The following is a 1,147,734-nucleotide window of genomic DNA, read 5'->3' as shown; positions in this document are numbered from 1 at the left end:
CAGGCTGTGCACACACTGCCAAATCTAACAGCAGGGGAAATGAAGTGTCAGGTTCTGACACACCTGATGGGCTGATTCCCATCTCACGCTGATAAACCCCAAGCCATTCCCAACCAGTCCCATGGCACGTTTAAGCAATCCATTTCTTTTAAGATGAGACTGAAGATTCTCCCTGGGTGCTGTTTGAAGCTTTAATAAATTGCTGGTGGCAGCAGTAGCTCTGACCTTTGGATGCTCAGGTGCCCCAGCACCAATGTGTTGAGTGAGGGGTCGGACAAAGCACTGTGCTAACCAAGGGATTATTAATTCCAGCAAAGAGCCACAGAGCAGGACCAAGACACCCATCAGAGCCATCCTGCCCTCTCACCAGCATCTCCAGCACCCTGCTCTTGTCCTGGCCAACAGGTGTCAGGGAGAGATGCTCCAGCCCCTGCCCCGAGCCTCTCCTGTCCCCCACAGCCGAGGTCAGAGTAGATAGTGCCACACAAGTGAGCAGAAGCAACAGCAGAGGGGGACCAGAAAGTGTTCTATGGGGTTAAACATCCCAGTCTGAAGTAAAGCAATTTCCTTCGGTCTCCTGCCATTTCCTTGTGGGGGCTTATCATCTCCAGCTGGGACAATATAAAGGCCCATTTAATCGAGATCCATTTAACACTGAATCACGCTAACAAGATTACTTAGCCAGGGCTAATTCTGCATTTGCTGAAGTGCAGTATCCAGGGTGAGTAATCTCCGTGTGCTGGTGGCAGGTTCAGAGACAGGTTAGCCACTGGCTTAGCACCCCAGACAAAACATGGAAAGCACATGGGGCACCATGACGATGAAACTGCAGCCCCTTTAGCCCATCGGGCTCTTTCCTTTCCCCTACTCAGTGTGGAGAGGGTTCACTCATTACCCCACAGGATCCTAAAAAGGGAATTATTTTCTTTGTCCTCACAAGCAGCAGAACAAGCAATACAGCAAAATCCTCTTCAATCATTATCTGTTAAGTGCATGGCATCCTTTTGTGAGTTAAATGACACAGTATTTCTTGCATGGGACTGAATTCAAAAGGTTTTGCCTTCCATCAGGAGATAACTCAAGATTTGAGTGCTAATTGAATACATTTATATGCACACAAGTGATAGACATTCATACAATTTTTTAAAGTAGATTCTCACCATTCAGTCATTTAAAAATATAGCACTAAGGGCTCTATTATTTATGATTATTAAATCACAAATCTGAGTAGCAAAATACTTCACTCGGGGAAAATGTGAAGAGGCTGTTTCAGAGGAAAAAAAATCTCCTTTCCAGAACTCCCAGAACATCATCGCAGGAGGATGCTGATAACCAATATTATTTTACAGCTAAGGCTCTCCAAGTGACTCACTCAGGTAAATGGATTAATCCTAATCACCCCTTCAAATGTTCCCAAGCCCTCCAGAGGGTCAGAGCTGAGGCTGACGTGTTCTGGGGAGCTATTCACTTTTTTGTACACACGGACTCGTTATGCCATCAGTGCAGGGTTTGGGACAGCCCCCATCCTTCCCTCCTTGCTTTCAGAAGATGGGTCTTGTCACTTCAGGGGGGATTCATCTCACCTGGTGTCACAGGTCCACAAGACAAGTGTCTGTACAGGAGTGAGTCTCTTAAATGTGTAAGTGGAGAGAAATTGCAGTGATTTGTCTGACCTATTTTAGGCAACTACCTCCAGATGAGAGCAATTGCCTGCTGGAGGTGCCCATTTTTCTCCATTGATGGTAAATGAGATCTGAGTGCTCAGTGCAGATGCCGAGACCTGGGTGCCATCAGGTGAGATGGATCCTATCCACAGTAATTGCAGCCTTTCAAAACGAGAGGCACTTTTTTCTTTCTTTTTTTTTTTTTTTTTTTTTTTTTTTTTTTTTTATACCCTAAGGAGTTTGTTTTAACTATTTGAGGAATTTTCCCAGTTTTCGTTTCTGCCCTTGGTGTCTCTTGGTCTTTCTCCCTCTTTGGGCAGGCAGTCCTCACAGGCTGTGGCAGCTGGGCTGTCAAAGGGGGTGGTGAGAGAGCCCTGGGTCTTTCCTTCCACAGAACAGAGCAGGGCTCAAGGTTTTATTTGGCAACCCAGCCCAGAACAACTTTTGTTCAGGGCTCAGCCTATCAGAAATGGTTCTCATAGGCTGGGTGCAAGCTCTTCTGTGGTGTGAAGGACAAAAACTCAGGCAGGGCAGAATGACAGGACCAGAGATGACAGAGATGACAAGATGACCTCCAGAGATCCCTTCCAACCTCATGAAACAACCTTGGTTGTTTCATGATTCTGTGAGAAAGGAAAAGCCCTCCAGGGCAGTATTTTCCCACCAGATATGGAGCTCTCCATGCTCAGGGTGCTGCTGGGGATGTGCTTTGCCCCTGGAAACATCCAGCCCCTCAGCACTGCTGGGCAGGCACCTCCAGGAAGTTTCAAGATAAAAAAAAAAAAAAGTTATCTACGGAGCTGGGGGCCTTTAGGGTACAGCAGGAGCTGGCAGGAGTCTTCAGTATCATCACTGATATTCAGACTGCTGGGTTCACTTGGATCCAGCCCACATCCTGTTCTCAAGAAGTGACTTGGACACTCAGGAGACTGAACACCCCCTGACAGGGCTCTCAGCCCCAGCTGTGCACAAACCTGCACGTGTGTGGTGCTACTTCACGTGCCCCCCATCCAGCAACTCCAGGAGGAGATGAAATCCTTACATCAGGGCTGGACTCTGGCCAGGTGCTGAGGTCACTGGTGAAACTGGGCTTCTGCTGAGACTTTTTATTCTGTTTTTTATTGCAGTCTAGAGCTCAGACCAGACATTTGCTCCCCTTCCTTCCTCCCTGCCATTGCACTCAGGTACTAAACCATGCCTGTGGCCTCTGCACATGGTAAGGGGTTTGCTGGTCAGCTCTACACAGGGAATTCACATATTTGACATCCACCGTGCCTGGGAAATGACCAAACAGATTTTGAAGTGTCATAAGTGAAACAGGCAGGCATGAGGAGAAACCTGAGTGTCTGAGATTTGTTTCCTTGAAAAACAAAGTGTTCATTCAAAACATTCAGCTGCCCTCATTACTTCATCCTCAACCATCTGAAAGCATCAAAATCTCAAAATCTACCTCAAAAATACGTTCAAGTCACACTGAAAATTCAAGGGACTCCCTCTAGCAAGTGCTCTGGTTTTCTCCAGCTGTAAAAGCCAAAACACATCCCACTCCTATTCCTTCAGAGTTCAAATCCACTAGCCAAGGGGTTGGACTGTGCAGACAGCCCTGTGCCTTGGGCACTTTGGAAGGAGCTGAGAGTCTTGAACTCAATTTCCAAGAAAGAATTTCCAAGCATTTTCCAATTTTAATGGTGCCTAAAATAATTACAAATGTGGTAAAAGCACAGACTGGCACACCCCAAGTTTGAACCTGAGGCTTTCTTTCCTCAAGTTACCTTTTCTGAACCACTCAGAAATAATCTGCTGGCTGTAGGCTGCTCCATTACTTGTCTTGTTTTGATACCATGCCATTATCTCTAATTGCTGGGGTTTGAAAGGCTTCAAGTCCTGCCTGTGTGAGTTCCAGGTGTGACAACCACCCCTCGATGTCACACCTGCTGCTTGGGCAGCAGTGCCTGACCACAGAGGCAAAGTGTCTTCCTCCCAGCAATAGAACCAAGCAGACTCCATGGGGATCGTTATTAACTTGCCTTTAATTACCAACTAATTTCCTCCTGCACAGCCAGTAATTTCAAGCCCTGTGGAAAGCACAAGGAAACAATAATAAGGCATTTCCCAGCAAAAGGAGCGTAAACAAACAGACAAAACTCAGTGATCCAAAGGAGAGCGGCGTATTTAAATACTGCAAATACAACAATCTGAGAAATCTTCCTCCAGAAAAAAAAGCAGAAACATTTTTTCCCCCCCTCTACTTCCCAGCTAAATATTTCATTTTTGAGGCCATCCAATTTTGCTAAGTTATAGGGAATACCTGATGGGTGTTTCTAATAGGAACTGCTTGCACCTAAAATATGCAGAGGTTACCACCTCTCCGTAATAAGCTGGTGCTGTAGGTTGTTCAGCAGCCCCAGCACTGCTCAAACCATCCTTAGCAGCTGACAGGCAGCAAGGAGAGCTGGAGGAGCGTGAAGCCTTGTTAGTGGCAAGGTTTTCCCAGCTGAGGCTCAGGCACGCACTGATTGGCAATTCCGAGCACGGGGTTTGTCCCGGTGGAGCCTCCATATGTTTTTTCCCCTGGAGGAGCGATGAATGTCAATTCACCCCTTGGGGTGTGTCAGGTGAAAACCCTCCTGAGGGTGAAATGAGAACTGACAGCAACCAGCCACAGGTGCCCCAACCAACTTCCACCCACTGGCTTGGCTGGCTTTGCCAAGGCTCAGGGAGAATCAAAAGTAAAAATTAAAAGTTACCCATATAGCATCAAAAATTAAAAGATAGCCATATAACATCAAACAACTTACTATAAGAACACCTGGTGTTAATTTTTTTTTTTTTAAGTTACCCATCATTATTAAAAAAATATTTTCAAACCCTAAAACCCTACAAAATAAGTTACATCAAGTTTGGGGAGAAAAGGGAGCTGTGTCTGCTGTGTTTCCATGCACAGCACTGGTGAGCACATCCCCCTCTCCAAGTCAGCTGTTTGGAAATGAGAATGGAAGTAACACTCTCACATCCCATAGAACTGGGACATGAATGTTTGTGCTGGAAGATCATCAGCTGGGATCTCCCCAGAGCTCACGGCCGTGCCCTGAGAGCGTGACAGTCGCAGGAATCGACAGCTCCATCCCATGCTGCTCACCCAAACACAGTGCAGCACATTTCCCTCCCTCATGTCCATTTCTCATCTCAACACTGCCTCAGAGCATTCTGCCAGCGGCTCTTGACGGGCTTTCCAGAACTTAATTAAGCTTCAAGACACCTCAGTGAAGTTGAGTAATGTAATTAAGCGAATCTCGCAGATGAGAAGGCTGAGGAGAGGTGAGATCAAACAGCAGAATGATGGAGGAACTGTTACCCGATGGCAAAGGTGGTCACAGGGCACAGAGACCTCATCCCTGCCATCCTACAAAAATCACTGCCTTTCCCTTCCACAGCTGTAGCTGATTATGCCATGATTTTCCCCTGGAAATGGTAGTTTGGACCATTGTCTTAACAAGACAAGCAATTTCTTCTGAGAGGAAAGAATCGTGGCAGAGCTGCTGTCTCTGTGTCATACAGGGGTGTTTCTTGCAAGTATCAAGTCCCCAGTTATTATTATTATATTAAACTGGGGTCCAAGCTTATATATAATATCCCTAAAAGTGCTCAAGGTCAGGGGCCCTGAGCCACCTGGTCTGGTGAAAGGTGTCCTTGCATGAGCTGAGCTTTAAGCTCCCTTCCAACCCAAACCACCCCATAAATCTGTGATAATTCTACATGTACATGAAACAATGTATTTTATTATTAATTAAGGTGACAGAAGCTGTAGTCCAGTGGATTCTATCAAATAAACTCTCTAAAATTACAGTAACTTATAGATTGTATTCAAATCATTCTCAGATTGTCTGGGTGTGAACTAAATACAATTTCTGATGAGATTTCTTTCTCTAATTTCAAGGTAACCTGGATAAATGAGTAAAAGGAAAAATCTTGCTACAACCTGAAGCATGACTTGTGCCATAAGTTTACAAGGGTTAAGATAGACTTGAAGATGAACATGCATCTGAATCTCTCAGTGACTGGAGCCTTACTAAGCTGGACCATTCACTTGGGGAATTTTTCCTGGAAGTTGAAGTCTGGAATGACATATTGGGGTGTACTTCATTAGAATGAAGTATTAGGGTGCAAAGAGGAATAAGATAGAAAATTTCCCAGCTTGGACTCCAGCTGGATCTGTGATGTATCACCTTCCTACAGGGACTGTCCTTCAAAAGAGCCTTTCCCAGGAAGTTCAGCATATTCCCAGTGACTCAAGAGCTCTTGCAAAGGGTTTTTTTCCTCTGTGCCTGTATCCAAATGAGATTATGCTGCAGTGTCCTAAGCGTGCTGGCCACTCATCACACAGGGAGCTCAGCCCTGAGAGGCAGCGGTTCCAACATTGTCAGGATCTTTGATATTTAAATGCCCCCGAGATTGTAAAGTCTCTGTCTTTCAGCCCCACTGCCAAAGAAGGAGTCACAATTTGTCTGTGCTGGTTTTCAAGGTTGTTTATTCTTTCTTATCTAAAATATTTTCTCTCTGACCTGCAGCAGGTCTGTCTGGCAGGACAGCGTGTGGGGCTCTGCCCCTCAGTGGGATGTTACAAACATTCTAGACTGGAAACTACGTGTGCTACATTTACAATAACGTGCCAATATCCATCACCCATGTTGAACAGTGTGTCCCCATCCTGAACCAACAGAAAAATGCCAACAGCACAGTGAAACATGGAGGGCATGAAGGAGAAGAAAAAGGACAAGGCACGACCAATTTTCCTCCATCTTGCCCCCTTTGAACCCCTTATCTAGAATCCTAAAATTCTACTTTTGCACTTGTGCCACACTAATAACTGCTTATATCAAACACTCAGAGCTTGTAATTCATCCTGTAAGATTGAAAACTCTTTTCCATGGACAGAGATCAGAGGCAGTGTCTCTCGGGGCTCTGTACAGGGGAGTTCCTGACCCCCTGCCAGGGTCCCAGACCTTCCAGGGCAGCCAGAGAGGGATGCCCTGGATTCCCACACAACATCATCTCCCATTCCAAAATGTGAAGAAGCTCTGGAGAAGAAATCACTGCTGTCACAGCTGCCAATGAGCTTTGAGCACCTGCAGGGCTCCTGCTTGGCTCTGTGCTTGGCTCCAGGCTCACCCTCCTGACCCAGGCTCTGGGACTGCCTGGGAGCAGCCCAGAGGCTGCTGGTTCTGCCACTTCACACCACTGACTTCTCTTCCCACCCCGTCACTGGTGACAGCATCACTTGACACTCTTCCTAAATCTGCCAGAGGGAAAAAGTCCACACAACTGTGGGAAAATTCAGGTGACAACACTTTCCTTTAAAACTCTTGTTTCCCAGTTCTGGGACTCCATGGAAAACTATGAAGTGATGGCAGCTCTTGGGACCTAAGCCACGCTGACTTTTTTCTGTTTTGCCTCATCTGTTTCTTTATACTTCTCCGTGTCCCGAGTGACTCTGACACAGGAATTCCAGCTTTTCATTTTTCTGCTCTACAAGATGTCAGCAGATAACAATCCATGCTTCACTGCTGCCATTCCATAATTGAAAGAGCCAGCCATACATCAGGCTTGGAGCCTGCAAACCCCATCAATAAGTACTTTATTACTTGGGCATAATTTTCCACCAAGCCCTGGATGAGACTTCACAGGCAGTAGGGTGATATCGCTGAACCCACACTTTGCTGCAAACTGGCTAAGATCATGTCTACTAAACCATATTGTCACAAATTAGTTTCTCAGACAACCAGTGTCTAGCAAAAAAATGTACTTAATATGCAAAGCTGTCTGCTCAGATCTATCTGTTTTCCAGGGAAGCCACCCCAGGGAAAAGAGACATGAAGTCCAAAATAACAGCACACGTTTCTTTCCAAGTCAACACATGCAGATCTACACCTTTCTCCAGGAACAATTTTTTCCTGTGTCACCAAGAGGGTGGGTTTTCTTTTTTGCTTGACTTATCCTGCATTTTCAGCATGTAAGAGAGACCTTCACAGCTTCTGCAGCCTTACAGATTGTGTGAGGGCACTGTGAAACTTGCTTGGCCTCTCTTTTTAGATTTAATTCTCCACTCTTTTCCGTGGCACGTTAAGAATCAGCTTCCTGGTCCATTTCAACAAAATCCTATCAAATCCCAAGAGTTTCCCTTTTAAATAAATACCAGGGGCTCGAGTTTTAATTACTTTCTGCAGAATCCCCTTATCAGCAGCAGCTTTGACAGGCACAGGCTATATGTTATCTGGAAATACAACTGAGATCTCTAACTCCTTCTATGTCTTTAGCCCTTGAAGCTCATCTCATACCTATTCCATGTCATGCCCAGAAGCATTGCCAGAGTGCAGGCTCTGATACCTGGATAGGCAGCTCTTCTCCTCCATAGCTTCTTATCCCACAGGCTCCTTACTCCCTTCCCTTGTTGCCAGCACAAATAAATTGCTGATAATGAAGCCGTGCTGGCTGTCTATCTGCACACCAGGCGCCTTCCAAGGGTGCTACTGCTGGCACAGGACCTCATTTTTGTTCCAGGTTGGTCCATAAGCTTTGGGGCTCTGCAAAATTCCCCGTCTAGAGCAAGGAGCTGCCTGTGCAGGTTGTGAGCTGCCTGTACCACCAAAGGAGCGTGGCAGCAGAAGCAGAGCAGCTGGGGAACTGGTGCCTTTTTGAGGTTCAGTGCAAGCACATCTCTTCATTTCCCAGTGTAATTGCAAGAATAATAAATTATAAAAACAGAAGAGCTAATCACAAGGCAATTTGAGTTCTGCATGGAAGTTCAGGTCCTTTAATACATTATCTCAGTGGGATCAACCATCCTGCAGTCCAGAAACTGCTTCATAAAACCCAGAGGGCATATGTCTCACCCCAAAATCTCCAAAATCTGTCTGCTGCAGTGCAGGCATGATGACTTATTGAAGGATCTTCATTATAGATCTATTTGAGTGCATTCTCATTTTTATCCTTGTAATCCCCAGCGAGAAGCATTGCACTGCCCAGTGAGAATTATGTTTGGCTCTTTCACCTCCTGCACCTTTCCCTTGTCCCCTCCATCCCTCACCTGCACAGCTGGAGTCTTGTCTGATTTTCAGCCTCCAGAAATGGCTGGAGAGAAGAGCTGTATCCTAAAGCACCTGTACTGGTAATCAGCTATTTTCAAAGGCTCAAAGGGCTCTGTTCCTGAGCAGGACAATGCCTGAACTCTGGCTGCTGTGCACACTTGCTGCTTTTATGCGTGGCAGAGCTGTCCCTGCCCCGGAGGGCACCCACCTCCTGCCTTTTTACCATACTAGTAGTCCTCCTTTCCTTCAGTTCACCTTCATGCCAGCAATGAAGTAGCCGAGCTTCAGGGCTCCGAGAACAAAAGCAGGCAGCAGAACATGCTCAAAGCAGAGGCAGACATAAAACCCCATTAAACCTCACGGTTCAACACAGAAACAGAGTGAAGAGGGGATCTCCCAGAGTCCTGTGCTTGATTCCAATAACCATCCATAACTACCCCTAAGGATAGTTTCTAAAGAGGGGAGAGCAATAAACAGCACTTCCCCTCTTCATTACACAACTCCAGCAATAACTATGATGAATGGCAACGAACAACTGGGTTTCATTGCTGGATTTCCAGGCTGTGGTGTCCAACAATGGGAGCATAATAAAGACAGATGGCAGTGGATTAACTCTTCTTGCAATGTGGCCAGAGCTGGCTGTTCAGCCGTGCTCATCCCAGCCCAACAACAGCCCCAGGCCTGTCCAGCAGCAGGAAAATGCTCCTTGTTTTTGTGCAGGGTTAGGGACCATGGGGATGGTGAAAAACAGAGGGTTTGCTCTGACCAGAGAGCAGAGCTGAGCAATGTACACCAGTTCTGGTGTTGTGCTCTAAACATGCAGAGAAATCAAAAGAAATCCAAGTGGGTTTTCCACTGAATATTTCTGCTCCTTTTTGACTGATGGAATTAATTCCTTGGCTTATTTTTAGTTTGGAAACCTCAAAAGAAAAAAAAAATCAAAATGAAACAAACCACCATGACATTTTTGCTGCTTTAATGCAAAAGGAATTGTTTTTTTAAAGTTGCTGAATTTTCCCCCTCCAGTTTTGCCCATTTAGAATTATAGAATTTTTTGGTTTGGAAAAGATTTCTTAGATCATCAAGTCCAATCCATAATTAGCATAAATAATGGATAGCTAGATAAATAAATAGATAAAAAATAAAATAATTCAACTATAATAGTATTATAAATAATGTTAAAATAGAGTATTTTGCACTCTTTTTCAGTAGGCTTCATACAGTGCTAATAAGTGTGCACTGGATATAATTTTAAGACTCCCATGAAGTTTTGTGTCAGTTCAAGTAACAGAGAGGAAATATGGTCTAGGAGGGCTGAGGAGTGAGGAGAGCTGGGCTTTGCCCACAACCCCAGCAGAGCTTTGCTGGATGCAAATGGATGAAATTCACTCTGATATTCAGCATTAAACACATGCATGCACTGCCAAAATTAACGGGGGAGGGGTCTCACCACAACCAATGAACTGAGTTTATAAAGCATTTGGAGACCTTCAGATGGAAGGTCCTAAACAAAGTGAAAGTTATCATAATTTCTGCTTAAGTGAAAGTGCCAAGCAATGCTGCTTCCATCACTCAGTGCAAACCCAGGTCCTGATGCTGTTTGCAAGTCCACTGAAAAATTCCTGCAGATATATTTGTTATTCAGGAGCATTCACAGGGCTGAATAATTTTCAGATGGAGTTTTTGGGAAGCTTGTTTGATTTGCCCATTCATTATCTGTTACTCTGGATGTGTGAGGGGCTACACAAAGCAGCGTGTTGCTGTTTCTGCCTGCTGCCTGAATGGCAGAAAGTTTATTAGATGGGGGAATAATGAATAATCAGTAATGAGTACTCATGTTTTTTTGTGTGAAAACAGATGAACATGTGAAAAGCAGCATCTCTCCTCACTTTCCTGCCAACAGATCCCCACTGATTATATTTTCCAACAGGGCAGAGCAAGCAGACTCTTGATACAGCCAAATATCTGGTCATTCACAAAATCTAGTTTGACTGTCTTACCAGAATCACTACACAACTGCCTGAAATGAGGAGGTGGCTGCTCTGGGGTTGACCCATTGTCTTTACAAAGATAAGATGATAAAAAGTTTAATGTGCCTGTCTTTGAGATGTGTGTTAACCAGTCATGTGGCACTCTGGGCTTTTCTTCCTACAGTACAGGATAACTCCTGCTCTGTGTACAACACCTCATCTTGACAAATCTGTTCAGAGTCCACAGCACTCCTGCAAACCCCACTGTGGAATCCTTTGAACCCCTCAGGGAAATCCCCAGGGCCTCGCCCTGGAAGAATACCCCACAGAGTCTCCACCTAGGCTGAACGACTGGGCTGACCACTAGGCTGACTTTCCCCATGGAGCCTTGCAAACACTGTGACCCTCCCCAGCTCCTTTCCCCGGATGTCCCAAATTCTCGTGGTTTCTCCTTTCCCTGTTTCTGTCACCCTGGTTATCAAGAGTTTTCTAAAGCCTTCTGAGTTTACATTCTTGTAGAGAACTTTCTCACACAACTTTCTGTAAACAACCTATTGTTTTGCATTCTTTCATAGAGGCGGAGAAATTTGATGTACAGGTAGTTTGTCCAGTGTCGTTGGAGAGGTGGCACGTTCACCCTCCAATCCACTGGCACCTTTTGAGAACTATAAAAGATTGGAGTCAGAAAAAATAAATTAGTCTCTTCATCGTGACCAAGGCTGTGGTGTGTCGTTTTTGCTTGTGTCATTTGGTGACATGTTTCCTCATTGGTTGTGGTACCCCTGGTGTCCTCCTGGTCTTCCCTGAAAGCCAGTTCCCTTTGCCCTGCCCTTTGTGCCACCCCCGTGCCCTCAGAGCTTTGGCCACCGACCCCACACGTAACCTTGTGCACACCACATGGTTTCATCTTTTGTCCCTGATTTCCCTTTGGTGTGTTGGAATAAACCTTCACTGGAATCTATCCTACAAAAGGCCCTTCTGCCTCTCTTGGCTGAGCTGGCCATGGTGAGTGTGGTGTGTGGACTTGACTGCTTAACCTGAATGCCTCCCCAAGTGGCTTTTCCACAGGAGAATCTTACTGGGCAATAGGAAGCAGCTCCCACCATCTAAACCCCATCTCTGCTCTGGTGCAAGCCTCAAACTCCTGCCAGCGAGCCAGGCCAAAATCCAACTGCACCAAGTACCCCAAACCCACGTCCCCCCGAGCTCTCCTGGCTGCTGAGAGATGGAGAGCTCAAATTTACACAGAACCACTTCCTCGTTTCACTTTTTGCTGACCGTGTGACTCCCGGTTGCATGTAATTATTTTGGTATGCTGGTGTTAATGATGTGTCCAGTTCACTTAGCCTGTTCATCAGTATTGCTGGTCATTTGCTGGTTTCTTTGTTTCTTGCCTCCCAAAAGGTCACTACATCATCAGCAAAACCTAGCACAATTCATCCATTATTTATCAAGCCAGGTTTACTGCTCACCTGTCCCTGATTTCAAGGCCATGCTCCATCCAGGCACCTCCCAGCCCCTGCCTGGGCCACGAGGCACCTGCTGGCATAAAGCAGCTATTAAACAGAAATTGTGAATTGTTGGAAGTGAAGCTTGCTGTGCTGCAGACAGGAATTTGGTATCATTTTAAGCCTTTCTCCACTTCAGGCCTCCAGCCCCACTCCTGCTTTGCCTTTTATTGACTGGAAAACGATTTATAAGTAAATCTGTGCAACAGAGGACCTGCCTTTTGCTATTTGGCCTGAGTTGTGACCTGCTTTAACCCTCCATCAGCGAGGGCTGCCTGCATCTGTTACTGCCCCAGCCTAACTGGCTGCTGAGTGCTCACCACGGCTTCCTGCACTGCGTTATTGACATCCTCCTCTGGAGCAATATCGTGGAATGGCACCCCTGAGGGGCCCTGGGGAAAACCAGAGATGCCCATCACAGCTCTGCCCTGGACCACCTGCACCTTCCCGAGGTGAGTGCCTCCCTGCAGGAGGACCTGCAGCCTCACAGCCTGTCCAGGTGATGCAGAATGTTATCAAAGCTCCATCTGCCTCCGGGGAGTCTTTTAAATCTCAGCCCCTGAGAAGAGCAATAACCTTCAAAAAAAAAAAAAAAAAAAAAAAAAAGAAGAAAAAGAAAAAAAAAAAAAAAAAAAAAATAGAAAACCCACACGGGACTTATTACAAAAGGGAAATTCTAACCTACAAATAAAGGCAATAAAGAGGCAGACCTCTGCATCCCGCTCGCACCTCGCAGGCTCAGAGGAGCTGCTGAGGGGTGAAGGCGGTGTCAGCGCTCCGTGCGCGGAGGAGAAGCGCGGCTGTGCCGGGGAGGAGCCCCGAGGTCACCCCGGGGCAGCGCGGCTCTCCTGTCCCCTGCCCCCGGTGGCATTTGTCACCCCTGCTGCTGACACCGAGAGAGGGCACGGGGAGGAGAGCAACGCCACTCTCTGCTCCCCCCTATTTGTCCTGGTTATCAGACTGGAAAAGATCACCAATTACCCTCTTCCCAACCACCACCGCTCCTGCCAACAAAAGATGAAAAGCACATTTATTTCTCTTAAGTGAGATCTTTTTGTGACACATAAGGACCCTTGTATACATGACAATTACTTGTAAAAAATGTCTCTCTGTCTACAGCACATCTGTAAATGGATTTAAGCCCATATAAAGGATGTAAAAATGGCAATAACCGCCCCAGTGCAGCTCCCTGGAAGCTCTCAATAGTGTTTTTTTCACATATATAAAAGCCAACACAGAACAAAAAGGCCTGTCAGCAAAGACAGGTAGGCTTGCCTTTCCACACCTAACTAGAGAAACTTAATTTTATTTATTTTTATTGACAATTTCAACAACTATTTCTCAATCATAAAAGTAAAAAGCACAGGCTCAGCTAGTCAGCCCATCATTTCTATTTAGCTTTTTATTTGTGTGAGGAACTCTTTGGAGATGCAATATCTTGTTTGCAGAGACACCCTAGTGGCAACACGACATTACTCAAACCACCAAATGGGGCTTGTGCACGCACTGCAGCCTCCTCCAGCACCTCTATGAATCTCCCCCTGCACCCTGGGGCTCCTCTGCTCCTCCTGCCTCCCCCATTACTGCCAACTCCTGGCTGTGACATTTGGGGAAGACAAGCAAAACTTGGTTTTAAAACAAATGCTGTCATTGCCTAGCAGGTGATTATTGACCATTTCATTTATTTATTTTCTATTTTTTTTTTTTACAGATGCCCCCTGGGGTTCTGCCTCGCTGACCATCACAAAGGGTGCTGGAGGATTTATCCGTGCCTGAATTACAGATCTGACACTCACCCTTCCCTGGCCAGGGGTTTCTAAATGCCAGGTTTCACAAGCAGTCAAACTGTGACAGATGAGTAATGGGATGGTTGACTCTCACAATTAAGGGGTAAATATCATGTATATATGTTAAGAGAATTTTTACAATTTATAGTTGTGTTTTACCCCCCTTGTGTTGTTATCATGGGGATGACCTGGGTATTTGGGATATTTGGGAGGGTCGATTTGTCACTATGGCAGCACCTGACCTCCAATCAAGATGTAAGGAAGTGATCTCCACCACTGGGCAGCAAAGGAGTCGATGGACAGAACTTTGGGAGGGGCCAAAGGGTTAAAAGGTGAAATCTCTGTTGTGTGGGTGAGCACATGGTGGGAAAAAAATCCTCTGCTCCTGGTGATAAGGTTTTAATAAACCTTCTAAATTTTTTGAAAGTGATTATCATTTCTCACAGAGTCAAACGATGCATGGAGGAATGAGAGGAATCCATTGGGATTTCCCAGTTGAGCTGATCCCAGCAGGGTGTCAGAATCCAGGACATCCCTCTGGCTGCCCTGGATGGCTCAAGCCCCTGGCAGGGGCTCAAAGATCTTGGCACAGTGTCAAAAACACCTGTGACTTTGATTTTAGCCCGTGGAAAAAGCTGCCAAGTCTGTGTGAGGAATTACAAATCACTAGGGCTTGAGTAGTGTCATAGTTGAATTAATACAGGGTGAAAAATTTTGGGAATTTGGAATTTTGGTGCTTTTTAGAATGGGGTTTAAGGGGACAAGATGGAGGGATTTGGGCGTGTCCTGACCTTCTTCTCCTTCTCCTTGTCCTCCATGTCTCGCTGTGCTGGTGACACTTTTCTGTTGGTGTAAGGCACAGACACACTGTCCAACATCAATGACAGATATTGGCACATTGTTGTAACCACGGCACACGGAGTTTTTGGTATAAAATGTGAACACTGCCCTGAGGGCAGACAGAATGCCATGGCCGAGCTGCTGGACAGAGCTCAGCAGGGCAGAGAGAGAATGTTCTAGAGAAGGGAAAATAAACAACCTTGAGGAGGCGACCCTGCACATTCAGACTCCTCCTTTGGCTGCACGGGCTGGGAAACAAAAGGACTTTTACATTCTTGGGGTCACCTCGACACCCAGACCACGAGAGCTGGGAGCTGGGCATCTAATGTGGGAAATCTATGGGATCACTCTGGCTTTGGGTGTAACAGTTCTCTGCAAGGCCAGGGATGTGCTTGGTCCCTGCTCCCTCTGCGTGGGCGGGTTCACAGTGACCCCAGTGCAGTGGCCAAGGGCCCAGGGAGCAGAGCAGGGGGATCCCTGTCCCATCACATCCAACCTTTCACTCCAAGGCGGCCGGGTTCCATCTCGAATTGCAAAGCAGGGACATGGAGGGTGGCAGGGACACACTGCCCATGGGCAAGGCTTGTGTTGCTTTCCCAGGTGAGCACGCTGGGCCACGGGGATAAATGAAACCCAGGCTGTGCCCCCTTGCTGGTTTTTGGCTTCTTTTTCTACCTCTGCCAAGGTCGGGATTGAAGTGCTCAGGATGGTATTTCACATTCAGGCTTAGATGTTTATAATTTCTTATTTATATTGCAAGTTGTGAGTTCTACAGCATTCTACTAACAAGCTACAAAATGGCTAACTGTCTTTCATTACAAGGTCTTTCAAGGATAAACTGTCCAATTAAGAAATGACGCCTGAATTATTTTCACTTTTAACTCAGTAACTAATCACTCAAAGCCCGCAATGCAAACTTTTCTGTCCAATTACAAAATACCACGCAAACCCATGAAAAAGAAGGTGAAGAAGAAGGACCAGCCTCTGCCCTAAAACCTCCATCTTAGCTCTATATATATTACTATATTATAAACCCCCAAACTCCCAGTTTTCCACCCTGTGATATCACACACTTCTAATCAAACTCCACACCCACAATCCCAGTTCTATCATTCCATTTTGGAAGCCTTCTCCACGGCCTCAGGTGAAATGCAGTGTTCTCTTGGGGGTCAGTGCCTTTCAGCACAAAAAGCCCAAAGCCCTCAGCATCCAGAACTCCAGCACCCCCTGTGCTGTCACACAGAATCCATCCAGCCCCGGCTCCTGTTTGCACTCCCACCCAACAACAGCTCTGGTGTCAGGTGTCTGCGAGCCCAAGGCTCCCCTCTCCGTGGTGAAAAGCATATGCAATGAGACTGCACCTTCTGTTCACACTCTGTCAGTAATCCCGGGCAGGCAGGTTTGCTGGTGACCTTCCTGATGGAAACTCTGCTCAGTGGCGTGCTGGCTTCGCCTCAGTTCAGTATTATCTGCAAAGATGCAGACTGTTGATTTGTGGGCATCTTCTAAAGTGAGCGCTGCAGAGGCTCAAAAGGGTTGGTGCAGCCTAGAGCTGTAGAAGGAAGGTGTTTCCTTGCCCAAACACAGGCCAAGGCAGTTAAATATCATTCCTACAGAAGAAATAACTCGCTTTAGCTGGTCTGGGGAGAGGGAAAAAAATAACTTGTCACAGCTTAATTACAAATTTACTTCTTTCTCTTTCCTCTCTTGCCATCCCTGCCCCTCACCCCCTGATACAATGAGGGTAAAAAGCCCTGCAAATGGCAATATCCAATATTCATTAGTGGCCTGTGAGAGAGACAGAGAGACACAACTCATTACTGGGTTCTTCACCTTTACCCTTGACAATGGTTATTTACATAATAACCTGACCCTTAGGTTACCCTTCATTAACAAACACATGTGCAAACATAGAAGCAGCTGGCTACAACTCATAAATATATATTGTTAACCTTGGCTTAGAAGACTTACTTTCACTTACTAAAGAAAAGAAAAAAGAGAAAAGGAGACATTATTTTGCATAGCCATTATGTTATAACCTCAGTAAATGGTACAATGAGCCAGAGGCTGCTGTGTTTGAGCTTGCAGGACACGGCACCAGGGCTCCTGCTGCTCCTCACATTCACTCTCCAGCAGATTTGCAAACCAGCTCGTGTCTTATCCCTGTCTGGAGCTTCTCTCCCTGCCCTGTGGGCACTGTCCCAGCTGGGGGATGAAGAAGAGATCACTGGCACTGGGAGGGGAGCTAATCCAACTCTTCCATTCCCCAAATCATCTCACGATGCCCCCTGATCCAGGCCATGGTGGGATGGAGTGCAGAGCTGGGATGAAGTAGGGCAGGACTCTCCAGAGCGAGTTCAGCCAAGATGAACGGTGCCATTTAAGCCTCTGAGCAAGAGTTTCAGGCTCCACATGGAAATATTCCTGTGCAAAATCTGCAGACCAGGATTTAGGACTTGCCTTCAGCTTTCTGAAGGCATCTAAAACAGCTTCTGAGCATTCTTTTCCATCACCTGGCTCTTGGAGCCAACCTCCATAACTTGGAGGTCCTGTACCATATTCTCAAAATGCACCTTGGTTCAGGCAGAGGTTTGTGATTTCCCAGGCAATACTTTAGTGGCCACACATCAGACAGTCACCCCCAGGATGCCAAAGCACCACCAGCACCACGCATGGAGAGCAGCTTCATTTTGGCCATGGCTTCACACACATCTGATCAGAAGGTGCCACACAGAGAACTCGTCCCTTTTCCAGGTGTCCTTGTCTGCAGGCTGGCAGGTGACAACAGGAGCCTGGTGCTCAGGCTGTACCAGCCAGCTAAGAATCAAACATAAAGGTTTGTGTTTGTGTTGCCTGATTTTTAAAAGTGTTTTCTTTTATAGTTCTTTTGAAAGTGTTACATTTCTCCTAAAACTTCTATAGCCTTCTGATAATGTTTGCATATTTAAGAGTCAGAGTTCCCACACAATTTCATGTATAAATAGAATAGTTTACATATTTCTCTGTGGGTAGAGAGAAATGATTAATTGATCTTTAGACCAGTGTAGTTGGAGAGGTGGTAATTCCATCCTCCAATCCACGGTCACCTTTAAAATTCTATAAATACCAGATGTTCAAATGAAACTTCCTCTTTTTCTCCTTTGAACTTACCAAGCCTCTGTGTGCCCATTTCGTGTCCAATAGCGACATGTTTGCTGCCAACAGCAGAAGTTCTCAGAGGACCACATCCCCATCACCCTGCACATGGAGATGTCACAGCAGATCTGGAGGACCAAGGGTGCTCACAGCAGGTGCCAGCTGGGATCTCACCACCAGCAGCTCCCTGCAGATGCAGGATGGGCTCCCTGGGCCCCACTGGGATCACCCTGAGCTTCAGCTCCTCTCAGCTGTGATGGTCACTGCCTCAAGCCTTGCCCCAGCTCAGGTGCCAGGACACATTTTAGAGGCTGTGAGTGGAGGGAGCAGCAGCCATGGGTCTGCCTCGAGTTTGGTGTTTGGGAAACAAAGGAATTGCTTCCTGAGAACTTAAATGAGGATAAGGTGCCGTTGGAACAGAAGTACATCTACTGTTTACAGAGCACAAATGTTAATTGTGTTTACGAATCCAAACCTGAAATTAACAACTCAACGTTTGCAAAATCTCCCAGGAAAGGCAAACCCTGCTGTTCCAGGCACTCTGTATTATCCAGCACAAATCATTCCGAAGGCTCTTTACCTATTCACTCAGTATTTCCAAACCAATTACTAGCTCAGTTTGCAAAGCAGGCTGACACTTGGGGTTTCAGACAGGGACTTCCTTCAGTCCCACTACCAATCCAACTATGTTTTAATTTAGTGAAGAGGGAAAGCATATAATTTTTTAGCTCCAGGGAAGCCAGAGGCAATCACAAATATCCCTTGAGCTGAGTCAAACTCTTCAGTTTAAAGAAGCAGCCCATTCTATTGCAATAATTGGACTTTAGTGTCCCTTTCGTTTAAAGGAACAATGGCTGATCTGGAGAGTGGATGGCTTGGGCAGCAGGGACACCTCACCTTTGGGACCTGAGCCACAGAGCTGACTGTAATTGGATGAACCCAGAATAGCAAGTGCCCCACTTGCATGGAAATAATAATAACAACAACAATAATAATCATAAAAATGATGATGATGATGATGATGATGATGCAGTGGATGAACACACCAGAGATGCCCCCACAGCTGGGTGTTTGTCTGTCAGCAACCCAGCATCTGGATGATGCTACACCAGGACAGAGCTTGGAGAAACAGAGCCTCAGGCTGATGAAGAAGAGGTGGATGGAGGTCAGAGTTTTTGGGAAGGCCGTGACACCAGCCAGGCCAGACACTTAACCCCACACAACACCTTCGGAGCCAAAAGGAAAACATCTCCAGCTGCAAGGAGTGGCCAAGAGAGATGTCCTTGGAGGGTGAACGAGCAGAGGGGAACTACTGCTCTGAGAAAAGGCTGAGAACTCTCATTAGGGTGGAAACTCAAGAAATTAAACCTCTTGCAACATCAGGCTGATCTCCAGAGTGAAGAACTCCCCTCAAGCACCCCCCACGCCACCCCCACAGCCCACCTCCCTCAGCAGAGGCGTTAATTGCCCCAAGAACCGTGATTAGAGAGGTCTGGTCCCATCCCTGCTGGCTCACCAGGGAGGGGATGGCAGCTCTCCCCAGCCTGCACCAACAAACCACACTTCCCCCTGCGCCCAGCAAATGTCAGCCCAATATTAGATGTGGCAGTGGCACTTATAAATCCAAGTTAGAAAATGCCATCATGTATTTTTAATCCAATCGCCTCGTCACTGCATAATAAAATGAAAGGATTGCCGAGTTTGACTGGCATTTGTAAGTAGCATGTGAAAGGGGCTAATAGAGGGAGAAAATTAGCTGCATTTATCATCTTAACTACATTCATATTACACTCACGATCCAATTGTTTAAAAATTGGGCTTTTAGAGCAGGTCCTTTTGAAAGTTTAAGCATTCCAAACAACCGCGATTTATTCTCAGAACAAACATTACCGTAGAAAAGATTTATTCTGTAGCTTTAGTGAATTGTAAAAGGGATGGACTTTGTTCAGTGGGTTTCTGGTAAGTGCAGTCAGCACCAAAGACAGTCAAAACATAGGATTTGTGTTCTTCACTGAGTGCTGATGTTTGGAGAAAAAAAGTGTAATTGGAACCCATTTAAATATTTGGAAAAATCCTACAAAATCTTCCCTCTGAAATAGCCCTGAGTTTAACAAAATTTCCAAAACATTCAAAACCTGAGGTGAGAGGTTTTTTTAAATTTTCTTCTTCTACCATTTTTCTATTTCAATTTTACGTTACTGCTTAACATTTAAGTAGTGGCAGCAAGTGGTTTTAATGACTTTACAATGTAAGGCTTGAAACCCGTGGTATTTTTGCTTTTTAAACCAGCCAGGTTATCTGTTACTCATCCCTGACTGAAATATATAATCTAATTCTTCAAGATTCCCATTTGTGATGTAATAAAAAGTCAAAATTGACAGAAAACAACATGAAAATCAGGAGAATGAAAACACTCCCCAAACTCACTGTCATACAACTGAGCAAACGTGACCTAGACATGGAGATATTTCAAATAGTACTACATATCTTTATCCCATAATTGAGTAAACAATTAAAAACATTAACAAAATATCTAGGTTTAGGTCATGTTGTGATAAGTCAGAGGTTGTTCAATGTGCTCTCATGACATAAATATATATAAAAAACAATTCTGTGGCTCTCTGTGAAGCTAACCACCACAACATGTCATGATTTTCTGAACTAATGCTTTGTTTCACAGAATTTTTGCACACTGAGAAAAAAATCCCAAAAAAGCAAAAACATTTTTAAACTCTCATTTTTGACTATACCAAAACAATGCAAACTGGAAATTAAGGAAACAAAAGTTTCCTCAAGATTTCTTGCAGGTGTTTGTGCAAAGCTCCTGCAGCCTGTGCTGGGCTCCATGTGCAGCTGCAGGACCTGGCTCCCACACCTGAGTTACCTGTGGCCCAGCAATAGCATGAACACACAGAAAATCTCCTGCTTCCACAGAAAATTTCCACTCCTGGAGTCCTGCCTGCTGTTGTCCCACCACAGTCCCCAGGGCAGTTTCCTCCCCAGCTGATTTTTATCAGCCCTTTTGATCCCAGGGTGACCTGAGAATTTATTCTGTTGCTGAGATGTCTCTGAACATCAGCAGCAGGAGCATCAGGAATCAAAGTTTCCCTGCCCACTCTGCTGATGTGAACTCTGGGGAGGTGAGGGTTGGTTTTGTCTAGGAATGGTCCTGGCAAATCTGGCATTTCAGTCAGCTGACATGGACGTGGCTCCTTGAGAACAGGTCACAGACTCTTCTGCAAAACTTGGGGTCTCATCAGTGTGATGGCACCTGGGGTCTGGAGACAAAATCCTCCAGCAGTTACAGCATGGCTGACACAGGGTAACCTTCCTGAGGTGCTGTGATGTCCATCTCCTTCCCTCTGATGTCCCTCTCTCCTCTGATGTCCACCTCCTTCCTTCTGACGTCCATTTCCTTCCCTCTGGTGTCCACCTTCTCTCTGGTGTCCACCTCCCCTGTGATGCTGTGTGTCACTCATTCCCTCTGTGACCAGCACCCCCTTTTCTCACAGAGATGTGGAGCAGAGGAATGCACTAAAGGTGTCAAGAGAGCTTAGAGGAGGGTAAATCCCAATAAAAATTCAGGAAATAAGCCAGGACTCAGGACTGGAGCTCTGCAGACACCGTGAAGTCTGCAGGGCCCTGGTCAGGCAGGAATGGCCCTTCCTGCTGGAGAAGGTGGCAAGCAAGGTGGCTTGAGTGCATCCAGATGAGGGCAACGAGGTTGGTGAGGGGCTTGGAGCACAAGCCCTGTGAGGAACGACTGAGGGAGCTGGGGGTGTTCAGCCTGGAGAAAAGGAGACTCAGGGGTGACCTCATCACTCTCTGCAGCTCCTGAAAGGTGGCTGTGCTCAGGTGGGGTTGGGCTCTTTCTCCAGGCAGCACTGACAGAACCAGAGCACACAGCCTCAAGCTGTGCCAAGGGAAATATAGGTTGGATATTAGGAAAAAGTTTTTCACAGAAAGGTGATAAAGTTCTGGAATGGCTGCCCGGGGAGGTGGTGCAGTCACCATCCCTGGGTGTGTTTAACACAGACTGGATGTGGCACTGGGTGCCAGGGTTTAGTTGAGATGTTGGGGCTGGGTTGGACTTGATGATCTTGAAGGTCTCTTCCAACCCAGTGATTCTGTGATTCTGTGAAAGAGCCCCTTCATCTCTCCTGCTCTCTGCTGGTGGAACGTGAATCCAAAGGCGAACTGCTGCCTCTTCTTCCAGCCTGACCACCTCCATCTCTGCCAAACCCCCCCTTGCTGCTGCAGCTCCCCTTCCCCCTGGGAAGGGGATCAAAAGGGCTGATAAAAATCAGCTGGGGAGGAAACTGCCCTGGGGACTGTGGTGGGACAACAGCAGGCAGGACTCCAGGAGTGGAAATTTTCTGTGGAAGCAGGAGATTTTCTGTGTGTTCATGCTATTGCTGGGCCACAGGTAACTCAGGTGTGGGAGCCAGGTCCTGCAGCTGCACATGGAGCCCAGCACAGGCTGCAGGAGCTTTGCACAAACACCTGCAAGAAATCTTGGGGAAACTTTTGTTTCCTTAATTTCCAGTTTTGCATAGTCAAAAATGAGAGTTTAAAAATGTTTTTGCCTTTTTGGGATTTTTTTCTCAGTGTGCAAAAATTCTGTGAAACAAAGCGTTAGTTCAGAAAATCGTGACATGTTGTGGTGGTTAGCTTCACAGAGAGCCACAGAATTGTTTTTTATATATATTTATGTCATGAGAGCACATTGAACAACCTCTGACTTACCACAACATGACCTAAACCTAGATATTTTGTTAATGTTTTTAATTGTTTACTCAGTTACGGGATAAAGATATGTAGTCCCAGGCGGGGTTCTCGCAGCCCTTCCCTCCCGCTGGATGCTCTCTGGGATGGAGCCTGGGATGGTGGCGGGGCACGATCAGCCCGGAGTCACCGCTCGCGTTCATCCCCGCCGCCGCCGCCGTCCTGCCGCGATGGAGATGTCGCTGGCAAGGCGCAGCATTTCAGAGCGGCTTGCTGGGAGGAGTCCCTGACCCACTCGGTAATTACTCATGCTAACAGCTTAACTAACATGCAAATTCCTGCGCTGACTGACAGGTAAACAGTGAGCTGGCCTGCCCGGCTTTGGGGGGGAGCGGAGGGGGCAGAGTGACATAGATGTAAAAGCTTGTGTCAAATTCCAGATCTAACGTGGCTTCAAAGTGCGACATGATTCATTAGCCTTGTTTCATGCCTAGGATAACCAAGTTGTGGTTGCTGTGTTAATTGAGGAGGGAGGAGCGGGAGGGACTCGCTGGCACAGCAGCTCCGGGGCCACCCCTGTCACAGGGATGCTGGGCACCGTGACTGGCACCTGGGTGGGCGTTTCTCTGGCTTTGAAGGAAAGGGACCTCTCTCATCTTCTGCCAGATCCAAGCAGCGTGCTGGAGGGGCTGGAAGATGCTCCAGGGGCTGTTTCTCCTCCAGCATCCTCCACCCCTCCCGGCAGCCTCGCTCACTGCAGCTCCCGGCAGCAGCCAACGCTGCTCTGCTGCTTGAAAGCAGCAAAAAGAGGAGACAGGTTTTGAGCAAAAAAACCTCAAACTCTTGTCATGCTGATCCTTGCAGCTCCCTTTATCCCTCCCTGTGTCCATCAGCTCTCCCCTCCCTCTCTCTTTTAACACTGTGGCCAGTCCCAGGTTCATAAAACGAGCCCAAGCTCTGGGTTAGATGCAGAGGCTGAGGCAGCATTGGGGCTTATGGCAGATGAGGTGAAAGGGAGGAAATTGCAATCCTGAATTTAAGTCATGCTTTAGAGTGATCTAACACAGCCACTAAGCCCAACATCTCCCTCATTTCCTGCTCCTTGCAGAGTTCCTGCCCTGAGGTTTGTTGACGCTGGCTCGTGTCCAAGAACCTGAAGAAATTGTACAAATCCTCCTGTGCCACGGTGCAGCACAGCCTCCAAAGGCTAACAGGGGTGGGAAAGAGTCAGACAGGCAAGAGCACTTCCATCAGCATCCTTAAAACGTGGGGGGAGCCCAGAGCAGGACAGAATCTCACACACAAATCCCAGCAGTGGTGCTTGGCTGCCCAGCACCAGCTCAGGTCTGTGGGGGAGGATGAGGATGATTTTATTCTTGCTGACATTGTGCAGGGGCTGGAGACAGCACAGGCTGGATGCTGTGATCTGAGTGACCACAGTGACAGAGCCAAAGGCTGCTGTCCCCCTCGAGCCTTCCCCAGCTCTCCCACCCACATGGTGAGCTCAGGCTTCAACAGAGGAGAGAAAATAAGGGGCTTGCTCAGGGCAGCACAGCTCAGTGCCCCATTTCCCAGCCCCGTGAGACCCCAAGCTAACAAACTGCAACTTAAAGATGACTAAAGGAGAAAATATCCAATATCAGGAGAACACTAAAGCAATCCCAAACTTCACCTGCTGCCTGCAGAGGAAAGGGGCACCCAAGCAGCAGCAGCAGCAGCCAGTGGGATGGAGCCAGGCAAGGGGCGAGCATTCCCACTCCATGGGGGCTGTGCAGGAGCTCTCCAGAGGGGCTAACAGGCTCGGGGGCTGCATGGCACTGTCACAACCACCAGCCTCATCTACCATCCCTGGAGGGATTTAAAAGATTTGTGATGTGGCACCTGGGGGCATGGGTCAGTGCAGGGCTTGGCAGTGCTGGGTTAGTGGTTGGACTCAATGATTTTATGGGGCTTTTCCAACCTGAATTATGATTCTGTGTTCTGCCAGCCCAGTGCCAGAAGTGCCGGCCACTGGGCTGGATCATCCCTCCCCACATCCCTCTCTCTGTGTATTTATTTCTTTCGAGTTGCTGTCAGAAACATCTGTCATATGTAGGGATTTGAGGGGAGCGAGCTGCCCCGCTCTGGAGGCTCCTTGCCACAGCCATCATCTTCATTTCCATTTTATTTATTTATTTATTTTGGTGCAAACCTCCGGTGTCAGCGCTCTGTGCAGAGCCTGCTTACAGCTCCAAAAAGCACCTCTATTATTCTCAGGCCATTTGGTAGCAGTTGCCATGGAGATCAAAAGCAAAATGGCATGCAAATCAACATGGCCCCGCGCTCAATAACAACGGGAAAAGGGCAGCCAGACAAAAAAAAAACCACTTGAAATGCTTCAACCTGCATTGCTGGCTGTGATTAGATCTAGAAGGCAAGAAAAATACCCTAATGGGTTACACCAAAGGACTCAAAAACACAACTCGGCCGTGGCCTGTGTGGTGGTGTCACTGTGAACACCCCCACGCACCCACAGGCCCCATGTCCACACACATTAAAGCCGAGCAAATACTTTATGGTGAGGAATTTATGCAGTGATTTGCCCCTCTGCCCTTTCCTTCTGTGCACGACCGCCAGGTTCCCGGTGTTTATCAGGAATCTGTGGCACCACTGGATTGTAACCGAGCCCCTCTCCGGGGATGGGTGATGCTGCAGTTCCCAGCCTTGCTCTGAGTGCTGGGGGAGGAGGAGTTGCTTTTGCCAGTCCACTTCTGCCCCGCTGAAAAGTTGACTCCTGCCAGCAATTCCCCACTGCTCGGGAGCCTGTGGAAAAAAAGCTCCAGGCAGGCCGGGCCAATGCACCAAATGTTAAAATCTAGCACCACCCTCCTGTTGGATTCACAACTTCTACCCCGAGGTGCTGCAAGAAGTAGGGGTGTGAATGCAAGCCTTCAGAAATGAGATTTTTGGGTACCCTGGGCCTGGGTATCTTCTGATTATGGGCTGTGCACCAGCAGCAGCCCCTCAGTCCGGGGGCACCGTGTGCAGGGGAAGGATGCTCATTTAACAATGAGCACCCCTCAGTATTCTCCTTATTGTTATGGGCAAACTCGTGCCTTCACACAAATCAACCCTGCTTTGAAGACAGAATTACTCATTTTTCACAGGCCTGCCCACAGCATTACAACTATGCTACTTAGTGCTTCAGAAATATGAATGAATTTATTATCTGCCACAACAGGCAGCATTCACACCACAGCCTTTATTTGTACAGGCACAGAACAAAGACTCAGGAGAGAAAAGCATCAGGGATTTGTGATGAGGATATTTGGTTTTTTTCCCAGGTAGGTAGCAGCTTTAGACAGCAGTGCACATGCCCAGGGGATATATCCTGCCAGCTTCAGCCCCAAGCCAAGAGCCCAGCAACCCAAGCCAAAAAAAAGGGAACACATAATTGAGTGCCCGTCAGTGGAGAGTTTGGCCAAGGGACTTCAAATGTGTCAGGTAAATTTTGATTTTCCAAAGGCTCAAACTTAGAGCAGCCAGTGCTTTTCCACAACGTGTCATGTAAATTTTGATTTTCCAAAGGCTCAAAATTAGAGCAGCCAGCGCTTTTCCACAAAAGTCAGCTCCTGCCATGTTCCAGGAAACTTTTCTAAAATATTTTGGGTGTGTTTATGCCCAAGGACCTCGAAGACTGCTGGATGTGACTGAGCTCCAGCAAAGCAGCTTGCAAAGGAAAGGCTGATTCCTCCTATTCAGCTGCAGGATTTGTTTTCTGGTGCAAAGGAGAGGGAAGGATTATGGACACATGAGATCCTAAGAGACTGGAACCAAAACAGGAGGAGAGGAGGTGCCCTTAGCTCTAGGAAGAATTCCCACCTACAAGGGGCCACGGGTGCTGGTTGTTCAAGGGGGACACACAGTCACCCATTTCCTGTGAGTTGCCTAAACTTTGCCAAGTGCCATAAATTCCTGCTCTGTTTTAGCAAGCTCTTTATCAAACCCACATGCTCCTCTGGCCTGTGGAAACTATCCTGGGACAAATCAAACATGCAAAAGTTGCTGCCTTGAAGGCTGGTTGTTTGATTGTTTTTTAATACTGTTTTTTTTATTTAAAGCCAGACTCACTCCTAGCAGGATTCAGGCTCAGACTGTTTCAAACTCTCCCTCCATCCTGCCTTTGGGCCATCAATTCTCAGGCTGCTAAAGCTTTCACAGCAAGGTGTGAGTTTGTTCCAAACAGCACATTTGGGGCAATTCAGAACTGCGTGTTTCTAATGCAAAAATCCCATCCCTCTACCTCACACGAGCCAGAGAACCTCTCTGTGCAGTGTTGGAAACAAATTATTTCATGGAATCACAGAAAGTTTTGGTGGGAAGGGCACTTCAGGATCATCTCGTTCCAACCTCCCTGCAGGGACACTTTCCTTGGACCAGGTTACTCCAAGCCCTGTCCAACCTGGCCTTGAACAATTCCAGGGAAAATATTTCTGGGAAAAATCTTTCACCATCAGTCATGCTTTCCTCCCCTCTGCAGCTCCCCAGTGCCACGAAGCTCTGCTGCTTCCCAGATCCATCTTGTGCCTCCTTGCACCACCCATCCCACCTCCTCAAGGGCATTCCAAAACCCAGGCCAAGCCCCCCCTTGCCACTGCCTTTGCATTACAGAAGGAGTTAATTTGGAACCGTCTCCTCAGCCTCTCCTGAAGCGAGGCGGTGTGAGGAACACGCACCTTCCTAATTACATTTATTCCCAGAAATCAAAAGGAGAGGGAAACAGTTGAGTAAAGGTCACATTAACAACACAGGCTGAAAGTCTGTGGGTGTATATTTTTCATTAGAGACACATTTGACTGAAGGGGACGGTTCATTTTTGGAGTGACAGAGTTTCTCTGGGAAGCCATCAATACCGTTGGACAATTTAGCTATTTTTCTTGTCACAGCTTGCTGCCTGCTGGAAATCTGCTTCCATACCAAGAAATGTCAATACCACTGCATGCACTCGAGCTTTTCCATGGCCAAGGTATCAGAGAAGAGGCATTTCTGCCTCCATCACAGCCTTGAAATTCCTGCCAGACTCTACCTCTCTATCCAGTGGGAACTCTCATAACATCCCACACCGGCATCCCAGGGCTGCTACAGCTCCAGGAAGAGCCTTCAGTGGATAAAACTACCACTTTTCTGGATTGCTGCCACCAGAATAATCACCTGAGCATCACCTCTCAAGGTGCCAGGCCCATCCCCAAACACTGGAATCTTCATCTTTGCTGTGACCTTTGGGACCACCCAGCCCTGTAAGCCAGAGAGCCTCAGGTGAGCTGAAGGGGCCTGGGCTATGAAAGGTCACTGCAGCTCCATTTTTCTAAGCACAAAACGACAATGAGATGAGGTTTAGGAGCCTGTTTATTGGATTTGGATGGCTGATAATGCCAATAGGAACACCAGGACCAGTTCTGCAACACCCCTACCAAACCCCCTGTGCCACACACTGAGTTTTCCCACACATGTCAAACTTGCATTTTATCTTATTTTTCCATTTATTCCCCCTTTTTCCCAAAGCACCTTTTCTTCAAGCCCTGAGTGCAGTACCCCTTAAGCCCAGTTCAAAGCTGGGTGACCCTGAAGTGGTGGGGAGGTGCCAAAACACAACAAGAGGTGCCAGAAACCTTCTGGGGGCTGCTTAACCCGGTGGCTACTGCAGGCAGGCAGCTCTGTCACAGCTGTCTGAGCAATCCATTTGCCAATTAAGTTAATATACTCAAATCCCTCCTATCCACCAGAAAGGGCAGAGCAAATCCAGGTGAGAGAGAGTGGAGTCTTACAAGTCTCCTATGTGTCACACAGCGGAAGAACAAAGGAATAGGAAAGAAATATATGGGAAAAAGCAGTGAAATCCACTACTAATTACCACGAGGTATCAGGGGGCTCGTTTATACCTTGGCCTGCTGCTCTGCAAGGAGGAAGGGGCAGGTACACACAGCAGTGGGTACAAAAGTTCTGCAAGGAACTTTTGGGAGCTGCTCTGCAGTTATTCTGGAGGAGGCACAGCTAAAATTCCACCAAGGACCCTCCTGGCCCTGCTGGGGCGTGGGTGTGCAAGGAACTGAGCTTGGGTGCTGTGGGTATACAGCAGTCTTTAGGATTTAAAGCTGTCCCTGGAGCCCCCCAGAAGGAGGATATTAGGGAGAAACTAGCCCCTGGAGTGAAATAGTTCAGAGTGGAGGAGCAGCTGATGTGACTAAACCCCATGCTCTTTCCAGCTAAGTCAGATAATCAAAAAACAATAACCAAAAAAAAAAAAAAAAAAAAAAAAAAAAAAAAAAAATCCCCCCAACTAAACAGCAACAACAAAAACAAACAAGCAAACAAAACATTTAAAAAATTTAAAAGGGAAATTTTTTTTCTCGCTCTTATGCATCCAGCCTCTGCCATGGGCTGAGCTTGCTGGAGCTCATTGCTCCTGACCCACACACAAACCACCAAGGCAGCTCCAAGAGCCGTGGGGGCTGCTTTGGGTCCCATCACACCTGGGTTTGGCACAGGCTGGTGTCACTGTCCCCCACTGAAGGAAGCATCATCCTCCTGGAGAAGCCACCAAGAGAGAGCAGCTGTCGCTGTCTGGGGACACCTTGTCCTGGGTTGTAAGAGATGTGTGTGTTCTATTGCCATCTGTCAGAGCTGGGGCAGTTCTGTTCTATTCCTTGGGCAGTTTGCTTTATCTCTCCCACACCCAACCCTCCCTCCAGGAGATCTCTTCTGTTCATGGCCACTGAGTGTCCCTGCATGGCTGAGAAAATTCCATCATCCCATGGGGAGATGCTGCGCCCAGGGAGGAGCCAAGCATTCCTACCTGGATACAATCTGACTTTGGAACAGCACAGCAGCCTTTGCCCACTGCATTCCCAGAGGAGCAGCTTTCTTCCCCCCTGCATTCCCAGAGGAGCAGCTTTCTGCCCCACTGCATTCCCAGAGGGAGCCCAGGCCCATCTCCAGCAGCCCTGGAGCTCCAGAGGAAAACTCCAGCCTTGTCCAGGATCCTGCTCCAGCAGAAGCACAGCTGGCACTGCAGGAGGGCTGAGCCCCCATGGAATGGCACTGCTGCCACCACCCTGACCCACAGGCTGCCACGGCCTGCTCTGACTCTGGCACTGGTTTGTTTTCTTTTTTGTACTATTGCATTTGTATTTTTAATTTTCCTAGTAAAGAACTGTTATTCCAATTCCCATATCTGTGCCTGAGATCCTTTTAATTTCAAAATTATAATAATTCAGAGGAAGGGGGGTTACATTTTCCATTTTAAGGGGGGTTCCTGCCTTCCTTAGCAGACACCTGTCTGTTCAAACCAAGACACACCTGGTGCCACTCATCCCTGGGGTGGACAAGTAAGAGCTGTACAAACGTGACCCACCTGCAGAGAAAGGCTGAATGAGCTGGGTTTGCTCTGCAAAGGGCTGAGAGGGGATGGGATAATCCAGGCTCTATAATGAAGCCAGCAGGCAATTGTTTCTCATGTCCTTAGGGGCATCACAAAGTCATCAGCTTCATTTGCAGGAAGGACTTAAAGGAATTAAAATATATATATAGTACAGATTTGCACCTATATGTTAAATATATATATATATATATATATATATATATATATTTTTACACTCAGTGCCTTTTCACCTGTATATATTAACTGTATAATTAATAAACATAAAGTACCTTAATACCTCAGGATGAATAATAAATACATTTAATAAATGTATAATTAATGCATCTTCACACACACACACACGTACACATAAAGGAAAGCCCTTTCTGTCTGGTGGCTCTGACGAAGTCCCAGAGCTACTGGGGAGGGAGAACTGTGGGACTGGCTGCTCTGAAGGATTTTAAGAGCAGGTGGGACAGAGCATCTCAGCAGTGCCCCCTCTGAGGGCTCAGAGCATCTCTGGAGAACAATTCTGCTTGTGCAAATTGCAGAGCTCTGCCTCATCCCAATTTGCTCCATCCCAGACCCTTTTTTTTCCATTTTAAAATGTTTTCTTATAAAGAAAAAAACTCAAGCCCCAACAAACTTCAGCAAAGTGTAGCAGTGCTAAATACCATCTGTAGCCAGGGCATCAGGGTTGGACTGGGCAGGGAAAAGCTGTGTATGGTGGACAGGACAAACACCTGCCTCGGGTAAAATGAGGAGAGAACTGACCCAGGGAGAGCTGAAATCACAGCACAGAGAAGGTTTTCCTGCAGAGGGCCTTTTGCCAAGGGCATGCAGTGATAGGACAAGGGGTGATGGTTCACACTGACAGAGGGAAGGTTTAGTTGGATATTGGGAAGGATTTGTTCCCTGGGAGGGTGGGGCGGGACTGGAATGGATTTCCCAGAGAAGCTGTGGCTGCCCCTGGATCCATGGAAGTGCTCAAGGCCAGGTTGGATGGGGCTTGGAGCACCTGGGATAGTGGAAAGGGGTGAAATCAGATGATCTGTAAGGTCCCTTCCAAGCCAAAGTATCTGTGATTCTTTCATTTATGGTTGTGGAGCAGCACTGGACATATTCCCTTCCCCAGGCTTCCCTGCAGGGTGCGGAGGAGGAGGAAAATGGGGATGCTGGGGAGAAACAGCATTGCATCCCTGCAAGGCAGGGCCAAATCCAGCCCTGGGCAGGGGAGCAGCTGGTGACCGAGGCACCAACAGGGAGGGGGTCACCAAACCACAAGCAGAGGGTGGTCTGTGGGCAGGAGTGGGACCAGGAATGGGCTGGAAAGTGAGGAAAGTGCTGCTCTGGACTGGGATGACCCTGAAATCCCAGTAAGGGCAGAGAGAATTGGGAGACAGCAGCTCTCTGGTTTAGGGAGTCATCCTCAGGGTGAAACCAGTCTGCTTCCTCTCCTGAGCCACGGGCAAAGGACCTAATAAAGACTGTCAGCAGCTGATGGGTGACTAAAATGGAGAACAAGATCCTGTAAATAATGGCAAAAAAACACTTCCACACAGGGCAGTGGGTGGGGAGGGGGGAGAAAATTTCAGTGAAATATCTCCAACCTATTGGCAAGCTGAACAGAAATGAATTAGGAGGATGTCTAAAGCATGGGGCTCATCTATAACAGCAGAAAGTCCCCTATTTATCAGGAGATGTGACCGATTTGCTGCATGAAGCAAGGACATCTGTCAACTCTATGAGCTGCAATTAGCTGCTACTCTGCTACCCAAAAGAGGTCACTGAAAACTACAGGTTATCCCCTCCTAAAGGAAAAACTCCTGGGCTCTGCATTTCCATTAAGAGCAATTGCAAGTTTGGGCTTCAACATGATTGAATGATCTGGAGGAGTGATGGCCTTTGTGGGTGCTGCAGTTTGTCTGGTGGAATACCAATTACAGTCATTTTAGAGACATGACACAGCCCTGGCAGCTCAAGGATGCCAGGCTCTGCTCGAGGGGGCCGTGCTGGGCTTCAGGGGGTGTGCAGGACTGGGGTGAGGTTTTTGAAATTTCACTAATTAGTTTCATGGCTTAAAGCACCACTGTGGGAGGCTTTGTGCACAGCTCCAGCCCATCCCCTGTGCTGGCCACAGGGCCTCCTGTCCCAGCCCATCCTTCATTCCTGGGGACATCCTGTCATGCCAAGTCCCATCCCTGCCAGCCCCGTCTGGGTTTTACAACCTAAACAGTATCTGCAGCTTGGTTTTCTGATCAGTTTTGTTTTCTGATCATACACTGAGGCCCCTTTTCCCCAACTGCACAGGCAGATTCTGCGCCACAACCGGCGAGCAAATCTCTGACAAATAATTCACACCACAGGTTTCACTTCTGCTCGGGAGGAGCCTGCGAGCTGCAGCTTTCTCAAGCTGAGCTAAATTTTCCCCCTAATAATTTATGCAAATATTTCACAGCCTGGCAGCAGCTCACAAACTACGTGTTGCAACATTCTGAGTGCAGGCAGGGGCCCTGGGACGTTTCCCTGCCTCACACTTGGGAGCTGGTTTCCTGTGCTGGTATTTGTGATCACACCTTAACCCTCACGTCCTGCAGGTGTTCTGGAGGAGCTGAGGACTTTCACTGCCTTCCTGCACAAAGTGGCTGCGGAGAATTCTCAGCAAACCCTCAGAGGGACCCAAAACCAGGCAAAGGGGATCCTTTCCTGTTCTGAACTGCTGATTTACAGAATCACAGAGCGGTTTGCTTTGGAAGAGACCTCAAAGACCACCTAGCTCCAACTTCCTGCCATGGGCAGGGACACCTTCCACTAGATCAGGTTGTTCCAACATGACCTCTAATGTTTCCAGGGATGGGGCAGACACAGCTGCTCTGAGCAACCCGTGCCAAGGCCTCAGCACCCTCACAGGGAAGAATTGTTGTTCTGTGCTCCTTCCCTTCTCACTCTGTTTCCCTGCCTTTTGCTCCTTGTGGCTGGACACTGTGTTCCTGCCCCTCCTGCAGATGTGGCTGCATCCTCTGCTTCTCTCCTCTCCTTTCAGGTTACCCAAAGAGCAGCTTTACTCTTTACCTGCTTTCAGCAGCAATCTCTGCAGTGTTAGGATGCTCCTAACTGCAGCAGGGGATGAAGTCATGAGCAGACCACAGAGGGAGGGGAAGGAGCTGAGGGATAAAAAGGTCTCTTGGCTCCTGTGCTGCATCAGGTGGTGCAAACAGATGTGCTGGGGTGCTGCAGAGCCTGTCCTCCCTCCCACTCCCATCAACCCAGCCCTCGTCTGAGACACCTTTTGAAAGCAGCTCTCGCCACAAATCTTCACTGCACACATCAGTTATATCAAATTAATTCAATTGAATTAATAACAGTAATTAATTCATGCATATTAGCATAACACCATGCATCATAGATGGAGGCTAATAAATGCAATACTGATTTTCTTAATCGACTTCTTCAGCTGCCATGTGTCTTAGTCAAAGGGATGCTGTGGGGTCTTCCCCTCTTTTCCATATGCAGACAAGAAAAAAAAAAGAGCAACCAACAAGCACCAAAGGTATTTCTGATTCAGACTGTACTTCTACAACAACAACAACAACAAGAAGCTTGGGGTTTGTGCTCTCAATTCCCTGCAGCCCAGCCAGCCATGGGCTGCACTCTGGGGCTATTTAAAGGTCACCCTGCAAGTGTAAGGCTCTGTAAGAGACACTGCCCCAAAAGCAGGGAGAGGAGCAACAGTGGCCAACCAGCACTGTAATAACCATATATCTGGATATTATTTTCTTCCCTCGCACATGGTTATTAAGAGACGATGTGGGTCTTAAAGCTAGAACCTTTTGCTCTGGGAAAATTATATGTGACACTTTACATACGGATTAGATAATTAATGTATGTCCTGATTTCTTTCACCGTAACATAAAAAGGGCGAGAGCCGTGCTATAATTCCAGATAATTAAGGAGAGATGGAGTTGCAGTGGCCTCCACGGCGGTGGGAGTGCTGCCCGCTGTCATTAGCGCTGGAAAATCCCTCTCTGTTCTCCACACCTCGCTGCTGGCTCTGTCCTCCTCCCCAGGGGCCACCCAGCTGTGGTCCCTGCTGTCCCTGACCGCTGCCACCAAACCCAGCTCCGTCCCTCTCCTGCCATCTGAAGGTGTGAGGAGGAGGAGGACCCCGAGCTCTCAGGAGCCAAACTGCAGGACAGCAGAGCAGGTTTGTGCTTCAGCTGATCAGCCCATCCCATGGAGTGGGGGCAGCTCCTCACAGCCGGGCACACAGGGTTTGGGGTGAGGGCAGCCACCGTGGCATTGCTTCCAAACCTCAGGTGGCCCCAGCCAAGAGCTCAACCAGCTCATCTCCCCCTACTATCGGAGGATAAGTGCAAACCTGGGCTGGCCCCAGCAGAGAAATGAGTGCTGAAGTGAGCTGCAAGCTCCCAACAATGGGCTAGCAGGCAGTCCTGATGGGACCCCAGTCTGGCAGAGGGCGGGTGTCACCCGTGTGCCTCGGTGGGGACTGCAGGGTGTTGTAGATGTCATGTGCTTACCACAGCTGGGCCCTGCACCTCTGCGCTGGCACTGGAGCTCTGGTGCCTCTGTAGCACGGGTGGACAGAGTCTTTGGGGACACAACAGAGCAGATCCCTCCCAGTGCAAAAATGCTCATACTGAGCCTAATTTGCATTAAGCCCAAGCTATTTTTTTCCAGCCAGGTAGGCGAGAGGCACTCGTTTAATGTAAAGAAAATGCATGTCGGTTCATGGGGACAGAGTATCTTTTCAGAGTATCCTGAAATCCCTGCAGGACCTCCCTGCCTGCTGTGATCAAACTTTAAAATCTAGAGCTGTCACTTAGCAAAACAAACACAAACTGTCTGTTCTTTCATCTGCACAGCATCCTGCATCCTGCCCCACCAGGGACCGTGCCAGGCTGGGGACAACAACAGCACCCGAGGCACACCACAGTGTGACGTTCACGTGCTCTGAGCAAGCAGGTGTTCCCCAGTTTGTTCTTGCAGCAGGAAGCTGCTGGCCTGGTTTGAGCTTGGTGCAGCCTCTGAGGGCTGTGGGTGCCTGCTGTCCCCAGGGAGGAGTGCTATAGATGTATATTATATGACTGGCTTTTTGCAGATATTAAAATGAATACTCTACATGTTAGGTTGGAAAGTTATGTTGTATTAATTTTTTTGTAGTGCTGTATTAATCCTTTTAAGTAGCGTGGTAAATATAGTTTTAAACTATAACATAATATTAAAATAGAAACTATGCGATGTAAAATACTTTTTCTGACTAACTCAAGGAACAGATAAGATAATCAAGAAATTCTTTGCATAGAGATAGCAACAACAAGACACCAACATTCCAAGAGAAGAATTATTGCCTCCTTATTGGGAAAACCCAAACTTCTCCCAAACTTCGAAGAGCCAAAACATTGATTTACAAGATGAAGGAAGAAGTCAACAATAACCAGAAAACACCCTTTGTTTAAAAAGAATATTTAAATCATGTATGAGATATATAAATATGCAACAGGCTATTGCTTTTAAGAGTTAATCCTTTGTTAGAGAGCCATGCTTTTGTGACTTAGTGCCCAAGACCATGCAGACATCCATAATTCTTTGCTTTTTATTGTCTTTTATTGTCCTAACTTTGATTGTCCAAATTCTTATTGTCCTAATTTTTATTACTATTTTTATTACTATTTTATTACTATTAAACTTCTAAAAATTTAACACAAGTGAATAGCGTTTCTCACAAGGAGCAAATAGAAACAACCAAGGGGGCAGCCCCAGGTGAGAGGTGAGAGGTGAGGGCTGTGTCCCCCTGCGCTGGTCACATCCGTGTGTGCCAAACCTCCCTTTTCCTCTGCTCCCAGAACGAAACAAAACAAACAAACAAACAAAAAAAAAACCCACCAAAAACCTACAGGCAAACCCAACTGCAGATCTCTCAGACAGGCTCCTCTCGTTTCCTGGGGCTTGAGCACAAACGGAGGAGTGGAGAGCTGGGGCCGCAGGTGAATGATTGTCCCTTTCGGGCTGCTCGCTCCATCTCCGCCCGCCGCCGCCTCCGCAGCCTTTGTTTACCCGCACGGCTGCTCCTCAGCACATCACTCAATCTCAAGTGCTCGCCGCTCTCCCTGCTCCCCAGCACCCTGACAATTTTGTATTTAGAACACTAATAATAATCAAGCTGTGTTATTTTTCCTCCTCCTGCAGGATCTCCTAAGGCTGTGAAGGTCTCAAACGTTTGACCGGGAGCCTGATAAATGCTTGCCTTCAGCGATGCACTTTCTTGTAGCACCTCTGAAATATGTATGCACATGTTATGTGGTGTGGATGCATATCAATGCCATATCTACCTTTGCATATTAAATCATCGCCACATCTTCTCTGGCAGTAAAATATGCAGAGCATATGCTAAAGACAGCATCTCCCCTGCCTAAGCTCAGCAGCCCTCCCCCTGCGTGCTCTCCCCCAGCACAGGCTGTGATCCCAGGTATTTCAGCCCCCCTCTTTTGTTCTTCTCCTAGGAGAGGTATTTATTTTTATTTCCTCCCTGCACGCTGCTTTCACTGCTTTTAGGACTCCTGTTACTTCCTGCTTACAAATATATTCCAGCTAGAGCTGTGCCCTAACTTCTCTCCCCCTTCAGAGGGAAGACAAATACGAGACACCGTGGAAAAGCTGCCTGAAATAACAAGCCTGCAGGAGCATGGGATTGCCTCCCCTGGATTCACCCTCTCCCACTGCACAGGCAAGCAGGAGGGGGGTAAGTGAAATCCTTCTCCCTGTGCAGGCAGTCAGGGATTTCAGACAAACCCCAAGCCCTGCCATCACTGCTGCCCCATCTCCTTCTTTTACACCCGAGCAGTCAAACCTGGCTGACATCAGATCTGAGTTACAAAAAAGGGAATGAGAGGTTTCTGATGGAGAGTGGGAATATTTGCTTTGATGATCACTGGGATAAGAGCCAGAAATAAGAATAATCTTTTGGGAGGCATAGACCCGCTGCTAGGTGCTGGGATTAGGCAGAATTCTCTTGTCAAGATCTGCTCCTTGGAAGGAGCCTTGGTCCTGCTCTTGGTAGCCATGGAATTGTGCTGCATAGTGACTCCAGAGCCTCTCCCATTCTGCTGGTTTAATAAAAATGCTAAAATTTACAGTAGGGTAATTCAAATTCACACACAGAACATGCTCACTTCCTCTTGAGAGTCACAGGAAGTGGTTTCCCCAAAATAATCCCATGGGCCCATACCTGTGTGCAGGGCTGCCAGACCTGGAAGCAGGAATGGTGCACCATAGGGCCTGACTGGCTGAAGCAAATCATTATTATTAATATCCCAGGCACCCAAACTGACAAATCCTGCAGCCCGGTCCCTGGGCCAGGCAGGGAGCTGTCACCTCTCTGTTCACACCAAAGCTCCTGGGGCAGTGGCAGAGCAGAGGGACAGGCTGCCCTGCCCTGCACAGAGCTCTGAAATCCTCCCCTACTTCCCTCTCTCTGCAAAACAGGCCAAGGATTCAGGTTCTCCTGTGCCACCCCACGGCTGAGCTGGCTGGAGATCAGCCCTCCTCCTTTCTCACCTGCTAATTCTCCTCTCCTACCTGGGGGCTTCTGTCAGGCATTCCTCTTCCACACTAATTTGGCTCTCTCCTCCTCCCCCCACCTTTCACTCACCCTAATTTTGCAGATTTCAGAGAAGAAGTGAGGAAAGCTGTCACTGGTAAAGGAGGCTCTAACAGAGCAGAACAGCACGAGCCCTTTTGTTTCTGTAGGAGATGTCAGAAGGAGCAGGATTGGTGAGAACTGTTTCCTCCTCAGCGCCCAGGTGGCTGCTTTCTCCTGCAGCTCCTGACCTGCTCACCTTTCCCAGCTCTGCAGGGACATCCCCAACCTGGTCCTTCACCAGGCAGAGAGCAGAGATGCTGTGCTCAGTAGTCCCACGTCTCATCCCCATCACACTGCACAGAGCTGGGGTCAGGAGCTGTGCAAGGCACCAGCCTCTCACCTCTCCCTCCTGGCTGTCACCACTGTCATTTTCCAGGAACAGAGAGACCAGGCTGGTTATGTCACCACGTCACCAGGCTCATTTCTACCCACAGCTGCCTGATTTTCAATTACCACCTGCCCCAGGTCAAAAAGAGCTTGACCTCGTTCACCCAGTGAGAACATGCTCAGCTCTGACCTGCGGCACAAGAACAAATCCTGCAGCACAGATTAACAGCACAGGGAGCACTTCCTCTCCTGCTCTTCTCTAGAAAGCAAAGCCCTGTTAAAGTCTTTCAAGAGATCAAGGAAAACCCAAAAGGGTTCAAGATTGAAGCCCCCAAGCTCTCCAATGACACTGTGTCCTACAGAAATCACAACATGAAATAGAATCTCCCTGAAATCCTTTTGGAGCCTTGATCCTCAGTTCTGGCACAAGTCAGGTCAGCCAGCACAGGACACGGAGCTGCTGGAGAGAGCCCAGAGGAGGCCACAAAGATGCTCCAAGGGCTGCAGCCCCTCTGCTCTGGAGCCAGGCTGGGAGAGCTGGGGGTGTTCACCTGGAGAGGAGAAGGCTCCAGGGAGAGCTCAGAGCCTCTTCCAGGGCCTAAAGGGGCTCCAGGAGAGCTGGAGAGGGACTGGGGACAAGGGATGGAGGGACAGGCCAAGGGAGAATGGTTTCAAACTCAAGGAAGGCTGAGTTAGATGGGCTATTGGGAAGTAATTCTTCCCTGTGAGGTTGGTGAAGCCCTGGCTCAGGGTGCCCAGAGCAGCTGTGGCTGCCCCATCTCTGGAAGTGTCCAAGGCCAGGTTGGATGGGGCTTGGAGCACCCTGGGCTAGTGGGAGGTGTCCCTGCCCATGGCAGGGGGTGGAATGAGCTGATCTTTAAGGTCCCTTCCAACCCAACCCATTCTGTGACTCCATGACCCTCAGTGCTGCCCACCCAGCCAGGTGTCCCTGAGCTGTGGGGTCAGCACCAGGCTCGTGGCAGACCGTGGGGATGTGAAGCTGAACCAAGGCCAGGAAAAATGCAATCGGGTACATTTAAAACCAAGGTGTGATCCACCTTTTCATTTGCTGGAACTGCAGCACACACAGCTAAAGTGGGGTGCCCAGGAGTGCTGAGGGCAGTGACAGCCACTGGCAGCCAGCTCTTGGCTCCAACAAGTGATGCCTTGAGAAAGCTGACTTAGAACAGAGGCTGGACAGAGCTAAAGAATAAAGCAGGTATTTATTCCAAGGATCTCCTCCATGGATCCACCTTGGGCAGCACCAGAGCCCAGCCAGGGCTGCACCCAAGATAAACCAAAATGGTCCCAAAATGGACACGAGGTCTCTCACTGTGATCAGCTCTGCTCCATTTGCACCTTGCAGTTCATTGTCCAATTCCAGCTCCAGCCCATGCAGTCCCATCCTGCTTGTTTTTCTCTCTCCAGCCCACGGTGTTTGTGCTCTTGGGCCTGAGATTTGGATCATTTGTCCTTGGTGCCCAGCTGGAGAAGGAATTGTTTTGTCTCCCTGCTCTGTGCAGAGAGCTCAGCATCCCCTAATATGAAGCCCAGACCCACACACTAAAGCAGCACAGAATCTGAAAAATATAAAAGCCAAAACCTGAGGCATCACAAGGGCAGGGCAACCATCAGCTAAATCCATGCTGCTGGCACAGAGCCGCAGAAAATCACCCAGGGACAAGGAGAGATGAGAAACAGACACTTCAGCACTGCTGCTACAAATTTTAGGAGGAGATGGGCCAACTTCATACATCTGTCTGTCTTTACAGGAGGCTAAATTAAGAATCACCATAGAAGAAAACACAAGTAGTCAAAAAGGCAAAATCTCTGCCAGTGTGGCCAGTGATCTTCATCTCCTGTGGCACCATGAGGATGGGCCTCACCCAGAGGGCTGGCCTTTCACACAGGCTCTGCCAAGAGAGCAGGAATTCACAGAATTCACAGAATCACTGGGTTAGAAGAGACCTTCAAGATCATCGAGTCCAACCCAGGCCCAGCACCTCAACTAAACCCTGGCACCCAGTGCCACATCCAGTCTGTGTTAAACACACCCAGGGATGGGGACTGCACCACCTCTCCAGGCAGCCATTCCAGAACTTTATCACCTTTCTGTAAAAAACTTCTTCCTGATATCCAGCCTGTATTTCCCTTGGTGCAGCTTGAGAATTCCCCCCGGGCATCACCTGCACAGCCAGGCCTGTCCCTGCTGGGGCAGCAGGTCACAGCCTGCAGGGTGTGAGGATGCAGTGCCCAATCCCACGGTGAGCTCCATCCCTGTCCTGCCTGTCCTGCAGCTCCTCACTGCCCTCCCTGCCTTCCCTCCCTCCCCAGCCACCCTCCGAGGTCTGAGCATCGGATTTGTGCCCGTTTCACCGGGAGAGAGATTTTTCTCTAGCGCTGGTGTTCCTCCCCATCTTTCAGGATGAATCATTGCTGGTTTAAGCACACAGCAAAGATTTATGCAGTAATAGATGTGGGGAATAGCTGTGGCTCCGGGGTCTCAGAACAATAATACATAATTCAGAAATTAATACAGGGTAGCAAAGACAATGGGATTTGAAATGAACATTATCGGCCAAAGCAAAAGGAAAACTCCACAGGCTCATCGTGTGCAGATGCTTCCACCATCCACACACCCAATTATAACTTTAGCTCTTACAAAGGGAACTGACTTAAACCATTAAATCTTTATTATTTTTTTCCCTGTGGTGGGAGGGGGAGTGGGAGTGCAGATTCCTTAAAGATAGAGAGTTTAAATTAAGCTTTAAAACTGTGACTGAGCAAGATTTAATACTGACAATTAGCCTGGACAAACAGTTAATCGTCCTGCAGGCATAATTTATATATTCTCTGTGCAACAGGGAGAGAATGTCAGCACATTGCACTGCAAATTAGTGCAATAAAAGAATCTCATAACCTCTAACAGCTCTGCTGTCTGACAAAGAGAGATCATTTCTCCTCTCCCCATGCTGTTGCCTAGCCACACTCCCATCACCCTGGGCTGCAGCTCTTGCATTTTAGACCCTATTTCCCAGCTATGTCCCACTGCCCAGATCTTCCTGCCAGCCACACCACTGGAGGAGAGCTTTGCCAGATCCCCTGGAACGAGCCAGCTCGGAGCTTTGGTGAGAAGAAGGTAAAAAAATAAAAAAGCCTCTTACAGGACGTGGTGATGATTCCTGCCCTGAATTAGCAAAGCAGTTAAACACGAGCCTAAGGGCAAGGACAGGCCTGGGCTGCAGCCTGGGGCTTGGCCGGGCAGAGCCAGACCCCAGTTCAGAAAATATCTTTCCAGAGTGGGCATTAGCCAGCGTGGATGGACAGCAGGGTGGTGGTGAGGGGCTTGTTTGCTTCCAGGCAAGGTGTTTCAGGTACAATTTGCAAGTAACACCAGCAAACAGCACTTTTTTTTTTTTTTTTTTTTTTTTCCCAAAGAACTTTGCCAGTGTTGGGCCACTGTGATATGTAAGAAAGATCCCCAATAAGGATCTCTCTGGATGTTTTCATTTGGTAAAGACGCATGGGCTGGAAGACCTTTTAGAAGACCATGGCTATATCTCATTCTTTATATTCTCATGTTAAATCCCCTTTAGAAAAAGTTAAATATTCTCTCAGTGTTCCACACAGGTCCAGTGGCTATCGCTGCCACCCATATGTCATATCACAACAGAAAGAAAGCAGGAACTCATAATGAAGGAGAAAAGGAAAAAAAAAAAACAACCTTTTAACAATATAGCCCACATCCAATATTATTATTTCAAGAGTATTATTTCAGTGGAGGCTTTCATAATGACTTACTGACCTAAACTATTAAAAACCATCCCCATGTCAGCAGTGGAACAGATGAAGTACTCCAGAAATAGCTACAATTCAGTGATACATATATTATACACTCTGCAAATTTGTGGAGGAACTTTTATAAGAGGGCTATAGAAAATTAAATTAATTATTAATACAGATCAGCAATATCTTTTCGCTTGTCTCCTCCTAATATCATACAGGTGGCCTGTGCTGTCCTTTTCTTCCATGCAGAATTTTCCCTGCTAAAATTCTTTTGCCTTTCTGTGCTAAAGGAGTCTGTGGGAGGCTGCTGTATGCAAAGGATTTGTTTTAAGAAAGGCAAAATGTTAGATCCCTCAAAATCAGCTCCTAACCAGTGGGAGACACAAAGATATTGGCCAAAAAAAAAAAATCTTGTCTTATTCAAGCATATCCTTATTTCCTGTGAAATTAAATTTGCATTTCTTTTGGGGTAGAAGAAAAAGGAAGTGAGGAATTAAAGTCCAGAGAGAAAGCTAGTGCAGGGATAAAACATAAAACTCTACTGGGACTTCCAGCTTTTAAGCACAGCAGGAAACTCAATGCAGATTTACTTAAAATAGGTTAACAAGGCAGTTTGCCATCATCTTCTTTTAGCACTAGAGGACTCTGCTTTCGAAGGACACAATTAAGGGAAAGAAGGAAGAATCAGGGCTCAGTGGTGCATTTCCAGCACTGCCTTCCACTGCAGCTGGAGCAAATAAAGTCTTTCTGCTTCATTTCAGTATCAGAAATGTGGAGAGAACAGGCAAGTAGGGCAAACCAGCACAGGCCAGTGCTCCACGCTTCCCAAAAACCTCGTGCAATATCTGCTCTGGAAGATCTGAGGGTGCTTAAATGGGAACCACAGGCAAACACAGACCACAGTCATCATCACAGGTTTCCAATCCAGGCCAATTTCACATCCCTGTGTTCCCTCTGAGAATATCCACCAGTGCTGAGCAGCTAAAAATCCAGCACCACCAGTAAATTACCAATGGCCTTCCCAAAAAAAGGGACACATTAGGAGCACAGCAACACCAACACTGGCTTCCTGTGGATTTACACGCTGTGACATCTGTGGAAGACAAGGTGTTTGCACAAATGCTGAAAACACAACAGGTTCTCAATGCCATTTCTCTAAAGACACCAACAGCTCACCCCAAGGAGCACACACACCCTCCTTAAATGCTCACATGCACCAGCTCAGCGGTGTGGCTGTATGGAAAACATGCCCAGACACATTTTTAATAGGCAGTTAAAAAAAAAAAACAAACAACCTTAACTGGAGGAAAAAAACCAAACACACAAAACACTTCTTGAGCAGTCATCACTATTTCTTAGTGCCACGGTGAACTGTTTTTTCAATGCAACTAAAATCTTATTATTGCTGTAAGCTTAACCCAAACACTGACTTTACATGTCTGTGCTGACAGTTGTTGATACCAACAGGAAAAAATGAATTTTGTTTGCATTTGTTTGAATTTTGACCTAAATAAAAACAGCAAATATGCTTCAGATATATCTATATGGCTTTGTCAGGTCATTTGTTTCCTGCCCCAGCTCAGTCACCATCCTCTCTGGGACCACAGGCAGGGCAGGCTCAGTCCTAGGGCTGCTCCTCATGGGCTGGCAGTGCCCTGCAGGGCAGCCTGGCCACTGCACTGCCTGGCCCTTGCCCAAATCAGGGCCTGCTGGGGAAGAAAAGTCCCCAGAACAGCTCTGATGTCTTGGGACAAGGGGAGGAGCTGGAGCCATTCAGTGCCTCAGCTGCTGAGGGAGCAGGTGAGTGTCTGTGCACTGAGAGCACACTCATCCAAGTGCTGCCATCCCATTTCATCCACGCAGGCCACCCCTGCCCCTGGGCAGCAGGGCTTGGGCAAACTGCAGGAGCAAACTGCAGGAGCTGATGAGGGGCTGGCACAGCTCATGTGAGGGCACAGCTCCTCTATCACCTGCCCAGTGGAGGTGTCCTCTCATTGCCAAAGCCAAATCAGTCCCTTTCACCTGGAGCTAGAGCTGTATAAACAAGCCCAGCACTTTACAGAAGAGTTTCCTCCCCTGTGTGCTTGGATTGTCCATAAACCCATGGCAATCATCCCAGCCAACAACGGATCAGGTGCCTGGGTGGGGCGTGGTGGGAATGCAGAGCCCCTGGGCACGGTGCCTTTCAGAGGTGCTTGCCCAAGGAAAGGGCAGGGAGAGGGGCTGACACGGTCACCTGCAGCTCTGAGTGGTCACCTGCAGCTCTGAGTGGTCACTTGGAGATCTCAGCGATCACCTGCACCTCTGAGTGGTCACCTGCAGATCTCAGTGGTCACCTACACCTCTGAGTGGTCACTTGGAGATCACCTGCAGTTCTGAGTGGTCACCTGGAGCTCTGAGTGGTCACCTGCAGATTTGAGTGGTCACTTGGAGCTCTGAGTGGTCACCTGCAGATCTCAGCGATCACCTGCACCTCTGAGTGGTCACCTGCAGATTTCAGTGGTCGCCTGCAGCTCTGAGTGGTCACCTGCAGATTTGAGTGGTCATCTGCACCACTGAGCGGTCACTTAGAGCTGTGAGTGGTCACTTGGAGCTCTGAGAAGTCACCTGCAGCTCTGAGTGGTCACCTGCACCTCTGAGTGGTCACCTGCAGATCTCAGTGGTCACCTGCAGCTCTGAGTGGTCACTTGGAGATCTCAGCAATCACCTGCAGTTCTGAGTGGTCACCTGCACCTCTGAGTGGTCACCTGCAGCTCTGAGTGGTCACCTGCACCTCTGAGCAGCTGGGCTGGGCTCAAGAACTGCTCAGCCCAACACAGCTGGGTTTGTAAGAGCCCCCAGCCTAACCTCAGCTATGGGATAGCAGCAAGGTTTTACCCAAAAGAAACTGTTCTGGTGTGCCACCAGCTCTGCAGCCCGACAGGAACAAAGAGCTCTCCGAGAGACACGGGCACCCGAGGGCAGCTCTGCAGCCACTGGCATCCCACACTGCCTCCAGGTTCATGGGAGAAGCAAACAGGGAGGAGTTCTTGTAAGGAAAACAGTCGCTGAAAATGATTACTGATTTATTTCCCCGTGAAAAGATGGCATTTTGTAAAGCCTTCTGTTCAAGAACGGCCCCAAATGTCAGTGAAACGCATTAAATCTCTTATTTATGGTAATTATGCATTAGTTTCTCTGTTGTGACTAGAGTGAACCTACCAAAATAGTAGGTGAGTAGTAGGTGAAACGCTGCTGTTTTTTGAAGTAATGGCATCTACCAAATACTGATCAAAACAACTTTTTGTCTTCTGAAAAGAATTGTACCTTTTGTAACAGACATCTGCCAGTTTGATGTCATGAAACAAAACACGGAGATATGGGAGATGGATAATAAAAGCATACGGAAGAGAAATGGAATATTCAGAATTCCAAAATTTCAGTTTCAATTTTGAAACGAATTTCTTAGAATTGAGTCATTCTGAGAAGCTCAAATCTAGAAAAAAAAAAAAAAAGCAAAAAAAAAAAGCAAAAGAAAAGCTTTTTCACTGAAGAAATGAATGGAATTATATCTGGAAAAATATAACATAATATATTGTTATATATTATATTATATTATATTATATTATATTATATTATATTATATTATATTATATTATATTATATTATATTATATTATATTATATTATATTATATTATATTATATTATATTATATTATATTATATTATATTATATTATATTATATTATATTATATTATATTATCTGGAGATACAAAGTCAAAGCTTCAACCACACTGAGGTGAAGTGTTGGATGTTAACTGGGGGAACCTCAGGGGAGAAAAGGAGGCTGAGGAGAGAATTTATTGCCCTCTACAGGAGGTTGTGGCCAGGTGGGGCCAGGCTCTTCTCCCAGGTAACAGGACAAGGGGAAATAACCTCCAGCAGCACCGGGGGAGGTTTAGGTTGGACCTCAGGAAAGATTTCTTCACCAAAGCACCGTCGAGCACCAGAAGAGGCTGCCAGGGGAAGAGGTGGAGTCCCCACCATTTAAAAACCATGCAAAAATGGGACATGGTTCATTGGTGGCCTCGGCAGTGGTTTGACTCATGGTGTTAAAGGTGTTTTCCAGCCGAAATGATTCTGTGATCAGAGAGTTAAAAGCACTCGATTATCACGTGTGAGCCTGGCCTGACAGCACCAGCTCCTCGGGATGGCTGCGGGTGCTGCTAATTAATCCAGGAGCTCGGGCTGGATGTGCAAAGCGCCTCGCACAGGAGAAGTGCCTTTCACACCTAGTCACTGTGCATTATAGATCTGTTCCAACAAAATTATCCCTTTAGCATCCGCTGTGTTGAACGTGATTTCACATTAGTCATCCCCGAAATAGAAGGCAGTGAATGGTCTTTATCCACTTAATGAGGGTGGTAATCACTTTATTCCAATGGGCGCAGTCTGTAGCCCACATGCACAGTTTATAGCACTAAAAGGATCCTTCTCACACTTCCAGCTTCCAGTGTTGGTTTCAGAAAATGCAAATAATTTTTAATAAAAATGGGGCTGTTTCGACCACAATTGCTTTTCTTATAGTTTACTTCAACTCTCTACAAGTTTAATAAAATTTAAATCTGTTGTGTAAACACTCTTCCTGTCCTCAGTACCTGCTGTCAGTTTATTGTGAAGTATTTTACTGCAAAATGCTCTTCAGTGGTCCCAGATTGTGACACCAGAGAGCAGACAGACCTCAGAAGAATGCTGAGCTCCCCTCTGTGTCCCTCTACCACCAGTTCCTTCATTAGTAAATGAAATATATTCCACAAGGTTCCAGTTTGGCTGTGACACAGCATTTGGACCCATTTGAGGGCAGGATTTTTATTTTGCTCAGGAGACTCCTGATCTTTCAGGAGGTGTGGAAGGATGAGAGTACACACAGATTAACGACGGGGAATTTGCAAGGAGCTGTAACACTAAGGGGGAAACGGGTCACATTTTTAGGCTTAGTAACATTAAAGGTGCCCCTTTAAGGAGTTAGTGCTAATGAGCCAGCAAATGATTGCGCTGAAGTCAAAACTGGCCTTCTGGTTCTGCAGATCCGGAGAGCCAATCTGGAGGTGCCCAAGTGGAAAATGATGTGGTTTGTGGAGGTCACCACTTCAGGTCACTGTTTGTGAGAGCTGCCTGCAACCACCGGGGCTGCCCACAAATATATCACAGCTGAAGTCACTCCTCGCCAGCGCTGCGACCTTTGCAGAGATTAGGGAGCAGCTGCAATTGCGGGGAAATAGGCTGGGAAATGGGCTGGCAACGACAGCAGGGTTTGTGCAGGGCTCTGTCAGCACAGCAGGGTCCTGCCAGCGAACATTGCCCTGCCCAGGTTCGAGGTGCAGTGGAAACCACCCCCCCATGAAAGGCTGGTGGCCCCACAGGTAAACCAGCAAATGGACAGGGAGAGGGAAAAATGGGATTTCACATGAAGATTTCTCTTCTCTGAGCATCTCTGAGGGCAGAGCTGGGAAAGGAGCCTCCTGCCAGAAGAAAGGCACTGGAGGCAGCGTTGCTTTGCAAGCTCCAGTCTGATTTGCTTCTCATTAGAGCACATACATCTCAGTGTTTTTACTCATTAGTGTTTTACATCCCTCAGAAAATCCATATTTTGCACTAGCTGTCTCAGTGTTTAGTCTCTTACATTTCCCTGCCTGAGTTTTCTGCCTGTTCCCCGTCTTGTTAATTCTCTTCTCTATTTTCCAATCTGCCCTGATTCATGAAGCACCTCTGAATGCAGCAAACCTGCCAGCAGGGAGGCAAGGCAGCCCTTAAGAGCAAGGTAAATCCATGAACAAATTGGAGTCACAGAATCACGGAGTGGTTGGGTTGGAAGGGATTTTTAAAGGTCACCTGAGCCCATCCCCCTCCCATGGGCAGGGACACCTTTCACGAAACCAGGCTGCTCAGAGCCCACCCAACCTGACCATGAATATTTCCAGGGATGGGGCAGCCACAGCTTCTCTGGACAACCTTTCCCAGGGCCTCACCACCCTCACTGTGAAACCTTCTTCCTGATATCTGTGGGATACGTGAGATGAACAACCCATTTCATCTCAGCTGCAGGATCATGCCTGCATGTCTGTGCCTTCTGCAATGGGGACAGGGACAGCTCTTCAGGCCCTCCACGAGCTCCTCAAACCCTTCAAAGGAACCTTAGAAAAAGAGGAGCGAGGAGAAGCTCCTCCCTCCCAAACACGGGAGGCCACTGAACATTTACATTATTTTTCATAACAAGGGACGGGGAGGAATTGCAATAGAAACTGAGATACAATTAATTACCTGTTAACTGGAATGAAGGACCTCCTGCTCCCAATATCTAACCCGGTTTAATTATAGGTGTCTGGAGCTGGGGAGCCTGTGTGTGCTCACAGGTGGGGTAGGAGGTGGTAATAGGGACCCCCACGCCGCAATCCTGCCTCCAACCTCTCACTCTACCTGTTTCTGATATGTGCAGTAAGCATGAAGAAGGGCTTTGGATTACAAAGAGAGACCTCCCCCTCACCTTGTAATTACCAAATTAACACATTCTAATGGGTGAAGTACTCCAGCAGCAGACTATGATTAATGCACAAGTCCAATTAGCCGCAGATTCTTTCCCTCTAATTTTAGCCCACTTAAATAGCATGAGACAATCTGTAATGTCTCTGGGGTGAGCCTCCCCTCTACACAAGCTCCCTCCTCTGCCATTTAATGAAATCTCTGGTGTTTAACGCGAGAGGCAGCTCAACTCTGCCACTCTGCTGGAAGCCTTGTTCTGGCACAGCCCGGGCTGAGGCACGGGCGGGGGAGGCTGTCTCCGTTAAAGACAAAAAGAATACCTCGCTTCAAAAACATCACCTGATGGCAGCTTATCTGCTGTCACACCAGGTGGAGAGGCGGGGACAGCTAAAGAGAGACTGAATTTAAGCTCCCTAAGAATGCTGCTGATGTCCCCAAACCTTACACCCACCAGGAGCCTTGCTGGCAGCGACCCAAATATTTCTGAAAATGACTACTTAGTCACATGGGTTTCCAATCTGGCCCCTATCTAAACACAAGTCCCTTACTCCAACAGCACCATAGATACACCAATTGTTAAAGCTCTCATTTCTTTAAGAAAACACTTGGATTCTTTTCACTTCAAAGAAAAACAGGACAAATTCCTCAGAAATGGCCTTTGCTGAGCCCCATTTTCAGCTCACAGGGTTTCCAGTTGGCCCCATAACCACTTCACTGGTTTAATAGAGAAGGAATCCAAGGACAGAGGGAGAGAAGGAAAATCGACAAGAAGCTCAAATGATTGTGGGTGGCCTGACTGAGCCCAGGAAGGAAAGAGAAAATCAGTTCTTTGTGCCAGAGCTGGAGGAAACTCAACCCAACAACAGTGGATGGCAAAATAACCATTTTTAGTAAGAGCCTTTGCCCAGCGAGGAAGCCTTAGGAAGGTGGGACAGTGGCACCTCTGGCATCTGAATGCAGCCTTTGAGGAGCAGCCACAGCAGCCTGGGCAGGAGGCAGGGGCTGCTCCTGGAGGAGCAGTCCAGTGGCTGCTTGGAGAGGATCCCGTGTCCCCCTGGTCCACTCAGGGAAGCACAAATGTCAGCTGCTGCTGGGAACTCATCAGGGGGAATGGCTTCAAACTGACAGAAAGCAGGGTTAGATGGGATATTGGGATGAAATTCTTCCCTGTGAGGGTGGTGGGTCCCTGGCACAGGGTGCCCAGAGAAGCTGTGGCTGCCCCATTCCTGGAGGTGTCCAGGCCACGTTGGATGGGATTGGAGCAGCCAGGGATCATGGAAGGTGGTGGAATGGCAGGGGGTGGAATGAGAGAATCCTAAAGGTCCTTTCCAACACAAGCCATTGTGGGATTCTCTGAACTCTGCTGCTCCTGAGCCATTACCCGACAAAGCAGATCTGCAGTGCCTGGGAAAGAGCAGCACCTGTGAAAGGGGCAATGGCACAAACTTTCTGAGCTATTTGCAATATCCCCCCATATGAAAAATACTAAAATAAGAGAAATACTCATTTTTTTCACTCTCCCAAATGGCAAAAAGAACAGGTTTCAGCCAGGCTGCTCAGTGCTGGTGCTCCCCAGTTTGGTTGGGGTTTTTCTGCACAATATTCTCCAACAACAAAATTTGAGTGGGAACCAACAACAAAAACCTTCCCACCAGCCCTGTGGACACTCAGAAACGTGCAGAGCCTCCAGGCTGGGGGGAAGCTGGTTTGTGGACTTCACCCCCTGTGACAGGGAGAGGAGCACACGGCTTCCGCAGAAGGAAAATGCAGGTGACACCTGGCAAGGTCACCCAGCAAGTCTATGTCAGATGGAATCGCTCCCCCAGCTGCACTCCTGATGCTCCTCTCTCCACCCAGCGTGAGACAAAGCTCTCTTGCCACCATGAACAGACACATCAGTGTCTCCTGCACCAACCTTTTTAATTTTATTAAAACACAGCCTTGTATTTTTATTAATAAAATCCACTACAGTAGCAGCAGCAGGTTCTAAACGAAGCCACTCCCAGCACTGCCCTTTTTTGCCATCTTTTTCTGAGACATAAAGAAATCTAGTAAAGCTTTCTAAGCAGATGATGTTGTGTACAAAATATTAATGCTGCTTATCCCTAAATTGATATTTCTTTGAAGACTTCTAATAAAGCCCAGTTCCTCCAGAGCCTTAACCATGACAAACGTCAATAAATGTTATGAGTCCCTGAGGCTGAATTTTAAAGGAGCATTAAAGATTAAAGAATGCACAGGTCAATTACTGAAACAAGCAAACGACTTTAGGAGTAATTACATATAATTTTGCCTTGTTTATTTTGCATTAGTTATAAGTGTCCATAATCCTATGCCCCCCCCCCCCCAGGGTCTCTTATGATTTGGGTTGAAAAATTCCTTCATCTCTTATTTGATTTTCAGCATAGTTGCTGGGGCCAAAAAGTGGTTTTAAAATGTTTTTTTGTTGCCATATATATATGTATATATACATTCACACACACACACATCCCCTCTGGTATCTCATCTATCCAGCACACATGTTCCTGCCTGTCCCAAGGCCCCTGGAGCCGTGTCCCCATGTCCCTGCTGGCACAGCCCATTTAGCTGTAATAGACCAAGCAGTTCTCCCTTCCAATACCTGCACAAATGGTTAAAGATACTAAGTGGTGTTTTACAATCTGGATTATTCATCCATGAAGCACTGGCACCTCCACGGAAAATGAGTTTGATGAGAGAGGGGCTCAGAGCCTGAGCTGCTGCCCCAGCCCTGGGTGTCCCAGCTGCTCCCTCCCCTCCCAGCTCTGTGCACACACACCACACTGAGTACTAACATTAACTGAAGTTTTAATGCACTGGGACCCCGTGGCTCCCACAGAACACCTTCACCTGCCCATGCTCTAGGGGTTGCCATCATCCCCATTAAACCTTGCCCAGGGAGCAGCTGTTGGCCATCCCAAGGCCCCCCCAAATCCCAGAGCAGGGCAGGATGGACAGCCCAGGGGTGCTGGGAGGGGACCAGCAGGAGATAAGAAGTGCTCAAGTAGGGCTTTCACCCATTTTCATTTCTTCTGTGCTCTCAGATGGCACCGGATTAGCAAAGTATTTACATAGCCCTTATGAAGTACATTTGATGTTCAGGGCAGAGTCAGCATCTCTCATGTGGCTGTTCTGCCTCTAATGTCATTTTATAGTGTGCCTGCCCATAACAAGGGTAATAAAATAAATTTGAGAGGGGAGGCAGGGGTTGAGGAACACATTATGGAGGAATCTGGCCCTCTCTGCAGCCAGCAGGAAGAGGAAGCTCAGTAATGGACATGTCATAATCTTTCTGTGCCAGTTAATATACGTCCAGCGTTACACTGATGTTTTATTGCACTCCACACATTCAGCAGAAGCCCATTTCTTTTAAGTGATTTTGATAAGCTGATTGATGCAGCCCCTGTTTTTCTCATATGTGTGTGTTTGTAAGAACCCGTCTGCCTGATGCCATGGGCTTCTATCTAATAAAGGACCTATAATGTACTTATTTTCCTCCACCATGACTTTCCTCCTCTTTCCCCTGCAATTTACTACTTTAGAGAAATTTAATCTGCTGCTGAAATTTACTGTAATATTAATGGAGAGTCAGTGCACAGCCTCACTGTAATTAAACTATGCACCCAAAAAAAAAAAAAAAAAAAAAAAAGGAAAAGAGCTAAAAAAATCCCACCCAGTGTTCAAATAGCATTGAGGGTTTCACTGGAACTACGTGCAGCCAAGAAATGCAAAGCCAGGCAGGATATCTTTGCTGGTTATGGAGCTCTCTGCTGGTTTTTGCAGAGCTGAGATGGGAGGCAGATTGCCAACCCTCCCAGCTTCCAGGGGAGTAGAGGAAACTCCTCTTTGCAGGTGTCAGCCATGCAAATTCTGGGCTGAAAGAAGGACAGGCTCCCTCCTTTTGGGTAACAAAACACCAGAAGAGCCCCAGAAGATCCCCAGGCCACTGTTTGAAGCTCTCTCACTTTAAAACACCCAGAGAAAACATGGTTCCACCGATTTTTTTTTTTCCTGGTGTCTCTTTTCATCTGTCAAACCTCCAGAGCAGGATTAAGCCATAAAGAGAATATTTGGCAGGAGACATGCAGAGGCAAAAGAGGCAGGGACAGCATTTCTTGGGAAGAATGGGAAGGGTGAGGAATGCAGAAGGAAAACAATGCAATGTTATCTCTGCTCCTTTCTGCTCCGTTTGTTCTCTCCTGGTTTGTTCCCTTGGACTCTGCACTCCAGCCCAACACACCTGTGAAAACACCAGCTGGGCAGCCCAGAGCTCACATCTGAGCTGGGAAGGGCTGGCCACGAGCTGAACAAAAGAAAGGAGAGGAAGGAATTTCGGTAATTGCTTTTATGCAGGAGCTCCAGAGTGCTGACAAAAAGTGCCAGTGCTGCAAACCTGCAGAACACTCGAAATTCCCAGGGGAAAAAAGTACCTCTGCTGCCTCATTTTATACAACTTGCTGAGCAATTCTCATGTGATGCAACCCAAAAGTTGGAAGGGTAAAAATTTAGGGGTTTTAACAAAACTAGACTCAACTCCTCAGCAAAAGAGCCCCTGATGCATCAATTTTTGGGTGTGTACACATCCACAAATACTCAGAGCATCCCAAAACTCAGTCAAAAACAAGACACAAAGCTCAAGCATGCTTGGCAAAGACAAAATCTCCACTGATTTCAGATGTCCAACGCTAATATTTCTCTGAGAAGATTGCAAAATGCATTATTTTGAAACCATAAAAAGCTGCAATTACAAGTGGTTTCCTCAGTGGAGAATCACAGTTGCATCCCGAGCAGCAGGATCACCCCTCCCTTGGCCAGGCTTGGGTTCTGCTGTGTGTTGTAGACAGACAGGAGATTTTCAGACACTGGACACCACAGTATTCTGCCTTTTCTTGTTTTCTTTGTTTTCTTTATTTCTCTTTTTTCCCCTCAATGTGTAGAGTAAAATTTTCCCCCCTCCCCTCTTGGAAGGTAACTGAACTATTTTTCCCAAGCTAAAGGAAACCCACACATCTGATAAGAGCTGAAGTAGAGCCTCTACAACAGCAGGCCAAGATTTTATACTCAAAATTGGAAACTGTTGGGCAATCTTAATTTTATCTTGTTCTGGACCAGTTCTGCCCACAAGCCACTGCTGCATGAGGTGTGCATGTACTAAGGTGTTTTTTTTTTTTTTTATCAGATAACTCATCAATGTGATGTCCTTGAAAACATGAAACTATGCAGTGGACACACAGAGAGGAGGAACACAAGAAATATCCCAAAAGCTGAAAGAGCCTTTGCATCCCTTCCAGAAAGATTTTTAATTCCCTGTCTGGAAGTAGGTGGAAGCTGAAAGGGCAAATTATATAAAATAATATAATTTATCATATATAATAATAATAATATATTTTAAAATCCTCATTTGTCTCCCTTAGGGTTGAAGAGAGAAGGAAATCTGATGACTGAAAGCAGCCTCTTGACTCGGTAGTTCAGCTTCTTATTGGTATTTATTTGCCAGGCTGCAGTCCCCACGTTTCCTTCACTCATTTGGGAAGGTTTTGTACAGCGTATTTGTGAAGGATGATTGACTACAGGGAGTCTTTGTTGTACTATCTGCTGTAATTATTTTAATTCAAACACATTCCCTTATAGGACTGACATCATAAACGCTGTTTTCTATAACAAATAGCTGTCAAGGCTGTCAAGCAGATCTGCTTACTGTTTTATATCATTACGATATTTAATTTCAACTCTGCGTTCTTTGTCAAATGTTCTCAAGATTTCCTTTCCCCAGGAGCAGATCAGACAGACGCCTTCGGTTTCCAGCAGATCATTCTTTAGGGTGAGGTCAGAGAAAGAGGGAGAGGGAATTTGCAGGGATATGCTCACATCCCAATGGGAACTCCTGGCCAGTTTTAACTTCCCACGTTGGTGAACACGGGGTGTTATCAACCACCAGATAACTTGGGGCTGCTTGGGGTTTTTATGGCATGCTCAGACTCAAACCTTCTTAGTAATAAGATCACAGAGAAGCCTTTCTATTATCAGGTTATGAACAGGCCCAGGAGCTGATAGGAGCAGGCAGCAATTCATTCCCAGCTTCTTCCTGCGTTTCTCATTGATCTGACTTCCAGCCTTCCTTGTTAAATGAAAAGCTGTGGCTCAGAAATCAACACTTCATAGCCCTCAAAGGGGAGAGACAGTGGTGTGGAGCACAGCCACCACCAGAGCCCGGTGTGTCTGGCTTAGCAAAGCCAGGTTTTTGTGTCTGTTGCTGCTGTAGCTCCTCTGCCCTGACCCCCAAACCAGCCTGGCCAGCACCTGCTCTGCCTGAGCCACCTCTGAGCTCATTCCTGCCACAGAACCCAATGAGGAGAGAAACCAAGAGCCCCAAACACTGCGGGAATCCAGGGCACAGGGAATATTGCTCTGTCTGCTCTGAGGGGTCCTGACCCCCAGAGAAACGCTGCCTTTAACCTTCATCCATGGAGAGGACTTCCAAGACTTCGAGATAGACTGGAGTCTACAAAAGTGTGAAATAGATAATAGAGAGTAGAATAGTATGTCACTTGGGTGAGAAATTTAGGTTTTGGGATTTTTAGGATGGTCTAGATAGGAAGCAAGATGGAGGAATTTGGGTGTAGTCCCTGTCTTCTTCTTCTTCCTCTTCCTCTACTCCATTTTCTGCAGAGTTGGTGGCACAGGGTGATTGGGTGAGGAAAGCCACAGTGCAGAGGTTACATGGACACTCAAGGGATGAGTTATTGGTAGATAAGGAGAAATTATGTCTGTTTTAAGAGTTAATTGGATAAAACCACTTTAAAATGCCTTGAAACTGTACATTTTGGGGCCATTTTGCGGTGCTTTTCCAGCGTGCTGAGCCTGGTGTCGACAGTGTGCAAAGTTTTAGATAAGATAACAATAAACAAGAAGCTGAGGACCGAAAAGTCCCTTGTGTCTCCTTCTTCCTGGCACAGAACTGTTACAGGAGATTTCCCCCCTATTTAAGGAGCCCCCAGAAGGTCCCAAGGTAAAACAAACATCGATAAACAAGTTTTTTTCGTGCTTCATTGAAATGCAAATCATTTTGCAAAATAACAAATCTGGGAGCTGCCCCGTTCCAGGAGAGGTTTGGAACAGCTGTGTCTGGAACAGAGGAACCTGTGGCCTCTCCCACAGGTTACTTTCCCCTTTTATTTGGAAGGCAAAGCACATGGGGGGACAGGAGGTGCCAAATGGAAATGCAAGGAGTGCAAAGCAAATCCAACCTCTCCACTGCTGCAGACAGACACCAAACCTGGGCTGGGCTGTGACATCTGACAGGGCTGTTCCATCCTGCCTGCTCTCCTGGAAAACACACCTGAAATGAGGCTTCCAGGGGCTGCCTCGGTGTCTCAGTGCTCTTTGCACCTGCAGGTCCATGCAGAGAGGGGCACAAATGCCCATCCACCTGCTCACAGCTGTCGGGATATTGGGACACAAGGCAGATGATGGACTTTGGGCCTGGTTAGCATAAGAGATCTGATAACAGGGTGCCTTGGCAAGAGCAAACAGGACTTAGAGAATTAAATCAAGACTGCAAGAAGATCAAATCAGAGGGCTTTACCAGGAGAAAGAAAATTACATCAGATTTCTGCAAACAAGAGATGTTTAAAATGTATAAATTTGTTTATGTGATGATTAACCCACTGTAGTATGTTTTCACTGTAGTAAAACATTACTACTCTTCCTAGAATGAGTATATAAAGCAGTTGTACTGCACAATAAATTCAGATTCTTTGACCACCTCAAAGTCTTCCCCATTTCTCTTCATACACAGCCTTTCAGGGCAAGAGGAGAATGAAGCAGAGAATTCCTGGGTGCAGGACCAGCCCAGAGGGAAGGAAGATGCTCTCCCTGCCCACAGCAGGCTGCAGACACCAGAGAACTCAAGACTGTCCCAGCTGCTCTCAGCTCTGCTGGGAAAGGTCCCTGTGTGTCCAGAGGGATCCCAGCTCTCCAGGACAGAAGCCAGCCTCATTCCAATTATTCCTACCAATGCAATCCTAATTCTAGGCTATTGGCAGAAATCAGAATTAACAAGAAGTGAGAGGCAGACATGGCTCAACCACTCTTTCCACGCAGAATTCGACTTCCCCACACCAACACCAGTGCACACAGAGCCACCAACACAAACCCTGCTCCCTCTGAAGGACTCAGCACCAGCACAGCAAACACATCATCTGCTCAGCTGCTGGGATGTGGGACTGCAGCCTGTAAGGAGCCCTGCACGTGCTCTACTACTTGGAGCTTATCATTTAATTAAAAATAGCACACAGCTTTGGGGGACCGAGCCAGTGATGTACACTGAGCTCTCTCCTCTCCCTCCTCTCCCTCCATCTCTCTCTGTCTGCCAAGTGCAGGTGTATAACACTGTAACCTTGCTTTCCAGCACACAAGTGCCATAAACCATCAATAAATTTTACTGACTTTCCTCTGACCTTCATGAGGACTGGACGAGCCACATCTCACACCAAAGATGGAGCTGTAAATATTTTATCTGTGCAGTAAACACAGCAGCAACTCACTCATGTCCCGGGGACTGCTCTGCGAGCGTTCCCGCTGTGCCGAGGTGGAGATTTATCTGCTGCTTCAGGGAGAACCTGGCCACAAAGGCAGAGCAGCTCACAGAAAGCCATCCTTATTCCCAGCAGCTTCATGTCACTGCAGTGGCTGCTGCCTCATTACAGAGCCATTCCCCATTCTGTGGGAAAGACAGGGAAGAGGAGCCAGGCTGGCAGGGAGGCAGAAGTGCTAAATGCTCCTTCAGCAAGGCCCTGAGCCAGAAAAACCCTAAAACATGCCAGGGTTTGACAACATGAGATGCTATGGGGTTTATTCTTTTGCAGACCCTGGTGTTAAGGATTGGGGGGGGGGGTGGTTTCTGAGATGAAAATTAATTCACATTTCCCCCAGCTATGGAGATCTCTCACAAGTTCAAGAGTATTCACACAGAGCCAGGTTTCTCACTGCTGCAGGCCAGCACGAGCTGACCCACTCCCAGCAGGAGAATGGGCTGTCCTCACCCTGCTTTGGGGGATAGCTGCATCCTGGAGGTGCAGCACCTGCAGCCTGCTCTGCTGCCATGCACAGCTGCTCCCAGCCTCGTGCTGCTGGGAATCACAGTGATGCTGCAGGACACAACCCCTGCCTCAAAACTGTCCCCCCTGGACAGCACCTGGGCTCTGGGATGCTGTTTGATGGGGATCCCCAGCACCTGCAATGGCAAAATGGGGTGCTGTGCTCCCAGTACACTCCGAGCTCCTGCAGCTGGTGGCTGCCCCCCAGTAAAAGGTGGCCAAGCCCTACTTAGCCCTGAGGATCCCAGCAGCTGGAGCCACCCCCCTGCAGTGAGCAGCCCTAGAGGAAACCCTGTCTTTCAAGGGATTTTTGTTAAGGAAACAAAACAAGCTCCTTTCCGCCAAGCCCAAGGGGTGTGGATGGTGAGGAAGAGGAGGGCAGTGAGCCTGTTACCAACCAGCTCCCCTGCCAGGGTGAAACGCAGCTCACACGGGATACAATCCATCTCCTTGCACCTTGCTCAGGGTTTAAGTCTGTCCCACAAAACAATGTTCTGCTCTGTCCAATTTTAAACACTCCCAAAGACACGCTCCTTTGAGGCATTCCCACTTCTCTGGATCCCCAAGCAGCAACTGAGCACCACGGTGCCCAGACTCCTGAGTGACCCCCCAAAAAGCCCAAATCCCCTCGAGATCTTTGTTCTCCCTCATCACCGTGTGCCCCCTGAGCCTCTAGCCCACCACCCAGCCTCAGCACGCTCACACCAGCCCGGCCTCTCTGTTACCCTGCAATATTTCTTAAGGCAAAACCGCGTCTACAAGGCAATCCCCAGGGATCCGCGCCTTTGTTTGGCAGCACGCGCTGCCAGGAGACACGCACGTGAAATGCCTGCTGCTATAATTGAGCAGGAACAAGCCAGCCTCAGAGGGCTTCACTGACAGCCTCCTCTCTGCCTTCCCCAGCTCCATCCCTCCTGCTGCTGGCACTGCTGAGAGCAGGGTGGGATGGGCTCCCATCTTACCCTGGCCTGGCTCCCATCTCTCCTGTCTGCCCTCAGATGTCCTTCCTGATCCCGCTGGCTGCATCTGGTGCTAAATCTTCAGTTTTCTCCCCAAGTGAAACAGCCCAGCTTGCCCTGGCATGGCCTGCTGCTTTGGATCATCCTCCTCCCCTCCCTGTGGGAAGGGAGAAGTAGAAGCCCTCCACTCAGTCCTGCTGAGTAGAATCTCACTGCAGGAGCTTCAGAGGTCAGGGACAGCCCAGCCTGTCCTGCAGCCGCCTCTTTTGGTTCGTTTGCCCCATGGAGACCCCTCTGTGAACACACACACAAAGGCACAGCGCTCACACCAAGGCAGGCTGCTCAGTTTGCAAAGGGTTACCTCGAGAGAGTAAAGGGTTCGTTTTGTCTGGCAGAGGCTCCCAAGCACCACCACCCCCCTCCCGATTTATTTCTGCAATTGTAATTAAGGCCCTGACAAAGTGGTTTAGCTGCCTGAGTCTTTTGTTCAATTTATTGATTAGCTATTTCTCAGAAGTTCATTACCATCCAGAGGCTGGGAATTGGGAATTGGGTCTATGTGGTTTTTCAAGGCTTCATCTCTGCTTCAGATGATTAAATGCAGCCACAACACATCCATCCTGCATTGAACAGCTCTGCCCAAGGTCAAACATTCATGCAAAACAGGAGTGCATATCTGCATGTCTAAATATCATCTGCATGAATTTCCAAGTGGATGTTTTTAAAGTCTTCCCAGCAAGTAGGGGGGGGAAAAGTATTTATGGAGGTAAGGCAGGTCATATCTTAATGCTCTTAATATAATATCCTTTAATTATAAACTAATGTATTAAAAAAATATCTCAAGATCCACTCCCTCAAAGGAGGAATGGGGGAGGAGGGAAATTGCTATTGGCACAAATTGGCAGCTCCTGCTCAGGAGCAAAGGGCTGAACGACAGGGTGGACAATCCTGCGAGGCAGAAACACCGAGGAAATGCTGCATCCCACCATCCATCTTATACTGGGGGAAACAAAAGGCTCCAGCACACAATGCTGTCCATCAGCAATCTTCATTAAGTTCACTATTTATCACAAGCACAACATTCCACACCCCCCCAACCTGCTGTCTTTCCCTGAAAGATTTTCTAGGCAAATGAGATGCAGCAGGTTTCATCCAGATTTCCATAGAGCATTTGTCATTAGCTAAGCTTGAGAAGACAGGATTTAGTAGAATCTGTGACATGGGTGAAAGTCTCAACAGCAACTGAAGGGCACAGCACAAGGAGGAAGCAAATTATTGATGGAGAAAGCAAATAACTCTTCTTATTCAATGTGTTTTAGTGTTTTTACCATATAATTAAAATAAACGCACACAAGGAAAGGTGCAGAGGGGCCCAGGGCAGCAGAGAGCTGGAAGGGACACAGGTCACAGCAGGACAGCTCAGGACCAGGGTCAGAGCTGGATAAGTGCCCAGGCAGGTGGCCAAGCAGGCCAATGGCATCTTGTAGCAGCACTCAGGTGGCCACAGGACCAGGGCAGTGACTGTCCCACCGTGCTGGGCGCTGGTGAGGCCACACCTCAGACCCTGGGTTGTTTTGGGCCCCAGCAAGAGGACATTGAGGGGCTGGAGTGTGCCCAGAGAAGAGAATGGAGCTGGAGAAGGGGCTGGAGCACAAATTTTGAGACTGTGCTGCCTTTCCTGAGGCTCCTGTCTCCAAGGGACACAACCTCCCTCCTCCTCCTCCTCCAGGACTTGCTCTCCATTTCCCAGGGTCACGACCAGACACAGAGAGGATGCACTGGGGATAAACAGGAACTTCTGCTTCTAACTGGGGATTTCACCACTTGGAAAACCAATATGATGCCTGGAGGCATCACTGAGCATTTCCAGTAGAGAAAGGTACATCTGTCCATGAAAGTCGCTAGAAGAGGCACAGTCTATGAAGGAAGGAGGGAGATTAAAGCAGTTTAAAGTGATGCAGCCATTTAAATGACAGAAGAAAGTGCCAATAAATGTACTGAGGGTGTAAATCTTTGGGTGAGGAGCTAGGCAGCAATGCTGAGTGCCATTAGATGGACGTGGAGATAATCCAGCTCCAGTGCAGAAAATAAATACACAGCTGGACCCTGCACATCTCTGCTCTGCAGTGAGAGGGAAGCCCAGCAGCCTCTGCCATTTGGACAGATTAACGAGCTATTTTTCTGGAACATTTAGAAGTTTGAGCTTGGCATACACCTGGGACAAAGTTTTAAACCATTTTGGGTCTGCAGCACCATCCAGCTCTTCAGCACCTGGCACAGGCTCCTTTTCCTGCGTGTTAACAAGGGAGGTTCCTGCTGTGGTGCTCCCTCGATATCTGCTCTGCCTTTCACAGCTCTGTAATGTGGTGGGAGGCACTGAAAATAAAACAAAACAGGCCAACTCCATCACTTGCACCAAGAGAGAAGGGGGAATAGTAGAAACTCTTTAAAAAGTTGCTAAAGAAACAATTTCTCATCTCAGCACTCTGCTCTTTGAAACTGTGCTCTCCCTTTTCCAAGCCTGTCCCAGTGCAAGAAACCTTTAAAAAAAAAATCATTTTCAGCTCAAGGACAGGAGATGAGTAGGTTGCTCAGTTCCTTAAAAGAAAAAAAAAAAAAAAAAGCAAAAAAAAAAGAGCTTTGTTTTCCTCCCTGACAATTGAATTCCTCTAAAATAAATACCATTTATATTCAGACAAAACCATTTCCTGCTCCACTTTTGAGTCAGCACCTGTGTGTGTGGCACTGCAATTATTTCCTCAGTGACACACTTGTCACCAGGGTTGCTCTGTCTTGGGTGCCAGCGGGAGCACCAGGGAGCTCAGCAAGGTTTTATGTAGGGACAAGGTGCTGGTTATGGGTAATGAGGATAAAATAGGGGATGATTCTCCCCTCTACCTCCTGCATCCTCCCTTCTGAAGATTTTTGTCTCCAATTTTCTCCCCTTGCCTTAGGGTCCCTTTCAAGGGATGTAATTGATATAGTCACTGAAAATAATGGAATTTATAGCCCAGGCTCAACACTATAAATTCAGCTATTACACTCCTGATGGGAAAATGAAGAACAAAATGAATTGAGACAGAATATTTGTCTTAATAATTGTCTCTTTTCTGTGCCGTATGTGTTTAATATGTCTGTGCCTATATATGTCTGAATATATACATGCACACACACAGAACTGTACTTAGAAAAAAGGTTTTTAATTTGATTTTTGAGGGGTTTTTGGTTTTTTTTTTTAATATTAAATGACCACATCAGCACATCCCATGGCCAGGCAAGCACATTAAGAAGCCATCTGTAGCAGAGCAACAAGGTGAATTTCCATCCTGGAGCTGTTTGATGGGGGAAGAGCTGAACTTTGCATAATCCAGACACCAGCCCATTGCTGTGCACTGCAAACCCTACACGGCCTCCTCTTGGGGCTTTTGGCTGTTTTTCAGATTTATTTCATTTTTAGCCAGGAAAGTCAGAGCTGAGCCAGCACTTCTCTGCTCAAGGCCATTGCCCTGAGCCTCTGAAAAGGCTTCCCAGTGAAACCTTCCCTCTTCTCCACTCCTCCCTTCCATCCTGCTCCAACTTAGGAAGTTTTGGGTTGGGTTATCCCAGCCTTATCCCATCCCATTGCAAATTCACCACTACCACCACCAAAAAAAAAAAAAAAAGTGCATGTCCAGGCTGTGATCATTTGTCATTTAGATAGAGTCTATGATATGAACCATGGCAAACACTGTAATGACTAATTTCAAACATTTATTACAACACTTGAGAGACTTGAAAGCTCTCCCTGCTCTTGATTTTAATAAATGCAGTCTTGAAGCAGCCGCTTATCAAAGTGACACAAATTGTGTGGTAAATAGATTATGGCACAGCTGAAATACTGGAAAATGAGATCAGAAATGCTACTATCTCCCATTTAAGGCTTTGTAAGATGCTCCGATCGAGCGGATTCCAGAAAAGTGGCACGGGCAGAGCTGGTGGAAGTGGGAAGGAGCCAAAATGCCAGGGGATCAATGCAGGGCCAGCCGGCTGCTTATCACCCCCTGATTTGCATATGTACAATTTCTTGCACATTAAGGAGTTTGTACACCAAAGGCAAGAGATACCAACAGGCCTTGAAGTCAGCATTTCAGTGCCAAGCCAAGATAGAAGCGCTGCTTCATCTGGGAAGGAGTTATCACAGCAGCAGCCAGACTTCCTCACACTGTTCCCTGCTCATTGTCTTCATGGAATAAACAGAACTCTCATCAGGACTTGCCACGGTACTAAAAAGGGAAATATTTTGACTTGTTGTCAAATTGCTGCAGATTTCTGCGTGCAGATAAACGAAAAGCTGAGTTGGTGTTTGTTTTCATAAAGTTCTGAGAAACTGAGATGAGAGCTTTGCTTTCGGAATATGCTTGGACCAAGAAAATTGGTGAAAGTCTGGAAAAGGGTTGTTTTGTTTTAAAAAAGCATTCCCAGAGGGCACAGAGAAGGGAAGTGTAACTAGACACATTCTTCAACCAGCCACACAGCGACTCTGCAAAGGCAGCTGGTAAAGGAACATAAACACAAGAGACAGGAAAATTACCTCAGAAATGTAAGAACTTTCTCACCAAAATAGGATTCATTTATAGAATCAGTTACTGTCAATTGTTTTTAGGGTTCAAAGAGGAAAAAAAAGCCACTGGGCATCTGGTATTATGGGATTTCTCATTCAAAAGCACACAATGGGTCAGATTATTTTTATATTTAGAGCTCTCTTCTACTAGAGCCACCAGGACAGATTGCTTGAGAGGGAAATGCGCCCAGTTTGAGTGAAATGGGAAGTACCAGAATTTGGGGGCTCAGCTCAACTCGAGTGGCAGAGTTACCCTCGAGGTTACCCCCAACAGCACAGACCCTTCATCCCAACCCAAGGCTGTTTGAAGCTGAATTCTGAAGATCCCTCTGGTCACTGGGCATTGAACTGGGAGCAGAGCTGAGCACAGGGGCACCACTGGCCACCAGCAGTGGCACCTGGGCTCCTAATCCAGTATCAAACTTGGACATTTTAAAGCTGATGGAGAGACACCCCCCCACTGTGCTAATTTTGGAGGCTCTTTTCCTAAATCCCTTGGGCAATGCATCTTTGCCTCTTTATGGCTCATTCCTTTGAAAAGATGCTGCCTAAGAATAAGGCTGCAAGTTTTGAATATGAAAAGCAGGAATATTCCCTATCAGATGTTCTTTTGCTTTATTCATATGATTGAAACTCCTGCTATGGTTCTTGCAAATCCAAGGAAATATGTTTACAGTCTCATCAACTGAAAAGAATTGGATTCCCACGTTGCGGTTCAGGGGATTTTCTGGGGTTTCTATCAAACACAGCAACTCTGGCAGCACAAGGGGACTTTAATAAGCGCCTGCATTGCAGTTTCTCATTAGAATACACAATTAAAACCAGAAGAGGAAGAAAACACACATCCTTCCTACCTTCCTTCTGGATTTCAGGAGAAACTCCAGAAATCTGGGGAGTGGGGGGAAACTGATTTATCCTAACTAGCCAAAGTGCTCACCTGTATTTCTTTTGTCCTTGATGCTGGGGAACTTCCATCCCCAGCCCTGAAACACTGGGGATGCGTTTGAGGGCTGGGCATGGAATTTGGTTGTGCACAGCAAGGTGGAGAAGATGCTGGCAGAGGAGATGGGAGCTCTGCAGCACCTCCACTGCCATCCCTGCACCATCACTGCCATCACTGCACTGTCAGTGCCATCCCTGCACTGTCACTGCCATCACTGCCATCCCTGCACTGTCACTGCCATCCCTGCTCTGTCACTGCCATCCCTGCTCTGTCACTGCCATCACTGCCATCCCTGCACTGTCACTGCCATCCCTGCTCTGTCACTGCCATCCCTGCTCTGTCACTGCCATCACTGCCATCCCTGCTCTGTCACTGCCATCCCTGCACTGTCACTGCCATCACTGCCATCCCTGCACTGTCACTGCTGTCACTGCACCATCACTGCCATCCCATCTCTGTCACTGCCATCCCTGCTCTGCCACTGCAGCCAGGGTTGTGGCTCCTACTGAGCCAAAAAAGGAGAGGAGCCACCTCTGGCTCTGCAGCCCCCTAGATCAGGGTTACAGACACCTTCCTGGGGGAGACTTATGCCCAAAGCAGCTTCTTGAAGATCAGATTGCTCGTGCAGAGACTTTCCCCCCCTGCTGCAGCACGAGCAGGACACAAATTAGAGACTTGGCTGGCATGGGGCACAAGCCATGAGCTTTCCCTAGAACTGAAAGAGGCTGCCTGGCAAAATAGGGGCAGCTGGTGGCACATCCAGCATGGATGTGTGCCACAGGACAGGGCAGTTTAAAATGCAGCTAGTAGGGTTTAACCAGGGGCAACCTGATTTCTCCTCCGTGCACAATTCTTTTGGCCAGCAAATGCACTCATTTCTCATTTCTAACCAATGCCCCAAATGAGATAACACATGTTCAGTGGAGAAAGCTTGGAAAAATACAAACCCTAGAACCAAATAGGGACCAATTTGGCACCATAAACATCCTATGGAGATGCTGAGTTTTGCTTCCAGCTGTCTTAAGCAGAGCAGTGGGAACCCCTCACCCTCCTCCCAGTACAGCACTGGGGGCTCTTGTTCTCCCCAGCCAGGAGCCACCCTGGGCTTTCCAGCCCTGACACCCTGGGTCCCACAGTCTTAGAGAAAGTTTTCATGCTCAGCCAAGGGGAACTCAGGCCCCCCAGCAGTGACATCCCCCAAACACACCCCATTACTCTGGCAGTGTTCCTCTATTTCTGCTTTACAGCCTGTAAACACATCCAGGGGTATTTTTGTGACAGAAACCCACAGCCATTGTTGCGTGACAGAGGAGCAGCTCTCAGACAAGTGTAAGAGCCCAAATGTATTTTCAGTGGCTTTCATCTCTAAATCTCCAGCTGCCTTTAGGTGGCAGGTAACTGTCACCCCTTTGGTGCAGGGGACTGCAGCAGGGCGAGGAAAACCAGGAAGGGCAGAGCTGGAGCTCAGGTTTCCCAGCTCCCCGTGCAGCCCCCTCCCTCCTGCTTTTCACTTTCTCTCTCCTCAAGTCATAAACAGAAGCAGCATTTTTGACAGGTCTTTCAAGCCCTCACTGTGTTGATTTTTTTTCCTATTTAAGGAGTCGCTGGCAACAATTCACCCACAGCAGATTCACACGTGGGGTGAGTTTGTGACCCACTCCCCGCTGCCCCTGTGCTGCTGTTGTGCCCAGCCCAGCACTGCCCATGGCAGGGTGGGCTTTGAGCATGGGCAGCAACCCTGGCAGAAGAAAAGGCGTTGGGATAAGGAGAGAAATGCTCACACTGAGATGTAGCCATGGCAACACAGTTCTGCAGAGCAGGAGGCATATCTGCCAAGGCTCAGAGATTTGCCATTTGATCGCATGGATTTCCATGCTCTGGATACGATCACATCACACAAAATCCAGGTCAGGCTTGATGCCTTGAATAATTCTTTACCCTGAGGGGCACAGAACTGATGTAGGAAGCTGCATCTCATGGAGGATATGGTAGGATTAAATAGATTATCTTTTTGGCCCCCCCCCAAAAAAAAAAAGGTGAGCTGTGCAAATGAAGAGACACCCAGTTCTGCTTTTATTGCCCAGGAGGCAGAGGGGAAGAGGCAGAACCTCAGAACTGGGCATGGAAACTGTGCTTCCTGGGGAGGAGACAAAGCAAAACTCTCTAGAAGCAGGCTAGAATCCTTCTGGCTAAAAATCCCATCCCCTCCTCCTCTTCACGTTCTCAGTGTTACCCAAAGACAGGAGTAACCACATTTCCAAACTCACAGCAGTCCCAGCACCAGCTGTCAGCTTTTCACCCAGGGCTGCCTCTGAACCATTTGTCACACCAGCGGTTCAGACCTTCCCCTGGCCCCAGGGATGTGATGGACACGGCCCATCCAGCAGCAATCCTGCTTGGGGGAGCCAGCTCCTCTCCCTGCACCCCTCTGCAAGCACAGGGACCAGCAAGGAGCAGAGCCACAAGGTGCCAGAGGAACCACCTGCATGTGCTGGGGGCAGGAAGAATGTGAAACCCTAAGGGGCAAAGGCAAAGGGAAAGAAAGAAACCACAGACCCTTCAGGGCTTCAGCAGATTTGTGGCACAGCCTGGATTGCAAATATTTTCCCTGGGGTTCTTCCACTGAAGCAGAGCTGCAAGACTGGCAAGCGCTGTGTGTGCTCTGATCTGTGCCTGTGTAAATCATGAAAGCCAGGTCTGAAGCCCAGAGAGAAGAGGCAGCTTGAGAGCAAACAGCACAGAGGAAGATGTGCCAAGCGTCCTGATCCGAGCAAGAGCAGCTGCAAACTCCACACTCCTCTCTGGGTCAGTGGGGAGGGGACTTGGGGAAGGAAGAGGCAGAGTTCCACATCCCACTGCTCACCCTCCTTTAGTTCATGTCCCACTGCTCACCCTCCTTTAGTTCATGTCCCACTGCTCACTCTGCTTTAGTTCATGTCCCACTGCTCACCCTCCTTTAGTTCATGTCCCACTGCTCACCCTGCTTTAGTTCATGTCACACTGCTCACCCTCTTTTAGTTCATGTCCCACTGCTCACCCTCTTTTAGTTCATGTCCCACTGCTCACCCTGCTTTAGTTCATGTCACACTGCTCACCCTCCTTTAGTTCATGTCCCACTGCTCACCCTCCTTTAGTTCATGTCCCACTGCTCACCCTCCTTTAGTTCATGTCATACTGCTCACCCTCCTTTGCTCTGATGCAGTCTCCATCACCTGACCTGGGACAGGACTGGGACAGCACAAGCCATGGCTCCCTGGAACTGCTTTACCTCATCTTAACCATTCAGATCTTCATATCTGGGAGGGAGGCAGGAGTCTCATTGGAGTCAGAACTCAGCTGTGTTTAAAAAATAAAGAGAAAAAAAAAAGAAAAATAAACAAAAAATAAAGGAAAAAAAAGAACCAAAGGTTTATTTCACATTTGGAATCTGGTTTTCCCTTTTGTACTAGCAAACCTGAAACCCCATGAAATCTAGATGTTCTTCACCTGGCATCTTTTAAAGAGTGTTCCCTTCCCTCACTAGCTCGAGGGCTTTAACCTTTTGAAAACAACAGGTTCTGAGACCTTGAAAAGAAGAGCCAGCAAGGCAGAGCTCATCCTCCATTAGAGCAGAAACAGGGAAGGAGGGGGATTTATGCCAATGATCCGAGTCTTTTGGAGAAGTTTAATTCACTCCCCTGTCAGGTCCTTTCTGCCTTGCCCTCCCCACTCCCAGCTCCCTCTGAAGCAGCCTTCCCATCCCTTGCTTTTCACCTCTGCAGGCTTGAGCATGAGATAAACATGCCCTAATTATTTTCCTCTTGCACAGCTGAGCCCTGCAGCCCTTCATTTCCTTACCTGAATGCTCTCGCTTCGAGTGGGTTATATACGACAAAGCCTCTCAGGTATATTTGCTGTGCAGCAGAACTCAGGTGTCACACAAGCAACTCAAACCCCTCTTTTCCCCAGCATGGACTAATAAAGGACATGAATTACTGGGGCCTTCTTACAGTCTGGGAGCCAAAAGACTGTGGGAGGGGAGAAATAAGGTCACAGATCCTCTTGCCTTCAGACAAATAGCAGAGGCACCGCTCTGGCTGACAGAGATTAAAAATTGCCGTCGTTTTTGGGCTCAGTTTTGCAGAGGGTCATGAAGAGCTTGGTGACATTGCAACTGCCAGAACACAAACATAATGTGCTCCATCCCAGCAGGGATCTCGTTGCGAGGTTCTGCAGAGGACGGGGAGCAGTGGGAAGGGGCACTGCACCTCCTGTCCCCAGGGGTGACCCTGGGAGAGGCTGCTCTGAGCACAGGCAGGCCAGCCCGGGGCTGGGCAGTGCAGGGGCTGTTGGTGCTTTTGCTGCTTCCACTGCACCTTTCTCAGCACACTTTTACACCTGCTGGGTTCCAAAGCCTCCCACCACGAGTGCTGCCTCCTTGCTCCAGGCACAGAGCTCCTCCCCACAGAGAGCAGCCCTGCTTCCACATGCAAAACCGAGTGCAGGATGGGGGTAGGAAGGGGCAGTGAGGGTCAGCAGACACCCAAACCTTGCTTTATGCAACTGAACTGTGGGAGGGAAAAGCTCAGAGCCCCATTCAATCTGGTTGTGGACACTTCCAGGGATCGGGCACCCACAGCTTCCTTGCACACCCAGTTCCAGTGCCTCACCACCCTGTGAGCAATGAGTTTCTTCCTTACATCCAATCTAAGTACCTCCTCCTAAAGTCACCCTCTTCTCTTATCACTATCTGCCAGTGTAAAAAGTCATTCTCCCTCTTTTTTTATAAGACTTGTTTAAGTACTGAAAGGCTGCAATGAGATCTCACTGGACCCTTCTCTTCATGATGAATTTCATAGGAGAGGTGCTCCACAACTCTGATCCATTTTGTGGCTCTCCTCTGTACCCACTCCAACAGGTCCAACGTGCCTTTCCTGTACTGAGGATTCCAGATGTAGACACAATACTCCAAATGGGATCTCAGAAGAGTGGAATTGAGGGACAGATCAGCCCCTCAACCTGCTGGCCATGGTTTTTTCACCATCACCATACCCACTTGGATGCAGGTCTTTGAAATGCTTCTAATGTCATGGAATCATGGAATGGTTTGGTGGGAAGGGGCTGTAAAGATAACCTCATTCCACATGGGCAGGGACACTTTCCACTCTCCCAGGGTGCTCCAAGCCCTGTCCAACCCAGCCTTGGACGCTTCCAGGGATGGGGCTGCACACCTGGATCAGCACCAGGTACAGAGCACAAAAGGACAGGAGACACTAGTCAGCACAAAGTATCCCTTTTCCAAATTTTTCTGACCCCCGGGAGCCCCCTGTGTGGCAGGGAGCTGCCTCACCTGTTTTACACCACGTAGGAGCACGGAAACCTCTCCCAGTGATGCCCCAAGTCCCCCCTTTCCCTGAGGAGTCCTGTGGCAAGGTGACTCCTCCATGAGGCCAAGGAAGATCCCCCCAAAACTCGTGGAAGCTGCCAAGTTGCTGCATTAGTGATGCCAATGAAAAGCCATCTCTCTCCAGAGATGCTGCCAACAGATGGGGTCTGTGACACAAACCAAGTGACAGAGGCCACCAGGACTTCTGGCCACCAGCTACCTCAACCATGTCCTGCAGCAGGGAGCACACTGGTGTAGAGCTGTGCTGGCTGGATGCCTGGGGGGCCATGAACTCCCCACTGCTGGAGGGAGCTGCTCAGAACAGTCTGTGGGAATTTTCTGGCAGCTGGTCCACAGCCCAGCCTGGCTTTTTGCACTCCCCATCCTGTAACACAACGAGTGGAAACCTGGCAGCCCCCAGTTCTGTTTCCAGAGCTCACTTTCCACGGCCTGTTTCTCCAAATTCCATGTGGATTTTGCAATGTGGCTTGTAAGATCAAAAAGGTTGGCTGGGCTTTGCCCCAGCCCCCCTCTCTGCTTTGAACTTCTAATTATTTTGCTAATTCTGAGCCTAGTGCTAAGATGCTCTGAGCACACCTAAAACCGTCCTCACAAAATCAAGCTGCAAAACATCTCCCAGGATCTAATCCCCAGTGAGAAATACTCTAACCTTTCCCAATAACCATGAGCAGAGCTTGTCTAGTCATTTGCAATTAAGCTCCTGAGCTAATGAAGCTGCTTTGAAAAAAAAAAAAAAAAAAAAAAAAAAAACAGAAAAAGGAAAAGAAAAAACCCAACAACCTCAGGTCAGTCTAATTAAGAAATGTTGTACCTTGCAGTCCCAGTGTATCTTGTGGCTCACAGCTGTGCATGCTTTCAGCTTTGACAGTAGAAAAGGTGTGATTATTTATTTATTACACAAATGCAGGGAAGCTTCAGGAGTAGGAGACGCCTGTGCTGTGAGGCAGCTGAAGCAGAGAGAAAAGAAATGACATTCAGCTGGAACCTGTAATTATAAGAGGGGATGTTGACCATAGAAAAATGCAATTGTGTAATGAATACTTATGCATTAGCTTTTCTTTGAGATTAAAAGTACACAATCGAATCAAGGCCAAAGTGGAGCTTGCCCTCAAGGAAAGGCAGTTTGGAAGACAAATGTAATTATGCCAGTCATTTGCAGTGCTACAGAAAGTGGTTGAGGAAACTTCATGAAAAAAAGTCTTAGGGGAAAAAAAAAAAAATTTGAAAGAATTCTGCTCCTGATTTGAGTCTCTCTCTTCTCTCAACAAGAGGATGGATCTTTTCTGCAGGCTGCACATACACAGGATCCCCCCAGCTGGCATCTGCTCCCAGCACACGTTACTGATCTTGGATCTGCAAACAACCATCTTCCCTCTGCTTTCCCTGTGACTGAGTAACATTTGCACAGCAAGAACCAGATCTGATCTGCAAGAGCAAAATTTTAATTAAGTGCCTCACCAGAAAAAAATTTAAAAAAAAACCAAACTAATTTTAGGAACTGGTCCAACATGCTATTATTTCCTCACATTCTCCTATCCCTCTGCACTGCATTAGCCCAGAGCCCTCCAGGACCTGCCTGCACTGCATGACAGGATCCCCAAAATTCCCGAGCCTCCATCAAGCCAGTGGAATGTGTCACTGGTGCCTGAAAAGCTGATTCTCTGAGCTTGGTTGCTCTCTGCTCAACAAGAAGGAATGACAAGGTGTTAAGCAGCAGAAGTTGCAGTTAAGCCTATCTTTCTTTTTTAGCCAATTAGATAATTTTTACTATCTGCAGAAGACGCCAGGGTTAGAGGGGAGCTGCCAGCACTGCTCGGGCACAGCTCATCTTGATTGGTTTCTAAAATTCTGCTTGTCAGCTGGCGAGAAGAGACACATCCAAAGTGACCCCACATTGCTGAGAAACCCACTGAATTATCCCCATGGCTGAATGGAGCCTGTGCACAGAGTCTCCCCACCCAAACGGCACCAAAAGAGCCCCCAAAACGCAAAAAACCAAAACACAGATCCAAAATCAAACCATCCCAGCAAAACCCTCCAATCTTTTCTGGATTGTGCCACAGATTATCCATGGCCATAGGGAACAGAGGGCCCTGTTGGGCTCACAGCTGCAGCTTTCCATGGGTAAACCCCAGGTCCTCAGCCCAAGGCTGAGTTTGCCGAGCCCCCACTGCCTGGCTGAGCAAGGGCTCCAGCACAGCTGCTGCAGTTCCAGTGATCCTGCCCCTAAAAAGGTGCCCTGGAGCAGCCCAGCCCTGGAACAACAGCCCCCAGAGCAGTCTGTGCCATGGACTGACCATCGAGATGCACTCACTCCAACAGTGAGGAAAAACCTCTTCTGATAATCACAGCCTTCATCTCTGAGCCATCCTGCAGCCCGAGAGCTCAGCAGAACCCCTAAATCAGTGGGGGTGCACAAAGGGACTCGAGGGGGAGGGAGGGGAGAAATGTCAGGGAGAAGACAGACTCCTCAAACCAGCACACGGGGATTGAGGGATGGAAGGGAAAGTGGAATTTAGACAGAAGAGATGCAGCCAAGTGTGGGAAAAAGGAGGGAAGAGTGGGGGAAATAAAAGATCTCAAGAGCATCCACTTAAGCTTTGAATTGCCTGGCTTTGTCTCCGCTTCACACAATGGAAACGTACAGTAGCAACAGACAGATTCTGAGAGCTGGTTTGCTTCTCATCTGCAATTCCAAACACCCTGTCAGGAACAAATATTTGAAAAGACATCTATCCAACCATTAATGTATCTAGTGGGGCAATTTTTTTTTTTTTTTCCTGAAAGAAAAATAATTCTGCATTCATCACAAAGATGATCACGCAGAGAGATGCCAACAGAAGCATTGGAGGGATAAGCAAAGTTTCAGGTCTTTCTTTAGGGCTGAAGACAGCTCACTATTGAGCTGAGAAGGTGCAGCTGGTTAAGTATTTGCAGTACAGGAAAAGGGAAAAAAAAATAATCAGACAGCTGTATTTTTAACTGATCATGTGCTTGCTTCTGTTTCATAAGATTTATTCCCTCATTAATCACTGCTCTCCCTTCATTCATGTTAAATATAAAAATGATTAGGAAAGATCCTCATCATGGTTAAAAAAATAATTAGCTGCTACATCATGTTGCACACATTCAGACAGAAAGGAGTGATTAAATTAGGAATATTAAAACCCCATTAATCTGTGTTCAACTTAAGCTCTGCTTGTTCATCTCACTGTGGCACTTATTATTTCTGACACTGAAAGATATTTGAATTACTAGCTGAAACAAGGTCACTATCAGAAAGATGTCAGGTCAGCAATTAGTCAAAGGTGGGAGAAGCTACCAGAACTGAGCTGTGCTTGACATGCCACAAACGTGTGGAGAGCCTCCCCTTGCCAGGGTCCCCTGGATGAGCAGGTCAGCACCGGGACCCCAAGGGCTGCCAAGATCAGCCCTGCCAAATCCTCCCTGCAGCTCCTGAGCCTCTAAGGCTGCCCCAGATCCCTGGGTCCCAGACTTTGGGAGGAGTTGGGCAAAGGGCACAGCCTGGAACCCCCACCCAGAGCTGTGCAGCTGCCCCGGGCTGGCCAGGTGTCCTGGGTTGTAAGAGATGTGTGTGTTCTATTCCCATCTGTCAGAGCTGGGGCAGTTCTCTGCTGTTCATGGGCAGTTTTTGCTTTATCTCTCCCACACCCAACCCTCCCTCCAGGAGATCTCTTCTGTTCATGGCCACTGAGTGTCCCTGCATGGCTGAGAAAATTCCATCATCCCTTGGGGAGATGCTGCGCCCAGGGGAGGAGCCAAGCATTCCTACCTGGATACAATCTGACTTTGGAACAGCACAGCAGCCTTTGCCCACTGCATTCCCAGAGGAGCAGCTTTCTTCCCCCCTGCATTCCCAGAGGAAGCCCAGGCCCATCTCCAGCAGCCCTGGAGCTTCAGAGGAAAACTCCAGCCTTGTCCAGGATCCTGCTCCAGCAGAAGCACAGCTGGCACTGCAGGAGGGCTGAGCCCCCATGGAATGGCACTGCTGCCACCACCCTGACCCACAGGCTGCCACGGCCTGCTCTGACTCTGGCAGTGGTTTGGTTTCTTTTCTGTATTATTTCATTTGTATTTTTAATTTTTTTAATAAAGAACTGTTATTCTTATTCCCATATCTTTGCCTGAGAGCCTCTTAATTTCAAAATTGTAATAATTCAGGGGAAGGGGGGTTACATTTTCCATTTCAAGGAAGGCTCCTGCCTTCCTTAACAGAGACCTATCTTTTCAAACCAAGGCACCAGGGCTCCCCACGGGCAAATGCCAACCTTACCACAAGGCTTAAGGACAGAGTCAGGGCAAGAGGCAATGCCAGCAGAACAGAGCTTTGGCTCTAACCCAGAGCTCTGACTTCAGCACCACAAGCAGCCTTATTCCCACCCGTGGGCAGCAGCATCTCTTGGTCACCCAACACACACTCTGAGGTGTTTTCTCCCTTTCAAGAAGCTAAAACCTCACTTCTGTTTTGGCCCACAAAGCAAAGCAGCAAGTCCAGCGTAAGAAAGATCGTGACAGGTGCAACAGAACATCATTGTTGCCTCTAGAAATGAAGGGATAGGACTATTTGTAAGCTAAGAATGATTTATTGCTCAGATAAACACCAGTCTCAGGCTGTGGGATTTTAGAGGAGCAAGCATTCGGCCATAGCTCAGGAGTAGTCACAAGTTTCTTCATTACAAGGCAATATGGAACTTTCTAAACCAATAGACACAGAGTTTATTTTGCTTTTTTAACCTATCACCTTTACTTACTTCTACTGCACTGCAGATACTTTTGTCCAATGGGCTTCTAACTCACAGGCACATATATGCTTCTGTTATAACTTCTAAACTCTTGGCTTATTCCATACAACCACACCCCTACATTATAAACCCTTCACCATCTTAGCCAATACAATTTCTCACTTACTTAAGGCATATCCTTACTTACAACTACAGGAACATAAGTTTATGCTTTTTCTACTTAATGTCTGTGTATTGTATTTTTACATCAATCTAAGCTTCTTCTAAGGCTGCAGATCAAATCCTTCAATGTCTGTGGAAGTTTCTGTTTTTCTGATTCCCACAATAGAAAAATACAGAAAAAATTCTTTTCTCTGGGGGAACGTGTGCAAGCACAGGAGCATTTGATGGCAACAAGAGAAGACAGCCAAGGATCCATGTGTTTCATGGACTTCAAGGTTTGGAGGGAAGGGTAAAGCACAGAACTGGCATTCACCACATTATGGTCACCGTTTGTCTGTGGCTGTGCAGTTGGGAGCATTGCCTGAGCAAAGTCCCCACAGGCAGCTGGCACTGGCCCCAGGGTGAGGGGCTCCAGTGCTTCCAGTTTCCCATTCCAAGAGCAAAGAACCATGTTCTGCCTAGGACAGGGCAGCCCACATCTAGCACACTACTATGACAGCAATAATTGCCAATTTTACCTTCAACTTCCAGAATTTTTCTTTTTCTTTAATAGAACTGCCAGCTAAACTTTCTGGAGACCCCCAGAATTGTTGTGTAGGAACCTTTAGGCTACAACAAGAGGTCTTTGTAGTTGCTGCAGGCCCTGTTCACCACTTCCATCATGCTGGGCAGAACCCCTTTGAGATTTGTCCCTGGGAGCCAGGCATTACCTGCCACCACACGGATTAGGGAGGATGCAAGCATAGGAGGACAAAAAGAAAGCTGACAAGGCAGTCACATCTTACTGATGAGTTCCTGGGCTGTTTTTCCCAGCCACAGGTGGACTCAGTGCTTGGTGGTTGATACCTTTGATACATTTTCTATGCTTGCCCTCATTAAGGGGGAAAAAAAAAGCAAAGCAGCACATGAGACATTTTCATCCCCAGATCTCCCAAAGTCTTTTCTAAGCCCAGTGTTGCAGTATACAAACTATTTACTCTGTATTTCATTCAGCACTGACAAAACCACCTCTGAGCCTCTTTAGAAAGGAAACAGATAATAAATCAGCTAACAAGCCTGCACTCTAATTGACAACACAGGAAGGAGGGAAAGATGCGGCATCTCCTCGTAACCGCAGGAAGAACTTGAGGGAAGCAGGATATAATTAATCGAGTTGGGATTTCACCAAGATCCCCTGGTCTTATGAAAAATGCCATAAGACATTTAATGACCACAGGTGAGGAGAATCTTTGGTTTACATCTCATTTGGAGCTGAGCACACAGAATATAATGCGAGTCAATGCCACCCCAAGTGCCAAGCCAAGTGGAATTATGCTCTCCACTTTTCCATTTGCCTTTGGACATCCCACAGAGCTCCATACACGAGCCATGGGACCTCTTTTTGAATGAGGTGAACAGGACTGCTCCTGGTGACAATTTTCAGGAGGAAAATTAGCTGAACATTCATCTCTCTGCCATTTTGCTGCTACTTCATTTCAGAAGAATGCAGTGGGGATGGGGGAAGAAAAAGACGTTAAAGCAGCAAAAACGCCTTTGCTAAAATATTCTTTTATTTTTTTATTATTTACTATCAATAGTTCAGGAGGTGTTTTGTTTAGGTAACGGCCACCACACAGCAGCAAGACACCCTGCCTTGACCCAGGAGGGGTGAGGTTTTCAGCTGGACAAAACATCAGATCATTGTTAGCCCTGAGGGCGAGCAGAGGTTTGCCATTGACTTCTCCAAGGAAAGAACTGAGCCAGCAAAACATATCCAAACCCCTCCCACAAATAATAGCACTGGCACCATGGGGTTCAACAGGCAAGATCTGCTCTCTTTAACTTTGTTTGAAATGACTTTGAGGCTCACCTACATGAAAAAAATTATTATACATGGCTGTTACACACCCACAGCAATTCTTAATCACCAACATGAGGGCGTTTTATTTAAGAAGTGAGGAAAACCATGAGGAAAGCCTGGGAACGCCCATGAAATCAGTGCCTGGTGGGCTGGGTGGCCAGCAGAAGTGACTTGGTGACTGAATTTACTGTGCCAGCCTGTCCCTTCCCTTTGACCAGTGAAATCTTGCTGACAGAGCCACAGCTATGCTTAAAAGCTGAAATTATACTGGTATTTTATCCTCAGTGCTGTTTGGAGGTGAGGGAACAGGACAGAGTGACTTTGCAGGGGTCTTCATTTTTATGAGATTTTGGGTTATTTGTGTGCAGTGTTGTGTGCACAACGTTGCTTCTTTTGCATGATTAATTAAAAAAAAAAACCATCCTGAAGACCAATAACTGAAAAAAAAACTAAGAACACATCCAAAACCAGAAGTCATTTTGGCCACCAAGAAACAGGCAAGCATTCCCCTGCCTCAAGTACTGTGGAATTAAGACACTCATAAATCCTTGCCCAGCAAGCCCTGGAGAAATAAAAGAGGCTTTAAATATAATCTATCCTACCACTTCACAGAGCAAGGGGAGCAGCAGAACGGAGGGTAAGCTGAGAGGAAAGGACAAACATAATTGCTGGAGTCAAACAGAGGAAATTGCAGGTAAATACCAGCTGGATGAAACTCCAAAAACTGCCCCAAAACCCAAGGTGGCTCCACGTGGAGGCACAGGGGTCAAGCAGGGCTGTAAAAGGCACTGCTAAATGCACGATGGCTCGTTAATCAGAGCTGTGCCACTGAGACTGCAGTGCTGGATGGGTTTTTATACAGCTTTGACGCTTAAAAATGGTGTGAGGAGATGCAGAGCTTGCCAGCTCTTCAGGCCTCCAGCCAGCACCATGAGTGGCGTCTGCAGGACCTCTTCCAACGTGCTGGCACCACATTTTACCACACGTTTGGCACGTGTGTCCCATGGCAGGGACCTGGAGCAGAGTGGGCTCACAATGACAGGTCTGGCTGGGAGGAATTGGGCAGAGCTGGACTCATACAAGGAAAAATAACTGTTGCTGTTGAGGATGGGTGAATCAAGTGATGCATAGACTCTAAGGTTTTCAGAAGGTAAATGCTGAATTTATTAGAGATTACACGTTCTTTTTTATAGGCAGTACAATAGAGGGGAGCTTGACTAGTCTCCAACTAACACTCCTTACACTATTGGTTAATTAGGAATAACACCTTTCTTGTAAACATCTTATAATTAACACGTTTAAAACACTAGCTGCAGGATTGCTTTAATTCTTTTTCTGAGTTTTCTCAAAACTTCCCAGAGGAATGTCTGGGAAAGTTTATCTGACTTTCTTCTCTGACCAGTTCTCAGTATCCACAACTAACTCTAAAAAAATTTTTAAAAATCCTCAAACAGCTCCACGAACAGCTCATCCTTTTGCTTCCCAGCCCAGGTCTGTACCAAGAGTGGTGTTTCTCATGGCCTCTGGGCAGCACTCACCCTCTCAGCAGCCCAGAGAGGGCATTTCAGGGCAGGGAAGGGCAATCCAAGAGCAGCCACCAAGAACTTTGTGTTGCTGGGGAAACAGCTCACTTGGTAATGGAAGCATCAGTCTGGGGCTGTTTTCTGCTTCTCATGGGCTTTGTGTCCCCACAGCCCCAGGTAACTGAATCAAGCCCCAGAGCACAAACCATGGGATGGAAAGCAAAATGCAGCAGAGCAAACGCAGAGCAAGCAGGAAGGTGAGGGTGCCCAGCAGTGCCAAGGCACCAGGCAGGGAAAGGCAAGGTTTTGTCTTTAACACCTGGAGAACTGCCCAGCATTGCTGTTAAATTAATCCTCATTAAGCAATAAATAAAACCAGGCTGTGAATGACCAAGCCACCGAGTCAGTCTCATGCTTTTCTTCTCTTGGTTTGATAATTGAAATGAAATAAAATACACTAATAATATTAACGATAGAAACAACAATAATAATAATAGTGATGAAAAGGAGGGGGAGAGGAATAAGACCCAAGAGAAACAAGTGATGCACAATACAGTTGCTCACCACCCCCTGAATGATGTCCAGCCCATCCCTGAGCAGCAGCTGGGAGCTCCCAGCCATCTCCCCCAGTCTGTGCACTGGGCTCCGTGGATTTTCCATGGCCTGGAATATCCCTTTGGCCAGTTTGGCTCAGTTGTCCTGGCCATGTCCCTCACAGCTTTTTGTGCAACTCCTCACTGGCACAGCACAGCACACTGAAAAGTTCTTGAATTAGGGCAAGCACTACTGGGCAAGAGCTAAAACATCCGTGTGTTATCAACACTATTCTCATGCTAAATTCAAAACACAGCACTGCACCAGCTAGGAAGAAAATAAACTTTATCCCAATTGAAACCAGGACACACATGATAACCCTCAGATAATAAAAATCAAACCAAATGATCTGAGAAGGCAAGAAACCAGGTAAAATTCACAAATGCTTTCTGATGTATTCCCTGGTGGAGAGCATCTCCCAGTTACCATGACACACACCAAGAGGAAAGCTAATCCTCCAGGAGATCCCTTGCAAAGCAACCTCCATGCTCTGTGCTGCTGGCCTCATTCCCAGCACAGGCACTGAGTGGGGAGAGCACTGCAGCCACAAACTTTCAATTTTAGTGATTCTGAAATTGTCATTCTGGGCATTGTTAAACTGCAGTGGCTTTTCATGTCGGTCAAGGTCTGGGGGATTTCCAGAGTGTTTCAGTTCAGGCTTCTCTAAGCCTAGAAGAGATGGAAAGTTTGACAAATTCATCTTGTCACACCTACACGTGTGGGTAAATGAGCCTGGAGAGATATTTGGCCCATTTTAGTCCCCAACCAGCCCCTGTCCCCTCTGACCCCGCAGGGGGAGCTGGCTGTGACCCCACACAGCAGCAGGGCTGCAGCTCCCTGCAGGCTGGCAGGGCTGGGGCTCTGCAAGCAGTGGCACAAGGCTGGGTCACCCACTGTCCCCAGCTGTTTCCAGGTCACCAAATAGCTCCAGTTTCCTTGGAAGGGAGGAGGAGAAGGCAGGCAGGGATGTAGGAGGAAATTTGGGGTTTTCTTATTACCTTTGAGTTATGTAAAATAATTTTTCGTTATTTCAGAGCCACCAGTGAAGTGGCTCTGACCACGAGGAGCTGCACCAGAGGGGTTATTACAGCCATCCTTTCAATTCTGGGGGCATCTCAGGATTACCAAAGCAGCAAAGCTTTGGTGTTTCCATCCCCCAGGCACAGCACAGAGAGCTCAGCTCGCTGGAGGAGGGTGACCACATCCTGGTGTGCAGAGCCTGGGTGCCACCAGCGTCACTCAGAGCTGTGACAACAGGAAAGGAACGTGGGCACGAGGCCAGGTCACCCCAGCACCATGGGGTGGGACGGGGCAGGGACAGAATGGAGAGTTAGAACCACAGAATGGGGGCTGGAAGGGACCTTTAGAGCTCCTCCAGTCCCACCCCCTGCCATGGGCACGCACACCTTCCACCTTCAAGAGCCCTGTCCAACCTGACCTCGAATGTTTCCAGGGATGGGGCATCCACAGCTCCTCTGGGCACCCTGTGCCGATGTTTTGAAGGGACCTTTCTGGCTCCTTTCAGCCCCAGCAGGGACAGGCTGAGGCCACTGCTCACCAGCTCTGGTTCTTCGTGCCACCACACAGGAAATTGGTGCTGCTGACGTGGCTCAGGTCCCTCCCTGGGCTCCCAGCAAAGCCCAAACAGTGCAAATCTGCCCTGCTACGACAGCAAAGTAATTTCTCCTCCCTGATGCACTTTATTACCCAACAGGTGGAAACCCATATTTTTTGGAAATTGAATTACAGTTTCTTGAATATTAAGAGAAAAAGTTATTCTCTTGGCTGAGCTGCATTAATAACACCCCTGGTTTACAACTGGCAGGGAGGGAACAGACTGAATTTTCTCCTGGTGGCTTTCAGCCCTGGATTTGACACCCAGAGGGCTGATCTGCTCCTTGAGCTGTTCCAGGAGCACCCAGAGAGGAGGCACCTGGCACTGGGAAAAGGTCTGGTTTTTGGGGGCAGGAGAGAATCTGGAGGACAACTTTTGAACCAGTGGCATCATCTCACTGGCACTCAAAAACCGACAGCAAAAGCAACTTTTTAAGAAACAAGCAAACAAAAAGAAAACCCCACTTTATGGTGCCAATATAACTTTGATTTCTGCCAAGGGAAAATGGCCTGCCTTTCCTTGTTTGCAGAAAATTCTATCACGCAAACGGGTGGTGTAAAAGGATATTCCTTGCAACAAGGACCAAAAAAATCCCCAAACATACAGATATTTGAACAGGACTTCCCAACCTGAATCACCTCCCAGAATTTCAACTTGATTTCAAGGATCTGTCATCTGGCAGAGGGGGACACTCACCATGTCTTGGCAATTTGGGCCTTTGGACAGAGGTATTTATCTCTTTTCCTCTTTTCTTTTTTAGCTCCTTTTTTTTTTTTTTTTTCCCCAAGGCCCAAATTTTTTAAATCATGACTTTTATTAAACCCCAGCATGGTGCAGATCACAGCCATAATTCTTTTTCCCCCACCTTCCCACCACAAATCCATTCCAAGTGAGTGACATTTGCAAAGTGTATTTTCACGGCCCTCCATAATCCCTTCAGAATATTAAGACTGCATTACTTTGTCTTTGGTTACATTAACTTCAATTTTCCTTATGAGTAAGTATTTGGCTAAAAATTAATATAGTGAAGTTGAAAAGAATCTTATGATAGGAAAAAGACTAATTTCATCTCTGGCTGCTCAGATACCAGAGTACACTGGGGTTAATGTAATTAACTTACAATTTTAGCCTAGGTTGTGTACATACACTGAATCTCCCTGCTGGAAACAAGATTAGATTTTATTACACTATATATCCTGGTTATCTTCACCATGCCTCCAATATTACTTCCCTCAATGACTTCAAGGCTCTGTGCTGCAATGAAAATGCAGAACCATCTGGTATTGAGCCCATGCAGTTTATTTAAGGATTTAATTAAATGCTCTAAATGGAGAGCTTCTTTGAATTAACATTTTAAATGTGACTTATTGCAGGTTTAATATTGTCTTAATGCCAACCTGGGAAACTCCATAGCCAAGTTGTTGACGTTTAAATTGAATTCATTTGGGTGGCTCCAGGGGGACTCATTAATTAATCTAAACAACTAATGGGGATTGGTTCTGACTTTTGATGAAGATTATTTACAGAGACAATTTGCAGTGAATAAAGAGTCACAGTAGGCAAATGTTTAATTGAATTAAAAAAAAAAAAAAAAAGGACATCTCATTGTGTTCAATATCAAGGATGCATCTTGTGAGTAAGCTTTGAAATACCAAGAAAGGGACGATTGCTTGAAGCTTCCAACTGCACACTAATAACAAAGAGAATGGGTAATTACATTTGCCTGTGTAATTTGCAGCTTGTAAGAGGACAACAGGTCTGTCTGGCTTACAGTACACAGAGAAAGACCCTAACAGGAAATATTCTGTTTTATGAAGACCAAGTTGCCCCACTCACTTTTACTCATATACCAGAAAATGGCATTTTCCAAGCAATCACTGCTGGAAAAACAGAGTCAACACTCCTCTCACTTACATTTGCAATAACCCAGAACAACTGCAATGAGCTCAGCAGAGCTGCTTTAATTTACAACAGCTTAACCTATAACACCCAATCTTCTTTTATTCTCTGATTATATCAACTTCGGAATCAGTTATTTGCGCCTCCGAGCCCCGCCAGCACCAACAGCTCCTTATGTGGTTCTTCAGTCAGCCACAAGACCAAAGCAGTACCTGCTTCCCTGGGCAGCTGCACTCATTAAAGCAAATTTCCCTTAGCGTTTTTCCCCTGTTGTCATCATTATCCCATCTCATCTGGAAGTTTCCAGCACTGACAGAGGTTTCCAGCAAAATGAAAAACCCACATTGGGCTGAATGCTGTCCCAGGGAAACACAGCTCCTGCCCCACCATCCCTGCTCCTGAGGGCACCAACACCTCTAAAACCTGTGCTACAGGTACATCTTGTAATACTGGCTTTTCACAAATATCAAAATGGATTTTATATGTGTGGAGTTGAGGTAACTTTGTTATAAAGATATAGTTTTTATTTCTGCTGTTGATTAAGCTTTGACATAGTAGTGAAATAGCTGGTATAAGTGTGCTTGTGTTAAAATGCTGCTTGGATGGGATAACACCCAATGAACACAGGACGAGGACACTGCTACAGATATGCCAACTATCAGCACTCACTGTCTGAAGACACTGTGGGCTGGGGCAAAAACTGAAGGTGATGATAAAAAAGGACTAAAACCACAGCCAAGGAATACACATGCTCTAAAAAGGTGGAGCTGAGGAGCAGCCATGCTAAACAGTTCTTGGAACATGTAAACTAGTTTGGGGAAAAGTTTACTATTTTATTTATATTTATAATTTTTAAAAAATTTACTATTATATTTCTATTGTTTATGAATATGTAACAGGCTGATACAATAGAAATGGTCTGTAAAGGGTCTTTCCAAAATAGCTGGTGTGCTCTTGGCTGAGTGCCAACATCTGAACATCTTTGCTCCATTGTCTCCTATTGTCCTTTATTAAACTTTGAATTTTTTAAAGGAGAGTGAACCGTGTTTTTCACACCTGTGATTGCAGGCATTTGGAATTTTGCAGCCGTGTTTAACACAAAGCTGGTGTGTTACTGGTGAGCATCACAGGTGAGCACAGCAGAACAAGGAGTGAGACCAGGGCAGATCACAGGGGAAGGTGTCAGCAGCAGGTTGGGGATCTCCTGCCCAGAACAGCCTCCCCTGTGTGATTTCTGCTCTTGCATCTTATGGATTATCTTTAACCAAAAGCCAGATTGATTTAAGACTTAAAAGCACAGCACTGAAAGGCAGGAGAGGTGAAGGACAGGAGAAAAAGGGATTGAGAAGAAGAAAACACAGCATCAAACGCCACAAATGCTGCTACAATTTTATATGTGGTCTTTAACCACACAGAGAAGTTTGATGGAGAAATTACCCGGCCCCTGAAAAGAATTATGTGAGCTTCAAATCACAGAGTTGAGTGTTGGAACCCTGGCTACTGAGAATTTTAAACTTTCTGTGCTGACAGGCACTGACCCCCAAGAGAACACTGCATTTCACCTGAGGCCATGGAGAAGGCTTCCAAAATGGAATGATAGAACTGGGATTGTGGGGGTGGAGTTTGAATAGAAGTGTGTGATATCACAGGGGGGAAAACTTAGAGTTTAAGGGTTTAGAATACAGTAATATACATAAAGCAAGATGGAGGTTTTAGGGCAGAGCCTGGTCCTTCTTCTTCACCTTCTTCTCCATGGGTTTGTGTGGTTTTGTGTAATTGGATAAAAAAGTCCACATTGCGGCCATGGGTGGTTGGTTATTGGGTAAAAAGTGAAAATAATTGAGGTGTCATTTCTTAATTGGACAGTTTATCCTTCAAAGGCCTTGTAGAGAGAGAGATGGGGCTCCATTTTTAGTTTGTTAGAGTGAAGTGCTGTAGAACTCAGGATTTGTGAGACTGTAACATAGATAAGAACTAATAAACATCTGAGTCCCAACAAGAAATTCTGTCTCATGCATTTAATCCCAACCTTGGCTGAAAAGAAGCAAAAGAATTGACACTGGGGACCAGAGCAACCACCAAAGGTGTGGAACAGGGCTTGGAGCAGCACTGACTCTGCCTCTCCCACACAACATCTCAGTAATTTGGGAGGCTCACGCACCTTGCTCTGCCTTAATCCATGAAGGATTAAAGGACATGAAGCCATGAAGGAGCTCAGCAGTGGTCAGGACTCTCAGGGAGCCTCATTCACACCCAACAGGCCACGTCTCACAGCGGGCAACTGGAAGATTTTAGCAGGTTGTGGGCACTGAACTCTACTGACTTTGTCTCCCCCAAGAGTCAATCCAAAGTTTTGAGTCTCCAGCTGCAACAACCAACTGAAAAATAGAATCATCTTGGTTGGAAAAGACCTCTAAGACCTTCAAGTCCAACTGTTGGCCCAAAACTGCTCAGTCCATCACTGAACTGTTTCCCCAGGCGCTCTCCCTTTCTCCACCATTTTGCCTGACAGGAAGGGTGGGGCAGTGCCCCACACTAGCACTGCCCAGTGGGTTGAACCACTCCTGAAGGCTCTTAATGGGGCTCAGACCAGATAAAACCATCGTGGACATGCTTCACCTCAGGAGAGGCAGAGCCCAGGCTGGGCTCACAGTGCCAAGAAGGGCTATCCAAGGCAAAACCATCATTTTCCCCACACGTCCTGGTCTGTGCTGACCATCCCCTGTCAGAGTTACATTTGATTTCCAAAAATACCCCAACCTATCTTGCCTGGATCCAGGAGCTTCCAAACTTCTTTGCTTTCCGAGGCTGGACACGTTTTGCATGCTAATTTGGGAGGCAATTGAGGGGGAGGGCACATTAAGGAACTGCACGTAGCCATTAAGCCAGGGAGACTAAAGCATCCTGCCTGGCTCAGCACGGCTGGAGACTGTCTAGAGCATCGCCAGCTGCTCTCAGATACCTACAGTGGAGCTCTTTTATGCAAACACCTCCAGTAACAGCTTTTGTGGATCTGACAGACAGAGTGGTTAAAAATTAGGCATTCGGTGGGTATCCAGTGGAGAGACATTGTACAGCACATCTGAGGAGGGGGAGTCACACTCGGAAAGGAAATTCTGAATTGTCTGAAGGGGAAAGGCTGCTCAGGCAGGCGGGATGGATCCCGATGGCAAATCAAGCTGTGCTGTGAGTATCACCCATGCCGGCCCTCCCCATCTTCCCAGGGATCCAGCGCCATAGATGTGCGTTCACGGAATGCAGTCACATCCTCCCAAAAAAAGGAGCCAAGGCAGATATTCACTGTAAATGGGAGCGTGGAGGGATATGGTATTTTCGCTATCAACTCTCAACATTTCCTACAGAACCTCTCCTGCATTTATATATATATATATATATATATATATTTTTTTTTTTTTTTTTAATCACAGACTCGCTCAGGGCTCTCTCAAGGTGGTGTAGCAGTTTAATGTATTTTATTTTCCCCAGGATTGCTTGCTCTCAGTGTGAAGAGTGTCAGTTATTTTGGGAAACCTGATATCAAGTGGGCGAGCGGTGGAATTATTCATGAGGGCACCATGAGGAGGGAGGTTACCTCCTTCACCCCCACGGGAGGCCAGAGCTCAGCCATTGTTTCAGGCTCAGAATGAAAAGGGAAAAGTTTGTGCCCCCTTGAACCTGGACAAGGCATTAGGAGCTGAAATTATAGGGAAAGGCACAGCTGGTCCATCACTGGAGGAGGGAGGGGAGCTCTGGCAATGCTTGAGGCTCCTTCCAGCCCTGTGCAGCTGAGGCTTGGGTAAAAATCAGGCACACACCACAATGTCCTTTGGGTTTGAGCATCCACAAGGGCATAAAGCTGGGCTTTGCTTGCTCTGCAGGGCTGTGTCCTGCTTTAAATGCCTTCCCTTCCTTCCCACAGCAGCCATCCTCCCATTTTACCCCGGGCATTGAGGTTTTTCCTCACGCTGGTGTGACCTAAAGTAATACCTGCCTTCTGAAGCTTCTCTCAGATGGGATGCCATTTCTCCACTTCTTCTACTTCCCTACTTTTCTACTTTCTCCAGCTCTGCACCTGCCTGTGCAAAAGACACACCCCGCTTGTATCCTTGCCAATAAACCACGTTTGACACACACAGGACAGGGGCCAAAGCTTCAGTGGACAAATTCTCTTTCCAAGGCCTTTGGGAAAACAGTCCTTAGGCAGCACTGACTCACCTCAACTCTTCCAAATTTCACTCAAGAGCCTTTAACCCCCATTTCTGCCCTGCAACAGAAGGACCATGAAGGCAGAACCACCTGCCCAGAGGAGACTGGTGGCTGCAGGCGGGGGGTCACTGCAGCAAAGGAAACATTCTCTGAGCAAGAATGGTGGGGGCAAGAATGTGTTTTTGTGTTTTGTTGTTTGTTCTGTTTTGTTTTTGAACCAAAACCCTGGAGCTGCCCCTTATTTGAGTAGTGATTTCTGATATTCACTGCATTTTCTTTTGAACCATCTTGTTGCTGTAGGGAACACCAGATGCTCTGGCTGTGCTGCTGTTGCCTAGGGACAGCCTTCAGATATCGTGTTTGATTTTTCTGCCTCGTTTATCATCAAATCAAAAATCTCTTATCCAAACTTCCAGGGACTCCTGTGGGCTTTGGTACCGACAATTAACAGCATTTGCTGAGGGGTAACCACACTGTTCCTGTCCAGGGTGGGAATGAAATAGATGGGATGGAGAACTGACAGATTGGGGACTGACATTTAGATTACTACCAAATACATATTGAAATAATATACATCTGTATTTTATATGTATAAATCCATCAAACATGTATATACACATAAAAACTCCTCAAAACCCCTAAAAGCTCCCCAAGTGACACTCTGAGATGCCTTGGGAGTGCAGTTTATTTTAATTGGAGGCTGGTCAGACACAAATGCATGGGTAGAGACAAACTTTGACAGAAGAGGTAAAGGGCCTGCTAGGGAAAAGGGACTGATTTAAAGCAGCAAACTAAATTTGGAAGTGAGGCGATAGAAACTGGCACAGGAAAATGCATTCTCTTTCTTACCCCCATTTACACTCCTCTGTTATAAATAAGGTTATTTTTAAGAAAAAGAAAAGTTCAAGTTGTCATGTTTGAGATGTTAGATGGCAAAACCATCTCCCTTTGTCCCTGTTTGGATTTAAATGTGTCTTTCCACATCCCACATGGAGTAGAAACAGTAAAAGCAGAACATTTAAACAAATATTTGCGAGAGGGGTGTGTTTGTTTTTAAATACTTGTCCTACTCCAGACAGGACCCACAGACCACACAGAATGTCATAAAACACCATTTCTTTTCTCTCTGTTCAAAAAACGGAGCAGGAATTTGTGTTACCAAGGGAGATTTGTGCGAGTCCAGGAGAGCAGGGAAGTTTTACCTTCCCAGATGTAAAAACCAGACCACGATACCTGCATCCACTTCCATATGTTGAACCAGAGCTGTCACAAGGTGAAAGATGCATTGTAGCAGGAACATGTGGGGTAAAAAATAGGTGATTGCAAGTAATTGCAGCACTGTGGGGCAAATGCCAATAGGCTGAAAAACATTTCTAAGGGATTGTAACTAGGAAATAGGTTGGCTTCTGATGGAATGGCATTGAGTTTTACATCTCTTATGTCTCAGCCTTTATCGAGACTGATAATGGAATAAAATCTTCTAAAACTCCTCTCAGTTGCCCCCTCACTGTAAAAAAAGCTGGGAATAATCCATCTTTGAAATAATAATAATTAATAAAATTTGTTAATAATATTATTTAAATTTTACTATTTTTTTATTTAATTGTTAATTTCAAATAAAGCTGAAACCTCTTGAGAGGATTGGCAGATTTGTCTGTACAAACAAGCTGTGGGTCTGCTGGTAGATAAAAGCAGCACTGAGAGATAAAAGAAACAATGGGGAGGATTCCACTGAGTGATGAATGGAAAAAAGATATTTGCTTTTACAAATAACCTTTAGGGTTTGCTGATAAATTAAACTGGACATTGAAAGATGCAAGAAAAAATGGGTAAAAACCTTAAATTCCGTAAGAATTAAAAATGAGAAGGGAGGGTTGTACATTAGAGGGAAATCTCTGTATCAGGCATTTCAGGAAGTCTGAACCTCTCAAGTACCTCAGGCAATGGGGAAAGAGAGAAGGGAAATGCAGCCGGGAAATTGGGATAAAAAGGAGGCTGTGTCCTCCAAAAATTTGGGATACCCCAGGGGAATGCCCCATGGCCTCTCCCTTTATTGGAATAAAGAAAAAGGACTCCTCTGTCTCCTTTTTGGACATAAACCTCTGATGTTTGTGGATTAATTTTCCTGACGCAGTTTTGGACACAAGACAAAACCATCACTGCCTCCAGATCATCCCAGTGATGGTAAAGTCGCATTTTTGTCAACCAGGGCACAAAGCTTGGAAAGCAGAAGGCATCAATGCAATCCTTAAGAGGCACGATTTAGACTTGGAATAAACAAAGCTAAAATTCTGGCCTTCTGTATCTCATCAAGATTTTGTCTTTGCTATTAAATCCACAGGCAGAATTTTGCATGTCCTGGAAAAAATACATTAAAAGAGCCTTTATTTGTGTTATTCCTAAATTTGATACCTGCTTGTGTGCCTGTGTAGTGTAAATATTGTTGGAACAAAGAGGGTTTCAGCTTTGTGCTCAGAGTTCCTGGTGACTCAAGTGAAGGTGAGACCAGAAATGAGGAAATAAAAGTTTTCAGTTTCTCAACACTGATTTGGGTATACAACAAAAGACAGCCTGTTCCTGGGGGACTAAGAGGTTGGGAACGCACAGAAAAAGCCTTAAAAACAGAATAAAATGAAAACATGTTCCTGTCTTAACTTCCTCTTAAAAAAAAGAAGACTGAAAAATATGATATATCTGCCACGTCCTGCAGCAAGAAGTGGGACAATTTTTCCAAAAACTTTTCAAGTCTAACATTTCATCAAAATTGGAGCAGCCATTAACAGCTGAGGATGCTCTGCAGCTCCGCAGCCTCTCTTCACCCCAAAAGCTTCATCCTCACCCCTGTTGTGCCAATATCTCTATTTTAGAGCTGCAGACACAGAGAGAAAGAGCTGATTTCTCCAAAAAAGCCCACAGCTGACAACCTTGTCTAGGTGAGTCAGTGGACTCAAGCAAAGAAAGAACTAAAAGCCCTCAAAAAATTAGTAAATGAACAAAGACGAAAAGGTCACATCAAGCCCACAAATAGCTCTTTGAATTCCCCAGTGTTTGTCATTCACAAGAAAACTTCTGATTCCTGGAGATTACTGCACGGCTTGAGAAATATCAACTAAGTGAACGAAGATGTGAGAAACAGATTTGTAAAGAATTCTCAAAATCTGACAGAAAGCTCACACAGTCTTGTACATCTGTGTGCAAACACTGAGATAAGGTGTGCTGACTTAGGAAGGCTATGGAATAGACATGACATTGTTGAGAGAGAGAATGTTCCAAAATATGGCTTTGCAAAAAAGACCAGATATTTTAGAGAATTAGAACTGTGAAAGATGCGTTGTAGCAGGAACACATGGGGAAAAATATAGGTGATTGGTGTTAGAAGTAACAGCAGCCTTGTGGGGCAAAAGCCAATAGGCTGAAAAACATTTCTAAGGGATTGTAACCAGGAAATAGGTTGGCTTCTGATGGAATGGTGTTGAATTTTACATCTCTTATGTCTCAGCCTTCATTGAGACTGATAATGGAGGAAAATCTTTTAAAATGCCTCTCAGTTGCCCCCTCTCTGTAAAAAAAGCTGGGAATAATCCAGCTTGAAAATAAAAACAATTAATAAAATTTACTAATCATATTATTTAATTGTTTTTATTTAAAAAATTTTATTGAATATTATTTTAAAGCTGGCAATAATCCGGCTTTAAAAATAATAAAATAATAATAATGAAAAATAACAATAAAAATAATAAAATCATAATAATTTAGCTGAACTGCTAAATTATTGAGGTGCTTTAGAAAGATCCCACTTTGCAGAAGTAATTCTTCAAGATATCAGTGCCCTCCCCGGCTCCGACAGAATAAACATCCTTAAAAAGCATCAGCTGGTAAATTGTTTTGTGATTGCCGGTGCCTGAGGATAAGTCAGGACTTTGGCCAGACTCTCCTCACTTAATTCTTCACTTTGCCTTGGAAAATATCAACAAGCTGCTACAGAGTGAGCCCAGCTCCCTCAGAACTTGTGTGATGCTGCTGTTATTGTTAGATGTGCTCCTCAGGCAGAGCAAGGGGAGCTGCTGAGAGAACATGAGATAGGTTTTAAAAAAAAAATTTAAATGCATCAAAAATATTGTTTCTACAGCGTTTTCTTCACTGTGGCTCTGTTTGGACATCCTGCCCTAGGCAGCTGTACATGTTGGGTTTGCACAGGGGTTTTCCCCTTGATCTCCTGGCAAATAAAGTTTAATACGATGGAAGATATCTGTCAGCTGTTTGCATTCGGAATACCCAACAGAGAGAGAATTACTGCGTGCCAAGCAAGACACCTTAAATCTCACATTATGACACCAGCAGTGCAAAGGGCACAGCCCACATGTTCATCAAGGAACACGGTGTGGTAAATGAGTAATGAAAGGGTTGACAATCACAATTAAAAGGCAAAGATCATGTATATATGTTAAGAGAAGTTTTATAGTGCTGTTTGTGAAAAACGCCAATCACTTGGTTTTTAAAATTTTAAAAGTTTAATAATAATAATGAAGTGGTTATAAAAATAGTAATACAATTAGAATAATAAAAATTTAGAGTTAGGACAATTACAAGACAATAAAAAGCAAAGAATTACAGATGTCCGGATGCTCTCGGACACTAAGTCACGAAAAGCATGTTTTGTGAACAAAGGAATAACCCTTAAAAGCCATACACTGTTGCATATTCATACATACTTCATGGCTTTGCATACATTCTGTTTAAAATAAGAAACTCTGTCTGGAATATGTCAACTCCTAATCCCCACGGCGTCTTCGAGTCTGAGCAAGGCCTGAAGAAATTTGCTTCTTCTGTTTAGAAAACCATAAATTCCTCTTCTCTGGAAGATGTAGGTGTTCTGTGACTGTTCTCAAAGTCTCAAAGCGACTATCTCATTCTTTTAAATAAACCCCACATACATAGTTTCTATTTTAACTACAAAACTATATTTACCACACTATTAAAATGTTAATACAGCCCTTCTAACCAATATAACATAATACATATAGTATTCAAATTAATATTTGCGAAAAGCCAATCATAAAATATGCATTTTTCACATGTTTTACCCCCTTGTGTTATTATCAGGGACTGCCTGGGTTTGGGACATTTGGGAGGGTCGGCTTGTCACTATGGCAACACCTGACCTCCGAAAAAGATGTAAGGAAGGGATCTCCACCACTGGGCAGTGAAGGAGGAGTCGATGGACAGAACTTTGGGAGGGGCCAAAGGGTTAAAAGGCGAAACCTTCATGTGGGGATGAGCACATGGTGGGAAAATCCTTTGCTCCCGGCGCTGTGTTTATTTTCTCTATTCAGTCTTCTGTTGTGTTTTTGATAAGGTTTAATAAACCTTTCTAAATCTTTGGAAGTGAGTACATCTCTCACAGCGGGACAGGGGCCAAAGCTTCAATGAACAAATTCTCTTTCCAAGTCCTTCAGCAGCACTGACTCACCTCAGCTCTTCCAAATTTAATTCAAGAGCCATTAACGCCCCATTTCTGAAAAACTCTGAATCAGATGCCGGGAGCGTAAGAGACGGGGCTGGCTTCGCTGTCCCTGGGCCCAAAGTTCAGAAATTGAGCTCACAAAGTCCTGCTTCATTCACACAAGAACTGCTCAGACAGGTCTGTGGGTGTATTCTTGAGAAACTCAATTATCACCCACTCCCTTTTCGTTCTTCTCTGCTGAACTAGCCGGGGAGGCGGATTAAGGGAAAAAGGAGATGCAGGGCGGAAAGTCATCAGCATTTGTTTCTGGAGAAGACAGCTGAAAGCTGGGAAGGCAGAATGAGAAAGAGACACAAAGCATTCCAAGACAAATGCCCATTACCCAGCACAATGTGCTGCTACTTTCTTAGCAACACGCGTCACTTGAATTAATTTTCCGAAAGAAAACAGACTGTCTCAACAGCAGCCTGATGGTCTCAGCAATTCGCTTTACAATTACTCACTAAACTACCTTGATTTAATTATTCAAGAAGAATCTCACTGCCACTGATAACTACTTAATTAAAAACACAACTTTAGAGCAATAAGAGAGTCACATTATATTGCATTTGAAATAGATTTCTTGCTGTAAACATGCGCAGTTCATTTTAACCGGCTTAATGTGCCAATATATTTGGAGTCCCAAGGATTTTAAGAATGGCTCGAGCAGCAGTCATCATCCGGGGGCTGCAAACAACGCTCATGAGCTTGTTCTTGCTTGGAGCAATTCCACTCAGATCAAATTAAGAAAAGCAGCGCTGCGACAGAGATGGTGTAGAACATAAAACCTGATGCTCGGAAAAGTCAGAAGCTGAGAAATGAGGACAAATTCTTGCCCCGCTCCACTGTTCCTGTTGGAAATTATACAACTTCTAATTTTTTTTTTTTTTTTTTAACTAATTTTGTTCACCTTCGCCCAGGGGGAAGGGAGTGGAAGTTTCTTTTCAAAAGATTCTGTTCCCTGGAGAAGGCCTGATGAGTTTAACATCTACAGACTGGGGGTGGCCGAGAAGATGCGCAGGACAAAAGCCATTAACGAACATCAACGCCCCAGGATCCCCCTGGTGGGTCTGAGCCACCTGCTCTGAGGGAAGATCGATAAGAGAACCAAGAACCAGGGCCTAATTAGCATCGAAGGCGAAGGGATCAATAACCAATAGGCAACCAAACACCAAGAATTGTGTAACTTGGGACCAATGAATATTGAACCAATGAATTTCTCTGGGTTTTGTCTGCACGAGTGTCTGGGAAATCTAGTAAAGAACCAGGAGCGATGGAATTATTTTCTCTGCACAACCCGGGCTATGTGTGGATAAAATTATTTCGGTTGCACGTCCTGGCCAGAATGAAGGAATGCCTTAATTCTTTAACACTAAAAAATGTTGCTGGAGAGTTTTTGTTTGCCCACGACGATTCGGTGGCATTCCCAAGCACCCTCAGTGTGCTCTCCTGTCCTCTTAGTGCTGTGAGAGCTCCACAGGTGAGGGTGCAAAACCGTGGCTGGGGTCACCCTCTCCATTCCCTGAAGGACCTGCCCTGGTCCTAGATGGGGCAAAGGAGGGTGATTTGACCCTGTCCCCCACTCTGTAACCTCACCCTGAGAGTCCCCAGGATCCTCTCCAACAGCCTGACTGCACGGAGGGGACATCCAGCCCTTCCCATGTCAGCTGGTGGGAGCAGCTCACATCCTCCAGATGGGAGATCTCTGGCTGAGGGCAACTGCCTGAGAGCAATTCCCATTTTTTATGAATGTAGCATTTTAATGGGTATCAAGTATGGGCATCGTTAGGTACTTGCAAGAGTCGAGAGCAGTCTTTGAAAATTTGGCGCTTTTTAACTTGTGACAGAAGGGGTTGTGAATGAATTGGCTCCATTTCCATTGGGATAGAGATGGATAACACTTTGGGGAAGGAGCTGTTGGCTGCCTGTGTCCAGAGGGACCAGGGGCAAGCAGGGGTGGCTGCAGACATCAGCCTGACTCATGAGGAACTTCCTGAAACCACCAGCTGGATTTAGGCTGTGCCAAGTGGTGTAGGAAAGCCTCCCAAATCACCAGCATTCCATCTCCTATTTAGTTATTTAAAACCTCTCTCCTTCCCCCTAACTGAGGCAGCGACTCCTTTGGTTTTAATGCATTTTCAGTGCAGCTGAAACTATAGATGTATTTATATATGAAAAAAATTAAATGACTGCCTTCTTGAATATTATCTTCCTGTTTATTGTGTGCCCTCTCTCCCCTTCTCTTCCCAGAGAGACCAACCATCACATGAAAATGCTTTTCATCATCTGCAAAATTTGATGCCCAAAATAGCCCCATGGTTGCCCTAGCAACAAGCATTTATTCCCCCTCCCCCCTGCATCCCCCCCTTTGCATATTGCTGCATATTTCTATCATCTCTTTCCAGGCACAGTTCATAAACACGGCTGCATAATAAAGAATGTTATCACCAATGACTTACAGCCCAGCTGCTGCAAATAAGATATGAAGTGGCAAGGAAATACAATTTCATGCAGCTAGGACAACAGATTGATTGGGTGCCCTTCAAATTTGATGCCACTTCTTTAAGTCTGTCCAAATTCAAAAAAAAAAAAAAAAAAAAAAAAAAAAAAAAAAGGAAAAAAAAAGTTAGTTTCCCCACCTCCCCATCTTTCCATGGTAGCAACAGACAATAAAAGTGGGAGATAATTCACTAGGACACTCATTATGTCTGCAGCAACCTTGCCCTGAGAGATTGACAGTTTAAAGAGACGTGCTTCTTTTCCCTGCCGCCTCCTCTACTTTTCCCCCAGCTGCCCTTCTTCATCAAAAGTCTCATTCCTCCAGTTTGGTTGCCTGTTTAATTCAATTATCTTCCCTTTTGAATTATTATTTCTGTTCAGATTATGAGCCAGAAGGTTGTTACTGATAGAGACAAGCAACCCCCTTAATTTCATTACCATCATCTCCAAAATTTTGTCCTTGTTTTTATTTAGTTTTGGTAGCACAAGAGGAAAACCCTCTGTCCCACAGCAATCCCATCAAAGAGCACCCCATCAAGGACAAAACGAGGTGGGATTGTAAATTCTTCCTCACTGCTGTCGGTTCTGATGGGTTCACTTTCAAGGCTGTGGAGATCTGCTTTGGAGGCTGATGTGGATGTGCAGGGAGCACTTTGTGATCTGCTGTGGCACAGCAGAGAGAGGACCTGAACGGTGCTGATGGACCTGGGTGCTGCTGCTCCCAGGGGAGAGAACACCTCTGGGTGCAGACAACTCCCCTTGCAGGCTTTGTCTCTCACATTCACCTCTCCTTTCTGTCCCCTGCCTCCCCTCTCCTTTAAAAACAGCGTTTTATGGAATTCTTCACCCCTGAGTGAAGATCCTTCCTTCCTTCCTTCCTTCCTTCCTTCCTTCCTTCCTTCCTTCCTTCCTTCCTTCCTTCCTTCCTTCCTTCCTTCCTTCCTTCCTTCCTTCCTTCCCTTCCTTCCTTCCTTCCTTCCTTCCTTCCTTCCTTCCTTCCTTCCTTCCTTCCTTCCTTCCTTCTTCCTTCCTTCCTTCCTTCCTTCCTTCCTTCCTTCCCTTCCTTCCTTCCTTCCTTCCTTCCTTCCTTCCTTCCTTCCTTCCTTCCTTCCTTCCTTCCCTTCCTTCCTTCCTTCCTTCCTTCCTTCCCTTCCTTCCTTCCTTCCTTCCTTCCTTCCTTCCTTCCTTCCTTCCTTCCTTCCCTTCCTTCCTTCCTTCCTTCCTTCCTTCCTTCCTTCCTTCCTTCCTTCCTTCCTTCCTTCCTTCCTTCCTTCCTTCCTTCCTTCCTTCCTTCCTTCCTTCCTTCCTTCCTTCCTTCCTTCCTTCCTTCCTTCCTTCCTTCCTTCCTTCCTTCCTTCCTTCCTTCCTTCCTTCCTTCCTTCCTTCCTTCCTTCCTTCCTTCCTTCCCTTCCTTCCTTCCTTCCTTCCTTCCTTCCTTCCTTCCTTCCCTTCCTTCCTTCCTTCCTTCCTTCCTTCCTTCCTTCCTTCCTTCCTTCCTTCCTTCCTTCCTTCCTTCCTTCCTTCCTTCCTTCCTTCCTTCCTTCCTTCCTTCCCTTCCTTCCTTCCTTCCTTCCTTCCTGGTTTTCTGGTTTGTTCCCATCTAGCAAAGCAAAGAGAGAGCCCCATCATATGTGCTGTGCAGCCTCTGGCTCCAAATTATCTCTAGGATTAGTTAACGCTAATCAGTCTCCATCAATCAAATAAACCACAGAGGAGGAAATTGCTCCTTGCAGAAGTCCTTCTCCTCGTGCTCAACAGCAGCTCCAACTGCTCCCAAATCCTCCCAGAGAGCCCTGGAGTAACTCGTGTGCATTTGGGAACAGCACAAGGGCTGAAGGGAGCATTTCTCACAGCCAGGCTGACCTGCAAACAGCTCTCCCTGCCCTGAGCACAGAGATATGGAGATGCTCCTTCATCTTTTCATGGATTTTCATTTTTTTCTTCTCCCACAGAAAGGGTGGTAACACATTTGAATGAGCTGTGCAGGGAAGCAGTGGAGTCACCTTCCTTGGAAGTGTTCAAAAGCCACATGGATGTGGGACTTGAGGCCATGGCTTAGTGGTGAACGTGGTGGTGGTACAGGGCTGGCAGCTGGACTTGATGATTTTAATTCATTGAATTAAATGTCCAGCTTTAATGATTCTGTGACTCTGCCTGTATCCAATGCGGGATCCCATTGCCTCTCAGTTCCCCACTCCCATCAGGACACGGCAATAATGAGTCTAGAACAAGGTTTCAAACACAAACAGCTCTGATTTGTGCAGTGAACTGGATCTGAATCCTGGCAGCTTGCACTCACTGGCCCTTAGGATGTTGTGATGCTTAAATGAGTAGGACATTTGCCAGCTCTTCAGATGGAAAACATGAAAGCAGCTCAGAACAGGATTATTGCTATTATTAAAATGAGAGATGAGGTTTTAAACCCAAAACTGCAGATCAGGAAAGTTAAAACCGTTTTCCATCTTGAAATGCGCTCATCGATGGAAGAGTGAAGTCAGCATCAAAGCAGCACTCATGGGTCACCCAGAGGAGTGTGCTCAGAAATGGCACTGGAGGAGAGCACAGCAAAGTTGGTGGATTTTTATATCTCTTAAAGCAGAGATGAAGAAAAGCAGAAAATGTGTAATATGGGAAGGAAAGATTTTTACAGACTAATTTCTACCACCTCCTTTGAGGCGTGAGCAGTCCTTTAATCTAAGAAGGGTCATTTCGGTGTCATTTCTCTGCCCTAAGTGGAGGCCAAGTTCAAGAGAACTGTATTTCTTTTAATTTCCTTTGGATACAAGTACTCGGATCCAGACGCCCATTTATCTTTCCTGACTCAAGTAAATAAATTGAAAAAAACCCAACTTAGCGTGTCCTATAAATACCCCATAATACAGCGAGATCCAACATCACTTTTTTTTCGCACCTAAAACCTTAAACCCTTCTGACACCATAAAACACCGGCGTCCCCCATCCCGTGATCGTTTCCCATAATTTAGGGGAACATTAAAGAGAGAAAAATCGCGCTGAAAAAATGACATCTTATCTATTTCCTGCCTTCCTGCCGCCACTCCGTGCTTTTGTCGTCGCAGGTCAGACACCTGCTCCCCACATTACGCTCTGAGGAGGTGATAAATGCTCCTCGGGTGATTACGAGCGGCGGTATTCACCGGGTGTCAATCTGGGACAGGCATCTCGGCTCCCTTGCCATTCTTTGTCCTGCCAACAAGCCTTAAAAGCAGAGGAGAAAGGGGAAAAAAAATTTAAAAAAGAAACGGACTGACAATTTTTCTCTCCCTGGAGGGGAGAGCCACTGCCGGGATGTTACAGAAACCCCGGGGTCGGAGTGGGATGCTGCAACCAGCACCACTCCTACGAACTTTTCTGAGAGCGGGGGGTAAGGAGAATAATTTGCACGAGGTTGCCAAATTGCAACCCGACCTGGCAGAGCCCGGCTTAATCATCGGTGCACCAGCGACAGGCAGGCAGGATTGCTGAGCTCTCCCACCTCGGGACTGCACCACATCCTCATTTAGGCAGACCCCAGCAGGATTGAACATGTCAGGAAAATCAATCCACAAACATCAGAGGTTTATGTCCAAAAAGGAGACAGAGGAGTCCTTTTTCTTTATTCCAATAAAGGGAGAGGCCATGGGGCATTCCCCTGGGCTCTCTCCAATTTTTTGGAGGATGCAGCCTCCTCTTTTATCCCAGTTTCCCGGCTATATTTCCCTTCTCTCTTTCTCCTTTGCCTGAGGTACTTGAGAGGTACAGACTTCCTGAAATGCCTGATACAGAGATTTCCCTCTAATGTACAACCCTCCCTTTTCATTTTTAATTCCTATAGAATTTAGGGTTTTCCCCCATTGTTTCTTTCATATTACAATGTCCAATTTCATTTATCAGCAAACTTAAAGGTTATTTGTAAAAGCAAATATATTTTTCCATTCATCAATCAGTGGAATCCTCCCCATTGTTTCTTTTATCTCTCAGTGCTGGTTTTATCTACCAGCAGACCCACAGCTTGTTTGCAAAGACAAATCCTCTATTCCTCTCAAACAGGTCAAGGGAGAAGAGCCTGGTTTGGTTTTTCCCTGCCCCATCACAGCAGGCTGTGCCCTGCTTCCAAATGGATTGGGCATTCCCCCCGGGACAGGCACAGCTCTGACATTCTGCACATTCCAGTCTTGCCAGCAGCCTTCATCCTTTCTTTTGGGACTCCTTTTGGTGCTTGGATCTGTCAGTGGCTGTTGAAACTTGTGCTACACCTCATGGGCACATCCCCGTGGGGATGTCTGGCCGAAAAACACACCTGGAGGTACCTGGATGTGAGAAATGATACTCACTTCCAAAAATTTAGAAAGGTTTATTAAAACCTTATCAAAAACACAACAGAAGACTGAATAGAGAAAATATTACAGCACCGGGAGCAAAGGATTTTCCCACCATGTGCTCACCCACAGAGTGGAGGTTTCACCTTTTAACCCTTTAGCCCCTCCCAGAGTTCTGTCCATCGACTCCTCCTTCACTGTCCTGTGGTGGAGATCACGTCCTTAAATCCTGATTGGAGGTCAGGTGCCGCCATAGTGACAAATCGACCCTCCCAAATGTCCCAAACCCAGGCCAGCCCATGATAACAACACAAGGGGGATAAAACAGAACTATAAATCTATAAAACTTCTCCTAACATAAATACATGATATTTGCCTTTTAATTGTGAGAGTCAACCATTTCATTACTCATTTATCACATGGAGAACCTCAACACTGAAAAGCACAGGAACTCAAGAGTGCTGATGGCCACCCCTGATCACAACCACCCCTCTGCCCTCCAAGCTGGGGATGGACACTGGCACCTGCACATGGATTTGCTTCAGCTGGGAGTGACATCACATCCCTGAGCGCAGGGCTCTGCTGGGCCAACAAGCCTCCAGCACATCCTTTTTGTATTTGAAGCACTGAGGTGGGAGTGATGCCCTCAGCAGGGTGCCCCAGGTCACTCCATCGCTTCCCAGGCTGGGAGAAAACATCCCAGGAACCAGCTCTCGAGTTGTCAATTATGCACTGGTTACACAGTGCAATTATTCATAAATATTTATACACACACACACCCTTTGTTCTGCTTTTGTGTGACACAGAGAGGAATTTTGGCTCTGTTCTCTCTCCCTCACCTGGATTTGCTCTGCCCTTTCTGTTGGATACAAGGGATTTGATTGAATTAACGTAATTGGCAAATGTATTGTTCAGACGGCTGTGACAGAAACCACTTCGTGCATTAGTCAGGAGGTTAAGTGGCTCATGGCAGCTCCCAACACCTTTTTTTTGCTTCCAGCCCCCCTGTACTGACTACAAGTCACATTTTGGGATTTGGAAGCAGTTTTAGGGGGCAGACAGATCTGCTGTGTTGTACATCATATTTGGGTGCTGAGGGGCCATGTGGTCAGAGCTGCCAAAACCTCTGGTTCCTCGCCCTGCTCCCAGCCCTTGGCCATGCCAGCTGCTTTGGAAATCGTGCCTAGTGGCATTTTTGTTGAAAAGAGGAAAACTACACGTCTGGAAAAGGCACCTGCATTTCTGCCTGGTCTTTATCTCACGTGCTGTGCTTGGACCTGGCCTGTCTTGCAGACCTCAAAGTCTGGCAGGAAGGCTGGGAGTGCCCATGTGCTGCTCTGCTGAGGCTCTGCAGGGCTGTACCTTCACCCCTCACCTCAGCCCTGCAGCCCAGGTTCCTCCCTTGAGGTGACTGTGACCCAGACCCCTCCCTGGGAAGCAGAGCAAGAACCATCTCCAGACACACATCTAGGTCTCCAGACAGGATGAGTGGCTCTTGGGCAATTTCCTCCCTCCCCTCTCACTCTCCAGTAGCTGACCTGGTGAGGTTCTCAAGTTCAGTACCTCAGCTAAGAGCCTCAAATGGACCAGTTTTCAGCAGCCCTCCCCCTTCTCCCGTCAACTGTTGCCTGTTATTTATTGCATTTTGCACAAACTCCATAATTTTACAGCTTGGAAGCTCATTGCTTGCAGGAGTTCTTCCATGAAAGTATTCACACTTTGGCATCCTTTGAACTCCTGCAACCAGAAGAAAAGCCAAGGAGAAGCAGGTCAGCAGCAGAGGGAAGCAGGAGAACCTGACTTCTGGGGGTGCTGTGGGACAAGTCAGGACACAAAATGTCCCTGTTGGATAAGAAATGACACAGGTTTACGAGAAGGCTGATTGGTATAATGCACTGTTTAATTTGGATTGCTGCCTTTTTATACACTGCTCTGATCTAGGTGTACTTGATTGGTCTTTTAGTTAATATATTTCACCTGACTGGCTAATTAACAAGATGTCCTTTTATAAACGATCTTTGAGAAAAACAAGAAAATAGAGAGGAGGAAAAACACCACCTGTAGGTTGTTTATAATAATAAGTTATCATTGTTTCTCTTCAATTCCCTAAAGTCTCTCAGGTTGATTCTGGGAAAACTTATCTCATACTCTGACCAGGTTGTCACATCCACACAAAACGGGAAAAGATGTTTCACCCTTGTTCTCATGGGCTGCACCACTCGAGGTGAGCCAGGCCCTGCAGCACCACCCTGCTGGGATTGCTCCAGCAGTGGCAGACAGGCTGTCACCTTGTGTCCCTGACAGCAGTGGTGGCCGTGCTGCAGAGGTGATGGATGCTGTCAGCACACGTGCAAGGCAAAGAGCCCTTTGGGATGTCACTGTGCCACTGCTCAGGATTACAGTGGCTCCTCTGCCCACAGCCCCCAGGGCTCCAGCACTCTCCAGAGCCCTGCACCTGATGTAAAACCAGGAGTCTGCAGCTGTGACCCACCACAAACCTGACAAATGCAATGATTGGAGCCCCACAGATGTGCAGTGACTTTGTGGGTGCAGAGAGAAACAGCAGCAATAATCCTGATGTCATCTGATGCCTTGTGAAGGCTGATCTAGAGCAGAGGCTGGACAGAGCTAATGAATAAAGTAGGGAGTTCTTAGGAGGCTTCAATAGATCAACTTTGGGTAGGAGAAGAGTCCAGCCAGGGTTATACTACAGGTGAAGCCAAAATGGTCCCAAAATGCACGAGCGCTCCCGGGGGCTCTCACTGTGATCAGCTCTGCTCCATTTGCACCTTGCAGTTCATTGTCCCATTCCAGCTTTAGCCCATGCAGTCCCAACCTTCTTGTTTTTCTCTCTTCAGCCCACGTTGTTTGTGCTCTTGGGCCTGAGGTTTGGATCATTTGTCCTTGGTCCCCAGCTGGAGAAGGAATTGTTTTGTCTCCCTGCTCTGTGAAGAAAGCTCAGCATCCCCTCATATGAAGCTCAGAATTACACGCTAAAGCAGCACAGAGTGTGAAAAATATAAAAGCCAAAACCTGAGGCATCAACCTGAGAAGTGGCTCTGCCCCAGTTGTCACTGTCACCGGGTGCTGCCAACACTCAGATGGGACCAAATTCCCTCTCCTGCATGGAGGAGGTCACCTCTGGATGATTGGCAAGGCAAGGTGTGGGAGAAGTTCCCATTTTCCACTTCTCTGCACCCTGATCATCCTCTGGCCAGGCACTGGTCCATCACCCAGAGGGGTAGGACAGCCCTTCCCCAGTACCACGGGCACTCGAAGAACACATTTAAAGCTTACAGGCAGAGAGAGAATGGCAAATTTTCATAACCATTTTGATTCCTGCTAACTGAAACCAATGTAAATCTCTGTTTTTTATGAATCTCACTTACATTTTGTGCCTGACTTGTGCATAAAACTTCCCCAGATTTATACAAGCCAACTCCATAAGTCATCCCTTTCCCAATCGGGCCCTATATCTTGATGACCTTTTAGAAACCAATGACTGCTTTCCTGTTGTTATCCATAATTGGAAAAGCACTAGAGATAAGAAAATTTATGGCAATGAGTGATCTACCTGCAAGAGACAATAAAGAACACTGGGCGGTGAAAGAAGGGGAAGGAAAAATCCCACACACTGAGCGGTGCAGGCGTGGGGAGCGCTCAGATGCACACACAGCTCTGGCTGAACTTCCCCTGTTTTTACTGAAAATCTCTCTCCTTGAGCCCACAATGCCCCTGACCTTGCAGCCTCCACCCTACAAGACAGATGCACCCCTGCACTTCTTGCAATTTACTTGCAAATCTTTTGGTTTAAGATGATTGAAGCATCACATAGGAGAGGGTTCACTCCCCAAGTGGATAATCTTATCCACACAATAATTTCTAAATTACACTTAAATTACTTTTATTTGTAACTTAAAAACTTAATAACCTGTGAGCCTCAATGCAGACTTTTTATCTAATTACACAATAGTACTTAAACTCATGGAGAAGAAGGTGAAGAAGAAGGACCAGGCTCTGCCCTAAAATCTCCATCTTGCTTTATATATATTACTGTATTCTAAACCCTTAAACTCTGAGTTTCCCCCCCTGTGATATCACACACTTCTATTCAAACTCCACACCCACAATCCCAGTTCTGTCATTCCATTTTGGAAGCTTCTCCACAGCCTCAGGTCAATGCAGTGTTCTCCTGGGGGTCAGAGCCTGGCAGCACAGAAAGTCTGAAATTCTCAGTGACCAGGGTTGCAACCCCATCCCTCTAGGAAAGCAACCCAGAAGTGCAGTGCTCACACTGCTGTGGGTGTAACACACAGGAGGGAGGGCAGGGCAGCCCTGCACATCACTTTGGGGTTGATCACAGAGACATTAATCCCCTCACCACCATCCTCAGCAATCCCTGCCTGCAGGAATCATTCCACACCAGCACCCCTGAACTGCTCCTGGCCATCACAAACCCCATTCCCAGAGTGAATTTTGGTTTGTTTTGAAACAAAGGCAGTTCAACTGCTGCCACATCCCTTCTATGGCCCTGCACAAACAGACTGGGGTGTAGCACTTGTAGGAAACAGGAGTGTCTGTGAGGCACAGGTCCTAATCTTGGTTGTTCCCAAGAAATCCAGAACACGCCAAGACTCAAGAAGGAAAACGCTTCCAGTCACATCCACTTTCCAGTCAGAGTAACCCAGGTGACCTTCTTGTCTCTAGAAACCAGAGGTGCTGAAATGAAAAGGAGATTTTCTAGTCCAAGGGGGGGAAAGCAGCCACCAGCAGTACTGAGAGGGCTGAGTGTGGAATGGAAGTCCAAGGTTTGCAAAGCAGAGGGATGAAAATCTGCAAACAGGCAAATAATTCACCCAGCCTTACTGTAATAGTTGCCTTCAACTCTCCTGCAAGAGCAGGAGACTCCTACGAGAGGCAGCCAGGATCCAGGGGCACTGCAGGGAAAAAATCCCCCTTATTCCTGGATCAGCTGTAGCACACATCCAGGCAGCTTCAGGAAATCATCCAGCCCTTTTTTCTGTTCTCCCCATCTTCTAGTGAAAAGTGGTGATGAAGGAGCAATGCTCAGTCCCTGTCACGACAGCATTTTCACCTGGCTGGATGAGAGTAGCTAAAGCAGTTTAAAATGTGGCTTTCCAAAGCTCTGCTGTCACTTGAGACACACAGATACAATGACCTGCACCCACTCTGATTGCCATACAAGTGTTTGTGCTGCCCCAGCTTAAAATGGATTCTGGCCACAGCTCAGCTTTCTTATTTGCAGTCAGGGGGATTACACAGAACTATCTGTAATAATTAACTCTCGGGAGAGACGTTAAAGTGAAAACAGTAAGAGCAAGCAGCTAAGAACCAGAAAAAAACCCAACAAAACAACAGATGACGAATTCCTGGCAGGGGCTGGGATGGGGAGAGGCAAACAGAAAGGAGGAGTGGTTGTCATTGAGGAAATCCTGGCAGGTGTCCCCTACCAGCCCCTGCAAATAAAGATCTCTGCAGCTCCAGTGAAGGTCACCAGGTCTGTGCAGCCCAAGGCTCCTCCAGTTTGCAGCTTTTGAACTGGCTCTCACTGAGCTCTGCCCTTTTTTTGGTTTTTTTTTTGTTTGTTTGTTTTTTTGTTTTTGTTTTTTTTCTTTTTCTTTTTTTTTTTTTTTGGGGTGGCAGCTCAGGGCTGAACATCCCTCCCTTGCTGGGGTCTCCTCCAGCTGCTCTCCTCCAGCTCTGCTGAATTCAGTCTGTGCCGAGGACATCTGTATTTTTGGATTATTCATTATGAATTGATTAGTTCATCCCACAGTCACCCTGATCATATTCTTCCTATGTACTAACATCTCAATGAATGAGCAGTCAAGTAGAAAATGAATGCATTAGTGCCTGATTGTATTACTAAGCTCTTGTATACGCTAACGAATGCAGCAGGGCTTAATTCAGCCCAGTAACAAACAGGTAGTTGCAGAGTTAAACAGCACAAGTGTCCAAATAAGAGTAAAACATCAAAAAAAAAAAAAAAAAAAACAAAAAACCCTCTTAATATCTTTTGTGTTTAACATTCAAATTAGCTTTGGACACGAGTGCTTGTTTGTGGAGAATTCTTTTGTCTGGGTATAGAGACATTTTCCTGCTAGGATTTTCACAATCATGACACTGAATCAGCCACTTTCGTCTCTGGCAGGGTAGAATTGATTACAAACCACCTAGTTAATTAAAAAAACAGCTTGCATTCAGACCTGCTTTTTAGCAGAAACTAAGCTCAGAAAATTATTTTTTGTAAGTCCACTGGAATTGCTATTTGCAGTAAAATATGCCAGATGAAGTTCTCTGCTGGGAACAGTGAAATGAAACTTTTTTTTTCCCTTCCTTTTATTTTTATTTTATATCATACTCTGTATGAGATAATTTCCTATTTCTACCCACAGCAGCTACAATTGTACATACAGAAAAGAAAAGCTCAGAGGAAGCACAAAAGGAACCAGGTACATTTTCTGAGCAGGTTGGCCAGGCAGGAACTTTGTCCTTGTCCATTGACTTGCTGTGTGATGCAGAGAACAGCAGCTCTCTGGATCACAATCTGTTCATCAAAACTTTATGAGTAATAGATGAAAAAGTCTGGAAAATTTTCCACACAGGCTCAGGTTTGGCTCCCTTGTTCAGAGCAAGCAGCACAGCTGCAGACATGCAGAGCCCTGCAGTCCAAGCACGCTCATTGCTGTGGCTTTTGTGGGGGCACAGAGCACACAGACCTATTTGAGCTCCCCAAATTTACTAGGATATTTACTCAGGGAGCTTCCCATAAGGATTTCTAGGCAGGCTCAGATGGTGCAAGCAACCAGCATCCTAACAGGTCCACATTATCCTTTCTACCAGCTGGTTGCCATTAAAATGTAAGAGAAAGTAGTAAAAAAAATTCTTCCTTCTTAGCAAGCAAACAATCACCTAAACCACAAAAGACTCTACAGCAGCTGTCAGAACAAGGTCTGGACAGCATCTCCCTCCACAAAAGGGTGGGCACTGACCCCTCCAGAGCCCATGGAGGTGAAATTCAGAAGAGCAGCAGCTGCGCCCAACATGACCTGAATGCAGCAGGGTGACTCAGCCGTGAGGCTGCATTTCTTAGGCAGCCTTGCTGGCTTAGGGGCTTGCACAAAAAGCCCTAAGAAATCCCTCCTGGACTGTAGTCCTCTTGACTTTGCTCCTGGAAGGGACAGCAGAAGGCAGCAGGCTTGCAGAGAGGCCCTGGCAGGGCTGGCTGCCCCATCAGGAGGTTCAGACCTGACACAAAGCAAAGCTGTCAGTGGTGCTGGGCAGCTGAGCCCTGGGACAGCAGCACTGACCCCGGGCATCCTCATCCCCTGCCCCTTGCCCCAGAACCAGGCATGGCAAGAGCCACACGGGCATGGCATGCCCCTGCCACTGACCCAGATCCCTCCCGAGGGACTGCCCCTAGCAGGGGAATTTGGCTGCTCCTTTTGATGCCTTGTGAAGGCTGCCCTAGAGCAGAGGCTGGACAGAGCTAAAGAGTAAAGCAGGGATTTATTCAAAGGATCTCCTCCATAGATCCACCTTGGGCAGCACCAGAGCCCAGCCAGGGCTGCACCCAAGAGGAACCAAAATGGTCCCAAAATGCACGAGCGCTCCCGGGGGCTCTCACTTTGATCAGTTCTGGTTCATTTGCATGTTGGAGTTCATTGTCCAATTCCAGCTTTAGGTTATGAAGTCCCATCCTTCTTGTTTTTCTCTCTTCAGCCCACGTTGTTTCTACTCTTGGGCCTGAGATTTGGATCATTTGTCCTTGGTCCCCAGCTGGAGCAGGAATTGTTTTGTCTCCCTGCTCTGTGCAGAGAGCTCACCATCCCGTAATATGAAGCTCAGAATTACACACTAAAGCAGCACAGAATGTAAAAAATATAAAAGCCAAAACCTGAGGCATCACTTTGACTCAGCAATGGGCAGTTCTTCCCAGCATCAGCTGAGGGAAATTTTCACTTCCCCTCTCTGATGAGCCTTGGCTGTGTGAAGGTGGCCAGACCCTGAGGCCAAAGACCTGTCCTCCCACGGGCAGTGGGAGACTGTGGAAATGAGCACTGAAATCCACTGAGCAGAGTCTAAATTAGAGCCTGCAAGAAGTGCTTGTAACAACCTGAGTGCAGAAAAGTGACTCATCCCTGTGTTTTCCCCAAGCACAGACTGTGGCTGTTTGGCAATAGACCAAATAAAATGACAGTATAAACTCCCAGATCCCAGCAAATCTCTTATTTTGCTGCCTCTCTTTTTCACTTCCAAGAGGCAGAGTTGGTTTTGTTGCTATCCCATAGAGAAGCCTCATTCTCAGGTCTAAATTTGGCTCTCCCATCTTCTCAGTAGGCAAAGTGACAGAGGGATTGGTCTCATAGATTAAAAAGACTCTCTCCAAGAATCAGTCAATCCCAGAGATGCATTTGGGGTCTCTTCAACCAGTAGGAAGACAAGTGGGCTTTGAATCCTGGCTGTGGGGAGCATGGTTAAGGGCTGCTGAGGTTTTGGTGGGAGGTTCCATCACCACCTCATGGGCTGCCCCCAGCTCCAAGGGAAGGTTTGCACTCCACAGGTGACAGTTCTAACCCAGGCACAAGGGAGCAAAGTCTGCCAGAAGTGCTGCATTCATCAGCCTTTCTCTGCGTGGGGAAGAGATGTGCAGGCTTAAAAAATACATGGTAATAGTCAGATTTAAGTGCAGATGAAAGCTGCTGGCCCCCAGCTCCCAGGAGAGCTCTGTGGCAGCAGCAGGAGTGGTCACGGTTCAGACTTCCCCGAGGATTCCCAGAAATAAAACTGAAAGGATTAACCCCAGAGACAGACTCCAGTGGTGCTGCCTTCTCAGGGCCTGGGGCAGAATTGGTCCTGGAACAGGGGTTTAGCTCAGGCCAGCAGCAGAGTCAGGCACACCCCTGGCTCCCTGCAGCATCTGCTAGTCCAGCAGAGATCCTGGGTTTGCAGTTCAGGCATGTTTGCACTAAGAACCACAGCGAGACCATTCACTCCTCTCATACAGCCCACCAAAGAGCCATTTGTGATAATGACCAAACTTGGTTTCATCTTGGAAATCTTTAATGGACTCCTGTATATTACTGAGGTTTTAATGGAGCTAGGAGGAAACCAGAAAAAATACCACAGACTAGATGAAGATGCTGGTTTTGTTGTCTGTATTCTGAATAAACCACTATTTAAAATTTTTGGACAATATTTTCTATATTCCCCTCAGAGAAATTTGTATTTATTACTTCAGATTTTTCACCTCATCTTTTCTTTCTTTCCTTCACTTTTTTCCCCCTTCTTTCTACAGCCACAGAATGAAAAGAATAAAATAAACAGGAAACAGAATCAGTGATGGCCCCATTGCCATTCTTCCAGGAGTAGCTGCTCCTCACAAATCAGACTTTTTGCTCTATCCCAAGGGCAAGGAGCTGGAGGAGGCAGCATGCACCAGCCCTGGGCAGGGAGCAGGATGTAGCTCATGAGCTGTGTGACAAGGAAGTGACAACTTTTGATGGGACATGATTGGGACAATCATCTGGTCTTTCCAAAGCTGGACACGTACTGGAAGAGGGTCACCAAACCCTGTTCATTTGCCTTCCCTGGAGAGATGCCATTCTCTCTTCCTGGTTGAGGGGGAATCTCCAGGCCTCTGTGAAGGAAAGAGACAAGGAAAAGGAGGATGGGACCCTCCAAGTGCCCCTCGACATAATCAGACAAGGGCAGCAATGGTTTGCCCATCTCAGAAGCATTTTGCTCACCCGGAGACAAACAGAACCTACCTGCTAACTCTGCAGCCCCAAGACTTGTCCTGTACAAACAGGATAAGCTTCTCCATAGAAATTATCTCCTTGACATTAGCTGGGTGTTCCCAAGCCACAGGAACAAACTCCCTGGAGAACAGTGATAAAACCTCTCCAACTGCCAGGTTATCAAATGTTTATGGTAATCAAAGGGAGATGGTGATTACGTTTGACCCGAGTGGGTGAGCACAAGGATCAGGCAACCTGGGCAGAAGTACTCATGATTATAAGCTCCTGGACTAATAAAGGCAATTAGATATAAACAGAGGCATCAGTAGCAGATGAAAGTAGGACCTCTGTTCCCAAACACAACTCTGGCAGAGGATTGTTTTAATCAATCCAAGCAAAACTGCTTTAGATAAACAAATTTGATGAGCACATGCTTTACTCAACATGTGCAACTGAGGAGCTCTCCAGGTTTACCTCATGTCTCCCAGAGAAAGGAGGAGTTTTGAGGTTTTACTCTTGGAAGTGTAACTGCCTCGGAGAAGACCCTCATAGAGGTTAGAAGTTTTATATTACACAAAATTGCAGTTTATAATGTAAGGAAAGTCTTGCCTTGCTTCACCAGGAAACGAGGCACACAAGCAGACTGTCCTGCAAAATCTGCAGGAATTGTCCAAGCAGTTCAGAAAAGGAACACAGGGCTGGGCAAAGTCAGACAAACAGGCCTGCAGACAGATGCTTTGTATTAACAGACAAAAAAAAAAAAAAAAAAAAAAAAAAAAAAAAAAAAAAAAAAAAAAAAAAAAGTAGGAACAAAACCCCAAGACATCATGGCCTAAGAAACAAAACAATCCCCAACACTGTTTTAACCTGAAAAAAGCATCTCTGCAAGTGTCCACACACACACAGCCCTGGAGGTGTTATTTGGAACAACAGACTGCACCACAGAGATCTCTATCCCACTTTCTAATATTTCCAATCCCTACATACTCAGTTGTACCCAGAAGTGGATCCAAAAAATACCCCTGCCTTACCTCTGCATGCTCAGAGTAGAAAGGCCATGCATGTTACTCAAGGGCTTACCTAATTACTGTTTAAAACAGGAAAACAGGTCTAAACAATTTAATTTTTTGTTATCAGCCATGTTTAGTTTTCAGAGCTATTTTTCGTGACCTCAGTAGGAGCTCAGGTCTTTGGAAGAGCTTTCACAAAGCTGGAAAGGAACACAGCATGGGAAATGCCTGCTCTGGATTTTGTACCGATGCTCTTGGAGCAAAACACTTTGCTGAGGCAAGAGCTGGAAAGGAGGAGAGAGGCAAAGTGAGAGGAAAATCTCATTTTCCCAACAAGATCAACTCATTTCATCCAAAAGAAAGAATTGGGACCTACTGTTCTGGGCAGCAAGCAGGGTTAAAGCCAAAATAACCACAGGTGGGTGTCCAACACATGGATCTACCTCACACACCTTCTAGGGGTGTTCCTGATGGTGCCACCACCACACAGACCATGTACCCCACAAAGCACACAGCCAGCTCACTGCTGAGTGAGCCTGTTCTGGTTTGAAAGCAAAACCAGTGGGAGACTCCAAGTCAGAAATACAATTTATTAGGAAAAGGGAAAAAAAACCCAAAATACATACAATAATACAAAAGGAAAACCACGAACAGAGTCAGAATACAACCTGACACCCTGCTGGTCAGGGTGTTGTTGGTAGCAGTCCAAATTGGAGTGGCTGCAGCCCTCCTGGAGTGGCAGATGTGGTTCTGTGGGAGCAGTGATCCTGTAGAAGGGTGTAGTCTTCCTCTGAAGGTCCAGTGGAAAACCCCAAGCTGTTCCTGTTAGAAACCTGTGGGAAGGCTGAGGCTAGTGTCCCCAAAACCCAGATTAGATCCAGGTAGGAATGCTTGGCTCCTCCCTCTGGGCAGAGCATCTCACAATGGGATGTTACAGTTCTTATCAGTCATGCAGTGACATTCAATAGCTCATTATCAGCAGATGTCTCCCCTGAGAGAGGATTGGTTGTGGAAGAGATAAAGAAAACTGCCCAATTAACAGAAAACAACTGCCACACAGATGGGAAATGGAATACATCTTGCCTTGAAATCTGGGGCAGAACCAAAGGCCAAGGGAGCCCTTTCTTCAGCTCTCACACCCACTGGAGGTAGCACAAAGGCCACACAAGGCTGGCCATGACTACAGGAGAGTGGGGAGCCCAGGAAGTGATGGACACACCATCTTTGTTGCTGCTGTTACCTGTGCCCAAAGCAGGATCTGAAGCAGCTCAGGTCCCTTCAAGCTCCTTTCCCCGTGGTGCTCCCAGAACTCACAGCCAAAGCACTCGGGTGGCCAGGGAATAAGCATGGAGGAACTTGTCCAAAATTCAACCAAGGCCTTTACCCCAGCTTACACAGGAGCCACTTCCCAGCCCTCCAGCATCTTCCTGAGCAGACTGAAATCCTTCAAAGTGCTTTCTGCTTCTCCCCAGACAAAGGAAAAACCAACAGAGGCTGGGAGCCAGGAAGGAGAGGCCAAAGCATGGGCTGTGGAAAAGAGGACACAGTTGTTGATGTTATTCTGGCTTGTTTTGTTGTTTTTTTTTTTTCTTCTTTTTGAGGAGCTGTAGTGTCATCTTGTTTTATTTCCTGGCACTGCAGGCTGCTGGCAGGATGACTTGGTTGCCAGGGAAACCACTGGGAAAGTGCAGAGGGCTGCTGCCCACATCTGGGCACCAAAACCACGGCTGCCAGCGAGGATCCCACTGCCTGCAGTCCTGCCAGGCCAGGGTGGAAAGAGCAGAAACAGCAGCCAGCCAAGCATCTGCTCCCACAGTGCCCAGATGAGGGGCTGAGCTAAGTCTCCAGAGACAGGGAGAGAGCCCTGCACAAGGGTCAGGATGCACAGCCAGTGCTCCCCACCAGCAAGGACAGGGTTAGCCCAGTGCCTAAGGCAGGCTCTATTTTTATTATTTTTTATTTTTAAATCACTGCCATTAGGAGGATTGTTATGGTTGGCAATTTGCAATAATCAATTTGAAACCACAGTTTGATTAGTTAATGCACTTTCTGCTGCTCTCTGCTCTTAATTTGATTGGGAGGAGAGAGGGGAGGGATGTTGTTTCCTGGTTTGTGACAGGGCTGGTTCGTGCATGTGGTGCCACGTCCCTGCTCCTGTGGGGCTGTGGCATGTCCCAGCCAGGGGCAGGACAGGCTGGGTGTCCCCTGCCTTCTCCAGGCAGGCAGGAGGACCATCCTTCCCCACACCCCCTCAGGCTCAGCCTCTTCTTTTCTGCCTCCCCAGATCCACACAAAGGGCTGCGGGCAGGTGGGTGGGCAAGGCAGCTCTGGAGCAAAAGGAAAGCTGAGCATCAGCTCCAGAAATATCTGTAATACATGATAATATCCAAAATAAACTCCAGGCAGGCACTGCTCTTCGCACTTGCCTGTAATATGTGATTATCCTGAAGGTTCTCACTTCAGTGCCCACACATTATTCCCACCAACAGCAGAGAGAGAGTAACAAAACTAGAGAAGCATTTACAGGAAGGAAGAGAAGGAAATGCATTTTCCTCTTCCTTTCATGATCTATCTAGACTCCAAATATCTTTCTATAATCCATATTTTTCTACAGAACCTGCCCAGCTCGTTAAAGCAATGCAGGAATCACCAACCAGCTCTTTTAGAAGCTGACACAGGTGTGTCCATGCCAATTCACATCTCCTGTCCAGGGTATCCCATGGCTTTGCTGGTATTCCACTCCAAGGCTGGCTCCTCCACAAGCCCCAAGCCCCAGCAGGATGATGCTAATGCTGAATATCCAGCAGGCAACACCCAGCCCCAGGAAATCCCCATCTGGAGCTGCAAAGCACCCAACAGCTCACCTGGGCAGCCATAACCCTCCCAGCTTCAGGAACAGCTGTGACAGCCACATTGGAAAGGCCTTTCCACCTTAAAAATGACACTACTGTGACACAAGAGATCTTTACCAACCCCTCCAAACCAAGTCACTTCAGAAAAAAGAGTGATTCCTGTTTTAGAAGAAAAATGAAGTACAGACCAAACTCCTTTGGACTTGCATGTCCCAAACTGGGGAGGGGAGGACCACAGAATGTGCAGGGGAATCTCCAGTGCTGTGAGGGTGTCACAGATGCTGAATCTGCGTTCAGCAGTCATAAACCCCTGAGCAGACTTGGTGAACAGAGTGGCCAGCAGAGAACCAGGGGGAATATTTCCATCAATTGCCTTTTACTACGTCCCCACCAAGGTGACTCAGGCATTGCCAGAGCCCAGAGAATCCCAAATTGCTCCTCTGTGTAACTTCCAGGGAGTCAGCTGGGGCCACCCAGCTCAGAGCTATTTTCTGCCTCTGTCACTCATGCTGTCTCTCAGAGCTCTTCACTGCTGCTCCTTCCTTTCCCTTCCTGCTCTCACTATTCCCAATCTAGGCAGCTTCCTCCACCCACCTCTCCCTGTCCCCAAGTCTGTGTTTGATGATCTGTTCCCATCTCCTCGGTTATTCTCAGCACCACGTACCAAAGATACACCAAGCAGAGAGGCTGTGACGCTCCACTCTGCTGCCCTAGGTGAGCAAGTTTAACTCTGTGCCATTAAAGGGAGAGGAAAAACCCAACAAATCCATTTTTTGAAAGCCTTTATACATCCCACATGCTCTCGGAGCATCCTTGGGAGAAATCTGGATTGTTGTGACTGACGTTACCTGGTGCAGTAATTAGAGGCTGTATTTACAGCCTTGCTACCATTTTAATGCTGGTTTGCATCTGCTGTGCTCTCACTTAGAGAGCAAATGTAGTGGGGAACATCTGCTTCCTTCTGCTGGCTCAGGCGACGTCCCCGGCCAGCGATTTCCCCTCTGCTGTCATTATTTCAATTACCATGGCAGGGACGTCTCCCTGCAGCAACAGGTGCCATCCTTGGCCAGATTTCCCAGCAGAGAGGAGGTTTGAGGTGACCCCACTGGCAGTTTGGCTCAAGGCACCCCCAGGACCCCTCTCAGCCCAGGGTCTGTGATCCCTTCCCCTCCAAACCCCAAGCATTGGTGTCTGGGCACCTCACAGAAAGGGATGAAGATAAAGCAGAGACATTTAACTCCTTCACCTCTCTCTTTATCCTCCCTGGGATGCCTGGAGCCCCAGGCTGGAGGATCCTGACTCAGGGAGTGATAAGACAGCAGTTAGCTTTGAAATTGTACAGGATTTGCTGCTGCCACTGAATGCATTTGAGACAATGGGGCTGATAAAATTCATCCCAGGGGACAGAAGGAGTTGGCTGCTGTTGTTGTGAGCTCTCTCACAGTTATCCATCCATGGTCCTGGGAACCCAGAGCAGTCCCAGTCAACTGGAAGCTGGCAAATGTCGTTCCAATTTTCAAAAAGGGCAAGAATGAAAACCCTGGTAATTATAGGCCTGTCAGTCTCACATCAGTGCCTGGTGAAATTATGGAGAAGATCATTCCAGGAGTTATTGAAAAACACTTGAGAGACAATTCAGTCCGTGGACAAAACCAAGGTTGATGAAGGGGCAGTCAGGCCTGACACTCCCTGAATATCCTTTTATTACAAAATTACCCTCCCAGTGGGCAGAGGCAGGCCGTGGGTGTGGGCTTTGGGGATTTTAGCAGAGCTCCTGATGCTGCCTCTGACAGTAACTCTGGGGACAAGGCATCCAGCAGGCAGCTAGACATGTACAAAACAGCTGGTGAAGGCTCAGGCTCCACCAGCAAATGGGGCTGGGGGCCATCAGGACCGTTCTCAGTTTTGGAGCCCATGCTCTTGTGTTTTATCAGTTCCCTGGGCAGAGGAGATGAACACAAACCAAGTACATTTGCCAACAGTGTTATATTAGGAGGTCCAGTTGATTCCCTTGAAGGCAGAGGAGAGACATTATGGCCTTATGGAGAGATCTTGCTACAGCAGAGCTCTGGGCAAGCAGGAATTGAATTAAATTTAACAATTTCCACATTCTGCACCTGGGACTGTGCAAACCCGGCACAGGGGTTTGAGGGACAAGAGGCTGGAAAAGCTGGCTCAAAGCTGCATCAGAGGAAGGTCATATTGGCTGTGATGAAAGAACTTTTCACTGAGAGGGTGATCAAGCACTGGAATTGCTCCCCAGGGAGGTGGCCATGGCCCCCAGCCTGCCAGAGCTCAAGCACATCCTGTACAACTCTCTTGGATACATGGTTCAACTTCCAGGTTGCCCTGTTTGGAGCCAGGGGTTGGACTCTGATCCTCACAGGGCCCTTTCAAATATTCAATATCAGGATATTCCAGAATTCTCTGCTCCCACCCAGCTTAGAAGTGCATTGGCAATTCCTCCATGACACCCTGGGTGAGCAGTGCCATCAGCTGTCATTGCACTGCACTGAAGGGGGGGCTTCAGACAGCAAATCACTCCTGAATTGGTTATTCCTGGACACATTTATCTCTGTTTTCAAGTCACTTAATCCATCCTGACCCTGCACCCAAGGCAATGCCACCAACACCTTGAGCACACAGCCTGTGCCACAGAGACTCCTCCACCAGCACCACAGGCTGTCCCTCCACCCCCCAGAGCCTGCAAACACCCACGGAGCAGAGGCTCTGCTGCAAAGCACAGTCCTGGAAAGCCAGACCCAGCCTTGTCAGCACTGTGGGTCTCAATCCATAATCTCATTTCCCCGCCTCATTCCCAGTGTTCCACCTGAGGAATGTGTGAAGCAGGGAAACCTCAGTCACGGAGCTGCCAGAGCTTTCACAAAGGAGCCAGGCTGTTGTCTGACCTGTCTTCCAAGAGGAAAACTGCAGCCCAGAGAAGGGAAGTGGCTGATTCCTGTCTTGACCAAGCTCACCCAGCAGGTTTCCAGCAGCCCCAGAGGTGGACACCAAGGTCTCCCATCCCTGGCCAAAGCCCAGAGCCCAGCTCCACAGTGCTCCAGGTAGCTGAGCTGGAGGCTAATGCTGTGCCCTTTATCTTCCCATCCTCTTCTCTGCACTTCCCCAGCCTAGTCCAAGAACTTGTCTGGATTAGAAAAATTATGTAAACGCAGCCAAAAAGCATTTTGGATCCCTGCACTGATCCAGGTGTGGACACAGTCCTCCTCCTTCTGGCTCCAGCTATTCCAGGCAGCCCTGAAGCAAGCTAAAGAGCTCCTGCTTGCTGAGGCTGGAGCTGTGTGCTCACCCTGGGACTGGTTTTCCCAAAGCTGAGCTCAGACAGACTGGTGAGGCACAGAGGGGCAGCTGTGGCCGGGGAGGGCAGAAGAGGAGGCAGCGTGGGCTTGCAGGCCCAGCAGGGAGGAGGTATCAGATCAGAAAGCTTATCCTGGATCTTAAAGGCCAGCCTTAGGTCCTGCTTGGAAAATCAGGTGCTTTTCCAGCAGCTGCCCCCTCTAGCAATGGGTCTGCTCCTCCCTCACTTCTGACAGCCCTGCAGCAACACATGGGGTGGGGAAATCTGCCTGCACAGGACTCTGTGGCCAGGTCAAGTATGGAAGCAGATGTGAGGAGATCCTCCTGCAGCTCTAGGATTTGCTTTCCACCAGCAGTTTGTAGCCAGACCCTTTCCTGATCTAGACCCCTTGCCCTGATCTGTCCTGCCCAGACAAATGGAGCTGGTCCAGGCTGGTGCTGCCTCCCCATCTCTGCACAGCAGCACTGAGCAGCACAGCTTCCCCAGGGCAGGGCTCTCCAGACACTTCCACACCACAAACCACTGCTAGCAAACAGCAGCAGCTGGAAAATGCACCAGGAAAACCACCCTGCTCCACAGTGGGTTTAAAGAGAGCCAGGGTTATGCAGGTTTTTTGTGCATTAAAGCCAACAGAAGGTTCTTAGCTTATTTAGGTCAATTAACTACAGCTTTCAAATTAAGTTCTCATCTCATTTTACAGACAAGCTGTAAGCAAAGCGCAAAAAAAAGGGTCAGCTGAGGAGAGCAGAGCCCAGGCTTTCCAGACAAGTAATTTAAACCCGAAGGGCAGAAACAAAACTGAGATCAAAGGAGAGCACAGAGACCACCTAAACAACGTCTGCTGCTTCGCCCACTTGCTCTTCCTTTGCTCTGTGCCCCAAACTCGAGCCAGAAGAAGGTGGAAGAGGCTGCAGGAAGAGCTGAGCAGGGAAGCCATTTGTGGCACCCTCCACCAGGTTTCATCGGCCTCCCGGAGCCGGCGGTGACGGTCCATATTCTGGAGTGCCATCTACTGGCATTTCTGTCTCTTCGCTGTAAATTAAAGCCGACCCCGGTGTTAGAAGGGCGCTGAGGTTGCAGTCAAGCTCCTGAAAAATGCCAGAATCCAGATAACCCCAGGCCAGTCCCCTTGTACAGGTGCATCACAACACACAGTGGAATAATTAGATCATGGAGCACTTTTTATCCTGCAGGAAAAAAACCCCTTTCGTACACCAGATGGATAGTGCTCCCTTAATGAGCAGCTATTCAATATTTTTCTTTATCCTCATCCTTCAATATGTAGTCCTGTGTCCTGGGCATGGCATGCTATTGAAGTCCTGGGCTAAATAATGAGCTATTAATTTTCTCCTGGGCTTTCACAGCATTTATTATCGCGGTATCTGAGTGGTTTGCAAACATTAGTTTGCCTGAGAGCAGCCCTGCAAGAGAGTGGAATTATTCTTGTGCAGATGGAGAACTGAGGCACGGCCAGTTTAAAACCAGAAGGGTGCCCTGGGCTTGGGTGCTCCAGCTGAGATGCAGAAAGGACCCATTTTTCAGAGCTGTGCAAGTCAAAGCTTTTTAGGACACCACATCCACAACCTCTGTCATGGGAAATCCAGGATTCCTGTACAACTGACCAATATGATCAAGCAGAAGTTGCCTGTTGTTTACATTACACACTTACTTATAAATTCTACAAACTACTAAGTGCACACTTGTTGACTGGTGCTTTTGTCTTGTTCACTCATTTTCTGCTTGCATTCCTCAGAGTGTGATTGGTTACAGTCCAGGTGATTCACAGTCCTCTCATTTAGTTCTTCAGTCTTGGTATTCAGTTTTTCAGCCTCTTCTTTCTTAATTTAGCACAATTTATGTTCTAATAGCCTTGATGAATTCCTGAGGCTTTGATAACAAATTTAGAAGCAGGATGGCTGGTGCACACTATGGTTTAACCCTTGCAAATACATTGCAACAAACCTCCACCTTTGGCTGTGAGTGCCCAGCTTTCCCCACCCCATCTGGCACCGCAGCTGGGAGCCCAGCAGCTCTGGGGTTCATCTGAGATGAAGCTTCTCCACATTTTGTCTGACACTGCTGCAGTCCTCCAGGCTGCCCCAGGAGCTCCAGAGAGACCCAGAACCTTCTGTTGGTTTTAATGTACAAAAAGCCTGCATAGCCCTGGCTCTTCTTAAACCCACTGTGGAGCAGAGTGGCTTTCCAGGAGCAGCACATCCCTCTGGGATGGTCATCTCTGACCACAGCCTAAAGAATCCCTTCAGCCTGGGGCAGCCAAATTTACACTGTGGATCTTCCCAGAGACCATCTCTTCCCCATAACACAGCCCACCTCAAAACATTTCCTCACACACCCCTGGCAAGCTGGAAATTTGGGTAAGAAGACCAGAAATCACATCAAAAATGTGCCAAAGGAGGAGAGGGCAGGAGCAACACGGACAGACTGGGGCCCTGCCACCAAAAATAACAGTCCCTGTTGATTAGGAGAACCCATAAATACAGCACTAGGGGAGATACAAAAAGCTCATCCATATTCCCTGTCCAGCAGGAAAAATGTGTTATCCCACCTCTAAATCCAGTGAGCAGCATGGCCCAGCCCATGTGAGCAGTTACAGCAACCCCACACGGAGAGAATGGTGCCAGGGCACGTGGTCAGACTGTCACAGCAGCTCTCCAGGCTTCAGGAGATGCTAAAGAGATCCAGAACAGAGTCAGCCCATCACAGGAGAGGGCAGGGGAAAGGATGAGTCCCTCCTTTGACACATCAGTCAGGCTGCAGCCACCACAGCCACCCAGGAAGGGAAGAGCTCAGGCTGAGGCTGCCCTCGAGTGTGGAGCTCAGCCCCAGCTGCTTCAGATCCCCACGTTTCTGGCAGAGGCAGAGCTTCAGTTCCCCTGCTCCAGGGCTGGTGAGTCTCATCATGGCAGAACCAGCCTTTCACTCTGTCCTGCCAGGGCATTTTCCAGCCCCTGGTCACTAGTTTCATTTCACCCAGAAGAATCACAAGACCATTTTGGGGACCAGAAGTCAATATTTTATATTGTTTTTTAAGGAAGAAAGAACTAATCACATCATGACTATTATATTTTCTTTTTACTTTTCATCCTTTCCAGTCCCTTAGCCCTCCTAACATCTTATTTGCATTTTTGATCAGACCCATACACCGAGAGAAAGCCCTCAGGGAGCTGGTTGTAACAGTGCCCAGGTCCTTTTCCTGGGCTGAATCAATTAATTTGCACCCCTGGGAATAAAATGGATTTTTCCTGGCAACGTGTACAATTACTCCCTGTTTTCATTGGTAAGAGAAGGGGAGACTGAGGCTTTGAAATGCAAAGTCGTTTGTGCAAATCATCGTCTCCAGCAGCAAAAGCTTGCCCCGGTGCTGTGATCCCAGGTGAGGCAGCATCTTACCTGTGAGGGAAGGAGCTCACAGGAGCCATCCAGGCTCGTCCTTGCCCCGGGCCATGGGGATCAGCAGTGGCTCTGCCACAGGAGATGAATGGAACCCTTCACCAAAGCCCCCTGTGCCTTCCCAAAAACACAGCAGCATCCCATAAAAACGGGCACGTGGCTCATGCTGCCCTTGCAGGGCTCTCCAATTTACCCCCCTTATCTCCACTATGCAGGTCATTTGTTATTTGAAACTTCTACCTCCGAGCTCAGGGCTCTTAACCACGTCCCCAGCACGAAGCACAGCAGGAGGAAAACCTTGCACAGAGGCTGTCTGGGGTTTTCAGCCCAATTTGCTGTTTTAAGATTCTTCAGCTCAATTTCCTCCTGCATTACTACATTTAGGTGCTTTTTTTGCTTGGTTTTTTTTTGTGGGTTTTTTTTGTGGGGTTTTTTTTTGAGTGCATAAACATAGATAAAACCCACTCTGAGCTGGCAGCTGGGAATAGGTTTTCTCTCACTTCACGGTGGGAATACTGTTCTTTGATAGGAGAAGAAAGTAAGAATAGCTTTGTGTGCTCTAATACCTCCTGCAAGTAGCAGCCAGTGCTTTATGCACCCCAACAAGGTTCTTGGGGGTGCCAGAGAGATAAAATGCTTTGCCAGGTCTTGCCTGGCATGAAAGCTGAGCCACCTCCTTGCCCCACAGCCCATGCAAAGGCAACAGCACTTTTAGAAATGTCCAAATTAGTTAAGGGTATTACACCCCAGCCTTGATAATCTCCAAGTGCAAATGCTGATTAACCACACATTGTGTCCCTTTCTCCCCTCATTCTGACTTTTTAGTTCCTCTCATTCCCTCCTCCCTGTTCTCTCTCATTTCCATCTCACACTGCTTTCCCCATTTTCCTGACTCTTCTCCAGCTATCGTGGAGGGTTTTTGAGTTTTTTCATGTTCCCTTCCAGCTGAACAGCTCCTCTCCCCATCCTGTCCTTTCCCAGAAACACCAACACCTTCCTCCCGTGCTTTCCTGGGCACTGGAAGCTTTTCCCAGCAGCAGCACATCCACCAAGCTGCAAGGAAGAGCTGCCAAAGGTAAGGGCCAGCAAGAACTCTTCACCTAAAACTCACCAGGCTGGACCCAGCAGAGTCCCACCACGGTTAGCTTTATCTCTGGTTACTGACACTCACAAGTGCCAGCTGGAGCTCCAGGAATCCTGTCCTGAAAAGCACTGCCCAGGGAGCTCAGATAACCCTGGCTGAGAAACTCTGGGGTTTTCTGGTGCACCCAACCCTGAGCAAACACCCCGAGCCTCCCTTCCCCTCCTGCTCCAGAGCTGGAAGAAGCTTCCCAGGATGTTTCAGGATTTCTGTGATTCACCACCGAGGCAGAAGAATTTTCTGCATTAAGGGATGGTCCCAAAGGGAAGGGAGAGCCACAAGTTGCAGCCCTGTGTGTGTGCCTCAGTTTCCCACTCCAGACCCAGGAATGATCCCAGCCACCCCCTTAAGGGTCTGCGATGTCTCTGGGTACAGAGAATCCTTCTCCACACCCAGCTCCAGCCTCAAGTGGAACAACTTAAAAATCAAGTTCTCCTCCTCAGACCAACTCCCTGCACAACCCCTAGGTTGAACTCTGTGGAAAATACTTAATTAATCTCTCTTGCTGCAGCCTAATTCTCTCTTCAACATGTGGCTGTCACTTCCCTGTCATCACAGCTGATTTACAATGGGGTTTAATTAAATCCTCCGTACATTATTCAGCATTCTCTGAAGACAACACCAAAGCAGCCAAGGGTATTTAAAATGTCACCTGCTGAGACGTATCATCTCCTCCTAAATAAATATGACAGTGATCAAACTTTGGCTAATTACAGTGACTTCGTTATTTGTTTGTATGTTTTAATATTTAATTGCTTTCGTGTTCATCCAATTACAAAGCAACAGCAAATAGAAATTAACTTTTTATCAGCGTGTTCCCAGCCCAGCTAATCAGCACTTCAAAGGCCAGACACAATAGGAGGCCATCCAACCTGAGAGTGCTTTACAATATATTCTCTGCTGAATGGACCGGTCTATTAAATTAAGGGAGAATTGTGTTTGTCAGGGCACTCCCGGCTCCCTCCCGGATTCCCTTTATGTGCCCATTTACGCCTTGCAGCATCCTTGCAGCAGGACTGTAAATTTTTTGTATTGCTTGTGGGGCTCTCCTCTGCTCTGCCGCTGCCCGAGGTGACAGTGGGTGGCTCCATGTCAGCAGAAAATCCTGGGAAATCGCTTCCCTTTGGAAGCACATGCACATCTCGCTCCCTGGCACGTGGGGAGCAGAGGCAGCATCACACAAAGTGTCCTGAATGAAGTTACAGACGAGCTGAATGTGGCAGGCACGTTCTTCTCTCTCTCAGGATTTTTCATAGACGAGCACAGAGAGAAAGAAAGAGAAAACAATTTCTATTTCTGCTCCTTGTTTTTCCCATGTGGAATATGTCTGGAGAATTGTTTACCTGGGGTGATTGCTTGGTTGGATTCTGGTGAGGATTGTTTGAGCCTGATGGCCAATCCAATCCACCTGTGGCTGCACTCTCAGAGAGGGTCACGAGTTGTGGGTTAGATATGGTACTTAGAAAAGTAGGTTTGTAGTTTTAGTATATCATTTAAATAGTATATTAATGTATGATAGCATAGTTATAATAAAGAAATCATTCAGCATTCTGAACTGATGTTGGACATCATCATTTCTTCCCACCGGGTTCACCTGCATTTACAATAGCTGAACCTCACTTTTTTCCCATAAATCTGAATTTTCCCCCAAATCTGAATTTCCCAGTGCAGCCGCCGCAGGTGCCTGAGCACTCCCAAGCCAGGGGGCTGCAATAACTTTAATTTCATCCCCATTCCCTTGTGCCTGTTGAAATTAAGCTCAGTTTAGCAATGAGAAGAGGTCCATGAACTCCCATCCTTGCTGAGTCTGGGACACCTCAACCCATTTTAGTGACGAGCAGCAGGAAGAGCCTGGGGATTCACACCCTTTAGAAACAAAATTATTTCTGCCAGTGCAACAATCTTGCTGGTGACCAGCAAACTATTTATATTGTCAGAAACCCGATGAAGAAAACAAAAGGTTAAGTGGAGCTGCTTTCCCCCTGCAAATCTGCCAGCAGAAGTGGAAGCTGAGTGCAGACAGAGTGATTTAGGGTCACAGAAAACAGATAAATAGCACATATGCCAAACAGCAGAGGAGAAACAGCACCAGACGAGCACATGCATAAATGAGAAGCATTAAAGGACTGCTCTGCATTGCCCCAGTCCTGAATTTCTTTGCTTTGGCCCATTATTAATGCTCCAAAAAGCCAGGATTTTTAGTCACCACAGTGAAATTCCAGACAAGAGACTAAGAATTGTTCCATCAATTAACATGATTTTAGGAAGCATAATGATAATAAATATAATGATAATCTACATAGTGATAATAAAGCACAACCTCCTTGTTTTAAATATTCAAATATTCAAGCAAAAAAAAAAAAAAAAAAAAAAAAAAAAAAAGAAAAATAATAACCCTAAACCTATGCATCCATTAACCTGGGCCAGGCAGAGATGTCTCCCTTGGAAGCACACACAGATTTTGATGTCACAGCCCAAACATGCCTTGTTGGGTTTTGGAGTTTATCAGAAGCCTTTCTGCCTTTGTGCACACAAAGAAAATAAAGAAAAACACTTGCACAGTTGAAAATGGGACAAACTGGGAGGTTTCTTGCCCCACATGCTGCTGTTTCTGAAAGGGTTGTAGCCAATTTTAATTTTGTAATTAAATTAATTACAAATTAATTTAATTAATTTGTACCCAAATTTAATTTTAAATTTATTTCTTTACATCATCAACAAAAAATTTAAAATATTCTAAAAAAATTATTTTCATTCTTACTACTTTTTTCTTTTAATTACTATTAATAAAATAATAACAAAATTCTTTATACCCTTTTAAAATTTTAAACCTACTTTACATTTCTCCTAATCCTATCTTCCTACCTCACAACAAAAAAATAAATACATAAATAACTAACCAACACTAAAACCCACCACACTCATCAACACATTGATTTAACAAATCTCAAAATTAAAAAAAAAAAAATCTTATATTAACAACTCCAAGCAATCAATGAAAACCTCCAAGAGCCCAGAACAGCCGCAGCCCCTTCACACAGATTTTGGGAGATGCCACAGCCTCTCTCACATCTTAATTCTTCCTGTTTACCCTATTGCAGCAGGACCTCGCATGTAAAGGGATAATTCTACAGAAAATCTATTTCTCCAAACTCCACTGCAGCACCAAGGCTCATCTCTGTCCCTGGAGCACCAGGAGACCTGGCAGCCACAGAGACACCAACTTTCTGCAAAGGATGCAGTGACAACCTCACATTGAAATCTTCACATTATTTAAAAAAAAAAAAAAAAAAAAAAAAAAAAAAAAAAAAAAAAAAGCAGCAGCATTCTCGGGGGGGGAACAGTACTTTTACTAGATGGATATATTTTTTCTTTAAAGCATACAAAAACAACCTCTGTTTTTTTCCCCAGAGAAACAACTCTGTGTTTAATTTTAGGCTTCTCTCATAAAATATTAACTGGACAAAGAAATCTGTTTGAAATACTTTGATTTTATTGAAATTAAATATTTAATTTGACTCAAAATATTGACTCAGTTTTTGTTTTTTTGTCTTTTTTTTAACTTCTGAGAGTGGTTTCATTTGAGAAATCAGACTTGCAGAGGTTTTCATGCAGACAGGAGATCTGCTTTCTGTTATCTCCAGTAAGGACTCATTCACTTAATTTCTCTCCACCACAGTTCCACGGCTCATTAAAAAAATACAGAAATGTTGGTCCCACACCAAGGATGAAGCTGAAATAAATTTAATGGGGTCCTTTGAAAGAGCTGAGCAATGGTGAGGGAGAGATTTGAGGTTGGGAGGAAGAAAACTGAGAAGAACTGCAGAAATATGCATGTGAAAAAAACCAGATATTTCCCACTTTGATGAAAAATTTGAGCATTTTGAAGTCTATGCACAAAGACTTCAGCAAAGCTGACTGGCATGAGACAGGGAAGCAAATAAAATCCCACCAAACTCCCAGGTAGGAAGAACTGTTTGACAGCACAGAAAAGTAACTTTTAAAGTTACTTTTAAGTTAAGAATCAAGAGAGTGGGAGGAACTGGTCTAAGGGATTAAAAATATTTAATTCCAGAGATATAGACCTTTCAATGAGGAAATTAGGAGAAAATATCCTGATTTTCCTGGCCAGTCCCAACACCACCCAAAGCATTGCTCTCATCCTGTAAATGGGGTGGAGGCTTCAAACTCTACTGGTACCAGTGTGGGGATTTCTACTGAAAGAAATCCATCAGCTCATTCCCAGCCAAGTCCTGGTTTGAATCATTTCAATATCCTTTGCCCCGAGGGGAAAAAAAAAAAGTTGGAGAAAGTCCTGAAATCATGTTTATATCGCTTCCAACATGCAATTTATTTTCCTCCCTCAGCTTGGAGGGAATTTGTATCCTGCAGCTTAAGCTGACTGCATCTGTCCAACTGCAGCCAAAGCACAAACCCCAGGCTCAGCTCCCAAACCCAGCCTGGACCAAATCAAAGGGTTCAGATGGCACAGCCTGTTCACTCTGGAACTTGCTGATATTTGGAATTATGATTTACCAGCCTCGCCTGGGCCAACAGTGATACTGATATTATTATTATTATTATTAATTATTATTATTTCTGTATCGACATCTTTAATGTTTTCCAGGATGGCAAATACATCTCCTGCTCAGTTTTACTGCTTAGTTTCTGCATCTTTCAGCTCTGTGATAAATGGGGCGGCTGAATACTGGGCATATCTCCAGATTTCTGAAGCTGTCATGTCATCAGAACTCAAGAAATAGCCCCATGCTGGGGACAGCACAAAGAATCCAGTCTCCCCACAGCTCCCCATTTCTCTGCTCCCAGGTTCTCATGACACAGCTGTTAAGTTTTCATTTGGTCATTTCATAGAAAAAAAAAAAAATCCCAGAGCCAGAAAATTACAAGAGAATTTGAACTTTCCTTCCCTAAAGCCAGGCTGGACAGGGCTTGGTAAACCTGGTTTAGTTCTGCCCGTAGCAGAAGTTTGGCACTGAATGACCTTCAAGGTTCCTCCCAGCCCAATCCTTTCTCTGATTCCATGGAGAATCAAGTTTATAACCATGAGGATTTTTTCAAAAGGCAACACTCCAAGCTGAAAATAGAGGAGAAAAAAAAAAAAAAAACAACAACAACAAAAAAACACAAACCCAGAACTATCATGGTGGGGGGCAAAGAAAAATCCAAAAGGACACTCCACAAACTAAATGGAAGGAGTTCTTTTGGTCAGCACCACTGAGGTGTTTGTATGTGTGCTCCTGAGGGATTATCCAGGACATTTGGGGTGGGCACTGGGGTTTGACAACTCCTGGCCACGCAGTGGGAAGGAACAGACCAAGGCAGGATGGCACTGGAGATACTGAAAATGGGGCAGTGTCCATCTCACACAGAGGGGGAGAAATGTATAAACTCATTTTTACTTGCTCCTCCCGTGTTTCCATCCCCCTTTTCAGCCTCTTCAGGTTTATTAGTCAGGCCAACAAAGTGTGAAAAGCAGCAAAAGCCCAGTGAAATTCCTGTCTTAGGCTGGAAATGGGGATGTGTATTCCATTCCCATCTGTCAGAGCTGGGGCAGCTCTCTGCTGTTCCTTGGGCAGTTTTTGCTTTATCTCTCCCACACCCAACCCTCCCTCCAGGAGATCTCTTCTGTTCATGGCCACTGAGTGTCCCTGCATGGCTGAGAAAATTCCATCATCCCATGGGGAGATGCTGTGCCCAGGGGAGGAGCCAAGCATTCCTACCTGGATACAATCTGACTTTGGAACAGCACAGCAGCCTTTGCCCACTGCATTCCCAGAGGAGCAGCTTTCTGCCCCACTGCATTCCCAGAGGAGCAGCTTTCTTCCCCCCTGCATTCCCAGAGGAGCAGCTTTCTTCCCCACTGCATTCCCAGAGGAGCAGCTTTCTGCCCCACTGCATTCCCAGAGGAAGCCCAGGCCCATCTCCAGCAGCCCTGGAGCTCCAGAGGAAAACTCCAGCCTTGTCCAGGATCCTGCTCCAGCAGAAGCACAGCTGGCACTGCAGGAGGGCTGAGCCCCCATGGAATGGCACTGCTGCCACCACCCTGACCCACAGGCTGCCACGGCCTGCTCTGACTCTGGCAGTGGTTTGTTTTCTTTTTTTGTACTATTGCATTTGTATTTTTAATTTTCCTAGTAAAGAGCTGTTATTCCTACTCCCATATCTTTGCCTGAGAGCCTTATAATTTCAAAATTATAATAATTCAGAGGGAGGGGGTTTACATTTTCCATTTCAAGGGAGGCTCCTGCCTTCCTTAGCAGACACCTGTCTGTTCAAACCAAGAGAATTCCTCAGGATCTTTCTGCCTCCCACATCCTCCTGAAGGATCCTCCTGCTGCACACAGCTCCAGAAACCACTGCCCCAGCCCATCCTTCACCTGCCCTGCTTCAGAAAAGGGAATCTCTGCTCCCTGCACCTCCTGGCAGGCTCAGAGCTGCCCCAGCGTCTCCATGGGGAGATCCATCAGGTGTTCTAGGATGAGCCAAGCTTCTGGATAAAGACAAGGATGTGGTGGATCACTGGGAAAAAATATTGAGACACAAGTTGTGGGCGAGACATGGCACATCCTGGGAGATGTGAATGACCACTGGAGGGATTCCAGAACCGTTTGGACACAATCCTGAGCCTGGGATGACCCTGCTTGAGCAGGGAGGTGGGACCAGATGATCCCACTTGGGGTCTCTTCCAACCTGACCCATCCTGGGATTTGGATCTCAGCAGCAACTGCACACAAGGAAAAGCTCAAAAGGGGATCCAAGGGCATTGGGCTGCACCCAGCCCCTCTAGCATCAGGCTCTGGTGGTGCCCTGTGACATTCCAAAGCTTTTGCAGAAGGAAATGCTCCCAGAAAACCCCAGACAGGAACATACTGACTTCCAACACACAAAAAATTATTAGAAAAAAAGGGAGAAAAAAAAAAAATATCAAAGCCAGCAGCTTGCACACAAGCCTTGCATTTGCAATTCTGATTCTCTAATATGAAACAGCTCCCAACTGGGGGAGGGGTAGACAGGAAATATTACAGCAACGTTATTTTGTTACACTAATTACCAATAATAGCACATACTAGACTACCAACCACAGTCAATTCATTTTGAAAGCTATATAATAATGTTTAGGATAAGGAATTAATTTTTATAGCCACTGAAGCAGATTTACTTGTACTGTAATGCTGATTTATTACAAATTAAATTTCTTAACTCCAGAAGTTTCCTTGGAGAGCCTCAGCACGACCTGGGAGGGGACATACCAGGCTGCAAGGGGGGAATTTTGGCAGCATTAATGTTCAGGTCAGAGTGCCCAGACCATTATTAACCCTTCAGCACACAAGGCTGTTTGGATGTACCCACCTTCATGGGCAAATTCAGCCCCACAGTGTGCACACAATGACCCACTGGATGATTTTTCTCAAGTCAAGTGATTGTGAAAGGGTGGGGTTTAAGTAATTTTTTTTGTTGTTGCATCATTTACAAAGGTAAAATTTCAGTACTACAAGAGTCTGTTGTTTTCTATTTTTTTTTCCCAGCATAGAGAATTCCATAAAAGATTCATAAAGTGAGTACTTTGAAGTACAGTCAGGAAGATCTACTCATTAATTTACGAAAACATCCCTGGTGTCAATTATTGACTGTGAAGAGGTTCAGATTATCTCTTCCACTTCCATGCAGGAGCTGCTGGCTCAGACTTTGTACAGAGCTGAGGGCAAGGCTGGGCCTGGGCACAAGACCAAAGAGGGAGAGTCCTTGGCAGGACTGAATGTGATCATTTCTGACTGAAATAATTTATGAAATGATTGGGATAACTTCAATTTCTTCACTCCAGCTCATCAGCATCCATTAATAGAGCCATGACTGTCCAGATAGGAAGTCTCCAGGGTCTTCTCCTGCAGGTACATTATCTGGGCTGGTCTTGAAAGAGTTTTCCTCCAGCTCGGGAGATGTGGCTGGCTGTGGGTGGGTGGATGAGGACAGGAACCCAAGGGATGGCTGGGCTGAGCTCTGCATCCTCCAGAGAGAGGCCATGCATCCATTGTGCCTCCAGGGAAGGAACCAACACTGTTCCCTGAGTGCTTGGGATGCTCAAAGCAAACACAAGGATGGTGAGAACAGAGGCTTGGGTTTTGGGATCTATCTCTGTGTGCAGGGGACTTTGTGGTGTCTCACAGGGAACATATATGGCCAGAGAAGGAGCTACACATCTGCATGAACCACACCAAGGGACTTCTGATGGGACCCAGCCCTGGGACCTTCACCACTAAGAAAACCCAATGGAAAATGTTCCTCCTATCCAGCCAGCCCTGAAAAATATTCAGGCAAACATGCACAGATGGGCACCCGCCAGGGAGCCTTTCAGGGCACCAGTCAAGGACTAAGCTGTGGGCAGCTCCTCCTCATCTGCATCTTGGAAAAGGGCCCCAGCCTGCCAATCCAGCTCTTGGCATTGCTACTCCTTTAAAAGGAGCCACTTATTCAGCCTAAGCCTTCCAAAGGCTCCAGTGACAACTGGCAGCCCAGCCCAGCAGCCAAGGCGGCCAGGGGGGCTTGCAGTGGTTTCTAAACATCGTCCCTGCACCATCTGATGTGTGCAGGCACCAAACAAAAACCCACTCGAATTCCTTAGGAGGAAGAACAACGAAGCTGGAGCTGCTCCAATTCCCGTCCTGGCTGGAAGCAGCTCTGGCGCGCAGACGCAAAATCGCTGAAAGAATTTGTCTGATGCAGTTTCCACGTTTGGTATTGCGGGGTTGTTTTTAGTTTGTTTTGTTTTTTAATGACGCTTCTAGAGATCCCACCACTTTAAGTTTCATCCTGGGAGGGAGATGCAGAGGGAGGAGAGTCATTAGCTCATCCCTAACGAGGACAAGGAGAAGGGAGGAGGGCTCTCCTATGCTAATCCTGCACAGGCTGATCTCCCACCGATGATGCTTTCCGGTGCTCCGGGATAAATGAGACTTCCCTAATTCTTTCCCCGCTGCAAATAAACAGACGGGGAGCCTGCACCATGCGGCTGGCACTGCCCTATCCATCACCGCGTCCCGACTGTAGGTAGCTGTGATTACAGCTCATTATCGGCAATTACCTCCGCGGAGCTAGTAGGTGTTTTCCCCCTAGAACTTTCAGCAGCTCCAAAGCTCTTTGAAGGTTTCTCTGTGAAGAACGGCTGTAGGAAATCCCTCCCCCTCTGCCCAGTAGTCAGACCTTCCTTCCAAAAGCCCTAGCCATCAGACACCACAGTGCAATCACGAAAAAGAACTGGGAAAAAATCGCCAAAGCCATGAGCCCGAAGGATGGGCGATGCACCAGGTCTGTCCTCTGGGCACAGCTGGGCGGTGGGGACATGTCTCAGAAGGACTCTTCTTTCTCTCTTTTGCTCCTCAGAAAGCTTCTCCCGTGAGCAAGCCGGCCTCCCCTCGCCCCTCCTCCAAACCCACAATGTAAATCCCACAGAAACCCCCACACCACAGAAAAGCACACGTACAGTGGGTGCTTTTCCCGCATACAAAGTACCACGGCAGCGGACTGAGGGATGGACCCTTTGAGAAATTCATATGCCAGCCTTCCCACTATAGCAATTTCATTCTGCCTTTGTAATTGTCTGATATTACATTGTTCCCTGCCAGAAGATTAATTAGCTAGTCTTACCCTCCAACATACCATCCCTCTGCAACCCTCAAGGAAGCTGGAGTGGTGCCAAGTCGCACGGATTTGCTATTCTGGCTGGCAGCTGCTACTGTCGCTGCAGAAAAAAAAAAAAAAAAAAAAAAAAAAGAAAAAATAAAGAAGAAAAAAAGCCTCCTTTTGTCCCCAAGTAGCAATTGCTGTGCCAACTGACCCCGGCCCTCCCAAAACCACCACCAACGAGGCAGCCAAGTTTCAATGCCGGCAGTGTGGAAAAATAAAAGAGTGGCAGGAAGCGGAAATTAAAGATTAAAAAAATCAAGCAGAAACCCCCCCCACAGCCAACGCCCCACACCCCAAGCCCCTGCCTGGTGTCAATACTCACACTGGCTGAGCATGGCTGTGCTGTGGCCATTGAGTCATGAGGGACACGCCGTGGGAAGGGCATGGGTGAGGTGACATCCCTGCATCGACATCGACACCAGCATCCCAACATCACCACCCCTCATCCCAGCCCAGAGCCACCTTCATGCCCCAGCCCACCCTCAGCCTGTGCCCCAGAGGAGAGGGCAGCAGGGACATCACCGTGTTGGCAGCAGGGAGCCACCACCCTGGCCAGGGCTGCTGCTGCAGCCGCTCTTGGCAAGGAGCCCCGCCCGGCACCGCGGTGGATCTGCTGCTTTTGTTCCCTCTCCATCTTCTGTCCTCACACACACACACTCTGGATCTCTGTCCTCACACACACACATGCTCTGGATTTCTGTCCTCACACACACACACTCTGGATCTCTGTCCTCACACACACACATGCTCTGGATCTCTCCATCTCACCCTAAACGTGGTGCCCAGGCAGGTGGGAGCTGCGTGGGTATGAGCACAGCACACCTGTGGTCACCATCCCTGCGAGCTGTGGGGGCACAAGGGTTTTTCCTCTTTGTGGAGGGGAGGAGAGCTCAAAGACCAGGAGGTAAAACCCTGAAAAATATAGTCACCCATCTAAACTGATGCACACCACAAAGCCAACTGGCAAGCACATTATCTTTCCATCCAGGCAGTCCTCAAAAAGTTCTGTTCTGCTAAAGTCACCCCAGCAGTTCATGTTTGCTGGTTGATTTGCTGGTTTGCCCCATCAGCGCCACAGGGCTCTCCAGCCATGTCCCACCAGGGCTGTAGCACAGTTTAGCAAGGTGTTTTCAGCAGAGGAGGCACCACAAGCACCAACAAGTTGTGTTTAAGGTAAAAAAATGAAGAAAATGAGAGCAGAACCCCTGCAACACCAACAGTCACAGCTACGAGCAGTGAGGGCTGTACTGCACCCTGTACAACCCAAAGGGATTGGGTCTCCAAAACCACCGAGACAGACCAAACCTGGCAGCTTTGCCTCCTGTCCTTCATCCAGCTCAAAAGGAGACCAAATCATGATTAATTTTTTTTAAATTTGGGTGGCTGTTGCAGGAGATCACCCTTCCTGCTCAGCCCAGCTGCCTGGGACTGGCACGGGGACAGGGAGCTGCATTTGCTGGGCACCAGGAGCCGTTTGAAGCCACCCATTCCTGGGCTGTGGCAAACGAGCCCATATTGTCACGGGGGCTAATTAAGCTCCTCCACTAAGGCAGCAGCTCCAGACTGCCTCAGCACCCGCCTCAGCTGGCAGCCCCCCTCCCCGGGTGCTACGGAAACGGGAATTAAGCGGTGATGAATGCAGTATTAATTAATTAAGAGAAGACGCACATGAAGGGGGTGGGAGGCAGGGGGTCTTTGCGCTGTGGAAATTACCCAAGGAGGGGCCGCCGTAAATTTGTTTTTTATTGTTTTTGCTCAGGAGAAGGCGCCATGGGGGGACCTGCATGCCCAGGCAGTGGGAGCGACCCGCTGGCACGAGACCTGCCCGTCCTCCATCGCCAAGGAAAGGAGGATATCCCAAAAAAATGACAAGGGAGGGAAAAGGCACCCGCGGCTCCACGCCGCCATCTTCTCCCACTGCGGAGGCCGAATGCAAAATCAATTTTGCACACTCCGAAATGGCTGTTTGGAAAGGGTTTTTTTGCTCTGGAGAGGTTAATGGGGAAGCTCAACCCAGCTGATGCTGGGGAATGGATGCTCCTTTTCAGTTTGCATACTGAGATTGTTTGCACACATGATTAGCTAATATATTAAGCTTCTTAAAGAAAAAAAAAAAAAAAAGATGGCAAAGCGCATGGTTTAGGTTTGATTTGCATTCCTCACCCACTCTCTCCTTCACAATATGCCACCCGGAGAAGAGCAAGGACTTGGCCATCACTGCCAACAGCTGGCTTTTGGAGAAAGGAAACAAATGGTTAAAATTCCATCCATGACTGCAGTGTCCAGCGTGATTTAGCACATCCAGCCTCATATCACAGCACCTCAGTAAATGCTGGTCCCCACCACGTGAACTGGGGCAGCTCAGCCTGCTCAGAGATGAGTTTTGGGTGGGTGCTCAGCAGCCCGGGGTGGCCAGACCCTGACCTCTGTGGGAAGGACAAGATCCCTTGGGAAGCGTGCTCTGCCAAGCCTTGGCCAGTGGCAGTGGGTGCCAGGGACAGGGGAGTGCAGGCTGCAGAGCCCACATGCAATGGGAGGAGCTCAGCACTGCAGCTTTTCCCCTGCATGGCTGCTCAGGGGGGCTGGGTGTGGTTTCAAGTCTCTTTTCTGTCTCAAGGCTGCAGACAAACACCCTGGAGATAACCAAGGCTTTGTTTCATCACCAGCAGGGCAGAGAGACTCAGCTGCAGACCCAGCTGGCACTTCCTTGGGCGAACAGGACAGAGACCATCATTCCCTGATGCAGAGACCTTCTGGGCATCTCCAGGACACCCCTGCCAGGTATTCAAATCCAGACCCGAGTGTTTCCTCACTCCTCACATCGCACACACTTCCTGGCACCACAAACCAAAGGTGTGGCTGTGCTTCCAGCAGCCCCACAGATCCATCCCTGTCTCCCAGGTCATGCCAGTGTTTAACTGGTTTCACTCAGCACTTCTCCCTGCTAACTTCTTCCTGAACCCTCTCAGCAGGATGACTGGCTGGGAAGTATTTTAGGGGACCACTTTTAAACACCAGGGTGCATAATACAACACCCTTGTGCAGTTCCAAAGCTCTTCCAACTCACCATCCTTCTCCTCTGATGTGGTTTTAAAACCACACTTCTCTTTTGCTCCTTTTTTCCCCCCACTACAGGAGTAATCCCTCCTTCCATAGCCAGGCATCACAGCAGCCACCACACCAGCAGCTCAGCTGCTCTTCTCTCCCCTCACGTTCCTCCCCAGCTCTCACCACCCAGGGTGTGTTATTTATACAACATCTCCAAGCACTGACTTCTTCAACACAATTTTTCCTTTAATTACTTGCATTAAAAATAAAAATGCCAACCTATGTGAGCAACTGCTCTCATTACAGTATCAGTCCTCCAGCTAATTAATATCTGTTAGCTTTGGCTTATGCACCAGGATGCCTAAATCCAAAATACACAAGGCTGCCAAGTTACTTTGCAAACAGGAGCACTTGCCTTGAAGAAAGAATTACGTTATCCAACTTCTCCTATGCAACCTCCCCATAAACTTTACTTTCAAGGTCTTAGAGAAGGAAAGCTCACCCAGCTCAGAAGAGATTGCAGTGAAACCAAAGAGAAGACCCAGAGAAAAGCAAAGAGAAGAGAAACAGACCTCCAGGAGAAAGAGAAAAACCATCTTTGTACCCACTCTGTTGTACTCACACAGGCCTCATGGGAAAGACTGAGTCTGAGGAAAAAAAACCTCCCAAGCCTCTCCCAGAGTGCACACACACATCTCCAGCCATGGAGAAGGAAAGGGAGCTGAGTACAACCGAGCTCAACCACAGCAGCAACCACGTCCCCTCACAGTGGCAGAGCCCTGTGCAGGTGACAGCAGAGCCTCAGGGGTGTCAAACAGCATGGTGACAAACAGAGGAGCCACCCAGGGGACAGAGAAGAGCTGGCAGGGCGGGGAGCTGGGTGCAGCCCTCCTGCAAGCCCCCGCTGCCAGCGCATCCAGCACAGCCCAAGGCGGCGGGGCTGGAACTGATTAAAAACGGAAAAGCCTTATGTAAACTTAATGCATAATTAACCTGGGCAACGCACTCGCAGGAGACATTATTGAGGTCAGGCAAGCATTAGAGCCACAAAAACAACTCTGCCAGCAGATGAGGGATGAGAACATCCACCATTAAATTAGTTGAATACTCCTCTAAAGCAAAGGATAAAACCTGCTGGATCCTAACTGGGACAAGCTTCTCCTCCAGGCAGATTGTAGCAGGTTTCTTAGCTCCTACTCCCAAACATTGGATGGGAAAGGCCAGAAAGGAGAGCCTGAGGTGGACAAGCCCTTTTGAGATTTTCTGTCCATGTCAGGTCTCCAGCAGAAATACCATCTCAAGCGCTTCCAATCCCGACCCTGACCAAGGAAGAAAAAAGCAGATAAAACTCAACATTCCACAGTTAAACCCTCAGCCCCATGAGGGGGGCAGGCACACCAACAAGGAGATGGACCACACATGGGAAGGCAGCTCAAAGGGGGAAATTGGTGACAGCCCAGGGAGCTCACGGAGCTGCAGTGACCGTGGCAGTCAGGGCAGGTCCTTAGCAGCCCCCAGGAAAGCCAGGTTTCCATCTGTTCCCGTTAATGTTTGGAGTCTGCACTTCCACTGCAGGAAATAAAAACCTGGAGCAACCTGATCCTTCAGACTGGCAAAAGTCCTGCAGAAGCAGGACACTCAGCACACATTTCATCCTTGTTTCCTTCATCCTCTTGCACAGGGCCTGCCATTACGTTTAAAGAGGGTTTGTGGTGTGGCTGTCATCCAGATATCCATTGTAAATTCCATGGAAGAGCCTTGAAAAGCACAGCATCCACAGCTCTGTTGCACTGAAAGGGAAAACTGGCTACAGGACTTCTGGGATGCAGCTCCCTCACCTATCAAGGTAAAGATAAAACAGCCCTTCTGTGGCAAGCACATTCTTCTCTCTCTCAGGATTTTTTCATAGAGGTGCACAGAGAGAAGAAAGAGAAAACAATTTCTATTTCTGCTCCTTGTTTTTCCCATGTGGAATGTGTTTGGAGAATTGTTTACCTGGGGTGATTGCTTGGTTGGATTCTGGTGAGGATTGTTTGAGCCTGATGGCCAATCCAACCCACCTGTGGCTGGACTCTCAGAGAGGGTCACAAGTTGTGAGTTAGTGAGATATGGTAGGTAGAACAAATAGGTTTGTAGTTTTAGTATCTCCTTTAAATAGTATATTAATGTATTATAGTGTAGTTATAATAAAGAAATCATTCAGCCTTCTGAACTGGAGTCAGACATCAGCATTTCTTCCCACCGGGTTCACCTGCATTTACAATACCCTTCCTCAGTTCACAGAGGTGCTACAATTCATACCTGACACCTGCACCGTTCCTTGGCAACCCCTGGAAAAGCCATTACCACCAGAGGGGAGGTGAGGCCACACTCTGCCACCTCTCTCTGTCCACGTGCAGCAGGTGACTGCCACCAGCCTGCCCAGCATGTGAGACTGAAAATGAAACAACTCTCATTTGCTTTCTGTTGCTTTCCAAATGACATCTTGCACACTTGCTGGAGGTGCCACTGTCACCAGGTCACCAAGAATATCTGATTGCCTGGAGGGACATGGACTCACTTAAAAAAAAAAAAAAAAAGGTAATAATGCAATGACACTTGGTGACACTTTCCCTTGTTCACATGGAGAAAAAACCTTGCAATCTCAGGTCTATTACATGACACAGAAATGTCATGAATCTGAGAATCTGGAAGCAAGCAAGGGAAAAGATGAAGAGCAGTATTTTATATTTTGAGTGTGGCTCAAGGTGGCCTCATACAGGAGGACTCATTTCCCAGAGCTCAGCTTTAGTAACTCCCCATGGAATGGTGCCACCCAGCCCTGCCAGGCCCCCACCAGCTTGCTCCAGAATGGTTTCAGCACATTTAACCATATTTAAGAGCTGAAATCCTCTTTGAATCTCCAGTCATTTCCCTGGTTTCAGCTCTGCTGGGGGATCCTTTGATCAGGATGTTTGCCTCTGTATTGGTTTGAACAGACAGGTGTCTGCTAAGGAAGGCAGGAGCCTCCCCTGAAATGGAAAATGGAAACCCCCTCTCTCTGAATTATTGTAATTTTGAAATTAAGGGGCTCTCAGGCAAAGATATGGGAATAGGAATAACAGTTCTTTACTAGGAAAATTAAAAATACAAATGCAATAGTACAAAAAAGAAAACAAACCAGTGCCAGAGTCAGAGCAGGCCGTGGCAGCCTGTGGGTCAGGGCAGTGGCAGCAGTGCCATTCCATGGGGGCTCAGCCCTCCTGCAGTGCCAGCTGTGCTTCTGCTGGAGCAGGATCCTGGACAAGGCTGGAGTTTTCCTCTGAAGCTCCAGGGCTGCTGGAGATGGGCCTGGGCTTCCTCTGGGAATGCAGTGGGGCAGAAAGCTGCTCCTCTGGGAATGCAGTGGGGCAGAAAGCTGCTCCTCTGGGAATGCAGTGGGCAAAGGCTGCTGTGCTGTTCCAAGGTCAGATTGTATCCAGGTAGGAATGCTTGGCTCCTCCCCTGGGCGCAGCATCTCCCCAAGGGATGATGGAATTTTCTCAGCCATGCAGGGACACTCAGTGGCCATGAACAGAAGAGATCTCCTGGAGGGAGGGTTGGGTGTGGCAGAGATAAAGAAAAAACTGCCCATGAACAGCAGAGAGCTGCCCCAGCTCTGACAGAACCACACCTGTCACTGCAGAGGGCTGCAGCCACCCTTCACTGGGATTGCCAAAGCCAGCTGGCAGCCCAGCTTTGGAGAGCTGCCAGAAATCAAGTGCTGCCGACCTGAACGAACACAAGGAGCGCAGGAATCTCGTCCAAATAACCAACACCCATTTTCCTCTCTCAGCTTCAGCACCCCAGGCTGCTCCTCAGGGTCAGACCAGCTCCCCTGAAACCCCTCTGACCTTCTCCCCTGCTTTATTTTTGAGCACATGGAGCTTGTCCCTCTTTTGCAGAGAATTTCCCTGGACATGTTGATTTCTCACCCATAAAATTTAAATTTCTCTTATCCAGGTTGCAGCCATGGCTCTGTGCCAGTGACTGCCCATGCTGGTGGCAGATAATTTATTCTAGTAACCCCCATGCTGCTGGCCCTACACTGAATCTCCTTCCAGTTCAGCACAGAAGAAAAAAAAAACCAACATTCTGCATCCCAAACAGATTTTGGTGGGTGACCCATGCACCTGGAAGTCCCCTGGGATGGCAGAGATTGGATATCAGCAGCTGGATTCAGGCCTTGGCAAAATTGAAGATGTTTTATACTCACCTGAGCCATTCTTATTTACACCCCCTAACACAGCCCTTGCTCTCCTGAAAACCTACAGCCTCTGAAAATTACGAGCCAGGTTACTCCAGCTCCCAGCCATGCTGCTGCTCCTCTTCCAGAGGAATTTTACACCCAGAGCTTTGGCAAATCCTGCTGCAGGGCCCATCCAGCCTGTCAGCCACCACACGGGAGGAGCTGGGCCAGGATCTCTCCTCTGTGGAAAACAAGATCACTGCTCAAGCAACCTCCCATCAAAAGGGGACCTGCCAATGCACTGGGTCCTTGTTCCCTCATCACAGGGTCTTAAACTCACCGAGATCAAGGGCTCTTTCTTTGAAAAGCGGGAGGAAGCTGCAGATACACTACGAGCACTTAGGAGGAAAAACATTGCAGCATCTAAAGGTACTTTAAATGATTTAGATACAAACTTGCCTGTAATAAGACATCTATTTTGGTTAATCTCTTAGTTGCAAATCTTGGAACTCTTGAGCCTGCCTCAGGATACTGTCAGCAGCACTTCATTTAACACTGCTTATTGGGAATAACTGCTATTTCCCACTGTAACCTCCAAACCTCTTAAAGTCTCTCTTACTGCTCTGCCCAAATATACTTGCCTTCAGGATACAGAGGGTTTTTTTCTTGCTAAGAACTGTTAAGATGATTTGAACAAGCTGAATCAGAGGAGACTGTTTCTCAGGCAAAGCAGCCAAGACTCAAAACACCATCCCTGCGATATTTTGGGAGTGAATTTTTTTTTTTTTTTTGAGCATTTACTCATGTTATGAAATCCAACAGCTGCACTTTGATCACTCTTCACAAGCAAAGGAGTGGAAGGGATGGAGGGATGTGTGTTCATCCTCCAGGAAAGTCACCTTGGAGGAGGAATCTCCATCCCTGCCCACACCTGTGGCTGTGGAGACCATCTCCAGCTCACCATGGCTGTGGTCAGAGCTCTCTGAGGAGGCTGCTGGGGGTTTTAGCAGCACCAGTGCAGCTCTTGTGCTCTAAACTCAAACCTTTTTTTTTATTTCAAGGGGATGCAGAGCTCTGGTGGTACCTGTGACTACAGTCCCACCCATCCCAGCTCAGCAGGTTTGATTTTCAACACAGCCACAGCTGGACCTTGGACACACCCAGCACTGACCTGATGGGTGTCACAGCTCCAGCCCCAACAGATCTGGGAATTGCAGCAGTCCTGGGCAGGGGTGAGCCCCTTGCTTTCCTGCAGAACAGCATGAAGCCTCTGCTTTTTGGTTGCCAAGCAGCAGCCACACGAGTCCCAGGCAAGAGCAGCTGCAGCAGAGCAAGCAGAGGGACAAGAGCCCTCCAAGTCCTTTAGATGTGGCACTTAACTTCAATACAGGACTTTCCAGCCCAGCCCTGTGACTGGGGCAGCCACTCACCAGTGCAGGTGTGCAGAGCCCAGAGTAACCTCCGTCACCAGCTTCCCTCTGCTCTCTGGGAAAAGCTTGGGTCACTAAAGAGGACACAGACATGGGGGACCAGGACTATTATTGTCACTGCTTTTAGTGAAGGAATGGGACTGTCGTCGGGTTAAGAATGATTCATTGTTCAGATAAACTTTAGTTTGAGAGGTTGTGAGATTTTAAGGGAGTAATCAGTCGGTAATAATGTAGTTATAAGATTTTTTGTTACAAGAACTTTCTAATTTAATAGATAATTGTTACAAGGTTTATTTTGTTTTTCTAACTTGTCACTTTTACTTGATTTTGTTGTGTTGTGGATACTTTTGCTCAGTGGGTTTCTGTCACATGATTACACATGTTTTTATTATAACTTCTAAACTCTCAGTTTACTCTATACAACCACACCCCTCCATTATAAACTCTTTGCTATCTTATCAATACAGTTTCTCTCTTACTTACAACTATAGAAACATAAGTTTATGAGTTTTCTACTTAATGTCTGTATACTTTATTTTTACAACAATCTAAGCTCCCTCCAAGGCAGCAGATCAAACCCTCCCATACCTGTAGAAGTTTCCATCTTTCCATTTCCCACAAGTGACCCCAAAGAAAAGGGACAGAGCTCACACCAGACACAGGCCTGACTTGGGATCAGTTTATATTCCCCACCAATATGCTTGAGAAAGTGCCCAGCATTAAGGGATTACAGCTCTGGGGGTTTAGAGACACACTCTCACATCCATCTGCACCAGGTTTCACCCAAAACCCTTGACAGAAACAAAACCCCAAACCAGTGTGGAATCTGTGTATATAAGCTGTGATAAATGACAGCCTGTCTGCTCTAACATTCACCCTGGTTTAGTAGGGATGAGGCCACCAGTTAATCCAGTCTCTGCCAAACCAGAACCAGCCTGCTGACTGCAGGGCCAAACTGGTGCCACACTCAGAGCACCCAGCTCTGGCACACCACAGCCCCTGGGAAGCTGCAGAGGCCAAAACTGTGACAAAGTTCTGGAATGGCTGCCCAGGGAGGTGGTGCAGTCACCATCCCTGGGTGTGTTTAACACAGACTGGATGTGGCACTGGGTGCCAGGGTTTAGTTGAGGTGTTGGGGCTGGGCTGGACTCAATGATCTCAAAGGTCTCTTCCAGCTCAGTGATTCTGTGAACTCTGTGAATTTTGTGAATTGTGCCTTTCCAGGCTCAGCTTCCTTCTGCAGCTCTGGAGCTAGCCCTTAGTCTGAGCTCAGGTTGCAGATAAATGTTCCACCAGATAGAAAACAATCTTTTCCCCTTCCCCACAAATATCCCCCTTTGCATAATCAAACCCCACCTTATCCCTGCTCCAGGCAAAGCACTTGTGGGAGTGAGCCTTGGGAGAAAGCTGGGCCACAGCACACAAAGCTGCACTTAGAGTTAAAGCAGGATAAAATCCCCTTGAACCTCCTTCTCCTCACGTTCCAGCTCCCACAGACATTGCAGCAGGACAGGGTCAGCCCAGCCCCACATCCTGACCCCAGACAATGCCTCCTCACGCCTAAGAGCCAACAGCTGCTGCTTTTTAGCCCTCGGGAGGGTTTAGGAGTGGAGCACCTGCTCCAGCAGCTGATGGCACTCACTGCTCTTCAATTAAGCTAATTTTGCACCAGAGGGGAGCAACTGTGTGACTGCTGGCCAGCACACCCCGGATGTTGCCCTGATTTTTAAAAGTGTTAAGTTTTAGAATTCTCATAAAACTTCTTCAGCCTTCTAATAATGGTTACATATTTCTACTGGAGTTCTCACGCACTGTTCATGTAAGTAATGATTGTTTTACATTCTTCTTTGTGGGAGGAGAGAATTGATGGACTGTTGGTTTGACCAGTGTGGCTGGAGAGGTGGTAATTCCATCCTCCAACCCACAGTCACCTTTGGAATTCTATAAATACCAGATGTTCTAATAAAACTTGCTCTTTTCCTCTTTGGAACCAAGCTTCTGTGTACCCATTTCGTGTCCAGTGGTGACACCCTGGCCCCTGCACTGTGACAATGACCTGCAGCAGGTCCCTGGGTGCCTCCGTGTCCCAGCAGGAGCAGGGAAGCACCAGAGTGGCTCTGTGAGTGCAGGAGGAGTTTCTGAGCCCCTTTTCGTGGCACAGCCACTCTCTCTGAGCTCTGGCTCCTGCAGACCTCACCCAGCCCACTGTTCCCACACCACACTTATTCCAGTTCTGGGGTTGATGATCAGCACAGTGGCAGCAGCAAAAAGGCCAGTTTTAAACAGATTTCTCCTGCAGCAGGAAGCACTGAGAGTGTGCTGTGCTCTGATAAACACCAGAGGTGCCAGACTGAGACAGGAGAGGTCCAAGCCCAGAGCTTCCAAACTGTAACATTTGTATTGTTTTAATTTTTGAATGACATTGAAAATGCAATAAAAGTTTTTGAAACATTTTTAGTTGTTTTATTTTTGGGTTAGAAAAGGGCTTAATTTAATAAATTGGTGATTTGTGTGAGGAAAAATGTTTTTTTTTAGAGCAAAGTGATGTGCTTCTCTTTTTTGAAGAGTTGTGGTTTTCTTTTATTGATGGTTGGAATTGAAAAGGTAAATTGAGGAGCATCCTCTGGATGCAGTGGAATGTTGAAAAAACAACCTTTAAAGTTGATGATAACAAGAGATTAGTAATTATTGGAAGAGAAGGAAGTTTAGGTTGTAGATGTTGCCCCATCTCTGGGTCAGAAAAGGGCTTAATCCAACACCAAGCCAGGTACAGCCACCAGCACAACCCCAAATCTGCCCCCTCCTCCTCCCTGAAGTGCTCAGAGAAGGAAACATCAAACATCCATGGCCTCTCACAGAATCACAGAATAATGGGTTGGAAGAGACCTCTAAGATCATCAAGTCCAACCCATGCCCCAACACCTCAACTAGACCATAGCACCAAGTGCCATGTCCAGTCTTTTTTTAAACACATCCAGAGATGGTGATTCCACCACCTCCCTGGGAAGACAATTCCAGTACTTTATTATTCTTTCAGTGGAAATTTGTTCCTAATATCCAACCTGTACCTCCCCTGACTCAGCCTGAGGCTGTGTCCTCTTGTTCTGTCAGCGCTGCCCGGTGGAAGAGACCGACCCCACCTGTCTGCACCTCCCTTCAGGGAGTTGTGGAGAGCAATGAGGTCACCCCTGAGCCTCCTCTTCTCCAGGCTGAACAACCCCAGCTCCTCCAAACGTTCCTCACAGGGTTTGTGTTCCCAGCCCCTCTCCAGCCTCGTTGCCTCCTCTGGACGCGCTCGAGTGTTTCAACGTCCTTCCCAAACTGAGGGGCTGTGGCAAGCACATTTCTCTCTCTCTCAAGATTTTTTATTGAGGTGCACAGAGAGAAATAAAAGAGAAAACAATTTCTATTTCTGCTCCTTGTTTTTCTCTTGTAGAATGTGTTTAGAGAATTGTTTACCCAGAGTGAGTGCTTGGTTGGATCATGGTGGATTGTTTGGGCCTGATGGCCAATCAGATCCACCTGTGTCTAGACTGGAGAACAGGGTCACAAGTTGTAAAGAGTTAGATATGATAGTTAGAGAAAGTAACATGTAATATTTAGTATCCTCTTTTATATAACATATTAATGTATTATAACATAATTATAATAAAACAATCATTCAACCTTCTGAAATAAAGTTAAACATCATCATTCTTCCCATTAGGTTCACCAACATCTACAACAAGGGGCCAGAGCTGGACACAGCACTCGAGGTGTGGCCACACCAGCGCCGAGGATAGAATGACCTCCCTGCTCCTGCTGGCCACACCATTCCTGATCCAGGCCAGGGTGCCATTGGCCTTCTTGGCCACCAAGGCACACTGCACACTCCACAGGGCTCAGACTGGGCTTGGTGCCAGTGGAACAAAGAAAACCACTGCAGCCAGCCCGGGGGGGCAGCACAGAGGGTGCCAGCAGGACAGGGGGCATTTTTAGGGCACCTCCAAAGTGTCATCCCTGGTCTCACCCTCAGAGATGGACCAGAGATGGGTCCCTCAGAGCTGTGCTGAACATCCATAAATCTTTTTTAGTGGGACATTAGAGATGCTCCTTCCAAATCCTTTGTATCTTCATCCATCAGTCAGCTCTCTCTGCTGGAGAAGGTCCCTTCCATCCTGGAGAGTTTCAGAAGTAATTTGGTGACATCTCATCTTGCCCAGTAATTTTGTTCTTTATTAAATATTGCTAATGACAGGGTTTTAGACTCTCAGCCATACATTCACTTTCTGTTCTAGTATAAATTTTAATCTGTCTTCCCTCTTCCTCCTAGACAAGTCTTTAAAAAAAAAAATTACTGGAATTAAAAGGAAAGCACCAAGTAATTGAAAAGAGCTGCTAAAAGCAGAAAGGAAGGAAAGCTAAGGAAAGTTATAATGATTGAAAAGTTCAATAAAATTGGAGGAAAGCAGGAAAAGTTCTGATTTTTAATGAAATGGATGGCGAGGTGTCACTGGTACATGGCAGCAGATCCCTGGAAGGTGAGCTCTGTTTTCCCAGCCCAGGTCAGGCTCCCAACTCCATGGGCCACTTCAAAACCATCCCTTGTTTAAACTAGAGCTGCATTTTCTCCTCTCCATTCACCCTCAGGCTAAACCTTTTCATCTGCTGCTTTCAAAGCCCAACCAATAAAATGTTGAAACCAATAAAATGTTGAAACCAATAAAACTGCTTGTGGGGGAAAAGTTTTCTGAAGAAAGCAAGCACAGAAGATGATGTTTTACCAAAAGCTACAGGCAGAAAATGGGAGGCCTGAGTTGAAAATCCCATGCAGATGAATCTTGAATAGTCTATTCTCACCATCATAATGAGCACATACATGATTAATGAAAATATTTATCCTCATAACTCACTGCAGAGAGTTAATATTTAATCCAAAGTCCACGTGAAAGCCCAGCCTCTCCTGGTTCCTCACCTACCTTCTTGTTTCCTTGGAAATCTCTGAGCTCTGCCAAGTGACCTGAGATTTGGCTCTTTGGGGCTGGCTTTTCCTGGCTTTCTGCATAAGTCCCACACCTTTTGATCCCGAAATCTCTGCCACCTGGGACCTACAAGGTTTCTCAGATAATCCCGTGGAGCTGCTGCTTTGTAACGTGCCTCACTTTGATATTCAAGGCAAAGCTGGACAGCCCACACATGAAAAGACATCCTTCCCTTTCTTCCCAGGCTTAATTCCATCTGCAAATTAAACATATCGAGGCAGATATTTATAGAGGAGTGCCCTGATCCTCCCGGGAGGGCCCTGGAGTCTCCAATGTGTAATTTTGCTTTAGGAATATGATTTTAATCTTGACTTTTTTCTTTCAGAGGTTGGTGGCAGGAGAGGAGAAGGGCAGGGAAGGGGGAATGCTGGAGGTGGGGCTCTCCTCTGCTGCCCCACAGTTTGAGCCCTGGGCTGATGCAGTCTGGGGTGGCTGGATGTACCCAGGGGCTCCAGGCTCTTTCTGCTTCCCTGTCCTTGTCCTCTTCAAAGCTGTTTCAGGACATGGGCCTTAAAAGGTGACAATTTTTACTTTTGAAAGAACAAGGTCTGTAAACTTTGCCAGCAAGAGCTTTCAGCTGTGACTGACAAAAAAAAAAACCAAACCAAACCGACCTCCTTAAAAAATGGTGCACAGATTGGAACAACTGCTCAGCCCTGGGTCCTGCTGGCTCTTTGTGACAAGGATCTCCCACAGAATCACCATCCCCCTGTATCCCAGTCCTCCACCCCACATTTTCACTGTGGGCAACCCCCAGCACTAAAAACAACCCACAAAAAGGGGATATTTTGGCCCACAAAAAGGGAATATTTTGGCTTATGTCATTTACAAACATGCCCTAGAGCAGAGGATAAAGGGCTTTTATTTTGTTTCCCAGTTAAATATTTTAATTTTATCTTCTTGTTAAAGAGTAACTCAGTGCTATTCTTTTGCCCAGCATCACTCACTTAAACATCCTCCTGATGGGAAGAGTTCAGGGGAGGGAAACTTGCAGGAAAGATGGTTTCAGTAGTATTAAGAAGGAGGACTTTGGCACATTTCTGTATACTATGAGGTATGTCTTTAAGGTTCAGAAAACTTTTGGAGTCCCTGGGAAGCTGGTAATGTGCCTTTGAAGGAAGTATGACTTATGAAATTGCAATTTTTAGCTTAGCTGGGTAATGTTAATGAGAAAATATCATGGGCTGCGGGTGGAAGTCTCCCGAATCCCATAAGTTAGGAGTAAATTATTCTGTTTTCCTAAACGAAGCAGCGCCGTGCAATGCTGCTCCTAAATCAGGCTGATGGTGAGAATTATTTATTAATTTGTGAAGGTCCAGAGAGAAGCTCAGGCAAATAAATACAAACTAAACTGCGTGAGAGAGTTACAAACTTGAGCCTGCTGTGAGCATGGAAGAAAAGGGTTTGTGAGAAGGAACTGGAGGGTTGGGACCAGCACCTTGTGTGAGTGAGGAGCTGGAGGTGGAGGGACAAATCCTCCTTTCTGCTGGAGCCACAGTGAAGATGATGAAAACCCCCCCAAGCTTTCAGCTGCAGTGCAGCAGCTTCCCTGTAATTAAAGCTTGAGCTCTGCAGCTCTGCCCTGTGCCTGCTGCAGCCCGGCAAGCACATCAAAGGGAGATGTTTCCCAGAGGACAGCTCCCACATCAGGGAATTCAGGGTTTGCTGCACGCCCCAGTGTGTAAGTGACGGCCCAGCAAAGCCCCTGAGCAGCAGCTCACACCGAGCAGGTGATGCCACATCCCCCTGGGGCTCCTGGGCTCGCTGCTGCCCTGGTTTTGGGCAGCAGCTTCACCCAGGGGAGCCCTTTGGGGCTCCCAGCTCCTCTGGGCTCTGCAGGTGCCACACAGCTCAGCTTCCCCTCCTGCCTCCTACCCAGAGAGGATTTACTCCTCCCTGAGCAGGTCTCCACTGACAGTGTTAATCAGGGAGATGGACGAGTACAAGCCCATTTATTGTGCACTGTGGGTGAGTGATAAGTCTGTGCCAGTGCCTGGGAAAGCAATCAGGAGAAGGGAGAGAAAGGAAGAGGAGGGAAGAGCAGCATTGTGGGTAAATATGTGCACTTCTGGTGGTGATTACCCTCCAAGTAATTAGTTTTTAAATCAGGCAGACGTTTCGGGAACTACTCGCTATGAGCTGCTTTAATTATTTATACTCCCTTTTATTCTTTTTATTTATAGTCCTCCTCTTTGGATGGAGATGCTCTTTGGAACCTGACCCATCTCCAGCCCTCCCTGGCCCAGCAGCCACCTCCTCCAGGGCTGCCAGGCACCCCCAGAGCCCGGCTGTGCTGGGGGGACCCCTCTCCCTCCCAGGGCCAGGCAAGGCAAGGAGAGCCCATCCTTGCTGTGGAAAGCTGCTCAGCTCGGTAATTAAACTCTCACTCATCTTCATTTCCCTCATTTGTTTAAGTGAGGCCACTTAATAAGCCATTAGTGCAAGGTCCTTTCTGCCAGCCAAGGCATCCTGAGGCACATTTCCCTTGGAGGGTGTGGGTAGGGGGAGCAGCTCCTTGCCTGCCCCCTCCTCTGCCCAAACCCTCCCCATCCAGCCCCTCCCAGTTCACTCCTGGGACACTCTGGGGAGTGAGGGGGAATTTTGCAATGGCCAGCCCTTCCCCCAGCTGGGATTTTTCCCACAGCACCACACAAGGCCCTGTTCCATCAGAGCATCTGGTGTTGCTTCTCTCCCTTCACCAGCCCCACCTCTCTGGAGCTTCCCAACATCTGGAAGCCATTCCCTGCACCATTCCCATGAAGGGACCTCCGACCCCTTGAGCTCCTCCTCTGGCCTAAACAAAAGCTGCCCTCACTGCTGAGCTGGGGAATTTTGCCTGCTTTCCCCTCTCTCCATCCACAAACCATTTCTCAACATGTCACCGGGACAGCATCTGCCTGGGAGGCTCTGGAGCATCCTCTGTCCCCTGTCCCTCCATGGACACACTCAGATTCCAGCCTCTGCCTGGAGAGCCCCAGAGCATCCTCTGTCCCTCTGTCCCATCTCCCTCTCATGTTCAGACACCAACAATGAGGAAAACTGCAAAAAAACCCTAAATCCCAGCATAAGAAAAACCACAACATGGGGAAAAACTGCTGTAGGCTCCTCTAGGAGCAAGGCCCATGGCAAATGTTTGTGGTTACTACACGTTGATTTTCTCTAGGAGCTCCCTAGGATTTCCTCCCTAGGAGCTTTTGTTCTGGGTCTTGCTCTGGTTACAGCAGTGAGAACAGCTTGACTTTGCTGCTTCTTACCCTGGAATCCTCTGTGAGCTGTGGGGGTGAGGGGGATTTGGGGTAGGGCAAGCACAGAACTGCTGTGCAGCTCAGAAAAGGGAAGGGTATTGATGGGGATGGGTTTGGCCCTGGGGCAAAGGGGGGCCTCACTGCACACCTCACTGGATGCCACGTGAGGTGAGACAATTCACTGCACCAAAACCCAGGTGCCAGCAGAAAAGCAGAGTTAAAATGTAGATAAGCCTGTCCTGTGCTCTAGAGCCCTACAGGAACCCGACCCAAGTGCTGCCCTGATGGGTTTGTTTTCATCCAGTCCCCCATATCCCAGAGGGGCTGAGGCTGGAAAGGACCTCTGGAAGTCACTTGATCCAGCCCCAGCTTAAGCAGGGTCACGTAGAGCTCCAGGTGGCTTCTGAGTTCAGCTACTCAGGGGAAAAAGACAATAAGCACATGAGACAGAGATTAAACCAGAGGGGACAGTGTCAGATCTGTGGCACCAGGGAGAAACGTGGTTTTAGGACGGCCAATCTCCCAAGGGAAGCCAACTTCCAAGGGCATCCCAAGGCCAACCCTGCAGCCATGAAGGGTTTAGAAGAACACCTGCCTGTGGAGCCAAAGGCACATTGGTGTGAAAGACAAGCTCCTGCCTGCCTTTGAACTAGGGGCAGCCAATTCTCCATAAAAGCACCAGGAAGCACAGTGGAAACAGCTCCACCGTGGAAGCAGAGGGACAGGATCCACCTGCCTCCCTCGGGATCGGGCTGGCTCCATCCCAAAGGTGCTCAGCAGAACCAGCTCCAGCAGTTTGTAGAGTACCTGGGGCAGGTGTCCAAGGTGGGACGAGTCAAGGGGTTAGGAATTATCTTTCACCCTCAACAGGGCAGTTCTGGGGCTGGACTCTCCTATCACCCCCATCCCTACAGGGTCCATGCAGCAACAATTACATCAAGGCTGGGAACAGACATTTCCAAACAAGCCTCCTTCTATTTGCATTCGAAACATTTATTTTGGGAAATACATATTAAACACTATTATTTATACAAAAATGGACTAAATTTTCGTAATGCTTATAACCCCCAAAAGGCCATTTTAATAGATCTGGATGAAGGGTTCTTTTATTGTATTATTTTCTTTTTTTTTTTTTTTTTCCTTCCAAAAAAAAAAAAAAAAAGTCAGGTTACAAAGGAGAAAGCGGCATGACTTGCTTGGCCCAGCTTGAGATACCAACTAGAGGAAAAAAAAAGTTTAAGATGGCATTTGCAGAAGTGCCTCACACAAGAGGTTTTTCTCCCCTTTCAGTCTTTTTTTAACACTTGAAATACATATATTTTTTTCAGTTAATTCATTTTTGCTTTTGCTAAAATATAGCAAGTCAGCAAGTAGAGAGTTGCTGTTCCCCAACAGCTCCGTGGGGCTGTCGTGGAGGGGGGATATGAGTGAAGGGGAGAAGGGATTCTCACAATGCACCCCCCTGCCCACACCCCTTTGGCTGCTGGGGGGGACCCCTGGGGAGCCCCTGAAAACCTGGGCATCCCCAGCAAGGGGAGAGCAACCTCCTCCCTCCTCCTGGTCACCTGTGCTGAGCCAGGCTGTCCCCCGTGGGCTCTGCAGGTGCCTTCCAGTGCTAGAGGATGGGACACGCTGCCACTTCAGTGTGTGCCCCCAAAAATGGGTGATTTGCAAAAGTTTTTTTTTCCCTTAGAGAGGATTGAGAGACTGGTAGACACCAGAAAGGCAAGGGGAGCTGGGGAGAGGAGCAGGACTGCAGAGCTTTGCTCCAGAACCCCCTGCTCCTGTGTCACAGTGCTACCTAATGCTTGCAGGGTCTGATTTACTGGAGACACACAGAAAGAGAAGGGTCTGGGGGCAGAGCAGGGGGAGCAGCACCCACAAACACCCCCCAGCCCACCCCCACAGCTGCAGGGCTCGGTCAGCACATGCAGAGACCCCCTGCACAAGGACCAGCAAAACAGGAGCATCTTCCCTGTACACACAGGGGACCCAGGAAATGAAAAGGAATTTACAGATACCCAAGAGCCTCCTCTGATGTGGGGAAAAGCCCAAGAATCACAAGGGTCAGACAGGACAACCCTCTGCCTCCCACCACTGCTTTGCAGAGACAAAGTTCCACGCTCAGCCCCCTCAGGACAAACACACTCGGAGCCTTCAGGGGACAAAGACCCACCCAACTGAGTGACAAATAAATACACAAGTGTTCCCAGGACATCAGCCACAGCTCTGGCCGAGGGAGAGGGAAGGAGAGTCTCTGTGGAGGTTCACAGCCTTCTGCAGGCTGCAAAGACAGGCAAGGCAGACCCTCCCTCCCCTCTCCCACGCTATTGCAAGGTCTCAGTCTGAAAAGGCACTTCTCCCAAAGCAGGTCGCTCTGCCTGGCCGGGGGTCGGTGACAGGCGAGGTGACACCTAAACACTCCCAGTTTATTGCATGTAGACAGGGTACAGGGGCTGGGTTGGGGGCTGGCGGGTCCCAGAGGGCTGCAGAGGGCTCGGAGGAGCGGCAGGAGACAAGGATGGCACTGGCTTGCTCTCTTCATCCCACCGTACCTTGCTTCCGAAGGCTGCATTCACCTGGAGGAACCCTCGCCTTCAGTGGACGGAGAGGAGCCTCTGCAGGGGCTGCAGGGGCTCCCAGGGCACCCCAACCCTGCTGGCCCCACAGATCTGCTGCCCTGGGTTCAGCTGTGGGGCCACAGCTGGGGGCAAGCGAGAGCACGACCTCCACAGAGGGACGGTCCCCGGGCCAGGGACGCCGCTCCGGGGGCTGAGCACAAATCTCAGGGCACAAAGCAGGGGCAGAGCGGCCACCCCGCTCCACGTCTGGTTATTTGGTCAGTTTACATGGCAGGGGGTCAGGGAGCAGGGCAAGAGGGACAGTGGCAGAGGATTTATATAAAAATAAAGGGGGAAGAGGGGAGAAATAGCGAGCGTGAGCGAGGGAGGTCCTGGCTGCGGCGAGGGACGGTTACATTTCGTTGGCCACCAGCTCCTTGTCAGCCACGCCGTTGGACAGAGAGCTCTGGCCCTCGTTCAGCCTCTTCACCCTGTAGGCTTCAAAGTGGATGTTGCTGGTAATATCCTTGATGTTCTGCATGTGTGTCCTGCAGGGAAAGGAGTTGGAGCGATCACACCAGCCCAGCCTCTGCTCCCCAACCCTCGTCACCCCAAACACCCTCCAGTCCCAATGTCCCTCCTGCCTTGCAGGTTAATGGGGCCTTTAGGGCACAGGAGGGAAGTAAAGGCAATAATTGGCAGCATTATTGGGCAGCAGGAGCTGAAGCCTTCACTTGTGCCTGGGGACACAGGACCTGTGGCTGCAGAACACCCACTCAGGGAGATCCCCACCCTGCCAGTCCTGGGGTGAGGTTTTGTAGCCCCACACAACTCTGCCAGCAACAGATCACGTGTCCAGAGTTTACTTTGCAGCCAAACTGGGGAGGAGCCCAATGCCCGCTCTCTAGCAAGCCCAGGGGGCTCAGCCTCCCTCTCCCCCACAGCAGGGACACTTCTTTCAAGAGGGACCAGCCATCACCCAGACCCACAAGGAAACCCCAGTGAAGAGTGATGTCTTTCAACTGGGGGTGAGATCTGGCACTGGTGAGGCACCACTAAGGCCAAAAGCTGCTTGTAGACGAGCTGGAGCCACACTGCCAGTAATCCTGGAGTATGTCCTGACCCCTCCACTGCTCCTCTCCCCCCTAAACTCAGCCCCAAAGAGTGGGGCCACCCTTGCAGAGGGGCTGCAGAGTGGCAGCAGGCCAGGAGGGAAGGCAGGGTTGGAGAGATGGAGCAGCAGAGCAAAGCAGCAGCTGCTTCAAGCTGTGCTGGGCTGTCCCCTTTCCCTGGATGCCACCTGGTGACCAAAGGCTCTGGGGACAGGGCACTGACCTGATGAGGAGGTCCCGCAGGTAGGCGAACTCACAGTGTGTTGTGTTCTCCACTGGCAAGAGAGACAGAAAGCCATCAGTGAGCCCCCATGGCCACCACCTGGGGCAAGCAGCACCTGGGGGCTTCCCCAGCGTGTGGAGGGCTCACATGGGCTCTGACACCCCGGGGTACAAGTGCAGGACTCAGGAGTCCTCTTTGCTGCTGTAAAGCTGGCACCAGGTCCCTGCCCCAGCTCAGCCCTGGTGAGGTCTGACTGAGCATCCACAGCCCCTTCCCAGTGTCCCACCAACGAGGGAGCTCCCAGCAGCAGCCCAGCACAACCCCCAGAACTCCAAACAAGACAGGGGAAGGGCTGTGGTGAGTGTGCAGTGAGCACCAGGCGTGTCTCCACAGAAGTTTCATCTGTAGCTCAGCCATGAGCATCCTGCAGTATCCCAGGCATGCTGCTGAGGGCTGCCAGGGCTGTGCAAGGACATGAACTCCTGCTGTCAAAGGCCTCTGCTGCCAGAGGGGCGAGTGCTTGCAATAGGGAAAAATCAATGGGGTGCTGCTCCACCACAATCAGTCTGACAGCTGCTATTTTACCTCGAATTTTACTCAGCTTAGAGGAAGAACTCCTCTTTAATTTTTTTTTCCTACCCAAACAATCCTGTACATAGAATAGTAGAATCCTTTGTGTTGGAGAAGACCTCTAAGATCATTGAGCCCAACCATTAAACATCATGCAGGAATGGCAAAACACAAACAACACTGCTGTGCAAAGGCTGCCTGTGGCCATGGCTGTGTCCTGGGGGGTCTCCCTGTGCTGAAGGCAGATGCCTTTACAAGTAGAAGGTGAGGGTTTAATGAATCCCATTGAACTCAGACTGTTCAGGGACACAGCACGAGAGGGCAGCAGAGCTTCAAAAGACACTGATTTTCCTGGCAGCTTTGTTAAACCATCCCTCAACACAGGATTCCTATTAAAAAGACTCGTAAATGAGAGGAACCTGTGAAGTGAAGGGGAGGAAGATGAGAGAGGTGGCACTGGAGATGAGCCAGCTGGCTGCCAGAAACCATCAACAGGGAAATGTGTAGATGTGCTGGAGCCAGGAGCTTTCATCTAGCCTTTAAACCATGATTGTAAAACGGGGGAGAAAAAAGGGAGATGCCGATGGGAAATGGAAGAGGGAAGAGATCCCACAAGGCACGAACCAAAGGCATGTTGGGGGGTACAGATCCCAGGGGAACGTTCCAACAGGGGCTTGAGACATGGGGATGTCACTGGTGTGCCCTCAAATCCTGCCATCAGGCAATTAAATGTGCAAGAAGAGCAAGGCAGGCCACGAGGCCCCCAGAAATGTCCCCTCCAGAACTCAGCAGCCCCCCAAGACACACAAAGGCCCAGGAACCCAGCACAGGAGCATTGGCCAAGGTGTTTCCAGTCCTCAAACATCAGGAAAATTATCTTTTTTTTGGAGGGGCAGGGAAGCACCACATCCAGGTCAAATTCTACTGCTGGTCTTGGACTTTATTGCCCTCTGCCAGGGCAGGGAGGTGGGCTCAGGTGGGGAGGCAAGGATGAGGTACCTTCAATGGTGCCCCACTTGGTCTTCCTCCCAAGGATTCTTCTTCCATTCACCTGGTACTCCTGGTCACTGCCCACCACTGCAAATGGGATCATTTCCTGTGGAAAGAGAAAAACAAGGGTTTGATTTCTTCTGAGAACTGGTCAGGAAACCAAACCAGTGAGCAAAGTCCTACATCCTCCTGTTTCCAGGGGGGTTTCATGGGATGATCTGGTTTGCCCCTGATGTTCCTGAGCAGTGCTGCCTTCCAGGGCCCACAGCCAGCCCAGGACTGGGTACCAGCATCTCCTGCACATGTGCCCAGCCTAAAACCAGCCCAAACCCAGCCTACTCCAGTCCCTCACTGGCAGGCACCAGGTACAGCTGGAGCAAAGGGATCCCAAAGCTTCCCTGGGAATTGCCCCCAGCATCTGGCAACCTGTGGCCAACTCATTCCCTGATCCAAGTTGGTGTCTTTGAACTTCAGAGTCCCTAAAAGACATTTTTCTTCCTTGAATTTGTCCAATCCACTTTACTGTGCCAAAAAAAAAATGCTGGCTGATTCCTGCAGCATGGAATTGCCAGCTGCAGGCAGCCTACAGGTGAAATTCCATCCCAGTGCTGGGAAGGCTGCTGCCCTAGCCAGGGATGGGCAGGCCCCTCTGTTCCCTGAGCCTGAGGCAGGGGAAGGGGCCGTGGACCCTCTGCTGAGGGCACCTGGCAGAGTGGAGATGGGGAAGGAATATGGAAAGGCTTCCCAAGGAGCCTTTCCCATCCTCTTTCCACCCCTGCCCTGAGCTCTGGCAGGGTCCCTGCTGCAGGGCAAACCCCATGGACAGGGCACAGCAGCTTTGGGAGGAAAACAGAGGCCTTTTGGAAGGGAACCCCCAGGACATGCCCAGCCCCTGGAGCTGCAGGGTCTGTCCAGCCACAGCTCCTGCACTGACCCGGAATTTCTCGTTCACCAGCCGATCTTCAGAGTCCTCATCAAACTCCTTCTGGGGGTACACGTCGATCCCGTTGGCCAGGAGATCAGCCATTATCTAGGAGGGAAGAGCACAGGGACAGGTGAAGGACAGGCAGGCACAGGAGATGCACTCCCACCACAGCAGCTGCTGCCAAAAGCGTCTCTGAGTGATGCCCACCAGTCACAGCAGCAGCATCCTCCCTCTCCATCCTAAACTCAGCCCGCCTGGGGGACAGAGACCTGTGCCACACATACCCACCAAGAGCTTGCCCTGGAACCTCTGCAAGGTCCTGGTGCCAAGACACAGCTCAGACAGAGAGTGAGATGAAGTTACATGAGCTGGATGTTTTCTGGGGATTGGAAAATACAACAAGACAACCCAAGCTGCCCAAGTGAAGGGGAACACAGCTGCCAGGCTTGTAACACAAAGGTGAAAAGCTGCTCTCTGGTGTTTGTTTACACTCCTTGGAAAAGGAGCGGGATCTGGGGGGACAAGGACACGGCTTGGAAGGGCAGACTTTAAGGACTTTGCCTCTGTGCAAGGCCAAGAGATGCTGAAAATCTGATTCCTGGGTGAAGACTCAGCTCAGAGGGAGCTTTGAAGGATCAGCCTTCTCCTACAATGCTGCAAACCCCAACCCAGGCTGGCAGCAGCTCCCACCACTTCCAATGGCAACAACTGCACACCAGTCCTACAGTGCAGGCTGACAAAGCAGTGAATCCAGCCCAGGACATGTCCCCAGCTGGGCCTCCCACCCCTCACCAAACCCCACACTGAGTTTAGGGGAACAACCCAACAAAGCCAACTCCAGGGAGCACATTCCACTCCCTCAACACAGCACTGGCACCAACCTGCAGCCAGGCTGGTGCTTCACATCCCCTGCCCACCACATCCAAACCCAAAACTTATCATCTTTCTGAACCAGCTACACCCCAGATGCAGACAGGGCTCTGCTTTTGGAAGCACACATGCAGGCACACTGGAATGAATGAGTGGAAAAGATCCCAGCCTGTGCCCAGTTGGCCTGATTTCCTGCCCTCTCATCTGCTGGGAGCAGACACACCATGTGGCTACGTGTTCTCCCTCCATCTGAAAGGATTTGGGAGGTCTGGTTATAATCAGGAAGCAATCAGAGATAGGGTGAGCTCGTCCTGTGCTGAGCCAGTGCAGAGCAGCAGAGCCAGGCACTGTCCCCATGGTCTTCCATGGTACCAGCAGCCAAGGGTGCCCAGGTGACATCTGAGGTCCCAGACTGACTTTGTAGCACCAGAGCCATCCAGTCACCTGCAGACACAGGGATGGGAGCACTGGTAACCTCTGAGTAGAGCCAGCAGCCTGCAGAAGCCACCACAGAGAGCAGATGTGGCACCATGGACTCACCCCTCCGTGTCCCCTCACCAGCTCCCTGCAGAGCTCTGTGCAAACAGCCTGACAAGCCAAGGGAGCCCAGCCTGGGTCACCCCTCAGCTCCATTCCCAGCCAGCCTCCAGCCAAGGAAATTGCTTGGAGAGTTTGGATCAGCCCCCAAAACCAGACTGGGCATTTCAGTGCTGATGCTGCTCGTTAAGAACTGGGAAGGAGGGGCTCCCACACTGGTGTGGGAAGGAGCAGCTCACCCTCTCCTGCAACGGGGCATGGAACCACCCCTGGCTAAGCTGTCTATAACCAAAGGAGTGGCCCCTAAAACTACCCTTTTGGCAAGACTCTCTTTCCCTTTACTTCTCCCAGGTCAGACTCATGGATCAAGGAGCTGGGTGGTTTTTACTTCTGCAGGGAATGCTGAGGCCATCACGCCTGCAGCCACATCCACCACCCACACAAACGGATTTACAGTCCCTTACCAAACCCCCAAACGGGCCACCTCCACCTCTCAGAGCACAGCCCATGCCTTGCTGTGGATTCAGACAGCCCCTCCTCAGCTCCCAACCACGGGAATTTCATACCTTGCTTCCCTCTTAAACCTCACCCAGCTGAGCTCAGCAAACCACACGTTTTTGACTGGTTCCTGTATCAGTTCATGATGCTGCAGAGGGAGGCTTTTCCAGCCCCTACATGCATCAACCTCCCAGAATAACAGAAACCAGCCTGAAAATAACAACAACAACAACAACGAAGGAGGCAGGGGAAGCAGGCCTGGAGCTTCAAACTTATCCTGCACTGACAAAGATCCAAGAGAAACACAAGAAGTGCTTGGAGAGCAGGCCTACCCTGCGGCCACGCGGGATCGCTCCGAGCTGCAGCCGGAGGAATGCACTGGGCTCCCGGCCAGGCCCTGCCTGCACAGCCCTGCCAGCAGAGCCACGAGGGGGACAGGGGCAGCAGGGGATGGGCTAGCACAGATGGGAGCCCGGGGAAGGGGCAGCAGCCCCTTACCCGTTGTTTGAAGTAGTCCCTCTCCTCCAGCGTTAGCGTGTCGGCTTTGGCGATCACCGGGACAATGTTGACCACTTTGCTCAGGCGCTTCATGAACTCGATGTCCAACGGCCGGAGCCTGGAAAACAGCAGGAGAAAGGAGATTTGAAAACAGCAGGGAAAAGGGAATTTGCACTCCTGGAAAACAGCAGGAAAAAGGGGATTTGAAAACAGCAGGAAAAAGGGGATTTGCACTCTGAGGCTGCTGCAATCCCCTGGCAGGGAGGGGCATTTGAAGAGCAGACAGAGAGGGAATCGCTTCCTTTCAGATAGGACAAGTAAAGACATTTTCTTAAAAGCACAACAGCAAAGAGAGGGATTGACAACACTTTAAACATTTCCCTTTCAAAGCTGCCGCTATCTCTGTGAACCCTCCCAAAGCCCTGTGAAGTGGCAGAGGGCTTTTATCTCTGCGGGGCCACCAAGGACTGCAGGAACTTGCCCAGAGCTACTGGCGTCCTTGGTGGAGCTGGGATGAGAGCAGGACGATGCTGGCTGCAGGGCCAGCCTGCTGCCATGCACAAATCAAAACCTGCTCCAGCTCTAGCCAAGCTGTCACCAGCCATCCAGGGACAGCACAGCGTGGAAATGGCCACAGCTGACTGTCCCTGCTCACATTCCCCCCTGTGTTGAGCACCAGTTGCTTGGAACAGTTTAATGAGAGTATTTCTGCATATCCCATTTAATATCTGCTTCATCATTTGCTCCCAGAGTATTTGGAAGCACCTGTTACACTGGTGGTACAAAAGTGATAAAATGTAAATCAATATTTATGCAAAATATTTATGTTGTTCAAAGTGATATAGATACTTTACCCAGAAAACTTCATGCTGAAGTTTTATCATATGTCTGCACAGGATTTTGATTTAGAGAGCCTTTAAGTTCTCCATCAATGTCACACAACAATCTGTGATTCATATTCGTCTCTAGATTTCTTTCAAAGGATCATACAAAAAGGTTGTAAGAAAGGGTTTACTTTAAGTAAACCCTAAAGTCTGTGGTTATGTACAAGCTGGGAGTGCCTCTCACATTCATCAGCTGGGATTAAAAAAAGCTCTGGACATCCTCCAGGGGCTCACAGAGAACAGAAGAGATGCTGCTGGTTCCAGAGGGCAAGAATGTCAGAAAATCTCTACAACAAAAGTCTCAGCAGAGGAAAACTGCAGGGATTGCATAACCCCAGTGATCAGCACCTCGGGAAATCCCTCCCTGCTGACAGCACTGACACAGCTCCACTTCCACACTGCTCCACGCCCAAGGCCTGCAGACAGAGATGAAGGCACCTGGCCATCATCCCCCCACTGCTCCTCAGTCCTTCCTGAAGGTGTTTTAACTGCTGGGGGTCCCAAACCAGGAGAAAACCCTCTTTGGGACTCCTCCAGGTGCTGCAGGTCCCCCTCGGTGGCTCAGAAGGTGAGGGGGAGGGACAAGCAGCACAGCTGAGTAGGTGTTGCCTTGAAAAGAAAACCTGGAGGCCCCCAGGGTCCAGGATCACCTTTGGGCAGGAGGTGTTTGAAATGAGCCCTCACTGAAGGGCCAGGAGATCACCCACTGCCAACACTCTCAAGCCAAACCCCACCAAGGTCTCCTCGGGCCCTACAAAGGGCTCAGAGACCTCTGCAGACCCGGGCACAGGAGTGCAAAGGGGAAGGGACTGATCCTGCCCCTCAGCAGCCACCAGGCAGTGTCCCCACCCCACGGGGACACCTCTGCATGGCTCCAGTGCTGAGGGAGGGACATTCAGCCCCAGAGAGACCCACTCAGCTCCAGCTGACCTGAAAACAGCAGCTCAAGGGTGCCCCAGAGCAGCCAGCACTGCTGACCCAGCTGAACCCTCCCCTGGTCATCCCCTCTCCCAGGGATGGAGCTGGACTGTGCCAGGTGGATCCTGTCCCCACACACCAACAACACACACAGCCCCGAGCACGTCATTAGCACAGGGACAAACGAGGTCCTAACACAAACACAGGGTCACAGATCACCCTGGGCCCCAGGAAAGAGAGATTTTGGCTATTAAAGGGAAAAAAGAATAGAAAAAACCACAAGGAACCCCCCATGGACACATCTAAGCTGACTTGCTGCTGGCAAACATTGTTTCGAGCTCTGCATAATGTATTTCCCAGACCTCCAAGGAAGTAATGCAGTAATGCTCCTTTCCCAGCAGAATTCTTTCCCCTCCTCTCTCTTTGCTATTTTCCAAACAATTTTTCTCCTCTAAAAGCTTCTTCCCTACTGAGCCTGTGTTCCTGTCTCTTTCATCAGCTTTTCCTTTAAAGACCAGGATGCATAGGGAGCCAATGCAGATGAATGCACAATCAGGCAGACATTAGAGTTTCAGCTCAATCTACATGTTAAAAGCTGAGTTCCATCCCTCAGATCCCTCACTCATCCCGAGGATGCCGAGGATGCCACAGTGAGCCAGGAGAGGAGGCAGAGCCAGGGCCTGCCCACACCCCTGCTGTGTCCACAGCATCCCCCAGGCACAGTGACTGTGTCCCATCTGCACCCAGGCACCTCTGACACAACTTTCTGCTCCCACAGGCTCCTGCAAGTGCCTCATCCCCGGAGGTCACCTCCCTGCACCACCCTGAGACTTCCCAGCAGATCAAACTGTATGTTTTTAGGGTTTTCTGCAGGTTTCTAGATATTCTGTCAACTCCTGCTAGGTAGGTAGCTCCCCCAAAACCTTAATTATGTAAAAGGAAGTGAACCTTTTCACTAAGAACAATGTCTGCCTGTAGCTACACATCACATTCATGTGAAGACACCATGGATTAAGGTGGTGACAAGTGCTATTTGCTCCAAGCACATCGCAGAAGAGAAAGGAAGGCTCAATAAAAACACCTGATCTATTTTCCTCCCCTTCTCCAAATGGTCCCTGATATTATTAACTTACAACATAAATATTTTGGGCTTTGCTGGGAGGGGTGGAGGAGCTCAAAGGGGAGTGGATGGGCTGGAGCAGGAGGTGCAGCATGGGCTCAGAACACTCCAGGTGCTGATTGTTCCCTCATCCCCTCCTGCCCTGGCCTTGGGGGCGGCTGTGCAGCTGGGCACACCTTGCCAGGGCTGGGCACACATTGTGGTGCCCAGGACACACATTATTTCTGCCACTGTGCACAGACAGGATCTAAGCACAGGCTCCTGGTTCCTGCTGGTTCCCCTGAAATGCTGCTACAGGAATCAAAATCCACAGTGAGCTGTGAAGTTATTTCCTTTTGGTCGTGCCCCAGACCAAACTAACAGCAGGAATTTGAGCTGTGTGTTAAGCAAACACCAGTGAGGACCCAGCTGCTGCCCAACCCCATCACCTGCTCCAGGGAGCTGCTGGGCACCTAGAGGGGGCAGCCAGAGGGCAAAGAGAGAGTAGGTGGCAGTTCCTGAGCCACCAGCCCTGGTAGAGGCAGGAGAGGTGCTGATGAGGCCAGGGAGAGTTCCAGAGCCATTCTTGAGCTGAACAGAGCTTTGCAGGGGTCAGAGCAGGGATATTTATTGGGTGGCAGAGCCCAGCCTGCGCAGCTGCAGCTGGAAGCCCCTGCCAGCACCATCCTCAGCCTTCACAGGCACAGTTACATGGGAGTGTTACAGGCTGTGTGTGAACTGGATGGGCTGCAAAGCCTGTCCTGAACTCCCTTGTGAACTCCCTCATGCAGCAGAAACTTCTCTGCTGATTAACCCTGGAGCTGCCTGGATGGGAGGGCCAGACTGAAACTGAGCCAAGCAATCCTCTGCTCCAGCCTCCAGATCTCTGCCCCAGCTTTGCTTTCTTTTTTTCCCCACTCCATTTCCCTAGGAAAAAGCAAGCTCTCACCCCAGGCTTAACCCAGCAGCCTGCAGCATGCACAGGGAGCCCTGTGCCATGCCCACCCACCCACATCACCAGCAGCATCTCCCCAGGCAACACAAACACTCCCTGCAGGCACACCCCAGGAGGGCAGCACCAAGCACCTGGGATGGCGAGTGCAGCACGTGGATGGCACCATGGGGGCGTGCTGGGGTTCTCTGAAGCTGGGTGACAACGTGCCCAGTGCAGGTCCCTACAGCTCTACCAGCCACTGCCATCCTCCCAGTCACCTCTGGAGAACACAGAGGCACCACAGCAAGGACCTCAATGCCCTTCTCATACCCTGCTGCAAGGGACCATGGACCTGCAGCCTCAGCCAGGGCACAAACCTGCAGCCAGCTGCGTGTGACAACCCTAGGACAAGGCTGCCCCACAGGATCCTCTGCTACAGCACTGTCACAGCAGCTCCCCCCTGAAGGAGAGGTGCCCACGTCACCCTTTGCTGGGGAAAGCCTGTCCACCATGACGGAAAACATCATTTGGACTTCACAAGAGGGCAGAAAGGAACTCCAACGCCTGCTTGAGCTCTCAGAGAAGCAAAATTTCCCATCAACTTACCCCTCTCAGTGGGGTTTGCCCCTCAGGTGGCAGGAGGGGATGGGTGAGCCAGTGACAGGGGGGACAGCCCCAGCCAGGCTCTCAGCCTGCAGGGAAAAAGGATCAGTGCAGGGCTCAGCAACAACAGCCCCCAGCTGCCGGGCTCGCTCGGATATTGGAAACACATGTTCACTGGAGAGAAGGAAAAAAGGCAGCTGAAAATCCACACAATTGCTGCTGGCCGGCGGGTGAGAGAAACCAGAGCGCGGCTGGAGAGGCTCCGCCGGGGGACATGGAACAGGGCTCCACATCCCTGCCTGCACTGCCAGGCACCCAGCACGCCCAGCCCTCTGAGCATCTGATGTGTTCTTTAAAGAGTTAAACAGCCAGAGGGGTGAGGAAAAGCTGGAGCACAGCTAAAGCTGCAAGTCAGACCTGCCGAGGCAGGGGCTGCAGATCTGGGCTGAGATTGGTGGGAGCAACATGTTAGACTGGCCTAAAAATGTCATTTCCCTTTGAAACCTTCTCTGTTTTATTGTATTCAACCATAAATGTTTCATCAGCCCCTCTGCTCCTGATCAGTTACACAAGACGGGCATTACTGGCCCATGCAGTCATTTTATTCCACTGAAGGATGCATTTTTGGTCTACCCACTGACAGAAGCAAAACAAAGTATTTTCTATTGGAATAAATCTCCACATGGGGAAGTGGAAAAGGCTGACATTAATACAGTGCTGGAGGCTTAAGTTTACTTTTGAAAACAGACCCAAAAACATCCCCAGTGCAGACAGAGCCAGAAGTGGAAGGAATTGACACAAATCAAAAGGAAACTTAGGTCTCATTTTCTGTTGTGATACTTTAAGTCACATTTTTCAAGACATTTTAAGTGCCCCAGATTTTCAGGGTGGGCTGTGTGCCTAGGAGGAAAAAAAAAAAAAAAAACAGAAAAGGAAAAAAAAATAGAGTGAGATCTGGGCCTTCTGATGTTGTCATTTGAGAAGTGCCAGAGCCAGGAGAACTCTGGGCTGAATAAACAGCATCCCACTTGCAGACTAGTCAAACAACCTACAATATACCCTTACAGGGTGAGGGTGCTTGCTGCCTTGGAAGCACATGGAAAACTGGCTCTTCCCCTTACAATGTCAGGGACAAAGAAAAAAAAAAAAGAATGTTCTGCTTGCAAAAGTAGCCTCTCCATCCAATTTGAGACCTGTGTCCATCCTTGGTCCAGCAAGCCAGGTGACCATAGCAAATGCAGCAGCTCCCAGGAGCTTAGAGAGGATTTCATGGCCCTTCAGAAGAGGAAACACCACATTTCTCTGGGGTACTGTTAGCACAGCAGCTCTGCTGTTTTATTGCAAGGCCTCCAGGTGATACAGCCGTGAGGATGGCTTCAAGCTGTCCTCGAGCTCCTCAAGCCCCAAAAACCATGGGAGGATCCCGGGCAGAAGTGCCCTGAGGGCTGAGCTGCTGGGCCATGGAGAGGGAAGGCCGAGGGGAGCAGGGACAGCGGGGTACGTACGAGTGGCCTGTGGCTGGGATGAAATAAATACAGCAGTGCACCCGCGTGTCGGGGATCTGCTTCTTCCTGTTTATGTTGATCTCCTCCTGCAGGTACTTCTCGTACTGGTCGTTGATGAACTTCATGATGGGCTGCCAGCTGCAGAGAGAGGGCAACACAGGATGGTGTGAGGGACCTGGACCACCCTGACCTTCTGCATGAAGCAGAGCCTGCAGAGCTCGGGATGCTCAGCATCTCCTAAATCACAAACCCCAGGTGTTCGCTGCTTAGCAGCTCCATGCACTGCTGCAGGAGGGGATTTACTGGCTGCTTTAGACAAGCAAGTGGCTAAAAATGCTCCCTTCTCTCCTCCTGGACCCAGCACAGTGCTGGGACCATGCCCTGGCTCCTTGCAGGGTGTCACAGCACAGGAGCATGAGCAGAATCAAAGCCCACAAGCCCAGGCCAGCTGGTGATGGGGACAAGGTCCGTGCCATGAGCCAGCCCTGCCCAGCCCAGGGGCCATCCCCAGAGCCAGACACTGTGCCAGGGATCCTGGGCAGAGCTCAGCCTCCAGAGCCACATGAGCAGGGTCTGGGGACTGGCCCTGCTGGCACACAGCTGCTCCCAGCCACAAACAAAGCTTGTCTCATGCCTGGAACAGCAGGATGTTTGTGGCTCTTACGGGGAGCATGGCACTGCTCTGCCACCACAACAACCTCCTTCCTGCTGCTAGCAGAGCAGGGGGGCACAGAGCCAGGCTCCAGCCCTGGGCATGGGGTCAGGGTGTGCTGGGGCTCTCCTGCCCTCCCCCTGCACCCAGGGCAGAGGGGCAGCTCACCAGTTCTCGTTGTTGATGTGGTCCCCAAAGCCCGGCGTGTCGATGACTGTCAGCTTCATGCGAACCCCCTTCTCCTCAATCTCTGGAAGAGAGGAAAGCTGGGGTGTGATGGGTGCTCTGGCCAAGCCCACCCTCCCAAAATCAGCTGCAGGGCTGGAGCTTGCTCCCAGGGGAGAAATGCACCTTCACAGCTCCTCAGAGGCACAAATCAGCCCTCCAAAGGGATCCAGCCCCATATCCACCCTGAAATGCCACCCCCACAGCCACCTCACTGGTCCCTTCCAACACAATTAACTCAATGCTGATGAATAAATAAAAACCAGATGTTTTCTCAGCCCTGCAAGCATCTCTGGATGCTAAAAGCCTACTCAGAGAGATAAGAGTGGAGGTTTATGGAGGTCCAAAACTCTGTGAGTCCCCAGAGACACAAGGCAGAGCAGGACCTAAAGCCAAAGCAGCAGGTGGGACCTGCAGAGCCTCACCGTGAGTGATGGATTTGATTTCAATGGTCTTGGGGATCCTCTCCTCAGCAGCTGGCTGTACAGATTTCCGGCTGATCTTGGATTTGAAGAGGGTGTTGATTAACGTGGATTTCCCCAAGCCACTCTGACCTGGAAGAGAGCAGGATAACCCAGAGTCAGCACTCCCTGTTCTGTCAGGGGGAGGGGATGGGGCTGCTGACAGGCTCAGCCTTCACTGGATCTGGCAGAGGGATGGAGGGAGGGACAAGGAGCAGCTGCTCCCCTGCAGCTCCCCCGAGCCAAGGAGCTCCAGTCCAGCCCAGCCAGGAGGATGCTGCAGGTAGCAAAGCCCCTCCCTGGCTCCAAAGCAGCAAATCAAAAGCTGGTGCCCTGCATCCAGGCAAAACCCCAGCAACCCCAAGGACAGGCAGACAGTGCTGGGGATGTTTGAAAGGCTGTGGTGATGCTCAGCAGGGCACGGGGACCAGGGAACCCCAGGAAAAAAGCATCCCAAATGTGCCTTTACTCTCCTGCAGTCTGCTCTATCCAGTTCCACAGGGAAGGCTTTGGAGCAGCTTGGCAAGCCTTTATCTGGACAGGACTAACAGCAGCAACAATCCTCCAAACCTCAGGCCTGCTGCATCTGCTGCTGCTTCCCTAACAAACTTGCTGCTGCAATCGGCCCAGCTGGCTCCACAGACACAGGTCCACGCCAGGAGCTTCTCTGAATCCCACAAACAACAGCCCAAGAAGCACATGAGATTCCACAACTTTAGAAAAAACAGCTTTTAGAAAAGCATTTTCATGCTTCATATCCCAGAGCTGATGCTGATCTATGTGGAAAGGACACCAGCAGCTCCTGACTCTCCAGGAACAGCTGTCCCATGAGCTTGGAGAACAATTTTTCCAGAGTACAGAAAACAGAATTAACTCCTCAAAACCCAGGGAGCAGAAAAATATTAACTACTGAAAACCCAGGACCCCCTGCAAACACTGCAGAGATCCTGCACACACCATGGGGACCCAATGGCCCCTTTCTGTCAAGACACATTATAGGCAACTGTCATGGCATTGCCACCAGCATGTCCCTTGTCCCACAGTGTGTCCCTAAGCAGAGTCAGCAAGGGTTTCACCCACATCCTTCAGGGTCCTGGCCCATTCAGGCTGCCAAAGCCAAAGGTAGGACCAACCAGCATCACCTCCTGGCATCACCCCAGTCCTTGATCAAACAGCAACTTTAGAGCTGAGTTTGCAACATCACCAATGGCTGCAATCCAGCACAGGAAAACTCTCTTTGAATGTCACCGTGGGGCTGTAAGAAACACAAGGACCAGGCTGGGGGGAAGTGTTCCTTCCCAGTCCTCTGCTGCCTAAACACACAGGGCCAAGCACTAACAGGCCTGGAGCTGGGCATGCAGAGCCGAAACAGAGCTCTCAGTGCATCACTGCTCACCATTAAATGGAGCACCTGCGGAGAGGGGAAGGCTGTGTGACACACTGGGGACAGGTGAAATCAGGGTGACACACTGGGGACAGGTGAAATCAGGGTGACACACTGGGGACAGGTGAAATCAGGGTGACACACTGGGGACAGGTGAAATCAGGGTGACACACTGGGGACAGGTGAAATCAGGGTGACACACTGCTGTGGGTCTCTTTGTGTCTGTCCAAGCTGCTGCAGCTGCACTGCCTGGAAAGGGACCAGAGGTGAGAGCCACCAGCAGCCAGGATGTGATGTCCCACTGCACCACAGCTACAGGCTGACCTTGCTGAGCCACATTGGGGTGCAGCTGGGCACCCTAAGGCTGTGACACAGGCAGCTGAGCACAGGGCAGAGCCCCCTTCCAGCAGCCCTGGTTTGCAGCCCACTGCCTTTCCCACAGCTGAAATCCAGTGGGAAAATCACAGCTGAGCTTGGCCACCTCTGCTCTCCTTCCAGCTGCTTTGCACAGAAAACTGAATGCAAAAGTTGTGCTTTGGGGTTGGGATTTTTAAAAGTTTAGACATTCCTCTTCATCTCTGCAACTTTAGAGGACAAGGGACTAAGCTGACCACAGCCTGCAGCCCCCTCTCAGCTCTGGCTGGGATTGTGAAACCCTTTTGAATGGGGACCTTGCTACAGAGGGGAAAGGGTTTTCACAAAGCCCCATTACAGGGACACAGTGAGGAGTGACCAGCGTGGCACGTGGCAGTGATGCTCAGTCACCTCCCTCCTGTAAGACAGAGATTGGAACAATTCCAACTCAAGGACTCGCAGCTTAGGCTGGATGGGAGTAATGGAGCTACACCCATCCCTAGGGAGGCACAGCAGGATGAGGGCTGGCTGCTGCCCCTTCCCCGAGGTGCTGCTCCTCCTGCATCTTCTGGGAGGGCCAGAGCTCGACTTGTTTATGCTGCCCTGGATTCCCAGCCTGTAAAGAGCCAGCCCAGCTCCTGCCAAGGGCAGAACAATGTTTTCCAGGCGCCGCAGCACGGGCCTCCCTACCACACACAGTGCTGCCAAGGCAGAGCTGTTCCTGAACATCCCTCCCCATCTGCACAGCACACTGCTGAGGTGCTGAGGCAGCACAGCCTGCTCCTGGAGGGATGGGAGCCTTCTCCTGGAGGGATGGGAGCCCCCTCCAGCAGGGAAATGGGAGCTCAGCACAGGTAATCTCTCTTTCAGGCTCCCAGGACCAGTGCAGTGATTCCTCTGTTTGCAGCAAAGAACTGGATTTGTTAAAACACCTCCCAAGAACTGGTTCTGGTTTTTTGGAAGCTTTCTCCATGGCCTCAGGTCAAATGTAGTGTTCTTTTGAGGGTCTGTGCCTTTTAACACAGGAAGTCTACAATTCTCAGCATCCAGGGCTCTAACAGCTCTGCACTGACCAGCCTTGCTGTGATCACCCAACCCAGGGAACCTTCCCCGTAGAGGGAATGGAAGTATCAGAATGGGAAAGGCTGAGCATCCACAGAGCTTGCTGGAAAGCTCCAGCACACTGAAATCTTTAACAGAATTAGCAAAAACTCTGGATCAGACCCTTCCACAACCCCAGGCAGACCTGCAGGATGCCCTGTGGGATATCCCACAGGCACCACACCTGTAGCCTTACACAGCTCCTCCCAGGAGGATAAGGGATGGTGAGGCCCCATCACCACACCACTGGTCACTGCCTGGATTTACTCCCCTCATCCCCCTGCAGCTCCCCTGGCAGACACAGGCAGGGAGAGCTGCTACCTGACCAGCCCGGCCCCAAGGAGCACAGCCCAGCTCACACAAGGGATCCACAGCATCAGGTCAGACATTAATAGGTGGAAAAGAGCAGAAAATCTTCATTTCTTTTCCTTTCCCCCCCTTGGCTGGTGTCCCACAGTGTCTGCCCAGCTCTCCAGCATTTTGCAGGTCAGTGGCTGTGCCATCCCTGGCTTTGGGGTCTGGGGGCTGCAGGAGCACAGATCCCCACAGCTGAAGCTGCAGCCAGAGCAGCAGTGATGCAGCCAGTGGTCATTAGCCCAGGAGTGCTAATGAGCAGGAGCTGGTGGGCAGCAGGATTTGGGCACACAACCCTCCAGCCCTCCCTCCTTGCATGTGGACACCCCCTGGGACACTCTCATCCCTGCTGTGCCACCCTGCAGGTCCCCAAAGGAGCCAAATGACAGAGCTATGCAAACCCCTCCTGCTGCTCTTTATTTCCATCAGTAAATCACTGCTTCTGGCATTAGTTCCCTGGTACTTGTAGCAGGGCTGCCTGAACACAAAAAAGACCCCACAAACAGGAATTTTACCCCAATTGTTGGAGGTATGGAGGTACCAGCAGGGATGAGGGTTCTGGAATACCAGCAGCAGTGCAGCCCCCTGAGCCCTTAAATGTGCCTGCTGACTGCTCAAACCAGGGCAGGACTCCCAGGAGAGCTGTCAAGGGAGCTCTTGTGAGCCCTGACAACCCTCAAGGTGCCTTCCTCCAGAATGTGCCTATGGATAATGCACCCCAATATGCAGGAGGATGAGGATCACATCACACAGACAGCTTTAACTCGAGCTGACCCCAGGCCAGCTCCTCAGGAGCAGGGTTTGCTGACTGCCAAGGCAGAGCCACCAGCGCTGCTCCCGAGGAGGCTCCAAAGAGGACAAACATTGTGGTGGCACAATGACAACACCCAGCTGAGCACTCTGCGGGCAGCTGGCATGGGGGGAACAACTCACCCACAACCATGATGTTGAACTCGAAGCCCTGTTTCATGGCTTTCCTCCTCAGCTGCTCCAGGATGGCGTCGATGCCCACGTAGCCGAAGTCCGCAGCCGGCTTGTCCGGCCGCGCCGGCGCCGCCTGCTTGGGGCCGGCATCCCGCGGAGCGTCCGTCATGGCGGGAGCGTGGCTGGGAACGGCCTCTGGACCTGGGGGGAAACACAGCCTGCTCAGAGGTGCTGCTCCTGATGCCTCAGGTTTTGGCTTTTATGTTTTTCACATTCTGTGCTGCTTTAGTGTGTGGGTCTGGGCTTCATATGAGGGGATGCTGAGCTCTCTGTGCAGAGCAGGGAGACAAAACAATTCCTTCTCCAGCTGGGCACCAAGGACAAATGATCCAAATCTCAGGCCCAAGAGCACAAACAATGTGGGCTGGAGAGAGAAAAACAAGCAGGATGGGACTGCATGGGCTGAACCTGGAATTGGACAATGAACTCCAAGGTGCAAATGGAGCAGAACTGATCACAGTGAGAGCCCCCGTGAGCGCTCGTGCATTTTGGGACCATTTTGGTTCATCTTGGGTGTAGCCCTGGCTGGGCTGTTGTGCCAAGGTGGATCCTTCTAATAAACACCTGTTTTACTCTTTAACTCCATCTAGCCTCTGTTCTAGGGCAGCTTTCCCAAGGCATCACTCCTGGCAAGGAATCACAGGAGCTGCCTGCTGCATCCAAAGCAGGAGTAAAGCACGTGCAGAGACTCACGGTACCAGCAGGCTGGGAAGGAAGAGGTGTGTGGGATCTTCCTCCACAATAATTACATTAAATTTGGGATTTTCTTTCTCTGTTTACTGTTTTTACTCGATCCCTGCCCACTCCACCAAAACCTGGCACAGCAAAGGGATGCTGCTGTGGGGGTGTGAGCACACCAGCTCCCCCAGCAGCTGATCTGCTGCCACAGAGCAGGACCCAGCACCCAGAAAGTCCTCAGCCCACGCCTGGGAGTGACAAAGGCTTTTACCCCACAGCCCCGTGCCCAGGCACTGCTGTTAAAGGCTGGCAGACCTACACATCCCACTCCTCCACACCACTGGAATCACAGCACTGTGCACACTGCTGGTGTGAACAGCTCAGCCACGTTCTGGGGGGGAGCTGGCTGGCTTTGCAGACACAGGGAGTCCTTGGCATCCACTGCCACGTGCCCTCCTCAAGCTCCAGCTGACGCAGATCAGAGGCTGCCGGCCCTGGCTTGTGGAAAACCCAAAATATTTGCATCAAGACGGGCTGTGCCAGACAACACCCACGCAGCCACGGAGCTTCTGTGGTCTCGCTCTCATTCTGTCCATATCTGCTCAGAAACCCAAACCCTTCAGCTTCCCTCTGAGACAGGCTGCCTGTCTCCCCGGCAAGATGCTCCAGCCCAACAAAGTTCTTCAGGAGGAGCAAATTTAAAACTACTGCCTCAGCCAACAGCTTTTAAAGAAAAAACAGGGAATTATCTACTCCCCCAGGCACCAGGCAGGAGCTGCCGGGAAGGACAAAGTGCCCCAAGTGCCCCGGGGTGACGTGGCCTTGTCCCCTGCCAGCCCCAGCTGCTCTGCATCACCCACAGCAGATTCAGCAAATATCCCAAAGGCAGAGTGAGCACAAGATCAGCACAGTCCCCTGCAAGCTCCTGGAGGCATCAGCCACATGCAGCACACTCCTCTGATGCAGGCACAGGGAGGGAGGTTTTAGGAAAACACACTTCTAAGAGCCCTCCCCACCCCAGGCTGCTGCTGCTCAGTGCCTGGGTCCCTGCAGCCACCAGCCTAAGTGAGCATTTTGTTGTTGCTCAGTGTTTTGCAATGATTATTTATTATTCTTTAATCATTTATTATTATGAATAAAAACATTATTATTTGCAAAGTCCTCACCCCTCCAGACAGCAACACAGCTTTCAGCTCATCTCACTCCACTTATTCCTGGCCTTTGATGATGTGCTGCCTGCTTTTCTCTCCCTCCCTCTCTCTGTAGGAGTGTGGCTGGGCCAAAGGGGCTCCTCCAAACACAAGCCCATCATCCCTCTTCCTCTGGCCATCTCAGACTGGACCCTGCTGGGGTCTGTGAGGTGGAACCACACTCTTCCTGCAAGCACAGCACACTTCCACATGCTTAATACAGGTCAAGCAGAAAAAAAAAAAAGAAAAAAAAAAAAAGAAAAAGAAAGAAAAACCAAGCCTAGAACTAATCCCAAAGACTTTTGGGTCACTTAGAACACTTTTTTCCAACCCTCAGTCCCAGCTGTGCAGCTGAGCATTACTCATAGAGCTTCTGGAGAGCAAACATGCTGTCCCTGAGAGACATGGGAGCATCCCACTCCTCCTGGGAATGCTGCACAGCTGGAACTGCACTGCCATGGGAGCATCCCACTCCTCCCAGGAACCCTGCACAGCTGGAACTGCATTACCACTTGGAGCAGGAACCCTGCACAGCTGGAACTGCACTGCCATGGGAGCATCCCACTCCTCCTGGGAATGCTGCACAGCTGGAATTGCACTGCCATGGTAAACAGGAACCCTGCACAGCTGGAACTGCATGGCCATGGGAGCATCCCACTCCTCCTGGGAATGCTGCACAGCTGGAATTGCACTGCCATGGTAAACAGGAACCCTGCACAGCTGGAACTGCATGGCCATGGGAGCATCCCACTCCTCCCAGGAACCCTGCACAGCTGGAACTGCACTGCCCTGGGAGCAGGAACCCTGCACAGCTGGAACTGCACTGCCATGCTACCCCTCACAAAGTCAACCAGCCCAGCATGCATGAGGCCTCACCACAAATCCCAAATTAGCCCCGTTCCAAAATGGCAAGGCCAAAAGTAGCAAAAAAAAATCCCTGCATAACATTAAAAATAACCCCAACAAAACGGCAACTAAATCATGTGGAAAATATGCTGCCACCATATGCAGCAATGGGTTATGCAATGGGTTTAACTCCTCCAGGCACCACTTGTGTGCATGGGACAGCCCCAAGGATGGGGCAGCAAACTGGGACACTGGGCAGCTAAGGTGCAGAGAAATTAAGAAATTAAATAGAGCAGAAAGCCATCATCCACTTAATAAAAGCCAGGAGCATCTCCAGCACCTCAAGAAGCAGCTGGCAGCGTGCAGCAGGGCTGACCTGTCCCTGGGCAGGAGGATGTGCAGGAAAACTGTCCCCAGCACAGGGAGCAGACACTCCTCACCAAACTGCCCTCAGGGGGAGGAGAAGGGCTCAGGGCTTGCCAGGCTCCAGCCAGACCAAAGCCATGTGAAGAGCAGCACGCCTGGCAGGGCAGCCCATGTGCTCCAGCTGGTCTGTGGGGAACTTGTGATTTAAAGCACCTGGGTCCTGACTGGGTTAAAATACAATAAAATCAGTATATTGCAGCTAGGAGTGTCTGCAGGACAGCAGGGATGCAAAGCCATCGATGCCCCAGCAGCACCAGCAAACTCCCAAGGGAAATGCCACAACTCAAACATGCAGTTTCTTTTTTTTTTTTTTTTTTTCCTAGCTTCCCAGCACTGAGATTGTCTTTTCTTAGCAAAAACTCCAGTGTCACACTTGGCTCCAAGGGGTTTGTGCCAGCAGAAGGAGGGTGTAGCCAAAGCACAGGACCACTCACTGGCACACAGGGATGCTGTGCCAGGTGGCAGGGACCACTCCCAGGATTCACTTGTCTAAAAAATAAAGATCTTAGAAATAAATTGCAGCAGAGCAGTGCCTGGGATGCGTCATAGGCACATCCTGGATTTGTGTGACTTGCTGTGCTCTGAAACCTGTGCTGTCAGAGCCAGTGTCACCAAGCTGACCCTTCTGGAGCACTGCAAGGAGGGATGGGTTAACAAACCCCATTACTGTCTGAAATCCCTGAGTGCCACTGAGTCCCTGGCAAGAACAGGACCAGACCTCACATGATTCCCCATTGTCACCTTAACCCAACTGCTGTCCCTCACACAAGGGGCCATCACTGCACTGATGGGGCAGAGAGCTCAGAGTATGCAGCTCTCTCACACTAAAGTGTTCCTGGATAAACATCAAGCACATGGGAACAAGTGCTTGTGCCATATTTAGACCTTCCCTGCCAGGAAAACCCTGTCCACGTGGGCACAGGAGATGTGGAGATGGCCAGGGCAGTGCTGCACCAAGCAGGGACAGAGCCAGAGCTCTGACTCGGGCACGGCTGACTCAGGACACAGCTGCTCCAAAGTTGATCTTGCCAAAGGCTCGGGGCTGTTGCTCTGTAATTGATGCATGTCAGACACGAGCCAAAGCCAACATCTGTGAAGCAGCAGATGAAAGCCACCCCGCGGGGAGGGAAGCCCCTGGGAGCCCCCCAGGGACCCTCCTGCTCCTTCGGCCAGCTGGACGCCGTGTGCTGTGGGATGGGCTTGGCCAGGGGCTGCTGGAGCTGCTGTGCTGGTGCCACGAGGCTGCCACAGCCCGGGACACTGTGGGCAGGGCGTGTGAGGACAGCCATGGGCCCCCCAAAACCCCGAAGCCAGGGGCTGGTAATCCTCCCTGAGGGTCTGGGACAGGGATCTGCAGCAGACTGGGCTGCACTGCAGACACACAAGGGTTAAAGCACCCTTGCAGAGGCTGAACTGGGAATGTCCCAGCCACCCCAGGTCCTGGCTAAATCCAGCAGCTCCAATGCTCTGCTGGTGATCTGGGAGAGCAGAGCTGGTTCTGGAGCAGGGTTGGTGACAGACCTGGTTCTCTGTGGCTGCACAGAGGAACCAGAGAGAGGCCAGGAGGCTGCACCTCTGCCATGGCCACCCATCAACAGATCCAAACCACCTCACACTCTAGGCATGCACACACAATCAGTGGCAAAATGGCAATGTTTGGGGAGTAAATCCAGGAAACACCCTTTGGATACCGGGAACACCAAGCACTGGCCACCTTTCAATGATGCTGCAGCCAGTTCTGCAGAGCTACAAGCACCCAGAAGAGCAGGACACTGGATAACTTGCCTTGCCTCCACACAACAGAGGATGGAAATACCATGGGCTTCCAGATTTGTGGGATGGGCTCGTGCAAACACAGAGAGCAGGTTCAGAGCAGTGAACAGTGGTGTATCAGGGTGTGAAAGCACAGCCTACCAAGCTGAGTATTCACAGATGTTTTCACAGGAGAAGTGTGAACCACCTTAACCCCCTTCAAGTTTTGGGAGCAGCTCTCTTGGAGAATCTTGCCAGTAGGATGTCACAGAGACATCTGTAGCTCCAAAGAGAAAATCTACAGCTCCTGGTTAAGAACAGCTGGCTGTGGGGACTGCAGCACGTGTGGCCTCCAGGGCCTCTCCCCTTGGCACGCTGAGCCAGTGACCACAGGCTGTGGAAATGGATCCGACCTGCAGAGGAGGTGGCAGAGGCACAGCTCTCCCCTCTGAGGGGACTGGGCGAGTCTCAGCAAAGAAAGGACTGGATGTAATCCCAGCATGGCCCAGGCACTGCTGGTTTTTTCAGCTGCCATGGGATCCCCTGGTGCTGAAGGCGGCAGGTCCCTGCTGGAAGTGTGGGTACCAGGGAATGTGAGCTCAAACCAAAGCTGGGGTGACTCAGCCTGGCACAAAGAGCCAGGGACATTCCTATTATTCAGCTGCAATCACCAGCACCTGGCTGGCATTGCCAGACCCACGCTGAGTCTGTCCCTTCCATCCCTGTGCATTGGGCTACAGTTTCAGGCTGGCCACCAGCCCAGGCCCACCTACCAACCAGTTATGTTTCCTTCTCACCTTGCATTCCCGCCTGGGTGCCAACAACACAACAAGTGTGCTTAACTCTGCTTCATTGGACCAAACCCACCCAAGAGCTGTCAGAGAGGAGGCCAGGTGCCTCCTGAGCATGCAGGATGCTCCAAGCTTGAAGCGTTTTACTCACGTGGGGAATAAACCCATTTTTAGAGTTTAAAAAAGGAGGCAATGATTCCTGCTGTGGTGTGAATGCTTCCACAGGCAACCAGTGCGAGCCACAGCCCCGAGGCACAAGTCACGGGCACACATCACATGCAGGTCGAGCTGTGTGCTTCCGTCCTCACTCACTGTGTGCTTCCCCTCCCGCTCCGGAAGCCCAGCAGTCCCCTGCCCTCTGCAGCTCAACCCTCCTGGCTCCTTTATTGACAAGGGATGGATGCTTCAGGGCTCCCCATCACTGCTTCCCTTCCCATCTTAAACCCCTCAGCTGCTGCACGCTCTGCTCACCAGCGTTTCTGGGCTGGGATGCAGGAGCCCATCCCAGGGCTCGAACCGTGGTGCCAGCTCCACAACCTCAAACTGCTGCCCGTGGCTCCTGGGTGTGGTGTGAGGCTGGCCACCAGGCTGACCACCACCCTGCCCCGGTCGAACACGTGTAGCCCTGGCAGCACAATTCACAGTGCCACATTCTCATTCCTCCAACCACGTGAGACAGCAGCTCTAAACCACTTATAAAAACCTGCAAAGAGTTGTTAGGCTGTTTTCCTCCATGTTTAAAAAGGAGGAGATTATCATGAACAACCCCAAGCCTCAGCTTGGACAAGCAGAGATCTCTGGCCATGCGGCCCCACTGATCACCCTCTGTAAAGGAGCTTCTTCCCGTGGAGCAAGGCTGACCCCAGAGCAGCCCTCCCTCACTGGGAACACCCCACTGAGAGGAGCCTTCCTGCACGCAGATCTCAGCAGAAGCTGCTCCATCAACAGGCCCCATGTAGCCCATGGCAGTGGCCAGCACAGCCCTTGCTCCCCGCAGACGGGCTCAGGGTGTCTGTGCCCAGGAGGGTCCAAAGACACACACAAAACTGATTCTATGGGGCTCTGAGGATGGGATCCACTCCCGCCCCTGTCCACCCAGCCTGGACAATGGTACTCAGCCCAGGAGGGACATGGGGACCCTCCCCAGCCCCCAGCCAAGGCACAGCACCCTTCACTCCTATCACCAGTGCTCTGCAGAGCTCTGTGCTGTGTAAACAAAGAGCCAGGCAGCGATCCCCAAACTCAGCTTGTCCAGACAACACTGCAGAAGGAACGAGTCGGGCCAAGCCCAGGAATGGGCACCGGGCACGGCTGAGTGTGCCCAGAGCCCCCGAGCTGCACTCTGGGACTGATGCCCCCGTCCCACGAGGCACTGGCTGCAGCTGGGGCAAAAAAAGGAGCAAGCCAGAGGGATTCACATCCTCGGGGTTGCAGCTCAGCTTTTTTTCCTATTTTTTTCTTCCCTTATTAATTTTTTTTTTCTTTTTGCTTGGTTTTGTCCTTTGACGGGCAGGGTGGTATGGATTTTTATTTAATTTCTTTGTTTGTTTCTGCTGTTTTCTTTCTTTACCAAAGGCAGCTGCGCCCCAGACGCCCCCCGAGCCCTTTAGCGGGGGCAGCAGCCAGAGCAGGGCAGAGGACAAGGGGGTCCCCACGGGGCCAGGGCAGGGAACCAGGGGGTGCCCTTCGGGCAGGGCAGGGCTTGATCTATTGATCTCCACGGATCCCGGACAATGCCGGCAGCGCGGCCAGGCGGTGCCGAGCCGCGGCCTCTCCTGTGGGGCACGGCGGCGGCGGAAGGGGCCGAGGCCCGAGCCCCCCTCAGCACCCGGTGCCCCTGCCCGGGGCACGGCCTGCCCCGGCCGGGAACCCCCACACTGCCCTCCGTGGGAACCGCGGCACTCACCCCCCGCTCTCTCAAGCCCTTCCCTGGGATAATTCACCCCCAAAAAAAAGCGTTTCCCCACCACCATAATCCCCCCTGCGGTGCCCCACGGAGCCCCCGCCCCCGGGCAGCGGAGACTCACCCGCGGCGGCGGCGGCGGCTCCGGCAGCCGGTGGCTCCCGCTTCCTCCCGCGCTGTCCTCCGCCTCCTCCCCCATCGCCCTTCCTCCTCCTCCTCCTCCTCCCCCATCACCCTGCCTCCTCCCCCTCCAGCCCGGCCCGGGGGGATGGAGCCTCTTCCCGGGAAGTTGCTTCGCCCCCGGGCGGTTTCCATCCCCCCGCCGCTCCGGGCCCGGCCCGGCCCAGGGGGGCCCGCAAAGGGTGAGAGCAAGAAGAGTTCGGGGGCACGTCCCACCCCGGCTCCACGCAGGAGGTGCGGGGAAACTTCCACGGCAAAGAGAGAGGCTGGGACAAGCGGGGCAGACCCGTCCCAAGAGGAGCCCAGTTCACCCACTGCTCCAGGGACGAGGGCCAGGGTCTCATCCACATCCACATCCCCATCCTGAGCGCAGGGAAGCCCGAAATTCTCTTCCCAGCATCCCGAAATTCTCCAGCAGAGCCCCAGGGCAGTCGCGGGTGGGTGTGAGTGCTGTGAGCGTGGGCTCACTTTGCTCTGCAGCTGCTTGAAGATGTCTGGGCTGCGTCTCACATCTGCCAGGACAAGATGTCAACCCACCCCCACGGGCACGGCTGCTCTCTAAAAACGATGTCAGTGAAGCTGAATGAAGAGAGTAGCTGCCTCCACAACTCCCTCCTGCCTTATACCTTGATCCCAGAATGTCCCACCCCTCTGCCAGCAGCGGAGGGAAGGGCCAGCCACAGGAGGGAAGCCGGGCTGCACCACCTGGCCCTGCTCCCTCCAACGCACACCCCGGTGTGGGGTGATGTCCCCTCTGTGATGTCCAGCAGTGCTGTTGGGACTCCTGTCACAGCCAAGGTGAAGCCAACCTCACTCTTCTGGGCTCCTGGTCTGACACCTTTCTTTGACCTACCCTATGACCTCAGGACTTTATCCCTGCAGTTCCCAGATTTGCATTCCCAGAGAAAGGCCTGCAAGTGATGAAAGGGTTAAGACAGATGTGCACATCTGCAATCTTCAACACCCAGAGGACTCCCTTTCCCACGAGCAGCCCCTGCACAGCCTGCAAGCCCAGGGCTAGTACTTGTACTCCCTTTTGGACCTGTTACCAGCCTCACCAGCCTCTGCCACACTCCTGCACTTGATGCAAGCCCTGCCACCTGTGCCAGTGGCACCACAGCCGCCCCTGCTCTGCGTCCCGCCTGTGGCTCTAGCCTGGCTGTCACCTTCCCTCTCTGCTTCCGGACCACCAGCAGTGGCAGATCTTCCTCCACCCAGCACAGCCACCCCACACCAGGCTGGCAGCAGCCCTCCCCACCACGCTGGGCTGGCAGCACTCCTCCTGTGATGCCCAGCAAGGCTGGCACAGGCTGCTCTGCAAACGATGGGTGCTGAGGGGGGCAGGGGTAAGACCCACATCCCCCCACTTCAGCAAGTACCAAAAATACCAATTTCTCAGAAACCTTCACCCAGCACCCAGGCAGGAAACCCAGCTTCAATCTGCTTATGCTGCAGCTGCGTGCAGATTTCTGCCAGATTACACCACTTTTTATGACTTATTAAAGCTCAAACCCCTATCAATGGGCATTAGTGTTTTAATCTCTCTAATCTCCAGGAAAATCCAATGCTAGATGCCAAACCAGGCTTGCCCCAGTGGCAGCAGGGTCTGTTTGCAAGTCACTCCAGCCTTGTTTAGCTGGAGAAAGGCAGGAAAAGGCTGTGCTGGGCTCCCTTAGGTGCTGTGCTTGCACAAAGAGTAAAGGGCAGATCTCAGGTGTGATGGCTTCCTGTCCCTGCCATTAAGTTGATCACAGCTGTGGCTGTGCAGGAGTTGAGCACCAGCACAGGGCTCATGTGCCCAAACTGAGACCAGCAAAGGGGTGAACACGGTGCTCAACCACGTGAACCAACTCCTCGCTCCTCCGGGTTAATTTTTTCAGATTGAAATCATGGCCATACTTTAGTCTTGCCTGTGAGGGAATAAAAATAACCATAGAAAAGTTTTCCCCATGGTCACTGAAGCTCTGCAAAGACATTTTACAGAAACACAGACTGGTTTGGTTGAAAGGGACCTTAAAGACCATCTAATACCAATCATGGGCACCTTCCCCTAGACCAGGTCCGTGGACATTTCCAGGGATGTGGCAGCCATAGCTTCTCTGCACACGCCCTGCCAGGACCTCATCACCCTCAGGGAAATAATTAGGACACATGGGAACTCAACACTGTGTGCAAGTTATTTCCCAGAGTAATTAATAGAAAATATTTTGTTTCAGCTCATATCTCCTCCTCCCCAGGAGCAACATGTGGCGAGTGAGGAGCTCAGAAGGACAACAGAGTGTCATCCTTGGCCGCACAGCAAGTGCAGCAGAGCTTTGGGAGCACTGCAGATCCCCAGGATGGCTCTTGGGGACTTCGGGGTGTTTGCACACAGGAGGCACTCACAGAGTGACAAACAAACTCTTACAGGAGCATCTCCATTCCTGTGAGGAGAACAGGAGATGCTCCTGTAAGATGCTCTGCCTGTGCCTCTCCCACTGCTCATTTCTGGCTCTGAGCACAGGCAGGACCGACAGGCAGAGGAAGGAAGCAGCTCCCAGTGCAGATGAACTGGAGAGGGATTAAGTGACTCGCCCAGGGTCACACAGAAATCTTACAGCAGAGCCAAGAATTGGATCCAAATCCCCTAATTAAGGGTTTTAAAATCACAAACTCATTGTTCTTCTCTTCGAAAAACCTCATAATCAGAGTTAGGAGCAATTCTAACAAGGCCTATTGCTGTTGTAAGTTGTATCAAGGGATTTGAACTAACTGCAGACCCAGCTTTTAGTCTTGCAACTAATCTGAAATGTTGAGGAAGATTCCTGCCTGGCTTACACAATCCAATCTGTCCTGCTTTGTGGGACATCCCTGATGGTGAAAGAGGGTCCCCATGTCACAGCCACACCGTGCAGGGCTGGTAGGGCTCACTGGAGAACGTGATGCTCAGGGGTGCACCAACGAGGGTTTCAACAGTCCCTGAGTTTTGGGGACAATCCCAACCACCGTCCTTTGCAGCAGAAAACTGCCCAGCAGTGGGGCTGTCCCCCAGCAGCACTCCTCTGTGCCAGGCAATTCTCTGCCCTCAGCCAGCTCCAACCACAAATCCCCAACTCTAAGGAATAACCAAGATCTGCAAATGAAGGCAGCTTCACCAGCACTACCCAGCCTGTGGGCAGACCTGCCAACAAACTCACTTCGTCCCAAGCTGCCCAGCTCTTAAGAAAACATCAAATCCCTTGGGCACAGGCAGCATGAGCAGGATGTGTTGTCTCGCAGGAATGCTGAAGGGACATTTCCAATTTTACTGCACCTCAGCAAGCCCCAGTTTAAAAGTGCACCGTTAGGGCTTAGGAAATAATTTTTATTCTTTCAATATTGCTGCAATGCTGACTACCTGCCAGTCCCCAGTGACTTTGACAGACAGATGGAAATTCTGCCAGCTATATTTATAATCTCAGATCAATAGCAGAATGAAAAGCACATCCAGAGACCTTGGTAGAGCACCAGCAAACTCAATGGAAAGTAGCATGACCGAGAAAAGGACACAAGCTTGCAGATCACAAGACCAAAATTTAATTCTTTTTAGCACTGAAAGAGACACCATCACCTCTAGCAGGAACAGAAAGGATCCCACAATGCCAGGAACAGCTAAAAACAACCCCAAAGCTTTTCTAAGAGCCTGACTGCAGGTCTGCAAGTGTTACCACCTGGGGAGGGCTCTGGCAGGCAGCCTCCATGGTCCCTTCAGCATGTGCAGGGTAACACCCAGAACACCTCTAAAACCCACAGATCAATGACATTTCCCCCCCTCTGGCTGTAGTGAACTCCCAAGTCCAGAGATGATGCAGTTTCTTTTTCTTTTAAGCTACCTGGCAGCTCCTCTGAGCAGCCCAAGTAAGGCACACCTCTGCAGGTATCCCACCAGTTCCTTCATGAAAGCAGCTCTTTGGTGGCTTAAATATCCCTGGAAAGACAGGGCAGTGGAGCAGCAGTAATAAAGGGTGCAGGCACTGCCAGGAACATCCCAGAGCCCTCCAGAGCTCAGGGACATCCGGAGGCAGCACAGGGAGCAGCCACCCATCCGTGCCTTGCCCAGGAGCAGCACCCAGGCCCTCCAGCATCACTGCACCGTGGCTGCTCTGCTGAACCCACACTACACCCAGGAGTGCCCCAGCTTCCACCACACCAGAGCCCAGAGTCTCCTCCAGCTGGACATCTCCAGGCCGCTCCCACTCTCCAGGAAGGAAGGAAGGAATTGTTTCACACGCTGTCACCAAGCATCACGCGCAGCTGGCACCGTGTCCTTGGCGTGAGTCACCCTCTCCCTGGGGAGGCCATGCCTGGGTTCCTGGTGTCACATCCCAGCAGTGTCCCTGCAGCAGCCTCCCTTCCTCTGGCACATTCCTCCTGCAAAGGATCTGCAGTGCCTTCTCCCTTGAGGCAGGAGGCTCCTCACCGTGCTTGAGCAATCCAGCATTTTCCAAAAGGGAACAGGCTCTGCTAGGAAGGCACTCCTCAGTCACAAACATTTGGAAAAAGCAAGAAAGGACCCCATTCCTCCCAAATTCCTCTTCCTTCACAGGGGGCACTGGTTGGGGCACTGCCATGCTGGTTTGGACAGACACAAAGCACACTCAGGCACTGCCAGGGCCTCAGCTCTGAGCACAGGTTTTGCTCAGCAGGGACAGATCTGCCTTGGCACCAAAACGCTGCTGCTCAAATCCCTGGGCCAGCTCTGCAGATGGCACAGCCCAGCCATGCCCAAGGAAACACACTTGGCTGCTTAGGAGCAATCCTCACCCCTCCTCCTCAAGGGCATGGTCTGCTCCCCCAGACACTCCCACAGATTATCACAAAGGACAAATTATCCCCAAAAGGGTCAAAGCAAAGCTCTGCACCTTACCCCACCAGCACCCCTGTGCCCCACTCCACCAAAGCCCTGTATCCTGCCCTGTGGAGAGAGGGGAGCAGATGGAGCCTACACAGAGCTCACACACCAAGGAGCACCTCAGAGAGCCCCACCAGCACCTCTGCTCCTCTCACCACCAGCAGCATGGTCAAAGCACACCCAGCAACAGGGGCAGGGGATGAGTTTGGTGAAAAATCACCTTTGCAAGGGAAAACAGCAGGGAGTGAAAAATTCGACTGCCTAAGTCACCCCGAACTTGTTCAAGTAGTTTAAACCGTTTCACCCCAAAGTGGCATCTCCTCTCTAGATGGGGAGATGCCCAGGCAGTGACATCCCTGGGAGTCACAGCAACCCCCCCTGGCACAAACCAAGCTGCAAAGAAGTTGCTGGGGTGCCCTAACAGTCCTTGCAGGCCACGTGCAGGGATACACGTCCCTGCAAACTGCACATAATGGGCCCTTCTCCATCCTTTGTCTCCTGCCCCTTTTTAAACCTATAAACGCCCGTTTGGAGGTAAAGAAGAAAGAATTTAGGGCATCCTAAGCCTGAAAAGAAGGAAAACTCCATTCAAGCTGCTGGGCTGTCTCCTGCAGCATAATTAATAACAACCCATCCCCAGCAAGCTGCTGCAGCGCCAGCTGTCTCCTCGCATGGAGGTGCCTTGCTCCAAAGAATAGTGCTTTGTGTTTTGATGGGAAAAGGTCAGGAGGATGGGGGGGAGGAGGAGCATGGCTGGGAGGGAAATGTGTTGCTTCCCCGCAGTTCCCGACGCCGTGAGCGAGTCCTGCTCGGTGCCCATCTGCTGCTGGGTCAGCTCTGGGAGATGGTGGCACCCCTTCATCAGCCCCGGGGTGATCACGTCCTAAAACTCAGCAGACAGAGGGACACGGGGAGAATTCTGTGGGCTGCACTCCCCCCCCCACACTGCTGGAAGGCCTGGGGAGCTCCTGATGCCACTTTGATACAGTCCAGGAGCCCCTCTGGGGAAATCCCTGCTCTGCTCTTATCAGGAGGCTCCCTGATAACAGCACAGGATCAGGCTGCAGGGAGCCAGCACTGTGTGCCCCTGGCAGCTTTTCCAGGCCACCAGAAAGGGACCTTTCCTGCTACCATTTGGCTTTTGCATAAACAAACCAGCCAAGCCAGGCTCACAGCAGCAGTGGATGGATCCAAGGTGACGCAACAATGCAGCAGTGGGGAAAAAAAGCAAAATGGACCCAAGCCCGGGGTGTGAGGTGCCCACAGCCACCAGACTGCAGGGCGTGGCCAGGAAATCACCTTCATTTCTGCTTGGCCACAGAGGCCAGGACTGAGTACCAAACCAAGACACCTCCTTGGATCCTGGGCACCACAGCCAAGGGCTCCTGGGATATCTGTGGATGCTCTCTGCCTGCCATCACCCTGCTCCTGGCTGGTTATCCAGCCCTCCAGCTCTCCTGGAAAAGTGATGCTCCTACCCCAGCCCAGTGCCACACCAGGCTGGGCACTGGTGCCCAGGGAGCACCACTGACATGGTCACTGCCCCCCGAGGAGCACACAGGCAGCTCTTGTGCTCTGCCAGCTGGCCTGGCCTCTGCTCTCACTGTCACTTTGGCCCCCTCCTTCTCCCACCCATGTCCCTCTGTGCCATGCAGGCAGCCTGGGGCTGCCCCAGCATGGAGACACCTCTGGTGCCAAGGCAGGACTGGGGTGCAAAGTCCCATCCATTTATCTTGGGGAATAGAGACTGAAAATGGCAAAGGAAGGCAGAGGGAAGCAGCGTTAGTGAAGGTCCCTGTCCCACAGACACGTCCCCTAGCCAGGCACCAAGGCTTTGCACTTCATCCCCCAGCTGGGCAGGGGGAGGACACAGCCCAGAGTGCCCCCACAGTGCTTCCACCCCAGGGAAAGGTCCCTGTTGCTCAGCAAAGGGCCATTCATCACCAGGACTGTGTGGGATGACAAAGGGTTAACCCACTGCAGCTGGGCCAGAAATACCATCCAGGACAAAGAGAGACTTCATGTCACCCACACTGCAGGAAGAAAAAGGGGCCTTAATCCGATTCACAAAGAAAATGTGGCTTTTACAGCCCCGCCTGACCAGGGCCCTCCAGCAAGTTTTGCATCTACAGCAAGAGTTAACCCAGTCTGAGTTTGAGAAGGGGCCAGAAAATAGGAGAGGAAATCACTTTTCCACAAGTTTGTGAGAAGGGAGAGCTGGGTGGAGGCGCCTGGACCCAGGCAGCATCCCTGCAGCAGGAGCACAGGGACGTGGATGTCTCAGCCTGGAAAATCTGATGGCCCCAAAGCATCCTTAGAGCAGCCAGACCTGAGCAGTGGTTTTCAGGGGATTTATCAGGGCTGGAGAAAGCACCACTGCTGATTTCCCACTAGCTGCTAGAGATCACAGTGAGGAACCTGTGAGCACCTCAGCACTGCCTGGCATTTTGGGGATGATAAGCACGAGCCAGCAGAGATTTTCAGAGCATTAATGGCAGAACTCTGCCTCGTCCCCATGAGGACAGGGACCCCAGGGAACAAAGCTGGGAGGCAGACAGTGCTCACACCCTCTAGATGTGCATGAAACTCTCTCTGCCTTCGCCTCCCAGCTGCCAGCCAGGCACACATCCCACAGTGCCACGTCCCTGCCCGAGTCACAGCTGTGTCCCTGTGGCAAGGGGGGTTTGCCAGCCTGGCCCCTCTACTCTGTTATCTTGAAATGCTACGTGCCCACTCCCCTCCTGATTTTTGGACAGTCATTTCCAGGATGCCACTGAGCTGTACTTGCAAGATTAACTCTTTCACTCCCGTTCTGGTGATTATTTTTTAACAAACGAGGTCGCTTTGCTGTACTCTACTCCACAAAGCCTGACAAATTTTGGGGATAAATGAAATAAAGTCCAGTTGAATTCAGCCATAAGATCACAGCAGGCTCAAGCCTAGGAGAGCCAGCCTTCCCTTTCCCAGCCCAGCCTTTCCCCTGTGCTGGAGCAAAGCTCCGACACGTTACCCAAGGAGCAGCAGCTCCAGCCCGTGTTTCACCCAGCCCCAGCACGGCTCTGACAGGGCTGCATGCGGCGTTGGGGCCATACGGAAATCACAGCATTTAAAACCACAGGCTATAAAAATTCCACCATGCTCAGGGAAGGGAAGTCTGGATTCCCCATGGAGAGGCGTCCAGGAACCGCTGCTGCCGGGTTATTGGCCACCAAGCCATTAGACCGTGCCACATGTGCATACCTTGAGCTATGGCCAGCACATCCCGGTGAGAGGGTACGTGCTGAGGGGCTCTGGGGTCAAACACATTCAAACCCCACCACGGAGCTACCCACGAGCCCCACAGGCATTTTGATCTCAACATGGGAAATCATGGATGGCAACTACAACAGCATGGGACAGGTCAGAGCTCCCAGGGCTAGCGCAGTCCTCCGTGTGGTCCAAATTTATTTTGTCTGTTGTGACATGTCCTTATCTGCACTCAGGATGCCCTTACAGCAGGGCACACACCCTGGACAGCTGTACTCCTCCTGGATGCTGTATCCTGCAATCTGGAATCACACCTGGACAAGGCAGCAGCACTTAGAGAGAGGTTCAAGCATAATCACAGTTCTTGCTGTTTTGCATTTTTACCTTGTCTCAAAATCAAAGCTCAGCCCAGTGTTGCGTGCGCACACAAATGCCCCATTGCCTGACTCACCTATGTCCCAGGGGTATTTAGTCCACCAACCAACAGTCATTAATTAGCATCAGGAAACCCAGGACTCTCAGCCAGCACATGTCCAACAGCAGTACAAAATCCCCTCCCACCCCAGAGCTGCTCCACCAGTCTGCTCCCTCCACCGCACCCACCATCCACAGCAGCAGGAATTCAATAAAATTCAGCAACTTTAACCCAAAACTTGCCTGGTGCTATGGGAGGCTGTTCCTGTACTCCTCTGCTCCGTGTGTTCCTGTAGGCTGACCCTGGGAAGCAGAAGCAGCAGCAAGCCCAGGGTGCTGTGCAGAGCACAAGGCTGCTCAGCTCATGGATGGCTGGATACCCGTGGTTCCAAAGCAGGGTTTAGGGGGGAGATGGAATGACCTGCTATTTACAGAAGGGCGGGCACAACACCGATGAAATCGCCAAGAACTCCGATATAAACAGCTCGGTGTGTGCTGGGAGTCACAGCACAGGGCAGCAGTACCGGCCCCGTTGGATCCCAGCTGCTCCCCTGGCCCAGATCTGCTCTGGCAGAGCCGAGATAGTCTCAGCCCTGAATACGTCAGCCCAGATCCATCCCGGATGCTCCTTCCCTAAATGAAGTGTGGTCACACTGGGATGGATATAAAAAGCCTAGCCTGAAATCCTCTGGCGTGAAGCCTTTCCTGCAGCCCCGGCTGCTTCCAAGGGCTGTTTGACAGGGAGACATTGGGATACAGAGGGGAGAAACTGGGATACAGAGGGAAAGAGCAATTCCTGGGGGATCACACTTACACAGCCCGGGCTGCTGTGCCCAGTGCCCCCATCTCTGCCAGAAAAAGGCAAGAGGAAAAACCCTCTTGCCTGGCAAGTCCAGGTGGTCCCACAGTGTCACCTAAACATCCGTGTCACAGCCACTGAGCAAACAGTCAGGAGCAGCGACACAAGGATGCAGAGGGGCCATTCAAATTATAAAAAAAAAAAAAGAAAAAGGAGAGAAAAAAAAAAAAGTGAGGCTCAGAGCTGAGCTGGGCTGGTTTGCAGAGCTCCAGGGCTGAGACACAGCACAGAACAAACAGCAGGGAGGCAGCGGAACCGGAGCGTGGCGTGACCCAGCTGCCACCCCCGGGACCCCAGGGACCACCGAGCCTCTGTGTCCCCCCTGCCCCGAACCCCACTGCGGGGACCCCCAGCTCCGTTCCCCTGCACTCACCGGGGCCGCAGCTCCCGCGGGGGCCGGGCTGGGGCCGGGAGGGGCTTGGCCGGGGCTGGTTCAAGGGAGCCGATTGAAGAGAAACCCGCGGGGGACGCTCCCGGGACGGGGGAGGCGAGCCCCGCTCTCGGGGCTGTCCCACGCAGCAGCGCGAACATTCCTCCCGGGAAGGGACCAGCTCTCCCCTGGCAGGCAGCCGGCCACCCCCCTGAGCCCTGTCCCCAACCCTGTGGTGTCCACATTCCAATGACACCCCCACGTGCCCCTGTCCTTGTGTTGTCCCTATCCCCATGGCATCCACATCCCTGGACTGTCACCATCCCTTCGGTGTCTCCAACCTTGAGGCATCCCCACCCTAAGAGTGTCCCCACCCATGTGGCATCTCCACACCCCTGCCCTTTTGTGGGGGCTGGGGTGTCCCCAGGGCTCTGGGTGATGCCAGTGAACCCCACAGTGCGTAGGGGATGTGTGACCTGGGCACAGGCTGCAGCTCAGGGGGCTGCTGCAAGTGATGGGGCAGGATGGGCAAGAGAAGGGGGGAGCAGGAGGCTGCTTTTGGGGAGCACTTCCCACACAGGCACTGAGAGGCACAGAAAAGGGCTGGGCACAGGAGCCCTGCACCCCCCAGAGCACACAGGAATGCTCAGGAGGTGGGCCTTCCCCACCGTTCATCAGGGCAAGGGCCATCAAACACCAGGAAGTTCCTTTTCCACATCAGTTCACAGCCAACTTCCGCAGCAGAAACCAAGGAGTGAGGCTGCCCTGGGCTGCCAGACCTCCCTTACGTCACCAGACCCGCTCCCCTCGATGTCACAGCAATGTGAGAGCAGCTCCAGCAGCCCGCAGAGCCCTGGCAGCCACACATCTGCCAGGCTGGGGAGGCTGTGGCAGCCCCTTCCCACCTGGGGAAGGCGGAGGCTCTGCTCTGTGACACTCGCTGCCACTGAAAGGTCACAGGCCACAAAGGGGTTTGAGGTTTTCAGCTCTGCAGGGTACAGCTCTCATGTCTGACACCCTCCTGAAGCTGAGAGCAGAGAGCGCTGCTGACTTCAGCCTATTCTTGGAGGCCCAGGTCCCCCCACAGCCCCACGAGAACACTTGGGAATCTATCAACCATTTTTTAACCTGAAGAAAAAACATTGAGGGCTTCAAGACCCCAGATCCAGAGTTTGGGACCATTCAAGCAAAGGCTGTGGTGGAAACTTATTTTCTAGAAACTTATTTCCTGTTACCTGCACAGATGCAAACCACACGTGGTCCCTCCAGCTGGGGCAGGGCCCCCAGACTCAACAGGGACCCTACAACAGGCAGCACCCTCCCCTTCCCTGGCACTGCCAGCAGCCAGGGCTGCTTCTCACCACAGGGCTGCAGGAGCTGGGTGAGGATGGCCCGTCTGCATCAGGGTCCCATTCTGCTGGCAGCTGGCACCCCAGGGAGCCCCCACCTCCTGGATCATGTCAGGGTTGCTGCCACTCCGTGTCACCCCCAGGACCTGATGCCGCCCTCTGTGACTCCCCTGTCCCACTCTCTGCCTGCTCAGGTGGTGCAGAGGCTCAGCCCAGCACATCCCAGAGCCACCTCCCTCAGCACAGGCCCTGACAGGCATCCCCCTGTGACAATGCCTGCATCACACCCCTGGTGTTTCCCCCCTGCTAAGCCCCTCCTTGCCCTTCAAACCCCCGGGCACTCATTGCACAGCCACGCTCAGCTTCTCCACCCCACAGATCCCCACTTCCCCACTATGGAGACCCCAGCACAGCTCTTGCCACAGGTTTTTCCTCCCTGAGGCAGGGCAGAGCTCAAGCAGAGACTTACTCAGCCAAGGATGATGATGAGGATGGTGCACGCTGCCCGGCGCCCGCGAGAGCCAAGGATGCTTCAGCACCAATTTCAGCTGCTGCCCCAGAGAGCCTGCGCCCAGCTTCTGGAAAGTTTTCCTCAATTCCCTTCGAAAAGGTCTCACAAAGCAGATCTCTCCTGGCTCTCTGCCTCCCTCACCACCAGACATGAAAAGCACTCGAGTTTCTCCCTGGGTAACGCGGGTAAAAGCCTCCAACATCAAAGGCACCACACAAGAGTTCTCGCCCCCCCCATTCCTCCCAGGCACCAGTGCTGGGGCTGTTTCCCTTGAAAGCACAGCAACCTCAGTGGCTGAGGTGCCAACTGTGCTGAAAACAGAGTTTTGATTTGTTTTTTCTGCATTTCTTTCTTTTTGTCCTTTTTTTTTTTTTTTAAATCAGCCACAAACTGGGGAATTCAGGGGCAAATCTGGGCCAGGCTCTCCTTTGGGGGCAAAACGACCAGCGTGGTCTGGTGGGGTTTTGCCCACTGTCTGCTGTGTGGTCACCCCAGGAAAAGGGGAGCAAAAATATCCCTTGTGCCAGTCCTGCCTGCTCATTGCCCAACACTAAAGGAAGCCACTAAGTGTCCTGAAGCAAAACCACAAGCACCCTCCAAGTGAGCAGATTCCCATGGGTTTCTCAGCAGCCTCTGCAACTCCCGGCCCCCATCTGCAAAAGAAAAACAACATCTACCCCTGCTTGGTGAAGCATTTTGGTATCTGCACGGCAAAGCAGGGCGAGGGAGGGGTGTTTACCTTCCTGGAAACAGGGAGCAGCATTTACACCCAAAACAACAAAATTCCGGGGCAGAGGGAGCAGTTGCAGATGCAGCAGGAACAGCCACGGATCCAGAAAATGAGGAGGACTAGAAAATAACTTAAAACACCGCAGGGATTTCAAAAAGTCTTAGGAGCACATGGTTTCTTGGCCCGTTTCAGAGCGTTCCTCATCCCTCCATCCCACACAGCAGTTGTTCCTGCCAGATCACCGCCTGCCCGGGAATGCTGGGTTCATTTTATTGCTGGAGCATGGAAACAACTCTCGTTCGCAGGGGGGAGGTGGGAGGGCTCTGCTGTTTAACACTTGGCCGTGTTCATGCTGTGATTAATATCACCCAGCACACAGATACCAGATGTGCTCGGGGCAGGCTGGAGCGTATCCTAAATTGCACCAAGATGGAATTTTTGGGCAATTTTCAGGGAGTGCTGAGGGAAGGCACTGATGGGAGAGCAGAGATTTACACAGATAGGCAAGAGAAGAGAATTCTGTGGGGTTATGGCACTGGTCATAACCCCTGGGCCAGCTGCAATGCCACGGGCTGTGCTTATAATCAGCACCCTGTCATTTTGGGGCAATTACTCCAATTCCCATCCATCTGTGGGTCTGATTTCCACATGCTCACAGCAAAGAACCACTTCAGTTTTACCCCTGCTTCTGCTGATCTCACAGAACTTTAGCTCCAGGAGGAATTGCTGGCTCAGGGACAGCAAATACTGGTAAGGTTGGACCTCTCCATGCTGCTTCCCAGGGTCCCACTGTAAGCCCACTCCTAAGCAGATCCATCAGCAGCTTCTCCCCACCCCTATGGGGAGGAGTGCCCTGGGGTCACCTACATGGGTGTCCCTTTAATTAGAACCAAATCCTGGAGCAGCACTGGAGATTCATTCCAGCTTTTTGGAGGCCACACACTGCCCTGATGGACAGCTGACCTCGACCAGGGCAGCTTCTGGCTCCTTGCTGGGTGCGGGGTGATGTGGGGCTTTGCCTCATGGCCTGTCCCTGTCCAGTGTGACACAACCCCACACTTCTCCAGGATGGGGAGCACCTGGCTGTGCCAAGCACCACGGAGCAGAAAAGTCCCTCTGGAGCTCCACCAAACACGGGGGCCCAAGTAAGGAGGGGATCTTCTGGAATACCTTCAGCATGTCAGAACTGTGTGATGCCCCAAACCCTCACCAGGGGATTTCAGAGACCTCTCTTCTCTGTGCAGGGCTGCCTCCTGCTGATCCCACCTGTGGGATGTAGCTGGTGTCCTCCCAAAATGAGTTCAGGCCGTGCCTGGACCTGCTGGTTTTCACTTTTCTTCTTTGCCCAGATTTGGGAGCTGAGCTTTGGGTCATTCTCCCCTCCCCCAGACCAGGTCAGCCCCACACAGAGGTGCCCAGCTGTGGTTCACACCCCATTTCAGCAGCTCTGGGTACTGCTGATGACATGACAGCACCAGTGTCACCAGGGCTGTCCCACAGGACACAAACCCAAGAACAAAAAGAGGGTCCAGGGCAGAGAAAACAGTGCTAGCTGTGTCTTCCTGCTGTAGGCATGAAAAGAAGCTACAAAACAGAGCATTCCTACTCCCTGAAGCACCATGGACATGCTTGCTGCCAGCAGGGAAAATGTGGGAGCCTGTCTGTCCAGGCAGGACCTGCAGCGACTCTGGGCATGAGAAATCCCAAATTCTGCTTTCCACAGGGCTGCCTTTGTGCTTTTGCTGAAATGGTGAGGTCTGGTTGGCACCTAAAGCCTGGTTTGGGGCTCATCAGGGCAGGAGGGAGGGGCAATTCTCTGCAGGCTCCCAGCTATGGCTATGGAGGACTTCAGCAAGTGAAGCATCTCTCTGTTCCTCCTCCGTTCTTTCCCACCATGGGTCCGTGCTCTGTATGCAAAACCAGTGCTGAGTTGTGAATTTACACCCAGAAACCAAAAGTAAAAGATCTCCATTATTCACTTCTGTGAGCAAAGGTTAAATCCTACCAAATACATCAGCTTTTGTGGACAGGACAAGCATTGGCAGCCAGCAGGAAGGAACAGGAACGTGGGAATTCCTCCTACGACTTGGCAACAGCCTCTTCCCCCAGCACGGGAGCTCTCTGGGGTCTGCTCAGCCTCTGCCAAGCTAAAAAGCCCCTCATTCAAGCACTCGGTAATCTCACAGGACATCCTGTAGCTCAAGGAGGAGTTCAAAATGAGGGGCTGGATGGATTCAAGCTGCCTAATTGTCGGAGAGAGCAATAGGGAAGGTGGGGTGACAGAGCTGGAGCTGCAGTGTCCTGAGCTGCTCTTTGGAGGAACACCTCATCCTACTGAGTACAGGAGTCTACAGCAAATCAGCTGTGCTGAGCTGTCACACGATGTCTGCCTGCAATGGGCTCCACCACAGCGTGAAAGAAGCTGTGTTAGCATTTCCTGGAGGTCTCAGAGGGGCATCCTGCCTCTTCCTGCCTCACCCCAGCTGCTCCCACCATCCCACTCCCCACGGCAGAGCACATCTTGGGGTTTGGTGCCCTTCCAGCAACAGGGGGAGGGGGCAGTGCTGGGTTCAGAGGCACAAGGAGAGCCACGACATACAAACTAGAAGGTATTTAGGCACCTAATTGCAATTAGGTTGTAATACTTCTCAAGAGATGGCAGAAAATAGATGGATGGATGGATGGATGGATGGATGGATGGATGGATGGATAGATAGATAGATAGATAGATAGATAGATAGATAGATAGATAGATAGATAGATATAAGAACCAATATTTGAGAGATGTTTTGGGGCAGACCTGCACCACAACCACACCAAGTGGGGGATGAAGCACTCAGCACTCAGGTCTCCATCGCCATCCACCCTACATGGACTGGGACCAGCACTCAGACCAAGGGCAGGTGTCCACACACACGTGACAGAAGCATTTGCTGGGGAAGGGAGAGATCTGAATTAGAAGCTGCTGCAGCGGCTCTCCAAGGAATATCAGGAACCATCACAGGAGTTGCTGGGGCAGCCAGCTCTAAGAAAGCTGAGCTCAGCTTCAGCTGTGACTGAAATAAACATTTCAGAGCTGCCATGCATGCTTGGTCCGTGTTTTTGGGGTTCATTTGTACCTGTTTGGCTCTGTTACACCTAATCCCCACCTTCACAGCACCCACAAACCTAACAGGGTTACAGCAGGTCATACTTCCTGGAGATCTTACACAGGGCAGCTCTTCTGGACACCAAGGCTCCTCCCAGCCTTGTCTCCATTACCTACAGGACTAGAGAAAGTGTCAGGGGGATGCTCCAGCTGCAAATCCCATGGGCCCCCCACGAGCACCCCAGGAGGGAACAGCACATGCTGCCCCACAGCAGTGGGTGCCACTGGGTGCTGGGTGGCACTGGTGCTCCCCACCAGCTCCCCAAACCCTCATCTCAGCCTGGCTGGCACCGAGTGACCCCCAGGCTGAGCCCCAGCACCCCAAGAAACCAGGGCAGCCCCACTGCCTCCCAAACACATCCCAGAGGAGCCAGGGCAGCCCCACTGCCTCCCAAACACATCCCAGAGGAGCCAGAGCAGCCCCACTGCCTCCCAAACACCAACCAGAGGAGCCAGAGCAGCCCCACTGCCTCCCAAACACATCCCAGAGGAGCCAGAGCAGCCCCACTGCCTCCCAAACACATCCCAGAGGAGCCAGAGCAGCCCCACTGCCTCCCAAACACCAACCAGAGGAGCCAGAGCAGCCCCACTGCCTCCCAAACACCAACCAGAGGAGCCAGAGCAGCCCCACTGCCTCCCAAACACCAACCAGAGGAGCCAGAGCAGTCCCACTGCCTCCCAAACACACCCCAGAGAGCCAGGGCAGCCCCACTGCCTCCCAAACACCAACCAGAGGAGCCAGGGCAGCCCCACTGCCTCCCAAACACCAACCAGAGGAGCCAGGGCAGCCCCACTGCTCCCCAGCTCTGCTCAGAGCCTCCTCCCCAGCTGTGATCTGAGATAAAGGCAGAGGCTCTGCTCTGTGACACTCGCTGCCACTGAAAGGTCACAGGCCACAAAGAGGTTTGAGGTTTTCAGCTCTGCAGGGTACAGCTCTCATGTCTGACACCCTCCTGAAGCTGAGAGCAGAGAGTGCTGCTGACTTCAGCCTACTCTTGGGGGCCCAGGTCCCCCACAGCCCCATGAGAACACTTGGGAATCTATCAACCATCAGTGACATTTTTTAACCTGAAGAAAAAACACTGAGGGCTTCAAGACACCAGATCCAGAGTTTGGGACCATTCAAGCAAAGGCTGTGGTGGAAACTTATTTTCTAGATTAAGAGCAACAGGGAAAATCACCTTTTGAGGCAAAGGCTGGGTGCTGGATCCATCCCTTAAGGGATGCAGGCATGTCCAGCACATCCCCCCTCTATGTCCCTGCCCTTCCCATCCCAATCCATGCTCCTCCAGAGCACATCAGAGCAAGGCAGACCCCCAGTCTCACAGAGACCGACTAAATCTCACTCCCTGGGCTCCAGATCACCCATTCATCTCAGATTTAAGACAAGCTTTAATAAAGATTTAAGCCAAACTTTGGCCTCCCCGCAGACCTGTGGTTCATCAAGATAAGCACTGCCCCCTGCCCTGGGCAGAGCCTTTCAAGGACCCCTTTCCAAACTTCTTCCCAAACCTTTCTGTGCCTCTCCCAGTGCTGCAGCCCCAGGGCTCCGTGTCCCCCTGTGGGAGCCGTGGGAAGGAGGGCACGTCCCACACAGGGACACCCTGACCCGCAGTGACACGCGGGGAAGGGCTGGCAGGGGCACACCGAGGGTCAGCCAGCCAGGAGACGAAAAAGAAATCCCCCATGCAGGGATTACACAGCAGCACTGCTCCCTCCTGCAGCCCCACAGCTCCACCACAGCTGCCTGGCACACTCTGGGGCTGCCTGGAGGGCACCAGGACACTCCTGGGGAAGGATGGTCCCTTTCCCCATAAATTCCCCCACCCCACTTGGAGCCCTGTGGATCCAAGGATGCTGCATGAGTATCTCCTTCACCAGCTGATGGGGCAGGGAGCATAAAAGCAGCCCTAAACCCAAACACCTTTTGGGGCAGCAAAGCCTCTGCACACATCCCCTGCCCCACACGGTGTCCAACCACCCTGCTGGTCCCTGCACAGGCCAGTGGGGATGACTCCAGGGCAAATAACTGCATTTCTGCCCCCAAACAGCCCCAGCACCTGCCCCTCCAGTCCTGCAGCCCCAGTGCTGCCTGGTGCAGCCCAGGCCCCCTCTCCTGCCCCCACACCCTGCAGTGGCGGCCCCAGGACTGGCTCCCACTCCCCCAGTGCTCCCCAAGAGCACTGGGCACCTCTGATGTACTGCAGGCTGCAGACACAGCTTTCAGCCAGCTGTGACTGCTTCTGGGATTTAAATCAGCCTCATCTTCCCCTCCCCCAGGTCTTCCAAAGCTTTCCCAGGAAATGCACCCCGTGGAAAAACCTGGTAAAACAAACGGGCTGTGCCTCACCAAATCCCGAGCCCCAAGGGCTGCGCTGCTCAGGGCTGAGGGGGTTCTGTGCCATGGGGAAAGGTGGGCATCAAAGCCTGACCTGCCCAGGCCCAGAGCTGCCTCTGGGGATGAGACTCACCCCTCTGGATCCGTGCTCTCGCAGAGCAGCCAGGGCTGCCACCATCCCACATGGAAGGGGTCAGGGCGGAAAGCCTGGGAGGAGGGCGCCTGGAGCACGGCAGAACGCTCCGTTCGTGCTGCACCCGCCCCAAAATGCACACACACACTTCACTGTGCTCCTGCAGCTGCAACACGCCTCCCAAAGGGACTCAGCTCCCAGCACGGCTGCAATTTTGCCTTCATTATGAGCAATTTTAGGATTCTCAGTGACTGCTGGAGGAAGTGACTGTGAGTGAGCTCAGACCATACTCCTCCTCTTGCTCTGCCCACAGCCTCCACCTCATTCCTCCTGCACCTGCAGACTCCCAGACACGGCTCAGATATTTTTTTTTTTAATCCAACCGACAACATTCTGAATAAAATTCCCTAAAACTCCACGCTCCAGCCAGCAAAGCAGGGTTTGGAGAAGCTTTCCATACCAGGGCAGTAACCCCCGGGGAGCTGCAGATGTGACAGCCACCAGGTCCCCCCTGCCCACGGGAGCCCATCTGTGCCTGCCCTTCCCCGGGCTCCTGCACGCTCACATTCCCACGTCTGTCGCAGCCCTGTCCGTCTGTCCTGGACACACAGCAGCTGCTATTCCCTGCCTGGCCAGGTAGATGGTGCTCAGCCGGCACCAAGCGCGAATTCCTCCGTGCTGGAAGGGTTCTGCTGCCTCCGATTGAGCCAGTAATTCAGCGGGGGTTTTCACTGAGGAAGGTCCTGCTCCAGCCCCAAACAAACTCAGACCCAGCTCTCCCAGAATTTCACCTTTCACTTCAGCCTGGGAGATGGTGGATAAACTGCTACAAACATTTCATCAGAGCCGCTGCTTCCCCAGCTCCCATCCTCTGCTGGAAACTCACTCTGATGCCATTTCACCCCACACATCTCTCACAAAACCAAAATGTGGCAAAGCCCCAAGGAGCAGGAAACAATTTGCCAGTTTTTCCCCCATAAAGTCAGGGGGATGGGTGTGGTAGATACTTTTTTTTTTATTAGGATTTTTTTATAGAGGAGTACAGAAGAAAAAAAGAGAAAACAAGTTTTATTTTTGTTCTTTGTTTTTCCCATGTAGAATGTGCTTAGAAAATTGTTTACCTGGGGTGATTGCTTGATTGGATTCTGGTGAGGATTGTTTGAGCCTGATGGCCAATCCAACCCACCTGTGGCTGGACTCTCGAGACAGGGTCACAAGTTGTGCATTAGATATGGTAGTTAGAAAAAGTAGGTTTCTAGTTTTAGTATCTCCTTTAAATAGTATATTAATGTATTATAGCATAGCTATAATAAAGAAATCAGTCAACCTTCTGAACTAAAGTCAAACATCATCATTTCTTCCCACCAAGTTCACCTGCATTTACAATAGCTGGGGGTCAGGGGGACCCTCGGGGCCCCTCGTCCTGCCGGAAGCTTCCAGGCACAAGCAGCAGGGGGAGGGGTGTCCAGGCTTTCCATCCCATCACCCCAGGGTCACCCTCCCCAGCCAGGCCGGATGTAGGATGTCTAATATTTCTCCAGTTCTGTTTTAACACTCACACCATCTTGGGAGCAGGAAGCTTAAGCCATTTCCTGCAAGGCATTGCTCTGCCCTTCAAATATTTTCAGCCTCGGTGCAAACTGTTTTAAAACCGAGCCTGGCAGCTGGGAGTGTGAAATCAGAGGAGGGGCTTGTCCAGGGAAGATTCAGTTTGTGAAACCTATCCAGTCCCTGCTGCTGCAGAGCAGCAAAATAAATATTGCTGCAGACAATAAAAGAGAGCAATTAATCTTGCATGTCTGAAAAATGAGAAGGAAAAGCAGAAACTCCAAACAATGTTCTCTGTGCGTCTCCCAAGGGACACAACACTGGTCCCCAGCAGAAAGCCACAGCCGTGTCTCCCCTTGTCTCTGCAGCCACGATTTGAAGCTTTCCCAGCTTTGCTCTTTCAGTGGAGCCCAAATGATGGCTTTGGTTTGTTTGCCCCATAAATAATCTGTCCCACACATGGGCTGAAATAACCCCAAAGAGACCCTTCCCCCTCCTCCAAGTGGAGGAGAAGACAAATGTTCATTCCCCGAAGCCCTGCAGAAGAATTTTGGGCAGTGCCAGGGCAGAGCTGGAAACCCCACAGACCCCACAGGTCAGCAGAGCTCAGCCCCACGGCCCTCGGCCCCGTCCCCACAGCACCCTCAGCCAAGGATGGGGACAGATGGATGGCAGCTCACCTCCTGCTGCTGGCCCTGGCTGCTCCAGCCCACGTGTCACCTGTGAGCACTCCTTATCTCCTCTCAGTTCTTCTCCAGGTGGCACGCAGGGACAGAACGGGAAACAAAGCCATGCCCCAAGGGCCAGCAAAGGGCTCTGCTCCCCTGAGCTCCCACTCGCAGGGCTGCTCCTTCCCAAGACTCTTCTGAACCGAAACCACGAAGCAGAAAGGAAACCCCAGAGCTCCTCCAGGGCCCTGCAGGAACCCTTCACCTCCCAACCTCAGGGCATGCACTCCTGGGCTGTAAATAAACTCTTATTTACTACACAAAGTAGGGCAAGGAGGACTGTTTCCCTGAGGAATGGTGGGAGGAACATCAGTGTTATGGCAGGATCTCAGATTTCATCTGACTCCACAAAGCAGTTCCTGGAGACCTCGGCAGGAGCCACAACACCTCTGCAGTGGCCACATCCCACCCAAATCCTGACTGCCCTACCACTGCCAGCCCAAACAGAAATCTCTCAGGGGCACAGATCTGCCCAGCCACCCTACACCCAGCACTGCCAGGCTTGGAGAGGACAGGGCTGGAGCAAATTCACCTCCTGCATCCCACAGAGCAACACCCAGCCGAGCTCCAGCCTCTGCAGCTGGACCATGATGGATTCCCTGCTGCCCCAGGACCACCCACACCCCTGCTGTGCTGCCTTATCAAGGTTCCCATCACATCTCAGGGCATTGAACTACCCAAAGCCAGGGCATCATCCTCAGCACTCAACTGCATCCTCTCTTCTTCTCCAAGGCCACCAAAGGGGTGGACAGGGGGTCTTGAGGCCGGCGTGACCCCAGGGAGGGCCCCAGCAGCCTGTGAACTTGGCCTCCCACTTCCACCCTGTTTATCTGCATGCTGGGATGCAGGAGGAAGCAAGTTCAGCCAGAGTTTGTCTAAACAATTGTGTTTTATCAGAAAAGGGGCTCAGATCTACTCCTTTTTCCCAGGACACATCTGGACAATTCCAAGGTACTCTCCATTCTCCATCCAGCCTGCACCAGATGGAAGCAGGGGAAGAGGACATGAGGCAGGGAGCATCCAAATCCCCCTGCTCCTCCCTCAGTGCCAGCAGTCTCCAACACTCATCAACCAGGAGGCACAATCCATCCTACATCTGCTCCCCACACTCCAAAATCTGCCTTCCAAATCCTTATTTCCTCTTCAAACTATGGGTTTCTCAAATTTAGAAGCCTGCAAGGTAGACCGGCAAGGTATTGATACAGAAAACCCCTGATACATCCCTTTCCTCCTGGACAGCTCAGGACCTTCCTTTGTAGGGCCACTCTAGTGACCTGGGTGGCTTCTCCCACCCTGCACAATCCCACAGCACCTCTGGAAGCAGGAGCAGCTAATTCCTAATCAGCAGCTGAACCTGCAAGGGATGTTTTAGCTTTTCTATTTTTCAGATTCTGTGCTGCTTTAGTGTGTGGGTCTGAGCTTCATATGAGGGGATGGTGAGCTCTCTGCACAGAGCAGGGAGACAAAACAATTCCTGCTCCAGCTGGGGACAAGGATAAATGATCCAAGTCTCAGGCCCAAGAGCACAAACAACGTGGGCTGGAGAGAGAAAAACAAGCAGGATGGGACTGCATGGGCTGGAGCTGGAATGGGACAATGAACTGCAAGGTGCAAATGGAGCAGAGCTGATCCCAGTGAGAGCCCCCGGGAGCGCTCGTGCATTTTGGGACCATTTTGGTTCATCTTGGGTGCAGCCCTGGCTGGGCTCTGGTGCTGCCCAAGGTGGATCCATGGAGGAGATCCTTTGAATAAATCCCTGCTTTATTCTTTAGCTCTGTCCAGCCTCTGCTCTAGGGCAGCCTGCACAAGGCATCAGAAGAAGAAAGAACCCAGTGCAAGGACTGAACCTCAGGCATTTTCCACGTTCACCAGCTCGCTGTTACGAAAGGAGAAGCTGGAGAGGGATTCCTCCAAGACAACAAAGGAGTGGACAGCAAAGGCAGGGTCCTGACCAGGCTCTTGTGCCACACAAACTTTTGCCATCTCCTCAGTGTTTTTCTGGCTCTTGGTCCATGAACTGATTTCTACTGCAGATGCAGGGAGAGGTGCCAGTGAGTGACCTGAGTGCATCCCATGTGAGATAAGAGCATCAGCCTGCACATTTCCAGCTTCAGAGACTGAAACCAGGGACTCATCCCATGCCTCCATGTGCCAGAGCTTGAGACAAGGGTCCAGAGCACACCAACTCCTCAGGGCATCAGCAGAGAACAGCACAAGCTCCCAGATCAGAGCAAATGCCCTGCAGAGTGAGCAAACTTCCCCATCCAGAGTCATAACATGCAGGGGAAGCAATCACAGGCAGGGGCTCCAGCCCCAGCTGGGCAGGGCAGCTCCTGTGATGTCCCTCCAGATCTACCGAGCCCACATGAAACACGCCCCAGGTGCATTTGAGCTGGAGTTGAAAGCAAAGCCCTACAATTCAAGAGTTGTGAGTTCCCACCCAGCTGGGGCTGAGGAAGCTCCTTTCAGGAGCTCACACATCATTAACTTTTACCACTGCCCTCCCCTCCTAGGTACCACATCCTTTTGGATTCCCATCTAATCTTCTTACTCTGAGATCTCCACCAGCTGAGCTTTTCTTTGAAAGAGGGGAGGAATGTCTGTCCCACTCCGTGTGCAGCAGGAGAGGAGGAAAGGGGGGAAGGCAGAGCCACCATGAAAAGTTCAAGTATTATGGATAAGCATCAAAGAAAAGCTTGACACACACATTTCAGCCAGTGATCATCCACAGCAACAGAACAACCAAGGTTGGCTGGGGGGCTGTCAGGCACTCATGATAACAAGGGATTAATGCACTACCCAGTTCTGTGCTGCTGAAAATCCCTTTTCACCTCCTTTCCTCTAGGAATAATACAGGAGAAGTCCTGGTAAAACCACCTGACACAAAACAACCCTGAACATCTTCTCAAGGCTTGAAAAGCTAAACATAAATCCAAGGTTATGTTCATATGTGCCAGAGCATCATCAACCTCTGAACTTCAAGGTGTTGAAAAATGCTTAATTTCAGCCATCCTTCATTCCTGCTGGACAAATGGCCTTTGCCATGCAAAAACCAGCCTACAGCTTCCCCACAGAACAAACTGCAGCTGCTACAAGTCCAGCAACCCCAAATGCCCACCCTGTCACTCCTGGGCTGGCACAGCAACCTTAGATGGTTTGTTAAAATTATTTGCTTTTTATAAATGCATAAACATCTGCAAAGTTTTGTTGTTTTATTATTTCTACTTATATTTTTATTTATTTATATATATATTTATTTATATTTATTTTAGAGCAGACCCTTGGGTCCAGCTTTGTCTCCCAGCATGCCTGGATAAACCAAAATGATTCAAGAGGGTGAAGTAGTGATGCATGTGACCCTACAGAAACCCTGGGAACTTCTGTGCAGAGACCAGTTCAGAAGATCAATGAGATGAGTGACCCAAATTTAACCAACTCAAAGCAAAGCAGCTCTCTCCCCACATCCCTCCTTTAAAACCTCTAACAGATGTAAGAAAAACTGGGCCCAAAGAAGTCTGAGCACAGGCTGTAATCCAAGACCAGCTGCTTTTTCCATTTATAGCCACATTCACTTCAGCTTCACCAAGGCATTTTGGACACTGTAGAAGGGTCTCTGTGTCTGTTTGTTTGCTGGAGGAGTGTAAAGAACACAAATGGCTTGCTGTCATCTTATCTTTTTTGCTCACAACAGATCGTTTGATCTTGTCAAAACAGAGTTGTCTCTCTATAATCTCAATTCAGTCCTCTGACAGAGTTTATGGAGCTGGCACTGCACCCAGCCTCTGGTGTCCCTTCAACCACTGGCCAACAGAAACATCTCAGGCAGGGACAGCAGTTTAGAAATAGGTTAAAATAGAACGATTCCTTAATTACAGAAGGTTCATCACCACTGCCATCGCTTCCCTCCCCCAGCAGACAGCAGAGAAGTCACAAAACAAGCAGCCAGGCCTTACTGCAGGAGATCAAAGCAAACTCCTTGTTTTATCTTGGTCAAGATAACGGATTTTATTTGCCTTATCAGCCTGGAGGATGATTAACCTAAATGTGAGAAAGCTGGAGGATCCAAAGGAGCTGATGGGTGGGGAGCATGTTCCCCAGCACGACTGCCATGGGCTCCAGACATGCAAATACCACAGGATAAACAGAGAAACTCTCGGTTCCTACATGCCCCCCTCAGCCAGGGCTGTGTCTCCTGGTGCCTTTCAGCACCACTTGGATGAACACAAATCCCACAGCAGGCAGGAGCACTCGCCCCTTTCTCAGCCAGCAAAGGCACCTCTGTCCAGGGGCTGCCCCAGTTTGATCACAGAGGGGAGTCAGAGGTTCCTGAGGGTTCCTGGGCTCACACCCAGCTGGAGCACAGAGCCCTGAGCCACAGCCAGGTGACCCTGCAGTCAGTCCCCCTGCAGCCTGCACCTCTGCCCTCCACAGACACACACTGAGCCCAGGATCCCTCCTGCAAGGTTCAGGAGCTGAGAAGACGACCTGGATGGATGCACAGCCTTGCCCAGACCCAAGGCAGCCATGGAAGAGACCTGCCAGGTATTAAGGCCAGGGCCAGGGTCACTCTGCAGCTCAGCATGGAATCTCAGACTGGTTTGGGTGGGAAGGGACCTTAGAGACCACCCAGTGCCACCCCTGCCATGGGCAGGGACACCTCCCACTATCCCAGGGTGCTCCAAACCCGATCCAGCCTGGCCTTGGACACTTCCAGGGATCCAGGGGTAGCCACAGCTTCTCTGGGCACCCTGTGCCAGGGCCTCACCACCCTCACAGGGAAGAATTTAATACCAAATCTCATCTAGCCCTGCCCTGTGTCAGTGGGAGCCATTCCTTGCGCCACTGCAGGCCCCTTGTCCAAATTCCCTCTCCAGTTCTCCTGGAGCTCTTTTAGCCCCTGGAAAGGGCTCTGAGCTCTCCCTGGAGCCTTTTCTTCTGTTAACACCCCCAGCACTCCCAGCCTGGCTCCAGCCCTCAGAGCATTTCTGTGGCCTCCTCTGGACTCGCTCCAGCAGCTCCACATCCTTCTGATGGATGCAGCATCCCCAGCTTCGCCCTCTCCTGGTCTCAGATACCAGGGAAAGGAAGTGGGAATGGTGCAAAGGGAAACTGGGAACAGTTTCCTATGGGAAACTGTCCCTGTGCATAATGTGGCTCCACTGGGGATGTCACTGCTTTTCCTACAGGCCCTCAGGGACTTCCAGCAAACAAATCCTCCTGGGTCTGGCTGGCCGCAGTGCACAGCCTCATTTCCTGGGGTGCATCCTGCCCAGCTGGAGCTTCCACGTGGGACAGCATCCACACAAAGTGTGCCCACGCAAAGAAGGGACACGAGTGTGCCAGCGTGACCAGGGATGAACACAACACAGCGAGCCTGGGGACAGCATTCCTGGGGACAGGGACGTGCAGCACCAGCACAGCCACATCACCCAGCCTCCTGCTGGCATCCCCAGTGCCCACGTTACAGTCCAAAGAAGAGCCCAAAGCACAGCCCCAAAACACACCCCAGAGCACAGCCCCAAATACACAGCTCCAAAACACAGCCCTAAAGCACAGCCCCAAATACACAGCCCCAAAACACAGCCCTAAAGCACAGCCCCAAATACACAGCCCCAAAGCACAGCCCTGAACACAGCCCCAAATACACAGCCCCAAAACACAGCCCTGAACACAGCCCCAAATACACAGCCCCAAAACACAGCCCTGAACACAGCCCCAAATACACAGCCCCAAAGCACAGCCCTGAACACAGCCCCAAATACACAGCCCCAAAACACAGCCCTGAACACAGCCCCAAATACACAGCCCCAAAACACAGCCCTGAACACAGCCCCAAATACACAGCCCCAAAACACAGCCCTGAACACAGCCCCAAATACACAGCCCCAAAACACAGCCCTGAACACAGCCCCAAATACACAGCCCCAAAACACAGCCCTGAACACAGCCCCAAATACACAGCCCCAAAACACAGCCCTGAACACAGCCCCAAATACACAGCCCCAAAGCACAGCCCTAAAGCACAGCCCTAAAACACAGCCCAAAACACTGACCCAAAACACAGCCCCAAAACACAGCCCAGAACACAGTCCCAAATACACAGCCCCAAAACACAGCCCAGAACACAGCTCCAAATACACAGCCCAAAACACAGCCCAAAGCACAGCCAAATACACAGCCCCAAACACAGCCCCAAACACAGCCCCAAAACACAGCCCCAAAACACAGCCCTAAATACACAGCCCTAAAGACAGCCTCAAATACACAGCCAAATACACAGCCCCAGAACACAGCCCCAAACACTGCCCCAAATACACAGCCCCAAACACAGCCCCAAACACAGCCCCAAAACACAGCCCCAAAGCACAGCCCCAAAGCACAGCCCCAAAACAGCCCGAGGGGCACTGGCTGCCCCCTGCACAGCCAGGGACAGGCACACGCAGGGAGGGGGAGCAGGCAGTGCCCTCCCCGTGCACGTGGTGTCCTGGATCAGGCAGTGTCTCCATGATGGGACACATTCCTCTCCCCCACACATGCTCCCACTCTTCCTTCCATGTCACTAGGCCTGCAGGTCTAGATTTTTCCAGATGATCTCATTTTTGGCACCTGCGTTCACAAACCGAGACTCAGCGTTTCCCACTCAGCCCCTCCATTTGGAATCCTGTGCTGTAGGAATTTTCCCATTAAAAATAATAATAATAATTAAAAAAAAGAAAAATATTGCCCATAACCTAGCCTGAATCTGTCAGCTGGTTTTGGAGGAAACATTTCCCTACAGCTTTAATCTCTTTGTACAGTTACAGAGCTGGAAACGGTGATTCACTGCATCTCCACTCAGCCCTGGGCTCTCCATCCCAGGGAGCCTCGCTGTGTTAACAGCTGTCCAAATCCCTATAACCCCTGCAGCCCCACACTTGGTGTCACCCCAGCAGCACAGGATAGAAGAAAAGTCACCCCAAGGCTTGTGTGGCCTCACTTCTCACTTCATGGGTGTCCATGGCAGTACAGGGGCTTGAAACTGCAGCCCCCAGCACACAGCAACAGGTCCTTGCTGTCACAAGGATTTCAGTGGATCTTAGGGTTTGCTTCTTTCTATTTTTAAGCATTGTTTAATTGTTTAAATTTTAAACCAACTATGTGGGAGTTCTAAAGAAAAGTCTTCCCATTAGGGTTCTAGCTGGAAAAAAAAAAAAGAATTGCTTTGCACTCCTGATGCTGCCCTGCTTGTTGTGCAGCAAAATAGATGGGGGGACCCTGCTGAGCTTTAAGAGACACCTGGCACCCTGTGTGGCTGTCACCAAAGGGGCCAGGGGACAAAGACTCTGACAGAGATGAAAGCTCAGAGATGGTCCAGACTGTTTTACATAGACCCACGTTGGGACACAGAGGGAGGTCACATCCCTGTTTTAGGTGTTTTTATCGGCCTTGGTTTATCTAAACATGCTCCAGAGCATCCTTGCCATGAAGGCCCATGGGGCAGGAGCAGTGGTGGGACAGAGCCTGCCTTGCTGGCTGAGTGCTGTCCCAGGGCCTGGGCAACCTCAGCAGCTTGTGAGGAGACAGACAGGAGCATCAGATCACACCAGCTTTCACCTCTCATCTGGGAGTGCTCCCAATCCTCCACCTGAGATCCCAGAGCTGAGCCTTCACCCAGCACTGGGCCATCAACACAAACAGCTTTAGACTGGGGGAAGTAGAAACAGACTATTAAACCAAAATGGAAAGCATTAATTTTTCTGCCTTCCCCCCTCTCCAAGCCCGACCACCACACGTTGCAAGGAACAAGAGAAGGCCAAGATGTTCCACCACACCAACACAATGCCAGAGATGGGAGGCACAGTGCAAGGGGATGCTGTGGCAGGACCACCCATGACAGATTTGATGTGGCTTTTCCTGAGGATTCGCTTGTCCCTCATCCAGCTGAGGATCCCATGAGATCTCTCTGTTGCACAGGGCAGGTGGATGTCTCTGGATGAAGCCCTGCTGCTCCCACAATGACTCCCTGCTCCTCTCCTCACAGGCATGAACCAGCTCCTGCCACACTGGCACCACACCACTGCTCAGACCTGCTCTGCCAGCACAGGGCAGGAACATCCTCCTCTGCCAGCTCCAGCCCAGTGCCCTGGGACTGGGAGTGAACAGCAGGAGTCTGGGAGAGGTCACCCCCTCCCACAGGAGCTCAGATTTGGATATTCACATTTGGTAAGTCCTGCACAGCAAGGACAGCCTCCCACAGCCCTTCCCATCACCTTGTTTTTATGGCTATTTTTAATTGCTTGTGCCTCTTTCTGCCCCCACTGCACAGCCCAGCTCACATTGCTCTGGCAGCTCCAACTACAGCAATCCCCACCACCTGCTCATCCTATCACATCTCCTTGTCCCAGCTGGGGAGCCCAGCCACACAAAACCTCCATTGACATCTCCACTGGAGATTTTGGAGACACAAAGCCCACCTTTGTAGTGGCCCATCCCACAGGGATGTCCCATCTCCCTGTCACTAATGGCCCAATTCAATGTTACACCAGCACAAACGAAGCAAATGCTCCCCAGGGAGTGCAGGAGAGCACAAAGACTCAGGAGGGAGAACATGGATGGGAAGGAATATTTCTTGCCCCATTAAACACCTCGTGCTCTTCTCCCACCTCGGGAAGCCCAGCTCTGGAGCGGGCTCATCCCACACCGCCAGCCACGCTGCCCTGGTGAAGCTCAGCACTGAAATTCCTCCTTTCCTCTGTGCTTTGCTCTGAGCTGCCAGGCTCCCTGTGACTGTTATTCTCCTCTGACCGGCCTCTTCCTGCACAGCACGCTCTCCTGCACACCTTCAGCAGCAGGGCAAGGCAGCTGAGCCTGACAGCTGGGGAAGGCAGGTCCCAGCACAGGAGTGAGGGCAGCTGCCTGCATCCCCTGCTCAGCTGTTTGTGCTGGAGAGCCACCAGCCACGGGATCCAGGGCTGTCCAGTGCTCCAGGAGCACCTCCTGGTGACCCAAACCCTGGAGCAGGAGCTGCCACGCGAGTCCCTGCTGCAGACATCAGAGGGGCAGCGTTTCCATTTGGGGGGTTGTGGTGGGGCCAAAGCTGCAGTGGAGCCGATGAGGATTGGTAACGTGCCTGCACCCATCTGTGGGACATCCTGAGGGTCCCTGTGCAGCCCCCCCAAATCTCTCTGTGTCCTTGCACCAGCAACAAGGAGAGAGGCCATGTACCTGCCCAGCATCACCTTAGGCTGGGTGTTGTGGACCAAGGGGAGGAGCACCCCAAAATGGGGTCCCAAAATAGTGTGAAAGTTAACCAGGGGCAACCTCAAGGCATGGCAATGGAGGAGGAGATGGTCAGGAAGGGGACGTGCTCTGGCAGTGACCCTGGGCTGTCCCCTTGTGTTGACACACAGGGAAAAGGAGACAGAGCTCTCATGACCCCTCCAACTCGTCTTTGTGGCAGTGGGATTGGACCTCGGTGATCTTTAGGGTCCCTTCCAAGCCAAACCATTCTGAGATGATTTTTGGAGACATTTGGACTGAAAGCCCCTTTTGTACCAGAGCCAGGCTGGCTCGTGCTGCAAGGCAGACTCCAGACAGCTGGGCTCAGGGTGACACTGGTCCCAGCAGCTGTCCCCCGTCTCTCCCCGCCCTGGGCAGCTGGAGCATTCAGCAGCTCAGCCAGCCTGCTGCTCTTAAAGTGCCAACCACCCGTGGGGTTCAGGGCTTGGGGCACTCAGAGCAGCCCAGACCCAGCAGGACGAGGCTGAGCACCCAACCCACGGGGCAGGATGGGCCTCCTGGGCACCACACACAGCAGCTGGGGACAGAGAGGGGGTCACAAAATCCCTGTCCTTGGGCCGGGGCTCGGAGATCAGCTGTGCCCAGCTGGAGATGGCCCAACCTGTAAAAAAAACCCAGCTCAGAAAAGCCATGCCTACACCACACACAGTAAGAAAAAAGAAAAGAAAAAAGAAAAAGAAAAAACCCCCTTGAGTCCTGCAGGTTTGACATCAGCTCCCCTGCTGACTCCTGACTTGGTTTTCCACCAGCACACACCACAGCCCGGCCTCTCTGCACGTCAGTGTGACCACAGGGCTGCACCCAGGAGAGGGGATGGAACCCCTGGTCCAGCTCCAGGGCCAGGCATGGACCTCCCAGGTCCTGGCTCAGCCACCCCAGCCCATCCCACAGCTTCCAGGGAGAGGCACAGGGTGGGGAGGGAGGATGTGCCCTCCCCCTGACCACGGGATCGCTCACAGGAGAGAGCTCATGGGCAATGGAGAATGGAAAAGTAATTAACAGGTCTGAAAGGAAAATCTCCAAAACCTTATGGAGAATAAATGACAGCTGGCAAGCTGGCTTTAATATGGAATTAATTGAAAACAAGATAGAGCTAATATAACCCAGGTCTCTAGTTTAATAGTGGCTCTGGTCCATGATGTTATTAGACTTTGTCTCCAAGGTCAAAAACCCGGACTTCTGCTAATGAAGAGGCGGTTCCTGCCCCACAGCCATAAACAACACCACCAAACAACAATATCCCAACACCACTTCCAGAGCCAGCACCGCTCCCACACCTCAGAGCCTTTCCAGGGCCCTGTGGGTCTGCACACAGGGCCTGAGCTGGCAGAGCTGGCATTTCCCAGAACTTTGGGAGGCACAGTGGAAAGGAGGATGTGGCAGGATCACCCATGACAGATTTGATGTGGCTTTTCCTGAGGATTCACCTGTCCCTCATCCAGCTGAGGATCCCATGAGATCTCTGTTGCACAGGGCAGGTGGATGTCTCTGGATGAAGCCCTGCTGCTCCCACAATGATTCCCTGCTCCTCTCCTCACAGGCATGAACCAGCTCCTGCCACACTGGCACCACACCACTGCTCAGACCTGCTCTGCCAGCACAGGCAGTTCCTTTTCTCTTTCCTTCTAGACTCGACAGAATTTCTTATTGAACTCGACAGAATTTCTTATTGAACTCGACAGCTTTCAGGCAGGATAAGCCCAAGGCTAACAGCTCTGTGTGCAGACACATCTGAGCACAGATCCCAGAGCAGCATCACCAGAGGAGCTGAAAGAGCAGCTCCTGGCACCTCCTGTGTGCCGCCTGCGGCAGCACCACCCCACCCAGGGCTGGACTCACCTTCCTCTCTCTTCGGCGGGCTCTCCGTGGGCACCGCCTGCACCTTTGGCTCTGCCAGGTGGGGCTGGGCGGGCAGGGCAGGCTCTGAGCTCTCTGCTGGCCGCGTGGCCGGGCTCTCGGCGGCTTTGGCCACCTGGATGTCCAGGCGGCGGGGCGCGGCGTCGGGCGCGGCGGTGCCGGCGGGCTCGGCGCGGCGCTGCGGCAGCTCGGGGATCTTGGAGGCCGGCGCCTCCGCCCGCCGCAGCCCCGGCTCCTGGGGCTTGCCCAGGGTGATCTCAGTCCTCCTGGCCGTGGGCTCGGGGGGTTTGTGCCCCACATCGGCTCGTTTGAGGCCGAACCGCGACAAGCCCGAGGTGGAGTTCTCCACCTGCTTGGATGAGATGTCAATGGAGATTTCTGTTCTTCTGGACACCGGCTCGGGCAGTTTGGGTCCAGAGAGCTCCACTCTCCTCAGAGGGGGCTTAGGGGATCTTTGGACTGTGGGCTCCGCATGGCGGGTGGATGGCTCCGAATTCCTGGCGCCGAGTTCCTGGAACTTCTGCGTGGAGCTGGACACGGTGGACCTGAGGAGGGTGTTGGGGGCCCGTCTTTGTGGGGTGGAGGAATTTGAAGACTGATCTACCTCCTCGACCTCAAAGGATCTTTTCAGAGCTGAAAAACATGAAAAGTAGTTCAGGATTTAGTTACCATCCACCTGAGTGTCTCCAGAGGTGCTTACAGACACTGCACGAGGCTCCTAACTCCATTTCTGCTCCTTCATCCCAGGACTCACAATCCATTTAAGCAGCCGGGGATTAAAGGCCCTGCCTCTTCAGACAAGTTAAAAACCCAGTAATAAAACAAATCAGGGCCAGGAAATTCAGCCTCAGAGCAGAAAGCATCCCCACACTGCCTCCATCCCACACTCAGAGGGGAGCAGAGGGTCCCACCATGGTATGGCAGAGCAGAGTGGGGCACTGGGTTTGGGGGGGGACAGAGATCCAGCTTCCAACACCTCGCTCTCCCTCTCACATCCAATGCACAGATAAACACAGGCTTTCCTGTGAGCACTGCCAGCAAAATCCAAGTTTGGAACAGGAAAACAATCCCAGGAGAGCACCAAATCCATACAAATGCAGCAAGAAACCAAAGGTGGCAGCCACAGAAGCTCATATCCTTAAAAACAAACCTAGAGACCACATGAACCAAAGACTGAAGTGTTTTGAGCACATGGACTTGAGACGCCCATACAAGGAAAGGGACAACTGATTCCTGCTCCTTACAGGACCCAGCCAGGTAGGAAAAAAAGGCTGAACAACTCCACAGGAAGGGAACCACTGCTGGATCCCATCAAAAGGCCACGGGCTGTAAAAACCCTCTGATCCCCCCATGAACCCCCAGGCAGGCACAGGGTCAGGGCAGGATAAGGCACAGCCTTGGGATCCCAAGGGAGCCTCCACAAGGCAAGGCTGAGCTGGTGTGGTGACAGCCACACTGCTAATGGCCAACACAAACATAGCAATGAGTCCACCCATCCTTTACATCAACAGAATAGTAGCAGGGAGATTTAGCCTTTAAAAACCTGAGCTTGACATCCCACAGGACATCAGGCTGGTGAGGGGCTTGGAGCACAAGCCCTGTGAGGAACAACTGAGGGAGCTGGGGGTGTTCAGCCTGGAGAAAAGGAGACTCAGGGGTGACCTTATCACTCTCTACAACTGTCTGAAAGGTGGCTGTGGCCAGGTGGGGTTGGGCTCTTTCTCCAGGAACTGACAGAACCAGAGCACACAGCCTCGAGCTGCACCAAGGGAAATACAGGTTGGATATTAGGAAAAAGTTTTTTACAGAAAGGTGATAAAGTTCTGGAATGGCTGCCCGGGGAGGTGGTGCAGTCACCATCCCTGGGTGTGTTTAACACAGACTGGATGTGGCACTGGGTGCCAGGGTTGAGTTGAGGTGCTGGGGCTGGGTTGGACTCGGTGATGTTGAAGGTCTCTTCCAAGCCAGTGATTCTGTGAATTCTGTGAATCAGGATCCCAGGGAGAGAACTGGAGCACAGCCTTGCCTCATCCCAGGATGTCCTCCCCGCCCTGGGGTGGAGCTGGAGAGGAGCTACCACGCAGGAAGCATCCATGTCCCAGGCTGCTCTGACCCCTCAGGGCAGGGCCTGGGGACGTGGGGACCCTCCATCCCTTGGACACATCCGTTGGGTGGCCAGGAGCCACCGGTCACTCTGGGTCTGGCTGGTGGCACAGGGAAGGGGGACTGTACCCATGGCAGCCACCCAGCTCTGCTCCAACAGCCAGCAGGACAGCAGCAGATGTCACCTCCTCTGTCCTGGCAGCAGGGGCTGGGACAGCCATGGTCTCAGGGAACCCAGAGGAGATGGTGAAGAAAGCAGGGCCCTCAGAGCTGGGGCTCACGTGTCAGACAAGCCACGGCAAGGGGAGACTGCCAGGGTTAAAATGTGAGGATACAGACTTTGGGCTGCTTTCCCTTTTGGGGGGAACGCCCCAGAACTCCTCAATATGAGCCCCAGGCTGCAAATCCAACCTGGCTGGGCACTGAGGAGCCTGAGAGCAGGAGCCTCGCCAGGATGTTCTGTAGTGGTGACCTGGCAGAAGCCCCTCTGTGCTCAGGGACAGACAGACATGAATGGACACACACCCATTCCCCCAGCTGTGGTTCAGACCCCAGCATGGGACCTGCTGGGAAGCAACAGGAGTCTGGGATGGGCTCCCAAGGGTGGGGTCCCAGCTGGTGTGGGCAGGGAGGGATGCACAGAGAAATCCAACCCCAAATCAGCCTGATGGGAACAGCACCACGGCTGCTCTGTGGCCGTGGGGAGGGGAAAGCACCAAAGCACAACACTCACCCCCCCTGTAAACCCAGGAAGGGTCCCACGAAGGGCACCTCGTGACAAAATGGTCTGTCTTGCATCTCAGAAATATTCAGACATTGGTAGAAGAAAGGAGGGAGGCAATAAAGAAAACAAAAAAATGCTTTTTCTCAAATTTATCTGGTTTCTGGCTTCCATGGAGCTCTCTCAGCCATGCCATCACCTGCTGACAGGGGTGACAGCTCCCTGCAGCAGTCCCTGCCCTGCAGTCTGCATTTGGCACAGCTCATGCACTGCAGGTCTGAGTCCAAGTCACAGCTCTCAGCATCCCAGAATAATTAATTCAAATAAAGCCCCACAATGGAAGGCTCTTTCAATGTGTTCAAACTCTCCAGGTCTCCAACCCCAAGCTGGAGCTCTGACCCTCCAGCACTGATTTTCTACATTTTCCCTTCTCCATCACACACTTTATCCAGAAACAAACATTTTAGCTGTTTTTTTTTTTTTTTTTTCCAAAACCCCCACATTTGAAACAATGCAGCAGCCAAGCCCAGCTTGCATTTTCCTAGAAACAAAGAGAGCGGAAGGGACAACCCAACAGGGAGCCCTTGCCTGGCCTTGAGCAAAGCTGGGTGGGCAAGAGCAGCAGAGGACACGGCACTGGCAGCTCCCTGAAGGATGGAATCACACTTCTGTCCACATCAGGCTCTTCAAACCTGCCTGTCACTCCTCCAGCCAGCTCAGTCTCCACCTCTTCCCTTCAACAAGCAGCTCTCTAACCTCCTGAGAGATGTGTCTTGAGGAACGGGGTAAATGCTCTCAAGGAACCCGGCAGCAAAGGAAATGCTGACGAGTGTCTTTCCTTAATGAGCGTTGCCCTGGAGATCCCTCAGTACCAAGTGGTCTGGGGATTTCTTTCTGACCTGCTAATGAGCTTTGGATGCAAACAGCCCTGCTGACCTCCAAGGGTTCCTCACATGAGCCACATCCATCATCTCCACTCCTCCGAGCCCTGCTGCCCCTTCCCAAAGAAATGGTGAGTAACCCGATTGCAATGCTGACCTACATGGCCCCTTTCTTCTGACTTTAAACCCCACAAAGTGCCCCAAGCCCAGGGTAAACCTGCCCCATGCCACTCATGTGGTCTTTCTGGAGCACAGCCAGCCCCTGTCCTTATCAAAGGGCTGGATTGAGTTACAACAACCAAAAATGGCTTTTTTCCAGGTCCTTCTGGGCCCTGTTGCAGAAAAGAGAAAAAGGTCAAAGCCCAGACACAAAGGGGTTTAAAAAGGCCCAGGCAGAGCTGCAGAACCACGATTACAGTCTCAGGACAACCAAGCCCTCCAGATAAATCCTCCCTCGTGCTGCGGTGCCAGCGGGCAGGAAGGGGGCACTGAGGGGCTGGGCAAGGAACCTTCACCCCACAGAGGGGCAGAAATGGCTCAGCACAGTTTGACAGCAAAATCATGGGGAGCCCCAGGTGCCAGTGGCATTCCCTCCCCAGCAGGGTCACTGACCTGCCTGGGGACAGCCCAGGAGCCTTCTCTGCCCTCTCTGCAGGATGGGGTGACCATCTCATGGCTTCGCAGGGATTTCAGTACCCAGCTTGTCCTGCTGGCACATTTGGCCACTGCCCTGAATTCAGCGTGGTCTGGAGAAGGTCAGGCATCCCAGGCAGGAGAGAGAAGAGCTGTGACCACGAGGGTTTGTGTTTCCACCTCTGAGACAGAGCCCCACTGCCATGAGCACGATGATCCTCGGGAATGTCACCTTCAGCAATGCTGGCCCTCAGAGGGACCGAGCACGGCTGGAGCTCCCTGCTCAGCACTGCCTCTCTCCTCCTTGCATGAGAAGAGAGAAGGACCTCAGGAAGCACAACAGCTCTCAAAAAAAAGATAAAAAACTTATAAATAGTGTGTCCTGCCCAGAGCCAGGAAAGGAAAGTAAACAGCCTCTGCTCCTCCTCCCAGCTTCCTGCAGGGAAGTGTCAGTACTCCTCACAAAAACAGCAGCTGAAGGCAAAGCAGGGCTCCAGGGCCCCACACCCCACTCCCACCCGCCGTGCCAGGGTCCCACATGGGCAGTTGTGGCTAATTCTCTGTGTCCCCAAGGGCTCCAGGTCCCCTCATATCCCTGAGAGCCCCAAACAAGGTGTCCCTGCCCTGAGCAGGGCCTGGGCTGCAAGGTTGTCCCCACTGTCGTGTTTTCCAGGGGGTTTTGGGCACAAGCAGGGCTTCCCCAGCCCCACCAGCAGCATCCATCCATTGTCTGGCTGGTGTTGGGGGCAGCTGGGCAGGGAACGTGGTGGAGGTGTTGAGCACCACCCTTCCTTCTTCCTCTGCAGGTGCACTGGGGCTGAACCTGCACTGCCTTTGGCACATCCTTCTTCCAGCCAGCTCCACACCCATTCAGACATCTCTGGCTCAACCCACCACTGCTGAAGGCAGCCACTTTTGGGCAGGGAAAGCCCAAAATGCCCTAAAATGAGATTTCCAAGCGCTTCCCATCGGATGCAACCTCTGCAACAGCCCAGCACCATCGTGTCTGGGCTGGGAGCTGCTCACTGCCATGTCCCTTTGGGGACCAGACCTTTGCAAAGCCCTCAAGGTTTGCTCAGCACCACCCAGCTCTGCATGGCTGGCTTCAAAACCAGCACTGCTAATCCTCCTGTTGGATGAGGGGGGCAGGGCTCTCCGAGGTGGCTCTGCTGGCTGTGCACAAGGACGTGCCCTCCCGAAAACCCAAACCTGCTCCACGCCACACAGGCACCCGGGGGCAAGAACGGTGTGCCTTCACCCTGCTCAAATGCTCCCCGGGCAGGCACGGGGGATGAAAAGGAGAAAACATTGATTTCACTTTCTATTTTACGCAGCAGTGCCGGGGATGGCTGCACAGTGAGGCCACTGTGTCCTCCTGGTCACCCCCCAGGAGTTAAAGCTGCTCTTTAGGGATCCTCTAGACTGGGGAGAGAGGGCAGAGCTCTGGTTCAAATCCCAGCAGCTCATGCAACAGCCCAGAGCCTTGCAGAGGTGTCACAAGTGAGTGGCACTGAGGACTCCCACATGCAGGAGGAGAGTCCCTCCTCAGGAGTCCCAGGCAAGCCAAGGGGGCCCAGATGCCATGGAGGGATCTGGCTCCTGCACAGGGACTCCACAACGTGGGAAATAGTAAAGGAAAGAAGACTTCCAGAAAGTTGGAAAGGCAGATCTTAGAAACAGAAAGAGTAGAGAAACTCAGAGTTAGCTGCAGTTGTAAAGCCTGAAGGTAGAAAAAGTTACAATAGTACAGTAAGTAAGGACATGAATAATAGTTTAAGTCTTAGGTTTGGTTAAGATAGACCTTAAGATTGGAGAAAGATATGTTTAGCAGGATAGTAGAAGGTTTAAGCCTAATAATGAAGTACTGAGTATTGTTAATAGAAAGCATACAAGTAAACATGGTGTGAAGTAAGTGTATGTGTACTTTGATGTGTAATTGGTTAGAACAACTGTCTGTAAGCTTTAGCAATATGTTATTGGCTAGAAAGTTTTTAAAATGCTCTGTAACAAAAACATCTTTGGCTGCTGCTGGCTTTGCGTGAGCTTTGCCATCTTCCCATTGTCTCAACCATGCAATGAGGCTGATGCCACAGTAAAGCTCAAGGAACATATCCCAGCAGTCCTGTCCTGTCCATGAAAAGGAAAAAGCACTCACACCAGCACACACCAGCACAGACACCTGTCACAGTGCGACACAAAATGACTCACACGCGGACACTTGGTGTAAAAGGGGAAAGAAAAGAACCCAAAGAGAGGATTTTATTTTCTGACTCCACTATATATAGAATAGTGAAAGTGGATTGGAGGGTGAAATTGCCACCTCTCCAACCACACTGGTCAAACCAACAGTCCATCAATTCTCTCCGCTTACAAAGAAGAATGCAAAACAACCATTATTTACATAAACAGTGTGAAAAAATTCAGTAGAAATACGTAAGCATCAAAAGATATAGAAAACTTCTAGAAGAACTTTAAAACTCTCAAAAAAACAAGGTAACACACACCAACACACCAGCACACGCCTCTCCCAGCTGGAAGCTCTGGAGCACACAGCACGCTGCCACCACAGCTCACCCCGCTCTGCAGCCTGGCCCCGGGCACCCCGGGGGGGTCAGCCAGGGAACATCTGCAACATCTGCTCCTCCTCCCTTCCCTTTTCAACCAGAATATCCCACCAGCAGGCCAGGGGAGGCTTTATACAAGGAAACATCTATGCACAGAGCTCAGGAGGAGACCAAAATAAACAGCAAGGGATGTTGGCTCCTCCGGGACCTGCTTCCCAGCCAGAGCCTCCAGCTCTGCCACAGCCCCGGCCCCCAACTGCTTCCCCTTAAACATCCTGTGCCCCTGGCGTGGTCTCTGTAACCCAGGGGTTACATTTGCTTGCTTGCTTAAGCACAGAGAGCTTTCCTTGGGTTTTTGGACACACTGGAGCCTGATGGGGCCGTTATTTCCCAGCGCACAATGGCACCGTTTGAGAGCCAGGGCTCGCTCTAAACTGCTACCAGATGGTCACCTCCTGTTCCCAGGCAGGAGAGGGGGAGGCTGCAGCTCTCATCTTTCAAGGAACCCTTGGAAACCCAACACAGCATGCACTGCTCACGGCCCTAAAGCTTCCCAGAGCGCTGTTGCAGGCAGCAGGGTGCTCCTGGTGCTTTTCTGGCCCAGGCTGAGAGCAAAGAGTGATTGCCCACGGGGCCACCTGGGTCTGGCTTATCCAAACCTCCCCTGAGTGATGCCACTGAAGAGCTGCCACCACCCAGAGCAGAGATGGGTGCATGGGAGTGAACTGCAGGCTCAGTTATGGGGGCAAGCAGGGTGTTCTGCACGTACCTGTAGGGTATTTCCACTGTGTATTAAACCTACAGGTCCCACAGCAGAAAGGGAAGGGAACTGCACCCCTGCTGCAGGGCCAGAGCAGGAGATCTCCACCCCATCCTCAACAACAAGGTGCTCCCAGCTCCCCTGAGCCCCTCAGTGGGGTCAAAATTGTGGGTCTGAGATGGAAAATCCCTGGCAGTGCAGGCAGCAACCAATGCTGCACAAGCTGGCAGGATTTTGTGAGTACACACAGCTTCAAAGCAGCCTGAGAAACTCAGATCCCCTCTTATACCCACAGAAACCAAGGTAGGAAATTTTAAAAGCACCTTTCCCAAAGCTCCTGGTGATCTAACCAAAGAAAGAAGAGAAGTAAGGGTTGCTGGGGCCCCTCCCTGTGCTTGTGCCAGGAGGCCTCACACCTTTCCTTTACCAATAAACCTGCACTACATATATAAAATATATCTATATCTATCTAGATATACCTCTAGATATATCTAGTGACAGTCTGCTGTTGTACCCTCTCACGCTATCCTGGGTCAGGTTATGAACAGTTTATGCCCAAATAAATCCTTTCTCTGATTTCACAGACAGTCCTCAAAGGAAGTTGCAGCAGATTAGTGCCTGGTCTGACACGAATCACATGGACAAGAAAAGGCTGGCAACGTGCTGTCACCATGCAGGGCCTTCCTCAATGGTGTAAACGGTACCAAGAGGTGAGTTCTGGTGGAAATTTGGGGATAAATGCAAGTTCAGGGCTCTGACATCAATCAAAGCAGCATTTCTCTCACTCACAGCAAGGTATAAAACAGCCTGAGGCTGATGCAGCAAACTGCTCCTTCCCCAGAAATGAACATGCAAAAGCAAAGTCAGGACTAAGAATAGAAAAAAAAAATAAAATCCACACTCAGATTAATACAAAATCCCAGCTTTCCAGTCCCCATAATGCAGTTCTCAAAAGATTTTAGCTTGATTCTCTATTACACTTGGGTTTATGTAACCATTAACTTGCAGCAAAATGCTTCCAGATCAGACCAGGATATTTTACATATATTCATTTCATACTTGTACAGAAAATTACATAAAACACAGGGTATCCAGCCCAGCAGATTGCATTACTGGCTCTGCCACGGGCTCACTCCAGCTCCTGTCTCTGCCCTGTGCTCCAGTTTCCTTTCATGGGGGGAGGAGGAAGGAGAGAAATAAATCCTTTCTGTGCCTCCCATGGGGCTGTAGATTTGGTTTGGTTCACTAATAATTCTAAAATGCCTCAAAATGATTACCCAGAGACAAAAGTATGATGCAGATGGTCTTGCAGAGCCCAGCCTGCCCCGTGCTGGTGCCACAGATGCCATCCCCAGGTGGCATCAATCCCAGTGCCCATGCAAGGGACACGGAGAGTGACTCAGGTGGGTGACCAGGGACTGGGTGATTAAATCAGTGAAGTCTCCATTTGGGAAGATGCTTTGATGGGTGGTGCTGCAACATGCTGGTTAAAAAGCTGCAGAAAAAGGGGGAATTGGTCAAAGGGGCAAAGGAGGGACCCAGGAGCCATTCACCCCCGCAGTGCTGATTGCTGCTGTCCCTGCAGCCAGCTCGGATGACTCTGTTGGAGGGGACACCCAGCACTGCAGAGCTGTTGTCCAAATGTCCTGAGGGCTGGCAGAGAGCAGAGCTCTCCTCCTCCCTAAGAAACGTGCTTTGGAAAATAAAATCAAAGCCATCCTTTGCACATTTCCCTGCTTTTTTACTTCCATTGGCCAAGATGAAAGAAAGACTGAGTCCCAACCCCAGTCCTCACCACACTCCCTGTCTCCCACAGCAGTGCAGTGACCAGTGGCACTGCCCTCACCACTAATCCTCAGGGCTGGGAGAGGCTGCAGAGCACCCACCTCACCCTAGCAAGGGGCTGCACAGTTTTGTGATGCTTGTGTCCCAAACTGCCACCTCTACTGCCAGGAGGATAGTGGCCCAGATGATGTCCTGCCCTGCAATGCACAGGAGGCTTGGCTGACACTGACTGTGCCTACACCTGGGCAGCAGGCTGGCACCCCACCCCAAAGTGCCCTGGCCTGGGTGCCAGCAGCACTGGGAGGATGCAGGGTCACACAGCACCCATGGCACCTCCCCTTTTGGCACACAAACCAACCAAGGGCCACCTTGGACAGACACTCCACCGCTCTGGAGGTGTCCCCAGGAGAGCCAAGGGCTTGAGCTGCATCCAGAGCCTCACAAAAGCAATCAGGGTAAAAGCCTGAGTCACAGGCAGCAGGAGATGAGAGCTGTTCAGAATGAGTTGAGCCAGCAACAAACCCCTTCCTGCCCACAGGCTACTCCTTACCTGCACTGTTTGTGGCAGGGAAGGAAGTGAGGAGGGGTCCCCCACACCCAGGAGGGCCCTCCCCACGATGGCACCAGCACAGCAGCTGGGTACAAACTGCTGGTGCCACCAGAGGGGTGCCAGGACCAAACAATACCCTGCAGGTGTGAAATGAGAGGTGGCCAGGACACAACCCCATCCCTGAGAAGGGCATGACAGCCCACAGAGAGCTCCCCTGATGGGCCCTGACCCCTACCAAGCAGGCACAGCCCCACCAGGAACTGCACTCAGACCCACTGACTCATTTTACAGGCTTCAAACAAGCTTAACCAGGATTTAGGGTCATTTGGCTTGTTGCTAAAGACCAAAGAGGTGCCAGAGGCCACTGCAGCAGGAGGGGACAGGGAGGCTGGGAGAGGGAAAGAGCCCACATGATATTCTTGCAGAAAGATGCTGCCTTAAATATCAAAGTCAGAAATGTGAATATCTGTCGTGATTATGGGCTCTGAAGTCTCCATTATTGTCTTTGGATTATGACACGTCCCCATCCAGGTTTTGGTGGCTGCTGTCCTGGCTCCTGGAAAAAGGGCTGAGCAGCTCCCTGCAAGGAAGGGCAGCAAACCTGAAATTAAACCAGCACCCCGTGAGGCCATGGGGCACCCAGAGGTGCCAGGTTAATGCCTGGCAGTAATTCAGCCCCAGCTTTGCTGGCATGTATTGGCCAAGAGCCAGAGCCGTGGTCACTTAGAGCTATCAGACCTGACCCAACGTGTCCCAGAGGTGCTTCCTGCTCACTCCACTGCCCCAGTCACCAAGGGGCAATGAGCAAAGAGTGCAGCATTTTAGGTGAGTCCCTTACTGAGGGAAAGGTGCTACCAAGAGCCCAGGGACTGGGAAGAGCCAGCACGGTGCTCCAGGCCCTGACTCACCTCCAGGCACCAGCACTGTGCTTGCAAAACCAAAGCAGCTGCCCTGGCTCTGGTGCAAAGAGCCACCCCCTCCCTGTCCCTTCCCACCCAGGCTCCTCTGCAAGGTCTCCTTATGGCTAGCACAGTCTGTGCTCACCTTGCCCAGGGCTGGTCCCACAGGAGCTCAGCCGTGCCAGCCCTGGGAGCTGTCCCTGCTGTCACAGAGCCAGGGACACTGCTCGGTGCCCGGCCCCAAGGACACACAGCCCAGCCCACCCTGCATGACAGGACTGTAGACAACAACCTCTGCATGATCCTACAGCCTAACCAGGGCCAGAGGCATCCCCAGAGCCCCGTTCACATGGACAGGGAGATCACCTGTTCTTCCCTTTCCCACTGCCTCACAACCTTTTTATTCCCAAAGAATTAGTTTTAGGAAAAACCCAGCCAGGGAAAAACCCAGCCCACAACAGCAGGCACCCACTGCTGTGACCAGGCAGGTGCAGGTTTTTGACTTTGTGGCTCGAAGGCCAGTTCTGCAGGGGAAGATACAACTTCTGCAGGGGAAGACACAAAACTTCCCTTCCCACAAGCACCTTCCTCTGGCTCCTTCCTCTCCCACCAGAGGAGGATTTGGCAGAAAACTCCTATCCAGCCCATCCTTTTGTCTCAGGTAGAGAAAGATAGATGTGGAATAAGAGAGAGATCACTGAAGTGGCTGTAAAGCCCAGCTTTGAGGGTATATCAGAGGTGACTTTGCTGTCTTGGAGCACCAGCTGCATCAGTGAGCAGCTCTGGCTGTGCCACAAAGAGCTCCAGCAGCAGTGAGACTTTTTGTGGACAGCCCAGGAAATCCAACAATTGAGGAGCTTTGCTTCACTCCCAGGACTGGGATGATCCAAGATGTAAATCGGAAAGATCTTTCTGCGTTTCCTTTTCCAGGCATTGAGCCCTGGCACACGAGGGACCGTTAGTCACACGCTCAGCTCCCAGCCTGCGAGCCAGGCTGGAGCTCATCCTGCAAACCCTTGGGCTGGCTTAGAGGACACACCTTGGACCTGAGCAGGACACTCACACAAAAACAAGGCACGTCCCACCTCCAGGGCTTTCCACCCTGCTGAATTCAAGGCACATCACCCACGCTGGCACGTTCCTGCTAATATTAGCCCGGGGTGAGTCCCAGCATGCGCAGCACGCGGCTGCAGCTGCTCCCCGGGGCAGCAGGAACGCTGGCCCTGCGCAGCCTGGGGATGCAGCACGGCCACGTGTCCCACAGACATCCCGGGCATTTGCTCAAGGGAGTTTTAAGGATGAGTCTGTGAGTTTTGAGCACGTAGAAAAGGCTATTTATAATGCAGCGCCCTCATGAAAACGAGCTGGGTGATGGTTTTTTGGTGGCACTGGGACTGGGACATAACTTAGCACAAGTTTGTACCTCACTGGGACGAAGTCTGCTGGTGAGATACTAAAAATACCCTGCACTGGGTGGCGAGAAAAGTGTCTGAAAAGTGTGCAATAGTAATGAAGAGTAAATAAATAAAATAGCCAGAGAAACCTTCTGATCAGCAGTGTCATGTCCTGGCAGGGCTGGAGGCTCTCCACCCAGCTCCACAGCACTGCCAAGGCTCACCCACAGCCAGCACACACTCCCCGAGGGAGCTGGGCTCTGAGCAATGAGAAAATCAGGGATTAGGAGCCATCAACAAATGCTGTCTCATGGTTTCTGCCAGAGCAAAGCTGCCAGCCTGTGCCCCCACCAAGCTGTACCCCCAGACACCACACAGAACCCCTGGGAACCCTCCTGCCTCTCCACACACTCACAGCCCTGCTCGGCATTTCCAGCAGGCACAGTTTACACCCACTGTGACAATTTGTGTTTCAAAATTACAGGGAAACAAATCTGGTGCTGACTGACAGCACTGGCAAAGGCAAGGAGTGCTTGGCATCAGTGCTCTCCACCAGAAACTGCCAGCAAAAACACACCTCAGTTACCCTGGGACTCTGCTCAGCAGCAGCCACATCCCCCTGGGATGAGGGACTGGAGCAGATCTCTCCTGTCTCACTACCAGGCAGCAGAAACCGAGTGCACAAAGCTCCACACCTCTGGCAGGAAGAGGAGTTCCACGCTGTGGGATTATCTCTGCGCAGCATCACAACCAACCAAAGCTTGAGCAGGAGCATCACCCCCTGCTCAGTGGGGCACCGTGGACACCAACACTCCCACATCACCCAGCCTGGGGTGCAGGGATTGTTACCACACTGCACAGGTGCCTCACCAGGCTGATTTAGCACTGCAGCCTCCCCTCCCTGCAGCTCAGGGTCTGTGCCTGAGCCCCCAGGGAGCTGAGGGACCCACAGCCCCCTGTGAGGCAGAGGTGAGCTTGGGAAGCACTGCTGCGACCACAGCTGAACCAGCCACACTCCTGAAAACCTGCCAGAATCTATAAACCCAGGGGCAGAGCTATTATGCTCTGTAAATCCTGGCAAACCACAGACCTAACGATGCTCTGCCTCATTAGAGACGGGGAAGCTTTTGTCAGTCAAATAAGGGGGATTAGAATCATAGAATGGGTTTGGTTGGCAGAGACCTTACAAATCATCTATTTCCAGCCCCACTGCCATGGGCAGAGAACACCTTCCACTAAACAAGGCTGCTCACAGTCCCATCCGACCTGACCTTGAACACTTCCAGGGATGGCACATCCACAGCTCCCCTGGGGCAGAAGCCCCTGGACTTTTCTAGTGCCCTCCTGCAGGACCTGCTGGCCAGTGCAAGATGGGCACTGTGAGCATCCCCATCACAGCATCAGGCACGAGGAAGAACACACTCTGCTGTGCTCCGTTTTCCTCTCAAATGTTGCTTTGACCTGGAAACTAAACTGGAATAAAGTACCTGGTGCTGCTTCCCTCTCCCCAGGGGCCCTTGCATCCTCCCCAGGAGCTGGCAGCTCCACAGCCAAGGCTGCAGCTCCCTGCCTGCTGCAACACAGCAGGGACAAGAAACCAGGCAGGGATGCTGGGAGGAGAACTGGCACGGATGCTGGGAGGAAAACAGGCAGGAACAGCCAGGGTGACTGGGGAGGGCAGGCAGTGTGTGACTGGAGGGAACAAAGAGAGCTCTGGATGATCTGGTCTTTCTGCTCCGTGGTATTTTTGGCAGATCTTTCCTGCTTGGCCAGGGGCTGCGTGGGGTTGAGGTACCCACCCAGCAGACGGGAACACTGCATCTCCTGCCCTACGGGCTGCAAATTAATTGCCTGCTTTTTGGGAAGCTGCTGTGCAACGCTGAGAGCTAATTAAATTGTGAAACAGTAGCCCAGATCCCTGCTCAAGGGCAAGGCCAGAGCTTTTGGCTTCAGATACAGGGAGCTCTCCCCAGCCTCTCCCTCTGCACAGACAGTGCTCCACAGACTGAAAATAAAGGCAGGACCGAGCTGCTCTGTGCCACACACAGCCCAAACAGGCAGCCCCGGGGCCCACAGCAGAGCCTTTATCGTATCCGAGTAGGGAATTACTCATTCTTCAGAGATTTACATGCAATTGGGGCGGCGAGAGGGAAGCGGTAATTACATCAGCTCGCAGCCCTACGGTGGGGGAGCTCAGGCATCCCCCAAGGACAGTCACAGAGGCGCCCTTGAACCCAAAGGGGTGGCAGATTCGGGTCACTCTCTGTGTCCCAACACTTGTTAGTCCCAATCTTCCCGAGGGATGTGACTTCCCTGAGCCTCCCGCTATGCCCTCCACTGCCAGCTGCACTGGAGAAAGCCCATGGGCTGCAAACAGGGGAGGTGGCCGTGCCTAAAGCCTACGGCGAGGACTGCTGAGACCCCAGCTCTGCCACCCGTTTCCTGCCTGACCTGGAAGAGGAACCCCTGCGCTCTGAGCTTCCTCGGCTCCCCAGCAGGAAAACCAGCAGAGCTCTGCTTCCCGAAGGTCAGGCTGGGTTCTCCAGGAGGCGGTGGAGGCTCAGCCTATAGCGGTGCACACGCAGCCCCTGGATAAGCTTTCACCGCGGCCCCAACATCTCCGCTATGTCTTGTGGGCTTTTTGTCGGTTTTTTTTTCTCTTTTTTTTTTTTTTTTTTCTAGAAACCGCTGCACAAAGCTCCGCTTGGGTCGCTGCCAGGACGTGCGAGTGCGTAGGGATGGAGCTGCTCTTCCAAAACCCTGCTCGGGAAGAAGATGAGCTCCCTCGAGCCGATCTCTCAACGCCTGCTTCAGGCACAACCCCCCAGCCCTCTTCTGCCTGTCTCTCGCTCCCAGACCCATCTGGCAGCAGCACGCTCCCCGCTAGCTTATCTTCTTGCCTGGAAAAGGCAGAATAGCAGGCAAGAAGAACGGCGAAGCCATCCCGGTCCGCTGCGTGCAGATCCTCCATCAGTCAGCGCCGCGGGCCGCTGGAGCTCTGCCACGGGACAACTGCAGAGCCCTCCAGGGCAGGCAGCTCCCGCTACGGGGATTCGGGAAACTTGGGGTCGTTATCCACATCCCAGCTACTCCAGGGCTGTGTGCGCACCCCAAAGTTGGGAATCAACAGAAGGGGCTGTGCCTGGCTTTTTCTTTATTTAGACTTTCAGTCTGGTCAGGCGAGTTTTTTCAGCTGAAAAAAACTACATTAATCAACTCGGGAAGGGCAGGAAAGGAGAAACATCCCGTAAGACCCTGCCTTGGCAGACACCACCGGGCGCAGCCGCTCCGGACAAAAGGCACCGACAGCCCTGGGGATGCCGCCCTGGGGCATCCCGCTCCTTCCTGCCCTCCCTACCCGCGGGGTGACACCCCAGCCTCGGCCAGGACCCCCCCGGGTACCACCGGGCCACCAGCGGCGCGGGGAGACTGCGGCAGCCGAGCCCGGGGGAAGCCGAGCCGAGCTCAACCCGCTCCGCCGCCGCTGCGGCTCCTCCCGGCTGAGCCCCAAGAGCGGCTGCTCCCACCCGGGCTCCCTCCGTGGGTGCCCCTTCCACCCCCCCCCCCGCGCTGCACCCGCGGGGCCACCCACCTTCGAAGTCGGAGATGATGCCCTCCAGGTGGGCGCTGACGGCCGGGTCGGCCATGGCGGGGCGCGGGGCGCTGCCCCCCGGCTCCGCGGTGCGCGCTGCGGCCGCGCGAATGGCGGAGGGCGAGCGGCTGCGGCCGCCCCCCGCCCCGCCGGGCAGCGAGCCATGCCCCCGGCCCGGCCCAGCGCGGCCCGGCCCGGCACGGCCCCTCGCCGCGCACTGGCTGCTCCCCACGCCCGTCACGCCGCCCCCTCCGCCGCGCCGGCCCCTCTGCGGGGCGGTGGCCGCGACCCCCGCCCCGCCCCGATGGGTGCGGGGGGTGCGAGGGGCACCCCCGGGCTGTGCCGGCAGCCAGCGCGTCCCGCATCCCCCCGCCCTGCTGCGCCCCTCGGCACGGAGCCCCGGTGACGGGAGCAGCCTGGGGAACGGGCCAGCGCTGCCCCACGGAGGGCGGAACCGGCCCCACACGGGTGGGTCGCTGCCCCGGTGTTCTCCGGCACCGATGAGCCTTTCACTTCTCGGTTTACCCTTGTTTGGAAAGGGACAACTCGGCCAAAACTCCTCAAAATGAAACCAGCACTGTGCTAACCCACCGCTGCCGAATCCAAGCAGCCCGCTGTGGAAAATCATCGCTGCAGGAGCAGCGGGGGATGCAAAACTTGCCCCGATGCTGAGCCCAGCGCTCGATGCTGCCACAGCTCCCTCCACTGCAGCCCGAGCCAGCGAATCAGGTACCTGGTGCTGCTCTGGCTTGGACACCGGCCCCTGCCGTGACACTGCTGCCCCTTCCCCACCTCTCACACCCTCTCAGGTTGAGCATCTCGCTATCTGATGCTTCTCCCTTTCCGGTGTTGATTCAAATCCTGCCCTCTTGACCCTCTTTTTATCCTCCCCGCCCTGTGTTTTAATAGCATCATTTTAAAGTGATGATACCCCCTGAAATGTGTCCAGGCATATCAACAGGAAAAGAAAAATGAATGGGTTGGGCTTTTAGTCCACGTTGGGTGAACCATAAAGGAAAATGATGTAAAGCAGTAGTACAGTTACTGCAGAAAGTATGAGCTTCACCACAGACATCACCCTTTTCATTTCACACATTTAAAGTCTGCAAACACCACGGACTCCCCCAGAGTGTACATGAACCAGAAAATTAAACCAACAGTACCAGTTTCCCAGACTCAACAAGCTCCAGGTTTTCCATGTTGTCTAAGGAAAGGTGTTACTTGAAAACATGAGAACTGTTTAAATAATCTTGAGAACACCTTTACAACAGAAGTACGATGTTTTAAGGTAGGTACAGTGGGTTTCCTCTCCTCTGGCAGGCAGCAGTGCTCAGCTCTTTCATTTTTTGCTCTCCTCGTGGTGTCAGAAACCACCACAGCAGTGAGGGGAGGGACAGCTCTGCATCTCTCTGCATCTCTCTGCATCACAACTGCAAACAAAAATGCCTTTCCACGCAATACACTGCCTGTAAAGCTCCTCGGTGCCATCCTGGCTGAACACCATCTGCCGTTCCCGATGGCCTGGAGGAGAACAGGAATGGCCATGGGCCTGTGGCTCTGTGACACCGAGCTCAGCACCCGGGTGCCAGGTCCCTGCTGTCCCCACCGTGGGGAGTGGTGGCTGCTGCCACACTGCACACTACCACAGAGGGCTGACCCCCGTCACTGGCATTGATTTTTGAAAGAAAGTGTCTTTATTTTTCTCCTCCCAAGCAGTTTTATGCAGGTCACATCAGCAATCCATTTCCAGCAGGTAAAAATGTAGCTGTCAATAATTAACTTTGTTACTGAGCGAGAAACAAGTCCCACTTTGTTAAAAACCATGGATGACTCGCTCACTGGAAGAACAGAACCTGGATTAGCCTTTTATAAAGTCTGTTAAACATCCTGACTACACCCTCATTACAAAGTTGTAGAATGGGTTTAAAGCAGGGAAAAAAAATGAACTAGGCAAGACAACCTAAAAATCCTTATTGTAAAGAAGATTTTAAAAGAGCAATACAAGCAATCTTAGAAAGGACCAAGCACATTTTTTGATGTTCAGAGTCTACCCCCTTGCAAATCCCATAAGATTCAATGTGACAGCCCCTGCTTGGGGTTTGGTGGTACTCCCTGAACTGTGGTCACAGAGGGATTATTGTGATGCTGTGAGGGGGACCCTTTTTTGAGGTCAACAGGAGGCAAGAAGAAGTAAACCACTAGAAAAAACTGCAAAACCTTCTTGAAGGACTGTGGCGGGAGCATCACAATGACGTCTGCTGGTCTGGTGGAGCTGGTGGAGAAGCTCAAAGCCCTTCAGCAGAAGAGGTTGAGGCAGTTTGGGTCAGTCCCAGCCCCCCGGGTCACTCTGTGTTTCCCAAGCAAAGGCAATGTTATCATCCTGGATCTAATAAAAGTTTAGCAAATCAAGCGGCCGAGAGGCGAGCCCCGAGAAGTGTGAAATAAAATATCCGGGCTAGAAGTAGGAGTTCCTTTTCATTAAAACCAGCTGGGTCATATTGCACCCATGTGCACCTAAGGCACTGAGAGGGGGAGAGAAAGAGGGAAAATTACAGCAACTGAAGAATAACAAGAATATCCAGAGCTCTAACAGTAAATATTTAAGGCAGCAAGGTATGTAAACAGCTCACCTCACAGCACATACCCCAAGCTCCTGCTAGTAGAAGAGGAGCAAGCTTTCCTCCAGGGAGATAAGTCCATCCTTCTCTCTCTTGGACTCTCTTACCCTTTTATCTCATTGAGCCATGTCAGCTTTACAAGAACATCAGCCCAGAAAAATCATCCCCTGACCAAGCTGCACATAACCAAGCTCCACTTCATCTGGTTTTCTACCTGCATCCTCAACCCAAAAGCTTATGTTTAGCCAAATCCTTCTTCTAGAAAGGCAGGCAACCCTGGGAAGCTGAGCCCCCATCCCAGGGGGTTGGAGAACCTGCCTTCTCCCCTGGAACTGGTTTTTGGGGCTCCCTGTCAGCATAGCACCAGTGTGGGTTGTACTGCTCAGCCAAATGCAGTTTTGACACAGCCCCTGCTTTGCCTTTTCCAGGTAGATCGAGGAGAGTGAGGACCCTGAGACTTCTCCTGATGAAAGACCTCCCACAGTGATCACATCACCTACACTGCCTTTGATAAAGCAATCAGGTTCTGCTCCTTCTGTCCTTGTGGCAGGGATTTTCTTCAGTCACTTATCTGGCCTCCCTGCTCCTTTCTCCAGACATATCACAGGTGTTTGTAATTACATTTTAATTTTTATCTGAGAAGAGAAAGAACTCCCTTTTCAAAAGGAAGAGAGCAGATCACATCTCTTCTACCACTTGCTGCTCCCCTTGCTCACACAACCATGGGTCTCTCTCACTGTTTTACTGTACCAGGAGCCTCCCCTCAAGCTCCTGCCTTGATAAGACCTTTGGGATCCTCTACACAGCAACTGCTGCCCAAGATAAAATTCCTGCTCTCCAAAGCACTGGCTGCAGGAGAATTTTAGGTCAATATTTTCCTTGCTGTGTTACGTTACAGTAGAAATATTTCTTGTTTCCTTACTATGCCAGGCCACCACTGACTTCCTAGCCCTTTCTCCTTCACCATCACTCTGCTCTTCAGATGAGCAAGAAACTTCCTGCAAAGTTGTTTTATTGGCCTAGAAGCGATTTCCTGCGCCCAGAAAGGCAGTCTGTAAAATCTGCTGATCACTCAGTTACAGGTACCAAGCTAAAAATGGACTGATGCCACAAGAGCTGGCAGATGCAAGAAACTTTAACCCTTTTTTCTCTGGGTGCTTCATCCCTGGGGTCTCCTGCATTGCAGCAGGGATGTGCCTCGAGGGCTTCTCCAGACCTCAGCTCAAACCCCTCCAGAAGCAGCCAGTGCTGGTCACAGCTTCTGTCCTGGCATAGGTATGGGGGACCACAAAGCAACCAGACTTAGAAAGGAGACTAAAAGGAGAAAAAAAGATCATAAGAGAAAAAACCCCAAACAAACAAGGAGATGGCAGGTATCAGCTTTAGAAGATCCTTTAACAGGCTAAGGCAGAAAAGGGACTTTCCTGTCCAAACCCATTTCAAACTGCACTCTGCACTTTCCTTGCAGGCTGCTAAGAATGCAGTTTTTCAGGCAGATTTTCTTCCTCCCACAAGTCGAGGTTTTTCTGAACCCAGCAGCCCTTATCAGCCTCACAATCTGCTGCAGTCATGAGCATCAGGCTGGGTTAGACCGGGGCCGTGAGTCATTGTGGCTGCCTGAGCCTTAAAGTAACTCCTACACAAAAGTGGGCAATTGTGAAGACAACTGTGAAGACCCACAGGATCTTCCCCTTCCTCCTCGTATGTTAATAAATTCTTGATTGATTATGGCCTCGTCCACCAAATGCTTTGAGGCTCACAGACCAAAATTACTGTGTAGGAGCAGCTAAATATCATTATTATTAACCACCCAATGTTTCTTTGAGAGGCCAAACACCTTTCCTTGCTGCTGGTCACAGGTGAAAGCTCCTCCCCAGCCTCTCTGGGAAGGTGCAGGAGGCACTTGCAGCGTGAGACACCAACCCCAGTGTGCTCAGGGCATCACTTCCAGCTCTGCTCCGGGCAGCTCTGGCTGCATTCCCTGGGCAGCAGCAAGGCAGGGTCACAGGGAGAGACAGATTTATGTCACCCAAAGGTGGAGGAATGGTGAGGCGCAGCTCTTCTCTCCAAGCTAAAAATAAAGGTTGTTGCCACCACCTTCCCCTCTGCTCCTCTCTCCTTGCAGCTGCTGAGTTCCTGCCTCTGCCCCAAACCCATCTCTGCATCCAAACCCACCTGGAAGAGCTGCAGTCATCTCCATATGACAGGTGGGGAAACTGAGGCACGGAACAGATGTCACTCAGCATCAGGGAGCTGGCAGGCCTTCAGAGCAGAGCTGGCTGTGGCAGGGAGCGGTGCTGGGAGCCCCCAGTCCCTGGCTGTCACTGCCTGGGGACGAGGGGACTCCGGAAGGAAAATCAGACCCGGTTCCCATCCCCTCCGCCCATGGTTTCGGGGATGACGGCGTCAGTCCTGCCCTGATTGCGCAGGAATTGTCACGAAAAGAGGCTCCAGGACCTTCCTGCTTCCCAAGGGTAGGAAACACAGGGAGCACGGACGCACTTCAGTGCTAGTCACACTTCCCTTCCTCTGCAAGGAAACCCAGAGCATGGGAAAAGCTAAAATAATTCCAAATAGGTTTGCTAATTTGAGATTTCTGGATAATGAACTGATTTTTTTTTTTTTTTAATAAAATGCTGCTGGATCTCATCCCTTAGTACCACCGAGCATAGAAAAGGTCAGGTAACTTTGAAGACTGGATAATAGGAAAAGGACAAAATCTGGAAGAATGGCAGAAGGGCAGCACTTAAAGGGCTTTTAATAAAGACTTTGCTCATGAAAAGAGCCCCAGCACAAAGGACCTCACTGCCCCAGTAGGTCCCAGTATGACCACAAGCCACCAATGTCATAAAATTAAAGTGAGTAACTCCTAAAATATATTAAATTAGGGACTTTTAGCAGCAAAGCAAAAGCCATTAGAGCTCTATCATGAGCCATCCTGGCTACCCAGCATCACTCACACCCCACAGGAAGGTGGAGAGGGGATGGGGCTGCCAGAAGCATCACCACAGATGCACTGCAGGGAAGAGCTGCTGTGGGCAAAGATCACCGTTGCCAAGGGAACAAAAAACCCCAATCCAACCCCAAATATGGTTGTGGCACAAACGGATCAATAAGAGCAGAACTGAGAAGTTTTTAAAGGGATAAGTTGTAAAGGGACTGATGTGAAATCCAGGGAGCAAAAGGCCAAAGAGGTTTCTGCTTGTAGGAAATTAAAGAAGACATGAGGAAGGAGAAGGTCCCTGAAGCTTCTCAGATATTCAGTGTACAAACAAGGCATGCAGCAAACTTGGTGTTCTGGGGCAGCCTGGAGCTGAGATGGGTGAGGAACAAGCTCAGACAACCACAGCCTCTTCTCCCCCCCCAGCAGATGATCAAGAAGATGAAGATCAAGGCTTGCCTTCCTGTCAGCTTTAACCCCATTAAATCAGCACACAGAGGAGGTGCCAGCCTGTTCTTCTCAGAACAAGAGATGCAGCACGTGTGGTTCCACTGAGCAGGGCAGGGGCAGCACCAAGAGCCCTCCCCTCACCCTCCTAACCTGGAAATGGAGCTGGGTCTGTCCTGGTCCCACTGTGCTCATCCCTGATGGTCCCAAACCATGGGGATTGATGGGGTCACCCAGAGCTCCTAACCTGGAAACAGAGCTGGGTCTGTCCTGGTCCCACTGTGCTCATCCTTGATGGTCCCAAACCCCTCCCTGGGGATTGATGGGGTCACCCAGACCCACCCCAGGGCTAAGGTGGCATTCCAGCCAGGCGCCTGATCCCACTGCTTGCCTGCAGGAGGGAGGCTGTGGGTCAGCACCCTCTGTGCTGGGCTCCAGGGGCACACAGCTGGGCTGGGGGCACAGCTCTGCCATGACCCTGAGCCTCATCCCCTCCAAGGAGCAACCAGCCAGCCCCTCACCTGGAGATGTGCACGCACAGCCTGAGCTCACTGCAGTCCCAGCAGTGCCGTGGCTGGAAGCATTTCATGCCAAGGCAGTGATTCCGGCTATTGTGAGTGCTGAGAGCCTGGAAAGGGAAATGCTGCCCCGAGCCCGGGCCAGGCACATCATCCCAGCCACCCTGGGCTCCTGGGGTGTCCCCATGCTGCTGCTGGAGTGGGATGGCAGCCCATGTGCCTGGGAGGGGAAAGGGGAGGGAAGGGAAGCACAGCTCCCTGGTGTGGATTAAACAGCAGGGCACACTTGCAGAGGAAGGAAATGGAAAGAGGATCAGGAACTGCATCTGCCTGAACCTCAGGCAGTTAAAACAAACTCAGCCTCAAGCTCTTGTTCTTCTCAGTTTCAGGTCAGACTTTTCTAAGCACCTGGGAGGTGCAATTTAGGATCCAAGCAGAAAACTGACTTAATTACTTTAATTGTTTAAAAAAATAATTATTAATTACTGCTTTTTAACGTTAAGGCCAAACAGGCTCAGAACTGTGTCTCATGACAGCACAGATGTTTTAATAGAAACAAGAGGCTTCAGAAACATTATTGCTCATCCTTAATGAGTTTAACACACACAGGGCTCAGCACGTTTCCTTTGGAAAACCTTCCTGCGTGGTTGACTCCAGAAGGAATTGCAGTGCCTGGGCCTAGAGGTAGGGAACACCTTTTCACTGCTAGTTACAGGAGGGGAAGAGAAGGTGAGGGTCAGTCAGAACATTGAACCCCTTGGAAAGAGGCCATTTACAGCAATGTCAACTTCCCAGCAGCCCCTAATTAGGGAGAATTTGCAAGAATAAATAAACTGGCAGTGCTACAAGCGTGCACTCCACTTCCAGATGTGCATGTCTCATTTTCACGTGGTGTCCGAGGCAGGGCTGGAAACTCCATCCAAGGGGAGGAGGCGGGCACAGCCCAGCCCCTCCGCAGCCCCATGGGCACAAATCCCACACATCCCAGCTGCCTTGGGCACTGTCCTTCACCCCTCCAGCGCTCCCCATCCCTCTCCCATCACACGTGGCCACCAGACCCCCGTGGGACCCTCCCAACCCCACTGCAGGGCAGGGCGTGAGCTGGGCAATTGCCTCTTGCGGCCCCTGCTGCTCTCTCAACCGCCTGCTCGTGACCTTTTCAACCCACAACTTTCCAGTCATAAATATACCAGCCTCATGGCAGGAAACTTGCTTTTCTTATGCTTCTCCCCTGCTTCTCAGAGAGCCATTTCCAGCAGCTCCTGCACCCTGCGCCAGCCCCCGGTTGTTTCCCCCGGCTCCTCCGAGATATTCCAGGCACACAGCAAAATCTGCTGCAGCACAGAACTCCCTGTAAAGGCTCACAAGCTGCAGGTCAGGCCTCAGGAGCAGTTGTACCTCCTGATCTCCCTGCTCACCATCAAAGGTTTTATTATTATTCCTTCTTGACATAAAGCAGTTTGATAAGAACAATTCCCAGATGGAGCCGCAGCCCCACACCCACTCAGCTTCCTCTGGGCAGCATGGACACAGTGTGGGAGCTCACTGCACAGCAGGAGGAGGACACAGGGGCAGGGGGAGAGGAAGGAGAGGAAGAATGAGCACAATTTTCCTTTCCTTTTAAAGGTTTTGGCAGACAGCAGTGAAAGCACCAGTGGGGATGCTGAGGTGTGATTGTCAGCATCCACGCAGCACCGAGCACCACTGGTGGCTTCCCTTTGCTCCAGCTCCACCACACAGGGATGGGAAAGGTGCACAAGAGGACAGGAATTGCTGTCGAAGTCCATGGGGTGTTCCCATGCAGATGGGAATGGATGCCTGGCCAGGGCAAACGTCCTCAGCTCCACCACTGCTGCTTGGGAGAGCCTGGCAAGCCGGACACGGGCAGATCACAACATAAAGTTAGGCAGGATTGGAGTTGTTAAACTGCTCAGCTCAAGGAGTGCAAATGGGAAGGAGATGAAGCACCCTGGGGAGCAGCTGCCCTCAGCACGGGCAGGCTCTGCCTTGGCTGTTACACCTCATTAAACCACCCTCTGGAAAAGTCTGTCACAGACTTGCACACAACACACCCAAGGGAACTCCCATGAGCCAGGTCCCAGGATAACCCCAGACACATCCAAGGTAAATTCCACTAACCAGGTCCCAGGATAATCCCAGACACTTCCAAGGTAAATTCCACTAACCAGATCCCAGGATAACCCCAGACACATCCAAGGTAAATTCCACTAACCAGACCCAGGATAACCCCAGACACATCCAAGGTAAATTCCACTAACCAGACCCAGGATAACCCCAGACACATCCAAGGTTAATTGTCATTAACCAGATCCCAGGATAATCCCAGATAATTCCAAGGTTAATTCTCACTAACCAGATCCCAAAATAATCCCAGATAATTCCAAGGTTAATTCTCACTAACCAGATCCCAGAATAATCCCAGACACTTCCAAGGTTAATTCTCACTAACCAGATCCCAGGATAACCCCAGCAGTATCCAGTGATGGATGGAGCCAGGCTGTGCTGGGCACTACTAAAGAAACAACCCTGAGCTGTGGGTGCAAGGGATCTACCCCAAACACAGGAGGCAGCCCAGGAGCTCAGACTCCAGTTGCTTCTCCTGCAGGAAAAGCATGGCAAGGGGAATGGCAGAGCCCCCTCCAAGCAGGTCTCCCACAGCAGCTTTTGTTCCCCAATCCATCTTGCAGACACCCAGCACTGCCTACTCAGCATCTTCTACAGATGCAGAAGTTTCACAGCTGATTTAAAAATATGGAGTAAAAAAATAAAAAGCAATGAGTCAATGTTTTTAGGGGAATTTCCTTCAGTCTCCTCTCCCTTTCCCCTGCTCAGCCCTGCTGCCTGGCCCAGACCCTGCCTGAGGCTTCCCTGCTGCAGGGCACTTGTTCCTGCTGAGATTAAATCATTGCTGCAGGAGAGGAGTGATGCTGTCACCAGCCCCTCAGGCTCAGCCTGTCTGCTGGAACAGACTGTCAAACCCCCAGCCTCTCCCTGAGCAGGACAACACCTGGGCTTCCCCCTCCAGCCTGCCCCAGCGCAGCCTTCCAAGAGCCACCACTGGCACATACAGCTGGCTGCTGGGGATTTCAGCCTCCAGAGACAAAAGAGGATTGAAAAACACAGGGAAAAAATCAGCTGGGAGATGTGCTGCAAGCAGGCCAAAAGCAGGGGCCATCCAGCGTTTCCCTAAATGGAAAGGGGCCCGTGAGCACTCTGGGGGCAGAGCAGCAGGCACGGAGAGAGGGCACCAAGCCAGGAGGGAGAGGGGGAGATTTCCAGCAAGCAATGCAAGGGGAGAGAAACTCCCACTGGCAACCCCCCAAGAAGCAGTAAAACCCTGGGGCTGGGCCGGGTTTGGGGGCTGGAAGAGGGCAAAGCTCAGCAGCTGAGCTGCCCCCAGCTGTGGGACACAGCCCTTCCTGGACAGGGGCACACAGCATCTCGCTGGGCAATCTGCTCTGACACTCGTGTTTCCAAAGGAGCAGAGCAGAGTTCAAATGTCCTCAAGGAGCAGAGCTGGCCCTGCTCCTCTGCCAGGGCTGGGCTCTGTCTCAGCCCAACTTTTTTGTGCCCATAAACCCCCGCGGCCAAGCCCAGCAGGGGAAGGGGAACAGGGCAAATTCTCCATTCCAAGGAGATGTGCTCGGTGCCATCACACCGAGCCACAAGGAGGTTGTGTGTTGTCTCTTCTGCCATCCCCAGACTGCAGGCACACTTGCCACCCCATTACCCACTCCCTCTTTGATGAACTCAGCATTACAGGGCTGACTTTTTTTATTACTTCGTTCTACCAAGTGCCCATAATAACCACACCAGCTCAGGGAGTATTGGACTTGATGTTCCACCAAAAGAATTAAACTGCTCTCTTTTACGAGAAGTTAAAATAAGGTAGAAACTAAATCTGAAATGTTTTTTCCTTATAAAGGAATGACAGGAGGAAAGAGCTGGATGCATTAAGCATCAGCAGGGACTGGCAGTGTCTGTAAACTCAGGGGATGCTGTTATTCCCACACAAGTAATCACAGACAGAGCAACACAGCCAGGTTTACCTTGACACAAGGGAATAAACTGCCAGCCCGGGGCTCTGTCCCTGAATAACTTCCTTCTCCCCACACCTCCAGAAAAATCCCCCACACCACAGAACCCCTGGGCTGGTTGGTCCAACAACCAGATGACATTCCTGAGAGACAAATAAAACGGCCCTGCTGCCTCCTTGCAGCTCTGGGGGCCCTGGGGAGCACTCTCCTGCAGAAACACGTGCCTTGCCTTGTCAGCAACACCCTCCTGCAAGAAGGACCTTCACCACGGCAGGGACACTGTGTCCATCAGCTCCAGCCACAGGTGGGCACATCCCTGCTGATTCTTTTCCTCCTTTTTCTGCCAGTGTTGGGATTAAATGTGCAAGATGGAATTTCTTGTTGGGACTCACAGATGTTTATTAGTTCTTATCTCTGTTACAGCCTCACAAACCCTGAGTTCTACAGCACTTCGCTCTAACAAGCCAAAAATGGAGCCCCATCTCTCTCTCTACAAGGCCTTTGAAGGATAAACTGTCCAATTAAGAAATGATACCTCAATTATTTTCACTTTTAACTCAATAACCAACCACCCGTGCCTGCAATGGGGACTTTTTTATCCAATTACACAAAACCACACAAACCCATGGAGAAGAAGGTGAAGAAGAAGGACCAGGCTCTGCCCTAAAACCTCCATCTTGCTTCATATATATGACAATACTCTAAACCCTTAAACTCTGAGTTTTCCACCCTGTGATATCACACACTTCTATTCAAACTCTACAGCCACAATCCCAGTTCTATCATTCAATTTTGGAACCTTTTCCATGGCCTCAGGTCAATGTAGTATTCTCCTGGGGGTCAGTGCCTGTCAGCACAGAAAGCCTGAAATTCTCAGTGACCAGGCTTCCAACACATCCCAACCAAGGCCACCTCCTCTGCTCCACTTTGGGAGGTGCTTTCCAAACAATCCTTCTCCACAGCGCCTGCTTGGAGCTTGGGAAAGCATCTCCTGCCAGCTGGAGGCCAGACAGCAATCCCTGCACTGCAGAGGAGTGCTAACAGCCCGGAGCAGCCCTGGGCACTCCCTCAGAGCCTGGTGACCCGAGGCAGGAGCAGGGCTGGGCTGTCCCCGTTGTCACCATCCAGGCACTCAGCGAGCTCTGGGAGAGGATGCTCTCGTGCAGCTCTGGTGAGCCAGGCCTCGTGGAAGCAGCCAGAGGCCAATTTGCACATAAACAGCCAATTAGCTGGAGAAAGAGATGCCCACTTGGTCGCTTGCCAGTCTGGAGACAGATTTAAGACATGCGGGAATTCAATCTCCGGTCCAGATATCACTGTGGCCAAACAGGCCACCTCCTTTGCTGGCCTCTGGGAGAGCCTCTGGCAGCACAATAAAAGGAGTATTTAGCTTGAAAAAACTGGAGGCCGACGAGGCAGTTTGCAGCCAAGCTTCGTATAAACACACTGATAATGCTGTTAGCATGGGGCTGGGAGCAGCGGGGCTGCACAGCAACAGCAGGCCTCTGTGTGCCTCGAGAAAGCCCCTTTCTTGCCATGCACACGTTTAATCCATGACCTGTGTCTGCTGCCAGCCACAGCCATGCCAAAACCTGCTCACCTCATCTGTCTTCTGCACATCCAGGGATCCGAGCGAGGCAGGCTCGCCCACAACCCCTCTCTGCTCTGTGCTGTCCTGCTCTGCGGTGAAACCTCCACCCCGTCCTCAGCAAACACCTTCCCCTGAGTTTAACCCACAGGTGGAGGCCAGTGGTGTGCAGCAGCCTCAGCACCCTCAGGTCAGGGGTGGGGAAAAGCTCCTGTGCAAGCAGCTTTGATGGGCTCATCTCAAACTGACTCTTAGGCCAAAAGACAAATTTCTGTGCCCTGCCATGGGATCATGGCGTGGTGGGGTTGGGAGGGACCTTTGGAGGCTATCTAGTCCAACTTGTGGGAAATGACTGCTCACTTTTAAAAATTTTACAGTTTTATTAAACCTTAACAAAGAAAAAAACCAACAAAAGGACTGAATAAGGAAAAATTACAGCAGTGGGAGCCCCTGTGACGAACAGCCACATGCTCATCTACAAAATGGATGTTCTGCCTTTTATATCTTTAGCCCCTCTTAAAGTTTTGTCAGTCAACTCTTTCTTTGCTACCCATTGGTGGTGATTACCTTCTTATATCTTGATTGGAGGTCAGGTGTTGTTACACTGCACATCTTGGCCTTCTCTAAATGCCCTGACTACTGAGGCTGTTACCAGGGGGAGGGGGACATATTACAATGACATTACTATAAAGCAACATAATATCCATCTCTTAACTGCCAGAGCCAACTATTATATTCCTCATCTATAACAAAATCTCTGCAACAAACAGGCTGGTCTTCAACCAGATAACATTGCTCAGAGACCTGTACTGCCCATCCAGGGGATGCACTGTGCCCTGCTGCCTCGCAGGCAGAGAGGCTGGGCTGTTTTAACCCTGGTCACTGAGAATTTCAGGCTTTCTGTGCTGACAGGCACTGACCCCCAAGAGAGCACTGCATTGACCTGAGGCCGTGGAAAAGGTTCCAAAATGGAATGATAGAACTGGGATTGTGGGTGTGGAGTTTGAATAGAAGTGTGTGATATCACAGGGTGGAAAACTCAGAGTTTAAGGGTTTAGAGTATAGTAATATATATAAAGCAAGGTGGAGGTTTTAGGGCAGAGCCTGGTCCTTCTTCTTCACCTTCTTCTCCATGGGTTTGGGTGGTTTTGTGTAATTGGATAAAAAAGACCACATTGCAGGCACGGGTGGTTGGTTATTGGGTTAAAAGTGAAAATAATTGAGGTGTCATTTCTTAATTGGACAGTTTATCTTTAAAAGGCCTTGTAGAGAGAGATGGGGCTCCATTTTTAGTTTGTTAGAGTGAAGTGCTGTAGAACTCAGGGTTTGTGAGACTGTAACATAGATAAGAATTAATAAACATCGGAGTCCAAACAACAAATACTGTCTTGTACATTTAATCCCAATCCTGGCAAAAAGAAATCAAGACTTCACACCGGGGGACAATCTAGCATCAAAACTCAATGTCGCCTCTTGCTCACAGAAACTTTTCTGCCTCTACGTCCCCTCTACACCTCTCAGAGAGGGGCTGTCCCAGCTCTGTGGGCAGGAGACAGCCTCACCAGCCACAGGATCAGAGCATCATAGAATTCACAGAATCTCTGGGTTGGAAGAGACCTTCAAGATCATCGAGTCCAACCCAGCCCCAGCACCTCAACTAAACCCTGGCACCCAGTGCCACATCCAGTCTGTGTTAAACACACCCAGGGATGGTGACTGCACCACCTCCCCGGGCAGCCATTCCAGAACTTTATCACCCTTTCTGTAAAAAACTTTTTCCTAATATCCAGCCTCTATTTCCTTTGATGCAAGTTGAGACTGTGTCCTCTGGTTCTGTCAGTGCTGCCTGGAGAAAGAGTCCAACCCCACTGAGCACAGCCACCTTTCAGGAGTTGTAGAGAGTGACGAGGTCACCCCTGAGTCTCCTTTTCTCCAGGCTGAACACCCCCAGCTCCCTCAGTTGTTCCAAGCCCCTCACCCCTCATCCTCGGTCTACTGAGGATTTGGGACACTTGCATTCACCTTTGGTCATGTTGGTGCAGTCCCAGAATAAAGCCTGGGTGCCCATCCCTGGCAGATCTGCCTTGATGTGGCTGTCACTCTGATTTGTGTCGCTCAGCAGCTTTGCTGACTGCTTGAGAAAACACAGGTTTGTGCAGCTCCTGCCCCTCCTGAGCTCAGCCAGCTGTGCACTGCTTGCAGCCACCTCCAGCTGCAGGGGACACAGACACGAAATGTCCTGGCACGGGGGAGACAATGGCAGCACGAGTCAAACTCCTGGAAATGCACTCGTGGAGACATTCCTGGAGCTAAAGAAACAGCCCTTCCCCCTCAGCTCCTGCTGCTACCCTGCATGCCTCACACCTGCTGGCCACCAGAGTCAACCCTGTGTCACCATAATCGTTTTATTAAAACTATGGAGCAAGCACTTCAGGCACAATGAATATTCATGCTGCCTTCCACAGCTGTGAACTGGGGTCCCAGCACAGCACAAGCTCTGCAAAGCCTTCCCTACCCTCTCACAAGGCACTCAAGTGTGGGAGTTGAACAAGGATCAGTATTATCCACTAAACCACAGGATGAGCTTTGCAGGAACTGGCAGGCTGGATTGTTTCCAGTTGCTAAAGAAGGCAAATAATCCAGCCCAGTTCTCTCCCAGTGCCAGATGTGTGGAGCATTAGCAGACTTGAGGATGTGAAGACACCCCATCCCCATCCTGAGAACCAGGCAGTATCCCTCACACACCCCCAGCAATGCCTGTTACTCAGAGGCAGAGTGACACTCTCAATTCTCTTCATTTTCTTATTTTATTCTTTTTAATTTCTTTTTTTCTTCTTTTTATTTTCTTATTTTCTTTATATATCTATTATTTATTTTCTTATTTTCTTATTTTCTTTGTTTTCTTATTTTCTCTTCTCAATTCTCAAACAATTCTCTTTATTTTCCTGAATTAGGCATTAAAAGAGCATTTTGAAGACAGTGGTTTCCTTCTAGGTCTTACAGGCTGATAGAGAGAAGAGCTGGCAAAACTCAGGGAAAGCTGTCAAAGGAATAAAGCAAAATAAACCTCTCACCTTAGAAGGAAACAGCCACAGCCTCTGACAAAGGAATAAAGTAAAATAAACCCCTCATCTTATAAGGAATCAGCCACAGGCTGTCCACAGTGCAGCACAGCCAGGGCTTTGCCTGGGAAGGGCTGATGGAGTTCACATTATGCAACACAAGGATGGTTACTGGGGATGAACTGGGCATCTTCCAGGGAGAAACATCCCAAGCCAGACACAATTCTAGGTGTTCCACACGGTCTGGAGCTTCCAGAAAAGTTTCCCACCCCAAAGACAAGGACCTCTTTGCATCTTATCACCACTCCTGATCTTCTACACGATGATAACTATGTCTTTCAACCACATCCAAAGACAGACTGGGTGTCTGTATTTTTATCACAAGGGCTCCCCCAGCCCATACCAGTCACACAGGGATGAATTTCCAGACCCAGCAGATTTTCAGCATGTACAGGATCTCCTTGGCCTGCATTTCCCTTTGGTGTGCAGCTCTCCTGGAGCAGCACTGGAAAACCCCACAGCCATCAAACTACCCAGACCTCAGTTTTGAGAACAACAAAATCTTCCAGCCTGCCACTGGAAGGGCCCCACTAAGTGTTAACCGTGCCTTTGCTTCCTTTGCCTCTGACCCTCACACTCAGAGCTGGGAGCTCCTCACAGCCAAGCCCACTCACAGTGAGCACTGCCTCAGCTCAAGAGCCAAGGAATCCCCTGTGGATTACAGCCGTGTGCTGTCAGAAAGGCACAGAGTGTCAGAAATCACCCAGAGGGCCAAGCCCTGTCACAAATGGTCCGGATTTATTGTTCCTCTCCTTCCCCGAGGGAGCTGGAAATCTCAGCGTGCCCTGGCCTCAGGGCAAGCCCATGAACTGCTGCTCCTCAAAGCCCACGTCCTGCTGCTCCACCCAGCCCCAGGAGCTCCCAGAGGTGTGGCATCCTCCTTTGCCTGCCAGCTCGGAGATAAACCTCCACTCCTACGCCTTCCTTGGGAGAAAAACCTGATTGTGGTGGAGCGGGAGTGCAGCATCCCGAGCTGCTGGAAAGTCACATCTGCAGCAGGGCACTGGGAAGGCACAGGGAGGTCAGACACTCAGGTGGAGCCACACAAGCAAATCCAAACTCCTGAAGACGGCCCTGCTGACCTCTCCCTGTGTGTGGGTCAGCTCCCAACATCTCCAGCAGCAGCGGGCACTGGGATGGCCCGAAGCCACCTCACACCCCACAGTGGGATCCCCGTGGCCTTGTGGCTCCCATCCCTTCCCGACGTGGCTCCCATCCCTTCCCAACCTCACAGAGCTGCCAAAGCTTCTGGGGCAGCTCTGCCTCTTGCAAGGGACTGTCAGCAGTTTGCAGATTGCACATCCCAGGCTCGTGTATGAAAGAAGGATGTTTATGTAACCCTCGGAAAACGCCAAGCGCAGCAGGATTGCCCGGGAAAACGCGTTCAGCTGCGGGAGCTGGTGGAGCCCTGACAGCCACGTCAGCCCAGATCTCTGCCCTTAACTCACAATAATAAAAGGGCAGCTTCCTATTTCATGGAAAATGGCAAAGTCCTTGCGATGCAAGATGTTCTTGTTCATGGCAGATGCAGCTGATGAGCACAGTATTAAATTCAAGTGGCCACTTCCAGCGCTTCCTGAGAGAGAGCAGCTCCCCACAGAGCCAATTCTGCATCTCTGCTGGAAAACACCAGGTTTGCTCATTGTTATTAGTTTTATTTTTTTTAAAGGCAGTTTCTTTTCCAAGCCAGTTACAGGACTGAAAACCAGCCTGGCTTTATTGCTTAAGTCCATGCAATACCAATGAGAGGGCTGTGAAAGGAATGTTTTTGATGGGTTGTTTTGATGATGGATCTGACATATCTGCTTGGAAAAACAAAATCTTATTTGTGAGCAGCAGTCTGCCTTGAAAAGCAGCTTTACAAATATTGGCAGCTCCTGATGTTAATTAACTTTCCTAACAATGAGAAAAGTACTAAAAGCATCCAAAAGGGAACGAAGAACAAGCCAGGCACCTGGGAGTCAACATGTAAAGAACCTGGAGTGAAACATGTGAGAGGCACTGGGAGCTGAGAACTCCGGGCAGGCAGAGGTGGGAACGGCAGGGTTTCAGATGGAGCTGATGCCTCCACACCTCATCTGCACCATCCTCACACAGATACCACACTCTGCATGTCCCCAGACACTGCTGACCTCCACAGATCAATGCAATTCCTATTTAATAGTTAAGTAGAGAAGGAAACGTGAGAGACAGTTCAATTAACTCAAACAGCTTCTCCCAGATGGCCAGAGGCAATCAGGGACCAGTCCTGCTTCTGCTGGTCCTTCCCAGCTGCAGGAAGATTGTGCATCACTACCTGAAGGGATGCAGAGAGAAGCAGCAACCTGAATTTCAACTCAAAACACAACATGAACTTCTGCCAAAGTTCAGGCAACCTCTGCCCCCTGAAGCTGTCCTTGGGTTCACACTGGATTTGAAGGCAGCACAGTAGAGTTTGACAGGAAAAGCTGACACTTCAGATGCACTCCTATGCCAACAGCTACAACATTTTACTTCATGGGGAAACCTGTCAGCAGATTGTCCAGTCGCAGCCAAGGTGCCTTTGAACAGAGTGTCCAACACAGAACGGATTTCCCACAATTTATGCTGGGCAATGCTCGCTGCTGCCAGGGCACAGAGGGCTCCCAGCAGAAAGAGGGCACTGACAGCCACCAAAACAACCTGCAGCCCTGAATGAGAGGGAGCTGGCTAAGAAAAGGAGTAGATGTTCAGGTTTGATGGATAATTAGTGCTGTAGGGTGAATCCTTCAATGCAGAAAAATGGGTGCCCTGCAGTCGGCCCCTTGTTTGGATTCACATCTCTCTGTGAGCAACAAGCAGCAAAATAAAACTTTTCTTGTTATTACAGAATCACAAAATGGTTTGGGTTGAAGGGACCTTTAAGATCATCTTGTTTCAGCCTCTCTGCCATGGGCAGGGACAACTTCCACTATCCCAAGCCCTGTCCAACCTGGCCTTGGACACTTCTAGGGATGGAGCACACACAGGGTCTGGCAGAGGAGCAAATCTTGGGTGAGCAGGCAAAGCTGAGCTTTACCAGAGACAGAGCAGGGTTCAGGTCTTTGCTGGCCTGCACCAGGAAACTGCACACAGAGAGAGGAGGGGGAGAAAGGCAAGGAGCCAAGAGAGGGAGAGCTCAGGCTGAGACCCCACCCTTGCTGCTCAAACACCCCTGATACCCCTCCTGCTGCTTCTGAGGCCCTTTTCTCCAAAATACCTTTTCTTCCTGCAGCCCTGCAGCACTTGTGTGATTCCCACAGCTCTCTGGCAGCCCTTCAGCCCCAATGACCAAACCAGCTGTGCATCACCCACTGTCAAATATCCCCTTCCTCCACCCCTTGTGCCTCTGGCTGTCACTTCTGCCCTTGTGCAGGGCAAGTTTCCTCTCCAGCTGCAGACAAAGGGCCACTCTGAGCAGTCTTGAGATGAAGAGGGAGCTGTGGAGCTGCGACAGAGGTGAGCAGAGGACACCAGAGGTGCGTCTTGCCCAATCTGGGGGTCAACCATGAGCTGAAGAGCAGTTTGAACACCCCAGCTGCTGCACAGCCCTGGTGCACAGGTGTGCCCACAGCAAGACAGCACCAGTGCCATGCCACAACCTCTTGCTGTATCATCTTGGAGCAAGGCCAGGAGCAGGATCCAAACCACACAGCTCCATCGGCCCTCAGGGCACCATGTGAGACTCAGCAACATCCCCCACAGCCTCAGAGCACAGCCAGCACAAGGCCCCAGCACGGAGCCCAGTACCACCAGTAACACCAGTAACTGGTGAGCAAAGGGGACACACAGCCTGCACTCCAACAGGCTCCTCCAGTGGGTGCCTCAAGGGCTGAAGAAGTACAAGAACAGGCTCCAGGAATGGCCCTTCTGGATGGAAACACCGCCCACAGCACTCGGCTCTGCTGCAGAGGGGAGTGGGGAGGGAAGGGTTTCCTGGTCCGTGGCCAGCACTGCTGTTTATGGAGGATATGCCTTCCCCAGGGTGTGTTTCAACAGAGCACGAGACTCACAATTTCATAGATCACTTTCCCTCTCCACCCACCGGGAACTTCTCATATATTCTGGAAAAAAAAACCTACCCCAAAACAACCAACAGCTCACCAACCTCAGTGGTTTCCAACCAGGCTCCCCTCCCTGAGGAGCAGCTGTCAATACAGAGATCAACCAGGGCTTTTCAGGCAGCTAAAGTCAGGTTTGACCGGTTCTCCACTTGAATGGATCAAAGAATGCAAGAAAGAGGAGAACTGGGAAATATTTTAGGTTCTGAAGCCCTCTTCATGGCCCAACAGCTTATCTGCTCTCAAGGTTGCCTGCTTTGCTTCTATCTTGTCAAATCTGTGAACAATTAAACACAAACCCTCTTGGTGAGTGGAATGGAATGGCAGCTCCAGCCTTGTCACTCTACAGAGCCAAGAAAAGCCACAGGGGGAAGGAAAACAATTAAGTAAAACTAAATGTTTCAGGGTTGGGTTGGGAGAACTGGGGGAAATGGTAGGGCCCTACAGGATCATCCTCATTTCCAGGGAAAGAGAGGGCAAAGTTTAAATACTTCAGCAGAAAACAGCAGGGAAGGGACGACCAGGTTTATGGGCTCTTCCATCTCCCCAGGGAACAGAGGAGATCAGATGGCTCTGGCTGATGAGAGGGGCAGGCCAGGGACACACCAGCCAGTGCTGAGTGGTGCTGTGGCTGTGAACACGGCCCTGGCAGCACCAGCATCTCTCCAGGGCAAGTTCTGCCTGTGCCAGCCTGAGGAATGGGCACTGCCAGCAGAGAAAAAATCCCTTTCTTTGGCCCACAGCCCCCAGCAGAGACAGATCCAGTGGGAACAACTCGTGTCTCCAGCCTGATGTCCACCTACAGCCCAGCCCCACATCCCAAGTCAGCAGCAGGCACTGCCCACAGCCCCGAGGGAGCCTCAGCCCAGCCCTGACACATCCCAGGGTCAAATTCCCGGCTTTATCACCACAAATCCCTCGCGGCTGCCTAGCAGCAGATCCTGAAGTGCCAAGGAAAAGCGGAAAGCATCCACCTCATTTTCCATCTAGGAAGTGAGAGCACACGTGTTAAGTGATTTACGCAAGGGCACGGAGCGATTCAGTGGAAGAACAGGAAGGGGACTCCAACAGCCCCGCTTTAAAGTGCCACGAGATCATTCCCTCCTGCTGCTGCTTGAGTCCTGACTCACTAGTAAATAAAAGTTGTGCCAAAAAGCAAATCTGTTCAGGAGAGGGGAACCCTGATGCTTTTGGAGAGGGGCACCCCTAAACTTTCAGCACTGTTGTGATAAACATTGTCCATTTTACTGAATAAAACCTCTCCCTATAAGGACATAAATCCGAATTTACTGTCCTCAGTTCTAAACCTCAGCAGTTATCTGCTTTTTACAGCCACACGCAGCCTTTCAGAGGCGAAATTCAAGTGGACACCTAGAGGGTGAAGGAACATCCCTGGGACAGGGGAGAAGTGATGCAGATGTGGGCAGGGGGAAGCTGGAAGGAGGCTGGAGCTGGGATTGCAGGCTACCCTCGCAGCTCCTGGGGGCTGGGCAGGGAATGTGGCAGTGCCCACCTCATCCCTCCACCCCTGGGGGTGAGCCAGGGGCATTTACAGCCCCCAGAGCACGGCAGCGCCGCTTCCCGCGGCCGCGCATCCCTGTCCCACACACGGACCGTGTCCCCCTGTGGAGTGCTCCCGTTCCAAAGAGGTGGGAATTTGATCTTACCCTTCTTGCATTGCTAATAACTCCTCCCTTGACTCAAACCCTAAACTCCATCCTTGTGATACCCTATAAAAACCCCATGACCCTTTTCTTTGCAGGTCCTTCGTCTTTGTCCCGCCCCTCCTCCCTGGGGGTAATAAATGAATTTTTGAGCTTTATGAAACTAAGACCTGTCTCATTTTGCTCCTATGCCCAGCTGCATCTCCCTGGACATGATGAACTCTGTTGCTTGACAACTCTCAGAGCAACTCTGTTGACACAACAAATGGTGGAGAATGTGGGCAGCCAGTGAGGACAGCACGACCGGCACCCCGTGATTCACCCGCTACACCTTGTGGGACCCCCATCTTAAAAGGAAGACTCAAGAGCACCACGGCAAGAGGCCAGGTTGAGAGTGACCTTAAAAACATGGGGGTAGAAGGTTTACAGGGCAGGGAATTCCCAGTAAGGGCCCCAGCTTACTGGGACCGGGTGATGGGACTGACATCTGCCATCACTCAGCGAAACCTTCATGAACGGCTTAAGTTTTTTTGTTTTTCATGTGCAACACAAGGCAACATCCCACCAGCTGTCACCCCCACCTGGCCCCTGGCACATCCCTGGGGATGGGGATGAGTCAGTGGGAGTCAGCCGGGATTGTGGGATCCAGCTGCTGCAGGGCAGGGTGACCCTGATGCCCTGGAATGGCTACAGAACAGAGGCTAGACAGAGCTGAGAGGATAAAACGGGTATTTATTAAAGGCCTCCAACACATACACATTGGGCTGCCATCTGCACCCAAGATGGACAATAGTCATGAGTTTTTCAGACAATTATAAGTTTGGTATATTTACATATCAGAGGTTAATTGCCCAATTACTGCTTCAGGTAATGAAGTCACATTCCCTCATTTTGCTCCCCCCCAATTCATTTTTGCTTATACTTTTTGGGGCCTGAGGTTGTGAGAGTGTCCTTGGTTCTCAGGCCTAGAGGGATTGTTTTGTCTGACCAAAATGTGAAGAGAGCTTAGTAACACTCTATATGGATCTCAGAGTTATTCATACTGCAGTATAGGATCTGAAAAATATAAAACTAAAAACTTAAGGCATCAGAGGGTCAGCCCAGGGATCTGTCACCTGACATGGGACAAATTTCCTAGGGGCATCCTGGTGGATAGTGAAGGCAACCAAGGTGTTTCTCATGCAGGGATCCCCCACCACGTGTGTGCTAAAAAAGCAGCCAGAAGTTTCAGGATGTTATTTACAGGGTATAGGTTTGAAAAGGTCAGCTGAAGCAGTGGGAAAAGCCTCTTTGCACTCCTTTACACATGGTGTAGTCAAGGAAACAGGTCTCTGCACTGGAAAATGGGAGATCTGAGGCTGATGCACAGCCCCGGGCTGTGCAAATCGACTCTTTGCAAGTCACCTTGTAAAGAGACATCACAATGTTTCTGTAAAAGTCCTCAGGACCTTGCCTCCAGCTACACTGACAGCAATCATCACCCAAACCCTCTGACCAAAGCTGGGGTCCCTGCAGCAGTGTCACAGCAGCAGCAGTGACAGAGACCCACCCAAAACACCCGTGGGCAGCACAGCACAGCACCACCGTGGGCTGGATGAGCCTCCCAAGCCTTGATTCCCCCCAGGTCAGGGCAGTACAATGCTTGGCATTTCCACTCAGATGAGAAGGTCTGGAAAGTTCTTTGCTTGCAGCCCGAGGAGAGCCAGGGATCAGCAGCTCCAGCAGCTCATGGGGCACGCAGCACCAGGAGCTCCTGAGGAAGGAGCAGAGAGACAGAGCCTCACACAGGACCCTGCTGCTCCCCCACCTCAAACAGGTTTGGGCTGCTCAAACCTAAAGCCCAAGCCAGAATCTCAGAAGCACCCAAACACAGGGAGTTCATGACTTGCTGTAGCTCACCCAAAATCAGCAGCACAGGAACAAAATCCCAGACCTAGGCACCAAAACCAGCCTTAGCCACACCAAGATGTGTCTGCCCAACACAGCTGTTACCTGCAGGGTTTTTTCCTTCCCTTTTTTTTTTCTCCCAGCTAAAGAAGAAACTGTCCCTGGACTCAAATCCTGGCTTCAAGTACTGGTCCTGCAGCTTCACAGCACTCAGCTCCCCAGGAGCTGCTTTTCAGCTTCATGGGTGTCCTTTGGAACAAGCCTTCCTGCCAGCTCAGGATTTTAACTCTCCATCTGCCCTCCTACACCACCCAGATGGATTCAAACACACAATTGCCCCTGACAGAGGCTCTGGCTTCATCAGAGCTGCTTCAGCCAGTGTGGGTCACTCCATGCTGCGTGTGCTGGGCAGGTTTGGTGCTCCCTGGCACTGCCAGGGATCAGGCACCCAGAAAACACCCAGAAAACACCAATCCAGCACACACCCCTGCCCCCCAAACCCCTCATGTCAGCTTCCCCTCTTATCAGGAAGGCCTGTGAAACCAAGGCTCCTCCATCCCCATGAGCAAGACATGGAAGCACAAAACCCTGGAAAGAAAAAAGCATCTGAAACGAATAAAGAACCCACATCCTGCAGCCTTGGGAAGGAGAGGAGAAAGTGCTCCAGGCAGGCAGGCAGTGCCAGCTGGCAGGGGCTGGGCTGCTGGCACCGACAGATGCTGGCCCAGGTTGGGAAGCTGTGGAGAGAGAACCCAGCTTTGGGGGAGTCAGGGGGAATAATTTCAGAATATATGGACCAATTCCTTCATTAGCAGCCGCACCAGAGTGTGCCCACACCTCTATGCCTTGACCCAATGGGATTCTGAAAAAAATCAGACAACAGAAACACCAAATTATGAGTATTTGTCTGCTCCAATGTGCCAGAGACCAAACTTGGGTTGTCTTGATAATAGGGTTTAATTTTCCAGGCCGAGCAGGCAGCAGTGAAATGCAAACCCAGCATTATTTCCACAGCCTTGAGTGACATCATGGCCAAAGCTGCAACCTGGAGATGCTGCAGAGCTGAGGGCAGGCTCCCCCTCAAAGCCTGCATCCAAGCACCCACACTGATCCCCTGCCAATCTGATCTGGCTTCCCTGGAAACCAGAATTTGCTTCAAGGACAGCTGCTTTACTTTATCAGGTACCTGGTCATGACCTGATCACAAAATTAATGCAGATCTGTTTATGCAGCACTGACTTCGCATGGGGAAAAAAAAAATCTTTGTTTTGAAACAAGAAAGACATTTTTTTTACAGGGAGAACAATCAGTCACTGGAACAAGCTCCCAGGGACACTGCTAGAGGTTTTCAGGATGTAATTGAGCACTGTGCTAGATAATCTCATTTAGGCTCCCTTTCCCACAAAAGGCTGGGCCAGGTGATCTTTTGGCATCCTTTCCAACCTGGGCTGTCATTCCACGGGGAAAACACACTCTCAGATTTATTGTGTGATTATTTGCTTGTAAAAGTAATGCATTTTATTCACCTGTAAACCCCTGCCCATTCTCCCCCACAAGCCACAATCCAGAGCTGTTTATAAGTCTCTAACAACACTCTTGGCATCAGCAACCCAAAACTCAGTTAAACCTTACACTGCAGGGCTATTTCACTTCACCTGCACTCAAACAGCAGCTCCATCCTGCAGCACGGGCTCACGTGGCAGGGAAGAAGCACCTGGGTTAATCAGGATAAATCAATTTAACCACAGCAGCCTGAAGTGCTGGAGGACAGGGAGGGCTGTGTCCTGCTCATTTTCAGGGGAAATTAAGTGTTCAGTGTTGGTGCTTAGGAAGGGAGAAGCTGCCCTTGCAAACAGACACTGTTGGGAAGGAGCAGTGGATAGAGCCCAAGAAATTTCTTTAAAATGGGTCAAGATCCATGGATATTGGTTGAGCACATGCATAAAGGATGCTGTCTCCATCAGCTGTCCAGAGCAGCCACCAAGCCCACGTGGAACAGCCCCAGATCCCACCCACAGCCCTGTGTTAGGGATTCTCCTCACTGCAGTGTCAGAACAGCTCAGAGCTCCCAGCTGCAATTCTGCCACCCCTTCACTGCCAGGGAGCTTCAGCAGAGACCCAGGCACCAGAACCTCACCCAAAATAAAGGGGAATGGCAGCACAAACCCATTTTCCTGAGGACTTCTGGAACACCAGGGGCAGAGCAAGGAATTTTCCCCACATTTACTGCTCCTAACATGGGGATACCACAGAGCCCTGAGCCCAGCACAGCACTCCTCTCTAACAAATCCCTCTGTCCACGAGTTACAGCTGCAAGTGCTGCATGGAAAAGGCAACAGGACACAGATATTGTGCTTCTGAGATCATTAAGGCAACACAAGACATGTGTTGACCCAGACATACTTCCCTAACTACGTACTTGCTTCTACTCAGCATTATGGTATGCTGGACCTTGGAAGAGCCCTGACTCGCATGAGAAATGTCCTCCCTCACCCCAGCAGCATGGGAATCGCCTTGCTGGGAGGCTCCAAGTCATCCAGCAAAGTAAAAAAATCTGCAGAGGAGCTCCAGCCCTGGGGCTGGCCAAGTCCAGCAGAGCGGTGCCGAGGAGCGTTACCTGAGCTGTCAGGCCAGAGATGAGTTGTGCCCCACAGCGGGACCATATTTAATGGAGATGAGCAGAATTTCCAGCAGATTTAAGAGCAGACATCAGGAAATGGATCATGCTTCATACCTTGACAACTGCGGGAATGCGTCCGCTGGCCAGGCAGCCAAAGGGGCTGGGAGCAGCACAGAGCTCTCCGTGGGCACAGCGCCTGCAGAGGCAGCTCCAGAGCCCCAGAAAACCCAGACCCTTCCCTGGGAGACCTTCTGCTCACTGAGACAGGACCTGCAGCCACCACAGGTTGCTACAGAACACGTAGGTGGTTTTTACAGGGCACTGCAGCAAGAGACGGGGTCAGCACCAGGCAGGGACACGAGCAGTGGGACACTGACAGCAGACAAAGGGTTAAGGACATATGGGAAGGTGTCCCTGAGTGCCAGGGCTGGGTGAGTGCAGTGGGATCTGACAGGAGGTGGAACCATGCACAGCCTGGTGTCCCATGTGTGGGGTGCTGCAAGCCAAGAGAAAAAGGAAAACCTCTGGCAAATAAGGTGTATGGCTATGAGAAGCCACTAAAAAGAGACATGTCAGGCTTTTATCGGCCATTTCCTAGGGACACCGAGAAACCCGAGACAGCAAAGATAGCTGAAGTCATCAGAAGCAACCTCTGCCCTGACACACACCTTTAGAAGATTACCTTTTATTAAAATAAATGAAGGAACAAGTACATCCCCTCACACCTCCAGCAATCACAAAGAGCACCCTGCTTTCCTTTGCTCTCTCTCAGTTCAGGCATGCAGTGCTTCCCAGGCAGCTCTGAGAATATCAAAGATGTTTTGTTGTGAGCACCCAGCCCCTGCCGCTCAGGATGGTGGATAAAACCATGCCAAACTAAGAATATTGACCATAAACATACCTGTAGTGGATGTAACTGAAAGGTTCAGAGTGATCACCAACGGGTTAATTAACCCTTTATCTTCTTTCTGTGCACCTCCAGCCCCCATGCCTGGCTCTGCCCAACACATGCCACTCACTGCAGTGAGTGATCACATATTCATCATCATCTGTTAACTCCTCAAATGAGCTTTCCCAGTGCAATTTCAAAGGTGGCATGAATGATTTCACCGGGAGATCACACATCAGTGCTGCACCCGTCCTCTCGCCCCACCACGGCAGAAGCCAAACCCCTCTGCTCAGGGAGCTGCAGACCCTTCCTTTTCTTCGAAGAAGAGGCAAGAGGCCCCGCGGCATTAACAGTTAAGGCTCCGTAGAGAGATCCGAGCTAGTCAAAGGGACCGGCCGCTAGGGAAAGACAGGAGAGCCATCTCCAGGCCACTGCCACCAGCGCAACCTGGCACGGAGGGACAGAGCCCAGAGCACAGCTCCCAGCCCCAAAACCAGACACAAATCCATTTAGAGCTAGCGCTTTTCATGCTTTCATAGCTTTCAGCAATGTGTGAGAGATGAGTTAACTGGATTAGAAGAGACAAACGGGTCCTGAGAGATTGTGTTTCTTCTGCCAGCAGCCACAGGCATCCCCTGGGACTGGCACCTTGTTACAAAGCAGGCAGCCCCTCGCTGCCCCACAGCTGGCACTGAACCTGGCACAGCCCTGCAGCCTCACCTCGCACCCCCCATGCCTTCCCCTGAAGCTCAAGGTGTTTGGGATGGGTCCCTGCGTCAGGGACACGGCTCTGGGAGGAAAGCCCGAGCTCTCCCTGGGCAGAGGATACCCCAGGGGACAAGCCCAGCCAGCAGCTGTGGGAAAACAGACCTCAAAGAAGAGGCCAGGCCCAGATCCCACCCGCCCTGGAGTGCCCTCATCCCATCCAGCAGCCCCACACTCGGCTCAGGAGTCAGCTTTTCCCACCCACAGGACTAATTAAAAGCATATTTAGGGCCAGAGCAGTGACTGGGACAGGGCCCCCAGCGTGGCACGGATCTGCTTTCATCCAAATCATCTCCCAGTTAGTCACCAAAGGCAGGGCCCACGTGCTGCTGGCTGTGACTGAGCTCTGCTCCCTGCTCCCCTCCTCCAGCAGTGCCCACGGCCCCTGGGACCCTCAGAGCACAACAGCAGGGCCAGGGTGAGCTGAGCTCTCCCTGTGCACCCACACTGGGCCATGGATCTGAGAGTCAGCAGCACAGCCTGGTGATATCAGAACCACAGAACCACTTAGGTTGGAAAAGACACCTAAAATCATCTATTCCAACCATTATTTGTCACTTCTGTGCCCAGAATATCTTCAAGAACAGTTCTGCCACACATGGTTTGTCATTCCCTCCACTGCCCCAGCTGAGCAGCTTTGCCTGCCTGTGCTGACCCCTTCAAGCAGGGACCTGTGGAGCAGGTCAGAGACCAGACCTTCTCCCCATCCCGTATTTCATGCCAAAGTCATGTCTCACAAACACCACCAGGATGGTCTGCACCTTTCCAAGGTCCCACCCAGCGTTTGAGTGAGGGCAGAGCAGTTGTGTTCATCATCCTGGCAGCCTCCTCAGGTGAAGGCACACACCACATTTATGTACACCTGGCCCAGGCCACCAGGCACAGCCACGTGCCCTTCCTGCATCCCTGCTCACAGCAGGGAAAACCAGTGGAAAAGCAGTTCCAGATGCACTTGGACATTGTTTTTTGCAAATATTACTTCAGGGCATTAGCAAGAGCTCCTGCACCTTTGCACAAAGATGCTCTGGGGTCTTCCTGCCCGCCCTGGGAGCAGTGACAGCCAGGCCGGGCACCAGGGCTCTGTGCTCCTTGCACGACGAACAGCCTGAGGGCTCAGAGATCACCACCTTTGGTGCTCCTCCAGAACAAAAAGCCCTGGATCACACCACCAGGCAGTCCCCTTTCTCCCCAGCCACCCTTTGCAGAGCTGCCCAGCACCTCTGTGAGGAGGAAGCGGCCCCAGCACTGCACCACGGATGGGTTCAACCCCGCTGTCACCCCCTCCCGTCCCTGCCCAGTGGCACAGGCTCTCCAGCCCGAAGCTGCTGAAACACCCGCCCGGCTCTGAGCTACAGGCGGCTCTCAGGAATGCTTTGAAGTGGCTCAGAGCAGAGGAGAAAGCACAAGCAGGAGAGATGGACAGAGGGACGAGAAGGTGCCACCCGCACTCTGAAGAGGGGGTGGGGAGAGCAGGATGCTCCCGCAGGTAAATCCGTATCCAGGGCCAGCGGGTGCTCTCAGCACATCCCTGCACGGGGCACGGTGGGTCTGGAAGGGGCCGGCCGTGGGAACAGCCTTCCCTGGCCACAGCTTCGCTCCACCCTGGCTTCAGCGCTTCCTCTGGCCGCTGTGGTTTCCCTCCCAGCGCCGATGCCCAGCAGGGAACGCCCAGGACGAGAGGCCCGGTGCCCAGGAGGGTGAGCAGGGCTGTGCCCTGGGGTGGCACGGAGGAGGGACACCCACCGGATCTGCCAGCCTGGCCACAGACACCCCTCCCTCAGCTTCCCTGGTTATCCTGGTCACCCTGCCCAGAGGGGAACACCACGCAGCCCGTCCCCTGTCCCTGCCACCAGAAACAAACATCCACAGCCACCCCCGAGCAGCTCACGGCAGCGCCAGCACCCCCCAGCAGCTCCCCGGAGCTGGGAGCAGTTCTTGGAACCGCTCAGACATGCACCACTGGGCGGGAATTGCGGGCAAAGCGGGGAATTAAATGGAGTTATTCACTGCTCTGCCTGCCCCCCTCCCGCCTCTCCCCCCACGCACGGCCAGCAAGGTGAAGCCCAGCAGAAAGCAGGGAGCAGCCCTGGGACACGCAGGCAGCTCCTGCCCAGCCAGGCAGGGCTGGGAGGGCAGAAACGCAGGGAAGATACTCTGGCAAGCAGGAAAAGCTCCGCCACAACACACACACACACACACAGACACAGCCAGGAGCCAACCTTCAGAGCAGAAGCGCGTCTCCATGCCAAGAGCTCGGCGATTTTCCTCCCTCTGCCCGGCTCGCAGCTCTGAGCTAACAGGCTCAGCATTCATCCCCCCGCGCCGAGCGGCACATGGGAGCGGAGGGGGGGAGAGAGGCACTCAAATGAAATCCAGACCTAGAAAGCAGTTTCTTCTTCCCCCCTGCTTCTTTTCCCCCCTTCGCCCCCCTCCCGGCTTCTGCTGGAATCACCGTCTGTCTCAGGGCTCAGGAGGATGGGAAAAAAAAAAAAAAAAAAAAAAAAAAAAAAAAAAAAAAAAGGGGGAAAAATGCAGAAGGGAAGCATTGCAGGAAAAAAAAAAAAAAAAAAAAAAAAAAAGGAAATAAATAAAGGAATCGGCTGAAATCCACCCAGAGCAGGGCTGTTCCTCTCCTCAAAGTACAGAAGCTGCTGGAAAGGTAGGAAGGCAGGGGCAGAATAGAACATATTAAAAGATCAATAGCCTACCTGAAATCCGGTCCCTGTCCATTACTACGGGATATATTTAGCATCCGCGTGTCACGGCCGTCCCTTTTTTCGGTGGCGTCCCCTTCTTCCCCCACTCTCCCTCCCTCCTTGCCTTGCCTCCTCCTCCTCCTCTTCCAAAAAAAGCTCTTTGTCTGGTCTAATTTCTTCAATCTGTTGCAATCATGAATGCATCCAAATTACCACATTTCCATGTGCTGATCATATGTTTGTGCTCCAAACTGAAGTAGCTTTGTCTCTTTGAAATGAAAAAGAAGAGTAAGAGAGAAAGGGAAAGGAGGAAGAAGAAAGGAAAAGAGGGTACATGACCCGAAAAATCCTGTAACTCCCTGAAATACTCCACCAGGCGCAGGAAGACTGGAAATCCCGAGTCCTCTGTAAAACAGTCTTAAAGCAACAGCATGCGAGTGTCCAGGGGAACGCTCCAGCCTCCACAGCTCCCTCTTAATATCCACCAGGAGATGCTTAAGGAGCTTGGCTCCTCACAATAACAGAGCGAGCAACTCATCCAGCTTCTCAAATCTCTCCCCACTTCCCCAGTCTTATTTTCCTGCTATTTCCTCTATCCCCTCCTCCTTCCTTGGCTCCAGCATTTTAAAAGAGCGCAGATCCCGCACGCTCCCCCCGCCTTTTGCCAGGTCTGAAGTTTCGATTCATGCATAAACTATTCGGCTGATGAAGGCTGACTTCATTCCAAGCTCAGCATCACGGGGCTGCTGCTGCTGCTGCCGCTGCTACCAGGCGGGACGCGAGTCCGGCACGCGTTCCCTGGTCCTGCGCACCCCTCGGGGGCTTCCCCCCGGCCCTGGCAGCTCTTCTCCCTCCTCCCCACGGCGAGGCAGCGAGCAGCAGGATTTCCGAGCCTGCCAGAAGCGGGAGTGAAAGTCTCTGCCCCGGGCAGGAGCTCTCGGTCCTCTCCCCGGTGTGGCGGCGGAGTTGAGGTGGGATTTGAGAGCGGATTTCGCTCCCGGAGATGCCCGGGCAGGGCGCGGGGGAGCAGAGGGAGCAGAGCAGCCCTGCAGAGCCTGGTGCCCGCTGCTCGTGTGCCCGGAGGGATGGAGGGATGTGCGGCTGCAGAGATGGGCTGGCCCACACGGAAACTTCCACTTGGCCGCCGGCCCGGGCAGGCAGCGGGGACACGGCGTTAGCACCTCCAGCGGGGGCTGCCCACTGCCGCAGCACCCTGCACCACCCTCCCGAGCCATCCGACACTGATTCCTGGTGAGAATCACAGAATTCACAGAATGACCGGCTTGGAAGAGACCTTCAAGATCATCGAGTCCAACCCAGCCCCAGCACCTCAACTAAACCCTGGCACCCAGTGCCACATCCAGTCTGTGTTAAACATACCCAGGGATGGTGACTGCACCACCTCCCCGGGCAGCCATTCCAGAACTTTATCACCTTTCTGTGAAAAACTTTTTCCTGATATCCAACCTATATTTCCCTTGGTGCAGCTTGATCACCCAGCCAGATGCAAGGGCACAGCCTCCATCCCCAGAGCTGGCAAAGAAATCACTCAACCGCCGTGCCAAGGCAATGCTGGGAGGGAAGGCACAGCTGTCCCACAGGCCAGGTGTGCTGACAGGACCCTTGTGTGATCTGCGTGGTCCGAGGGACAGTTTTTGCCCCAAAAAGCTCACAAGTTCACACGGAAAAACCCCAGTGTGACAGCTGTGACACAGCCTGGCACTGCTCCCATGCCATGGGCAGAAGGACAGATTACTGCCCAGCGGGATGAATAAACCTCCATGGAAATACTCCAGGCACTGCTGAAACCTTTGCACAGCCTGGCCTGACATTATATCACTTTCCAACACTGAGGATTTGTCCCATTCAGCAGCAGATGCAGTATCAGCATCCCCAAAGCAGAGGGAGGAGCACAGCCAGCACCCAGCGGTGGGGTCAGCCCAGCCCCCAGGCAGCACCAAGCCCTGCACATCCCCAGGGAGCCGGGGGGAGGCAGCCCCAAGACAGCCCAGTCCTTCGGGAAGGTTCTCTCCAATGTTTCTCTCCCCCAGCCTGTTATTCCCTGGGCACAGGAGTTCAGATTCCTTCCCAAATCCTGCTCATTCACGATTTGCTAGCAGAGCTCTGCGTGCTCCTGCTGCCAGAGCCCAAGGCTCTGGAGGGGACAATGAGCAATGTTTTCCCATTGACAGGCTCAAACCACGTTTCCTGCCTCAGATCTCAAAGGTGCTGAACACAAAGCAAGGACACGGGGGAGCTGCACAGCCCCGTGGAGCACAAACCCCACTGCACTGCCTCCACCAAGCAGCCCCACGGCCAAGCTCCTGAGGCTGCAGAGGAAGGGGAAAACCCCGGGGAAGGATGGAGAAAGGAAGAAGATGAATGGAAAGGAAGAAGGGATGGGGGCAGCGCTCATTTTAGCTTCCAGACTTTAACCCATCAAGACCCAGGTGGCTGGGAAGGAAAAAAGCACCATTCCTTGCAGGGCAGATCACCAGGGAAGTGAACCCAAACTATGCTTAATGCAATTGAACTTGAAATGCACAAAACCTCCAGGTAGCTGCTCTCATTCAGACCTGAAGCACTCATGCAATTTTTAATGGATTCACTTTAAAGGTGCAGTCGTGAGCTTTTGTGAGCTTTTTGTGTTTCTGAAGCAGTGCTCACAAAGCACAAAAAGGTAAATAATGGGGTGCCCCGTGCTGGTGATACCAACATGGGGGTTTGCTCCCTTCAGAGATGTTTCCAGTGACCCTCATGGTCCAGGGCTGGGAATTCCCCGTTTTTCCTAGTTTTTGAGAAGCTTCTCAAGTGTCTGTTCAAACGGGTGCTCAGTGGTCTGTGCACTGTACAAGTGTATACAGAGAAAGAAAATACACCTTTCCTTTTCCAGTAGTACTGCTGTAGTGGTTTTTGTTCTACAGATTGTCAGTTACAATCTCTCATGCAAAACCACCACAGCTGCTAAAGGCTGAGGGGAAGCCAAGCACACCCAGATTTTAGGAAGAGGACAGAGAACTCTGGCCAGCGCTGCCTTCTTGGGGTTCAAACCCCACAGGGCTAATTTTGGAAAAGCCACAAGGAGAGAGAGAGGAGGCAGGAGCAAGGAAACCACTTTTAGGGAAACCACTGCTATCTGCTGTAAAAACAACCCCAACTTCCACCTGCAAACAGTGAGCAGGCACGAAGCAGGAGTCCTGCTCTGCTGCCAGCCCGTGCTCACAGGGCTGGCACAGGGCGCACACATTTTCCCTCACAGGTTTGGACATTGCCACGGGTGGCAGCCAGCAGGAAGCACTGCCAGGTGCAGAGAAAGCAAGGAAGGAAATCACAAAAAAAAAAAAAAGTTGAGCAAGCCCTGTGCCAGGCTCAGCTGGAGCCTCCTCTCTCACACTTTGCCAGGCCTGGAGCTGCTCTCTGGGCATGAACACAGAGATAAGCAGGACTGTGGCCATGGCACAGAGCCCAGGGCAGCCAGGAGAGGGTGCAGGGCTATTGCCACATCACCAGCCCCAGCAGTGGCACAGACACCTGCAGGTGCTATTTGCTGCTCCTTGTCTGCCTCTCCAGTTTTATGCTGGGATTATGTTCCTGGGGCATTTCATTTGAGCTCTTTTCTTTCCCGCCTAGTTCAGTGCAGTCCCTCAGTCACGGCTGACCACTTCCACCTGTGGGAAATGGATTTATAGAGAGTTTGTAAAGTTTAATAGAAAGTTTATATAGTCTGTTATCTGCATTTAAATTTTAAGATAAGAAATGCTGGTTTAGAAATGTTATAAAATAGGATAGGTACTGTTGAGAGAGAAATTGTGTTAGAAAAAAGTTTTAAAGGATAGTCTGTAAATAAGATTAGATATTTTAGAGAAATAGAATTATGAAAGATGTATTGTAATAAGATTTATGAAGGGTAGTTTTAGATGATTAATGTTAAGGTATTTATAGTATATTGTGGCAAAAAGTTGATAGCTTAAGAAACGTTTACAGTGTTTTGTAAGTAGGAAATAGGTGGTTTTTAAGAACTCTCTACAAATCCATTTCCCACACCACCAGGGTTTTAGCACATCAGCCAGGCATCACCTCACAGCCCCAGCCCTGAGCTGGAGAGGATGAATGCTGCAAGTCCATTCAGGGATCAGAGGTTCAGGCTGCACTGGGAAAGGTACAGGAAGCAGCCAGAGCAGCCAAAGGCCTCCAGGGCCTGGAGAGGCAGAAGAAATGGGGATTCAGCTGGTTCTTTACAGGTTATCTCAGCTAACTGGATATCTGGGAGGAGAGCACAGGGAGAGGACAGTGTGGCAGAGCGCAGCATTCCTAAATCAGATTATGTTTAGTGAAGCATTTTCCCATGAGGAAATACAGGTCCAATCAGGTGCTCCAACTCAATCTAGTGTTACTCCATTATATTCACTCTATGCCTTTTACCCCCGGGCTGCACTGAGCCAGCAATGAGAGTACCTGAGCCTCCATGGACTGTTAGCTCTAAAAACCTTTCTTTTACATTGTTATGAGCCTTGATGATGGGGAAGAAAGAAAACGTTGGCTAAAACTGTCCTTTTCATTTGGGAAAAATTTAAAACCAAACCAAGGAGATGCTCCTCTTTCCAAGGGAGGTGCTCACACTCTCAGTGCTGCTGCCCTGCTCTTTGCCAGGTGTTTTTTGCCTCCTCACTCCACCCTCCTCTCCCAGCTGGGCACACAAGGAGCTGCCCTGCCCAGGGCTGCAGCCCTCAGCTGCTCCACATGTGCTGCCAAGCACTATTTTGCCACTCCCTGGCTATTTCTTACAAAAACCTCAATTTGCTCAACACAAATCACTCAGATCCTCCTGAGTTACTCCTTTCCTGAGCCAGGGACCCCGCCCAGGGCACAAAGCTCATCACCACGCAGAGCTGGGGTGGCAGTGGCAGCAAGGGATGGCTGTGACAGCAGCAGCACACGGCCCCTCCTGCCCCAGTCCCACACAGGCCCCTGAGATGCCCACAGAGTTTCCCGTGGAGGGACTTTAAGGACAGTCCCTCTCCTCTGTTCTGGCTCTCAGCCTCTCTGCCTGAAAGCCTCAAGCTGCTGGAAATCCCTCGCTCCTCCCCAGGCTCTCTGCTCACTCTTTAACACTCCTGTGCTGAAGAATTAACAGCAGCTGGCAGGGCAGAGCAAGAGGAGAGGCAGGACCGGGCACTCCTCACCCTCCTGGGAGAGCAGGAGGAGCTTCAGATAAATATTAACTCTTCCACAATCCTCGGCTGATGTTTTCCTTCCTGGACCCCTCCCTCCCATTAGTCTTGCCCTCTTGACCCTCCTTGACACCCCCAAACAGGGGGGGCACTCCACACCTGAAGCTCTGTGGTCATTCCCTGCTGGGGAAGGCAGAGCTCCAAGGGGCACTGCTGAATTTGCTCCTCTGCTCAGCTTTGGTGAGAGCCCAGCTGGGTCAGCTCAGCTCGGGGGTCCTCAGCATGGGAACGACAAGGACCTGCTGGACAGAGTCCAGAGGAAACCATGAAGAGACCACGAGGGCTGGAGCCCCTCTGCTCTGGAGCCAGGCTGGGAGAGCTGGGGGTGCTCACCTGGAGAGGAGAAGGCTCCAGGGAGAGCTCAGAGCCTAAAGGGGCTCCAGGAGAGCTGGAGAGGGACTTGGGACAAGGGATGGGGGGACAGGGCAAGGGGGAATGGCTTCACATGGACAGAGGGCAGGGATGGATGGGATATTGGGAAGGAATTGTTCCCTGGGTGGGTGGGGAGGGGCTGGGATGGAATTCCCAGAGAAGCTGTGGCTGCCCCTGGATCCCTGGAAGTGTCCAAGGCCAGGATGGACAGGGCTTGGAGCAACCCTGGGATAGTGGGAGGTGTCCCTGCCGTGGCAGGGGTGGGATGGGATTTCAGGTCCCTTCCCTCCCAACCCATTCTGTGATTCCATGATTCCCTGAAACCAGAGCTTTCCTGTGAACTCCACGAATAGTAAATAAACATCTAATACTAGATAAAAGTCTAACAACAGTAAATACCTAACAGTAAATATCTAATATTTAGATGGGGGCTGTGGGTTGAGGTCCCATCTGGGCCACCAGAACTGATGGCTGATCAAGGCTGGCCTAGAACAGGTCACCTCCTTCCATCCATTTCCCCCGTTCCCCAGAGAACAGGGAGCCTCCCCTGCCAGGTGCTGTGCACTTCCACAGCTGTGCCACTCCTCCAGTGCCCACTGCCACCTCGTCTGGAAGTGTGTCCTGTCCCTGTGACAAGCACATTTCTCTCTCTCTCAGGATTTTTTATTGAGGTGCACAGAGAGAAATGAAAGGGAAAACAATTTCTATTTCTGCTCCTTGTTTTTCTCTTGTGGAATGTGTTTGGAGAATTGTTTACCAGAGTGAGCACTTGTTTGGATCATGGTGGATTGTTTGGGCCTGATGGCCAATCCAACCCACCTGTGTCTGGACTCTGGAGAACAGGGTCACGAGTTGTTAGTGAGATATGACAGTTAGAGAAAGTAGCATGTAGTATGTAGTATCCCCTTTTATATAGCATATTAATGTATTATAACATAATTATAATAAAGAAATCATTCAGCCTTCTGAAATGGAGTTAGACATCAGCATTCTTCTCACTGGGTTCACCAACATCTACCACAGGTCCCCTCCCCTGCCCACCAGCTCCTGCACAGGCAGCTCGAGTGCCAGCACAGCTGTGCCCTCACAGGACACGGCTGGGGCTGGCAGAGGTGACAATGAACATATTTCTCTCTCTGGAGGACTCAGGATCCTTTCCTCCATCCTTCAAAAGGGGAGAAGAGAAACAGATGAGAGAAACCCACGCTCCCCTGCCATTGCTCTCCCCCCTCTCTGCTGCACTCTGTCAGGCTCTATTGAAAGGGCTCTCAAGGCTTCCTCAAGAGATGTCAGGTGCTGAGGTGAGAAATAACCTTGCTCAAGGACTTCTGCTCCTGTCCTGGAGGAGCCACACTGCACTCCTACATTTCCTTTCCTCGGGGGAACCCTGTGGACCTTGTCAGCACTCATCAACAAATCTGCATCACGCTCCAGCGCAGCAAATTGTTATCTTAAAACACAGTCAGCAGCTGAAGCCCCCAAACAGCACAGAGCATTAAGCCCTGATCATTCCTGAACCACTGATTTATATTTTCCTCACAGCGGAGCACACAGAGCCAGGTGCTGTGGGAAAAGCACAGAGATCTCCCTCCTCAGCCCCGGTGTTCAGCAGCCTTTGGGGACTCAGTGAGGCCATACACAGGCTGGAGATGGACCAGAGGTGTTCCCAGGGAGCAGGACTCTCGGGGTCTGGCTACATGCAGGTGATCCCAGCTGTGGGCAGCAAGAAGTTAAAGCAATCAGGCTGCTCCCAGCTCAGGTGCCTGATTCCTGCAGGGACACACACGCAGGGACTTGTGTAACGCTGGCACGTGGGCTCTGAGCTGCCTGCCAGGGTCCTGTGGGGCTCCCACGTGCTCCCAGCAGAGCTGGGTGTTGCTCACAGGAGCGCCTGAGTGCACAGCTGAGAGATTCCAGGCTGCTGCTCAGTGCCCTGGGCTGCTGAGGGGGTGTGCTGAGCCCTGGCTGCTCGTCCTGTGTGGGAGTCCAGCACATCCCTGTGGCTGCCCTGGCTGTCTCCAGACCCTGGCAGGGGGCTCGGAGACCTTGGCACGAAGTCAAAACCACCTGTGGCTTCCATTTTAGCCCGTGGAAAAAGCTGCCAACTCTGTGTGAGGAATTACAAGCCACAAGGGTTTGAGTAGTGTGGTGGTTGAATTAACACAGGGTGAAAAAGTAGAATTTTGAGGCTTTTTAGAATGGGGTTCAAGGGTACAAAATGGAGGGATTTGGGCGTGTCCTGACCTTCTTCCCCTTCTCCTTGCCCTCCATGTCTTGCTGTGCTGGTGACACTTTTCTGTTGGTTTAAGGTACAGACACACTGTCCAACATCAATGACAGACATTGGCACGTTATTGTAAACACAGCACACGGAGTTTTTGGTATAAAATGTGAACACCGCCCTGAGGGCAGACAGAATGCCATGGCCGAGCTGCTGGACAGAGCTCAGCAGGTCAGAGAGAGAATGTTCTAGAGAAGGGAAAATAAACAACCTTGAGAAGCCGACCCTGCACATTCCAGACTTCTTTGGCTGTGCGAGTTGGGAAGCAAGGACTTTTCCATTCTCGGGGTCACCTCGATCACCAGACCCTGAGGCCTGCAGAGCTGTGCCTGCAGAGGGGACTCCCCAGGCTGGCTGGAAGAGTCTGGTGGAAGTCCCCAGTCTGCTGGAAGCCTGGTCACTGAGAATTTTCGACCCCTTCCTGTACATTTGACCTGAGGCCCTGGAGAAGGCTTCCAAAATTGCATGACAGAACTAAGATTATAGGTGTGTAGTTTGAATAGAAGTGTGCAATATCACATGGTGAAAAACTTAAGAGTTTAAGGTTTTAGAATATAATAATATATATATAACAAAATAGAAGTTTTAGGGCAGAGGCTGGTCCCTCTTCTTCAGCATTTTGGGTAGTGTGTAACTGGATAAAAAAGTCCACATTGCGAGCCACAAGTAGTTAGTTGTTAAGTTAAAAGTAAAAATAATTTAAGTGTCATTTCTTAATTAGACAGTTGATCATTAAAAAACCTTGTAGAAAGAGAGATAGGGCTCCATTTTTTAGCATATTAAAGTACTGTAGAACTCACAGTTTATAAGACTGTAATATAGACAAAACCTAATAAACATCTGAGTCCGAACAAAAAATACCATGTCACACATTTAATCCTGACTTTAACAAAAAAGAAACAAAACCTCCACAACTGGCGACCAAGCTGCACCCTCTGCAGCTTTGCCCTGGTGAGGAGAAAGGCCATGTGTGATGAAGGGACACGTGTCAAGCCAGGGTTTGTCCCCGGGGAGCCCGAGGGGAGCGGGTGCTGCGTGGGGACACTCTGGCAGGAGGGCTGCACAGCTGGGGTGGCCGCTTTGGTGCCTCGCACAAAGGGGAATAGAGGCTGCCCGAAGAAATTCGTATGACCTCATCTAAGGACACATCCAGAGCCATGAGGCTGCAACCACAGGCTCCAGTTAACCCTTCAGCTGCTCCACCACAGCAAAAGGCACCTCGGTGCTACAAACACAGAATCACAGCAGAATGAGGGCTGGAAAAAAAACCCAGGGTTCATTGAGTCCAACCATTAGCTGTGTTCACCACCAAACCATGTCCTGAGTGCCACACCCACACGACTTCTGAACATTTCCAGGGGTGGTAATTCCACACTTCCTTGGGCAGCCTCTTCCAATGACAGACCACCCTCCCGGTGAAGAAAATATTCCTGATATCTAATCTAAACCACCCCTGGTGCAGTTTGAGGACGTTTCACCACACACCAAAGAGATGCTGACACAACAGAGCACGTCCCAGGGTGCTGCACTCCCACCTGGATCCCAGCAGGAAGCTCCAGACAGACGCAGGACAAGCTGAAGGGCTGGACCAAGGTTTACAGGAGGTTGCCAAGCTGAGTTTGCCACCCTGACACGTGGAGGGCTGTGCTGTGAGTGGCAGTGCCCACGTCTGAGCTGCAGCCGTGTGACAGTTGTGACAGCAGTCCCCTGAGGACAAGCCCCTCGCACACCTAATGGTTTTTACAGCACTCTGGATTTGCTTATGTAACAGCCATCATGCACGCTCCAGCGGGGAGCCCCGGGCTCCTGACGTTCCTTTTGTTTATCCCTGTTCTGGCTAACCCACAGCCTCACAGAAAGCAGTTTCTAGACTTGTCCTCTCACAGGCTGCAGGCACAAAGAGAGGAGATGGTCCTCAGGGCAAGGTACTAAGTCAAGGGATGGAAACAGCAAGATCTGTTGTCATATCTACCATGAACTTTGAGCAATCCAAACGAGTGAAGCCTGCTGAAATCCTGCTGTCCCTGTTAAAGCCATGATGCCAATTTAAACTCTGCCCACAGCTATGTGTGTTCAGCTTTTCCACTCACCTGGCCTCACATCTTTTTCATTTCAGGGCCCATGGGGAAGGACCCCTGCACTCACAGGCAGTGCTCAAGGCACAGCTGTCAGGTTCTCTGCTGCTCCATTTTCCCCAGCTATGAAACAGCAACATCAATAGCTATCAAAGGGAAAAAACAAATAAGACAAGAATTATCTGTGCCCATCTCGTTGAAATTTACAAGTAAGAGTATAATATTTTTATTTTTGTTAATCCCAGGTACCAGAGACCTCTGGGGTGCCCTGGGCAGTGTGGCAGTGCAGTGACAGTGGGGTCAGTGGGTTCCTAGAGCTCGTGCCCTGAGGAGAAGCTCACAGGCTCAAACCACAATCTGCACTTTTGAACCACCTCACTTCTCCTGCATCCCCAGCCCACACTGGTCCACCCACCGTGGCTTCTGGCCCAGCTACCTGGGCTACTATCAACATGATGGGTGAACGAGGGGCTTGAGCTGGTGCAAACAACATCTGGATGGGAGTCCCTCCCCCTTCTACCCAGGAGAAGCATTTAGGCAGTACAAAACAAGCTGTTCCAGCAAAGGTCCCAGTGAGTGCCCCTTTCAAACACAACCCAGAGAGCTGGCCTTGACTTCCTGCCTCTCCAAATTATGCCCTGCACTTCCAAAAAGCACCGGGACAAGTTGTGGCTGATCCTCATCCAGCTGCTGACGAGGCAGAAGCGGGGCTGTGCTCTCTCTTTTTGGGTGGAAAAACCCTGCCTGCCCTGGCCCTGGCAGGCTGCCCCTGCTCCAGGCAGTGTCACAGCCACACAAAGGCTGTGAAACAGGAAAGCTGAGGCACCTGCTCCCCTCCCACCCCTTTGGGACCTCTCGTGAACAAAGCACCTGAGGCACAAATAGCACTGGGCCAGAGCAGTGCTGCTGAAACACAGCTGGAAGGCATCGTCCCCCCTGCCTTCACCTACACGGGGAAAACACGCTGGTTTAGCTAAATCACTAACTCTGCCTTTTCATGGGCCCTCTCCTTGTGTTACCCTTGCCAGGGAAGTTTCTTCCTCTTTAGCAAAAACTGAGTTGTAGGCTGGAAACAAATCAAAGTAGAGCACAGCTGGCTGCCCGAGAGGAACACGATCTCTGTTCCTTCCACTCCAACTGCTCTGGGCTCTTTTCTGGCCGAGTTGTGAACACACCACTGCTCCACATGGCAAATGTCAGCAAATATTTCTCCGCTTCAAATTCATCAGGTACAGTTGTAGGAAGATGAGGTGGGAGTGACTTCCCTGACACGCCATTCCTAACTGGTGCACTCAACACCTGGAGGGGTGGGACAGCAGCCAGAGGGACCTGGGCAGGCTGGGCGGGCCCCTGGGACCCTCAGGATGTTCAGCAGGGCCAAGGGCAGTGTCCTGAACCTGGGTCAGGGCAATCCCAAGCACAGGCTGGGCAGAGCAGGGATCAAGACTATTCCTTGTGGGGTTGGGGTGTTGGCTGATGAGCCCATAAAACCCAGCGAGGAGCACTGCTGGCCCAGAAAGCCAAACCTGTCCTGGGCTGCAGTGCAAGGATTGGGAGCAGCAGGTCAAGGCAGGAGATTCTGCCCCCCTGTTCCTCTCTCCTGAGATCCCTTCCTGCAGAGCTGCCTCCAGCTCTGGGGCCATCAAGACAAGAAGGGTACGAAGTGCAGGAGAGAGTCCAGAGGAGACCACGGAGATGCTCCAAGGGCTGGAGCCCCTCTGCTCTGGAGAGAGCTGGGAGTTGCTGCCCTGATTTTTAAAAGTGTTAAGTTTTCTTTTATAGTTCTTTTGAAAGTTTTAAAGTTCTCATAAAACTTCTTCAGCCTTCTGATAATGGTTACATATTTCTACTGGAGTTCTCACGCACTGTTCATGTAATAATGATTGTTCTACATTCTTTTTTGTGGGAGAAGAGAATTGATGGACTGTTGGTTTGGCCAGTGTGGTTGGAGAGGTGGCAATTCCATCCTCCAATCCACTGTCACTTTTGGAATTCCATGTATTACGAGGTCAGAAATAAAATTGGCTCTTTTTTCTCTCTTGAACTCACCAAGCTTCTGTGTGCTCATTTTGTGTCCAATAGCAACAGGGGAGAAGGCTCCAGGGAGATCTCAGAGCTCTTTCCAGTGCCTGAAGGGGCTCCAGGAGAGCTGGAGAGGGACTTGAATGCCACCCCAGGGGCTTACCTGGGACTGCACTGCAGGTTTGAACCAAAGCAGCCCCACAGCCCCGGGGCTGAGCACTGTTGGATGCCAGCACCACACTTCCAGAGGGACAAGGGACTCTGAGTGGCAGAATGAAGCTTCCAAAAGAGGTCAGCATCAACTCTGCAGGTTCCTACCCTCACTGCACACCCCAAGGCAGCACGTGGAAGCCTGTGGAGCTCTCTGGAGCTGGTGGCCATGGAAATGCACGTCACCCCTTCCTTTGTTTAGGGTGGCAAAGAGCCCAAAGCAACCGAGCCCCTTCTGCAACGCTTCACTTGCAACCACTGCTCAGTCATCCCAACCCCAATTTATCTTTTACAGGAATAAAAGCTTCTGGGTGCAAGGCCAGATGTGCAGAGGGGAAAATTTGGACCTGAAACAAGGGGAAATTGAGCTGCAGTTATATGGAGTCATAAATATTTACTGCAAAGTAAACTGAAGGACTGAACTGCTCATTTGATTTTTTTTTTAACTTGAAAAAAGAAGAAAAATTTAAATTTACAAGGTCTCTCACCAGAAAAGTGGAAAAGTATATAATTAGAGTCTAAGGAAAACAAGCTTGAACAAATGTGCTGTGTCTGTCAATGTGGATTCCCTACACCCCAGCTCCCTTTGGAGCTGCACCAATTCCCCCTTCTGTCCTGTCTGCACATGAGAGCAGGCGGTGCCAGGGCTGAGGCAGCAGCTTTGTTTGTGCATATGCACAAGATAAACACACACTGCAGCTCCCAACTGCCAGCTCTGTGCTGGTGGCCGACTTTTGAAGCATCAGCTCCAAAATGCAGCTCAGTCCTCCTGGCCTCTTGCTGTCATGAGGCTTTAACACCCCCACAACACCAAGACTCCCCAATAATTATCACTCAATGCACTTTTGCTGCCACTTGACATCAGTTTGGGGTGCTCTGACCATAATTCCATCCTCCCACTGATGACGGTGATGGCGCAAGGAACTCCAGATGCCGGCAGCAGGGCAGTGTCACAGCGTGCCAGCCCCTGCCACCGTCTCCTGTGCCATAAATAGCTGTGCCAGCGCTGGCCAGCAGCGCTCAGGAGGGCCAGGCAGGCAGTGCCCCAGCTCCCAGGGTGTTCAAGTGCACGTTCAAGCAGCCATCCGTGACTAATCCCCATCCCACGTGTGCTGGTGGCTGCTCCAGGAAGGCACCCCCAGGGTGGCTTTCTGCTGCCACCCACGCCGAGGGAAAAGCTGGAAAGCACTGTTTTGATAAGTCCATCTGGGAGCTGAGGCAGGATGTGAGGGCTGAGAGGATGGATTGAAGCAGCAAGTCGAGCCTGGAGGGAGCAACTGAGTGGCAGAGAGACCACGGGGACAGGAGAGGGTGAAAGCTGAACTAAGTGTGGTCAGAGCAGGGTGCTGAGGAGGTGAGTGGGGTTGGGGGGGACAAGGAGCAGAGAAAATGAGGCAGCAATGGTGAGGGGAGGTCATCCAGGCTGGAATTAGATGGTCTTTAAGGTCCTTTCCAACCCAAAGCATTGTAGGATTCTCACAGGCAGTGCTCAAGGCACAGCTTTCAGGTTCTCTGCTGCTCCATTTTCCCCAGCTACGAGATAGGAACATCAATAGCTTTTAAAGGGAAAAAACAAATGTGACAAGAATTATCTGTGCCCATCTTGTGGAAATTTACAGGTAGGATTGTAATTACCACAGGATCCTGTGGTATCAGAGAAGGAAACACGAAGGAAGATTTCAGTGGCAACAAAGCACCTGCTAAGGAAGAATAATGTCTGGGATGTAGAAAGCACCTGGATATGGAGACACACTGCTTCCCACAGGGGTCTGAACCAGGGAGCAGCACAGGCTCACCAGAGGGGCTGATACAGCCAGCAAAAAGGGCTACCAGAAGGAAAAGCCCAGATCTGGGCTGCCTCAGCTTCCCTTGGAGTATTTCAGGCGAGAACGGTGACATTTTTCACCTGCAGACAACCAGCAGGGACAGTCCCTGGGCAGCCCCAGCACGTGGCACACACAGACAAACAGAGCACACAGCCTCGGGTACTCCCAAGCACTGGGAATTCTGCTACTGCTTTCCTGAGGCTGGGAAACACCTTCTGCAAGAAAAACAAACCCTCCCACCTGCTTCCTTCTGAATCAGAAGCAGCTTCCAAAAACATTAAGCTGCAATTAGGGCTGCAAATTTAGCCACAAGCACTTATAATCCATAAATCTGCACCTCCAATAAAAAATAATAGCTAAGGAGAGTCCAAAAGAGCTACTAATGACTAAAGTGGCTTTCAACCACAGGCCATTCCTGCTTTCTGTTGCCCTGTGTTGAATTGGGTTGGAGCTTGGTAATTATTGTCTCTGGACCCATTATACAGTAAGGAATATTTTATATTCTCTCTCTTTTCACAGTTTGTTGGGGCTTTAAAAAATATATCATATATACAACTCTCATTCTGTTTTTTCCACGTACTGCTTTCTTTCTCCAGCATAGAGAGCTCTGCATTTATCAGCAGCAAGCTTTGACTTTCAAACCATGGCAGAACATGTGATTTGTGAGTGTCATCTCCTGCATTCCCTCTGTTTTTCTCTTTTTTTTTTTAATTGGATGAGGAGGTTCCAAAGAGAGAAATTCACACACTTACTCGGGCTTGTCTGGTCGCTGAGCCTCCGAAGTCTCCCGCTGGAGGTCCGGGTGATTCCTAAAGCAAGAAGAAGGTTGGAATGAGGAGTCCATGAGGAGTGAATATGGGGTGTGGAGTCACCTCCCTGCTATCCCTCTACGTCTGGCAAGGCACAGTTCTGTCAGGAATCTGCTTTGTACAATCACCTCTCAGATCCAGGGGGAGTTACACGTCATTTTAACCAAAAAAAAACACCTCAGGAGAGACCTCCACCTTTCCCTGAAGATGTCAGAAATGATTATTCAAACACAGCAAACCCACAAATGTATTTAGGGTTTCCAGAAACACCAGAGGGGACTCTAGAAATCATCACGTGGGACATTCACGTTCACCTCTTGCTCCAGGCTATTTTATCCTAGACAGAAGTGCAGCACTTCCTGAGGCAGATTTCCTTGCTGGGAGAGGAGAGCACAGGAATTTAAGGATTTGCATGAGTGCTGCACTTACAGAGACTCCTCTCTGGATGGATTGCACCCACATGCTGGGGACACATCAGGTGTGAGCCCTGCTGTGGGGTCGGAGCAGTGGAATGGGGGATGCACCTCCCCTTCCACTCCCATTTCAGAGTCCTCAGGAATTCCCAGGTGCCTCCTGCCTCCCAGACTCCAGGCAAGCCACGGCACCTGCTGACTACAACAACATTTCTAATCCATCAGCAGCTTGTTTATTTCTCTGCCATCCCAGCTGCCTATCTGTAAAACAATGATTGCCACAGCAATCCCTTCCCACTCAGCAAGAACCTGAATTCTCCTTAAAACTCGCATTAGTTAAAGCACAGCCATGGATTTGTGCCTCAGTTTCTGGCTTTTTACCTCAATAAAAGTGGTAAATGCAATCAATGCAGTGAAGCACCTCAGGTGGGATGCTGTATCCTGGAATCCCCCCAAGTGTTCTGAAGTCCTGGGATGGACATTCCCAGAAGGTCTGGTAGCTCCAGATCATCATCAACTTGTTCAATTAATGAATCCATCAGCAGCTTGCTTAATTTCTCTGCCATCCCAGCTGCCTATTTGTAAAACAATGATTGCCACAGCAATCCCTTCCCACTCAGCAAGAACCCGAATTCTCCTTAAAATCCCCAGAATTCTCATTTAGTTAAAACACAGCCATATGAAACTGTACATGGATTTGTGCCTCAGTTTTTGGCTTTTTACCTCAATAAAAGTGGTAAATGCAATCAATGCAGTGAAGCACCTCAGGTGGGATGCTGTATCCTGGAATCCCCCCAGATGTTCTGAAGTCTTGGGATGGACATTCCCAGAAGGTCTGGTAGCTCCAGATCATCATCAACTTGTTCAATTAATGAATCCATCATCAACCTGTTTAATTAATTAATGCATCATCAACTTGCTTAATTTCTCTGCCATCCCAGCTGCCTACTTGTAAAACAATGATTGCCACAGCAATCCCTTCTCACTCAGCAAGAACCCGAATTCTCCTTAAAATCCCCAGAATTCCCATTTAGTTAAAGCACAGCCATGGATTTGTGCCTCAGTTTCTGGTTTCCTACCTCGATAAAAGTGGCCACAATAAACACAGTGAAGCACCTCAGGTGGGATGCTGTATCCTGGAATCCCCCCAGAGGTTCTGATGTCCTGGGAAGGACATTCCCAGAAGGTCTGGTGGCTCCCCAGCCTCTGGGGGTCCTGCTGGAGGAGCAGGATGTGTCCAGGATGGACAGCAGCTCCAGGACAGCATCCATCACCTCAGGCACCAGAAGCTGGAGCTGCCAAGCCACGGGAGCTCCTCAGCTCATTCCAAACCCTGCCTCAGCTCACAAAAACCTTGGGTCAGGGTTTCTACCTGCAAACAGGTAAGAAACTCCCAGGATTTGAGGGTGGTGATGTCATTCAATTATATTATTTAAATGAACTTCTCACCATCTACCAGATCTGTTGGACAAGAAGCAAAGGGATTAAAGCAGCATCAATTTAAGATGCAGAACAGCTCTAAACTGTGATTTGTAACAGAGTCACAACCTTGCAAACCTTGTCAGCTAGAAGAGTACATCACACAAGGAAAAAATATATTAAAAAATAAATAGATATATATAGAAAAAAGGCAGGAAAACTTTCACACCAGTAAGGCTTGGGATAGAGGGAGGGAAGGGAAAAGAGCTGCCTAGCAGCTGGACATGGAAAAAGCATTTCATGCTCAGAACCCTGTGCTTGTATATATATATTTATATATTTTAATATATATATATGCACGTGTGTGTTTGCTCTGTTCCTTTCCTTTTCTAACATAAAAAGCCTCTGTGCCCACAACGTGATGTGGTTGAACCACAGGGCTGGTCCTGGGAAAGGGAGACACAGGGAGAAGCCATGGGCAGCACCACCCAGAGCCATCCCTCTCCTCAGAAAGAGCCCTTCCCTGCCTCCAGAGAGCCAAAAATAGAGCCAGGACTGTCCACCCCCACACATGAACACCCAGCCTGTCTGCTCGAGAGCTTTACCTGCTCTGCAACAGGGCAGATTGGTGCTACACCCATCAGCCAGCCTCACTTTCCATCACTGACAGCAGGACAAGGGCTGAAGCTTCTGGGAACTTGTGCATTTTAAATTTTAAACATATTTTTGCTATTAAACACAGTCCCTGAATCTTTTCCTTAATTCTTTTCTCCTCTCTAAATGCCTACTGCTTTTTTGGATGCTAGCAAAGAATGAAAAGCCCCATTTCCTCTGCTGAGCAGATTTTTAAACAGCTCTTCTTGAGCCAGGCTGCAAGAGCAGTCACATCCCAGCTCTGCTCCGTGCAGAGACACCACCTCTGAGTTCCCCGTGTGCAGACAAGGTGCAGTGTTGAAATCCAGCTTTTAGAATTGCTCAAAAACCAGAGAAAAGCATCCCTGATGGGTGGCAGGCTGAGGAATGCAGATCTGCAGCCATGCTGAGCTGGTTAAAGCAGCCTTTCATGTTCAAAGCCTTCATTCAGTCTGCGGCGGGGCAGGACGGAAGCTGAACGAGGAGCTCACAAGCTTGGACAGGATCACATCTAGGAAATAAGCTTTATTCCCTTCAGCAGTGGAAAAACACACACAGGACTTGGAGCATCCAGCACAGCCACGGGAGCATCCATGCCCTGGCTGAGCCTGTGGCTTTTATCCTTTCTGAGGGTTTGTTTGTGTGCCCTGTCTCCCAGGTTTCCTCTGGGGAGCTGGAATCACCATTCTCACCCTTTCCTCAGCAAGCTGAGTTGGTTTGCTCTGTGTTGGAGGCAGCGTTAGGAGGAGGTTTTTCTGACAGCTGTTGCTTCACTGCCTGTTAACAACATTAATAATACATAATAATGCTGTTCATCCCTTCTCAGACAAAGGGAAAATGAGGAGCAAACACGAGATTCATCCAGGCAGCCGAATACCTTAACAGAAAAGCTAGAGAGAGGAGGGAGAGCTGCAGAGTCCGAGCCAAGCTTGCTATCTGTGATACCCCACTGCCCCTCCACAGAGGGAGGATCCAGACACAGTCCTGGAAAGCAGATAAACAGCAGGGAAAGCTGGCAGCCTGGCAAAAAAAAAAAAAAAAAAAAAAATGGAATAAATAACGAGAAAGCAACAGCTGAAAATATGCTGCTGTGAACACAGTGCCAAGAAGCCGGCGGAGGGGGCAGGAGCAGAGAGCATCAGCTGCTGAGCCTGTTCTGGGGTTACCTCTATTTATAGCCTGGGAGCAGCAGTTTGAGCCCCATGTTTGAAATGAAATGAAAACGAAACATTTCCACCGCAGACACGGTGTCTGTGAGCCTTCCCCCAGCGCCGTGCAAACACCCTCAAGCCACACTGGAAATGCACTGTAGCACACTGGACTAAGAACCAGAGTGCAATGTGCTTTATTTAGCTGAAATTGGGAATTCTGCCCCTCGTTCCCATCGGGGGGAATTCAGAACGGAAGAGCCCAACAGTTAAAAGTCAGTCAGGCCAAGAGCGGCTCGCTCAGCCCCGCGGATGTGCCTCAGCAGGACAAAGCCCAGCTCAGCCCCACCTTGGCTCACTCGCTGAGCAATTTTTTTTTCACATTTTATAATCAATGACTAACTCCCTCCAGATCCACGGGCTGGGGCTGTATGGCCCAGCAGAAAGGCAGCAGCACCCGAAACCCCTGGGCTTCTCTGGGGTCTCCTTCACAACTGACAAAGCCCAGAATGGACCCTGTGATGGTGTCAGTGCCAGGCTCACATTTAAATTGTTCCAACAGACAATGTTGGACCAGGTTTTCTTCTGCTTCATGCTCCTTGCAGCTGCTGATGTAACACAAGGGATGTAAAGCATCCCAGTATTGAAATGGAAGCACCTTCTGGGTGCTCACCCTGCTGCAGGGGATGGAATCCAGATTGTCTGGAGAAATCTCCAGTGGGACTTTTCTAGCTGAGTTGGCTGAATCTGAACCTAGAGCTAACCAGGGAACTGACAGAGATGTTCATCTCCAACAAAGTCAATGCATACATTCTCCAAAACACACCAGAGTTTTTGGATGATACACACCAAACTTTCTGGGTACATGTTCCAGTGAAGAGAGAGCCCACGTGAGGTTGATTTTCTCCTCACAGTAAGCCATCCATGCTGCTACACTCACATGGTGTAAAACTCAAAAGAAGGACAAGTGAGCAATTCCCATTTTCAATAGAAACCACGCCGTGAGGACAAACAACGGAGGATGCAACTCAGGAACTCGCTCTCTCTACGCAGTCCAGTAAAAGCCAAAACCAAACAAACAAAAGAACCCAAGCCAAACAAAGATGGTGATGGAAAGGGATGGGCCAAACCAGCAGGAGCTATCCCACACTGTGCTGGAGTCAGCAAAGCAGCACCAGCTCATCTGAGCAGCCAGCGTGACCCTTGCTTCTGTTACATGTATTGACTGCAGGGTCTGAGATCAGGTAATTCAGCTTCCTTCTCCACCAGCACAGCACTGCAGGGTATCCACACAGCTCTGGAGATCTCTCCATCCAAGAGCAGAACTGCTCCAGACATATCCACACTCCTCCTGCTTCCTGGGGCGTACAGCTCCAAGGAAAATCACGGAATCACCTCAGGATGGTTCTGGTGCTGGGGGCTCCTCAGCAGAACAGCCCTTCAGAGGGCTCACAGCTCCTACACACCAGCAGCAGCTTTTAAAGCACAGGCTGGCAGGGTTGACTCCCCCCAGGGCAGGACCTGCAGCCCCTGTGCACTGCACACCCCCAGCCCCATCTCCTCCACCCCATCTTGCCCTCTGCCATCTCCTCAGGTGTGACATTCACATTCTCCAGAGAGACACAATTCTGTCTCCCAGGATTGCACAGAGAGAAGAAAACAATCTTTATATCTGCTCCTTTGTTTTCCCCATGTGGAATGTGGTGTGGAGATTGTTCACCTGCAGGGATTGCTGGGCTGGATTCTGGTGAAGGTTGTTTGGGGTCAGTGCCCAGTGGGATCCAGCTGTGGCTCGGGCTCTCAGCAGAGTCACAGTTTGAGTTAGTTAGAGAGGTAAGAAGTGAGTATGTAGAATAGGATAGTATCTCTTTAAATAGTATATTAATGTAATACAGTATAGTTTTAATAAAGCTATCCTTCAGCCTTCTGATCTGGAGCAGACGTCATCATTTCTTCCCTGAGCCGGGGTGTTCCGCTTTTTTCCTGTACTCAGGCCCTTCTGCTGTCACCTAGCAGCACATAAAGACAACAAGGATGTCACTGCCCTGCCCAGGTACCAGTGCAGACTGCTGGGACAGGGTTCTCCACTCTTTGTCCATTGTGCAGGTCCATCTCAGCACTCGCAGGCCCGCTCAGGGTGTGCAATCTCTCTCGTTGTACCCATGTCACAGGTACCATCCAGAGAGCGGGCAGTGAATTACCTTCACCGACAGCTGCATTTCACTCTGCTTCACCCAGACAGGCTCTAAAAGCTCCAGGGATAAAAAAGAGTGACTGGAGAAGACCTGGAGCTGTTAACACCCATGGGTTGATCCACACTGCACAGTCACTGCCTCCACGGCTCCTTCAACGCTGCAGCTGCTGCAGGCTGAGCTGCAGAGCTCCAATGCTGACACAGGACATCACCTTTGGAGGCAGAGCCTGCACATGGAGGTGTCACTGGAGACAGCTGGGGACACAGGGACTCAGGGGACTGCAAGGGAGGGACATCTGTGTGCAGATTAGCAATGGAAGAAAAATCTCTATTGCTCCGAGTCCAGTGAACCACACAATTACAGCTTCTCTTCCATTAGTTTGAAATCCACTTGAAACATTAACCTCAAAAGGAATACAGTTTAAAAAGAAAAGGGGAAAAAATTCATGTTCATTTCCAATACTAATCAGAAACATGCACTGAAGAATAAAAGACACTTTTCCAGATTCTGTGTAACAGAAACTCTATACAAAGGAGCTGAGCACAGCTAGAAAAATAAAAAAACTTCAACCCTAGTGCATGGTTTCATTCTGGATCAAATATCTCTGGCAGCAAACTGAGCTTCCACCAGGATGGAGAGATGCTGGTGGGGTGGAGGGATGCTGCTGGGATGGAGGGAGGGTGCTGGAAGGATGGAGGGAGGGAAGTTGGAGGGATGGAGGAGGGATGCTGCTGGGATGGAGGAGGGATGGAGGGATGCTGTGGCCAAGGGGCACTGATTGCAGACTCAGGAGTGCTCCACGACCTTCTCCAACACAGCCTAGATGCACCAACAAGCTGTGTCCAGGTTAAAGGCTGAGCACAGACAGCCTAAAACACCACCAATTTCCCTCCCATGAGAGCTGGAGCCACACAACCCTGCTCATCAGCATGTGGAGCCATGAGTTCACACTTAAAAAGAACCCAGCCCGAGGCTGGAGCTCAATTCATCCTCAAGGAAACCACAGGAAAATTGGCATTAGCAAGATGCATCTATTCCTACCACAACACTCTACTTTAGCAGGTGCCAAAAGCATTCCAACACTAAAAAAAAAGTTCCAAAAGCTTGTGCTGATGATAAGAGGCAGCAAGACTCAAGCCTCAATTTTTGCAGTGTTAGAAAGGCTTCCCCAAGGCCAGCAGTGGTCTGCTGGTAGAAGGACCAGTCCTGCACATGGTGGTAGAGGGTGACAGGGCTTTATCTTTGGCTCAAATGTAGGATTTGATTCAAATTGTTAACTCAAATTAAACTGCAGTAATCCTCAGGAAATCAATTGCTGCATCCATAAAGCTTAGAGGCCAGAAAATTGCTTTGGCTGACCCACAAACCCCACAGTGCACACTTCTGTCTGGTCAGCGTGGATTCAAGCTCGTGCTTGAAATAAATCTTGGCTTTTTGGAGACGTTCAATTTCAGCGTGAAGACTAAAACATTGGAGTGACTTCAAGTGCTTTGGCAAGTTGTTCAAGAGCTAAAATGGCCTTCAAGCAATACAGAGACTCCCCCTCCTCCCCATGAGTTTATCCTGAGGTGAGTAAGCTCAGTCCTCAGATATTCACTTCATAGAAATAACAAGATCATTTCACCACCCCTCATGATCATCTGTTCTTTACTGACCACAAATTCCTCACAGCTGATACTCATTCAGAGATACGCTGGACAATCATGAAAGCACTAAAAAAAAAAATTAGCACAAGCAGTTTTTCATACAAAAAAAGTGTGTTAGTCATCATCTGTGATCCTTCTGGTTGGAGTGTTCCAGTAATCCGGGCAGCGGCGAAGGTGCCACGTCACCACAGCAGATGACTCGTGCAAAAGAATATTCACACCACCAATGTCCACACAAATTGGAAAGGAACTGCAAAAACCGGCCTTTTGTATGTGTTGTCAGCTCTGCTGGCTTAGGGGATTCTTTTACTTAGCAGCAGGAGGAAAGGTTTATGTGGGAATAAAAACTGCTCTTGCGAAGCTCTGCTGGTTGGGGATGGACCTGGTAACCACTGTCAAGTCTAAAATCCCTCCAAGTTCACTGTAGATCCTAACCAGATTTCCAGAGAGATCTTGTCCCTCTAAATTTTCTGTCTTCACCACACTCCTCACTTGCTCACAGTGCTTATCTGCCAAAATCCAAGAGATAGAAGCAGGACCCAAGAACTGGAACTCAATGAACAGGTGGGTGCCTCGTGGCATTTTCACTGAATGAGGGAGTTTTGAGCTTGTAAAGCCATGGCAAGAGCAGCTTGGACCTGGTCCCCATTTGCAGGACCTACAGCATCTCAGCAGAGGTGGAAGGAGGGAAGGCACCTGAACCCATCCAAGCTGCAGCCTTGCTCAAAGAAGGAAATAAGTCTCACTTTCATAATCAAACTCTTACATTAACCAGCTGCCACAAGAGCTCCAGCAAGCTAGAAATGTGTTAGTTAATTAACATTAATAACACAAGTGTCCCCAGGAGCCTGAGTGGACAAGGGATAAGACTCAGCACTCAGAGCACTATGGAAACAAAGGAAAAACAAATAATCAGTGCTCATCCTTCGCCCTCCAAAACCCCCCAGTATTCACAGCTTCCAGCCTCATGAGTGCACCTCACTCCCTCAGGCTCATCTGACAATGGCCATGGAGAAAACCACGGGCAGATTTGGAGGGGAAAAGGATTTTAAAACCCCAGTGTGGTATTTCCATATGGATCAAATACTCCTGAGGCACCCCTCAGTTCTGCTCCCCACTCCCCCAGGCCTGCAGTGCTCTGCCTGTGACCACACAGGAGAAGTCCTGGTGCAAACCTCCCAGCCCAGCATCTGCCCCCCTGCTCTGCTCTAGCACACGAAGCAGCAACGTGGTACTTCAGATTAAAAACAAAACAGAATTAAAAAGTCATCCTTACTTAGAGTTTAAATCAATTTCTCGCCATCTTCTTCTAACCTCAATGCAATTCTCAGCCCCAGTGACCGCTCACAGCTTCCCTGCTCGTTTCACACACACACAGAACTCCCAAACTTGTGTTTCAGAGGGTCCCCCTGGCAACAAACACCACTGGATTTATCCTGGGAGCCCTGCAAGCCTGGGGCTGCCATCGGGATGGAATACAGACCCCTTCTGTTGGCCAGGCTCTGCAAGGCAAATGTTGATTTTTCCCAGAGAGGGGTGGGGACGTACAAAGGAGAAAAGCCCAGAACAAAGAGGCAGCAGCGCAGCGGCTGAAGGGCAGCAGACGACAAAGGGCAGGGGTTAAGGGCTCTCCTGAGCCTGGGTCACCCACGGGGGGACCCACGGGGTCCTTGTCAGGACACCCAGAGCAGACCCAGACACTTTGGAACACCCAGCCCCAGTGAGCACCTCCCCATGAGAGCTGCAGGAGAAACAGGGCAGCCTTTGGGTCTGAGAGCAATGTCTGACTCTGCGGATGCTGCAAAGGGAAAAGCTCAGCCTGGGATTTGCCTTAGGTGCAAGTCCCAGTCTCACTCCAGACTTGGACAAACTCTCCTCTTCCTTCCTGCCCCACGAGAGATGCTCCACTGCAGCCAGGCAGCAGCTGGGTGAAGGAACCAGGCAAAGGAGCAGCCAAGGGCCCATGGTCACTAAATCCCTTCCTAGCCAGAAACTCAGATGAATATTCAGGGTCAAGATCCACAAACTGTCTGGCCACTCAATTAACAACAGGCTACCTTGGAAAAGTACCAAGATCAAGCAGACAATGGCCACTTTTCCCTCCACACAGATAAATACATTCTAAATATGCTTCAGGCTAAAAACACTGCCAGAGCCCTTCCACCTGAGCAGCCCCAGTGCAGCAGCAGCCTGAACACACACTCAGCACCACACAGCTCACACAGTGATGCCCCTGGGGTGCTCTGATACTGCACAGAATTGCCTGAAAGTCAGAAAGCCCAAGCTCTGAGCTGTGGTTCAGCAGCTCCCTGCACAGCCCTACACAAAAAAACTGAGCTCAGAATGGCAGTTTCTCTCCTTTGGGACATCATAAATGTACATTTATCTTTGACCCCAAGTCACGTCTCGATTCTCTGCTCCTATGAGCTGATGCTGCCCTGGGCAGATGCTGAGGTGGGAGGACCAGCTCAGCCATGGGGCAAAGCCAGCTGCAAGCAGAGGAGTCAGAACTGCTCAGCCACCATCAGGACTTCAACATGACTCTCTGCACGTAATTTTCCTCCTCCACATACTCTTCCCTGCCTGTAAAATGAGGTGTCAAACACTTCCCCTGGTCAGAGGAGCTGCAGGGATATATTATTTAATGTTTTTACATTTTAGCTGCACTTTAAAGAATGACTCAGACACTATCTATAGATTCCTGAGATAATGTCCGCTGTCCTTAAACCGGGGAGAAGGGAAATTACAACTTGAGACTACAATGAAGCCCTGGCCTCATACAATCGAGGGTTTTCTCCTATTAATTCTACCTCAGAAGTAGCCAAGGCAACCCAGTTTCATAAACTAATAACATTCTTTGGTGTTTTTCCTTGTATCTTACAATTATATTTAATAGTGGCCGCAGCAGGGAAGTTGGAAGAGAACTTCAGCCAAACTTAGGACATATTTGAGTGCCTAATGCTGCAGATCAGCTTTCACTGGAGTTTGCAGAAGTGCCTTTACAAACTTCAGTAAAATTCCATCTGGGTCTTACAAGATGACCCTCAAGCCACTCGTGTAGCTGGTTTTGGGATCATGGTTGGTCTTTCTGACTTGGAGATGGAAGAAAGAGCTCTGTCTGTGAGGGGCCAGTCAGCTCCAAGATTAAATTTCTTGTGTGCTCCCCTTCTGCCCCCAGAGTCTCTCTATAAACCATTTCAAGGCATTTAATGAAGGGCCAGGTTCTCACAGGTCCCCATGGCCCATGCTGTGCCCCAGAATCCATCAGAGATACCCAGCACAGAAGCAGTAAGCTCATTTAAAAACAAGATGTGGAATCAATATGTAAGTGCCAATATCCTGTTGAGTTGTCCTTTAAAATCTTTGTAAGGGACAAGGGGCAGGCACTGATCTTTTATCTCTGGTCACCAGTGAGAGGACTTAAGGAAACAGCAAAAAGTTGTGCCAGGGGAGGCTTAGATTGGCTATTAGGAAAAGATTTTTCATCCAGAGGGTGGTGGGGCACAAACAGGCTCCCCAGGGCAGTGATCATGGTCTCAACCCAGCCAGAGTTCAAGAAGAGTTTGGACAATGCTCTCAGGCACAGGGTGGGATTTTGGGGCTGTCCTGTGATGAACCTTGTGTGTCCCATCTCAGAATATTTTTTGATTCTATGAATAAAAATAATTCTAGACCCAGCACCTCCCTTTCTGCCAAGCCATGCTCTCCAACAGCCAGCTCTAGAGCAGAGCAGCAGGAAAATTAGGAATGGGTTCATTTAAATAAAGCCCAGATATAAAAACCACCTCTTGATGCTACTCCACGATTACACACGCCCCTCTCCAGGTACCAAGAGGTCCCAGTGGAACTCCTTCTTCTAATGGGTTTCTCCGGCTGCCAGCAAGGGAAAAGCAAAGCTCCTGGCACCACCAAACAGCCCAGCCCTGGCAAAAGGCAGAGTGAAATCACTCCTGGCACAGGTGAAAACCATTCCAAGTCATGGAGCAGTGCCTGCAGCCTCTGAGGAAGCCTTTCTAGAGAGAAAGAGGGCTCACACAGGAGGCACAAAGCCTATTCTGTGGGTCTGGTGAAAGGCAGCATTGTCCATGGAACATGGCGCGCTCGGTGTAACGGAGCTGTCACTGGAGCCCTGGGTCCCATCCAGAGCCCCCCCGAGTCGCTCACCCAACAATCCAGATGTTCAGCCTCCACTATGCAAATCCCTGCCACAAAAAAGGCACTTGCTGCTACTCCTGAGTGACCCAAACCCCGGTGCACTGACCCTGGCACTGCTGAGCCCCCGCGCTGTGCCAGGCGGGGATTCCAGCGGGATGTGATGCCTTGGGAAGGCTGGCCTAGAGCAGAGGCTGGGCAGAGCTAAAGAATAAAGCAGGGATTTATTCAAAGGATCTCCTCCATGGATCCACCTTGGGCAGCACCAGAGCCCAGCCAGGGCTGCACCCAAGAGGAACCAAAATGGTCCCAAAATGCACGAGCGCTCCCGGGGGCTCTCACTGTGATCAGCTCTGCTCCATTTGCACCTTGCAGTTCATTGTCCCATTCCAGCTTCAGCCCATGCAGTCCCATCCTGCTTGTTTTTCTCTCTTCAGCCCACGCTGTTTGTGCTCTTGGGCCTGAGATTTGGATCATTTGTCCTTGGTGCCCAGCTGGAGCAGGAATTGTTTTGTCTCCCTGCTCTGTGCACAGAGAGCTCAGCATCCCCTCATGTGAAGCTCAGACCCACACACTAAAGCAGCACAGAATCTGTAAAATACAAAAGCCAAAACCTGAGGCATCATGTGGAAGTCCTGAACAGGCACCTTGTGCCATAGGGAATGAACCACACAGTGAGAAACTTGCCCTGGGGCATGCACAGTCTGCTGCCAGCCACACCTGAGAGGTTTTTCCCTGTCTGGAGGCTCAGGTCACTTCTGATGACCCCAGCACCATGGTCAGAGTTCAGTACATGAGCTGACCTTTCACAAACAGCATCTTCTGCTGCCTGAGCACTCCAGCACCTCCTGACCAGAGGGCATCCATGGCACTGCCACATCCCTCCAGCCCAAACCACCTTTTGTGCCCCTGGCAGGAGCATCACCCAGGCAGGAACCTCCCTCCCCTGTCCCAGGCTGCAGGACTGACACAGGGCCAAGGCAGGCTGCTCTGGGGGGTGTCAAAATTCCAGCCTTATCTCCAGAGGCTGAGATCATGAACAGAAAATGTTTCTCTGTTGTCTCAGCCAGCTTCCTGTTGGCACCCCTCTTCCTCTCCACTGAAATACCTCTCTGTGAGCAGTTCCAGAGCCAGAGAAGAACATTTTTCACGTCCGAGACATCAGATTTGTGACAGTGCCTGTCCTTAGCATGCCCCAGCTGCCCCTCAACCAGCTGTGCCCTGAGCAGGTCAGGGGCAGCAGCCCCAGCTGCAGGGGGGATGCTGCTGCCACTGATTTTGGAACCTGCTGCCACACCAAGCAGCCACCACGCGCTTGTCGCTGGCTGAAAGGTGGCAGCCACCTGCCTCAGTGCCTGAAGGAAGGATAGGATCATAACCTGAGATCTCCAGAGGGTTTGACTCCTGTCTTGGTTTGGAAAGACAGGTGTCTGCTAAGGAAGGCAGGACCCTCCCCTGAAATGGAAAAATGTAAACCCCTTCCCTCCGAATTGCTATAAATTTGAAATTAAGGGGGGCTCTCAGGCAGAAATATAGGAGCAGGAATAACAGTTCTTTATTAGGGAAGAAAATAAAAAGATAAAATAAACAATGCAGTGAACCAAAACAACACTGACAGAGTCAGAATACAACCTGACACCCTGTTAGTCAGGGTGTTGGCAGCAGGTATTATTATCCCATAACTGGGAATTATGGCTGCAGTCCTCCTGGAGTGTCAGCTGTGGTTCTGTTGGAGCAGTGATCCTGTAGAAAAGGGGTGTAGTCTTCCTGCAGAGGAAGAGGCAGCTGCTCCTCTGGGAAATCCAGTGCAGGAAAAGCCGTGCTGGTGTTCCAGAAACTCAAGATTAGATCCAGGTAGGAATGCTTGGCTCCTCCCTCTGGGCAGAGCAGCTCACAATGGGATGTTACAGTTCTTATCAGTCACCAGAGACATTCAATAGCCCATTAACAGCAGATGTCTCCCCTGAGAGAGGATTGGTTGTGAAAGAGATAAAGAAAACTGCCCAATTAAGAGAAGACAACTGCCACACAGATGGCAAATGGATACATCTTGCTCTTCAATCCGGGACAACTCCTCACCCCAGCAGCACCTGGAAGCCACAGCCACAGGAGCTGGGCTCTGCAGCACTGAGTCACCTCCAGCCCCAGATGGAGGGGGAAGATGTGGAATCTTTGTTTCTTTTTTGCTAAGGTCGGGATTAAATGTGTGAGACAGAATTTCTTGTTGGGACTCACAGATGTTTATTAGTTCTTATCTCTGTTACAGTCTCACAAACCCTGAGTTCTACAGCACTTCACTCTAACAAACTAAAAATGGAGCCCCATCTCTCTCTACAAGGCCTTTTAAAGATAAACTGTCCAATTAAGAAATGACACCTCAATTATTTTCACTTTTAACCCAATAACCAACCACCCATGCCTGCAATGGGGACTTTTTTATCCAATTACACAAAACCACCCACACCCATGGAGAAGAAGGTGAAGAAGAAGGTGAAGAAGAAGGTGAAGAAGAAGGACCAGCCTCTGCCCTAAAACCTCAATCTTGCTTTATATATATTACTATATTCTAAAACCTTCAACTCTAAGTTTTCTCCCCCTGTGATATTACAGAGTTCTAATCAAATTCCAGCCCCACAATCCCAGTTCTATAATTCCATTTTGGAAGCCTTCTCCACGGCCTCAGGTGAAATGCAGTGTTCTCTTGGGGGTCAGTGCCTGTCAGCACAGAAAGTCTGAAATTCTCAGTGACCAGGGTTCCAGCAGGAAGAGGGGGTGAATCATCTGCTGGAGAGAGGCTGCAGGGACCAGCTCTGATTCAGAGATGCTTTGAGATGGCTCCATTCAGGCAAAATTAAATTCCACCTTGTATTTTTCCAGGCCTCAGTCCTCAGTAATACAGGAAATTAGCTCCCTTAGCTGTAAGATCAGTGTCTGAATGAGCTGCCAGAATGGGAAGCATTTGGGTTGTCTGCAGTCACCCGATGAGGAGCAGGGCTCAGGGCACCTGATGGTGCCCCAGGCTGGCCACACAAACCCAATGAGACAGAGTGCTCCTCTGTTTCCCAGGCAAAAGGCCACATTTATCCACTTCTATTTATCCATTTATATTTTTATATATAGAAATATTTACATATTTATCCAGATATGTATCCATTTATATTTAGTGGATGCTCTGGAGGAACCCAAAGCTCCTCTGTAGGCTCTGCCCAGGTTTACAGGCACAGAGGAGGTCACTACCACACAGACCTGTGCTCCATGAGAAGGTGACATCCATGTCCCTCTCCAGGGACAACTGTCACCCCCCACTCCCTAAGTTCCCTGTATATAAACAAAGCAGTGAACTCCGGGGCTCCTGGGCATCTGTCACCATCAGTTTATTCCATGAGAAAGTGAAAAAAAAAAAAAAAAAAAAAAAAAAAAAAAAAAAAAAAAAAAAAAAAAAAAAAAAAAAAACCAACCAAACAAAAAACCAAACCAAAAAAAAAAAAACCAAACACCAACCCTGCAGCTGAAACAGTGCTTAATCTTGCAAAGATTATGATGACATGATTTGAAAAGCACAGGAGGCTGTTAAGCCCCCAAAGCACAGGTCTCTACTTGGTTTATAGTCTTATTTTGCCAAAAATCTATAGGCAACAGGGCTTGGATGCTTCCAGGCTGTTCTTAGGGGCTGTGTCAAGGCAGCTTTTAATCCAAAGTCTGACCTCCCAGCTGTGTTTTGACCTAAGGATACACCATCCATATCCCACCAGAAATGGGAAGAGAGCTTAGCAAAGATGATGACAATCCCAAGTGAGGATGAATCGTTAGAGATTATCAGAATTCAAATTAATCCAAATACTCTGGAAAAGGACAACAACCAAACAAAAAGAGAGGGCTGAGGGGAGGCTGTGGTCATTAACATCCTCATGAGGGGGATCACAGGGGCAGGTACTGATGCCTCAGGTTTTGGCTTTTATATTTTTCACATTCTGTGCTGCTTTAGTGTGTGGGTCTGAGCTTCATATGAGGGGATGGTGAGCTCTCTGCACAGAGCAGGGAGACAAAACAATTCCTGCTCCAGCTGGGGACCAAGGACAAATGATCCAAATCTCAGGCCCAAGAGCACAAACAACGTGGGCTGAAGAGAGAAAAACAAGCAGGATGGGACTGCATGGGCTGGAGCTGGAATGGGACAATGAACTGCAAGGTGCAAATGGAGCAGAGCTGATCCCAGTGAGAGCCCCCGGGAGCGCTCGTGCATTTTGGGACCATTTTGGTTCCTCTTGGGTGCAGCCCTGGCTGGGCTCTTGTGCTGCCCAAGGTGGATCCATGGAGGAGATCCTTTGAATAAATCCCTGCTTTATTCTTTAGCTCTGTCCAGCCTCTGCTCTAGGGCAGCTTTCCCAAGGTATCAGCACTGATCTCTTCTCTCTGGTGACAAGTGACAGGACTCAAGGAAACGGCTGGAGCTGAGTCAGGGCAGGTTTAGGTTGGATGTGAGGAGCAGTTTTCACCCAGAGGGTGGCTGAGCACTGGGACAGGCTCCTCAGGGAGATGGTCACAGCACTGAGCCTGTCTGAGCTCAAGGAGCATTTGGACAATTTGGCTCTCAGGTACATGGTGGGACTCTTGGGGTATCCCAAAAGTTCCAGGAGCTGGACTCGATGACCCTGATGGGTTATTTCCAACTAAGCATGTTCTATGAGTCTGTGAAAAAACTCAAACAGGACACAGTAGGACCAGTCAAGGACAAGCACAAAGGTCTGATTTACACACCAGACTCCCACAGTGGTTGTGGGAGGTTCCTATAAAAGATCACATCCCACGTGGGCTGAATTGCCAGGCTGTGTCATCATCAGCTGGAGGAACAGCTGAGGGTGACAGGTACTCCAGGCAGGTGCCTGTAAACGTGGGATGGACCTGACTGCAGAGTGAGGGGTGGGAGGCAGGCTGTCAGAGCGGTGTAGCTGAGACCAGGAGATGCTTTCCATCAGAGCTGCTCCCTTTGCCAACCCCTGCTGCTCTGCCCTGGCTCCTCAGCAGGAACAGAGAGGCTCCAGGTGCCAGCAGAGCAGCCCCAGACTGAGCGTTTGTTTGCAGGTTGTTGTTGGAAATAACCCACCAGGACCATCGAGTCCAGCTCCTGGCCCTGCACAGGACACCCCAAGAATCTCACCATGTGAGAGCATTGTCCAAATGCTGCTTGAGCTCAGACAGGCTCAGTGCTGTGACCACCTCCCTGAGGAGCCTGTCCCAGTGCTCAGCCACCCTCTGGGTGAAAACTGTTCCTCACATCCAACCTAAACCTGCCCTGACTCAGCTCCAGCCGTTTCCTTGAGTCCTGTCACTTGTCACCAGAGTGAAGAGATCAGTGCCTGCCCCTGTGATGCCCCTCATGAGGATGTCAATGACCACGTCCTGCCCCGAGCAGGGCTGGAGCTCCTGCAGGCTGTGTGCACAAGGCAGGATCTGCCGTGGATCTCTGAGCCCCTTGCAAGGGGACAAGGTGCCACCTGTGCGTGTTTGCTCAGAGAGAAGCACAAACAAACCCACCCTGGCACCCTGTGCTGCCCCAGAAATTCAAACAAGGGCAGCTCCAGATGGGAAGCAGGAGAGCGTGAGCAGCCCTGGGGAAAGCAGGGCCTGTTTGGGCAGCCCCCAGGCAGCACAGAGGAGGGGGTGAGGAGGGAGGAGAGAAGCCACAGCTCCTGGATACCTGGGGACATCTCTGCCAGCACAGACCTGGCCAGGCTGAGGGCTCCCACCAGCCAGGGTGGGTGACACTTGCTCTTCCTCACCCTTTCCTGCAGGTAAAACAGCCTCCAGCCTTCCTAGCTCCCTGAAACAACCCCCTGCCACTTCCCTGGGCTGTCCTGTGCAAGTCCTCTGTCCTTTCCCACCCACTGACCCACACTGCTGTGTACACCTGACCTGTGGGAAGCACTTCTCAGCCCTGTGTGCCTCCCAGGAGCAGCCTGCCCATCACTTGGAGGGGTTCTGGACACAGAAATCCTGCCACAGGGCTAGGAACAAGGACACTGCTTATTTTTAGCCAGGACCAAGGTGAGGGTTTGCTCCTGGTCAGCAGGAGCTGTGTGACTATGCCCTGTACCAATCTTATAGATCCTCCTGTGTTGCAATCTCTGCCAACAGGAGCCCAAAAACCATCCACCGAGGAAGAGGTGCAGCCTATAAAAGGGTTCAGTGCAAAACCCTGCAATAATCAGCACCCAGCACATTGCCATGGGAGCCTTTTCTGCCTCATCTCCATTCCCATATTTGTATTCGGGGCCCAAAGGAGATGAAAGGCTCAGGAAGATCTGAACATTAATCCACACATGTTACGAAACATTTTTTTTTCTATTCCCTCTCCATCACAGCTCAAGCACTGGGCTCTTGCTTTTTCCATGATGAGCTCTAAAAACAAAGCCAAACACACAAAACACGGCCACAGACACCCTCCTCCCCTCTCCCCTCCACATGCACTTTAAAAGAGATATATTTAAAACCCTGCTGCATGATGATGATTTCCTGGAGAGTGGCTGGTCCATGAAGGACCATGCACAGCAGAGGAAGCTCTGAAACCTCCCCAGATGGATCAAGCTCTCAAGGGCTGAGCTCATCCTTCCCCAGATTAACTCACTGCTCCCAGCACTAACTGCAGGAATCAGCTGTCAGAGCATTGCCCATCACTGCTGAGAGGTTTATCTGACAAAAACCCACCACGGGAAATAACTCACAGCCTCTTGCTGCAGCTGCCAAGCAGGATGAGGAGACCACCCAAGCCACGACATCCCCGACAAGCCACAGCACCGAGAGCCTTCCCCAGCTCTCAGATGTGGGGCTCCACAACTGGGGCATCTCACTTGTCAGAACAGCAATTTGGGAAAGTGTTCACAGATGCAGATGGAGCTGAGTGGAAATTAATGTCAAAGGGTAATTAGCTGCAGTAATGGCAGTCCTTCAGCTTGGGTCTAAGCTGTTCAGTAGATACTCAACAGCTCGGAGAGTTATAGCTTACCTGCTAAAAAACCAAAATGATCAATAAATTAAAAAACAAGCACTTGAAACCCTGTGGTGTGGTGGTTCTGAGACAGTTTGGGCACAACTCAAACTCACATTTCTCAGCATGATCACCAGTTTTATAAAACATGCTCTAAAACACGTGCGGGCAGGACACCAGAGGGGGAAAAGCCCTGCATGAGGCAGAGTGGGCTGCAAGAACACATGACAAAGCTCTGGATTTAAGGATTTCACAGTGTTTCTAGCAAGTGACCTCAGATAAGGACACTGCAGCACATGTGACTTCTATCACCAGAGCACTGAAAATCAGTGAGCTTGAAAACCTTCCCCAAAGCAAAGAGGACGAGGAGAATTAGGCTTGGACTGGTGACATCATCAACTGCAATGCTTCAAATTAAATTCCATGCTGGCAAAGAATTATGTTCCATCCTCATTCCTACTGATGAAAATGTACCTAGATTTTGCTTTTAAGTTTGAAAGTTAATTGAAAGTTGTCTTGGGAGAATGATGGAAGCTGAAAATGCAGAGAGCAAAGGGTGACCTTTGCTCAAAGACCTTTCCAGGCTGCTGGTGGCTGAGTCCCCCATCCCAACCTGGCCAGGCTGAGGGCTCCCACCAGCCAGGGTGGGTGACACTTGCTCTTCCTCAGCCTTTCCTGCAGGCAAAACAGAGCCTCCAGCCTCCTTAGCTCCCTGCAACAGCCCCCTGCCACCTCCCTGGGCTGTCCTGTGCAAGTCCCTTGTCCTGACTTGTCCTGCTCCCAGATCTGTTCTCCTCAGCAGCTCTTCTCTGTACGTGCCCAGGCACTCACAGCTCAGCACTGAGTCACCCCACAGGGCTGAGGGCATCTCATCCCGCTTCCTTTGTTTATTCTCTCCATTACACAAAGCTGTAGGCAATCCCCATTTCCCTGGATAACATTAGGCTGAAGCAAACGTGTCCCCGGGGGCTGCTCCCGGGAGTGTTCTGAGATTCCCTGGCATGGCCACCATGGACGTGACTCTGGAGGAGCTGCGGGAACAAGGCAGTGTCAGGGACCCTCTGTCCCCAGCAGCTGCTCTGGGCTCAGCCCCACGAGGCCAAGCTCGTCCCAAAGGGAGTCATTTTGTCCCTCAGCACACTCTCCCCCAGGAGCTGCAGCCCAAGCTCCACTCTTCCCTCAGTCCCCAGAATAGCAATACTCCCACTCCAGGAAATTATGGATTTTCTTGAGAATTACTGTGACCTTTTTAATTTCCATTCTGCCTTTAGCTGTCTCCTCCCCTACACTCCTTCTCTAAACAAATCTTGAAGCTGTACAAAGTGTTTCCTGTAAATAATACTCATCTGGCATGGACAAAGGGAAGGAAAAAAAAACCCTTTTGCTGCTAGTTCCAACTTGCAATCATCCCTCCAGTTTAACTTCCATCTGTGTGACCAGGGAGCAACGAAGGCAGCACAGTGCTTGAGGGAAATGGAGGGGACAGTGACACGCTCTGGCCATCAGATTTCAACCTGAAATGAGAAGTTCAGGTCACGGCAATGACTGACATTGTGCTTCAGAGTGTGCAGGGCAGTGATCAATGTCGAAACTCAGGCAAGAACTTCCCAGCGAGCCCCTTCCTGCCCAGCACAGTCAGCTGTTCTCGCAAGTGTCACAGCACTGGACAAAACCTTTCCTTTCCCAGCCTCTGGTGCCATCCCCCATGGACACCAGCCCCATGAGAGGCTCACCTAAGCAGTGATACAGCAGGAAGCAGCTTCCCAGGCAGTGTGAGCACCCCTCTGGAACCCAACCCTTGAAAGGGTGCCTGGGGCTGTCCTTGTCACCAGCCAGTCACTGTGGGAACGGGCTGAGTCACCAGTGGCTCTGCTGCCTCTCCCACCACACCACTGCTTGTGTGATTCCACAGGGAGCCAGGGCTGCACAAGCACAGCTGCTTCTCCTGAGGATGCCAGGGGAACTCCCTGGTGTGCCTGTGTCACCCCTGCAGGTCACCTCTGCCTGCTTTTTGTCAGCTCCCTGGCCTCACCCATCTGTCCCACGGGTTAAATCCTCACAGATCACTGCAATACAAAGCCCTCTCCCCTTCCACAGACGTTTCCTTGGATTTGGATCACACCTGGTGCAGCCAACCCCAAGAGACCCCTGGTCTAAGAGGTACAGGCAAAGCGCCCCTCTCGCTGTCAGTGCTGCTTTTTGGGACGTGCCTGCAGCATCTCCCCATTGCCTGTGCCACCACCTCTCCCTGCTCAGCCCAGTGGTCACAGGAAGAGGATGGGTGTTTTGGGGAAGCACAAATCACCCCACTGGGCCCCACAGGACCTTTCATCGTGTTCTGCAAATGTCTGCGTGTTGTGGTTTGTTATTTGTCTTTCTCCACAGGCTGGATTTCCTTGCTTCTCCAAACTGTTTTCTAACAGATGGTGGGATGCTTTTCTTACCTGGAGCAAAGCTCTACCCCTGCCTACACACGCCACCAAGCCTGGAAAGAGCAGAACACCCAACCAAACCCATGACAGCCCTGATGTGGCCACCCCAGCTCAGCACAGCGCTGCCACAGGAGGGTTTTTCATAGCAAGGTTCCATCAATCATCACAAGCCATCAGAAACATGTGATGGCACATTGCATTTACATCTCTGGCAATCTATCCTGTCAGCAAGGGAGTAAAATAAAACAATTGTGCCTTTTGATGGGACTTCTCACGGCCCCACCTCGGGTTTTGCAGCAAGGAAAGTTTGCCAGGACTGATGCCAAGTGCCATCAACAGTTCTTGATATCTGCTAAGCCACAGAAACCCTCTGTGAGGCCCTGAAGAGCAGTCTGTCCAGGGATCAAGGTGCTTTCATCCAACAGAGGCTACAGCCATCTGTAACACTCAAGAAAATTACAGGCTTCACTACCACAAGAGAGGACAGGCGTATTAGAAATCAAAATCTCTGAAGAATATGACCTTTTCTTTTTAAAAGCAATCATTGTTTTAGGTGTTAACTACACAATGCAGACCTGGGCAGTGCTGCCTCTGGTCAGTGTTGGTTTGGGAGCAGCACTGCCCTATTCTTATAGGAATATAAGAAATATGGCCTCTGCCACCCAGCACATACCAGCCATGGAGAAATTCAGGGATGTGGGGTGGGAAGGACATGCCTGCTTTTCCCTGGATCCCCCAGCACTCTGGACAAAGGTAGCTGCTCTCTCTGAGCATCTCTGAATGTTGTTACAGCTCAAACAACAATCCCAGGGCAGCAGCCAGTGGGAACATCAAAATCACTGTCCTACACGTGTGCAGCAATGGGGAAGTGGCAGAGCAGGGAACAGCACGCTGTGATGGATCAAGTGGTTAAAAACAGTAAATAAATTAAGGGAGTTGGGAATAAAAACCCAGCAGAGAAATGTGTGACTGTTGAGAATGTCAGCAGGCACCATGGCTGCTCCTCACTGGTTCAAAAATGTGAGAGATGAGTATGGACAGGTTGGAGATGTGGTTGTTCAAAAAAGAGCAAGGGTTTGCCATGCAGGAACAGCTTTTTGTTTGTTATGGATGAGGAGCCATGGATGTTTGGTATCAACCATTTTTCACATGGATCTGAATGATGCAGATCATTGCTGGCAGCTGACCCAGCCAACCTGCAGAGCTTTCAGCATCCTGAAAATAATGCAAAGCCCTTGGTCTGTGCAGGAGCCTCCTGCTGTTCTGGGATTATCAAAGAACAAGTTCATTCTGCAGTCCTGGGGGTTTTCCTTCCTGCTGCTTCAGCAGCACCAGGTGACAGCACCACCCCAAACCCACACCAAGAGCACCCTGCACAGCCTCAGGTGCTCCTGGGGAATCACTCCACCATGGCATTGCCAGCACCACCATCCTTCCCCCTCCCTCTGCTGCTGGGCTCCAAAACCCCCTCCTCACCCTTTTTCCCCCTTTCACATCCCCCTTAATCTCACTGGCCCAGCAATGCAAGTTATGGGGAGTAAGAGCTAGCTGAGAGTTTGAGCTGAAAAACAATGGCTTTTTTTTTTAATGTATTTTCAAACAAATTATTTTGAATTTCTGTTCCAAATGACAATCTGAAATTAAATGAATGTTTTTGTTGGATCCAAGCAGTACTTTTTCCTTGATATTGCAGTTTGGCCAGCGAACTAGAGAAAAAAAAATACAAAAAATCAGGTCTAACAACTCTTTTCATTTTTCCCCAGCTCAGACACAGCCGGTGCCAGTTCAGTGACAGGAGATGGGGTCGGGCTCAGGAGCAAACAATGGGCTCTGCAGACACCGGGTCACACCTGCTCCACCCAGCAGCTTTTATGGCAGGGTGGTTAAAAGCCTTTGAGGGAATCACACCAGGTCTCTCTCTGCAGTATCAGCCTGAAAAAGACCCAATCTCAGTTTTTCCAGCCTGTTTCAGACCAGCTACAGCCAGATATGGACCGAGGCCCCCCCAGCAGACAGAGCTTGGCAGTGACAGCCCTTGAGGATTATTTTGGGGGGGCCAAGTCTGTGCAGTGCTGCTTTGATGAACTCCCTCACTGTGCTGGATGAGGACTCGCTGTGGCACGTGTCCCTGTGCTGCTACAGCTCTTGGCCAGCCCAGCAAGAGCTCCCGTGCTTCTCTTCCTTCCCTGGATGTCCTGGAGCACAAACCAGAGCCCTTTGGTGGGGCACAACCCCCCCCACCCCTTTACCTGCTGCTGCCTTGGCTCAGACCCACAGGTGCACAGCATCTGCAGGAGCCCCGTGGTGCCACTCCAGGGACACCCAGGAGGGGACCCTGGCACAAAGCAGCAATCAGAGGACAGAGCTGTTCCCCCAGAGCTTCCCTAATGCAAAATGCTGGCAAACCCAATGGGAAGAAATGTTGTCTGACTCCAGTTCAGAAGGCTGTATGATTTCTTTATTATAACTATGCTATAATACATTAATATACTATTTAAAGGAAGATACTAAACTACAAACCTACTTTTCTAACTCCCATATCTAACTCCCAACAACTCCTGACCCTCTCTGAGAGTGCAGCCACAGGTGGATTGGATTGGCCATCAGGCTCAAACAATCCTCACCAGAATCCAACCAAGCAATCACCCCAGGTAAACAATTCTCCAAACGCATTCCACATGGGAAAAACAAGCAGCAGAAATATAAATTGTTTTCTCTTTCTTCTCTCTGTGCACCTTTATAAAAAATCCTGAGAGAGAGAAGAATGTGCTGCCACACCTCCCAGCTGAGGTGGGATCACAGAACGGGTCGGGTTGAAAGGGACCTTAAGGATGATCTCATTGCAATCCCTGACCTGCGACACCTTCCCCAAGACCAGGTTGCTCAGAGCCCCATCCAACCTGGCTTGAGCACTTCCAGGGATGAGACAGCCACAAATTCTCTGGACAGCACCAGCAAATCCAATTTGATTTATAGTCTCTTTCCTGTGTTTTATAGGGAATCATTTTACAAGTCACACTATGGGAAAATCCTCCTTCACTGATGGAATCACAGCTCCTGCTGTTCTTCCTGTAATTTTTCCTATAGCTTTAGCTCATATATGAAGAGTTATTTCTCCCTAAGTGCCTAAGCAATAAATTAGGAGTCTGCAGTTCAGGTAAGGGTGGGTGACACATAACCACTACAAATAATTCTGGTGGTACTGCAATTCTGGTGATCCTTATTTTAGTGAGTGCCAGCATCTCACATAAACCTGAAACCATCCTTGGCCAAAACTATTCACACCATCCTTGAAAATACCTGAAAATTGTAGTGTCATTTATCACAAATCCTGTCTATTGCTTCTTTGGTGATGCAATTGGGCTTGAGTAATGGAAAGTGAGAATCAAAAAATCCTTAAAAAGTAGTACTCCAGGGCAAGTTTGCCTTCAGCAACTGAAATAACAGACATCCCCAAGGCACACATGTAAGAGCTGGCTTCAGTAGAAGTTATTGCTGTGTAAAATCCCTGTTCCATGCTCTCCCCTCCTCCTGCTGCTGCTGCCAGGAGTTGCAGGAACAAAAGCAGTGCCACGATGAGCCACACGTGCCCGTGGCTGCGGCACAAAGGTCTCACTGAGCCTCTCTGCTCCCAAGAGGTGAGGCACGCCAAGGTAAACTCTTCATCCCGACCCACCTATGTGGTGTGTGCTCAGAAGTCACAGCAGATGGGTTGGGATTGCCCTTGAGGTGCTTTGGGGAAGGTAAATCGTGCCTGGGGCAAGGGACAGCACTGCTGTGCCCATGGAGGAGGATGGAGCTGGAGGCTCAGCCCTGGGAAGTCAAACAAGTTCAGGGGGAGCCAGACCATAAAAGAGATTCAAAGTATGTCAGAGAGGGACAAACCAGGCCGGACATAACAAGTACCTAACCTCAAAAGGTGTTTAGATGTTCATTTTTTTTTCTTTGCCATCATTTTCAGGAGCATCTCAACCAAGCACTGCATTTCCAGCCTGCCAGAGGCTGTCAGCATCAGCTTTTGCAGCTGAGAAATCACTTTGTGACATCCCCAGCTCCCCTGGCAGACAGCAGAGAGCCCAGAGGCCCTGCAGCACCCTGCACATTTATATCTTAGAGAAGCAATCTGGATTCCCAGGGAGATTCCCCAAAGCAAGTAGCCATGGCTGTGCCCTGATCTGTGAACACACCAGCCATGGAGGGCTGGCTCCACCTCACAGAGGTGGCAGCTCTCCAAGGTGGCCTCCCCAGTGCCATGGGTGATTCCTCCACCTTCTGCCCAGTAAATCAGGGAGACTTATTGGGGGCAGCACCCAAAATGAAGCCTTTGCAACCCAGAGCAGCTCAGCAGCGCTGCCTGTGCTCTTTGCAAGGTGTGAGGTGTTTGTAAGGAGTGAAAACTGTCCTCTTGCTTCCCAGTAGTGTGTTCTGGGCATGGCAGTTCTTTTTGTTTCAACAGCTGCACCAGGGAAATCTCACAGCAGTGTTTCCAAAATACAACCACAGCCCCTTTGAAGCAAAGGTACTGCCCAGGTGTCAGCTCAGCTGTGCCACCGAGGGTTTGGGCACCAACCAGAGACACACCAGGGGCTTTGCAGTGCCCCAGCTCCACCCCAAACAAGCAAAGCACCCTTGGCCTCATCTGCAAGGAGTCACAACAGCAGGTCAGAGAGCTGGCAGCTTTTCTGTGCAGGCACACAGTTTGTGTCATTGGGGCTGTGTGTGGCACACAGTTGGTGTCACTGGCACTGGGGCTGTGTGTGGCACACAGTTGGTGTCACTGTCACTGGGGCTGTGGCCCAGCCTCATCCCCAGTGGTTCCAGCTGTGAAAAGCAGGTGAGCAGCACTGACAGCAATGAGCCATGGAGTGCCCAGGTGTGCTGAGCCACCACCCAAGGGCACAGAGGGCACACAGGTGCAGTGCATGGACATCAGGGGTGTAAAAGGTTGGGTGAAGAACAAGAAGGATGATGCTTGCAGCCTTCTGAAGTGGTTTGGTATCACTTTGTATGGGTTGAAGCCTCCTGGAATTGTATGGTGACACTCTGTGTATCGTGGCTGTCTCAGCTGTGACATTTCTGTATGACAGCCAGCTGTACCCAGACCTCTCCTTGCACTGCTCCTCCCTGCTCCAACCACCTCAGCAGGCCACAACAAATAACAGGTTTCCCTACACACAGCACACAACCATTAATGCCCAATTTAATCCATTACAACGTGCTAATCATCACACTCAGACTGCCTCAGGTTTCCAGCACACAAGCCCTAATAAACCCCGCCGGCAGCCCATTTAACAACACTAATGAGAGAAGAAAAATGTGCAAGAGAGAAAGGTTGCTAATTAATTTTAACCATAAACAGGCAGCAGCATCACAGAGTGAATTTTCTGAGTGAAGCCAAACCCCCAGCTCCTGCATCCCATGAGCTCGGGCAGAGTCCTGTGGCACTGATGTGGCTCAAGTGACTGGCAGCTGCCACCAGCACCCCTGAGGGGTGGCCAGACCCACGGCTTGGGGTGTTAGGAGGACGCTGGCATGACGACACCATGTCCCCACAGTGGCCAGGGTAAAGCCGGGGCAGAACTTGGCTTGCAGAGCACAGCCACAGGCTGGTGCCTGGAGCAGAACAGAAATCAGCTGCAGAGCAAAGTCCAGCAGCTGGAGGAGCTGCCAGAGGCACCTGAGCTTTACAAGGCGAGCAGGGCACCTCTTAGAGGAGACTTGTCCATCCGTGGTGCACCAGGCACTTCCTGGGACAGGATTTCACGGGGAATTAAGAGGAACGATTGCACACTCTGAGTTAGCCGAGGAGGGAGGAGCAGAGGGCACAATGCCCTCTCCTCATAGGGCAAGCCTGGCAAAGCCAGGAGGGGGAGAAGGGCGAATAGAGCCCTCCAGCATGAGGGGATCCCATCTCTTACAGCCCGTTTGGAATGCCCAGGGCAGCCAGTGTCACACACACACACACACCACAGTCCTGTTCCCGTGTCACGCTGCCACTCGGCGCTGGATGTCACCCCGTGCTGGCACAGGTGCCTTCCGATCACAGAGTCCGTGCCCCCAGTGCCGGGCTCTGCCTGGAACAAGCCGCCCCGCTGCTTTTGCTTTGCTTTTTATGCCTTTTTCACTTGTTTATACACAGCGAAACAGCTGCTCGCCCCTCCGCGGAGCGCTCACAGCCAGGACGGATTGTGCACGTCGCACCTGGGGGGCTTTTAACCTTTTTCTTTTCCCAGCACAGACACAAAGGGAGAGGCGAGAGGAGAGGGAGGCTCACCTGAATACGAGGATTTCTTCATGCCGTCGCTCGGGGCTGTGACATGGGAGCAGGGGCGAGGCCGGGTGGGGTGCGCGGTCCCGGGGGTGCCGCGGTCCTTTTGTAGGCAGCGCCGGGGAGGGGACGCGCGCGGTGCCACCGCATCCGTGCGTGGCTCCGGCCGAGGGGCAGCTCCCGCTGCTGAGCACACACCTTTGCCAGCAGCACACGCACACCGGTGAGGGCTGTTCCAAGTCTCCTGGCAGGGGAAGAGCGGGGCTCAGCCTCCCCCGCGGCTGCACCTTACCCCCGCGGCACGCAAAGCATCCCCGGGGCTCGGCCCTGCCGGCTCCCCGCCCTGCAAATCCCAGCGCATTCAGCCGCCGCAGCAAAGGGAAGGGATGGAATTTCACGCCCCCAGCCCGGCGCACCCCATGGGTTTGATTCAGCCCTTGGCTGCCGGAGCAGCTCAGGTCAGCGCTGCTCTCCGGCTCTAGTTCAAAGTGCATTAGTGACCCGTGAAAACGCCTCTTTCCTCTCCAAACCCGCTCGTCCTGGGCTCATTCAAGGCTGCGAACCGAGCAAAACGTTTGTGCAGGCTCACACTTCGCTTACTCGCTGCTGCGGGGGCGGGCAGAGAGCCACGGACCCCAGCAACAGCCCCCAGACACTGCCCCAGGTGTGGGGAAAAGGATTTTACTGTTCCTCGTGTGCCAGGAGGGAGAACGTGCTCCGGATCTCTCCCCTGCGAGACGCAGGTTGGGCAATTAATTACACAAATGCAATCAGCCGGGGGCATTGCAAACACAGACAGGAAGAAAGTCATAGCTGCTCTTAATTTGCTCTAAGGGCACAGGGAAGTGAGCACAGGGAGCCTGAACTGCTGGGGGAAGGGCCAGGCTGCTCCCTGGAAAGGTTTCCACGGCCCCTCTGGTGGGTCACCCACACACAGAGGTGCAGAGCACAAGCCCTGTTCACGTGAGAGAATTCCACCAGCTCTAAGGAAGGCATGGATTCCATAGGAAGGGTTTCTGCTTGGTTTCAGACTCTTACAGAGTAGGGAAAAGAAGTTTTTTGTCCCCAGCCCTAAAGCTGGCATTGCACGGGGACAGAGAAAGGCAGTAGATGAGCTGGATTAAGAGGATATGGTCCTATCAGGATTTCTTACCATTTCTCAGCCATAGATTATCTCCTCTGTAACAGATCTGAGCAAAAGGATTGTCTGAGTCTCTCTCCGGCTTTAGTGCAAAACTGGAAGAGCTGGCTGAAGTCACAGGGGGATTCAGTGCTAAGCAGCCAGACTTTGCACTGGAACAGCTCAGGAGCACTCCACATTCCCAGGATTGTAGCAACAACAGCTACCCAGGGCTGCAGGACACAACTGCATCGCTCCAGTGCTGGGGTCTGCAGGGGGAATTGTTTGCAAAAACTGTCATCCAAACAAAACTTCCATCAAAAGAAAACCTCTTGAAAACCACCGAAGGTTTGTTGCTTAATCAATCACACCTTTAAGGCAATAGTAATGATATATTACCCTTTCCACGGGTGCTTTTGAAATCATTAGTCACAAGTCATGGGGGAGAAACAATAGTGCAACGACTTGCCCCACCTTGTGCACCAAAGTAAGGGCAAAGCCAGGAGCAGAACCTACTCCTGGTCACTGATCCCACCGTTCTGCTCCTGCCTGCACCTCTCTGATGGGCACGGCTGTTTGACACTCAGCACTCACAGGGACACACCTTACCAGAGTTCAAAAGGCAGCTTTCCCTTCTTGAATATGGGCACGCGTGCAAGTGTGCCTGCTTTAGTGTGCAAATACATGTGTGCAATTCAATGTCCAGCCCTGTACTGGTGTGATTACACGTGCACAGGGTGTCTGTGCCATCGTCCCAGGGCTGCTGTGGTGGGAGCAGCTTGATCAGAGCCGTGGCTGTTTGATCAGCTCCACTGCACAAATATAAACAGCAAATTGTGGGGCAGGAGTCCTACTGCAGGGCCAAACAAACACCATGAGACAGAAAATGGCTGAAGGGATAATTTTCTGAAATACTCCCTGACAAAGAATCCTTTTCTTTGCCTGCCTGGCCTCAGACTTGCCCAGAGAATCAGTGGCTTGGCTCAGAAGGGCAGGTTAATGTTTAACACAATGCAGAGCCCACAGGCTTCAAATAGGTAAGTCATTTAGAGCTTTTTTTTCTCCCTTGCTCTTTCGTAAGTCACTGAGGGAATTTACTGTTCCTGAAAGCAGGGATTTGGAGTTCTGGCTCAGCCTGGCTGCAGCCCTGGCAGGCACTGTGTGAGCTTCACACACCCAGCCCTGGCACGCTCACCCGTCCTGCCCCAGCCCTGAACAACCCCCTGCCAAACACATCCCACCCTGGCACTGGGGTGCCAGCACAGCCCTGGCAGTGCCACAGAGCTGGCCACCCTTCAGGGAGGCTGTGTTAACCTTGTTTGTCCCCACCTGGGGGTGCCCAGCTCCACACACAGCAGTGACCTTTGGAGGGATGAGCCTTAGGCTGCTCTGAGCCCGGTGGCACCTGCAGCCACTGGGGCTGCAGATGTTGTACCTCCTGCAGCAGCAGCTGCTGAGCCTGGCCCAGCTGTGGTGCCCTCAGCAGCTGGTTCTTCCTGCAACACCTGTGTGAGAGTTGCTGCAGGCATGAAAAGCCTTGAGTGGCTCCTAGAACAGAGGCTAGACACAGTTACAAGAATAAAGTAGGGATTTATTAAAGGCCTGCAACAGATACACCTCGGGCACTCAAAAGCCTCCCAGAGGGGCTACACCCAAGATGGACAATGGTCACCAGTTTTTCAGACAGATGTAAGTTTGGTCCTTTTACATATCAGGGGTTAATTCTCCAATTACAGCTTCAGATAATGAAGTCATATTCTCCCAGTTTGCACCCCCCCAAAATTCACTTTTGTTTGTACTTTTTGGGGCCTGAGGCTGTAGGGTGTCCTTGAGTTTCAGGCCCAGAGGAATTGTTTTGTCTGACCAAAATGTGAAGGCAGTAGCTGACACTTCATGTGGAGTTTAGAGTCATGGAGTTCAGAGTTATGCATTAATGCAGTGCAGGATCTTAAAAATATAAAAGCTAAAATCTTAAGGCATCAGCTGCAAGGGGTCTGTGCTGTGTCTCCCCCAGCATCCTCCTCCAGGGAGCCACGTTCCCCAGCATGTGGGGGTCCTGCTTGCAGAAACACAATCTCCCAAACTAAACAGAGCAGGGATGAGAGGAGGGAGAGACAAGCACCACCAGCTCCACACCGTGGGCTGAGGCCGGCAGCCAGAGGCCCAGGAAAGGGCCAGAGGGAGAGAGAGAACAGCAGAGGCAGCAGCACCCACAAATGCACGTTGGAGTGAGGAAGAAAGGGTACAAGTAAGGAAAGGATGAGCCCCATGGGGAAAAAGCAAATTGCAAAGGACTCACACACGTCTTGAGACATTTGGGAATGCTGGGCTGTGTCACTGCCTCTCTGACTGACTCATTGCATCTCTCTGACCAAGCTTCTCTCACAAAAGAGGAGCAGGATGTTTTCCCAGGGAGACGTGTGGTGAGGCTCAGGGTTCCTGGGGTTCCAAGGCATTGCCTGGTGGGCAGAAGTGGCTGTCATAGAGAGAACAGAACTCCCTGGGTGTCCAAGAAGAAGGAGAAGCAGGAATTTACACTGCAAAGACCTGTCCATGTGCAGCAGAGCAGACCTGAGCCTGGGGAACAGCATCTCTGATACAGGGGCAGAAGCTCAGGTGTCAGGACTATAAATCCCCCCCATCTCCCTCTCCAGCTCTGTTTGTTTTACAAATGATCCTCCAAGCTCCTTTCCTGACCAACCACTCTTTTGTGGCTGTGATGCTGGAGAGGAGATGCAGAGGATTTCTCCACCCTGCTCTGCCCCAGGGCTGGCAGGCAGCTGCCAAACTGAGCAGGGGGGGAATGGTGACACTGCACTCTGGCCTGGGGATCCCTGCAAAACCCAGCGAGGAGAGCCCCTGGACTGAAGGGAAAGGAAGCAGGAGACCACCACAGAGGAGCTGAGACCTTGTGGGGTTTGGCTAAGACCTTGGCAGGTACCAAGGAGGGCTTTGGGCACTGCTGCTTGTGCAGTGGGACCTGACTCACCCCAGAATCCAAAAGCTGGGATCCACTAAGCCAGAAGAAAGGGTCAGGAGTTCAGTCATCCCACTGGATCTGCTGACTTCCACTGGAGGAGCTCCATGCCAGCAGCCTGGCTGCTGGGGTCCCAGCTCAGCCCTGCTCTGTGCCCTTTGCAGGGCACAATTCCCATTGTTGGTGCCCAGGACAGAGAGATGCTTGTGAGAAAGGACAAAGGCCTGGCAACCAGCACTGCACACTGGCAGAATCTGCCCTTCTCTCTGCCACCTTCTTGAGGAAATTAAACTCTTATGACACCTCTGATGCTCTCCCTTTCCCCTGCAGCCCTAGCAGAGCATTCACTCACACAATGCACCTCTTGTGCCAGTCAGTTAATCCATACAGTGCTTGCTTACATTCATTACCCTCATTTAGTTATTACAAAAAAAAAGCAAACACATATTTTCATTTTTTAACAGCTCTGAGAAAGGGTTATCCAAACTGGGATTAAAACTCTGGGCTGTCTAACTTGTTACTGCCTAAACTTCTCAGCTGCAGGAATGTTGGCTGCTCTGAGCTCAGTGGAGCCTTATAAAAACATACCTGCCCAGATCTTGGACAGGGAGATAGGAATCAGCTCCATGATCAAAGTCCCTGATAGCATTCCTGGATCATACAGGCTGCTCATGCAGAGCTCTGCAGGACTGATTGGCAGTGACCTGGAACTGCTTTCTGCAGCACTTGGGGATAATTCAGTGGAATTCACATCCAAAAACCCTCCAAGCCCTGACTTCATCTCTAGGCACATATGAATCACGTGGCTGCTGTGATGCAGCAGCCTGACTCTCAAGCTTGCAATTAGAAAACCAGGGGTAGGTTTATGGATGTATTTGGAGTATCCTGTTCTTCACGAGCACCAAACCCACTGAACCATGGAGATGGGGTGCTGGGGTGTGTGTGGGAGCAGCTCAGGTCCACATGGATGGGGAATAATCTCCTACTGGAAATCACAGCCGAGATCTCAGCTAAATCCCTGTAACTTAACACGTGAACAGGCCTGTTTCCCTGTCCTCAGTGTCACTGGGGACAGAGTGGCCACCTGTGAGTCCCTGTGTCCCCAAACCCAGGATGGCTAAACACAAACAACAGCAATGGCACAAGCCACCACCACTGCTAAAACTTGCCATAGCCCAGCCCTGAATCACATTCTCTTGCCCCTGGCCAGGATTTCATGCAGCTCCCTCCCCTTCTTGCTCCACAGTAGGAGAACACAGATGTTCAGCCTGTCAGCATCAATCCACAATGCTCAGATGCAGGAGGCCAGGCAGCTGTGGTGACCTAAAGCCTCATCTCTCTCTCTCTGCTTTTTCCAGAGGTTGATTCATTTGCTTAGGACACAGCCAGGCCCTCTGTGGTCTTAACTGCCTATGGTTAAGAAGTAAACTATTTAGCTATATGTTTCCTATCATTTTCCCCTGAGATTCCATCTGACAACAAAGCACCAAAACCCCACAGCACCAAAGGATCATCGCATATGATCTGATGGTCAGGCTGCTCTCGTTGGGATGATGGTCATGGTAAGGAAGCAAATAGCTTAATGAAGCAATTACTCATATCAAATCAGCAGATTTTGTTCTTTTCTTCTGCCTTAATTATGAGGAACCAGGAAGAATGTCCAATTACTCAGGGCAGAATTTCATTACCAAACAAGATAACATCTGCTCAACCACAAGGTACATCACATGGCCATTTTCATAGAATGGTCAGGGAAGAGAATACTTCAACCTGAAATTAAAGTTGAAAAGGGCATTAACAGACAACAAAATAAAAATTAAAGGCAGTAGTCAATACTCATTCAATGGAAGGAAAATCCCTGAATGTAAGGGAAGTCTGAATGAAAGGTCCTAAGTGTTTTTCATTTTCAATAGCTCCAGTTTCTGAAAACAAAACTATTCAAGGTGGCTCATGAGCTGACCCACATGAATACATCCCCCACCCCCCTCCAAGAATCATTGTAAAATCCCTGAGCTGCTTTCAGAACTGCCAGCTAAGCACTTCAGAATCTAACTGCAAGTTTGAAAAACAAAAGCAGGTCAAAGTCAAACTCTCAAACCCCTCACAGCTTAATCCATTTTTCACAAATAAAGAACCCTGCTTTATGGCTTTTATGGTCTGAGTTTGAGTTGAAACTACAGGAATTAAGCAACAACCTCAGCTTTGTGTCAGTCATGTCCTTCCAAAGTGGTGCAGAAGGGATCTGGATCTTACTTGCCACCAAGTGAGAGGATCCCTAATTCTCATCCAGCATCACACCTAACCCAGGGCAGGGCCTTCCCCCAGTGCCTGCATCCCCAGGTGCATTGTCACAAGTGCAATTTAGAGAGGTGAACATGCACTCCTAGGGAATGGGGAAAGGGGAGCAGAGGCACAGTGCTGGAGCCCAGAAAAGCCAGGCTTGCTGCTGCTGCAGTGGCAGGAGGCACAGAAGGTGTGGGGTAGAGGCACCACACAGTATCACTGCTAAAAATGAAGGGATGGGACTATTTTCAGGCTAAGAATGAATTCTTGCTCAGATAAACATCAGTCTCAGAGGCCTTGAGATTTTAGAGGAGCAAGCAGCTGGCCACAGCTCAAGAGTAGACACAAGTTCTTTGTTACAAGGCAATATAGAACTTTCTAGTCTAATGAACACTGGCCACAAGGTGTATTTTGCTTTTCTAACCTATCACCTTCACTTAATTTTGTTGCACTGTGGATATTTTTGCCCAGTGGGCTTCTGTCTCACATGTACACATATGATTCTATTATAACTTCTAAACTCTTACTCTATACAACAACACCCTTACATTACAAACCCCTCACCATCTTATCAGTACAGTGTTTCACTTATTTAAGGCATATCCTTACTTACAACTACAGGAACATTAGTTTATGATTTTTCTGCTTAATGTCTGTGTATTGTATTTTTACATCAATCCAAGCTTCTTCCAAGGCTGTAGATCAAATCCTTCAGTGTCTGAAGGTTTCTGTTTTTCTGATTCCCATAACGCAGCAGCTCTCCTGAGCTCCTCAGCAGCACCAGCCAGCCTGGCTGCAGGCTGAGCACGTGCCAACAAGCCAGGCACCACTGCTGGGCTGCTCCTGTGCCTGTGCAGGACATCCCTGGGTAGGCAGGGAATGGCACAGTCACGCTGCAAGCTCTGCTCAAGTGTGCCACGATTTCCAAATCCAGCCCTGAACGCAGCTCCCAGCCCTGTGAGAGTGATTCAGAGCATATTCCTACCTGCATGACCTTACATGTTTTCCTCCTGTCTGCAAGCCAGAGGCACGAGGTGCCCCTTCCCCTGACAGCTCTTGATGGAAAAGCAGCCCCAGATGGAGAGGGGGCTCTGCCTTGTCTCTCGCAGGGAAAACACTGGACTGGAGCCATGGGGCCTGCTAGAACTAGGAAAGGGGAGCAAGGAACTGGAAAATAAAATCAGCAATTAAAGAGCCCACTGAAAATGTGGATAAAGGAAAACCACTGAAGGATCAACCAGAGTCTGCCTATAATCACTAGCAAAGCAATTACAGAATTAGGGATGATTTGTAACAGACTGAAGATACTTGGCATGTGTTATGGAAAAGCTGTAAGGAGGGAATTCTGTGTGCTGGCACCAGGCTCAGAAGCCACAAGTGATGCAGCCTCAGCAGTTCTGTCCTTTACAGAGCAAACGGAGCAGCATTTGGATGTCTTTTCTTATAGCTCTCAGCTTCCAGCTATAATTTGGTCCAGCCATGGATTCCAAGTTTTAAAAATCAAAACAAACAAAATTTAGTTGTGCAGAAGGTTGAAAAAATATGAGGCATGATTAATAATAGCCACTGTTTCCTCAGTGCTGTAACACAGAGCAGCTTCCAGCCAGCGCTGGCAGCTCTTTTGGGAGGAAATTACTATTGTCCAACTTTACAGGTGGGGAAACTGAGACACAAAAGGGTTGCAGAAAGCAGCTGGTTTAGCCCAGCTCTAGAGTTTTAGTCCTAGACTTTTACTGTACATAAAACTCTGAATATTCCTGGAAACTGGGGCAGGTTGATCTGTGATACACTGTCACCCAGCATCAGCCCTCACTTGTGTCTCTGCCTTGCTTGCTAAGGACATAATCCCACTGTTATTTTCTCTTTTCTTGCACTGTCACAGCTTCATTTCTCATTGCTCTTTATCTTCCATCTATGTCATTTACTCCAGAATTTCAAAGGATCATTTTGCCATCAACCAGCAGCAGCTAAAATACCTGCCCAAGATTTAGGAGAGTGGAGAAACAAAACCCAAACTCATTTCCAATCATCTCACACATGAACAACAAGCCCCAAGCTGACAAGTCCAAGACTTCCAAATTAGTGGGGTACAAATTCCTTTGGAAAGCTCCAGAAAGCTCCTGGGGAAACTCCCACTGACAGTGAAAGGAGCAAATCTAAAAGACAGAGGAGTAGCAACAGGCAGTGGCTTTAAGGGTAAAAATCAGCTTCATCTGCAGCTCTGCTGTGCCAGTAAGGAAGCAGCCAGGGCTGCCTTTGCACCCAGCTCAGGGTGATCAATCACCATGAATCATCCCTTGAGAGAGCAGCAGGGAGGTGATTTAAACACTGAAACATGCCTGCTGCTGTTCAGCAGGTACCTGCATGACTGGGCTGACATACCCACCTCAGAGGGACTTCAAACAGCCTGGGGAGGCAGGAGGGAGGTGCAGGAGCACATCTCCAGTCCCTGTTCCTGCCCAGACCCTCTGAGCCCCCACAGCCTTGCTACTGGAGAAACACCTTAGAGCCTGAATATGTATTTTCATCGTCTGTGGCTTATTTAAATATCCTCAGCTTTACAAACTGTGGTTTTTTTTTTTGTGCTGACATGGTGCAGACAGGCCCTGTAAGGCAGCACCAGAGAGGAAGAGAGAAAATACAGGGCACAAAAAAGCCAAACTGCCTCTCTCCTCACTGAGGGCACAGCATTAAAAGCAAGTGAGCAAACAGAGCTGGGGTTTGAGTCCAGTTCTGTACAAACATCTCCAATCCATGTTCCTGCCCAGACCCTCTGAGCCCCCAGAGGGCACAATCCCAGCCTTGCTGCTGGAGAGACTTGGAGCCTGAATACGTATTTTCATTTTAATGTGTTTCTTTAAAATATCCTCAGTTTTACAAACTGTGGGTTTTTTTTTTTTTTTCCTGACATGGTGCAGACAGGCCCTGTAAAGCAGCACCAGAGATGAAGAGAGAAAACACAGGACATAGAAAAGCCAAGCTGCCTCTCTCCTCACTGAGGGCACAGCATTAAAGGCAAGTGAGCAAACAGAGCTGGGGTTTGAGTCCAGTTCTGTACAAACTGGCAGGGACTGCAAAAGGATGCAGGGAAACTACTGCCCAAGAGCAGCAGAGGGCCGTGGTGTCAGCCCAGCCCCTCAGCCCTGCCAAGACAAGCCAAGCAGCATCAGAGGCTGCTGCCAGGGTTTTGGGGGGCTTTGAGGAGTCAGCTGGGGCTCAGGCTGGGGCATGAATGGTTTCCCAACAGAAATGATTCAGAGCCTGGAGTGGTTTCAGGAGGAGCTGGCTGGTGCCAGGAGCTTTGTGAATGTAGCAGCAAGGAATGCTTCCTCCCTCCTCATCCCCCTCTGCTCCCGGGACCAGGCAAAGCAGAACCACTCGGAAAAAGTGGTTTGTGATCCAGAAACCCCAGGGGGATCTGGCCTCCATTTCCACACGGGCTGGGGAGGGAAGCTCCACGGAGTAGCTGCAGAAACTGTCACCTGCTGGGAGGGTCGAGGCTCCAAAAAAACCCTCACCTCACCCGTGGCCAAAGGCAAACAGCTCTGCTCCGAGGAACAGGAACTGTAAAAAGGGCATTACAAGCCCTAGTGCAAAAGCCTTCCTGCTGCTGCTGTGTTTAACAACTTGTATTCCCAAGGGGAGCAGGGACTGAGAGCAGTCAGACCCCAGGGAGGGCTCCATCCAGTGCCAGCCCCCAGCCTGGCACAGCTGCTGCCCTCACCCCCTGTGGCCCTGTCTGATGGATTCATTGTCACTCAGGTGGCTGTTCCTGCCCTGGCTCGGGTGCTGTCCCACTGACACAGCCCCTGCTCGCTGTTGTAGTGATTGTCCAAGGGCTTTAACCCATTTCACTCTGCATCCAGCAGCACAGGCAGCTCTTTTTCCAGTGAGGTCCTTGTGTGTGCTGAAATCAACTACAAACATCATCTTTTTACCTTTCCTTTTCTTTCCCTCTAAGATTGAAACTACAGACAGTAACTAGAGGTGCATCCACCTGCCCATGGCTTCTAGCCATCAACTCTGAACAGAGAATTCTGTTCTCTGAACATCAGAATTCTGAGGATAAACACTGCCTGTACATACTGTCTTGGAGAGAAGAAAAGCAGTGGAAAGTAACAGTTCAACTAAACTGCTCCGAGATGCAGCTTCAGGATAGTGTTATGGCAAAAACACCTCACATTTCAGTATTTGCTCACTGATCCGAGCACTGGTGGATTCAGTTCTCCTACTTCCCCCTTCAGGCTGCTCATGAGTAGGAAAAAAAAAATGGATGCATTAGGTAAATAATTCTTCCTGAAGCATCCAGCAGATTCTGATCTCCCCAGGACATCTCCACAGCCATCTGCAGGACCAAACCCTTCAAGTCTTTCTTGTACTGCTTGGTCTTCGTGGCCGTAGGAGTTTTCCCAGGGAGTCAGACCTAAGGTTGCTCATTTTGACACAGAATACAGGCTTTTGTGCAGAAATTTTAGCAGTCACCAGGTGGAGCTGTTCGCGATTGTATTTCCTTTTCTGTAGGCTTTTTTTATCACGAAGAGCTATGGGGAAGGCAGCCAGCAGCGTGGTGCCTGTCTTTGGAGAGGTCGAGCATAAATCAGACTGATCAGTGTCTGAACAGAGCCATTCTCCAGCCGCTGCTTCCATTCCAAGCCACGCACAAAGAGAAGAACACACAACTACAAACACATTTCTCCTTCCATTAAAGCCAAAACCACTTTTATAATAATTATTACTAGCAGCACACGACCGGTGCCTCACAGCCCACCATTCTGTGGGGTCAAGACTTAGAGGCTGTTGGTACCCACAGCCCCTCAGCAGCGTGGCTCCAAGCCCCAGGTTTTTGAGGAGCAAATCTGTCTTGCTGCTGAGCCATGCCCATTTCATTGGCACTTCAACTTATCTAACCGTAAGAGCAGCTTGGCCAATGACAAATCACACTGTTTATACAACTAACAGTCCTGGGTGAGCATATCTCTTCCAAGAAACCATGAGCACTTACAAAGCTGTCTTTTTACAGCGAGGAAGAAAGCCAATGCAAAAGCAGAGCATGTGGCTGCCAGTTATAATTGAAATCATTTTAATAATTCATGCCTCATTACCTTGCCACATGGCAGTTCAAAGACCATCTCCTAATCCTTTAACCCTTCTCTCCTGCGTCCTTTGGTTTGGTTTCTTAGTTTAATCAGTGAAGAAACAAAATGGGGAATGCTCATCAGCACTTGCCCATGGGGACAAAACCCAATGGGGGCTGGTGAGTCTAAGCTCTTAATCCCCTTCCTCCTGCCCTCCTTGGTTTCCTGATTTGATCTCTCACTGCCAGCTGAACCACTAAAGAAATTAATAAACTAACTATTAGATATGCCAAGCTGTTGGCTGAAGATGGAATTGCTTTATGGCGTGTCTTGGTACAGCACTAAGGACAAGGGGAGCTCAAATTTTTGTTCAGCAGCTTTCTGTGGCCTGGTGAGAATTGCTGGAAGCAATTTTATCCTCTGATATCTCCTAGGATTTTTCCAGCTTTGAGTTGTCCTCTGGGTAGTCAGTCCCACAGCCATGCCCTTTCTCCTTAGCAGAATTGCAATCTGAAAGTCAGGATAGCAGAACATAATATTTTTTAATGGTTTTGAAGCTTTCTTGTTGCCCTCTTGGCCATGGAGGGAGAGAACACCTGATATCTATTTACTCTTCCAGTCCTACGTGGGCAGATTGCAAAAAATAAAGTGAGATCTAATGTTATTTATGGCTGCAAGTATGGTCCTGTTCTCTCATGAAAAGGAAATAACCTTGTAAAAACACATTCATTTTAAGCACAGTGTGTATTTACACACAGGAAGGGTCCCTCCTTCACCAGTTTAACTCAACGTGCATGAGGGAAACCAAACCACACACGCAAACATGCACCAACACGAGCACAATAAGAGTGCTAGCAGGAGATTTCAACAGCAGCAGAGACTATCATTCTATCATTTATAATTATTACTCAATGTTCCAGCAGGCAGGTACACAGAGCTGGAGATAAACCCAGCCTAGTGAAAGCTGTAGCACAAGAACTGCACGAGCTCTGTGCTGTTTTCACCTCTCCTCCAGCACCCAGAGCTGAGCCCTGAGCCCCCAGCACAGCACAAACCCCATCTCCTCTGTGTGGGAATCCAGGGCATCCCTCTCTGGCTGCCCCGGAAGGTCTGGGACCCTGGCAGGGGGTCAGGAACTCCCCTGTACAGAGCCCTGAGAGACACTGCCTCTGATCTCTGTCCATGGAAAAGAGTTTTCAATCTTACAGGATGAATTACAAGCTCTGAGTGTTTGATATAAGCAGTTATTAGTGTGGCATGGGTGCAAAAGGAGAATTTTAGGATTCTAGATAAGGGGTTCAAAGGGGGCAAGATGGAGGAAAATTGGTCGTGCCTTGTCCTTTTTCTTCTCCTTCATGCCCTCCATGTCTCACTGTGGTGTTGGCATTTTTCTGTTGGTTCAGGCTGGGGACACACTGTTCAACATGGGTGATGGATATTGGCACGTTATTGTAAATATAGCACACGTAGTTTCCAGTCTAGAATGTTTGTAACATCCTACTGAGGGGCAGAGCCCCACACGCTGTCCTGCCAGACAGACCTGCTGCAGGTCAGAGAGAAAATATTTTAGATGAGAAGAAATAAACAACCTTGAAAACCAGCACAGACAAATTGTGACTCCTTCTTTGGCAGCGGGGCTGAAAGACAGAGACTTTACAATCTCGGGAGCATTTAAATATCACAGATCCCAACACCTCTGCAGCTGACAGCAAGCCCTTCCATGCTCCAGCTCCCACCTGCATCTCCACACAAAATATCACTATTCAATAATACTAATATCAATATTCATATGACATTAATATTCAATAACATTAAAATATTAATATGCACAAAATACAAAAGATTATTTTATAGAAAGAATATTTTTGATGGTTTTGTTACTTATTTTTATATGTACTGGAGTAGGTAAGGTATTGTTATAATTATGACTATGATGATAATTTATATATATACATTTATTTTTAATTTTTTTATTATGGTGTAAGGTTTAATTTATTGAGCAGATTATTCAGTTGTGTTTTGTTATTAATTTTGATTTTAGATATTTTTTTTACTTGTATGTTTTTATGAATAGATTTTGAATTATTAGACAGGTTTATGTAATATATTTTATTAAAATCTTTATATTTATGTTTATGTATTAGCAAAAGAAAATCTATTGTTGTTTTGTAGAGTTGTATGGTTTATATTTTTTATATTGGTTAATAAATTATTATTATTATTATTGGTTAAAATTAATATTATTTGATATTAACACATTATTATTGGTTAATAAATTATTATTATTTGATATTGATTAACAAATTATTATTATTGGTTAATAAATTATTATTTGATATTGGTTAACAAATTATTATTATTATTGGTTAATAAATGATTATTATTTGATATTGGTTAATAAATTATTTAATGTACGAGAAGTAGTTGCTGGCAGAGGAGAGCCCTCAGGCTGCAGCTGCAGGAACTTTCTGTGCACACAGCTTTTGAGTTGGTGCCTTGGGGAACAGCACGGGGTCACCTTGGGGAACCTTTCAAATGCCCACAGAAGGCAAGCCTGAGGGGCTGGAAACCTGCCCAGCTCCAGTGGCAATAGAAGAGGAGATTTGTCTTGGTTTTTTTTGGTCGATCACAAAGGTTTTTTCTGTTGAACCCAGAGCCTTTCCCACTTTCCCTGCACCGGGGAGAGGGGCTGACTCACCTGGATGCAGTGCTTATCAGAGGAGCTGCTGTGCCTGCGGATGGTCTGGATCAGAGCCCGTGCTCACACACAGGGAGTCCCCCGTGCCTTTTGCCAGGCTGGATGAACACCTAGCAAGAAAAAAGATCCTTGCAGGGGATTTATTAGGCAGCCCCAGCAGCACTCCAGAAGCTGCAGGTTACCTTTAAAGGCCTAAAATACAATCTATTGACAGATCACTCTAGCTGCAGGGAGAGGACACAGGTGATCAAACACGGGTTTCTTTCAGGGATAAGCTCTGAGCCAAAGCTCTCTCTTTAACAGGAAAAGGAGTACAATGAGTGTGACTCGTGGCAGAGCTCTGTGGGTGATGTGCTGCCCAAGGCAGGATGCTCAGCTGATGAGGCCATTTCAACCATTAGACCCCATCCAACATGTCATGCTGCTCTTAAATGTTGCAGAACCAAGGTGCCCATGTGGGCTTTTGCCCTCAGAATGCCGATAAAATTCATAATTCCCCTTTTCTATCACTACTTACATTAACAAGCACTGCCCAGTGACAAAAAATGTTAAGGTTTTCAAGTACCATCAAATTGGATTTTCCAGTTTGTAGGAGAGGAAAAGTAAAGGTCACAGTGATCATTACAGCTGTCTCCTTATTCAAAGCAGAGCACTTTAGAGAAGAGTTTGGCCTCACTTCTAATCAGTATTCAGTACTGAAGAGCTTGGGGCTCTTCTGGTCTGGGCAAAGGGCCAGAGAGTGACTGAACAGAAAAAGGAAAATCTTCTCTAATATCACTGAGCAAACCAGGTGAAATACAAAAAAAAAATAAGTCCATTAAAGCAAAGAGCTCTAATTCAGTTTTCTGAATTTCAGTTTATTTCCCTGTAACAAGGTTAGGAATTACAGTAAAACAGGAAAGACATTGATCTTGAGTTTGGTGTTTAAGGAAGATAAAAACGGTGCCTTGGAGAAAACGCTGCCAACGTGCAGCAGAACTCAAAGGATCAGAACAGAGCTGTGGATCATGGATGGAATCAGAGCAGAAGTCCAAGAATTTGCCACAGCCGTGTTCTGGACTGCTCTGAAAGATTACCTACTCCCAAATTCATCCTCTCTGAGAGCTGGCTGCTGATCCCTTCTCAATTCCCAGGCACACTGCACCCTTCAGTCTTCATCCAGCTTTTTACAGCTGAATCTCCTCCAGCTCTTCCCTTCCAAACCCATGTTAAAGTCTTTTAAGGGATCCCAAGCATTATCCAGTTGAACACAAAAGAAGAAAGCTGACCGTGTCTCTCCTCCCTCCCTGGCCATCCCTTCCAGCCACGCTGCCAACTTCCAGCACATCCTGACCATATATTTAGTCTGCAGTAATTTGCTTTGCATTGTCTTGTGCAGGGTCCAAGCACAGGAATTACGTATCCAGTGAGGCATCCAGCACTCTGGGAAACCCTGGAGTTTTGGAGACTCAGCTCCTCGTGCTGCTGCCAGAGGTTGAGAGATCTCGTGGTCCAGAGCAGCACAGCGACTCGGAGGAGCTGAATGGCAGCTCAGGGAGACAATCCCAAATCCCTGTCTATGTGTGGAGCAGGGTGAGAGTTGCCATTAAACCGATTCAGGGAAGTTCTGTGGGCACTGGGTGAGGCTCCTTGGCAATCCTACCTGCCAGGGCACAGTCACGGGCACTTCATGGCAGAGAGGCTGAGGCACAAGAGCCACCACAGCATTCTTAACATGGCAAAAAAACAAACAAACAAACAAACAAAACCTCCAACTGGCAAAAAAAAAAAAAAAAAACATTTCCAACTCAGGATCCTTCACTTTGTTTGTAAGGAAAGATTGAGTAGGGGAACTTGGTTGGATAGAAAACACTTGGAGGCCAATGGCTGTGAGACATCTTCTCCTGAGGAACCCAAAGCTTCTACCATTAAAGCTCATCTTTGTCACTTCAAGCAGTGTCACCAGTCTAAGCCTGGAGCTAAACCTGTCACACCAAAGCAGAGCAAGAGCCTTGAGGAAGCACCTCCAAGGTGCTGAGGCTCCAGGCCACTCCAGGGAGATGGGAGAATGTTGGAATCCAAAATTCATGGAATTCTCAGAACTTTGGGCCTGGAAGCCAAAGCTTAGAATTAAACACAGGATTTGATCTGAGACCTTGGAAAAGGCTTCCAAACTCAGGTGCTGGAAGCGAGAATGTGGATTTATAGTTTAAAGCAGAGACATGTTAAGTTGAGAAGAAGAAAGTTTGGAGTTTTAGAGTTTAAGATACAGAAAAAAAGTAGTTACAGAGGTGAACAAGGAGTTTAGAATGCAGTACTGTAGGTTTGTGTGTCATAACATGATTGGCTAAGAAAGCTTACACTGTAGCATGAGGCTATAAGATGAAACATTGAAGGATTGGGTCAAAACCACAAATATCCTTCTTGGCAGTGTTTTATTGGTCAATAACTCCTTAAAAGGTCTTGTAACTGAGGGTCTTGTCACCTTTCAAACCATGCCGTGAAGATGTGAGCCAAACTCACCCTTCCTGCCTACGTAGAAGATAAAAACAATAAATCACATAATCTACAAAACTCAGAGATCCCGTCTTTAACTCATTTAAACTTCCTTCCAAAACCCTCTAAGAGAGGCTGGCACAGCAGGGTGGAGCAGCAGTGATGGCATTCACCTCCTGGGTACCCCATGCAGCATCAGATTTAACCAACACCTCCCAAGCTGAGCATAAGTCACTTCCTAAAAAGTGATTTTGGGGCTGTTTAGACTGACCCGTGTCCTCATTCCAAGCTGGAGGTACAAATAGGGTGGAAGTGAGAAGCAGAGCCTGTTGAGTTAAAACTTTTTTTTGTTAGGTTGGGATTAAATGTGTGAGATGGTATTTTTTTGTTTATGTGTGAGATGGTATTTTTTTTTGTTTGGACTCAGATGTTCATTAGCTTTTATCTATATTACAGTTTCACAAACTGTGAGTTTTACAGTATTTTACTCTAACAAACTAAAAAATGGAGTTGTATTTCTTTTTTTTTTTAATAAGGATTTTTAAGGATAAACTGTTTAATTAAGAAATGACACTTAAATTATTTTTAACTCAATAAGTAACTACTTGTGGTTTGTAACATGGACTTTTTAATCTAATTATACAAAACCACCTAAACCCATGAAGAAGAAGGTGAAGAAGAAGGACCAGCCTCTGCCTTAAAACTTTTATCTTGTTTTATATATATATTACTATATTTTAAAACTTTAAACTGTAAGTTTTCTACTATGTGATATTACACACTTCTATTCAAACCACACACCTATAATCTTAGTTCTACCATTCCATTTTGGAAGCTTCTCCATGGCCTCAGGTCAAATGCAGTGTCCCCTTGGGGGTCAGTGTCTGTCAGCACAGAAAGTCTGAAATTCTCAGTGCCCAGGGTTCTGGCAGAGCCCTCACTGCCCCCAGCCCCTAATTTACACCCCTGAGGCAGCACCCTGCAGGTGAGCCCAGCTTGGGCAGAGCAAGATCTGGTGTGCAGGATCAGGATGTTCATTGTGGACAGAGCTCCTTCTCTGAGCGCTGCTCTGTGCACAATCCTAAATCCCTTTCTGGCGTGGAAACAGCTTCTTTTACTCTGTTTTCATCAACCATTTCCTGGTGGCACAATCAACAGCAGGACTCAGGGGTTTGTGCCCCACAGCTGGAAGGTGAGCTGTAATTATCAGGAATTATTAGAGCCCACCACAGACACGGCACCTGCTTGGATCCCTGAAACCACAGAAGCAAAGGGGCCTTCACGGGGATGTTGGGAAGTGCTCTAACAATTGCTGCTGGTCAGATGAAATGGTTTTGTGTCTACCCAGAGGCAACACGCCCTGGTGCCCACCTGACAGGGCTCACCCCCAGATTGGGGTGACCCCGGGAGGTGGTAAAGTCTCTCCTCCAACCCGGGCCATCAAAGAAAGACTCAGTAGTCTTCAGTTGTCTGGTCTCAAGGCAGTTTATTGTTTGTTATCTCAAGGCACACAGACTCCCTGACATTCTCTCTGACTCCTTCTCCCTCTGCGTCTCTCTCCGTCTCCCCTGCCCAAGGGGCTGGTGCCATCTTTTATATCACACATTACCTATTAAATGTTTATAGTTTTTCCCCAATGCCTATCACCTATATTGAACAGTGGCTTTCTACTCTAAACCAATCTGTGAGTGCCAACATCACCAAGAACATGGGAATAGGAAGGAGAAAGAAGGAGGACAGGGCACGCCCAAGTCCCTCCATCTTAGAACTTCTGACCCCCATGTACAAAACTCAGACCCCTCTGTACAAGGCCTAAAACCCCCTGTACAGCACTCAAAGATTCTTCCTTTCACTTTGTGACTACTTCTATTATAATATCTAAACTTTCGTGATTTCTTGTTCTTCCTGCAAGGTTGGTGAATTGTTCCATGGGTCAGATTCAAAGCCACAGGGGTTTCCAGCTGCCTGCCAGGGTCTCAGAGGCTTCTGCCCTGGGCCTGGAACATCCAAGAGTGTCTGAGGGACACCTTGGGTTCTGACACCCACCCAGCTCCAGTACCAGTCTGTGATGCCAAGCAGGAGCAAGGATAACATTGCCAGGGAAAGGAAAAGTAAACGTGGTGATTTTCTCTCTAGAGCACATTCCCCTGCGAGCCTGTTCACGCTTCAACACACAGAAATTCCCGAGGAAATATCACCCTCTTGTGTCCAAAGTGAAGCGAGCAAGAAACGCTGCAGAAGTGGAAAATAAAGGCTGGAAAATAAAATAAAAATAAAAGTGGGAAATAAAATCCACATCACCACGGTGCACGGTGGCCACTGGGCTCCCAATCCTCCAGTTTAGAGAAGTGGTCTCCAGACTGAGGGCAAGGATGGGGGAGCTGCCCTGTGGGAAATGGATTTATAGAGAACTCTCAAAGCTTGAGAGAAGGTTTACATAGTGTGCATCTCTATATAAATTTTGAGATAAGAAATACTGATTTAGTAATGCTCAGGAATAAGACATACATTGTTTAGAGAGAAAAGTAACTAGAAACAAGTCTTAAAGAATGGCTCTGTAAAAAAGACTAGATACTTTGGAGAAATAGAACAATGAAAAATGTATTGTAATAGGACTCGTGAGGGGTAATTTTAGATGATTGGCTTTAAGGCATTTACAGCATGGTGTGGCAAAAGCTGATAGGCCAAGAAATGCTTGTAATGTATTATAATTAAGAAATAAGTTGGCTTCTGATTGTGATGGTGTGAATTATAACATCTGTATTGTCTCACCCTTCAAATGAAACTGAAAATGGAATAAAAGTTTTTAAAACACCTCTCAGTTACCCCATCTCTGGGTCAGAAAAAGGCTTAATCCAACATGCTAGTGCCAGAGCTCCTGCAGAAAGGGTTGTGCTCTGCTGCTACTGGCTTGAATTCAATAATCCCTCAATCCCACTTCACTTAGGATTCTACAAGTTGTGAAAGCTGAAAAGCAGTGATTCCATGCACACACAAGTCAAATGACACAGATATTAATTAACCTTGCACATCCTGAGAGACTTTCATGGCTCTCACTTGCTCCTGGCATCAGCCTGGCCAGCTGGAACCACAAATCAGGGAGGGATCAGTGCAGAGCAGGTAAATATTCACACATCTGCTGTTGCCAGCGCTCTGCAACAAACAGTTCCATTTTTACCAAAATCAGCTTGGTGTGCTGATACTTTTCCAGAACTGGGACTTTTCCAAGAACCTGAGGCACTCTGTGCCCCAGAGCTGCGGGATGGGTGGGAGCTGCACCTGGTACAGGTGAGAAGGGGGATTTGCCAAGGTGCAGTCCTGTGAGCTAAACTGGGCTTTCACTTTAAACTGAGATGTTAAACTGCCACTCAGACCACACTTCAAACATGAGCTGTCACTACCAACCACAACTTCACACTCTTTCTCATGCTCACTTCATCCTTGGCAAAAAATTAGAAAATTTAAAAGACTCTGCAAACATGACTTGAGTGAGGCAAACCTGTTTTCCATAGAGAAAGTTTTTTCTGTTCTCCTTTCTCCTGAGCAGGCCCAGGGCAGTTTCTCCTGGGCTTTGCAGAGGTGGCATCTCTCCAGAAACACCTGGACACACTGTGAGCTGGTCCCTCAGTAACCCTGGCACTGCTCACCCCATCACTTCTGCAACTGGGTTTGATTTTGGTTTTTTTTTTGTTTGTTTGTTTGGGACTAGGGTGGGTTTTTCTGGGGGCTGGGGAGGTGTTTTACTGTCCCTTTTTTTGTTGTTGTTGGCTTTTTTGTTTGTTTGTTTGGGATTTTTTAAAAAAATTATTTTGGGGTTTGGTTTTGGCTTTTTTTGCTTTTGTCCATGGTTATTTTAGCATCTCTCACACAGCACTAATTATTACAGCAACCCTTCACAGAAGATTACCATATCTTCCAAAGATTTTGGTTATCCTCATTTGGTTTGGTCTGCTCACTTGCAGCCAGGGTAAAAATATTTCCCACTGTCCCATCCAGGCTCAGCTTGCTCATCCCAGAGTGCACAAGGTGCCAACTCCCATTTCACTCTCCCTGCACATTTCTGTCCATCTCCTACATCCCTTTAAAAAGCCACAAGCACAGAAGCAATTTAGCTTGGGGAAAAAAGTAAGTGATAAATAGCAATAAAATAGCCAGCTGCAGGCATGAGATCCACAATGTGTTTGTCATTTAGATTTAATCAAAATGTTAATAGGCATTCAGTGTTATTTGAGAATTTCAGATGTATTTAATATGAGAGGATTTGCATATCTACCACTGAGTTTTTAATCCTTGATAAATGTGTAGAATAATCAATTATTCAATGAACGTACAAGAGTCGGCTGATTAAATCTCAATTATAAAGGCAAGTCTTACCCACTCTATTTATTATGACTGTTCTCTCAGCATTGCCTAATTAAGCCATATTTGATTATGGGGTGAAAAACATTTATTGCAGCTATTGTGGCTCTGTAATTGATGCTTATCTGTGGCCTGGCTGTTAAGCCCTAATAAATACATTTTAAATAGCTAATTATTTAATTAACAACACTCTTCCAAGCTCAGTGCAAAGCATTCTGCAGCCCTGCCAGGAAAGCCATGACAGCAATGAAAGCTCTGGAATCTGCTGAAATGTTTTCACCCCTCTCTCCATCCCAGCTCTGCCTCCAGTGCTCTGAAAAGAGGCTCCACCACAAGGGTTGTGATCCACCAGTCCAAACTGGTCTCTGCAGTGTGGACATTGACACCTGAACTGGTGTTTATCTGTCCCAGCCTAGGGAGAGGATTAGGCACTAGCAGGGGATGCTGTGGTTCTGTTTGTAGGACACATGCAGCTCCTTTTATTCATCATTTTTTTCTTTAATCTTGTGCTGCCAACATCCTGCTCCTCCAGCAGCCTCACAGCACTCCCACCTTGAAGACAACTGAAGGTCAGCAAGATGAAAGTGCAGCTCAATGATATTACATGTTCAGTCACATCTTCTGAGCTTTATTTTCTCACCCATTTCTTGAAATGTTGACAAAACCTTTCAAGTCAAGCTATTTCCAGTCACTGCTTGGCCCAAGAGGCAGCTCTCTGCTAGTCCCCACTTCAATTAACTCCAATTAAGAGAGGCAAAAGCACAAGAGCTTTGTAACCCTTCCATGGCAGGAGTCCTTCTGCAGGAGATTTTGGACATCACCAGGTATCTACAGTTTAGTTTCAGCTCCCAGTTCAGCAACTGGAGACGTTCAAAAAAGAAGAGCATCACAGCGTGCCCAAGATTCATTTGCTTTCCCTCAGCTGTGAGGATTTAACTCCTGTTCCTTGCTGAGACTCTGGTACCAGAATTCACAGAATCACTAGGCTAGAAGAGACCTTCAAGATCACCGAGTCCAACCCAGCCCCAACACCTCAACCAAACCCTGGCACCCAGTGCCACATCCAGTCTGTGTTAAACACACCCAGGGATGGTGACTGCACCACCTCCCCGGGCAGCCATTCCAGAACTTTATCACTCTTTCTGTAATAAACATTTTCCTAATATCCAACCTATATTTCTGTATAAAATTAGGTCCTCCGGGGGTTCCCTGGGTTCCCAGCCAGTCCGGGGAGTGATCCTCGGCTGACCGGTCCGCAGGGAGGGGTAGATGTAACCCGGAAAGCTCCACCAAACAAAGACGAGACGTCTCCCGAGCAGCAGGATCCGAGAGGTTTATTGTAGGAGAGAAAAGGAGAAGGCAAGGAACAGCAACCTCTCGAAGGAAAGGCTGACTCGGGAGCCCAGTACAAGGGTGGGACCGAGAATATAAGGGCAGAGGGATAGGAGTGGCTAGGGCACAAACCAACCAATGGGTAAAGGGTAGAGGGGAGGAGACGGGATGGGGTGACATGTAATGAACCAATCGGGATACAGGAGAGGAGTGGCATTCTAACAGGGTCCAATGGGATTAACAGAACAGAAGAACTTTCTAGAACCGGGGAGTGTGTTAAGCTTTGACAGACAGCCTCAACTGGGGAGGGAAACAGCATGTGATTGACAACTTTTTGCTATATTGAAGTTGCCTCCCAAGGGAGGGCGGGGACCCCTCCCACATATTTCCCTTGGTGCAGAGTAAGATCTACCACAGAAACAGAGAAAATGGAAAGGAAAGGGTCTGTGTGAACCCTTCCTAAATGAACACACACATCCACAGCACCAGCTCCCACACACACACAGCAGGTAGCCTGGAAGGAGATGCAAGGGCACTGCTGAAGCTCAGCAGCTCTGTGACTCTCTGGTGCTTTTTTGCAGGGTTTGAAGATGTGCAGTTTAGGCTACTCAGCCACTGTCTTTTCCTGTGATTTAAATTGAGCATTGCTCTAAGTTTCCCTTTTCTTCTGATCAAATCATTCAACCTGCTCTAACTAGCCAGCATTACAAGCACTTGCCCAGCTCATATTTTTTTAAATGTGTTTGCTAATCCAAAGCAAGATTTGCTAATGCAAACCTGGTGGGACGTAATTGCAGCAGACACCAACATAAGTAGAAGAAGTGAGAAGGATTTTTGCTAAGAACTACAGAAACAACCCCAAAGCTCCTCAGAGAGCCAGCAAATCCTGCCTTTCCCAGGCAGGATTCCTCCTAGCAATGGAACTTGCAAAATACCATAATTGAATTATCCATCTGTTCATTATCGGGGAATTATCTGCTTCAGGGTTTTCTTCCTCTACAAGCCAGAAATGGTGAAAATTTGCCAAAAAAAAAAAAAAATCTGAAAAGCTGAATGCAAAGCACCAGTGTCAGCCCCAGCTAAAACCTGACTGGGACAGAGGAAGTTTAATTGCATTTGGTCTTTAGGAAACAAACACTGACAGCCCCAGTATCACACAGTGCTACCCACAGTCACTGTCCCAGCCACTCTGGTGCTTCTTGGTCTCCTTTGGGCCACCAAGGGAGCACAAGAGGCAACAACAATCTGAGCTCCTTGAACACAGGGATACTGTGACTTCAAGTCAAACATCCTGGTTTATCTGTTAGTGAGGGATCCTCCTCAGGACTTCTGCATGCTCCTTTATAAGGTAATTATAAGTAAATTATACTGATAAAGTAATTACAATTTGAATGTAATATTGACCCCAAACCATTTTTAATCCCACAGAATATTAAGTGCCAACTTCCATCTAACAGCCACTGGCATTCCCTTTTCCTCCAGCTATAATGAACCTCAAAATAACAATTCTGCTCTTGTCTCTCCTCTACCAGCCAGGATGGTAAACTGGACCCAGAAGTTTCACCCACAGCACCCCAAGTATTATCATGTTCTCAATAAATTTGGAACCATCTGTTACGTGCCTCTAACCCAGGTTTGGTGGCAGCAAACAGCACACTGGCCTTGCAGAGGATGGCAAACACCCACAGTCTCTTTAAGCAGCCAGTCAGGTGCCTCAAAGACTCTGAAAAACCAGGCAAATGTAACAAATCAAACCAGAACTGTGTGTGTAAAAACCAGCATTGAATACTGATGGTTTAAAACTCAGTCCAAACTGGCTCAATAATTTGGTTTTGTTTTTTTTTTTTTTTTTTTTTTTTTTTTTTACAGTGTCTCAGAAAGAATCACTTTAAGGAGAATACTCCCCTATTTTTATCTTGGAGGAGGGTGTGGAAGTTATTTCACACTGGGGCTAAATGCAGACCCTTTGGGGTAAGGCATATATTGAATAGAAATACAGCTACCTGCATCCTCCACCCACAGCTGAAGGGGAGATGGCAGGGATTCCTCTGGAGTGGGACCATCTGTTTGCAGCTCTGAGCTGCTTTTTCCTGGGAGGAAGAGTCAAAGCTGAAGATTTATCATTAGGACTTCTCTTCAAAAGAATTTTAATGATGCAGAAATCCTAAATGTAGGAAATTAAAGAGCCTCCTGTTTTATCCCTGGTATCTAAATCCTGTAGGCAACATGAAAGTCACTGAAATATTTCTAAGCCTGAATAATACAAAATGTACAGATGAGACTCTTCCTCTGATGAATATTTGATAGGAATAGCCTCAGCGTGGAATGTGGAGAGCACCTCCACTCCCACACACATCTCTGTACATGCAGAACCCAAGAGTCTAAAATGAGGAGATTTTGCCATGCAAAAGCACAACCATCATCTTCTGTGCTCCTTTGCCAGCCAGGGAGCACAAACTCCTCCTCACTGTGATGTCCATCTCCCTTCACCCTGTTCCCCTTTCACGCCCCTCCACATGCAGCATTTCCAGGTTCTAGCATAAAGCATCATTCCCAAAGCAGTTCATTCAGCACAAACTGACATTAAGAATATCCCTCTCACAACAGCTCTTTTGGGTGGCTGTATCAGCTCCACACCAGATTTACTGCCAGTCCCTCTCCTCAAGGTCCCTGACCTTGGCCAAACCCCAGTGCTGAGACGAGCCAAGGACAGGGAGCAGCTTTGTTTTCCTGGCACTCCTGGGGACAGGCTGAGGTGTGAGCACAGCTCAGTATCAGCTCAGACGAGTTACAAGGGAATTAAACTCGAGCACAGAGTGTGAATGACGCCACCAGCAGGAGACTTCAGGGACAGATCAGGCACACACACCTCTCCTGGGATGGGCCGGACCTAGACTCAATTATTTTATGAGCTGCGGTTGTGCAAGTCCTTTCTAGACCTTCCTGGCCATAGCTCAATGTTGATTTTTTGCTTCTTTTCTGCCGGGATTGGGATTAAATGCACAAGATGGAATTTCTTGTTTGGACTCGGATGTTTATTAATTCTTATCTATGTTACAGTCTCACAAACCCTGAGTTCTACAGCACTTCACTCTAACAAACTAAAAATGGAGCCCCATCTCTCTCTACAAGGCCTTTTAAAGATAAACTGTCCAACTAAGGAATGACACCTCAATTATTTTCACTTTTAACCCAATAACCAACCACCTGTGCCTGCAATGGGGACTTTTTTATCCAATTACACAAAACCACACAAACCCATGGAGAAGAAGGAGAAGAAGAAGATGAAGAAGGAGGAGAAGAAGAAGGACCAGCCTCTGCTCTAAAACCTCCATCTTGCTTTATATATATATATTACTATATTCTAAACCCTTAAACTCTAGGTTTTCCACCCTGTGATATCACACACTTCTATTCAAACTCCACACCCATAATCCCAGTTCTATAATTTAATTTTGGAAGCTTCTCCATGGCCTCAGGTCAATGCAGCGTTCTCCTGGGGTTCAGTGTCTGTCAGCACAGAAAGCCTGAAATTCTCAGTGACCAGGGTTAAAACATCCCATGACTCTGCTTTAGCATCCTTCCTGGTGCCTCTTCCCACCCTTTAGGAACAGTCTGTGACTTTTTCCATTCTCCTAAAATGGCCTGTGTTTAACAGCCCAGGGAGTTCCCTCCCTCATTAATGGAGGGAGGTGTGGCAGGTGGTGCCTAATCTAAGCATAGGAACAGATATTAATAAAAGCCTTAACACTATTAAACCATTAAACACCACTCTGTGATCACATGTTTTCCTGTTAAGCATTGATGCCAACTCCTGCTGCAGTATTCACCATTAAAAATCTTTTAAATGTGCTTTCACTGATGTAAAAAAAAGATATTTGAGGCCACAGAGCATTAAGTACGGATTTCCTTCTTTTAGACTGGTATTTCCTTTTTCTTTAGCTATAAAGAGTGTCAGACTCACAACCCTTCTCCTCCTTTCCCCTCAACTGGCCAGGCTGTTTGACTGAGCTCTGACAGATTTAACCACAATCTGATGGTAGTAAATTGAAGCACCTCAGACCTAACACGTGTTGTACTTGTGGTCTTTGAAGACACATCCTGTTTTTGATGTAAAGGAAACAAGAAAAGACACAAAAGCAGGGAGGAGGAGGCCAAAAATAAAAATGCAGCTTCTAGTTCTTACAAACTAAACTTGCTCCTGAGGAAATACACTGCCAGCACAAACATTAATGAAAACTTCACAATGAAGAATTGAGTTTGAGGCATTGCATGTGCCTGACTTTTTATTTAAAGACTTTCAACGTAGATGAAAAGGCCACAGTTAGCCTGGGGGCTTGATTTAGGCCCCTGTTAGACAAAGGGCAGCCACAGAGACAGAAAATGCTGCCTGGGGGTGGATGCCAGGTAATGTACAAGGTGCAACTAAACCACAGCAGAGCTGCAAAAGGTTGTGACATTCCCTCCTTCACTTGCTGGCCTGGCTGAGAGCACTTCCATGGTGCCTTGTGAAGGCTGATGTAGGACAGAGGCTGGGCAGAGCCAAAGAATAAAGCAGGGATTTATTCAAAGGATCTCCTCCATGGATCCACCTTGGGCAGCACCAGAGCCCAGCCAGGGCTGCACCCAAGATGAACCAAAATGGTCCCAAAATGCACGAGCACTCCCGGGGGCTCTCACTGGGATCAGCTCTGCTCCATTTGCACCTTGCAGTTCATTGTCCCATTCCAGCTCCAGCCCATGCAGTCCCATCCTGCTTGTTTTTCTCTCTTTAGTCCATGTTGTTTTGCTCTTAGGCCTGAGACCTGGATCATTTGTCCTTGGTGCCCAGCTAGAGAAGGAATTGTTTTGTCTCCCTGCTCTGTGAAGAGAGCTCACCATCCCCTCATATGAAGCCCAGACCCACACACTAAAGCAGCACAGATTCTGAAAAATATAAAAAATAAAACCTGAGGCATCATCCAGAGTGAGCACAAGGCCAGCTCAGGCTGCTGGGTGTCCTGGGGACACTGGGAACATCCAGCACCTCCTTCCCCAAAACCCTGCCCCTCGCTCAGAGCGGGGTAACGCCTGCACTCGCTGCCTTTTGCAGGCTGGGAACATCTCCCACTCTTTCCAGGACATCTGACAATTACAAGCAATTCAGCTTCACAGATTCACAGCGCCCCTGCCCACAGGGCTCGTGTTTCACACATTAACCACACAGGCCTGGGTTGTTTTCTGAGATCAAGCTTCTGCTGGGGGACAGCACTGGTGCTCTATGCACCCATACCAGCAGGGACTGCCCCAGGATCAGCTCTCTCAAAACCCCAGCTGCTTTCTCTAATCTAGAGAGTGTTGTATCTGTATTTCTGTATATCAGTATTTCTAACCTAGAGCTGTAGAACCTGCAGTTCCCAGAACACACAAAACCCAACCAATAATCAATTATTCAATGCACATACAAGAGTTGGCTGATTAAATCTCAGTTATAAAGGCAAGTCTTACCCACTCTATTTATTATGACTGTTCTCTCAGCATTGCCTAATTAAGCCATATTTGATTACAGGGTGAAAAACATTTATTGCAGCTATTGTGGCTCTGTAATTGATGCTTATCTGTGACCTGGCTGTAAAGCCCTAATAAATAGTACAGAACTAGGCAGTGACTTTGCACAGCTTTTCTAACACCTCCAACAAGACTAAAACAGCACTTACCTAAAAATCCTGGCAAATGGCTCAGCCAAACCAACCTCTTCTCTTCCTGCTCTTCTGTTTTACATCGTGGCTCCCTGAGTGCCTTGGGAAAGCTCAGCTGCACCTCACTACCTGGCCATCTAAGCTGCAGGGAACCTGAAGTGGGGAATTAATTTCCTGCCTCCTGCTGATGTGAAATGGCCTCCATACCCAGCTGGGTAATGTGAGAACATCAGAGTCACTTAAAGAGGATTATATGTACAGCTGAGCAGCCTTTAAATTTACTAGGGAAAACTTACTCCCAACAACAAGGAATCTTTCAAGCAGCAAAGGACATTTCAGAACTGATAAAATGTTGTCCAAGCAGATACAAATACTCTATGGGTTGGTTCATATGTGATTCAAAGTGAAGAGCATTTCAAGAATATATCAGCATTTTAGGAGGAACCTTGGTATGGACCAGCTGGGCCACCCAAAAGCTGACAGGGTTCAGTAGCTGCTCGTGTCACACCACATTTCAGGGGAACTGGGGGCAACAGATCAATGCTGCAGAAAAGTAATTACACAGCTCTTAGATGAGCTGAGTAGTGGGTAACATTTTCTATGTCCAGTTACTGATCTTTTGAGTCTTGGGTTTATGCCTGAAATGCCTAGTCCTGCAAGGAATGCCCCTACTTTCCCTATAACCCTTCAAGTATAACTGCTAAACATCTCAGAACCCAGCAGACAGATAGCTCAGTGTGTGTGAGCATGGCTTTTCCCAGCCAGCAAGCAGTTTTCAATAGCTAAAAGAGCAAATAAATCTCAAATAATAATTTAAGAAAATGCAAAGAAACAAAAACCAAAATACACCAAAATAAATGAAAACAAACCCCTCCCCCCAGCAGAAAAACCTAAAATCAGCAACCAACAACCCTCCAGCAGGTAATTTTTTGTTTACTCTGTCTCTTAGGCAGGTTCTTTGTTAATGCCAGAGACTGGTGGTCCCCTCTCCCCGTTTTGTCCCTGCCAGACAGGAGTTCCTGATTCCACAAGGTGCCAAGCACACCCACACAGCAGCTGAGGCTCGTGGCTGTACCCAGCAAGCTCAGGCACTGAGCACAGCTCTGAGCTGGAGCTCAGAACTTCCCAGGTGCCACTGGATTTATTCAGGACCTGTACAGATGCCAAGTTTTGTGGCAGGCAGCGCTGCTGCATCTGGAGTTGAGCATTGTTTACTGCATTTCTGCACAGCCTCCACACTGGGAGAGCTGAGACAGCCAGACAAGCTGTGACACGAGGTATCAGGAGTGATCCAATGTTGGAACCCAGGACATCCCTCTGGCTGCCCTGGCTGTCTGAGACCCTGGCAGGGGCTCAGAGACCTTGGCACGAAGTCAAAAACACCTGTGGCTTCCATTTTAGCCCGAGGGAAAAGCTGCCAACTCTGTGTGAGGAATTACAAGCCACAAGGGTTTGAGTAGTGTGGTAGTTGAATTAACACAGGGTGAAAAAGTAGAATTTTAAAATTCTTTAAAATAAGGTTCAGGCAGACAAGATGGAGGGATTTGGGCATGTCCTGACCTTCTTCTCCTTCTTGTCCTCCATGTCTCGCTGTGCTGGTGACACTTTTCTGTTGGTTTAAGGCACAGACACACTGTCCAACATCAATGACAGACATTGGCACGTTATTGTAAACACAGCACACGGAGTTTTTGGTATAAAATGTGAACACCGCCCTGAGGGCAGACAGAATGCCATGGCCGAGCTGCTGGACAGAGCTCAGCAGGGCAGAGAGAGAATGTTCTAGAGAAGGGAAAATAAACAACCTTGAGAAGCTGATCCTGCACATTCAGACTCCTTCTTTGGCTGCACAGGCTGGGAGAACAAGGACTTTTGCAATCTTGGGGTCATCCCGACACCCAGACCCTGAGAATCTAATTGAGGGCAGAGTTTCTGAGCCCAGAAGAAGTTGGGTCTGCAGGAGCCAGACTGCTGCTGCTGTCTGAGCTAGCAATGCACAGAGGAGAGGTGCACAGGCTGATGGGGAGACGCCCAAATAAAGTGATGCAGTGCTGGAGCTGAGAGGCTCACAGGGGATATCAGTGGCCATAAATATCACACATCAGCTCTCCACTGTGTGAAAAGGGCGTATTTTATGACTGGCTCTTTGCAAATATGAAATTGAATCCTATATGTATTATGGAGGGTTATTTGTAATACTATTTTAATCCTTTTAAAGTAGTGTGTTAAATATAGTTTTAGGTTACAACATAATGTTAAAAGAGAAACACTGCGATGTAAGATGTTTTTTACTAGCTCAAGAAAGGGATAAGAGAATCAAGAAACTCTTTGCACAGAGATAACAGCAACAGGAAACCTAAAGAGTTACAGCCTCCTTATCAGAAAAGACATTCTTCTACCTTCTCTCCGTCTTTATGGAACCACCAGGAATAAAGGGAAGAAGTTGACAAAAACCAGAAAAACTCTTAATTTGTAAAGAATTTATGCATCATGTATGAGATGTATGAATATGCAACAGGCTGTTGCTTTTAAGGGTTATTCCTTCGTTCACAAGGCATGGTTTTGGCAGCTCAGTGCCCAAAAACATCCAGACGTCTGTAATGCTTTGCTTTTTATTGTCTCGTAGTGTCCTTATCCTCACTGTCCAAATTTTTATTACTCTAATTTTATTACTATTTTTATAACTATTTTATTACTAATAAACTTTAAAGATTTTAAAAAACAAGTGATTGGTGTTTTTCACAACTGTAATGTCAGAGACCCTGTTAGCATTCAGGAACACACATAATCACAGAATATGATTATATGCAGGTGCTTTTATTGTAGAGCTCTGGGAATCAGGGGTACAGACCCAAATCTAACTCCCATATGGCTTTCGAGCTGAATGTATTTTATATTCTATCGTTATATAACTTACATATTAATTATTAAACTTACATTGTTCTATTGTATACATTGACTTGATTCAAGCATGAGTTTCTCATGATCTTTCTCAAGCCCCTGACCACAGTTTCTCATGATTATTCTTACGATTAAACAGTAATTATATCTAATTACTAAACAATCATCACATCTAACAATTATACCATTTATCATATATATCATATATATATCATATACATATCATATATATCATATATATAGCTACACAGGTGCAGTTCTTAGCAAGTACCAGGCCTCTACTTTCCCAGGGCCTACTAAGCTCCCCAGATCCCCATGATTTTAAAACCCTTTTACTATCAATCCGATTTGAAATAAATAAACCACATCAGAAGATAAAATCTCAGATAGCATAATCTGTGACTATCAGAGCAAGGTCACTGATCATATTTTGTGGTGACAAAGATGTTACAGATGTTTGGCACATGCCAAACCTCCTGCTGGAAAAAAACAAGCAAAATCAGGAAGCACTTTCTCTTATGTCTTTGTGCTAGGAAGTAGATGAGGTTTGCTCATCAAAAAAAAAATCAAAGTTTTAAAATGTGAAATAATGATAGTGGTGCCAGCTCCTCTGAACAGGTTTGATTGTCACTTTATCCTGTTCTACCTCGTTCCATGCAACAGCAGAATAGGAATATGAAGGACTTGTTTATGTTGGTGGGATTAAATGAAAACTGCTTTCAGCTACCCAGTGCCTCAGCTTCTCTTCTTTAAGCTGGGAAAAGCAGAAGATGGAGTTAATCAGTGAATTCTGCTTGGAGCAGATCAAACCCTGCTCACACACTGGCCATGGCCAGCAGGACTGCAGCTCTGCCCTGGCTGCAGGAGCCCCGGGGGCTGAGTGTGGCTGTGGAAAGCCTGGAGACACATCCATGTGTGGATACGACAGTCTGGTCAGAGAAAGAGAGAGCCAGATAAGCTTTCCCATGAATTGGTCTGGGAAGTTTTAGGGAGGCAGAGAGAAAAAATGGTAAATAATCTGCAGGTGGTGTTTTGAACAAGTTGTTTTTCCCAGAAGGTGTTTACCAAAGGGTGTTGTTCTTAATTAGCCAATTATGCAAGGGGTGTTGATTGAATGACCAATCAGGTCCACCTCGATCAGAGCAGGGTATAAAAGAAGGGGTTCCAAGGCCTAGAGTCTGTGTCATTTATTATCTGTCATTTATTATCAGTGGTGACACCCATGTGTCCATGCAATCCCTTATTGTGTCTGACCACGGGGCCTGACTTCTACCTGCTAACAACCCCTCAGCCAAGGCCAGCTGCCCTGGGGACAGCAGGGACCTGTCTGCACTGAGTGACAGAGTGGCCACAGGCAGCTGCAGCACAGAGCGTGGTGTGACAGTGAGGGAACCCACAGGCAGCTGTAACCATGCATTAAGATTTTAGCTTTTATGTTTTTCAGATCTTGCAATGCATTGGTGCATAATTCTAAACTCCACATGAAGTGTCAGCTATTGTCTTCACATTTTGGTCAGACAAAACAATTCCTCTGGGCCTGAAACTCAAGGACACCCTACAGCCTCAGGCCCCAAAAAGTACAAACAAAAGTGAATTGGGGAGAAGCAAACTGGGAGAATATGACTTCATTACCTGAAGCTGTAATTGGAGGATTAACCCCTGATATGTCAATAACCAAACTTATATCTGTCTGAAAAACTGGTGACCATTGCCCATCTTGGGTGTAGCCCCTTGGGGAGGCTTGGGGCCTGCCCTCAATGTACCTCAGTAAATATATCTGCTTTTATTCTCTTAACCTTGTCCGGCCTCTGTTTCTAGGTAAGCCTGGAAAAGGCATCAGTAACACAGAGCACGGTGTGACAGTGACAGTGACAGTGAGGGAACTGAGGGGCCACAGCTGTAACACAGAGCACGGTGTGACAGTGACACTGAGGGGCCACAGCTGTAACACAGAGCACGGTGTGACAGTGACAGTGACAGTGAGGGAACTGAGGGGCCACAGCTGTAACACAGAGCACGGTGTGTCAGTGACAGTGACAGTGAGGGAACTGAGGGGCCACAGCTGTAACACAGAGCACGGTGTGTCAGTGACAGTGACACTGAGGGGCCACAGCTGTAACACAGAGCACGGTGTGTCAGTGACAGTGACACTGAGGGGCCACAGCTATAACACAGAGCACGGTGTGACAGTGACAGTGACAGTGGCAGTGACAGTGAGGGAACCCAGGGGTCACAGCTGTAACACAGAGCACGGTGTGACAGTGACAGTGACAGTGAGGGGCCACAGCTGTAACACAGAGCACGGTGTGACAGTGACAGTGACACTGAGGGGCCACAGCTGTAACACAGAGCACGGTGTGACAGTGGCAGTGACAGTGAGGGAACCCAGGGGTCACAGCTGTAACACAGAGCACGGTGTGACAGTGGCAGTGACAGTGGCAGTGACAGTGAGGGAACCCAGGGGTCACAGCTGTAACACAGAGCACGGTGTGACAGTGACAGTGACAGTGGCAGTGGCAGTGACAGCGAGGGACCCTGGGCACTGGCAGGTGGCAGCTCAGAGGACAGCCAGGCTGCTTTCGGGGGTGATGCTCTGCAGAAGCGCTGCCCCAGCCCTGCTGAGAACACAGCAACCACAGGCTCCTGCCAGAACCTGCTCACAGGTCCCTGTCTCACCCTGGGGACAGGCCAGACCACAGAGCAGCCCCCCCTTAGCACTTCTGAACATAAATAACACCCCAGGCACCTCTGCAGCAGGCAGGCTTCACTGTCTCCACCGCAAAACCGTGAGATATGATGAGAGCAGCCCAGCTGCACAAAACAGGTTATTGAGGATTGTAATTCTTTTTATTATGTGTATTTCTGCCTCTCTTTTGTTCCACCCAAGTGGTGCCCCCAGGTCTGAGCATTAGGAATAAGAGGCACTGGAAGAAGTGCCCTTCTCTGCCTCCAGCCAAGCCCACTCAGACAATTTGCAAGCTGATGACCAACACGGTGAGATTTACTCACAAAAGCACCAGGAGGACAACAGCCATCCTTTCAGTGATGGATCCCTCCTGGTTCACCTAATCCTGGACAAATCTAAAAGTTGCAAAGCCTCAGTTTGGCCTGCTCATTTGAGTTTTTCTGTGAGTTCTAAACCTGCTAGGAATTCTCCTCTATTTCCTCTTTTGGCTAGGACAGAAATATAATGAGCTATTTATCCATGCTACAACTTTTTTCCAAAACACCCTTGCAAGAAGGACCACATGACTTTCTGTGTGTGCTCTGTGTGAAAGGACTGTTTTTCATTTTAGCCTTGAAAGTCGTTAGGAACTGTGATTTCTTTACCTGCAGTGTGCACATACACATGCTTGATTTCTTTTTTTGATATCTTGAACTGTTCAGGGTTAGTTTTTTTTTAATTAAATAAAGAGTTTTGAGTCCAAAAGCTGTTAGAGTTTAGGCACCAGCTGCCATCACTGTGAGGAGGCTTCCTAGAGAAGCTTCCAGAGTGAGCATTAGAAAGTATGAGAGAGAGGGTAACAGATGTTACAGAGCTCCTTCAATAACCTTAATTCTCAGAAATCAGGAGCATTTGTGCAAAATGTCCTCTGCATTGGGACTTTAAATGTCACTCACCCACAAGCTTGCAGCCAATTTCTCTGAGCAGAGAGAATACAACACAAGTGGAAACCACCAGCAGAAAAGTGGCCTTAGTGACTTCTTAGAAGTCTTGCCCCGAGCTGTAAGGCAATAACGTGTGGGGAGAGAGACCCCACAAACCAAATGTCTCTCTTTTTTTTCTGTCCTACAAGAGCAGAGTGATAAATTCCACCATCTGAGGATGAAATGATTACTACCATTGGTAAAGCATCACTTGTACAACGACCCCCAGAATAAGCTTTTACAACTTGTGTGATTCTGCTAAGAGCAGATGGACCAAATGTCTCAGGGTGTCAGGTGCAGAGAGGGATGAACTTAAAGGCTTTCCTAGAGAGTTATTAATTACTGATTACTGGTACTAATTCAGTAAGAAGGAATGAGAGATCGTCTTCCACTTGGCATGTGCAGTGTTCAGACATTATTCCCATTACAGACAGAAAGCACAGGAGTGTAGCATAGCATTTCTAAAATCTCAGCTGGAAATCTCTGGGGCCATGAACTTGTTCTCCAGGAAGAGTGTCAGACACATGGCAGTCAGTTGGTGCAGTCAAATACCAGCCAAGAGCAAAATAATGGTTCTTGTGAAGAAAGGAATTAGCACCATCCAGAGAGTTCTTCCAGCCCTACCAGCAGTTAATTATACTGAGTGGAGTCACCTCCCATCCACATTTGGACAGGTAATCTACTTGTACCACACAGATTGTGACAACACTGAGAAATTTTAGTGTTAGGACAAAATGATTTATTCCCTTTAGTCAGTATTTAGGTTGGTTGCTTTATTTCCATGTCTTAAATGAAAAAATAATGTGAGATTCTTGTAGACAAGGCAGAGTGCTCTGGCTATCTGAGAGAGTAATGTATGATGAGTAATGTATTGATTTTCTAAAAAGTAAGTTAAAACCTGTTGAGACTCCAAATGAAATTGGAAAGATTTCTTGCATGTTGCACAACACCAGGAACCAGTCATTCCTGAAGGAATTGAAATAGTGTTAAAAACCATGCAAAACAACATAAATACTGTTAAATTTATACAACAAGCAGTAAAAGAACACATTAACTAGTGCAGGAGCAAATTAACCAAATATGTCAGATTAAAGAAATAGCACCCATGAAGCATTCACCTCAAAGCTGCGAGAAAACCAAATCTCTGAACCAGACAAAAAAAAAAAAAAACCCTGCGTGTTTTCAAATTGACTGTAAGCTGACTGCTAATATAATGCAAGTTGAGAGTTACACAGCATTCAAAAAGAAAGTAAATGCTTTGGAAAACAAGTGCTTACAAAACCTGGCATACCATGAGTGTAAATAGGTTTTTTACTAACACAGGGACTTTGAGAAATCAGCAGCCAGTAGCTTGTCCTCAGCAGAGCCAGCAGTGCTGGACATATTTTGGTCAGATCCCCTGAATTCCATAAGAGGATGCCTCCTGCATGAGTTATTGGATGGAAAAGGAGTCACCAGCAAGAGACAGGTGGGAGAAACTGGCTCCAGACCACAAACCCAGCGTGGGATTCAGACATGGATGATGCAGCACTCACAGCTGCTAGGAGCACAGAAACACTGGATTGCAGGAGTCACTGGAGACATCCCAGTGTCCTGCAATGTGTCACAAGCCACAAGAGCAGAACCTGCTTCTCTCCTGTCTCCTGCCCTCCTGCAAAACATTTTGTGGCTCAGCGTGGCTTATCAGCCTCCCTGGCACCTGAGTTCAGGCACGTCCTTGTCACACACACCTGAGTCAAGGGGTTAAAATGCTTTTCCCACCTAGATTTCCCTGAGTCCACAGGCTCCATCAGCACTAATCCACATGTGCTGGCTGATTTCTTCAGTTCTGCAAATAACCAGAAGTATTCTTGATGAGCCTTCCCCTTCCCAGGCACTCAGCCCAGGCCACTCCCTGCAGACCCCTGAGTCATTTCAGACACTCTTTGTACCTTGCCTCCTGGGATTTCTGCTTCTGACCTGCTGCCCTTGCTCAGCTTGCCCTGGCTTGCCCCATCCCTGTTCCTCTGACACTGGAGCTGCAGCCCTGCTTCCCACCTGAGCCCGCTTTGCTCCCAGCTGCCATTCCTGTCTTTTATCCCATGGATGGGGCTGGGGCATCACCAATACCCTGATTCTGCTCTCACTGCTGCAGGTCCCATCCCAGCCTCAGAACTGCACTTCCCACCTCTCCTTGAAAACCATCTCCCTCTCCAGAGGCTGAGACAAGACAGAAAAAGAAGCAAGAGCAACAGAATTAGCCCAGAGCAATTCTGTCTGCAGCACTGGGGGCGAAAAATTCAGGTTTTTTCTGCTTTCGAGGGAAGATCTGAGACAACTCTGCATCTTCAGAATGCTCCAGCCCTCTTTCTTTAAAATATAATTTATTTTTATTAAATCCCCAATTATTCCCTGACACTCTGGAGCTAAATTCCCCAGCAGTTCATTCACCACTCCTTGGGTTAATCGTGGTGCCCATGAAATGGCTCAGTGTGTGTCATTTTCCTCAGAAAGGTGCTACTTTTTTTTTTTTTTAAATTTGTTTATACCAAACCACCAAAAAAACCCACCTCCACTATTGCTCCCTTTCACAGCTTTTTTCTTTTTCTTCACCACTGTGGTCACGTTTGCACAGCAGTGTTTCTACAGAAAGCTGATCTCAAATGTCACTTTGTTCATTGTGAACCTCCCTGTGCTGGCTCTCAGAGCTTTTACTCATTTTTGACTAAACCTGCACCTTGTTCCAAAACTGAAAATGTGATGAAAGGTGGTTGACTGTGAACACCTCAGTTCTGAGATTGGTACCTGATTTGTTGGTTCCTCCTCAGCTCTTCACCCACCGCTGAGCTGGGCTTTTCCAGGGACAAAGCCAGAATTGGTCCCAGCATCAAGTCTATCAGAATTTAAGAAAAGTTTGGGCAATGAGACATGGAATACACAGGGTCTGAAGGGTTCTTTTCTGTTTTCTTCAGTGATTGGTTTTAAAAAGAAAAACCTCACTTGCAGATTTTGTGATTAAAGTGGAAAACTGTTATTATGCTGTCTAGTGGGACGCTGTTAGTGGCAGTTTATACAGAATTTTCAAAAAGCCTTGAATCACTATTAAAAAAAAACCAAAAACAACAAAACACAACAAACCACTAAAAGAAACACTCATTTATTTGCAAGATATATGAAACAGGTTTTAATATATATATGAAAATATTGAGGAACTGTACAAAACCCCAACGCAGGCACAATTGATCCAGGTCTGGCCATGTGAAGACAACACCTATTTGCTCACAAGGTGAACCTGCACCATCCACCCCTCACAGTGCGGGGATTTCTCCCTCAGCTCTGGTGCACAGCATTTCATGAGCAATATCTGGAGGGAAATGGGCTCTCCTGAGGGGCAGGATTGTCTTGGCAAGCTGGGATCTTGTCAGAGCTCATCTCTGGAGAGGAATTATCCTTTGTGCCTGGCTCTGCTCCAGCTATGCACTCATCAAAGACAAACTGACCCTAATCCCTTAAAAAAAATAAACAATTGCATTGATAGAAACTCCAGTCTCACCCTGTACTCAGCAGCCAGAGCCCACCCCCCTCAGCCCTGCCCTGTACCAAGGCAATTCCACATTCCTCTGTGGAAGATTGTTGACTTTCCACAGTGGCCCCAACCCTGCAGAACCAAAACACCCTGGAGGAGGCCAAGCCCTTCCTCGGCCCAGTTCCCCACAGCCACCTGTTCTAGAAACTGTTACCAAACCAAATTTAGCCTCTTCTTGCCTGAGGTGAGTTTTGATAAACCCCTTTGATAAGAAGGGGTTTTGGATCATGCCCAGGTTGGAATGCAGGCATTGGCTTTACTTCACCCTGGATTATTTCACCTTGTGTTGTACAGTGTGGAGTCACTGGATTGGAGAAACTCATCCAGAACATCACAAATATTTCTGCTGTCCCTGAGTCTTAGGTTGGAAATAGGGGTATTCTATTGCCATCTGTCAGAGCTGGGGCAGTTCTCTGCTGTTCATTGGGCAGTTTGCTTTATCTCTCCCACACCCAACCCTCCCTCCAGGAGATCTCTTCTGTTCATGGCCACTGAGTGTCCCTGCATGGCTGAGAAAATTCCATCATCCCATGGGGAGATGCTGCGCCCAGGGGAGGAGCCAAGCATTCCTACCTGGATACAATCTGACCTTGGAACAGCACAGCAGCCTTTGCCCACTGCATTCCCAGAGGAGCAGCTTTCTGCCCCACTGCATTCCCAGAGAAGCAGCTTTCTTCCCCACTGCATTCCCAGAGGAGCAGCTTTCTGCCCCACTGCATTCCCAGAGGAGCAGCTTTCTGCCCACTGCATTCCCAGAGGAAGCCCAGGCCCATCTCCAGCAGCCCTGGAGTTTCAGAGGAAAACTCCAGCCTTGTCCAGGATCCTGCTCCAGCAGAAGCACAGCTGGCACTGCAGGAGGGCTGAGCCCCCATGGAATGGCACTGCTGCCACCAGGGGGTCAGGGCATGTTCTGATTCTGGCAGTGTAGTTTTTTTTTTGTTTTGTTTTTGTTTTTTTTTTGTTTTGTTTTGTTTTGTTTTGTTTGTTTTTTGGGTTTTTTTTTTGTCTGTACTATAACATTTGTATTTTTAATTTTCCTAGTAAAGAACTGTTATTCCTACTCCCATATCTTTGCCTGAGACCCCCTTAATTTCAAAATTACAATAATTCAGAGGGAGGGGGTTTGCATTTTCCATTTCAGGGGAGGCTCCTGCCTTCCTTAGCAGAGACCTGTCTGTTCAAACCAAGACACCCAGGAAGCCACCAGGACCTAAGTTTAGTCACTTTTCTCGTCAACCACATCAAGACCCCCATCAGTCACGTGAGTAGCTCTGACAGAGGCAGTGAATTAAAATCTAGACTTGATTTTGTTTTTGTGGGACCATCATGGCCTTGGAGCAGGTGACCCCACATGGATCCAGCATTTCACCCTGCCACATTTCGGAAGTTTCTGCAGAACAGATTTCCCTGCTGTAACTCTTGAGTAGTTTTAGCTGCCTGAGCTCTTGGGCAAGGGTCCACAAGAGAACTGGAATCCATACCTTTGTGGATCCATGGCAAATTATTGATCAGACCTGTGTGGTCTTCCTGAGATACAGCAATGCTCAGAACCAGACCTCTCCATCCCAGAAAGGGTTATTTAGCAAAGAAACAAGCCCATATGTTGCATTTAGCCCCCAAATGCTGCTTTTTCACACTGAACTGCATACATGTGTCCAGGGTACCTGCATTTTGCAACATTTTCTGTACATTTAAAAAGAAAAAAAAAACAACACGTTAAAAAAAGTACAAACAACCTTGGAAATGAGGCTTTTCTTTCCACTGAAGAAGGTAGGTGATAGCAATTTCAGTTCAGGGGGTTAAAGCAGCTCTCAGAGCTGCCTGTGAGGGAATGGTCCCAGCTGGCAGAAGTTTATTCACCTCTGGAATAGGTGTTGTTTCTGACCAGTGTGCTCCGCCTGGAGTTGTAGGACATGTCTTCGTATACCTCATTGGGCTTTTTCTTCTGGAAATATTTCTTCACCTGCCAAACAAAGAAAACAGCCGTTCAAACCAGAGCCTGGAAAGACCCCAACCAAGAAGTAATTCTCCATCTTAGGAGTCCATCTACATCATCTGTTGGAAGAGGAAACATACTTTTAAAATTCCTCTCATGATGCAGAGATGTCTTAGAGGACCAAGTGGAAATTATCAGCTTATTTATTTAAATTTCTTTATGAGTCTGATGTAATTTCGCGAAAAGTTCCTTCAAGAGTTGGATGTAACTGAAGCTTTGACATCAATAATAAATGACAATAAAAATAAATAAGGCTCATGCTCATTCTTAGACTGTTACTGGTAACACAGGACACGAGGTCTCACTGGGCTTTGACAGAATGATGTTACACTACTGGTTTTTAGCAGTGCTGGATCCACATTTGGAGGGACAAGACAGGAGCCTGTGAATCATACACTTCATTTTCAGTAATATTTATGCAGCAGTAGGATCTATCAGAGACAATTTCTGTGCACTTTCTGCAGTATAGAAATAATGCCAGTGAAGGAAAAAAAATTAATATTTTTTTTTCTGGAAAGAGGCCAATTTTTTTCTCCCAGCACTACTTTCAGACATCAGGCTATTTTATGAGTTTTTCTTGCCCTTATGTCCCCCCTCCAAGTTACATCTCTTACAAGTTTGCTATGTACAGCTCCAGTCCCAATTCACAAAAAAAAATTAAAAAAGCAAGCAAAGCAGAACAGTGAGGGGCTTTGTTCAGGGATAGACACACAACACATGGCTGTGTCAACGACACAGCTCACTCGAGGTTTGTTATCAAAACACAATAAATATCTCATTTACAAAGGGTTGCAGAAGTATAAGACACTGTGTTAGCTGGCAAGAGTTTACAGCTGGAAGATATTAAACAAGGGCAAATAGGAGAGCAACAGGAAGCCACAATTCCTTAGGCTTATCAGATGTTTGCTTGACTCAGGCACTGTTTAAAAATAATATCAGTTTGCCCCAGTTTTGCTGCGGTGACTGTACTTACATCCACACGGTACAAGATGCAGCACACCAGGGCAAAGAACAGCAGAGCCATCACCGTGACAAGGGCATAGAAATCCCAGGAGCTCTTCTCACATGCCTGCTCCACTTCTGCATTTAAAATTACAGCAGCATTATTATAAATACAAAGAGGCAGAATTTTGTTGCATTAAGCCTTTTTCTGACCCAGAGATGGGGTAACTGAGAGGTGTTTAAAAAACTTTTATTCTATTTTCAGTCTCATTTGAAGGGTGAGACAATGCAGGTGTTAAAATTCACGCCGTCACAATCAGAAGCCAGCTATTTCCTAATTACAATTTCCTAATTACAATACACTATAAGTGTTTCTTGGCCTATCAGCTTTTGCCACACCATGCTGTAGATGCCTTAAAGCCAATCATCTAAAATAACACCTCAAGGGTCTCACTACAATGCATCTTTCATAGTTCTATTTCTCCAAAGTATCCAGTCTTTTTTGCAAGGCCATCCTTTGAAACTTGTTTCTAGCTCCATTTCTCTCTCAACAATGTCTGTCCTGTTCCATGGCATTTCTAAGTTCAGCATTCTTTATCTCTTGTCTTTCTTATCAGGTTTGCACACAGATGCAGACTATGTGAGTTTTCTGTCAGGTTTTGAGAATTTTCTACAGACCTATTTCCCACAGAATTTTATTTTTGTTCTGAAAAAAATAATTTCACAGTTTAACCAAAAATTTGCATATGGACAGCTACAGAGCCACATTTGTCATTCCATTAGTATTCTCATTGGCATTCCCTGTGCTCTTCCAGAGGCTGGGGGTGGCTGCAGGCAGCTCAGCAAGGAGCACTGCACAAAGGCAGGTTCCACACCACTTCCACACTCTCCTAATGGGAGCAGAAAATTATTTCCTGCAGTGTTGCTGCAACCCTGAGGGCTCTGAATTATCCAAGAGCCAGGCTGGTGAGAGGTGCAGACAGAGGCAGGAGGATGCTGTGGTATGAAAGGCACTGAGCAGAATAATGCTGGTGGAAAGGGTTTCAACTCTCTGAAACCTAAGTTAATCCATATATTAATAATACACTAATTAATAATCACACCCTGCTCTGTTGGGCTACTGCCATTTCCCCCACCTCACTTTACTGAGTTGTTGGCCCAGCTGTGAGTGGTGGCACAGAACAGGAGCACAGGTGCTTTTTTCAGACTGCAGGAAAATCCTTTGCAACTCCCAGGGCCTTTGTAAACCTTATTTTACAAAGCCCAGGGTTAAATTGCACCAGTAAGACCAAAATCAAGCACTCTCTTGCTGGCTCTGACTTCAGCTTAGCAAATGGGTACAGCACCATCCTGTAGGAAAATAAAAAACTCATCTGTGGAGCACAGAAAAGCAAAAACTCTTCTTTGGAGGACAAAAAAATGAAACCTCCTCTCTGGAACACAGAAAAATCAACCCCCCTCTTTGGAACACAGGAAAATGAAACCCCCTCTTTGCAGCACACACTCACAAAGTGTTCAGTGTGTAACAAGGGTATGTGAGAACATCTCTGCTGTGGTCTGTGGTGCTTGAAGCAAATGCCTGAGGATTTTTGTGCTCCCCAGTGTGATCTATTTCTAAACACAAGACTTGCCAGAGAGAATGGTTTCTAAAAGCCATTTAAGTCACGCTAAGGTCAAAGAATTGGTGCTGAAAATATTTATCCATATCCTAAAAGCGACAGATTGCACACAGTGAAGTGTTTGTTACCCTGTTTTGACTTTTTTTTTTTCTTTTTCTAAGCTGCAGGATCATGGCAAGGTCTGAATTCCCCTCTGGTTGTACAAGGCAGGTGGAAACACAGAGTCGGCTTCTGTGGCAGGGCACAAAGGAGCCTGAGCTCACTCTTCAAACTTTCTGAGGTTTGCCTGTCCTTGATGGTAAAAGGGTTTTAAAATCATGGGGATTTGGGGAGTTAGAAGGAAAATTAAGCTTAGTAGGCCCAGGGAAAATACCCTGGGAAAGTATAGGCTTGTACTTGCTAGAAATGCACCTGTGTAACCAGTATATGATAAATGGTATAATTGTTAGATGTGATGATTGTTTAGTAATTAGACATAATTACTGTTTAATCGTAAGAATAATCATGAAAAACTGTGGTCAGGGGCTTGAGAAAGATCATGAGAAACTCATGCTTGAATCAAGTCAATGTATACAATAGAACAATATAAGTTTAATAATATGTAAGTTATGTAATGATAGAATATAAAATACGTTCAGCTTGAAAGCCATGTGGGAGTCAGATTTGGGTCTGTACCCCTGATTCCCAGAGCTCTACAATAAGAGCACCTGCATATAATCATATTCTGTGATTATGTGTGTTCCTGAACGCTAACATCCTGACTAAAGTTCCTAAAGCCTTCTGTCCACAACACAATAAGTATTTATGATTAACCAAGCAAAAGGGGGGTACCTTTAACCAGCAGCATGGTGCCACTGGCAGAGAGCAGAGGGGAACCCTCCACATCCTGGGCACAGATGTAGATATCACTGTCCTGTTCCTGTAGCTTGTGTAGAGTTACCACAGCTCTGTTTCCTTCCCTTGAATACCCCAAGCGATTCCCAAAGGCAGGAGAGACCTCTGACAGGTTGAGATGTGACACAGACAGAACTGTGCCAGGCTGCACGTGAGTCCTGAGCAAGTAGAACTTCGCGCCTTCAGGTGAGCTTTTCATCACACAGGTGATGCTGACAGACTGGCCTTGCTCAGGGTTGGCATGGAGTGGTGATTGCTCCAGAGCCCTTCTGGATTTAGCTGAAAACAGAGAGATTAGTGGTTATCACATGCTTAACAAAGTGCATTTTAACTGGGGAGCAAGGGAACAGAGCAGGCAGAAAGAACAGACCATAGAAATGCTGATAAAATTAATTTTTAAACATGATTTACACAGGCTTTGAGAAGAAGGATATATTTTAGTACACCCTGGCATATCTTCCTGCCTCAGGATCTGAAAGTAGGACTGAGCAACAGGTTCAGCTGTTTGCAAAGGGTCTGCATCTACTTAAAAAATTATAAATACTGACCTCCTCTAAGGGAATACAGCCTGATCAGCATGTCTGGAGCCATGCATCACTGCCTGCTTTCTCAAGTGAGATGAAGCCATAGAGAGATCTGGATCAAATCACACAGTGTGTGTCCGATCAATGTTCAAATGGTCTGTGAGAATGGAGTGGTCATTAATGACTCACTGGCCAGCTGGGAGGACATTCCACTGAGTTCTTCTAAGGACAGGACTTGTTCCTTTTAACATTATCATTAAAGTGGATAAGGCAGTGAGGACAGAATTTATCAGGTTTGTAAAGGGAAGGTTGTAAGCATTTCAGAGAAGAGGATCAAAATCAAACAGAGCTATAAAGCAACTTAATGTAATAATTTGGAGAGATAATACACAATAAACAAGATGTGATGCATTTGAGAAAACACAGCAAAGAGTTTGAAAGGAGAAGCCCAAGGGAGGAGATGATAATCCCTCATGGATATAAATGACTATTGCTGATCAGCAATCAATTCAATTTCACATGCCTCAGGGCCAGGAAAGGAAGAAAACCTGTAAGCTTTGGGAAAAGTAACTCCTATATAGAAGGTCTCATTGGCAGGACAAGTACATGGAGGAATAAACTGCCAAAGAATAGTGTGGACTCAACTCTCTTCTAATGAAAATTAAAAAAAAAAAAAAAAAAAAAAAAAAAAAAAAAAAAAAAAAAAAAAAAAAAGAAAAATTATCCCCCAACCAGAAACACCTGCCAAAAGAAGCACTTCTGCTCATTCAGCAACTCCTCACTAACAAGAGAAAAACCCCTTTACTCACTCTTGCCCAACTTGCAAACCCTGCCTAACAGCAGCTTCCCAATTACTACCAAATTGTCATTTAAGACAAATTAGTAAAACGAAAAGAGATTTGCAAAAACAACTGCTACCAAAAAAAACCCCTCTTTGCTCTGCTAGATATTTAAAGGTTAAAGGTTGGACACGTTTTGGAAAGAGCTGTGGGACCTCAATGTTTCCAAACAGCTGCAGCAACCTGTGACTCCTGTGAAAATCTGTAGCTGGAATTAATGAGTCACAAATTAATCTCGTAGGATGGTTTGGGGTTTTTTTGGTACCATACTACCTCATGCATTTTCATCATTGTTTCAGGGAGGAAACCCACACATTCTTTCAAATCTGTACCTGAGCAGACACAGAAAAGATTCTGTCAGACTCACCCTCCCATTGTGCCTTCTTCCAATCTTTGATTTAAAATATAGTTCTGTATTTACTAATTCATGACATAAAAGGTGGATTTGCAATACCTTTGACCACTACTATGGTTGTCTTCCTATATATCTCTCTGGGATTGTCATTGATATTTAAAAACTCTGAGCATACGTAGATTTCAGAATCAGATTCCTGTAACCTGTGCAGGGTTATCCTGAGAGTCTCCCCTTCCTTTGAAGACTCCACACGATTAGCAAAGGCAGGATTGACAGATGGAGATTCCTCCTTGGGAAAATATGCCACATCGAGATTCTGTCTGATAACTCTCAAGTACATCCCCACTTGATATTGTGAACCATTCACTGGGCAAATTATGTTGATGGAGTCTCCTTCCCAAGCACTGATAACATCTGTGGACTGTTCATTTCCTCCACCTAAAAATAAGAAATGCAATTGAAATTGTAATATCAGAGCTCCTCTTGGTGTGAGCATATCAAAGGTGGTTTCAAAACCAACTCCTCCACCAACAGAACTGCTCTGTAAGAATGGACCTCAGTCTCCCCATGCTGGACATGTCATTTCTTGCCTGCTCTGGCACCTGTAGTGTCTTTGATGCCCAGCGACCTGAGCAGCTCAGCCCAGACCTTCCCAAGCTTCAAAGGCCTTGGCAAAAAAGTGGCTGCTGTCACTCACACGGAAAATGCAGTTCTCTCTGTAGATTCCCAGGAAAATCCTATTAGTTCTCAAAACACAAACTTCACTAAGAGTATCCTGATAATGGGTTTCAGATATAAGTCAGGAATTTAAAAGCGAGAAAAAGAGGCAGAGAATAGAAGAAAACACACTTTTTTTTTTTTTTTAATAGAAACATTTAATAACAGCAGGGAACTGGATAATACAGATTCTCAGATTCAGTACAGGAAGAGGGCTGCAGAAGGTACAAGTCCAATCTATTTAAGAAACAAAGGCATACAAATGTAGAATGAAACCCTTGGAGTTCTCCAATGACCACAATATCCAAAGAAACTGAAGGGGGAGTATTTGTGCAATGAATAGTGACAAATAGAGAGATCAAATGGGAAACACCTGAAAGAAGCTACATCAGAAGCAAAGCAAGAAAAATTAAATAGAGAGTGCTGCATGGCTATGGCAAACATAGTTTAGAAAAGGTTGGAAAAAAGGAAAGAAAAGATTGAAATGTAAGAAATATAAGAGCATCGATGCTGTACATACCGTCCTGGGCAGGGAAGCACGGGAGAAGCAGGAGAAAGAGGGATGCATTTGGGAGACACAAGATCCACAGCATTTTCAAAGGTTTTTTTTAGTTGCTCCCTCAGTCTGACCAATGAATTAAAGTCCTGAGGACTGTTGCCTACCAGTTACTTGAGCTGCCTATGAAAGAAGTCAGCAGAGTTTTGCTTTTGCCTTTGTATGACAATGATTGTGATAGAGGGAGAAAAACCATTTCTGTGGGAGGGGCACCTTGTGTTTCTTCACACTTAAACCACCCTTGTTTTCTTGCTGCTGAGCAACCCCCAGGCCCCAGGGCAGCAGTAGAAAGTTGTCAATGGGGAGCACCTACCTCCCCTCTGAAGACAGCTGAGAAAAGGGAGGCTCAAATTTTCTCTTCACAGTGCCAAAGTCAGGCGGTTTTCTCCCAGTTGTGGCTTCCCTGGAAATGCAGGGGCTTGGTACCATCAGTTCAGTTTGTCAGGACTCCCACAGGCTTAGACTGGTGCCTGCAGATGCAAAAGTCTTGGCTTTGTAAGGAGAAAGGAGATGAGAGATGCTCCATTACTTCAGGAAAACCCTCAATTCTTGTACAAGCCCTGCACACAAACCAGCAGATTTCATCTGTATTTTGGCAATACTTGTGAATAATTGCCAAGCAGGAGGCGCTGGAGTTCCTTCAGCAAACACCAGCACTCACACCCAGCTTCCCCCCAGGGCAGACCTGACCCACAAACCAGCCCACCTCACATCACCAGCAGGAGAAAAAAGGATTTGACAGGAAATCTGTAGAAGCCTAACAAGGTCTTTTGATCTTGTTGCTAAAAGGCTCTGTTAGCAGTCAGGAGCACACATGATCACAGAATATGATTATATGCAGGTGCTTTTATTGTAGAGCTCTGGGAATCAGGGGTACAGACCCAAATCTGACTCCCACATGGCTTTCGAGCTGAATGTATTTTATATTCTATCATTACATAACTTACATATTAATCATTAAACTTATATTGTTCTATTGTATACATTGACTTGATTCAAGCATGAGTTTCTTGTGATCTTTCTCAAGCCCCTGACCAGTTTCTCATGATTATTCTTATGACTAAACAGTAATGCTATCTAATTACTAAACAATCATCACATCTAACAATTATACCATTTATCATATACTGGTTACACAGGTGCATTTCTAGCAAGTACAAGGCCTATACTTTCCCAGGTATTTTCCCAGGACCTACTAAGCTTAATTTTCCTTCTAATTCCCCAAATCCCCATGATTTTAAAACCCTTTTACTATCAGATCTATTCGAGGAAACATCATTACCTGAAACTTTCAGGCTTTTCCTTCTCCCTTGACTTCACTGCAAATAAACAATAAACAATAAACAATTCCAAAGCAATAAACAATTCCAATCTTTACAGGACAACAAAGCTTTTTCACCATAGCAAAGTGCTCTCTCAAAGTGAGAATTAAACCTTCAACCCAGAAAGCCAATTCTATTCTTAACAAGTAGAAAGCGCAACAATTTCTAAGAGATTGGCTCTAAGACAGGAGCACTTAAAGAAGTCAGTGTGGGCACCACACACGTTGTTTGTGACCAAGGAAGCCTTTGTGCCTCTTCCCTTCCCTTCTCCCAGTGCCTGTGCAGCCTTTCCAGCCCCCAGCTCGTTCATCTCCCCTTCCAGAGCCCTGGCCAGGAGAGGAGAAAGTCCCTTGGATCCCGGAGGAAAAGTAGGACACTGGATCCTCCCTTCTTTAAAATGTAACTAGATGTAATTAGTGCCTAATTACCTGTAATTGGATTTTTACTTTCACTTTTAGGGTGCAGGTCAGCATTGTTACTGAACAATGACACCAGGCATGCCCGTGCTGATGTGTGGTACAGTGCAGTAGGGAAAACATGGAAAAAGCCAAAAACGTCCCAGGAACCTGCTTAGAAGTAGCTGGGCAGTCACCAGGTCCCTCTAGGTACTGCAGCAGCGATGTGAAGGGGCTGGATTTGAGATCTGCTCCCCAGTCTGGCACTAGAGGCCATGCAAGGGCTCCCAGGTCTGTTGTAAGCTCAGGGCCTGTAAGCACAGGGTACAGATGAGGGTAAGAGCTGCTGCTTTCTTCTCTCTTTTTTGGGTGGGTTTTTTTGGGGGGTGGCATGAGGCAAATCAAACTATCAAATTAGATTTTAAATTAGATTTTATCTCTCAGCAAATGAAACACATGGTTACAACAGGGAAGTGATTTGGAGAGTGCCTGACCCTCCTCTTTCCCCTCTTCCCTACTACCCCAGATAGATCCACAGATCCAGAAGATCTTTGCCTTGATTTGGCCTCTGCCGACCTTTTTTTGTCAGCCTGTGCCAGCTGTCCCCTGGCCAGTGACAAGCAGCAGTCCCAGCCCTGGGCTGCCATAAGCTGCAGCTGGATCTGTGAGCAGCAATGCTGGATCTGTGAGCAGCAATGCTTCCTCCCAGCCCACAGCTCACCCTTTCACCACGCTGCTCTTCCACCCTGGCTCTCAGCACAGCCTTTTTAACAGGGACTTCTTCACAGGGAGCCTCTGTTCCAAACAAACCTGTGCCAGTCTCAGCCAGTCAGGACTGCTGGGGTTTCACAGCAGACATCTCACTGCTGCTGGCTGGGCTGAGCTGCTGAGCTCACCCTGAGCTGCCCACCACCCACTGCACCTTCCCTGCCATCTGAAACAGCCTGGGATTCCTCCTGGAAAATCACCTTGCTGCTAGAGAAGGAAAACATGTCTACAGGGCAGTCTTCAGGTCATAAAGAAACCAACAGAAGCCCGGTGTGTGATGCCATCTCCCAGGGAATGGCACCAGATAGCCTCTGACATGCAGATAAGGGAGAAAATACCAGTGCCACTCCCTGTCACAGCAGGCACAGAGGGCTGTGACAGTGACAGGAGTCACACAACCCCAGTCCAAGGTACCCAGCGCACAGCACCCCTTGTAGGAGACAACACCAACCCTTTTTCTTGAGGCATCATCTGCTGGTCCTGGTTCTTCACTGCAAGTGGTCTCAAAGAACAGCCAGAAAGTGGGGAAAGGAAATGCACTGCACCCCCTGTTTGTGAGCTGAACCCCTACTTTTGCAGAGCAAGGAGGGAGCCCTGTTGCACTCCCATCTCAGGGATCTCCTTATGGAAACTGGAAGTGCCTGTGCAGGTGCTGGCAGAGCTTTCTGCATCTTTGGCTGCTCTGAGCAAGAGCAGTCCCTTGGCAGCTCTGAGGCACTCAGCAGGAACCCTTGAAGTTACTAGACAATAATCCAAATATTTCATGGAAACAGTGATGGTTATTTAATAACTCCACATCTTTGCCAAATGGACCACTGAGAAAAAGAGTTGCCCAACAATTAAACATTCATTTCCTGAAATACTGAACAAGTTATGCTGATGGAGTCTCCCTCCCAAGCATTGATAGATGTTCTCTTGACTGTTCACTTGCTTCATGTAAAAAATAAGAAATGCAATTGAAATTGTAATATCAGAGCTCCTCTTGGTGTGAGCATATCAAAGAAGGTTTCAAAACCAACTCCTCCACCAACAGAACTGCTCTGTAAGAATGGACCTCAGTCTCCCCATGCTGGACACGTCATTTCTTACCTGTAGTGCCTTTGATGCCCAGTGACCTGAGCAGCTCAGCTCAGACCTTCCCAAGCTTCAAAGGCCTTGGCAAAAAAGTGGCTGCTGTCACTCACACAGAAAATGCAGTTCTATCTATAGATTCCCAGGAAAATCCTATTAGTTCTCAAAATGAAAGCTGCAGTAAAAGCTCAGCCCGATAACTGGAGCTGGTGTCAGATCTAAATCAGAAAGGCAAAGGTAAGGAAAAGTGGCAGAGAATAGAAGAAAACACACTTTTTTTTTTTTTTTAATAGAAACATTTAATAACATCAGGGAACTGGATAATACAGATTCTCTGAAGGAGGATTGCAGAAGGTGTAAGTCCAGTCTATACTGAGAAACAAAGGTATACAAATGTATAATGAGACCCTTAGAGCTCTCCGATGACCCCAATATCCAAAGAAACTGAGCAAGAAGCACTTGTGCAATGAATAGCAAGGAGCAGAAGGATCAAATGGGAAACACCTGTTCCAAGTGTTGGAGATCTCTTAAAACATCACCAGCAAGGGGATCAGTAAAATCCAGATTTGATATAAAGCACCAGCACAACAGAGTTTGTTGCCAAGGTTCACTCTGCTACTGACTGCATGGTTAAGGCACACTGAGGAAAAAACAAGCTACAAATAAAATCCAGTCAATCAAAGCAGAAATGAACCAAGAGCTGTCCGTGTGCGTGCTTGTGTTTAGCTGTGTGTCAATAGGACAGTGATTCAGCAAACATTCCCACTGCTTTTGGGATTTTTGCTTATCCCCTTGTGCTGCCACTGATTTTTGCTCAATAGTTCTGATACTAAATTAGATCCAATGCAAAAGCTGAGGATTTATTCAAATCAAGTGGGAATGGGGAATGATTTAAGGATACCAAGTACCCAGTAGGATTCCTGAGGGGCTGTACTCATCTCACACTGTCTAAACTGGCCTAATTTGCCGGGAAGATTGATACCAGAGTTCTGTTCAGCCTGGGGAGGCCAAGGCCTCTGTGACCCAATGCCATTCCTGAGGGAGCTGGACACAGCCTCCCACCCAGCCCTGCACAGGAACAAACACTCAGACATGTCCTCAGTCTGCAGGTGGGGGGCAAAATCAAATATCTCTTCCCAACTCTTCCAGTTCAACCTACCAGCCAGCTTGTGGTGCAAAAGCTTTGGTGAATGCAGAGATGACCTGAGAATTAAAACAATACGGGCACCTGGGTGCTGCTGTGGCATTCCCAAGTGAAAGGGATGCAGAGGGCATGGGAAGTGTTCCAGTGCTGTTCCCACTGTGTCACAGAGAGAATTCAGCTGCTTTCAGCCTGTGCTGCTGAGTCAGCCTCACACCCTGGGGTGCCTGCTGTCTGCAGCCAGCAGGATGAGGATGGGGGATCCTGGTGATGCCTGTGCTGCTCACAAAGGCCTGGAGCTGGACAAGTGTCACCGTGCTCAGGGGAGGTGTGGATGTGGTGAAGCTACATTTGTGAAAAGAGGACTCTTGGGGAATACAAGGGCAGGAGTGTAGGGAGCGCTGGACTCCTGGACGGTCCGGATGGATGGAGACGAGAGATCTCTGAAGTCAGGTCCTGGAATATTTATTGTAAAGGGTGTGGGGCCCTGCTTGGAGCTGCCAGCTGCAGCTCGTGGTAGGCCCCAGGGAGTGAGGGCAGGGAGAGACAGGGAGAGAGAAAGAGAGGCAGTGGGGGCAGGAGAGGATGCCAAGAGAGGGTTCCAAGAGAGCCTCGGGTCCCCCGGGCACACCTTATCAGGGGTTTCAGAGTGGGCACGGAACAAGACTTGGGCCAATGGGATCACAGATACCTGATTCTTCAGGGGAGGGTTACAGGTGTGGGATGAGCCATACATTTTGAGGGATGAGACAGAACATTCCATTTGACCTTTGGAGCTGTCTGTAGGTAGAGGGCATTGTTTAATCAAAGGGGGGATTGCCTACAGCTGGCTAATCTATTGGTTTCTAGTTGTTCAGTAACTAAGATTTGGTATCTCAAAACTTGTTCTCATCTCAATCTCATTCATAGTTTCTGTATTTTCTGAATCTTTTGCCAGGCAATCATATTTATAAGGCTTTCCTATTTCATCTTCCCCAACACAGGAGTTCTCATGGAAAATCAGTCTGCATTCCGCTGGTTGCTGTACATCATGAGAGAGGAGGAGGATGCTGCTGGCAGAGAGGTTTTCTCCCTTGTAGATGGTTATCACGAATGTGTGAGCTTTTCTCTGTCAGAAGCCTGTCTGTCTTGCTTAAAAGCTGCAGAATTGAAAAAAAAAAAAAAATCTTTGAGGCCACCAAAGAAACTGGTAGATTCCAGTTAGAATTATGAACAAAATGCCTGTATTTGTGAAGTCCTCCAGGCACCTCCCCTCCCCCATCTGCTACTGGGCCACCCTTGCTCCACAAAGGGGACAGCTTCAAGGCTCTGCTGTGACCCTGCTCTGGTGCTGTGACCCATCAACTTCTGCCTTAGAGGGGCTCTAGGACAGACCTGAGACATCACTGGACATTGTACCCCAGGGTAGGACCTCAGGCCAGTCATTACTGGTAAATTTTTTACCCCTCACATTGATAGATCCATTAATCTATTGATGTAACAACAGTGAGACTGGTTTTGTGCTGCCTGTACTGGGCTGTGTACACACTTGTGCAACTCCTCCTGAAAAAAATTCAGACTTGGAAATTTAATCCTTTGGCTCTCAGAAAGAAACAACCAGCATCAGGGGATGGACTAGTTCAGGAACTGAGAGGAGGCTCAGCCTCAGGCATACACAAGGTGCTAAAAACACTGGAACCAAGTGGACAGAGGATGGAGGGGGAAAGCCATTATGGCAGGTTCAAGAAGTGTCCACAGAGCCCGTCCCACCTCTCTCCTTTCATATTGGTTTGCAAAACAAACTTTCCTCCTGGATGCATTTAGGAAACACTTGTTCTTAAATTAAAGCTGGCTCTGAAGTGGGCAGGGCTGGGAGAGGGAACCACTCTCCTGAAGGTCCTGTCAGCCCATGCCTGGATGTCCTGGCTGGGACACATCCCTGCCAGGGAAACTGCACAGCAATGCTGCAGTCTGGGACTGCTCCAAGGAGCAGGATCCCACGGAAGGAAGGCTGAACCCTGTGATTCCGTGGCCCTGCCAGTGCTTCCCCCTTGTTTCAGGAGGAAGCAGTGAGGAAATTCCTTCTGTGCTTATTTTTCACAACAAAACCACCGGGCGGGCACTGTCACGGCAGCCACGGAAGGAGAGTTAGTCCCAGCTGTCAGCCCAGGGAACATCATTAAGAACCACAGGAACAACACAATGGAGATGAGATCCAGGAGGAAAACCCTTTATGCTTTTCCCACTTCCAGGTGTGGGACCCACAGGCAACACACAATTTGTCAGACTGTACCTTGGCGACGCCGCAGCCGCAAGAAGTAAAACATGGTGCCCCATCCTGTGCAAACCCCAACAAACAGGAATGCCAACAAGATTTCAAGGCTGCTCTTTTTGCTGGTGAGAAATTCAGGATTACCTGCAGAGTAGAAGAAAACAGAGCATCCAAGTGAAGCAAGCAGGAGGGCTAAGCCATGAGCTGTCTCGTAAGCACCACACAAAGGAACTGGCCCCATCTGATAGAGAGAGAAGGAACTGATGAATGAGAGAACAAAGAGCCTCTGGCTCATCATGTCTTACAGAAGATGGCATAATGCTCACTTTAGCAACATTCAAAGCAAATTCTTGTCACCCCAGCACAACAGATACCTTTGAACATCAATCTTATCTGAAATAACCAACAACAAGTGGTGAGACCCATTCTTGATGAAGTGTTCAAATAAGGAAATCCACTTTGACTGTTTTTTAAAAACCTTTTTGTCCATGACCTAAGGAAGATGACAGGGCTTCTACCATGAAAGAAATTGGAATATATAAATGTCACCTTTAGTTGACAAATGTCCTCTTAGTCTGGAGGCAAAGTCTCATTTAGCACTTACAGATAAAGTCAATTCTTGGGAACTTGTAGCACACCCATCATGTACCCCCTTCCCTCAGCATCTCTGTGTCTGACACTATATAATTACAGGAACCTGAGCCTGTGGACATCTCTGTCCAGGACTGGCCATGTCCATTTGCCAGGGCAAAGTCTCTGAGACTGGTTGGCTGCAGCATGTGTGGATTCAAATTATGAATGTACAGGACATCTCCCTGCCCGTGTAAAACTCTGTTCACATCAAGCTGTCTGGACAAACCCCTCTCAAAGCAAAAAGCAAACAAACACGAGAAGAGATTAACCTGGAATTCCCTCACCAGGAATGGCAACTGGCAGTGCAGTGGATTTTGGATGTGACTTTTGAATGTAGCACTTCAGGTGAGGGTTGTGATTCCAGACAACTGCCTCTGCTTCACAGCAAACATTCTTCTCCTCAGTACTGATGTTACCTCCTCCATTTTCTGAGAAAGATGAAAGGTAAAAAAGTTTTGATTATAAATATGGATCATGTAGAAGATCTTCGGTGAAGGACTAACGATGTTGAAGAGGTTAATAGATTTAAAAAGTGGATAATGTTGCACAAAATGTTGGAGATTGCAATGATTGCTGTAAGTTGGAGATGTTTCATTCCCTAACAGTCCAAATCAACCATTGTCATTAGATTTCCCTCTCACCAAAGCTGATGAGCTTTTCTGGGAATCAAGAGTGGAAATATTTGAAGAAGGTAAGAAATCTTTCACATGCAGTTAAGAATAACAAAACATCTGTAAAAAGCTTATCATTACCTTTATGCAAGAAAAAAAATCTATTCAAAAATTTTGCAGCTGCCTTTTACCCATAGGAACCAAAGAAGAGGAACAAGCAAGTAGCTTGTTGTAAATATCTAGTAGTAGCTGAGTAAATCTCTACTCAGCACCCTGGAGTGCATCTCCTACCAACCCTGCATCCCACTGTGCCATTATAGAGCTTATTCTTCTTCTGAAAGAATCTGGAGAACTCCCTCCTACCTTCACCTATACATCCATCCCTTCCCCTCTCAGGGGATACAGGCATCCCTGTCTACAGCAATTTCCAGATTTCACTGTGAATATTTCAGTGTCACCAGTGTTTTACACCTTAGTGACAGCATGCAGATATTTTGCAGAGCATAAATACAGGAGAGAAATGGTTTATGGTGGCCAGAAATTAAATACAGAAGGAATAGTTAGGCTAAATAAAATCATACAAAGGGGAGAACACTTTTTCTTCTCTTCTTCAGCAAGAAAATTAGAAAGGATGCTCTAACTCCAATAGGAGAGGTGCTAAAAGCTGCTCTCAGAAAACCAACTGCAGATAGAAATGTCACTGACTTGGATGGAGCTCAGGTAAGTCACACCCCTGCAACCTAAACCAGCAGGAAGTTTTGCCCTCGTGGAGCCACTTGTTCCAGGTACTGACAGGTGCCTGAATTCCTGATTTTGGCAGTTTTGTGAGGAAGCCGGAAAGATGTTCCTGGGTGTTTATTGAATTGGACAGAAGAGCAGCACAGAGCAGCTCTTGAGGCTGGACCTAGGTCTGGGTGTGCTCTGGCTGAAGCAGGTGGGATTCATACATTGCAACATGGCACAGAATTTCATCATGGGAATTGCTGTTGCTAAAAAAAAAAACCTAAAATAAAAATGTATCTTTATAAATCAGAGTAACATGTGTCTCTCCTAGTGTAGTTTTAAACAATGTTTGACCTGAAAGAACTGAATTTACTTTTGTGAATTACTTTATGACTTTTTTTTCACAGAAGAAAGCCAGTCATTCCAGTTTATTCACTCATAAGCCTTTCTATCTGCCCAAATAGAGAACAGTTCAGTTTCCTACCTAAGAAGTATGTTTTCCATCAGTTAATAACCAGGTTCCCAGCAAAGCATACCTCCAAAATTCAGGATGCCACACCAGATTTTTGGTTGTTGAGTTTCGTATGAGGAGAGGCCATAAATTCCTTCAAGAGAGGAATTTGCTCGCTCAAAGCAAACAGTGATGTGTGATTTGTGAGTCATTTGTTGGTCATTTGTTGGAATAGTATTTATCTTCTTTTGTATTTTGGTAATTCTTTCAAAGTTTTTAAAATCATTTTGGTCTTTCTTGCATGTGCAGTTTTTATAGTCCTTGCAGTAGTAGACTGTCGTATTTCTGCTGCCTTGTGTCCTGTTAGCAGGGCCAGCATTGGACATGGCAATACCTAAATCAGAAAAAAACAAAGAAAAAAAATTTCCACCGGTTTTCTCCCTGGATGTTTAGTGATTGAGAACAAGATGGGTCTTGGTGGACAAGCTTAGTCATGGCTTTGGAGACATTGTCTGCCGATGGGCAAATTTTATACAGTATTGGGGCCAGTTCCCAGGATAACTTTCGGGGTAGAAACATGATAGAATTCCCCTACTACTTCCACTGTATTTTTAATGGCAGCCTGGGAGGTGAGTTGAAAGATGTTTCTCTTGCTGAGCTCATCTGTTCTTGTCCTCTTCTCTTCCCAAACTCCTTGGCACAATCCCACCGGGTGTCCCTCCAGCACACTGGTAGATCCCAGGAGCACTGAAGCTCAGACCTGAGCTGCCACACTGCCCAGTCTGGGTGCAGTGTCCCAGGTTTCCTTCCTCAGACCCTCCCAGGGAAGAGTCAGTCCTCTGGGAGAGGATTCACCTCATCTGATATCAGACAGACCCAAATGGTCACCCCTCCCAAAAGAGGAGATTGTGACAGGTCAGACACATCAACCTTCACCTCCTTAATTTCTCTTCTCACCTTAGAGGCTCTGTGGTCTTGTTTTTAACTGGGAACAGCTGGTTTCTCTTAACATTTCAGAGGTTTTGAGCTATGGAAAGGCAGGGAAAAGCACCGAGGTCAAACACAGAGACTCACTTGGACAGGGAGCAGCAAGAGCCAGGAGCAGGAAACCCACGTGCAGGAGGTGGGGAGAGTCCATGGGGCTGCCCAGAGGCCTCCACAGTGCCAGGGCAGGCTTCTCCCTCAGTCTTCTCCCTGTGGGGAATTAAAGGCAGTGCTTAGCACCCAGTGCCTCTGTTCCCTTTGTCCAGACAAAAAGATAACAGCTCACCGACCAAATGCCAGGCAGCTGCTTCCAGCCCAGGTCATGGGATGGGAGCAAGGCAGAGGCACCCTCACACTGCTCACACAGCTGCTGCTGCTGCACTCTACAAGGGCCAGACTCACAGCCCTTTCCACCTCTGGCTCATCCACAGCAGCAGGGGACACGAGGTCCTTCTGCAGGGAGAGGGAAATCCTTCCTGAGCCTGCTGGGCAGGAGGCTCCGTGTCCACGCGTTCCTCCAGGCAGTGACCCTGCACACACCCCTCAGCAGGAGCAGCAAATAACAGCTTGATTTGCTGTGACATTTTCCAAAGCTGAGTTTCCAAGTTCCAAAGTTTTCTCAAGTTTTCCAAAACACACCACAAAATTAACTAAGGAAGATGGATTATGCTGAATGAATGTTTCACTTGGCCTAAGATGAAATATTTATTGTCAAATTGAATTATATTTTTATTTTAGGATATCTGATGGGAAATATCTGTTCATGTCAAATGAACAAACAAACAACAACTTGGTATTTCTTTTCAAAACATCCTTGGATTTAGTCAGAAGTTAGCTTTCATTTAAATGAAACTGTCACAAGTTTGTGATGTATGTTTTAGTAAAATACTTGCCAAATAAGAAAAAAAAATTATAGAAAATTCACCTAACTTTCCTCACCAGACTAGCTCTGGAAGACACAAACTGCTTTGTTCCTGTGAGCTTTTGATCAAAAGCTTTCATTAAAACAATTTTTTTTTTTTTGCTACTACTTCCTCAGAAGTACCTTGAGGAACTTTCCGAATTAGTTATACGCTAATTCCTGATTATACATTCAACAGAAGTTAATAAATGCTTATCTCTTATGGTCTGTGCTGGTCTCGATCTGCTGAGAGTTCTACCCCATTTCCCAGAAACAGGTGAGCCAGGAGAAACACAACCCAAGGACACGCCCTCACACAGTCAGGTGCTTGAGACCAGCTGCAAATTTCCTGTGGAATAAAACCTGGGAGACCTCGGGCTCTCGACAGCCCTGAGCAGGATGCAAATCCAGGGAATGCAATGCCCCTGGCACTGCACCCTCCAAGGAGTGATCCGTCCTCTCCCACGGCCTCTGTGAGCTCCTGCTCACCTGGATAGTCCTGCAGGGATTTCCTCTGGCCCCACCAAGTATTTACTACAATCTCTTCTCTTCCATAAAAAATTCATCTGCCTTTTCTCATACATAAAAAATTCATCCTGTCTTTTTAATTATTTATTTCTGATCGTTCATATTTCACACATTACTTCATTCCATTTCCTGATTTGCAAAGCACAGTTAACATCACCTGGCCCTCCTACCCAGCAGAGTTCCAAGGGGCTGACATCAATCTTGGAATCACAGAATCATACATTTGGAAAAGACCCTCGAGTCCAGCTGTTGACACAGCACTGCCAAATCCACCACCTAGATCACGTCCCTCAGTGCCACCTCTTCTTGTCTTTTAAATGCCTCCAGAGGATTTGTACCCAGGGAATGTTTGCTGCACTGAACAGCTGCAGCACATCTGGCAGACTTATTTGCCCAGAGGTTAAGATTTGGGGTTTCTCCAGTAGTTTTCAGCGTGAGGTCTGTATCTTGGATCCTCATTTATTTGGTCCTCTCTTGTGTAGTTTTCTTGCCCCTCTCCTTATTCTGGTCAATTGACGTGTCCCTTCCTCTTCTCTCTGGTGACATTCCCTCCTTCTCCCCCTCTTCTCTTCAGTTTCAGCCAGAACACCATCCACCAAATCTCTGTTCGCCCCCACTGATCTGCCTTAAAATCTGGAGACTCTCCAGCTGTCTTGGCCATGTCCTGCCATCAGTTTTAAACTTACTTCAATAAAACACTCAAATCTAAAGTGAAACACATTCTTTGGACAGGAAATATTTTCCATCCAGTTTTGTTTTTTTTTTTTTTTTGCCTGTTTCTCTTTCTTTTTCAAAGTAATAGAAACTTAGAGCTTCTGAAGTTTTCTGCAGAGCTGTAACAGAGTAAAGTCAGACCCTAAAAGCAGATCAGGAACAAGCAGTAGGTGAATAAAGGAACAAACAGGAAGAGCTGGAGTTCCTTCAGCAAACTCACACCCAGCTTCCCCCCAGAACAGACCTGACCCACAAACCAGCCCACCTGAGGTCACCAGCAGGAGAAACAAGATTTGACAGGAAATCTGTAGTGCCCTAACAAGGTCCTTTGGTTTTGGTTTGAAAAGGATCTATCTGGGGAAACATCACTACGTGAAACTCTCAGGCTCTTCCTTCTCCCCATAGCATCATAACAAACACAAGACAATAAATAACTCCAGTGTTTGCCAAGAGAAGGAGAAAATTCAGTCTCCAACGCAGTAACATCATTTCTAGCAGAGCAAAGGTTCTCTCTCCAAGTTAAAATCTGACCCATGTTTCCTCCTACTCCAGCACAAGGTCACTGCCTGTCCAGTGTGTGTCCTCAGGCTTTCTGCCTCTGGCACAGTTCAGTTGGAACCCCCAAAGTGACCAAAGCAGAGTCCCCCCAACACCCCCAGGAGCCGGCAGAGCAGAGCTGCTGCCCCAGGGTTCACGTGTCCTCCCCTCTCCAAACAACCATTAAGCACAGTCATGGACACACAAAATCCAACTGTAAACACTGCATTTTCTCACCCCTCTTCCCTCTTCCAGCCACACATTCTGGGCTCTATAGCTTTAGGAGCAATTTAATCTGTGGGTTTTATGGTCAGAACCAGCTTGGTGGAACAAGACACCAGAATTTCTAAAATATTTACCTGTCACCCTAATGGTCCCGTGGGGAAGGATTAAGTTGCAGTCAGTTTGGAGAAAATAGTACTATTGAAGGAAATAAGGCAGCAACAGAACAAAACTCATGGAACTTCAGAAGATCCTACAGATTTTATTTTCTACTCCAAGTTCTTTCCCAGAAAAGGAGAAGTATTTTCATAAGAGAATTTTGGTATCACTTTCATTATCACATTTCCCTCACGTTTCCTTATCACGGTCTGCTGTATACCACTATCAACAAGCCTTTGCAATAAAGATAAATTAAAAAACCAATACAAAATCATGTGAGGAGATAAAGCAGCTCTTTCCTGAGTGAGCATTTGACTGCTGGTGGTATCTACAGCTCCAACAAGCTATTGCAGACAGAGCAATCAGCAGGACATTGTGGTTGAGCTGAGAAATCTCTGCAAAAAACCCTAAGTGTAAAGCACACTTTGGCTTTCCTCCACCTGCTCTGAAACAAAATTTCCACAGCATTATAAAACATTGGTAACTTTTTTTTTTTTTTTTTTACTGCCTGCAGTACATTAAGTAGAATTAAGTGTTTCGCTGGTTTTACTTCTTCTATTTTAAAACCACTAATACTTCGTGTTCTGGTTCTGTTTTGTTTCATTCTGAACCCAGAGCTGCCAGGCTGGATTGTTCATTAGTCAGCTTGGACTTGGGGAAATGTCCAGTCAGCTCCTTGAAAAGAAGAGCTGCAGGGATTTCTCCTGCAACCCTTCTGACAAATTCTTCCTTATTTGCAAAATGACAGGATGGAACTTTTGGAAAAGAAGATATTAGCAAGACATGCTAAGGAGCTGTCAGGAAACAAAAGAAGATTAATGGATATGGAAAAATTACTCAGGAATTACATGAACAGGAAAATGCTGTTAATACATTTGTTCTATTATTTCTGAGGTCACTCACACTTTTATATAAATGCACTAAGAGGAAGTTGTTGGGTTTCTGCATTCCCACAATCAGTGTGAGTTCACACAGAGCTCTCTGGAAGTTGCCAGTCTGGGCTACAGATGTGGTATTATTTAGTTACAAAGATCACCAGCACCAGCAGCACATGTTCTTCCCTACAGAGAAAATGTGCAGCACACTGAGAATTTCCCTCCTGCCATAGATATTTCAGTGCCTGTTTCCAAATGCCTACTTCAAAACAACAAAGCAAGAATTTTTAAGAGAACAGGGTGGAAGACAGGACCCTCTAAAGAAGAAGACAGTACCTCAGAAACTGTTTGTGTCCAAGAAGCCTTCATGCCTCTTCCCTTCTCCAAGTGCCTGTGCAGCTTTTCCAGATCCCAAACCATTCAGCTCCTCTTCCAGAGGAAATGAGAAATCAATGGGATCTCAGAGAAAAAGCCATTCCACTGGCTCCTCCCATTTTAAATGCAACGTAATGTCGCAAGAAACTTCATTTTCACTTGCAGGAAATGCTGCAACTTGCAGGAACTTAGCTAGGTCTCATAATAGCAATGCTTTCTCCCAGTCCACAGTTCACTCTTTCACCACGGCGCTCTTTTATTGCACTTTGTCCCTATTTTTATCACATGATCCTCAACCCAGGAAGTTCAAACAAAAAGCTTCTGCTTGCAAATTTTGCTCTGGGATAAAAGGAGTGTTTCTGGAAGGATTCACGTGCTTGGTTTATGCTGAGCACTGCAGCACCTGTGTCCTTGTAGTGGAAGATGTGGAGGCTGACCCTCAGGGAAACTCAGTTTCAGGGGTTTATTTAGCAGACATCCAGAACTGATCAGCCTTCAATTTGATCACTGTGCTGTGCACCCACACTGCCCCTCCAGTGAATTTGGGCTTTGCTCTTAAAGTCCGAGCTCAGGGCAGCAACTGTGTGCTAAAAAAATGCTCCAAAACTGAGACATTTGTCTACTATTTCACTCTCATGTTTCAGGCTCAGGACATTAAATTGGTGACATTTTCTCAAAGAGAAACCCAAACCACCTCTACAACAAACACAGCCAAAACCAAACAAGCCAACAACAAAACCCACAACAAAACTCCTTGTTTCCCTTATCCTGTGCCCTTGTTACCCTGCCCTAGACCAGAAGGATCACCTTCACCATACAGATAAGGTCTCTACATCTCTAGAGAAGTTGAATATTGGCAAAAGTAACTCCTGAGGTGTGTAATCATTATGAGGAATGACCCCCACAAGGTGATGCAGTCACTCTCGCACTAAGCCCGAGTTCTGCAGTGTTTTGTCCTCCAGTGCCCTGCCCTGGCACTCAGCACAGTCTGGCAGTGACTTCACAGCAGGGTCGTGCTCCAAACAAACAAGTTGTGCCAGTCCCAAAGCCACCTGACACCGAATTCACATCCCAGAACAACCCCTGGCAGCGGGGTCTCACTGGGCGCCATGGGCTGGCTGGGCTGGGCTGGGCTGGGCTGAGCTGCCCAGCCAGGACTGCCTTAATATGTTGCAACATGGGATGTGAATTAGCACAAGGAAACAAGCTGCAGTTATGAAACGTAGCAGAAAAAAACACAATTTGGAGGGTTTTGGAGTTTCCAGAAGATTGCTTGATTTGAGGAATTGCTAACAGGACGGAACCTTTCACTCAAACCCAGCCAAACTAAATAGCAGCTGTTCTAGTGCAAGCTGGCACCACTGAAGATATTCTGGGAATATGACTCAAAATTTTAATTTTTCTTTTGTCTTGATTAATTTTTACAGAAAGGGTTAGTCTTCAAGAACAGGATTTGGTAATACCAAACCACACAAGATCTGTTTCTGATTCACCTCTTCCATAGAGACACAGCACTGAGTTCCCCTGGCACTGCCATAATGTGATTTTTCCATTTTCAGTGTTCCCTCTGAGTGATACCAAGTTCCTCAAACATCTGCTTTCTGCAAGCATAGGGCAGAAATTCAGGGGTAACATAGGCTGCCTAATTTAAAATTATCAGGAACAGGCAAAGATCATCTGTACCCAAAACCTGCTGGGAGAAGTTTTAGTTTTTACAGCATTTGCACTGCATCCTTTGACTATAAACTGTGTGATAAATAGAAAAAAATATTAATAATTCGTGCCTTCAGTAAGGAGCGTCTCCTTGTTAATTAAACTGTGTTTATATTGCAATAATCCCCCAAACTCCACTCCTGAGCAAGGCTTCATTTCGACTTCCAAGAGAGAGAACCTCCAACATGAACCTTCTCCTAAGGCCAAGGAATCTTATACTTTGATCCATCCTGACAGCACAAAATCCCTCCTAGCTGAATCCAGAATTTTTGGCCCAGAATACCAATGTTAACTTTAACCAGAATTATACCCAGAAACTCAACATGATAAATGAACCAGAACATATGAAAGTCAAATACTATGAACGTAGAAGAACCTCAGTTTTTCTTAGCTATGTGCATGATTACAAGAAGTGTTTTGGGCTTCTATTCCTTTTTGTTTCAAGGAACTGTGACATCTTGTATATCTTATTTCATGTTCTGAGAAATTGAAAGTAATAAGGCAGCACAGGGATCTTTCCCAGGTCTCAGCATTAACAGACTTTGTCCCAATAGACTGTTGGTCTCAGTGTGCTTTGTCCATGATTTTGGCTTCCAAATCTCACTTATCTCCACTTTCATGGTGTTGAGAAATTCCCCTGCTAATGCGGTACATTAAGAAGATAGAGCATAAGGTAATGCATGGCTGGAACGTGAAAATGATAAGCCCAGTGTTTTATGACACCCATTGTAGGGTCAATGTTCTTATTGCCAAGCCATTCACTAGTCTGGTGCCACAAGAAAAACTAAAGCTGTTTTCTGGCTTTGGTTAAAATGTTACCCTACAAATCTGAGCGTATAAATTCAGCTTTGCTCAGAAATGTGAGAAGAGAGGCTACTGTGAAAAACCATGTCTCTTATTGCTGCAGAAGAAATCAACAGTGTCCTGGATTGCAACACAAGATGCATTCAAATTGCCATCTGGTAGAGGTGTGGCAGTTTTATCCTGTCTTAATTGGGCAGTTTTCTTTACCTCTTCCACAAACCAATCCTCTCTCAGGGGAGACATCTGCTGTTAATGGGCTATTGAATGTCTCTGGTGACTGATAAGAACTGTAACATCCCATTGTGAGATGCTCTGCCCAGAGGGAGGAGCCAAGCATTCCTACCTGGATCTAATCTTGAGTTTCTGGAACACCAGCACGGCTTTTCCTGCACTGGATTTCCCAGAGGAGCAGCTGCCTCTTCCACTGCAGGAAAACTACACCCCTTTTCTACAGGATCACTGCTCCAACAGAACAACACCTGACACTCCAGGAGGACTGCAGCCGTAATTCCCAATTATGGGATAATAATACCTGCTGCCAACACCCTGTCCAACAGGGTGTCAGGTTGTATTCTGACTCTGTCAGTGTTGTTTTGGTTCACTGCATTGTTTATTTTATCTTTTTATTTTCTTCCCTAATAAAGAACTGTTATTCCTGCTCCCATATTTTTGCCTGAGAGCCCCCCTTAATTTCAAATTTATAACAATTTGGAGAGAAGGGGGTCTACAATATTTTTTTTTTTCCCATTTCAGGGGAGGGTCCTGCCTTCCTTAGCAGACACCTGTCTTTCCAAACCTAGACAACAGCTACCCAAGATGCTGCAGGCAGAAAGAGCTTGTGCTAAGCCCCCATGGACACCTCATGAGGACGTCTCCTCTTCCAGAAACTGCCCTGGAGACAGAAGAGTGACCAAGGGCAGGAATGAGGAGATTAGCTTTTTAACCCCAAGGATAGGTGGACTGTAGACAATTTTGATATTTTGCTTAGAATCATGGAATATTTAAGGTTGGAAAAGGTTTTGTCACTGCATGTGCTTAAATCATTAAGGTTCCAAAATTATGAAGTCCAACATTTGACCAAACTTCTTTGACTTCAAGGCCATGGTCAGTAAGAGAGATGCAGCCACTGGGGTGAGCCTCCTCTGCTACAGGAGCTCCTCTCGGTGTGCCATGGGGGAGCACAGCTCAGGGATGCCCTCATGCTCTGGGCACAAGGTAAATCATAGAATCACAGAATGGTTTGGGTTGGAAGGGAACTTAGAGGTGTAGTTAAAGATCTAGTCCCACCCCCTAGGGACACCTTCCACTAGACCAGGTTGTCCAGAATCCCATCCAGCCTGGCCTTGGACACTTCCAGGGATGGGGCAGCCACAGCTTCTCTGGAAACCTGTGCCAGGGCCTCCCCGCCCTCAGAGCAAAACAACTTCCTCCTAATCTCTCATCTAAAGCTACTCCATGAATCTGAAGCCATTCCCCCTTGCCCTGTCACTGCATGTGCTTGTAAAAGGTCCCTCTCCATCTCCCTTGTAAGTCTGGAATCCTCAGCCTCGTTAGTTCCCAGGGCTGCAGGGCAGCTGTACTGGGCAGGACCCCATTGCCAGGGCACCAACATTGCACCAGCTTTTCTTCAGATGAACATGGAAATGGTCTGATGTCCCCCATGTGCTGTCCCCTGCTCCAGAAATCCACAGGGTGCTGGATGAAACAGCATCATCTTGATACCATAACACTTCCTCCAGCAAAAATACCTGACAGCAAAATTGGATGGATGGATGGATGGATGGATGGATGGATGGATGGATGGATGGATGGATGAATGATGGATGGATGGATGGATGGATGGATGGATGGATGGATGGATGGATGGATGAAATTAAGGTGATCTTGAACATCACAAGGCAACAAGGCCCAACCCAGCAGCTGCCCACCAGGCCTCTGCTGTGGCACACAGAGCAGCCCCTGCTGCCAGGAGCTTTTGCCAGGCCCAGCAGCTGTGTAGCCACCCAAAACTCCCACATTCATTCACTGCAGGATGATCCAATCACCTTCCCAAGTATTAGGCATCTTCTCTTATGATTTTTTTTTTAAGTGGTTGAGAGAATTATTTTGAAGCCTGCCAAGAAGCTCTTCTGCCTACAAGACAAGATCATGACCTATTTGTGCTTGTGCTCTGTTTCACTGTCGACCTGTTTAGAGCTGCAGATATTGGCTGAATCACACTGAAACAGGAATCTTGTCTGGGGAGACAGAAAGTGTGAATAAAGCACCTCTCTTCGTTCCATAGCTGAGTTTTGGTTTTGTTTTTCCAAACTCCAATACCAGAGTTTGAAAAATTACTGTATGGAATGCAACCAACCATTGTCTTGCAAGAAATACACATTGGCAGCTTAAGTGTCTGTAGCAATGCTCCAAAGCCTCAGCAAAAGCTGGAAATGAGCTTCCTCTAAAAGGCAGGCATTTCCTAGAACACTCTTCCAAGAGTGCTAAACCAGAACTGTATCTGCTCTTGTGACCCTCTGACCTCAGAATGCTTTGATGTCTTTTTAGGAGAAACAGCCCCCTTTTCCAAGCATTTGTGCACCCTCTGTGCGTGTCCAAGGGAGCTGCTTTTGACTGCTATGGCACAGTCAGTACCCAACAGCATCCCAGAGAGCAGAATACACAGAAGCAGAGATCCAAAACCCCTCCAGTTCTGCAGAGACACAACCTGAGATCAGCTGAGTTGTCAGAGCAGGTGCTAATAATGCCAAGGTTTTGGGTTTGATCCCAAATAGGCTATTCACTTAAGAGTCCCTTCCAACTCAGATTATTCTGTTGTCGGAACCCAAGGTGTCCCTCAGACACTCTTGGATGTTCCGGGTCCAGGGCAGAAGCCTCTGAGACCCTGGCAGGCAGCTGGAAACCCCTGTGGCTTTGAATCTGATCCATGGAACAATTTACCAACCTTGCAGGAAGAACAAGAAATCACAAAAGTTTAGATATTATAATAGAAGTAGTCACAAAGTGAAAGGAAGAATCTTTGAGTGCTGTACAGGGGGGATTTAGGCCTTGTACAGAGGGGTCTGAGTTTTGTACATGGGGGTCAGAAGTTCTAAGATGGAGGGATTTGGGCGTGCCCTGTCCTCCTTCTTTCTCCTTCCTATGCTCCATGTTCTTGGTGATGTTGGCACTCACAGATTGGTTTAGAGTAGAAAGTCACTGTTCAGTATAGGTGATAGGCATTGGGGAAAAACTATAAACATTTAATAGGTAATGTGTGATATAAAAGATGGCACCAGCCCCTTGGGCGGGGGAGACGGAGAGAGACGCAGAGGGAGAAGGAGTCAGAGAGAATGTCAGGGAGTCTGTGTGCCTTGAGATAACAAACAATAAACTGCCTTGAGACCAGACAACTGAAACTACTGAGTCTTTCTTTGAAGGCCCGGGTTGGAGGAGAGACTTTACCACCTCCCGGGGTCACCCCAATCTGGGGGTGATCCCAACATTCTGTGATTCTGTGAACCAACAGTATTTTGGTCAAAGCAGTTCCATCACAGTTCAAAACAAGATTCAAAGCCTTCTGTGATAGGAAACTAAAACAATTTATCAGAATAAGTTGTTTACTTACTGTGTAATACCAAAGCCCGCTGTTACAACTGTCCTTTTAATAAAAGAAAGACCATAAAAGAGAAAGCTGTAAATTAAATCCAGGATAGGACCCACATTTTCTTTGATTATCTCTGAAAAATAAACCCGCGGTGACCTTAACAAGTCTTTGTTTCCCTACAGTTAAAGAGGACATAAGGAAATTTCTGTTCTCCCAGAACACCAGGCGTCTGAGCCCATGAGACAAAGCAAGTAAGTTATGCTGTGTTTGGTTTCCAAATTTCACCTCTAGAACTGCCACTTTCATGTTTGGAAGGGACTCCCTTGCTATTCTGGTAGTCATTAAAATAGTGCATGGAGTAATTTATGGCTGAAATATAACAAGGGCCATACATTTTTATGGCAATGAAGGCAATATCACAAAAGTGATCTTTATAATTCAAGTGATCAAATAATTCACTAGTCAAATACTGTGTACCTCCAGACAGCTGCTCACACAAGGAAGCTGTTGTCAGGCATGGTTTTCCCAGATGCACCAGGTGCAGTTCCCTGAGGTTTCTGCATCACCACAGCAGAAATTTGGCTGCAGAGCTCAGGGCTCTTAGAGAGATGCTCCAGCCAACACCAGGACATTTGGCTGCCATTACACTCAGGTGCCAGGCTCAGGACATCAAAACCAGAATGGTTGTGACCCCAGGTAATAATCACCCTCAGAATTGAATTAACATCACTCCCCAGTACATTCTCACATCTACGTCCCCCCACCTACCCTGAGCTTTACTCCAGGTGCTGCCTCCTTTCTAACATTCCTAGGGGTTTTGGCTCAGGCTTTTCTACTTTCTACCCTATCACCTTTCCTTTCAGATCAAAAATCAGATGAACATGACCCAAAGGCAGGTGGAGGAAGCTGCCTTCTGCAAATGGATGCTGGAAAATTATAAACTTTCTAGGGTAGCTGTTGAGTTTTTTCTTCTTTTTGCCATGTTTGGGATTAAATGCGTGAGACGGAATTTCTTTTTGGGACTCAGATGTTTATTAGTTCTTATCTATGTTACAGTCTCACAAACCATGAGTTCTACAGCACTTCACTCTAACAAACTAAAAATGGAGCCCCATCTCTCTCTACAAGGCCTTTTAAAGATAAACTGTCCAATTAAGAAATGACACCTCAATTATTTTCACTTTTAACTCAATAACCAACCACCCGTGCCTGCAATGTGGTCTTTTTTATCCAATTACACAAAACCACCCAAACCCATGGAGAAGAAGGTGAAGAAGAAGGACCAGGCTCTGGCCTAAAACCTCTATCTTAGCTCTATATATATTACTATATTATAAACCCCCAAACTCCCAGTTTTCCCCCCTGTGATATCACACACTTCTAATCAAATTCCACACCCACAATCCCAGTTCTATCATTCCATTTTGGAAGCTTCTCCACGGCCTCAGGTGAAATGCAGTGTTCTCTTGGGGGTCAGTGCCTGTCAGCACAGAAAGCCTGAAATTCTCTGCAGCATCCCACGGATAGGAAGAGCACACTGCATCCTCCCCCAGCCCCCTCCAGCCAGGGATCCCCACTGGGTGGCAGATGTGGTACCCAGGGTTTCTGACTGACAGACAAATGTCTAACCCTTCTCTAAGTTTCCTTTAAAGCAACGTTCTTATAAATGTTCTTCAGTGGTGACATAAATTCATAAGTTTTAATGGATCATTTCCCGCCCTTTCCCCTAACCCCTAGAAAAGCTGTGGTTTAACATCTTATAAACCCCAGTGACATATTGAGATATACAGTGGGCTGTAAAACACCTCCTCAGCTGAAAAACTGGTGCTGTATTCAATTTTTCAGCTGCCAGCACTCTGACTTCTTTATAACAACACAATGACATGCCTTGTCATGCATTAACTAATCACCTACAGTCTTAAGCTGTGCCGAGGGAAATATAGGTTGGATATTAGGAAAATTATTTTACAGAAAGGGTGATAAAGAGCCTGGAGAGGTGGTGGAGTCACCATCCCTGGGTGTGTTTAACACAGACTGGATGTGGCACTGGGTGCCAGGGTTTAGTTGAGGTGCTGGGGCGGGGTTGGACTCGATGATCTTGAAGATCTCTTCCAACCCAGTGATTCCGTGTGTGTGATCTTAAGACTTTAAAAAGAGTTCTCTGAGCAGCCTATAAAAGGAGGCACACAGCTTCTTTCAAAATCATCTTAAAGAAATTTGATATTTCCCTGGCCATCTTGTCCTAAGACACAGGGATGTGTAGAGGGGGCCTAATGCCCTTTGGGATAAGCTACTCCTACTTGCAGATTTGCCCTACAGCCAGCAAGTCCACAAGGGTTTATGCACTGGAGCCCAAAGCAGCCGTCCTGCAGTGCAGTCAGACAGACTCATGGACAGACACACACACACAGAGGCAGCCTACCCACGGGCTCAGTGGAAATCACAAGTCCAAGGCCAAGGCCAGAACTGACACCGTGCCAAGCAGAGATGGCACCAAGCTGCTGCTAAATGGCACCACTGGGGCGTCCCAGCCCAGCCCTCTGACTCCCTCCGGGCCAAGGAGCTCCAGAATAAAACAATTAATTTTCTCTTCCTCTTCAAGCACTCCAGTTGTTTTTCTTCCCACTGTTTGCTTTCTGTTGCAACATAAGCACAAGTTTATCTTTGAGTTTATGGCTGCAGGGCAGATTACAGCCTGGGTCATTGCCACATGATCTGATTGTGAGGACATATCTCTCTCCTTGTGCCCAGCAGCAGGAGCTGTGTCTTGGCCATCCTGACTCACCCCTTTCCAGTGCACCCTCCCCACTCAGTTCTATGATTTTATTTCCAAGGCCAGCCTTGTTCCTACTTCTATGAGTCTGCTTGCTCTGACAAGAGGAAAATTTAATTTCTCTACTTTTTCTTAGAGCCTGTGACAATCAATAGCCTAATTTGAGCACTCCTTGGAAAAGTCACTACTGAGGAATATTTGCAATATTTCATCTATTTGTTGTATTCTGAACTGCATAGACAAGGTTTAGTGCAGAGTTCGTGTTGTTCTCTTTGCTTTACTACTGTCCCCTGACTGGATGTGATACATGCAGACACAACAAAGCTGAACCCCAGCCAGCTAATACAGGAAAGATCCATATACGAGTGGTTGCTGCCACGACCTGCCCCAGGCTCATAAAAACTACTGATGTAGTGATGTCTCATACAAAAACAGCCTAGAAGTATTTTTTCAGTTTCTGGGAACGTTGGGGTTGCACCTTTGAGACCATAATCGAAAGCACTTCCAGCTTGAAGCGAGTTACAAGCAGCTCTCTGGGAGAAACAGCAACGAGCAAATCCTTTTAGTTCTCTAAAGTAGAAGCCTCTACAATGTGAGGCAGGATGGGGCCGCTCTGAATGACTGATACCCCAACTTTAGATTTAGCTCTTTTTAGAACCCCATCATCTGGCTTCTGTAGGAGACTGGATCTCACCAAAAGATTCACAGGTCTGAGAAAACAGTGCTGCAGTCCTTTCAACCCCAGCAGAAAGGAATTCATTCACCTTCTGCCAGCTGAAAATCAGTGCTTTTCTGCACATCCCTGCCCGGCCAGAGGCCAAGCAAACACAGTGCTGCCTGCAGCAGCAGGATGGGGTCTTCCTTTTGCAAGGGGAAATACTCAAGTAGAGCAAAATCAGCTTTAAGCTGTCAAGCTTTCCCCATTTGTCTTTCCTCAAAGAACATGACTCAGAAAAAGAACAGCAGCAACAGCTCTGCTGGCTCCCAGGCCACATATTTCAGTCTTATTCCCTTCCTCCAGTCCAGACCCGGGAAACAACCAGCTACAAGTTCCCTTGGGACCATTTCTTGGACAGTGAAGGGTTGGTAGACTGGGAAATTTGTGTATTTACTTTTTTTTGAGTCTGCAACACCCAAAAGGTCTGCAAGCCTAAAAGCCAAGATCACCCAGCAGCACATGCCAGCTCCCAGGTGGTCACTCAGTGGGGTCTGGAGCATCCTGCCCTTCCTGTATTCCAGTTTATCCTCTGCTAAAGCAAAGCCAGCTTTGGGATTCAGAGGGGAAAGCTGCCACCAGGATGGTTACTAAGTGCTCCAGCCTGCTCCTAGGTCAGTGTGCCTGACAGGTACTTCACTGCCTCCTCAGCCACCTTCTTTCTAGAAGACAAGCAACTTGCTCACATTCATGTCTCCATCTGTAGGATGCAGATTCTATGGATGTGGGCATTCCTGTCTCAAAACAGAACCAAAGGAATTGCAGAGCATGTCCACTGATGCAGACACAAACAGTTGTGTTATTGCCCTAAAGCAAAGGGCACAATTGGAAACTCAAATTTACCTGACGTGTTCCCTGGTATCTCAGGGCAGCTCATATGCCCTCTGAGGAATTTAAATCCAGGGCTTGCCCAGAGAATTACAAAATCCATAAGGCAACAAAAACATGGTAGGAGACGTCTTTCCCAGCCACATCTGGTAAAATCTAGGCAGCAGATTGCTTGCTGAGGGGAGGGAGCACTGCTCAAATAGCAAACCAGGAAAACCACCTCAAGACTCCATACAGAGTTTTAATCCTGTTGTCCCTGACATTCAGTCCTAGTCCCAGCACTACAGACCTCCCAGCAACAGCTCAGAAGCCAAAGCCACATCCCCAGGATGTGTGAAATAAGTTGTTAAACCATTTCTCCCAACACAAAGCCCAGGAGTTTTTACACCCCTACTCCCTTGCAGGTGTTCTACTGCAGGCTAGCAAAAAGCCAAGCGAGCTGCTCAGCAGCACCAAGCAAACCTGCCAGTGGGAATTAAAGTCTGCAAAATTAAGCAGGAGCAGTAGAAGGCAATCACAGCATCACAGACAGCAGAGGAGAAGTTTGCAAGATCTCATGAACCAGACTGTTCACATGCTACAGTCTACAGCCCTGTGCAAAACCGAGAAGAATATACACAGATGGTCAGGGAAGAGGGAAAAGAAATTAACAGTGGAAAGTTACCTCCTTCAGAATTCTTCCTTGTATGATCCAGGCTTTGCATGTAACTCCACTGCCCTTAATTTGGCCATTTATAACAAGGTTGATTCATGATGTGGATGTTGTTCTCAGAGGAAATTATTTCAGCTCTGGCATGAGAGACCAGGGAATTTACACCTATTTCCTATCTCACATGAGAGTTTTGTCACACAGGGGACTTTCATACTGAGATAAGATTAATGCTTCCAGCTGGAAAAGAACCACTGTTTCACTTTTCATATGGGTGTTCCAAAGGATAAATGTATGTGGGGTTTAATGCTATTGACATCTGACACCTTGACACCACCGGGCCTGTCTTGTGCTCCCCTACTGTACTGGAATCTGGAGATTTTGAACCCTTTTTCCTTCTCCAAAAGGAGAAGGCTGGTGACTTTATTATATTTCCTGCACACTGAGGAGATAGAAGGTATTAACCTCACTGCAGCCCAGGGTTTTTGGTGGCTGTTGCAGATGGAGGATCAGGTGGGGAGCACCCAAAAATGCAGGGCATTTGTGAATTCTCTGCAGTGCAGTTCCCCTACAGACCAGTGCAGTTCCCCTACAGTACAGTGCAGTTCCCCTACAGTACAGTGCAGTACTCTACAGCAAAACTCGCTGGTTCCACTGCTTGAGGCAAGGCAATAAAACCAAGAGGAAATTCCCTTTGCAGCTCTGTGTTTCCCTCTCTGCTGTGCTCACCCCCAGCCCTCCCTCCTGGACCACGCTGCTGTTGAAGTCTCCATTCCAGCTAGGGAGCAATTTCAGCTCGTGGTGTAAAAGGATCTTGCAGATGGCAACATCATTTCTGAAACATCAGTGGGGTTTTTGGTTTGCAACCAAGGACTTCCTTATGTGAGCACAGCTTCTCTTTCCCACCCAACACAAGGATGACTTGAAGCTATTTATCCAAACAAATTCTAGTTGTTTTAAACTGACTCTTGTGTACCAAAGTCTGTCTCTGCCCTATGGCACAGTTTTATTAAATTTTCCAACTCCATTTGATGTAACTGGTGCTCTCTGAGGACTCATACCATTTCCTCCAGCACTGACTTTCAGTCTTCTCTGGACATGTTTTTCTTCCATGAGGCACAGCCAGATGCTGGCAGGCTACAGGCCACTCCCACAGAATACTCATTTATTGATGCACCACAGGTATTTTTCATTACTGCTAACATTTTGCAGTTGAAGCCATGTCAGTTGTGCAACACAGGAAAGATCTGTTTCATAGAGAAGCATGACTTCAGGCACTACAACCCTGGCAACTCACAGCTTTGTTAATCCCCAAGACTGCCTATGCAGCATGGACTGTACAACCTAAACTGGGGGACAAATGAAGCCTTTCACGTTTTCATTCCCCTTTAGAAATAGACATAGAAATAGAGCAATCTTTACTGTTTTTTTTTTTTTTCCCCTTCTATTAACATGGCAGTAAATTCATTATCCAGACGTGAAGGCAGAAGCAGGAAGGGAGTTTTGCCTTATGGGAATTGAATTGAGGAAGTGTGGTTAATCAGCTCAGTGTCTGACCACCACAGCACTGAACTCACAATCAACTCTTCAAGACAGAGACATCAGGATTATGGCACATGTGCCAAAAGTAGCTCAGTGCTACCTGCAGTTATAATGGAATCCCAAGATCATTTCAGTTAAGAAAGACCTGGATCATTGAGTCCAACCTGTGTCCAATGCCCACCTTGTCACCAAGCCCAGAGCAATTCCTTGGACACCTCCAGGGATGGGACTCCACCACCTCCCAAAGCCTGACAATCCTTTCAATGGTCAGATTCTTCCAGATGTCCAAATTAAACATCCCTTGGTACAGCTTGAGGCCATTTCCCTGTGTTCTGTCAAACTGAAAACATCAGAAAGTGTTAGGAAGGAAACACAGATAAGAACAACTAAAGCCACAGCATATCCACGTGCCATTAGCTCATACTCCAATAATATAAACTAGATCTGAAAAATACACAAATGTGGGAAATGGGCAATGTGGGAAATGTGGGCTGCAGGGGCACAGGAGACAACAAAGATGTGAAAGAGATGGCCATGAAGATGTAAATGACCCTGAGAAACAAGGAATGTCACCTCCCCTGTCCTTGCAGGACAAGAAAGTGGAGCTCACAAAAGCCATCACTGTGGTCTGTGCTTAAAACGATTGAGAGAAGGACTCTTTGCTTCAGGACAAGGTGCCAGCCCAGAAACTCTCAGCACATCTGGGATTAGACAGATCCATGGGAGGAAGGTGCAGCAACCAGGGCTCTTCAGCACTTTGGCTCCGATGTGAACTCCAGCACAGGGAGTCTCCAGCACCTTCCTGCTCAGCAGCTCCAGCCCAAGGGAACACCAGCTACTTGCAAGTCGCTGTCATCCTTAGAGATGGGATGTTGGGATCCAGCCCAGGCCAGCAGAGCTGGTTTGCCCTCCACAAGTGTCAAGATGTTCTCTGCCTCTGAAATATACAGAAGTATAAGTGGGCCTGAAGTTTTAACTTGGTTCCTTTTTCTGCTCAGAGGAGCATGAGGGAAAGTGGATGAAACAGATGAGGCAGCAGGTGCTGAATCCAAACAGCTCTGAGTTTCTAAAGGATTATGGATGGAACAGAATGGGGTTAGCCAAGAGGCACTGTATTTGGATTTTGCCATCCATAAACATATGTAAAAATAATTGCTAAATTAAAAATATTTGTGAGACATCCAAATCACATGCAGAGTACATTTATTTCAACACAACTCTAGTGCAAATCCAAGTCACTGGAACTTGTAACGCAAAATTGCAGCAAAACACTGGCAAGAGACATTCAGTCAGGAGCTGCATCAGGACCTCACACCGCACAATTCCTTTAGATTAATTCCCAGAAAGGTTATGAGTTTTTTCTATCAGACTATGCTCAGTTCTCTTCAGGGTTTCTTTACTCCATCCCTTCCATTTGCACAACTCTGACTTGCTGCACACATTCCCAAAAAAGATCTGCTTTTACACAGATGCTCCAAGGAAGGAAAGATCTAAGAAATATTTTCATAACAAGACATTCTCATCCTTTTCTATGCTAAAATACTCCCCTTCTCCACCAGGAATAATACCACTTTTTCTCACCAGTCTGTGACCTACTGATCCTTGCAAAGGTAACCAAGCTTGTGAAGACCTGGAGGGATGGATGGTGGCACCAAGCACTGCTTCAGGTGATGAGGAAACCATCCCTTTGCAATTGCTGAGAACCAATCCAGAGCTGAGCACCACAAACTGGAGCACAGCTGCAAAGAATTAAAGCTTCCAGGATGAAAAGCACTCAGTCTCAGCCATCAGCCTGGCTCTTGAGCAAGTTATATCTCACTGTAGATGGCCACAGAACTGTTCTGCAACAGCTCAAACTGGCCCTTGCAACAAAGAAATATCATTGTTTTCTTTTGCACAAAGATTTCCATTTTTATTAAAAATAATTATAATTTTAAAATTAGAAATTTAAAAATATATACAAATTTAATTTAAAATTTTAAATTTCCCTGGACTGGAGGACAGAAAAAAAAAAAATAGAGCAGCCAAAAAAAAAACTCCATCAACTCCAAAAGGTTCACTGCCTGTTTTCAGGCATGTTGCTTCACCTGGGAGAGCTCTGGTCCCTGCTGAGGAAGATGACTGTTGTTCTAGCAATGAAATAGGAAAGCCATGGAATAGATGACATGATAGATAGATAGATAGATAGATAGATAGATAGATAGATAGATAGATATAGATAGATGACATAACCTCAGCATCAACACATCTTGTTGATGCCATTAATGTTAAAATAATAAAAGCAGAGATAAATTAAACATGTTGACATAAAATAGTGAGAAAACACTTTTGACAAGATGTGATAAGATCATAAAATTGCAAGTGAGAATGCAGCTGCCTGAATCTCTAAAGGACGCTTTCCTTTTGCTCTATTATGTCAGGAATTAGGCTGATTTCCTATAAAAAACCTGGACCTTTCACCCTTCCACTGCTGGAGCTCCAGGAAGAGAAACTGGGGAAAAAGTTCCAGGGCTGGATCTGCTCCCAGTGGCCTCCCAGAGCCTGAGCCCATAGATAAAAGGAATGAAGGGAAGAGATTATAGTGCAGGATGAAGCACCAAGGACAGCTGAGGGAGAAGTCACTGCTGTCCATCCAGAGCTGAGTTTCATGTTTCTCTCATACATGTTTAGGGTATTCACCTTGTGTCCTCAATCTCCAGCCATTTAACTCACACTTCTTAAACTTCCATTTCCTTCTATTGTGCTGACTCATAGGCAGACAAAAGCTCTACAAGGATGTTTATTTTTCAGAGAGTACAAAATAATCTACAATTACCATCCTGCTGCAGAATCGATATATCCTCCAAAAACTTCTTCTTCAAGTGTTTTGTTTACTATTTTAAAACTATGTTTAGTTAGGTTTTAGCTTGTTTTAACTGTGCTAAAACAAGCTCTTGCTCTAAGAGAAAAACTCATTAACAACCCTAACAGCACATGCATGCACTGAAGCTTTTTAAATCTGAAAGGTCACCTTCTAAAAGCAATCCCCAGTGTGGGCATCTCTGCCCCAGAATTCCAGTTGTAATTACAGCAGAGCAGGAAAATTTCAAAACCCTGCATGTGCCATATCCCCAGAGGGGTCCAGGCCTGGGATGAGCCCATGTGTCACTGTCACACAGAGAGAGGCTGAGCTTGGGGCTGTCACTTGCAACCAACCACAGTGGAGATGGGGCTGCTCCAAAAAGCCCTGGAAAGAGCTCCACCAACAGATCCCAGCTTATCAGGCAGACAAGAGACATGATAAGTGCTTTGGAAAATATTGGGGATCTTTAATTGCCTCATTGGTGGGCTACAGAGGATCTCGGGATTGTGTCACATCTGTCACCAGCTTCCCTCTGGGAAAATGGATCAGTGACTGGGACCCTTCTCCTATGCTCAGCAGGATGCTGCTGGGAGTTGCACACAGTCCTGCTGTGCAGGTCACAGGAATTTCCAGTCCCATTTCATATTTTAGGTTTCAAATCAGCTCCCTGCTCCAGCTGAGCCAAAAGACCTCTGTGAACAGCACGGGCCAGTGAGGCACAGGCTCCAGCACCCTGAAGGACCTGGCACTGCCACCCAGGTGGGATCTGTTGTGCCAGGGTAATTAAAGACCATTGGGATTCAAACTGGCCTTCCCATATCTTTGTGTTTTAAAAACTGCTTCAAAGAGCAGGCAAGTCAGCCCAGGGAGGTGCAGGAGGACAAAGCTGCAGGTCCCACTGCTGGAGGGGAAGGATGTGCAGTTTGCATTCAGGCATCAGTAAAGGTCACATCACAGATTGCCATCAGCACTGGGAACCCCCTCCTGAAGCTTTTGCACCTGTGAAGTTCCCACATCTACTTTAAGAGGCATTACAAGAGGAAAAGACATCACTTACCTGTATCAATTTTTGGCAGAGCTGATGCAAATGAACTCAGGTCATGGTCAGTGACACACAGCCACAGTCACCACCACACACAATAGTTGAAATAATAGGTCTATTTCCTATGTCTAGAGTTTTTAAAATATGTCAAGAGTTTTTTGCCCCTGGAGCAAAAATCTTACAGACCACCCATCAAATCTATCTCTGTCCAATTTAGAGTCACTTTAGGGCAAGACACCCCTAGCAGCAGGTACGGGAGACCCTTGGAGAACTCTGTGTTTGCTCCCACTTGCAGGTTATTTTTTAGTGTTGCTCTCTGACAGCTGCTTTCCTGCAAGCCTGGAGAGGCCTGGAGGGCAAAGCATCAAGCTCCATTAGCGTGGGGGTTTTTTAAAGATTAAAATGTTGTCGCTTTTCTCACAGAAAACAATAAACTGGAGCAAACTCAGTGCACAGCTCTGTGTCCAGGCACATGGCACAGTGGCTGGGCCCTGTGTCACAGCTGGCACAGACAGGGAATGAACTTCCCTGGGGTGGCAGAGGAGCCATGGCAGAGCTGCTGGGCACCCCCTGCCTGCCAAATGCATGCCTGGTGCTCTGCCACCTCACACAGACCATTTATTGGTCACAGAGCCTTGGGCAGAGAGTCAGGACATGCATATTCCCAGGGGCTGGCAAGAGAATAAATCCACATATTTCAAAATCTTAGCAAATTAGAACCATCTGCAGCCTTACAATGCCTTCAGAGCCCGAGCATCGCAGCCTGTGGGTCTGTGTTTCTCATCCTGGCAGGAAACAATGCTTCTTCTGAGCTCAGATTAGCACCAGAAGGTGTCATTGGCACCGGGGAGGAGCAGACTCTCCTGCAGGACCAGCAGAATGCCCGTGGCTGTCTGCAGCTTTTGGGTACCCTCACCCCCAGCAGCCCACAGGAATAATTTACTCACCAAGTGAGTAAATTATTTTTTAAAGATTAAAATGTGGTCTCACATTTTACTCACCAAATTTACTCACCAAGTGAGGAAATTATTTTTTTTACTCACTTTACTCACCTGCCAGATTTGCCCCGGTGATTGACAACATGAGGTAACAACAGGAAAAGGAAAAACGAAGCAGGTAAGTCCGTCTAGCAGAGAAAAACAGGACCAACATTCTGCTGTTTCTGTTTTCTCACTTACTTCTTTTTTTCTAGAACAAAATTAAATAGACAAACGTCTGTTTCCTGCAGAGTAAGAGAATATAACTCATAAAAAACAACATCAATTTTCATCAAGAGCCTAGGGTATCTGTACAATGCTTGACATTCCCAGAGAGAGTCTGTAAATTGATTGTTTTAGAGAAACAAAAAGCAAAGCCTGTGTTTTCCTTCCCAGGGATCAAGTGACCTTCACAATGTTTTTGTCACAAGAGCAGATTCTTTAATGGAAACAGAAGCAGCAACATTTCCAAAGCTGAGAAACAAGTTAACTGAAGGACTAAAATAAAACTTCCCATCCATGAGATGTCAGAGCTGCTGACCAAGTCCTCAGACAGGACCATTTCTACTCTTTGTAGAGACAGCCCAGAGCCTAAGAATCATAACATGCTCATATCCCAGGTCCAAACACCTAATTCAGGCAGAGCAGGAGCAAAGTTGTGGCTTTGGACTTCAACCATCACTGGAAACGTACTTTAAAACCCTTCCCCTACTATTTTTCTCCGCCCCAAGCCATCAGGACTGCTCCAGCTCCTTCCCAAAGACAGGCAGCATCTCCCAAGCCATTGTAGCTGCAATGTATAGACCAAAATTCCATAGAATATTTGTAATGGATTGATTTACAAAAATATCTGAAGTGATCAACTCTAGGAAGTGAAAGCTCACCAGGTTTGTTATTAATCAAAAGGACTCAGTTTTGATTAATATTATTAATAAATGTGTATTATATATATATATGTGTGTATGTGTGTGTATATAATATGTATATATGTATATATATTTTTTATATATATATGTATATATATAATGTATATATAATATGTATTTCAGTTATGAAATCTTAATTAATTCTGGGAGTAAGCAAACTCTTTAGGTTTTGCATTATTTTAGCCATGCTACTTGAATTCCTGTGCAATTGTAAACCACATTTTGTCAACAGCAGATAGATTCAGGTCATTAAGTTTCCATTAATAGCACAGACTTATTCACAATGGCCAAGCACAGGAGAGGAAAATCCAGAGGAACCCTCAGCTACTGATCTGAGTTTGGCCCAGTGATTGGGGTAGAAGCAGTCCTTTGCTCTCCTGCCACTCATACAGAGCAGGACTGGGATTTTGCATGCTCTCCTGCAGCAGCCTGGGATAAAAAAGCGCCTGTGCCAGTCCCAGCACCAGCCACTTGATGGCCATCCTGCTCTGCAGGACAGGGACACCGGGGCAGAGCAGGGCCCAGGGCTGGGGACCTGCCAGGGTCCCCTGAGCTGAGCAGCCGGGAGCAGAGGGGTCCCCTGACACCCCCGAGCAGCTGCCCCACGGTGCTGCCCCTCACCTGGGTGCTATGAACGAGAGATTTGAGATCACTTTAAAAATCACTGGCAAGGCTATGAGCTAAAGTCAGATTTAATATTAAGTGACAAAGCGTGACTGTGGCAAGCACATTTCTCTCTCTCAGGATTTTTCATAGAGGTGCACAGAGAGAAGAAAGAGAAAACAATTTCTATTTCTGCTCCTTGTTTTTCCCATGTGGAATGTGTTTGGAGAATTGTTTACCTGGGGTGATTGCTTGGTTGGATTCTGGTGAGGATTGTTTGAGCCTGATGGCCAATCCAACCCACCTGTGGCTGCACTCTCAGAGAGGGTCACGAGTTGTGAGTTAGATATGGTAGTTAGAAAAGTAGGTTTGTAGTTTTAGTATCTTCCTTTTTATAGTATATTAATGTATTATAGCATAGTTATAATAAAGAAATCATACAGCCTTCTGAACTGGAGTCAGACATCAGCATTTCTTCCCACTGGGCTCACCTGCATTTTACAATATGTGACAACTCTACTACTTACAGGACAGCTGAGGCACGGCAAGGGAAAATAACCAGCAAGAAGATACAGAGGAGATGAAGGTTTGGAAAGCTGGAGACTCCCCATCCAAGAAAAAGAGGATAAAAGGATGAAAACATGTGTTGCAAAGTGGCATGAGGAGTGAGAAATCAATAACCAGTAGAGGATAGAATACAAATTAATTAAGTGAATTATGTGACTTAGAACCAATGAACATGAAATTCTTTGTTTGCTAAAAACGTATAAATAAGTGGAAAAGTTCTGTACTGGCATCAGTGCAGAGGCCAGAACTTGTCAGCCACCCCTGCTGGCCAAAAATAAAGCAATGCCTTACTCTCTAACACTCAAAGACAGCGTTAGAGGGAGTCTTTATCCCGACGATTTGGGAGGTTTTTGGTAACAGCAGCACTGGTGAAAAGACCCCAAACCCCGCAGCCTGTACACGTTCTGCCCCTCTGAACAAAACCAGGGCAGGGGCACGCTGGTTCCTCCCCCAGCTGCCCATCCCTTCTCGCTCTTCTTCTCCTCTGCTGTTTTTCCCAGCGCCTGGGGATGGCATCACCTGCTCATCCTTCAGGATGTGTGGTGGGGAGCTGGAGGCTTTCCCCAGAGCGTGTGGATGAGGCTTGTTTTGGTGGAAAACAAAGAGATGGCACATTTAAAACAGAGTGCTTCATTCCTTTCCAGCTTCAAGCCCCTGGCACTCCCCAGGGAGCTCTGGGACCCGCTGAGGTCCACTCAGAGCTGAGCATTCCCTCCTGATTCCATACCTAGTGGGGCTGCCAGAGACCATTTGGGGCCCCACAGCTGCACTCCAGGACTCAGTGGGGCATTTTGAAATACATGGGATGGAATTTGGAGTCTGCCAAGGACACTGTGGGGCTCTGCAGATACAATTCAAGGTCCACGGGAACATTCTGGGGTACCAGGGATGCAATTTGAGACCCTCTGCACAAAATCTGGGGCCCCGTGCCTGCAATTCTGGGGCCAAGTGGGACATTTTGAGATGGCAGGGTGTGAGGAGGAAGCATCCCACTGCCTGTGGGGCAGGCCAAGATGGACACAGTCTGCTCAGCACACTCAGGGCACTACACAGCTGAAGGACACCAAGGGCTTGGATGTGTTTCTCCACCTTTATTAATCCACAGAAAGCTGCAGCTCTGCTGAGCTCACCGGCACCAGCAGCACAGCGTTTGCAGAACGACCCACGATCTTCTCTGCACCCTTGGAGCTCTCAGGATCAAGCCCGTGTGGGCTGCCATGCAGCTGATTGAGATATCCCTGTCTCTCTCTAAGGGCTGAAGGGCTGTGACCCAAAGAAACAGAGCCGAGATGAAGCCGTGTGTCTGCACAGCCCCCCCGGATTCCCCACAGACCACTCACCACGGAGGATGTGAGCCTGAGTCTCCAAATCCTGCTCCCTCACGTGCCTCGCGGCGCACCCTGGGCACAGAGCTCTGTCATTCCCTGCTCCCAGCCCCAGCCCTGCCACCCTCCCACCCCGCAGGGCTGACCCAGGGGCCACCAGCAGGGCACTGGGCAAGGTGGCCACCAAGCCCAGCTTGTGGCAGGGGGCACAGGGAGGCTGAGGCTCTGCACAGGGTGGTTGGGGTAGCCACAGGGTTGCTGCCACTGCAGTGCAGGCAGGTGGCCAGGCTGGCCCAAAAGGGGCGAGGGGCTGTGACTCACTGATGAACCTGACGGCCGCCAGGCGCACTGAGGACTGAGCATCCCTCAGGTAGGGCAGGCTCTGATGCATGAACTCTTCAGCCCTGTTCCTCCTCATCATTAGCTGCAGGGAGCACCAAGGATGTCTCCAGGCTTGTCACAGAGCCCCCCAGCTGGCTGGAGCCGTCCCTCCTGCCAGCATCCCTCATTGCTGGACACAGCAAGGCGAGAGGGGCCTGGAGAGGAGCCCCTGGGGCTCTGTTCTCCAGGACAGGAACAAGCTCCTCCAGGTCCTGCCCCGCCCTGCGAGCAGCACTCGGAGCAGGCTCTGCCCCCCTGGGCTCTCATGGGGACAGACAGAGGGCAGGGACAGCCCCCAGCCAGCCTGGGCCCTGTGGCTTGTCCTTACCAAGCATTCTCCAAGCTCCCACATCCGCTCTTTCTGCAGCAGGTGCTTGAGCTGCTTCCAGTTGAGAAGCTCTGCAGCAGCAAAAAGGGCTTCCCTGGAAGCCTGCAGAACAGCATTAGCTCAGGGATGGGGACCAGGGCCTGGGGAAAGAGACCTCTTGGCTTTATTCCTGTGGTGATCCCACCCTTAGGAAGCTGTGACTTGTCCTAGCCCGAATGTCTTGGAGTCTCTTGGGGCCAGCCCTGAGTGACTGACTGAGGCTTGAAGCCCTGGCCCCTGACACTTGTGGGGAAGCTGAGAAGCCTCTGGGCTTCTGGAGTTCACATTTTTAGGCCTTGGGTGCTGCCTCAGTGGCCACGGGCTGCTGCCAAGCCCTGCTGGAGCAGGCAGGACAGGTGTTGAAAGTGGCTGAGCCACCTTGTCCACCCCTGCTTGTGCTGCTTCCCCTTCCCAGGGGCTGCACTGGGGGAGCCCTGCCCAATGTGAGCAGCCCTTGCCCCAGTGCCCAGAACCGCTGGGAGGTGTCAGTCCCCCCATATCAGTGCTCAACCTTCAAATCCATACCTTGGCCACGCTGGGGAGCTGGTCGTTCATACGGAAGAGGAGCGGGATCAGTGCACCCTGTATCTGCCTCCTCATCATCTTCTCATCCCTGCTCACCACGCACCCCAGCAGGTCTCTGAGGAGCCAGAGGGAGAGCTCTCGCAGCTGGCCGTTCTCCTGCCAGGAGGGAGGAAAGGCGAGCCTTGAAGCAGCAGCAGCTCCCTGCCCGTGCTCCGGGCTCACATTCCAGAGCGGGCACAAGCAGCATTGGGCTGCAAAGCCCAGAATCCATTCCTGGAGGGCTGAGCCTGCTCCAAGTGCTGCTTTCATGAGGGGCAGTGCCCTTCTGCGGGGCTCGGGCTCCCACGTCAGCCTCACCGAGTCAAAGAGGGGCAGGATCTTCTCCACCAGTGCCACAGCGACAGAGCTGGCCTTTGACATTTTCAGCTGACCCAGGACATTTCGGAAGACCTTGATGATCTTCAGCTTCTCATCTTCACTGCCAGCTTCCAGTATCTTCATCATGGTTGGCAGGAAGGCTTCAAATTTTATTGACTTTATGAAGAAGAGAGTTTCCATTTTTTTGAAAGGTCTGGAGATCTCCCAGGGCAGCCACCCCGGGCCCCACCATGGCAGGGATGGCTTTTGGAGCAGTCAGCCCACATCCTGACTCCCAGCCCAGGCCAAGCCACTGCCTTGCACTCAGCCCCAGGCCCTGGCTGCCCCAATACCACCCTGCTCACCATGTCAATTCTCTCTGACAGCCCAGCGAGGACTTCCAGCAGCAGGAAGGCCACCATCATGTTGGGACGCCCCTGATCACCCCAGATGTTGGGCTCGTCACCCAACTCCTCCAAGTCAATCTGCCCCAAGGATGGCTGGAGGAACAAACACAGCCATGAGGTGCTGCCAGAGGGCTCACAGACAGGGGCTGGGGCATTTTCTGGTGACTCACAGCTCCGTGAGAGGTGCAGGTGCCTTCTCTGGGAGGGTTGCACCACTGGTTCTGGAGCAAGGTCGCAAACTCGGTTAGGACCTTGTCCAAAATGCCAGGCGTGGAGGACAGAGTGTCGCACAGCTCCTGGAAAGTGCTGGAAGCCAGGGGGCTGCCTCAGCCACAGCGCCGTGGCCAGGACCAGCCCCACAGAGCAGAGCCCGTGCCGGGGGTCCCCAGGGGCCCTGCAGCAGGCAGGTCAGGGCTGAGGGGGAGTTCTCTGTGAGGCTGGGAGCACCAGGATGGCTCTGGAGTGGTTTGGCTGGCTTTGGCTGCTGCGAGCCCAGCCAACGTGCCAGAGAGCTGGAAAGGTTTGTGGGATGGAGAGCCTGGCTCTGTGGGATGTCCCACAGCATTCCTTGGATCTGGCAGCCACAGAATCTCGGGGTCCCTCTCTCCACATGGAGCAAGCCCCTCAGATTGTCAGGGCCAGTACCTGTCTCCCTGAAGAGCCATCTCGCACAGGCTGATGACCGCTGCTGAGGAGTACTCGCTGGTCACGAGGAAAAACAGTGACTGCACTTTCAGACGGCCTGACTCTGAGGTGATGCATAGCAGGTTCTCAAGAATGCAGTTCACTATCTTGGGCACCTGGAAAGGACACAGGTGAGGATGGCACTGCCACTGGAGTGCAGCCATGTCCTCAGCTTGCCCTTCCCATTCCTCTCTGCTGCCTTTGGATGGCTTCAGGTGCCCAAGTCACCTGGATTTGTGAGGAAGGGATGGAGGGAGGAACAAGGCCTGATATGGCTGAAGATCAGGGCAATCCAGCCCCAGGGCACTTACATCTGTCAGCCATAAGTCCAGGTCTTTCATGACCACATCCAGCATGCTGCTGGGCACCTCCTTGTCAAGGATGTTGGCATCTCTCATCGCCTCGATGGCCTCGAGGATGATGTCTGTCCTCTCACTAGAGGGGAGGTATTTTCCAAAGGTCTATGGCAGGAAAGAAGACACGTTCCACTGAGTGCCCTGATGGTGCAGATGGCTGGGCAGGGGTTCCTGGCAGTGCTGGCAGCAAACCCCACAGGAAAGCTGGCAGCAGTGCCTGCAGTCCCTGCATGGGAGAAGGTGAGGAGAGAGGGCCCTCCACATCAGGGAGGAGGCCCTACAAAGAACTAGGGGCTTTCTGGGGGCCAGGAGGGCTGGAGCTGCTGCCAGGACACCAGAGTGCAGCCCATGTGTTGTCCCTGCTCAGGGATGGCAGGAACCTTCTTGCCAGGGCAGTGAGGCCCCACCGGCCCCACTGATTCTGGGTCCCTTTGCTCACACAAGCGCCCTGCTGATGCCATGGGCAGGAGTCCCAGCAAGGAGGGGGATCATTACCTGGGTACACTCTGCAATGCTCAGGTAACACAGCGAGGAGGTGCTCAGAGCTTCCCAATAGAATTCGTCTGACCTGTCCCTTGGCCTTGACTTGTCTAAACAGCAGGGCGAACACAGAACAGTCAGTAGGACAAAGCTGCTTTGCCAGCAAGGTCATCAAACCACCCTGAGATCTGCTTGCGAGACAGCAGGACAGAATCAGTCCAGATTTCTGGGGGCCATCAGGAATAGCTTCTTGCTATAGGCAAGAGGCACCAGCCAGGGTGGTGGATTTGCTCCTCTCTAACGGGGAAGACCGGGCTTTGGGACCTGGGAGTCAACTGGGCTTTGGCCGTGGGGGCCACAAACCGGCGGGGTTCAAGGTCCTGAAAGGAAGCGGGGAAGGAGAGCAGTAGCAAACAGATCCAGATCCTGGACTTGAGGTGAGCACTCAGCTTGTGCAGCAAAGTGACAGCTGGGATGCCAGGGGAAGCAGCTGGGAGGGGCAGAGGAGGTCAGGAAGCAGATCTGTCAAGAGAGGTCTGTGTGCACAGGGATGCAGGCCACAGCTGCTCTTGCTTTTTTACTCACAGAGGAATTCAGCGAGGGAAGAAAGAGCGTGGAAAGCTGAGTATCTTGTTTGTTCCTCGGAATATCGGAAAAGAATGAGACGTCCCACCAGCCTCCCCATGGCTGGGACTGAGATGTCTTCAGGGCACACAGGTCCACAGCTGTCTCTTCCAAATCTGACAGAGGGCTGGATGAGGGAGGCATGAGGAGAAGGGCTAAGAAAAGGATGTTGGTGCTGAACCTGTACCCAAGAGCGTGCCCAGGGCAGGATTCCTGGTGAATCCAAGCTTTACAGGGCTCCGTGGCCCCATCTCTTGGAGCAACCAGCTGGGCAGCAGCCCTGGCATGGAGAGTGGCAGGGAGGGGGGCATGGGCTGGCTGGAGGGTGTGTGGTCCTTACCTTCAGAGTGGAATAGCTGGACAGCAAACTGGTCAGGACACAAATCCTCCCCATAGCCCTCTCCCTCACAGCTTCTCTCTCGGATCTGGTGTAGTCCAGCAGCAACTGGGGTGAGAGAAGCCGCTGGTGAGCACCAAGAGCAAACACAGCTCTGCTCCTGGGCCAGACTTGTACCATCCCTCACGGCTTCCTCTAACCTCACACAAAGCCTGCAGTGGGGTGCCTGTCCCTGGGGTCCCTCACAAGCCTGGAAAAAGGTCCCAGGACAACTTTTTGGCCAGGCAGGTGCCACCTTCTGCAGCCACTGTGCTTCAGAGGAGCCTGGTGCCAGCCCCCGCTTCCTCACGGGAGGTGAACACCCTCCCCACACCATGCTCTGCGCTGGACTGGGCAACTTCTCCCCTCCAGGGTGAGGAACAGCCCCAGGACCCCCACCCTGCTTGTGCCACACCTCAAAGATGTCCTGCAGCTCCTTGCTGACGCTGGAGGCAGGAAAGCTGAGCACCATTGTCCTCAGCATTGCATCCATGGCTTTCAGGGTCTGCAGACACAACAGAGAGCAGAGCCTGTTGTGGCAGCAGCTCCCTGGCCACAGAGAGCAGGCACAGACTTCCCCAGGCACTGTCCTGGGGAAGGCTGTGAGAAAATCAGAGAAAAGAATGAGAAACAATTCTTATCTCCACTTGCTGCTCCTGTGAACATGTGGAATGTGTTATGGAGATTTGTTTACCAAAGGGTGGTTTCTTAATTGGCCACTGGTGATGGTGTTTGGATTGAAGGACCAGTTGGGTCCACCTGTATCGTGACTGTCCGTAAGGGCGACGGGTTTCTTAATAAGTATAGGACAATGAAGTGATTGATCAGCCTTCTGGAATCATGGAGTCAATGCTAATTATTACCTGTCAATGTTAATTATTACAGGCTGGGGGCCTGTGGTGACAGCCTGACATTCTGCTGTTCTTTCCCCCACGCCCAGGAGACTGATCTGAGCTCCCAGTGCCTGAGGAGGACACCTGAACTTCCCAGGAGAGACACAGGGATACACAAAGTGCTGGGGACAGAGCAGCCAGGCCCATGGGAAGGAGACAGAGCCACCAGGGTGGGAAAGCAACAGCAAGAGCTCAGCCTGCCTCGGGTCTCTGGTCATGGGGCAGCACAGGGTGAGCAGGGAGCAGCCCAGAGGGACTGGAGGCTCCTGGAGCTCAGCCAGCACTCACCTTGATGTAGAGGGAAGTGTTCTGGTGTGGCATTTCCCTTTCTGAGGGAAGCAAGAGGACGCTTGAGAAACATGCAGAGAGCAGGCTTTTGGTTTTGCCCTCCAGCACATTCTCCACCAAGCTGCAAGGACAGAGGAGAGCCAGTTGGACACTGGTGCTGGGAGGCCTCGTGCAGGTGGCCTCGGAGCTCTGGGGCAGGGGCCCACCTTAATTCTTCAATGGTAATCATGGCGAGATACCGGATCTGTGAGGACAGCCAGTCCCTTGGCTCCTTCTCCAGAAGGTCCTGCAGAGCACAACCAGGATGGGACCTGGCAGCACCCAGTCCCTGACACACCCAAGCACTGTCCACGCAGGGTGCCAGTGCCAGGGGTGCTTGTGCCCATCCCCAGAACACCAGATGGGATGTGCCCAGCCCCTCACCTTGATATTCTCTACCACTTCACACGTTTGGCAGAATAGATCCAGGCCCTGGGTCAAGCCACGTTTCAAGGCAGTTTTGCACATGACATAGGTGCTCTTCAGAAATGTGAACTTGTGGGTGTCCTGGCAGAGACACAAACAGGGAGTGCGGGAGGATGGACACAGCCAGTGGGACTGGAGCACTGGGAGTGCAGTGCCCTGGGAGAAAGGCAGCTCTGCCCAGCCAGCACCACTGCACAGCCCAGCAAAGCCCCTGGAAGCAAATGGCAGCACAGCCACTGTCCAGCCGGCCACAGTTACCTTGTCAAGGCTGCTGACAAAGGCCAGGATGAAATGCACAGCGTCCTCTGATTCTTTGTATACAGGCAACCAGCTGGCATCTGCCAGAGGGGAAGAGCAGTGGGGGGCTGCAGAGGCTCTGGGCACAGGACAGAGCCAAGGACACCTACCCTGCAGCCAGCCCTGTGCCCACACCCCTGGCACAGCCTTTTCCCTGAGCGGCTGGTGGCTGGAGGTGATGGGCAGAGGAGCTGCTCTGCTGGAGCTGGGAAAGCCCCAGTGCCCTGGGCTGAGGAACACACTGGGATATGGGCAGGAAAGCTCCAGAGTCTCACTGCTTCTCACTGCCCATGCCCTGGAGCCCCTCTGCTCTGTTTTTTTTCTCAGGAGAGGCTCTGCTGGGGCTGGCATCCAGCCCCAAGCCACCCTGGCATTCAGGTGACATCCTGCCCGTCCCCCAGGACTGCTGCTGTCATTGTGCCAGGAAAAACATGACCCTGACATCGTGCAGGGTGTGCTGCTGGGCCCCAGCCCTGCCCAGCCCCACGGGGCCCCTCGCTCACCAAGCTGCAGTGGCTGCATCGTGGTTGTGTCGTAGAAGGAGACCATCTGTGAAAAGCTGCTCCTCTGGGAAGAGCTGTCCTCCTCCCCGGGGGTGGCAAGGGGTGTCTTCTCCATCCTGTGGGATAGGCAGTATGGGGGATCCTGGGCTGGTGTCGTGGGAAGCTTTGGCAAAACACTTCAGCCCCACAGGGCTGCCAGGGGTGGTGGGGCAAGACATGGGCTGCACTCGGGGGCTCCGTGTCACTTCCAGGCTCCTGCCTGTCACCGTGCACTGTGGGCAGCAGCCATGCTGACCACCCGTGCTGCAGGGCGGCGTCACAAAGAGCCCCACTGTGACACAGCACCTGCTTCTAGTCCCAGTGCTTGTTGACATGGGACCTGTCTCCAGCAACAGGTCCCAGTGACCCACCCAGGCAGGGAAGGGCTGGGTGGCCCCCAGGGCACAGGCCAGGCATAGCCCTGGGCACCTGGGTGCTCTCAGGGTGCCTCCAGACCCCACTTTGCCCTCATGTCCCTGCAGTGCATCCCAGAGCCCCGTGGTCAGACACTCTGCCATGCCTTTCCTTGCAGGGTACTGCAGGGGTGATGGGGGAGGATGGCAACCACCAGGATAAAGCTCTAAGGGTCCTTAGACTGGAGGGACTGGAGCTCAGCCAGCACTCACCTTGATGTAGAGGGAAGTGCTCTGCTGTGGCATTTCCCTTCCTGAGGGAAGCAAGAGGACGCTTGAGAAACAAGCAGAGAGGAGGTTTTTGGTTTTGCCCTCCAGCACGTTCTCCACCAAGCTGCAAGGATAGAGGAGAGCCAGTTGGACACTGGTGCTGGGAGCAGCCCCTGAGGTCTTGTGCAGGGAACCCATAAGAGATGAGCAGATTTGCCCCCAGAGCACGAGGTGTCCCCTCATCTTGATTTTCTCTACCAGCTTGTGTGTGTGGCAGAATAAATCCAGGCCCTGGGACGGGGCACAGTTCCAGGTGGTTCTCCCCAGGAGGGTTTTCTGGCTGCTCTGAGCTGGGGGTCCCCAAGGCTGCAGGAGCAGCAGTTCATGGGGCAGCTGCAGGGTGGCAGGAAAGGCTCCCCTTGGGCACTACAGCTGCTCTCAGCCCCCTTGGTCAGGGACAGGGACATCTGCCCCTGGAGGGACCTTTTTTCATGTGAAAATATTTACTTATCGAAAAAAAAAATTGGAGGAGAAAAGCACCTTTTGCTCTCAGCCCTTCTCAATCCCATTGCCTGCTCCTGGAGAGGTTTGGATATTTAATAGTGATGACCTCATGTGCATCATCAGCTGCTGCTCCATTCCAAGGCCAGATTGGGCTGTAGGGCTGATTTACTCAGGGGGAGTTTGGGCAGCAGAACCTGTGGCACTTCTGCATGAGAGCATTAAAATCAGGCAGTGATTCAGGGGTCAGAAAAGCCACAGCTCACTTTAGGGTCTCGACCCAGACGTGGGAGGGGGCATATACACAGAGGAGAAAATTTTACTGCTACCACTAGCAGTAATTTTACTGCTACCAATAGCAGCTTTACTAAACCCATAAAAACCAATTACTGGTGGAGCTGGAAAATAATGAAGTCGGCAAATAATTTACAGGGAGGGGGAGAGGGGCTGTTTAAAACCCAATAAACTGTGACTGCTCTGAAGCAGCCCCCAGAGCCTGCAGCAGTCTTCAGTTAGGTGCACATTATTTAATTGGTTTCAAGTGATTTTCTGGACTGCTAATCACCAAGATGTAATTAAAAACCTAGGCAGCATGTTGAGTGCTATAGCACATTGGAGATGTTAAACTCCTGAGAGTTCCTGTGCTAGGGATGGCTGATCCTCTTGCTTGGTGTGTGAAACACCCAGAGAGGAGATGTTTGCAGGTGGGTGAAACAGAGGAATGCAGGGCAAGTGGCCACCTGTAACTGCTGAGGAGTCAAGGTGAAATATTCATACACATTTGGAAAAATATCCACTGCTCATGAAAATAGAGATTTTGAAAAGCTATTTTGAATTTTGGAAGGGACAGAAGTTCTCCTTACAGGCATAGGCTGTCTCACTAAAAAGAAGGGGGAGGGGGAAGGAAAATGGAAGTTTTGCTTCACAGTTTGAGTCTTTTAACTACTCATCAAATAGTTTGTGATCTGCAGGATCCTCGTGGTGTAATTAATCTTTTTTGTGTTTCTCAGGATCAGCTGAGAGCAGCTGAATAAAGCCCAGCCATGCTTTCACCTCTGTGTGTACAGGACAGTGCGGGGAGAAAAGGGGACTAAAAAAAAGGCCAGTAACTCAGCATGAAGAAGGGATAGAGATTGCAAGCTCTGATGGAAGCTGGAGAACAGCTCTTCCCTGGAAAGGTACCATCTGCTTAAAGACTTCCTGCAACATGATTCTAAAACCACAGCACTTCTCCCATGGCTTTCTGCTGCACAGCTGATTTTCCACAAAGCTCCAGCTGACTGGGCTGCAGCCCATCTATGAAGGAATTTCAGATACATCTTATTTTTGTTGTTTGCTTCACTTTCCTTTTTATCCTGGTGTTGATACAGCTAAACCTCAGCGGCAGGGCTGTGTCGGGTTTCTTGCAGAACCACTGATGTTTGTTTAAACATCTGCAGCAGGTGTATCTAGCATTGCTGTGAGGGGCTAACACAGAGCACTCAACCAGCTAAAGCTGTTCTTTGTGCAGTGAGTGTGAGAAGATCACGGGGGAACTCGAACCTTTCCTCACTCCACAGCAGAGGTTCACGTAATACAATCACTCCCTTGGCAGTGTGGGAGGCAAGGGAAAATTTCCACAGGAAAAAAGCGATTTTAAAATAGGAGCATACTTGTCACCAGATGACACAAGGAAAAAACGACGCACCACAGCTATGGTCACAATGAAGAGACTAATTAATTTCCTCTGACTCCAATCATTTATAGTTCTCAAAAGGTGCCAGTGGATTGGAGGGTGAACGTGCCACCTCGCCAACGACACTGGACAAACTACCTGTACATCAAATTTCTCTGCCTCTATGAAAGAATGCAAAACAATAGGTTGTTTACAGAAAGTTGTGTGAGAAAGTTCTCTACAAGAGTGTAAACTCTGAAGGCTTTAAAAAACTCTTAAAAATCAGGGCGACACATACTCCCAAATCAATGGGCTCCAGGGAGGAATTGCCACCTCTGCTGACCACCAGAACCATCACCTTTGTGTCTCCATGGGATCTGTTCTCCAGCAAGGGCAGTGGGGACATCTGGCTCATGGGGCTCACCTCCATCTCAGACATCCTGCAAAGGACAGGCCAAAGCCCTCTGGCTCCTCCAGAGTTTGTCCTGTGCCTCTTATTCCCCCTGTCCCCATCCAGTGACCTGCAGAGATGCCAGTAGGACAGGCCAGGTGGGTGGAAGAGTCTGCAACTCAAATCCCAGAAGCACTTCCAGACACCACGGTGCTGTAACACAGCCTCTGGGAGAGTTTTGGGGGACTGTCTCTAAAACAGCAGGCTTTTGGTTCAGGAGGAGCACATCAACACCTGTGAAAGTACCATGACAGTGTGTGCACTGGGGTGATAAGGACTGAAACCAAATACCCCTCTAGCTCCACAGCTCTCTCCTGCTCCAACAATTCAGCCAAAAATTTTGCCAAAGCAAATCCAGCTTCATGTGCTTCAGTCACCAACTGTGATGGTGAAGCATCTCCCACCAAGCAACAGCACTGCATCCACATTTAAACATGATAGAAAACTGAAAAATTAAAATGTTTTGGCATCCCTCAGACCTATTATGTCCAAAAGAAACAAAAGTCTCATTGCTTTCCAGGGAAAACAGGAGGTGAAATTGGAAGCGGCTGTTGTAGGAAACATGTGTCGTGCTGTTTTAACCAGCTTTGTCTTTATCTGCTCTTCCCAAGCCTGAGGAAACATAGAACTGAAAGTTTCCTTTTTTATGATTGTATTATTGCTGGGACAATAAGAGTCTGTGTTTGTGCAATTGTTTTGTTGCCTTCTTGTGCTTTCTAAAGGCTTTCCTGGTAAACACTTCCCAGCAGAGCTGAATGGGATTCAGTACGTACTGCTTTGGGCTTTGAAAGCTTGAGACATTTCCCTCACTTCCCCTGTTCCCCTCAACATTTTGGCAGTCACAGGCAGAGAACCCACACTCCTAGCAGGGATGTAACATAAAAGGAATGCTTGTCTCCATGGAGCAGTTGTCTGGCTCAGCCAGGGAAGACGCCACTCATTTCTGTGGCAGCACTGCTGGCAGCTGAGAGAGCAGAGCCCTTCCAGAGCTCATGAGGAGCATCTCCAGTTTGCAGGAGCTGGGCTCAACTGGGAGGGTCCTGATTGGGAAATTCAGAGAGGTTTCTTGGCCTTAGCAGCCTCCCCCAGCATTTATTGCAGCCTGTGCTCCCTCTCATGAGCACAATCCAGGATAACGTGTCTATTGCAGCTCCTCACCTCGTTATGAGAGGAGTGTGTGTTAAACTCTTCAGTGAGGTCCCTGCAGACCACACTGCAGACCACTGCTTGCTCCTGGAGAAGCAGTACAACTATCAGAGCCCAGGACACCCCTCTGGCTGCCATGGCTGTCTCGAGACCTTGGCAGGGGGCTTGGAGACCTTGGCACGAAGTCAAAAACACCTGTGGCTTCCATTTTAGCCTGTGGAAAAAGCTGCCAACTCTGTGTGAGGAATTATAAACCACAAGGGTTTGAGTAGTGTGGTAGTTGAATTAACACAGGGTGGGAAAGTAGAATTTTGGGGTTTTTAGAATGTAGTTCAGGGGGACAAGATGGAGGAATTTGGGCGTGTCCTGGCCTTCTTGTCCTCCATGTCTTGGTGTGATGGTGACACTTTTCTGTTGGTTTAAGGTAGAGACACACTGCTCAACATAGATGATAGGTATTGGCACAATATTGTAAACATAATAAACATAACTTCTGATATAAAATATAAACACCGCCCGAGGCGGCACACAGAATGTCATGGCCTCCTTGCTAGACAGAGCTCGGCTGGTCAGAGAAAGAATGTTCTAGATAAGGAAGAGCAAACAACCTTGAGAAGCCGACCCTACACATTTCAGACTCCTTCTTTGGCTGCACGGGCTGGGAGAACAAGGACTTTTACAATCTTGGGGTCATTCCAGCACCGCAGACCCTGAGATACAACCTCAGTGCACTGAAGACATCCCATCAGCATTTGTCAGCTCTGCACAAAGACCACCAGCCTCAAGAGACTTCCCCCTCATGAGGTGTCCTCCCATGGGCAGCTCAAGCCCAAACGCCTGCTGGCTGCACAGAGGCTGCCATCAGATGAGTTTAAATACTGTTTTTGCCCCAGGTCACTAAAGAAAGTCATGGCAGAATCAGATTTAGAGTTCTCATCCTTTAACTGCTCTGAGCCAGGAAGGAGAGGAGAAATCCACGCTGCTGATTCCTGAACACAGCACTTCCAAGTCACAGAGAATTCCTGAAGAGCTGGCCAAGGAGGCAGCTCTCATGCCAGCAAACAGCTGCTCTGCTGGGCACAGCACAAAAGAAAGGCAGTGAAAGGAGAATTTGTTCTGTCCTGTGCCAAGGCAGGACAAGATAAATGCCATCAGGAGGGACTGCCAAGGACCATCGGGATGACTAGGGCAATGCTTGAGGAAGTGAGCCCCAAAAGCTGTGGCTGCCCCTTCCCTAGAATGTCCAAGGCCAGGTTGGACGGGGCTTGGAGCACCCTGAGATAGTGGAAGGTGTCCCTGCCCATGGCAGGGGGTGGAACTGTATGGGCTTTAATGTCCCTTCCAACCCAAGCCTTTCTAATATTAATCATACCCTGAAATGCAGGGGAACCACCTGTGTTTGCAATTCTTTATAACAGAGCATCATCATGTCTGTACTGACTCATGTACAAGGGAAAAAAAAACTATTCAGCACATTAATCACTAGAGATCAAAATCACTTCCTCACATTATGACTTTGTAAGCATTTATCTGCAAGTGTTCTACAAGGTATGAGGTAATTACTCTATCAGATCACTTTCAATAACATAGTAATAGAAGAATCACAACTTCAGTCCTTAGCAAGTAAACAGGAGCAAAGGTAATGAAAACAGCAATCACAATATAGGCAGAACAATCACTTCACTTCCCAGAACCTGCTCCCATTTTCTGCTGGGTTTTTGTTCAGCCACGTCCAATCAGAGCGGAAAGACTCTTCCAGCAGACTTCTCCCTGTTTGGCCCTTCCCAACAAGATCACCTCTCCCTGGTCATGGATCCTTTTAGTGCCACTTCCAAGCTCAAACCTGTCCCTGAGCTTTCATGGCTGTCCCCACAGAAAGAGCCATGGACCAGCTCCATCAATACACCAGCAGGGACACAAATAAAGTGAGGGACCTAAATACAGGTGACAGCTGTCACAGAGTCCCACAGATCAAAATCACAGCCAGTGAAGAGGTGACAGCAGCTGAGACCTGCTCAGCCTAGCCTGGGGTGCCACAGGCAGTTGTTCATCAGCAGAATGTGTCCTCTGGAGCAAAGCTGTGGCTTTACAAGAAGAGATGAATCTCTGGAGACCAACTCATTTTCTTAGCCACATAATATTTAAAAGACTTGTTTCCCAAATTCAGAGGCTGAGGAAAAAGAGAGATTAAGGACAGGACAGCAAATTAGCAAAAGTACAAATGGCACAATGCAATGCCCCTATTGCATTGTGGGCAGGAATACAAAACAAATATTTTAAGGAGATTAAATTTAATAAGAAGGACATTCAGCTGGGAAAAATAGTGTGACATGCTCTGAGGATGGAGTAATGAATCCAAAAGGATAACAAGGATAACACATCCTCTCAGGATCGAGCTGATGACATTCTCACTGATGACCTCACTTCATCAGGCCACCAGGACTTCTATAAAATATAAGAATGCATCTGATCTCTCCTCAAAACTTAAGCAGATGCTCAGGTTGATGACTCAAATGTGAGTCACGGGGCACAAACTACCAAAGGATTTTACACACATACCAACTCAGAGCTGCACAAGCCTTTGTGGAAATACTTGTAACGGATGAGCAGCATTTCAAGCACTCTAAATCTTGAGTGGTCCTCAAAAATGTTTCAAGAATTGCAGTTGATGTATATTGAACGTGGACACTTTTATCTTCTCCAGCCAAATGTAGTGTTCCCTCCATGATAAACACAATTTAGTTTTACATTAAAGCTATTTTAGTAACTTGCGCTCATAATCATTGCAATCACAGATCAGGATTGCTGTACTTCACAGCAGAAGACCCAAATGCCTTGCAATTAATTTTGTATTTTATTCTCCAGCAGACATTACTTTCAGGCCTACAGAAATACTTCAGTAGTTCCCTGAAGGTGAAAATGATGTTTACACCACTCTGCTAATGAGATCACTTCCTTTATTCACATCACTGCTGAACAACTTTCTCCTGGCCCATGCACACACTCCTACCCACATGTTAATTCACTCTGGAATATTAATGCCATGACTCAGAGGGATGTTGAGTCACCAGTGATGCAAGACCTGTCCCCACTGCCCAGCTCATCATAATCCAGCAGCAGGAGCAAATAGAAAATCCAGAGCTGCCATACAAGGAGCAGGGACAGATGTGGGACATCCCTCCAGTCCTCCCTGTGCTCTTGCAGTGCCACAGAAATCAAAGGGAGACAGGATCTGTGCAGAATTGTTTCTTCTTCTTTTTTTGCCAAGGTCAGGATTAAATGCTCGAGATGGAATTTCTTGTTGGGACTCAGATGTTTATTAATTCTTATCTCTGTTACAGTCTCACAAGCCCTGAGTTCTACAGCACTTCACTCTAACAAACTAAAAATGGAGCCCCATCTCTCTCTACAAGGCCTTTTAAAGATGAACTGTCCAATTAAGAAATGATATCTCAATTATTTTCACTTTTAACCCAATAACCAACCACCCATGCCCCGTAATGTGGACTTTTTTATTCATTTACACAAAACCACCCAAACCCATGGAGAAGAAGGTGAAGAAGAAAGTGAAGAGAGACTGCCCTAAAACCTCCATCTTTACTATATTCTAAACCCTTAAACTCTGAGTTTTCCCCCCTGTGATATCACACACTTCTATTCCAACTCCACCCCCACAATCCCAGTTCTATCATTCCATTTTGGAACCTTCTCCACGGCCTCAGGTGAAATGCAGCGTTCTCCTGGGGTTCAGTGTCTGTCAGCACAGAAAGCCTGAAATCCTCAGTGACCACAACTTGGGCCTTGTGCAGGGGAAGGTCTGGTTGCTCTGCAGAGGGCAGGGAAAGGACAGATTTACTTGTAGCCTTAATAGTGTTTAAGGAAAACCACCCCATTTCCAGATACCCCCATTACTGCCTCCACATTGCAGGCAGTGCCTTCTCTTCCTGCTCTTTTCCTGGGTGATAAGAATCTAATGACTCCTGTGGGGACAGGATTCCAGGTGTCCCCATCTCACGGGGAATTCACCCACATGCAGAGTGCTGCTCAGAGGGAGCTGCAGATAAGGAGATGACTCAAACCCTGGCAGAGACCCAGTTCCTTCCTCCAGGAACCAGCAGATACAGGAAGAGCCTCAAGCAGCATCATCACACAATCTGGACCTTCCTTCCCTTCCCCTTTGGCAGCTTTTGGGAAGACTGACAGCCCACTTGGCTCACTGCAGCCTCAGCTTTTGTCTCAAAGTGCTCGTCCCTTGTTCACAGTGAGAGCTGCAGAGAGGGCATCAGAGCTGCTCCTCCTTCCCCCTTGGGATGAGCAGTGCTGCTCTGGGGATTTCCCTCAGCTGGGGGAAACTCCAAGCACTCAAAAGGCTCCTGCACAGCCCCAGTGAACAGCCAAGGACTTTGCCAGGGAGGAGGAATCGAAGTAGTCCTCACCTTTCTGGGAAAGGGAAATGCAAACCTGTAGAGTTTATTCCCTGAGCAGACTGGATTTCTTCTTGCTCAGAAGGTCATCACTCCATTTCCCATGAGATTTTATTTATTGCTGCAGCTTCCCTACTGAATGTCACAATTTAAACTCGTGTTTAAGCACTCACCCAGTTCCCCAGTGACTCAGCTCAGCTGCCAGACAAAGCAGCCACCTCTTCAAACAACACCCCTGAAATAGAAACCATCACCATGGGGGTCAACCAGAGCTTTTGGGGGGCTGTAGATATGAGAACAGATATGTCAGGACTGAGGAGTGAATCACCATCCCAGAGTGACCCTTTTCCCAGGGAGATGCATTCCTCATGGAATGCTTGGCTGCCTCCCAGCCATGAATTTGCAGCCTGGCACTTTTAAAACCAAGAGCTCCCTACTTTCCCCAATTAGGTGTTAAACTCTCCTCTCTCTGCAGATCCTCTCACAAGGCTCCAGCTCGACCTGGAGCTTTGGCAAAAGCAATTTAAAGGAGTAGAATCCTTTTCAATAAGACTTACAGAAGGATTAAGGGGACTGGAAGCTGAACACAGACCTCCCGAGTCTCAACTTGGTGCCTCATTCACAACGTCAGCCTCTTGAGTTCTCTGCACCAAGAAAAATCACCATAAAAAAGAAAAAGTAAAAATAGTAATGTCAACAGTGCCAGCAACCTGAATGCAGAACTAATCCAGAGGGATTTTGTATGGATTATTTGCCATTGTCAACTCACTGTCTAACAACAGTTAAGAATTTTTTGTCAATCAAATTAAACCCATTTTAGCAGATGGAAACATTAACAATGTTCCATGGGAAATATTGAATTTGAGGCTTTATTTCACCACTGCACAGAGCCACATAAATCGCTCTCTGCAAGAGAAAAAACAGTCCCTCCTGAACAAGTGTTTTCTATATTAAAAAAAAAAAATAAAAGAAGATAATTCAGTTTTAAAATTTCCCCTCCCTCCCGGATGCTGGATTAATTGATAGAAGAGACTGCAAGAGAGGCAGGGTTAGAGCAACAGAGCGCCACTGAGACCAGGAGCACTGACACTGAGCACAAGCAGGGTAGGGCTGCTGGATTGAGCAAACCAAAATGGGCACAGTCGTTAATCAAATCACCTTCATCTCTGTCTATTTAGGAATATCACAGAATCACAGAAGGGCTGGGATTAGAAGGTACCTTAAAGCTCATCCAGTGCCACCCTTGCCATGGCAGGGACACCTTCCACTGCCCCAGGCTGCTCCAAGCCCTGTCCAGCCTGGCCTGGGACATTCCAGGGATGGGGCAGCCACAGCTGCTCTGGGCACCTGTGCCAGGGCCTCCCCACCCTCACAGGGAAGAATTTTTTTTTCCCTAATATCCCATCTATAGATAACTATTGTTGTTACAGCACCCAGAGCTGCTGTTGAGGTAAATCCCAACCACCCAAGAGTTGCCTGCCTGTGCCTGAGCCTCCATTCCCACAGAAACTCAGCCAGAGATTCCAGAGCACCAGCTTCAGACTGAGCTGGGAGCTGTGATCCAACCAAAACTGTGGCACCCAAACCTCCTGCCTGGAGCACAGCACACCCCACACCCAAGCAGATGGATGTGCAGGAGGCAGGGACAGCCCTGCCCTTCCCCTACAGCCCTCAAATCCCCCACCTTACAACCAGGGTCCTACAAAGGACCCTTTAGGAGTGTGGAAGAGGTTTTACAACAACTTCTGTGAGCCAGAGAGAAGTTTGATAAGAGGATCCATGTTCACCCCTGAAAGAATTTTGTACCAAGGTTGTTGACATAGTGTCCCAGATTGAGAAGCAAGATGTTTTCTATTGTCATCTGTGTGGCAGTTGTTTTCTGTTAATTGGGCAGTTTTCCTTATCTCTTCCACAACCAATCCTCTCTCAGTGGAGACATCTGCTGATAATGAGCTATTGAATGTCACTGCATGACTGATAAGAACTGTAACATCCCACTGGGAGATGCTCTGCCCAGAGGGAGGAGCCAAGCATTCCTACCTGGATCTAATCTGGGTTTTGGGGACACTAGCCTCAGCCTTTCCACAGGTTCCCAAGAGGAACAGCTTGGGGTTTTCCACTGGACCTTCAGAGGAAGACTACACCCTTCTACAGGATCACTGCTCCAACAGAACCACATCTGCCACTCCAGGAGGGCAGCAGCCACTCCAATTTGGACGGCTACCGACACTCTGGCCAAAGGGGTGTCAGGTTGTATTCTGACTCTGTCCGTGGTTTTCCTTTTGTATTATTGCATGGATTTTGTTTCTTTTCCCTTTTCCCAGTAAATTGTATTTCTGACTTGGAGTCTCTCACTGGTTTTGCTTTCAAACCAGAACACATAGAAACCAAGAAAGAAAGTAGAATAAATAATAAATAATACCTGCAACTGCCTATTTGCAATAAGCACTTTGTTTGTCTTTCCTGATCAATGAGTAAAGTGTAAACTTATGAGCTTGGTAAGAATATATAAGAAAGCATACATGCTATAATAAAACCATTTTGAAGCCTTTTGAAAACAGAGTGTGTTCCTTTGGATTGTCTCCATCTAAACTATGACATAGGAGGACCTACAAAGGACCCTTAGGATCCTACAAAGCTCAGTGAGCAGCAGCCACCGCAAAGCACTAAAAAGTATCCAAATAAAGCAAATCCTTCAAAAACTAGAGGACCAGTTTTGATCCCTCCTCGCAATCCTTGGCCAGTCAAAGTCACAGAGCCTTGCCCAACAATGCAGCACCCCAAGGGTGGCTGTAGCACACACAGCCCCATGGGGTCATTGCCTTTATCCCACAAACCTTTGCCCAGGTGAGATGAAGTACCACAGCCTGTTCCCTGGGATCCGCCTGGGTAAATTAGCATAACCCATAAACAGAACTATAAAAAACCACACTTATAGAAAATAAAAAATTCACAATTACAAATTTCCCCAAACAACTACTGTTCATAAAAAAATTTAAAACCACAAAAAAACTATTCTCCTTATAGAAAAGTCTCCATAACATGATCAAAAAAGACTTATCTCCCTAAATAAACTAAAAAAACTATTCTAAAAGCAGTAAACTAACTAAAATTTTAAATTTTGTTTCTTTACATTATCAATTAAAAAGTTATAAATAGAAAACAAGTATTCTAAATGTTTTATTTTAATTCTTATTACTCTTTCTTTTAATTTCTATTAATTAATTTTTCTTGATACCCTTTTAAAATTTTAAATCTACTTTACTTTTCTCCTAATCCTACCTCACAACAAGTGAATACACTAATAATTAATCAACACTAAAACCAGCACACTCATTAATACATTAACCAAGAAATCTCAAAATTAACAAAATCTCAAATGAACAAACCAAAACCACTACACTGGGGGTTGGTTTTAGGCTGGCAGCATCTTGCCTCTTGATGCTCACAAGCATTTAAAAAAAGCAGCCTGGTTTGCATTTCTTGAGGTTGCTGACAACCAATGCATAACTGCATGGAAATTGGGGGATTAATGCCTTGGTGCCTTCAGTCTGCTGTTTCAAATTCAGCACCTTCCAAAGTGAAACTGGAGGTAACATGCTCTCAAGGCTTTTTAAAGCAGAGACAGATCTACCAAAGAGGGGTTAAAAAAAAAAAAAAAAAGTATAAATCCTGACCTTGGAAGAGGTGGCAGAGATAAATAAAGAATTGATTATCCCATAATCCTGACTAGCAGATCCACCAATATAAAGGATGATTTTATTCACTGCTGCTGCCTCTCATACTTCAGAGGAAACATCAAATGGCAGCATTGAGATGCTGGGCAGGTTTACACCAGAAGGAATGAGGAAATTATAGCTGCTCAAGCAAGTACCACTCCTGGGCATGTGCTGATAACACAGAAAAGCCTGGGGGTGAAAAAAACAAACAAAAAACCCAGCCCATCAAACAAACCCCAAAGTCCCCCACCCCCACATTCCTCTCCCTGCCACACTCCTCTGCCCTGTTGGATTAAGGTTTTCCAGTTTAGGAAGGGAATTGCTCAGTCAAATGTGCCAAGATTCAGAGGCAGAGATGAGCTCCAGATGAGGAGATGTCTCCAAACCCTTCTGGAGCTATGAGAAAGGAGCAATCACAGGTGTTACACCCAGTGCCAGGACTGGGTCTGGCTCCGAGCACTGCTGCTCCTCTTGGGATGGCAGTTGCAGGGCAGGGCAGTGACCTGTGGTGTGACACAGGGCAGGACCACCGAGCCCAGGCTGCTCCCCTTTGCAGCCCTGTGGTTCCTCCCAGCCAGGAGCACTCCCTGACCCAAAACAATCCCGGGATCTGCAGTAGGAAAATGCAGCAGCTTCTCCAGAAGTTCCTCACAGAGTGAAGCATCCCAGCCCAGCTGCTGCCTGCAGAGATAAGGAGCTCACAGTCCCTGCTCAGCCCAGTGCTGCCCTTGGGAGCTGCTGGTGAGCCAGGACACAGCACTTGACACACCTGCAAGGACCTGGCAGACCCGTCTGGCCAAGACAAAGCCCCCTTGGTAGGCAAATGTGGGAAATGGATTTGTAGAGAATTCTCAAAACCTGACAGAAGGCTCACACAGTGTGCACCTGTATGCAGACCTTGAGATAAGAAATGCTGACTTGGAAATGCCATGGAATAGGACAGACATGGCTGAGAGAGAAATGGAGCTAGAAACTGCCGGAGTCTTCCCCGGATTTGGGTGACTCCGGATGGTGGTAAAGTCTCTCCTCCAACCCGTGCCTTCAAAGAAAGACTCAGTAGTCTTCAGTCGTCCGGTCTCAAGGCAGTTTATTGCATATTATCTCAAGGCACACAGACTCCCTGACATTGTCCCTGACTCTGTCTGTTCCCGTCTCTGGCTGTCCCCGTCTCCCCTCCCCGAGGGGCTGGTGCCATCTTTTATATCACACATTACGTATTAGGTGTTTATAGTTTTTTCCCAATGCCTACTACCTATGTTGAACAGTGAGTTTCTACTCTAAACCAATCTGTGAGTGCCAACACCACCAAGAACATGGAGAATAGGAAGAAGAAAGAAGGAGGACAGGGCACGCCCAAATCCCTCCATCTTAGAACCTCTGACCCCCATGTACAAAACTCAGACCCCTCTGTACAAGGCCTAAACCCCCCCCTGTACAGCACTCAAAAATCCTACCTTTCACTTTGTGACTACTTCTATTATAATATCTAAACTTTTGTGATTTCTTGTTCTTCCTGCAAGGTTGGTAAATTGTTCCATGGGTCAAGCTCAAGACCACAGGGGTCCCTGGCCGCCTGCCAGGGTCTCAGAGGCTTCTGCCCTGGGCCCAGAACATCCAAGAGTGTCTGAGGGACACCTTGGCTTCCGACAGAAACAAGTTGCCAAGGATGGCCTTGCAAATAAGACTGGATACTTTGGAGAAATAGAACCATGAAAGATGCACTGTAGTAGGACCCATGAGGGGTTATTTTAGATTATTTGCTTTAAGGCATTTACAGCATGGTGTGGCAAAAGCTGATAGGCCAAGAAATGTTTATAGTGTGTTGTAATTAAGAAATAGTTGGCTTCTGATTGTGATGGTGTGAATTATAACATCTATATTGTTTCACCTTTCAAATGAGACTGAAAATTGAATGAAAGTTTTTAAAACACCTCTCAATTGCCCATCTCTGGGTCAGAAAATGGTTTAATCCAACAGGCAATCCCACACAGCAGGTCTGCTGCAGTGGGAACACCAAGCCACACAACTGCTGCTGTGAATCCATCAACCCCAGTCACTGGCACAGCTCCCCTTGGTCCCTCCAGCCTCCTCTGGGCAGAGCTCTGGGGCAGGAATGTCCCAGGGACCCTTAAACTGTCACCTACTCATCCATTTATCAACTAACACAGTCTGTTTATATTTCTCCATCCCTTGCCTTCACCTCCCTGCAATGTGTACCAGCAGCTCCCAGCCCTCCTTCCAGTCTCTGCTCCATGGGCAGGATAACCACAGGGAGGCTTCCCTAATCCCCTCAAGGGAGATGGCCACGCTCCCCCCTCCCTCCATCTGCTCAGATTGCGGATTCTGACTTTATGATGCTCATATCCCCATCCTGTTTAGCCCAGAAATAAGTTTTGCACCTTTAAGACTGGTTCTGAGAACAAAGCGGGGGGAAGAAGAAACGTGCAGCTCTCATTCCCAAAATCATTTAAGACACAGCTGCAGCTAAATTCTCAGCCTAATATTCAAAAATCTTTGTCTTTTCCAAGTAAAAGAGACATCCTCTCTTCAAGAGCTTTCCAGGAAGAGGCAGAACAGGGAATATTTCCAGGTCCTTCACCCTGAGGAGGTTTCAGTGAGCCAGTTCAGGGTTCAGAGATTTCCATTTCCATTCTGATTCTGCAGTCAGGAGAGATGAGGGATGGCTTTGCAGTAATCTTCTCTCCTGTCTGTGCATTCAAATGAAGTGTGAAATTGGAAAGGAGGGAGTCTGAATCTCCTCACCTGCCAGCCTTGCAGCCACCTCAGCAGCTGGAACAGCTGCCACACATGATGCTCAACCTCTCCCCAGCTACTCCTTGCTCTGCCAGCCCAAGTGTCATGAGAAACTGGGGGAAAAACAGAAAAAAAGAAACTAAAGCAAAGCCCATCTTCCTTTTCCCTGGTTATTCCCATTAGAACAATAAACTCAAATGCCAGCAGCTGGTACCAGAGCTGACAGGTCTGCAAGGGACCTGTGAGGAAAGAGCAATGTCCTTGCAATGCAGTTTGGCCTTTCTGGAGAGAACAAATTTGCCTCATGAGAAACCCCATGAGGTGCTGCTGTTGGAGTGATGCGAGTTAGCAACGACTCTGTTTTGAAAGGCTGTTGAGAGAGATGATGAAATTTGACTTCTGGGCTGCTTGCTGTGAGGCAAAGAGGATGCACGTGCCTTAGTGTCACACCCTGACTGCCCTCTGGCATTGCCACCTGCACTGACACTTAGGAAAAGCCTTTGGGAAGCTCCCAGGGCTGCTCCCCAGGGCACTGTCAGCAGCTGGCCCAAGCTGCAGAACCACAGCCCTCAGACCTCCTGCCTTCCCAGCTCCTGGGTAAGCAGGGCAACACCTCCAGAAGGGAAAGACAAAATGCTTCACCCTCAGAGTGCGAGCACAGATGTTCAAAGCAGTTGCAGTTGCAGTTTCCAAAACATGGACACAGAGACAGGATCTGCAGGAGTTGAGCAACCCAGAAACTTAAAACTTTTGTCAGACAACAATTCTTCATGAATTGCTCTGAGCAACAGCAAGGTCCAACAGGTGTTAATTCTCTAAAGCTGAAAATTATAGTGGCAGAATTTTTAAGTTCCATTTTTTCCCTTCTTTCTCTTCTAGTAGCAGCCTGGAGAGCACAAACTTTTGTCATGTCTCCACAGATATGGATCAGTGCAGAGATGTTTTCCTTATAGGAGCCAGACAAAACCTCAGTTGTCACGGTCTCATCTCTGCTTCAAAGAGAAAAGCAGCTGGACAGAGCCCAGCCCAACGCAGCAGAGTGGCCAGAGAGCCCATCCTGCTGCCAGGAAAAAATCACCCAACAGATACACAGAGCAAACCAGAGACTCAGAGCACCTGGGTTCAGGGAGCTGTTCCCAGAAGTGAGGTCCCCACTGTGCCAGTTTGCTTCGCTGGGCAGGCGATGCCTCCAGGAACGGAATGAGACACTGAGAGCTGGGAAGAGAGAATTCCTGAAGGGAAAAGGGATCATGCCTGCAGATTTGAATTTAATCCCAGGGGACTGCATTGCTGCCAGTGCTGCTACAGACAGGCTCTGACTGCAGACCACAGCTATTTTCCAGCATTTCAGGTACCATCAATTGTTGGAACCCTGGTCACTGAGAATTTGAGACTTTCTGTGCTGCCAGGCACTGACCCCCAAGAGAACACTGCATTTGACCTGAGGCCATGGAGAAGGTTCCAAAATGGAATGACAGAACTGGGATTGTGGGGGTGGAGTTTGAATAGAAGTGTGTGATATCACAGGGGGGGAAACTTAGAGTTTAAGGGTTTAGAGTATAGTAATATATATAAAGCAAGATGGAGGTTTTAGGGTGGAGGCTGGGCCTTCTTTACCTTCTTCTTCACCTTCTTTTTCACCTTTTTCTCCATGGGTTTGGATGCTTTTGTGTAATTGGACAGAAAAGTCCACATTGCGGCCATGGGTGTTTGGTTATTGGGTTAAAAGTGAAAATAATTGAGGTGTCATTTCTTAATTGGACAGTTTATCTTTAAAAGGCCTTGTACAGAGAGAGATGGGGCTCCATTTTTAGTTTGTTAGAGTGAAGTGCTGTAGAACTGCAGGGTTTGTGAGGCTGTAACAGAGATAAGAATTAATAAACATCTGAATCGAAACAAGAAATTCCATCTTGTGCATTTAATCCCAGCCTTTGCTGAAAAGAAGCAAAGACTCCATGATCAATCAGCCAGGCTCCACGTGGAGGGGGAAGAGGAAAGCTGTGTTTGATAGCATTTGTATTTGTCTCTCTACACATAAAAATATGATTAAGGCTATTAAATAAACCAATTTGTTTTTATGGGATTGTTTCCCTGGTTAGAGATAATGCTGAGAAAACCACGAGCCTCACAATTCCCACTGGGAAGCACGAGGCAGAAGCTGGTGCTGGGTGAAATTAAAGCTGCACAGGGTAAAAGGAAGAGCATTAATTTTCTTGTGGATGCTGATTTTCTTTAGATTAGGGAATTGCTTGCACACATTCATCAGTTAAAACCTAGCAGAAGAGAGAATAGAAAACTTTTATAAGGAAAATCATCACTTAGCCCCAAAAAGGAATTTAAACCAGGAATTTAGACATTTGAAATTACTTTCAATTCCAATCAAGAATGGAAAGCTGAAATGCTGAGGTCTCTTGTGAGCTCGAAAATGAGACATTAGGAAGCCCTGGATGAGAAAGTTTGAAACTAAGTATTTCTTTTCAACAGAATCACAGTATTTTGCTAAATACTAATACCCTTAGGCTTGAGGTGAAGCTATAGGAAAAAAATCTTTTAAAAGTTCTTGTCTCAATGAATATTTACCATGGAAAATATCAGTGGAAGCACATTTTTTAATTACAGAAGTGTCTTCTCTCTAACATTACTCATCTGTGGTTTTAAGAAACTTTGGAGAAGGTTGGGATTTTGGAGGAGGTGTATGAATTACTGATTAACTCCACAGGAGAGCTCTGAGCTGTGAAATCTCAAGGATGGAAAACAGCATTTCAACAGGGCACTTGTGTCATCTTTACATCATCTGTAGGCAGGAATTACAGCAAGAAGACGAGTTGAGATGTGTGGACTGCTCTGCTGAAGGGATTTCAGTGCAGCCACAGGAAGGGTTTCAGGCTGAGGGAACATCGACAGCACAGGTAGCTGTGAGTTGCTAAGTCAATACCAGTGGGACAAGGGCTTGTCTTTCTGAAGTCAAAGTCTTATTAGCTACATTGTTAGCTCATCATTTTTTGGCCTTTTTAAAATTTTTTTTAGCTAACTTTACTGGAAAGAGGAGATGGAAAAAAGAGATACCTGAGTCCAGGCTGCTGCCAGACACAAGTATGACAGGCTGACAGGCAGCTGTCCATCTGTTTCCCTCATGGACAGTGTGCTACTCCTCTTCTATAAATAATGCAAGAGAACTGGCTGCAAAGAATTGGCCTGTGGTTATTCTGTTATTCAGTGCACACAGAGCTGAGACCTGAGCTCATTACCCTGAGCAATGGGACAATGAGGTGTGGGATGTCAGCACAGCTGTCGCTGCCACGGCGTGGCCAAAGGAGGTGGCAGGAGGATTTGGGCAAATTATGCTTCCCACAGCTGGGCTGATAACACCAGCAACACCGAGCTGTGGGATGAAGGACAGGCCAGCTCCTAATTTACAGTGCACAAGCTGCTATTGCCAAGGCAGCACAGTGTCCAGCCTGTCTGCTTCTCCCTCCATGGGAAGCCTGCCCATCCCAGCAGCACAGAACCGTGTTCTGAGCAGCTCCAGGGTGTCAGATTAGGCCCTTTTCTGGGGCAACTGAGAGGTGTTTTAAAAACTTTCATTCCATTTTCAGTCTCATGAAGGGTGAGACAATATATGAGGTGTTATAATTCATGCCATCACAATCAGAAGCCAACTATTTCCTAATTACAATACACTATAAATGTTTCTTAACCTGTCAACTTTTACCACACTTCATGGGTCCTAATACACTGCATCTTTCATAGTTCTATTTCTCCATATATATCTGTGTATATATCTATAATTATTTCTTAATTACAACACACTATAAGTGTTTCTTGGCCTATCAGCTTTTGCCACACCATGCTGTAAATGCCTTTAAGCCAATCATCTAAAATTACCCCTCATGGGTCCTACTACAGTGCATCTTTCATGGTTCTACTTCCCCAAAGTATCCAGTCTTTTTTGCAAGGCCATCCTTGGGAACTTGTTTCTAGCTCCATTTCTCTCTCAGCCATGTCTGTCCTATTCCATGGCATTTCTAAGTCAGCATTTCTTATCTCAAGGTTTGCACACAGATGCACACTGTGTGAGCCTTCTGTCAGGTTTTGAGAATTCTCTACAAACCCATTTCCTATACCAGGGCAGTGCTGGGACACATCTGTCCAATGCTGCTTCATCTCTCCACACAAAGAGCATCAAACCCAACCACTGCTCGCCCCAAGGGACTGCTCCAAGGGGTCCTTTCCCTTCCATTTCCCCCTCCTGCAGTTCCCCTCTCGTTTCTGTACATAAAACCCCCAGACCCTCCCTGTTCAGTGCTGTAAAGCACACGAGCCAGCCTGGGGACCAGAAGCAGCATAATCACATCAGCACAGGCCTGCACCCAAATGAAGCAGTTGTAGGGATTAGCAGAGCTAATTGGCATCACACAGAGCTGCTGTGCCTGCCTTGCCTCGGGGGCTGGAGCCTGGCACAGTCAGACGCAGCTCAGAGCTCCCTGTGGCTGCTCCTCACACCCTGGAGCCACGCCAAGGGCAGAGGTGCATCCCACAGACACTTCTAGAAAAAACAGCAGAGAATTTCCCTCCCTGGCACCCCTCTGCAGGAACAGCCCGGGACAGACACTGACTGGCCCAGCTGGTTCAGGCAAGGGTCTCTTCTCCTCCCCTCAAGCTGGAAGCTCAAGGTGTGTCTGGGTGACCCCAACGCCAGCTCCAGGGTCCCCATGCACTAAACCTGCTCATCCAACTCATCCTCAGCTGTGTGAGCAGAACATTTCAAGGTTTCACCAAGCTCTAGGTGGGCTTTAGTGACCTTTAAAGATGCATTTGAGCAACTCAAGTAACCTTTAGGGAAGCCAGCAGACACTTGAGCAGCTCTCTGAACTTCAGCAAGCCAAAGAAGAACCCACCAGATTTTCTCCTTCCCCTGTCACTCCTCCCTGCATTGTTGCTGCAAGCCCCCAGCCAGGTAATAATTAGCATTGACTCCATGATTGCAGAAGGCTGTTCAATTGCTTTAGTATATTGTTTTATACTATATTATACTAAACTTTTTAAGAAACTCAGTAACCCTTACAGCCAGTCCGATACAGCTTTGACCTAATTGGTCAATCAATCTAAACACTATCTAGTGTCTAATTAAGAAATCACCCTTTGGTAAACAAATCTCCATGACAACAGCAGGTGCAACAAGTGGAGATAAGAATTGTTTCTCGTTCTTTTCTCTGATCTTCTCACAGCCTTCCCCAGGAAAACGCCTGGGACAGTGTGTGCCTGATCTCTGTGGCCAGGGAGCTGCTGCCACAACTGCATAACTTCATGGCTCCTCTTCACTCTCATTTTTTTCCATGCTCTCCCACAAGCCATTCAGTCCTGCTTCCCATCTACCAAAGCACCAGATTTTTGCTGCTACCTGAGATGTCACAGACACGGGGACCATTAGATCAGCACAGGTTTGGGAATAGCAGTTCTTGGCAAGGTTAAGTCTCAAAGTGATGCCTTAAGAGTTTAGCTTTATACTTTTCAGATCCTGCACTGCATTAGTGCATAACTCTAATCTCTATATAAAGTGCACATTTTGGTCAGACAAAGCAATTCCTCTGGGCCTGAAACTCAAGGACACACTACAGCCTCAGGCCCCAAAAAGTAAAAAATGAAAGTGAATTGCGGGGAGGAGCAAACTGAGGGAATATGACTTCATTACCTAAGCTGTAATTGGACAATAAACCCCTGATATACAAATGGACCAAACTTATTTCTGTCTGAAAAACTCCTGACTGTTGTCCATTTTGTATGTAGCCTCTGTGAGGCTCCTGCAATGCCCAGGTTGTATCTGTTGAAGGCCTTTAATAAATACCCACTTTATTCTCTTAACCTTGTCTAGCCTCTGTTCTAGGTAGCCATTCCAAAGCATCAAAAGCAATCCACGAAACCACAGGAAGCTGCCCAAAGATGCCCTCCAAGGGTGGCCTGGGAGGCTCAGGGACTGTGTGTGCTGCACAGTTACTGAACACCCACCCACATTTGGGCTTTGCTCACCAGCAGCACAGGGACACAGGCAGAAAGGAGCAGCGGCAGAGATGGAGAAGTTTGGCACAAGGCAAGGGCTGTGCAAAACGAGAGATAAACAGGTGAGGTGGGAATCTGGCACGAGGGAGAGGAAAGAGGGATAAAGATGAGAGACTTTGAGAGATGCTGCCTGCCAGGTATTGGCACACACCAGCAGAAACCACATCAAAACTCATCAAGTGTCCTGACAAGAAGCTTTGTCAAGGAGTGCTGACCAGTGAGAGCTGGGATATTTTTGCACAACATGCTGCCAGCTTGGAGGGAGAAGGCAGGAGCTCTTGTCAGAATGGGAGAAAACCAATTTCCTTACGCTTCTCCCACTCTATATTTTTAAAGTTTTGAAAAATCATCCTGCTGGAAAAGGCCTGTGTTGTTCAGCAGGGAGTTACAGCTCAGGGAACATCCAGTGTAACACTTGGGAAAGGCTCCAAGAGTGAAGGTTACTTGTTCCTTTGGCAAAGTGTTCACAGAGGATGCTCTTGTGGGGAAGGGACACAAGTCTGGCACATCTCTTGTTCCAGCCTCATCTGGCTGGAAGCAGGGAAGAGCATCAGCTCCAGTTTGGGAGGGGATGGGTTCTCACCAAGCTCTTTCACCCACTCCATTCAGGAGGAGCCACAGGAGCCTTCCCCATCCTGGCACCTCCCAGACATGGAGGAAGCAGAGGCACGGCAGGTTTGCTGTCAGACCAAGGGCATGGACACCCTGCCAGCTTTAAATCTGAAATCCAGGCACCCCTGACATAACCAGCATCCCCTGCACTTCGATCTGCTTTGTCACAGAGTGAGCCAAGGCAGCAGGAGATGAAGGGCTGACCTTTTACATGAGATGGATCAAAAGGAAAAAAAAAAAAAAACCCATGGGGTCAACTTTATCTTGACCTAGAAAGAAGAGAATGAGAAAATGCTGATGAGCAGAAATGGCTGTATTGGTTTGAACAGACAGGTGTCTGCTAAGGAAGGCAGGAGCCTCCCTTGAAATGGAAAATGTAACCCCCCTCCCTCTGAATTATTATCAATTTTAAATTAAGGGGCTCTCAGGCAAAGATATAGGAGTAGGAATAACAGTTCTTACTAGGAATTTTTTTTTTAAATTGCAACAATACAGAAAAGAAACCAAACCTCTGCCAGAGTCAGAGCAGGCCGTGGCAGCCTGTGGGTCAGGGTGGTGGCAGCAGTGCCATTCCATGGGGGCTCAACCCTCCTGCAGTGCCAGCTGTGCTTCTGCTGGAGCAGGATCCTGGACAAGGCTGGAGTTTTCCTCTGAAGCTCCAGGGCTGCTGGAGATGGGCCTGGGCTTCCTCTGGGAATGCAGTGGGGAAGAAAGCTGCTCCTCTGGGAATGCAGTGGGGCAGAAAGCTGCTCCTCTGGGAATGCAGTGGGGCAGAAAGCTGCTCCTCTGGGAATGCAGTGGGGAAGAAAGCTGCTCCTCTGGGAATGCAGTGGGCAAAGGCTGCTGTGCTGTTCCAAAGTCAGATTGTATCCAGGTAGGAATGCTTGGCTCCTCCCCTGGGCGCAGCATCTCCCCATGGGATGATGGAATTTTCTCAGCCATGCAGGGACACTCAGTGGCCATGAACAGAAGAGATCTCCTGGAGGGAGGGTTGGGTGTGGGAGAGATAAAGCAAACTGCCCAAGGAACAGCAGAGAACTGCCCCAGCTCTGACAGATGGGAATGGAATACACATCCCCATTTCCAACCTAAGACAATGACAAATGCAGAAAATCTAAAGCAGAAGGATGACTCAAAAGGGAGAGGCTGAAGCACTTCAGCATTCAGAAAGCTGCACGTAATCACCTGGAAGCAGGTAGAGACTGTGCAAGGAAAAAGAGGATTGCTTCTTTGTGCAAAACTGAACTTCCCTGCAGGGACACAAAGAGGAAGAAAGGATTTCCCAGCACAGGGACCTGCTGCAGGACCAGGCTGGAGCTGCAGACGCCTGCCTCCCATCCAACTGTGTGCTGCTAAAGAGGAGAGGAGGGGCAGCTGGTGGGACACTGGATACCCTTAGGTCTGAGCAAACAGCTCCCCAAGCTCCCTCAGCTTAAACACAGCCATTTGCATAACCACACCCCATGGGGACTTATTTTCCAGGCTCATTTGTGCAAAACTGACAGAAAATGCCTCTGAAAACACTGAAACACTCAGATTCACAACAAGATCTCTGATCAGAGGGACCTGTGAAGGCAGCCTGGAGCAGTGAGAGCCTGGGCACAACCAGCCCTTGCATGGAAGAATTTGTTCTGTACCATAGAAAGATGATTTTTATTATTATTTTTCTTCCTGTTCATTGTTCCTTTTCTTTCTAAATCCCTCCAGAAAACACCAGGGGTTGTATATTAAGGGCTGCAGATGTCAAAGAATGCTCTCTGGTGCATTTAACAGCTTCTTTATCACTTCTGAAAGGACCTGGGGTCACCAGTCCAGACTTGATATCTTCAAGTGGTTTTTTAAAAGCAACATTTTTAGTCCAAGTATTCTTAACTCAGTGTAAGCACCACATGCCTTAAAGCATAGATTTCTTTTTATACAGTGAGTTAGAAACCAGAAAATCAATGAAATAAAATAAAAACACCTGACTGTGATCTCCCCTGCTATATGAGCTTACTTCAAGGATGCCAGAACTGTATTCACCCAAAAGCTCCGAAGAAGCCCAGGGATGAAACAGCTTCAGCTTTAACTCTGGAGTGTTGCTTCTTGCTTCAAGTTCTGTGACTATGATGCCAGCCTTCCAAAGAAGGTTCCAGTGATGAGTAGGGGGACGATGGAGGAGTAGGGATGGTGGAGTAAAGAGAGTGAACAGGCACTTGAGTAAGCAGAGTGGGGAAAAGGCAGCTTTGGGTCTTGAAGGAGAAGCTCTGCCTCAGGAATAGATTGGAGCTCTCTCAAGGTATAGAAATATAATTCCAGCAGTTTGTTTGGATTATCAGAAAGCAGTGAGCAAGGTCCTCCAACAGCTAATCTTCCACAGAGCAGAGGTCATCAGACAAATATATAATTGATTAAAAGTTAAGAAAGAAAGTGTGGAGGTAAATGGCCAATTTTCAGAGGAGACAATCACCTGTGGTGTCCAACCATCCAGCAGCTTCCTAAGTGAGCAGGGGAACAAGGAGTGATGGGGAAAATAGCAAAGCTTGATGATGATGCAGAGAGATTCTGGAGAGTAAAGTCCAAAAGAAACATTAAACTTGTTTGTTTTTTGATCCTGATAATATCTGAGTCTCCCAGCTAGGGCTGCACTCCCAGCAGCAAATGCTCCTCTGTGCTCACACAGACCATGACAAGCCCTTGCAATGTAATAAATGTGCTTCCAAAGGCCGTGCCAAGCCCTTGCCATGTAATCAGTTGGCATCAAACAGCCAAGTGGGTCCCTGCACTGCGCCCTGGGCATGGCAGTGGGGCTGCCAAGGCACAGCCATACCAGGAGCAGCTTGTGGGAAGGTCTGGCAAGGAAGGTTTGAAGGGAAAATGCTTCAAACTGCCGGGCAGAGGTGGCACAGGTAGCAAAGGCAAAATCTGCCCTTCCCTTCTGCCCCAGCGAAGAGCTGCCAGCTCCCACTGCTTTCTATGCACAACTGAGGGATTTTTGTTTGCTGTGCTGAGAGGAGGAGGCACAGCCAGATGTTGCACTGGCACAGAATCCTGGACCATACTTGGATAATGTCCCAAGGGGACAGGAACTCAGCCAAGGCCAGCACAGGTCACCCAGAGCCTCTTTGCAAAGTTGTGGGTTATCTAATTGCAGTCATTAGCAAATTGAGTCACGCGCTGCTAATGCAGGCTGGCAAAGGGAGCTTCAAGCCACCAAAATCCTGGAATGTTTTGCTTGCACTTACCACTGGAGGTGTTTAAAGGCTCTCAAGAACCATCCTCCCCTGCAGCAGGTGCCCAGCCTCTCTCATTTGGGTTGAACACAGCAAATTTGCAAAGTGGGAAGAGCTTCAAGGCTCCCTGCCAGCCCAGCCCCTGAGCCTGGCTGTTTCTCACCTTCAGTGCCCCAGCCTGGAGAATCATCTTATTCCAAAAACCCTGCTAAAGACAGTGCTGGCTTTTCAGCCCTGCTAAAAAGAGTGCTGGCAACATGGGAATAGCCAGGGTGTGGGCCAGCATTGTACTGTGGAGATTGGGGTGGCAGGGATGGGACTGGCTCCCCTCTGCCAGGGGCTCAGGAGGGGACCAGAGCAGCCTGAAGTGCTCTGAGCCCAGAAGATGCTTGGGAAACCTCCCTGCAGCTCTGAGCACACGCTTCGGAGGCAATATTCCCTCCCTGTTTACACATGGTGTGTAGGAATGTGCCCCCTGTTGACGGAGTAAAAAAGTTACTCTTTGTCTACTTAAAAGGAGAAAAAGCCCAGAAGTTTCTCTCCTCAATTTGGTTAAAAGACAGCTCATAGGGCCTTGGAGACTTCGCCTCAAACTTAAGGATAGATAATTGGACAGAAGCCAAAAAGTCCCTGCTAAGCAATTCACTGGAAAAGAAGAGAACAAAAGAAGAAAATCGCTTTTGTGAAGTGTTTTAGCAGGAGCAAGAACCTCTTGCCCTGGCTCAGTTTTTCTCTATAAAGAGCTTTTTTATTTTGCTTTTTATTAAAATGGTTTTTTTCCAACATTGTCACAGCAGCCATCCTGCTACTTTTATGCCACCTGAGGTAGCTGAGCTATCAAGGGTATAATACTTGTCTCTGAGAGCTTATGAGACCTTGCTCGAATAGACAAAGTATTAATGGTGGAGTCAGGGTGGCTTTGAGCACAGCCAGGGTGTGTAAGCGTGTGAAAGGATGCTTCATTTCACCTGAATCTCTTCATCTGCACAGCCCCGGGGTGCTGCAGCACGAGACAGGATGCAAAACAGGAGGGTTAAACAGCAGAAAGCCAGTACAGCTGGAGCAGCCACTTCCAGAGACAGCAGCTCAGTCATGGGGGCAAGAACTGCATCCCACAGCACCCTGAAGGGAACTGAGAGGTGCTCAGGGTCTGGAGACACCCAAGAGAATTTCAAACTACTGCTGACTTCTGCACTGAGTGGGGCTTTTTTTATCCTTTGGGGCATTTTTTCATTATACAGGTGTTTGTACATTTTGACTAGTCTGGAGAACAAGGGATGCTGTTCCCTTTGTCTCACCAATAAAACAGTTTTGACGCCCCTCCCAAAACCCAAACCCAAACCCCTCCCCATCTTCAGCCATATGAAGCACCCAAAGGCAGTTCCCAGCCCACTGGGAACAATCTACTTTAAATGTAAAGACTCCAATTTTGCAGCACTGGTACAACAAACATGTACCACCAGGGTATTTTGTGCTGCAGCTTCGTGTTGCTTTCATGCCATGTCTTCGTGCTGATTTTTTTGGGGCTGCTGCCACAAGTTTTTCAGCGCCTTGCCTGGGAAATCAGCAGAGAGAATTAAATATTTGCAGTGAGTCCAACAAGGTGCTGTCTCCACACAAACAGTGAGGTGAGAGGAGCTTTGAACCATGCCAAGTGCTTGAGGAATAAGAGGGAAATTATCTCAGGGCACTGACAGAGCAGCTCAGCATGGATGAGAGCAGGAAGGGAGGCAGGGTGGGAGCAGCACAGGGCGGGTCAGGGTTTCCCTTGGTGTGGCCTCAGCCACCACAGTGATGCAAACTCAAAATAAACTGAATTGCAGCAGAGCAGTCAGTCTAACAGGGACACAGGGCATTGTCTGGGCTGCAGATGGGCAGTTCTGTGGTATTCACCTGTCCTCTGCACAGAGAGAGACTCAGCTTTCTCAGGATTTGTCCCGAGAGAAGCTGTGAGAGAAGCAAAGAGAATCAAAACAATTCTTATCTCATTTGCTGCCCTCTTGGGCTCCGGATTCTACTTTTTCACCCTGTGTTAATTCAACTACCACACTACTCAAACCCTTGTGGCTTGTAATTCCTCACACAGAGTTGGCAGCTTTTTCCATGGGCTAAAATGGAAGCCACAGGTGTTTTTGACTTCATGCCAAGGTCTCCGAGCCCCCTGCCAGGTCTCAGACAGCCAGGGCAGCCAGAGGGATGTGCTGGGTTCCCACACTGCTCCCGTGTTTGTGCCCATGTGGAATGTGGTCTGGAGATTGTTTACCCAAGGTGATTGCTTGATTGGATTCTGGTGGTGGTGTTTTGGATTGATTGACCAGTTAGGTCACAGCTGTGTCGGGACTCTTGGCAGCGAGTCACAGGTTTTTTAGTTAGTGATAGTTCTTGATAATATAATAAAGTAATTAATTAGCCTTCTGACATCATGGAGTTCTGCACATCATTCTTTCTGTCAGTCAGGCATCGTAGCACCGATACAGTTCCATGGGCTTGTCTGCACCCCCTTCTCACACCAGGGCTGGGGGGAGCCCTCAGCAACCCCAAACCCAGCCTCAGCCCCCTCATCTGCTGTGGGCAGCCCCTTCCCATTGAGTGGGGCAGCACCTGGAAACAAAAGAGCCTCCATCAGGTAAAGTGCTACTTTGGTGCAAAGCAAGGCAAAGAGAAGCATTTTGAGACAATCAAGCATGCTTTCCAGCTGTGGAACCAGGCACCTGCTCAGTCTTCCCACTGCTTTTGACCAGGGAATTAAGCCATTTATTCTACATTAGAGCCATTTCCAGAGGAATTTCCCTCTGACACGAAATGCCAGCAGCCACTTCCCTCTGAAGGAGGGTTTTGAAAATGCAGGAGCAGACAATGGTGGGAAGGGCCAGTGGGCAGGGGAGAGCTGCACCCTGAGAGAAGGGAAATGATAGAAGGAACCACAAGGGAGTGTGGAGTGCCACATCCACTGCTCACTTCAGCCAACACTCTCCAGCCTGTTCCTACATCAAAAGTTCCAACAGAGGAACAAACACGGCACAGCCACCCCTCCTGTGCCCTGCAGGGACCTCTGCTGCTGCCCAGGCCTTGTGCTGGTGACACAGATGTCCCTGCAGAGAGGGACTGGCACAGAGTAGGCATCTGCTCCCTGTTCTTCATCCCAGGAAGCAACCCATGGAGGGCAAAATGCTTTATTTAAAAACTGGCACATACTTTTGAGTCTTTTAACTAGCACCTGTCATTTTTGGCAGTGCTTTTAGCTGCAAGTCTTTCTTTTTCAAGGCCCCTGCACGGAGCCGTTCCCACCTGCCTCGGCAGGGAGCTCACAGCAGTGCACGGGGCACAGGAGGTTCATGCACAAACCCCTGAGGAGAGAGACTCAGCTGCTGGATTTTGAGGAGAGGAAATGCAGGATTAGGCCCTTTTCTGACTCAGAGATGGGGTAACTGTGAGGTGTTTTAAAAACTTTTATTCTGTTTTCAGTGTTATATGAAGGGTGAGACAATGCAGATGTTATAATTCATGTTATCACAATTATTAAGCCAACTATTTCCTAATTATAATACATTGTGTTTCTTAGCTTTTACTACACTATACTATAAATACCTTAAAATTATACCATAAATACCTTAATTTAGTAAGTATAGTTAGCATAGTATAGTAATATATATAGTATAGTATAAGTATAGCATACCACACTATACTATAAATACCTTAAAACTAATAATCTAAAATTACTCCTCATAAGTCCTACTACATCTTTCATAGTTCTGTTTCTCCAAAGTATTTTGTCTTATTTACAAAATCATCCTTTAAAACTTATTTCTAGTTCCATTTCTCTCTCAACAATGTATGTCTTACTCCATAACATTTCTAAGTCAGCATTTCTTATCTCAAAGTTTACATACAAATACATAGTATGTAACCTTCTATTAAACTCTTTTTACAAGTATTTTACAATTTTTAAACTTTTTTTACAAATCCATTTCCCACAAGGGAAGAGTTTGTCTCACTCAAATCCCCCAGGCACTGGGTGACCCAACCTGTCCTGCAGCCCTCTCTGAGCACAGATATTGTAAATGCAGGTGAACCTGGTGGGAGGAAATGCTGATGTCTGACTCCAGCTCAGAAGGCTGAATGATTTCTTTATTATAACTACACTATAATACATTATTATACTATTTAAAGGAGATACTAAAACTACATACATACTTTTTCTAACTACCATATCTAACTAACAACTTGTGCCCCTCTCTGAGAGTCCAGCCACAGGTGGGTTGGATTGGCCATCAGGCTCAAACAATCCTCACCAGAATCCAATCAAGCAATCACCCCAGGTAAACAATTCTCCAAACACATTCCACATGGGAAAAACAAGGAGCAGAAATAGAAATTGTTTTCTCTTTCTTCTCTCTGTGCTCCTCTATGAAAAATCCTGAGAGAGAGAAGAATGTGCACTGTACCCAGTGCCACCAGCATGGCAGGAACACCTCCATCAACTCAGCCTTGAGAGGACAGGACTGAGGGCACCTGGGGACCTCATTCCTGTCTGTCAGTGCCTGCAGGGAGGGCTCAGAGAGGAACCAGGCTCTGCTGGGTTGGTGTCACGATCCGCTCGGAGGAGCGCGGTGTCGTGATGGTTCATTTACCAATCCCAGAAGTACAGAAAGGCAAACAGCAAGGGACCATCAGTTTAATCACAACAAATGCACCTTTACTAGGGGCCAACAGCAAATGCAATAGAGGGATCAGAAAAGGAGATAAAAGATAGAAAGAGGGGGAAAGGGTATAGCTACCAACGCAGACAAAATCCTCACTTGTTCGGAAAATGGAGATCCGTCTTGTCATGTCGGGGAGACTCTCGAGGTCTTGGTTAACTCAGGGGTCTTTTATAGTCCTTCGTTGAGGGGGGAACAGGCAAAAGACAATGAAAGTCCATTGAAACCACCGAGGGGTAACAGGTACAAGAAGGAATAAGTCCATTGAAGCCACCGAGGGGGAACAGGTCATGTTATCAGCTGTGAGTGAGAGCCATTGTCTTCTTGGGGAAACATTTCACATCAATCAGGCCAGCCCTCCTCCCTGGGATAGGGGTCTCAGTCCTTGGGAGGGGCTTCAATCTCCATCAGTCACGGTGGTCGTGAGGCAGATGGGGGGTGTTCCGTGGGAGATCACCAGAGTTACCCCAGAAAGTTCATTTGGCCAAGAGGTGGGAAAATTCATGGGTAATCCTGGAGCAGGTGTAAGCACGTAGAACAAGCTGCTCCTTGTCAGGCCCTGCTCGAAGCAGTGGTCCATGTTTTGCAGCAAACACACCTGCAAAATCAATCATCCACCTTTCCAAGCTGGAACTCCAATTGGGGTCTCCAGGATCTCAGTCTCTGCCATTGCAGCAAATGTAAGGCAAAAATGAGGGGAACTTGGGACCGTCTCTTATAATTGGGCACAGCAATGCACCAGAGGAATGGGCAGAAACCTCACTTGGACATGAGGAAGAACTTCCTGTGCAGTGACTGAGCACTGGATCGGGGACAGATGTCCCCACTGGTGGGGACAGACAGTGGAAGAGTGGAGAGAACAGCTGGGGACCAGCTGGGAATTTGAGTATCACATTTGCATGTGTCCATGACCATGAGTGTTGGAACAGAGGGATTTAAATGCAACTTTCCTTGGAACAAGAGATGACATGGGGACTTCCAGGTCTCACCAATGCTCTTCCTCAGGAGCTGCTGCCATTCCTGGGTGTTCCTGGCAGAGCTTCAGGAGGACTTGAGCTCAGCACAACATTGCAAATCCCTGCTCTCCTCTGGGTTGACCCCAAAGTCAGGGCAGATTCTCAAGAGCTAAGTGGAATTTCTGTGTGACCACGAGAGCACTGGCAGTCTGTACTGGATTGCCCAGACAGGGTGTGGGGTCTCCCTCTCTGGAGAAATTCCAGAACCTGGACACAATCCTGGGCCCTGAGCTCTGGGGTGGCCCTGCTGGAGCAGGGAGGTGGCACCAGATGAGCCACAGTTGTCCCTTCCAGCCTGACCCAGCCTGTGTGACTGCAATGGCCCTGCACGCCACACCCTGAGCCACGGGGACAAAGCCCTGGCCAGGGGACAGGCAGCTGGGTCAGCTGGGGCTGCCCATGGCCTGGGGCATCCACTCTGTACAGTCCAGCCACGCTGGGATGGCTTTTGGAGGGGGCACAGCCCTGCCCCTGCTCGGTGACCCCCAAACTGCCCCTGGCAGGGGCTGGATGCTTCTGGTGCCCTGCAAGACTCAGGGGAACAGGGTGCAGAGCAGAGAGGGGCTGACAGCATCAGGAGGACTCTGGCTCAGTTTGATGCTGCCAAAAGGGGGAAAAAAGGACTTTATTGTCTCCTTTACTGTCTCCTCTGGGAAGTGAAGACAGGCACTGGAAGTCAGCACTGAGCCACCACCACTGGGAATGGAAGTTACCCATCAGAGTAAACAAGGGCAGAAATTATGTGGGAATGTGATTTCTTGTAGAAAAGCAGCTTTTTAAAGGAGCATTTGAATCAGCATCTGCTGCTCCAGAGAAGTGGCCCACAGCAGCACCAGCTGCCACCATCCCCAGCCCCACCCCACTGTGTGCAGGATGGCAAATGCCACCACCGAGTCCACAGTGGCACGAACTCAGCGTGGTGACATTTGCTGCTCTTTATGCACTGCCAGACAACTTTTCACACTTCATCTCTTGTCTCCTGTGAGAGGGTTTTGAGAGCTGCAGCAGAAATCTTTGCTGCCAGGCTGAGGATGTGTGCTGCCCTCCATGCTGAGAAAACACCTGTGATCAGCAGCAGGAGCTTCAGCTGGAAATTATGGAGCCTGACTTTTTCCTAGCAGGCTTCTGGCCCCAGAGCACTTTCCTAAATCTTCTAATTCTCAGCTATGAGGGCTGAGGAATACAGAATGGTGTCCCAGGAGGGAACAGGGCAGCTGTTCAGCTGAACAGAGGAGGAGATGCTGAGGACATGGAACCAAACTGCAAAGGAATGGTGTGGTCAGCTCCAGGCAGAGCAGAGCACAGAGGGGCTGCACAGGATATTTGGGATAGAAAATAATGGCAAAGAGGCTCTTGTCTCTAGTCTAGCAACAGCTTCTGGCCCATGGAAGGTGTGTCTCAGTGTGTCTGTACTCCCCATGGCTTTCTTGATGATGATTTCATGGATTTCCAGGAGAATTCTGCTGTGATTTTTGTTGTTGTTGTTGATCTTGAATGCTTTGCAATTCAGTAACATTTGTCTGTAACCATTATCCCAGCTCCCAAAAACTGTTGACAAAAACATGATCAGGTTGTAACTGGCAAAGGGGAAAATGTGACATATTATCCAGGCCAAATCCTGTCCCTGAAGAGCTTCTCCATCAGACACTTGTGAGGGAAGCTTTTCTCAGCATATGGAGGGAAGCAATGAGCTCTTCTGCCTCCCACAGCTTGCTGCTTTCCCCCTGATGATTACACTCACTGCAGCTATTCCAGGAACTAAAGAGAAGGTGGGGAGGTCAAAGGATGAAGAAGATCAAATAGCACATCTCAGACCTTGCAAATGAAAGTGTAAATGGGGCTGTGTAGACTGAGAGGGCAACTGTCTCCACAAAATCGTGGAGATGGCTTGATTTAAAGTTTAAAGAGGCAGCTGTGCCTTGTTGGCCACACTGTGAGATGCAAAAGGCTGCCAGAAAGCCACCAGTGTATGTGAATTAGCAGCACCCAGCTATAAGCACTGCCCAAAGAGCTTTACCTCTGCTCAAATCTCTCAGAGGAAGAATGGCCTCCCTGCTCCTGCTGGCCACACCATTCCTGATCCAGGAAGTTGGATCTTCCTCAGAAGACAGCCTGAGAAGCAGCTCCCATCCCATGCTTCGCCAAAGATTTCTAGGGGCCAAACACAAAAAGCGAAGTCAGAGCAAAACATGTACATTTGAGCGTTCAGGCCGGAGTTTCTCAGTCAACACTTGCTACAGCTTCTAACATAAGATCTATTTTTACTGTAAAATCCAGCTTCCATGTGGATTTATTCTTAGGCCAAGACCTCAAAAGGCTGTCCCTGAGCAGGGCCCAGCTGCCCCACTGTGGGGACAGGCACAGCCAGGGCTCACCAGGTGCTGCCACAGCTGCCCTGGGCAGCTGGAGCCAAACTGGGCTCCCACTGACCTTAGACACAAGATGCACTCAAGGCACCCAGAGTGCAGAAGGCTGAGTATGGCAGCAGCTCTCTGGCCACAGAGAGCAGGCACAGCCTTTCCCAGGCATTTTCCCGAGAGGAGCAGAGAAAAGAATGATCAAAACAATTCTTATCTCACTTGCTGCTGCTCGGTGTTTGTGCCCATGTGGAACGTGGTCTGGAGATTGTTTACCCAGGGTGACTGCTTGATTGGATTCTGGTGATGGTGTTTTGGATTCATTGACCAATTGGATCCACAGCTGTGTCGTGACTCTCAGCAGAGAGTCATGGGTTTTCTAGTGAGTGATAGTTCTTGTTAGTGTAATATAGTGTAATATAAGTATAGAATAATATAGTATAGGATGAGATAGTAACAAAGCAATTGATCAGCCTTCTGCAATCATGGAGTCAATGCTAATTATTACCTGTCTGGGGGACTGTGGTGACAGTTGAGAAAGCAGAAGAAATGGTCTGACTATGCAGGGAAAGAGGCAGAGGAGGGAACAGCACTCAGGATGGATGTGCCAGCTGCTGTGCCAGGTGCTGCTTTCTCCCAGGAGCCCAGTGCTGGGAAGTGTCACCTGCCCACTGTGGGTGCCCAGTGAAGCAGGCAATGGGCCTGCCAGCATCTCCCACACACCTGTGTCCTCCAGGAGACACCTGGGAGAGGCAAGTGCTCCTCACCTCCCCTGGCACAGATCAGGAGCGATTCCCTGCAGCCCACAGAGACAAAGCAGGCAACTGGGAGCAAGAGCAATCCCATTGTGTGCAAGCAACCAACACAACGTCCAGCTGCTCACAAAACAATCCAGAGTTTAGCTTCAGCATCTCCCAGCACCAGCCCCGTCCAAACACTGCTCTGTTTCAAGGTGCTGGGCTGATCTCTGTGTTTGAGTATGTGAGAAATGAGTCATGAAATGGTTGACTCTCACAATTAAGGGGCAAATATCATCTATATATGTTAAGAGAAGTTTTATAGATTTATAGTTGTGTTTTACTCCCCTTGTGTTGTTATCATGGGGGTGACCTGGGTATTTGGGATATGTGGGAGGGTCGATTTGTCACTATGGCAACACCTGACCTCTGAGAAAGATGTAAGGAAATGCTCTCCACCACAGGACAGTGAAGGAGGAGTGGATGGACAGAACTTTGGGAGGGGCCAAAGGGTTAAAAGGTGGAATATCCATTGTGTGGATGAGCACATGGTGGGGAAAATCCTTTGCTCCTGGTGCCGTGTTTATTTTCTCTATTCAGTCTTCTGTTGTAATTTTTGACAAGATTTTAATAAACCTTTTCAAAATTTTTGAAAGTGAGTATAATTTCTCACAAGTATCACTGGGGAAAGGGAACCACCCAGCCCCCGAACAACTTCGGCAATATTTTGTTACTGCCAGCCTGAAACGTCTCGGATGCTGCCATGTGTGACCCCACTGCACAGATTCATCTGTTAGTACGCCATCCAACCCAAATAAACTTCAGCTTCGCTTTGGAATGGATCTCCAAATCAAGGAGCTCTGCTGCTTCCCTGGACAGCCCACCCTCCGGCAGGAATGTGACCCTCCCGCAGGATTTTAACCCTCCCTGGCGCACTCTCCTTCCCCAGCTGTGCTGGTTTTGCTTGGGCAGCTTCAGGAATTCAGGAATTCAGGAATTCAGGAATTCGCCCTCTCAGTGTGCTGTCCAGAGGGTTCTTTGCCTTCCACCGCTCCTGGGATGGAAGAACCCGAACCTCTCTGATCCCCAGAGCGGGGCAGGGGGAGGCAGCTGAGCGAGCCATGGTTATCAAACCCTGCTGCTTTAAACAGGCTCTTCGCTGGCTGCAGCAAAGCCACGCTATGCCTAACGTCACCGGGGAGCAAAAATAGCCGGCACGAGTGGAGGGAGGGGAATGAGAGTGTTAAGAGCGCCCAGATTTCAAACATACTTGGCTGGCAGCACGCTCCCTTCCTGCCCCTGCCGCTCCAGATGCGACAGAGCACTGGGATCTCTCACTCTCTGCCCATGAAGAAGGATTCTCTTCTTTCTATTTTTTTCCTCTTTTTCTATTTTTCTTTCTTTAAGTTCCAGCTTTGATACTACTAGATAGATTTTATTATTATTTGCTTTCTTGTAGGAAACTTCATCTGCCGGATTTAAAAGCAAGGTTTGAGCAGGAAAAATTAATTTCTGTTTACAGCTGTAAATATGCATGGTACTCCTGTGGGATGATATCGTAGAGGGAAAGGCAAGATTGGCTGGGAAAATCGCCTGGACCGTAAGATGCTTGAATGGCTGCTTGGAATAACAAGCTCTCTGTTGTGTGTGCATGTGTGTGTGTGTGTTTGTGTACGAGAGCAGCACTGATGGGAACTTTAAAATGATGCAAGGGCTCCCCATTTGGCTTAATTTTCCTCTTCTAGCTCTGTCTGGAGATGGGCGAAGTGTCTGAATGGAATTAGTGCTGTAGGAATTTTATGAATGGAGCAGAAGGCAGGTTCAGCAGAAGAGGAGCAGAGCAGGGAGATGCAGTGGGCTCGGCTCTCTCCAGCAGGAGCTGTCACTCCAGGGAACTGCACACACTGGCACCAGCATGGCACAAGTCTGCTACAAGTCCCCGGGACACCAAATGAGGCAGCTGCAAGGAGGCAGCACCTGAGCCATGGAAATATGCTCCTGAAAATGAACTATCACCAGCACACCGAGCCAAGAGCTGTGTGTGGGACCAGCTCCGGGCTCAGCTGGAGCATCCCATGCAGAGCTGTTCATTTCTGTGCCCTCCTGCTGGTTGTGAGGCAGAGGAGAAGCCACAGATCCCGGAGCAGCTGTGTCTCCTTCATGGGAGTCACTTTCACTGCCAGCTCGGACACCAGCATCGATAAAAGGGACAACGAGGGAGTGGGACAGACCAGCCACACCTGCCCTACAGCAGGAGGGCACTGCACAGCACAGCAGGAGCAGGACGAGGCAGATTTGGCGTTGCAAGGTCCAAGAAATGGCTCTTGATGCTGGTGAAGCTGTGGAGACCAGCCCAGAGCAGCACTGTCCTGAAGGAGCACCGACCACTGCAGAACCACGCTCATCTCCCACCTGCACTCGAGGGACTGGGGTGGGAGATGGGCTCTGTGTGTTTCTCTGGTTTTTTGTACTTTTATCCCAATTGCTAAGTGAGGGAAAATCTCCTTCTGCACTGGGTTGTCCTCTCTTATCCAGAGTTTTTTATGACATCTCTGTAGCACCCGCCATCCTCAGCAGGTAATGGGGAGAAGGTGAGGGCAAGTCACGAGGAGGATGAAAATTGTTCATCCTCAAAGGCCACAGAGGTCACTGACAGGGTGACACAAGGGCAGCAGGGAGGGCCTGGGACTGTAATCCTCTGCCAAGGAGACAATGGGAGGAAAGAGGCAAAGGAGTCAGAGCTGGTGAGGAGAGAAAGGGACACCTAACTACTCACTGAGAAATGCTGCAAATTCCCAGGATTAAACAAATCCAGCCTGCCCAGTGGAACAAGGCAGAGGGGAGTTTTTGCCTGCTGAGCCCTACAAGGACAAGGCAGTCCAGCATCCCTCCTCCTCAGCGTTTTCCAAAGAAAAAGAGACAGTCTGAGTGCTGTAAAACACACAGTGCAAATGCACTTCTGTATGCAGTGACCTTTAGGATGGCACAGGCTTTTGGTATGCCTTAAAATCTGGGCATTTTAGCTACTTCTTCTGCATTTCTCTGAGGAAGGTTTGCTCTCCTTTTGCCTACACCCAGAATGAATCCAGAGCAACAGAGTCCTGATTTGTGCAGCACTGAGTCTGAGCTAAGCAGAGGCTCCCACCTGCAGAGTTGCCTCACGTGTTGTCTCACACCTCGCTGCTCAAGGCTGTTCAGTCCAGCTGTGGCTGAAACAGATGTGTTTTACAGACACATGGACATCCCTGGTGTCACACTGGACAGAGAGAGTGAAAAACCTGTTTACAGACACAGAAATCCCACAGGGAAACTGCACTTTGCTTTATGAAGTGCCTTTTTCTCCATCACTCGAATGCTGTTTGAAACTGCAGGACGGAGGAGGAGCTTCTCATTCAAGGGAAGCTGCTCTGTGAAAACACTGCAGGAATGCTGGACAGGACTTTGAATGCATCACTAACTCAGAACAGACAACTTGGCTGCAAATGATAAATCTAAAGTTTGTTTTCCCTTTTTAGGGGTCTTAGGCTCCTTCAGAGTTAAGAATGTGGCAAAGAGGTTTAAACAATCATGCTGATAGCTCTAAATCATTGCTATAAATTTAGGCAGGATGTTTTTTTCCTCCAACCCCAAACTAAGGACTGCAGTAAGTGGTTCCAGTGATCCACAAACCTTTTTTGTCTCTTTTCCATGGACACAGCTCACAGCTGGGCTCTTGCAATGAGAGCACCAGCCCTACAAGAGTGGCCTCAGTGCCAAAGACCTTTGGTACATTGAGACAGTGCAGATACGTGCTCAGGGACAGGTAACTTCTAAATGAACCTTTGTGTTGCTCTGGCAGATTTCTAATATGTTGTTTTGGATGTCTTTCCTCTAGTGGAGAATGCAGATGGTCCTTGGATGAGACACTGCTAGGAAATGGTTCTACAGCTCCCAGCAGCCGCGTTTCTCAGAGCAGAGAGAACCCCCTCGGACCCCTGTGACATGAGCAAAGCTTCTGGCTTTTAAACCCAGGAGGATGTCCCTAAGTGACGAGCTGGAGAGCCACTTCTCCGCCACCCCCTACATGGTGACAGACACAAGTGAGGACAGCATGTTCAGAATCAGGCCCAACGTCTCCGCCAATGCCACCGGGGACGGCGCGTGGGCCGCCGGCTCCACGGAGGACATGATTGCCATCTGCACCATCGGGGCCATCCTGTCGCTCATGTGCGTGGTCGGGGTGACAGGCAACGTCTACACCCTGCTGGTGATGTGCCACTACCTGCGATCCTCTGCCTCCATGTACATCTACATCATCAACCTGGCGCTGGCCGACCTGCTCTACCTCCTCACCATCCCCTTCATCGTCGGGACCTACTTCATTCAGAAGTGGCACTTTGGGGACATTGGCTGTCGCATCCTGTTCAGCCTGGACTTCCTCACCATGCACGCCAGCATCTTCACGCTCACAGTCATGAGCACGGAGCGCTACTTTGCCGTGCTGAAGCCCCTGGACACGGTGAAGAGGTCCAAGAGCTACCGCAAGGCCATTGCTGTGGTGATCTGGCTGGTGTCACTGCTGCTCACCCTCCCCATGCTCATCATGATCCAGCTGGTGCAAAGGGACAACAAAAGCATCTGCCTGCCCACCTGGAGCAAGCTGTCCTACAAAGTCTATCTCACCATCCTCTTTGGCACCAGCATCGTGGGCCCGGGGGTGGTCATTGGCTACCTTTACATCCGCCTGGCTAAGATTTACTGGGTGTCCCAGACTGCTTCCTTCAAGCAGACCAAGAGGCTGCCCAACCAGAAGGTGCTCTATTTAATCTTCACCATAGTGCTGGTCTTCTGGGCTTGCTTCTTGCCTTTCTGGATATGGCAGCTCCTCTTCCAGTATTATGAATCCTTCCCTTTATCTCCCAAGGTGATGAAGAACATTAATTACCTGACAACCTGCCTGACCTACAGCAACAGCTGCATCAACCCATTCCTCTACACCCTGCTCACCAAAAACTACCGGGAGTACCTGAAGAACAGGCAGCGGTCCCTCAGCAGCAGCAGTGGGTACTTCCAGAGGAGGAATCGTTTTCAGAGGATTTCAGGGAGATCCCTATCCACGAGCAGCCAGCACTGCACAGAGACTTACGTCCTTGCTCACGCTCCTTTGGGAAACAGCAGTGCCTGAAGGTAAAATCTATCTCCAAGAACAATCAATACTGACTTCAATGTTGCTTTGATTTAAAGTTGTGCAGGCGAAGCCCTGGCAGACCCAGAATGTGCACACATTTAGTCCAGAGGCTGTGCCGTGTGTCTGTTCTCATTTCTCCAGTGCCACTGATTTGATGCTAGCAGCACTCAGCTGAACATCTATCTAAATAGCCTTTCACTTTTTATCTTTATATTTTGTAGTGTATGTCTCCTCAAGTAGCCATCAATAATGAAAGCCCATAACAGGGCCATGATTTTTAATAGTATCAGCTGTCTCACAACGTTTAAAATTATGTTACCCCATGAATGGCTGTAGTTTGCTCTTTTTTTCTTTAGCAGTAGTGCTAAATTTATAGTTGTATGAGGACAGAAGACAATGAAATAAAGAAAAAGCAGCTGATGTTTGTGACACAGCATGCAGTTTTGCATTTGGGGTAGGACTGGACAATGTGGATGAGACATATCCAGGGTTGCTTGTCCTCGTTTGGGTGATACTCACACTTATTCTGCACTCCTGCCTATGCACTGGGCTGGATTCTCCAGTCACACAGGTGTGTGCAGTGGAGTGGGGTTACACCATGGTCCTTGTCAGCAGCACAGGCTTCCCATGACAGTGCCACAGGCAGGGAACACTCAGCATCTCCTACTGCACTGACCCCAAACACCCATGAGGAGCAGCATCATCAGTCCTGGGCAAGCATTTCCACCCTCTGCCCTCCGAGGAGGAGGAACTGGGAACCTCTGATGTGGCTGTCCTCAGGGCATCTGCTGGCAAACTGCAACATCCAGCCTGAAGCACCACCAAGTCCAGGAGGAAAGGACAGAGGGAGAGGAGGGGGTTGAGGAGGTGTGATTTTCCTGGGCAAAGCAATGTTCTCTGCAGTGCTTAATAATCCCAGTTATAAAAGTGCTGGTTCCTGGTTAGGGAGACAACTTGTTCCCTTCACTTGAAGTGATTTTGCCTTTCTGCTACAAAAACATAGTCCTGCCTACACCAAGAATACGCTGCCTGTCCTGGTTTTCCCCAATGATGAGGCATGATTAGTATAAATACATAATCTGTGATGTCTGGAACTTCCCCAGTGAGTCTAAAATACCTTCTCTGGGATGCTGCCAACATCCCTACAGGAGCCCTCTGCTTGCAGCAGCCCTGCTTCCTCATTAGCAGGGATATGAGGATGCAATGCCAACACAGCCGAGGTACAGAATTAGAACCAAATAAATGCTGAGCAGCAAACTCAGAACTGCAGTGTGAAATCCCTCTGGCAGTGAGCTCTGTTTGCTTAGACTGAGCCTGAATTCAGGATTTAACCATCTATTCCCCTTCAGGGTGTTGAAATGGTCACTGCTCATGGGCACAGGGCAAGATCTGCATGTAGCCTCCCTGGGGAATACACTTGGAGAAGTCATTGTCTCTTCCATGCATGGGCTTGAAGTTTGTTATGAATGGGGGAAGATTCACACATGAGAGAGGGCTCTGGTGCATGCAGTTCTGCTGCTGAACCGCTGCAGGAGCTGGAAGGGCCTTGCTGTGTTCCCAGCCCCATCAGCAGTGCTCATGGGGTCAGGGTGCTTTACCTGCAGCCTGCTTGCTGTGCAGCATGCCAGCATCTCCCACTTCAGGATCAGCCCCTTCCTGATCCCAGAGACTTCACAGAATTCACAGAATCAATGGGTTGGAAGAGACCTTCAAGATCATTGAGTCCAACCCAGCCCAACACCTCAACTAAACCCTGGCACCCAGTGCCACATCCAGTCTGTGTTAAACACACCCAGGGATGGTGACTGCACCACCTCCCCGGGCAGCCATTCCAGAACTTTATCACCCTTTCTGTAAAAAACTTTTTCCTGATATCCAACCTGTATTTCCCTTGGTGCAGCTTGAGACTGTGTCTCTTGAGGGGCAGGAATACCACGGATTTGGCCGTTTCCTGTGCTGGCAGTACTTGTTAGCTTTTAGCCCCTCTGGGCTTGGAGACACATTAGTGAGAGCCCATTAGAGAGAGGGTAAAGCACCTTCAGCCCTCTGTGAGGGAGTGGGAGCCCATGCATGGGTGAAGAGGTTTGTTATGGAATCACAAAGTTTGGAAGAGACCTTCAGGACCGAGTCCAGCCATTACCATCAACCATTACCATTAACCACCACCACATTAACCATTACCATTACCATTACCATTACCAGCACCACCTCGTACACCGCGTGTCCCCCAGTGCCACATACACTGTACACATTTTGAACACTTCCAAGGATCCAAGGATGGTGATTCCACACCTCCCTGGGCAGCCTGACCACCCCTTCATGGAAGAATTTTTCCTAATATCCAATCTCATTTCCTGAACCCATTTTACACTTGTATAGTCAGGGGTTTATCGTGAGTCAGAATGTAAAGTTTAGCCTTATTTTTTTTTTTCTCTCTCAAATGGCATTTTTAGCTTCTCCTTGCCCAGGAAGAAGCAGACAAGCTCAGGATGAGCAGTTCCCATGGTTGTGAAGGAAAGCTACTGCAGCATGAGCCTTTAGAAAGCACTGTCCATCTTGCCTAAAATCAGACAGTCAAAGTGACAGGGGGTTTGCAAATCTCAGCTCATCCAGGCCTCACCCACCCATGCAGACAGTGCAGAAGCTCCTGAAAGATATTGGAGCAGATCTGCCTTCAATTATTCAGTCTGACCCCTTCACCCTCAGCAGCTCTGCTCTGATTCTCTTCTCCAAACCCTCCCCTGTCGCTCTGGTGACACTCCCCAAGCAATCCATCTCACAGAAAAGCTTTGCAAAATGCCCTTCATGGCTCTGTCAGTGCAGGGAGCACCCTGAAAGCAGCCTGAGCAGCGTGTTGAAGGCACAAGGCCATGCCAGATATCCAGGGAAAGGAGCTGGGATTTGTCGCTATTGGACATGGAATGAGTACACAGAAGCTTGGTAAGTTCAAAAGAGAAAAAGACTAAGTTTTATTAAAACATCTGATATTTATAAAATTCCAAAGGTGACCGTGGATTGGGGGATGGAATTACCACCTCTCCAACCACATGGTCCAAAGATCAATCAATCATTTCTCTCCACCCACAGAGAAATATGAAACTATTCTATTTATACATGAAATTGTGTGGGAACTCTGACTCTTAAATATGTAAACATTATCAGAAGGCTATAGAAGTTTTAGGAGAAATTTAACACTTTCAAAAGAACTATAAAAGAAAACACTTTTAAAAATCAGGGCAGCAGGGATTCCCTGTTTCCCTGGAAGGATACACAGCCTCAGCCCTCCCCGTTTGAAGCTTGTGCTGTCTCAGCAGGGGCTGCTGATCTGCTTGTCAAATCAGCACAAAGAGAACAAAGCCAAGAGAAAAGGCAGCCCCAGGTCAGGGACTGGCTGTGGGCCATGCTCCTGTCACTACTGGGTCATCTCTGAATGATGAGATGTTTCTTTCAAGCCTTTCCCTTCTCACCCCAGGCTGGAGTTGGTTTTTGCTCCTTCAAACACTCACATCCCTCAGCACTCAGCTCAGGCAGCAATGAGGAAATATCATTCCAAGCCTGCAGGTACCAGCAAGGCTCGGAGCACTTCCCAAGCAGCTGAGTGCCAGCCCTGCATCCCAAACTAACTGTACAGGGCACCAGCCACGCTCAGGTAACACCAGGGAGCTGTTCTGTGCCCAAAACCAAAGAGCAGCTCAGCCCCCAGAGCCTGCTGAATATTAACAGGGGAGCAGGAGCAGCAGAGAGAGCCAAAGAAGGAACTGCCTCCTCCAAGACATAGATTAATTGTGTGCTTAATGATAGCTACAAAATTAGTGTGCCCTACTTATTCCTCCTTGCACAAACCCATCATCAGTTAAAGACCCAAGAGCAGCCCTTTGCATAAATTAAATCTGAAATTGGTGTGAAATACAAGTGTGTATACATGTGGTTGTGGGCTTGCATAGCTCACACCTGGCTCTGTTTGTTCGTTTTCCCCTGTGGGGTAAGGCCAGGAGTTCTTCCATGATCCCAAATCCTTAAGTGCCCCCATCTCTGAGGTGTTGGATGCCCCACAGACTGGAATCACCAGCTGAACTCCAGACAGTAGAAGCCAAAACACCGAATTTTTTGCCCACTTAAGCCAGGAAGCATTAACAATGTCTCAAAATTCAGAAAGTGCGGTTGTAAATGTTCCAAAGCTTTCCAAAAGGGCCAGGGCAAGGATCAGTGCTCCTACAGCTAGGAAAGGCCAGGTACCCACTCTGGTGGCTGAAACAGGCAGCAAAGTACAGCTGGGGCCAGGCAGTGCTCTCAGCTTTGGTCTTTGCCAGAGAAGGATGACGTCTATGTTTACCCAAACTATTTGCAAATCCACCCAGAAATTTGAGAATCCTTCTGGAAATTGTTTTATTTCTTCTTTTTCCAAATTCTGAATTGTCTCATTTCAGCCTTTAGGAGGCAAAACAGCACAATTTCTCACCTCAAGATGAAGCTCTACCAATCAGTTTGCTTACACTTAATTTTAAAAAGCCTTTTTCCATTTTGTTCAGACCACAGGACTTTTGTAAGAGCCCAAGCAGGAAAGCAGAGAGCAGCTGTGCATCCCTCTGCCCAAACCCTGCCTGGACAGGGTGGTCCCCACCAAACTGCCACCCCTGCCCAATTCCCAGGTGCCACAGCAATCACAGGCACAAACCTCCCTCCTCACCTGCTGATGGAGCCTGATTTAAGCTCAGTTTGAGCCCCCTCTTTGTTCCTACAGCCCAGTGAGTGCAAGGCCACCCTGTCCTGCTGTGAGTGTCCCACTGGGACACAGCCAGTCCAGGAGCTCTTCAGCCTCCAAGCACCCAGGAAAACCTCAGCACAAGCTCCCAAACAGGATCTGGGCAATATTTTGCACATTTTGGTTCACTTGCAGCTCAAGATGGGCCAGGCTGGCTGGCTGAGAGGTGGAATTTATGGAGCACTGTAGCTCTTGGTCACCAGCTCAGTGATTACCCTGCAGGGCCAGGGGGTGAGGGCTGGCATGTGTGACCATCTCCAGATTGGATTAGCCCCTTCTCTGACTTAGAGATGGGCAACTGAGAGGTGTTCTAAAAACTTCTATTCCATTTTTGGTTTTATGTGAAGGGTGAGACAATACAGATGTTATAATTCACGCCATCACAATCAAAAGCCAACTATTTCTTAATTACACTACACTGTGTTTCTTAACCCATCAGTTTTAACCACATCATGTTATAAACACTTTAAAACCAATCATCTAAAATTAGTCCTCATAAATCTTACTACAATACATCTTTCATAGTTTTATTTCTCCAAAGTATCTAGTCTTATTTACAAGACCATCTTTTAAAACTTATTCCTAATTCCATTTCTCTCAACAATGTCTATCCTACTCTATAACATTTCTAAACCCACCTTTCTTATCTCAAAATTTACATACAAATACATACTATATAAACCTCCTATCACGCTTTAAAAATTCTCTACAAGCTCATTTCCCACATCAGGTGACTCCTTTCATTTCTCTGGGGTGTGTGCTCAGAAACTTCTCAATTCAGTGTTGGCTTCAAGACATTAAAAGGAGAGGCTGAGCAGAGCTTGGAGATCAAATCCACCCCTTGGCAGAGCTGCCTAGAAAAAAACATTCCTCCTGCCAGTGCTGCCCCACGGGCATCTGCTGTGGCTGCCACACCAGGATGTCTCCACTGAAATTATCTGCCCCAGCCACGTCTGAGCAGCACACTCAGACTGGCTGGTCTGGGGATTTTTTTGTTCTCAACATGCACAATTAAATCTTGAGACCTCCACACAGCCACTGCTCCTTCTCCAGATCAAACTCCAGCTGTCTCTCCAGTGCAACAGTGAAGAATTCATTGAAAAAAAAAAAAAAATCAGACGTTGTCTTGTGCTTGGCAGCTTTACTTTAAAGTGACATTTGGGCACACTGGATATTGTCCTGTGCAGCCCTGGACCCAGGCCAGCTCTGCATGGGGATCTTTGCCATCTATTTGCTGCATGAGCTGCCATATCCTGGAAAGCAGTGTCAGTTCTAAATCATTCTGACCACTTTTGCACCTCCAAAATCAGCATCTTATCTGCAAGTCCTGCTCAGACCTGATTTTCAGCTGAGGATGCTGATCCAGGCACATCAGAAGTGTGGTTGGAATCAAGTTAATCAAGGAGACAGAGCAAGAGCAGAGAATGAATTATGCTGGCAGAATATAGAGGGGTATTTGAAAGTGGACTGGAAATGGCAAGGCAGAGGAAAAGCAGGTGATTTTTTGCTGACTCCCAGTTTTTCAGAGTAGTAAAACTGAAAATTCACTACAAACATTGCAGAAAAAGAAAATACATCTCTGAGTGAAAACTGAGCAGCAAGTAAATCCAAAGCAGCAGATAAATCCAAAGCAGCTCACTTTCATTCTGGCTTCCCAGGAATAAACACCCCACCAACATAATCAAAGATCAGGGAATCCACCTGTCAAAAAGTCAGAGTTTTCTCTGCACACTGAAGGTTTGCTGCTAAATCCACTTTTCCCAAACATTTATCACCTGTGAAGCCATCTGTCTGTGAGAAAAACACATGTTTTTGCCAAAAGAGAAAGTGTAAATATCACAATTTGTGTTTCAAAGACCAAACCACTCAAGCATGCATAATTTCAACTGTTATTAGCTTTAATTACATGTCAAGTAGCTGCTGTTATTAGTTGAAAGCTGTCTAGAAAGATGAAAAAATAGCACAATAAATGCAAATTTATGACAAAAATCAGTGAAATAACCTGCCTCAGTGATAGAGTGGAACATCCCCTGGCACAGGAGCAGACAGGACAGGATTTTTCACGCCAGCTCTGACTGTTAGAACCATCCCTGGCCAATTCTGGCATCTCCTTTTCACAGACATCCTGGAAGTCCCATAACAGAGTTAATTCATTGGCATCAACTGCAGTTCCAGCCACAAAACATCCAAGACCTATTTTTTTTTTCTTCAGGTGTGCCAAAGGCAGCATGAGAGGTACATCCACCAATGGACAGATCCTCAAAATAAATTAATCCTTGTGGGAAAGAAAGGCAATGTCAGGAATGAGGTGTGAGCATCAGTAAGGAAATTCTTGGAGCCCTATGAACATGAGAATCAAATATTATGACAAAGGTTTCTAATTCTTAATCCCTATTTCACAAAGGGGAAAAAAATCTTAAAAGGAGGGAGGTTACCCCATACCCCAGTGGCAACAGGCACCCACATGCTTTGGGAATTAAAGTTGCAACATTCCTTCCAAGGATTTCCTTTCCACACTAAACTTGGTGCCCAAATCTGAGCACAGTGGGCAGCAGAAGTGCACTTCGGCTTTTTCTGTGTTTGTGTTTATTTGAAACACAACAGGAAACACAAGCAGCAAAGCCTCCTGCTGATTGCTTAGTTCAGGTCATGGCTTGCTGCACAGAGGAGAGTGTAACATAATTAATTCATTAGCTGCAAACATTCTGCAAACGGAATCGCTCCATGTTTATGTGAACAGCAAAATGTTTATGTGAATCTGTTTTTGTGAATCACTCTGGTCCTCTCTGGTATCCTCAGAGGAGAATTTCCTGCAGGATCCAGGACAGGGACTGTAAAGAGCTCAGTTCTGAGCACAAGGCATAGGGTGCCATTGATGCCTCAGGTTTAGCTTCTATATTTTTCTGTGCTGCTTTAGTGTGTGGATCTGTGCTTCATATGAGGGGATGCTGAGCTCTCTTCGCAGAGCAGGGAGACAAAACAATTCCTGCTCCAGCTGGGCACCAAGGACAAATGATCCAAATCTCAGGCCCAAGAGCACAAACAATGTGGGCTGGAGAGAGAAAAACAAGCAGGATGGGACTGCATGGGCTAAAGCTGGAGTGGGACAATGAACTGCAAGGTGCAAATGGAGCAGAGCTGATCCCAGTGAGAGCCCCCGGGAGCGCTCGTGCATTTTGGGACCATTTTGGTTCATCTTGGGTGCAGCCCTGGCTGGGCTCTGGTGCTGCCCAAGGTGGATCCATGGAGGAGATCCTTGGAATAAATCCCTATTTTAGCTCTGTCCAGCCTCTGTTCTAGATCAGCCTTCACAAGGCATCACCACCAGCCCCAGCAGGCTCTGACCCAGCTGCCCTCCCAGGACCTCCTCCCTGGGGTCACAATTCTCCATTCCTGCCACTCCACCTGGGGGATGCTGGACCCTCCTCAGAGCAGCATCTCCACTGAAGTCCAGGGAGGAAAACATTCTCAGGTAGTTTGGGAACACTTTGCAAAACCTGGAGAGGAGCAAGGCAGGGGCAGAGCAGCAGGTGGGGCCCACCTGGCATTGGCCGAAATGTGCAGGGAGCCCAAGGAAAAGAAAGTCTGAACATGAGGAACGTGGACCAAACCGTACAGGGAGCCCAGGACTGACACATTCAGGCTGAGATTTCTGGAAGAAATACATGTTTAATTTTGCACAGAGACTGCCTATCCTATGCTTTCAGCTGAGGCTATTCATTTCTTATTTCATGCCAATTAAGCTTTCCAAGGAATAGCTACAAGCCTCTAAACAATAAAAGCAGGTTTGTTTCTACTGGAGTCAATGCAGTTGTACCAGTTTATACTAAAAACAAACCCTGACATCAAAACCAAAACACCCCAAACATTTTTGACCCTCTGAGTCCAGGAACTCTGCATTTCAGCTGCCCACATGAGTAACAGTGAAGACATCAAGTGATCCCATGAATGACAAGGCACTCCATGTACTAGGACTTGAAGTATTCAAAAGTGAGACCTACCCCACCACACCAAAATCTGTGCAAAACCACGCGAAATGAGGTGGAATTTCCAAAGTTTCCCAGTCCTTGGGGTATGAGAGAATGGTAAATTTCCTCTCTTGAAGGGCAGCCTGTGCTGTTCCAGCCTCCTCCTCCTCCATGGCTGGGTTTCAGTACAGCAGCTTCGGCCATCTGGCTTCATTAGAACATCATCCCTGGCTTCTTTGTGATGGACCAAAAATAGTAAAAGCAGTTTCCCTTTTGGCATTTATCAAGCCAACTGGTGTGTTGATTAAGATTTAGTTTAGCTAATTAAGGAAGAAAATATCTTTGCAAGCTGCTTGATTTGTTTTCTGCTGCCTAAAACTTCTTCCTTGCTTTGAAACCTGTGTCTGGAAAGATCTGCTGTTGGGCCAGCCTGCACCAGAACAAACCCTGAGGCAAACACCAAATGCTGCCACACTCCTGCACTGCAGCAAGGAAGGAGCTTTAATTTCTGCCATCCCTGATCAGTGGATGGAGCTGAAACTTATTACCCCTGTGAGAAAACAACCAGAACCAGCAGGATTTTGGACACTCATGCAGACCCCACTGAAGTTGTTCTTTATGTTTATCTTGCCCAGGGAGGTTGGGCATGTCTGTGTCCAGCTGGGCTCCATCCCACCCATGGAGCTCCCACCCTCAGACTCCCTGCCCAGGTTAAAGGGAAAAATGACTGCAGTGCATGGCTCAGCTGTGCTCAGCCAGCAGAGGCCTAAAAGCTCTTTTTCCCACTCTGCAGGAACACCAGAATATTAAAATACTTTAATCAAAAAGAGAAACCCACAGGCTCCCAAACCCATTTTTGCAGTGATTGAGGATGATCTTGCATAGCTTAAAAATCACAAATACCTGCTTTAAACATTTCCTTGGAGGAAAATAACCTTCTTTTGATGAAAAGCAAAAGATTAACTTATATCCCAACACCTGAAGAACAAAACACCATTCTCAGGAGCAGGAGGTGGTTATTGCACCCTTCCCACTTGAAGAATTCACAGAATCACAGAATGACCAGGTTGGAAGAGACCTTCAAGATCATTGAGTCCAACCCAGCCCCAGCACCTCAACTAAACCCTGGCACCCAGTGCCACATCCAGTCTGTGTTAAACACACCCAGGGATGGTGACTCCACCACCTCCCCGGGCAGCCATTCCAGAACTTTATCACCTTTCTGTGAAAAACTTTCTCCTAATATCCAACCTGTATTTCCCTTGGCACAGCTTGAGGCTGTGTCCTCTGAAATGCCCATCCCCACGGCATGGAGGGGAGCAATGGAGATGTGCTGAAGACACGTGGCTGAAACAGAAGGAATTTTGGTGAAACTGGCTCCAAACACAGCCTTTCAGGTGAACCCAGGCCAGTCAATCAACTTTTCTGTGTTTGGGATTCTCATCACTTGAGACATTCCCATTCTCTGGACAGAGAGACACAATTCTGTCTCTCAGGAGAAGCACAGAGAGAAGAAAACAATCTTTATCTCTGCTCCTTTGTTTTGCCCATGTGGAATGTGGTGTGGAGATTGTTCACCTGCAGTGATTGCTGGGCTGGATTCTGGTGAAGGTTGTTTGGGGTCAGTGCCCAGTGGGATCCAGCTGTGGCTCGGGCTCTCAGCAGAGTCACGAGTTTGAGTTAGATAGGTGAGTAAGAAGTGAGTATGTAGAATGGGATAGTAGCTCTTTAAATAGTATATTAATGTAATAGAGTATAGTTTTAATAAAGCTGTCCTTCAGCCTTCTGATCTGCAGCCAGACATCAGCATTTCTTCCCACATCCAAAATCACCCTAATTTTTACTATAATCACTAACTTGCCTTTTCTCTCCTCTAGTTCTGTCCCTCTCCTCTGTTTAGGACACAAATTCCCCAGGACACTGAGTACTTCTTGCAAAGCCTGTGCAGAAGATGCTCAGTACAGTGGGGCCACAAATGACAGCAGTGACTTCAAAAGCAGCGCGACACAAACAGCAGATTTCAGCCGCTAATGGTAAAAGCAAAGGGATTTACTAGAGAGAGGCTTTAATCCCGTACAAAGCTGTCCACAGCACCCACCATCCCTGTTCCCGAGCAAGGAAGGGACAGGACACGTCTCTGCAGCACAGCAGACTGTTGGATTAAGGGTTTTTTTTTTTTGATTTAGAGATGGGGTAATTGAGAGGTGTTTTAAAAACTTTTATTTTATTTTGAGTTTTATGTGAAGGGTGAGACAATATATGCTATAATTTACGTTATTACAATTAGAAGTTAACTATTTTTAAATTATAATACATTATAAGTGGTTTTCAGTTTATTAGATTTTGTTATACTATGTTGTAAATGCTTTAAAACTAATTATTTAAATTTTTTGGTGGGTTTTACTACAATGTATTTTTATAGTTTTATTTTTTTAAGTATCTAGTTTTATTTTCAAGGTTATTTTTTGAAATCTGTTTTTAGTTTTATTTTTCTTTTAAAAATGTTTGTTTTATTTTATGGTATTTTTAAGTTAGTATTTTTTATCTTACAGTTTGTATACAGGTGTATATTGTGTAAGTTTTTTGTTAGGTTTTAAGAATTTTCTACAAATTCATTTCCCACACAGACCTCACCCTGTGCTTATTACCACCTCTGTGAGATGGCTCTGCCCTTCCTGAGCCACGTTATGCCTCCAGAGTCATTGCAGCAAATATCCTTTTTTTTTCCCCCCCCTTTTTTTTTTTTTTCATTGAGTAATAAAGCAGCTTTTCTGCCCTGCTGTGAAAAGAATGGATATCTCCGGATATGTGCTTATGGAAGAGCTGTACTGGCATATTTAGAGCTTCTCTGACTGGTCAGGTAAATCCATCAGTGACATGTAAAAATGCTGCCCAAAGGGATCTGTTTGCAGGAAAGGCATAAGTCAGGGAAGCAAGCTGCTCAGAGGGGCCAGGATTAGTTAAATGCAGTTATTTCTCCTTAGAGAAGCTGCTGAATGTGCAGCTTTGGGAGCTTGAGTTATGCACAGCACATCCCAGAGCTGCACTGACCCAGTGCAGCAGCCCATCCACCTGAAAAATGCTTTTGTAGGATTAAAAAACTCTAGAAATTGTCTTTTCTGGGGATTCTCCACAAACGCCTGGGAGCTCCTGGGTGCGTGGTGCTGAAGCTCAGCAAATGGCAAAATATCTGGGACCCTGAGAACAACCAAATCTCCCCACACAGCTGAGAAACAGAGGAGCAAGTTGGTGTGCACAGAGGAGAAGAGTTTTACAGCTTGGGGTGAGAGTCTGCCAGACCAGGATGGAGAAGGGCTGTGGATGTCCCCTGGGGGTTGAAAACTCCTCCAGAACAGCTCCTCTCTCCAACTGCTCAGCTCCAAACACGAGGAGCCGTGTGGCAGGGTGTCCCCTCTGCCTCTCCTGAGGGCAGGTGAGCTCCACTCCCAGATCTGGGCCTTAACCAGTACTGCTGCATTCCTGTTGACAAAGAAAAGCTCAAAAAAAGAAGTTTATTTTCCGTCCTGAAATCCTTTGAGATCAGTGCATGAAACAACAGTATGCCCTATTACCTCTTGGATCTTCTCTTTGGCGCAAACACAGAGCTCTGCGTTTTCCTTATTTCTGAGCAAAATAATTTCCAAGAAGAGAGAGGATCTGCCAGGTTCCTGTCCCTTTCCTGTCCCTTTCCTGTCCAGGTTCCTGTCCCTTTCCCTTGGGAAAGGGAGCAAGAAACTTTTGGGTGCGAGCAGGGAGACCTCAGAGCTCTGCCCAAGGCCACGAGCCAAAATCATCTGCCTGGCAAAGTGCACAACAGCTTCATCCCCCAGAGGTTTGGCTACTCCTGGCTCTGGGGCATGGGCAAGGCTGAGGAAAAGCCTGTCCTGGGAGCAGAGCTGAAATGGGAGCTGAAAATGGGAAATGAGAGAGGAAGAAAGCTGCTGAAATGGGAATGCTGATAAAATGGGGATGCTGCTGAAATAGGAACAGTGCTGAAATGGGAACGTCGATAAAATGGGAATGCTGATGAAATGGGAGCACTACTGAATTGGGAATGCTGATAAAATGGGAATGCTGCTGAAATGGGAACGTTGATGAAATGGAAACACTGATGAAATGGGAATGCTGCTGAAATGGGAACGTTGATAAAACGGGAATGCTGCTGAATTGGGAACACTGCTGAATTGGGAATGCTGATAAAATGGGAATGCTGCTCAATTGGGAACACTGCTGAAATGGGAATGCTGATAAAACGGGAATGCTGCTCAATTGGGAACGCTGCTGAATTGGGAACCCTGCTCAGCCCTCTGCTGCTCCTGACAGCGCTGAGTTATCCTTGGCACATCTCCCCCGAGCTGGAGCGATATTTATAAGGGTGCTCTTTTAAATGGAAGAAAACTAGACCCCAGCTGAATTAAATGGCAGGCATTTCTTCAGAGAGAAGTTTGGCAGGGGATGCAGAACAGGATTGTCCTGGCACCGTCCAAGGCAGCTCCACTCTTGTGGAGGTTTCTCTGTCTCCACTCCGTTTATTTATGAACTTCTTGTGAATGTGTATCTCTCATTCAGGGCTTGGCATGGCACAGGGTGAAAGGGCTCTCAGTGCCCACTGAGGGGGATCCAAAACTCTCTGTGGACAGCAGAGTAACCACGTGGGAGAGCAGATGCAGAGCTGTGGGCATATGAATGTGGTCATGTCGGCATGGAGGTGCTTGGAGGAGCAACTGGATGGTCCGTTTGTGCTTGACAGAGGTAGATGAGTGGAGTGATTGTGGCTGTGCATGTGAGTAAAAGCACTATACTCTTCCTAACCCACTGTGTTAACATTCCTGATGGATCAGCCACTAACTGATTTATTAAAAAAAAAAAAAAAAAAAAACCAAAAAAACCCCACATACCAAATCATAAAATTAAATAAAATAGTAATAAAATTTTCTATTATAATAAATATCTAAAAATAAACATTATTATAAATTTTCACTTACATTTAATTTCATAATTGTATTATTATACATAAAATTATAATTTTAATAATACATTTTATTATACATAAATATAATTTTAATAATACTTTTTAACATATATATTTCACAAAAGAAAAAAATATAATAATGTTACATTAAAAATATTTTTTAAAAACAATACAAAACTTCCAACCACTAAAAAACTAAACACGCCTCTATAAAAAACACAGCTTAGAAACAAAAAAATAAATAAAAAACTTCCTCTTTTCCTTCCAACAAATAACGAAACCAAGAGATAACAGAGCTGTCTTTCACCCCTGGAAAAAGTAAGTGTATTCTTTGGGTAAAGGGTCACTGGAGACACTGAAAACCCACCAGCCCTGACTTTCACTCACAGAATTTTCCAAGACTTGCCCAGAGATCTGTATCACATCTCCTTAGCACCACCTCCACACCTGTAAGCACCTCCTGTGCCAAACCAGCCCAGCCAAGCCAGGAGAACACAAGAGCCTGGTAATAACAGCACTTTAAACCCCCAGAAGGAGGAACAATTTGTCCTTCATCACCCCAAAATGGAAAGATGTATTGGGCTACAGTGAATTTTTATTTTCTCTGCAGCCATCTGATTGGAAAAACCTCGACAGCAGCAGTTTGTCAGGAGCACATCACAACCAGCCAACCCAGCTCGAGCAAGAAGGGGACAAGGCCTGGGTTCTGCACACTCTGGGGGGGAAAGCAGCTCTTGCAAGCACTTCATTACACCTCTAATGCACAAATGGATGTAAAAACTGCCCAGGGAAAGATCCACTGTGGCCCAGAAGCTCTCAACAGCCAGACATCCCATCCCAGCTTCAAGCAAGTGACTATTGCAAATGCAGGTGAACCTGGTGGGAAGAAATGCTGATGTCTGGCTCCAGTTCAGAAGGCTGAATGATCTCTTTATTATAACTACACTATAATACATTAATATACTATTTAAAGGAGATACTAAAACTACATACGTACTTTTTCTAGTTAACAAACAACTCATGACCCTCTCTGAGAGTGCAGCCACAGGTGGGTTGGATTGGCCATCAGGCTCAAACAATCCTCACCAGAATCCAATCAAGCAATCATCCCAGGTAAACAATTCTCCAAACACATTCCACACGGGAAAAACAAGGAGCAGAAATAGAAATTGTTTTCTCTTTCTTCTCTCTGTGCAACTCTATGAAAAAATCCTGAGAGAGAGAAGAATGTGCCTGCCACAGGTGACCTCAGTGTCCATCCCCTCCTACAGCCCCCACATGTCTCCCCATCCCGGGGGGATTTCCCTCTTAGCTGGGGCTAGACCTAATGGGAATCCCCACCCAGAGCTCTGAGCTAGATCTGCATCCCATCAGAGCATCAACACATCTGAGCCTTCCACTTGATTCATGATTTTGTGGCTAGCACGGAGTCACAGAAGATGTGGCTGGCTCTGCAGAGCAGCATTGCAGGAGCTGTTAGTCACTGTGGGACAGCAGCAGAAAATCAGTGCAATTGGCACTGTAAGGCATGTGGTTATCCTGCAGAAAATTGTACCTTGCTGAACCAAAGCACAATCAAAGAGCTTCACGTAACTCTGCAGTTGAGTGCTCTGAGGCCCTACAGCAAACCCCTGTTATTTGGAGTTCTATAAACATGGCACCAGCTCAAAGGCTGCTGCAGATGGGCACGAGCACCCTGCTGACCTCTGCTGCTCCCGTGGCACTGAGCTCTGCTGCCTCCAGCCCTTCCCACCTGCAGCAGCACGTGGGCACATCCCTCAGAGCCCCACTCCAGCTGGGGGTGAAATGACTGCTGCCCATTCTGGCACAGATACCAGCAGGGAAAGCAAGAGGCAGCACACAGCAGGGAGCAAATCTTTCTTTTTCCTTTTTCTTCTCCCCTTCCTGACTACTGGTGTTTTTTGATAGCATCCCCGTGGCATTCAGTACATGGGAAATTAAAGAAGCTGCTACAGGGAGAAACATCATGTAGGCACATGGGTGGGAAAGCTTTCAAATAAGCACTTTAAAAAAAATTATTAGGTAACAATGTGGTATCTGAAGCTACTTAGATAATGGCACATTAACAGCAGGACTGACAGTCTTTTCTGCTCACACAGACACAACAGAAATATTTGCTTTATCTCTTAGCCATGGTGGGTGTAAAGCACATTTCTCTGAGGATTTTGACTCCCCCCCAAAGCACTTTGAAAGTGCAGAGATCAGTTTGCCCCATTATACACCCAGCTCCTCCCTCTTCCTCAGTTTGGGCAAAAATTCTGTGTACATCACCACAAATGTGCTTCTTTATTTGCAGTCCCACACACATTCACTCACCTGCCTAATTCCCAGCCCTTTGCTCTTCTCATTAAACCAAGGTATTTGCTCAAGTTTGCCTCAAAGGACAGCAGAAAGAACTGCCTCATGCTCAAGATATTGATGCCTTGTGCAGGCTGCCCTAGAACAGGCTGGACAGAGTTAAAGAATAAAGCAGGGATTTATTCAAAGGATCTCCTCCATGGATCCACCTTGGGCAGCACCAGAGCCCAGCCAGGGCTGCACCCAAGATGAACCAAAATGGTCCCAAAATGCACGAGCGCTCCCGGGGGCTCTCACTGGGATCAGCTCTGCTCCATTTGCACCTTGCAGTTCATTGTCCCATTCCAGCTTCAGCCCATGCACTCCCATCCTGCTTGTTTTTCTCTCTTCAGCCCATGCTGTTTGTGCTCTTGGGCCTGAGATTTGGATCATTTCTCCTTGGTGCCCAGCTGGAGCAGGAATTGTTTTGTCTCCCTGCTCTGTGCAGAGAGCTCACCATCCCATAATATGAAGCCCTGACCCACACACTAAAGCAGCACAGAATGTGAAAAATATAAAAGCTAAAACCTGAGGCATCAGTATGGAAGCACATGCCAAATCTGAGAAGTCAACCTCTAATTTTAAAAACTGCAAAATATTTCCAATTTTTTTCAGCATTGCCCAACGGAAATAGAAGGGAATTGGTTCCCACTTCCTTGGGCAGCTGCGTTGACATGAAGAGTAACCTTAAAAATGACCACCAATCAGTGAAATTCCTATCATCACTTTGAGGAAAGCCTTTCTGCAGAGCTGGGGCTGTGACAGCAGGTTCAGATACCCACCAAAGCACTGGACTAGACCCAGGAGAAATGAAGTCCACCCTGCTGCCAGTAGGACTGGCTGGCCAGGACACTGGGATGAGGAAAGCATCCAGGTCCTGACTTTTTTGAGGAGCAAATGGCCATTTCAAGGCATGGTGTCAAGAGATGGATAGCAAACACTTTGCCTCCTGGTGCTACTACAGCAATGACAAGAAATGAAATAGACAGATGTTTAGAAATGAAGCCCATACACATCAGGCAAGAAAGGCATCTGTGTCCTTCTCTAGATGAATAGATTTTATCATCACCGATTTATTAGCTGGGAGTCATCCTGCAATGCCACATTTCACAGAAATTACACATTTCACATTACCTTGGCATCCAATATGGGGCCTTTTCAGAAGGGCTTGGTAGTGTAAACTTTCTCACAAGTGGACACTTTTCCACCTTATGAAGTCACCAGGGTTTTTAATTTCTCTCTCTGTCCAAGAGAGAGCAGAGACTGGAATCCCTGTGAGGAGGAGGGCTTGGCCCAGCACTGAGACTGGGAGAAACCCATACTCACACAGTGCCTGCTCTGGAGAGGCTTCATGGTTTCATCTCCCACAGGCACTGAAATTTATTCCAGCCTTTTGTTTTCTTTCTTTTTTTTTCCTCTTTTTCCTCTAAGTAATCCTAAGTCTCTGATGGGACTCTGCATTTTGTTTATTCCAATCAGCAGCAACTCTAGTGGATTTTGGACTGCAAAAAGCAGAGTGAAAAAGCAGAGGGTGGTGGGAGAGAGAACACACAGACATCTTAGTGCCAGCACTGATGTCATGCTGAATGGCCTTCTGAAAGAATTTAATGGCTCAGTATCATTTGCTCCCAGAAGGAGCAGCTATCCAAAACACTCCAGCATGATTTGCATCCAGGAATTCTGATCTCTACGTGCCCAGCAAGGAGAACAAACTCTGGTTTGTATGTCACGTTGCAGGGTCAGGATGGTTAAAGCTCCCATGACTTCTGGTGTCCAGCTGTTTTATGGCAATTTGAAAATCATCTGTCCTGTCTCGAATGTGGCAGTCCCCCTCCCCAGGAGGTGACCTGAATCGAGGGGCAGGAGTTCATGGGGTGACACTGGGACCCTCTGTGTCTCTGCAGAGGTTTGGGCTCACTCAGGTTCCCTCCTTCCTCAGGGGCATGGTCTGCTGGCACTGAGGGGCTGGCAAGTCTGAGCTCCCCAGTAAAGGGCAGGGATGTGCTACAGGTCCAGCAGAAAATGAGAATATCAGAAGGCAGAAGTGGTACTGGGAGATGCTGGCCCTACCTCATCTTCAGACCCCACCCCAGCAGAATCAGGGGGATGCTGCAGAGATCAGGGATGGAGCCAGGGGCTGCAGGGACCTGATTGCATCAGTCCTGAGCCCCCTCAGTGCCCTGCCCCAGCCCAGCCCGTGCAGTGCCCAGTGCAGCTGGACAGGAGCAGTCTGAGCACAGAGTCCTGATGCTCCTGCTGTGGGAAGGGCTGGTGTCCAGCAGCAGGTGATGCCCCAGGTTTGAGCTTTTCTATTTTTCACATTCTGTGCTGCTTTAGTGTGTGGGTCTGAGCTTCATATTATGGGATGGTGAGCTCTCTGCACAGAGCAGGGAGACAAAACAATTCCTTCTCCAGATGGGGACCAAGGACAAATGACCCAGATCTCAGGCCCAAGAGCAGAAACAACAGTGGAATAAAGAGAGAAAAACAAGAAGGATGGGACTGCATGGGCTGGAGCTGGAATGGGACATTGAACTCCAATGTGCAAATGGAGCAGAGCTGATCACAGTGAGAGACCTCGTGTCCATTTTGGGACCATTTTGGTTCATCTTGGGTGCAGCCCTGGCTGGGCTCTGGTGCTGCCCAAGGTGGATCCATGGAGGAGATCCTTGGAATAAATCCCTGCTTCATTCTTTAGCCCTGTCCAGCCTCTGCTCTAGGTCAGCCTTCACAAGGCATCACACGAAGCTCAGCCCAGCCAGGAGCTGTGGCCTGGGGTGCTGCCCACACCATGGGGCACACGGGCACCACGCTGCCCTTGCACAAACCACTGCCAGCATTGCTGCTGCCAGCAGCATGGCACGCTGCAGAGCCTGGCTTTGCTTTTCTCCACCACGAGAGCTGCTTTTAATTGATGGAGTGGGACCACTGACAGGGCTGGGGATGCTGGGAGAGAGTATCCTGCAGGATAAGAGCACTCCTGCTCAGCTTTGTGCAGTGCAGAAGCCTTGTTATTCTCAGCAGGTAAAACAACCTGTGCTGGCAGCAGGCAAAAGGCATCTGAATCACAGCCTGCAAAAGGAGCAAATGAAACCTGGAGCAAAAGCTCTGCACATTCTGCCTGTGACCTGTCCTGGGATATTCAACACCTCATAGCAGGTTTCCTAAAGGCATGTGACACTGGTCTCAGTCTAGTGCCACAGGTTTGGAATCAGTAAATTGCTAAAGTCATAAATCTGAAGGGGGAACAGGGATAATCCTGTGGCCAAAACCAAAATAAAGAATGAGAGTGTACTGGAGAAACCTTTGGTAGGAAGTCAGGGATCCATATTTTGTGGCTGCCCCAGCCAAACCCAGACATGTGGTCATTCCAAGTCATTCCCTCCATGTATGTGAATGACTTGGAAAGCACACACACCATCCCCCAAGCTGCAGTACATAAATACAACCAGGAGCATCTATATTCCTTTATTCAGCACTTATTTACTAATATTTATTTATTTCCCAGTTATTTATTTATTAAAGATCAGCTTTTCCTCTGCTGGTCCCAGTTGAAATTGATCAAACAGTTTCATAGGAATGAGTAACTCTGGAGATAATCCAAACATAAAGAGAAATCAGCAGCTGTGTTTCTATAATCTTAGCTGCCTGGCTGTGGGATTTGCTTCCCTTGGATAGATAAAATGAATTGTGCCTTATGCTGAAGCACTAAAGCCACAGGTACACTTTTCCCTCACATGGCTTTCTCTAAATCAGTCATTCTGCACGATGGAACAGAAGCCAAAAACCCATTAAACTGCCAGCATAATGTATTTGCCCCACATCACTTTTTGCCCCTCAGTTAATGAGTATGGGGAAGAAAAAAAAGGGGAAATATGGGAACAGTCTGCAGGCACCACTATGGATACAACAATCACCTTCATGCTCTGGGCAACTGATGCATTAACAGTGTATTTATTACAAGTGACAAGTTCCAAGGATCCATGCAATGGAGATGGTCCTCATTTGCCATAATAAAACAGACCATGAAAGTGCCTGTCATGATGCCACTAACTGGTTCCTGAGCCCAGTTGTGCATCCTGTGACATGGTTTCTTTGCATCTCTTTGGAGAGAGATGCTTTACACTCCCTTGATGCCCACATGACTAATCAGCAAGTGCAAGGTGGCCAGAGCCATGTCTCAGAGTGAAGCAAAGACAATAATTTCTTGTATTTTCCTTCTTCGCCTCTCATGATTTAAAAAGAGCCCATTATCATTTACTGGATTCATTTCCAGCAGGTATTTCTTCAGAGAATGCTCTGATTTTTGTCACTCAGTTTGGATTGGACACCAGTGTCAGATGAGATTTCAACAGACTCACAGACCTGGATTTCGGATGAAAATTTTCACACTTGCAAATTGATACATTTACTTCCTGCAAATCACTCACAGTGACTTTTCCCAAAGGCATCCCTGACAGCAAATGCATTAGCTCAGGTATTTGAGGATTTCACCACAAACAAGGGTACAAAAGCCAGCAGAAGCAAATGCAACATTTAATTTGACAAATATTTACCAAAAAAAAAAAACAAAAACCAGCACCCAGCCCCTGTGGCAACCACCCCACAGAAATTATACTGCCTGTCCAATTTAGAAAGCCTGAATGAAAGGAAATCATCAATACTCTTTGGGGGAAACTAAATTTACCTTGAGTAAAGCCTAGCTTATGCAACCAGCCACCAAAAGCCCTGCCAAATTCCCAGGCAGGCCTTAAGAACAAATTTTGCCAGCTGTAGGCTACGGAAGTCTGTGTTTAATAAATGTTGACCCTTTAGTAAGTCCCTGGCAGCAGCCAGAAGGGAGAGCGTGGCAGGATGTGAAAGGCACCAGGCTGAGGGAGCTCACAGATTTACTCGTCACAGATGACAGTGAGAAACCTCTCAAAGGGAAGCCAGAGAAAATTTGTTTATGGAATTACAGAGATTTGTGTCTGTTACAGTTCCAGAAGTTTCACTGTATCCTGGGGATCTCGGCACGCAGGAGTTAAAAAAAAAGAGAAATGGATGGAGATTGTCTTTGGATGGAGGTTGTAGGATTAACACCCACGGGGTAAATGAAGTGTTTGGTTAGGATGGAACGCAACAATCCCTCCCTTGGAGGAGACAGAAGCCACATTTTGATTTATTTCCATGGGGCAGAGAGAAGCAGCTCATTATCAAAGACACTGGGTGTGTCAGTGATGCCTTCTGCAGGCTGCCCTAGAGCAGAGGCTGGACAGAGCTAAAGAATAAAGCAGGGATTTACTCAAAGGATCTCCTCCATGGATCCACCTTGGGCAGCACCAGAACACAGCCAGGGCTGCACCCAAGATGAACCAAAATGGTCCCAAAATGGACACGAGGTCTCTCACTGTGATCAGCTCTGCTCCATTTGCACCTTGCAGTTCATTGTCCCATTCCAGCTTCAGCCCATGCAGTCCCATCCTGCTTGTTTTTCTCTCTCCAGCCCACGGTGTTTGTGCTCTTGGGCCTGAGGTTTGGATCATTTGTCCTTGGTCCCCAGCTGGAGCAGGAATTGTTTTGTCTCCCTGCTCTGTGCAGAGAGCTCACCATCCCATAATATGAAGCCCAGACCCACACACTAAAGCAGCACAGAATTTGTAAAACATAAAAGCCAAAACCTGAGGCATCACCAGGACTCCTCACTGGCAGTGCACAGTTGTGTGGTCAGCCTGTGATGATTTTCAGGGCTGGAATGTGCTAAAGTCAGAGTGTTGAGGTCTCATTTAGGAGTAGTCTAGAGTAAACACCTACAGCTCTAAACCACAAGAGTCTTTGCCACAGCCCTGAATTTCCCCAGTTTTGTGTAACAGTAAATTCATCACTTAAATAGCACCCCAACTGAGATTTCAATGAACCAAATATATGAGAAATAAATGTCCAAGCCCATGTATGTTTTTCTGTGTACATACAAGGCAGAAATAATGACTCCACAGAGATGGAAATCAAGGACTTTTAAAACCAGATTTGTCATTGCCCTATCAACCTTACAAGAGAACATTGTGCCACCAGCTCCAACAATTTTCTATGAACTCTCAGATGTAAAGTGATTTTTTTAAAAACATTCTGGTTCCTGAAATCCCTGAATTGTTGGAAAACATGGCCTTACTTTAAAAAAATACATACAGTTTAGTTTCTAGCCCTTCAGATGAGCTCACAGGTGTGACAAAGAAGATCAAGAGAAACCCAGGTCTATTTTTTCATACTGCCCTGTGCTACCTAAATCAGTCCCAGCTGGAATTCCAGCTCAGCTCAAGGCTGATGCTCCTGCTGCCCAGCACCCATGGACTCACTGCCCTGTCCTGGCACATCCACCCTGGGAAAGCCTTGTGCCAAAGACAAGGGCAGGATAAAGATAGTGAAGAAGAACAAACTAAAAAGGCTTTTTGGGGTCTTCCTGATGCAGCATTTCCTCAGGCGGAATTTCTGGAGGAAAGACCACCATAAAGGACCCAAACCAAAACCTTGTGATGGGAGGCTCGCAGGCTGCAAGCAATTTGGAAAGTTGGCTTTTGACTGCATTTATATGTTGATGACAACATATTGGTGCAAAGCTTTGGATTAATAACTTTGAATTTAGTGCCTGAGCTCCTGGCCAGGGCAGCAGCCCCTTCCCAGGACAGGAAGGCTCTCTCTGGCCACAGACCCTGCTCGCTGAGGCAGAGGACAGGAAAGGCTTCACGTCAGCACAGTGCTGAGGTTTTCTCTGACTGGAAACATTCCTGCTGTTATTCTGAACAGTCTGTCCACACTTCACGGCATAAACTGCTTTAGAAATTACAGCCTGGAATGTAAACCCAGGCCGGGCTGGCTGCGTGCCCTGGCTGCTCCTCCAGGCCTCTCTGCCAAGGGGTGTCTGGTGTCAGCAAGAGGGACAGAAGCATAAAAAAGCAAACACCTGGCTCCAGCAGCCATATCCACCCTACTAACCAGCACTGTTTGCTTTGTACCACAAGAGAGGGGAGAATAGAAGCCACATTTTGGACTGTCGACAGCCAAAACCAGCACGTGGACTAAACACGTCCTCCAGCAGTTACACTCCCCTCAGGTTTCCATCCACATCTGGATTTTTCCCCAATACCATAGAACTGAGCCTCTTGAAATGGCTTCTTGATCCGCCAGCATCGGTGTGGAGAGCAAGCAAGGAGTTTTTTGGGTGAGAAATGCTCAGAACTGCCTCTCTGAGTGGTTTGGGGAAGGCTCCCCAGCAGCTGAGGGCAGGAATGCATGGGCCATGAGTGTGCCTGCCCCGGCCCCAGCAGCAGGAACCAGCAGGATACGTGTCCATCCATCCCAAAAACAGCCAGGGCTTGGGAATGCAGCCAAGGGGAGCAGTCTGGTGCAAGGTCCAGATGTTGCCAGATAAGATAAACAGCTTTGCACCACAGCAATCAGGCTTTTCCTCCCCTCTATTAACTCCTAACTTATCAAGAGGGCTGAAGTTCACAGACATTAATGAGGTTCAGACAGAGTGAGCCACTCCATATTAAAGCAAAAACCCCCAAAGCACAGCCCAACTAAATCATGCATTCCTCAGGCCCTGTGATGGCTCCTGTTTTATCAACATAGCAGCCAGAAAAGGGTTTCTGGCCCCAGATTATGTGCAATAATTCTATCTTTACAGCAGGACTTGAAGGACACATCTTCTCCATTACTCCTGTGTTTTTAATGTTAAACTCTCTACCACCATATTTAAGACCAAAGAGGGTTTACAGGGCAAAAGCCAAATATGTTAAGAAGGTCTCATCACATGAAATTGCATCTTAGGCACCAAAGAGAACAAATGAGAAGCTGGGTGAAGGCAGAAGGCAGAGTGATGAAGCTAATGCTGGAACTCTTTATCTCACAGAAAAATGGCTGGGTAGCTGCTCATTTGATGTGCAGCAATTAAAGACTAATTTACACAGTGCCACTTAGTGACAAGTATAATTATGTCCTACTCAGGGTACATATCAGATAATAATTGCCTCCAGCTGAGCTGGAGGTTGTAACCCACTAAAAGGGACTTTAATGATGTGACCAAAGATGGATTTCAGCTGGAAAGTTTATGACTGACCAGAAGAGCACAGGAGCTGCTCACAGCTTTTTTAGGAAAACTGCAATAGAAGCTTGATCTCCTCTATCTAAAGAATTGCACTGATCTATGAGTAGATATCTAACAAAGATAAGAAGGTACAAAACAAAATAGATTTCTAGGGCAGATCATACAGGAATTTGTTCAATTCACAGGGCTCTGGTGCCAAAAGCTTTTTTATAAACTACTCTCCAGTATCTTATGTGGCTCCAAAAGACATCAACTACCACTCCCAGGATGCTGCTGAAATTAACTTTTAATATCCCTCATTGAAATAAAATCCCAAAGCACACAAACAAGCCTGGCTTGTAACACTTGCATAAAAAAAATATGAAGTCTCATCTTAAATTGTGGACAGACTGGAGTTCTTCCACAGAGCAGAAGTGCTCAGCTGCACACTGTGGAAGAGATATTCTGAATGTGTCCCCAGACCTCCTCAAGGAGAAGGAGGAATTTACATGATGGTCCTTTTGAGCATGTACTCAGTATTTTTCTCCCCACACTCCATTGGTCTTCCCAGCCCCCAGGTGAGGACTGCAAAGGAAGAGGGGCTGGGATGAGGGTGTGGGAGCAGAGATGGGATTAGAGCAGCATCAGTAAAAGCCAAGTTGGTTTCAGAAGGCTTTGGGATGCTGTGGCTCCACACCAAGAATCCAGCTATGCTTGTCATAGCCATACTGGTAAATTCCCAGCATTTGGGGTGTACTTCAGTCAGCAGCTGCGTTGCACTGAGCAGCAAGGAGCACAAAAATAAAGCAGGACAGGTCATAAAAACTGAGCTCAGTAATAATTTGTGCTGTAAAGTAAGCAGCCTTAGGGCTTCTCAGAGATTTTATCAGCCTGTTCAGGGGAACAGCATTAGTAGTAGAGGTAGTTTTGATTAAATGACATAGCATGATTCAAATGTGCAAGTGTAGAAATGCATCAGAGTGGGATGTCAGCTCAATGGAACAATCAAAGTCACTTCAAATGAAAGCTCAAGGCATTTTCTCACACACATTTGTCTTCCTCCTCCTCTGACGGGACGAGATATATAAGCCAAATTTTATCTCTACTGCTAGCCCTGGTTTCTAACTGGAAAAGGATTCTCAAACAAATTCATGAAACAGGTGAGGTTCCTCAAGAGTTTACCCTGAGTAGTTACACCACTCTCACCCTCACCATGACCATCCCACAGAGGAGACACAGCACAACCTGGGGCTGTAACTCTTCATGACTGCCCCCTGAGCAGGGTCCTTGTCCAGGACAGCCGGGGACTCCCCCATTCTGTGACCTTCACATTCTCTGGACAGAGAGACATCATTCTGTCTCTCAGGATTTCTTGAAGAAGCACAGCGAGAAGAGAAAACAATCTTTATCTCTGCCCCTTTGTTTTCCCCATGTGGAATGTGGTGTGGAGATTGTTCACCAGCAGTGATTGCTGGGCTGGATTCTGGTGAAGGTTGTTTGGGGTCAGTGCCCAGTGGGATCCAGCTGTGGCTCGGGCTCTCAGCAGAGTCACAGTTTGAGTTAGTTAGAGAGGTGAGTAAGAAGTGAGTATGTAGAATAGGATAGTATCTCTTTAAATAGTATATTAATGTAATAGAGTATCGTTTTAATAAAGCTATCCTTCAGCCTTCTGATCTGCAGCCAGACATCATCATTTCTTCCCTAAGCTGGGGTTTGACACTTTTTACTATACCCATTCCTCACCCTGCTGGGTGGCAGCTCCTGACAGTCTCACAGGCTCTGCAGGCAGGGCCTGGCTAAGCCAGAGCAGTCAGAACCTGGATATTAGGAAATAGTGTTTTACAAAAAGGGTGATAAAGTTCTGGAATGGCTGCCCTGGGAGGTGGTGGAGTCACCATCCCTGGGTGTGTTTTTACACAGACTGGATGTGGCACTGGGTGCCAGGGTTGAGTTGAGGTGTTGGGGCTGGGTTGGACTTGATGATCTTGAAGGTCTCTTCCAACCCAGTGATTCTGTGAATTCTGTGAACCTCTGGGCCAGGCCCTGGTCCTGCACAGCACCCAGATGCCAGGGCAGACCTTGGGAAACTCCCTCAGGCTGCAGTGGGTACCAGGAGCTGAGGTTTCAGCTGGCACTGAAACTTCACTTGTCCTTGGAAGTAAAGGTCTCCTGAGGTTAGCCTGGGGTGAGGGATGCCTGTGTGATGATCACCATGATTTTGGGAGGAGGCCAATGACTGTGATCATTAGACCAAAATTGGCTTAGCAAGGCTGGGTGTAATGTCCTGTGACCCTTTGTGCACTGTTCCCACTGTAAAAATAACCTCAGGTGGGATCATCCTTCCAGGCAGGAGCACGGGTGCCACGCACAGCTCAGACAGCCCTGTCCCCAAGCTCAGCAGGGATGAACACCCTGTTCCTGCTGTCCACCATCCTTTCTGCTCTCCCTGCTCCCCTCACCCACTGGATTCTCTCAGTTATTGGGGGATAACCAGAATTCCCAGGCCATCTCAGCTGGCTTCCCCTGACACAGCCCCAAGAGCCATCCCCCAGCCAATCCCTTCAGCACACACCATCTCAGATTTTATGGCAATTCTCGCTGGATTAGGGAGTTAGCAGCACCCAAAATCCCAGCATAGACTCTGGGATGGTTGTGTTTGCTCACACAGACATACTCAGATAAGGCAACTTATTACTGTGTTGATAATGAACCAAGAGGTAATCTGGGCTGTCTGCACAGAGCTTTGGTAATTAATGCCTTGCACTTCCCAAGCTTCACAGAAAGCATTTATAATTAACCTCTTCTTCTTTCCTGCCATATGGTGCAAAAAACAACTGTTACTCTATCAAGAGCTCAGGAATATCTATTAAGCCATCTCAGTCAAATCAGGGCAGAAGCAATTTAGAAGACAATTACAGGCAGGAGATGTGAACTCCATTCTCAACTCCAGACACAGCACTGAAGAATAACATGCCTCAGCTCCCAGGCTCTGTGCCAAGGGCAAGCAGCATGAGAAAACATCTCCAGCCCACAGCACAACTCAGAAGGCCTCAAATTGAAGAGGATGGAGCACAACCACTGAAACCCCCAATTATCTAGGACTGATTGTTCTTATAATTGCTTGTTTCCAGGTTTACAGCAGAAGCATCAAGTTCTTCACTCTTTAATCTTGGTAACTAAAGTCTGAGCTTGTTCTCCTGTGAACCTCATCTCACATTTAGGAATGCCTAAGGAGTCAAGGCAGGATTGCTGAGGTTCTGAGCACCATCTCAGGACAATGGGAAGCACAAGGACAATGGGAATTGCTGCTGGAAAGCAGCACTGGCTACAGCAGAGTCTGCACATGGGGCTGCAAAAACACCATTGCCAGCCTGAGAAAGTTCTGTCTGTAAAGCTCTGAGGGGGAATGAGTGTGACCTGCAGGACACACACAAATCGCTTCTCCTGGAGGGGATGTGGCAATGAAGCTATTCCCACATCCAGCACTGACTCCTGGGTGATCACAGGAGGATATGGCAGAGCAGAAATCTGCAGCAGGCAAGAAAACACACTGTACCTCCAGCTAAATCACAAGGTAAGGACATACAGCAGCAGGGTCAATACTGGCTGAAAGTCATGTGGAGAAACCCCTGAGCAAGCCAATGCACTCAATCAGTAACAGCACTAACATTTGAGATCAAAAATTACCAGCATGCTCAGCAAACAGCACACCTCCAGCTGCAGGGGATTGTATCCCAACCCTTGTTCCAACTGTACCAAAAAAAAAAAAAAAAAAAAAAAGGCTATTTTTTAGTAATTCTGCTTCTTCTTATTGATTCAAAATTGCATGTTCTTTTTCAAAGCTGTCAGGCCAACACCCCACCACAAAGAAGGTAGTGTGATGTTGCTCCAGGTATTGCTGAACTCTCTGCTGGCACTTGCTGATGTTTCCATGGTCTTATGGAATATGAAAAGGTCCAGCAACTCCTTGAGTCATACACACTGTCTTCTTTTATGTTTTAGAAAGGGGGAATGTTTTATTCATAAAGAATTGAGGAATTAAAGAAAATATTACTGTGGTACTGAAGCTGTTAATCACACAGAAAAGTGCGCTGAAGGAAATTCTGAAAATAATCAGGAAAACTGAGGCTGCCTTGCTGTCTCAGGATGGGCTTTGTCGTCCTACACCACAGGTTTTCTTGGCTGTCTCTGGCTTGATGCTCATTCCTCAGGGCCCTCCTCCCACTCTGAAATCAGGCCCTGCTTTGCATATTCCAGTCTAGCAAGAGGAAGAAAACAAATCCAAACACCAGAAAACAGAAGTGACAGCAAAAAGAACAATGAAACCAGCAGAAATATTTCCCCAAACGAAGCTGCAGTAGCTCCCAGCAACACTGAGGACGTGTCCAGAGCCAGAGCTGGGAATACCCACGTACAGAGGTCTCTGCATGTGCTCCCAGAGCAAACCTTTGCTGTGTTTCCATCCCAAACCCCTGAGTTCTGGCCCAACACTCCAGATACCAAGCCACACGTTCATCCAGATGTCAGCAGGAACAGCCAGCACAGGATGGGAGGGGAAGAGCATTGAGTGGCAAAAGGGTTCAATATTTCATTATCACATCATTCCCCGCCACTTCTAATGTTAAATTTATCCCTGTCTGTCCAGATCAGCTAAACTCATCCTTGAGATAAATTAGGTCAGCAGTTGCCTGAATTTTAAAAGGAAAAAAAAAAAAAAAATCTGATTGAATGTTGCAAGTTTTTTCCACGCCTGATTTCCCATGAATTATTTATCCCAGCAGCAGCTCTGCATTGCTCAACAGAAACATTCCTATAGTCAAGAAAGCACTTCACCAGCAGGGCAGGGCAAAATAAGCCAAATTCCCCCAAAATATGGTGTCAGGGCACACCCTAGCCCTCTGTAAATCATCCTTCATGGAGCTGCATCCCTACCCACCACCTTTGCCTTCCTTGTTCAGCAAGCACAAAAGCATTTGCCTTTGAAGATTTGGCCTCAGGGCCAAAAAAAGCCAAGAAAATCCACTGGGGCATTATTTTTTTTTCACCCTGCCAAGAGCAGATTGCTGCAGCAGTCATTGATAAAGTGACTCAGAGCCTCTGTGAGCTACAGAAGAAAAATGGAACAGTAAAACTTTGGCTATTCCAAAGCTGTTGCAAAAACCAGTGTCAAATCATTTATTGGCTGAACCTACACACATTCTAGTTGGTCCTACTAGACTTTAAATGCCTCCTTATATAGTGATAGCCCAGATTATCTTTTTACCTTATACAAATGAATTTTAAACTATTTCAGATGGATAAAAAATTCTCTGCTTGTGAGAGAATGTGCTGCTATCACAGAGAAACCTGAAAATGTTCTCTAACATTAAAAATCACCTCTTCTGAATAACACAGACCTGATTGTTTTAGAGCTGTGCAGTTTTTACTTTAAGCATTAAATTATTCTCCAGGGCTTAAACCCCACAAGTTTTAAGATAAAAGATGCTCTCAAAGATCTATTTAATTGTTATTAGATGGAAGAATTTAAGATACTGGATGGGAGATAAGCCTGTACAGAGACAGAAGCTGTTTTCTAGTTCTAGGAGACAATAAATCATGCTATTGGTCTGTCTCTGGCCTTGGCTGGTAATAGATCACAGACATTTTCATAACCAAGTTCAAAAAAGACACAGAAAACCAGCCACAAAATAGTCACATTGCCAAAACACATCTTAAATAACACACAAAAAAATGGCCACAAACCAGTCAGGGTGCCAAAATGCATCAAATGTTAAGCAGCCTGTGGTCTTCAGGATGTCAGGGTGAGACGGGCTGGTTGATGATGGCTTCTCAAGACAAATTTTGGGGGTTTGCAGCCCATTCCTGATGAGGTCAGCCGCCACAAAAGGAAAACAGCATTTGGTTGTTAGAGATCATGATTTGTGGAGCCATTTTATGAAACTCCCTCTGAGATGGATGTCTTAGAAAGGGTGGAAAGTGGTGTAAAATATTCAGAGTTGTTAACATCTCAAAGACAGAGTACAAACAAAAGGCTGCACGAAGCAGAAGGTGGCTTCAGCTGCTGTCCAGACCTCTCCTCGTGGGGACAAGGGACGTCAGGAGAAGCCACAGTAAAAAAAGGCAGAGGGAGAAGATGGTGAAAATTAGCATGGTAGGATTAAGAATTCAGCACCTCTGGCTGACAGCCAGCTCTTCAGGCAAGGAAAGCAGAGGAGGGAGGTGGTGTCATGGTCAGGACTCGGGGACATGTGGCCATGAGGAGCACGATGGGGACATCCTCACACCTTGGGATAAACACCAGAGAGTGGCCTTGAGCTGCTCCTCAGGGCACCCCTCACCCCAAAGCAAACTCTTTGCCCTCATGAGTGTAAAACTGCAGCACTCCCAGGGTGGCACCCAACAGGAATGCCACCACACGGTCACCAGGCCACGCACATGTCACCAGTGTCACCCCACCAGGGCACACACGTGGTCATTCTGTAAGCACAGAAGGGAAAGGAGCATGAGGAAGGTGTCATCTGGAAGGTAATTCCAAGGAAGGCATCAGGATCCAGCTTCAAAGAACACCAGTGAGCCAACCTTCCAGGAAGGGAGCCGGTGGCTCCGGGGAGCCGCCTCACCCGAGCCATCAGTGGTGACTGCAGCTGGGAGAAAGGGAACTGGGCTGGCATCACAGTGCTGACCTTTGTGACAACTGTGATGCAGACAGAGCTGAGGGAACAGTCCGTGCCTTCGCCCGCTAATTCCAGCCCTTGTGCAGCTCCAGAGCAGGAACTTGGTACCCAGCCCACGAGCACATGCTGGCGCTCGGAAGGACTCATGTTACTGTAATTCTGTGTTGAGAAGAGATGGAAAACAAAACTCCATTTTTGTGAAATGATCCTCACTCTCCGTGCTCGCACGGTATCCGTGGCATGTGGGCACCACACCAGCTCCAGGGGCGTCAGGGATACAGACGCTGCCTTCAGGAGCCTTTCCCTGCTCCTGCTAAATCCATCCAGCTGGGCCTGCTAGGAGCAGTGAGCAGGCACAAACTCCCTGAGCACGGAGGGGTGGGGGTGAGGGCAGACAGGAGATCAGACACAGACTGCTGCCCACAGCCCGGCTGCACCAGCAGACGCCAGATGCTGCCCCATCACTTTGTGTTTTTACTTCTGTCATACCTGGAATTTCTCAGCGAAGCAGGAAGGAGGAAAGCAGCAATCCAGGGATCCCTCTGCTGGCCTCTGCTGCTTAGACCTACCACGGTGTGCTCCTCTGCACATCCCTCCTGCTCAAATGAGCATCCCCTTTGGAAATTCAGGCTTCATTAAAAGCAGCAGGCAGTGTGCAATCATTAATCCTGCTTTAACGTGGATGCTCAGTAACAAATGTGCTGTAACTGTCATGTGCTGTATTCCTCAGCTCTGTTTTCAGTCCTCATCTCCAAGTTTAATGCTCTCTGGAATTAGTAAAGTCTGAAAAATATCACTCCTCATAGGTTCTGGTTGAGGACTGGGAGTAGGATTAGCTGACTTCTCTCAGAAGGTGCCAAGCACCGTGGAATCGACGTGACAAATAGCAGGACAAACAGAGAGGCTGAGATAGAGCTACAGCACAAGCATGACACTGAGATGAGAGAGAAAAAGAGCAAGATTAAAATGGAGAAAACATGAGACAGTCAGAGGGCAAGGAAAATATAAAGAAGACAATGCCCTCAAAAGTGACCAGAAAATAAGGGTCCCTTACCCAATGACCAACTCTCAGAGGCTGCTGCAGCCCTGCCATGAAGGGAAATAGCAGGAATGGAGTTGGTCATGTACATTTACAGCTGCCTTTTACTTCATGTTTCCAGGTTTCTAGTTCCACTAATCCCAAGGAGACTCTAAAGATCACAGCTATGCTGTATATTGAACTTCTGCTGCAGAGGCAGCAGAACACAGGCACAACTCTGAGCTGCCAGTCTGAACTGGGAGAAATCTCTGTGACGTACTAATATTCAGAATAACAAAACCAAGGAAACAATCCAAACAATCAAACAAACAAAACCTCAAGGTTAATGCCATCCTTTGCTGGCTGCTTTGTGATTCATTCAGGTTGTGGCTGAACACTTGCAAACAGAAATGAATTGACAAATTTAAACTCTCAGCTTGTCATTGTGACAAGTAGTTGTACCTATCCCAGGTCACAGATGCACTTGGCTGCAAAGGAAACCAGCTGAACAGCCTGCCTGCTTGGCATGTGGATGAAGATACTTGAATTTAAGTACTCCTGTACCCTCCTACAGGGTTGAGGAGAGGGCTTCTTTATCCTCTAAAGAAAAAAACAAGACCTTCCTGAAGTATTCACTTCTTTGTTTTATTGTCTCCAACATAAAACTTAAGCAAAATAATTTAAAATTTGCTTCATTGCCAGTATGGGCTCCAGCTCCAGGGGAAGCTCCTCACCAGCCTCCCTCCCGACTAAAAGGACATCCAGCCCTTTTTCCCCTCAGTCTCCAGAGCTGCTGCAAAAGCACAGGCTGGTTTCATGAAATGCCACATAATTGAAAAACCTTCACCTCAGACCTTGGTGCTCACCCCATGGAAGACAAGCTGCTCACAAAGACCCACCCCAGGTGACACTGCAGGGACAGTAAGACCTGTGCCACCTCGGTGACTCTCAGTCAAAGTCCAAATCTTCTCATTGCACCAGGAATCCTGCTGCAAGCAACACCTGAGGGTTCAGCCTCAGTGAATTTCTGAGACTTTTCTCCCCCAGTCTTTGGTCTTGCTGCTGGCTGTGCTGACCCAGGGCTTGTGGCCTCTCATGCACTATTTCTTCGAGCAGCCATTCCTTTTCTAGCCTAGGTTCTCCAAGGTAGCAAGATTCCATATTTATTCATAAAGGCAAATCACATTTCCCTGTGTGGAGCAGGTGTTCCCATGGAAACTATTCAGACACATTTATATGAATGGGCAATTTTACGAACTGCACAAAAATCCTTGACATCATCAGAGACTGGGGGACTAAACAAAGTTCTTAAACCTCAGCAGCAGCTGTGTGGAGATAAATAGCCATGCAGCAGTGGCAGGCAGACACAACAGAGCTGGAATTTCCACTAATGCTGACTTTGAGCAGTGGGATACAGCAGGCAAGAGTAGCATAAGCAGATGGTGCTGAAGAATTTCTTTGCCAATATTTTCTTCTGCCAGGTAGAAGATACCAGGTTCTACCTGGTATTTCTGATACCAGGTTTTGGACTGATACTAGGTTTTGGACTCATATAAATTGTAGGAAAGTGTCCCCAAGACAGATCCACACTCCCCCAAGAGAGGGTTCTCCAGCACCATGAACACTTGCACCAGGGAACAGGGGACTGTAGAGCTGGTTTTCATTATGGACCTGCAGAACCTTCACAAGGAACCAAACCAGAGAGCAAACCACAGGCCAGCAAGGGCTCACAGTGCCCAAGGCTGCTTCAACAGAACCACTGCTGTGCACAGGGAAGCCTTTGGCCTTTACCTGGGCTGAGTCCAAAAACAAACCTGGGGGTTAAGATTTTACCTGGTCTGTAAAGAAATTGAGGATAAATGAGCCAGTACACGTTCATCAGCACACATTGCTTGGTCACCCTAAGAGTGTTTACTGGGGACAGCAGGAACAGGGGACAGTGGCCTCAGTGCTGACTGGTGGCTCCCAGGAGTTGTTAGCTCTGAGGCAATGCTCACATCATTTCTAGTAATTTTTCAGCCACCTTAAACTGGAGTGCAGTCTCCAGTGACCCCTCAGTGTGAGGTGAGTCACCCAGCCTTGAGTTAGATCTGCAGGGAAAGGTGGAAAAGCCTCTCTTCACAGGCTCAGGTGTCCCAGCTGCACCACTGACTGCCTAGCTGGCTTTCCAGTGCTGGATTAGGAGGGGAGAATCTCCCCTCAGCTCTCAGCAGAGCAGACACTGCTGATATCCTGTGGCTGGGAAGGACAAGAGAGACACAGGCAAGTCCAGAGACAACTGCTCAGAGACACCCACAGCATGACACGGTCCTGCTTTGCTCTGCCACAGGCTCCCAGTGCTGCAGAAGGGGCAGTAAAAACCATTCTTCTGAAGAAACAGGTTCTGGTCTGGTCCTACAGCTCCAGCTGTAACTCACTGCAGCTTTCGTGGCCACCACCATCACACGTGTGGTGGCCCTGCCAGATGGGCCACAGTTGCCATGAAAGTGTTCACCAGGCACATCCAAAGATCCCAAAGATCATGTTCCCAGTTCCCACTGACCCCATTCAAAATCCCTCCTGCTTTGCAAAGCTACTTTGCAGGCCAGGAGTTTGGGCTGAAGTAACCAGGCTTCATCTCAATCTGCCAGCTGTTTTCCTGCTCTCATTGAGATGTTTTAGTGGGCAGTGGAGTGATGAGACTGTTGCTTCCTTCAGCTGGGATTTCAACAGCAGCTCTGCAAAAAACAGAATCTCAAAGCCACACACTGCCAAGGTTATCAGATTTGGGCAGCACTTGCCAAGTAACACAAGCAGGGCTTGGAGATGAGATTGTTCTAAGGGACAAAACAAGTTTCAATTCCTCAGTGGGAAGGAGAAGTCCTTTCTATGAGAGATAATTTCTTTATTTGCATATCAACTAATGATCTTTTGACATTCACTTTAAAGCTGCTTTGGAAAACTCTTTCTGCTGTAAAAAGTTTGAACTGGTCATACTCCAAACTGCACAAAGAGCAGGCTGTGCCTGCAGTGCCAGCACTAATCACCAGGGATCCAAGCTCAGCTTTTCCATATGTGCTCCTGCACTGGTTGCTCCCATTTACAAACCAGAAGTTATTTTGTGAATGTCTTTAAATTATATGCAAGTGTCAGAACTACTTTAAATTATATAAGTGTGTCATCAAAATTTAAACTGCTCATGGATAATTCACTGCAATTGGGAGAAACTCATCATACAAATTTTTGGCCAAAGTAATTGCTTCCATGGCTTTGCAAACATATCAGAAGTCAAGAAATTTACCAAATATGGGGCAAGTTTGCACTCTGGGTTAGTTCCAGCCTCACCCATAGTATTGGTTGTGGCTACACAGTGGGAACCTCTTACATAAACATGAAGGACAATGAATACCCAAACACTTCTGGCCAGAGAACTACCCCCAGAAGCTGTGACAGATCAAGCACCAGGCAGGTCTGCAGCCTCCTTTCCACGATGTCCAAAACCACTTGGGGTCAACAGTTTGGAAACCACTTGTTTGTAACAGAAAAGCTTTTTCCTCCTTGAAATCAGGGTAAGAAGAGCTGCTGGTGTCTTGCAGTGGCTGCTGGTGAGGTTTGGTGCTCATTCCCAGTGCAGGGTACTGAGGGTTGCTGGATCTCCTCACCACTGTTTAACATCACCCCCTTTCTCTTATTTCCCACTAGACCAGCCCTTGGTGCAACTGTTCCTAATTTGTGGGGAGGAAAATTGGGATTAAGCCAAGGCTTTAATGTAGGATGATAATCATTATCAAAATGCTATAGCTAATAAACAACCCTTCAGCGACGAGTTTGATCTGTGACTTCTGAGCAGTTTGCCAACTTGGCTTTCTGAATTTGCATTGATTGCTCTTTGCATACACCCTTCAACCTCACAGCTGCTGCTGACACATCAATTCCCATCTCCAACCCTTCTGGAGGCTGTAGAGTTTTAAGGAAGCAGGGCTTGCAAGGTTTTTACAGGTAAGATCCTGTCACCTGCTGAGGAGGGGCAAAGGAAGGAATCCCTGCAGCCACACCAGAGCCCAGCTCGCTGCTTGAGGACAAGGAGTCATCATCTACATTTATTTGAAGGAAAAGGGACACAGACATGGCTCAGTGCGACTGGAGCAAAAGGAGAGCATTATTTATGTCTGTGGTAAATCCAGTCTGTCCATACAATCTCTTAAATTCCTCACCAGGCTGCAGGATAGAATTCTTTAGCTCATGCCCACCAGATGCAGAGAGTGGAGATCACAAGCCTGTTCCCCAGGAAAGAGGTCTGGGGCTCCTCTCTCTGCTCCTTTGGGACACTAACTCAGAGGCTGTTCCTTGAGATCTTGAGCACCAAACCATCTTTAAAGGTGCTGCCAGGCTTTATTTCATAGACTCTGAGCGCTCTGCTGCTGACAGAACAACCCCTAAACAGCACACAAATGTTTCTACAGCTGCAAGGAGTGTCAAAAGATCCTTTTACTCAATAGTATCACGCCCAAGGGTTTTGAAGGATTCATTTAGCAGATCTAACCACTCTCTTCCTGCAAATATTTTATTCCTGTGGTGGAAGATACTGCACAGGGCTACACAGCCAAACTGTGCTAATGATGCTTTACTGCACGCTCAACACACGATCTCAGCTCCCACTGATCTGCACTTTGACCGTGCCAGGCAGATGGAAGGAATCCATAACGTGCATAAAAGCATTTGTTGTGGCCACTGTGTAACAATAAGAGTGGTGAGGCATCACTGTGTTCAGGAACTGCTCAGCTAGACTGAGATGGGGACAGTGGCTGCCCGAAAAGAATTCCTAATTTAAGAGGAGGAGAAAGGAAGGCAGGGTGTGCCCAGGTGGGGAAGGGCAGCACTGCCACTTGCAATGACAAAGGACTTTGTGGCAGGGCAAGAGGTGAAGCTCTCCCATTCTCCCTTGCCATGACTGACCAAGATCCCACTCCTACAAGTGTTCAAGGCCAGGCTGATGGGGTTTTCAGCAGCCTGGTCTAGTGGAAGGTGCCCTGCACATGGAGGGAAGATTGGAACAAGATGTTCTTTGAGGTCCCTTCCAACCCAAACCATTCTGTGATTCTAGGAATATTCTTCCCCAGCCTAGAGATCCTCCACTATTGAATATGACACATTCACACATGCCAATGAAAAGCCAAATGCAGTGTGGAATTATTGTCTTCGAACATGCCACGCTGGAAGGTTTTTTCAATGGTTGTTAAAAAGCCTGCAAACAGCCTCTTGCTGTGATTGAGCTGCTTTAATTCCCCCAAAGCTCCCTTAGCTCCCTTTGTTTAAAGGACAAGGACTGGGGCAGGATAACCCTAGGGCAGGGTGGAAATAGTCACATTCCCCCACTAATCCTTCAGGCTGCTCCTCTCCAACAGCACAGCAGAGCCAAACAGCATCCCTGACCCCAAAGAAACCCACAGGGCCACCAGAAATTCATGCAGAGTGAGAAAAAGATGAGCCAACATTCAGGCTGGCCCTGATTTTCATTTGAAAGGGACCAGAGGCCACTGCAAGACATTACCATCACTATTAAAGGGAGTTGCATCATCTGCAATGTGTTTTCTAACCAAAATATGCTTGAACTCTGACTCCTGGAGTGCACTCCAGTGCTGGATGTGAATTCCCAAAGATCCTGAATGCTTCTAAATTCCTCCAAGAGAGGAACATTTAAGCCAATCCTCACTTTCCTACATACTGAGATTAGATTTGATCCACATCTCGGGCTCCCCCAGACCCTTGGCACAGCTGTGCCTTTTCTCTGCAATTGTTTTTATTTAGTGCCATTACAGTTGCTTATTCCTGGCACAAGAAAAGCAGCATTCTCAGCCTCTGGTTCTGGCACTTTCCCCATATCATGTGTGCTCTCCTCCCCTCACTGAAGGGCCTCAAGTCAGCTTGGTGCCTCAGCACCCCCTTGCATTTTCCATTAGGAGTTCCCCAAAAGCTTTAAAACTTCCCTTTTCCAAAAAACCTGACTGTCTCTAGGACATCTAAACTGTTAATCAAAATAAAAATCCTGCTCCTGCTTTTTTTTTTTTTTTTTTTTTTTGCTTGTAGTATTAAAGATTTTCATGTAAATCCTGTCTACAAGTACACCACAAGTCCCAGGTGTTGTGCTCCATGTACAGCAGCAGCTGTGATGCCAGCCTGTGCTCACACACTGGAATGGACAAACAATAACACCCAGCACTTAACCCATAATTATTTTCCTTAAAGGAGACCCAGGGGAATATTTGCTTTTGGCAAAGCAGAGGCAAACAGCATCCCTGACCCCAAACAAACCCACAGGGCCACCAGAAATTCGTGCTCTTGCTTTTGTTTGTCACAAGTCTTCTGTGCTGGCTCTGTGGGATTTCTGAGAGCTCTCTGACCTGTGTGTGAGGCTACTCAGAGCTCAGGTGGGGACAGCCGCTGGTAAATCACTTTCTGTAATTCAGTCCCATGAACAACTTGGTAAAGGAAAAATATCTGACGAAAAACAAATGAAACAAACAGTACAAATGATGAAACAACTGACATGACTCAAACCCCCAAACCAGCATGAGATCTCAGAGGGGAGGAATGCAGAGATTAAAAGCTTTCCCCTGAAGACAGTAGTTAGAACAGGGGTGGTTTCCTTCCAAATTGGGTCACTAGTCCCATTTTTCAGACTACTACTTTGGATCTATTCCACCTGATAGGCGAGTTCTTCCACTCGATCACATCCCTCAGGGAAGTCATAACCCTCCTGTCTGCACTTTCCCTGGTTGCTTCCCTGGGAACAACATCAGCTACAAACCCAGATTTACGGCTTGGCTGAGAGAGGAGAGCTGAGGGAAGCAGAGAGGGAACAATTCAGTCAAACAAGATACGGCTGTGATCAGCAGCAGAGGTGCCAAGGGAAACACAGGAGGAGAGGAGAGAGGTCTGAACGTGCTCTGCTCAAAGATGTGCAACACTTTGGGAGCCCTGGAGAAACAAAGACACGTCCAGTGAGCTGCCCTGGCCCAGCCCAACGGCCCCAAAGGCCAGGAGGAAACATTGATGCCTCAGGTCTTGGCTTTTGTATTTTTCAGATTCTGTGCTGCTTTAGTGTGTGGGTCTGAGCTTCACATGAGGGGATGCTGAGCTCTCTGTGCAGAGCAGGGAGACAAAACAATTCCTTCTCTAGCTGGGCACCAAGGACAAATGATCCAAACCTCAGGCCCAAGAGCACAAACAACGTGGGCTGGAGAGAGAAAAACAAGCAGGATGGGAGTGCATGGGCTGAAGCTGGAATGGGACAATGAACTGCAAGGTGCAAATGGAGCAGAGCTGATCACAGTGAGAGCCCCCGGGAGCGCTCGTGCATTTTGGGACCATTTTGGTTCATCTTGGGTGTAGCCCTGGCTGGGCTCTGGTGCTGCCCAAGGTGGATCCATGGAGGAGATCCTTGGAATAAATCCCTGCTTTATTCTTTAACTCTGTCCAGCCTGTTCTAGGGCAGCCTCCACAAGGCATCAACATGACAGTTTAGGGCATGTGACCCACATCCAGTCTGCAGCACCAAGCTCTTTTTCAGGCCTGGGAAGTTTCATTGCTTCTGGGGTTTTCCCAAAGCCATTCTGGCTGGTCATCCCTTGCTGAGGCTTCCTGCATCACAGTCTCCTCTTTCCTTGCTATCCCAAAAAGCAGCAGTGGGAATACCAATCTCCCCCAGCACTGAAGAAACACACCAAAGTCTCTGCAGTCACTGCTCAGTAAAGCTTTCCTTTAAAAAAAAAAACAAAACATATATATATATATATATATATATAATTGTTTTATATATATATATATATATATATATATATATATATATATATATTTCAGGGAACAATTTCAGGGAACAGTGTTCTCCTGTAACCTCTGTAGCTGAGTCAGGAAATTGCATTTTTATTTCTTTCCCACTGGCATCTTTTTCCCTCACCTCGCTGTAAAGACCAAAGCACTCCCTAGCAGCTCTATTGCTTTGACACTTCCCTGGAACATCACCAAGGAAAGCACTTAATTCTCCATGTTTTACAGGCAGGCCCACACCCCCACACACAGCACAGACCCACAGAACTGCACAGACACTGGTGATGTTCTGCCACCAAGGCACCACTTCAGGCAGACAGAAGTGCCCACTTTCAAAATCCAATTTGCCAAAGAGCCTACAGAGCATCTGCACTTGCCTTTAATTAGGTGGATGTGCATGACACCAGATGATATCTAATGTTTTTAAAATCCATATATTATTTTACATTTCCTCCAATATTTTTCCTCTCGAATTTCTGTCTAAAGGGACATGATATCTCAGGCTGTAGCTCCAATTCTAGATGAGTTAAAACTCACTCTTTTGGCCAGTGCATCTGTCTTGGTTTGAAAAGACAGGTGTCTGCTAAGGAAGGCAGGAGCCTTCCTTGAAATGGAAAATGGAAACCTTCTCCCTATGAATTATTACAATTTTGAAATTAAGGGTCTCTCAGGCAAAGATAGGGGAGTAGAAATAACAGTTCTTTACTAGGAAAATTTAAAAAATACAAATGCAATAGTACAAAAAAAAAAAAAAACCAAAACAAAAAAAAAAAAAAAAAAAAAAAAAAACAAAAAAAAAAAAAAAAAACAAACAACACTGCCAGAGTCAGAGCAGGCCGTGGCAGCCTGTGGGTCAGGGTGGTGGCAGCAGTGCCATTCCATGGGGGCTCAGCCCTCCTGCAGTGCCAGCTGTGCTTCTGCTGGAGCAGGATCCTGGACAAGGCTGGAGTTTTCCTCTGAAGCTCCAGGGCTGGTGTGGATGGGCCTGGGCTTCCTCTGGGAATGCAGTGGGGCAGAAAGCTGCTCCTCTGGGAATGCAGTGGGGCAGAAAGCTGCTCCTCTGGGAATGCAGTGGGGCAGAAAGCTGCTCCTCTGGGAATGCAGTGGGCAAAGGCTGCTGTGCTGTTCCAAAGTCAGATTGTATCCAGGTAGGAATGCTTGGCTCCTCCCCTGGGCGCAGCATCTCCCCATGGGATGATGGAACTTTCTCAGCCATGCAGGGACACTCAGTGGCCATGAACAGAAGAGATCTCCTGGAGGGAGGGTTGGGTGTGGCAGAGATAAAGCAAACTGCCCAAGGAATAGAACAGAACTGCCCCAGCTCTGACAGATGGCAATAGAACACACACCCAGCTACACCTCTCAGCCTGAAACAACACCTCAGTTCTGCTTTCTGCCTGAGTGCTGAGCAGGTCTGCATTCACCCTGCCCAGCTCTGAGATCCAGGCTACAGCACTGAGTTTTGGATCACAGCCACTGGGACTCACCTTGAGAAATTCAGTGCTAATAAGTCAAACCTTAGGGTGATGTATCATCTGAAAGTGCTTGCCTCTCCTTTCTTTGACCAAACACCAAGCAGGAGGTTCAGATGCTGAAATTAAGTCCAGGCTGCCGTGGGCTTTTGGACCCCAAGTAAAAATGGATCCAGCACCTTCTGGTTGGTGACTTTGGCTGCCACACTTCACAAAGTTAAGGCAAAAAAGCCCCAGCTTTTCAACATTTTCACACAGGAATGGTGAAGGAGGCCACAGGCACATTTCATCTTGTTTAGCAGCACGATTCAAACCTCATCTCTGGCTCATGAAAGATGGCTGGAAACTCTTCCTGACCCCAGCTGACATCTCTTGATTAATAGCCTCTGTCACTTTTATTTTGGTTACTCTGAACACAGTTACTATTCTGTGCCCTGATGTAACATCACCAAGATCCAAGGAATCAAACCAGCCTGGGAAGTGGTGTAAAAAAAAAAAAAAAAAAACAAAACAAAACCATTTATGACTAGCCAGATGAAAAATAGAAAAGGCTGAAAAACAGTTTGGTGGCACTTTGAAGAGTGGGGATGAACAGTGACATAACTCATGACATAACCAAAACTCCAGCCAGGGCAGAATTAGCTCCCTGCAAGCTCAAATTAAACCTCCTCTCTATAAACCCTGGAGGTGCCAGGGAAGCAGCAGCCTGTGCCCACCAGCCCCTCAGCACTGCACAGCCCCAGTCTGGCAGCCACAGCCTCTTCTGTCTCCAAATAGCTCCCAGAGGGAGCATTCCCAGAAAACAAGGAGATAGAGTGCAAAGATAAAATGTGACATTGGACCAGATCCCAGGTATCTTCTCAGCTCTGTAATTATTTATCCTGCTGGAAAATGAATCACATCTGAAATTAATGATGGGTTTTCCCCAGGGCATAAAAGCCTTGTCCCTTTCCCGTACCACACACACATTCAAAACTAGGACAGAGCCAGAGCTCCCCACCTCAGACTGGGCTTTTGTAGCCACTTTGTGTGAACATGGAGTTACAGGGCTAATCCATGGAAATAGTTCAGCCACTGCCCAGACTGCAGAGGGAAATGGTGCTGGAGGAACCAGAGGTCCCCCCACTGTGGGACACCACTGCCCCAGCAGCAGGACACGGGCACAGCAGCTTTAGGTGCCACGTGCCAGGCTGAGATGGCCACAGCAGCGTGGGCTGCAGGGTAAGGCAGGAAATGAAAAGGAAAACAGTGTGGGATGCATCAACCCAGAACATTTCAGGGGGAGAGGGGAGCTCCAGCCAAGCCAAACCATATTTGCATTCCTGCAGGACAGCTTAGGTACAGGGTGTTGAGACCAAAGACAACCAATAAAGGATAATTATTCTGGAGATTGGCTAAAATAGAACCACCTGTGCCCAAGCTCTGATTAAGCACAGCCTTCCAAACTAATCTCCAATGGAGTGCTAGTGGTTTGGGCTCGGACTCAGCCTCTTCTGGCCAAGGTCTGATGAATCAGAGACAAGTCACAGCCAAGTCCCAAAGCCCTTCTGACATGTTACCAGTGCAGGAGGGGAGCAGGCCGAATGTAGCAATGTGGTTTGGGGATTTCACCTGGATTCTTCCCAAATGTTTAATTACAAAAGGAACCAATGGAGAGGGAATTTCATTTTCACTGCAGCAGTTTCAGTGAGGAAGCCCAGTGAAGATCCCTTACAGGGACAGAGGCTGACCAAGGAACATTTCTTGGGCATTTTGCTTCAATCTTCTCCCCACCTGTTGCTTTCTACCTTTTCTGCTTTCTACTTCTTGCCTTGCTCTTCCTTTGTCTTCAAGTGACTCATCAGGTGTCTCCTTGGCTCCAGTTCTTGGCTCAGATTTAATGAGGCTGTTCCAGCTCTGCAGCAGCTCCCTGCAGCACTGCCCTCAGTCAATGCCACGCAGACAGAAGAGCCCTGACCACAGAGATGCTGCTACTGAATTCTTCTCAGCATCAAAGCTGAGAGTTTGTGCCCATTCCTCACCAGCCCTGGGGACACCTTTCATCTTTGTACACCTCTGACCTTTAGAACCATGTCACAGAGGGGTGGCCTCAGATCAGCACGACCTGTGGGAACCCAGCACATCCCTCTGGCTGCCCTGGCTGTCTCGAGACCCTGGCAGAGGGCTCAGAGACCTTGGCATGAAGTCAAAAACACCTGTGGCTTCCATTTTAGCCCGTGGGAAAAGCTGCCAACTCTGTGTGAGGAATTACAAGCCACAAGGGTTTGAGCAGTGTAGTAGTTGAATTAAGACAGGGTGAAAAAGTAGAATTTTGGGGCTTTTTAGAATGGGGTTCAGGGGACAAGATAGAGGGGTTTGGGCGTGTCCTGACCTTCTTCTCCTTCTCCTTGCCCTCCATGTCTTGCTGTGCTGGTGACACTTTTCTATTGGTTTAAGGTAGAGACACACTGTCCAACATAAATGACAGATATTGCCACGTTATTGTAAACATAATACACGTAGTTTTTGGTATAAAATGTGAACACCGCCCCAGAGGGCAGACAGAATGCCATGGCCGAGCTGCTGGACAGAGCTCAGCAGGGCAGAGAAAGAATGTTCTAGATAAGGGAAAATAAACAGCCTTGAGAAGCCGACCCTACACATTCAGACTCCTCCTTTGGCTGCACGGGCTGGGAAATGAGGACTTTTACATTCTTGGGGTCACCCCGACCATCAGACCCTGAGAACGACCCTTCCATGCTCACCCACCTTGGAGCTGCATTATGTCCATGTGATGGAGCACAGCCTGTCCACAGCAGCTGCTCCACACCCACGGACCCTCTCCTCCTTCCCTTTCCTGCTCAGGATTCGACCCCGTCCTTGCAACAGCACAATCAGCACTCCCACCCCTCCCAAGGAGAGCAGGGAGGGCTTTGGCAGGAGCCCTGCACCTTCCTCGTGCCTCACCCCACAGGCACAGTGTGGCTTTGCTGGCCCCACATTGGGCTTCTCCCTGGGGGCTCCCCTGTCTGGGGAAGCCCTCCTGCAGCAGCTCTGTGTCAGGAACAAGAGACACATTGGACTTCTTCAGTCTTCAGCCTCTGTTTATTGTTATCTTATCAAAACTTCAGCACGCCGTCTGCAGCAGACTCTGCGTGCAGGAAAAACAGCACAAAAATGGCCCAAGATGTACAGTTTCAAGGGTTTTTAAGGCTGAACTAAAACTCAACTACCCAATTAAGAAATGACACCTAAGATTATTTTCCCTTTTAACCCAATAACTGATCCCTCAAGAGCTGCAATGCAGACTTTTCTGTCCAATTGCAAGATACCACCCAAGCCCATGAAGAACAAGGAATAAGAAGGTGAAGAACAATTTGCCTCCACTCTAAAACTTCCATCTTGCTTCATATTTATTTCTATATTCTAAAAACCTAAACTCTAAGTTTTCCACTCTGTGATATTGCACACTTCTAACCAACTCCACACCCGTAATCCCAGTGCTATCAATCATTTTTGGAAGTCTTCTCCACAGCCTCAGGTCAAATGCAATGTTCTCTTTTGGGTCTGTGCCTTTCAGCACAGAAAGTTTAAAATTCTCAGCATCCAGGGTTCCAACAGCCCAGCCTCAGCCTTTCCCTCAGCTCGTTTGCTTTGGAGCCCAGGCTTATTTTTGCAAATCCCTGCCCCAAGAACATATTTCTAGCAGACCATTTAAGAGCCTGGCATTTTCCCTGCCCAGATGACCTGCTGTCTGTTGGTTCAACTCCCAAAGCCCAAAGCTTGGGACCCCCCTCCACACCCTCTGTTCAGTCCAGCAGTTTATTTGGTAAATGTTATGGTCAGCACTCGATCTCCTTCCTGCACAAGTGGCACGAGCCAGCTATGCAGGAGGGTGTTTAACCAAGTAACTGGAGCCATGTCCTCAGCAGGGGCAGTCTGGCAGAGAAAAAGAGTATTTTCCTTGGTAAAAAACACCTGGCAGGCAAATCAGCTCAACATTACAGCTCTGTCTTGCCTCCCTTACTGTCAGAAGCATCTGCTTTGTGCAAAATTATCAGAACACGACCTTGTGCACTTCCCATTCCTGATCTTTTTTTCTCATTTACATCTAAAAGACTCATGGTATGTGAGATTTATACTTTTTGCAATATTTGATGCTGACAGCTCATCCTTTGCATCGACAGCAGGCTGCACCATCTGAAGTACATAATCACTTTCATAGCCCATTTCTTGGTAAACACTGCAAATGAAGTACAGAGCAGATTTTTCCAGTCTATTCCTGTCTGCTGCTTTTTGCCCATAGATGCCAAGCACTTCAGGAGCCAATAATACCTAGCAGGCAGCAGGTTTCTATGGCTGGGGCCAATAACACCAAAACAGGGGCAAAGTGGCTTGGGGATTTTCAGGGCCTGAGAAGCCCTGTGTTCTGAGGCTGCATGAAGAGGTTTGTTATTAAATGCTACATTAAACAGACTATCAAGCAAAGCACTGCAATCTGCCACCACAGGAGCACAGCTGGAGTCCCCTTCTGTCCTCACCTCCACGCAGGGGGGACTGGTGACCCCCAGTAATTCCATAGATTTAACAGCTCAGATTCCATGCAATTCCCAAAATCTAGGTGGCTCATGAACACCATAACACTACATCAGCACTTAAAAGTCTATTCTGACCCTCTTCTTCGTGTTTTGTGTCTTCCCCAAAACCTCCTGAGCCAAAGCCCATGTGACCATCTCCTCTTGATTTGCTGGACCTGACCTGCTTTGGAGCAAATTTCAGCCTCTTGCATTCATGAACCAGCTGCTTACATCCCCTCCAGAACCTTCCATTATTAATGCCTTTGCCTTTTTTTTGGGTCTGCAAGTTTCTCTTTTCCTCATTATTTTTGAGTTTTTTCCATTTCTCTTTCCTGGAGGTTGGTATATTTCTCCCACTCCTCCTTGAAGATCCTGTTGCAATTCACAGGGCTAGTGGTTGAAAAAGTCAAAACACACTCTTTTTCTTACAGTACTATGGATGATCACCAGTATTTATGAGCATTTTTTCCTCCAAGGAGGTGCACAAATACAGAAAAGCTAAACACTGAGCTCTGCAAGGAAGGAAATCCATCACAGCTCAGAAAATGTACAAGTCTATTTCTCCACAGAACAGTTGTCCTTGTTCCTAATTGAACTTAATGTTTATAATCACTCAGTTCATGTTGAAGAGCCTTGTTGACTCACCAGAGAATAATTATGCCAAGTCACCTTCATATTTCTCATTTAACATATTCCAAGAGATAACCAAAGGAATTAGGGAAAAGATAATTACAAAGGACAATAAGGAAGCTGCAGACAGGCAACTGAGCTGGTGGCAGAGAGAGATCCAGAGCTGCCAGATGTCCTCCTGCACAGGGAGGGTTGGGAAAGGTCTGGCAGCAGGGCTGAGGTGCCACTCCCAGTGCCAAGGAGGACACAGACAAGCCCCTGCCCACAGTGAAATCCAACCAAAGATTTTTCAGCTGGGATCCTCATCCCTGCTCAGACACTTGCCAGCTGGTTTTAACTGGGCTGTTTGCTCAGTTTTGGAGTATCTTGTGCTGGTAATTTCACACAGAGAGATGACATAGACACTTGGGGACGAGGTAAAGAGTTTACCCTGCTGAGCTGAGCAGGGAGAGGGACAAAACACTACACTTAAAAACAGATAATCTGAGCAAAGCTCATTTATATGCAGAATCCACAATTCCCTCTAGGGATTCATTAGAGAAGGAAAGGAAATTTGCTTCCGTTTGTTTGGAACACAGATTTATTAATGGCCGTGAAAAAGTTAGCACTTGCCAGCATTTCCCCAGATAATTTCTTACAGACCAAGTCTAGTTTAAAGGGCAATGAGCAGTTCACAGTTCAAAGTGAGAAAAGGATGAGCCAACATTCAGGCTGGCCCTGATTTTCATTTGAAAGGGACCAGAGGCCACTGCAAGACATTACCATCACTATTAAAGGGAGTTGCATCATCTGCAATGTGTTTTCTAACCAAAACATGCTTGAACTCTGACTCCTGGAGTGCACTCCAGTGCTGGATGTGAATTCCCAAAGATCCTGAATGCTTCTAAATTCCTCCAAGAGAGGAACATTTTAGCCAATCCTCACTTTCCTACATACTGAGATTAGATTTGATCCACATCTTGGGCTTCACGTCCCCCAGACCCTTGGCACAGCTGTGCCTTTTCTCTGCAATTGTTTTTATTTAGTGCCATTACAGTTGCTTATTCCTGGCACAAGAAAAGCAGCATTCTCAGCCTCTGGTTCTGGCACTTTCCCCATATTATGTGTGCTCTCCTCCCCTCACTGAAGGGCCTCAAGTCAGCTTGGTGCCTCAGCACCCCCTTGCATTTCCCATTAGGAGTTCCCCAAAAGCTTTCAAACTTCCCTTTTCCAAAAAAACCTGACTGTCTCTAGGACATCTAAACTGCTAATCAAAATAAAAATCCTGCTCCTGCTTTTTCTTTTTTGTTCTTTTTTTTTTTTTTTTTTTTTTTTTTTGCTTGTAGTATTAAAGATTTTCATGTAAATTCTGTCTACAAGTACACCACAAATCCCAGGTGTTGTGCTCCATGTACAGCAGCAGCTGTGATGCCAGCCTGTGCTCACACACAGGAATGGACAAACAATAACACCCAGCACTTAACCCATAATTATTTTCCTCAAAGAGGAGCCAGGGGAATATTTACTCGAGGTTCTTTGACCATTTGGAAAACATAAATGAGCTATTTAATAAAAAATGCTTTCTTTCCACTGTCTCATCAGTATCAAATGTCTCATTGTCGTTAGATCAGCTTGACTAATGGGATCTTAAATTCTCATTAGGGTCTCTAAATGTGACTTTCACACAATATAATTATAAAATAAATGTTTGTCAAAAAGACATGAAAGTGCATTTCATTGGAAAGTGCAATTCTTTCCAAACTCATGTCAGAAATTTTTCAGAAGGTAGTTGTGTCCTAGATATTCAAACCTTCAAAAAAATATGGTATTTTTTCTTTCTGAAGCAGCAGCTCTTTGCAGTTGTTATTTCTGTATTGGTATAGCCCAGGTAGCTCAATTGCATCCTATTTAAAATTCCAAACAACTTGGCTGGGCACCTGGGGCAGTGTAGCCACTTGCCAGTGACAACCCTGAATTATTTCCAATTCACTCACCAAGTTATTGAGGACTCCACGTGTTCCAGGGCAGGAACCTTTCATTGCCCCAAGAGAGAGCCAGCAGAGAGGGGTGCACCTCACAGCCCTGGAACATCTGATTCTCTAAATGGGGATGGGTCTCTCTTCACAACAGGCCAGGAAACTTCTGCCAGTGGGCAATATTTCCTATTTCCAGATGTGCATCCAACCTGTTTCTCTCTGGACCCACAGTTCCCTCAGTTACTGCTGTTCCAGGACACTGTACCAATCAATTAATATTTTGGAGCTTGAATGAATTATTCCACTTACTAATAAGTACAGAGTTAATGCTTCACTGGTTTTGACTCGTTGCTAATAAATAATTTTGTTCCTGATCAGAGGAGTTTCCAGCAGTACAATTACCTGTGAGAAGCCAAAAAAGGCCATTGCTATAATGAATTTATAAATTAAAGTTTGCTTTGCCCTTGAGTCAGAGCAATTAGCATCACACAGCTTCCCCCCCAGGGCAGTGATGTGAGATTTCTCAGAAGCAGCTTATTGTTGCTGCAGTCAGTATCTTGCTCTGGGGAGTCCATTGTGCACCACAAGCAGTTCAGATAAACTCCAGCACGGGCTGATAAAAGCAGCCTCAGGTTAACCTGGCTGCCAGCTCTGACACAAGCATCAATTAACAGCCTCAAAGACCAGAGCAAGGACACGGTGGGAAGTGCTGTAGGGCAGAGCTGTGAGCAGGGACAGATTTGGGGCAGAAGAGCCCCAGTCCCAGCACCCACCTGCACAGCCCAGGCTGCTCTCCCCACATCCATCTCCAAACTGCCCAAGTGCCACTGTCACCTCCAGCTCTGAGTGTGCCCACACGTCACCATTAGCACAAGAAGTGACAAGACAAGTTAAACCCAGGCATCCTAATTCATGGGTTTGTGGAGAGGTCTGACAACATCCTCCCCCTCCTCTGCTCATCAACAGCTGACAGTAAAGGCACCCTAATCAACTCCCATCCAATCTGTTTCCCTTCATTTCTTTCACAATCTATATTTTTTTCTTGAAGTCACAAACACAGGACCTTGTTCTGGGAAATTTATTGTGCTGCTATGCATGCAGTTTTCCTGGGCAAACTGAGGACAAACATATTCTCCTAACCCAAAGAGGACTTATTACACCCAGAAAAAATAGCAAAGAACACAAAGTGTTCTAAGTATAGAGATATTGCACCCTGCCTGGGGCCATGGAGACAGATCTGGGGATGGAGATAAAGCCTGAGACCAACAAAGAAGGAAAAAGGTGTAATGAAATAAATTGCTTTAAGACTAGAAATAAAATTATTTTTTACTTTTTAAAATAATAATTATTTAGTATTATTCTTTTTAAAATAATTAATTATATTTCCTTTGCTGATAAACTTCATTATGTTGTTTTGACACGTTGTTTGGCACAACCACCACCCTGAAAAAAACAGATTCATTGTTTCAGATTTGATGTGAAAAAAAGCCCCCAAAGTCAAAACCTTCCCATTGCAACACAATCCAGAACACACATCCACCATCATTTCCCAGGCTCAGCATGACAAAAAAAATTAATGCTTTTTGAAGCTCACAAGCTTCACCCAGTTATTTTATAGTGAAAAACAACTGCAGTGAAAACATTTGACCTCTAAAGGTCAGCAGGACACAGGGACTTTTCCTGAAAAACCCATGTTGTGGGGACACACAAAGTTCAAGACTTGCTGGAGTCTGAACTACTCCAAGGTGAAAATCGGACAGTCCTGAAAATGAGTAAACTCTGAGAGGTGAAGAAAGAAGGAAAGAGAGAGAAGAAAATACTGAAAATTCTGAGACTGGAGTGGAGGGTCACTGGAGCACTGAAGCTTTAATTAATGATCTTTTCCTGGCAGAGCTGCAAAGAGGAAAAAAAGCAGCTACAGCACAGCAGTGACACAGTCGTTTGCAAGACTGCACTTCTGATTACCACACAATAGCCAGGACTAATTACAAAGTTCCCACATTTATTATAACCTTGGGATACACTCACCTTGCTGTGCTGCTTTAAAGCACACTGCTCAAAGCGCTCTTCTTTGTCAGCACCACCTGCAGGACTTAAAAGCTAATTTTATCTTTCGTTTGGCATTTTTCTTCATGGTTAGCTATGATTTTATGTCATGGTAAGAGGCAAGAGCTGTCTCCCAGAATTCTAGAAAGATCAGCACCGTTGGAGAATTCCTAACTGGTGATGCCAAAGCTTGGAGTGTGGGGGTTTTCTCTTCAATGGACAATGCCCACAGTACACATGGACACATTCAGCAGGCACCACGTGGGGAGGAAATGCTCTCAGAATCATTTCCAAGCCTTTTATTGGACAAGTGGTGCCTGATTGAAGTTGATGCAGAATAGGACTCAGCAACCTTTCAAGCCTCAGCATGGAATAGTCACCAAGAAATGTATTTATAAGACAGCCAGCAGCTGCAATCTATGTCCAAAAGGGTCCTTATCTTCCTTTGAACTTGAAATTACAAAAAATGAGAACTAGGATAGCATAGTGATTGGTTCAAAGTTTGCTCTGTTTGATTCTCCTTCATCTCACACCCAAATTATTGTAAAAAACTCATCAGGATGTCCCCAGAGGGTATCAGATCAAGTGATGCTCATAGTTCAAATAGAAGTCAGCTGTGCAAGAGTCCTAGGGCTGAAGGAATAAGGCTAAACTGAAAAGGGACATATGAATTAAATAAAAAAATTTCTCCCCTCAGCTTGCATCAACTTTATTCTATCTAAGAGCAGGACACAGCTTGGATGTGAAAAGATTTATTAAATCACCTCATGGTCTCTGCAGGTTAATGAAATATTTCTATCAAATACAGAACCTCTAATAAGTTTTTAAAATATTATCTTATTTTTTGTTGTTTTCATCCATTCCAAGCAATAAGTGCCACTCAGGGTTTATGAATAATTAATGCAACTATCCCATTTGATCCTCTGGAGCAAAGCCATTTCCTGAAATTTACCTGTCAAAAATTTTGCCCATCTGATACGTTTTCTAACATCAGAAAGCAGGAAAAAAAAAAAAAAAAAACCAAAAAAAAACCACCAAACCAGAAATGTTTTGGCTGCATTGCTTTGACTTTTGAAATAAGACCATTAGCTTAGTTTTCAAAATGTCCATGTTTTTGCCTTCACAACAGCCTTTATGAGGAGAGTTCTTTTGTGTCTCCATGGCACTGGCTCTTTTTCAACCTCTTCTAGTCAAAAGCAAAAGAATCCAGGTTTCATCTGCTTTTATATGCTTTTGATTGCAGATAAATATGGGCTACAACATCTAGAGATTTCAAAGTCTGTGTTGCAAAAACAGAGCACTCAAAGGAAGTCTATCAAATATGTTCAGGAAAAGTAAAAAAAAAAAAAATAAAACACAGAAAGAAAATGAACTCTGAGCAAGTTTTCCCACTGAGAAATGGGGAACCATTTCCAAGTTCTTGAAATAAAACTGAAATGTTCCCTTTTTAAGAAGGGATGCTTTTGAGCAGGAGACTTGTGAGAACTTTCCTACAAGAGAGACAACAGGAACCCCAAGGAGCTGAAACTCCAATTTTAGGGTGAGATTAACACACCACGAGCCTTGAATTGTTTTCATTCTGATGGAGTCAGAGGAGAAGGAGGAAGAAAGGTGCATTTAAAGAAAGCTTCCAAGGTCACTTGAGGTTGGTTGTCAGTGGAATGATCTGTTTGTTCAGTAAGCACCCAAGAAAACTTCCAAAACTAATAAAGCCAGACCTATGTGAGAGCATGCACAGAATGAGGCTGTTTGTGCTCCCAAAACCAGCTCCATTTCAGCTGGGCTTTTCAGGACAGCTGAAAAAATCTCAGAGCCTAAATCCCACAGGAGCCAACCTTTATTAGCTTGTGCTCTTAGAAACAGTCTGTGCTTCTTGCAGCAACATGTATTCCTTCTAGGCTCGTGCCTTTCCAAGGAAAATTCAATCTTTGTGTCCCCATTCGGAAAGATTCTTGAAATGCTGAGCAGAGAGCTCAGTTCTGCTTTTCCAGAATAAAACCAAACACCAAACCTGGCTCTGTTTGGCCTGAGTGAGCACGGCAGGAGCACCTCGTGATGTTCAGTGCTCTCAGAGCTGAAAGCAGATTCCTCTCTCTAATAAAATCCAAATTTAGCAACAAGTGTATAAATATCTATTCAGCTACCAGGGGCTTTTTCCCCACACCACTTTTCACCCACACAAGAATCCCCACATAAGCTGTGTTATTGCTGCCCAAAATGGCAACACATGCTCTGCAATTATCATTAGAGTTAATTAAAACCTCTGAGCAGTAGGCATCTTGAATTGCTGTTTACTCTCAAGTCTCTGAAAATGCTGCAGGTAATTGAAAGAGAAGCATCAACCCAATATTGCTGTTTTTCTTATTGGCAAGGCTTTGATAATTTGATTTTGGTCATCACACAGTTCTAAAATTAAAAAATTAATTTTATCTGAAGGCCTGAATCTCCCCTGCAGCACACTCCACTGAGGTATTTTCATATTTCTGGGGCCTTTGCTGTACTGAATCTTGGAAGCTCTAAGAGAATCAGGTCAAAAAGGAGATTATATAGAAAAAAAATCTTGTGTAGAGGAGGGAAAAGTCCTTTCTGCATGTTAGAGCACTAGGCCAGATGTTTGTACCCCAGAATGTCAGTCAGAATGGGAGGGAGGCACAGGGCTTGAAAAGTCACTTTGGATAATCAACTGGAGGCAATCAAAGTTTGCAAGACCTGAATATCCTCAGTACCCATTTGAGTACAGAAGAAAAAGAAATGCTCAACAACTCTATCCATCAGGGCAAAATATTTACAAAATGGACACTTAGAGCAGCAAGATGTGCCTAAAAGCAGAATTTCCATCCCACAGCAGGGACTGATGGCTCTGGTTTCTGATCTAGCCCTGACATCAGCCCCACATCTCCATTCTGCTTCCCAGGCCATGTGCTCAGGACTCTGCTCCATGAAAATTGGGGGTCTGGAGCAAAGGGTGACCCAGGCTGGAGCAGGAAAACGCAAGTAATTTCGTTTCTGTGAATTAACCCTTCCTCTAATTCATGCTGATAACTCCACACAGATGCCACGCTACCCAGATCAGACATTTTGTGCCTCCCTTTCTCCAGGAAATGCTGTTCTCTCTCTTGTCTCCTGGTAAAGCAGCAGAAAGGTTGTGATTGCACCAATATTTTGCTCCCAGCGCTGGAAACCCGAGCGGGTTCTACAAAAACACCCAAGGTCAGTTGCTGGCAATGAACCTCTGTTGGCTCCTGGACATTTTAGAACACTTTGAAGGCTGCTGATGCCAACGTGCTGCTGGGCATGGAGCTATTCTGGGCTGAAAGGGGCCCTGCCAAAGGAGAACAGTGGTCACTTCAAACACACAGACTCCTCCATCTCCATTAAAACTCATCTCTTCCAGACAGCCTTCCTGCCCTAACCTCCTTAAAATTCAAGCAGATAAGTGCACCCAAAATTCACCCAGCTTTTTCTGCCTGAGACAGAAGGAGGAAAAACTCTGCCTTAACTCTGCCTCAGCCATTAAGAAAAATGTTCTCTGTGTCTCTATTAATTTCCTCCTCAGCCACAAAGCTGATCTTCCAACAAGAAGCTACAGGGAGTAACATAAAACTAAATTGGTTGGTAAAAAGCCCAGATGAAACATTACCTGGGCACAGGAAAGCACTCCTCCAGGAAGATCAAACCCCAAATGCTGCTGAAAACAAAATGGGTTTTAATGAATGGCAGATCTTAGGTCAGCAATAGACAGAGAGATTAGTGGAAACCTGATTAGATCAAAGTCTCTGAACATGGCTTAGAGACCACCACATCTGGGCACGGTCACTGAAACCTGAAGGCTGAATTCTGTGTTAAGAGGAATCTTTTTTTGTGTGTGCCTTTAATCAGAGGAAGAAGAAAAGCTGTTTGAAAAGTGCTCTGACAGGTGTGAGGAAGATAAGCTGGAAGCAGATCAGAAAGACAACAGTGTTTGATAAAGAGTAGACTGGGGATTATCACCGCAAATATGCATAAGCTCCATTCTGTATAGTAAAGCATGACATTATTAATAGTACTACTTATCCCTCTTAAAGCATAAGCTTTCAAGTGCTATACAAATACTAATCACTAAGCAAAGGTGCCAAAGAATCCTTCCCATATCCTGCTGATTGCACAGACTGAAAGCACAATAAGTACAGCGTGTACAATGGCAAATACAGGCCTGAACAATCACCGTGGTTTGTCACATTACAAAAGAGATTGTGCTCCAAAGGGAAAGATATTAATGTGCATCCATTAGGAAACTGCTCCTACCTGCTGCTGGGGGGCTGGGACCTGCAGGCTTGCTGTTGGTGCTGCTGGGAGGGAGCTGGAGCACAGAGGGGAAATGGAAACTTTCCATCTGCAACATCATCTACAGGAGATGAGGGCAAAACCTCCTCAGAGGAGGAAACCTGGGGGAACTTTGCAGCAAAAGGTAAAGCTGGGACAAGGATTCAAGAGCGAAAGTAAAGCCATTAAATCAGCCAAGAAGGAAGGTGTGGAGTCTTAGCTTCTTTTTGCCAGGGTCATGGTTAAATGCAAGACAGTATTTCTTGTTGGGACTCAGATGTTTATTAATTCTTATCTCTGTTACAGTCTCACAAACCCTGAGTTCTACAGCACTTCACTCTAACAAGCCAAAAATGGAGCCCCATCTCTCTCTACAAGGCCTTTGAAGGATAAACTGTCTAATTAAGAAATGATACCTCAGTTATTTTCACTTTTAACTCAATAACCACCCACCCATGCCTGCAATGTGGACTTTTTTATCCAATTACACAAAACCACCCACACCCATGGAGAAGAAGGTGAAGAAGAAGGACCAGGCTCTGCTCTAAAACCTCCATCTTGCTTTATATATATATATTACTATATTCTAAACCCTTAAACTCTGAGTTTTCCACCCTGTGATATCACACACTTCTATTCCAACTCCACCCCCACAATCCCAGTTCTATCATTCCATTTTGGAAGCTTCTCCATGGCCTCAGGTGAAATGCAGTGTTCTCTTGGGGGTCAGTGCCTGTCAGCACAGAAAGTCTGAAATTCTCAGTGACCAGGGTTCCAGCAGGAAGGTGCTGGATCTTGGCAGTTTCACTTGATCAGAAAAGGGGGGAAACAAAATAAGGGATTGTCAGTTAGAAAGTCTGATCAGTTAATTCCTTGGCAATGGGAATGACGAACAAATTATATTAATTTTAGGTAATGATGGGAAACTGTTGCCAATTTTGGTGAATACTAGTTAGAAAGCTCACATGAATGAATCCTTTCTAGTCCTTGAGTCCTCAGGCTGCCCAGCAGCTCGTTCTGCAGGAGTGCTCAAACAGAATACACAAAAAGCCAGAGTCTGTCATTGCACAGAGTCATCCTTCTCACAGCAGCACAGAGAATAACCAGAATTCCCACTGCTCAAATGTTAATCACTGCAGCTGCTGACCCTCCCAGGAAGGGCTGCAGGATCCCAGCAGCCTGTTCAGGGGCACAATGTGGGTTTTGGTTTGAGTGCTCTGCACCAAGGTGGGCTCTCCTAAACACCCATCTGCAACCAGTGCTAGCAAAAAGGCTTTTTCAACTTAAACCATCTCTCCTACTAAGTAGATACCATAAACCTGAGCTTTTGGCCTCAGCTCGTAGTCAAAATGAACAGAAAATTCAGTTATTGGCAAACATGTCCACATTTATGATGTGGGAAGAACAGAGCGAGCCCCTGCTCTGATCCTAAACCAGAAGATGCACAAGCTGCTGGAAAGGTGCAGAACAAACTCAACTGCACTTTTCAGGCAAATCCCATTCACATCCCTCCAGTAAAGGGCTGTGTTGTCTCCAAGGCAACAGGGAGGCAGACCTCAGGCCTGGAGTAAATTAAATTATCTCATTAACATTTGTTCCCTTATCTTGTGTTTCATCAGTTAATACAGAAGGTGCTGCAGGTACCACAAAAAGACTCTTCCATGCAGAATGAGGAAACACAAGCAGCAGTGGAGATTTCCCAATCTTTTTTTCCCAGAAGCTCCCCTTCAGGGAGGAGAGATTAATGCTTTCTGCATTAAAAATGATAAGGTACAATTAATGATAAGGTATCAAGTTTTTTATACCTTTTTAGTGATTCCCAGTGCTTTTTACTTGTAAATACTCACATGGTTGATTTCATTAGTTTGACTTGTAAAAACATCCTGAGGTAATGGTCTTCAGTGTTTCCCATCTCATGCACACCCAAATGGGTAAAGCATAATGACATTTTTATCTATGGCTCCTTCTGAAAGTTTTGACTCTTTTTTTCCCCCATTTTGCTGAACAAACTACAGATCTTAGCAAGAGGGAGAAGAAAAGAACTGGTGGATGACAGAGAAACAACTCTTTGGAGATGCTGAAGTCTCACCCCTTGTTTTCTGCCTGCTGTCAGGGATTCAGCCCCATGCCATGAATGCACACCAATATCTCCAAAATACCACATTTGAGTTTGGGTTGTCAAAAAAATCAGGTTTCATTTACTGAATCTCCAACTGGCAAGTTCCTCATTCATGCTTTTGTTTTGATGTCAAAGGTTTGCTGTGGGGTTCAAGTCCAACAGGCATCAATGCCACTGGGAACAGCTGTGTGATCACCCACAGGGTCTGATTATACTTCAGCTCCTTTCCCCACATCACCCTGGAAATTGCCAGTGCATGGCAGGACCAGCTCATCCTGTGAAGGAAAGTCAAAGCAAAATAATCCTTATTTTTCTGTTTTATCTCCTTTGCTCCTAGTTGCTCTTTCTGGTAATTCACTGCTTGTAGTTTTCATTCATAAATCTGATCATACTTCCCAAATCCCTTCTCATCAGAGAGCTGCCACCTACATGCTATAGAATGTCCTCCCTGGGATTGCAGAGCTCCTTTCCCCTTCCAAAAATCTGTAGCAACAGACAGCAACACTACTGAATTCCCCCAGTGCCCTTTGATGTGTTTTGGGTGTTTAAAATTCAAGGGAACAGCTGTCAAGTGAGATGATAATTGTGCTGTCAGCATACCGAAGGAGAATTAGGGAAATTATCCTCCAAAGAATGTACGCCACATAATCTTGTAAGCAAAAAAATATAGGTTTCCTTATCACACAGAAAGGGAGAGGTCTGAAATAGGAAACACTCCTCTGAAATCAATGCTGTCTGAAAGATGAAGTGAACCATGTGCATTGCTGGAAGCTGTGAGAAAAGAGACAAAGGAGAGGCCAGCTGAGAGCCATGGCAGCACGGGAGCATCACTGCCAGGCTCCAGAGCTTTTGAGAAAGACTCCAGGCAGCAGCTGCACTGCTGGGACCCTCCAGAGAGCTCGTGGCACTGAAAATCCCTGCATGTTACATCAATGCCCCTTACTTCAGTATGGCATTGCAGAGGCATCTAAAGAACCTCCACATCTGCTAAGCTGAGAGCTGGGTGCTGTTAGACTCTCATTCCCTTATTTTCTGATCCAAGTGACTTGGTACAAAGCCATCCTGGCCCCTAAGAGGTGATACCATAACACAAAAAGGAATTCAGACCCCTCTGTTGCCATTGAAACTTCCAGGACTGGTCTCTCCAGCAAAATTTCAAAGCAGGCTTCCACTTTTAGGAAAATCCCAAAGAGCTGTAGCAGACACAAGCAGGAAATTCCTCAGTTCCCACAAGGTGGATATGGCACTGAGCCAGGGCAGTTGAAATAAGATAAGGATCACAGCAACTCCTTAAAAGACAAACTGCTCAAACAGGCAAGCAAGAGAGTCCAGCTTCAAATAAGTGATTTACCATCTCCAGCTGGAAAAATCAACAGCAATTTTCCCATTTTGGGGAAAATCTTAATCAGGCAGAAATGAGAAAAATATGAAAATTGGGAAATGACTTGTGAAATAGCTGCACTTGTCCTGTGGATTTTCCAACAGCATTTGTACAGAGCCGAATGCTCCCATTGCCCCCCGAGGACCAAAGACTCCCAGGCTCTGAGGCAGTTTTCACACTGAAATATTCCTCATTATTTCTCATAATGCAGAGGCAGAAATCAAGCCCTCCCTTTCAGTTATTAAAGACTCATTAATTGTGATTTCTGCTGCATTTGTATTGCTCCCACTCCCACTGAAAGCACTGACCTGAAGAGAGGTTTTTTCTCTCCATCACATCTCCTCTGTGATGGGACGAGATCTTACCAGAAGCTTCAACGATTTCCACACTTTCTCAAGATTCACAAGGACTCTGAAATGAATATAAAGAGGTCTCATGCATGCATGCTTGACATAGGGACTTGAAAATGGAGAGAAACACAATTTTCCATGGATAGGCACAGACTGGCCTTTGGGACAAGGGCACACATTGAAAATTGGAAAGCAGAGCCAGGATGAGAAGCAGCAGAACTTGACAGAATTGTTCATTCTGGTTAAAGCAAACTATGAACAAAACACACCTAAATCAGTGCTAAAGTGAGAGGCAGCAGCTGTATCCATTTTAGGGGGAATAAAAGAATTCTTCATCTGAAAGATTTTGGCAGGTGACAGCCAATGTCAGAGCACACTTTGAAAAGCAGAGTCAGAACAAGGAGCCTTACAGAGTCCACATGTCACTGTCCTTGCTCAGTCAAAATTTCCATCACAATCAGAGATTTTTGTCCAGAATTAGATACCAGGCTTTAGGTCAATGTAAGAGCCTTCATTTCTCACTATGAATATGAAGTTTCTCCCCTTTTTAAGCAAAACTACCTTCAGCAAGGAAGCTGGACTTGAATCTGCTCCCTTTTTTTCTCTCCCCACAAAAATGCTGTGCTTGGTTGAAAAAACTGTGGTTTCTCCTTGTGTTTTTTAGGAAGAAGTAAATGCTTTCTGCTGGGGAAAGGGTGAGGAGGGAGAAAAAGATGAAAGAAATAATCACTTTCCTACCAGCAGCTCCTGGTTAGGTCAGAGTCTGCATTCAAGGAAAAGAGGGGCAGACATTAGAGAATCATCCCCAAAGACAGCTCTACCAAAAACTTCTCCAGCTGCTTCTCTGCTTTATTCTCCAACTCCCCTTTGGAGAGGGAACTTGCTTCACCTCACCTCCTGCACACAGTGTGATGCTCCACCATGAATAACTGAGTTCTTATATCAGCTCAGTTGTCTGTTGCCAGTCTCTTCTGCTGCCTTATGATTTTTTTTTTCCCCAACAGGGCTTTTCATTCAGTAGAAATCTATTTGAAAGGGTTTCACAATAATACTTTGAACTTTCAGATTTTGAAGAATGGAAATTATTTCACCTTTGCAAGACTGATCACTTACCAAAAAGCACCTTGCAGACAAAAGACAGAAAACAGACAGACAGATGAATAAACTACAAAGGACAAGGAAAATGTGCCTGCTGGTGTACCCTATCCTTAAGCAAAAAAATCCTTTAGAACTCAGCCAGGTTAATTATCCATTGTATTCATCAATGTCTTTCCATTCATATTTACAGGCTTCCTGTAGAAGACAGCTTTTATAAAAACCTGTGAGGAAAAAAAAAAAAAGAAAAAAGAAAAAAAAAAATTAAAAAAAAAAAAAAAACACACAGTTTTAAGCTGCCCCTTTTATTGCCATTTCCATGGAAGAAGAGAAAGGTCAGGCACAGAAAGGTCAGGCACAGACCACAAGAATGTTGTGGCAAAGCAGCTGCTGAAAGCCATTCCGGGAAGCCAAATAACCAAATTAACTGACATATTCAGGCACATGGGAGCCGAGAAGATTTGTTGAAGCACCTACACAGATTGAACTCTTCTAAACCCCAAAAAAGGTCTTTTTCCACCTTTGGAGGTACCTCACACCCCTCATCTCCATCAGACCCAGATGCTGGGGGCAAGGCTGCAGAGCAGCATGAGGCATCATCCACACCCTCAGCAATAAAGGAATAATAAGAACAAATCAGTTTCCAAATGTGTTTGGAGCAGCAGGTGCTGATGGTTCCACACCAGCAAGGGGAAACCAGCTTGGGTCTGGATTCCTTCTCAGCCAGAGTTATGGAGCTTGTGAGACTCATACTACTGAAAGGAACATGTTGCTCTAATTTAGCTGACTCTTTCTTCAGAAAGATTGGGCTGGGTTTTCTTGAAATCATCATTCCACTCCCAATTTTCCTCTTCCTTGCTGGAGCTCAATATTCTCAGCAAGTGCATTAGAGATCAGACTTGCAGCCTCTCACCTACATGGATTCCTGGCCAGGGAAAAGCAATCTTAGAGGGATTTATTATCCCTGTCCCTTATCAGTGGAAAGCAGGTGCAAGGGAAGCATCCATAATCCCAGAGGGACTTTCCACTTGGCAAACTTCCCCTGCTCTCACAGCACAACTGACAAGCCTTTTGTCTTAGATTTGGTTACTGAAACTACTCAAATACATTTTGGGTGTTTCAGCCACACAAAAGCAGAAAATGTCTATGTGTGTGTCCAGCTGCACATCTGTGGGTGGTCATACATTATATATACATTTCCCCTGGAAATTTCTAGGCTGAGCATTAGTTCTGTACATGTAATTGAGATTTTTATTTGTTGTAACCAGCCCACAACATCAAGAAATGTATTTATGACTGTCTGAAATGTATGTGGAAGATGACCAGCCCTGCAAGAGTCATTGGAGCCGTTGAACTACTTTTACCAGGAAAATCCCCCTTAAAGCCATCAGAGACCTCTCACCCAAAACTTGCTGAGAACAGGCAGGATGAAATATCAGAGGGAGATAAGAAAAAGGCTGGCTCTCTCAGGGACCTTTTCCCAGTGCCTGATGAGATACAGAAACACCTCAGACAGCCCTGTACTTTTAACAAGATGCTGCCATAAGGTTCTTTCCAACCTCAAAGCCGCGCCCATTTTCTTCCCAACATCTTTTTTTAAATTATTCCCATTTGTAATTGTTCTTTGCCATCTTATCCAGTAGGAAATACTGACAGCAAAAGGTTCCCTATTATGCAGAAGCTGATGATATTAAAAACGACACAGCACAGCCTTAAACCTTCACAAGCCCTCACTGTCAGATGGATCTTGGTTTCCTATCAATAAATGCAAAGTAGTGCCTTGTCAAATCAATCTTTTTCCTCACGTTCTCTCCTCCCCTATGCAAATTTGGAGAGGAAGCCACAGGCTGCAGCTGGCATCAGTCCTTAGCAAGGAAAAGAGAGACTTATGTAAAGTAAACAAATCACTATCAACATCTTTCTCAATAGGTCCTGAAGGTCCTCACCGTCAGACACCCTCAAAAACACTCCCAGTCCTGTTCCCCAGGAGCTGGAGTCCCAGTTTAATTGAACACAGCCCCACAATCAGAATAATCTTTCATCATCCTCTCATGCCCAATTCCTTTTCCGTGTGATTTGCATTTCCTGTGTTTTGCCCCGTTACCATTTTGTCGTGGAGCACAGAGAGTTGTGTTTGAGCCAGACAAAAGCCCCTTGCGCTCTCCAGCCAGAGGAGATGGATCACACTTCAGCACAAGGAACTGCACAGCCACAATATGATTCCATTTAAATACCCATCTTATTATTTGAAAAAGTCTTTGGCTGGCCAGCAGAGGTTCTCCAGCTCTGGCTGGGAGCACAGAGAGCTGCACATCACAGGCAGGAGCACAGGAACCACCTGGCACCTGAAGCAGCTGCTCTTGTAGAGCTGCAGAACAAAGAGGGGGAAGAAACACTCACCACCTTTATTGTTATTCCCTGGTAGCCACACAAAAATCCTGTTCTCTAATGAGCAGAATATTCAACCTCAGCAAAGCACAACCTAACCTTCAAATAGCTGCTTCTTGTTCTCCCAGCAGGGAGCCTCCAGGGATTGTGCGTTAGAGATAAAGGGGGGGAAATTATGCAGGAGATACAGAAAAATTGAAGGAACAGAGACTAAAGACCTAACCTGACAGAAAAAAAAAATCCCAAAAATATATGGCAGAGATAAGGCAGAGGTTTGAAAAGGAAAGTGAAGTGTTCAGGTGGCAGGGGAGCTTAAGAAAATAGATATTCCTTTTGGGAACATGAGCTTTAGCCTGATAGATAAAACACCTTACACACAGGTCCATTAAAGCCAGAACTGAGCCTTAGAGGAATAAAGGAAATCAAAATATTTCATAGCAAACCAACAAACTACAAGAAAACCTTATTTGTTTTTCAGTTCCCTGCTGACTTTCTTTCCAGAGCATCTCCAGAGGAAACTCCTCATCCCATTTGAGTCAACCAGACACTTTCAATACACATCACAAGCTGGGCACTCAGCTTTGGGACCCAGGTAATCAAGATAAAGGCCACAGCCACTTCATATAGCTGTAAATTGCTGTCATCAGGGAAATAAGGACATTTGGTTCTGGGAGCAAACAGGATCAATTTTGCAGTGGTGAACCCCAGCTGGAAGAAAGTGGTAAAGAGTTGTTTTTTCTACTGAAGTCTGCAGAAGGGAGTCACTCTACAGAATGTTACCACAGGAATGAAAAGTAAAAACATAAAGCGTCCTCCACGCCCTAGAGTTAATTTAATGGTGAAAGGTTTAGGAAAATATTACAATATATATGGAAAAAAGGACTCTGAAAAAAACTCCACTGCAGATTTAGCACCAATGCACAAGAAGAAATATACTGACAATGCCAGAAAACCCAATATTAACCAGCATTGTAAAAGCTCTGCCAGCATTAATGAGCTATTCCATCCTTGGAAGAGCCCAAATTCAAAGCAGTTTGCAGACTTCATGAAATCCAACCAACACAACAACCATGTGAAGTCACCCACAGAGTTCTTTTCTAGCATGTTCAGATGGCTCCCACCACATTCCAACATCTGGTGGCACAAGAATATTTCTGAGCCACCAGAAATACACATATATTTATTGAACAAATTTATGACAGAGTGACTTAATCACATCATATTATAAACCTCATAGGAAATATCACCCAAATTCCACAGATCTACCCTGTAATTTTACATGCTCTCCCTGCACAATATGGAGAAAATAGGATCTTTAAAGCATATCTTGAGCTGTTATGGACCACAGGCAAAGACCCAATTTGCAGCCCCTATTCTCATTGTGCCCTTCACAGCATGTTTTGTTGCCCAAGGAGAGAAACCACAGACTCAGGAAGGGGAGCAGTGCCTGGGAGAGTGTCCTGGATTGCAACACAAGATGCATTCAATTGCCATCTGGTAGAGGTGTGGCAGTTTTATCCTGTCTGAATTGGGCAGTTTTCTTTACCTCTTCCACAGCCAATCCTCTCTCAGGAGAGACATCTGCTGTTAATGGGCTATTGAATGTCTCTGGTGACTGATAAGAACTGTAACATCCCATTGGGAGCTGCTCTGCCCAGAGGGAGGAGCCAAGCATTCCTACCTGGATCTAATCTTGAGTTTCTGGAACACCAGCACGGCTTTTCCTGCACTGGATTTCCCAAAGGAACAGCTGCCTCTTCCACTGGATGATCAGAGGAAGGCTACACCCCTTTTCTACAGGATCACACAGTATTGTTTTGGTTCACTGCATTGTTTATTTTACCTTTTTATTTTCTTCCTAATAAAGAACTGTTATTCCTGCTCCTATATTTTTGCCTGAGAGCCCCCCTTAATTTCAAATTTATAACAATTCAGAGGGAAGGTGTTTACATTTTCCATTTCAGGGAGGCTCCTGCCTTCCTCAGCAGACACCTGTCTTTCCAAACCAAGACAGAGAGGCTTCAGAGGACCTGAAGAGCCAGTGAAGGGAGGAGCAGAGCCCTGGGATAAATAACAGCTCTATCAATTGAGCTGAGCCTTCCTTCTTCATCCTCCCCCCTTAAAACCAGTGGGTGAGGGCTTCAGACCCAGCCCATCTGTGGGGCAGAGGGAGGTGGTGCTGACAAAAAGCAACAACTCTATTTTTATTTCAGATCCTCTTACCCATGAGAGATGTGTGCTCATCCTGGTAGTGTCGACACCGTGCTGTTCAGGTTATTTACTGCACAAATTGCTCCCAAGATTTGGGCTTCATTTCCCTGTTCGTTATTGCTGGGCTCCTCAGAAACACCAGGCTGCTGGCAGCACTTTTTGTTGTTAAGAGCAAGAACCACATCATTTATTTTGGAAGAACAAAACATTGTCACAGAGTTTTGTTTGGTTTTTGCTGTTTTGTTTTTTTTTTCCCCCCACAATAGCTGCCCAGAAAGCTGTCAGAAGAAACCTTTTGTCTCCTAGTTAATCTGCACAGGGAAATGATGAAGCGATGAACTTGCTGCTAATAAATAGATGAGCATCTGCCTCTCTGCAGCTGAGAAATCCTTCCCACCACCATGTGCAGCCCGGGCAGCGTGCTGGGCCTGATTAACACCACCCCAGTGCTGCAGGTGCCTCACACTGGGATTAATCAGGCAGACACAGGCTGAACTCCTGGTGTACACTGGAGAGGGCATTAGCTGGCATCAGCTGGGCTGCTCTCTGTTGGGTCCCTGCTTCCTAATAGAGCCTCTTCTCTTCTTTAACAGCCCAGCTATTAGCAATCAGAAGATGCAGTAATTGTTTGGGGTCCAATCAGCAGGAAATTTCATTAGCTGCGTAGATGAAGCCTGTGCTTTTTACAGAGGCCAGGAGGAAAAAGAAAAAAAAACAGGTTTATTTAAGGAATATCCTAATGTTCCTCAGACACCTCTCTGAGTGGCCTTTCTAACCATGCCCTGTGATTCACAGACATTAAGATCATTAATTCCTTCCCAAAAAGACTTCCCATAAATAGATACCACAGGAACTTTGCGTCATTAATTAAAGTTTTTTTCCTGAGACGCTGCAAGAGGAGCCTTTGGGCTCCTGATTGCTTCTGCACAGGAGCAGGGGAGGGGAAAAGAAGGGTTTTAGGTGATGAATGCCCCCCAGGGCATTCATGGCCAGTGAATAGAGCCACGAGCTGTTTGCAAGTGAGCAGAGTGCAGCCAGAAGACCTCATGTCCTGTAGCTCCCAGATCTGGGTGCAGAGCCTGCAGTTGAGGGCCTCTGTGCCTCAGTTTCCTTAATTTCTAAAACAGAACTAAATATAATTTCCTACATTGAGAAATTTTGCTGATACCCCTAAGAGAAGAGGTTTTAAACTTAAGGGGATGCACCTCTCCTGAAGCTTTTGTGTCATGTTTTTGGTAGAGTGTTTGGAAGCATTTCCATCTCCTACAAAAACTGGCTCTCTATAACTAGGTAAGACACCTTCCAACAAGTCAAACTCTTCTGCTCTGCCACATCTCTTATTTTTCTATGCATTAAAAATAAGATTTTCTGTGTTTCATCTGCCTAATCCTGTTCTCTGAACAAGAAACAGGACATCAGCAATCCCTTTGAATTTATTAACTTCATTTAACTCTCCTACTCTGCTCAAGGACTGCTGGAGTCACTTGGAGCTTTTAACCTCTCCTCCTTTGTTCCAGCCTGGCACTGAGAGGTGTCATTCCCAAACTTGCCATTTCTTCTTCTCAGACTCACCCAGCAGCTCAAAAACTCTGCTTTTATTGCAGTTATAAGTGTTAGGGGCACAATTTTATTTGCTCTGTGGCCCAGAAATTGCAGCTGGATCCATTTTTTGTGTGGTGTGAGACCCCTCATGGAAGCTCCTGCTCCTTTCTCCAGCTGCTTTAAAGATGCACAGCAAAACGCTGCTGGGCAGAGCAGCCCAAATTTGGAAGATTTCTTGCCCTTTACCATCCTGACTGCCTGTCACTGGTAGGCTCATTAGTAGATTTTTGCAAAGCTTTTTAAAATAACATCAAGGCACTTTATGAGGAGATGTGTCATTTTTGACTCTTAAGCTTTTTATTACCTATAAGCTGCTGAAGTAATGAAGTCACACAAGTACCTTAAAGGGATTTAAATAATGAAAATTTAGCAAGAGAAGCAAGCAAGCCAATTTGAATTATTAGGATTGCTTTTTCACAGACCAGTTGGAATCCCCAGCATGTGAAGTCATGCTCAGACGGATTTCGGGCCTGGAATTCAGCACAATGAACCAACTAGACTGTCTGGAGGCATCCAGACCTTGGGAGTGGACTGGATTTCCAAAAAAAAACTTTTAAATAGTGACAAATAAAGTATAGCAAGACAAATTCTCTATGCAGAACAGCTCATTTGAAGGCAAAGCCAATTTACAGGAAACAAAAATATGGCTCATTGTGTTCTCCAGTTCATGCCTTCATCCTTTTTTCTCCCCAGACTTAGACTAATTATTCTGTCCAGCAGGTTGTCAAAACCCTTCTGATTTCCTGTAGCAATTAAACTGGTATGCTTTAATACCTATTTCTCCCGTATATTTTAATAACTCTTTCTTCTGAGAAAATTGGAGGCCTCAGGCTACTTTTGCCTTGACACTTTGCAAGTTCCACATGGGAACAGGACTTAGAGTTAAGTACTAACAGCAAAGTTTGGGATTGTATGAGCCTGTCCCTCAATTTGTGTGGCAAAGGGTCTTGTTTGAACAGACAGGTGTCTGCTGAGGAAGGCAGGAGTCTCTCCTGAAAGGGAAAATGTAAACCTTCTCCCTCTGAATTATTATAATTTTGAAATTAAAAGGCTCTCAGGAAAAGATATGGGAATAACAGTTCTATACTAGGAAAATTAAAAATACAAATGCAATAGTACAAAGGGAAAAAAAAAAAACCACTGATAAGTCAGAAAAGGACCTGACCCCCTTCATCCTCATACAGAGGTCACCCAAACACAATTTCATAAAGAAAGAACCAAGCGCCAAGTCCTAAACTGTGACATATTTCATTTCATTAAGTGGAATGGATTTACTTTGGGGTTTTGTGGGTTTTCTTGTGAGCCATGACAGAAATTCATCCAAATAAAAAATAGACAAAATACAGTAAGTCCTGCTTTAAAGTTGACTGATGTGTTCACCTAAAAATGTTATACATCAGCTTACAGGAGGAGCTTTCTACAGAATGAGTCATATTAATTAAGGATATTAATTGCAGTACTCTTATTGAATGAATATTTTCTTTTTTCCCCACTAAGAAATGCACTTCTTTTAGCAGTAACAGCCTTTGTCCAACATTTCCCATCCAGGACATTTCTGAACTATGCACTGGAGACTAATTTGGTGAACAGCAGCTGCTCAGGAGGCCATGGGGAGATAACAAATTCGGTCTCACTCACCATAAATCACCTCTTACATCTGGTTTACAGACACCTTTCCTAGGGCCAAACATGGCTGATTTCAGTGGCTGCAGAAATAATCCCTGATTTTTTTATTGTTTCTGTTCTGAGTCTGATCCTGCCCAGAGACATCTGATGAGGGATGGAAGATCCCATGGAAAAATCCCTGATCATTCCTGGGGCAGGGAGTAAAGCAGTGCACCAAGCAGTTGTCCCTAAAAAAACTAGATAAAGCAATATCAGGGCTTCTGGAGCATTTGGGGAGGAAAATGAGAAAAGGTAAAGATTAGTGACAGGTAACAAGGAGAAATGATCAACAGTCAATTAAGAATAAACAAAAGCATCATCCTCATCACCACCTCCAAAATTCAGGGAAAGCACAAAGGATCAAAGAACTTTTGATTCCTTGAAAGCGCAAGGATTATTTTCTTCCAAACCAGGAATTTCTAGGAAAGATGAACATTGAATGACATTTTTAAATTGTTTTCATAGAAAATAAGATATTTAAACTTAGGAGTGATGCTGATTTGGGGTCAGATTATGTGATTTCATGCCAGTTAAGCATAGTCTTTCCAAATTGTTCTATTTAATTTCTTTTAATTTTTTTTTTTCTGAATGCAAGCAGGTCAGCAGACTCGAGCAGCGTGGCATCAAGAGCTGGTGCTGCCAGGGACACAGGGAGCAGTTAAAGACTTTAATTTGTTATGAATAAAAATAAAAGCAAGCATTGATGAGAAAATACATCACTTTTACTGTGTTTTCAGTGCTCTCTTCCTCTCCTGTGCTAAAGGCCCATGGCACTCAGCCTCCATGTGGGCTTTCCCAGGCTCTGTCACCCTGGTGTGATGCTAATGCTGCCCTTGCCTGGAACGGGGAAAGGTCTCTCTGCAGCTTGTATTGATTGAATCTGCTCAGGAGCCGCTGGGGTAGAGCAGTTCTCACCCAGTGGGCAGGGAACTGTTCCCAGAGTGGAGCAATAACACGCCTGAATTCCCAGAGGGCTCTGAATAATCACCAGTCAAAGCAGGGCTGAATTACATCTTCAGCCACGAGAAGTGATTTTGAGCTAAAGCAAAACAAACAAACAAACCCCCCCACTTTTATATCAAAGCCATTTGGGCAGAAAATTTGCACTTGAGAGCACTTAAAATTCTGCCCAAGTGCACCAGAGATCCCAGAAATCCCTCTCCAGCCTGAGCTGCCCAGTTTAAGTCAGTTTGAGGCCAAAAAAGTGGTGTTTTCATGGCAGCACAACTGCTGGGCAAGAGGAATCTTGCTGTTAAATCCTAGTGGAGTGATGGCAGCTGGGGAAGGTTTCCTCTCCTGCTTTGTCTGCAAAACACCAGTATCTTATTTCAAATAATAGAGGGGTTTAAGACAGATTTTGCCATTCTGCAAAGGAAAGAGCCTGGTTTTATCAGTGTTGAAGGCAACCCTGCAGAGCAACTGCTTGTTAAGGTGTAGCACAAAGATGTAATAATAAGATGATTTTACGAAGAATTGAAGTAACACTGCTCACTCAGAAAGTCCAGCACCAAATGCCTTCCTACCTGTGGGTTTCCTTCTCCCAACCCAATTCCCATTCCTCCTTTGCTTTTGCTACCATTGAAGGCAATTATTATTAGTGGAAGGGCTAATGCAGGGTACACTTTAAGCCCAAACTCTCAAAAATAGAGTCCCTCTCTTAGTTCCAGCATTGGCAACGTTGATAAAGGTGAGTTTACCCTGCACAGCAAATAGTCCATAGTAGGGCATTGGAATTTCAAGGATTTGACCCTACAAAAAACACAGGAATAGTATTAAATTTTAAGTTAATATACAAGGAGCACTCTGCTCACAATAACAGTCATGGACACAAAGAAAAGTGGCAATCCTTACAGGTAACAAAACTCAGTATTTGAAAACAGCTGCACAAAGCACTATTTGAGCTATTTCTCTCCAAGCATTTTTCCTTCTGTGGAAATAATTTTGCCTCAGATGGCAATGGGTTCTAGCAGATGATGGGATATCAAGGCTTTGGGAGCTGAGAGAGGCACCAGCCTTTCTCCCTCACCCACTGCACCAGGCAGGGCCCCACAGGGGACACCAGGCTGCAAAAGTGTTGGGTTTCACCCCACAGGACACAGGAGACTCCAGTGGACACAAGTCCACTGGAAGAAGGGAAGAAGAATGTTCAGGAACATTCTGAATGTTCAAGAAGGGGGCCCAGAGAAACATCAGAAGTGCCATCAGTTTTGGGGAGAACTCAGAGGCCTGGCTTGGGTGGGAGATGAGCAGAGACAACACAGAGCAACCTCGGACAGCCAGCTGAGAGGGTGCCAGAAATCCCCAGCATTAATCTCAACACAGCCAAGGTGCCCCTGTTCCCACAATAACATGGCAGCATTTTTGGCAAGTCTGTGCCATTCCCAGCTCCAGCTTGCTGGTGAACACACAGCACTTGTGAGGGAAATTCACCTTGACATTCACCAAACCAATTCAGTGATGGCCATGCCCTCCCAGACTCCCCACACAGATTCATCTCCCCAACTTCCACAAATAAAAATTTTTCTCATCACCCCATTTCTCCTGAGTTAACAATGACACTCAGTGGTCAGGAGGATTCCCTGCAGTCTACAAACGTGCTCCAGCATCCAACAGTTAATACTCATTACATCTTGACCACAGTAAATGTCTTCTTGTGAGCTTCAGGATCCTAAGACAGGGTCTCAGTGATACAGAAAGATCATGGAAGGAAAGGCTTAAGAAAAAGGTGGAATCAAACCATAATCTCTTTTCCAATTTGTGCAGTGACCTAGGAAAAATTTTCCATCAATCCACATCCAGCCTATAAATAAAAGCAGCCCAGAGGAGGCAAAGGCAGCTCTAGATCAAACTGTTAAACAGAGAACACTTAGTCAGAGCAAGTCCCACTGCTACCACAGAGATCAAACCACAAGTGAAGTTAGTTGTTATAATGGGGAATTTCTGCTTTGTCCTCCTCTTCCACCCCAAGGATGGGTGAAAAACAACTGCACAGCTCCAAGCTCTGCCTCTGGAGCCTGGTTCTGCTGCTTTCTTGCCACAACAGAATTTCTACCTGGGCTCCACGTCCAGTAAATCACAGTGTGACATAAAACCAGAGGAGGATTAAAAGAAAATTCTGTTGTTTGTGGGCAAATACGTGGTGAATAATTCAAGTCCATTTCCAAACAGCATTTAATCAGCAGTTTGAAGGATTCCTCCATGTCTCCAGCAGCACAAATCACACTGGGATGATGCCTTGCAGTTTTGACCTAGACACAACAGAGCTTTGCAATGAATTAAGTTTGATTTACAACGTTCCTGCACTGAAAGAAAAAACAAGCAATTAAATATCACACTTCAGCACTGTAAATTATGTATATCCCAGATTGTGTTTCTCAGAATAATTCTCCACCTCCCTAAAGTGCTGAGCTTATTATTCTTCAGGAAACAGTTTGACGCTTTTTATTTTTTCAGTATATCTGGGCTATATCTTAGGCAAATGCACAAAAAGCAGGAATCATTCTTTTAAATTATTTTGCAATGGAAAGCACACACAATTTGAAGAGTATTCATACATTGACAGAATATTAAACCATGCATTTTACTCCTGCTAACAAGAATAATTCTGTTCATTCAAGATTGCTCATCTCCCTTTAGAGTACAACAGTAATACACCAAAAAGAAAAAGGGTTTCCACCCTATTTATTTGCAAAGAGAATTTGTTACAATCTTTCCCAGGGTTCTGTTTTTTTCCTTACCATTGTGGCATAACTGTGTTTTCCGTCAACCCAGGGAGAGTATCACTAAGATAAACCTTATTATTAAACATTACCACAGCTGCCAAATCGAGCATTTAAAAGACAGGAAATGCAGGAATTCACGTTTGGCTCCCAGCATGTCTACATGCAGTAGGACATTAGCTTTATAATAAGATCTGCCCCCTAGTTCTCAATATTTTTCTGCTCAGAGCTGCACCCACTGAGCAGTTTAGGCTCCCTACAGGCATCCCTGGCAATGCCCACATCTCTCCAGTGCCCACAGGTGTGCTCAGGGTGTCACCCAGCTGCTGGGAGTATTTGGGAATGCCCACCACGGACTATGGCTGCAGGAACATCAGCTAATAGACACCAGAATATCAAACAGATAGTATTTTCTTGCCCTGATTTTTAAAAGTTTTAAGTTTTCTTTTATAGTTCTTTTGAAAGTTTTTAAGTTCTCATTAAACCTCTTCAGCCTTCTAATAGTGTTTACATATTTCTACTGGAGCTGTCACACACTGTTCATGTAAATAATGATTGTTTTACATTCTTCTTTGTAAAAAGAGAGAATTAATAAACTTAGTTTGACCAATGTAGCTAGAAAAGTAGCAATTTCATCCTCCAATCCACTGTCACTTTTAGAATTCTATATATTGCAAAGTCAAAAATAAAATTAACTCTTTTTCTCTCTTGAACTCACCAAACTTCTGTGTACTCACTTCGTGACCAATAGCGACAGTATTTAAAATAAGGAACAGTATTTAAAATAAGGAACCATTAGAGAAAGCCATCATTTAAGCAACTAAAAGTCATTTTAAGTCAGTAGAATTTGGAGGGGACCTGGACTGGCACAGGAGCTCCCTGTGATGAAGCACCCTCAGGTCACCAGGCAGGGACAGCCCCTGTGCCATCCAGCCCGTGGTGGGAGCTGCAGGACACCCAAACACACTTAAGGACAGAATTTTTGGAGCATTCAAAGTTAAGGCTGAGGAAGTCTCATGTGGGTTGCACATAGGCAGAATAAACGAGCACAGTTCAGCACTGATGAGGCCTTCCTAGTGCTAAAAGGCATTTCATAATTAGCTCCATCTCTTTAAGATGAATAGCAGCCTAGAAAATAACATCCTGAAGCCATGCCCTTCCTCCTTGTTTACCATTCCAATGATGGAAGGGTAAATTAAAATGCACCAGCATAAAGAAGCTTGAGAGAAACTGAAGATTTTATCTCCCATAAAATTTTAATCAGATTCACTGAGGGAAAAAAAAAATCTGATTATTAAACTGATATTTAAATTACAATTCCAAAGGACTCCAGCTGCCAAAAAAAGAGAACTCAGTCTTGCAAAGTCCTGACACATTAACATAAATCCCAGCCAGATTAATCAGCTCAGAAAGCCAGCAAAGTGACCCAAATCGTGACTTCTGCCCAGAGAACTCAGCTCCCCTTGCAAGACTCCTGCAGGACTGACACCAGTCAGGGATTCAGCTTGTGACAAAGATTCCGAGTTGGAATGCACTGCACAGGAGCCCCTGCCCCAGAGACACACCAGCCAGGAAGGTCACTTTATTTACAGGGCAAGTGCTGAGCATTTAATTTCACACCAAGAGCATCCTGAGCAGGTAATTACAGGCCACCTGCCAACTCATTATTTCTTCCTTTCCCCATCCTCAAGCCTGCAGCTGCTCCGTAACACTGATCACACTCTGACTTTATTCAAACCTTCAATAAACATCCAGTTAACCAAGAAGTCTATTTCACAAATAATAGCTGTTGTTAATATTAATGGCAGCTCCATTTGCATCTTGCTGGGGGAATTATTTACTTCCTAAGGCCTGGGGGGTTGTTGGGAAGCAAATGAAGGTCAGTCAGAGATTAAACTTGCTCCAGGCCTCGCTTAGCTTGGGTAACCCAACAAATGCCCAGTTCTAGTGCAGGTATTCCATAATGAACCTACACTTAAAAAACTTTCAGAACAAGAGAAGCAGGAATTCTCCTAAATATCCTGATCTCTTCCCCCACCAGCCCTGATGGACGACAGAGCTTTTATCCGAAGTCCAGGCGCTCAATAAACCAGGATGTGGGGGGAAATTCCCTCCTTTCCAGCAGCATCTTTCAAAGGCCACGTTCACGCCCTGAAAATATATCAATTTAATCCTCTCCCTTCTGAATTCTTTTTGAAAACTGGACCTTGGGATTTTGCATAACATCTGAATAAAAATAAAGGAGAAGCAGAAAAGAGAGATCGTCAAAATAGGATCTCTAAGTGCTGCAGAGGTAAGAAAGACACATTGTGTAGCAGGATAATAAAAATCATTTATTCCTGGCTTTTTAACTGTAGGAAACAAAGCATTTCACAATGGTGAAACATTATAAACAATACAAACATTATCATCTGCTTACAGCAGAGAGACTGAGGCACAGCAAAGAATTTATTCAAAACTCCACAAACAAATAACAGCATCAAGAGTTGCACCAACCTCCCAGCAGCAGCTTCAGTCCCTCGTGTCCCTGCACCATCCAAGGACATCCAACAGCTGACAGGTGACTGGGCAAATTGAAACACAGACAATGAAGAGGCACAAAAGGGAGATTTCTATTGTTCAGTTACCCTGTATGGCTTTCACTTCTCCAGGATTTAAATAACTGCAGAACACACGTCTTCATCAGCCTTATTCAGAAGGGGATGAATCAAGTCCCAAAAGTGGCTTTTCTGCTGGTTTTGCTGCCTTCCTTTTCAGTGCAAGCCACCTGAGCACTCACACGGATGCAGATGCTGCCACTGCAAGTGCTGCAACTTCTCTGGCTGAGTTTGGTGCCAAAGCTCTGTGGTTTTCTCCTGCAATGATTATACCAAGACAATGATTGCACCTCTGAAAGTCACCACTATTGAGACAGAGAACTGGGCAAGTGTTTGTCCAAACTTTAACCCTTAGATCCAACAGGTATCTTTGTCATGTGACACTTCATCCCTATAGAAGGGAGAAAAAATCTAATTTTTCTGCTTTCCATCAACCAAGATAAAAATAAAGCATTGAAAACAGACACTTCTCAGTGAAACCTTACAAAAATTCGTGTTCAGCCAAGAGCAGTTGGCTGAGAACTTCGAGGGGTTAGAAGTCTTAAAGGTGAAAAACTTATTTCTGAGCTAAACAGATGAATGGGGATACAAGCATCGTAAAATCACCCCAGGACATTGATATGGATTGCTTTTAAAAATAAAAACAGCAGCCCAAATTCAGGTGTGTCTGTGCCACGTGCAGTGTACTGGAAGGAAAGAGGGACAAAGATGGGCCTGGAGGTGCTGCAGGCAGGACATCATCAGCTGCCTGGTGCCAGAGAACATCCTTAGCTGCAAAGAAACTTCACCAACTCCTTTTCCATTGGCAACAATCTGCCCTTCAGCCTCTCTTTTCAGGGCAGCAGCAGACATATCTAAACAAAAAAAAAAAAAACAAACCAAAAAAACAAACAACAACAAAAAAAAACCACAAAAAAAACCAAACCAAAACACAAAAAAAAAAAAAAACCAAAAAAAAAAAAAAGTACACAAGGCCCTTTAACAATTAAAATCTCTTTGTTTTGTCATGCAAACACAGAGTTCTGTGCAGCACTGCAGGATTCCACCTCCCCCTAGTCCCAGCCACCCTGGGGCAGGTCAGGGTGTCCTGCCAGCCAGTGCCACCAGCAGTCAGGGACAATGCCACCCTCACAACCCCTCATCTCCTGGGCAGCACTGAGCTTCAGTTGCTCCAGCACCAGCAGCACAGAGAGTGCCAGAATATGTGGCTATCATCACACAAAGATGATTTCAAGGCATTTCTGAGCTGTCCAAGGATGCTTTCATGCCCAGAGACGCAGAGCAAGCTCCATAAAGAATCACTTGACTTTTTCCTTGTTGTTCAGGCTGTTTAAGCCCACTGAAGGAAAAAGCTGCTCACACACATGGCTGCAGCTGTAGCAGCTGCCTGGCTGATTATTTCACTGGGGCAGGGAGGACATCGGGATGCTGGAGATGTGGTCCAGGCTGACCCAAATTCAGCCAGCTGCCACAAACCTTTCCCTCAAAACACTGGCAGCAGCCCCATGATTTAGCCAGGGCCAGATATGTGCTGAGCATTCCTGGACACACTTTCCCTATCAAACAATTTTTTTTTTTTACAATTTTCAGAAAAATCCTTAGTGGAATTGCAGGAATTCAAGGCTACAAATATAAATTGAGTTAAAGCTCAGTGGGAAGCTAACCCTGGATGCAGCTTTATGGCCAAAACAGCAACTTTTGCTGTGGAGCAACCACTGAGCACAGAAAGACTTAAATACAGCTAAACTTCCTCACTCCTCCAAACCTGTAAAGTAAATAAGTAACAGATTTTCTAGGCTGAGGCATCTCCTGTTATCAGCCTGGGGGGATTTTATATCCACGAGTTAAGCCATAAGAAGACATGCTTATGTAACAGAACAGTTTACAGGGCACCAAAGAGCTCCAGGCACTGCTTTAATGCCTCATAAACTTCCAGGCTTTGGAGTATCAATATTTACACTCCCCCCTTTGTTACCTCCAAGATTTCCTGGGATTTTAGCATAACACCATTGCATTTTATTTTTTAAAAAGATCAAAATCTAATTTCCTGCTGTGTCGGCACGTGACTTCATTGCCCTGTCCAAATTAAAAAGAAATCAAGCGTCATGCTCCTGTTCACTGCCTTTGTCATCTACACGAAGCTTCTTTTGTTAAATAAGGGCTGAAAACAACAGCAACCCAGCACCTGCTACAGGGCAAACCATGGGATGTGCCCTCCCAGCCTGTGGGGTTCTGTCATTTCATTGATTCAGACAAGCAGAAAGCACAAGGCAGAACCTGCAGCTCCTCCTGGGCAGACTGCTCCTGGCTCCTGCTCCCAGGGCGTCACCAAAAACAGCTCACAAAGTCTCTTTGTTCTCAGGGTGGGCTGAATTTGGAAACAGTGTGCTTTCAAATGATGTTTTGGTTATGAAATGTACCCTGGTAAAACTGAATTATGTAATAAGGGCTTCTGTAGCTGCATAACTGGCCAAGAACCAAGAACCACAGTTGGATTGAACGTTTCGGGTATTTGCTCTCTGCAATGGCTCAGTCTTTGACCTCTCTCCAGCCACTTTTCTCTCTACATTGTCACTACTGGACACGAAATGTGTACACAGAAGCTTGGTAAGTTCAAAAGAGAAAAAGAGCCAATTTTATTTCTGACCTCACAATATATAGAATCCCAAAAGTGACCGTGGATTGGAGGATGAAATTGCCACCTCTCCAACCACACTGGTCAAGCCAACAGTCCATCAATTCTCTCCTCCCACAGAGAAAAATGCAAACCAACCATTATTTACATGAACAGTGCAGGAGAATTCCAGCAGAAATACGTAAACATCAGAAGGCATAGAAAACTTTTAAAAGAGCTTTAAAACTTTCAAAAGAACCATAAAAGGAAACTTAACACTTTTAAAAATCAGGGCAACACTACATCCCACAGCTCTCATGCTCTACAGAGATAACACCAAAATATCAGAGATCTGGAGCAAAGATGGGTGATCTTGACCATCACCCAGCCAGGGGTGAGCAAGGGGCACCTGCTCTGCCTCACACACCCCCTGCCCTCTGTCGCCCTGGTTATCAAGAGTTTTCTAAGGCCTTCTGAGTTTACATTCTTGTAGAGAACTTTCTCACACAACTTTCTGTAAACAACCTATTGTTTTGCATTCTTTCATAGAGGCGGAGAAATTTGATGTACAGGTAGTTTGTCCAGTGTCGTTGGAGAGGTGGCACGTTCACCCTCCAATCCACTGGCACCTTTTGAGAACTATAAAAGATTGGCGTCAGAAAAAATAAATTAGTCTCTTCATCGTGACCAAGGCTCTGGTGCGTCGTTTTTGCTTGTGTCATCTGGTGACAGCCCTCAGGGGACCAGGACCAGCAAAGTCCCCGTGGCACCAAGCCCAGCCCAGCTCTGTGTTTGCAAATCCACATCAGTCATCAGGGGAGGGATCTCCAAGGGTTAAATGTCACCATGAAAAATGATTTGGTATTCAACCAGAACCAAAATAAATTGGTCTCACTCGAGCCAGGACACCTCACTCTTGAATTCCCTCCAGGCAAGATCAGCAGCAGATCAAACAGTGTCAGGCTTTAGAAATGTCACAGAACAGGCCCAAAACTGCTGCTGCCTCCACTGATTAGAGGGGAGGAGAGGCTGCTGTGCTCATCTGCCTTGGCCTCCCGTGTTACACAAGGATTTACTCACCAGGATTCACTCTGGGTGGAAACTGTCAGGAATCAACCCTTTGTGACTCCAAAATGCACATTTTTCCAGGCTGCTTTCCTTTGGAAAAGATTGTTTCACTCATACCAGCTCAGCATTCTCTTTGTATCCCCCTGGAGAGTTTCAAAATCCAGCATTTAATGCTGATGGGAGAGAGGAGAAAGAATCAGGAGTTTTAATCATGCCTTGGCTACAGAGCACAAAAAATGAGCTACTAAAACACCTGTGGCTTTGGGATATTCCCTGCAGCTGGAGGTTAGAGGGATGTAATTGGGGTGGTGCAGCTGATAAGGAAACATGCAATATGTCTGGGAAAGCAGGAATAGATCAGGAACAAGGGTGGATCTCCACGAGGAGATGGGATAATCCAAGGCAGACACTGGGGAAAAAACCCAGGAAGGGAAAAAAAAAAAAAAAAAAAAAAAAAAAAAAAAAAAAAAAAAAAAAAAACAACCAAACAGGTTCTTAATAAATAAATAATAAATCTGATTCTATATTAGGAAAGCAACATTTGTCCTTTCTTTGGAATAGGAAATAGCAATGTTTTCTACCTACTGTTTCCAGGTATGGCAGAGTAATACACTAGGAAAGAGCCTTGTTGGTCAAATTTTGCCCACTGATATCTAAAGAATTCTAGATAAGCATATTTTTGCTTTGTTTTGGTAATTTCTAGGAGCCATGCCTAGATCTGAAGACCATATTTAAGCTGAGCAAAGAGGAATGGGCAGGAACTGATGCCCAGAAGTTGCACCTGAACATGAGGAAGAACTTCTTCCCTGTGCAGTGACCGAGCCCTGAACAGACTGCCCAGAGAGGGCGTGGGGAGGTGGAACCAGGGGACCTCAGTGCTCCCCTCCAACCTTACCCATCCTGTGAAATCCTTCCTGTGAAATCCTTCCTGCTGCTCTTCAGCTTCTCTCTGCTCACCTGCAACCCCTCTCCAGGTTTCTCTCCTGGCACTGGCATCAAATTAGCAGGAGTGGATGGATTAAGCTTTCCCTTCCCCAGAAATTTTAAATTGAAGCCCGCTTGTTATGTTAAAAATAAAAGTATGTGTGTGTTTTTAAATGAAAACCACAATGAAATTGGGCAGGGTACTTTTTTTTTTTTTTTTTTAGAGTCAGAAACCAACCAAAATTACCCTTCTAATAAATGAACATGACTCATCCAGGCGTCCTTGTAGAAGTGGTGGAATTCTTTCCAGTGATTTAAAAGAGTTTCTCATGGAAACAAAAAGCTACCATCATTAATATTCACACAGAGAAACCAGAGAGGTTTTACCAAATCTTGCATTTGACATTTCTCCGGGCTCCAAAGAGAGAGCACACATTCCATGGGACTGTTTGTTCCTGGAAAATGCAGCCCCAGCTCAACTCCATCTATCAGTTTGTCTAGAACAAACATTTTGTACTTACAAACAGAGTCTTAATTGACTACATGAAAAAAGCAGAACATTTGCTCCACATAACTCATGGGGACATATTCCCTTTGTCTCCTGCCACACTGCTAAGTATATACATTAGGATAAGAAAAAAAAAATACTTGAGCATATCAATAAATCTCTGTGCTAGAACTCCTGGTTACAGTTTTCATTGAAATAATGCTAAGAAATAAATTTTTATTATTATTTATTATAAATTCTAGATCATTTATTATCATAATATTTATATTAGAAATTTTAAAGTATACTAATATAAATAAAATATTGTTTCTATTATTTATTATAAAACCATTATTATTTAAGTATAATAATTTTTAAAAATATTTTTATTTAGTTTATTTAGGGAGAGAAGTTTTATTTGTTTATGTGATGGAGATTTTTTTATAAGAAAAAATAGGGTTTTTGTGGTTTTTTAGTGAATTGTAGTTGTTTGGAAATTTGCAATTGTGAATTTTTTAATACTTTTTTTATAGTTGTGTTTATAACATGTTAATTTATGGGATATGGTTTTAAAGATGAGTTGTTTAAAGGTAAAGGTTTTTATTATTTATTTTTTAAATTATTTTTATTTTTGGGAATAGAGGGGTTTTTTTTGTTGGGGGGGGTATAGGTTTTTTTGTTGTTTGTTTACATTTTTATAGATTACAATTCTTTTAATATTCGTTTATTTTAGTAGGGGCGGGTTTTTTTTACAACTACAACTTTCATTTCTTTTCATGCAGGTCCTGATGAAAACGGACATTTCTCTGGTGTGAAGAGCAGAACCCGTGTCCAGGCAGACTCATGCTGGGAACCAGAGCTCTGTCACCTGGCTCGTGGGACTCCCCAGACTGAGGAATGATTTCATGCATATCTTTGACTTCCTGCACATTCCTTAACCCCTTCACATTTTTGTCATGCACACCACAGCAAGAAGCACATCTCTGTATTAATGCTCCAAATCTCTTTAATGCCCTAGGTGAGTCTATGAAAATTTTCTTTAATTCAAAATTTTTCAAGAGACTGTGAATGAGTTTCCAGTGATGAGGGAGAAATAATTTCTTTTCTCACCATACCAGAATCCATAAGTAGCTCACATGTACTCACATCTCCCAGCTGAGGTCAAGGATGTTTGAATTAGGTTTTTTGAGGAATTAACAGAAGATACAAAACACCATTATTGAGCAGCAAAATTTAATTAAAGTTTAACAGCCTGGAAATTAATTTTAGTTTTCCCATACAAACATGCTCATTCCCAAAGATGCCATCCTCAGGCCTGGCCTGGCTTTACACCAAAATCATCAAGGGTGGAAGCATTTAGATTGTGCACTTTAAAAATGAAAATCAGTGCTGAAGGGAAGCCCCAGGCAGTCAGGAACGTGAACCTGCTCAAAACAGGGTCTGACAATGGGAGACACCTCAGCCTGCAGGATAATCACACAGTAAGAACTCATGGGACTGAGAGGTCCCTCAATTTCAGTTTAAAAGTATGCAGTGCAAAAAGAAAGAGCTTTTCCACAGCCCAAGTTAAATAATTGGGTTTTTTTTCAAAGAAAAAAACCACATTAAAATTGGGCTCCCCTGCATGGGCGTGTTTCTGTCCTTTGCCTGGCATTTCCAGCAGACTGGGACTGCTCAAGAAGAGCTCCCCAGCAAAGCCATGCAGGTTTTCTCCATCCCCACCTGCCTTTTGCCTCTGCAGGACCCCAGGTGAGACAGGGAGACATTCCCAGAGCTGCCATCCCCAGGGCAGCACCACTGAGAGCAGTGTCCTTGGGACACAGCTGGAGATGGTTTAAAAAACCTTTATGGAACCTTTTCTCTCCTTCCCAACCCCTTACATCTCCTTTTTGTCCCTGCCACACCCCCAATTCCCAGATTAATTCAGACTGGCACAGAACCCTCTTTTCACTTTTTTATACACAGATGTGAAGCACTCTGCAGGCACTTTCTCCCCCTCTCTGCTATGTCAAACGTTCCCATCATTTATTAATCCATTCAAAGTCCATCCTCCAAGAGCCCATTCCTGTGTTTATGTTGAAGCAGCAGAGCTGCCAAACCCACACAGGACCACAGTGTCCAAACCAGCAGTTATTTTGGCAGGGTGCAGAGCCCCATGTGATGTATCCAGCAGCACAGCAAAAGCTCCAGCAGCTTTTTCTGATCTTTTTGGAGTGGAACAGGAGGTGTTTTTCTTAAGTGCAAAGCATTTAATATTGCAGCAGCAGCTAAACTCATTAAGCCAGCCCAGACAATGATCACATCATTACCATAATTCCATTTAAAGCACTTGCCTCTTTTTAAGAGGACTCACACAACACAATCATTACAACGTTTTTCTGGCAGTTAGCATCCTTGTTTGTTGAGGGAGTGAGAAGTGAATTGAAACATCCTCATTTTAATTTGATTAAGAGCTCAATTAGGAAATAAAAGATTTATTGATGTCACCACAATATTCCAATTTCCCAATTTTTCCACTGAAGGCCACAGAAATGTCACTGGACTTCAAAAGATGAGCAAGTGGAGCTCCTCGCCAGCACCAATATAAACTTTACTAATCACTTCTGTCCTGTTTAGAATAAAATTCACATTTCTTATGACCAGAGGGTGTTTTGCAAAGGCAATAAGAGAATACTCAAATGGTTTTTATAGAATGCAAATGCAGCATCTGAGCATGCCACCTCTCACAAGCCTGCAGGAAGGCACAATGTTCCCAAAGGAGCACCATGGAGGGGAAATGGATTGTGAAAATCCCATGACAAAGCCCTGAGCAGAAGGGGCAGGAAGCCACCCCCGACTGCTGCTGCCCACCCAGCACCTGCAGGGAAGAAATTGCTGTGCAGGTGATGAGAGACAGATCTTTTGGGAGAGTCTGACAGCAGGGTAAAGCCACCCAGATGTGAAAATGCCTCTCAGAGAGAGAACAGGCTGCTGCTCAGATATCCAGCATAGCTGGAATGAACCTCACTTTCATTTCTGAGCTAAAAAGACACAAAGTAGTTCTTTTTCCAGGAAGAACTTGTGTGCTCTCCTGATGCAGGATATGGGTGGATAACTCCATGTCAGTGGGAAAAGTGGGTTTCCACAAAACTCTACCTTGCCCAGCCATTTTTTTTCCTGCAATTTATTGAGTGAAACCACAAGGCAGCAGGTTTTAAACAAAGAAAGTGGAAATATTTCCTACCCACACCTGTAAAATTAAACTAGGGAAAGGTCTGCCCTGGTGTGAGACAGTCAAAAGCCAGTGAGGAGCCAACACTGCCCAAGCCACATCTGCCCCTCTCTGATGTTTGAGGTGATTTTTCACTCTTGATGGATACAAGAGCAGCATCAGCTTGCTCTGATTTCCTCAAGATCCTACAGCAGCAAATCCATGAACTTTATGAATAAAAAACCTCCCAATTTTCAATCTTCTTGATTGATTTCACGCTAGTGACTTTTTCTTTCCTCTCATACAAGAGTCAGAGCAAGAATTAAAGGCCACAGGTAGAGATAACGCAGCTCAAATCAGCTCTCATCAGTGACAGAGGAAAAGGTGACACTGTCCTGTGAATCTCTGTAGTGCAGATCATCAGAGCTGTAGGAAAGCATGTGGGCAAATGGTTTGGAGTGTCACCAGGAGCTGGAACAAGTCTTCACCACGTGTACAAGGTTACATTTCTCTGATTTCAAACTCAGAAGCAGGCTGACACAGGAGAGCCAAAAAATGGCACAGGAAGAAATGCCAAGATTATTGTGCTGGGCAGGCACTGGGAGCAGTGTCCTAAAATCAAGAGAAAAAAAAACATACAAAAATTTTGAAAATTATCCATACTGTTAGAGGAAACAAATATTTCAGAAGTTATAAATCACAGAATCACAGAATGGTTTGGGTTGGAAGGGACACTTTTCACTAGCTCAGGTTGTTCCAAGCCCCATCCAACCTGAACCTGAGCACTTCCAGGGATGGGTTTTTTCTTTCACACTGGACCTGCAGCTCCTGGGTCAGGGTTCTCCTTACTCCACACCAGAGAATCCAGAGGTGAACGAGTCTCTGCTTTTTTGTGCCTTCTGCTGCAGCAAACTCCTCCTGGAGTTCTCCCACAGCTGGGGGAATTTGTAACACCTCCAACCTTTACAGATACCTGCAAGAGTACTGAAATCCTGGACTCACACCTTTCCCCTCTCCCCAGGTCCTCTAATTGGTCCTATAATCAGATCCTATATCAGATCCTATAATCCTCAACTGCAGTTTGTATTTACAAACCTTGAATTGCTGAAATCTTTCTTTGCTTTAGCTGAATTTGGCCAAGGCACTCAAAATCAACCAGGGGAACAGTCAGAAAGGCTGATATGTGCAGAGCAAATGAACATAAGGAGTTAATTTTCTTATGAGATAGGACTAAAATCTACCAATTTTTTTCTGGCCATTGTGAGAATGCCTTATTTCAAGGAGGAGATTCACAATTAATGGTCAGAACACTCTGATATTGTACATTCTGGTTCTTTTTCTTCTGGGCTGCAAGCCTGGATAGCTTCAGACAGAGAAAGTGAAAATTGTGGCAACAAGTCATCTGTCCTGGGTGTGCTGCTTCCTGCCCGTGCCAGCAGCTGGGAGCATCTGCTGCCAGAGGAAATTCTTTTATAATTTCTACTTTATTTATTTTAAATTTTTCTTTTTTATGAATCAGAATCTCTGAGCTCCTTCCAGAACACACAAATTACTATTTTGCAACACCTCTCACTGGAAAATCTTCCCCCTCCATCCCTCAGCCCTCCATTCCAGCTGTAAATTTAAGTTTGTGTTTAGTCATAGTGGAACTGTCAGCAACAATAAAATACAGGCTGTGCTGGATCATCTGCAAACTAAAAAGAACAAAAAAAAAATAAAACTTGTTGATACCTCTCCTTACCCTCTGGTAGATATTTTTATACTAAAAAATACACTGAAAGCAGCTCAGGCACCAGGGGAATGTGGGAGTTTGCTGCCTCATTATGATTAAATGAACATTTATACAGCAACCATGATATGCATCAGTGTCAGCAGCAACAGGGGGAGTTAAGGGGAATCACGACTTGCTGAAAAAAAAAAAAAAAAAAAAAAAAAAGATGCTGTCTTGGATGAGGAATTCGCAAAGTTCAGAGCACTTTACAGGTGCATTCCCACCCCTCAGTGCTCCTGCTTGGCTCTGTCCTACCCTAAACCAGGCTCCTTGGTCTTCACCCAGAGCCTGAAGTGAAGTTTTCCAGGAGAAAAGCACCACAACAGCACGCAGAGAATCTGGGGCTTCTGCACGAAGGGATGGAGCATTTCTCCTCCAGTTCTGGTGTGAATTCATACAGGAGCCAAGTGCTGAGCCAGGTAACTCCTGCTGGCTTCCCTGCCAGGTCCTGCCAGGATGGATTCATTTTTAAAAGATGTTTTGCTCCCCAAACAGTTGTCCAAAACCAGAGGAGGAGAGAAAAGGAGCTGAATTTAGAGCAAAAGAACCTGCTCTGTGCAGGAACAAAAGGAGGAGGGGACAGAGCTCTGCAGTGGGTGGAGGCCACCGCGGTGTCCTCAGGGTGAAAAGCAAAGCTGGCCCCATGGCAAACCCCAAGGGCTCTGTACACAGACCTCAAAGCATTCAGAAAAGCAGAATTTCAGCTAAAAACCCGCTCATTTCCTTTGGTATTTATAATTCCTTTCTCTGGCCAGACAGAGGATCTTGTCCTGATGGCATCCCATGAAAACACAGCAGAGACACTCACTAATATTTGATGTATTTCAATATTTACTACAATGTAAAGATTTAGCAAAGGCAAACAGCTGGCTCTCACCATTAGATATTGCTGACAATCCTCAGGATTTGCCTTCAATTTTTGATGATTTTAAATGTCACTGCTGCACATTCTTCTGGTGAAATTTCCCCTTCAAATTTGGACTGGCCAAAAATACAGACTTTCAGACTTAGTCGACTTCCTCTGGTTCTCCTGGATGGGCAGCAGATTAAAATATAGCAGATTAAAATATTTTTTCTATAAGTTTTCCTAAGGAGAGTTTTCTTTTGAAATATTGGTCTCAATATCATAACTCCTTGATAGTGATAAAGAAATTTCACCACATGAAAATGATTTTGTCCCGACTAATTCCTCAGCAGAATTCCCATGGAAAGCTCAGGTAGAAATTTCCTGCAAAAATTCTTTTATTTTTCTGAGGAAACAGAAAAAAACAGAATTTCTTCACTGAAAACAGACTCTGGTGAATTTTTAAAGCTTTTTCAGAAGTTTTCAAATTTGCCACCTAGAAACAAGAATGCAAAAATCTCTAGACAGTTTTTTTTTTTTTTTTTTTTACTTTTGGGCATTGATGCACACAGACAAGCCGTGGCATATACCAAATTTCCTTCCCTTATTGATCCTGTCACTGTGATAAAAGCTACTACAGAGCAAAAAGGCCAATCCAGGCAAGTCTGAAGTGTGAATTGAAAATAAACTAAATAAGATTTCTCATGAGAACCAAACTCAAATCTGCTCCTCCACTTAATAAAAATCTGATTAAAAACAATGTTGTTGCAGTATAATTTCTGCCTTCAGTCACACTTTTTCTGATCAGTACAGAGACAATTTAAGCCATTTCCCAGGAATTTCACTGATTGGCACAGGAACACAAGGAGTAATTTTGACTCTTTCAGCTTTTAAAAAAGAACATGTTCATAAAAAATAGTCCATGAGGTCAGAGAGAGAGTGGGATTTAAGAGATTATCAGTGTGTTGGTGTATTATGCTTGTAGGATTTCCACTTGGAATAAAGAGTGAAGATTCCATGTGTCACTTCAGGGAATTCCATGCTGCAGCACATCCAAATAAACCCCTCAGACTCACAGGATTACTTCTGCCCCTTCAGCCATGGGCACGGGGAGAGTTTTTCACTTTTAGCTGGTCCTGACATCCTCTGCTCTTCCAGCTGCCAGACAAACTCACCCCCTGTCATGGTTTGACACTGGCGCAATGCCAGCACCCCCATGAAAATGCACCTTCCCTAAATAAATGCTGTGAGATGTTATCAGGGACAGAGCAGAGCAGGCCCAAGCTTAATAACAAAGGAAGAAAAACTTTATTAAACTACTACTAATACAGAAAACACATAAACTAAATCCAGGATGAAGACCTTTTAAAACCACCCCTCCTCCTCCCAATTCCAAACACACCCAGCCATGAAACATCACCCGGGATTCTTGATCAAATTACCACCCTTCAGGTAATCTATGCTTAAACTATCAAGGGAGAGAGAAGTCTCTCTTGCACCACAGGCCCCCCAGGAAACACAGCTGCCCCCCTGTGTTTCCCTGTCACACATGGCAACCGCCCGGAAGAAAAAATCTGCCAGTGTGACACTCTCCATTCCATGTCACAGTGCTCTCACCACTGTGCATGGACAGACTGCTCGTAGGGCTCCTTTAAGGATGCTTTGCCACGGACTCAAAGATACAACAGTTCAGTTTCTCATCCTGGGACTACAGTCCCCCCCATTTTCCCCTGGGGCCGAGGGGTCCAAAAACAGGACTCATCTTCTTCCCGAAGACAGAGGGTATCACCATTCCCTCTTCAGCTCTCTTCGTTTCTCGCCATTCCTGTGCTGTTCGAAGCTGAAACAGGTCTCCCTGGGTTACCACTGCATCCCCCTAAAATGCAGTCTCTATTGCAGGAGATTTTGGTTCAGTCCATGGCTAACAAGAAAAGTCCAGCTAAAAGCTACTTCTTCATCTCCTCCCACCTAAATATTTCTTCTTCTAACATCTCAGGTCCCGGACTATCTCTCTTCCACTACAAATCAAGGAGGAGTAATACTTTTAAAAAGCCCTCATTCCCTCGAAAGGGTTAAAAGTTCAGACTCCCTGGACGGCCGATATCTCAGTCCGACGTTCCGCCTCCCACGCTGGGCATTTCCCCCCCCTTCTCCTTCTCCTCTTCCAGCAGATTTCCAGGTGCCGCCAGGCTCTCCGTCTCTTTCCCACATGGGGGGGGGCAAAGGCATTTCTGCTTCTCTCTACCCTTCCGTCCACAGGAGCTGGCTCGGTTCCAGACCCTCAGCCCCCTCGGCCTACCTGGACAAGGCCGCGTGGCTTCCCCTCCCCCACCCAGCCTAAGGCTGGGCAGGGGGGGAGTCTGCACTCTCTGACGACCGGAACTAAAAAAGAGAGTTCTCCTGGGAGTTCTTGCTTTTAACCCCCTGTGTTCTCAGAGGCGTGTCCATACTTTCAGTGGTCACTCCAGGTGCCAATATCCAAACCTGACCACTGATTGGTTTGACCCAACTTCCTGGAAAAAATTCACTTCCATGTCAAACCACGACACCTCCACACTCCTCACTCCTGGTACACCCAGCGAGCTCCTGGCATGACTTCTTTATCCCCCTGAAGGCCTCCTACCCCAGTAACCCCACGAAACCTCAGCACATCCATCCTGCACCCCACTCTTGCTGTAATGTGATGGTGACAGGGACTTTTCTCTGATTCTCTCATTAGATCCATGATAAAATGTCTCAGGTTGCAAGATGTGCTGGGGGTGTGCATTCTATTGCCATCTGTCAGAGCTGGGGCAGCTCTCTGCTGTTCCTTGGGCAGTTTGCTTTATCTCTCCCACACCCAACCCTCCCTCCAGGAGATCTCTTCTGTTCATGGCCACTGAGTGTCCCTGCATGGCTGAGAAAATTCCATCATCCCTTGGGGAGATGCTGCGCCCAGGGGAGGAGCCAAGCGTTCCTACCTGGATACAATCTGACTTTGGAACAGCACAGCAGCCTTTGCCCACTGCATTCCCAGAGGAGCAGCTTTCTTCCCACTGCATTCCCAGAGGAGCAGCTTTCTGCCCCACTGCATTCCCAGAGGAAGCCCAGGCCCCTCTCCAGCAGCCCTGGAGCTTCAGAGGAGAACTCCAGCCTTGTCCAGGATCCTGCTCCAGCAGAAGCACAGCTGGCACTGCAGGAGGGCTGAGCCCCCATGGAATGGCACTGCTGCCACCACCCTGACCCACAGCCTGCCACGGCCTGCTCTGACTCTGGCAGTGGTTTGGTTTCTTTTCTGTACTATTGCATTTGTGTTTTTAATTTTCTTAGTAAAGAACTGTTATTCCAATTCCCATATCTTTGCCTGAGAGCCCCTTAATTTCAAAATTACAATAATTCAGGGGGTGTTTACATTTTCCATTTCAAGGAAGGCTCCTGCCTTCCTTAGCAGACACCTGTCTGTTCAAACCAAGATATAAAAGTAGGTAAAATGAGAAATTGAGCAAATCTTTGTTGTTTTCACCAATTCCTGTGATACTTCCTAGAGGTGAAAGATTAAAAATAAGCCTTCCTGTTCCATCACAACACAGCTTCCTCCCCTCAAAAAACCCCACTTTGATGATCATGTAACATTTCTTGACCCAGATGCCCAGATGTCCATAACACCAAGCACCCAGTTCCAAAATACCTCTTTAAATCAATTCCAAGCACAGCAAACACACAGTTGCACACAGATGGAAAGATCAGGGAATTAAAAAAAAAAAAAAAAATTTAAGATCATGACACTCTCAGTTCCATCAGTGATGGTGACCAGGTAGGGTCCCAGCTCTTCTGTCTGTGTGCAACAATAGCAGAGAGCTCTCTGCAGACCTTCAAAATAATTAACATGGGCTTCTATCCACTAAAAATTGCATTGTGTTTCTCAAAAAAATCCTAAGAACCTATAACCTTAATGGATTACTTTTCTCAGCAACTGCCACGCTCCTTTTCTGACAGGGAAAATCACAATCAGTGCTAATATTTTGCTTCTGAAACACAGCTTCAATTGTCACCACAGTTTGAGTCACCAGCACAGAGTATCAGCCTGTAGTTGGCAATTTTAATTTCCTGCTGGTGCAAACACATGGCCCTGTTCCAAGCCCACAAATTGTCTACCAACAAGTGAAGTGGCATAAACTTACATTTCAATTAAATTAATTGTTCAGATTCTCTGCGTTCAAGAACAATGTGATAACCCTGAGTGAAGTTCTTTGTTTTGAAAGGTAAAATCTCAAAGGATGATGTTACAAATTGCATTTTATTGCTCTCTATTTACAATATATGACAGATAGAACATCTGGCTTGAGACCTACCTTCAGTTTTGGCAGAATCCTCATGGGCTGCAACTACAAATGGGTTTGCATGAAGCTTTTTGCACCACCCAGGAGCTGGAAGTTTGTAGCCAGCCCCCCAGGAAAGCTTTCTGCTCTGCTAAAGCAGACATTTCCTTAGTGGTGCTGCTAGGAAGCTTTCCTTGCTTTTACATTTCAGGATGGAAACAAGATGTGTACAAAAGGGGCTCTTAGGTCCTGGTTTTGTGCATCACACAACACCTGGCAGTCCTTCATTGTGGTGACAAAAGTGGCACAGGGAGGCAGGAAGAGCAAGGTAAAGACAGGCTCTAGTGTGACCTTTGGTGACATGGCCCTGGAGAAAAATCCATTTTCTCTAAGTATTGTTTTCTGCAAAATAAAGAATGTCACTGCAGAAGAAGAATGAGAATACTCATGCTCATGTATCACAAGGCAGCACATTGAGATGAGGCACTTCTCACACTGCCATGAACTCCCCTGTGCCTACAGCTGCTTGCAAGCATCACTCCAGCAACCCACAAAGCATTAAAAAAGAAGCAGTTAATGTTCTTCCTAATGATCTGTACAGATCTGGAAAGATCTGGAAGGCTGAGCTTTGTAATCAGAGAGAGCAAGGAGCAAAGGAGGTAGGATAGGATTACCCCTTCAAACACCAAGAAAATAAAAATGTTCTTCCCCCTCTCTGCTGTCCCCTGGAGGTCTCTCCTTAAGAGTTTGAGCAGTTAAAGAGGTAAATATTTTGTCCTCAAAGGAGGTTGAAGTGATATTTAATCAGGAAAAGACTTTACTGTAGGTTGATTCTACTGATTGATTTTGAAAAGTTAAAATCCATTTCATTGAAGACCTGTCTGCAGAGTAATTAGAGCCACTTTCTTCCTCAGTTGAGGCTGCCAGAGACCAGCAATGGTGCCTGAGGAGCACCACTTTTTTGAGGGCAATGCTTTTTGACCTATATTGAACAATTATTCCATAACCAGCTGCACTGTGTTGGTTTATTCACCTGTTCTGCTTTTTGAAAATGCAATGGACACAGCGTTTGGCAAGCAAGTGGCTTTTCATGTGCTGCCACCACCTCAGCTTCAGAGCCATTTCCTACCCAGGTTCAGAGTCATTCCCTGACCACCACCTCAGCTTCAGAACCATCTCCTGACCACCCCATCAGCCTCAGAACCATCTCCTGACCACCACCTCAGCTTCAGAACTATCTCCTGGCCACCCCATCAGCTTCAGAACCATCTCCTGACCACCCCATCAGCCTCAGAACTATCTCCTGGCCACCCCATCAGCTTCAGAACCATCTCCTGACCACCCCATCAGCTTCAGAACCATCTCCTGACCACCACCTCAGCTTCAGAACCATCTCCTGACCACCCCATCAGATTCAGAACCATCTCCTGACCACCACCTCAGCTTCAGAACCATTTCCCATCTTCTGGAAGGTCCCACCAGCTCTGCCACCACGGTCACACCGGGGTTGGACACAGATCAGGGCAGACCTGCACTGCTGTAGGGACACCTTGGGAGCTGCTCCCCAAGCCCTGTGTCACATAAATGCAAACCCTGGGAAGGGTCCCCTCCACTGGCAACAGCAGCCAGGAGGAAACAGGACAGCAAAGGTGTGAGCCAAAAGGGGTTTGTGTTAGTCCAGGACAGCTCCACATCACAACGTGTAACCTCGGGCTGTCCCAATGGCATCACTCACATCCCCCAGCTGTAAACAGCCCTTCTCCCCAGCTGGGAGAATCATTTCAAGGTGGTTTCAAATCCCAAAATGAAAAGTCAGGGACTGAGTGCACTGACACCACCTCTGTCTGCTCCACATGGACTCCTTAGTGCCCAGAGGCAGCAGTGCAGACACTCTTCAGGCCTGGGCTGCAATTTCTCCCTCCCTGCTCTCTGGGGGTTCATTTATGCTGGATATCATCACCACCCTTGGTTAACGAGGCTGTGGCTCCACTCGGGGCTGCATTGCTGAGATTGTTGAAGGGAGCAGTCTGCTTCCAACTATGAGGTACCTCGAAAAGCACCAGACCTCAAAACATCTCCACGAGCTGCTGCTGTCCATCACCTCTCGCTGGCTCCAGAACGTGCTGGCTCAGTCAGCCAGAGAGGGTGGTACAAGCAACAACATTTCCCTTTCAGCTCTGATGCCTTTGTGGCATCTGCAGCCCAAGCTCAGCCCTCCCTTGTTCCTAGAACAAGACTGTAACAAGGACAAGAGAGATGTGTTCTTAAATGCATCTTAACTAATATTAAAATGTAACCTTGTGAGGCCAAAATTACTCCCAGTGAGAGAAAAATCAGCCACATTTCCTTAATTTGCCAGCCAGGCAATCGGGCATAATTCTTCTTTGTACACAGCAAAATCATTAGATGCAGTTGAGAACAACCCTTGAGTTATGGTCACTCTTTCCAAGGCAAAACTAATTTCTACATCATGATGATTCTGCCATTCACTCATCTCACCTGGCAGTGCTGAGAGCAGCTGTAACTCTTGATACCTCTCCCAGAAATGACTGCACTCACAAAAGTGCATGCTGAAGGGAAAGGATATAGTATTTTTCCTCTTTTTTCTCAGGCCTGCTTTCTGGCTTATCCCTTCCAGGACCAAGTTTCAACAAATCCAAGAATTTCTGACAATGCAAGAGCTCAATTTCTAACCCTGGTCTCAGGTTCTTGATGAAGGTTTCATTACAGGTTCTGTCTTCCTGGTCTTCTCACCTTGAAAGAAATTGAATGGAGGTGTTTGAATGCACAGCTTTTGGAAGGGAGTGGAGAGGAAGAAAAAAAAAAAAAAAACAAACAAAATAAAGAGCTATCTGCTCTATCAATTCATTTCATTCAGAGATTCCTTGCAGCAGATAATGGATTTTGAGTATCAGTAACATTGCACAATCCAGCCACCCACCAGCAGGCTGCTTAGCACAAATTTGGCTCTAATTTTATCCCCTTGCCAAAGTGTTCCTGCAGCAGGCCCCTCAGTTGGCAGAAAGGCTGCTGCTGTCCTGGCTGTAGAACACATTTCTGGGGAACACTTTGTTCCACTGTGTCGAATTTACTCTGGGCAAACTCTTCCTCCCTGCTCCAGAAAGAGCCCCCGACCCCAGAGCAGCCCCAGCCTTGCTCCTGGCCCATCCATCACCCAACTCCACCACCCCACCTCTTGCTGGGAGCCTTGAACGAGCACCAGTGGAACCAGCTCTCCTGAAATAACTCATCCCGTGGGCAGCACAGTGTCAGAGTCCAGAGCATCCCTTTGGATGCCTCGAGACTCTGGCAGGGAGCTCGGGGACCTTGGCAAGAAGTCAAAAACACCTGTGGCTTTGATTTTAGCCCATGGGAGAGGCTGCCAACCTTATATGAGGAATTACAAGCCAAAAGGGTTTGAGTAGCGTAATAGGGGAATTGACACAGGGTGAAAAAGTAGAATTTTGGGGTTTTTTAGAATGTAGTTCAGGGATATAAGATGGAGGGATTTGGGCGTGCCCTAGCCTTTTCTTCCTCCTTGTCCTCCATGTCTTTTTTCTATTGGTCTAGGATAGGGACACACTGTCCAATACAGATTTTAGGTATTGGTACAGGAACTGTGAACATGGTACACGCAATTTGGAATTTATAATGTGGGAGACGCCCGGGGCTCGGGGCAGACTGCCATGGCTTCTGTACTAGCCGGACCTCGGCAGGTCAGAGAGAAACTATTATAGATAAGAAGAAATAAACAACCTTGAAAACTCAGTTTCACGCATTCCAGACCTTTTCTTTGGCTGCTGGGCTAGGGAAAAAAGGACTTTCACACTGTTGGGGTCTTGCCAGCAGACCCTGACAGCACAGGACTTGTGTGCTAATGAAGTGATACCAGAACAAATAAATAAGACTCCACACTCTGGGGTAGTTATGAAGTGGGTATGTATTGTCAGTACCTGACACAAGTGAGATAGCTCTCCAAAATCTTGTGCCCTGAGCCTTGGTCTGACCCACACCTTTATTCCCAAAGGTGTTCCATATGCAATACATTGCACAACCTTGTCATGCATATTCAACCCCTGGCCCCGCCTGTCCTCGCCTCTCATGCTAAATAAGTCCACGCCCTTCTGGGCACGCGTGGTTTGCTGTGGTGGTCGCACAGGGGGTCTGTGGGTGCTCCTGAGGCTGAAGATTTTGGTCTTCCTCATGACTGAGCTTTTGAACTTTTCTCCTTTGCGCGTGTGCTTTTGGTCTTGATGGGCTTGGAGACAGAGGGGCTTCTTTATCTGGGTTCCTTGCATCCCTTGGTATTGTTCTTTATGCAAGAAGCTCCAGAAATCTGCATTTTCCTATGCCCTTTGTACCATGGCAGAGGTTTCTGAAGTAAAAGGTTAAAATTCAACACATAACTCTACAAGCTAAAATTTAGATGCTTAATTCATTTTGTTAACTCAAGTGAACTCCAAAAATCTCTATTTCACCATGGAGTGACAGGAGCCACATGTGGAGGCTGATGTCCAGCTCAGAGTTGGGTTTATTTAGAGCTGGCACAGTTGAGCCTTTCTTCTTCCCGCAATACAAACTGCACATGATAAAAATCCCGACGAGTGAGGCTGCTGGACAGAATTAATGCAGTTTTCTCTAATTTTCTCCTTCCTCTCAGCCCATCAGGCCTGGAGGCTGTAACAACCGACTCTTCTCCTTATCACAGAATGGCTTGGGTTAGAAGGGACCTTAAAACCCATCTTGTACCACTCCCTGCCATGGCAGGGACACCTTCCACTGTCCCAGGCTGCTCCAAGCCCTGTCCAGCCTGGCCTTGGGCACTTCCAGGGATCCAGGGGCAGCCACAGCTGCTCTGGGCACCCTGTGTCAAGGAAGAATATCCTAATATCTGATGTTAGGAGTAGGTTTGCTTCTTGTCCAAGTTGTCATCATCTTCATTGAGACACAGCGACTTAAAGAGCAGTGGGAGGTGTTTTGAACCCAGACTTCTGCAAAGGGCAGAATCAGGATGGTTTGGAGGGTTTTTTAAATGTTTGAGAAGTACCCATTAATTCCATTGATGCTCATTATTACTTAATGAGGAGGTAAATCTTTTAAATGCCTCAATCTTAGCACCAGGCTGCAGGCCTTTGAAATGCCCAGCACAAAAGCCCAGTCAAGTACTCTGCTCCCAGACTCAGAGCTCTTCTAGAGACCAAAGCCTGCATTGAAATGAAAGAAACAGATGTGCAGTGCCACCGAAAAATGGAATAACACAAGTTGTAACACTATCACTGCTCATATGTAACTTTGGCTTAAAATCATTAACCTTTCTATAGCTTGCTTTGTGGCTGAGCACTTTCTATTCCACATAATGTTCTTCTGAATACAAAAGCACCCCTGAGTGAATTTAGCCTAATGAAAGAAGCCTGTGATGACACTTAACATCATCCATTTATCTTTTGAAAGGAAACAGCATCATTAGATTCCCCATACTCAGAAATTTGCTTCAGCATTGTTTTCTGTGGTGAGCTCTATCCCAGGCCAGCTCCATTAGCTTTGACTTTGGTGCTTTAGACTGGGCTTTGCTGTTCTTTGGGGACTGGTTTGATGTTCACCGCCCTCCTGGGACAGGATTTAGCTCAGTTCAGCCAGCTGGGCTCACAAACCAGCAAGGGATTCAAAGGGTAAAGGCTCCACATCAATTCTCCCAAAAAAATCCACACAGAGGCTGCCCTGAAGTGAGCAGCAGGGATTGATTTGTGCCAGGAGCTGGCACACGCCAGGTTTGTCCTTGCTTCACCCACTGCAGTTGTCAGGGACACACCTGCCTGCTCAAGACCTGTAAATATCTATTTCTGTCATCATCACCACCCCTCTTCTGAGCCTGGCAGAGTGCAGACAGCCAGATGAAGCTCTCTGAAACAAAAACCTTCTGAGGACACAGAATTATGTTTGGCCCCTACTGCAGTCAGTGATTTTAACACTCCCATCATTTTTACACGTGTATTACTCAGGTGAGGAGCACATCTGTTTCTGCTCCTGGTTCAAAACCCAGACTGGGTTTTGTCCAGAGCTATCTAAGTTGAGCTTTTAGTAAAATGGCATTTTTTCTTGTCAATATGGAGGAAAAAAATCTTGCTCTTAGAAACAGCAAATTTGTATTTCTCCATTGAGAAACTATATGATCAAGAGAGCAAATGGCATCAAACTGAATATCTACCTTTCCTATACCTAGTTATTAAGGGGAAAAAAAAAAAAGATGCAGTGACTTTAAAGGAAGCACAGAGCCATTCTGCCAAACAAATATCTTGACTTGAAAAATTAGAATAATTACTAATGCTCTCTTACCTTGCTGATGGAGTCTCAAGTAAGCTTCAGACTTAAATTGTCCTGTAAATGCAGCACAGCTTGAGCTCACAGAAGTGCCTCAGGAAAACACTTTGAGAAAAGTGCTTCAACTTAGTTTCATTACATGGCACTGAAGATAATTTGGGTTGATTGGTTTCTAAATGAAACCAAATGAGCTGATATAATCTGTTTAAGGTGTCATGAGCTCCAGAAGTTCAAGACCCTGAAAATCAGTGAGCCCGATTCCTAAAAGTGAGGAGGAACAAAGAAGAAGAGCAGGAAGGGAAATTCCAATTATCTTGATGCTGGGACCCCTAAGTGATGTAATAAGTAACCAAAAGAAGTTGCAAGTGCTTTTAAAAGGCAGCAAATTTTTTAAAATTATGTATTCTTCATAAGTTTCACTGAGTTCTGGGCTCTGTGGAGTTGGGAGACATTTCTAATGACAGTGAATACATCAGAGCTTAGAAACTACTTGAACTACATGAAAGAAGTACTGAAGAAATGTTCATCCACACAACAGAGGCAAAGCCTTAATTCTGCCACTGCCAAACCTTTGACCTGGGAGCCCACAGAATTTGTGTAAAACAGATTTTCACTGCTGAAGGTGAACGTGCCTCGGGAGCCACAGAAAGAGTCTCTTTAATCACCCTTTTTTGGTTCTTTTTTTCATGAGGGAATTGTCTTCCAAGGCAAAACACAATCAAAAAAAAAATCAAATTCAAACTCCCAGCGTGGCAAAAGTCTGGAAAACAGCCCTGCAAGCCAGAACCCAGATCCATGGGAAGTGTTGAGTGTCCTCAGCAAGCACAGCCACTGCTGCACAAGCCTCTCCCAGCCAGGGTGCCCAGGGACTCCTTGGCCTCAGTGCCCTGCTTGGCTGCACCCTGCCAGCCTGTCCCTTGGCTCCTGCCCAGGGTACAGCAGGCAGCAGACATCATGTTCAGCTAATTTAGCTTGAGCTTATCCCCCCAGGTGTATAGCATGACTCTAAACTTGCAGCAGAAACTCTGAGCTCACAGAATCCTGTTTCCCTCTGGCAGCAGAAATTCTGGATGGTTTTTAAATCAGAAGCAGCTCAGCTTGATGGGGACATCGATTCTCTTCCACAGAGTTCCTGCAGATAAAGAGATGGAAGGTACCCTGCCAGAGCCAAACAGCCTCAAACTATACAAAGAAAGACAAATTTGTTCATCAGCCTACCTGGATTGCCTGGCTGGATTAAGGATGGGGAAACCCCTCTACCTCACAGGGTAAAACTTATTAAATTTGGGCATTTTCTGATGGCTGGAACACAACTCATCCCAATGTGAATAGCTGGAAGCATTAGTGTGAACTAATATAAAAGTAGTCAAACGCATTACAGTGATTGTCACTCAGTCAGCAGTAGCTGTGCAATATGAATAAAAAGCACATTAAATCTGTTCCAAATAATTGGCACAATGTGTTTATATAGCACTAGGGCTGCATATTAAAACACACCTGATTTGTTCTTCATGAGCAATGAGTATTTACTACATCTGTGATAGCTGTATAGTCAGATCTCATTTTTTAAATTATTAATTGGTATTTAATTAGCATATATTATCATACTAGCTATACACAGCCTAGTTGGGAATGCAAATATAATTCTAATAATTACACAACTAGTTATGCTTTCAAGAGCCTACTACATAATGCAGTGCAGACAGCTTCTCTTGGAAAACAGCACACAGTAACAGAGTAACATTTTTAAAATGCCTAAATCCTCTTTTCAAGGTGGATTTTGATCTAAATCAAGAATTCTGAGGTTTTCTAGTGTTCCAGTGCAGAACTGATGTGCTGCTGCCATTCTCCAACCCTGCTATGAAGCAGCTTGGACAGACCTTTGTATTGGCATCTTTCTAGGAGAGATGGAATTGCCTCTCTGAGCACTATCACAGGGATTGGAAGAGATTTTTCGCTTCGCCATGAAATGCCTCTGTCACAATATTTGCTTCTTTCAAATGCAGAATTGATGTGTGAGGTTCTGGAGATGTGTTTGGATCTCAGCTGGGCAGCAGAGCTGTGGCACCTCAAGGACTGAGCAGAGGTGACATCTTCAACTCAAGTGCCACCACAGCTGCCAGACATGAGTAAACATCTCTGGGAGACAAATATTCCTGCAGTGGTGAGTTCATTCAAAGTGCCAGTGCAGGGAGAACAGCCCCAGAGCCACTGGCAACGCGAAGATTGGGAGAATCACGAGGTAACAATCAGTGCCTGCATTCAGTGTTTCACCAATATGTAAGAAAAGTCCTGGAAGCCCACCCTGAATCCCAGCAGGTCTGTCAGATTCTCTCCCACCTTTCTTCAACTCCATGCTTCCAATGGGGAGATGTTTCTGAGCAGGTTAGGAAGGGGTGAGGGGAACAGAGAAACAATCTACTTTCTGCTGTTCCTCCCACCTGGGAAAAATGCTTCAGCCCACAGCTCACCAGCCTGAAGCCTGGAAGAGAAAAGCTGATTATACCCCCTAGCAGAGAACCTCTCTTTTACCCATCTCCTATCCACACTCTTTGGGGTACAATGTAGGGCCCTTTCTCAGCAGTCAAATCTCCCCTGAGGCTGACAGGTACAACTGCTGCTTGGCAGCTGTGTCCCCACACATCCACCCTCTCTGCTCTGAGGAAGGCACAGGAATCCCAGCCCCTTTTCTGCACTTCAGCAGAAAAATCCACCCCCTAATTGGTGGCTGTGATGGAAACCTGTCAGGTCCAATTCCTTACTCCAACACCACCTCTCATCTTTTCTTTCCAAGGTCCCACACCTCACACACACTCTCACAAACTTAAGAGATATTTCTATTTCTAACTGTAGCTCTGAGTACAGGAACTCTCCTGCAACACTTGACAGCACTAAGCAACAGTCCTGCTTCCAAGGTTAGGTGTATCTCTTAAAAAGATGAATGCACTTGCTGTGTCTCTGCCCAGAAGCTGCAAACACAGATTCCTGTACCTCAGGCCAAGGATGCACAGCCTGCTCTCACCTCCCCACTGTGGGCTGGGAGTTTGCAGGAGGAGGGTACAGGAGCCACAGAGCATCCTGCAGCTGCAGTTAATGGGGGCAAAAAGGCTGCATTTGTCAGCCTGACAAAAACACCCCTGAGAAGTGACATTTTCTTGTGTTCAGTGACTCCCCACACAGAGTTTCCTCTCTCCTGCATCCGGATCTCTCTGCTCCCCACTAACAGGGACAAAAAGCCTGCAGCTATTCAGCTGCACTGACCAGACTCCCCTCCCTGGACTCTGCCTGTCAGAGTGATGTTTATCTTTCATTTCTCCCTCGAGTCCAGTGCAGGAAAATCCTGCTGAGGATAAATCCCCTCTTTTAATAGCGCTGAGCTTTGATGGAAGCAGTTTGGAGTCGAAGATTTGCTGATCGCTCATGGCGAATAATAAAGGTTTATAAACAACTGTGCTTGTATCATCTGGCCTCTCTTTTTGTCACGCCTTGCTCTTGATCTTGCAGAGCTGACTGAAGTGGCTGGTGTCAGTTATTGCTCCAGAGGCAGCTGCACATCCCCGTGTCACCACGGCCAGAGTGGCACTGACAGCCATTCTGACAGTGCTGACCAGCACAGGCAGCAGCAAATCTGCTGATGGGAGGATGACAGGAGCTTCACAGCTCTTTATAGAACCCACACTGGCACCATACCCCTCACCCAAGTGGGAAAAGGGAGGATTCACATCTTTTGGCACAGCTGTGCTCAATGCTCACTGGGCTCTGCAAATCCCAACTCATCCCCAGAGTTGTGCTCCTTACACCAAACCCACCTCCTGGGGAAGGGTGCATCACCCAAGTGCCTCCCCTGGACCTGTCTCAACAACTCTCGGGGTCTGGGTGTTGGGATGACCCCAAGATTGTAAAAGTCTTTGTTTCCCAGCCCGTGCAGCCAAAGAAGGAGTCTGAATGCACAGGGTCGGCTTCTCAAGGTTGTTTATTTTCCCTTCTCTAGAACATTCTTTCTCTGACCTGCTGAGCTCTGTCCAGCAGCTCGGCCATGGCATTCTGTCTGCCCTCAGGGCGGTGTTCACATTTTATACCAAAAACTCCGTGTGCTGTGGTTACAATAACGTGCCAATGTCTGTCGTTGATGTTGGACAGTGTGTCTGTACCTTAAACCAACAGAAAAGTGTCACCAGCACAGCAAGACATGGAGGGCAAGGAGAAGGGGAAGAAGGTCAGGACATGCCCAAATCCCTCCATCTTGTCCCCTGAACCCCATTCTAGAAACCCCAAATTTCTACTTTTTCACCCTGTGTTAATTCAACTACCACACTACTCAAACCCTTGTGGCTTGTAATTCCTCACACAGAGTTGGCAGTTTTTCCCTCGGGCTAAAATGGAAGCCACAGGTGATTTTGACTTTGTGCCAAGGTCCCCGAGCCCCCTGCCAGGGTCTCAGACAGCCAGGGCAGCCAGAGGGATGTCCTGGACTCTGACAAACAACAGCAGTGCCCAGGATCACCAACCCCTCTCCCCCATCCCAGGTGTATTTTAGATTTACATGAAGCATGAACATTGCATGCTTTGGGAGGAAATACTTGTGACTTACTGCAGACAGTTAAAGGCACAAATTCCCATCAGGAAGCAGGGGATAGAGTGGTGGCTGTGAAGCTTTGTGGAGCCAGGAACATGCCCACTGCAATGTGAGCTGATCATATGGCACAGCAGATTTTGGTGTTCTCTTTGTCGTATGTCACATACTTCAGAGCTTTTGTGCCGACTGCCAGGAGACAAGAAAAACATACAATTAGTGGGGGAGGATCAAATATTCAATTTTCTAGGCAAACTGAAGGGGCCTAAGCTCTGGGCTGTCTTCAGTAATAAAAGTATTTGTATTTTTATATATATATGCTGATCTAGTCCTAAGCTTATTAGCAAAGAATTGCAAATGTACCTGGCTCTCTGCAGCCTGCAGGGAGAAAGCTGTGCTCCTAATGCTTAGTTCTTAAGGCTTTGAGTTTATGAACATTGATTTTTCTGACTGTCTACAAGTAGCCACGAACTAAAAAAATTAGCCCAAAACCCCCTCCAATAAACAAACAAATCCCTGTGTTGCCTTTATCACTGTTCCTCTCCAGTGCTTCTGTTTTGTCATTCATGGTGAGGATCTGGCACAGTGACGTGCAGGAGGGAGTCCCTGGGGACAGCTGGCAGCTGGTGACACAGAGCCATGGCACCGTGTGGCTTCTCCAGACAAAGAAAACCCAGCAAGCCCCAGAGAGCCCAGCCAGCAGCTCATGGGGCTCCAGCAGCACAGCCCTGCAGAGCCCTAGGTGACAACAGGACTGGGACAGAGCCCTTCTGAAGGTAATTTTGGGGCTGGAAGTAGAGCGCATGGAGAAAACCCTCTGCTCCATTTCAAGGCTTTTATAACCAAGTTTAATACAGATCTGGAGAGGCAAAGTCTGATCCAAAGGCAATGGAAAAACATCAGGAGGGCGTCACTGCTCTCACTACAGCTGACAGAGGTACCCACACAGCTGGAGTTTCACTGCCTGAAATCCCCTTCAGCAGCAACATCTGACACTGATAGACTCTGACACACATCCTCACGTAATTAAGTCAGAGAAACATTAGAATGAAAATATAACAAATGGTTCCAGCTTCCCCAGAGGCACTAGAATGTGGAGACAAGAGCCAGCTTACAGATAAAATTGGTAGCAGTGAGATCCCCTGCCCTGTGCTGCTGGGTTGCAGCAGTGTCTCCTTTCCTGCATAGCACACACACCTGCACCAAGAGCTTCTCTGAGGCCTTCAGGAGGAAGAATCCTGTAAGGGAAGGTAAATATGAGGAGAGAAGTGACTAAGCAGAGGCTCTGAGGCACACACAGAGCTGTCACCCTCAGCCCAAGAGCTGTGCCAGGAGTCAAAGCACTCCTGGAGAGATCTCAGCCCTGCTTTGCCATGCTCTGAGAATGGCTGCTGCTGCAGGAGTTTAAATAATCCACCTTTAAAAGGATGTTGTGTTGCCAGCCTCCAAGCCAGAGCCACCACTCAGTTCAAACATCCCCAAAGCTGTTCTTGTTTGGTTTGTAATCAGTGGCTTTCCCCAAAGCCCACTGAAATCCAGGAAAAAGCTCACACTGACTCAAGTGAGCTCTGACCCAGACACCAAGCATGAGGCTTGACCAGGAATTGTTTCTTTGGCAAAAGGAGATTCCTTGGGCTTCCATCCTTTCCTCACATCTGTCAAGAGCTTTTATGTAATTCTTATAAACCAATATGAAACAACATCCATTCTATTAACTGTTCCTCCAAAACTCTGCAGGAGTTTCCCTCTCCACCACGCTGGAGCATCCTTGCAGATCCCCAGCAGTGCCTCTCACAGCTCCCACGGAATGCAGACTGCTCACCTGAAGGCAAGAGCTCAGTGTGGACCAAGAAATATCACAGAAGTTGGGAAAAAAGAGTGAGTTCCCAGCATCTGAAGCTCTTTATTAACAACAGGCTGAGTTCTGGAGATGAGAGCGTGCTGTAGGATTTGCACACTCCAAGTGGAGTTTAGCCTGTGGGAAGAGCCAAACCCTCTCTGAGGGAGAAATCTGCAGATACAAAGTCTCTGATTTTTCCATAAGTAGAAAAGGCCATTTAATAGGAATAAAAGCCTTCCCACCTTGAACAAAAACAAATCAAGTACCAAAAGCAACACTGCACTGAGCTCCCAGAGCTCCTTCAGCAAGACAAAAGGTAACTCAGGTTGCCAAATCAAACCTGCTGCTCCCCCCAGCCCCACCCTGTGCTCTCCAGGCCAGATCTCTGCCAGCTCTTTGGCACCATCACTGCAGTGCCCAGTCTGTGCAGATGCTGTACTGTGTAACAATAAAAGCCTCCCTGGAGCCAAGACAGTTTCCTTTGCACTCACACGCATGGTAAAGGAAGAGGAATTTTTTCTTTTTTCAGTGTACAATTCTGTCTTTCAGGGGAGGAGAAAGAATTCAGATCTAAGTGTAATGGTAGTGGTTTGAGTTTCTGCAGGAAATGACTTGGGGTTATTAATATGTATTTTTTTTCCATTGTAAAATGATCTCAAATGCTTTAACACAAGGAGAAGATCCTAAAAATCCAGAACGTCTGAAAGTCACTGCAACAGCACACAGTTTACACTCTTTATCTTCTGCAAAAAGCAAGGACAAAGCCTTTGAGCTGCTCACCTTTTCCCGTGGCCCCTGTGTTCTCTGCCAGGTGTTACCTTCAGCACTGAAGGTCTCAGGCTTACTGCAGCACCCCAAAGGTGTTTGATGGCTTTGGAAGCACGAGAGGTGAGGAGCAGATTTTCTGGGCTCATATCTGTCACACAGGTGCTTGAAATGACATAAAATTGGACTCAGTGACCCTGGGAGTGCCTTCCTATAACTGGCCTGAAGCTGAGATCCAGCCTGATCCCCTGAGGGCACAAACCCGTGTGGCACCTCAGACCTTACCCTGCCAGGGACTCTGCTGTCCTCACTGGCCATCAGGAGCCACGGGGCACTTGCCCAGGAGTGCTGTGATTAAAGGTACAAGTCCCTCCTGTGATCTTTTTATCTGAGAGGGTTTTTAAAACCCATTCAACTACATTCCTGAAATAATGCTGACTGAAACCTGTTACACAGTCCTCTTTAGAGATCTTGCAGAGGGTCCTCTGCAGTGGCTCCTCCAGAGCTAGGACACTTGCATCTCAAACCTCTGAGGGAGGGGAGAAAGCTCTAACTTCGAAATAAAGTATACTTGTAAATTTAAATTTAAATTGAAGGGCATATTCAACTCTATAGGACAGATGTAAACATAGATGTTAACAACACATTCAGAAGTTGGGGATCAAATTTGCTCTTCCTTGTATCTGTGCAGCAGAGTGACTCTGCTGCAATCACTGTGCACATTCCATGCTCTCAGATAATCCCCTGCACCTGGGTGATGAGTGGCTCAGAAACAACTTCAGACAGCGACAAGGCCCTGTGCTTATTGCAGAGCATAAACATTGCTCCGATGAGAGTCCATGGCCAAGCTGCAGGGATTTTACACCAGTGGGTGGTAACCTGAGAAAAGGTTATTGAGTCAGCAGCACAGCCAAATCAGGCTCTGGCTATCCCCTGGGACACTGAGCTGCAGTTGCTTTCAATTCCTCTTTGTCGTCCCTTCCCCTGCAATGTTGCATTCCACTGACAGGCTCTGCACTACCAGATGATAACTGAGCCCCTAAGGTTAGGATTAAGAAATGAATGTATGGATCTCATCTGACAGCACATGCTTGGGATCTAACAAACCTCACCCCTGGGCTTCTCCAGAGACATCCCTCCCTCTGCCCTTCTCACTCGGATACTCTGTCAGGACCCCTCTGAGCCTGGCCAAAGCAAAATACTTTCCTGATACTTTGGCAAGTGATTAGTTAAATCTTTTCACTTCCTGCACTTCTGGTGGGAAGAGGATCACCCATGTGGTGACTGGGCACAAGAGTATAATGAGAAAAATCAGTGCCCACCTGGCCAGGCAGAACTTGTACAACCAAAATCAAATTCAGCCAAAGGCTGGACCTGTCATCCACAGCTCACATCGAGGACACAGATGCAGCATTTCACATGCTCCCTATCCTGAACTCAAAATTCTCAACAATAAACTCAAAACTCTCAACAATAAAATTCCACCCAGAAGGTATTTTAGGAGGACAGTGTGTACAAAGATGGTGCCTAACAGGGAGCCTTTGTTTCCAAACACTCATCTGCCCAGACAACACTCAGTTTGGATCCTGTCACAGCTGAATGGAGCAAGGAGAGCTGCCTTTCAATTTGCCAAGGCAACAGCCTTCAGCTGCCCACCATATATACCATGACCTTCACAGCCAAACAAAGGAGCACCAGTTATTCACAGAGAATATCAAGGGCTTCACAAGAAAAAAATTGGACATGGCTGCTCAAACGGCCCTCACCACGTAGACTGCTACTGTCTGCTTCCTAACAAGAAGAAAAATTTGTTAGGAAGTTCTAAAATTAGATGCTGAGCACCTGAAAAAAAGTTCTATTCAAAGCAGAGAATAAAATGCCACGTGGAGCTATATTTTAAGATGGCTGGGAATGCTCAGCATGAGCCATACATGGCTCCAGAGGGGAAATTTTGCACCTGAAGTACACGTGTAAGGTACTGTCCACAGCAGCTGTGGCTGCCCCAACCCTGGAAGTGTCCAAGGCCAGGCTGAATGGGACTTGGAGCAACCTGGGATAGTGGAAGGTGTCCCTGGCCATGGCAGGGGGTGGAATGAAATGATCTTTAAGGTCCCTTCCAACCCAAACCATTCTGTGATTCCATGAGTCTATGATTCTATGTTATTTATAATTTTCACACCAATACTTTTTAGATTATTACAAGAAAACCACATAGGGAATAACAGATCTTGAGGTTCATGAGACAATTTGATCCTTGATGACTTGGCATTGTGTGCAAGTCCCTGAGGATTTACTCTGACAGTAATTATGCACTGAGCTCCCTATTCTTGTTTGATTAAAATTCATCTTCCATAAAAGCACTTGCAGTCCTTACCTACACAGCTGGAAAAATGGAAAATTCACCACTTCTTCTGGTAGCTTGTCACCCACACTGCTGAAAGATGTGTTCCTTGTGTACACAGGCAAATGGGAAACATCAGTATTCCACATTTCTGCATCGTCCCCCTTTTAATTCTGATTGATCACGGTTCTCACATGCTCCAGGCCCAGTTGCACCCAGCAGGAAATGCTCTGTTAATGCCTGTGGGTGTGCAGAAGAGGCTCAGTGCATGCAGAGAGCAGAAGTGCCTTTTGTTCAGAGAACAGCTTTTGCTGTGCTGCAGAACAACTTCAGGCAACAAACTGTTTCTGAAGAGTTTAACAGGACTAAGTTCCCATGGATATATCTGTTTATCCTACATGTTCAAGAAAACAAGTGTCTCTCAGGCTCACTGATGCCTGGTGTTGCTTAATTAAATATTCTGGAAGGAAAACTGGAAAGTTGAAAATAGGTATTACTAAACAGATGAAGTAATTCTCTGTCTAGAAGAACATATTACTCTGCTCACCTCTAACACCTCGTGCGATCACCCAAAACAAATCAGGTAACACAGCAGAAAACAAAAGATCTGTTCTCTGTTTTCCCTCTGTCCTGGCCTCTAGATGAAGACAGATAAAAAAGCAGAGAGAGAACAACTTCGAAACAAAAGGCGACAGGACTGCGAAAGTTGCACGCAACCTAATTCTCAGAGATTATCTACTTATGCCAAGAATGGATCTCACTTGAAGTCTGTGGCAGTCAATCCCCTTGAGTGCCATGCAGGCAGGATTTGGCCCTGGTGAAGCATCCGCCTGCATTCCCAGCTGCTGTGTCCAGCTGCCGCAGAGGAATGCGGGGCTGCCGAGGGCGCTGGCACCGGCCGAGTCCAAACTTCCAGAGAAAAGCAAATTCCACCGCAGCGCTCGGACCTGAGCTTTGTCAGTGCGACGGCAGAATCTGATAAAGTAACCCCCTGCCTGAAAAGAATTCAGTTTGGTTTCTTCTCCCTCACCAGCATGTTTGAGCCAGCCCTTTATTGAATATAGCTTTGAGCGTTTGGAGCGCGTTGGAGAGAGACACGAACGCTGACGAGCAGCACCAGGAAGGAAAGCAGTGCTGTATTTGTGTATTTGTGTGTGTGTTCACCTCACAGCAGATTACAATCAAGAGCTCAAGACAATATTTTTATAGGGCTGAATCCTGCTCCTACAAGTAAACGAGGCTTTCACCGCTTCGTAGCATGGCAAGGAGAATTAGACAACAGTTTGCACAAAAGCACTTTCAGGAGGGAGTAAAACAAGGAAATCAACATGTATCAGTCATTTTAGCACTCTGGTTTAAACAGAAATGTTTGAAGGCATAAAAGCCAGTTAATTCCTATTGGAAATCAATGGTAGCTGAGGGAATACAGCATTCTGGTACCCTTGGAAATTTGTCCTTTGACTACCGACTGCCCTATCTCTGCTTTCTCTAAAGATGGAAATGTAAGGTGCTTACTGATTTTGCAGCTGTCCTAGACTTCTTGCCTGAGGGGAGAAGTTGTTTCTGTGAACCTTATATTCATCCCACTCTGTACCTCCCCCTCTTCACAAGAGCCAGCCACCACTAAAGCTCGAATTTTAAATCTTATGACAGCACTATCGTACTTTTCAGGGTAAAATTCAAAATAAGAGCTGTTTCCAGGGAGAAAGGAGGCTCTTTCAGCCCGGGTTCGCTATCCACCTCCACCTCAGCCTCTCTCCGAGCGCATCTGGAGCGCTTTGCGCGGGGCACCTGCGGAGCGCGGCTGCCTCTGGCTCTCCCTGTCGGCCACCGACACCTCTTTGCATGATGAGCTGAAGCACAGCGCCGAGCCCCATCGCCACCGCGGGAGGGAAGCGCCAAATTCCAGCGGAGTGGCCAGGAAAACTTTCAGGCAGCTCCCGGAGGCCGACGCTGCCCGGCGGGGCTCGTTCCGCGGGGGAAGCGGGGCGCTCGGGACACGCTCCCGGCTCGGGGAGCCCCGTTCCCGGCGGAGAGAGCCCCATTCCCGGCTTGGGGAGCCCCATTCCCGGCTGGGAGAGCCCCATTCCCGGCTTGGGGAGCCCCGTTCCCGGCGGAGAGAGCCCCATTCCCGGTTTGGGGAGCCCCATTCCCGGCGGAGAGAGCCCCATTCCCGGTTTGGGGAGCCCCATTCCCGGCGGAGAGAGCCCCATTCCCGGTTTGGGGAGCCCCGTTCCCGGCTGGCAGAGCCCCATTCCCGACTCAGGGAGTCCCGTTCCCGGCTGGGAGAGTCCCGTTCTCGTCTCGAGGAGCCCCTTTCCCGGTTCGGGGAGCCCCATTCCCGGCGGGGAGAGAGCCCCTTCTCGTCTCGGGGAGCCCCATTCGCGGCTCGGGGAGCGGCTCTCCGCAGGGTCCCCGCCCGGGCTGAGCGCGGCCGGCGCTCTCTCCCCGGCTCCCCGGAGCGCTCCCGGCCCCGGACGGCACCTGCGGGCCCCGCACGGGCGGGGCTCGGGGGGGTCCCCGCGGGCGCTGCGGGCGCGGAGCGGGGGAGCCCCGGCGGGGCGGGGGCGGCCCTTCCCCCGGGGGCAGCCCGGTTCCGCCCTGCCTCCCGCGGGGGGCGGAGCGGCCGCCGCCGGGGCCGTGAGCTCCGGGGCCGGTGCGACGGTGTCGGGGCCGCCGCCGCCGCCCATGGAGCCCAACGGGACGGCGGCGGCGGGGGACAACGGGACGGCGGCGGCGGCGGCGGCGGGCGGCGGGGGTGCCCCCGGGGGCGGCCCCCTGCTCATCCCCTCGGCCTTCGGGACGGTGCTGTCGGTGATGTACGTGGCCGGGGTGGCCGGCAATGTCTACACGCTGGTGGTGATGTGCCACTCGGCGCGCTGCGCCGCCCCCATGTACAGCTCCATCGTCAGCCTGGCCCTGGCCGACCTGCTCTACCTCTCCACCATCCCCTTCATCGTCTGCACCTACCTGGCCCAGGACTGGTACTTCGGGGACCTGGGGTGCCGCATCCTGCTCAGCCTGGACCTGCTCACCATGCACGCCAGCATCTTCACCCTCACCCTCATGTGCACCGAGCGCTACCTGGCCGTCACCCGGCCCCTGGACACCCTGAAGCGGTCGCGGGGCTACCGGAAGGTCACGGCGGGGGCTGTCTGGTCGGTGTCGCTGCTGCTCACGCTGCCCATGATGCTGATGGTCACGCTGACCGAGGGGGGCAAGGCGGAGGGCAAGGTGAAGAGGATGTGTGCGCCCACCTGGAGCGTGGACGCCTACCGGACCTACCTGACCGTGCTCTTCAGCACCAGCATCATGGCCCCGGGCATCATCATCGGCTTCCTCTACACGCGCCTGGCCAGGACCTACCTGGAGTCCCAGAGGAACCCCCCCCACAAGGAGAAGAGCAAGAGGTCCCCTCGGCAGAAGGTCCTCATCATGATTTTCAGCATCGTGCTGGTCTTCTGGGCCTGCTTCCTGCCCTTTTGGATCTGGCAGCTGGTGCGCCTCTACAGCAGCTCCCTGCAGCTCACCACCCAAACCCAAAAGTGCATTAACTACCTGGTGACCTGCCTGACCTACAGCAACAGCTGCATCAACCCCTTCCTCTACACCCTGCTCACCAAAAACTACCGGGAGTACCTGCGCAACAGGCACCGCAACTTCTACAGGTTCACGTCCTCCTTCCGCAAGAGGGGCTCCAACCTGCAGTGCTCCTGGGGCCGCTCCATGTCCTCCAGCAACCAGTACGACTACAGCTCCGAGGCGCTGGGCATGGCCACGCTGAAGGACAAGTGAGGAGGAGGAGGCGCTGCCAACACGCGGGACCAGCAGAGCGTCCGGCCAAGGTAGGGCTTTGGGGACCCCCTAGCCCTGAAGGGTTCTGAAAACTTATTTTCGGTGCTCTCTCTCTAGCGAGGGGCAAGAAGTCATGCGAATCTGAATGCTGCGAGAATGAGTCTGGATTTCCGTCTGGCCGAGGGATGTTGGGGGGGTCCTGCCGGGAGCCAGCAGCCGTTCGGGACAAATCCTGCAGGGTTTGGGGTGCAGAAGATGAGGCAGATGCTCTGCTCGGTTCTGCCACAAACTGGTTCCATGCTTGGCTGAGTTTCGGCTCCAGCTCCGCACACCGTTTCTCTCGTGTGGCTTCTCAGTGCTGCCCCGGGGCTACAGCTGGGCCAGAGCTGCAGAAATCTGAAATTGGCCCAGGATCACTTAACTGAGCTGCCAGCCTTGGGTTTGCCCTGTGTGTTTACCGTTGTCTGTTTCTGGAGCGTGTAAAGAGACTTTTAAGCCCCTTTTCCTATTTCCTGTTACATTACGGTGCACTACTGTTCTATCAAGCTTAAAGTCTTTATTTTAAAATTCATTGCAGCAGCACTTTGAACTCCAAGCATTCAAAAACCACCAGGTAAGCTGTCAGAAACCACAGGATTACCTAAAAAAAAAAAAAAAATTAAATCCTTGTAATTTTTTAAGGTTTCTACCTAAGGTGGTTTGAATTTGCCACTGATTTTTTCTTCTTGAAAAAGTTGGTCCTTTTCTTAAATGTCAACAGAGCTTGACAAACCGGAAAATTTACCTTGGAAGAAATAAAAAATTATTTATAATCTTATCACTCAAAGACCTGAGGCTCTAAGAAAAGTGACTGAATCCTATATTATGAAACTCGTCATAAAAGAGACAAATTATTTAATGACATTTGATCAAATCTGTTTTGCCTCAATGTATTCTGCTCATTTTCTCCCTGCTTGGCATCTCACAGTAAACCTTCACCACAGATCCTGGAGATGCCTGTAAGCACTTAAACAATTGTAAAGTGTCAGTTTATAAATAAATGCTTATTAAAAATGGACCCTCCTCAGGTTTCCCCTTGCCTGGTCTCTTCACCCAGCTCAGAGGGGTGTATTTATCAGGGCAGATGCTGAAAATAGCAGTTTCCAGCTGTGGGGATGAAGTTGGGGTTAATATTCTTCTTGTTCTTGGACAGACTCTGGGGATAAGAAAGCACAGTAGGAGTTGCACAAACTCCTGTCAGCAGCTGGTGATGCCCAGGGAGTTCAGAAGCAGCAGCAGTGCAAGGAACTGTCATTTCCACTTTTTTATTACTCATTCCAGCCCCCATCTGCCTGAGCAGAGTCCCGCTCCAGCCCTGCAGGGCTGCGTTCCCGTGTCCTTGGGTGATCCTCTCGTGTCCCACACCAAACTTTAGGGTGTGCTTGTGCTACAGCAGAGACACCAAGTGCCAACACCACAGACAGGGCTTGAGGGCAGGGAACAGGCACAGGGACACGCTGGATTTTGTGCACTCAGCCAACGGGAAAATTCAGAGTTGGATGAAGGTGTTTCTGTGCTGGAGTCAGCCTTCTCTTGGGATGCTTTCTGGGGAACAGGGGAACGTCCCTTTTAACCTGAAGTCATTGTTACTTTCCCTTTGGTTCCCATTTCCGAGGCTGGAAGTCTCTCCCGTGTAAGAATTAAAAAGATAAGGCTGATCTCAGAAGGCATTTTGGGAAGGCTGGAGTATGAATGTCATGTGCAAAGTGTGTCTGGACAGAAGTCCTGGCAGAACCAGGCATGGCTGCATCCCATGAGCTGGACAGGGATCAAAAAGAGTTGTAGGGACTTTGCTTTGTACTTTAAAAAAACAAAAAATTAAAAAGCTGAACAGCCTAAACCCACAGCTATTAATAAGAGGGAGGAAGCTGAAAAGGAGTTCTGCCTAGAAAGAAAAAAGGTGGAAATGCAGAGCAGATGGGCTCTTCAGTTGTAAGCTAATGTGGGGGTAAGCAAACAGAAGGGGCTTGTTTGGGATACACTTCCCAAGACACCTCTCAGTCCCCTGAAGAGATTCTGTTGCTCTGCTGTCAGCAGCAGTGTGACACTGTGGCTGTGCTCTCTGTGCCATGTGGTGGGAGCATGAAGCATCACAGGGCTGATGGAGGGGAGCCCAGATGAAAGGCAAAAATGGATATTTCAGAAACAGTGTGCCCAGCTGGTCAAGGAGGGTGATTCTCCCCCTCTGCTCCACTCAGGTGAGCCCAGCCTGCAGTGCTGCTCCCAAAGGTGGGATCTGCAACATCAGAGGGACCTGGAGCTGCTGGAGAGAGCCCAGAGGAGGCCACAGAGATGCCCCAAGGGCTGGAGCCCCTCTGCTCTGGGGCCAGGCTGGGAGAGCTGGGAGTGCTCTCCTGGAGAGGAGAAGGCTCCAGGGAGAGCTCAGAGCCTAAAGGGGCTCCAGGAGAGCTGGAGAGGGACTTGGGACAAGGGATGGGGGGACAGGACAAGGGGGAATGGCTTCACATGGACAGAGGGCAGGGTTAGATGGATATTGGGATTAACTTCTTCCCTGTGAGGGTGGGGAGGCCCTGGCACAGGGTGCCCAGAGAAGCTGTGGCTGCCCCATCCCTGGAAATGTTCCAGGCCAGGTTGGATGGGGATTGGAGCACCCCGGGACAGTGGAAGGTGTCCCTGCCCATGGCAGGGGTGGCACTGGGTGATCTTCAAGGCCCCTTCCAACCCCAGCCATGCTGTGACTCCGTTCCATCTGCCCCTGCTCGGGTTTCTCAGGCTGTGCTTCATCCCAGCACTGCCCCTCTCTCCCTGGGCTCTGATGATCCCACCCCAGGTCTCTCCAAGCAGAGATGCTGTGGATTGGGTGGTGCCCACCCAGCAGGACCCTGGGCCCAGGAGAGGCTGATCCAGAGCCAGCAGGGCCCCGCTGTCAGGAGCTGCTGCCGGGTGTGGTCAGGGACAGCTCTTCAGAGCCCGGGGAGCACGACCTGCTGCAGAGCTGCACAAACACCACTGCCAGGGGTCAGAGCTCAGTTTAAAAGATGCATTGCATAAACAACATCCCTCTTGCTGTCCTGGCAGACCAGTTAAGCTGCCAAAAGTCACCAGGTTTGATCCACTTCATAAATACCCTGCTGGAGCAGATGTTTTAGTTGCTGTTGTCTGTAACTGAGCAAGCTTTGACTCCTCCTGGGGTGCTCGTGGTTTGGGAATGAGGGGACTGTCCTCATGGGTTGTCCTTTAGCAACAAAACCAAATTAATCTGGTAGCTCACCTGGGAAGGGGATTGCTGCTGCCTGCCCAGAGCACAGAGCCCTGTCTGGGGCTGACACAACCTTTAGGTTACCTGTGAGGGGTGGCTTCACCTGCTGCTCACCCAGAGGAATCTGGGGGGTGTGCTGGCGTGGGGTTGGGATCTCAGCATTCCTAAGCACATCTCCCTGTGTGCAGGCTGTGCACACCTGCTGTAAGGCAGATCAGGCTATTCCCTACACGAGGGAGAGTTATTTGCTGTCCTCAGCACTGAAAAGGGAGAGTTGGGATTCCCAAAGCCATGAGATTAAGAACATCTTGTGTCCCCAGCCAGAGGTTACAGAAGATGACCAGAATCTGGGTGATGAGACTTTGCAAATTCTATGATTGGTGTCACTTCAGGTAAATCTGAAGCATCTCAGCCAGAGCTGAGTAACAACAGGGAAGTCAGTGGGGCTGTAATTGAAAAACAACATGTGGAGAGTTCCTTGAAAGCTATTTTACTTTGGCTATTTTGCATTCCAGGAAATCAGGTTCTGTGTACCCTGGGGTCACTTGTCATACCTAAATCATTGTAATCCTGTGGTTCTTAATGCTTTGGGTGTTTTTATTATAAATGAAATGTTGCTGCAGGCTCCGTGACACAGCTCCTTCTTCAGAAACATAGAAAATGGGAATTTTAGGAAAGGCAGCAGCCTTTTTCTTGTTGGGCCAGAGGCTGTCTCTGCAAAACTCCATACAGGCTTTACAAGAAAGAAAATTATTTAATCACTAGAGATTTTTTTTTCCTCAATGCCCCTTAGGATTTAAGAGTTTATAACAAAAAAAAAAAAAAAAAAAAACAACCAACCCAACCCAGACTGGGAAAGAAAAGCAATTTCATCCTGAGTGCTCTCCTTCCTTTATGGTGGATCTCCTTCTCAGGTGGGAGCTACTGCAGCAATGGCAATTTTCCCACTTTTATTTGAAAAGACAAAGACCACTCCTTTGTGGGGCAAATGAGAATGGTTTTTTCACCAGACACAAGAGAAAACATCTGAACCTTACGGAAATTTTGCTGCCTTTACCTTCAGTCATTTTTTAAAAATCATCTTTCTCTCCACTTTCAAAAAACAAATTTGCAATCAAAGCTCAAAAGCCTCACATTACAATTCCCTCATGAGTTCTAGCAAGTCATTAACATTTAACTCTAACTTCAGCAGTCAGGTTTGGTGCTTGGTGTGGGACTGAGCACCAGGGGAGCCACCAAAAGAGAGGGGACTTGATGAGCATTTTGCACCTTGAGCTGCAAGATGGCACAGTGGGAATAACTGTGGGGAATGGGCAGGATGACAGAGTTCATAAATCATTGTAATCTATTATAATCCAATCTATCATAATATAATATAATCTATTATAATCCATTATAATCTAATATAATCTGTTCATAATCTATTCATAATCCAGGATGATGAGAGAAGAAAGCACATAAAGCTCATAGTAGAGCCCACCCCTCAAGCCCTGGGCACAGAGAAATCCTCAGAGCAGCCCCAGAAAGTCAGGAAGTTTTGCCACAAGTCCGTCTGCTTTGAGGACACTCGGCTTTTCTGTCTCATTTCGGAGTCCCTCTGGTGGCAGCAGCAAGTTCCCATCCCGATGTCTCAGGAAGAAAATTTGCTTTTTTTATTTCTAGGCTTTAAAACAGAGAGGTTGCCCCAAATCACAGCACAACGTAACTACATAAGAGCATTTTATCCCTTTAAAGCAGAACGTTTCTTCATCTGGAGGGGGAGAGAAAAGAAGAGAAAAAAAACCTTCTTCCAGGAGTTAACTTTCCTCTCCCATGTTTCTTCCCATGGCAAACCCAGACTAATTTCATTCCTGTCGTTTTGCACAGCCAGCACTCACAGAAACACCCAGAGCTGGTGACTAACTCCAGTCCAGCCCAGCTGGGGTTTTTCTGCCTGATAATATTGGGGTGTGCTGCTAGTTTCTAGTTTTTCTGGGGAATAGAGAGAGGCTGAGTTAATGACTGTGGTTTATGAGAAATAAATCGCTTTGCCTTCAAAACAGTAGCCACAGCTTTGCAGGGTGTAAGTAGCCTGTGAAGTTATTGTTATTACCATTATACCAGCTTTTTGCCCTTGTTTGGGAATGTGTCTAAAGCACAGCAGGGAGAAAGGATGTGTCAGTTGGTGGCAAAGTGTTGGGAGGGGTTGGGTGGCTCAGGCTGAGCTTTGTGAAGGCAGAGGGAGGAACTCCTCCCAGCCAAACCTCTGGGATGCAGCAAGCTTCTGTCAGACTCCTAGCACTGAAAAAAAAATTAATATATTAATATTATACTAAATATTAAAACTATTAAAATCTTGAGTGGAACATATATCAAAATAGGGTTTTTAAATCATAAATATTTCTGCTCAGGAATGCAGCTTTCTGCCCACACCGAGTTTCTGGTTTGGCATATATCACCTTTGGGGAAGACTAATTTCAGTTTAACAAATGTGAATGGTCAAAACTGAGCTTTGTGATCTGTGGTCACAACTGGAGCCATCTTGTCCCCAAAGAAAATGCTCCCAATGGAATTTACCAAAGCAAAACTGCTGCATCATTTTACTTTGGTCGCCCACCCAAGAAAGGGAGAATTAAAAGAGGAAAGGGAGAAATTAATCCTGTAGAAGTCTTCTGGCATTTGGGCTCTGCTTTTATGGTTCTCTCCATTTGTAATACAGATTTTAATTTAAATGAGATATTTTGGTGAGCACTAGAAATGCTTCTACAGGCAGAGATGGGGTGGAGGGTTAAAAAGCAGTCATTAAAGCATTTATTTTAAAAGGCTGAACTTCAATACTGTGGAAGATCCCACCCAGACCCCTCCATTGAGATACCTGGAAGGAAAGTAGTAAATAAGTTTGTGCACCATCAAACCACCAGCACTATCAGCCACGCTTGGCAGGGGGAACAGTTCTAAAACCAAAGCCATGCTAATGCTGGAGGAGTGAAATCTGCCAAGTTTGCTCCAGCTTGTTTTGGCCAATCTCTCTCTGAGATGCTGTTAGTCTTTCCTCGTGCATTCCTGTTAGGATCTTGAATTCAGCTCCTGAAATCTTAACTAGAACCAAACATGATTCCATCCAAACAAAGCAAGGGAGATTCCTGAAGCTAAATGTGGTGTGTCCATAAACACAGCCTGTCAGAGACAGTTCCTCTGTGTGCTCCTGCAAGGCAGGGATGTCCATCAAACTCACAGCCTTCTACCTCTGTTATTCTTTTAAATATCAGCTTGACATTTGAGAAGCACAAGGCTGCCTCATGCAAGAAGTCTCTCAGGGAAAGGCACTACAGAGTAATTATTCTTGGGTACATTGGGCCTATCTTCCAAAAATCTGCAAGAATGGAGCAGGTAAATTAATGCACTCATGCTGAAAGGGGAGGGACAGCAGCACCCCTGACACGTGCAGAGGGCACACCTAAACCTAAAGAGGCAGCACCAGCCCCCGTGCCAGGCTCCCACAGCCTCTCCCTTTGGGGAGCACGGGCTGGCAGCCAGCCCCCAGCACTGCACTGCTCAACATCCCAGTCACCCCACAGGTTTAAATCGAGTTTCTCCTTTTTCTTTGTGACAGATTGTAGTAAAAAATGTGGTGAACCCTAGCTCAGGGAAGAAATGCTGATGTCTGCTCCAGATCAGAAGGCTGAAGGATAGCTTTATTAAAACTATACTATATTACATTAATATACTATTTAAAGAGATGCTATCCTATTCTACATACTCACTTCTTACTCACCTCTCTAACTCAAACTGTGACTCTGCTGAGAGCCCGAGCCACAGCTGGATCCCACTGGGCACTGACCCCAAACAACCTTCACCAGAATCCAGCCCAGCAATCACTGCAGGTGAACAATCTCCACACCACATTCCACATGGGGAAAACAAAGGGGCAGAGATAAAGATTGTTTTCTCTTCTTCTCTCTGGGCTTCTCCTGAGAGACAGAATGATGTCTCTCTGTCCAGAGAACGTGAATGTCACAACAGATGTTTTTTTTCTTTCATTTAACACCTTAGAAGGCAATATTTTACAGAAATGGCTTTATTGTAAAATCAGCTGGAGCTCCACATTTTGAAAGCAGCTTCCTGCCCCTGGGCAGTGCCCAGGTTTAGGGGTGGTAGCAGGAACATTTGAGGAGTCTGCAGCCCCTGCCTGCCCCGTGCCCTGCAGCCAAATTCATTTATTTACCTTCCTTCACCTCACCTGCTGCTGGGGGCTCAGAGGCTTCTTCCCCGAAAGCACTGGTGGTGCTGATAGCTCAGGCAGGCTTAGAAAAGACAGCGAATGAGAGGCAGGAGGGATTTCCCAGGGTGTGGCGTTGGAGCTGCCTGTGGAGGCAGCACTCCACAGTGCTGGAGCTGAGCAGAGGGGTTCACTGCAACAGGGCAGCTCAGGAGTCCTGGATGCTGCTAGAAAATGACCTCAGGGGGGTCACCTGGTCTTGTGCTGCTGTCCATTGCCTAGAAAATAGCAATGCTGTTTCCAGTGCCTGTGGAAATTTTCAGGTCACGTTTTAAGGTGTCACTCTTGTGTGTGACAGGTTTTGAGGCCGCTGGATGAGAGATGCTCTGTGTGAAGGGGAAAAGGTCTCCTTGTAGGGGTAACTTAGGGTTCATGCACAAACCCTGCACAAACCCTGGTGTTTCTGCACACAGGAAGTGTGAGAAAAAGGTGTCCATTTTACACCAAAAGAAGTCTTTCACAAGCTCTTGCTCTGGGGGTAAATTTCCCTGTGCAGTGAGTAGGGATTCTAGCAGGAGAGTCCATCAGGCAAAATAAAGGAGCAATGCATTCTTTGGCCAAGTCTTGGTTAGCTATTGCTGTTCCAAAGTGCCAGAACATTGAAATCCATTATGTCTGTGGCAGTCTTGGAATTTAAAGTTCAGAGACCTATGCAAGTCTTTGCTGGAGGTGCAAAGTTTATTTTTAATGCTGCTATAATTTTCTCCCTTGTCTGAAGAAGAAGAAGAAGATGATGATAAGAATTTCCTATATATATATATTTTTTTTGTTCCATTTGGGCTTTACTTCCCAGTTATTCATGGTCAGACAGAGGAAATGTGTGTGGACCAGAACCTCTCTGCCTTTGATTTTTGGCAGTGGGCAGTGAAGATGCTCCTTCACCCCTGCCTTGGTAGCTAAAATGAGCCTCCTGATACAAACACCATCATTTCAGTGCACCAGTACCCTCCTTAGAGCCCTTCCTCGGGGAGAGACAATGGGAGGAGATGGGCAGGGATCAAAATGTCTCCTTCACCTCCTGGGAGCCTCGTCCCCACCATGGGCATGGGGCATTCCCACTGCTCACCAGGGATGGAATCCTGTGTTGAGAAGAGCTTGAGCATGGCTCAAACGAGATGTTTAGGTCTTTAGATGTTTATATGTTTATAGGTTCAGTGGAAATTGTTTGGTTTTACCACGTTGCTGTCTTTGCTGTTCTTATTTAGCCTTATGGGGTTTGTTTTTCTGTTCTGTCCCTTCTTTGTGTCACATTTCCTCCTCAGCAACAAGCTGTAACCTCTCCCAGGGATTCTGCTTCCACCTGGCTTTGCTCCACAGCTAAACCCACCACATTCTGTGATACCCCAGTGGGGGTTTCAGGGGTGTGGGGACATTTCTCAGCCCTTGGATTTCAGAGCTGTTTCAGGCTGCCCACAGAGAAGGCAGAAGCCTCTCATGATTTCCACAACTTAATCAGAAAGTTCCTGCAGTGTGCCTCTATAAGCAAATCCTTCTGGGCTGGGATCAGTGGAGGTAAGGACACGTTACCCATGCAGAGGAGGCTGGACAGAAAGAATTATCCCAACACTCATTACTGACTGCTAAACACAGCAGAACCTCCCTGTCATTTTGCTGTTGGCATCCTTTTAGAATGATTAAATCTGTCGAGGAACCTCTGCCTGCCTGAGGCACAGCACAATTAATTCCCAACAACAGAAGCAGAGGAAATAACAACCAGCTGACTTTGCTTGGCTGCTTTCATGTGTTGGGTTTTTTTAATACAAAGGCGAGTTTGTTATGGAAAATGTCCCTCAAAATTCAAAGCATTGCTTCAATCCTTGCAGATGAGAAAGTGAAGCCTCACATCCTGTGGTGCCCAGTGTTAAAGCTCCTTGCAGATCTTGTTGAAGTGGAGGGATGGGGACAGGGCTGGAGCATCACTTGGGTTTTTACCTCCATCCATATAAGAGAATATTTTCCCTCCTGAGCCCTGTGTGCTCTGGGGTATTTGGTATCTATCTTTGTTATTCAGGAAAAAAAAACCTCAAGTTTTGTGTTTAGTCCAACAGAAGGCAAGAAAAATCTTTAAATCTTTAACTTCATGGTATGGGGAAGGTGTTTGTATCCCCCAGTTCCAATTCTTGTGTTCACAGTCTCGGGTGTGGGGAGAAAGGCTTGGATAGCCACACTCCCTGCAAAAACAGAGGTGAAATCCTTGATGTGTCACCCTGAATTACTCAGTGATGAGAGCACAGAGAAATGGCTTTAGGCTGAGAGGAGCCTGAGGAAGGCAGTGCTGCAGCATCTCCATGCTGCCCCTGGAAATCAGGGTCTGCCTCTGGAAATCAGCATCTGCCTCTGGAAATCAGCATCTGCCTCTGGAAATCAGGGTCTGCCTCTGGAAATCAGGCTCTGCCTCTGGAAATCAGCATCTGCCTCTGGAAATCAAGCTCTGCCTCTGGAAATCAGCATCTGCCTCTGGAAATCAGGGTCTGCCCCTGGAAATAAGGGTCTGCCTCTGGAAATCAGGGTTTGCCTCTGGAAATCAGGGTTTGCCCCTGGAAATGAGGCTTTCCCCCTGGAGTGGGGAAGGCAGGGGAGGAAATGGGCACCTGAGGGGCTGTGGGCACTGCCCCACACTCCTGTTTGGGGACATCTCTCCTCCTGCCAGCCCCTCTGTGCAGAACTAGCTGTGACAGCCACCTGTCCCAGAGGTAGCCAAGTCCCATCTTCTTCTCCTGCCAGCCCTCCTGCCCTGTTTGCTGTGCTCACAAGGAAACCTGCTCTGTTTTGGAGCCTCCAAGTGCACCCCAAAGCCTCCCAGTGCAGGGTGAGGAGGCACAGAGGCAGCGTGGGGCAGCAGGAGTGGGATGTCCCTGCCCCTCTGGGAGTGCCAGGGCACGGAAAGGAAAGGAGAAGCTGGCTGGCTTAGAGCTCAAAAAGGCACCAAAAGAGCATCTCAATAGAGATTTCTGTCTTCTGGCACGTTCTTCAGTAAATGTTTCTGTCGGGAGAGCTCCCAGGTGTGTCTGAGACAGTCTGGGGAGGATCTGTATAATTACAGACCCCACCCCAGGGCCTGCCTTGGCCATGGGCATTCCCACTGCTCACCAGGGATGGAATCCTGTGTTGAGAAGAGCTTGAGCATGGCTCAAACGAGATGTTTAGGTCTTTAGATGTTTATGTGTTTATATGTTCAGTGGAAATTGTTTGGTTTTATCATGTTGCTGTCTTTGCTGTTCTTATTTAGCCTTATGGGGTTTTTCTCTTCTGTCCCTTCTTTGTGTCACATTTCCTCCTCAGCAACAAGCTGTAACCTCTCCCAGGGATTCTGCTTCCACCTGGCTTTGCTCCACAGCTAAACCCACCACATTCTGTGATACCCCAGTGGGGGTTTCAGGGGTGTGGGGACATTTCTCAGCCCTTGGATTTCAAAGCTGTTTCAGGCTGCCCAGAGAAGGCAGAAGCCTCTCATGATTTCCACAACTTAATCAGAAAGTTCCTGTAAGTTTCTGACTCTATAAGCAAATCCTTCAGCTCCATTTGAGAAGTTATGTCTGCACAGACAGGAGGATGATTTCAGAAGCTTTTCCTCTGCTGGTGCTCCACCTTCCACCTGCTCTGTCCCCTCACCGAGGCTGGTACATCTGTCTTTGCAGTTTTCTACTTTAAAAGATTAAGGAATTTTACTGTATAGGGTTGAGGGTTGGTTATTTCCCCAATCAAGACAAAAGTAATTCTTTCTTGTCCTGATCAGGTTCCCTGCCCACCCCCAGGCAGCTGAACTGATCAAACTGATGGGCCTGAAAAGGAGTGCATATGAAGCATCTTCAAATCTGTTTTTAAAACAATTCAGTGCACTTGAGCTTGTTCTTGTTTAACACATCAGTTAAACTCAGGCCAGCAAATGGCCAAATTCACAATCCCAGCAACTTTTACTCTGCTGCAACTGGAAAAAATCTTGTGTTCTCAGAGGGTTTGGGCTTCACTTCTGCCTTCTCCTTTCTGGTCAGTGAGTGAGGCAGTGCCTCCCCCTCTAGAGCTGCCCATTACCCCCAGGGAAGCTCTGCAAAGCCTCGTGAGGCAGAATAACCACGAGGAGCATCAATATCCTGCCAGAGCACCCAGGAGAACAGAGCACTGCAGCTCCAAGCCACACTCATCACCCTCCTGATGGATCTTCATTCTGGGAGGGACACTCAGGGACTCCCCTGACAGTGCCTGGGGACCTCTGGGGGCTTTTTCCTGTCCAGTTTTCAATTATTTGACTCCCACTTGATGGACTTCATTTCCCAGCCCCTGAACAGCTGAGCTGGTGGGTTCCAAGGCTGCAGTTGGTGAGGAATGCAGAGTAATTACTTGCTGAGCTCGTTATAATTGTTCAGTTATTGAATAATTTGGAAGGGCAAGCAGGAGGAATATTTGGTTAATTAAGAGCTCGTTTAATCACTGCTAAATTTAGCCTTCCAAAACAGTGCTCACCTTCCCCAGATTTGGAAATCTTTGCCGTGGTTTTGGTCCTTGCTCCCTCCCAGCTCAGACCCTCCCACATTTGGCTCCACCTGAAATAAGATCTCTCTGAAGCTGCCACGAGTCTCCAGCACGATATTTCATTAAAAACAACTCACCTGTAACTGCTCAGGTACTTTTGAGCCCAAACTCTCAGCCAGTGTTTAAAAACAGACATTACAGCCAGAGCAGCAAAGCCTGAGTGCTTCACAGAGCCTGGGCAGGGTGAGCAGCAGAAAATCTGCTGAGCCCTTGATGTTTTTAGAGTTGCTGCTGGTCCAACACATTTGCTGGGCACCTGTTTCTTCTGTTTGAGGGGTTTGATAATTTAAGGTTTGGAAAGCAGGTTTAGCATCCAGAGGATGCTTTCTGGAGCCTGGACTGACTTCCAGAAGCTATAGGGATTCTTCAAGGCAATGCTTGAGACAAAAAGGTGTTTCCAGCTTACTTTCATGTAAACTTTGTTTTCCAAAGTTTGTTTCCAAAGAAACTTTTCCATTTTTGTTTTCCAAAGAATGTCAAGTGTCTGGGTGTGAATTCAGGCAGGCTCATAACCAAAAAAGTTGTGTTTGAGGACTTTTGGGAAGAGTTTTGAAGGATGGGCTTAAATGGGAGGCAGCATTTCACTCACAATGAGTACAACTTTGTTTTAAGCAAAGAGTTAGCAGATTTAAAATAATTGTTTTGCTTTGGGCTTGTTAAGTGTTTTTACAGTTTGTTCTAGATTATTTTAATGCATTATATTCTTCATACAGAGTCAGTGGGATGTGGCACATCCTAATGAAAAGGGGACTTTCCTTCCAGCATGGAACTCAGTGGCAGATGTTCACAAAGGAGAGAAAAGAAAAAGCAAAGCCCTGAAACCCTCACAGACCATGGGCAGATTTATCTCCTTTGCACTTCCACAGTGACAAATGTTCAAAGCCTCCAAGAGGTCTTGGCTCCTCCAATCCTGTAGGAAGGAAGGAAGAGTCTGTTCTGAACCTCAACATTCCCAACACACTGCAGAACAAAGTAAATTTATTTTCCTGCAAGAGAGAAGACATTAGAACAAGCCAGATCTTGTATCTCTGGCAACACACTAGTCTTTTGCAAAGGCATCCTTGAACAACTTCTATCTTGCTTTCAGTTCAAACGCTGAAAAAAAAAAAAAAAAAAAAAAAAAAAGGAAAGTAATTTTTAAACAGGTTTTTCAGGACAAACTCTGTAAGGTAAATGCTGCAGAACAGAAGAGTCATCAAAGCAGGTTGATTTTAAAACCTGACAATCTTGACAGCCTCCTTGCAGCAGTGCAGAAGAGCCACGTCAGCTCTGCTGTTACCCGTGGTTACAGAACTGGTGAATGAAATGAAATTAAATGAAATGAAATGGAATCCAAACCTGTCCAGAGTTGTAGCTCTCACACAGGCAGGAAAAATGACCTGATGATAACTCCTGGAGTACTCCACTGGGTCCTCAATTGAATATTTTCTCAAAATGCTTTAAATTAACAAAACTCACCCATTCTGAGTCTGGGCTGCTGAGAAGATGAAGCTCCTGGTGGGCTCTGGTGGCGATTTTAAATATCCCTTTTTTTTTTAACAAGAGGACAAGGCTTAAGGTGGATCTCCAAGAGATCCTGTGATTCCAGGTAGAGAAGTGTTATGAGAAATTCTCTCATTGCCCCAAGCAAAAAGAATCAAAGCACGGGCTAGAATTAGTGTTTTCAATCAGTGATTACTTCTAAATTAATAAGGCAGAGGCAGCTGCTTTAGCAAAACAATTAAACAGCACCTCAACAAAGCAGCTGGCAAGTGACTTCCCACTGGGCATCTCCCAGGTTTCTGTGGATGGAGGCCAGAGGCAGCCACACACTGCCTCTGTCCCCCTAGGTCTTCTGCTGGATTTTGGGGGTGCTGTGCTGGGAAGAGGATGGCAGCAATGCTCTCAGGATCCTTTCTTCCTGCAAAGTGTCCCTGCCAAAGCATCTCTCCATGGCACGCCAGGGCACTGCTTTCCCACCAGCCTCCTTTCTTTACCCAAGAAGCTACAAAAAGTCAACAGCTCCAGTGTCCTGGCAGCAGAGGATGGCTGGAGAAGGGCTGCAGGCTGATCTCATCTCTTAATACCAGGTGAAATGTCTCTAACCAGCCATTTCAGACTCTGCTGAAGTCCCTGGAACAGCAGCTCCTTTTCCCTTTCCCCATCCTGTGCATCCCTGTGATTTCAATCCCTGTCATTTGGAATGTCACACCTTGCCATTCAGCACTCAATGCCACCCAGATTTTGCATTTGCTCCTTCCCAGCACCTCTTCAGCAGCAGGAGCTCCCACCCTTCCCATCACCTGGAGCCCAAATATCCTCTCCCAACCCCCCCACGGGGGCTTCCCTTCCAGCACCACCTCCTTGGAGCATCCAGATGTGTCCTCCCCATCCCAGCTGCTCACTGAGAGCCAGAGCAAACCCCAGCCCTCCTCCTGGGGTGGTCCCCACCACCCACCTGGTGCGGGGCCAGGGGACACCGGGGTCTCCTCGTCTGGGGTGGGTGCAGTCAGAATTCTTGTAAGCACCAGTTTTACTGTCTCTTCCCAACATAAACTGCACAAATTGATGGAGCCCTGGCTCTGAGGATAAACACCATCCCCAGTGTTTAGAGGAGCTGTCTCCAGAGAGGAAACAGAGCTGACAGCCTGGGAGCTCCCTGGGTACACGGGGGGGGTCTGCAGGGGTGGCACCTCCCTGGCAGGAACCTTCCCCTGCTCTCAGATGTGCACAGCACAGCCCACAGGGAGGAGAAAGCCCAGGAAAACCTCAAGGATCCCAGCAGCAGCCTGAAAGGTATTTTGCAGAAATGCAGAGGGTTTGTGGCACCTTAGGCTGTTGCACAAATTCTTGCCAAGGGCTGGCTCCAGCCCGTGCCCAGCCCAGCTCCAACACACCCAAGCTGCAAAATGTTCAGTTTTATGGAGTTTTCATATTTCTGATTAGTTTCAGCTTTTTAGCTGTTTAGGAATGGTAAATCCTCCTGTGGTTAGGAAGCATTCTTGGCTACTATCTCTAAAAAGAACTTCAGTATTTACAGTCAGGCTCATACTTATGAAGGAGACTGAGATTAGATAAGCTCATTAAGCCAAGCGTTCTTTCCACACCTGTGTTCTTCCCAACAAAATAATAATTTTTCAGTTTCAAGGCTGTTAATTTAGAGACAGATTTCACTTGTCACACTGATGCAAACATGAACCCCTGGCATGCTCCATGACTAAAGCTGGCTCAGATGTGCTGTCCTCCCCTTCCAGGGCCATGGACACAACTGGAAAACCCGTGTCTCCTGCGTGATACAGTCTGGTGCAGCTGGACTACTCAGAATGCATTCAGCAAGCAGGTGTTGCTATTAGAGAACTAAATTCTAATTAATTTAGAAGATTTGGAATATCCTTTGTCTCCTCTGCAGTACAAACAAGTCCTCAGCAGCTTGTGGGAGGAAGCTGTGGATGTCAAGAGCAGGCAGGGACTGAACTTTGTCCCAGCCCCACATCCATCCACAGCCAGAAGGAAATAAAACCAGGGGTCACCAACCCTGTTCAGGGGACAGGCAGACAATGGTGTCTGCTTTTCAAGTTAATTGATCCACCGACTCATTCACTCAATTTCATTCATTATAAACAAGGCTTTAAGGCTCAGAGATTTCTGGTTTTTCCTTCTGTCATACGGTCTAACAAGAGGCCCTGGCAGCTCCTAATGACCCTGTCATGTTTGTAAATTTAACACAGAAACCTTTATCAGTGCACCACAGTTACAGAATTATTACACCTCCCACTCCAGGGAAGCTGGGCCATCAAACACCTCCACTTCTGCCTTGCTCAGATCCTGCAAATCACAAACCTGGCCTGACCAGAGGACAGAATCATTAATTTAGACATCTCAGAAATATCTTCCAGTACAACTCGGCTACAGAAAGGTTTTTGATTACTGCCCTTTTGTGCATGCTTTATGGCTGAAGTATTTCATTTAAGGAGAATGATTAGGAAGAGGACAAGTTTTAGCAGTCTGCTCCAAAGCCTTAAGTAAAAAATTAGCAACAGAGTCAAAACGTGTTTAACTTGCATTGAGGGTGATAATTTCTGCAGCACGCTGGAATTCACTGACTCACACCCATCTGGAGGTGCTAAAGGCATTAAAAAACAAAGTCAAGGGGTCTCAAGTTGCTGGCAGCTGGGCACTGCTCCAGGTGTCACAGCCTTCCCAAGAAATCCACAGTCTTGTGCTGCTGCTGAGGCAGAGAAAGGAGATTTTTCCTGCTCGTGGTCTGAAGGGATCAAGATCTCCATCAAAATGCCTAGAAAGGGAAAATGGGCAAGGAGAGGTCTGGATTTCCAGGTACTGAGGAGCAGGTGCAGATTCCCTAGAGTCCCACTAAAGGATTAATAAATTAATTTTTTTTTCCTTTTTTTTCAGTTTTTTTTCTTACAGCTCCAAAACCCACAAATATTTCAACCCTTTTTTTTTTTTCCCAAAGGGAAACTTTCTGTACACTTCTGTACATTTATTAATTCAGTTTTAATTTAATTCTTGGATTATTTCTTATTTACAAGTCTAAATTCTGTCCAGCTCCAGAAAAGGTGCAACAGACACAAGCTATGAATGGAGGAAACCATCACTTTAAAAATGCCCATTTGATACACAAGATAAATGCAGAAGAAAGCATAATTCATCATTTTTTAAATAGGTGGATGCAGCATCACTTAACTTATTTTAGCATATTCACTGATCATTATTAATTCAAACAGAGGATGGACAGGATAAATAGCTGAAAACAAATGGTTATCAAGAGGTCCTATTCAAAATTTTATAAAAGGTTTGAACAGGAAGAGCTTTGCTGCCTGAAAGCTCTCAGTTTCCAGTTGTCTGATCTAATGAAACAATAAAGCAGAGTGAGGAGGAGGAGAAAATGTCACTTCAAAGTGACACAGACACGTCAGTGTGGGAGAAATCTCCCGTAGCTGCTCTCTGCCTAACACCATCTTAAGTTTAACTTCCCCCTCTGCTTGGCTGACTTCTGTAATACTGCTTTTTCCCTGCTAGTCAAAGTTTATTTTGATCATATTCATCCCTGTGGAAAGGAATGACACTATTAATTCCTATTTTTAATTCCTATTATTAATTCCTATTTTCCTTTAATATAAAGAAACCAAGAAAACACACATTTATGGCTCGTAGCAAAGCAGAAATAATCCAAGATCACTTCTGTCATTTCTTTTGTGTTGAGAAGTATTGTAAATGCAGGTGAACCCGATGGGAAGAAATGCTGATGTCTGACTCCAGTTCAGAAAGCTGAATGATTTCTTTATTATAACTATGCTATAATACATTAATATACTATTTAAAGGAGATACTAAAACTACAAACCTACTTTTCTAACTAACAAACAACTCGTGACCCTCTCTGAGAGTGCAGCCACAGGTGGGTTGGATTGGCCATCAGGCCCAAACAATCCTCACCAGAATCCAACCAAGCAATCACCCCAGGTAAACAATTCTCCAGACATATTCCACATGGGAAAAACAAGGAGCAGAAATAGAAATTGTTGTCTCTTTCTTCTCTCTGTGCACCTCTATGAAAAATCCTGAGAGAGAGAAGAACGTGCCTGCCACAGAGAAGTGTGGGGACTAAATGGGCTCAGGGTTTGTTTCATTTCACAGCAGCCTTTTAAGTTTTGAATCACCTGGTAAAACGTGGCCGCCTTCTTACAAGGTTATTCAGTGAACCACAATTAAAGCCCCATTAGTCTGCTCTTCAGGAGCATAAATCAGAAATAAACACAGTTCCCTGCTAGAGGGAATGGAAGAAACCACCACCCTGAGCCAAGACATGCAGGATGACTCCATTAGGAGCTGCCTTTGTTTATTCCCACAAGATTTAATGCTCTGGCAAACAAGTTAATATGCTGAGGAGGTCACCTCCAAGGTAGGAATCCACCCAGAGACCTTCCCCTGGCAGGGAAAAGCTCTCCCAAAAGAAAACAGCAAGATTTTTATTTTTTTTTCCCTGTGGAGTCAGCAGCAAAGTGTCCAGGCATCTACATAAACAGCTTAAAATAACTGTGTAAACTGAGGAACAAGAAAGAGACAAATCCCCAAGGTGTCTGAACAGAAAAATCGTGGCTCAGGAACTCAGCTGGTGCTTTTTTGGGGGGTGGAGGGGCTGCTGTGGTTTGTTAACAAAAGAATAGGAAGGAGATCCATGTCTAAAATGAGCTTTTTTGGACACTGGAGGACTATTACAAGAAATTCCCAGAAACACAGAACACGAACACTCCACAGATCTCAGCTTCTCCCTATAAATAGAATATTTCCTTCGAAAAGGGGGAGGTTTCAGTGCAGCTCATTCTGAACAATCCATCTGACCTGGCAGCTCGTGCATTCACCCACCACGGGCTCCTTGGACAGCCTCAGGATTATTCAGCAGCAAACCAAGATATTTTTAATTAGAAGCACCTAAACACTACAAAAATAAAGCAGATGGTACTTCCAGGCTGCTTTATTGATTCCAGAGTAAGAATTATTGAAGCGAGGCATCTCTTGTTGTGATCCCAAGGTCTGACTCACTCTCTCTGGTATCTGTTTCAAAATTCCCTACTCGTTATCCAGGAGGTACCAGGAAAGACAAGAATGCTCAAAAATAGGCAACACTGATCCATACCTTGTCATTATTTCAGCTTTACAGGAAAACAGCAAGATGGAAAGAAATATTTCTGAAATAATCGAGCTAAACATGGACAGTGCCTCTGCTAGAAGAAAAATGGGAGTATTTGGGGAAAAAAACGCATTCTGAGGAATGAAAATTCTCAAAAACTGAGTTAGAAATCCTTCTAATAAAGGATCCTATTAATAAAGATTAATAAAAAATTAAAGTATATTAATAAAGATTAATAAAAACGAATAAAATTCTATTAATATTAATAAAATTTAATAAAAATCATATTCATACATATTAATAAATATTAATAAACCCCTATTAATAAAGATTAATAACTAGAATTTAAAAACTATTTATAAAGATTAATAAAAAATAATTAAAATTCTACTAATTACAATTAATACCCCATGTTGGCTAAAAGGATCAGAGGAAAAAGCCAGCTCCTCTCTGCAGTGCTGGCAAGCCTGTCAATGAATAAATAATGCCCTGAGCTCTATCCCCTGCTCAGGGGGAACGTTCTCACAGAAGTGGGAGGTGAAATGAGTGATTTGAGGGGAGATGATGGACACAAAAGATGTGTAAATTGGATATTTATTTATTTCCTCTGCACAGTCCACCCTGAAAAACTTCAGTCCAAAGCCAGCAGCACTCACAGAAGATAAAAAATGGCCACTTTTTTTTTTAATTTTTGGGGCTAAATTAACAATCAGGAAGAGAGAGCAGAAAGCAGGGCTCAGCCAGGGATGTAAAATGAGCTTTCAGGTTCCTAAGAGTGTTCCCAAGCCCCAAAGCAAGGCAGAGCTCCAGCTCTTGGGCTGTTCACAAGGAGCTGTGGGCACTCAGCAGAGGATTCCCACCCTCCTGGAGATGCCTTAGCTGGATTTTCCCAGGCTGAGACAATCCATGTGTGCCAGAGCCACCTGTGGTTCAGACAGGAAATAACTCTTCTGCTGCTCCTGGAATGTTTGCTTGGATTTCCACTAAAGACTCAATAACAAAGAGAGTTGGGATTTTATTTTATTTTATTTTATTTTATTTTATTTTATTTTATTTTATTTTATTTTATTTTATTTTATTTTATTTTATTTTCAGCATTTTAAAAATTTATTTTTATTGTACGTTTGTTTTCGCTTGGAGAAGGTAGATTGGTTGTATTTATTCCTCCCCACTCAAAGAGCCCTGACCTCCAGCAGCATTTCCTGGTTTTACCCCTAGAATTCAGACAAGACAAAAATATTGCACAGAGCTCTCCACGGGCAGGTTAGAGAGAACCAAATCCCCTGCAAACACTGTGGAAGGATATCTGGATGGAGAAGGAACACCAGGAACTCTTTACATTAAAAACAACACAATACAAATGCAACTGAAGAAACAAAACCAGATTTCCTTGGCAGCACAGTTATCATCAATGCCTTTCCAGCTAATTCATTTTAATGTGCACATTATTAGATGCTACAACCTCCTAAAGCACCCAGCTGTTGAATTTAAAAGTAAGACATGAAGCTGAATTTCTGCTGTAAATCCAAATTAAAATTGCAAACATTTCTGGACTTGAAATCGAGATGGAGTGCAGAATATTTCAGGTGGATGATACATATTCAACCTAAATGTATCTTCCTAAACTTTCAGTTGACTTACAAGGAAGTAAAAGCCATGATTCCACAACTGCTTATACAATGAAAACTATCCATGAGAAATGCCAAGAAATCCACCTAGAGTTCCTAGAATCACAGGGCATAAAAAATTAAAATTGAATGCATGCTACAGGACTGAAAGGTAGGTGTACACTAAAAACCTAATCTGACCACAAAGCCTGTCCATTTTTCAAAAGTTGCTGATATTCCACAAAGCACTTGAGTGGAAATACAGTTTCAAAAGTAGCACAACTGCACAGAAGTCCTCAGGAGGCTTCACTCAGCCCCACTGTAGGGAGTCAAATCTGGCTTGCTCTCCTGCTGCATTTCCTATTTTACTCTGGGACTTTTCACACCAGCAGCCTTTCTCTTTCCTTTCAAGTAATTTCCTTTCAAAATACAAACCAGCATTCTCAGATACTTGTAACAAATCTGCTTTCAGGTGCAAAGCTGTAATTTTAACATCAGGACTGGGCCCCAATTCCCACTGCACAAGCACTGACCTTTCTTGACTTTAACTACCAGGGCTCTTTAGGAAGGTCCTCACACAGCTGGGACACATCCAGCCACGCTCTGTCATCACCTCTGCTCAATGAAGAGCACTTCTCTGCAGCAGTTTGGCATCACATTGATGCTACTTGGAATATTTCTTCATTACTTGAAGAAATCCTGCCCTTGGAGTAGTCAGAGTTCTAAGAATCAGAGCCCTGCAGTTCCCAGTAGCAACAGGCAGCTGAGCCTCAAAAAGCACCGAAATTAGTATATTTCAAGTTCAGAGTTACATGCCATTATCTGGAGAGACCCTTAATAAAAAGTTATTCAGGGTATTTAAATGGCCTAAAATGAATTAAACGAGTTTGTTCCTGTTAAGCAGTGAATTCAACTTCCACTCTGCCCCAGGAACATTCTGCAGTTACTGCTTTCTGCTGGAGGCCACCTTCAGAAACTTTCAGATTGCACTTTACTTCCTCATTTGCCATTTAAATTCTCCCTAGATCTAGGCATTGCTTTTAGCAGTCTGGATATGAAAGCTCTAAATAGAAGAATCTCAGTGGCACTAAAACGTACAAAATATTTGGCCTTTTTCCAAAGAAAAGCTCTCCTCCCATGCACAGTGCACAATTTCCCAGCAAATTACAGGTGACAGGTTTGATCATCATATTGACCAGATTACTGAGGCTTAAAGGCTCCAAAAGATAAAAAGCAGCTTGATTTTATTTCTGAACATCCATCAGTTCCCAGCAGGAGATGCACCATGGGCAGCAGTTACTACAAGACACAGGATCTTCAAAATACAAAAATCCAAGAGGAGACGAGCTGGGATTTCCCCCATGGGCTGAGATGATCTTGTTGAGCAGGATTTGACAGAGGGCAGCTCCAGGAGTGCCACTCACAGCTGGGATGACAGGAGAAACCAGCAAACACAGGGCCATTCATGTTCAGATTCCTATCAGGTATTTGGGGGGAAAAATTGCATTTAAATCTCCGGGTAATGGCAGGAATCCAGTTCAGTCCAGTAAAGCTGCTGGTGATCTTGGTCTGCCTTCACATGGACTTAAAACATGGTGTAATGCAAATTCCTTGGAATAAACAGGCTTTAAGACAAGTATTTAAATATGAAACTCAAATGACTTTAATTATTTTAACAATTCTCCCTTGTTAGTACAGCCAAGGAAGACTTTTTCAGGTTTCAGAACAAAGAAATGAAATTACAGAGGACTAATCTTGCTGATGTGCCCAATGAGAGCCCTCACAAGTTCAAGTGTCCTCTTATTCCTCTTTATACTGATCTTCAGTGTAATTCCCCCCAGTACTTTTTGTTGCCATAAAAGGATACATTGTAAGGACCAAACTGTATGCATAAAATTAAAAAAAAAAAAAAAATCAAAGCACATTCCCAGATTTTCAGTATTTCACAGAAATTATACATCCAGGTAATAAACCAGATCAACATGGTTATTTCAGAATTTGATTGAGAAAAAAAAATTAGGTTTTTCTATCATTTATCAACCTCCTGACCCACAGAAATCTTTGACTGCAGTAAAAACCTTAAAGTATTTGACAAGATTATGCATGTGTTTGCACACAGGTCCTCTTGGAAGTCCTTGCAATTTAATATTCAGGGTCCTCATTAACAGAAAAAGTCTTCATACTAAACTGGAAAAGAGAAATCAAAAAATAGCTATTGAGAGACTTCCTGAATATTGAATCAGTAGTAATTAAATTTAAAAAAAAAAAAGTTGGAGTCCCAGGTGTATTCCCCACTGATCCCACATTCAGAGAATCCATCCCTCTCAAGAGAAGGTGTGCTCTAGAAAGTAATATTCAATTAACTCGGGTCTCAATTAACTGAGGCTCAATTCACTGAGGTCAGACTTTCTACACCACATTAGCAACTGAAGAGACTAAAGAATGGAACAGGTAACAGCAGCCTGGGGAGTCAGATCAAGGCATGGCCCAAAAGACTGTTTGTATCTTTCAAACTGAAGAACTTTTAGAAAAAAAAAATTGAAAAATGAAAAGTCCACTTTCTCTTCTTTGTGGAGTCCATCCTCTCTTTGCAGCCTCTTTGGCACATGAAGACAAACCATTTTCAGAATGCATCAGACTCAGGATGGTCCTTAAGCCACCATTTGCAATGTTTATGGAGAAGGAGCTGTGAAAACAAAGTGTGTGACCGTGTGCTCCCAGAGCTGGCAGTTCTAATGGCACGTGAGGTTACAAGGGCTGCTTTCTGCCTTTCTCCTGTCCCTCTGCAGGGCTCCTCTCCCTCCAGGAGCTGCAGGGAGGTCAGGGCAGGAGCGGGTCCCCGATGCCGTGCTGCGGGTCGCAGCTGAAGGAGATGGTGATGGCAAAGCGAGTGCCCCACTGAACCCTCTCCACCCGGTGCAGGTTCTCCGAGCCCGAGGTGAAAAACGACACCCGGCCTGCAAAGACAAAGGTTTGAACCCATCAGTGGAGTTTGCCACCAGCTGCAGCTCTCCCTCCACAGCTCTGCTGCTGTCTGGCTCCTGCTGCTCCCCGGTGAGCCCACAGGTGATCACAGACAAACTGCCCTCTGACAGCTTTTTACTCCTTAAAACATACATTAATCCTTCGTGCCACAAAGCTGGAGATGGAATCCTATCATAGCAGCAGACCCCTGGCCAGGTAATATTTAGCACTGATTCACAGAAGGCTGATCAATCTCTAGCTTTATTAAGAAACTCATTGCTTTTATAGACAGTCACAATACAGGTAGACTTGACTGGTCCCCCAATCAAAACCCCATCACCACTGGCTAATTAAGAAACCACCCTTTGGTAAACAAACCTCCATAACACATTCCACATGTTCACAACAACAGGTACAGCAAGTTAAGATAAGAATTATTTATTAATCTTTTCTTTGATCTTCTCACAGGCTTTCTCAGGCAATGCCTGGTAAAGTTGTGCTTCCCTCTGTGGCCAGAGAGCTGCTGCCACAGAGCCCCACCAAAGCTACTTTATAAAAGGCAGGAGGAAGCCAAGAACATGCAAGCCAGTTCTTAGTTGCCTCAATTAAAAACAACAAAGTGCAACTCTAGTGACTGTCAGCAAAGTGTACTGATTTCCTCCCTGCTCTCCTTCTAATCCTGGCTCGGATTTTAGACCAAAGAAGGAGGAAGCACCACAGAGGTGGCAAAAATCCTTCAGTGACAAAACCTCAGCAGGTTTACAAGCAGCTGTGGCAGATACCAGCATTGCACCAAATGTTTGCTATCACTTTCTGTGCCTGGTCTGATCACTCCCACTCAGGCAGGTTACAAAGTCATGGATCAGCCATGCACGAATTCACTCTCCTTACAAAGAGCCACTCCATCCATGCATTGGCTTGGCACTTTTTTATAGCTACAAGTGCTCAGTGGTGTGCTTGCCCCAGGCCTTGACCATCACCACCCTGCTTGGGGACACTGTGGGCCACAGGTGGCACCAGGTGAGATGGAAATGCAGTGACTTTGCTGCTGACAGCACTTACACTGCCATCCCTCTTGATGAGACAGGAGCCCTTCCTCCTTCTTTGGTCTAAAATCAGAGCCAGGACTAGAAGGAGAGCAGGGAGGAAATCAGTACACTTTGCTGACAGTCACTAGAGTTGCACTTTTTTGTTTTTAATTGAGGCAACTGAGAACTGGCTTGCATGTTCTTGGCTTCCTCCTGCCTTTTATAAAGTAGCTTTGGTGGGATTCTGTGACAGCAGCTCTCTGGCCACAGAGAGAAACAGGACACTGTGACGTTATTAAACTGTTCTGAGAGTGTACAGGTTTGATGTTTGATGTCCAGCAGGTAACTCTGAACTGACACAGCTCCGTGGGACTGCTCCAGTTCTCCTGAGGAAGCCAAAATTTCTCACCTGCACAGCTCCCTCACCCCAACAGCACGTGGTTTTCCTGCTCAGGCTTTTCCCCCACTGTTCAAATTAGAGTTGGTTTAAAAGCTGAAGCCTGCCTAAAGTCTGCACAACAACAACATGAGCTATTCCACCCCTCACCCCACCTCCACGGCCAAAATGGGCACCAGGCACATCACTGGGTGTCTCTTCTAAAAGGATCCCAAAGATCCAGAAGTTCCTTTGCTTGCATCCTCCTAAGCAGCACACATGGGGGATTTGGACAAAACTAGACTGGCTTTATGGGGCTGGGTTTACCCACTAATCCCTGAGTCCCTTTCATGTTCAGCTGCAGCTCACATGTAATCCTCAGAGGGCAGTTCAGAGTCTTTCAGAACAATTTCATCCCCTTCTGTGCCTGCACCTCAGTAGTGGGTGAAGTGACACACGTGTGAAGAACAGATCCATTTGTATGCACAGCTCATTCCCACCTCGCCGTCCTGCTTTTCTGGATGAAAGGCAACATGCTCCTGTCCTACCAGTGCTGCAATGAACAGTGCAGCCCTCAAGGATTCCACACAAAACCCCCGTGTCATGATTTTTTTTTTTTCCCTTTTAAACTGTATCTCAACTTCATTAAAGTACATTATTATTGGTCCCTCACCTGCTCACCCAAAGCTTTGCCTTAAACTGACTTTCAAGCTGTTTTGTTTGATCTCTGACTAGAAGTAGTAGTAATTCACAGCTAGACAAGGTTCAGTGTGTTAAGCCAGTTAAATTGATTTTTTTTTGGCTGTACTGAATGTCTATTAAGTTCTTTCTTTAATAAATATGTCTTCATATATATGGCATCAATCTGCTCCCATATGCATCAACTGGGGTCTCTGGGTAACTGAACAAGGCTATAGTCAGTTTTCAAAGATGCTTTTTCCTCACTTGGGAAGAATTTCTTTTAATTCCTTTACAACATTTTTGAAGCAAATGCACACTCTTTCCACAGTACATTATTTTTATCAATATAAATGTTCAAAAAGAGGGAATGTTAGTTCCCATTCCATCTGTGCCCCTGCTCTCCTCCCTGGACACCAGGGAAGGGAGGCAAAGCAGGGCTGGGGAATGGGAGCCAGCCACTGCCCATGGCTGGGGGCACTGGGGAGACTGAGCTGCTGCTCAGAGGGAAGGAAGGGAGCTGGGGGTGCTCAGCCTGGAGAAAAGGAGACTCAGGGGTGACCTCAGCACTCTCTGCAGCTCCTGAAAGGTGGCTGTGCTCAGGTGGGGTTGGGCTCTTTCTCCAGGAACTGACAGAACCAGAGCACACAGTCTCAAGCTGCACCAAGGGAAATACAGGTTGGATATCAGGAAAAAGTTTTTCACAGAAAGAGTGATAAAGTTCTGGAATGGCTGCCCGGGGAGGTGGTGCAGTCACCATCCCTGGGTGTTTAACACAGACTGGATGTGGCACTGGGTGCCAGGGTTGAGTTGAGGTGCTGGGGCTGGGCTGGACTCGATGATCTTGGAGGTCTCTTCCAACCCAGTGATTCTGTGAATTCTGTGGAACAACTCCTCTGTCTGGTTAAAGGGAAGCAGGACCAGTTTATTTGGCACCACAGATCTATTCAGCATCTTTCACCTCATGCACTGACAGCTTCCACTCTCTGCCTAGCATTTATCAGCTCTAAATGTTCCTCAGGAAAGAAGGAAAAAACTGCACCTCAGCTGCTGAGTGACAGCCAGACAGAAGCAGTGCCAGGGAAAATGCACAACAGTTGTCTTCTCATCCTCGGCATCTGTTTAGGATTAATCACCAATTCATTCTCATGTAGAGTGTCCAAGAAACCCCACCATATCATTAGGCAAATAAACTGATAATAATGTTTTCTGCAAGCACATAATAAAACTTAGTTAACTAATTCAATTACTTATTTAAAAATGCTGAATTGGGAGAATTTAAGTGCTCTAAGCAAATCCCACAAAAGGAGCCTGGACTGACAATGTCTGCAAGTGCCCTGATCTGGGGTAAAAAAAGCACTCCAGAAGAGAGGGCACAAGCTTCTCTGAACCATTTTGCTACATTTATGTCAAGCACAGAAGAATAAAAGTAAATTAAATTTAAAATAAATAAATTTTTAAATAAAAATAAATAAAACAAATTAATTTTAACACATTTAAAAATTTGTAAAATTTAAAATAAATTTATTTTAAATAAATAAATTAAATTTAATTTAAAATAAAAGTTTATTTTTAAGCCCCAGGGCATAAAAATAAAATAAAACCCCAAACAAAAAACTACCTGCAATGGGTATCAAATCCCAGTTACAAACCTGTCCCATATTTAGTTACTAGACAGAAATTCCTTGCTGTTATCAATAAAATCACTGGTTCACACAGTGAAGTCTCCCACAGCCAGTTTGTAATTTGTAGTATTAATACCCTCAAAAAAAGTAGTTGCTTCTACTTTAAATTCAGAAGGGTCTGGAAATCTTCCAGATTATAGTTTTAAAAGAAAATTAACGAACTTATTTATTCCCTGCTAAAAGTACAAGAACATTTCTATATATCAACTGCTGGATTTTTGGAATCCCTGCCTGCTTCTCTCCTACCAGCACAGTTGGTTGCTCCAAATCACAGCAGCTTGCACTCTGTCTGAAGGTGTGACAACCCTGGGGAGTATTCAGAAGTGAAAACCGAATATTTGCTCTCTCCAGATCAATTATGAGTGTCCCCAAGGCCTTTTGGCTCCATCTTCTCCCTGGAGCCAAGAGAAGGGCAGGGATATTTTCCAGTTCTCCCCTCCAGGCTGAGCCTCACCCAGCCAGTGCTGCCAGGTCTGCTCTGCTCCCCTGCCACAGCAGCTGCACCAGGGCTCAGACTCTGACTCCTACAAAAAGTTCTCACTTAGAACAAAGTGTTGCAACTTCAACCCCACTGAACAACCTCAGCATCTTCTAGCTGACTTTTCCTGACCTTGCCAAACATGGCATGTCCAGCAGAGCTCTGGTCAAATCACTTGGATGCCCAAGTTCTGGGTTTTGGACTTCTGGTAAGAAGGAATTCATCCTTACATTTAGTAAATCACTGAAGCATAAGCACAAGGGTAACTCCTGCTGCTCAATTATTCCAAAAACTGCCCTTAAAGAGGCTTCATCAGAGCATCTGTGGCCTGTGACATTCACAGCTTAGGAACCAAGAAATCAACTCTCACTGCTGAACCACAGAGCTGAACCTGCAGTTACTTTGGTATTTTGCTTTATTTCATCTGTTACATTACCTGAATTTCATGGAGTAACTCTTTGAAGCTGATTTTTCTGCCTTCAGCTTTGCTGCCTATTTTCTTGACCAGTATCAACTCAAATTCATGAAATATTGGGCTGCACATGCATTACACAAAGGCACAAACAGGACACGTGGTCATTTATAACCAAATTTTCATGGCAGGGGAAAGGCTCAGAGGCTAATTCTGAATACTGGCAATGCTTCACAATTCTCTGTGCAACACTAACACAGGACAACTCTTCCCCCAGCACTCCTCCATCCCTCCAGTGCTGCAGGAAATGTGAGGTGACCACTGCTTCCCCCAGTAACAGCTGCCTCAAGGAGGCAGGGGATTTATCAGAAGTCACTCACAGAAACACCACAAATAACACCTGCACTCCCAGGTCCCTCCTGCTTCACTGCCAGTTGAAATAGTGTTTCATTTAATGCCATCATTAACCTGGCATCAAACACCACCAGAATACAAAACCTGCCTGGAAGAAGTTATTCTTCCACAGGTAACAAAACCAGAAGCAAGTTCTACTGAGAAATAAAGATTTTCTGTCTTTTTGGCACGACTGCAGCAGATCCCTCCTTTTCCTACCACTCTTTGCAATCCCCTCACCAGTCCCTGGCACAATTTGTGATGAGTTTTGCAAATCAGCAAGAACTGCTGTCCTTTGCATGGCTGGTGCTTACTGCAGCTGCTAATGCTGCCTCCATTTGTTCCTCACCAGGACTGACAGCTACTTCTGTGGATTTTTTGGAAATTATTCTCAGCTTTCAGCTGATACTGATTTAACTTCAAGACATGCTCCAGTTTTTTACTGATTGGAGCAAAACTAAAGCTGGAATTGGCAGATTATCATGAGCTAGACTGAATCTGGAGGATGTGGATTGAATACAGAGAAAGATGAGAATGTCTGTATGGGGGGAAGTTCCCAAATATCTTATACATTCAAATCAAATATTTTACACTTCCAGAAACACCAAGTGAGAATACACCAAGTTTGAGATTAAAGAGTCACATTGCACTCTCCAGTGTACAGAATTCATTTTGCCCCACAGATTAGTTTCTTCCAGAAACACACAGAAGTGATTGTGACCTTTCCTACTGCCTTTGTATAAAAAATTACTTGTATGAAGAACAAATTCCCTTGTAAGCTGAAAATAAGTGCAGCAAAGCTGACCTTCAAACCAAGAAATGCACGTGCAAATAAAGAACACAGAACCAGGACTGGGATTTCATTCCAACAGCAGTTTCATCTACACTTTATGATCAAGGGAAGTCTGGGACCTGCCTAATATTGCCAGACCCCAAATTCACACAAGATCCTGCAAAATAATTAAATTCTAAATATGAAATTTTAAAATATGAAACTTTATACACAGACAAGTTTAGCAGCAGAAAGAAGTATACCAATTTTGTATCTGAAAAAGGAAAGCCTTGATGTTTGCCATTTATTCTTATTCCTCCTGTATGCCTTGCAGATTACTAAAACAAGTCTCAGACCAGCAAGGAGAGTTAATATTGAAAGGGCTTAGTTTTGAAGGGCCTCATTTTCAAAATGTTGCTCTGTTTCTTACAGTCTCTCAAACAGAGCCAATCCTGGTGCAAAGGGATGGAAAAAAATCCCAGTATGACAATTTTGGAAACAGAATTTCCATATATATTTAAAGGGAACAGATACCACTTTAGATCTATTTCTTTGTCACAAAAAAAAATTATTTTCAAAGTTGTATACCCTTTGGCACTAAGAATTGTCTTCCTCATGGTACAGTGAGTTCCTTGTGGCAGAGAGAGGTCCTGACTGAAGTCAAAAGACACATATTCACTTCTGCAGCCCATCAGAGCACAAGAAAGATGTGTTCCTTCATGCCACGTCTGGTTATGAATTAGCCAAAGGTCTGTACACTTGAACTGGTGCTGACTTGTTCATTTCTGTTAAAAAAAATAATCTCAAGAGCCTCAACGTTAATAAATTACAATTCCTTCTTAAAGCTAATGTTTGCTAACAACCAAACTAGGGGATGTTAAAGATCATCCTATAAATTAGAGAGTTGTTCAGTCAGCTATGTGACAGTCAGGACTTAGAGACTCCTTAGGTAATCTGCAAGTGATACACACTGAGGGAAGTGAAAAGCCTTTTATTTTAGGCTCCACTCCTGGCAGAACAGTTCTCCCTGTGCCCAGCTGCCTGGCTGACACTGATCCTCACCAGTGCAGTGCTGCAAATGCATCTGAAGCAGCAGTGGGACCTGCCCAGGCAGCACTTTCAAACACAGGACATCCCACAATGGTTTAATTGCTTTTTCTTGTGTTTCCAATTACTGCTTTTCTGCTCTGCTGCATCACTAACAATGCCTTTCTGCTCCCCACTGACACTTGAACAAATTGCTGCTCACAGGAAAAGAAACCTGCTCATTTTGGCACACAGAATCAGGTCCCCAAAAATGCAGGCTAAGTGTGAGGCAAGTACCAGGTTTTAGGAGTGCAGTGGCATTAGCAATACAGAAAAGTGAATTAGTTGTCAAGCATGAAAACTGAACCAGTGATTATGACAGTCATCCCTAGAAAAGCCTGGAGATCCTAAATGAGAAGCATGAAAGCTCATCCACATGTGGTTTTAAAAGCTGAGTTGGAGTTACAACAGAAGCACAAAGGATCAAAAGAAGCGTAAAACAAAACAAAGAAAAGCCAAAAAGAGAGAAGGAGAGAAAAAACATTGCAGAGGAACATTATGAACATGAAAAATACATCAACTTGTACCAGCAACAGAAAACAGCCTGAACATTCCTTCACAAAACACATTTTATCAGCAAGAGGAAAAATAAGTGCAAATGCCTTCACATTGTGCTTCGCCTCCCAAGCTTTTCTCCTTTGCTCACAGGATGTCACTGGGGATTGTGCACCAGAGGTTGTGACACAATCACAGGACAACTGTGGTAACAGAGATGTGTTAGAAAAGTGTAATTCATTTTCTCTTGTGTCCATGAAGGACATTTGTGCTATTCCTGAGGAGCTGTGCAGTTTTGTTTCAGAAGGGGTGTCCTGTGGCACACACTGCCCATTCCTGGCAGAGGGAACAGCCAAAAAGAAAATTCTGTATTTCAGCAGCTTCCCCTTCTTCCCCCAAAACCACATCAAGAGCAAAGTCCTTGCAGCAGAAAACCTGAAAATGAATGGATGGGGCTGAATGGAAGCAATTTCACAGTTAGAGACTTTTGGAAATTAAGTCAGGGGCATGTTGCACACTGCAGCCAGGCTGAGTGCCCCTGCACTGAGGAGACAGCTCTCCACACATTCCTAGAATTCAGTTGTGATTTCTACAGCTATAAAGATCTGGTAATCTTAGAATTGCATCTGAAAAATAGTTTAATGTGTTCCCTTTCAAAATACTGGCAGCAGCATTTTGCAAAAGATGAAGCTTTCAGTTTAGGGTTTACTTCCAATCATAAAAGACAAAATAATCAAACATACAGTTCTTGACAGCAAAGCCAGGTAATCTCAGAGTTTATCTAAACCAGCATCACTGCAGGTGAGTGGATCACTGTGATCCAGAATTCAAAGAACACCTATCCCAATTTGCAGGCAGCAATAGTCTGAAGTCAGTTCTGCTTGGGTTAACAACTGTCAGCAGACAATTACTGAGGCTCTTTAAATGAGCAAATTTCCATCTTTTCTGTCTTGGAAAAAAAAAAGACAGAACACAGCAGGAATATAAAGTTGTCCCTTTTTGCTTTTTCCCTGCAGCAGTGTGGCTGATCTTGCATTATGAAAGGTAACACTGCTGGAAGCTCAGCACTCACCTGCCAGACAGATGAGTTGAGGCTGAGCTCCTCTCTAGGCAGCCCCAGAGTAATTCTAGTTTCAAATTATCCACATATTAAAAAAAATCTCAAACCAGTTATAAAGGTTTTTTTATTTATTTATTTATAACTGAGAGCCATCAGAAGGCTCATCCCTGTCAGACCTCCTGGAAGCAGGGATGGATTTATACCCAAGTAATCATGGTTCATCATGCTCCAGCAGGTCAGCAGAGCTGTGGCCATCAATCACCTTCACACCCACCCTCAGCCATTACTGGGTGTTAAGCCTCACCTTGAGCAGCAAAGGAATTTCAGGCCAGTCTAAAATAAATTGCTTTAATTTGGATTTGCTGCAGTGACACTTAGCTCTGCTCTTGCTGCACAGTTGTCAGACTAAGCTCTTTTTTGACTCAGAGATGGGGCGACTCCGAGGTGTTTTAAAAACTTTTATTCTATTTTCAGTCTCATGAGAAGGGTGGGACAATACAGATGTTATAATTCATACTATCACAATCAGAAGCCAACTATTTCCTAATTATAATCTACTATAAGCATTTCTTGGCCTATCAGCTTTAGCTATACTATGTTGTAAACGTCTTAAAGCAAATAATCTAAAATTATTACTGCTGTTACTATTTTCCACACACAGTGACCTGCTAAGCTGTCAGAACTGGCCACCTCTTCTAAGCCCTACAGCTTTCCAGGAAGTCACTTCTTGTGGCTTAACACAAACTGTGGCTGTATATTAACCTGTTTTAATCTTCACTTTTGATGTCATCAGTCTGAACACAGAATGCTACACTACCCTGTCCTAGATTGCAAGGCAAGATCTGTTCTATTTGCCATCTGTTAGAGGTGTGGCAGTTATCTTCTGTTAATTGGGCAGTTTTCTTTATCTCTTCCACAACCAATCCTCTCTCAGGGGAGACATCTGCTGTTAATGAGCTATTGAATGTCACTGCATGACTGATAAAAGTTACAGCATCCCATTGTGAGCTGTTCCACCCAGAGGGAGGAGCCAAGCATTCCTACCTGGATGTAATCTGAGTTTTTGGGACATTAACCTCAGCCTTTCCACTGGATTCCCAGAGGAACAGCTGGGTTTTCCACTGGACCTTCAGAGGAAGACTACACCTTTCTACAGGATCACTGCTCCAACAGAACCACATCTGCCACTCCAGGAGGGCTGCAGCCACTCCAGTTTGGACTGCTACCAACACCCTGACAAACAGGGTGTCAGGTTGTATTCTGACTCTGTCTGTGGTTTTTCTTTTGAATTATTGCATGTATTTTGTTGTTTGTTTTTTTTTTTTTTTTCCTTTTCCTAATAAATTGTATTTCTGACTTGGAGTCTCCCACAGGTTTTGCTTTCAAACCAGAACACACCCCACGTTATTCCTGCTGACACAAAACCCTGCCAGCCCAGAAAAGCCAAAAAATGGCACAACCTGCAGCCAGCCTGGCTCGTACCTGCTCGGGGCTCCACTGTCTTGTTGGAATCTGCATCCATGAACACGAACCGTCCACCCCCGAAGTCTCTGGAGTAGTCAGAGAGATAGAGCAGGGAAGTGTAGTCAAAAGAGCCATAAGTCACCTGTGGGGGAAGCCAAAATTACCAAAATGTACCAAATTCTTGATCATCTCTCTGCAGAGCACAGCTAATTGGGCAGATGGATCTGGTGGGTTTTTCTGATTTTCAGTTTCTCATGCATTTAATAAAGGGTCTTTGAAAACCAAGAACACCATTCTCTAGGAATTATCTATGTTTATTAGTCTATTCTCTTGTCTTCACACACACACTACAAGACTAGCATGTCATGCTTAATAGTTCTATTGTTACAGTTTCCATCATCAGAGATGTGATTGATTGATTTCTGTCATCCAAGAGCAAAAAACAACGTAGTGTCAGAAGTGCACTGTATCAAAAAGAGAGGATTTATGCTATTCCAAGATAAAATTTCACCAGGAGGTCAATAAGCAGAAGAACAGCCTTTGACTAATGATTTCCACCCATGATCTCATCTTGGGTATAAGGTTTCTGGATACCTCACTGCTATTCTTTCACCAGCTACCACACAGGACATTCATGGTAAAAGTAAATCAGAACTTCCAAGTAAATACGTATTTGTTGGAGAAGCTTCTACTCTTTTCCATACAGGTTTTGTTTAAAACCCTTCAAAGTGAATTTTGGAAGTCTCTGCTTCTTCTCAGCCTACAGACCAAACATCCCACTTTTAAGTACAGCAAGGTGATTTTTTCCTTCCTTTTAAACCATTATTTTTGGTTGATACGAAGTTGGAGAAAATAAATACTACATACTAATACTGAGAGTGAAGCTATCTAAATATTTAACATTGAGTTTAGCTGATTCTGGAAATATTTCCCTTCATATCTACATGTCATCAGCAATTAAAAATATACTTGAAATCAATGTCTGTGTTCTCCAATGTCTTTGTGTATCTCAACTCAAAAGTTCAGCATTACACTGTCAAGCAGTGAAATGTGCAGCACAGTAGTACTGTATAAATACACAAAATTTGCTGAGTGTTTTGACTGACCTGGTGACTGTTAGAGGTAGGTGCTACTTCCAAACTTAGAAGTTTTCTAAATATTTTCAGTCATGTTTCAAGTTATACTCATTAGTGCCAGTTAAATTTTGGCTCAGGAGCAGTGGTACACATTTTTCTGTAAGGGCAGGACCAGAGAGAACATAACAGCAGATGGAATAGGAAGACATTTCCATTCATACTCATGTTATTATTTTGACCATAAGGGCTCAAAGGAAAAAAGCCAAACCACAAAAATGAGAGAAATATTACAGTGATGCCCTTCTCCCCATATTTTCCCAAACCCTGGTAGCAATACAAGGCAATAAATAGGAATTAATGAGCAAGTGCTAGTGCAGCACCTCAAACCAGCCACTCTACAGCCCTTCTCATGTAAATCAGCTTTGCAAAGCTATTTTCCACTTCACTGACTTGGTGATAAAAAGTTCAAATCGATTTAAGGAAGTCTCCAGCCACTGGAGAAGTTCATTCAACTCATACTTGCAAGTTTAATGCATTAGAACTGTTTTTACCAACTCTTCAGCGGAGCAGCAATCTTTGCTCCCTCAGTGCACTCTCCCTCCTCTCCAAGGTGGTTTTACCAATTCTAAACTTCTAAGAACTGACTACCAGCCATTTTAGCTTAACCAAACACAGCTGATTTCTAAGAGATTACTAGTTTGGGGAATGAAGTGTGCAAGGGAAAATGGCTTTTCTCTTCCTGTCCTTATTAATTACTCACTCTCAGAAAGCAGCCAGGCCTGAGAAATGCAGCACTATGGAAAGCAGGCACTAAATTAAACTCAGTTATTTATAATGCTAGAAGTCCTCCCATGTATATCAAATATATTTGCTACCCTGGTAATGATTTCCAGTAGCAGACAGATTAATAATTGAACCAAAAGATCAAACTATGTGAGAAAAGCCACACAACTGCAAATCAAATTTCTACAGCTCCTTGTCAACAACTCAAGAGAAAAAATGCAGGAATTTCCATTCAGCCTGCTATGTCATATGGTTAGCGTGCTCCTTTTGAACACTCCTTATCCAAAAAGCCAAACACAGATAATATTTAATGGTAGATGCTCATAGTGATGTTTACATGACACTCCTTTAAAGGCTGTTATTATAAATAGAACTAATTGCCAGAATTAGCCAGCCCCATTTTGCACTGGGTTTTTTTTTTTTGCACATTTCTATGCAACTAAACAGTTGCAGGACCATGCAAGAGGTCTGAGGATATTTAGGACAGCATCCTCTGCTTTCCAGTGCAGAAGAAAACTCGCTTTGCAATCAGCATTGGTCTAGCATGCAGAAAAAAAGAGTCAAAACTTCTCTTTTCCTGTAAGCCTTCTCCTAATTCTGTGTAGATAAGCACCAGAATAGCCTTGACAGCTCCTTCCAGTGTGCTGTTTATTGGCAGTGTCTATTAGCAGACAATAAAAGAGCAAAGAGCACATCTCTGAATTGCAAGGGGCTGTTGGTGAGCTGAGGTGATGGCTTTGAGCAGAAATGAGAATCAACCTCCTCAATTTTCAGAGATGATGCTGTCCCAGGGCAGAAATGGGATCTTTTGATGTGTTTTATTAAAAGGAGGAGAAGAAAAGAAGGGTGCAAAGTCTGCTAGAAGAGACACAGCTGCTCTCAGTGAGACTCAGCAGGCAGAGAGGGCTGCAGGTACAGGGGAGGGCTGGGGACACGGAGAGAGCACATTGCAGGTGAGAGAATTAAAGGCTTGGCTTGTTCAGCTCAGAGAAACAAAGGCTGAAAAGGGATATAATTCCTACCTATAAATACATGGAGGTGGGAGGATGTAGAACTGGGAGGAGGAACAAAAATAGCTATAAACTGATCATGGACATGTTTAGGCTAAAAAAAACCCAGAACCAATTTTGGGAAAATGTGCACTGAAGTGCTGGACTAGCTCTGATAGAAGAGATTCAAGGAAAAGAAACCCAAAACCATCTTAAGGCAGAGGCTGACAATTCTGTGAAGGATGAGAGGATCTGTGCTCAGGCAGGGGACTGCACAAATCTCCAAGTCTCACACTGCTTCCACCAGAGAATGCTGTAAGACTGCAGTGCTGACAGTGTGAACTGTGCAACTCCATTATAAATCAGGCATTTGACATTTGGAAGCCTCAGTTCCAAACAAATTCCATCCAAGATGAAACTCCACATCTTAAAACAACATTCTCTTCATTTGACTTAGAGGCTTATAAATTCAACAAGATTAAACGAGTCATTTGGGTGATTTCAGGGTTTCCATTCCTGTGTAACTACAAACCAAGGAAATTTTAGGAGGAAAAAAAACCCAAAGCCTCAGACAAACACAATAAATCTATATTACTCCATTATGTTGTTAAAAGCCTTCAGGGGGATTCAAATTGAGAAATCTAATTGCAGTAGATTCAGCAACATCAGGAAAAAGGAAAAAGAGGGGTTTTCATATGTTCCAAGAAGCCACATCTTTTTAACAACAATGTCACTCTGAAACAGAAAATATAGTGAACTCTTTTTGCTAAGGCTCCATTTTACCTTTCTTCTGGAAGAAGGCAAGGAAAAAATTGTGATGTCTTCTAGGAATAACCTTCACTGTTAAATTTTGCCTAAAGTGACTTATTCTGTTCCAAGGGGAAAGCATAAATAATGATCCAACTCAAAAGCATCCAACAAACTAGCAAGTTTTATTGATCTTTCTTCAACTTCCCAGCATTCACACTTGCTTTGGAGGCCACATAAGAACTCTACTACTCTTTTCTGGGAAGAACTTCTTACCTCGGATCAATAGAAATGTATTTTTTTTTCCCTTGCTTTCAACTGTAGTCTGGAAGTGGAAAAGTTTGCTGGAGGAAGTGAAATACAAGTCAGGCTGACTGCACTGGAGGCAACCTGGGAAGCTGCACAACTTCTTCCTATTTAGTCTCTGTCAGGCTATTTATGATTCTGAAAAAAGTGTTTGGCAACTGCCCCAACTAGGATAATTCTCTTCACAGACTCAGAATTATTTAGGTTGTATAAAAGATCTCCAAGATCATTGACTCTAACCACTGCCAGAAATCAGACAACCCAATTATTCAGTATAGAACACCAATAAGGTCTAGATTATGCATTCCAAGTCTAAGACAGCACTTTTCCTGCTTGTTTTGGTTTTTTTTTTTTTTTTTTTTTTTTATGAAGCTGGAGAACAGTTAGAAAAAGCCAAGGCAAATCAATTGATGTATCAGCTCCATGAACAGACAGCCTGCAAGATAAATAAAACATGCACAAAAGAGAGGGATAAAACCAGGAAAACATTCAGCCTGCTGTCCATCATGTTCAGGCATTCTCAGGATGACAGGACAGAAAAGCAGCTTCCACAAATTCTCTTCATATAAACTTATTTGCATGTAAATGACAAAATAACTTGTACATTATAGGAGATATTTAGGTGGAAACACTTAATTGAAAGGTTATCCAACCACCTTATTCATTTCCCAATGCAAAACACATGCAGAGAAGAATACAGAGAATACTGGCAAGCAGGGCTTGGGCAGACACAAATCTCATTATAGTAATAAATCAGAGTCTGGAATTCTAAAACAGGCTCTTTTGGGGCTGAAATAAAAGAGTGGAGAAAATAGGCATAAGCTGTTGAAATATACTGCTTTTCCCACCCTCATGGCAGTCAAATCTAATTCTCTGAAACTGTGGAAAAACTGTAAGGAACCAAGGAATTCACTGCACTTCACACAAGCAGAATCACCAGTTTCCTTCTTCCCAAGGGTCTCTTGGAATTTGTGGGAACCCTGGATGCTGAGAATTTTAAACTTTCTGTGCTGAAAGGCACAGACCCCCAGGAGAACACTGCATTTCACCTGAGGCCGTGGAGAAGGCTTCAAAAATTGATTGATAGAACTGGGATTGTGGGAGTGGAGTTGGAATAGAAGTGTGTGATATCACAGGGTGGAAAACTCACAGTTTGGGGTTTTAGAATATAGTAATAAATATGAGGCAAGATGGAGGCTTTAGGGTGGAGACAAGTTGTTCTTCTTCACCTTTTTCTTCCTTCTTCTTCATGGGTTTGGGTGATGTTTTGTAATTGGACAGAAAAGTCCTCATTGCAGGCTTTGAGGGATCAATTATTGGGTTAAAAGTGAAAATAATTGAGGTGTCATTTCTCAATTGGACAGTTTAGCCTCAAAAGGCCTTGTAACAAGAGACAGCCATTTTGTGCCTTGCTAATGAAAGGCTGCAGAACTCGCGGCTGTGAGGCTGTAACACTGATAAGAAATGATAAACACCTGAGTCTGAACGTGAACTATTGTCTCAAATGCCTTCAATCCCAACCCAGAAGTAGAAAAAGGAAGAAGAGAACCCACAGGAATTGAGCATAACATGATGGAATTTCTGTGAACCCCACCAGCACAATTTGCTCCCTACAGCCACTTCCTACCAACACAAATCAAAACAATCTGGACCTCAAAACCACCCCCACCACCTCTGGTCCAGAGCCATTCCTATTCACTGGTTACATCACAGCTTTTCAAACCAGAGGCACCCAAAACCTGGCAGATTCCACCCTACAGGACTCTTTGCTTCCAAGCATAAGCTGTGTCATCAGCACCACCACATTTTCTAAATTTAAGCTGCTTCTGCCCACATAAACAAGGACACAGGAACTGACACCAATGTTGTGACCAACAAAAGACACTGCCCTCAGACTGGCTTTTTCCAGGAAATACTTTCAGGCAAGGAATATTTCTGTTTGATTTTTTTCATGTCTCAGGTCATAGACTTCAAGGTACAATGCCCACTTATAGACTCGAGCCCTAAGGAATAACTTGGATTTTGCTGGGATTCTTTTATTTGGTTCCATTTTGGGTAATCCATGACTCCAGAGTAACTCAGTTATAAATCCTGAAGGCATGAAATGTGGCTATTGTGGAGGGGTTTTTTTGCTTGTTTGGGTTTTTTTTTTTCTGTGTTGTGGGGTTTTTTCCTTTGATTCTTCCATTGTTTGTATTCTGCTGTTCTGCACAGAATGCTTGAACTCAGTGAAACTCAGAAATAAACTCAATACCAAATCATTTAAGTCCACTGAAAAATGCCAAGTATTAAGCTATAAGCCTAGAAATAAAGACTGTGCAGTTAAAGGATCAAAATACCAAATTATTGAAAGAGGGTGCCAGGTACCACATCCCCACTGAAACACAAAAAGCTTCAGTTCACATACAGCTGAAATACAAATATTCAGCCTTTTTGAAGAGCCTTAGATCAAGAACAACAGTGACCAACTGACCACTGTGAAACAGCTCCTTCCAGATCTGGCTGAAAGAGCAATTCAGGTCATTTCAATCAATGTTTCTGACAAAAGAGATTCCTGAGTAGCCATTCTCACAGTTTACTAATTCTAGCAAAACTAAATTAGAGAAAATAAAATGGAATGGGATGCAATGGCCTGTGTTTCTAAAACTCACTTATCTCCCATTAGGTTCATCCCCTGAAGCACCAGTTTTCAAACCTGTTTGATGGGTGGTTTAAATGCAAAATGCTTTCAAGGTGATCTAATAATAACAACAGGAGATGTCTGCATCCCATCTCAGCCCCCTCCTCACCTTGTCCACGTGTGGGTGCCAGTACTCATCGTGTGTGGTCTTGGCTCCTGTGCTGTTCATCCTGGAGAAGAACGTTGGCTTGGTCAGGTACATGGCAGAAGAGCTGATCCCAAAGACCTGAGCAATCCTCTGCTGAATCCTCTGCCTCACATCCCTGCAAAGAACAGCCAGGGCTCAGTCAGTGACACCTCCCTCCTGCTGCCTCTGTGCTCTTCAGGCACCCACTGCTTCTTCCCCAGCTGAGAAACACTGGGTTTGTTTCTTTGGGTTTTTTTTTTTTAAATTGTCAGAATATCAAGGAATAGAAACTATGTCTCCTGTGGCCTAGGTTTAAAAATTTCTGTCTGTTTTCCTGAATAATAAACACATCTTTTGTACTAGGAGAGGAAAGAGAGGGGGAAAAGAGAGGGGGGAAGAAAGAAAGAGAGGGGGAAAAGAGAGAGGGGAAAAGAGACATCCCCCCCTCCCCCAGTGGCTTTGGTTGGGGTTTGTTTCTTTGGGTTTTTTTTTTAATTGTCGGAATATCAAGGAATAGAAACTATGTCTCCTGTGGCCTAGGTTTGAAAATTTCTGTCTGTTTTCCTGAGTAATTCCACACCTATCCCATTGTTTGTTAATTGCTGAAAACATTGAAGTCTTTCACAAAGATATTCTTAATCCAAAGCAAGTAAAAGTGAAGTTGTACCTTCATAAAAGGAATGCCTCTGAAGAACTTTCAACTACTTTTAAACCAACTGGTGAAGTTCCTGGCAGCATGAAATTCAGGGTTCTTGGTCAACATATGTATTGGTATTATTCATTTTTTAAATGAATGCAAGATGTCTTTCACAATTACACAGTGCAATTACAGTGTACAAACAAGATAATGTGAGAAAACATATTTCTGAAGTTGTGCATGGAATTATATTAATAGGTTTGTATCCTCCATTAATTTCTCTACTCCATAGTACTGAAACTCAGAATAACTTTCAAGGAAGTTTTTCCCAGGTATTTCTCTAGGGAACTTAAATGGTGACTAAAAAGAAGTGACAGAATTGAAACAAGACCTGTGGTGTGTCTACAGGCTGTGAAAGTCATCTCCTAAAATCCACAAGTACTAAAAATTACTAAATATTCATTCTGTTCACACCTAGTCCCTCACAAGAAATAGAAATAACACACAGAGATTGGAGTTTTTAACCTGTCTCACTTTACATTTTTAGGGGTCAATTCAAGCTATTTTACATGTGAAATATAAAAAGCACTGAATGAAGTCAGAGGGATTTTCAGGGATATATATGGCTGCAAGAACTGAGATTTCAAGTTCAGAGCTACATAGTGGTGGAGTTTTCAAAAGGAAAGAACCTAGAGCTCCTTCCTCTCATGCTGTGGGAGGCTGACCTTGCTGTCTGCTTTTTCCAAGGAGCAGGATGCAGGAAAGGCTCCCAGAAAGCATTAAATGCAATTATTCATTTTGTGAATGGAGAACTTGGAACAAGCCAGCTCAAGAATTCATAGCCACAAACACCAGAGCAGCTGATTCCCTGGCCCCTGCACCAGCCAGGAATAAATCCCCTCCCAGGCAGTCAGGCCACAGTCTTGACATAACTAAATCTCCTCCAGTTGTCCTGCTCTGCAAGGAGTCCTCCCTCTTCTTTCAGCCTGATTCATTTTTCACTTTTAAAAGTGAAAAAAAGCTTAAAAGCTTTCTATTAAGGTTTGCTGTCTGGTGTTTATAAGGCTCTGTTAAAGCTTCACTCCTCTTGGAGACTGATGTGTGATGGCTTTGGGTGCACTGTGTGTTTTACAAACCAAACAGGATGCAAAGCCCTATTCAGTATGCCAAATACAGGTTTGAAATGCAGAATAAGGTCACTTTTTAGCCTAGAAAAAACTCTTCTGTACAGTCTGCTTTCTGCTGGCCAGGCCATTTCAACATTTATCAATATCATGACTGCAGGTTTTCCATTCCATTCCCTGCCCTGCTGCTCCAAACACAACCTACAGGCAAAATACAAATGGACAAAAGCATTGTCCTTCATGTGTAAACCAAGTGACAAGCCAAATTTCAGCTCAGAAGAAAAGAATGAATGAGCCCAAAACTGGGAGAGCCACATTGTTCCCTCAGCCTCCATGACCCAGAAGCAGCAGGAGCTGCCCCTCCCTCATTGCTCCTGGCTCTTCACAACTGTTGGGACACTTCTGGTGGATTATGGCTACAAAGAAAATATTTCTTCATGCTGAAGAAGCATTTATTTCCATAAGCACAGCAACTCTTGCCTTGTTCAGACTGCTGAGGTGGACCCTGGCTCTGAGCAGATGCAATAACAGAGCTCTGCTGGGGCAAGAAATGCCCAGGAACAGCATCCAGTCAACAGCACCAGCCCCAAATTAATGCTTCCCCCACATCTGTCAGCAGCAGCCCTTGTCCATTTGCACTGAGTCACTGGGAAATATCAAAAGGCAGACCAGAACTCCCTGAAAGGAGCACATGACCACCAGATTCTGTAAAAACAGTCACTGTTTTGAGTTAGGGTGATGAGGAAGAAGAATTTTTAAAAAGCCAGTGAAGTAGCTGGAAGTCCAAGGAACACACAAATTGAAAGAAAGGAAGTTCACTAGCCTGCAAAGCCTGCAAAGATGCCAGCTTAATGTAGCAGCAGCAGCACAGAGAGCTGGAAGTGCCACTGAAAAGTTTCTGTGAGACACAGGCTCTGCCAGAGCAACACAAAAAAATGCAGTTAGGAGCCACTGCAAAGTGTGATTCAGTCATGGTGACAAGAACACTCAAAGCCCAATCCACAGCACTTCCTGATGATCCCACTTGTCAGCACTGTCCCAGGGAGCTGACAAAGCAAAGGCTCCTGCAGCCAGAGAGCTTTAACAGCAATCACAGACAGAAAGCAAACCCACAGCTCCTCCTCTGCTCCTCCGAGTCCCTGCCTTCAAAAGCTGTAAGGTTTTGGGAAGAAATCTCCTGATTGTGCTGTTTTTTGCTCAACTCACCCCTTCCACCAAGCACGATTAAAGGTCTCCCTTCTGAATAAACATTCATTATGAGGAACACGAGGGATTGCTGTAATGTGCTTGGCAGATGGTGGTTAAAGTATCAGCCTAGAAACCATAATTGAGTCTGAAGCAATGTAATTTTGACAGAGACAGTTTAGGAATCAGCCCCCTGGCTCAGGATGCCTCCTCAGATTCGTTATTGTTGCAATCACTAATACTTAGACATGAATTACATTCAGTTATTTCTCTCAAGAGTGTATTTTTAAAGTGACCTAGGTAGGTAAGGGAAAGTAATGAAGATAAATGCTCCCAAAAATAGCATAAAATCATTCATTAAGGCCATAAAGTACTACAGACCATGCTAAAGCACTGCCATTAATAGGAACAGAAGCATTTTAGAATTTATTTTGTATTAGCTTGTTATCCAGTAGACTGAAACATCCCCTGTACTGACATGAAATCCCAATGGAATATTGACATTCCATAGCAGCTGTCTCATCTCACAGCATGAAGTTATAAAATTATTGAAAATTTTAAGCTTCTGTTCATACGAAATAGAAATTATCTAAAGTTCAATAATAATCAAGGAATCATCAAATTTTTGCAATATTGGGATCAGAAGTAAAAACATTTTAAAGAAGTTCATCTATAATGACAATGACATCTAAAAACAGCTGTTAAATAGAAATAAGCTTGAAGTGATTAATATTCTAGGATTATATTCATTAATTATTATTTTAATAAAATTAATAAACCCATTTGACCACTTGACATTTCTTCCACCACTAGAGGGAGGTCAGATTCAAATATTCAAATCAGGGACATTTTAAATTATGAGAAACCAAATGAATTGCATAACCAAAGAATGACTGTGTCTAGTCAACAAAGAATGCTTGTTCCTAAAGTCTGGCCACACACCTTCCCAGCCACATGGAACTCGTTAGCTTTGTTGTGTTTGTTCAGTGCATGAGCAGGGCTGCAGGAAAGCTGAGAGCATCAGATGCCAGAGCTGCTCCATTATAGAGTTATTTCATCCTCTGGCTGCTTCTCCAGCCAGAGCATGAATCATCTCAAGTCCTTCCACTTCCTGCTTTACCATTTTTTAATGTTTTGCTGCACTCTGCCTCAAAAAAAACCCAAGTTCCTGATGTCATAATAGCCCAGAATTGTGTCTATCAGCTCACACAACCCCTTGGATAATGTGTGAAAGAGGAGGAAATGAGGATTTTCCATCCCAAATCCCCACAGAGCTCAGAGGAGCAGCTCTTCTTGCTGGGAGGGAGGGAAATGTGTGGTGCTGCCATCACCCTAAATACATTCACACCATAAAACTGTCCTGCTGTGGCTGATGCAGCTCAAAGCTGATGTTGTTGATCAGTCACCAGAAAATCCTTTTACTTCTCCTCCTCGAGTCATATTAGTTCTCAGATATTGGTATTTTGAGCTGCAAAATCCAGTGTATGAATGCAAAGGGCAATCCCCTCCCAGCCTGCACTCCACAAAAAGCTCAAAACCAGAAAAAATTCTGGTTTGTGGTTCATTCAGCAGTCATTGAAAATCTTTACCGGTATAATGCAAAATCCTCTTCTCTGAAGATGTCTTGAATTTTGTCCCCAAAGTACCTAAAAAATTAAACAACAGTCTAAAAGAGGAGTTGCTGAATCATACTGAGCAACAAGACACCTCCTCACCCCCACCCGTGCTTTACCCACTATCAGAAACTGAGAACACAACACAAAAAAAAAAAAAAATTACAAATGCTTTTGAGCATGATGTCCAAAAGCAATGCTAAAAGATCAAATGTTAAAAGATTAAAGGATTGAAATGCTGCAACTGGTAATGGCATTCCTTAGGCATTAAAAAATTCCCCTCCCACATCATGAAATAAGCACATGGAATCAAGTTTTTAAGAGTTCAGGCTATTTGATTTCTTCCACTGCTGAATAAATTAAACTATAACTGTGAAAAAATACTCTGATTAAATGGTGCAAGAGCATAAAAATAAAGATAATGGCAGCTTTCAAAGTGCCCCGTTCAACAGAAGATGCATTTTCATGCCAGGAAAGCTCTTTAACTGGTCATGGAAACTGTGATGGATCCAGCCAAGTTCCACAATTTCTCATCACTAATCCCAGCCCAGGGGCTGGAGACACTGGGAAAGGCAGTGGGCAGGGAAGGGGTGGGATGACAGCAGGCAGGAAGCCACAGCCTCATTTTACCTGTACAGATTAACAAAATGCTTCCCCAGGGAAAGAGCTCCAGAGTGCAAGTCCAAAATTGATGCCTGGAAAAGGAAACAAGGAAAAATGAGCATGAAAAGGTTTCAGCATTATTTAACTATGACCTTTAATAACTGTCCCAGGTTGCCTCTCACTTTCCACAGCCTCCCAAGTAAAAGTAGCTTCCAGCCTCTGGGTTCACAATATAACATTTATTTTACAACTTCAAACCTCCCTCAGATCCCTGCAGAGATTATTAAGGTATTATGAAAAAAAAAAAAAAAAAAAAAAAAAAAAAAAAAAAAAAAAGCATAGGGCTGCTATTTCTGAGATTCAGATCTGACAGGGAATTGCCAATCTCCCCCCATGGGCTCAGGGTAAATTATTCTGCTCCAGGCTCCCTTCTTGAAGACATTTCCCTTCCACACACATTTTCCAGTATTTGTGTGCTCAAGCAGCAGCACTAATATTTATCTTGCCCTGCATTTGTTATTAAAACTTCTCCTTCACCATGAGATCCTGTATACTTCTAATATTTAATACAGACATGAAAAAGTCTGTTTCAAAGTACAATTAGAATTCCAAGGCTTACTAGGGACAAACTTTCTTTTCCTCAGTTTCTAAGCTGCTGTAAAAGAAAACCACGTAGTGAAAAGTTTTTTTCACATAGGAAAATTCAATTCATTTCTTCATCCAATTCAAGCCAAACTCTTCTGCTGAGCTCCCAACAAGCTGCAGAGATTAGTATTCAGATTTGCCAGAAGAGAGGATTCTAAAATGTTTCTCTAAATTGAATAAAATACACTTTTGCATGTCCCTTGCTGTCCACAGAACACATGTTTGTGCTGCACCAGTTCTAAAGTATTTTAAAAATAGAACTAACAGAAGTCTTTTTGTTATTTACACTGGAAATATCAAGGAGCACCAGTTAATTAACCTGACTGGCACTGAAGTGATGACATCTCTGATGTACAATATCCGGGCACTCCTCTTGGAATTTGCCATTGTTTTGATGCACCACAGACCGTTCACATCACTGTAACAAAATCCCAGCAGAAATAACACTGGTGACAGGGGAACACCCTCATCACAGTCCCTTAGAAAATCTCTGCAGCCACAATTGTCCTGTGCAGGGGAACCCCACTAACTCTTATTGCAACAGATAATAACTTTTTTTAACAAACCTGCACAAATAACCTTATTTACCCCTTGAAAAATACATAGAGTAACAAGTTACTGGAGTGGGCACAGCATGAGCTTTTCAGATATGCCCTTCCCACTGCTCTCCAAAGGCTTCAGAGGACAGTTAAGGAAACAAATAATCTCACTCATGCAAGAGCAGCTCTTGTATGGGGCTTTACTCAAGCTTCAGAAGCAAAATACTTCCATCTATTTGTTTCTGGGTCTGTACAAAAATCTAAACCACAGCTAAAAGAAGTAAAACTGCTCCTGTGAAGTTTCAAAGATATGTTTGTGACCATATTAAAGTAGATTATAAGAAGTTGCACAACACAGCTGAGAAGATCAATTTAATTTAAATTGATCAATTTAATTGAAATTGCCTTTCTAACTCTTTCCACATGCTTCTCTTACATATTTCTTCTCACTCCTCCAGCTCCAGATGATTACAGTTTGGAAGATCCAAATAATGAAATGAATCAATAAAAGACAAACCCCTAAGAGCTGTAGCTATTCATAGCTGAGAAGGCAATAGTTACAACATAAAGGCTAGAAAAGCCAGATAAAGGATGAAGGGGGAACCTGAAAAGGAAAGAATATTCTTCAGGGTTTTTTCAGATGGGAAAACAACTGGATGCCAAGACAGGGACTTTCATACACATGAGCACAGAGCTCCTGGCTTAACAGCAACCTGGGAAAGAAACAGGAACACATTTATTTTGGCCTCTGTCATTTCAGAATATTAAACATTTTCAGCATCATATCTGACACTGAGAATAAAATCTTGATTACCTCAAGTCCTGCTCTCTGATCAAGGACCAACCTGCAGTTCAGGACAGTATTCCCAGGATGAAAGGCCTACAAAGTTTGTCTAAAGATGGCAAACACACACTCACACTCCTATTTCTGAGAGACTGACTGTTTGACAGAACTACCCCATATCCTGGTTTACAGAACTCTCTGTAGAAGTAAAATAGAACTTTCTGAAAAAAATAAAAAGCACAAACATATTCTTCTGGACTTTCACTACTCTTAGTCCCATATTCTCCACCCTCTTATTGCTAAAGGAATTCAAAAATAATATTCAAGTACCCAGCACTTCTCAGCTTATGGCAAAAAAGATCACTGTTCCCATCCTGGAAAGCCTGACAGGCCCTGCCTTTGTTCCTCACTGAAAGGGATTGCCAACAACTAAATACCTGTTCACATCCACACCAGTTCCTCCAGCCTGAAAAGGTTTTATCTGACACTGAAAGCAAGCAGCAGCCACACGAGCCAAAGGAGGAAAATGAGAAAACCTTAATTCTACACATCTCTAGAGGAGCTGGCAGCTTCCAAAGCCTCCCCCAGTGCTGCTGTGGGAATGGTCCCACACTCCAGCTGAGAGGGGTGAGAATGGAGGCTCCACATGGGCACACCAACGTGCTGGTGATGCCTTGGGAAGGCTGCCCTAGAGCAGAGGTCAGACAGAGCTACAGAATAAAACAGGGATTCATTAAAAGGATCTCCTCAATGGATCCACCTTGGGCAGCACCAGAGCCCAGCCAGGGCTGCACCCAAGATGAACCAAAATGGTCCCAAAATGCACGAGCGCTCCCGGGGGCTCTCACTGTGATCAGCTCTGCTCCATTTGCACCTTGCAGTTCATTGTCCCATTCCAGCTTTAGCCCATGCAGTCCCATCCTGCTTGTTTTTCTCTCTCCAGCCCACGTTGTTTGTGCTCTTGGGCCTGAGATTTGGATCATTTGTCCTTGGTGCCCAGCTGGAGAAGGAATTGTTTTGTCTCCCTGCCCTGTGAAGAGAGCTCACCATCCCTAATATGAAGCCCAGACACTCACACTAAAGCAGCACAGAATGTGAAAAATATAAAAGCTCAAACCTGAGACATCATGACAGTAAATGAGTTGTCTCATTTACACCAGAGGGTTCCTGTGATGGCAGCACCCACAAGGCCTGAGTGAATGAGTCAGAATTGAAGTGTTCACACAGGCAGAGGTGACGTGCAGAAAAATACCAGAGAGGGAAGAATTACAAAATCATGGAAGATTGAAAAGGTTAATATCATTATCTATACAAAGAAGAAAAAAGCTGAGGCAAACATCAAGACAACTAATGCAATTGTCATTCTGTGAATAAGGAACAGAGTATAAAACTACTTTACAGAGACACATGTACAAGGGGAAGCAGCTTGCTGGTGGAGAAAATATTCCTGTATGGATTCTGCAGGAAGTTAGACCAGAAAATTACCATGGCCCCTCTAGCTTCACTCTGTGTGGGTCTGCATAAATAAATATAAACCCAGGAAAAGTTACAAAGGAAGATAAGAAAGCTCAGCATGACAACAGAGGCATGACCCCAGGGAGGTTTCAATAATTCAGATGTTTGTCAAGACTTTCTCAGTATAAAATGATGGAATGGGAAACAAGTTTTGGTGCTATGCTCCAGTACTCCAGGGAAGGGTAGCAAACAAAGGGAGGAGAGAACTAACAAAGTCATAAACTACAAGTTTAGAGCTTTAAATTAATAAATTATATCCAGACACACAGACACAAATCCACTTCTGAGAAGTCAAAATATAACAACTATGACAGGCAAGGGAAAAAAAAAAAAAACCAGACATGTTGCTTACAAAAGGGTTAAGAGGGAACCTCAGGCAATGAAAATGCAATCTGAATCCCAAAAGAAACCTGGATAAGTTTTATTTTGACTAGCAAAGAGAGCAAAGTGGCTAAAGTAAGAATTAAAAATCATTAAACAGCAACAGTAATTTTGAGATATTTTAAAGGAAGAATTAGTCTTACAGCAGACATAACTGAACAGAACCATCCAAACACTCTAAAGCCAAAGAAATTTAAAGCAACAAGCCAGACCTCCTCCAAGTGGCTGGAAGCTTGGGAGCACACAGATGTAACTGGATGGAGTAAGGCTTGAAATAGTTTTTATGCTCTGTGGGCAAGAGACTGGAAAAGGTGAAAGCTCAAACAAAGACAGACAGTTCCATCTAAAGCCCATCAGCAAACATCCAGCAGGATCCACTGGTATCTGAGAGAGGCAGGATAGCACTGCCAGGAAAAGATTTGCACCATGACACCAGGAATATGGGCTGGCACACGGGGAAAGGAAGAGGAAGAAGGCAGGACAGGAATAAAAGAAACTGGGTAAGGAGAGGTTATTTAAAATCATATTAAAAACATGATTTAAAATATATTAAAAATATTAGAAACTGGGTAAGGAGAGTGTATTTAAAATCATATTAAAAACATTATTTAAAATATATTAAAAATATTAGAAACTGGGTAAGGAGAGTGTATTTAAAATCATATTAAGATCATATTCTGTGAATATGATTCTTGCCTGTGAGGGTGGGCAGGCCCTGGCACAGGTGCCCAGAGCAGCTGTGGCTGTCCCTGGATCCCTGGCAGTGCCCAGGGCCAGGCTGGACAGGGCTGGGAGCAGCCTGGGACAGTGGGAGGTGTCCCTGCCACGGCAGGGGTGACACTGGGTGGGATTTAAGGTCCCTCCCAACCCAAACCATTCCATGACTCTTACAGTTTCCCAGAAACACTGCTCAGCTCTTGTTTCTAACATCTTTCAGTTTTTATCCATTATTTTGGTTAAGTGTTCAATACAACATTACATTTTCTTCTTGATCCTTTCCCTAAGGATTAAGAACTTCCTCACATTTACAAATGATGAGACATGTGAGAAGTCTTGGCTCAGAACCCACACCTCTCCATGGACATCAGATTTTTAACAGATTTATTTTATTGCAGTGAGAGAGAAGCAGCTTCCCCTCTCTCTCATTTACCTCCCCTTAAAAAACAATAAAAAGGGAGGGGGCAAAATGAAGCTTCCAACAGAACAGAGATGGTGGATTTGTATTTGTCTGCCACTCTGGCTTGCTGTCCAACTAAGCCAGCTCAGCACCCCTGCCCAGCTCTGGGCTTTGGGCAGCAAGTTCAGCTCCCCCTCTCATCTCTTCCCAGCTTTCTGTGCCTCAGTTTCCCCAGTTCCTGACCCCCAGCTGGACAACAGCTTCCTGTGGATCTCCAGACCCAACTCTGTGTGTTCCACCTCGCCATTCCAATCCCTCTTTGTGGGAGTGTAATGAAGAACCCCACGGGGGCCCCAAAAGCAGAACAAAGCCAACCCAGGTGACAGCCCCAGGAGCCAAACTGAGAGCAATCCAGGGAAGGGGCAAATTATGCAACCACAGAACTGAAAAAAATCCAGGGGATCCTAAGAGAACCGAACACAGAATGTTAAACCTTCCAAACACATTGTCTGAGATGGGCAGCACTGCTTAAATTTCTTGGTTTATATTTTTACACATCTTTCTCAGCAATTATGAGGACAAGAAATTGTTATTTTTTTCCATTGAAACTCTTTTGCTTTTTTTTGCTAATATATGCCCTAATTCAGCAGAGGCCTAAAGGAGTGGCTGTGTTTACAAATTCTCAAGAAAGAGTTGCTGTTCACACACAAAAACATTCTGAAAACAAAGATGAGGGAAAGAAATGAAAATAAATGTACTTGTTAAAGAGAAATGGGATTCTTTCAATTTAAAGAATATTATTCCAATGGCTACTTAAGACATTACTTTTTTTTTTTTTTGTCACTACACAAAGCCAATCTTTACAGGAGGCTGTGAACCAGTGTAATTTACTTTCAGGAGACAAACTTTTGCAGTTCTGCTATAGCAACTGTTTCCAGGTGAAGACAAAATCAGTTCAAGAGAGGTGCTAGAAATAATTAAATACAAGGAAATGTATTCTGTATTGCAGAAGTCAAGAGTTACACTGCTAGCAGAAGTATTAATGAGAAATAACTTTCCAAATAAATTATTTTCCAAGTCTGAACAGACAGAAAAAAATCTCCATCTCCTCACCTCAGCCCCAAAAAATGCATTTATAATCTTGCCTTGGCAGTAAAAGAATGTAGAAAATAACAGGACACTGCTCACCCCTCCATCAGATCCTCCCAAGGACAGTCCCCTCTCTGCTATTCTGCAGGCAAAACAATAATCTCAGATGAGAACTGGAGTGTGATTACTTTGTCCTTTAATGTCCTTATTTACAACATGTAACTCCTCAGAGAGTGGCATTTGATGCATCAGGTATGACCCAACTGAGTTAACAACAGCTCCCATTTCTTGGAAACTGAACCTTCCAGCCTGACATGAAAATAAAATATTTGTGTTGCTGAACTTTTCTGAGATTGCAGCTCCCTTCCACAAATCCCAAAAATACCCTAAAAACAGTCCCTTCCCAAAAATACCCTAAAAACAGTCCCTTCACAGAGGACTTCTGCTAATCTGCTGGTGATTACCCAGACAGACACAGCTGCAATAAGGCTTACATTGTTTTGTTCTGCTTTTAAAGGCCAAATGGAGGCCAAGTGAAAATCCTTTCAAACTTATTTAATTCATTTTCCTTTCTTTCTGTGAAGTGCTCATGCCCCTCAGAGCCAGGCAGATTCTGTGTGAAAGAACTGCCCCCATTACAGTAAAAATAGAAAATGGCTTTAGTAACAAAAATTTCATGTTTTAATCAGGCTAGCCCATCCTGCTCACCCATCCTACCCCTCAGATTGGCACAATGTCATTAAAGTCAGTGCTTTTAAAAGTTAGAGCTAAAAGAAAAATTACCTACGAATTCTTTCAGCTTCTTCCCTTGTGATTACAGCATCTGTCACACCTCTTCCACACTTCCTAGGAGTGCAACCTGCAACACAAAGAGGAGGAAAAGAACCCATTGAAACCTCTTCAGCCACCTGAAGGGCAGGTTTTCAAATGAGATTTTGCACAGAAGTCTCTCTTGAAGTCACTCTTGAAGCACACAGCTTGGATATATAAGATTTCAAAAGTCTCCTAAAGTTTACTGCTAAGAAATCTAACATTAAATTTTAAAAGCTCCTGGGAATAACAAGTCAGCAGCAGGAGCTCCAGGTGAAGAATATATGAAAGTTCTTATAAGTCTGGTTGACAACTATCTTCAGGCAAGAAGAAGAAATAAGATGAGTTCTGAGCCACCAGAGACCTTGGGATGTTACATTTGGCACTTTTCTGAGGAAGATCCATTTACAGATGTAAAGCCCAGGAGAGATGGGCTCAGTGTGGCTTCTGACATTGCCAATGCACTCAGTGCTCCTGAACTGAGTGTCACTTCAAGCATTATTTATTCATCAGAGCACAGAATTCCTGGAGAGAAATCAATTCATTCACCCACGGAGGACAAAAGCATCACTGTGCTCTGATCAAAGGCAGCTCATAACAATGACCAGGCTGATGGGAGAAGTTCTGCCAGGAATTCTGCAGGAATTTCCATTTCCTGTTACTGGATACCCCAGCTACATGTCAGGTGGGCTGCAAGGGAAAGCTGGTGTTCAAGCAGAGAAGAGCTGGAAGGAGTAAACTCAAGGGAGAAATTCAATACTCCAAGACAAACCTGGCTATTGAGAGCTTCCTTTCTACAACATCCTGCAAAGATTTCTGATTTCAGACAAGATTTGTTCCTTTTCCAGCTGTAAATATCAGCACAGCTCTTACCCTTTTGGAAAGGCCAGGGCTGGAGAGTCCAGGCTTGGCAAAACTACAGGGTTACCTCAGACAATTGTTACATGTCTGGGGTCTCTGACAGAGAACTGGAAGCAGGAGGTGCTCTGAAAGCAACAAGCTTTCCCAAATGGAGAAAAAACTCCAACAGACAGAAAAATGTGGTTCAGCATAAAGCCAGTGAGGTACCAACAGTACAGCACAAACACTGGGTGAATGCTCAGGAAAAATCAGAACAGTCTGACTGAAAATGATTTCAGCAGTAGGAAAAGTGTCCTCTCTGTCTCAGAGACCATGGCACATGTGAGCAAGGAAGTGTCAAAGGCATGTCTGGAGAATCTCAGGAGAAATTCAGATTAGTACTGCAGGTACCTGGTAGCTTCCACAAACTTGTGCCCAGTAGACACAAAACCATCCCTTTATCTGCTAAGGCACCATCAGCTCTGGCTCTCAGGTAAATCAAGGTAAAGGAGGAACACACCAAAACATGGAAAACACAAGTACTGCTGCTGGCCCCTGCTCCCATTCAGCACAAAAACCAGAATGCAACACAAAGGACCAAGTGCCCAAACTGCAGCTGTGTCTCCTACTTAGTGGTATTTAACCAAGAAGCACTCACTGCTGAGACAGAGAGGATTCACAGGAGAAAAAAAGCTTTGGTAAGACTTTCCCCTGAGGATCACAGTACAGTTTTGTTGGAAGGGACTTTGGGGATCATCTCACTCCTCCTGCCCTGGGCAGGGAACAATCCCTCTCCAAGGCAGACAAGAGCAGGCAGAGATGTACAGCTGCCATCCCAACAGCAGGCTGTGTTAGACCTTTCCTGGCAGCTCCTTTCCACATCCCCTGGCCCTGTCTCTGGAAAAGCATCTTAACTCTGTCTCCTGGGCAGTAGAAAAGAACAGGACCATGGCAGTGACCATGGCTGCTTTATTACAATTATAATAACATTTCACCACACACAGGGGCCACAGCAGCTTGAAGTAGTTAACTGTGTCTCAGGAGAGCAGAAATGGCCAAGATCTGCCCACAGAGTTTAGAATGCAGGTGAGGCTGTGCCCACACAACACCCTACCTTCTGCAAATGTAATGAGTCAAGTGCTTGGCCTCTGAAAAATAGCACATTTTATTTGGTATGAAGTATTTCTACAGGCAGGCAGTGCTAAGGGAATAAATCCTGCTCTGACACCAGCTACCAAATCACTTGAAGCAAACTGGAAGCTCAGTTGCACCAAGTTCAGCTGGAAGCAGGGACAGGTGCATAAATAAAAAGCTCATTTTAGCTGTGGAAACTTCACAGCTGAGCATCAGACACTGAGTGGTGACAGGAATGTGCCTCCTCCTGACACAGAGCCTGCAGCTGAGGGTGCCAAACCAGGCTAAAGACTGAGAATGAAGAGCTATTGAGTGACAGAAACCTATTTCCCAAGTGCCTGAAGGTGCCAAGCTGATCCATAATCCACATTTTCTGCTTGGCTCTGCTGTGGGGAATGGGACACACAAAAAGTTCTCTGCAGCTCATCACCACCCTCTCGTGGGAAAATTATCACAGCTCAGCTTTAATTAACCAATTAATTTTTATTTTATAATACTAATATTTTATAATTATTTTATAATATTATTATATTAACCAAGTAATTTTTATTTTATTTATGTTGTGATCCTCAAAAGCACGGTCACAACATAAATTAAAAAAAAAAAAAAACCAAAACCCCCAAAAAAACCATAAATAAAAACCCAAATCAATCACAGAACTTAAGCAACAGCACCAAGCAAACATCTAATTAGAGAGGTGAGTCAATTGTCACCCTGAAAAGCTAAGAAATGAGACCTCACCCTGCAGTCAGCACTTGCTGCTGCTCCCCAGACACCCCAAAAATAAAGAACACCTTCATTCCTGCTCCTGGAGAGATGTGCTTCGAGTTCCTGCCTTCCTTACAGTGAAAAGAATAGAATGAAAAAGGAGGAATAGAAAGAAAAACAATAAAAAGGATAACTGATAGGATGGCCCAGACCACAAGCTCAAAAAATTGCTCTTGCAAACCAGGGAAGGGAAAAGTAAAGTTTTGTTGGTTTGGGGGATTTTTGTTTTTGGTAAGCAAGCACTGCAGTAGCAGAATGCAGAGACTTTTAGCCTTGGTTCAATTATAACCAAATCACCAGCTGCAGTTTTCTCTGGCTTTGCACTACACAAATTCACCCAGCAGCAGTTTCCCCTTGTAATAACTATGAAAAGTTACCACAGAACATGTGTTCTCATGTCAAAAAAAAAAATTACCTTACCAAGACAGTTTTTTCGTGGGTAGCTTCCTGACATCAGTTTTCTTGGCCTAAACAACATTTGGGATGAATGCTCAACAAAAAGATGCTACAGCAGCAGCACTGAGGAAAAACTATGTGACCTCAGAATCCACATAAAATTTTATTTTATGCTACAAGTCTTTTTGACCAACAGCACCAGGACCAGGCACCTGAAGAACACGGGGCTGCAATTTGTCAAACACTTTTTATCAGAACTGGCACAGAAGAAAGTTAAAAACTGCAGAATTGCAGAAGAACCTGGGAAGGGACCTCCAAAGATCATCTGGTTCAGCTTTCTGTGGTCCAGAGAGCCTGGATAAGATTATCTAGCACAGTGCTCAGTCACACCCTGCAAACCCTCTGTCAGAGGGGCTGCACAGCATCCCTGGGGAGGTTGCTCCAGTGACTGAGTGTTCTCTCTCTAATTTTTTTTTTTTAATAACAAGATGAAACCTTGTCCAATGCAACCTGCACCCATTGTGCCTTGTGCTCTCTGTGCAGCTCCTGGCAAAGGCAGGGTTTCTGTCCTCTCCAGCTTCCCTTTAAGCACTGGAATAATGCAATGTGTTCTCCCTGAGCCTTCTCCAGGGAAAGGAGACTCAGCTCCCTGAGGTTTTCCTTATAGGATGGGTTCTCCAGCCCTTTGATCACCTTTGCTCTTTTCCAGCTCACAGCAGTTTCTTCCAGCCTCCAGCTTTGTGTCAGTATTTTCTCAGCCACATCATGAAGCAGATACAACCACCATTTGGTTAAAAACTAACTCAGAAGTTGTTTTTTTTAGATTCAACAGCTTATCAGTCAACACACAGCCAGACATACTGACAAAAACCAAGAGCAGAGCTGCTCTCTGGCAGCTGTGCCAACTAAAAATGTTCATCACAACACACTTTGCAAATCTGAAAGAGAACATCAGCACCACTCATCCATGGAAGCTGCAAGTCAGACTCTCACTGCTCTTTGTCAGAGAAGATTAAAATCTTCCATGTCTCTTGAAGAACCAACCTCAACACTTCAAATGAGTAAGTGCTGGGGGGAACAGATACCAATTTGACAGAAAACAGGCTCAGCAGAAAGACACAAAGACAGAAAAGTGCTTTGCAGGCACCCCCAAAGCTAGTGGCAGACACACATCTCAGAACAAGTGTCAAAAGCTGGCACTTGTGCAGTCACCACCCGCTGGTGGCACAGCCAGTGTCCTGCATCAGTGCCACTCCATACCCTGTACGGTTCTGAGCAGCAGCAAACTCACTCAGGAATCAAGAGAGTATGAAAAGAAACCAGAAGCAGACTCAGCAAAACGTTTATTTCATAGAGCCCTCGCAAAGCAGTTTCAGAAGGGGAAAAACCCTCTCAGAATCAACTCCTGGGCCGGCCCGAGGGCCACGAACGCTTGGGGATTTAAACAAGAGACACTGACGGATGTCACCAGATGACACAAGGAAAAAACGACGCACCACAGCTATGGTCACGATGAAGAGACTCATTTATTTCCTCTGACTCCAATCATTTATAGTTCTCAAAAGGTGCCAGTGGATTGGAGGGTGAACGTGCCACCTCTCCAACGACACTGGACAAACTACCTGTACATCAAATTTCTCCGCCTCTATGAAAGAATGCAAAACAATAGGTTGTTTACAGAAAGTTGTGGGGGAAAGTTCTCCACAAGAATGTAGACTCAGAAGGCTTTAGAAAACTCTTGATAACCAGGGCGACAGACGGGAGTTTCGCAGCCCAAGTTTGGTGCCCAGGCCAAGCTGCTCCTGCCCTCCGAGCACGGCCACCCGCCCCGGCCAGCCCTGCCCAGCTACCTGCGAACCGCTTGTGGCTCCCGTAGTCCTCCGAGCAGGGCACCTCCATGAACTTCTCCTGCAGGTGGTCGCTGCGACGTGCCAGCACCTCGGTGATCCCCTCTGCGGGGATTCGGCCCCCGGGGATCCCATCCCGGCTGCGGAGGCGGCTCCAGACCACGAGGCCGCCGCCGGCCGCGGCGGAGAGGAGGAGGAGGAGGATGGCTGCCTTCAGCCACCTTCCCCGGGGATCCTGCGGGGATCTGCCCTTCCTGGCGCTGCGGAGGGAGCAGAGAACGGGCCCTGTGAGCGGGGAGGGACCGCCCTGGCCGGTACCGGGGAGCCCCGGGCCCGCGGGATGCCCGGTTCGGAGCACAACACACGCGGTTCTCTCTCTGTCCCCGGCCCTTACCCCGCGGGATGCCCGGTTCGGAGCACAACACACGCGGTTCTCTCTCTCTGTCCCCGGCCCTTACCCCGCGGGATGCCCGGTTCGGAGCACAACACACGCGGTTCTCTCTCTGTCCCCGGCCCTTACCCCGCGGGATGCCCGGTTCGGAGCACAACACACGCGGTTCTCTCTCTGTCCCCGGCCCTTACCCCGCGGGATGCCCGGTTCGGAGCACAACACACGCGGTTCTCTCTCTGTCCCCGGCCCTTACCCCGCGGGATGCCCGGTTCGGAGCACAACACGCGCGTTACAAACACGCGCTTCCCTCCCGCTCCCGGGCCCGGCGCTGCGCGACCGCCTCCCCACCGGGGCACCCCCGGGAGCCGCAGCGCCGCCGGGCCTGGGCGCCACCGCCCCCGGGGCAGCGGGCAGGAGGTGACGGCCGGGGCCCCGTGCTGGTACCTGCTGTGGCGGCGGCCCGGCCCCGGCCCGGCGCTGTCGGGGCCGCGGGGCAGCGCCCGCCGCTGCGGAGCCATCGCGCCTCCTCCGCCTCGAGCGATGCGCTCGGCGCGCCTCGCCCTGGCCTGCCGGCCCGCCTGACTGGGGAACGCGCTCGGCCGCCGAGAGCGAGTGGAAGGATCCAGCGCAAAGCCGGGAGCGGCGGAGGGGCGGCACCGGGACAGGGGGACAGAGGGACAGAGGGACAACGGCACACCGGGACAGCAGGGCAGGGACAGCGGGGCGCGGCCGGGCGGGGTGTGCAGGGGCGCCGGGGCGACAGGCTAAAGTAATCGAGGCCAGAGCATGTGGCGGCGCCTAGTGCACCTGGACCTGAAGGGCGCCGCGCCGCGCGTGCAGTACCTGGAGCAGGTGAGGGGTGAACCTGGGGGAGGTGAGGGATGAACCTGAGCGAGGTGAGGGATGTGCCGGGAGCAGGTGAGGGGTGAACCTGGAGCAGGTGAGGGGTGAACCTGGTGTAGGTGAGGGGTGAACCTGGAGCAGGTGAGGGGTGAACCTGGGGGAGGTGAGGGATGAACCTGAGGGAGGTGAGGGATGTGCCGGGAGCAGGTGAGGGGTGAACCTGGAGCAGGTGAGGGGTGAACCTGGTGTAGGTGAGGGATGTGCCTGGAGTTAGGTGAGGGGTGAACCTGGTGTAGGTGAGGGATGTATCTGGCACAGGTAAGGGATGTGTTGGGATCAGGTGAGGGGTGCACCTGGTATGGAGGATGTCCCATATGAAGGTGAAGGATGGCCTTGGCACAGGTGAAGGATGTATTGCGCTCCGTTGAGGGATGTACCGGGCTAGGTGAAGGATGTATCTGGTATGGGTGAAGGATCTAGCGGGCTCAGGTGAGGGATATACCTGTGCAGGTGACAGGGGCGCAGGGTGGTGGCGCTGGTCACAGCCCAGCTGCCTCCCCAGTGTCCCCTCCCTCCCTCCCTCCCTCAGGTGCTGCCGCTGCTCCGCGCCCTGGGTGCCACCGGGCTGCTGCTGGAATATGAGGACACCTTCCCGTACACGGGGCCGCTGGAGCTGCTGCAGGCCCCCCACGCCTACAGGTAGCGCCACGTACCCCGCAGGCAGCTCCGGGTGCCCGCGGGTGCCCCGGGCCGTGCCCAGCGGGCACTGACGGGCGGCTCTCCCGCAGCCCCGAGGAGCTCCGGGCGCTGCTGAGCCGGGCGCGGGCGCAGGGCCTGGACGTGGTGCCGCTGGTGCAGAGCTTCGGGCACATGGAGGTGAGCTGGGCGTGCTGGGCTGGGCCAGAGCGGCTGTGCGGAGCCAGCAGTGCCCGGGGGGACAGCAAGGCTGGGGGGGTCTCGGGCTGCAGTAGGAAGAGCATTGGCAGCAGGGCAGGGAGTGATCCTGCCCCTCTGCTCAGCTCTGCTGACATCTGGAGCAGTGCGTCCGGTTCTGGGCAGAAAGCACGGCCAGGAAGTTCCACCTGGACGTGAGGAAGAACTCCTTCCCTGTGCAGTGACCAAGCCCTGAGCAGGTTGTCCAGAGAGGGTGTGGAGTCTCCCTCACTGCAGATATTCCAGAGCCCTCTGGACACAACCCTGTGCCCTGTGCTCTGGGATGGCCCCGCTGGAGCAAGGAGGTGGGACCAGAGGAGCCACTGTGCTCTTTTCCAGCCTGACCCATTCTGGAATTCTCTGCTGGAAATTTCCAATCCAAGTCCCGGTGCTCTGGTTACCCAGCTCTACCAGCTGCAGGATTTGACATCAGGGTCACACTGCAGTGACCTCCCCGTTTCCTTCACCCACCCCGTGAGGTACTTCGTGGTCAGAGACCCCCCAGCAGCGTGGAGCAGCAGCTGTGCCCCCAGCCTGTCCCTGGGGCTCAGCCAAGCCAAACCCCGGGTTTAGCAGGACACCTGCCCTCAGAGCCTTGGGGACAGGAGGATGCTGCTGTCCCCTGGTGTGGCAGCTGTCCCCGAGCTCCCGTTTCCCTTGCAGTTTGTGCTGAAGCACAGGGAGTTCGCCCATCTGCGGGAGGTGAAGGCGCTGCCCAACGCCCTGAACCCGCACAAGGAGGAGTCGCTGGCACTGGTCAAAGCCATGATTGACCAGGTCATGGCCCTGCACGAGGACTTGCAGTGGTTTCACATCGGATGTGATGAGGTGGGACTTCTCTTGAGCTGGGAATGTTTCTTTTCTTTTGAGGAATGATACCAAGGGCTGAGGCTTCTGCATTTCAGTGGTGCCCAGGCCGTGTTTAGGTGGGATTTTGGGAACAGAAAACACCACTCGAGCCAGTGTAGAAAAGTCTGTTTGACAATAAATGATTCCAGTAGCACAGGTTGTCATTTCCATAGATATGAGTGTAATATCAAAGTATTGAAAGCAGCTTCTTAAAGCTAACAGCATTTGGGTTTAGGTCAAGTGAGTGTTTGTAGTGAGATATCAATTAGAGCTGTTCACTAGGAATCCTGTAAGTTTGGTGTAAGACATTGGCTCATTGTTCTGGGCAAGTTACTCAAGTAAACCCTTCTGTGGTTGGAAGTGTTGGGTTTTTTGCCTTGGTAGTTTGTCTCCTTGAGAAGACTCAAGTTTTTCTTTCTCATAGTTTCTTAAAACCACCCTGATGCCACACAGATTCCTGGAATTCATTCTGACCACTTAACTGTACTGATATTAGTTTAGCATTTTGTATCCTGTTGTGTTGAAACTGGTGGGAAGGATAGACAGGGAGCTGTTATAAAGTAAAATACTACTTAGGTAGAATAAATAAAATCTGCTCTAAACCAGCAAATTTTAATTCACTCTCTGCACGGGACTAAGTATGCTGGGCCACCCTTGGACATGGCCCCAGGTTATTTCTAGACTCACATTTGGATGATCTTCCCCAAGATAGGAACCCCATTTTATCTACCTCAGGTCCTGATGGGTTGCTGGATTTGAAGTGAATAAATGTGGTGAGAGCTACTTCCAAGGACAAACACCCCAAAGGCAAATAGGGCAGATAGATATTTTAGTTTCTGTAGGAAAATTCCCTCAAGTGATGCATGTAATCATGGCCACAGTCTCCTGCAGACTGATGGAAATGCTTGCAGTGTCTTCAGCACTGAGAGGTGCTTTTGAACGTGTCCACTCAGGGGGTCACATCTGGACAAAGGTTTTGAATATTGTCTCCCTCACTTTCTCTATTTCTATACAAGAAGTCAGGATGATTTGCTTGGTGTTTCAGGTCTACTACCTTGGTGAAGGAGAGGAGTCAAAGCAGTGGCTGCAGCAGCAAAACAACACTCCAGAGAAGCTGTGCTTATCCCACATAAAAGCAGTTGCCACTTGTTTGGCCTGGTCTTACCCCATGGTGACACCCATCGTGTGGGACGACATGCTCAGGGGCATGAGCGAGGAAACACTGGCAGGTGTGTGACCAGCCACGGGGTGAGGCAGCTTTGCACAGGTAAAATAGATTGGTTGGCAGCTGAATCAATGAAAACAACAAATCTGGCAAGAGCTGAGATGTGGTTTGTTTGACTAGAGAACAGAAGCCCTCAGTCCTTGGCTGTCACAGAGTCCCTGTGTGAGCGTGGGCCAGTCTGAACACTTTAGTTTTCCATCACAAAATGCTCACCCTGCAGTGGCTGCCATCAATTCTACTTTCCTTATACATTAAAACAGCCAACATTAAAACAAAACAACAGCCTCTTAACATCTGTGGTCCAAGTCTAAATCTCTGTGCCTCTCATCACCTTCTGATGTGAGGGTGATCTGATCCCAAGTGGTGCAAACTCACACAGAGAAGCTGCAGCCCTGTGAGCATCTTTGCGATCACAGTGCACATCGTGAGGACTTTGATACTGAATTGTGGGGTAGCTCCAAGACCTTGACATCACAAGTCTTGTTTGTGGAAAAATATCAAAGCACTGCTAAAATTGGAGTAGTCTGAGCACAGATGGAGTTTGAGCATTTTCAGAGTCACCTTACATGGCTGCTGTAAACAGATTTAGATGGTACCAGGAAGAGCTGTGCAGCTCATCCAACAGTGACTGACCTATTCAAGGCTTTGATAATGGGAAATAATCCCCCAAAATGCATGTGGAGTTTCCACAAGAACAGTACAGCATCTAGTGTGCTCTACTGCCACAATAACAGAATGAACAAATTAAAATGTGATGGAGTTAAAATACTGAATTTCTGCACAATTTACTGCAGTTTCTCTAGGGATCAGTTTCACATGTTTAAAACTAGCTGAGGAGTTAATTATAAAAGGAGTTAAAGCTAAATTTGCATCTTTAGTTGTACTTGAAAAGCTATGTTTTGTGCAAACATAGCCCAGGCACTCTGTAAGTGAAAGGGTAAATGTTACATTTGAATTTAGCTAAATCTCCTCTTGTGGCTGTGCCAGTGGAATCCAGCTGGTACACAGAGAGATGCAAGGAGCTAAGAATGAGGTGGGCTTGGGGTGAATGGGATCTCTGAAAACTTGTCACTGCTCCTCCATATCAATGGTTTCACCATGCCTGAGGACAGTGGCCCTGGGCATGTGCCAAATCCTGGCCAGGCTGAAAATGCCATGGGGCACTTCAGCTGTAAGTGACAAGCCATAGTTGTGGTCACATGCTGCTGCACCAGTAACCTGTACTGAATTCTCATTTAAGCAGCTGTTTTCCGTGATTTAGAGGAGCTCTGTTCCTTTCAGAGTCTGGGGTCCCACAGCTGGTGCAGCCCATGATCTGGGACTACGCAGCAGACATCGACGTGGTGGGCAAAGGTTTGTACTTCTCTGCTGAGCTGTGTGGAAGCAAAATAGCCAAAGCAAAATTCTGTCATTAAATCCTGCCTTAGGTGGACACCAAAACATTCTGGTTTTGTTGAATTGTTTTTTATTGCCTTAATAGCATAAAGACAGCCCTTGTTTGATTTTACATCATAACTGCTATTACTTACTTTCTTTTTCTATTTACGTTTCCCCTATGAATGACTTGCATTGTAGGCTGCTTAATTCTTTTCAGCAGAGCTATGGAATCACTGATAGGAGATTCAGAGGTTTTCCACAAGCACTGTTACAGTAATTCTCCTTGCATTAACACCAGTAGCAGCACATAACTCTATTGAACAGCTCTGCAAAAGAAGCTGCAAGGATTCATACATCTATAGAATTCAGAGGGAAGCTCCTAAAGGCTCCTGTCAGGCATGTAACATTCATGCAAATATTTCTTTGTTGCCAGAACAATCAGCTGTCAGATGTTGTGCATGCTCGTTACAATCTCACAGCTCTTAGCGTGGTAGCAACACAAGGGAGTGGAGTACAGTGACTGACACATGAAAATAGGAGGACAGCCACTCAAAAGGCTGCTCAGAGGGGGTGTCAAATCTCCCCTCCTTGCTGATGCTCCAAGCCTGAAAAGGCTCAGCAGCCTGTTGGATTTGGAGCTGGGTTCCCTTCACTGCAGCATTGCAGTCAGGGCTGAAACTGGAGAAAGCTCATCCTGTGCGTGTCCCTTTGTGTTTCCCTGCAGTGCAGCTCATAGAGAAGTACCGCAGGTGCGGCTTCTCCAAGGTGTGGTTTGCAAGTGCCTTCAAGGGAGCCACGGGAGTGAATCAGTCTCTAACACTGATTGGGCACCACCTCAGGAACCAGCTGGAGTGGCTGCAGGTGGCCAGCAGGAGCCCTGCTGATGTCCTCGAAGGTATCGCGCTGACCGGCTGGCAGAGGTGAGGAACGGCCTCTGGGTGCTTCCAAGGGTCACACATAAGCAAACTTCCACCCAAAAGCTGCCTTAGAGGTACAGGGAAGGATTAGAAGGGAACTTTGCCACCCTGCAATTCTTCCTGTCTGGCACTGCTGGGCATTGCCCCCAGACTATGAAGGGTGGATTTCAGAGTTGCAGGCAGCTGTACAGGAACAATGGCTTTGGGGACACCACCACCAGCAGATTGGGTTGGAAGGCTTGAATGGATTTTGTGCCACCTTGAACTGCTCATAGACACTGTAGTTCATGCATGGTGTGTCTATCTGAGTGTCTGATGGGAACTCAAAAACAATGAAATCACATAAGAGATGAGAACTTGTTAATGTAATGAAGGAGTAAAACATCTTTATGCAGTCAGGAGGTCTTAGGGAATACCAGAGAGTTGGTGTCCAATTTCTGACCCTAATTTGCCTCAAGTAGAGAATCTGGTTTTCATCTGTTCTTACTAGTAAAACAGGAATACTTCACGCTTCAGAGATAAGTGATCTCTTCTCTGAGACAGAAACTGATGTTTCTAAAGCTCTTTGATTTTTAGTGATTGACATATTAAAACTTCCCACTTGTTTAATCTACTCTAACAGTAAAATGTGTAATTAATGGTTGTTTTCTTATGTAGGTATGATCACTTCTCTGTTTTGTGTGAGCTTCTCCCTGTGGGAATTCCATCCCTGGCCGTGTGTCTGCAGGCACTAAAGAATGGTACAATGACAACTTTATTCTCTCTCAGATAATGCCTAGCACAGGAGTGAAGTGACCTTTCCCTAAGATTGCCACAGGCTTGTTATATTTTGAGATGGTCTGCTGAATTGATCATAGCCTGAATTATAAACAATAAATTACAATTTGCAGTATGGGAGCAGAGAAGCCTTTTGGCCTAAGTATTTAAAAACAGCCACTGTATCCTCTTTGTTTATTGTGATCTAACACACAAATGGTCCAAAACTTCATGCTTATATTAAAAAATAAATTTAAGATGTGGAATTGCTTTTCAAACTTACTTAAAACAATAGTGACATATAAATGAGCCTAAATTAGTTTAGATTTAGAATGTGTTCATGTGTAAAAGTTGTTTTAACTAATTGTTTTTCTTAAAATGGGTATAGGGAGGACACTGTCTGGTAAAATACCTCCTGTAGTTTCTGCTTTCTTTACAGGCAGTTGCCAACAATATTTTTCTTATTTTCAAAATAAACCCCCACAATCCACTGATTTTTAATTAAGGCACTAGAAATATTCAGCACCCTGAACAGAAAGTTCAGAGCTAGGAAGTGCTCACCTTGCACAAGACAACTGTGTGAAAGACACTGAGCTCCTTCTCCCAGCCACAAGTGTTTTTTCCTTCTTTTATTTCCATTTTACCTTTTAAAAAATTCTTCGCCAAAGGGGAACCACTAAGCCAAGGCAGAATACTCCAGAAAACCTCTCTTGTATGAACATTTTGGTTCCTTAGGCTCCTTTACTCATTTCCACTGTCTTCTGCCAGGTGGCTATTCTGAAAAGATTAAAGAAAACGTGGAAAATCTCCTGGGAATGCCTAACCTGGAAATTGATACTTTCATGAGGTAACATTCCAGCTGCAGAATTCAGGTGCTTCTCCTTGTGTGGTAAGTTCAGAAACTAACAGATCCTCTTTGGACAGCCCAAGTCTGGGGACATTTCCTGGGAGCAATATCCTCACCCTTGTGACACAAATCAGTTTCCACCTCAAGTCATCAGTGGATGAACTTCTCGAAAGGAACAGGTAATGAGGTTTCTGTTGATTCTCTGCCTGGCTGCAGGAGTGTTAGAACTGTATCATCTCAAAGTGGGGCACAACTCCAGAAAAGTGATTTAAATTCAAGCTCTGCATTTCAGGTGTCACTGACACCTAGGCAGAACATAATAATTACATCAAAATTTAAAATACTTTAGGAAAGTTCCTAAATACTGTATGCTGCCTTATTTGAAGCATATAGTTCTTTCCTTAATTACATTTTACTGCTATTTAAAGTTAAAATGAAAATTTTGGATGGTGTAGTTACAAAAGAAGGGAGCTTGAAATAAAACTTAATACTGCAGCAGATGATCAGGTAATCGAGTTTCACAAGCTAATTCCAAAGATCTATAGACTGAAATAAACTCACTCCTTAAGCATCATCTCTGTGCAGGAGTCCAGCTAAAGCCTCCCTGGCAGTGACAAACAGATGGTGCTGCTGTTTCATCACTGCTCCCACCAACATCCATTTTCAGGTATGTCACAGGCTGGTTCAGCCCCTACCACAGGAAAAGGAAGATAATTCATCCTATTGTAATGCACCACTTCCAGCCAGATGCACTCAGGTAACAGCACTTGTTTTGCACTACAGGGGAAATAAAGTCTGATATATTTTGGGCACTCAGGTACAGAGAATTGTGAGCCCTTACCTCTTTCTATAATTACCTCAGAAACATCAGTGAGAATCAAAGTATCCATAATATGTTTTTATACAACATGTTTGGGTTGGAACTAGATGATCTTCACAGTTCCCTTCCAACACAAACCATTCTATGATTCTAATTTTACCTTTGCCTTCTGTTGAATGAATTCTTTGAGAACAAGTACAAAATTGGTCTCCAAAAGCCTCTCCTGTAGAGCCCTGCTGCACCTCAAGCAGTGGTTGCCCTCGGTGTAAGAGCTCACCTTGGGCCAGATTGCAGGCAGGGCTTGGAATAAAGCCAGGCCCTTCCCCTTGCTCCCTGCCACCATGGGCTTTTCAGAACTTGTCCTAGACATTTTGCCAATTCATGCTAAAAGGTTCATTTACACTTTTTTTTTTTTCCTGTGATAAGGTGAATATCCAGTCTCATCTATTCTTTCTGATAAAACCCAGATTGAAATTCCCAACAAGTCTCACAGTGGGTTTCAGTTACACTTAAAATGTGTGTAGTGTTTTTTTGAGCTCACATTTTTGTACTTTAGAAGTCTTTGCATGAGGAAAGTGCCAAGATCAATGGAGCTTAAACAGAAAAGGCATCAAGCTTTTGCCATCTGAACAAAATCAAGTCCTTTGGGCTCTTGTAATAGATGCTTCTTTTCCTGTAAAGTGGTTTTAAGGACAGTACTCCCTCCCAAAGGCCAGTAAGCCAACCCTCCCCTGAGGCAGAGCTCACCTGCAAATGTCATTGTTTCTTCCTTCTCACTTCTGCTCAGCCTCTTCTCCAAGTGGAATGCTGTGGTGCAAGACCTGCAAGCAGCCATGGAGCAAGTTTTCCACAGGTGTGCTATAGAGGAATGGATGGAGGAGAATGTCCACCCCAGCCTCCAGAAGCTGCAGCAGGTGCTGGATGATTTAGAGGAAGCAATAAGAGCACAAAATTAAGGGCATTTCAATTAGTCTGACTCACTCCCTGGGAAAACACGGCTAGTGTTGGCTGGCCCTTGAGCTGGAGTTTGTCATCTTGAGAGAGCATGAACTATGGTTAAACAAAAGTGACCTGAAGGCATGAAGGAATTTATTAGCATAAAACACTTCAACTCAATTTTCCTGTCTTAACACATGCTGAGCCTTAATTCACCTGCCTGTAGGTCAGGTTTGCTGGCCTTGCATAACAGAATGCAGGAGTGAGTCACAGCTCACTCTCCTACAAGGCAGGAGAAAAACCCAGTTTCTTCCAAATTCAGGATTTGTAGCAACAGACTCGTACATAACAACGACCTGGGAAAGTTCTACCCTAATATTTAGGATACATTAAAAATGTTTGGGTCATTATGTTCTGCACCACAACCTGTCAGCTGTGCTCTGAGTTGTGTCCTACCACTCCATCAAGAGGGATCAGGAGCAAGAGGGAGCTCCTGGGCTTGGAGGGAAAATGCCTTAACACATGGGGCTGCTTCACTTTCTGCCACAGCACCCCCTAAGCTCAGCCTAGTCCCACCCCACAGAAAAGCACCACCCCACTCACTGAGGCATCTCTTTAGCTGTGTGCAACCTGAAACTGCAACCTGCACTTTCCAGGTTTGTCCCACTTTGAGCCATGACTAAAGCTACTAAATATAAGGAAAAAATCCTGGTTGATTCTGCTTTAATGTCAAACTTGTCATAATGTATAGAAATATATTTTGGGGACTTTTGGTGATTATCCCAATTCTCCACTAAATGGAAATAACTCAGAAGTATGGTAGTTAAGCCTGTTACTCCAGCATGAATATTCAAAGTATTTATTTTTGTGCTTCATTTACTCCTTTAATTTTTTTTTTTTGAAGCACTGGTATTGAAATTTTCTTGGAACAAAACATACAAAAAGTAAAACTACAGCATAAGACAAGCTTCAAGTGACTCAAGGAGAGCCTCAGTAACTAGGTCCACACACAGATCTTTATCTAAAAAGAAACAATTGCTACGTATACCTGTCACATAGCTTGAACTAAACAAGATCTTAACTTATTTTACTTGAATAAAACCTTTGATACTCAAAGTGTTTGTAGAAGGGTGTTGCTTTTTGTGTGTGTGTAGCACATTGGTTTGGTTTGAAGGAGGGAAAATGAAAAAATATTCACCAACAGAGTTGAATCTATCAGCTTATATGGAAATAAAAGCTGGACTGCTGCAAGCGTGTCAGCAGGGTTATTTCTAAGCAGGTATTTGGGCTTGTTCTATTCTGTCCTCCCCCTCATTAACTCCTTCAGTAGATCTGTTCCCAGTAATCATTTAGACAGCCATTAATATTTTAATAATTTTAATTAAAAACAATACAAAATACTACAGCAATGCAAAACAAGTTATCAAAGTTGATTTTATCAATGAACGTTTTTTTTAAAAAAAGACAATACAACAAGGCCTTGCTGAAATTCTACTCGCAATCTTAAAGTTAAAAAAAAAGGCAATTTCCAAACATTTCCAGAAGTATTTTTGCCTCCCAGCCATCTATGACACTGGCAGAACTAGCACTCTTTATTTATTATGTGAGCCAGCTGAGGTTTTGGTATCTGTGTAACTTCATAAATACAGCCCAAGAGTCAGATCTCAGCTATAAATATTTGGATTTTCTTTGAGACCTGCACAATTGATGCCAGGTATGGGCTATTTCATTGTGAATACTGAAATAGGAGGTTACACAAAGGTTACACAAAGCAGTGCTCTGCCTCTGCACAGATGCACTCTGGCTTTTGCTCACTGCAGCAGCCACAGCCCCAATCCCATCCCACCACAGCCATGCATGGAACTGCCACTGTGCTGCTCAAGCATGAGCTGAAGCACCTGTAAGTGGAACTCAGCATACAGTTACAGTGAAGGACAGGACGGAAGGCTTGGTTTAGGGGTCAAGGGTGTTAGAGCTAATCTAAGGTCTGCTATGCAGCTTTTAAAATCATTGATAAGTCATGCAAACTACAGCTGTCCAGGCACAAGTCTCCAGGCAGCCTGAGATGCACGAGTTACCATCCACATCTGTAAGAGTCTCCTAGGAGAACCTAATTTCCTAACCAAAACGAGTCTTTCACGTCATTCCTTTAAGTCCAAGTCACTTCACAGCAGGCACGTGTAAGGCTCTGTTTAGTGGGCCTTTGACTTTGCTGGGCCCAAAACCATCCAGGAGAGCCTTCAGCAGAATGGTGAGAAGTGGCAGAAAAGGAGGATGAGAGAGGACTCGTCCAAAGAGAGAAGAGTGGACCCTGACCTGAGCTGCATCTGCTTTCCACAGTTCTGCAAGCTGATCCTATTGCTGAGGAGTGCACAGGCATTGCCATAACCAAATCCATGAGAACAGCAATTGCAGGTTCATTGTACATGCACACACTTACTGCACTGCATCTGGCCACGTCTTCCAGCTAAAAATGATAAAGTTTTCGAGGGCAAGAAGCTCCACATGTGGATCAAGAGAAACACAAGAGAAAACCCCATCAGCCTGTGCTAACACTGGTGCAGTGTCCCACTGGCAGGCTCAGATGGATCAGTGCCACAGGAAGCTCCTGGGTGGATCAGCCAGCAGTGCCTGACACATCCCCACAGGCAGCACCCACAGCCTGCCAGAATGCCCTCAGGGTCCCATCCTGTTATCTCAGACTACAGAACACAGGTTCCCACTGAAACCGAACTTGTTGGTACAGTGACAGCTGCCAAATGCAAAATGGAAGTGGCACAAGAGAGGATGGCACCAGCTGCTCCAAGGGAAAGGCTGAGGAGTCAAAAATATTCTTCCTAGACACACCGTGACGGCAGCAGCCATCCCTTTCCTGCCCAATGAGGAGGATACTGGAAAACACCTCTAAAGAGGTGATCACTGACATCAACCCAACATGCAAGTTAGTCCCACAGGATGTATTTCAAGTTACACTGTACCTCACTAAAGGTCATTCCCCTTTCTATAGCTTTTCAGTTTTCCTTACATTGTTTTAGTCTTTGTCTAAGACATTGCATAGTCTGTAAGTGGAGACATGACTAACACCATGAATGCACAGCAAGCTGGACACACTACAGCTCAGCAGAAGCAGGACACAGGATGCAGTGCAGGGTCAGACCAATAGATGTACCTCTCAAAAGCTGATTTTTAACTGGGGAACTACAGTGTGGTTTATGTCTTCCATGGAATGTCAGCTCTCATGGGAACACAAATCAAAGCCAGCAGGGCTGAGACCAAAGGCAGGTAGTTTAGTTTGGTTTATCCATGGTCCACTCCACAGGCTCAGAGTAACTGCAGTGCACACCATGAACGCCCTCTGAATATCCTTGACACAACGCAGCAGCTACCACCAGCTGAGCCCTTGTGTTACACTGTACCATTACACACTCTAGGACAGCACTTCCTACTGGAAGTCCTTAGAACACTCACCGTTCTCATTTTACACTGTGGGGGAGAAAAGAGTTCTCCAAATCCCCAATCTAATTCTCCTCTCTCTAAAATGAGCATCACCTGGGGTATACATTACAGTGGATTTAAATGAGGAACTCTACGTAAAGTGTTACACCCTGCAACATTTTTTAAACAGGTTTGATGATTATGCTTAGCCTACAGCTGTGCTGGAGAATAAAGGCAAATTTAGCTAATTGCCTGCAACCTACTTTTTCCACATTCATACACAGCAGCTTCCCAGTTCCAGTGGTGTGGGGTAGGCACCAAAAGCCCCATGATCACCCCAACAACTCAGAGGACTTTCAGGAACGTGTACTGGCAGAGGTCTGTACAGATGCCTGACATGATTACAAGTTTTTTATCTTATTTAAAGGAAACAGAACTAGTTCTGTGCTGCAGGCAAGCTACATCAACAGCCATGTCCCTGCTGCAGTGTGAGTACCTTCCACTGACAGCACCGGGCTCTGCCTCTGCTCACATCCTGGGTCTGAGCAGCTGGAAGGGAAATCTTTGATGAGCAGGTGCTCAGCTTCAGACCAAACTGGAACATGTGCTCAACATGTGTGATGTGCCTTCTACCAAAAACTTTTCAGAGCCTTCCCTCTGTAGAGGTAGAGTGATTGGAAACAAGAACACAAGCTCTTTTAAATCCTGAAGAAACTGCTGCCAGGAGACATTTGCTGCTGGCCAACCGTGAAAGCAGACAACACAGTTACCTCGTACCCTCTTCAGATCTCCTAGATGTAACTGTGTAAAAGTATTTTCCAAATCAGGTCTGAAGACCGTAAGATTCCTAAATAAAACCTAGTGAACTTTAGTACAAGCAGCTGTAGCATGCTGAAGGAACCTGCAGCTTTTTACAATTTTTTCTTGTACTGACATATTAATGTAAGAATGATGGAGTTCTAGTTCTAGACAGAATATGTTGACTAACAGAGGTAGCTTTTACTTTAGAAATACCTTGAAAAAATTTATATTTTAACTATTTGTGAAACCATTGGTCAGAACAGAGGACACCACACACCTGGAGTAAAACACAGGTACAAGTCAGACATTGAGTCTATGCTACCTACCTTAAAAAAAGTTATTATTTAGCACTTCGGTATCATTTCAAGTGAGGAAATACTCAACAACTCTAAGCTACCACCATGTTTGACATCATGTTTGTTATACATGTCCCTGCTTCCTTTCTAAATACACAGTTTAAATGGTAAACATTGAGGTCTAGAAAAAGATTGCTCTGTCCTGCCCAGAAGTGAAGCAGAACAGGATTAAGGTAGAACATCCCAAAGACATTTCATCATGATCATTTTTCCTTTGCTATTTATGGCTCCTTGGTGAGTCTGAGATAAGTTAAGACACCGTTACAAGTTGATCAACCTGATGTTTAAAATTCCAAGAGAGGCACTCAGACTTCAATTTCCACAGATATCCAGTGGCAGGTCAGTAGTAGAGAACATAAAAGTGCCACTACTCTGCATCTCCTAATTGCATATATTAAAGGGGAAAACTCAAAGCATTGTGTTATGAGTTACAAATTCAACTCTTCTACATTGCATATACTGTACCTGCAGCAAATGTTTGCAGTAAGCAGAAGTTCACATCTGTATCTTCATTAATGGAAAAGCAATTATTTCAAACCAATTCATTAATAAATAACTATTCCTAGACAAGTTTGATGAGGTGACAAGAGTTCAAAAGCCAGCAGTGTCCACATGCAGGGTCTTGAAGCAGTTTAGCACTAAACTATGACAGATTCCACCCATTGTAAATGCACACGTTGAGAAATGCCCAGGTCAAGGTTGTGAGGGGTTTCCTTTTCTGAAGAACAATCAGAATATCTTCCAGATGTGTGAAAGCCTCTGCTTGCTTCAGTTCACAACGACTATCAGTATTTAACCTGTGGTTCATCTGCATCACTTGCCTCTGTTTCACTGCTCTGGGAGAAATCTTGTGGGGTCTCTACTCTGTCCAGTTCCAGAAAACTCGTAATGAGTTTGGCAACTGCTTCCACATCACTGTGGAAAAGAAGAAACAATGGAAGAGTTAGTGGAACTGTAATGCTGACAAGAGAAGAGCAGGCATGCTAATTCCTGAGAATAACTGCCTAGAGGGAAAATCATATGGGCATAGAGGGTATGGCTGACAGCATGCCACACCAAGCTATTCCCTCCACATCAGAACAAATGAGTCCTTTCCCAGTCCCTGCTGCAAGGCTCCTTATTATCAATGCTTAATATAAATCTTCTGTTAACTAATACACCAAATGTTTGCAAAGTAGAAATAATCCCCTCTGCCACTGCATAGCTCAGGAAGGCAACTCCATCAGAAATGCAGCACTAAAGGGATCTTAGATATCTAAACATGATCCTGACAGATGGTGTTAGCCAAGTGTCTGCAAATGAAAACATTATGGGGTTTAAAAGGTTAAACTGAGTAACACAAGGTCATAACAGCAAGTGAAAAACAGAGCTTAGTTATAATGATGCCTTGTGCAGGCTGCCCTAGAGCAGAGGTCAGACAGAGCTAAAGAATAAAGCAGGAATTTATTAAAAGGATCTCCTCCATGGATCCACCTTGGGCAGCACAAGAGCCCAGCCGGGGCTGCACCCAAGATGAACTAAAATGGCCACAAAATGCACAACTGCTCACAGTGTCTTTGTTCAGTTCTGCTCCATTTGCACATTGGAGTTCATTGTCCAATTCCAGCTTTAGCCCATGCAGTCCCATCCTTCTTGTTTTTCTCTCTTCAGTGCATACTGTTTATGCTCTTGGGCCTGAGGTTTGGATCATTTGTCCTTGGTCCCAGCTAGAAAAGGAATTGTTTTGTCTCCCTGCTCTGTGCAGAGAGCTCACCATCCCCTAATATGAAGCCCAGAGCCACATACTAAAGCAGCACAGAATGTGAAAAATCAAAAAACTAAACTCAGAGGCATCAATAATAGCTGGCAATTATTGACCCCCATGATTGGCATTTCCCACCTTACACGTTCTAATTTTACAAAGTCCCCACTGCACCTTCTGCAGCCCAGCACTGCACTCTGGGTGAGCGGGTGTGAGAATCCGGTGACGAAGCGCAGCACGACCAGGTAACCCTTGCCGAAATAGCGCACGGCCTCCTCCTCCACGTTCACATCACGGATCTCGTTCAGCACGGCCACCACTGCAAAGACGGGCAGAACAGGCAGTGTCAGCATGACTGCAAACCCTCAGCACTGCCACTGGTGACACAGTGACAGCGTGACAGGGACCCTGCTCCTGGGCACCACTGCTGTGATCCCTCACAGCCAGGGCAGTCCTGCAGCAGCAAACTGGTGCCTTGTGAAGGCTGGCCTCGAGCAGAGGCTAGATGGAGCTAAAGAATAAAGCAGGGATTATTCCAAGGATCTCCTCTCAATGGATCCACCTTGGGCAGCACAAGAGCCCAGCCAGGGCTGCACCCAAGATGAACCAAAATGGTCCCAAAATGCACGAGCGCTCACAGGGTCTCTCACTTTTATAAGTTCTGCTCCATTTGCATATTGCAGTTAATTGTCCACTTCCAGCTTTAGGTGATGAAGTCTCATCCTTCTTGTTTTTCTCTCTTCAATCTACTGTTGATGCTCTTGGGCCTGAGATTTGGATCACTTGTCCTTGGTCCCCAGCTAGAGAAGGAATTGTTTTGTCTCCCTACTCTGTGCAGAGAGCTCACCATCCCCTCATATGAAGCTCAGAAATACACACTAAAGCAGCACAGAATCTGAAAAATATAAAAGCTAAAACCTGAGGTATCAAAACAGCTGCTGAGCTGCTCAGGCAAAGGAAACATGCACAGGGTGTGACTGCAGCACACTGTAGCTGGGACAGGCCCTAAGGAAAAAGATACAGCCAGCCAGGCACTGGGGAGTAACCCAGTATTACTTATGTTTCCACTTGCTTTAATGGCAGTTTTAACTATTTTTCTGTATGGAATAGGCAAACAGCTGTTCAGTTTACTGAGACTGAACTAATACTGAAATATTTAATTGCTCAGAGCACCTGCTGATCTCTGTATGCTCACATGAATGGTACCTAAACCAGATATATCATAGAGGAAGAGACAACTTCAGCTCTCTATTGTAAACATGTATCCTAAAGGAAAGCTCAGAAACATTAAACAGCCTTCTCTCCACATCTTTTATCTTCCATCTCCAAAATGAACTCTTTAAAAACAAGTTCAGCTTAAGGTCATTCTGAATTTGGCCGCTCTTCTGAGCTTACTGAGAGCTGGTTCTATTTACATCAGGAAGTAGAACAAAAACTCTGACATGGAACAATATCCTACTTTTGCAACAGAATAAAACATCCTAGTTTGCAATAGAGCTACCAACTCACCACCATGACTCAAGCAACTCACAGACCATACTGCAAATTTTGTTAATCCATCAGGAAGCCCAAAGGCCATCAGACCCTGCATTAAACTGAGCCCCCTGAACAGGCTGCTTTAAATGCCTATTCTCTACCTGCAGGATGGAACATGCTACTTGCATATGGTATGTAAACCTTTGCCTGCTCCCCAAAGCAGATGAGATTACAGGAATCTCAGCCTCTAGATCCAAAACTGAAGTTTTTCCACCAGTCCCAGCTGCCAAGCAGGCTAGCCAAGGGCAAGGTAAACACATTAACATCCCAAAGGAATGGCTAAGATTATTATGGAAAGCAACGTGTAGGCCTACTTACCTTGGATTAAAATAATTAACAAGATGCATTCAGCACACTGAGAAAAAGCATTTGGGCCCAGAGAGGCAGATTGTTACATCTGCTGCTTGGGAACAAAGCAGATCTGGAAGCAGATGTGACTTAATTTGAGTACAGAACTCCAGAGAAGCTATTAAATGGGCACACAGCCATCTCTTCTGCTGCTCAGCACATTTTCTACCACAGATGCTGCTTTCTCACCTTGTTCATTGCCTCCTTTTGACAAGGTCAGTATTTTTTTGTAGAGGTTGAATGTTTTTAGGCAGATTGTTCCCTTGTTCTTGTCAAATACAGCTTCCTGTAAAATTGAAAAATAAGAATTAATATTTTATTGAAAACACCATCACTAGCTATGTTTCAAAGTAAAATAAAAATAGTTCTATGGGAAAATATTCTTGGTAATAGAAAAATACACAGCTAGCTCAGAGACATTCCTCTATTACTAGGCCATGAAAATCACAATCTTGCTCTTGATTTTAACAGAAATGTTACCATATCTCTTGTGTGACTTCTAGAAGGGAGTTAAAAGTGGATTCATTGTGCCTCTTGCCACATTCCTCATGTAATAAAAACTTTGCCTGGAATCAAATTCAAAAACCAACTTGTAACTCCTATAATTTTCACTTCTGGTGAATTTGATATTCCAGTGCTGTGCTCTATGGGCCAGGCTTACACAGACCTCAAATATCCCAATAAAATGGATATTAATGATATGGGATATTAATGAAATGGGATATTTCATATTAATCAATGAAAAGAGGATCTCCTTCTCTTTAGGTGAGTTGCTCATTCTAACACAACTCAGGTCAGCAGGGTGACAAGGTGGCTTACTGCTCTCAAATCAACATCCACACAATTCTAATTCTAAACCAGAGGAAAACAGCTGAGCAGCCTGGAAGCTGAGAGCTCCCTTATTTAGTGGTTGTGCTGTCATTAGCTTGAAGGCTAAGTTCAAAATCATGTGCTGCAGCTGAATGTCCTGGTCATCCTACCTCTTTTATAGAAGAAAACATTTTGGGCCAAGTCTCCACTTAAAAATACCCATATGTTTAGCTTCACATTTTTATGCTTGTGTAATCAAGTAATTATTGGCCTAATTCTAGTCCCAGTATAGCAACCCAGAGGGCTTCCTCAAAACCAAAGGCATAACTTGTCTGTTTGGACTGAGCAAGCTGCTGGAATCAGCATCTGCCAACTGCTTCCTGCTCACAGACCCTCATTTCCTGAGTTCAGCATCTTACCTCCCACTGCTCCAGATTCTGGGCTGCCACAAAGAAACACCCAGCCATGTAGAAGAGCTTCCATGCCAAGCTGTCTGAACAATGCAAAAAATGCACAAACTTAGCTTTTTTCCCCCCTTCTTTGGTATTCAAACAATCCTGAAAGCAACACGCTCCCTTTAAAAGCAACAAAAGGAGGAAAGGTTTCTCTGATGGAACATTCTTGCCTTTAGTTGTACTACAACTTATTTTACAGCTCTTTCCCAGGATGAAAATACAGAAAGTCTGCACACTTTTCAGAGACTTCATTCATGCTGGGCTTCAAACCATACAGAATTATAAGCATATGTATTATTGGCAAGGTTGTAACATCACATCTTTCTCTTCTGTACAAGCAAAGACATCTTAAAAGGCATCCACAAAACTGCCAACCTGCTGTCAAACACCAAATATTTGTGCTGCAGAGGACAAGGATAGGGATAATGAAAATACAATAAAGCAAACATGTTTCTGCATAAAAGGAAGCAGTTGGTCCTCTTGACAAACAAACATTTGCATTTCATGTCCTGGAAATGTTTACATGTCACAGCCTGAATAATTTGCTCACTCAGGCTTTTAACCAAAGGCACAGTAGAGCTGTCCTGGGATTTCAGAAAACTTTGTTGCAACATCTTAAGAAAAACAAGGCTGATTTAGCTGGTGGCTGAAGCAGCTTTCACTGCATTTTGCTCTTTAAATAAAAATACGTGGGTTATATTGGTAGCACATTCCTACACACCACTAAGTTTTAACATTTGATGTTAACAGGATGCAGCACAAGAATCACAGGGCAGCTTCCAGGACAAATCCCATGGATGGAAAGACAGCTGGCATTTGGTGCAGTCTGCTGTACTGCAGGGGGAGGAAGCAGCAGAAGCTGTCTCATCCCTAAAGGTGCTTGGATGAGTAATCTCTGCTAGTGATGATTTGACAGTTTCCAGAGAAACAGAGAACTTCCACCACAGGCAAAGTAATCATTTCATTATGGTGTCAAATAATCATTACATGTCTTCCCAGGAGAGCTGCGAGGACCAGCTAATCACATTTATAAAACATTGGAAGTACAAAATGCCACAGAGTACCAGTATCATTATTAAAAATACTTGCAAATTGAAAAGGAGGCTGAGTAAGAAATAGAGCACTAAAGCACAGTAAGCCATAGAGGCAACAGTTATTATTGCTTTTAATATTCACACCACAAAGTGGGAGAGGAACCTCCACTGCCTTTGAAGGGTCAGACAGAAGCTGCAGGTGATTCATCAGCATGAAAAACGGATTAACAGGAAAGAAACCCAAAAAAGTGATAGGCCATTACCTGCACTATAATAAGCAGCAGCCAAACCTATGGATGCTATTCCTAGGAGGAAAGAGGAGAGAATTATGACAAATAAGCAGCTCAAAAATATTTCCCTGATGAAAAATATCACTTTTCAAAAACAGGACAAACGTGATTGCAACATAGATCACTATATGAAAGTCAAGTTATTTTTTTTCCTCTCTGTTTTAAAAAAACTCCCATTCTGCAAAGGCATTAAAACCAGAGGGGCTGGGTCAGAAATGAAAATTTTGTGACATAACTGGGAACAGAACCTCAGAGGGACTCAATCTAACCATGACACCATACTTACACCACACATACTACTCTCAGCACAGTACAACTTGGAGTGCTCACACAAACCTTGCAATGGTTATTTTCCCCTTTAAGTGCTCTGTGGAGCCAAAAGACAACTTTTGCAGTAAAGTTGTGTAAGAAACTGCCAGCTCTTTTCTCTCAGGGAGGAGAAAGCAGCTGAAGAGTGTCCCATGCCCCAGAGGCTGCTGCAACTGCAAAGATCTTCTCAACAACATCCCTGAAAGCAATGACAACGTGGTGTTACTGCAGTGGGATCTGCTCAGCTGGAAAGCAGGATAGACCAGATTTTCCCCAGCAGCTCTCTTGGTACAGTCCTAACAAGTTGATTTTTCCTGCATATTCAGCAGTGTTTATAAAGATGCCTTTCAGAATATCCTCTGGGACTTCCCATTTCATCCAGTGTCCTTAGGAGCTCAGCACCAACCACACACAGCATCCAACCCCAGCATGGCCACACTGCAGTTTTCCACTCCTGAAAATTGAGATGCTTCTCAACCTAACAGCCCCTTCAGAAGCTTCACATTTCTATTGCTGCATGACACATAAACCTTCTGTTCTTGATCTTTCAGGAGTCTCTTAAAATTCCATCCATGAGCTTCTGAGGTTCTCCAGATAAGATTGAAAGTCTCACAGTGAAACTGCCATGCTGAGGCTTCAGACTCATTTAGTGGCTATGAGAAAGGAAGAGCTCAAAGCACAATCATTCCTCCTCTGGGAAGGAAAATGCCTGGAAGGCAGGCATTTCACTAGGGGCTCTTTCAGGGGTTTATTGTGACCCTCTCTTCCCTTAAAGCAAGCTCTGAAATGAATGCTGTGGTCTTACCAACACAGAGAGACCAGGATCGGATGCCAGGTGACCTCTTTAGGTGAAGATGGGAATTTGTGCGTTTTTCAACCAACATGTACATCTTCAAAAGAAACTCCCAACAAGCCAGTTTGACTCATGAAACCTCACTGGACCAAAAAAAAAAAAAAAAAAAAAAAAAAAAAAGGGAAAAAAAAGAAACGAAAGGGGAAAAAAAAAAGAAAAAAATTAAGAATTTTAAATAATTGACAATTTCACCAGTTTCCCTTCCAGGACTCACCAAGTCTTAATCTAGACTATGAAAGATACTCCAGGATAAGAACACAGTGTTTTTGGACAGGAAGAGCAATATGTACACTAAAAACAACGACAAAGTAAAACTGCCATGTCGAGAGTTGCATAACAACAACAGGAATCTGAACTCTTGGAAGAAAGTTCTCATTTTAGAGGTAAAAATCCCTTTCTATTATAATCAGATTCCAGAAGAAAAATGTGAAAAACGAGAACCTGGAACAATGTTGTTGTTGCTAATTCATGCAGCCCTTCAAACAGAGAAAACAGCAAGGGGAATGGAAATCTCTTTTCCTGTGAGCTCAAAGGGTTGTGTGAAGGGCTAGTCTGGGAGCTGGGGCAGGACAGTTCTGACATGGGGTCTCATCCCAGGGAGGGCTACAGCCAAGCACTGCCAGCATCCCATAATGCCACAGATGATGTTCCCATCTTCCAAGCCACCTCAAGAATACAACCAGGAGCTAACAACAAGCATGTTTGTCTGTCCTCAACAAGGCCTAGGCAGAAACAGTAGAGACTAAAAAGACAGGTACTAATTAAAACCTGTAAGAGCTGGGTAATCCCATGCAGCATTTTCAGTACATTTTTACTGTTTTACAGCATAGAATCAGAGTTATTTAGGGTGAGAAAGACCTTTAAGATCCAACCACTAACCCAGCACTGCCCAGTCCACCACTAAACCATGTCCTTAAGCACCTCACCTACATGTTTTTTGAACACTTCCAGGGATGGTGACTCCACCACTTCCCTGGGCAGCCTGTCCCACAGAACCAGTTTAAGGTTCATTAAGCTGCTGTTAGCTGCCCATGATAACAGGTTTCCAGAAAATGCCAACATTCATCAGCTTTTGAATAACCATGAAAAACACGGAGAGAGCAGGTCTGAGCACATCCAAGTTCTCACAAAAGGCAAATATGTGATTTTCAGTCCTGTAGTTATCCAGCCGTTCTTGGATACAAGAAGATGCTCCTGCAATTCTGGTAGTTTGGATACAAAGCTCCAGGGGGGCAGATTTAGCCAGGTCTTTTCAGTTAAACAAAAAGCACCCACGACTTTGATTTTAATCTCTTAGCAACACATCTGAGAGCATCTGAAACCGAAAGAGCCAAAAGCACTTATGCATAAGATACGCTCCATCTCCTCCGGATGTCAAGCATCAAATTTTAATTTTCAAATGACTCCCGTGAGTTGCTCTCAATATACCGGAAAATACTTCTGCATGTAAAATGCCTTCTCCTGCCTGTTATCAAATTCAAGTTATAAAATACATCGAGATCACTGCAGAAATCTCACTGTATTTAACAAATATTGCACCCTACTTAGAACATAATTCTCACGCGTATCAGTCAAGTCCATTAATGCAAACTTTGATCTCTCCCCCCATAATAATTTAGGGAAGTTCAAGCAGGCAAATGCCAGTTTTGGTTTAATGTTGGACACTCAACATCAGTGCATTGTCTCTCACAGGTTGTTGCTTGCAAGAGATAAACCTTGGAATAAAAAGCACCAAAGCATCTTCTAAAGCTGCATTTAATAAATAAATCATAAATCCACCCTAAAGCAAATACAAAAGTTTTACTACAACAATGTTATGATGACAGAAAAAGAGGTATTTTTGTGCTGCTCTTTCATTTTAAATTCCAAAACTTAATTTTGCTTGAATTTGTCTAGTTTGACACTGAACTGATCTCCAGCATCAAAATAACATCCTCATGCTTCCTCCAAGCTCTCGGTTGAGAGCCAGCAAAACCCATTGGAAGAACTGAAATTTTCACCCCTTGAAAGCTCCACCACCAGCAGCCACCAAGTCAGGACCACGCATCAGCTGAATTTTCTTTACAGAGCTCATTTTCCTTTACCTCCCAAGCCTGCACCTGCTCCCATCCCAGCCTGGTTTCCCCCTCAGGGAGGGGAAGACCCAGAAGCCAGGGACCGGCCCTACCAAAACCCACCCAAGCCGCGGCTTTTGTCCCCCCCCGCGCGTGGGGAAGCCGAGGCCGCCCTTCACCCTCGCCCAGCCCCGCGCCCGCGGTACCTGCCCGCGCTGCAGCCGCGCTCTAAAGCGATCCGCGGCCGCCTCCGCGTCCCGCGCCCTCAGCGCTGGTCCCGCCTCAGGGACGGAGGGACGCGCCCGCGGCCATTTTGGGTGAGGGCAGAGGCTGGGCCATGAGCCTCCCTGCCCCTCCCGTGAGGGCAGCGCCGCGCCAAGATGGCGGCGCGCTGCCAGCGCCCAGCATGGCGCCCGGGCCCGCGGGTGCTGCTGAACGAAGAGCGTCGATGTTTCCTCGGTTGTTTTACTTTAGCGGTGTTTGGAAAGAGCAGAAACCTTGCGTGACGAGAGGAGGGAACTGCTGTAGGGTGTGTGGGAGAGACACAGTGGACCCAGTCGGAGCGACCCGCGATGGGTGAGGTGGACATGGCCCCTTGCATGAGGGGGCAGGGGAGCCCCTCGCTGGAACGGGGCTCCCCTGGGGGCTGTCCCCAGGCTCGGGCAGCTCCTGCGGAGGCCAAGAAACCTCTGGGTTCTCGATGGCAGCACTTGGGGCACCTCTGCCACAAAAGCGCTGGTGCTGTGCCTCGGCTCTGGCAGATACAGAACGGTTGGGGTTGGAAAGGACCCTCAGTCCGACCCCTGCTGACACACCTCGAGCAGCTGACACAGAAACGCGTCCAGGTGGGTTTGGAATGTCTGCAGGGAGGTGTTACCGATTTTTGGAGCTCTCTAAACACAGCCACTGAGTTTAGTTTAGGAAGGAGATATTGGTTATTCTGCACAGGATGCAAGGTGGAGGTTTCCACAGATCAAGCACACCAAAGCTTTTAACTACTTACACATTTTAGCAAACAAAGACATTAATGTTCACTGGCTACAAGTTACATAGTTCTCTTAATAATTAGTATTCTGCCTTCTATTGGTTAATGATTCACTTGTCATGCTAATAAGTCTGCATGCGCAGTCTTTCCTTCTTGGAGGCGTGTTTCTTGTGTCAGTGGTTGCAGATTCCACCTGCCAGAATTACCTTTTACCCAGCTGGAGCTGATTGCAGCACAGTTGCTGAGTTGGCTTCATTTGTTTCTTTGTTATATTGGGAGTTCTTGCCAGATGGCCCCCAAATTCTGAATTCTTTGTGGCCGCTGCCAGCGGGCATCCTTTTTTCTCAGACTTTGTTAACCTCTGCTAGGTCTGAGATCATTAAAGCATTATCAAGCCCTAGACTTTAACAAGGCGATTTCACCAACAAATAACTTGTCTTTTCTAAAACCTAGACATCACTTGCATTTGCAAAGCAGAAATATCAGCAATAATCTTACAGGTCCAACACTGATGTCATGAGTTTTCTGAATAGTACATCAGCTGAAGGCTTGGGTTTGAAAATCTGTTATTTGGGGAGGAAAAGTTTCTAATTCACTTGAAATACGGAGTAATTTTCCTGTTGTGGACAGATAGGCTGCATTTGGAAAATCTTTCATGTTTCAGACAAACATCATTCACATGAGAAAGCTGTTCCTGTTCAATCCATTAGAGCAACTGCTTATATCAGGCAGGATGAGTCAAGTGCAGACATCTGTAGTTTAGCTTAACTTCTTAAATTATTCTAAGTCAGTATTATTCATCTTAATACTAAGATGAAGTAACTTCATCTACAAATAATATTTGGTCCTCTCTCAGTTGCACAGGAATGTCCTTCCTGGATGAAATCCTCAATTTTTGGCTTTTTTTCGGAACATGAATGTATTCTGGAGTGTTTGCTCAGGCCGTGACATGATAGAAGTTTGTTTAGCTGTTCTCAACGCTTCTCTGGCAAACTGAGATTTTAATCAGTGGTTTTCATAACATTCCAGAGTGAAGATAGGGAAAAAACACCCCAGAGTCCATGGTACAGACATTTAAGTGTAAGTACTGGAAAATACCAGCTGATGTGCAGTTTCTGTGTGTGTTAATGGGAAAAGGCAGTGAGGAACTGCAAGAATGATTTGGCCTGCTTGTGAGTCACAAGGTACCAGCTGCTGGATTTGGATGAAAAATAGGAAGTAATAAGTATCACGTGTGCTCAACCCAAACAAGCAGCTGACTGAGTCTTCTGGGAAGAAATTTATGTCTAATTAGCTGTCAATCAGTTTTTATAAGCAACTGGTTTCTCTGGGAACCAGTTAATCTGTTAAGCCGTTTTGATTGATACAAGACAAAAGGTTTCTTGAGTCTAGAGCAGAGTGAAATAAGCAAGAAATTAATCTGTCCCCTCCACTCAGCATAAACCACACAGCATATGTTTTATTATTATGTTAGTAACTGCAAAAATACCAGCAACTCTCTACTTCTGCAGTTCTTCAAAGGTCACACTAGGATAACCTGATATGACTTAATTTAATTATGAAGTTACAGAGATCTTTTTGCAGCCATGGGAAATATCACATACATACACAATCAAAATAAATATGGCAAGGATCCTTGTAAGCTTCTGCATCCATTAATGATTCTTACAGCATTTTTTTCTAAAATCTGGGGATTTTACACGAGCTCTTTGAAGTAGGTGAGTGTTGTTCTGCCTACCAATGGAAAAAGGAAGAAGGAACATTTTGAAAGCCTGTTCCTGGACTTAAAGAACAGCATGAATTCCAAACCACTGCTGCAGAAACAAAAACTATTTTCCAAAATAAACAATTCAGGAATATGTGATAGACTGTTTGTAGACTTCTTCCTCAACAATGTAAAAATAGATTCTGTGGAAGTGTTTATGTTCTATTTGTGTAGTAAACACACTTGTAACTTTTCAGTCATTGACCTAAACCCAAGAACATGCAGATAGAACCGAACTGGCCTTTATTTTGAATTAGCTTGACATGTCTGTAATTTTGGTGCTTTTTCCTATTTCAGGCCATTTCCCTAAATATTCTTTTCTAACGCCTTATATTTTTTTTTCCACCCTAAGGTCTTAAACTTAGGAATTCAGCTATGCAATAAGCATGTGATGTTACTGACATGCCAGAATAAATTCCCAGAGTGCTTGCTTGGAAGCAGCCACCAAATGCTTTGGCTGGACAGAATTGGCTGCGAGTCCTGTTAGAAATGAGCTCATCCCACAGAAGGAGCTCTCTGTGCTGCCCCTGACCTCGATGGGAACAGTGTGTGTGCAGCCTGCAGAGCACAGATTTCATGTTCACCAGCTGTAGCCAAGAGTTATTGCCCAATTCTGACAGCTGGGGATTGGCATGTGCTGCTGTCACTGTGGCAAGGAGGCATTTACAGCTGGCACTGCCCTATAGGACTGATGCAAAACCTCTCTATAGTTGTTTGCAGCACACTGTTTTCACAGGGAAATTCTTATTTCTCCATTGCATTCAGGGTGTAAATGCTTCAGGTGCAGGGGTAAATGTCACATGGAGCCACAGAGGCCAAAGACATCAACAGTGGCCATAAAAGAAGTGATGCCTTTAAGTGCTACCTACTGCTGGCATAGGAAAGCTTTTAGAGAGTGAGGCTTTTGGGAAGCAGCCCTACAAAGGTGGTGTCACCATCCCCAGATTAAAGCAGGGTGGTGCTTTCTTGTCTCAGGTTGTCAAAGATCCGCTGTTCTGGGGGAAAATGGCATCCATAGTTAATGGAAAGCAAAGACTGCTCATGGCAATAAAATAAATGAGACATCTAATTATCTTATGATTTCACAAATATAACCTTATACTGTGCACTGAAACAGTATATGCTTCCATTTCTATGCAGTTCTCTGTTTTTCATTGCAAATAAAAAAAAATATGGGGGTAAATTCAGTCTTCTGCCCTTTGATGATGTGCAGAAGAATGTGTTTAATGCAGTCCTGTAACAGATGACTAACTTAGTTCACCAGAGATTCCCATCCCTGGAAACATTCAAGGCCAGGCTGGACAGGGCTTGGAGCAACCTGGTCTAGTGGAAGGGGGGTTTGGACTAGATGACCTTCAAAGGTCCATTCCAACCAAAACTACTCTGTGATTCTGTGAAATAAAAAAATATTTTAAATAATGATCTGTGCAATTGCAGAAATATCTAAAACTGACATGTCTTTTGAAGAATCACCATATCAGTTTTGGATAATAAATGTAAGTATAATCAGAGTACGAAACAGGAAGATTTTAGCTGTGCCTTTAAGTGCAAATCTCAATGCATTTCTAATTTAGAACTTTTCATCTATCCTATCACCTTATTGGTCAGTGCAACTATAGCTGTTGTATCCTGGTGGAATAAGGTGGGAGGTTGGCACAGCTTTTTTTGTATGAAAATACTCATCCACAGGAACAAGAAAGATGTCAGATAATGCTACATTCCAGCAAGTCTGTAGGAAATGCAAATTCTTAGGTCACATAGGAATTGCTCAGGAGTGGTTGTGGTGCTCGTAAAAGCTTGGGCTGATATGAAATGTGAGAGCATTTTGAATGAAGAGAGCAGAGGCACAGAAAATTATTACCAAAGCTATTACAATTTTTACCTCAAGCCAGGATTAATGATATTTTTCCAGGGTATATGTAAAGCAGCATCAGCTTACTTTCCTTTAAGTGATAAGTATTGTTATGAATAAGAAACTGCTCACGTCTTTGATCGGGCTTGAATCACAAGCCCGCATCAAGTATGAAAACGTTTCTGTTTTTTTTTCATCACGGTTGAGCTAAGGTATTCTTGATTTCTCTGACCTCAGTGATAACTCATCTGTAGTCTGCAAATAAAAAAAAAAAAGCACTGTATTCTTCTCTGGGCTTATCTTTAGTGTCCTTAAAATGGAACAAGCGTTTAAAGTTGTGGTTTTGGGTAACAAACCTCTCCGTGCCTGTTTCCAGCCCTTGTGCTCAAAACCCATCTGTGGCTTAGAGGTCACTGTAACAGGAGGGGATTCACCCAGTCTTATAGAAAAGTTGCAGTTTAGGCAGGAAATTGCATGGGTTTTGGAAGTTCTGTGGTTTAATTTATGAAATGTCATTTTACACTTGAAAAACTTCTCTATGTAGCTGTAGGCGTTTTCTTGTATGTGTGTGTTCCTGTGGCCGGGGGTTAAAAAAGGAGCAAAATGTTTATTGAACCTTTCTGTCTAAATCCTACAACCTGAGGTTCAGAAAAACAAGAAATCATAAACATCTTGATTAATACTCCGGGGCCTTTGAGACTGTGGAAGGCTGATGTCTGTTTAATAATCCTGTTCATGAGGATTTGTGATTCCTGCCTGGGAACAGCATTGCTGGTACTTGTGTTTTGTTACAGGAATGGGAAATCGCAGCATATTGCTTAAATAAAATGGTGATGATGCTGTATTTAGTAACTCGCAGTGTGTCATTTCACTTTAAAGCCATTGGGAAAAAACAAAAATCGTGGGGGGGGAACCCTTTGTACGATATAACAGAGGAGCGCGTTGTAAAAAATAGGGACGCTCCAGAGAAGAGGCGAAGCCGGGCGCGGAGGGCAGGCGTGGCGGATCACTGGGGTCCCGGTCGGGATGGGGATGGGGATGGGAATCGGGATGGGGATGGGGGCGTCCCTCCGCGTACGTGCGGCGGCGCAGGTCCGCAATGAGCCCGGCGGGCGCGGCCGGGGGAGGCGGCGGAGGAGGCGGTGCCGCCCCGCCCGCTCTGCGGCCACAGGCACAGCCCCGGCGGCAGGTACGGCAGCGGCGCTGCGCCCCGCTACCCCCGACAGGCTGCGCTGGGGCTTTCGGTTGTCGTTTTTTTTTTCCCTGCGGAGCCGATGAGCTGCGGCTCGTGCCCGCCCGTTCTCCCGTCACCTCGGTGCGGGGGGCTCTGAAGAGCCGGGGGTGCGGCGGCGGGGGCTCCGCTCCCCGTGCGGGGCCGGGGCCGTGCTGCGGGGGCACCTTCCCCGCGGGGCTCGGCCAGCGCCGTCCGCCCCGCGTCTCCTCCGAGGCCGCTCGGTGCCGCCCCCAGCGCCGGGGGCCGGCGGCGTTTGCGGGGTAATTCCGGGCCAGGGAATTGCGGAACACGTGAGAGCGGCGGGGCCGCCCCCGCCCCGGGACCGCCCGGCGGGGCGGGCGCGGAACAAAGGGCGGCGGGGACGGGAGGGAGGGCACCGGGCTGGCGCTGCTCGTGCGGCTCTCACCTCCCGCCCCGCTCTCTCCTGTCCCGCAGCCCCGGCGGCCAGGACCGCGCGGCAGCCGCGCCAGGGCCGGGCTGCGCCGGCCGCGCCGCAAATGAAGTGCGAGAACTGCACCAAAAAGGTGAGTGCGGCGGCCGCGTCCTGCGCGCCCCTCGGCTTGCGGGGCACACCGCCTCGGCGGTGGGGGGATGCCGCCGGCGGGGACGGCCTCGTCCGGCGGCCCGGGAGCCCCGGCAGGGCGAGCGGCGCTGGCCGCCGGCCCCAAGGTCACCGAGCTCCGCGTCCTCACCGCGGCCCGGCCGTGGCAGCTCCCGGCGGAGCCCCGAGCGCGTTGTCGCCGGCGTGTGGCCGTGCCCCTGCGCGGGGCAGCCCCTCGCGTTTACAAACCGCCCAGAACTCTCAAACCGATGAGGCAGGGGAATTCCGGGGAAATGATTTCCATCGTCGCAATTGCACTTTGAACACGGGGTCTTGCATGTTTTCCAAAACCCTGTAAATAACTGTCACTGGTTAATGATACGATCAGTTCTGCAGAAGTGCTCTTACAGAATGGTGAACAGGCTTTGCATAATCCACACGTTTTATGTTTTGTTTCAGGAATGCAGTAAAAAACAGAAAAATGACGATACGCAAAGTACATCTGTTGATGCATTGAGTTCAAATAATGGCTCTGAAGAGGTAATGTTCCTTTTAAAATTTGTATTAGAATCTATATTATTTTGTTTTGTGGACCCCAAAAGAGGGTATCAGGAGACAACTTTCCACTACTAAGTATAACAATAAATAACAAGCTGTTGAAAACAATTGTAGACATCCCTTAATATGCGAATCAAAAATCTTGTAAAAAGGTGCAATAAAAGCCCTTACTATGCAAACACAAAACAGAAATTCTAAGTTCTAAACATTTGGAGTGCCTAAACTCTTATATCAAGTCTTCAGAACTGAGACAGAGCTTAGAAGAAGAAGAGTTTTGATAGTACACATGGACAAAATATCTACTTGTTTTTTATATCCAAGTATTCATTCTTCTTAAGTGAGCTGCAGATAGTGTGAAACTCTTGATGTCACAGAATACGTTCAGAGCAATTGTAGGACTGTTCTCTTTGTTTTCCCTCGTGCTACAAAGCCTAAGCCACCTTGCTGTTAGAGGAACATCTCGTTAAAGAGCTTTAATAGTTCAAGGGAAAGTTTTCTCAGTTGCTCGGTGAGTTGATGGGGACTGTCAGCTCTGAAGCACAGTGCAAATTAAGTTACTAGCATATGGCCTAGGGACTAAATTTAGATTTTTGTTTGCACTTAAACATTTTGCAGTTTCACAGTAATAGGAGGAGCAGAGCTATGATTGGGATGGAACATATTATTTTGTTTACCTGCAAATAATCTTGGACGTTATGCAAGTGTCATGGATTGCCCTGCTTTAAACCAAATAGGAATACTGTGTTTGCTTTTCATCTGGCTCATTGCAGAGATCTTGAAAACCACTTGATCATTGTTCAATACTTGTTTACTTCTTTTTTTGCCACCAGAAAAATGAGTTTGATACATTGGCTAATGCTAAAATACTCCTTAGCGACTGCCTAGCTTGTGACAGTTGCATGACAGTGGAAGAAGGAGCCAGAGTTTTCCAACAGAATCAGAAGGAGTTCTTTCGTATTCTCAACCTTAATAAGGTAAAGTGACCCAAACAATACCCCACTGTTTTCTGTGAGGAGGAGGCAGTTACAGAATGACTAAGCAGCTTGGTTTCCCAAGGCAGATAATGTGAGGATTTGTCAGGATATGCTTTTTCCAAAGAGGAATTCAGGCAACACAAATGTTAAAAGTAATTTTGTACTGGAGGTGCAAGGTCACAGCACTTAACATAAACACCAGAGGAAAGTTACTGCACCTGCAGAAGGAAAATTTATTGGCAATGTATTGATTTCATTACTGCACTAACAAATTATTCTGTAATTCAGTGTTTATAGATATTCATACCTTCACTGCTAGGACTGTTCTGGGTGGTTTTGGTGCCAATATACCCCACATTATACAAACCTATAAAGATGTGTTTTTGAAATTAACATTCTTTTTAATATACATTCAACCTGATTACATTTTGCCCATATTCTTAGCAAACCTTGTAAGTGTTCTATTGCTGTTATATTTTCTGCTGAGTTCTGTTTTTTCTAGAGGTTAGTTGCTGTGTGTAGTGCTCAGATCTTTAGAACCTGATATTAAATTAATTATTTTAGTTCTGCTCCAGACTTCTGTGCAAGAGCTACTAGAACTGAAACTTCTTCTTGATCTGTACATGTGTGTCCTAAATATGGATTAATTACACAGTACTTACATTTTCTTAGAAGGAGTTGATCTGTCCATACAGAATGATGTTGTCATACATGAGAAAATTAGAAGATAAGGGAGGGGGAAATAATCTTTTGGGTCACATGGGTCCTGTTAAAAGGGCCTGGATCCTACAACAGCAAGGCAGTCAGGTACCTTCATCACAGCTCCAGGGGTCCAAACACAAACAAAGGGGAGTGAGGAGCTCTCCTTGAAGGGTCGTTGTCCAGCATGGGGATCAGTAGAGACTGTGAGCTCTGACCTTTGCAGGGTGACACTTGTCTGGAGCACAGTCCTGCTGTGTCTTCCAAGGGTCCCACTGGTGTCGAAAATGTCCCAGCTAAAACACAAGATTAATCTTCAGCTAAATGCCACAGTCATTAGAGCTGCACAGTTCCACACCATACACTGGGTACTTTCACAGGATTCCTCAATGCCTACAAATGCTGATTTGTTGAGAGTTCCATCTTGCCACTTTCCCTCAACAACTGCAATGATAAATACACAGGAGCCTTAACAAAAAATCGTATGTGTAATTTGCTGGGTTGTATTTATAGCTTAAAACGTCCCTGCTTCTGTAAACATTCATTATAAATGTTTAAACATACAGCTCTTTTCATATTTGCTAGAATATTTCATTCTACTAGAACATCAGAGGTGCTGAATGTCCCTTAACTTCACTTACACCACATGGAAACAAACCACAGAATTGTCCTAGGAGAGGTGGATTTCCCCTGAGTTCTATAAAGGAAACATCTACAGATGATTGGAGATGAACACTCTGAGGATCAGAGAACATCCTGTTCTGCTGCAGCTTGAGGGTTGTTTCACAGGGTTTTTAATGATGTGGCCCACTGAAGCATGAGACTCCAAGGAATAACTCCAGGAATGGGAAAGGAAGGGAAAGCAAGGAGTCTTACCCTGTTGTAATGACATTTTTTTTTTCCTTTGTTTCATATACCAGAAATGTGATACCTCAAAACACAAAATATTGGCAGTGTCTCTATGCCCTCAGTCATTGCCTTATTTTGCTGCTAAATTCAATCTCTCTGTGAATGAAGCAGCCAAGAGACTCTGTGGTTTCCTCAAAAGTCTTGGTAAGTTGCATTTGTTGTGGTGGTGAAGCAGAAAGGGAGGGATCATTTTGGTTGGTTTTGCTTTCTCAGCAGCCTTCCAGTACCTGAAGGGACTGCAGGGGAGCTGGAGAGGGTTTTTGACAAGGGCATGGAGTGAAACAGGGCAGGGTTAGATTAGATAATAGGAAGAAATGAGGGTGGGCAGGCCCTGGCACAGGTCCCAGAGAAGCTGTGGCTGCTCCTGGATCCCTGGCAGTGTCCAAGGCAAGGTTGGACAGGGCTTGGAGCAGCCTGGGGCAGTGGAAGGTGGCCCTGCTCAGGGCAGGGGGTGGCACTGGATGGGCTTTAAGGTTCCTCCCAAGCAAAACCAATGGTGGGATTCCATTCCAAGCATCCTAAAGTGCCCTTGCAGAAGCTCATTCAGGGTTTGAACTCCACGCTCTGTGAAGTTGCAGCCAGGCACCAGTGCCACATGCAGCAGTGTGAGAAACAGACTGGGGACATTCCCTGCTCACAGGAAAGGTCACAGAACAGAAGGACATTGTAGAGCTGCCTCCAAAACCTTGGCTACTAAGAAACCAGGGAGAGCTTAGTCACAAGCTTCCCATTATTTTATAACTTGAGGGAGAAGGTAATTCTAATTCTAAGTTCCTTTCAGTCCTTTTGACACATTGTATCTCTAGAAGATTCTTAGTTCTGTTTTTTTCTGTAATTTGAAATTAAAAGAACTGTTGTATCTGCCTTATGTTAAAGCTGTATTTCCTTTGCTCATTATATACAAAGTTTTTATTTAAAAAGCAATAGCCACTTTCCTTGTAAGTTTGGGATTTTTTTAAATTTACTTGAAGAAAGAAAAAGAACTGTAATAAACCTATAAACTGTTTCCTCCCACCTGTATCTCTATATATTATTTTTTAATGTTTTTTCTGATGCATCTCTGTGCCCAGTGTATATTCATCTCAAAGCATTCCTGAGTTTTGGTGGGCCCCAGTTTTCCTAGAATGCATTCATTATCTGCCCTCACTTCTGTGGGGATGTGCTCGGTGTTACGTAGGCCTATAGGGAGTGTGTTGCCAAATGAGCAGCCAGAAGGTCTCTGCTGTGTTGGTGATATACTCCTGTAGCTCTGCAAACAACCTGAGCAATGGCAGATATGCCTCTTAGTTGGATATGATTTTTTTGTGACTTCAGCATGTCTTGAAAAGAACATTGCTTTGTAAGAGTCACTGCATGTCACCCAGGAGTCGTGACATCCTGTTCAACTGAGCTAAAAGTGATAGATGCTCAGAAAAAAAGCAGAGAATGTCTGCAGTGCTGCTTGCAGCATTAGCCTCTTGGTGGTCCTTTTAAACTCAGGGTGTAAAAGATGTTTTTCCAGTGTATGGCTTTTATTTATGGCTCTGCTCTTTGTGAAAATGTGCAGAGGGGAAGGAATATGGAAGGACCTGTTGATCCTTCAAGATTTGTCATAGGCCTGGAACTTTGAAAAGAGGTTTGTGAGGTTGAAAGCATTCTAGTGATGTTTCTGCTTGCTTCCCTAGGGGTGCATTATGTATTTGACACCACTATAGCTGCAGATTTCAGTATCCTGGAGAGCCAGAGGGAATTTGTGCAGCGGTACCAACGGAGGAACCAGGAGGAACATGCCTTACCAATGTTTGCCTCTGCTTGCCCTGGTGAGAACTGATTTATCCATCCTTCCTGCCCTTCATACTGGTCTTATTGGAACCACCAATGAGAGGAAAGGGTGGCTTCCTTTGGGAGCCTTACATAACTTAGAACATTTTTAATTTGCTTTTGAGGGACACCAGGCACACACAGTATTTGTTCCCAGTATCACTGGTCATCCTGAGTGCATGTCAGTGCTTGGAATTGAGAATCAGAACTGGAATGGAGGAGTTTAGTGGGTGCTTCTTGTGTGTTCAGACCTCAAAGTTTAAAAGGGAGTTTCCTCATTGAAAAGAATCTTAAAGGAACTTGGATGGAAATAAACCACAACCTCTGTTACCTTAAGCAAAGTTTAGAACTTGGCACTTAAGCCTAGGGGAAAGTAGCAAGTGACGTTCCTTGCGATGACTGAGATGGATTATGTCTGACACTTGGAAAGTAATTCTCACATGAAATGTCACAGACTTGACTCACTGAGTGTCTCACTTCTGAGAATGTGTTCTGTTATGAGCAGAACCTGCACTTGTACCAGCTGAAAAGATGCAGAACATGCAGTCACTGCTTACTTTTTCCATTGTTAGCACAGCACCATTTCAATTCAAATAAAAAGTCACATTCCTAAAAAAGAAGTGTCAAAAAGGAGGTAGAAGTAACTCCTTTGCCTAACACCCTCATCAACTCCACCCTAAAGTTCATAGTGTTGCTTTTCAAAAGGCTGATAAAAATACCAAAAATACTTCTTGTTAGCTTTGAAATAACTCAAGTGGATTGCATTTATTAAAGAAATTTTAGAGTGATAATGAGTTGAGTGAGTGATCCCCAGAATCTGCTTTTGTCATTGATTTGAAGTTCAAATACTGCTGTTTGAATTATACTTGTATTTTTGTTTGTTCTGTGTATTTTGTAGTGGAAATACCCGGGTTATGCTTTAACTACTACATACATGTATTAAAAACATGTCTCTTTTTTTCTGTTACTGTTACGTTAGTGTAACCTCTTCTCTTCAGGAGCAGACATATATTGCTTTTCTTCATGTAAAACCTGTGCAGCTGAAACACCCCTGTTACTTAGTTTTGTTGTCTTGTATGTGCTTTAGGTAAAATTCAAGACCTGAGAATTTCTTTTAGAATTTCTGAGATAATTTGCATTTGCTTCAACTGGAAACAGAGCTCAGATTATCTGCTGCTCTCAGTGGAAATACTTTAAAATAGTTAATGGAGCACTTTCCTTGTCCTTGTGTAGTCTGCACAAGATTTTTGGTTTCAGTGCTGGTTTTGTTTTCAGCTCTCTATTGTAATAGAGATGGTTACAGAAGCATGGGTGCTTTCCATTTCTGGGAAACTAACCCAGAATATCACTGTAAATCCATTTTGAAAACATGGTATGTTTCTTTGTCAGCAATTAGAGAAAGCAAAAATCCTGATTAGTCATCTTACAAGTGAGGTTGTTCACTGTGTTTCCTGTCCTTATTTGTCTGTGTGCATTTTCTGTTCATTTTTCTCCTTCCTCTTTCTACCCCCAGATTACAGAAATTTGTCCCAGAGATGTTGTTTGTGGGGTGTTTAGCACAAAATGGTTTTTATATAGCTCTGTAGATGCAAGGTCAATGTGAACTCAAGTATAAATGCTTTCCTCTTTTTTATCTGGGTGTGTGGCTTTGCAGAGACCTATCACCCTCTGCAGCAGGCTGGGTGTGACTTCTGCCATGAGCAAAGAGCAGAGCCTGCATAGTCCAGAACCTGAGAAAAGCTCTTCTCTTGTCCCTGTCTTAATTGTTCACCTCCTGCTGCTCTCTGGGGAGAAAGTGAGCTCGTTTTTGGGTTTTCCTGTTGAAAGAACAGTGGTGTTACTACTGATAGTATGTGTAATATCTCAAAAGAATCAATTCCCTTCCTTAATGTACTAAGCTGGTGAGCAACATGAAGCACTTGCTCTGGAAAATCTGATGTTTTTAAGGCACTGCCAACCTCTGTGTCCTCCCAGAAAAGCCAATGGGGCAGACTTGCAGCAGGAAGATCATAAGTACTGAGGATTCTAATGCTTTTGTCCCAGTCCATCAATTTCCTTTTCCAGGAATGGGGTTTTACAAAAGCTTGCTTAGTTTTTTTGCATTTCCTACAGATGCGTACATGCATCTTCACGATCTCACAAGAAACCACCAAAAATGACATGTTCTGAGCTACAACTGCAGGGATTTATATGGTCATTTGTAATGCTTTCTTGCTCTCTGATGACAACACAAGCCAGCAAATGGCCGAGAATCCAAATGAATTTATGAAGGGTGTAGGTGTGGATGAGTGCTGGTGGTCCCTGACATAAGAATGGGTATCTGAGGTTTTCCCTAACTGTGGCTCTGCAGTCCAGCCCTGTGCTGAGGGGGCACAAACAGCAGTGTGTGTGTGGAGTGCAGATAAATGCTCACTCACTCACCCAGGCTGCCTGTACAATTAACCAGTGACTAATGAGCCTGATGATCTTTGGGAGCTGCAGCTATGAGACACTTGTTCCATCCACTGCAAGGACAGAAACAATCTAAGGAATCGCTTCAGACAATACCTGTCAGAAATCTCCTGGGATTTAGTGAAATTCCCTTATAGGTCATGACTACAATATCAAAAACATTCCAATTATAAGAACCAGCCTCATAGCAGGAGTGCTGGGATGATTAATGGTGAGTACAAGTATTTTTAAAACTCTCCTTGTTTTGTTTGAAGCAGGTTTTGTTGTATTTGGACAGCTCTTGAGACTAAAGCCATTTAAGCAATAAATGTACCTATCATGCAGAATATGCTAATACAGCTTTTTACCAAGCATCAATAAATTCACTGCTTTGTTGTAGGTAATGTCTTGGACTTAAAGTCCCAGTTGAAGGTGGACATTAGGCAAACTTCCAGTTCAGTCTTGCAATTCAGTACAGTCCTAACAGATAAATCCATGGTCCTCAGCTATTCCTACAGAATATGAATGAATTGTTCATTCAGGAATGAATGCTTGTTGAAGGTGATGTGTGCCTTTGAGGTTTTTTATGGAAACCAGCTTGAAGTCTGTGCATAACAAGAATTGGGAATATTTAAACAGTTGTTGGGTTTTCCTAATACTTAGCACCTTCTCATTTTCATCTGTAAAATTGTATTACACTGGGAAAACTATTTCTCTGCTACAGAGAGACATCATCTGAACACACTTGCATCCCAGTTTTGTGCTGCTGTTGGCATTTGTGGTATTGTTCTGACTTAAACAGTACCAGGTGTTTTTACATAAGTGGTAATTACAAGCTTAAAAGTTAACCTCCAGGTTTTCCCCTTCCTGGGCAGTGTGTACTGCACAGCAGTTTCTCTCTTTTATGTAATCACTAATTTGCATGAAGACAAAATGTGATTTTTTTTTTTTCACCATTTCTTAGCACCAAAAGCAACACACCTGCCTTGAAGGCTGGGCCTAACTCTGCTGCACAATGTAGGTGTCATGTAGATGAAAAAAGCTCCAAACCCTTGCTGTGAAGGATTCTGGGCTTTTCAGTAAGAGCTACAGAGCCCAGGAAAGAATAGCACACCCTAAATACCTTTATTTGTTCATTTACTGGGGGAATAATACAACAGCTCTGGATGTTGGGGTGCTGTGGGTATCCACAGCTTGCCCCAGCTGGAATGCTGAATGGATCTGGTGAGAGAGAGGATTCCTGAGAAACTATGGACAGAGTGTTGTATACAGAGAGATTTCAGGTGGTTCCTGTGAGTGTGGGAGTGTTTCTGAAGGTGTGGCTACTCTAACAATAGTAAAAGAAGCCATTTCTTCCTAGGCTTAATCCATGTGCATTTGTAATAATGCTTTCATGTGACTCTTCTGTTCTAGGGGAGGCAGGCTGGGTGCAGGGATATTAAACCTCAGGAAACACCAGGTTCCAGTTAAGCAGCCAAACAGTGCATTTGTTGCAGTATGTGGTGATCCAAGGGCTGAGGCCTAGAAGGTCAAATTTGTTAGCTGGGCTCTTGTTCCTTCTGCTTTGTCTGTACATGAGGAAGGGGTAGCAGGTCAGGAAGTTCACAGTGGACCTTGGTCTAGAATTAATGGCACAGTGAATCATTGACTAAAGCAATATTAACAGAGCCCTGAGGTTTCCTGTGGTTCCCAAGGTGGGGCTTCCAGCCTACACAGAAATGTTCTCCCTGTTGGGAAGGTGCCATCATTTTCAGGATGTGTTGTGTGACTGCTGCCACTTGCTGTGCTAATGGGTCACTTCTCTGTGCCTGTCATTTTCGTGTGGTGCCAGGTTGGATCCGATATGCTGAAAGGGTACTCACCAACCTGGTGACCTCCCACATTTGCACTGCAAAGTCTCCACAGCAGATCATGGGCTCCCTAGTGAAGGGCTACTTTGCCAAGCAGCAGGTAAGTAATTCTGATTTATTTTTACCATTATAGTCTATTAAATGGGCTTTAATACTGAGATACAGATCTTGGTGTATTACATTTGTCCTTGACTTGAAGAAGAAATGGTGCTCTGTGCTGTAAAGTGCCCATGATGAGAAGAATGTACAAAGAACCTCATTTTATACAGTGCATTGTGAGCTGGCAGCAGTCCTTGCACCCCCAGTACAACGTGGATTTAAATATTTACGGGTCAAGTTAAATCCATAGCAGTTAAAGGGGTTTTGTTTTGTGAAATGCTGCCTGTGTAGTTCTACGGCACAGCCAAAACAGGAGTGGAGGAGAGTAATGTGGAAATTGCCCTGTTATAGGAGTTTAATAAAAGCATTGCATCCTTGGAGCTAGCCTTTTTATATCCTCAATTTTATATGTTGAAAAAAATTGCTGTTCTTTACGTATCATACCTAAAAGGAACTACAGGCATGTTCTGTAGGGAAGGATTGCTGTCTGCACATGGACAGACAAATTCTGAAGGGCTTGCTCTGGGTGAAAGTGAGTGAGTGACAGCCAGAAGCCAGAACTCTGAACTCCTGTCTCGAATTCACTTTCTAAGGCAGTCAAAAAGCTGCAGAAAACGTGGTCTGAGGGAATTTGGTCCATCCAGAGACTGACTTTGGAAGTTTGCTGATGCTTTCTGACTTCTGGCAAATCATTATCAGTGTGAACATTCTTTAAATTTAGCGGGTAGGGACTTATTCCTGAGGTTTATGTCACTATTTTTGTCCCTGTCATCCTTCAAGCTGTCTTTTGCTCTTCGTGGACTTCACGTGTGCTCCCTTCTCTATTCCACAGAACTTGTCTCCTGATAAAATTTTCCATGTAGTCGTGGCACCTTGTTATGACAAAAAGCTGGAAGCATTGAGGGAAGATTTCTACACTGCCTTGTATAATTCAGCAGAAGTTGATTGTGTCCTGACATCAGGTTAACTTTTTTAAACTTACCATCTATGAATATATAAGTGAATCACCATTTTTAGAATAGCCTTTATGCCAGAGTTTGCTTTTTTCAAGTCTGCTTTAGTCATAAGGTTAGCTTTTTTCTGCCAAATGTACTATGGCAGAAAGTACATTTTCTGCCAAAAAAATTAAAAGTTTTTAAATTTTTTAATTAAAATTAGTACATATTTTTGTGCTCCTGGTAGTGCACAGGGAAGGCAGAGTGACAAGTCCTTTCCTTCTAAGTTGCTATACATCTAAAAATGAGGTATTTTGACAGCCTGTTAAAGAAGGTAAAAGTTATGCAAATCCATATTTAAAATTATTGTCTGGCTTGTCTATGATCATTATTTTATTAGGAATTTTTCCTAATTCATGGCACCAGTTGCCTTTTGGTGAGGATCTTGTCTTTAGCCTTAGTGTCCAAACATCCTGCAGTGTAGTTTGGATATTTCCAAACTTGGCCTAACAGAAAGGCTGAGGATCTAAGCAGAGTTTGGGCAAGCTGAAGGCCCCTTTTCTTTGGGGCAGGAGTTGTCAGGCTTCTCAGTCACTGGAGGGAGGTGACTGTGGGAAGAGCTGGAGAATGTGACACAAAGCACATGCAGGTGTTGGGGTGTTGATCTCTGAAACAGAGTGTGTGTGTGTTGTGCTTTGTGTTGAAAGTAAAATGTCACGTGTTTTCCTACAGGTGAAATTGTCCAAATAATGGAACAGAAAGATGTGTCGATGAAAGATGTGACTGAAGTAGCTGTAGATAGTTTGTAAGTAGTTTTGTTGTGGATTGCTTCCTTATTTTAATGACACATGACATGTTGGAGGATATTCAGCATTGTTGGATAAAGCTATTTTTTTACTTAGAGATGGGGTAAGATGTTTTAAAAACTTTTATTCCATTTTCAGTCTCATTTGAAGGGTGAGACAATACAAGTGTTATAATTCATGCTATCAGAATCAGAAGCCAACTATTTCCTAATTACAATACACTATAAGGGTTTCTTGGTTTATCAAGTTTAGCTACACTATGTTGTAAATGTCTTAATGTCAATCATCGTTAATTACTCCTTGTGGGTCCTACTACAATGCATTTTTTATAGTTTTATTTTTCTAAAGTATCTAGTCTTATTTATAAGGTCATCTTATGAAACTTGTTTTTAGTTCAGTTTCTCTCTTAACAATGTCTGGTTTATTCTGTGGTATTAAGTCAGTATTTCTTATTTTAAGGTTTGCATACAGCTGTGCACTATGTGAGTTTTCTGTCAGCCTTTGAGAGTTTTCTGTGAATCCGTTTCCCACACAACAAAAATGTAAAACTGCTCAGAAGAATGTTTTTTTCTTTTTAGAGAAAAAAACCTGCATCAAAGCCTGAGTATACCACAGCTTCACCCTTATATAGTGGCCAAACCCACAAAAATACTCTCTTAGATTCCTGCTACATATAACAGTAACATGAAACAGAAAATATAAACCTGCATGTACTGTCTAAATACAAAGCAGATAACTTGAGGTAATGACCCTTATAATGTAACTTTTCTAAAATTTATGACTTGTTGTGTAGCTCCTGACTGATATTTAAGGATTATTTATTATTTTTTATTGGTAAATATTGATTATTTGCAGTAATAATAGATGTGACTGTATGAAGTTTAAGCCTTGCTAGTAAGTGTGGCTGTCTGGGGGTGCTGGCCCTGTTCAGAGCTCTCCTGTGCTCCTTGTGCAGAGCCCAACAGCCTGATCTGCCCTGTCCAGCTGCCTCCCACAAAGCTGCTGGCACACATCCTGGGGCTGACCATCTGCTCTGGGCTCCCCTCTCTGTCACAGCAGCATCCTGGCAGTGAATTTCCACTCCCCAATATGTTCATGTAGATTGCTAGAAGCAGCACCCTTTCAGGAAATGGTAATTAGTTGGTTTTTATACTGAGGACAGCAGTCAGTTTTTCAAGATTAGATCAAACTGAACTGTGCTTTAGATGGGAAGTGCACAAAGCATTGGAGAGGTTTTGTTTCCATGCCTTATGCTTGGCTCAGGGAGCAGTGTGTGTGTGGTGTTTAATTCTGACTTAGTTCCAGAGGCTGCTCTCCCTCATCTTTGTTCAGCTGTGACACACGTTCCTTGGTATCTTTCCAAGGGGCTGCTAGTGGAGCAATAAACGTGCTGTCTTGCACAAAACAGAAAGCTCTGGAAGTTTTGAAAACCCCTTTCAGTTCCAGCTAGAATCCTGCTTGAACCTAGAGGGGAGAAATTTGAGTGGGTCAGTGGGAACGTGTTCAGAGCTGTGTTTGTAGTGCAGCTCTTTGACTGCTCCTGCCTGAGATTGTCACACAGAATGAGAACGAATAAAGTTCTTGCAGGAATAGTCGTGTACGTGACTTGCAGGGACAGTCATGTAATTCTGTGTCAGAATCACATTGAGACAGGCTTTTAATTCTGTATCAGCCTGACAATGAAAGGACAAGCTGTTACTCAGAATGTGCTGGTTCATTGGCTCAGTTTATAGAATCACAGAACATCCTGAGCTGGAAGGACCCACAAGGGTCACCCAGTGCAGCCCCTGGCCCTGCACAGACCCCCCAACAGCCCCACCTGGGCATCCCTGGCAGCCTTGGGGCTGTGCCCATTCCCTGGGGAGCCTGGGCAGTGCCAGCACCCTCTGGGGGAAGAACCTTTCCCTAAATCCAGCCCAAACCTCCCCTGGCCCAACTCCAGCCGTTCCCTGGGTTCTGTCACTGCCACAGAGCAGAGATCAGAGCTGTCCCTCAGGAGCAGCTGCAGATCCTCGTGATGTCTGACCTCAGTCTCCTCCAGACTGAACAAGCCAAGTGCCCTCAATTTATGTTGGAAAATAATGTTAATTTTTAAAAGGGCTAATCTTATTATACTGGTTCAGCTGTGAGACCTAATGATGTAAATATTTGCTCTTCTGGGGTCTTAAAAGTAGATCTTGCAGAGAAATTTAAACAACTTGAAGTCATCCTCTTAAAACAAGCCCCAGCACAGCAGCAATTTGTGATAAAGTGCTGCGTATTAAAACAGTTGTATGAATGTGGGCTCTTCAGAGCTGCTTTTCACTGGGGGAGAGGTGAACTTCCAGGAGATGCCCTTGGGATATGATCACCCATTTTCTCTCCTGAACCATAGTTAGCACTTATTTTCAGTGTATACTGTTCTAACCTGGTTGCAGCTCTGCTAATTTGGTGTGATTTTATTGGCACAGTGTTACAGACTGTGACAAACAGTTCCTAAAGCAGGAGAACTGTCAGCAAAGACTTGTAACTTCTGAAGTAGTTTTGTATTCTCACAGGCAAAAAATGACGATTTATTTAAATAATTTTTCCCCAAAATGGCTCTTGAGCAGTAAAAGGTTGTTAACAAAATCTTCAGATTGTGGTGAAGGTGCATTCTTATAAATTACTGTTGCTTGATATTTCTCAACATGGAAGGCCCTGCATCTTTTTTTTTATTGGTTTTTTTTCATCATCTCACTGCTGTCCTGAATAATTTACATTTTTTAAGCTGTAATAAATAAAAGTGTAACGTGTTCTACATGCCACAAAACAATTTTTGGTGTGGGGAAACAGAAGAGGAGAAACACACTATTTTATGGAAGTGAAAGAATGAAATTTTTGGAGTTGATCTTCCACTTTGTTGTTCCTTAAGGTTTGATGACTTAAAGGAGGGAGATGTAGTAAGGCATGATGGGAAGAGATCTGATGGTTATCTGGAGCACATTTTTAAACATGCTGCAAAGGAGCTTTTCGGCGTGGATGTCAAGGAGATAACCTACAAAGCATTAAAGTAAGTTAGAGTTTTGTATCCTTGTTACATAGAATGGATGAACTAGAACAGAAGAAGTATTTCCAGCTGGAAGGGACCCACAGCAGTCCAACTGCCTGAGCACTTTGGGCTGACCAAAAGTTAAAGCATGTTATTGAGGGCTGTGTCCAAATGAGCCCCTTAGACACTGAGAGCCTTGGAGCATTGGCCACCCTCTGGGCAAGGAATTGGTTCCTGCAGCCCAGGAACTTCCCCTGCTGTGGATGGTGCTGCAGTGAAAGCAGTTACTGCTAACCTGGTCTTTGGCTGGTAGGCAGGTACAGGCTATAAACCTGCTCTGACCCTGCAAGTCTCTCTCTGTAAAGCAGCTCCTGCTGGTACTCATTTCATTAAAACCTTACCTGCACTTAAAAATTAAGTAGAATTCTGTTACAAAGATTCCACCCCAACTTCTGCTTAACTCACTTTAGAAAGTGGAAGAGTTCACCTTGATCTCACTGTTATACTTGGTCTGCTCCCTTTGGAGCATCTGAATACAAACTGGCACAGTTGGGTTGTTCCTCTGGGAATGCAGGGGGTTAAAATGTTCTCTCTGTGTCTTGACAGGAACAAGGACTTTCAAGAAGTTACCCTTGAAAAGGATGGGGAGACAGTGCTGCGTTTTGCAGCAGCATATGGCTTCAGAAATATCCAAAACATGGTCCTGAAGTTGAAAAAAGGAAAGTTTTCCTACCATTTTGTAGAAGTCCTTGCCTGCCCAGGAGGTAAAAATAATTGTGGATCTGCAGTTGTTCTTCACATGTATCTTGAATCTCAAAGGAAAGCTGCCTTACAGGCAGGCACTTCATTTCATTCCCTCTTAATTCTCTTCTTAATAATCTAAAATCTCACTGTTTATTGAAGGGTCCAAAACACCAATTACAGGTGCAGGGTTGGCTCAAAAAATGATTGAGTTTTCTAAAATTAGTCACGATGCTATTTGTTCTCTTCTGACCTATAAATAAGTGCCAGCACTGCACTGCCAAACCTCAGAGGATGCTCTGAAATGGTGGTTGTCAAGGGCAAGAAAAGACAAGGAACATAATTAGGATCATAAAACCGTGGAGAATGCAGAGAAAGATTTGTGATATGGAAGCCTAATTTCCATTAAGATGAAGTTGATATTGGAGTCACTTTAGGTAAATACAAATTGTAACAGTGTGGGAGGAAGTTTAAAAAAAAGACTTCCTTTAGAGAAGTGTGAAAAAAGAATTCTGAGTTAACAGAGACTTTCTTTTCATATCAAATCTCCATCACCTTCCATCTTTTTAATTTATTTTTTCCCTAAGGGTGCCTCAATGGAAAGGGCCAGGCCCAGACTGAGGATGGCAAACCAGACAAAGCCCTGCTTGCCCAGATGGAAGAGGTGTACACTGCAATTCCTGTCAGGCTGCCAGAAACCAACGTGCACGTGCAGAGGATGTACCAGGACTGGCTGGAGGGCATGGACTCCAAGAAGGTCCAGGACACTTTGCACACCACGTACAGTGCAGTAAATCAAAGCACGAGCAGCTTGGACATCAAATGGTAACTGCAGAGCAGCGCTGGAACCCTCTGTGCACCCGTGGCTCACTGAGGCTCTGCCCAGCTGGGGATGGTTTTGGGAAGAACCATTGCTTTGCAAAACCAGACAAGTCTCCAAAAGCCCTGGTTCCTGCCACTGTCATTTAACTTTTACTGTTTGTCATTTCCTGCGTACAATGGATTTCTTCATTCTAAAGCCTCATCTTGCAAGGTACATAAGTCCTTCCTGCCAGGGACAGGGAGTGTAATTCCTGATCAAGTTACTCCCTGAAGGGTTCACTGCACAAAATGGGCTCCTCCAGGGGGGTGAGATGATTTTACTTCTAGGTCTGCAGTCCCTATCATCACAGGAAAACAGTCAACAGGAATTTCAGTATTGATGCAGTTGGTGTGAAGTAACTTGGGATTTACTTACCTTGGTAAGGAAAAGGCCCTTTTAAAGGACAAGTGAGTATATGGAGAGATGTAATGAATTTCTACAAACCTTGTATCCGTAATTCAGCAAAAAATACTCAGTTCCAAACTAGCCACCATTTCTTACTGATGTAGTGTCACAGAATGCTTCACAGAAGCTCAATCTGGGAAGCTAATGCTAAATGGTTCGTTTAAAATAGTTCCAAATAGGTTGGTTGGTACAAAAAGAGAAATTCCTTCCCATATAAGTTTTCTGCCAAGCTTGCAGCCAGGAGTAGTGGTGCTGCTTGCTTTGGCTTCTCTCTGAGAGTGGAACATACCCAGATTGTTCTTTCATTTATCTCCATATTGAAGACTTCTGCAAAAAATAACTTCCTGGGGTGCCTCTGAGAAAAAATACTGAGCAATGCTTGTGAGCTCATCAGAGTTACGATATGTTGGCATCATGATTTTTGATGCACTTATTTTTATAAATATGCTATAGAGGTTCACTTAACAGACATTGTGAAGTGGTACTGCTGTGCAGCTTGTCTGCAACTTCCCCAGCTGTCAGAGAGTTATTCAAGAATGTGATGGACAAAAGAAATTAAGACTCCTGCCAGACTTCTTCAGGTTTTCCTGATAGCATCAGATCTGTTCACAATTAATGGCTGTTTGAAGCTAGCAAAGTTCTAGCTTCCCTTATGCAGCCTGAGTGTGGATGGGCTTCTTTAACCATTTCATGCAGTTTCAATCAGTCTTCTTGCAAATTTCTTCAACATTACAACTGCTTGTATGAGTAAGAAATCCTGCAAAAAAACTGTGAGTGTTTAAAATGCACATTTAACCTGGTCACAGTGGAATGGGATGAAGCATCAGGGGAAGCAGGGCAAGACCTGGCACTGGCTAGACCAGGGAGGCTGAAAAGGAGAAAGACAGTGAAGTGTCACCCTGCTGACAAGAAACAGCTCTCTTAATGTGAAGCTGTTAAAAAATTGCAGCTTCCCATTGGACCTCCACCTAAATAACAAACCATTGCACTTGGAGGGAGGTTTTCTTTCAAGTGCAAATTAATTTATTTACTGCACTACCTGAATGCCCACAATGAGATTATGCCCATGAATTATATAAATTAGCCTTTGCAAGTTGTTCCTTGTGGTAAGACCCATACTTAACATGGTGCAATATCAGAACATCGACAGAAATCTACCTCTGTACAGGAAGGGAGTCCAGGAGTCGTGGGAAGAGCTGTGTGTAGCTGGAACTGTAATAGCTGTGTGCTGGAGAAAGGTGGGGGTGTTGTGTGGCATTTCAAAAGAGATTACTTTCAGAAGCAACATCCACCTCCTTCTGTCTGATTTTCTTTATCTGCCGTGATTTCCTCCAAAAGCTCCACCAGAATTGTAATGTAATAAAGTGGTCCTGTTCTGTTTGTACAGGCCTGTGTCTCTGTATATATGGTTTCTAGCTGGATGCATGTTTAAATTATATCTCTGCTGCTCCTTGTACAGTGTGCTTATTTTTTTATGTGTGTGTACTGGGTGAAATGGTACAAAACCAGTTTGCTTTTCTGAGGAATTCTTCAGTAAACTACACAAGAGCTGCCTTTCTGTTCTGAAAGCAGAGCCCTGAACTGGTGGTACGACGTGCTGGATCCTCCCAAGGCTGGGTGGCACTTTGGCCAGTGCTTGCCTGCTGCACTCCCTGTGCTGCTGGGGGAGCCCAGGCATGGGCTGGGCAGTGGGTGAAACCGATCTGCTCTGCTCCCACTGCAAGGGAAATCAGTGGTTCAGTGTTCAAAATAACCTCTTTCAGCTGGAGCCACCATTTCTTCCATCTGCTCAAGGGTTTGAACCTATCGAGGTAGTCACAGTGCAGAGCTGTTGATGATTTGTCTGCTGCAGAATTCTTTTTTAAAGACAAGGCATCTAACTGAGCTTGTAGTGGTGTTATGGTTTTTGCATAACAAACCTTTTCATCACTTCCCTAAATGCAAAACCATGACAAGTGGCTACACAGAATGTATTGTCATTAGTGACCTAAGTAACTGAGACTTGTCTTTTTGTTGATTTTTTTTTTTAGTCAGCTTTTGTTTTAGAAGACGATTTTCTGGAGTAAAATGTTTTAGTTTTTTTAAGGCCTTTTCTTTAAACTGCCAGTTTTACAGGATAGAACTTTTCTTTCCTTTTAATCTTTCCCCTTCACCTGCTTTCATTGAAATTTTAACATAGATCAGAAAACCTTGTTGCAGCTTCATATATAGTGAAATACTTGCCTGAGGTTTGATTCTGGCTTTTGAATCTGCAGTTGGAAAGTCCATTAATGTTGACAATACATGTTTGTAGCCACACCTTTGAAATTACAGCACTATTTAATTCCCTGATTCCCTAATAATTTCTATTGCTACTGCCTCTTCAGCAACAGGAAAAGCTCCTGACGTGGCCACAGCCATAGTGCTTTAACTCACCCTTGAATTTTGTGCTAAGAGGACATTTAGAAAATTTTGGTGCTTTGTTTTCCAGTGCAGCATGACCATGAATTGTGAATAAATCTCAGTACTCAATTCTGCACTGGTTCTGTCTCGTTCCCTGTAAAAGTTTAACTCTTTAAGTACACCTGGTTTCACCCAGGGGGTTTGTCTGGGGCACATCTGTGGCACCAGTACTGTATCAGCTCTTTATGGAACTGTTAAGATTACAGCTGCACCTCAAACTCTGCAAAATGGAAGGAGGAAGTTGCTAAATTGCTGTAGGAAATGGCAATTTGCTCTCTAGAATTGTCAGTTAATATATTGATTCCGTGCAAGGCAGACAAGCCCTGTGGCTTTAAAGCTCCTGTGCTGGGGAAAATGATGATGGTGTGTGAAGCCAGCATGTGAGAGTGGCTGGCTGTGCTGAAGTTACTGGATAGAGAAACTTCAAACACTGGTGCACAGGAAAAGATCTTTTTTTGTGCGTGACCTGATCCAGCAGTTGAGGAAAGGATGAAAATCAGCCCTGACACAGGCAAGGGATTTTTTTCATCACTAAGCTGTGTGAAAATTTAATGAATTGAGCAAACATTTACGTATGTTTTCCTGAGCAGCTAGGTCCTGGATTTCTACTAAATAATAATTGGATTTGAAGGTGTTCTGTGTTTTTTTCAAGGGCCAGCAAGGCAGGGTTACCTGGCCGGAGAAGGAGGTGTTGAACAGAGCAGGCTTGTTCCTGTTGCTGTGTAAACAAGTGACTGTAGGACAGGTTTGGAGGAGGGGAGCCAAGGTGTAAAATGTCCTTAGCTGCTCTGGAAATGAAAGATAACTACAGCGGGTTTGTGTCAGCGAAGCAGAGAGAATATCTATTTAAATTATGCAGTTTATCCCAAAACACTGCATTTCTGCCTTTATTTTCCAAGTGAATAGTTGGGTGCAAAAATAATGTCCGAATTCTGCACATGTGCCTGATGAAATTTTCCACAGTGTAAATGCCTCCCCCCAGAAGTACTTAACGTAGAATAGCAGCAAAATAAAACGAAACACCTAATTAAAAAGTAGCAAGAATTATATAAAGTCTTTTGTCAATTTCATTGCATTGAAGAAAGTCGGGGGGAGGGTGACAGCTGAGGTCGAGGACAGCCTGTGGCGCTGGGCTGGAGCTTCAGCGCGGTGCGGTCTGTCCCAGCACAGGCACAAAAACAAGAGACCTGGGGCAGGTTCTACCGAGATTTGAACTCGGATCGCTGGATTCAAAGTCCAGAGTGCTGACCATTACACCATAGAACCGGGCGGTGCCTCATCCCTCCGCCAGCCCCCACAATTAATCCACGGCAAACAAATCCCGGTGGGAAATTGTTCATTCTGCCCTTGTACCAGGGAGAGCCGACGAGAATTTAACACGAACTAAATATTCGTGTTTGTTTCTGCGATATTCGTTGCCTTCACAGAATCGTGGAGTGGTTTGGGTTGGAAGGGACCCTAAAGATCATCCAGTCCCAGCCCCATGGGCAGGGCCACCTTCCACTGTCCCAGCTTGCTCCAAGCCCCGGCCAGCCTGGCCTTGAATGTGGAGCATCGAGTTTCTCTGGGCACCCTGTGCCAGAATTCCTTCCCAATTTCCCATCTAATCCTCCCTATGGCAGAGTGAAGCCATCCTCCTTGTCCTGTCACTCCATCCCTTGTCCCAAGTCCCTCTCCAGCTCTCCTGGAGCCCCTTTATGCACCGGAAGGGAACAATAAGGTCACCCCTGGTGTAACGAGGGCAGAAAGCAAACATGAACGCTGGAGAACATCTGCTGTCAGAGACACCCCAAAACCTCATCCCGCAGAGCTCAGCACCTGCCACCAGCTTTGCTGATGCAGAATTTAGAACTGTGTTTCCTCACAGGCGATTCAAAGCACAGAAAAAGGAAACAATATGCTGTGACATGTCTGAGATTCATCAGATAATTTCAGATAAGTCAGAAAGTACTAACCTAGCTGCAATAAATAGATATTGGGGCGGGGAGAACAAGAAAACTCTGTGATTGGTTACTCTTCTGCTTTAGATATGTATCCCATGAGGCATGGGATGTTTGTGGCATTCTAATAGTCCATGAAAAACGCCTTGAAGTCACTTTCCAAGGTTCTGAGCAGGAAATAAATGTGTTTATGGCAAAATAACTCAGGTTCCACCGAGATTTGAACTCGGATCGCTGGATTCAGAGTCCAGAGTGCTAACCATTACACCATGGAACCGCACGGTGTGGGTTCCCGAGCCGCACCTACTGAGCCAAAGGCAGGGAAAGCCGATTCCATAATGCTCATGGCACTGTGAACAAAAGCCCTGCCTCGCTTTTCTTCCCTGTATTCCGCACGTACTCATTCCATGTAAGAATTCTACTGTTTATTTTTCACATTCTACAGCCCTGAAAACAACGCCCGCTGAGCTGCACTGTGCCATTAAGTTCACAGAGCCTTTTTCCTCAGATCATGTAATCCAGAGGCCAAATACAGACTTTCAATTCATTGACTTTGATGTTTTCACACTTGTGGTTTTATTTTGCTTTCCTGCATTTTGTGCTGAGAGTCTGGTTGCTATGTTTGGCATTGCCATAATGTTTTATTTAATCCGGCAGGATAGGGAAAAACTACAAATGTGTGCCACGAGCTTTTGATGCCTGATTAAAGACATGGATCTCCTGGAGCGGGTCCAGATGAAGGCATGAAGATGCTTAGAGGAGCACTTCTTCTGTGAGGAAAGGCTGACAGAGCTGGGGCTGTTCAGCCTGGAGCACAGAAGGCTCCTGGGGGGCCTTGTGACCTTTTAGTTTAAAAGGGAGCTTTCTTATGAAAGATAAAGAAGAAACTTTGCACCACAAGGGTGCTGAGACACTGGCACAGGGTGCCCAGAGAGGTGGCAGATGCCCCATCCTTGGAAACATTCAAAGCCACGCTGGACAGCGCTCTGAGCAGTTTGTGTATCCCTAATGATGGCAGGGGTTGGGACTAAATGGCCTTTTAGGGTCCCTTCCAACCCAAACCATCCTGTGACTCCACGAGACCGTCAAAGGCACTAAAAAAAGGCTGCAGGCACCGCAGCACTCTGTCCGTCCTTCACTCGCATCAGCTATACTGCATGTCTCCAAGATTTTAGCAAAAACATCTGTCCTCGCACCAGCCGTATCCCCGTACCCAAAAATAACCAGCAGGGGAGGAGAGGACGGGCGCCGTGCCGTGAAAAAAATGAAAATATTGGTGCTAGCAGAGGATGGTTTCGATCCATCGACCTCTGGGTTATGGGCCCAGCACGCTTCCGCTGCGCCACTCTGCTGCTCATACTAAGACGCCTTCCTGCCACAGTTTAGAACGAGTAGTACAACGCAATCACCCTTCCTACTCATTTATACATGGTCCTTGCCCGTCCGTGCAGCCACGCGGTCCCGCTACAGCTGCCCGCTCCGGAGATACCCTCCAAGTATATCAGGAGTAATGGTCGTAAACTTAAACACAAGGAGTTTCGCCTCAGCAGGAGGAAGGAGATCTTCACACTGAGGGTGGCAGAGCAGCGGAACGGCTGCCCAGGGAGCGGTGGAGTGTCCCTCTCTGCAGACATTCACACCCACCTGGATGCCCTCCTGTGTCACCTGCTCCGGGTGACCCTGCCTTGGCAGGGAGCTTTGATCTCCACACGGGCCTTCCAACCCGAACGATTCTGTGATTCTGCGAAACGACAATGGCTTCAGCCACCCGCTCTCGCCACACGTCAGCAATATTAACTAATTTAGGTCCAAAGCACCGATGTGTCACCGCAGAAAAGTGTCACATTCCCAGCTCGCACAGCCGAACGCGACGCCGAAACCCTCCGGGGGGTTGTTGCTACAGAACGGCCCCGTGAGGGGCCCCGGTACCGCCCCGCCCCAGCGTGCTTTGCGCGTATTTGCATACAGCAGAGCTATTTGCATAACCCCGTTTAGGCAGGATTTGGGGTCTGTTCCCCCCCTCTCCGCCGTCTCCTGCCCACCAGACCCTCGGTACAGCCGGGGTGCTGTGCACGGCCGCTGCTGCTCCCACCGGCACCGCGGTTTGTCTCAGCACGGTCACCCTGACCTTGCAGAGCCCGAATGCTGGGAGTACAAGTAGCGGCGGGTAAGCTCCCACATTCGTGCTCGCTTCGGCAGCACATATACTAAAATTGGAACGATACAGAGAAGATTAGCATGGCCCCTGCGCAAGGATGACACGCAAATTCGTGAAGCGTTCCATATTTTTTTCTCCCTCTTATCCAGCCCTCCACGCCCGGAAGAGGAAGCTTAGGGGTGACCACGCTCTCCCTGACAGGTGAGGGTCAAGGGAGAGGAGGCGGCCTGGAGCGGCACCAGGGAGGCTTAGGTTGCACATCAGGAAGATTTTCTTCATGAAAAGGAGAAAATCTAACCCTAATTAAACATCAGAATGGGCTGCCCAGGGTGGAGTCACCATCCCTGGAGATATTCAAGAAACAGGTGGACACTGCACTGGGTGCAGTGGTTGACCAAGGTGGTGCTTGGTCACAGGTTGGACGCCGTGATCTCAGAGGTTGTTCCAGTTGATTCTGTGAGCCCCCTCTGGCGCCCCAGCAGCTCCCAGGACCCCCAGAGACAGAGCCAGGGTAACAGTGGGTCCCTTACTCCTTCCTGGTGCTCCTGTGCCAAGGTCCTGCTGGCCCTGAAGGCACAAGGACGGGCACTGAGGTGCCAGTGCCTTGGGAGGGTGTCTGACCTGGCTCAGCTCCTCACTGCAGCACACAGAACATGTTCTCCCCAAGAGATCCAGAGGCTCAGGGTGTAACCCCAGCTGGGCCCAGAAGTTTTCCTTAGTCCATGCACTGACTGCAGTACAAATTCACCATGGGTGCTGCAGAGAATTGACTCACAAATGAGAGCGTTTGCCCTGTGAGGACTTGCCTCCAGACTCAGACTGTGCTGCTGCCACAGGTTAGAGCCTTTTGAATTTCATCTTCTCCTCACTATCCTTTGCTTCTCTGCACGCAGCACAGTGCAGGTTCTGGCACGGCCAGGCTCTCCTGACCACTCATGGCACACATGTCAAAGATGGGCATTCTCTAGTTCTCACTATTTCCTTCTGAGGATTGTCTCCCCAAAATGGTTTTATTTTCATGCAGGGTGTCCTAAGCAAAGCAGTGGGACTCTGCTGCACAGAACAGCAAATCCCCCAGGCATTGCTGAGGTGCTTCCGTGATGGAAGGAGAAGCTCTTGCTCAAGAACTGCACGTTCTGTAATTCACCTTCTTTCTCCACGCTACAGGATCTCTCTCATGGGATTCAGTGCTGGCTACTGTCAGGAAAATTAATCCACAAACATCAGAGGTTTATGTCCAAAAAGGAGACAGAGGAGTCCTTTTTCTTTATTCCAATAAAGGGAGAAGCCATGGGGCATTCCCCTGGGGTCTCCCCAATTTTTGGAGGACGCAGCCTCCTTTTTATCCCAATTTCCCGGCCACATTTCCCTTCTCTCTTTCCCCATTGCCTGAGGTACTTGAGAGGTTCAGACTTCCAATACGCCTGATACCAGAGATTTCCCTCTAATGTATAACCCTCCCTTGTAATTTTGAATTCCTATAGAATTTAGGGGTTTTCCCCATTGCTTCTTTCATCTTTCAATGTCCAATTTCATTTATCAGCAAACTTAAAGCTTATTTGTAAAAGCAAATATCTTTTTCCATTCATCAATCAGTGGAATTCTTCCCATTGTTTCTTTATCTCTCAGCACTGGTTTTATCTACCAGCAGACCCACAGCTTGTTTGTAAACACAAATCCCTCATTCCACTCACTACCAAAAGAACAGGGCAAAAATTTGGCAAAAAGAGCAGCACTGAAGGTACAGGTACAAGCCAGAGTTACCAGGGGCCAAAAACCTCGAGTTCCTTTGCCTAGAGAGTGTGCATAAAGCACTGAATTGAGATGGACTGCTTCTCCTAAAGATCTACAGCTCCTGTAAGAAAATGGGGAGTTATTTTTGGAAAAACTCTTTTATGGAATAGGTCTTTTATGAAGAGGTAATGCTTTTTTGGCTTTGGCATTGGGGATTTTGTTTTAATTCAGCCTGAATCCTGTGATGGGGTGAGTGAAGCTAAATGAGGTGGATGCTTTTTGAAAGAAAAAAGCAGAACAGAGGCAGATGGTGAGGGGGATAAAGTAAAAATAGGAAACATGAAACAAATATATTGTTTGAGATGTCATTTTTCTGTAGTAAAACTGTTTCAGCTTCTTGGTTTGATTGGCTGTTTCTTTCTTTCTTTCTTTTTTTTTTTTTTTTTTTTTTTTTACTTCATGTTTTCTGCATGTTTTATTGCATGTTAGGTACCACACAGCATAATTCAGGTTCTTTTCTCAGATAAAAATTACTAATTCTCTTCAGATATGATGATAACAGACAAAAGAAGGAAGTTAGGAAGCTCATGAGGAAGAATTTAAATGTGATGAATCATCCAACTTCAGTAATGAACAATAAATCTGAGGAATTCTACTTTGGTGTTACTTGGATTAGGCTGCTAATCCAGAGTGCAGTCAGAGTGCAGGTCAGAGTGCAGATCCTGGCTCCACTTTCCTTAAAATTTCTTAGACCAGGAGCTCAGCTTGGAAATGAATGTGCTCCCCTTGAACTGAATGTCAGTTTATCTTTTATATTCTTAACAATTTTAAATTCTTAACAATTTGAGGTGTTCTGAAAGCACTAAGGACCCAACACAAGCAAAGTCTCCTGCTGGAATGAATCGTGTGGTGATAAACCCTGTGGTTTTCAGTTTTCAGCTTTATTCTTATTTCTATTTATTAAATAGTTGCTTTGATTTTTTTTTTCTTTTGGGGGGGGTGGTTAGAAACAGACTGGTTACAAGATGAGAGATAGTCTTTGGGGGGCTGATTGATGTCACTGCTGTGCTGTGCCTTTTAATGAGGTGTCACTATTGCACTGGAACATGGAAATAAATGGCTTTGTGCCTTGTGTCATAACTCCCTTTCTATCTAGAAATAACAATTATGTAACAAATGCAAAAAGCAAAGACTCCCTAAAGCAGGACATTATGAAGTACAAAATATTAAGAGGGGTCCAAAAAAGATTCTGTTCCTGAGGTGTAGGTCATCCCACAGCTGCTTAATGAAATGGTTTGGAATCACCCTCATCTTCCAAGTCCTTAAATCGTGGATAATTGGAATCTGGGAGAACATCCAGTGAAAAGGCTGAGCTTCCCATGCCTTCTGCAAACAGGATACTTGGCTGGATCAACTTGGTCTCTGCAGGGGTTGTATCCTGTTGCACAGATACATTAATTACTGTATGAAGAAGTTTGCATTGGCATTTCCAGGGAGCAGTTTCTCAATCCCGTCTCACAAATCCTCATAAAACACGTGATAAATGGGTACTTAGACATGTTCCTGATGGCTCTTGTGGCAACACAGGGCATTTTGAAATGAAAATTTCACTTGAGGAGGCAGAAGGCTTCTGGGGTTCGTAAGGTGCATTATTGCCATGCTTACAGCTGGGAGCTAAGCAAGATGTTTGCTCTGGAAACTACTGCAGCACAGTGAAATATTCATCAGCAGAAAGGTGATAGTACAGCTAGGATTTTCAACTGATGCAAGGGCAGAGAGTGAGCTGATGTAGCTGTGAGACTGCCATACAAACCTCTATATAGAGTTTTGTGTGTGTGTCTTTATGTAGTTATTTGTTTAATAATATAAATATATATTATTTTAATATATATATAGATAAAAAATCTATAAATCTATTAACCTCTGAAATTCCTTCCTGCGTGGCCGCAGTTTGGGGCTGGGAGGAGGCAGCTGCTGCACCTGCTGCCCTCGGTTGCACATCTGTGCATTGCTGCAGAGAACAAACCCCAGCCTTGGGGCCTGGCGAATTGGCTCTGCAATTTCATTCCTGAGTAGCAGCTGCTGCTTTGTAAGGCACAATTCCATGTACCAGGAATGCTGCTCCTACTGGGATCCGCTCAGGGGCAAAATATTCACCCTGCTGACAGGGATGTCCAGGTGGTAAAACCAACATTAACACAAATATTGATGGGGTTGAAAGCATTCCTGTGCTGTGTTTGTCACACAGACAGGATCAGCTCAAGCAGCTGAAACAAACACTGGCCTGAAACAAACACTGGCCGGCAGATCCTAATGAGAGGAAGAGAAAAAAAAAACTCACAAAAATGGCAAATATACATTAACGGCTTTGAAATTTTTCCTTATGTAGTAATTAATTTTTGAGGACACTGACACGGCCCTCTGTTTTTACATGCTATTTTTAACTTTATTAGCATGCATAACAGCAGTAGCTTGCTTAACTTAGTAGGCATAAAAGGTGAGTTGCTGCATAACTGCTTTTGTTTCCAAATTGCTAGTTAGAACTAAATAAATGTTGTTTGTACCCTTTTGCTTCTCCCGGCAGCTTTGTGATTTCAAAATAAACAGGAACCTCAAGTACACAACAGGTTTTGGTGTAAACGCAATTCAGTTCTTTGGAATGTGGATCTTGTTATACAAACAATAATTGTATTTGTGAAGGCATTAAGAAGAACTAAATATGAAAAGCCTCTAGAACAGTCTTATGTACTTGGAAACAGTATCACCAACTAGATATGTTTCAGAAATAATGGTGAATTATGAGAAATTATATCTAAATTAAATGGGTAAAGTGCAAGGGATTATCTTTATATACATGTATCACTGAGAATTTGGGCTATTTTGAGGAAAACTATAATTAAGCCACAATAATTCCTTTAAATTTCAGTTCTCTGTTAATTCACATAGTAAAATGTACTATGAAAATCTGCTCACAGGCTGAAGATGTAAATGATAAAAGACAAAGGCAGATTTCAGGAAGTGATGGCTCTTTTCTCCAGTTCTTTATTTTCAAGTTATGTAAATGCTGGACAACAAACAAAACAAATTGTTTTGGTTATTCAGCTGATTCAGAAAATGCAAATAACTATTTTTATAAGCCTTCAGTCACCTACTAGTTCTTGAGCCAACTCGGGTTGTTACTGTGACTCTACCAAAGCTGAGAGCAGAAATGATAAAAAATAAATTGGCGGGTATGATTGTCCCTCTCTTGTTTAGATAAAATTATCCAAGTATTGCTGGCTAACTTGGTCTGAGTTTTATTTATTTAAAAACACAGGCTGTGTTTTCAGTTTTCAGGAGTGTGTGGAGGTGCCAAGGACCTGGTGGAATGCAGGTTTCGTACATGTCACTCTTCGAACACACTGTGACAACAGGAATTGCAAATTCTCACTGCATGTTCTTTCCCTTGGTGTCACTGATGCAGCATTTTCACAAGTAGGTCGCATTTAAAACATTTTTTGCTCTTCAGAGCAAAATTCTATTTTTGTCTTTGAATGTGGCCTTTCAGAAGGTAAGATAACCACACAGTATTTTGGATATTCATCCTGCGAATTGCTGCTTGGGAAAACGGTAGATTTTTCTTTTATTGTGCATATGTAATTGAAGTTTGTCATCAAACAAATATTAAAAAAAACCATGCTGGGTTATTTCTTCCTCTGGGCTTCAGTGACGGGCTCAGAACAGTTTTTACCTGAGCGCCACTGGCTGTTCCCTCAGGACAGGTTTCGAGCCATTGCCCTGGTTTAACACTTAAAATCCTTTTTTTTTTTTCACATTTTCCTTAAAACCGGGGCGGGTCCCTCCCCGCCCTCACGTCATCCCCGCGCCATCAGCGCGCGCCGCCGCTCACATGTGCCTTGTTTACCCCGGTCGCTGCCGATGGCGGCGGTGAGGGACCGACACACCGACCCCGACCGACGGACCGACCACCCCGCCGGGGCAGCGGGAGATTGGCGTGGGGGAGAAGGGAGGGGCGGCGGGGAAAGGGTGTACACCGCAGGGGCGCTGTGAGGGCTTGTCCCCTCTCGGGCGGTGTGAGGTGCGCTTGTCCTCCCTGCGGAGCGGAGAGAGGGGCTAGTGTCCCCTCAGGGGTAGCATGAGGCGGGAATGTCTGTGTGTATCTGTCCCACGAGCGGTGTGAGGCGGTAATAAACCCTCCCTTTAGGAGGAGTGTGAGGCGGGAACGGCCATCTGCTCCCGGCAGGAGCGGTGTGAGGCGGGAATGGCTCCTCCCCTCAGGGGCGGTGAGAGGCGGGAATGGCCCCTCTCCTCCCCTCCCCTCCCCTCAGGGGCGGTGAGAGGCGGGAATGGCCCCTCTCCTCCCCTCCCCTCCCCTCAGGGGCGGTGAGAGGCGGGAATGGCCCCTCTCCTCCCCTCAGGGGCGGTGAGAGGCGGGAATGGCTCCTCTCCTCCCCTCAGGGGCGGTGTGAGGCGGGAATGGCTCCTCTCCTCCCCTCAGGGGCGGTGAGAGGCGGGAATGGCTCCTCTCCTCCCCTCAGGGGCGGTGTGAGGCGGGAATGGCTCCTCTCCTCCCCTCAGGGGCGGTGTGAGGTGGGAATGGCCCCTCCCCTCCCCTCAGGGGCGGTGTGAGGCGGGAATGGCTCCTCTCCTCCCCTCAGGGGCGGTGTGAGGTGGGAATGGCCCCTCCCCTCCCCTCAGGGGCGGTGTGAGGCGGGAATGGCTCCTCTCCTCCCCTCAGGGGCGGTGTGAGGTGGGAATGGCTCCTCCCTTCAGGGGCGGTGTGAGGCGGGAATGGCTCCTCTCCTCCCCTCAGGGGCAGCGAGAGGCGGGAATGGCCCCTCTCCTCCGCTCAGGATAGGTGAGAGGCGGGAATGGCTCTTCCCCTACCTTCCGGGGCGTGTGAGGCCGGAATGGCCGTCTACTCCCGTCCGGAGCGGTGTGAGGGACTGTCCCGCAGTCTTTTGCCGTGTTCCGACTGGAAGCGGCCCGGTTCTCAGCCGTTGTTGCCGCGGAGAGACACCGAGGGGAGAAGAACGGAGCGGGTGGGCGCGGGTCGGGAGCCGTCGGTGCGGAGCTGGAGCGGGTGCTGGACTCGCGAGGAGCCAGAGGTGTTCGGCCGTCAGTCGTCGCTGTGCTGGCTCGGGACGCTGAGGTACCACTGATGTTCGGAGCTGCCTCTCAATAAAGCCTCTCCTTTATTTTTATGCTCAGCGTGTCCCTGCCAGCAAAGAGGTGTGGAAGGCCCCCAGTGTTGTCTTTTCTGGAAAAGAAAAAGAGAATGCAAAGTCTTGATAGAAGAAGGGGGAAAACAAGGATTTATGTTTGGGAAGGGAAATCACATTGACCGGTGGCTGACACTTAAGGAAAAGTTGGATTTCAGAAACGATGCAGAAGTTGCAGGGTTTTTACTGAATATGTGAGTAGATTGTCACGATACTCCTCTGTTTGCTAATAGCAAGTAAATAATTCTGAGTGTTGATACCAGTTGTGTCTTTTCTTTCTAGGTATGACAGCTATGATCTGCTGTCAAAAGCTCCGCTCTATCCCCTCTCTGAGGGTGTGAGAAGGATCACTGGGAAGGAAGAAAGCATTGTCAGCCAGCACTCCTTTAATAGCAGCAGATGAAACGTTAGTACTGTCCTCTCCTTACTTGGGAAGGGTGGATAAAATATTTTTCTTGGTACCAATTGAAGGACTGTAGCTGACATTTAAAAATAATGAGATAAAAGTTATATATAAAAAGGAAGGTATGCAGCTAATTTTAGTTAAATTGAAGATTCTGAATATCTTTTGTAGAAGATTTTCTGTCTTTGTTTTCTTGTTTGTATAGTTGAGCACATGACACTACTGCAGATGAAACAGACACAGAACCTTTTTGCAGAAGTGTTTCAGTTAAAAGCCTGGGTTGTCTTTGCAGGTATGACGATGACCAGCTGCCTAAAGAATCTGCTCGTTCTGGATTCAGAGATGTGAGAATTGTAACTGTGAAAGAGGAGCAAGAGATGCTGGGGGCCTGCATATTGACAAGGACAGATGACACATTAGTGATACTGTGTTTTTTTGCATGTTTCTCATTTGAAAGTATTTTGAATTGATTTTATTATCACACTTAATTTTGTTTATTAGAAACTGATATCATTCATGCTCTGCTTCATTATCTAAAAGCACCTTGGTACATAATTGATGGGCCAGTCCTTCTGAGGCAAGAATCTGAAAGAGATATTGGAAAAGTTGTAAAATACCTGAGTACAAGCAGCAAACCAGTGACTGCCTTCCTTAATTGTGTACAGGGTTCATGAGTGAGCAAGGGAGTACCGAGTACTTTACATGTGTCCCCATCAGCAGTTGGGCTTTTACAGCAGTGCAGTCTCCAGGCAAGTGCAACTGCAGATGCTTTAACCTTCCTCAAAAGAAAGATGTTTCATTGTTGACCAAGTGATGGTTGCACACCAAAGGATGTGTTAAACAATCTAAAAATAGTGCTGTGCTCAGCAAGGCCACCCCACCATGCACTGCTGGTGTCTGTTCCTGCAGTGTCTTCAGTAGCTGGGGCATTCCCAATTGAGATCAGAGGAGCCTCCAATAGCTTGTCCATTACTTTTTCTTTAGGTTTTGATCATCCACAACAGTCTTACTGAATAATTCTCCATGTCTTAGATTTCTGACTTTTAAAAAACTGTATCTTTTAATGTGTACAAGGAGACACAGAGGCCACAGGACATTGCTTTGGCATTGCATGATGTGTCCAAACCCATGTTTGTCTGATTCTCATCATCCACTGTGGCTTTCCTTGTGACTTCCTAATTGTTCTTACTTTTGGTTTTAGTAGGTGAACGAGTTGGGGCTCAGAAAGCAATTCTATGGCAAAGAAGAATTCTTGGAAGTTAGGTCAGGAGCAAATAAATACCAGTGCTGATGAAGCTGAAAAATTCAAGTACATTCTTCAAAATAATATTTTTCTCTGGCACTATAATTTTAGTTTGGAGTGCAGCAGTAACTGAATCTCTGGGACTGATTTGATACAGGTGAGACAGAGGGTTTGTGTTTAACTGATTGCTTACTTCAGCCTTCTGAGATGCGAGAAATATTGTGAAAAATTGTTTGGTGTGAAAACAACTTTGTTGTCCTAAAAGGTAAGGCAGTGAGGCTTTGGAACAGTCCCATGATATCAGTGTGAAGGTTCCAAATCCCATCAAGTACATAAAATGATCAGGCATGTACACAGTGGTACTTGTACAAGGCTAAGAAGCAACAGCTGCCTAAGAATGAGGAGAGTCAAAAATAAGAGGAGTTTAATGAGACAGGCATCCTAGGGCATGCTGTGTGATTCCAGGGAATATTTACCTACCAGGAGTAGTTGTATAACCTCACTATGTGGAAAATAGTTTGTGTTTCAGTGTCTGAACACCACATCAGTAGTGACACTGCTGGGTTTGGTTTTGGCTCACAGGAGAGCAGTGAGGTAGTGCTGATGTCACTGAGGTTCTTACTGGCTGTGGGATGTCCATACAGGGGTCAAATCGGTGCCCAAAGTCCTGTTGGTAGCTGAACTTGCATATTAAAAGTAAGACCAAACTCAATTGGTAACTCAGTGGTTTTAGAAATCTGGGCAGATAGAAAACAGTGAGTTTTCTTCAGAAGGGAGCAGTGCTTATGTTAATGTGTACTTCTTTCTCGTTTTCAGAGGTGTGGTACTGCACTTCCTATTGAAGGGAGGCGATGCAGGCGGGTATTTCCTGCTTTCCAGGCACTTGGCTGTCATGCTTTCCTGTTGTTGTTTTGGGCTTTACCAAATATGTTTCTTCATTCTGTGCTTGTGAGGGTCAAGAAAAGAGCATGGTCTTATTGTAGGTGTTTTATTAGCACATTCAGAATTAATAATCATAAAGCAGCTGCTGTATTCTAGGCTTTCTACTCTTGAGTCTAATTTTAGGTTGGCTAAACACTGGCTGTTGAGGAACTGCACACATCAAAGAGGAAGAACACTTACATTCAGCTTCATTGGTGGCTTAATGTTTGGTTTCTGGCTTGGTTTTGGAGCCTGATGACGTTGGCTTTCAGCAGTTGTAGAGAATTAAGTTGATGGAGAAGCAGTGCGGGAGGCAAGTAGATTCTTGCCAGGTGAAATGGAATGGCTTTTGAGTTGTGGCTATTATGAGGAGTTGGCAGGTTGATATAACAGGAAGGAAAGAATGTACAGAAATTCTGATTGAAAGGGGCATTAGCAGGGCAAAGCCAAATGGAAGGGTTACCAACCCACATCCAGTAAAGTTTCTGAAGACAATCAGTCCTTCTCCAATGCTTCTTCCATTATTAGCTTCTAACTTTAACATTTGGAATTTAACCAAGCTAATTTAAAGTTCTTTTTCTGGTGTACACGTAACAAATACAAAGCTGTCAAAGCAGATAATAAACAAATTTTTTTTAAAATATATGTTATTTGCTCTAACATTGAAAAGTAATGCATCAAAGTAGTTGAACAGGATTTTTTGAGGAAGCTTCGGGGAATTTGAGATTCTTTTACTGTTGTAGTAGTTGAATTATATGTATTCAAAAATTCCTTTACTGTGTTATAAGATGAATTCTCATGCTAGAACTGCCCATGCCAACGGGTTTGAACAAGATGATCTTTAAGGTCCCTTCCAACTCAAACCATTCTGTGATTCTATGAACTGACTTTCTTGGGATTTGATTATGGATTGTGTCTTTTTTTCCCCCTCAATTCAGTAAAAATGAAGCAGAATACAAATACAAAATGGATACTCACAGCAGTTCAGAGAGGATGGCTGAAGTGTGCAGTGGGATGAGTTGGTGTCAGTCAGTAACAAATGTTGAGTTGGGAAGCCTCATCTTTGTGGGAGGCTTCAGCCTGTCCCTGTCTCTCCTAATTTGGCACTGGCAGCACCTTTTGTAATGAGTTTTGCTACACAGCTTTCCTCATAGCTGTGGGACTTTGCAAGACTCTGTATTGCAGAACTTCTCTTCATCTTGAGTAATGTGTTCTCTGGAAAGCCAATTACTGTCCAGACAAGGCAGTTGTAAAGTGCAATTCCCTTGGAAAGCAAATAAACAATCTCCAGGGAATGTCTAGCAAGCTGTTAATGCTATAGACTTATCATGACAAAGGTGAACAGCTGAGGAGTTTCTTAGCAAGCAGAGAAGTATAAGTTAAATTTAAAAGAAAAAATGAAAGGAAAAAAAAAAAAAAGACTGATAAATATAACCTGCTTGGTAGGACAGCTTCCTGTTCTCTCCAAACAAATAAATTTTCAGTGCCTTATTTTGACTAGGTGCAATTTTTAATAGGCCTAAAAGATTTTGTATGCACTGCTTTTGATCTCTAATGTTCATAGTTTGTTTTTAATTAAAGAAAGAAAAAAGAAAGAAAAAAACCAAAAACAGCCACCCCCAGCCCTGTCAAACCACAGTCTGTGGTTGTTTCACTAATGTGACTTCAAAGGGACTGTAACACAGCTTTTCCTTACAGACAATTGAGTGGTTAGTCTCAGACAAATAATTTATTGTAATGCTGAATGCTGGTCTGTATTTCACTATAGTGAAACCTCTGTTTATATACCATAAAACATAAGATGTTGGTCTCTTTATGTGTATTGCACATAGAAATGCACAAATGCACTTATTGTGATATTTCCTCTGATTTCCAAGTTAGAAGATTGTATTAAGGGAGTGCACTTCCCTAGATATAGTGAAGTAATATAAACTTATTTCATGTTTAGGTATTTGAATGTCATATTGTAACTGTTATTACTGTGTTGCTTTTCAGGGTGAGCAGCAAGAAGAAAATCAAGCTCTTGCATAACAATACAGGGGCAGTTTTTACTCCATTTTCATTTTGTTATGAGGTTATTGTGAACTGTAAAGAATTACTGTAAGTTGTGTGAAATTCCATGTTGTGTTGAACAGCACATTAAACTTAATTACCTAAAGTTTTATTGTGTTATGTTCATGTTTAAGTGTGTGGAGTAGACTATTTCCCTGGAAGAGTCTGTACAGAGTTTTCTGAGGGGCAACAAAAGAGCACAAACCAAAGTGCTCATGGTATTGCTAAACTTAGTCAGAATTTAATAACTTTTTGTAGGTTATCTTAATGACTGAGTTCCTTACATTTTATTTAAAACTCAGAAGGGTTAAGATAGAAACAATATTCTAGTGTCAGTTGCAGCATCAAGTGTGCTTCCATCTGAATGTGTTTCTTGGAATGCTTCTCTTTAGGGAACAAATGTAACACATCCCATATATTGGAAGGCATTTGTGCAGTTGATTGATGCCCTGGAAAATGATGGGTAAAAATGCTGGACTGTAGATTGCATTGTGTTGGTGCCTTCAAAAAAATGACTAATTGAGATCAGCTACTCTGGTGCTTATCTAAAATCTTCTGTGATTGAATCATTTGATATCTTGCTTTGGCTTTTGATAGTACAAAAGCTGATACATGAGCTGATATGTGATGCATCTTAACTATTTTCTTCTGTAACAGATGAAATAAGTGTACTTTCAGTAACTGAAGTTCTACAGAACGGTGTTGGCGGTTCTGAATGTTTTGTAGTTACCAAGTGTGAGTAATCCTGGAAAGGTTTTGAACCGAGAAGCTGAGGTTGGTACAGCATTCAGGGTATTCAGTGTATGGTTGTGAGAAGCACAAAAACTTCCAGTGTTCTGATTATAACTTTTTTTTTCTTTAACCACACACTTGCATAAGCTTTCAGGTCTTGATCTTACAGTATTCAAGCCAGCTGGGCTTTCCCACCAGCTTACACTAGAACAGCCTCTCTGTGGGGAGAAATTCCCCTAATTAGATCATTATACTCTGCATTCAGTTTTTTAAATTGGCTACTTCACTGGCTGTAAGATACTGCTGTTGCTCTTAAATATTATCTTGGTGCTTTTGAACTATCTGAATTCAATGTGGCTTTATGAACAATACATTTTACTCTAAATGTTGCACAGATTTAAAAAATAAAAAAAAATAGAGAAGGCAGTTTTTTGAGGCTTTCTCAAAATGAAAATGCCACTTCCTCTGTATTTGTGTTCTGTCTTTGCTCTGTACCTTTCAGATTTTTCTTTGACCAAACAATGACTCATGTAAATAACTCAGTTTGGCTCATGGAAGAAGTGTGACTGGTGACACTTAGGCTCAGTGAAGTGTCTTCCAGTGCTCTCAGATTTTTGATTGTTAGTGTTATTACAGTGAGAAGGGAAGAGGACTCAGCCTTCTGTTACATTTTCCTCCAAAGTCTTCAAGATCAGAAGAATCCACAACTCTTCCATATTCTCAGCCAATTCAACCTCGTTCTTGTGCCTTTTTAGATGCACACTGCAAATATAAATATTATTTAACAACTTACTGTTATGCAAGTAGAATAATACTGCCAGTACTTGATTTATTGAGTTGCACTCACTGTGTAAATTACCAGTAGAATGATTATTCTTGTTCATAGCACTGGAATATAGTACAATTCATCCTTTACTAAGGCTTCATCCAAACCTCCCATGACTCTGGCACTTTATGCTGAAGCAAAATCAAGAGAAAATAGACTTCTAAACATTTCCTTTTGTAATGTTATAGTGTGACAGATGATATATTCAGGTTGTTATATGAGCATATGCTTTTGAATATCTGACTTGTGTAGAGCAGAATATTATCATTGTTATTTTCCAGTAAAGTTAGTAGAATGGTGAATGGAAATGATTCTGAAACAAGATTCTTTCTTTTGATGGATGTGATGAGCACTGGCTCTGCTTTAGTCAAAATGGCCAAGTAAGGCTTTCTGCTCCTGTGGGTCTATAAAAATTGAGGAATTTGACTGTGTTCAGATGTCAGAACTAAACCCATATGAATGACTTACCCTCTTATTCCAATAATACATTAAAAAGGTACTTCAGGAGAGTTACTTAAGCACAATCATAAGTTGTGATGTTGGCAATACTGAATACTTATGGCATAAACCTATAATGTTAAATGTGAAAATTTTCTGTAGAGATTTATAGTGGAAGTAGCTATAAAACCATCAGATTTTGGTTTTGTTTTGTGTTTGTGAAGTGGACTTAATGTGCCAGTTCATTTTCTTAGAACTGTGGATCTATCAAATCTCCTGGAATGTGAGTACTTACATGCATAAACTGGGAAACTTCATCCAAATAAGGGCTCTTCTGTGTTGAACTTAAATTTCAAACCATTAGTTAAAGATTTGAAGTTACAATGCACTGGTTTTCATTCTACTAACTTAATCTTCCATAACTTAGCCTTCACAAGGAGGCATTTCTAAAATCACAATAACTACAATTGTGCTCTTAGCTCACATAATGTAGTATCACCTGAAAACTTTGTGTCTTGCTGGGGAAAGGTAGTCTGGCCTATATTGTGATTTACTTCTGTAGTAAAAAACCCTACAAAACTGGAGGAAAAATTGTTTCAAATAGCTCTTGCAGATTTCTTGGTCAAATCAGGAGTTTTGCAGATCATCACAGACCTGCTGGAGAAAGGACTAGAACTGAGGTGAGATACTGGAATAGAGTACTTAAAAAACCACAGTGTTTCAGTGCCCTGTTTTCTTACCAGTTCAAATTGCTGTTTAATTCTCTGGCTCTTTTCATACTCTAAATGCTTGTAAGTCTGTAAAGTCAAGGGGAATGCTGCATTGAGACACATTATTTAGGAGCATAAAAGGGAGGCAGGAACCTGTTTTTATTCTGAATTCTTCAGGCTTAGTAGATTATCATGGGTTTTATCTTGTGGTAAAATTGAAATATGAAATAGGACTTTTATAAGCCATGATCATTGGTCTGATTTAATAGTATGAAATACTATCATCTGTACTTTTGCAAGAGGCTTGCATGTCCTGTGCCCCGTTTTGGGCTTCTAAATCAAGACGCCCCAAACAAGTTTCAGCTGTGTGTTGTGTTAAGCATGTTCTCATGAGTCACTGCTGAAAATACTGATCAGTGGATAGCAGGAAGGAGAATGCATCAAAGGAGGAATTCCAGAGGTTGGAGAAGTGGAGTTTCAGTTTGAGATGTGTAAATGAAATGTAGCTCAGAGAGGAATGGTGAACCTGAGCACTGTTTGTGGTTTGAGTATCCTGTGCCAGGACAAGCCTGCTTCCTCTCTTTTCCCTGTCTCAGCAGAAGCAATTAATTTCATTTATAATTCCAGAGATTCCTCACCACTACAGCACTCAGCACTCAGGCAGTGAGGATTGTGGTTTCACAATTCTGTGGATTCAACAGATAAACTGGACACTTCTGAGATCAGGTAGAGCTGATAAGTGAGAAGTTACATGTTCACCACCTCACTTAGGACATAGAGCAATACTTCTTTCTGTAGTCTTGTGCATAAATGTAAAGCTGACTTGTATTTAAAATGCCAAAATCAGTCTGCTCCACTCATTGCTGTGTGTAATCATACTCTGTATGCAGTGTTCAGTGGAGCTGTATCCAGAGACTGCCCAGGGTATCTAGAAATAAAGAGGGCAAGTGTTTTTTTGTGTGTGTACACACACAGCTCCACTCTCCAGTTTATTGTATGAAACTTTAAACTAACATGGATTGAAAGGGACCTCTGAAGGTCATATCATCCACCCTGCTCCAAGCAGGGCTGACTTCAGGTTTGGATCAGGTTACTCAGAGCCTTGGCCTTCTGAGAACCTGGGTATTTCATAGAATTTTGAAATATTGTTTCATAAAACAGAGGATCCAGACTGGTTTCATCTTGCATTGCTGTTTTCCATTTTTCATTTTTACTCTTATTGTAGTAGTCAAAGTCCTGATCCATGGCTTTTATGATATGTGACCTGACAGTATGGGAACCCTTAAAATACATTCATGGGGGCAACTTAATACAGACAATTTCTGATTTGAATAGCTTTGTCTGTGCTAGGTAACAGTGTGTGCATATGGAGATGTTTTAATATGTGTCACAATGACATTTTCTCTGGCTTTAAGAGAGGATATGGTCTGAAGTGAGATGACTGCAGGCACTGTGTGAAGTAATCTTTTTTATGTGTTATTATTGTGTGTTTGTAAACATCTCCTGTCTATAGTAGCAAAAATACTTTGGTAAGTGTGTATGCAGTAAGTAGAGACAGTGAAAAATCAGTCTCTTGTATGGACATGTGTTGCTATTGAACTTAGTTACAGTGGTTCTTTGGCTTCAGTCAGGTTAAGTGACAAACTGCATATGCTTTCCTAAAAAAATGTTGGGCTTAGATATTTAAAATCTAACTAAAGAAGTAATTGTTTTTCAAGATAGGCTGTTCTTTTCTGAAATTAGTGTGTATTCCTGTTCTTGAGCTCCATGTCCTTGGAATACCTGTTAAATCTCATCCGTGCTCTTCCTGGTTCTCTGCACAAATTTCTTTCCCCTCCTATATGCTCCTTCTTGGTTGGTCAGCCTTGGTGCAGACATCAGAAGACATTTCAGCAGAAGAATTTCATCACTGTTTGTAAGCTTTGTTTAAATAATCATTTCAAAGCAGTTTTTGACATGACCTATTTTTCAAATGAACACAGTAACACTAAGACAAGACAGTGCTATCTTCAGTGGCAAAAAATAAAATCCTGTTGTAGTAGGATTTTTTGGAATTTAAAAATTCCATCATAGGCTAAACTCGACCTGTCTTTGAGTATGGTACAGTAGTGTTTAGTTTGTGATTCAGCTATTGGTCTGGGATGACTTAAAGTGAGTCTCTACAGAGCAGCTCTGATAATTCTTGTGCTTAAATCCCAATTTGGATAAAAGTTTAAATCCCAATTTGGTTTAAATCCCAATTTGGATAAAAGTATTTGGGGATAATAGAGTGCAACATATTTAATATATTCCAGCAACTTTTCTTTCCTTTTTCAGAAGGGCAGATGAAATTACAGGTTGTAGTAGATAATTCTCATAGGTGAAAATTATTCTTGTCTGTAACTTCCTGATTCAGTGTGTTGTGTGAGCTTGCAGATATGAGTTTTAGATTTGAGCAAAAATGCCTCACCAGGTTGTGCTTTGGTTGTGAACTTTGCTATAAATTAAGACAGCTGCAGGTGTGTTTTGTGAACATGTAGAAAAAATAACTCTTCCTGTAATTCATACAGCTGTTGTCCTACAGCTGTCCCTATATCTAAAATAATCATTTAATATCTAAATTAGCAATTTTTTAAAAGTCTGATCATACGATAAAGATTTCATACCTTTATTTAAAGACTGGTGAATTATAAATAAATATAGGAAATGCAGGAATAAGGTACTTTTTATTCTTTTTTTAGGATAACTTCCAAAAACCGTAGCCAGAAGAGGATCTCTGATGGAAGTCCAGAAATGCTGTAGTGAATGAGCACAGTGTTCCTGTCAGACCCCATTCCAGGGCTGTGCAGGGCTGCCAGGCTGTCCAGGGTAACAGTGACTCTGGGGTGGGTTCATGTTCCAGCTCCCACAGCTGCTGCTGCTCTTCCCTTTTCCAGTCTCCCCACAGCCTCTGACACACTTTGAGTCCATGTGATAACCTGGAGACAGGAACTTACCTAAATACACCCTCAGAAGGGTGGTGTCTTTGACTGGGGTTTTAATTCCTGTCATCTCTTTCATGTGGTTTGTTCTCAGTCACACCAGGGAGGTGCTGTGAGGCTGGGAACCAGTAACAAGCCCAGGAAATGACACTACCACTGCAAGCTTGGGATTGAACTGTGGGCTAAACATTGATCTGTGACGTGAAACACCTTTTCACCTTGTAGTCATGCAGAAAAGCACTGAGGAAAAAGCTGATCCAGCTATTCAGATTATTATGTCAAGTTATTCTGGGATCTTAGGCAAATAATACCTATTTTTGGTGACAAATTTAAAGCCTGTTGAGCATTAGAAATAGGATATTAAGGGTTTAACTTAAAATTATGAGCTTCCAGAATGCTGATTTTAAGAACTTTTTTATTCATTTGCCTGTTCTGCCTCATGCCTTCCTAATTAAAAAAAAAAAAAAAAAAAAAAAAAAACAAACAAAAAAAAACCCAAAAAAACCCCAGGTATTAAGAGGGAAAAAAAAGAGTTTGTGATGATACTCGATACATAGTAGATGATTTAAATTCACTTGTTTCAAATTTTGATTACTCTTTGATATCAGGTCTTTGTGGTGTAAAATAGCAAAGGTGAGTTCCAAACTGCAGGGCAGTATTGATGTATTTAATGGTGAGATGACACCAGGTGTTCTCAAAGAGGGTGAGGTTTGTGTTTAAAATTCTGTATTGAGAATTGGAAGAAAAAAATATTATTAGATACAAAAATGTCTCTTTTGGATGTCCAGTGATCCTCTCTCCTTTCCTGCTTCCATCCATCCTAATTTTGGTTTATTAAGTTACAGCTGTGAGTGATTTTTGTCTTCCCCTCTTGTGTACTAAAACCCTGCCTCTGCAATTACTGCAACTGTTTTATTGGGGGAAAATAGCCTTTCAGTCTTTTCTTACAAAGGAAGAAAATTAATGGAATGAGATTTTCAGCTGCATTCACATGTCTGGGTTTGTGTAAAGACTGAACAGAATTACACATATCTGATTTTCAAAAAAAGTTGATAAACTGAGGAAAAATATTATCTGTGGAAGAAATTGAAGACTGTTACTTGTTAATTATAGGAAGCATGTTTTTACCTGTATTTGCTTTTTTCTTTAATCAAAATGGAATGCATATATCATGTGACATTACAGAAACACATTTTGGTGTACAAAGGCTATTAGAATAAGAGACTTGAAAAGCTTCTGAGGTAGTGGGCTACCAAGTTGCTGTACTTGGGGTGTTGTCATACTGACACAAACTCAATTCATAATGCTGCCTTCAGAGCTTGGCCAACCTGAGAGGGGGCCAAAGCCCCCTGCTCTGAAATCAAGAAAGATACCTTTTTATTGAGCAACATTTTTCTTAAAAGCTGCAGAAAGTAAAACACAAACAAAAGGGTCAGGCAGGAAGACCATCACTGGCCCCAGACTTGCAAATAAAATCATTTCTGCAGAGCTCTGTACCAGTATATGACAAAAATTGCATTGAATGATGTGTCACAGGTCAGTTTGCAGAACTGTGCTTAGATCAATAATCAATTTGATTCCTGCAAATAACTTCTAAGTGTTTTCTGGGAAGGAAAACAGCCTTATTAAGTAAAATAAAGGCAATTTGAATGAAAGGTGCCATTAGGGATGTGATGAGAGAAAATACAAATAGTCCCTTGAAACTGATTAGTAGAAAGTTAAAAATTCATTAGAATTCTGGGGCCTGCCGACACACTAATTAAGTTGTTGAGTTGCTGAGCTTCTCAAGTCATCCCCAGCACTGACCAGCCCCAGGGCAGTGACAGCAGTCTGTTTGTGTAGCTGCTCTATTTACAGACAGGTTCTAAATTTAATAGTGTTTTACAAATATATTTGGGGTTAGAAACTTTAATGGTGATCTGTGAAAGTTGAATGATTTTATGTTTGTGTCCTTGCAAGAAAGGGCAATTGTGTTTGTGAGTTGCAACCTACTAATATTTCAACTCTATTTTAAACTCTCAGTTTCTGGTTGTATTTAGATCTAAGAATCCTGTTAGAAAGTGGCTGGATTTTATCTGCAAAGCTTTTGCACTCAGCAAGTTTCAGGTGGCATAAACAGCTTGTGATAAGTCAAAAAAGTCCTGCAGTCCTGTAGCTGATGCTGTGGAATGTGCTCTGCTGTGTACTTGATGCATGTTGCTGTTTTTCTCTAATGCTGCAGTCCATCCTCAGAAAAAGCTTTGAGTGCATTCTATATGTATTACACATACAGAAATGCTTCTCTTCATGTTAGCTTTCCATGATTTCTACTGAGCAAACTTTGCTCTTCTGTTGTTTTGGGTGTGTTTTTTTTTTCCTGAACCACGTGTTCAGGGGAGGACATTGGGAAAACATTCTTCCCACAGAGGTTGGGAGTCTGTCGGGCACTGCCCAGGCTCCCCAGGGAATGGGTACGGCCCCAGGGCTGCTAGAGCACCAGGAGAGCTGGGACAACGCTCTCAGGGTGGGATTGTTGGGTGTCCTGGGCAGGACCAGAAGTTGGGCTGTGATGATCTCTGTGGGTCTCTTCCAGCTCAGGATATTCTGTGATTCCTTGTCCCAGTTCTGCACCTCACTCAGTGATTTAATAACAGGCAATGAAAACCTGCATGGTGCTGACTGCAGTAACTGTAACAATTACAAGCCAATTGTTCCACATTCCTCATGTGTTCAGTTCTGTCACTATCCAAACAGGCAGTTCCCCTGGCAGCAGGGATGCCCCACAGAATGCACTGGAATAGAGGGCACTTGGAAACACTGGTGAGAAACTCTGGGTCCTCATCACGAGGTGGGTTGTTTATTTGGTGATTGGAATACAGTCTGTTGCATCATTCCTTTTCTGAGATTGAAATGAAAATAGAGTATCAAATTAACCACAGGCTAATTCAATTAGCAAAATAAATTGAGGTGGAGGAGATGGGCTTTGAAGAACCCAAGTCCTCAGCAGAGAGATTTATTCCTCTGTTGAACATCTGCCAGTAATTACTGTCTCTGAGCATCAGTAGCTTCTGGTCACAGACTCTCTGCTGGCTGTTCCTAACACAACCCCGTGGTGGCCTTTGACTGATGAGACTCAGCTTCATTTTTCTGCTCCTGATTGAGGTATTGTAGTGCCTGTGTGTTGATGTTCTGAATATCTGCTGAAGGGAACTATTTTCCTCATGTGTGGTTCTGTTTTCCCCAAGGGTCTCACCTTTACAGTGTTTATAATGCATCACCCAGGTGAACATGTAGAAGTGAGTGACATCTTTCTGCCTCAATATTCTATATTTGCAGTAGATATAAATTGCTTTTCATTGATTTTTTTTTCTTCTCTCCCTGTGTCAAAAAGACTTCGGTATTGATATTTGGGCAATATTTTTTTTTAAAGGTAATCTCAGACCTGTCTGTGCTGTCCATTTTGTATTGCAAAGCATGTTAACATGAGTCTGAATCTTGAAAAGATTCCTGTCCGTCCTGTCAGAAATGTTTGCATTCTCCCCTTGCCCTTCTGGATGTTCTGGAGTCACCTTGTGACTTGTACAGGACTCAAACAGAATGTGTGCACAGATTCCAAACAACATTTGTTTGGGTTTTTTTCCTAAATCATTCTAAACAGCTATTTGTTGTTCAAGTGTTCCCCTCCCAGAAAGAAGTCAACAGTATAACTTTCTCTCTCTCTCTCTTTTATCAAAACTTTAAATGCTTTATGTTTTAAAGATTAGGTGTAAACTTAAGGAAGTTACATAGAAAAAGCAAATATGACAACCATTCTGAATATTTTGAGATTTATTAGGAAAATGAGAAAATCTTTGGGGCCAAACCTGAGACTGAATGAACTTCAGTATCTTGTTTTGTCTTCAGGAAGGACATTCTAAAGCAGCTCCATCTTATGTCAGTGTTACAGATGCAGTTGTGCAAGACTGGTTCTTGGTAGATTTTGGTATAAACAGAGAACAGAGGTTGGTTCTTGTGTTGGAGGATTCCTAACAGAGATGGAAAATGTCCTATTTTAAGTTGCTCAGGCTTTGGCTACGTATTAAAAATACCAATGCTAAATACTTTATATGGATGTGAAAAGCAGTGCTGCTGTCATCATATTCCTTATAGGATCTTTCTTTGTGTGCTTTGAATTCAACCAGTTTCTTTATAGGCATTTTACAATATCTGTTTATGGAACATGAGGTTGTTCTCACAGTGCTTTTGCCTTGTTACATGATTTCAATAACATTTGTCTCTAGTGAAAACAACTGCAATTTCTTAACCTTTGTGTAATAGCTTTTCATACCTCAGTATCTCAGTAACTCTTCTGAAGTTTGCTTTGTTCTGCAGTTATCCTGTTGGACACAGTAAGAAATGTTTCAAAGGCAGACATAAAGAAAAATATGTCTTTACTTTTCACTGTTACTTTCTTTTTGGCTTTCTGTTGGCTGAGGAAAAGGCATTGATTTTCAAACAAATAGACCCAAACCAAACTGATTTTGATAAAAAGCTTAATTTCTCTCACCCTGAAACGACAAATTTCAATTAGAAGGCTCTGTCATGAAAAGAATATTTTAAAGCCTCTTTTTCTTATTGATTCTTGTTAGTTTACACTTTGTACAGGTTTTGATTTACCTTTGGTTATGTTTCATGTAGTTAATTCACAGTTTAGTTCAAACAGAGTTGCTGTACATCTCTCGATTCAGCAAAGAGATAGGTTGAACATTCCATTGCAGAAAAGGCAAAAGACCTTGGAGGAAATTCTTGCAGTAGAATTGTGGCTCATAACTGATAGCAGTTACTAATGATCAACATTCAATCCAATGAGTGCTGCACTGATGAGACCTGGTCCTGATTATGCTTCAGGACTTCATTGCGTGGAACTCTTGGTTAGAAGTGGGTAACAAAACTTCAATGCTTTTGAATCATCAGGTCCAATTTTAAACATAAAATAGAAGCCTGAAGAATAATTAACTATTTCTTTGGCAAAGGTCTGGGTCATGCAAGGCTGGATTGCAAAGCAAGGGGAGTTTGCATTTCCAGTTAACAGACACTGCTGCTGCAGCTTCTAAAAATCGTTTTGTGGTGTTCAGTGTAGAGTGCCTTTCTGAGTGATTACCTGGGAGAGTGGAACGGATGCTCTCTGTTCAAGGCATTTGAGTTTTCATTGTCTCACAACACATGGAGGATTTGGGGCTGTGGCTTTATCCTTTTGGTCACTAGGAAGTTACTCCATTCCAGCATGGCTGAGTCAACTGCTCGCCTCCTCGAACTGCTTGAGGTCAGTTATGTAATTGCTCTTTGCAGATAAGAATTAATTAGCCTGATTATTTTTCATAGCATTTGGATGGCTTCCCCACCTGGAGAGGAGCAATTCCTCTGTGTCAGTGAGTGATTGCTGAGCCAGAGACTTTCTGCCTTGCACTTGTAAGAAGTGCTGACTGTTTCTCTGGGTTGTGTTAGGAAGGAGGCAGCCTGTGGTTAGAATGCAAAGGATAATAAAGCAGTTCTACCAACGAGCTGGCCAGCCCAGCGAGCTGCTGGGCAGCTTTGGCTTGTGCAGTGCTCATTTCCCTTCTCTCCCAGGTCAACAGCACGTTAACAAGTGGCAGGTCAGGTAGCTGTGTTTGCCCTCCTCTCTGTTCTTCCTACAAAAAATGTGTTCTGGATGTCTTAGGTTTTTAAAGAGTACTGCACTTTACAGCTTTATTACTTAAAGAGGTGTGAAAGTCATCCATAAAGGAAAAAATGCTAACATTTGAGGTATAGCGGTTTATTTTCTTCTGTTATTATTAGTCATTTCAGAACTGGCTGGGTGTATCTGGAAAGCTTCCCACCATCCCAGCCGTTTGCTGTTTTCAATATTTTGCAGCAATTAACACAGTGCTTTTTTAACACTTTCCCCTTGACCGAAATTCATTTGTGAGAAAATGACTAAATCACAGCACGAGTCCTGCTAAGTTTTACACACGTTGTTAAATTTAAGCATGTGAAGAGCTCCAGGATAGTTATTTGGATTACTCAAAAATGTGGCTGTGGGTTTGAGGCTCTGCTGGAGGAAGCTGTTACTGCTTACAAGGGGCTTCTCACCTTGGGAAAGGAAAAAATGTGCTTGTCAGGTGCAGGGATATTAATATGGGAAATCTATCTTCATTCAGTTGTGCAGGGTCTGGCATTTGGAGGGCTCATTTTGTTATATCACACGTGAATGTTACTGAAGTGGTTCTGACAATTAACTTTGTAAGATTTTGTTTACTAAAAATCAAATCTCACTGGAAGCCCGGGACACTTGCTGTAATAAAAAGATTATGGGTAGCTCCTAATAGCTTTTAAAAGCTGTTTAATTGCTGGTTGTGTCAAAGTAAGCAATTAAGGTCACTTGATTATTCATCATATTCCTCTAGTAGTACTCTGTGCTTGGGATCTGTGAAAATGTGCATCTTGAGAAGCTGCTGCACTCATTCATAGCCCTCATACAGGGCACACGTAATAAGAAAGAAAACTTCATTCTATGGCAGTGCTAGCCCCAGCACAAGCAGCTGTAAATGAATGCCCTTGTTTTGCTACAGCAGGAGCTTCAAGGAAAAATGAAAAATCTAAAAATGTGTAGTCATTTAAAAGCAGGTTGGTCACATAAAACAGTATTAATGGATTAGCTCTTAGATGGTACTTACACATTTCTATTAACCTCGGGCCAGATTGTTTTAAGATTAGATGATAATAGGTGCTTAATTTCTGTGATGCAGTCAGATGCTGCTGCATAATATGATGGGGACTGGATAACATTGGGTGACTTGGCATGAAGTCGAAAAATGGCAGAAGTGCTTTGAGAGCTTGTTTAGTGCCAGTGGCCATTGCAGGAGTTTGTTGGGATGATTAAATTTTGGTCAGTAGCTTCATTCTGTCCTGAATAGTTAAGGTGGATGTAAGGCAGACAGAGAAAAAGGCTTTTTGCTTTCAGTCAGCTGGCAGGGGAAAAAAAAAAAAAAGTGTGAAAGAGGATGTATCTGCAGTGCAGCTCTGACATCAGGGCCAGGTTTTGTTCCATGAGTGGATTTTTGGGGAACCCAGAACAGAGAGAATGTTCTGTCAGTGTGAGCTGTTCACCACACGTACCTGCTCCGATTCCTGCTCTGTGCAGCACGGAGCAGACCTGCACACGGGCAGGTCGGGGTGACCTGTACCTGTGCTGTTGTGATCACAAAGAAAGTGACTAAATCTGCTCCAGTTTAGAAAAACATGGACAGAAGGATCTCAGCCGTCCTCTTGAAATGAACGGAGCTCCTGACAATGGGGTCTGGTGTTTGCTCTGCAGTGCTGTCATGCAAAAAGCAAACAGCCCTACTGGTGTTCAGTTCCTTTCCACAGAGCAGCTTAGTGGTGGTGGGACCTTGAAAAGATATTTCAGTGCAGACAGATTGCAAAACTTCGGCATTCCGTGTCAGTGGCTGTGTTCTCTGTGTTGTTCTGTATGAACAGGACAGGATTTATATCAGCTTTGTGAATTCAGTACTGCTTGTTATTAATGAATTAATACAAATTAAGAAAGCTGTGATTCACATAATGGAAAATGGTGAAGTAGCAGCAGTGCCTTGAAGTTCTGCAAACTGAGCAACCATCAGGGTGCTGAAAAATGCTGCTGGCCTGATGGAAATTCACCTGGCTGCTCTCCCATTCTGCTGGTTTTCTCCCTCTGCAGGCGTGGGGTGTGTTAGGAGATGGCAATCCACGGGTAATTCCAGCCAGCAGGGCCCTCAGGATCCCAAACCGATTGTTAGCAAAGCAGGCACAACATTTCTGTTGCCAGCAGAGCCAAGGGATAAAAACAAGCTGAGAATCAGGGAGTCATAACTGCCTCTCTGATGCTCCACATTTTCTGTGCCAAACATATGTTGGTATAGAAGAAAGTCTGATTCTAAATACCAAAGTGTGGGCAAGATTTAACTAAAGTTTTCTGTAAAAGAAACCAAAGCTCTAAACTGTTGCTATATTTTACTGCATCTGCTGTGCATGAGAGATTGTGTAAATGGACTGAACTGATATGGAATTACGTTGTAGCTGCCTATAAGAAGTGCTGATACAATCCTAAGGGTAAAACTAAGGTTTGCCATCACTTTACAGGTAGCAGGTACCATATTCTGTTCCTAAGCATTCACAAAATAACTCTACAGTTGAAGATGTTGACTCAAATGTGCAAACCCAAAAGTTTCAATTTCAACTTTGCTGCTGGATGTTTGTTAGCAGGCTGACTGGTTTTTGGCTGAAGTGTAAAAATGTTTAATGTCTTCTGAATTCACAGAACGGTTTGGATTGGAAGGGACCTAAAGTGCATCCCGCAGCCATGGGCAGGAACACCTTCCACCAGACCAGGCTGCTCCAAACCTCGCCCAACCTGGCCTTGAACACAGCTGGGGATTGCGCAGCCACAGCTTCTCTGGGCAGTTATTTTTATTAATAAATAATTGTGAGCTTCAGTACTGTAAAAACCCCAAACAGCACAACCCTTTTCTCAACAAACCACGGTGAGGTTATGGAGCTGTTACGGTGATGTGTTTGTAGTGCATATGTTGGTAAATAAGCATGAATACATTTTAGCACCCTCTTCACAGTTTATAGCCAAAAGCGTTTAACTGTTTACTTTTCAGTTTTGACAGTGCCTGGTCCCTGTAACAATGAGTATTTGGATCAGGTAAAATATTTTCATTGCAGATGCTGTAATTTGATGAACTCTGTAACATGAATGCCATCTTTTTTGGTAGCCTGTACCATTTTCAAGTCAAACCCATAGGGATTCTCACCCAGTGTTGCCATGCCGTTCCCTGTGCCGTGCCCTCGGAGCAGTGACGCTCAGCGCTCGGTGTCCGGCTGTTGGTGTCAGGTCACTCCTTGTGCCCCAGTTCCTCTGGGCAAAAAAAAAAAAAAAACCGGGGCTGAGCCGAGGTGTGCGCACAGACACGGCCTGGCTTACCTGGACCTTGTCCATTAGAAGCACTCTGCTGATTTTCCATGGATGTTACAAGCGGGGTTACCTTTAGGTTTAACGTGACCCTCAAAAGGCTGTCAGATCAAGCTTTTAGTTTTATTTTTACTATTTGTTAATAATACGGTAATCTGAGGCTAAATTTGAGCAGCTGCCCACCCCTCTCCTAGCGGTTCTTGCTCACCCTCTAGCACTATTTGTCTACTTGTATTTATTTCGTTCTCGATTCTTCCCCCTCACCGCCGCGCCCGGTGCCGCTCCTGAGGGCGCTGCTGGCGGACGGCAGGTGCGGGGCCCGCGTCCCCGCCGGAGGCTGCAGGTGGCCGAGAGAGAGGGAGGGAAGGGGGCGCGGGGCCCGCTGGCCGGCGGGGGCCGATGGCCGGCAGGGGCGGCCGTCCCAGAGCCGGCTCCGTCCCTCCCCTCCCGCCCGTTCTCCTCCCCTCGCAGCCGGCGGGCGGGAGGTGCTGCCCGGGCAGCTCCGCCCCGCTCCCCGCGCGCGGCTCCGCTCCGCGTTTTCCGGGCCGCGCCCCTGCGCTCGCGCGCCGGCACTGGGACGTGCGGGGCCGGCGCCGCTCGCCATTGGCCGCGCCGCCGTAGCCCCATGGGCGTGCGGGCCGCGCATTGGCCCCGCGCGCTGTCAATCAGCGCGTGGCTGCGTCAGGGCCGGGTGCGCGGCCCCGTTCCCTGCTGTGTGCGGGGCCGGCGCGGGGCCGGTGCGGGCGGGGCCGCGCCTCGCTCGTCCCTCGCTAAGATGGCGGCGGCGGCGGCGGCGGCGGCCGTGGCGCGGCTCGAGGGCCGGGAGTTCGAGTACCTCATGAAGAAGCGCTCGGTGACCATCGGCCGCAACTCGTCGCAGGGCTCGGTGGACGTGAGCATGGGCCACTCCAGCTTCATCTCCCGCCGCCACCTCGAGATCTTCACCGCCGCGCCCCCGCCGCCGCCGGCCGGCGCGGACGGGCCGCCGCCCCCGCCGCAGGGGGACCCGGCGGGCGGAGCGGGGGGCGACTTCTACCTGCGCTGCCTCGGCAAGAACGGCGTGTTCGTGGACGGCGTGTTCCAGCGGCGCGGGGCGCCGCCGCTGCAGCTGCCGCGAGTGTGAGTACGCGGGGCCGGCGCTCCGGGGCCCGCCGGAGGCCGCGGGTGCACATGGCGTGTGACAGGCGAGAGCGGCCCCGTCCTGCCCGCGCCTCCGCCGGCACCGCCCGGCACGGCCGCCGTGCCCTCCGCCGTGTCCTTCCCCCGCACGCCCGCCCCGCCGCAGCCCCGCACGGAGCGCCCGGCGCGGGCTGGAGCGGCCCCGGCGCTGGCGAACAGAACCGGGTACACCCCAGTGCTGTTCGCGGGCGTCAGGGCAAACCTGCCGGGCGGTTCTGCGCTGGCTGGGCTGAGGATCCGCGCTGGGGGACTCCTGTAGACCCCTCGGTGCTTTGGCAGAACCGGGGGGTTGTTCTGGTTTTGGTGATAGTTTCTGCTGCTTTGCCTAATTTTAACGTTTATTCTTATGGGTAAACTGAGTAATCCACGTGAAATGCTTCTGCTGGCCTTAGCGTTTTAAAATGTTTTCGTTACGTGACAACAAATGTATTAAGAGGTTTTAAACGATAATACATTCCTTTGCCATTACCAAACATTAACTGTCCGTGCGAAATGATTTTCTAGGGCAATACGTGAGGCCTGCCCCCGACATTTAAGGCTGTGTTGAACTGTAAATAAGTGATCTGTGCTCTGAGGAGTCACATGTAGGAAAAGTGAAAGTGTTTTGGTTTAGTGTATTTTAGCTGCCTTGACTAAGAAATACCTCAAACGTTAGAGTGCTGTACCTTTATAAAGCACATGCCATCAGTGACACAGCCTTAATGCCCTGTGAGCCTTTAAACTGTGTTCAGGACGCTGATGGTGTGTGTTTTCTGCTGTGTCGGCCTGATGTTACTTTTCTTACCTGGTTTCTCTGTGAAAATCAAATCGTCTTACCTTGCTGCTTTCTAGGAAATGCTCATTCTGAAGGACTTTAACAGTGCCAGTGTGTAATCCTGAATATAGTTGGAGGACTTGTTTGACCTTTAACTGTCAGTTCTATTTTTGTGTTCTGCTTTTAATATTAATAATTGTTTGGCATGTGGTTAATCTGTTTTTTAATCTAACACATTTATGAAATGTAGATCAAATACTTTTTTCTTTGTAAGCACTGCGGTATAATATACTATTTGTAAGCACAACTGTGCGTGATCTGTGTTGATTTCAAACAGTCTAGAATTAGTTGGAGTAATTAAGTCAGTAACATTCTTTTAAATGCTTAGGACCTGAGGAAAAAAGTAGTACTACTTCTTCATGCTGTCCACTGATTTGTAATTTATTCTAGTTCTTTCCATCAGTGTCACTTTCCAAGTGGAAAGAAGATTCAGAAGGATTTTTTGTCTCACTTTTTTATTGAACAATGATGAAAAGTTGTGTGTAGTTAAAATTTCTTCACCGGTCAGCGTGGGTGGCGGTGCAGGAACTGGCATTTGCTGTGTTCAGAGGTGACACCATTCCTTGGGCTGTGCACACACGGCCCTGAGTTCCCAGAGCTGGTGGAAGTGGTAAATCCTGGTTACAAATTGGAGGTGTTGGCCAGTAAATAAAAGGTGCCCCTGGCCTGGAGCTGGAGCCATGCAGGGGAGCGAGCATCACCTTGGAGGGCAGGAGGAGTCCACAGCCCCAGAATTACCCTGGTGATTAAGAGCAACTGCTACTTTGTTGCTTTATTAAAAATAAACCTGTTTCTAAAACACAAGTCTTCCTGGGGTTGAATGGGGAAATAGGAGTTTCATTATTTGCAAAGCTTTTTTTTATTTTTTGAACAGTAGTCTTCAGGCAAATTTAAGGTACTGACTCCTTTTGGGAAGTCCTTACTGTGGCTTGCTGATGGCTAATATTGTTTGTGGTCCTGTTCTTGAGTTTTGTTGTAGATATAACTGGTCACACTGAAGGTGGTCTCCCGGATTTTGAGTCAAACTTCCTTCAGTGTAATGTAAACATTAATTAATGGTTGAAGTGTGATGGGAAAGAAAGTAGTTTTGGTGTGAGCTCAAGGTAGATGAATGCCAGCCTCCAGCTCAAGTAATCACCAGATCTATTTTTGTTGTTCTTTAATCCTACTCTGTTGCCAGTAATAAATATGCTTTGCCTATGACTACACAATCATTGGAAATTGTAATGGCAGGTGAAGTTGAAAAAACTCAGGGGTGGGCCTGTTCCTTCTGTTTGTTTGTAAGTGATCCTGGAAACCAAGAATGGGGGGTCCATCTCTGTTCTGTCTGATTGATAGTGGCTTACAAAGGTGCCAAGTACAATACTCTTACAGACTTGAAATGTCTTATTTGCTTGTCACTAATAATTGTATGTAGTTCCAGTGTCCTTGGCCTTTTTTTTTTGTTTCAGCACAATGTTTAAATTTGACTGCATTAATAATGTTACTGAACTCCCTGTTTTTGGAAGGAAAAAACAGAAATACACCTTGGTAGTCTCCTGCAAAACACACATTTTAAACATCTGGGGAAATTAAATTATTAATGTTAGAGTATACACTTACCTGTAATAAAAGCATCTTTTTTTCTGCAGATAGAAATGTCATGAAACATGGAATTACTGTGCCTTAGGATAAGTGTTCTGGTTGCTATTTTTAATGCCTCCCTGGAAGCCTCACTGGCAATTCAAATGTTGAAGTTATCAAGCAGGAGGTAATAGCAGTGGGAAGTGTGTTTTTGTTTTTGCAGTTCTTGACAGACTCCCATCCCTACTTGTGTATGTACAAACCAGCTGTCGTCTTGTGAGCTGAGTCAAGTGGGGGTGGGGAGAAAAGAGCCATTTTTGAGTGTGTCCAGCAAGGAGCTCTCCTGTCAATGTCATGGCACACATGGGATGAAAGAGGTTGCAGAGACTCCTGCTCAAGACACCCAGGTGAAAGCAGTGCAATTATTTTTCTACAGCTACCTTTGAGATGCACAGACTGTCCCTCTCTGGTTCATAAAGTTCATGGTTTTTAATTGCTTTCATTTGCTGCCTGTGGAATTTCCCCTGCCTTCAGTGAAAGCATTGATTGGATATATTGCTAGGTAAATCATAACATCAATATTTGCTTTTGAGGTACTTGGCTGGAAAAATACCTTTTGTGCTGGGCAGAGCAGCGGTTGTTGTCGGAGCTGTTGTGTACAGTTTTTGGAGAGGCAGGATTCCAGACAGATGTAACTGATACAGCTGGAAAAACAGACAGACTTCTGGGTACAACTGCTCTGAAGGAGTGCTTTTGTTTTGTTTTGATTTTTGGGTTTCTCGGATGTGCTTTGTGTATTGGCCTTTGAATTCACAGAACTCTGGACATCTTGGACTTAACTGTTCTGAGGCGGTCTTACTCATTTTGATCAACCCATAGATTTTGTATTTTAGTCATTGGTTTTGGTTTTGCTTTTGTGGAAGTAATTTATGATTCATAAACAAGATACCATGAACATAGGAACAGCATTTTTAAGTCAGATCACAGATGCATTTAGTCCGTGACCTGCCTTAGGAATGGTCACTAGCAGATGCCCAGGAAAGAGCATAAACATTCATTAATGGAAATGGTTGTGTTTCCCCTGGTTTTTCTTTTGGATCCAAAGTCAGAATTCAATTATTTTTGAGTTAAAATAATTTACTGTTTGCAATTCTTCTCTCTCTTTTTTTAGTAGTTGAGTTTGGGTAAACCTCTTCTATCCACAGTATCTTTGGGTATTGAATTCTGCAAAATAATTGGAGCCTGAGTTTTTGGAAGTTGATGCCTGGTAATTTCATTTGATCCAACTGAGGCTCTTTTATAGTAAGAGACAGTAAATAACTCTCCCATTCTGTCATTCATTCTGCAGACTTCTTTACGTTACTAAGTGTGGGTGCTCTTACAGTAAATACCATCAAATACATTTTACTTTAGCTTAACATTTACTGACTAATCCTAAATTACACCTATGTAGCTGAAAACTAAAATTTAATTTGTTTGTATTCTTTTCCTCCTGGTAATACAGAGGGCTCAATCAATAGTTTTAGCTTGGTCTTGTAGTCTGGAGCTACAAACTGGACTTATTGCTGCCTTTAAGCAGTAGAAATTCTCCTGCTAATGAAAGCTGGTCGATTCTGAGCAAGGATCAAGTATATCTATTCCCTGTATCAATTCTTTGGAAAAGTTTATTATACTCAGTGTTACCTGTCCAGGAAACAGATTGTAAAGAGCTTCAAATATATCAGTGCACTTTTTTCTGTCATCTAATTGCAGTTAGTTAAATTATGTGCAAAGTTGTGATGTCTGTGTGGTTGGAGCTGTGACTGACTGTACTTGTGCTCCATGGAAATTTCTCACTGGAAACATCTGCAGTTTGGCTTAACAGTGGAGGTGAAAGGATCATAACGTTTCCTTGGGTAGTGTTCCACAGTAGCTTAGGAAGAACATGCATTGCTTGGGTTTAGGTTATGTTTTATGTTCTAAAGGTTTTCTTATGAATAGAACTGTTAGATACTTTGAGCAATCAAACAAAACACATGCTTCAAGGAATTGGTGTTCATATATTCTTGCAGTCTGTCCTGGCAGCGTGCTGTGAGTCCCTCAGGCCCTGTGGGCACCTGCTCTCTCCCTTCCTTGACACCACTTCTGACAGACACCGTGGCTCCTCAGGGCGACAGCTGCCTGAAGGCTGGGACACCTTGTATTGGTTTGTGTTCAGAGGTGTGTTTGGAGCTCCATACCAGCTGAATTAAAACTATCAATTACAAATTACCTCAGAGCATGAAACGAAGGAACGCTGGACTTGGCTGTGACTTGACAGACTCCAGAAACGTTTACTGACTGGTCCTGTGCCATAGTGACTAATAAGGTCAACGGGGCTGTGTTTATAGGTGGGTTTTTGGCTACTTTAAAGTAAGATTTGCAAATGTCAAGCTCAGTAGAAGCAGTGTTCTCACTTTAGCAGATCTGATTGAAAAGGAGCGTAGGAGGAAGGTAGAGCACATATGATTTGAAATGAAAATAGAGATGAGCGGGAAGTTTCTATAGTAATAATTTGTGTTACAGTTGTTTCTGTCATCTCTTTTTTTTTTCATATTTGCCTCTCAATTACACATATCTTCTGAGTGATTTTTTTTTTTGTTGTTAATAAAGCAGTGTTGCAAATTGTCAGACACCAATCAGGTAATTGAGGTAAAGCTTAAACAGTTTATATTTGGATTAATTTGCACTCGATATGCTTTTTCTGTTGGTATGATTGATATGTATATGAAACATCCTTACCCAATTCTACTGATCCTACAAATGTTCTTACGTCTGTAGTTAGCTATAGGAGGAAGTAGATTCTTTGTGTACTTCTATGAAATACTACAAACTGGAAAATCATCTTTATAGTCTGTGAATTTCCTGTAAATTTCTATGACAGAAGCAAGATTAGTGTCATTTTGGTTTAAAGATGCAAAGTCAGTGTTAAAACTGTCTGTTCCAAGAATCTGCAGTTGAAAGAGAGTTTTGAGATTCTTACTTCAGTTATAATAATGAGGTAGGGGATATGCAAATTAAATAATTCTTTGCATTGATTAAATCAAAATACCAAGGTGCTGTGTTTGAGTAGGATGATACACTTAATCAATAGCAAAAGTAGTAAGTTAAGTGAGCTAAGAAAGAAAAGAAGCTAATCTTTTACCCTGTCTTTTCAAAATAAATGTATATTATTAATTTGCTTGTAATTAGGTAAGGACACTTACAAATATTATTCCTTCTTGAAGGGGGTGTGTTTTAGAGAATAATTCTGCCGTGGAGGGGTTTTGTTGCTGTTGGGTTTTTCTTTTTATTTTTTTCAGCATGTACAATTGTCATGGACAAAGCAAAAGGTTTTTTTACAGTCATGTCTGAGCTATTCAAAATAAGATTATGCTCCTCATTTGCTGTATTTTTCAGTAAATGCAACAACTCTTCAAGACATCTCAAGTCCTATTAACTTATATAAAATTATGTAAAATACAGGCAAAAATATAATTTCAAAGAAAACCGTGTATTTGTCATATGGTGTGAGGCCATGGCTTTTGCAGTTATAAGGAGTTTTCACAAGAGTTCACTAATAAGCTGCTGTCTGTGCTGGAACCCTGGGAAGGTGCTGGGTTTATCTGCTGCCTTGCTTGTTTTCATGATAAAAAGTTGATGTGTAGTGACATTTGTTTCCTGTGACTTCCTGCCTTTAAGGAGTTTTTTGACCTAGATAAAGCAGTCGGAGGGGAGGAACCATATTTATTCTGCAGCTATTCCATGTTGGATGGTATAGGAAATAAATGTTCCATTCTCCAGTTAAGATTCCCACACTGCTGTGTGATCACTGAAGGGAGCTGAGGCTGCAGTGAGTTACTCAGTGAGTACTTGCAGAGCTGGTGCAAATTTTTTGACACGTCATTTTTTGTAGGGCATGAGAAGGTCCGTGCATGGTTGGAGTCTGGTTCTTCACAGTTGTGTTTGTGATTCTGCTGCAGCCCCTGCACGTGCTGCTCTGTCCTCTCAGGTACTGCCAAGCAGGAGCTTGGACAAAGCATGGTCTGGGTGTGCTGGAGTACTGCTGGGAGGAAAATTTTCAGTATTTGAAATTGCAGTGTCTTAATAAATATTAATATGAACACACCACCTCTGTGTTTGTCCATGTGCACCAAATGAAATGAAAACCATGAGGAGATTGGCAAACAGTTCTGTTCATGCTGATCCAAACATTTCTGTTGACCTCAGCAAGGAAGCTCCTGTGGACAAGGACGTGCATGGAATTGAGAGTTTGGAGAGCCAGAGCAGTAAAGTAAAAATGCCAGAGTCCTGTCATTATCAGGGTGTTATGAAGTGGAACAAAATTAGTATAAGGTTGGCTGGAATTAATTTTAATTCAGTGCTGGTTTAAGGCTTAACTTTAAGAATTACAGAAGGAAGCTCCAGCCAAAGCCTTGCTGAAAGCAGAAGTGACTTCAGTGTTGGATCAGACTGATCAGCACCATGTCCATGTGGGTTCTCTGGGGATGGGGATAGCTGTAACTATATAAAGTGCTTCATGTACCTACAATCCCATATTGAAAAAAATGTCTGTATTCCCAACAGCAGAACTTATGGAGTGCATGGGCTGGTTAGAATAATGTACAGCTTAGTGCTAAATCATGATTAGAAATACCTGATCACTGCTGGATTTTTTGTGGTGATCTAGAGTGAATGCAATTACTGATAAATATTTACAGTGTTGTAAACGTTGTCCTCACAAATAATGAGGACAAAAAAAGTAGAATGAATCATTTTTAAAAACCCCAAAACGATGTCATCTGGAAAAGTACGCAGGGCAGAGCTATAGGGTGGAAAACTGTTCTGGAAAGTAGCAGTAGAGTGAAAGCCATGAGAGCAGAGGGATCATGAGATGCCTGAGATGATGTGCCAAGGCACTGATGTGATGACTCTGGAAACTGGGGAGTGGCAGCTGGTGCTGGAGCTTCACATCATTCTGGAATCAAATCTGTGTTAAAGGATCTTGCAAAACTGCAAGGATTTGAGTAGAGGATTGCTAAAAAGAATTGAAGGCTGGAAGAAGTCCCAAAGAGTGGGGGACATGAGGGGTTCAGTGTTTGCTTTATTCCAAAGGAGTGTGAGGTGGCTGGGTTGGTGTAGGTGGTTTTTATGGGGCTGAATGAGAGTACTAAAGGCTCTCTAATGGATCGCACACAGGTGTGAAAGCAGAGGCTGTAAACTAAATTGTCAAGCTTCTTTGAATGAAACTGTGTTACTTTCGAGAGTGGTGGGATATCTATCTCACCATCTTCCTCTGATAAACAAAAAAATAACCCTTGCTGCAGTCAGCCCTGGTGCAGAGCAGGTATGGCCGGGTGACAGGTCATGGCTTAGGGTTAGCAGAGGTAAAGCTGAAGCTTCTTTACTTCCTCTGCAAGTCGTTTTTAATAAACTGTCATGGGGTTATAGCAAGAGACCATTTTATTATGTGTTTTAACAAAGAGTCAATATTTGTCCTGGTTTGAAATTAAAATTGCTTCTAAAGCATCAGGCATCCAGTGGATATTTGTTTATTTACAACTGCCAGTAGTGTTCTCACACTGAGGTTGTTGCTTTTGTTCACTATGTCATACTCTTTATATTGGAGGAGACTGTACAGTTTCAGAGATAATTTTTGTGTAATATAAAGTGATTCTGTGAAAGTTTTTGTTCTTTAAGTAAGTCTTAGATACAACTCATGAGGTATAAACCACTTAATTCTTGTGTTGATAAGAAATCAGGCTAGTGTATAATGGAAAAGGTCTTTACGTCTTGTAGTGAACTTAAGTTCAGGTTTTTCAATTACTTAAATGAAGATTAAATGTATGGTTCTGCTTCAGAAATGGTGTGGATGATCTAATGTATTGATAGAAGTTACTTTTAAATTCTGATTTTCACTGATGTGTTCCAGTATGGGAGCAGCTGTTTTGCCTACCCTTTTCCTTCTTTCCTTCTTGGCTTCCTTTTTTCCCTGTCACAGCTGGGAAAAAGTAGATGCTTCCTTTGAAGCATCAGTTTCCTCAAAAAGCTGTAGCTGAAATGTTGTTGTCTTAGCACAGTGTAAAATACATGTTTTACTACCTATAAGGTAAAAGTCTGATTGCTTATGGAGATATAAATACAGTTAGCTAGCTTTTGTTTGTTTGTTTTGATGTTTTCTTTGTTGTTTCTTAAGACTGAGAATACGGAAAAAAATTCATTTATCACTTTGTATTGTCCTCTGGACATATTTGGGTGTTCTAGGCAGAATATATGTTGAGCAGACAAGGCCTAGACACGTAGTTTATACACTTCTGTAGTATTAGACAGATATATATTATATATTGTATATATAATTTATATACACACAATACAATTATATATATATATACAGAACAGTTATATATAATGATATATTATACATATTATTATCTATATTTCTGTTGCTTACAATCAGTGCAGTAAACAAACAAGGGAACTAATTGGGAAGGATAAATGATGGAAGCTGGCTCTTACAGGAAAGAATTTCCCTCCTTGGGTGATTCTGCAATCTCCTGACCTTTCTAGGCAGGTGAAGAAGGCCTGCAGAGCAATGAGGGAGACAGAGAAATAAGATTTTAAAATGAGTAAGGCTTAGAGAAGAGAAGGGTGAATTTATTCACGTGAAATTCTCTGTGGGGATAAGTTTAAATTTGAATCAGAGCAAACTGATTCTTTAAGTAAGTAAAAATCATGGTAAAGAGGATAAATGCTCTCAGGCACACGATGGGATTGTTGGGGTTGCCACGTGCAGGGCCAGGAGCTGGACTCTGATCTGTGTGGGTCCCTTCCAACTCGGGATATTCTGTGATTGATTTTAGCATCATACCCCACAGAGACTGGAAAATGGAAGAGGGGAATTCAGTTAATACATGGGAAAGATGAGGACACAGCCCAAGTGTTTTGCTTTAGAACATGGGCAGGATATTCTGGGGTTTGTAGTTGTGTGAAGAGATGTGAAAGGGTGTGCTGGGAGGCTTGAGGAAAGATGGAAGATTGAGATAATCTCAAGTTTAAGGGCTGAGAAGCAATACAATTGTTAACCTTAGAGAGTGTGAGGAATTTAATTGGGGAAATGCCATTCAGAAGGATCTGGGGTCTCACATTTTGGGAAGATGAGCTGTGCTTTGGTGAACATCTGAGCTAATGCAAGGTTTCACTGCTGCTGCAGTGGAGCACAAGAGGGAAGGTCCCGTGTTCTGCAGTGCTCCTGATGCAGGTTGGGCTGGCCTTGGAGCTCATCAGATGTTCATATGCTGCTGCTCTCTGCTTTTTTTGCTATTTTTGGATGCTTTGCTGTTGCATTGAAGTGGCTCACAGAGAGGTCTGGCAGGCAGTGGAGTACATGGTGGGCCTGCACAGACTTTGGGCAGCAGTCAGCTGGCTGGAACTTGTGGAATTGTACATTATGGAGTTGCAGTTATAGGAGCTGTTTATGCTCTATGAAATAAAAATGGAAAGAAAAAGAAAGATTTGAGAGTGAAAGACCAAAACTAATTTTGGTGTACTAAAAAAGCACTTGCAATGTAATGTAAAAATCTTCCAATCCTAGAGGTTCTTGTGACAGCATGCCTTTTGGTAAAGGGTTATTGTTAAATTTAAAAAATTGTTTAAAAAGGTTGACCTTAAGTAGACAGGATGCTGACATAAGTTGATGGTATCATACCTTTGGTTAATCTGTGCTTTCTGGCTCTCTTTTTTTGTGTCTCTGTAAATGTGAACACACAGAGGAAAACACAAGAGAAAAAGGGGTATGGGTTCCTTGGCTGTGGATCATCTTGTAGCAGAGGACAGAGTTAATGTATGGTCTGCATTCCATATACTGAATCAGCCTGGCTCCTGCCTAAATCCAGGCTATGCTCCACGGGTCACTAGTCCAACTGGTGGTGTATTGTCAGTAGTGGAGTTACAAGCTCTAGGGAAAATTGAACATTAAGGCTATAGTGCAGATAAATGGTATTTTAAAAAATTTTATATGTGGTTTTTGTTCGTAGTGTGTGTGGGTCCCAAAAAAAGCCTTCTTATCTCAGAAAGACTTCTCTATCTGTAAGGCAGGCAGGTGAGTGATTAGAGTTTGTGCAGCATTCTGTATGGACTGCCTGAAAGGAAAGCATTATTTTGAAGATAATTGTAAAAACTTCACTGACTTTTCTTTCATTGCAGGGGCTGCATATACGGACAGTGCTTTTTCAGGAAGCACATAAATGTGCTGAAGTTGACAATGCAGGTAGCTCACATGTGATTTGGATTTCCTGTGGTATCTTTTGAGGGCCTCAGCTTGATAGGTTGTAGAAACATCTCAAACAAAGGTGTGATTTGGAGAGAGCTTTTGCTTCTTTATGCAGGACAGCAAATCTAGAGTGCCATCAAAGGGAAACGTGCTCGTAGTAATTCAGTCAGTGGAGTTGACCCAGCCTTCCAAAAGGACTTGGGTAGCAGGCTGGGAAGTAGCTGTGCATGAGCTTCCTGCTCTGATGGAACTGACTGCTCACCTTCACTCTGAGCCTTCTTCCAGGGGTGATGAGGTGCAGCATTTCAGGAAAAAATTTCCCTTATCTGCAAGGGAGAGCAGATAATAAATACCACCCTTCATTTCTGTGCAGTGTTTGGTGGTTTTGGATGCTGACAGAGGTTAGGAGGAGTGAGTTACTTAAATGATCATCAATCAAAACCCTGTTTATCACTTCCACAGATGAAAGCAGTAAATAATGCATTAAGCAAAGAGGCGTTCAAGGAAGTGAGTTGTTTTCTTTCCTTAGGTGTGTGGATGTCCTGGGTGTGGCTGGGTTAGGCTCACATAAGGGTCTGGAGGTGTTTCTGTCTGATCTGCCTGACATGGTCATAACTCCATACACTTATTTTGGAGAAACCAGCCGAAGCACTTGTGTGGTCTGACCCACTCAGGTAGAGGGGGTTGGTGGTTTAGTCCTCTCTGCCCTTTCATGTTACTGAGCATTTTTGCCTTTAGTAGCATTAGGGGCTGCAAGGCAAACACTGACTTTGTGTTCAAATGCTATGAAAATCCTGCTTTGAAGAGTGTGCAATATATTCTGAAGTTACTTTATTAAAATTACTAGATGGGGTGGTGAGATTCTCCTAGAATGATGAAATGCAGCCCTCCTCTCATGATACCATCAAGATCCTGGCAGCACTTCTGCAGCTGCATTGGGGTGGAAGAGCAAATGCAGGAGTTTGAGGTGGTTCCCCTGCTGGGAATGCAGGTTCTGAAATGAATGCAGGGCTGAAGTCTCAGCGTAGGGTGGGCTCTACAGTTTGTGGTTGGGTACAGTATTATTCAGCTTTCTAGATATTGATAATTGGCACAGACATTTGGACCTGGAAACCACAGTGTTTCAGTTAAAATGTTCACGTGACAGGCGCGTGTGGCAGCACCGGAAAGAGATGCAATAGGTAAAAACCACAGAAGTTCAGTTGTTTGTTTATCCTCTTAAATTGAAATTCAAGCCTTTATTTTTAAAACTTTTTTTCTGGTATTGGTCTGCCCATCTAAGAAATGCAAGTAGTCTATGAATATTTACCCTTTCTGTAACAAAATGTCATTAGAACTGAGATTCTGCCAGAATTCTGTAAGAACTTTAAAAAAGATTCCATTTTCTTTATTTCTTCCTTTGTTTTCTTTTTTGAGATTTTTTGGTGGCCTAAGATGCTGCTTTCTCATATAGTAATTTTTCCTTAACTGCATCATAGGATATAGGGAATATTACCTCAGACAGAAAAAATTGCCACCGAGTGTTAAACCTTCACAAGATTAAATTAAAAACCTCATTCACAGTTGGGAGGAGAGCTCAGATCCTTCCACCTTTCTCTGTTTAAACATACAAGGTAAATTCAAAGCAACTCCTGATGAAGATTTTAAATTTCCTTCATGAATTTTGGCCTGTTGTGAATGGCTTTTGCTGTCTCCTGCATTGCAGGCAGCCAGAGCACTCATCTGCCAGCACACCCTCGTACACAGATGTTGACTTTCCTGTCAGTGGTGAAATAGCCCTGCTTGTTTTATGGAGTGGTTATTCTGAGGTTGGAAGATTGTTGAGCCTGGAAGAGATCACTAACCCCAGCTTGCTACTTAGCTATAAATAAGTTTGGTCTGCTGTGGACTAGTAAGTACTCAAGATTCTTACGTGAGGTTATTCACTCTTATCTAGGGCTATCAGCAAACTGGGTGGTTTGAAACTTCTAAAGAAAAGAAGCATGCAAGCCTTGCAAAAGAGTCGAAGAAGCATCTGAATGTAAATAATTCAACCCTTAGCCAGAAGGATAAAATAAGAATCTGTAAAAGTTTTAAGTTAGGGGGTAGTGTTTTAAAGTTATTTTGGTTTAATAATAGCTGAAGGAAAGATTATTTGTATTTGTCTATGTGCATTCTTTGAGTTAGCTGCAGTGTTGCTGAAAAGTGTGCCATAAAATAATTGAGCTTCAGCTGAAGAGCTGGAAAGCATGGTTACATAGAATACAAAATAACCATAGTGTGGGAGAGTGTGATTTTGACTACAGGGAGAAGAAAACTGAGTAAGGTGGTTTAATCAGAAATGTTGGTTGTAAAAATCAGGCTTTTCCACAGCTTTTGAAATGAGAAAAGAAAAATCTTGATGTTGTGGAAGTGAACCTGGGAGATGGCAGTGTAGGAATGTGTGATCCAGGTCTCTTTGTTCAGGAGGCAGGGTGTGTTTTTGGTAATTCTCATAATACTCAGACTCTGATTCCATTCTTTTACTGAAAGGTGTTGGTTGGTGTGCCTCATCCCCAGGGAAACTCTTATTTCTGCAACTTGTTCTTTTTGCAACAACATTTGATATTACAGCGTTTGGTGTTTTTTTTGTTCTCCCAGTAAAATTCCTTATCTGGAAGGTCTAAGTAGTTTAGGGTTAATTACTCAGGTGAATGTAGGTAAGGCCCAGGAGGGTTGGGAGCCTGTTGCAGTGATGTTACATTTCAGCTGGGACATCCCTGGGCTCTGCTTAGGGAAACAAGCATTGGTTTCTGGGTGTGTTTCACCAGCACAGTTTTGTCCTTCTTGTGACTGGTTTGTTTTTATGGGAGCTGCTTGTTCCAGCTTTCCCCAGGAAATGTAAAGAAGGGAATATAGACAACTGCCCTGTGTTTTCCTAGGGATGTTTTGTGGTAAATATAAATCGCTGACTGAGAACATGCTGACAGTGTCTGACACAGAGCAGTGAGCTGGGCTTAGCAAGTTCTTCACTGAATGAGGGAGACTTTTATTTTTAAATCCGAAAGGTCCTTAGATACTTGTGATGGTTCACACCATCTTTAAGTCATTAGAATAACCCTCTTAAAGATGTTCTAAAAGGAGACAGGATTTGACTTGTGCAGGTAATGATTTAATACAAAAATACAAAGGAAAGAGCAATCACTCTGGGGTATTTAAAAGGAAAATACTACATGATAGGTATTAAAAGGAAATGAATGGATCTCATATTGGGTGCAGAAGGGGCTGATTTGGGCAGCAGAGGGGGTGGGATCTGTGTGGCAGCAGCAGAAGCAGCATTCTTGTACAGCTTTGACAGGAGTGGGGAGGCAGAGCTGGCTGCTGCAGGCAGCAGGTGTTTGAAGTCACGTATTTGAACTCCATCTGAATCAGGTTTTTACCCCCTCCGTGTTTTAGAGTCTTAAAACATCAGCATTGCATTTCGCTGTCACCTGGGCCACGGGTGGTGTGTTGTGTATTGCTGTGTTTGAGGTGCTGAGTGCACAGAGGAGCTGTGCACAGCTTCAGAGGTGCTGAGCAGTTTAAATGTGTGCCTGGATCCAGCACAGAGTGGCCTCGAGGAGCCACAGACACCACAGTAGTCATTTTATGTAATCTTAGATAAACTGAGCCTGCTGCTTTTAAAGGCTGCTTCACGCTACCACTGGTTATATTTAATATAAGCTCTTGAAGTGAGTTAGTGCCAAGCAAAGCATTGTTTGGAGTATGGAGAAATAACCTGTGAGCCAAAATTAGCCTGTGTTCGTGTGGAGTGGTGTGTGTTTCGTCAGGGCTGCCCAGATCATGTCGTCCCTGAAGGCAGCACATTTCAGCTCTAAATGTTTCAGCTATTACAACATGGAACATGCTGGTGAGTGGTGCCAGTAACATACGCTGAACATATGACCAGCACATGCCCCACTTCAGCCTAGGCCATGAATTATTTACTTTTTGTTACAAGCTGTTTATTTTTGAGAGGTTTTCTCCCCTCTGTCAGTATCAAGCACCCAGCCTTTTGTTTCCTTTTTAGTTTGTTGTTGTTGATTTTTATTTCAATCTTCTTTTCTACTCTTGCTGTTGATTCTGTATTTCTGAAATTCTTTGCTGTGTTTACCACCACCCCACCCCTATTTTGTTTGTGCTCATTGTCTTAGGATGCCATCCCAGGTAACTCCTGTGGTAAGGCCATTGAAACTGTAGAGACCAGTCTGATTATTTTCAACTTGTAATTGAGAGATAAAATGACCTTACACTTAATCTTTTGGGACTTGGTCTGTATTCATTAGTCAGCTGTGATACCTCTTCTCTGTGTCAATTTTTCACTGTTATGTTTCACATCTGTGAAATGGCAGGGTTTTTCCCTCATCCCTTGTCATCTTTGGTTAGATAAATGATGTGAAGCAGACACTCCATAGGCCTTTTCTGATTTTAAACTGATTTTTGATGACAGCTCAAGTTCCCAGACTGCTTGTGACTCTTCATTTGTAGCAGCTCTGTGCCGTGGATTCTGGTACAAGATGAGTGAGCACCAACCCCAACTGATGGGCTGGGAGCTCTGGAGAGCAACAGTAGATAAAACTTTAATGTACATACAAATATACTGCATCTTTGCTGTGTGTTTCATAACATTTTAGGGAGTGTTACCTCTTGGATGGGATCAGGCTTGACACAAAATTAATTGGACTTGGTGAGCTTTTCAGAATGAATCATCTCGTAGTTATTTGTGTGCACTGTAGGTAACAGGCTTAGCATTGCATACTTCTTTATATAGATTATTCTTTTAAATTCAGTTTTCTCCTGGAAGTGCATTGAGTTGAAGGATACACTGTTACACAAGACTTTTGCTTCTCATTTTAAGTGTGCTGGTAAACTTGATTTTTCAAGCATTTGCAGTAATTAAAAGTATTCTTCTCATGGCTCCTGTTTTTAGAAGCCTTTTTTTAACATTCACATTAGATCAGTACAGTAGCACAGGTTCATTAAAACTGCACTTTCTCCTTGTTTTAACCATACCTTTCAATAAAATTCAGCCCCTGCAGATAGACTGTAACTAACCCTTTGGTTTCTAGGTTAGTTAAAACAAACTCCTTGGGAGATAGTGCTGAGAGAGCCGTCCTGTCCTGTCCTGTCCTGCCCTGTGTGAGAGCTCTGGTGTTCACGTTGTGTGCTCAAGCCAGATTAGTTTACTGGTGGGCCTGAAAAACAATCCTTGGGAAGAGACAGGGAGAGGCTTGGGATTGGTTTTCTGTCAAGTCAGGAGTGCAACTTTTTCCATTACTAATGGGGAGATACTAATATAAGGTTGATAACGTGGTTTTATTAGCATTTCGTAGAATTTTTTAGCTGGAAGTGATCTTCAAGGTCATTGAGTCCAACCACTGACCCAGCACTGCCAAGGTCACCACTAACCCATGTCCCCAAGTGCCACAACCACACGTCATTTAAATCCCTCCAGGGATGGTGACTCCACCACTGCCCTCAGCAGCCTGTGCTGGGGACTGACCACCCTTTCTGTGAAGAATTTTTTCCTCATATCCAACTTAAACCTCCCATGGCACAGCTTGAGGCCATTTCTTCTTGTCCTGTCCCTCCTTCCCTGGGAGCAGAGCCTGACCCCACCTGGCTGCAGGTCCCCCCGAGCCTCCCCAGCTGCCTCAGCTGCTCTTGGTGCTCCAGCCCCTTCCACAGCTCCACTCCTGTTCTGGACATGCAGCAGCCCCACAATGTCTTTCTTGGGGTGAGGGGCCCAAAACTGGTCACAAGATTTGAGGTGTGCCCAGCACAGGAGACAGGCACTGCCCTGGTCATGTGGCCACACCATGGCTGGTACAGGCCACGTGCCATTGGCCTTCTTGGCTGCTTGGGCTGATGTTCTGCTGCTGTTGGCCAGTGCCCCCAGGCCTTTTGCAGCCACTCTGCCCCAGCCTGGATCGCTGCAGGGGCTGTTGTGACCCACGGGCAGGACCTGGCACTTGGCCTGGTTAAACCTCACAACCACTGCTCTCAGCCCATGGATCCAGCCTGTGCAGATCCCTCTGGCAGAGCAGCATTCCCACCCAGCTTGGCATCATCTGCAGAATGACTGAGGGTGCCTCAGTGCCCTTGACCAGATCATGGATAAAGATGTCAAACATGGGTCAGTGTGAAAGTTGTCTCCTCTTGGAAGGTCTTACTCTGATTCCTGATCCTGTTTGCAGGGTCTCCCACTGCCCTGAGCAGCCTGTGCCAGGGACTGACCACCCTTTCTGTGAAGATATTTTTCCTCATATCCAGCCTAAACCTCCTTGGCACAACTTGTGGCCATTTCCTCTTGTCCAGTCCCTCATTCCCTGGGAGCAGAACCTGACCCCACCTGGCTGCACCCTTGTGTCAGAAGGTCCCCCCTGAGCCTCCTTTTCTCCAGGGTGAGCCTGGAGCACTCCTTATGTGGCTCTGGCACCACTAGATCCCTTATGGGCAGGTTCTCACGCTAACCCCAAAGGATATTTTCTTACAAAACCTTGTTTTGCTGGGTCACTTGGTGCTGGTTTGCTTGCTATCACTGAGGGCTTTAACAAGCAGAGGTGTTCCTGGCCACCTCCTCCCCAGGCAGGAGAGATCCTTAGTGCTTCTGCTCGTGGCTTCACAGTCACAGACGTGAGCCACAAACCCTGCAGGAGGAAAAACAAAGGAGACCACTGTGGACAATGAGGCTGGACTGGAAAAACAACAAAGCTGTGCTGGTGCTATATTTAGGAGGTCCAAACTACTCGTGTGGTTGATGCTTCTCATTTTGCTCTTCACCACAGATGTATCTTCAAACACAGATATTTGATAAGCAGTTTCTGTAGTCTCTGTAAAACTTTGTGTTTTGTTTTCTGAGGAAGATGAAGAATTCAAGGTTTCTTCTTGGCTTTCAAGCTCTCTATGAGGTGAAGGTGTCGTGTCTTGTTACCTTTGCAGTTCTTGGGGGAAAGCTGCTAATTCTCCTGGCACTTTCATATAAACTGAGTGGTGTTTTCTCAGGAGAGTGAGCAAAACTGAATGAAAGACATAATTAATAAATGAACTAATTAGTGCTCATAAGGTCTTCCTGATGTGATTCCTGGTGATGATTAAAGGAGTGGTAATTTAAAAATAACTAATCTTTTTGACTCTAAAAAAACATAACAAATGAACTTGTGCATTAAAGTTAATATTTAATGAGCTACTTGTAAAAAAAATCCTGATGATTTCTTATTTTGAGAAAGGATGTTGAAAAAATGCAGGTTTATACAGACTGGTTTTAATTGTCTAAGTTGTCTGTTATTTTAGTTTTTAGCTTTTCTGACTTAAAGCCTGCATGTTGTTGTGCACTGGGAAGGTGTACATATTATTAAAATGCTGGGTAAGGCCATGGTCATGCTCTCCAGAATTGTTAAAATGTCTCTTGGATTCATATTTTAATTATTATCTCCATTTTTGCTTTGCTTTGTCATAGTATGATTTAGAATATTAATCTTTTACTTTTCCAGATGGATATTTCTAAGTGTCTTGGCCACCCTAGGACACTAAGATTATAAAATAATTAGATATATAAGTTAAAAACAAGGGAAATTTACTCCACATCTGTAGTACCATTTGCTGCTATTTACTTCAGTATTTATGGTAAGTTTAATTTTGGGATCACCTTGGTTATTACAGGAAATGCCACTTTTTTGGTGGTGCTTCTTATACTGACATAGGGATTAAAAATACAATTATTCTCAGGATAAAAGCTTTTTTGTCATTATTGACAGAAGTGTACTATAATGCTGTACACATACAGAAAAAATAGGAAACACTTTCTCTAATTAAGGATTAACATTTCATTTCACCACTGCACATCCTTCTGAAAATCGAAATCTTTCCAATATCAGTTGGTTCTTAAGTGTAAATGGAAGCATGTTAATTTAAGTGCTGTGAAAATTAGTGTTTGCAGTTCTCTTTGTGCAGCAGCATATGCATTGAACTCATTTGCATCTCTTCAGCTTTGCCTGACAAGGAGATTGTGAAGGGGAATTTTGAAGTAATCCTATGACTGCTGAAATTGTTAAATATGCAATCCTTGGTTGGGATTTCACTACAAAAAATTGTTAATTTGTAGCATTGAATATTTGTGTATGACAGAGACGTAATTTTAACAGCCAATGGTATTGTGCTAGAGGGAAGAGCCAGCTTACAGGTGTGTGGGGAGTTGATAACTGATAATTTGGAGGATTTTTTAAATGTGATTATTTTGACAGTTCCATTGAGGGAAGATGCTCAGTTGATAAACTGGGGAAGCCTGATTTGGACAAATGTCACTTGCTTTTCCAGGGAGGGTGAAAGTAAGACACCTTGCTTTATCTATATCTCTGTGTAGGAAAGCTGTGCAAGTTTCTGCTCATCCAGCAAAGTTTAATTGTTTGAGCAGATTGGCAGGATCTTCCTGTGCCTAAGAACCTTCCTGGAGCTTATTGCACCTTGCTTTTTCAGCATTTCAATCATTTTATAAACTTAACTACATCAATTTGTGTGCTGCAAGGAAGAGTCAGCTCAATGTTAATTTTTATTCTGGAAATCTTTAACTGATACTGTGTTAGTTACTGCCTACAAAGTTGTTTTGGCTCTGGCATGTCTGGCAGAATGACCAGAGCTTAAAGCAGAGTGAAACAGTGTATTATGTACCTGGACCATTTTTTTCTTTTAGATACTCTGTTTTTAGAAAATTCAAAGGTCAGGAGGAGCCAAATCACAAAAAAATAACAACAAAAACGGTTGGAATTTGAAGCTAAATGAAAAGAAGCTGCTCTCAAGACATGGTTGGTTTATTCTCAGAAAAGTCAGGTTGGGTTTGGTTCACACAACCTAAGGAGATGCTTTTGTCATCACTCTCCATCCATTTTCTTTGTTGTGTGGGATGGATCTGGTCATTGTGGATTCCAACCCTGCAGGAATGCAGTTAGAATCAACCCAGGATGAAGAGTGTACAGCAGTGTCCTTGATTTACACAGGACAAGAAATAAAAAATTAAAATAGTGCTTTTATCACTAAAAGAGTTTGATTATTAAAAAAAAAAAAGTGTCTGTTTCTAGCCAGTGGAAGATTATTCAATTTCATTCTGTTGGTAAAAGGCAGGGTAGGAGTATGGTTAATTAAAAACAGTAGATAAAACACAAATAAACAAAATGAAAGTGAGTCCTTCAGTGTCACCAGGGGTAGGATGTGCCCTTGTTGTTGAGCACCTCCAGGCATGCATTGCAGGGATGTTTTTGGGTGGTTCTGCACAGGAGGAGTTACAGGAGTGAGTAACACTTGTAGTAACCTGGCAGCTGTTTGTCACCTGGAATGAGGAATTCCTTGGTACTAAAGGAAAGCAAATGAAGAATCCTTTCCCTCCACATACTGTTCAGTATTAAGATAGAAATTTTAGTTCTTTATTTTTGTTCTTTATTTTTTTAATTAGTTGAAATACTGCTTTAATTTTCTTCTGTTCAGCAAGAGGGGGAAAAAGTCTTGCTTCTCACAGACACCTAGGAAATGAGGTTTGTGTTGTTTAGCATCCTCAAACCCTTCAGTATTTAACTGTATAGATTTTAATTAGAATGCATGCATTTAATAAGCAGTTTTCATGGTGTAATAGTAAAGTACTGATGAAATGGAAGTTCCTTTAGCTCTGTTTGGGAGAATGTGATATATGGCTCTAAGATCTATGTGTGTGTGTGTCAGTTTTTGCCATGTAGGCTTCACAGCCACTACTTCTGTGCTCCTTAAACAGCTCCTCTTGTACAACAAACTCTGATTGAGGCACTTCTGTCTTATTTAATGAACTAATCTCCCTTTTCCTGAAGACATGTCTCTCACCTGATGCTTTGCCTCTTAAAGTGGTTGCAGAAAAAGGAAGAATTGGGGGATGATCCAATGGTTTAAGCAAAGATTGGGTGTTGGGAAAAATATGTTCTGTTCCCAACTCTGTTGCACACTTTGCCAAAACGACTTGGCCAAGTCACAAATCTGTTTAATCTGTTTTTGGAAACGGGAATAATGCTTCATGGGCAGGCAGATGATGAAATTTCAGTGCTCTTTTCCAGCAGTTTTTATCAGGGAAGAGCTTTGCCTTGTCTTTTAAAACCAATCCCTTGGGTTGGAAGGGGATTACTTGGTGTGCAGGGTGAACTCTCTAACTCCCTCCCTGCTCCCTCTTTTTGAAGACTGTTGGTGTTGATTTTCCTTGTCCTTCAGGCTTTCTTACATACACTGTTCTCATGTGAATGCTGCTGCACCTAAACTTTGGTGTGCCTCAGAGTTCAAATCCCACTGGATCTACTGAGCTGACCTGTGTGCAGTATGTCAGTGTTTCCTAATGAAAGGGGCAGCAGTGGCTTGGTTATAGTTAAGACCTTGAAAGTAGCACAGAAATTAGTTTTGGAAGCTTATCTTTCTATATTAGCTCAAATCTCAAGCTTTCAAAGAGAATGGTTAGAACAGTTGCATATTGGGAGTGTTGTCTTGTGTGATATAATACAGCACAGCTTTTAAATTCAGGTCTCCTGATGTCTTTTTGTGTCAAGATTACACTTTGAGATGGCTTAAACTTACTGAAGCATCACCAGACTTCTACATTTCAGGTTGAGTGGTTTTCTGCTGAATCAGTGTATGTCACTGGAGGTACCAGTGGCTCCTGGAAGCAGGGAACTGCAGTTCTGGTGGCTGGGACCAGAGCTGGTGCAGGAGGCCAGGGAGAGCCTGCCCTGTTTGGAGCACGGAGCTGTCACATCCCTGTGTCCCATGAAACATCCCCCAGGTCAGGCTTTTATTGCAGAGAGCCTGGGAGGAGCCTGGGCTTCAGGAATCTTGGTTTGTGCTGTTCATTACTTCAGTAGATGTTGTTTGGAGTGGGTTTCATTTTGTTTAATGTTGAAGAGGTGTGAGTAGGAGTGTATGTGTGTGTGTGCACTTAAACTTCCTTTAAACCAGTGCAACACAGCCATCCCTAGCCCTGACTCAAACCACTTCAGGCTTTTCCTTGCTGTGTCAAAGGCATCATGAAGTGTCTGCCCATTTTCACTCACCCTAGAGACAGGTGACAAATATGGGTCCAAGTTTAGCTCATGTGGCCATGCTGGCCTTTCCTCTTCTGTGCTGCTGCTCCTTCAGTACATGACAAAGATTGGCCTGTGTTCTCATGAAACCTTTTATTGAGTCTACTTTTCTTATTCCTGGACTGATTTCTAGTTGTGTGACTCTCTGGCTGGTTAAATCATGTCTGTTGTTTTTATTTGCTTTTATCCTTCTGTGCTTTTCCTGCTGCCCCTTACACAGGCCACAGTTTGAGAACTTGGCATGGTCTCAGAACAGCTCAGGAGGAGGAGTGCTTCTTGAAGGATATTTTCCAATAACAATGTGCTTGTTGTAGATTAGTTTCTTTACTTTGTGGCTTTTCAGACTTTTTGGCGTCTTGATTGGTTCTTGAGTGTCCACACAAGTGACAAAAGAACCTAGATTTATGTCACACTGTGAAACAGTCAGTGCATAGAACATTTCTAGAGGGTCTGCACATTCAGGAGAAAAGTTTTAAGAATTTGCAAATAGAAGGAAAATCGGAAAGTTGTTAGAACAAACATTCTGGAGAGCATGCTTGGTTTATTAAAAAAGTCTCAGAATATAATACAAAAATCTTGATTTCTGTTAAGATTCCCAGCCCAGCAGTATCACCACAGTGAAGCAAATATGGAATAGCTCTTGATCATGAGACATCTTTAGGTAAGCAACTGTGAAATTTAATTAATGCCCATAGCTGTGGAGAGGAGGCTGAAAAAAGCCTGTTCTTTGACCAGACAGGCAGATTTAGGGGAGAAATGAAACACTGCTGTCTACTCAAAGTTCAAGTTGGTAGGAAGCGGTTTTTGTCATTCTTCAATGGCCTGAGTTAGTCATGGATTTCTGTGTCAAATAAAGGGTTGAGCTGCTCTTGGAAGCAGAGTTCTGCCTTGAAGAACCCATCTAAAATAAACTTTGCTTCCTTGAATGGGGAATAATCATTGTGCAGCCCTGCCTCAGTGGGTTGCTGCTCTCTTGGTAGCGATTAGGAAGTTTGGGCATAATTTTGCAATGGAATGCAGGTCTCTGATGAGGTAATAAATGAAGGCTTTTGTTACTAAAGTAACATATGAGTCACAAGGGCTTTTTTTATGATTATGCTTGCGTCAAAACACATCATGACAGCACTTGTTCACTGTACTCCTCCTACTGCTTTAATTGTAAGGAATGTGAGATGCCAGGAACTGTCTGTTTGGCTCCCAGCAGTTTGCTTTGCTTTGCTGATAGCTTTTATTTAACACTGATTGATATTATTAGAACCTCAGTGTTTCCATATGAACTTCTGCACCCCCACGAGTACCGTGAGACTGAGGTGCCAGGCACATCTAAGCAGCCAACTTGGTGGTAAAAGATGGGGAGAGTTTGGTTTATCAGCTTTGGTTCAGCTGTGGCTGGAAATCCTGTGCTTTATGGGAAGTTTTGGAATGGCATTTACTGTCACGGAGAAAGTTGGAGCCTGCATATTTATGGTTAAATGCAGTTATCTGGAAGGAAGAAAAAATTATAATTGATTTCTGTTTTCCTAGTGCAAGTGTTTTGTTTGTGTTTTTTAAGCAGGAAGCTGTTGTGTTGTAGAGTGATGTATGTAGGCTTTGTCGGGACTGTTTGCAATTTGGCAAAGGTGGAGGCACTCCAGCTTTTGGACAAATTTTGAATTGTTTTTATAGTTTAGTAGGAAATGTAGAGATTGAGACCACACAACCCGGCTCTGCATACAGCTTTGTGTACAGAGATGCTAAACACCCGAAAATGCAGTGTTTCCATAGGCGGAGTTTCTTTTGTATTCACAGGCTGGGGAGCCTCAAATTCCAGAGGCATTACATGAGCAGTTTTAATGAATTAGTGTCTGGTTTTCCTGCAGCAGATGTGACAAGCAGCTTTATAAGCTGCTTCCCATCGATCGCTGTTTTCCAGCTCTTTTGTGTCTTTCTTTTGCTCAGAGAAAAGCAGGGAAGAGCTCGGTTTCTACAGTAACTGCTGCCTACACTCCTGCCTGCAGGCCAAGTGCTTTCTCAGTCCTGCAGCCTGTGCAGGGCTACTGCATTGAAATTCTGTACGTTTTGGTTGGGTTTCTGGTTTTTTTTCCTTCTTGCTGGTTTCAATATTTTGCCCTTTAAGAAAAGAGGAGAATGCAGTGGAGATTTGTGATTTTGAGATAGGTACTTTTAATTAACCACAGCACATTGCCAGGATTGTAAGATAAATATTTTTGCTGCTGATCGGTACTGGTGTTGTGTGGTTGGTATGGAAAGAAAAGAGATCCTGGCTGCTGAAAGAAGAACCTCTGAAAATCTGTGATATACTGTGAACACCCTTTCTGTGGCGTAATAATGCAGGGGAGGAGTGAGATCAGCTTCAAGTTGTTAATAGAATCCTTTACGTTTGCAGCAAAATTTGCTGTACTGGAACAACTTCAGCACACTCTTTTCAGTCTAAACTCTCAAATAGCCTTAGAGAACCTGCTGTGAACACAGGGTTAAAAATGCCCAGTTTCTCATGATGTCAGCTCTGTGAGTGGGAACGAGCTGAGCACCATTTCAGAGGGTGTCATGTGTTTATTACCCAGTTTGTGTTTGCTGCTGGTGGTTCAGGAATGTTCCTGTTGTCGTCATCAATATTCTGCTGTCATAGGATCATTTTTTGACGCAGGCAGGTTTGTTCCAGACCCTTCTGAGGCAGGTCAGCACCGCTCCTGTAAGGAATATCAACCAACAGCTTTACATACTTCTTATGCACTTGCTAAAACATGAGCAGGGAAATCTGTAACTGAGGTTTCCCATGAGGGAGCCAGTAATTTATAGCTGGATTGTATTTCCAGCCTTTGCTTACAATTTGCTACAAGTGTTTTATTGGCCGACTTGAATTAACATGAGGCTACAGCAATATTTCATCACTTCTGATGCTGCATAGATCTTTGCTTTTGAATCTTAAGAGATCAGAGATAGATGGATCAGTGATCTTGCTCTTTAGAGTGTTTTCCATCCTGTTAATGTGGCACTGTGTAGACAGCGATGGCACACCTGAAAAAAATACCCAAATCCTTGTGAAGAGAATGCCCAGTGCTCAGAATAAAAATTCTAATTGCTGGTTTAAAAATCTGCCTGTGTGTTGTTCCTTATGGCATTAGAGGTCGAGCGTGCCTCGAGCCCTCCCAGTCTCTGTGTGCAGGACGTGCTGTGCAAAGATTGATCTTTGGGCCACAGAAATCAATTGGAAAGGATACAGGGAATTAAGGGGAACACGTGGGAGGTCGGGATTCAGTCCCCAGAGGAAAAACTGCCACTCTTTAAAGGGCAGTTGCTTTTTGGTAACCTCTAGAAGTGCCTTGACTAGTAATGGCCAAGCATAATTGAATGTAAATTTATGGTAAATTAGCCACATCAGGACTTGGTTTCAAAGCTAGGAGGAGGAGGAGGAATCCATCCCACCACAATGGATGTGGACATGGCCCTGTAGGAAGTGATGCCATGTTCTGGCTGGGGTGGTTTCTCCCAGGCTGTGGTCAGCAGCCAGCAGGAGGGCATCAAAAATGTCCCTTCTAAAAATCTGCTAGAGGAGCTGGACTTTGTGTTCCATTAATATAGATAATTTTTTTCATCACCACTCCCCCATCAATAGAAAAAAACAGATACTCCTATTGCCAACAATGGAGAAAGGTTTAAAAATACCACATTAAAGCTAAAATCTCTGACAGGAGCACAAGGTGGCCCCTCATGTAAGGTGAACAAGCACCTACATGAACAAATTACCCATTGAGAAAGTTATCCCTCTTTAGGATTATAAGAAAATAATTATAATCTAGTTTTATACTGGATCACTCTTTTTCAGGGTATCCGTGATAACTTTTCCTATACTCTTAGTGATGGCAAAGTGTTACAACAACACTTTTTAAAAGTAATCCTAGAAAAGACTTTGTAAAACAAATATCTGAACAATTATTTCTGTTTAAAGAGTCAAGACAATGCCTACTGTAAAAAATTGTGTGGTATTTTCCTAATAACCTGTACTTTATTAGTAATCATTTAGTGCTGGGAATTTTCAGGTGGCTACTCAATATATGACAATTTGGATGGATTTATAGATCACCTTTGTTATTAGATTGGAAGCCCAGACTTTAAACTGTTGGGTACTTTTCGATTATCTTGAAATAAAAACAGCAATTCAGTTCAATTTGTCTTCTTAATAAGTTTTGGGTTTGCTGATTCTTTTAGCTCTAAAGGTGATGACTCTATTCCTGAAATGGAGTGTGGTATTGACTTCCAGTTCAGTTACACACAGCCCAAAGTCTTAAAAATAAATTCTGGATGTGAATAATTCAGTATGCCTGCTCTTGGTGTTGAGCACTCAGAAACCTTTTGGTAGAAAATTCAGACACTGAAATATGTAATCATACTTCAACTTGTTGAGCTTTTTTCACTTCCATGGTAATTCTAGTTGTACTTGTTAAGACTCATCTTTTAAGTCTTGTTTATTTAAAAACCAGTTAAAAACCACAGCCACATATTGTTTAATCTATAATTAATATCCTATTAATCCATTGTGATGGAATCAATAATAAATGAAGCAGCAAATGGAGAAAAGATGAAATTGGGGTCCTTGTGCTTTCAAATTGAAATTTACCCATTAGCAGGAAGTCAATCAAATTGTAATTTCCAAGCACCACGTTCCAGTAGGCACTTGCTTGAATGGACTCACTGCTGGAATGCTCAGGGCAGAGGGAAAGGCTAAAGGACCTCAATTTAATTTAATTTTTTTCTCCAGAGGCTCACACTTTGGGCACAAGCAGCTGTAGAAGTTGCAGCGAAGAGTTTGTGTCTGTACAAATGAGAAAACTCTTCACTGCTTTAGAGTGTATTTAGGGGAAATGAGTTTCCCTACCTATGTATGGATGGCTTCAAAATTTTTACAGACAAGGCTCTGAGCAACCTGGTCTAACTTGGAAGTTACCCTGCTTTGAGCAGGAGATTGGGCTGGACACTTTCAGAGGTCCCTTCCAAACTTGATTTCTCTTAAATTGTGTCTGAAAGATGTAAAAGCTCAATTTTTGCTTGACTTGTGAAAAAGAATTATTTCAAAAGCGGGCCTGTTAGTGTACACTGTAGGTGATTAAGTGTCAGTGTGCACATCTTCTGCCAGAAGTATAAATAAATGAATTGGCTGTGAGAGTCATTTTTACTGGAATCAGGGGAAAGTTTGGGAAGTGAATCACAAGTAGGTAGGTAAGAGGAATTAGAAAATGGATCAGTTTCAAATCTCCCTTCCATGGAAAGGAGACCATAGCTAGAAGTATAGTGATTTCCATGTTTTTTGGTTACTTCACTGATCAAAATAGCAGAAGGAAATACAGATAGTATCATCTTGGGCTGCTGTACTGTCAGAGAAAACTGGAAAAGCTGTGTTTGGTGGTGCAGATGCTGATAATGACCTCTGCTTCTCTCTGTGGGGAGTTAACACTGCCCGTGTTCACCTTGAAAGTATTTGAAGTCAAAAATCGACACAAGCAATCTCCCGGATGCTGACTGGGTTCTTTTTTGAGTCTTGGCTTTTTAATGTGAAAAGCTGAAGCTGTCCTTGGCTCTCAGTAAATCAACAAGAGTTCAAAACCAGGCATCTTGTTATTCTTTCAGATCTGTTTAAATCTCAGGGGATCTTTAAGTTAACAGGGGTTCAGAATCACAGTCAGTGTGAAGGAATTGAGCTGTGCACTTGTAACTACCCTGACTTCAGGGGTTATCACTGCTCAACCCTTATAATCTATTTGAATGTAAAATCTGGAGGTGCTGATAAAAGAACCAGCTGATCAAAGTGGCATGGCAGCTTCTGTCTGATTTTGGTCCTGGTTCTTAGAAGGCAATTAAACTGGAATAATTCAAAGGATGCTGAAGCACTTGGTGTCACAGCAGGGTTTATGTACAGGGAAGAAATTGAATTCTTCTGCTGTGTTTTGGTTTCCCAGGTAAAGACAGGATGAAATTCCTCCTTCCCAGCAGATGGTATTTTCACACAAGTGTATCATCAGCTTTTCCCTGCAGTATGGACAGAACTGCTGAGGGGAAATGAGAAAATATTGGAAATATAGATGTGACAAAACTAGACTTTGTACATTTTACCCTGAGACACTTCTCTGTCACCCTGCAAAGTTCCTAAACTCTATAGAGGTCCTGCCTGGATCAGCATCGCTGTGTTTGGCTGGGAACTGCAGGTATAAAGGAGTTATCTGTGGAATAGTTTGAAATGATGTGATGCTTGCTGTCTGTTTTCCAGTAGTCAACCCACAATGAGCTTTTTTTTTTTAATTTAAAGAATTAGTGATGTAATGAGCTACGTTTTAGCTGTGACACCTCCTCTGTGGTTCCTTGGGTCATGCAGTGGCTCCATTGTGATGCTCACCTGGACTTGTCACCAATAAATATGCAAAACAGATTTATTTCTTTGGGATTTTTTTTGTAACTGGGTTGTCTAGATGAGTTTTTACTCCAGCAAGCCATCCTGTGGTAGTGTATTGTGAAACTATTGTAAGCTTTTGAACAGTGAGTAAAACCCAATTCAGCTTATGAAGGACTAAATGTTTGATGAGGTCTCTCCCTGTGGGTGTTTCTGTGGTTTTTGTTTAGTTCATTGTATAACTAAAGAATATGCCAAAACCAACTTGATTCTGATCAAATTAGAACATGTTCTGTACTTTGATTTTGGATGTAAACATCAGACATTTGCATAACTGCAATTTATTCAGGAATTCTCTTGGTTAGTATACACTCTTTATTCTGCTTTTTGGCTGAATTCCAGATATAAAAATATCCTTCCATTAAAAAAAAAAAAACTGTTTGCAAATATGAATCAATTGACAGATGTGGTCTTTTGATAATATTCAGGTGTTCATTGCTCTAACCAGACAGGGATTTGTAAGTACATTGTATCTTCCTTACTTACACTGGCCTTTCAGGCATGGGAAATGTAAACTGCACTGGGGATGCCTCTGGGTTTTCATGTCAGTTAAAGGTTTTTTGGCATGTGTAGAACCTCTGGAGTCTCCTGGCTGGTCAAAGCTCCTGTGTTTGGGGCTGCTTTTTGTGGGTGGATTTTTCCAACCTTGAACATTTGAGAGCCCCATGTCTGTGCTGCTGCCTTGTTTGCCAGAGGTGCCCACAGGGAGATGATGGATTCAGGGCTGCAGTAGGGTAAAAGGGAGATCTTTTAATATGTGTGTGCCTACATGGAATACCAGAGGAGCTGCTGAATATTCCTTTTCTGCCTCTCCATGTTCCTGAAGTTGTGGAGATCCACCTCTTCCCCATCCTCACCTGGTGTGGCACGGGAGGACTCCAGTTCCTCAGTGCTGTGCACTGGGGTGGTTTTTTACCAGGCAATAAGGACTCTAATCAGAGAATTAGCACCTAAACCCATGTCCAATTCTTCCCATGTTTTTCTTGAGTTGAAATAAATGTGGTCTTACAAGCATTTAAGGTAAATTTGCAGGTATGGAATAGCCTCATGAAATGCACAGGGAAGGTGACTAAATCTGTGTTTGTGTCAAGCAGATGTTGTTGTTCACTTTCTCACAGGGATTTTTACTTAATCTTTGGCTGTCTTTGCATACACTTGAGTGTTGTTTTTTGTTGCTGCTTAAAAGAAATGCTTGGAAAATATTTTTATTAGCAAAACAACCAAGACCCCTTTCCATTGTCACTAAAACGATACAAGCACAAAATACTTTCTACTGGAAAAATCGGAGAAATGAGTTGTTACTGAATGTATTAAAAAAACCCAACCCAGAAATTGGTCCACTTAACTTCCTTGCTGAAATGCTTGTGCAGTTTTTTGGCATAGATTCTGTTCCTAATTTAGTACATTGAGCATGTTTCAGAAATAGGTCGTCTGTTAAATGCGGACACGGTCCGTACTCAGAAGTAAGACAGAGAGAAAAGGAAGGTCACTGTCAATTCTTTCTCTTTTTCCTGATCCTTGAATGTGGATTGTAGGGAAAAAGAACCACTGTGGTGCATGTGGCAAGGGACATAGTGAAAATCAAATGCTGCCTTTGTTCTATAAACATCCTTAGATTCATTTTAAGATATGAAAGCCAAAACACATGAGAGTTCATTTCTAAGGCTACTCCGCAGCTGAGTGTTCCTGCCAATTCTTACATCACTTTTATGTTTAATATATTTTTCCAGAGGAATGATCACTTTTATTTACAGTCTGTATTTTGCATTCATAGCTCATTTCTTACCCCTTGTTCCAGCATGTGCTTGTTTCCTTTTTGTATAAAACTAGATCTGCCTAGAAGCTCTTAAAAGCAAAACAAACCCAAACCCCAACATTTTGTAAGGTTTCTTTCTGGGTATAGTGTCGCTGGAAAGTCCTTTTCATCATGTGGGAGGTGTGTAAATGTCATCGTGGGTTTAGTGCTCAGTGTAGTCTAACAACTTAAGGATGAGGAGGTAGTAAAGTTATTTGAACTGTATTTTTATAGATGCTTTTGTTGAGACAAAATTAAGTTTCTGCTTTGCTCAAGATTGAGCAAATTTATTTACTGAGAAGTCAGAAACAAGCCTGTCCTGTTTAATTGGGTTCAATTCTAAATGCTGTGCACAGGGATGTAGAAGGAGGATTATCCTAAGGTACATTCATTGCATTTTATTTTTCAAATTTGTAAACAGTTGCACATTGTTAATTTATTGCTTGTCATTAAATTTAGGTGTGTAATCCTTGGTAATACATGAAAATAGGCAGTTTACTGAAATTGGGTCTTAAATTCAGCTCTGAAAAAAGGTATTTGAATGTAGTACTAAAGCAGCAGTATACCCTGTAAATGAGCAGAATTGGAATTGAGATATATTTAATTTAATAGGTATTTTAAGAGAAAAGAACCCAAATCTCTTAGACCAGTCTATGAAACTGGTTAGACCTCAAATTGGCCAACGTTCATGCTTCTGATTAATTCTGCTATCATGGACCAACTTGTTCATTTGCTGAAGCCTTTCCTTGGCATCATAAAATAATGAGGTTTTGTTTTTAAAATAGCTCTGCTTTGGGGGTACTGCAAGATCAGGATGAACCTCATGAAATTTAGACACAATGCGCAAACTGCCCTTGTTAGAAAAAATTGCATTTCCTTTTTATTCCCTAACAAATGTCAGTTGCTTACCTGGGGATCTTTTCTGGTCATATTGATCTCTCTGTATGATCTTAAAATTAAGATGGTCATGGGTAATTATAAATATATATATAAAATTATAAATTCTAAATGAGCTTAGGTGATAACGTGCAAGTTATTCAGAAAGTCTTACATTCTGTAAACAAGTGGCTCATATATTTGGTTTTTTTTTTTTTTTTTATTTTTCAGCTGTACTTTCAGGTTTCCCAGCACAAACATCAAGATAACATTCACAGCTCTGTCCAATGAAAAGAGAGAAAAACAGGAGGCCCCGGAGTCCCCAGTGAAGCCTGTGCAACCCCAGATCTCTCCCTTAACAATAAACATTCCAGACAACATGGCTCACCTGATCAGCCCCCTCCCTTCTCCCACAGGAACTATCAGGTATTTAAACCCTGCAGGTGGGATCAGGGCCACGTGCAGTCAGCCTCAGCACAACTTTCTCATTCAAGATTCTGCTTTTGATGTCAAAATTCAGCTGAAGCTCAGCCTTACCTGCCTCCAGAAACCCCCTTTCTGCTGACATAGCTGCATGAACATTAACATGTTCAATGTATAACATTCTGCTCAAGAACCTGGGATTTTTCTTGCATTTCAACAATTTAAATTGCTTTTTGCTCTTGCATGCTTATTGCAGTGCTTCAAATTAGACAATTTTAAATTACACCATTTTAAAACGTCCTGATTTGTCACTGTCCTGAAGTTCATCATCAGCAAAAATGGTGGTTTGGGTTATTATTGGTGTGGAAAATGGACTGATCTGTTACTTCAGAAGATTTGTTATGGGTTAGTCACTGCTGGAAGGGAGCAGACCTTTTACTGAAAGCACAGGCTGAGGTGCAGAGCTCAGTGTCAGGGTGGCTGATCCAGGATTTTCCCTGCTCTGCTGCTTCTTTGGTAATTGCAGCCCTTGTCCCACCTTTTACTTGGGACCAAACTCAATTAAACACAAGCAACCCGTCCTCACAAATTACTTCAGATGGGATTTTTCAAAGTCTTGGAAAGATCAGGAGCAAAACTTCCATGTCAAGGCCCTGAAAGTTGTTTCAGTCACTTACATGGTTTTGGAAGCTTTTTTTGTCCCCTCTCCCTTCCTGTGTCTTCACTTGAGTGAAGAACGGTCCATGCTCACTTTTTAAAAAGGTACAACTTGTTAATGAGATTTGAATGGAAGGATAATTGACTTCTTGCATGTTTGCCAAGCTCTTGCTCTCTCTCTGGGAGTGTTTAATGACACCTGCTTAAATGATGGAAGCAGAGAGAAAAGATACCTAGCCTTGGCTGTGTTACAGGTTTGCTTTCTTATAAGAATTCAGGGAAAACACATCTTGCCAATGACAGAGCAGCTCACAAATATTTCAGATAATATCCCATCTATCACCACTGGCTTTGCCTTGCTATGAATTTTGTAATTCTCTTCAGGGCTTTCATGCACCTGTTGAGTAGTTTATTACAGAAAAAAAAAAGATGACAGTTTGGAGTCTATTTTGAGAGCAAAGCCTGACAGTTTCTCTGCAAATCATCCTGTTTTGTAGAAGGCTTGTAAACTTGCTTTGATTATACCATATGTGTCTCTTTGTCAATATATGCTGAAGTGAGCAGAGCAGAGGGATGTTGTCAGCTGATACGTGCAAACACAGAGCAGGAGTGACCTATATCTAAAAAAATAAAGTAACTACACATTTGGGCTTTAACCAAGGATTCTTCTATACAACACTTAAAAATTGCCATCTCTCTCTTATAGTAAATATATCACTAGTAACAAATCATGGGTGGATTTCTTGGGAAGTGAAGCTTTGATACTCTCAGTGTAAGTATATATTGCCCAGTCTGTAGTGTTTGTCTCCTTCTGGACATAAGAAAGGAGGTAGCAAAAAACTTGAGGGGCCAGCCAGGCAGACAAACAAACCTTGACAGATGTAAATTGTTAAAGCTTTGGTGTACAGATGTAAAGAACATTGTCTAGATTTATTTGTTGTTGATGTTTTGAACCACAGATTCAAAGATTAAAGATTATCTTTGGAGATAAGGCTGGTTCTGGGGGCGCAGCCAGGTGCAGCTATTGAGATTTCTAGTTTTTTGGAATTTCTGAGGGCTGCCTGGAAATCAGCTGCAGTGTGAATTGCAGAGAGTGTGTCCTTGCAAGAGAGCTGCCAGAATTATTCTGGGGAAGGGGATGGACCTCACCTGCTGACTTTCTCTTTCCTCTTGGATGAAAGGAAATCATAGAAGAAAATTGGCATCGTGCAGCTGCAGTTCCTGTGGATTCTGCAAGGCAGGGGACCACTGGTAGAAAGATGTTCCAGTGGAATTATATCCAGTTTTACCTGGTTTTCTGTGATGGATGGCAAAATGTGAAGTGTTAGGAGATACTTTTGTAGCGTTTGGCACCATCTCTTGCTTTCTAACAGTGTATCTGCTCTGTTGGCCCAATACTGCATTAAATCAGCTGAGTCAGTGCTGATGCATCCCATTTATAGATAAATTTATGATTTTTATACACATATGTATGTGTAAGTATGTGCACACACCTGTAAACACTTAAAATAATGCTGGTTTCAATTTAAATGAGAATCAAAATTTTTTTACCTCACTGCTTGCTATATTTTCTCAAATGTGCAAAAACACTACACAGGAGAGATGATTTTTTTGGGGGCAGACTGAACACAAGCATATGGCAGAAATTCCATGCAAGATGTGTGTCTTGTTTCCAACAAGTGTCTGAAAATTTGTGGTTGCTGATGCAGTTAAGGTGGACTTAAGGTGGCAAATCTTACACAGATACAGTACAGCCTGCTCAATCAGCTGATCCTTGTCTGGAGGAGGAAAGCCTGAGTGAGGTTTCTTCCTGCAGTGGTTCTGATTCCATGGCTGGCTTAGCAAGGCATGGAAGGTGGTTTGGAATGGAAGCCCTGCCAGCCCTTTAGCTGCAGCCTCACATCTCTGGTAGTGGCTTTGCTGCAGTAAGAGCTTTTTGATGAGACATAATGTGGTGATATACTGTATAACAAAATAGTAGGATCTTCTTTTTATGCTCTACAGTGCTGCGAATTCCTGCCCATCGAGCCCCCGCGGCGCAGGCTCTTCAGGGTACAAAATGAGTCGTGGAATAGCATCTGACCTACATTTGATGGCTGACAATTCACAGTCAGAAAACGACAAGGAAGCTTCAGGGGGAGACAGCCCGAAGGTAAACACAGCTTGAAACCAATGCCAGAAATTACACCTGAACTGAATGGAAGACTTGGGATGTTTTGTTTGCTAAGGTGTATGCACTGAGTGGTAATTTAACATGCCAGGCTTTAAAAACAATGTGTAGGGTTTTGTGATCAGATGTGAGATTGATTGATTGATTGATTGATTACCCCTGTCCCCTTTGGGGGAGGGTTTGTGTGCAGTTATAGATCTGTTTGGAGGCTATAGAAAATTCTTTGCTGTTATACATATCTGCAAAATGTATGTAATCCTAAAATTGCTAATCAGAAGATTGAAGCTTTCTTAGTTTCTTTTCTGCCTCAAGATTTTGGTTGTCCAAAAGTGCCCTAAGTCAAGTTAATGATGTTTTATGACTTTTGATCTGGTGAGAAGTGTGTATCTCTTCAAAGTTTGTTGATGCAGACTTTTCTTGTTTCTGTCCAGGATGACTCTAAGCCACCCTACTCCTATGCACAGTTAATAGTCCAAGCAATTACAATGGCCCCGGATAAGCAGCTTACACTAAATGGAATTTATACGCACATAACTAAAAATTATCCCTACTACAGGACAGCAGACAAGGGCTGGCAGGTAATTTTGATTTCTGGAATATTTTTGTTTTACATGTGAGCAATACTGGCAGCTGTAAATGGTCATGAGCAGGCAGTTGGTAAGCCTCATAACCCTTCAGATACAGAATTTGTCAAATGAGCACGTTGTCTTTCCTCTGATTGTAAGTTTTCCAGCAAAGTGGGCAATTTACATTAGTCTGTATTTTAAATGCTGCTTTATTGATGGAATGGTGTTCTCTAAACCTCTAGTAGGGATGCAGACAGACTTTGGGGAAAACAAAGTGCCTTTGGCACTGGATTTGAATCCTCTATGCTATCTAGGAAAGGTGTCATGTTCTGTAACTTACAGTTGTGTAAACATCCATGTTGCTATCTCGAGATAAAATGGAGATATCAAATGCTCCAAGTTTAGCTCTGTTTGAAAACAGTGATCTTGCCCATGCAGCAGGTGAAGGAACAAGTGTGTTATCTGTCATTATCTCACCCTGGTTCATGCACTGTTTGATTTGTGAACTTGCCCATTCCTGTACCAAACCTTTCAACTCTGCAGAATTAATTTCTGCTTTCTTTTCATTTTCACAAGACCAGCCTCAGCTTTTGCCAGGATGACTAACCAGTACAAATCAGTCTGGCAGAGCCTTCCCAGGCACACGTGAAGGCTCCATGCCTTTGGTGCTGTTTTGGGTGTCTCAGAGGCCAAGGAGCCCAGTTTGCAGGGCCTGGAACACCTGGAGCACATGGTCCATGCTGGGCTATCTGCTCCCTCTTTAGTTATTGCAGGGAGGTAAAATTTGGGGAGATTGGGTAAGGGGAAAAGTGAGGAAGTGTTAATGTTGGCTGCACAAGTAGAAGACTGAAGAATATAAGCCTTCCCTGCAGAGGAAGAGATTTTTCAATATTAATCACATACTTTGTCATACAGCCTAAATGAAAGCTGGGTCACTCTCCCAAGGTTAGCAGGGAACGTAGCTGTTCCTGGCTGTTTGCTAAGGGTTTGGTTAGTCAAGGACTTGGCTGTTGTGGCTGGGAGGTCTCTTTTGTTTCCCTTTCCCACATAACAGTGCAGTATCCTGGCTGCAGTCGTGTTGTTTTAGCAACAAGACTCTGTTTATAAAATGTTGATGCGTGTTTTGCTTCCTATTTTGCAGTACCTTGAGTATCTGTGTAGATGGTGTTTCTTTGTGAGCATCATGAACCCCACACACACACACACACACACAGAGTTATGCTGAGGTAAAGAGCTCTGCCACAGAGCAGGCTGTGGATTTGGGGCTGTAATGCTTCCTAAAGCCAAGGTGATAGGCACAGCAGACAGTGTGTTCTGGAGTCATTAATCAGCAGCTATTCATAGAAACAATTGGAAAAGCTGAAAATCAGATGCTGTTCAGTCACTGCTCTGCCAGCTCCTCCACATTAGGAGTTGGATTGCAGCTCAGGTGACTTAGGATAGATGTTTTAAATCAAATTGGAGGCTATGTATGCACATATCATTGAAAACATAGAGTACAAACACATGTACAGTGGCCCAGCCCCACACCTTAAGGCACAGGTATTTATATCCTTTAGCATACAATGGTCTCATTTTGATGAGCATTTGAAGGCTCCTCTCTGTGAACTTATTTTAGCAGGTATTTTTGGATCTACTCCTTTATTCTAGCATATGGAGAAATAAATACAATTTATAAATATGTTCTTGGCATCTTTCTAGTTCTGTTTCCATTTTTGGCAGGGAAAAGAACATCTCTGGTTTCATCAGTTTGCATTCAAGAAATCATATGTGGTTATCATCACTGCTTTAAGCTTTCCAGACTTACCGCCAGGGTCATGAACTCAGATATTTGAGCAAGTTTGACACTGGCTTTGCAAATTTTTGAGAGCTTTTGTTAGCATAAAGTTTTTTCCCATTTACCTCTGTTCCCCCACAAGTGTTTCAGGGTGAATCCTTAGCATCAGTCTCTTCCTGTTCAGTGATAGTATTGAGAGAGATTTTGGGGTTTATCTATGTTAAAAAAATGGAAAAATAAAATAAAATTAAATTCTATGTGCAAAGCTAAGCACACATAGAGCTACTTGAGGGTGTCAGCAGTTCTGTGCATTGCTCTGATGGAGGAGTGGGGGGATGTTGCAGCAAACTGAGGATGTGGGAAGGTGCAAAGGGACCGTGGTGACAAAGATCTGGAAGAGCTGGTTCAGGACCTGCTGCCACTTGGTGTTTTAATTGACACATTAAATTCTTGGCTCTGTTACTGAGACAAACTGGACTGTGGGTGAATTCACAGCAATCCAGCTGCCTGTGGAACTTGTGTAATTTATTTAGCCTTTTCTTTCTGAGCTGTGGAACAGCAACAGAACTACCATGTAGGATCAGAATCAGTCTATGCTGTGTTCTGCTGGCCCTCCTGGAAGGAGCTGGGACACCTGGGGAAGGGTGGTGTACAAGCACTGGTCATTTTTATTTTTGGTTTTAACACTGCATTCTGCACAAGTATTTGTAGTGTTCTAAACATTGGTTTCAATCACCGTGTTTCTCATGAGAGAATGAAATAAATGGGATTCCTGTTATTTCCAATTAGAATACTGGGTTTTTAATTGTTGGGAAAGATTTTACAAATGCAAGAGTCCTTTCAGGTTTATGGCACTGCTTGGTAGTGCTCTGAGTTCTGTTAAATTAAGGAATTAAAGAGCTGAACCCCGAGTCTCCTATAGTACAAACTGCTGCAGTAGGCCACATTCTGACTTGGAAAAGTTATATGAATTCTACATATTTTTTTATGTTCCATAGAATTCAATACGTCACAATCTCTCTCTGAATCGTTATTTCATCAAAGTACCACGTTCCCAGGAAGAACCAGGCAAAGGCTCATTCTGGAGGATAGACCCTGCCTCTGAAAGCAAATTAATAGAGCAGGCTTTTAGGAAAAGGCGGCCTAGGGGAGTACCTTGCTTTAGAACCCCTCTGGGACCACTCTCTTCTAGGTAAGGAAAACCAGATGAACAAAAAGACTATGGCTGTTGTTTAATCTTCAGGCTGCTACAGACTTGATAGCTTTGGATACAGTCACAAGTTTAGTAATTTAATTTCATCCAGACTCAGTGTTTGAATTCTGTGTGTTTCATTAGGAGGCTGCCCCATACATCAGGCTTGTGTTTATTGCTTGTTTTTAAAGAACACAGTTTGCATAAATATCAGATTGTTAATGTATGCAAGCCTTGCTGTACCTTTGATGGGTTTTTCAGAATTATAATTTTAATTTCTAACTGCCATCTACTGGATTTTAAAACTGTTTACAAAGAAAAATCTCAGATACCAGCTACCATTTTATTGACCTTAGAGATGACAATTGTGTATTCAGTTTGCTAATGTTCGAGCGGAATTTGTGATGGGGAAATACCTGGGTTTAAATTATTCCCTCTGTAAAGTTATGGCCTTTCTGCTGGTGCAGATCTTTTTCTACTTGCCCTGTAGCCTCAGATTTGCTCATTGTTCTTCTCCACCAGAAGAAATGTTCATGTTTCACAGATTTAGAGTCTCCCCAAGAAGGCATCCAGCCGCTTCTTCTCCGTTAACTGTACCTGGAGTTTGCTTTTAAATTCTGTCCCTGTTTAACAGAAGCTTTTTAAAAGATCCTGAGCTCTGGGTTGTAGCTGTGCCCTCCCCTGCTGCGGGCAGTGTGTCACGCTCTCATTAGAGGAAGGCCGTGGGCTTTCACAGTTCAGAAGTTAAAACACATCAGCTGCTGCTTTCATTTCTAACTGCAGAAGTGCCCCAGCTTCTCCTAATCACTCTGGAGTGTTGTCTGCACACTCCAGTGGCGTCCAGACCCCCGAGAGCCTGTCCAGGGAAGGATCTCCTGTCCCCATGGAGCCCGAGCCCAGCGCCATCCAGCCAAAACTCGCCGTCATCCAAGAAGCGCGATTTGCACAGAGTGCCCCAGGTGAGCGGCCCTGAGCTCGGCACTGGGGCTGGGGGGCAGAGGGTGACCCCAAAATACTGCCAAGACTTAGTGTGTACACCAAAAATCAGTATATATGTCACCTGTTCAGAACAGATCTGTGAGAAAGTCGGGAACAGCCAGGAAGGGTCTGTTTGAACGCATGGGGCCGTTGTTACCTGGGGCTGCTCCAGAACCTTGGGTCGCTGTTGCTGAGGAGAGGCTGTGCCTCTGTCCTGTAGGACTGTGCTGTCTTGTAACAGTTCTCTTGAAAAAAACCCCAGAAGGTAAGGTTGTGTGTGTTAGAGAAATAAGGAAAGGCCTTTCACACCTCTGTGCTCATGTCATCCTTCCAGAGTAGGGGGGATAAAAGATTTGAAAGGATAAAGAGAGAGAAGAAATTTCCTATTTAAAACAAAAAGAACATTAGACACGATGGGATAAGGATGTGTTTGTTTCATTACCTTCTTTGATATACATTTGCCATCCAGCTTCTTGGCAATGGAAATGTGGCACTGCAGAGGGCAGAGATGGTTCTGAGCATTCCTCAGGATTGCCAGTGCAGCACACAGAGAGCATTCCCAGTGCTGGCATGCTGCACAAACACCTGCAGCACACACGTGTTCCTCTCTGGAAAGGGCTTTACTTAAGTAAGTGCTGAGCACAGCTTTGTTTGGGGGCAGAGCTGGGGTGTGTGGGTCTTGCTGAGCCAGTACAGCCCTTACCTTGAGCCTGGAGCTGGGAATAACCACTTGTCCTAACCTTCGTTGTCCTGTATTACCTTTTGGCTCATTCAGGCATTAGTAGAGAAGGAGCTTGTTAATTCTCTGAGGTTTAAATGTGAAGTTTAAAAGAACGACTGGCTTAGAAGAAATAATGAAAATTGGCAGTCTAATTTTGACCTCTTTCTTGGTAGGATCACCTCTCTCTAGCCAGCCAGTTTTAATTACTGTACAACGGCAGCTACCACAAGCTATCAAACCCGTCACCTACACTGTTGCAACTCCCGTGACAACATCGACCTCCCAGCAGCCTGTAGTTCAGACAGTTCACGTTGTGCACCAGATCCCAGCTGTGTCAGTCACCAACGTGACTGGATTAGCACCAGCAAACACTTACACTGTCGCGGGACAGGCGGTGGTCACACAAGCTGCTATGGTCACCCAGCCCAAGGTAGAACCTCAAGAGAATGGAGACCACAAGGAAGTCAAAGGTAAGAAGAACCTGTGGGGTTGTTTTGGCACCTCTTTATGCAGAGGGATCGGTGTTTGAAATTTAGAATTGTAGAACCATAGAAGAGTTTGGTTTGGAAGGGCCTTAAAGCCCATCTTTTTCCAGCCCCTGGTGTGGGCAGAGATGCCTTCCACTGTCCCAGGTTGCTGCAGGCCTCATTCAGGGAGGGGCAGGGATGGGGCATCAGTACTTGCAGGGCAATCAATGCTTGAAGTGTTTGGCTAAAACTGAAGATTTCAAATTGTAATTTCTCAGATATGTTGGAGCGAGTAATAAAACAACAGCGGCCTTGTTGTTTTCCACTGAGGCCTGATTGAGTGAAACCAAGTGGTTCCTGAGCACTTTGTTAATTTTAACCAAATTTTCTCTCCTGTTTGCAGTGAAAGTGGAGCCTCTCCCTGCTATTAGCCATGCTGCAATAGGAGCTGCTGGTCGCATCATCCAGACATCGCAGCCCACCCCCCTACAGACAGTCACCATCGTGCAACAGGCGCCGCTGGGGCAGCACCAGCTGCCCATCAAAGCTGTCACACAGAACGGGACGCACATCGTGCCCCTGAGCGCCGCCGTGGCGGGGCAGGGCAGCGCGGGTATGTCCTCCTCTCCTCTCCTCTCCTCTCCTCTCCTCTCCTCTCCTCTCCTCTCCTCTCCTCTCCTCTCCTCTCCTCTCCTCTCCTCTCCTCTCCTCTCCTCTCCTCTCCTCTCCTCTCCTCTCCTCTCCTCTCCTCTCCTCTCCTCTCCTCTCTCCTCTCCTCTCCTCTCCTCTCCTCTCCTCTCCTCTCCTCTCCTCTCCTCTCCTCTCCTCTCCTCTCCTCTCCTCTCCTCTCCTCTCCTCTCCTCTCCTCTCCTCTCCTCTCCTCTCCTCTCCTCTCCTCTCCTCTCCTCTCCTCTCCTCTCCTCTCCTCTCCTCTCCTCTCCTCTCCTCTCCTCTCCTCTCCTCTCCTCTCCTCTCCTCTCCTCTCCTCTCCTCTCCTCTCCTCTCCTCTCCTCTCCTCTCCTCTCCTCTCCTCTCCTCTCCTCTCCTCTCCTCTCCTCTCCTCTCCTCTCCTCTCCTCTCCTCTCCTCTCCTCTCCTCTCCTCTCCTCTCCTCTCCTCTCCTCTCCTCTCCTCTCCTCTCCTCTCCTCTCCTCTCCTCTCCTCTCCTCTCCTCTCCTCTCCTCTCCTCTCCTCTCCTCTCCTCTCCTCTCCTCTCCTCTCCTCTCCTCTCCTCATTCTCTCTGTGGTTGTTATAGGGATGTACTTAGTGGTGACAGCCCATCCTCTCTCCTTGTTAAACCAGCATAGAAACAAGTTTTAAAAGGAGCTCCTGTAAATCAGAGCTGCTAAAATGGTGCCTGCTCCCAGGTGGTTTGTTGGAAGCCACCAACAGGAAAACCAGAGCTTGCTTGTGGGTTGGCTCTTTGAACTGTTACTTTTTATTATGATTTTATTGAACCTGTACTGAAAAGACCAATATTCTGTAAGGTTTTGAGGTGGTTCATGTCTGAATCCATCATTCCCCTCTGGGCCTTGGCAGGCTGAGTGGGCAGCAGTGCTTTGTCATCATTCCACACATTCCCTCTCACTCCCAGCACGGGCAGGCTTGCTCTGCTGCAGGTCCTCACAGCTTGTTCTAACAGTTTTGGTTTAGGTATTATCTGATACTGAAGGAGAGGTTTTTTGTCATATGTTTACAGAAATACTTTTAGGGCTGTCTTACATCAATTCATTACCTGTCTTTCTAATGGAGTGAATTATCTTCTTCATTTCCTTTTTACTCCTTTGCCATCACTGACATTTATAGGTCAGTGTTCTGGCTGCTGCCACTTCACTACCAGCTTAAGAGCAGCAAAAGCATCACAGTCAGACTTGAGGTGCACTTTCTGTGTCAGAAGGGATGTGTGAATAGAGCTGAGAGCCATGTGAAATATACTGATAGGCTATTTTTAAAAGTAAGGAATAATTATTTTTCTCTTTTTCCTGGATTCTGAAAACTCAGCTGATTTCCACACGTTCCCTGACCCGGCAGCCGAGGGCTGCAGGGTGTGCAGGGAGTGTGGCTGCACACAGGAGTAGAGTTGTGATGCTTCCCACTGTTGTCTCAGTGTGTGTTGGCTGTGGAGTGAGGTGTGCTCCAGGTCCTGGTCTCTTGTTACAGTAACTCCTAAAGCAGCAAGAAACCAGGTAATTCTCAGGCAAAGCATCTAAATTGGGAGCTGGGCCCATAGAAACAGATTTGTGTTTGTCTGTGTGACACACACGGCTGTGTTCACACACACATCTGTGTGTTTGTCTTTGGTGAAAGAAGGTTTGTGCCATCTGAGAAGAAAGAAGTGCAGAGCAAATCCTGTTCCATTTTCCATGTGCAGTAAAGCAGCTGCTTTCAGATCCTGCTCTCAGCAGAACAGCTTGGCAGCATTGCTTGGTCCCTGTGAGTCAGCTGAGAGCTCTGGGGGCCACAAGAAACTCACGTTTCTTATTGTACAGTAAAACTGCACATCTCAGTATTGTGTATGTGATTTGACAAGGGTCAGGGTGCTGAGGTTTGTGCTCTCCTTTCTGCAGCTGCTGCAAGTCCTTTGCATATGTTAGCAACCCACGCGTCCGCATCGGCATCGCTCCCCACCAAGCGCCAGAACGGAGACCAGTCGGAACAGCAGGAACTCAAACGTATCAAAACAGAGGATGGAGAGAGCATAGTCATAGCTGTGAACGTGGACACCCCACCCGTGGCAGTGAGTGACAAAGGCAGCCAGAACTAGAAACTTTAGGGGAGTTTTCCTTTTTTTTTTTTTTTTTTTTTTAAAAAAAAAAAAAAAAACAACAAAAAAAAAAAAACCACAAAAAACCAACAAAAACAAACTCCGTGGTGCCAAAAGGAGACACTTAAATCTAACACCTAAAATGTTGGAACATGTTCTCACGCAGTGGGGAAAGGGGCCCTGTGAATCAGACTTCAACTTTCAGCACTGAAACAAAACCCAACACAGGTGGCCTTAAAACTTGGTAATTTCAAGTCAAACTGCAGAACCATGTTGTTGTAGAGGCTGTGCCCCCGCCCCTCCTGCCCCACGGACTGTGTGTGCTGGGAGGGCTGCAGCTTTAACAGGATCTGTCAGATTTTTCCCAGGACTGAGGATCTCAGTGTAACGGCAGCATGATAGCGCTTAGTGTGACTGGTTTAAACGATTGTAAATTCCTAAAGGGAACAGAGGCAGGAGCCATTCCGACACCGTGGCAGCTAAGCCTTTCCGAACCACCCACCCATGCAGTTGTTGATAGATATGCAGTATTTTGTTGTTCACATGTGGAATTAGAAATTTTTGAGGTGTATTTTCATTTCTTTGCAAAACAATGGGGTCTTTGACATTTCAAATCACTCCATTTCTACTCCGGAAACTTTGGAATCACACAACTACTTTTCATGTGAAATTTTGTTTGGTAAAAAACTGAATGTAGGGTTTTTTTAACCAACGGAATGATTTACTTTTGTCTGTCCTGTTCAAGTTCAGATAAAGCTACTTTATTACATCTGCAAATTTTCATATTTTAGCAGTTGCCTGATAAATTTAATCAAATTTTATTACCATGTGTAGTGATCAAACGCTTCTTTGGGCTTGCATGTAACTGATTAGAAACTCTGATGTAAATGAGCCGTTAACTGACATAAAGAACTGCTATGGATTTGACCAGAGCTGCACTTACCTGTTTCTCTCTCTGCTACCTTTTGCTGTTTGTTACTTTGTGTTGACTTTGACTGTCCCTGGCATATTTTTCCAGTCTAAAGTAAAACAAGAGTCTCGCTTAATATTGTGTATGTTTAAGATAACAGACTGTTCTTCATTTAGAAAGATAAAATTCTTTATCACGAGTCCTTTTAAAAAGAGTAAAATTATCTTGTCAGAGGTATATTCGATATTTTTAAGCTTAAGCACCCTTCAGTAGAAATTAATCTGCCCCGTTTCTCTGTAACACTTTGATGTCAGACACTGACCTCGGGGTCTCCATGACCAGTAGCTGTTGTGGTTTTCTAACAGTGGCTACCAGATTATGGTAATAATTTTTTTTTTTTTTAAGTGTGTGTTCTGCAGTTGAACATTTTAAAATGTATCGGTAATTTCTCACTTTAATGTGGTAATAGATTCCACTTTACATTTCAAAATTCAATTGAAACAAGGCTGCTGTTCAGTCTTCAACTCACACAACGTCTTAGTTCCTCCTGCAGCCAGGTGAGTGGGAGCCGGAGCGGGCTCCATCGGAATCTGGTTTTTGTCCTGTTCTGTAATAAAGATGCATTATTTATATTTCCTTTCCTGCTACGAAAGGAAAAACTGTATTTTCATGACGGACTGAACAGTTTGGAGTGGTTATTTTAGGCAGCTTTTGGAAACTATTTACCTAAAGACCAAATATGAGAAATGTGTACAAGTTTTGTGTTCATCCACACAATGGAACTGTTACAATGTCTCTGCAGATAATACATTAAAAAACTATGAAAAAAAAACTCTACACAAGCTGGATTTATAACAGGCATTTAAAAAAAAAAGCATAACCTGAAAAGAAGCATTTCTGTACAATTGCAACGTTTTCTTTAGAGGTTTTAAAAATAAAAAAAAGTAAAGTTTTAACATACTTTTTTTAAGAAAAAAAAATCCAGTACTAGTAATTTAATTTGGTGTTGAATGAATTGACTAGAATGTGGTTTATTTTCAGAAGTGAGAATCTGTTCACAACTAGGGCTAGGTGAATAATAGTGTATAAGATTTTTTTAAATAAAATTAAATTTTATTCAGCAAATTAACTAAGTTGAAATTACTCAACAAGTGTGTTTGGAATATCGATGTATATTTGGGGTTAATGCAGCTTCTGTGGCAGCCCCACCAGACCAAGGTGCCCCTTCCAGCCACGCCCTGTCCCAGGAGCCACGGGCATGGAGGGGCCTGGGGCTGGACCCTGCCAGGGCTTGGCACTGTTTGGGACACAGGAGGGCACAGGAATGTGTCTGCCTTAGATGGGTCATTATTTCTGTAAGTGAGTTTTAGGAGATGTCACTTTCTGGAGTCACTGTCACGAATGTGGGTTTGGTGTCTCATCCCCTTTTCCTGCACTGGTTACAGTCTCTGTTTCTCAGCAGTTGGGGAAATGCTTTGAAGGAGCAGGAAAGAAGCTGGGTCAGGTTTTCATGGCAATGCTTTGAAGAGCTGGGGAGAAACCCAACTCCACAAGCCTTGGATGGCTGTGGAACTGCTGGGCAGGGCTGTGGTGTTTGGAGCTGAATGGGCAGAGCCTGTTCCTTGAACAGAAAGCACGGTCTGAATGGTCTGAACAAACACAGTCCTTGGGGAAGAAGCAGAAAATAGCTTACCAAGGAGGCAGTGAAGTGGTGCAATTGTTACTGTGCCCCAGGGGCAGGCAGAGCGGTGTGACCCAGCCCCAGCCTGGTGGCATTCTGTGGCTGCTGTGTCTGACACGGCCCTTCTGCCCCGCGTCTGTAAGAACTGGTCATGTCTCACATCTCCAGCTGCACTGATTAACCTTCTATTTTCTCCTTTATTGTGACTACCTAAAGGTTCTGAAAGCAATCCTTGCATTCCACAGTTTCTGCAGGCAGACACCTGAATTACTGTGGAATTTAGTGCACCGACTCATTAGTTTTCCTGTCAGGATTCTGAACTGTGACACAGGTACTGTGGAGAGAGGTGGCAAAATGGGGAGAGAAGGCGTTGAGTTACTTTTTAATACAAAAGGAACTGCTAAGCCCTGTACTTTAAGAGCAGATGCTGGTGCCAATAGGTTGTGTTCCAGGAGCAGTCGTGGTTTTACACTTGCTGTGGGAGCTCTCTGCTTCCCTGGGGGCTGGGGGTGGTCCTGTGGCCATCAGTGCCAGGTACAGCACCATTCCTTTTCCCAACGAGTGACTGACTGAGCGCTGTTCCATTTGATTGTAGAGCTGTGCAAACGCTGGCTAGATTCATCCACAGGAGTGCTGCAGCGAGCAAAGTGGTGAAGCACTGCCAGAGCAGCCTGGAGGCAGCACCAGCTGGGAAGACTCAGTCCTGTGCTGGATTTGGTTCCTGTGAAACAGCTGTACCTAATCACATCCATTTGCAGGTAGCACAAGAAATGTGAGGTGTGTTAGGACATTCCAGGGTTACTGCAGCACTGCTGGCTGCCTGCACAGGTGTGTTATTTTCATTCCTGCTGCCACACTGGAGCAGAGGTTTAGGGAAAACTTTTACACATTTAGAAAAGTTTAAATGTTGCCCAGAAATGTGTTTGTAGTCTTGTCAGCTCTAGGATAACGGGAACAGGAGGGCAGGGGGTTGGTGCAGCAGCAGCTGAGGCCCAGCAGAGCTGTTGGAGCAGAGGCAGGGGCTGGTGGGGGAGTTCAGGCGTTTCCAGGTGCTGGGACCATGAGCAGCTCCCAGCGGCACAGCGAGAGGGGATTTCCATCGCCCTGGAGGAGCAGTCTGCAGCGCTTCCCCACCTCCAGGAGATGACAGTTCCAGGTCCTGCTGCTGCTCCAGCCCAGGACGGGGGGAATGGTGAGGTAAGTGCTGAACAAGAACTGGTTTGCACTGGAAGTTGGACTTGTTTTGGGACACACAACAAGGTGCATGTCCCAGGCACTGGCTCACGTGCTCCTGTCCCCTCCTCATGCAGCAGATTCAGCTCCTGTCCTTCACCAGCCACCACTACTGACTCACATGTTTATTCCCCCAGTCTGGGGCAATGGAAACCATGGCTGTGACCATCAGTGAATACAGCAAAGTTAGTCACTTTTATTTAAAAGAAATAACATATTACAAATAAGTGTGCAAAACAATTCCTGTGGTTAAATACGCATAAAAGCAACATGCAACCTTGACATCAACATGGTAAGTTAGTCCTTAGTAGGTTACATGACACTAAAAGGGACTTGTCAGAGTTAGAGTTTGCAACTGAAGTCACAGAGTGTCAGGGCTGAAGCATCTGTGAAATTAGCTTCCAGAAGAGCAAGACCTCCCTGCCCCAGTGTTTAGTGCCACAGATGCCAAACTTGGGGCTATCTCAGGTTCTGAGTTAGGAGCTTGTGCCTTAGGTCAGCAGGAAATAGGGTAACAGTTTTTGGAGAAGAGTGTACAAGTCTAACCTACCTGTCCCTGGGCCAGCAGCAATAGTATGCGACAGCTCAAAGGGAAAAAAAAAAAGACAAGTTTGCAAGTTTAAAGCCATTGCAGACATGGAACTTCCTGCCACCTTGTTCAGATCTTGTGCTGGACATGGCCATGGCCTCTCCAGCCTCCCAGCTGCAGCAGTTTGGCAGTAGTTTGGCAGCAGTTTCACACCTGTCACACCAGTACCGACTGTTGGATTATGGAAGGAATCAGCTCTACAACTACAGGAGCCCTGGGTGCTTGCTGTGCCCACACAGGAGAGGGGACTTGGGTCAGCACTTGCCCAAAGGTGCCTCCAGATGCTTCACAGAGTTTGGGACCTTGGACAAGTAATGCTGATCCCTCACCTGAAGCAGCACTGGCAGAGGCCACACGACCACCACCACCCAGCCCCGGGCACCAGGTCAGAGGACAAGCAGGACTTGATCTACAGGTGTCCCTTGCTCCATACTTGTCACCCTCTCTGTTCCCTCAGCTGTGCCAGGGGAGGGAGGAGGCAGGACTCCTGGTGGAGAGAGCATAACCCAGAGTGTTCGCCTGCTCCCAGCCATGCAGTGGAAGTAAAGCATTGCCTAAAATCTTCTGGTTTCAGATCCCTTTTCCTAAAGCCAGCCAAAGGTGTGGACAGCCCCTGCAGAGCTTTCCCTGTGGCAGGCACTCTTGTTGGAGCTACAGTCATGTCACAGTTTAGACTAAAGAGAAACCCAATAGGCACAAGCTTGTTGAAAGCCACATCTTGAAAACTTGAGTTGGTGACAGTAACCCAAAGAGATTTTAATGATGAATACTTGCAGAAATGAGAACAAACATATATAGTCCACTACTTCAGAGCTGCTTGTGATCATGTTGAGCCAGGCTTCTCCATGAGCTCTGCTGAACTTCTGGATCAGTGCTGGGCACTCAGATTCTGTCCCTCAAAGGCGCGGGTGGCCGAGGCAGTGCTTTGAGCCGTGCACTCCCCTCCCCTCAGTCAGAGCTTGTCGTCCGTCATTTCTAGGAACTGAGCGTACACATCCCTTGAGCATTCCCCTTTTTGGTTGAATAAGAACTTGTAGTAGCTGCCATCTGCACATATTGCTGCAACACAAACAAGCAGGGTCAGGGGGCTGTGGCAGAAGTGTTTTCCTTTGCTCCAGCATAAGCTGTCCTTCAGACTCACAGAGGTGCTCTGGAGGGACCCCTGAGCCACCAGCCCTGTGCTGTGCCAGCCGCGTGGGCAGTGGGAGCAGCCAGAGCTCTTGGATGACAGGGACACTCAGCCCTGTCTCAGCAGAGCATTCCCTCCCTCCAAGCCAGCACAGTTCAAAGCCTGGTTTTCCAGCCAGAACCTGGGGACGCCTCCAACACTCACCTATGACAGCATTTGGCTCTGTTCCAAAGGCACAAATGCACGGAGAGCCTGAGGGAACCTGGAATTTGGAAAAACTCCATTTGGAACTGAAGTATTTGGGGAGAAAGGTGGCAGAGGCCAAACTGAAAGAGAAAACAAAAAAGAAGACGTTAACAGGTTGGTGTTGACTAGGGTGGATTCAGAGCTGCTGGAGTGATTGAACAAAGTGCAGGTTTCACTTGATTTTTTACTGGCTTTTTATTTGAGTAAGAATCAGATAACCTGAGTAATTTCCCCTTGCAGGAAGGGGAGACACTACAACTGCCTTGCTGGCTTTAAGTGACTGCAAAAACTGCCAGAATGATTGATATTTAGTAGAGGAAGGTGTCCACAACATATGTTCATCCAAGGTCCACTAAAACCTACACTGACCCTCTACAGAAATGCTACAGCCCCTCAAAGGACAGCAGGAGCTTGGCAATTACCAGAGGTTTCTAAATCTGCAGCTTCAGGCCAGCCCAACTGATAAAATTTTCCACTTTCAGCAGTGTGAAGATTTTGCTGCTGAGTGACATGGCCAGTGTTCTAAATGCAATTCAAAGCCCCCCCAGGGCTTCAGAACGGCTCCATCCCTACCTTGACTGCTTATTTCTTTTGGGGTCTTCTGCAGCAAAAATGTGGACTGTGCCGTGGTCACTGGAGACGCAGATGAGGGAAGCATCCTGGTTGAAGTTAATACTGCAGAGAACACAGACAGCTGCAGGATTTCTCCTGGGACAGACCCACAGCCCTGGCACAGACAGTTCTGCTGCTGCAGTTGTGCCAGCCTGGCAGGCAGGGTGGTAACAGCTGCTCAGGAGGAGCTGGGGCTGCTTTGGGATGAACAGGCAGCTCTCAGAACAGGGCCTGCAGTGGCAGCAGCAGCAGCAGCCCTGACATGGACACCACTGGTGTGGGTCACTGTGCCACTGCTCTGCTCTGAGGAGTGGGCAGAATGTGCAACTGCTACCCCACAGCAGGGCTTGGCAGAGGAATGGGAGTTTTCACAGGGAATGGGCAGAGGGTTTCCCTGCTCCTGGGACAGTCACACCTCTGCCCTGGGTGCTCCCCTGCACATAAGGATGTGGGCATAAAGCTCCCCTTGCCCCCGAGCTCGCCCCAGTCCCCCTGAGCTGTGTTCATGTGCCTCAGGGCACTGCCTGGGTGTCAGTGGGAAGTTCAGTATCCCCCAGTTCCCACCTGGGTTGAGGAGAGTCACAGCCTGGCAACAGCCACAGCTCTGTCCCTGGTCCTGTAGCCTGTGCCAGGCCTCACAGAGCTCCCAGCTCCTGCCTTCTCCTCCCAGCAGTGAGCCCAGAGGGAGATGCAGAGGCAGCCAGGGTACCACAGCCCTCCTGTGCTGGCCGAGGGGCTCAGCACAGCCACACCACAGATGGCACAGAAGCAGATGAACGTACCAGTATATATTGGCTGCTTGTGATCCTCGACGTAGCTCCTGGATTAAATGCCCTGATGAAGTATCAAATATTCTTATGAGGGTCCCCTTGGAAAGGAATCAAGCATTGTATTAGGAAAGGCAGAAGACTGTCTTTACATCTGTGAATGCATCCTAAAATTTTGTCTGACCAGCATGCCCCTGCACCCACTGCTGGGGTTTTCTTCTTGGTAGATTTGCAAACCTCTCTTAATTTTGGGGAAGAACACTAGTTTCCCCCCATAACATCACCACAATGTTATAATGCTTTAGGGTACAATCTTGTCACTTTTAGCTCAGTTCCTAGACACTGCTGCAGCCCTAGCCCTGATTTGCAGACACTGCCTGGTGTAGAGTGTGCCCAGGATCTGTGGGTCACTTCTGCCATGCTCCCCTCAGTACTACTGCATTTTTCATTGCTGCTGTGCAATTCTTTCCCATTAAGTATAATCAAGCTGTGGCTGGTCTTGTCTTAAAATTGATTCAGTTGACATAACTCAGAAGAATCAGTTACCACAAACTCCTGATCTGTATTGATCTGAATCTGAGGCACTGCCCAGTCAGGTGACAGAACACTGCAGTGGGAACTGTCCTTCAGCTGGAGCCACCCAGCCTGACAGCAGAGCTGCAGAACGAGCCAGGGTGTCTCAAATAAAGTGATCAACAAATCAGTGCTGCTTTCCTCTGATGAAGACTGGGTGTACACTGGGCTGTGCATCACCACCTGCAGCTCCTGGGACACACCTGGTTAACAGAGGCAGCTCTCCAGTCACACACCAGGAAATAACTACCCAGCAGAGAAAGACTTGGTAAACATAGTTTAGTTTTGATTTAAGAGACAGGCTTGAGATGTTTGCTGACTGTGCTCAGACTCCTAGTTCAGTTGGAAAATAAAAGCTGCTTGAACTCCTTCTCTATGCAAAACAAGGAATGTTTAATACAAACGCAGCAGATAATGGCTCTATTTAGCAATGGAGTTGGCAGCTTTTAGAACTCTGTTTAGAAAACATGAAATCATAAAGCTTAAGAGAGACTTGGGATACATTTTCTTTTTTTTAAGTGTTTGAGTGGCAGGCTGGGCAGTAGAAACTATGTGAAACAGAGACTTGTTGGATTAATTTGGCTTGTCCTTAAGAAACTGATTTCAGCTGAGTGGAAGAAGGCAGCAAGAGCTGTGCTTGCCTCAGGGAGACGGGTCCATGTGCCTGATGTTCCCTGGGGAGACGAATGCCCTGGCAGCTCCCTCTGTGGCTCCCAGGGAGAAGGCAGCTCTGTGTCGTTTGCCTCCCTGCCTCAGCCCAGCACAGGGCATCTGCACTGCACCCTAAGGTCACGTTCTTGTCAGTGTCCTGTCTCTTCAGCCCCGTGGAAGACGTGGCCACACGCTCCCTTTCTGTGTGAGGGGGCAGCCCACCCTGTCCTGCTCTGTAACAGGAGCTAAGCCAGAGCAGAACAGAGCCCGCCAGTACAACTGAACTATTTACAAGTATTTCTTTAGCCAGTGGGTTTGGAGTGAATTTAAGCAGAAAATAATAAAGGTGAAGAATGCAAATAAGCTTCTCCCCACCCAATGCTTTTTTAAAAAAAACTAACAGTATCTCTTGAAGAACACATCAAAGATATGAACTACTTGGGCCAAGTTGTGTTGAAATGTCAGTGAAGAATCACTGCTACAGCCAGCTAAAACAACGACCTCAGGCACAGCCCTTGGCTGTCGGCTGTTTGGGCATCCCAGAGGAGCAGGGAAGATAAAGACTGAGAGTGCACACTTCAGTGGCAGATTTTCCCACTAGGTATTTCTCTGTCTTTCCTCCAAAGGATGTGACTTGCTGTTTTATCTCACTAGACTAGAACACACAGTAAGTCAGAGGCAGGGGGACATAATTCTTACTTTTTCTGATGCTGTTGCAATTCTTGTTCCCTGCAGGTTTAAAGCGATGCAGCTCAAAACTCCTTCGTGAGCTGGGATGTCCACAGGAGGCTTCTCTGTGTTAGCCAGATCCACAATCTGCACGTGCCCAGTGTGTGTTCCAGGAAATGCAAGAAGAGAATTATTACTATTTGGACAAAGGACACAGAGACCTGAAAGACAAAAAAAAAAAAAAAGAACAAGAACAATTGGATCATTTCCATAACCTAATCAACTTTTCAAATGTAAGTTTCTAAAATATTGATAATTTCAGGATAAACAAACACCCATGGAGTAAATCTGAATCTCATTTTAATGGTTACTGCCATTACATTAATTGCTAGTCCCAAAACATCATATGCTCATGTGTGCAGAGCACAGTTATGCAGAGGAGTAGCATAATTTTAACTTGCTATCCTCACTTTATTTCAATGTAATCCAATTGTGGGTATCCAGAATCTGGGTGATTTTGCAGATCAGCCCAGTCAGTCCGTTACATTAAAGTTATTTTAAGAAGTCAAAAGGTCTCCTTAGCAGCTCAAAAAGGGTAAGAGTTTATCAGAGGTGACATCTGAGCTTCTGCTCCATCAGTGAAACTATTATTAATTTGTGTTTCAACCTGGTTCTTACAGCACTGGCACTTTTTTCTTTGTAATGTTTTGTGGCCCATTTAAGGTAAATCACACCAATCCCAGGTGTTCTGCGGATGCCAAGTGAATTCCTGAAACCTCAGCACAAGAAAAAACCTCCTCCTGCTGCATCCCCTGCCTGTCAGTCAATCAGTCAGGCTGCTGGAGCTGCATGCAGGCTGGGATTCCATAACAGCAATTCCTGTTTGCTCCAGGCAGGCATGAAAACCCTCAGAGATGAGGATTCCAATCCTCTATGATGTGGTGGAGAAAACACCCTCCTGACATCTGAGCTGGTCCTCTCCACCAATCAAGCACTGCCTGCACCCCTTGCTCCACGTGCAGCACTATCAGGAAGTGTTTGCTCCACCCTTGCTGACACTCCTCCAAGCCACTGCCAGCCCTGCAGAGAGCCCTTCACCAGCTCCTGCTGCCATCACTGAATGAGCCCCTCCCCCTGGTTCAACAACAGCCACGGCCAGGCCTTGCTGTTTAAAAAGAACAGTATCCGTTTGCTCGCTATAACAGGAGAGTTTGCTCAACACCTCCAGCTCTATTAGGAGAGAGAAATGATGCACTTTACTGGAATTTGTGTTTATAATTAACCTTCCAGTGAAAATACAGGTTCTTTGCAGAAGAAAGTGTACAGCTCTGCAGAAATCTCATCTATGACACGAGCACAGGAAACAGCTTTTCTGGGCCAAGTATTTATAAATTCTAATAACCATTCTATAAACACAACAGCATCTCCAAAGGACATGACTGCAGTGCAGTAAGTGTTTAATGACTTCTAAAGAACTGACTAAGGCAGCTGAAGATAAATGGCATGTCAAGAACACATTAACTTGCTTCCATTCCCCAGCCCACACGTACAACTAACCTTTAGGGTTGTAGCAGGTTTCAAAGACGTGCAGCTGGTGGGGATTGTGTGTGAAGGTGAAAACTTTAATCATCGAGTCCAAGACAACCACAATTCTGAAACAGACCAGAAGTTCCTGTGACTCGGGTGGATAAAACAGGGACACAAACATTCATTCAGACCTGCAAAGTCTTTCAACTGATTTAACAGCCACATTCTTCCTGCCCTCCCCCACAAGAGACTCCCAGCCTTGCAGCAGCCACGCAATGATAAGCCTGCAAAGCACTTTTATCCAGCCCCTCCACCCACGCATACACAGACTCCAGCTGTTCACAGCTGCTCTTGCTCCAGGGATCTGCTGGAATTTTCTTCACTCCCCTCCATACCTAGAAAACCAGCAGGAGCCACAGGAGAATATTTCCCTACATTAGGGGACCAGGAAGTCTTGTAGGCTTTTCACCAAGGTTTCACATAGCAGTATACTTAAACTGTGTCCTGTTTACACCTGATACTCTGTCCCCAAAAGCCTGTTTCAATTGCTGCTGTTACAGCAGGATGTTTTTCTTTTTACAAGCAGCTGGAAGTGAGTAGGAGCACAGAGCCAAGCTGGGTGTCTGGACCCCTCTGCTGTACCCACCTGTCTCTTCGCAGCTTCACTGCTTTGACTTCTGTGGAAAACTCTATCTCAATGACAGTCTTCTTCTTCAAGTCATCCCAGATCATGACTAGAACAGTGCAGAGATTGCATTAGACCATCAAGGCATATTCAAAGATCCACAGCTCCCTTATAACAACTTGCAGCTCCCCAGCAGTCTGATCAAGAGGTCCACCCAATGGTTAAGCAGCTGCAGACAGGCATCCTGCTAACCAGAAGGCATCGAGCCACTACATATCAACCCCCTCACTCACACTGTAACTTGTGCAGGCAGGAGCTGGTCAACTCCAACCACAAAAACTGATATATTTGTTCAAAAAAGATATATTATTCTAAAGAAAAGCAGCTGTTTTTTGTTTGCTCTGAGGGTTGTGGAAGAACTAATGCAGCAGTTGAAAAGAGTAGTACGTTTTCCTACAAAGCTTGCCAGGCAGGGAGCTTCCTGCTCCTTGCAGAGCTCGCTGTGAGAAGGTCAGCAGGCCTTGGAGAGCAGTCCCTGCAGGTAGCAGCCTGTCAGCACTGCACCAGCAGTGATGCAACTCACTGCACCACGGTGACTTAACCTGCAGCAGCATCCCCTTCACCCGACCTTCAGGACATCAGCTCAGGGCCTGCTGTGGGGGCTCTCTGGGCACTGTCACACAGGGCCAAGGCAGGCCTTTGCAGGATCCACCCCTCAAGCTCACCTTTGTTGGGTGGGTACTTCGGCTTTTTTCCTCCACCTACTAGTGCTAAATAGTTGCAACGAAACAACATTTCCACATGGCCGACACCACCTTCTAGAAACTCTGCAAGAGAAATATTTTATTTGAAAGTGTCACAACTGGTTAAATTGCCATCTAATTTTTACCACTGTTACAAGAAAAGCTTGTCTTGTCCAGGACATTTCTCAGGCACCTGAGAAGAAGAGTATCTTCCTACCCTGGCTGCCCTTAAAAACCAGAGAATGTGGATTCCTTGAAAGTTCTTCATCCTGGAGCAGTAAAGCCTGGATTTCATAAAAGTCCTTGTGGTTTCTTCAACAGCACTTCTGAGTGCTGTGTTTCCTTCCTGAACAGTTGTACTTGAACACTACCCCTTTCTGCACCAGATCCTCCTCTTGACTCCATTAAAGCAGGACAGCACATTCTGCTATCAAGAGGTGTTATCACTGTGACAAAAACATCTACAGTATTAACAAGGGATGACCTGAAACAATTTAAGAATGTGTAATGTGTTCTGAATCCGTGTTAGAGCACTGAATCATTGCTTGAATGGGAATTTCTTGGAACTCCTGGATGTAAGACAGACAAACAGCATTTGCAACAAGATTTGGTTTCATACTGGGTTACAGAGAAAATCAGAGGGACAAGCTCCAGCTGGGAGTGTCTTGGGCAGGTTTAAACCTACATGAACAATGAACAGGATCTCGGTGTGCCTACGCAGGCAGTTCAGTGAGAGCTCCCAGAATCCACAGGGAAAAGGCAATCTGACTCATAAGAAACTTTTCACCACAGGAGTCCTGGAAGTATCTCCATCGAGAGCTGCGGGCAGGGAGAGTTTTGACAAGCAACTCTACAGGACTTCAGGCCGAATCCTGACTCTTTGAGCACAATGTCACAAGTGATAGTCCCAAGGCATGTTGCTTATGGAAGAAGTTACTGTTAAGAGCAGAAAATAGTTTGTCAGCTTTGGCCATGTGAACAGTGACTAAAATCCTTACAGCAATAGCAAGTGAAAGTGTGCCTGATTTTGCAGGAATTGTTAGTTTAAGTACATTTTTCCTCTTATTAAATCCTTTTCTCACCACAGGCTGAAAGTGCTGAGAAACCTGTTTAGCAGCTCACTTCCTATATTTAGGGTTAGAATGACATGGCTCAGTTTCAGTTTCCCATATTTTGACTCAGTTTTGTTTGCTTTCTGATAAAAAGCTCCACTGTTAACACAGCTCATCTACTGACTTCTGTTAAGACACAGGAGTACCTTTACCACATTAAGATCCTCCCAAATTTTTAAAGCATACACAGAAGGTAAGATTTAGAGCATTAGAGGTCTGACCTCTCAGTGCTCTTGCAGACAATACTCTTGAGTATGAGAAATGTTACACTGAGATCTCCAGGAAAAAGCCTGGAGTCTTACAGCCACACTGGATCATCCAGATCAGCACACGAGAGCAGAACAACTTCTGATGGCTGCAGGGAGCGACTCCTCCTGCTCGTAAATACCCAGGAAATGCCTCTCCTACTCAGGCTACAAACATTAGCAACAGCAAACACAACTCTGCCAGAAGCTGAGACAAATTCCTCATCAGCCAACTGTGCAAATTAACAGCACTGAGACTTTTGACTGGGCAATGGCACGAGTGAGAGTCCCTGTGGGACCAGCAGGAGCTGCCTTTCCTGAGGCTTTATTCAAAGCCTTCCAGGCATGCAAAAGTGAAAGCTGAGCAAGAATCAGTCAGGAAAAAATGAGAAGGCTGAGCTTCCAACACAGAGCAGCATGGTGTAATAAGTAAGTGTTTTACCTTGTTTCTCTTTTTCTTTGAGTGGATCTGCATTATAAACTCGGAATCCATTTTCCATTCCACATGCAAAGCATCCTGTGATAAAAAGCACATATATACACATATATATAGTAACTGCCAGATACACTCAAGAAGGAAGCAAGAGCCAGAGGGTTAGGAAAGCATTGCTCAATGACTGCATGGTTACACTCAAGCTGAAGAGCACTCACAGGCTCTGTTAGTGAAAATCTTCCAGAGAAGTTGTCCTCTATGCTGGCCTGGTGGAAATTCTTGGTATTGGTTTTAGGCAGGTAAGAAAACAACAGAAGGGAAGGAAACCAATTCCCAACCCACCTGGATCCTGTGCCATGCACTAGAGTGCAGGAAACCAGCATTATAATGTTTATGGTCCAACAGTTAGGAAGTGAGCTCCCTCCTTTCTTAATAGATCCAAATTCACCTCATGATTACGACTTCACTGTGGATGTTTCCAGAGCACAGTGCTCATCAAACAGCTTCTCCAACTGTGCTAACAAGAGCTGACTGCTGTACCATGCCAATAATTATATACCAATAGCTGAAGTCTAACCCAGGGCATAAGCAGAAGCCAGATTAAAACTCTCTGGAAAATAACTGTAGTTACTTTTTCATATAGAAGTATGTGCTTCCTTAGTGGAATCCATTAAGCTGCCAGTCCCTTGCCCTGCTCACAGGTGAACACAGGCACTGGTACAAAGAAATGCCACTGTGAAGTCAGAGCAGTGACAAGCCACCAAGAAGCTGCTGTCACTGGCAGCACCCTGAGGGCAGGTTGGCTGCTCACAATTTGTGTGTACTGTACCAAAAGTCCAGTTAAAGATCTCTGAGGTACTGGAACGTAAATTCCAGTTACTCTGGTTCTGTTCTTAGGTACTGCAATGATTTGAACCCCTCAGATAAAAGCTGAGGAGCTCTGTCTAAACACAACCCTTCCCCAAACTCGATACTCCAACAATCACAGGGCATGTGGGGGAAGAAGACAAAACACAAAAACCTATGCCCTTAACCCAAAAGACTCCCAGGTACAACTTCACCCTGTCCAAGATACTGTAATAAATTAAGTGCACAAAGTTCTTGTTTACATAGATAAACACACACACAAAGTAGATCATGTGAATGTAATAATTGTAGCAGGATTAGCAACCGTATTGCCATAGGCTTTGATATGAACCCTGCTGACTTTCTCTCCTCCCCCCTCAGCATTGATTTGCTCTGTAAGTGTGAGCTGCTGTGATCTCCCAGCACTGGGACAGCCAGGGAGCAAACTGCAGTGGAAACCTTCCCCTCCACATGAAGCACTGCTGTACAGGATGAGAACTGATCTGCTCCTCACAGCTGATCCATATAATTATTTTCCAGCAATGGTTTTCTACTCCCATATTGTATTTCCAGGAAAGTCAAAGGGAAGAGATGCTGAAGGTGTTCTGCAGTAAGAAAGTGCTGTAAGGTTTGAGTTGTGCTGATCCCAGAAGGTCCTAACAACCCAAATGCAGCATTCCTGATGCAATCAAACACACACTTTACACTTCCTGCAGCACCACTACAGCTTTCTGCAGGGCCAACCTCATGAGTAAGACGTGGGCTGCTTTAATGCCTTGGGAATATCCACATTTTTAACTGAAGACAACACAGCAGAACGTGGGGATGTGAGTAACAGTGAAATTCCCCATGTGGTCGATCACTACCCACAGAGATAGGAAGCTCTCAAGCACGGCAACCCCTGAGTCAAACAAGAGAAGAAAACCCTACAGGAAGATCCCTGTCCCTGCTTCATTTCCAGGTTACAGGAGCAGCTTTGAAGCTTGGTGATTCCCATCTGACTGATTTCTGTTCCACTGGAATCACAAATTTGATGGCTACAGCTTGTAAGCCCTTCCATGTGAGAGCTGGGAACACTCTGTCACTTCCATGTCAGAGGAGGGAACACTTCCTTAGGTTCAGTTCCTTCCACAAGAAGTGCACGTCTCTTTTTTGAAGAAGGGACAGATGAGCTGAAAAGCCACTGACAAAAGGTAACTCAGATACTTTTTTAAAAGCACATAATGATTACAGAGTTATCGCCCTGACCCACAGTCATGACCCACTTGTTCCTACAGTAAAAGTGCTTCTTGCTAACAGTGCCAGGGAGACCAGAGTGAGTTTTGTTCCTCCAAGTCTGCAGAAAAAGGAAGGGTTAAATTAATGACCAGCCTGGAAGATGCCACAGGCTGAAGGGGACACGCTGGCACAGAGAAACCTGCAGGCTCTGGGGCCTGAGGCCCCACAGTGGCAGCAGTGGAGCACAGGGAAGCGATGATGTCCAGTGGTTTTTGCCACGGTGGTTTTCCTTGGCACCATAAATGCTGTGTAAAGCCAAGAGCACAGGAGCCTACCAACATTCCAGCACCCTGAAGAAGAGTAAATACATAAGTGTTTCCACACCAAAACAAACCTACACCTCAGTTTTCAAAGCAGCTTTAGGCTGCAACAGTGACAATCAGCAATTGACAGGTATGGCCATTTATTACGATGTTTTGTCTCTTTATTTCTGAAAAGCACTTTAGTGTCCTTCTCAAAAAATTAGGAAAGGATCTGAAATCAGGAACTCACAGTCTCCAAGTTAAGAAGATAAAATCAGAATATTCTGACTTCAAACAACTGACAACTACCATTTCCTTGTGTTACATTGTTTCTTTGCTTTTTAATTTAAGGTCTAAAAGTAGCAAAGGCACCTGATATAAAACCAGCATCACTCAAGTCAGAGCGAGGGAGGCCCACGGCAGAACAACCACAGCTGCTTTATCACTTGCCAGTCAGGGAGATTCAGCCCCAGAGAGACTTCTTGGATGGTTCCTCCTGTTCTCCCATCCTTGTGGGATCGGCCAGTCTTAAATTACTAAGAAATTAGGTTATTGTGGCACTACGTGCAGACACCCACACTTGTGAGCTTCAGCACTCCAGTGACTCACGTTCTGTTCCCAGCAGAAGCAAGAAGGAAGCAGGGAGCTTTCCCTCCTCTCTGCTGCCCTTCAGCACTTTACAAGAGCCCTAAACTCATAAAAGGTCACTGAGTTACCTGCAGTGCAGCGTCATCGTTCCTACCAGGAGCAGCTCCAGGAGCTGCCAAACAGAAGCCAATTGTGTTATTTTCTTAATGGTTTTTGTCACTACTCAATTGCCTGGCCAGCTGAGGTGGGATGGGACATGAATACTGCCAGCTCACAGATTCACAAGACAAATGCCTTAAGGTGCTTTGGATGTGATATCATTTCAAAAAGGGGGATTTCTTGCATTTATTGCTACAGAATTAAGGGAGCCTTCGTAACAAACAAATTTTACACTAAAATTATGATCTAAAGGTATTTTGCAATAAAAGAGAAACTTTTCTTCTTACACAGCTCTACAGACCAAGCACCAAATATCACTGCTCCATTACAGACCCTGCAGATCTGAAATTAAGCTCATCCTCAAAAATCTTTTTCCCTCTCCGTTGGAGAGGCAAGATGAAAACAAGTGCAGAGCTGCTAAGAAACAAACAATTCCATTCTTTTCATGTCTATGGGATAGCAGGAAGAGAGCTGCCAAGATGCTCTCACCTCATTACCTGCTTCATGTGCTATTGCCAAGATGTCATCAGAGACGTTTGGCTAAAATCAACAGAATAATTCATGTTTACACACGACTTCAACAGCGTCAGCAACAGGTATATGAGCTGCAGTCTACAACGACAGAGGCTGCAAGAGCATCTTAAGCAAGAATATTATTTGTTAAGGCAAAAGGATGTTACAAAATGATGAGCTTCTACTCCTTATTCCACAAAAATGACACTTACTCATAAGACCGGTGCTATTTTTGTCTTGCCAAAGCAGGATGAGGAACATGCACCCCGTTTCTGGAGCAGGCCTTCTTCCCCTCTAACAAAGGGAAAAGATAAGCCAAAGGGAATGACTGCGGCTGACCGCAGAGAGTGACCGAGACTGACACTTGCCTGCCAGTGTGATTAGTAGTGTGAACCACAGTTTTAAAACACAAACCAGGTGAAAAGAAAGAAAAAAGCAGTTACACCACTCACTTTGAACGTGGAGTACTTACACGGAGAAAGGGCTGAACTGTGAGCAGTTCGCAAAGAAGCCCCTGAGGGACAGGCTTTGAGGAGCCTGACGGAGCCACCCACGGTGAGCGGCCGAGCGCAGCAAGCCCAGCCAGCCTGGTCCCGGTGCTGCTCCCCTCACCCACGCCCCCATTCAGCTCTCGGAAGCGCTGGGCGCACACACACCGCACGAGAACCACTGAATCCTGCCGCTGCCTTCCCGGCTCCTTCCAGCAGCCGCAGCCCCGGGACGCAAGCGGGACCCCGCAGCGAGGGGTCGGGAGCCGCGGCAGCCCCTGGCCCGGCCCGGCCCCGCACCGCCGCCCCTCCGCGGCACCACCCGGCTCCCCGGGCCCGCAGCCTCACCGTGGTCCTGGTTGAAGCCGGCGTAGAGCAGCCCGTTGCCGTGCGGGTTGGCCGGGAGCAGGTTCATGGCTCCGGCTCGGCCCCTCCGCCCCCGCCCCTCACACCATGGCGGCGCCCGCCCGCCTCAGCCCCGCCGCGGGAGCCCGAACCGAGCCGGGCCGAGTTGAGCCCGCCCGAGTCGGGTCCAGTCCAGCGAGACCGCCGGAGCCGAGCCGGACCGAGCCCGGCCGGGCCGAGCGGAGCCGAACCCGCCCGAGCCGGGCTGAGCGGAGCCGAACCCGCCCGAGTCCCGCCGGGCCGAGCCGAGGCGGACAGGCCGGCGGCTGCTTCCGGCCCTGCCAGGCACCGCTGCCGAGCGCAGAGCCCATCCAGCCGCCGGCGGGAGGAGCGCCGAGTAGTCGAGCGCCGCGGGAATGCCGGCGGGAGTGACCGGGAATGATCGGGAATGTCCGCCGGGACTGACCGGGAATGATCGGGAATGACCGCCGGGACTGACCGGGAGTGACTGCGGCTGACCGCAGAGAGTGACCGAGACTGACCGCCCGGACCGACCGGGACGAACCAGGACTGACGGCCGGGCCGGAGGGGAGGATGGGCGGCCTGGGCCCCTCCCAGCTCCAAAGGACTGTTTGGTAAAAGTTGTCATAGCAAACTAGTAAAAACACAGGAGTTGCTGTTGGAGCGCGCTAAAATAGGGATTCCCCGACTTGACAAAACCCCAAACAAAACCACAGATACGTCTTGAAAATGTGGAAGTGTTTGGGACCCAAGGCCCTGAGCACCCTGACTGGACTTAAATATTATTTTACTTCAAGTAAGATGATGGAGCCGCCAGCCTGGTGAGGCCCCTTCCAAGCCGGCTTATTCCATGAGTGTATGATGAGCTGGAGCCCAGGCCGTGTGCTCACACCACCAGCCGCTATTTCCCGTCCCTCCTGTGTGTTCTCCTCCTTTCCGTGCTCGCTCTGTGCCTTCCGCTGATGCCGCGTCTCGCATTTGTGACCAGCTCTGTTGGGAGGTGCACAAGAGCTGAGTGCAGCCCCGGAGCTCTGCACAGACCAGCTGCTAGAGTATTGGGTACTCATATATGCATATGAAATAGAATAATCACATTACATCTTGATGAGATTTTGTTTCCTCAGGCAGCCAAGAGACTGGATATTGTGAAATAACAAACCCTTTGCTTTTTTAAAAGCTTCTCCTGCCCAACTAGAGCCCCAGGCTTTCCTTAATCCGTGTGGGATTGCTGCAGGCGTTATCAGGAGCGAGGAGTGCTGCTCCAGCCTGTCCTTACCTCGTGTTTATCCTGGCTGGCAGGAGGGACAGAGACTGTGGCCTTGGGGACTGACACACATCCGTGGAAATGCTCCCTCCAGCCAGGCATTCCTCCTGCATATCACAGAAAGGACCAGGCTGCGGATGGAGGAGGCCAAGGGTATAATCTGGAAGAAATGAACGCATGAACAGCCGCGTGCAGGGCACAGAACTGCTCATGCTGCGCCCGGACACCGGGCGGGCATGTGCTGAACTCTGGGTGTCTCGGATCCAGGCTTAACCCCGCGGAGCTGCGGGCAGCCCTGTCCGTGTGCGCGCTGGAGATGCAATTTCAACATCCCCACAGCTCCGTCCCAGCGCTTCCCGGAGCTCCCCCGGCACTCAGCCCGGCGGGGGGAGCCCGCCCGTACCAGGGAGCAGGAATTCCACAGGAATTCAAACGGGGGTTTGCGGGTTGGGCTGCGAGCAGACTCGTTCTGCTGGCACTTTTCTTTAAGCTGATGCACTGATTGCTCCAGGTCCGGCACTACTCTGGCACTTTGCTGGCCGGAATTTTTACACTCACAGTGCTGATCCAGGAGGAACATCACAGACTCTTGGCGGTATCTCACAGCAGTGGGGTCGCTGATAGGAAACTGGGATGAAGCTGCACCAGTTACTGAGGAGGAGGAGTCACACAATCCCTTCACACATGAAGGACTTGGCTTGAGATATTCTTCCACCGTTCAGGTAACCATCTCGTGGGCAGATGTTACATCAGAAGCCTTATATGATTCTTAAAGGCTGAATTCACATTCCTGGTATGTAATTCAGGTATATTGTTCTTCAAATTCTTCTAAAGGAAGATAAAGCCAACCCTCCCCAGTTAAAAAAAAAATTTCTAAAGAATCTGAAGAAAGGATTTATTTTTCAGAAACATTCAATTTATTTAGTTTTGAAATAGTGTCTTCAAGTCCTGTTTATTTTACCACAGTGTCTGTGGCATTTTTCTCCTAGAACTTTCTCAGAGAGTAGTATGAAATGAAATTTATTCTTACAGGAAAGTATTTAACCTACAAATTAATTCCCCAAAGTATTAAAAATCATGCAAAACCATTTATCAAATTAATTACATACACTAAACCTTGCTGTGCATGTGCATAATAATTATAGATCCATTTTTAGCTTAGTGAAGTTTGTCCTTAAAAGTTACTGAAGGAACTTCACAAGGAATCCAAATGCACAATTGTAGCACTACAGAATTTGTCACATTATTGGTAGAATTTAACAATGATAAATACACAGTTAAGTATATTTAATACATTTTATTGTATTGAACACATTTTAATTGTGTTTAATATATATTCAGTGTGTTTAATGCATTTTAAGTTCCTCTGCCTGAATTTCAGACTCATAACTCATTTTTATATTTTTAATCATTGTAAAAAAATACAGGATTTTCTTTTATTTTTATTAGTAATTCACAGGTTTCATGGAATTAAGAATTTAATCTAATGGTATTTATCCCCCGTATAAAAACACACAACATAGTGAAACCAATGACGTTATGCATATCAGAAAGTAAAACGCAGAAAATCCAGCAGCAGAATGTCACGTCCTTTCGGTGGCATTGGATGTGTCATTCATCCCAAAGCAGCATTTCTGTGGTGAACAAACTCTAAAATAAGACTTCACGTTCTAATTTTTGTCGGTGTGGTACGTACATGGAGCATGCGCTGCCATTAAACAGGAATCCGTGTGTTCGAGTCTGGAGGGCCACGGGGCGCTTGTGCGGAGAGCGGAACAGTGTCAGACTCCTGTCACACCGGGAACTGGCCCCTCACACCGGGAACAGCCCCTCATAGCACCGGGAACAGCTTCCCATCCCGGCAGGAACAGCATCCCCTCACACCGGGAACAGCCCCTCATAACAGCGGGAACAGCATCCCCTCACACCGGGAACAGTCCTTCATAACACCGGGAACAGCCCCTCATAACAGCGGGAACAGCCCCTCATAACACCGGGAACAGCCCCTCATAACACCGGGAACAGCCTCCCATCCCGGCGGGAGCAGCATCCCCTCACAGCGGGAACAGCTCCTCATAACAGCGGGAACAGTATCCCCTCACACCGGGAACAGCCCCTCATAACAGCGGGAACAGTATCCCCTCACACCGGGAACGGCCCCTCATAACAGCGGGAACAGCATCCCCTCACACCGGGAACAGCCCCTCATAACACCGGGAACAGCCCCTCATAGCACCGGGAACAGCTTCCCGTCCCGGCGGGAACAGCATCCCCTCACACCGGGAACTGGCCCCTCACACCGGGAACAGCCCCTCATAACACCGGGAACTGGCCCCTCACACCGGGAACAGCCCCTCATAACAGCGGGAACAGCATCCCCTCACACCGGGAACAGCCCCTCATAACACCGGGAACAGCCCCTCATAGCACCGGGAACAGCTTCCCGTCCCGGCGGGAACAGCATCCCCTCACACCGGGAGCACCTGTTCCCATAACAGCGGGAACAGTCCCCCATAACACCGGGGACTGCCCCCCATCCCGGCGGGAACAGCATCTCCTCACAACCGGAACAGCCGCCCCTCACACCGGGAGCAGCCCCTCTTCACGCCGGGAGCAGCTCCCCGTCACTGCTGTGCCAGCTCCCCCTCGCACCGGGAGCAGGCTCCGTAACACCGGGAGTTCCTGTTCCCATAACAGCGGGAACAGCCTCCGTAACACCGGGAGCGGCCGCCCCTCACTGCAGGAGCAGCCTCCCCTCACACCGGGAGCAGCTCTCCATCACTGCAGGAACAAGCTCCCCTCACACCGGGAACAGCCTCCCATCACACCGGGAACACCTCCAACACTGCAGGAACCGTTCCCTCACACCGGGACCAGCCGCCCCTCACTGCAGGACCAGCGGCCCCTCACACCGGGACCCGGGGGTGCCGCTCACCCGCGCTGTGCCCGCAGGTCCCGTCCCGCAGCCCGGCCGGGATCTCCCCGTCCCCACGGCACGGTCCCGCACGGGCAGGAATTTCCGCAGGGAATGATGGGCTCCAGCCGGGCTCCCCGCCTGGCTCATCCTCCTCCCCGCACCCCACCCGGCCGATTAACGGATTTAATCCCATCCTTTTGGGCCGAAGTTTTGGATTTCACACCAAATGCCCCCGATACAGCGTTTGTGGCCATTCCTGGGGCTGCCTTCAGCTTCCCTCTAGTGGATCGGCCTAAAACCGCTCCTCCGCAGGCGATCCCGGAGCTCTAGAGCGGCTCCAAACTACAAATACCAGCAGCTCCAGCACCGCTGAGAGGCCCCAGGACCCACCTCTCCTAGAATTAATCTCTGCAGTTTATTGTAGCAAATATTTGTAAAGAATTTTATTTTTCACGTATATCTGTAAAAGCCCACGGCAAGCAAAGCATTTTGAAACACTCTCTCTGGCTGAGCTATTTTTTTTTAACTGTGTTCTTTAAATTTTTTTCTGTGGTGGGTGGCCCTTCCTACCTCATCGCAGAGTGACAGTGGCAGAAGGACCCAGACCTTTAATCCTGTTTCGCAGCAGGTTTAGCAGAGGAGCGGCTGCAGCAGCCTGGAAATGACCATGGAGAAGATCCTGAAGGCAGAGCTGAACACCAACCTTCTGAAGGCACTGGGGAGCTCTGGGGGAGGATGCATCAGCCAAGGCCAAACGTATGAGACAGACAGAGGACGGGTGTTTGTGAAAATCAACCACAAACCTCAGGTCAATGCCAGCAGATCTTATGATTGCATAGAGATAGCTTTTTATTTTAAAAGCAGCTGCTCGTTAATAATACATAATTATTTCAGTTCTGAGTTTACTTTTTATAGCTGTGTCTATTTTATATCCAGAATTAATGTAGCAGGTTTGGTTAGTGTGAAATGCAGTGTAATGCAATGTGATAACTCTCAACAGCAGGAATGAACTGTAATTCCTATAAAAAGGAGGCCAAGCACAAAGCTGTTACTGTGGTACTTGGAGTTTGGAAAAGCCCAGAGCTGATTTTGCATTCACTGCATTCCTTTTCATGTTCCTGTTGGGAGGATTGATAATGGGAGGGCACAAACAGGGGCCAGTGCTAAAACTCACGTATTATCATTAAAGCTACAGAAATTTCAAACATCCTCGTTGCTTTTGGCATTTCTAAAAGTAAAACTCTTGCAGCTTCTCATGCCAAACTCTTGACTTTTCTATTACTAAATGAATACTCAATTGCTTTTTCTAATACCACAGTGCATCAGAAATTTGCTTTATCAATATCAAAATCATCCTAAACAGCAGCTTTGCTTCAAAAATGCAGAGCACACGCTGAGTATTATTTGTGCTGTCATCTCCATCCCGTGGCCTGTGGGGAAAGAAGAACCAATTTAAGGGCTCAGTGTTACCTCATTTAGCAGTGGCCACATTATCCTCAGAGGTGCTGTTTCATCCAAGTAGTTTGGGGTCTTCATAAGCAGCTGGAAATCAGAGTGAAATGTGACATATCCTACAACCCTGGAATGAATTTAGGAAAAAAAAAAAGCATTTAGGGTTAAGGCACTTAAGTCTTCCTGTGTGGACTGAAGCTTTGCTGGAGCTCTCTCCTTTTATCAAGAGGAATTAACTCCTTGCCACTTTGTCAGAAGTACTCATTGTAGACATCCATAGTTTAGCCCAAGAATATTCTTATTCCTTGACAGGCTAGAAAAATGTTTGAAGGGGAAATGGCAAGTTTGGAAGCGATTCAGAAAACCAATATTGTGAGAGTGCCTCAGCCCATCAAAGTGATTGACCTGCCTGGAGGAGGAGCCATGTTTGCCATGGAGTACCTAAAGATGAAGCACCTCAACAAGTATGTCCATGCATCTCTTTTTACTATGTTTTGGGATACATTTTTTTTAATATCTTACAGTCAGCCAGGAAACTTCATGAGCAGAGTTGCTTTATTCTCTCAGAGACAAAGCTTCTCTCTGTTGAGATCTGTTTCTCTGTGCACATATTAAAATATATATATGTGTGTGTGTGTATCTGTATATGTGTGTACACACTCCTTGCCCATATTTTGCTTTTCCTGCACTAGAAATGGCTGTCACTGCTCATTTGTGTGCTGCTCCACGTGTGCTGAGATGCTGCTGCACTGAATTTAATCACAGCTGAGTTTGGCTCATTGTTCTCTCTTGAGATTTTTCACTGGAATTTCTTTTCCCCGCCCAAGAGGTTTCTTTAACCTTACAGGCTGCTTTTGTCTTCGAAACCCCTGCTTCTCTCTGTAGAATCTTCCAGTATGATTCAAACCATGATTAAGATGATATGAATCTGCATTTCATCTGTCAGCCAACCTGAACATGGCATTCAGGAGTCATGTGGTGCTGGAAACAGATTTTCAGGAGCACTGCTGTGTTCCAGGCCTCCATATGGGAACAGTGGCATTCCTATGGCTCTTCTGGCAGCTGCTTGTCCAACCCATCTATTTTATTTGGGACAATAATGGCAATTCCACAGCCTCCACAAATAGGTTATTCTAATCCATCCCACTGTTCCTAGAAAGGATTTTCCAATGTCTAACCTTAGTCCTTCTGGTTGCAATTTTAAATCCATCATTTTCCCCCCATTCTGGGAATGGAGAAGAAATTAGTTTCCATCCCTGAAACTCCTGTTAAGATACCTGTGGAATATTTAACTGGTTTTTAGTTGTCTGCCTTCAGCATTAGGCAGCCTCAACTCAATCCCTGCCTATGGCTTCTTTTCAGACTTACCCTTTCAACTGCTGCTCAGCTGATTTGGAAGGGTAAAGCCCAACCCTGTTCTGTTGATACCATGTTCTGTTCTCTGCTGATAGTGGGGCTGATAAGGAGGAGCACACCATCCTCCTGCCCTTTCTGCTCCTGTTTATACAACCTTGTGTTCTCTTTGCCTTTCTTGCAAGAGCATTTAGTGTGTTTGTTGTGTTACCTGTGTCTTCAGAGCTGTTATTAAGTCATTTTCTCCCTGTTAGGTGCTTGTGAAATTGATTAAGGTTCTATGCTTGCTAAAAATAGCCTTGATCATATTTAGTTGAGGGGTTTTTTTTTTTGTTTTTGTTCTTTTTTTTTTTTTTGGTATAATATTTGTTGACTTGTTTCAGTTTCATTTTGTTTTATTTGATCCTACAGATACTCTTCAAAGCTGGGAGAGCAGATAGCAGAACTTCATCTTTATAACCAGAAACTTGGAGAGAAGCTGAGGACTGAAGGAAGCACAATTGGTAAAGTATTGATGTAATGTACTAACCAAAAAGGAAGCAATTCCTTTGGCTGTGGTGCAGCATTGCTTTCAACTTTCCTAAGTCAAACTGGCAATTTGGACTCTTCTTCAGTGTCAGTGAAACCTTTCAGCCTCATGCACTCTCTTAAAATGTTCTTGAGCTTACAGAAATCCCGTTTTTTGCTTGCTGTTGGTTTAGATAATTTACTGATTACAGAATGTTGTCCCTTAGTAAATGCAGAATTAAGCTCCCCTTTAAAGAAGTTGGGGATGACATTTTTGAACTCAAATAAATAGCAAAATATTCAAAAATTGCTGCTCCTCAAAGTGAATTAAAGAATAAATTTAAATAAATACCACAGCTATATAAAGAATTATTTTTTTGAGTTGTTACTATTAAAATCTCAAGTGCCAGCCTGTATCTGTACTGTTCCCATGACTTCAGAGTGGACTGGGTCTGACTCTTAGTGGTGGACAAATTATAATCCATTATTTTTGAGTGAAGGCCAAATTACTGGCAGGTCCCAAATAATGTATGACTCAAACCTAAGCCACATTTAATGGCAACACGTCCAGAAGTGCCAGAAGAGCAGATTGTGACTCTGTATTTGGGCTCCTTTCCTGAATGTCCAACTCCTTCATCCAAAGCAAACTTACTGACCATGGCTGACTATGCCTCTGTTTCCATTCAGCATCTTCAAGTCCAAAAGATTTCTTTCCAGCTTTAGAAAGGGTTCTGACCATGTAATAAGTGTAACTTTAAGCAATAAGTTATTTTTCCTGCCTTAAGTTCTGTGTTTGCAACCTTTACCATGTAAAGATCTCAAATCTCCTAATATTTATTTTGTTCTGTAGGAAAAGGAGCTGGTCACTCCGAGGCCCAGTTTGTGGATAAATTTGGATTCCACACAGCCACTTGCTGTGGTTATATCCCACAGGTATGGTCTGTTCCACAGCTGTGAAAGCCAACAGGCACTTGTAGAGGTCTGTAAACTCCTCATACCTGAGCTTGCTCCATTTGTCTGCAGCTTTCTGACCACAGCTTTGCTTTCCCTGTTCCAGCCCTGTTCCCTGGTACTGTGCATGTGGCCAGCAGGCAGGGTGGATTGGGTGAGAATTTGGAGTGATGTGGTGGTTCTTTAGCTTGGTGATATTTAAAGAAATCAGTGTCCCTTCACATGCCATACCTTGGTTTTATTAACCCCTACTGTATGGATCTCTGCACTGCTTTTGGAGAGCTTCGTCATGTAACAGCTCATGAGACATTGGAAAGGGCTCTTGGAGAGGAAAGGGCTCTTGGAGACAATTCCACCATTTTCTGGCTCTGCACGTGTCAGGATTTCATTCTACAACAACTGAATGAACCTCCAGCATCTTAAACTCCTTGCTGTACAGCTTTTCACCAAATTAGAAATGTGTTACCTGTGGCATCCACATTCTCTAGACAGAGAGACATAATTCGTCTCTCAGGATTTCTTAGAGAAACACAAAGAGAAGAAGGGAAAACAATCTTTATCTCTGCTTCTTTGTTTTCTTCATGTAGAATGTAGTATAGAGATTGTTTACTTGAAGTAATTGCTTAATTAGATTCTAGTGAAAGTTGTTTAAGTTTAATGACTAATTAGATCTAGCTTTGTATTGGACTCTCAGCAGAGAGTCACGAGTTTGAGTTAGATAAGTAAGAAGCAAGTATGCAAAATAGTAGAACATCTCTTTAAATAGTATATTAATGTAATATAGTATAGTTTTACTAAAGCTATCCTTCAGCCTCTGATCTGGAGCCAGACATCAGCATTTCTTCCCTGAGCTGGGGTTCACCACATTTTTACTATATTACCCAGTAAAAATGTGTGAATACTTCTGCATTTCCAGAAAGATTTGAAAGATAGCATTGAACAACTGAAATGATCTTACCAGAAACTCTCCCTCAAAAATACATTTCAAAAATGAGAATGAATGAAAACAGCCAGAACCTTAACTTATATTAAAGAGAGCCCCACCAAAGTGTGGTGGGGAGCAGCACTCCCAAAACAAAACATCTGATGTTGCTGTGCATTGGTCACTGACATTGTCCAGGCCATTGTGTCAGCACTGAATGTTTTAGCTGGATCTCTCTTATTAACGCTGAATGAATGTGTGTTAAAATTGTGTGTGACAAACTTGTGCTGTATTTTCCAGGTGAATGAGTGGCAGAGTGACTGGCCATCCTTCTTCATCCGTCACCGACTCCAGGCTCAGCTGGATTTGATTGAAAAAGATTATGGAGACAGAGAAGCCCGAGAACTCTGGTCACAGCTGAAAGTATGAACCATGTTTTGAATCTATTTTCTAGAATTTCAGAAAATGTGTATCAGTGGGATTGTAAAGGTGTTTTATAAGGGATTTGCCCAGCTTGGAATGAAGAGCAGGGTCTGGATATGCTTCACAGTGGGTCCAGCAACACTGTCAGCTGAACAGAATTCTTGTTACTCTTTCAATTTTTATAGATAGTGGAAAAAGCCCCGTGTAATTCAGCATCAACATCTATTTCTGAGAATACAGCTAGTAATAATAATAATATGGTTAAGCCTAAGAGCTTGGTGTTATGAAGTGTGTGAAATTCTGCTGCCTGGACACATTTGTATTTTACCTGGCCCAGGCTGAGGCTGGTTCAGGCCATGTTCCATGCAGCACTCTGGGAACACCAGGGATGTTCCCCCTCTCTTCTGTTCATTGGTCCAGATGCTTATTGCAATCCTTTTTGCCATTGAAACTTTTTAGTTTAAATGAAATTATTTTATATGTCTCACGACAGCCAACGATATCCATGCCTAGGAGCAATACATCAGTACCAGGTGTTGATACTAGACTGTGAATTAAATGCTTTGCTGAGCTTGGTCAAGAACAATCCAGAACATTTATTCTTGTTCTTGTTGCCATCAATGTCCAAAGCACTCCATGAGGGCTGAACACAGGCAGCATTTGGCCAGTTTAGGCTCTAACATGCTACAGTACTTTATTTAATTTGTTATTTTCTTCAAAACTCTTTAATTGTTACATGTCTGTTTATGCTTTTTCAGCCAAAGATTCCTGAAATGTTCTGTGATGTAGAAATTGTTCCTGCTCTCCTGCACGGGGACCTGTGGGCAGGGAATGTGGCTGAGGACGACTCCGGGCCGATTATATTTGACCCTGCCTGCTTCTATGGCCATTCAGAATTTGAGCTGGCCATTGCTGGAATGTTTGGGGGGTTCAGCAGCTCTTTTTTCTCTGCCTATCACAGTAAAATACCCAAAGCTCCAGGATTTGAGAAACGGAACAAGTTGTATCAGCTCTTTAATTACATCAACCACTGGAACCATTTTGGGACTGGGTACAGGGGCTCTACCCTAAACATGATGAAGAAACTTCTGAAGTAACCAGGTACATTTGAGAAATTCTGACACAGTCTCCTAGGAATGAGCAGCCCCTGCTCATCCCAAGTAGCACAAACTCGGAATTGATGGTAAAACACCTGATATGGGGAAGGTTTAATGCAGTTTGAGCCTCACTAACTAAAAGCAATTTTGTAATCTTTAACTTGGGCACTAGTTTCCCTGCACAGATTCCTCCCTGCTGAAGGAAAGGGCTGCACTGTTTGTCAAGGCTCCACTGGCCTGGAAAGCAGCAGGACACTCAGCCTGACCCTGCTCTCTCACCTCATAGCTGCTGTGCTCCCACAGTTGTTCCACAGCAGCATCTTCCCAGTTTGCTATGGAGAGCTGCAGCTGTGGGACAGCGGTGCTGGAAGCAAGTTCTTGTGTCTGCCCTTGTTTGTTCTGGTTTAGCTTTCTGTCTGTTCCCAGCCCTTTGCCCATTAAAATTTCCATGGTCTTCTGTTTCCTTTTCCTTTCCTTTTGCCCGTCAAATATCCTAATCCAAAATTTCAGTCAGATTCTGTGAATCTGAAAACATTCTCTTTTTAATTTAATGAGTAGACAAGGTCCTTTAGCTGCATTTGGCAAACATATGTAATTAATAATATTCCTAATATTTATTTTAATTTAATGTAATTTACTCACATTCATTTTTCCTTGCTAGAAGAACTGAAATTCCAGTGGTATTTTCTGGAAGGATGTCTAGCTCCTTGGTAATTAACTGTACAGTTAGAAGTAAGTTGTTACCATTCAAAGTTGATAATAGCATTTCATTGTTTTAGTGTGATATTTCAGTGTGTTGTACAACAATACATATGTAAATAATTTTGTAAAAAGACAGCAAAATGTGGGAGGAAGGCTCTGTGGTTGGGTGAGAAGAAGCACCTGTGGCTGCTGGGTTGGTTGGTGCTTGACATATTTTCAATTTTAGAAAATGAGTGCAGTGGGCAAAGCTGGTCTGTTGTGCCACCACTGGGTTATGGAAGGAACAGTGTCAAATCTGATGGATTTGTAAGGGGTTTCATTGTTCCTTACTGCTTTATTTTTACAGAAAACACAGTGGGCAGTGGGAATTTGGGGAGAAAAGTGTTCAGCAAAGCTACTGGTGCACAATCTGAGCTAGGGTACATTAGTGACTCTGGGGTGTTTTAATGGAAGTGGCAAGGAGAGTAAAAGTAAGTGCAGTCCCACAAATATGAATTAGAAGATTTGGTTAAGAATGACCTGAGTATTCAGACTTCAGATGGTTGGCATGACTCATACTCAAATATTATATTTAAAATTGCTCAGATATATTTAGACTTTTCTCAATATTAAATGGTTGTGCTATAAAGATTTAACTAAGTTTAAAATTTGATAATGTAATTGGTTTAAAACAATTCACTTTGCTCTCTGTAAATATGATACAAATAGTGAAAAATTTTTGCTTCCTTTGAATCAGGGGAATCTGTCACTGTTGGTTAGAAAACAGAACTAGAAGAGTGGAAAAGTGGAACAGTAGGGTTAGAACACAGTTGGGATTGTAGCTGATGGCTGGAACGTCTAGGTCTGAGCAAAGTGCATGTGCACTGGTGTTTATGGATGTGAATAAACCCACCTGTATCACACTGGGAAATACTTGTGAACTCAAACTTCTTCTCAAATAAAACACTTGCCTTGCAGAAACCCAGTTTTGGGTGTACATGTGTTTTGTGGCTGTGGTTTGATGGAATGAATTTGAGCCTGAAGATAAAATATTTGGGTGTGGATGGAGCTGCTGGATAGCAGGAAAGAGCAACTTACCTGTTGTGACATCCTGGCCGGGCTGCAGTGCCTCCTAGAATTTCCTGTGGAATCAGTGGAGCTGTGGTTGCAGCTTTCAGGGTTCGAATGTTGTTTCCAGAGCCGTGTGAGGTTTGGATGATGTGTTGTGGTATTAACCATGCAGGGCAGTGTTTTGGTGCAGGTTGGGTAAGGAATGGAGGTCATGGATAACGGCATCATCCTTGTCTCCCCCACACCTTGTGTGGTTGTTCCCATCCTTGTCCTTTTCCCCTGGGGTCCCCGTGCCCAGGTCCTCATCCCTGTTCCCTTACCCGAGGCTCCCTATCTCCATCCTCCCCCAGTGCTTGGGTGCCCGTGCCTGTGCCCCCATCCATGTCCCATCCCCAGGGCCCCATAGGTGGCTGTCCCCAGGCTGGATGTCCCCATCTCCAGCCTAGATGTTCCCATCCCTGATGGGTGTCCCCGGGGTTGTGTCCCCATCCCCCCTGGATGTCCCTGTCCCTGGTGAGTGTCCCCATCCCCAGTAGGTCTTCTTGTTTCCACTGGATGTCCCTGGGCTGGACATCCCCATCCCCAGTAGGTGTTCCTGTCCCCAGGGTGGGTTTCCCCAGGGTGGGTGTCATCATCCCCAGTGGGTGTCCCCAAGCTGGACGTCCCCATCCCCAGTAGGTGTTCAGGTGTCCCAGTAGGGGACATTCTGCTGGGTGTCCCCAGGGTGGTTGTCACCGTCCCCAGTGGGTATTCCCAAACTGGATGTCTCCATCCCCGGTTGGTGTCCCCAGGGTGGCTGTCACTGTCCCCAGGGTGGGTGTCCCCAGGGTGGATGTCACTGTCCCGGATGGGTGTCCCTAGGATGGGTGTCACTGTCCCAGGTGGGTGTCCCCAGGTTGGGTGTCCCTAGGATGGGTGTCACTGTCCCTGGTGGGTGTCCCCAGGATGGGTGTCCCTAGGATGGGTGTCCCTAGGATGGGTGTCCCCACCCCCGGTGGGTGTCCCCAGGATGGGTGTCCCTAGGATGGGTGTCACTGTCCCCGGTGGGTGTCCCCAGATTGGGTGTCCCCATCCCCGGTGGGTGTCCCTAGGATGGGTGTCACTGTCCCAGGTGGGTGTCCCCAGGTTGGGTGTCCCCATCCCCGGTGGGTGTCCCCAGGGTGGCTGTCACTGTCCCAGGGTGGGTGTCCCCAGGGTGGCTGTCACTGTCCCAGGGTGGGTGTCCCCAGGGTGGATGTCACCGTCCCCGGTGGATGTCCCCAGGATGGGTGTCCCTAGGATGGGTGTCACTGTCCCCGGTGGGTGTCCCCAGGGTGGGTGTCCCCAGGATGGGTGTCACTGTCCCCAGTGGGTGTCCCCAGGATGGGTGTCCCCATCACCGGTGGGTGTCCCCAGGGCGTGTCCGCCCTCATCTCCCTCCCACCCCGCGGAGGGGCCGGGCCCGCGCTCGGAGGCGGCGCCGCCGCCGCCTTTGGTCCCTCCTGGCGGCCCGTAGCTGGGCGGCAGCGGCGGCGGCGCGGGGCGGGCCCGGGGCGGCAGCGGGCGCTTGTCCCGCGTGCTCGCTCGTCCCCGCTTATCGCTCGTCCCCGCTTATCGCTCGTCCCGGGTGGGCGCACCGCGCCGGGCCGGAGGGGCGAGGGCGGCGGCTCCGGGAGCCCCGCGGCGCGGGCCGGCGGCGGAGGCCGGTAGGGCCGGGCGGGGCCGCGGGAGGGGCCGCGGGAGGGGCGCGGTGCCGCACGGCGGGGCCGTGCGGGGCGGCGGGACCGGCCCTGCCCTGCCCGCGGCCTGAGGGGCGGCGGAACTGACCCTTCGTGCTGTCACTGCCAGCGCCGGGCCCGCCGGCATGGACGGAGCGCGGCGGGAGCCCGAGGAGGGCGAGGAGCGGGAGCCGGTTGCCCTCAGCGACAGGAACATCCTGGACAGCTTCACCGAGAGCCGGGAGGTCGCGGAGCTCATCGGGAACCTGCGGGAGGTCTTCGGGGAGCTGGTGACCAGGGAAATGGCCGTGGAACGGTTCATAGGTAAGCACGGCAGCCAAAGGGAGTGGTCCTGCTGCTGCGTGGCACGAACATTTCATGATGTACTGTTGGTTTTATTATTGCTGATTACCAAAAAGGGCCCGAACCGCTAATTTTTGGGTCACTGATAATGCTGGGACTTTATCAACAGGTAATTCAGATGTGGTTTTTTTGCTCATTTTGTTTTCCATATAGATGCTCTTTTATTACCTGGTATTTAACTGCTGTAAATGAAAACTTAGGTCTTAGGATTCAGAAATCTGAATTCTGACTCATGCTGGGCCTTCAGTTTCCTGTTCAAATTCAGGCCATAATTTAGTTAAAAGTTTGTATATCTGTCAAATGAAATAACTCTGTTACTCATCAAAACACACCCATTTTGTGCTTTAAAGCGTCAATTTCCTATTTACCTTTTCATTTCATGGGAAACGGGAAGAGTGGCTGGATCCATACACATCATGTGTGTTTTTCCAAGTGGAAGTAACTTGGTTTGACTTTTGTGCCACCTAAGGAGAGCTGTCCTGCCCCTGGGCCTCAGCTGAATGTGGAAGGGCCATAGTGAGGTCATGTAGCAGTGTCCTGGGTGACCAGCCTCTTTCAAGGCACATCTGTGTGTTGGGTCAACATTCTGATGAGGAGATCTGCAGAAGTTCATTCAGTGCTTCATGTATTTGCAAACTGAATTTAGGAGACCTGCATTTTGCAAGTATTTTTGTGAAGGATGGCGAAATTGCAAAACTCACGGTCTAAATATTGACCCAGCAGCTTTGTTTTTGACAACACTGAGGTGGGCAAACAATAAAGCAGAACCCCCCCCCCCCAGATTTGGAGATCTGACCCTGCAGAAATTTCTCAGTAGCATTATTGTGCTTGGCTGAACTGACTGATCCATCTAAATGATGGACATGTAACTGCTCAGACAAAAATCCCAGGATCACAGTGGTAATGTCAGATTCAGTGGGACAGGAAAAGCCATTGCTGGAAAAACCACCTTGCTGTGTCTCTCTGTCACATCATATGGAGTGTTTCTTTGCACTTAAATGGTATTTATGAGCTTTCTGCCTGTGTATCATTGCCCAGTAAATACAGGCTCAGTATACCTAAAAAAGGTGTTATGTATGTGGTTCAGTATTGGGTTGTAATATTTAGTGTGCTCATTTGATCCTTCTTGGACAAAATGTCCCAAATCTGCCAGGAGGTTCAGTTTGTGGGTTAGAACACTGACACTTAGGAAATGCCTTTTGTCTGGGAGCAGGGAATGCAGTGATCACTGTTCCAGGGGATTTTAATGAAAGTTTCCAAAGCATTCGGAAAAACTCATGATGCTCATTTTGTGATGAGCCATTAGAAACAGAAGTTCGAGAAACAGTTTGATCTGCAGCTACAATTTTGTAGGAAAATATAGGAAGATCTCTTTTGAAATAATAGTTTTACAGCATCTGGTTTAGGTTCATTCTCCTCAGCTTTTATAGTTGGGGTTTTATTTTATCTTTGCCAGGCTGCGACCTGGGAAAAGAATTTGCTCCTCAATTCCACTTGTGCTGGAAAGCTGTTGCTGTGCTGTTGGAATGAGCGTTCCCTGGTTCTGCTGTTTGTATGCAGCTTAAGGCATCATTCATTCAGTCAGGGATGATGAGGAGCTCAGGTTTCCCTCTGGGTGGTGTTCTGGTGTCCCAGTGGAAGTGCACAGGGATGCTGTTGGATGGCCTGGTGTCTGAAAGTGGTTGTGCAGTGTCATCCACTGGTCAGCTGCAGCACTGTTGGCTTTGAGTCGTGTCTTCAGTGTAGGTGTTGATGTGTCAAGCAGGGGAAAAGGACAGAGAGCAAAGCTGTTTGTGAGAGAAACAAATACAGAAAAGGGGAGGTTAAGGAGGTTTTGGTTTTCTAATTCAAAAGCTGTTTTCTGACCAAATAGCTAAAATGAGCCAGGCAATCTCTAGTGCCATGCTGGATCAGTTAATGAGCTTCTTGGGAATGCAGCTTTCATTTCTGTAGCTGCTTTTTGTTGATTCTGGGCTTAAATTGAAAAGCTCTGAAAGCTCTGGAAAGTTGTTATTATTTTTTTTTCCAATACTCAATTTCAATTTCTCTCTTCTTGAGTCACTATCCAAAAGGAAGAGACTCTGTTACTGGCAGCAAAATAGAGTAAGGGATGTGAACGGTTTTGAGGAGCACAGTGGTAAGAGCTGCAGTTTGCTTGTTGAAGTTAAAATTTGTTAAAGATTCTTTGTTCTTTGCTGAATAGTTCCCTGTATTCTATTTCAAAATAAGAAACTAGCTCTGAGGATTGTGAGGAGCACCCTCATTGCAAAGTGTTGCTTGTGGGAGGTTTGTCCCAGGAAACTGGAGGGACTCCCGGGAGAGGGTCGATGGCTCAGTGTAGGTAAATGAGTGCAGTGTCAGGGGGACAGACTGTGCTTGTACTGTTACTTGCAGTTATAAACTGCTCTGTGTTGGAAGGGACCTTAAAGGTCATCTCATGCCACCCTCCCTGCCATGAGCAGAGACACCTTCCACTATCCCAGGTTGCTCCAAGCTCCTTCCACTCTATGATTTTCTAACTTTGTGACCTTGCTTACAGGTGGTGGCGGCTCAGGGATGCAGAAATCTTAAGCTAAAACTGTTCAGAATCAGAGGGTATCTCACAGTTAAGGCTCTGGAAGAACCTTGGAGTAGTTTATTACAGATATCTTTTCATTTTCAGGTATAATGGACAAGTACCAGGAGCAGCCTCACCTTTTGGATCACCACTTAGGTAGGAATGTCAGCCTTAAATAATTTTTGTATCTATACTTAAAAATCTGTTACTCTGGAAGATCTGGGTTTGCATTGCAAGACTGCTGTGGCTGACAGTACTTCCATTTTATAATTGTTGACTCCCTCTGTTCTATCAGAAGTACTGTGACCTGCATGTAGTCTCACTGGTTTCTCTCTCCTTTCTCTAGAGGGGATGATGAATTCCTTGTTGGAGATAGTATGGGACAGTGGATCTCCTCCCTCACTAGTTCACCTGGCTTTTAAATTTCTCTACATCATTACAAAGGTAAAAAAAAATCCTAAATTTAATATTATTTAATTGAAATTTGTAAGTTATGAATATTTTCTTTGTTCTTTTCAAAAATATTAAAATAAATGTCTCATATGATTAAATATTTTAAAGTGTACTTTGAAAGATTAGTTCTCTTGTTTCCCATTTTCATGATAGTTTATCTTATTTAATGATCCAGATTAGTAAAAATCCAGATCTGAATGGAAAAGAAATTGCAGACATGGAGATGCTGAGTGATAAAACATGAGTTACAACGTTGAAAAGTGTGATGAACAGTTAGATGGATGTGGAATTTACATTTGGGCACAGGAAAATATTTTTGGGCTGTAAGGGCTGAGCCCTGGGATAGGCGGCTCAGAGAGGAGGGGGGGTCTCCATCCTTGGGATTCTGGACACCCCATGCACGTGGTGCTGGGCACCCTGCTGGGGTGACCCTGCTTTACCAGGAGGGTGGGACTAGACAATCTCCAGATGTCCCTTGTTTTAAAGTTCATTATCATGTCATAAATCCTTAATAACTTTGTAAAAACACAAACATCACAAGGTATTTAAGACTTAGTGCCTACTTACTCTCCTTATGACATGAGGATCCTAATCAAGAAATTCCTCCAAGGGTCTTTCCTTTCCCCTCAGTACGTGCTGGTGCTGGGTGGGTTCTGAATTCTGAAACTTTCTGCCTTAGGTGAGAGGGTACAAACGTTTCCTGCCACGCTTCCCTCACGAAGTCCGGGACCTGCAGCCTGTTCTGGATTTGCTTGCAAAGCAGAACCCAAGAGACCCCGAGGTGAGCACTTGTTCAACTTTCATGTCTCCAGTGGAAAAAGCTGAAGGAAAAAATCTGGGGAAAAGTATATAAAGCAGTGACAGACCCTGTCTGGTGTCAACCCCTGGATTTGGTGTGAAAACCATCATCTTGTCACAGGAGAAATACCCCAAGGAGAGGTCTTGGTTTTCTTTCATGGGATTTGTTCCAAGGATTTAGAAGCAGTGGCAGTAGAGGTGCAAGTAGAATCTTTGAGCACTCGTGTAAGGAACACATTGATTGTAACAAGAGTAAGAAGGGCAGTGAAAGGCACTGAACCTCTAAAAGGAGTAACTGAAAAATACTCCAGTCTGACTCCAGGATACTGTAGTTTATATTCTTACATTTTTAAATAAGAAAAGAAGAAGAACTCCAGAGAGCTGCTTAAGATAGATGAATTTTAAGAGAGATCACTATCAGTTGTAAGTAACAAAAATCATGGATTTGAATACAATAATTGTATTGCTGCTCTAAATTAAAGCTTTTTTAAAATAAACATCAATTCTGACACTTTGCTGCTTTAAATCTTGAAAAACTTCCTTCTTTCTTCAGAAGTTTTTTCAATAAACCCATGAAAGCAGCACATAAGAAATTAAGGAGAAAAACATACTTCTGTTATATTTGTGAGTGGAGGCACCGATAGGCTGAGGGAAGGGAAAAACAGGAAAATGGGAAGGTGCAGTTTTCCTTTGGGAAGGAAACAAGGTTGCCTAGATTTCTGATTGGGGGGGAGGGTCCATTAATTTTGTTACAGTTTTGCTGTTTGGGGTGCTTGTAGTTCTGGAGTTTCAGGGCACTCACATTGGGAATTTTGTTTTGCTCATCTTTGAAAGTTCCTTGGAGCCAGGGGGGTAGTTTGTGCTCTTTATATTGCAGAGAATGAAATAAAAAATCCTTTGTTTTACCATTCCATTCCAGACTTGGGAAACTCGCTACATGCTCTTGTTGTGGCTGTCCATGATCTGCCTGATCCCTTTTGATCTGGCCCGTTTTGATGGAAACCTCGTTTCCCTGGAAGGGCAGGCTCGGCAGCCAACCATGGATCGCATCCTGGACATAGCAAAGGTGAGGAAAACACACCCTGTAATGCTTTCAGACCTGGGACATTTGGCTCAGTCATTCAGTATGTGATAAATATTCATATATTCTGTATATTCCTCAATGATGTTCTTTTCTGCATATTATTTAAGCCTGTATTTTTGTGTCTGATCTGTAAAGAATTTTTTCGTACTTATGGATCTTCATACTGTTGTTTGCTCCTTTAAAGTCAGGTGAGACTGGAACTTGTTTCCCCTCATCTAATAAACTGTTTTATCTGAGGTGAACCCCTGCCTTTGAATATGTTAGAGGCTTTCAGCACATGGCAGTGCCAGAGAGCTTCTCTGAAAACCAAGTCTGAGGATTTCTAGAGAAAATCAGTGTTTGATCAGAGTGGAAGCTGTCACTGTGTGAAGATTTTTAAACAAATACATGAAGTCCCAGTGGGTGTCAGCCCAGGTGGCTGACTTGTCATGCCTTTGAGATAAAAATAAACCAACCCCCCCTTCCCCACAAGCCCAACAGCTCAGGCTTTTGACACTTGCAGCACTAAGGGGCTTGCTGCTTATAGGACAATGTGTCTGTGAGTTAAGGCTTCAGCAAATGAACCTTCAGTAATAAACCTGCTTTGAAAGGCACAGGAAGGGAGACTTTGCCTCAGATACAGTTTGTTAAATGGAAAAATGAACTTTCTACTACGTTTAAGCTCAGTTTGTAACCATAATAATGACATGATGTGTGTAATCATCATAATATTTGTCATGTAAGTATTCAGTAGTGTGTTAAGTACAGAGTTGTTTTTCTGTCTCCATGTATGAATTCTTTTGCAGTCAGTTTTCTTTTCCCTTTAGTGTTACCTGGTTGTCAGTGACAAGGCTCGGGATGCAGCTGCTGTGCTGGTGTCCAAGTAAGTCTCTTTTGTGCATCTTATCAAAAAGCTCCCATTCCTCCTGCTGTTTTTTAATCTTTATTTAAACATGACAGTGTTGGGAGGGCTGGAAGTTGCCAGCTGTGTGTGGGATATTACTGTTGCTTGAATTGGATGCAGCAGTGTTTGTTGGGAATACTGCTTCCTCTGCACATGAAAATAAATTACAAAGACCATAAGCAGGGATAGTACACATATATCTCTTGTTTCACTATCTATTCCAGTCCACATTCCTGGATATTCTAGTGGAAATCAGCTCAGATTGTGATTGATTTGTTTTTTTTTCCCTTTTTAAAGCAGTAGAAGCCCTGGCTCTGCTCTGCAGCCTGTGCTCAGCAGGTGGCGCTGATTAATTTTAATTAGGAATGTTTGTTCAGAACAAATTTGGGGATAGAATACCTGAAGCTGGTTCTAGTGCAAGGCTGTAATGGTGCTGTATAGTGGACTTAGAGTTATTTAGTTTATTATGAAAGCACCATTTTCAAAACAGCCTGGTGATCAAAACACTTCAGCAGAAATTAGAAGGCTGGCTCCAAGGCCTTTCCCTGTTCCCACATCCCCAAAGCCTGTTCTGAGCATAATCATTCTGACATGAGGTTTCTGTGCCATCTCCCTGGAGCTGGACTGTTACTTGGGTGGGCAGGAGCACAACGGTGCTGGCACAGATGGAGAGATAAGATACAGGAGTCTGATTCTGTAACACACTCTGGGAAAGTCCCTGGGGAGCAGGAGAAAGTCTGGGCCCTGCTTCGTGCTCCAAGGAGCTGATGAATTTCAAGTGAAGTTTAGAAACATCAGGATTTCAGACCTCCTGTTTTCCAAAATGAGCTGCTTCTCACAGGGCAAAGGAGCTGGAATATATTTCATGAATTCTCCTTTCTGCCTGCTCAGTGAGTGGTTGCAGTAGGAGGAGACGGGGCTGATCCTTATCCTAGTCTTAGTCTGGAGGTTAGGACACTCCTTTGGGAAAGAAAGATTTAAACTCCTTGGGGCTGAGGAAGGGTCTAGGAACCAGCTCAGCCACTTCACAGGTCACTTCTCTCACATGTGCCCTTGGGCCAAAGGCAGCTTCATCCTCCAACCCAAAACAAGCCTCCTGCAGCTCACCCCAATTCCTCATTGTTCTGCTGCTGAGCACCAGAGGGACTGGCTGGGAAGCCCGTCCATCCCAGCAGCTCACTGCTGAGGTGTTCTCTGTATTTAATTTTTAATATATATATATATGTAATATATATATAATTTAATACCCCATCAGTCAGCTCTTGGGGCTGTTCCTCAGTTATCTGTAGGTGTAGGATGGATCCAGGTCCTGGCTCTGGGGCACATCCTCTTTGAATTCCTTGAGTTGTGCTGGGTGGGCTTCCCCCTGTGCTTTGTTTCCACTGGGTGAGTTGAGAACAAGTGTAATCTGAATTGCTGCTGCAGCAGGACCTGGTTTGTAGGAGCCAGGACACTGAAGTGATGCCCTGACTGCAGCTTGGCTGCTCAGGGGAGGGCTGAGAGCAGGTTTATGATAGTTTAGCCATGAAAAGCATCCTTTCCCTTTTCTAAGAGGGCTGAAAATACATCTCTTAACCCATCTTATGTGTTAAATAACAGGTGCTTGACCTTTTCAAATATCTGAAACCCCAAATTGCTTGTTCTGGGCCTGACTGCTGACAGACAGTGCAAAAGGGACCCAGTGCTGGTTTCCACTCATTTTCAGATTTGCAGAATGGCTGTTTTTGGTGAGAGAGGTGAAGAATCCACCTATTTGTGTCAGCTTTTCAGTAATTCTAATAGAAATAATTTCTTAAAAGCTTTGGAAATTTTGTTGCTTTCTAATTAAGCTAAGAAATGTCTAGAACCCAAGTTTTTAGCTGGGTTTAAAGTGAAAACAAAATTCCATGTCAGAGCCTTGCTCAGAAACAGATGGACTAAACATAGGATGGTTTGGAGTGTTCCCACCCTCAGTGATTTGGGGAAACACACATTGAAGAATTATTTCCAGGAGCTACAACCAGTTTGGATAGGAGGAAAAATCATTTTTCATAGGGTGTCATGAAGTCAATGGCTGCAATGTTTTCTTTTCTTTTTCTGTGACAGGTTTATTGTCCGCCCTGATGTCAGGCAAAGCAGGATGGCAGATTTCCTGGACTGGGTGCTCTCCATGCTATCCAAATCCTCCTCCCAGACCATGGAGGGCACTGTCATTATGAATGGCATGCTCCAGGCTCTGGTAAATACTGGCTTTCCCTTAAAAGATAGACACTTGGGTTTATGGCCATCCTATACTGCTACAGGAGGGCCTTGACAGCAAATGCACAGAGGGGTTCCTGGCAATGAAAAAAAAGAGAATTTCCTCCACAGCAGTTTAGACAATGTAACTTCCCATGCATGTGTATTTTCTTTTTTTGTCATCCCCGAATGAAAGTGAAGTTGCCAGTATAGATATTCATAAATAACTCTCAAAGTAGCAGTCATGTCAGTAAGTTTGGGTTTGTTTGCTAATCTGAATGAATTTTTTGTTGAGTGCCCTTTCCTTGTGAATTGATAATGGTGTGTGACTCAAAAGAGCTGAATTCTTAGTTTGGGTTTTAAAATTGACACACATGGGGAAAAAAATCTGAACTGCTGTTCCAGGGCACTGCTCTTCTTGTACATCCTAAGAAGGGCTATTGATAAAAGCTCTGTTGTAGTTTTACACCCTTAAAAGTGATGGGGTCTGTTTTGAAATCCTGGGGTAACACTTCTGGTGTCTGTGCTGGTTTTAATGTCTGACTGTATTTGGGCAGAATGGGTTTGTGTGGGGGCAGGAATTGTTGTTCCTTCTTGGTTTGGTTGTTACCAAGGCAGTGCAGGTGAAGACAGATCACGAGCCCTTGTGCAGTATTTGCAGTTGCACAGGTTTGAGGATTTGCTGGTGTTTGTACAAGTTTTCATAATTTGCATTAATTTGCTACTCTTCTTAACCAGTCACTAAGAGGACTTGTGTGCAGTGTGGTACTAAACATAAAAGTAAAGATCTGGAGCAAGTGTGTGGGGTGTGGGTTTTTTTTTTTTCAGTTGTTTCTTTTTCCTCCTGAGCTCTTCCAAATCAGAAGGGAGAAGAAATGATCTATATTTAGAATAACTGAGGACCTGCTACTTAAGCAGGAGGAAGCGTTATTTGTGTGCATTGCAGCGTTTCAAAAGACAGAATGATGTTTCATCATTTTATTGTCAGATCTGGAAAGGGAGACTGACTGTTTGCCATTCCCGGGGCATGATGAGACCTGCAGGATGTATAATGCATTAGTGTTTTGTCATAATTCCTTTGAGTTTGGCTTTGGCTCCATCCACCTGTTCATTAGTGCGCACTAAGCGAAACAGGTGAATGCTCAACAAGTAGAATCGAAACCAGAATGTGATACAATAGACCTGGGAGCAGAGCCTGCTGCTTTGCTTTTCTGGGATTTTTTTTTTTTTTTTCCCCTCTCCACAGCTCATAACTTCAGTTGGTAAATATGAGCAGATTTATAAAGCCTTTTCTTGCATTTAGTCTTCGATTTCTCCTTTCAGTCACTACAATGAATTGTATCAAAGGTTTTCAGAATGGTATGTGTATGCATGTAGGTGCTCAAGGAGAGCAGGAAATATTTCTTTCAACGGTTAAATGATATAAATATCATATTTATATATAATAATGTATTGATTATATATATAATATATATATTAATATATATATTAAGAACTTTGTCTCACACTTGTAGCAGCACTATGTTGTCAAAAATACTAGCTGAAAATAAGTGTTCAAAATAAGTAAACACTTATCTTTAGCATGCAAGATTGTAACTTAATATAGTATATAATTTATTATATTTATTCTATAAATAAATACAGTATATTTTGACAGAACAAGTAATCACTAAATTTGTAAAAGAGAGCACATCTCTGTGAGGGGCAACTATAAGTTGTGGCAACAAGCTTTAGAATTCTTTGCCCTTGGACTTCTCCAGCACTTTGTTACTTTAAGAGTCAAGCTGCAGCTGCTTGGCCGTGTCTCTGAACAAGCAGGACAAAAAAGACCATTTTTCGGTTTGAGGTCAGTACAGCAAGGTGGGTTTTGGGATTGTGCAGGTTTTGGGAATGATGTAACCCACCAGAGTGGGGATAAAATGTCTCTCCACATCAGAGCAGAGTGGGGCTGCCCTGAACAGGGTGGGTTTTGGTTGGGTTAGGATTTTGTGCCACTTGCAGTCTGCATTTACTGAGCAGCATGGAAAAATCGCTCAGAAAAGAGACGAAACTCCTGCATTTCAATGAACTGAAACTGCAAGTCAGGGACGCAGTGAGTAGTTGGCCGTGGCTGACTTTGATCTGCCTCTTCGTGGCCGTGAGCCTGGCTGATCAGGTGTGTGCTGCTGTTTCATCTCACTCAGCGTTCTGTGCAGAACGAGTCCGGCTGTTCCGCGGCTCCTGTCGGAACACGCACCCCGCGTTGCATATTGTAATTGCACTGGGGCCTTTGGCTCTCTGCTCCCCTCCACCTGTCCTCAGTAACTCACCATTTCCCAACGGGGGGCACCAGCAGGCACCTCTGCTGCCACTATTTCCAATTCAGTGTTTCATGCTGCCCTCCTTTGTTGAAACCTCTGTTGCGCTACGGCGTTTAATTCGCTTCCGTGCTCCTGTTCTTTGGCGTTTGAAGGACTGAAAATGTTGGATTATTAAGCAATTGCTACTTTTTTATAACATTTGTTTACTTGAAGGAAACTTCTAGCCTGTTTCAAGAATCTGCATTTTAAATTCTCTTGGTCTGGAGGTTTGCTTTTAAACCTGCCATTATATCAGACAGCTTTTTAGTTATCGCTGCAGGGCGCAGCACTCCCAGTTCTTGCGTGACAGAGATGTCATCACGTTGAGGTAGCCTTGGGCATTGAAACTTATTAAACCTTATTTGTTTTATAAGTGATTCAGTATACAAGTGTGAGTAATAATTAAAAAAAATAAAACGCCCTACACAGTGATCTGATGAAACTCGAGAGTCTTAAGAACGAGGCATTTCCCTGAGCTGTCTCTAATGCAAAGGTTATTTAGCAATAGCTACATGCTTATGTAAATTTGGCTCCAGGGAAGAAAGAACTCTCTAACTCTATTCTTTCAGACCCAGAGGCACAAAAATAGAATATTTCCAAATAGAATGTTTCCCAAGTCTCTGTATTTTTGGCATTCTCAAAGAATTGGCTGTATTAAGATTGTCTATTGGCGTTATTTTTTTAAAAAAAAAGGGGTTGTTGCTTAGTGGTTTGGTGATAGAAAAAGCAGTGTTGGTGAGAGGTACAGATGTTCTTATATCTGCAGGTACCAAGGGCACTGACTCCTTTCTGCTCATGCCATTTCTCTCCTGACTGTCACGGAGTATTTCTTCTAATGTGCCCTTGTCTGATACTGCTGGGTTTTTCTGCACCAGAACTTTTGTGGTTCATTCAAGGTTCAAAAGTTCTGTTATCATAAAACTGGTTCTTGTTTGAGTATAATACTATCTCAAGCTGCTAATTTTTTTTTTCCTTCTAAAATCCGTGGATTTTAAATCAAGATGGAAAAGGAGGTAGGTACTCTGACAGCTCTCCATGTGTTAGTATAAACATGTCAGATGTTCAGCTGATAAATAACTGGGATCACATGAAAGCTGCCATCACTGTGTTGGTGTCTGTCAGTGTTGGTGTCATGTTGATGCTCAACACCCAAACACGTGCAGCCCACAGCAGGAATGCTGCTTGTGTGGAGGCACAGTAAGAGCAAGGCCTTTAACTAACCCATTTTACCTTCAGCTGCACGTAGAATGCATTAAATATTCCCTCCTTCCAAGTGAACTTCAGTTCTGCCAGCATGTTCTCCCTCCCTGCTCCTGGCCTGGAGGCAGGGATGGCTGGTGGCATTCCCGGGGTGTTGTGTGGCTACCAGGGGGTGCTCCAGAGCAGTGCAAGGGATCATTTCCTGCTCTTCCCAGCGAGGCTGGAATTATCCTCCCAGTCCTCCTCTTGGTTACAACCAGAGGGTAGATGCAGACTTGTGTCTCCTGCTCGGCAGGAAGATCCACTCGCTCCCCACCAGCCAGGCCACCCCTCATGGTGATTTGTGTAGCTTGGGGAACAAGTCCTGGAGATGATCCCGACTGATAGATCTCCTGCAGGTCGGGCCCAAAGTGGGTTATGCAGACAATTGGCAGGTGTGGTGTCTCTGCTGGGATTATTAAGAAACTGGGCTTTGTTTGCCTTGCCCTGCGCTGTTTCTAAAGCAGAACCAGACTTGACAGTCGTCATCGCTTGCACACCACTGATTTTCTCTAATTTGTAGGTGGCTTAATTATTTATAAGAGAGGGAGTCACATACTTCTCAACAGTTGAGCAGGTTGGGTAGGTTGGTGTGTGCTCTGTGTCCTCGTTGGGCAGGAGCCCGTGGCGTGGCTGCGACTGCGGGATGCTCCGACAGGCAGGCTCCTCGTGCTCAGCACTGCTGACACCAAAATGCCTGTGCAGGTGGCAAACCAAGCTTATTAATTGCTTTGTTTGTATCAGATTTTTGGAAATGGTGTGCCTTGGATATTTTTCTTCCTTCAAGGCAGGAAGTTTAAGCCTGGGTACTGCAATGCTGATTTGCTCTTTTTGCTGCTTTTTTTTTTTTTTTTTCCCTCATGATTTTCATTTATGCATCGTGAACATTTCTTTTTTAGTATGACCCCTGTAAGTTCCAGGTTTACAGTATTTTTCTGAAGGAGTAACTTTGCTGTACGTGCCTGACTGTAGCATGTGCTGGAAGAAAATATTTTTTCTGCTTTCCCAAAAGCCAGCATTGGTTAAAGTGCTCTTTTATTTCCTTTGAGAAAAATACATCTATTACACTCAAAAGTTTTAGAGGTTTGGACTTGGGGATGCTTTTGCATGCTTTGATTCATAAATAAATAATGAACAATTCTCTTCTTGTCTTTTCTACACTCAGAAAAATAACCCAGATACTGGATTTCCTGCTGTGTTGAATATCTGAAGAGTAGTTCTCCACAGTTGGGCTGTTCCCTATTTACTTGTGTAAAATTTATTTTTGAAACAGCTGTTAAACTTCTCTGACACAGAGAAATACCTGATGTATCAGTGGTAGAAACTCCAGGGACTTGCTCCAGTCGTATCTGACCCCCAGTGCACCTCAGTGGGTGCAGAAAGAACTTTCTTCCTATTCAGACATTTGGCATTTTCAGCTCTGTTTATTCCTAAAGCATTGGGAGCAGATTTTATTGATCAAAAGTCATTTAAATATTATTGCCCTTTAAAAAAAAGTTTAGTTCTTAATTCAAATTAATAATTATTGATTAATTAGCTATTCTGTCCTTTGGGCAATTTTTACTTCTAAAAACTCGTATTGATAAAATAAAACATCTTAATGCACATCTCAATTCATTTATAGCTGTTGCCACAATGATTTTTATTAAAAAATGTATAAGTCCCCATAGTAGGAGTAGATGTTCTGTGTTGAAAATAGTTGTTATTTAAGTTTTAGTGAAACTGCTGTAGGGAGACAGTGTGTGTTTCACTTTTTTGTTCAGAAAATAATAGAAATGATTATGAAATGGAATCTGCCAAGGTTGCTGTTTTAAACTGATTCATAGATGTGCATTAAAAAAAATACTGTACAATATGTGAATTTTTCTCATTTCCTGCTGGTCTGTTGGTTGATTCCTTCCATCTCTCTCAGAGGTGGCACCTTCCAGTTGTGTTCTTCCTGAGGAGTCAGGACTTAATTCAGACTTGGACTCAAGGGTGTGAAAACATGTGGAGAAGCTTGGAGAAAGGTGCCAGAATTTGGGAACTGCAGACTGAAAATGGGCTGGTTTGAGGATTCTGTTCCACCTCCCCAGCAGTGTGCTGAGAGCACACACCCAAAGGTGTTTGTCCAGGAGCATTCCCAAGGATCTGTTCAAAAGCTGTTTCTCTACACTATCACTGCTTGAGGATTTATAGTGTGCTTTGTTTGAATATGCTTGAATATTATAATAATAATAATTTGGAGGCAGCCTGTCTGTGCCTTAAAAACAATGTTTGCTTTTAATTTAGGCAGGAAGGAGAAGGAACTGTGAGGATGCAGGGAAGGAACTGTGAGGATGCAGAGAAGGAATTTTGAGGATGCAGAGAAGGAATTTTGAGGATGTAGGGATGCTGCTGTGTCTCCAGCATCCACAGCAAAGTTTGTGGAGAAGCCAGTGACAGGGTTTTAAAGCAGAACACAGAACCAAGTGATGAAATGAGTTTCTGCATGTTTCAACAAGGAAAAGTTTTAGAGGAGCTCTAGATTTGTTGTACCAAAGATCTGCAGGTCCTCTCTCGTATTTTTTAGGCTTTTTAGTACAAGCAGAGTTTTGTTGTATGTCAGTGAGAAATTTTTGTATTGTTTTTAACACTGACTTCATATATTGCTAAAAGCTTTGCCAATTTATACATTTAAAGTGATATTTATTTTTGTTGTCTGGGCCTGAAGTCATTCTATTGCATTGCTGCTTTATAAAAGTCATTTTTAAGGAAGCTCTCACACTTGCCTTCATTAACATCTCAAGTATTTTGATATATAATATCAAATTCCCATATATAGCTTGTAGTAGTGCTGATTTCTGATCCTGAAATGCAATTTAGTAACAAACCAAAAGGGGCTGGGGACACAGCCCCAAGGTGTTTTTCTTGCCTCTGTTGCTCGCAGCCACGCCTGCAGCGCCGGAGGCGTGTGTGTGTTTGGTATGTGTGAGAAAGTACCTCTTTTTAGGGGAAGTCTGTTCTTGTTTAACTCCCAGGCATATTTATTGAGGAAGATTTTGCTTCTGGTGAGTGCCAGAGCAAGGACAAACAAGTGCCTGGCCAAGGTTTTGATACATGGGGAGCTGAGGAAGCTTCTAATGGGTAATGTGTTCTGTCAGGTGTTAACAGTCCCTTGTCTGGCTGCAGTGCTGGGGTTTAATCTCACTGGGATATTTAGCTGCAGATAAAGTTCCCTGGGCACAGGAATTGCAGCTGGCCTGCTGGAGGTGTATTTGCAGCTGTCTGTAGGTGGTTTAGTCTCTCACAAGCAGTGGTTGCACCACACTGAGCTCCTGTGACCCAGCACTGAGCCTGATGGGTCAGGGACCTGAGCTAGCCCAAAACTGGTAGCCTTTTTCTTTTCTCATTTTTTTTTCTTTTTTTTTTTTTTTTTAATTTTCTCTTGAGTGTTCTTTTGCCACCTCAGTGCCCTGAGCAGTTGCCAAGAAGAACTGCACCCTGAGACTCTTCCTTTTATGCTATTTAAATCAGCGAACACTACACATTATTGTGAGAACATTAAAAGTAGTTTAGAACTAAATGCTTGATATATTGTGTTACAGAATCTCTGCATTCTCATATCTGTGTTCCCTATTTTAATTGTAGGCACAGCTGTTTAAACATGGCAAGAGAGAAGACTGTTTACCATATGGTAAGTTTGTAGTAGCCTGGGTTCAGTTTTTCAAGCCATTGCAGTAGAAAAGGGAAAGGAAGATTAACCTGGTGACAAGTGGCACTGTAAGGAGTAAAATCCACAGTGATGAAGCAGGGAAAATGAGGGTAGCAAAAGCAGAAATGACTGTGAGGGAGGAGCAGATGCCACCAGGGAATGTCGTGTTGGAACAGCACATCAGAGGATTTGGCAGGTGATCACACTGGCCATTGCTGTAATACAGGAGCTGAACACAGAACATAAAAACTGTTAGATGTGGAAAATATTTGTTTGAAATTCAGGTGAGCATAAACTGGTTTTGTACTTATTACTGCTGAAAGTTTTGCAGGGACTCTTAAAGTTTTAATACAAACACAGGATTTCAGAAAACACAGGTTTTAAGAACCAACTGTTTACTGGACACAGCTGGAATCATGTTGGGATAATTCCGGAATAAGAGAAGTTTTTTAGTGAAAAGAGATTATACTGGGTGCAATTAGGGATAGACAGGAAGCCAAAAAAAGGAAAAGAGAGTATGGAGGTTTCTGAACAGTGTAGCTGCATTTTGGAATTATGTTTGTCTTGGGGTGAATCTTAAAATATGATCAGAACTGACTGCAGTGTGATCTTGGGCCTTATTGATAGCAGTAAGGGGAGGCAGAGAAAAATGGTGGTTAGTTCCAAAACACTGCAAAAGGTCTGGTCAGTTTTGTGGAGCTTATCCAAGTACCAGAAATGGGGTTTGTGCCATTCACAGGAGCCAAGCAGGGATGTAGACTCACTTTAGAGTGTTTATGATTTCACTCATGAAATTATTTTGGCCCTGAGAAGAAGCTTTTTAGTTCTGGTGCTGGAAAGTGTCATTCTCCCAGTTCCTAAGGCTGAGATTCAGACACTTCCTTAGAAAATGCCTGAGAGATGGGTAATGATGGAGATAAGATAGTGAAGACAAACAGCATGGAATGACACAGGTGCAAATACTGGGAATGCCATTGCACAGGAATAGCAGAAGTCACTGGGGAGGCTGCCAGAGAAGCAGAAAAATAAACAAGCTGGGAAAATTACAGTGCAACAGAAAATGACAGAATTTAGAAAATACCACAGTACAACACAGTATGGAAGGAGCATATTGAGCTCACAGCATTAACCCTGCTGGTAAAATCAGAAGCTTTGGCTCATGGCATAGAAAGAATAGTGAGTAGTTATGAGTCTGGTAATAATAGAAAAATCAGGGACATGTCAATGAGTGAATTTATCCTAGAAAATCTAGAATGCTCACAGCTGGGAAGCAGATATTCAGATGGGAACTGTTCAGGATAAGAAAATGAGCGAGACAAAAAATATCTATGATTTTTAATTATAACAGATCTGAGGATGAAACAGAAAAAAAAATAGGCAAATGTCAAAGCAAGATCCTGTTTGAAGTCACTTGTGACATAGAAGTTGAATTAAAAACAAACACTAGCCCTGGAGTAATTTACATGGGTCTGTAGATATTTTAGTGATTCAAGAGCTGGCAGGACTTGGAAGAGGTCTTTATTTATATATTCTTAATTTATTTTCTGTCTGTGAATGATGATGTTTCTGCAGCCTCTTCCTCCTAAACTATCAGTCTCTTGGGCTTTTATAACTGCAAAAAATCCAGGTTGCTGGAAGGTATTGAAGTAATAATAATTATCACTGGCTTGTTGTCTGCATGGATTGTTTCATTCGTCATTTCAGTACATCAAGATGCATCACCACTCTTTTTAAAAGACTTGAGCACATTTGTAAGTCATGTCTTACAGCGTCTCAGACTTTGAAATAATTGCATTTTCTTTGATCTCTTTGTATTTGAAACCCCTGATATGAGGCTGGGGTGGGAGGCTGCAGAGGATTTGGCTGCTGTGCCTCCATCTGAGCAGTGCAGTTGGAAGCCCAGTGGCTCTTTCAGAGCCTGACTCATTAGTCTCTATTAGCTAATGGTCAACTTCTGAAGAATTATTTTCACCCTAATGAAACTGCAAAAGGACTTTTTTTTATTTGTAACAGCCATGGCTTCCTTGTGAAAATTTTAAATCCTGGAACTTTATCCTCATTAACCTAAGATTCTCCTTTCTCTGTGTTTTTTTTTACTTGCTGGACAAATAACTTTGTTACCTTTGATGTGCCCAAATGAGAGGTTTTGTGGCTGATTGTTTACACATCCACAGTGTTTCTCATGTCTAAATGTTTCTGGACATCCATCATCATAAAAATTTCTGTGTCAGGACTTGGTACTGCCTGAGAATGCTAAATGAGGAAAGGGAAAGCTTCCTCAGTGTGCAAAAATTTTTCTGTGTGACAGAATTACATTTTCTAGCTTCTGCTTCTGTTAGATCACTGAAAATTCTTAGACCCTGAAAGACACTTAGATGTGTTGCTTCCAGTGAGAATCAGGGGCATAAACACTCAGGGAATGTAGATTATAATTTTCATAATCAAAACTAATCCTTAAAGCCACCTCTCCTGTTTGGGCAGTGAAGGATGTTGCAGCTATTTGACCAGTGTCATCTACCACAAAGTAGGTAACGGGGCATTTGTATTTCAGTAGTGCCTTTAAAAATAGAAATCTCCTAAAAAGCAGGCAAAACTTTTACATGTTCATACCAAGGTGTTTCTAAAAGCACTTTTTCTGGTGTGTTTGTTTTTTTTTACAGCTGCTACTGTTCTGGAGTGTCTTGATAACTGCAAGCTGTCAGAAAGCAACCAGATGGTTCTGCGCAAGCTGGGCATGAAACTGGTCCAGCGACTTGGGCTGACATTTGTGAAACCAAAGGTAGCAAAGTGGAGGTCAGTTTAAAGCTGAAAAGTTTAAAAAAAAGGGAAATACAAAAGCACAAAACCCACTACAAATACATAAATCCATACATTTTCCTTCTGCTCCTCTTAACCTTCCCTTAAAGACAAAGAAATCCCTGTGGGAATGAACATTATTCTTTATTTGCATTATTTGGAAAAAGGAGGATTCTTCCACTGTTTTTAGTTTCCTGTATTTTTTTCAATTTTGGTACATAAATGAGTGCTGGGACAAGCCAAATCTGACTTTGCACATTGCACAAGCAGAAGCCTGTTCCATTATAATGCATAACTCACTAAATATGGGAAGATGGAGACCTTTGTTCCTGAAGCTGATTTAGTACAATTTTGTAAGAGTGAACATAACTTTTTCCATTACCTGGTCCTACCCTGATTCAATAGAAAGTTCACAGGGGAAAAGTGGTTTGCAATCCCGCTCTGGTTTTGCATATTAGTCAGGTTTTGGTGTCTGGTTTTACCTACTGCCAGAGGGCAAACTCTTTTTTAGATTTCTCGCACTGATATTTTAAAATTGCAGGCTCCCTTGGTGACTATTTTTATTGTATTTATTTTACTGGCTTTTGAGAACATCCTTAGGCATAGAAAATTCTTTTTAGGTGGAGAATGTACCTTGCCCCATAGCAAAAGTCAGTTTAGCATGCAAAGTCTATCTTTTGTAAGAATGCATCTACACCACGGGCTAAATATTCGAGTACAGCTTGGTCAGAAAGTACTAAGCTGGCTTTGAGATTTAAAAAGCAATTTTTAATAAGCTGATTTTATTAATTTTTTTTTTTGTTTTTTAGTTTTTGGAGAGACTTTTGGGGCATGGGAATTTTGTCTCACTTTGTTGTTAGCAGTGGAAAATAGGTTATAGTGAAACAGGAAAGGAGGGATAATGAAAAGAAACTATTTGAATAGTCTGGCTCTTCTCACCTTGGAAAACAGACAACTGGGTCAGGAGCAAGAATGGGATATTTCTCCCTTTCCTTTAAAGCAGCCACTAAATAACTGGAGAGCTGTGTCCTGGGAGGTGTAGGACAGACAGACTTTGTGGCAGTGTGTCCCTGCTGCAGCTGGAAGTTAAACCAGAAATCACTGAGGTGTGTGTTTGCTCTGCAGGTACCAGCGTGGCTCTCGGTCTCTGGCTGCCAACCTGCAGGCTCAGGGTGCTGCTGTGCAGAACCAAAAGAGGGAAGTTGCTGCTGCTGCTGCTGAAGCTGATGATGATGATGAGGAATATGACATTCCAGGAGAGATTGAAAATGTTGTAGGTGTGTTAAAGCTGGAGAGAAATTGTTGCAGTGCTGCTGTCAGATTATGCCCTTGTCTTTTAAATTTAAATTTATATACAAATACAAAATTTATATACAAATACATACTACATAAACCTTCTGTTAAACTTCAAAAATTCTCTACAAACCCATTTCTTACATGCTGCAAATTAAACATTGGAAAACGATCTGCTTGGGGCTAAAAAAGTGATGTGGGTATCTGTGGAAAGACTCTAAAACTTCAGTCTGTGCAGCTGATTAAAATAGATGGTATTTTCCAAATGGTTTGGATTTCAGCATCTCAGTCAGAAACTCAGTACTGGAGCATTTGTTGGGGAGTTGGCCATGGAGGTATAAAGATACGTTTTATATGTTTTACCAATTTTATCCAGTTCTACAAAAGAGATGCCCTGAGCCTTTCACAAATGGAAGGGTGAATTAAAATTTATAATGAAATACACAACAAAAAAATATGTCACATGAAAGCTGAAGAATTATGGTTTAATATTTAGACTGTGGTAGTATCAAAGGAACAGCATTTGTTTCTTAATATGCAGTTGTACAGCATGTCCTCTGCCAGCTGGCTGGTGGATATTCTGTAAATAAATAGGCAAAAATTCCATCAGAAGACTTTTATAACTGAATAATCTAATGAACCTCTGCTAAAAGCATCAGGACCTCCATTTTGAATCTTTTACAGCACTTAAAATTTCAATGTCTTTCCATAAACAATTTTGACATGTTCCTTGGTTTTTAATTTCAAGTCGTACTTGTGTGACAAATAGAATAAATCTAGATACAAAAATTTTTATACAAAGAAGCAAATGAAGTTTGAACATCTTTAGAAATTTTTCTGTTGTTAAATAAGAATAATCTGTTTTTGTTTTTTTTTTTTTTTTTTTTTTTTAATAAAATTATTTGCAGAACAATTGTTGGTTGGCCTGAAAGACAAGGACACAATTGTCAGGTGGTCTGCAGCCAAAGGGTAGGTTTGTTATGGTGTCTGCAAACAATGCATATTAACAATATATAGCATGTAACCAGTATATTTCTATATTATTTATTTATCTTCCATTTTTACTGCTAAGCTGTAAACAATATAGAAATGTAGTGTAATCCATGGTTAATAATTTGGGTGTATTGCCAATATTTGCTGTTACTGCAAATGGCTTCAGCACAGCCTGTGGTGGGTTGGGTGCACAGACACATTTGTCTCTTTTGCTGATGAAAACTCAGGTCAGTTTTTAGGGAATTTCAGGTGGGTTTGGAAATAGATGTTCTGGGTAAGGCAAGATTTGAAGGGTGCAAAGAAGTATTTCTTCAAAATGCTTTTTTTCTCTTTCTCTTTTAAAATGTATTTCTGTGGGAGGTTCACTGCTGTGTTGTTTTTTTAAAGTTTGAGATTTTTGTTTGAGTATCAATCTTAGGGCAGTGGGGTGGCATCTTGTCAGGAGGATTCCAGTAGCTAATTTTTTTCTTATAATTTACCAATTAACTGTAGTACTAATGATTCATTGTGTGCTTCTTTCTTTTTATTCTTCTGTAGAATTGGTAGAATAACTGGAAGACTTCCAAAAGAATTAGCAGATGATGTGATTGGGTCTCTGTTGGACTGTTTTAGGTAAAAATCTTATTTCACACTTTACACATGTCTAAAACATGTCTGCTTGTGGAACAGGGGGACAGCAGTTAGGAAGAAAGGTCTAAAAATCTGTAAATTTTCTTGCTGTCCTTCTCTCAGATTTCAAAATCTTTGAAGGCACAGATGGGCTAAGGGTATTCAATAAAGAGATTATTTCTGATCCATCCTCGTGACCCCATCCTAAGGTAATGTGCAGGGACTGAAGTTAATCTTAGGAAAAATTAAATAAATACTCATTAAGTTGCTACTTTAGAGATTCCTAGTGAGCTCAGGCTCATGCCTTGAGTTTACTGTCCATCCTTAGAAATCCAGTAGAACTGGAAATGATGTTCTGAGGTTCACCAGAGGTGAGAAAAAATCTCTGTGTGAGGGGAGGCTGAAACATGTAGGGAGAGTGAGGAATAAATAGGGTATAATAGAGATTTATGCACTTGGAAATGGTGTGGATGTGGTTGCCCTCTAGGTTTTGTGTTACTGAAAGCAAACTCAAGCATCAGGGGGCAGATTTAGAATAAAGACAGAGTGGTGTTATTCACACAGTTAAACTGTAAAAACTTCTTGCCATGGGTCCTTGTGGATAGTGAGAATATTTACCTGAACAAAAAGTGTGCTTCTTGTCTGCAAGCTTCTCCATGATCTGCCAGAGTTTGGAAGTGTTTTGGAGAGTGGATGTGCTGGTTCCTAGACTCTGGTGAAGGGATCTGCTGTTGGCTCTGTCAGAGAGGATTTGGGGCCAGTGGAAGCTCTGGCTGGGGCACACAGAGCTGTGGGATGTTCTTTTGGTGCACTTTGGTGTTGGATGTCATGGCTTTGCGTTCCTGTAGAGCATGTAAAGTCATTAAACAAAAAATTAAACAAGTATCATGGGCTTTTGTTTAATACCAAATTGTTCATCACAGCTGCATGGAGTACCTGAAGTCTAAACGAGTGGTTTAGGGCAAGCCAGTAACAAAGAGAGTTTCTTTATTGGCAAGAAATGCTGGTCATGAGCAGTTTGTTACTCAGATGTCCCCAGTTTTAAAAAGTATTTTCACTTTGGTTGTGAGCACAAATAAAGGATGCCAGCTCAAAGGATAACACATTAGAAAAAAAGAAGGTATAAAGTCTGAAAGACCTGCAAGGAAAGTATCCACTTAGATGATCCCTCACTGTGTTACTGGGATTAATTTAAGAGGTGCTGCTGATCTCAATTATCCCTGGAGCTTCAAAGACCTGTACTCACTGTGTTTTCTTTCCTTGTTTTTCCAGTCATAGGGATGAGTAATTCAACTAGTAATTGAGTGACCTGCTTTCTTCAGAAACACCTGGGAACAAATGTAGGCAAGGACAGAGAGAACCTCTGTTGGATTCTTTGCACTAAATATCTAGTGACCAAAACAGCAATAAATCAGTTGTTCATCAGAGGCACTCTGTTACACCTCTTGGGATAAGAAGAAAGGATTTGTTCTATGTAGACATATCAAAGGCAAGAGCCAGGGAAGAAATAAGTGATGATTTTTTACAGTGTAGTGAGATTGTCAGCACAGTTCCACTGGGGTATGAGCCTTGTGTTGTTCAACATACACATAAAGAAACCTGGAAAGAAGGGGACTGAGGGGCTGAGGAAACCAGCTGATATTCCAAGTTGATTTAATGTAGTGAGAGCTAAAATTGACAGGAAGGAAAGTGTTACAGAAGCCCAGGTGAAGTACTGTGACAGTAAATGTCATGTAAAATATAATGTCTAATGCATGCAAACTGATGTACTTGGGGCAAAATGCTGCTCACTGTCAAACCCCTGGAAGCCACTGATCTGTCAGATGCATCAGGGGAGCGCTCAGCAGCTGCCAGGGCAAACAAGACAGATGTAATGTTGGAAATTATTAGGAAAGGAAGAGAGAAAACAAAATCACTGAGAAGTGGTTTAACTGATGGAGCTTTTTACAGGTGGGAAGGAGAAGTGGAAGGGGGTGATTTGCTGTATCTCCACTGTAAATAGGCCAGCAGGAGGGAGAGCGAGCGGCTGGTTACGATTCACTCTCTCCTTGGTGCCAGAGCAGGGAAGCAGCAGGAAGTGCATTTCCACACAATTATAATTAACCAGTGGAAGTCATTGCCACGGGATGTTATGGGAGCCAAAAGTGTAAAGGGAGTTCAAAAAGGGATTATACAAATTAATGGCAGAGAGTCCCTTCAGAGGTTATTAAATAATGAATCCGGCTCCAGCCTCTGGTTGAGCTGTCTCTGTGCTGCCAATTGCCAAAGCCAGGGGGGCAAGAAGGGGATGGGTGTCCTGCTTGTTTTTGGCTGAGCACCTGCTCTCAGAGGTGGTGTTGGGAGAGATGAAGTTTGGATATGACCTAGCCTGGCTCTCCAGCGTTTTCTTCTCCGATTCCTGCTCCCAGTGTAATAGAAAATGAACTCTGATCAGTTTCAATCCTGCAGCATGCCAGCTTTCCTCTTTTCACTCCATTATCTGCCAGCCCACTAAAAATTGTTTGCCATTTGGGTTTTTTTTGCTGAGTTCACTGCAAGTTTCTCTGGTTTATGTTTTCTAAAGGTGGATAAAAACCACTATTTCCTTACTTCATAAACTCTTGTAATGGGTTTGCTGGGAATTGCCATTTACACCTCTTTTGCAAGTTAAGGGCTGCATTTGGCACTAAACCCATTAGTTATTTTGGGTATGTTCTGTAAATCTTTTGCCCATGTACTAGGAAGTTGTTTTCCTTTTCTCTATGAGTTTCTGGTATTGAATCTTCTGTATTGAGTTACATTTATAGTCATAAATAAGTTTTTTGCTTATTTAATTATAATTTATAGCACCATTTATTTTGCATTAATGGGAAGGAAAACATGTTCAACTTGTCATTCTTCTGTTTTACAAGTCCACTGATATCAACAACACAATAAGGACATGCTGGGTTGGATTAGGGCTCTTTTGAAATGTTAGGAATTCACCATAAAAAATGAAATCCTGAGAGGGAGGGCCAGTTTTAACAAAATCTTTTGTTCTTACATCAGTTTCCAGGAAACAGACAACGCGTGGCACGGGGGGTGCCTGGCCCTGGCTGAGCTGGGCAGGAGAGGATTGCTGCTCCCATCCAGAATCTCAGATGGTGAGTTGGACTTGCTGACTGTAAGTTCATGAAATAACAATTTATATTATTAGGCACCAAATGTGTGGCAACAGACTGGGATTTGCTCCTGTGTGTGTGCTGGGTGGTGACTGAAGTACTGAGTTCTACAGTAAAACATTTGCCCATGGGGATATTTAAGTCTAAAGCATTGGCTTGGGTGTGCCTTGTTTTATACTTAATAAATATTTCTTTCCAAAATGGAATTAATTTCTTGAGGTTTTCTTCTTTCTTCTTCTCTCCCGTGTTTCTTTGTACACTTGTATAAAACAATTCTGCATGTCTCCATATTGTGTCAGTGTCATTATTTAAGCAGAGTATATTAAATAATTGATGACTAACTTGCACTTTAAAGCCAGTAGCTTCTGCTGTTTGTTTATGGTTAAATTTCAAAGGCCAGTTTCATGTAATTTATACTTGAATTGTTTATGTTTTAAATGGGTTTTTGAAATAGCAGGATGGAAAGAAAAAGAACAGGGCAGAGGAATTGTTTCTTTGTGTGTTCTATAGTTATCAACATACATTGAATTAGAGAGATATTAATCTAATTTTGGTCAATGCCATACACAGTGGGAATGACAAAAGCACAATGTAGCAGTTGACATCCACCCTTGGGTGCTTTTACAGCAGTGGCCTGTTCTAGATGGTTCTTTGGATCCCATCTGGTGCTCCTGTGTTGAACAGAGAAGTTGAACACTAAATTTAAAAAATATTTCAAAGCTGGTGTTTCATACTAGTTAGGCAGGGTGCTAAATCTTTCCTAGTTTGAAGATGTGCTGTAAAATGTGGCATTCAATGCAGTTTATTACTCTGTCTCCATGGAAGGAGTTCATGTCCATTATAGCATGTGCTGCATGTGAGAAAGTTTGTGCAGCGAGCCTTCAGTTGGTTTCTCTTTTTTCATTACTTTTGCCCTCGCATGATAAAGGTGAAGCAGTTAAAAACCTTCCAGCTTACAGCTGGGGATTCATGAAAGGGAAATCCTGCAAAGGTAAATCTGCACTTCATTTCTCACAAAACCAAAATTGTATACTTCTGTCAGGGAATCTGGATAACCTCATGACACAGATTTTTATTTAATTTGAAGAAGGCAGATCAGATCACCACTGGAGCTGGCTTTTATAAATAATATTTGTATGGAGATGAGGGAGAATAAATCCTTGAATTCTGTGGAAGAAACACCAAAAAGTTTTTCTTCATTCACTTTAAATAAATTCAAATTACCAAGTGAAGAGATACATGAGATTTTTTTTTTTAATTGTGGATAATAACTGAAGCTTTCTGCTTTCAGAGGTGAGTGAGGCCCATAGTGTGAAGAGTGGCAGTGGTGACACATGACTCTGTAATTTCATGTTTGGAAATTAGGGATTTAGCAGCATCTGACCCTAAGATTGAAGCTTTAATCTTGGACTGGAAAGCAGCTCCTTCACTTTGTTCTGTCACGTGCTGATGTACAGCTCAATACCTCACACTGAGGTACTGAATGCCAACTGCTATTGGCATTTCAGCTAATTTGGCTTCTTATGCTACTGCATTGCCTTTTTTCAAACTCACATTGATATTTTTGCCTTTTGATAATGTCAGAGAAGCTTCTCTCTATGAAGGATTAAATTAAAGACCAGCATATCTTTTTTTGTTCCTTACCTCAGGAACTGAAGTTCTGTCCTTTACTATTTAATTACTAAACTTGTCACAATGCTCTGTCTGAGTTGTTGGCTCAAAGCAGCACAGCACAAAACATGAGTTAAAAAAATTCTGGGAATTCTGCATTGTGCTGAATGCAGCTCCACTTCCTTGAAAAGGTTTACACCTATTAGTGATGTTCAGGCAGGTGAGGGTGCCCCTCACCTGAGTAATGATCAATGAGAAATGTATACTTGTGGGTTTATGGGAATAATTCTTGTTCTGGGTTTGTTCTCCTTACACTGTGCAAATTTACACAGGGATAGCCTTGTTTTAGTTGAACTTTTGCAGCAGTTTGGACAAGCTGGGCAGCTGCTTTAAGGCAGGGGGAATTCTGAGCTTCATTATTTGGAATTAAAATATGGATGAATTAATCTGCGTAATAAATTTCCACCACTGAGGAAAGCTCCTTTTCTTTGGAATTGTTTGGAATTGATTTTGTCCCAAAATTCTGCTTGCCAATTGAAAATTTAACTAGCAACTTCTTGCTAATTGTTCTTCAATATAGATAGTGTAGTAAATATATTTGTGTTCATTAATGACTTTCCATATATTGTAAGTACAGATCACAAGATTTATTTGAAAAATTGCCAGTTTATATACACAGATATAGAAGTAGGAAATAGTTTTATGGCTGTATGTAGAAGGACACAGAAACTGATACTGAGTGATACACATGTACTGAACCAAGACCTTCCCCAGGAGAGTTTGCCTCAGGTGAAATAAATTATATAAATAACTTTTTAGGCCTGGAGTTTGAAGGTTGCCCAGTGTCTGTCTCACCTCAGCAAAGCAGGCACCTGGATTGCTTAGTTCTTCATATTTTCAGTGTTGTTTTCATAGCCATTTACTTAAAGTTGAACATAAACTGCATTTATTAAAGCTGTGCAGGCTTTCTTTGGTTTGACGTGAATCTTGGTCTCAGTCAGTGCGAGAAGAGGTCGCTTACACAGGGTTTGGGGCAGTTTATTTAAAGTGGCCTCTGCCTCTGAGTAACTAAATTTGGTCTGTTCTTCTCTCTTAGGGCAGAATGGCAAAGTGCATCCATAGACAGAGCAGTTTTTACAGTATATTCTAAAAAGCCAGTTTTAATCTTAAGCTTGTTTAAACTACTGCACAGTGACATTAAAAGGTTTTCCAAGGAAAAAGACCAAAAAACCCCCCTATTAGACAAAGTTAAGGCTGGAAAAAGAGACTATGACAGTATGTTATTGAGCAATATTGTTTCTAGAGCTTAAACGTCTTTTAAGAAAAGAAATTGTAAAAGTTATTTTACATCATACAATTGCAAAAACCCCTTGAAGATTCATCTAATTTACTTTGGCTTTAGTAACGAATGCAAAAGTTCACTCATCAAAACCTGAGCTTGTACAAGGCAAAGTTCAATTACTTAAAAATATTAATATAAAATTATGAACATTATTTACAATGGAGAGACTGAATGTATCTTGTCATGGGCCAAGCCCAATGAGTGAGGGTTTGTAGAAATTTCACGGTGATGCTGGTGACCAGAAACTCACTGGAAGGAGGAGAATTAGGACACTCTTGTTCTCTTCCTTAAAGTGAAGACTCTGCTGCAGTCATTGGGCCTGACCCTCTTAGCACCTTGCTGGGATTTCATGGATTCTTTTTGGTTTGTCCTTTTTTGTCCTTTCCCCTTTGGGTTGCACGGAGCATCCTGAGTATGGGAAGCGGGCTCTGCGGGCGCGGCGTGCCCGTCCTGCGCGCCGTGCCCGTCGCCGTCCAGCCGGGCCGCGCCGGGGCTGTAGGCGGCCAGCTGGCACAGAGCCACGGCCGCCGTCTGCTTTTGCTCATCGCAGCTCTCCATGAGCCCCAAGTCTGCAGCCTCGCCACGCTGGGCTGCGAAGGGTTTGTCGCAGGCACTGCTGCTGGGGTTCTTGGGGACGCACGGCTCCGCTCCGGAGCTCTCCTTCTCGGCATTCGGAGCAGCGGCGGTGTTATCGTGGGACGGGCTGTGGAAGGACGTTTTCAGGCTGGCTGTGTTACAGGAATCCTTCACTGAGAGGTTCAGGGGCATGTCCTGCATTTCCAGGAAGCTCTGCCTGTCTGTTTTGGATGGGGTTTTGTACATGTGCTCATGAGTAGGTCCTGTGCTTGTGTCGGGCTTTTTTGAAAGATTGAGGGGACCTATCCCTGTGTCTTCTTCCGTGTTGGACAGTGAGCCCGCGTTGTTCTGACCATCAGTCTGTGTGTGTGAGTCTTCATCAGTGACATTGATGCTGAAAGAAACGAGGAGAAAAGAGAATTTACTATCCATTGTTCTTTTCAACTGGGGCTGAGGAGGTGGGCAGGAAGAGGAAAAATTCTAGACTTCTAGGCTAGAAGTCCAACAATTCTGTTGTTTCTCCTTTAAATCCCCAAATCCCTTTCACCATACTCATCACTGAAATGGAAGTAATTCCCTGAAGTACTCAAGCACCTTGGAAGTTCACAAACACGGTGGAAATTCCTGGTACATTTCAGGAGAATGAATGAATGCTCACTGTAGCACCTTTGTGCTTTGCACAGTTAGTACAGAACATATTAACTCACTGCTGTAAATCTAAATATATCTAACAAGTATTGTATGAAATGTGCCCATTCGTCTTTGCGTGCCCTTGGTAAACCTGACAAGAATTTGCAAAGTGTTATTTTACCTGTTAGGCGAATCCCCTCTCTCCTGCTGTGCCTGCACGCCTTGAAGGGAAGGCGGTTGGTCCGTGCTTTTTCTCACAGGTCTGAAGGCTGTGAAGTTTTCTTCTGACTGGTCATACTTGCCCAGGGATGTGGACGATGACTTGTTGGAGAGGTCAAACAAACCCTCGCACGTGTGGCTTGTCTGGGTGAAGTTGGTGGGGCTGGGTCTGCCGGGGGAGCCTGTTGCTGCGCTTCCCGCGAGAGGGCTCATTTTGGCATTCTCTCTTTCGTTTTGGTCATCCTTAGCGTTACCTTTGGCGTGCAATAACGTCATTTCTTTTTCATAATCTGCTTGTTTTTTATGTGAACTTAGAGGGTATTGTTGGGAAGGGCTTAAAGATGCTGGGTACAGCAAGGTGGTTTCTTCCATCAGATGAGAGTTTTGATCCCTGTTAATACCAGCTACGTGTGAAAATCTGTAAAATGGAGGATCTGTTGGCCTACAAAATCCATATGGTATCGGTGGAGTGGAGTGGTACTGTTGGAATAACCGATAGTGTTCATATGCTGATGGATTTAGGGGTTTTGCAAGTGGCCCAGGGTGGGGAAGAAAGTGTCTCTGATCTTGTGTTCCATAGACAGAGAGAGCAGAGCTTTCACACTCTGCGTTACCTGGGAGCAGGTAAGGTGTGTAGATAGCAAGCCGGTGCTCATAGAAATGGGGTGAGTACTCGGGAATCATTGGTTGCATGTAAGGTGAAATGGAGCCAAAGCCTTTCGTGGGAGCAACTTTGTGTGGAAATTCTGGGAGGAAAGAACCTGCCTTCCACGGGTGAGCTGGTGCGTGAAACGCAGACTTGGTGTGGAAAGAACTTTTGTTAGAGAGGGAGAGGATTTCAGATGCCTCAGTGATTTCCGGGCCTTTGCTGTCTCGGTGTTCTCCGACGGGAACGAAGGCCGAGGGCCTGACCATGCCCTCCATTAGGGGCTGCACGCCGATGGCGCCTTCTGCTGCGGAGCTGGCAGGGCTTAATTCCTTCGGGATCGCAGGTTTCTGTCCTTGAATTGCGGCGTTTGTTGCCTGGTTTTGTAACTCAACATTTTCCTTGGCATCTTCTTTTGTGAAAGGATATTGAGGCTTTGAATCGAGGCTTGACAGTCCGTTTGTGATAGATTTAGAAGAAGTTGGTTTGACGGTAGACTCCAGCTGGTTGACCTGTTTGGGCTCCAGGGAACTGCCCTTTGGACACTTGATGACGCGATCCTGCTCTGACACCAAAGTGATGGAGTTTTTGCAGAGGCCATACTTCATGTGGTTAAAGAGATGGGATTTCTCATTGCAAGTGAAGGGGCACTGGAAGCACTTGTACTTGAACGGCTTTCCCGGTGGTCTTGGGATGTAATGAGGCTTCTTGGGTTTACGTTCTTTGAGGAGACTCATTTTTTTTTCTGCTTTAAACAATTAAGTGTAATGGCTCTTTATAAAAACTTTCTTGTGGTTGGCTTCCCTCAGTTTTAGCCTCGTGATGTTTCCGGTTTTTCAGGTTTCTAGAATCCTTCTTCCCAGGTGAGGAGAAGCAGCCAGCTCCTGTGGTGTCTCAGGGAAGAGGGTGCCGGAAGACGAGGCTTTTGCCACTGGTAGTGCAGGAACTGAAACACAAAATTTAAAATGAGCTTCAGTGGAACATTGGAGCTAAACACAAAGAAGTGCCTTCTCTTAAGAGCATTCCCCCTCATACTGCATCTGTTCTGCTATCTGGGTATTTAAAAACGGAATAAAAAAGCTGGATGTCAGGCTGGAGTTAGATGGGCATTGACCTTTGGCATCCTCCCGCACCCAAACACAGTCACACAAGTGGCCTAATTTCCAGCAGCAGCACTTGTCACCTGCCTGTGCTGCCGGCTCAGGGGAGTTCTCTTTGAAAGCAGGAGGAGCATTCATTGAGAAGATGAAAGTAGAAATCCAGGCGGAGCTGTTGAGAGAGGAGTGGAGTGGGTGGGATGGGAAGAGGCAGGTCCTGGCAGGGGCTGGATGTGGGGCGAGCCTGTCGGGCCGGTCCGGGAGAGCGAGGAGGGAATTTCCTGCTGTGGTGACACAAGGGTGGGGTGGATGGGTCGCTCTTGGGCGGCTGACTGGGCTCTTTCTGAGACTGACCAACCCCTCTCTTCACTGGTGTGGCGTTTCCCAACAGCCCGATCTCAATGGATACCTCAAAAGTGCCCAATCTCTCGAAGGATAAAACCACACCGATTTTCTTCCTCTTCCTAATTCAATTAAGAGAAATGAGCGCTGCAGTGTCTGACTAATGGAATCCTCTGCCTGATAAACACATCTCCCATCCTGCTGCGTCGCTCCTCACAGTTTGCACACAGTTAACACGGGCACCCGAGTGTATTAACTCGGGGGGAAAAGTGTCTGGCAGTAACTGATTTGTAGGGGAAGGATCTATCTCTGCCTTTCTTTGGAAAAACGAAGGTTGTGGATACTTTATCCAGCCCAGTGATTCGCTGGGTAGATAAGTCGGGAGGGCTTGTACCGGCTTGTTCCATTATGTTCACTGATTCTGAAGGCGTGAGAAACTCTCGGAGTCAAGTTCTCATGATTTTATAGGATGTGTTATGGCAGAGATCTAAAAACTGATGATTTCATCATGAACTACAAGCATCATTATCAAAATGATGACTGTTGCAAAACCACGTACTGTATCTATTGTGTTACCCGAAACTACAGGAATACTAATTGGAAGAGTGACGAGATAGCTCCATTTTTTTTTAAAAAAAAAAGCTTTTTACATAGAAGTTTGAATTAGTAGTATTAAAATACTAAGTTTATGAAAAGAATTGCTGGTAATTATGTGCTGTGAGATTTTAGTTCAAGTAGAGATGTTTTGCATTTCTTAAATCAGAGATTATTTAACAGAAAATGACAGGCAACACACATGATGAAAACTGAAGGGAAAGCTACAGAATTGCTGCTTGGCTCATCAGGTATAGTAATTCTAGCAAATTGTATTAAATGTTGTTTCTGATGCAATAGAAGTATTAATTTTGTTAAAATAGTCATTGTGAAGGCACCCTTAAAAATGCAAAGCTGCTCTGCAAGTAGAAAAAAATGATCAAGCTTTTTCCTAAAATTAACAAGTGATTAAATGTGCTTCAGATTAATGAAAAAGGAATTTCTAGAGAAGTAGCTTTTTGTTTTTCAGGTTTTAATAAGATTGTTTGAGTTGGATGCTGATACTATAAGAGCAACGAGGAAAAATACATTAGCATGTTAAAGTCTCATCATTGGAGTATGGCTGAAATGGTAGTACAATAAATTTTTAAAAACAATATATTGTATTTTAAAATATTTTAAATAGCAATAGCATGCAATCCTTTGAAATAGTAAAAAGAATATTTTTACATGAAAAAATAAGTAAATGAAATATTGAGACAGGAGGAGAGGTCGAGATAGGGAACTGGGCTTTTTCTTCTGCCTTAAGTGAGCTTGTTGCACTTATTTTTAACTAATGATGTGTAACTAGCATGGAAAGTTTGTCATGGACTTGTTCAAGTCAGTTTGTACCTGTTGCTCTTTATATTTTCTTGGAAGTGCTTGTACTAATTATTCTTGAAAAAAGATATTGTTGTCAAAACTCCATTGCTTTCATAGGTAAAGCATTTATGATAACGTCTGAATCTGCATTCAGGTGCAGCATTTATAATAAAGGGATGGTAATTAGATTTCCTTGTTCTTCCAGCTTTCCTTTGCTTCATAATGAAAATTCCTGTGTGTCCTGTCCTCCCCCCTCTGACTTTGTACTTGGTATTTAGCTTTGATTCAAGTTATTCCTGTTGGACAGAGTATTAACTACCATTTCTTAACAAGATAAAATGCGTTGTTGCAGTTTTAATGTTAGAAATTTCAAGCCTTGGAGCTCCTCTGCCCTGGGTCCAGCAGGAGAGCATTCCAACAGCTTTTTATTTCTTTCTATTTAATTTGTTTTGATGGCTCCAGAACTTGCTGCTCTGACTTGGGAGGTGCAGAGAGCAGCTCATTTTAAAGGGTGTTTACCTTTCCTAAACTTAGGTCAGTGCCAGCCAGGTGAATGCTTTCTTTCTCTCTTTTACTATTTAATCCCTTTTTTCCCATGGTTTAAAAATGCCAGTAATAAAATATTTCCAAAGTTAGGCAAGTAGGATAATTCTTCCTCTGGTCCCTAAGACACAGGAGTGTCTGGCAGAGAGACATATTTTATTATTAAAAAGCATTAAAACTATTTGATCACACAGTCAAAAAGGACATTAATGGTTTAAAAGAGGTGTAACCAACTAAGACTATCCCTATATAAATAATGTTACTTACAGCTGTACAATGTATGTTTTGTGCTGCCAAAGTTAGAATTTAGTATTGGAAAGAAAATATCAAAATAAGTAGTTGCTTTTTCCTTTAACTTCAATGCCACCACTTGTGATATCTTTTAAAAATGGGGAAAAAAATCTCCAACAGCAGGATAATTTTTACATAACTTTGTTTTTTTAGATTGAGAATTTATTTCCTGTAGACCTGCTTGTAGAAATGCAGATGGTTATATATTATTATAATTCTCTAGTTCTGAAATGCAGTAGTGTTATTTATTTATATTTTTATTGAGAACAAGTTATTCAGATAATCTTGATTAAACTTGAGGTTATCTCAGTTGTTTGTTTTTGTCACTCGTAACCTCCTCATGGCTTTCGAACCTGTCGCCCTTTCCAGCCTGAGACTGACTGCTCCAAGTTTGCTTCCTTCTATTTTTAAAAGCAGCTTGTTGCTCCCTCCTTGTGTTTAACCTGTTGGCAGGTTCAGAAAACAGGAATGTAGTTGAACATTGTGTGTAAATATATAAACAAAAATTGTCCGTGGGGATAAGTGTGTACACACATATGCACATGTGGATTCATACACACACACAGATATGTGCATATAGATCTGTGCAGGTTGTTTTTTTAGGGTTTTAAGTAGTTTAAATTGTTTAAGATGCTCAGTTGATCAAAGAGGAAATTTCAAAATGTCTTTTATTACAAGCAGGGACAGTAATTACATTTCTTTTTAGGACACTGCTTCAGCAAAGTACGTAACAGCTGCTCATGCCCACCCCATTATTATAGCAGGCTCCTTCTGGTGATGTGGATCTCTCTGACCAGGAGGACTCACTGGGGTGGAACATTTTGAAGGACATACTATAATTAAAATATTGTGATGTGGCATTATTGCATAACCCAAGGACATGCCATTGTCACCTACCCAGGGTGTTGCAAGAACAAGATTTGTGAGTTTTATTCTAGCTGAGATTTTTCCAGAGATTAACCACCCCTCCCTTCTAAACTTCCAGGTCCTTGAAACTGAAAGATAAATTTTAACACAACTGATTGTTAATTAGGAGGAAACAGAGGTGAGAGGGGTGGGCAGGGAGGGCAATGTGTGTGTGAGGTGCAGACCCACGGGAACTGCTGTGTGTGTGTGTGTGTGTGTGTGTGTGTCCGTGTGCGAGAGAAGCTCCGAAACACAGATTAAACAACTCGCTAAGGCAGCATGGATAGGAAATAAAAATCTCTCTACATACCAAGCTAATAATCAGTTAATCGAATAATCAATGTCTTAATACACTCTAATTGACTAGAAAATAGAAAACAATCTGATCTTCTGCTAAATTTCCAAAAGGTGGAAAAATTAATAAATCAAAGCTGGAGCACATTATTCTCATACAAGCTTTTCAGATGAACCTGACGTGTCTCTAGGAAGCAGAGCTGGCACAGCAAACACAGCAATTTTAAGCAATACAGCTTTTTGTCATACTTCAGTATATTAACTCCCCAAATTAAAAAAAAAAAAAATCAAAGGTGTTGAAAACCCTTTGCACCAACAAGAGTTAATTATTGTAAAAACTTTTAAGAGTTAGGTTTTCTCTCAGACTGAAATATTCCCCTCTCCTATTGAAACTTTCTGCTGAAATCCGAGACCGGTGCCGTGAGTGCACCTGCTGGAGTAACCCTGGCTGCTGGGACAGCTGGGAACTGAGCACCTCAGATTTCCTCCTTACTCTGAGCCGATTTTATGGAAAGAAATGCTCTAAAGCAGTGTACTCACCGGGCACTGGGGTGTCCGAGAGCCGCCGGGCGGGCGCTGCGCTGGAGCTGTCACTGCTGGGAGAGCAGTACCTGTTCTCTGCTGAGCCCTGAGTGAAACTGCAGGAGGCTGTTCCAGGGGAGGGACCTGAGCGTGTAGGAGTTGAGCCCTCGGGGTGTAGAGATGCACCTGATATTACTCCAGCCTGCAGCTACGATTCATTTGTTTGCGTCCACCGCTCTCATTGAGCATTACCTCAGCATCTCCTATCGAAGGCAGCTCCCGTCGCTCCGTGCCCTCCAACAACCAAGTTTTGCTCTCAGCTCTGGTGGCTGTTCCCTTTACAGTGTGGGGTCAGAAGTGGCTTAGTTAACGCTGAGGATATTTAAGTTTTCTACAAGTGACTCGTGGGCAGCAGAACTGACTGTACGCAGGGGGTAGCAAAGCTTAGAAAATAATTTTGGTCATTTATTAGAGACTGACTTTTTTATTGAATGCCTTTGTAGCTTTAATATTCTTGCTCTTTTTTTTTTTCCTCCCCCCTCTTCATTTTTATTTAAATTTTTGTCCTTCATGAGTCTCCTTTCTGAAGGCGGGACTGAACTAACTCCAAGCTTGCTTGCCACAGGAACCTGCCAAAGCTTGTCTATAATCGACAGCCAAATGTACAGGTCCTGGAAAGGGAAAGGAGTCACTGCAGGGAGGATTGATTGTCATGGCTCTGTGTTTGCTCAGGACCTGTGAAATCCAGCAGTGAAATGGGAAAGTCAACTGCTCTCCCACTGCTAAGTGTTGGGGCTGGCTTTTACTTGTGCTTTTTGTTAGAGTTTGTAAATGACAAATTTCTGGGTGCGTGTGCCAGTCACTGGTGGCTGAGCTGCTCAGTGAAATGATTTCCTCTCACACATGGGCTGGCACAAGATTCATATTTTGATACCTGTAGCTCTGTCTGAAAACCACTCATGTTAATGCATAAGCAAAGGGGCTTTTGGCTACTAATTCCAGTGTTCCAGAGATGTTAAAACCTCTGTTCAAAACTGAACATGAGAACCCTCTTGTTTCACCCACTGCTGTGTAGATAAGACAGCTGCAGATTACTGAAACTTTAAATGTACGATGGATTTTATGGTTAGCAAAAGTAAGATTTTTTGGAATGAACGTTATTAAGGAAATTGTCAGGACAAAACCTGTTTAGAAAGTGGACTAAAGTTGTTTGGAAATCAGTCTTTAAAGTCTTGAAAATCAGTCTTTTAAGACACTTTAAAGCAGTGTCTTAAAAATAATTTTAAAGGTGTTGCCTTTGGTTTGGTGGAATTATTTACAGACTTCTACTTCCCTATGTGGGTATGCTGGTCACCATGCTTCCTCTTGCTGGGCTGGTGTAACTTGTGGAAAAAAAAAAAATTCAAATTATAAACAATCACTAATTTTAAGGTAGAAGAATGGCTCTTGTGGTATGTTTTATTTTTTCCCTTAGTTATTTTTTTATTATTATGTTTCTATAATGCAGCATAGCAGTGTAAAAGTGATATATATATAACACCATGCTTCCTCTTGCTGGGCTGGTGTAACTTTTTGAAAATAAAATTCAAACTATAAGCAATCAGTAATTTTAAGGTAGAATAGTGGCTCCTGTGGTATGTTTTATTTTTTCTCTTAGTTATTTTTTTATTATTATGTTTCTGTAATGCAGCGTAGCAATGTAAAAGTGATATATATATATATATATATAAGTGTATATATATATATACTTTTCTGGTATATTTTATTTTTTTCCTTAGTTATTTATTATTGTTATGTTTCTGTAATGCATAGCAGTATAAAATGTGTAATATTACTGTCACTTTATCCTCCAGTTGTTTGTAAATCCTTTGGATTAAGATGGGATAAATTCTTCCATTTAATTGTAAAATATTTTGAATAAAAATTTGTGTATTGGAAATTTCTAAGGGAAAAAGGGAGAAAGACTGTATTCAGAAACATCTCTGGAAGAAAAATTCAATTTGTGGCATCTAGAGGAAGCTGTTGGACTCCCTCAATAGAGCTGAGTGGACTGGCATAAGAGACAGAACTGGAACTTTGATTTTATTTTATTTTTTTTAACTTCTCCCCATTGCCTGACCTTGGATTTGGAGGGGAGATGTGATTTCTAGTTGCTGCACTGCCCCACAGAAAATGTTTTAAAGCCAGCTGCTTCCTGCAGGTGTTGTTATCCATCAGGTCAGTGAAATCAGCTGCAAGCCAAGTAGAACTGGAAGAAAAAGAACAGCCATGTAAATTCTCCTTTGCTTGGGGCTTGGGTGATGTTAAAAACCCAGACCTGGGGGAGGAGATTCACTGTGGACCCCAGAACAGGACCACGAGAGCTCCTGTTTGTGCAGACCTGGAGAAATACTAAATCATTATTGCAGAGATGTTGTTTCCACACTTGTTTTTAACTCACTCAATCACATCCTCTCCTGTCAGTGACCCCAGTCCCCTCTTGGAAACACCTTTTTCATTTACCTGAGCACAGGTCAGATTAATTAAGAGCACCAGGACTGACATAATAAAATTTGGATTTATTGATATGTTTCTGCCAAGTTGCCTTTTTTTTTTTAATGTGGTGATTTTTCTGTCTCTGTGGGGCTGAAGCTTTGGGTTTTTATCTTCTTTGGTGTAGAATATACTTATTTATTCTAGTTTTTTTTTTTTAATTCAGTATTAAGTAAGTGTTGTTTAGCTGTAGCTGAATTTCATGGGTTTAATTACTGTAGCGTAATTCTGTCATTCTCTACATGTTACAAACTTCCTTGAATGTGCTTTTATATGATTTTTTTTTGCTCAGCTTTAGCACTAAACAGAAAACAAACTTGTTTTCTGTTGGTGCTAAAGTTTTCTGTTTAGTGCTGTTTAGTGTAATCTGTCAGTTGCAGAAACTCTGCATCCAGATGGGGTAAATTTAACCTAATCTAGGTACACCTCTCATTTCTGCTTTCCCCTTCAGAATTGCATTCCCTGGATGTATCAGTGTGTGCCAGGTGTTGCTCCAGTCAGTTATCACCTCCACGTGAATCAGAGAGTTCTTGCCCTTCTGCTCTGATGCCAGGACTGGCCCTGCTGGGTGCCCTCAGGACTCCAGTGCTGCTCCCAGGGGGTGGCCACTGCTTTTCCATCACCAGTAATTTTTCCAGGTCTTTGCAGAGGTGCCTTGCCAATCTGTGAGCTCATTAGTTATTCCAGGAGAGCAGATGATCCCAGGTAAATGTGGGTGCTGGTGCACATGGTGAAGCTTAGCTTCCCACATACAGGAAATGCCTTGGAACTGGAATGTTCACCTGTGTCACCTTAGTTGTGTCTGGATTTGTGGCTTTGAACTAAGAAAGTCCTTTTTTCTCTCTGGGATCACTGGAAACAGTTATCAAAGGATTTGTAAGTCTTTTGGATTAAGATGGGATCAATTCTTCCATTTGGTTGTAAAATATTTTGAACTAAAATTTGTGCATTAGAAATTCCTAAGGGAAAAAGGGCTCTCAGCATGTTTGGGCTGGGCTGTTCCACACCATTCCCAGAAGGGGGCAAATGGATGTGAATGTAATTGCTGAAACTCACACCGTGCCCCGAAACATGACGTGATTCTCCTACAATATTCTCATAATTATTTTTTTCTATCCCATATGAATAGTTATTACTCTTAATGCTTTTTGAATAACACCTTTGAAATGTGCCTTTGTTTTTCCTAACAATCCAGTCCCTGACTCCAGAGATAGGTCTGGGCAGATTACCGTGCTGGTGCTTGGGAGCCACTTGTTCAGGATTACTGGAGCAAATTACTTGTATGGGAAAAGAATAAAAGCTCAGCAGTTAATAGCAACTGCAGATCCCATTTTTAGATATTTATTGTGGCCTGTGCTGTTTGGTCTGGAGCTAGGATGATCTTGCTTTGGGTTCCCACCCTCGCCCTTGGGCAGTGAAACATCTTGGGGGAAGTGGGAAACAGCAGGAATTGGGAGTGTAGGCAAAGGGATGAACTGTTTATAAGGGAGGGTTTTTAATGGTGACTCTTCTCCCTGTCAGTCATTCTCACAGGGATGCAAAATGCACCTTCAGCTTCTGCTTCATGCTCTGGTTACAATTCTCTTCCCAAATGTATTCTTGTAAAAGTGATTTTCGTGCTGAATATTTTTTTTCCTTTTCTGCTTTAATTTCAAAGCTTCCACCAGAGATTCTGAGCCAGTTTCTTGCCTCCATGATAGTTTTTCTGATAGAATCCAGCAGCAGGATCTGAGTTGTGCCATGTGCAGTTCCAGGGTATATAAAATCACTTCTCTTTGATCCATACCTGGCATGGGGCTGCTGTGATGCTGCTCTCACCAGAGAGCAGGGAGGTATAGAACAAATACTCAGACTCAACATATTTTTAGCTTTCAGTTATTTTCTGAAACATGCCAAATTTTATAAATATTTATATGATTAATATATATTGTTTTCCATTTCAATACATTTTTAAAGTGGGGAATGTAAACCAGCAAATACAACCTGATGTTTTATTTTATTTCATTGAAAAATCCTGATGCTGCAGTTCATGAGCTGCAGCTTGGCTGTTATGGTTTTGCATTCAAAGTTACATGTCACTATTCAGCTGTAAAATTTCAGTTGTTATTAGAAGGGATCATACAGCTTAATTTGCATGTGGGAGAAACCTTTTTAACAAAATAGCCTGAAGTTAACTAAAATCTCATGATCTGATGATGGATTTGTGTGCCATTCTACATTTGGAATTGCAGCACCCCAAAATTAAGTAATTAAATATTCCTTACTCTATAGTGTATGCTAGAACCAAAAACCTACATTTCAGTGTGGTTTCAGTATGATTTCACAGCTTTTGTTTTGTGCTGTATTTGTGGTTTTGTAGGCTTCAGACTATTATTTATAGGGTTTTTTTTTTATTTAAGTGGGTGGGGATAAATACTAAACAAACAAGAGAATCCTAGTTTACTTGAATTTCTGGTTTGCTTGTGAAAGGACGTTATTAAAATTTCTCTTGATGACAGCAGAGTATAAACTTTCTAGCTAATAAGGTGTGTCATGTAGAGGAACATGAACCTTCCTGGGCGTTCTTAACGTCTTGGTGGTGAGCTGAAGAATGTTCTGGTGTCACTGTCAAGGACTTGCTGAGCTCTGAGCTGTCTGTGCTGAAAGCCAGGGACAATCTCTCAAATGTGATCTGCATTGGTGTTTCACCAGGAAATAATGCTCACTGTGCATATTGTGATCCTGTTTCTGCTCTAAAATCACATATGTGTAAAGTGAAGGTTGAAAACATTTGCATCACTGAGGAGTAAGAAAAGGAAACCAGGGAAAGCAGATTGGAAGAGCCCTGTGGTTACACTTTCAGTGAATTTGTGCTTGTTTTGGGAGGATTCCAGCAAGGAAGACGTTACTTTTAATCTTCCTGCTTTCTTAAATACCCTTATCCATTCACGAGGAATAGACTGGGGTAGTCCAACAGTCCCTTGCTCCTTTTTAAACTGTGGCAACAATAAAATCAGCATTTGAATAGAAGGAAATAATGCTGGTGGGATCCGGGGATAATGGAACATTCAGGAGTCTGGTGGGTCAGTACAACTGATCTGAATCTGGAATTTGATTTTTCTTTTTTAGTGCCAGAATAAATGAAAAGTAGTAATAAAGAGTGAAAAGTGTGCAGAACCATGCTAAACTTCTTCAGTTCATAAGTTCCCTTCAGAATAAAAGGAGCATGAAGAAACTGTAAGAAGGAAATAGGGGCACGTTTGAGAGGGACTTGGCAGGTTATGGTATCATGGGATTCCATGACAAAATCATGATGCTTTTTACATTTGCAGAGAGGTCACACACAACTCTACCAGTATCCAAAAAGAGATGGGCTTAGGGACATATTTGTGAGCTTTTTCTGCTGAATGGTAAGCTCTTGGTTTAAATAGGAAAATGTTTGCTCTCTGTTTTGAAGATATCCCATTGTCAGGTGTATTTTTGGTGAAAAGTTGTTGGTGGTTTTTTTTTTTGTTTTGTTTTGTTTTTGTGTTTGGTTTTTTTTTTAAGGTTTTTTTTTTTTTTTTCTCGAAATGAGGTCTCTGGTTCTGTCAGAGGGTTTCAAATGAACCCAGCCAGTCTCAGTAGCAGATGCTACAGCTTTGAAGTACATCTGTGTACATGTGACTGCTGTATCTGTGACTTTAAAATTCCCTCAGCTTTTTGTGCCTTGTTGATTTTCTACCTTTTCAACCTTGTTGATTTTCTATTTTTAATTTTTTCTTGTTAATTTGGTTAGAATGGATATGTGCTCTGGCGTAGTACCCAGTTGTCTGTTCCTGGTACAGAGAAAGTTTGATAAGGTGCTGTTAGGGAGAAAAGATTGGATTCCTGTGTATTTTGTCTTTTTATCTGAGAGTAGAGGGAATGGTGCTTACTGATAATTATATATAACTAGATATACTTTAAAAAACACCCAAAGTCTCCTTTGTGTAGAAAAACTCTACACACAGTGGACAAAAGAGGCATTTTTGCTTGTCCAATCTCATGGGCCATTCATGAAAAAAAAACAAAAAACAAACCAAAAGTGAACCCAGTACTACTTTCCAGTGCATTTTAGGAGGAGGTTTAACTGAGACCAGGATTTGAATAGTCTTATGGAAATGCATTATGTAGCTTCTTAAACTTGTTTACATTCACTATTTTTAAGGATTACCTTCTGTGTTTCATATTCCAGAGTAATAAGTTGTTTGTTACGGATTTGCAGCAGGCAGGGGTTGGAGGAGAGGGAGGATGCATCAAAAAGTCAGACTTCTGCACTGGCTGTTGGTTTGTTCTGTAGTGGTGGTTAATTGTGAGGCTTTTGGCAAAATTCCAGGTGCTTTTCATCAGAGATACAGGAAGACCTGGGAAAAAAAAAAAAAAAAAAAAAAAAGATCTACCTGTCTTAGGTGGACTCTTCAGAACACCCAAACCTGAAAGGCTGGTTGTGGAGGAATTCCTTCTCTCTAACACCCAGGTGAACTTTAAAAGTGATGCATGGTCTTGAAAAGAGCCTTTTAAAAATTTATAATGCCTATGTCACCGTAATAGTTTTCAAATTAGCAAGGAAGCATTATAAATAGTGCAGATTTATTTTTTTTTCAGTAGCCAGCAGGTATGAGCAGGAAGAAATGCAGTGTCTGGAGCTGCAGCAGGAAAGGTTCCTCCCCCAGCACCACTGGGAGATGGGGTAAACACTGAGCAGGGAATAAATGACAATGAATGGCTTCTGGCTTTTTCACCATGGGGTTTATCTCAGTATTGCACAACTTTAGCCTTAAGGCTGGGCTTTCTTGGGCGATATTTCTTTTCTGACACACAGTTTGAGTTTATGACAAACAGTTATGAGTTTACAGAATTTTTATACTCCTTTAGAGTAAGTAATTCATTTGCTCAGTAGGAATTCTCCACAAGCCTGTTCCTTCATGTCTTTAACTGCAGCTTGCTGTTGGTTCAGTCAAGACAGAGCTCTGTCAGCTGTACCCCTGTGAGAAGAAGGTCTCTGGTCTGGCCTTGGCTGTCAGTGGGTAGGAGAGTCCCCAAAACACGGAGTGCTCTGTGTTTCAGAGCTGTCCTGGGTCAGCTGCTGCTCTGGGTGCAAGCCAGGCAGGGGGCTTTGAGCTTTGAGGGCTGTGTTACATAAGGATGCTGGGATGGATTGGCTGGAATCCAGATCTGTCTGCTTCCTGCTTGGCCACACTGCAGAGCCCACACTCCTGTCAGCACCAGGGCGCTGGTGCAAGGCTGCCTTTAGCCCACGGCACAGGGGCCTGGCAGCCAGAGCCAGTGTCCAGCTCCTCAGCACTGCATTTAAAAACCATGACTGGTGTCAAACAGTCTGTGGGGCAACATCCACTCCCTTCTCTCAGTCTGACAGGCAGCCTTTGCATTCCATGCTTTCCACCCTGAGCAGCCAGGCAGACAACAACCTCCTGTGCTGCCCTGCCCTGATTCATCCCTGGAGCAGGTCTGTCCTGTGGGCTGAGATAGCTCCATGGAAAAACCACCACGTGACCGTATAATTAAAGACTCCCTTAATTCATTCCATAGGGAGAGGCTGCAGGGAGGCTGCAGGCAGACAGAGCAGCCCTTCACAGTCACGGGGCACGTGGTGCTGGGTCTGTGCAGGTGCCTCTGCCCAGCCGTGGCTGGGCTCAGTGCTGGGGCCACCAGGAGCTTCAGAGACTTCAGCTGCTCGTTCCTCACATCCCTCCTGGGCCCGCAGCACCTCTGCTCTCTTCCTCCTTCCCTGGCAAACTCCTAATGAGGTCAGCCCCGGGGGCAGGAATGGCAGAGGAGAGGTCACCTGTGGGTGGATTTTAGGCGCTTGCCCTTGGGGATGGGATGTCAGAGCATCATCTCACAGGAACACAGAGAACTTTGCACAGCCAAAACAGCACACACATTTTCTGATCCCCACTGGAGGCTTTATCCTCTCCACGAAAGAGGATTCTGGACATTCTGGAGTCAACAACTTCAAGAGTAAATTCTGGAGTCAGCAACTTATATAGAAAATGAGAACAATTCAGAGATGATTCACAGAATTTTTAAACAAGTATTTATTCCTGGGAATGGGCCTAACCTGAACTTTCTGGTGTTGGCATGCAGTGAATTGATCCAGTAAATATTAGTACGAGAGCCCTAATGAAGTTCCAATTAGGAGCTGCCTCTTTCCACAGGTGCCATGTAGGAATGAATGGTCTCAAACCTGATTTTCTGTACATGGGGGAGCCAGAATTGTGGTTTTAGAAAATGAGAACAATTCAGAGACGATTTGCAGAATTTTTAAACAAGTATTTATTCCTGGGAACGGGCCTAACCTGAACTTTCTGGTGTTTGCATCCATTAAATTGATCCAGTAAATATTAGTACGAGAGCCCTAACGAAGTTCCAATTAGGAGCTGCCTCTTTCCACAGGTGCCATGTAGGAGTGAGTGGTCTCAAACCTGATTTTCTGTACGTGGGGGAGCCAGAGTTGTGTTTTTAGGAACCAACACACTGCAGATGTCTGCACCAGTTGTTTTCACAGAATTCACAGAATCACTGGGTTGGAAGAGACCTTCAAGATCATCGAGTCCAACCCAGCCCCAGCACCTCAACTAAACCACCTCAACTTTTAAGCATGAGGCTGACAAAGAGGCTGAAGCTTCACTTCTGCACTGAGTTGGTTTTCATTGAAGGAAAAATGGAAGAACAAAATTGCTATTCTTTGTGTTGAGTATGTAAGTTTCAGCTTCATCATTCATTAATTGTAGAGTCTGTAGCTGCTCCTGCTGTGACATTGTGCACAATGCACCCTCCAGGAATAGCAAATGTCCACTTTGTAGTATTTTTTTCTTATATAATTCTAAAATAGAAGGATTTGCAATGTATTTTTTATGGATTGAAACAGCTTCTCTGCCTTAACAGTGCCTATAAAAACAAAATGCTTGTCTAAGATAACATTGACTTAATCTGTTTTAAGTTGCATATTTTAGTTTGAAACAAAATGTAGACAATTCTTATTGAATCCCAGATGCAATGAAAATTTGTTTTAAATTAAATAAGGTCGACTTGATATTTTGCAATTTTCTTGTGGGGACAAGGCCTAGGGCTGAGGAACAGGTTCTTGTTTGTTTGACTGCTGTATTTGTATATTTTATATGATAAACATTCCACTAAATAAAAAAAATCAATTTACTGTGTGGAGTTAAACTGACAAAGAGCAGTGGATGGCACGGGTTATAGTTGAGGTTGTTGTAAAGTATGTTTTTACAGGAGTAATGTAAAGAATCTTTCATTTAAACACATTAAACCTTTCAGTATCCAATGTCTTCCACAAGCTCCTTCACCAGACTTTGTCTCTCACTTACACTGAGCATCCCACTGTGTAAAATCCATGTTGAAAAGCAGAATATCTCTGCGACCTGTCTCCAGCATGAGGAAAAAAACCAACCCAAGCCTGTTGTTTGTAATGCCAGAAGTTGTTTCTTTATTTTCCAAGGCTTGAGCACAGGGCTGTGCTGCAACTGCAGCGACGCTCTTGGGCATGGCAGGGTGGGGTGGAGCAGGTGCTTATTGATACCTTCAGGCTACAGGTAAAGGTGCCTGTGTTTTCTTCAGCATTCACAGACCTGTACAGGTGCATTTTGTTTTAATAACCAGCTGGGGAGTGGGCACTGTTTATCCTCTGGTTTTCATGGCACACTTAAAAAAAAAAAAAAAAAAAAGTGAAAGAAAGGGGGACTTGTAAAATGAAAGCAAAAATTTTAAAGCTGAACCTGTAAAGTTAAAGAACAGTTCAGATCTTCTCCTTGCTGCATCTTCCAGCTTCCTAGTTTTCAATAAAAAAGGCAGGTTCAGAATTTCAAAAATCAAATCATTTTGTCTTCACCCTACCAAACTTAATTTTCTTCTGGAAGATTTTTTTTTTTCCCCCAAAGTTTTATTATTTTTAAATCTGTGATTTTTTGGGTAAAGTGATTTTAGGTTAAGATTTGACATGGTTTTTGAGGAACTCTAGAGCAAGAAATTAAGTTAAACCTGGAATTTTGGGTAGTGTTTCTTTTTGGGTTTTTATAACTCTTAAAAGCCAAAAAGAAATGTAATGCTGGACCAGCTTTTTTGAACATGCACACACTTGAGTCAGGAGCAGTTTTTATTCAGCATTTCAACCAGTATAGCACAAAACTTGACCAGATGCCCCCTAGATCAGTATTTCTTTGATGTATTTGTGTTTCTAATTACCAGTGCTGCACACTTCACCTTGTTTCCCCTGTTAGTCCCACCTCCCCAGTGCCCACTGTTGTTTCCTTCCTTTTCTGTGTCTCCAGACTTTGCAGTCTCACAGAGCAGTGCTGTGAGTCCCAGATGGAGGAAAAGGAACCAGAGAGGTGTGAGAGCTCGAGGTGCCCTGGCCAGCAGACCCTGGAGGGTCTGTCCCTGTCCCTGACAAACCACTTGGGGCTGTGCCCAGCATTTGGGACATTAAACTGCAAAAATACATTTTTTCTTCCACAGACACAATCCAAATGTGAGGAGCTGCTGGAGGGGTCTCCTTCCCCCTTTTCCTTCCCTGCCCAGGGGTGGGAGTGTGCTTGCAGCTGTCAGAAGGAGCTGGAGTGGTCGCTTGCACTGAGGAAAACGTGCTGCAGCTTTGCAAAATTGCCTTTGGCGCCTGCTTGAGTGTTCCTGTAGAACCAGCAAATTCCATTTTTCTCATCAGTTGATGCAGCAATTTTCAAAACAAGCTAGGCAGCATTTTTAAATACTTTCATTGCAGTTTCTTCAGGAACTGGGAAATGTCCAGCAATCCATCCATCCATCTCTGCTGTATCGTTGTTCCAGAATGGGAATTGCACTGTCTCCCTTGTAGTGTTTATGCTCCTGTTAGCCAAATCTCACCCACCTCTGTATCTGCTACGTAATTTTCTTTAGCAGCTTAAAGTGAATTTAAACAGCCTTTTAACACTTCACTGCTCCAGTCATGGCATCTGTCTTTTTGTTTAAAGTAGAAGTACAGAGTGATAAACAGCACATGGAAGTTTTAATTATTTTGTGATTATATCCACTCAAGGATATCCAGGCACAGATTGCTAATTAAATACAGCTCAGTGATCCCATTTCTTGTTAATGGGATCACCTTTTGTGACAAGTATTTTCTAAGGAAAAATGATGCATTTGGTAAATTTGATACAAGAAAGAAAACTGAAAGTGAAGTTGGTTTTTTTTTTAGAGGTTGTTGTTTCTGCAGACATTAGTCATTTAATAAAGTTGTGCCATCTAGAGAGAGATGTATTCAGATTTGCTATCAGGGTGTGCAGATAAAAGCCCTCTGGGGAGCCCTGCATTCATATTTCTTGAACTGTGACAATGTGTTTCTAAAATGGTGCAAAAGAATTTTCCTTACAGGTTTTGGAAGCTCTTCTATCTGTGGGAAAATGTTATTGACTCCTGCATGTAGAGACTGGACAAGGGGAGATGGATTTAAACTAAAAGAGAATAGGTTTAGGTCAGATATCAGGAAGAAATTCTTCCCTGTGAGGGTGGTGAGACCTCTGGATCCCTGGAAGTGTCCAAGGCCAGCTTGGACAGGGCTTGGAGCCACCTGGGGCAGAGGAAGGTGTCCCTGCCCATGGTGGGGCCGGAACAAGATGGTCTTGAAGCTCCTAACTTGCTTTTTGTGGACTTTTTTGTGCTGTAACAGTGGTCCCTGTGATGCTGAGGGCGCTGACATACGATGAGAAGAGGGGGGCGTGCAGCGTGGGCTCCAACGTCCGGGACGCGGCGTGCTACGTGTGCTGGGCCTTCGCGCGCGCCTACGAGCCCGCCGAGCTCCTCCCCTTCATCAGCCACATCTCCAGGTGAGCTCTGGCACCAGCATGCTGGATTATGCTTTTTTCTGACCCAGAGGTGGGGTAACTGAGGGGTGTTGTAAAAACTTTCATTCCATTTTCAGTCTCATGTGAAGGGTGAGACAATCCAGGTGTTATAATTCACGCCATCACAATCAGAATCCAACTATTTCTTAATTACAACATACTATAAGTGTTTCTTAACCTATCAACTTTTACCACACTTCATGGGTCCTGATACAGTGCATCTTTCATAGTTCTATTTCTCCATATATACCTGTGTACATATCTATAATTATTTCTTAATTAAAATACACTTCAAGTGTTTCTTAACCTATCAACTTTTACCACACCATCTTATAATACCTTAATGCCAATCATCTAAAATTACTCTTCATGGGTCCTAATTCAGTGTATCTTTCATAGTTCTAGTTCTCTCTATATATCTGTGTATATATCATATTTCTTAATTACAGTACACTATAAGTGTTGCTTAACCTATCAACTTTTACCACACCATCCTATAAATACCTTAAAGCCAATCATCAAAAATTGCTCTTCATGGGTCCTAATACAGTGCATATTTCATAGTTCTATTTATTCATATATATCTGTGTATATATTTTCATAATATTTCTTAATTACAATACACTATAAGTGTTTCTTTGCCTGTCAGCTTTTGCCACACTATGCTGTAAATGCCTTAAAGCCAATCATCTAAAATTACCCCTCGTGGGTCCTACTACAGTGCATCTCTCATAGTTCTATTTCTCCATATATATCTATATCATATATATCATATATATATAGTCTTTTTTGCAAGGCCATCCTTGGCAACTTGTTTCTAGCTCCATTTCTCTCTCAGCCATGTCTGTCCTATTCCATGGCATTTCCAAGTCAGCATTTCTTATCTCAAGGTTTGCATACAGATGCAGACTGTGTGAGCCTTCTGTCAGGCTTTGAGGATTCTCTACAAATCCATTTCCCACACTTCCCCCTCTCTCTTGAACTGAGCTAGGAAACTGATACAGGTCATTTTTAAAGTTTATTAAAACTTAAGGTGTCTGCTAACACATATGTTGAATGGCTTAAAAGTAAAGAATTGTGTATGGGTGGGATGGTGGTGATATAATTATATCTATTTCCTTGTCATGTGGTGACTTCAATTTCCTCTGTTCACCTGTTTTTCAAAGGAAAATCCAAAGAAACTCACTGTAAGGTGGATAAGAGAAATCAGTGGAGGCTTTGCCAGGGTGTCATCTTTTGTCTGCTTGATCCACCTTCTGTGTGGGGAGATCAGTGACACCAGCTCAGGGAGTTTAAGAAGAGAAGTTTAAGTTTAAGAGAGAGAAGATTTGGAACCTTAGTTCAGTAGAGGCAGAAATAACAAACCATTCTAAAATGGAGGAGTTGCTTTATCGAGTCATAAAGGGCTGGAAATATTAGGAGAAAACTTAAGGAAGAGGTTATTTCTTACTTTTTCAGCTGTGTCTTGTTCCTAACAATCCAAGATTTGTGGGACTTCGTCCCATGAGTGTCGTGCAGAGAATAAAACATATTTTTATTGACCAGCTTACAGCTTGCAAGGTGAGCAGGTTAAGTCTAAAAGAATGAAGTGCACCTCAGCTCTACTTGTATACAAATTATAATTTTCCTTTTGAAGTGTTCCAATTCAAAGATTATTTTGAATAGAGGATAAAACCACTTCCAGTTTCTGAAAGGGGTAAGAACCTTACAGGGCAATACTGAATTCTTAGTAACACAGCTCTTTTGAATAGTGGGGGGTTTAGTATTACTAAGAAGATGTTGGAGTTAAAGTTAACAGATACATGAGAGAATTTTTCCTCTTTTGATGCCTTGTGGTTTTATAGAGCAGAGCAGAGTCCAGGATTTCACGTAGCAGTGAATGGAAGTGCCTGGTGTAGTTCTCTTTCAATCCGTGGTTTCTGTTTCAAAAGACTTTCAAAAGTAAAATCTTTAAGAGATTTCCAAATCCGTGCTACTGCAAGGGTGGACTAGAACTTGCTGCAACTTTTCATGGAATACTGTTGCTATTTTTGCAGATACAAACTGGTTTTACCTTTTTTCTTCTGTCTCGTGTTCTCCCTCCTCCTTGTCTGTGGGATTCTCTCTTTGTTGTTTGGTCTTTTTGTTGGCCACACAACTGGCTGACATTTTGAGGTTTCTTAATGGGTGACCTGCACTGCAAACACACAGGTGGCTTCTTACAGTTTCTTGGCACACTTTTAGTACAGCCACTGACAGCAGCTTTGTCTCCATCAGAAGGGTTTTGATCAATGATCATTTAGTATTAAAAAAAAAAAAAATAGAAGTTTGGACTATCTGTGGTCCTGGATATCTGATTTAATTTTTAAGGACTTCCTTGCTTCTAGATTGCTGACAAAACTATTTCAATCTCATCCAAAAAACCTACTTTGCCCACACAGGGCCTAGTGAGCTCAGCAGGTCCCCAAAGAGTATGTGACTATTTCTTTCTTCTTTAAAAACAGTTTTTAAAGTTCTTTGAGACAGTCTGTAAATGAATCCATTTTTATTCCTGGACACAGTGTCCTGGCTGGTCTCTGCTGTTTTCACCCCTGTAGCTTCACTTTTCAGTGCTGGTCCTTCAATGCAGGCTCACCCAGCAGGTCTCTGTCCTGTGGTACTTGCTCCTGGTGTTTTTTGAAACCTCAATAAAACCTAATGTCTAAGAACCTCCTGTCCATCTTCTTAAGGCCAAGCACCATTTTCCTTCTATTTTCTATTCTATTTTTTTTTCCTATTTCTATTCTATTTTCTTCCATTTTCTTACATAGAGAGCAGACAAGAAATGCTGAGACCTTTTAGCCTTGTTTCTCTCATAAAGTGTTTCATGGTGTTTTGATGATGTTTCATCTACACTGGCATAGATTGTAAAGGAGAGGAGCCTGGTAACTCTAAGCTGTGCTAGGATGTGATGCCATCCCCTGTTTTGGGATAACTTTTGGAAAGAGAAGGTGAAACTCCAGGATAGCCCTGCTTCACTTTGGCATGCTAGCAACAGTGACATTTGCCACAGTAAGTTATTAATGAGATATTTTATTTTGAAGGGTCATATTTAATTCACTTCTGGCTGAGTTCAAGGTAAACTATCTGTAGTATGAAATTCTTAACTGAGAGTACCTGAAGATGTATTTGCACAGTGAAATAATCCCATGATATTGTATTATTGTAAATATTGTATTTTGATTGCTATTGTAAATACAATCTTGTGTTCCTATTTTTAATCCAACCAGCACTAATGGTAGCAGTGAAGGCACACTGTCACCTGTGACCAGAGTGGTAACAAAGGTTCTAGCAGGGTGGCAACAGCTCTACAGAGTTACATTTATGTTCCCACTGCCTGCAAATCTTTAGTCTTGGTATGGCCAGACTTGTCCTGAGGTCTGGTTCAAATCTGGTAATTTTTCTAGATTTGGTCAGCAGCTTGATGAAAATAAAAGCTCTGCTTCCATCCTCTGAGTTGAAAAACTAAAGGTTTCTTTTAAGGTCGGGCAACCTTGTTGCTTGTAGAAACTTAAGGAAACCAAATTGTTAGTGTTCAAGCCTTCCCTTTATCAGAATCCTGATCTGTTCTGTTTATCAGAACTTTTCTTCTGCTCATGATGCTTTGAGCAATAGATTTCATATTTCATTTACTCCTTTCCCCCTGCCTTGCTGCAGTGTTGGTCTCCATAGGCTTGATGCAGGTTTACCCTTGTGATTTTTCAGGGTTTGTGGTATTTAGCTTTATGGTCACAAAGCTGTTGGTGGGACCTCTGGAGCAGATGTTTGTACCAGGAGGTTGTGTTTCTGAAGAAGGTTGTGCCCTTCAGCTTCCAGCCTCTTCTGGAAACAAATTATTTTCTCTTCAGGAGAAAATATTTGAGATCCCTCTGCCTGTGGTAGTAAAACCAATGAGCTGTGCCACCTATGACAATTTCAGTTTTTGGGAATAAATTGGTGGGATGGAGAGAAATGCAAGGTGGAAGCTGAAAATTGCTAATGAACAGCTGTAAGGTGTTGTGGTTTGTAATATCTTAGTTTTCCAACAAAGCTGCAAGGTATTTTAGCAAGTATTAATGCTACACTGGGCTTTACTTAAAAACCTTTGTAGTTATAGTGGCCATTCCATTTCTAAATCAAGTCTTGAAGGTAGAATTGCCACTGCAAAGAGAAATGGTGAAAACAAAAATTCAAATAAAGTATGACACACAGTTTCACCTATTGTGTCAGCAAGCTGATAATTACATACGGCTTTTTTTTAAATCTAGCCTTAGGTGTGTCACTGTTTTACTTAAAGAAGAGTCATACTTCTAGCCACAAGCAAATTGTTGCTACCCTTCAAAAATGCAACACTCAGCATCGTGAAACAAAATGCATAATATCCATTGTGAGCTGAATTACACAGCAAAAACGTCTGCCTGGATAAGAATACACACTGTTAGAGAAAAATAGTAAACACCTTCCAAAACTGTGATGAGGGATTGCAGTCCTGAACTGCTGGCTTTGCTTAGTGCTGGGAATTGCACAAGGTTTATCCTGCACTGTGTTCAGCTGCTGGGAGCACATGGGACCCACTTAGGTACCAAAACACATGAACTGGGTCCTGCCCTACATGCCCTTAACAGCAGTTATTGATTAAAGCAGAAGGTGATTTGCAGGGGATTCTTTCTTCCCTTTTCTTGTATAATTTTGTAATTGAAAGACACAGTTTTTTCAGCAGTCAAGGAACATAAATATTTCACTTTGGACCAGTGAAAAATCACTTTAAACTGCATGAAGTCAGATTGTTTTTTTAGTAAAATTTCAGACAGCTCTTTAAAATAAATCCTTCTCTCCATATTCACTGTCAGCTGATTCTTCTCTGTTTCTTTGTGAATGTTCTCTTCAGTGATGAAATTGGCAGAATACTGAAGTTGTAAACTCAGATTGCTGTAGATCATAGATCAGCCCTTCTCCTTCCTGACCTTGCCACTCTTTTAAGAAAAAAACAAAAAGAAAAAAAATATAGAGAACACTTATTGGAAATACATGCCTGAGAGTATTTCTAATAGCACTTGTGTTTTTCCATGTCATCTTTTTTTCCCAATCCATATTTCAACAATATACACTTGCTCATCTGCTTAATGGTTTGTTAAAGTCTAGTTGAACTGGTTTCTAAAACCTTGCCTCATCTATTCAAATGACAGGACCACAGAAAGACAATTTTTGGCAGTGTAGATGAAACTTCACTTCTTTTGCAGGACCGTGTTGCTCTTTTTTTGAGATGCACACACTAAAGTTGCTGTTCAAGCATATCATTATAAAAGCACTACTTGACTGAGCTTTGTTTCTCTCCCAGTTTCTACATGCAGCCTCTCTTTTTAAGCTTACCTGTGAGGAAAGTGAAACAGAATTTAATGACTTGGAAATGTTGGTAATTTGATTCCTGCCCCCTTGGGTGTGGAAGTTGCTGTCTGTAAAGTGGCAGGTGCACAGCAAGGAGCTGAACTGTTTTGTTTAAAACCTAAACAAAAAATAAAAAGGAAAACATGCTTGCACTCTGTGATACAATTAGAGTGATTAAATGGTTGCTGGCTCTCCGAACTGTGTGGAGCTGTGCAGGATGCAGGTTCCTTTGCCTGTCGTGGCTGCTGTGGGGTGGCAGGAGCTGGGATCTGTTGGGATCTGGGATCTGTTGAGAACTTGTGAGAAATGGATTTGTAAAGAATTCTCAAAACCTGATAGAAAGCTCACACAGCCTTGTACATCTGTGTGCAAAACACTGAGATAAAGTGTGCTGATTTAAGAAGGCCATGGAATAGAATAGACATTGTTGAGAGAGAGATTGAACCAGAAACAAGTTTCAACAAGTTTCAAAATATGACCTTGCAAAAAGACCAGATATTTTAGAGAATTAGGCTGGTGGAGGGGGGTCAGGAGCTGGGATCTGTTGGGAGCTGGGATCTGTCTCCATGCAGCAGAGGAGGCTGTGGGTGCAGGGCACCAGGGCAGGCAGCCTTGGCTTCCCCAGGGTGCTGCTGGCTTTGGGAGGGGGGAGCAGGCAGGTGTGGCTCAGGATGGATGATGGAGCTTGCTCCAGGGCAGGATTGTCCTGCAGAGCTGGGGAAATCTGAAGCATTGCTTTGAGCTATGTCTTGTACTGTGATGAAATATGGGGAATGGCTTTCTGCTGTTACATTCCTGCAGAGGAGAGCTGGGTGCTGAAGGCACTTGGGGAAAGGGACCTCTGTATCACAGACCCTCTCCTTTCCCCTTTCTTGTCCCCTGTCCTCTTTCTTCTTCTTTTCACAGGATTTGTAACTCCTGTTCTAAGCATTTTTCTTGTTGCTCTTTTCCACATGTGTATTTCTTACACTTTGACCATTTTACTTCACATTTTTGGATTGGAATAACTCACTGAACAGCATAGGAGGGTGGGTGGTGAACAGGATGTGTGAGAGCTCTGTGTGAGCTGGGTTAGAGGGACTGCAAAAGTAGCAGTGTGGAAATGGGAATGGTCACAGCATTTCTCCTTCTCCTAGATAAACAGGAGGAATTAAATCTGAGTCATGTGCAGTGTGGCTGGAGCAGGCCCTTGTGCTTGCTCCTTCCACTGTGTGGCTCCTGCAGTGGTGTAGCACAGCTCCATGGGGTGAAGGGAACAGGGGAACTGCTCTGGTCTCAAACATTAAAAAAACCCCTAAACGTGTTTCATCACCCAGCTCCCTGTGCAGCTCTCCCAGGTGGGCACTGCATGACTGCAGAGGTGCAAAAGGGCTGTTTGCAGCAGCAGTGCTCAACAGACCCAAGTCTCACCTCCTTTTCTTGCTTGGATTGTTCAAACCCACTTTGCTTGTGGTGGCTCTTGTGCCTTTCCCTTTCCTAGTGTACAGCAGGGAGGAGAGTTTGCTGTCCTGTTACCACTTCACCCTTTTTAAAGCTCAGGAAGGAAATTTTGGTTTTGCACCAAATAGGCAAGAGGTTTGAGAGTTTATTTTTCTCCTCCCACAGCTTCAGGGTGGCACAGTGGGATTGATGGTAGCAGATTCCCAGGGGATAGCAGTAGGATCAGCTTCTTGTGGCTAGTGGAGACGGGAAGTGCCTGCTGCAGGTGGTAGAGGGAATTCAGGTTTATTGCCTGGTACACCTGGTGCTTGTGCTTGTTTCTGTGTTCTGATGTCTCTCACCTGGCCCACCTCTGCTCCCTGGTTCTTCCCACCTTGTCAGGGAAGGGAACGAGGTCCACATGGGCTGGGGAGTGCCCACTGACATACTTGGAGTGCTTCTAACTTTCCCTGAAGCCAGTTAGGTGAGTCCTTGGGAGGAGGGGATAATGAGGAAAGGAAGAATTATTAGTTGACTGATAAAATTGCAACTTATTAAAGTCTGTGTTTATTGTACACTTAATTGCTGTCGTGTATGCAGGCTCCATATCCCTCAAGGAGCCAGGAAAGGTGTTCCATGGGGACTGGAGAGTTTAAAGGAGCCAGGAAAGGTGTTCCATGGGGACTGGAGAGTTTAAAGGAGCCAGGAAAGGTGTTCCATGGGGACTGGAGAGTTTAAAGGAGTCAGGAAAGGTGTTCCATGGGGACTGGAGGGTGTACAGGAGCCAGGAAAGGTGTTCCATGGGGACTGGAGGGTGCAGAGGAGCCAGGAAAGGTGTTCCATAGGACTGGGGGCTGTAAAGGAGTCAGGAAAGGTGTTCCATGGGGACTGGAGGGTGCACAGGAGCCAGGAAAGGTGTTCCATGGGGACTGGAGGGTGCAAAGCCATCCTCTGCTCCTCCTGGCAGCAGGCAGGTGTGGTGCACTTGGGGCAAGTCAAGACATGATCCTTTGAGTAGCTTAAAAAAATATCCCACTTGGTTTGACATCAACAGTTTCTTTCTGTTAGGAAATCCTGGTGCAGTATCACATAAACTCCCACGACAAAGCAGCCAGGTGAAGACACCTTAGAGGGGTTCCACCCTCTGCTAAGCCTGGCTTTGTGGAGGATGTGCCTGCACTTCCAAGTGGGAATTAGCCTGAAAAGAGCATTTGTGGAGTTTGATTAGTTAAAATGCTTCATTAAAAGGATTAACATGGAACAGTGACTGCAGTATGATTTGGGAATGTAACGGGGCACTGGTACAGTTCCTGGGGTTTTTATTTTGCTGCACACAGTGTTGTTTGCAGCACTGAGTGAGCACAGACAATATGTTGCTTTGCTGGCTTCACCTAGACAGCTTTGTTTTAAGGTAACAGAAGAGTAAGAAAAAATGGAAAAGTACAATGTGATTGTAAGATGAGCTTTTATTTGATGCAGTGAGGGCAGCACTCAGGATTCTGAGCTTCTTTGTGTGATGAGGTTGGGTTTTTTGTGGTTGGGGTTTTTTCCCCCTCTTCAGAAAAGACCAATATTGAAATACTACATAACTGACAAATTACTGTTCTAGTCTGTATAACCAGAAATGTCAGGCAGAAATTTGCTTCTTTTTGGTTTCAATGATCATTTTCCTCCAATTCCTTTAGTCTTGAAAGTTCTCTAATTAAAACATTTATGGGAGCTAGTCATATCATTAAAACTATGTACTTAAGTGTCCTTTTAAAATAATTTTTAAGTCTCTCTGTGCCGGAGCATTAGCAAGCATGATATGAAGAGTGTGTACCTGACCCAGCAGTTTTTCAGCAGTGAGCCATGTGTGCTGCTTCCTGATGGAATGCTTCCTGAACATTTGCTCTCCCAGGCTCTGTTGTTTGGATGATCTCCTCTTTCCTCTTGTCTTTGTGGCAGAGAGGGGTATTGCTCCTGCAGGTAGCACTAAGAAAGCATTAACTGTCTTTAGAACGCTTTATTGGGGTTTGTTTTCATTTCATTCTGACTTTCTGGCTCCTGTTTTCCCTAATGGAGATAAACTGAAATTACAGAGGCCAAGCTGACTGTGCATTTCAGAGAATTGGAACAACACAGTATTCATCACTGTAGGGAACTGATAGCCACTGCCCAGGGAAGTTTGATATTATCAGTGTAATTAATATCCTTATGCTGAAGCAAAGCTATCTTGAATTTACTTTTCAGCCAGTATTTATTTCCGGTTTTGCCTGGAGTCAATAAATCATGTAATGAAGAGTTTCAGGGTTTGAAAGGAATAATTTTCTGCTTAAATGATTCTCCTGAAGTGATGTTTATTTGTTGCTGGAGTTAATTGAATGCTGGAGGTGGATTTCTAAAGCTGCAGACTGTGTGTCCTGGGATATTCTCTCTCCTGTGTTGTGTAGCACATCTTTGAACAGCAGTTCTTTTGAGGCACAAGAATTACCCCGTGCAGGGTCACCACACTTCATGCATGAAGAAATTGTTTCGTATAATCATCCTTCTGTCTCTGCAGGTCACCCTAAAAAACTGCTTTGCAGTTTATCTTGCAGGTTACTTTTTATCAGGATTTGCATGTTGTTTGATTTTTGGGCCTTGCAGGATGTGACTGTTCTCCTGGAGATAACTGCAGCCTTCCATTGCTTCCCTTTGTGTTGTGTTTACTCCTTACACAAGACTTGCTGTACATTTGGCTGTTGAGAAACTGTAGTTCCAAGTTTTCATTTAAAATAGCACTGAGTCTCACATTTGAGGTGATTATGTCCAGGTTTTAAACCCCTGCTTACTTATTCCATAAATTCTTTGATACAGTGGGGTGGCCGTGGTGCTGTGGGAAGTCCACAGCAAAGTAGAGAAACAAGAAAGCACAAGGTTACTTCAACTCAGATTTTAGTTCAGCCTTGTATTTCTAAATAATAAGCTCCTTAGAGGACGTGCTGCCTGTTCTGCTTAGAAGGCTAAATGTTGAAATGATGGATTGCACATTTCTTTTCATCTATTTGCTGCTAATGCTCAATGTTTTGTTTCCTCAGTGCATTGGTTATTGCTGCAGTATTTGATCGTGATGTTAATTGCAGAAGAGCTGCTTCTGTAAGTTACCACATCCAGTTTCCATCGCTCTGTTATTTTTTATTTGTTTTCATTTAATAATTTGTAGACTTAACTACATAGAACTACAGTAGTGAAGCAAAATATGTTGGGAGCAAAGATTTTTTTTTTAAATCCTTAGAAGTATCTTGTGAACTTAGATGTTAAATTATATAATCCACATCTTGATTTATGGCCACAGTTAACAGTCTGCTGTATAGTTGTCATGATGATTAAGATAAAGTATCTATGAAAGGATTATTTAGCATTTTTTAGTCACAAGATAACAGACAAAAGGGTCCTACATAGTACACAGATCTTGGCTCTTTTGCACATTTCCAAGCTGGGGAGTTTTGTGAGGTTACACTTTCCTAATTGTGCATCAGCTGTTGCTCTTTAATCATGGTAAGTTGAAAATTTCTAGGATAATCTCTCTCCTTCAAACATACTTTTAGTTGTTATATAAAACTCTCTCCGTAGGACTGGGAATTTTTAAAAGAGTGGCAAATCCATTAGTCAGATACAGTTAGGCAGTGAATAGAACTGACACCAAAGTATAATCTGGAAACTTTCTGTAGAAAATATTTATGCTGTTGAGAGGAGTGTTCTTAAGAGAAGAGAAATGATGGAGAATTACGGATTTCTATAGGTACAGAATCTGAGAAGGAACAATAGACATCTTATCTATGAGAATTTAAGTCTGTGTGTTGCAGACTTGAACTTGCTTTTTTTTAAAAAAAGTGTGAATTGTATCCTTTAACAGAAAAAACAAATTATCTTAGGCACATGTAAAAAACTCCACTCTATAAGTGTATGAACTCAAACCAGAGAGTGTCTGCCAAAGAACCAGGTGTCTGTTCCTGACTATAAATGTCACTATGAATGTGTTTAAAAAAAAAAAAAAAAAAAAAGACAATCTTTGCAATATGCACATTACCAGGTGTGTCTGACTCTTTGACTGAAATTTTGAAAAGTGATGTGTTTAGAACATCAGGAGGGTTTCTCAGGGATACTTGGCTAGCATCCTTACTTTGTGTAGCCACACCTGTGCTGGTGTTGAGGCTGCTGAATGAAGCTGCAGCGTGATTGCTGGGGAAGTGAGTCAGTGCTTGAGCAACCCCAGCTCAGCTCCTGGCTCTGCAGGTGCTCAGACCAGAGCAAGCCAAGGTGCTGCAGATTGCTGAGCACTGCTAGAGCCCTTCCCTTGCTGTACAGCTAACAAATACCAGCAATGCTACTTCCCCCAGACTTCAACTACATTTTAGAAACCAGAATTTGCCATTCTTGGTGAATTTAAGTCCCTTTATTCAAATCAATTCCTTAAAAGAATTTCTTTTCCTGAGAGCTGCATGAAACATTAGGGAGCATAGGTGATGAAAAGTGAATTATTTGTGTGATCCCTAGGAACTGTCCTTGGAATCAGGGTTTATACAGACACCAAGGAGAAATCTTTATAACACAATTGCCATTACAAATGTGCTGCTTACCTTTGGTGACTTGATTTAATTGTCCTGTGTGATCATCAGTGTGTTTCTACATTTAAACTGGTACTTTGACCATGAGCTGTGTGCTAAACCAGCCAGACTCAAGCTGAGAGCTTAGTGCAGCCTGAGTATCTCTATTTCTACTTACAAAACCCAGCACATTTCTCCTCACCTTCCTCTTCTGCAGTAGCCCAGGCTCCTGAGCTGTCTGCAAGTCAGATACCTCCACTCTCATTCATTTTTTCACTAGTACTTTCTGAATCAGAGCTGGTCAAAATTTGGAATAGCTGTTTGACAGACATTTATAAAATTACTAAAGCCTTTTCTCTTATTTTAGAAAGGCAAATATTTTGTTTACCAGCCATTATTACAATTTTGAAGGGAAATACCTGGGAGTGCTAAATATTTCCAATCATTACTACAGTTAAACACATATTTAAATAAACAACAGGTTTTACTAGATTTTCCATCTCTTGCAATATGCAATATATTATAATGCAGAGCACCAATAAAATAAAATGGTGAATAGAGACATTTTGAACCCTGAGGTTAGAGAGAATAGAACTAGACTCTGCTTTTGAAGCTCCACAAGCATTCTGGGCTGGCTTGTGCAACTCTTTCATGAATAATCAGTATGAGGAATAATCAGATGAATAAGTGATGTTGAATTGGGCTCTGTTCAGCTCTGACATCTCAAAGAGAGGTTTTTTTTCTCTCTTGTTTGACTGATAGTATTTAAAATACCTAGTTTTAAACTAAATATTTTTAGAGAACGTTGTGATATTTTTTTTTCACTTTTTGTGGGAAAGAAGAGTGTTCAGGTTGGTCACCTTGGTTCTGATCTCATGGAATCTTTAAATTAGTATCTTTATATCTAGTTTTTCCATCTCCAGAAGGGGATTGTATAAAAACCAAAAAATTACTCTTACAAAACACTTGAAGAATCTGGCATCTCTTAGGAATTTGGAATCTTTTAGGAATTTCAGGGCTTTACAGATTTTGTATCATTTAGGCACTTGCCTGAGCAGCACATTTTTTAAATGACACTGTAATGCAGTGGTTGAACTGTGAAATCCCTTGGATATGATAGAGAATGTCATCCTCACTGAAACATGCCTGTGCAGAGTAAAAAAGAGTTTCAGTAGCATAAAATATAGAATCATCTCAGTGGGAAAAGAGCTTTTAGATCATCAAGTCCAGCTGTTAACCCAGCACTGCCCAGTCTACCACTAACCTGGATACACCAGAGTTACCAGAAAACATGTTCTGCATCCCAAATACACCTTTTTTTATGGAATGGGCTAAATGATCACCTAACTGCTTTCTTTCCACCAAGGGGGAGCTCAGAGCTGCACAAATAACTGGCTACAGCTTAATGAGATCTGCATGATCTCCAGAGGGTGCACAGCATAAAACACAGCCTATGCCCACAGTAATACATGGAGGGTAGCATAAACCAGGACCTAAAGCTGGAAGCAGAAGGAAATGAATGCTGCAGAGTGACAGGCACCCTGTCCTGGAGTGAGGAGAGGAGGGGAAAAGGCCTGTGGCAGCAGCTGGGCTGCAGCATCAGCAGGGAGCAGCCCTGGGGCACCGCTGCAGCCCCAGCTCCTGCCCCATCCTGGCTGGATGTGCTGCCCAGGGGCACTGCTGGCAGCAGTGCTGTGCTCCATGCCCTGAGCTGCCAGCAGCACCTGGAGCTGCCCGGGCAGGTGTGCAGGGGCTGCAGGCAGCAGCTGAACCTGAGCAGGCAGCAGCACCTCGGGAGGCTCCGGCTCCGTCCCGGCTGGCGTCAGCCCTTGCTCCACCGGCAGAGTGTGATCCTCCTGGGGAGCCAGCTGAGCCTGTTGTTGTCACAGGTGGATTACCACAGGGCTGCTGGAGCTGTGGAGGAAATACAGAAGCTCTGGTTGTCCAAATTCTTGTGGTGTTTCAGCAAACATTGGAACTTCTCCCCCGTCCATTAAATACCAGTTAACGAGCGTTATCCATCACTGGAAAGCTGTGTGTGCAGAGAGAGAGGCAGTTCATGGAGAAGTGTCCAGATAACAATGATCTCCCCTCTCTTAAGAGTTAAAATTTACAGCAGCTTTTATTAGTGCTTAGGATTTTATGGCCTTTGAAGGGATAAAAATAATGGGCTTTTTTGGGAGAGAGAGAAAATTCAAGTAGGAATTAAGCAGCTTTTCTTCTGTATGCCATACAAGTAGGCATTAACTTCCTGGTTGTTTTCATTGCATTTTTGCAAGATTTGGAGTTTATTTAGTGCAAAATACAAGAGATACACATGAATTTTGTCTTCAAATTTTACAAGCCCAGTGTTTCAGTGTGCTTTCAGACACAAACCGTGCAGATAAATATTGCAGTCTCGATGGTTTTTGCCCAAAGTTTTCATTGACAAAGAATTAAACTTTGCCCACTCGCAGCAATGATGTTGAAGTCGGACAAGAGTGAGTTGCCTCTGTTGCTGTTGTCTACAGGCACTGACTTTCCATCCTAGGGCCAAGCCTGGTGTCACTACTCCCAAGCACTTGTGTGGGTGTGACAAGTTTAATAAACCTGAATTCTCAAACTGCTGCCGGGCAACGTAGGGCTCCAGGAGCAGAGAACATGGAGATGCAGAAACAGAAAAGCCCCACGGGCTTGTTCTACTGACAGAGTTTACTTTATTTAAAACAGAAAAGCCATGGGTCATTTATATTGTTGTGTGTTTTGAATTCATGATCTGGTGTTTATCAAAAAGCAAACCTGACTCGTTTTGGTGTGTTTGTTCTCTGTTCCTCAGGCTGCCTTCCAGGAGAATGTTGGGAGACAGGTATGGTGACTTCCCTGCATCTTCATTCATTTGTGCCTCCGAGGTTACTGTAAGCATGGAGTACCTAAAATCAAAATTAGACACCGTGGCTTTGGAAAAATGGAGTGAAAGAATGTCACAAAATAATTGTTTTCATTATGAGCAGCAAGTTCTTGTGGAATGTTTTTCTGAGGTGTGATTTTTATTTTAGTATTCCAGTTGGGGAAGTAAATGAGCTTAGTGGTAATTTTCAGTTTTGCTTCAGAAAAGCAAAACCAGCATTTGAGCTGCTCATTGTACACCCTGGAAACTACAGTGCTTTTAAAGCAGGAAAAGTGCAGGTTTTTTGTTTTTTGTTTTTTTTTTTTTTTTTTCATTGATTTTCTAGTTTTCAATAGAATCAGACCAGCTGAAGTGGGCTGTGCAATCATTGCTGTAGTTGGTGGTTGCACAGTAAACAAAGCTTCAGAGTCTTCAACTCAGTTTTTGGGCTTGTCTCTTGGACCATCTAGATATTTTGAGAAATCTGGTACTTTTGGAGGTACCCAAGTCCTATTGTGGTAGGCTCCTATGTAACCTAGCAACATTTAAGTAGTTAAAATCCTCAAGACAACTTTAATTTTCAGACTTGGAGGAGAAGCAAATAGGGTAAAGCCTTGGATTTACTGGTTCCTCAGCAGGAATTAATAAAGCTGAATATACAACTAAGAGAGAGAGAAAATGTGGGGAGGAGTGGTTCAGTCAGTGTGTTCCTGTGAACAGAGCAGGGTATGTGAGCATGGTTAAAGCAATTTTGTTATCAATAAGCTGCTCTTTCAGGGATCTTAGTTAAAAAGCTGACAGCATTCCTGAAAATCTCTGTGTTCTGAGCCAGAATTGTATTCCTTTAGAACTCTGGCTGTTAAACCATCTGTTCATGTTCAGTGTGTATTTGTGGACAGAGTTAAGTTAATAGCAGAGAAAGGGTGCAAGAAGACTGGGAAGAAGAGAGGAGGGATTTTTGGTGACCTGACCCAGCTGGGTCTGTGATAAACAGAAGCCAGGGTGACTCCTCCTGGGTCTGCAGTTCCTGCCCTGGAGAGGTTGGGCATCACACAGCAGCCCAGCCTGACTGCACTGTGTGAGCTGCTGAACAAAGTAAATAACACCTTAGCTCCAGGGGAGAGAGGGCTCCTGCCTGCTGCAGGTTTAGAAGTGCTTCCATGTAGCAAAAATTCCCTGTTTTTTTTTAATTTCTGAATCAGAGGAGTGCACTCCATGTTAGTTTACAGCCAGAAAGGTTCCTTACAGACTCTGCTTTGGCCCACAACTCAAATGTGTCATCACATGATGATGATTTCAGCCTCTGTGTTGGCACATCAGCAGTGAAGCAGTGAGTTTTCATGGCATGGAGGACCTGTCAGGCTCCAGCTGGTTCCTGCAGAAGGTCAGAAGTTTTACTTGCTGAGCCATTCCTTGGTGCCTAGGAAAATGGTTACTTAATGAGTAGATCCACCCTCTGGAGTCCACAGGGTGTTGAAAGAGACACCCTTTCTCTGAATTGGAAGGAACTGAAACATCTTCTCCACCTGAGGTAATAATGCTGATACTAAATAGGTGCAGAAAAAGGTTGCCCTCACTTGTTCCCTGGTTCCTGCCTCCTTCAGCTTTGTAATTCCACATGTCCCAAATCCAGAGCTTGCTGATGGCCACAGAAGAAGCCACTGTAAGAATGCCACCTACACTGTGTGTCAATGGAAACTTTGGAAAACCTGAAGAATTTTTTTGAGCATAAGTCATGAGAAATGCACATACCTCTAATAACACCAACTTCTATATTGGAGAAGTTTGAAGTGTTCTGAGAGAACAGAAGCTGTTGGGTGTTCCTGTGAAGCCTGACTGGCTGTGACCTCTGTGTTCCTGAAGTCAGGGATGATGCTGTCTCACTGACAGGCTTGGTGGCACCGTGCCCTGTGTGAGATGGCATCCAGCTGGCACACTCACAGCTGGGGAACAAACAGCAAGGTCCAGCTGGCAGCTAGAGCTCAAATTGTTGGCTGAGATTTTCCTTATGGAGTGTGCCTCTTTATCATTATGTGTCTTGCTCTTTGGCTTTACATCAGACTGAGGTGTTTCTCATGTACATTTTTGCCCCTAATCAGGGTTTCATGAGGCTTTTGGACAGGGCATTCATTTTACCTTTGAGTTACCAAGACTTGCAGGCTTGGACAAGCCATAAATACTCTGTCTGTCCTTGGTCCAGTCAGATTTCAGGCCTTGTTTTTTGGGAGCACTGGAATTCTGCTTCCCAGAGCAAGACCTTGGCAGCAGCTGGCAGCTCCCACTGCTTCCAGGGTTAACTGCTTCAGTGATTCTCTCTGATGGAGAGATACTTCCCACTAGTTTTGCATGGCTGGATCCTAATGTGGAAGGGATGAGTGAGCTGTAAACAAACCTGCATCACATCCCAAACCTGTACTTCCAGGGAGCCTCATTGTTTTAATACCCTCTGAGTGTCCCTTTTGGAAGTGAGTGGAGCCAGTGTCAGCTGGCTCTTTTCCATTTGTTTTTCATCGTGGCTCATGGGTGCTGTGCTGCCTCTGCTGATGCTCTGTTAAACCAGCCAGAGCCAATCAAATTCTGAATATCAGAATTGGATTGCTTGCATACAGAAATGCAGATTTCTAAGTGGAAATCTCAGAAAGATAATTTATCTTCTAGAAACAGACTGGTTTGAGAAGCGATGGGAGAAGTGGGATCCTTCAGTAGGATTCAGTGTTTCAGGCTTTGCTGGGAACCAGTGTTCATTTTAAAAACAAACCATCCCCATTTTTTGAATCATTAATGAGTCATAAAATAGAAGTGTAAGTAGAAACTCCCACGTACTCTACACGTGATGCACCCCTTGGTGCCTAAATCTCTAATTCTGTATTTCATTAAACTCAGCTTGTGCCTTCACATAAACTGCAAACATGTTTATGTTTATCTAAATCCTTCTAGAGGAATCATCTTTTGGGTATATACATAGTCATGCATTAGCCAAATATATATTTTGGTATGACTGGGAGGTGTGAAGGGAGCTGTTGCATAGGTTACTGCCTGCTGCCATTTGCTTGGGCTGTTTATCATTGACTCACAAGCAGAGTGAGGTATTTTGCTGTTTATATATTCAATATCCTTTATGTCTCTAGTACAAGTGATTTTACTATAAATTAAATCGTATTTTTTCAGTGCTCGGGAGAGTAGCAGGAGATTTGTTTTCAATCACATTGCCTATTTGGAATGTATTATACATTTTAAAGCAATATTTTGTTTGTAGGGCACTTTCCCCCATGGCATTGACATTCTGACTGCAGCTGATTATTTTGCTGTTGGTAACAGAGTTAACTGTTACTTGACTATAAGGTAAGTTCCCAATTATTAATTTTCCTAAATATGAGGGACCTCTTGTACCTAATGAAATTCTTATCTGATTACCTCACCTTACTGAATATTGTTTAATACTGATGGTTTTAAGTAAATCAAAATTGTGGTTTTGTTTTTTTTTTGATGCCTGATTATCATGTGTGAGGCAGAGTGAAAACATGGCCGTGATTTCCTTGGCTACGAGGAGGAAGCAGCCAAGAGATGTCACAAAACTGTCTAAGCTGCTCAAGGCTGGACAAGATGAGGAGGTTTGGGGAGTTGTAATCGAAGGCGAGGCTGTTATGATGGCAGACAGACTCTGATGTGGGGGCAAAAATCAGGTTATACACACTTTAAAAAAACAATTTGCCCAAGTTGTTGAATTTGTGGTCTGTGCACAGACCTTTAGCTCGAGTGCTTTTTTCGTATTAGTACAAAAACCCAGAGTTTCAGAAATCCCATGGAAGCCATCCACAGTGGAAAAGCTGGCAAGCTGGCCACAGTGTGGAAAGCTGGCCACAGCGTGCAGTAATGTTTGAAAAACCCAACTGATCTCTGCAGTACAGTCTGCAAGGAGCAGGTGGGAAGTACCCAGACTGGGGTGGTGTGGTTATAAACCTGGAATACAGAGTCAGCTCTGGAAACACACAGGTGCTGACATCAGGGGAGCTGGGAGCCAAACTGGATGGCCAGAAGGAGCAGAATATTGCATTTCCTCACGAGGAAATGACAAAGAGCAAGGGCTGGTTCTGGCTTGAGCTGTCTGAGACAGAGGCTGTGTCCAGAGCCAGGGTGGGTGCCCAGCAGCACCCACGGAGGGTGAGTCAGCCCTGTTGGAGACAGGGCAGGACATTGCCCTTGGGGCTGCCCAGGAGCCCAGCAGGGCAGGAAGGTTTGGCCAGATGATGTCCCTGGGGAGCAGAAACAGCAGACAGGAACAGGGTGGTTCATGCTCCACTGCCAACTTTGTGACTTCCACTTGTCGTAGTTGAGATGGAGACAATCCAAAGCAGCACACTCCAGAAGGCTTCAAACTGTTTTTATTCTAGCTTGCATGCTTTTTATACATTCTTACAAAACTCATAAATTTACACTTTACTCATTGGTCAGGAAAGCAAAACAAAGTGCTCATTGCAATAGACAGTTGCAGGTTTCCCTTATTTATCCTTCTTTCTTTCTTGGTTTCTACGTCAATGACTTTGGTAGAAAATTCTTTCAGGGGTAAACATGGATCCTATTCTCAAACTTCTCTCTGGCTCACAGAAGTTGCTGTAAAACCTCTTCCACATCCACTGAGAGATTTTTAAAATAATTCATACTGGAACCCTCTGTCTTCACCTTGACTGTTTTTTTATTGATCTGTCCACATCTGTGTTGTCCCTTTTGTGCAGAATCATTTCAGTCTGTTCATACCTTCACCTTTAACCCACTGTCAGCCCTTCTGGGGTCCCCACCCTCCTCCCACAGCCTTCCCCAGAGCGGCCGCCTACGGGGGATGGGGAAATGCAGGAGCTTGGTGTTTCCATGCTGCTCGAGATGCCTGTGGATGGCATCCATGGCACTGCTGAAACTCTGGGTTTTTGCACTAATACAAATTTGAAGCCATTCAGAAGGGACAAAGCAGGTTTTATTTTCTCTCTTCTGTAATTCTGGCTTGCAGACTGATTATGTTCTTCTGACTTTTCAAGAGCTGAATTGGTAATTTTTTTTTTTTTACTTCTTTCACTGTGATTTCCAGAGTTTTTGTACGAGTGCCACTTACCTAAGTGAAAATATTTTTACTGTTGATTTCTTTCTTTAAACTGTTCAGCAAGAGGAATACATTTGTAAATCTTTTTATAAATAGCCTTATGCACTTAGAAACTTGATTCTCTGAAGCCATCTTCAGTGCCATTAATCAAACTATTCTTTTGTAAAATATTTGCCATCTCATTCACTCTATTATTTCCAAAAAAACTACGCTGCTCTTCAAGCAGGCTGTCATTATTCAGGTCAAGACTTAAGTTACTTGGCAATTTCCTTATTTTTTCCTGACTAACATTAAAGGAAAAGGAACCCAAGTATATATTTGGCTACTCAGAAAACATGTACCATGATAATGTTGAGCAATAAAAGGTTATTAAAAAAGTGTCAATTTCTACAGCTGAATTTGGTTCATAAATGATGATGATGTTCCAGTAAAGGGGCAGCATCATGTATATTTACAATATTTATGTGTGTGTATAAATAGTTGTTCAGAGCCTTTCAAGTCTGAATATTTTAATGCAGGTTTTTCACACTGGCTGCCCTTTTTGCTGATGGTATTTGGAGGATTCAGCGCAAATATCATAATACATTTCTGAGGATGGAAGGTCGAGGAAATGTATTTTATATGAACTGGCATTAAAGAGATGATTCCAGGAGTTCTGAGCCTGGTACAAGCAGAATTAATGAAAAAGCTGCTTAACCTGAGTGAGGTACAAAAATCTAAGCAGCACCATCATCAGGAAATGCAGATTTGTATGCAAGGCTTCTTGCATTAAATTCTCAGTAGGGCACAGAAGATGAGGACTGTAGTTAAAGATATAAACTAAAACTAAAAGTGGAATTTAGCTACACCTGTGACCCTAGATGGATTGATTTTTAGCTGGGCAAGGAACTTAAAATGGTCAGCAAGAGTGGTGGGTGCTAAAACTAGGACTCAAAAAAGCAACTGCAAAGGAGAGAGGAAAGCTCAGACATGGCAGGGGAAATGTGTCTGTAATTGTGGGTTCCTGCAGAGCAGGGAAAGCACCTAGAGATATGAATTTTATATTTCTTTATATTATTTTTTATATTTTATATATCTTTATATATCTCTGCTGGCATCAACAACAATTTGAACCAAGTGTCAGATCCTTCTCTAGGGCTCAGTAGAGGCTGCTTCTGTGTCCAGTGTTGGTTCAAGTAACTGAGGTCTGGCTGTGGATTTAAGGATTCCCTCTCTGATGAATTCCATAGATATCAGGATGGGAACATGTGGCAGTATTTGGTTTTTCTCTTTGTTTGCTTCTGATTGCACAGAGGTGTATCAGTGGAACACCATTATAGCTGCAAAGTTAATCACTCAAAAGATCTGAAAAGGTGAAATTAAGGTAATCCATGAGTGCCTTGGTGCCCTTGTGACACAAACAGGCCTGGTGATTGTTGAGCTTCCCAAGATGATTTAACACTCATCAGATGTACTGAAAAAACATTTCACTTCACTCCTGTTGACCTTGGCTTTCCATAGCTGATGCTGCTGAAGATTGGAAGTGTGGCTGTGAGTTAGGTAATGCAGGCTCCCTGATCAGTGCTGCTGTTCCTTCCACCTCACACCTGAACTCTGCAGCTTCCACAGCTTTTGTCACAATTCACTTTCTGCATAGGTTTGATTTTTAGAAAGGACAAATGGAAAACCCCTTTTCCATTTTGGACCAATTTATTTATGAAGATGTAACACATTTCTGTAACTTATTTCTCCTCTGTCACGTAGTTGATATCAGTGATGTGTTTCTCCAATCTGAAATAATTACTCAAGTTGATCTACACATCTGGATTTTCTGGAATGCAACAATGAGATTGAATGTCAAGCTTGTTGTACGTAGAGCAAGTTTTAGAAACAATCTGAAAGTTTTACAGAAGTGATTTTAAGTTTGTTCAATAATTCAGATTATTTCCTATCCTGTCATTCAGCTGCATCTCATTTAGGAGACGGCACATTTAAGTAAATTTTTGGTTGGCTTAAAACCAGAGGATTTAAACCTTTGGAACAGACTGTGCTAAAATGCACACAGTTATTGGTTCTGTACTTTCTGTCTCTGGACTATATTTCTAATCTGTATCTGGATTTTTTTTTCTTTTTCAGTGTGTATATTGCTGGCTTTCCTGAGTATACAGAGCCAATGATTGATCATTTAGTTAATATGAAGATTAACCACTGGGATAGGTAAGTTTATAAAATCTAATTATTAATATCCAGGAATTGACTGTTCTGCATCGATTTTCCTGCTTTTGTAGATTATTTGTGTACATTTTACTCACACTTGGCTTTGCAGCAGCATTTGACTGAAGGGAACTGGGAAAGTAGTAGGTGATATCATCTGTACCTCCCAAGCAGAATGTCACTTAAGCAGGTTTATGAATTTTGTCTTTTGGCCATGACCTCAATCTGTTAATAGATTAATAAAACCCATTAATATGGTATATAGTGTATGTGAGGGGTAAACACTGTCACCATACAATTATCCTAATTAAAGCAGATTTCATGCATAGAGATGGTACTTACTCACATTCAGTGTTCATGGAGATTGGGATGTGTACATATCACACAAGTGAGATTCTATCAGTGCTGATCATCGTTTGCATCATGAGAAATAATCACAGTTTACTGCACTGTCCCTGCCAGTGCCCAGAACGAGCCCTGAGGTTCCACCAGCCCCACTGGTGTTTTTCCTTGTCCCTTTGGGCTCTTTCCACTTCACTGAAAGCTGGCTGCATGGCTGCTCGCTGGTTTTGTTGGCTTTTTTACAGGGGGAAGCATAGGATGGACAGAGAGTACTGTAATTTTGAATATTTGTTTTGTTTGGGGGCAGAAGTCCCTTCCTCACGTTATTTTTTAGCACATTGCTTCTGCTGACTTGCTGACCCTCAGAAATGCTTTCTTACAGTGTTATTCGAGAACTTTCCACCAAAGCTCTGCATAACATCACCCCCCGGGCCCCTGAGTACATGGCAAACGTGGGTAGGTACCAGCTGAGCTCTGCCCAGCCAGGCTGAGCTTAGGCAGGACAAACCTACAAAGAACTAATAAGTCTACTTAATAAAAATCAAGATTTCCCCTGCCACTTAATGCAGTGACCCTAATGGCTTTACTGGTTTTTAGGTTTTATACAAAAATTATAAATTACTGTCAGGTTGGTTTTTTTCTGGGGCTTTTGATAGCTGACTCTGCTGGTTTCTGAGGTGAATAAAGGGGTGCAGTTGTGTGGGAACAGCTCCAGCAGCTACCCCTCAAATTCCCAGCTCTTGCTTTGATGTTGTAAAGGGTGGGGGATCTGTTTTGTCTTGTCCAGCCTGACACCTGCAGAAGAATTCCTTTCTGACCAGATACTTCTTAGCATGAGCCCAGGGTCCTTTGCTGAGTCCATTGCAGATCCTGAGGTCTGGGAAATCCTGGCAGATTTTTCACGTGGCTGAAGGAGTGCCCAAGCCCAGAGAACCTTGCCTGGGCTCCTGTCGTGGTCCAGGAAGGTGCCACTTAACATGGAAATAAAATCCCATGGCAGTCCAAGCCCCACTTCCCTGACTGCTCAGCCAGCTATGTTGTTTTATTTGCTCCAGCCAGGGAGGTGGTTGGGAGTATAAAACAGCTCAGTGTGGTTTGACAGAATTTAATTCATTAAAACTCGTTTTTCACAAATTCGCCAGGATACTTGCCTTTACAGAAATGCTTTTCCAGTGTTCTTTCTAGGCAGGCAAAATTACATTTAGAGCTGTGATCTGTCACTGTGCTTTGTTTAAGAAAGAATAAATTAATTATTTAATCTCTTTCAGTTTTGCCAAGACTCCTGCCTTTATCAGTGGGCTCAGATCTGCACACACGCCATGGGGCAATCCTTGCCTGTGCTGAGATCACCCATGCTCTGTGTAAACTGGCACAAGAGAATAATAGGTATTCATGCAACATTATCTAGACTATAAATTTTCCTTTCATGTCTGGTCTATTAAAAGCTTCCTGAGTATAATTATGGAAGTCTTCATCTCACTGAACTGGGTTTCCACTGAGTTTTTGTCTGGTTTTATGAGTGATGCTGACCTTTCACGTTTTATTCAGTGATTTAAGACTTCAGTCTTAAATTCATCATTAGGAAAGAGAGATCATTTGCTGCCTTACTTGGAGAATTGAACGTGATCAGTTAAATGCAGATTAATTCCTCTTCCCCTGTAAATGTTCTCTCTTCCTGGGTAGGGAGAGTCTTTTGTCTTCAGGGTTGGAGAAAAACCTCCTCAAGCAGCTCATTGAGTTACACTGATTATGAATGCTGGTCCAGATATATATAAAAGTATATCTATATATTTGCACACACATTGGCCAGCAGTGTCCATCAAAAGAATTTGTGTTCAAGTTCAAGAAAAACAGATCATTTTTAGTAGTTGGAAGTACTTGAAATAGATGGAAATATCACAGAAGTGTTGGAGTCTAAAAATACAGCTGAGCTGAGAAGGGTTATCAGTGTATTGGCCATGATAATGTTATTAGGAAGTGACTCTGATTTTTTATAAGCCCTTTGGAATAGTTTTCTGTATGATAAGGAAAGAATTTCTGTTGTTATGTTTGCTGAACTATTTAAAAATAAATATTGCATATTTCTGTGGAGCATAATTTGAAAATCAAATTATTGGTTTTTAGTTTGAAAGTACAATGATGTTATGGAAAAAAATACAGCATGATGAGGAAATCTATATTAAAAATTTTGTATACTTTTACAGATCTGTCACATACTATTTCACTGAAAAATCATTGGAGGGGCTCAAGCAAATTCACCAAGAGGTTTGTAGCCAGCATAAATCTATTTTTAACCTGGAATGCTGCATGATTTTTAACATAGATTTACAATTAATGCAGCTGTTCTCCACCTTCCTCAACCCTGTGCCAAGAGTGAACCTTGTCCTGGTTTGGACACCCCCAGACTCTGGGACAGCTCTTTGTCCTGGACCCTGTGTCTCACACACTGACACTGGGGGCTCTTCTGCCTCTTGCTGAACCCCCAGCTCTGATGCTGGAAATTACATTTCTGAAATGCCTCAGGGGGTTGTTTGGTTCCTTTTCCTTCTGTCTTTGCTCCCCCTTTATCCTCCTGACTGGCCCTGGGGTAATGTGCTCAAGGGACATCTAGTGAACCCATTCCTTGTCCCTGCATCCATAATTAATCCATCATAACGTCCATAATGTTTATAGCCCTCAAAAGTCACATTCTGCATTTCAATTGCTGCATTGTCTCTATCTCTGCCTATGCTAAATGAAACCTTGTCCTGCTCAGAGCACTTCCAAATACTTCTGTGGAGATAATTTTGCTTAATTTGTCCCTTTCATTTTCAGTCATCCCATGTTGTTGGGTTTTTCATCCCAGCATGGAACAGACAATACTCCAGACAATAATATTCAGGCTCCTGCTGTTCCTGCAGGATCTGTAGGACCTTTAGTGCCAGCTCTGATGTGCTGGCAGACTTCACCCTTCACCCACCAAAGCCCTGTTTAATTCTGGGCCCAGCTCAGAGCTGCTGCCACAAGTTGAAAAATCACCTTTGTCCTCCTTTAACTTTCTCATGTTGAAATGCCTGAAAGCTTGGTCAGCACATCTCTGCACAGTGGCCTTAAGTTGTTATGATGCAGATAAACTCTCAATTATAAATAATCTGTGTTTTTTTGGCTTTTACTACATAGAAATGTGATAATCTCTGATTTTTTACAGTGGCTTGCTGTAGCATTAAGAATGAAGCAAGGTTTTCCAGTCACATTTAAGCCTTTGGTGAAGTTTTTTTTATTCAATCTGTAGCTTCCAAAGTTATTTTCAGTGGTCAGACAATGCAGTCTGTCCTCATTCTAAAAGGACCAGTGGTGGAAAGCAAATCTATTTTAAAAAGCCAAACTGGCTTCCAGGGTATTTGCAGGAGCAGCTTGAGTTTGGAATTCAGGAAATGAGTGCTTTACAAATGTGTTATGTTGTTTTTGTTTTGAAAACAAAGCTCAAATGGATGTAGAGAAGTTGTTTTAAAGAGGTTTTCCCTTTGAATATTATTTTTTAAATTCACTGAAGTTTTGCACAGCTCACAGAATATGGCATTGCATGTGAGGGAAAAATGAAAACACTTGGATCAAACAAACTCAATTAAAATATGTGTTCCTTTTTTCCCCCCAGCTTTGCAGTCGTCAGTTGTACAGGTAAGAAAAAGATGCAAACCCATCATTTTTCATCTTGGAAAATGTCAGTTAAAAGGAATGAAACCAGGGAAGGGGGGGGGGTTGTTTTGTACAATTAGTGACACCCACCCCAGTCCCTCAGGTGCTTTGTCTGCAGAGGCAGAGAGTTCACAGGGGGCTGCAGAACTGGCCTTGAGCTAATGAGCCCCAAATCCCATTTTTTCCTTTTCCTTTTTCCTTTTCCTTTTCCTTTTTCCTTTTCCCTTTTCCTTTTCCTTTTTCCTTTTTCCTTTTCCTTCCTCCCTTCCCCCCCCTTTTCCCCCTGTTTATTCCCCACTTTCCTCCCTTTTTTCCCCTTTCCCCACTTTTTTCCCCCCCTCTTTTTGCCCCTTTTTTTCCCCTTTCCCTTCCTGCCAGCTTCTGAGTTCCAGAATTCCTTTCTCCATCCTGTGTGACAAGCAGGACAGGAGCGTTGCAAAAGGTTCAAGGCAATTTTTCAACTCTTGCGACAAAGAAAATGTAAATGAGTTTTCACTAAGATGTTTTTCATTTCCTATTTGTTGAAGCTTCCAGGAAATTAAGGGATATTGCTTAAGGAACTGTTAAGTAAATGTGAATTAAAACTGGTGTGTGACTTCAGAGTTTGCTAATGAATTTAAGGAAATCAAATCATAATGACTTGTATTCCCTAATAACTGTATATGCAAGTGAGGGTTTTTCCTCTTTTAACTGACATTTTTTGGTCATTTTTAGTTCACTTCTTCACAAGTGCCTTACCTGAAACCAGTAAACCCGAGCTAGTTTTTTATGTAATTATTAATTGCAGGTTAAAGATTTTTATGCAAGCTTTTTTAATTATGAAACTTTCTGAAAAAATGGTAAAATTTACTTCTTGAGGGGTCATTTAGAGCAATGTGACACTTCCAGCCCCGAGTGAGCTTGGGCTGGAATAGGCTTAGTGCTGATACTGTATATTCATGTCTTTGTGGGTGGCTCTCTTGGCTTCCATAAATTCTTTAATGTCAGGGTGGAGCTTGGGTGTAATTTGTTTTTGTCATAATGTGCACTTCTTGCACTTAATGGTATTTATAAGATGCCTACAGAAATGTTTTTGTTCTAGATAAGAGTTCCAATTCAACTCCAAGCAGTATTGATTCACTGCTGTTTGCTGTCATACTTAGCTGAGACAGAGATGTCTGCCCTTATCCATATTGTAAAATAACAGTGTGCATAAAATATTTTCAAATGGGACAAGAAAAAATAAACTAGGTTATAAAAACAAACCAACAATTTGAGTGTTGCTGGGCAAGCATTTAGTGGAACAAGCCAAACTTGTTTCATGATGAGTAATTATTGCACATAGTATTCCAAAGATTTCCATTTGAGAAATTGCTACTGGGAATTTTCAGTGTTAACAACATCTTGGAGGAATGTTGAAAACCTGTGTTTTTTATTTGTATTTCAAGTTTTTAAAGTGTATTAACAAATAGCATCTGGCCACATGTCTCAGCTGTTTATTAGGTATTTTGCTTTTACTTCTGGCCACTAAACAGCCTTGTCAGGGACTGCAGGGATTTTAATGCTGTGATCAAGCTGTTCTAGGGAATTTTCTGCCCTCTGAGAAAGGGGAAAGGAAGTAAAGTGTAGAAATGCTGGATTTTGGGGGTTTTAAAATATTTTTTTACGAAGTTGCAATTCATAAATTTTTAGCTGGAAAATGGGTCATGAGTTTCTTGGTCGTCAGATTCTGTTGAATCCATAAGGAACTCAAGTCAAACAAGAGAAAACCAAAGTTCTGTAATGGAGACATTCACAGAGCTGCTCTACATCTTCCTTTGTTTAGCAATTCTTGCACCATCTTTACCCTGATTTTGAAAAATGGCCATGAATTATCCTTTACACAGTCCTGTTTTGAGTTCTGCTGCAGCCAGTCTCAGTTTTGAATATACTCGAAGCATTCAGATTTATTTATGCTAATTGTAGAAAACCCCATCTTCTCCCACATTACCAGTTTTTTTTTGTTTTTTTTTTTTTTTAAATCCAAGTATTTTTCTGTCCTCCTGCAGAAGTCCTTGCTGGGTTTACCATAGTACAAAGGAGCCTGCAAGTCCAGGCACATCAGAGTGTACTTCCTGCCATTAGCCTTGATCCTGACACATCTGATGCACTGGTTTGTCTGGAGGAGCTGGTTGCTTTGAGCATTTGCATGTGCACTTCCAGCTGTGGGTTGTGCAGGAGTTTCTGGGTTTCTGTGTGGGGGTTACACCAAGGCATATGCAAACCATGCCCTGTAGAGCATCTGCCTCCTGTGCCTGTTTAGGGCTCTGCAGGTTATAAAGTTACAAAAATTGTGCTGTGTTTTATTTATATATATAAATAGTGTTTTTATGTATAAAAACCTGAGAGGAAGACTTGTGGCAGCTGTTGCCTTCAGCTTTTACTTGGGTTAGGAAATCACTCTGCTGGTTTAAACACAGTCAGTAGTCAGCCTGATTTCCATTCTGCTTCCACTGAACCAGCATGGTTAGTAGCTGCTTTTTTTGGTTTTTTTTTTTTTGTAGCAGATCTATTGCTGTTGTGCATCTGAGACGTTGGACTCATTTTCAAAACTTCTTCTCTCAAGTAACAAATGATAGGAAAGAGGAAATGGCCTTAAGCTGCACCAGGGAAGGTTCAAATTGATGTTGGAAAAAAATACTTCACTCAGAGGTTTGTGCAACCCTTGCACAGCTAACCAGGGCAGTGGTGCAGTCACCATCCCTGGTTTTTACCATCTGTGAAAACCTAGAGTTAAAAGACATGTTACAAAAGGGTTTAGTTTAAAAGGTTTTAACACATTTAAAAGACGTGGAAAAAAGGATTTGGTTTAAAAGGTTTTAACATAAATAAAAGAGGTCTTAAAAGGGTTTAAGTTTAAAAGGTTTTAAAAGGTTTAAAAGACGTGTTGAAAGGGTTAGGTTGGTCTTGGCAGTGGTTGGAGTCATTGATCTTATAAAGGTTTTTTCCAACCTAAATAATTCTGTGGTTCAATAATACGAAAAGTCTTCAAGAAAACAGTATTTTAATAGTAGTTAAGATTCTCTGAAACTGCCTTGTCTGGTCTGAGGTTCTTGAGTGACTCTTCAGCTGAACAGATGTTCAGTATTATTGGTGCCACTAGAGATGAAGGGATGGGACTATTTTCAGGCTAAGAACAATTTATTGCTCAGATAAACATCAATCACAGAGGCTGTGAGATTTTAGAGGAGCGAGCATTCGGCCATAGCTCATGAATAATCACAAATTCTTTGTTACAAGGCAATACAGAACTTCCTAAACCAATAGACAGTTGCCACAGAATTTATTTTGCTTTTCTAACCTATCACCTTTACTTAATTTTACTGCACTGTGGATACTTTTGCCCAGTGGGCTTCTGTCTCACATGCACACATATGCTTCTGTTATAACTTCTAAACTCTTCGTTTATTCCATACAACCATATCTCTACATTATAAACCCTTCACCATCTTACCCATACATTTTCTGACTTATTTAAGGCATATTCTTACTTACAACTACAGAAATGTAAGTTTATGATTTTTCTGCTTAATGCCTGTGTATTGTATTTTTACATCAATCTAAGCTTCTCCTAAGGCTCCAGACCAAACTCTTCAGTGCCTGTAGAAGTTTCTTCTTTCCCCATTCCCACAGTTTGGAATATTTTTCAGCTTCCTTGTGGCCAGTTCTGAGTGTGATACCAGAGGCCCAGAAGATGAGGAGTGGCTGTGGCAGTGCAGGGCTGCCTGCAGGTGGTTGCAGTGCTCTTTGTGTCTCAGCAGATGCTGCGTTCCTTGGCCCCCAGGCTCCCATCCCAGCTGGACGTGTCGGGGTGTTGGATGTTCGTCAGCGCCTCCCACGCCGGGCAGCGCGGTGCCTGCGACGTGCTGCACACCCAGCCTTGCTCTGAGCTCATCCCTGCAGCCTCTGCAGAGGCTGCCTGGGTGTGGAGCACGTCAGCTGTGGCAGCCCAGCAGATTTAGGAGCCTGGAGTGGCAGGCAGTGGCAGTTGAAGCGGCACCTTCCGAGTTTCGGCGTTTCCAGCAGAGTAAGGGAGCCCGCAGGTGTTGACAGGTGCTGGGCAAAAGAGAAACTCATCTCATTTCAAAGACCTTGAAGGTTGTAACTGATCTTGATGGTTTCAGGGCAAATGTGTTTCTTGGCATGCATCTGCCTAAAAGAGGGTTTTTTTTAGGCATATGAGCTTAATCAGCAAAGAATTCCAGCTTTGCAACAAAGCTCGTCTTAACAGTTCCTCCAGGTTCAGAGGGTTTAGTGCATCCAGGGCCTGGATGGCTCTGTGAGATTGTGCTGCACTGTCCTCTGAAGACTTACAAGGTGAAGTTCTTCTGCTACAAACTGAAGTCACTGGGAAAGCTTTTGCTTCCATAGAGCCAGGATTTCACCTGTAGCATTCTGATGTTAGAATACAATGTGGGATACCAATTTACACTCACCTAAAACTTGGTGTTTCTCGTGTCAGTGTGGTTTATTCTGTGCATCTTGAAGGGCTGGCCATGAAAGCTTTGTTGAACTATTCAGCTGTGCTCAGGGGTTTCCCTTTCCCTCTGGTGTACCCTCTGATGAAGCCATTCTGTACCTCCAAAACCCAGGGAGTGTGCAACCTGGATCTTTAAAGATACCTCGGTTCTATTTGGGACAAAGAGTTCCCAAAGAAAATGCTTGGTTGCTGTTCATGTGGAGGTGAAATACATCTCCTCAGCTTTCCCAAAACACAGTATTTACAACTGAATCTCTTCAGCTATTCCAGTACTTCTAACTTCAGATTTGAATATCTGGGAAAACATAGATGCTTTTCAATTCCAAACAGCTTCAGTTACTGCTATTTTTATTATCTTAAAGAGGAATTCTGGCTTTCACAAAAAAAAAAAGCAGCAGCCTTAAATTAATTAAAAAAAATAAATCCACAAAAGTACTTTGAACTTCTTTATGCCCTGAGAACAGCACTGTCACTGGTTGTGATTCAAGGCAATGTAATTATAAAATAGATCCTGTCATTCTTAGGTCAGTAATGTTAATTTGTCAGTTCTGCAAGGGATTATATATTTTATTTTCCACACTTACATTGTGACTCATCCCAGGATGTTTCTAGGTGAGAAGCATTGCTGTGGAGCTGCACACAGGAAGGAATGCTCAGGAGCCTGTGGAGCCTGGGCACTGCATCACTCAATTTGCAAATTGAATTAATAATTAAAGCTTGAAACGGGTACATCTAATAATGTGATGCAACTTGTGGATGTGTCTTTGGAGTAAAAAAGAAAGAATACTGACTGTACAGCAAAATTCAGAATCTCTGAATTAGGTAGATCCGTATCTTTTTAATTTAGTGAAATACTGTGCAGTGAGATAAAGTTAATAGAAAGATGTGCATCATGTTTGACAAACTAAGCACTGGCTGAGGAAAGATCTTGGATTGTGATAGAATTCTTGGTTCTTAAAAGTGAAATATGCATGAGCTGTGGAAAGGGAGAACAAAGCCAGCTCTATTGGTGGGCATACAGAGTCTGGGAGCTTTGCAGAGGAGCACACACAGGTCATGGTGCCACCAAGAGGGACTGCACTGGAGTCTGTGCCACGTGGAGGAGTTGCTATGCAAATCCCTGTCACCTTTCTGCATTCTTGCATGGGGACAGCAATCCTCAGGGAGGCTCTGAACTGAAATGGAGTTGGTAAAACGCCAGAGGAAGGGATAGCACTCAAATTATTGCCATCAGCACAGCTTGAAGTGGCCTGACTTCCTTCTTGGCAGTACAAGGAAATGGAGAGGAGCAGCCTTTGTGAGTCAGTTCTTGCTTTGTAGTTGGAACAGAGCAGTCCATATCTGAATCCCTGCATCAGCAGACTCTGCTGCACACCAAACACATTTGCAAGGTGATTATTTTCTACTCATTTGCAGTAAGGCAACAGACAAAAGGCAAGGAATGGGTGAAGGCAAAATAAAGGGGAGAAGAAGTGTGGAAGAGGAAGCGAGGCTTGCCACATCAGTCACCTGGTTTTGCTGCTGTCTCGCCTCCTTGCATCACTTTTTTTGTTTTCTAATTTAAATTTTTTAGAAGCTGGAGAGCAGACAGCATGGCAGGAAGGTGGGGTAGACAAGACACAGACCTTATCAGCATGAGGATGTAGAATCTGGGCTTGCTTCCTACAATGATAAACTGAGCTGGGGATTATTAAATTAAGCCTAATATATATTGAACATGGAAAGCAAAAGTTTCTCAATTAAAAGAAATGCTGACCTATTGTGGAGTTGGCATCTCTGGTGCTTCAATGTGTGTTACCTGAACATCAATGGTGTTACCTGAAACTCCAATGAAATTGTTGAGCAGTCAGAAACCCAGAGCATATTACAGAAGGGACCTCCTCGTGTGGAATGGAAAAACCTGTTTCAAATGTTCAGGCTTTTGAAGCTCATACCAAGGGATATATTGGAGAACAAAGTTGTAAGAGCTGTTAGGATTGCTAACCTGGCCTTCTGAGCACAGCTACTAATTTTATTGTGGGCAGGGATGAGGAGAGGAGGGAAGAAAATGTTTAAAATAAACAAAAAACAACAAGCAAATAAACAAGTCTTTGTTGTTGCTCCCCTTGCTGGGAGTTTCTGCCAGAGCACGGACATGCAAACAGGTGATTAAGGGTTTGGCACACCTCAGGGAGGAAATATTCCAGCAGAAGTGAAGGGAGACAATAAGGAGTCAAGGGAGGAAATATCCAAAGGAAGGGGAGGTCAAAGGTTCACAAAATGGAGCAGTGAAGCCACAGAGGGTGACACTGAGTGAAAGACCTGAGGCATTGCCGTGGGGGTGGATATCCAGACAAGCAGCACACCCTGCTCAGTGGGGTCAGGAGAAGCCAAAGAATGCAAACAGGCCCTGCCATTTCCAGGGTGCTTTTCCCTCTCCCCGCTTTCTGCCCAGTTCAGATTTTCTCCTCCCAGTGCTGTTACTGGCCAGGCTCATGTTCAGACAGAGGACCTGGGCTGAGGTCTGAGCTGCTGAAACCATCCTTGAGGAACACACCTTTACCTCAGGAGGATCTGAAGTAGCTTGAGCCATTTGTTTGTCTCCCTTTTCTGATGTGTTTCTTGTGGTGATAAACACAAAATCACCTGGGAGGGGGCTTGAGCAGGAAAGGAGAAGGGTGATAAATCTCACCAGGAGAGGAAACCAGTTAACATATGTGAAAATGGGAACTGGGAAGGGAATTTTCTACTTAGTTTTACAGAGATGATGATTTTATTAAAAAATTGCATCTAGCTCCTTTTCATTTGTGGAAATCAGAAGCTGGTAGAGACTGTATGACTGGAAAGTCCTTTGGCCAGTCTCATGGGTTTGGAATGTTCCTGAAGCAAGTGAAAAGAAAAGCAAAATGAGCTTGACAGTCTTTTTATTATTCACATTAAAAATTAGGAAGACTGGGAGTGCATTTTTGCAAGAAGAAATCTTAATATTCAGGAGAGGTTTGTATTAATCACACTGAAGTCAAGAAAAGTTGTTTTAGAAGGAAGCAGAGTTGATCAAACAAAACTGTGGGTATTTTGTGCTCTGCTTTCATTCTGAAATGGTTTTGAGGTGCTTTTTGCCTGACTGTGGGCAGTGTACACTCAGTTTGCCTGTGGTGGGCTGTTCTCTGAAGGCTCTTTCTGCTTTGCAGGGGTTTAGGTGGAGAACTGATGAGACCAGCTGGTAAGTACCACAGCTGGGGTGGGACAGCACGAGAGCTGCCCTGAGGAATTTGGCTGTTGATGTGTTTCCAGTTCATTTTGCATATGTTGTGTTGAATGTATAAGTAAAGTCAGCACAGTAATTAAAAAAAGATGAACTTGGGAGGCCAGTCAGCAGAAGGGTGCAGCAGGACATGGGGTGACAATACACTGAGAATAACCAATACACCTGGAGTAACTCTGTAAGAGCTGAAGATGGTTCTGGGCTCTGTGTCACACTGTGCCCTCCTGTTGTTGCACACAGTGAAGTTTTTTCAGGGTTGAACTCTTCCTTCAGTGATTTACTCAAATTCCTCTCCACAAGAGATATAATCTGCACTTTTAGACAGAAGCCATGGTGGAAATAATGATTTTATCGTAAGACGTGTGTGCACAGAAGTGAAGCACAAAGACCATACAAACAACAGTCTGTGGGGAGTGTGGCACCACAGAAAAGATGGATTTGGAAGATTGTTGTGTGCTGTAAAAAGAAAGGGTGTTGCAGGAAGAGCTGGGCTGGGGTGGATGAGGAAATGATGCCAACTTGGTTTCCTGCTGGTGAGCTGAATGAAGGAAATGCTGCAGAGCAGATTCCAGCTTGGAAGATCTGAAGCCATCCAGACTTCGTGGGTAAAAGAGCTTCTGCACTGAGGTGGAAGAGAAGGGGGAGTTGAGTGACATTGCATCTGTATGACACAAAAATGCAAGCTGAAGGAAGAGGTTTTTTGTGATACGTTTTAGCTTTTAAGCCGGTGAACATTTTGTGGTTTTGGAGAAATACAAATGGCAGTATTTTGGCATGATACAACTGTGTAGGTGGAATAAGAGAAGAATTGAAAATCTTCCACAAATTGCCTGCATGTCTAATGAAGATGATGGTCTCAACCACAATAGAGCACAAAGAAGTGCAGAGAATAAGGAGGAACCCCAAGAGACTTGGCTTTAGTCACATTGCACTCAGCCTTGTCTGTGAATAATTATTAGCACAGAGAAGCTGACACACAGTATGGAGAGGATTTTGTGTGACACTGCCATAGTGAGGAGTGAGTTCAAGAGTAGATTTGGAGCCCAGAAAGTTGATTATAAATGGAGGTGATGAGTTGTGTACAGAGCCCAGAGGAAGAGTCAAAAATCAATTTGTGGGAGGAGAGGAAAACAAAACAATGGAATTACTTTATATTGCACTTTCTTCTGTCCTTTCCCTGCTCTCCACCAACTCTAAAGCAGCCAGGCAGTGAGATGGAGCTGTACCAATCTCATTTATTTGAACTGAATCCCCAGAGGTGAAAGCCATTGGTATTCCCCAAGTGCTGAGTTTTCATTTGAGCAATACAGTCAATCTGTTGCACAGAAAATTTGAAGTGTTTACTGTGTTAATTTCCATTCCCCAAAAAAGCCTCAAAACATTTTTAAAAAAATACAGTTCTCAAAGTGGGTTTGTAAGCATTAGAACTCTAATAAATTCATAGATTAAAAATAATAAGGACTTTGTTATGAAAAGGATGTGCTCATGTATTCCAAGTATCAAAGGAAATAAAGTTGCATCCAGTTTCATAGCTCCCAGCTCTGTGCAGTGAACAAATGCCACTCCTTGGAGGTTCAAAAACAATATGAATAAGAAGTAGGAAAACCTGTCATAAATTTGAATAGTGGCTGTAGTATCATCCTTGTCTCAGTTGTTTTGCCATCACTGGTGCTACACTGCCATTTCCAGGCTGTATAGCAAAGAAAAGTGGCTGATATAGCAAAGAAAAGTGGCTGATATGTATGTGCACACCTTGAATGGCAGAGGGGGAAAACATCCCACCAAACAAGGGATTTGTGTGAATGATGGCACTAACTCGTGCCAGAGGACAGTTCCTGCATCCTAGTGATTTTTGTACAAATGGAATTTCCTTCCAGTTTTTAATTTCCCGTATTTTGAATATCTGTTTGTAAATATTCTTCAATTTAAAATTAATGCTAATGTAACTTCCTGTGGTTGTCTTTTCAAAATTGCTACAATTTCTGTTTTCTGGGGGGGGTATTTATCTTGTTATCAAACTTACTTTCTTACAGTCTGCACTTTAATTGAGAAGTTGTCACTATCAAAAATGCCATTTAGAGGAGATCCAATAATCAGTAAGTCCTATTTTAAATAACCTTCCATGACTGTAGTAACTATTCATTAAACTAAAATATTAACAAATTCTGCTTTTCAAAGAAGCAAAATTAATGGGGTTGGGTGGCCTAACACATTAAAAAAATACCAAAAAGATAGACAAACACTTCAGCAGATGCTGATGCAATTTGAAGATTTGGTTTTTAGCTATTAATTTTACAATAAATAGAATGTGCAGTATTCAGCATCACCAGGCATGGGGTGTTCACTGTGGACATGGTAAACCAGTCTGCAGTAGCTCTGCTGGGAGTCACAGCCTTGTTTAGTTTAGAAAAAACAAGGACACAGGTTGATCTGTGTAATTGCTGGTCTGTGGAAAAATTAAATGGAGAGTCTTGAAGTGCAGAAAGGAAGAAAAGTTAAAGCTGTTTATGTTCTTTGCTGTTCCAGGTGGTTGGCAGTGGTTAATAAATGACAGTCTAAGACATCTCACTCTTGTTTCCAGTGCTGCACGACAGCATATAAAGGTACAATAATTTCTTCTCCTTCACGTGGTCACATTAAATACAAAATTAGAAATACTTTTGCTTTCCTTTGGTGGATTATCCACGGGATCTTATTGGTTCTTGAATGCATGTTTCATAGAAGTGTGAGAAGGGCTATTTAAAAAAGTATCATTTGAATTCCTCAGGATTGCTGTGGACCTTTCTGATTAATACTTGAGCAGTTATCCCAAAGGTTGCTTCTGTCTGTACCTCTGGTCAGGGTGAGGAGTTGCTGATGGTGCTGGAAGCTGCTCCCTGGTTACATTTTTGCTTCTGTTTTGGTGTACATGTAATATGTGTGGTGTCAGAGAACTCTTGTGACCATTAAAAATGTTCTGGATGATGCCCACAGGTACTGAGGGTGTTTGGTAGCTCTGCGAGCTTTGCTGTGAGTTACCAGAGTTATTCAGGACAAGGAGCTTAAATTTCCCATTAAACTCTGCTGCAAATCCTTTTTCTGTGCTCTCAGACTGCTCTGCTTCTGAATATTAAATCCGTTGATGGATATGCCTCATGCTGTTTTATTTACATCATCTTAACACCTCCAGTTACTCACCTTAATTTTCCCCAGAATTCCCATGGCAGTTTGCTCTCGTGCTCTTAAAGGCATTGCTGAATTATAAAGGCAATTTCTGTCTGCCCTGCAAGAGCTTACAGACAATCTGAATTTAACACACTGTTTTCATTGTGCTAGGTTTTAGTACTAAGATAAAAAGACATTTCAGGTATCTCACACCTCATCTTTTAAAGCTGTCCTTGGGAGCCAGAGGAGACTGGAGTGTATCCAAATCACTGAAGGAAATTAAAAAAAGAAATTTGAATTCTTAGGATATTCTTTTGGCATTAACAATTTATTCAAAGTGCTGGTATGTCTTATAACTGGAACTTCTAAAACAAAAGCTTAGAAGAATTAATTATAGGCTGTAGAGAATTTTAACTTGCTTGGTGAACATCAGTTAAAGCCAAGCAAAGTGTATTTAGTAAATGACAATTTTCACTTATTTCTGCTTCTGTTTTAGAGAGAAATAATTGTAAGGACAACGCTTAAGATTTTGAAAAGTAATCTTTTTTTTCAGACATACAGTATTCTCTTCCAGTTGAACTTCATACATTTAAGGTGAAAAACATTTCATTTAGAAAGTGAAATGTCTGAGCAATCTGGTCTGGTCACAGGCATCCCTGGCCATGGCAGAGGTTGGATAATTTGGCCTTTAAAGGCCCCTGATCTACAGCAGTTAGATAATTCTGCATATTTTGCTACTATAATGCCTGTGGTAGTTAGAATATTGTTTAGGTGAATGCTGGTTTTCTTTCAAGTCCTTGATTTTGCATAGGGAACTTGTCTGAGGTGTCTTTGAGGGCAGAATGAATCAGCTGGGCAGGATTTCTGGGTTACAGCTGAGATTTCTTGTACCTGGAGAACATGAGTGTTAATAAGTATTGTTGCTGTCAACATGAAGTGAACAATGCAAAGCTCTTGTGTGCTTTCAAATGTATTTTCATTTTGGGTAACATTATATTATCAGCTGAAAAGTATAATTCAGCCATAAATTCTATTCTGTTATGTATTCTTTTAAATTCTGTTCTATTACATATTCTATCATGTGCTTTCTGAAATAGCAGCTGAGTTATTTTGTGTTCTGTATCAGTAACTGAAACCACTCTAAAAATGAGGAGGCTCAGGTATAACAACCATTGATCCTTTTCTAAACCAGTTAAGATTAGGACACAAGGCCTGTGATCCTGGATATTTGGGCTTTTTTGTTTATTACCTTCAGTCCATGTTCTTTTCTGTGTTTCCTTTCTGTAGCTCCCTGGGGAAATAGGGTTTGTTTCTTGTCAATCTGGAATCAGTATATGGATATATATGAAAGAAGATGAAATAATGACTGGTGTGTTTTGTATTGCTGTGGCATCCTAGAGGTCTTTCATCTGAACTGAAAACATGTTTCATACATTACTGTTACGGTCTTAAATGTTAATTTAGCTTGCTGTTCATATTGAAGGAATAGGATTAAAATCTGGTTTTTCCTTACTAAACCACTATTGAGAAGAAATAATAAGAAAGTATCTGAAAGGAGTTTTTTTTTTGCTTGCCTTTTTTTTTTTTTAATCCACTTTCTTTTTCCTTAAAATTTTTAAGATATGAGGTGAGTAAATGCATTTCTGTGCCTTTGTTGCAGGAGTCTGCAGTGTCTGCACTGGCTGCTCTGTGCAATGAATTTTACATCGATGAGAGGGGAGAAGCTGATCCAGCTCTGCAGGGTAATGATTCATGTTTAACACAGAGGCACAGAATGCTGGGCTGGACCAAACTTGCACTTTGGAGGGATTGCACAGAGTGGGGAGGGGCAGCGCTGGTTTTAACACAACTTAAAATTCTTCAGGAAAAAAGAACTGACAGCTGAAAGTTGTCTGAAAAATGACAAGTGGAAGTGTAGGAAATGTCTCATTTCCTACAGAAATGCTGGCTTTAGACTGGAGGTGAGTAGAAGGTACCACCATAATGAATATGAGGCAAATTTATGTTGCTTTTCTGTTCCACACTGTAAAACAAAGAACCAAAGATTGTGCGTTTCTAAAGTGCTCACTTTTAACAAAGTGAATCTTTTTCACATCCTGTTTCAATAAACTCTGCCAGAGATCATGGCTGGTTTATAGAAGAATTGCTAAGGGATAAGAAAAGGATAGGAAAGGACACCCAGAGTTCTGGTAAATGTGCGTGTGAGAGCTCATGTGTTTGTGTTTGGATCAGCAGTACAGGAGGAGGCTTAAACTTCTCTCAGGGGTGTATGAATCAGCATCTTTTTTTATACTGCTTTTCTTGTACCTGTCTTCCTTTCAAGGATCAGATTGTATCATGTCCATCAGAGACAAATTGCTGGATTGTACAGATAAATACTTTAAGAATAACAACATTTATATTCTTCTTTTTCTAAATATGACAGTGAGACATATACTTAACATAATATTGTTTTCTTTTTCTATTTTTTGCCATTATTAAATCAGGTGACAAAATGCCTTATTATTTATTTGTCATAGAGTTGTTCCCAAAATGATGTTGATATTTATCACATTTGTATTTACATGCAGTCTGTGCCCCAAAGACATTAGGGTTGAACTATAAAAGCAGCCTATCCTGATTTTAAAATACTTTATATAGTGCTGAATCTTTACCTTTTTTTTGTTTTGTTTTGTTTAAAAAAAAAAGCCAAAAACAAAAAACAAACAAACCCAAACCACCAAATAGCCCTTTCCCTGCTGGAGTTTGGCCCTGCCTGCCAGATTCTTTGTGGGCAGCATGGGAAGATGTGATATGGTCCCAAGGCAGATAAAATCCCCAGAGCCTCAGGAAAGGGTCATGTGTAAAACCAGAACGTGCAGGGCAGGAGGAGGCAATGCTGAGTCAAAGCAAACAAGCTAAAAATGAGCTGAGAAGTTGATAGGTCAAGTTTTATGTAAGGATGAAGTTTCGAGTTTCTGGAAAAGTGGACTGGAAAAGGTGCCCAAGTCAGGAGGGAGAAGGGATCTGCTGGAAGTACAGGCTGCACAGGTTGTTGCTTTACTCATTTAGATCCCTCTGAAAGTCTACATGACCTTTAGATGACCTAGGTTCTTGGTTTTTTCCTGGATTTGAGGTTGACTTTTCATCTGCCTTGTGCTTGAAGGGACCAAGGCAGTGTGGCTGTGATGGTCTAGGGGCACAATTAGGTCAAATTTGTAGATACAGACAAAATTTCTCATGGGACTTTCTGAAGTAGAATTGTGAAATGACAATTTTTCTGTTCTAGAAAACTCTCTGCTCAGCTCCATCTTGAGTACCCTTTTTTTTGGCCTTGATTGCAGAGGACCCTGCTCCACACATGATAACAGAAGTGCCATTACACACGCAAGCATCTTTTAAAAAAACAAACAAAAAAGAGGTGTATTTTACCTCTGTGCTGATAAAAATGTCATGTCTGTTTGTTGTGGGATTGAAATCCAGTATTAAAAGTCCTCCCAGAGCGTGTGATGGCTGTGGGTATGTGAGACATTCAGCACAGTGCAGGTGCCTTAGATAAGTCAGTTAAAACAGGTCTGGACATGATTAAGGAGGAAAAAAAAAAAGCTTTTGGTAAAATTTAACCAGTGTTTCACTGTTGCTTGATGATTAAAATGAAAACACCAATCAAGGGTGCTTTAGCAGTTTGACATTCTGAATTTGTCCTTATTAGGCTGCATTTTTATTGAATCACTACTTTTGCCTTTGTTTGTTTTGACCTTCTCTTAGTGTTTTCTTTATCTGTCTTACTGTGTTCTGGTTTGGTTTTGCTGACTTTCTCTTTTAATATTCTTTCAGGATGGGTTGTGTGGAATTAATACTGTAGACACTTCATAGGCCCTGTTGGTTTATGAAGCTGAAGGCTCTTAGAAGAATATTAACATTTGCATTACACTTTCCACCATAATTACTGAGTGGTTATAAGTAAAGAGCTGTTGTTTTTTTGTTTGTTGCTGAAATGTCAATCTTAAATTTACATCACTCAAAGTGGAGACTGCCACAGCTCACTGTTCAAGATCTTGCTGTCACAGCAAACACTGCATCTTCCTGTGGCCTCAGGACTCTTAACAGCCTGGTGGTTTGGAAAGTTTGAAATAAATGTGCTTATCTGAAGGTGTTGCTCAGCTCTGGCCAGGGAGCTGGGCTGCTGATGGGAGGGACGAGCTGGGGCCTGTCCATTGCATTGGGGTTTAAAAGAAGCAGTCATGGATTGTGATGAATGGGGAGTTTCTTATGGCAACTCTTCTTTCTTCCTCTAGCAAATATTGCTCAATCATGTAAACCTTCGATTACAGTAGGCAGTGGCACAATTATGTAATCTTCACAGGATCTCTGCTTCTTTTTCTTTGAGGATTAAAAAGTGTCTCTGCAGTAACGGGATTGATAAGACCACCTTGCTCCTGTCTGAATCAGAGCTGTGTTTATTGCAGCTGGCTGGGAGAAGCTTTTCTGGAGTACTTTGTTTTTCTCTGCATTTTACAGAAGAGTTTAATGTGAAAAGTTGGGTAAAGGAAGTATTGGCTGTAAGTCTGAGATAAAGACTGCAGCAGAAATGTGAACCTGCTCCGGACTTTTCCTCCTTTTATGCTCCATTTTCTGCTTGATATCACTTTACATGTTTGCTGAGACTCCTTTTTCCATGCCCAGTCGGGTTTATTCTGTGTTTATTCTGTGTTTATTCTGTGTTTTTTGACTCAGCTGCTGTTTGTAGGGTCACTGTCCCTGCTGTGTCCTGTGCCAGCACACAGAACCAAAGGGGGCATTTCTTCCTGAGCTTTCTCCTCCAAAGCACCCAGCTTCATTTATGTCTCTCTATGAAAAATGATCTGAAATTATCTCACTGTTTAGGTGTGATCTGTGTGTGTGCTTAAACAGGACTCCAGTCAGGAGTTTTCTGAGGGAAAACTGTTAAAATAACTGATATTCACAAACCTGGGCATCTCCTGCCTAACACAGAACATTTATCCAGTGATAGAAAATGGTGATCTATAAATATAAAAAGAACTTGCTCCCCTGTGCTTAGACAGACATTTGTGCTTATACTTATTATTTCGATGTCTAAAACTTAATAACCCTCTAAAATTGAGAAGTTTGTCTTTTCTCTCTCTCAAGTAACAGGCTTAGTATAAATACAAAGTCAATTTTTTAGACAGAAAATACAAATTCATTCATGTAAAAGTAAACATCTTAAATTTTTATCCTTTTCCTGTAGAAAATTAAGGTATTTTAGTTTAGTTTGAACTAAACTAAATTTTTAGTTAGGGTTTTTTGGGTTTTTTTTAGTTCTAAATGTCAGAACATTTTAGTTCAACAAATTACAAAATTTTCCAGCTGCTTTGTTTAGGGGATCTTTTCCTTTTTTTTTTTTTTTTTTCCTTAGCCAAATATGAAATTCTAATGATGTGGTGGTTGCTTTTCACTCTGCAATTGTATTTTTTCCAGATGAGCTGGTGACACAGTACGTTTCAGAGCTACAAAACGCAGAGGAAATGATTCGTTGTGGCTTTTCACGAGCTCTTGGGGCCCTTCCAAGATTTCTGCTGAAGGGCAGGCTCCAGCAGGTGAGAAAACAGGATCATTGTAATGAGAATTTTGAGTGAAACCTGTGACAGTAATCAAATAAACAGTAATGATCATAATTAAAGGTCTTTGTCAAAGGGGTTTGAATGCTAATGGACAGAAAATCATCATGAGTTGAGCTTGCCATAGTTTCTGATAATTAAGGTTTAGTCCAGCTTTAGTAGTGTTAATGGAAAGCAAAGGTTGGATTAACCCTTTGCTATGGGACATTGGTCCAAGGGAACAGAGGAGAGAGGGGAGAAGGGTCCAGGGGAAGAGAGATTTGCTACAGGGATTGAACTGAAACCCCTGCAGAAACCGAGATATAGGAAGCCACAAAGTGAAATAGAAATATAGATTTAGAATATGGATTTTAGCTTTTAGTAGAAACTTATTCCTAAGTGCCTTGAGTATCTAAAAAGCTGCAGCAGAGAGCAGAGGCCTTTTTGCCCTTAGGCACAATTCTGCCATAGAAGTGGTATTTCTATAACGTTACCCTGCCCCAGACAAAATCTAAACTTAGCCTGTTGTTCACATTTTTTAGCTATATTATTCCCATAAACAAGAAGAACTGCTAGAAATACATGTATAGTTCTGAATAATACTCTGGTGATGTTGTGTAAAATCTTACAGGCCTCTCCTGGTGAGAATCCAAACTCTGCTGCCTGCTTGGTTCCTTCATACAGGATTGAACTCACTTTACTATGATACCTAAATTTAACATAGTAAAAAAGGGTTAGGATTTATATATCTCAATCTTTGTATTTTTTCAGGTTTTGGAAGGTCTAAAAAAAGTTACAATAATTTCCCCTGAGGACGTGAGCTTTGCTGAAGCCAGGAGAGATGCCTTAATAGCAATTGCAAAGTATGTTTCTCACCCCTGCTTGTGTCTAATTTTAAATCTTTCTGTAGAAGCTTTCTCCTGTTAATTCTGCTGGGAGCTGGGAGCATGAGTCCTGAAATCAGTTACAGTCACACACACACATCTTGACTGCATATCCATTACTCAGTTTATTGTTGATTCAGAGAATTACCACACACGTGACTGTGGACTTCAGCTCTGATAGTGCTGGCAGGTTTTTATCAGTTACCTGACTACCTAGAGTGCATTTTAATGTTTGCCTTTCTCATGGGCTGCAATTTAATGAGCTTTACTGAGAAGGAAGAATATATGTTTTTTCCACAATCTTAAAAAATATTCAATTGATTTAAAGGAATTGTGCCTTTTATTTAAAGGAATATTTTCTGTGTTGAATGTCACAGTGCAGTTAATAGTATACATTAATACTTTATGCTCTTAAACTGCTACACTGCTGAAAACCCCCTGTCTTCAAGGTAAAGAAGTTTAATATCAGGTTCAATGCACATTCTGTTGGCCCTTTGCTCTTCTTCCTGACTTCACTTTAAGGAGAGTTCAGAGTCTGACAGATACTGAAGCATGTTCCTTTTTGGAGTGTTATAGGTGTGAAAGCTTTTCTGGAGTACTTTGATTTTCTCTGCATTTTACAGGAGAGTTTAATGTGAAAAATCAAGTAAAGGAAGTAAAGCAACCTGCTTTCTCAGATCCCTGCTGAGATCTTAGCTTTGGCAGTGCTCCTTTGAACCCAAACACTGCTCAGAAATCCTCAGGTCAAATTCAGCACAATTCAGAAATGTTCCTCATCCCATCTGTAGTGGACATTATGGATGTTGTGAATTTTATTAAGCAACATAACAAAGCTTGATCTTCATTGCCTCCCATCCCTTCTTTTCCTCTTTTTTTGAAGGGTTTGCCAGACAGTGGGTGTGAAGGGAGATGGATCCCAGCAGGAATATGTGTGCAGGGATAACGTTGATCAGATTTATGCCACGCTGCTCACCGGTGTCACCGACTACACCACCGACAGCCGGGGTGATGTTGGAGGATGGTAAGGTGGGGTGAAATCCAGGGCCAGCTTTGGTGTCCACTGAAAAGCTGATGTGTTTTCAAAACCTCTTAGAAACAAGAGCTCCAAGCCTTTGGAGATTTGAGCCTAGGTGGGAATTAGGAATGCACAGCAGGAAGAGAAGTAGAAAGTGAAAGGCGAGGCTGACAAGTTTTGGTCGTCCTTGCTCAGAAGTTGGGAGTATGAGGACTGAGATGTTCAAAACCAAAGTTAAGCCTTTTTCTGGTTCTGTGGGTGACATTAGTTCCTTTTAGTGAATACCAGGAATGTATTCAGTTGCAAAACAGGGATTTAAAGCATTATTTCTCTTTATTTGAAACAACACATTGGGTCCTGCCTGATCTCTCCTGCTGCACGTTGCTGTTGTAGGGATTTTTTGCCAGGAGAGGGAGCAGCTGCATAACCTGTTGAGAGGGATAAAACTCAATTGTGCTGCAGCATCACCAAATCTTCTGTAAGTTTAAGATTTCAATGATTTCAGATATGATGCTGCAAGAATAAATCGTAAGTCTATAGGAATACGTCTGCTGATGGGAAATCTGTAGCATAGGTAGATTAATACATTTAGTAACTTAATAAAATTAATAAGATCTTGGTAATGTTAAGTCTATAGCAGGCTTGTTTTCATTGCATTCCTCAATGTCTTCAAGGTCCCCCTAATATACAAAGAAGATTCAGTGTCTAGCACTCTGAATGCTCTGTAGTCCTTCAGTAACAGTGATCTGCAAAGGCAGTTTCCAAATTCCTGACTGTAAAGGCTCGTGTCCTTCTTTGGGTTTGTGTTTTATTTCCAAAGCAGCTCTAACTGGGGATGTGTCAGCACTTACTGATTGGAAGTTCCTGCCAGCTTTGAATGGGAGAGATCATGAAGAGCTCATGGTATTCATGGCATCCTGTAGAATTACACAGCATGGGGATATGGATCTTACAAACCAAACACACTCCTGTCAGGGTGATTTTCTGCACGTATTTGTGAGCTAAATATGCCCAGCCTGAAGTAGTACTTGTTAATAAAAAGCATTAAATTATCCTAATTCAGGAACAAGTCCAGTATCTGCAGATTTAAAATACTTTTGATGCTTTGTGGAAGCCACAGAGCAGTAACACTCAGTATAGAGAAGCCATGAACTCTGTAAATGAATGTGATAGAGTAATTTTAGTTGTCTTTTATTTGACATGTGATAGAGTAATTTTAGTTGTCTTTTATTTATTAGCAGTTGATTTTGAGTAAAATGCAGGTTTTGAAAAAGCCTCTTAATTTTATTGCCTGAATCCATAATTTGAATTTGAAATGTACAGATATATGTTGCTTTTAGAGATGAAGAATCAGCCTTGTTTAACCTGTGGGTGATACTGTTTGTGTGGTATGGTAATGAAGTGGTAAAATACATGTATTTGACCTGTCTGGCAGCTGCATGAAGTAGCTCAGGGTACAGAGATGTGTGTTCTGGATTTTAATTGACAACCTGTTGATAATTCAGATCTGGTACCTGGCTCTGCTTTTGCTACATGCCAGGCAGGAAGGGGTAAGTGCCTGAAAAGTTCTGGTCAGAAATAATTCTGCTGGTTGAAAACATTTTGTTATTTTCCCAGTTTGTTGAAGAAGTTCTTGTCCAGCAGCGCTGAGTCACGTGGAGTGTTTGAGTGGATTGTGTCAGTCATATCTGTGCAGAGTGTTTGTGTGAAAGAAATGCTTTAAACAGTCACTACCTCCTTCCTTGTAGGGTGTTTTCAGCAGTGCTGGATGAACAGGAGAGTGGCTGTGCCCATCCCTGGCCAAGCCCAGCCTGGTGACACATGCTGCCCAACTGGCAACTTCTGGCTCAGATTTGTTCTGTCCTGCTCAGAGCTCTGTCCTACTCAGTCTTAACTTCAGTGTCATTATTTCATTTGGTAGCCCTAGGTTTGTTTTAAAACAGGAAAAAATAAGTAAATTACAGTGCCATTCTCCTTTCCAGGATTCCTCATTAGGCTTGGACAGGGCAGGTGCTGTGAGGTACATTTGTAATAACCATGTGGGATGGGAGCTGTGTACACAGCCTGGAACCACCTCTTATTTTGTGGAGGAAAAAAAAACTTGTGATTGTGCTGGTTTTTTCAATATGCCCCATGCTGGATTGTTCCTTGCCAGTGATCATGGGCAAGGAACAGTCAAAAAAGCACAGTCAGAACTTGCAGATTGTGCTCTGCAAGGCACTGGCAGTGTTAGATCTCACCAGTGTCAGTAATGCAATAATTATAGGCTGTAATATTTAAAAATAGGCTGCAATAATTACAAACAATAAAAAATATTAAATAATATTATATATTATGTATACTGTATAATATGATATATAATATAGTTTCTATAATAGAAATATTAAATAATTATAAATAGCTCCTCTGTCTTTGCACAGGAAGGGAAGTGTCAGTTCTGCAGCAGAAGAAAGGTACTTTGTGCCACGTTATCATTGGGCACTTGTGTAACTGGCCAGCCTTGTCCCTTTAGCACTTCACTGCAATATTTACAAACATGCTGGAAAAGTTCATGGCACAAATAACCCAGACTGCTCTCAGCTTTAGTTGAGGTTTGTGTGTTTGGATTTTCCCTGTTTTCTGTCGTGTTTCCCTGTTTTCTGTAGTGGTATCCAGCTTCTCAGCTGGGTGAATTGTCATACCACAGGGAAATAATAACACAGGGCACGAAATCAGAGATCAGGAGGTGTCTGACATTTCCTTAGAAGAGGAAACAAGGGTGCAAACCAGTGAGGATCAGGTGCAGGTCATTCCAGCTTGCACAAGGAAGGAGCTTGGCTTTCCCTGCTGTCAGAGGAGCAGGAGGGAGGTGAATGTGTCTCTAACACAAGGCAGGGCTGGGTGCAGCTGACAGAAAATGCAAGAGCAATAATACAGGGTGGGGAGGCAGAGAAAAGGAAGAGTCACTGAGCTTTGTGTTTTCAAAGCCAGGTGAGGTACTGGAGAAGTGTAAGTAGGTATTCAACTGAGCTTCCACATCTGAGAGCACCCAATGCAGTTCTCCACAACTATTGTTTATCCTTCTCTGTGTCTTCATTTCAAAACAGAACAAAACAGAGTGGAACTTTCAAAGAAATCCTGAGGAAATTAAATTCCCAACAGCCATTAAAATTCAAAAGTGCTTTGAGCACCAGATGCTTTTTTTTTCTTTTTTGAGCTTCTTTGGGCAATTCCAGCCACAGTCAAGTCAAGAAACATGTAAATCAGAGGGGGAAGAGGGATCCTTTCTCATGGCAAACTCTTGGCTGCTGAAGGCTTTTGTGGCCTCTCAAATATCAGTGCTTTCTCATTCTGTTTCTTCCAAACCAGTGAATAAGATGGAAAGATATGGAGAGACTTTGTCCTTTTTGTGTAATTTTTGTCTTTCTTTAATAGAGTCGTGGGAAAGTTTCATCAACTTTTCTCTGCATATGCAAACTTCACCTTTCTTTTGACAGATTGTTTGCTGGGACATGCCTGGTCTGTCTACAGGTGGTAGACATGAATATCTAAGTCAGATATGATACAAAAAACTAGTAAAACATAACCTTGATGAAAGACTGCCAGACTTGTTTTAAACTGCTTTGGAAAAAATGATGTAATTTACCTTTTTTACCATTATAACAAATGTCCCACCCAGTTTCAGATTGCATCTGCAACTGTTTTCAAGTTGTTTTGGAAATCAGCAAGAGGGGTATTTCTTCTCATAGAAGGCTGCTGGGCCTTTTCAAATATTTTTCCCCCTTTTTTTAAAAATTATTACTGAGAAAGGATGACATTATTCTGAGTTGCTGATGTAGTGAACATGCTGGGCCTGCTCTTGTGCAGGGTCACGTAACCCACTGAGGTATTGCTCTTGTCTTAAGAAAAGAACCACTTTTAAAAACTCATGGATTGACAAGACATGGTTTAAAACAAGCATACTGATGATTTTTTTAATTGAAATTACACTTTTTTTAAAAATTGTATTTAAACATTTTGAAGGGAGCAGATCATTATCTAGATAGGACTCGCTTCAAGCACAACTTAGTGTTACTTTGGTCAAACTTTTTGTGAAATTAATTATTGTTTAGCATAGAGATTTAAGCCACTCTGAGTCACAACTTGTTTTTAATGTTGGAAATACTAAGCTTGAAAATTTACAGGAATGTGACAGTCTTAACAGTGTTCAACATCTGACTGTCAAAATGTGGGTTGACCTTATCAGAAAATAATTTGAAGCAGACAGAGCATTTAAGTTTAAATACGTCTACTTGCACATGAAATATTACTAATCATTATCAGTTTTAACCTTCTTAAAATAAAGAATAAGCCTGCTGACATCTGGCTGGAATGAAAACCAGGCTGGTGAGGCAGGGGTGACTGTTGGACCCTCAGTGCAATGTGAGCTTTGTTTCACAGAATGGGACTGGAAGGGGGACACTCCTTGTCCTCCCAAAATGTGGGAGCTGCTCTCAAAGGTCCTTGCTTTGGTTATTGTGAATTTGTGCTGGTGTTTTCACCCAGCTGATGTGTTTATTGAAATAAGTGCTGCTGTAGCTCCTCTGCTCTGTCTGTGTCTCCACAGGGTGCGTGAAGCTGCCATGACCAGCCTGATGGAGGTGACCCTGCTGCTGGTGCAGAAGGAGGCAGAGCTGATTCATGCCAGCATGTATGCAATGTTCTGTCCTGTGTCAGCTCCTGGAGCTCCATCCTCCATTCCCTGCACGAGTGCAGTGCTTGCACACTGTGCTCCTCCTTTATTGAGTGTGACAGAACTTTGACCAAAGTGTGTCAAGCCCACGCAGATGGGGAGGGTGTTTCATCTGATTTTCAGAGGGAAAACCTTGTTGGGGGCACGTGGGTGGCAATCCCACCTTGGAAATGCAGCACAGTGTGGGATTTGGGCTAAACCTGCCACCTCTGTGGTGCTTCCCAGTAGTGCTCACTGAAGCAGAAAGCAAACCTGCCTGCTTATCCAGAGTGTCACATCATTAATTCATAATGTGATCAAATGTGAGCATGAGTTTGGATTCATTTCTTTGCAGAATTATTAGTAAAGAAATAAAGAAAATTAGTTTACACTGAGCTCCTGATTTTTAATTTCATTATATGGTACTCCTAATAATAAAAGAACTAGTACCAAGTATATTTTTAAACAGAAAGCAAACCTGCCTGCTTATCCAGAGTGTCACATCATTAATTCGTAATGTGAGCATGAGTTTGGATTCATTTCTTTTCAGAATTATTAGTAAGGAAATAAAGAAAAATAATTTACACTGAGCTCCTGATTTTTAATTTCATTATATGGTACTCCTAATAGTAAAAGAACTAGTAATAAGTATATTTTTAAAACATAGTTTGAGCTGCAGTAAAACTTTCCTAAGAATAAAAGAATTAATAAAAAGTACCATTTTTAAAACATAGTTTGAGCTGCAGTAAAACTTTCCTAATCGTGGTATTGGTTTGTAGACAGAGTGTGCCAGTGGTTAGGTGAACATATGATGGTTTGGGATTTAATTAAAAAAAAACCCAAATGTTGAAGGACACCTAGAAGGAAAGGACTGGATTCTCTAAGAACACAGTGCTCACTAGTGCCCATTTTCAGGGGCTTCCTCCTGTTCATCTGTTTATACCCAGATTGTCCACGTGGAACTGAGAAAAGCATTCCTGCCAGCTGGATCCCATTTTGTAAATATTTTGGGCCTTGGTGTAACTAAAGGAATTTTAGCTGGTTTTACTATCATTAGTGGCCCTTTCTGAAGGGTTAAGAGCCTTGTGGGACAGAGTATTGTAGCTGTGAGTTTAGTTGTGAGCATAAACAAAATAGGATATTGTTAAAAACTAGCCAGAATTGAAGTGATTTACTTGGGATATATGAGATGTAGGAGAGACCTTGTCCTCTGCAACGTGTGCAGTTTTCTACTTCAAAATGTGCTTTTCTCAAAGTTCTGCTCTATTTCCATCTGAAATGTTGCAGTTCAGCCAAGCTTATAAATCACTTCGTTATCTTTTTGGATGAAGGGTGGGGCAATATGTGTAAAAGGTGGATAAAATACTCTGTAACATTAATGTCATTCTGGTTTTTGATTGATTGATCTGTTGGAAGATAAAGCCTCAAGATTCTATCACCATGTGGGTGTTTTAAATCACTTGTGTGTTCATTCTGAAGGGTTAAATCAGAATACTTTCCTAGCAGGATCATTCTTATTCATTTAATTGAAACAATTTAAATCTGAATACACATTCTACAGCTTAAATTTTCTGATTGTTTTCTTCTTTATAGCTGCAAGCAGATTATGTGCTGGCTGGCTCAACAGTCAGCTGAAAAAATAGATAAATTCCGAGCTCATGCAGGATCTGTGTTCCTTAGTCTTTTGCACTTTGACCATCCTCCAGTTCCACACATCCCTCATCGAGAAGAGCTAGAGAGGATATTTCCAAGGTAAGGTAGTGAAAAATGTCCTAAAACAATGAAAGTAAAAGATAAATGCACACAGTTTCACCTAAACCAAGCAACCTGGTGTAATTTTTATGCCCAAAATGTGTATAGAGGAATATTTGGTGTTTTCAGGGTTTTATTGAATTGTCCTATGAATGTGCATGAACATACTTTTTTTCTCAGCTGGAAAACACTGATTATAAGGACAGTTTTTAATGAATTCTGTTGTTTTAACCAAGCTCTAGTTGCAGTAGTTTTCCAAGATGGACTTTCTAGTTAAAGCAAGAGTGGGAGCAACTCATTCCTGAGTGGTGATTATGACACCTGATGGGAGTGAGGAACATCCAGCTCTGTGCTTGGGGGATCCTCAGCCTGCTGTGATCCTCTGCTCTGTCTGTGAGGCTGCTGATCATCAGCATCATCAGTGCTGGGAGGGTGTGTTGGCCTTTCCTGGGATAGGTCTGTCCTTGGGTCAGCTGCTGGTGGGAGAGAACACAGAATGAAACTGCAGAAGGGAACTTGTTTTCTGAATGTAGGCAAAAGTGCCTGGGCAAAGGAAAGTGCAGTTCACATCTTCCCTGGGTCAGAGCAAGGATTTGGAGATTCCTCCACTTTACTGGCAGTGGCTGAAGCTTTGGTTTGTATTTACCCCATATGCTCAAAGACCAGTGTTTGATTTGATACTTAGGTAATTCAGAGACCTTCTTCACTGGTGTGGAGGAGCAATGTGGGGAGGAGAAAAGCAGTGCACCCACACAAGATGATTCCCTTCTGTGGCAGGCACATTCTTCTCTCTCTCAAGATTTTTTCATAGAGGAGCACAGAGAGAAGAAAGAGAAAACAATTTCTATTTCTGCTCCTTGTTTTTTCCCGTGTGGAATTTTTTTTGGAGAATTGTTTACCTGGGGTGATTGCTTGGTTGGATTCTGGTGAGGATTGTTTGGGCCTGATGGCCAATCCAACCCACCTGTGGCTGGACTCTCAGAGAGGGTCACGAGTTGTGAGTGAGTCAGATATGGGAGTTAGAAAAGTAGGTTTGTAGTTTTAGTATCTCCTTTAAATAGTATATTAATGTATTATAGCATAGCTATAATAAAGAAACCATTCAGCCTTCTGAACTGGAGTCAGACATCAGCATTTCTTCCCACGGGGTTCACCTGCATTTACAATACCCTTCCCCTTTCAGGTGGGAGAAGGAGGTGCTGAACTGGAACGCGGCGTCGGAAGCTTTCCCGCGGATCACGCGGCTCCTGGGCCTGCCAGCCTACCAGTACCACGTGCTGCTGGGGCTCTCCGTGTCCGTGGGGGGACTGACAGAGACCACGGTGAGAGCAGCACTGCTTTCAAACCTGATGGCCTTCTTGGCTTTCCTTTCAAGGGTGCCGTTGTCTTGACTTGCTGAGTGCTGGTTTTCGGCTTCTTTTTTCTGCATCTGTCAAGGTCAGGACTGAAGATGATAGTTAACATTCAGGCTTAGATGTTTTTTACAGTCTCACAGCAGTGAGTTCTGCAGTCTTTCACTAACAAGGCACAAAACTGGCTATCTCTTGTTGCAAGGTCTTTTAAGGCTAAACTATCCAATTAAGAAATGACACCTAAATTATTTTCACTTTTAAGCCAATAACTAATCACTCAAAGTCCGCAATGCAGACTTTTCTGTCCAGTTACAAAATACACCCAAACCCATGGAGAAGAAGGTGAAGAAGAACAAGAAAGCCTTCTCCAAGGCCTCAGGTCAGATGCAGTGCTCTCCTGGGAGTCAGACTGTCAGCACAGAAGCTCTGAAGTTCTCCGTATCCAGAGCACCAACAGCTGAGCGTGCAGGGAACAAGGAGTGAGGGTGCTTTGTTTCTCCTCTCCTGACCTGAGAGTTCCAGCCCCACAAATCCCAGCCCTGTGCTGACTCTCCCTGCTGGGATCAGAAGCAGAGCCCCTGAGCCCAGTGCAAGGTGATTGCTCCTCTCCAATGAGGTGAAAGCCAGTTCATTTGTCACCTGATGCAAGGTGTTAACTGGTAGTTGTCAGTAGGTGTTAGCAGTGTGCACAGGTTTCTTTTATTAATTATTTTTTATACATTTGCTACTAAAACACCAGTGAGATGTCAGAAGTTCCATTACAAAGAAATAGCATTCAGATGCCTGTCTAAATCCTCTGAGCTTTGCAACCCTTATTTCATTCTTCTGGCATGAAGAATCTATCACTGGCTTTGGCAGTCTGCTATGCTGCCAAATTTTTCCCTGCTTTATTGTAATTTTAGTGTATCCTTCTGTCTTTATGTTACAACTTGCATTGGTAATTTCAGAAGTCTTTTTTTCACATATTTGGCTTGTAATGTTTTCTGATTTGTTGTAGCCAAAGATGTAAAATATAAGAAGACGATTTCGGGGGTAAGGACATGGTTCAGTCTGACACCACAGAGGAATATCAGAGCAGTAACAGAATATTTTGGACTGTCAGTTAAGTCTTTAAATCCCAGTAGTCCTGTAACAGGAGGAGGCTGTGACTCAGCACCCCAACAGTGGTTAAGAGTGTTTCTAATTAAGATTTCCATCTCAAATTAAGAAAACCAGTAGAAAAGTGCTGGGAAACAAGAGTTTTTGTGGAGGGGGAACAGCTCCTGCTGGATCACAGCAAGAAGGAGTTAAAATCACCTGCAGCTTGTCTCCCATGCCTTCTCCTTGTCAGTCACAACTTGCCCAAGTGATTTTTTTTTTGCCTGGTGCTGTGGGTTCTGCCCTTGGGATCAAGAGATGTCTGTGAGCCTTTGGGCTGGTGGAGCAGAGAATTCGGAGTCTGTGCAGTCTCTCGTATTTAAGCCAATTTTGAGCATTTAAATGTTTCTAAAATGGCAACTAATTATATGGCAAGGGCTATTTTAAAACTTTGAAAACATGTGTGTGTTGGTTTGTGACAGTAATTATCAGATAGACAATGTAACTCTTAACAGATTTCTTTAATAGCAAACATGCACATGAAATTCAGCTTTCAGTCAAGCACAGTTAATTATAGGAGGCTCCACCAAAACCAAAGTTATTTGTCTAAGTAAAAAAAGGAGGAAAGTATTGGAGAAACAGACATTTTGGCTGCTAGCTGGGGTCAGAGGAAAATTCCTGTTCAATATTTTAATTATTTTTTTTTTTTTTACTCCTGGTTGCATTTAGTTATGAAAAGTTGGAACAGTTCAGTTCCATGCAGCTCCCTTCCCTTGTTACCATCTGACAGCGTGTTAAGGGAAACCTTCTGCAGTGTTCTCAAAATGTGATTGTGAAATGTTAACTTTTCTGTGACCCTCCAGTTTTCTTTAACACTAAAGTCTTGTTCTGGCTGGAATATTCTTGAGGGCTTTAGAAAGAAGATGAGCTAATTCTCTCTTGAGTCAGCTAGAAAGGCAAGGGAGGGCACTTACACTTGGGAGTGTATGTGTGTGGTGAATTACTTTAATATCTAAAATCTGATATAGAAATTAGAATTGATGTGTTTTACAATGACTGGTATTCAAACTACTCTGGCAAAGCCAGTAGCATTCTTTGCTCAATATCCAGAGATTGATTTAAAGCATTTATAGAAAATTTTAAGAACAATCCTATTAAATCCATATGAAAGAAGCAGCTTTTTAAAATTGTGGATGAGGGAAAAAGATTATTGGAATATGTGTTCTTGCAGTAATGTGTACGTTCTTGTGACTCTCTTCCCTCTCTCACTTCAAAAATATCTGTGCACATACACACGTGGACATGGAAGTTAGAAAGAAGATTCTTGTATATACTGCAAGATAATCTGAGTTCAGATGTCAGTTTGTCTTTTAGTCATCTCAGGGAATTCACAGGAGAAAGGCTCTGTTGTAATTGCGTGGTCAGTGGCAGTTTGGCTGCAGCTAAAATTGCTCTGCAGTATATTTAGCAAGAGCAGTTCTTTGTTTGGCTTTTTAAAGAGATTTTCTGGAATGAGCCGTGTGGGGTCTCTGAAGTGTTTTGGTGGCAGTGGGGCTGCTGGCAGAATCGTAGCTCAAGCATTGGAAGTAATCTGGAAAAACAGAAGATGTCATTCCCTGTGGGATTTGGCACTCTGCTCCATCACCATGGTTCAAAGGGCACTTTTTCTGTGTAAAAAAATCTTCTAATTATACATCTGGCCCACAGTGATGCATATTTCTTATGGCTGCATAAAACCCCTCAGTCTGTGGAGATCAGATGTACAATGCTGGTCTTTCTCCAGTGCACAAACCCTGCAGTTGCAGGGGTCAGGGTATAATTTTGATATAATTTCATTATTGTTGAACTACATTACATTCAAAATTTTGTTGAAGCACAGAATGTCCCGTGATTCCCCTTCCCCCTAAAGAGTGAAAATTGCATTTTAAAATGGTGTAGATAGTGTAAGTAAAACCTTTAAAAAAAAAAAAGGAACAACATATTCTGAACTCCCGGGCAGTACCAGAGCTGTGTTACTGTGCTAGATCTCACAAACAAAAATATTGGAATGTTAGTAGATGATACTCTGAAACATCTGGTTATTGGGACAAATTGTATGCAAATCAATGCATATTTGGTGGAAGAAAGAGGCCCAAAATCCTCTTTTCTTGGTTGAGAGTTCTTGAGCAAAATACACTTGAGAATAATTCCAGGCATTTTTTTCTTAGAGAGAAAAATAGTGTGAATTACGATATTCCTGCTTCATGTAAGGTATCACTGCTGCAAAGTACAAACCAGAGCCCGTGGATGTGGATCAGTGTCTCAGTCACTGATGGGTAGCTGAGATTTTGGGTGTAACAGATGCTCTCTTACAAACTGGATGCTTCAGCTAATTCTTTTTGACCATATCAGTCCTCAAAACTGGTTTTATAAGTGCTGTAGCTCTCTTTTGCAAAGCTGACTGGGAGCAGTTCTGTGTAGAAACCACTCCAGGCACCTGCCCAGAGCTGCACTTGCTCCTCCTCGTGCCCTGGCTCTGGAGGTAGAACCTTCAGGACTTGAGTTCTCTTGATGCCTTGTGCAGGCTGACCCAGAGCAGAGGCTGGACAGAGCTAAAGAATGAAGCAGGGATTTATTCAAAGGATCTCCTCCATGGATCCACCTGGGGCAGCACCAGAGCCCAGCCAGGGCTGCACCCAAGATGAACCAAAATGGTCCCAAAATGGACACGAGGTCTCTCACTGTGATCAGTTCTGCTCCATTTGCACCTTGCAGTTCATTGTCCAATTCCAGATCCAGCCCATGCAGTCCCATCCTGCTTGTTTTTCTCTCTCCAGCCCACGTTGTTTGTGCTCTTGGGCCTGAGATTTGGATCATTTGTCCTTGGTCCCCAGCTGGAGCAGGAATTGTTTTGTCTCCCTGCTCTGTGCAGAGAGCTCACCATCCCATAATATGAAGCTCAGACCCACACACTAAAGCAGCACAGAATGTGAAAAATACAAAAGCTAAACTCTGAGGCATCACTGCCATCAGGTGCAGGGTGCCTTTGAGCTCTGTTCTCTGCACTGTGCACCTCCTGTCCCTGCAGGATCTGCTCTTGCCTTCAGTGTTGGGGCAGTCACGCCTTGGCAAACCCTGGTTTTGCTGTTTCATAGGAACAAGGTCATTCTCAGGCCTCCTCTTAAATCTGTATCCAAAGTTGTCCCAGTTCCAGCCCATTAACCTCCTAATTTCCTTTCCCAGTCCTTGTGGAACCCCAGGGAAATGTAAATGTCACACGTTTGATGTAGTGTGAATTTGTGTTCTGCATAGATGAGGAAGACATTTGGAAATATTCTTCTCTGCAAATACTCAGGAGCAGTTAAGATTACTGCTCAGACACTGAGGCTGGAACAAAAGGAGCTCACCTGAGGAGGAAATAAGGGTTTAACCTGTTCATGTCATGTTGTTATGCTGCAGTTTCTGCCAGTATTGGGAAAATGCCCCATTTTTCAATCTCCCAAGCAGTTACAGGATGGTTTATCCACACCTGTACTTTTGTATTGTTTAATTACTCGTGCTGTCCTCATTCTCCAGTGTTTCTGATGTCCTGCTGCTCTGCCTTGGTTTGGCACAGCTCTGGAGCACCCCACCTAGAGCTGTGCTTCTTGCCCTTTACTTTCATGCACTTTCTTGCCTTTTCAAGTCATTTGGATCTGCAGGGAAAGCACTGAGTCATTCAACTTCCTTAAAAAAAATTGCTGCAAGATCTCTGAGGCAGTTTAAGAGACAAAAGAAATAGGAGAGAAAATGACACCACCTAATTTTTTTTTTCTGAGATGGGATTTCCTCTGCCTGTTGTTGATCTCTGCTCTTGGAAGGTGTAATGACAAAATATTTCTTATTTGTTTATAATAGTCTTAATTGCACAGATTGTTTTAAAGGATATTATATAATAATTAAGCAGGTTTTGAATTTTCAGGAAATCTCTCTTACAGTTGTATATCCTGTGAAGATCTTTCAGTCAGGACCCAGTTTATACTGGGCACACTGGGACACACCAGTGCTGCTTTTGGAGTGTGAAAGAACCACACTGGGTTCAGTTCAGTGTAGCTGCCTTGTACAGATTTTACTGAATAACTGAATAATTTCTCCAAATTCCTTGACCTTTTTAAAGAAAGATTTCTGCTCCTGCATTGCCCAGGATGTTTCAGTACAGAACAAAGTGTTAAGGTCGCAGACTCTGCTGCTTCCAGGATTGCTGGGCTGTGCTGTTTGCAGGCTAAAGCTTTGGGAAAAGAGCTCAGAGTTTTGAGCCAAGGCTAAATTGTTTCTTGTTTGGGTACTGATGCACCCATAAATGTTACTGATAGGAGCTTTGTTAGATAAAATGTTTAAATAGAGATTCCTCTCATTTGCTTTTGGGAAGACACTTGTGACGTTTCTCATCCTCATCCGATATTTTATTTTCTTTCCTCGATGAAATGGTCAGGCCTCTGAGGACAAGGGGATTCCCACAGAGGCTGTGCCTGCTGCCCTCCCACAGCAGGTCTGGCAGGGAGCAGCTGGCCTGGAAAGCACCGTGGCTCCTGGAGATCACGGAATCAGGGAGTGGTTTGGGCTGGAAGGGACCTTAAAACTCATCCTGTTCCACCCCCTTCCACTGTCCCAGGCTGCTCCAAGCCCTGTCCAACCTGGCCTTGGACACTCCAGGGATCCAGGGGCAGCCACAACTTCTGCCTACCTGTGCCAGGGCCTCCCTACCCTCACAGGGAAGAATTTCTTCCCAGTATCCCATCCAGACTGTGGGGAGCTGGTGAGTGATGCTGCAGCCTGTGATGGTTCGTGGCCAGTGTGAGCCCAGGGGCTGTGTCCAGCTGAGCCTTGAGCAGCAGCACTGACCCCTCCTCTGCCATCTTGCTAAGCTGGCTGAGGAGCTTAATGCAGTTAAACCAGCAGTCAGTATTTCTTTCTGAGCTCTGTGTGATTTTTAACCTGATTTTGCTGGTGGTTTGGTGGTTTGTCTGCATGGTCCAGTTCCATCAGCTGTTTAATAAATACTGCTTGGTGAAGTCCTGGTGTGCTCCTTCACCTTCAGAGTCATAACAGTTATTATCTAAGTGAGGCAGGATAGTCATAGTGGTTGAAGGATGTTTTATTTTGAGAGAAAGAAAACAATGAGCCTTTAATGTGGTCTTTTGTGAAAGAGTGGCCAACTTAAGTTTGCCAAGGAAAAGTTTGCCAGCTTAAAAAGGAAAAAAACCCAAAAGTTTGCCAGATTAAAAAGGAAAAAAAAAAACCCTAGCTTTCCTTGAAAATGGGTTAGTGCAGGTAAAGCAGCCGTGGTCCTGTTGGGTGCTGGTGCTGATGTGTGCCCGTGGCTGCTGCTGGAGGGGTGCTCCCAGTGCAGCTGTGCTCAGCTGGGAGGGCAGGGCAGTCCTGTAGCCCCTGTTTGTGTGCCAGTGGCTTTTGCCTGTCCTTCACTGCAGCTTCCTTCTGTTGCAGCTCAGATACTCTGCCCAGAGCCTGTTTGACTACATGAAGAAGATCCAGAGTGACCCCAGTGCTTTGGGGAGTTTTTGTGAGACGCTGCTGAAGGTCTTTGAGGACAACCTGCGGAATGACCGGTAATTGGCTTTTTTCCCTTTAACCCTTTTTCCCTTCCCTTTTTTCCCTTCCCTTTTGGAAGTCAGATGTGTGGCACATCCAGTGAATGCCCAAAGCTCATGCATTTGCTTTAATAGAGCTGTTTGGTGCAGCAGGACCTGTGGTAAAATATGTAACCAAGGAGTGATGGCAAAATATTTTGCATGTTCAAGGTTTTAAATCATAGAATGGTTTGTGTTGCAGGAGACTCAAAACTCATCCCATTCCAGTCCTCTGTCAAGGGCAGGGACACCTTCCACTATCCCAGGTTGCTCCAAGCCCCATCCAATGTGGCCTTGGCCACATCCAGGGGCAGCCACAGCTTCTCTGGGCACCCTGTGCCAGGGCCTCCCCATCCTCACAGGGAAGAATTTCTTCCCAATATCCCATCCAAACCTGCTTTTTTTCAGCTTTTCCCCCTTGCTCTGTAACTGTTGTATTTTTATTTTGTTTCTTGTCTCACATGTTGAAAACATGGCCAAGGTTATTCCAGCTGACACGTGTTGGTTCATTTGGTGCTGTAACTTCTGATACAGTCTGTGGAATGCATTGTTCATATTCTAGAAAACAAATTAATGCTTTCTAATACTGTCAATTGTGTTTTCAGGACCCTGCAAATGTAAAGAAGGGGTGTTGTTAATTAGGTTTTTTCCTTTTGGCTGGGAGGGAATGTCCCCATTCAGCCAACACACACAAGGTACTGAGCAGCCCTCCTCTGTGTAATTTACCTGTGTGTAGGTATGTAGGAAGTGTCCTTCTTTGTTTCTGATTAAAAATAGTATATATCTGTATGCCAGGAAGTGTATTTACCTTGTTGAATCATTTTCTTTCCTCAGGGTGTCTGTGCCTCTGCTGACAATGCTGGACCAGATGCTGGCAAATGGCTGTTTTGATATGTTCACTGAGCAGGAGAAGTGAGTTGCTGGGAGTCTCTTTGGTTTATTTCCCACTGTGCAAACAGGGCTCTTCAGTCTTGCCCTGGCTGCTGCTCTGGGGGGTGCACAGGGCTCCAAGTGTGAGTCCATATTGCAATGCTTTAACTTTCCTCAAGTGGGACAAACAGCCTTGAAAGGCTGAATTGACAGAATTTCAAAATTTTGAAAAAAAATCTGGCTGAATTGACAAAATCCTTGACTCTATTGTCTGTGTAGAAGTTTGTTACTTATTCCTTGTTTGACAGCCAGACATTAATCAAATGCAATTTGCATGTTTCACCTGGCATTCTTGGACCAGTATCAGACCCATTCTTTCCTTTTCCAGCTTCCTAAATCCCTGCTGCTTGGAGCACATTCCTTGCTGTGCTGGGAGCCTTGAGCACTGGCAGTGTCCCTGTGTGGTGCTGCAGAACCCTCTGTGCCTTTGAGCTATGGCTCCCCCAGTCCCACTGCTTTGGTTAATGTGAATATTTCCAAAGGTGTTAATTAACATTCTAATAATAATAAAAAAGGCACGTCCCAGCTCTTGCACCCTGAGCTCAGTCTTGTGGAAAGTGTTCAGTTTAAGAACAGATGAACATGAGTGAAATATTGCAATGTGAAATCATGGGGTTTTGCAGATGTTCCAGAAAAGAATGATTTGAATTTCAGTAATATTAAAATGTGTTCCACAAGCTCTCCCAGGCAGCATCTTGGCACATCTGCAGGTATTTACAGAATTGTGCAACGTAGATCCTGCAAGCACAGATACTGGATTGGGAACTTGTTGATTCAAGAACAGCTCACAGCAGATAAATCTGAAAAGCCTTCATCATTCTGAAAGTTTTGATTGAGCCCACTCTTGTCTTGAAGTGTGCTTTTAGATAATATTTCTGAAATTGCACTTGGCAGTCCCTGTTTGAATGAGAATTTAAAGTGAGTCAAAGACAGATGGAGTGAATATTACTTGTTCAGTTTGATAATCGTGCCAGTGATCTGAGGCTTCCACACAGGCTCCAGTCATCCCTGCTGGGGAAGGTGAGAGATTATGGGTGGAAATTCCAGTCAAAGTCTTGTCTCCCAGGTCACTGAACAGAAACCAAGTGGTAGCAGCAATGCCTTTGCTGTGTGAGTGACTCAGACTCAACCCTGTGGTGCCATTGTGGTGCTTTCTGTAAAAGACCTGAAATAAAATCCAGGGCTATTATGGGGGGAAAGATTTTGAAGCTGATCCAGATGTATTTGCCTCCAGTTTGATGATGAAACCAAAAAAGAAAATGAATAATGAGGCAGCCAAGTGAATCATGCTGATGTCAAGGGAGTGAAATGCTGGCCTGGAGTGCAGAACTTGTTACCATACAGAGCCCAGGAAGGGCAGAGCAGTGGGGAGGTGGAAGGCAGGTAAAAAATGGAGAGTTTAGTTCCTGCTTGTGTCAGATTTGGGAATGTAGGTGCCTCCTGGTGCAGAGCTGGCCATGGGTGAGTTACTGTGGTACTTCACAGGGAACCAAGTGAATCCCAGGGCTCTGCCATGCTCTGTGTGTGGATCAACACATGATGGATGAGCCCAAAATTCCCTTTCATGCCATGTTTGCATTTTGTTACTCTGCTAAGTCCTTTGGGTGGATTAGGGATGGATCCACTGATGCTGCTCCAAGGCCTGCCTGCCCCTGCTGTTGGATGTCACCTGCTCCTTTTTGAACAGAACAGTCTGACTTTGGGTCTGGTCTCTGGAATGAAACCATTTCCATTTCCAGAGCAGCCCCCATAAAAATGTGTAAGAACATCACAGGGTGGGTGGGAAAATGGAGACACTGTTTGGTGGCATGGAAAGGCCACATGTGCCTGCAGTGTCAGGTGGTTTTATGTAGAGTGTTCCTGAAATACAAGTTGAGATACATGAGATACATGCTTGTATTTTCCTTGGGATGTTCAGCTCCCATTTCATTTCCTTCCCTCGTTATTTTTTTTACCACGTTGGGCTGAATGGAGTTTTAGCAAGGGAATTGGCATGCAGGATGTCTGGCATCACAGTTATACCCAAACAGGCAACTGTTGCATTGTAAAAAAGTGTTTGCAAATGCATTTTGAAGTTTGAAATGGAAACTGTGTGCTCTCCCACACATTTGTTTTCTAATAAAACATCCACAGTCCAGAATGAGTAATATCCAACAGTGCTTCATTTTACCAGGATTAGGAGCAGGGTCAGTTGGACCCTCGTGAGTGCTCCAGTTAAAACCAGTTGCCACAGGGTGTCACTCCTGCCTTGCACAGGTGGAACCCACCAGGCATTTTCCTGCCTTTTCACACCCTGCAGCTTGTACAGTTTAGAATATAAAGCTCAACAATTCTGCTGTGGTTCTGCAGCTGAATCTCAGTGTTGGGGAAGCTCTGTGTGGTTGGTGTGTGATCCCTGTGCAAAAGGACAAGTGAGCCCTGGTGTTCCTGCTCCTCTCTCGTGGTTTGGGTGCTCGTGCTCAAGGGAGGTGGATTTACGTTGTGTGGAAGTGGCCAGCAGGGATGGGGAGTGTGGGGTCAATGCCTGTCCTGTGGGGCTGGAAATGAATCAGCTTCAGTGTCACCAGGGTCATCAAAAGGCTTCCAGAACTGCCTCCTCTCTTGTGCTTGGCTTAGGGGAAAGAGCAGCTGTTAGGCATATTCCAGGCTGTTATTTCCTACCTGTCCTGAGGTGACATAAACCTGCTTGTCCAGCAGCAGAGGCTTCCCCCACCTCGTGCTGACAGGAGTGGTTTGTGTCACTACACGATGAGTGGCACTGGAGAGCTGCTCTGGGTGAAAAGGGCCCTTCTCCCACTCAGCTTGAGGGGTTCCCTCAGCCCCACAGGTTGTGCCAAAATAGGGAGGGAAGGGAGGGAAGTGGCTTTCTCCTGGCAGCAGGGCAGGTGGGTGCTGGGCTGAAGTGCTGGGGATGCTGCAGCATCACTGACTGCTGCTCCCACCAAGCAGGGCAGCAGAGCCCTCAGCTCGTGCTCACCCAGCCCAAACCCTGCTGATTCCAGCCCAGAGCAGTTTGAGCTGCTCCTGTGGCAGTGCAGGGAGTCTGTGGGCTGGGGGCTGCTGGAGGCAGCGGGCACACCTCGGAGCAGAGCTCTCAGACATGCACACTGGGCTGCTGGGACCTCACCGGGGGCTGCCCTGAAAGCACAGAGCAGCCTGGCTGGTGGGGGGACCCTCGAGGACAGGGAGGACACAGGAGAGTGACCCGAGGCCACTGGCACAGCTGGCATTGGAGTGTCCTGGTCACAGCTCCTGTGGCTGCAGTGGCTGAGGGATCCCCAGTGCTGCTGGGCTGCCCAGAGCCCTGGGGATTGCTGGCTCCTCAGAAGTGTGGTAAGATGGGAATAATACTCAGGGCCACGAAAACAGAACAGCCTTGGGATGTTGTGCTCTCTGGGGTAGTCAGTGGCTTTCTCTCTCTTACATGTATGTAGTTTACACATTCAACAGAAGCACCCTTGTGTTCTCTCTGTTTTTTTCTGGTGATCGTGCAGTGCTTTAAGGCAGTCTGTGTCCCCATTGATCTCCAGCTGATAATTTCCATGTATCCATGCTCCCGTGGATTGTTTTTTAAGCAGTTTTACTGCTCTTGCATGAACAGCTGTGCAGCAGAGAGCTGGCAGGGGCTGGTGGCAGTTCCACCCTGGCAGTGGCACTGCTGAGACCCAGCTCACCTGGAGGAGGGACACCAGCACCTCTGGCAGTGCCACGTGTCCCCAGGTCACAGAATGCAGGGAGAGCTTTCTTTCCCCAGTGCTGATGCTGTTCCTGCTGGCACAGTGCCCACACAGGAGAAGGAATTTTCTCAATTTCCTTTACAGAGGCCAAGCTATTTGAGTCACTTGAGATCACACACAGGTTAAGTTTGGTTATTGCAAATGTAGAATTGGCAACCAACAGAAAGGAAAGTGCATCTGTTTTAAACACAAAATGCTGCTGGTGAGGTTCCATGTTTTAAATTTGTTCCAGATGCTCTTGTTCCAATTGGGCTCTTTGTTGCTCCCCTTCTCAGGGATGTCCCTGTTGTTCAACCAGTTTAAATCTCACCTAATTCACTGTATTCTGTGCTGAGAGCCAGGCCTGCACTGCAGGGATTGTAATTAGCTGTCTACACAGGGTCTTTGTGTAATTGGGGTGGGAGGAGGAGAAATTCCACCAAGGTAAGACAAAATACACCTCAGCATTCAGAGAGCTTTTCCCTCACCAACCCAGACAAATCCATGCCTGTAGACACACACAGACTCATTCATGCAGATGTCTGTTGTTCCCACCATGTGTAGAATTCTTTACCTCAGTTTACCATGGTTGGTTGTTCAGGTTTTTTTAAACAGGTCACTATTTGCCAGTACGTGCCAGGATTTTGTGACAAATTTTTTAAAAGTCATTAAAAACCACTAAGTCTTGTCTGGAAAACTCTGCAGAACAAGGCACATTACCTTAACAAAACATCTTGGCATTGCTATAAACATCTTTGTTTTAAATGTTCCACCCTTCAACAGATGACAGTACCCAGCTTTCTTCAGTAGTTTTTATCCACAGCTCTGAATTGTGGTAGCAGAAAATGAATGTTACTATTTTTGCTTTCTGCTTTCCATACACGTTGAAGTGAGGTTTCCAAAATACACAGCCTAGAAGTTACTGTGCTCACTAGGCAAATATGAAATAGTTTCTTTTGCATCTATGGCACTTCAGCCTTGAGTGTGGCAAGTAAAAGATTAAATAATTTGAACTGAAATAAAAGCATTAGTCCCTCTTTCCTTCTCTTTAATAGATCCTTGGAATAACTAACAGTACTTGTGTTTGTACGAGGGTCTGGGAAAGAGCTGTGAGAATCACGTTTCCCAGACTGTGTGGAAAAAGAAAAGAATTTGCTAAATATATTTAAAGATGGCTTCATGGCCTGTACACGTAATAGAACTGTGAGCCCTGTGTTTAATTACGTTGTCTGGAATCTCTGAAGGAATTTGGGCTGTGAAATGGTGGAGTACTTAAGAACAACACTCATCCCCTTGTATGTAAGGTTTGGTTGGAGACCTTAGGGAATGACCATGATGATACACAGACTGTTATTTGGTTATATATAATAATGTTATTTGGTTATATATTTGGATAATATAATTTAATAGGATATATAAATTATAGGATAATATCATTTATAATATAATGGCCAACTGTTACTTGGCTATAGGATGATGTAATTCCTGACATAGTATTTCTGATCATTCCACACTGCTTAAACACAAGCCATGGAAAGCCAGTTATCCTGCATGGACTGAACCTGTTTGGCTAATAGGAGTTCACTCCTCAGCACACAGATCATAGCAATGTAAATAATTAATAATAATAATTTCTTCCCTCTCTTGTTAAAAAACAAAAGGCCCAGGAACGTGGTGGCCAAACTCCTCTGAGCTGCTGGGGGGAAGCACAAACCACCCTGCAGTGTGTCTTGCCTTGCCTGGGGATGTTAGTTTGGCATCCTGACAATAATGAAATGCCTTTGAAACTCTGCTGAAACCTACTGCTCATCTCTTTTTCTTGCCCATTTTCAGCCATCCCTTCCCAGTGAAGCTGTTCACCCTCTGTAAAGAAGAGATCAAAAGGTCCAAGGACATCCGGAAGCTTCGCTCCAGCATAGGAGTGTGAGTTAATGAAATCAATCTTTTCTCCCAGAAAGTGAAGAGTGTTTAACCTGCCACATGTAACAGTTAGGTCTGCTTCTTGTGGAATTTAAATGGAAAGGTGATTGAAGGTTGTGAGAGTCTCATAGGTCTGAATGGTTGAGGTGAAACATATGATGTGATAAAGATGAACAAGATTTAAAATTTTTATAGTACTAAAGATGCTTGCAGGGAACAATTTGCTTTTTTTTTTTAGAGAAAGAAAAGAAAAGGGAATTATTTGCTTTTTCTTTTTCCCCTCCCTGCCTTTTTCCCAATATCCATCTTCATCCTAGTTCCCAAAACTTACTTGTGCAGTTATAACACAAGATCTGGTTTTTTCTGATATTTTCTAGATTTTGTGGCCTGATTCAATTTCAAGGAGACATGAGAGAGAAAGTTTTCTTCCAGTTGTTTCTCCTCCTTTGCCATCCCTTCCCTATAGTAAGTACTGAAGACTTTGCACATTATCAGCCCTATTCTTTACAGTCCTTTACAAATGAAAACTAATTTGAAGTGTATGAAGGCAGCATTGTCTTTAGCAGGTATTCATGTGTAGAGCAGGCTTTATTTCTCAGGGATCTGCTCTCTGCAGTGCTGCCCCTGACACAGCTGCTGGCTGTGCCATGTACCTGGCTGTGCCACATGTGCTGCCCTTCCACCTCCTGGCCTTACTGGTTAAACTGGGAGCAATGCAGGTGCCTCAGCCATTTGTTTCTGGGAATTTAGGGCTGAAAGCTCCAACCAGAGAAGTTACTCTCAGTTCTGTGACATTTCTGAGAGTAGCAACACTGGAGTAGGGTTGGTTCAAGTAAAATAAACATTTTTTGTCAGGTGTGGCAAAAGCTGGTGCAGTGCAGGAAGGTTTAGCAGACTTTTTACCTTTTTCCTGTAGCTAACAGGACACAAAAATCTGAGTATGTACACGACATAATATATAATATTATTTTAGTCCTTTAAAATTTGTGTTGACTTGGAAAGCTTGGAGTTAGGTTTTTTTCCTTGCCCAAACCTGGGAGCCCTGACTCTGCAAAGTTTGGTACTTCAGGTTTCTATTCCATTTCCACGTTGTGTGTACTTGCTCCATGAGGAATCCTTTGCAGGAGGGACACAGGATAAGAGATGGAGAGAGATCATTTCAGTTCTGTGGTTTATTGTTTTTTTACATCACAAATGTGATTCGTTTTTCCAGATGGATCAATTTGATTTGGGTCCAGAAATAACCTTGTAATTCCTTTGCCTTCCTTTGGCAGAGTTGGGCCAGTCTCACATGTTTGAATTCCTTCCCTGTGAGGGACAGAGGTGTGACCTTCCAAATGGGAAATACTGCACTGAGGGTGGGAGCAGGAATTCCATGTGCTGCTGAAATTCCCTGAGGTGCAGACATGAGGTCCCTTCCTGCAGAAAATCCCTGTCAGAGGCAGGAGTGGACTCGTGCCCACCGTGACATGAACAGCAGCCAGTGTGAGGGACCAGCACCAGCACTGGGCTCTTCCCTGTGGATCAGAGCATCCAGAGGAGGCCACGAGGGTGGGAAGGGCCTTGAGGGGACCTGTGTGAGGAGCAGCTGAGGGCACTTGGTGTGTTCAGCTGGAGGAGACTGAGTGGGGTTGTTCAGCCTGGAGAAAAGGAGACTCAGGGGTGACCTTATCACTCTCTGCAGCTCCCTGAAAGGTGGCTGTGCTCAGCTGGGGTTGGGCTCTTTCTCCAGGCAGCACTGACAGAACCAGAGGTCACAGTCTCAAGCTGCACCAAGGGAAATACAGGTTGGATATCAGGAAAAAGTTTTTTACAGAAAGGTGATAAAGTTCTGGAATGGCTGCCCGGGGAGGTGGTGCAGTCACCATCCCTGGGTGTGTTTAACACAGACTGGATGTGGCACTGGGTGCCAGGGTTTAGTTGAGGTGTTGGGGCTGGGTTGGACTCGATGGTCTTGAAGGTCTCTTCCAAGTCAGTGATTCTGTGAAAGTCTGTGAGACCTCACTGCAGCTGCAACTTCCTCATGAGAGGAAGAGGAGCAGCAGAGGAAGGGCAGACACTGATCTCTGCTCTGTGCTGACCAGTGACAGGACTTGGGGAATGGCCTGAAATTGAGTCAGGGAAAGTTTAGGTTGGATTTCAGGAAAAGGTTCCTCCCCTAGAGGGTGGTGGGGCTCCCCAGGGAATGGGCAAGCTTTGGACAGCGCTGTCAGGGATGCACAGGGATGGTGTGACTCCTGGTCCTGTGCAGGGCCAGGGGCTGGCCTGGGTGGTCCCAGGGGCTGGCCTGGGTGGTCCCAGGGGCTGGCCTGGGTGGTCCCTGTGGGTCCCTTGCCCCTCAGCAGCCCGTGTGTTTCTGGCCTGGCTGCTCGCTGCCGCTGCCCTCCCGCAGATCCGGAAGACGACGGCCAGCCAGGTGTACGAGATGCTGCTCACCTACAGCGACGTGCTGGACCCTGCCATCATGGACCAGGCCATGGCCATCCTCAGTGACACCAACTGGTGCGTGCAGTGCTGCCCCAAAACAACCCCTGTGCCCTGGAGTGACCAAAATTCAGTGTCTCTGGAAGCTGGGAGGGGGGAAGCTGTAAGAAGTGATAGCTTAGGTTCAGCTCTTTATTGCTTCCACTGCTGCAAGGAATTCCTCTGGTCTAAAGAGCTCTCCAGGATACTGGCCCACTGGAAGGGGGTGTATAAAATCACCATTAGATAAAGTAAAATAGCCATATTTTTCTAACAACATAAAAAGGGAGGAAATCTTGGAAGTTTTCCATGAAGCAGAGACTGGGCTGTGCAAACAGTCAAACTTCCACTGCACAGACAGTTTCTTGGCATTTATGAGCACTGGCAGGATTTGGGGAAAGGAAGGATCTCTGCAAGCTGGAAAACAACAGAATTAGCAGAACAGCTCAAATCTCCCATGAAATGTAATTACTCAACATGTTACAAGCCTTGTATTCAAGCAAAGATTTGGAATTGGAGCAGTTTAGATGTTTCCCAGGCATAGGATGGCATGAATTAAACCACCACTTCATACAATATAATTTTTTTTTTTTAACCTACTTTTACCTTCTGGCAGGGGCAAGGGAAGAGGGTCCTGCTCTTCATGAGCATGATCCAGTGACTTTTAGAGCAAAGGAATCATTCCATGAGCACCTTTGCAGTGGCAGGAGCAGGGAACCAGCATTTTGGCACTGGATTTTCCCCTTTCTACAAATTCTAGCATTGGGCATTATTACCTGGGCAGGTTTGAGAAAATACAGAATTTTAAGATTATAATTAGTTTCTTAGTTTTGCTGCCTTGTTAACATTTTTCCTTGTCACAGACCTGGGCCACGGGGCTGCTGCCCCAAACAGCAGTCACAGAGAACAGACAAATATAGAAAAATATATAATTTATTTAGTCATTATATTAAATGGCTTTTTGTCTTCATTGACATTTCACAGAAATAAATTTATCCCAGACAAACTCAAAGAACTAATACACCTTAAGGCTGACAGAGTTGCAGATTGCATGTTACATTGTTTGACTTTTATGTAGTTTCCAGTTTATTCTGTGCTTGAGCTTAAAGAACTTTATATTTGTGAAAAGAAAGCTGAGTTTATCATTAGGAGGGCTGGCTGCTGCTCTTTTTCTGAATTTTTCAGTGCAAAACTGGAAGAAGAGTCTCAGGTTTGAAGGAGTGGTTGCCAGCAGTTCTGCCTGTGGTTCCAATTCCTTGTTGAACTGCACGTGGAAGTTCAGGATTGTGTTGGGTGTGACTCAGAGCTCCATTAGGAAACCTGCAGTTAAGAGCAGGCTCGCTCAGGAATTGCACAAGGGGTTTGTTAGCTGACACTGCAGGATGAGCTGAGTGCTGTCACCAAGGCATGGTGACAGGGCCAACACTCACAGTGGTACAGGAAAAGCAGTGGCAGTTCAGCTCTGCTCATAAACAACTGGGTTCCTAAATCAAAGCAAAACACTTCCCCAGGAAAACACTCCAGAAAAATGAATATTCTGTTTTCACCCTGTCATTTTTAGGGTGTGCCTGGCTTATTCTGGCTTGGAGCAAGCCCTGAGTGCCCTGCTGCACTCTGGCCATTGCTCTGAGATGAAAGGCTAAGAGCTCATTTACTCAAAACTTAATTGTTTTACCTTGGTAGATTTGAGCTGTTTACAGAAAAAGAGATTTGAATTTGTTGCTGAGTGTCACAGTGAGCTGCTTGTTTTCCTCAAGCTCTCCCAGTGCTAAAATAATCAATGTAAATTCTGAATTACCCTAAGTATTAGGAAGCCAAATGAGAATTTGAAGGAATATGGTAATGACTGGGTTGCACATATTTTCCTTGTTGGGACTCCAGACAATTTATCAAATAATTGTGTCATGCAGAGTTTAAACAAATTACTCTATAAATAATACACTTTGTTTAGGCACAGGAAAGTTTCCAGTAGTAAATAAGACAAATTGTCCAAGGTGTGAAAAAAAAAAGGTTCAAGTCATTTCTGACTCACCCTTTCTTGCTTTTTCTTTATAGAGGGGATGGGAGAGTCTTCTCCAAATCCACTGACTTTAGAGAATAAATTAAATGAAGTTCTAATCAAAAGAGTTGTACAAATAAGTGGGTTTTTTAATATAAAACTCTATGAAAGACTAGTCTTGGACATTTTATTAGCCACTGGTTGCCTGTGGCAGATCTGACGTGTATTTGTGGTTTATCTGACTTAGGGTCCATTAATCTTCAAATGTGACACAGCAAAAAAACTCCTGCCATTTGAAACGTGCATGGAAGGACACATCCATTGACACAGGGGTGATGGGGATCACTGAGGGAGTTTTATGGGTGTGTGTGAATTAACTGGAAACAACCTCTGCTCTCCCAGGGAAGCAGAGCTGCCCGTGGTGAGGGAGAGACGAAACTGCCTCTGCGACCTGATGAAAGTGCCCAGACCCCAGCTGGTGCCCAAGGTGAGGTGGGAATGTGCTCCAGGGGCTGCTTTGTTCATGGGGGTGTCCCTGAGGATGTTCCCAGCCAGCTGCAGAACACGTGGGATGGCTGGAGCTGCTGCCTGAGGCCCTTCCAGCCCCATTCCAGAGAGCATTCCAGGCTGGCAGCGCCACATTCCAGACACAGATGTGCAGCCACTGCTCCTCTGCCCTTCCTGGGGAAGGGGAAAAGACAGGAACTTCTCAATTTCAACAGCAAGATGATGACATGGGGTGGTGTGCAGCCCACAGCATTGCAGCACTGCCTCTGTGGATGAACAGCATACAAAACCATGTATATGTATAAATATATATAATGTATATTTTTAGATAGTTTGGACATGCCCACCCAACTCAGTATTTCAGAAGCAGAGAACTTTCTGCTTTGGTAGGGGTTCTAGAAGAGGTTTTTAGTGTTTTAAAGAATATGTGTCACTGTGTATGTATAAATATTTATCTTTCTTTAAAGGCTCATACTTAAGACACTATGAATACCCTTCAAAGACCTCCTGCTGCCTCATAACAGTGTCTTCACTTATTTTCCAGTTTTTACCATCTGCTTTTAGTACAATTTTAAGAAACCTCAGCTAACATTTTTATAATTCTGAAAGAAAAGAGTCTGAACCTCTGCCCAGACAAGGAATTGTCCTTAGAACAAAAACTGAGTGTTGCTTTTAAAAGTTTTCTAATCAAGTAATAGAAAGGTTATGCTCAAAATAAGAGATCTTACAAGAAAAACTCTCTGATCTCAAAAAACTCTTTTCTTTTAATCCTTAATTATTGAAGGCTGAGAGAAAACTGATACTTTAGGAGAGAACTGTCTCTAGGAAAAACAAAATAATAAGAAATATCCAAACACACATCCAGGTGTCTCCGACAGAGCTGGTACAGGTGGGATCTGGATGTTTTGTGCTCAGTTTGGAACTTTACCCCTTGCTCCCCTGAACATAAGCAAACAGTCAGTGTAACTCTCAGCACAGAGCTGAGCCTGCAGCTCAGGGTGCCACTGAGGAGGAGGGGCTGCCCCAGCTGTCCCCATGTCCCCAGTGCTGCTCCCAGCAGTGGGAGAAGCCAGAGAGGAGGCCAAGCATGGCAGGATAAAAAGGAGAATGAAATTGGCTTCAGCTGAAATCAATACTTCTTTAAATTTTGTACAAATAAAACTTTGCTGGAGGGTGGTTCAAAAGTTCGTGGTGTTAAAAGGACTAAATATTACAGCTTTGTATTTTCTTTTCTGTCCAGGTTAGTTAATTACAGGGCTGGGACAGTGCCAGGACAGCAGTGCCACAGGACAGTGCTGCCTGCTGCATGTGACCTGTCCTTTTCCTTTCTCCCTGGCAGAGTTCAGCATGAGGAGGAGCAGGCCCTGGCTGCTGGGCTGTCCTGGAGCTCGTGGTGCCTGAGCTGCCAGGATGGGAGGAGGCTGAGCTGTGGCATCCTGACACGCTGGATCTCAGCAGAGCTGAGCACTGCACTGCTGGACAGGAGAGGCAGAGCCTGTCTGAAAGCACACGTGTGCCACAGGAAGACAAGCAAAATTCCTTGTTTTCAGTTTTTAATGTTGCTGTCTGGCAGGTTCTTGTCATGCTCTGTCACACTGACCTGTCTGGTTTGGTGTCAGTGGTTTGTATTTCCCTGACTGAACGGAGCCTGTGCTTGTACACACACCAAGAATTAAACCTGACCTGCTGCACTGGTCTCTTCAGGATTTATTTTTCAGAGGTGAGAATGGCAACAGTCAGTGATACTGAAATCATCCCCAAGCACCAAGTGTCAGTCCTAAAAATAACACTTGAAAAATCTGTCATTCCTGTGTCATAGTCAAACAAAAACATCCAGGTTTCACTTCAGCTGATGGCAAAGCCTCTCTTAACAGCTCTTTATGTAACTAATTCAGACAAATTGTTTTTGTGGTAAACTCAGTTTTGACAAAGGTGAGTCAGTTCTTCAAGCAGCTGCCAGGAATCCAGCTCATTTCTTACCCCCTACAAAATGAAATCACTCTGAAATTGATCTTTAGTGAGATCAATGTGATGGGGAGGTCAAATGCACAGGCCACATCATATTGTAATTACACTGTTATTTTATGGCTGTAATTAAATCCCACTGTCCCAACACTTGAACAGTGGCTGTGTGTGTATATAGACACATCTCTAGGAAGGAAAGGAAGGAAAAATTCAGGCAGAGAAGCTAAAACCAAACCAGCTTCTCTGTGAAGTAAATGCTGCAAACTGCAGGTGTTCACTTCCAACCTGGCTGGCTCAGACTCTGTTTGGTTTTGAAGAAAGTAACTATAAATGAGATTATTCAATACTTCTTAAGGATTCCTGCAAGCTGGACTGGCAGCTGGAAGTAGTGGAGCTCAGGTTCTTCACAATTTACCAGTTGATCACAATTTACCAGTCAAACTGAGCGATGTGCAACAGTAAAACTAGTGATGCACACAGTAAAAAAAAAAATAGTAATAACTAGTGAAATGTAATGCACACAGCATTACCCTGGTGTAACTATGACCTCCTTTACAAAGGGGTTACTCAGCCCAAAGATTAAGTTAACAATGCACAGATGATTAAAAAGTTCTAAACCCCTGAAGGGTTTGGTCTTCCTGCTCCCAGACACTCAGAGAGCAGCACCCTTCAGGAGCACTGCCTCACCTTGGTTTAGTTAAAGTGGTAATAATCCATCCCTTCCTTCAGGTTCAGCATGCCCAGGTTTGTTTCAAAGGCTCCACCTGTCAAGTCCTGTGAGGGAAGAAGAAGAAAATGAGATCAAACTCATTTCAGGTTTGGGTTACTGATTCTTTAGGCCACAGAAGTCAGTCCCATTTGCAGAACTAAACAAATAAACCAAGGCTCAGGAAAGTTTCTATTCAAAAATTCAGGGTCTGTTGAAAAGTTAGAGTTCAAATCAGTGTTGGTGGTGGGGGGATATCAGACAACTCCTCACTCTGCTGTGCTGCTCTGGAGCACACAAGGGCTGCTCTGGTGTTTGCCAACTCAGACATTGGCAGAAAATGGACCAAGGCAGGGAGTTGGACAAAACAAGTGGTTTGGGTGGATTCTGAGCACTGATTAGGTTGTCTGATAATGAAGTACTCTGCAGAGTTAAAGGTGTTTCCTTTTGAGCCCCAGTGAAGTTATCAGGACAGGAACTGGCCACATTTGGTCCTTGAGCAGCCTCAGTGATGTCATTAAAAACAGGGCAACTTCAGCATTCCCGAGCACTTCCTGGAATCCTTAATTACTGATCTTAAGAAATGTCACACAAAAAAAGCCCAAAAATTAATGTTTGTATGGTTGGCCCAGAACAGCCATGTTTTAACTGTGCATGTTTAGGATAGAAAGTTCCAGAAATGGAATCCCACTGAAACTGAAGGAGTTGGAAAAAAAATTACCTGCTTTATAGAGGGGTTAAAAAATACATAAGAGACCAGATGCTAATTTAAGTGGGAGAGTTAAAGACAAATCTTTCATTCCCAGAGCACAGGAAAAACCAAGCAGGGCTGTACAATAAGAGATTTAACCACAAATTTTCTGAAAACTTTATACAATCAAACTACTTTAATTGCTGTGACAGAAAAATAAAAATCCCTTTCATTTCCAGCCGTTGGAATCCAAGCCAAGCCAGGGCACAAAGGAGCATTTCTAAGCATTTTGCTTTTACCTCCAAGCAAGAGCAAACACAGAGCACAAACCCTTGGGTGAAGTGGCCCTGACCAGCTAAAGCCACACTTTCATTCTCTTCAGCAAAAACTCACACACACAGAGCAGAATTCCAGCTCCAGCTGTCTCTGAGGCCATTACAAAATGCAAACTGAGCAAAGATCAGAGGATGCCTGCTTCTTCCAGAAGGATTTGCTCTGCTACCAAAGCCATGCCAGTGCTCACAAGGGAGGAACTGCCTGAAAAAACAAATGAGCCAATGCTGCTCCAAGTACATGGCCAAGAGAGTCACTTCTTGTAAACAACCCACTTAATAAACACATCTAATCTCCAAAATCGCCCTCTTAGAGCTGCAAAGGAACATGCAGGTTTTGTCTGTATCAAAAGGAAAAATAATCCCCTACCATGAACAGCAAAATAAAAGCCAATAAAGCCCCCTTAAAGCACACTTCCTTCTTCAGAAAATGGTGATGAACTTAGGTTGGTAAAGAATAAGAAAGCAGAAAATGCTCAGTGGCCATGAGGGGAAAAACAGACTGAAATCCCAACTGAAGTCAGAGACCAGAGTTTGCAGACAAGATGTTGTATAATAGTCTCATTGTAAGGGCTTCACAGATTAAATGTGCTTCAGAACAGGTTGCACAGATGTTTTGTCTGGGGACTTCCACCCACTGTTATATGCAGTATGAAAAATTAAATTAGTTGTAATAGTACTTGCTGATCCAAGAGTTTATCAACCAACAGTACATGATAATGCCCCAAGGCACTCTCAGTCTGGCTTTACAAGCCAGGGTCATGAGCCCAGAGTTGATCATGAGGCTGGGAGTGCCAAGTTAAAAGCAGCTGATCCATCCCTGAAGAGATCCAGCACAGCCTCAGAATGTCAGTGTTGTGTGGAGCTGCAGGTTTTAGTTGCTGTCTGAGGGTTTTTATTGTTTTTTACCACTGCAATGTATTTGCTATTTTAAAGCTTCTGTGTTATAACAGCAGAAGAACTGCTGGTTATCATCTAATTGTATTATCAGGGCAATTAAACCAGTTGAAATAAGTTACCACAGTCAGATAGAGAAGATGCTTCAGAACTGGCAGGGCCAAACAAAATGGCTTTTAAGGTCTGATTTAAAAACAAAGCCTTTGCCATACATGGGGCTGCAAAATACCTGGCCCAAAGGAGGCTGAGTGCACGTGCTCATTGGGGTATATTTGGTAATGGGCAAAGAAGTACAACAGATCCAGCTCCTTCACAGAAGCTGTCCCTTTTCTTATTCCTAATTTTATCCAATGTTGCTGATTTAAATCCCAAAACACCCTGCACAATCAGTTTGATAAAAAAGCCATTCAACCGTAGAGCAAAAGCTTCTGGGAAAAGCCACTTAGACTAAATAGAAACTCATTTTCCTGAGGAGCAAATGCTGCTCCTGCAGGGGAAGCCAAAGGTGGAACTCACCAGCTTCACGCAGATCACGAAGGGCGGAGTCGCGTCCCTGAAGTGACACACAGGAATTTTGGGTTTTGGTCTCTCCTGCAGGAGGAAGGGGTACAGAAACACTCAGGTTACTTGCTAGCTTGGCTTTAGGAGCTGCTGAACTCTAAAAGGGGAAAAAAATATGTTGAGCTATGATGCTGAAAAGACCTTGCTCATTCTCTGCCTGTGTTTCAGTGCCCGTCACATTTCAGTGCAGTGAAATTACACCAAATGTGAATTTGGAGCTTTCTGCTGCTGAGAGGAACAGGTCTCACTGCTCCACTGCTTCCTCCTCACCTCCAAGTTCTACTTCCAGCCCTTTCCCAAACAATTCCCTCTTTGATCTGATGGCAAGGTATGCAGCTTCAATAGCCTGTCCCATAACAAACTATGTTCTTTTTTTTTGGTTAATTTTTTGCCATTTTAGTGAACTGTGCCCTCAGACAGCATCAGAACAGGCACCAGAGCAGAGACAGAGGAGGATCTTTCCGTCCTGCTGGGAGCTGTTAAAGGGCTAAAGCTCAACTGGGACTTCAGCACAGATCCAAGCCGCAGGATTTTCTAAGGATTCACATTTGCAGTACGATCTGCTTTACAGCTGATCTGAGAAAATGGGTTTGTTTTAGGAAGACCAATGCCCAGGATCTGTGTCAGTCATACTGACAGTATTACTGAACTGCTGGGCAGTGAGTCCTCAGTATTCCAGGCTGCAGTGCTGATCCCAATTGCTTTCATGCAGCTCAAAGCACTCGGTGCTTTCCCAGTATGGAATTGCACAGCTGCTCCAGGCTAAGCTCAAGCTGTACCTGAGGAGGGGCCCTCCTGTCCCTCCTTCCCTCAGTCCCACTCCCATCAGGTACAAGGATCTGGCAAACTCAGGGTAATTTGATTCATAAGATAACTTATTGGAAAACTTACAATTTTGAGGGTTCCTTCCCATTATCCACCATAAACCAAATTCTACTCCCATTTAGAAAACACACCTGTCAGTGAAGACTGTTTTACCCCATCATCAGGATCCTTTCAGAATAAGTATTTTTGTCTTTCTAAACTGACTTCACTGAGTGTGAAGCTGACAGTCCTGGCTCCAGTTTGCATTCCAGTGTCCAGCCCCAGCCCTCCAATCTTCTGTCACGGCCTCTTTACCAAAATGAGCTGCTGCACAACATACAAGATCAGTGACAAATTCCTTCATCACATTCCCCAGGACACTTCTAGATCTCAATAAAGAATGCAAGACTGCTTATAACTCACCTCAGATTCCTCATAAGTGTAGAATCCTTTTGTTATTTTCTTTTCATCAACATCACAAAATGCAGTTACCTCGAAAACAGAAGCAGAATGTTTCAATAACAGCATTTCACCTGTAATGTATCTGTGAGCAGAGCTGGAAGTGTGGGGATGGACACAGGAGTAGGGCAAAGCACCCTGGGCCTCCTTTGGAGCTTAAACCCTGATTAAATCCTTTCTGGGTTTATCTCAAGGAGTGGAGAAAATTCTGCAGTTGTCTATGAGCACATTCTGATCTAAGTCACTGACTGCATAAGGGACCACCTCCAACCCCTTCCTCAGGGAGTAATCTCAACCCAGAGACCAGTTTCCTCATTTTGGCACTTCCACTAAACCCCAAGATGAGATGTAAGAAAAACCTCTCTCTTCCTGTCCACCCCAAGCATGGGATGTACCCCCAGACACCTCAGGACCGTGGTGCTGCTTTGGGTGCTCTGCAATACCAGCCTCAATTCCAGGGCACAGCACAGCAAATTTGGGAATTCCTATGGTTATGGGCTCGAATTTCAACTGAAAAGTTCAGCAGATCTGATGTTTAAACACAAATAATTACTGCTTCATTTTGCTTATTCTTACTGGAGTTATGAAAGCATTATTTGCAGCCCTAGGTGCCAGATATTTCAGATGGGTTTTTATTTGCATTCCTCATAAATATGCAGGCAGAATAAATGCCTGCCATCTAAAATACACAGTGGCCTTATTTTTGAGACACTAGGTTGCCAGGAAGGTTTTGGAAGACTTTTTAAAATAAACATGGCTATGTTTTCCTCTGACTTCCGTTGGATCTATTCATATTATCTACATGGAGCTCTTATGCTGAAGCAGAACAGTTGAGATAGTTAAGGTCATACAGAAATCAATTATTCTGGTGAAAGCTGGATAGCAGCTTTCATATCTTTTTAATTGCTGCATTAAAAATTGATTAACAACACTTACTGCTGAGAAAATCTGAAAAGCCAAACAGCTGTTTATTAATTTATTAAGTTAGAGAAGGCTGAAAGGGCTGGCTGGCTTTCCGTGTCTAAAATCTCTCTCACACATTTTCTTCCTGTGATTAAGATGGTTTTCTTTTACCTAAAGTGACCTCATTCTGTTTGTGTAGAGGGTTTTTCTAATACCATAATATCACTTCCTTCATTAAACATCAATGGCAAGAGAATGCAAACAAAAGTCTCAAGGGACTGCAAATAAGGCTGCAAAGCAGCAGTGTCCAAAGCAATGAGGGAAATGAGGGGATAAACTGGAGGGGGTGAGCAGGGACAGTCCTTGGAACCCCTTAGAGGGACACAGTGAGACCTGGAGAAGAGGTTGCTTCCAAAACAGGCACCAAAGGAAGAACAGGACGTTAAGGAAACACAGAATTTCCACTGTGGGGCTGTGTGAGTGAGGAATCACATCAGGGGCACACCCAGAATTTGCTCTGATGCAGGGATTGCACGAAGGACATGAACCCTCTGTCAGCATTGGAAGGGAAACAGAAAGGAAGGAGGGAATTCAGGAGGGTCCTGGAGATTGTACAAGGTGTGTGTGGCTGGTGCAGCTGGGTTAGAGCCACACACACAAGCAGCTCCTTCACAGATTAATCCACTTTACATCCCTGGCCCTATTTCCATGCCCACTGCAATGCTTTGGGGTAGCTGGAAAATCAGATGGTGTGGATGTGTACATACACACAGATATATAAATGTGTGTACATGAAGGGAACCAGTAGAAGTCACTGTGGGAAGAGAAGTTCCCTGGCTGTATTCTCTTCATTCTGTGCTAACCACCTTTAAAATTCTCCAATATTTAGCAAATCTCAGTTCTACTTGTGTTTCACTGTCCTGGAAGCTGTGATCATAATAAACAATATTTAGCAAGATATGCCTTCAATGTCAACCCAACAGAGTTCTAGGAACAAAGTCCAATATATTGACTTACTGTCCAATAAATGAAGCTATTTTTGGAGCTGATTATGCTCTTATAGATAATAAAAATCAAAATAAGCCACCAAAACTTATGACACAAAGTGAAGTGAAATTCTATTTACACTTCTCTGTCAGTAACTGAGACTTGAGCTGCAAGATCTGTGCTGGAAAGTCTCACTGTTCACCCTCAGTGTGTTATAACCCAGTTATCAGAAACCCCTGACTGGTGCCAGGACTTCTCAGCATGAATTTCTTCCTAATATCCAGTCTCAATCTCAATTCCTCCTTGTCCTGTCACTACATCCCCTTGTAAACAGCCTTTCTCTAAAGACACTTTTGTATCACTAAATTGCCATTAATTCCAACCCTCCCTCTCACCCTGGGCCATCACTCCAATTTCTGGGTGCAGAAAACTCTTCCCTTTTCCACAGTGACTCCCCAGCCCCCAGAACACCCCCACACAAACCCCTCTGTGAGAAAAAGAACACAGGTGAGTCTGTGACAAATTTCCCCTGGAAGATGGAAAGAGCTCAAACCCTTTTTGTTATCACTGAGGTATTTCCCTGTACAATTCTCAATGGGCTCAGGCAGCTCAGACCTGGTATTTACAGTAGTACAAAACAGGTCAGACTTGAATGGGTGATTTTGCTGCAGCCTGCACACCATGTGGGTGGCCAAAATGTAAGGCAACTATTTTTCTGACACACACTATTTATTTTCCAATTAAAGCAAAGCTATGTTTGGAGTCTAAATACAGGACTTAGGCAGAGTTGTTTATCCTATAAGGAGAAGTCAGGGCATCAGGCTTATGGGAGTTATTTACTTTATACACTATCAGGATAAACCCAGAGACACCTATTTATTTTCCTGCATTAATGGGCCTCTTTCTTGTAGCTTTTATGAAGAACATCTATCCACACATGAACTCCTGTCTCCCTGTGAGAAACCTTGAATTATAAAGCCATAAAGGAGTCTCATTTTGCCTTTTTCCCCCTCTCCTTTTAGCAAAATTACTCTTTGGCATTAGCTCTGACAGCATGGTGCCACTGAGTCCTCAGATCACATTTCTGTATTACTAAAATATATGAATTATTACATGTTTGTGTTCTGAACATGTATAAAAAACTGCCCAATTACAAAAATTCCAAAGAAAAGAACACTGCTAGTTCTCTGAGCACAAAACTGGAGGAGACAGCTGGGTATCTGCTAGAGGCAAGCTAAGGAACTGCTGTAAGTCATTTTTAGAAATATGGATTGCAACTTCCATTATCAGTGGTGTAAGGGGAAAAGGAGAAATCGCCTTCTCCCTTCTAAAAGAAGTTTACATAGCTCGAAAGATAAGATATTAACTCAGAAACAACCTCTGCTAGGGGAAGACACATTTGAGGAAGATAAAAGCCTTTCTCTGGCTGGCTCTTCCTAACAAACACCGGGGCTCTGCAGGGCCAGGCTTGGGCTATCAGACCTCCCTGGGGAAAAGGAGATTAATGGGCAGCAGATCCTCCTCCAGTGCACAACAGAGAAGTCACTGAAGGACCAGCAATGACAGAAGGGTGCCTTGGGGGGCAGCTGGGACTACCTGCCTGTTTGAGCTCTGCTGTGATTGCACAACAATTTCATTGCTTGTTTCCTGTGTGACTGGTTGGCTACTGCAGAGAGTGTTTCCTCACACTTCCCATTCCACTCAGATTTCATAATGGAAAAACTGAAAGATTTCATCAGCTTAATGGTGTCCTTTTATGGTGAATGATCTCCACAGGATTTCATTCCCCCATCCTGTTTTCACCTGTGGTTTGTATCAGCCATTTACAGAAAACAACAACCTGAAATCAGCATATTCTCAGGTGAGGAAGGACATGAGAGGCAAGTTCCACATGGGAGAGTGAATAACTGAGTAGCACCTGACAGAAAACTGGAAAACTCTTAAAAAAAATGGTCACCTGCACACTGTGACTTCTCCTAACATCAGCTGGTCTCCTCAGAGTCATCTCCAAAGAGACAACCTGCAAACCCTGCAAAGTCCTACTGAGCAGATCTTCCCTGCTGCATTCCCTCCCCATCTCATGCAATCCCCCATCTGTTTTAAACTTCTAGTGACCCCTGTTAATTCTTCTATTTATAATTCTTTCACTGAAGCTTGTAGAAAGCCTCGGGAGCATGTTAATATACATCTCTGCAAAAGCAAAATCAATTTTGGCCATTCATGTCAAAACAAAGTAACTGAAAGCATCACAGTGCAAGTTCAAATAGATGCAGCTAATGAAAAAACAGGACAAGAGACACACAGAGGCATGAACAGCTTCTGCTGTGCCATGGAACCAGCAAGCTCCTGTCACAATCTGAGTGATTTTCCGTGCCAGGAGCTGCCTTTATTTCACCTCTTTAGCACTACAGCCAGCACAGAAGCTGTGGATATCCTTAAATCCCAAGAATCATGATTCCATTTAGACACCATTCCACTGAAGACAGCAGCAGCTTCCCCCTTTTGCACACATCCACAACAGAGTCACTGGAGGATTTTAACACCAGAATCCAACCTGCAAAATCACTGGACATAAAACATTTCCCTTGTTATGTACAACATACACCTGCCTTCATAGGTGTGGGACCTCACTGCCAGGGACTCATCCCTGCAGAGGAAATCTGGGTGATGCCAGGCACGTTTTGGGCGTGCACAGCTCTGTGCTGACAAAACAGAGCTTGGAAAAAGCACTTCCTCCCACATGGAGGGAGCAGGGAGTTTTCCTGGCCAAGAAGCATTCACTACAGTCCAAACTGAAGCCTCGATTTACCCCATGTCATTTTAGAGTGTTTTATACCTGGATTTAACTAAAACTTTCAAATTTCATCTCTCTCCTTGTTCTGGAGCTTTTAACTCACTTTCACATTGCCCTTCTGCTGTCGAGGTGGGTGTAGCATTCTCCCCTTTATTCATATTTCTTTGCTTTCCAGGCTCTGATAGTGCCACTCACACACTTCCAGAATGGTTAAAATGCTACAAAACTTGAACATTTCTTACGTGTGGGAGTGAGCTGAAGGACCAGAGCTGCAACACGAGGTTTGGTGATGCTGCTCTTGGAAAAAAGGCGAAGGGAAACCAATGGATGATTTTAAATGGTCGATGAGCCAGGGAGAAGGGCCTTCAAAAGACTTTTTCTGTTTGCCACCAGCAGACAGGGTTGTCACAGAGGAATGGCCTGGCTGTGTACAAGCACTGTTTCCAGCCCACTAATGAGCTGATGCTTATTTGGTCCTTTCCCCTGCTTTTCCATGAGCCACTGGAACGCTATTTTCAGCCATTGGAAATGACACAAAATGTTAATGCTTAAGTTCTCCTTTTAGCTGAAGTTCGATGGAGAATAAAAGAGCAGACAAGACAGCTCAGAAACCCTCCAGGCACATGGAGCATCCCAAAAAACATTTGGTTTCCATCTTCGGCTGCAAATTATAGACACAACGGATGTGTTTTAAACAAAAAAAGGTCTGTTTGACTTCATTCTTGCAGAAACGCTAATACTGAACCACTGTCAGCAGTGTGAATCAAGAAGGGGACAGCCAGGAAGCAGAATTTCCCTAAGAATACTGAGATCGTGGTAATTAATTCATAAAAAAAAAATACTAGTGGGATAATTTTTTTTCGTGTGTTGCTGTTTAGCAAAAATACTGAGCCTTGGATTTTTGCCTGACTCCTTTGGAGACAAAGCATCATTTTAATATTCAGCATACAGATGGCTGAGGGAAAAAGGAGAATTGCTGAGGTGTCCTTTTCTCTTTTAACATAACCACAGCTCACATTCACACTGTTTTCCAAACAAACTAAAGTAATAATTTGTTAGTGAGTATGAACATAGACAGACTGCTGCTTCCTGGAATTGCCTGAATTTTGTTTTCTAAGAAACAATGCTCTTTGGCACAGGGCAGAGCTGGGCTTTTCAACATCCCACAAAGACCCTGTCAGCAGAAGAAATGCAATTGCTTTGTTTACCAGGTTCTAAAAATACTAGAAACATTTTTTTCTTTTCTAAAAAAAGATGTTTTCTTACACACCCTGACAGTTCAAATTATTTAATTCTCTTCCTGAGGATTTAGTAGAGTCCAGGTTTGTCTCAAAATTACAAAATAATACAAGCTGTATGTAGTAGGGTTTTTTTTGGGGGGGGGGTTATTATTTATCCTAGGAGTATGTGTCCCAAATTTTCTGCAGGTACCTGGTGCCAATTGAGAAAACAACCCTGCAGTGACTCCACAGTCCAGCCAAAGTCAGTCAGGACATCTGATGAAATTCTGCATCTCAATAAAAGTATGCTGACAACCAAAGCATAGGTGAAATCTCAGGAGCCTAAACTGACTTAAAGTATAAAACCAACTAAAATTAAGTTCAGTTGGCTTTATACTTTTATAGATTTTTATATATGCAAATAAAATAGAATTGTCATTATGATTATTATTTATAATAATGAAATAATATATAGAATATAACTGTCATAATAAATCAATAAATTAAAAAATCATATTTCATGCACAGGCCTGTCCTCTCCAAATGAAGCAACTGATTCATTTAATATCTTTTCATCCAGCTCACCCACTGCCACGTGATGGCAGTGACTGAGGGATGGCACTGCAATGGCACTGGAATATCAAGCAGGAAATTCAGTTCAGTTTTTGCTTTGTACATTTACTATCTGAGAGTCTCCCATGCCTATTCAGTAATTCTAACTGTGTGTATACAAATGTCTTCTATTTTTTATATGTGTGTGGTCTGAGGGCCACAACATTAATCAGGTTTTTATATGTATTTGTCATTTTGTCTTCCCATCCATATTCTTAAGAAAAGAAAAACACATGCAGCAATAAAATGAATGTTCTGTGGGTCTTTATAAGAAACAGCCATTTGACATTAGCCCTAAAGCCTTTATCTAACATAAAGTTATTATGTTATAAAAATAAGGTATTTAGACTCTTGGACAAATATATCCTGAGAACTATCTGCCACTGCCAAATATAAGCATTTTCAGAGGACCGTGAATGGGACAGTCACGTCCAGCAGTTTCTGCTCACCCTTTAAGCCCACCCCAAACCCTTTTTTTTGGCAATCAAATCCTTTTTGTCAATCAGTCCCTTTCCAAAGGGAGCCACAGTGACCAGGGACGTGTCCAGTATCCACTTTGGAACTGGGCAAATGCTACACAGGTATGGGTGACTCTGGACAAGGCAGTTCAGCACCATCCAACCCAAATAAAGAGTTGCTCTACTCATCCTGAGTACCTGCCTACTACAGCTGTGTCTCACCTACTACTGTGCTTTGCAGGAACATGGTGCATTTCTTGCTCTCCATGCCCACCATAAGCTCTAAATAAAATATCATGGCATTTTAAAAGAGGAAACACATCACACAGAATATTGAGAATTGCCCCAGTTTATATTAATTACCAGCTAGTACTTTGGGGACAAAATATCTTATGAGAATTTTGCTGTGTGAGATTAGAAGCATCACGGGGGCATATGAAGAAGAAGTGGGTTTGTACAAATGTCACTTTCCAGCTCACCTTTTTCTGATTAGCTGGTGACAAGCTTCTGTAGAGCTTCTTGCCTTGCTTGCCAGCATTCCAAATGGTGAACGACGTCCAGGAGCTCAGGACTCTGTCCTCAAGGAACCTGACTCGGTGATTCCAGATGGTTCCCCTGGAGAGTTGGGAAAAGGGCAGATTTTGACCCCTAAAACTTTTAGCATTATTATAGAGGTATGTGCACATGTACACACTCACCTACAGGTAAACCTGACCAAAGGGATTTATATAATAATAATAATAATAAAAAAAACCCAAAACCAAAAAAACCAAAACCATTAAAACATTAGACTGGAAATTTCTGAGGGAAAGGTAGAAAAGAAATTCTGTGGAAGTTCTCACACAAAAAAACATTTGGATAGATAGGAAGCAGTAGCTAAACAATTTGTATTTTCAAGAAGCCTCCCAGATCACAAGAATATGAAAAGCTGCATCTGTGGTAGTGAAATTCAACCCTTCCCACACCTGTGCTCACCTATGAGCTGCCCTAGAACCCCCCAGTGACACAGGCAAAGCATCTCCTAAACCCGAGCTGAGCTCCTCCTGCTCCATCTGCCCACGGGATCATTCTCCTTGGCTGATGTGAAGCTGGAATCTCAGAGATTCAGAAGCCCAGCTTAGCCCCAGCACCACAGCATAAATACATGTACAGTGTGTGTTTGGCTCAAGGCTCCAGCACGTGGCTGTCAAAGCTCTGAATCAGTGACATCCCCAGCAACAATCACTGTCCCACCCAAACCACCTCGCTACACCCCTCACACCGACCAACCTGCACACACACACACTTCAGACCAAATCAGATTTAACTGTAAAACTTCCCAAGTATTATTTGGCAATGACACAAATGTGGTTATCCTTTTATTTGAAGGCAACTTTCATATGAACCTGCATTTCTAGGAACAAAAAGCACTGGGTTTTTTGTTTTTTTTTTTTCTTTTAAAAAGGTGTATGCCTCATAGAACTTTCTAAAACACACTTTAGGAAAAAAAAGCAAGCTGGCAGATGTCTGTCTGCAATCACACCTTGAAGTCTTCATCTTTGGGATAACTTCCACAACATGATTCAGCCGAGTGGTTGAGGTAAACAAGGGTGACACTAATGCCAAATGACAAATCCCACGGCTCTGGAACCATCCCCAGCAAGGGACCATCCAACAGCCTTAGATACTGAAGAACCTGCTGACATCTTCAACAACTTCAAGACAAGTTCTCAGAAAGAGAAAACAATGTCAAGGAAAGCAGTTTGTTCATGGTCCATTTCTCCCAACTGGCAAATCCACGTGAATAACTACAGCTTTTTTTCTTGTTTGAGTGTGTGTGTTGTACCCTAAAATGTAATTTTTAAGAATACAACATTTATAATGGATTAAAGAAAACTACCTGCTGTTAAAAACATCTGCTTTATTTCCAGCATTCATTTAATATTCATTAAGTTCTCCTTTTAGCTGAATCTGCCTCAGACTTATTAAACAGTTTCCTAGAGAGAATAAATTGATTTCCTCAATTTGACAAATGAAACTTCCTAACATACACCTCTTGAGAAAGGCACCTTGAGCTGTAAGTTTCTTTCTCAGGAAATTCTGATGAACTCCTAGTGCTGTCTCCTTATTTAAGGCAAATTTCAAATGTGGTTTTCCATTTTCTTATTGGCATCATGCCTTCACAGCCCCAGTTATGTTCTGAAGACCACAGAACCCTCATAGGACCCAGTGACCCCACTTCACTTCAGCACAGCCAGATCCTGCTCAGCACTTCATCACTGATCCTGCTCTGATAACTTGGAAAAGACCTCGTGCACAAATAAAATTTCCTCTCAGTTTCAAGGATGATGGCTCTGCACCAGAATTTTGACTAGTGGAGGAAAAGAAATTCTTGGATTTGATCAAAAATATCTTCTAATGCAACCACAAGATGCATTCCTGCTGCAAAGCTTTAACTGCTGCTGGCATCCTTTGACACTTGCCTTTTTCCATGTTCATGAGAGCATACTCTGTTCCCAGAAGGAAAGTTTAAGGAACAAAATTTGAAGGTCAAGTATTTTTCCAGGATCACTTTACTAGACATTTTAGAGCTTCTGCGTGCTTCTAAAAAGGAAGATTATTGCTTTGCACATAAATGGAAAGCTTTTAAAAGTGATTTTCCTTTGAAATGTGACTTCAGAAGGTAACACCGTATTACATTCCAAAGGAACTTCAGAATCTGTTCTGTTGGCTTGAGTGGCACTGGCAAGTTTCTTTTCCACTTGAGCTTGCAACAATAAGAAAGCTAAAGTAAAAAACCAGGCAGCCTTACAAGGTGCGAAAAGAACTTCTAACTAATTTCTAGGTGCAGTGCAAGCATTGCAATCTACCTCCAGGCTTATAAAAGATGTTTTTATTTTCATGGAGATGGAGGTCCCAGCACAACAGTGTTGGTTCTTCCAGACAGTTCATGGTTGCTGTCTAGGCCATGAGAGCCTCAGTGCCCTACTGAGGTAAAATTCAATCAATCAGACCAAATCTCAGTGGTGTCAATCACCTGTGAAGATTTCAGACTGAAGCAGATTTACTGACTTATCTCATCTATCAGTATTATCCTGGAAAAGCAAGCAGGGAAAGCTTGTAAGAGATCTGCACTCTGAAATCTAAGGCTATGAAAGGTATTAAACTCCAAATTAATTGGGTTGTTGTTCAGCCACAAGAATACTGTCAGACAGCTTCATTTAACACCAATAAAAAACTTTCTTAAATATGCACTGTGGGTTGTAAAAACAAAGCCAATATAACCAGCAGTTGGGATTTTTTTGCTTGCATCACTACGAGGCATTCTTATGACAATGCCCATGGAAAAGCATTTGAAGCTCACACCTCCACATTGTGTGTTTTCAATGAAAAAATTAAGCTCTATCAAACACTCTGAAGTCTTGAGTTAACCCTGAAATACTTTTAACAGCGCAAGCTGAGCTATCAGATAAATGCAGAACCGAGGGGAGCATTTGGGACTGAGCTTTAGAGTGACACTCACAGGCTTCATCTTTGTGAGAACTCACTCTGCACAAACAATCCCACACGCTGAGGCAAAAGGGAGCTTACAGGTGTCAAAGGAGAGAGTTTCGGTTATTCCCTTCAGGTTTCTGGTTCACCTAAGTTGCCACATTTTTTTGATGTTTCCAGAATAGATAACTGGGATTCCTGCCTCGAGGGATAAGGGAATGCCATTTTCCCATCCTTCACCAGCCAGTGCAGGTGCAGCAGACAGGAGCTGCAGCAACGTGCAAAGGGTAATTAAAGAAAATGCCTGAAACGATCTACAAGTTGTACAAACCACTGCTCAGAGATGATTCTCACAGCTATTTTCAGATTATGCATTATTACATATTCACAGCTACCAGCAAAACCTAGGAGGTATTATTGCTCTGCATCACTCCAAATCAAGACAGCTTTTCCTACCCATCTCAGAAAAGATTAGAGTAAGCAATTTGCAGCAGCCTTTAGTACCATGTCCAAGCCTGTGTTCAGTTCACAAGACTTTCCTCAGCCAGAAGGTGGGACAAAATTCTTCTCACTGTACAGATTCGTTCCCATATCCTAACGCTCTTTCTTGACCCCAAATCTTGAAATACATTATTTCCCCCATTCTTTTCATTTTGTTGTCACAACTTTGTAAAAGAAATGTTAGGAGTATTTCCGCTCGAAATGTCATTCTTGAGGCTTACATAATTTTCCTAAGATCTCACTTGCCATGGCTGGCCCCTCAATGCTCATCAGTTATGGAGCCTGGGAGGAAGAAGAGGAGCCAAAATTCTGAGGGAGTGAAATGAGGGTATTCATGCAGAGGGTGAGAATGACTACACCGTGTGTTCCTCAGCCCCAAGTAGTTATTACCAGACCATCCACCCAAGTAATGCAACAATGGAGCTCTGTTAAAATGTGTGCTGACCTACTGACTGAATACAGGAGTCAAGAAACATCTGCTCTACTCCTATTTTGAAATGAAAGATAATGTGACAATAAAAGCAACATGATTTAATGTCTGAGCTCAGTCAAACCTCGCCATATTGTTGCACTGCCTTTCCCCTCCTTCCCCTAGTGAGGCCACATAAGTGAATCCACAGAGCAAAGACAGATGTACAAGTACTTGAGCAAAGCAGAAATACAAGCCCAATATCCTGAACAGTACTGGAATTTTAGGCATGGATTGCCATCCACAGAAATACTATAGATCCATAAATCTGACCTTTTCTCCCGGTGCTGGCCCTGCACGGTGCTCAGGTAACGCCAGGCAGGAAGAGGAGCTGCCCAAGTGGACAGCTTCTTCCAGGCCTTTTTATTGATGGCAGGGTAAGAGAGTTCTGGATGATAGGTGAACCTCACCTGATCGATAAACCAGAGATGCAGGAACAGAGAACTCCATAATCACAGTGAGAGCTGAAAAAACAGATCCCTTACAGCCAGTGTTGCATGCAGAATTCAAGGCCCTTACCATCCACAGGAAATTCAGAAATAAATCCTGTTTGAACCTTGGCCATACTGGTGAATAAACTGATTTTTTTTTTTTTTTTTGCTGTTGTTGTTCTGTTGAACTTCATGTGAACTTATTAATTGCTGGACTGTATCGTCCCACTGAGTTATTACATTTACACTGTTAATAGGTTCTATTAATGTCTGAGTTCATCTTCAGGTCACGGGTCATTAGCTGAGGCATGGTTTGCATTGTGGCCTATTTTTCATGAAAGGCTTATTAAGAGAGACAGAGACTATCAATGTTAATGGCATTTACTTTTCAAGAATCTAATGAGGTCATTAGTTACCATGTTTAATTGAAGTGCCAAATGCAAGCATAGAAGATAAAAATGCAGTTGACCTCATCTGAATTTCAGCTCTACAGGAGTATGTTAGGCTATTCCTCTCTCCTTCCTATTTTTGGCCATGTATGGGAAATGAAGGAAATGAAGGAGGCATTCCTGTGCTCACCACAGATCCAAGACCTGGCCTCAGAGCACCTCTGAAACAGCCAAATGTGTTTTTCACACTAATGCCTGTTCCTCTTCACTCAGATGACACTGGAAGCTTCCAGTGCCTGAAACCAGATGTTTTCAATAGATTATGTAATTCTGCTTATTTCTCCAGAGCAGTATCAAACTCATTCTGAGCGCAGGGGATCTGAAATTACTGAAGGTGCACTTCACCTTTTCTGTGTAAAAGGGAATTGCCCAGATCTTAGACAAAAGATACAAACCTTATTTTCCACATGTATTAAATTTGTCTTGACTAAAAGCTTGTAAACTGCTCCAAGGATTAGCATGCCCTAACCACCTGTCTTCATGAGCAGCACCACCTAAAGACAAGTGCAATTTTTTATTGCTCACCTCACTCCAAGCTCACTTTCATCTCACAGTGAGGTATTGTTGTATATACAGTTCCTTTCTCTCCCCTTTGGCAAGATAAAAATCTATGAATTTTAACATGTTTTTATTATACATTAGACTTTCTTACTCCAGTATTCCTCACTCTAAAGCCAGCTCTGCTATAGTCTCACATCAATTTAATGTGGCCATGCAGCACTGAGTACACTCAGCCCTAGGGTACAACACCAAATAAAGTGATTTAGATCCAAGAGATATGAAAAGTGGGATTTTGTGTTGTGAATTCCTAGCTGAAGTTTCTCAAAATCCAGCAGGTATCCATCACAGACTTTGGATGAAATTACAATGAGAACATTCATATTTCTCCATGCACCAAATGAAATCTAAATACAGACACTGAACTTCATGCAGATTCTGTCACACACCCAAAACATTTAATAATGCAGACTGATGCCTCCAGGGTAAGGGAGAATGCAAATAAGATTTCGTTTCCTGCTTCATAGATATTCTCAACTCCAGATATGTGTTCCAGAAGGATACTAATCATAGGAAATGACCTAAAGCACATGAATGTTTACAATTATACTTACTAACTAAAAAATAAAAGAACCAAATGTCACTTGCCAAGCAGTTTTATATATATATTAGGAAGTCTGAAAATACAGTGAGGCTTCTTTCCCCCTGAAAGGTTTTGAAAGACATCCACATAAAATGAAACCATCACAGGCTACGAGTGACTGTTGTCTGTGCTGGAAAGAATGAATGATACACCTTTGTATAAAAATGGCCTGCTACGGTTTTTAAGACTGAAACCAGGCATAAAGTGTTAAAAAAAAAAAAAAAATCAACTTTCCTACAAACATCATTTTGATCTCAGACAAGGTATTAATTTGGCTGGTGAGTTACTACTTCCAAATCCAGGTCTAGGCTAACTCAAAATTTAAAGACAACCTGGGCCAATGGCAAAAAGCAAAACACCACAGAAAACTGCTCAACAAAACACACCATATAAAGGAAAAGGCTTCTAGAAAAGCCAGAAGATGCATTAAATAATGTGGGATGACCAAGAGGCAAATTAGGCAAGACCCAACTGAAATGATAAATTATAAACTTAAACCTTTGTGATGAGTCCATTAATCTCTTCTTGCTCAACGTGCACTTTGTCTCCAGACACAAACACCGGGCAACCCTTCAGAACTCAGGCAACAAACAAGGGACTGAGCCAGGACAAAGAGCTGTTGCACAACCTCGTGTTGGAAAGTCACACCAAATATCATCCCCAGTAGTACCAGCAGGAAGCCAAGGGGAAGAGAAGCTCCCCTGATTTCTTAGAATGAGACAAGAAAGGCGCCAATTTGGACACGCACCCTGCACATCTGAAAGAGCTCACAGCATTTCCACATTCCCCCAGGATGCTGTAATTCAGGGTGCTTGTGCCACACAGCCTTGGAGATCTGAATAAGCAACAGCTTGCAGTAAATTCAAAACAAATTAATTTCCAAGAATTAGATGCTTTCCCACAGATAGAAGCAAAAGGCTTCCAAGAGCTTTTAGCGCCCCATAATGCGTGGCTGAAAAGTTGGTCAATAACTGCCAAAAGGATCACACAGTAAAAGAGGAAAAAAACCCAAAAAACTTTACATTTCAACATGAATAAAAAGGAAAATAATTTATCTCATGCTTGTTTGCAAAATCAAAATCATATGTACTTTTTGCTTGAATGACCTTTTTGTAGTTAAATGATTTTATATTGATATTCACATTTATAAAGATCTGTAGTGACATTAACCATGAGTGTGCTGTTTATGGGACTTATTTGTTTTGCACTATGTGCAGCAATACAACAATACAGGGATGGACAACAAAAATGTAAACAGAAATGTTCATTTTTACTGCTCAGTTCTACAAAGCCATAAAACCAGGACTGGCTGAAAGGTGTACTTAATCATTAATCAGCAAGAAAACAGCTTACTTAATTACCACTGTGATTCTGGCATGGGATTCCTAAAGGACAGTACAACCCATGTAATTTTTTATTAATGTCAGTGCACAAGAGAAGGGAACAGCTTTGGCTCAGCTTGCAGCATGTAGAGGAATCAGCAATTTAACACCTCCTTTAGGGGCTGAGCAGCCCAGGAAAGGCAGCAGGCAACAAAAGCAGCTTACAAGGAAGCACCTGAGATAATTACTCCTAAACATCCTCAGGGGTTTTTCAAATCTCATTATCTGATTTAGGTGGTTTAGACCCTTTAAAATAAGAAAATAATATATGTAAAGGCAGCACATTATCAGATTAAAGGTTTGGTTTTGGTCTGGTTATTTTTTTTCTTTTCCCAGAAGTCTGTTTTTGTTGGTATTACAAGTTTCTGTTTACTTTTTAAATATTGAGGCAGTTGATTTTGAAATTAAGCGGTAACATTTCAAAAATATTCTTTACAGTATGGTTCCTACGTCAAAAAACATGAGAGCAAAATTTTTACATATTAAAAATCCTAATTAAAAACCCCAATGCAGTTTCACCATCTTTTCTGCGGATGATCCAAGATAAAAATCAACTTTTAAATTCTCCTAGAAACCACAGCTTACTCTAGGACAGAGTGAGTGGCAGCCTGGGGGTGGTACCGGTAGAGCAGGAGGCAATGGTTCACTCGAAAGACTCCACCACCCTTCTGGAGATGTTCATAAAAAAACAGCAAATCCTCTGGGACACCCTGCAAGAGAAAACAGTTATTAGATCAGTATTCAGCTACATCTGAAGAGGTTTCATTTTTCTGCCAAATGCATATGGTTCAACAGAACTGTCACTCATAAATACAACTTTTCTGTTACCCAGGGAAGGTGTGGAGTCCCCATCCCTGGAAGTGTCCAAGGCCAGGTTGGATGGGGCTTGGAGCAACCTGAAAGTGTCCTGGAGGTGAAAGAAGAAGATCTTTAAGTTCCAACCCAAGCCCACCTCTGACTGTATACCATTATTTGTGTATGTCCCAATGAACTTTTCAAATGGGTCATGAAATAAATGCAGGTGATGCTTGATCAGTTCTATTTATAAATGAAGTGCAGCTGACTGAAAGGACAGAGGTGGAAAAATCAACATCATCTCATTTAGACAGGGATCTCAAGCTTGGTGCAGGTGAAACCAAAAGAAAGAGAAACCCAGCTGCTAAAAAGTTTGTGCAGCCTAAAGTTCCATGTAACCAAATAGTTTGTACTGCAAAGGATCAGCGACTTGAGAAGGGTTTTTTTCTCATTTTACTGGAATTCTCCTCCTTTCTCTGGCTCTCACACAAATACTGGTCTCTACTTAGGAAAAGTGACTCAGGCCCCATAATGACAGACTTCAATAAAAACTGCAATAAAGGCAACCTCAGAATGAGGCAACATCTGAAAATAATTTTTTTTTTTCTTGAAACTTCCTTCCATGGTACATTCATCCTTATGGGAGTGCACCCACTGCTGCTGAAAACACCACAGGATAAAAGCTCCTGCAATTGTGGATCTAGCAGGCTCTAGGAAAAAATGAGGGATTTCACAATTATTTCAACATTTTCCACTTAAAAATCAGAGCATCTTCATGCAAGTGATGCAGTGTCAGAAGGGCAATTATATGGCTCATAGCACTCATTTCCATTTTGTGGCATATGAAAGTATAAACCCACCTTTAAAGTCCTCCACAGAAGGTAAAAAAAGTAGTGTTTATTTATATTTTGCAAAGCTACAATTTCTTGAAATACTAGAACATGTCATTCTTTCATGTTTAAATACAGATATTTCTCCCCTGCAATACAGTGTTTGAAAGGTCACATGGTTTTCACCGGACTAAAAAGCTCCCTTTTATAAAACCAGGTGGGCCAAAGAAAACATTTAAGTGTAGCAACAACAAAAAGCTGAAAGATAAGATGACAAAATTTTAAAGGAAAAGAAGGTGAAGAGATTAAAATACATTTGTTTCTGTAGACAGTATCATACACACGAATAACCAGGTCATAAACCTCAACGTCAGTTTTAATAATTCCATTTCAACACAGAAAAATAATAAGAGTACAAGTTAAAAAAAAATTGACATTTTTCCCTATTACTACAGTTTCTGAGTTTCTTCCATAATTAAGAAAATGAGATTCTCTAATTAAAGTGCTGGACTGGCCCTCCAGTTATGAGAGCAATACAGTTCAGTGACTATTTCTCATCCCCACCAGGCTGAGTAGCCAGAGGGGTGTGGGAGTGGAATAGAAATGAGACAAAAACCCTGGAAAACAACTCCAAACCACTCAGCTGAACATGTGTATCTTGGGAGAAACGAGAATCCAATCAAGCTCTGGACTCTGCAGCTCCTGCCCTCACTCTGGTTATTTGTGACACTGATTTGGGCCACGCTCCCACATTCTGAATTAAATGGATTCTGCTCTGGCTGCTCACTAAGGGCAGCTCATCTGCAGCTCTTGGTTGTCTTTGTAGACATTTGTCTGACTTCTGGTTTAAGAGCTGCAATGCAGAAGAAAACTTTTAGATAAGCTCATACAATTTATGCTTTAAGTGAACCTACTTTGAAAGTCACAAAAGAAATCTGGGAGAAGCTGGAGTGGCAGCCAGCAACCACAGTCACCAAGAATACAAGAAAAACACAAAATCAATTTCTTTCCATTTATCTTGTAGCCTTTCTATATTTTCCTTATTGTGGACTTCAAGGGAAATACTGAGCCAGCAGAAAAGTCACCAAGAATACAAGAAAAACACAAAATCAATTTCTTTCCATTTATCTTGTAGCCCTTTCTATATTTTCCTTATTGTGGACTTCAAGGGAAATACTGAGCCAGCAGAAAAGTTCAAACCTTTTTCTCTTTCCTGGTCACACAGGGTACAAGTGCAGCAGATACCAGCTTGCTGCAGGAGCCAGATTTTGATTCAGATCTATGATTATGTCACATACATCTCAGCAACTCCTTCTCTTTTGGATTATTCAAGACAAATGTTAATATGTATATTTAAGATGAGTTACTGCAGAAGTAAAAGGATCTTTCAGAAATGCTGTTTGGTTCCAAGGGCTCTTTTGCTTTCCTTTAACTGGCAGAAATTCTCTGGAATGAAGTGCACTCAGGCCTAGGAAGGAGCAGGTGCCTTGCACTGCTCAGCAGTGGCCTCTCACATTACAAAGGAGCAGCACTGCCACGCATTTTTCAGAGGAAAGATGTTGACTGTGTTATGGATCCTGCAGGGATGGGACTTCCTAGGGCTCCTGAGCGTGTAAGTTTGCTGCAATACAAGAGTTCCTTCCCAGCTGAGATCTATTATTGGATCCAGATGGCACTTGAAACACCAGGAATCTTTGTGAAACAACACAGCTCTGAAAGAAAAAGCTGTTTAACCACTAAATGGATATTTTAATGTATTTTTTGAAAATTAATATCCATGGCTAAAAGTATCAATTACTAACCCAGCATTTCAGCAATAGGCTACCACATCAATAGCTTTCAGCAATAATAAATACAATTAAATTGCACAGTTTACATGTTACTGGACTAAATGCAGAATTTTCCATATTACAGGCAAAACCCAACCCCACATCCTCTGTTGCAAAGAGGCATAAACTAATTACAGCTCTCAGAAAATAGCACAGCCTGCCCCTGCTCTGCTCTAACCAGCCAAATGCAAAATCATAGCTCACTTTTTCACATTCCTACTGAACAGGAGAAGGGTTTCTGCTGACCCAGTATTTTGAGCAGGTACTGCTTGCTGTGCACAGATGAGGGGATTGATTTTTTATACACCATGGGATGTCAAGCAGAACTTGAGTTAAAGTAACTCCTTGTTCAGAGACCAAACTGAATTATCTATGTTCTTTTGCCATCTTCTCATCACTCGCTGTTCTCACTCCTAGCAGCAAACTATGCTCCAACTGCAGCCACCTCAACATTTTCCAAAGAGGTTCAAGCATTCCCCAACAAGCAATTCTGGCTACAACTCTTGCACCTCCACCATCAGTAATGATGAGGAGCATCAGCAGGTGTGCTATTCACATGCCCTCTGAACAGAGAGAGATTTCTCCTGAGAGAAGCTGTGAGAGAAGCAAAGAGAATCAAAACAATTCTTATCTCATTCACTGTTTGTGCCCATGTGGAATGTGGTATAGAGATGGTATACCCAAGGTGATTGCTTAATTAGATTCTGGTAATAGTGTTTTAGATTCATTGACCAACTGGATCCACAACTGTGTCAAAACTCTCAGCACAGAGTCATGAGCTTTTCTTATTAGTGAATTAGTGATAGTTCTTATTAGTGTAATATAGGTATAGTATAATATAGTATAATAAAGTAATTAATTATCCTTCTGAATCATTGGAGTTCAGACATCATTCTTCCCAGGTGTTGGGGGTCGCTTTTACAATAAGCAGGGATCTTTCCAGGGCAAAGCCTGGAGGTTTCCCTGAGGGGTTTATTACGTTCCCACAGGGACCATCAGCAATTTTTGGAGGAGTTTTAATGCAGGTGATGCCCTGTGCAATGCTGTAACCATGAACACCTGGTGAGGTCATGCTGGGATGACCAACAGCAGCACTTCAGGCTGACAGCAGTCCTTTCATCTGCTCACTTGGACAGAAACCACCACGGGGCTGTGGAGGCATACACACAATATAAAAATTGCCTTTTACTGCTGAAGCAAATAGATGAGAGTGATTCTGCCACAGAATCAATCTGTCCCAGCTTCCTCATCCATCTCTATTCAACCTTGTCTCAGTCCCATCTGACTCCCTGCCCTGTCCCAGCTCACAGGCACTCTGGCAGAGGTGGCAGATCCTTGTGAGCACAACCAGTGGAGATTTAGCCTGTGCAGAGAAGTCTGACTGGTGAAAATAGGAGATCTACCATTATTTCATTAATACATGCACTTATAATAAGCAGCAATGACAAACAAGACAGGAGAAGTAAATCAATCCACAGGGGGAAAAAGCCTTCAGGTTTGGAAAAGCTTGGTCCTCCCTTTTGGTCGGGGGCATCAAGGAAAACTGGGCTGCAACTTGGTACACATTTTGTAAACCAGTCAGCACCATCAGGGTAACTGCTGGACAGAAAAAATAGCTTTCATTCCTCAGAGGAGCCTAAAATTGGTGAATGGGAAGAATTAAATAGCTATTAATAGCTTTTCTACAGGATTATCCAAGATATCCTTAAGTCTCCCTTTCTGCAGATCTGTCACTTCATTTCTTGGCTCTCTTCCAAATCATGTCTTTCCATCATTTTGCCTTGATTATAGGAGCCCATTAGGATTTATTTTATTGTTTAGGAAATAACAGGTTAAAGGAAACTCCAAAAGGTTGCTTTCATCCAAATGTCTTGGCACAGAGAAATGCAGTTAAACAAAGATGATGGGGAAGTCAAATGGAAGGGAGGTGGCAAATTGTAAATGATATTTAATAACAGACCAGCAGAAAATATAATTAGACATGGGGTGAATTTTCAAATAGCTTATAAAGTGTAATTAATCACTGGCTCCACCACTTTTTCTCTGCTTTTTAGATCAAATATTGATCTCTGTTCAGCCTTAACTATATCAAGCCATAAACAAACAAAAAACCCCAGTAGTGCTTGTATTTTATCCCAATTTTCCCCACAGCATCTTGATAGGTTATTTGACAGACTGACACGATTTTAATTCACGTTCCAAAAAACCAAATTCCTACTTGGCCTTTTACCTCTCAGGCACTATTATATTCACTTGCCTTTCTGAGTGGAATGACATTTGTGTGCTCTGGCAGGGAAACATGGAAAATTGCATCAGTGAGTGCCCAACAGCTACATTTACCTCGGAGCTTTACACATGGCCTACAGTCTCCTGTGCTCAAAAGGATATTTTGACACCTCCTCAGTTCGTGTTTTTTGTGACCTTTTATCACAAAAATAGAACGAAACTGAGCTCCAGACACTTTGTTCAGAGTTTGTATTCAGAAAGGCTGGTGCTTTACAATGTACGATTCCATCTGGGGCTCATTAAGAATAATTTCCCCCTGTTTACACTTTGAGATTAGCTCAGAACTTTAAGGCTGTCACTCCATTTTCAGTTTTCATACACTTAAAAAGGAAGGATAAACACAGGGGTGACAGGAAATTTGGAACCAAGTTGTGGTAAAATTCTAGAGAAAGACAAGTTTGGCACGTAACAGTTGTGATGTGGAGAGTAATTCTGCCTGGAGAGAGCCAAGACTGCAATTTTCCACCCCTGCATGGAGTGGAGCCTGCAGGGCAGCAATGCTCATTTATACAGCTCTCCTTGTACTCAGCATTTCTGTCAGACACATGAAAAAATAACTTTTCTTCACTAATAACAGGCACCTCATCTCCCACTGCACACGACTGGGGAGTTCCCCACTCTAACAGATGATACAGCTTCAAAATCTGCTTTTCACATTAGGCCAGAACACGGGCATTTTTCTCCTCAGCACAATTTTTTGTGATGCTTTTGGACATGGTTATTACTTTTTAACAATGGTGCTACTTTTTAGGAGACACCAAAAACTCCAGCAGCAAAGCCACCCGTGGTAATGTCACACACCAAGTGTCAAATGGGAGCTCTGAAGGGTTTAGGAAGTGCTGCTGCTTTTTGCAATAAGGAAGTGCTGCACTCTTTATCCAAAATTGCTTAAAAGATTCTTTTCTTTTAGTTTCCTAAAAAATGTAAGCCAAAAATATGGTTCACCATGTGACTCTTCTTCCAGCAGGGGATACTGTTTGAAATGTTACTTTATAGGCTTGTGACCACTTCCATTGTATTATCTCAGTCTCAGACCACCATCAGAGCTGGCTAAAATCTTTTCACTACTCCTGCTTTAATTAGCATTTATCAGAGATTGCATAAATAAAACCTCTACCATTTCAGTTAATTAATATAGAAAACAAACCTGTCAGGTTCTTAGAGACCATTTATGAAGATATTATTTTGTTTGGACCTAAAAGGAATACAATTCCAACAACTGCAGATCTTGATCAGAAAGAACTTAATTTAAAAAAGAGGAAAAAACCTGTTTCACCTAAAAACTGAATGACTGGAGAGAGACACACACATCTACCTGGAATAAAAAAAGGATTACACCATAGCACATCTCTTTGTATTTGATAATCCTCCCACTCTGTTACCATAAACATCAAATCATAATTTCTCCCGTGGAAGAATTACCCTCCATTATTTCCTAAGCACTGAAATACGAAGAACAGGTGTTTGGATTTAATTTCAAATGAGAAATGCAGCTTTTTGGCAAGAAACAGTTTAGCAAACAGAGAAGGCCACAACGTGGAGATTTGTTGGCCTGTTCCTGTGTTTACTTCCAGCAATGTGACACTGGCAAGTCTCATTAATAAACACTAACTCAAAAATGGAGATGGAAGTGATCAGATTAATGCAGATCCTGGCACAGGTCAGAACTTACAGAGATGAGACCCTTCAGAGTATTCTCAGCTCTGCTGATACACAGAAAAACTTCCTTTGCCTTAAAGGGAATCTTTTCAAATGAAAATGAACGAGTTAGAGCAATGCTAAATACTTTGTAACACTAGGTGCTCAAGATTTAAGGCTCGATTTTGTGTCCTCTAAACCCTGAGAAGACAAAGGTTTGACTTCACTGCTTTGTTCAGATCTGTCCTGCTCACAGGGTATTTTTCTGAAGGTCCCCTGCATCAGCCAGAGTCTGAGCTTGGACATGTTGGACACCTCACAATAGGGACAAACAATAAGTTCAACTTATCACTGGTAATTCTTCAAACTAGAAGGACATATCATGTATTGTGGCTGGGAAATCATCACGATTAAGATTGTCAGTGTACTACAGCTGAATAACCAGTGGCATAGCTCCTACACAATTACACAGAGAGAGCAAAACAGAGAAAACCCAACTCATAAAAACAAAACAAGGAGGAAAAAAAATCAACATGAAAAGCAAAAAGCACAGAACAATAGTCTATTTAACTTAACCTCTTGAACTTTATCATTAGGCTTGCTGTTCTATTGTTGCTGCTGCTTTAACTTGCTTGCTTTCTGTCTGGAGCTCACTAACAACGCTCAAGAAGTCAAACATCCTTCAGAGAGTGAAAATACAATGATAAGAAATAATAATAAAAATGAAATAAAGAGCATGGCTCAGCAAATGTAGATTGTATTGGGAGCAAGGCACCATTCCCAGCTCTTCCACTCACCCACCATGTAATTAAGGGCAAATCTTTGCACTGCTCTAAACAATTCAGTTTTCTGTCTGTTGTCTCCTTATAATTATAATTTTTTTTGGCAGCCCAAAGAATAATATTTGTATATCCTCATACATACACACACATGTGTATATATACACACACTGCATGGCACTGAAGGGCTTCATTTAAAAGCTATAAAAATAATAATCATCATCATCTGTTGCAGTTTAAATAATTAAATAGGAAATAGCCTTAGCAGATTTTTTTAGAGTGCTAATAAATGAAAGCTTTAAAAAAGAAAATCAGAACCACCCATTTTAGCCCTAAAATCTCACCAAAACCACTGGAAGCAAAACCTCTCAGAACCAAAGCACACAAAATGGATCCAAATGTGTTTAAAATTAGATCTATTTGCCAACATATTTCAACTACCACAATAAACACTGCTAACAGACACCCACGGATTTTATTCCACAAACATGCTGATGAGCTTAAAGCAGTCAAATTGAACTCATGCAGGAAATTCATAAAGACAAAGAACACCTAACTGTCAGGGAAGGAACACTTCTGAGACCAGAAGTGTATTGAATTTGTAACCTCTCAGCCCTGATCCTTGAGGAGAAGCTACTTAAAATCTTCCAAGGACAAGCATAAGAACTAAGATTGACAAGAGGACAGGTGGATAAATGAGTTCTTGTGGTAATAGTTTTATAGCCCTTCTTTTTTTCTCTCAGGGATAAAAATCTTCCCCCTCAGGTGAAGGTACTTTTATCCCTCTGCCATTCTCCACCTTTCTTCCCTCCCAACTTCTTTCAGCAACCTACCTCGCCTTGCTCATAACAAAACTAAGGGCTCACTGTTTTTAGCATCTATTCCAGGGACCAAAGAGGAGCTTGGATGTCTGAAACCTTTGATTTTTCCAGGTTTGTTGACACATCCAATAGATGTACTACAATATCAATCTCAGGTAGGTCCTTTCATCACCAGGGTTATTCCCAAACAACTTTAGTTGGTTGGAGACTGTTTTTTGGTTTTTTTTTTTAATGGTATGACCCAGGGTTTTTTAGAGCTTTTTTTTCATCTACACCCCTTCACTATTATTCCTTAATAACAGCTTTCAGAGCCTGTTAAATGAAGGGATGGCTCCTGGACTACAGATCACCTGCACCACTCACCTTTCCACCCTCATCAAATCTCCCCACATGAAAAAACCATTCTCGAGAGCAGAACCAGGTTGGCATGATCACAGTAGGCCCATGGGAGGTGAACACCTAGGAAAAAAAGAAGGGGAAAAAATCCAGTCAGTTAACAAAATGTCAAACCCAGCAGCTGCTGAGGAACAAAGCAGACCTCACACATTCACCTGAAATTATGTCTAACCTTCAGCAATTTCAAGCACTGAGAAGAGCAAGTGCTGGAAATTCAGCGGGTCCTTAGTGCTGGAAGTGCAGTGTGTACCAGAATCTCCCAGGTGCCACAGCCCAAAAGGTGAGTGTGGGTCCTGCTTCATATTCCATGACCTTCTCTTCTCCCCCAAGCTGCAACACGTGCAGAGTACTTAAAACATTTTTCCAGATTTAGAGTATTATACTGGAGCTGGCACTTTATCAATAATGGTGATGTTAATATGGAAATGAAGTAATTGAGACGAATCACGGAAAGTTCAAGTTCTTAAATTGAACCCTACAATTCCTGAGCATTGATTCTTGTTCCATTTCATATTCCTTATACATATATTAAGTATGAACTTTCACTGATCTTTTATTTCTGCCAAAGCCACTTAAATCCTAATCAAGCTTGGACAAGTAAAATGCAATTTGTTTTAAACATTACCTGAGTACTGTGGATTTGCTACCCAGGGGTACCTACAATAAAAGGTTTTTGGAAAGGAAGAGCTCTAAGTAGAGAGAAGGGAGTAACTATTAAGTTCATTTCTTCATTTGTGACAGCCAAGAACTACACAAATGGCTCTTTGAAGCTTTAAACAAACTTGTTGTAAATACAGCTGTGAAATAAGCTAGAATGTGGATTACAGGAGGTAAACTGGTTCTTTCTTTTTGCACAAGATGAAGTATCCAGGCAAAGAGGAGACTGAACTTGTCAAACACAAGGTGCAAAGTGAAGGCAGGAGTTTGTGCCTGCTTCCAGCAGAAACACAGGAACTGCAGAACACACCCTGGGGCATGAAGAAAAAACCAACTTGACAACTGCTGTCAGTCAAATGACAGTGCTGATCCTGTAAGCTGACAATTTCATAGCATGTTACAGTGGTAATATTAATATTCCTGTACATCTAAAGCTCTTAAACTAAGAGTGTGCATTTGTCACTTGCATCTCTGCATCTACATTTTAAAGGTGCTCCTCGTGATGCCAGCCTGAGGGAGCTCCACAAACTCTTATGTCTGGCAACTTCCATTTCCACAGATAAACATGGATTTAAAACCAAATAAAGACACTTATATCAACTGTCCAAATTAATTAAATCAGAAATCTAATCAAAACTTGACAGATGACCTATTCCCACTTTTCTTTCAGGCATCTACCCAAACTTGAGGGTGAAGCACACAGCATGCCAGCTCCAGGAGCACAATGACAGAACTTCACTGTCCCTAAGGGGATCCTGAGGTGACTCCTTTTCATCCAGACACTTCATTCTAAACACTCATATTTAGTCAGAACAATCCTATCACCTAATGCCTTAACTCATCAGCAGGTTGCCCAGAGCTGAAATGCTCCAGTTCAGAGGTGTTAAATGTAAAAATCTCCCCCCAAGAGCCAGTGGGAGCTGAAAGTCAAAACAACCCCAGAAAAGCAGAGCAGCAGTGATTCCTCAGTACATGGTTATTAGCTCTACATTAATTACAGGGGCAATTGAGTATGGCCTCAACCAAACAATGACCAAACAGTAATCCCAAAAGAAAACAGCAGCAGGGAGAAAAGCCAGGCCAGAGGGCATTGCATTGAATCACATTTCTGAAAGAAACAAGAACTTCAAAAGAAAGTCTTGAGCCCATCCGTACTTGTGAAATGTGTCTGGAGAGGCCAGAAAGGCATTTCCCCAGAGCTGCCAGGTCCCTCAGGGATCAGAAATGCACTTCACCTCAGAGATGGAGCTCCATGCAGTCAGCTGTGCTCACGTGCCAAGAGCATCCCTCCCAAACATCCCAGAAAAGGAGTGTTCCACTGGCACAGACCCTTCAGTGAAACCAGACAGAACAGATCTGAAACATTTAAGAGAAAACATCCAAAAGGCACTGATGTTAACACAGATGATGATTTTACAGCAGACCATCACACACTGCATGTACCCATGTCTCTCCTAAAACTCCTAAATCCAGCAGTGTTTTATGGCTCACTGTCCACCTCAGCAGAAACACCAGAGGAGAATCACATGGGCAAAACAGAGACTGATGATGCCACACATGATTTCAGAATCTTATCCTTCAAGAAGGTCTTTAAATCTGAACAGCACAGCAGCTGACAGTCAATGAAATGGCAAATAAACGTTTCCTACATGAATACTTACAGTGCAACATCAAAACTGACTTCAGGAAATTTACTTGTGCTGCTGTCACAAAGGACAAATCCACACAACCTTGTCCCTTGCTATGTAAGAATAACTTTTGTGAAGCTGAAATTCTTTGTTGTTGTTGTTAGCTTAGTCTTCAGCTGAATCTCCTGATCCAACAAACCCATAAATCAGCAGTGCCACCATAAAGGAGGATTTTGGAAAACAGGACACTAAGCAGAGAGAACAAAACCCTTCTTATCAGCACCAGTAGACATAATCCAGAAATAATCTTTAACCTGATGAAACTGCTAGAAATCTACATTTATACCAGATTTACATTAATTGAAGAGCTTTCCCACTCAGCCTGCCTCTGGCTGCACACCCCAGTCACAGCACTGGCACTCGCCTGACCCCAGGATGGATCAGAGCACTACATCAGTAAAAAGCCATTATTTTCCTTGTTTTCAGTGTTAGTTTTCTACAGCCTTAGTTCTCTGAATCAGTTCACTGTGGGGTCAGAGTAGCAATACCACTGACACACTGGAGAGGGAAGGAAAAGCTTTGGAGAGGAAAACAAGCCCTCCCTTTTTGGTCACTGCCCACAGTTCATGAGTCCAGCTGTAACATAAAACTGCATCCTCTGAATACCCACTCTGATGGGAGGAGAACTGGCCAGGAAAAACACTAACAACTGTTCTGAAACACTGAGGCATCTGCCAAACTTCTGAAAACCACCTTCCAGAGCTTTTGAAATTTTATCTTCAAGAGAAAAAAAAAAATAACCTCAACCTTCTGCACTTTGGAAATTCTATATTTCACCTTGGTTTAGTCTGATGGGAAAGTTTCCTCTGTATTTCTTTTTTGTCTATTCTTGTCATAAACTTTTGCCAAGGTGTTAAAAAGTGGTCAAATTGCCTTATTCTGTGATAAAACCTGCAACTTCTCACTTTGTGAGAGTGACACTCCAGATTTTATCCATAAATCTTTTAGATTGCATGGACTGGAACGAGAGAAACAAAGAGGACATGCTTGTCTTAACTTGACAATCAATCAAAAGCAGAATTTAAATGACGGTGCCATGAACTATGTTTGGTTTTCTTGGAAATATCCTCCAACTGTGCTTAACAAATGTCTTGTGTCACCCTGGAACACCAGTGGGTTTCCAGACCTCCTTGAGGAATTAATTCAGCGTTCTGAGAGCAGGTTGGACCTGTGAACCTTTCACACACAGCTGGATTGAAAGATTAATGCTTATTAATAATACTTGTTATCAATTACAGTACACTGTATGCTGTAAATAATATCTAAAGATATGAATATTTCATGTTAAAAACCAGATGATGAATGCATAAATCTGTTCAGGTTTTGAATTGCTGAAGAACACTGTTGTCATAACCTAACTGGAATCCATTTACAGATGATGGGCACAAATTCCTATTTCAGCATCTTATTTACTAAATTCTTTAGAACTTTTATAACTAGCTGGGTTTATTCCAAGGATCAAGTAGCAAGTAATTGAAACTGGTTTGTTCTTGTTCACTGTTTGGCTATCGAATTACATCCAACTGTTACACAGATTCTCTGAAAATAAATCTAAAGAATACAAAGAGCTGATAAAGTGACTCTCATTGTTGTGTTTCAAAGCTGTCAGCGGCACATGGAACTCTGGTTCCCACTGATGCTCAGTGCAGGTCATGCCAGCATTCAGTGCAAAATTTCAGTTCCAGTACAGGGAAAGGCATTTGTGTGTTTACAGTAACTTCTCAAGAAAAGTTCTATTTCCTGAAGCAGCAAATCAAAGTCTAACAGCAGAGTGATAAAAGCAGCTATGGAGATGGTGAAACAACCTTATCACATCAGTACCATCGTGCCATGCAGGACACACAGGGCAAACCAGGCAGTTCACAAAAGCAGCAGATTTAATCACAGGCCCAGACTGCTTTCCAAGGCAAGGAGCTAATTCCCCAAAACACACCACACATTTAATTCTATGCTACAGCATTTTTCAAAAATTATATCCACACAAATCAAGGATTAGACACAATCTCCTCTGTTGAGACCAATGAAGCTTTCTAATATCCAGGGGCATACATTGACACGTTAGAAGGTGAAAAAGAAAAGAAAATAAATCCCATGGGGAGGGCTACAGTGATTCTGTAAGCAGCCCACAGACTGAAGGACATCACTCCTGACCTTGAGTGAAGCAATGATGTGTTGAGATACCTGTGCATTAATTCAGCACCTTGTTACTGAGGTGCACCAGGTTTACATCCAGAATCAGGTCTGTGTGTGTTAGTGTGAGAGAAGAGGTACAGAGGGCAGGGAAGAGAAAAAAAGACTCTTCCTACTTCAAAAACGTATGGGCAAAGAAGATTTTTCAAAAGAAAATAACTACAGTGAGCTTTATGAAGCTTTTAGGAACCCAAGCAGCCAGTGTGGAATGGATTCCATGCAGTTGGTTTACACTGTACTGAACTGCTGTGCCCTTTCCTGGGCCTGTACAAATAACTGCCTGTGTCACCTCATCACTGCAAGCTTCCAGAGCAGCTGAAAATCCCTCTCTAAAGAAGCTGGAATCCAGCACAGCAAAAACAGATTATTGAAATAAACCATACCTTGCCTCTCTGTGCAGAAAAGCTGGTGTATACACAGTAATTCTGGTGCAGGCCTGACTGAAAATCAGTGTAGTATTTAGCTTTCACAATCCCAAACTCTACTAAGTTACAAAACTAATCAAAAAGAGCAAGAGAGTCCTGAGAGCTGCTAATGCCAGTGAAAGCAGAGAGCATTCAGCACCTCCAAGAAGGTATTCCTGCTCCTGGAAAATTTATGACCTACAGCTCCCCATGATTTCCTCTGGATTTGGAGCCTGGATGAAGGCTGGAATGTCTCAGAGTTTGCAGGAAACACAGACCAGAGCCAGTGAGAGGAGCTGTGAGATGATGCTTTCTCTGAAGGCAAAGGGCACAGTAATGGGAGGAAAGCTGGGGAGAAAAGCTGAATTTGGCTGAACTGCTGTAAAAACCTCCCTGGTTCCTCACAGCATTTCCAGTGCTTTTCACCATGCCATTCACTTTCAGAAAAGCACAACAGTCCTCTTTACAGCTACCTGACCACTATATCAAAATAGCAATTTTTTACAAGTAGCATTCCCTACGTGAAATAAAATGTTCATACCAAGTCTCTGCAGTGAAACCGTGGAATGAAACCCAGGGTGTGCATCAGCAGGGCATCACCTCCTCCTGACATCTCTGGCTGCGGCAGAGCCCCACAAAGAATGAAATGCTGGGCAAAGACTGCATATAGCAGGCTGCTCTTTACCTGTGTTATTCGATTTCCTTAAAATTTGCTGCTGAAAGCAAAACTGTTTACAAACTTGCTACAAGCAAATATATTAACTTTGGGTTTCTAGTCCAATTCCTATGGATTGAATTGGCTGTGGCTTTGCTTTTTGTGAGCCAGCTCCTGCCAGCCCCATTGTGTGCGATAATTGAGGACCGACCATAGTGCTGAATATCTCTGTTTTGTAGCTGAATGGCCAAGAGCAAGCACCATTCTTCTGGGCGTTTTTAGAGCTTTTCCCTGCTAATGACGATGAATTAACCTACTGCTAAAGCCAAAACAATGGCTGCAAGCAAAGGAAACAGCCTGTATGATTTTAGCATGTCTTACAGCTTTTTTTGGGGGGTCTGTAGGCTACTAAAAAGGTTTCTCTAATTCTTGGAGATTTTCCAGTATTTAAAGAGTCAAGTATTTACAATGAAAGAATGACTCCATGCAGTAAAATAAAGCATTCTGCACCAAGAGGTTGTCTTCTTGGCTTGCCGTTTGTGCTGAGGTTTTACTACAAAAGAAAGAAAATCTTCTTAACGTCATATTGGCAGGTTCTAAATTGTGATTAGAACAAACAAGGAATCTGCTAAGAAACAACACTGATCAATGCTGATGTAAAATAAGTCCAAAAAAATTACCTTTCCATTTGACTTGTGAACATGCCATTTCGAATTTTCACAAGATGAAAACCGAATTTGTCTTTCATATTTGTGACTGATTAGATAGAATTTAACAGATGACAATATAGACAACAGAAGTATCTCCCTGCATGGTGTGCAGCTAAAAACTAAAACTGTTCTGTTGTTAAAGTGCATGATGCTTGTCCACAATTAACAAACTTCCCTAAAAAGTGCTAGCAAAGAGGAAAACAAATTCCCATAAAACTCAACACATGAAACTTTTCTACAGACCAGCTCCCAGAATTAATGTTCAGCTGAAATGTGAGTAAACCTCCTGGCAAAGCTCAGCTTCAGCAAATTTTAAAATGCAGGTATTTGGAGAGAGAAACATGAAAAACTTCTGAGTGTTCAGGATTATCTGAGAGTGTAACAAATCCTTCATACTAATGCTCACTGATTCTCTTTTTCAAATAAAAGCTCGAGCTATAAAAGTTTTATGCAACTTGGAAGTGGGGGACACATGACCTTCAGTTAAATGAAAGAAATACAAGCACCTTATAAACAAGCATCAAACTGTAGGGAAGGAGATCACTTTTGAATTTGAGAAGGTCAGCTGTGTGCTAATGTACATGCAAAAGACCCACAGGAGAAATATTAAATATTCATGCAAACTCACTGTATTTATTCCAATATAAATTATATTTATTTTGTGGTTTTTTTCTCCCCTATAGACTTTTACCCTTTAGAAAAGGCAAAAGAGAAAATTTAGATCAGATCTTAAACTACAGATTCTGATTATCTGATTAACAGCTGCGATAGCAGAATGTTTTCTTTAGGAAGTCAAAGCAAACTTTACCCTAAATCTCTCCCTCATGTCTTCCATCATATTGCAAGTCTTTGGGGAGTATCAAAGCACCAAATGCATTCCAGTGCCTTGAGAGAGTTTGATTTGAGTTCTGCAACCCTTCAGAACTGTGAATGGGAGAACAAGGAAAAGACAGAAAATAAAAATGTATTTTAGAAAAATAAATGTCACTGCTGGTGCAGAAACTGTAACAGCAGATTTTACAGGGAAAATTTAAGATCTCAGGGTCTTGGCCTTCTGCACACTGTCTCTAATCTTCTGACAATAAAATAGATACATACTGAGAATAGAAAACCCCATCACCTCAGCACTGGCTTTTACACACACATAGATTTTTGATAATGAAAGGGACCCAATGCATTCATCCAGAACCCAGTGGTCTCTTACAGGAGTTTGTTTTTCAACAGTGCAGGAGACACAGCTGGAAAGACCTCAACCAACCCTGAGCATTTGCAGAGATAGAAATTAAGTGCCCATCAATCTGGAAAAGTCTGAGACAAACCAGAGCTGGGAGCACTACAAAGCTTTCCCTCCTCTCTGCAGTCTCCTCTTTCAGCCTCCCTAATAATTTGTTGATGGTTTTAGATGTGGGATTTGATTTTGTAGGTTCTTCCCTTGCTCCCCAGCCAGAAACATGATGAAAATTTCATTAATTTGTGCCTGAGTAACCTCCAAACTCTCACAGCACGGGCAGCCTGAAGTCACACTGCACTCTGGGTGTGCATCACTGCTGACATTCCTTCCTAAAATTCTGCCTGAACTTGGCATTTCCAGTCCCTGCTTTGGAGCAGCTGCTGCTCAGACAGTCGTTCAGTCTAGCCAGCATGTTACAATATTTTTAAAGAATTCAGGGATAAGAAAGAAGGTAATTAACAGCTTCAGAACTTCCAAGTGGAGGCTGGTGTGAGTTATCAAGGCACACTGATAACTGTTGCAGTGCCACTGCACTGGGACAACACAAAATCAACAATAACGAGGATTTGGGTCCAGGTTCAGCCCAAATGGAGATAAAAAGCAAGCAGCCCTCTCCACAAGGGAGAGTTTCTGCCATGGGGCAGCTGAACCCTGCAAGGTCTCTGGCAGCATCTCTAATGAACACAGAAGAGCTCCAGAGGGCTTCTAAATTCACCAGTTCACCTCTGAAGGGCCTGCCTGAGCCTCATGGAGCTGTACATTCCTACAATCAGACTGCTATAATTATCCTCAAACTGATGGAATTATTTTCTCCACTAAGATTAAATTAAATTTTTAAGAAATCATCTTTTAAAAAGTGATTTTAGCACAAAATATGAATCTGGTAATAAGCAAAGTGCAGCTAAAATTATCAAAGAATTAAGAGGAATCCAATTGTGCTACACAAATGAAAAAGATTTTTTTTACATTCTTTTTTAATATCATCTTCTTATCCTGTTCTGCAGAAATATTCACACCAAAAAGACAGTAGATATTTACTATATGGCCCTCAGCATCTACCATCAATAAACAGTAAGGGCATCTGTATTAAAGAATCTTGCTATAATATCAGAGAAAAACTTTTAATAGCTATCTAAAGGAAACCAACCGAATCAGAAAAGAAAATGTTGATTTTTCATTTGCCAAGAAGCTGAAAATCAGTGGAGGAATCGTACTTAATGCAATTTAAAATTGAAAAACAGAACAGCAGCTTTGGCTATACTGAAATATGGTTGTAGCACCAGCTGGGAAGGATCTGCTAAGCAGCTCTTGTGATTTATACCTTTGAGAGCTCCATGGGTCACTCAACATAAACACCCTTGTTTGTCTCACACATCCTGCTAAAAATGATTAAGATTCAAATGAGGTTTCAGGTCTGTGAACTACAGATTCTGAGAAAAGGTAATGCAACACCAAAAAAAAAAAAAAAAAAAAAAAAAAAGCACAATTACAATGTATCTTAGAAATACAGCAGTTTAAAAAGTTTACTAATAATTATTTCCCTGTCATTCCTTCACAGAATTTATATAAAAGCTTAGATAATTTCCCCCAAATTTCCCAAAATTAGAAACAAGAACTTTGTGTGTGCTACTTATTTATCACAGTGACAAACAACTACAGCTTTGAAGCTCAAGTACAACGTCAGCATAAAAAAAGAGCAAAAGGAGTGAAATCAGATTTCCCCATAGGGCTTTATCCAACTTAGCTTTGTATTAAGTAAAATCAGTGTATCAACAATGAATTCCTATTTCTTATAAAATATATACTATAACCTTTTTTTGGTTATGGAAATGGGGATCTCTGCCCTTTTCAAAACTGCACTTCACAAGCTGATCCTACATAAAAACAAATCATAGAAGCAGAGGGATCTGTGCACAGCAGTAATGAAGTCCAAGTTCTAAAATCAGCAAAATCTCAGAAATAATCTTTTAATCTGATTCAGGAAACCATTTCATCAGCAGCATGTATGGCAGGCAAGCTGCATATGTTGAAATATTTAGCCAGGTTGAGACATTTATGAACAGCAATTTTGCACATATGCATATGTTATTTTGTCCCAGAAAAATTGTTTTGAGATTGGAAGGGGAAAAAGCAGCTTTTTCAAAGGAAAAAAATGGATGGAAAACGATGAGCCTCTTGAAAAACAGGCTAATTCATCTATAAAAGACAGATATTTATGTTGTGATGGTTACTCACATCATACCCACTAGCATCAAGTCACCTCTTCTAATTTGAATTCAGGAGAAGAGCAGCAAACTGTGATTTCCCAAAACTGGCTGAAGAATTTTAGCCATAACCAAAAAAAAAAAAAAAAAAAAAAAAACCACCACCAAAAACCCCAAAAATCCAACAAGAACAAACTCCCCAAACAAACAAACTCCACAAAAACACCCCCAAACAAACAAAACAACAACAACAAAAAAAAACACCAAAAAATCCCACCAAACTAAAAACAACTTCAAATACTGCCAAAAGCTGATAAAACTAAAGAGGTTTAATACCTCCAGGACTTGTAAATTCAACTAACACTGTGGAAAATGACACTGTGTAGGGATGGCCACTGAGGAATCAGCCACAGAGGAGGAATTCCAGCAGCATCTCTCTGCTCTCAAACCTCCAAACTCAGCAACACCATTCCTAAACAGAAAAAAATACAAAATACTGCCTGGCAAGTCCTACTTGAAAATGCAAATGAACAGGAGACATCACCACTTGAAAGCTCATGGAGCACGAAAAGTTGTCCTGCTCAGCCAAAATTTCAATTTGTTTTCCTACTCCAGTGAAACATGAGAAAATTTAATTTTAGGAGGATGTAGAGAATATGGTGCTCTGATTTTTGCTGCTGTTTGTACTGTACAACTGCCATGGGGTTGAGAAATAAAATACCCTCCAGGCTGAGAAGAACCTCCCTTGGATATCTGACATCCCAGCAGCAGAGGAACAGAGGGAAGAACTTCCATGGTCCATCCACACATTTTGGGTGCTTCCCTGCACCAGGAGTGCCAAGATTGCAGCACTGCAGCAAGTGTGACACTTGAAGCACTTTAATGTGAATTGGGCTGTTTATAATAACCTCTTCCTTCACTTCCAAGGGGAACTTCTCACAGGTTTCATACTGTACCACGATGCTGTGTTTATACCAGCTGCCACTTAGGCAAGACATAAACCAGGTTTATATACAGTGTCTGCAAAATGTAAAGTTAATAAGTGTTACCAAGCAGCTGGACAGTGTTTTAATTCAATGGGAGATGTTTCTGTTTCCACTTCTATCAGTGAAAATCTGGACTACCTTCGCTGACTTCAGTGGAATTGCTGCATCCAGTGCACAGCTGATGGGATATTTGTATTTCTGCTCCATGCTAAACCCCTGCAGCACCTACAAGATCCCCTGCAGGCAGGCAGAGGGGCTCTGGGAGGGGAGGAGGGGCATTAGCAAAGGTCTGGTGTCCCCCCAAGCCACATCAGGGAGTCAGGAACATTAACTCATCACTAAAATAAAACTCATTGTCATCATACCCAGAACAGAACCATTTCTGCTGCAATGGCCTGCCCAAACCCCAAGTCATTTGGACATCAAGACCATACCTGGAAGTATAAATATTTTAAAGCACAGCTGCAATTAAAAAAAAAATTCCTATTTTTATACACACTGAGCAAAATAGAATAAATACACTGCTTCAGCTGGAACAGACCTACAGTGATCATCCACTGCCTGAGCACTTCAGGGCTGACCAAGTTAAAACATGGTCAAATCTCTCTTCAACACTGACAGACTCAGAGGACTGACCACCACTTTGGGAAGGCTGGTCAAAAAACAACAGACACTTTTATTTTGTCACCACCAAAAGATGATTGGACAAGTTTTACTCAGCCTCATCATATTACTTTGGATATTTCAGTGACAGGCTGGGCTTATTCTCAGTTTCCAAGTTGTAAAGTTCCCAACTTGCAAGCTTTCAGCCTGGCTACATTTCTGCACATCCTCTCCCTTGGCTCTTGCCCTGCTAATTCCACTGGGCCCCACTGGACATCCCAGCCCAGCCCCTGATCTTCCCTGAGTGCCTGCTCCCACAGCAGTGGGACCATGGATGAGATGGCACTGGGAGCAAGCTTGCCTCTCATGTCACTCACAGTCAAATTCCTGAGACTTTCCTTCGGGTAACACAAAACAATCCAGATGTCCTTTGAAGAAAAAGGAAAGGGATCTAACAAGATCTTCAAGAAAACAAAAAAGAATAAAAGAAAAAAACTGGAGAAGACTCGAAACTTCCTCTGCTGTCACATCAGAATTGAATTCTGTTTAAATATTGTTCAGTCTAACAGTCAAACATTCAGAAGAACACACAGCATTTGCTGAGCAACAACCACCAGCCCTGGACCCTCTCATTTCTGCTGCACCCCGAGACCTCTCACCTCTTCACACAAATGGAAGTAAATAAATGAAAGGAAACTTTTAAGATCAATGTCATGATCTAAGTATTTCTGTCAGAAGTATACTAATACAAGCTGTAATGCTATGGAATTAGTTAACAAAATTCTACTCAAAATAAAAACATTTGTACCTTAAGGTGTTAGTTTATTTTGGAGCTACACAGAGTATTATCAGGAGAGCTATCAGTGATTCAAACCAGCTCATTCAAGTTAAAACCACCATGCTTTCCCCCCAGACCCATGCTTTTGCTAATCATGGCACTTCACAGAAACTGCAAATTACTCCAGCTTTGGTAGTAGTTTACAAAAAACTAATCTCAGTATTTACTGCATTAAACTGTGTATAAATCAGAAGTGCTATGAAAGCAGAATGGGCACATAGAGACAAGTTTCTTTTACACTGCAGTGTTTTAGCAGAGGGAACCAACTTTTCATTCTCGAATGGAGTCTTTCAGTGATGAACATCGATACAAAAATTTGCTTTTCAAGCATATTTCATTCCTTTCATTTTTGGTAAATATCTGGGTCTATGTTCTTTTTGATTGACTCAAACAATGCATATTTTTGACAAGCTTACTGTTTCACTCATTTTTTCAGTCTTATCACCTGTTGTCACAATAGCCTTGTCATTCTATATTGTTCTAGACATAATTTCTTTTCTTTCTAAGACAGATTTACTATTGCTAAGACTAATAAGGTCAGTAATTGGTATTGTCCAATTCAACATCATTTCTCATTAGCCATCTGCAAACTCAGGATACCCTCAGCACTGCAGCTGCTTCACAAATCCAACCACGATTCTAAACATCAACATTTCAAACAGCAAAAGAATTTAAAATCCAAATCCATTTCATATTAAAAAACATAACCTTGTCAGGAATGTCCTTCGTGTTCTAAATATTTCCATTTAGCCAGAATAAACCATTCCCTGGACAAAACCAGGAAAGCAAGGCTTTCTAAAGCAGGAGAGAATGAAAATCTTTATGCAGTATTGTTGAAGCTATTCCTGAGCATGCAGTTTCAAAACCAGTCTCAACCAATGCAGTTAATGCTTCCCAGCTCCTGGATGAGCCCTCAGACAGCAAAAGGACCCCACAGCTTTACAGTAATTGTGGAAATGCAGAAATGCATCCTCTGCTACTGTGTGGGGCTGTGCTGTAATTCATTTTCAACAGCTGGAGCAAAGCATTCCTTTGCCAATTTTGCTGCTTTTCATAAACAGGAGGAATTGTCCTGAAAGCCACTGGCCCGTGTCCCACAGCTCCAAGGCTGTGCAGCCCTCGTGCAAAACTGACCCTGGTGGCCAGCAAGCCACTCTCACCTCCCTCCTCAGCAGGATGAGGGGGAAAACAAGATGAAAAGCTCATGGGTCAAGATAAAGGCAGTTTAATAAAAACAAAAAGCCAAGGCTGAGCATGGAAGCAAATTAAAAAATAGAAAAAAGATGATTTATTCTCCATTTCCCAGTAGCAGGGAATGTTTAGCTGCTTCCTGGGGCCTCAGTACACAGAGAGGCTGCTGTGGAGAACAAATGCCTTAATAACCATTGTCCCCCTTTCCTTCCTCTGGTTTTTCTCAAAGAATCACAGAATCACTGGGTTGGAAAAGACCTTCAAGATCATTGAGTCCAGCCCAGGCCCAACACCTCAACTAAACCCTGGCACCCAGTGCCACATCCAGTCTGTGTTAAACACACCCAGGGATGGTGACTGCACCACCTCCCCGGGCAGCCATTCCAGAACTTTATCACCTTTCTATAAAAAACTTTTTCCTGATATCCAACCTGTATTTCCCTTGGTGCAGCTTGAGGCTGTGACCTTTGGTTCTGTCAGTGCTGCCTGGAGAAAGAGCCCAACCCCACCTGAGCACAGCCACCTTTCAGGGAGCTGTCACTGAAGGTGACACTGTAGGAACATCCCTGGGCTCAGCCAAGGTCGGGTGTCCTGGCCACGTCCCCTCCCAGCCCTGCAGGAATTTGGGATCCCTGCTCAGTCCTGGCCAAACCACTGCTGTGGTAGCCAAACCAGCCCAGGTATCAGAGCATTCTGTGAGGAAAGGGAACTGCAGCCCAGCCAGACCCAGCACACCTTGATTTGTACTCGAAAAAACTTCTTAACCAAAGGGCAATACTCTGAGGCTGCTCTGGTTCTGAGTGTTTGCAAATATTTGAATCTATTTTGTTAGCAGCTAATGGCAGTGAAGAAGAGCATGACTGCACATTCTGTCCTCAGTGAAGAGGAGTAAATAGCTTCCCCCTAAATTCAGCAAAAGATACAACATTGTGCTAAAAAACTCCATTAAATAATTCACATTCTGATGACAGATCACAAGTTTCAGGACTGTAGGGAGAAAATGCTTTACTTAAAAGAAAGGCTCTTGAAACTCATGGATGATTTATGTCACCCTTGGGCATTTCTCTCCTGGTCTCAAAATTAAGAGAAATTGTTAACACAATCTTCTGATCAAAGAGCATCACTGGGTAACAGAACATAAATTTTGCTTTTTGTGTTTGAAAAGGTAAAACATCAGTGTCCTGTGGGAAGAAAAGAAAAATAATCAGAAGTAGGATTACAAAAGAAAAAGTCAAAGATAAAAGAAGACTAAAATTCAGCTCTGCTGGATCTGCCCTCAGTCTCCTCTGCTATGAGATGCCCCATACCAAAAATGCCCAGACACTGCTCAGGTGCAGGTGGCCAAATCTGGCCAAAATCTGCTCTGGATGACAATCCTAGTTGTTGACCTGTATCCAGTAAAACCAAATCAAATTCCAGTTTCAGTATGGAACAGGTAACTGAAGCAAAATGAAGAGACCTAAGGAGGGAAATGGAGCAGGGGGGAAGGTGATGGAAATTAAAGCACCCTGTGAAAGGCCTTTGGGCAGGACCCAAATCTGTAGATAAGTCTGAAAAATCTACAAGGCTGGGCACAGCAAGAAAAGCAATTGCTTAGCTTTGCTTCCTTTCATGCTTTAAGTACAAAAAACCCCAGATTTTGCATGGGTAAAGAAACTAGAGGATGACAAGAAATATCTGTTGCTTTCATCAGCTTGTCCCATCACAGCAACAGTTCAGAACCCCAAATTTTGCCTATCTACACAACCCAAAGAGGTGATGTTGTGTGTATGGCTAATACCTTTCAACATGTTCTAACACATAACTCCACACTCAAGTCTAATTCACATGAAGTCATTTTAAAGAAAACAAAAGTAACATGATACACCAATTTATTTTATAAATGTCTGCACTTACAGACTAAAACATATGGATTTGTTTTAAATTTAATCTACACTGTTTTACTGATGAATTTCCTAAATCCATCCTAAATTAGGCTACATCAAATAGAAACCTGTAACTACATTTTCTCACTCTTTGCTCAGCTGTAGAGGCTATTAGAATATATCAAAAGTCTCCTTTAGAGATTTCATACAATACATGGAAGATGAAGAGAATAATTTCAATCATTAATCAAAAATTACTTCTTGCCATTAACATTTACTCTTTTCCTCTGAAAGTTTACGTGTCACAGAAAGCAGAAGGTACAGAGGAGTAAGGTTTCTATTTGTCTTTCCATAAACATGGAAATCTCAATGGAATCTGCTCCAAGGTTAAGGTTTAGCCTGAATCCCCCACTCCCCTGGCTGGAGGGAGTGGGATACTGGTCTGAAATATGGGTCACAGTAGCAGCTTAGGAAGAGGTCCCAGGGGATGCACTTGCACAGAATATAGATTTGGCATATACCAAAATAAATCCAACCAAACAGAAAGCTTGTTCACAGTTCCGCCTCATTTCGTATTTGAATATGGACCACATGTTTGGGGATTAAGCTGGTGAACCCAATCTGTCTCTTCCAGGAAACAGCAATGAAACAACTGGGCTATAGAGCTGTCAATTATTTCATAGAGACCAGCTGTGCACCAAGCTGAGCCCCAGACATGGGCCTTACTGCTGGAAGAACATCTTCTGTAACAAGAGCCTTAAACACAGAGTACATTCAGTGTAACTGAACCACTTATCTTTCCACAGGAAGAAAAATCTTACACATACTGCAGAGAGGATACCCACAACAATACCCCTTCAAATATTCCTTTTTCCATTTAATACTTTATTTACTGGGAGTGTCCCTTTTATCACTTCATATAGGAAAGAATATAAGATGGGGAAATTACACTTGTCCTTGCCATATTGATTTTATTTCTGCTCAAATGATGTTTCACCAGACAGCATGCAGACCTCTATGGAGAAAACAGCCTGCCAAATTCTAGAGTTACAGGTTAAAAACCAGACACAAGCAGCACAGGATCCATAAATCTCAGGCAGCACTACATTGAACTGAAGTTTATTTCTCCTTTTGATCTCACTCAGCAGATTAACCAGGCTTTCCCAGTGATCAGTACCTAATACTTTAAAGAGAGACACACAGAAAGGCTGACAGTTTTTATAATTCATTTCCAATACTGATGCCTTTTTTTCAAGTCTTTTCAAGAGCTGATACTTGCACATGACTGCAGAGGTACACAGAAAAGATGGATAGCAAATCCTGATGGGGAAAAAGGCCCCCATCACTTCTTGTCTTGCATTTCTAAGAAAGTAAATGTTTTGAGTTATGTTAATGACTTTTGTTAGTTGTGTTTAATCATATATGTTTTGTAAAAAGCTTCCAGTAACAGCTGGAGTAGGAGCCACAATCTTGTTTATGAGGGACAAACTTGTTAAATGAACTATATAAAGAAGCCAATGAAGTCTCAGCTAGGAATCAGAACAGAGTGGGGGAAATAACCACCTGTACAATTCAGACAGTTCCAACAGCCTGAAAGCAAAGTACACTCACAAAGCTACTGAAAATGTGTCTTTTACACCATCAAAAGCTGATTTCTGGATGTGCATTCACTTCATTGTTTGAAGTTTCCATGTAAAACTTGCCCTGTGACAGTACACAGGAGCAAGGCTCAGTTTCTCCAATCTCCTTAAAACTTGGACAATAAAACTGCACTTCCTTGCAGTGGAGAAACCATTTGGTCCTTCAGATCACTTGAATGACCACTGAAATAAACATGTATGAGGTCACATCACCTTGTGCTTAACTTACTGTGCACATATACCCTAATTGTGATTATCTAACAGACATCCACAGCCAAATGGACACATTTCAGAAATGTCAGGCTGGCCATGAGACCTCTGTGCTTCTGCATAGGAAAATACCTGCAGCAATGAGACTCAATTGTTGCAGTTCTGTTCCAAGCTGACACTGTAAGACTTTGAATCTAAAGATCCAGTGGCCATGAGTGTTTTCATTTACAAGCAGTATTGCTACCAGACAGGTTTTTTTTTTAATCATAAAAAATGCTTCAGAAATATGCTGATGACAGAAAAAGTCAACAATAAAAGTGCACACCTCACGTTCCAAAATCCCACTTTTTGTTTGCACCCTTTGCATCCATCATGTATTTCCTAACCTATGATAAAAGTTTGTGATACAAGAATAGGCCCTAAAAAGAGAATACTTTAAACAGAGTATCACTTCAAGAGATGAGGTAAATATTTTATTTCTCTTAGGAGCCACTGCCACGAGTGGTTCCAGTGCAATTCCAGCAGGTCAGAAGTCTGCCTGCTCTCAGTAATCAATACAGAGTTCTCCCTATGGGTTTGGCAGCTTCCCTGTGCCCCACTGTGACAAGCATGATCTGAAAACTCTGAACATAATTCAGTATTGAGACAGGAAAAGAGATTAGAAATGAAAATCTTGTTCAAAGTTGATACTTATGCCAGACCCACCAAGTTGCTTAGAGAAAGCTTTATACAGAGAGTTAAAGCTGCTTTGTTAGGCAGCTTTAGAAATATTTTGAGCTGTGGGAATTCCTCCCCAGTTTGCCCTTCTTCCCTCCCTTTTTTAAGTAAGAACTTGTATTCAAGGCCAAGCTTCAAAAATCATACAGGGCCACTAGGTCATCTGCATTACAATGCCTGATTCAGCATGTATTTATATCATAAATTATGTTTCATTATAAGAAAACTATTTCCTGTCAAAATGGAAATGCCCGATTTTGACAGTTAATTTATATACCTGACCAAAAAATAGACCACAGTAAAAAACGAATTAACCTAATTTTATCTAATGCATACTCATGTGGAGGCAGAGAGTTCAATTAGAGATTCATAATTTCATTATCTGGATCAGAAGCTCATTTTTGAATAGACAAAGAATGGTCCTACATAGCTATAAACATATAAATGGTAAAGATCCTGGACTAGTAACCACATCTGGATTGGTCACATTTTTATTTTAGTAATAGTTTGTTTTTTCCTTATGAAATCTACAATATTTGCCTTAATAGTTATAAGCTGAAAGTGATCACAATTTTTCTCTTAGAAAACTTTTGTTTGGAAAAGAAATATTGTATATTACAAGTTATATTTTGTCTTGTTCCCTTCCAAAGTAACAGATGATTTCTAGGGCCCTGCACTGCTCTTGCCAAAGCAAAGAAATGCAATGTGTGAATAAAACAATAACATATCTGTGACTATAAATACATCAGTGCTGTCCAGTTTCATTTATGAAAATAACTATAATAGTTCATAACGATGGAAATTACAAAATGCCCTCTTCAAAATGTGAATTATTTCTCAGAAAAAGAGTTTCCGTAATTCTACAGTCTAATCATACTACAAAGTATCTAAATTTGAGATATTAAAATTAAGTTGTTTTTTTTTTTTTAGGAATATTTCCTGATTTCTACAGGTCTTAACTTTGGTCTTAGATGCAAACAATAATGCTTCAGAATACCAGCACTTCCAAATAGCTTGAAAATATAAGCAACACTGATAGATTTCATTCAATGAAAACGACATTAACTGTCAACAAACCAAGTAGTATGAATGAATCAGAATTCCTCTTCTTAATTAAACTCTCCTAATCACACAATTACTGCTTGTTAGGACAAGTTCCACACACAGTCCTTCTGTCAACAACAAATAATCAGCTTCACCCACCTGAAAATTCAGATAAACTATTAGAACTAATAATGGGAAACCTGCATAAGTCCACTCTTTGTCTCCATTCAAAGCATTTTGAAGCAGATGAAAAGCCCCAAGTGGACTCGACAAGACTGAACTGTGTTCTCATCTGCTCACTTATCTCTGTAAGACACACACATGTTGGCTAGGCAGCCACACACACAATTCCCAGCTGAAAACATGATCCATTTTCATCTGACAACCTTTTAAACGTGTCACAGGAACATCAGTGCTCTTACACCCACTTCACCAGCAGGCAGAGGCAGCACTCCCAGTCACGAGGCTGTGACTGTGTCTGGAGACACAGAAATCTCCAGCACCAACACCACATCAGAGCCAGAGGTGACTGCCCCATCCCTGGAGGTGCCCAAGGCCAGGCTGGATGGGGCTCTGAGCAGTCTGGTCTAGTGGAAGGTGTCCATGCCCACGGCAGGGTGTGGAACTGGATGAGCTTTAAGGCCCCTTACAACCAAAACCATCCCAGGATTCAATGATTCTTCAGTTTTCTCTACCCTTGACCAGCCATGGCAGTTTCCCACATTTTCTCCAGTTTCCCACATTTTCTCACAGCTGATTGACCTGGGACTCACATACATTTCCTCACCTGGAGCTTTGCATCTTGCCTGAATCCACCTTTAATTTTTGCTGCAATTGTGAACCCTGCACACCGAGGTGTTCTGCTCATCAATCTCCCTGCCACAGTTTAGTAAATCAGATCAGGCTCCATCGTGTTCCCCAACACAAAACTGAAGAAGTCAGCTCAAATTAAAAATGTCATGCACAGAAATGCATTTCCAAGAGGCCAGGAGTGCTTTTTATAGAGGATTATGAAACAAAGCACCACAAGCTGTGATGATATTAAAATAACAGCACAAACTGTAGGAGAAGAGCTTTGCTGAAAATCCAACATAAGGGCAAATTCCCAAGATTAAAGGATTTAAACAACGAGCTGCCAAATAAGGCTTCTATGGGTACTTACAAGATGAATTACTATTTTAAAATCCATACAGAACTTTCCTGTGCTGCCCAGTGAAAGCCAATATGGCCATTTGTCCCATCACTCACTCTAACAGCCCAGTCAAACCATGTCCCACAAAAAACTACCATATTTAATAGACCCCAAAAGCAGAGGTGGCTCCTTCCTGTGGGAATGAGACATGAGAATGAATGCCAGATCCTCAAGGCCTGGCTTTGGATTCTACATAGCTACAATCACTGAAACAACAGTTGGAAAATGTAAAACTGAGGAGAAAATAAATTTACTGGAAAAACCCAAAGTTTCTGCAGCAGAATAAACATATCCAGTAATTCTGATGTTCTGCTGCCTGCACAAGATAATCAGAAGAAGAATTTAATTAGAGAGATGTTACAAAGTAAACAAGAGCCACATACCCACATAAGTGCTTTTGTCTTCTGCCCTACATACACAGCATTTAAGAGGAAAGGCATAATTTTGCATATTGCCAAAAATATGATAAGAGTTAATACCAGTAATCACTGAGGTGACACACAGTGTCAATGTCTAAAGTTTCTATAACAGTAGTTCCTAACTGAAATTATTCTCTCCTGTCAGATTTAATACCCCCAAATCATCAGTACATTGCATAACTTCCTGCTATTTCTTTTTTACCTTTCATCCTATTCTATCCAAATGAGAACATTGTAAATACTTATTTCCCCAGTATTTAGTGGGAAATTTTCCCAGTTTCCCAGTAAATATATTCCATAGCTTTGCTATGCACCTGAAATGACACAGATATATATGTGTCTATATATACACACAAACATCTGGAGAACACCAAGTGCCTGCAGGTGCAGAACTGCATCTGCTGCCACCTTGTTTGGATTTTTTATCTTGACACTGGGCTCAGTACTACCCTGGATACAAGTAGAAATATAATTTGCTTTTGGTTTTGAAGAGCTCCAAGAAAGTTAGAAAAGCTCTAAGAAATTTCAGTGTGCACCTCTAACTCTTGTTAGAGCCTTTGAAGCTCTCAGCAATGTTTAATTGATACATTTCCATCCAGTTCAGTAATTCAGAGGTTAAAGGGGAGAGACCAGAGGGAGGAGAGAGACTTCAGCAACTTCTTGTCAGTATTGAATTGTAAATAAAGGTTTAAGCCACTCAAAATTCTATCTTTTGTGCAGATTTCATAAAGTCTTCACAGATATCAATTAGTATTATTCGAGGACTACAGGTGTCTCAAATTCCTTAGATGCCCTGGTGATTTTAAAGTGCTTTTAAATGCATGCTTCTATAACCACTGTTCTGCTTTCTAAACAAGCAAATTAAAATTCCATAGGTTAGGAAGGCAGGGATTGGTTCACTTCATTAGAGTTTGATCCCTTCCATTTTCTGAAAATCCATTTTGTTAGGTAAGACTAAGCTTCTATTGCATTAAATACTTTACTACTTCTTTCCCCCCCCCCCCCCAAATACTTCAAATTAGCTCTACAATTTCCCCAAGAAGCTTCTCAAAAGTGTGTACTTTCGATTTAATCCAGGGGTATTGGTCTAATGGAGAGCACTCTGAGCACACACATCTTCTACACCCCCTAACAAAACTAAAGCCAAATTGCAATTTATTTTCTAAAGGGAGAGATCACAGTAATCACTCAAATTTCCAGATGTAAATACTGATTTCCTAACAAGGAGCAGTTAAATTCTCCTATGCCAAATAAACATGAAGTAGGAATTGGTAGAAAATAAACAGAATAGATTAAAACTAATGTAAAGAGAATGTATTTGGATTATCTGTGAATAAATCAATTAAATGCCTAGAGGTATTTCGGTAACATGGAGGTGATAAACTGATAGTATGTATTTTATTCCTCTGCATCAGCAGCAATCTCTGATAGCAATTAATAAAGATATCTGCCCTTTTAGAGGTGTTTTCTTCATATTTGCTTGTTCAAGAACAGAACCAGAAGCAAAACTCATGGGAAAATGCCTGAGTTACAGCTAACATCAAGCTAGGATCAGCTCAAACTGAAGGAGGAAAAGAAAAGGAAAAACTCTTGTGTGGGTGATGCCTTTGAGGTTTTTCAATAGACAAATGTCAGGTAGGTTTCACTCACAGTGCAAGAATACTGTAAATTCAGACACATCCACTGCCAGCTCCAAGTGTGTCCCACATACCAGAGCAAAAGGTAGGAAAAGGTACAAAAAAAGGTATCAAAAGGTATGAAAAAAGGTATCAGGGCAAAAGGGCTGAAAATGATCTGTTAAATCACTGCCTACCTCACCTCACTTGTGAAAACCCCTCACATCCTCCTGTGGCTAAAACCCAAGGTGGGCATTTGCCCCCAGCCCTGGATTCTGCCTTGTGCTGTTTCTTTCTCTGTGAAAGGGATGCTTGTGTCTTGCTGGAAGCCTTTAGAGAAACGTGGTTGTGAAAGTGAAGCCAGACAAACAGTTGGCATTGCAGAGAAATCTGTCCCCTAAGCAGCAGCAAAGAAACACAACATGCTCTGTCCACCTACAAAGCATGTATTAGATGTTTTATATATTATATGATATTTAGAAAAGACATTAAAAACCCTTATCAGTTACTGTGAAAGACTTGCTGTACAGGAACCACTCCCCTAAGTTCTCCTGAAATATATACACAATTCCCAGGCATTTTTTGTCTGGTACTTTACTGTATAAACAGCCTGTTAGAAAAGTCACCATCACCAGCAATCCTCCCCCCAGCTAAACCTCTCTGCTGGCTTTGCCAGACTGTCCTTTTAAACAGGAAGTGGAAACATACAGGTTATCTTTTTTTTTTTTTTTTTTAATATAAATACTGGCTTGGTTTAAACTTTTTTTTTAATATGTCTTTTAAGTCTTCCTCTGAACATACTGCAAACATTAAGATTACCCTTCAGCTAACTGCTCCACCTCACATCATTAATACAATGCCAAAACAAAAGCAGAACTTTATATTCATACATCTGTGAATCAAGATTTAATTTTCTTCCTTTTTGCTTGAAAATAATGTGCATATACAATACAGCCAATAAGCTGCAATGGTCAAGTGTAATTTTAAGAACAAATTTGCTTTATTCTGATTCTTGATGTATATCTAGGGCGAGTATAAGAATTGAAAATTATTTTGTTAGAGGGTGAGAGTGACAGGACCTGGTGACATTAGACAGAGAGACAACATACCAAGGCAAGGAAGAGGTGCTGATCACTGACTACACACCAAGGCAAAGCAGAGTGAAATTGGGATCAATAACTAATTTCTGTCAGGCTGATTTGATTGAAAGTGCTGCACCATGAGTTGGGCAGCACTGACCCACAGAGAAAAGGGAAGAGGCAGCCCCATGTTCCCCATACCCACCACCCCTTCCTGGCCTCGGATGTCCAGCCCCTCCCTGGCACTGGTTCTGGCTCTCCTTCAGCTCCAAGTTGGACTGACTCAGCTTGCTAAGCTGGCAAAAAAGGGAGAGAGAAAAAAGGAAGTGAGAGGACGAGGATCTTGGCTGGATTGTTTGGTAGCAGCAGACCATGAGATCAGCTCTGCTGTGTTCTGTGGCTGCTCCACAGCGTGAAGCTCTGCAGGGCTGCCTGAGCTGGTGGAGCTGCACCTGAGGCTCTGAGAAGGATTTGCTGCTCTTCCCCTCCTGGCTATGCATTCACCTCGACTTCCCTTCTTACAGCCCCGCTGTTTGAATCCTCAGCAGTTCAGTTCAGCTTGTTAGCAAAGCAAAAAAATCCATTTATTTTTCTCTCTTTATCTCCTACCAGCCCAGGAAGATCAACCAGCTCCAGACAAGCAAGAGAAAAAGCTTGAGGGAGGGTGCTGGGCTCCTGCTGGAAGCCAAGTTTTGGATGGGAGGGAGTTCTTACACAAGCTCAGCAGCTCTTCAGGAACCTTTGGCTGCAACCCTACAACAATTTCATTAACACCTGCCTGGTTTCTGCCTCCTCCCACCTCTGTGCTGCACAGGTGCTCCTCCACACCTTGCCATTAAACAAACAGGAAAACCTTTGTCTCTTTTCTTTGTGAAGAGCTCAACTGGCTCATCAAGAAGTCAGCTAAACCCTTGTACCAGCAAGGAAATGGGTGGGATCCTGAAGAAGGGAGAGAGAGGGGGTAGAACCTTTGTAAACTAAAATATCAAAAGAATTACAGCTTAAAAATGCAGTTCAGTGCATTTAAATACAGGAGCAATTCAATCTGAAATAGGTGTTTACTCTAAGACAAACTTAATGATGAATGATGCTTCATTACAAAATAAAGATATCACTGCTGCCTTGTTTAGACCAACCAAGAGCAGAAATGAACACACACAAGTTTGCTTTACAATTGTATGAAAATAAAAGGTATTTTGCAATGTTTCCTATCTACTACTCCCAGTATCACTATTAACCAGAAATCTCCTATGCAATCACCTTTCTTACTTTCACAGTTTTTCTAGATGTATTTTGTAGGTAATGCAAAGCATCTGCAACACAGCCTTAAAGGTTGTAATGAAAAACAACCTGTGGCCATGGTGTGCCCCTTTCTCTGCAGCACACACAGAGGTAACAGCTCCTAAATGTTCTGATAACGTCAGGTATCACCTGCTGTCAGCATGAATCCTCACAAGGTGCCTTCCACAGCAAGGACAGCTCTCAATAGCTCTCTACAAACACAGCTCTACACAATAACATGAAAAAATACTGGATATCAAAGCTGCACTTGGCTCATCTGTAAACAGCAAATGACTTATGATCACATGGTTGTTACTGCAGATTTCCAAGTACAGCTGGATACTGGTGCCCTAAGTCAAGTCAGGCTAATCTGGAAATTATGTATTACCTCAGCCCAGATCAGACTGATCATATATTACTTTTAATCCCACATACAAAACACTCCAAGTGAGTAAAGTGGAGGTTATCATTCTAACCCAATTTTGCTTTTGCTGCAGATCTCATCATAGCTTTCATTTCCCCTGAAATCAAGGAGACAGGACTACTCTGCTTTGAAAGAACTAGAAATTTGGAAATGCTGCAATCCTGAATCCTGGTGGGATGCCAGAAACAAATTCTTAATCTGCTTCATAATTCTTACCATGGCCAAAAGGTGGCCAACATTTACCACTACTAATCTCCTTCATATCTTGGGGTTTCTTCTTCTTTTTTTTTTTTTTTTTTTTTTTTTGAGACACAAAACAGTAAGGCTGACCACTTGCTTTACCAGAAAAAGAAACCCTAAAAAACCCCCACTTCCTTCTGGTGTTCAAATTCACCACATCTATAGATTTGTTTTAAGTTTATGCAGCTGACCAAATTCAGGACAAGCATTACTACACAAAAAATGCTGACACATGGACTAAACCTTAGAGCAGCTGATCTTATGTGCATAATAATGAACTCCCTGATGGAGTTTTCAACTTGGAAGACCTGATGTGTCTTCTATTTTAGATTCCTTTCAACAACTAAGGACCTCATTCATGAGGGAAATTTATCTTGGGAAATGCCCTGGAAGCACAGACTGTACTTTTCCTATGTACAGTGGCTTACTATTTTCTGAAGATTTATCACATAGATTTCTCAGGACAAGATTACATTTCATTCTTTCCAAAACTGGTTGTACTATACATAGAATGAAGCACCTTTATTAAAAAATAGAGTATTTTTTTCCACAATCCTTCTCTTCTGAATAGTCTTACCTATTATATAAATCATGTAATTAAGGGATTTATGCTCCATCATTTTATCCTTGTTTTTTATTGTCCTGTGTTTATTTATTGTTATAGCAGCAGCTGAGGGAAACATTTGGAAAGATCTCACAAGGAAAAGTTCTTTTTGGCTTTTTGGCTTTTCACACTCTAAGTGTCCAGCCAGCTCCTGTATAATCACACAATAGTGAGTGAATTAGGAGTGTGGGTTTTAATTCATTGCAAGATTTCTTTGTTAATTGGTTTGTTGGGGTGGGTTTGTTTTTGTTTTTTGGTGACACAGATCTACAATCCAAAAACCACATCCAAAGTGTAGATGGCACTGGATTCTGCTTTCAGTTCATTCTTTATTTTGGCCACGATGTGAAAAATAAATCAACTCCCCACTGGAATGTAGCTGAGATTTGCTAACACTTCTGTGGCACTGCCATGCAGGGATCTGCATGGAAAAGACAAAGAACAAGGATATAGACTCAGGGTGAATTTTTATATAACTATTAAACTTGTTGACATATTGATCACACATTACTCCCTCCTCTTTATGTCATATACAAAATCTCATATGCCATATACAAATATTTTTATATTTGTATATATATTTATATATTTGTATATTTATGCCATATACAAAAATTGAAGAAAAATAAAACCAAAAGCTAAGAACAGAGGAAAGAATTTGCAGGGCATCACAGGGGGAAAGAACAGAGGGGGAACACTACAGACTTCTCAGGGTACTGTGACAATGCTCTCACCAAAATATCTGCCTCAATAAAACACCTAGAAATGGCACATTTTAACCCAATCCTCAAAGAGCAGACACAATACACACAGAACAAGCTGGAACTCATCCATAATTCCCCACCATGAAGAGAGAGAAATACATAAATCTCATCTCATTATGGCTCAAAGACAGCAGACATGACAGAAAAGCCCAGTGACAAAAAGAGAAGCCCATCTCCCCGTGGCTACCTCATCTTGCACTCAGCCTCTCACTCAGTTCTTCTGGAAATACACATACAATGTCATTTTAATTTCCTTTTCAGGGAGTTTTCTATCATCAGTCCTTACTAGTGTGCCTAACTATGTCAACTCCACAGAAAAGTTCCAGCCTTCTCTCCAAACATCCCTCAGCTTCTTTCTCAAAGGCCTGTGAGGAAACAGAAGCAAACACAATATAAAAGCACTGGAGCATATGTCTATACACTTTCCACCATCAAAATAGAAAAATCACTGACCCAGAAATACCCTGAACTGTGTAAGGTTCTCTAAAGACCCCAGAAACGATCAATGAATCAACAGAAACGATCTTGGCTCTCTACAAATCAGAATCATATTTTTCTTTATCTTTTTTTCTTCCTCAGACAAGTGCCATGGTAAGCTCTCACTGCACATGATGAGGTCTGTGGTGAGAAGGCTGGAAGGAAGATCAGAGTGCTCAGAGACTGAAAAAACAGACACTGGCTTACACGAAACTAGGACTCCAAGCTGTAAGCAAAAAGGATTTGCTTTAGTACGTGCCTTGATGAAAAACCTTCTAAAACCTCTGCTGAGTGTGGTACCCAACTGAGCAAAGTGGAACAGAACTTTCTCTCCAAAGCACAGGCTGGAGTGTTTTCACAGCAGGTGGAAAGGAACAGCAGAGGGGCATTCTGCCACAGCAGGAGGTGATGGGGCTACTTTGCTTTTCAAGTAAGAAAAAGTGATTTTTAATGTTCCCTGCTCTATGCTGCATTTGTTGGACTCCTACTTATGAAGCACACAGCTGTCTGCAGCACAACCTCAACGAGTCTGTTTTTCTCCATCTACTTCGACAACACTGATCTGTTTTTTGTAGGGTTTTCATCTCATTAAATAACACAAAAAATGATACTTTACTTCATAACACAACACCAGGAAAATAAGCACTTCCAGCTGCTGTCATTTAATGACCATCTTAAAGTGTAGCATGGCTTCTCTCAAATTCTCTCAAATCACTGTTTACAATTGTTGCATCTGAGTAGCATTATGCATTTCCTTTGATTCTGATGCACAAAAAGAACTGCTTGAGACCCAATCCTGTAAGTGGATCAAGGAAATGCAAACAAAGCAAGTCCATCTCTCTTTAAATGAATCAGAGAATATCCTGAGTTGGAAGAGACACACGAGAATCATCAAGTCCAAATCCTTACCTTACAGTACAGTCTGTTCAAATTAAGAATAAATCAGCATCCACTAAGACAGCACTCTTTAGCATACAGAATACTTGTTAATATTGCTACAACGGTCTTGACAGCAAAAAAAAAAAAAAATCTAATAAACCCTGAATCTACTGGCTTCTAATCATCTTACATGTCCTGTGTAAATATACTAAAATGCATGCCTTAAAATACAAAAATCTCCAGCTCTTCCATGATATCAGTCAGACTGATTCTGCAATAAGAACAGGCAACATTAATTTGGATCTGAAGATGAAAAAGTAGGCAAAACACTGAATAATCTTATTTTGATACATTTGCATTCATGAAAAATACCACTGAAACTCAGAAAACTTTGATTCATATTTTTTACAAAATGGAAAAAAATATTTCTTTGTTTAGTGCCAGTAATAATTTCGTAACAACATTGCATACACAGAATTCCAAGCTGCCTTTGGACACAAAGTGCCCCAGTGCCAGTGAGTGAGTGAGGCTTTCAGAGCCAGCCCCTTTGATCCACACACGTGGGGAGCTCCCACCCAAACACACTCCTCCAGTTTTCATGCCTCAGCTCCCAAGGGACACAACAGCAGTTTGAGTGTCAGAGCAGGAAAATAACCCAGAAACAGTTACACAGTTTGTTAGTTCCAACCTTAACCTGCATTTTTCACCAAAGGTGTTTTATCATTACAACCAATGTCTGAGTGCTAATATTGCTCTTTTAATGGCTCACCAAGTTCACGAATAAGCCATGAAAAGCAAGATGTTGGTTTCTCTAGTTTTTACAGAGATGGGGTAACTGAGAGGTGTTTTTAAAAGATTTTATTATATTATTAGTCTTGATGACTAGTAAGACATAAGAGATGTAAAACTTAATGCTATTCCATCAGAATATTCATGTTTTTCTTGGTTATAATACTTTATAAATGTTTTTATCCTATTAGCTTTTGCCACACAGTGCTGTTATTACTTCTAACATTAATCACCTATATTCTTTCCTCACATAGTCTTGTTATAATACATCTTTCATAGTTCAAATTCTTTAAAATATCTGGTCTTTTTGCAAGGCCGTCATTTGAAACTTGTTGAAACTCATTTCTAGTTCAATATCTCTAACAATGTCATCTCTGTTCCATGGCCTTCCTAAGTCAGCACACCTTATCTCAGTGTTTGCACACAGATGTACAAAACCATGTGAACTTTCTGTTAAGTTTTAAGAATTCTTTACAAATCTATTTCTCACATCAAGAGACTGGAGAAGATTTGGCAATTTCCATTTCCAAGGTAGACAAACCAGTATTGTTAATTTTGGCTTCTCCCCTCAGCCTCAGGCATATCAATCACCATTTTTGAACTCCACTTGTTTCAGTCTCTTCCCTCCCATATCTTTCAGGACAACTTTCATAACTCCAGTGAGCTTCCCAATCCTTTTCTTTTTTTTCTATGGATTCTCTGAAAACCAACCCACATGCACCACATTTCTTAAACCATTCCTAGCCTCTGGCAGCCTCATTCTCTGTTGGACAGAGCAAACCATTCCATTAAATTTGGGATATGCTCCAAAGGTTCACAGCAAGCACCCAGGAATGCTCTGTGTGTGTGTCTGGAGAGCACTTGTGCATTAGGGCTCAGAAATTCCATGCTGAGTTCAGCAAAAAGACTGCTGGACCTTGCAACAGCATAAAGAAGCTGTCAGGATGAGAGAGGGGAAGCCATTCACGCTTGGGGAAGTATTTAGGTTTAAAACTATTCATTTCTGATGGAAAACAATCAAGGGGCAAGGAAAAAGAGGCATTCTGTTGTCTAACTGTATTCCAAAATACGCCTTTATTGATGGAGCAGAGATTTCTGGCAGGGAGTGTGGCTGATGGAGAGAAGTGGATGAACGCAGGGGATACAAAAAATCATCTGCCAAATCATGGACCAAATGGACTGAGAATGGTACAGAGGCAGCAGCAGAGGCCAGCAAAACACAAAAATGATGGGACTGAAGAGCAGCAGGACCAAAAGCCCATGGCACTGGACAGGCACAAGCAGGGTATCCTGGAGTTGTTTATGTTGCTGGGTGTGAAGGTCAGCTACTTACAGGCACTTAATGTCAAGGGACATTAACAAAGCCAAAACAGGATCTGACTTCTAAACTGACACTTTGTTTTTACTGACTTCTAATGAGATGTATTTTGCAGGCCTTTAAGAGGGACAGGCAGCCAGAAGAATTCTTTATTAATCTAAGGGTAACATAACCTTCTTTATTAATCCAAGGGTAGATAACTGCAATTAGCAGGGGAGAGAAAGGGTTAAGCCAGTCAGTTTTGTGCTAAAACAAACAAACAAACAAACAAACAAATCTTTCTTCAATTCAGGCTCAAAGGTTCTCATTTCTTCCAGAACAGAGCACTGATGATTCACAGCTGTTTGGCATCTGCTGCACTTTACCTAAAGAAATGTGTTCTCTTTGTCATCAGATATCTCCCAACACATGGATGGAGAACTCTCACCCCCTCCACTGCAGCCTGGATGTTATTAAATGTTCCTTACGCATTTCTGATGGTGGAAATCAAGAACTAGGCACCTACAGGCACGGAAATATGAAAGCAGGATCTGCTTATCCACACCCAAGAAATGACATTTTCGCTTAGTACAGGTATTTAATTTGTGAAAGAATCTAAAAGCATCACCCTTCAATTTAAAGCAAGATTTTTATTATGCTCACTGTTAGTGAAAATATTTAAAAACACCAACCTGGCAGTTAGAAAGGACAAAATATATCTGTTCCTCCTACTTATGATCAGGAAAGTCTCGTGTTTACTGCATTCAGAAAACGTAGCTGTTACTGAGCTGCAGCATTTCACCAGTGCAGGATGAGCTAAACTTTTGGTCATTTTGTTCCAAAACATTTATGACCACATATATGCCACCGATTCAAAACAAATTAAAAAAATTTTATGTGTTACTTTTGGCCTCAAATTGTTCTATAGAATCACACGGATGAAATGACTCTGTTAAAACAGCTGTGCAAAGTACTCAAATTGACTTGCTTTCTTCCTCTCCCATAAACCTCTAGCCTGCTTGGAAAGTCCTGTTTTTCCAGACTTCAGTTTGGGAAGTTTATTTGGTAATCAGTCATTTTTCACAGGCACATGCTCTCTTATTTTCTAGCAGCTGTGTACATACAAATTTCCATAAAAACCTACACTTATAAGATCAAATTTGGAGGCTTGAAACCTGGTAAAGGAGGAAAGAATAACAGCAGAGCACAAGTAGTAGTTGTCAAGATAAATTACAAATAGAAAATATGAAAGCAACATTTACTTATTTTCTCTTCATAAACAAACAAACAAAAAAAGCATTAAATTTTCATGCTAATACAAGCACATCTACCAGGAGTGTGTTTGAAATGAATCACTGCCAGGCCTGTAAAATTGCCCAAAAACATTAAGAAGAAGCACTTTTCCTAAATGCAGTATTTAAAAATTCATTAAGAGCAACAAATGTAAAGTTGTGGTCAAAAGATGGCCACAGTTAAAGCAGCTGGTGTGTAAATCACACAAGATTTGCAAACACAGCCTACAGGGGACATGTATAAAATCCAGAGCCCTCATTATTAGTAAATTCCTGACAATGAGAAGCCCTGAAATAACAGCAAATATTTAACAGCACTTAATGCCAGTACAAACACACATCTGCCCAACAGGGCATAAAAAGACAATTCCTTGGCAAAGCAGGTCAAATTCAAACAGGCAGAGTTAAAAAACATTTTAAGAGGTTATTCTGAAAACCGTGCCTGAATAAGGCTCTGGTTTTTGTACAAGGTAGAAAAGTTACTTCTCTTTGCCAGTTGCTCACACGTAGTTACAGATAGTCACAGATTTGAGTCCAAATAACACATTTTTGCTTTAAAAAAAGGTTTGACAGAAGTCAAAAAAGCCAAAACCTGTTATTTATATTATCATTAAAACCAGTAAAATTTTTTGTTTGCTGATGGTGGTTTCTACATTCTACATTTCTACATTCTACAATCACCAAAGTGGCCAGGAAAAAAAATTAACTGAATATATCAAATCTCAAATGGAAATTCAAACAACTTACAGAATATGTGAAGCAGTAGCTTCCCAGCTTGGTTTTAGAAATAAGTTTATTTCCCTGTAAAATGTGTTAGTTGTGTTTATGGAGCTCTCTGGTAAGAGGTCAGAACTGAGAAAAGATTCCACTTCAGGCTATTCATGCAAAATTGTACAGACAGCAACAATAAATCCAGTGTCACAGGGGGGGAACATAACATCAGGCTGCCTTCCTGCAAAACAACTCTTCAGCTTGGGATTCCGTGTAATTTTGGAAATACTCTGATTTGGCTATTGATACACATCAGAATGAAACAATGGACAGTTTTCAGGTAATTTGCAGGTAAATTCCTTGGCATGACCCATTCTGAGTTGACACAGGTAGCTTTAGGTTTTTACAGCAACTGTTAATTACCAATCCTTAATTGTCCTGCCTTTAGAGGGCTCAGGGTGTCAGTGCCAGGGCTGGGGCTGCTCCAAGGGTTCTCCTTCACCAGGACTTCCAGTCCTGCATGCATTCACATCTTTCAGACTAAAAATTTATATCTATGAGCACTGTTTATGCATTATTCCTACCAAATCAGCACAAGCCCTGCCACAGCAGGGGCAGTTTGCCATCAAGGCTGAAGCTGTGTTATAATTTTCACTGAAGAGAAAGTTGAATTGAGTTCTATGTCTGGCTGCTTGCACCTGGTATCCTGCTATAAAAGGAGATTTTGGACTTCACCTCTCCTCAATACAGAACTTGAAACTAAAGTATCAGAGAACACATGCTTGCTACTGAGGCATGTAATTTCTTCCTTCCTCTTTATTCTAAAATTATTCACGTTACCTACTTGATGAAAAAAAAAAAAAAAAAAAGAAGCCCAAGCAACCCAAGCTTTGAGTCAGATTCTTATCACAGGGACCCAGTTCTCAGGCAGCAGTGAACTGCATGCTGTCCTGTCAGACAGAAAATAATTTCTTGTTCCTGAATAACAAAACATGTATTTACTACAGATACTGTTTCGGCCATTTAAGAAATATTTTTATGCTTTGCTTTTGTCATTTTATCAATGCTCTATTTGTGTTCAATAGCATCCTGCATTGTACAGAGCAGCAGGATGACAAACCCAATCACTGGAACTTGACATTAACGTGCTCACATTCCATAATCAGCTTGGCTAGAAAAGCCATGCAAGAGTGAATCTAATATATGGCAGAACACCAGAAATTTTTCTGTTTGTTTGTTTGTTTCAGATTCTGAATAGCAACCAGGTCTGCAAAGTTTCCTCTTGCACTAAGCTGATTTTGTTCATTCTCCTCTGACCATGGCCTCCCAAAGGACCAGCGATGATTTCTCCATCACTGCCTGCACCTGCCAAACTAGAAGATCAGAAGTACTTCTTTGCAGACAAAAATGTTTCTAATTTTCCATCACTAATATATGATTGTTTATACAGCTCTAGCAGCAAAGAGGCAAATGGGAATCCATTGAAAACGGCATCAACACCATCATTACTTCAACAAGCCCATTCAGTTAAGAGACAAAATGAGCTACATTCCTTTAACTACTGGGAAATTCCTATTTCCACGAGTATGCCAAGCAGTGCTGACAACAGCAGAGGTGCCCCAGGTCACCTGCAACCATCAGAATTTTACAGAAAATGGCTCTGAAGGCAAAAGGATAACACTTCATCATTTTTAATTTGCAGGAAATTGCTTCCATGTAAGTTACTGTGTAAAAATACATTCAAATTTGGGAGGGACTGTGATTTAAATATGGTTCAAGCTAAAAGGATTAAAATGTGACATGACAAAGTGGTAATTACTGCAGTAAATGAAAGGGTCAGCTGTTCTGTGCTTTCTAAAAAGAGGAGGCAAACATCTAGCGAAGAAACAAAATCCATAAAAAGTTTTCAACCCGTAATTTTGTATCAATGGACACAGATCTCTCAGACCAGAACACTGAGCCTTCTAGCACCATTATTCTTTCAGCCCAGGGACAGAACCAAGGCCAACAAAAGTGACTTTGTACACTTGGACTGGGCTGCAGCCCCCAGGACCTGCTCGCGCTGACAGGAAATCGCCGCAGCCTCGAGCCTTCATCTACCCACGTGAACCACAGACCACAGACCAGCCTCTGTTCTCTCCTAATTGTCAACATCTGCTCTGCACAGCTATGAATGATTGTACAACACACAAAAAAAAATCTCTCCTACTGACTCCAAAGGCTGTTGGGTTTGTGTTTTTCTTTTTTTTTCTTTTTGAAGGCGAAATCTGACGCTGAAGTTTGGCTTCTAGGTTAAGATTTGCATTCTTCTGAAAGATGCCATTAAAATGAAATTCAGGATAGGTAGGAAAAGCTGATGGTGCTGGTTATTCCCTTCTAAAGTCAGGTGGCCAAATAAGTGGCAGTTGAGATAACGCATTAATTTCAAATTTTGGAGAGAAAAGGAGCACCAGCCCACTGGTGGAGGTAGCAAGCTCCATGAGAGGTAGCTGTGATCCCTCTGACTGCTTGATTCATGCCAAGTACAACAAACCTCAACCCAAGAATCTCAGCCCTAAAAAAGTGAGGATGCAGATGTACCAATGGACACATTCAGCCTGACCTGAGTTTCAGTTCAGAGAAGAAAACACATTTGAGGACAGCTTAGCAGCACTGCCACTTGAAACCTCCACTTTCCTGCTCTTTCCAGTGAGCCATCAGGGCTTCTAAGACTGTCAAACATTTGAATGTAGCAGTTTCTCATTTATTTTCATTTCACAATCACATATTTATTTATTTATAGTAGAAGAGTGCCAGTATGAAAAGTATGGCTAGAACTCTGGGGACATGGCCACACTACAATTTTAGATGGTCACTAGGCCTGTTTTAAAAGGCAGAGGAGGAAGGAAAAAAGGGAGATGCACATCAGCCTGTCTGCAGCCCTCATTAGCAGTGGGGCTCTTCATGAGAGGAAGAAGCAGAAGAATGGAAGGAGAAATAATTAAAGAACAAATCACAAGGGCAGTCAGTCCTTGCCAGTGTAAATCTCAGACACTTTTCCAGGGCCGGAACACAACGTGATAAGGTTTTCTTAACTGACTCCTGCACAAAGCAGAGGTTGATTGTTGGCTGCATTTAGGACAACAGGGGAAAAAAAAAATCTTTTCTCCTGTTGGGGAATGGCTGCAGGAACAGGGCCAAGGATCGATGGAACAATTGTTCCTGCAGCCATTCCCCAACATTGTCCTTCAGCTGAAATACTCAGGAAATGCACAGAAGGAACAGAACACTGAGAACATAAAGCTAAACACTCCTCTTTTAGTGTCTACACTAAAATGACTCCTTTATCTCTCCTTCTGGCTTCTGTGATAACAGAGCTGAGATTTCCCTGCAGTTTCCCAGCTGTAAATGCTGTGACAGTTCATTTGCTTCTTGCTAGCCTGGGCTCACTATCACCTTGCTGGCCTGGCAGTGCTCCAAGAGAAGTGTGTAAAAGTGTGTGAGCACATGGACAGTCTGGTTTCTCTCAGAAACATTAAAACCCTTTCAAATGCAATTGCCAACCTGGTGACCAATTTACCTCCTTCCTCTGAGTCTTGACTGAGAGAGGATTTCATGAACACAGAACTGCTTTCTCCAGGATTTTATAGTCAGAATATTCAGATGACTATTCCTCTGCTACTTTATTATGAGTGGTTACATTTCAATTTCTTCATTAAAAACTACTAAGCAATCTGCTCCTTGCTAAATGAATGGACAATTAAGGATGTGGTCAACTTGTGGCTCTTTGGTGAAGCATCAGGGGAAGACAAAATTATATGGGGGAAGAGATGAAACCAAGAATGAAGTGAGAAAGTGAAAGCTGTTGAGTGCTGTCACAGCCAGAACAACCAATTCCAAAAGATGTAGTGGAAGAACATGGCAAAAATGAAACAAAGCAAAACACACTAAAGAAAATACAGAGTATAAGATCTGCCCATACAGTCCCAAAGTCCCCAAAATTACAGTGTCAAACCAATGGGTTTCAGAAAAATAAAGGTCTGGAATGCATGCTCAAAATAAATTTCAACTGTCACTGAAACTATTAGGTGATATTAAGCACAAATTTGGACCCTGTTTTATTAGCTTTTAAAAAAGAACATGGCAAAGGGGTTTAAAAGGATGTACACTAGATAAGACACAAATCAAACCAGAAGCATTTGTGTAATATGTGCAGTCTGATCAAAATCAAAAAATGCCCAGAAACCAACCTCCTCCCTGAAAAAAAAAAAAGGAAAAAAAGCAAGTTTAAGCTGCATTATTGACAGCATACTTATTTTGTCTTTTGTGGCTAGATAAATGCTCCAAAGTGATAAAGATTAAAACATTCTTTTAAGTACAGTTTGAACTATTCACTAGACAGCAAACAGTATCTGCAATTTATCTTTTCTATTTCATGAAATAATATAACCCTGAGATTCATACATTCATGATTATATTTATTTCCTTCTGACATTATTACAGTATAGATATGCAAAGAATTATCCAAAATAAACACAGACCTCTTGGCATTCTCTGGAATTATACACCTGAAAATAATAATTCCTTTTACTATACAAACTTTCTGAACACCTCTCTTTTATGTTGACAGTCATGATTCAGATCCACTCCAGTAAACTCAACACCATAAATGAATGGTACCAAATTAGTCTAATAAAAAGAAGTCTAGTAACATCTGATTTTTCTGTTTCAGTAGCTCTGAAGAAATCAAAGAAGTAGTTTCCAGCATCTCCTAAATCCTCCTTCTCTGCTTACCTGCAGCATTTGCTTTTATATATTCTCTATATTCTTTGCATATGTATTTGTAGCTCTGTAGCCTATTATTGTAGCTAGCCCCAATACTGTTCCCTACCCTGATAGGCAGAAAGATAAAATACATTCCAGAGGCTCCAAACTGGGGGTCCAAGGCCCCTTTCCTATCTTGGCTCTCTGGAAGCCAAGGTTGAAGCCAGCTCTTGGAGACACATTTTCCTAAACAGAGTTTAGTTCCTGTCTAAAGGGGGGAGGATTCAGAAAAGGGTTGACTTACCTCACCACTTATGTCTCTAAGTGGGCATTTCTGTCAGTTATGCTGATTTGCTGAACTTATCAAACTGCATTTGCCCCATGCAGGGGTGGGCATTTCCAAATCTGCCCCTTGGAGGCCTCCAATAAAGACCAGCCTTTATTCTACCTCCTATACTGATATTGCCTCCAAAGTGGTGTTTCATTTCGAGGTTCTTTAAGGCATCAGTGGAACTGGATATGCTATTCACCTTTAGGATGATGAAATTGCCATAAGTGCACAGACAAATATCCATTTTTTATGAAAAAGGACACAGCTACACTGATCCAAGCTAATGCACTGAAAAGCTCACTGTAATTTATTTGCACAATTTCAGCTCAAGAAATTCTAATCACAGTCCATTTGGCCCGGACTGTAAAAACAGAATAAAAATCCCATGTTCCAGTTTGTCACACTTGTATTAAGGGAAAAAAAAATACATAAAAACTGAATTACTCATTAAATCTGGATTCTTAAACTCCAAAGCTGTCAGATTGGACAATGAATCTGGCTTTTTTACAACACAGAAAGGAAAAATATAAATTCAAACAAAACAGTATAACATATATTGTTAATACTTATGAGAGGATAGGGTGGATGTAAATATTTTAAAACTCAGCTTCCTTAAGCAGTAAAAAAATCAGAAAAGCAACAACTACTGTGGAGACAAATGTCAAACATGACAGGGTGAAGTCAGTATAAAAAAGTATTAAGGAACAAAATCTTGAGTGTGACAGATCAAATAGAATGTGCTTAACTCATGCTCATACACAATTTTTAAAACATTGAAAAGCTGTTCAGTGTGCAGTTACAAGAGACAAAGAAATGTTTTTTCCTATGTATTAGGCTACAAGAGGGAGTTGCATTGCAGATAAAATGTTTGAAATCCATAAATTTTTATTACAGTACATGCCACAGTAAAAATATTTCCCTTCTTTCTTGGAATCAGCACTTTGATTTTCAAATTCAAAGAAAGCAAATTACAGAAGTGAAAGGTATGTCAGCTCTGTGCTCCCACATTTGGGCAACGAGCTGAAAAATAAACATCACTGAGCTGGAAATGCCTATTTGGAGTGGGCTTTTTGTTTAGAAAGGAAAAAAAGTTAGGGCTACTTCAATATCTTATCTATTACTTTAAAATGAAGACTGGATTTTGTGCCTCAAAAAGAGGAAAAAGTGTAATTCTTTAAACTATAAAAGCTGAAAGTGAAGCTTAAGGGCTGTTTATTTGGAAGTCAGCACAAGCACATCAACAGGATAAATATGGCATATCAAACAAGAGTTAAGTGGAGCACTCAGAAACTGGAAGTTATTAGCTAGTTCCATCCATGTCCTTAACTGCAGCTCTAAATTAACAAATTGTCTGCAATTTATTTTAACATCTTGCCCTATTTTTCAAAGTAATTTTCAAGAGTATTGAGGAGACATAAATGGCAATAGTAACTTGGAAGGCCAATTATGCATTTCTGAAAATTCAATCCTGGACAGTTTTCCTTTACACTTGGCATTACCTGTCCATCTGCTACATCAAATGTCTACAAAAATGGCATTTAGGATGCAAATCTATTGCATTCCTTATTGGTATCATTAATTACTAAAAATACAAGAAAATATCATCAGAAGTTTATAGCTCACAGAGAAATAGCTGTTTCCTAGCAGTTTCATTTCTGTGTCCATCAAAGTCATATCAGGCTTTTTCTGCCATACAAGAATCCGTCATGCTGTAATGCTGCATTCATCAAGAACATTTTGGAATAAAGTCAAACTTATTGTAATCACAAGTCCCTTTTATACTATATTACAATATTTCTGTTCCATTTTAACATTACCATCTATTATGAGCCACATTCCAGCCTTGTTTAATCATGCAAATTATCAAGCAAGATATGAAGAGGAAAAATACAAGTTATTTAACACTCCTTCCCCTATGGGACACCTTTAAACTCATGCAAAACTGCACACACACAAAGCACAAGCTGTATACATTTCTGAATTCCAGCAAACCTGTTTCTAAGTTCAAAATATGTGACCCTGAGCTGCCTTTTCATAAAGCCTCACTGGGAAGTTCTAATTGTGCTTTGAGTTCACAGATGTGGCTAAGCCACTTCTCATTAAACTTTCTAGAATTCCATGAACCCTTTGACATGTATTTTCACATGTAAATATAAACACTGTCAAGCTTGTGAAACTTTGGTTCATTCTCCTCCAGAGGAGAACAAGGATCAACCAACCACAAAAGGAAGCAGCCAGTTGGGTTTTTTTTTTTTTTAATATGGTACAGGCTCAGTCCCATACAAATACCCATTCCAGATTAGTGCTGGAATCTGCTGTAATAACCAGCACCTTTGGCTGTTTCACTCAGCAGAAAAACATCAGGGTTTCACTATTAATGCCACATTTTTAAATAATATGGGTCAAGGAAGATGAAACAGTGATCAAAAAAATGCCAAGGAAGTGTTGAGTATCTTTTTATTGAAAGACAACAAACACAAGTGAGCCATTAATAGTGGCAAAGATGCGGGGGGGAGGGAGGGAGGGGAAGGGGGGAGGGGATTTCAATCAGCCTTTTCATGTTTTATTCATTCTTAAGTAAGAAAGCCTTTCCCTCTGGCCAGTTTTTGCCTTTACTAACATAACCAGACAACAGGCATTGCATACATCCACTGTCAGATTGCTGCCTTGATTATTATTTCAGTTGTGACACATGGACAGCCAACCCAAGCACTAAAAAAGTGGAATTTTCTGTCTGCAGGTAGACAAAACAGCTGCTGTAAGCCAGAGATATTCAATCCGTGGTCCACCTGGAAAATTCATCCTACTTGCAATCTACTCCTACCAGCTTCTGATCACTGAGAAGTTCCCTATTGAGCCACATGGTGATATGGAATATCGAGTGCACTGAATTTATGGAAAGAAAAGGTCCAACCATGCTGTCAGGTCCTTCTTGTCTTTAAAATAAGCTGCACGCTCTGAGTCCACCACAATGATGGAACTATTTCCAAATTGAGCATCAGCAGTAAATGCTGGTTTGTAGCATGAATCTTCACCAAATATTAATTAAACTCTAATAAAGCAAGACTTAGTAAGTAGAAAAGCACAGCTTTTAAAGCTGTCAGTGAAATGTAACAGGCATCTTTTAGAGCACAGAGAGATGTGTGCTATGAAATGTTAATTACTGTTCTTCTTCTGTCAGGTGGTTGGCAGAGATTATTGCTAAGAACTACAAATCACCTGTGACAATTTCCAGATTTCTCCAACACCAAGAGCTCCAAGATAACCTGCAATGTCCAGCGTGTATCAGGAAGTCATACAGCCACAGTCATCCAGAATCACTGTGGCTTTTTCAGACAGTTATTTATCTACATTACTTATTTATCTACAATCCAGCCTTATCACCCACAGACCCTTCCTTTTGGCAGGAGGCTCCTCACGAGTCACTCTAAGTTTGCTGCCTGCTTCCTAAGTGAACAAGCACGTGAAGGGCTGGAAATGTCTTTGAGGAGGAAAAAATGGTAGGTGAGATGGGATTGTGCTTCAGGCTGAACAGAATACTTCACAGGCTGAGAGACTAAACTAACCTAAAGCACTGATTTAACAGATGTGGACATGAACTCAGCTCTTTTACTTACAGTCAGCAACAGCCCTTAAAAATGACTTGCATAAATATTTGTGCAATTAATCCAACCTTAAAACCATTCAGAACTTTTCACTTACACAGGCAAGTAAACATTTCCAGGGTAAAAGAAGGGCTGCACGATCAAACCTCAGTCACATTTACAAGCACAATTTGGACTTGGATATCCCACTGGATCAGTTTTATTCTACTTTTTTTTTCCACTTACTTCAACATCAAAACAGCCAGTGCTCTTAATTTGTTTGCTCATTTGCTTCCTGTACCTGTCACTGTGATCTGCACTTACTGAACAGTTACAATTATCCTTTTTTATTTGTTATTTTTACTCTTGGCCAGAAAGAGCAAGTCTTCCAGAAAACATGTATTTAGGGTTTATATCAACCCATAAAAGTGTGGTTTGCTCACCTGTCATTTATACAAAAGATAACACTGAAGAAGCAAATATTTATCTTTTAAAAAGTAGCTTTTTTCATTATCATGCTCTCTTTGTACTCTCTCACTCCCACCACACTCTCTGGGATATATATTCTGAAATTTCACGCCTACCATAAAGTATCTTTGGAATGTTACAGTATAATTGTTTAGAGAAACATTTAATGGATGAGTAAGCATCAAGAGGCCATGGCTAAGGGAAAAGTTAAAATGCTGGCAGCATTTTGTATTGAAAGATCCTCTCAGCATGAGGACCAGGGATGGACATTTGATCCAAAAATCTGGTATTGACTCAAGCAAAAAAAAAAAAAAAACCACACACAAAAACAAACAAACAAATAAAAAACAACCAGCATCCAGCACAGAGGTGTCTGAAGGCACTTCCCAAAATATCTTCCTCCAACCACAGCTCCCAAACCTGGCTTTGGGCACGGCCCAGCAGAGCAATCCAGTGTCACAGGATATTGCTTGATCAATAACATAAACAGTACAATAAACAACATGATCTTGACAATTGGCTCTTTTTCATTTTGGAATTGGTAGCTTGGTTTCCCAATTCTCAGCACAAATAATCTGCATGTGCATGGCGTGGAAATGCAGCAGAAGTGACTGGAAAGAGCTGGGCACTGACTTCTGAGACAGCTAAAAAAAGATAAATGTGCTTTCACTACAGGAATCTGCTGCAGACAACGTGCTGTAAATTAAAGCAAATTTTCCTCAATTCCCTGAAGGACTGCTCCTCTCAGAGTTTCTACAAATCCATTAGCACAGGTCCATCATTATAGATTTTTTGGGGTTTATGTACTGAAGAGAGTTTAAAAAAACACACGCACATGCAATAAAGCATATGATATATCATGGTAGATGAGTGGGACCTTAGATAATTGATTCATACCCTGATTATTAGAGTACAGCTGAAATTTTACTTTTACTCTCAATTCCTCCTCTGCCTCATACCGTTTTAAGTAAGAAAAAGCAAAATACTTATCCCCCTATGTTAATTTCTAATCAGAAGATTACAAAAGCAGAAGTGCCACGTGCTCACAGAAACCAAGCAGCAATTTTAGCTCCAAAGCTGGAAAAGCCAAGCTGGCCCAGGCTCGTGTCACAGCTGAAGCTTGTCTGATAACTGGGCACCTAAAATCTCCCTCCAAGGGAGTCTGTGGTGCTTAACAACATGTGAGTTGCAGCTGGTGCAGCATAATTTCTTCAAAACTTCAGACACTCATGGAATTCTCAGAAATCTACTGTCTTTGAGGAACTTCTGTTTCTGCATTCAGCTTAGTGGAGAACAGGTAGCACGTTAAAAAATAATGAGGAACACACAAATGGTGTGAATCTCTAAAGCTCATCTTGTTAATCTCATTAAGTACCACAAGTTCTGCTGGTTCCAAACCCAATGTATGATCCAAAATTGCTAATCTACCTGTAAGTTGTGTGATTCTAAATTATATGTAAAAATAATGCTTTTATTAAGGTTTTAAGAGGTCTTTGTAGAATGTAAGACTGCAAGGGAATTCCCAGGTCATAATATTTGCATCCTACTTTTGGAAGCACAATACTAAATAATCTCTTCCAGAACACATTGATTCCCATCTTATTTAAAATGTGGGTTTTGGTTTGTTTTTTGGTTTTATTTTTTTTGGGTTTTTTTTGGCTGGTTTTTTTTTTGTTTTGGGTGTTTTTTTTGTTTGTTTTTGTTTTTGTGGTTTTTTTGTTTGTTTGTTTTTTTTTGGGTTTCTTTTTTTTTTTTTTGCATAATCTCAAAATCAGAATATTTGTTTTAATTTTCCACTTAACTCATTAAAGATCAAGTGGCCATTTAGCTGAAGCACTTCAGATTGTGTAGGACAAGCTTTTACATCCTCAAGCTTTTCTTCCTCTTCTCCAGCACAGTGGTCCAGATAAATACATTGGTTTAAAACTGTATTTTTTTCTAATGCCACACTCACAGGCAAATCCAAATATTCCTTGGGTAACTTTTTCTGTAATTACTCTGCCTTGGTGAATTACAGGGAGCTGTAATACCACTGGTGATTTTAAAACAAGGTCTGTAGATTACTCCTTGTGTTACAATGACCATAGCGGGGCCTGTTAGTGGTTGGTGGGTTTTTTTTGGAGTTAGAAGAACACAACAGAGTTTATAATGAAGTCTAACAAATAAGGATATGTTAATCTTTTCAACCACTTAAATCCAAGGAAATCAAAACCAAATGTCTTTCTAACACAGCATCCCAAAACCCAAGCCCAAATACTTGGATCTCAAAGCCTGCTGGGATGTTTTCTGCAAACCATCCATTAGATTTCTTCTATTCTGTACAACATTCCTCCACAAGCTGGATTGATTTCTTCCACAGCTTAACTTGTTTTTGCCAAAGTCTCTTTTAGTCTCTATTTTAGTTCAGCATTGGCCTCCTGCCTAATGAAACAACTCTTCTTTATGCCAAAAACTGTCATCTTCAGTTGCACAAGATGCATCTCACTTACAAACAATGTATAATGAGCCCAATGTTTAATGCCTGAAGAACTGCTGTTTTAAATGATCCCAAGCAAAACTTAAACAGATACAGAAGTGGTCAGTACCTTGGGTGGGAGAAGAACCATTCTCATGAAAGATTTTTTTTTCTCTTCTGTATTCAAATCCACTTTTTGAAAAGAAAACCATAATTTTTGAACATGAAAGCATATGTAGTTAACACAGGCAGCAGTAAGACATGTAGAGGTCACTCCAAACCTGAAAGCTTCATTCTCACTCAGGGTGAGGTCATTGTTCTGTAATGATCACGTGCACCATAACCTTGGCTTCTCTTGAACAAACCATGTTTCAATATGAGAATCTGATAACCTTCATAAACTATCAAGTACTGCTTATGACTGAAAAAAACCCATCCAAATAAACCTGTTATGCAATTTTCCTGCTGTAATTTCTGACCCAGCTGAAGCAGAGATACCTGTGTTAGCAGCTGTTCCTGGGTGAGGTTATTGATCCAGCGAGTGTATCGTTCAGTGGAGTCCAGTGGCTCTCTTCTGACTTGGCAACCAATAATCTAAAGCAAAATGACACACATCCCCTAGGTTAACCTCTGTACACCCACGTGGCAACAAAACAGTATCACAAAATAAACATTCAAAACATGGCAACTCCAAGAATTAAGATAATCTATAGAGACCTTACTAGCCCCCTTCTATGTTCTTAAGATAATATGGTACAGTTGTTCTGTTCAAATGTGAAATAGTTACAGACTTTAAAGGTCTCTAGGAAACACTGAGGAGTATCTTTCCAATAACCTCATTCTTGGGAATATTGGAACCATTTTGGTTGAAATTTTCAAAGGAAATTTTCCATAGGCAAACATCTAGAATGCAAAATTTCAACCAAAAGTTATTTCAGCAAATGAAAGTTGGAATTTGTGTCACACCAGATTATCCTGCCAGCAGTCCCATACCCTATAATAACCCCCATTACTTTTAATTATTATAAAATAAGCTAAATCCCCTTCATATTCTGATTTGTTTTGTTCGTGGCAGAACAGTGGAGACCTCATTTTGACTTGGTCACTGAAGCACTGTACACCCATGTAAGCAATATCTCCTAATCTAATACTGTTCTGTAGCTGTACAGGTTAAATATGAATTTTAATATTATTATGCCAATAGGTGTTCAGAAAGCTTCCAGTATGCATCAGAGAATATCAGCAGGATCACATATTACATGTGTCTGCACAGACACATATTAATGCAATTTCATAGAAACACTAACTGTTCACAAATCTCTGATTAGACAAGGAAAAAGCTGAGGAGAACCCCAGGAGTGTGACTGGACAGAACTCTGCTCTTTGCTCTTCCTGAAATCTGCAGTCTACACAAAACCTTCAGGGTACCACAGGACATAATTATTTATGCAAATATATACTGTATATATTTGCCATCATACTGCAACTCTCCATTTCTCTTCCTGATTTTTAAGGTGCTTCCCACTGAGGATGTGTCTGTCCACTGAGAACTAACAGCACAGGGTTTTAGTGCTTCTGAACACAAATTTCTGATAATCAAGTTCTGTTCAAGAGGTGGGAAACTCCCTTGGTTCATTTTCCATCCGGAGCATTCATAAATCTTCCAGGTATCTTTGTTTGCAGAGCTTTAAACTGCAGAGAGATGTGAGCAGTCAGGCCAGAGCTCTGCATGTGCAGTTGTGAATACTTTTGATGTGGGAACAAAAACACCATGAGAAGATCTTGCTGGGGGACTGCTGGCAATGAAACATCACAATTTAGAATATGATTAAGTACAATCAAAATAACAAGCATGGAGAAAAAGAAAATCCAAGTTATTTGCTTATCCCATAAGAATAAACTAGAATGTCTCTGAACTAGGAAATGTTTCCTCAATGACAACAACAAATTACTGTGGAAAACTTCAGTTCTCATCCTAACTTAACCCTCACATTACAGCTAAGTTATACTAAGGTATTTTCAGACGGTTAACCTAAAATTCTTTTAAACTGAATATCAATTAGAAGAGTTCATAGAGATGTTTTTACAGCACATCACAGAGATAAAAACCTGCAAAAGTCATGGCTGATGTACATGCATCCTGTGCTGCAAGGATGGTTTTTATTTAAAAATGTAACTTTTTCCAGTATTCATTCATCAAGCCCTCATTAGCCTTCTCTTGCATATCCTAGGTTTTTCTAACTTATAAAGACACTTTATAAAATTCTGCATAAAAGGTAAAAGGGGAAAATTACCTTCATTTTACATCTCAAGCTATTCTATAACAGCACGAGATGGAAACTTAGTTTCTTTATTTAGAGAGTCACAGTGAAGATGAACAGAAATAGAATACAAAGAACTTTCAAAAGGTGAGAGATTAAAAAGGAGAATTTCAAATTAGATTTTCTGAAAACCTGGTTTTCAATCACAGTCAAGTAGGAAGTGCAGTCATCTCTTTCCTGGCAGCTTGAAATTTAAATTAGAAGCAGAGGACGGAGTTTCACATTTTTATATTAATTTCTGAGCAGACTAATAATTTCATAAATGCTGTTGGCAATTTCAGCAAACTAAAGTGAATGTGGAATCCAAGTGCCCAGCTAAAGGACTGTAATTCCCTGAAGTCCAAAGACCAACTGGTTCAAATCCCAGCTCCTCACACTTGAAGAAAAAACTGAACTGGTTTGAGCAATTATCTGTACACACACAAGGAGAGGTGGAGAGGTGAAGGCAGACAGCAGAAGTGCTATTAAATTCGATTCTGACAGCTCTTTTCTGGATTATACATCACTGTTTGTGATTTCTAGAGTTTGACTTCAAGTCTCAGCCAAAATTCCCTCCTTCTTCCATCTAGCCACACAGATAATTCCATTGCATGCTCCAGTTTACTTCCCTGAATTTTGGCTCACAACACTGGTTCTGTACTTACTGTATTGCAGGTCTTAAAATGCTTTTAGCCTTTTGGAACTGAAAAAAAAAATTAGGTAAAAATCCTCATCAAATAAAGTTGTTATTTAAGAATTATTTTCCTCATTGCAGTGAGGAAAATCAATGGGTTCCATTGAGTTTAGCCATACTTTGGAGCACAATCTTTGGAAATGTAACTTTGGAACGCAACAGGAAAATAGCTGCAAGCTCATTAGCAAAGTTCACGTGCTGAAGGAAGTTCTATGTTTGCACTCTCCTCTGCCCTAAGAGCTGCTTTCTTTTCATCTGCAGAACCAGCACCACTCAAAGCCACTTTTATCATCATTAAAGAAGTTTGTTTTACAGACAAATGTGAAAATTGCCACGATGCAATCAAGTTTATTTCTAGATGCTCAGCCAAGCAAATCCCACACCCTTCTGCACTTCAGCTGTGCCATTCCCTCCCAATGGGACTCTGACACGTGACTGGGATTTTTGACTTGTGGTTGCAAAATAAACACCACCAAGCTGAGCCTTTGATTCAGCATCTGTAAAGCCCAGCTCATGTAACCAGCTTCTTTCACACAATGAAAATCAGATTATTTAGAGCACAAACAGCTTCCTCCAGCTCCCCTGTGTAAGGTGTGGCAGCACAAGCAACTGCACACTGGTTCCATTTCCTTCATGTCTCACAGAGGTTTTATATTCACTGAGTATTTCCTTAGAGCTTTCAAACTGAAGTGAGAAGTTTTTCACTGTTGCTTCTCTTATAACATTTAAAATACTTGGATAAAAATCTTTCAGGCCTCTATTATACCCATTCAGTCCTTCCAAGAAACTCTGCATTAGAAATATTCTTTTCAGTATTTTGATGTTTCATTTTGTTTCTATGCAAAAATAGAGTTCATCCAAGTTTCAACATTTTGATCTAATTAGACAAGTTTGTTTTTATTATTACAAATGCTGGAGAATGGCATATACCTGTACCTAGATTAAACTATGTAATGTATACAATAAATGCAATAGGCTTCTTATTCCAACTGGAAACTTGCTGAAATGCAATATTAATATCAATATCAATATTATTTGTGTAATTAATTATATATATTATATTTTCATATTAATATTACTTGTATAGGAAGCAGTACCATGAACAATGAATAAAAGAAATTTCTGGCTCATAGCAAAGGACTATGGCAGCTCAGGAAAAAGTAAAACTCTCATCAGGACAGAAAATCATGACAATCTTTTCTTCTACCACAGCAATGAGGTAATTTGCTTTCTAGACAATTATTTTTTTTAATATATTAAAGGTAACTTAGAGCTCTTTTAGCTTTTTATTTAATTGCAATCAGCATTGGTGTCTCTGGAAAAAAATATAAAGAATTTATCCTTTATGGCAGCAAGAAACAGTAGTAGAAAGAACAGTAAAAGCACAACATAGGGGTTTTATCTTAAGTACCAACAAATATCTACACTGAAAGGCAACATAAGTAAATTTTAAAAACAAAAATGGCTTAAAATGTGCTCTGGGGAAGAAGTGGCCAAATATAGGATCAGTTTGTGGCCCTACAGTCCTGCTTCATCTGCTGCTTCACCAAAAGCCTCCAGCATCTGCCAGTCCTGCCTTGATGGTCGCAGACAGGAGTCAAAATAGCATTACAGGTCTGTATTTAGGCACCTGAATCTCTCTTCTCTAATAACTCTACCACTTCACACAATTAGGAGTGGAGCTAATGAACTGTACCTAAATAACCTTATCAGAATGAATGTCACAGACTTGTTCTTTATGCCACTGCATTGAAAACATCCTCAGGAGTTAGGGAACTATAAAGTCAGAACAACAGGATTATGATACAACTAAAACAGTACAAATAACAATAGTAAAAATAACTCTGAGGTTCTCCAGGTCAGAGCACCCTGGAAATAAAAATCCAACAAGCACATTCAGGAAATTCAGAGTTATGCTCATGTTCAGAGGAACCGGGCAGGATTAAAACACACATTACCAAATCTTGCTTAGAGCTACCTCTAGTCACTGTCCTGTGAGGTGAAAAAAGAGAATTTCAGTCCCATATCTGACATGTGCAAAGCCCAGCACTCTGTACCCAGTCAGACATGTCACAACTTGCTCCAACTTTCACCAGTGGATTTGAAATACAATATTCAGGTGGAGATCATTTAGATCATTTTAGAGTTTTATGCTTTGCCTTGCACACTGAAGTGGAAAAGGAAGTGGGTGAGAGGAAACAAAGTTTAAATGAGTTGGCAATAATTAAAACCAAGGCGTTTTCTGCAGATGTGGTGTTTTTGAGTTTTTAATCACTACAACTTCCTTTACCACAAACAATCTTCCTTACTGAGGAGGCAGCCTATGGGTCAGAATCCACCCGTTGTACTAAAGAGGAAATGAGGATGAAAAAATAATTGGTCTTCAATTTTATCCCAATATTTTCCACCCTTGTTTTTAAAAAAGAGGAAATGAACAAAGACAACCAAAAGCATAAACTCCCCACGAGGCAGTAGGCACTGGCTGTACAAACAGACCCAGGAGCTCTTCATATAATGTATCTTCTCTTAAAGAACTTTATTATTGAAACAGATATTGAAAAAATATGCATTTTAGCATGAAAAATCCATGGCTTTTCTGTACAAAATGCAACTTTCAAAGGTTTTACAAAGTACAAAACTTCATTCTATGTTCTGTGGAAGAATGTGCAGTGTTCTGTTTCATTTTAGAAATATGACAGAATGATGTAAACCTCCTTGAAGAGAATGTAATTAAGTACTTAGTGATGCTGTAATTAGACAAATCATAACATCTGATCCTAGATAAAGTTCAGTGAAAAGGAAGATTATCCAAATAACAAGTAAAATAGGGAGGATTATCTCAAGGGCACAATATGTTTTTCCCCTATATGCCTCTTTATGAGAACCCACAGATGGAAAAATCCTAAAATAAAAAGCTAATAAGAGTTATTTTGTTATTACAAACAAATTGTATTAAATAACTCTTATAAGAGTTACTTAATAAGAGTTACCTTATCCTGAATGTTTAAGAGCAGCTATAGTTAATGAAGCCAACATCTTTTGTGTTAAGGAAAGGCAGATGTCACCTCTGCTGTCTCCAAACCCTACTTCAATTATTATTATTGTAGTAATTTTATGCAGTAATTTCCTTTAAGAAAGATTTTGTGATCACCATTTAATGCAATTAAAAAGGAAAAATAAACTAAAGAAATATTTTTATGTGGTTCAAATCTTTCCAAAACTATATAGTGCAGGAAGAAGGTAGTAAAATGTGTTTCCTCTCCCAATCATTTCCAAGGGAGGAAATTGTTCTTCAAAACATGACACCTGTGAGGTAATTTGCATTAGGTGTAAATATACAAAATACACCCTGGTGTATTTAAAACATGTCTTAAAAATTATAAAATATGTTGATATTGCTGACTCCCCAAAGAAGCCTTTAGGTCAGATGAATATCCATTTCCACAGATGCTCCTATCTTGGAGCAATCCATTTTTAAGAACACCTGTTAAACATTCTCCTTGACCCTAGTTCAAGTCCAAAGTCCACAAAAGGATGTTACATGTTTATTTTCAGCACATAATAAGAGAGTAATCAAAAACCAAGGAAGTCTAAACTTTCTTTAGTGAATTTATATGAAAAATAAGAAGTCATGGTGTAATCAGAACGAGCCCAGCTGAGCATCACAACACAGAAAGATTTAAAGAGATGTTGTCCCATGTGTGAATTAATGAAGTTTGAACATGACATTTTGGGGAAAACTTTAAGTAAATATCATGGAAAAGACACCAATTTCTTTTGTCTGTAGCTTCACAAAGTCTGATTGGATTGCAATAGTTATCAACTCAGCAAAATGTCTGAACACCAGGAGCAGGGAATCTCGATTTTCAAACATTTTATGCTTCAGACATAATTTTAAAAAAGAAATATGTTTACATGAATGAAATACATTACAGTCAGACTTTCATGAATATCAAACTCCAGCAATCACAATCATTTGATGGTGTTATTGGCATGTGGAGGCCATTTTAAAAACAAATTTAAATTCAAAGTCGTGTCAGTTGGCTGTTTCCCATTTGGGCTATTTGATTAAATGTAGAACAGACTTAGACTGACATCACAACTTTGAAAATGCTCTGTGGTTTTTTTCAGAAATACCAAATTTTAAAAAATCTTTAAGGAAGCTGTCTAATAAAAAGCAAAGACACAGCTGAATTCCAGCAGCTCTGGACGATACACATGGAAAGGCCCAATTACTAAAAATGTAAGAATAATACTCGCACATTGTCAAAGAAAGAATTTTCATATTCTCCAGTGCAAAAAAAGGAATAATATTTTTTCCTCTAAATATACTCCAGTGTCACCAATTCTGACAAAACCTTCAGACAACTGCTGCTTTAGTTTCTACTCTCCAAACCAAGAGAAGATTCTTGAAAATAATAAATTATTTATATAGTCTATATAATTAATATAAATTAATAAATAATAAATTAATAAACAATAAAATACTTATCTATTATATTTATTTTTATATACTTATAAATTACTTTTAAAAGCCTCTAATGACAATTTCCTGAAGTGAAATCTAGAAATGTTTTTATAAGTATCTATATTGGATAGCTTTAATTCAGAGTTACATATTCTACGTGCTGGAGAAGAATGTACAAGACTTGGTAGTTTGATAATAGTTTGCAGCAAAACGGAACTGAATATAAAAAAAAATTCTGCTGACTAGAATAATTAAGACTAGTTCATGAAAATATTCCTCTGGACATAAAAAAATCAACTGATGTTGGACAATCAAGAGCTGCATGTAATCACCTCAGGAATATAATCTCATTTTCCCTTCTGTCTGTACCAAAGAGAGCAGAGCCTCTTCAGATCTACTCAGCCCCTTTAGTGGAGCAAATTCCTGCTAAGAGGTTCATGCAAACAAATTGGATTTGTCATCCAAGACATGACAGTACTCAATTAATGTCTCTTCAATAGCCGTTGTATGAATTAATTTTTATATTAAAATTAACCTCTACAGGCAGTGCTTGCTGGGACAGGCCCGGGCAGCTCACACTGAGCTGTCTCAAACGTGCAGAATAAGGCAGGCACAAGGAGAGCTGTGCAAATTAACTAAGGAGAAAAAAAGATTATTCAAGTTCTATGCAAAGAAGATTTTAATCGACTTCACATCCAAAATAAAGCATTTCTCAAAGGAAAATCTGCTAAGCTATATGCCATAACTGGAGGACAAAGCATTTAAGGGGAGATGGTAAAACCTGGACTTCAGAATTAAAGACACAGAATGAGAGAAGATCACCAACAACCTCGCTGAACACAGGAAGGATGAAAATTAAATAGAGGTACAGAATTGAATTTAAGTGGAGGGCAGAGAGGTAACATTCAGCATTATGTAGTTGTGCTTTATGGCAGTTTAATAAAACCTCACATTCACTCATTGTCTTTTCACACTGCAAAATTACAGAATCAAGTGGATCTGATCATTTTAGCCACAAGAGAAGAATATGACTCAAACTAGTGCTCTCTGTAAGCAGAGCACTCACTAAGGGAAGGAGGAAAAAAGTCTTGCTACTTTCTAACACATGGCAGCAAGGTGTGACAGATCCCAACAAGCAGAACAGCACAGGGTACAGTGACATGAAAAAAAAATCTATTAAATTATGACTTTCAGAATTAAAAAACATGTGTTTCCAGACCAAAAGGAAAAAAAAATCCTCTTAACTTCTAAATGTAGTTAATTTGTGAAGTTCAGGGGTGGGAGGAAAACAGCCAATGCCTTTGGCCTAGAGCTGTGCCTTAAAGAAAGGAGCAGCTCAGCTCTCATTCATCTGCTGATTTCTCCAATTCCTGGGCCGATTGTGCAATATTTGTTTCAGCTCTCCCGGGGCAGGTGAACAGGTCTGTGAGCCACCAGCCAGGAATTGTTCAAGTTCACTCAATCCCATCAACTATCTTAGAGTCACATTAACCATCAAAGATATGCAGAATTCAGGCAGTTGGTTAACACAGGCAGATAATCAACAGATAAAAATGGCTTTAGGCACTGCTGCTCTTGATCTAAAGCCAAGCTACAGAATATGCCAAAAATCTGCTTTAGAGATGCAAAATAGTGAGAATTGCTCATTGAAGATATGCAAATGGTATATTCATGCTCTCTCACATGCCCAGGTATCCTACCTGTTGGAGACAGAGGATTGCAATTTCACAGCAAATAGAAAGGTGTTCATTGTGACACTGCTACTGATTCACCTCCTACTGAGCCAGAGAAAACAAAAGGAAATAATGTTCTGTATTTCTGCTGCCCACATTCTCACTCCAGCTGTTTTCTCACTCAGGTAGGAGACAGTGAGGAAAAGTTGAGTTATTTTATAAGCTCTTAAATGTTACTCAGTGTCTCCAAGATCATTCCCAGATCCAGTGATTCTCCTTCAGCATGCCCAGAGCAGGGCCTGCTGGAAGCACCCAGCAACAAGACAAGCAGATCCAACTGACATCCCCCTCTCTCCTTGAAACAAAAAGCTTTGGGAGTTCTCAGAGGGTAACACTGTTGAAATTAAAGAACAGAATCAATGAGAGGCAGAGTGAAAGACTGCACAGTGTGTGTGGTTTGGGAAATAATTTCCTGGGCTACTCCAAACTTACAAAGCTGTTCTGTAGAACACTAGAACGTACACTAGGTTGGAGCTCCTCCAGAAGAACACAGAATAAGATATGAAGGCATGATTTTTTTCAGAATTAAGAGAAATAGAACCTTGAATCTTCCTATTAATTAGCTGCCAACAAAGCATACATGTTTTGTGGTTGGTAAATAAGCAACACCTGGCTTATCCTGGATAAATGGGACACATGCAGCTTCTAGGGATAAACAAAACCAGTATGATGTCCCTGAGCTTCACAACTGCTAAAAGTGAGGATTTGCACTGAGCCTGATATTTCTTAAGCAGAACCTAAGAATTTGTAGTATAAATACACAGAGTCTCAAAAACTTGTCTATTTACAGAATCATGTGAGGGGGACTTAGGGATGATGTAAAATAGTCACCAGAGGACAAGGTGACAGCAGTCATGCTTTAAAAAGCACAATGTATCAGTAATTTGTATTTTGAGATCTAAAATCCTCCACTCTGAACATTTCCAAGGACAGAACAGTTCCACCCTACAAGCCTTATTTTTAAAAAGGGTCCCAGATAAGAGTAGCTTAAGAGAATAGAAATTAACTTGCTCTTTAAAGCACCGTTAAGGAGTCTATGATCCAGGAAATGAGACACAAAGGCTGCTGCTGTTACCTCAGTGTTTCAGTACCTGAACCTGGGGCAAGCTTCTTGCTTTTTCAGAGATGGAGACACAGGTGTCTTTAAAGAATAATTTGTTGGGAAGATTCCAGAGGCAGCTGATATCTTTGGTGCTACTGTTTAGTAACCAGGCTTCAAATCAGAGTAAGACAATTTGCATTTAAGAGTAACACAAAAGAGGAAGAACCTCAGGGATTAACTAACCTGGGAGATTTCTCTTGGTGGGCAAAGTTGGAGACTTTTCCTACCTGTAGATCAGTAGTAACAACAACAGCAGACTGAAGCCTGCAATATCAGTGTTCCACTGGGAGCACTGGTCTTCAAATCTGACTCCCAGTAACAATCAGCAGGACTAGGATTAGGAATGAAATTTCTGAAAGTATATTGAAACTGCATAAAGTCAAAAATCCAGGTCAGGAGAAGTTGCAAAACAGTGGAAAGTGCAAGTCTGCAAATCAGAATTTCAGGAACAAACCAAAAAAGCTCACTGCTTCACAGGCATTTCTCAACCTTCTGCTTTTTGTTTTAATTTTTTTTTTTTTTTGCCCCTCCACCTACTCTGGTTTATCAGACTGACTGAAGCCAAGCCAGACCTTTAAATACAGAACAAAACTTCATTCAAACATCCCCAAACATCTTCTATGGCCAGAAAATTGAATGGCATGATTATTCTGGGGACAGCAGAGAGATCATTCTTTTAAGAACAGAAGTCCACCCTGTCCCTGGTCAGTAGATTTGTGACCAGGCCAACTTTTCTCAAAGTTGTGTCAGAACTGTTGAGGGGCTCTGGACCAAACTGATCTATTTGCTCACCAGAAACAGCTGGACATGCTCCCCTTTCTCCTTCAGACCTTTGAATTAGAGTTCTGTAAGAGCCAGCATTAACCCAGAAGGTTACACCTCACACAGGCATCCCACACATTTTCTGTACCTGTAACATGGAAAATGTGCTGGCTCTGGTGGAAATAGAGCTCATTTTGCCCACGCCAGCCCTCCCAGTGCAGTCTGCTGGTAACACACCAGTGGTGTGAGCCCTGCTCCCACAGCACCAAGGCTCTCTCCAACACTCCCCCTCTCCACAAAGCTGGGGGTGGGCAAGATCTGGCAGTGGCAGTCAGATCCAAACTGACCAAAGGACTGTTCCTTTTTCTTTTAATAAATTACCTTGGTCTTGACCCACAGGTTTTTTCCACCTTCTCTTTCTCCCACCACCCCATCCTTCTGAGGAGTGACAGAATCCAGCCAAGGCCAGACCATCACCAGCCAAGTACCAGACTGAAACAGGACCATAATTCACATGAATTTGGAACATGGCAGTAACAGGTTTGTATTGCTTAGAACAGATGATAAAGGCCCTTCAGTCTACTCAGGTCCTCTTTATTACTTGTTTGATTGTCATTTAATAGCTCATACTGAGGGCTGTTGGGCACTAAAGTATAACAGAATATAAACAAAACAATTGAAGTACTTTCTAAAAAGACTACAGACTGTTTAGTTGAATTTAGTCTAATTTAAAAAGTCTTCATTTACATCTATAGAAGCCATATAAGCAAGAACTATGATAGCTCTTAGCACTAATTTCCATAAAACAGACATACTGGATCAACTTGCCTTTCTGGTTTTTTGGCAGAATTACATTAACTGATCGATATCAGAACAAAAACAACTTTGGATTTATCATTTTATTGTGTTTGTAATGTGAGTTAGGTTAACTGCTACTCAGGTACTATTAAAGCTACAATTTAATAAATCCCATTGTAAGGATGATCAGATTTCAGAAGAGCCCTAATACAGGTGGTGTGATGAGCAGGTACACATCCCACCACCAAGCAGCAGGTTGTTTGGCAGACATTCCTCAGCCAAAAAAACTGCAATTATCTCTACTTTGAAGCAAGTGTCTCTTGGAGTTCAAAAAGTTCAAAAGGTGTTTAGTTGACAAAGAGCAATAATCCTAAACCTGTGTGCTTTGTTCAGATACCTGCAGGAAACACCTTCATGACACACCAAGTCAATTGACCTTTCCTTTCCAGAAATCTCTGGCAGATTGAAATAAGTATCACAAGAGAAAATGTCAGAGATGTGGAAACAATAAGGCTGATTTCGCTGAATATTGCTGATAGGAATACAAACTCAGTTTTCAAGTTTATAAAGGAATATATTTGTCAATAGTATTGACAAATTAGTTAAATGCCATAGTTATTTATATAATTAACTGCCAAGTTATTTATGTATAAAATTTATATATATAATATATATTATATATAATATATATAATATATACATACATATATATAAACACACACAATGTAGAACATATGCACAAACTCTTTCTAAAGAACACTGACCCTAATCACAGAAAATCACATAAAATCAAAATCATATAGATCAGAGAAAAACTCTCTCACGGAATATTCCTGACAGTTTATTTCACAGGAATAAAGAATGGAATTCTAATAATGTTTCATTTTACAGGCAGACATAGAGAGAAACATCAGCTGAACTGTAGATCAGTTCATCAGCGGTAACAACCCATACATTCCCTATGGTTTACAGTTCTTTAATTATTAAAAGCAGATAAACCATAGCTGTAGCCAATCCTTTGCAGCTTTTCACATGACTTAGAAAGGCTACATAAAAAAGGCATTCTCCTTTAGATTACAGACATTAGCCAAACCTATATACTTATTTGCAGAAGTGTATCACTGTTGTAATGAGATTTGGTTTTCTGAAGAGAGAAAATAAAAGGAAGAAAAGTTCAATCAAAGCTCCCATTCAGTGTAAGGATTAAAAATAAAGGAAAAGAATACACTGGTTATGGCTTTGCCTCCCCCAGCCCCACTGTGAAATTTTCATATCCTTTTAAAGATATATCCGGAACTCTGGCAAAGAAAAACCCAGAAATACACACAAGAAAAAAGTACTCACACTGTTTGGGTGTTGAATGGCAACTTCGTGCTGCAGCCTAACCCGCTGTGGCATCATCACATCATCCTGGAATAAATAGCACACTGTTACTGCACATAAAAAGGGTCACAGTACACTACTGACACACATTAGAATATGTTGCTAAATGAACATCATTTTACTGGCTTGCAGTCAGAAATGCAAATGGAACAGATATTAAGAGACTTCACACTTTTTGTGGATTAAACTGGATGCTGTTGGAGCTGGAAGTGATCGAAACTGCTACGTGACAGCGGTGCTGTGATCTCAGCACACATCCACAGGCACCTACACATTTCACATTTATTTCTCAAGAAACTCTGCTACTCTTTCACAACTGCCCATGCAGCACTGGCAGTGTGAGGACAAGGAACCACCCTCAGTGAAAGCCATGAGATGTCAGACACAGCAATGTGAGGAAATGTTCTCTGTAATCTGGCTGTACCTTGTTCTACTGAAAAGGAAAAGCCTTTGGTCTCTAGATCTAAAAATATGCCATATTTCATGGGCACAAAAACTAGTACTTGTGAAATGAGAAAATTCTAAGGAAAAGGAAAAAAGGGAAGTACCCACACTCATAAAATGCATTGGCATTGACACTGGCTTTAAAACACACCACCTAGATTTAAATTTTGTGTTAATACTTCTTCTACTTGTAGCATAAAGATCTGTTCTATTTACATACAAAAAGATAGGTTGTTTTTTGAAAAGCCAGTAACTTGCTATTCTGCCTTGAACTGTTAGGAGAGATTCCTTTCAAAATTATATTATTTCCTGTTCAAAATTAAATCCTTTCTAGACAGTGATTTACAGTTTATAGCACAATTTTTCTTCCCTAAATTTAGGCCCCTGAGGTTTCTACCCATATTCATTTCCATGTTGGTGCCATATTTCCCCCCTTTTAAAGAATCAATCTTTTTTAGATTCTGGTTAAAGCTAACACAGCCTATTTCTTCCCAGAGCACTACCAAATAAACTTAATCAGGCAAAAAGAATTCAAAGGAGCCCTGAATTCCTGTTCTATAGACACCCTTTTAACAGTTCCTCACACTGAAATAATTCTGATTTTCCTATTAAAGCACAAACCCTCAATATTGAATTTCCAACCACTGTCCCATTAAAACTTCCTATCAAGTCAACAGCAACAACAACAAAAAAAATATTAGTGCTTAAATATCTACAGCTTGAAGAACTGAATGACCTTGCTATAAAGGTGCCCCTATAGTTTTATCAAAACCTACATGATAAAAAAAGTTTCAGAAGTAGGTCCAACTATTTAATACAATTCAAGGTTAAAGATAAAACAAAATAATAATAAAACTGACTCCTACCAAGCTAAGTTTATAAAAGATGGGAGGACTACGTTGTCAAAAGCATTTTTCTGTATTTGGCATTTAGGATCTGTTTAGTCATAAACATGACAGCTGTTCCTGATTTTCAAAGGCAATAGAGCAAAAAAAACCCTTCTGATTTCTCATGACTTCAAAACTGCAAAGATATTATTTACCACCTAATCCATTTTATCAATGGAGCATCAGAATTCCAGTATCAAGCAAATGTTCCCATAAAACCTTTACCCTATTTCCCACAAGGAAAACCATAATCCTATTTCTTTATGCCAAATACAGAGCTGATTTTTGTAAATTAAAACCTGGTTTTCATACAAGCAATAGCAGATATATTTTAACTGAACTTTGTTCACTCCTTTACAAGTTGCTAAGGATCCTTAGATGTTTTCTTGTTAAATCCAAAGGAAAAAAAAAAATTTAAAAGGAATAAAAAGTAAAAAAAAGGAAAATAATTTCAAAAAAAAAGAAAAAAGAAAAAAGGGGGAAAAGGGGAGAAAGGGAAAAAAAAGGGAAAAAGGAAAAAAGAAAAAAAAAAAAAAGAAAAAAATCCACCAAAAAGCCAGGAATTTCAATGCTCAGAACAATGTTACCCTCATCTTTTACAAGATACAACATATGCTCTTGTGCTAAAAGATCTCACTGTTCACGATCCCACACAACAGAGAAGAGAACTCTCACATTCCCAAAGATGAAAAATAATATACTTGATTGAAAAAGGTTAAATCAGCATGGAAAGTATTCAAACCAAATCAAAATAACCTATGCACCAAAGGGGTCGGTGTCATGTTTTCATAACCACCCAGTTTGACAGGAATGGCCCCGCTCCCCTAAGAAAACACTGTGGCAGTTTGATGCTATTGGCAAAACTCACACACCGACAGATCTGCGGCTTAGGCTATCAGAGAGCATCAGTATTCTGTAAACTCCAGCTAAAGAGGGGGCACTAGAACCACAAAAACTTCTAAATGCCTCTTTTTATTAATACAGCTTTGTTCTCTAATGCTGGAAAACTCTATGAACTCTTACCCTGGATGACCTTTATTTCTTTTAATAATTCTGTCTCATTTTTTTATAAGCAGCTTTACATACACACTGCACTGCTGGATGGTTCTGTGATACCTTCTAAGTTCATGGAAGGAGAAAGAAAGATGGGGGGAAAAAAGAATATAATAGTTTAGGACATAATCCCAAATACTATAGTAATGAGGAGGAAGAACAGCACAAAATATAAATCACACCCCAGACAGAAATGAGATATAATCATCATTCAGCTTTTTTGGATTCAGGTTGGTACCAGAAAGTAACTGCAAAATCCAACTTTGACAGATTTCTCACTACGGATGACTGCAAAGGTAACCATGGAGTGAAAAACAGTATTTAGAGTGAAATAACCTTAGGGAACTCAGATGGATTTAAGACTGGTATTTAAAAACCCAAATAAATTCGAATTAGTAAAACCAAAGCAATTGTACCACAAATTAAGAGCACCTTAAAAGAAATTATGGAATTTTAGCAACTATACTATTAAACAACTAAGGTGGTAAAATATTTTACCCAGCAGTAGGTGATGCAATCACAAATTTTCTATCAAAGCTGTTGCACTCATGACATTGATTTCAACAAATGTGTTGCCAGACTTCAGTTTCTACAGGCAGAATTTGGTAATCTTTTTTTTTTTTTTTTTTTTAACACTGAGAACAAAACCTCAGTGATCAGGCAAACAATTTCCAAATTATTATTCACTCATTTAGACAGGGAAAAAAAAAGGCCTATACAAAAAAGGGAAGTATATTTAGTTTGTTTCTGTTTCCTAGGTGAGAGTAGGGAAGATAACAAAGTAGAAGTGACTTACACTGAAAAATAATTTTAACAAAAGAGAAGTTTACAATAAAATTCAGTTTTCTCTGTTCACATGGAAGTCTCTAATGGTTGTCCCCTAGCAGATATACAGCCAACAGGATGAAGAGAAATTTCTCCCATGGAAAGAATGGACAAAAAAAAAAATAAAATTAATATTAAATAAATGCATGCCTTCCCCAGTCATATACTTGGAATACAAAAGCTGGCCTCTTTAGCCAGGCTGTGTGGATCACATTGGGCTCCGCAGTGGTAACTTCATAATTTTCCCTTAAAAATTGGTGCTTCTGCACTTCAGAAAGTAAAACAAAATATACAGTTCAATGCACAATACACATCTACTCTTTGCAACCAAGGGCAAGTTCACAGAAAACAAAACACTAATTATAGCTCAGTATTGAGGTGCTTTCTTAAGCTCACATTACAGACTCAGCATCTCATTCTGGACTTTTCCAAAGTCCATATTTGGCTGCTCAAAATGAAAAAAAGACCGCACTGAGAGCTGATATTCTCCACTCCCATAACTACAGTACCTTCTTCCCATTACAGCCTTTAAATTCAAAATACAACCAGCAGCAGCAGCGGGAGGAATGTTTCACTCACTGAGAAACAATATGGCATCTCCAAAATCTTTCAATTCATCAAATGGTCCATTCATTTATCCTGCACCTGCTCAGACTAGAGGGAAAAATCTTTCTTTGCCATTGTTCAGTTCAACTCCTTGAACCAGGGAAGTGAAATGTCCGGGACCTCCAAAAACTGGCCTGTCAACAGCTCTGCTGAAGGAAATACCCTGATCCCAGGCAATTCTCCAGGGGCTGGTGTTTGAACAGCCCCACACCATCAAACTCATTGGAACCAGGCACTCAAATGGCACCCACAAATCACCTGAGACTTATCATCTGTCAGTACTTGCAAGATCGTAAGAAAAAATGCTACTTTGCTGTTTCTACTCCCAAATTAAACTGAGAAAGAAGGGGGCAACAAAGAAAACACTTCAAATTTAAGAAGCTGACTGCATTGAGCACCTTTTTTTCTTTTTTTTTTTTTTTTGAGCATAGCAAAAAACAGGTCTACATGGAAAGATCTATGTGGTGCTCTTATGAGCTCGACAATCTTCTTATGAAATCTTTTAATTAAGCATCACTATTAGCTGGTCAGGAAACTTTTGCTGTAGATCAACAAATGCAGACATATGCCTTTCCATATCTTGCTTTTCTGTGGTCACTGGAGATCACCTTTGATTTTTTTCTCATAGTTACATCACTGAAAAAATGATGTGTTTGCAGTCAAGTGAAGCAGGTAACTCACAAGGTGTTCAGTTGCAGAGCCAGTAAATCCAGACAAGAGTAAAAGCTTCCCCAGCAATTCCAAATGTCCTCTATACCTACTGAATAGATGAAGACACATGTAGGGAGAGGTTATGGCAACCAAATTCTGAAGGTTTGCTTCTTCATTTAACATTTCATACCAGACAGAGGCATTTAATCTGGTTTTAATACAAGAACATCTTTACGAAACAATTAGGAAAGATGCCTTCAAGCACTTGTATTTTGACTTTTTGGGGCTCACTAGTGATCAGGAAAGATGGACAACTCTTCTGGTAATGGAGTTCACGACTACATCCACACCTTCTATTTGTGTAACAGCTTATTTCAGGTTTTAAATCAGAGGGTAAGTTCCCAAGGAACAACAACAGAACAAGGAAATACATTAACTCTGATCACATTTTCATTTCCTAAGAAATACAGACTAATTTGAAAGAAAGGAGGAATATTTCAGAAGTTTATTAGTGCTTGTAAGGTATAATGGCAACTAAGAGGAAATCCATGCTTCCAAACCCAGGAAGTTACAGAGGCTGGAGAAAACAACCTGTTTCTAATTGAATGTGCCTGACACATCTGGCTAGAGAAGTTCCAACCACCTTCCTCCAAAGCCTTTAGCAACACCCCCTCAACGAGGTGGTTTTGAACTTGAACCTCAAGGAACACATGAAATTTGAAATTAAGCAATTATGCACACAGCAATTAAGAATTACTGTTCCCAACTTAAATCATGCAAACCAATCTCCCAAACCAAAAGGCACAGGTCAGCAGCTGCCAGTTCCATCACAGGAATGACAAATCTGGTGTGGTTCACCCTCATCTTTGGTGAATAAAGCTTACCTGTGTCCCCATGGCATTTTTGACTGTTAGCAAGTAGTGACACTGTGGCAAAATGGTTTAAAGTCATATGTTTGAACTGCCTGAGAATCTCTGGAATTGTGATACATTGCCAACAGAGACTTTCAAAAGATTAAAACAAGCACATTAAGTTCTCAAGTGATTGTAACTGGGTTTGAAACACTGCAGGTCAAAAAAGGACACATTTTTATGTTCTTTAACAGTCAGGAACTCTCCAACAACACACTGAATAAACCTGAAATACTTGGAAACTACACAGATTATTAGGATGAAATAAAAGCATTATCCTGTTTAAAGAAATACAGTTTCAGACAAGTAGAGGCATGTTTATGTGCATGTCAGTGAAAACAGCAGTTCAAAGTAAAATTTTTAGTGTAAGAGTTCTGCTGTGCTGCCAGTGGGTAAATGTTTTTAACAAACATGGCACCACCCCAGAGAAGTGACAAATTACAGCTACAGTACAATGAATCTGGCAGATAAAATCATAACTGCAGACAATCTGAAGAAGAAAAGCTAACAGTGAAATATATTTGCAAAATTAGCTCTTATTTTCCCATGTTATAAATTTTATATATGAAAAAATTTCTTAAGTAGCTTCAATTTTTCTACTTGTTTTCCCAGAGGGGAAAAATTGCCTCAGTAGCTTGGAGGTGAAATCTGTAACAACAACCACAGTAAAAAAAGTCCACAATAGCTGTTAGTCCAACAGCTGCCACTTCATACTAGAAAAGGCTGATCAAATTCTGACAGTTCTGAGACCTGTAACCCTTTTTTTCCCAGTTTGTAGTCCTCAGAAATCTGTGTTGAGAGACGTAACATGAGCAGCTTGACTCCAGCTGGAATGGCAAGCAAACACAGCCTTGCTGGAGCCAGCACTTCCAAAGATGCTCCCATATATGCTCATCCACTCATTGCACTTCAGGGAGAAAACAAAGACTGCACAAAAAGCCAGGGATGCATTTCTCCACCTATTTGTAATGTGCACAAACAGCTCCATTCCTCTCCACATCCACCTGTAGCAAACCTGAACTTGTGGCTGCACTTCTGAAGGTCAATTCCTTGGCATTACTGCAGCACATTCCAACAGGCTGATATCAACATTCCTTCCTAGAGAGCTGGATCCTGGACTGGTGACTGAAATGAAGAAGGTAGGTGGTGTGTGGAAGCAGAGTTGTTAAACAGCTGGCAACATCTGTGTCCCAGCTACAATCACACAACATTTACTAACTACAGGCAAAACACTGAGCAATCTTTGGACATGTAGCAGTTTCAATATCCATTTTATTTGTTTTTTTCAGCAAAAAATGGTAGTCACAAGGGGAAACAATAGAAGATAAATTTGATTAATTTCTTTTGTAACAAGATTAGGTTTCTGGTAGTTAGAATGCCTCTGATTTGAAGATGCAATAGAAACACATAGAACAGAAAATCTTGGAAACTTCTCCTAAGTTTATCCACACTGTAAACCATAAAATCCTCAACTCACTTCAAGTAATGCTTCATAATATTAAATAAAACTTCTGCTAATGATAATATTGCAGAAATACAGTAGCATTACCAGTTACATTCCTTAATAATTGTAATTTGCTTCCCTGGTGTTTTGTTTTCCTGCAATAGTCAGCTAACAGAAACAACACAGCAGCAGGAATATTATAATATATGGTAAATAACAAATTGAGAATTCTGAAGAATCACTATGAAAATATGAATTAACTTCATTTAGAGAATTTGATTTTCTAGTTCACTGCTAGTAATTTTCAAACAACTAGATCTGTGTGAATTGAAAAGAAATACTAATCCATAATTTACTTCAGTACATCAAGCTATACATATTTGAGACAGAAGATACGAAGCTTCATGGGGCAAAAGCAGATTAATTTCTCATTCATGCACTCGTGGACTCAGATAACTTCAGCCAGCTCAAGTACACACATTCCTCATCCTGCAGAATGCCCTGTGCAATGTAATGCAAGCCTAGAATACCCAAACTTTGTAAATCATAAGTTTTCTTGGTTTTTTTTTGTTTGTTTGTTTATTTTAGATGCATAAACATCCTCACTGACTAACAATACATCACAAAAATCACAACATTTTAACATATGAACAAAAAAAAACTTCTTCCATCAAGTTGATAACGCAAGTGGAGTTTGCAAACTGAAGGATTTCCCTAATTAAAACCTGAGAATGGCTGTGGAGTTCACATACCTGCTCTCACAACACTTTTTAACAAGCACAGACAATCATAATATTCAGTTGAATTGTATGTGAAAACCAACCCTGTCAGCAGCCAGTTCATCCTGTACCACCCTAACTGGGTTTGAAGTTCCAATTCAGTTCAGTTCCAATTCAGAGGAAAAAAAAAAATCAATCTTCAGGTGAAATTACAGGAGATCAGTGAGCCTTGAAGGGCCTGCTCTTCTTGCCTGCTCCCAGCACACGGCCCCACTCCGCTGCTCAGCTGGGCACCTTTGTGAAACCATTCCTGCATATTCAGCTGCACGAAGTGAGATCCTTATCTGGGGGTTACTGAGCTGAATGGCTTCACAGAAGATATCCAACAAAGGACAGGAAAAAAAAAAATTCAACTTGGAAGGTGAGATCTCTCCTATTTTACATCAAAAAGCCAGTAGATTAGCTCTTAGTTTCTCATCAATACAATTTTCTGAAGAATGTGGGAAAGAAAAATCCTCAAAACACCTAAATACCAACCTCGCCCAGCCCTGTTCACAACAGCTTGTGAAATCTGATATAATCAAAGAATGATGTAAGGCTTTCTACAGGTTGGAATCAAACTTTACAGCCATAAATAGTAACCTGCACACTAAACAAACTCCTTTAAGCAGCTTGTCTTTCAGCAAATGAACAACTCCATTAAAAAGGAAAGGATTATATTGACAAAACCAAGTTAGACAAAAAGCATTAACTTACTGAATCCAGAAAGCAGAGATAGGTTCCTGAGCTCTGAATTACTGCTTGATTTTTAGCAAATCCAACTGAAAGAGAGAAAGCAAAGACAAAAATATGGAGGAGTTTTTACTGCTGTATCTTTTAAAATCTTAATAAAGTGAGGAACAAATGAAAGAAAATACAAAAATCAGTATCACATAAAGTACCAGATTTTTCCATATTTAAAGCAAGGTAATTTGTGAATATTGGAACAGGATGCCTATGTCAGTCACCTTCTCTGAGTGAGTACCAGAATTCTACAATCAAGTAGAATAAGAGTACTTTTTCCAGCCCTCCCCTAAGACATAATATGTAATGTGTATCTTGAAGAGGGCAGGTTTTACATTCAGAACCTGAGCCTGTAGAATCACAGAAAGCTTTGGGCTGGAAGGGACCTTTAAAGATCATCTAGGCCAACCCCTTGCAAAGAGCAGATGCTGGAAACCCTTGGCTGTACATACATCCATCTTTTAAGCCCTAAAAAACACCAGCAAAACATAAGAGGCAGAGAAGGACCAGAAACTGCTGTTCTTCCCATCAGGGTTCTCAGGAGGACTCAAAAAGTTCTGTTCCTTGGTTCTTGTTAAGTATGAAGTTTGCAAATACAAAAACTTCACATGCCATTTATGTGAAGGGGATGCAGAGAGGAGCCAAAGCAGCCTGATTTATTAGATACATACACAGAGCACAAAGGTGATTTATTTATACCATAACATGTTGTATCCTCAATGGAGACCACACTGAAATGTCACTTCAGACAAATGACAAGATTGGCACCTAAGGTCTCTTAGTTTCTGACCCCCTGACACTTGGTGAATCTTTTTACCAACTCATTAATTTCAGGAAGAAATGAATGAACCAAAGAAGAATTTTTTTTGTCAGCTTAATTTCAGAAGCAGATGACTGTTCTGGAGGATCAAACAAATGGCAGAAGCAGATAAATAGGAAGGAGCAGAAATCCACAGCTGAAGGTAAGAATGGGACTGGAACCACTGGAATACATGCACAAGGTGGGAATGCTTCCCTGGGATCATTTTTGCAGGTAGACAAGGTGTACTTAAGAACATTCTGATCTCTGAATTCTTGCCCTAGGCAGCATTCTAAGAAAAGCCCACACTACATCCAGTGTTAGTCTGAAAAATGCTGCATGGATTCCACTTGGTCACATATGTAACACTTAAACTCCCTTTGCAGTATTTGTGGAACCAAGCCAGGGAATCCACCAAGATCACCCTGACCTGCAAAATAAGCATTGTGAAGACATGCAATACTGTGGGGTTTTCACTCTTTGGGGGAAAAACTGGAAACGTAAAGCCAAAAAATCTCACCATGAAGTGGAGCAGAATAATTTTAAATAATATTATCCACAAAGTTTCTGATTTTGCATTTGGAAAAAAAGCAGAGTTCTGTAATTCTCTTATGTTTTTATGCGTTACAAATTTAAGTTTGCTCAGGAAACAGATTTAACTGGGCTCAAAGGTTCCCTTAGCTGTAATGCACGTGCTCCTTGGCTATTTTGCTGAGCTGTCCAAGTACAGAAAAAGACTTATGACTGCATTTCTTGTTGCCTCAAGGAACATTATGTCAACCACCACCAGCACATAACTAATAAAGGCTCTTCCTTATAACTGTGTTCTTTTTTTCTCATGTACTTTAATCCTTACTTCAACTTCTCTTCATCATGAGTTTTTGGATTTATTATTTTACAGGATGTTTACATTCTACCTTTTACAGACCTATGAATATGGAATCTCATCTACACAGCAACTCTCAGTCTCCTTCCTACTGGCAGTAAAAAAGCAGCTGGCAGAGACTGGAGCTGCCACAGCAGCAGAGCTGGGCCCTGGCACGAGCAGTTTTAGTGGGAAACAACTGATGCAAGTCAGCGGGTCTGGACATGCCAAAGCAGCAACCCCCAGTCCTGTGGAGGTCCCTAGTAAAGCAAGAGATAAAAGAACAGCACAAAAATGATGACAGAATTAAATCTGCCCAACTTTAAACATATCAGTACTATGAGAAGCCACGGCAGCTGTAAAGTGGCCTGGACTTACATTTCAGTGCTGTCATAAACAAATATTTCAACAACCTTCAGTGGATAATAATGAATTACAAGGAATCAAAAATGTAAGAAAAGAGTAAAGGAGGCTTCAAGGCAACTAGAAGATGGCAATTATATTACTCTATGAACTTTCTGAAGTGTTTCAAATTTCATTTTCAAATAAACCACTTTAAATAAAATAGTGAAATATCTAGTATTTGTTATGAGAAAGAATTGGAAAATATTTCTTGCTGTGTTTAAGACAGAAACACCCTGAAGTTTTTCATATACCAGATATCTTTTAGGGGAAAGAGAGAGAAGAAAATGCACATATTTTTTTAATTATTAAGAAGATAAATATAACTCCCCATAGAAGAAACTAGGTATTAAAAATTCTTTCACCACAACAAATTCTGTGTTTGGCATGAGAAAAAAAAATTCTTTAATATTACTCTACTGAACAAAATGAAATGTTTGTGCCAGGTCTCTGAGTTTTGTAAGGCCTGCTTACTCGGTGAAAAGAGCCTGTTACCATGGTTACAGCCGTAAAAACTTAAGCCTCAGTGAGATATTAACATTCCTTACTCTTGGAAAGAAAAAGGTTTCCTTTTTTTAGGCAAGTGACCCTTTCTTTTTTCCAAGGTTCCCCCCCTTTCTTTTACATGTTAGAAAAGAATCAGAAATAAATCCTAATCTTGTGTAAATAGTTGAAGATGTGAAGCCTGACTAGTACATTGTTTCTGTACCAAAGCATCTTCTTTTAAAGGCAAGACTCCTTCCAGTTGTACCTAGTCCTTAACAAAATGAAAGTAAATCACCAAAAGCAAACAAATACTAAGGATTTCAAGTAACCTGCTTCGAAAATTTAACAACCATGAAGTAAAGATGTCCTTGTTTTAATGGTGACCTGAGAGTGTCTCCCACATGGATAAGCCTGGGTTTGTTTTTTAGCAGAATTATGCATTTCACACCATTTAAATTATATATTTAAATAGTGCACAGCCCCTCCCACCCCCAATTTATTAAAGATCTGTTCAGTCTCCAGCTGCCCCAACACTGACAAATGCATGCTAAACCATAAAATAATCTGTAATAACCCTACTAGCACAATGGAATTCACAAGTGGGACTCAGTTTCAGCTTCAGTTTTCTGAAGTGCAAAGGTGAACAGACGTCAGAATTCTAAAATTTTAAAAAAACCCATCCTGCTTGTGTGTTCTGGGAAACTAAAACCTAGTTTATACACAATTGATACAACACTCTAGTAGGAACAAGACTTCAGACATAGCAAATGTTTATAAAAATGGAAAATATGTTACACAACACCACGGTATTAGCAGAAACGTTACTGACTATCTTAAGTATCAGAATTAACAACCTCTGAGATTTTTCTTTGACTTTAGAAATTGAAACCTACTTAGTTTCTTGATCATCAACTACTAAAAGAAGTCAGTTTTAAAAAGAGACTGATCGCCCAATAGCAGAGGTGGGAGAAAAACAAGAAAAAGTTACAGAATTATGAGCAATTCTTGACATTGCTCAACTCCAGCTGTATCAGTTGCACAAAAGAGAAAAAAATTCCCTCTAAAAAGCTTGTCTGCCTTTTGTCATTACCAGCCCAATAGTTCTAATATTACAAGCTGCACTGTCAAAACAACACCAGTTCATGCTAAAGGTATTAAAATACTAAAAATATTTATAGTAAGGGTTATGCTGTGTTACTTCAGTATTGCTATGTCTGACAACTATTTAAAAACAGATGTAAAGCCTACAGTCAGGAGAAATGACAGTAAATAAAGCCAGGGGCCTCTACCAGGTTGCAGATGAATTCAGTGCACAAACTCCCAATTTATTTGCATGTTTCAACAGGGGATGAAAAGCAAACTTTCTGAAACAGAAGTGGGCTTTTGCATAAGAAGATCATCTTGAGGAGACTGGAATAAGTCTGAGTTTCTTTACACTTCAAACAGGATGTGTAGTGAAAAAACAGAAACTGTCCAAATTTTGTGTTACAGTGTTTCCAAAGATAACTTCAAAGACACAAACTTAGAACCAATGATTTAGCAATTCCTACCTGTCTACTCATTAAAACAAAGTCCAGAATGACAGAAACATCAGTTACACCGCTCCAGTACAAAATGTGAGCACACTGTTCTTCCTTTGTCCTGCTGCTCTTCCTCAGAACACAGACGTGATCTTCCAACTTTACTGTCACTCAACAACAGCTTCTCCAAAAACCAACTGACTTTTATTTCTATTTCACACTTTACAAAGATTTTGTGCTAAAACCCCCTAAACATAAACCAACCAAAGCAAGCAAAAGAAAATCTGTTTAAAGAGATCTGTTTGTAATCTCCTGCTGTGGGAGATAATTCATCTTAGCATGCAAATGAATGGGGGATCCCATCATACACCTGTCTGACAGCTCACTAAACATATTGGTTTAGCCCTTTGACTGAATACTTGGGACTTTAGTGAGAGTTCACATCAAAACTTCTGGTTTGATTTGATCATTGAAGCAATACCAAAAAGGTATTTGTTTTCTATTTCAGTGTCTATTTTACTGGACTGAAAGATATGCATTTACTTTTAAAATCTTTACGCAAGGACTTTTTAATGTATTTTTTCTTAGAACCCATCTCCTGAAGTTAAATCAGATATCAGAAAGCCACAGGAAAATTGTAAGCATTAACAACATTGTGTATACTACAATTAAACAAAATTCTTTTGCTTTTGCAGAGTAGAGCACACAAGTGCTAAGCCAAGTTCTTCCTTCCTTGAACGTATAAACAAATTCTACAGAGCTCAAAGCAACAGGGCCAAATTCAAATTGGAATGAGTTTTCAAACAGAGCTCTAGAAAACAATGTGGGCTATTTCCATTGCAGTGGAAATGGCTACAAAGACACTTTTCAAACTAAAAATCAGAAGGTGCTTGCAATAAGAACCAAACTCTCACAAAATTAACTACATACCACCTCGAGGCTGAGAGGAATTGTTGGTTCCAATGATTACTGAAACACCAACTTCTTCCAACTTGATCTTCCATTTTTCAATTATTTCAGCTGAACCATCCTAGAAAAAAATAATGACATAGATGCAGCTATTTTAATTTGTGTGTTGAAGTGAACCAAAAATTCTTGTTAGAGACAGTATTTACAGTATTTTAATGAAGGTCTGGAACGTACCTTACTGGCATCATTAAAAATTGACAGCTCCGTGGTTCCTTTAAAATCTTGTTCCCAAACTGACTTTAGGCACTCATCTAACCAGCATTCACTGTTGTGAACAGGCACAATGATAGACTACAAAAAAAAACAAACAGAGAGCCACATGCATGTCAGGAAGCATATTTTTGTTTACTTAGTGTATATTTAGTAAAAAGGAGAAGTAGCAGATCCTTCTGAAACTAACTTTCACCAAGAAATGCATCTTAAAAATATAAAAGTAGGTGAAGAACCTTTATTTTCATTACAAATATATGACTTGCTTTCTTCTCTATCAAGCTTCTTTTTAAATCAAGCTCCACAAGGTGGTTTTTGGTGGAAGTCCAAGGAAACAAGAGAGACCACTGAAGCAAACCCACAAATGAAATATCTGTAACACCACCCTAACCTGTTTCTTGTATTCCTGCATTTCTTAAGACACTCCTCACTTTTGTCCTCCATTAATACACCTTACTCATCAATTTCTCTTCAAGCCTAATTGGAGATGCTCATATATGCAGCTGGACCCTCGGGCTGCAGCCAAGTTTTTAAAAATTATTCCACCTACAAGTGCTCTAAAGCACATTGGAAGTTGACCAGTGATGTAGTTTCATACTCTGCCATCCCTGCTGCAGCCTTTCCTCCTACAGCCCCTTGCTTCAGACGTGCACACACAGCAGGAAAACATACCTGAAAGATTTGAAAATTGGTTAGAAACCAGAGAGGAGGGCTTCATCTGTTCAAGTTTAGTTACTCGTCACTGAGCTAATTATCCCTAGAAAATTACCCCCAAAATTCTTTCAGTGTCTCAAAAGAGAACACATTTCCTTCACAACATGCAAAGGCCAGAGAAATCAGCCTGGTGGTACACTGGCTGTGTTTGAAAAGGGAGAGCCAAGTCTGTACCTGCTGGAATTACATGTAGATAGGGAACTTAAGGGCCTAAGTAACTCCTAAAAAGTCCCATGGGACATTTCAAGAAGTCCCTAGAAACACAATTTAATCTCCTCATGATGCGGGGTAACCACAAACACATGGCTGGAAGAAAGAGAGGATTTGTTCCTATTGTGAGCAGGAGAGAATCCTAAGGAAAAAAAGCACTGGGCCACTGAAATGGAATTATTCAGTATTTAGAGCCATGTGAACACATGTGCATCGTGCAAATACAGGTGCACACATCAGAAGGCAGATTTTTGGATACTGAAGGATGTACACACAGGTACAACCCAGATTATTTCAAAACAGATTATTTCAAAACTGTCTTGGAGTAGTACTTTGAGACTAAAAAAAAGCAAAAATCCGAGATTCTGTAGTACTATATTCAATTTACTCAAGATTTTAATATTCTTTATGTGGACATGGCAATTAAAATATGACCTTACACATTCATACCAATCTAACATATTCATTCAGGAAAAAAGGGTTCCACAATTCTTCCAATGACAATATAAACTGATGCTGTTTTGCACATCCAGAAAAATCAGTTATTTTTCAATTTGTTTTCTGATTCACTTAGTAAAAATTTGACTAAGCCATCACCAACTAGCTTGCCATTGGTTTGAAAACTGGAACTTCTTTGCTTTTTTTCCGTGGTGTACTCCTGTTTTAAGTCAGGGCAGCAGTGCAAAATAGCAAGATGATGTTTGACCTCCCTGTTTAGTTTCAACTGAAAGCAGAAAAAAGTACTTTAAGGGCAGCACATATAAAACAACCCATAAATACCTGATGGCACTGAGGTGCTCTGAACTGAACTGCTCATAATATATTAACATGCTCCTTAACACATTACTGTGAGCAAATTCTACTTTCACAGAACCATGACCACCACAGAGAACTGGACACCTGCCAAACTAAGGCCCAGAGCTGAAGTGCTGATGATACTTCTGTGTAAAACCAGAAAAATTAACAAATCCACACAAATAACTGTACTTAGCAATAGGATTAACACTTCAGAGTATTGCTGATGTTATGTACTAAAGTTTTCTCAGGTTCCACCATTCTTGCTCAGCTCACTGGTTTTCTGTGTTCAGTTTTAGTTTGAGGACAAATCAACAATCCAGATTTTCCTTTCTCCCTCGTTCATTACCAGATTTGTACCCTGGCTTAAGAGTTGCAATTAGACAGTCACAAATTGGCTTTTAATGTTGTGTGACCGTATCAGAAGAATTCAATTTCCTTGGACCATTTAAAGAGGGGAAAAACATGATCCAGGGCACTATTTCACTTACAGGTGCAGTCTCATAGCAAAAATACCAGCTGGTAGTAACCTCCAGCTGGTCTGTGAGGAAGAAGAAGAGACTGTGTCTACTTCTTCTGTCCCAAAACAAGAAAGACCACAGCTCTGGCATTGCTGACAAACCCTCTCTCCAGGGTCAAACACCAACCTTGCTAAGGTACTCACTAAAAGCAGGCATAAGGAAACCTAGAATGGTTTTCCCAGTGTCCTTTTGCTACAGTTTATGCCAACTCCTACTTCCCAGTCCCAGCACAGATGATTATTCTAGTTCTTGCAGCAGCCCTTCCTGTATTTGAAAACTACCAAAACAGTGAACTATAGAGTAAAGCTCCCTCAAAGTAATTTTGAGTGTCTGGGACATAAATTGCAACCAACTAATGTGCTTTTGGCATTACAAATCATCTGAGTGACAATCTGTGTGATCTGAGTCAGAATTACCGTTTCATTATGTGAGGCTGATTTACAGCAGCGTCCAACAGAGAGGAGTTTCATGGCCTAGGAGCCAAATATGACTCTTAAAACAGAGCTGAGTTGAACCTGGACTTGAGCATTGTGACACTACCTGGTTTTCCCTGAACTCCACACATTCTAGACAAGTATTATATATACTTCTGTATTTTTATATTTCTATTTATATAGCTATATAGGCGCAGATAGATAGATGTTGTATATTTATCTACGTGTTTAATTTATACATAAGTGCGCATATATTTTAAAAAAATTATATTTATATCATATATATACACACTACATGAAACATATGTGTGTGTACATAAATATATACATACATATGTATATATACACATATGTATGTATGCATATATATGTATATAAGTACGGGAAGTAACAAAAGCAGGAAGTGTTGTAGGAAGATTTTACGACCATCATTGCCAACCCCGTGTACCCGAACGCGCCGGGGCTGCCGTGCTGCAGAACCCGCCGGCACCGAACCCTCCGGGAGAGCCCTCCCGGGCCAGCCCCGGCCCCGCCCGAGCTGCCGTGTCCGCCCCGGGCCCGGGGCACCCCGGCCCGGCCCCGCCTGCCACGTACCACCTGTACGCGGGGCTCGGGGCTCCCGCCGGCTCTGCCCGGCTCCGCCATCGCCGCCGCCCCGCAGGGAGGAGCGGGAGGAACAACCACAGAGACGGAGGCGGGAGCGGCCGGAAGAGGCTCTGCTGGCGGCGGCTGCCGAGCCCCGGCCCGGCCCGTGAGGGCACCCCCGGCCCCGTCCTATGAGGGCACCCCGGCCCCGGCTCATGAGGGTACCCCCGGCCCGTGAGGGGACCCCGGCCCGTGAGGGCACCCCGGCCCCGGCTCATGAGGGGACCCCTGGCCCGTGAGGGCACCCCCGGCCCGTGAGGGAACCCCGGCCCGTGAGGGCACCCCCGGCCCCGTCCTATGAGGGCACCCCGGCCCCGGCTCATGAGGGGACCCCTGGCCCGTGAGGGCACCCCCGGCCCGTGAGGGGACCCCGGCCCGTGAGGGGACCCCGGCCCGTGAGGGCACCCCCGGCCCGTGAGGGCACCTCCGGCCCCGGCTCATGAGGGGACCCCTGGCCCGTGAGGGGACCCCGGCCCGTGAGGGGACCCCTGGCCCGTGAGGGGACCCCGGCCCGTGAGGGGACCCCGGCCCGTGAGGGGACCCCGTCCCGTGAGGGCACCCCCGGCCTGTGAGGGCACCTCCGGCCCCGGCTCATGAGGGGACCCCCGGCCCCGGCTCCTGCCTCGGCTGTGGAGACACTCGTACGGAAAATCACACTGTGAAAAACCAGTGTCCGCAAAGGACACAGAGGAATCCTGCAACTTTATTCGAATAAAGGGAGAGGCCACACGCCCGCGGGGTTTTCTCTCCCGAGGACCTCCCTTTTATCCCAAACTCCCGGCCGCTCGTTGCCCTCTTCCTTTCGCAGTGCTGAGGTACTAGGAAGGTACAGCCTTCCCGAATCGCCTGCCACGTGTTCCCCCCTTTAAACATGTCATTTTCCCCAAAGTTTATAAGTCCAGGCTCGTGCTGACCCTTGTCAGTTTCAGCAGTCAAGTTGTGTGAGCTCTGCACAAACCTGCTGCTTGTTAATAGAGACATTAAGACCCATTTTTCAAAGACCATAACTCCCACACCCTCACTTATCGAATTGTTTGTTAAAACATTAGCACACATCTTCCCTCTCACACTCAATTGATGCTGACTGCACTTCCCCACCTGGTCTCTAAGCTCAAACTTGTAAATTTTCAACAGTGTTACAATGCTTTTTCAAAGTTATTTCCCACATTGAGGTGTGGTGACAGCTAGTAGCCTGCTTGAATTGAAATTTGTGGAAATCGAAACAAATTTTTCACTTTGGAGTTGATCATCGTACATATTGGAGAATGATAATGGTAATGCCAATGTTCTCTAATCTCTCCAGTCTGTACTTTTCTTGGTCCAAACTACTGCGTTCAGTGCTTTTTTTAATTAAAAAGTTTCTAATTACCTCTAAAAAGGAAAAGTTGCTGGTGGTAATGGTGCCATTATCATAGAATCATGAAATGTTAAGGGGTTGGAATAGAAGGGACCTTAAAGCCCATCCAGTGCCACCCCCTGCCATGGCAGGGACACTTCCACTGTCCCAGGCTGCTCCAAGCCCTGTCCAGCCTGGCCCTGGACACTTCTATGGATGCTCTGGGCAACCTGTGCCAGGGCCTCACCATCCTCACAGTAAAATATTTCTTCCTGATATCTAACCTGAATTTCCCCTCTTTCAACTTGTACCCGTTACTCCTTGTCCTAGCACTGCAGTTCCTGACAAAGAGTTCCTCTCCAACTTCCTTGTAGCCCTTTCAGATACTGGAAGGCATTTCAAAATATACTGGAAAGTATATTATTGATCATTTATTAACTGAAATTACGGTTGTGCAACCACTTACTCCCTTGAAAGTATTCACAGCTAAAAGGGATTGCAGCACAGGCCCTGTACAACAACCTATTCAGAATTTTTAAAATTTGCACAAAGCAATCTTTGTTAAGCAAAATCCTGAGATTATCCCTTGTTTATTTGAAGAGCCTGTTAAACAGCCAGACAATTCAAGGAGCAAACAGAGCCGAGTTATCTTAAAATGTTGGTTGGCACACGAATCTGAGAACTGAGGTGAGGAGAACAGCCAAGCAGTAATTCGCCCTCGGAATCTATTTCAAATTATCTGCACAGCTTCTCACCATCCAGCCTGAGTTTAATCTCTCCATGAACAGCACTGTTAAATATGATCATTCCTGTTTCTGGCGACAAAGGCTGCTGGCACTGTTATGTTGCCTGCGTGCCTTGCTTTATCTAGGAAAGTGTAGCAGAGTATTGCTTTACTCACCCTAAACCAAACAAAAGTCCTAGTCAGGGACAGCGCCTCATTAAGCCAAGCAAAATGCAGACAAAGCCCTTGCTGCCTTCCCCGAGGAAAATACAGAACCAGTCAAACCCACCAGAAATGTTTTCTAAGTTTTATTATGTAGCTGACCACAGAGAGTAATTAAATAGAAACTTATGCTTAGAATGTGATTTTTGTTTGGGGTGGGTTTGGAAAGACATTTAAAGGCCCACAAGCATGTGGAACCTATTGAGTGGGATTGTCAGGGCAACCTAGGCAGCTAACACCCGTTGTGAGAGTTCTTACCTACTGGCTTTTGAAATTCCAGCAGGCATTTCTGTGTCCTTGGGCAACTTGGGACACGAAATAGTTTCCAAAATACAGTCAACTGTTTCACTGCCCATTCCATTTTCATGTGGGGCAGAATGGAAAGAGATCTCCCAACACTGTCACAACAAACTCATTAAGAAGCAAGCAAAGATGAGCTGTCCTAGTTCTACTTCCAATTGCTCTATGTTAAAGATGTTTCACAGTGGTGAGGGGCAGCTCACAAAGCAGTCCTCACAGCTAAAAGTATTGCAAACTCAGACATTTCTCATCAAATTAATGTTTAGCTTTTATTTCTGACAAAATAATATTTTGAGGAGTATTACTGTGAACCTAAGACTTGCAATTTCTGGAGGTTTTAACTATCAAATAGAAATTTTCCTCATCTTAATGGAAAAACATAATATCTAGAAAGTTGGTTCTCAGGTTGTTTTTTTTTTTTTTTTACATATAACTGTCATTTCTAAAATGACACAGACTCACAGTATGAACAACATGGACATGTTGACTTGTGAGGGCAGATCTCAGCTGATTTCACTGGAGTTTAAAAGAAGATAAAGCAAGCCTGCTTGTGTAAGCTATCAGTGGGTTAATTTCTTTTTGAAAAGCTGAAATAATAAATGGGGTGGTAAAAATGCATCTGTACAAACAAATCTCTTGTGTTGTGGAGCATGTGAGCAACTTAATTTGGTTGTATCTTTATTGGAAAGACAGAATGAGTGAGTATAGAGTGTTCTTTTAACACATTTGTTGCTGAAGTTCCAAGCCCTAGTACTGAAGTATTTCCAGAACACACTATGTTGAAAGGATCATTCAATGGAGTAGGTAAAAAATTCAGCTCAGAGCAAGTTTTGAAACCACTTCTATTCAAAGAATGCTTTGAGCTTCCAAAAATGCTCTGTTATTTTCATAAAATGTCACAGTTGAGTGGCAAGAGAGGGGCAATATTTCTCATTACAGTACAAAACAGCAAAAGGGGACTTGAGAAGCTCATCTGGTCCTGGCATCCTGAGACAGGATCAACTCACAAACACCTACTGGTCTATGGGGCTTCATAACATCCTCAGCCACTTTACTGCAGTCCTTGCTGTCTTTGCCCATTGAAAGAATTTCTTAATAGCCAGCTTAGATATTGCAGCATTTTCTAAGCCTGCTCAAATTTGGCTGGCTAAGATCTTTTCCCTCCAGCTAAAAGATTGAGACTTCTGTGATCTCCTCAGTTTTGGAGCTGTTGAGTCTGAGCCTGTAGCATAACTTATCCCTTTTATACAGATGCCTTTTGCTCTCTCTCTCCCTCCATAGTGTTCAGCTCCCAAGGTACAGCTCCTCACTTCGAATCCTCTTAGTAACAGCATCTTAGTATTTTACCTTAGGCAAGAATAATCCCACTTTGCTCCTACCTTAGTAGATTTGGCACTTTATCTGCATTTTAGACCAGATGTAAAAAGTTTTGCTGGGCTATTAAAAAGAAAAAACAGAAACAACAAGACCCTTACCACCCTACCCTGCTTTCTTGCAGGCCTAAAAAAAGATTTTATAATCAAACACCCTGACTAAATACTAACAAGGAGGCCAGTAACCTGCCCAAAGATAAGACTAGAGTCTCTTAGAAAGGACACAGGCCCCCATCCCTTCAGCCTGTATCTCCACCCTAAGAGGCTGCTCAGCCCCCTCCTCCAGGGGTCCCCTGATAGCCCTCTCCCAGTGGCTTTATCCCCTGCAGCTGTGTGCCTTCTCAGCTGCTTTCTTGCTAATGCCTATTTAACCCTTTCTTTGCCCAAGGAGATTGCAAATTCCATCACAAATCCTTTAGTCCTTCCCAGCTTGCGTGCCCTTTATGAATTTATGATTTTATGAATTTGCAAATTGCTGTTGAATTTCCCTCCCATCCCATGCTTTTGTTGAGGTTATGGACACCTGATTCGTTCAGTGATGTTTTAGACCTTTGTTTATTCTCCTGGCTCTGTTCTGGATGCTCTCTGGGCACTTTGCATCTCTGCTGGAGAATAAGCCCCAGCACCAGTCCTGGTGCTCCTGCTGGGGCTGGACCAGAGCAGGATTACTTCTCATGTCTTGCAAGCCATACTCCTGTTTGCACAGCTTAGTGCAGTGTTTGCCTTTTTCACAATGGCTTGACACTGTTAACTCCTAATCAGCTTGTGATCTATTATATCCCCTAGATCTTTTTCTGCATGAGGGAAACAGTATTTTAGCAGTTTTATTCCAGTCAGCCACATGAGAAGAAAATGACTGAAGTAGCGTGAGTGAGATTATCTGCTTTGTGCTTCAATGCCAGGATTGTTTACTGGTTTCCAATTAGCTACGTGTGTACACCCTGTGAAGGGAGTTGCACAAGGGCTGCTAATGCCTTCCTTTGGCCTTCAGAGCATTTATTACTAGCAGGGACTAGTACCTAATAGTTATTTGGGCCAATTTCCCTGTGTACTCAAGACTTCAAATGCTCAGCTGAAATTACAGGCCTAATTGCTCTTACAATTTAGATATATTGAGTTTGGGTAACCTCACCGAAAAATGCTGCTGCTCCTTAGAGAAGAAATGTTGCGTGATGTTTCTTTCTCTGAAACATTAGCTGTCCTTAGAAAGGATGTTGCTTGTTTCTTCTTTCTTCTTTTCAAATGAGTCAACCTGAAGAAGCCGGTGGTTGTTTTGATGAGGCGCTAAATACCACAAATATTCTGTTAGCTGGAGTACTGGACTTGGGTAGCTTTGTGGGTGAAATAGAAAGCTCCCATTCATTTCAGTACCAGCCCACACCTTCAAACATACACTGTCCTTGACCACCAGACATCCCACCCCTGTGTGCTTCCACGTCCTGCCCTCAGACTGCTGGGCCACAGCAGTGTGATATGGTGCATGTTCCCTGTTCTGCAGGTTCCCTGTTCTGCTCAAGCCATTCTCCTCGCTGCTCCAGCTCAGGCTTTTGAGGGTACCTTTTTATTTAGTATGATTTTGTGGCGTTAAGACTGCAGGAGATGAGGCAGTGACAAGAGAGCGGCACAGTTCTTCCAAAGAACTGAAGCTGATTAGTGCAGGTTTTTCTTTGCCAAGGGCTGTAATATTTGAGCAACATTATGCAAAGTTAGACTTTAATTTGGTAATATTTTCCTAACTGAATGGTTCTAAATAACGCAGTTTTTAAAAAATAGAGTAAAAGAAGCAAATTTACTTTTTAGCTTGTGAAATCTCCTGGAGGATCCAGTGATAGGCATGTGATTATGGTCTTACCACCTCAGTTAGTACAGTTTGGGTTTGCTGTTAGCAAACCAATCTGAAACTCAGTAAAGTAATAGAGGCATTTTCCTTCCATACCCAAAAAAGCTTTATAAGTAAGTTATTTGGAGGGAAAAGGTTCTTATTTACAAAAGATAGCAAGATTCAGATAATGGAAAGAGATAAAGGGTGGCCTTGAATTCCCGTTTTCCTGTGTGCCGCCACTGATAACCCTGGAGAATCAATGCTTCTACTTGAAGAAGAGCAAACCTTTCACCTTTCCAGCGTTCAGTTTAGGTCCTTTGTTTTTCAAAACCATGCCTCTGATTTTCTTGATGACTGAACTGTTAAACACTTGCAAAATCAAGTTATTCTGAAGAGCTGAGGAAGGTAGGTGGAAGTGTGTATTTCCCAAAGATTCCCTGATAAGTTCATCCTATCCACAGACAGAATTTTGTTGAACTTCAGTACCTTTGGGAGCTTAAACTTCTTTGTGTATAAGTACAGGAAGCATCTGACATTTTAAGATGGGAAAGTGCTTAAAGAAATAAATCATATCCCTCCAAAGGAATGTATACATAACAGGAACTGGGATTTGTATAATATAAGAGATCCACAGACAATGTATTGGATTTACATCCTTATATGACACACAGGAAGAGAAATGAGTAATATTTTGAATTATGAATTGGCCAAAGGCATCTAAAGAAAAGATACAAGAATTGTATAGCTCTGGAGAATACAGCAACATTTACTTAATATGTCTTCATTGAAAACAGAATTCAGTAGGTTATTTAAATCTTTATACTGCCCCATAAAAGCCATTTTATTATGTCTTATTATATTTTATATATGATATATTTCAATATCATCCTTTAAATGCTACCCTACTCAGAAAAGTGGGTCTTAAATTACAGTTTATTGTGACTAATTCAGTTTCGGTTTTGTTTAATTTTCAAGCCAAGATTGTTCTGCATTTTCCTGTAAATGCCAGTTCATCACACTCACCCTGGGTTATGAAATTAAAAGTTTTCAGGTTCATGCATCTTCAGTAATACAGATTTAACAGCTTCTTTCAAGCTAGTAATAGTGCTGATAAAACAAAGGGCAGTAGGGAGAGCAGCTCGCTCCCTTACAGCTGCACTGGCTGTGTGTTGTAAAAGAGTAGCAAAGATGTAATTCTTGTCAGAAAATTGACCAGATGTGAGCAGAGCAGAGACAGGAAACTCTTCCCTTCAGTGAAAATCTGTTGCTCTGTCTTTGCAGAATGTAACCCTTCTCAAGGCCAGGAGGGCCTTTGAACAGCCTGAGAAATGCAGTGCTAACCTGAGGACGTGCAGCTCTCTGAGGAAAGGAGCCAATGAGCTGTGCAAATGGTATCTGTGATGGTTTGTTATTATCTTACCCAGCAGTGCCCGCAGCTCCGGGCCGGTGGGAGGGGCAGGGACACAGCCCCGGGGTGGCATCATCTGTCCCACGGGGACTCACGGTGGGGACATGCTGGTGTTGGAGCACTGAGCCCAGCTGGGGGAAGGGTGGGAGGCAGTGACTCCACCAGGGTGGGAGGCAGTGACTCCACCAGGCCCTTGGGACTCTATTGTTGGCCAGGGGTCTATGTACAAATCACAAGCAGGACAGGACTGCTGAGGAACGCCTCTCGAGCTGTTTCTTTTCCAGCATCAGTCTCATCCCATGGTTATGACAATGGGAAGATGCCAGCAGCTCATGTCCCCGGCAGCAGATGAACAACTCAGTATTATAACTCACTTAAAAGTTTTTTGACCAATTACACAAAGCAAAAGCATATTGACAGTAGCTCTATCCAACCCTGTAAGCACACGAACCTTTGGTTAAAATAATGCTTGCTTATTTTGAATACAACACCTGCTTGTGAGCCTTAAAACACAATGTACAGAGCTCCATTACTGAGCTTAGAACTTCCTAATATCTTGCTAGATATACTTTTCTGTAGCTTAGGGGGTTATTCTAGCCAAGCTTTAATACACAGACCATTGTTCTATTTGTCCTTACTTTTCTACTTCTTATATAACTTTTCTGCTGACAAATCTTATGGCTACCGGTTTGCTGTAATCACAGTTCTGCTGTTTCTGAGGCCTGCCTTTTGCAGCTTTCCCAAAAACCCTCTAATTTTAAGGATTCCCACAGGACTGCTCATCTCTGCTCCTTCTTCCTGGGTTCAGGGGAGCTGAGGAGGAGCTGTAGCTTTGTGCAGCATTAGGGACTGATGGGGGCTGCCAGCACTGGACCTGGGAGTGAAAGTAAAGGACTTAAGCAAATCTGTCTGTATAGTGATCTTTTCAAAAGATCACAATAATTTTGTGTGAATAAACTGACAATTGTGTCAAGTTTAGAGTTTTTTTAGGTAAGGTTATGACATCTGTGACATTACAGATAGAATTTGGCTATCAAAAATGTTTTAGGAGCAGGTCTGTGGAGACTACATTGCCGTGCTAGCAGGATATAAGAGGTGACAGTAAATTATTTCATTCTGTAGAGGCTCCCTGGTAACATCATCCTGATGCCATTAGAGCCTGCAATAAACCACCATGCACAAAAGACTCTGCATCTCCCTCCCTGTGACAAAATCCTTACTCATCTACCTCTTATTCTTTCCATAATGAACCCAGATACTTAACTTCCATCTAAACTTTCCCTTCCCAAATAAGGTACTATTTTTAACTTTTTTTTTTTTCTTTTTTTTTTACTGCAAGAGAAAAAAAATTAATTTCACCAGCTGGAAAGTCAAGATCCTCATTTTGACTTCAAGTGAAAACAACTAAAAATACCTTTTTGCTAACATTGCCGCTTTTTCTCTGCCCAGTATTGTGCCTGTTAAGACAGAGTTCAAGGATGAGAGTGCACTGAGAGCACTGGCCTAGAAGCAAACCCTGCAGGTATTTAAATACTGGGATATCTCTATACACAAATGGGAAGTTCCATTTGGTTTTAGAACCTCCAACTGTAGAAAGTTGTGTTTGTCAATGTTCTCATCTTGGGTTCTCAGATTATTTATGCAGCTGACAACCCATGTGACCGTTGTGGTTATTATGCACGTAAACTTGAACTTTGACATTTCATCCTGTTGCAGAGCCTTGGTATGTGCATTCCTTTATCTTCCCACCATCCCTGCAGTTGCTGTTCATTATTGTCAGTGCTTATTAGTTTGAAAAGTCCATTCCATTTTGTTTGGGCCAATTAACTGGTGGAGAGAGCAGCTCTTCGAGGGTCCCCGCTAACTGTGTATCACCAGCTATCATCCACTGATTGATTAAATAAACCTGAGCTCTGCTGCACTTTTCAAAGAAGGAAATTCTTGTTTCTCAGTTGACCAACTTAAAAACTCTTCAGACTTTTGAATATTCCACTTCTTCATGTCAAAGGGAAAAACAGACATTGTGTAGCAAATTAAATGGGAGCTGTTGTAGTATTTATTGTCATAACTACTTTATATTCTTTTTCATGTGTTTAGGATAGTGTCTTCCTAAAAAACAGAGAAGAAGAATACCAGGAGAGGAAACAGTCCTTGTGCTGCTTCAATATTGTGACCTGCAGCCTGTCTGAAAACATAACAAAGCCTTGATTGTGCAAGTGCCCAGCTGATCCAACAAGCAATGAATGAGTGAGCAATGGTCAACAAGGAGGAGTGGATATCACACAGGGCAATTCAAAAAGGTTGTAGTGCTGTGAAGTGAGGGAGGCATGGAATGAAATAGAACCAGAGATAAATAGATCATCGACCATTTGGGTTAGTTCTACTTTTTTTTTTAATTTTTTTTCCTTGAAATGGTCCAGCATAGAAAAAAAATGTGACTATAAATAGGAAAGAGATATGTCTTCCAGTATGGAAGAAAATAATCTCATTCTTTCAGTATAAATGACTGTCAATTTAAAACCAGAATCTGATCTAAATATGAATGAGATCTCCAGGAATGTGCTTGGGTCACATGTCAGGTAGTGCAAGACAGTTTTGTCAGGGAAGGACAGACTGTCAGATTTTCATGTTCATTCAAGCATTTGGGTCCACATAAGGCCCCACCAGACATGTCAGCATGAGAGAGGATGGGAAAATCTGACATGTTACAAGAGCTCTCCTCCAGTTCTTCTTGGGAGCACAAGATTCAACAGTAGGGAGGATTCCCTTTCCTTCAAAGACTTACACTGGTCATTTTACTCTTGAATAGATTCAATTGGATTTTCAGTCAGAATTCTGCATGAGAAAGCAGAAGGTACATAGACAAATATATGACCAAGATAACAAAATCCAGATTTGATACTTAGGTACTGCTTCAAGGACTTCTTTTAAAAACACTGAAAAAAAGAGTTTGGGTGACCATGGCATCTTCTAAAAATATTAGTATCTACTCTGGCTTGATGGTGTTTCTGAGTAAAAGCACCTCCTGATTTACTAGTCATTACTGTTAGTTTTGTTAGATCATTTTAGATCTCAACAAGACCTCTAAGCACACCTTCAGGCTTTCATGTTGTTTTGCTTTTGTCACTGATCTCACAACAATAAATTGGCAGAGTACCATGAATTTGTGTCAATTCAGAGCTCCTCATCAACTAAATTCAGCATCATAATATAGACAAATTATTTTCAGAAGGTCATGCAAGGAACTGAGAGAGGACTTTGACAGAGAACCTAATTTTCCTTTTCCTCAGTCCACCACTTTAATCAGGGGAGCGTCTCTGGTCAGATTTGTTGGCACCTAAATGAGAGTGTAATCTGACCTAATAAAGCCATGATAGTCAACACATGCTTTGAACCAAAGGAAAAGGAAATAAATTAGAGTCTCTTTCAGCAGACTTTGCAAAATTGACAGTCTCATTTGAGCTTTGGGTTTCTTTTGAGGAGTTTTCTTGCTTCTGGTGCTAAAAGGCAGGAGGTGAAGCAGGGTCCTTTATCCCCTGCAGATACATCTGCCCTGCAAATACTGCCTCAAAGCAGCACAAAGGACCCTGCTTTGTGGAGCAGCACAGATCTCATTTCATTGTCAGATCCATTGTTTTTCCTTAAGCAAATATGTAATAATGTCAGAATTTGTGGATTAGTTATACAATCCCTGATCTGCTTTAACCAGAGTTAGTGCTGTTCCTCCCAGAATGCTGCTGACAGGATCACTGTGCAGACAGACAGACAGACAGACAGACTGGGTACCTACACAGAGCTCTTTGCATTTTTTTTCTCTGTTAATGCTGCAATATTTGGTAAGACATTGCTCGTTTAGTGGGTGATTGAATTTAAGAAGGAATGAAAATGCTTGTGCTGTTAATAACAGCTGGACAAACCTCTCTGCCCTTTTCCTACAAAAACTGTCATTGAATTTAGGGTAAAATTTAGCTTGCAAAACTACTCCATGGACCAAATCTGCCTCATGGGAGCTTGTCAGCTCTAAAAAATCCCTGTCATCAGATCTGAGGTAGATTTGGTCTCTGAAAAGACCTGCTGTTGAAAATTAAGTGTGAAATTTGAAAATTATTAAGTTGAATTATTTACCTTGCTACTTCATCATGTCTGCAAAAATATTCTCTCTCCTTCTGGTAACCTAGCAATGAATACCCAGTGCACAGCTATTTTTTCACAATTTGTAGGAGAGTTGCATTAAAATGCATGTCAGTGTCTATTTCTTGACAGGCATGTAGCAAGCAACAGTGCAGAAATGTTTGTTTATCCTGGCAAGGGCTGGATTTGTTTAGTGTAACTTGCACCAGTTTTGTCCAAATTCTGAAGCAGAAAGGAAAATATATTCTTGTTTTCTGATCAGTGTTACAAATATTCTCTTTAGCTTTGTTTTTATTAAGAGAAGTGACTGCTAGTGGATTTGGACCTGTGTCCTCTGCTGTCATATTCTCCCTCAATGTACTGGAAATTGTTGAATACTTTTGAAAAACTGATTGCACAGGCTGAGCCTACAGGTTGCAGAGTGGAGACAAGCTGGAGGAGCTGAAGAAAATGAAAAGTTAAGCCAGCCAAGAGATATGCATCATGATTAATATCAGCTTTACCAGTGGCATAAATTATGTTTTTTACAACAGGAAATTAATGTTTATTAAGTGGTAGAAATAAACAACTGGTCCTCTTGAAGAGTCCTCAGACTAAATGCTGTTTTCTGAGTACTTCTTGGCAGACATTTTAAATACCTTGGTTATTGTGAAATGAAAAGAAAACACTAATTCTTGTGGATGAAATGCACAGGACTATCCCCAAAACAACAATATGCTGAGGCCTCTTCAGAGGTTTTTGGTTTTGGCTTCAGCTTTATCCAGACTCAGGCATGCAAGCAGGAGTTACTGCCTGCACCCCAGAGGGGTCTCTGGGCTTAGGCACTAAATCCTTGCCTGGGTCCCCAGTCCCGAGACAGCCTTGCTGTATGGGATGGGAATGAGCTGTTTCTGAGCCATCTTTTGTTCCTTGTGTTACCTTTTTGATCCTCTCAATAGACATCATTCCCTTCATTGCTTTTGAGTTTGATGTGCAAAGAGTAAAATGCAAATTCCTGTCTGCACAGCCTGGGTTGCTTAACAGTTCAAGGTGTTGGGAGTGGGGAAATGGTGAGAGAAAAACACCAAAACCATTGCTACCATGCTGCTGTGGCTCGTGGCTTGATCCAAACCAAGCTGTGTGGTTTGGGAGACTGCTCCTTAATATGGCAAAGCCTGGGTTTAGCACTATCACAAAAATCTTTACTCCACCTTAGAGCTCTTGGCCAAAAATATGCCTCACTCAGCCTCCCCAGTCGATGTCTTTTACCTGGCTGAGGTATTTAAATCAGGAGAAGTGTAGCCAGGAGTGCAGTCTTGCTCTGCAGCAGGGATGCCTGGGCTGGGCTGAGTTACCCCATCCTGCAGAGGGGCTTTGCCCTGGGAGCAGGGCAGGGCAGCACACCTGACCTCCCTGCTCAAAGGCTGGTGTTAGTCCTGTGTCTTACCCTGCTTCTTACCTGGGACATCAAAATAAAGGCCTTGAGGAGAAAGGGAAATGTATTATTTTGTCTAAAAGTAGAAATTACACATTGGCCACACTACTGATTTGCCTCAAATGTTGAAGTGTTCTTGGGAAGTGAACCTCCCTGCCTGCAGTGTTCATCCCTGTTTGCACAGTGCTGTGCAGAGAGGGCCTATAGGTGTAACTCTAGGTACACCTACTGGTTTGGCCACATCACAGATCTGGGCACCTCTGCCTTGTTTTTTTTTTTGTTGTTGTTTTTTTTTTTGTTTTGTTTTGTTTTGTTTTGTTTTGTTGGTTTTTTTGGTTTTTTTGTTTGTTTTTTTTTTTTTTTTTGCTGTTTCATCTTATAACGATTTTTTTTATTCCCAAAGTTTTTTTGTTTATCTGACAATTAAATACCTGACAATAATTAAGTAGGTATCTGACAATAAAGTATCTCTCTTATAATGATTTTTTTTATTCCAAAGTTTTTTGGTTTATCTGACAATTAAATACCTGACAATAATTAAGTAGGTATCTGACAATAAAGTATCTCTCTTTCATGCCTACAGCAAAATCCATGGATTTGGGTGGAAGCCGTTTGGGATCCCAATGCAAACATCCAGAGGCGGAAGCTGGATGTGCGTGCAGCAGGAGCTGCCAGTTCAGTGGGAGCTGTTTGTGTCAGAGCTGCCTGTGTGTGTCCAAGGCAGAGGGGCAGCTCTGCTCCCCGCCCCCTCTCCCAACTCTTCTTTAATGCTGCCTCACTCTTAAAAATGCAATCTTTAAATTAACACGGTTTCATCAGAAATACTGCTGTCCTGCAGCTGGATTTCAGGCATGCCCTAACACCAGCTTCTTTTAGGAAAGATTTACTTATTTTTCTCTAAATGTCTGTTGTTTTCGGTTGCATTCCAAAGGCCAAAACTTTTCCCTTCAAAACAAAACAAGAAAAGCAAGATGTGATGTAGTGGTTTAGGCTCAGTAGGAATTGTGCTGGGATATTAATGCTAAAGAAGTACGCAGGAATGAGCAGGAGGCTGCAATTATGGATGCGTGTATTTTCTTCACTGATTTTAATTTCATGAGAGCAAGTAACACGGTCCCCCCTCACCACACACAAAGGTTTCCCACTGTCCATTCAGCTGCTGAACCTCTCCCTGTTTTGTTACTCTGCTCACTCCTGTCTGTCCACTGGATTTACCTTACAAATTCTATTTATTTCCTATTGCTCCTGTATTCATTGTCTATTGTCCTCTCTGTGGCTTGTTTGAATTCTTAGACCACTCTCTTTCCCTCCTGCTTTGCCATGCATGCTATTTAGCTATGGCTTTGCCTTTCCAGAAAATACCCTGCTTCTCCTCCTTCCCCCTCCTCCTTCAAAGTTTCAGATTTCCCTTGCTGGCAGGCAGCGAGGGGCTGCACACCAGGCACCAGCCCTTGGGTCTGCTCTGTAACCACAGGACCTGATTCCCCTCCTGCAAACTGAGTAGCGTGACAATAAATCAGCTGAGAGGGGGCTGCTTGGAAATTGCAGAACAGGGACACGTAGTGAAACCAACACATGGCTGGGCAGTGACCAGCGCAGCTCACAGGAGTTCACAGCTCTCCCATATATATTCCCTTGGGGACAGCAAGGCTGAGTGAGACCTTTCAACAGATTAGCTCTGCCACACTGTTTAAAGCAGCTTTGAATGTTCAGCTGAGATGTGCTTAACCCTAAATCCAGCATCTGAAAGCGCCCTTCCTGTGCCTTCCGGCTGGGTCCCAACTTGGCAGGGGGGGTTGTCCCTAATAATGTAAACACAGCCATGCTTTGAAGAAAATTTGAATCCAGACCTGAGCTTGAGCCCATCTGTAATCACTACTCGATTTTGCTTTCCTCAAATCTGTACTTTTGAGTACTGAGGAAAATGAGTCATCTCTCCTTTAATAGGTTCTCCTCCTGCAGCCGCCTGCTCTTTAAAATCCTTAAAAGTCCTTTAAAATCGCTGTTGTTTGTGCCTGGGTTGGTAGCCGTGACAAGCAAATATTTAAAGTGAATTTAGAAGGAAGTGTCTGAAGTGACTGTGTAGAGTCTCATCTTTAAGTTGCTCCTTGAGGAAGGCAGCGGAGCTTTATAGGGGTTCAAGTGTTTGAGTGTAGGGAGCTGCTTCCAGAACCTGTATCTCCAGTCCTGCCACATTAGGTCAGAGTAGTTACTCAGTGACTCCTCTTTTCAGAGGAGTGTGAAGCCTTTGCTGCAGAAGATTTATGTTTCTATTCGACATTATACAATATTTTCCTCACAAGATTTCAGTGAAGTTCTGCTCTTTCTGAATCGTAAATGAAAAAAAAAAAAAAAAATTACTGTTCAGAATGTTCTCTCTTGAAAAGATGTTTGCTTTTCACAGCTCAAACAGAAAACAGCTCAGTGCATCCAAAAGCTGCCTCACCCTTTGAGCGTGTTCCCAGATCTCAGCCAAGAGCACTACTATGGAATAGCTGTGAGTAGCCGGAAGAGCATTGTAGGGATTGAGATGCAAATGAGCAAACCAAGCAGCCCCCTTCGCTGCAGAGGTTCCCTATCTCCTGCTGCCCCTCACTTTTGAACTGGGGGAGGCTTAACCTGGGCTTTGCTCCGCAGCCACAATCCCTGGCTCTGCACCCACAGCCCTTGGCTCTGCAGCCACCAGCCCGGGCTTTGCTCACTTGTAAGGCTCAGCAGCTTGGGTAGGATGAAAACTGTGTCAGCATCAGGAAGGCGTGGAGGACAGGAGGGGCTTTCAAAGTCCCCATGTTGCCATTGCTTTTCTGGGTCCCGAGAACTAAATGCCACCGCTTTTTCTGAGTTAAAAGGAGGGGGGAATAAAAGCCAGAGGTAGTAGCCACTGCAAAATAGCACACTCTGTTCCCTTTCTTAAAAGTTCAGAGTTTTCAGGCAGCTTCAAAAGTTCCAGAGAGTAATGTGACCTGCCTGGGCACTTGTTTGTTTTATCAAATGCGGGGAGTTCGAATATTGCAAAGGAAATCAGATACAGTAGGTTGGGGGGCGTGCAGAGGGTTGCACATATAAACACTCTGAGGAATAAAGCAATATGGTGTTTTCTCTGTATGCTTTTCTTTCCAGTGTGAGGGAAGGAAGCAAAACATTCTAACAAAACCTCCTTCTAAAGAAATAATCAAATCACTGAGCTCTAAAGCCTGTATCACTGCACATGACTGGGAGAAAAAGGCATTTTGCATTATTGCATGTTGTCATCACTTTGCTCAGTGCTGTCCCTCCGTGCTAATTACATGTTTACATGCATTGCATCACTGGGCAGAATTACTGTAATTATGTTAATACTTCATAATCAGCAGAACACAGTACCTGTAATTTACCAAACAAAAAGGACATGAAAAGCTAAACCCACAAATGGAAAGGGATACACTGCAAAGGATTTAATCCTCGGTGCAGCAGCAGGCAGGAAGCTTTCAGAGCTGGAATATCCTGCTTCAGCCACTGGATGCTCTCAGACGACACCAGGGCACTTTGCAAGGTGTTTTAACAGGTACTAAGGAGGCTAACACACCAAACTGTGAACAGGGTGTAAATGTTTAATGCGCATTCATGAACTCTCACCTAGCAAAATCAGTGCCCTTCATAGAGCTGCATGGCAGACTCTTGAAAGAGCAACAGGAGACTAAGAAACTCGCTGATCTGGAAATATTTTAACCCCTCTCCTATCTGTGGATGTACAATATCAATCTCAACCCCCTTGTTGCTTCTTTGAAAGAAATTATGTGGCACCTGGCATATCAGAGCACAGTATGTGTGCAGCTGGATCATTTTCCTCCTACACCCATCCGTGTTTTTTTTTTTTTTTCCCATTTATCTTGGGTAGTTTGGGCTTTAGGCTGATTCACCCCCTGCACTTCCCTCACGTCCTGGAAGGCTTCTAAGGGTCTCTGTGACTAAGGGTTACATATCTGAAGTCAACAGCGGAATAACTCGGGACATTAAACAACACAAGGAGTTATCCCGAGTGGTCATTAAGTGGTGAAGAGTAATACAAATAAAATCGAGTCCCAAGTGCTTCCTGGTAAGTGGAGACACAAGAAAGTTGCAGCAAAATCGTCAGCCTTCATCTACCAGGAACCGCGCCTTGGTGGAGATCCTACTGCAAGCTGAGTCACCTGCTGCAGCGAGGTGCAGGGCGGGCACGGGGGCTGCACGCCCGGGGACGGGCTGCGAGTCACTGCGGGCATCCCCGGGGACAGGCTGCGGGTCACTGCGGGCATCCCCAGGGACAGGCTGCGGGACACTGTGGGCATCCCCAGGGACAGGCTGCGGGACACTGTGGGCATCCCCGGGCACAGGCTGCGGGACACTGCGGGCATGCAGGGCTGCACCCCTGGGGACAAGACTGCGAGTCACTGCAGGCATCCCCAGGGACAGGCTGCGGGACACTGTGGGCATCCCCAGGGACAGGCTGCGGGACACTGTGGGCATCCCCAGGGACAGGCTGCGGGACACTGCGGGCATCCCCAGGGACAGGCTGCGGGACACTGCGGGCATGCAGGGCTGCACCCCTGGGGACAAGACTGCGAGTCACTGCAGGCATCCCCAGGGACAGGCTGCGGGTCTCTGCGGGCCGCCCCAGCGCAGAGAGCGCGTCTAAGTTTCCCGGCCAAACGAAACCCTTCGGTCCCGCCCGTCATCACCCCTTCCCTACACAGGGTAGCTCGGGCGCAAGCAGGGCGGGGCAGGAGCGGAGCGGGCTCTCACCCGGGGCCGGGACATCTGCCAAGGGGGCTCGGGGCAGCGGCGGAGCCCGGGACGGGCCGTAGCCGCGGGCGGCCGCTGCTCCCGATCCGGCGCCGCGTTTTGCCGGCGCAGCAAGTGCCGGCCTTGCCGGAGGAGGAGCGGCGGGAGGGGGAAGGGGGAGGAGGAGCCGGCCCTCGGCCGAGCCGCTCCCGCCCCTCAGCTGGGAGCCCGCAGCCAGCGGGTGCGAGCTGCAGAGCCGAGCGGCGCCGCGCCGAGCCGGGATGCGGGAGCCGGGGATGGGGTAGCCGCGCCGCCCTGCCGCGCTCCCCACCATGTAGGCGAGCCCCGGGCGCCGCGCACATCGCTCCCCGCCGCCTGCACCGCGTTCGCACCGGGCCGGGGGACCATGCGGAGCGCCCCGGTCTCCGGGCTCCTGCCGCTGCTCCTGGGGCTGCGGCTGCTGCTGGGCGGCGGCGCCGCGGCTCAGTACTCCAGCGACCTGTGCAACTGGAAGGGGAGGTGAGGCGGCATGCTGCCCGGGCAGGGGGGAGCGGGGACCGCCGCGTCCATCGCCGTCCCGCCGGGGGAAGATGCTGATGCCGAGCACAAAAGGGAGACCTTCCCGCCGCGGTGCCCGGAACGGGGCGGCGGACGGCGGAGAGCCGGGGCCGGGGGCGGATCTGCCTCCCTCCCTCCCGGCGGGCTCACCGCGAAGAAACGAAGGGCAGCGGTCCCCGGGCAAGGAGGGATGGGCGGCCGGGGCGAGCTGGGCTCCCCTCGGCGGGGTTGAGGGGCCGGGGCGGGCTGGGCTCCCCTCGGCGCTATTCGGGGGGCTGGGAGAGGGAGGGCGGTGCCAAGCCCGCCGCGGAGAAGTTTCTCCCCGCGACCATCTTCGCCGCGGCCCCAGCGCTCCGCGGAGGCGGCGGCCGCGCCCGGGGGAGCAGCGAGGCAGCCCCGGCTCGGAGCGGCGCTGGGATGCGCTGCACCTGCGGAGCGCTCCCGCCGCAGCCTGCGCGTCCCTCCCCGGGGCTCTTGCTGGCTCCCGTCCGCGCTCTTCCCTTCCCTCGCCTGCGCTCCCCCTCCGAGCGCGTCCCGCACTTGGCGCTCAGCCCCGGGTCACTCCCTGCTCCCTCGTCCCGCGGAGATGATGATGATGGTGATGAGCTCCGGGAGCGGGGGCTGGCACAGCGGCCGCGCTGCTGATTTATTCTAATTGCACCGGTTGAGAAACCTCTCCAGTTCTCAAGTGTTTATCTCCCAAATTATCTTTCCTTTAATTGCTTGTAATATGTTTAACGCGCGTGGTTGGGTCTGTGACCTTCTCCTCTCTTTATAGGTTTAAAAAGCAGCTCTGCTCAACTAGCAAGTGTTGCTGGGTCAGACTTACTTGGAGAGTAAAATAACTCCTAACTCTTAATACACTCTTCAGATCTGACTTTCTCTAACATAAAAGTTTGGCCAGTCTATATCAGTGGAGTGTTTTGGAGTAGGGAGAATTCAAAGTGGGGAAACAATTGGACTGACTTTCAGCATCATGATTTCTTATCTCTTACTGTCTGAAATGTGGTGCTTTGTATTTACTTTTTTTTTTTTTTTTGCGTTTTTTTGATAATTGATGCATAGTTAATAGCAGTGAATCCACTTGAAGATGAGTCTGCTTGATAGGGATCAAACCTCTGGCAAACTCCTAATTTGTCGTTTTTCTTTACACAAACCAAAACAAAACAAAAAACAAAAACCCAAACAACCCCCACCCCCCAAAACAAACATACAAAAAAAAAACCCTGAAAATGCTGTACCAAAGCATTCCAAAGCATCCCAGCTGCTGTACTTGTACTTACCTGGACCTTACCACCTGGTACTGCTGCAAGTGTTTCAAAAGAATGGTGACAGTCCTCTGCAATTTTGCCCTGTTTTGCTGTTATTTTTGGTTGTTTTCTTAGAGCAAACAGTGACCCCTCATTCACCTGAGCAGGGTTAGAATAAGCAATGCCTCGAATATCAGCTAAGGGTGATGCTTGGGGTGGGGGAAGTGAAATCTTGTAACTGAGTTTGGGATGAACCTGGCGATGCCAGCTTGGATTTACTCACCTGCTGTTGTTCTGGTGAGCTGAAGTGGTGACAGCTTTGTGATGAAGCTGTTGGATGAGCAGGGAAGGAAGAGCAAAGTTTGCTCTGGGTGGTTTCACTTGTGGGAGAGTTTTGGAGTTCAGGTGGGCTGGAATTTTGGGAGGGGATAAAGTAACCCAGGCTGACTTAGGCCCTACTGATGACAAACAGGTGTTGTCAGAAATGCTGGCAGTCTTAAGGCTACTCAATATAATCTGACTTGTCCTAAAAGCACAGCAGTTAAGAAGGAAAGAAAGTAATTTGATGTACCAGTAAATATCATTAATTAAATATTTCAGCGTGGATACTAAGAGTTATATGGGTTAGAAAGAACTTTTTTAAAATGCGAAATATAATATTTTGAAGTCATGTGATGGTTTTTACCTTGACTGTTAGGAAAAGTTATGAACTGTAATGTCATAGTCTTTCTTCCCCACAGTGAAGTCATAGGTTGGCTTGTGCTGGTGGATTTGAGAGTCATGTCATCTTCTGTAGTGAACCTGAAGGTGTTTTCTCACCTTTTATATACATGTCTATATTAAAAGCAACAGTCTTAAAACCAAAACATCCTGGATATGTTTTTTTTTTTCCCTTATTAGCTTGTGGAGAAGTGATGAGCTTATACCCCTGAGTAGGATGAAGAACTTCACTAGGATTCCTCTGGATATCCCTGATGCTTCCAGGGAAATCTGATGCAATGCACAGCTTGACACCTGCAATTTAAGTACAAGCCATAATAGCATCTTAATAAATAGCTTGTCAGAGAGCTTCCAGGAAAGCTTTGTCCAGGAGAAAGCAGAAACTTCACTATGATGTGTCCAGTTATTACTTTTGCTGTAACTTCATTTTTTTTTTGTGCTGCAATGACCTCTTGATGCTTTGGGCAAAAGTGCTTCAGTGACAGGCTGAGAGAATATGCTGGCCTGGCATGTTTGACTGTAGGATAGAGAATTCAGCTCTTATGTGGCTGCTTTTGTCCATCAGTCTTGCTCTTGGTATGGTGGATGCTCTGAGGAATTCTTAATTTTCTCTAGATTGTCATCTCTTATTAAATTCTCCAATTTAGGAGCAAAAGTTCCCTGTGTTCATTGCAGGGTGCAGGGAGGACATGGGTACTTGTAGGGCTCCTCAGCACATCTTTAATGGAATAAATAAATAACTGAAGTAGATAGTGTGAATATTCTTCTTGCTCCCTTTTTCTTTAAATAACACCTGTTCCACATTGCAGCATAACAGCTCACTGCAGTGATACTGTAACAGGTTTTTCAGGGCAAGCATAAGGGGATGGCTGAAGCCAGAAAGGGAGAAGAGCAAGGAGACAGATGCAGTGCTTCAGGATGTCCTCATGGATTGGTATGAGGAAGTAGCTGTAGAAGTAGCTTGTTGTAGAAGTAAGTCCCAATAAACAGCACACATTTAAAATGGGTGGATGGCTCATCCATCACTGTAACCATGAAACACCTGCCCTATGTCCTCGCCATATAATCAAAAAACCAGAACTCCAATGAGTTTGGAGAATGAAAAGGCTCCTGGGTCTCCATTACTGTGTGGACCTGGTGTGTCTGATGGGTGGCTAGTGAGAGCTAAACCTGGTGTTAAACAGTCTCAGTGTGAGGACAAGTCATTCTGACTGAAAGCAAAGCGACAGGTTTTACTGGATGATGATGGTTGCTGTTAAATAATGTGAACATGTATTTTGAAATCTGCTTAACTTTTGAGTCATCCTTTATTATAAGGCTTAATGTGTGCAGGTACTCGTGCTTGATGTATCTGTCTAATGGCATCACTCTTGCCTGTGGGATTAATTGGCTTTCAGAAGATAATTTCAGAGTCCACCCTGTTTTCGTTTGAACACTGTGAATGTTTGAACAAAATTAACATAACTTTTTTTTTTTTCCTCTGGCAGAAATTCACTGCCTCACTGTTGTTGGGATCACTTGCAACAGAAGTTTCACTGCACGAGTTCAGAGTTTTGCCCCTGGTGTCTTCCTTCTGTTTAAGCACTCAGGCTGGAATGTGCCAGTATAAGTCCTGCAAAACCTCTGCAGCTTGTTTTGATGTCTTGAGTAGGGACAAGTGATGTGTGAGGATAACTTTCTGCCCCTTTGCTGAAGACTAACTTTTACACTATTTAATTTTGTTTATTTGCACATAAACAGGCTTCTCTGTTTTCTGTTGAGTGGCATCATGTGTGTGCTGTGGTGAAAACTGATTTTGTGGACCAGATGTGGATTTACAGTCAACTTGAAATATCCCTTTGCAAGTAAAGTTTCCTGAATGTGTTAAATACTACTGAATTTGAGGGCAAGAGTCTAAAGGTTAAAAGCTTGTCCCTCTTTCCTCCTCATCTGTGTTCTTGATGTGGCTTTCAAGATTCTTCAAAAGCACATGTTTGGAGGCTCTATTGTTATTAAATATGACTTTTTTTCTTTCTGAGCTTCCTCGTGTAACCTCTATCAAGTAGGTCACACCGACACTCACAATAATGAGTCACGTCAACAGTAAATGCAAACCATATGGTTTGGGTTTTTTCCCTTTTACACATTGCTTGTAGTTACTTTCTAAGTGCTGACTTGAATTTAGACCCCGTTCAGTACCCAAATATGTCTTTGGGATGGGGAATTGTGTGTTTGGAGGTTTCTGCTGAGGAACCAGGACTTGATGTCATCACTTGCACTACACTAAAATATGTTTTTGCCCCAGATTTCCTGTGTAACCTCAGACTTAATCCTTTTAAATTATTTTTTTCCCCTGTCTTGATTTATCTGCCTACAAGTGGGAATGTTGTGAAGCTTCCCTAAAATCCTGCAAAGCAGACCCATGAGGTGACAAAGAGTCTGGTTTTGGGTTGTCTTCTACAGGCACAGGATAAAAGGTGCTTCTGTTTGGGAACAAGGTGCACAGAGCACGGGAGGAGGAGAAACAAGTTTGGTGGTGAAGTGATTTTATCATACTCACTTAAGAGGTTTGTGACAGGACAGAGACTGGGACCAAGGGATTTTTCCCTAATAGCCCAAATACTGCAGCCAGTAAATCAAGCTTCCCACAGCTTGTTCTTCCAGCTGCAGTGCCTGCCCTGTGCAGTGTTTTATCAGGGCTTTCAGCCACTCTGGGTAGAGAGCTGGTGGGCTTGATCCACCATCAGTGATAGGCAGCAGGGGTTGTTCAGAGCTGCCCTCAGCTTAGGTTGTGGGCAAACAAGCCATGGGGATTTACTACTCATCCTACTTAGCAGCTGGCCCTGGGACCCTGTTGTGCCCTCCTATCCCATCCCTGTGGTCCCTGTGAAATGGTTGTTGGGGTGCTCATTTTTGGCCATAGTAAATGGCCACATGTTCTCTGTCTTGCTAAACACAGCTCTGTGTCTGCTTGTAGCCCATCAGTGAAAATGATAAACTGAGCTTAAGCCTCATACTGGGTAGCAGTGGAGGAGCAGGTTCCTACCAAAAAAAGCAGCACAGTTCAGTGCTTCCCCAGCTATGACAAGGGACAGAGGTGTCTCCTCTCCTCTTTCTACCTCCCAGTGTGGAGACTGGGGCTGCCCACTGGGCTCGAGGGTATCGGTAGCACGTAGAGCATTGCTTTTGCTGCAGTTTACAGGATGAGCTTGGCATCCCTCCCACTTTCAGAACCATTGGGAATATAGACTTGGAAGGGGAACAAAGTACTTGGAAAAAGGTGGAGTCTGATCTGTGAAGCTGGATTGAGCCACCAGAAAGGGAGTTTGAGCCTACGTGTTTTACTCAGTATGCCCGGCTCAGCTGATGGGCAGTAACTGAGCCTGTAGTAATTTAATTACTTTTGATCATGTGCTTATATCCTATTTAATTTTGAAGCCTATTACTAGTGGTTTGACGTTTTCTTCTGGGGGATGATTTGAAATTGTCCCGTAATATTAAGGCTGAAGTGTTGCAAGAGACCTGCGCTGCAGAGCTGGATGGGCCAACACCCAGTGATGTCCTGGGCTTCCTGCATTTCTTGCTGTGTGTTTTGAAAGGTTTGACATTCCCATTGTTAGCTCTGTCATTTCTCTAACCTTCTCTTTCTTTCCTCCTCCAGTGGCTTAACCCACGAGTCTCACAGGAAGGATGTTGAACAGGTCTACCTCCGCTGTTCTGAAGGGTCCATAGAGTGGATGTACCCCACGGGAGCACTCATAGTCAACCTGCGACCCAATATTTCACCTGCCTCTTACAAACACTTGACTGTTTGCATAAAGCCCTTCAAAGACTCTGCAGGAGCAAATATTTATTTGGAAAAAACTGGAGAACTGAAACTCTTGGTCCGAGATGGAGACCGCAGCCCCAGCAGAGTGTATTGCTTTGGCTACGACCAGGGGGGCCTGTTTGTGGAGGCCACTCCTCAGCAGGACATTAGCAGGAAGATTACAGGCTTCCAGTACGAATTGATGAGCAAGGGGATAGCAGCTGATTTGCACACAGCTTCTGGTGAGTTCTGGGGTATTGTCAGACTCCCACCTCCTGTATTGGGTGTATAACAGATGGCAGAGAGTGAGTGAATGAGTGGGAAAGTGGCTGGCTGTGAGTTTCGTGTGCTTTTAAGGACATGTTTTATAAACAGAACTATTGCAGAGGAATTGATTTGGTTTTTGGTTTGTTGTATTTTGGAAGCTGGTGGCATGGGCTGAACTCCAGTGATTTGTTGAGGGCCACAGTGTGCAGGGTTCTCCCCTTGCAGGGGTGGGTGTATTTCAGGAGCTAGCTTTACCCTACACTGCACTCCAGCATGAACCGGGCTTCCCAGCCTTGCTGTAACACTTTCCTAACTACTTTTTTACTCAGTTTTTAAGACCCCGCTGCATGTTTTGAATAATAAACATTTGAACAAGGAGGCACTCCTTTTCCTCAGTGTTTTTTTTTCCCCTTTGCAAGTAGCGCTACTTGCTGACCTAATTATTGCTTTTTCTGTTGTGGGTTTTTTAAAAATTCAAACAAGGAAAATGGTGTGTTCCTTCCTCAGCTCTCCTTATTACACTCTCCTGGGCATTATTGTGTCATGGCAGAGCTCTTCAATACTTTTACAGGACAGTGTTGTCTTCTCTCTCAACCATTATGAAAAGCAAGTTTTGTAGGGAGGAGTTTTACTCCAAGGAAAAACTTATAGGGAAGAGGAGTGGACAAACTGAAAGATCTTACAAGCCTGTAAAGTCTGGTACTTTTAAAATAGCATTTGGAAAAATGGCTGCAGGTGTGACCTAAGCGTGCTGAGCAATTAGACAGTTTGAGAAGAAAAACTGGCATTTGTGGAGGATGACAAGAGTGAAAGGGGTGATACCTGGTTCATGCATCTTACCCATTCAGGATTGCCTCTAGCTTTTATCCCCAAAACCAAGGAGGGGAGATTTCCAGAGTAGCCCAAGGAATTGCAGATTTTGGGTAGTTTATCTCAAATGACTGCAAGGATTTCAAGGTTTAGGTATTTTAAGTGGGGAACTGGATTTGTTTCAACTAGATTTCTCTTTTGAAATGTGGGCTGCCTTTGCTCTTTTGGGTGAAGGCAGTGAGAGAAGTCCTCAGAGCACACTTGGGATGACTCAGCCCGGGGTAAACCCGATGTTTAGTGAGGCTGTGTGGCCCAAGAGCTGTATGGATGCTGGCCAGACTCTGCCGTGCTGATGCCACATGCTCTGCCTGAGATGCTGCTTGATAAGTGGTGCTGTGACTAATTAAACCGCAGCTGGATCTTCCAGGGATATCTTCTCTGGGATAAGTGATTGCAGAACTTGTTCCATCCTCTCCCCTCCCCTGGCTCCTTTCCACATCAGGCTCTGGATTGTTTATTTGTGTATTTGTGCAGCCCTGCCAGTGGTAAATGTTGTCACGCCAGCTCGGATGGGGCTTTATTTTTGTGCAGCTCTGAGCTGGACTCGGCTCAGCTGAGCAGAGCTGGACTCAGGGCTGATGCAGTAACCTCGGGAACTGACAGGTGGCAGCTTTGCCATTAAAACAAAAAATATAAACACAAATATTTTACATTTGTAGTCACTGCCTTTACTTTTGCCATGCTCACAAGTGGTAGCTTATTATTGGGCATTCTGCATTTCAAGCAGACTTCTCTGCTACATCCAAAATTGCTGTAAATGAAGTGGGATATCTCTGCTGAGCTGCTTTCCCAGTAAGATCATTTGTGCAAAGATGAATACACTGTGCAGAATGTCAGCTATGTAGTAAAATTCCATTGCAGAAGACATTAAATACATTGTTTAATCAGTTATTTGGAGAATGTTCCCGGCTTCAGTGCTGCTTTCTCTGTCAGGCTGTGAGGATGGAGACGCTTATGAGAAGTCACTTAAACTTACTAAGAGAAGTCCTGTGCTCTTTAATTTTCCAAAAAAAGTTGAAATTGCTTTTGCATGTAGTAAAATAATATGACAGAAACACTGCTTATCACTGCTGGGTTTAGTCTGCACTTAGGGTTTCTCCTGAGCTTTGCTCACTGAGGACTTGCTGCTGACATCCTTTACCAGCACAAGCCAGCACAAACTGCTGTGTTTTCAGAACTAAATGCTCTTCTTTGCACATTAAATCTTGGAGGTTTTTAAAGCTGATGGGAGCATTTTTTTCAGCGACGTTCAGAAGTCAAACTGAGGACTGCATCCAATTACAGCCTTTCTCTTTAATAGGCACATTAAATCCCTTTTTCAGTGACTGCTGTATTTTCAGCTGTAACAGACGCTGGTTAAGTTTCAGTGCTGTCTTATGAAACAATGTGGTGGGGAATCTGCTCCGTTCTCCAAGTGTCTTGTTTGGCTTGAAGAAGCTTTTTAATAGTTCATCAGCAGAGCCTTCAGGGCAAACTGGGGATCTCTATTGTATTTTAAATTATTTCTCTTGCCTTTTTTTTGGATCCCCAGACTCTGGGGAGGGGCTGTGCAGGGTGAAAACACGATGAAAATGCCATACATGACTCTTTCCACTACTTGGTTAGATGAGCACTTTTATTTTCCTATAAATATCTGTACGTCTGGGGGAACTGCCAAATAGCTGCCTTGTGAGGCTTCCACAGAGCAATATATTTGAGGCTCTTTGCAGTTTGTGGACCTCCTTTCTTCTGCTTCTAGTTTTTGTCTGAAACCTCAGATGAAATGCCCTTTACTGAACAGTTCATTTGGAGGGCGAGTTTACAATCACTGAAATCACTGAAGATTTTTTTTTCCCTGGGGAGGAGGCTCAAGTCAGAGGCAAGTGCTGACCTTAAAGGAGCTGAAAACTGGGTTTAAAGTTTTGCATTTCCCACCACCCTTATTTCAGTCCCTTGTTCACAAGCGTGGCTGATGTTTTTGGCTGCTGCACTCTGGAAAAACGAGGCTGCTGTGTCTCAGTTGCAGTTTGACAGAGTTTAGCAGAGCTGGCAGTAGGTGTGAAGAGGTGACAAAGACGTGAGATGCTGTTGTAGATGGGGTCAGAGATGTGCCGGGCAGAGGAAGCTGCAGTGCTTCTTCTGACGGCAAAGAGCTGAAAATTGCAAATATTGCATGATTTCCTTGCTACTTCAGAGTGGGGAGATGGCTATCATAAAAGGCCCAGGTGTGGGGCTCAGCAATCCAGCCCTTTTCCTTGTGCAATAACTACTTGCTAACAACTTCTCCCCGCTTTCCCTAAATGCTGTGTTTGTTTCCTGGTGATAATTGTTGTACTCTGCCCTTGAATTTACTCTCTCTTCCTAACCTGGCATCCCAGCACTGATTAAAGGGTGTAAGTCATCTGTTTAATACTTTAATGACCTGTTGTGTCCTTAGAGCCCTGACATTGCAGGGTGCATCAACAAATCAACAATGCTTGGCATGGTGCCTGTGGTTTAATTAGAAATCCTCAAGTTTTATTAGTTTGCAGCCATTCTTTCCCACTTAATCAGAGTCTAGCAAATAATTCAGTAGAAAACATATGCAGGTTCTGCATTGGCCTTTCCCTTTGTTTGAAAAGTCGAACGACACAGGGCAGTCTTAACAATTTTCTAGATTTTGGGGACTTAACCCTTTTCTTGGCTCTGACTCTGCCTTACCACAGTCTCTCAACATTTTCCTAACTGTAGGAAGAATCTGCTATACTGGAGATTTTAATTCAGGTTGCTGACATCTGGTATGGGAAGTTTTTTACCGTGATAGTAACAGTCAAAAAAAAAGTGCATTTCTGTAGGGTTGTAATTTCTGAAGAAGGGAAGAGGAGTGAAGGCAAAACATGCCGCAGTGTTTGACATCACTTAATGGGAGTAGTCCCTAAGAAGGGTCACCTTGACAATTCAGGCATCTTGATGGGTGTGTTCTCTCTTCATATCCAAAGTGATAGTTGACTGAAAGTGCTTTTGATTTCAGATTAGGCTTTGGGTTGCACCCCTCGATCATTCCCATCCACACTGATGGTCCATTAACTCCAGCTCATGCTCTGCAGCCCTGCTCTGAAGCCTCAGTGTTTGCCCGAATGAAGAACTGAGGCATTGTGACATTTTGGCCTGAGGCCACTGGAGAATCAGCAGAACTTGTTTGAGTTGTTGAATTCTGTTGATTCTAATCTTTTCTGCTTGTGCAGGAAGAAAATACTCTGAGTATCAGCCGTGCTGCCTATACTGGCAAGTAGATGGAGGTTTTGGCAAAAGTGCTCTGGCCACGTAGTCCCTGCAAGTTTTCTGGAGGTGCTGACCCACATGAGCTCCTCAGCTGTGCCTGGGTTGGGTCTGCCTTGCACCACAGCAGACTGCTTGCTTTAAATTTCTATGAGAACTGTGAAGGTCCCTTGAGTGTAATTTACTTTTTGAGTACCTCACCTTCTGCTCAGCTAAGCTGAAACAAGAATCTGTAGGTTTGACCAAAAGTTTTGGGGAGGAAGGTGAACCCCCTGTCCCACCAAAGGAGCTTTATTTTGTTACTTAAAGTCTTTGTTTCAAGAGTGTCTCATTGAGCTCTGGGTCCAGCTTTGTTCAAGCTGGGTAGTTTACTCTTCCCATTGCACACTCACGGGAGTGTGTGTAATTTAGTTGTCAGAGCTCAGAGGGTGTATTGAAAGCCCTTTCATTACCCACCTGCTTCTGTGTAGTAAAAAAGTCAAACTTTAACAAAAATGCTCCTTTATCTTGATGGCATCTACAGATTTAGTGCAGATTCTATTAGCTGTTTTAAATGTTGTCTTTATTAATGCTGGGTACCTGGCTGAGAATATTAATATGTAGGAGGTGCAACACTTGTGTGGGTTTCTGAAAAACAAGGCAAAGCCGGATAAATCCAGCTAAGTAATTAACAGTATTCAGCTATTTCCTGTATGCTGTCCTGAGAAAACAGATCAGAAATCCAGAAAGCTCAGAAGTCTTTGGGCTATACCAGTGTTTCTGCTTACAAATGGCTTTTTAAAGCACTTTTCTTAACTTCTGATCTTGAATGCAGTGAGTGTTTGGCAGAGGTGGGGCACCGTGCTGCCCTATCTCTGCAGGTATCCTCCCAGGGCTCTGTTGTCATTCCACCTTTTAGGCTCCTAGTCTCATGCTTTCCTCTGGTTCCTCACAAATATCCAGTCTTTAGGGTTTTTTTCTTTCTTGGAGGCTGGATGTGCTACTTAGCTTTGTAACCTGAGGCAGCAGATGGTGGAATCACAGAAAGGTTTATTTTGGAAGAGACCTTTACAGTCCAGCCCCCTGCAGTGTGCAGGGACACCTTCCCCAGACCCCACTGCTTAGAGCCCCACCCAAGCTGGCTTTGAATGTTTCCAAGTTTAGGGCATCTACCACTACTCTGCATCCTGTTCCAGTAGTTCACCATCCTCACACTGGTGTATTTTTCACTTCTTGTCAGAGTGGAAACTTTCAGGTGTTTTGTGCCAAGGCTGGCGAGTGGGAGGCGGTGCCTGCTGTGCCCACTCTTTGCCAGGGTAACCATGACTGAGCTGTGGGCAGAAGAGGTGATGGAAAGAAGCACTTGGAACACTTAAACTGAAAGTTCCCATGACCTTTATGCCTAGCACAGGTTCTGCCTGAGTAATTGTGACCATCTGAGATGTTGGCACTGTGCTGTGTGGCAGAGTGGGAGCACATGGGGTCTGTTCCTATACACCCCATCAGATGAGAAAAATGCCTTGCTTTGTATTTCTCTCCTCCCTGTTTTCTGTGCAGGTTAAAACTCTAGTACCTCTTGGGGTTGAGGGATTTGAGCTAGATGGTTTTTAAGGTCCCTTCCAACCCAAACTATCCTGTGACTCTATGAAGTGCACAGAATAGATTGATACTGCAGTCCTCTCATTTGGGGTTTGCTGGAGAAATGATTCATAAACAGCAGCAAAGTTGAGGGATCTGCCCTATAAGCCTGAGCACATCTTGCTGGGTGTCTCACCTGTGCACCTAAAGCTTTGATGATTTGACTTTTCTCTAAAAAGTCATAAACAAGTTTTAAGAGAATAACATCAGAAAGCAGCCTTTATTGCAGTTTCTCAAAATACACTGCAATTAATGGCTATGCAAGGGATTGTTCTGGCACTCCTGCTCTAGGACACAATATTTCAAATGTGTGGGTTGGTTTTTTCTTTTTTTCTTTTTTCTTTTTTTTTTTTTTTTTTTTTTTTTTTTGTGCGTGTTCTCCCTCATTGCAGGAGCCCGTCCACACTAATTTTGTCTTTCCCACAGTATCCAAAACTTGGTACAGAGTAACCATGAAAATATAACCAGCATTCCCTAACCCTACTGTGCAAAGAACACATTTAAAGCTAGTTTTTGAGGGCGTGTCACTGAACCGTGTGTCATGGAGCAGCACCTAGCTGGATCAGGCTGGCTGCTCTATAACACTGCCTGGAGTGGGAATAATTTTGAGTAGCTGGAAACCTGCTCCACTTATTCATGTGCCTGAATTGGTAAGGTCTGTGGTGAATGATTGACTGGGTGGGAGAGTTTGAGAACAAAGTTTTTGATTTTTTTTTTCCTGTGTGGAACGGTTTCAAAGTGCTGCTCTGATGCTCAGGGAACGCACACACCCAAACATCAACTTCAACTGAGCAAGGGTGATGTTTTGGGGTCTGAAAAATGTTGGACTAAGAAGCTTTCACTTAAAAGAAAACACCCACCAAAATTGGATGGATTCCCTAATTTAATCTCTCCTTCTCCCAAGAAAAAGGTTTTGCCAGCATCTTCTCTGGCCCTGCTTGTCCCTTGATGTTGTCTGGCAGGAGCTGGTTTTGCAGTGGGCAGAGGAGGTGACAATGGGGCTGCAGTGATAAATACACAGCTGCAGGGGACAGGGGGATAGAAAATAGCTTATTTTTGCTAGACTGGCCACGAATGCCGTTAGCTTATTTCTCAACTCAGTGGGCAGTCAAAACCAATAAGCAGTCAGGTGTATTGTCCGGGCAGCTGGGGCTCTGCTCTGCCCTGACCTTTGTGTACCACCAAAGATGGTCCCACAAACAGAGCTGCAATCCAGCCCAGTTGCTTGGCAGTCTTTAATAATGCTCTGTGCTTGCTCTGCAGAACTGTTTAGTTTGCTAATTCCTGAGGCTGTAGTTGAAGAAGGGATGAGAGGGCGGGGAAGCTGCATTCCTCTTCCCACTGACTGAAACATGGGCCAAATCTCTCCTGTGTTGGAGTCTTGATTTGCAGGGCAGAAAATCTCTCTCGCCTCGATCTGTGCTAGAAACCAACAAATATTCACTGAAATATTGCACAGATTCTTGGAGGATATTCTAGACCTAAAGCTGTGATGTGTTATGTCTGACCTTGGTTTAATACTGGCTCAGAAAAGCTGCTGCCCTATGACAGCCTTGGTCCAGTTAATCTTTTTCTGGTTCAGATTTGTGGAAGGATTTTTTGGTGTGGGTTGTACGGGCACCTCCTGACTCCTTCATGGGATTTGAGCATTAACTCCTGCAGTGGGCATCACCTCTGGTGTTTGCCCATATCCTTTCTGTATTGAAGCCCTGGGAGAGCTGTAGTGATCAGAGGTGCTGGGAATGCACACGGAGCTTGCGTGGAATTGGCCCTGTCTGCCTCCCAGGATCATTCCTGTCTGTACAGGATGCACCTCTGCCCCACCAGAACTGCTGCTAGCTTTTACATCAATTTCTTCTATCTGCAAGTGGATGTCAGAAATGTGAGAGAAAAAATTGTTCCTATGTAGAACTGGAGAATGGGCTTGATATGACCAAGCAGGGTGTGCTTTTAAGGAAGAAAAGGTGAAGTATCTCAAAGCTTTTACTGTTACAAATGAAAAGTTTTAAGTAGCTTTTTTCTTTAAGGTTAACTGGACAATGTTACAGCATTGAAGATCTCTCGCTGTGTAGATGTAGCCCCTTTACAACCCTTCTCAAGGACAGACTGATCAAAAAAACATGGTTGTATAATGACAACTAGCCTTGTTCCTTCAGAGCTCTCCCACATACCAAAAAGAATTTGATTTCTAGAAACAGGAAGGAGAAGGACCTGTGTGGAGCTGAGTGCACATATGCTTTTTTTTTTTTTTTTTTAAAGACTCACTTAATCTTTGATCTGTCACTATTCCACTCTCAGGGTTTAACTTTAACCAGCTATTTGTTTCTTAATTCTATTCCTCTGCTCCATCCGAGGCATTAATGGACCGAAGGGGAGGAGGGAGGGAAGGCTTTGGTGTTCCTGGCAGGTTTCCAGCCTGGTAGTAGGTGCTGGCTCCGGCCTCTCCTGGCAGGGGCAGGGAGAAGTGCTTGGCTGCACAATTTCCCCAGGGCATGGGAGTGAAAAACACCTTACTTGTTCATTTTCTGCGTGACAGCTGAGCTCTGTGTTAGCTGCCAGAGACAAAGCCCAACAGGACATCAAAAACTTTGTAACTTCACATTTCCCTAGATCTGACCCGTGCGAGCTTTTACAAGGCTTTGGCATGACGTTTTCTTTAGAAGAAAGAGGAAACCTTTCCAGAGTGGATTTTGGGAGGGGATGAGCCAAGCCATGTGTCTTTGTGGGTTTTGAGTCAGGGCACGCATTCCCTTTGGTCCTGTGTGGCGGGGGTGCAGTGCTGGCACGTTCTCCTGGGTGACAGCAAGGGACACACTGCTCCAGCCCTTCTGCTGCAGCTCAGAGGGGATCAGAGGAGCCCCTCAACCATCCAGAGGCACCTCTGACTTCCAGCAGCTCATTTCTCCTCATGCTTCCCACTCCTAATCCCCCTTGGGCAGTAGAGGTAGGTTTGAGGAAGGACAGAGGGATTTTCTGTGAGATAGTCAAATAGAGCTGCTTTTTTATGGCTTTATAGTGGTGTCTTGTGCACGTAGAGCAGGAGGAATTCCCAGCAGTTATCAGGCTGCCATCTTTTCCCTTTAATTGCAGTTAGGGAGGGAGAAGAGAAAAGCAAAAAACAAAAAAAGCAGATGTGTACAGGTGCTGCTTGCACAGGACATGGGCTGGTGTGGTTGCAGAGACACTTCTGCTTTGCTGGGCTCTGCTGCTGCAGTGCAGAGAGAAGAATTTAACTGGACATCTGATCTGCTGAGTGGGGCTTTTTGGACACAATATCTTGCAGACTTGACTGTAACTGAGGGTTTTTCTAGAGCTGTGATGCAATGGGTAAGGGTAGGAGCTGGGCTGGGATTTGGCACTGATCCTGTCACCATTCTGTCTCTGCCCACCCCACTGCTGGGGTTGCCACAGACGGGAAAGAGGAGGGACAGGAAGAAGTGTCTTGAAGCTGTGACACTTCCCATCATTTCTCCTGGGTTGATGCAACTCATACATGGAGGTAGAGTTTATTGATGTTTAATGCTGCTTAAATAAGAACTGCTCTGTGGGTTTTTAATTCCTTTTGTTTTGCTTTGTTTTAAATTTTAAACTAATGGCTGTGTTTCTAGCTGACCTTTCAGCTCATTTGTTAGAATGGCTGCTGCATCTTGGAACAGCAAAAAGGCATCAATCCCAAAGGATCCTTACGTGCTCTGTATCTGCTGAGCCAAGTTTCAATTTGAAAGCTGTTGCAAATGGAGCTTGCCTAGTACCAAATCTCTTCCTCACATTGTTTACATAAATAGTTAATCTTTGGTACTTAGGGACTTTAATACCCTCTTGGAAGACAGTTCTGTGAAAAGATAAATTTCTGGTTTATGATCTCTTGTCCCAACGTTTTCTCAGAACACAAAGGTCATCACATCTCTAATAGTGAGGTTTTACAGTATGCTTTTTTTATTCTTTCTTTGCAGGAAGGAAGTGGTATTGACTCAATTCTCTTGTCACAGTCCATGCCACAGCCTGCAAAGGCCTGCATTTCATTAAATTTATTTACAGGTTTAAACTGTTCTTGGCCAGTGTCTATATTTTCCAAGTTATTTCTGGAAACTTGTACATATGTGCAACTTCAACTGAGTGTTAGAAGGCAAGGAATGGGATTTGACATTTCCTTTTCTGCAGGGGTAAAATCACTTTTTATACATAGAGGTAAAGTCAGTTTTTATGCACTTTTTATACAGAGAGGTCAGGGAAGGATGTCCATTGCAGCATCATGATGTTGTTTCAGCTGCTCCATCACCACCTTGTCCTGTACCAAATCTTGGCTGTAAGAAGAAGGGAATCTTTGAGTTTTGTATCTGTGCTCATGATCCTTATCCCAAGTTGCCTCTTCTGCTTAGCACGGGGGCTCAGATTGACTTTGTGGCAAACAGGGGGATGAACACTTCTGCCTCCAGAAGAGCACTGAACTCTCCCATTATGTTACTCACAGCCTTAACCTTGTATTCATCAAAACACAGCCTCATTGTGGCCTTCCAGTGCTTAAAGGGGGCTCACAAAAAATAGGGAAGTGTCTTTTTACATGGGCAGATAATGATAGGATAAGGGGTAACAGTTCTAAACTAAAGGAGGAGAGATTTAGATTAATATTAAAGAGAAATTCTTTGCTCTGAGGATAGTGAGGTGAAGCTGTGGCTCCCCCATCCCTGGAAGTGTCCCAGGCCACGCTGGATGGGGCTGGGAGCATCCTGGGATAGTGGAAAGTGTCCCTGCCATGGCAGGGGGTGGGAATGAGATGATCTTTCAGGTCCCTTCTGTCCCAAGCTGTTCTGTGATTCTGTGGTCCCACGTCTGAGGCTTATTGATCCAGAGGGCTGGGAGCAGGGCAAGTCCAAGTCTCCTGGTTGTTCCCTGACTTGCTCTTTTCCTACTGACATGCTGGAAAAAGTGCAGTGCTTGCAGAAAGCCCTGTAATCCTACCCCATCCAAAGACAGGAAAACCTTGTAAAACAAAGGGGTGATGAGAGAGCTCCTCTGTGTGTTGTGACAGGGTGTCAGTAATTTCCAGCCCAGCTGTGGACAGGCTCTGTGTCTTCTGGCCCTGTTTTCCCTCACTGTGTGGCTGCAGGTATTATGTTAAATGCAGGTGTGCTGGATGCAGCTCTGCTGGCCTCAGCTCCGGTTCCTTCTAAATACGAGATGCACTGACAGTGCAGCTGCATTGATGTAGTTTTAGGTGGTGTTTCAGTGTGGGGGTTGTGAGGGTTTTGAGGTTGAGTGTTGTTTTGGCTTGCTCAGGAAGAGTTTTCTGAGGTGGTGAGGAAAGTTGAGGTGTATCAAGAAAGGAAAGGACTAGTCACAGCCTGGTAAACCAGAGTGGTTATCAAATTCTTGTCCACCTCCATTGCAAAGCAGGTTTTTTTTTTTTTTTTTTTTGTCTGGGATATGAGCTGTGAGAGGTTTGTTTCATGGAAGAAATGCTCCTCCAGAGAGGAAGCACAGGCATACTAAAGAAGAAATAATTAGCAGGATTTATTTCATTTTGTAATTAGTTAAAGCAGGATCAGAGCAAGATTTATTATTTTTTTTGTCTTGCTCATATGATGTTTGTCCCTAAACTCTTGTCTCCTAGAGTTGAGACAAGTTGAGATGTGATAATTTTTGCTTAGGACTCAGAAAAATAACAGAGAAATGCACCATTATTGGAGAAACCACGTCTCTATTTTTATAATCTGCTCTGGGAAGTCTGCACTCTGTGTTTCCAGGAAGGAGACTCATCCTGTGATGCCCTTTCCAGTCTGGGTGCTGCCAGTTACAGAGCTGGCAGCAAGAGCTGGAAAGGTGTGGGTGGGTTTCTTTGTTCCATGTGAACTAATGCTGATGTCAGGCTGAGGGAAATGGGTCTGTGGTCCCACACGGGTGTGGCTGGAGGTGCTGCAGTACAGGGACTGCAACAAGACCCATCTGAATGTCTTGAAGAGAAAAGACTACTTGTTTCAATCAGAAAAATGAACAGAAAAGAACGCTTCAACCCTGCCTGGACCTCCTTGGTAGCTCTTGATGCTTAAAAAGGTCTGATTGCTCATCAAAGGGTTGTTCAGGAGTACCGAGGTGTGGGTGGAAGAGCAGATAAAGAGCTCTGTGTTTTCCTCCCCCAGCATCCACACCTTCACCACACGGCACGCGTGCACCCGCTTCTTCACGAAACCAAAGGGTATTCCTTGGTGAAGTGGTTTTCTGCAATTACTTTGTGTTCAACATTTTCACTTCTGCTTAAAATGAGTCTCTTCCTGTGCATGCTGCCGGCACAGGGGTGGGTGTTCAGCACAGCCTCTCTGGGGACACAGGATGGAGAAGGTCTTTTGGGCTCACTGGGTGGAGTGCTGGGCTGGTGGGCAGGGACCTGTGGCAGGGCTCATGGGGTGTTCTGATAGCTGTGACGTCGTGGAGTGTGCTCAGAAAAATCTGGACAGGCAGAAGAAACTTCTTTCTTGTGGGTTGGAGGCTGGTTTTGGGGTAAGGTCGGGTCAGTCAGACCCATGGGTGGCTGTCGAAACACAAAAGTTTCAAAAGAAGACCAGGTCCCTTCATGTGGTTTTTGTGACGCCTGCAGCCAGAGCCAGCACGTCTCGGTTGCGTGTGTCCTGCAGGGAGCTGCCATCCTCCACCATGGCCCCTCCATAACCCCAGCTCCTCTTTTCCAAGGAAAGAAGGGTTCTGTGCACACAAACCAAAGGAGGAAGGACTGGAGCTGTGTGTGTGAGCTGAGACAGGCCAGCGACACCTCCCACCACTCTTTGGGCAGTTTGCTAAACTGCAGCACTGCAGGGGTGCTCAAATATCCCCAATATTGGGGAAAATCCTTCCTAGACAGCCCAGCTCTCTGGTGCTGGCAGAGCTGGGAACTGCCTGAGGCTCGTGGAATCTCCTCAGGGCACATCCCTCTCTTAGCAAGCGTTTCTGCCTCCCTGTGGAGAGGTCCAGGAGAGGACCAGCAACGTGTTGGACAAAACTGTTGGCCAACAAGTGCGGTCTATTGTTAGCATCGCCTCGTCCTCCTCACTAACACCAGGTTCAGAGGGCAAATCGCTCAAAGCAGCTGGGACATGACTGCTGGCTTGTGAGGAATGATGTAATTACATCTCCCTCTGCGGGGAGGTGAATAGAGAGGCCTTTGGAGGCACTGGGCGTTGGAGGGAGAGGGCTGCCTCAGGTTACTCCAGGTCAGGATACTGTCAAAATCCATCAAAGGCACTCCCAGGAGAGTCGGCAGCCGACGTGCACAATGCAGGCTTTATGCCACTGCTGGTGGAGCTGAGTTATAGGCATCTGGGCTTTAGAGGGCTTCAATAAAATGTTGCTTTTCTATGTTTTTGGGTTTTTTTTTTCCCACCTTTCTCCTGCTGCTGTATGAATTAAGGCTCTTTGGCTCATCGAGTTTAAAGGAATTAGAGCAGCTGACGTTGATATTGTTGTTGCAAGTTCATAGGATTGCTTTTGGATGTGAGAATCAAAAATGTTGCTTTTCTATGTTTTTTTTTTTCCCCACCTTTCTCCTGCTGCTGTATGAATTAAGGCTCTTCGGCTCATCGAGTTTAAAGGAATTAGGCAGCTGATGTTGATATTGCTGTTGCAAGTTCATAGGATTGCTTTTGGATGTGAGAACCTGGGCAGCCCTCGAGACATCCCCAGGGAGTCAGGATCTGGCAAACACAGCTGCCTTGTTTAGTAACCAGGCCCAGTTCCCCAGAAAATGAACATCTTCACTTGCTGTGCATGAGTGGGGTTGATTTTTTTTTTAAATTTATTTTTTTATAGTTATAAGGATGCTTCCTGTTTTAGCCTGAGGTGTGTGTGTTATTTTGACCTATGGGAGGAGCAGAGCACCTGCTGCCCAGTCCAAAGGGAATGAGTGCTGAACTGCAGCTAAAGCCACGAACTTTTGTGTTAAACACACAGATTCCTTCATGGCTGTGATTCAAAAGAAAGTGTAGGCATTGACACCTCCTAAGGATTTATTTTCTTTTATGAGCCTTTATAGAAATCAGGCTTTGGTTGTAGCCAGTGGATGTTATTTGCTTTTTAATGGTTCATTTACCTCAGCAGTAATCCTTCACAACTTGCTTTCCATCTGTGCTTCCATACCTTGTTTTTGCCACTTGCAAGATCTATTTGATACTCTGTGAATGCAGATTTGGGAGTTGTCCCACAGAAGAGGATTTTTGGTCTTCATCTGTCTGGAGCTGCAGAGATGGGTGGTGGAGAATGGTTGCTAAAGCAGCTCACATGCCACCACACTGCTGTGAGTCAGCTGGACCTGAAGCAGATTTTAAGTAATGGTCTAGTGTGAGCAATGCTGAGCATTTTTAATTTCCTTTTGAATTTAAAAAGGCTGCAGGATTTTGCCTAGGGTCCACAATTAAAATGATTTGATTCTGTGTACACATGGAGGTTTGTTCATTTGATTTATTACTGTGTCAGTCTATTTAAATGGAAGGAACCACTTTTAAAGCATTTTGTTTTTCATCTTTAATGCTGTTGCTTGTGTTGCACCTCTTTGGAGAACAGAATTGCCTTAGTCATTTTGGTGTTTTTAATTTTCTGATGGGGCTGGATGAACTACAGAGGTGTCTGGTCTAAACCAAGACTTAAAAATGCTCAGATGCCTCTTTATTAGAAGGTCTTTCCAGAATGAAATATCTGAAATCCAGCTGTGGGTTTAGAGGATGTCCATCAGCTGTGCTTTGTTTTGGAGCTTGTGTCCATGTGAAAATGCCATGGGATTTGTGCAAGGTCCCTCTGTGTGGCTGATCTAAGTCAGGTCCTCATTTGGGCAGAGGGAGCCTGGGGAAGAGGGACTTCTGCCCTGGATGGATTTGGGAGGTGCCATGAGTGAAACAGCTGCACAGCAGATGTTTAGTGACTAAAACACTGAGATGTGCCCAGGGAAGCGGTGGAATCACCATTCCTGGAAGTGTTCAAAACGTGTGTGGATGTGGCACCTGGGGACAGGGGTTAGTGTGGGCATGGCAGTGCTGGGGTAATGGTTGGACTCGATGATCTGAGAGATCTTTTCCAACCGGAATGATTCTGTGATTCTGTTACAATTTTCTTTGTCAGATGAAGCTTCTTTATTTGTTCTAGCCACTGATCAAAATCTCTTGAGTTTAAAACTTGAAGTATCTTTAGCCTGAATTTATTCTAGTTCTCCAGTTACGTCTAGGCTTCATCTGGTTTTGCATTGCTCATTATATTAAAAATTTTCCAAACTTTTCTGAAGGGAGCTGAAATACGATGTGGGGAAAGAAGGGCAGGGAAAGCTGGCTTGTTTCTGAAAGCTTTGGAGGTATTCAAGCTAAACAGAAATGTGATTGATCCAAATGCTATTTTGCCTATTCCTTGTCTCTTCTTTTGGAGCTTTTTAAGCTCCTTGAATTATTCCTTCAAACATCCCTGCCCAGAAATGTGCATTTTACGTTTCCTTTAATCCTATTAAACAGCATGTTACACTGTGTATGAATCATCTGACTGGAGCAAATCTGGTGGATTTGGTTCAATAATCTTTCTTTCTGGATCACTGCCTTTCTGGGTCCCGGGAAAAAAGAAGAGATTTGCCATGTCTTGTGTCAGAGGGTGGCTTATGCTGTCTGACAGGAGGGTGGCAGAGCATCGGAGGCACCAGCTGCATCTTCTGTGGACAAGCTTGAATCTACTTTTAAGTGCAATGGATCAATTTTGGGAAGCAGGTGGGGGGGGGGGTGGGGGAAGAAGGTTGTGACTGTTTGGGAATCTAAACTAAGTGTTTTCAGATGTTGAGGTTCAAAAACCAAATTTTTTGGGGGTGGGAGTGGGTTCAGTTTGCAGTTTGGTGGTGGATGGTGTGATGGAATCTGTCCAGTCACCTCCAGTGGAGCCCTGTTCTGCTGGAGCCTGTGCCTGTGCTGATCCAGGGTTTCCATTTTCCTGGGTGATGTGTTGAGGTGACACCAGGTGACAGACAAGGTTCTGATCCTCGTTCCACTGTGGACAGACTCACTGAGCATGGCCAGGCAGGGCAGATCCTGATAATAAGCAAATTCCTGAACGCAGCAGGGTGTTATAGAAACATCTGTACTGCAACTACAGCACCTTCTCCTCAGAAATATCTGGCTGAGTACAAAGAGGAGCCACATTCTTGCATTGATTAGATTAGTGCAGATATCCAAATGTTTCCAGCAGTACAGGAAATGGTCTTTGTGCTGCTTGAGCTCAAACAGATATGGGCTCGCGTTTCCGCTTTGCCTCATCGCCCTCCAACACGTGCATTGGGGTTTTTCCCTCCCCTCTTTGCCTCCCCCACTCTGTAACCTCCTGGGTCTTTGATGTGGTGATGTCTAAATGGCCCAAAAACACTTGATAGAAATTGTAAGAGAGAAGCTTTGCCATCAGAGTAGCAAAGACACATGATGTGAAAGCTTTTGAGTGAATTTACAGCAGAGCGCCCTTCAAATGCACCCAGTAGCAAATATATATTTTCCATGAGTGCAGTGAGTGTGTGCAATGTTTGCTAGACAATATATCCCAGCAGGATTGGTAAAGAGATCCCTATTCCTGCTTGGGTACAAAAATCTCATGGAGGCTTTAGGGTTAACTAGGGGTAGCCCACTTCTTGTAGTGGCAGAGATGCCAGACAGATCTTTGGAGTGATTGTGCTCATGTTTGTGTGTGTTTGTCAGTCACGTTTTTGTTCAGTTCAAATGGTTTGTTTATTTAAATTTATTTATTTGCTGCTGTCTAGCCCTTTGCTAACTGTGACCCTTCCTGTGCAGCTCCCTGCCGACCCTGCAGTGACACTGAGGTCCTCCTGGCTGTCTGCACTAGTGATTTCGGTGAGTTGCTGTCTCCCCAGTCCCCCCATCTCCCATAAACACCAATCTCCTCACACCTGGCAGCCTCCAGCAGCAGTAAATGTGGTCTGAGGGCGCTGGGCACATGGAGAGCTCTGAGGAGCTCAGAACTCTCTGCCCAGCTGGCACCTCCCCAAGGTGGACAGAGTGACACAGCAACCACGGTAGAAGGTCAAGGATTTGGGTGCATCAAGGAGAGGCTGTTACTTCTTGTTGGTTGACTTGACAAAAGACCAAAAGTTTCACTAATTGTCCATGCTTCCCTTTTTAAAAGGGGAATTAGCATTAGCTGTGTCTGTAATGGCTGAAGAACAGAAAGTACGTTGTCAGGGAGCATTTAGTACATATCTTCTTGTTAGAATTCTTCATGATTAATGCTATATTTCTGATGTGATTATTTTTCTGTTTAAATTTAATATGTGGGTGCCCTTTGCTGGACAGAATACAAATATAAACTATAAAAAAATGCAAATATATACTGGCGGTTTCTGGATAATCTTCACTCTCAGAATAACAAAGGACCAAAACTTGGGCTGCTGTAGTGAAGTCAGTTCCCCTGGTTGCACAGGCCTGAGTTTGGACCAAGGTCTTCCAAAGCATTTTTGTGTAATTAATCCTCAAAACCTTTTTCTGTTTCCAGTGATCAGAGGCTCCATTCAAAACGTAACGAACGAGGCAGAAGAGCAAGAATCCATCATTCACGTCGGTGTCAACAAACTGTACAGGCAGAAGAGCAAAGTCTTTCAGCTGACAGGGGAGAGTGGGAACTGGAGAGGACAAATAAAGACCTTGCTGGAGTGTGGGGTGAAGCCAGGAGATGGAGACTTCCTTTTCACGGGACGTATGCACTTTGGGGAGGCCAGGTTAGGCTGTGCCCCTCGTTTCAAAGACTTCCAAAGGATGTACAAAGAGGCAAAAGACAAAGGGCTAAACCCATGTGAGATTGGCCCAGATTGAAACCCCCTGTTTGGCCGAAGATGGCTTTTAGCATTTGGCCAGGGATATTTCCTGGCTGCAGTGGAAACTCTGAACAAACGTGGTAACTGAGGCTGGACAGAGCTGGAGGCTGAGACCCCACAGCCTGCGGTGCTCACAGGCTCATGGAAGCAACAGAGGTACGAGCTCAGAGGGCTGCCAAGCAAGAAAGGCTGGATTTTTAACCAATCTTGTCCTTATGAATTAAGTTATTATATTTTTTTAGTGACTTCCTTAGGAAAAGAAACAAAGAAAACTCCCATGTCTTAATAAAAGAAAAACCCAAATGAAAGCCAAGATGCCTTTGTATCTTTTTAATACTAATTTTTAAAAATGTCTTAAGCTGATGTAGCATTTGGTATGGCGTATTCTGTATAAATGGCCAAGAATGTGATAGAGCACGGTAAAACATCTTAACATTGATGCTTTGTAAAAAGCTTGGTGTACAATTCAAAGTTGTTTCTTATGACAGAAATTTATGGAGCCAAACTCTTATGCGTGTGTGTTGTTTTTTTTTTTTTTTTTATTTGAAAGAATGTACAATAGCCACCTGCAATTTTTTTGTCCAGGCTGGCAAATTCTTTCCATTCCAGAGAAATAAAGGTCCCTGGATTTGACACATGCTGTTTAAAATCTTTATTTTTTTTCTTTCTTCTTAAGGCTGATTTCAGCTAGTCCAGATGTGCTCATAGATCACTTCTGGGCTGCTCACTTATTTTGTGGCTTCACTGAGCAGAACCAGAGTTCCTGTGAGGCATTGGGAACCACAGTTTTTTTCAAAGGGGAAGCAAGAGCTATTTTTGGAGATTTTTAGACATGTGTGCAGGCGAGGCTTTGAGTGTTCTTCTCTCTGATGCCAGCAGAGTTATTTTGGGACCAGCTCCAAAGGCAGGCTGACCCTTCATGTTTAGCTTGAAGCTTTTAAGTGTGGTAGCTTGGCATGAGGTGACTGTTGATGCCTGTGAGTCCTGGGGGACATGACCAGGCCACCTTGTGAGAAATCAACCCTTGAATCAGGCTGTGCCACCTCTGCAGGCACTGTCCCGAGGAACTCTCCCCCTCTTCAGTCCTGCTGTTCCCCAGAGCCTGCAATGCATCACTGATGGTGCCTTCACACCATCAGTTTGTGGCACTGATATCTTTAATATCTTGTCCATGTTCATTCTTCAGCATTCTCCACCGCTCCAACTTTTTTTTTTTTAGGCTGTCAGGTACTTTAAATAGAAAGTTTCTGCTCAGTGTCGCTTTCTACCTGATCCCTCACCTCTCCTTTGTGTAACTTGGTTCTGAGGCTTGGGGAGGGCAGCTCAGGGTGGGTCCTGGGTGGTGCAGGAAGTTCTGAGATGGATGGTAAGGAGATGTTCCCATGACCCTTATCAGGGTAAAAGCCCCAGGGTTGTTAAAATACTGGCCTGAAGTGAAACCAAAATCCCTCTGCGAGTGTTTCTGTGAGCTCCTCTCAGCAGGGTTCATTCTGTGGGCCAGTGGGAAAAGAAGAGTTTCTTTTAGTTGTGATAAGGTGATCCTCAGAGACTCCAGGGCACTGTGACTTCTTCTGCAAAGACCTCTAACCCCATCTAGCACCCACCTATTTGCTGCTTTGACCCCAGCTGCTTTCCAGCCTTCTGTAAGCCAAAGCCCCAAACCCAGCATCCCGTTCTGTGCAGTCCACGGTTCCCTCCAGCCTACTTGGAATTTGAAGAGAAATGGGCCAGGACCAGTAGAGGGGTAAAATGGTTCACTCCAACCCCTCCCTGTGGCCTTGCTTCCTTTGAGGATCCCAACCCAGCCTTTTTCAGGCTTTTAAAAAAGTGATTTAGCACTGAGATAGTTCCTGAGCAGAGCTGAGTGGGTGTTTCAGAAGCCCTGTACCTCACCTCTCCTCTCCTGTTGTGTTTCATGAGCTTTTTCCAGCACAGACTGACTGCTGGCAGGATGAGAAGAGAAGAGCAATATGTTCCTGGAATTGTCTCCAACCTGCCCACTCTCATCTTCCCCTGCAAGGCTGCAGGAGCAAGGGGAAGAGGCTGAATTAAGTGTTCAGCCAGTATTTTATGAGGACAGTGCAAGCAAGATACAAACAGTTGGGGAGGCTTAGGCCCTGGAGCTCCACCTTTGGCTGCAGTTCAGTTTTTATGGCAGTTTAAGTTGTTTGCAGCCTTTTTTTTTTTTTTTTTTTTTTTTTTAATACCCTTTGCACCCTGTGCTTTGTACAGGGAGAGGTTAACAGGGATTTCACTGACTGCCCTAAAATCCAGTTCCTAAATGCTCACCCTTAAGTCTTTGAAACATGATTATAGCTTGACTTGTCTGGCAGAGGAGTCAGGGATGGAAAGGATGGATTAAAAATGACTGTGTTTGCTCACATGTGCTGACTGCACTCTGTAATGAGAAGCAAATGACACACTGATGCAGTGCCATGTGGGGACAGGCTTGTTGCCACCTAATGAAAGACCCTGGCTGAAGGTGACTCAGGACAGAGGTGGAGCAGGTGCTTGCAAGGCATTGCTCTTCTTACCACTGCAGCTCTCTGAAGATGAAGGGCTTCCTCTTGATACCTAATTACCATAATTGAGTTCCTCTTAAAAGCAACAGGCTGACTTATCTGTTCCTTAGGAAGCAGAACTAATGACCTTGAATTGCCTCTGTAAGAGCCCCCTCCAGTTGGGCAACACTACCCGTAAATAGGCACGAGGCATGTGCTGTGTTCTTGTGTCTGGACTCTGGCAAGTGTGTGGTTTGCATTGTTGGTGAAAACAATTGCCATGGTAACCCTCAATTTCTCTGACTTTCCATGAGCCCACTGGTGAGCTAAATCACCTCCCAGATATGAGCCATGCAGGGCTTGCTGTGGTGTCACATAGATGGGTTGGGAAACTCATGTGGGTGTCTACAGGGTCTGTTTGAGGTTTATCAGATGATGCTTGACTGGGGAAAACTTGTCCTTCTTCATCCTGTGGGCACACAGGGTCATCTCTTCAAACACCACGGCTTCAGTGCCTGCATGGAGGGTCACTGTGCTGGGTTTGCTGACAGCCAGGCCAGAGGAACATGATTATTTCTCCTCTTTGCTTCCTATTCTGGAAGAACAGGCCTTTTTCCCTTGCTATGGTGATACACTTTGCTTCTTGCATGGCCAGGCTGCAGGGAGGTGTGATGGTCACAGTTTGTCCCCAGTGAGGTCCCAGCCCACCTTCAGGCCAGCTGGCTGCAAGATCAGAGCTGCCTGTAGATATCTTTTCATCAACACAATTTTTTTTTTTTTTAGTTCTGCTGTCTCACTCCAATGGGTGATCCCAGTTTTCCGTCTGGGAAGCATCTCCTTTAGCTCCAGCCTGCTGCTTGTCTCTTCTCCTGATAGAAGTACTTGCCATCAGTGTGGCTCAGCCTTTTCAGGAGGAGGGTTCTGCCCTGATTTACCCCAGTGCTGGGCCATGCTGTGGCCTGGTCCTGTGTGGAGCTGAGGACCTCATCCAAGGACACAGATGGGCTCTGGGGGAGGACGCTCTGCCCACATTCAAGCTAAACAACAGCCAAGCTGTTTGCACCTTGAACACCAGCACGGGTGATTTCTTCTTGCTGCTGTGCTGCCTGGGAGGGGAAAGGCTGTGATTTGAAGTGAGTCACCCTGGCAGGAGGCAGGAGACGTGATCTGGCTCTTGCATCAAGCTCTGCTGAGCGTCCAGGGGTGTTCACGCCCGGGGAGGAGGCTGGGACGTGCCGTGGTGCAATGCAGCAGGTGTTTCCTGCAAGCCTGGCCTTTGAAGTGTGATAGGGCTTGTCTGAGCTCCAAGCCTGACCAGCTGATGTGGTGCAACACCTCCGAGGCAGATAGGAGCTCTCCTGCTCGTCGTAAACTTAATTAGACAATACTTATTTCTGGAACTGGAAAAGTCTTTGGGTGATGTGTGTCAGAGATGCTGGTTCAGTGGTAAGTAAGGTTAGCAATATTGGGACCAGATGTTCTAGGAGACAGCAAATTGAAAACCAAATTGGTTGAGAAGTAAACCAGAAAAGTATCAGGAGGGAGCTGTGTGTAAGTCTCTGAGAGTGGTTAGAAGAAGAATACAGAGCCAAAGCAAAGAAATGCCTTGACAGTAGCAAGATTCAGGCCTGGAGGAGTGGGGCTGCTGGGGAGGGAGAAGAATCAAGTTTCTCCTCTCCAGCTTAACAGAATGATTCCCCTTCCTGCTGCAGGGGCTGCCCCCTCCAGATGACTTTGAACCTCCTTTTGGTGAGGACCAGCTGGCCTTACTCTGGGATGGTCGATCAAGAAGGAGCCTTTTCCAGATAGTCCTTTCTCCTTTGCCATCAGTCTTGACCTCAGAGCATCACTGAGAGACATTGAGGGGACCCAATGAATAACTGTGAGCACTCACTACTTCCTCCTCCTCCTCTCCCCTTCTTCCTCCCTTACCAAAACCAAGGTGCCTGATGACAGTGAAAAAAACCCCAGCCCTGTGACGTTCATTTTGGAGTGCCACACCCACCTATCTCAAAATCACCCAAATGCCTTGATGTTGCCCCAGTCAGCATTTGGAAATCTCTAGCCAAGGCTGAACAGGAAACATGGGTTTCTGCCTTGTGTCCTTCCTCTCCTGGGCTTTGTGCTGGAGCTGAGCAAAGGTGTGGGCTGCCCATGGCATCCTGGAGACACACCAGCCATCAGCACCCACTGGCACCAGTATGTGGTGGTTGCTGCAGGCCCCCAGCTGGGTAACAATTAGCATTGACTCCATGATTGCAGAAGGCTGATCAATTGCTTTGTTATATTATTTTATACTATATTATACTATACTTCTTAAGAAACTCAGTAATCCTTCCAGCCAGTCCAATCTAGCTTTGACCTAATTGGTCAATCAATCCAAACACCATCCAGTGTCTAATTAAGAAATCACCCTTTGGTAAACAAATCTCCATGACACGTTCCACATGTGCACAACAGCAGGTGCAACAAGTGGAGATAAGAATTGTTTCTCGTTCTTTTCTCTGATCTTCTCACAGCCTTCCCTGGGAAAACGCCTGGGACAGTGTGTGCCTGCTCTCTGTGGCCAGGGAGCTGCTGCCACAGTTCCTGTGGCCAGCACCTGGCTGCTCACTCACACTGGGGCAGCAGCACCCAGGGAGAACCTCAGCTAGAGCTCTGAGAGTGTTGGGGAGGGGCAAGACAACAGAAAGGACAGTTTTCAGGAGTTATTTCAATCTCACCTTGTTTAAAGGAATTTGTTTCATCGGTTATTCCTTTCCCTCTGCCCAGCAGAGGAGGAGCAGAACTTCCAAACACAAATGAGGAAGTTGTGGCAGGCGGTGTTTGGAGATCTGCAGAGCCTCAGGTGGGCCTGGTTCAGAGGGTTCTGAAGAGGCAGACAGCCCATTCCTGAGATGCTGAGTGCTTGTCCATGGCCCTGACCACAGTGATGAGAGCACCAGCAGTGACTGCAGCTGCTGGGGCTTCAGCTGGGCCCCCACGTGCCTCCTTTCCCCTGCTGAAGGGTGTTGAGCTGGACTGCTGCAGGACACAGGTGCTCTGTTGATGCCTTGAGAAGGCTGACCTAGAGCAGAGGCTGGACAGAGCTAAAGAATAAAGCAGGGATTTATTAAAAGGCCTCAATAGATCCACCTTGGGCAGCACAAGAGCCCAGCCAGGGCTGCACCCAAGATGAACCAAAATGGTCCCAAAGTGGATGAACGGTCACAGGATCTCTCACTTTGATAAGTTCTGCTCCATTTGCATATTGGAGTTAATTGTCCAGTTACAACTTTAGGTTATGAAGTCCCATCCTGCTTGTTTTTCTCTCCTCAGCCCACGTTGTTTGTGCTCTTGGGCCTGAGATTTGGATCATTTGTCCTTGGTCCCCAGCTAGAGAAGGAATTGTTTACTTACTCTGTGCAGAGAGCTCACTATCACCTCATATGAAGCTCAGACCCACACACTAAAGCAGCACAGAATCTGAAAATTACAAAAGCTAAAACCTGAGGCATCACTATAACACATCCCACAGCTCTCCTCATAGCCTTGCTGTGTGCTGTGAGGTTTTCCAGAAGGTTTTGGGTGACCCCTTGCTCCTTGCAGGGAGTTAACTGGCCCTGAGCAGGAGCTGCTCCTGTGTTTGAGGTCTCCAGCCTGCAAAGCCTCACTCGTGTGCTTTGTGTGTGCAGCTGACGTGGGGCTGCCAGGGCATGGATGGGGCTGCCAGCAGTGCTGCGAGGGGAGAGGAGAGGACAGGAGGAGTGTCCACTTGTGCTGGAAGCAGAGCTGACTCAGGGCTTTCTCCCCAGGGCTGGGTGCTGACTCAGCTGCTTTGCCTTTTCCTGGCTTCTCTGAAAACCAGAGGCATCTCCCGGGGCTCAGAGGCTGTAGCAGTGCAGCAGGAGTCAGCATTACTTGGTTTTGGGAGAGTCACGCCTTGCCTGTTTTGGGGCAAGAGCCAAGAAGCTCAGCAAGAGCTTCAGGATTGCTTCTGGGTGTGCTTTGTGCTCCTGCTGGGGAGCACGTGCTGCTCAGCCTGGGCTAATTCCTGGTGTGGATGTGTGCTGCTGCTGCTGCTGCTGCTGTGTCCCCCCACTGGACTGGGGCAGGGAGGATCTTCCTCTGGCCTTACTGGAGTGTTCTGTCACGATATTGCTCAGCCTTGTGTCAGAACTCCCTGCTCTGGTGGAGGCTGGGTGAGGCTGAGCTTCTGGGGTGGAAAACACTCCGTGGAGGTTGTCCCAGCACCTGGGACACCAGAGCCTTGGCTCTGCCCTCTGCAGCCAGTTTTAGGTGCTGAGCTGGGATGTGAGGAACATCTTGTGCAAGTAATAATGGGGATTGACCTCTTAGCCTGGAGCCTGGGGTGGTGGGACCCTCCTGCAGCCAAAGGGATGCTGAGCCCAGCAGCTTTGCTGCCAGCTCCAGGTTGTCCTGAAAGGGGGTGGCTCTTCCCTGATGCTTCCAGCAGCCTGGTGGGCTCCTCTCTGAGGCTGAATCCTGCTTGGTCCTGGCTGCTCCTGTGATAAACATGTTTATCCCACTTGAAATGAGCTGAGGGAGAAGGGCTTTGGGCCAAGCTGGAGGGAGAGCCCTGCTGCCACATCCAGAGGTGAGGGCATTGCTGACTGCACGGAAACCTGGTGAAATTCCCTATAAAATGGCAGAGATGATGAAGGTGGATGAGGCAGTGTGGATGTCACTGCCATGTCTGTGGGTGTGGGGGCTGGGACAGGTGCCCACCGTGGTGGCTGTGGAGGGGTTGCCCCATCACCAGCCGGTTCCTCCGGTTCCTTTGGGAAGCACCAGATTGAGTTGGAGTCAGACTGGTTTGTGCAGAGCCTATATTTGCCTGGAGAGGAAAAAATAATAATTAAAAACAAAAAAATCAGTTCAGCCACCTCAGCGCAGAGTTGTTTTTAAAGGGAGTGGCATGGGGAAGGTCTTGGGCACCCCCACTCTGCTCTGGCTGTCGCCAGGCTGGAGCCTGCCCTGGGGCTGAATTACTCCGTGGTTTTTGGAGAGGACATATGGGGACTCGAGCGAGACACAAACAAACACATCTCTCATTGTGATGTGGATGGTGGCTGCTCTTGGGGAGGTGTCAGCTCCTCGGAGGGTCTGGCCAGAGTGCTGGTCACACAGCTTGCCTCGTCGGCTGAAGGGAGGAGGAAATTCAGGCATGGACCCGTCTCAGGGGCAGATTTCAGCACGGACACAAAGCCATTACGCTGCTGATAAGCGGCACCAGTGCAGCTCAAACCCTGTGTTAGTTGTCTGGGGCAGCTGAGCCAAGCTTGCCTTGCCCTTGGGCTTTTTCCTTCTGACTCTGCAGTGTTACCACCAACCTTCCTTGGGTTGTTCTTAATCTGCTTATTCCAGAGAAATCCTATCTGCCTATTACTGTGCCCCAAATGCAGAAAGACTGTCTGTTTTTCCCAGGGTAGGGGAAAAAAAAATGTTTTCAAAATCCCCCCCAAATGTTGCTGCCCTGCAACACTTTTCTTCAATCCCACAGAGGATGTTTTAAACTGAATTTTGGTCAGTGCTGCAGGGTGTCACAGGAACATTCCAGCCTGAATGCTGGTGGATACTGGTGGGTTGGGATGAATGGTGGATTTTGGACAAGGAAGACTGGAGCTGATTTCAGCCAGTGGGTGCCAGGGCCTGTGGAAATATCCCCTGCCTGGCCTCGTCTATTCAAGTGCCTGTTACTGACCCATGGCTGCAAATGCCTCCTCATGCCATGGGTGTAAACACTGCAGGACTGGCTCCTGGGGCTCAGAGGATCTAGTAAATCTATTGATCATGCTTTAAAAAAAAAAATCTTTAGAAGTGGCCAAACCTTAGCTAAAGCTTGGCCTTCACTTCACTTAGCTTTCCCCTGTTTCTGAAGCCCTTCAGGAGGCATGGGCTGTGTCTGCCCACCTTTGCAGGGCTGTTTTGTCTCGCTGCCTTATCTCCCTTGTGACACTCATGCCCTTTCCTTCCCCCTTCATGCTGCAGGGCCCTCTCAGAGCAGGAATGGGTGATGATGTTAAACCCTGTGCCAGCAGCCTGGCTACAGGGAACTGCTGCAGAGGCAGCAGAAGTGAAGCTGGGTGGAAAAACCCTCTGTGTTGTTCAACTTCCAAACCCCACGTAGCCTTGGCTTAGCACCCAAAATGAAATTATCATTTCCTTCACAGCCAAAGGTATCACAGTGTCTGACACTTGGGAGTATCAGGGGGCAAATTTTATCTGCTGTGACCCTGTTCAGTGGCTGCAGAGATGGTCAGTGACTGCCACAGCGTGCAGGGTGCCTCTGGCTGGGGCAGCACTCACTGTTGTTGGCTCTTTTGCCTCAGTGTTCCCTTCTTTCCACATCTCCAGGCTGGGGTCGCTCTGCTGTGGGTGTGAACAGACACACCTGGGCTGATGTGCCCTGCCTGGGCTGCCCAAGGCTCACCCAAGGCTTTTTGGGACTCCCTTTGGCAACGTGTCCCTCCTTGGCAGGCAGGGCTGGGCTGTGGGTGAGCAAAACTCAGGCATTTCATGCTTGCTTCTCAGACTCCTTTGGGTCAGGTAAGTGATTGCAGAGCTCTGCCAGGCTGGTTCAGAGGGTCTGTGCTGTGCATCCCATGGCTTTCACACTGTGGACACTCTTCACGGTGGGGTGAGTACATCCCTGTGGAAGCTGAGGCTGCTCCTGCTATGCCCTGGCTGGATCCTTCTGGGTGTGCTGGAGAGCTCTCCTGGTTTCCACGTGCTATGGAAAGGAAAAAAGCCAGAAAACTCCAGGCTGTTTGATTCTCATTCAGAAAGAAGCGATAGCACAAGTGGAGCACGGACAGACAAGGGCACAGCACTGAGCCCAGGGCTTTGCTCTCTGCACCCAGTCCAACTTCTTGCTTCTCCTGGGGACACCAAGGACAGGCACAGGGGTGCTGATGGCCCCTGCTCTGGGGATTTAAGCAGACGGTCTTTCCATACAATGTGCTGATGCTTTTGGCTGTGAATGATGCCTTAAGATTTCAGCTTTTATGTTTTTCAGATCCTGCACTGCATTAGTGCATAACTCTGAACTCCACAAGAAGTGTCAGCTGCTGCCTTCACATTGTGGTCAGACAAAACAATTCCTCTGGGCCTGAAACTCAAGGACACCCTACAGCCTCAGGCCCCAAAAAGTACAAACAAAAGTGAATTTGGGGGGCAAAAACTGGAGGAATATGACATTACCTGAAGCTGTAATTGGAGGATTAACCCCTGATATGTAAATGGACCAAACTTAAAATTGTCTGAAAAACTTGTGACCATTGTCCATCTTGGGTGTAGCCTCTGGGAGGCTTTTGAGTGCCCGAGGTGTATCTGTTGAAGGCCTTTAATAAATACTATAATAAATTATTAATACATTTATAATTAATAAAGGTATATAATAGAGAAATTATAATGTATATATAATATATGATAGAAATAATGAATATAATATAATATAATATAATATAATATAATATAATATAATATAATATAATATATAACATGTAGCTATAATTTAATAAATCTATAATTAATTGAAGGCCTTTAATAAATACTATCAAACTATGACACCACTTTATTCTTAACCTTGTCCAGCCTCTGTTCTAGGCATCCCGAGGAGCTGCAGAGCTCTGGGCTGGTGGGGAGCAGAACCTGCAGCTCCTTAATGTGGGATGACTGAAAAATCTCTTCCTGGGGGTGTTTGATGGCAAAACCTTGCTGAAATGACCACGTACCAAAGTGCTGCTTATCCACCAGCCAGAGCCTGGGCTGCCCCCAGTTGGGCCCTGGAAGGGGGGGATTTGTGCTGCTCACATCCAGTGGAAAATCTTCTGGAGAAAATCCTGCAGGTTGCAAACGCGCTGTTGTTTAGATGGATGTGAGAGAGTTCAGCCTGGAGCCAAGTTCAGCCCTGGGTTCTGCAAGTCTGGGGCACACAAATGCTGCTCAAGAGTTAATGGGAAACAGAGTGTGGAGCAAAACAAAGAAAGACCTTTTGAGGTCTCAGCTGCTCAGGGTAATATTTAGGTTTGGTGACTCTCTGTATCTTAGAGATGGGAATGCAGCAAAGCTCTTTCAGTCCAGAGTATACATGGAGCCCAACAAGACTGTGGGCTAATATCAACAAACCTTTGCATAAGCAGATCCTGTCTGCTTCAGCAAAACCACAGTGTTATTTTTCTTTCAACAAATGTATTGAGACAATAATAATGCTGTGCAGATTGGTTGTCCCTGGCCTACATGATTTATTAGGAAGCAGAAACAATTGGAGTTGCTGAGAAAAAAACAAGCTTTGGGCATGGATATTTTTCTCCTCTTTTCTGTTTTCATTTTTTCCCCTTGATTTCCTCATGAACTAAAAAAGGGCCACCTAGTCTGGTCCCAGGAGAGAAGTTGCCTCCTTCCTTGCATTTCTGACTGGACCACCAACCCTGAGCTTGCTGCTTAGACACTTCAGTGCTGGGGAGAAGGGGGGGTGAATCTGCTGGGGGGAGGCTGGGAGAAGGTGACACAGCCACAGAGCAACATTCCCAGGCAGGAAAGCAGAGCAGGTCTGGAGGAGGAGACCTGCAATCTGGGTCTAGCTGTCGGTGGCTCAGGGACAAGTTGTTTCCTCTCTCTGAGCATCCCTTTCCCCCTGTTTATTGTGTTTATTTGCTGCTAAAGCCACTGAGAGTGGTGGTGCTGGCTGTGCCCCAGGAGCTCAGCCCAGCTCAGACCTCCAGGTGCAATGGGAGCACGGGAGCTGGCTGTGGTGGCAGGTCCCTCACTGGTGGCAGGTCCCTCACTGGTGGCAGGTCCCTCACTGGTGGCCTCAGCTCCTGCTCCATGGCTTGAGCAGAGAACATCTTCACTTTAGAGTGGTTTTTTTATCTGCTGCTTCCTCAGTCAGTAACACCCTGGGGAAGGTGGGCAGGCCAGGCAGCCCCCTCTGCCAGCTCTTGTCCCCTTGCTGGTTCCAGAGTGGACAATCACACTGGCTCTGGCTTTGTCCCCTTGTCCCCTCTGTGCTGTTCCACACCTTCCCCCCCTGCCTTTGCATGTGCTGGGGTAGAAGAGGGTTCTGCTGAAGGCTGGTTCTCCACAGGACCCTGGGGCACTGGGATGCAATCTTTGTGAGCTTTCCTGACCTCCCTGAGCTGCTGGCTGCCATCCAAAGCTCCTGGGGGGCTCCTGGGGGCCCTGTCCTCCCTCCCCACCCCACTGCTGTGCATGGTCATGGCTCCAGCTGCCCAGAGAAGGAGTGGCCAGCTGTGGTCAGGGAGCTGGGGGCAGCTCCCAGCCTTGATGAGAGGCAGCTGGAGGACAAGGCTGCCCCTCCACCACAAAAACCCCTGATGAGTGAGGGATTCTGCTTGGGATGGGTGGGAGCATCTCCCTGAACACCCCATGAGGATGAAAGAGGGCTGAGCCTCACCGTGCTGGGGCTGAGCTGGGCCAGGTGGTCCCACTTGCACCCACGGCCCTGCACACCATCTTCACTGGGTTTTCTAGGAAAAAAAAACCCTGTGAATTTGGTTAATAAAGTGCAAGGGGCTCCCTCAGAGCGTTTTGAGGCAGCAGGACCAGGTGCTCTGGCAGCAAGCTGCCGACTGAGTGTCTGCACGAGTAAGTGATATCATCAGGGTTTGCTTTGCCTTCAGAAATGACTAAACAGATTTTCTCTGGTTTCCAGTTGACCCCGTGGCTCCCTGTGGGTGATGGGAGCAGGCTGTTTAGGTTTGAGTTAATGGTGCCACGGCCAGCCCCACATCAGCCTCAAAAGCTGGAGATGGATTCAGCAGGTAGAGGGAGGGGGAAAAGCTGCATCCACTGCACCCAGCCCTTGCTGTTATTAACTCAGGGATTGCTGAGAATCATCTCTGATTCATACCTCAGCTGAAACACAAGTATTTCACATTTGTCTGAAGGGATTAAGTTTTTAAGGCTCCTGCCCTTCTGGCTGTGTGTTTTCCTCCTATGGTTTAGTTAGCCTCAGCTCCCAATTTTTGAGAAAGACTGGAGGATTGGGGGTGATTTTCCTTTGTGATCTTTTTCTTCCATGCCTGGAGTCAGCACAAAAAGGAGTCAGTGAAAATTAGCTATATTTGATTATTGCAGGGGGCTAGAGGAGCCCTGGGTAATTGCTACATTTGGTTCCTTTTCTCTTGGGTTTCACTGACATTTCAGACAGCAAATGAGCGGCTCCTTCCCCCTACAGATGGTTTCTGTTGGTTATAGTTGGGAAGAGACCGTAGATGATGAATCCATGTGCTTCTTTTGTGGTTTTTCTGGGCTTGTTGAAATCAGAGTGGGGCACAGGGCTCAGCTCTGGATGCTCCTGCCATCGGGGTGAGCAACAGCAGGACCTCCCTCCCTTTCTTCCAGCCCTGTTTGCATAAGAGAGGAAGGGAAAAGGTGAATCATGACAGCCTGATCCTCCCAGTATTTTTCTGCTTCACCCCTGGATCAATGTTAAACACCAGCTCAACCTGTGTTCCAGACTTAGTGAAGGGAAATTTATCTCTTTTTATTGCCCCTGGGCAATTCCTCTCTTAATTCAGGCACATGCCCATGTTGTGGGTACATCACTGGGTATTTCTGGGCTCCTGGGTTTTTTCCTGAGCTTCTGCCAGCTGCCTCCATGAAGCATCCATGCTTAAGGACATGGACAAATTTGGAGCAACACTTGCATTTTGGGGAAAGGTTGTGTAAAAATTGCCTATGGGTTTGTCTTGGCCACATGGAGAAGGGAGCTAAGACACATTGCCACCTTTACTGACACAGAGAACCAACCAAAAGCACTGAAGCACAAATGCTCTCTAAGTAAGGTCTGGCTTCCTCTGCACCAGAATACAAAGGAAGAGGAGAATCCATAAGATCTTAAAAATCTTTAAACACTGACATTTTATAGTCAATAAAGCCTAGATTTTACTGAACAATCTCAAAGTGATAAAGCCTTACTTTGACAATATGATTGGAAGGGAGAGTAGCTGTCAGGCCATTGCTAATTTGATGGTTTGCCCAAAGCCAGAAGCCTCCCCAGGCTGCAGCCACGCTCTCACACACACATTTTTCATGAGAAGGCAGCAGCCTGCAGAGGCTCCATGACCTAGGGCTGGGGGTGCTGTACAGCTTTGAGACCCTCAGCCAGACTGGAGGGGCCTTAAACCCCAAAACAAGCCAGTGGGGAGAGAAGGAGTCTTTGAAGCTCCTCCAATCTGCCCAAGCTGCAGGGTGGGGTTGTGAACTCGCCTGTCCTTCTCTATGAGAATGTTGCTTTTACAATTAGAACCCACGCAAACCCCCAGCCCTTGCTACTGCTTGTTACCCCAGTGAAATATCTGACATTTGAGACATAATGGGAAGTCAAAGAATGCGAGGAATTTGGTGACTCAACATAGAGTTTATTATAGCAGCCCCACCGTTTAAGCCCATGTAATGTAAAATTGTTTTACGGCATGTGGCACAGTTCTGTGGGTTAATTTATAAGCAAACAATTACTATTCAAATTGGGATTTTTTTTTTCCCTGTGCCTACATAAACTTGTTATCTGTTTGGCAGTGGGGGATGCTGTGAAGAAATGCACATTTACATTTTTTGCTTTGATGAGATTTGCTTTTCCTGGAGCAGCTCAATGGTGCATTGAGGACCAGGGCTCACTGCTGAACTTGACCTGGGAGTGGCGTGGAGATAAGCCAAATGTTAAGAGAAAAGGAGCCCTTTGTGTGAAGATGCCAGGATATTAGGTCTCACTTTTAGGTCACACACTTGTTAGGGGTTCCTTCAAAGTGATGGATTCTTCTGCTAAAATTTAATGATGTCCGTTAAATCACAGGGTCATGAACTAATGCATGTGCTGAAAATGGTTTGCCAAGGGACCATGAAGACAAGGCCTTGTGTCAGGAGACTTCCAAAGCAAATTGGATTTTCCACACAGCAATGGCTGTGTTTGAAGGTCTGTCAGTGGCCTGTAAAATTCTCCACCAGTGATAACAAGACAGAATTGCCAAGCAGTGAAGCAGGGCCGTGAGCATTATAGAACAAATCACTGCCCTCTCAGGACATAATGGCTTCTTGATCATCAGTCAAAGAAAGAATTATCCCAACCAGCAAATGGGCTGGAGGAAGCTGCTCCTGCTCTTCCAGGAGATTATCCCAGAGCTCCTGGGTTAAATCTGCTGCAGAGAGCCTGGGGGTTCATGAGAGCACCAGTCTGGAGCTGAGCAGTTGGGTGGGTGGATTTTAGGCTGGGTGCACAGAAAAGGATGGAACAACTCCATGCTGACTCCTGTGGGGCCACCAGCTGGCCCTGCTGGTGTCCAGCCCCAGGACAAGCCCTGCCCAGATGTGTCTGTGCTGAAGGAAAGGTGAACCAGCTGCGAGTTGCTGTGTTTCTCTCCCTGCCTGCACATCGTGGGGAAGCTCATTTTGGTCCCATTTCACATTCCACTGGTTTGAATTGATTTTACAGGTAATCAAGCTCAGGCAAGCTGTTGGGAAAAGCAGCCTGGATCATTCCTTCTGAATCCAGAGTTCAGTAGGTGCATTATTGCTGCTGGTCTCAAGGCTGGTTTCTGTCCAGTCTCACACTGGCTTGGCTGAACTGGTCTAAAAAGCAGTTTGGAGCTAAACTGCCCATGCTGACAGTGTTCTGCACGTGCCTCCCTGAGCTGCAGCTTGGCTTGGCACCTCTGAAAACAGAGAGAAGTTAAACCCCCGGGCTCATCTGGCCCTGGCCTTTCAGCTGAGATCACCGTGAAGAGGGGCAGCTCCTGATTTCTCACCGAGGGAAGCTGCAGGCAGACAAATATCAGGGAATTTAGACAAATGAATGGCAGCTCTCTCATTCCAATGTTAGGTTCAGGAAAGCCAAGAGCTCCCTGCTGGGCTGTCCACGTGGGCAGTGCTGCTCTTGGAGCAGGGAATGCGTTGGTCAGGACATGCTGACCACTGCCTTCTCCAGCCTGAGCCTGGAGTGAGTGGTGGAGGAGGCACTTCTGCTTCCACCCAGTCTCTGAAGGATTTGATATATTGTACTGCCAAAAGAAAACAGCATGGATCATCCTGGAGTGCAGAGCTAGCCAGCACCCTTGGAAGGAAAGTGCAGTGAGGGTGGAGCAAGAGCACAGAGGGTGAATGCTGCCTGAGACTGGAGCAGCACAAAAATCCCCCAAGCTGCCCTCAGAGCCTGAAAGGTGGGTGGCTCTGTCACAGCCACACCAAGTGATGTTTTGGAAGAGAGAGTGCCTGGGGAGTGCTGCTGGGGTGATGCTGCACAGAGCCCAGGATGGCCCAGGGGTTCATCCTGTTTCCAGTGAGATGTGTTTGCGTGTTTGTGAAATCTAACTCCCTGGGTGATGTCATGATGTGATGAGAAACTGGGTTATAAATTAAAGGAAGAAAAAAAAGTAGACCCCACTGTGGGTCAGATGATGGCAATAAATTCAGATAACAGCTCATCAGTGCCTCTTCCCTTGTTCTTGTATGTGTTTGCAATTTTTTTCCCCCAGTTGGGAGAAGATCTGGTGAGAAGCAGCTGTTTTTTATTTGTTCTCCATCCACATCTGATTAGATTGTCCTCCTTCTGCCCACTGAGACGTGCTCAGGAACTCTCCCAGCCCCTCTGCTCACTCAGTTTCTGGGGCACCAAGGAGTTTGGGACTGTTGGAACTTTGTTTCACAAGCTCACAGCATTTCAGAGGTACAAAGGGCTCCTCCATGATCACAGGGCTCAGGTCCCACTGGGCCAAAGGGCTTGGCCAGATCCTGCAGTGGGGCTGTTTATGAGGTGCTGTGGGTTTGGGCTTGGGAAGGCAGCAGTGGGGATGTGTTTCTTTCCCTGGCATTAAGCTATTCATTTGGTTTCAGGCAGTTCTGGGGCTCTGCAGCCCAAGAGGAGAAGCATATCTGTGCAGGCTCTGTGAATGCTCACCATGGGCTGATGGGGAGGGAGCTGTGCTGCAAGGAAGGGAGGAAGTGGGCTGTGGTTTTGGACCAGTGGGAGAGGACAACCTAATGCTGAGCTGGGTGGTGTGGGAGCAGGGAGAGACCTGGGTGAAGGCAAGGGCATGCACCCCCCTGAATGCATGGCTTCCTAAAGGCTCAGCAAGAACATGGTGAGCTTCTGGCTCGTTGAAGCTAGTATGGAAATCCCACCAGCTCCAAGCTCTCCAGGCCAAGCCTGTAATGTTTCTTCAGACCCTGCTACAGGAGGGGCTCCCCTCAGAGCATTTTGCAGGCAGCTCGTTCAGGAGACAGGTGTAAGTGTTTCACTCAGGGCAAGGGATTGCTCTGGTCCTGTCCTGCCTTTGCCTTTCCTTCCCCTCACTACACAACTGGCAAGGTTTAGGTGTCTGATGCTTCTCTCTTCCCTCTCTTGGTGTCCAGACCCTTAGTGCAGACACAAACCATTAGCAGGGGTGGTTGGTCATGGGATGGGTGAGCTCTTCACCAAAACAGAGCAGAACCAGAGCTTCTCTGGTCAGCAGCCCCCCTCCTGAGCTCAAGGGAGCCTGAGAACTTTTCCTCCTCTTTGCTAGGTGGGAAGGGGATCCCCTGTGGCAAGTCTGGATGTGGTGTTGAGCTCCCAGAGCTGTGCCCGGGCAAGTCCCAGCCAGGCTCCTGCCATGTGCTGAGAGTGAACTGCAGCTCACAGAACCCTCACCTGCTCACCCACGGGGGTGATGGGCTCTGTGGTTCTGCCTCAGGCCCCCAAGTGAATTTCTGGGAGCCCCAGATGAGCTGAGTGGGGTTAACAGAGCCCCCAAAGCTGAGGTTCCTGGAGAAGAAGGGGATCTGACCCTCCTGTATGTCAAAGGCAAACATGGAAATAATAGGGTGGGAAATGTTCTTGAACTCATCTCAGAAATTAGTTTTCTGTGGCTCAGCTTAAATTTCTGGCAAAAAAAAAATTCACAGCTGATTTAATTCCAAACTTGTTTCCCCATTCCCTTTAATCCATGCAGCTCACATGCTACAAGCCATGGAGACAACTCAAAGGATCAGCCAGTGTCCCTGTGCCCCTGGGCTGTGTGCTGAGCCCTGGGGGCTCCCATGCCATGGGAGGGTCACATCCCCCCAGGGAGGGGGATATCCCCGTGCCCAGGTGCTGGGGATGACACAAAACTTGGCTGTGTTGCTGCTGCTCTGGCCTGCAGTGGCCACGTTGATGCAAAACCTCCATCTGACTCGGTATCAACAAGTTCAGTTTCAAAAGGAAGGATAACTTCTTTTATTTTACCAAAGCTTTGTGAGATAGGGAGGTTTCCGAATAGGATCTGCAATGCTTGGGCTCAGGTATCAGTTGCATAATTTCCTGTGTTATTTCAACACTCTTGTCTTTTTCCTTTTCTTTCTTTTCTTTTTTTTTTTTTTCTTTTTTTTTTTAATGATCTTCTTTGCATACTGGAGAAGTCTTATATAAGCATATGTTGAGATGGAAATTTTTTTTTTCTGAGTATTTTTTTTGGCAGGGAGCTCCTGGCACATGATACAGAACTCAGAGCCATCAACTGTAGCTGTGATACAGATGTTCATTGCTTGTATAATCTTTCTCATATCAAGCAATTACTCTGAGTCAATTTCTTTATTTTAAGCACCTTGTTGTGGGAACAGAGCTGTAAATGCATGAATTGCTTGAGTTCCCTTATACCTTTTTACAGTAGACAAACAAAAAAATCAGCACAGGGCCTCAGTGAAAATCAAACACGAGGGCTGTTTTAGATAAGAAAAGACAGACACTAACAGAGAGTTAAAAAAAAAAAAAACCCTCTCAAAAGATACCCTGGAGAAGTGCCAATAGCACATAGCTGCATGGAGACTAAATAAAACCAGGTGAGTTTCCTGCCATTGTGGCGTATCAAATGTGATTTCCATTTGTGATGGACGTGCTGTTTCTGCCAAGATCATCTGGAGGCTTTCATTTTTTAGGACTTATTATTTTTGTTGGCCTAATATAGAGCTACAGCCCAGAGTGCTAAAAGGGAACGTTGCAGCAATGACATTCACAGCAGATGAGGAAAAAAAATGCCATTATCAGACTGAAAGGATCTTCCTGGGAGAAGATTTTTCTATCTCAAGTGTAGATTTTGGGATTGCTTTGAATGCAGAACAAATGGGAGAATAAGAGAGGAAGCATTAGCACTGATCCTCACTGCAGAGGCACCAGGTAACATCCTTTCCAATTAAGAATCTGGCTCACTCCAAAAGTATAATTGAAAAACTAGGTGTGAACCAGAGATGTAGATCAGGCTGTTCTGCACTTCTGAAATGATTACAGGGAGGCTGCCAAGCTGCCCTACAATGACAACAACCCAACCAGAGAGGGTTTCTCTCTCCCAGAGCGCTGTGCAGGGTGGAGCAGGGCTGGATGGGGGTGTCAGGACGTGGGGGTCTGCCCTGGGTCCAGAGGAGGCAACAAGGCTGCTGAAGGGCCTGGAACACAAACACTGAAAAACAGCTGAGGGAGCTGGGGGTGTTCAGCCTGGAAAAAAGGAGGCTCAGGGGAGACCCTCACCACTCCCTACAGCTCCCTGGGAAGGTGGCTGCAGTCAGGTGGGGGTCGGACTCTTTTCCCAAAATGAGAGGACACAGCCTTAAGCTGCACCAGGGGAAGTTTAGGTTGGACATCAGGAAAAGATTCTTCACTGGAATGATCTGCCCAGGGAGGTGCTGGAGGCACCATCCCTGGAGGAGTGCAAGAAAAGCCTGGATGGGGCACTCAGTGCCATGGTTTGGTTGAGGAGGAGGTGTGAGGTCACAGGTTGGACTTGATGATCTCGAAGGTCTTTTTCAACCTCGCTCATTGTGTGAGTCTGTGATTCTGTGGGTCAGCAGAGCTTGGGCCCAGGAAATGGGCTGGAAAAGCTGAAAAAGGGACCAGTAGTGCCAGCTTGTTAATCTGAGGTGAGCTTAAATACAGGGTCTGGCAAAGGAGCTGGGGGCTGGGGTAGGGAGCTGCACTCCAGAGCAGGGCAGAGCATGTTCTAGTAGGGTATGGTGGGAAAGAGCCCTTTCCAATGTGGCTGATCTTGACCAGTGAGAAAAAAGCACTGGAATTACATCAAAGAATTATTCCTGATGGACCAGGAAAGCCTTGTGACATGTTTTTTTCCAGGGAAGGCCAGTTTGTTCCCATTATAACCCCCAGTACTTCTCCTAGGTGTAGGGCTTGCTGGTAATGTGCAGGTACATTGTTCCTTTAATAAAGGCAAATGAACACAAGGAATGCATCTGTTCAATCTTCAGCTTGTGCAACCTGCAAAGAGTGAAATGGAAAAACGCTCAGCTGATGTTCCAGACATCAGACAAAAGATTTTCTCCACGTGGATCTGCTGCACACACCCAGCCCTGTCATGGTTCCAAGAATCCCTGTCTGAGTCCTGGAATAAAACCCCAACCACTCTGTGCTGGGAGAGGCCAATTGAAGACCCAGGCATGCAGCCTGTGCTGCTCACAGTTCCAGGTTCTGAACAATTTCCTCCATCCACGAGGCCATCTCTCCCCATCCAGACACATCTGGACACAAACCTGTGCCAAGTGCTCCCCAGAGCTTGAGCAGGGAGGTTGGACCAGATGACCCATGGTGGTCCCTTCCAGCCTGACCCATTCTGTGACCTGGGTTTGGGCCTGTCCAGCTCTCTGATCCCTTCCTGAGCCACGCAGGCTTCCAGTGCTGCTGTGACATTCCCGTTCTCTGGACAGAGAGACACCATTCTGTCTCTCAGGATTGCAGAGAGAGAAGAAGAGAAAACAATCTTTATCTCTGCTCTTTTGTTTTCCCCATGTGGAATGTGGTGTGGAGATTGTTCACCTGCAGTGATTGCTGGGTTGGGTTCTGGTGAAGGTTGTTTGGGGTCAGTGCCCAGTGGGATCCAGCTGTGGCTCGGGCTCTCAGCAGAGTCACAGTTTGAGTTAGTTAGAGAGGTGAGTAAGAAGTGAGTATGTAGAATAGGATAGCATCTCTTTAAATAGTATATTAATGTAATAGAGTATAGTTTTAATAAAGCTATCATTCAGCCTTCTGATCTGGAGCAGACATCATCATCTCTTCCCTGAGCCGGGGTTCGCCGCCTGATTTCCGATATGCTGCCCTGGCTGTGCTGCTGTGGCCGAGGTGAGTCCTTGGCTTGGGAGAACTTGGCTGCCCTGGCTGGATCCCTTGGGGCAGGGTTGGTGGAGGGTCTGCAGAGGGCCATTGTGCACAGCCCCATTTGGGAGAACAGAGAAACCTCTTCCCTCAGTGCTGGGTTTATCCCAAAGTGACCCCTCCCATTGTGTGTAGCATCCCCCTGACCCTGAGATACCTCTGCCTGCAGCTCCTGGACCCAGGAGATGGACCCCAAGGAGATCCCCCAAGGAGAGCTGAGTGCTGGCCTGGCCCTGGAAACAGGGTTGTCCCCAGCCCTTGCATAGCTGTAAACGTTCTTGCTGTTGGAATAGAGACTGCAAGTGACTCGGGCTGGGATTTATCTGCTTCCTTCCAAATCCTTTCCTCTGCTCACACCCTGGAGAGCTGTGAGGGCAGTACATGGACACATCTTACAGACCCAAAAATACTCTGGCTGATGCCTGGAGGAAGAACTATTTTTTACAATTGATCAGCTGCCAGAAATCCTCTTCAGCTTCTCTGGCCTCTCCCTCTGTTGTCCAACATACTAGATGTATTTTGGAGCATCTGGGTCTTTATTAGACATAAACAATCAGACCTTTGAGAGCTGAGGTATCTCAGGAGCCAACCTGTCCTTGGCTGAGAAGAAAATGTTTGCACAAGGGAAAGTGAAAAGAACATGTAAAAAGGTGAAATCACAGCCCTTGGGGAAATTTGTCATGAATATCTTTGAGCTGCTCGACAGTAATTAACGAAGTGGCACAAGCAGAAGCGTGATAGGTCTGCTGTGTTAGAGGTGAAAAATGGGCTGGTTGGGGAAAACTGAGATGCACTCATTTCTTCAAACTGTTGGCTGACCTGTAGAGCAGGAGATGCCCTGGCCCACCTGGCAGGATCTGCCCTGCCAGGCTTTATCTCCATGAGCAGCCACAGCACCAGCAGTCCCCGGGCCAAGGGCGATTTTGGCTTGGCCAAAACAAATGGCAGTTTCCCCTCTCTTTGTGAGTTTTAAAACACAGGTTGTCATGCAAAGGAAATCATGCACGACAATGATGAATGGTTGTGAAATACCATTTGCCGGAAATATTTCTGGATTCTGCAATTTAGTTGCAAATTATAGAACATCAAGCGCAGCCTGATGGGGAGGATAACACCAACCTTCCCTTGCTGTGCTGGGAGAATATTTATGACTACACCCCTCTTTTCCTTCTCCCACCTCACTCCACAAAGACATTTTTAGCTCTGAGGCATTTTCAGGAGACAACATTCAGCCTCCAGCAGCATGGCTGGATCCTTGCTGGGATGAGCTGTGGCAGAGGAGCTCTGACAGCTCACATCTGCCGCCAGTCTGGCCCCACACCCCTCCTGAGCTATTTCAAGATGAGCAGAATGGAGTGGTTGGAAATTGTGGGTTTGTTCAGCAGTCTTGGCTATCATGCTGGATGGTGCTGAAGTAGGCATAGCAACAGGAAAGGAATGTTCCCTGTAAAAAGATAACCGTGCTTTGCCGAGGACGTGGAACAGTAAAGTTTGTTAAAGCAATCAGTACGTGTCATAATGTTTATTTAACTGAGAGCAGGGCCGATGGAAAAGCGTTGCAGCTGTGGAGAAGCCCAAGAGTGCTGAGAGGGATGGGGAGCATAGATTTAGTAGCTGTCTTCCCTTGGAAAAAAGGAAAACAAGCTGTGCTATCAGGCATTTGATGGGGCAGATAGGGGGAGAGAACGCAAGGTAGCTCCTGACTGCTGGCTCCTCTGTAGGGGTGAGGTTAGAGTTTTATTATCTGAAGTTCACTTTCAGGTTAACAGCTTTGAGGATGTGGTTGTAACTCTAAAGGGAACAAATTTTAATTCTTTTCTAAACATAAGCTATTTCTGTTTGAGGCAGATAACCTTCTTGGCTGTGTTATTTGCCAGTGGTAGATAGAAAGATTGGAGCAGCAGAGTGATGCTTGAATTCCTCCAGCAAATAAAAGGGGAGAACTTGACACCACAGAGTCAATGTGGGGCCAAATTCTGTTTTAGCCCACTTCCTCAGGAGCTCTTGTAAAGAGCAGCTCTGGTGTGAGTCCTTCTGCAGAAGGCCAGAGCAAGGAGAAACAGGACACTTGGTAATTGGTACAGCAATAGATGAAATCAAATACTGGGCCACTGCTCTGGCAGTGGGATCTGTTAAGCTGCAGAGCAGTGCCAGGGGATCTGGCAAACTCACTGGACTTGATGAAAAAGATAAACTTCCCTTGCTCCACCCCACTCCAAAAAAGAAACAAAAAAAAATATTTGCTCCTTTTTTTTCCTAACAAAAGTTAGAATTGCTTTTGGTCAAAATTGGAAATTACGTGAGTGTGGGGGGTTTTGTTTTTCTTACAAAAATTCATACCTGCTTTGGGAAACACAAACCTTTCCTTCACTCTGAAAATTGAATTTTAATTGAAGGCAACATTTTCTATCAATGAGCGGAGAAGATTGCCTCAGTTGTTCTCAGGCCAACTGAGCCTTAGTGAGGTGAATGCCTGCAATATGCTGAGCAGAAATAAATCTGTATTGGCTGCCCAGGCACGAGCCACCCTCTTCCCACCCAGCTCTGCTCACTGGTGTATGAATGGAGCCTTGCAGAGACCCCCGTTCCAGAGGCAGGACAGTGGCTCCTTCCAAACCTTCTCCTTCCTCAAAACACACAGCCCCTGTGAGAGCCACCACTGAAGCTCTGCCTTTGTGGAGGAGCTGGCAGGGATGTGTTTCCTCCAGGGATGTGCTGGAGCAGCTCTGTAACGTTCATTGCTTTCCTCCTGCTCCTCTCTGCTGGCTGAACGACTATCTCTGTAACAATCCCCAGGCTTCCCGGGTCACCCAGCAGAAAAAAAACCCCATAAAATCCATTTCAGAGACCAAATTGCCCATAATTTACATGCCTCTCCTCACTTTGAAACGCAAGACGGCTGATGATAACATCGGGAGTGACAGAAGTGGTATCTGCTGCTAATTACAAGCTGACATTATGGTCAAGCAGAGCCATGGGCCCCATCAAAAGCTTATTCAAAGTTGCTTTTTCCCCACTTCAAACACAGGCTGGACACAATGCCCAGCATTTTCCACCTTTGGAAAGAGCAATCCCTCTGAATTGGCCTGGCAGCTGCTTCTTCAGGAGAAAAATTGCTCAAAGAAGGAGAAAATGTTACAAAACCATCGACGAAGCTGATCCTCTAGTGGTGAAATTTGTTCATCTTTCATGGAGAAAAACAGTGACCACTTTGACTTCTGAAACACCTCACAGGTCCTTTCAAGCTGTCCTAAGGGCTCACCTGGAAATGGTCACCACGTCCAGGTGGACACCTGAGGCATGAAAGAGCAGTGGGGACCTGAGGCTGCTCCATGTTGGAGCTGGACACTGAGTCCTGCAGTGATAACCCAGAGAGATGGGCAGGGAGCTCCAGTTTGTCGATTTCCTTGGGTAAAAAGTGACAGAACGACTGGAAGTGGCCTTAAGCTGCACCAGAGGAGGTTTAGATTTGATGTTAGGAAAAAAATTCTTCATGGAAAGAGCTGTCAAGCACTGGAAAATGCTGCCCAGGGAAGTGGTGGAGTCATTATCCCTGGAGGGATTTAAAAGCGGAGCAGATGTGGCACTTGGGGACATGGTTTAGTTGTGGGCTGGGCAGTGCTGGGTCAGTGGTTGGACTTGATGATGTTAAGGGTCCTTCCCAACCTTAATGATTCTGTGGTTCCTCTGCCCTGCAGGACCTGCAACAAATCCCATTAAAAGTGGTTATTAAACTCTCATTAAATCTCCCCACTGTGCTTTCCGGGCTTTGACACAGTCTAAACTGATTTCCTTCTTTCATCCTAAAGACAAACCCACAACTGTCCCACCAGGCTCAGTGGCACTGGTGTAACCTTCTGTTTTTTCTTGCAGCCACTGGCCATGGCTGGATGCTGCTGTGTAGGAAGCAAAAATTCATCTTGAAAATTCCTATTTTCACAGTGCCATTACATGGCACTGTCCTCTTTGGGACTTCTCTGTTACCTACCACAGTAAAAGTGTCTTCACCCCCAGCCTATGAAAAGTGGGTCCAAAAATAAGGTTTAGGAGACACAGCAGTCAATGAGCAAACAGATCCTGCACTGCAAATCTGGTTCTTGTAAAAACTAAAGGAATTTTCCAACCAAAATGTCCCACTGCCCCAACTACACCGTGGGGAGCGGGGCAGCGCAGAGAGCTTTCTGCACCTCGCCTGGTCGGGGTAAATAAAACTCCTCCTGAAAAGAATGATGAATTTTAATGCATTCATCTGTTTCTTAGATTCCTTGAAAACAGAAGCTGATACAATTTGCAGAGAACAACTACAGCAGAGGTTTAACTGGAGCAATTGAGTTTACTTGGCTTGAGAGCAGCCAGGCCAGGGCAGGAGCCCTGGGGCTGCCTCTTAGAGGGTGCTGGTTTTCAAAGATGCAATTTAATCCATGTGGAAGCTTGTAGGCACACAGTCTGTGGTGACTGGCGTTGGGGCTGAGCCTCATCCCCAGTGGTTCCAGCTGTGAAAAGCAGGTGAGCAGCACTGACAGCAATGAGCCATGGAGTGCCCAGGTGTGCTGAGCCACCACCCCAGGGCACAGAGGGCACACAGGTGCAGTGCATGGACATCAGGGGTGTAAAAGGTTGGGTAAATAACAAGAAGGGTGATGCTTGCAGCCTTCTGAAGTGACCTGGTGTTACTCAGTATGGGCAGATGCCAGGAGCATTCTGGTGAGGCATCGTGTTGCTCTGTTTGGGGATGCTTAGAGCCTTCTGAAATTGTGTGGTGTCACTCTGTGTGTCGTGGCTGTCTCAGCTGTGACAAAAGCTGTCTCGTGGGGAGGGCCAGAGTGGTGCTGGTGGTGGAACAGGCACTGTGGAATAACTTTCCTTTGCCTGTAGGCTTGTTTCCCCTGAAGCTGTGGGATAAAAGGGAGAATTCGGGCAGATAAGCACAAAGTAGCTAAGTGCTTTGGTTTGGTTTTCATGTTTTGTTTACTTGCTGCTTGAACTTGTGACTTGCCAAGTACTGAAAATGCTGAGATTTTCGTAGAATGTGGCCAGTGTGAAGCAATTCTTGCTGTCCTGACTTTCCCTAACCCAGAGCTCTGCTGTGGGTAATGGGAAGAGGCAGGAGCAGCAAATAAAGGTTCATGGTTATCTCTAAGCTGGTTTAGGGCTGAAGGCAGGCAGCTTTGTGAGGGAGCAGCTGCCCTTTGCAGGCTTTGTCCTTGTCCCCAAGTGCTACAGCCCCTCGCAGGGTACAAAGCAAACCTCAGAGGCCTACAGCCACCCCTTGGGGGGGAGAGAGCAAAAGTGATGAGTGTTTGCTCCCTTCTGGGTGATTTCTGGAAGCAAATCCCCTCTTTTTCTGCCTCTAAAGTATTTTTAGCAAGTACCAAACTTTTGTTCCCTCTGTTCCTTTTGGGACACCAATGATGAACTGAGGCACCTTCAGCAGAGATTCTGGAGTGTCTAAAGAAGGGCAATGAAAATGGCGAGGGCTCTGGAGAGCAAATTGTGTGAGGAGATTCTGAGGCAGCTGGGATTGTTTATCTTGGAGAATGGGAGGCTATCTGAAGGGCTATGATGAGGTGGGACTGATGTCTTTTCCCAGGCAGCAAGCAATAGGACAAGAAGAAACAGTCTCAAGTTGCTCCAGGGAAGGTTGAGGTTGGTTATTAGGGAAAAAGGTCTTCGTAGAAAGGGCTGTCAGTGTCAGAACAGGCTGCCCAGCAAGTGATGGAGCCACCATCCATGGAGGGATTTAAAAGACAGGTTGATGTGGCATTTAGGGACATGGCTTAGTGGTAGGTTGGCAGTGCTGGGTTAATGGGTGGACTCCATGATCTTAAGGGTCTTTTCCAACTGTCTGAGATTGCAAGGCAAGATGTATTCCATGTGCCATCTGTATGGCAGTTGTCTGCTGTTAATTGGCAGTTCTCCTTATCTCTTCCACAACCAATTCTTCCTCTGGGGAGACATCTGCTGATAATGAGCTATTGAATGTCACTGCATGACTGATAAAAGTTACAGCATCCCATTGTGAGCTGTTCCGCCCAGAGGGAGGAGCCAAGAATTCCTACCTGGATATAATCTGGGTTTTTGGGACACCAGACTCAGGCTTTCCTGCTGGATTTCCAGGAGGGCTGCAGCCACTACAATGTGGACTGCTACCAACAACACCCTAACCAAAATGGACATCAGGTTGTATTCTGACTCTGTCCGTGGTTTTTCTTTCGTATTATCACATGTATTTTGTTTTCTTTTTCCTTTTTCCTAATAAATTGTATTTCTGACTTGGAGTCTTTCACTGGTTTTGCTTTCAAACCAGAACACCAACCTAACTGACTGTGGGATTCTGAAGAGAAATACTAATGGTGTTTGCTGTCCTGGGCTTTGGGAGCTCCCACCACAAAGCACCCCACTGTCTGTGGAAGAACTGGGGGATGTTTGATGTTTTATGTGCAGCACCTAACGGGTGATCAGTGCTCAGCCCCGCAGTGGAAGTGGTCTGTACAGGACTGCTGGCTGCTCAGAACAAACCATGGGCAGAGGGATGTGCTTGGCTGCAGCACTGGCTGCTCCCTGTGGCCACAGGGCTGGTCCTTCATTGGTGTGGGCAGAGCTGCCAGGGAGCCCCTGCTGCACCAGGTCCCTTTGGGCTGGCTTGGCTTGCAGGTGGCTTCAGGGACTGCTCTGGTGCAGGTCTCTGCACGTTATTCCCTCTCCATGACCACAAAAGCAGTTCTCAGCCAGCCCTGGCCCCTGAGGCAGCAAACCCTGGTGCACACGTGTGTGAGCACATGCTGTAGCCCAGAGCAGGGCTGGAAGCTCAGCAGGGGCTGCGGAGTCCTGTGATGGCCACTGCTCCTCAGGAAGGGCTGGCCCAGGCTTGAGCTGCTTCTGCAGCAGTGCAGGGGAGGGGAGAGGTGCAGGCTGTAAAACCCAGTGACCCCCTGAGTGAGGGGAGAGGAGATGCTGCAGCCAGCTCAGGCAAATGGGAGCTGAGAAAAGCTCTTCTGAGCTCTGGTTTTGACTCAGTGGCTGAGCCAGAGAGGCAGGCTGGGCCTTGGTAAGCCTGGTTTTAGAATAGGAGGGATGCCACACAGCAAAAGGAAGTGTCAGTCCCTTTCTCTGCCTGGGGATGCTGTGAGAAGTGTGGTTCACTTCACAGGCTGCCGTGCAGGGTGGGTCCCTTCCCGTCCAGGTGACTTGAAAGGCTCTGCTTTATGTCCTGAAAGGTATCTCTGGCTGTGGTTTAGCCTTTCCCTGCCCTAACTCCATCCAGCTTGTCAGGCTGGGACTTTGCTCTGTGAGCATCTCTCTGCTGGATGTTTGAGAAAGCTGAAATGTCAGATTGACCTTTTGAAGTTTTCCTTTTCTCAAGGAAGAGGGTTTCTATACAATTCGTGTCGTGAATCAATCCAAAGGGCTGCATTTTTTCTGCACCAGTTAAATAAAAGATCATTAAACCTAACAAATGCTTCCCAGCCTGGCTGCACTTTCACGGAGTGTTCAGCTATAAATATGATCTGTGCTTATAACAACATAAACAACATGCTCCTCAAAAGCAGGACAGACTATATACCTCTTCTTTTTATTTTTTAAGCTGCCTAAGAAATATATACACACATTCCTAATATGCTTACTTAAGCAGGAAGCAGACGAATAGTTTAAGATAATGTTTCAGTCTATTGTGAATTATATGTGCCCCAAAGATTGTTTCCTTTATGTGGTAATTTTTCAAACACAGAGAGAAAAAACTGAAAAATCTTGTCAATTCCTTAACTGTAGGCAAGATTTGCAGGAATTTCCACTGTGTTTCCCTCTCAAAGGGATATTTGAGACCACTGATAAGGGGAAAAGGAGATTAAATAGTCCTAATTCTTTTCATGTACTATGGAGACTAATTCCTCTTGCTCTCACCACCATGTCCAGCAGGCTGGCCTAGCTGCTGATTTCCCCTGCTTGTGGGAGATCTGAGGGGTGATAGGAGTTTGAGGGCCTGGAGAAGGGGGGATCAGTTTAAAGAATGAAGATGCTTAATTTGTATGCAAAGTTTATTCTGGATTTGATCACACCAGAGGCTTCTGCTGGGCTATTTCCCCCTCCTCTGCTGAAATATCTTTTGGCTGACATCACCAGCAGAACAGGACATCAGAGTGGGCTTAAAACGCTGCAGAACTTGAGTGCTGGCAGCTGATGCAGCCTCATCTCCGGCAGGGTGGTCAGTGGTCTGCAGGCACAGCCCAGGGAGACCCAGGGAACCTTCCTGTGGGCATGTGGAGATGGGCTGGATGAAGCTCCTGTGCCTTTGGAAACCACCCCAGACTGGGAAAATGACCTGTTCAAGTCAGCCTGCAGAGGAGAGGGTGACAGGAGTTGTCCCTGGCCATGGGGATGAGTCTCCACTGCCACGTCCTTCCCATGGTCTAGAGAAATCCTCCTGCCCTGCCTCCTGAGTGCTCTTTTGTGTTTTGTGCCTCCCAGGGCTGGAGAAATTCCCCCATGGGTTTTTTGGGGTCCTGCTGCACCCCAACCCTGGGCACAAGTCTTTGCCCTACCCCTGCCTGAAGCAAGGGCCAAGAGACTTCATGCCAAAAACTGCAACATGAAAACCAGCCAACAGGCAGCTCACTGGAGCCAAATTCTGCCCTTGGCCACGCTTGAGCACCCGTGCTGAATTTTATTTTTGTCTCCAGGTCAGTCAGGACAATTATTTTGCCTTTTGTGCACTGTGAGTGCTGTCCTGGAAGGTGGGGGAGCCCCCTGAGCCGGATGGGTGCTGGGAGCAGGGGGAAGAAAGACAAACTGTTTAACTTGTGAGATGCTTAGATGGGCTACAAATAGCTTGGCTGGTGTGTATTCTTCCCTCTCATCACCACTGCATATCTGGCCTGGTGCCATGGGAACCCAGAGGGACAAATTGTCTGCGCCCATGGCAACGCTCCTCGGGTGTCATTTGCCCCAGCCCCTGGTGCTGGGCTGTGTTGGTGGCTGGAGACCACAATGAAGGAGAGAGGAGAAGCTTGGGACTCCTGGTGTCAGGAGTAAATTAAAGCTGAGTGAAGAATGAGGATCTGATGGTGGTTTCCACAGCCTGGGATCCTGTCCCGAGTCAATGGGGACACTCAAAGCATGAGGAGCAGCTTTGTGGGGTGTCCTAAATCTGACAGACAGCTCTCTGATAGGCAGATAAAAGGCAAGGATATATAAGGATATAATTGTGATGGAGCTGGAGGCTAATTAAAATGGTGGTGGTTGGTCAAAAGTGAAAAGAAAAATGCAGCCTGAGAAAAGGCACATGTGAGCAAACAGACAGGAGGGGCTCTGATCCTCCAGCTGACAGGGAAAAGGGGGTGATGGCCATCTCTGCCCCCTTCCAGGACCCTGGCGTTGGGGGGTCCTGGAGGCAGGACCATGCAACCTACAGCTCACCCCCTGGGAGAGGGGTCTGCCCTCAGCAGCCTGTGCAGATGCCTGCTCAGGCCTGTCTCTGGTAAGCAGGGAAAGAGATGCTTTGGGAAAGTGCTCCGGAGCCCAGCGTGGTGCATGGGATGCAGATGCCATGGCTGAGGTCAGTGGTGCTCCAAATGACTGCAGAGCTTGCTTGCCCAGCTCTGTGGATGGAGATTTTTAGGCTGCCACTGTTCACATCTGAACCCAGCCTGAGTTGGAATACCCCAGGTTTCTCCTCCTGTCCGAACACCATCTAAAGTTTGAAAACAGCTTTCTCTGTGTCCCTGGCGCTCCACCACTCTGGATGCAAAGTCGGGCAGCATCACTTCCCCACCCTTTGATGTGGTGCAAACACAGCAGAGGTGAGGTGAGCCCAGCTCGACTGCAGTCCCAGCAGCTTTGGCACAGGCTCTGTCCCCCAGCGAGGAGGTTAGGGGGACAAGGGATGTGGGACATGTCCTGCTCCCCATTTCCTTGGCACTGACCCTGCTGAGGAGCTGACACAGGGAGCAGCAACTGCACAGCCACTCTCATTAGGGCTGTTTGCTTTCACAGTGAACTGTGTGTCACACTGAAAACTGATACTGCAGAGGGAAAACAGTGCCCTCTCTCCCCCCACCCCCTCACGAAGGGACAGCTTATATTTACTTGTAAAGAGATAGGGGCGATTTGGTGAAATAATAAAGGAGTGGTTAAAGAAGCAATAATTCCCAAGTAAGGAGAAAATGTTGAGGTTTTACTCTTTCCATGACATCTTGTTTTCACTGAGCACAAATATAAGCCCATCAGTAAGGGACTTGTCCCTGAGGTGCCTGGAGGGAATTGTGACTGAGAGAGGAGGTGGCACAGGCAGCACGGAGCTGAGCCTGGCCACGCCGGTGTGGGGAAAAGTACCCACACTGAGGAACAGCTCTGGAATCCCCCTGGAATTGCCAGTGAGTGGGCAGAGAAACCTTGAGATGAGCATCCAAACTTCCTGATGCTTACAGAGGCATTAGAGCTGGTAAAAAGAAGTTTAGCAAGGAATGGGCCCTCTCTCAAGGTTTCTGATGCCTCTTGTGATGCCTTCTGATGCTACTCCTCTGACTGCTGCTAGGAAAGGGGTTGTGACACTGGAAACCACTGGCAGCTCTGTTTGCCTCTCATTCTTCACTCGTGAATGCACTCCACAGAGCTTTGTTTGGAATCCTCCTATATTCAAGCCAAATTTTGTACAACAAAGGTACGAGAACAAATTGACATAAAGTCAAACACAGGAGTGACCGACTGGAAGCTGAAATGAGTTTGCTGAGCTGCACTGTCCCTAAGGGATAGGTGTGTCCAGCAGCCTGGCACGGTTAGACAGGGCAGTGTGTGTGTCTTTATGCATCTGAGTCTTTTTTTTGCACTCATGTTATTCCAGCGCTTGTCTTGTGCCAACATCCTTTGGGTTAAGTGTCTGCAGTCAGCAACAAAGCTCAACGGGACCTCTGAGCCCTCTGTCCTTGTTTTGGTTTAGTCTAATTCACTCTAATTTTGGTTGAATTTCCCTCTCCGTGCCCTGCCTACCCTCCCTTCTGCTGCTTCTGTCTGCTGTGCTCAGAGGAGCCGCCAGTGCTATCTCGGGAAGGAGCTGGAGTCAGTGCTCTGCAGAATTATCTCGTGTTTGTTCAGTGTGAAGCACTGCACTGCTTCCAGCTGTATCGTTGCTCTTGGCTTGAAAGTTTCCTGCTCTTTTCTGATTTGAAGCCCAGCCCTGGTTCCCTGATGGCTGGAGTGGTCTGCTGGCACAGCCCAGGGGGACCCATGGGTTGGGTCAGAGGGCTGGCAAGGGGCTGATGGATGAGCTTTTGTCCCATGGTCTCGGCTCTGCAATGCACATCCTGCATGTGCGTGCTGTGCTGCAAGGCAGGATGAGGATAAGCTGGTCTGTGTGCAAGAACCATGCAGTGCTGAGGGATTATTTCTCAGCAGTGCTGGAAATTTTTTAAATTTTTAATTTTAATTTTTAAAATCTTTAGTTTTTAAAATGGAATTTAAAATTAAAAATCTTAACTTCAAATTTTAAATTTTAATTGAATTAAATTTTAAAATTACTTTAAAAATTTAAATCAAATTAGTATTTAAAATTTAAAATAAAAAAAATTAAATTTTAATTTTAAATGTTTAAATTTTTTTATTTTAATTTTTAAAATTTTTGATTTTAATTTAAAAAATTTTTAATTTTACATTGACTTTTCTTTTCGTTTTCCCCCAAATCTTCTACCCAGCTGTAAAAGCACAGAGAACACATTTAAACATCGAGCTCCACAGCTCTCTAAAGAAACCATAAAACCACACCTTGACGTGGACTCATAAGTTAGTCATGTCAGATGGATTTTAAACATATTTTGAAACTTATTAAAGGAAAAATGGGTAGGAAAATGGTGCTGCCTTCAGTGGTGACACCTGCCAGCCCGTGGCATGGACACAGCAGTGTCCAGCAGAGCTCTGCACATGAGGGGCTCAGGGAAGGAAAACGACTTGGTTTCTCACACCCAGCATCTCAGTATAATGCACTTGGCATGATTCTCCTGCTGGGCTTTACAGATACAGGAGGGAGAGCCCAAAGGAGAAAAACATCAGGCTGGGGAGGTGGTGGGGAATGCTTGGCTTGGAGGGAGAGCTCTGGAATAGGAAAGGACTGTGCCACTGCAGCAGCTGATTCAGCCTAGAAGAGGACTGCAGGTTGATTCCAGCACCTGGTTGTTAAAATTACAGATTTTTCCATGGAAACCATTGCTCCTGACTGTCCCATTCACAATTGATTTTACCCATTAATCAGTTCCAGGTGAAGCCAGTTTTTCCATAGTATCTGGCTGGAATGGATTTTCTGAAGACTGGTCGAGATGATTTGGTGTGAAAATAAACTGGATTTGACCCCAGCTGAAAGCAAGTGGTATTCTTTGTTGATGGAGAAAACCAGTAAAAATTACAGGTATCTGCAGTCACAGACAGATTTGTTAAATCTTCTCAACTTGGATGAACACACCAAACCACTGGGATTTCAGAGGTTCTTGAATTAATGTTGGATGCAAAGCAATGCTCTGGAAAATAAATTTAGCTTTGACTGTGGAGTAGAGTAATCATGGGATGCAGGTTAGGCATGAGTGCTAATATTTTAAAAAATATTTCATTTTTTAGGAGCTCTTTTTTTCTGTTCTGGCCACAGGACATCCCTGGGGTGAAGCTGCACCCCCTGACACCTGTTTATCCTGGGTGATCTGTGTGTTAGAACCAACCCTAGGCCTTCATACAGGTTCCCAAAGTTCACTGTGGATTTATGCCAGAGAGATCCTTTGATTTCATTGGGGTTTCTAGTCAAGGCAGTGTTGAATTCAGGCACGTAGAATTAATCTTTGTGCACTGGGGTGTCACCCCTGAATAAAAATGATGAAACTGCAACGAAGGTATATCTGGTTTTATATGAAATAAAAAGGTATTTTTAACCTTAGTGTTAAATGGCACGGGGGTGGGGGTGTATTTTATACAGTATTTTAAATAAATCACCATTTGGCTTTCTCAGGCCTCTGCTTGTGAGCAGCCACTGCCCCCACAGCCAGGCTGCTGTCACTGGGGACACAAGCAAAAGCCAGTTCATGCTGAATTCCACCCGAGGACACGGCGGGAGCAGCGCCTGCCAGCCAGAGGATGAGGTCATGGCAGGAATTCTTTACATTCTGCCTTCTGCACGGGGTGCCCGAGCAACGAGAGTAAAACTGTAACAACAACCAACACATGGGAAGCTCTAAATGCTGCTGGGGCGGCTTTTCCCCCCCCTGCTCTGCTCCCCAGAAGAAAATGGAGAGAATAAATTGTTAAATTAGGTCCTGTCTTGATGGAGGCTACGTAAACCCTGCAGAAGGCTCTGCTGCTCGTTAGGAGTGCGTGCACAGGGGGCTGCAGGGGCTCTGGCCCCAGCCCATCCACACTCCCTGTGGTATCCACACTGCAGGCTGTGTGATGGGGGGCCTTGTGAGCTGCTTTGAAGCTCTGCCATGCGTGCTGTGGCTTATTAACCATAAATAAAAGTAATTCTGCGAGTTCTGAAACTCCTAGAGCTCAGTTTACTGTTGATTGGTGTCTAGTGGCTCGTTCAAGTTTTATTAATTGTATTAAAGCTGCAGCACGAGCTCTGTTGTCTTTAGAAGTCAGAAAACCCAGACCAATAAAAAATGTTGCTGGAGTAGGTTCCTCAGGGTAGGACAATCCTGACCAAAGGCTTTTTTTAGGTGGGGGGCCTAACCCTTTCCCCTGCTCCAAGAGGTTTTTCCTGGTGTGCAAAGGATTGATTTTTATGCTACTGCCTTTCTTTCACTGGGGATATCAGTCGAGCTCTCTTTCCTTCTACCCACTAACTTTCTTTTGCCAGAAGTGAAGTAAGTTAACATCCCAGACCTGCACGCCTTGTTGGACGTGGCTGATCCAAACCCTGGATAGGACAGTGAGTGTGCAGTGTGACTCCATAAATCCTGTTTCATTTGGAAAGTGGGATAAAAGACCTGAGTAATGAATTTGAATTCTTGTGATTAATGAACAGAACCAAAGAGGCTTCATTTTGCTCATGGCTGTTCTGTGGGTGAGGGCTGTCTGTATTTGACAATTTTATTATTTGCTGCTGTTATTCTTTTATTTCTAGTGCAGGAGGCTTCATAGCTCTTTCCCTACATTTTGGAATCAAAAGAGACTTTAAATCATCCAGGCTCTGACCTCCTGTATGGCACAGGCCAGAGCACTTCAACCCTTATTGAACCCAATAACTTGCATTTGACAAAAGCACATCTTCCAAAACCCATCCAGCCTTGATTTAAAGGGGAGACATGGTAGCAGCCTTGGGGGTTGCCTAGAAAAACATGGCTTCTGCAGCTGCCTTGGTGTTTAATGTTATTCTCAGGAGAGGAGGGGAGTGGGGGGAATAACAACCCTTGTTGTTTTGATGCCTTGGCAGCTCTAGTTTATGACCTCGTGCTGCTGGTATTATTCTCCAGCTTTTAGCAGTGTTTCCCTGACCAGCCTGTGCTCTGGGTGTTTGTTATTCTGGGCAGTGACGTGTTTTGGGAGATGCCAGGAAGGTAAGAGGCTGGTGGGTCTGGATAAGTGAAGGTCTGACTTTTCTTTTAGTCCAGAAGAGCTGTATGAACACCTTCTCACCGGGACACTCAAACCTACAGAAAATCCACAGTTTCTCTTGTTCTCCAGGAAAAATTAAGTCACTGTCCTGCTCCCTGCCCTTGCAGGACTCTTATCTGCTTGGATCTGAGCTGAGGCCATGACTTCTTTTAGGGAGGTTCCTCCAACAACTGCCAGATAAAAATGACTTCAGTTCCTCCAATCAGGCTGGTTTTGAAGCACTGACAACAGGGTAGTAACTGCATATTCCTATTCTTCCACCCAGCCAAATCCTGAGCTGGGCCTTCTTCCTTCCTTGTCCAAATGTTTGAGTAAGTGAAGCCAAGTTTTCTTTTTTTTTTCCTTTTTTTTTTTAATGAAATAATATTGCCTTGATTCATGTAGATGTTAAATAAACATGTAAAATAAACGGACTGAAGCGGGACTGGATGCAAAGCTGAATTCCCATGGTCCTTGGCTTCAAGGATCTGCTCTCCTGACCTTTATGGCAGGACAGGATGCCTTTGGTGCTCTGTGTATTTCAAATGGTCAGGCTGCTCTCTCTCTTTCTTTCTTCCAGGATTTTACTGGGAAGGGGTTCAGGACAAGCAAGACCAAAAAAGAATTCCAGTGACCAGATAGGTCCTGAAGCCAAACTGCCCCATGTCATTCATGTTTTTGGACCTTTGCTTTTCAACACTGTGGAGGTAGAAATGCCTTTTTCAACATCACTCTTCTGTCACCCTTGCAGTCACCCCTGCAGCCTTTGTCCCTGTTGTTTGTCCCTTTTGGAATAAGCCCCTTTGTTGCTTGTCACAGCTTTCTTATGACCAAGCACTTCCATATTTCCCCTTGCTCTCTTCTCTCTTAAAACCAGGGAACCCAGGGGACAGTAATTTTTGGGGAAGTGCTGCTGATAAATAGACAGAAGCTTGGAAAAACCTCTCTCACCTCTACCCCAGACCTGCCATGGTGGCCCTGGGCAGGTTCTTCCATCTTGGTTTGGCTCTTTCATTTTTGTCCACTGATCTGTGGTCGTGGTCTCTGCGATTCCTTCTCCCTGTGCTGGACTTTGCTTTCCAAGTGGGACATTTGTTATTCAAATATGTAATTTTATTTTCTTTTCACATTTTTTGGCTCCACTCCCTTCTTCTCTCTGAACTCATAAACAAACCCTGCAAAGATTAAAGAGCCTGAGCTGACAGTGAAATAAGGAGCTGCATCACTTTTCCATGCAGGCCTGCTGCTCACTCCTCCTCCCTGCACCTCTGCCCTCAGTCGGGGTTTCACGGAGTGCTCTGCTCTCTTTCCTCTTTGGAGAAACCTTTGTGTCTCCACGTGCTTCCCAAAGCCCCAGGCTGTGAGGGTGCTTTAAAATAAATCATTCTATCACCCAATTGCTGTAGTGTTTAATTACCCCCTACTTGACAGAGATGTCTGGAAACATAAGGAGAAGGGATTCCAGCAGCTCTCCCGGTGTCTGGATGCTGGAACCACATTGTGTGCTTCACTCTCAGTGCTTTGCCACCCCTCCAACATCTGCTTGTCTCACTTCCAGCGCAGGATTGTTCTCTGCACGCTCAGTTCTGCTGGAGCCTGGGTCTGTCGAGGATCCCAGGAAGGTGGCAAAGCACAAGGGGACTGTGTGATCCCTGCACTGCTGGGGAGGGATGGGATTAGAAAGCACCGTGTCACCTCCAGGGCTAAGGGAGTTTCAAACTCTCGGATATTTAGCTCTTCACACACTTAAATGAATTCATATATTCTATCCCTGATTAATGGTTGCGTGATACCTGAGTCTTTTCACCCTCACCTGTGCTGTGCAAGTATTGTGCTCTCCTGCAGCTGACTGTGCTTCAGGGGATGGGCAGGAACAGGCATGCTTCATTTCATGACCTCACACAAACCAATTACCCCATTTACAAGCAGCATTATGCTGTGCTGAGTCAAAAGCCAGTTTTACAGCATTTTAACACCAGGAGTTAATGTTTCTTTTCTTTCCCTTTTAAGAAAGGAGCTGTCATTCATCCTTTCCCTTCTTTAAACCTGATAGATAAATCTGTTTTGACTTTTCTGGTGTGCCTTGGTGAACTCCCCTGCAGGTTTAGGCTGGTATATAATGAGAGAATTGGGGATGCCTTTCTTTCCCATAAGTTTAGTAACAATGTGTGTGGGTTTTTTTTTTTCTTTCTCCATATTTTTTTTTCAAATTTCAATAAAAGTCGTGGGCGTGCAATGGTTATTGTATCTCTAATACTTGTGCTGATCCAGGGACACTGAACTCTGAAGCACATTTCCAAGTCCCAAATAGTAGATTTGATTCTGTTTTCCTGAGATATTTGAGAGTTCAGAGGATTATCCAGAGTTTATCCAAACTCATTAGAAACTCTTGGTCCAGACTGAGATCTGGAAGCTTCACAAAATTAGAAGCAAACTCGTATGAGGTTTCCACTGCTCCTTGGTTTTGCTGGAATGGAGCATGAAGAGATCAGCTTCTCTTGCAGCATTACGGCTTCGGGTACCTGCCAAAGCCAACAAAGTGCAGAGATGCGCAAAAATGCTGAAATAAAGCACGACAAAAAAAAAAAAAAAGGATGTTAGCTTGATGCTTTCTAACCTCAGCAGAGGGTTGGCTTGAGTCTGGCTGGTTCATCTTTGGGCTGGTTGCTTCCTGTGCTGAATCCAGAACCTAACCCTGATCACTGTGTGTCTGCTGGCTGTGTTGAGGATCTTCTCCTCCTGTGAGGCAGGAACAGCAGACAACTTTGTCCAACTCATAATGTCAGACCCAGACTTGGAGTTTGTTTCCATCAGAAGAAGGGAAGTGGGGCTGGGCTCCTCTTGCAGCACACGGGCAGGGGCTGTGCTGGCTCTCTGGGGTACTTCAGCCCACCAGATCACCTTTGGGGCAGCACTGACCCCTCACACCAGCCTCGGCCAAATGGGAGGACTCCCAGAGTGGCCTCGGAAAGCCCCAGCTGTTTCTGCAGCCTGAGGAATGTGTGCTGAGGAACACTTGATGAAGTTATTGTCCTTTGGCCAGGGGCTGTCGTTGCAGTGTTTCTGCTCGCTCCATTCACCGCGCTCTTGGCGCGATGGCAGCGGAGGCTGGGGGAGGAAGGAAAAGCAGCAGTGAATCTCCTGGGATGTGTGGCAGGCCAAGGAAAACTTTGCTTTTTTTCCATGTGTAATATTAAAGGTGGATCATTAACCCATTAGCCCTTAGCTGGCAGCTGTGGAGCTCTTTTTTTTCCTTTTATTTTCCTTCTCTCCTCTTCCAGATGAGAAGTCCATGTGGAATGAGCATGTGTGGCTGAGAGGGCTCCTCTGCTGGAGCTGGACCTGAGCTGGACTGGGCTGTCCTCTTGCCCAAGTGGGAAGTTATTTTTGACTCTGTCCTGCAATTTGGTATTTCTTTTTCATTTGATGGTGGCAGGGTTTGGGTTTATGTAGCTATTCTCGTTTCATTGCATTTTGGGTGATGGCCAATTGTTCCCAGTTGGGAACAAACCAATAATTTTTCTAAGCAAACAGGAGAAGGACCATAAACTTGGCCCTGCCACCTTCTACAGTGCACTCTGTTCCCCTCTTGCTCTCCATCTGGAGATTCCAAAAGTCTTCTCCCACCTACACAAGCTGTGCCTAAGGGAAGCTCAAAAAGGAGAACTGATGTGCATAAAAAGTTGAAGCTGCTCCAGATGCAAGGCCCAGTGTCCACAAAGTGGAGAAGACAACCACACTCCACAGTGTGGAATGGCATGGTGATAAGGGGGTTCTACCAAAAGGAAGGCAAAGCACCTATTAAAGCCAGTGGAAAATTTCATGGGGTATGGGATTGCTGAGTTTGGCCCCATAAATATTCATACTGCTGGCTTTGTGGTTTAATCCATGGTCCTCTTTAAAAATTAGAACTTTCTTAGACAAGAACTCCCTCTGTCCCTGCTCTGTTTGGTCTCTTCAGCTCCAGGGAATAACTCTTGGCTTGCCTGAGCCTTCCTCCCCACTGTGGCACGGCACAACTCCCCTGTCAGCAGCACACTGTTCTCATTGACTTTTATTATTCCATGGGCTAAATGCCTGTGTGCTTTGATCTCCTGTTGGACTTGCTGCTTGGGAAGGGGGGGAAAGGTGGACTTTTAAATTTTTATTTTTCACTCATGCAGAAAGGTCAGGCTACTGAAAGGGATATAATGCACACAGGGAGAGACTGTGTGGTTTTGGCAATCTTTTGGTAGAGAAAATGCTGTAGATATGTAAGCCTCAAGGAGGGACTAACTACTAAATTTCATCTGACCCCATGTCACAGTACCACACGTGGTGTGGATGTGGATGCCATGATGCTGACATGGGTGCTGTCAGTGCTGAGCAGAGGAGACAAATAAGATTTGGAAAGAGTCAAGGCTGTTTGTGGGTGGTAGGGGATGGACACCATTGTCACAGAATCCCAGAAGGGTTTGAGTTGGAAGGGACCTTAAAGATGACCTTGTTCCACCCTCTGCCATGGGCAGGGACATCTTCTACTGTCCCAGGTTGCTCCAAGCCCTGTCCAACCTGGCCTTGGACACTTCCAGGGATCCAGGGGCAGCAACAGCTTCTCTGGGCACCCTGTGCTAGGACCTCCCCACTCTCACATTAAATATTTTTTTCCTGATATTCTACCTAAACCTACTCTCTGTCAGTTTGAAGCCATTCTCCTTGTCCTGTTCCTCCAGGCCCTTGTAAAGTCTCTCTCCATCTTTCCTGCAGGCTTCCTTCAGGTATTGGAAAGTTGCAATTTGGTCACCCCAAAGCCTTCCCTTCTCCAGGTGAACATTCCCAGCTCTCCCAGCCTTTCCTCCCAGCAGAGCTGCTCCATCCCTCTGCTCATCCTGGTGCCTCTCTGGGCTCTCTCCAGCAGCTCCAGGTCCTGCCTGTGCTGGGCCCCAGGGCTGGGGCAGCTCTGCAGGTGGGCTCTCACCTGAGTGGGGCACAGGGGCAGAATTCACCCTGCCCCTAGACTGAAACTTGTCCTCTGGGATGTGCTGAGTTGCTTGTGGGGATATTCTGGCAGAAAGTCTGGCTTTGCTTTGGCAGAAGGTCTGGCTTTGCTCTGGCAGGCCCTTTTGAGCTCTGTCTTGTTTTTCTCCCACCCCTACACCTGTATGGAGTGGCTGCTCACGGCTTTTGCTTCCTGGGGCTCTCAAGAGGCAGGTGCCACCCCTTCCCTCTGCCATGCCTGGTGGCTCAGGTGGTGGCATAGCTGCCACGGCTGTTGTGCCAGTGCAAGAGTGTAGCTGGGCAAGACTTCCCCGAGGTGACCCTTGGCAAAAGCAGTGCTGGGGATGGGTGCTGCTGTCTCCAGCACAGGGCCCATCTCTAAGCCTGGGAGCCATCCCCTTGGCCAGCTGAGATTGTCTTTCACTGGAGGGGCTGGCCAGGGGAGAATTGAGGCAGGAGGAGGGTTGTGAAAAGCACCTGACTTTGACACTTCCCTAAGGTTCAAGGTGTAACTTCCATACTGCCCTGGGGTGTTAACTTTGGTGAAAGAACTGAGCTGCTGAGGTTGCGTAAAGCCGACAGTGCTTTTGGGGGAAGTTGTCTGAGCATGTGGAAGGACGTGGTGTGTGCATGAACAATGAGCTCTGCTCCTGGGACTGGTAAAATTCACACGTGGTACACACTGCCAGGGGCTCTGCCAGGAGAGCTCCCCAAATGCAGCCCTTGCACTGCTGCTGCACTTCCAAAGCACTCGTGATGGTGGGCAGTGCTGCTCAGGAGGTTGGAAAAATGGCTTTGGGCTTGGCCAAGAGAAAGGAGACAAAGGATAAACCCCAAAGGCTGTGTTTCAATGACCACAGCAACTTCCTCTGACCCCTGCCTGCTCATCAGCAGGCTGGGATGGTTTGAGCCAGTGAAAACCACTCCAGTGCTGCACGTGAAGTTAATGACCCCTCCAGAGGCTCTGCACCACTCAACACCCTTTTAATCTCCTGGCGTCAGTACAGGAACAGAAAAGCTTGAAGAAAGCTTGTACATTGTCACATTGTAGAGCAGCTCCTCAAAAGCTGAGGTCCTAAAAACAGCTAAGCCTTCCCAGGCTGCTCCAGAGGAGACATTTTTAAGCCTCAAGTAAACTAAAGGGTCAGTGTGGTAAGGTGTCCCTCAGTGAACCTGTGGTGTCCTGATGCTGCTCTTTGGGAAGAGTGCACATGCTGTTTTTATTTCAAAGATCCCACCAGCCTCATCAGTCATGCCAAGCCTAGCCTGACAGAGAAGTGGTAGTAACAGAAAAGGAGGTGGCACCTCTTACCTGATGTGGATTCCTTTATTTTAGGTCAAATTCAGAGACTACAACCAAACCCCATGACAGAACTCCATGAAGTGTTTTGAAAACAAACCAGTTCAAGAGTAGAAGCTAAAAAAAAATCTCTGGACACTGCAGGTGCTGTTTGCAGATCTGAACCCTGGAAGAACGAAATTTTCTTTATAAAAGCTGGATTTGTGCACCACGCAAATGCATCGTCCTGTTCATTCTGCAGCCCTCCAAGCAGAACCTGGCGCCATATTCTCCAGAGTTGTCTCCATGCAAAGTTCCACCTCACCAGCAAGGAGAGATCCTGCATGTAGAGACATGAGTTGCTGTATGAGATCACTCCTGAGTAAGGCCAATTAGAGAACTGACTGAGGTTGCTCTTTTCATCAATCTCCAAGGGAATGGACAAGTGTTGGAGATGGAAGAGGGGTTCTTGCACCTGGAGAACCAAGGAAGCAATGAATTCCCATTGTGCGGAAAAACCCCTTTTCAGAGAATCCCTTAGTCTCGTGACATCTCATCCACCGGCTGACATCTTGGATTTCTTTCCACATTGTTTGTTGTCTTTGTGCAGTTACTCAGCAGATTTTACTTCTTCAAACTCCCCTGAGCAGTTTTCTACATGTTCAAGCACCTTTTTAATGTAAGAGAACTGATCACAGCCTCAAGCATGGGATTTACCCTACCATGGTACCTTCCCACGCTCGAGCCCTTGAAAAGGGTTTAGTGGAAAACTGTTCCTCTTCACTCTTGACTTTTTATGCTCTTATTCTCTTCTTGTGTTAGTGTCTGGTTGCTGTTCTCAGTGCTGCATTGCTGAAGTGTCAGACAAAGGAAATGACACTGATGTTCATGTTAACTCTCTGACAGTGTAAAAATAGATGGGTTGAAATGATGCCCCCGAGAGCAACTCCTGGCCCAGTTTAGTGCACCCTTATTCTGGGGAGAAGAAACAGGCAATCATCACAAAGAGGAAAAAAAAAATGTTGTTTTCCTGGACGTTGAAAGCTTTTGACCTTTGAGAAGAATGTTCTATTTATAACAGCAGGACTGTGTATTTTTAAAAGCCTTGAGACTCACGTGTGCTAAGGAGTCAGAGATGTTCTTTGGCTCCAACTTGTTTTTTGACCTCTGCTAGATTAGTGAAGATATAATTTGCAACATGACCCCAAGAATCAAAAGTCTCTTTTTATTAAAAACTTCAGAAATAACCTCACTAGGGAGTTTGAACTGATGAATGCATAGATAAGAAATCCTCTACTGAAGCTCCTTTTGAGAATTAATGCACAGAACAGATGAGGATGTGGATGTATTTGGGACAAGACTCATTCATTAGGCTGTACAGCTAGAGAACTAAAAATAAATTATTTATAACTCATTTCCAAAAGATGTTTAAATAGTGTTAGCCCTGTATCTGTCTGTTAGAACTACTGAGCAAAGCGTTTCAGCACATGTTTAAGTGAAAACCTGAGCATTTCCATGGTTTTGTGCAATTTAGGTCCAAAAGTGCCTATTCCAGGCACCCAATTATATTTGCTCCCAACGCTGGTCAAAGAAATTTACCTCCTGGTTTTGGCATCTCCTACTGCAGCTTCAGCACAGATATTGGAGAGACCCAGCCTCCCTCCCTGCTGGAGATGGTGCTGCTGATCTCTCTCCTGTTTTGGGCAGTTGGGGTCCTACCACCTAAAAAAATCATTTCTAAAAATAATTGTTTTGTTTTTTTTTTTCCCCTCTTGCCTCCCACACTTGCTGCTCTGTGCTGGGAAATTGTTTGGTGGCAAAGGGGAGTTGCTGATTCATTGCTTTTACTCCTGCAGCTGTTCCTGACTTAATTAAGGTTCTAGCACAGACAACTAAGTGCACAAACCTCACGGTGGAGGAGGGACAATATTTTTCTTGCTCCCACGGTTGCCACAGGTCTGTTACCACTGATGGGTTCAGCTGGTCCCTCCTGAGCACGTGGCGCCATGGTTTGCTGCAAGAAACCTTCAAGTGCCAAAGCAAAAGGGCAGAGTGATGCTTGCAAGAATCCAAAGAGCATCTGCAAAACACAACATGTTTGTGACCATTTGAATGATGAAAGTAGTGAGTCACTGTGGTAAGTCAGCAAATGCTTATTTTAGAGTCAAGTGCTGTTCCTTTGGAGCTTCTGAAGTTTCACAGGAGCCAGGACTGAGACTTGCTGTACAAAGAACTCTACAATGCCATATCTGTGGAAGTGTTCCAGGCCAGGTTGGGCAGGGCTTGGAGCAACCCAGTCTAGTGGAAGGTGTCCCTGTCCATGGCTGGGGGATGGAACTCTATGATCTTTAAGGTTCCTTCCATCTCAAACCCTTCTGTGAAAGAAATGAAACGCAACATTTGGAGCTTACCTGAGTAATTGATGAAGCTTTGGCCACCTTGTCTTCATGTGAACAAGAAAACATTTTAAAAAAAATGAATGGGTCATACTTTTACTTTTCTCTTAAGCAACACTGTCAAACTAAGAATTTCTTAGTGCCAGCCACTTTGAACTGGAAGCAGCCTTCACTGGACCTCCAGGCCCTTTAAACAGAGGTGTGGGGTGGCCAAGACCCCGGCCTAGATGAATATTTTGCACTGTTAGAGGCAGCACAGCTACCTGATGGTGATGGCTCCCACTGAGCCCTTTTGCATGTCTGCCATGCAGCTGTTTGCCTTAAAAAAAAAAGAGAAAAAACCCTGGTGCTGGAACGATGCTATTCAAGATGAGAACTTGGCAGCTGGGCTTGCCACCCACTTGGAGTGCTGGATGTGCAGCACTTGGAGCCCTCGGAAGTTGTGAAGGGCAGGGACTGAAGTGTTTGACTGGCTGATGCTCTCCTGAAGACAGAGTTTCACCGAAACTGAAAGGGGGGAGAGAGCACGAGGAGCCTTGGCCACAGCAGCTTTTCCTGGCGGGATTGCTTTTAGACTAAACTACCCGAGGCACTACGGAGCAGTAATCCTGGCGGGGGAACCTGAGCTTTCCAAAGCCAGGGCACAGCACAGAGCTGTTGCCAGCCCTGTAATCTCTCCTTATTATCTCCCTAATATGCATCATCTGATTCACTGCCAGCTCTTGCTTCCGCCCCTCCGTCTCGCTGTGCCCCCCCCTTCCTGCTTGTGCAGAGATAAAATGTGTTGTTATAACTGTGAACTAACCCCTGGGACTGCTCCTGAAACCTTGGCAGTAAATCACCCTTCATCTCTGCAGATTGCCTTTGACATCCTTGGAGTTTAAAATGTAAAATAAATAAATTATATTTATCTTATGTGCATATATACATGCACATAAAATGTATAAAAATAATATAAATGTCACATTGTGAATCCAAACAAAAGTATTGAATGTTTTATGTTGACCATATGGCTTAGCGACACCGCGTCAGGGTTTCCTGTGTGTGCTTTTTACTATTTCCTCTCCACACTTTCTGTAATCTCTCCAAGACCTCTGGAAGCTCACATAAATGGAGATTTATCTCCTGGGACAATGGCAGTTGGTCCCAATTTTTGTTTCTGTTGTGGGTCTTAGTGGCAGAAATACTGAGTGGGTTTTTTGGGTGCTTTTTAAAAAATTTATCTATTTTTCTGCAGACAGGTCTACAAGGATGGGGCTGCGTGTGCACAGCCCTTCCCTACTTCCACAATCCTGGGGAAGTGCTTGAAGCTGTGACTTTTGGATCCAGGAGGGAGGTACCCAAAAGCAGCAGTGCTCATGGAATGCTGCAGGAATCCTGCCTGGTCCCTGGACATTGAGGGTGTCCTGGGTGGAGCTGGAAATGAGCCTTATTGCTGAGTCTAAAACTGCTGTCATCCTTCTGAACGAGAGAGGGGAAAGCACTGCTGTGGTCATGGACAAAGCTGAAATGCTCTGAGCAGGGGAGAAATTCTGTAACTCACACCCTGGTGAGAGGAGCAGCTTCACCTCCCTGGGTGGCTCCTGCAGCATTCAGCACCACCACAGAAAGAGGCCAAGCCACGAGAGAGCCAAGGCCATGACGAGGTGTCCCTACCTGTCCTTCACCCCACAGTGTCTGTAGGAGCCCCTAGAAACCACAGAAAGCTGCAGAAACACAAAATACAGAAGTATTGCTGAAAGCTGCACCCCTGGTCCTCGTAGGTGGTGGCTGCTCTGCATTTCTACGTGGGGCAGAGCAGCTCTAAGTGGTCCCTTTTGGCTTTGGCTTGCAGCTCTGAGAACGCCTCACAGCAGGCACTGCAGGGCCTGTCTCTACTCGATAACAGGGGCCTGTGAAAGGGTCATAAATCAAACCTGAAATCTGGCAGGTTTAATAATAAATCCCAAACTTGTGCCAGGTCTGTGAACTTTTCAGTGTTACCGAGGTGCTCTGAGAGTGAACCTGAGAAGTCTGATGGTTGCGAGAGGAAAACAGGCAGAACTTGTCAGTTTTGACCCCAAATCAAGGAAAATGTTGTGGTTTTGGCTAAGTGGGGTTTTGTGGTTTTTGTTAACCTGAGGCTCAAAGCGAATGTGTGTTTGGGAGAGGGAGAGGGGGGAAAAAGAGCATGAATTTAAATGGGAATGCTTTTTTGTCATGTTTCTCACTGCTCTCCCTTGGAAGAGGGTAATGCAAGGAAGTGGTGGTTTATCTCTGCATCAGGAGTGTAAATAATGCTATGGAAAGCCTATTTTGTTACTGTGAAGTTCACCTACAGATTCCAAATCCCACACAGCCCAGCAGCTGATCCTTTCTGATCACTGCTTGCCTCCCCCAGAGTCCCTTTGCACCACATCTCTGCTAAAGAGCAACAACTGATTCCATGGTGTGAGTTCAGAGAGGGGCTAGTGAGGAGCAGGAGGGCACCTTGATGGTTCTGGACTGATTTTGGGAGAAAGACCACATTTCCTGCTTGGACAACACAAGTGCTTTTGGGTGCAAAGTTCCCAAATGCTGCCCCTGTGCTTTTTCCCTACCTCTAGCAGCACTGCTGAACAAGCAAGACCCCACTGACACCCCCAGACTCATCCTGTGGGCCTAGCAGAACACCCACAGGCTAAAAGTCAAGGGAAAAATTGTTCCTGTGTTGTCTAATTTTTGATGTCTCAAAGCACAGCAACTGAGCCATAAAGTGGGACGTGGATTTTGCTGTCATGTCCATGGCAAGAAAGAGGTTTAAGATAAAAAGACTTTCCTTTGGAGATCCCAGTATTAACTATTGATTTTTAGCAAAGAACTAGAGTTGTTGTTGTTATGTTTAGCTGTTCTGGTCCCTGAACTTCCCAGTTCTTACCCACAGGCTCCAGCTGGGAAATCACATGGACAGTGTATCTGACTGGGGTCTTGCTCCAGTGCTGCCTTAGAGACAGATTCAGCATCTGATCCTGCATAAATCTTACTGGGAGTCAGCTTTTTTTTTGAAGATGTGGGTTCCTGAGTGAGATTTCCATTCAGGCAGGTGCTTAGTGGTAGTTTCAAAATGCCAAAATGCTTTGTTCAACACCCTACTTGGAGGAAACCTCAGCAAGTTCTAAGTTGCTTCTAATGAAAATCTAACAAAAATCTCACCAGGTATCTCTGTCTGTATCTATTAGATCTTGCATGACTTTATTACTAACTTTATTGTTTATTAGCTTTTTTTTATTGCTCTTGCTCACGGGACATGACTGCTTGTGGAGGTAAATGCAAAATACAGACGTGAGCAAAATGTGCAGGGAAGTCCTTGGAATATGGGTCAGGGCAGAGGTGGCTAAAGGCTAAGGAGGAAACTTCCTGCTCCAGGGACAATGGTGTGATTGATGCACCCAAAGAGCTGATTTAATCCACTTGAATTATTTCATCATGAGGCATAGAGCTGCGATAAAGAGGCTTCCTCCTCTCTGGGTTGATGCAGGGAGGCAGCAGATAACAGGATTAATGATCTGAGCCCGCGGTTCAGGTTTCATTCCCAGTCTCGCTATGAATCAGATGTGACCCTGCTGCCTTGGTTGCAGTTATTCCAGAAGGGCAGGGGTTTAATGAAATGTGGAATTGAGCCTCCTGATCTCAAGGAGACTGGCTTTCTGGGCATGATTAATTTTTCCAAGTCAAACAGATCTTTTGGGCCAGTGAACAAACCTTTGTTCCACACTGGCAGGGACGTGTTAGGAGGAGGAGACTTCCCTGTTCCCAGCTAGACCCCTTGGGGCCTGCTGGTCTCAAATTAGGATGTTGTTGTAGGTGACGAGAGGTTCATTTTGTCTGGGAGTTACATCCAATCTGCTGATGTCGGGCTGGGAGTGTATGTTGGGTTGGGGCTGCACAATCTGGACTGCATCCTTCATATTTGGGATGAGGCTCCACTCATTTTTTTTTCCAAACTTGCAAGAAACACATGAAGCAGAGGCGAGAAAGAAGGGGAAAAAAATATCTTCTATTTCAGCCTAATTAGCTTTCTGACCCAGTGGGCTGCATGAAGAGAGGTGTGGAGCAGGGGTCTGCAGCAGGGACACGGGGTGATGCAGGAACTGCTCCCTTTTGGCAGTGGATGTGTCAATGCAGAACTGAAATGTCTGCAAGTATCCACTGAAGTCCTGCTGCACAGAGATGCTCCAGAGGGCTCCTGCAAGCACACCTGGGTTCCCTTTGTTCCCTCAGAGGTTTCTCCATCAGGAGGGACCCAAGGGGTGCAAATGAGCTGCTCCCAGGGCCTGGAAGGGAGCCATGGCTGGCAGGCTCAGGCCCTGAGGTATTTATGTGAATGTAAGTACTGAACACCTCTGACATGCTGGGCTGTTTGCATCCATGGCTCTGGCCTTGGCCTCCTTTCACGATCATCAGAAAGTGGTGGAAAATATTTATACTAACAGATTGTGAGCAGCTGTTTTAATGGAGCATTTATGGACTAGGCAAACTTTAAATTGCCCCAAAATGGGACACATGTGTTCTATAAATACACTATTATGAAGAAGTGGGGAGTAAGACATTTTGGATCCAGAAGGCTAATCCTCCTACATTTATTTATTTTGATAAACAGTTTATATGCTGGAAAGAAATTGTGTAGAAATTAAGCGTGGGGCTTTCCAGAATGCAACCATGCTTCAAAACTGCAGCAGAGGAGAGTTAACATCTCCAGATCCAGCACATTGCCTCTAGACTCTGCACATCAGCCTATTTAAAGGGGATTCCACCCCCCCTGAGCAAGAACACACCAATCACTTATGGGACCCTTTCTGTAGGAAGATGTAATTTAGAAGATGGATTTGGTTTTGCTTTAGATCCAAACCCAAGCTTTGAAATACATTCAGTTCTCTGCTTTCCTAGCAGATGATTAAAGATGAGGAGCCTGACCCCTGAAGTCCAGCCATGTATCAAATCCCAAAGTGCATTTCTTAGGAAAAATGGTCGATTGTTTGATGCTGGTGCAAGTCTGCTAGAAAACAAACTGAACAAAGGTTTTGGGGCTAATATCCTCTTTATTTGCACATCAGCTCTGCAGCAGGTAGGAATGCAAAATGCCACTTTGGAAAGATTTCCTTTTACCACCATCTTCTCCACATCTCAGGAGTGTTTAGTTCATAAAAATGCTGGGGGGAGCACATGTGTGTGCAGAAGTGACTTGTGCTCACTCTGCCAATTAAAACTGGAGGTCCTGCCTAGAAAGTTGTGGAGAGTGAAACTTTCTTATTCAAACAGCATGTGGCCCTGCTGGTCTGGGGAGGTTGTCATGGTTATCCCACATCAGCTGATGTCATCTCCTTTTCTGTAGAAATAAGTGCTTTTCAGCTGACCAGTTCAGGGTAAAGCTGTTTAAAATGCTAAGGCAGCCAGAGGAGCCCACTGGGGTCTCTGCTATCAGGGGAACATAAAAAAAGCTGTGAATCAGATGGCACTGCTAAACTGTGGGGGAATTGATGGGGAAACTGGTATGGACATGCTTGGATGGGGCAGCCCCAAAGGTATTGAGGGTGCACAATGGTGGCACTGAGGAGAACGGCCGAGATTGGGATCGCTGGGGGGGCTCATTGAAGCAGCTGAATAGGAAGGAGAAAGGCAGTCAGAAACCTACAAAAGCACAGAAAAATGTTGTTTGCCTTGTGACTTGGGGATTTAAAACCAGGATGCTGAGTGATAAATGGCTTTGGGATGTGAAATGTCAGCTCTGAGGGGCTGGCATGTGTATGTGCAGTGTTTGAGCCTTGCATGAGTGACACTGTTCTGCTGGGGAGGAAGAGAACCTGACACACACTTTCTGTCTAGCAGCTCCCAGAGCAGCAAGTGGTGCTCACTGATGTGGAGCCCAAAGTTCATGGCAAGATTCAGGAAAAGACACAAGCAAGGAGTTTAGATATCTTGCCTTTGAGGAGAAGGTGAAAGTGGTAAGCAGGGGCTGCTAACGGGGTGTTCTGGTGTAATTTCATGTGATAAGGGCTTTTTCCAGCCCTGGATGTGGCTCCTCATGAGTTGAGAGCTCATCTTCCACCTGGGAATGGCAGGTCTGTTCTTCATGGAAGGAGAAGGTCTCATTATTTCAGATTTAAGGTTGGACTTGATGCCTTAAGGATCTTTTCCAACCTGTGTCTCTGTTAATTAGCTGAACATGCTACACCAGAAGAACACATGCTCTGGCATCTCTGTGCACCTGCTTCAGAGGCAGGAGAAGCATTTATGTGAACAAACCATGGCAGAAAGCAGAGCTGATGGTTTCTAGGTTTTCTCTGGTACTCATACATAGGTATGGAAATGTGCTGAGAGCTGGAGCAGTGCAGCTGGGAGCTCTCTGAGATGCAGGGAGGGTTGAGGAGACTGAAATGCTATTTGAGGTGTCTGGAAACTACAGAGCTGGTGGAGTCTGAATATCCTCTTGTTGCCTATTCCTTTATCAAACATGACTGAAAAGTGCTGTAAGGTTCAAAAGTTCCAGGGTAGGAGTAATGGGAGGAAGGGACAAAGAAACAGGCAGTGCTGCTGCAGATGACTCATTTTCTTTGGAATCTTGGCTGTAGAAATAACAATCCCAGTCATCGTTTTACAAATGCTTTTACAAACACTTAAACACGGGATGTTACTGCTAAGTGTTGACCAAAATGCTCTGAGCTTGAAAGCTTCATTAATCTGGATGAAAACATGTAAAATGATAAGATAATCTGTGCTTCCAGTCACAGCACTGTAAACCAATCTCTTGGTTTCACACCAGTGTAAATGGGAGAAGAATATGCTTTTATCTTTTTTATTTTCTTTTCCTTTTTAATTTTTTTTTTTAATTCTGTTATGGCTGAAGATCTATGTTCAAACTCGCTCTTCAGGGCTGGAAGGTATTTTTTCTGTTAAGTCAAAAAAAAAAAAAAATGGAGATCCAGTCCCTGGAGGAAACCTGATCAGAGACATGCTGGCTTCCACACACACTCCAGGCCTATTGATCTCCCTGTCCCCTCTGCCCTCTCTGTCTACAGGTTATGGAAACAATGTCTGTCAGCAGCAGCTCTGCTTTCTGTGCTGGTTATTAACTTTTTGGCAGAAGGGAGTCTGCTCTCCCTTTATGGGGTCCCAAGACCCACAACGAACTTAGCAACTCAAAGGGAGTATCTCCAGGAACTACCCATTTTACACAAATCCCAGTGTTTTCTTAAAAAAGAATAAAGTCTCAGGACTCTTTAGTTGTGCAAGGGTTGAACAAATGCAATGAGAGATGCACAAAATGTCTATTTAAGCCTCATGTTTGGGCAGATATCTAATGTGTTTTCTTGCTCAGAGTGCAACCTGTTGTCACCCTTTGTTTCATGACTTTGCACAAGAGAAAAGAAGCATAACTTCATCTGCTGGGCAGGCAAATATTGAGAAAATTTTAACCTATTGGGACAAATTCTGTGAGAAACAAACAAATTTTGAGAAATGAATTCTGGTTACTTTCTTTGCCCCCAAAGTTAAAGTTTGCTTCAGTGCCCCTCAAGGCACTTTCACCAAAATCTGAACCCTGTGCCAATGGAATGAGTAGGAAATCACAGCAGCTCACTGTGTAGTTCTTCAAATTTCTCTAGGGGAGATGGGGACATTGCCTGGGGGGTTTTAGACCAAACTTTCAGTCTCTGTGCCCCAAATAGAAACTGTTGGTTGTCTGTGCTCTGACTTCTGGCACTGAACTGGGCTGTGTCCAAAGCTCTGACAGGGCCCCTCCAGCACTTCAGTCCACTCACACTCGTGCCCCAAAATAGAACTTTATAGTTTTGTTTATTTGTGGGCAGCTCATCCTGCCCCTTCGATTCACACACTTCTGCTATGTATTAATAACTTGCTCTTGATCTTAGAATAGTCACAGTGCTGGTGTATCTTCAGAGATCTTATTTTGGGAAGGCAGTTGTGAGTCCTATAAAGCAATATATCATAAAACTGAGCTGAATCTAGGGCAGCCCTTGGAGAAATTCAGCAGAGCTTTTGAGTAGTGTAACACACTGTTAAATTCCACTCTCTGCATCACCAAGAAGTTTCACAAAAATGTTCACTCATTGTTTCCAGAGTCTCTGCTTCATCTGAATCCCTTGCCTTGTGGACACAGCATGTTTGCAGAGCTGATGTCCCATGGCATTTATTTGCCTTGTGAGTCCAGCAGTTGCTGGGGTCGAGCTGGTCCCTGCTGCCATCCTGGCTCTCGAGTTCCTTCCCCGCTTGTTTTCATCTAAGGCATGCCAAGGAGAAATCCTAAGGTGCTTAAAGGGAGCTTGTGAAAAAGGGGAGAAAGATTTATTACATGGACATGGGGAAATGGTTTTAAATGAAAAAGGAGAGATTTGGCTTAGATGTTAGGAGGAAATCCTTCCCTGTGAGGGTGCTGAGGCCCTGGCACAGGTTCCCAGAGCAGCTGTGGCTGCCCCTGGATCCCTGGCAGTGCCCAAGGCCAGGTTGGACAGGGCTTGGAGCAGCCTGGGACAGTGGGAGGTGTCCCTGCCATGGCAGAGGGTGGAACAAGGTGATTTTCAGGGTACCTTCCAACCCAAACCATTTCATGGTTCGATGAAGTCAGCAGAAAGAACCCCACATTATGTGGGTCTGTGGTACCATTTGAGCTTCCTGGCAGCAAAAGCAGTGGGATGGGAATGGAGTGAGGGTGAAGAAGGCTGATGATGCTTTGCTGAAAGCTGTGAGCCACGATTCCATTGCCATACTTGGGTTCAAGTTTGAGTTTCCTACAGATTCCCTGGCTGATGCCTCAAAGGCTGCAAGCCCTCAGAGCAAATCTGGGAGCAGTCTGGTGCAGGCCATTTGCTTCAAGTAGAAACCAGGTGTAACTGTAAGCTCTTGACCAAACTTTTCTGGTTTTTCATCCCACCCAAACAAGTAGAAACTGAGAGAATATCAATGTGAAATTCTGTGAGCCTAAACTTGAGCACAGCCTGTGTCTTCCTTACTTTTGACTTCTGACAACAACGCTGGCTTCCCTCCTTGGTAAATCACGTGGTGTCTCTGTGCTGTAACTGGGGATTCAGCTGGATCACCACATTTTAGACAGCATAAATGGAGATTGCACTGGGGGCTTTGGAAAGGTGAAAGATTCCCTGTGCCTGCCTCGAGACCCTTACAGTCTGGCTCCTCCTGCCAAAAAATGGGCCTAATATATTATTTTATCTGGCTCTTCATTTGGAAAACTGCTCTTGGCTATCTTTGCCTTGCTACCCCTTCAGATGGAATATATGATATTCTCCCCAGTCACTATACATGTAGAAATTCCTGCTAGCATTCCTGCTTTCACTTGTCTGAAATATTCCAATTCTACAGCACCAGTGACTTGGCAAAGCATGGCTTTTGGAAACTGTATTCCCTCTGCCTAGGCTCCTCTTCACAGTGTTTCCTAACAGGTGTGAAACCTCCCTCCTTGCCCTGCAGCCTGTGTCAAAGTTGTTTTTCTGTAAATTGCTGGACCTCCTTAGGCCACAAAGGTTGGGCTGTGCTCAGCCCTTGGGAGCTCCCATGGGCTTGCAAAGCATCTCCTGCTCCATCCAGCACCTGCCCTTCCTGCAGGGGCTCACGTGGATGTTCTCCTGCCCTGCAGCCTGGTTTAGCTGAGGATTCATTAGCCTGTAGTCAGTGGTTTTGGTGCCTGTTGCTCTTTCTTGGTTTTTGTACTTGCTGAAGAAATGAAGGCTGCTCTATCTGTTAATCTGTCCCATCCCTCCTGACTGCAAGTAAGTTCAGGTACTGAAGGTAGTTCTGCCCTTTGCTGTGTTCTTGAACTCTTTTCCTGAGTTTCTTTCTGGGATTTTTTTTAATTTCCTATTTACACTTTGCTAGACCTGTAGAGCAAATGATTTATTAATAGTGAAACTGACTTTGTTTTCAATTTTTTCTTTTAATGGATATGAGCCAAGATCCCATGCATGGTTTAGCAGCCTAATTTCACTGATTTCACCACGATGACATGGCCATTCATGCCTCTGCAGCTGGAATCAGAAAGGGGGTGCAGACAGGTCACCCCAGGACTGCCCCTTGCAGAGGTGTGCTGTCCCTGCTCTGCCACTGCCCCCTGTGTGACCCTGGAAAAGTCACAGGGCTGGATGGGGAATACTGGAAGTCGTTCTTTTCCTCCAGAAAATTTTGCCCACAAAGTTTCAGACAACAAAGATGAGGCCTTGAGGCATGACTATAATCTCAGTAAATAAACAACCACAAATAATTGGTTGAAATAATTTGGGTGCAATGTGCTGTTGTGGAGCAGTTGCAGTGTGTTTATGCTGTCAGTGAAGGCAAAAATAAATGAAAGTGGGATTTTTTTTTTTTTTTCTTTCTCTTCTCTTGTTATTTAAATGGTTGGCTCCCCCAAGCCTCTGAGTAAGGCAGTGCACAGTCCCACAGCCACCCTGCTCCTACAGTGCCTGCCTGGACATTGGTGAGGAAGAGGAAAGGAATATCTTGTCAGCAAGTGAGGAGTAACCTATACTCAGGGGAAAGTTTTTCCTTAATCCCTAAAAGGTTGGTTTATGGCTTGAAGGCTGCAGGCTTTGTAACCCTGACAAACCTCAGCCTGCCTGGTGTAACATTAGGTGCTGTCGTCTTGACAAATATAAAAAAATCCTTCTTTGGTTTCTGACAAGCAGAGAAACTCGAGCAAAGCGTGTGCCAGTGAGTAATCCAGACTGTCTGGTGGTTGTGCAAGGGCCGTGTGAGGAGATGCTGTGGCAGCCAGCAGGGCTGTGGGGACGCTGAGCGGTGTTTAGGGCTTGTTTGCTGACAGAAAATAAGGTCTGATGAGATAGGCAGGGATTGCAACAGCGAGTGGCATAAGAGCTGTTGGTTCCACACAACCAACACTCCTGCAATGGGTGTTTTGGAGAGATGTGGGGATTTTCAGAGCTGCTGCACGTATTTGGTGAAAATGGCTTTAGAGAAGCAGCGTCGTTTTCCTCCTGGAGGCTGAATGTCAGGCCAGGGCAGGCTGGGCAAGGAAAGCAGTAATTTAATCCTGATGGAGTTGGGGCAGAGGTTGGTGCTGCAAGTTAAGCATGACTCACCAGCACAAAGTACACTGGAGATGAGACAAAGCTCACAGGATAGGTGCTCTGTAATTAAGTCTCTCCTCTTATCAAGGCAGATGGTGCTTTGGAAGTGCCTTTGCCAGACTGCCACCTCAGGCAGCTGCTCTGCCCTGTGCCACCCCTGGTGAGCATCCCTGGCATCTGATTTTTGGGCCCTTGGTGCCTGGCACCTGCAGCTGACCTGCTCTTTGTGCAAAGAGAGGAGCAAGGGACAGCCAGGGACTCCTCCCTTCCTACACAAACAAGTCCAGCACCATTTCCTGCCAGCACCTTCCAAGTGAGCTGGTGCCAGCCCTGTCTCACCAGCCTTCAGGGAACGTGGTCACAAAGGAACTCCTTGGAGGAGCAAATGCAGTGGTGAGCAGGAGGTGCTTGCTTGACAGCACCCTACATAAAACCCAGACAAGAATTCTGCCCTTGTCTTCTGCTGTGGGGATATAGCAGCTGTTTTTTCAGTCTCAAATATTTAAGGGAGAATCCTTGCTGTTCTCCCCTGTTTTGGCCAAGTCTGAGCTTGACTGCAAGTAGAAAAAGGCCCATTAAACAAAAAATGCAGTTTTGGGCTGAATCTGGAGTTGGACATATATGCTTGACATATTAATTCTTTTATTTATAATGTGCATCCTTTGAGCAACAGGAGAACTGAACAGGATCACTGTAGGTATGAGGCTCCAGTGCAGAGGAAGAAGATCATTTTTGGCTTGGAGGAGTTGGTTGCATGGCTGGTTTAACAGCCTTCTGTAACCTGCAGAGCAAATGTATTTGCTTTGGCTCCTGAACAACCTAAACACTTGGAGAGCTTCGGCTGTGCTGCTCACAGTGGGTTTTTATCTGCATTTGTGTCAGAGCTGTGTCAGATTCAAAGCCAGTGGCTCCTCCAGCATCATCTCATCCCCATCTGGATGAGAGGGGATCAAGGGATCATGTTGCAGCAGGCAGGCAAATCCACCTGGGTGCAGAGGGCCCCGAGGATGCTGCACATCCCTGCAGCTCCACAGGCACGATTCAGCCTGACTCACACACCCCTCACCCACTGCCTCTGCTGTATTTGCTCCTGGCTACACCTGCAAAGGCATGGCAGGACTGGGATGCTCTGGTCCAAAACTCCTAAAGCCCTTGGAGAACACTGCTGGTGTGTTGGTACTCAATAAAATAAGCAGCTCTGGAGCCCCTCTGAAGCTGAGGTTTGGCAGCTGGTGTGCCCAGCAGCTCCTGCTCTGGACACTGCTGACCTGGACGGGGTGAATAAGGAGCTCCATCCTGCCAGCACTGGGAGGCTGGGGCTGGCCAGTTCTCCCCTGCCATGCCCACTGGGAACACCTCCAACCCATGGCATGCTGGTAAAGCTACCCTGCCCTTTGGTGGGCGTTGTTTCTCTGCTCTTTTCTTTCCTCTTCAGCAAATCCATGTGCCACCACTTCCTTTCCACTTTGTTTTTCTGAGCATGCTGGAATATGGGTACCAAAGGCACGAGGCTTTTGGAGCGGCCATCAGCACACTGGGCTCCCTGCCTGCAGCCAGGGATGAAAGCAGAATGAAGAGTGGAGTGTGTCAAGTGATGCTTCACGTTGGGTTTGTGTGCAGCTTTCCAAGACAAACACCAGCCTGCCTCCCTGCTAGCCCTTCTCTGCGAGCATGACTCGCAGAGGGGCAGTGGATACCAAAGGGAAGTGCCAAAATTCATTATTTGACTTTGTCAGCTCGGTAAAACGGTCTGATGTTGGTAGGAGGTTATGTTTTCATAGAGAAAGCCTTGAAGAAAATAAAACAAAACCAACTCCCCCTCCCGTCCTGGGGCCTCCTGTCCTGGGTTTCAGGTTGGAGCCAGGGCTGCTGACTCATCGAATGTGCAGGTGCTGGGGCCTTCCCATGGGGAGCACCACCTCAGCACCTGCCCTCTGGGACAATTTAAAAGCTTTTTTTTAAGCTTTTGCCCTGATTTTCACAGCAGACCAGATCCTGGATCACCTTATCCTTCTGGGTGCAGGTCCACCAGTTTGCAGAGCATTGCTTTGCATCAGCTGCGTGTGTCTGCTCCAGCACATAATTTGGCCCCATGCCTCTCTCCTTTCCTTTTTCTCTACCACAGGAAGCAGCATTTATAAAATCCCTAATGATCCTGTCAGCTTTTATACATTTCCTGTCTTGCTTTATAAATGAAAGAGGAAAACACAGCACTTTTGACCTGAATTACTTTGGATTGCGTTTGCTGTATGTGGTATTAGTCACTAGTCTGTTTTGCCTCTGTCATCTGTGATGCCAGGGTGGCTGTGTCTGCTTCCAGGTCCTTATCAAAATCCTTCAACATCTCCATAACAGCCCTTCTCCCCCCTTCTGATTCAGGGGGAATCTGAGGGAGGAAATTGCTTTACCTTTTGGAATCATAGAGAAAAACTGGAAAATGTGCATCTTTTTCACTCTACAGACTAAGTACCAGTAGGCAAATAAATAGAATTTATGTTCTGTTACTAAAGATGAAAGACTCTTCATTTTCAAGCTAAGCTAGACTGGGGTTTTTGTAAATGTCTTATTTGAGATCACAGGGGTGACCTACCCAACACACATGCTGAATTTCCTCTTTGCAGGAGACTGTCTGGTTTGACACATTCATTCTTGAGGTCATAAATGGATTTATTGGGGGATGCAAGGAGTCCTGAGAGCCTAACCACACACCTGACAGTAGTTTTGAACCCCACATTAGTGCTGTCTCTATTTTCTGCGATGCAGCTTACAAAGAGCAACCTTACCTCAGTTTCCCTCTGTGAACATCCAAGGATTTCAGGGGTTTTCACAGGCAGCTCTCATCCACAAGGCCAATGGAGCTGCAGCTGTGCAAAACTCCCCAAAGCCAAGGCTTGCAGAGGTTTGCCATTCCTGATGGCTGCAGGTGTGTTCCAGCAGTCCACGTCCCATGTCCAGGATGCTCAGGAGGCTGATTCCTGCAGCACCGTGCAGGGCATGGGAGCAGGACAGGGCTTTGCTCCTTGCTGTGTTTAAGAGCAGCAAATTTTGGGTCACTTTATGGCTAAAGATGGGGAAGACTGGCTCTTGTATCCTCGTTACCTTGAACCTTCCTGATGTTATTTCCTGAACTGGTGGAAAACTTAAGACCCCAGACCAGACGTTAACTGCTGAGTTGAAAGACATTTTATTCCATTCCCTCTCTTTGCTGCCTTGTTTTTTTTCCCTTCAGAAGCTCTCTTGGAATACCACTCCTACCCATAACTTGGTGAAACATGGGGCCAAGTGCCTGCAAACTGAATCAGGCCAGCTTCTAAGCTGACTTGCATGCAGCACTGGAAATAAAAATAATTCCTGTAGTCATTGGAGCTTAACCAGACTGAAAACCAGACTAAGTAAGCAGAAAAATCCTGTCCTGACTGCTATAAAGAGAATCTACTCTACAGCAGTTATGAAATGCCAATGCTATAACCAGGTGTCTCCAGCCAGGAACAAAGTGGTGGAAGTGATACAGAAAAAAATTCGCATTTGCTTTCTTCTTCTAAAATAGGGAGCAAACAGCCAAGGACATCAGCAGTTAAACAGGCTGTTAAACCAGCTTTGGGGGGAGCTGGATGCAGTTTTGCAAGGGGAAGAAATCAGGAGGACCAGCTGTGAGCTGGACAGTTTGCAGCTGAGATGAGGTAATATGGTCAAATATGTGCCTCTGCGAGTGAGGTTAGTTATTTATTCCCTTCAAAGACTTTCCTGTGTCTACGCAGTCTGAAAATGATTTTTACAGTTAATATCAGCCTGGCCCAGAGTTGTTGTGCTCTGTTGGTACTGCTGAAGCAGCAGAGGAGCAGCCAGATCTGCAGCCCAGCTCGGGGACCCTTTGATGGGGCTCTGTAGGATCCCAGAGGAAGCCCAGAGTGCAGATAATCCTTATCAGGCACTTGAGCTGAGCTCACATGAAGTCACTCAGAAAGCAGCTGAAGTGACCCTGCTGTGTTTGACTCCATCAGTGCCAGGGATGGGAAGATGTGAGGAGCTGTGCTGGGGTTACCAGGGAAGGGAGTCCCCAATCTGCCTTGGGGTGGGGTGTCAGAGTCCAGCACATCCCTCTGGCTGCCCTGGCTGTCTCCAGACCCTGGCAGGGTCCTTGTCAATAAGTCAAAAACACCTGTGGCTTTGATTTTAGCCCATGGAAAAAAACTACCAAGTCTGTATGAGGAATTACAAACCACAAGGGTTTGAGTAGTGTGATAGTTAAATTAACTCAAAGTAAAAAAGTAGAAATTTGGAGTTTTTAGAATGTAGCTCGGAAAGTCAAGATGGAAAGATTTGAGCATATCTTAACCTTCTTCTCCTTGTCCTCCATGTCTTGGTGTGAGAGTGACACTTTTCTATTGGTTTAAAGTAGAGACACACTGGCATAGGTGATAGGTATTAGCACAACATTATAAACATACTACATGTAACTTCCAATATGAAATGTAAACACCACCCAAAGCAGCAAGCAGAATATCATGGCCTCCTTACTAAACAAAGCTCAGCAAGTCAGAAAAAGAATGTTATAGATAAAGAAGAAGAAACAACCTTAAAAAGCTAATCCTACTCCAACTTTGACTACACAAGCTAAGAAACAAAGACTTTTACAATCTTAGGGTCACCCCAACACCACAGACCCTAAGAGTGGGGTACCCCGCAGCCTGGGGCAGTCTCCCTGGGAATCATGCCATGCATGCACACACTGCTCTCTCTATTGGTGTCCTCAGGTGCAGATTTTTGTCTTCAGGACCAAGTGGAAGTGATGCCTTAAGTTTTAGCTTTTGTATTTCTCAGATCAGTACTGCTTTAGTGTATAACTCTAGAACTCCACAGCCTGTCAGCTGCTGTTCTGTTTTATTCAAAGAAAACCATTTCCCTCTAGGCCTGAAACTCAAGGACAGTTTACTGTGAAAAATGTCAACAACAGTGAATTTGGGGGTGCAAGCTTGGGTAAATGACTTCATTACCTGAAGCTATAATTGGACAATTAACCTCTGATATGCAAATAGACCAAACTTATATCTGTATAAAAAACAGGTGACCATCGTCCATCTTGGGTGTAGCCTCTGGGAGGTGCTTGCACTGCCCAAGGTGTAACTGCTGAAGGCCTTTAATAAATACCCACTTTATTCTTGTAACTCTGTCTAGCCTCTGTTCTAGGCAGCCTCTGCAGGCATCAGAAGAACACCGTGATGCTTGTCCAGCCTGCTCAGCTCCACTGACCTGGCACAGGGAGCCGAGGAGCTCCAGGGGTTGCTGTGGTGTGAGCTGGAACAGGGGATGGCCCTGTCCCAGACCATAGAGAGTAGAGCCACCTGACTCCTTTAAATCCAGTCTGTGGCCCAGCACAGAGCCCTGAGACCCCAAACCCTGCATGGTGACCCCAAGCCCTGCTGAGCTGTCCCCAGTGTGGGTGGGAGGCAGGTTGAGGTGGGCTGAGACCAGTTATGTACCTGGTCTCTGCTGCCAACACAAGCTGTAGTAACCACTGCTGTGGACCAGGAATGAAATCACTTTAAATGCTGCCCAGAAGGGGTTTGGCACCCATGGGAGGTGGGAAAAGCACCAGTGCTGTGTTTTTTGGTGGTTAGCAGCTCTGGTGCCACGGTCTGTGCTGTTCCCCATGTCCTGGTCTGGCTGTGTCACCCCTTTCAGGGAGTTTCAGTGCTCTTGTTGGAGCTGGGCACCTGCCAGCATCGTGTCTGCTCCAGAAATAAGGAAATAAGGTGTAACAGTGCAGGAGATGGGCCTGCCTGCATCCCCAGTGAAGGGCTAGAGCAAAGATAATGTCTGTGGTTATCATGCCCATCCTCTGCACCCAGTGGAGATCAGCTAATCTGAGTCTAAGCTTGAGTTTACACTATGGAAAGTGAGAGATGGAAAAGATTGCTCTCCTGCTGCTGTGTGTGCTCTCTGGTGTTGGGAAATGTGCTCAGTACCCTGTAAGGAGCCTCTCAGCAAATTTCAGACTTAGGTGAGATGAAAGGAGACTTCCGAGAGGCCTGGCCAAAAAGGGGGGGAGAAAAAAAAAAAAGACAAAAAAATATTTACTTTGAGGTTTTGCTTTCAGAGATTTGGGGTAATCTGGGTTTGCAACGTTTAAATTAAGGGAGGGGTCAAAGAAATAAAAGACATCACCAGGAAATTTTGATGCAAGGCAATTTCTTAACACACACAGATCACTGCTGACTTTGGGAGGTTTGCCCACACTGAGCTTAGAGGCTGGAATTGGAAAAAAATCTGAGTGCTTAGGTCTCTTACCAGTGGGTTGGGTTTGCAACCCCAGTCTTACACAACCCAATCTCTCCAGTGCCTCTGCTGAGCTTTCCATCACATGCTCCCCTCCTCCTGCTGTGCCTGATGCTTGTGTTTCTCAATTTTGAGAACCCAGGGATCTATAATTCAATCCCACTTCCAGTTCTTACTGGGTTCTTCAGGACCTTTTCCTTCCAGGGCTCCTTGCATGGGAGTCCCAGCCAGGCTGCTGCCTGTTTCTGGCACTGCTGGCTCTGTGTCCCCTGCCAGCCCTGCCCTTGTCACCATTCAGTTTTGGGCTGCCTGGAACAACACATCAATGCCCTGGAAAGCAGTGGGAAAACAGCAAAGAACATGCTGGAGCTTTATTTTTCTTTCTTGTTTTGACAACCTCTGGCAAGAATCTAGATGAAAACAGAGGGGCTGCAGGAATGATTGAGGAGGGATTTTTCTGCGTGGTGTTTTTTCTAAGATAGGATTTGCCAGGAAAGCCACCCACCTGTTCAGACAAGGCCTCAATTGTGGTTGATGGTGGTGAACAACTGAGTGCCTGTGTTCCCCTCCAAGAGCCACAATTCCTGGGTTATTTTTAGCAGATTTGCACACCTCTGTTTATTTGCTCTCCCTGGTGCACATTCCTCAGTCCCTGTGACTTCCTCCATAATGTGGCCAAAGCTGGAGGCAGAGGAGCTTTCTGTGAGCAAATGCTGTTCTAATGGGAAAGGATGGGCACACTGAATTTTATCCCAGCACTCGTTCAATAGAAATCACAGTTGTGGCTTTACCTCTGGGGGTCCCTGAGTGCTGTCCTTTCACTGTGCAGTTCCCTGCCACTTCTCCTGTGCCTCTCTGGATGTTTTTGGAGCTTACAGAAACTGGATCTTCATCTGCTTTTCATTTCCTTGGATGCTGCTGGGCTATCAGCTTGTTTTGTCCTTAATGACAAGTTGCTGTTCCACAAAATCTTTCAAGACAAGGGAGGTGTTTAGTCTGCTGTGGGTTTTTTTTCTGTGCTCATAAAATAAGGGAGACAGTAACTGATTTATCAGTGGAGAAAATTGGACTGACGTGGAGGAATGTCATTAGATGTGGAAGAGTCCTTAAGTGGTAAAAGCAATCAGTCAGCCTCCTAAAACAAAATGCTCGTGGCCTTGAGTGATGCTGTGAGAGCACTCGGTGTGGTCTCACCACAGTCCCCGAGAGCCTCGCTGGTGCTGCTGTGCATCTTCTCAAAGTGCCAGTGAAACTGGAGAGGAATGTCTTGTCCTTGTCACTGGAAGGAGCTGAGCAGGGAGGGATTGCTCTCTGTCTGCCCTGTGGGACACGTCAGGCTGCCAGGGCCACCCTGATCCAGCAGTTCTGGCCTCTGTGAGCTGCCCAAGGTCGTGCAGGAAAGTCCATCAAAGTGCAGACTTTCAGTGCAGGAATATTCAATTCCTTCTCTTTCCTTCCCTTTGCTGCTGTTATTGGTGCCTTGCTCTTTGGTTGGGTTCCTACTTTCTTTTTCCTTGGTGCTTGGCACACCATTACTCATTTGCACAGCTAGGAAGACTGCTGGACGGCTCCATTTCATTCTGTATTTTCTCTCAGAGTTTGTGTTAACCCTTGATCTGATACACTTTCAGTGTGAGCCTGAACTCCTTACATCAAGACCTTTGGCTGCTGCAGTGTGGTATTTGGGAAGGTTTAGCAGTTTGAGGGTCAGGTTTGAAATGTTTGAAATATTCAGACTCATAACGACAGCAGAAGTGGCTCAGCTCTTCCCTGTTTGCCTCAGAGCCAGCTCCACTTGGATACAGGGACACAGCACCTGGGCTGGCTCAGGTATGACCAAAGCCAATGTGATTTTTGTCAGGAATTTCCTTGCTGGCCTTAGGAGACCTGTAACAACCCTGCTGTTACCAGAGCCTCTCCTCAGGACGTGTCCATGGGCCTCCCTGCAGCTGATGTTGGCTGATGCAAAGGAGGATCTTGGAAGCCAATGGTCTGGGCACCTATTCTGTAATATTCACCTCTGTCACTCTGCACACTTCTGCCTCAACACCCTGAGCTGAAATTTCCCATCTCATTTGCTGCCGTGCCCTCCAGCTGCCCCCACACCTGGCAGCTGGGTTAGAGTTGTGTAAAAAGGGAATTTTTTACACATTAACTTTTGTGGTGGACAAGCCCCAGGATCCTTTGGGAAGTAGTCAGGATGTAGACTGGCTGCTTAGGCCCAGCTTGGTTTGCAGGAAGGTTACAGGATCACAGGGATGTTTTTTTGGAAAGGTAGTACAGTTATACTGGCTGTAACATACATCTTGTGTATGGGAATACGTGGGGAAGAGAAACAAGTGCTGATAGAGCACCTCACTTGTTTCTTGTCCTCCTCTCAAGGCAAAAGCACCTTTTTCTGGGTTGGCTAAGTCCTCAGTGGACACTTTGCATGTGGATGGGGACATCTGCTTGTGCTGAAATAGGAGACTATTTTGTTTTCATAAAGAAGTGATGACCTCTCACATCCATCCCAGCTGTTGGGGGGGGATTACTTGGTCACTCAAGGCACAGGGTGGGTCTCTAAACATGAAATGATGACAGTGATCCTGTTGCTGCTGGGATTAGCTGTGTCTCTCCCCTCCTGCCATCTACCACCCCCTTCCAGCAGTGGAGCTGGAAACAACAGGAGCAAATTCCCCATCCTGCTTTAATGTGGCTTGGCCATGAAACTATGTGCACTCCAACCAGCTCACTGCACATTAAACAAACAGGGAGACTCCTCATTGTAGTGAAAGTATAACCATTAATAACATTGTTTATAATGTGCTTGTTTGGAGGTCAAGCATGTTTGACATTCCCACTGCTGGAAGGGGGCTGGCTTAGCAAGGACCTCTGCTTTACATCGGACTCTTCTTCTTTTTTGCAAACCACATCTACAAGTCTCTGAGAAATGTTTATGGTTTGGAGGTCGCTGACATAGTTTTAAACATCTGCTCAGCTCAGAAAGGGAGAAATTGTCATTGTTTTTGCTATGGCCCTCCTAAGTGTCAGCTTCTTTTAGGTGCAGTGATTCATGTGTGGATCTCCTGCTTACACCAAACATGCAAACAGTGAGTGCTCCGGAGCAGTGAAAGCAAACAGCTCAGCACCTGCCACTTCCACGCTGTCCTGTGGCCTCAGAGAAGGCTCTTGAAATTACATTTTTCACCTGTGTGGGATGCCAGGTCTTGATGGTGCAGGGCAAGAACTGCAGTGCTGGTCAAGTGAGGAAGATCTGGACACGCACTGCTGAGCTCCATACCTGCTGGTTCCCAGCTTCTGTTTTCTACCTCTGCCAAGGTCAGGATTGACTTCTGCAGTATTTCACTAACAAGGCACAAAATGGCTAACAAACTTTCTTTACAAGGCTTTTTAAGGCTAAAATACCCAATTAAGAAATGACACCTCAATTATTTTCGCTTTTAAGCCAATAACTAATCACACAAAGTCCACAATGAGGACATTTCTGTCCAATTACAAAATATCACCCAAACCCATGAAGAAGAAGGTGAAGAAGAAGGAGTAGCCTCCGCCCTAAAACCTCCATCTTGCTTTATATATATTACTATATTCTAAAACCTTCAACTCTAAGTTTCCCACCCTGTGATATTACACACTTCTAATCAAACTCCACACCCACAATCCCAGTGCTGTCATTTAATTTTGGAAGCCTTCTCCACGGCCTCAGGTGAAATGCAGTGTTCTTTTGGGGGTCAGTGCCTGTCAGCACAGAAAGTCTGAAATTCTCAGCATCCACGTCTCCAACACATCCATGCTCTGGAAGAACCAGCTGGGAGGCTGGGGAGGTCACCTGGTACGTGCTGTTTATTCTGGCTCTTGGGCCTGTGGTGGTCTTTTACTGCTTGAACAGTACCAGAGAGACCTTTTGATAGCTGAGTGTGGTTATTGGAACAGCCTTGGTCTGTGCCCGTGGTTTGGCTGCCAGCTCATTTCTGTGTGATTCTCTTGAGGGTGTCTGCACTGGTTGTTCACAGCTTCAATTTCTTCTGTTGCTGCAGAAGCTGACAGCAGGAATATCTCCTGAAAACTGTGCCTGACCCAAAAATGCTGGAAAGTGTAGGCACAGAGTTTGTGCTCATTGGCACTGGGGCTGTGTGTGGCACACAGTTTGTGGCACTGGCACTGTCACTGGGGCTGTGGCCCAGCCTCATCCCCAGTGGTTCCAGCTGTGAAAAGCAGGTGAGCAGCACTGACAGCAATGAGCCATGGAGTGCCCAGGTGTGCTGAGCCACCAGCCCAGGGCACAGAGGGCACACAGGTGCAGTGCATGGACAGCAGGGGTGTGAAAGGTTGGGTGAAGAACAAGAAGGATGATGCTTGCAGCCTTCTGAAGTGGTTTGGTATCACTTTGTATGGGTTGAAGCCTTCTGGATTTGTATGGTGACACTCTGTGTATCGTGGCTGTCTCAGCTGTGCCATGTGCTGTGACAGGAAAGGCACTCTGATTTTTGTGTGCTGTGCCCTATGTCCTTCTCAGTCAGCTAAATGGAACTGGTGTTCTCATTCAAAGTCTGAAATGGATGTGGAGTTTGATGTGATGATGTCTCTGGAAAATGGCTGGTGACAATGGCATGATGAGTGATTTACAGAAGTAGTTTCTGTTTTTTGAAAACACCCTGTTTCTCTGCACACCATCAGACAAACAAGGCAAGGGATGTGGATACATTATCAAATCTGTGAAACAAACTGGGCTTTACAAATGTGAAAAAGATACCTAAGGGCTGCCAAAATGCGTTTTGGTGAGGAAAACAAGATGACAAACTGCTTTTGCCATAGAGAGAACTGGCCAAGATTCAGAGTTGTGCATCTACCACCTCTAGAGAGGAACACACAGAAATCTGTGTCTCGACATTTCTATAATGAGCAAGAATAGACTCAAATGTGAGTATGGGATGCTCTGTCCTTTGGAAATCTGTCCCTCTTGTGAGTCCTACACGCAGAAATTCCAGCTATGAAGTTTGCCATTTGAAAAACCTTTGTCGAGGTGGGTGTGGAGCTGTGTGTCAGCCCATACCTGTGTTGTGGCTGGGCAAGAAAAGCCTTTTCTGCCTTTCCTGCATTGTCAGGATTCTTCCTTTTACCCAGGTGCTGATTTTCCAAAAACATGTGGTGACTCTGCCTGGAAGACTTGCACCCATGTCTTGCTGATCTCAGCCAGCTGAACAAACCTTTCTGTGGCTGCAGAGAGGCTTGCAGGGTGTGATCACAAAACAGTTTGTTTCTCCACAAAAGTTAACTAAAAATAGGAAATTATGTAGATTGTCATGGCAGATTTTCAAATTCTAAACAGTGTTTTAATTTTATTTAAATCCTAGTTCCCTGAGGAGGAAAGGATGCTGTGCTCATATGGGGCTGTGTGTTTGCATGTGTTTGTTTATCCATCCACATTCACTCCCACATGCTGCTTTTTGAGCCCCAAATTTCAGCAAAAAATCAACATTTTCATAGAGTTCTTGTCGTTTATGAAACTCTAAAACTGTGTGAAATATGCAGCTCAAAAGATAAAAAGCACTTCTAATAATAGTCACAGTGAGAAGATTGACATCTAAGCTCAACCCTTAGCAGACTGCAGAGAATGCACATGGGGGATGCTATAAATGCTCCAACCACAGAAGGAGTTTCAATCACAGCACATCCTTTATCAGGCACCAGAGAATCCAACCACAATGCAGAAATCCCCAGGAAACTACCCTGCATTATTTCTGGGGCTAATAGAAAAACTCATCTGCTCTGTTTGTTTATTTGTGTGTTGGGTGTTTTTAAAATTTTATGGAGAAGCCGCAGGGCATGACATTTTAAATTAAGATGAGATTGCTATAGGAAATGGTGAGAAAGGTCACAGAAATATCCCTCTCTTGGCAAAGAAAGGCCTTTAAAACCACGTCCAGGCTTTGCTGTGCTGAGCAGGGTGTTGAAGATGTGCTCAGTGGAGGCGTGGGAACGGGAGCAGTGTTCTGGGCAGCTTCTCAGGAGGGAATGGGAATCTTTGGGAGGCTCATGTGGCCTGGCAGCACGGTGCTGTGCTCAGTTGCTGTGCTCCTTACCATGCTCCTTCTCCTGAGGAGAGGGAATAGTGCTTGAGGCTGGAATAATACAGGATCCAAGGAGGCACTGGCCTTTCGTATGATATTGATAGTGGGAGTCATTGCACCAAACCTACAAGACAGCCAAGGCTACATTATTTTCTTTGTAATCAGAAAAAAATAGGCAAAAATAGAGTGACTTCTTCCTGGGAGGTGCTTCATCCTAAAACAGGTGGGGGCTCATCCTCTGGGGTGACTGCTTGTCATCAAGGACTTCACCAGTGCTCAGGGTGACTGGTTTAGATTTCTCATTTGTAGACACCCTGTTGAAGGCAGATGAACCCCATTTAAGCTGTCCTAGTCCACAGTGATGGCTTCCAAAAAGGTGTTTTAGTGCAGGGCTTTAGTCCAGCTCTAGCAACAAGCTCAGCCTGAGACCGAGATCAACGTGATGAGCAGATATTGCCACCAGCAATGAGATCCCCACACTGCCCTGAAGCTTCTGACAGGGTAAGATGCTGCTAGATGGACCTAAAATCTGAGCTGAAAATAAAGTGCAAATAACTTCTTGCACAGAAATTGTGATTAGGGCAAGCAGCTGGCTATGGGGGTGTGCTCTGAGGATTTTTGTGTCCCTCTGCTCACTGAGGGAGGCTTCCAGGTGTGCTTGATGCTGCTGACTATGAGCAGTCTAGCACTCTTCATAGTGACAGCAAGGACAGACATTGGAGACAACGAAATTCTACCTGGTAAGGGCTTTTCTGGTTCTGTTGACAATTAACAATGATAATTTTCTCTTTTTTTTTTCCTTCTTTGCTCTCTGCTGATATTCTCAGCATGATGGGGAAGCAGTTCCACTGCTGCTACTAATTGAGCCCAGCTGATTCTTTCAAAGATTTTCTGCTTGGAATTAGAGCATTTTTCTTGTGATTATATTACAAGAACATGGCAGCCTCTGGTTCTCCTTTTGCCATTTCAATCTGTAGCTGTATATCTAAGTGTGGAGCTGTGTAACCATAAGTACACTCACTCTTTTATGCATACTCTGTCCCAGTCTGTTTTCACTGCTTCTATTAGTTCTGCACACTATAAAAGTTATGAAACTTGAAGGAAGAAGCCAGCAACGAGGCCAGTTCTAGGCAGAGATGCATTTTCTACGTGGGGACTGGGGTGTTGGAAAGATTGACACTTGTTTTTGTCATAAAAATGCTTTTGCTAACTCCAGTCTGGCTCAGTAATACCTCCACAAGATCCTTGGTGGTTCCAAATACCCTTTTGCTATGCTCTCTTTATGCAATTGTTTATTTTATGGTGTCAGCTACTTTGTATTGTTAGGACACTGTTGCAGGCCAATATTTTACTTGGCAAAACTCTTTGAGTCACAAGCTCAGTCCCTCAAAATTTCCTAGTGTGAGTGCTCAGTGAAACCAAAGCATGCTCTGACATCTGTGAGGGGCTTGTGGGTAAAAGAGGGGGATTAGCAAAGAGGTGATCTCAGCTGCTTGTGTTTTGCATGCAGCACATGGGGTAATTGAACCACTATAAAGTGCTGCAAGATGATGCTTGTGACTCCTCCCCAGTGTCTACAGCACTCCACTCTCTGCTTCATGGGAGACTGGGGACCAAAACCAGTTGGGAATTCAGAATTAAGAATTCTCCCTCGTTTAATTGGTCATCCCTGAGGGGTGACTGCACCCCACACACCCAGGGGCTCACAGAGAGCCATCCGTGACACAGAGGGGTGAGAGGGATCTGGTGATGACCGGGTTGGGTCTGGTGGAGTTTCTTTTATTAAAAAATACTGAAACTCTCACCTGAAACGTGATGTGTCAGGTCTCCTGACAGGTAGAGCTATGTGTGCTACAAATCTGCTGAATGCTGAGATGGCTCAGTCTGCATGTCTTATCACCACGCCCTTGTCAGAGTTTGATATTGGAGGAATGATCACTCTACTCTTACTGAAGCCTTGGCATGTATCTTGTTTTGTGCTGTCAGTCCTGCTTCTGTTTGCTCTGGATGAGCCCTGTACCTACTGCTTTTCAGAGAAATCACCACGTCCTGGTGAACTGGAGCAGAACCCTGTTGCAGTGAGTTGCAAGGTGGAGTACACAGCAATCCTGGCAGTCTAAACCCTCCTCTTCCCCAGCAGGCTACACTCCTCATGGTGCTCCTGCCTGTGGCAAACACAACTGGGCAAATCTCCTCCAGCTTCTCTGTTCCACAAGAGCTTCTTACCCAGTAAAGGGTTTTTTTCTGCCTTGTCAAACTGGTTCACAACCAGCACTGATACCTGTGGTGGGACCAGGTGCTGCTTCATCCTGGTTCAGGAGGTTCCCTGGCCGTAGGAGATCTCACAGATGTAAAGGAACTTTCCCTGTGCTTAGAGGTTTGAGGGCTGGAGACACCAATCACCAGCAGATGGGTCCTGATGGTAGGAACCAAGCACCAGAGCTCTCAGCTTTGTTAGTCAGAAGCAGGATCTAAGCCTGGATTGCTCGAGCAGCAGAGAGTGGGTTGTTTCATCCCAGGAGAATTTTATGGGTTATTTTGGCAGAGAACAATGGAAAAAGCATGGTCTGTGGCTGCCTTTCTTGGCTGTGTGGATGACAAAGTTTGCCTTCTGGCCTGCCAGACCTTTTTGCCTTCATTAGCACAAACTTATTTTGGAGACTTTATTTTTTTCTTTTCAGTTTTTTTTTTTTTTTTTTTTTTTACTTTCTTTCAGTCTCCTCTGGCTGGTCTTTGTCCCTGAAGCCCACACTGATGGGAGCATCCAGGAGATAAGAAAATGGTGAATTATGTTTCGCATCATCTATGGTTGGAATTTCAGTGCTGCAGGGTCAGTTTTAAATTATCCCTGGAGGGTTGGTTGTGTTTTATAAGCTGGATGGCTTGGCTTGCAGCCTTTTGATTTTTCCAAATAGTATAAATCTATAGACATTTGCCTTTGGCACAAAAAAGCTCCCCACTTCGAAGTCAAGAATAATTATTTTCCCAGAGACAAGGTCAGCAGCTGGATTGAAATAATGGGATGGAAAAAGTCACTCTTGTTGCTTTTCACATGATTTTTAATAAGTCATTTTCAAAAGCAACCTCAGTGCATCAGCATCTGCCCCTTGCTCCCACGGCAGCCACGAGAGGTTCCTTAACCCAGGTACAGCTCCCGGTGTCCCCCAACAGGGCAGGAATTTCCTCTGAAGCTCCACCTGCAGCAACAAGCACACAGAAAGCCACAAGAAATGGTACACAGCCACTCCTCCCCTTGCCTAATAGTGGCTGCTTCCCTAAGATTTTCCAAATTTCTCTAAAAACTCACCATTTCCTTTTTTTAAAATTTTATGGTTAACTGGAACCAGTGTAGTTCACATCAACTGAAATCTTTCATTTACATTTCTACTTTTCCAGAAAGAAATACTCTTTGCAAGTAACTTGCACTGAAAATGCCAATTTAGGGACGAGTCCCTAGACAGCACTTTCCACCTGGCTCTGCAGGGAGGATTTGGGATGCAGGAGGGAAGTGCCCCACCACTGGCCTGATGAGTGGTTTGGAGGAGAAAAACACACACTGCATCTGTACTGGACATGAGCTGTGTCTAGCCTGATTTTCCTTCTTGAAGCTATTGAGTTTATTAAGGATTATTATTTCAGGCATCCTTTCCCCTGCTACTGAAAGTCCATTAAGATGGAAAACAAACCTTTCTCTCTTTGAGCACGTGGATAGTTTTGGTCTGGACCAACTTGTTTCAGAGTGACATAACCCAAAAAAACAGCAGGAACCATTTGACTGAGGTTCTGCTGCCAGAAATACTGAAGGTTAAAATAATTCTTGGCAGGGCCTCCATCCTCTGTGGATCCCAGGTGTTGGACACGCAGATTCCAGCTCTGCTTTGGCCTCTGGTGTGTCTGTGAAGCAATTCATGGCAGAGAAAGGGAAGGGTGAGGAGCTGTGGCTGAGGGGACAGGCTGGGCTGGGGCTCTGTGGCTCCCTGTATGGATTGAGCTGTGTCCTTGTGGTGTTTTTCCTGGGCTGGAGTGGGAGGCACCTTGGGCTCCTCCATGAGCCAGGCCAGGGTGCAGCTCCTTGCTGTGCAAAATGAGGAAAAGGGGCAAAAACCAGACCAGACACCAGTGGTGAGGTACAAAAGGGTTGTGCACTGAAAAGCACGGGTGATGGCTGAGGGGAGGTGGTGGGTATTGTCAGTCATAGGGATATCTTTATTCCATGCAGGTGTGCTCTTTCTTCCCCTTTCTATTATTTATGGTGATACTGAAGGTGTTTATTATCTTTTCTACACAGTTGGTGTTTTTTTCCCCTTCAGCTTCCTCAGCACCAGTTCTGTTTCCTGGGTAAACACTGTTCACAATCTGTTCTTCCCCTGCTAAAAACTGACCCCTGAGGCTGATGGGGGTAACAGCCAACACAACAGGCTCGAGGTGGCTGATGGCTCTGGAGACCTCAGTAAAATAACCCCAGTGTTTATCATGACCTTGAGTAACTCACTACTTCTTTCCTTGTCTCCCTTCCAAATCTGTTAAATAATAGAAAAAAATACTCCTCCCTTCTACGCCACGCCAAAGGCTGGATGATCAGCCTAACCATGGGTTTTCAAAGGACAGGCCCATTTCTATGAAGCAGGCAGATTCCTGTCTGGTGTGAATCAGGACAGGGCTGTCACCATCACTCAGGGCTCAGCTGGGGATGAGCCCTCAGACATTCACTTTGCAGCTTTACATGTGAGCAGATCACTTTGTGAAGTATGAATGCACTTCTCAAGTGAATTAAATCTCTTTGTGTAGAGAGCTTTCATATCAATGGATATATCATCCTCCATTCTAACACTTAATGAAACTTTCCATCTTTAAAGGAATCCTTGAAGATTGCCTGATGAATCTTGATTTCCCCCCTGGGCAGCAAGCAAGTTTTTAAAGTCCCATTTCACATAGAGGCAAACCAGCACCGGGGTGAAGGCTGACATTTTGGAAAGGTGCCTCTAATTCTGGGAGCACTCAGGTTTTATCCCACCCTCCAACGTGCCAAGGGTGCTGTTACCCTGTCACAACACAGTGTCTGATCTTCAGCTTGTGCTGAGAAGTGGGAGAATGCTGGCAAAGCTGAGGGAGGAAACACAATCTGGGTGATGGCCACCCATGAGCCATGCAGCTGCCATTGGGATTATCATCCACCCCAAATTCCAAGCTCACCCCAGAGCCACCATCTCCAGTGGGGCAGGAGGACCAGATTTGGGGTTCTCCTAATCTGTTTCTACACTGGCCATTGCCCTTTGGGCTGTACCAATTCCTGGTATCAGGTGAGGAACCTTTGCCCACGGGAGCGAGGCTGACTCTTTCCCTGTCCATTTCTCCATCTCTCTGCACCTGGTGTTGTCATTCCTGCCTGTCCTGAGTGGGTGTTTAATAGCTCCCACTCACATTTCACAGGCGCCCTGGGTGGATAAACAAGGTGAGGGCTGGTTTGGTCTGGCTCAGAGATCCGAGATGAACAAATCTTCCTCACAGCTGACACCAATCCCACAGTCTCTGTGGCACCCATGGGTCATTCCCTACCCAGACACCCACAGAGTTTCACTATTTGTTTGAGTGCTGCAACAGAAAAGGCTCCAGTAAATACTCAGCAAAGGGGCAGCTCTCCCTCACCAGTCCTAAGCCCAGTCCAACACCCAGTGATGGGTTTATTTAAGAGGCTGAGCAGGATATGTATTTTCCACAGAGTAACAAGGGTGTTGGCCAGGTTTGTTCACTTCAGGCTGCCCAAGGTGTGCTTGTTTGTGGGTATGAACCCCCCAAACCAGGCTTTTTTTGCCTTACACAGTGTATGTACACTTGGTGTGATCTGTCCCTCGCTTTAAGCCTCGTGCATTGGCAACATTTCTTGGGAAACCAGAAGTTAGCACCAAGTTTCTCTCTTGTGGATGATCACTTCTGATTTCCCCAGGATTTTTACCTGTGTTGGACTGACAGAAGTGGAAACAGGAGCAGGTACAGCTCCAGGGTGGGCCACAGCTTCAGAGGAGTTTTGAGGAGAGAGAACTGCAAAACCTCAGCCCTGATGAAGCTACCTTGGCTTCAGGTGGTGCCTGTGGATTCTGGTGTGTGGGTACAGAGCACCCCTTCCAGCAGGCAGAGTGCAGCATGTGGGGGAACCGTGGTGGGAGGAGAGGAGGTAGGGCTGGGGAGACCTGGGCTGCAGCAGCAAACCATGGCAGGGCTCCAAGCTCTTCAATAAAGTCCAAACTCTTCAATAAAGTGAATAAAAACAAAGCTAATTGTGGGAAGAAGGTGCAGATTAATAGAAAGATACTTTGGCAGACAGAGACTGGCCCAAGAACGGGGTAAATCAGGTGGCTCTCCCATCACTAAAGCCTGGATTAAATATAGGATGTGAGATTTGGTGTACAGGGGAGGCTTCTGGTCAGGTCTGAGGCATCTTGGGGTTACCAGACAGAAGAAACCCATTTCAAGTTATGGATGTCAGTCTGTCATATTCACAGAGATGTCAGGACCCCTTGCATTGAGTTATCAGGAACAAACAGTTCTCCGAGCAGTAGTTCAATGTAATGTCAGATATGATATCAGTACCTCTTTGAAATAGAATTTGATTTTCTTTTTAGTGTTTTTTCTCCTCTGTGCTGTCAGTGCTGAAGCTCGTAGGACCAATTTCTCTGTCCACTGGTGCAAACTTAAGTTTAGATCCTGGTAAATCTTCTCTTCTGCTCATAGGACCACCTTTTCCACCCTCATAATCATTGAAATACATTTTCCTATGACAGAAAAGACCAAAGAGCTGTGGATGAGGCAAACACTGGAATGGAACAACAGGAAGAAATGGTGCCACTCAGAATTAAGCCCAACTTTGTTTGGCATTTTGGCCCCATGCAAATGAGTGGTAAAATTTGCATCAGCTTGGGCTGAGCTGAGATAAGCCTAAATCCATTCTAGATTGTAACTCTTTGCTGCTCGAACTGTGAGTAGTGTGGGTATGGGTTTCTAGGCCCCAGGCAAGTCTGGCTGTGGCTTGGATCACAGCTGCCTCACTGAAGCCAGTTGCAAAAGTCGTGCTGACTTCAATGTGACCAGGTTTGGGCCCTGCGGCAAGCCTGGCCTTTTAGTCAGCCGAGATCAAGTGTGATATTAATTTAATACCTGATGAATCACCTTGTAGGATCTAATTTTTCCCATTGCAGGGAAAGGGGTGTATTTGACAACCCAATATGATCCCTCCCTCTTTAATTGCTAATCCAACTAAATCTTCTGGCAGCAGACATCTGAAAAACATTGGAAACTGCCATCCCACAAACGTGGCGATGTGCTGTAAAAATAGCTTTATGCTGAAATGCTATTTTATTACAGCAGTTGCTATAGTTTCTGGATCTGGCAGAGCTTCCTTCCCCATAAACCCTGACTTTAAAGGGGGGGGGGGTGTTGTAAGTCAGCTGTTGTGATTCCCAAGTTTAGGCTGAAACTTGGCACCGAGTCCATCTGTAGGTTAAACTCATCCTCTGCAGGTCTTCTGAGCCTTCTCAAAGTGTTTGTGTGTGACTTGTGCGCAGGAGAGGTACCAGCCCAAATTCACTGGCTGCTCTGAAAGGCTCATTTCTGGGTTCCTGAGAGGCAGGAGCAGCCCTAAGAGCAGCCAAGTCCAGGAGGGGCTCGGTGTAGGCGCAGCCGTGTCAGATGAAATACCACGGTGAAGGTCAGCTTCATTCTTACTGTCTCTCTGCTTTATGTATTATAGCTCATTCTTTCCAAGGTGACAAAGGAGAAAATGAGAAAACCCACATGTGTTCCTGGCTCTCTGTTTCTCTGCACAGCTTCCATCTGTCCTGAGCTGTGAGACGTGCAAGCTGCAGGGGAAAGGCAAAGGAGGCCTTTGCCAGCCAGGTCTCAGCTTGGTTTGAGCCCCACGGCAGCAGGAGAGCAGGTGGGTGCAGAGAAATTCCCCACAGACTTCCCAGCAATGCCAGGGAGAAGCTCTATGAAGCACTGGTGTATCTTCCACCTCCCATGAGCTTGCACAGGACCAGTGCTGGCCTCTCTGAAGAAGGCAGATGTTCTCGTGGGGCTTATTCAGGAGGAGCAGAGGCCAAGGTGTGGACAAGACAGCCAAATTGTTCATCTCCTGTCAGCGGTTTTGCACTTTTAGTTAGCAAGAGCCAAGTAAGGGTTTGTGGAGTTTTCAGTTAGGAAGTTTTTAGTTAGGAGTTTTTAGTTAGGAAGCAAGTCACCACTAGAAATCTTCCACCTGAGGCCAGTGCTTCTCCTGAAGGTGAAGATATGCCAGTGCACAATGTCAGTGAACTAAAGCCTGGCAGGGAATGATTTGTTTGGACTCACTGTAGAATGGAGCCAAGCAGGAAATGCAGTAATTTGGGTTATGACCTGGTGCTGTTTGTTTGGGTCCTGAACACAGCCTTGCTCATTATACCAAGGATCAGGGGCTGCAGAAAGCTGCTGGTGATGGAGGGGGCTGGGCACCATCCCTTAGGGATGTGCATCCACACACAGCTTTGGGAATCTCCAGCTTGGAGAGGCTCTGCCATGTCAGAGCTGCAGGGAAGGCAAGGGACAGGAATATCTTCAAAAACATCAAATAAATAAATAATCCTTTCCATCCCCTGGTGCCTCTGATCCCACGCTGTGTCAATGCTCAGAGCCACCCACGTGGCACTGGCAGTGCTGTGGGCTCCTGTGGCCCCACTGCAGGCAGGTCACTCCACAGGCTGCTCTTTGATGTTTAGGCAAGGTCTGGATATTTCTTTTCTTTACTTCTCCCCTTGGAGGGACGAAGGCAGTGGTGTTGTGTCAGAGCCAGCTGTGCTCTATGCAAACCAGATGCCCATCACAGGCAGCTGTCAGGTGTTGCTGCCCCTGGCTGGCTTGTGCCATGATGGATCTGTGCTTGAGAGGTCAGTTTGGGAAAGCTGAAGCTCTGCTCCAGTCCACTGCTCATGCCATGGCAGCACCATGTCCTTGCCAAGAGGCTCCACAGGAGCCACGTTTCTGCAGCATTTCCCAAAGCTCCTCAGGTGAGACCCACCTGGGCCTGCTGTGGCTGCGTTCTGCTGCCTGGGGGAACAGATGCTTTCAGGAAAAGGGAATGCATGGATAAGTTAGCGAGGGAAATGTGAAATGGCCTATGGAAATCCCTTGCTCCTGCAGAGCCCTGAGCAGGCGGGGGACAGGAGGTGCCTTCCTCTCCCTCCTAAGCCAAGGTTTGCTTATGAAAAATGAACCACATGCCCCGGTCCTTGCCACCAACGCCTTTCCTTGTGGCTTTCTGTGTGCTGCAGTTCCATTTTGCAGACATCTGGATTCAATAACCCTGCTGATACAGCCCATAAAATTAGAAACCGAACACTGTGGAAGGCAGAGGTCAGTGAGTGATTCATCCTGATATAATGTGCTGGGGCTGGAGCGCTCCATGACTCAGGATGGGGCTCTGCAGGGCCCTGGGGTGCAGCGGGGCAGCCCCCTGCCCACGGCTCCCTGTGCTCTGTGAGGAGAGGTGGGAAAGCAGGGGGAGGCATTGGTTGCCTCCGGCATTTCCCTGACCTCAGAGGGAGAGACCTGGCACCTCACGCCTCCAGAATCTCTGTGGCTTCCAGAGGAAGTGCTGTGCACCCCCTTATTGGGGGGATAATCAAGGACTTGGAAAAATTGGGCTTGTTTCCTCTCCACAAACTTCTTGTGCAACTACAGACAAACCCCTGCTTTCCTTTCTGGCTGTAAACCAGCCTCGAGCCTGCTGAAAGTCCCGTTTGGTGTGGAGAAGCTCCCTGTGTGCCTTGGCTTATCCCTGCAGAATGCTGGGCAGCGAGGCTGAGCTGCAGCCCGTGGCTGCTCTTCCCTGCCCTTGCAATGCTCTCCAAGCATCTGAGCCCCGTCTCTGAGGAGGAGGAGGTGGCTGCGGTGTCCCCAGGCTGGGCAAGGCCCTGGCTGGAGCCAGGTTCTGCCTGACAGGTCTCCTGCCAGCAGCTGGCACTGGTGCTCAGTGCCCTGAGCCTTGGGTGGATGGTTCCACCACCCCAAACTTCTTCCTGCCCCAGTGGCTCTGGATCTCCACAGTCTCTGGCCATGTGTGGAGAGGTGAGAAGTCTGATTCCCTCTTTGCAGCACCCTGTGACTCCTGTCTCTGTGGTGAGCAGAGCTGGAGCTGTTTGGTTCTGCAATGCGCCAGCCCCAGGCTTGAGCAGGGACCAAGAGGTGAGTGTGGCTTAGAATGCACATGGAGAGGGGTTAAAGCTCGTGCTTTAATAGATTTAAATAGATAATATATTAAAATGGAGAATGGAAGCAGAGAGAAGGGGATGGGAAAGATCAGAGTGCAGATTTGATGCTGCCCTGCTGTGCAGAAATTCAGAAAGCCCATGGATACCCTCCTGCTGCAAGCACAGCTGTGCCTGCTGGATGGTGTGCGCTCATCACCTGGGATCTACCTCCTGATTTCTCAGCCTCAGTGGTGTTTGTCCACTTTGGTTCTCTCTGCAGCCAGGAGAGAGAGAAACTGTCATATTTTCATGGTGACAGCATGCAACCCGCTGTCTCCAGAGAGCAAAGGCACAGCCAGAGGCATGAAGGATTGTTTTCATCATCCTGCATGCAGGCAGTGACTCACACAGGGACGCTGGATGATGAGGGAGGGATTTCAAAGTCAGGAGGAGAGCCAAAGGCTGAATCCTGCTCGCAGCCTTTACCTGCAGGGCTGCACAGACTTTGGGATGGTGTTTGCTACAGCAAGATGTCCCTTGTGACCTAGGATGGAAGTGGGTTGTGAGCCACACGTGTGACTGGGCTCCTGTAGGATGTGCAGGTCAGAGCAAGGACTGGCGTCTGGGCTGGATGTCACACCAGCTCAGACCTGGCCAAACTGGGAAGCAGGGCCTGGCTTGGTAGCACTGCTTTAGTTCTCACAGAACTCTGCAGGACCCAGTCTAGGCGAGAGGTTTTTTTATAACATTGGTTTTATCATAATGATTCTCAGAATTTTCACTCCCATCTCTCGACCTCAACACATTGAGACCACTGGTCCTGTTGGCCTGAAACCATATTTTCCTGCTACTCTGTAGCAAAGATGATAATCTCTGGAGCCACTTCCTGGGTAATTTTAGGGTGAAAAATATCTGTGGTTTCCCTTGTGTTTGCACAAGTATTTATATCTGCAATCATATAGAGAAACTCTCAGCCCCTGGTACTGCAGAGAAGCATCTTATACTTCCAAGAGCTGACATGTCAAAGACTTCTCCTTCCCCCACACCTTCAGCTGGGGTGAAGCTGTTAATCTCCTATCCTGAGACACACCCTGGTGCTAAATCCCTCGCCTTGCTAGGAGGGAGCTTGCCTACAGCCTGCAGGGTTTAGAGCTACCCAGGGGCTCTGGAACGGGGGTTCTGCACCTCGTGTCCCTCCTCAGGGCTCTCAGGGCAGGAGGCACAAGGCACTTTGCCTGAGGGCTGCTTTCCCCAGTGTGTTTTTTGTGGAAATGGAGCCTTGTGGCACTGCATGGCTGGAGCAGCAGCAGAGGATAACGTGATGCAGGAGGTGGTCACCTCCAGCCTGCAGGATCCATCTGGTGTGAAGTCCTGGGCATGCTCCTCACCATCATTTTCACTGTTGGTGGTGGGAGGGGGATTCACAGAATCCCAGAATCACTGGGTTGGAAGAGACCTTCAAGATCATCGAGTCCAACCCAGCCCCAACACCTCAACTCAATCCTGGCACCCAGTGCCACATCCAGTCTGTGTTAAACACACCCAGGGATGGTGACTCCACCACCTCCCTGGGCAGCCATTCCAGAACTTTATCACCTTTCTGTAAAAAACTTTCTCCTAATATCCAACCTGTATTTCCCTTGGTGCAGCTTGAGGCTGTGTCCTCTGGTTCTGTCAGTGCTGCCTGGAGAAAGAGCCCAACCCCAGCTGAGCACAGCCACCTTTCAGGGAGCTGCAGAGAGTGATGAGGTCACCCCTGAGTCTCCTTTTCTCCAGGCTGAGCACCCCCAGCTCCCTCTTTAAGGTTAAGGTTGTCTGCAGAAGTGTCATTATCCAGTGCTGGATAAATGACTGGCCAAGAGAATGTTTTGCCACGAGGCTCCAGGCTGGACTCAGTAGATTGAGCTGGGCCCTGGCGGCAGAGGGACGCTTTCTACTTCAGCTGATGATGGAATTTAATGCTGGATTGGCAGGTGCTGCACTAGCCCAGACCTCAGCCAGGAGAGTGTGAAGTTTGGCTACTTGCAGTGCTGCTAATGTGTGCCCAGAGTGTGCCCAGGAGCTTCCCTGTGGTGCCAGCTCAACACCTCTCAGCTTCAAGGGACAGCTCTCCATCACCTCCCCACCCTGTGCAGATCTTGCTCCTTTTGAGGTGACTCTTAATCCCATCTAACTTTGGTGAAGGAAAACTGATATTCCTTGAGGAGGCACAGGCAGGATCAAAGACGAGGACGATCTTTATTCTGGAAAGTTTGGCTGGATTAGGCTCAGCTTTTATAAATATGCAGATCAAGTACCATGACCTACATTTCACTTCAAGGATATTTTATTAACTTTATTTTTTTTTACTTGTCATGGCTTGAATGTGGCTTGGCTGAATGGCTTCAGACTGTTAACAGCCTTGGCCCTGACATCAGCTTGTGCTGTTAAGTAATTTGCAATGGGTTTCTTTAATTACAAATGCTCTTATTTTTCATATTGTCACAGTCTGCATAGCAGATACAGACTTTTAAAAATCATGTGCCTCAGCCATGAGGGAATTGTAGAAGCTGTGGCTCAGCTGGGAGGGCAGGCATGGGCCACACAGCCATCAGGACATGTGCAGGCAAAGGACCAGGTACTCACTGGGAACACCAAAGAGAAAAGTGGGGTGCAGAGCTCTCAGCAAGAGGATGGAAGCCCATGGATGGAAGTACTCCTGAAAAATCACACTCAAGGAGTCCCAAATGATGCAGCCACAGTTGTGAGCTGCAGATGAACAAACCCCGTGTTTATCTCTCCTCAGCAGAGTTTCTGCTCTGCAATGACAGCTGTGAATGTTTTGGAACCTGCAGAACCATGTGGAGGCTGAGGCACCTTTGCAGGGTGATGTCTGGGGAGGAAACGCCCAGCCAAGGAGGAAAAACAAATTAAATAAAAGCTCTTGCTGTTTTCCTAATTGTTGCTGTTTCAAGGGAAAACACAAACAAAGAAACCTCAGAGGAGTTCACGGCGGGACAGGAGCTCAGTTTGCTGTGCTGTAGCCCTGTCTGGTTCCAGTAATGCTGCTCGCAGCACTGGGGCTGCTGCTGGTGCTCTTGGGGAGAACAGGAGCAAACGGGGCAGTTGGGAGAGGCAAGCACTGAAAGAAAAGACTGTGCTGGCAGCTCAGTGGGCTGGAGAGGCCGTGGAGGCCTGGCCGTGAAGAACTCAGCCTCAGAGGGAAGGAGAAGTTAATGAGATGGAATAAATCATGTCACGGCATGTGCTGGAATCGGGGCCCAGGAAAGCTGTGGTGGGTGAGGGGCAGCTGTGCATGGGGGCAACACGGCAGGCAGGGCATCCTCGTCTGGCCACACTGTCCCAGAAGTGGGACTGAGGGTGGTCTGACTCACTGGCACCAGGGACACGTTCATCAGAGCCACTGGGAGGCTTTAGGCAGGGCAGGTTTAGCCTCAAGGTAAGAGGAAAATGTTGGGATGTTTGGCACTTGGCAGGTCCAGCTGTCCTTCTCCTGCTGCACTTTTTTTGCCTCAGCACCAACCCCCAGCAGGGGCTGTGTGTCAGGGTGGTGGCCCAGGCATGACACGGGGGACTGGAGCACCTCTGCTCTGGAGACAGGCTGGGAGAGCTGGGCTTATTCAGCCTGGAGAAGAGAAGGCTCCAGGGAGACCTAAGGTACTAAAGGAGCTCCAGGAGGGCTGGAGAAGGACTTTGGCCAAGGGATGGAGTGACAGGACAAAGGGGAATGACGTCAAACTGACAGAGGGCAGGGTTAGATGGGATATTGGGAAGAAATTCTTCCCCATGAGGGTGGGGAGGCTCTGGCACAAGTTGCCCAGAGAAGCTGTGACTGCCCCATCCTTGGAAGTGTTCAAGACCAGGTTGGGTGGGGCTTGGAGCAACCTGGGCTAGTGGAAGGTGACCCTGCCCTTGGCAGGGGTTTGGAAGAAGATGATCTTTAAAGTTCCTTCCAACCCAAACCATTCCATGATCCTGTGCCATGAGGGCACTGTGTGGCTGAGCCCAAGGAGCCTGCAGGCCGGCTCCTCCATGGGCACTGGGAATTCTGCTTTTGAGCCCTGGTCCAGTCCCATGGAGCAGCCTGAGTGTGGAGCACAGCCGGAGCTCCTTTATCCTGCTCTGGCTCTGCCTGGCCAAACCACACATGCTCCAAAGCAGTGCAACTCCGATCTGAATAAATAAAAAGCTCTTCCAGTTCCCCCCGTCCCTCCCTTGCCTTACCCCCAGCTCTGAAAGAAAAGGAGAGTTCAGGAGTTTCACACAGCATCCAGTTTCAGGCAAATGTTTTCTGTAAAGCTAATTGAAAATGTTCCTCTGTGCTGTTCCCACTCACACGAGGCTGTCGGGGAGGTCAGGCTGTGGTGATGTTCCTGTGCACCCCTGGTCTGGGACTCAGTGGCCACAGTCCAGCACACGGTGCTGAGGAAGGTCCTGAGTGATCACAGCAGGAGCTGGCAGGTTGTCAGACCCTCATAAACTCCTGGAGCTTTACAGCGACTGCCCAGCCCCAGAGAACCGCCATCCCAAAGAACTTACGATGCAAATCTATGTCCCAGCCTTGTCAGAGGCCAGCACTAAAAGGCTCAAATCATCGGGATTTGCATTGCATGAGCCGATAGGGATGTGTGGCTCCCTGTGAAAGCATTTTCAGCAAAGCCTCTCTCCCTTATCTCTCTCATCTTTGATGCTCCCCTGGTGTAGCAAGGCCCTGAGAGTGCCCAGGCTGGGAGCCACCCCAGGGACCCGCACTGGAGACAGTGCAGAAGGCAGTGGCTGATGTCTGCATGTCCCCAAGGATCCCTGGGCTGCTTGGATGGGCTGGATGTGTCTGCAGGCAGCTGATGGGCCCCCCTGCCTGGGTGCAGCCCCATGCCCTGCCTCCCTTGGTGCCAGGTTTGGGCACACACAGGGGCTGTGGCAGGAGCCAGGCTCCGTGTGAAGGGCTCAGGTTTAGGAGCTGGGCATTGACTTTTGGTGAATTACCTTCATATTCTTAGTTCTCCACTTGCTCATGAGTGTCACAACAAGAGAGCCTGGAAAGATGCCCAAACACACCAGAAAGGAATCTAATTTCTTTTCGAGGGAGTTGCTGCAGAAAAACATTTGAGTTATTTGCTAAGCTCTAATAATGATACTTTACATTTGCATTGCAGCTTCCACCTAAGGGCATCTTGGCACAGCCAGCAATTAAACCTCCGAGTTCTTGTGAGGGAGACAAAGCTCTTTTCTAACATTTAACAGACAGCTAAACTTTGGGCCAGGGTCAGATTAAGTGGCTTGCTGGGAGATGTACATTGAGTGTGCAGCAAATCCAAAATCAAACAAGAGCCTTGCTCAGCCCAAGGAGATGTTTGGGATTCTGCTCCCTCTGCTCTGCTCCAGTTGGCTTTTGTAAGCCTCTGTGGTTTGATGGCAGTTCAGAGACATCCCTTCTTGGTATTAAATGCAGGAAGGTCTTTTGTTGGATTTAGGCAACAAGGCGAGCTAATTGCAAATTCAATTTTGGTTTAGAAATTGAAGCTCAGTCTCCATCACCTTAGCAGCCACAGAGTTATCTCTCAGGGCTTTGCTCCAGCACTAGATTCATTTCAGGTCTGTTTTCTTTAGAGCTTTATGGTCAGTAATTAATGGTATAATTACACATCGACATAATGATGGCTCCTGACACGGCAAAGCTCAGGGCACTGAGTGTGGCTCATTGTTTGCTCCTGTTTTTTTTTTTTTTATTTTGGAGGGTGAAAGCAGGCAGCTCTGGGCTCTGACTGCCCAGCTCCAGTGGGGGAAACCCTTCTGCACCAGTGCTGTGTCCAGAGGCACCAGAAACCCACACTTTCCTTTGCTGTGCTGGCAAGTGTCCTATCAATGGACACTCACTGGCCATCATCATCCACTGGGAAAATCCTGAACGGGGAAAACCAGGGGGAATCCAGCACACCTGGACTGGGGGGGCAGAGCTGAACATGGCAGAGCTGCTTGAGCTGAAGGAGTTTTCTCTGTGCCTCTGGGTTCTTCCTGGGGTCTCCAAGTTTTCCCTCCATGCAGTGTCTTGGCTGAACACAGATCTGGGTGCTGGGTGTTGAGTGCTCTCAGGAGGTTACATTGTGCAGGTACAGACAAGCAGGGGCATGTGATGGACTCTCAGGGCTCTCTTTCCTGCCAGGAGCTGCTCTTGGTCATAGTTTCACTGCAGTGGTGCTGCAGGCACCTGGACCTAGATCTGCTCTCTGGTGCTCTTCAATTTCCCCATCAGGCCATGGGGACATCCATGGTGAGGACAGATCTCTCCACCCTGGATTATTGGGATCCAACAGATCCCAGGGACATCTGGTGGAGTTATTTTAGGGTTTATCCCTACTCTGGCTGCCCTAGGGGGTAACACTTAAACTCTGGGATGTCTCCTCTGCTTCCAAGTCATGCCATCCCTGTCTAGCCCTGCTCTTGCCAGTACAGCCGCCCTGACAACCATCAGGACACAGCCAGGCTGGAGGAACAAGGTTGCCCATGGATCAGACCTTGGCTGCTCTTCCATCCCCATCTACTGGCCAGCCTGGAAAAGAGCTTCCTGGGGAAATTCCACGTGGCTGCTCAGCTTGTGTCTGGGCATGCTGGGCACAGCAACTGGCTCGATGATCCTGGTGCCATCCCTGCTTGGCCCTGGTCAGGATGGTGGGACCAGGGGTGGATTTGTCGATGAGAAGAAGGCAGTTCACTCTGATTTTTGGTGGGATCTTGCAAGACCCTGTGAAGTCTGTGCATAGAGAGGGAAACTGCTTTGTGCTCAGCTCTCAGCTCTGATCAATGTTGGGTCTCCAATTCTCTCTGGGATTTTCCTGTCCTCTTTCCTGTGCTGAGTTTTAGAGGAGAAAGTAATGCTAGAGGGCCAGGAGTGGGACAGCATCTCCACTGCCCTGGCTCATTGTGAGCTCTACACACCCTTGGTCAAGTTCTCTGCTTTCTCTGTAATTTTTCTTTCTTTTTTTTTTTTTTTTTTTTAACAGAGTAGCAAAACCTTCCTGCCTCACTGAGACCCTGCCGGGAACATGTGGGTGAGGCTGGTTCAGTTTTGTTTTCTGGTCTCCTGGTTTGTCCCAGCTGGAATCAAAGTTATGCAAGCTGGTGGCAGCAGTTGTGAGGGTGTTTTCCCAGTGGAGTTTGTTCCCAGAGGTGGGGATGGGACAGGGATGCTGCGGGCACTGGGCAGGCAGCTGCAGATTGGCAGTGTGGTGATGGATGGTCTCTCCTTTGCAGGCAGAGAAGTTGAGTCAGGGTGATGAAAGAGGGACAGCAGCTGCATAGGTGCTTCCTGAGGAGAAATCATCTTGGAGATGTCCTGGGGAAATGCCACCATCAGGCTCTGCAGGTTCCTGCCTTCAGAGGCTGAACCCCAGCCCTCTCTTGAAGGACTTGGTTCCCCAGAACACAGCACTGACCTGTGGTTTTAACTGCTTTTCCATCTCAGAACTTATGGAGAGAAAACTTCTGGTTTTTGCAGACATAGATATGAAAGGCAGAGAAGAAAGAAAATTGATAGGTTGCTCCAGCTAGTGCCAACCAGCAGATGCCCTGAGTAATTTTGAGATCCAGATGCCACTGACTGCATTTGCAGTGAGGTCAGCTTATCCCCATGCTGATTACCAGCAAACAAGAGCTGTGGTGAGAGGAGCCATCCCAAACCCCAAACCAGCCACAGCCTCCCCTGTGCTCTAAGAGAGAGCCACAGCCCAGGCTGGTTTGTTCAGAGACACATCTGTGCTGTCAGGGCCTGTTGGCCTCAGTCAATTCCAATGATTGCACAGCTAAAGCACAATCACTCTGATCTCAGATCCAAGTTCAGCTTTTCATGTTTCAGAGAAAAAAGGAAAGTCCTCTGAAAGACGCAGCCAAGGCAGCAGTGGTGCAAGACCCAGGGGTGGCTTGTGTGGTTGTGGATGCTGGCTGCAAAGCTTGCATGGATTATCCTAAAAGGATGATGTGCAGTTGCAGATGGGTTACCAAGCATCTACTTCATATACCTACTCTTAGAAAAAGTGATCAGAGATGGTTTCTGCTCCTTTGAGGGCCAATTCTCATATTCTGCTCCTGTTCATTATGCAAATGCTGCATCACCTGCAGTCTGCCCCATTTCAAGGACAGTTTCTTCCATTTCTGTGTTGCTCTCAACAGGTGGTCAAACAGCCCAAGTCTTCAGTGTCCACCTTCAGAGCACCTACCTAGCATCAACTTGGAAAGCTGGAAGCCTTGCTGTGCTATCACAGCCCTTGGATTTTTTTCCAAGCTCCCTCACATTGGCTTGAAGCAGGTGCTGAAGGCTTAACGAAAGGTGTTAACCAAAACAGCTTCGAGGTATTTTCAGGACTATTTAAGTGCTGGGAGAAATCATCTTAATCAGAGCCATCTGTAGAGACCTGTGATGTGGGACTTGGATGGCAGAGAAAGTTGTGGCTGCTGATTTGCTCCCAAAGAAAGTTGGCTGCAGCAGTGCAGGGCTGTGGCTGCATTTTTATAGACTATGTATGAAGTTATGGAGGTGCCTGGATTCATCTGTGGAAAGAACAAGTGATGCTCCCAGAGGCCAGAGGAAGGTGCTTCCATCTGCTGAGTGAGGAGACCCTCGGGGTCTCTGCAAGAGGGACTGGACCAGGGGGGACCATTGCTGTAGGAGGTCAGTACCTGAATAACTCTGTCTCCCTCTGGTCATTCACCTTGCTGGAACCAGGCAGAGCTAAAAGCTTTCAGAAATGCCTTTCCCCTCCCCAGGAGTGTGCCCATGTCCCCACAGTCCCCCATGGCAGCTGTGCTGGGCCTGTCTGCCACCCCACAAGGATGGGGAGCCCTGCATACCACACCCGGGGCGAGGGTGTGTTTGTGTGAGCTCCAGCAGTGGTGGGGAATCAGCTCTGAGGCTGTGGTGAGTCCCAAGGTACAGGCTGGCTGTCTATCCCTGATCTCTAAATGCACACCGAGACTGTCTGCCAGTCCTGTAACACAGCCTATCTTCACAATTATCTGTGATCCCCCGCGATATGAGACATTTAATCTGTGTCTCCTGACTTCTTGTCAGATTAATTACCATCAGCAGGAGTGTTTTCTGCTGTTTTCAGGGGAATCCAGTCATGGGAAAGTGAAGAAACAAGCTCTGCTTATTTCAGCAGGGCTGGAAGGAGGAGGGAGGGCACTGAGGGTCCTGTGCTGCTGCACTGGGGCTTCTGCAGGCCCTGGGCTGATGACCTTAGAGGTCTTTTCCAGCCTCATTATTCTATGGTCCCGTGGCTTTGCAAACTTTTATGTAGTTTGGAGAGGTTTGAATGTTACAAAATTAGGCTTTCCTGCAGCATTTAGGTTTTTATAACACTGCCTTTTAACACAATGCCTTAATGCCCTGTAGGCTTTGATATTTTCACCTGCTCTCCCCACTGCAGGAGGGTGGAACAGAGCCGTGGGCTGTGGTCCCAGGGTGAGATGGCAGAGCCACACCTGCTGCTTCAATAACCTCAGAAAAACAGGCGTGAGGGCACGTCTGCCTTGCAGACACATCTCCTGCTCTGCAGGGCTCCCCCGTGCCCGTGCGAGCGGCCGGAGCGGCGCCGCGAGCCCTCCTGCTCCGGGGCTGGGCCGCGGGCAGGCCCCAGCCCGGGCCAGCGGGGATGCCGTGTGGGAAGAGAGGGGAAAGGGAATGGGGAAAAGTGTTTGGGCTCCTGGAGAACGGCACGAGGCTCTTCGCTCTGCGGGCAGCGATAAATCTGGCAGCTGCTGCAGTGACTGTGTGGGCTGTTCTCGTGTGTGCGCGACTCTTGCTGGTTTCTCAGGCTGCGGCCCCCTCTGAACGTGAGCTGAGGGGTGGAAACCCAAACCTAATCCTGTGTGTGGGTGGAGAGCCCATCCTGAGTGCTTTTGGGATGGCCGCTGGCTGGTTTTATCCTCACTAAATCCGAACGGATGCTCAGCATTGGGGGATGCTCGTGGTACCCAGCAGGAATTCGAGCTGTGCAGGAAAGCAGAAAAAGCAGGGAGATGCTGAGGCTGTGGAGAGCAAACCACCAGCAAACCACCCCAGACACGTCTGTGTTGAAGAGCACAGCCTGTCTGGGGGCATGACTGGAGCTCCAGCACTGCCCTGTCCCTCTGGCATTTCGGTTCAGCACTTTATGACATCTGTCTCTCTTCTGTGTAGTTTGGAGGGGTTTGAATGTTACAAAATTAGGCTTTCCTGCCAAGCCCTGCTTCTCCCAACTCTCCTGATCAGGAGCCCGGTCCCTCTGGCACTTGGGTTCAGCACTTTATGACAACTTTCCCTCTTTTATGTAGTTTGGAGAGGTTTGAATGTTACAAAATTAGGCTTTCCTGCAGCATTTTGTTTTTTTTTTAAAGCTGCCTTTTAATGCCCTGCTTCTCCCAGCTCTCCTGATCAGGAGCCTGACGTGCTCTGGCCAAAGAGCAGCAGGGGCTCATTTGCACAGGTGTCACCCCATGCCTGGCAAATGACACTTTCTCTGCTGTGGGTTGGGAGGGTGGTGTGATGATGTGCTGGCGTTCATCACCTCCTCCTCCCCCCTGGCTGCAGCCAAGGGATAGGCTGGAGAAAAGGAGACTCAGGGATGACCTTATCACTCTCTACAGCTCCTGAAAGGTGGCTGTGCTCAGCTGGGGTTGGGCTCTTTCTCCACACAGCACTGACAGAACCAGAGGACACAGCCTCAAGCTGCACCAAGGGAAATACAGGTTGGATATTAGGAAAAAGTTTTTTACAGAAAGGTGATAAAGTTCTGGAATGGCTGCCCGGGGAAGTGGTGGAGTCACCATCCCTGGGTGTGTTTAAAAACAGACTGGATGTGGCACTGGGTGCCAGGGTTTAGTTGGGACTGGGTTGGACTCAATGAGGTCTCTTCCAACCCAGTGATTCTGTGAGTTCTGTAAATTCTGTGAATTCTGGATGCGATGCCTCCAGCCAGCAGCATCACTTGGGATAGAAAACCCCCTTGTGGGCTCATCCCTGTGTGGCAGACCATGGCTGCAGGCAGGTCTGGGTGGATGAGTTCCAGAGGATAAACTGCAGCTCACAAAAGATACCCCTAAATCCACTCTTTTTTTAAGGTAGATTATCCCCTGAACAAATCCATGAAGATGCTGAGGGGGGAACAGCTAGCTCTGCATGGAGTGCAGGAAATGCCTGGCTGGGAAGCTCTTGAGTTCAGTGGTGTGGTTGGAGCCACTTTGTTCTTTTGCAAAAATTAGATAAAATCTAAGGAATTTTCCCAGAAAAATCTCGGTGTCTTCGCCCTCTCCCTGACTGCTGCAGAGCAGAAGTGCATTTGGAGCCCCTTGGGCTTTTCCCATGGAGCACTTGGCTTGTTAAAATATTTGACATCAGAGTTCTTTATTACCTGCAATAAAAAGCCTCTGCTAATCTTTAACATGCAGTGTGTCAGAGAAAATGGATTGGTTTAAAAACCTGTTTATGGGAGTGTTACTAAAACTTGTAAAAAGGAGTAAAAGTGAATGATGACTGAAAACCTTCACTTTGTAACAGCAAAGTGCTGCCCAGCCAGGCAGTGCCCAGTGTAGTCCAGACCTGAAGCCAAGGCTCAGTGCAAGGAGGAACCAGCACCTCTACCCCTCTCCACCTTTGGTTTGCAGAGATTCCCAAGCCTGCTGCTTTGCTCCCCAGCAGTCTTAATTCAAAACTTCTCCAGCAAACCACCCCAGACACATGTCTGTGTTGAAGAGCACAGCCTGTCTGGAGGCATGACTGGAGCTCCAGCACTGCCCTGTCCCTCTGGCACTTGGGTTCAGCACTTTATGACATCTTTCCCTCTTTTATGTAGTTTGGAGAAGTTTGAATATTACAAAATTAGGTTTTCCTGCAACATTTAGGTTTTTATAACACTGCCTTTTAACACAATGCCTTAATGCTGTGTAGGTTTTGATATTTTCACCTGCTCTCCCCACTACAGGAGGGTGGAACAGAGCCGTGGGCTGTGGTCCCAGGGTGAGGTGGCAGAGCCATACCTGCTGCTTCAATAACCTCAGAAAAACATTTCAGTCCTCTAGAAGGATAACTTCATCCCAGTTTCTGTCCAAGACAAGGTCTGGGAGTGTCTGAGCTGTAATTGCATGGACATGCCTGTTCCCAGAGCTCAGCTATTGGATTTCAGACAAGGGAGAAGAACAGCATCAGGTGTCATTTTTTTTTTCCTGCTCTTTCTACTCCACAGACTATTTTTAATATTATTTTTATTGCATTGTAGATAAACAGCAAATGGATGGGTTCCCATGAGAATCAGGGTCTATCCACCATTCACATCAATTTAGCCAAAGGGAAAATACAGTTGCATGAGAGACTTCAGTTCTTTTGTGCTGAAATTTCCCCTCTTTTTATGATTTCATTATATTTACCAAAGCTGGTTCACATTAAGCCATGAAGCCAGTGCTGCATCACCCCATGGCTGGGGGGAGGAATGGCCAAGGGTCGTTTCAACAACATTGTCACCCCAACTGCTGCTGAGAGCAGCTCTCAGCAGGGCAGGGGGGTTGGAGAGGCTGCAGGACCCTCTTCTGACTTCCCCTGCGTGATTGTGTAGCGGGATCAACGTGTCCTTGCTTTCCCCAATGCTGTGATCTGCAAGAGGCTGTTCGAAGGGGTCCAAAGCAGCATATTTATGGCAGCATTGCTCTGACTTAGGCTTGGCAGATGCACCATGGCTCTGTGTGCCATCAGCCCTGGAGAAAAAGCTGCAGTGCCTGTGTTGTGCTGCCTCATCCCCCCCCCCCAGGAGGGAAATGCCAGCTGCCTCAGGTGCAGGTACAGGACAGGGATGTTGTTTACCTTGTTGGCCTGGGTGTGACTTGGGCATTCTCAGTCTGGTCATGAATTCAACAGATCAGCTGACCTATGGATGTGCTGGCCTCCTCAGTGTGTGGTGAATTCCAGGAGGTCCCAGGTGGATCCACTCTGGGAAAGTGGTTTTTGAAGGACAGATGCTGTTGAGTGCTGGGACTGGGTGTGCTGGGGCAGGGAGACTGAGCATGAGGTCAACAATAGGATGTGTGTGACCCACACTCACAGGAAATCTCCATCCCTGTGTGCTGCTGATGAATTTGGTGACAGACCCAGCAAACAGCAGTGTGAGGAGTGGGAAGAAGATGTGGGAAAGAGCTGATGGATGCAAAAGGCATCGGAGAGCTGGAGCATCTTCTGCAACTGCAGTCAGGGTAATGTCTGGAGGTGGGACTGGTGCCATGTGGGGAGATGAGTGATGTCAGACAGACCCAGAGGGGGGCCCTACTCTGTGCTACATCTAACCCTGGCAGTTACAGCATTAGATCTGGAAGAATTTCTTGCTTTTATGCTGGAAGCTGAGACCTCAGAGCAAGGACCCTGCCAGATGAGGCCTGGAGAGAAAAATTCTTTTCTGTGGTTGCATTTTTGAGAAGCCAGAAGTCAGAGGGTGGCTCTTCAAAGGCAGGCCCTGCTCTGCAGATGGGCTGCCTCCCAGTCCCAAACATCTCCCTCTGGTGAGCACAGACCAGGCTGGAGCTGCTCAGATCTGAGCTGCTTCCTGAAGTCATGTGTGGAACAGCTGTAGGAAATCTGTAGGTGAAGGGTTGGAAGTGGAGCTGGGATCTCCGTGAGGGTGTTCATGAGGCACTGGAGGATGAGGCTTTGGGATGGGGAGCCCCAGCAGGGTTCTGGGGGGTGTTGCTCATCCCCTGTGTCCCTGGTGGGGTTGGCACAGCCCCTGATCTCCAAGGGATCAGTGGTTTATCACTGGGGCACCTTTTTATGGGATGGCAGCACTGGAGTCATAGTGTTGTGTGAGCCCAGGCTCACAGGGGTGCTCAGACCTGTGTCTGCTTCCAGCTCCTGACTTGGCCAGTGTGCCACCCTTCCACGTGACCCAGGGGTGACACACAGGCTGTGTCCCTTCCCCGGGCACTGCCCTGCTCCGAGCTGTGTGCAGGAGCTAAAACCCCATGGATGAGTAGAGCCAGGAACCTGCTCAGCAGGAAATGCAGCCTCCTTATGTCACTGAAATCTGCTCCCCACCTCTCGGCCTGAGGCTAGGGCTGGGCAGGGGGGGATAAACAGAGGTAAGTGCTGTCAGTGGGGAAATCAGGAGGTGAGATGGGAGCAGTCTTGGTGCTCTGGAGGGTGACAAACCTCTCACAGGAGGAGTTTCTGAATGTCTCCCTAACTGCAGCACGGTACCTTGCATGCTGCATGGAACAGAGGGAAGGATCCTGCATTTGAGCTCCTCCTTATCCCTCACCAGAGCCAGGAGCTGGTGGCACTGGGACCGTGCTCTCCATGTGTGTGCCCAAGCTCCTGTGCTCTCCTTTCTGTGTGACCCCATCACGCAGCAGGGCTGGAGGCCAGCCTGCCACAGGAGACACGGAGTGTTTCCCAGTTATCCGTGCCCTGCGTGGGCTGAGTCGCCATCTCCTGGCTGTAAACCCAGCAGAAGTTTTCCTCTCACACCCTGCAGCCTCTCCTGTGCTTTCTTGCTGCTCCCTCCAGCTGGGAGATGCTTAAAGGCTCCAGTGCCTCGCTGATCCATCACAGAAGGGAGCAGAGATTTCCCCCTTCGTGCCTCAATTAAACATGGAATTTGCCTCCTGGAGCAGGGCAGAGGGTTGGTGCCCCCAGACCTTCTCTGGCAGGAATTTATGGCACCTGTTGGGAGCTCCCCACCATGGTGTCCTCCCTCGGGGGAGGGACCAAGCAGCACACGGGGCCCTTGGGCCGAGGTGGAGCTGAATGCCTCCTTTGACACCAAGAACCAGACCGAAACTGTGTCAACGGAGAGAGCCAGGGAGGATTTTCCTGTTTTTCCTGTTGGAAGCTTTGAACTGTGTCCTGCAGGGTCAGCGCACGGGGAGACACCTTGGGCTGGGATGGGGAGGGTCTGAAATCCTAGACCCTGGGAAAGGGGAGACCAGTTTGCCTGGGAGAGCCCTGAGAGCCCATCCATCTCCAGGGCATAGCCAGGAAGAAGAATTTGGGGGCAAGTAGTGACACATGATGTATTCCAAAAGCTGCACCTACCCTATGTGCAATGCCATTTTGGCTGGTTCAGCTGCTAAAGGCAAGAGTGTGGTTTGGAAGGAAAACTTTGAATGCCCCAAAGCCTTGGGCATCTCCACACACTGGTGTAACTTGAAGTGTTGGGGGGAGAACCCCTGGGCTGCATCCCAGCTCTGGGTTTGGGAATCCCACATGGATGTTCCGGGATGTGCTCTAAGGTGCTCTCTGACCTCTCTGCTCTCCCAGACCAGGAAGATGGCCCCAAGTCAAGAGTGCACTGAAGGTACAGCTGAGTCTGTAGGGGCAAATTTTTGGGTTGGGGGGGGTTTCCCAAGGCTCAGTGATCCATTCTCCTGCTCTTGTACAGAGGCCAGCACAGGACCTCAAATCTCCCAGCTCTCAGTCCTGTCCAAACGTGGGTAAAAGCTGCTGGGAGAGGGCGACAGCCCAGCTCAGGACAAGCAGGTACAGCTGTGGGGTGGCTTGTCACACTGATTCAGTCCCCTCTGCTGCAAGGGTTGCACTCTGAATTTATTGCTGCATAAACCATAAAGATACCAGAGCTGATAGCACAGGGCTGTTTCTCCTGGTGCAGAAAGGTGTTTTATATTGTGGCTTGTTGTTTTGCCAGTGGAGCAAGGGCCAGGTCATACCTGCAGGGCTCCTTCATAATCCCCATCTTCAAAGGTGTCTGCAGGAGAAGCTGGGGAGCAGTGCTGGGTGGTTAAATCAGCTCTGCCAGAAATGCTGGGCCCTGGGCCAGCAGCAGATCCCCCACCACCGAAAATGTGTGTGCAAAAGAAATGCTCTTTTGGTGTCCCCGAGTGTCTCAGGATTCTGCTGAGGCAGACAAGTCAGTCCAGGGTTGTGGCTTTCTCCATCCAGGATTTACAGAGACACCAAATCTCCCCTGGGTGCGTTTTCCTTGCCACCCTTTGCCCAGTCTGGTTATTTCTGCAGCAAATGGATTTATTGGTGTCAGGTTGTGAGTTTTAGTGGCCCAATGGGAATCCCTGCCGAGTTTAAGCTGGAGCACCACAGTGATTTTTATTCTTCTGCTGACATCTAGTGTGTGAAAACCTGTAGCGCAGTGTACTCAGTGTGTTGGGAAATCTGGATATGGGAAAAAAGGGGGTGTTTCTTGCCATATTCAGATACCAGCCTCTTCCTCCAGTTCCTCTGAGGGAGCTTCACTGACCCAGGTGACCACCAGCAAGGGGGGATCTTGCAGGTTGCTGCTGGCTGGTATTTCCAGGTAGAGCTGCTGAAAATTAATCCTAGCCAGAGCAGGAGGGTGAGTTAGAAGTGGATTGTCATCCAAGCCTCTTGCTTGAGGCACTGTGTTTGTTGACTGTGAATGTGACAGTGGAAAGAAGGAGCTGCTGTGTTATCACAGAGATAATGTGTCCTCTGCTCAGGGCTGGGATGGCAGCTTATCCAGGGGGCTCAGCATCCCTGCTGCATGGGGAGAATAGGGGAAGGAAAGTGGAGCAGTGACTCCTTGGGTTTGGCTTTCTCCTCCTTATTCTGCTTCTGGCCTGGTTTCCAAAAGTTATCTCAGGTCAGTGAGTTCTCCTGTTAAAATAAGGAGCTTTTAATGGCTTGGTTTTCCTGCCCTCTGTCTCAATACTCAGAATTTTGGGATCTGCAGTTGCCAATGGTGCCCTGGAGATGGGGTTGGGAACTGTGGCTCCATCTCCTGATGCTGCACGAGGGGCACAGTGCAGCCTGTGGAGGTGACAGAACACTGCCTGCCCTTAGCACTGCCCCAGCACATTTCCCTCCCTGCTGCTTTAATTTTTTTTCATTTCCTTGTGTTTCTCTGTTGTGACAGGAGCCCAGCTTTCAGCCTGCAAGGCTGTTACCATTTTATCACTCTTATCACCCCTCCAGCATTCAACTGGCTGCTCTGGAGCACCAGGAGTGACCCAAACTTAGGCTTGAGGTGGGAAGCTTTGCACATCCCAAAGAACCATCAGGGATGGAGTGGACCTGCCCCATGTCCCTATGGCAGTGGTCACCCTGTGGGGCTCCTGCCCCATGTGAGAGTGCTGGTCCCTTGTTCCAGCCTGGTAAATCCTCCTGACACTGTTCTGGGACATCTGGTGGCTTCAGGGCTCTGTCATGTCCCATCACAGGATGGAGCCCAGCAAATGCTGTCCTCACATGTAAAATCTGCTTTAAGGTACAAAGTGCTGTGGGAAATCTCATGCTGAAGCATTTACACTGCTGTTCACACGACTTTGTTTTGTACAAAACCTCTCAAATCTTGCCAGAAGTCAAGGTTTATTTCCCCATCCTGAGGGTATTTAATCCTCACCTCATTAACTTTGATTTTCATGTACAATTGCTGAGGAGAGAAAACAACCAAAACATTTTGTATTAGGGAACAGATCAGACATAAATTTATCCTGCAGCCATCCAAGATGCTTATCAGCATGTTCTTCTCCCTTCTTCCCTGCATGAGCTTGCAGAAAAACTGGTTTTGCTTGGCTTTGGCTTTCTGAAAGAAGAAATGATTGCTGGAGAAATTCCTTGGGTAGCACACCCCTGCTTAGGATGGGTTGGTGGTTTGAGATGGGATCAAATTGAGGTACCCTGGGCAATGGAAGGACGTGGATCTTGAAAAGGAGAGAGATTTTTTTCCCAACAGTTTATTCAGAAAATAAACTGAGGTCACTGAAAAGTGACCTCTGAATGGGGTGTAACTTACTTCTGCAGTTAAATCCATCTGCTTCTTGCTTTCAGCCACAACCAGCCCAGCTTTATAAAAGCAAAAAGAGGTGTTAAGTGTGATTATGAAGCCAAATCTCACACTCTCCCTCAGATTCTGTGGGGCTGTAGCCAGGCACAGGCTGTCTGGAGGCAGAGCACATCAGGGCATTCCACCAGCCCAATGCTCAACTTTGCTCTGAGCAATGGGTGAAAACCAGCTCTGGTAAAATCACTGTTCTGCAAAGTTGGAATGAACTCTGCTTTAAAACTGCTTGAAAACCAAACTTCTGCCAAAAGGAACTTTTGCCAAACATCATGCCAGCAAAAAATAATAGGAAAGGGCAATTATTTCTTCCCATTTTGGTATTTTCCATCCACCATTCCCTGGTGATTCCTACCACGTGTATGAGGTTAGAAAGGAGAAAAATGCCCCCACTGTACACACTCCTCTTCCAGCAGTTTTTAGTCTTGCATGACAGGATTTGCATTTGTACGAGGTGCATTGCCTGAGTTTGCTTATTAAAAAAAGTTTTTTCCCTGCTGCTGCAGCTGCAGTGTGCCATACCCACCTGAAGATGCCCCTGACACAAGCTGGGGGGATCTTTCTGTTTGTTTCGTGGCTAGGAGTGCTGTGAACTCAGGAATTCCTCCAGGTGGATGCTGTTCCCAGTGTTTGCACTGGGCTGAAGGACAAACTGTCTCTAAGCAGCTGAGCTCTGGAGTCTGATATCTGTTTTTACTTATTTTTTGCAAAGCTGCATCTGAGGGCTTATCTTGCTTATAAATAGCTCAGTGCTGTCACCAAGTGGAAGAAGCAAATCCCAGAAAATTGCACATGAGCCAGGCTGGAACCCACCACAGCCCACCAGAACAGCTTTTCCTTTCTGCATGGCAAGGTTTGGATTTGCAACATCACATGGCTGCTGTGACAGCAAGCACAACAGGCCAGCAAGTTCATGGATTTTTTTTTTTTTTCTTTAACTTGCTAAAGGTGGAACTTTCCAGAAGTCCTGATAAAACTTCCCTGGAGAACGTGTTTCAAATCCAGGAGGGGCTTTCTTGTCAGGCCCAGAGAGAATGAGAAACAGCCAGATAAAAAGGGCATGAACCCGCAGTGTGAGCAACAAAGACCAAACTCCCAGCCCATCTCACTCAAGACAAGATGCATGAACTCAGCATCCTGGTGAGTCCCCCAAGACCAGGGTCAGGCTGGGAGCTAACTCTGCTTTATCTCCTGCTGAATAATTCCAGGTCTCATCTTGACAGGGAATGGGAAAACCGTGGTGATTGCAAGACGTTTGCAGAGCTGCCAGCGCTGTTCCTTGCCCCGCTTCAGTGACAGGTTGTGATGAGGCGTTAGCAGGTTGTGGGATGATCAAAGGCAGAGGGGAGGAATTCCCTGTACCAAGAGGGATGCTGGGTCTCACTCCAATGCCACCTTAGAGCAGAGGGCAAGAAAGACCGAGGTTTTATGCTTCCCCACTTTGACTTTGTCCTGGTCTTTCTTCACAATGATAAACAGCAGCAGTCAGCCGATAGTGATTTAGTATGTGGAAAGCCTGAGCTTTATCCGTGCCCCTATCCCGGCTCCTTTTAAGTCTCCAGTAGAAATCTCAGCAAGATAAAAACTGTCTGAGTTTGTATCCACGCAGGGTAATGTGGCTGAGCCTCATAAATCCCAGCAGGGTATAAATATCACCCCATTTTCCTCAGGAAAAGCAAAACTACTGGGTACCAGTAATGAAGAGAAGGGCTTGTGCTGCCTGGGATTAGTGTTAGAAAGTGCTTTGCACCCCAAATGTCAGCAGAGATGGGACTCAAGCACTAATCTTGTGGTGTGTTTAGGATGCTGAAGTGGCCTCTCCCAGTTTCAGGCAGGAATAATTTCTCATTTAAATGAGAGTTGAGGCCGTGCAAAGCAGCCCTAATGCCTGTAGGCGGCACGAGAGCGTGTCTGATCCGAGCTGGACACAGCGCTGTGCTGTGTGCTGCCCTGCAGGACGAAACAGATGCCACCTGCACATCCTGGCATCAGGAAGACCCTTCTGCTCTCAGACCCCCATCCCTGTGTGTGGCTGTGGGTTGGAGTGGTGCCTTGTGAAGGGTGACCTAGAGCAGAGGCTGGGCAGAGCTAAAGAATAAAGCAGGGATTTATTAAAAGGATCTCCTCCATGGATCCACCTTGGGCAGCACAAGAGCCCAGCCAGGGCTGCACCCAAGATGAACCAAAATGGTCCCAAAATGGACACGAGATCTCTTACTTTGATCCGTTCTGCTCCATTTGCACATTGGAATTAATTGTCTAATTCCAGCTTTAGGTTATGCAGTCCCATCCTTCTTGTTTTTCTCTCTTCAGTCCACATTGTTTATGCTTTTGGGTCTGAAATTTGGATTATTTGTCCTTGGTCCCCAGCTGGAGAAGGAATTGTTTTGTCTCCCTACACTGTGAGGAGCTCACCATCCCCTCACATGAAGCTCAGACCCAAACACTAAGGCAGCACAGAATCTGAAAAATATAAAAGCTAAAACCTGAGGCATCAGGAGGACGCAGGGGTGCAGGGCAGAGCACCCCGAGCCCCAGGCTGTTCCCCAAAGTGCTGTGAGGCTGATGTGGGGTTGCCCAGAGTGAAGCTGGAATCAGGCCCTACATCTCATCAAATCCTCCCTTTGGCTGGAACCTCTGCAGTGCTGGCCAGCAATTTCTCACCCTCTGGACAACACAAGGAGCTGTTCCTGCACATCCAGGGTCCACTGTCCCAGTCCCCACACTGGGGAGTGCCAGCTACCACAGCCCTGCTGCTGGGGCAGCAATCATTGCTCCCTTTCCTTTTACTCCTGAAGAGACCCGTGGGATCAAAATGATGGTGTTTGCAACTGGACCCCCCACCCATCACACCCCTGCCCCCAGGCAAAGACAAGGAGTGATTTCCTCAAGTGTAAGTCCTGGGTTGGGTGGTTTTTTACTGCCCTGCATTTTAGGGGGAGGTTGGTGAAGATCCCCTGGAGATGCTGAGTGAAATACCTCCCAAGTCTCTTGGGCACACACCTCTGTCAGCACCTTCCAGAGGTATCTGTCTCCTGCCACTGACTGCAGAGACAGCCTCAGGTATTGGCTCAGGCTCATCAGAACACTTAGGAAAGAAAATCAAAATTAAATAAATGTTTATGGATTAAACTCCTTGGTAGGAGGCTCTTACAAGGGATTCAGTTTACTTTCATTCATTTAAGGAGAACTAAACTGAGCTGTGGTCATTTTAATTCTGCTAAAAACAGTACAAAGAAGCATAATGTGACTTATCTTAATCCACTTGAAAAATCAATTCAGTTTAATTTTCTTGAGTGTCTAGCATAGTTTGTCTTTGATTTTTCACGTTAATTAGTTTTATTGTGGCTGATTGAAACCTAGCATGACCATAGCTTCCCCCAGTCACCGAAAATGCTCCTGTGCTGTGAGCAGAGTGGAAATGCAAAGCTCCTGTGCTGTGTGCCCAGGGTGGAGGATGATCCTGTGCAGGCCCCATGACAATTGCACAGGGTCACTGTGGTTAGAAGGTTCCTCTGGAAGGTTCAGGTCCAGCCCCTCTGCTTAGGGAAGGGTCAGCTGGAACAAACTGCTCAGTGGCACGTCCACTTGGGATTGGGTATCTGCAAGGATGGAGAGTCCAAAACCCCTTTGGGCAAATTTTTCCCTCAAAAAAAAAAAAAAAAAATCCCATTTGACCACTCTAACAGTAGAAAAAAAGGTTCCTCTGATGTTTCAAACTTGCTCTTTTTTATTTTTCGGTCTCTCAGCATGTGACAAATAGCTGGAGACAACCAAAAAGTGACCACAACAGAGGGATTGCTGTGACAGGTGTGCTCCCAAAGTCACCTTTGCAGCCCCTTACACCCAGAGCCAGGACAGAAGTGGGTGGGAAGATGAGAAAAATCCCTGCACACACCATGGCTTTTCAGCAGGGTGCATCAAGCTGAGAGCAGAAATTGGTGGAGCTGCCACAGACTGCGGAGAAATTCAAAATGTCCACACCCCAGAAGTCAGCAGAGCCATAAGAAAAAGAAGCTTTCACAAAGCACTTTGCAGAGGAGGTGAGTTCATCATCTCTTCATCCTGCAGGTGGGGAAGATGAGGCAGGAGGAAAAGAAATAATTTTCCAGTGGTTACCTGGCACAGAAATGCACCCAGGTGCCAGCTCAGCCCTGGGCCAAGTGCAGTGTGAGTGCCAAGCCACTGCCTTTATCCCAGGTACTGTCCCACAGCCTTGGGCTGTGATGGCTAAATGCTTATTGTGCTCTCTGTACAAAACAAAACAGAACTGCCAAGGTGGGGTAGAGGGAAAGAAAAAGCACCAAGGCATGGGAATCTGCTCATGGTTTTAAAAAGACTTGGACAAAAGCCAGATTTAAATTTTTGATGGTTTTCCTGGTGAGAAAAACACCAATAAAAATGCTAAAAAAAGGCCCAAACAAAGCCATTGGCTGTTGAAATCCAAAATGTTTGAAGTTTATTCTCATTAAACCCCTATAGGAGCATGTGAAATGGAAAAAGAAATCTGCTTTCTTATGATCCAATAAGTCATGAATCATTAAGGTTGGAAAAGACCTCCAAATTCATCAAGTCATAAAATGGTCCATCAGAATCCAGTGTCTTGGAGGTGAAACTGGACAGTGGCACCTGGAAAGGAGATGTAATGGCAGTAACAACCAGATCCCCTTGGCAGCTCTGGGGTGGCTTCTCCACTGCCAAAGGCCAGGGAATGAGGGGAGCAGCCAGAGGAGAAGCTGCAGTGGAGCTGGGTGTGTAACAGCTGCTGCTTGGAGAGGCTGGTTGGTCTGCTCTCTGAGAAATGCCAAATTACACAATTAAATCAGTCCCTGTTGGTTTTAAGCCTTATGGATCTGCATTCCCGAGGGTGAACTGGTGGATTTACTGCTATTTCACCAGTGCTCATTACAAGAGTGTTTTTGTTCCAAGATGAGAGGAGGGGATGAAAATTGCACCCCCATCATCCCCAGCAGAAGAGGATCTGATACTGAGGGGTGTCCAAAGGGATCAGTGTGGACAAAGCAGAGGTTTCCCACTGGCTCTGCAGCCCTGAAGGGGCTTTGAAATGAGGATTTGAGAAGCCTCCAGCAATCCCAGGCACAGGGCAGAGTCTCCTCTCCTCTCCTCTCCTCTCCTCTCCTCTCCTCTCCTCTCCTCTCCTCTCCTCTCCTCTCCTCTCCTCTCCTCTCCTCTCCTCTCCTCTCCTCTCCTCTCCTCTCCTCTCCTCTCCTCTCCTCTCCTCTCCTCTCCTCTCCTCTCCTCTCCTCTCCTCTCCTCTCCTCTCCTCTCCTCTCCTCTCCTCTCCTCTCCTCTCCTCTCCTCTCCTCTCCTCTCCTCTCCTCTCCTCTCCTCTCCTCTCCTCTCCTCTCCTCTCCTCTCCTCTCCTCTCCTCTCCTCTCCTCTCCTCTCCTCTCCTCTCCTCTCCTCTCCTCTCCTCTCCTCTCCTCTCCTCTCCTCTCCTCTCCCACAGTATTTTGTGCTCCCGTGGGTGTCCCACAGCTGGAACATCCCCAGCTGTGTCCAGGTTTGTTCTTGTCCTGCAGGAAATAAGATTTCACGTAAGTGAGAAGTGCTCCAGTTCACCCTGACATGGACAAAAGGAGAAACAGACACAAAACTCGTGCATTTGAGCTGTTGCAGACACGGGACCATCCACGGACTCAAATCCCACTTCTGTATCCAGGCTCAGGCTCTTCATCCCCAGCCAGGCCACACCAAATTCCATTTCCCAGCACCTGTGTGTGGGTGTTCCAAGCTGCAGAAGGGATCATGGTGGTGACACTGAGTGTAGCTGAAAGCTCCACCCAAGGCTGGCCCTGCTGCTCTGCTCAGCTCTCCCTTGAGCTTGGCAGCCCAAGCCTGCAAGTTACACATTTTATCCCCTGCATGCCAGGCTGCTCCATCCCCAGGCTTTGTTCAGGGATTGCCATGCAAATAAGCCCACTGCTGCCTCAGACTGTGATAATTAAAAGTGAAGTTATAAAACAAGCAGCATCAATTTTTGGTGCATGTCCCCAGCAACACATGGTGATTGCACTGAGTGAGGAGACATTTCCAGCTACACAGCAAACTCCAAATAGCCTGGAGAGAATACATGGGAATTCAGCTTGTGCAGCAATTTCAGATGTCAAAACAAGTTTCCTTGTTAAAATGAAACTATTTGGACTTTGCATTTTTAATTAAAGCTTTTAATTATCCAACGGTATTTTATTAGCTTTTATGAAGACAGCTGCTTTAAACGCTATGAGCCAAATCTGTGCTATTGGTCCGAGGCAGGGTTTCAGATGCAAACAGCCTTCATCGTGACTAAATGGGGCAGTTTAATTTAAGCTCGACTTTACTGGCCCAGCTTGATTGAAACCCTTTTATGGCAGAGACAATAAACAGCCTCGAAGGGAGAGTTTGTTACCCGCAGCTGGGAGGGGATGCTGAGCCTCTCAGCCCGTCCCAGGTGAGCATTCCCATTCTCTGGACAGAGAGACAGAGAGACACAATTCTGTCTCTCAGGAGAAGCCCAGAGAGAAGAAGAGAAAACAATCTTTATCTCTGCCCCTTTGTTTTCCCCATGTGGAATGTGGTGTGGAGATTGTTCACCTGCAGTGATTGCTGGGCTGGATTCTGGTGAAGGTTGTTTGGGGTCAGTGCCCAGTGGGATCCAGCTGTGGCTCGGGCTCTCAGCAGAGTCACAGTTTGAGTTAGAGAGGTGAGTAAGAAGTGAGTATGTAGAATAAGATAGTAGCTCTTTAAACAGTATATTAATGTAATAGAGTATAGTTTTAATAAAGCTATCCTTCAGCCTCCTGATCTGGAGCAGACATCATCATTTCTTCCCTGAGCCGGGGTTCGCTGCATTTTTACTATAAGCATCAGCTGGCTCTGGAAGGGATTTCTCTGCCCAGCCCCCCTCCCTTGTTATGCTGTTTTGTCTTTGAGACTGGAAGGTCCTGGCTGGAAGCCTTTTGCACCCCTGTGATGGGTTTTGAGGTGCTGGTGCTGCTGGTGGCTGCCCAGCACAGGAACTCAGGAGAGCTGAAGTCACCAGGCGCTTGTCTGCAGGAGATCAGGCTCCAGAGATGTTCTGTGCTCTCTCTGCAGCACTGTGAGCACAATCCTCCTCAGGAAACAGGTGGCACTTGTGGCCCTGAGTTCTTTATTCATTGGGATCTTGTTGTTTACAGCTGCAGTGTGGCCTCCCTTGGTTTTACATCATGACTACAGCTGAACAAGGTGTGGAAGCCTTTATCCTGCCCGTGCAGGAGACCAGGCAAAGAACAGAATTCCTGAATCCATTGCAAGGGAAGAGCTGACAATCAGAGCAGGTTTCTGGCTGGAGCACAGCCCCATGCTGAGCAGAGTGCTCCAGTTTGAGACCTTACTCTTCATCACTGTCAAAAATCATCAAAATGTTCTAAATTGTCTGTGTTTTGCCAAGAAGAAAGGCAAAGCAGGCAGCTTTTGAGCAGTGAGCTGGCAGGATCAGGGGCTGAAGAGATGATGGCTGTGCCTGAAGATGAAAGGGCAGCTCAAGACCCTCTGTCTTTTGAAAAAAAACCCAGTCTTGCATTAAAAAAGTGTATTGTAATCACTCAGAAGAGTTGGAAGTGATGAATAAATGTGTCCAGTTCCACTTCAAGTGTTACAGATGAGTCAGAAAAAGCCTGAATTCAGGAAAGCCTGAATTCTGAGCACTCAGCAATGAGCCTGTTTCTGTGCAGAAGTCTCTGTCAGGAGGATAGAAATGAGGACCAAGAAGTGGCGTGTTGGGTGTTTGGTATAAAGCAGAGCATGCCAGGTTGAGGAGCACAGCTGTGGTCACCCCCTGGATGTCCTTGTGGGATATCCTGGGAGGATAGATCCTTTTCCTGTGGTTCTCTCTGCTCCCAAGGATTAAAACCTTGCACATGGCCAGGGTGTCCTGCAGCACCAGCCAAGCTGGCTCCACCCTGCCTGCTTCCCAGGGCTGTTGGCAGGGAAACTCCTGCATCAGAGATGCTCTGAGGCAGGGCAGATCTTGCCCTAACAGCACCAAGGCTGGCAAGGAGACCCCAGGACTTATAATTCCCATTTCAGCAAGTAGATGTGTCCCAATACTGTGAGTTTGTGGGTCCCAAGTTGGGCAACTCCCTGGGGGGCTCCCCTGGCAGGGGAGACCCTCCTGGAGCAGCTCTGTGTCAGGAACCAGAGACACATTGGACTTTTTCTGTCTTCAGCTTCTGTTTATTGTTATCTTATCAAAACTTCAGCACTGTCTGCACCAGACTCTGCGTGCAGGAAAAGCAGCACAAAAATGGCCAATGACCTCGTGTTACCAGGCCTTTTAAGTCTAATCAAAAACTAAGCTACCCAATTAAGTGACACCTAAATTATTTTCCTTTCTAACCCAGTAACTGACCCCTAAAGACCTGCAATGTGGATTTTTCTACTCAATTACAAGATACTACCCAAACCCAAGGGAAGAAGAAGAAGAAAGAAGGGCACTCAACACCCTGTACTCTCCATCTTGAACCCATCTATAACATACTAAAAATCCTAAAACCTAAATTTCTCACCCATGTGACACACTACACTACTCTCTACAACCTCCACAATCTATTTCACACTTTTGTGGTTTCTGGTTTGCCTTGAGGCTTTGGAAGTTTTCTCCATGAATGAAGGTCAAAGTCAGTGCTCCCCTGGGGGTCAGGACACCCCAGAGCAGAGAGAGAAATATTCCCAGTGCCCTGGGTTTCCACACCAATACCAAACCACGGGGTTTTATTCACCCTTTTTTTTGTTTCTTCTTCCCCCTTGGGATCTCTAAGGGAAGGTTTCCAGAAAAAGATGCAGTATTCTGTGTCAATATCCAGCCTTGCTGCAGTCTCTCAAGAGCTGGTAATGATGAAGATTTAATGCAAATCGAATGGACTTTTCATCTTAGCAGAAAAGTATTTACAGCCCATTAAGTAGATGGGAAAACTGGTAATTTTTTTTTTTTGGAGGGGAGCAGAGGAAAAAAAAAAGTGCTGTGTAAAAATGTGGTCACAAAAGGCTTTTAGCTCGAGAAATTTAGCTGTGAGAAATTTATCAGCTTTGAGGATGGAAAACTCATCATTTATATATAAAAATACATCACTTTTAATTGCACAGCCAACTTCAGCTTTACTCATTAGCTACTCACGCTACTCTGCCAAGTTACACAGTGGCGAGCTGGCTGGAATATTTTATTTCATATTTCATCCTGGACCAGAAAAGTCAGCATATAGCTCCAACAGCCTTTGTTTTCTTCTGTCACAGGACAGGGAAATTAAAGCAGAAAAATGGAGAAAGGCAGGGTGGGAAGAGGAAGGTGAGTGCCTGGGGGTGCTCTAATGCCTCAGTCAGGGATGAGCAGCTCTGGCACCCTCAGGTGTCTTTGGGCTGCAGGGCTCTGTGTCTGCTCCGAGGGCTCATGGTGAGCTGTCAGACACAGGAGCAGCTTGGTGAGGGGGCTTTGAACTACCTTTAGGTCTGACCCCTCTCCTTCCCCAGGTCACACCTGCATGCCCTCCCAGCGTGTGTTTACATCACCTTAAATACCTCTGATAAGGCCCTGACTCTGCTGGGATGGCCAATTTCTGCACCTAATCACTCTCACTTCTCCGACAGTTTTTCTTAATGCCTTGCCTGAAATATTTCCATTTGTAGCTCCTGGCCCCAGCTCTCCTTGTTTTACTGTTTCCAGATCATTTGAATAATCCCCCTTTCTCCTTTGATGGTATTTCCCTGGAGGTATTTATAGCATCATCGCACTCCCCATTTAATCTCCTTTCTTACAAGCCTTATAAAATTAAATTTCCCATCTCCTCTCCTTTGCCTGCTGTGCTCCTTCAGCTTTGTGTGTTTGTGACAGCTTGCTTTGATCTGTGTCCACTTTGGGGTGACTCCTCTGGTACCCCCTCAGCCCACCCTGGTGAAAGCAGAGCCTCGGGGTCCCTTGGAGGGTTTGCAAAACCCTGTGGAGCTCAGGGCACGTGCCAGCATTTCCCCAGGTCAGGCAATCTTTGCTGGGAAGCCCAGGGTGGTGTCAGCAGGGTCTGTGTTCTTTGGAGTGTGTTTTGGTGGCCCTAAAACGTACCCAGTGTGCCAAGGACAGCAGCAGGTGGCAGGAGATTGAGGGGTTTGAGGGTCCTGCAGACATTGGGGGTGTTGGGGACCTGCAGAGAGATGGGGGGACGTGGAGAGGGTCTTCTTTTGAGATTTGGGGTATTTTCTGAGCACAGAAACCCCATCAATGTGAGCTGCTCTGAGCATGAGAGACACTGGCAGGGCACCACAGCACCTCTACTGCTGTGGAACCACAAAAACCCAGCCCAGGCAAACACCTGCCCTTCCTACCCCTGGGAAGGATCAGAGCACAGAGAATTTCAAAGAAGATTTTGGTTTCCTGCTCCATCCCTTCCATGTGGCTGCTGCTCCTGTTCCTGGAGGTGGGAGACTGAATCCATTCACACCGAGTCAGCTGCATCCCCCACCCCCTGGGGGAAATTTGCCCTGTGGAAAATTTTAAATTGAAGTGCTTTTTTTAGGGGCAAACCACATCTCTGGAAAGAAACGTCCCATAGGAAATGTCCGCTCTGTATTTTGCATTTTGGAAGAAAAGTAAAAAAATAAAAATCCAGTGAAAGTGGAAAATAGTTGGAAATTTCAGAGCTTGTCCCAAAGAAGGGAGATCTGCTCTGCTTTTCTTTACCTAGTCTCCCAGGCCAAGCTGAACAAAGCTCCTGGAAGTCTGCAGAACCTGGCTTAGAGGGATGTGGCTTTACCTCTGCAAGATCCCAGCTGCAGAGGTCTTGTTTCTTCCAAGCCCTGCCATGATTGACATAATATTACTTATTTCATAGTAACTATACTAAAAACAGTTCCTTTGCAGCCTGGGGAAGCCTGAAGATGTGGGCAGCAGTGGGGAATGAGGGCTGCTCAGGGGAAAACGCCTGCATTGAGATGGATGTGATCCCCTTCAATGGGCAAAACCAGCTTAGTGGAGAGAGGGAAAAATAAACCTTTGAAATCCTTGTATCTAATCAGTAACTTTGGAAAGATGAGATAGCAGCAGCCTGGTGCTGACAGACAGGAGATTTTGGGTAATATGGGTAGATGAATACAGATTTTGCATTGAATATGAAATATTGCCTTTGATTTAAAAAAAAAATCATTTTCCTTCCCCACTTTCTGGCAAAGAAATTGGAAATGGGAGCCTGTGGACCAGGTCCAGTGTCAATGTGCAAACTGAAGGGTCTTGCTGAAACAAAGAGAGAGTTTGTGGCTGCCATGGCCGAGCCCTGGGTGGGAGCTGCTGGTTTTGTAGCTCACATCCCTCTTGCTGTGGCTGTGATTTTCCCCCGTGGCAGCAGTGGTGTCTGTCTGCAGGACAGGAGGCTGAGAGCTCTGCCTCACGTTCCCTTCTGGCTCATAGCACCCAACACCTTGTGCCACCCAGCAAACTGGGATTAATGGGAAAAGTTCACAGTAGCATCATTGTTTTGTGGGTGTGGGATGCTGAAGGCAGCCCTCCCTTTCACTGTTAAATAACTGGCAAGAAATCAAGGGACGCTCAGAGCAAAAAGAAAAAAAAGGAACCAAAACACAACGAACCTCTAAAAACCTCACGTCTCATGTCAAACCTTAAGTCATAGGACAGAACAGTAAATAATGGACCTGGTGACCTAGACTTGCAAATATTTACATTCCCTTGGCTTGGCTGATAGCAGGGGTCCTCTTACCATGTCTCACCTAATTAGCAGCGGGCTGCAAGAATCCAGGGGTGGGTTCTGGTTTCTTGTTCACCTCGGCTGTGCCTCTCTCTGCTGGGCCATGTAGTTTGCATGTCAGGAATAACATGAGAAAGGTCTCTAGTGTAACCACACTAGAGACTGGCAGGACTTGGGAGTCAAGGACAACTTTTCACACCCACCCAAGGAGTGCAGGCCTTGATCCCCTTCTGTCCTGATGGTAAAACCTGTCTGAGGGCTGCCACGGATACAAAGCTCACAAAGGGCTGTGAGCTCCTTGATTTTAGGGCTCTCTCACCCCAGGGGCTCAGCTGGTTGTGTCTGTTCTCCCAATTAAATATTGGCTGTGCCACTGCTTCGAAGCAGGTGTGGTTTGGGAGGGTACTGGTTGGCACGTGACAAAATTTGTGGTCAAGAATGTCATAAACAATCAAACTCTGCAGATTGCAAGTTCATGTTCAGGCAAAGATGAAAAAAAACCCCAAAATTAGTAAAAAATTTTTAGAAGTTGTATAATTTCCAACAGTCTGGGTTGGGGAGCTAAGCCCCAAATTGTGAGTCTGTACAATTGCTAAGCTGCACGAGTGGCTCTCCAAATGGGCACTAAGGGAAGACAGCACTGTGCTGTGGCAAGCACATTTCTCTCTCTCTCTCAGGATTTTTATTGAGGTGCACAGAGAGAAATGAAAGAGAAAACAATTTCTATTTCTGCTCCTTGTTTTTCTCTTGTGGAATGTGTTTGGAGAATTGTTTAACTAGAGCAAATGCTTGGTTGGGTTGGCCCTGATGGCCAATCAAATCCACCCGTGTCTGGACTCTCGTGAGAAGGTCACGAGTTGTGGGTTAGTTAGATATGATAGTTAGAGAAAGCAGCATGTAGTTTTTAGTATCCTCTTTTATATAGTATATTAATGTATTATAGCATAATTATAATAAAGAAATCATTCAGCCTTCTGAGCTGGACTCAGACCTCATCATCCTTCCCATTGGGTTCGCCGACATCTACAACACTGTGTGAATTGCTGTTGGTCTTTTTATTTGACAAAAGGGTCACATCCAAAATAGGTCCTGAAATGCTACAGAAGAGAGGGAAAAGCTGCTGCTCTTTACTCTTTACAGTGTGCAAACAACTGGCTCTTGGACAAAAGCTGGAATAAACACATCCATCCTTCCATCTACCTTCAGCGGCCTTTTCTCACTGGGGTGCTTTGTGCCAAGGAAGGAGGTGATGAGGAGTGACCTGGAGCAGCTGAGGACCTGGAGATCCAGCCAGAAGGCTGTGGAGATGGACCCACACCCAGTGGTGCAGCAGTGGCCAGGCTCTGAGTGGGGCTGTGGAGGTGCACAGTGAGGAGGTGGACATGAGGGGACATGGCAAGGACATCGAAGCACAGGACCTGTCTGTGGCTAGCTGGGGTTTCCAAGAATGTTCACCTGTTTCCCCTGAGTATTCATGTTTTCCATGTGGATCACATAACTTCCTTTTGCTTTTCCTCTCCCTAAATCCCACATTGTCTCTCCAGGGCTGATGGGGGGTTTTCCTCTGGCTTTCAAGGTGAGTTTGATAATGACATTTTGTGCAGTCAGAAAAGAGCTGATGCCTCAGGTTTTAGCTTTTATATTTTTCAGATTCTGTGCTGCTTTAGTGTGTGGGTCTGGGCTTCATATGAGGGGATGGTGAGCTCTCTTCACAGGACAGGGAGACAAAACAATTCCTTCTCCAGCTGGGCACCAAGGACAAATGATCCAAATCTCAGGCCCAAGAGCACAAACAGCGTGGGCTGAAGAGAGAAAAACAAGCAGGATGGGACTGCATGGGCTAAAGCTGGAATGGGACAATGAACTGCAAGGTGCAAATGGAGCAGAGCTGATCCCAGTGAGAGCCCCCGGGAGCGCTCGTGCATTTTGGGACCATTTTGGTTCATCTTGGGTGCAGCCCTGGCTGGGCTCTGGTGCTGCCCAAGGTGGATCCATGGAGGAGATCCTTTTAATAGATCCCTGCTTTATCCTTTAGCTCTATCCAGCCTCTGCTCTAGGCCAGCCTGCACAAGGCATCAGAGCCACATTTCCCTAGGGGTAGCCCAAGGACATGCATTGAAATTGTGACCTATTGGGCCTTCAGCTACTGTGTGCTGGACCCCACACAGGCCTGTGAATGGCTCTTTATCTTCCTTTGCTCCATGCTCTCAAGGCTGGGGGCCTTGCATCATTCTTACAACACTCCTCAGCCTGACCCGCAGTGCCCTGAGCTGTACAAACAGTCACATGAGGGAATGTTATTCATGTCTCACACAGTGCTTGCACTATGTCCTGGGCAGTGTATTACAAACTCCTTAAAAGAAAAAGCCACTGAACAAAATCCAGTCAGCTTTACCCAAGGGCCAGCCAGCATCCCCTCTTCTTGTGCTGCAGCCAAGGAGGCTCCGCTGGGGCTGTGGCTTGCTGCTCACAAGAGCTCTCTGTGTCAGACAGGGGGTGGAGAGAGCTGTCCTTTAGCAGGGGTACAGCCTGAGCCTGGGCAACAGCATCCTGGGGGCTGCAGCAGCTGGGGGCTGCCCAGGGTGTTGGATGCAGAGCGAGTCTGATCGCTCCATCCCAGCTCCCAGGTGGGACATGCTTAGGTCTGCACAGCTCCTCGCCTTTTGCAACCAGATGTTTAGTGCCAGGGAGCTGAAATCCTGGAGTGACCCATCCCAGCTGGCCAAAGGCCCCCTGCACACCCCCAAAAACACAGAGCTCCAAGCATAGCTATCAGGCACGTTCAAATCTGAATTGTCATTGCAGCTGCTTTTCCTAAATTTGCAAGGCCAGGTTTATGTCTTTCAGTATTGAGTAAATGAAGGCTGATGTTGAGACATGCAGGCTTGGTGATAAATGGTGTGTTGAGAGATGCTTTATGGGGCCATCATGGGTCTCTTTATCTGCTGCCTCTTGCAAGTTGCTGATTCGTTCCTTTTTTATTTTCAGAGTTAATTTTTATTGATTTCTTCCCCTTGCTTTCCCCCAGCCACAGAGAAGGAGGGAAGAACAAACAAAAGCAGGAGCAGGAGGATGGGACGTCAGTCAGAATCCTCTTGCCAGCCTGGGTGACTGGGTGAGCTGTGCTGGAGGGGTGCTGGGGCTGGAGGGGTGCTGAGCCAGCCTGCCCCTGGCTCCCTGTGACCTGGGTGACATCAGCTGCTGGCCCTGGCTGTGGCTCCAAGTGCAGCTTCTGCTGTAGAACCCATTCCCAGGCAAGGATGGCCATCGGTCAGGATGAGGGTTGGATAAATAAGGGAGAGGGATAGGATAAATAGGAAGGAGTTTGGATGTGGGTGATCTGCAGCCCCACAGCTGCCAGCCAGTCCAGCCCCCATTTTAACACAGACTTTAGAGTGGGGTGTGAAATGCCAGATTAGAGGGAAAACGTGGTTTTTAAAGAAGGAAAAAAAAAAGCCCTGGCTGGAGCAGGCATGGGGGCAGTGCTGGTGAGCAGCTTTTCCATGCTGACACCCCCAGCCCTGTGTGGGTGCAGGGACCCCCAGCATGGCGTGGGCTGGGGGGACAGGGCTGGGCACCAGGAGGTCAGGGTCCTCACGAGGGGTCACCCCCTGAAGGGGTCAGTGCTACAGGGTTTGGGGCTGTGCAGGGGGAAAAGGTGCAGGGAGCCTTGGTACCCCCATGGGAAACAGAGGGGGACCCCACCCTGGGGACCCCAGTGGCACAGGGGGGGGGGGGGGGCTGGAAGGCTGGAGCTGTGGGGCAGTGGGTTCCTGCAAGGAGTCTCCCCGTGGTGGGACCTGAGCAGGCAGGCTGGGCATGACCATGCCTGTCACTGGCTCTGGTGCCTCACACTTGCCCAGAAACCCCGCAGTGGCAGCTGCTGTCTTGCCTGAGGATGATCCCATTCCTATGGATTGTGTGGGTGGGTGCTCCTGACCACGGTGCCACCTCCTCCCTGTGCAGCACCACCTGCTCTGCAAAACGATGGGAGGGCACGGCAGGAATGGCTCCAATTAACCTCTGGTGCCCTGACTAATCCACTGGCACAGCATCCAAACACAGCTCCAGTGAGCCTGGGGAGCGAAAGTGGGGGGAGAGTGGCCACTTGAGAGCACTGAGTGGCCTCTTCTGTCCCTTCCCCCTGGACATGCACTTGCATTAGAGGGCTGAGTGCTTTTATTTTGCTAAACCACTTTGAAGTGGAAACTAAATTGCATCGTCTCCCTCCCGGCTCCCCTGGGCCCTCCTGGTTTTAATTAGTTCCATCTGATGTTCATAGGCTTCCAAGAAATAAATGTGCTTTCAAACTACTTAAAGAACCCGGTGGTGGCAGAGCGCAGGGAGCTGTCTCAGCGACACACAGGCTGACAGGGGACACGTGGGCAGCACAGCAGTGCCTGCAGCCAGGCTTCATCCCCCCTCTGGCCACCGAGGCGGCTCTGCTGTGCATGGTTTCCATGTCCACGGGCTGAAGTTTCTGTGCTGAGGTCAAGGATGGTGGAGAAATATCAGAATAAATCACACAGGACTCCATTATCTTCATGGTGGAAAAAGCCCATTCTTTATTCACATAACTCCTTTTTATACAGGTTTACAGACCTCGTGTGGGACTCCAATTGGTCAGGCGCTTTCTTGCCAATTATTTTACTGGTTAATATCAAGTTGTTATTCTGTATTGATTGGTCACTCAAACTCCTGGTGTGTACCTGCAGGAAAAGTTGTTTGTGAGAGATAGTTTTCGTTTTTCTATCTAATGGTGTAAAAACAGCTTATACGGGTGCAAGTTGTTTTTTACCCAGGAATAGATTGTTGTGTTAACAAACTTCTCACAGCAGGATTGCTTTCACACGGGAACTTGCAAAGTGCCATCTACACTTAGAAGAAATGACAGTATAGCCAGAGCAGGTCTGATTTTATAAGGCTTTTCTTTATAATTTTTCTACCTTACTGCAACAGAGAAAGATGCTTTGAAAGAACCTTTTTGCTGCACAGGCAAAAGTGTTCTTCTGCTCTTCCATCCACTCCTGCTTTGCTCTAAGCTTTCTGTCTGGAGTTCAGCTTCTCAGCCCAGGCTGAAAGAAGAATTAATGGGAGAGCAGCTGTCTTGTCTCACTGCCTGCAGACACTTTCTGTACACAAATCTTTGCTGAGAAAGACAACATCATCCCTGTCGGGGTGTGGAATAACTTGAAAATGAAGTCCTAACTCACTGAGTTAGCAGATAAAGGCTACAGTCTCACAGGAAGTGTGCTAGCCAGAGTCCTCTGAAACAAAAGGGACAAAACCTCCTTTGGGGCTTGCACTCCATTCCTATGCTCCATGAAGTCCTCAGGACAAGCTGCCCAAGGAGGGTTTTATTCCCACATGTTATGAATTTTACCTTGGTTTCCCTCGTTCTGCTGAGAAGCAAAGCCAGTAAATCCTAGCGGTGTTTGCTCTTTGGATTTGGGGAACAGTGAGTTGGAGTATGTCCCTCTTATCTTGTCCTAATTGATCTGCTGGTTTCTGTTCTGGCTGTCAGGAACTGGGCTGCAGTGTGGCTGTGACTGTGGATTAGGTGAATGAGCTGATTGCACCCACACCTCCAGCTCCTGCCAGTGTCCCAGGAAAATTCTAGGTGGAATTTCTCTTACTGCCACCTGGGCTCATCCAGGAGGGAGCAGCAGCCTTCTTCAGACAGCCCATCCCACGAGCATCCTAACCAGGCACCTCAAAACTGCTGAAAGGAGCCAGACACGGAGGGGTAAGTCGTGCCCTGCCACCACAAAATGTGTGCATTTCCTGTCTGCCTTCCCTCCACAGGGCATTCCTGGTTTCCCTTCTCCAAAGGGCCCTGCAGCTGCAGAGAGCTCCTCTGCTCTGGGGTGGGGGTTCCCTGGAGCTGTTCCCTGTCTCAGTGCCAGAGGCTGCCAGTTTAGTGCTGCTTTGTGTCCTTGTCACGTGCTCTGCTCTGTCCACCTCCTGTTCGGGGACACTGTGACCCCCTGGCTGTGTGTGACTGAAATGCGGACGAAAAATCCAAACCCCACAATTCCTATAAAGATTTGTAGGGATGGTATGTTTATTACAGCGCTGGGCACGTGTGCTGAAGGATCGTTCCCCTTCAAAGGACATGTGTGCCCCTGAGGTCTCCAGATCCTTTTTTTATTACCCTTAACTAATTTACATATGCATAGAATTTCACAGTAGGTTCGTGCATATTCATTCTGCTGATTTTGCGTTACACTTGGAGATAGTTACACTTGTAGCCAGTTTTTCATCAGAAAGTACAGAAAGAACTCCTGGGTCACTCTGCCCTGTTTCAAGGTCCAAGGAGTTTCTCTTATCTCTTCAGCTGGGGCAGTTTTATTAGTGTTGCAAAGTTACCAGACTAAACAGCATATTTTACTTATGCTAGCAAGCTCAAAGCGGCACATTTCACCTAAATCCAAATGGATTTTTACCCTGGGAAATTTTCACTCCGTCTCATGACACCCCCACAGGTACCACTTTGTGGGGTTCCCACCCTGACTGACACCCAACTGCTCCAGAAATTACTCTCCATGTCTATGGGATGCCATAAACTCCACGGGACTGCCTGGGCCCCCACCGTGCCATTGGGTCCACGTTTTGCAGTTTCCTACACTTTTGTAGATGCTGTTAGGCTGGGAGGGGTCCTCAGGCATCCTCTTCTTCAAATGCTCCCTCTCCTGCATCAAGGCAGGATCACAGGTAACCACAGGCAGCCTCTGCTTTGGGGAGGATGCAGCTCAGCCCCTGCTGTCTCCTTCTCCCTTCCTTGCAGATTTAACACCCCAGAATTTGGGTTATTCCAGCCAGGACCATGTCTCAAAGAGTGCAGACAAGCAGCAATTTTTTTTTTTTCTGGACTTGCTGTTTGCCTTTCAGGTTTATATCTGTAGGTGTTATGTATTTGATTATTTTTTTTTTTAATTTTTTGTCAGTTCAGTGTACTTCAGTGTCAGGGTATAAGATCTTCTATTTTGTTAACAAAAGCTCAACAAGCACGGAAATTTTGGTGGAGTCCTGCTCAATTACAGCCCATCTCCTGGAGTGATTTCCTCCTCCAGAGAACTCTTCTGCTATCAAGTGTGATTGTGTGGTGTCACATTAGAGAGAGCTTTGCAGCTGTGATTCCAGCTGTTCTTTCCTGGACAGTATCCTGTTTATGATTAAAAAAATATATGGAGGAACAAGCAGATTTAATCACTTGGTGTTCATGTCGTATCTACAGACAACAGACTGGGAGGAGGAGAGGAGGCTTTAAGGGAAGTGTTTTAGAACATGGTTCAGTGCTCTAAAATATTGTGTATCACTTAATTATGCAAAAAAAAAAAAAAAAAAAACACCAAAAAAAAAAAAACAAAAAAAAACAACAAAAAAAAACAAACCAAAAAAACCCCAAACCCTTAGAAACATTCAGTTTTTACAACCAGACATTTTCATTTTGTTTTCAGACCTGTTTCAAGACCTGCCATTTGCTCTCTGAAGCCCTGGAAGATCTGGAAATCAGTGCAAGCTTGGGAAAGAATTGAGGGGACAATGTTGGTTTTCTCTGAGTTTATGTTGGACCTGTCAACTTGCAAATTATGGCTCAGTGCAATCAGAGTTAATTAGAGGCAGCCTGAGCTGGTGTTGGAAATGCAGTCACCTAAAAAGGAAATAGGAAACACCATTCTCTGCCAGCCTGTTGATTACTGGGCTTGTTTCTGGTTTACACTTCATCTGCTCTTCCTCCACACAGCTCCAAGTTTGATTTGAAGAAGGAGCTGTATTTCTTGCTGTTTGGTCTTGGAATTTTTTCTGGACTTGGAAGCCAGCATCCACAGTCTGGATGATAGCTGATTAATGGATTCTCTGCTTCTTTTCAGCCAAGGTTGGAATTAAATGCACAAGATGGAGTTTCTTGTTGGGACTCAGATGTTTATTAGTTCTTATCTATTTTACAGTCTCACAAACCCTGAGTTCTACAGCACTTCACTCTAACAAACTAAAAATGGAGCCCCATCTCTCTCTCTCTAAAGGCCTTTGAAGGATAAATTGTCCAACTGAGAAATGACACCTCAATTATTTTTACTTTTTACCTGATAACCTACCACCTGTGCCTGCAATGGGGACTTTTTTATCCAATTACACAAAACCACCCACACCCATGGAGAAGAAGGTGAAGAAGAAGGACCAGGCTCTGCCCTAAAACCTCCATCTTGCTTTATATATATATTACTATATTCTAAACCCTTAAACTGTGAGTTTCCCCCCCCCCCCGTGATATCACACACTTCTATTCAAACTCCACACCCACAATCCCAGTTCTCTCATTCCATTTTGGAAGCTTCTCCACGGCCTCAGGTCAGTGCAGTGTTCTCCTGGGGGTCAGTGCCTGTCAGCACAGAAAGTCTGAAATTCTCAGTGACCAGGGTTCCAACATCTGGTCATGTTGGTTTGCTTGTCTTTGGGCTGTCTCAGGAGGCAGGCTCTCAGCCCCATCCTCTTGGCACGTGGCTGAAGAGGATGAGACAGAGGAGCACCCAGTGGAAAACAGAATTTACAATCCCCCAGTTTGGTTGCTCTTCATGGAGATACCTTTGGGTGTTTCAGGGCTCCCAAAAGGCCTCTTGCAGCTCTGTAGGTCCCAGCTCCCACAGGTGATGGATATTGCAGCACTCAGACCACCAAATTAGGGCCCAGTGTCTAAAGCTTCCTCTTTGCAGTAGTTATTCAACCAGGATGGCCAGAAACTGTGATATGCCATTGAGGTAATTCTCCTTTAAAATAAATATATAAATGTTCTCATTAACCTGTTAAAAGGAAAGGCTGGAAACTCTGAAATGGTAGTGTAAATTTGGTATTGCTTAGGACTGAATCAGTCACACCAATACTTTGAAACAGCTTCACTGGGGATCTGAAGGTGCAAGAGAATAAATACCAAGGCACTGCAGTGCTTAGTTGAAGGTTACTGGCTGCAAACTCATCCTGTGGCAGTGAGATCTGCTGAGAACTAACACTGGTGAAGTGTGAGGAGAGCTGAGACATTGAGAGCTTTGGAATATTACTCCTTCTGCAGAAGAACAGATGAATGAGCTGTGTTTTCACAGGCCACGTGTTTTGTGCAGTGTCAGCTCCTGAAGTTCCTTCAGGCTGCAGCTCAGTGCTCATCATTTGCTGTCTGCCTCTCTGAGCTTAGTGCTTTTGCCCCAGCAATGAATCAGACAGTGTAAATATCTCTGTAAATATATTAATGATGTTCCTGTTCCAGGGTTTGAGTTTAGTTATTGGCACAGAGCTCTTGTGTGAGTCCCATCCTGCTCAATGCACAGGGAGATTCTGCATTCCTTGTCTCTCAACAGGTTTGGTACATCACTGGGGTCAAGCCCAGCATGGTTTGTACCAACCCTTGAGAGTGAAATGTTGCTGATGTTGTGCAGCTCTCAGCACTCTGTGCATGTGCTGTGCTCTGGGCAGCCCCAGGTGCTGACTGAGGGTGTTCATTCCAGACCTGAGGTCTCCCTGGACTTCCCCCTGACCTGCTGGTCCTGCCCCTGTGTCTGTCTCTTTAAGCTCTCTCAACCTGGTCTTTTTTTCCATCTTTGTTTCATATTTGTCTTCTCTTTGTGCTAAACAGCCTTGGCACAATACATCCTCCCAAACAGCTTGAAGCTGTCTGGGAAGGCAGTTTGACCAGAGCCATGTGAAATTTTTGGTAAAAGATGACTTCAGTGAGTTTATACTGTTTCAGATATTAGTCCTTGAATGGAAAGTTTTTTATGCCATTGCAATTTATCAGAATGTTTTATTTGAGCTTTGATTTCAGCTGCTTTGATTATACTGGAAATGGTGGCAAGATGATGCTGAGTCCTCGGAGTAGAAGAGAGCCAAATTTAGAAATCTCTTTCACTGAGGATGAGGTTTGTTTTTCCAGCAGTTGGAGGATATATCCAAGCCTTTGTCTAATTTCATTGGCTGGGCAGTGTAAGTTGCCCTAAAAGTGAATACTGAATCTTACTAAAGTTTGCAAAACTACATTATTATAATTAAGGTAAATCCTTGGTATTAAGATCTTGTCCAATGAATCAACAAGAGAACTGAACTCTCTGAACACCACTGTCAGCTCTCTATGTTTGCAGCCGTATTTTCTTTTCTTAAAAAGTAGTTTTTCCTTGGAAAAGCTACATTGTCTTCATTGCTTTGGGAAGCTGGAGTTGCCTCTTTGGAAAACATTGTCTAATACATTTTCATAGTGTGCTAGTTTTGCTTTCAGATTAATTTCAGTTGCAATAATATTTTCACAGTTGATCCTTACAATTCTGTTCCTTAAAATTTGTAGTTCTGTAGTGGGTGTTGTCTCTAATCCTAAACAAAGCTCTTAGGTCTGTGGGCTTTGGGGTTTCATGGAAATTGCTTTTCATCATGTCTTATATATCTATAATTTAAGAGCAAAACTCTGTGAATTCATAGTTATAAAACGGATTCTCTTTATTTAATAAATATTTGATGCTGTGATTTAGGATCTTGAGTTAAGAGCAGAGCAATTCCTGTGCTCTGGATTACCAAAGTATGGCCTTGGACAGGGCAGCACTGTTTGTGCTCAGCTCAACCATGGCAGGAATTGCACTGAGCTCCATGCATCACTACAGGTTTGAAATAAAGCACTTGCTGACCTGCTTTGCGTGGTTGGAACATATTAAATTTCCATCAATCAGATCTGCCCTGCAGGAACCTGCTCTCAGTCCTTTAACATTTGTATTTTGCAGCATCCTCTCATGCAGTGAGCTTTCCTGAGTGCTTGCAGGGAGTGTCTCACAATCATCTTTGACGCTGTTGAGCCAGGGACGGGCAAAATGACTCACACGATTTCAGAAGGCAAATGAAACTTTATTCAAAAGCACTTCTCTCTTTTATAGAGAACATCATGAACATTGATTCCATTGGTCTTACAGTAAAAACATTTCACCTGATTGGTATACTGGACTTAGGTCAGTGTGGTAGAACACATCTATAAACAATGTGAACAGAAAGCAAGATAACAGATTGTTTACATTGGTCTCGGACTTTTTCCCAGGCTTAGCCTGGCAGAAACCTTTCTCTTTTTCTCTCTGACTGAGCTGAGAATATCCACACATCTTCACCAGGGTGTGCAGGAACTGAAGAAGTTCAGATTTAAATTAGCCATCTCTTGTGCTGCTTCTGCAGGCAGCTGAATGTGAGCCCTCACCCTGTTAGGAAAGAAAGGAGCTTGTCTGCAAAGCCTTCCTCTGGGAAGAAGTGTTCTCCTGCCTCAAAGCAAGCCTGCCTGCTTTTAAAAGAGTATAACTCTTTAAAAAGCATTTATTAAAACATCTTTCCCATATTCCTGCACTGGGAGATGTGAAATCCTTTTCCTTTCATGAAAGGCAGCGGGGTGGGGGGTGCAGGAGGTGACTGCTTTGCTTTGCAGCTCAGCTGGTAGACTGCCTGGAAGGGAGCCAGGGGGCCTGGGTTCACTCCTCTGATAAGTCATCAATTTCTTTCTCACCAAAACCATCTGGTTTTGGATGCTGAGTTATGAGCTAATATTAAATACAAAAGTTTATAGCATCACATATATAATATTGTTGATTAGAAGCATCAAGTAAAGTAATTGACCAGAGGGGATTTGGTGTGAGCAGCTGGTAGAGCATCTGGAGGGGAGCCAAGGGGCCTGGGTTTAATTCTCAGGTCATCTATTTCTTTCTCACCAGAAACATCTGGATTTGGATGATGCAAAGCTACAGACTATTGTCTCATGCAAATGTTGCTGGGCTCACACTTTTTTTTTTTTTAATGATAATGTGTTTCCAGGAACATTTCCATTAAGTATTTACACCCAGAGAATCCTGTAAGAGTGACAAGGAAAAGGTGCATTCCCAGCCCCTGCAAAACCCAAAATCAAAGATTATTTTGGTGGAGTTGTGATTTTTAACTGGACTCTGCATTAATGGTGCTATGAGCCTGAAGCAAATATTTAGTTTGAAACACAGCAGAGTCAGTGGTTTGGGAGCACGATGGTGCTGATGGCTGTGGGGGTGAGGGGCTGTCCTGGCATGGCACAGGGAGGGACTGGGGCTGCCAGTCCATGCTCTGGGTATCCTGGGCACCAGCAGAAGATCACCCTTGTGCTGGATGAGGCTTGGTGGCACTGCCAAGGCTCCTGAGCTCCCAGAGCCCAGGGCAGGGGGCCTGTTCTCAGTGCTGTTTGCAGGAGGTGGCCTTATCACCCTCTACAGCTCCTGAAAGGTGGCTGTGCCCAGGTGGGGTTGGGCTCTTTCTCCAGGAACTGACAGAACCAGAGCACACAGTCTCAAGCTGCACCAAGGGAAATACAGGTTGGATATCAGGAAAAAGTTTTTTACAGGAAGGTGATAAAGTTCTGGAATGGCTGCCCAGGGAGGTGGTGCAGTCACCATCCCTGGGTGTGTTTAACACAGACTGGATGTGGCACTGGGTGCCATGGTTTAGTTGAGGTGTTGGGGCTGGGTTGGACTCAGTGATCTTGGAGGTCTCTTCCAACCCAGAGATTCTGTGAGATGCAAATCTCTGCTCTCTGCCAATGCTTTGGTAGAGGCTGGGATGTGGGATGAGGAAAAGGGCGCTGTGGCTGCTCTCTGCTTGTCATGGAGTCACAGAATGGTTTGGGTCGAAGGGATCTCAAAGCTTATCTCATTCTCATCCCCTGCCATGGGCAGGGACACCTGCCACTATCCCAGATTGCTCCAAGCCCTGTCCAACCTGGCCTGGAACAATTCCAAATATTATCCTTAGCTCCTTTCCCCTGGGATTACGCCATCACAACGAGAGGGTGGAGAACTCTGGTTTTCCTATGGAAAAAAAGGGTAAATCCTCCCAAGGAGAAAGGAGGCCCATTCCTAAAAATTGCATTTTACCCACACTGCGAAGTCCTGCCTTGATTTCCCAGGCAGTGGTTGCTGTTGGCAACTGGGGGGCCTGGATCTCACAAGATTAGCTTGTTACCTGTGGTAAGGTGCCCCTGATTAGCATGAGCTGCAGGTCTGACCTCTGTGAATTAAATCAAGGGGTTATTAAAGACTTGGCAAAGAGTGTGATTTACAGGTGGTCAGTCAGGACTGAGGTATGGCACAGAGCTTGGGAAAACTCTTCTTTTACATTATTCTGTCAACCTCTGCAGCTACTTTTTACTGGCCCTGTGCCTGTGCAACCTGTCAGGGTCTCTCCTGAGCCAGTGGAGGGCTCTGGATTATCTGTCCACAGGAGAGGCCCATGGTTGTGAGCCCCTGTCTGCCTCACTTGCATTTCTGGAGTGCATATTCACTGTTATTTAGCTTTTGAGCAATGCCAATGTGAGAAGACAGTAAGGAGAGAGCCATTCTCCAATCCTTAGGCATTTTTGCCTTTATTTTATTAGGAAGATACACAGCCATATCCTTAATTATTCTGCCAGAATTCTCACAAGGGTCTCATCTCAGTTTTGGTTAAAGAAATAAGAGGCCAAATGGAAATAAAATATTAGTCTACCTGACTTTACCAGCTGAAATGGTTGAGAACATAATTACAGGTTCATTCCTGTCCCTCCCTCACAATAAAAATACCATCTAAAAAAGAACCAGAATGGGACCTTTCCAGAGGAATATTACATTTCATAAGTATGGATTTTAACAGCCAATCTCAATCAAACAATGCACTACGTGGTTGCCAGAAAGAATAAATCAGTGCAGCCCTCAGGACTGAAATGGGGAATTGCCTCTCCTCTTGTAGCTCTTTGGAACTTTAATCTGAAATATGCCACAGATCAGAGGATAACTTATTGGTACACAAGAATTCCCATGCTTAGTCAAATCTGATTTCCACAGAGTCTGGTGCTTTGCTGCTGGTGGTGGCCAGAGCCAGAGAAAGGACCAAAAGGAGTTGTAAGTGCAGGAATGTTTGCAGAGAACACTTAATTTGGATCATGTTCAGCATGTAGGAAGGATTTAATACACCTGATCTCATGTGGGAATTGCTGCCTGGTCCTGCAGGCTGCTTTTTCAGTGGAGAGACACACAGCAGTGTCCAGGAGGTAATTCACCCCAATCTAAGATATATTCAAGCTTGTTATTGATTTGGTTAGAGAAAACATTAATGGTGTCTAAACACAAGTGCCTCAACTAAGGCAGGAGGGATCCCAGTGACATTTTCTGCTCATGAGGGTGGCACTGCTGTCACAGCATCCTGCAAAGGTCTTGACCATGGAGGGGCCCACTCACCTCCAGATAATTTCATCTTACTGGGAGGGCTTTAAGTTTTTGAGGGGACTGTTTCTCACACAACAGTGTGATTTGGGGCATATCTGATAGCTTCAAGGCAGTTGGGAACCTGTCTCTAATTTATTAGTGCAGTCAAAGTGATCACACAACAGTTCTTTCTCATGAAAGTTTGGCAGAGTGGGAAATGCCCTTTTTGTGTCTGGTCCATCTGCCCTGCTCAGGAGAGGTTTTTAAAGGCATTTCCCTGGTATTTTATTTTTTAATCCCTAATCCAACCCTGGCTGTGCTGCTGGGGGGAGCAGTGGGGATAGATGGTGAGTTTGGTTTCTCACAGATGTGGCATGGCTCAGTTCACCTGAAAGATTCATTTTTGTGCACTGAGGAAATGGAATTCACCTTTGCTATGCATTATTCTGTGTGCTGCTTTTCAGCTGTTTCATAACTGTAGGAATTTCAATGAAAAGATCATGATTTTTGCGATCACTCCATGTGATTATCTCCAGAATTATTAACCAGAATTAAAATCTGGTTAAAATCATGCTCTTGGCTGGGAGCTGAGTGTGAAGCTGCCTGTTCCCTTCCTATCCTGGCTGAAATAGTGCAGACAGGGTACTCCAGGGCAGGGTGAGCACAGAGTGCACCTTGTGTTTTAGTGCTGCTCTCACTTGGATTTCACAGCATTTACCTTTAGTTTGCTTATTTTGACCACTGGGGCAGTGATTTATTTTTTTTCCATAGCTGCCCACAATGCCTGCATTTTTTTTTCTAATAGACAGGATTCTTTCAGGACTTGTTTACTTCAGCTGCTTTTCAGTGTGCTGTATTTGCCAGGCTGAAATTTGCTCTTTATGAGACAGGGAGGTTGTTATTTCCTCCTGACTCACCTTCCTCTATAATTACCCAGCCCTGATGTGTCCTGGGCTGTGTGAGATCTCAATGTTATCATTATTAATAGCACTCCCTATATATATATATATATAAAATTATATATAAAATAGAATAATTATATATATAAAAATTATATATAAAATAGAATAATTATATATATATAAAATTATATATAAAATAGAATAATTATATATATATATATATATATATATATATAATATATATATATATATATATATATAATATTATTAGAACAGCTGTCCTTCATGATCCCTTTTGCTTCAATGGTTCAATGGGACATAATTGTCATTTAGCAGGCACTGTGGTGTCCTGACCTATTTTTGTCCCTCTCTAGGCAACATATCTGCAGGTATTTATCCCTATTTCAAGAATTAAATTTATATTTCAAAAGCAGTCATGGAAATAAAGTACTGAATTTATTCTTTTCAGTTACAGTATAAAAGCACCACCTGGTCTCTCCTTACAAAACTCTGCTTGTTGGCCTGAAGACAGTAACTGTTCATACAAATTAATAAAATACCTTTTCTCTAAGTATATATCCTTCATGCATGTTTCAACAGAGGATTTTCTGTGACAGCACTGCCAGGCTTGCTCAGGCTGGGTGCCTCAACAATTTTGGGGTAGGCACATCCTTGTTCAGTCGAATTTTACACTTATTTAATTTTTTAAGTGGGTTAAGCTTAGAATTGTAGAAGGATTAAAAGGCTTTTGAAGGGGAGTATTGGCTGGGAAAGGCAGTGTGAAAGGGAGACCTGGGCTTGGCTTGTGTTTGGTCGAGAGCCAGCTTCAGGTGCTGCTGACTAGGCCTGGAAAATGGGATGTGTGGTGCTGACTGCACAGTCTGTGCAGCCTAAGCTGAAATAATAAAACCCAGGATCATGCAAATATTTCTGTGGGGCTTGGAAACCCGAGCTGGATCTGGACCCAGCTGAGGAGCTGGGGCTGCCTCGTGGCCCGAACAGAGGGAACCCATCAGGGGATTGTGTCAGGGGTATAATGAGCTCTGCTTGAGTCTGGATTAATTTTGGCTGGCATTTGGGCAATGGTGAATCCTGTTCCTTTTCTCAGATTTCAACAAAAAGTGAGTTCTTTGTATGAGCTGAACTCTCTAGAAGACTTAAGGGCCTGTGGTTCAGATGCAGCTTCCCCAGCAGTGCCCAACAGATGTTCTGAAGTGCTCATGAACTACATAGAAGTGCTGCTGTTTTGAACTCCTGCAAACAGTCAACAGATTCATTGGGGAAATTAAATGAGTGCAATTTTGTGGAGAGATTCTGAATGTGGCTGCTAAATGAGCACCGCCAAAATAAAACACAACCAACGAGGGCTGCCTGCTGGAACAGCTGGGGAGGGACATAAATGACAACTGAAGGATGTGACTACTTGTAAATTGGCTCCTCTGATTGCTTAAAAACTTCACTTTGGAAAAGACTTGGCACTTAGTGGGAGCCTGCAAGGAGAGCTTTGGGGTGCAGGGAGCTGGAGGAAGCGCTGGGGAGAAGGGATGTGGGAGGCTGGTGGAGGAGCAGCAGGAACCAGGGAGGTGTAAAGTCAGGGAGAGCCAGAGGGGGTTGGAGGATCTGAAACACAGTGGGGATCAGGGGGCTGTGAGGATAATTGGGGATGGTATCCAGGGGTGTGGCTGTGGCTCCAGGGCAGGGCCTCTGTGAGGGCTCCATCTGCTCTGTGCACAAATCCAAGCGTGTCCTTTAATGTTCCTTGCCGTGGAAGAATGCCAAGTGGTTCCCATTGCATGACATTTCCAGGATTTTTGTGGTGTTTTTCTGATGTCCTGGGAAGTGCAGGCTGTCTCCAAGTTTGTATAACCCCAGCTTCTGCCTCTGCTCAGTTGCGAATCTTGCCTTCATCTATAATACCCAATTAGTATTTTGAAGTATGTACAGGGCAAGAAACCAAATAACCTTTCAGGCTGTTGATGATGAATGGCTTTTTATTTGAATGGAAATCACTGCTTACAAGGTGTTTTCATTTGTAATGCCTATTAAAAAAAAAAAAAAATCAAGTTGTACCTGAACCATCCAAGCAATACTGAAATTACTCGTCACCTGTCATGTAACCTGTAAATCAGGCTTTAATCCTCTAAATATTTTTGGTATTTTTAATGCAAATTTGAAAAAGAACTTCTGGGGAAAAATAAACTTGTGCAGCTTACCATACATTGACATGAAAACAGTTTTGAGGGCAATTTGGATTTCATTTTTGGCTGCTTTTGGTCCAACTCCATTTTCTTGGAAGGAACAATCGACACCTGAGCTAAGGCAACAAAGCTGGGTCCTATTTCTAGGAGCTTCAATATCAATCTACTGCTTCAATATCAATCTACTACTATTTCTACTGAAGCTTCAATCTCAATCTTTCATTCCTCTGGTTAACTATTATAAAACCCACAATATTTGTTTTTCCCAGTATTGCTCCCTGACTGTGGGCAGTGATGGGAGAGCAGTGATGTGTCTGCAGCTCATGGGCTTTTCCCTGGAAACAGGGATTACTTCACCTGCGTGAAGGGGGTTCCTTCCCATTCCCATGCCCTGTGTGAATGGGAGAATTCCTTGCAGGGAATACCCACCTGGCCATTTGGATTGTGTGTGGTCCTGCTGGTGAGGAGGAGAAGGTTTTGGGAAGGCTCCTGTTGCTCGTGGCAGCCAAACCCCAGCAGGAACACGCTGGGGGCTGCAGGAGATTCCTGCTGACCCTGAGGGGCCTCTCCAGTGAGGAGCTCAGTCTGTGCTGCCCCAGCCTCTGCTCTGGCATGGGCTGGGTCATTCCAAGAGCTCTTTAATGGCAGAATGAAAGCCACGTTCCTGAGATTGCATCATCTGTGGACACAGCTCTGTAACATCACTTTTCTGAAGGGGAGACAAACTGGATGTAGAGGATTTGCTTCTTTGCCAACAGCTTTTTGAGGATTATTATTTTTATTTCTAATGTGATTTTGGTTGACTCCCTCATCTGAAGCCCTTGTATTTGCCTTGGGATTAACCCCTTAAAGCTCTGTGTATCCTGGCCCTGCCTGGTAGCTAATGGGAGGCTGAGTCGTGCCTCAGTAGTTTTCACATCTGGGTGGATAATAAAAGTATTTCCAGCTCCAGCAGCTATTAATACCACAAATCCTTGTTCTTCAGAGCGTGAAGGAGCCACTGCTTGATGAGGGTTGGCAAGGAGTGTATGGTACAGGTGTTTTTACACCCTTTCCAGAATGAAATTCCAATGGCCAGGCAGCACAGAGTGCAAAGCTGGTCCACCTGCACGGTGAGTGGCTCTGCAGAGGCTTTGTTCTGCTGGGAGCAGAGCCAGCACTGCCCCCTGCTCGTAGGGAGAGCAGAGACACAACAGCCTTGTCCAAAGTGCAGCAGCTTCCCCCTTTGTGCTGCCATGGAGTAAAGTGGGACAGAAATCTCTTCATCTCACAGCTGGTGCTCGGGCTCTGGTGTTCTGATGTTGAATTGCTTTGCTGCTCCTTCTTAGGATGAAAGGTTTGATTCTTTCTTTTCCTTCTATGACCTGACTTTTCTTGCTGGTGTCATCAATCCAACTGGGACAGTACAAACCCAGCCAGGAGAGCCACGTCAGCTGAGGGATTTTATAAGCTGCTATGAACTTGAATTAAAAAATGGAACTCATATTTGAGCAGGGAAGTTGAGAAAGAATGACACTCGATTGCAACAAGAATCAATTTCCTCTACTTGCATTCCTGGCTATTTTTTTTCTCCCCTGATGATTACAGGTACTGTATTTTGGGTTTAATAGGGAATTTTCCCACCCAGTACTGAAGCAGACTGAGATGTGCAACCTTCCCACCCACCCTCACATAATCACCACTGGGCTTTCCCAGGGAGGTTTGGCTCACTTCTCACGTCATCATCATCCTGTTTGAAGTGCAACAAAACATTCATTTCTTGAACTGCACTGAAGTCTGCACTTGAGCTTTTTATTCCTCAGCTGAAGCTGTGACTTCACTTGGGCTCTGTAATTTGTGGGCTAGAACAGTTCTTAACTTCACACCAAAGGCAGCAGAAGGGCAAGGCTGGAGTTTGCCTTGCCCTGACAGTGATATTTCAGGGCAGATTTTCCTAGGACATCCCAAAACTGAAATGCTGTTGTCTCTATCTCACAAGTGCTTGGTAGAGGCATAGAGAGGTGATTTCCCTCTCATTTTGTGGCAACAAAGTGATAACATCAGCCTTAGATTACTCAAAGTTTTGAGCTAAAGGTGAAGGTGGGGATATGAATAATCTTACCTTTATTTTCAGCTGTCTTCTCAGTTTTGCTGACCTATTTGCCCTCAGACCACCCTTTTCTCCACTTCACTTGCAGTAAAAGATGGTTAGGATAGCTATTTAAATTTTGTTGTCTTTCAACAAAAAGGAGGAAATTCACAGGGTTTTGCAGTCATTTGTTTCTCGGATTTGAGCTGATCTATGTACATGTCTCTGCACCCAGGCTCCAGCTTGCACACACACGTAAAATAGAGTCACCAAAGAGCTGTTTAAATAACAACCACAGTAACAGCAGCAACATTAGCAACACCAACAGGAGCTGTGCTCCCCAGCAAATTCCAGTTATGCAACTGATCTTGAATTCATTCATAAAAAAGTCAGAGTTTTGCAGAGCTAAGTTACCACACGAAGCCAAGAGAGGGCTCCATTGAACTATGTTTTTTCTACTCTGAATTGAGGGATTTGGGAAGATCACAAGGGAGGAGGAGGAATGAGAGAGAGGAAATGTGAAAAGTGCAAAGGCATGCTAGAAAAGGAAAAAGAGAGAAAGAGAGAGGAAAAAGAAGAAAATCTCTGCTAATTTGTAGTGTTTTGTCTTTATTTTCTATAAGACTGTACAAAATGAAACTGTGCACATAAATAAACTGTGTAAGTGTACATGAACAAGGAGCAAAAATATAGTGAGAGAAGGAAGAACATGTGGCTGGTGCTCTGGGGAAACAACTTTCCTGATGGAAAATACTGAAAAAGTCAGAGAAGACTCTGGACAAGGGCAGGAAATTTGGCAGTGCCACGTAACTGGCAAACCAACAGTTTTGCACAAAGCGAAGTCTTTCTGTCAAGCAAAATGTATAATCCACCTTTAAGTAGTTACAGCCACATTTTCATTTAAATTGGTAGGAAAGTACTGGTGTTACTGTGGGTTGCAGAAGAAAATTTAAATGCCTAACTTCCTAACAATTTCTTTTAAAGAATCTCAGCTCAGAGCCTCCTTATTTTCTGAAGCTGAAGGACTATGAGGTGCCTGTGTGATGGGACTGTTGGTTGCATTGTGTTCCTTTAGAATTTCTCTCTCTTTGCACAGAACAGTTAAAAACATCTGATACTCTGAGGCAAAACCCAGCTGGACCGTGGAGAAAATCCTTATTTTTTCTTGTCTTTTCCCTTCTCAGAACCACCTTCAAGGTGACAGCACTTGATTTTCACAAGAATTTTAACCATTCACTAAGAGTTTTAACCGTACGACTTCAAAGCATTTCACACAAGTGTTCCAGTGAGTTGCAATAATTAAGTATGAAGTGCATTGTTATGTTTTGGGACACTTGTTCAACATGAAGAGCTCGTGGCAGAACATGTCACAGCAAGGACTGTGGATGCTGGTGGTCAAAAAAGAGAAAGGTGGAAGGGCTCCCATATCACCCACAGGAATTTTAGTAATGAATGGTCTAGTCCCTGTGCAGCACATGGTTTTTTGAGGTAGAGTAAACAATCCCAATACTATTTGGAGAGCCACACCTTGTCCCTCAGCCCTCGAGGGTGTGTATAATCTCAGCCAGGCTTTTACTCCTGTGCTCCTGAAATAATTCATATTCTTTCTGCCAGAGAGGAGCCCATTTGCAAACACTTGTGAAGAAGGAGGCAGCGTGGATTTATGTTCTAATGGGAGGGATTTGGCTGTGGGACATCTGAATGAATACAATCTGATGAGTTTCATTAAGGTTACACCTCATTCTTTTAATTAACTTCTTGTTCTTGTCCTTGGTGAAGTAGTAATTATTTTTTAATTAGCCCAACACTGCATTGCAGAGCTAGCCAACCCTAGCCGCATCTTGGAGAGGTGTCATAAGAATTAAGTTAATTAGCTTGTCACCATCCCTGTAAAATATGGCTGTGTTTGGCAAAAAGGAAGGAAAGAAGACCCTTTGCTGTTCCAAGGTTAATTAAAAACCACAGTGCACAGGAGTCAAGTGGGAGAGAGGCAGATCCTGGGGTTTGGTGAGCGCTGTGGGTCACCTCCTCTATGGGCTCAGAGGTGGAAACACAACAGCACAAATCCCCAGTTCCTGGTGTTCCTCCTGCAGCCTGGGGCTGTGAGGCAGCTCTGGGCCATGGCACCACAGTTCTGGGGTTGTGGCTGCAGGTGGAGAGAGCAAGTCCAGGGGCTGTGGCCAGCCTGGTCTGCAAGGCATGGCCACAGAATCATGGGATGGGTTGGGTGGGGAGGGATCTCAAAGCTCATCTTGTTCCACCCCTGCCATGGGCAGGCACATCTTCCTCTGTCCCAGGTTCTTCCAACCCCCATCCAACCCAGCCTTGGACACGTCCAGGGATCCAGGGGCAGCCACAGCTGCTCTGGGATCCTGGATGCTCTGGGTTCTGGCTGTGATTGTGGAGGTGGGAAGGAACCACCTGAAAGGTGGCTGTGCTCAGGTGGGGTTGGGCTCTTTCTCCAGGAACTGACAGAACCAGAGGACACAGTCTCAAGCTGCACCAAGGGAAATACAGGTTGGATATCAGGAAAAAGTGTTTTACAGGAAGGTGATAAAGTTCTGGAATGGCTGCCTGGGGAGGTGGTGGAGTCACCATCCCTGGGTGTGTTTAACAAAGCCTGGATGTGGCACTGGGTGCCAGGGTTTAGTTGAGGTGTTGGGACTGGGCTGGACTCGATCTTGAAGGTCTTTTCCAACCCAGAGATTCTGTGAATTCTGTGAATCTGAGCCCTGAGCCTGTCACTGTACATTTTTCTTGTGTGCAAATTCCGTGATAGTGCAATTTCTGCAATTTTAGCTGGTGAACAAATATATTTCAGGTTCCAGCATCTCACAGAGTCAGTACCAGAGGGGAAAAAAACCCCACAAACATTTAGGAATTTGTAGAACTCGTCCATTCCCCCCTGTTGGTTTTATTAAACTGAAAGAAGTTCTGTAAAAATGAACTTTAGAGTTAAAAAAGGTATTTTCTCTTGCAGAGCCTGTCTCAGTGAGAGATTTTCCACCGCCTTTTGGCAAACCCTGGTCCCTGCACACCTGTGATTCTGGAGGAAGCACACTCACAAATATTCTGGTGTGCTGTGGCAGCTTCTCTGCCTTTCACAGAGAGTCCAGAGAAATCAAACTTTTTCTTCAAGCCCCATCTCATGCCTTTTTGACAGTTCAGCATTAATTGGTTTTTTTTAAAGGCAATTTCTATCTCTTCTGATCGAAGAGATGAACTTGAATATATGATTCATGAGGGATTTAGAGCCGTCTCCTAAATCTCTCCAGATGATAATGGCTCTGCTCTCTTTGCTCCAAGGGAATCCTTTTTCTTTTTCTAGGTGTGTTGCTAATTGCTGCTTCTCCTGGGTGGACTCTGAGTGTTCCTGAATGTTTTTCCTTGTGCAGCTTCCCAGGACAAAAAGATGGTCCTGGCTCTCCTCCTGCTTGCCAGGGACAAGGAGAAGCATTGGTGAACATTCAGAGTCCAGCCTTGTGGGATTTAGGTCAAACTTCCATGGAGGAACTTGTGCCATAATTTTCTGTCTGACAGTTTGCAGGGATTTCTTTAGGTCCGAGCTGAAGGTATTTTGAAAAGAAAATTTGCAGTTCTTGGGGGGGGGGGCTATTTTAATGGAAAATACTGATAAATAATGAACATAATTTCATATCACATCTTTTTCCCCAGAAAATTCTGACTCTTCACTGACAAGCAGTTCTCTTTGAAAATGGAAAACTTTCTTTCCAAATTACAGAATCATTCATATTAGAGATTTTTTTTTTTTTTTTTTTTTTTTGTTGTGGAATCACAGATTCTGTAGGCAGTAGGCTTCCTTTTTTTGGTGAAATATCTTATGTATTAAACAAAAAAAAGTATCTATCAGTAAAGCTTTGACATAAAATTTATGCTCTAGAGCAGCTGGCCACCATCAGAGACAGGATACTGGGTAGACAAACCCCTGCTCTGATCCAACAGAGTGATTTTTATATTCCAATGTAAATAATCATTTAAGATGTAACTGTTTGGGGCTCCCTTAAGCTTTCAGCTGGGGGTCTGCAGGCTTTGTTTTTAACTCAGCAGAGAAGGCTCTTAGTAAAAAACTGAAGGGGAAAAATAATTCCAACAACCCCAGTGGTCTCCTTCAGAGAATAAGGATATTAACTTCGGCTTTAATAAAAACATAATGTTAACTAATCTACTGTGAAGAGCTCCAACTGCAAACTGTAGTGATTTACTAGTGAAAAATTGGAAGGGGACCGAGAGTTGGAGGGAACCTGCAGTCATTAGCTGCAGATTAATCATGAATTAAATTACTTCTGATTGTGTCAATCCATCCATTGCTAGGATTGTACCTTTGCAGCATTTGGCTGCTGAAGGGAAGGAAAAAGGAAAAAGAGGTCTGGATGGACTGGATGCCTCACTGTGCTGGGGATGACTCGGTGTGGGGATGCTTGTGGTTGATGCACAGATATTCTGTTGTGTTTGAAGAGGTGATGCTTCCAGGTGATGCTGCTTCTGGCACTGCAGATATCCCTTTTAAAAAGAACATTTCTCCTTTTGGATCACAGAATATACATCGTGGCCTCGTGTCTCCAGGAGATGAGAGGTGTTTTCAGCAGTAAGGTGGGAAAATGGTGCATCCCCAGGCTGGAGAGCAGAGACATTTGTTTCAGTGAAACCTCTGTGTCGTAGTTGAGACAGAGACAATCCAAAGCAGCAGACTCCATTTTCAGAAGGCTTCAAACTGTTTTTATTATGGCATGCATTCTTTTTATACACTCTTACAAAGCTCATAAGTTTACACTTTACTCATTGGCCACGAGAGACAAAGTGCTCATTGGAACAGGCAGTTGTAGGTTTCTCTTATTTATCCTTCTTTCTTTCTTGGTTTCTATGTCAACGACCTTGATACAAAATTCTTTCAGAAGTCCTCTTATCAAACTTCTCTCTGGCTCACAGAAGTCGCTGTACAACCTCTTCCACACTTCTGGATTAAGATGAAGATCCGTTGAGGAGCAGTCTTGGGATCAGGTCCACTCAAGGCTTGTGTATTTGCATGTGCTTTCAGGAATTTTTCACTGATGTGCAGCAGTCAGTCATGCAGGTGCCTTGGGGGTGTGTCAGGGGATGCTGGCTGTGGATTCCTGAAGTCTCTGCTCAAATAAGAGTCATTGGAACAACCTCCTGAAAAAGACCTGTTCCTCTGACATCCCATAAAATACGTGCATTTTATTTGGTACAACTGGTTATGTTTATTAAGCACATGGATCCTGTGCAATACAGATGAACACTCAATCCAAAATGATCAGAGAGTCTGAACAAAAAGCCTGTGTCCCATTTTTGAGAGCATGTGGGCCCTGGGAATGGCCTTTGTGTGGAACTCTGTTATAGTAATGGATAGCCTAATTCTAAAAATTTCCCTGCTTAAATTGGAGGGAAGTTTGTATTCATTTTACTCAGATTTAAGGCTTCTTCCCTCTGGGATGTTTACTATTAAACATCCAGCCTTGCCTGAAGATACAGAGAAATGTCAGCAACCTGCAAACTTCCAAAAGACCATTCCAAATTGCGTGAACAAAAAGCAGAAATGGAATCCTAATGGCGTGGCACATGGCTTGTCCCTACAAACCTTCACACTCCAAGAGCTGGGGGGTAATAACTGCTCAAACAAAGTGCAGGACATGTTCAGGCAATGCCTGTCTGAGCTATCAAACCTCATTGCTTGCAAGAAACACGCAATCCCTCTTAATCCCATTCCTTGCATTCCGTGTGGCTGGAAGGCTGGGTTCCAGCAAAACTGATTTTCTAGCTGGTGATCAGAATTATAGAGGAGCTGGGAAGGTGCTCACAGCTCGCTGTGGGGCACAGCACATTCACTGCAGCGTTTGCTGCATGGACAGGAGCAGGGAACAGCCCAGGGCCAGCTGCTGATGGAGCTCCAGGGCTCAGGAACAGTTCTGTCCAGGCTTACCTTGCTAGGAAGTGAACCTCTTGCTGGTTTTTAAACAGAAACAGCAGTAGTGTTTTTTGGGGGGCCACTGGTAGCCTCCTGGGATGTGGCCATGGGAAATTGGTGGTGTCTTCCGTAAGAAATTCCCCCCTGGGTTTAGGAATGCTCCCTGTTGTCCCTGCAGCCTTTGGGCTGGTCAGCAGGCAGCTGAGAGCAGGTGTTCAGTAGAGGAATAGGAGTCCAGAAGGTGATTTTATTTCAGCATGGTGAGGCATAGGGCTTTTTCTTCTCTGTGAAACAAACACACAAAATCATATTCATCCCTAACCTGAACATTTCCAGTCCCTGAGGTCTCTGGAATGGGGGGAGCTGGTGTAAGAAATGCTGGCCTTTGGGATGAGAGGGATCAGCGTGTGAGTGGCATGGCACAATTTAATAACCCTGGAGGGAGGGGTGTGTTTCCCATTGGGGAAAACAATTTAGCTTGTACCTTTCAGAGTGCTTTCCTCCACACCCAGATTTCTGGGAATGAGCAGTGTGGGCTCCAGGGAGGATGTTGTGCTGCTGGATTAGCCTCGGTGGGAGCAGGGAATTGTGAAATCCTGATGTATGTTTGCTGGTGTCCAAGTCAGTTTCCATCTGGGAGCGGGGTGGAGGCTGAGGGACAAGCCTGCCCTGGTGAGCAGAGCCAGCTCTTGGGTGGTGGCTCAGGTAAACCCTGTGAGGTTTAGCATGTGGAAATAAACTCTGCTTCTTCTCTCCAGACACTGCAATAGGCGGTGTCATGTGAATGTCCCCAAGATAGTAATTGAAATTAAAAAAAATGAATCCACCTCTTGCCGTTTCTGTGTACAGCTGCCCAGGGACCAGTGGGGTTTTTGCTTGGCTTCAGTCCTAATCAGTTTTCTTCTCTTTAGTAATCCCCTGTTTGACAACTCCAGGCCAAGGATGCTGCTCCTGAAATGGTCAATTGTAGCTGTTTAGTCTCAGTGAAACAAAGAGGTTCTTTGAACGATTCCAAGTTGACCAGAGATATTTCACAATTGGATCAGTCTGCAGGACTTAGTCTGAGGTGTTCAGAAGAGCTGGGGAGGGATGAGAAATACTTCTGGCAAGCCACTGTCTGGTGATAGCTCCACCTCAAGCTGTGAGCAGCAGTCTGGGTTTTATTTTGGCTTGCAAGGCAGAATAAAAAATTAAATACATGGAAATTGTCAATTGTGGAACAAATTGAAGTTCAGATGGGGGTTATTTTGTCCTCTTCATTAAAAATAGATTAGTCTCCAGCTAAAAATACAATTTGGTAAAAGGGGAGTTGAAACATTCATTCTGGGTAATGCTGAGATTCAACATAGTGACCTTCCTTGGCTCTTCTCCAAACGGATTCACTTTTTAAATCTACTGTTTGCTGAAACTACCATTTTAATCTGTCCTAGCCCATCCATTGCTGAGCCCTGCAGGTGGGGTCTGGTGGAGATGCAGCACAAAATGAAGGGTTTGGTGAGGACTGTGTGGGATGAAGCCTCCTCTGCTCCCTGGAGATGTTTTGTATTTGTGCTCACCCTGCGAGCCACGCTGGAGTGCACTGGAGCAGCCTGTGAGGGAAGCTGAGGGTTGGTTGACCATGGCATTCCACACAGGAACAGGTTTTCTTCTCCACCTCCATCCCAGCCTGTGTTTAGCTGTTCTGTGGCTTCCAGCTCATAGCACGGCTTCAGTGAAGGATGTTTTGTGGTTGTTTCTTGGTGGGGAGTAGACTGGAATGAGGAGCCCCGAGCAGAGAGGCAGACAGTGGCCTCTGCCCAGGGGGAGCAGCTGAGCCAGGTGAGCAATTTCCTGCTCTAGGAGCAGACAGGGCCAGCTGGCTCTCCAGTGGGGATAATTCCACTGGTTTCACCCCAGAAACTGGCTCCATAGTGCCTGTTCTGCCTTTAGATGGAGAGAAGACTGGGATGTGTAAATCACAGCCATGAAATACTGCATCAGTAAACCTCCTGTCACATTTCCATGGATGGGGGGGAAATAAAGAGGGGAGCATCTTCCCCCCACGACAAAGAACTGCAGCAGGCATCACTGATGGGGCTGGGTAGAGACAACAATACAAAGATAAGGACACTTCTCCCCGCTCCAAGCACCTCCCTCACTTTCTTTTTTCTCTTCCCTTTTTTCCTCGTGTTTCTGAGTTAAGAGGATTTTTTAGGCACAGTAACGAGTTTTTGCTTTGAACTTGGAATATGCATGCTGCAAAGAAAGCCCCTGCACTGTCCTTACTTACTATGCCCAAATATGATTAGTGTCAGACTGTGAAATATCACTCCCTTATCTCTAGGAGCCAGCAGACAGGAACATTTCTAGGGATCATGGTGTTTTTTTATTTTTTTTTTTTTTTTTGGCAAAATGCCGACTTTGAGAAGGAGATGGTTTCTGTGTACAGTCTCTTCACTGGCATGATTCTCATAAGCCTCTGGAGAATCTCCGTGCTTCTTTCTCTCTCTTTCTGCTCTCTTTCACTCCTTCATTCCTCACTTCATCCCTCATCATGATTTTCAAAACAGCAGCTGATTTGGAGTTGAATTTCCTTCTCGGTCACGTCACAGTTTCACCTACAGCTGAGGAGCAGCCCCTTCCCTCTCACTCCCCATCAGAGTTAGACTTGAAGACATGCTTCAAGAAGATTCCTGGTTACAGGAATTAATTATTTGGGCCATCACACGGGCTGCATTGTTGCTGTTTATCTGCTGACCAATGCTGCTTTGGCAAGTAAAAAAAAAAAAAAAAAGCCCAGCTCAATTTATTTACATATTAAGGGTCTTGCATGTCAACACCTGCCAACTGTGGATAACGGATTTGTATCTCCTGTAATTTCATGGATCTCTTCAGTGGTTTTATTGAGGAAAAATAGGAGAAGAGGGAAGAAAATTAGTAATACAATGTGTTAAAATGTGCTTCCATGCTTGCTTCTTAACAGGCTGCCAAAATTGCCTTCCTTCCCTGTCTCCCCCACCCCAAAAAATAAAAAATCCCAACTGTGTGTAATAATAGGAGAAACTCATTACAAATGTATCACTTCAATGCCTTGGAATGCTTTTGTTTCCAATTCTCTTTGATCTTCAGATGGGCTAAAGATAAGGACTGAAACTGCTTTTTAATATCTTCATCCAGATCTGGCGCTCACGACGTGTGGAGAAGAGCTCTCCCGAAATCAGAGCCTGGGTTTGAGCTCATTCTCTTGAGCATGTTTGAATTGCAGGCTTTGATTGTGATCTATTTCTGCTTGCAACTTGGAAATGTTTAGGATTTAATGTATCTCAAGCTTAATGCTCTTACATGCACCACTGGCCTCTGCTGGGAAGGATTAGAGCACTTCAGTTATAAGTCCTAAACCTTGAAACTGCTCTGAAAGAATCTTCCACTTTAGCAACAGCACATACAGCACTGGGCTTTAAACAGCAGGAGCACTGATCCTGCTGCCAGGACGTGCTTCCAGGCCTGGCTGATTTTGTGCTGGCCACAAGTTCTGTGGAATCATGTCTAGATTGCATCAGAAATGTCCTTGCTATTTTTGACGTGAAAATTGTGAAACTGCAGGTTCTGCTCTAAACAGACCCTTCTCTGAAACAGGTTGAAGAGTTGATGTCTTAGCTGTGATCAAAACCAAAGGAGAAAGTTGGGGGGTTGCTGTGAGAATGATTGTGCTGAGATTTGAGCTGAGAGGTTGGGCTGGACTCTGAAAATCAGGGGAAATAAGGAGTTTGTTGGCTTTTTGAGAAGGGATGGAGTCAAGGATTCAGGAAAGGCTGATCCTCCAGAAGAGTCTGCAGGTGGGTACTTACAGACCTGGGAAAGCATGACCTATCAAAGAGGAGAAATTCTGGTTTTAATTTAGAGTGAGAAGACAGAGGAGACAGGACAAACAGGCTTTGTGAGTGCAAAAGCTGTTGGAAGGAGAATTAGGAGAACCTGTGGATTGTGTTGCCCCAGGTCTACATCCCAGGAGGGGCTGTAGCTGGTAGGTGTTAGGAGAGGAGTGTCCAGCCACGGAGGCAGCAGAGCTCTGGAGGAGTTTGGAAGAAGCATGGAACAAGTGACATTGGTTTATAGCTGCTTGGAAAACCTGTAGCAGGAAAGATATGGGCAGAACTGGTCCTGTTTTGGGGTACAGGCAGGACAGCAAAACAGCCTTACAGCATCCTTTCCACCCTTCTTCTGTAGATATTCAGTGACACTGCTTTAATTCTTGATGCACTTAAGTGACACATTAAGCCACCATCACAGCGAGCTGCCAGAGGCTGTAGGGAACATGCTACATTATGGCATTATTATTATTATTATTGATTATTTTTCTTTTGGGCTCATTAACCAGCCTGCTTTGTTCATAATAAGCCTCTTATTTGAAATACTCATTGATAACCCAAGTGCTGTTTTCTTGGCTGGAAAATGTTGACTTTGAGGTTTGGGCCTTCAAATGTGTTCAGTGTTTGCTGCCCTTCTCCTGTTGAATACTGTGGCAATAATCAATAGGATTATTCCTCACAGGAATAATATATCCTATTTTATATATATATATATCTCCTATAATAATATCCTATTATTGTTAATTATACTCGTGGTGGGAGTAGAATTCCTGGGAGCACAAAATAAAAGGAAGCCTTGGAAATCCTGCTCTGAGCATTTTGTGACTCAGGTGTCAGAGGAAACATGATGTAATCCAGTGTCAAAGGTACTCTGAAACCTGTCATAAAGAATTTTTAAAAATAAAAGCGACCTTTTAAACAGATTGACATTTTTGAAGCAAAAAAGTCTATTAGCATGAAAATATAGGGAATTGAATCACTTCTCTCAAGGTGTTGGAGCAAACCTCAGGATGTTGTCTTTTCTTGCTGGAGAGAAAGCCTGGCCAAAGTGAATATATTTTGAAATATGGAATCAATTTCCTTGTTAGCTTTATTGCCATCAGCAGGGAAGGAGGCTCTTGGTGGAGAGCAGGAGGTGCCTCACCAGAAATTCAAGGATAAGCATCTCCCTGTGGGTCTCAAGCTGGAGGATATGATTGTTTCCCAGTCTGTGCTAAGGAGAATCCTCCTTCTAACCATTCCATGCTTCTTCATTCCTCAGGGCTCAGAATTCATCTTCTATGTTCTCCTTCTGTGTTCTATGAAATGACTATTTTCTAGGAAAATCATAAAAGCTGAAAAGTTGCTCCCATCATTCACATTCAGTCTTTGTCCAAAAAGTTCAACTCTAGCCACAAAATTTGCTCTGTATTTTTTAAAACTCAGAATAACATTTTCTCTGAAAATCTTCAAAGATTTCACTTCCCCCCCCCGATTTATGAACACACACACAAAAAGCTGGTTCTAAGTTCACATACTTGGATTTATGGCAGTGATTGATTCTTGCGGGTATACTTCGCTCTTCTCGGATTTTCAGTTCTCAAAATACCAACTGGAAAAATACACCCAATGTGACCCCTGTAATCTGCTCAGGTTTGGGTTCAGCAGAGATTGCTGCCTGTCGAGGCACATTTCCTTTCCCCCTGTGTCTGTGGAGTTTGGGGAGCTCTGTTCTGTCCATTTCTGCACCAGAGAGGATTAAAGCCCATCTCTCCCACAGCTGGGGCAATTCTGCCACTACAGTGCTTAGGTTCCTGCATTGGGCCCAAGTTTTTGAGAAAATGTGAAAAGACTTATTTACATGTTCTTAAATTTAGGTTTGTAAGGAGAGAGGGGGAGAGAGGAACCCAAGGATGTAGGTAGGTGTCCTTGCTGTGAGTGACACTGAAAATGAGAAGTACAAATTAGAGTGTGAAGTAGCTGCTCTTATATTCTGACCAGCATCGTTATGGCAGTGCAAAATTTTACAATCTAAAAACAATAAAAAAGCATGCTTGGGATCTTAAAAATGTTCTTTTTCTGAGGGCAGGTTGGTTGGAGGTGGGAACCCCTGACAGGAACAAAGGGCACGGTGGCTGAGTGAAAGCTTTCCCCACAGGCACATGGGACAAGACAGAATTGTGTGGATGCTTACTTTCAACCTAACACAGAATTTCAGAAAGTCTTGGCTTTGCCAGTGGATGGGTCCCATGCAGGCAATGAATAGGATTTTGTGCAGGAAATAATGTGAGCTACTGTACTCAGTTTGTTTTCTGACAGCAGGAACAATTAACAACTGTGACACTCCGCCTGCTTTCCATCTCGCTGCACTAACTGCTCCCTTCATACCCTGCTAAATTCCTGCTCTAGGTTGAAGCAAATTTGCCAGTGTGTCCAAGCAGACAAAAGAGTAAGCAGAACGGAGAGAATCATTGTTCAAGGCTCAATCCAAAATTGCTTTCACAAAACCCAAATGTCGGGATAAAGGCAATGGCTTGCAGAGAAGCTTCCCCTTTCCTCTAGAAACAGGCAAGCAAATAAAATAATAAGCACACAGCTTCCTGTGTGTGTGAGAGTGTGGTTAAAGTGCAGCATATTGTAGGGAAATCTCAGGCAGCAACAAATTCTTGCTGCAGCTTCAGGGGATCTGGCTTGTGTGGCACTAATTGATGTCCAACAGTGTGGGGATGTGAGGCCACCTCGAGTCTCCTGCAAAGAATTGTGGTGACCTGGTGTAGGCACACAGTTTGTGTCACTGGAGCTGTGTGTAATGCACAGTTTGTGTCACTGGGGCTGTGTGTGGCACACAGTTTGTGGCACTGGGGCTGTGTGTAATGCACAGTTTGTGTCACTGAGGCTGGGACTGTGTGTAATGCACAGTTTGTGTCACTGGGGCTGTGTGTAATACACAGTTTGTATCACTGGGGCTGTGTGTAATGCACAGTTTGTGTCACTGGGGCTGTGTGTAATACACAGTTTGTGTCACTGGGGCTGTGTGTAATGCACAGTTTGTGTCACTGGGGCTGTGTGTAATACACAGTTTGTGTCACTGGGGCTGTGTGTAATGCACAGTTTGTGGCACTGGGGCTGGGGCTGTGTGTAATGCACAGTTTGTGGCACTGGGGCTGTGTGTAATGCACAGTTTGTGTCACTGGGGCTGTGTGTAATGCACAGTTTGTGGCACTGGGGCTGTGTGTGTGGCACAGTTTGTGGCACTGGGGCTGTGTGTAATGCACAGTTTGTGGCACTGGGGCTGGGGCTGTGTGTAATGCACAGTTTGTGTCACTGGGGCTGTGTGTAATGCACAGTTTGTGGCACTGGGGCTGGGGCTGTGTGTAATGCACAGTTTGTATCACTGGGGCTGTGTGTGGCACACAGTTTGTGGCACTGGGGCTGTGTGTAATGCACAGTTTGTGGCACTGGGGCTGGGGCTGTGTGTAATGCACAGTTTGTATCACTGGGGCTGTGTGTAATGCACAGTTTGTATCACTGGGGCTGGGGCTGTGTGTAATGCACAGTTTGTGTTACTGGGGCTGTGTGTAATGCACAGTTTGTGGCACTGGGGCTGTGTGTGGCACACAGTTTGTGTCACTGGGGCTGTGTGTAATGCACAGTTTGTGGCACTGGGGCTGTGTGTAATGCACAGTTTGTGTCATTGGGGCTGTGTGTAATGCACAGTTTGTGGCACTGGGGCTGTGTGTAATGCACAGTTTGTGGCACTGGGGCTGTGTGTAATGCACAGTTTGTGTCACTGGGGCTGTGTGTAATGCACAGTTTGTGGCACTGGGGCTGGGGCTGTGTGTAATGCACAGTTTGTGTCACTGGGGCTGTGTGTGTGGCACAGTTTGTGGCACTGGGGCTGGGGCTGTGTGTAGTAGCCTTCTTGAGTTTGGCCATTCTTCAAACTGGAATGCCAAACTGCAGCAATAAAAATAAGCCCTCTTGTGATACTTCCAAAAAGAACAGGAACTTCCAGAAATCTCCTGAGAAGGGTTTAGCTCATGAGGTTTTTGGCCTAAATTGGGGAGTTTGGAGAAAGTTCAGAGGAAATACCCAAGCTTTTGAGCACTTCATCACACTGAGCCCTTGTAGGCTTTCCCATTACCTCTGTCTGGTTTTACACCATTCCTCATCAGAGGTTGTGTGTCTCCTCCCCAGAGGAGCTCTGGTCAGCCCCCTTTTCCATCCCGTGCTGTCTTCTCTCTGAGTTCTGCTTCCTTTTAGTTGTCTCTGAAGAATACTTACTTGCTGACATAATTTTCTCTTGGAATGATATTCCAGCTTCTAAACCAAGCCTGGGTCAGCAGTATCACATGGATAAGAGACTCTTTTCCTCTCATGTGATGCCATTTTATTAGAAGATTAGGCTTTTAACCCTGCAATAAAATCAGCTTTCCTTGTTCTCCCTCTCTGGTTATCACTCGTGCTCTCTTTTTTTTTTTTTTTTTTTTTTTTTTTTTTTTTTTTTTTTTTTTTGTCCTCAGGCCCCATCAGTTAGACATGACATCAAATCTGCTGCTCTGGTGAGCAATCCATCCTGAGACTTGATCCGGGGACTTAATTAAGTGTGAAATTGAAGGGAGAACTGGCACAAAAAATGGCCGGGGTCCTGCGAGGCAGAAATTTTATAACTCACTAGAAAGCCAGGTGCAGATGAATTCTCCAAGATGCCAGGAAGTTATTGACTGTGATTGCTTAACACCATGATGATGAGAGATAGGTACCTAGAAGTTATTGTCAGGGATTAGATATTTTGCTGTGGGCTTCCTGCACTTAAGTGAATGCCACTGCTGTCTTCGTGCCTGAGCGGATTCACAACCTACCTGTGCCTTTGAATTTCTTGCTTCTGTTGTATAAGGCTCTGCAAAGCAAGAATCAGCCTCAGAAATCGCTGCTGGGCTCACTTTGAGCTAGTGCTGGTTTCACAAAGGTAGTCCTGGTGTGGTTGGAGACTGGCTGATTCCTGCTGAAGTCACCTGAGGTGGTTTCTGCTGGGCTAGTCCAAGCTGCAAAACCCTCGGGTCTCAGTTCTGCTCCACATCATCCTACAGCCTTTTCTCTGTCCCCAGAGGGATCTAAAGCCAGAGTGTTGTGTTCTGGGATGATGTAGTGTCTGTCCTGCTGCTGCAGTGCTGGGGGTTCCTCCCTGTCTTTGGCTGCTCTTCTGGGCTTGGTGTGGTTTGCACCAGCAGTGAGGGACTTGGAGCAGGGCTGTAGCTGACTTGTTCCCAGGGGTGTTGAAACCCTAAACTTAAAGGGCAGTCACTAACTTCAGGGGTTTCTCTGGGGGAGATTTGTTACATGAAATTTTTTTGCAGGTGGGTGTTGGCCTGACCTGCTTTTGCCTCGCCTTCTGAATCTGCACACTTTGGCTGATGTTTGTTGCTGAAAACTTTGTCTGAGGATTTTATCACAGCAAAAGTACAGTTTCTGGGAGCTTTTGAGGACTGGGTTGCTGAGCAGGGGTAGAGGATCCTTGAACACCCCAGGTGTTGATGTGTTCCTGCATGGGGCAAACTGGAGACCTGAAGTGAGCAGGCTGGGGCTGTGCACAGATGCTGGTGGGAGCCTTGGAAGTGACATTGCTGTGTTGTGTCTAGTGATCTCCACCAGAGCTGCCCTACCAGCACTGCTGCAGGACTCCTGTGACCCACACTGCCCTGTCTGGGCTGGCCAGGAGCTGTGGGAGAGAGTCCCAAAGCCCTGTGTGCAGGACCAGCCAGGCCTCTCTAT

At 45.8% G+C, this 1,147,734-nt stretch overlaps 17 protein-coding genes, 5 long non-coding RNA genes and 4 other non-coding genes across 58 annotated transcripts; 11 read left to right on the top strand and 15 right to left on the bottom strand.

The window, feature by feature from the left end:
- Positions 1–147,446: 147,446 nt before the first annotated feature.
- On the bottom strand, positions 147,447–294,006 carry SEPTIN9 (septin 9). Of its 7 annotated transcripts, XM_053960150.1 has the most exons (12): positions 293,739–294,006; positions 266,385–266,441; positions 205,845–206,495; positions 166,666–166,857; positions 162,504–162,632; positions 162,022–162,103; positions 161,202–161,339; positions 155,259–155,376; positions 152,865–152,960; positions 151,940–152,036; positions 150,371–150,422; positions 147,447–149,583 (listed from the first exon to the last, which is right to left on the bottom strand). In XM_053960150.1, exons 1-12 carry the CDS (start codon positions 293,758–293,760, stop codon positions 149,448–149,450), a joined length of 1,770 nt encoding a protein of 589 aa, XP_053816125.1. In that variant the 5' UTR covers positions 293,761–294,006; the 3' UTR covers positions 147,447–149,447. The 7 variants fall into 7 exon arrangements, with proteins under 7 accessions (XP_053816125.1, XP_053816129.1, XP_053816128.1 ...); XM_053960154.1 differs by lacking the exon at positions 266,385–266,441 and having other exon boundaries at positions 293,739–294,005; XM_053960153.1 differs by lacking the exons at positions 266,385–266,441; positions 293,739–294,006 and adding an exon at positions 251,628–251,692.
- Positions 294,007–332,611: 38,605 nt separating this feature from the next.
- Positions 332,612–340,386, bottom strand: LOC128797522 (uncharacterized). The gene is made up of 4 exons (XM_053960163.1): positions 340,250–340,386; positions 337,232–337,573; positions 334,813–334,919; positions 332,612–333,806 (listed from the first exon to the last, which is right to left on the bottom strand). Exons 1-4 carry the CDS (start codon positions 340,320–340,322, stop codon positions 333,696–333,698), a joined length of 633 nt encoding a protein of 210 aa, XP_053816138.1. The 5' UTR covers positions 340,323–340,386; the 3' UTR covers positions 332,612–333,695.
- A 5,038-nt stretch (positions 340,387–345,424) lies between these two features.
- Positions 345,425–355,171, bottom strand: LOC128797521 (uncharacterized). Of its 5 annotated transcripts, none has more exons than XR_008434172.1 (6): positions 354,908–355,171; positions 350,726–350,845; positions 349,737–350,045; positions 348,136–348,294; positions 347,255–347,474; positions 345,425–346,121 (listed from the first exon to the last, which is right to left on the bottom strand). XR_008434172.1 is itself a non-coding variant. In XM_053960160.1 (6 exons), exons 2-6 carry the CDS (start codon positions 350,787–350,789, stop codon positions 346,115–346,117), a joined length of 636 nt encoding a protein of 211 aa, XP_053816135.1. In that variant the 5' UTR covers positions 350,790–350,845; positions 354,908–355,171; the 3' UTR covers positions 345,425–346,114. The 5 variants fall into 5 exon arrangements, 4 of the variants coding, with proteins under 4 accessions (XP_053816135.1, XP_053816133.1, XP_053816137.1 ...); XM_053960160.1 differs by having other exon boundaries at positions 347,378–347,474; XM_053960158.1 differs by having other exon boundaries at positions 347,255–347,377.
- Positions 355,172–375,589: 20,418 nt separating this feature from the next.
- LOC128797667 (uncharacterized) lies at positions 375,590–383,138 on the bottom strand. Of its 2 annotated transcripts, XM_053960436.1 has the most exons (19): positions 382,842–383,138; positions 382,300–382,379; positions 382,000–382,122; positions 381,783–381,862; positions 381,577–381,697; positions 380,811–380,900; positions 380,360–380,464; positions 379,981–380,146; positions 379,411–379,505; positions 378,871–379,020; positions 378,521–378,675; positions 378,046–378,181; positions 377,834–377,968; positions 377,469–377,645; positions 377,112–377,267; positions 376,548–376,649; positions 376,160–376,262; positions 375,854–375,913; positions 375,590–375,776 (listed from the first exon to the last, which is right to left on the bottom strand). In XM_053960436.1, exons 1-19 carry the CDS (start codon positions 382,954–382,956, stop codon positions 375,640–375,642), a joined length of 2,286 nt encoding a protein of 761 aa, XP_053816411.1. In that variant the 5' UTR covers positions 382,957–383,138; the 3' UTR covers positions 375,590–375,639. The 2 variants fall into 2 exon arrangements, with proteins under 2 accessions (XP_053816411.1, XP_053816412.1); XM_053960437.1 differs by lacking the exon at positions 380,811–380,900.
- Positions 383,139–383,246: 108 nt separating this feature from the next.
- On the top strand, positions 383,247–385,327 carry LOC128797668 (uncharacterized). Its single transcript, XR_008434204.1, has 2 exons — positions 383,247–383,413; positions 385,015–385,327. It is a non-coding gene; the product is annotated as an uncharacterized LOC128797668 (long non-coding RNA).
- Positions 385,328–420,836: 35,509 nt separating this feature from the next.
- UTS2R (urotensin 2 receptor) lies at positions 420,837–422,403 on the top strand. Its single transcript, XM_053960445.1, has one exon. The coding sequence runs from the start codon at positions 420,859–420,861 to the stop codon at positions 422,005–422,007; it is 1,149 nt and encodes a 382-aa protein (XP_053816420.1). The 5' UTR covers positions 420,837–420,858; the 3' UTR covers positions 422,008–422,403.
- A 29,144-nt stretch (positions 422,404–451,547) lies between these two features.
- On the bottom strand, positions 451,548–452,757 carry LOC128797699 (uncharacterized). The gene is made up of 3 exons (XR_008434209.1): positions 452,712–452,757; positions 452,305–452,609; positions 451,548–451,994 (listed from the first exon to the last, which is right to left on the bottom strand). It is a non-coding gene; the product is annotated as an uncharacterized LOC128797699 (long non-coding RNA).
- Positions 452,758–503,898: 51,141 nt separating this feature from the next.
- LOC128797717 (uncharacterized) lies at positions 503,899–508,990 on the bottom strand. Its single transcript, XR_008434225.1, has 3 exons — positions 508,916–508,990; positions 506,650–506,802; positions 503,899–504,613 (listed from the first exon to the last, which is right to left on the bottom strand). It is a non-coding gene; the product is annotated as an uncharacterized LOC128797717 (long non-coding RNA).
- Positions 508,991–529,439: 20,449 nt separating this feature from the next.
- LOC128797618 (urotensin-2 receptor-like) lies at positions 529,440–531,603 on the top strand. The gene has a single exon (XM_053960348.1). It carries the CDS (start codon positions 529,440–529,442, stop codon positions 530,544–530,546), a length of 1,107 nt encoding a protein of 368 aa, XP_053816323.1. The 3' UTR covers positions 530,547–531,603.
- A 12,031-nt stretch (positions 531,604–543,634) lies between these two features.
- On the bottom strand, positions 543,635–588,428 carry OGFOD3 (2-oxoglutarate and iron dependent oxygenase domain containing 3). Of its 3 annotated transcripts, none has more exons than XM_053960788.1 (9): positions 588,292–588,428; positions 587,460–587,716; positions 582,445–582,520; positions 581,761–581,803; positions 575,619–575,683; positions 574,965–575,021; positions 570,412–570,565; positions 563,740–563,863; positions 543,635–543,688 (listed from the first exon to the last, which is right to left on the bottom strand). In XM_053960788.1, exons 1-9 carry the CDS (start codon positions 588,363–588,365, stop codon positions 543,666–543,668), a joined length of 873 nt encoding a protein of 290 aa, XP_053816763.1. In that variant the 5' UTR covers positions 588,366–588,428; the 3' UTR covers positions 543,635–543,665. The 3 variants fall into 3 exon arrangements, with proteins under 3 accessions (XP_053816763.1, XP_053816762.1, XP_053816761.1); XM_053960787.1 differs by lacking the exon at positions 543,635–543,688 and adding an exon at positions 550,320–550,437; XM_053960786.1 differs by lacking the exon at positions 543,635–543,688 and adding an exon at positions 552,470–553,787.
- A 111-nt stretch (positions 588,429–588,539) lies between these two features.
- HEXD (hexosaminidase D) lies at positions 588,540–598,651 on the top strand. 4 transcript variants are annotated; one of them, XM_053960780.1, is made up of 12 exons: positions 588,540–588,699; positions 589,280–589,389; positions 589,479–589,566; positions 590,287–590,451; positions 591,518–591,701; positions 592,979–593,050; positions 593,799–593,994; positions 594,649–594,731; positions 595,516–595,594; positions 595,672–595,773; positions 596,262–596,351; positions 597,202–598,651. In XM_053960780.1, the coding sequence occupies exons 1-12, from the start codon at positions 588,634–588,636 to the stop codon at positions 597,368–597,370; spliced, it is 1,404 nt and encodes a 467-aa protein (XP_053816755.1). In that variant the 5' UTR covers positions 588,540–588,633; the 3' UTR covers positions 597,371–598,651. The 4 variants fall into 4 exon arrangements, with proteins under 4 accessions (XP_053816755.1, XP_053816757.1, XP_053816752.1 ...); XM_053960782.1 differs by lacking the exon at positions 596,262–596,351 and adding an exon at positions 596,180–596,261; XM_053960777.1 differs by having other exon boundaries at positions 596,180–596,351.
- Positions 597,246–611,681, bottom strand: LOC128797874 (cytochrome b-245 chaperone 1). 3 transcript variants are annotated; one of them, XR_008434262.1, is made up of 8 exons: positions 611,579–611,678; positions 609,271–609,401; positions 608,130–608,171; positions 606,797–606,870; positions 605,757–605,853; positions 603,858–604,002; positions 602,408–602,857; positions 597,246–597,331 (listed from the first exon to the last, which is right to left on the bottom strand). XR_008434262.1 is itself a non-coding variant. In XM_053960792.1 (7 exons), the coding sequence occupies exons 2-7, from the start codon at positions 609,353–609,355 to the stop codon at positions 602,728–602,730; spliced, it is 573 nt and encodes a 190-aa protein (XP_053816767.1). In that variant the 5' UTR covers positions 609,356–609,401; positions 611,579–611,678; the 3' UTR covers positions 598,711–602,727. The 3 variants fall into 3 exon arrangements, 1 of the variants encoding a protein (XP_053816767.1); XR_008434263.1 differs by lacking the exon at positions 597,246–597,331 and adding an exon at positions 603,492–603,648 and having other exon boundaries at positions 602,778–602,857; positions 611,579–611,681; XM_053960792.1 differs by lacking the exon at positions 597,246–597,331 and having other exon boundaries at positions 598,711–602,857.
- Positions 611,682–617,451: 5,770 nt separating this feature from the next.
- Positions 617,452–635,283, top strand: NARF (nuclear prelamin A recognition factor). The gene is made up of 12 exons (XM_053960783.1): positions 617,452–617,468; positions 617,644–617,732; positions 618,209–618,289; positions 619,138–619,281; positions 620,901–621,033; positions 622,554–622,688; positions 626,951–627,069; positions 627,901–628,030; positions 628,736–628,808; positions 631,703–631,840; positions 632,426–632,583; positions 633,148–635,283. The coding sequence occupies exons 2-12, from the start codon at positions 617,706–617,708 to the stop codon at positions 633,387–633,389; spliced, it is 1,380 nt and encodes a 459-aa protein (XP_053816758.1). The 5' UTR covers positions 617,452–617,468; positions 617,644–617,705; the 3' UTR covers positions 633,390–635,283.
- Positions 635,284–637,463: 2,180 nt separating this feature from the next.
- On the bottom strand, positions 637,464–637,535 carry TRNAQ-UUG (transfer RNA glutamine (anticodon UUG)). Its single transcript has one exon. It is a non-coding gene; the product is annotated as a tRNA-Gln (tRNA).
- An 879-nt stretch (positions 637,536–638,414) lies between these two features.
- On the bottom strand, positions 638,415–638,486 carry TRNAQ-CUG (transfer RNA glutamine (anticodon CUG)). The gene has a single exon. It is a non-coding gene; the product is annotated as a tRNA-Gln (tRNA).
- A 1,003-nt stretch (positions 638,487–639,489) lies between these two features.
- TRNAM-CAU (transfer RNA methionine (anticodon CAU)) lies at positions 639,490–639,561 on the bottom strand. Its single transcript has one exon. It is a non-coding gene; the product is annotated as a tRNA-Met (tRNA).
- An 831-nt stretch (positions 639,562–640,392) lies between these two features.
- LOC128797883 (U6 spliceosomal RNA) lies at positions 640,393–640,499 on the top strand. Its single transcript, XR_008434269.1, has one exon. It is a non-coding gene; the product is annotated as a U6 spliceosomal RNA (small nuclear RNA).
- Positions 640,500–646,482: 5,983 nt separating this feature from the next.
- LOC128797876 (uncharacterized) lies at positions 646,483–652,048 on the top strand. Of its 3 annotated transcripts, none has more exons than XR_008434267.1 (5): positions 646,483–646,851; positions 647,313–647,517; positions 647,606–647,729; positions 648,019–649,126; positions 651,886–652,048. It is a non-coding gene; the product is annotated as an uncharacterized LOC128797876 (long non-coding RNA). The 3 variants fall into 3 exon arrangements; XR_008434266.1 differs by having other exon boundaries at positions 646,483–646,959; XR_008434268.1 differs by lacking the exons at positions 646,483–646,851; positions 647,313–647,517 and adding an exon at positions 646,974–647,253.
- A 9,349-nt stretch (positions 652,049–661,397) lies between these two features.
- LOC128797875 (uncharacterized) lies at positions 661,398–667,102 on the bottom strand. 2 transcript variants are annotated; one of them, XR_008434264.1, is made up of 4 exons: positions 666,773–667,102; positions 666,407–666,510; positions 661,915–661,963; positions 661,398–661,612 (listed from the first exon to the last, which is right to left on the bottom strand). It is a non-coding gene; the product is annotated as an uncharacterized LOC128797875 (long non-coding RNA). The 2 variants fall into 2 exon arrangements; XR_008434265.1 differs by having other exon boundaries at positions 666,829–667,102.
- Positions 667,103–667,189: 87 nt separating this feature from the next.
- On the top strand, positions 667,190–712,345 carry FOXK2 (forkhead box K2). The gene is made up of 9 exons (XM_053960776.1): positions 667,190–667,683; positions 698,809–699,003; positions 701,662–701,809; positions 702,259–702,405; positions 705,169–705,362; positions 706,146–706,321; positions 707,235–707,531; positions 707,932–708,141; positions 710,096–712,345. The coding sequence occupies exons 1-9, from the start codon at positions 667,190–667,192 to the stop codon at positions 710,290–710,292; spliced, it is 2,058 nt and encodes a 685-aa protein (XP_053816751.1). The 3' UTR covers positions 710,293–712,345.
- A 1,943-nt stretch (positions 712,346–714,288) lies between these two features.
- WDR45B (WD repeat domain 45B) lies at positions 714,289–728,717 on the bottom strand. Of its 2 annotated transcripts, none has more exons than XM_053960784.1 (10): positions 728,500–728,717; positions 724,047–724,121; positions 722,230–722,331; positions 721,526–721,613; positions 720,910–721,004; positions 719,383–719,573; positions 717,475–717,560; positions 716,654–716,755; positions 716,039–716,160; positions 714,289–715,764 (listed from the first exon to the last, which is right to left on the bottom strand). In XM_053960784.1, the coding sequence occupies exons 1-10, from the start codon at positions 728,564–728,566 to the stop codon at positions 715,658–715,660; spliced, it is 1,035 nt and encodes a 344-aa protein (XP_053816759.1). In that variant the 5' UTR covers positions 728,567–728,717; the 3' UTR covers positions 714,289–715,657. The 2 variants fall into 2 exon arrangements, with proteins under 2 accessions (XP_053816759.1, XP_053816760.1); XM_053960785.1 differs by lacking the exon at positions 728,500–728,717 and adding an exon at positions 727,876–727,951.
- Positions 728,718–728,863: 146 nt separating this feature from the next.
- Positions 728,864–741,081, top strand: FN3K (fructosamine 3 kinase). 3 transcript variants are annotated; one of them, XM_053960791.1, is made up of 7 exons: positions 728,864–730,503; positions 733,327–733,506; positions 734,463–734,614; positions 735,915–736,006; positions 736,861–736,943; positions 738,184–738,306; positions 739,065–741,081. In XM_053960791.1, exons 2-7 carry the CDS (start codon positions 733,360–733,362, stop codon positions 739,401–739,403), a joined length of 936 nt encoding a protein of 311 aa, XP_053816766.1. In that variant the 5' UTR covers positions 728,864–730,503; positions 733,327–733,359; the 3' UTR covers positions 739,404–741,081. The 3 variants fall into 3 exon arrangements, with proteins under 3 accessions (XP_053816766.1, XP_053816764.1, XP_053816765.1); XM_053960789.1 differs by lacking the exon at positions 728,864–730,503 and adding an exon at positions 731,530–732,733; XM_053960790.1 differs by lacking the exon at positions 728,864–730,503 and adding an exon at positions 731,530–732,733 and having other exon boundaries at positions 733,324–733,506.
- Positions 741,082–742,741: 1,660 nt separating this feature from the next.
- On the top strand, positions 742,742–1,125,158 carry TBCD (tubulin folding cofactor D). 2 transcript variants are annotated; one of them, XM_053960715.1, is made up of 40 exons: positions 742,764–742,840; positions 742,983–743,176; positions 745,878–745,928; positions 746,119–746,216; positions 746,905–747,006; positions 747,943–748,089; positions 748,914–748,969; positions 751,076–751,208; positions 758,395–758,440; positions 761,119–761,251; positions 762,380–762,531; positions 763,456–763,516; positions 764,078–764,152; positions 767,177–767,271; positions 789,921–790,077; positions 799,956–800,013; positions 804,280–804,309; positions 807,587–807,672; positions 811,538–811,618; positions 812,340–812,413; positions 813,226–813,343; positions 814,162–814,222; positions 815,592–815,614; positions 823,301–823,332; positions 825,408–825,470; positions 825,901–825,977; positions 828,179–828,260; positions 831,979–832,097; positions 832,869–832,960; positions 833,862–834,002; positions 838,582–838,665; positions 840,280–840,438; positions 841,622–841,760; positions 848,331–848,452; positions 849,308–849,385; positions 854,953–855,042; positions 855,417–855,504; positions 857,432–857,541; positions 859,904–859,988; positions 861,348–861,699. In XM_053960715.1, the coding sequence occupies exons 2-40, from the start codon at positions 742,999–743,001 to the stop codon at positions 861,357–861,359; spliced, it is 3,588 nt and encodes a 1,195-aa protein (XP_053816690.1). In that variant the 5' UTR covers positions 742,764–742,840; positions 742,983–742,998; the 3' UTR covers positions 861,360–861,699. The 2 variants fall into 2 exon arrangements, with proteins under 2 accessions (XP_053816691.1, XP_053816690.1); XM_053960716.1 differs by lacking the exons at positions 857,432–857,541; positions 859,904–859,988; positions 861,348–861,699 and adding an exon at positions 1,125,062–1,125,158 and having other exon boundaries at positions 742,742–742,840.
- Positions 769,547–777,770, bottom strand: ZNF750 (zinc finger protein 750). Its single transcript, XM_053960718.1, has 3 exons — positions 777,722–777,770; positions 771,630–773,259; positions 769,547–771,212 (listed from the first exon to the last, which is right to left on the bottom strand). Exons 2-3 carry the CDS (start codon positions 773,048–773,050, stop codon positions 770,507–770,509), a joined length of 2,127 nt encoding a protein of 708 aa, XP_053816693.1. The 5' UTR covers positions 773,051–773,259; positions 777,722–777,770; the 3' UTR covers positions 769,547–770,506.
- B3GNTL1 (UDP-GlcNAc:betaGal beta-1,3-N-acetylglucosaminyltransferase like 1) lies at positions 858,418–964,604 on the bottom strand. Of its 8 annotated transcripts, none has more exons than XM_053960719.1 (14): positions 964,176–964,604; positions 961,506–961,579; positions 960,872–960,988; positions 960,659–960,758; positions 955,630–955,694; positions 947,295–947,360; positions 934,592–934,687; positions 890,583–890,678; positions 881,827–881,951; positions 873,877–874,012; positions 866,388–866,456; positions 865,116–865,190; positions 862,661–862,747; positions 858,418–860,274 (listed from the first exon to the last, which is right to left on the bottom strand). In XM_053960719.1, exons 1-13 carry the CDS (start codon positions 964,381–964,383, stop codon positions 862,667–862,669), a joined length of 1,308 nt encoding a protein of 435 aa, XP_053816694.1. In that variant the 5' UTR covers positions 964,384–964,604; the 3' UTR covers positions 858,418–860,274; positions 862,661–862,666. The 8 variants fall into 8 exon arrangements, with proteins under 8 accessions (XP_053816694.1, XP_053816695.1, XP_053816696.1 ...); XM_053960720.1 differs by having other exon boundaries at positions 858,418–860,182; XM_053960721.1 differs by having other exon boundaries at positions 858,418–858,822.
- Positions 981,923–1,006,459, top strand: METRNL (meteorin like, glial cell differentiation regulator). Its single transcript, XM_053960727.1, has 4 exons — positions 981,923–982,215; positions 987,865–988,253; positions 1,004,790–1,004,849; positions 1,005,508–1,006,459. Exons 1-4 carry the CDS (start codon positions 982,103–982,105, stop codon positions 1,005,822–1,005,824), a joined length of 879 nt encoding a protein of 292 aa, XP_053816702.1. The 5' UTR covers positions 981,923–982,102; the 3' UTR covers positions 1,005,825–1,006,459.
- Positions 1,125,159–1,147,734: the final 22,576 nt, after the last annotated feature.

Source organism: Vidua chalybeata, chromosome 19 (assembly GCF_026979565.1).
Source record: "Vidua chalybeata isolate OUT-0048 chromosome 19, bVidCha1 merged haplotype, whole genome shotgun sequence".
In the NCBI taxonomy this organism is placed as follows: Eukaryota; Metazoa; Chordata; class Aves; order Passeriformes; family Viduidae; genus Vidua; species Vidua chalybeata.
This window is presented reverse-complemented; position numbering and strand designations above follow the sequence as displayed.

Bases quoted from the DNA above. Each gene is read 5' to 3' on its own strand.
- SEPTIN9 (XM_053960150.1), bottom strand. From the start codon at position 293,760: ATGAAGAAATCCTCGTATTCAG. The intron at 152,961-155,258 runs GTAAGGGGCTGC...CTTCCCTCCTAG, and splicing joins GGGACTACTTCAAACAACGG to ATAATGGCTGATCTCCTGGC. The intron at 150,423-151,939 runs GTACCTCATCCT...CTCTCTTGCCAG, and splicing joins CAAGTGGGGCACCATTGAAG to TGGAGAACACAACACACTGT.
- LOC128797522 (XM_053960163.1), bottom strand. From the start codon at position 340,322: ATGCTGTGGATCTTGTGTCTCCCAAATGCATCCCTCTTTCTCCTGCTT. The intron at 337,574-340,249 runs GTATGTACAGCA...CTCTGTTTTCAG, and splicing joins GTGCTTCCCTGCCCAGGACG to CTAAATCCAGAAGGGCTCTG. The intron at 334,920-337,231 runs GTACCCCCCTTT...TTTTAAATGCAG, and splicing joins CACCATGCTGCTGGTTAAAG to AAGTGGAGCAGGCATGTGAG.
- LOC128797521 (XM_053960158.1), bottom strand. From the start codon at position 350,789: ATGGACTCTCCCCACCTCCTGCACGTGGGTTTCCTGCTCCTGGCTCTT. The intron at 348,295-349,736 runs GTATGCTTTGCT...CATCTTTCTCAG, and splicing joins TGGCATCCTGAATTTTGGAG to AAAATGGAGGAGGTAACATC. The intron at 346,122-347,254 runs GTACAGTCTGAC...TCAATTCTGCAG, and splicing joins GCGGCTGCGGCGTCGCCAAG to CTTTTAAGCAAGACAGACAG.
- LOC128797667 (XM_053960436.1), bottom strand. From the start codon at position 382,956: ATGGAGAAGACACCCCTTGCCACCCCCGGGGAGGAGGACAGCTCTTCC. The intron at 376,263-376,547 runs GTAAGGACAAGC...TGCTCCCTGCAG, and splicing joins GGGAGCTTGGAGAATGCTTG to CTAATGATGAGGAGGAACAG. The intron at 375,914-376,159 runs GTGAGTCACAGC...CTCTGTGCCCAG, and splicing joins GGCGGCCGTCAGGTTCATCA to GGTGCGCCGCGAGGCACGTG.
- UTS2R (XM_053960445.1), top strand. From the start codon at position 420,859: ATGTCCCTAAGTGACGAGCTGGAGAGCCACTTCTCCGCCACCCCCTAC.
- LOC128797618 (XM_053960348.1), top strand. From the start codon at position 529,440: ATGGAGCCCAACGGGACGGCGGCGGCGGGGGACAACGGGACGGCGGCG.
- OGFOD3 (XM_053960786.1), bottom strand. From the start codon at position 588,365: ATGGCTCCGCAGCGGCGGGCGCTGCCCCGCGGCCCCGACAGCGCCGGG. The intron at 587,717-588,291 runs GTACCAGCACGG...CTCCCTCCGCAG, and splicing joins CCGGGCCGCCGCCACAGCAG to CGCCAGGAAGGGCAGATCCC. The intron at 581,804-582,444 runs GTAATTTTTCTT...TTTTGCCTGCAG, and splicing joins GAAGCTGAAAGAATTCGTAG to AATAGCAGAGAGGGGACTGT.
- HEXD (XM_053960777.1), top strand. From the start codon at position 588,634: ATGTGGCGGCGCCTAGTGCACCTGGACCTGAAGGGCGCCGCGCCGCGC. The intron at 589,567-590,286 runs GTGAGCTGGGCG...TTTCCCTTGCAG, and splicing joins AGAGCTTCGGGCACATGGAG to TTTGTGCTGAAGCACAGGGA. The intron at 595,595-595,671 runs GTAACATTCCAG...CTCTTTGGACAG, and splicing joins GAAATTGATACTTTCATGAG to CCCAAGTCTGGGGACATTTC.
- LOC128797874 (XM_053960792.1), bottom strand. From the start codon at position 609,355: ATGTACATGTTGGTTGAAAAACGCACAAATTCCCATCTTCACCTAAAG. The intron at 605,854-606,796 runs GTAAGATGCTGA...TCAATTTTACAG, and splicing joins AGAATCTGGAGCAGTGGGAG to GAAGCTGTATTTGACAAGAA. The intron at 602,858-603,857 runs GTGCAGTGGGGA...TCTTTTCCACAG, and splicing joins GCAGTGCTGGGCTGCAGAAG to TGATGTGGAAGCAGTTGCCA.
- NARF (XM_053960783.1), top strand. From the start codon at position 617,706: ATGAAGTGCGAGAACTGCACCAAAAAG. The intron at 619,282-620,900 runs GTAAAGTGACCC...TTCATATACCAG, and splicing joins GTATTCTCAACCTTAATAAG to AAATGTGATACCTCAAAACA. The intron at 628,809-631,702 runs GTAAGTAGTTTT...TTGTTCCTTAAG, and splicing joins GAAGTAGCTGTAGATAGTTT to GTTTGATGACTTAAAGGAGG.
- FOXK2 (XM_053960776.1), top strand. From the start codon at position 667,190: ATGGGCGTGCGGGCCGCGCATTGGCCCCGCGCGCTGTCAATCAGCGCG. The intron at 701,810-702,258 runs GTAAACACAGCT...GTTTCTGTCCAG, and splicing joins CAGGGGGAGACAGCCCGAAG to GATGACTCTAAGCCACCCTA. The intron at 706,322-707,234 runs GTGAGCGGCCCT...CTTTCTTGGTAG, and splicing joins ATTTGCACAGAGTGCCCCAG to GATCACCTCTCTCTAGCCAG.
- WDR45B (XM_053960784.1), bottom strand. From the start codon at position 728,566: ATGAACCTGCTCCCGGCCAACCCGCACGGCAACGGGCTGCTCTACGCC. The intron at 722,332-724,046 runs GTAAAACACTTA...TTTCTCTTGCAG, and splicing joins CAAAGAAAAAGAGAAACAAG to AGTTTCTAGAAGGTGGTGTC. The intron at 721,614-722,229 runs GTGAGCTTGAGG...GCACTGTTCTAG, and splicing joins GAAGTACCCACCCAACAAAG to TCATGATCTGGGATGACTTG.
- FN3K (XM_053960791.1), top strand. From the start codon at position 733,360: ATGACCATGGAGAAGATCCTGAAGGCAGAGCTGAACACCAACCTTCTG. The intron at 736,007-736,860 runs GTAAAGTATTGA...TTTGTTCTGTAG, and splicing joins GACTGAAGGAAGCACAATTG to GAAAAGGAGCTGGTCACTCC. The intron at 738,307-739,064 runs GTATGAACCATG...ATGCTTTTTCAG, and splicing joins AACTCTGGTCACAGCTGAAA to CCAAAGATTCCTGAAATGTT.
- TBCD (XM_053960715.1), top strand. From the start codon at position 742,999: ATGGACGGAGCGCGGCGGGAGCCCGAGGAGGGCGAGGAGCGGGAGCCG. The intron at 767,272-789,920 runs GTGAGTTGGACT...GTGCTGTAACAG, and splicing joins CCCATCCAGAATCTCAGATG to TGGTCCCTGTGATGCTGAGG. The intron at 813,344-814,161 runs GTATTCATGCAA...ATACTTTTACAG, and splicing joins CTGGCACAAGAGAATAATAG to ATCTGTCACATACTATTTCA.
- ZNF750 (XM_053960718.1), bottom strand. From the start codon at position 773,050: ATGAGTCTCCTCAAAGAACGTAAACCCAAGAAGCCTCATTACATCCCA. The intron at 771,213-771,629 runs GTAAAATAACAC...CGTTTCTTTCAG, and splicing joins AGAGGGGATTCGCCTAACAG to CATCAATGTCACTGATGAAG.
- B3GNTL1 (XM_053960719.1), bottom strand. From the start codon at position 964,383: ATGAGCCGGGGCCGGGGTGCCCTCATAGGACGGGGCCGGGGGTGCCCT. The intron at 955,695-960,658 runs GTATGTAGTTAA...TCTCTCTTTCAG, and splicing joins TTCCTCTCAGCCTCGAGGTG to TTGGATTTGCTAAAAATCAA. The intron at 934,688-947,294 runs GTGAGTACTTTT...ATTTTGCTTTAG, and splicing joins CCATTCAACACCCAAACAGT to ATTATTGGTTGCCAAGTCAG.
- METRNL (XM_053960727.1), top strand. From the start codon at position 982,103: ATGCGGAGCGCCCCGGTCTCCGGGCTCCTGCCGCTGCTCCTGGGGCTG. The intron at 982,216-987,864 runs GTGAGGCGGCAT...TTCCTCCTCCAG, and splicing joins CTGTGCAACTGGAAGGGGAG to TGGCTTAACCCACGAGTCTC. The intron at 1,004,850-1,005,507 runs GTGAGTTGCTGT...TTCTGTTTCCAG, and splicing joins TGTCTGCACTAGTGATTTCG to TGATCAGAGGCTCCATTCAA.